The sequence below is a fragment of the Copidosoma floridanum genome, unplaced genomic scaffold, assembly GCF_036245765.1.
Source record: "Copidosoma floridanum isolate Cflo_tuat_1 unplaced genomic scaffold, Cflo_Japanese_pri ptg000005l, whole genome shotgun sequence".
Lineage (NCBI taxonomy): Eukaryota > Metazoa > Arthropoda > Insecta > Hymenoptera > Encyrtidae > Copidosoma > Copidosoma floridanum.
Window position 1 is genome coordinate 3,004,070 of NW_028321882.1, and position 863,818 is coordinate 3,867,887.

The 863,818-nt window shown below is 33.8% G+C and overlaps 5 protein-coding genes across 5 annotated transcripts; 1 reads left to right on the top strand and 4 right to left on the bottom strand.

Annotated features, from left to right (window-relative positions):
- Positions 1–807: 807 nt before the first annotated feature.
- On the top strand, positions 808–519,090 carry Mccc1 (Methylcrotonoyl-CoA carboxylase 1). The gene is made up of 9 exons (XM_023389291.2): positions 808–1,132; positions 1,538–1,598; positions 1,704–2,088; positions 87,000–87,334; positions 423,058–423,354; positions 446,400–446,609; positions 446,703–447,197; positions 518,592–518,777; positions 518,854–519,090. Exons 1-9 carry the CDS (start codon positions 1,095–1,097, stop codon positions 518,971–518,973), a joined length of 2,127 nt encoding a protein of 708 aa, XP_023245059.2. The 5' UTR covers positions 808–1,094; the 3' UTR covers positions 518,974–519,090.
- A 20,181-nt stretch (positions 519,091–539,271) lies between these two features.
- LOC149375646 (uncharacterized) lies at positions 539,272–542,482 on the bottom strand. The gene is made up of 3 exons (XM_089598071.1): positions 541,658–542,482; positions 540,618–541,578; positions 539,272–540,572 (listed from the first exon to the last, which is right to left on the bottom strand). The coding sequence occupies exons 1-3, from the start codon at positions 542,480–542,482 to the stop codon at positions 539,272–539,274; spliced, it is 3,087 nt and encodes a 1,028-aa protein (XP_089454197.1).
- A 312-nt stretch (positions 542,483–542,794) lies between these two features.
- On the bottom strand, positions 542,795–544,207 carry LOC149375647 (uncharacterized). Its single transcript, XM_089598072.1, has 4 exons — positions 544,182–544,207; positions 543,729–544,134; positions 543,248–543,657; positions 542,795–543,128 (listed from the first exon to the last, which is right to left on the bottom strand). The coding sequence occupies exons 1-4, from the start codon at positions 544,205–544,207 to the stop codon at positions 542,795–542,797; spliced, it is 1,176 nt and encodes a 391-aa protein (XP_089454198.1).
- A 54,782-nt stretch (positions 544,208–598,989) lies between these two features.
- On the bottom strand, positions 598,990–599,646 carry LOC149375648 (uncharacterized). The gene has a single exon (XM_089598073.1). It carries the CDS (start codon positions 599,644–599,646, stop codon positions 598,990–598,992), a length of 657 nt encoding a protein of 218 aa, XP_089454199.1.
- Positions 599,647–599,821: 175 nt separating this feature from the next.
- LOC149375649 (uncharacterized) lies at positions 599,822–603,669 on the bottom strand. Its single transcript, XM_089598074.1, has 5 exons — positions 602,445–603,669; positions 601,193–602,322; positions 600,983–601,138; positions 600,188–600,874; positions 599,822–599,905 (listed from the first exon to the last, which is right to left on the bottom strand). The coding sequence occupies exons 1-5, from the start codon at positions 603,667–603,669 to the stop codon at positions 599,822–599,824; spliced, it is 3,282 nt and encodes a 1,093-aa protein (XP_089454200.1).
- Between the last annotated feature and the right edge of the window lie 260,149 nt (positions 603,670–863,818).

An 863,818-nucleotide genomic window follows, 5' to 3' on the forward strand; every position in this document is an offset into this window, starting at 1 on the left:
ACGCTTGGCCAATCAGAACCTGGCTGCATACAAGTGTGCGCGAGTGCCCAGCACAATCTCGGTACACTAGCTGGCGGCTGGTTTAAATTTTGTCCACCCTTTGGCCTTAGCTCTTGGTCTAGTACCTGTACTCTTGTACCAGTGTACCCTAAGTCTCTAATGCTGTCATAAGTGCAAAAGAGACCACTGCTGGTCAGGGCGGCCCTTCGGCAGCTTTCTCTTGCACCTGGCATCATCTCACAGTTCTGGGTCCGTACCATATAACTATTTTTCTGTACATCGGCCTATGTTATAACATAGGCCTGTGAAGCAAAAAAAAGTTATATGGTACGGCCCCTGTGAGTTAAATGTGGATAGCTGAGATAGCTCACAAGCTCACTCTATGGGTGTAATCCGCAATCGCCGCCAGCAGTTACATATGTACGACGTGACAACGTTGCGTGGTTGGGGGCGCTACTGTCGATTTACTGGTGATGTGATCCGCAATCTCACCAGCAGTAAAGCAGACGACGTCCGTCTTATACTTGCTTTTTTTCGTGACATTTTCCGACATTCTGTCGTCTGCTTCGCTTTGTTTACAATCAGAAAATGTCACGAAAAAGAGCAAGTAGACGGACGTCGTCTGCTTTACTGCTGGTGAGATTGCGGATCACATCACCAGTAAATCGACAGTAGCGCCCCCAACCACGCAACGTTGTCACGTCGTACATATGTAACTGCTGGCGGCGATTGCGGATTACACCCTATGTCCTATAAATCCCACAGTCCGAGCGCTCCGAGTTCCCGACTACTTCGACCAATGAAAGCGAATTAAGCATTAATCGTGGACAGTCATGATTGGTTCAAAACATATTTAAAATTTTGAAATCTGCTGCATGATAAAAGCTGTCGTCTGTTATCTTATCTCATCAATTACTGCTCTTTCTGGTTGCACTACCGTTTGTTCACGAAAATTGTTGCCGTTAATGTAGTCAACAGTGTCGTCATACTTCTTTGTACACACGGTGATTAACAATCTTTGGCAATTTCGTGCCTGTAATTTTTTTTTCAGCGTGATTGATTCACTTTAAAATATTAGACGTACGTAATTCAGAATGAATTGGCTGAAAAAATTAGATTTTTTTTTCAGAAAGTAAGTATATTATTTGGCTTTAAAAATTAGGTGATTTGTAAATTAGTAAATTTCAGCAGGTTTTCATCATAACATAATTTCTAGTAAAGTAAGTGATCATAACGTCTATTAAAAGGGTATCATTAGATTCAATATAGTAATAAGTCGTTACATGAAATAGTGTTGGTCATAATATTTGCACCTTTTTCTCAAAAAATTACTCATATTAAATGTTGACTTCCTTGTAAGTTAATCCTAATGTAATTTATTATTATTGTAAATCTGCACCATCTCAATAACAAAATATCAAGTATCTATTGGAAAATAAAGCAACATAAATCACATTTACAGTTATTTTAATCAAATTTATTTTTTGCTATGTGTAAACAAATTTATTTTAACCCCAATTAAATTTTTTTTCTTCAGTGACTCATTATGTTCAAGGAAGTTTTCTGGTGCAACGGTCCATTGTGCAAAAATAGATAAAGTAAGTACCATGCAAAAAATTGTCAGGGGTAACAATAAAAACCTGTGACCTTATTGCCTGTTAACATTAATCTTGTATTATATCTATTTTGCCTTTACACTACAGATATTGATTGCCAACAGAGGAGAGATAGCTTGTCGCATTATAAAAACAACTAAAAAGCTTGGCATTAAAACTGTAGCGATTTACAGCGATGCAGATAAAAACTCTCTGCATGTTGAATGTGCCGATGAAGCTTATTATATTGGCTCAGCGCCTTCAGCTGAAAGTTATTTAAAACAAGACGCAATTATAACTACAGCACAAAAAGCTCAATGTCAAGCTATTCACCCTGGGTATGGTTTCCTATCAGAAAATACAGAGTTTGCGGAATCGTGTCAAAAGCAAAATATAATTTTTATTGGTCCATCTGCTAAGGCTATCAGAGAAATGGGAATCAAAAGTACATCCAAGAATATCATGATTAAGGCTGGAGTACCAGTTATCAGAGGCAAGTGATTTTTGTTTTGTTAAGGGCAGTCTGGAAAAATTTGAAGTTTTTTCCCTAATCGATAGTATAATTTCTTATAACATCATTATTATGAAATATCTATGGCTATTTTCTGAAAAAAAAGGAGTTGAAGCACATTCTTGACATTTTTCAGAATAATTCTAACCTACACTCGGCAAGATTCATTAAAAATTGGATGAGAAAGACGTAAAGTCAGATGTCAAACGAACTTTGTATCATCGGAATTTTTGCCTTTCTTCCTTAAACTACAGTGGATTGTACTAAAATTAATTTTAAATCATTTTATGATGTAAAAATGATGTGCGTCAACCCCTTTTATTCGCGTAAAAATAAGCAGAAAAAATTCAAGTATGTAAGATTTCTGGTACTACAATCTTGTTAAAGCAATGGCACGTAATTTTAGGCTGAGACACTTTAATGGCAGGGCCCGAGTATTTGAGATCCTGGGACCATTCCTAACCTTTCGTAGATTTAAACTTATAGCCCCAAATTAAGTCCAGCGGAGTTATAGCATAGGAAAGAAAATGATTTTTTTTTAGTAACTTTACCGAACCCATTTGCGGTATTATGAAAGATTACCGCATTACCTTATTTATATGTCAAAATTTTTTTCCCTGCCAAAACATACGGTTATTATTATTTCAGATATTGTTCGAAAAGGTCTCGAAAATCGATTTTTTCGGCACTTTGCAAAATTCATTTCTTGGAAACGGTCAAGCAGAAACGGCAGGGAATTTTTTTTACATTTCAAATATTGTAATGAACAGTTCATCAAATTTTGAAGCGGTAAAGTGAGTTCAAAAAAAAAAATTTTTTTTTTTAATTCATTGCTTCGAACCGAACCGTATGTTTCGGCAGGGAAAAAATTTTGATATATAAATAAGGTATAATCTTTCGTAATACCGCAATTGGGTTCGGTAAAGTTTCTAAAAAAAAATAATTTTCTTTCCTATGCTATAACTCCGCCGGACTTAATTTGGTGCTAAGGTAAAAGCACCAGTACGTGAACAATTTTTCCATAAAGTCTTTGTTTTCTCATTTTTATTGAATTTCTGATTTGCATAACAGCAAAACAGTCATTGCGCCAGTAAGTTTATATTTTTTCCTTAAAAAAAAAAAACAAAAAGGTTTTTCTAGGTCATGTGAACAATTAATAAATTAATTTTAAAGTTTTTTTATCAATGACTCAGTAGATGAACAGCGTGTTCAGGTATTGGTACCGATACGTATTTTTGACCGAGTACTTGAACATCCCACGTTAATTAAATGGGAGAGAGGTTATGTTAGCTGCCTTCTACTGATTTCTATTTTTATTATGTATTGCAAATAACCAAATCGGAAAATTTCTTTCTAATTTCACTGGTAACATGTTATGAAAACTATAACGATTGGCTTGACATACTATTATTATTGATTAACAGTGATTTCAATCGTTTTTATGTGTTCGAGTACTGGGCATAGGTAAAACCTAATGGTACCAGTATCTGAACAGTCTTACAAGCCACCTCATACAAGTTGCACGAATAAATAATTTTTTTCTCATTGAGTATAAAGATTTACTGAAATATAAATTTTGTTTTATCTAAAGAACGATCAAAGGATATCAGAAACATTTTTTTTTTATCCACTCAAATTGAAAATAGTTTATTCAAGCTGTTTAATCTACTGGTGCAATTTTAGGAAGTGTTCACGTACTGGTGCTTTTACCTTATAAGTTTAAATCTACGAAAGGTGAGTAGTAAGGGTACTATTTTTTCAGACACTCTCATAGATATATGTCATACGGCTGGCGGCGAGAGCGGGGGCGTGGCCGGGGTCATATTTTGGCAGGCTACGTGATCCTGCGTGGGTAGCCAGTATGCGCGTAAGAGGGCGCACGGTGGCCCTGCGTAATTTGAATATTATTACCGACGCTGCCTGGTCGGTAAATTTTCTTTTTTTTTTTTTCTTTTTTTTTCTTTTTTTTTTTTCTTTTTTTTTTTGGAGGGGGGAAAATTAAGGCGTCCAAGTTCCAACTGTGCCGATTGGTAAGCGTGACAGAATTTGAAAATTGCAAAATTCAAAAATTTGTTCTAATTTTTGACCACTCTTCGTAAGGGTTAGTGTAAGGAGCGGGTGGTGGGTGTGTTTTTAAAAATAAATCAAAAAATATATTTCATACATATATTATATAATAATAAACAGAATGTTTAAATGTTTTACAATATTATTACAATATTACAATGTTACAACATTATTAATCCTATTTAATTTAATATTTATGTCATTTAAAAAAATCTCTAGACAGTACGTTGTTAACTCTAAAAATACCATGTCAAAATTATTTTCTGAAAAGAAATTATTGATCGTAGAGTAAAGATTTTCTTTGACATTTTTTCGTGAATATAAAAAGTGTTCCTTTATCAGCTTTTCCAAATTTGATACAGTGGTTTTATTCGTTTCAGTCATACTTTCTAATAAAACAATTAACTCGTTCACTATAAATTCCTTCCACTTAGTAACTAACGTTGCTACACTTTCGATTTGGCGAAGTCTTTCATCCACACATATGACAGATTGAGCGAGTCCTAAAAATGTACAGTGCTGCATAACAATAGTTGAATCGCACGTTTTTTTTTTCCTATCAGCATCTTCTCCGTCACTGAATTCATTTTTATCAAAAATAACTGATTTCTTTCCGTAAGATGATGTGAATACCAATTTGATATTCCCTATTTGTATGCGATCCATCTGACGGGTGTTTTTATCAGTAAAGTAATCATTTATAAAAGCAAAATGATCTTTAAGTTCGCTCCATACATATGCATTTATAATTACACCTCCTGTAAACTGACATTTTGAAAACTGCAACAAAGGCTTGAAACACTGACGATGTGTATTATAGTGAAGCCCAACGACGATTTTTTTCGTAGCCGTCTTGTTGAGTGGATACGAATGCAGTAATACCTTTGCAGTTGATATGATAGCACTTTCACTGTCTCTTGTATTTTCATCAAAATTTATGAAATCGGATCCTGGCTTGTCACTATCACGCGTTAAAAAATATTTTTGTTTCTGTTTGAATAGATCGATCCATTTTACAGATCGATGTAACGTAGTAAAATTTGAATCACTCGTGTTGTTTTACTTCACTTAAAAATTAAAAGAAATACTCGTTGCGAACAGGGTGAACGTTACCTATGCAACCGTCGTTATCGATACCGTGAAGATGACTGACAGTCTAATAGAAAGGTGATACTTTAATGCTAAAATTTTTCATTTCTGCTGCACTCTCCCTCTCAAATTTTTTGTCGATACATGATTCATAAGGATGTCCTATAGATAGTACACCATTTATGTTTATCACGTGCACTGCTACGGAAAAACCTGCTAAAACATGCTTGAACGCGAGCTCAAACCTATATTTTGTCTTTCTTTTAGTCATCTGAGAAGTATTCGCGAACAAATGTAGGGTTTTTCCTCACTCTTTTTTAAAATATGAAAGAGAGGAAGTGACGACGGTGGAAAATATGCAATTGTCCCTCAGTTGCAACATATTTATTGTCCCTCATCTACAATAATTTTAATCTTTTTCAAATTATGAAGAACTATAAGAAACAGCGGTGAAAGTGCGTGATTGTCCCCCGGTAGTAATATTTGACGTCATACCTGTAGAGTTTCCCAGGCTATGACTTGAGTGATGGACCTATCTGACTATGTATACCTTTTACTTTTATCATAATCTCGCTAAAATTGCGACCAAAGGGGGGAAGGTATAGAAGTAGCCAAGGAAGAGAAGAAAACGTAAAAAAAAATCAGTCGTTATCCGACACTCTTAGCCGAATCACATCTTGCTGATACGTTACAATAACTTTCCGAGTTATAATTCGTTCGAGGTCTTCCTCAATTTACTTAAAAGTTAAATACAGTGTATTTCTTGCATTTATTTAAACTTGTTTAAATTTTTGTAACAGTGTGTTTTTACTGTGGCGTTGTTAAATTAATGTAACAGTGTGTTTTTACTGTGGCGTTGCTTTAGATTTTTTGGTTAGCTACAGAAATTTTTCTTAGTTTTTTTTTGCGTTAATAAAAAAGTAAAAAAAAAAAAAAAAATGGAAGCATCTATGGTCAGTGCTTTATTCGAGGTTGTCCATTCGTGTGTGCGGTACGCGACCATCGTGTCGGAAGATGCGCGTAAGGTGTACACCGACAAGTGGTTTAGTAACGTGCTACCTACATACTCCGTTAACGAATTAATAGGAGTATTACAGGAGCTTTTTACCATTTACCTGGCGGGGGTGCACGCGGTTGCGTTGTACCCTCTGTATCTAATTCGTAGTCCCATAGCCATCCAAGCGGTGGTAGAGTGTCTACCGTCTAACGCTACGAACATCGGGATGTTGAAGGAAATGTATAAGGCGTACGATAAACTTGGTAAGTAATGTATTGTATTGTATTTTTTCAAAGTTTTTATACTTACAAATTTTGCATGATCAGTAAAATTAAACGAAATCCTGTTTTAGTTGCCAACATATGTTTTGAAGATTCCGAAAATCTTTCAAACGTTGGTGGTGCACTTAAGAAAAAGCAGGAGGACCCCTTGGATGATGGTATGCCTGGACCGTCAGGGGCGAGCCTCTCTAACAAGAAGATAAAAATATCTTCAGGTAAATTAAAATCTTTACGTACACGTCTTTTTTCTATCATCCATTTTAACTATCAAAATTATATTTATTTCAAAATATTACGTAGAGAGCGAAACTGACCGCCAGCAGGAGGAGGTATCCGAACCGATGCCCAGTCCGTCGGGGTTAACTATGATGCGTTACACCCCTGCAGGTAACTAATAAATTTAATATTCGAGTTTCTCAAACACAATGCATAACATTTCAATTATAATTGTAACATATTTTTATTTTACAGATAGAGTTGATGGAATTGATAGTGCTTATATCGAACAACAGCAGGAGCAACCCCCTTATCATCAACATGGAAGAGGTGTTGCAAGCGTCGCCGTGCAAACAGAGGATGAACCGGACTCGTCAATAGGTACAAAATATATTACTTTGGAAAGCGATAAAAAAAAATTTGTAAAATCTTTTAAAAAAACTTGTCGCGCGATGAAATTTAAAATTACCAACCCTTCCGATTTAGCGAATACTTAAGATTGGATCAAGAACGCTTTTCGAGAACTTATAACTGTTATTAAAAAAAATTACTCTAGTAATTATCTTGTAGGGATAGATTTGCACTCAGACGCGTTGACTGAGAGATCGGCGGGTATCTATTACAAACTTATTGATCAAATAAATTTTCAAGACATCTGGGGTCTATGCGAAAAAATTGAACAAATCAAACGAATAATCGACATCGCGAAAGCTTTAGTAGTTGAGGTTACATACGTCAAACTCCCTCAAGGGTGGGGTGCACAGGAAGATATTATAAATAGTTTGAGTAAAAAAGGCGTCTTAGTGATAAATAATAGAGATAATTTATGTTTAGCTAGGTCTCTTGTATGTGGTAAGGTTTTGACTGCGAAAAATTGTTCGTCAGATTGGTCCCAACAATGGAAAAGAATTAAAATCGAAAATGAACAAAAGTCGGAATCTATTAAATTAATGCAAGAGTGTGACATTGAAATAAATAACGAACTAGGGTATGGATATGTAGAGTTTTCGAAATTTGAGCGATATTTTGAGCAACATAATATATGTATTCGGATATTTGAATATGAGTATTTTGGTGATGACAGTTCTTATATACGATGGTGCTAATGACAGAGCAGTATATTGCACATCACTTATAAACATCATGTATTATGACGACATAGGGCATTATAATTTAATTAAAAATTTATCAACCGTAAGATCAATGTATTTTTGTGCAACATGCAATAAAAATTACAAGCGTGTGGGTGAGCATGTTTGTAAATCGGTTTGCCCTGCATGCAATGGGTCGCCAAATTGTAATAACACCAACAATACGTTAAAAAAATCTTGCACTGATTGTAGGAGGGAATTTTACGGAGATCAATGTTATAGTAATCATAAGATAAAAGGGTCATTTGCGCGTACAAAAAATCACAAAAGAGCGACTAGAAGCATATGCGATGTAGTTAAAATTTGTAATTCATGTGCCAAGCTCATAAACTTAGCTAAAGGTAAGCATGAATGCGGAAAAAAAATATTGCAAAGAGTGTAAAAGCGTTCATAAGTTTAACACGCTTTTTAGTATGCAACCTAGTACGTTAAAGAATAATTTAAATGCTAAAAAAAATTGTTTCATTTTTTACGACTTTGAAAAGCGACAAGATAAAGAATTACATGATACAGCCAACACGTGTGTACACATACCGATCCTTTGCGTGCTGCAAGTACGATGCAATGCGTGCATAGACGAGATAGAAGAAAATCCCCACGCGATTTGTCCCTTCTGTGGTATTAAACAGATTATTTTCGAGGGTGAAGAGTGTCTAAAAAATTTTGTTGATTTTGCAGTAAGATTCGAAAGTAAAACTTTCGCTTCATTTATCTGTATAGCTCATAACTCTAAGGCTTTTGATGGTCAATTTATATTAAAATATATTGTAGATAATAAAAGAGGTACTCCCGAGATTATTCTTAATGGGCGTAATATTATTCTTATGTCGTTAGGAAAAACTAAGTTTATAGATAGTTTAAATTACTTACCCATGAAATTGGCTGATTTACCCAAAACGTTTAGTCTTGCAGGAAATCTAAAAAAAGGGTATTTTCCACATTTATTCGTTACGAGCGATAACAATTATAAAGGTCCTTATCCAGATTCTCGCTCCTACGCGCCAGATTCTATGAACACCAGCGATCGCGCAAAGTTTTTAGAATGGTACCATAAAGTAACTTCAGACGTAAACGCGCAGTTTGACTTCAAAAAAGAACTTGTTGAGTATTGTGTGCAAGATGTTAAAATATTACGTGAAGCTTGCACGGCTTTTCGAAAATTTTGTATAAAAGTCGGAAAAGTTAGACCCCTTTGTTGAAAGCGTGACAATAGCAAGTGCGTGTTCCGTACTATACAGAAAAAACTTTTTAAAAAAAGATACAATTGGGATTATTCCAGCAACTGGGTATACACACGCAGGGCAGTTTTCTAAAAAATGCATCCACTGGCTTTTGTGGGAAGAAAAAGTAAGGAATGTAGAGATCATTCATGCAGGTAGATCGCGAGAATATCGTTTAATAGAAGGTCTTCTCGTTGATGGTTATTTAAAACCTTAAGTAGAAACAATGAATCCGAAAGGAACCGTGTTTCAGTTTCATGGGTGTTATTTTCATGGTTGTATTCGCTGTTTTCCTAACGATCAATATCAAAAATTGAAGAATAATGAAACTTTCACCGAACGATATGAAAATACTATGAAAACAAGTTTTAAAATAAAAGAATACAGTTACGAAGTGATTGAGATGATGGAGCATGATTTTGACAAATTTATAAAAAATAATAACGAGTATTTAGACTGTATAAAAAATCACCCAATTGCGGAAATCTGCACTATAAACCCTCGAGATGCTTTTTACGGTGGTCGTACAGTGATTATTGTCACACATTATACGATTAAAAATAATGAAAGGATAAAATATTTGGACGTTTGCTCACTATACCCTTACATTTGTAAGACACGCACGTTTCCACTTAAACATCCGAAAATTTATACTGGGAATGACTGTTTAGAATTATCAGGAAAAAACTTTGAAAATTTTCAAGAAAAAGTCGAAGGTTTAGTAAAATGCACAATTTTACCGCCGCGAAATTTATTTCACCCTATACTTCCAACAAAAATGAATAGTCGTTTACTTTTTGGATTGTGTCGCTCGTATATGGTACCATCCTCTCAGGAAGAATGTAAACACGATTCAGTGTCAGATAGGGCTTTATCCGGTACATGGGTATCCGTCGAAATAAAGAAAGCTCTAGAACTAGGGTATAAATTATTAAAAATTAATGTCATTTGGCAATATGAAGTTGCTAAATACGATCAGACTTCTCAAAGTGATGGTTTATTTGCAGAGTATATAGACACTTTTTTAAAAATTAAGCAAGAAGCAAGTGGGTGGCCCAGTAGGGTTAAGACGGAAGAAGATAAATTAGAATATATCAATAATTATGAACATAAAGAAGGTATTAAATTAGACATCTGTAACATTAAAAAAATTCGGGTCTGCGTTCTGATAGTGAGAAGTATGTAGAAAATTGTCTACCGGCGAATTATAGTGTTATGTATGTAACGTGGCGATATAAAGAGAAAGTGGCGCTTTCCTCTCCATGTACAAACGTTGCTGTAGCTGCATATTCTACAGCTCAAGCACGTTTAAAACTTTACTCACACTTGGAAAAACTCGATAGAAGAGTTTTGTATTATTATACAGACTCAGTAATATTTACAAGTAATAAAGAAAATGTCAGTGAATATCAACCACCTACCGGTTCGTTATTAGGACAGTTAACAGATGAACTAGAGGCGTATGGTGAGGGATCGTATATAGAGACCTTTGTTTCAGGAGGTCCTTAATTTTATGCGTACCGTGTGTGTACAGCTGCTGGGGGGTTTCATGATGTGTGCAAAGTCAAGGGTATTAAATTAAATTACGAAAATTCATTAAAAATAAATTTCGATTCTATTGTAACTATGGTTGATCGATGGAATGAAAATCATGTCGAATCAGATAACACAATAAAAATTAAAAATACGATGATTAGAAAGTCCGACATACATGAAGTGGTAACGCGTAGTGAAGAAAAAACATGTGCGATAGTTTTAAAAAAGCGGCGGTTTATTTCGGAAACCTTATCGTATCCTTTTGGTTGTCAGAAAAAATAAAATAAAATGAATTAATTATTTTTGTTATAGATACAGTACGCGCAATCAAAAAAGTCTGTGCTGACGGAAATTGTGATTGTCATCGGTACTGTTGTCGTGTGCCAACGTGCAAGTATTATCCACCCTATAAATCTTCTTTAAAAGGATTAGCATGGCACTCCCTTTTACATACGCTTGTTAAACTCAAAGAAAATGGAGAAGTTAGAGCGTATCACGCTATGTACGAAAATCTATTGAAGCTTGATTTTATTGAGATGACCTTTGAAAATGTAAAAGTGTTGAGGTATTTTAACGAGTCAAGCGTCATATGGAGGTTTCAAAAACCCGTTGAAAATTTGGAACCCAACGATCAGTTAAATACTGTACCGTACAATAGACTATTATATGCGCATATTTTTTTAAATATTAGAACAGCAGAACTCTTACATCTAATCGATACAAATCGAATTATAAGAATTCATTTTCATAAAGTTAGACGTTTGGATGAAGAGCAACGTAATGACGGTGTGATTTATGAATGTTGCAACAGTCATTTGATAAAAAGAACATATCATAACCGATGGATTGACGCAGTTAAACATAGACGTAGACTAAGATTATTGGAAAATGAATTCTAAAAAATTTTTCTATGTATACGAAAATTACTTAATTAAACTAATTTGATACTTTGATTTGTTTGATATAGATCTCATGCGTACTATTCAAACATACTGCTCTTCATCGAAACGTTCATGTTTTGAAAATATTTGTAAATTTCCTGAATGTATTCGTTTTCCAACTTTTCGCCAGACGTTGCAAGGCTTATCGTGGCACTCATTATTCCATACGTTGATAGAATTAAAAAATAAAAAGCAGATATCCGCTTATAGACAATTGTATCAAAAAATGTACATCATGAAAACAGTTTCGGGTATCATTTTTCATGTAAAATTTATAGGCTATTTTCAAGCATCGAGTATTATAAATTATCATGGCTCTACAGAATATAACGACAATATTCAAGAATTTGAGAACATTAAAATTGCTAAAATTTTATTTATAATAAATACAAACAAAATAACAGATATTTATGTAATAGCAATACAAGATGACAATTGTCAAAATGACTGGTGTGCGTCTGTTGGTATGCACTTGTAAAACACAAATACAAAATATATTGTGATAATGATTTTTTTAAAATTTTTAATAAATAAAGTTTTTCCCAACATGAATGTAAAACTTTTTTTATTTTTCCCTAATCATATATTTTCTTATAAAATTTTGATATTCAATATACATTATATATTAACGCTGTGGAAGAAAAATGATGATGGTTATAGTTGCGAAAGGTGAGTCACTTGCTTCTTTCATCTCTTATACTCATAGCATGATCATTTTTATGATAATTTTCAAAGGGGCTTGTTAAGATAAAGGAGAGAGAGCGAGATAGAGAAAAAAAAGATGTCGCTACATTCTGTAAAAAATATATTATAAGAGCATGTTATAATATGTTTTTTACTCAGTATTTCATGATGTCTGCAAGTAGTAAGAAGGAAAAGGGTACTATAGAAGAGAAGACCCCTCTACTTACCAGAAAGAACGAGGAGAATAAAAAGAAATCGTTATTTTCGTCGGTTAAAAAATTCATGACTGATCGATTCTCCAGCAACCAAAAATCTTGTCCAGAGAATAAATATTATAAGAGAGTGTAGTAGTTCACCATCATGGATTTGGTTGTAGATATACAAGGTTTTTATGACTGTGACAGGCGTTTTATACCAAAAGAAGTTGACGTGGTATTGATACAAGCAAATGTCATCGGTCATTGGTTAATTAAACCACCCCGCCCATTCAACGATTTACCTTACGATGTAAAAAAGTATAATAATCACCGCACGCTAGAAGTTCACGGTATGGAGTGGTTTGACGGAGATACCACAATAAATTATTTAAAATATAGTCTTATTACGCTTACTAAAAATTTCAAGAGAATTTACATGTATGGTAACGATGGAGCTGAGTTTATAAGTTCAATACTAGCACGTGAGGTTCACTACTTATCGCAAATTCATACCTCATTCAAAATGTATGAAAATAAAAAAATTGGTTTACCAATTTGTCTAACGCATTCGCAAGAACATTTCGAAGACAAGCAGTCATTTTGTGCATTGTATAGAGCGTGCATGTTAAAAGAATGGATCATCAAGACTGAAGCTCTAAAAAAAGCATCAGCGTTGGATAGTGATGCATATTATAACGCCTACCAGAAGCTTAAACGTCAAAGATCGCTACGACCATCCCCTGGATGTCCTGACGTCGTGGATTGCGTTGGTGATAATGAAAAATGAAACAATTACTTGTTACTGTACGTTTTTGAAAAAAGTTATTGCAAAACAAAATCGTCGAACTAATATTTTGGCTTTTTTTAGAGTGGTAACCCATCCAAAATTTTATTTTAAAAAATCCCATACTTATTAATATTAGGTGTAATAAAATATATAAAAAAAAAAAAAAATAAAAAAATAATATACAAGCCCTGAAGAGATCAAATTGAATTAACGGTTTCATGTCGATGAAACCATTAACCAACTGAGCTATTCAGGACTTGCATCTTCCAAAATCAGAATAAGGTACTACAACTATTTTGTAAGTAATAAAAGTATACGAGTCGTTCATTTGCGTAGTTAGATACTAATGCAGGTAATATTTTTCCAGTGCATGCTCCTTCCATCTACCAAAGGGAGAAGTTGAGAGAAGAAGAGAGTAGCGTCTAATGTGTACGTAGAGACAAATCAGCTGACGCTCACACATCGAACCAACCCATGCGTAAGATGCATATATATATATATATATATATATATATATATATATATATATATATATATATATATATATACTAGTGGGGCTCACGCCCCCCTGCGCGCACTGCGCGCCAACCCCCCAACTTCCGAATATTGTGCATCAATACAAAGCAGTATCAATATAAAGTACAATTAGTAGTTTCGTAGATGCTAGATATGTAAGTCCAATGGAAGCAGCTTGGAGACTTCAAGAATATCCAATTTGTGGTAAAAGTCATACAGTTGTAAATCTAGCTATTTATCTTGAAAATAAACAAAAACTCATATTTAAAGAAAATAATATAAAAAATGTAATAAAAAATTATTAAACACCCCTTACAGCTTGGTTTGAATTAAATAAAGTAGATGATTTTGCAAAATCGCTAAAATATGTTAACATTCCAGAACATTACATTTTTGACAATAAACTTAAAATTTGGAAAAAAAGGAAAGTTACACTGAAAAATATTGCTATAGGTAGATTAAACATAGTATCTCCAAAAGATCATGAACGCTTTTTTTTAAAACTTATTTTAAATAAATTACGTGGGGCTACATCGTTTGAAGACGTTAAAAAACATAATGGAATAACACATAAAATTGTCAGTGATACTGCAATTGCAATGGGTTTAATAGAACATGATTCTGAAATCGACAATATTTTTAAAGAAGCCATAACAATTATGTTTCCATACCAGTTAAGACAATTTTTTGCTTGGTTTTTGATTTCAGAAAACATTCAAGGAGATAAAATATGGAATGAATATAAAAAATATTTTACGGAAGACTTCGATAATGATAATAATAATTGTGCTCTTCTACATATTAATCAAATTTTGGTATCGGAAGGTAAATCATGTGAGTCTTTTAGTTTACCGACACCAACCATTAGCAACTATATAAATAATTGCAATATTGAGGAAATATCTTTCAGTAAAAAAATGTTTGATATAATGTACACAAATTTAAATGAAAATCAGAGAAAAATTTTTAAAACTATTTGTGAACAAGATGAAAAAGTATATTTCATAGATGGTCCTGATGGATCCGAAAAAACCTACTTATTTAAGACACTCATTTATTTCTTCATTTCTAGAGGTAAAAATATTTTGTCAATGGCTTGAACAGGAATTGCATCTGTATTACTACCAAAAGGTATGACCAGTCATAGAAATTTTCGTTTACCTCTAGACTTAGATAATATTAAAAGTGCATTTTTAGAATTTGAAACTGAAAAAAAAATGAAGGGAAGTTGATTTAATAATATGGGACGAGGCTTCTATGATTCCAAAAAAAGCTCTAGAAATCGTTGATAGAACGTTGAGAGACTTGTGTAATACAAAACTTTGCTTTGGTGATGAATTAATAGTATCAGGAGGAGATTTTCGACACATCCTTCTTTCAGTTATAAAAAACCGTAATAAAACTATAATAATAGAAGAAATTATCAAATCATCATTTTTATGGAACTTCTTCAAAATTTTAAGATTACAAAATAACATCCGTTCTAGTAATAACGAATTTTCAAAATTATTGTTAAAAATTGGAGAAGGGGACATAGAAACATTTAACATTCCTAAATCCTGTATAACAGATGATGTCTGTACCAAAATATTTGGTAATTACAGCAACTGTTTTGACAATAACGTGATACTAACTTTACATAATGAATATACTTTTTTTTTTGAACAATAAGATTTTAAGTAAATTACATGGGGAAACTAAAACTTATTACAGCATCGATACTGCAACATATAAAGGTGTTGATAAATCAGATGATAATATTTAAATAAATTTTCCCGTAGAAATGTTAAACAACATTCGTGAAGGCTTGCCACCTCATGAACTTAAATTTAAAATAGGTACAATAGTAATGTTAATTCAAAATTTGAGTATATCAGACGGATTGTGTAACGGTACACGATTGCGAATTACTTAATTAATGAAGTATAACGTAGAAGGCGAAATAGTAACGAGAGAAAAAATTGGTAATTAAGTTTTCACTCCAAGAATTACATAAAATACTGGTGACACTTCATCATTACCTTTTATTTTATGTAGAAATAATTCCTATTAGTTGTAGCATTTGCTATGACTCTAAACAAGTCTCAAAGTCAAAGTTTTGATAGTGTGGGATTGTAGTTAAAAAAACCTTTATTTTCTCATGGTCAACTGTATGTTGCTTTATTGAGATGCAGAAATGAAAATGGAATTTTTGTTTAATCGATAGAGAAAACAGTTTAGAGATTAAGAATATAGTTTGGAATGAAATTTTTGAATATAACAATGTATCTAATATTCATAACATGATTTAATTATTATTTTTTTATGTATAGGTGAAATTTATTAATTTATAATACATATTATGAATGTAAATTGTGTTCATCTATTGTACCAATTTCAGCATTAATTTAAAACAAAATAAAAATGGACGTAAGTCTTCGTGGTTTCATAAGGCTTTATAAGATAACTCATAAAGTGATGCGAAACTTTCATTGTTTATATTAATGATACTCTAAATTTAACTTAAGATTATGTACGTAAAAAGAAGAATCGTGTCATAAAGGACTATATAAGTGATGATAATATAATAATTATGCGCACCAATATATGTGTATATATTATTTGGTTTCAAAATATTGTTAACTCCATATAAATTTGTTATTAAACGTACTTAGTTGTATAAATAATGATGTTTTGCGCAACAACCCCCTATGAATCAATTTATTAATTTTAATTTCTTCTTGACGATGAAATAAATCATGGCAATAAGACAGTTTTGTCCAAAGATAGGTAAAGACGGTATGATCACGGTCAGGTTCCAAAAAAGTGGTGTGGGAAGGCAGTGGGGGCCATGAAAAAATTCATGGGGGTCAGTGGGAGGGCCATAGGGGGTAGGTTGGGGGAAAGTGGGATGTTTCGAGAAAAAATACTATACAATATTTTCATGTGATTTGGTAGAAATGTGGTAATAGACTTTAACACATTGACAGGGCTTGCAAAATGCAACGTTACAAAATGCTAAGAAAAAAGTCAGCCCACCAAAAACTTTATGCTTACAAAGAAACCAAGGGATCCAGTAAATCGAAATACAATTGATTGTTTTTAAGTTTAGCTGAGTATAGTATTGTGCAGTAATCTGTAACTATTTAATTAAATATTAAAACATACATTGTTACTATCCCATGAAGCCATACGTGGTTGAACCCCCTTGCTTGAATAAAGACTTATACGATACTTCTACACTATTCATATATTTTGTGTGGGGGCGGTGGGGGGCCATGAAAAAATGTGTGGGGGGTCAGTGGGGGGGTCGGTGGGGGGTTTTGAGAAAAACTACTATATGTCAAAATAAGCACGAAAATAACGGATTTTTACCTTATTTTGTGGGGGTTGGTGGGGGGGGGGGGCGACGGGGGGAAAATGGGGGATGGTGGGGGGTTTGTGTGGAATGCCCCACTAAGTTAACTATATAATATAGGAATATATATATATATAGACTTTTTTGGAAGATAATCCATAATAGCATCTTACCATACTTCAATATTTTTTGGACTATTTTACAAAAATGCATTATTTTGCATTAAACTGCGGTTTACAAAAAACGTACATCCAATCTTGCAGAAGTTTTTCGTGTTTGTTAGTCAACACGAAATATAGAAGCAATTATATATAGTTTATAGGCTCTCCAGTTTAATCAAACTATAAAAAAGTATAAAATAATAAATTCAGCATTACAGAATCTGCGATACGTATATCGCTGTATGTCTAGGCTTTGAGGCAATATAACTTACTTTTTTTTTAAGTTACAGCTCAAGTTAATGTTGTTTGAAAAAACCACATTACCAAAAAGCCGCGGCAGCCTCACTACGAGTGCCAGGTTCATTTCCTCTAGTGAGCTCAGTAGATTTTACTAATGCAGGTGATGTGATGATTACTTTTATACTCAAGATACTTTTCTTTCAAGGGACCAAAAAAATTTGATAACTATTCTTCCTCTTGTTCATACTCTTCTTACTATTTTTTGTGATGCCCTAACCAAGATGCTACCTTGATTTAAATTTCATACTGTATAGAGCACCTTGATCGATTAAAAAATAACATAAGAGTTTGAAGTTTGAAATTTTGCGTCTTTTCTTGACACTTCTCAGGATAAAAGACTTTTAATCTCAAATTATTTATGTGAAATCTATGCCGTTTTAGTCAAATAACTTGCTATAAGACATAGAAAAAAAAAAAAAATATAATAATGAAGCTAAAAACTGCAGTGCCTTTTATATTTTCAAGGATAGTTGTTAACTCAAAGTAAATGACTGTTGATTTACATATATATATATATATATATATATATATATATATATATGAATACACATATATACGCTGAAGTATTAGCTACAAAATCGTACTGTTGCACCCACCACCACAAAGTAGGTATGCTTTTCGGTAAAGTATTTAACGTACTAGCTTTTCAAAATATAATTAGTATAAAAAATATTGTCATAATGGATACCCGTTGGCAACATCCGTGGACAAGCATGATTTGCGGTCAAACTGGTTGTGGAAAAACAGTTTTTGTTAAAAGATTTCTAAATAATATAGAACAAATGGCAAGCGTTACATTTGACCGTATTTTATTTTAGTATGCAGAGTGGCAGGATGGCTATAAGAGTGAGAATTTTTTGAAAAGCGGACGACAAATTAAATTTCACAAGGAGTTGCCAAAACTTTCTGATTATTCAAACGATCCTCATCTTAAAAAACTTTTAATCATCGACGATCTGATGCGCGAATCGTCGAATCATGTTGTGGTAGATCTTTTTACAAAAGGGAGTCACCATAAAAATATTAGTGTAATGTTTATAACGCAAAATATTTTTCACAAGTCAACTCATTCGCGAGACATAAGTCTGAACGCATCGTATATTGTCGTATTTAAAAATCCTCGCGATCGCGCGCAGATACAACATTTAGCGAGACAGATATATCCTGAAGATCCGAAATTTGTGCAAGAGGCCTATCAAAATGCAACGGCTAAAGGTCATGGTTACCTTATGATTGATTGCAAACAGGACACTTTGGATGAGTTAAGATTTCGTGCGTGTATATTCGCCGACGACGAGTATCAATATGTTTACCTGCCAAAATATGCAACGAGTGCTTTCGCGCATTTGGGTTAAATTAACAGATAAAATAGTTTGTAGTAACGCATAACTCTAAGTTTTCTTTTGACAATGAAGCCATCAACATCGAAAAACGGACGTTTCAAACAACCCCCTCGTCGTGTAGACGAGGCTCGTGAAGCTCCTTTTAAAAGAAAAAACATTGAAATATTATAAGCTCTCGCTCATCTCAATAGGGAACAGAGAGTTGCATTATTAAAAAAAGGAAACAAAAAATTAATCGACTGCTTGTGCGAGTGTGTTTTAAACATTCTCAAAGGTGTTGTTTCTCTGAAAAACAGTCAAAAAAAAAATTTAAAAAAGTTTAAAAGTGTTTTAAGAAAATTGATAAATTAAATATTATCAAGAATATTGTAAAAATAATAAAATGGAAAGAGGAAAAAAAATGATTTTACTGTCTAAAGACCAACTCGAAAGAATAAAAAGAGAAAGCACTACCGTAGGAGGAAACCCCGGTCCTTCTACTCCTACAGCCGCAAATAATTTTTTTACTCATTCTATTTTACAAACCACACAGACAGCTGGAGATAACTTGAGTCGATTAGACGACTCGATGAAAAAAATTTTAGATTCAAATTCGTATAGCAATGAATACGATAAATTGAAGAAATACTTGAGAGTTTTACACAGGTATTTATACTTTATCGATGAAAAGCATGAGCCAATGCAGATTGCTAAAAACGAAGTTAAGAATATCACTACTAATACAGATGATTGTGGAATGAGCGAAGAAACGATTGTCAGTACTGTACCTAAAGTGTACCAGCAAAAATCTATGCTGCTTTTAAAACATTTAAGAGGATAAAAAAACAATATTAAGTGGGATAGTACAGGTACAGTAATTTATAAAGGTAAAAAAATTGATGGGTCAAATATTGTCGATTTAATTAATGATGCTGCAAGGCGAAGGAAAAATGTTAAATCGGTAAGGAGAAACATTTTTGCTAAAGTACTTCGAAGGATAAACACTCCTCTAGAACTCGTGGGAAATACAGACCTCTTGAAAATCGTAGATCGCGACAGTTCAAGCTTGCTGTTGGATGGGGCCAGTAATATAAAGTCTCTCGGAGAAGACGAAGAAACGTTTGAACACGAGACTTTTTCATCACCTTTGGAAAAAAGTGTACACGATTAATCTACACCAAAGTCAAGCGGTGTTAAAAGCTGGTTACGATATTAATAAATAATGAATGTGCTAAAGAAACAATATTTTACCCCTAACCATGAAGCAGCATTTTCTGGGGTCCGCAATTTAATAAGAGTAAATAAAAATAAAATCTCCCCCAAGAAAATCAAAGAGTGGCTGCAAAAACATGATGCTTATACTTTACATAAATCTATTCGGCGAAAGTTTCCACGGTTGTTTCACGATGTTAATGCTAGAGATGAATTGCGGGAACCAGATCTCATTTAACTGACGTCATTAAAAAACTACAACGACGGAGTGTCTTTTATTTTAATTGTAATTGATGTAATAAGCAAATTTGTATGGGTGCAACCTTTAAAAGATAAAAGTTGCCGTAATGTAACAGCAGGTTTTAAAAAAATTCTTGATAATAGTCAATCTCGCTCGCCCTTCATGTTACAAACGGATCGAGGGACTGAAATTTTAGGAAGTGAATTTCAACGCTTTTTTAAAGACAATGCTACAAAATTTCGAGTTGCCAAAAACCCTGATGTTAAAGCGGCCGTAGTAGAGTGCGTTATTCGAACGTTCAAAGAGCGTATGTACAGATATTTTACATACAAAAATACATAATATTACGTAGACGTTTTACAAGATTTAATTAGTGGTTACAATAATATTCCTCACTCTACAACAAAGTTAGCGCCAAGCAGTGTAACAATATATAACGCACATATAGCACGACAAAATTTAGTCAATTCGAGACAACCTCGAACAAAACAATGGGACAGTCAAAGTAGATATAATTATAAAGTAGGTGATAATGTACGTATAAGTCGTGATAAAAATGTGTTTGAAAAAGGTGCAGTAAAAACATGGAGTGAAGAGATACTTGAAATTACTCGAATTTTGAAAAGACAAAATTAACATGTATATGAGCTCAGTGATTTAGATGATAAAAAAATTGAAGGATTCTTTTACTCTCAAGAACATAACCCTGTTCGCAAAGAGCGTGTCTCGAAGCAAGACCATAAAATTGACAAGATCTTGAAAACAAGAGGAAAAGGGAAAAACAAACAACACTTTGTTAGTTAGGCAGGATACCCTGAAAAATTAAACTCGTGGATAAATTCAAGCGATTTAAAAAACAATGCATCATAACGAGTTTACTGTAACTCTACCTAGCAATAGTAGTATGATATATTTTCCGAACAATACTACAACAAATTTTTCCATTCAGTTACCGAAAGAGATCGAGCTTAGTGGTAAATGGGAGGTAGGAATTTCTGAGATTCACTTACCGTACACTATTTTGCATGTACGACGAGAAGAGGCAGTAATAAGCGATCCTGGTGACATAAAAAAGTGTTTTATTCAGCACGGCACCTACGACTCTGGACATAGTTTATGCGAGGAAATAAATAAAAAATGGTTGGAATACGATCATAAAGATAAGAAATGTCAGCAGCTAATTTAGGATCATCGAGGAGGATTTTTATTTATTGGATTTCCAATAATTGGACCAGGACGTACAAGAACATGCGGAAAAACTCCGGCTATATCAACTGTGGTAAAACGCGTTATTGGGTTCGAGGAAGGACTGACCGATATTGAGCGTGACCGTGCCGAAATAAGAGGGGATTACAGGCTATTGTTTCACGGTAAACAACCAGCAAGCTTATCAAGAGCGGTAGTCGTTCAACTTTTTATCTATTCTAATACATGTAAATCAAGTATAGTTGGTAATACATTTACACCCCCGCTAAAAATAGTAAATTTAGCCGCTTAAGAAATTAATTTCGGAAGCACAATTGTAAAAAGATATACTCCACCAGCATACGTACTCCTCCTCAATAAAAGATTTCATACAATTGATATAGATATAAGAGATCAATTTGGTAAACCAATATCTTTGAGTTTGGGACACTGACCGTGGTGTTACATTTTAGGAAAGTTTCCTTTTAAACGAATCGTTACAAAATGGTTATTTAGGAGGGGTATCACACACAGCACGGGGGCGGAAGAGGAGTCAAGCATGTGTTTGCGGGGTCATATAGACAGAGAGGACATGGATTAGGCTCTTTTTTTACTGGACTATTTCGGAGTGCTATGCCCTACATAGTCAGAGGTGCTCGTGCCGTTGGAAAAGAAGCTTTACGAGTGGGAGTGAATATAATTGACGATATAGGGGAAAGCAATATTCCATTTAAACACGCATTCAAGAATCGGATAAATGAATCTGGTAAAAATTTAAAACGTAAAGCTACAGAAAAAATTGTGAAGCTGATGGAAGGATCGGGATATAATGCTTTACGATATAGGAAAAGAGCACAGTCTCGGCGTAGAAGCGGTGGTGTAAACAACTCGTTAAATGCTGCAGAAAAAAAAAAAAAAAGTCGTTCGAGAAAAGTCAAGCAAAAAATAGGTACGCATAAGAAAAATAAAAAAACAAGTAAGAAAAAAACATTGAACAGAGAGGTAAAAAAAAATTTGTTCGCAAAACTTTAGTTCTTTTAAGAAAGGCAGTAAAAAATAAAAAATTAAAACCAGTAGAAATTCTTAGATAATTATGTCATTCCTGCATAGTCAAATAGACCCTTGCTTGAAGAGCGAATTGGATTTATCTTCCGTTCCTCTCACGCAGACGTTATTAGAAGCTAATCGATGGGTGCATTATAAACCTGTTTCATCGTAAAGCGACGAGAGTCCCATTGAGTTCGTTATCAGTTCTCAAAACGAGGATTACATCGACTTTGCCCATACGATGCTCAGAGTGAATGTCAAATTGACACCTTACGATAAGGATGGAGATGCGCTTGTAGCTCCAGTAAACAATTTTTTACACTCGATATTCAACCAAGTTGACGTATATTTTAATCAAAAACTTGTGACTCCCCCAAATAATGCTTACCCTCACAAAGCATACATTGTAACGTTTTTAAATTACGGCCCTGCAGCAAAATCATCGCATTTGTCAACAAATCTTTAGGAAATAGATATCGTTGGTGAAATGGACGAATCACCCGGCTCGAAAAAAAATTCAGCTCTCACTAAATGTCAAGAATATTTAAAAGACGGAAAAACCATAGACTTAATGGGTCATTTACACTGCGACGTATTATATCAGGATAAATTATTATTAAACGGCGTCGAAGTTCATTTACGTCTAATACGCTCAAAAGATGTTTTTTGTCTCATGGATGCTTCAACGAAAAATTATTCTATCAGCATTACCGAGGCTACGCTTCTCGTTCGGCGAGTGAAAGTTAGCCCTACAGTTTTGATCGCGCACGCAAAAACTTTGGCTAACACTACGGCAAAGTATCCAATTACGCGCGTCGAAGTCAAATCTTTTATTACACATAGCGGTATAAGCGGTGACTGTTTGGATAACGTTATCCTTGGACAACTTCCAAAAAGAATCATTTTAGGTTTAGTTAACAACAAAGCTTTTAACGGGGATCGACAGATGAATCCATTCAACTTTTAAAATTATTCCATAAATTTTTTGTCGTTATACGTTGATGGTGTACAAGTCCCTAGTAAACCGCTGCAACCGACTTTTACAGGTAACACACCTATGTGCGTGGAAGCATACCATACTTTATTTTCGGGCACCGGGATCTACTACATGAACGAGGGAAACAGTATCCACAGAAAAGACTATCCCAATGAGTATTGCCTGTTTGCATTCGATCTTACACCTGATCTCTCATCACATTTTTTAGGTCATTTGATTTTAGTAAAAAATGGTTCAGTACGAATAGAGGTGCGTTTCGAGATAGCTCTCACGAAAACTATAAATTGCATTTTGAATGCTGAATTTGATAACATGTTGGAAATAGATTCAAATTGTCAAGTAATTGTAGATTTCAACTCATAAGAATTCATACATCTGTTATTATGGACTCGTTATACTTGCGTAGAGCTCTTTGCAATATACCTGCAGCGACGGTCGGTGTATTCCCCGCTGATCAGTTACCTTTTGTTTGGACGAGACCGTGCGCTCTCATAGTTAATACCGACGAAAGTTCCAAGCCTGGCTCGCATTGGGTAGCTATATATGTTGATATTGAAGGTGATGGAGTGTACTTTGACAGCTATGGTCTTCCACCCACGATCTCTCATCATATTGATAGACTCAAAAGAAACTGCATAACTTACCATTGGAATGTACAACAGCTTTAAAATATTAATTCCACCTCTATGCGGAAATTACTAAATCGATTTTTTATTTTTCATGTAAAACACATATTCTTTAGGCACGTTTTGCTCATTTTTTTCAACAAATACTCTTATAAATGATGAAATAGCTGTAACTTTTTTTAATCGTATAACTAGACGTAGAAATTATAGAAATAATCGTATTGTAAGCAATACATGTACTCAAACTAGTAAATCTAAGTGCAACCATAGAAAAGTACATTATTAAAATTTATATGTAAGCTTAATTCGATAATGTGAGTTTTCATAAAAAATATATGTGTATGATACATTTTAAAATGGTTTTTTTTTAAAAACCCGCCTAACCACCCACTCCCAATAATTGTTTTACGATGTACTTTGATGAAAATGAATAACTTAGAATTATATTATTAATTTTTAAAATTTTTACATAGAACATTATTGAGAAACGTAAGCATCAAGTAGACTTCCTTGACTTTAACCGATGTTCGACTTTAAGCCGATGCATTTTTCCAATCCCTGTAGACTTATGAGTAATGAATATTTGCTCGAAATGTAAAAGTATTCCATAGCTCTTGGATTTCTCTGACCCTACTTACTCTACACTATAGGTCTTATTCTACTTTCAAAACTATCAGCCAGTGGTCGAACAATTGGTCAAAATGTTTTTCGATTTGGTGTTACTTTACTTTACGTTTGGTGCAAAAATCGTGTTCTATTGTCATGAGACAATAGATTATGCTATTTATTCAATACACCATGATTTTAATTGGTTGTTGATTAATATAGCTAAATATTTCGAAGCAAAAATAAAGGAATATTTAGAGTATAAGGACGTACAGGATTATGGTCGCCGCCTGGAAAAGTCAATCGAAGAGATCGGAAGGAAAACAAAGTGGAATAATTTTGTTTCCAAGTGGCTCAAGTTCAAGGAGATAAAGAGGTGTGATGTAAGAGTGAATTTTCCGTATGAAGATCGATTTTGTAATAACTTGAGTTACGGATCGGAAGCAATATGCTCGAAACATAAGACCATAAGAAGATCACTATGTGCAGCATATCACCTCACTACAAAAGCTGTTGAAGCCGACGTACCTGGGGATCATATGGGTATGGTGGCATATTTTGAGCTGTTGCTACGTAAGCAATACGATTATAAATTAAACTTAGAATCGGACGTAGGTCATCAAACATGGGAACTTGAATTGAAGAAACGAAGTCGCCACTTCCGTCTTCAAGACGGATTTATTTAGGAAATAAATTGTGACGACAAGAAATGTGAAGAAAGGTGTCGTGAGATACAGGGACGATCTACCAAACCTCGTAAGCTCGTCATGTATCGTAGAAATCTTCGTTAGGCTTCACTATTATATACATCGTCAGTGTTTCGAGCCTTTGTTGCAGTTTTCATTAAAGTTAACAACGTACTGGTTAGAGATTTTTTAAATGACATAAATATTAAATTAAATAGGATTAATAATGTTGTAACATTGTAATATTGTAATAATATTGTAAAACATTAAAAAATTCTGTTTATTTTTATATAATATATGTATGAAATATATTTTTTAATTTATTTAAAAAACCCCACCCACCACCCGCTCCTTATACTATTCCTTACGAAGAGTGGTCAAGAATTAAAACAAATTTTTGAATTTTGCAATTTTTAAATTCGGTCACGCTTACCAATCGGCACAGTTGGAACTTGGACGCCTTAATTTTCTTTCCTCCAAAAAAAAGAAGGAAAAAAAAAAAGAAAAAAAAAAGAAAAAAAAAAGAAAAAAAAAGAAAAAAAAGAAAAAAAATAGAAAAAAAAGAAAAAAAAAGAAAAGAAAAAAGAAAAAAAAAAGTTACCGACCAGGCAGCGTCGGTAATAATATTAAAATTACGTGGGGCCACCGCGCGCCCTCTTCCGCGCATATTGGCTACCCACGCAGGATCACGTGGCCTGCCAAAATAGGACCCCGGCCACGCCCCCGCTCTCGCCGCCAGCCGTATGACATATATCTATGAGTGTGTCTGGAAAAATAGTACCCTTACTTTTAAGGTGTTAGGAATTGTCCCAGGATCTCCAATACTCGGGCCCTGCCATTTAATTGTCTCGGCCTAAAATTACGTGCCATTGCTTTAACTATATGCACTGTATGGCAGTGCGTAAGTCTGCACCTGGTCTGCTTCCGTACCTTATGAAGGTATATCTACAGTGTATTTTTGATTTCCGACAAACCGTTTTTACTTTGGGTCTTTTATTATTTTTACTAAGGATCAAATAATTTTCTTTTCAGAATGATTTTGCTTTATGAAGAACAAAATTCATAATTCTTCGTACATTTAATTACTATAAAAGGTTGTTTAGTTTTTTTTTATTCGACAAATAATACACCCAGCTGAAAATTTGTCATAAGGTCTTACATAAGTTCTTGCGTAATTTCTTATGTAATTTTTTATGTAATATCTTATGTAAGTTCTCATATAAGTTCGTTTAACAGAACTTGTGTCAGAACTTGTGCACGAACTTGCATTCGCTTTTCAATTAAGAACTTACATAAGTTCTGATGTAATTTTTTATAAAAGTTCGTGTATCAGTCGTTTCAACGTATTTTATTACTACCTATCTAAATTCATAAATGGTGAATTTAAAAATATTTCTGCGTAAAAGCTGTTAGAATTGCTAATATAATTAGTAAATACAAACAAAAACATTTCTTACCTTCACTAAGGGGGTGTGAACCTGGTCCAGGGACTCTCTAGGTAAGTGTCTTACCCACTTGGCCAGAGTGGATTCGATACATGGAAAAGAATTGACGTTCTCATAAGGTACATCTGATACTAACATCGATGTTGTTAAGTCCTCAATTTATTGCTTTTTTTAATCTCTGATACTTGTTAAGAAACGTTTTTCCACTTTTTATTTCAATCAAATACTTTCTTAAAAAACTTCATTTCATGTATAAACTTATATTTTAAGAATTTATATCATTTTTTGAGTAATGTATAAATAAGAGAAAAATTATTTTTGCAGCTGGTTTTTGATACCATTATTAAAGTATTGAAGAGAAAAAGTAAATCCTCAACTTTGTTGTAGCAATTACAATAAATTTATTACACTTTTAAAAATAGATTATTTTTTCCTTAGAATAAAAAGTATACATAAGTATGTTCAAATAAAATCTGTGAACGAAAAGTAGTTGTGAAATCAATTACTAGATTTATTGTCGAGAAACGCATTATCAGACTTAAAACAATTTTATATGTATATTTATAAAATGTTTATTAGCCAATGAGGTAACCAAGGTGTTAAATGTAGTCCACAAAATAAAAAAATTAACATTAGTTTTAGAAGTACGTTATTAGGACGTCAATTCTTTTCCACGTATCGTATCCACTCTGGTCAAGTGGGTAACACACTTGGCTGGAGATTCTCCAGACCAGGTTCAAAACCCCTTGTTAAAGGTATTGGCACTCGCCTGCACGCAAATCTGCCGCAATCAGGAGTGCGTCGAGTCAGAATGAGAACGCACTTGACTGACCGTCAGATTTGCACACTTCTTACGCAAGAGTCTTTCGCACTCGCCTGCACTCACATCTTGCGCAAATCTGCCGCAATCAGGAGTGCGTCAAATCAAGACAAATAACGCACTCGACTGATCGTCAGATTCATGCACTTCTTACGCAAGAGTCTGGCTCACCCGTCGTGCATCAAAATTACTCTTGGAAGCAGACTAGATGTAGACTTACACAATTTCGCTGTTGATGTAAATCTTGTGCAAGAAGTACGTAAGAATTGCAAAGACTGTGCTACCAGGGAGTAATTACTTAAAGATCAGTAGGTTAGAAAGCTGATACATCTCATGTAAACTAATGGAAGAAATCAACAGGAAGTGATGTTATTATTATTATAACCTTTTTTTTAATGCAATTTATTACAAAATGAAAATTTATTGCACATTCTTGATCCTCTAAAGAATATATAAAGCCTGATTTTGGTGAGATTAAATATGTGATTTAGAAACTAAAGAGGAAAAATCGGATCATGTGTCATTCTTTTGACATTTGATTTTACGTCTTTCTCATCCAATTTTCAATAAAGTCTAGGCTTGAGTTATGGTAAAAGTGCAGTTTAGGAAACCCTTTGCGAAGTTAGTTACAGTTTCTGCAGTGTTGCCAACCAGGGGTCTTATTTCGTCACTCGATATACGCAATTTGGTTCGAGATTGATGGTAATACAACCTAGTCAGTGCATGCGTGGAGGACGTTTGTAACATTTTGGTCAAATTTTAATACGTATGTGACGCTGAATCTCGAAAGTGATCACGTATATCAAATATGGTGTAATAAATACATAAGGTGGGCTCTTTAGCCACCGAACCGATCAGCCAATCAGGAAGCTTGGAACAAGTGACCTTCCATATTGGATTTTCCACCAATGAGCGTTGAGAGCGCGTTGTTCAACAACTTACACTTTATTGCTAAAAATAAATACAACTTACCTCGAAAAGTAGTATTAAATTAAAAACCTCGTACGTACGATAACGTAAATTAGATTTCCGAAAAAAAAGATGAACGAAAAAACTGATTTCTGATGTTAAAAATTCTCATAAAAAGAAAAAAAATTGTCAAATTTGTTTGTTGAAATTTTTAGTATACTGTGTTGATTGTAAATCTCACAAATAATCATATGATTATATAGAATTGTATTTGTGTATAAAATAGTGCACCTAACAAACTTTCATTATATTCATTATCGATAAAACTTTTCACCCCATACTCTTGTTTACACCACCAAAAACCCAATGCCCTTTAACTCATTTACCTCGGTTATATTTACGCTTGCCTAACTTAAATTCGTCAATCTCCACAATTTTTCCTATACCACCAATTTGTTCTGTGGCACTAAGAGTTCATGCAATTTCAACACACATTTCACGACAAAAATTACACCAATCAGTGCGCGTATTTTTTGATGTTTTAAGTTCTCTCATAATATGTTGTTGAGAGGACCAATACGACCACATATATGTAAGCTTAATAATTTTAGGAATGCTTAAATGCGAACCTTCAAACCAGGAGTTTTTATGTAACGATTTCAAGGCTTTACATTTTCTGCATCTCCTCATATATTTATCAAACAAATCACTTTTTTCACCCATGTACATCTCGATGCCAGAATGAGAACAAATTGCAGTTTAAGCAAGTAATCCACGATTCTGTCATTCTTTAATTACTTGCAAAGAAGTTTGTTTTAACTCCTGTAAAAAGAAATCACAACTATTATAATAAAACACTAAATCTGACAAACACAACCAACCGACACAAACGCTAGCTAAACGAAATAAAAATGACAAGTTGGAACTTGATAGCCTAGCAGCAAAAAAAATTCTTCTGCATTAAAAATAACTGACTTAATGGCGGGTATTTCAAATTTGATTAGTGCAATATTCAATATTCTTTTAATGAGTGAAAATAGCGCTCTTGTGAGTTTTGATCGATTCGCCGCGTTGTAAAAAAATAAAAAAATCCTACATAGTATAGACAGAATCATTTCCAACCGTATATTATATTCTTTTAAGGGGGTAATGTCACAATGTGTTGTCAATCTGTGTTCTGAAATACATTATGTGTTTCGAAACAGACAAGTAAAAATAAATGTGGCACCGCCGCATGAGGCGAAAACCCTCTGTATATTCATACGTATAAGTATAGATACGTTTGGAGGTTATATTGTACTTCAATATTGAGTACAAATTCAATGTGTTATATTACGTATAATTATCAGCTTATACAAATTTTTTCAAGGCGTTCCTAAATTTTGTCTTGTAGTGACACTACCCCCTTAAGCATTTATCAGCAGAAAAATTTAAAGTTTCGGCGTTCATAATTTTGAATTTCTCGCGTCATACTATGTTAGTAGCACTGCGATACCAGTAGCTAACTTCTCAAAAGGTGTCCTAAACTACACATCCGCTAAATAATGGATGTTTTCCGCAATCGTTACCAGCAAGTAATTTTGGGTTATGCTCTACGTTGTTAATCGGTAAGTTAACTACCTTGAATTTACTCGTGCTTTGTTTCGTAATCTGGCTAGTAAAAACAGCTGACAACAAAAAACAGCAATAAAATCTTCACTCTTTTTCCATAGAGTTTTTTTTGCTTCGAGGCGTGATCGGGCGTTGTTGGTGGCCTTCGCTCTTGTATGTTGTAGGCGCAACGAAGGGTGGAGAGTAAGTTGGACAGAAGAGAACTACTTAAGTACGAAGATAATAGTGCCTTCATTAGATGTATATATGTACAGTGCTTGATAGCGAGGCTGGTAGCTCACCTTGAAGCAAAAAAAAAACGTTCGTAGGATCTTCGGGCCGTCGAATATAGCCAAAGTTTGTCGGCGGACAAAGAAAAACTCAACTCACATTTCTTGATGTCATTTTAAAGGGAAAAATCTTAGTTGTCCTCTTCTTCATCACCTGAAACAAAAAAAACATCAGTAGGGTCTTGGAGCTACGAGAAAAATTGCACGCTGGATAGCGTTGATTAAAATACATACAAGAACGAGAGCCACCGATGAAGCCCAATCATGCCCGAAGCAAAAAAACCCTATAGAAAAAATGTGATGAATTGATTGCTATTTATTGTCGTCTGCTATTTTTACTGCCCAGATTACGGAACAGAGTGCCAGTAAATTCAAGGTAGTTGGGTTACCGACCTAACGATAACGTAGAGCACAACTCAAAATTACTTGCTGGTAACGATTGCGGAAAACATCCAATATCATAAAGTTAAAAAATTACATCAACGTACTCGATAAGGTAGGAAACTTCAATTTTCTCTGGACTACCTCTAAGGTAGTAGTTGATAAAATGAAGAAACGATGAAATTTCTTGAAAATTACGTTTGCTTAGGTATTTTTTATCGACTGTAAAAATTTTAAAAGGCCCAGTGGGGCCAAAGCGAAAATATTACCTTTCAAAGTTTATAGTTTTAGCAAACGTGTTACACAAAAAGTTATTATAAGAGCAATATAAACACTAATTATTCACACAAAAACGATGAATCCTTACATAAAACTAACAGGGCTAGTATTCCGAAAAGGCTGTTTATAAGTAAGTTAGGTGATCCATGGCAACGCTAGATGATCAGTGGTGCTTGTGAAGCTATTTAACTAGAGTGGTTATAAGGGAGTGTAGCTGGAGATGCCAATTTTAGGACCGCATAGGTGATAGAAGCAGTGGAAATGGATACACAGATTCACACGCATTCATATTTTTGCTTAGATTGTTATTTTCTCAGTCCCGAAAATAGTGGAGCCAATCCGTGACTTTGGGACTCTTCGGGCACTTTTCCTCCTACTCACTCTATATTTAACTAACGTCGCTGTGTTCTACTAAGATAAACAAACGGCAGACGGACAGAAGTATCATCGATACTAATGCCACCGACCATCCTGCGTTACCACGGCTTCTATAACATTCGATTTGTTTGCAAGACAGAGGTGGGGTAAACCTGGTTCGCCCGGAATACTAATATAGATATACAACGCATGTGTATTTTTCGTAAAGGAAGGTTGGTAGTGGTCGCCCAATTACAGTTCCTAAACGAATCTTCAAGCGCTAGTAACCTTTTGTGGAATACAGCCCAGATTGTGCTAAATAATAAAATGCGTCAAATACTTGAAAATACATATTCTCGGCAATATGATTTTTTAATAATCTTGTTAAAAAAAATTGAAATTCTCACTCAATTCAGACATTTGAGCAGAGCTGATATATATGTACACTAGTGGAACTCCTTCCCTTGCGCGATCTGGTGGCAAACTTCCTATTTACAATAATTAAAATTGATTAGAAAAATGAAGATGTTCCTCATTTTTTTTGTTAACAATCTTTTACTGAAAAGTATTCTCATCAAAAAATTCACTCAAAAAAATTAGAAAAATAAGACCGTTTACTAAAAATAATTATAATAGGCAAATATGTACTAATATTGATTTCATCTATATATGTATATACACTTAATACATTAAGACAATAAATAGAAGGACGTAAATGCTACATTATATATTTTAGTATTTTTCTACAAACGGCCTTTTTGAAAATTGATTAGCAATGACTTCCTTGGTTGTTATTATTACATGATTGAACGAATTTTTAGATTAAACATATATGTATAGCATGTTGCATACTTATATTCATTAAATGGAAAATTTTGAGACTAATATATAAATAATCACAAAAAAAAGTCATCGCACCTGTCAATTGGCCTCATAGGTAGTGTGGAAAAAATAGATAAAAAAGTTATTTAGTTTTTTATTTTGTTTATTTTTTACATTCTTGAAAGGTAAATATGAATTAGGATATTCCAAGTAATAATATAAATGAAACTATATAATTTCAAAAGACGTCAGGTGAAAACAGAAATAAGGTATAGTTATGGTGAAATGGAGTAGGGTATTCTCAAATATACAAAAGCATCAACCCTACAAAAAATTGTATGTTTCCCCTATTTTATGGTTAGCATCAGAAAACAGTAAAATGAGACGTTTTTAGAAAAAAGGGGAAGGGGTGTAGACATATATATCTCCCAAAATAAGTATATAATCTAGAAAGATTTAAACGTAATGTAATTTAATATGCCCTCAGAACTTTTTACCGTAAGGTAAAGTACCCTCTATTCGGACACATAATTTTAGGTAATCCACTATTTCTAAATTCACAAAGAAATTAGCTGTTTTTGCGAAAAAGGCGGTTGACGTATAGATAATAAAGTAATTTTTCTGTCACTTGAAAAAAAAAAAGTTCTTTGTGACCGTGTGATCATTGTTTAAAATATTTATAAAGATTCAGTCTCAAAACCCCTATATTCGGACAATATGTTCCTAAATAGTCCAAATATAGGTCCCGTTACAACGTAGGGACCATAATCCGGACAGTGGTGAACATTGAGAAAATGAGGTTATGGCAGATCTTTATATACAGTTATATTTTACTTTAATGGCTTTTATTTGTTAAACAAATGCAAAAAACAAATTGTTATTGTATTTTACTACATTGTATACCATTTCTTTGCACTTGTAAGCTAGTGAACTGCTGGATTATGTGTGTCCGAATATGGGGTACAGTTTGAACCGTAGTATCTAATTTCCGGACAGCAGCCAAACACAACAAACCTCGATTTGCAAGAAAAAACATTTGTTTTAATGAATTATCAAATTAATTCGACATTTCTTGTAACTATCTTAAATCAATTCAATACTGTGGATTAAAAATAAATTTTTTCATTCGGAAATTGTAAAAAAATTATGTAAGTATCGCTGCTGTCCGGATATAGGTCCGAACAACACTTTTGTCCGAATATAGGGTACTTTACCTTATAAAATACCTTTGTTCAAATAGTTTTCATTTATAATTAAAGGCTGTAGTGGGATAAAATAGTAAAACAGTACTTACCTGGATCTTACATTGGAGTTTACCATTCAAAAGTACTGTGGTAAGAACTCCTTCAGCTAATTTTTTAGCCCTTTAAGAGCTGATACAGATTTTCTAACCTACAAAACGTGTTTTTTCTAAAATAATCATTTTTGCTTGTTCCACTATAACAAAAAATTGAAAAAAACTTTTAAACGTGCAGATTCTATAACAAAAACACACTGATTTTTTCCGTTAAAATGGAGTTCAGATAATTTTTTTGAATTTTTCAATGCTGTTTTAGGTTATGTGGGTATACTTTGGTTAACTTCTACATAGTACTTTTTTATGTATTATGTCCGTTCTTTCGAATTGCATTATTTCAAAAACCATTTTCGCCCCGGAACATATTCAAAATTAGGAAAAACCGTGTTTTCGAGGCTTTTTTTCGTTATTTTGATACATAATCTCAAAACCAATGGTGAAATAAATGTTGGTTATCAATTGTACTTGTATGTTTTAAAATATTGTTTAGTTTCACTGCCATGACTACTAATGTTGTATCTAATAATGCTCTAAAATTAGAGCAAAAATAAAAAATAAATTTATCTATTGAATGCTACCTTGTTTAACAAATTTTTTTTTTACTTTTGTAGTTGCAAAGGACTGGATATAGCCTTTTTCAAGTGCAAAGAACTTTATATCATGCGTAGATTATTTTAACTATTAATTAATTTTTATGCAAATTCGTTTGTAGATTAGTAACAACGTATTAATGCTTCTCATATAAATTAATTATTATAAAAACACTATTGATATCGATTAACGAACATCGATTAACACTGATTAAATATATTTACAATAATCTCATCTTACCTATATATAAAGCAAAGTTGCTACAACTGTTGTAATCGCTAATCGTGAAAACTACTAAACCGATTTTGTTGAAATTTTGCATACTGATTCTTGATAATTCCGAAATAGTTTTCGCATAGTTTTTTTTCTGAAAAAGTGAATAACAATAGCGATAAACGAGCTCAAAGTTTGCTAAAATAAGCAAGCTTTGCGCTTTAGTTCAGTAGTATCCGCTAGGTGCCGTCGAGGTAAAATTGAAGCCACCCGCAATTAAAGATAGTGAAGGGTGGTTATAAGATGCCCCATCTAGTTGTCGATCATCGTAGTCGTTCATCGGTAGTATACCAAGAATAAAGTTCTTAGTCGTGCAGCTGGGAATTCCGGCTCTCTCTCATTGGTACAGTTTCATGCATGGCGTAGCATACCGCTGTATCCCATTGTGTTAGGTTTGTATTCGATGTAAAATATGCAGATTTTTTTGTTGATATGCCTAGACCTTTCTAATACTATTAATATTAGGTTTTATGTATTTATTTATATATTTTAAATTTATATTGTAATCATCATTCATTAAATCGGATTAATAACATATGATTTGACCTTATTAATCGGTTCCTGAAAAAAATATTGTTAGATCTTTGTTAGTTCACTCTGGAAAGTCAATAATTCAATTATATGTTATCTTGATCGAAGTAGAGTGTCATCGAGACCATAATTATGTTTGTATCAGTCTCTATTTCTAAAGTATTTTTTCATTTGTTTAACATTTAACATTTTTTCGATGGTTAATTTTGTAAGCCATCATCATTTTTATCGCTGTTTAAATGCTTATCAATGAAGTTATTGAGAAAACATGCAATTCTACAATATGCACCAGCTTTTGGTAAAAGTTTATTGTCTCATTGCTGGTAAAGAAGCTTGTACGTCTTACTTAAAATGCCATGAATAAGCCTCTTCAACCCATCTCAATTTCGGTATGTAACGAGGTTCATTCGCTTAAGGGGGCTCCTACGACTACTGCTGAGGTCAAAGACAAACAAAAAATAAAGTTTTGTTTTTCAATAAACAAATGTGTCTGAAAATCATTATGATATTTTTAATAACGTATGAAGTGGGAAAAATGATATTTATGTGTGTAGTTTAACTTTGTACCAAAAATTAATTATTGTTTTGACCAGTCTAGTGCATACGAGGGTACACCGACTGTGTTGGTGTAGTATAGCGATGTAATATATAGGTATATGGTATGTATATGTCGTGAACAAGTACGTCTGCTACCCACGTGATCTCCTGACCTCCTGAACACTATTTATTTATTTCCATCACAAATATCTCGCTAAAATGGTCCTTTATCCACAATTTTTAATACAGCATATTACAGAGGAAGACTTCATCTACAAAACGTTTATATTCAGTCTGCTGGGACTTTTAATTTAGGTTTATTATAAACGAAAACAAATTGTTTTTCACGCTGCCCTATAGGAACACGTGCTAATAGTTACAACTTTAAGCTCGGATTTCTCGAAATTTTGACCCATTCGAAATATAATTTAGACCACCATTAAATTCAGTAGACTTTTATTTACAAGAAATAATATATCTCTGTTTGGGGACTTTCTTGAAGGAGCCCCCTTAAGTTGTACTCAAGTTTGGTCTATTTCCCTTTAAGGCAGGCATGAGAACGTTATAACCAAGATTTTATGAATAAGGTACCACATCCCTAAAACCTCTATCATTCACAATGCACACATCATCTTCTCATGATAGTTCGTATATCATTTGGATCATTAATTTCTTTCTTTATGATGCTTGTATCATTTTCTGTGCCCAAAAATTGACCAGAGAGATCAACAACGGATCCATCTAAGGTGCAAATAGTAAAAGGCTTGACCAGAGAATATTATTTGTGACTTGAATATGATTTTTGTTCGTATGTAATCGTTACTTTTACTTTCTTGATGACGTAGAGATGTTCAGAGATCAAAAAATTAAAACAAGTTCAGTTGTCAAATTAAAAAATTTTTTTTTCATAATGGGAAGTGTGATTACGAAGAAAATCTTCTATTTGAATACTTTTTACACCAAAATATTTCGGTAAAACATATTTTTCGAATCAATTAATTACTGACTTACAAGAATCGAAAACTTTTATTTCGTATTTAGTTCGAAAACAGATAAAATAAAATTATTCGATGATGCAGTTTGTAATTCAAATAAGCAAATAATTAGAGCCTGCATGAGGTCTCTAGAAGCTGATGATTTCATTGAAACTAATAATTTTCTCACTTTTTAGAATTGATCAGTCGAAAGACAAGTAAAAGAAAATACTTTTTTTTCGGTAAGCTCTGATAATTTTATTCTATCTAAAATTGTTTTTGGAGCGTCACATAGTGCGGCGAAGTGGACTTTTTTGTACATAAATAAAATGGTGCCAGCTGCTGTGGACCGATCGACATGATTTTTTTTTGAAATTGTAGGTGAATGCACAGGAAATACCAGAAAAATCGTCCCGACCCGAAAAAAAGGTGTGGAGGGGGTTGAAACTACCCTTAAAAACTGAAAAAAAGCAGAAATGACGGATAGTTGCGTCTAACTTATTTAATTAAGACCAAACAATAATTAAATATAAACATTTTTCATAACGTAGCCAGATTTTAACGAATTACATTGAAATAGGTTATTATAGGTCTCATGGGGGTTGAAATAGTAAACAACTACCACTAAATCGACTACCACACAGTCGATAGCACGACAGGTGACGAGTAAGTCAACCAAACTTACGAATTCTTGCGTACCTGCGCCTGATGAGGCTGACGCATAATGTCAGCGAAACGTTGCGCATTAATAAATCAACGCAAGAAAATTTAAATACACTTTACTTGTATTTATTTATTTTCTCACATTTCGCCCCCAACGGATCACTGATCACTTTGAATTTCCAACTACCACTAAAATTTGAATTCTCGTACTGTAAAGAATAAGTTAATTCTAATTCTGTAATTTGGTCTATAATTTATTTTCTATTTCATGAATTTACCAGTTATGTTGTGAGCAAGTGCGAGAAAAAGTATCGCTAAGCGGTACAAGGGTTGAAAAATTTTGAAACTTACCCCAAAATTGCAATTTTTACTGGTATTTGTGTCAAATAAATAAAATTTTCCCAACTTTGTAAAAAATTATTGTAGACTTTAGTAAGAAGGAATAAACCACTAATTCGGTATAATAAAAAATGATTGGGTGATATTATGGTGTTAAAGGTGAAAAATTTAACAAAACAACCCCTACAAGAGTTAATTTACGTGTTTTTAAGGTCAAGTGAAGTATGCTTCTTAAAGTTTGGAATATATTACTTCTAATAACCGATTAACCTATTTTTATCATCATTAATTGTTTGTAAGATAACTGAAAACAAATTTATTAGTACCGTTGTCGTGCAGTTTATCATAAAATAATTGTTGAGCTATGAACGGGTTGAAATAATACAAAACTACCCCTAACATTAGAATTTTCGTGCTGTCAAAAATAAATCAATAATAATTCTGTGATTCAGTCCATGATTTATGTTATACTTCACGCATTCACCAGTTATGCTGTGACCAACTGCTGGAAAAAGGACTGTTTAGCGTTACAACGGTTGAAAAAGTTTGAAACTTAACCCGAAATTGGAATTTTTAATGTTTTTTTTTCGTCAAATAAATTATATGTTTTCGACTTGGTATAAAGTTATTATAGACCTTACTGAAAAGAAATAAACCACAAATTTGGTATAGTAAAAAATGATCGGGTAATATTATGGTTCAGAGGGTTAAAATTTGACAAAACAACCTCTAAATGGCAATTGAACGTATAATAAAGATGAAGTAAACAATGCTCCTCTAAGCTCTCATTACCTTACTGTCGAAAACGATTTGATGTGCAGTTCTTAACATAAATTCTAAGAAAATGTCTATAAAGCTATAAACGGGTTGACATGATACACAGCTACCCATACAATTAACGTTTTCTTATAATGTATGTTGCATCTCATATACCTGTAAGTTTGTATGTATTTGCTTTTATGATTACTGAAAATCAGTCCATAAGTAATGCAAATATATAATATATTGTCAAATATTTATACTAAGCTATACAGGCTTTTTCATATCACAAAACCACCCCTAAATTAAAACGTTTTCGTATCACTTGAAACGAAAAAATAACATTTTTATAATTTTGTCAAAAAATATTTTCAATTACATCTGACACCCATACTGACATATGACTCATACTGACACCCCGAAGACACATTTTCCGATGGCTACTGTGAGTCCATGGATTTGCAACCTCTCCAAGACAAGAGCGATATGTCTGAGGTGTTCTTCCTGTGTGTTGGAATAGACGATGATGTCGTCCAGGTATACAAGACAGAACTTCCCCAGGTATCCGGTAAGGACTTCCTGACTCATTAGCCTTTGGAAGGTTCCAGGTGCTCCTTTCAGTCTGAATGGCATAACTCGGAATTGGTAGCAGCCACCGGTGTGTGTAGAGAAAGCTGTGTATTGCATAGACTCGGGTGCCATCGCTATTTGCCAGTAGCCGCTTTTGAGATCCAACTTTGAGAACCAGACCGCTCCACCTATATCTTTTACGGCGTGATGTATGTGGGGTACCCGTTGAGAGGTGTCTTCGGTAATCGAATTCAGCCGACTATAATCCACACAGAATCGCATAGTACCATCTTTTTTGGGTGTTAAGACGACAGGGGAGCTATATAATGAGAAGGATGTCTCGATGATGCCACCAGCTAGCATCTCTTGAACTTGCTCCTCGATGAGTTCCCTGCGCTTGTCTGAGCAAGGATATGGTGCTAACCGGAAAGGTTGGTGTGGTCTGACCCGGATCTCATGTTGTATGGTGCGGGTTTGACGTAACCCCCCCGTCAAAGGTCCAAAGACTTCAGCATGTCCCTGCAACAATTTTAAGAGACCAGCCCGCTCTTCCCCAGTGAATCCATGCTGAACCTGATCCAAGTTTAGAGCCGCCTGCTGACTCTCTCGAGACGGGCGTGACACGAATGGAACAGTTATTCGCTGGCCACTTCCGAAGTATAGTACTCCCCTCGTCAAGTCCAAGATAGATTTCTCTGCGCACAGCGTTGATAGGCCTAGGACCATTTGATGTCGTAGGTCTGGTGCTACGAGGAAGCTGAATTTGAATGACCTTTCCTGAATCCGTAGGTCAAGACAAACACTGCCGGAGGTCATGAAGGTTGCGCTACCACAGGCCAAGTCACACTGTTGAGTATAGGGTGTGATCTTCTCTTGTCCTGAAAGTAGTGAAGGATGTACAAAATTGTCGGTAGACGCTTGATCAACCAGGGCAGCTACTTCTCGCTGACCCAGTCCAACCATAATTTTTTGTAGTGGTTGGCGGGGCATGCTGATGACATTTATTGCCGACGTCCCTCCGGAGCGCCAGTTGCCGGTTCTCCTGACACTCCGGTTTCGTTTCCCGGGATAGTTGAAGCTCGAGCAATACGAATGGGACAGTCCTTGTGGAGGTGGTAATCGGGACAGAAGTGGCACTTGGGTGGCCAAGGGTTGGGGTTGGCTCCTTTTGTCACTGGGGCTTGCTTGGCGTCTGTACCAGACTTTTTGCCCCGTGTCTTCGTAAGGTCTTCTTCGTCTTTTTCCAATTGATTTGCCATAGTGAAAAGATCCGCGTAGGTCTTAAATGTGTGGCTTTGGAGAAACTGACGAATAGATGGGCGAATGAGCTCGACGACCGTAGTGATTATTACATCTTCCTCGACTGTAAGGTTGATTCTTTTAAACAGAAGGTACTTCTCCTGCAGAAATGCTGCTACTGGTTCCTTCTCGGTTTGATGTTTGGAATATAGCTCGGATTGTAGTTTTCCCTGGATCGCCGGGCTGTCGGAGCGTGCCCGAAGGAGCTCCCCAAATTGTTTAAAGGTGAAAGACAGATATTTATAAAGCTGCCACCATTTTTCGGCGTCACCTCGAAGCCCCTTTGTTGCTACCAAAGTCTGTTGGGTATCCAGGGTTCGATGAGCCTTAAAATAGAGTTCACGTTGGGAGAGAAAGACCCCCGGGTCTTCATGGTTGCACGCTCCATATGTAGGTAGCTCGGGTAACTGCTCCTGAGTCCTTTGCAGGAGTTTAGCTAGTAGTTCCTTGAAGCCGGTAGTCTCTGTGGCAGGCATTGTATGGTGTGTTTTTTTCTTCTTTGTTTTTTTATTTTCGAGCGCCACTAGGTGTTTCTTCCCACCTAGAAGGAGTTTCGCTTGATGGCGAGTTAGGCGTTTATCAGTCGGCGGTGCTGTTGGACTCGGTGTCTCGTGGGCACACTGCTCGCGGGTTCCCCCCACAGCAGCTGAGAGTTCTTGGGAGATGGCCCCACGTCGAGCGCCAAATTGTTAAAAGTGGCCTTTGGGGGTGGGCGACTTTGAACAAGGGGGGTGTAGTTGGAAGAGATTGGAGTTACTCTCAAGTGTCTCAAGCCTTCCCTTTAGGTTAAACAAACGATGGTAGTACTAGGTCCGATGTTGGCGTAGTGGTTTCGTTTCATTCCTCGGAATCCAATTCATCAGAGCGATGTGGCGTTTGAGTAGTGATGCGTAGAGGCTTCGATGGGTTGATCGCCAGGTTGACCGGTGGGTGATTGTTGTTGTTATTTATTTTTTTTTTTTGAGGGGAAAAAAAAGGGTGTAGACAAGTGTTTTGTATTGGTACAGTGATATTTATTGAATATGTACTTTAAGTAATTGAGTGGCTTAAGAGGTATGCATTACACATATTTGCATAACTCGGATCGATACAATCAGTCGTCGCACAGTCCTTCTTATATACTTTACTTCGCTTTCTTACTTGCGATTTTGGTCGCCACCTGGCGAGCGATAGGTGGTACTATCAAGTACTAGTTGAAAGTCGGTGCTGCGCGCGATAGTTTAAAATTTAAATTTATGTTAAACGATCGAATTTAAAGAAAATAGTTATTTAAATATATAATAATTATTAAAATAATACCCCTGACGGTAACAAGTAGTTTTCGCGGTTAGCGATTACAACGGTTGTAGCATCTTTGCTTTATTTATTAGTAAGATATAAGAGATTTTTAAAGTCGTAAAGTAAAAAAAAATATAACTGATTAAAGAAAAATCATTTGTGATTATCACGAAATCGAGGAGATTGATTATATCATACTAAAATTATTCTTTTAAACTAATAAATGAAATGCACTAAAAACTTTTCATAAAAATTTGCTTGCAGAAAGCTAAGGAACACCTCATGATTGCAATATTTCATACTATCACTTGTCACACTGACGCACAGTAAGGCCAATCGAGAAAAAATATTTTAATCCACCTACAGTTCTCAATCATGAACTGATCTCCGATTTTTATCCCACAGTGCTTTATACACGTACACTCTGCAGCCAAAGACAACTATTAAAAAATAATAATAATTTGAATGAAGAAAAGAATGACAAAACTCTGTTGATTACGACTGGTCGCTTGTGAGTGAAGAGTGTTTCTCGGCCACACCCCCCCCCCCTGGCGGAATTGCACCTGTTAGTATGATGGTAGTTAAGCCATGTATTAGACTCAAAAAACAATTTTTTTTATCGACTGTGTAGTAGAATTATATGCAGTTCGGAGATAACACGTCTTATGCAATTTAATTGTGTTATGTATATGTCTTATGAATTTCAATGTCTTATGTAATGTAATGAAAAATTAAATGTAAATCAGGATATAATCGATTTAATTTACTCTCTTTTCGCAGAAAATATTGTTGTTTACAATAATGTTCTTAAAAATTGTTTACAAAAATGAGTCTACTCACTTCTTGGATATCCAATCACGAAACTCGTGTTTAGTAGATCTAAATAAATGAGTTAGCCTGTGCAATAATTTGGATACGAGAAATGTTATTTGTTGTCACCGTCGCCTGGACTACTAAATGAAAAAATTCCAGATACCAAAAACATAAATAATTAGGGGTATGTTACATCAAATCTATGCATTTAAAATAGTAAAACCGGTGAATATAACATTAAAGTATAGTGTTCAAGTAAACGTTTAAGCCTTTGTGAATTAAAAAATTGTCAAATAATTGTGTAACATGCAATTGAAAATTGTAATAAAAGTGATTTTTGAGGCTTTAGAAATTCTTAGCTCAAAAACTACGCATCGGAAAAAAACATGAATATGTTTTTTATTCAGGATTGGTAAAAAAAAAAAAATTTGTCATTTGCACATTTGAAAAAAATTTTAAATGTGATAACAAAAGTTAATAGTAACTTCTTCTTGTCAGTATTTAGACTTTTCACTCTTAATGTTCTTTATCAGAGGGTCAAAATACATAGAAAAACCTTGGTGGAAGTAAGGAGGCCCATCGGTTACGGAAACCTACTGGGCCCCCGCAATATACTCCTCGTATCCTTTATTTATGTTTCCTTGTTTTTCTTATTACTCCCATTTCAACCAATATAATTCGTAACTTTCAAGTTGGTGTTTCTATTCCGATGTACTGGTATCGATTTTCCCCCCTTATTTTAAATCAATAACATTAACTACAATAATAGCAGCAAACGTTGCACAAAATACGGCCCAGCATAGACAAACAAGTATCGATGCCTCCTAGGAAAACCAGCACAGCTAAAAAACTGTGTTGAAAACCAGCACAGTTCAAAATCTTGTCCGGAAATCCGCACAACTCGCTTTGTTCGGGCGAATACAAGCACACCTCACAAATTTTAGATTAATACTAGCACACTTCAAATTGCTAGAGGGAAAACTAGCACAGCTCGCAAAACTCAGGCGAAAAGCAGCACTACTCGCAACACTTGGGCGAAGAGTAACACAACACACTAGCTCAATTCGTTTTTTTAATTTAGTTGTAAATATTAATTCTAATAAAAAAGTTTTATTCGTGCTAATTTTTTAATTGTTTTATTAATTATAATTTATAATATCTATAAAGTGGTTTTACAGAAAATAAATTTAATTAATCGTATTTGTTCTTTAGTAAAAAAAGATCGGAGTAGTAAATGAAAAAATTAATGCTGTAAATAAATTTATTAAATTGAAATATGCTTTATATACAGTATAAAAATTATTATAGTTTTTAAATACTCAAATATAATGTATCATAAAACTTTTTGATACAGAGCTCTGACGTGTAGGATACAATTTTTTTGATAATTTTGAAATTTTATCATTTTTCAAAATTAAATCTGTTTTTAAAAAAACTGCCTGAACAACAAATCAAAGAAAGACAATGGATTTAGTGTAGGAACTACTGGTACTATTTCCTTTAGCCATGAAATGTAATTAGTATGTTGGAGTATTGGAAAATACATTTTAATTATTTTGTGATGAATGCAGACGATGAATTGAGTAATTAATTGATTCCTGATTATTGACAAAAAATGACGGATATGAATTACATGATCTGAACCATTGCTATAAAAAATTTTTGAAATATCTTCAATATATTTAGTATTTTAGAAATAATTTTTAATTTTATGAAATTTTTTTAAACATTACAAATTTTTTTGCATAATATATTGTACGAAACGTTTCTTTAAATTAAAAAGTATTTTTTTAAATTAATAAGCAATTTCAAAAATTGCACAATGTTATTTGAATTTGAATTTTTAAACTTTTTGTCGTTCAAAAACTAGTGCCATTAATCCGCATGTGGTGGCGAGTGCCCCATTGCGGAAAAAATACCTCTTCAGTTACAGTGAAAGTACTTATACTAACCTATCTATAATAAAGGTTTTTTTATCTTCATGGGCAGCAAAAAATTCATCAGTTTGTTTACAGTAACATCCTCAATCTAATAATAACCTTGTAATAAATGTAAAAATAGTACAATCGTGATTTTTTTATTCAGCATGAGTGTAGTTTTTATTGTAGTTGCATCGTAATTTTTGCATATACCATGGACGAAGGCGATGAAAATCGTAAGTATATTCATATTATCAAACTAACCTATAAGGTATGGTAAAATATAAGTATACATTATTCGGTCTGATATAGAATATTTTTTTAAATTACTTGTTTAATAACTTATTATTACTAGACTTTCGGTGACTGAGTAACAGTGTACATGAAATGTTTATCATAGTTATTGATTGATAGTGTTTATTGACTATTTACACTACAGTACGTTTAGTAAAAGAGCTTCGATGGCTTAGTGGCTAGCGTGCATCTAACCACCTAGTCTTATAGACTCCGAGAGGTTAAGGTTCGAATCCCGTCGAAAAATATCGAGATTTTTTTCTCGGGCTTTTTCGATATGAGGTGTACCCTAGATGTCAAAAAACTACATATTCGATTTTTTAAGACGATAAGAGGGCTTTGAATGACAATATCTGGACCTATACATGGGCTTCTTTTCAAGGAAAGCCAACACCTGGCCAGCTCGACGGTAAAGTCACTATTAGTGTTAATTAAATTATCAGTACGGTAATTTAGATAGTTAATGAAAGTGAATTTTTCCATATTAACCTGATACCGGCCGGGGTGTGCTTGAGACGATCGCTGCGCCCTGCAAATAGTATCTAGTAGGATGGATGGTGGCTGAGTCGTCTAAGGAGAACTTTGCGCTAGGGGCTTCGCATGAAAGATTTGCACGCTCAGAAGTTTGAAAGCAAGGTTTATGGTAAATCCCTCAAAACCCGAAAGGGACTGAGTAAGAAATACGTACAATACTGTACGTTTAGTCAATACTCTCCCATTAGAAACAATGTCAAACGTTTCGTGTTCAGCCATGTAATGGAGTATCATCGCTTAACAAACCAAGTGAATAACGACCGACACGATGGCGCAGCAGTAGAGAGTCGCAGTTAGGTCGATCACCGAAGCTTAAGCAAGCTTTCGATGCGCTTAGTACTTGGATGTGTGACCGTTCCGTAGTAACTGTTATACTGCGTTTCTATTTTTTATTCAACTGCAAACTTTTACTTTACTTGTGCCAGCATTCTCAAATCTTTTGCAAAAAATTTAAAAAATGGGGCTTCTGAAAATGATTAAAGATTCTTGTGAAACTATTTTACCAACAATTCTACAAGTTCTATTACATAAAATTAATATGGTATACTATTATCATGACGTTTTGGTTGAGTTATTAGTTTTTGATAAAATAATATACAATCACTACAGTTCTCTTAACCTAAATGTTTACTCATTGTTTATTAATTTATTCCCGAGTGATTTTTCGTGCAGAAACAAATCTTAAAAAACCATAGCCTATATTCGTATTAGTCAATATAATATTTGATAAGTACTTTCTTCGAAATCAACGGCAAACCATTAAAATAAAAGTTGTATAGTCACATTTGTCGGATGTAAGGATTTAAGTACGTAAGCCAATCAGTGAATTTATACAGACTCTTTACCCACATAATTAACACTTTTAATAAATTGAAATGCTGTCATTTCAATCTTACTAACGAAGAGGTGAGGTCATATAACAGAGAATAATAAAGAAAGAGCGCTTTACGATTGAAAAATATATTCATATAATTTTCTATCTTACACTCACATAAAATTAAAACTTTTAGAAATAAACTCCGAAATGACCTCGGTTTTTCATTAAATTCTCATTTTTAAAATTTGAATGCGTTCCTAAAACAACTTCCTATAATTATAGTTGTCGTTGAAAATTGTTGAAAATATCTGATGATTTTTTGTTACTCATTAAGTGTATTTTTTATGCAATATATTTTTTTATATCATAGTAGTGTCCTTGAATTATGTGGTTTATAATTCTGTAAGGAATGCCATCGTATTTATTAGAGTAGCTGAAACATCGATGTCACAAAAAAAACAGAGTTTTAATTAAAACTTTTTAAATAATAATTTCAGAATTTTTTCGTGGTTTCCTGAACCACACAACTTGACAAGATTCGTTGAAAATGAAAGAAATATAGATCTGCTGAGTGGAACGCTTTTATTTAGTAAATATTATCACTGAAATCATAGATTTACGGGAAACGATTTTTACTAAAATACAGTAAATATTGTAAATCAATATTATTGATTAAAGTATGCTGTAGTAATTGTATGCATTGATGAAAGGTAAACTTATTCAATTTCCTTGGTCAAATTTATACATCTGCTTAGATTAAGTAAATATTACTCAAGTAGTTGTATCTATAATTAACAAGATTCATTTTTTATTAAAGTGGTTGTATACTTAATAATGAGTAATGGTCTAATGGTATGTGCTTACAAGTTTGAAAGAGCCTCCTTTTTACCCAAAAAATGCTCGTGTAAAGTTTTGATCACGTTTACGATGTAGTTTTTAGAATATGACTGATAAAAAATTGCTGTTATCCCGAAGATTAACATTAGCCTTATCGACAAGACAGCATAATCGTAGTTTTTGTCTGTGTGAAAAGTAATAATGAACGTTTAGAATTTGAAGTGAACTTAATTTAAAACTTCGCTGGAAGACGTAATTCTTTTTAGAGGCTTTTGCCGTATTGGCCTGGTGCACTTCGTCGAAGGGGAGAGCTGGTGTCAGTCATTTTGACATGCGTTTTTATGGAATAGAGGGTCTCGATTTGCTAACTGTGGCCACTGAACTAATTTGCTCCTATGAGATGTAACATGGAATCAGGATCCACAATGAGGGTAGCACCAGTCTTGCACCAGGTCAATAGTTAGTTAACAATCATTAAGGAATATTTGTTTGGTTTGGATGTTTTTTGGTAGACAAAGCATGGGCACGAGAGTGTGGTAACCCGCATCATTGCAACCTTAAGTAGACAGATTTACTATATCGGTAAAAGCTATCTCAGTTTTGCCGTTGAACAAAAAAGCTGTATACAATGAAAGCCAGCGTATGGGTCTCGGGACCCGCAGAAGAAGCAAAGCTGCTTCGTAGTTATCAACTATTTTGTGAACGTAGACACGTGTACTCTATGACAACTATAGTAATAAAAAAATTTAGCGTTAAATTTATTAAAAGGGATAATATTAATTATGCTTAATGTTATTGTTTCAGTAAAATAAGTCGAAAACATTGAAATTTTTTTTATATTTATTATTATAATATTTTAAATGAAATAATATTAATATTTAAACTTTTTAAAAATTGCGTAAAAATACAATTTATGTTACACGTACGTCTTTAAATATAATATCACAACATTAAGGAAAATCTGACTAATTTATTAAACATAGATAGAAAGAATTTTCAATACCTACGTGTTGTCCGACATTTATTAATTACGTACTGTAAAAATCTACAGCAATTACCTTTCAGGGACCTTAAAAAAAAATGTTTTTAGCAGTTGTGAAGCAAATACATGACCATTTACGTAAAGATTTTTGCAAAAAAAAATAAAACTTTTTTTGTTACTTTTTTCCTGTGAAAATTATATCTCCAAAACACTTCAAAAAGTTAAAAAAATTTTATACTTTCAAGTACAATCAATAATAGGAATGCAAACAGTAAGTTGTAAATTAAATTTTAGCCTGCGTGCATAAAATTTTTGCAAATAGTAGCAGTGTTATTCGTATTCACTCCACGACGACGTTTATTACATTTTTTGATAAAATTTTTCCTCCATCGACAAAGAGTTCTCAAGACTTTCGTGCTATTTCTTCTACGAATAATAAAAACATGAAAACTGTGACTTTAACTTAAATTGTGTCAAAAATTATTTTTTTAATAGTAAAATTAACTGCTATGTAGCCAATATAAATGTCTTGCATCACTTCCTAATATTAAAACGCCATCGCTTCAGCATTTTTTAAGTTTTAAAACAACTAATCGAAGTTTAACCTTTTCATTTTTAGTTTTGTATCGTGTATTAGAGTAAAAAAAAACATTACCAAGTAGTACAAAGTATTACCAAAGTTTTTCCGAAAATATGGGTATTACTTTACAACGAATCTACATTATTTGTGAATAATGGCTTAAAATTTTTTTTTTTTTTGTATCCATTTAGCGGTTGAGAAAAAAAATCATGTTATATACCTTATTCTGATTGTTATAACGATATTTTATGCTCAAAAATAAAACTAACGCTTTTTTAAGGGTAACAAATTTTTCATGAAAATTTAAATAAGTATAGTTTAACAAGGTATTAAAAAATCATTATTTTTCATCCCACAGATTTTTGACAAGTTCTTTTGTAAAGTTTTTATGAAAGTAATTTTGAGTGTCAATCGAGACAAAATAATTAAATTTATTATTTTCATGTAGTACAATTAAAACTTTTTAATAAAAAAAATTGTTTGATTTATCGTATGAGACTAAAATTTTTTTAGGAAAATAGTAAAATAAAATACATTTTGAAATTAGTAACTTATGAATACTATACATATATTATGTAATAGTATGTTCAATTATCTTACTAATATATAAAGAAAAGTCGCTAAAACTGTTGTAATCGCTAACCGCGAAAACTATAGAACCGATTTTGCTGAAATTTTGCATACCGATTCTTGACACTTTCTAGATGGTTTTAGTATGGTTTTTATCTTGGAAAATTTAATAACAATAGCAATAAATAAGCTTAAAGTTTTGCAAAAACACGCCAGCTTTTCACTTTAGTTCAGTAGGATCCGCTAGGTGGCGTCGACATAAAATTGAAGCTATCTGCAACAGAACTAAATAAGTGTGGTTATAATACGCCAGAGCGTCTCAAAGAAAGATACAGTCGTTCTCCGGCAGTTCATCGAGCTGCATCGAGAATGTACATGATCGACGTGCAGCTGGGCATCCCGGTTACTGACGACGCTCTTCTCCAACGGGCAAGTGATCTAGGTCTACTATCACCCTGAACTTCCACGATTGACGAGTGCCACCAATAAAAAACTTTTTCTAACCGATGACGTCTCCGGGGGAAAACCAGGAGACGTGTCTAGCCAGAGCATATCCTGCTCCAACCCTTCAGAGTTATGTGGCCGTACCACAATCTGGCCTCGTGCCGTCAGAGAAGTTTATACTATAAGTGTAAGCCAGGGAAAACAGCCCTGAGGGGCATGGGCAGCCATAACGGCTTCCTTCTCAGTGGTCGTGTCCCCAACGTCATCCCCACATTTCCCCGACTAACAATGAGCGGTTGGTGATCCGGAGAACAACCCAAAGATGAGATATTTTTTGGTCAGCGGTGTACCTCCCTCATGTACGATCTCCGTCTACAGAGACTCCGAGGGTAAGAGTCAAGCTACCCGCAGCTGGCTCTTCATCATCAAGAATAATAGTAAGGAATTACTGGAAATTGTACCACTGGCCCTTTTCAGGGCCAATGTAAGCATTTACGTTCTCTACTTAACCATCAATCTCATCGGTTCTTTTTAGGGGCTACCAGGGTAAGAATCAAGCTACCCGTAGCCAGCTCTCCATCACCAGGAAGAATAATAAAGAATAGCCTGGAAGCTTCACCACTGGCGCTTTTAAGGGCCATTATAAGTATTTACGTTTCCTACTTAACCATCAACTTCATCGATTCTTTTTAGGATCCAGTTAAGTGTAAACTACCTTGCCAACAAATACATTTTTTCTACCATTTCCGGAAGCGGTTCGTCGACTAAAAGACTGTATATAAAGACTGCCACTATTAAACCAAGTCAGTCATTAACTGGCAGACATCACGAGCAGAATTGTTCGTCGCAAGGCTGGGAACCCTGGTGACCAACAACCCTATTTCACCCTTTCGACTCTAAGCATTCAACCAGGAATCACCGATCCTCTCCAAGGTCCGCGCTGGTCGAATCGAACAGCTATGAAGGGAAAAAAACTTGACCCAACGGGAGTCTCCAACGGGCAAGCATTACGAACCAATCTCTACTAATCTCTCCACCTTAGATCATCAAAACAATCGAGTCTGCAAAAAAAAGGTGCTTTCGACACTAACATCTTCGACGTTATATCAGGAGACATTAGGAAAGAGCACTACAACTAGCCCCAAAGCTTCGGACTTTGTAATTTTTCTCCCAATCAGTCTGGGGCTTCAACATCAGGCCAGAGAAGATCACCCTGAGGTATCCAGGCAGTCACAATTGTTGTTAACTTCAGTCAAGAAAGAGTATACTTAAGAAGTTCACCGGTCTTTTTTAGGGCTATTGGACGTTGAACTACCTTGCCAACAAATGTATGAGAACTTAACAAAGTTGACAGAAAACAGTCTTTAGGGGTCACAAAAGTCGTGAGTATGCTAATAGTCGCAACAGGGCACATTGGAAAGAAAACTTCAAATGGATCTAATAAATACAATTTGAGGCGTCAAGAAACTGACGCAGAAAATTTATCAAGATTGGAACAGCCAAAATCGCCAAACAAAGAATCCATTACGTGAGGAATCAGCTTTTCATTTTACCCTCACAGTAATCTCTTAAATCATTAAAGATCTAAATTAAAATTTTTAAATAAGTAGAAAATAACTTTGTATTTTTGTGGCAGTAAAAAATGTAGAGATTGAGCTCCAGGACTTTGTTGCTCTGGTAATAAAGTTGTGAGATAAGAGAAAAAAATTTTTTTTAATATATATTTTCTGGGAGTTTAAAATCTTAACAGCTTTAAAAAATAGCCCTTTCCGTAAATTATACGGGAGAAACTGCAAATCAATCGCTTCTTATGGCCAACAATTATTTTATGGCATAAGGAACGCATGGTACTTTTCAGCATAATTATAATTTTTTAATTTTTACACCTTATTATTTGACCAAATAAACTGTATGGATTGCGAACAAATATGTTTTTAATAAATAGATTCTTGTTCTGAGAAGTGTCAGGAATAAATGTCAAATTTTTTTACTTAAAAACGTTTCACATTACATGTCAACACACTACGGTGTTCCATTTTGTAAGTCTGGGGCGAAGCCGAGACGGGGGGCTGCTAGTATCTTATATTTGCTTATATTAAATAATAAAAAAACTTTAACATTTTTCTAAAATTGAAAGGAGAAAAATAAAAATTGAGGAAGCTATTTGTTTTAGATTATATCAGTTTTGTCGACTAAAAATAGAAATATATAATTAAATCGTAACACGTCATTTACAAATTTGAGTCACAACACTGGAATCAAGAATATACATGTCATAATACTTTATGATTACGTAGAATACGAATACTGAAACTTAATCATTGTGAAATTATGGGTCTATCTCTTTTTAATTACCCTACACTTAGAGATAATTATTTATTACTGAGAAATACAAATATGTAAAATGTTTGTAATAAGCTCAGGACGAGAGCAACAGGGCTTAGATAAGCAAATAGTAATATTACTACATTAAAGTGTAAGTCATGCAACCTGTTAAGTATATTCCTATGAAAAATTTTGATGGCTTTAAAGTGAAGCTTCTAATAGAATTAATTAAGTCTATGTGGTCTAAGTGTGATTGGTCATTATTTTAAAGAGTGCTATTTTTCAACTTAGTTTCCAAATTTGATTCAAGTTAGTTCCATAAGATTCTATTATTAGTTCTAATTTTCATATTGATGCATCAAATAATCGTAAATTGTAATATGAAATACAGAATATTCTTACGTTAAAGTTGAGATTCATGCATAAAAATTAAAAAACAAAATTTTGTGAAAACTAAATAAAGACAATATTTTAGTTATAAACATTTGAACAGAAAACATTTCGTAAGAAAAAGAAATTAAGATATGATCAAAGTTTGGTCGGTTGGAGCGCGAAGCGTGGAGGAGCGTCGCCCCTAGTTTACTTAAATTGAATATTAGTCAAATTTACCGAAGGCAACTAGTGTAACAAAGCAAATGTACCTTACCAACTTCAGTGAATCTTATTCAATAATATTTTTATTCAAATTTTCTCGAATATGTTTATTGATATTTGCTAAAAGTGTTTCCTTAATAAATCTCCTAAGATTAATAATTTGTACATAATTTCTTAATAATTCTTTAGACATCAATTTCAACGCAAATAATAGTGCTAATTTCAATCTCGCATTTCATGGTATTAGCGGATCAAGAACTTCCTTCAATGACAATGAAACTTGTAGTTATGATTATCAGTCATCTGCAGTTAACTTTTCAGGACTCAGTACAGACACCACAACAAATCAGTAAACTGATACATGAAACTAGAACTCTGAGGGTAAAAATCAGATTAATAATACTTTACGTCACTAGGGCGCAAAATACACGCATGAGCACCCAAAAGGTGAGGTTCTTATACGTTTGTGCCCAAGTCGCGTGAATTGTTCTTCTTATCAAGGGCACAAAGTAAAATTTTGCAACCGTGAGCAAACTTTGCGCCCCGTAAATGACTTCGTGCTTTAAGGGTAAATAGTAGAACTCGTTGGATAAGTGCTATGCCACCGCGGATATTTTGTGGCCCAAAGAACTTGTAAAGCAAGACCCAAGGGGTCGTAGGGTAGCCCTGAATGGCTGGAGTTATGCGGCGAAACCTATTTGTCCTACGAAGGGCGCAGCATCTGCTCAAAAAAGCCCAAAGTAGGAAAAAATATATTGAACTTGTAAATGCAAACTGTTAACAAGTGCACAGTTTCACTGTGGGACCATGGTAAGATATAGTTGTTGTCGTCATATAAGTGCCATAACCGCAGGGTCTATTTCGTTCCCGAGGGAGCTGCGATGCAGAGCCCAAGGGTTCGTAGTGTAGTCTCCGTTGGATGGCGCTTATGTGACGAATCCAATTTTTCCTATCGAGGACGCTGAAAATGTCCAACGGTCTTGAGGTAGGAAAATAAAATATTTAGTTTTTATGATACAATAATAAATATAGAGTCAGCAATATTTTGTCATAGTATGTTATTAATCAAATTTCGTTCATCAGCCTTCAACTTAAATATTATTGACAGTGTCAGTCACACTCCTGCTCATAACAGTATGTTACAAGCTGAAGCTTACGATGCTGGAACTAATATTTACGTTTCCCAATTAACTGAATCTGAGCTTGTCGAAAGACGTACCTATACTACAGAAAATCAATTTACGAATGCACAATACTGGAATCCTGAAGGTAAAAATGTCACTTCAAACATCAATTTATACATTAATGTTTTTTAATTTTATTTTCGAATTGCATAGTATTCGTAAAAAAATTTTTCTGTCAGGCTTTCACTTTCATACTACTTACAGTGTTAATCACCGCCCAGCTTATTATAGTAATAATGGATTAAACAATATAATGGACGGCACTCATACTAATACTTGGGTTTCTCAGTCACCTGTAGCAGAGCTTGCCAAAAGTGTAGTGATACTGAAGCAAATCAATACTACAATATACGAAACTGGAACTCCAATGGTAAAAAACAAATCAAATGAAACATTTCCATAGAAATATATTTAATGTTATGGGCCTAGAATAATTGTCTAATTGTACATTATTTATAACTAACTTTTGTATTAGACTTCAACCTAAAAACTTTCAATAATGCTTATCAATATCCCGTAAATTATAATGATAATGGATCACTAGCTTCATTAACCCATACTGAGACTGATAGTCGAGTATTTCAACCGTCTGGAGAAAAGTTGGTTGAAAACAGTTCAGTGACTCTACTAAATTAACATACCGATACACAAAACTGTGATTTTGAAGGTAAAAATAAGATGTGATAATTATTTTACGCAAATATCACTAGCTTCATTAACCCATACTGAGACTGATAGTCGAGTATTTCAACCGTCTGGAGAAAAGTTGGTTGAAAACAGTTCAGCGACTCTACTAAATCAATATACGGATACACAAAACTGTGATTTTGAAGGTAAAAATAAGATGTGATAGTTATTTTACACAAAAATGATTTTTGGTTATAGGCTTTATTATATTTTAATATCGTATCTTTTTGGTCAAAAAATTTTGTTTTAGACTTCAACCAAAATACTACCAATAGTGCTAATAAAAATGCTGCATATAACGGTGGTAATGGGTCAACTGTATGTAACGATATTGCAACTGAAGATCACGTGTCTACGTTTTCTGATTCAGAGTTTATGAAAAACAATACATTTACTGAAGATTATTAAAGTACAGATGCACTAAACAAGAATTTTAAAAGTAAGGATCGCAAACTTAAGTGGCTTGGTTTAGTAGTGGCTAATTAACAATTAAAAATTAAGTCTTAATTGACAATTGAAATTTATTTGGTTAGACATAAAGTACCATGTTTGTCCAATTTCATCCATGATTTAATTGAATTATAGCTAACTTCTTTAGATTATACAGAACATCGATGATTCAATATTTTATTTTTCGCTTAGATTCGTAATTATTTTAATAATTAATAATCAGCAACGACTGCTCTACAAAAGTTCGTTATATTGTTGTTACATTTTTGTTTTTTTAAGAAAAAATATAGAACCATGCATATTTTAGATTAAAGTAAGAAATAATCAACTGTATATTTCTTCTTTCATGTAAATAATGGTCACGTGACCATTTGCAGCAAATACAATGTTTCATTTCCTGTTTAACATCACACGTATTTTTGAGATAGGATAAGAAACTTCTACAGATTAACAAAACTCTTTTTGTTCACTATTTTTTTATTTTACAGAGCTACTTTTTTTTGGTTTTTGTTCTTTTTATAACTTTTTTTTTTTATCTTTTATTACATACTTAGAAGCAGTTTATATGAATTTTTGATTGTTATATACACTACATTTTTCTACTTTATCAAGAATCAACTAATCTGTTGTAATAATATTTTTTATTCTTATAAACAATAGACCAGTTGTCTCCTAAATGCAAAAAAATTATATTTTATGTAGATTTAGCTAATTGTTTTTATCATAGTCTTTATTGTCAAAGATTTTGACATCGTTAATTATTGTTCTGTATATTACGGTGATGATGGGCCTACAGCTTCTTTAATGAACATGATTTTAGGAACACTTTTTTTTATATTACACTACTCGTTTCTATTTTATTACATGGCCTGTCACATGATGCTGAGTCTTCCAGTGACTCTTGGACCATCCGAGTTACTTTTGATACTTACACATTTCTGAAAAGGAAGGCGAACAGAAAAGATATTGCTAAGGTTGTCTCCAGAAAACGTAAGAGGAATGACAATGATTTAATTGACAAAGTAGCAAAGAAGTCTCGTGCACAGGAAACGACAGGTTTTGGAAGAACTGGTGAAATTGTTTCAAAATCTATGAAGGCTGGTTGCTCAGAACTATGTCGTTTTAAATGTTTAAATAAAATTAGTGATTTCGATAGGCAAAACGCTTTTAACGAGTTTTGGAATTGAGCTGATAAAAGAAAACAATAGCAACGTCTTAACAACTGGGTTGGTCTAAAGAAATCTTCAAGATTAAGTGATAACGAGAAAAATGTTTCGCTAAATACAGGAAAGAAATGGTACGAGTTTAAACTTCCTGCAGTTAATGGCCCCATAGCTGTATGTCACACAATGTTTGTAGGAACTCTCGGTAAATGTAAATATAGTTATGTGACCCTCTTTACCATGTAACATATTTTAAGTAACTTATAAAACTAAGTTTTTATAACCAAATCAACGTAATCGTGACTATTTTCTCATCAACGATGATAATTGCACCTCAAAAAGAACAAGCCTTTTTTAAATCATATTGAACAAAGTTATACTGAGATATGACTCATTAGGTAGATCATACACACCATACATATTGTAAAACTTTGGGATGTTAAATGATCGTTCTTATATTTGAAAGAAAAATTTCTTTCGATAGTGATTAAAATACACGCACGCACATACACACACATAGACTCATAATGGAGCTGAAACTAGCCCAACGTCAATGTAGCTTAATCAGGGACAAATCAGGGCTTAAAATTTTGTATTTTTGCTTATTCTAGCTTGAAAACGATGTAAATCAGTGATTGAATTTTCAACATTCCAAATATTTGTATACGTTTTTGATACAGATGTCGCAAGACTTGGAAAATGCAGAATTTTTTCGTAGATACGTATTCGTACGCGTATCCAGAAAAAAATGTGAAAGAATATATATCTTTTTTCCAGTTCTTGTGCCATATAGGAAATGAATAATGAACGTTTCTATCATTTCTCAACATAATTTTCATGGATTTTCCACGCTGCAAAATACTGCCTGGCCTGTGAAATTTTAAACGTAATAATGAAAAGGGAATAAAATTTTGTGGTATGAGATTAGTTTTAGCTCCATGAGGTACATAAATTCATCGAATTAACGTAATTTCGATTATTTTCATCAGATATAATTTTTAATTAAGCATGCAGAATGGTTGTAGTAAAATTCTAACTCTTATTATTATGAACCCTTTCAAAAATTATTAATCCCTGAATAATATTAGTGGGGTATAAAATCAATGAAATTTCTCAAGTGGCTGAAATACAAGTAGTTATGAACTTTTGAAAAAATTTGTACACATTTTTATATGTCATCATAAATGTACAAAAAAAAATTCTAAACTGTAGAAGCACGCTCTTAAAAGATTCTACAGAATAGTATCCCAAAGTTTTATCGGAATTCACAATTATCATCCGACAAGTTATCTCTAGCAATGAAAGTACAGAATCTCTTTTTTTACCTTAATTTAAAATGAAATCGTTTGAAAAATATTGAAAACAATTATGATTGCAAAACTATTACGATAGCTAAGCATTTTTTTTTTTTTGAATATTTCAATATAGACATATCATACCAATAGATTCGAACTGCGAAAAAAAAGCAAGATGCTGCTTCTGTATCTGGTGTAACCAGCGATGATAAGAGAGGACAGCATCAGAACTGCCCTTTTAAGTATCAGCAAGAATTAGTAGATGAAGTAAAAGGACACATCCAACGGTTTCCTGTAATGCATTCCCATTATTGCAGAGAAAGTAGTAAAAGAAATTACTTGGAGCAAGGCTTGTCACTTGCTAAAATGCATAGAATGTACTTCGAAAAAAGTGATAAAGCTTGTGACAATCCATCACTTGTGAACATTCACAAGTATTACGAAATATTTAATCACGAACTCATTTATGGCTTTTTTCATCCAAAAAAGGACTTGTAAGTTTCTGTCGTAGTATAAAATATTGACGCCCCATATAAAAAACGTGTCTTTTTGGCTTGTAAAAAAAATGCAACTAGTTTATTTACAACACAAACAGAATCTTTTTAAAGTATGAACTACAAACCACGACCTTCTCAATTACAAAATGAAAAGTTTTTTTGTACTTAATATTATAACTACAAAGTTATAAAAATTCAACTAGCAAGCAATTAAGATTAGGTGGCATACTTTTTTACCTTTTTTTAAATTTGAGCTTCGAAAATCAAAATAAATTTTTCCAATTTTTCAACTATTTTTATCATAACTTTGCTTTGAAAAATCAAACAGATGTGTTTAGAAATTATTGTTAGCATAACAAGTTCTGAGCACTAAAATCTTAAAAATGAAGCCACAATTTCATAAATATAATTGAAAGGCTTAAGCTTACTCGGTGCATAACTTCTGTTATTTACAAAATATTTTAAATACCCATGAATCGAATAAAAACTTTTGCCAACGATTTTTTCCGTATTTTTAAAACTCTTATGTACGACCGCCTAAATAACAGTGGATATACTTTCGATGCATTACTCTCCGATTTTTTTGAATTTTTCACACTCTCTTCGTCGTATATGGAGAACTTTTAGAACGGAGAATACAGCTTTGGACATACGCTTCAATCTCTTTTTTAAATGGGAAAAATTTTTGCTGTCGTAATAAGTTATGTGCATTCGAAGATTAAGATAGAAGTAAACATTTCTCAAATTGTATTTGATTTTTTTAATTTTAGATAATTTTTTACTTATAACTTTAACGCTAACAAATTCTTTAATGATTCAAAAAGAAAATCAAAGCTTAAGACAAAAGCTTCATTTTTTTTTTTTTTCGAAGGAACGCCGCATGGCCTTCTCAAGTATACAAACTTAAAAATGAGTGAAAACAGCCGTGAAATTCGACTCGCCATTAAGTGCTTACAAGTACTAAGGAATGCGAAAATAGTAAGTGCCAACAATGGAGTCAGTTGCTTAAGGTATCTTTCTTGGTTTTTAGGAGAGTGTAATTTTTTAAGGTACGAGTTATTCTGGTTTTGACAGTATTTAAGAGAATAAATCAGATATTTATGATGTTTGCAACATCCCAGTGAACAATTTTACTGAGAGGGAATGAGAATGGATAGTTTGGATGTTTGATCAGTGGTATTTTTAAAAAGTTTCACATCTGCACGAGCTCTCGAAGCAAAGTTATGATGAAAATAATGGAGAAATTGGAAAAATTATTTTTGAAATTCAATGTTCAAATTAAAAAGAAAAAAGTATGTCACATCATATCAGTTGCTTGTTTAGATTATTTTTTTAATTTAGTAGATTAAATGGAGTATAAAAAAAGTAATTTTGAACTTGTAATGTAAAAAAATTTTTTTGTAAATTTTGAGTACCAAACAGTAGTTTTTACCATTGATTTCGTTATATATCTTCAATCAATTATTTGCAGAGTAGTAATTTATATTTTAAAATGATATTAACGTTGAATAATAATAATAAGAATAATAGTAATAATAGTAATAATAATAATAATAGTAATAATAATAATAATAGTAATAATAATAATAATAATGATAATAATAACAATGATAATAATAATAGTAAAATTTTAGAGTATTATACATAAAATTTTTATAAATAAGAAAACTTAGACTTTATACCACTTAAGTTATATTTTTTTTTTCAATTATCGTTAAGGTAGTTTCATCCCAATATATAGAAATATTTGAAGAAAGTTAAATCCTTATGTCAAACAGCATCCCATCATTCTGATATTAATATGTGGTATTGTGAACTATTCGAGGTACGCTGTAGGAGTTTTTCAAAAATTTTTCTGATCTATTAATGAATTTTGATTGTTATTGATTTTTTCGTTCTGTGATTGGTTAAAAGTATTACGACGTATCGAGAGCGGGAAAATCAAAATATGAGATTTTGAAAAAATAATTAAAGAATGATTGAATGATTGGGATTTGTAGATTAAATATTAATTTAAAATGTGTTAAAATAATTAATTTTTTTTTTTTAAGTTACAAAAATAAATGATTCCAATGTTGAGGGGGTTGGCGCAAGAAGCGCGCAGGGGTGGAGCCCCTAGTTTTTTTATTAGTTTATCGTGTGAATGAAAAGCGAACGCTATTTTCCATGCCAAATTTTCAATTATCATCCGATTACAATAAAAAAGAGCTAGATTACTTCTGTAACTAAATTCCTAAAAATTCACCATATCTGATTTGCTAAAAAAAACTTGTATTTATTGTTAAAAGCTATTTAACTACTAACGTTTTTTGCAAATTCTATAAACAAATTAATTTTCAACAACAAATACAATTTTTTATACAAATTGAGTACGGTGAATTTTTAGGTATTATGTTAAAAAAAAAATCTAGCTCTTGTTTGTTGTCATCGGACAACAATTAAAAATTTGGCATTGAAAATAGTGTTTGTTTCTTATTCACGCGATAAATTTATAAATTAATCAGGAAAAAGTTTTTTTTTTAATCAACAGTGTTTCTCGTATACTTGACAGTACCACATATTAATATAAAAATTATAAGATGCTATTTAAATTAAGAATGTAACTTTTCTCAAGCATATATATTGGGATAAAACTACCTCAAACATTTATCGTTAATCTTTAAAAAATTGTAAACGTTGTTTCTTACATAATTTTTCACTTAATTAATGATTCTTTTTCTGAACCACAACGAGCGTTTTTTTAGTCAAAAATTTTTAGAAGTTAATATTCTTCGTTGCCTGATTGAAATGATTATGTTGTTTCAGATTTTAAAAATGTAATATTTTTTGTCTCACATACTTTGCATCATGTTCTTTGTCTAGGGGCTTCAAACGATCTTAAAATTTCTGAAAAAAAATATAATCATAATGAATCTTTTTAAAAGTGTGATAAATGTAAATCTTTTAAGAACTTGTCACCAAATTAACAGTTGGAAGGGCAAATAGCTTACGATTCTCATATTCGAAAAAAGGATGAAGTTCGCTCATTAATGGCAGCCAATAAAATTGCTGCCACACAAGATAGTACTATATGTTGCGCTAATTTTGACCTGCAGAAAATTCTGAGCACCCCTAAATCTGACATCTCCATTATGTATTATTTGTCGAAGCTAAGCATATGGAATTTTACCATTTTTGAGCTGGGTAATAATATTGGTCACAGCCACCATTGGAATGAAATGATTGGCAATAGGGGACCAAACGAAATTGCATCGTTTGTTTATAAATTTATAAAATCAAAGGCAGAAAGAGGAACAAAAGAAGTAAAATTTTAGACGGGTGTTCAAGATAAAGACCAAGAGAATGAGCTTAGTCGGAGCTCATTTGATTGCTCCGGGATGGAGGGATCGATGGAAACATTCGCGTAACTTTTGGTACCCCGAAAGTAAACGACTAACAAGTGAATATATTTATTCTCTCATTCTCTCATTCCAATACATTGGTCGTGCCTCAAAACGATAAAATACAAGTTTTGAAAAGTACATGCTACAATTTTACTTTGTGTTTTAATTAAAAATAGTGCAACGACGTAATGGTTTTAAAAATAGTTTTTTGCATAAACGTAGCCACTTGTATTGTCATAAACCAGGATTCTCAGGATAAATAATAGTAATTTTTTATATGTAAAGTACAATGCATACAACTTTTTTATGTAGATTTCTCGAAGTGGGACACACACAACCCGATGGCGATTCTACGCATGCAAGGAGTGAAACACACTGTGAAAAGAAGAAAGCAATTTTTACGGAAAACAAATGGGCTCGCCTTATAGATGAGTGTGAAATTTCAAAAAAGTACACGGTAGAGCAAATGTGACAAGATTCTATTTTAAATTTCGATGAATTGTCGAATAAGTTTAACTGGAAGGTCATGAAGATGACCAAGTTACGCGAAATTAAGATTGTTTCTTATAGTACTTCGATCCAGATTAAATATAAATTTGCTGATGCTTACCAAAGAGTAAGAACTCTCAAAAATGATGTCACCTTACGAAATATAAACGCAACAATTCTATCAAAAGCGTATGGTTCACGATTACCTTTCACTCAAAAAAAAAAAGATGACGTAAATACTATGTTAAAGAAACATCTTGTACCACATGAATTCATCGAAGATTTTCAAGAAGTACTAAATAATTAGGTAACTAAAATGAAAGTTATATTTCAATTAATTAATTAACTCTGTAGTAAAAACCAACAATTTATCATTTTCAGCATACGTCACTTTTTCTAGCCATAAAAACTCACTTTTTTAGTGATGTATACACGATACAACTCAACTTTTGTAAGTCTAACTTAGGGAAAAAAAATCTTTTTTATTAGTTCTTGAGTATATAATAATGGTAGTAGATTGTAAGCCTTGTTGAAATACTTTACAGATTGAAAAAAATCTTATGGTTACCTTTGCAATTTTATTAGGAAACAAAAAGAAAATTATGATACTTGAGAAAGACCAGTGATTATTGATATTATATAATTTTATACTTCCAAAACTACTATAATCTAATATTTATTTATTAATATAAGGATAAATTGCAAATGTTGGTTATTTAGTACATTATAATATATAAGTTAAGAGAGTAAGTACCCAGTTGGAAACGAATCAAATGTAAAATTGTTCAATTAATTGCCGAATAAAATTTGTTTTAATACAATTAACATAAGTTACTGTTTAATTAATTAATCAAACTAAAATTGTATTACTCTTCTATAAAAAAATGAGGTGTGCTACTTTTTTCCTGAGTTTTGCGAGCTGTGCTGATTTTCGCTCTAGCATTCTGAGGTGTGCTAGGTTTAACCCAAAAGTTGCAAGTTGTGTTAGTTTTAATCCAAGAAAATGAATTGTGCTGGTCTTCATGAAATGTCTTGAGCTGGCCTGATCTTCGCACAACACTGACGTGTGCTGGTCTTCCTAGGAGGCGTCGGTATAGAGGACTAGAATGCAAAACGCGAAAGCAACTTGAGCAATAAGAACGCGTGAACTTGGAGAAGTGAAGCGCTTTCAATAAAGTTTTTATACTTAAAAAAAGATTGTATCCGGTCTCTTTCAGCTACAAAATGAAAAAAAATGTGTAGAATAATTTCAATGTTTTAAGATCTGTTATACGAGTATTTTTAAGGTTATACTTCAGACACATGCTTTGTTTTCATTTTTAATTTGATTTTAGAGCATTATTTTACGCAAAATTAGTAGGTATGGCAGTGAGGTTTAATAATATTTAAAAAATAGCAATAAAAATGTTCATAAATATTCGTTTCACTAATGGTTTTAAAATTATGTACCACAAAAAACGAAAAAAAAGTCTTGAAAAAACAGTTTTTCCTAATTTTAAGTATATTCCAGTGTAAAAATAATTTTTAAAATACTGCAATTTGAAAAAACGGAAAAAATTGAGAGAGAAAAGTTACATTTTCTGATTGTAAAAGAGTGTGTCAGTGTGCATAATCTGAAATGTTACTTTTTTCAAAAAGTAATGCATTGAATTATCTGAAATCTTGAGAGAGTCTCTAAAATAATTAGACAAACGCCGGTCCTCTTAGAATTTTTAAAAACATACAGTTTAAATCATGAACTTACTCAACATATGCAGATTCATAGGTTAGGTAGCGCCGTTTACGTCATCACAAACATCTTAACATCAATTTTTTAAAACTCAACAACTGCAAAACTACGAGAAGAGCCGTGTTGACCTTTTTTATTTTAGAGACCCACTTTAAATTTCAGATAATTCAAGCATTACTTTTTGAAAAAAGTTACATTTCAGATTATGCACATTGACATTTTCTTTTACGAGCAGGAAATGTAACTTTTCTCTCTCAATTTGCAACGGATTGCATTGAATTTGGATTGATTCCTCAAAGTGCCAGCTTGAGGGCTCTTCTCTTATTTTGTATTTAAACAGCTATTTAATTAGTTATTAACCATGATTTCTTATAAAAGAGAAGTTGGTAACGTAGAAACTACGGCTGATATACTGAATCTCCTTAAAATGAGCATTCAATATTTTATTTAATTCGCCGATGTACGTAGATGTTTTATGTATTTGTGTTTTATTTCCACTTTATATAATTTCTTATAAACCGATGGATTATACGTATGTATACATGCATACATTCATACATACATAAATACACACACAAACACCCACCCACCCACACGCACACACACACACACACACACACACATATATATATATATATATATATATATATATATATATAAAATCAAATTTCATGAGCAGAGATAAAGAGAGACAGAAAAAAATTGACATCTTAAACATTTTTATTTCTAATATTTTAAGAAGTATTAAAAAAATTATATCAAATATCATAGCGTGTAACAATAAATTTTTCATTATTTTTTATAAAGTATTGACACAGTGGAAGTTTGGGATTATCTGCAATATCTATTGAACATTTGTTATTAGTACTGTTTACACAATGAGCATGACAATACCGATTAAAATACAATATTTGAAATAAGTCAACAACAGCAAATTACTTTTCATGGTAACATAAATCTGTTATTCTACTGAATGTTAGACTATCGTTTATTAAGTTTCTTACCATCACAGAGTTTGGTTTAAACTCTTTTCCTAGTATGTTAATGCTTTTTAGGTAATACACTGGGATATACATACTCAAACCAGGATAAAATGCTGGAATTCAATTCTTGAATCATTTGATTTTAATAGCCCTAAAGATATTTCATTTGTATAGTAATGATCAACTACACGTCTATATGCAACTTGTAGCTGATTCTTTATTTCTACTGATATGGGCCCATTTACATAAGACTGGATTGCATGCGTTGTGTCTTTCAGTTTTTTATTTTTTCTTTTAAAAGTTTCAGATGAAAAGTGTACAGGGGGCCTGTTTAATCTAATCGTACACGCATAGTGTATCCATAAGTGCATTTTGGGTTTTAGTTTCCCAAATAACTTGTGAGAAAGACAATTATGTTATTCTATCAGCCGCTGGACGTCATCTATATCTACTAATCTTATATCAGGTGATGTTCAAGTTCTGACGATTCTTCGTAAATACAAATATGATTTTTAGTGCTCATTTTCAGCTGGAATCACATCGCCAATCATTAAAATGAGATTTCTAGTGAGACAAAGTATTTCTGCTGAGGTTTGCTTTATTTTTATTTTCTTACGTTTTTTCCAGGAGTAAAGTAAATATATCTTGGCTTGTTCGGCTTCTCATGATCTGCGTACGAAAAAGTATCGATATACGTTCATTGACAAAATCAATTGTAAGAATTTTTTTGAGATCAATAATCTAACACACTGGACACTGTGTAATTAGCAATCCCCTAACTTATGTCATAGACCATGTCAACTAAAAAAATGTTTAGTGACATGGTAATCGTTAATAATGTTGAAAACACATTTTTCAATCCCAGTTTTTTTGCATCATTAATGTTAATACTGGTTTCGAAAGACTCTATAGTACGTACAAATTTTGCATCTATGACAAACATTTCATTGCATATAATTTTTGGGGCTGAACAAATACGACAATAAACAGAGGCTGAAAAACTCTGTACGATACCACAAATACTATTGACATCTAGATTATCTCCCAAAATCGAAAATATAACCGCTGAGCAGAGTTATTTATGTTTAAAATCATTCCATTTTCTGATAATTCAGTTAACTCTTCGATGGTTTTTATAAATACGTTAGCATTTCCAAATTGTTTCAAATGTTTAGCATGAACAATAGCACGTAAGATAATATTGTCAGCTTTGGATACATCTTGATGAGTTAAAGTTGGTAGAAAAGCGTATAATCCGCCAAATTTTTGTTCACCTGCATGACTACTCGGAGCACTACTTACCTCAAACTCGTCAAAATACAGCGTTATTGGATACACCTCTTTATTCTCGTATTTTGGGATGTATTTCTTTCTCCATAGTTCGCCGTTTATAAAATTATTAAGAACATTGTTGCCATCACTTATTTCCTGATAATATTTCTTCATATTAATATGAATATTTTCTGTGCTTAAAAGCATTTTCAAGCTATCTTTTAATGAAATATGTACCGCATATACGAGCTTTCTAATTTTAACGCTGATACCATTTTTTACTACTGTAGTATCCTCTTTTCCGATTTCAAAATTGTTTGGTCCAACATATACGTTTCTCACGACACATTCCTTAAACCTTTTGTGTTTTGTTAGATAATCGTTTAACATATTTTTGTTTTTTTCTAACAGAAACTGGACTTTATTGTAAGATTTTTCGTCCATTTTAGGTCCCATATCTCTTTTTACTTGAGCTTGCATGAACGGAATGAACAAATTATTGTTGAATTTATTAAATAGAAGTAGAATATCGTTCATCGTGTCTCTTGATAACAATAGATTGTTGTATAATTCTAATTTGAATTTCAACATTTCTTCATCTAAGATACGTTTAGAGCTATTATACGTATACTTTAAAAATTGGTTTTCCATTTTTTAGAGATAAATTACAGTAACTTACTTACTGTTACTACTGCTACCGTCACTGCTGCTTACTTTGTCAAATCTCATCCTTCTGGCAGTGATATTATATTTACTGTCACTGAGGAAGTTTTAACTGTATAAACAGCTTTTTCTAAAAATAACCAGGCATTTTCAGCTACTGTAGAAAATGGTTTTCAAAATACCTTGACGGCTCTGTATGTCAAATCAACTGCTTTACTTACACTATCTCCTTTGTAAGACCAAATTGTCAATAACAACGTGGATCGGTTGAATTTTATTAAGGCTTTTACCATGAACTACTACATCAGGATAAATGTGTAAACAATGTTGTTCATGTAGTTCCTTTAATTCTGTAGCAGCTTCTATCAAAGAATTTGTATTTTCACCCTCATTCTCTAAAAGAAAAAAATATTTTCGTAGATATGAATATTATTTTAGCTATTCTTTCAATAATCATATGAGTAATTTTTGACAAAAAGATATCGATCTTCAGAATTGCAATAAAGAGCACTACAAATAGTAAAGTAACGAAAGTACAGTTGGCATTAAAGTAAATATATGCAATATTGAAAATAGCATTTTCTTTTTTTTTCTTGTGTTGTAAGATAAATTATTTACGACAGTTACCTGAACATTAAAAATAAAACATTTTTGAACATCTATCTTGCTGGTCTCCAAGAGTGTATGCATTTTGATTTAGATGTTGCACGAGTCACGCGCTTAAACAGATATGGAAGTACAAGTAATTATACAAAATAATTAAAGTAGAAATTTATATCATTATTCATCAAGGAAGTTTGTGATGTGTTTGTTTTGCTTTAGAATTTCTTTCAGTTCTGGAATTTTTTTGTTTTTTGTGAGACGAAATAATTTACCCGCAATTGTTGGCCAATTCTTTGTAAAATTTTTTCCATTAAACGCAACCGAATACTCAGCATCAATCTGTACAGTAAAAATATGCTTACGTATCTTATTTATGCTTATAAATTTAAATAAATCAAAAAATAAAAGACTATAAATTCTTACCAACATATATCCCACAACATTTATCAAATTTGGGAACTTCGAGGATATATCAGAATAAGACAAGCTTTTGTAAATCCCAGATATTTCTTCTAAAGCTGTGGACGTCCATTTAAGAATGTATGATTGATCAATAATTTTTACTTGAGCAATAAATTCTGTTTACTCCTCAAAATCATTGGTTTCTATAAGAAAATTATAACAAGAATTTAGTTAAAACTACTGGCTTGATAAAATTTTGTACGTAGAAGTGACGTTAGACTTATAATATTTAATTTGCATTGCTGTGGTTGGTTCAAATTATTATTGCAGTAAGTAAATTATACAATGGTAGTTTTTGTCGATTAAGTGCCATCGTCTCTGATTTTATTTTGCGGCCTGAGGGACGTCAAGTAACCGTGGTATGATGGCACTTATGTGGCGAATCCTATTTTTCCTACCGAGGGAACACCAACCTCTCAAAAACGCTCGAGGTAGGAAAAAAGCATTTTTGCCCTGAATTTTTCAAGGCTACTAAAAATTTTTTTTGCCTTCTCACTTTAAACTACCACCTTCGTGGCTTGATTTTCGGTTTTCAGTAGTTTTTGGGCAAAAAGTGCATCAAAGCTTAGGGACGCTTGTAACGGTGTTTGTAAGTTAGAGGATTTTGCGCCTATGTTCGAGGAGGGAGGCATAGAGAAGGGGGAGAGGCGCCGCGATAAGCCGCCGAAAGTTGGGTAGCTGGTTGCTTGCGCTCCGATTTTAAGTACAGAAGTTAATTGAGCCTGGGAGAGTCCTACGCCCGCACCAACCGCAGAGAGGCACGACGTCAGAGACCGCAGCCACAGATCCAAAGAAAAAACCGTGTTCTGGTTGATCTCCTAGAGGACCAGGAAAAGCAGCTCGAGGCCCAACCCGTGTAACAACCACAAGGGAAGGACCTCTTCCCTGCATGGTCAAGGAGATCCCTGGCAGAGTCCTACACCCAAGACGTCAACTAAGGCCAGCCTGCTCGGGCTGTGCAAAAGGTACCATTTCCTCTGTCTCACTGCGCTGGCGCCCCCCAAAAAGAAAAACAAAATACGTTAACGCCCTGACCAAGAAACATAAGAAACCGCGCTGTTAGATTATGCGATATTCCGGTTTTCTTTGTATTAAGTAGAATTTTGCGATTTATATTTAATGTGACGCGTCGAAATAATTGACTAACGATGAATGCTGTAAGCCGTATTGTAGCTATAATTCAGAGATTTGTTTATGAATAAGCCAAGAAAGTGTAATATAATCTAATATAATCTGTTCACGTTTATTTTTCATACGTTCTCACCAAAATTCCTGTATCAAGAGTCTCTCAAATTTCTTCATAATCCAATAAAACGTCTTTACCATACCATACTGAATAAATATTGTGTTGTCACATCACCTATTAATCACACGCTCTTTAAGTCTTCCTAATCACTTTCTGCCCTTGCACAGGAAAATGTTTTTGGCCTGGGGTCTGAAAGTACTTTTCTGTTTTCGGATAAACCCAAAGGATATGGTGGTTATATTTTCTACCTTATTGACGAAATATACTATTTCGTAACTCGTTTGAAAAAGCTTATTTACGAATTTCGTTTCGGCACGAGCTAAAGGAAAGTTATGAATATAGCAACAAGGAACTAGTTTAAAATTTTAAAGACTATTGTCTCTGTAAAATTAACGAATTGTAACCACGAGATAATCGCTTTCCTGTATGTTTTAATGTAGGTATGAACCACCTTAATCACTAAGTTTTTCAGACGTACTGCTTAAATAAAATATTTTGTAGGTACTATGAGCAGTACAAAATATTCTAACGCAAATCCGCAAACTTTCTTTTCTTAGAAGTCTGAACAACTAAGCGCCCAATAGCTATTTCTTGCTCTCTCTGTTTGGTGTAAAAGGTAAATAGAGCTCCACCAGCTCATTTTTCTTTTTTTGAGGGAAATTAAAAACTGTCTGGTAGGAAGTTTGGAAATAATTCAGAAGCCGAATTTGCTAATTATTTAAATCTCTTCGGTGTAATGCTAATATATATAAACCAAAACAAAACGTAAAGAATTAATTCAATTATTCGTATAGTTAATGCGGTTCTCATTTTTACTATTATGCATAAAGTTTTACATATTCAATGTGTGATACTTACTTGAATAAATTAGTCCTCTCAAATTCATGGAAAACAATTTAAATACCTACTTTCGACTTGTCAAAGTACGTGCATTTCTTCGATTTTAATAAATTTTCTTAATTGCTTGGTACGCTTTTATATTGGTAGCAGGCCAACAAAAATACACCTTCTGGATCATTACTCAATATCTGACAAACATAATTATCAAGAGAAATTTGACGAACACCTATAAGAAATAAAAATAGAAATAAGTATTGGCTTTACTCTGTTATAATAATATTGTAAAATAAGGGCGATAAGCGTTACTCATTCGTGTAACATGCTGTATCTTTAAAAACGAAAAGCTTGGACTAAGATTTTACTATCAGAAAGGTGACGCTCCGTAGTGTCTTGAATATTAAATTAAAAGTTTGTGAAGATAATGGTTTGTTTATTATTTTTAAAATAGATTAAAATTTATGTTTGAATAATTTTCAAAGAAACCGCTAGACTTCAAATGATTCTTTAATTTATCTGATTATATTTCTGCCCTTATTTAAACAATAAACCAATAGAAAGAAATTAAAATAAAAGCACCGTGAGTATGTGAGTTGACGATGTTACAATCTTCATTATTATGTACGTGTGACAGTGAACCCTGAGGAATGTAAGATTGATTTGTGTTCAGCGACTGAGAAAAGATGGGTTTGAGTAGTGTTAGACTTTCACTTGACATAAATTGACTGTCACTGCTGGTTAAATAAGTAGGTGTCACATTTGAGGGTTGCAAAGCAGAATTATACATGTATTGATACGAGCGCGTGGTGTCTCAGTCGGCTAGGTCGTGGATTGGCACGCCGGAAACCGTGGTTCGATTCCCGGCCAGTGCGACTTTTTCGGGCAAGTACCTCTGTGATTTTTCACACGTGCTTTTTCACCATGCAGTGCTCCTCGTGAAGGGTTTAGGCGACCTTCTTGCAGCAAAAATTCCCTAATTTCCCCCTGCCCTCCTTCTGTAATGGGAGGCCTCCCATCCTTTTCCTTGTCCCTTCCCCAAGTGCTTAGTGTCCATAGTAGTGCCCTTTTCAAAAGGAGCCGGACGTAGAGCACTATAATATAAAAAAACAAAAACAAAAAAAAACAAGTATTGATCATCTATAGCTAGAAATTATGATAAAAAAATCATAAAAATGTTCAATAAAATATTTTTTGAAGTACTCATCTCTGTATATGAGAGTGTCCGTTATGTACCAAGTCAAATTTTTGATCAGCCACTCAGCCACCTTTTGAAAACTCTTAGTTATATGCAAAAATGAGAATCTGGAGCCTGAAAAACAAAGAACTATAGAGTTAACAAGTGCCACCAGACACATCTTGATTTCCTAGATTTCCTAGTCAAATAGCACGGAATTTTCACTTTATAACCTTGTTTGATTTTTCTGACCACTTTCAATATATTTTTAGATTTATAAATCATACTATTAAATTACGTATTGCTTAAGCTTGATAAATTGTTTTTTTTTCAGCTTAAAATTAGCAAGCTAAAAAAGTTAGACTTTTTTTAAACGTTTCTTTCTTGGAAGGCTTCGATGATTAAAATTGAATTTTTTGAATTTGCACACTTCAAGTTGAAAAACGTTGATTTTTCAAGTCCAAGTGTCCAAGTGATTTGTAATTTAATTTTATGATTTAAAAATCTAGACAAAATACTTAGGGGTTAAGAAAATCAAACGAGGTTAAAATGTAACGATACCATGCTATTTGAATAAAAGATCAAGATGTGTCTGAGGGCACGTGTTAACTTTTAAATGTTTTTGTTTTCCAGACTAAAGATTTTCATTTTGGCATATAACTAAGAGTTTAGAAAGAGTGGATGATCAAATAACTGTATATGGTAAATACGGACATTCTAATGGGCATATATCGAAGGCTTTTCTTATATGCACAGCTGATTCAATGAACAGAAAGTTTTCGTATCTATATTCAGGCAATCCGCTTTTTTCTTTATCGGACTACATGAGCCGTATTAGAGTAGGCCGTCGATATGGATGTACGTATTACATACATGACGTACGCACATAAAGATTTGGCACACAAAAAAATGTTATATAAAGTGGAAATAAAACACAGACACATAAAACGTCTATGTACATAGGGGAGTCAAATAGGACATTTAAATGCTCATTTTAATGGACAGGTTTAAAAAAAAAATATATGGTATAAATATTGATATTAACGCATCAGTAAAGACACACCGAGGTGAATGAACACTTCTGCAACAACTATATATTTACAGTATCATTTTTCAGTCAAATATAAATGCGGTTATTATCCAGGCACTGACAAATAAGCCTACGCTACGTGTAAACAATCTAAATTTTTACCTTGTTCGATACAAGTAAGTACTGGGCCTAAGGATAAGTAATGCAAGACAGCATTGAAGGATATGTAAAAATCCTAAAAATTTAAGAAAAATCCCAAATGAGAAAAAATCTGGATAAGATGCTTAATGACTGTTACGGTTAGGAAATGCCAGTACTTAATTGTTAATTTTTACATGCCTGAGGTGCATAGTGGATGCGGACGGTAATGTTTAATTCCCTAACACCAAGACACGCCAAATCGTATACCTATATATTCACCTCGTTTGTGAGGTTAAGAAATGCGTTATACAGATTTCACAATAACCTCGCTAAGCTTCGCCTCAGACGTTAATTTTTCCCCATAAAGTCTGGTTGACCTCACTAACTAGGTACGTGATACAATATTTTACTATAAAATACGATTTTGAATATTTAATTACATTATTGGATCATAAGTTTCGCGATTGCGTACCAAGATGCATTATGTGCATATAAAGTATACCCAGGACAGTCTAATAAAAAAACAAAATACACTTACTTGTGAAGATTTCTTACTGTAGCTTTCATGGTCCAATGAAAAACGTGTAGTAAACAGTGAGAAACTGATAAATTATGTACAACTGCATATACGTATGATGGCTGTACTGAAATCACTGCATTTATAATAACAAAGACAAAAAATCTGCTATTTCAAAGGTAAGAAGAGCACTCTGTATTTTCTTCTAGCTATACCTATACTAAAGACGACGGAAAGTGCAAATATATATATGGTACGCCGTGCGGTATACTGAAGCTGTACTTGTTTAGCTCGCGTGCCATGCTGAATCAGCATGGGCTCAGAGCTAATGCAGTACTGTTGAGTGGAGAGCAGCAGTAGAATACGTGTTATGCATTTGCAGCACAGAGACTCTGGCTTCCTCAGTACGTCGCACCATCTCATTTAGTACGAAGCATCTGTATACTAGTTTTGCATCTCTCGACGCTGCGACTGTATAGTTTTGGTACTATTTTAGGGTGCACAGCTAGTATGCTCGAACAATACGGTGGCTCACGGTCTGTATTTGCACCAGAATTCTCTGGGTGTGATAAAACAGAAAAAACACAAACTGGAATTATTAAACTGTAAAGGTGAGGTATAGATAAAGATAAAAATAACAGGTATCTGAAAAAAATTTTCCCTTTTCGATAAAAAGTAAAGGATTAGCTTCTCTTTACCCTATGATGAAGTAATCTCATAAAAATATCTGAGTTAATGTGGAGAACCACAGGGGTAAGTGACCCATATTGATCCTATGGTGAAGAATCTTTACAATACATTCCTAGTTTTTGTGGGGGCTGTGGAGTGATAAAATCGCCCTGTGTGTACCCTTATACAACACATTAAAGAAAAAAATTTCCAAGTTTTTGTAGAGGACTGTAGAGGGCTGTTAAAAAGAAACTGAAACTTCGGAGCGGTGTGGGGAAATGTTACACATTTGTTGTTTGATAAAAATTGCGAAGAAATTTAAATAATTTTTTCTTATTTTGTCGGTGAGAGGGATGAGAGATGTGGGGCCGTCAGAAAACAGGATAATTATAACGTTTCCTAAAAATATTCTCAGTTTTTGTGGAGGGTCATAGGGGAAAATGAAAAGAGTTTTACCTAATTTTATGAGAAGATGATTTGGGGTTTTAGTGGCTACTAAATTCGTGAGAAGGTTGTGGGGGCATGGGGATATTTTACACATTTTTTGTTGGGTTTAATTGACAGAGAAGTAAAGGAAATTACCCCTTGTTTTTTAGGAGAGGTTGTAAGGGGACCATAAGGGGGTGTGGGGGATGTGTGCTCAGATCCATCAAAATAATATAATGGAAGGCACACATACACACACATCTTACATAGATATACATTCCTATATTAAATAGTCATTCAGGCCGAGCTCTCCACACCCTAACAAAAATTTATGATTACCTCCTCTCTCTGCACCTCACCTCCCCTTAATTTGTTCTTGCACCTTTTTGCCACCCCTCATTCTCTTTCTTCAGTTTTCGTGGCCCCTTCATCCCCTTCCGCTGCTCTTCAATTTGTTCTTACGCCTGCTCTCCCCCCTTCCCTTACTGTCTTTTTAGGATTTTCTTGCCCCCTCCTAAGCCTCTTCTTATATACAGTCAAATTTTTTTTTATTTCCAGCTAAAATTTATCTAATACAATCTCGGTCAAAGATTCCTCGTAATAATAATTCAGTTTGGTAGATTATCTAGTTTTTTCACACTGCTCATGACGCAAACAGTTGGACGTGTTGATCTTTTTTGTTGTTGTCATTATGTAGATGTGTGTATGACATCATATACGTACGTGTAATTACAAAATTTTATATTATGGTAAAATGATAATAATAGTGGAGATCATCGCCAACCAATTTTTTGGTGGAACCATAAAAGTGTGCCTTATATGAAAAATGACATTTATAATCTTACTAATAAGTAAAGCTAAGTCGGTAAAATCGTTGTTATCGCTAACCGCAAAAACTACTCAACCGATCTTGCTAAAAATTTGCGTACTAATTCTTGACACTTCCTAGATGGTTTTAGTATAGTTTTTATTTTGAAATTATTAATAAAAATACTAATAACTAAGCTCAAAGTTTTGTAAAAAATAAGCTAGTTTTTCACTTCAGTACAGTAGGATCCGCTAGGTGGCGTAGAAGTAAAATCAAAGTTACCTGCAATAGAACTAAGAAAGTCTGGTTATTATATGTCAGAGCAAAGTATCGAATACCACATTTAATCATCGGCAGTGCATAAAGCATAGAGCTGGGAGTCGTGTAGCTGCGTTTTCCTGCTACCGGCAACACTGTTCTCTAATGGATAGAAGGGCTACGGCGCATGAACGAGTCCATAGCGATATCCTCCAATCATTTGGCTGGCGCTGCTCTACGTTTTCAGTTGTTTACCACCATTAGGGGCGTACAACATTTTGAGAGGTACTAGGGGAATCTGGAAATCACCATCCGCAACCGAGCAAAACCCGCCTTATGTTAGACTTCAAAAAATGTATACGCCTGTTGGTCGTACTGGTTGCATCCTCAAAGTTAAATTTCATCAGGTTTCTATAAGTGCTGCAACCAGAGTCTGGGGCAGATACTTCCGTTATGACCATCAGGTGCCCTGACTCTCAATTAGTCCTTCCAGATCCAACCGTTCAGAGACAGCTTCAGCGATGGCCGCATTCACGGAGAACCTCTAGGCGGCGTTTCGGCTGTCTCCCGCCTGGAAACGCGTAATAGCTGTGATATGGGCAGGGGCACCAACCCCTGATGGCCAAGCCCCCTAGATCGCTCGTACCCTACTTTGACAATTTGTACTTTCAACATTCGCCAATGGCCTGTTCGACAAGACTTTGTTGCGTCCGCTTCCTTATGGAGGCGATTTTTGAAAGCGTGGAAGCTTGTCCAGATTAGCGTTTCTAAGGCAAGGCTTGTCCTTATTGGCAGCATTATTTTTGCAGCCGGTTTTCAAATTTGGCCCTCAGCCTTCCAGACGTGTTCTACTCCATGTTTGATTCCTTACTCCGAACTTGTAACCAGGTCAGCCTATCTCAGTGGAGAGGGACCTCTCCGACGATCCGATTTTTCAGTTCACGACCTTAACGGGGTAAACCGACTGGCCGTGGTGTACTTCTGGCGACACATACCGTTGCTTGACGTTCTTGCGTATCAAGTCTTTGAACCGAGTCAATCTGGGCTCTACTCGTAACAAGGCCGTGACCCTTTCTTGTCATTAGAGGGATCATCCACTCTCAGCGTTCTGAAAGAGCAATGCCACTGTCGTTGGGGACAATACGAGAGTCAGACAATTGCTCAAAGCAATTTTCACAGTAAAGGGATCCAATTACTAACCATAACTGCGTTTTTGACTCGTCTGTATACATGGCACTAAGAGTCACGCGAAGATTCAGGTTTTGGACCATAGACATCCCGCTGCCCCCAAACACAGCAATCTTTGCGCATATACATTTCTGGAAAGATTAAAGAGACGTCACTTCACAACCAGGTGGTCAAGCCAAGTCCTGGGTCTCTTTTCATGCAACTTTACCCCACTCACGACCTAGTGGGAGTCCTTGAAGCATCAAAGTTGATTACCGTATTCAGAAAAATCCTCTCCCCTGACCAAAAGTCACTCGGGTGTGCCAAATTTATACCCTGACTTAAGTGAAGGCCCCCTGAGATTTCCGAAACTAGGACGCTTGTTTCCATGCCAACTTGTTCGGGAGTAGCCGCTTCACTTCACCTTCAATCAATATTGTCAAAACATTTTGATCAAGGAGAAGTTACTCCCGTACTGGCCGCTTTGCAAGTGTCTTCACTCTTAATACTCGCAGCGTTGTCTATTCAGCACCGCGTTGGAGGTTACGGATGAAGTCCTTAGTAAGGGTACAACAAAGAATTTGCTTCCCTATGGTTTCGCTAAATTCTCTAATGGACAAGCGATTTACGTCGAACTCCATCCTGAACCACCAAGATTTACGAGTGCCACCAATAAAAAGGTGTTCTAAATGCCAACGTCTTCGGCGAAATGCCAGAAGACGTGTCTAGCCAGAGCATAATTTAATCTAGCATTTTGGGGTTTCATGGACATTCTTCCAACCGTCCTGGGGCTACTAGGGCAGATTTTGCTACAACAGTAAGCCAGGGAAAACAACCTTGAAAAGATCGGGCAGCTACAATGGCCTCCTTCTTAATGGTCGTCCCAACGGTATACTCACAGAAAAGGTATTCTCTAGGCCTACTTTCACGATGAACAATGAGTGGTTGGTTATCCGAGGAATGACCCGAAGATGAGATATTCTTTCGTTAGCGGTGAACCTTCATCCAGCACAGTCTCCTTACACAAAGACACCATAGGCAAGTGTCAAGCTACCCGCAACCAGCTCTTCATCATGAAGAATAATAATAAGGAGTAGTTGGAAGTTTTACCACTGGCACTTTTTAGGGCCATTATAAGTATTTACGTTTACTCCTTAACCATCAATCTCATCGATTCTTTTGAGGGCCACCTAAGGTTAAACTACCTTGCCAACAAATACATTTTTATTTCTGGAAACGATTCCTTGACTAAAAGACTATGTTAAGCCGTCCACTATTAAACCAAGTCAGTCATTCACTGGCAGACGTCACGAGCGGAGTTGTTCGTTACAAGGCTGGGAACCCTGGTGACCGACGACCCTAAATTACCCTCTCGACTCTAAGCTTCAATCAGGAATCAGCGATCCTCTCCAAAGTCTGCGCTGGGCAAACCTATAACAGCTATATAGGAAAAATAAACTTGAGCCAACAGGACAGTCTCTAAAGTGCAAGTATTACGGACCAATCTCTCCATTTCAGATCACCAAAACAACTGAGTTTACAAAAAAAAGGTGCTTTAAACAGTAACGTCTTCGGCGTAATACCAGGAAATGTTAGGAAAGAGCTCTACAACTAGCTTAAACGCTTCAGACGATGTAGTTTTCCTCCTGATTAGTCTGGTACTACAATAACAAGGCAGAGAAGATCACCCTGAGGTATAGAGGCAGTCAAGTTTGCTGGAAACTTCAGTCATGGAAACTTTGAGTAACAGAAGAAAAAGTTTGTAAAAGTAGGAATTTACACATTATAGTGTCATTTTTTGGCTCAAAGTATAACTGATGGATAGTATGAAAAAGTCTAAATCATACCTTAGCCAAATACAAGACGGCGGATTTCACATTACCGTGAATAAACCAATATGGTAGCCCATTTTTTGTAAATTCTCAGATTTGCATTCAATTTGGTATAATAGGGTTTTCGGGGTAGTGGATTACGATCCCGAGGTCGGATGTCTAAAATTCAAACTGGTAAATCCAATGTGGCAGACGAAATCTTTGAAAGATAACACATTCGATGACATTATTTTTGATATAATTGTGTTTTGGCAGTCATTAATTACAGTGACACACTCGGAGATCGCACTTTCGACCCTACCGAGAGCTCATCCATTGCATCGACATTACAAATCCCTTGATCACACTGACGTCTTTGACCATGTGCTTGCATCAATGTTTAACATGTGGTTGTTTTCAGGGCACCTCCACGTGGTGGCGGGGGAGATACTTCTAATTCGTAAAAATGAATAGCGGCTTTGGTACTTGTAGAGTAAATATAGACGAAACGAAATACGTTTGAAAAATGTACCAATGCTGGTTAACAACTTTTAACAGCCAGTTTTCGAGAGAACTTTTTTGCGATTTTTGCTGTGGTTCGCGAAAAGTTTAAAACTGATTTTGCTGAAATTTTGTGTGTATGACAAGGACTATAATATTTGCCTTGTGTTTAAGTTTCAGCTCTAAATATTGTATAGGATGCGAGTTATTGAATTTCGAAAAATGGCTCAAAGTGGCAGTTTTTTGCGATTTGCGAAAATACGGCTCATCTAAGTTTAACTCAACGCGGCTCATTTTGTTCGTCTTAAAATTGTTCATCTTTTTTATGAAATGCTTTTTCATGTGCGATTCTGCAGTTTTCTTTTAGACGCAAAAAACATGTTCTGGCCATTTTTGCCATTTTTTTGAAGCTTTTGATGACATATCTACTTGTTAAATTCTGCGTCTATTTGTTATCACGCATTAAAACTACTAGCCTAGTTTTATCGAGGTAGACAGAATTTTTGGGATATCGTTATCATTTTTAGCTAATTCTACCATACTATGTGCCATTGTTGATAGCTTAGAAGCCGAGAGTTAAGCCAAAGTTAACGCTAGTAGGTACATGATCAATAAAACTTATTGCCAGAAACTCCTTTTAATATAGATATGACTAGTGAATTGAAAATATTATATATGTGCCCAGCAGTATTTGGTGAAGTAAAGTGTTTACTATTTTTTATTTTATTTTATTTAAGTTTACGAATGAATAAGGTATTTTTACTTTTGACGTCATCATGCAAAATAGCGAGTTCTGCGGGACAAAGTTTGGATTGACACAATAAGTTTAATCTTGACCATAAAATTTATTAAGATATTCCAGTTACTCGATTTGGTTACAAAAACTTTTCCTTTTCACGAGCTGTAAAATGGGTATCAGATATACGGCATTTTTTCTTTAAAAGTAACTAAAATCGATAAATAAAGTTATCGTGAGCAAAAAGTAATGCCGGAATTTAAAAATGTAGCAACAATCGATATTTAATTATTAATTACAAATTTGTATTGCATGACATAACATCACGTAAATAGCCTAAAACTCAGCTTAAGTGAGAAGTGTAGATTGTTTGACTAGAGTGCGAGTTACTCCGATACCTCTGTATAGGGCGTTTCACGCGAAACGTCCTAGGCCCGCCGTGCGAGCTCTAAAAGTTACTGTTTTCAGCTTATTTTCTCGGCCTTATTCCTATTCTAAAAAAATAATAAAAATAGTATTTTCGATGTATTTTTCAGTCAGCTTTCCGATAGTATGGTTAGTTTTCCGAAAAAATTTAATATTCAATGGAAAAAAATACAAAACATGCTATATCTGGAAAAAGGCATTTTTAATATTTTTTTTGATAGGCTAGATAGAAAGCTGAGGTTTTTTTTCATTGAAAACGTCTTTTTGCACAGTGTGCTCTTATTGAAAAATTCGAATAAAACAATACTAAAGAGTAGACGTTCCGCCGTCTGAACGCGCGCCAAAAGACCGGCGCCACGCCACGCTCCGATATCTGATACTCATTTCACAGCTCGTGAAAAGGAAAAGTTTTTGTAACCAAATCGAGCAACTGGAATATCTTAATAAATTTTATAGTCATGATTAAACTTATTGTGTCAATCCAAACTTTGTCCCCCAGCCCTTGCCATTTGGCATGATGACGTCAGAAGTGAAAATACTTTATCTTACAAGGCTCTAAAGGAGGATTGCTGAAAAATGAGGAATTCCTAGAAGTTTCCAACTTCAAAGTTGTGAGTACTTTTTCTGCATTAACGAGTCACTCAAATTGACCAAAACAAAAAAAATCTGGTTAAGAATCATGTGCTTACAATGTATAGTATTAGTCATATACTAATTATACGAGTAGTAATAGTCCTATATAGCACAGTTTCTGATGGTGATGGTGACTTTAAATGTAACAAAGAAAAAATTGTTCGTACAAGGAATCAATCTATTAAATAGGGTATTAAAAATCTTGACTCTGACACCGCTGCTAATCTTGATAATAAAAGTGTGAGTGAAGAAAAATCAAGAGCTGCTGAAGTTTGACAAGAAAATGTATTTGAACCTTTAAAATCATCAAACAGCTGTAAATCTCTAGTTGCTCCTCAGGTTTTAGTAAGATTTAAAATACATATTTTCTAATCGAGGTACATAGATAAAACTAAAATAAACTATCAATGTGACCTGGTTACCCACGGTTCAGCAGCCCTCCAACTTTACAATTTTTCTGGCTGATCGAATAGCTGCTCAGCATTTGGATACTGGTTTTAGTACTAATCCCAGTTTACATTCGTATTCTCTTAACCTGGAGCAGACAGGCTATGATATGCAACGTAAGACAAGTATATTAAGTGATCAAAGGTTTCGTACTTATTTTTTTCACGCACAGTATTTATAATTGTCAAATGGATTGCACAAAATAAATTAAGAGCTTGTAGAATGAATCTAGCCGTCATTATTGTGGGTGGCTGTGATCATGGGAAATTATATTAACTCTGCTGATAAGATATTGGAGAACAATAGCAGTGGATTAATAAGCAGTCCTAACAACTACAAAGATTCGATGAGAGCTTTTGACTTTAATTTATTTCAGTTTTACTTTAAATAGTATTTAAATGATTAAGGTACGTTACTCTTACAATAGATTTATAATATATAGTAAAGCATTTTATTTTTTTACATTACGACAAATTCTTGCTTCTACATTTTTTTATTATTCCGTTATTTGGCCTCTTCATGCACATTACCATCAGAAATTTTAGTAAACTAATGTTTTATCGTTATTTAAATGAAGGTTAGATGAAAATCAGTACAGTTGCATCCTGATATAGCCAAATAGCACTGCCTTGCTTCAGAAGATTATCTAACTCTAATTATTGAAAAGTGGAATTAGAGATTTGTAACCTTACCATTAAGAACCGTCTAAAATCATTTGAAAGGCTCGCCTTGCTTGCCTTAGGGCAAATTTTATTAATTACCCTAGTAGCACATAGTAAGTTTTAAGAAGCAGTCCTATGCACTTCTTATGCCATTTTCACGTGATTGCGTAAAAAGTGCACAAATTGGCTCCTTAAAACTTACGTTGTGCTACTAGGGTAATTATACTTAAAAATGATTGGGTTTCTAATTGCTGATGCTTGTTCGGCTAAGAAAAAAATTTATCAATGAAAAATTCTAAATATATTTGGATTACAAATTGCTGATTCTTGCTCTCCCAAAAGCACATTTTATTGATAAAAATACTAAAAAATTGTTGATTTTATAGTCACCATTGTTTGTTTGCCAAATAATATATTTATTCATTAAATAAACTAAGAAATAGCTAGGCTACTCATCGCTGGTGCATGCTTTTTGCACTGGCTCGTGTGATTATCAACAAAGGAAGACTCACTGTGAAAAAATTTCTTACAAAATTATAATCATTAAATAATATAAAGAAAAATTGATTTACAACTAATTTAGGGCATTTAAATAAATATACAATCAAAGGTCTGTGCTTATTATCCTATTTATCTTTACTTTTGTCTCTAGATTTTTGATTAACTCTTCTGTTAATCTTGCCGTTGTCTTTATATGATTTCTAGAGTAGTATGTTTTGCTATTTTTTACTGATTTTTAACGTTTTGCAAGCTTAATATATTCTTCATTGATAAGTTAAAAGAACAAACAAATCCAATATAGAATAATAAGGAAAGAGGACAATGCCATTGCTATTGAGAGGTTATTAATCAAAACACTGAATTTCCTTTATTTGATTTACTAGTATTTAGATGTACACAGTCTTTCAATCGATCTGTTGCGTACTCTGGTCATGAATCGTCTGGGTAGGTACACATGTTGTACATGTATGTCCCCACATACATACTGTAGATACTACTTATCATTCATACACATACACCTCCGCAAGGATACTACATCTTCCCCCTATATAATATCATATACTACAAATGTGTATTACTTACTTGAAAGCACATGCTTTTGGTTATGATTTCTTTCCCATATTATTTCTAGTTCGACCTCTCCTAAGTAAGTAACTCCGGTAACCAACTCTTTTAGTACTCGCCCTTTAGTCTGAGGACTTTCCCCCACGACAGTCCGTGACCGTTATAATGCTGCCAATCTTAAAATAAGTTGTACAATTTTCGGCTTGATTCCATATTTGTCTGCCTTAGAGCTAGTACATCATATTTTTTGAATCACATTGTTTTAAATGTGAAAATTGAATACGTAGTTCACGATTGAAAAAATACTTTTCTGATGTTTGATTTGTCACCGAGGGAAGTGTATTTCCGTAATCAATTAAAAATTGTTGTCTAGTCATTTTGAGTGAATACGTTTAATTAAAAGGATCATTTTGTCATTTAGTGGCCCTAGAAAATCTGCGCGTATTCTGTGCCATGGAGTAGTTGGCTAAGCCCACAAAGTTGAGGTTATTAATAGGATTTTTTTGTGTTTGTGTTCATCGTATATAACAAATTATCCTCTAAGGTTGGCAAAACGAACCCGCAAGCCGAAGACTTTATTCTTTAATACCAAAATGACTAAAGTTCTCTTAAAATTAGTTTTTATAATTTTTCTTGCACACACCTTCTGTGGTCCCATGAGACGCAGTTATTTTCTATCGACATTGTTTTTTTGTTTATGCCAAAAGATTTTTAACATGTCATTATCAGGTTGTTTTGCCGTCTTTATATAAAGTAATAAATTTACACAATACTATGTCTCGTATATACTTTTAAGTTCGTTTCCAGTCAAGACTAGCGAAATCATAGCTACTAATATTATTTCCAAACATATCAGGAATATCATTAAAAATTTCTATTGTCTTACAGTTTTCAGTTGTTTCTATTGGTAATCTATTCAACTATTCAGCATTATTTTTACTACATTTTATTTGTCTTGTATCGTATTAAAGTGCAGACAAAAATGCAGCCCATCTTTACAGAGTGCGGCTACTATAGCAGGAATTGATGTTTGAAGATGGAAAATTCTACTAAGTGCCGTATTATCAGTTTTTTAAATAAATTTGTGTAAATAAATAAGTATTCATGAAACATTTTTATGCCAATTATAATTGATATCCCTTTTCGATCTAATTGAGAATAATTACGTTCACTAACCTCTAAGATACGACTAGCGCTCCGTATAGGGTGGTCTAACACACCAATTGTGTATGGGATAATATAGCAGGAATTTTATATAGAGATGCGTTACAACTTAAAACGATTTCCTTATTTGGATTTAAATGCACCAATAATTTTTCAGATGTTAATTAACATGTCTTTTAAAAATATCATCAATTGAAATTTTTTACTTTTTTTAACTATGACAATTTTTGTCCAATAGCTGTGTTAATTGTTTTAAAAAACAATAAATACATTGGCCTATAGCTAGCTAATAAATATTACTTTAGAAGCTTGTGGAGCTAGATAAAGTACGAAAACACTAGTTTAAAGCGTTTTAATTACATCTATTAGAGTGGCTTGAATTGAGCAGTTTGATCATCAATTTCAGCGCTGCAGTCTGAACTAATTGGCTTATTACTTGGTTCGGTTAATTTATTTTTGTTTTCATCTCTGATTTTATCCCAGGAAAAGAATTAACAGTTTTATTTGACGTTTTAGCATTTCCGTGGTTAGCTATACCTACCAGAGAGTGTAACTATTGCCTGGCCAACAAAACCAGTATCTAAAACTTGGACACCAAGACACATTAAAGTTTTACTGATTTGTTTGAGCCAAATTCGCAAACCATGTTGCCTCCTCAAGATAAGATTTTTGATAGACAAAAAGCGTCATAAAATTAAAAAATAGAGCTGTAAGAAAAAAGCAATTGGATTCCAGACAATGGATAGTACGCTTCTTTCATGGTTTTTTATGGTGAGGTTACAAATTTTTAATCCCACACTTCAATAATTGGAAATAACTTTTCTTTTGTAGCAAGGCATAAGTGTGTAGCTATATCAGGATGCCGTTGTACTGATTTCCGTCTAACTTACGTTTGAATGATAATAAAAAATTAATACATTAGAATTCCTGATAGTAACGTGTGTAAAGAGGAAAAATAACACAACGCTGTTAAAATGTAAAAGTAAGAATGTGTCGTGATATAAAGAATAAAATGCTCTACTATAAATAATAAATCTTTTAAAATATTGCTAAGCAACGTACCTTGTTTATTCAAATACTATCCCAAGTGAGACGGATATGGATTAAACTCTAGCGCTCTTACAGGGCCTTTGTGTTTATCAGGACTGCTAGTTGAACCGTTGTTAGCGTCTCCAATATCTTGTCAACACAGTTCATATTTTTTTTCCCATAATCACCCCGGCTACCAAGCGTCAGATGATAATCAGCTGATAATCACATGTAATTCTGGTATCATATCCACCTGGTATTCATCCGATTTGCTCGTGATCGTAACCTGATTTTCAGCTGATTTTCACCTAATATGTAATTCATGATAATCAGCTGATTATCGGTTAGAAATCAGCTGAATACCAAGGGAATATTATGTGAATATCGGGTAAATTCTGTTCAGTAAGCTTCCAGCAAAGCTAAAAATCAGGTGAAAATCAGCTAAAAATAAGGTGATAACAATGAAAAAATCTGGTGAATATCAGTTGAATATCATGCCAAAATTTCAGGTTATTATCAGCTGATCATCATCTGACGTTTAGCAACCGGGGCAGCCACGCACAGTAATGACATCTACATTCATTCTGGAAGCTCTCCAAATTGTTTTATGCAATCTCTTTAGTAATTGTATTTAAATCAAATTTTGCAACTCTATGAATATTTTAGCTGTGCGTGAAAAAAAAAGTACGATACCTTTCATCCATCGGCATACAAGTCTTGAGATGCATACCATAAAATAGATGATTTAGATTAAAAAAATCAAAATCCAAACTGGCATTTGTATTGAAACTAGCATCCTACTGATACTGTAAACTGTAACCTCTTGGTTCTTGATCAGGTTGTTTGTTCTTTTTGTCGATTTCATTGCCTTGTTTACGCAGGAAACGTAATCACGATCTTGTGATCGTTAACCACTGAGATATTCTCGTTTCTCAGTAATCCGATTGCGAAAGCTGGCCCACAAGCTTTGTTATCATGCAACCACAGTTCTATTTTAGTATGACTTAACAAATGTAAAGTACAAGATCACTAGAAAAAAACCCTTCATCTCAAAAGTGTCCCTTCCTCATAAATGTCAGTTGATATGTCATCGGAGATATCATCTGCCATGTCATCTAATATGTCATGTCAATATGTCATCTGTTACTTAACTGAAAATATTAAAGTTGATAACAATCTATTAAATTATGCATAATATGGCTCTCTTGTGTACCGATATGGTGTTATTATCCACCTGAAGCATCGAAGATCATACCTAGTAAAGCTTGAAAGCGTTGAATTTTTTTATTTAACATTAAAAAAAAAAATTCCAGGTGACACGTCAGGTGATATATTAGCTGATATATCAGATGCCATATGCCACCTGATGTGACATCGTAATTATTTCAAAATGTAAAATAAAAATAGTAAAAATCAACTCTTTTGAATATTAATTTTTTAAGTTGAGTTACAGATGACATATTGACACCATATATTAGCTTACTTGGTAAATGGTTTCTCAGATAACATATTAGCGGACGTTTATTAGGCGGGGCACCCAACGGCTAAGGGGCCGAGTGATTATGACTACACGAAACAATATACGAATGAGCCTTCATTTGCATGAGAACCTCTGTTGTAGCAGAAGATGCTACGACACTGTCGGCAGCAACTACCGTATAGAGACTCTGTGATTCACATGGACGGAAAAATCTAATACGTGTGTACATTTTTATGTCTCTTTCTGCTTCTATGTAGATATATCGATGCCTTGGACGAAGACTATGCCCTGCTTCGAAACCTGACGAAGACTATGCCCTTTCTCTCAGTCCGGACGATAATTATGCTTTTTACCCTAGTCTGAACGAAAACTATGCCCTTTTGGGAAATTGGACGAAAACTATGCCCTTTTGGAAAATTGGACGAAAACTATGCCCTTTTCTGGAGTCCAGACGAAAACTTTACCCTTTTTTCTAGTCGGGGTGAAGACTATTCCATTTTTTTTCGAGTCTTGATAAAGATGTTGACCATTTCTGGAGCCCGGATGAAGTGAAATTCATTTAGTTCACCTTAAATTTGTGTTTGTTATTAGATATATAGTCAAATGTATTTATGTTGTGATTGTTGTCTACAGTTGTTGTAATATACACTTTATGAAATCTTAAAAAAGCTCATTCTTTTTTTTTCAAACACTTACTAAAACTCCAAATTGTGAAGCCACTAGACCTGCTAAGAATAATGATTACGTGTTGTTTTTTATGAACGCGTCCGTAGATTCATGTGCATGTGAATCTTAATGTGAAGATAAAACTTATAACACAAATACTTTGACACAAGTATTGCGAAACCTTGAAATGTTTAATCGTTTTCAGGAACTTCGTATTTGTAAGCTTTTTCCAGTGTAATAGTAGCCGCTAGCCGCCAAAAGCATAAAGCAGCAAACCTGGAGGGATTTTTTAATGGGAAGTAGAACACAAGATGGGTCAGTAAACAATATTTAGATGTTTTTTAACTTATTTTTTGTCCGGACGCGGGCATAGTTTTAGTCTGGACTCAAAAAAAATGGCACAGCTTTCGTCCAGACTAAAAAAAAAGGGCATAGTCTTCGTCCGGGTCGTCAAAAGGGAATGGGGCATAGTTTTTGTTCAGGACCAATCAGGGCACGGTCTCCGTCTGAATCGTCGATATCAGCTCTTCTCAGCTGTTTGCATTGAGTGAAAATTTTAATTTTTCGGTTAGGATTATTAAAAAATAATCCTCCAAATTTTACGTCAAAAATCCGATTGACATTGACTGTTCGTTAATCTTAACGGAACATAGCAGCGTTAGTTAAATAATGCCACTGGTACCATCGACCATCGAGCGTTACCGTGGCTCACGTAACTTAACTACTGGCTTCCTTCGTACGGACGAGCAACTTGCATGAGAACCTTTGTCACAGCAGAAGACGCTACTACACTGTTAGCAGCAACTACTGTATACAGACTCTGAAGTTAGCTTCAGGAAAAAGTACGCCCTCCTCACTTCTCTCATTCTTGTATGCAAATGGTGGGCCCTAATTTTCTGCCATGTTGAAATTTTCTGTGCTACTGTTGCGTGTTAGGTCTATTGTTTATGCGTGACTTTAAGTCAACTACTACCTTAAATTTTTTGATAATAAAGTTTATTAATAAACACAAATTATTTCTATAGGATATCATGGCTATGACCAATCTGATTCAACATTAGTAAAAGAAGCTACAAATCTTGGTTTCCCACTGTTGATCAAAGCTGTTAGAGGTGGTGGAGGTAAGGGTATGAGAATTGCTTGGAGAGAGGAAGAATTTTTCCAAGCTTTGGAGTCGGCCAGAACTGAATCTTTAAAAGCATTTGGAGATTCGTCCATTCTTCTAGAGCAGTATATTACTAGACCAAGACACATTGAAGTACAAATATTTGCTGATACCTATGGAAATGTAGTTCACCTATTTGAAAGAGACTGTTCTATTCAGCGAAGACATCAAAAAGTCATTGAAGAAGCTCCTGCGGTTAGCAAACCAAATTATTTTTAATAAGTTACTTTTTTGATAAAAAAATTGGATACAAATACAGAGTAAATTTACTCAAAGACTCTTATTTAACATGAATATTTTTATCATATGAGCTTTAAGACATTTATTTGTAGTGAAGTGATTTGCTTGTCAAACAAAAAAGCTGCTTAACTTATATCCGAAATTTCGAAAACTTAGTAGAATTTTTATTATTTCACCTTAAATAAAATCGTGATTTTTTCATGGAAATCACTTAAGTAAGAAAACTCAAATTTTCACAAATTCTATAGATGTATGTACATAATTCATAAGTGTTCTTTCTTATTCCCATGAGTTGACTGTGGGGTAGGGCTGGCCGTGATGGTGAAAAGTTTGATGCCTGTTGTAAACTTTAGTGCGCATTTTAGTGGAACTTTCAATTTTAGCGCCACAAACTATCAAGGCGTAAAAATGACGTCAATATAGATATCACTATACGTATACATCAAGGTATGCACTGAAGTTTGCGAGAGGCATCAATTTTTTCGCCATAGCGTCCAACGTCGCGTATGAGGGTAATTATGTATTGTCAGATAGTGACAGTGTGCTCATTCAAGAAGATGCGCTAAAATGATGAAGTGTCCAATATTTTTCGCTAAAATTATATGTTTAAAGGTAAATGAATTCCTGCTTGGTTAATTTGTAATGAAAAAATTATTATTATATACACTTTATTTAAGTCTTTGGGCAAGGATTACATTGCTATGCAAGAAATAGTTCATATATTTATTTTTAAGTGTTGGGCGCGCTGGTGCACACACGCTCTTCACAACGCTCTTCTGTATTAAATATATTAAAAGTAATTTTTACTCCAATTTGTATTCTTATAACTTAGTTTTTCATCATATTAACTGGTTTTATATTGTTTGGCACGCCTGTTTATTCGTTATATAGTAGTCGCTGTTAATTGGTTCCTAACCTTATACACACTCGTTTTAGTAATGCCTAACCCATGCATTGAACAATCAATGATGCCCTCCACTACTAGCGCTACAGAGTATTTCTGGACTGTATCTCTTGTAAGCTCTACCGATTGTGGCCTCCCTAGGTGTAAAACTTCAACAGGTAGTGTCAGGTAGATTATATCACTTAATACATAGAGAACGCTGCATAAATTATAGAATCTCAAGTAGTATTATCCAGGTAACAGTAAAAAAGGCTATACTCTTGACCTATTGTATAACATTCATATTCTACCAGTGCAGTCTAGTGATTACCTGGTCAACACTGACAAGTATAATCCACCAGGCTTCTTTGAAACCTTTTACGTTAATCTGTTTGGTCATAAAAATTTCTCTGCTCATTGGAACTTTTTAAAAGCTGACTACAACGCATGAAACGATGACCAAAACTCTACGGACTGGTTTACTGTCTTAAGTAACTCTAGTGTCGATTTTATTGTTAGTGTTTTTTATTCCACAGTATGCACTGCAATCAATAACTCAGTTCCCATGATTAATCGTTCTAATAGTTTATTCTTTTCTAGAAAGTTTACTCAAGAACTTGAAGACCTTGTATTTACAAAAAAAATGTGCTCACTCAGTCAAAAATTTATAGCTATAAATAAACCTCTTTTATATTATAGTGTTTTACGTCCGGCTCCTATAAAGGGCACTACTTAGGGCACTTAGTACTTGGGAGAAGTAAGGAAAGAGGGATGGGAGGTCTCCCATTACTGGGAGGGGGGTAGGGAAAAATTAGGCTATTTTGCTGCGAGGATGTCGCCTATATCCCTCCTCGAGGAGAATTTCGTGGTGAAAATGTACATGTAAAAATTTACAGAGGTACTTGCCCGAAAAAGTCGCACTGGCCGAGAATCGAACCATGGTCTCCCGCATGCCAACCCTCGACCTAGTCGACTGAGCCACTGCGCGCTACATATACACCTATAATTACTAGCCATAATTATAGTTATAGCTATAGATGTAGCTCATTGTAGCTGTTACTTATTGATCTTATTATAGCTATAAATTTTTGATTGTTTATAGAGTTCTAAAAATGACTGGCCATCTATCTGACTTTGTAAAGTTTACGCGCATTAAATCTTTATGTATTAGTACATCTACGCAATCTTATAAGGACTGTATAACTAATGTCGAAAATAGTATTTTGTCCAGTCCCAAAACATATTCATGTCCATAGAATCTCAGTAAATCTTACGGATTGTTTGTAAACATATACGTCTCCATGACTCAACTAGCTCTAACGCAATGGGGACGGCTACACTAAGCTACAGACCTATCACCATACTTCCCACTTAAAAATATTTATCTGATGCTATTGTCACACATAAGCTATGGGATTCGCTACTTTACATAAACGCTAATCAGTATGGCTTTGTCTCACAAATTTACTATTACTAAATTCCTTCTATACGTTGATGTAGCTTATATAATGTCCCTATGGTCCACAAACTCAGCATAGATTGCGTACTGTAGGTAAGAGAAAAAAGGCGTCACATTGACAAAAATGTGCTATCCGTGATCTTCTGACGTCAGCGTGACGGATATGTTGTCACATAAGTCCACATTACCATATATTGTCGTCACTTATAGTAATAGTATTGTGTCAGTGACGCCATTTTTCTCTTAGCTACAGTACGCCATCTGTACTGCGTTTGCTGATCGTAGGGACCTCATATCTACTCTAAGGCATTCTATTTAGTTAATCACAATCTACTCAGCAAGCTTTATAATTTTGGGATTCGTGGCGATATGTTATCCTGGCTTAAGTCTTATCTCACTAACAGGGCACAAATGGTGACATCATCTCCAATGCCTTTCTCATGTTGTCAGATATCTCTCAAGGGTTGCATTAAGGGCCTTAACTCTTTATCTTGTTTGATAAACTGTCTGCTGTATCCAATTGCCATACTCTTTTCTATGCTGATGACGTTAAAATCTACACTCCTATTAACTCTCCTTACAATTGCAATGCACTTTAGAGAAACCGCGACGCTGTAGACTATTGATGATTTGAGAATAGGTGATCGTTCTGTGCCAAGAAATGCAAGATCCGCTGTTACAATAACTGCAGAAATAATAATTTTACAACTATGTTATCTCTCTATCATACATTGGCATAGCTAGGAATTTATCTTAGAGAGGCGGCATTCAAATATATATCTGTCAAAGGATGTATATATATATATATACGAGTGGGGCTCCGCTCCCCTGCGCGCTCCGCGCGCCAACCCCCCCTTTTATTGTGTTATAAGTGTAATTTTTTCGAAACAAGGTTTGTATTAAAATTTTTCAAGGCCTTAAAAAATGATAAAATTAATTGTTAGTATGAAAATAATATGTTGAAGTATATTCGACAGAATTCGAAAGACTACAGCATTTTTTGAAAATACTCGGGAATACATGTTCTACGCTGGGGAATGATTACTGGGCTGCTTCTAAGGAAATATAAAGAACAAGCTGCTAATTTCGAATAAAAGTGGTAAAGTTTACATAGACAGAGAGATGTGCCCTTGAATTTTTGTTGGTGAGCTTTATTATTTCTTCCAGTGGCTCCCTTTTTTAAATGAGCTGTCTATACTGTATGTGTCAATAGATATTTCTAAGCTCTTCTAACTATATATGCCCCCTGCGCGCTCTGCGCACCAACCCCCGTAATTGCAAATTAGATTTACGAAGTATGGAAAAATACCCGAATTATATTAATTGTTACTTAAAATTTATATATGTAATAAATGTATATTGATCATAATTAATTACATGAATTTTTAACCATCACTTTTTATTTTCCCTCACTAATAGCAGCTATTTCTATGGGATTAGTAGAACACGATTTTCAAAACAATATAATTTTTGAAGAAGCATGTAACGTTATGCTGCCTTTTCAACTACGAAAATTTTTCGCATGGTTTATTATGTCTGAAAATTTTTTTGGTAATATTATTTGGAAAAAATACTAAAAATTTTTTATTGAAAATTGTAAAGATGATCAAAATAAAGCTCTTTTACATTGAAACAAAATTTTTAATTCTGAAAATATGTCTTGTAAAGATTTCAGTTTACCAGAACCAACAGAAACGATAAAAAAAAATATTGATACTGACAATGATGAAAGAATATTTTATAACATAAATTCCATGAAATAATTTTACAACTCAATCATGATCAATGTCGAATTTTTCAAGAAATAATAAAATAAAAAATAAAAATTTTTTTCATCGATGGTCCTGGTGGATCTGGAAAAATTTTTCTATACAAAAGATTAATTTATTATTTCATATCAATTGAAAAAAAATTCTTACAATGGCTTGGACAGGTATTGCTTCTATTCTGCTTCCAAAGGGAATGACCACTTACAGAACTTTCAGACTTCCTTTGGAATTAAGCACTATAGAAAGTGCATTCTTCCAGTTTGAGTCAGATAAACAAAAATTACGTAATGTAAAAGTAATTATTTGGGATAAAGCTTCTATGGTACCAAAAAAAGTGTTAGAAATCGCTGATAGGACTCAAAAAGATTTATCTAGTGGTAATAAACCTTTTGGAAATAAAATAATAATTTTAGGTGGAGACTTTCGTCGAATTCTCCCAGTAGTAAAAAACGGAAGCAAAATTACTATTGTTCAAGAAAACATAAAATTTTCCAATTTTTGGCCTTTATTTAATATTTTCTATTTAAAAAATAATATACGTTCAATTAATTAAAAATTGTCTTCATTGCTACTGGATGTAGGAGAAGGCAAAATTAAAACTTTTATAATTCCTCAGACATTAAAATCAAATGATATATGTTCTTAAATTTTTTATAATGATGATGATTATTTTATAAGTAAAACTATATTAACATCTCACAATAAATACACTCACTTTTTGAACAAAAAAATTTAAAATAATATGGTAGGAACATTAGTAACGTACTATAATATTGATAAAGCAAATTACAAAGGAGTAGATAAATTAGACGATAATATTTATACTAATTTCTTTACAGAATATTTAAATAGTAGTAAAGAAAGTCTTTTTTCACATGAATTAGATTTAAAAATCAACGCTATTATTATGTTGATACGAAACTTAAACATATCTGAAGGACTTTGCAATGGTACACGATTATGAATTACAAAATTATTCATATACAACATCGAAGCTGGAATAATCTCAGGTAAAAAAAAAGGAAATAAAGTCTTAAGTATAAGTATAACACTCTATACAAACAATTCTTCTTCACTACCATTTATATTGTACGGAAAACGATTTCCATTTATCTTAACTCTTCCTATGGCTATCAAAATAGTAGGATTACTTGAAAAATGCAAGAAAATGAAAGAATAACTACCTTATTTGGGGGGGAGCGGGGGGGAGCAAAACCTCGCTCTAAATCTTACGATTATATAATATAGGAAGAAAGATATATATATATATATATACACTCTCGTAGAGTCTCATATATCTCTGTTTCGGCGTAGTGAGAGGAGATTTTATAATCCTAAGTTATCCTTTTTTCTGTCATTAAATATATTTTTTTTTAAATTTAATAAATTTAACATTATTGATCCACTACCTCGTAATAAATATATTTAACATAGTAGCACAGCTCATTTTTTATTTTTAAATTTTCACGTGCTCCTTCGGGGGACGTAAATTTTGTTAAATAGCACTCGCACAGAAAAAAACGAAAAATTCGAAAGTAAAAATCCAACAGCGAAAGGAGTAAAAAAAGTTTTTGATAGAGTTTTAATTGACATTCGTGTGTCAAAAGAATTTATTTTTTAAAAAGAAGAAAAGTTTATGAAAAAAGCCAAAATGTCGGATGAAGTAAAAATTTCAGTGTTTGATGGAAAAAAAATATGAGTGTTGGAAAAGGAGAATCACGATCACTCTTAAATTAAAAATGTGCGAAATAGTAGCAACTTGAGCCAGGGCAACGAAAAATAAAAAAGAGTAGATCGAAAACAACTTAAAAGCGATTACTGTAATATATCGTAGAATTTCGAATGATCATTTACAGTTTGTAATGGATAAGGAAACAACGTACGAAATAATGAAGAAAACTGATAAAATGTACATAGAGTCTACTGCACAACAAATGCTATAGTCGGGTAAGGGGTTAAATCTTCCCTTGAAAGAATCAACAACAATTGACAGTACAAAAAGTCATGCAAAAAGACGCCCTCAGCTGAATTTTTAGATCTCTATGTCACCCCTGTTCACCCTTCACCTTAAAACCGTGATTTTTTTATTTCCTTTTTTTTAGAGGCATTATTAACTAAAAGAATTGAAAAAATTCATAGTGGTGTATATTTTTACTGCAAACAAGCATGATTTTTTTAAAAATTTTTCGAGCTAAACTGGGCTAAAAAAAAATCTTGTAACATTTCAATTTGTTTTAAAGTTAAATTTCTAAAAAACGGCTGACTTTCGAAAACATATTTTTGGTGTATTTTTTTCCGTTTTTTCAAATGGCAATGAAAAATTTAAGATAAAATTGGTGGAACATTGTCAAAAACTGAAAAAACTGGTGGAAAATTTTTCGCTTTTTCTAAAACCTCATTACATCTTTAGTAAAAATAAATTCGCTTATCAAATCCTGCGGAAAAAAATACATGGAAAACATGTGTCGTGGTTGTAAAAATATTAAAAAATTTTTTTTGGTATCTCAAATCCAAGAACAAAAATAAATAAACCTCTTTTTTTGTTACTTTGTAATTTATAAGTCATTTAAGACAAAAATTGCAAGCATAAGTGTAGGAGAGCTATTTCTTCACTTGAAGCCTCCCCATGCGATACTGCGATGGCAAATGTCGCTATTCGAGGTGTTAACTCACCAGTGGCGCCGTTCTTGTGAGAAAAGTTGGAACCATCACCTACCATTTTTTTAAAATAAAGAGTAACGCACTACTTGACTATGTCGGATATTACACCGTAAAAACAGTGATTACCTCTTACAAGTCTCTTATTGTCTTCATAATTATCCCCCTTTACCTGCATAATCCACAATATTTATGAAAAAACCATTTTTTCACTTTGAAACAAAGAGTTTGAGCTAGAATTTTATGACAGGTTAAGATTTAAGCTAACTTCATTAGACGGGCGCCATGAGTTACTTAACGGCTCGAAGAGTGTTTTTGACACACCGTGCGCGGGGACCTCGATTATGAGCCATCTTTTGTGGCTCTCAAGACCTCGATTTGCACACGCGACTCACAACTCGTGCTGCGCACTCGTGCGATTGCGTATGTACGTCGAGATCTTTGCGGAGCCATATTAGATGGCTCATAATCTCATTCCCCATGTTGAAAAGTTGTATACATCACACGTGCGTGAATTGCCTTCCTCGCGCACTAGTATCGTAATGTACTATATGACCTGGCCCTGGCCGTCAAGCACAGACTGTCGAGGCATAGATGGAGCGCTCGATCCTCGGAATCGTCCTGGGCGCAAGTCCATTTTCTGGTTAGGCACAGAAGTGCCAGGTGATACCTCAGGAAGTCCATCGAAATTCTAGAGATGTTGATCCGGTTCATCTGGATCCGCTGTTGATGAAACTTTTATGGACAATCTTGGTGGAGCTCCTTTCCAAGAGTTGATGTCCAGGTCCTCAGAATACTCACGAACACGATTATGATTAACTTAACTAAACTTTTGGGATTATTATAATCATACAGAAGCTTACGCACCTCGGAATTTTCTCAGAGAGATCTTCAGAGGTTGAACGAAAGCTCTTAACTAATGAAGACTGACAGACTGCTCCAAAGAAATACCATTCTCTTTATGCTTCCAGATTTCCTGCAGTAACCAACTGGTCTGAGACTCACCTTAGAATTCCGAAGAATAAAACCGTATTATGGTTCGCCGTGGTGGTATCATGTGACTTTTGAAAATGATGTTTGGACCGATTTTCGTGAACTACACATGCGCAGAAGCCAAAAATTGGTCGAAAAAACCTTGTTAAAAGTTACATGATTCTACCCCTGGGGACCCTTCCTCCGTTTCACGTGAGGTGAGGAAGCGGAGTTGTAGGCTTGTTTCTGCGGAATTTGTAAGGGGACCTGTTCAGAGCACTTCCATCGCTTCTTGTGACGTGAGGGTGCGTCATTGCAGGTTCAGTCTAAGGCTGGTAAATAGTGTGTAAGCTTTTTTCAGCTTGCAAGGGGGCATTATTTATCACCTAGAAATTTATAATATACACTTTTTATTCCTATTAAAATCTATTTATTTGTTTTACTGTTTCTTAAAATAATTAATAAAAATACATTAAATTCGCCAAGCTAAAATTTAAAAAGTCAGCGCGAAGCATATACCCCTTCATAGGTGATTGTGAGTCCCAATATTACTTAAAGTTTATTTGAAAATTTAATTATAAGTGATTTTGTTATTTGTTTTACAATTTAACTAACTGGAAATATTCATTATTTTATCTATTGCTGAGTTTACGAGTAGATAAAAAATTGAATTTTACAAAATAAAAATAACTTGTAACGTATAAAAATTTTATCTTTGCCCAGAGAGACATAAATGAATTTACTTAGAATAAGAAAGAATTTCCAAAGAAAAAATCCATAAAGCAATAATCAAAAATAATCGCTGTTTACATTGCAGGAATTTAGAGATTATTTAACACTTAATTTAAATTTAGATAAAAGCTACTTAAATATGTTTTTCTTCATAGAATTGGCAACACGAAAGATTTCGCTCTTTTACACTGGGCAATGAACCCGCCCTCCAACAATCACTAATACTAATTGTGTGTTGGTTCCTAGTCTTAGAGTTTCCCGGCACAGATAGAATTCTTAGCCGGCATTTAACCACTGCCTACTAGTCGGGGTTATACTCAAAGAAAGGATGGTCGTAAGCTTATAAGCTTATGTTAAGCCACTTCCAGATAAAAGCGTTTGTACACGTGCGACTGCGTTTGCGAGCACCCGGCACACATCAAGACATTCAATATTAGTCGATATTGTGGTAACATAGTAGTATAGTACCACAATTCATTAATATATTGCTACAACATCGACTAATATCGAATGTCTCGATGTGTGCCAGACGCACGCAAACATGGTCACATGCTTCCAAACGTTCTTATCTGGAAGCATCCCTATAGCATGGGAAGATGCAATGAAAAACCTAATACACGGAGGTAGATTTTGTACCATAGGAGTACGAGTGGTTGTGTTGTTGAAGTTCGATGCATCACTGAGCTCCTACAGTATGGATGATGCCTGCCGCCTAACCCAAATTTTGAACGCATACAGTACAGCGCAGCATTGAACGGTGGAAGTTCGAGGGAGGGGCCTTTTTGAGTCCAAACGTCTGGGCTTAAACAGCCCCCTCCCTCGAACTTCCACCGTTCAATACTGCGCTGTACTATATGCGTACAAACTCTGGAACGAAGAGAGCCTGATTCATTCGTACTGTAGCAGTGCAGTAGGGTTCTGAACTGTGATTGTACAAAATTTATCTCTGGGTACACTACGACTACGGCTCTGTTCTGTGAAATGCTCCGTCGCTAGCGTTACACAAAGAGGATTTTCTCATTCGGATTTTTTCAGATAAAGCCAGTAACTCTAGCTCTGTGAAGCTGACATCCGTTAAAAAACGTATAAACTTTCCGACAAATCGATTGCGCGTTTAAAAATAAACAAATTGAGCTGTAAGTAGGTGACACGCGAACAAAATTATCTAAACAATGAATAAAAAGCGCTTAGGTGCCGGCGTACGAAAAATACGTCAAACTACGTTAAAAGAAACATTTTTATGACTATATTCATAAAAATCAATAGATTTTTTGACACGCAATTAGCACCCGATAACTTTTTTTGCGTACAATTGAATTTCGGGTACAATTGTAAAAAAAAAAAAAAACAAATCCGTTATTTTATACTCGTGATCAAACCCACCTTACCAAACTTCGAATCAAAACTAACGTGTCTGCATCTGGTAGTACTGAAGTTACCAGTTACATGTTTGTAAATCGATAAGTATCAAAACTTTAAACAAAGACTGCAGAGCAGCACTCTCAAAAGTGACGGCAATCATGCGTAAGAATTCAAATCGGCTGTAAAGACAAATCCACAAAAAATCCAGTAACCCAAATCCCAAGCTATTTAATCCAGTGATCCAGGGGACTGTGAATTGATAATAAAATAATATAATAAAAAAAGCTTCTTAGTGAATAAACAAATAAATCTCAAACTCCATGACCAACTGCCCTTCTTAGTTAATAAATAAATAAACTAATAATCATGTGAACTATCGCCCTTTTTAGTTAATAACTCAATAAATAAATTACCAGGTGACCTAGTTTGCTCTTTTGTTAATAACTACATAAATTAATAACCACGTGACCCAGGGCGTTGGGTAATGTAACTAGTAATTTATTTATTTATCATCCTATAAGCACGCTGGGCTATCTGATTATTAATTTATTTAGACATTGACTGAGAAGTACTGAGCCGAGTACTGTTTGATTAGATTATTTTTTAACTTTGAAGCACGCTGGGTCACTTGGTTTTTAGTTTATTCATTTTTGAATTAGGTTCCCTACTGGGTCACGTGGTTTTTTTGTATACTTATTTATTAACTAATAAGCACGCTGGTCTAGTGGTTGATGATTCAATTGTTCATAATACAAGTTGCACACTGGGTCACAAGGTTATTAATTCATTAATTTATTCACTAAGAAACGCACTAGGTCATGTGGTTGTTAGTTTATTTATTTATTAATCAAGAAGCTCTCTGAGTCATGTGGTTTCAAGTTTGTTCTTTTATTAACCAAGTAGCGAACTTACTAGTTCATGTGGTTATTACTTTACTTATTTATTAATTTAGAAGTGTACTGAGTCACGTGGTTAAAGATTTTTTTATTTATTTACTAAGAGGAGCACTGGGTCACGAAGCTTAAGATTTGTTCATTTGATAACTTAGAAGCGTGTTGGGTTACCTAGCGGCTTTTTGAATTTTTGACCATGAAGCTAAGTAAGGCCGGCCATCCTTGCCTGGCGCATCGGATCGGCTAACCCCTACCTATAGCTCTAACACTGTTTCGCATTCACCCAGGCCCAAAGACCTGTGGGGCAAGGAAAAAACCCCGGAATTACTATGAAGGAAAATTCCACGGAAAAACCCGCCCCGAAATAGCCGGGGTAACGTAGGAAATTTTCCCCATGATAACAGTTTTTGAAAAAATCTGCATTCACCGAGAATCGAACCACGACCCCTAGAACAACATGGTATCAGTAACAAGCACGCTCACCACTGAGCCAACGCCACTCTTGAGAAAAAAGTTATTTTATCGACAAGAAATGAAACTTATGTATCACAGTTTTATGTAAGGTAAATACAGCTTTGGGATATAATCTTTTGTATGATGAAATTATATCTCTTAAACTGAGAGTTCAAGTTCCCAGATGCATTTTTCAACACCTACTTCAATAGAGTCTTCACAAAATTCAAGTGGAAATCTATTTGAATATGTATCTAAAAATTTTTGCAATAATCCAGTGATAGAATTACCTTTGAAAAAATCAATTGATAGTCATGAGTACAGTTGTTTGTGAATTGATACTAAAGGTCTAATTTGAGTACCACTAGAAGCTAGATTACAGTGTTTTAAAATAATGCAAATGTTTATACCTAACGGGAATTGTACTTGCCCCAAGAATTTGTTGCATAAGCGATTTTATGGAGATGATTTACAATTTATACAAGTCTACAACAATCCCAGTTATTTAACTGCCAAAGAAATATCAATTTTTTGACAAAAACATTAGATTTGTCATCTTAAACACTTTGGGATAAAGTGACATCTTTTGAATGTAGCGATAAGCTAATGAAGTCATTTACAGGACTTACTTATGATAATTTAGAGATATTATGTGATACGTTGACTTCTATGAGAAATTTAGGAAAAAGAAACATAATGCAAGGTTTGGTAATTTTTTCATTCAAGCATCTGGTGCATCTAATAAAATTATTTCTAGTATTTCCGAAATCAAACGAGAACAGTTGGTGTCTGATTTTTAGATATCATAAAAATTAGTTCAAATAAAAACAAAGTTGAAAACAAAAATAGCAATTGAAATAAAAACGGCAACGACAAAAATAAAAATTTAAATTTCAGACAGTCAACGTGGGAAAAAATGATGACAGCAAAATTATTTAACTGATGACATATTCTATTCACCAGTAGCAAAAATGCAAACTTAAAAATTTTTTTTTTTTGTTAAAATACCTTAATCATAGAACAAATGTATGTTGAGACAACCTTGTCAAATGATCGAGTCAAATCTAAGGTTTCTATGAAACAGCCACAAAGCTATGATAATGGCTCTGACAAAGTATTCAAATGAGACAAAGAATTGTATGGATAAGAGAAGGCCAAAGAGCTTGGCATAAATTTTTTGATACATACGTAAGAATTAGAATTTGTTAGAAGTGCAAATGATTGTTGCTTTCATATTTTATATAATGAAAATGAATCTTTTTATTTAATTTTGCTTGTTTGTGATTTATTAATTTGCGGTAAAAATAAAATTTAGGTGAAATATATTTAAGACTTGTTGTCAAAAAGGTTTCAGATAAAAGATCTAGGAGAAGTAAAAACATGTTCAGGTTTAAATATTGGTTACGATTATGAAAAAGGTAAAATGATACTTGATTAAGAAGATACATGGAAACATTAGCAAATAAGTATGATATTGAAAAATTCACAGTTGTACGTGGTTCTGACGGAACAAAATTTAAAACTAAAACCAGCGCAATCAGCAAGTGGGGGAATTAAATTTATAAACTAAATTGGAGCCTTGTTGTAAATAAAATCAGAGACAAGACCTGATATCAGTTTTTGTGGTAATTATTTGAGTAGATTCCAAAATAGCTATTGTAAGACACATTCTGAAGATGCGGTAAGAATTTTAAAAATACTTAATTTGGCAAAAGATTATTTATAAAAGGGATAATAAAGATGATATTAATTGTTATGTTAATGCTGATTCAGCTGGTGATGTAGTTAATAGAAGTTCTACGACTGGTTCTATTGTAAGATTATACGGTAATGCAATTTTTTGAAAATCAAAATAATAAAGCAGTGTTACTGAATAATCAAAGAGAGTTCAAGTTAACTGAAAGTGGTTAAGAACATTTTAAGTGATTTTAAAGTTAAGTTTAAAGAACCTATTTAAATTTATGAAGACAATAGTGGTGCTATAAGTATTGCAAAATACGGTAATTTTACGAAGAATTCCAAATATTTCGAGACTTATTTATTTTATCAAAACTTATAAGACTGTTACTTTGTAAATGAGAGTTACATAAAGGGTTTTTTAATGTTGTAAAAGTTCATTCAAATGAAAATGTCACAGATATTCTGAGAAAGTTAATAGGATTAACTAAGTTTAAAAAATTCAGGGGAATGTTAAATGTAACATAAATTTCAGGAAGCATATTAGTATGGTAGGATTAGTTTTTTGGCCCAGAAAATTCTGACTAGCTTGAAAAAAAAAATAAGGTAGTAAATTCAACGTACTATAATAAATTAAAACAGAATTTAACAAGTAGAAATGTCAATAAGAGCTCCAGAAAAATGGAAAAAATGGCCAAAACATGTTTTTTGCGTCTAGAAGAAACCGAAAGATCGTACATAAAAAAAAGCTTCATTAAACAAGTAGTGCAATTTTAAGGCGAACAAAATGAGTTGCATTAGGTTCAGATCAGTTCAGCCATTTTTTCGCAAATCACAAAAAACTGCCATTTTGAGCCATTTTTTCGAAATTTAATAACTTGCATTCTATTCAATATTTAGAGCTAAAATTTTAACACCAAACAGATAAGATGAAGGCAGGTATACTGGGATATATCAAAATCCTGACCCTATACTGGGAGAGACAAAAATTATTGACTTTGTGGTACCTACATTAAAATAAATTGGAAACAAAAAAATACGATTACATTCTGAAGTTTATTAGTTATAAAAATACATGAAAAAATTTAATCACATAAAAACAATAATTTTTTTAAAAAACCATATAGAAATTTCGGTAAGGGCAGCCTGCTATATGTTCAGTTTTCATGCATTAGAAGTTAACGCGAAAAACTGGATTAAAGTATAAAAAAATTGAATTAAAACACGTTGTCAATATTTTTTTTATTATACTATACGTCTTCTATAAATATTTAATTTAGTATTGCTATAATTAATAACTATTTATCATAAAAAAGGTGTCCCAATTATCCACCCATGTTTAAATATAGTACTCAATGCTGGAATAAGAAGACAGGACGCATCCCAGTTTACCACCGACTTGCTCAAGTAGGATGATAAGTGGGACGTATTTAGTTAGCGTGGAATGTTAATAATGATGATAACTGTTTACTGCATATGTCTTTGTCCACATGATATTTTTGATGCATAAAAGTGTGTTTGACGTTGAGTTATAGTAAGGTTGTAGCCGTATAGTACCTGAATGTTAAATAAACAACAGCAAGTAAAAACATAACCTTAGAATTGCTATGACAATATTGACATGTAGAACTAAGTATGGGTGAAAACGTTTTAAATACTTATTGTTAATCTAATTATAGATATTGGTGTTATTAATCGATGGGTAAGTATTATGTCAAATTATTATTTATTGATCTCGTTCATCTAAATTGCGCTGTCTATATTTTTTTTTACTTTTTAGAAACGTCACGTTTATTTTTATAGTGAAAATCGCTGGAGAGCGAAAAACTTTGTCAATTAAAATTACAAAGCAGTAAAAAAAGTATCCACTTTGGCCAGGAGTCGAACTTGGGCCACCTTCTTGCCGGAAAGGCGCGTTAACCAACTTCGACACCAAAGTCTTATCCATTGATTAATAACATAAATATCTATGATATCGGCGTTCGACCTAAGACACGCCTAAACAGAGCAGTGGAGAAGGGTATCTGCCAAGGCTTCGGTGGCGAAGTTGGTTAACGCGCCTTCCCGGCAATAAGCAGGCCCAGGTTCGACTCCTGGCCGAAGTGGATGCCTTTTTTTACTGCTTTGTAATTTTAATTGACAATGTTTTTTGCACTCCAGCGATTTTCACTATATAAATAAGTGCGACATTTCTATAAATTAAAAAAAAAAAATATAGGTAGCACAATTTAGATGGAGGATGTCAATATATTATAATTTAATCTAATTATTTAGAGAAATTGCTTATTAGATGTAATAATTGCAAATTTAGATGCAGCTTCGCGTTAGTCTATTCATAATTCATCTTATTTAAATTTTAAAACATACTGTGTGTTTGAATTTTTTATTTTTTTTAAGATGAATTAAATAGAAGTATCAGAACATATGAAATCAGTTTTCACCATCCCAAAGTTTAACACTAAAGATAAAATAAAGAAAAATTCAGGTGATATTCCAAGGGCTTCCGTAGTAAGTGATTTAATAAAAGCTTTTGATAAAAAAGAAGGAAAGAAAAAAATGAAAGAAAATCAAGCTTTCATAAGTAAACAAGATAGAAAGAAAAAAATTATTAAAAGAAACGAACAGGAAATAAAAAAACTTTTTCAGGAAAATAAAAAGAAAAAACTGCAGGAAATCAGACATATTAAGTTAGAAATACAAAAATTAAGCAAATCCATAAACCCAAAAGAGAGTAAAGACAATAGAATTAAATAAAAAATTAGAAAAACAGCTACTAAACATGGAAATGCAGGCTTTAGTTAAAGAAAGACAAATTAAAGAAAAAAAAGGTTAATTTTTTATAATTATTTCTTCGTTTTCTCGTATGCTTTTAGTTTATTCAAATAAATATGTGTGGATCTTAGTACTTTTTTGGATAGTTTAATCGTATTATATTCTTATCATTCATCTGAATTGTAATTTATCCCACTATTGGTACCTTCATGTCCCAGTATAGGTTCTTGCTAAAATTAATGTGTCCCACTACTGCTCCCTGACGTAATGTTAAAAATGTTTTTTATTTTAATCATGAAAAGTGATTTTCACACCTTTTTTTGGTCTTAATTCTATACGATTCCAGCTTTAGGTTAAAAAAATAGATGTATATATATATATATATATATATTGTGACGTGGGAAACCGACGTCACGGTAGGAAGGTATGTCATAGTAACAGACAAGAGGAGAGGCGGCACTATGCACACCAACACTACCCCACCCCGGCCCTTGTACCGACCTATCCCTTCACTTATCCCTACTATAGGCAGCACTGCCAGCCCTTGACTGTGTGCAGCGGCGGGTGTGTGTGCGCACCGACGCATACACAGGCAGATAGCTACAGTATCAGGGAGCACAAATCGGCGGGGCGACAAGAAAGGCACTCTCCGTCTTGTCTGTTCTCCGCCGGGACGTATTATCCGAGCGCTTCGCAGCATTATATAGTTCTATGGGTGTTTGTGCTAGATACGACTGTGTGCTGTACCGAGCGGCCACCGGAGGTGCACAACAACGGCTACCTGTTGGCAACCCGGACTGCCACAACGACCTTCACACACACGCTGTCAAGGACTACTGGGTTCGAGTGCCAACCTCTGCTCGTCGGATTTCCCGGTGCCCGAGGATAGTGCTACAGAGAGACCCCTGCTGTAGCAAAAGAACGGTAGGCCTATTTTCTATTCATCCCGTTCCTACTGTAGACAAGCATTGTGCCGAGCAGCAGCTGCCGGACCTGCACCTGCAGGGCTAAGGTTGTATAGAGTCAGGCCAAGTCAGATAGTCGGGCAGAGAAAACATTGTATAGAAATAATTGTAAGTTTTGAGTTATTAATAAATGCAAATAAATGCTTCAATGATAATCTCGCCCATGTATGTATACTGATTGCCAGCTATCTCTCCTATCCGCTTAGCCCTATAGTAAGTCATAATAAAGAATAATTTTATATGTGCCGTGTCTTGCTGCTAAGTGCAAGGTGAGTAAGGCACGACACATCACAATATATATATATATATATATATATATATATATATATATATATATATATATATAACTTGTTTGCGTTTGTGTATATACCCCTCAAACGCCTGACCCAGCTGTGGCTACACTTGACTCGAAATCATTCGAACACTCTCCTCTAGCTGTTTCTCTTGTTGTGCATGATTCATACTTCCATATGGTAAATAGTAATAGTACTTATTTTAATGCACTTCGCACATCAAGCAACACTAGCGTCACCGCCATTGCGCTATATGTGTATGTATGCTGCCGCAGCAGAGCCTGCTTACATTCAAATTCATGTAAAGAAAATTTACTTGAGTTCATTTTACGTGTTAAAGTAAATTAACAATTAGGGACTGAAACGTTATCATGTACCTTTTTTCTTGAGTAATAAATTTTATAGGGGAGTGGCAAGTTTTCTAGGAGGGTGGTGCCACCCCCTCCCTTGCCCCCACCTAGCTACGCCAATGACTATCAATTGGAATGTGTGACCAGCATAACCGATCTTGCTATTACGTTCAAACGTTCTCTTTAATTTAATTCTGATGTCCAAAGTACAGTCTCTATATTAAGCTCAAGCCTTTAAAACTTTAGAACTTATAAAAAAGTTAAATAAAACCTTTACTAACATTTTTGGCTTATTCTTTTGCAATTTAATCTCTTTTTTATCAAGTATATTCAAAAAAAGTTGTAAGTTTGCAATACAGATTTCTTACGACTTTTATTCTTGGCTGTCATTACATTTGTTCTTTCTTTATTTCGTTAGAAGTATCTTAAAAATCAATTGAAAAAAGCACCGTTTTATTTTGAATGTGCTCGCTTAAAATCGTCGAAGCATGCATGCAGGAAGTGGGTGTGGCCTCTAGTAGTCGCTCGTCAAGCCACCGGATCTACTGACCAGAGAGAAAAAAACCGTTTGTGTGATCGATGTTTAAGATTCTTTTAATAGGTAAAAATAAATGGTGTTTTAGGTACTTGTAGAACAAATATAAAAGAAAAGTAATACATTCGTTATTATATTGTTTTTTGTGGTCGCTGTAAAAACGAAGTAAGCTTATTGTAAAAGCACATAGATGACGACATTAAAGCCACGTACAAGGAAATATTTAATTTTCATATTTTTGAAGAACCTTGTGTATCGAACATAATACTAAATTTTTGTGAACTTATGTAAACAGTTGGGAAAGGAAAAAAAATCAATTAAGTAGTCCTGCAGTGTTTGATATTGACTGTAGTGGACTGTGTTGCGGTTGGCGTGGCTGAGCTTTAAAAGCTCATTACAGTGATCTGGGTAAGGTTTGTGCATAGATGCTCTTCGTGCACCCGAAAGCACACGAAGAAGCAGCAAAAATATGGAGGAAGACTGTGATGTAATAAAACTGTTGGAACTATTATTTACAGACTATTTTACAGATTGGAAAACGCGGTCTATATGTATATGCAAGGCGTCGAGTCTCGAGCCTCCTTACATATAGCAAGCGAGTACTGTGAGTTGCTTTAGCTGTACGCGCCGAAAGCAGACTGACTCATTAGGCTGCTTCGCAGAGCAGTGCGCGAACAGATATGTATTTGTTAGCATATATGTGTACTGCTACGCAGAGCAGTGGCTCGTGTGAAACTAAAACATTGTAAAATAATAGAAAGAGAAAGAGAACTTAAGAAAAGATGAAAATTGTCTGTAACATGGGTGAAAGTCTTTCTTTACATTTGCAGTGTGACTGCTCGCAGAGAAATAAAGATGTACAAGTCAAGGTGAATTTCTAAGAATAGGTTTAATGTATAAACGCGGACTAAATTCACTTCAATCCTGAACATGCAGAATGGAACAAGTATGTTAAGAAGACTTCTTTTTTTTTGTTAAAAAAAAGAGAGTAAGAATTTACCTGTAAAGAATAAACTCAACATTCTATTACATAATATTCAATCTTTTTCCTTTTATTTTGCCATTCTGATAACGTACATTGTAACACACCCAATGTAGGCCATAGGTTTATTCCCACATGTAGGTCATAGGATAATAGAAATGTATTAGTTTTTATTTACATTTGATTAGCATTCAATATTTTAAAGATCGTATGGTAATCACTTTTATAATCGTAGTTCTGAAAAAAAATTTTTTCTCATCTTACTAATATATAAAGCAAAGTCGCTAAAACCGTCGCTAACCGCGAAAACTACTGAACCGATTTTGCTGAAATTTTGCACACTGATTCATGATACTTCCTGGATGGTTTAAGTATAGTTTTTATCTTAAAAAATTTAATAACAATAGCAATAAATGAGCTCAAAGTTTTGCAAAAATACGCCAGCTTTTTACTTTAGTTAGTAAACTTCCCTCGGTGGCGTCGACATAAAATCGTGGCTACCTGCAACAGAATTAAATAAGTGTCGTTGTAATACGCCGGAGCATCTCGATAATGATGCAGTCGTGCTTCAGCAGTTCAACGAGCTGTATAGAGAATGCTGATGATAGTCTTGCAGCTGGATATCCTGGTTACGGACGACACTCTTTTGTAAGGGGAAAGGGACCTAAGTTTCCATTCACCCTGAATCTCGACGAGTGCGATAAAAAAAAATTCATTCTAACCGATGACGTCTCTGGCATAATACCAGGAGACATATCTAGCCAGAGCACAGTCTGCACCAACTCTTTAGAGTTGATTGGCAGTCCCACCATCCCGCCTGCTGCAGTTAGAGAATTTTTGGCTACAAATGCAAGCCAGGGAAAACAGCTCTGAGGGGCACGGGCAGCTACAGGCTACCTTCTTAGTCGTCGCGTCCCCAACGCGCTTACCCACACGTTCCCGTCTTACCATAAGCGGTTAGTTATCCGGGGAACAACCCGAAGACGAAATATCCTTGAACAGCAGCGTACCTTCCTCCATCACAGTCTCCGTACATAGAGACTCCCAGGGTAAGAATCAAGCTACCCGTAGCCAGCTCTCCATCACCAGGAAGAATAATAAAGAATAGCCTGGAAGCTTCACCACTGGCGCTTTTAAGGGCCATTATAAGTATTTACGTTTCCTACTTAACCATCAACTTCATCGATTCTTTTTAGGATCCAGTTAAGTGTAAACTACCTTGCAAACAAATGCATTTTTACTACCATTTCCGGAAGCGATTCGTTGACTAAAAGACTATATTAACTAAAGACGGGCACTATTAAACCAAGTCAGCCATTCACTAGCAGACGTCACCTGCGGAGTATTTCTCCGCAAGGCTGGAAAACCCGGTGACCGACGACCCTATATTACTCTCTCGACTCTAAGCATTTAACCAGGAATAACTGATCCTCTCCAAGGTTTGCGCTGGGCAAACCTATAACAGCTATGAAAGAAAAAAAACTTAAGCCAACGGGACAGCCTTCACTGGACAAGTATCAGTAACAAATATCCCCATCTAAGATCACCAAAACAACTGAATCTGCAAATAAAAAAGGTACTTAAGACACCAACGTCTTCGACGTTATACCGGGAAACGTTGGGAAAGAGCACTACAACTAGCCCCAAAGCTTCGGACTTTGTAATTTTTCTCCCGATCAGTCTGGGTCTTCAACAGCAGGCCAGAGAAGATCACCCTGAGGTATCCAGGCAGTCACAATTGCTGTTAACTGCAGTCAAGAAAGAGTTAACTTAAGAAGCTCACCGGTCTTTTTTAGGGCCATCGGACGTTGAACTACCTTGCCAACAAATATATATGAACTTTACAAAGTTGACAGAAAACAGCCTTTAGGGGTCACAAAAATTTTAAGCATGCCAAAAGTCGCAAGAGGGTGAATTGGAAGAAAACTTCAAATGTATCTAATAAATACAATTTTACTTAGGCGTCAATAAAGTGACGTAGAAAATTTATCGAGATTAAAACAGCAGCGTTAAAATCGACAAATAAAGAATCCATTACGTAAGAGATCGGCTTTTCATTGTACCCTCACAGCAATCTCTGAAATCTTTGAAGATCCTACTTCAGATTTGTAAGTAAGTAGAAAATGTATTTGTGTTTTTGTGGGAATAAAAAATGAAGCGTTTAAGGTCCAGGACTTGGTTGCTCTGGTAATAAAGTTGTGAGATAAGAGAAATAAAAATTTTTTTAATATGAATTTTTTGGGAGTTTAAAATCTTAACAGCTTTAAAAAATAGCCATTTTCGTGAATTACACGAGAGAAACTGTAAATTAACGGCTCCTTATGGCCAACAATTATTTTATGGCATAAAGAACGCACGGTACTTTTCAGCATAATTATTTTTTTGAATTTTTACACCTTATTATTTGACCAAATAAACTATACGAATTCCGAAAAAATATGTTTTTAATAAGAAGATTTTCGTTCTGAGATGTGTCAGGAATATGTGTAAAACTGAAAACGTTTCACATTACATGTCAACACACTACGGTGTTTTATTTAGTAAGTCTCGGGTGAAGCCGAGACGGGGGGCTGCTAGTAGGTTATAAGCCAGCTGCATGATTGGTGCCGTACCGCTCTTATTTTACCCCCAAAGCAAAGTTAAATCTTGTGGAAGAAAAGGAGTTCAAGGGGCTGTCGACCCCCACAACATACAGTGTTAAAGTGATTTGTGGCACCAGCGTTTCCCTACAACCTTGTGCTCTTAGTAGATAAAACTATGAGGTTATGTGAATAATTTTTGTATGAATTATAAAATAATAAAGGAAGATTTGTAATTGATAGTTTATATGAATAATTGTATTTAAGGTTGATTAAATAAAAAGGACTCTTAATAAACAAGTCGATCTTTACTTTATTTGTTTATTAGAAACGTTTCGGCCGTTTCGGTATCACAGTACCTTCTTCAGACGTGTGTACAATAGGACTAAACGATGTACTACACTTATATTCAAAACATATACACTTATCGTCAAAGTTCCACAACAACGCAAAATTACAAACAAATAAGTACATAAGTCAACAAAAGTTCAATTACATACAATACATATTTAGTAATGGTGAACTATTGAGATTTAACACGTTATTCAATAAAATGTCTGAATTTTTCGAATGATTAATCTCTAATGCAGCTAATAAATCTAATTTTTTATTTCACACCTCTGAAGAAGGTACTGTGATATCGAAACGGCCGTCACGTTTCTAATAAACGATTAAAGTGAAGATCGACTTATTTATTAATTGTCCTTTTTATTTAATCAACCTGACATGGATCTTCATCATGTGACGACCAATACCATTATACGATTGTATTTTAATTTACAAAAAAAATGTATTTTATTTTTACATAGTGAATGACATACATGAAACTAAGTTTTATAAAATAAATAACTGCTTTAACACATTTTATGTTTACTATTTAGTCATTTTCTAGTGAAATACATAAAATGTATTGCCCCAGTTAAAAATTTAGACTTTCGATAACCGGTACTTTCCAAGTAGCACGTCAGAATGTCTTTTCATCACTTGCTTATATATTACTGATTTTTGATGCGAAACTACTGTGTAATATACGTTCAAACTATAAATAATTAATAAAGATCGATAATTAAACTATATAAAAAAGTTGTACTTTAATATTTCTCCATAACCATATTAAGAACTTATGCAGGAGCAGTTGAGTAAATTTCATAATATCCTCCACTGAAGTTGTACAGTCGCTGGTTCTAAAGTAAAAGTCCAAGTTTTTGGGTTCAATGCACTTCTTACAACTTTCAGCAATCAATTACTTTATCTTATCTTACAGTTCATAACTTACTTTTAATGTAAATTTTTTTTTAATGTATATTAATTCATTTGGTTTAATTATAAATTAAATTAATAAATCAGTTATGTAACTAATTCTTGTCGGTGAATTAGAAATTAATACGACCAATAGTATACAAGCGAACTTTGATACATCTAAATCATTGTATTAAGAGGTGCATATGTATAGATGGTGGCACTTTCAATACAAGCACTCTATATCCTCTATACATGCCTTTTTTTCAATATCTAATATACTTAATACTTGTAATACTAAACCACATAGTTTCTTTTTCAAGAAAATGTCTTAAGAAATTAATAAGAATGAGAAAAATATCCTCCCCGATCTTAGGTGAAAGACAGCTCTCAGACAGCGAGGAGCTGTACATTCACTCGCACCGTAAGTTTAAATAAGTTTCTCATTCTTAATTTTTAGAGCTGTCTTTCACCTAAGCTTGGGGAGGATATTTTTCTCATTCTTATTTATTTTTTAAAAAATTTTCTTGAAAAAGAAACTATGTGGTTTAGTATTATGAGTCTTAAGTATATTGGATATTGAGGAAAAGGCATGTATAAAGGATATAGAGTCCGGAACAGAAATGAGTTCACGCGGCATGTACGGCCCACTCACGTTACCGTAAGCCCCATGTACGGTCCAACTAGCGGGCCATGCACGGCCTGTATACCGTGTGTGATCAGGTACGAGTACGGGCAGTTCACGGTCACCGTTTGTTACGGCTCCATGTACTGCCCGTGTACTGCCCATGTACTGCCCGTGGGGCTGTATACTGAGAATAGCTAGTAGCTAAGAATAGGCAGAATAAATTGCATGCATTATTTTTTATCTTCAAATAAGCTATGTTTGAATTATCGCTAACATCACTTGGGTTAAGTTTTTCAACTTTATATATTTTGGTCAGATTGTCTTTAAGTAATGTTTTGTATGATAATGGTAAAGTATTCTCAATTCATTTAAATTTTTGAAATAAATAATTAATATGTCCGTTTGGAGGCTTATAATCTTTCGCATAATTTTTTGAAATTTCTGCGATTGATTGCTTGCATTTTAAATTAATTTTATTGTCACTTTCAACATCAGGTTCACTTTCACTGCTACACGTCTCAAACCTATATTTATGATCATAATCTTCTTCTTCACAAGCACTTTCATCATCACCATCTGCTTCTTGTAGGCGTTCACCATGTTAATTTTTAATAATATGTTTATCTTGTAAATTACTTTTAATAAATGTATATTCATACGTTTATTAATTCGGTTATCCATTTAATACACTATTTAGACTTATTTACAACTTATAATTACAAATAATCTCGAATCATGGTAACATTACTTAAATCAATATTTAATGAACTTTTTATACATACATATATATATGGTAGGAAAAATTTAAAAAGATATAAAAAGAATTAAAATTCACATTTTGTTTGCAATGTATACTGTACGGACCACCTATGGTCAGTGTACGGACAGTACACGGTACCCGTCTCTTACGGCCAGCGTTGGCCGCGATGGTCAAAAGTTTGCTGCCAACCGCAACCTTCAGAGCGCTTCATTGACTCAGCGCCACCATCGGCAAAGATGTGAACTATCGCTGATGTATACATAATATGATGTATATACATGCATGTGGATAGTTGGTGATTGTAAGGTATATGCATGCATGCACTGTCAGGCACCATGCACATTGTCACAAATAACGTGAAGTGTCAAGTTCAGGGCCAAGATGATTAAACTAAACCACTGAGCGCTAACTGGCTCCTTGGTTTAGTTTTTTTCTTCATAATACACCGACTAAAAAATTATTACTTCTCAGTTAATATCTGAGCTGATAAATTTGGTGACAGTAATAACAAGTTTAATTGCCAGGAAGTACATGCCAAACTACTAAGAGCTTTTACTCAGCTCTCAAGAGTAATAGTATATGGGCCTAAGAACTTAATTAGCTAGCTGGTGCCAGACTAAGGTTGTATATTTAATAAGGAAAAAAACAGAACCACTGACATGTAACTGGGTGTCTTAAGAGGTGCTTTTTGCACATACATATGGACTATACAAAACACACCGCTCAGTCAGTGACCAAGCTTGTACTATAAGTCAAGTTGTTGTAGTTTAGTAGCAATGCAGCATAGTCCAGACCGTTAAGAGCTACCTAGCTCTCATAAGTACTAGGGTATGTGGGCCTGAAAACTCATCAACTAGCCATTAAATAAGCTAGTATATTTCAACGCCCCGGGCGTAGACTATGCCCTAATTGGCCCTGGACGAAAACTATGCCCTTTCGACGTCCTGGGCGAAGACTATGCCCTTTTTTATAGTCTGGACGAAACCTATGCCCTTTTCTCAAGCCCGGACGAAAACTATGCCCTTTTTTCTGAGTCTGGGCTAAAAATATATCTTTTTCTCGCGTCCAGACGAAAACTAAATTAAAAAACACCCCAATATTCTTTACTAACCCCTCTACTAGCTACTAGTACGCTGGAAGAAGCTCACGAATACGAAGCTTCTGAAAACGATTAAACATTTTCAGATTTCTCGATACTTGTGTATACATTTATATCGATATAAGTTGTATTTTCACATTGAGATTCACATGCACGTGAATCTACAGATGCCTTAGTAAAAAAACAACATGTAATAATTAGTCTTAGCAGGTCTAACGGCTTAAGTATTTGGAGTTTTGAGAAGTGTTTGAAAAAAAAGGTTTTTTAGCTTTTTTTTTTAAAGATTCCGTAAATTGTATGTAACAATAACTGTTATGAATTTAAACTTGATAATTTATTCGTGTGTTAAGAAATACTTTGTAATCCAAATATGCATGTCTTACAAACATTAATTAATAAAAAAAAGTTAACTTTTTTCTCAATTTTCTTACGAATATCATATAATATTACATCACGAATTGTTCAAGTTGTATTAATTTTTTAACTTTAAGTTACAACAATTATATTAGTCACTTATTATAATTAACAAAAATGTAGAAAAAATAACAAATTTGGAAATAAAACATAAAAGAGCCTTTCATACTCATTAATTGCGAATTACCATGCTTATAAAAACATTCCTAAGATGTATTATCATTTTATAATGGTGTATTATTATTTACAATTATTTATACAAATGTAAACAACAACCACTATATAAGTATATTTGATTATATATCTAATTACAAACACACATGTAAGGCAAGCTTAAATGAATTGTATTTCATCCAGGCTCCAGATGAAGTCAATATCTTTGTCCAGACTCGGAAAAAATGTAATAGTCTTCACACAGACTTGAAAAAAATGGCAACGTTTTCGTCCGGACTCGAGAAAAGGGAATAGTTTTCGTCTGAGCGCGAGAAAAAGGCATAGTCTTCATCCGGGACTCCAAAAGGGCATAGTTTTCGTCCAGATTAGGAAAAACGGCATAGTCTTCGTCCGAACTCCAGAAAAGGGCATAGTCTTCGTCCGGGACTCCAAAAGGGCTTAGTTTTCGTCCTGATTAGGAAAAACGGCATAGTCTTCGTCCGAACTCCGGAAAAAGGCATAGTCTTCGTCCGGGATCCTAAAAGGGCATAGTTTTCGTCTGGAACAGACAAAAGGGCATAGTTTTCGTCTGGACTGCGGAAAAAGGCATAGTCTTCGTCCAAGCTTCGAAACAGTGTTACGGTTAAAGTAAACAAAAAATCCATTAATTATTTTAGTAAGTGATTGAATCTTTCTAGCCGTTAGATTTATAATTATACTTATCAAACAGATTAGCTAAGTAACTATATAGTTTGTGAGTTTTGAAACACATACTACATTACTCATAAGATCCACTAAGCTCTCAGTGGTTTAGTTTGTGCTTTCCGGCCCATAAATTTAAGATTATTTACTCATCAAATATCACAGCTTTATCAAAAGGTAGCTGACCAAATTTGTAGTTTGTAGGCCCATGAACCACTTATACTCTTGAGAGCCAGTTATCTTTCAGTGGTTTGGTTTCTGTTTCCTGGCCAAAAATTAAAGATTACTTACTCATCAAGTATAACAGCTTCGTCAAAAGCTAGCTGGCCAGTTTGTAGGTCCATAAACCACTATACTCTTGAGAGCCAGTTATCTGTCAGTGGTTTAGTTTGTGCTTCCTGGCCCAAAAATTGAAGATTACTTACTCATCAAATTCAACAGCTTCGTCAAAAGCTAGCTGGCCAGTTTGTAGGCCCATGAAACACTATACTCTTGAGACCCAGTTATCTGTCAGTGGTTTAGTTTGTGCTTCCTGGCCCAAAAATTGAAAATTACTAACTCACCAGATAATTCAACTGAGTCAAAGGCTAGTTAGCCAGTTTGTAGTCCCATACACCACTATACTCTTGAAAGTCACTTCAATCTCAATGGCTTGGTTTGTGCTTCCTGGCCCAAAAATTGAAGATTACTTACTCATCAAATTCAACAGCTTCGTCAAAAGCTAGCTGGCCAGTTTGTAGGTCCATGAACCACTTTACTCTTGAGATCCAGTTATCTGTCAGTGCTTTAGTTTGTGCTTCCTGGCCAAAAATTTAAGATTTCTTACTCATCAAGTACAACAGCTTCGTCAAAAGCTAGCTGGCCAGTTTGTAGGCCCATGAACCACTATACTCTTGAGAGCCAGTTATCTGTCAGTGGTTTAGTTTGTGCTTCCTGGCCCAAAAATTAAAGATTACTTACTCACCAAATAAATAAACTACGTCAAAGGCTAGTTAGCCAGTTAGCAGTCCCATACACCACTATACTCTTGAGAGCTAGTTATATCTCAGTAGTTTAGTTTGGATTTCCTGGCCCAAAAATCAAAAATTACTCACCCACTAAATAATTTAACCAAGTCAAAGGCTAGTTAGGCAGTTTGTAGTCCCATACACCACTATACTCTTGAAAGCCACTTAGCTCTCAGTGGTTTGGATGGTCTTTTATGTGACTCGGTGTCTCAAGAAGTGCTTTTTGCACATACATATGGACCACACAAAACACACCAATCAGCCAGTGACCAAGCTTGTACTATAAGTTAAGTTGTTGTAGTTTAGTCGCCACGCAGCATAGCCCAGACCATTGAAAGCTATCTGACTCTCATAAGTCGTAGTGTGTGTGTTGGCATAAGTAGAAGTATATGTGGGTAATATATGAGATTATACTTAACAAATATACCAGCTTAGTCAAAAGCTATTTGGCCAGATTTTAGGCCCATACACCACAATACTCTTGGGAGTCACTTCAATCACAGCGGTTCAGTTTGTACTTCCTGGCCCAAAAATTAAAGATTACTCACTCATGAAATATACCAGCTTAGTCAAAGACTAGTTAGCCAGTTAGCAGTCCCATATACCACTAAACTCTTGAGAGCCAGTTATCTTTCAGTGGTTTTGTTTAGGCTTCTTGGCCGATAAATTTACAATTATACTTATCAAATATGCCAGCTTGGTTAAAAGCTAGTCAGTCAGTTTTAAGTCCCATACACCACTACTCTTGAGAGCTAGTGAGCTCTTAGTGGTTTCTTTCGTGATTCTTGGCCACTAAATATAAAACTATTCACTCATGAAAAATGCCAGCTTAGTCGAAAGCTAGTTGTCCAGTTTTTTGGCACATTCATCACTACATTTTTGTGAGACAGTTAGCTCCCAATGGTTTAGTGTGTGCTTCCTGGCCCATACATTCAAAATTATCTACTCATCAAATATACCAGCTCAGTCAAAAGCTAGTGAGCCAGTATTTAGTCCCATACACCACTACTCTTGAGAGTTAGTGAGCTCTTAGTGGTTTTATTTACGCTTTTAAGCCACTGACCTTGTAATTATACTTACCAAATATACTAGCTTATTCAATAGCTAGTTGATGAGATTTCAGGCCCACATACCCTAGTACTTATGAGAGCTAGGTAGCTCTTAACGGTCTGGACTATGCTGCGTTGCTACTAAACTACAACAACTTGACTTATAGTACAAGCTTGGTCACTGACTGAGTGGTGTGTTTTGTATGGTCCATATGTATGTGCAAAAAGCACCTCTTAAGACACCCAGTTACATGTCAGTGGTTCTGTTTTTTTCCTTATTAAATATACAACCTTAGTCTGGCACCAGCTAGCTAATTAAGTTCTTAGGCCCATATACTATTACTCTTGAGAGCTGAGTAAAAGCTCTTAGTAGTTTGGCATGTACTTCCTGGCAATTAAACTTGTTATTACTGTCACCAAATTTATCAGCTCAGATATTAACTGAGAAGTAATAATTTTTTAGTCGGTGTATTATGAAGAAAAAAACTAAACCAAGGAGCCTGTCAGCGCTCAGTGGCTTAGTTTAATCATCTTGGCCCTGAACTTGACACTTCACGTTATTTGTGACAATGTGCATGGTGCCTGACAGTGCATGCATGCATATACCTTAGAATCATCAATTATCCACATGCACGTATATACATCATATTATGTATACATTAGCGATAGTTCACATCTTTGCCGGTGGTGGCGTTGAGTCAATGAAGCGCTCTGAAGGTTGTGGTTGGCAGCAAACTTGTGACCATCGCGGCCAACGCTGTCTTGATACAATGATGTAGATGTATCAACATTTGCTTGTATACTATTTGTCGTATTCATTTCTAAATTAACAAATAATTTACTTAATAGAAGAATCTTTTTTTTCAAATGTCTTTTCAAAAAACTTTAAAAAAAGTACATTTCAGCAGAGCACTTTTCCAATGTATTAATAAATATTTATTCCTACTTATTTAATTTGTTTCTGTTACAGTAAATAAATAATTGTTATACAACTTCATATTTTGTAAAATTTTTTAAAATAAGAAAAAAATTTTTGTACTGTACATATACAATAATTGATTTTTATTGTGTTTTATTCATTAACAATTTATCCATTCTTGATCAGGACGTTCTTTCCATAGTTACAGGGGAAAAAGTTCAGAGAAGTGAGAGGAACGCTAATGTGTGCAGTAAAGCTAGCAATAGTTTTCCTCTTGCAGATGTACTAACACACATGCTTTTACGCACACTTTATCCTCTCTTTCTAAATTCATTTAAAATCTAACTTGCAGGTCTAATTAAAATTCGATAGGTTTATCTCAAAGTAGTCTTTGGTACCTAAAAATTTAGAAGATTCCTACAAATCATATAAATGCCATTTAACACGATTTTTTTATAAGGTTTTATGTTAAATATCGATTTTGTAAAATGTATTATACATAAAATAATACACAATCAAACGAGTATCCACGAGAGACCTTTTTTTTATTCAATACATAGTAGTTTCACCAACTTGTAAGTTGAACTACAAATTAAAAAAAAAAGGAACAAAAAAAAGAAGATTTAATCGAAAAAAAAAATAAAATAAAGGAAATTTAAAAAACAAAAAAAACCAGGGCGTATAAATGGGTCATGGGACCCGTGATAAGAACAAAGTTCTTGAAACATTAGATGAGTACAAAGACACAATTTCTCAGGTAACAAGAGGCTCGCCAGACCCATAGGAAGAACGAAGCTCTATAAAAATAAGTACTGCATTCATGTGGTTCACTAGAACAAAAACTTAAAAAACGAATTAAAAAAAAATAAAAAATTTAGTTCAGTACTCACGATAGTTGAACTTCAATGATTGGTTAAATTAACCCACTGGCTTGTTTCTTTTTTTTTAATATCCTTTATTTTATTATTTTTTTTTTTTTTCTATTTAATCTTTTTTTTCATTCCTTTTTTTTTAATTGTCTTTAATTTATTTTATTTTTTCAATTTTTTATTTTTCTATTTAATTTTTTTTCATTCCTTTTTTTTGTTTCATTTTTGTTTCCTTATTTCATTGTATTTTTTCATGTCTTTTTTGATTTCATTTCATTTTTTTGTCATATTTCATTTCATTACTTTTTTTCTTTAGCTTTCATTATTTTATTCATTTCGTTTTTTTCATTATTTAAAATTTTTTTCTTGTATTTTTATTTCATTTCCATGTCCATTTTTTTTTTTCATTTCTTTTTTTAATGTCTCATCTGATTTCATTCCCTTTTTTTGATTTCATTTTTTAATCATTTTTCATATTATTTTCCATTTTATTTTTCTTGTCATTTCATATTTATTTATTTATTTTTTTTAATTAAATTTTTTTAATTTGATTTTATACCTTTTCTTATTTTTATTTTTAACTGTTTATAATTGCATTTAGTTTTAATTTTTTTTATTTAATTTCTGTATATAAATTTATTTCTAACCATTTTTTTTCTTACTAATTTTTTTGCAATTGTATAGCAAATTAATACAATTTTTGTTTTACTTTTATATAATTCTTTAATGACATTTTGCCATTATTTGTTTATCAAATTCAAAATAAGTGCGCTTAAAAACCATTAAAATAATATGTTATTTGAAATATACATGTATTATGATCTTACATAGTTCGTTTATTATTGATTTAATAACTTACTGTATTTACATAATTATGTAAATTGTCACACAATTTTGTTGTCGAATTTGAAATAAGTGCCCTTAAAAACCATTGATACGTTCTGCAACTCTAGTGTATATGTTTATTTCAATAATTTATTTATTCATTAAATAGTTTATTTATAACAGTAATTATGAGCATTATTTTAATGCAAAAAAAACATCAGGTTTCAAAAAAATCGGTTGGTATTTTATGCATCTAATGCATTAAATGCATAAAATACTAATATTTAATGCGTAATAACGCGCTTTATTCGATTTAATCTACATAATTATATTTATGATAATTAAATTTTTGGTTATTTATTTATTATAACGAAAAAAATTTTTTTTTTAGAAGAAAGAGGCTTCTAGTAAGCGACTTCCGTTTTATGGAAATCTGTTGTTTTTAAAATTCCAGCCCCTTCCAGCACGTGACACAAAGAACTTCGTTTTAATAAATAGTCAAATAAATAATTAGTTACGAATCATACGATAAGTACCAAAAACCGAAATTCTAAAGTCGGCAGCCCTCGTAGCAGAGTGGGTAAGGTACTTGACTCGTATGCAGGAGGTCGTTCAAATCTTTTCATTGGAAAGAGTTTTTTTTTTTTTTTTTTTTTTTTTTTTTTCATTCTTTAATTGTAGAAGAAAAACGTTCAATGTTAAATAAAAATAAATGTGGGAAAAGAAAATAAAAATAAAAATTTGTTCAAAAATTAATTGCTTGGGAACCAAATTAATTGAGTGTGAAGGGGAACGGTGGGCGGAGGTGTGAAGGAGGATAGTGCAGCACAGTTGGAAGACATAGGGTAAGGGGAAGTGTGTAGGGGACTGATGGTGAGGATGACGGGGTAAGGGGAGAAGTACAATGAATTGGGTGGAATAGACTTCCAGTAAGCCACTTCCGTTACATACAAATCTATCGTTTTTGAAATTCCAGCCCCCCCAGTACGCGACATAATGAACTTCGTTCTAAAAAAAAAGTTTTATGATGTATATGTATAAACAATTAACCTTTTTACCTACATCGCACAATAACTGTAACTTTACAGAGATGGTTACTAAAATCTTTCTACAGCATGTTAATTGTATGTAGTGGAAAACATATTTAATAAATTATTGGTAAACTCAAACATTACTTTTAGTAATTTATTAAGGGTTTTTTCTCCAGAAATGAATACGCTGTTTAAAATAAAAATATTATTTTATGATACAATTATTATAATCTTTTAATTAAAAAATATACTTTCGACTTATACATTCAATTTGTTTAGGATAATTATCAACAAAAACAACACTTGAAATCAATTAGCACAAACCTCCCTAGTTATTTATTTTCTGCCTTTTGATGTAAAATTTGTTGGATGTAGCAGCTATGTACGGTACCTTCTCTTAAAATCATGAGGTAATTGAACCAGCTTCCTATATTCATGTGCTGACTGCTGTAAAACAAATAAATTAATCTTTGATTTTTAAAAATTATTAAATCGAACTGTTACGTTCAAGCAAAAAATGCTTGACGAACGCGGGGATCTTAATATCAATTGTTTGGGAATTACTGAGGATCAATAAACTGTTGAGTGGTAGTAGTTTAAATAGCGTTTATTTAATAGCGTATGTATTTACAATAGCAGTTAGCGGAGCTCAGAGCGCAATTGATGTTGGCTCTTTGCTTGTTGAGACGTATCTGATTTATTACAATAATAGTGGAGAGAATAACTAAAACTAACTATACAAATATTCACTGTAGTCGTTATACAAGTCAGAGTAGAAAAAGAGATAAGATAAGAAAATATAAGTTCTGAAATTAAAGTGTGAATAAATGTAAAGTGAAAGTTATAAAATTGATAAGTGTTACTTTTAGATGATAAAGCAAAGATAAAGCTATTACAATTCCAGGAAATATAACTATTGCATTTAACGTATTGTGCTAAAGAAAATTAAAAAGTTCATGATTGGCGTGAACATTAACTATTATAAGAAATTTTCAAGACTTCAGAGTTAAGCTACTTACAGTGAGAGTTTCACTAGCATTTTAATAATGTTTATGCAATGCAAGCTTTACTGAAGGTTTGAAAATAATTTCATAATTTTTATAAAACTGTTTTCTGTTTCGATAATTAAATTTATTTATTAATTAAAATTTCAACACTTAGTAATTTGTAGTAGACGAGCTCTGATAATTGTACTTTAATTCAGACCCATAAAAAATAGACAATTTCTGAAGTGTAGCTGAGTAGCTCTTATATATGATAGCATGCAAGAAAAGAGCATAGCTTCAACTGAGAAATAGAAAATCTATCTCGATCTATTTATCTTCATTACTGTTCAGATTTTTGTTTCATAATTTTTATAGCTACTTAATTTTAATATATACACTCAAAAATAACGTTATCTTAAATTAACATTTTATAACTGGAATTCAAATTGTTTAGTAAACTAACACATAGCTACTTCATCCAAAAATTTTTACATCAAAAGGTAGAAAATAAGTATTTATGGATGTTAGAGCTAATTAATTGAAAATATTGTTTTTCTTGATAAGTATTCTAAGCAAATTAAATGTATAAGTCGAAAGTTTATTTTTGAATTAAAAGATTATAATAATTGTATCATAAAATAATAATATTCTTGTTTGGAACAGCTTAGTCATTTCTGGAGAAAAAAATCCTTTATTAATTAATAAAAGTAATGTCTGAGTTTACTAATAATTTATTAAATACGTTTTCTACTGTATATAGTTTACATGCTGTAGAAAGATTTTAGTAACGATCTCTGTAAAATTACTGTTATTGTGCGTTGTAGGTAAAAAGGTTAATTATTTATGCATCGTACAACTTTTTTTTTTTTTAACTTCATATTCCAAGTTACAAGATGGTGAAACAACTATGTATTGAATAAAAAAAGGTTTATTCAGGTTCTGTAAGAATCTTTCATCGAAAATGCACCCAATTTATGAAGATTACAAAATCTGCGTTAATATTCGTATATGTATGTAGTACGTATGTTGTCAACGTAATAACCACAAGGTGATAAAAATAAAAAGGTAAGCCAAAAAATATAATATATGTACGTCGACAAATATTCACGTATAGTTAGGTGGAGGTTATACTTTGTCGGTAACAATCATACTTGATATTATTGTACAAGCTCTTTTACTTTCGGTTTTTTTCTTTTGATGGTAAAATGTGAATAATTTCTTAAGAGTTTTCAAATGTATAAATTATGTTCAGATCCTCAAAAGTTTTTTAAGTAGTATATTATTATAGAATGGCCTTGCTAACAAGAAGTAAAGTACCTAGATAGTTTATAGAATCAGTATCAAAAACGCATACATTTTGACGTATTTGAAAAAAGAATGATGGCAACCCATGTATTTTTAAACGAAATATAAGTAAAAAAAATGAAAAAAAACGATAGATTGCATAAATTAAAGAAATAAAAAAAATAAAATCTGCCAAAATGTGAAATGAAACCCAGGATTGCAAAATGAACTGCAAAGGGACCTAAGCCTTAACCATCTTAGGTATCCAAAGGACACAAGGTATAGATGTTAAAGTCACATATGTTTATAGGTATTCTCTGGAGCTTGTCCTACAGTTCACAGCAGTTATGATGAGTAAAAGTAATGAATTGGTGGTTTTCTATACTAACAACCTTAAAAAATAATTAAAGCTAAACATTTTTTCAAAATATTATTGGATTTCAGAATGTTAAAAGTACGGGGGTATTGAAAAAATGTCTTAAAATCGAAAGCCTGTGCATATAACCATAAGTATTTAACTTTCGGAAAATCATGTGGCTAGTCACTTTAAAATTTTTGTATGTTTTACATAATTTTAAAAGAAAAGAATATAATCTCTGTTATAAACATCTGCCAAAACTTTTTATCAACTATTTATAGCCCCTTAATTTCTTAAATGTTGAATCATATGCTCAAAGCAAGTCCGCCATATAGCATATTTTACTTATACTTGTATAAGTAAGTAGCGAGTAATATATGTAAATAGTGAGAAAGACTCGTCGCAGTCGTCACTGCTTGCTTTTGTTACTTGCTTTTGTACACAGTTCTATCTGATATTTCAACTCCTTTCCTCGTAGGCGTACATTGGTATATTCCTTCTTCTCGTCTCCAAAATTTGCGCCTATATGCACATTTCCATTCGAATCCACGATGAGGTGATCGAATCAGTGGATAAAAAGTGGGCACACTTCGTACCATTGCAGTCAGCAATCTCTCTACCAATCTCTGGTTCGAAGTGTGATCTCCAAGAAAAATTTGTGAAAGTATATTTACTTAGAAGATCAGAAATTTTACAACAATGCAAGGATGAAAAAAATTTCTGTTACTTTATTAATTTTACTTATAAATTATGTAGGGATAAAAAAATAATATACATTTTGTAACGATGGAAAAGTGCTAAGATGAAAATGATTTTTGGTCATGTACATTAACGTAAAAATGACGCAAGGATGAAAACGAACATTCGTATATGACCGAAGCTGGAGTATGTATTTTATAAATTAAAAATTTTATGTTCAATATAATGTTCTGTGGTAACTTCACTAATAATCAAGTTGTATTGTTGGTGTTGGTAGTAAAGTACTTGTGCATCACACCTTAACGCAATCTACAAGCATACATGTATACACGTATGAGTGCGTGAGCCAACTGCATCGGCTCTCTCACATAGCTATGCGACGCTGCTTTCTCTACCATTCTCTTTTGATCTTTCGAAGTACACACATCTTTTCGAGTTGTTATAAGGACTGACTTTATCGGCTGTAGGTTGAATAAGTTTAGTAAACGATTTCTATAGTATTATAAGACAATAAGTGTTTCTCTTTTGAAAGAACCCAAGCTGGTAAAAATCATCGAAAGATTATAGGCCCTATAACACATCCATCCATTGCGCAATAAATGTTTTTTTTATCACTTTCTCTGTTTTTCACCAGGAAGTTTTTTTTTTTTTTTGCTTCTCTAAGTGCAAAATGTGGTTCACGTTCAAGATGTCTGAAAGGAAAAATCCAAACAAGTTGAGCCAGGAAAATGACCTCGAACAAGTGTCCGCTGCCGTAGCCCCCAGTGATGAGCCCACGCACACGCCGTTGACTGCTAGAGAGGTCGAAGACTAGGTAGCGATAGACCAATCACAAAATAACGTGCCCATAGAAACCGAGAGTAAAGGAAGTGCCAGCTGAGTGCAACAAATGACAGACCGAGTGGATGCCTCTTAGTTCTTGCTTTTACCATATACGTAAGAAAATTTCTATTTTCTCCCTCGGGCTGTGACTGTTTTTTTTTTCTTTTCGCGTGTTAATTCATTTTTCGATGGCCTTGGACCGACACATGTTGTTGTATTACCGACCTATGTAATTTTACGTGTTGTTGGCTAGTGGAATTCCTCGAAGGTGAGGAGGGCATGAGCGTAAGAGGACGAGAGACGCGTGGATAATAATCTCTTAAATGAACAGACTGCCTTTCAAGACTGCAAGGACACAAGCAATGGAAACCCTATAAAACTAATTTTAGGTGACTAAGAGACAAAGATGAGCAGATTAAATTTTCTGCGTTTTTGTATGATGATTAAATCAACTCTTAGGCAAATAAGTGCCTAAGATATGTAACCGGACAATTTTTTTACATTTTTACGATGATTAAATTGATTCTTGGATTATCACTAAACCATTAACTCGTTTGTTCGTTTTGTATAGTAAATAAAATAGTTTTTGAGTGAGTAAGTGTCTGCAATAAGGAACCAAACAAGTTGTTTAATTTTGTTCAGTAAAGAAATCAATCCATAGGTAAGAGAACGCCTGTGACAATTGGGCCAACTGTTACTTGGATTTAAAAAATAATCAAATCAATAAGCGTTAGTGATGAGTATTCCAACTGTTTTTTACGATCGTGTTATGTTCGACTTAATTTTTAGGCGAGTAAGCAGCCAAGATAAGTAGCCTAACTGTTTCATACTTCTGTATACTAATTAAATTTATTCTTAGGTAAGCAAGCGTATGGTAATATGTAGCCTCAAAGTTTTTTTATTTTAAATAGTAATTAAACTGATACTTGAGGAAAATAGTACCGGCAGCAAAAAATTAAACAGTTTTTTAAATTTCGTATAATAAATCAATGAATCCATAAGCAAGTGAGTTCCAGCAATCATAAGCGCAACTGTTTATTAGATTTAAAAAATAGTTTTACACATTACTAGGCAAGTAAGCGCTGGTGATGAGTAGCTTAACTGTTTTTTATATTTAAAAAAAATTCAATTAGTTCTTATGCAAAGTAGCACCAAATGTTAGTTTGTTCACTCGTTTCTTACTTTCGAACAGTAATTAAATTTTATTTCAGGCTCAGAAGTGCAAGAAATAAATAGCCTAAACATTTCCTACTTTTGTACAATAATAAAGTTGCTTCTTGGTCAAAAAAGTGCCAGTGATAAGTCGCCGACTGTGTTAAATAACGTTTAATGTCATTTAAGTTTGTTTTCAGCTTTAAATCAAAAACTAAAAACTGTGGACTACAGTCTCACGCTCCTTCACAGGCTGCGGGACAGCAGATGGTCCAACAATTTGTTTGTTTAAGAAAAATTAAAAGGAAGGAAGAAGTAGAGTGTTGAATATAATATCTAGATTAACTTACCTTTTTTCTGCTAATTATTAATTCGGATAACCTGCACTTCCTCTTTCCGTCGATTTATAATTATTTATTTCAATATTTATTTACTTGTTATTTATTATTTTATAATAATTTGAATTCCTTTTCCAATTAGTTTTATGTCACTTTATTTTATGTTACTAGTATACATATAAAAGAAAACAGAAAAGAAAAAAATAGACGGAACGTCTGGTTAATCTTATAAAATTAGTTATTACGTCTGCACTTGATGAGCGGCAGCGGGCTACTGACTGAAACGCCGCGCAAAGAAATGCACCTTGCACGAAGTTTTAGTTAAAACTTCTTCGTCTTACTTGCTATGGGGCCGGTACTTGCTAACTTCATGTGTTTAGGCTTCATGGCTCGCTTCGGTTGTCACTTGACACTTCCAAGAGCCACGAAGTACACAGTCAGCTTTGTTAGGCGACGACTCTCGTTGAGTATGACTCTGTAAAGAGTCTTAAAATTTTATCATTGGGAATGAAATATAACAGGATAAAATAGAATAAAAACAAAAATTTATTAATTTACGCAATTCGTCACCTAACAGACTGCTTTTTTCTACTTAAAGTTTAAATTAAATAAATTAGTGATTGAGTAAAACCGAGTGATAAGTGATTAAACATTTATTTTTATTTTGTATGACCCATTAAACTTATAATTGAGTTAGCATTAGTAATTATTAGCCCAACTGTTTTTTAGATCTAAAAAATACTCTAATAAATTCTTAGGCGAGTAAGCGAAGGTAATAAGTATCCTAACTGTTATTAAACTTCGTATGATAAATAAATTATTTTAAGGTAAGCAAGTGCCGCGCAGGCTGCAAGTTGCTTAAGCATTTTTTACAAGTGTATATAATCAGTTTAAAAGATTTATATTTTGTTTTTTACCTGAGAATAAAAAATTTTATTCGAATAGTAATAAGCTAAAAGTAATGCATACTCGAATAACTTATAATTTAAATATCATATAAAACTAAAAAAGTTGGACTATTTATTTCCAACGCTTATCAGACTAAAATAAATTTACTTATCATACAAAGATGCCGCAATAGTTCACCTACTTACCTTTGGCACTTGCTCGCCAGAGAATGGTAATAAAATATTCTGCATCACTAAAAAACAGTATGGCCTCTTATTATTGGCACTTAGTTATCCAAGAATTAATGTTATTGCCATAAAAAAATAAAAATTAGTTTTTTATTTCATTTTTTTTACCGGGTTACCGCGACAGCCTACTGGCCTAGTCACCGGGCCCACCCACTCACCACTTATGTGTGGGGGTGTATTGCTGCACCCATTTCCAACCCTTTTACTAATGTTATACCTAATCCATGGCACAGTGCGAGTATCTCCAGTGAAACACCTTGCCAGTTAAGCTGACACTCTCTGCACCAATGGCGCACCGGTTCCACTCGCCACTGTGTAGCCTTTCCCTGGAGAGGTTTCCACACTTCAGGACATCCACTCCTCGCCAGTTAAGCCGGCGCTCTCTGCTGAAGCATCGGATCCAGACTAATTAGCATCCTCAGAGAAGCCCCATGTTTCAGGGACCACTCCTAACAGCCAGGGTTACATAGAAACTTTTCCCGATGAAAACAGTTTTTGAAAAAATCTGCATTCACCGGGAGTCGAACCCACGACCCCTGGAACAGCGTTGTATCAGTAACAAGCTCGTTTACCACTGAGCCATTGCCGCTTTAAGTAAAAATTAGTTATGCTGCTTACATTTGATGCTTATTTACCTAATAATTTATATAGTTATTATAAAAAGTATAAAGCAATTGGGCTACTTATGTTAGTGCTTACTTGCCAAAATAAACTAAATTACTATACATATTTGGAATATAGTAAAGCTATATTTATGAACAGTACTGACTGGTTTTAGAATGAGTTAAGTTACCATGCAAAAGTTAAAAACAGCTTGGCCGTTTATCTGTGATGCTTACTTGGGGAAAAGTTTGATTATTATTAAATTTTTAAAAATACGAGTGAATTTTGTGTAGCCATGTCTATTTTACCCATAAATTAATTTAAATTTCAAACAAAAGTAAGAAATATTTGGGTTACTCATCTTTGTCGATTACTCATCACTTAAGAATTTTCAAAATTGTTTTTTAACTCCAAGAAAAAGATAGGCTAATCATCGCATCATGCTTACTTGACCATGAATGATTTACTTATCATACAAAGAAATAAGGAATCAATTACTTATCGCTGGTACTTGCTTGCTCAAATATCAATTTAATTATTACTCAGATAAAGGAAACAGTTAGGCTTCTCATTAACGACGTTTGCTTACCGAGAAATTTATTTAAATATCTTACGAATTAAAAAGTAGTTAGTACGCTTACCTTTATCATTTACTTGCCTAAAAAACTAATTAAACCATTATATAAATGTAAAAAACAGTTAAGCTACTTGTTGACGCTACTTACTCGCCTACAAAATTTGTAAATCTAAAAAATAGTTGGGTTAATCATTGCCGGCACTTGCTCGCTTAAAAATAAATTGAGTTATTGTACGAAACTTTTAAAATAGTTATGCTATTTATTTCCAGTGCCAGCTTACCCAAGAATTAATTTATTTATTTTACATAAATTAAAAACAGTTGAGGTTCTCATTGCCAGCGCTTACTCTTTAAAGTATTGATTTAACCATCGCATGAAAAAATAATAAATAGTTCGACTTTCGATACTCATCGATGAGACTTGCTCGTCCAAGAAGTTATATAATTATTTTACAAAACTAAAAAGTAGTTAGGCTAGTTATTGTATTCGTCATTAACTGAGAATCAATGAGTTAGTTGTATAATAAAAGAAAAAATATTTGGGCTACGCATCTTTTGCGCTTGCTCGCCTAAGACTTGATTCAAATTTTAAATAAAACTGAAAAACAGTTGGCTTACTCATTGCCATTACTTACTCACCCATGAATGAATAAAATTATCTTGTAAAAGTGAAAGATGGTTGGGCACCTTAACTTAAGCCCTCATTTACTTAAGACCTAATAAAATGTATAAAAACTAATTCTATTACCATACAAATGTCAAGAATAGTGAGACTACTCATAGTCGGCACTTACTTGCATGTAATAATTATTTTAGTTATTACATCAAACTAAAAAAACAGTGAGTCTTATAATTGCCAGAATTTAATTTCGTAATAATGAATTCTTACAACATAAAATCATACAGTAGTTTGATATTGTACCACTGGCACTTGCCTACAAAAAAATTTATTCAACTTTTATATAGAATTAAAAAACAGCTTATGCATTGCTGGTGCTTGCTTTCTAATAATTATAATAAATAATGTTTAATTATATTTTGCAATGAGTCGATGTTCAAAATATGTTCAGAAAAGACAATCACAGATATATAAAATAATTACTTAGTGAAAATAAAATTGTTATGTTTTCTGTACAATTTTAATAGCACTGTATTTTTTTTTAATGGTGTAATACGTATTTTTAGAATCAAAAAATTAAATCAACATTTTTTTTTTGAGTATACAATTTAAATACATGTATCTTTTATAAGTTCATTGACTGCAAGCACTGAGAATAAGTTTTTTTTCGAATGAATTATTGAATCTATCGTTAAATGAATCTTGTTACTCATTTAGTCAATAATAAATTTGTTTTATCGTACTCGGTAGTTGTTGCAAAACTTAAAAATATAAATTGGTATTACATATTATGCAAAATCACGTAAAATAAATTTAACTCTATTCTAAACAGGACAGGATTGCATGAATACTTGTATCACTCTGTAGCTCAGTAGTAGAGCTACTTTTTTCTATACATTTAATTGTTTTTTTCTTAGTTTAGAGAATACTTAACGGATTATATTAGAACTCTATTACTAGAACGTAACTTGTTGATATTATAAATTCATAATAAATTCATATTCCGTTTAGAGTAAGAAATTAAAATGAATACATTTAATTTACTTAAGTACAAAATAAATTTATTTGGAATAGTTTTTGGCATTTAGGCATAGCACAATGGTAGAACTTTTGATTTGTTAGAATATATCGTAGGGTGAATTCCCCAAGTCTGATTTTTTTTAAATTCACGACATTTATGCTCGAAAAATTTTTTTTAAACATATTTAAAGTATATTAACTAAATACATTTATAGATTTCCAATTATTAAATCACTAAGGCATAAACGTAAACATGTATGCCCAATTATAAAAAAAATATTTTTCTAGCAACCTTACTAATTATCAATGTTTGAAAAGTTCATACAGTTACTTTCTTGGGTAATAATAAGTTAAAGAATGTTAAAAAAAGTTATTTTGAATACTCATCTTGTATTTTTGTCTAACTTTATAAAAATTTAAGGTTTTTGACGATAAGTATTCAAATATATTGATGTAATATTTTCAACACAAAGTATAACAAAAAACTTCGTTTTTTTATAAATATAAATAAAAATCTCCGATTCTTGCTTAACGCTTTGATTCTTAGGTAAGGCTTAAAAGCGTAAAATTGAAATATTAAAAACAGAGAAACATGATTAAAATTAAACTGAAAAATAAAAATTATTTTAAATGAAATAAAATTAAAATTAAATTAAATAAAAAAAATAATAACTCTGCAGTTTTAGAAAAAAAGCCAAATGCAATGAAACGACTTGAGTAATAAATAAATTAGTAACAAGATTTATTTACCCATGAATAAAAAAATAAATTCGAAAAAAAAACTTTTTTATTAGTGTCTATGTATTTAAATTATATACATTAATTAATTTTCTATAGTAATTTAAAGTATTTTTGGCAAGTTGGCATTGACATAATTATTTTGTACTATTTTATAGAATCACTGTATAAACTCGTTTTTAGTTATGTACACCATTTTCTTACAATTCTCTGTCGAGAAAGTTCCAGAGATATGCAGCCTACCTATTGCGGCATTTTGTATGATAAATTAAATAATTTTTGCTAATAAACGCTAGCGATGGAAAGTCCAACCTTTTTCAGTTTCGTAAAATAATTAAATTATATGTCATGCAAGTACGTGTAAAAGATGATATTAATTTTACTGTATATATTATCTACATTCAATGTTGTCTGCTTCTGCTCTCAGCTTAGTGTCTCGTGTACCTACATATATGTACATACATGTTATGTGTTTGTGTTTTTACGATGCCGAAACAAAAATATCACTGGAAAAGTAGATATGTTTCAAAAAGTACGTACTTCATGGAATTGAAGACACCCTTTGAATTTTTAAAAATACCGCCAAGTGAAACTCCATCTCTGAGTTGTAGCTTCTGCTGGCTGTAGATGTAACATTGTCACAAGTTTTCAATTTATGTTATTTTTATTATTCTGTCACAAATATTTCCGTAACATCAATCACAACAATAGTTGAATTTTTGCACAATTGTTTCTCACACTTCATTCTCTCTACACCTCAAGTTTCATTGTCCTGTGTGATTTCCATCACACTTTTTAATCAAAAATTTACAGCTGTCCCATAAGAGCACGTGTTAACCATTGCATTTTCATTGTCACATTTCTCAATAATTAGTATTATAACGTATGTTTAAAAAAACGCGTATATTCTAGACGCTCTTAATATTCATGTACTCAATTTTCATCGACTTCTGTGATTATTCTCAATAAGTAGGCAACGTCCTTAACTGCTTATCTTCGCAATCTGTTAGTGAATAAGTATTTTTTATGACATTTAATTTGTTAAAATCAGAATAAGATTTCCTTTTTTATGAGGAAGACAAAAATGTAAATCCTCTTAACTAATTGTACATATTATTAAAAAACGTTTCAGCTACTCATCACCGGTGCTTACTTACCTGAAAAGTGGTTAACTTTTCATACGAAATTAAAAAGCAGTTAAGATACTATTGAAATTGTTAAAGAAAAAAAAAAAAAAAAAAAAAAAGAAAAAAGAGCAGTCTGGATTATGATTGTCGAAGCTTGCTAACCTTAAAATTAATCTAATCATTGTACAAAAGTGAAATAAATAGTTAGGCTACTTTTCTGTTGCTCTTCTTTGCCTAAGAATTAATTTCAATAAAATGAATTTAATCATCATACAAAATTATGGAACATTTAAACTATTTATCTTCGTCGCTTTGTTGCGTAAAAATTAATTAAATTATGGTACCATGAACAAGTTGGCTACGTATTACAGTGGTTACTCGCTAATAGGGGAACTGTGCCGGCTCTGGGTCCCTTTTTAAGCTTTTCCCTGGAGTGGTGGTGGATGGAGAGGTTCTACCTGAAAAGGAATGATCCTACAGTTGTGATCCAGTTTGGATTCATTTACTGTAGTTTATCTACCATGGATACTTTAAACGGAGAAATGGAGGGAGTTAGAGGCTGAATCCTCTTGAAACCACTATGTAATATAGGATGCATGTGTATATACATATAATTGGACTTCACCCCCCTGCGCGTTCCACACACTAACCCCCATTTCTAGTTGAAAATTGAGTAGTGAAATTAAAATGTTTCTCTTTCTCTTTTTTTTTTTTACAATTGCTTATCGAAAAGTAATCTGATCAAAAATATTCACCAGTTGAATTTCAAAATAAAATATTTAAACATAATAATTTTTATAATTTTAGCAATACTTTTGATACGTTAGTTAATTATTATAAGCTAGTCTCTGCATGCTCTACGCACCATTACTATCAACAAAGGATTGCGTGAAGTAAATTAAAAATATTATATGAATTGTATGAACAGATTTTAACGTAATGTAATCGATGTACTATTGAGACTTTCCACCTCATAAATTATATTTGATTAAAAAGTTTTCATTTATAATCAAACTTTTTGTTATTTAGACAAAAACTCATGAAATAGAAGAAACAAAAATTAAAGTTATTGTACAGTGAAGGTGAGGTGTCGATAAATATAAAAATAATAGTTATCTAAGAAAAATTCTTATTTTTTGATAAAGAGGGGTGGGAGAATAGCCCTTTTTGTCCCTATCATAAAGTAATCTCACAAAAAATTATAAGTGAATTTAGAGGGTGTAGACGGACTATGGGGGGTAAGTACTCCATAACGACCCTATAATAAAGTATCTTTACAAAACGTTCTTAGTTTTTGTGGGAAGGTGTGGTAGGAAGGCTGTGGGATGGGAAAATGACTCCATACCTACCTTTTTTTAACATATTTTCATTAAAACAAGATGATTATAACATTTTTTAAAAATATTTTAAGTTTCTGTAGAGGGTTGTGGAGGCATGAGTTTAAAAATTGTGTAATAAGTAAGACTACATAGTATTTATTTCTGTGGAAACACTTCAAAATTTTGAACCATAAAGCCATTTGAAATTTCTCAGGGATAGAAAACTGACAACATTTTTAACCAAATTCATGGAGATAGTATAAATAGCTGCCTAAACAAAGTAATTCTAAAAACTCATTATAATCTTTCGTATATTTTGAATTAAATAATTTATAATTTTAGTAAAGGGACATATCATTCTTATTATAGCATAGATCATGAAAAATATATTGGTAGTGATCGCACAGATGAAGAAATATAAACATATATTTTTCCAATAGAAACTCTGAATAATATACAAAGAGGAATATTGCTACACGTATTAAATTTAAAAATATGTGCTATGGTTATGTTAATAAGAAACTTAAGTATATTTGATGGCTTGTGCAATGACACTAGACTTCGTATAACTTAATTATTTAATTATAATTTAGAAGTAGAAATAATTACGGGTGAAAAATTCGGTGATAAAGTTTTCATACTAAGAATCACTTTTAATAATGGTAATAATTTATCTTGACCGTTTATTATACATGGAAAATAATTTCCATTAGTTGTAGATTTTTCTATGGCAATCAATAAATCACAAGGTTAAAGTTCCGATGTATTAGGATTTTACTACAAAAGAACTTTGTTTTCTCATGGTCAACGGTACTTATTGGTATGAAGATTTAAAAATCCTGAAAATACATTTGTAAAAAATGATTTGGAAGGTCAAGCAAACAGTGAAAACATTGTATGGCAACAAATTTTTGATCATTAATATATTTATAATTTTTTTGTCAAAACTTATTCCCTATAATTTTTACTTTTTTCTCCAAAAAATTTAGTTTAGAAATATTTAAAACGCTTCTTAAAAATTAGACTTTTGACAAGTAAAAACACAACAACAAAAAAACTTATTTATTATAACACTTTATTTTCATATTCTTGCATTGAAAAAAAAATTGAAATATTCACATTACAAAATTCTTGATGTCTATTGTAACCTTAATCTTTATATTGAAAATCTTGATGTTTAGTACAAAATCGAAGAATGTGACAGCTTTCAACTCGTACTCAAAATTATGTAATGATACAAATCATCATAAATTTTCAAACGCAAATTTTACAATAACAAAAATTTCTTATATTTATTTTCTTTGCCAAATACCATATTGCTGCTATGTAATTTCAATTTTGAATATTCATGAATAAACATTTTAATGTTAATTCTGATACACATTTGTCCATTTTTGTTTCAGAAAAAAGTCTTCATAAAAAATATTTAATCTCTAAATAATTCAATTCCGAGTACATATTGTATTTACTATATAATAAAATGATGTACGAAACTGTATGTATATTTTAAGTTTTTTGAGGTATCAGAAACATTATCAAGAGAAGTAGAACAAACTGAGTGACACTTGTTAGTTATACTTGATTATGTAACTAACAAGTCCATCATTTCTTAAATTCAGTTATTATATTTTTAAATTTTGTAAACATAAAATAATTCTTAAGGGGTTAGCACATAGAGGGCGTAGGTGGGCGAAGCTCAACTAATATATATACACTATTCGTAATAAGAAGTACTATTGACTACGAGCATATCTCAGGTGGCGCGGCCAATGCCGAAGCTCAGTACCAATTTTTCCAGCATGAAAGCATTGGATCTTATGGAAACGGTTTTATTTTAATTAACTACAATTTTATTTTCATGTGATTGTTTATGAAACTGGTACTTCTTACATGACATTGGAATAGTTTATTGGAAAAAAATTATTCAAAAGAAACTAAATCGGCAGAACAAGAAAACAAGAATCACGGGGCTCTTCAGGTAAACAGTATCGACTATACCTATGTTTACGGTACGTCTCATGAGCTGACTAACCTTGCTTGGCTCGTATATGATCAATTTTTACTATGTAACGAAGAGAATATAGTAGTCACTCCAAAACAATTTGAATTCGATGAAGTGGGTGCCAATCTAGTATAAGAAGTACCGATTCCATAAATTAGTACATGAACATTGAATTATAATCAATTAAAATAGTACCGTTCCCATAAGATTCAATGCTTCTATGCAAAATTTGTACTGAGCTCCGGCATTGGCGGCGCTACCTGAGATATGCTCGTAGTCAATGTAGTGTGTGTGTGTGTGTGTGTGTATGCGTGTGTGCGCGTACCACGTGATGTCAGAGATCAGTAGAAGGATTACTAACACCAATGATATGGTGTGAGATGAATTTTTTCCACTGATTAAGGCAAACCGTCGTGGCCAGCCGTCAAACCAGGCACACATTTTTTGAGAGTGCGAGAGTCGTATCGAGGAGCGTGTGCTTACAAGAATAGGGGGATGGATTTGCGTGAGAATTAGCAAGTAGGCGCACATTTTGGAGGCACGTTTCTAATCGGAAATCTAACTGGGATATCCCGCTAGGTAGGTAGGTCCTAGATGGGCTGCCAAGGTAGGACCTACCTATACATTTTAACGGGGCTCTAGTGTGTGGTCACCTAGGGCCAATGTTGCTTTCTTCTACTTAACTTTCCCTGGCGTTTTGAATACGATGTGAACGTAAGTTTATATTTTGGAGCATAACATGATATATATGTGTAAACTTGACCTGTCACTAGTAGAGAGAGTGTTGGTGAAAAATCAATAAAAATCACCGATAAAACAAAACGCTATCTGTCTTTAACTAACAAAAGAGTAAGAAAGTAAAATTATTTCAAAAGGATAATAGTAGACGGGGATGGACAAGGTACTTCTAACTGTTATACTTCTCAAAATGGCAATGCTCAAGGTGAGGATAGAATGTATTCGCGTATGCAGTATTTAATTAATATCAGTGAAGTTGACAATGAGTCACGCGATGAAGATGCAATTTCAGAATTCATATATTTATTATGTGTGCGCTTACTATTTATTAAATGACAAATATTTTAATACATTTTAACTATTTTTATTTTGCAAGAAAAGTTTGTTCGCATTTTATTTATTTTTTATTTAATTTTGTAAACAAAAAAATTCACCATCTGCATATATGTACACTTGTCACACTTGTATATGTTAACTGGGCAGCCAAAGTAGGGCTGACTTTTACCTCCGTCAATGTGTAGTGCTAAAGTACCATTTATGCCTAGCTTGGCCGCAGGCAGAGTAAGTGGGCAGCCTAGGTAGGGCCGACCTAACACCCAGATAAGCTTTCCGATCGGTTGAAACGGGTATATCGAATGTGTGCCTACGAGGAGAGGAGTAGAAATGTTGACTATAGGTATATAGCTGATCATACAGCTAAAGCAAACGATGACATAGTCTTTCTTCTATTCATACTTAAATTACTAGTAAGTACATGCTATTCAACTGACTCTTGCGTTAATGTTATCTTTCAATCACAACAAATATAAATATAAACACGAATAATTGTAAGCGCAGATAATTATACTGTCAAACCATTTATTTATTCAACACTGTTTCGGCCCGTACAGAATAAGTTTTAGACTCTCATTAGATTCAATCTGAATAATCGTAATACAATGTTTATATTGTTTGCAAGCATTTAAGAGATAAATCAGCATTAGTACAACACACGAAAAATAGATCACCCTCACAAACCCTTGTGTTTGCCAATGTCAAATCGTAGACGTTGAGAATAATAAATTCAAGAGACTATTCTCAGAAATGCTTTATATGCATATAAATCATGATAATGTTAATAAAATGCTCGATTTGAATAAATTAAATAATTATTATAAATTATTGATTGACAGTAACTCCAAGTTGCTAATACACTTTTTCGGAAAAAAGATGCAGCCTTCATTCTCACTTTTCGAGAGGTCATTGACTCGTACTTTTGGAAAGTCTTGTGTGTATTAGTTAAAGTGCACACTTATACATTAATACTTGAGCATTCGATACTAAAAAAAAACGATTCAAAACTTTTTATTCGTAGTCTCTGATTGAGTGTGTTAGACGGTGCTAACGTTGCTTGTTGTGGAATTGATTGTGAAAAATAGTGTTTCTAGTGCTACTGTTTTTTGTGAATTTTTTTTTTTTTTTTCCCAATGTTGTGTTGTAATTATTTAGATTTAAGTTTATAAGGCCTTTAAACTATGCATGAGATTAAACTATCTATGTGTTACTCTAATTTAATATTATTACAAAAAAAAAATTTTTGTAATACATAATTAAGGAAGTAGTATCACAAAATTCAAAAATTTTAGAGCGCCTTAAAAAAAATTTTATAAGATAAGAATTACATGTAGAATAATATATTGAAATTTTAGACACTCTACCTTCACAGTTTTCAAGAAATAAATTATCTATTTAACACGTCCTCTCATCGGAAAAAGAGCATTTTACACATTGCAGTTTAAAAAAATTTCAGACTTTGCTGAAATTGAAATATAATATAAAATAGTATGTTTTAAATATTATATTTTAGTAAAAGCACCCGTAGCTTCAGCGTTGTTTAGTTATAACAAACTAAAAGTGTGTATTTAAAGGTCCATGAAGATGTTGCAACGGAGATCTCACCACCAACTCGATGTTGACGTACAATATAATCTCCGAACGTATCCATACTTTTACATATGGATGTACAGAGGATTTTTGCCTTATGCAGCGTTGCCACATTTATTTTCACTTGTCTGTTTCGGAACACATAATGTATTTCAGAACACGCATTGACAATACATTATGACACTACCCCCTTAAACAGTTTTGATAGGTCAACAACTGTACCGTTTACCCTTGTACAAAGACACCTCGAACAAAGAAAAACAAAACTCAGCATTTCCAACGTTATTTTTAATAGAAAAATATTTTAATAAAAAAAAAAAAAAGGAAACACATATTAAAGAATTTTAAAACACTGTATTTGTGAAAAGCGAAACAACATTTTTAAAGTCTTAATGAATCTGGTAAAACTAAAAAAGTTATGACAAAAAAGGGCGCAGAGTGGAAGGTGGGGGGAGCGGGGGGGAGTAAAATTTCGCTCCAAACTATATCCGCCCCCTGCGTGTATATAATATTAAATATATATTTGATATATTCAATAATTCAATGGTGGTCCCTTACAACAAATACTCGTTGATAAAATATAATTGTCGTATAAATGTTGAATGTTGTGCTTCTATATAAAGCATTAAATATATTTTCGACTACATACATAAAAGAAGTGATAGAGCTTTTTGTGAAATTCCAAAAGAAAATCAAAATGAAAGTGAAAAAAATAATAACGAGATAGTCTATGAAATATCACAATTTGTTGATGATCGATATTTAAGCCTGATGGAGGTAGCATGGAGACTTCAAGAATTTCCTCTCTGTGGGAGAAGTCATTCCATATTTCATTTACCTGTTCACGTGAAACATATAAACAAAACATTCTATTCGAAGAAGGCAAAATTAAGGAATCACTTAACAATTGGAAAACCCCTCTAATAGCATAGTTTGAACTGAATAAAATTGATGAAAGTGCAAAATCAATAAAATACGTAAACATTCCTGAATATTATATATTTAATAATGACACAAAACAATGGAATTAACGAATACGTGTAAAAAAACAGCTTAGTGTACTTATAAAGAAACAGCTATTTCTATGAGATTAGTAGAACACGATTTTCGAATCTATATAATTTTTGAAGAATCATGTAACTTTATGCTGTCTTTTCAACAACGAAAATTTTTCGCATGGTTTATTATGTCTAAAAATGTTTTTGGCAATAGTGTTTGGAACAAATACAAAAACTTTTTCATCGAAGATTGTAAAGATGATCAAAATAAAGCTTTTTTACATTCAAACAAAATTTTTAATTCTGAAAATATGTCTTGTTCAGATTTCAGTTTACCAAAACCAATAGAAACGATCAAAAAAAAATATCGATACTGACAATGATGAAACAATATTTTGTAAACATAAACTCCATGAAATGTTTTTACGACTTAATTATGATTGACATCTAATTTTTCAAGAAATAATAAAATTTGAAAAAAAAATTTTTTTATCGATGGTCCTGGTGGATCTGAAAAAACTTTTTTAAATAAAACATTAATTTATTATTTAATATGAATTAAAAAAAATCTTTACAATGGTTTGGACGAGTATTGCTTTTATTCTGCTTCCAAGGGGAATAACCACTCACAGAACTTTCAGACCAGTTTGAGCCAGATAAACAAAAATTTTAAAATTTAAATTTAAGTTATACAGTTTATAGCCATGATAATAAGGAAGGAACGAATAATAAAGATAATAAGGAAAAATCATGAATTGGTGGTTATTGCTGAACTGGCATTCTTAAAGAAAAGTGTAAGCTGAATATTTTTCCAAAATATTACTGGATTTCAAATAAATATTGAAAGTACGGAAAAAATTAAAAAGAATTGTCTGGAAATAAAAAGTCTCTGCATATAATTATGAGCACTTAGTTTCTCGATTTAATTCAATAAGATTCATAGATAATTTTGAAGCAAGAGTCAGGTAAATAAACGTTACAGTTAAAGTATAAATAGAGAGAAAGACTCGTGTCGTCTCTTACTTCGGCTGTATGCTTAGCTGTATAGTGATAGTCGATATTTCTACCCCTCTCCTCGTAGGTGGACATTCGTTACACCTATTTAACATGTCTCTAAAATTTGTGCTTGTATGCTTATTTTCACGTGAATCCTCTCCTCTTCTTGTAGGTGCACGCTCTTTGATAAGAATTTTTCACTCTTGAAAAATGTGCGCTTGGTTCGACGGCTGGCCACGGTGGGTCGCCCTGATCAGTGTCAAAAAGTCATTTTATATCGTAGTATTGGTGTTAGTAATCTCTTTACTTATCTCTGGTGATGGAGCTATAATTTCTATTCACGAGGATGTGTCAATTGCGATAAATGACTTTTCACTTCTTATTAAGGCATTTGTTATACCATTATCGTATTTTTTCGTTCTCGAGAGCGGGCTTTTTTAATGATGCGAGTTGTCAGAGAAATCAAGTATACTATTTTATTGTCAAAATTGGATTGCGTATCCTTTTCAATTGCTCAACGCTTGTTCACTTATTTTTCACGCAGTACCTACCTAATGAATATAGCTATCATTTCTTATCTTTATTCATGCATTGGCCGTGGCTGATAATTAACCACTACTTGTTAAGGCGTATAATGTACCAGTGTAATATTTTTTGTTAGCAGGAGTGGGCTCATGGAGTGATGCAAGTTGCCAGAGAGTACATACACACCATTTTATTACTGAAAGTTTATTTTGACGTTGTTTGGCTTACTCGTCTTTGACGTTGTTCCTCGCCAACGAATACAGTCAATTAATGCGATGAAGTAATTTTAATCGGTGCAATAATAAGGAAGAGTAACTTCTACATAGAATTATGAAGAACTTATTTATTACATAAGTATTGTTTAAGTGGTATACATTAAGTAAAAATTGTCATTTTGTTGTTGTTGCCCTTTCAAAATGGATTTTTTTTTCAAACTGTAGCATTTCTTACGTCACAATGAGCTGATCTAAATTGGTGATTTATAAATTCGATATTATCCATACTAACTTTTTTTTTTAATTGATATTGCTTTTTATTATTAATGTACTTATGAAAATGATTGTTTTATGCCCATATTTAGTAAAGCATATACATTATACTATTTGTAATATACCTATGAAATAGAATGTACGTGGGCTTAAAGACAAAAATTTACGGTGTAGCATTATTTCGTAGAGGTATTACGGCGACCTCTTTAAAAATAATTTCAAGCCCTAAACATCAATCACATTATTTATTACTTTGTTTATTAACAAGACTTATGTAGTGTTAAACTCATTACAAGTATAGATTTATTTAAACAGAATAAAAATAATACATACATATAAGTTGAGACAAAATAAGTGGACTGTATGAGCATTTCAAATAATTGAGAAACAGAGATTAAATTTTAGCATTGGACCTGTAGGTATTATTCAAAAACAAAAATCTTTTCAATCAGATACAAAAGACCTGATTTTCATCGCTTGAGTTAAAAAGTAGAAAAGATTTCGAACTTCATCTTTGTTTGTAAAACACAGAGTTTGTTGCAGGGAGTTGAATTTGAAGTATTTCAGCCTTGTGTTTCAGTGGATAGGGCAGTCTAGTATGACGTATTCTAGTATTTTCAGTGAATGTAGATTGTACATTAAGTATGCTTTTGACGGTACTAATTCATAAGTTGTATCTTTAATATTAATACATATTGCAAACGTACTGCTTAACCTACAGTTGATCAAAAGCTGGATGAAAGACCAGGGTAGAACCATCCTAAGATAGGGCTCAGTTGTAACTTCTTCAAGATTTTAACATCAACCAGATACTTTGTCATTTTAACGCTTTAAGGATTATTAGTTGACTAACCCCTCTACCGATTAGTGGTCTCTTTCTATACAACTGCTAGTCACCGCTTGTTATCATCAGTGTCACTTTTGCAGAGGCTAATTAGTATAAAAAAAAAAGTTCAGGCAGCATGCCATCCATCTGAGTACGTTAACGCGAGCTGTGTAAGCATGATGGAGGAACTCCGCGAGAATTTCGCTAATGCCGACGCCGTGAAGCGTTACGTAATTTTCAGTAAAATTTCGTAAGTAGTACCTCAACACTTGCTAAATACTGATATATGTATTAGAAAGCGAGCAACGCTATACTATGAAGCATGAAATGTTGAATATTATGTATAGTGCAGTTTGCTACAGAAAGGAAACTAAAAGCAGTAAAAATCTAGCTACCTGGTTTTTAAAAATGATAGACCTCACCTTAGATTTATAAAGCATATTCAACAATTAACTGCCAATGAAATCATTAGCTGAAAAAAAGGACTTAGATTTTTTCAATGCTGAAGTATGTCATACATGTGAGAAGTTTATTCAAAATAATGAAAAAGTTCATGATCATTGCCATTTTATTACAGAGTGAGTATTACATTTATTAGTTTTGATTGAACAAATTTTTATCTTTTGACTAAATACTTTTTTTACTTAGTTATCAAGGCCTAGCTCACAGTTGGCGTGGTCTCAAATATCAAGACTCGTGAACAGTAGCAAACGTATTTCATTATTTCAGCAATTATCATGTCTACTTATTTATATAAGAACTTGTAACTTGTTTTTCTAGAAAAGTACAAGTTATACCTTAAACGAAAGAAAAGTACATTGAGAAATACGTCAAAGAGAGAAGTATAAACCTCGCTGCATTGGCTCGTATTTTTGCCGTCGTTTCTCGGTTTTTAGTCAAGTCGATATATACTCCTTCAAGCACACCAATATGCTATAACGGAAGGGTATTTACTGGGTGTCCAATTTTAAAATATCCAAAGAAATAAGTCCGTGAAAAACAAAAAGTGACCTAAATATAAGTTGTTAGGTCCGAAGGGGGACATCGATTGGTGGAGTCAAGTTTAACCTTCAATTGGTCCTACAGGATCGTTTGAGGGTCATATTCTTTTTTCAAATGAATACCCCTATGTTTATCGTGGATTCAGAAACATCTTTTAATTTCACACTGAAATTGATGTTTAGAAAACTTTTATTTAATAATTTTGAACAACAATTCCATGGTCAAACTATTTCAAAGTAAGCAATAATTTATCTCCTCATAAAAGCCACCAATTACAAAATGACCTACATAAGTTGTAAGGTTTGTAGGGGACGTCGATTGGTGGGGTTAAGTTTGACCTTGAATTTGTCCTACAAGGTCATTCGAAGGTCAAATTATTTTTTTTATATATGAATACCCGTAGTTTTTATGGCAGATTTAGAAAAATATTCAGATTTTACATCAAAATTAATATTCAGCAAATTTTTATTTAAACAACAATCCTAAGGTCAAACTATTTGGACTTAGCATTAATTCATCTCCACATGAAACCCACCAATTAAAATACGACCACTTCATAAGTTTCTAAGTTCAAAGAAGGTAATCGAATGGTGGAGTCAAGTTTGACCTTGAGTTCGTCCTTCAAGGTCGTTTTAAGGTTAATTTTTTTTTTATGTGGAAACCCCTTTTTTATCATGAATTATGAGAGAGTTTCCATTTCAAAAATATTTTGAACAAATCTTGTTGAGTTTCAGAAAAATCAACAGATAGTGACCTTGATGTAAAACTTAAGTTTGACTCTTAAGTTCACTTAAATATAACATTATTACCCAATGTAATCTACTATTTATCACAAATCTATAAAAGGCGGAACAGTACACATTGAGATTTTTTGTCGTAAAATTTTTAAAGCAACGCTTTTTATTTCGGTGATGGTTTTTCGCTAACATGGGGACAAACAAAAAAAACTGTTGCTGTGGTGACGTTGGTACGATACAATTTATAGGATATATGACAGCCTAAAAATAGCAGTTTTTCCTCTTGATAGAGTGTTTTTGTAGCGTCAGAGCGAGTAAAAGAGGCCTTTAGTTGAGTTAGGTCAACCAATGAGCGATGTTCTTGTAGACTGCATTGACAGCAAAATAGTAGGCTAGCACGACGATATTTCTTATTATAATTTCATGTATGAGGGAATAACAATGCAACAGTACTAATTGCATTTTTTTGACAGGTGCAATTGAGTTTTTTAGATCAGTGATGATTAAACATCGCATTAGCAATAAAAGAAATGCTAATTACAAGTTGAAGTGTGACGATTAAGTTTACAAATTTCGCAATTAATCCTTTTGGGGATTTTACAATCAGTTTTGAATGTAATGAAATAGTTTATTAATTACAATGTTTAAATTGGTATACATTATCAGTAATGGACAATTAATGAGCAAGTAAACTGTTCATTTATACATACAGTGCAATTTATCCAAACATACAAACAACGTACAATTTTAATACATACATGCATTCTTACAACGAGGCTGGTCATATTATACGTCTGCATTTTATGAAATATTCACCTTAAAGCTAATGTACACATACGCATGTAAGTGACGTATGAGCTCCACTTGTCATATGACCTTGTGTATCTGCACAATACGTCTTGTATGAATTCGACGGATGCATTGAGTTTTTACTACATATAATATGATTCGTCTGTATCAACTTGGCATGTAACAACTGCACCATCGAAAAACTTGACGTATTGAACTTATTGCCTATATTTGGTGCAGGTGTATAACATTCATTTTCTGCATTAATTTATGACGTAATTATTGAAAACTTTATGATTTAAATTTTATTGTTATTATTCTTTTAAATATGTTAAACGATTGCGCAGCAAATGCTAATACATGGAAAGATTCAAAAAGCATTCGTTATTTGCAATTTCTTAAATTTATTTACAATTTGTCATCACATTACAATTACTTGTTTTATCAACAAAAAAAATTTTTTGATAACTTAAAAAATACATTTGAATTCAAAGATGCGTATAAGCTTTTTCCAACAGGGAGTTTTGATAAGACCTATCACTTGTGTTAGTCCTGGACCTGTGTAACTTTTCGTCGGCCCAGGTAAAATAAATCTCAAAATGTATACGTTCTATTATATTTCTTACCGCAAAACCCGAACCTACTAGTGAAAATGTTTAAAAAGTGATACAATTTGTTTAAAATGCCATTGTTTAAGCAAATACAAAAATATGCTAATTTTAATTTCAAACATTTTTTTTCCGACGAAATGGAATATTTTAAAAGAAGACGTCTTTTCCAATTTAATTGTAAAATGTTTATAAAAAAGTCATGAATTTTTTAAATCGCGAAATCGAGCATTTTTATGAATTTCAGTTGTTAATAACTTCTTATAGTAGCGTTTTACAGAAAAATGGAAACAGAACATTTATTTTTAAAATACTCAATTAATCAGAAACTAAATTTTTCTAAGCGTAATTTACGCTTTTTGGTATTTTTTACAATAAGAGTCCTTTTTTTTCAACAAATATGAAAAAATAACACTCATATTTCAAAAATAATTTCTCTTTTGATCATTTGAGCTATTTCTCTTGAAACTTTTCTGTAAAACACTACAATAAAAAGTTATAAAAATCCAAGTTCATAAAAAAAAGCTTGATTTCAGAATTTAAAAAATTCATAACCATTCTTAGAACCATTATACAATAATATTGCAAGAGATTTTATTTTCTCAAAATACTCCAATTTATTAGAATAACAAAGTTTGGAACCAAAATTAGCATATTTTCGTGTGTGTTCAAGTAATGGCGTTTTGAGCAAATTGCATCACTGTAATCTTTTACTAAAAAAGAATTATTCCTTAAAGGGATCATTTTGCCCCGGTCTTTCTTATATATAAAACTATTGCATAAAAATTTAAAAATGCTTCGCTTCTGCCACACGTCGTACGCATGTATTTCTTCATTTACGTGACCTTAAGAGCTTACTTTGAAGTTTCTTACTAAATCATGTAAAATAGTTGATAGAAATGAGATTTTATGTGGAAAGACCTATACCATAAACCAGATACCAAGTTATTAACCGTGACCTTTTTAATTATTTCTACGGTTATGTTAATATTGTCATATGAGAATAGATATTTATTTATTTTGATTCCAAAAAAGGAAAAGAAATAGTTTTCAAATATCCATTTATGTTTTAAGTCACTATGACCATAACTGTAGTTGCGAGAAAAAAAATATATTTTACATTATTTTCTTACATATACGCGCATAGGCCAGAGCTTGTGCAGGAGCCGATCATTGCATCAATCAAATATCAGCTCTATCACTTTTTAGGAAGCAGATCGGCCCTCGCATGTGCCCTGGCACATGCGCATTTATTTCAAGTCGTTTTTTGTGAAACATTTAAGATGTAAGTGTAAAAATTTGTATCCCTTAGGCACTGAGTCTATATTTGTTTAAAAGTGTATAAAAGAAATTTAATTTGTTGATACTTGAAAAATTTAAATAGTGTAGCTCTTAGTAAATTTTGTGTGAAAAAAAATGTTGAGAGTTGTATATTAATTTTTTTTATACCTCCGTAAAGTACGCCTGATTACACAGCTAACGAAATCGTCTATATTTTCCTTATTTTAGGAGAATGTCAATGAAATTGTCGGGCAGCAGCAAGATTATATATTAATTGATTTTCTGAAAGACAACATGCCACTGACACAGTGATGTGTGACATTAAAGTCCGTAGCAAACACGTTTGTGTCTTAAAAATTTTGTTTAAAGAAATAAGCGAGTGGATGAACATGATTATGCAAACAATTCACGCTTGCTTGCCACAATAGCTTTGGTACATTTAAAAGTTTATGTTAGTGTATATGAAATTCAATTAACTGTAGGAATTCTAAGATCAACTGCAAGCATATATTTAATAAACGTACATAACCATCCGTATCATATAAGTATCAATCAAGCATTAACTGAAATATATCATCAACGACAAATTCGTTTTTGTCAATGGGCAACACAATAAATAAATAATGACGAAGATTTTTTTAACTGCGTACTTTTCAGTGATGAGTCTACTTTTGAAAGTTGTGGAATGTTAAATCAGTATAATTGTCACTACTCGTCTCCAGTCAATCCACATTGGATGCAAGAAGTTGACCGTCAGCATCGCTGGAGTGTTACGGTGCGGTGTGGGATAGTCAACGGATATTTTATTGGACCGTATTTTTTTGATGGAAATGTAAACGGACAATCTTACTTTTTGTTGCTTACAAATAAACTTCCGGTCTTAGTACAAAACGTTGATCTTGCTACTAGGGTTAGGATGTGGTTCCAACAAGATGGAGCGTCATCACATTATGCTAGAATTGTTAGAGACTATTTAAATATAAGATTTAATAATTAGTGGATATGAAGAGGTGGACTCATAGAATGGCCAACGAGATCCCCAGATTTGACATTACCAGACTTTTACTTGTGGGGACATCTAAAAAATGTAGTTTATCGTAAAAAACTGGCTTACACAGTTGGCATAATTCAAAGAATCACGGAAGCCTGCTAAAATGTTCTAAGACAGGTTTTGTTAAGCACAATTACAAATTTTCGGAGAAGAATTGAAGTTTGCCAAGACGTGAATGGTGCTTCTTTTGAACATATTCTTCCGTAGGGTACAACTGCCTTCTTATTTTGAACTTGACCCTCTAGTCTTGCCCTAAATAACCGAAAAAACTGTTATTCTTGCTTTCAATGGCTAGAAAAATTTTTTTCTTGCCTGATCTGGTCGCTTCTTGTTGTTTTTTTAAATTTATTTTTAAATACCGTACAGAAATAATGTCATTGTATTAAAAGTACTAAAATATGGTTTTAGTATGCATGGTTGTGTAATTTTTTGTGATGTGCTGTTGCTTCAATATTGTGTTTCTCTTCAATGTTTAGTACCGTTCGAGCGCATTACCAATAGATATTTTCCGATAGACATTAAGCATTACCAAATTTAAAGTCCTACTACGCTGAAAATGGCTGTATAAAATTTTTTTAATGACTTGCGTAAAATTTTTTTCCAGAAAATAAAAGTCATGAAAAATGATTGGTGTATGTCATCTTCTGATTAGTGACTTAAATTAGAGGATAAATTAATACTTAGTTTAAAATAGTTTTACCTTGGAATTGTCGTTCAAGGGCAATAAACCAAATTTTTCTAAATATTAATTTCGACGTAAAATCTGAAAATGATTCTAAATCCGTGATAAAAAATAGGGGTATTCATATATAAAAAAAAATTGACCTTCAAATGACCATGAAGGACAAATTCTAGGTCAAAATTGACTCCACCAATCGATGTTCCCTTCTAAACCTACCATTTTATATTCTGGTTGGTTTTTGATTGGGGGATTTTTGACGGACTTATTCCCTTGAATATTTAAAAATGGGACACCCGGTATATATTCTCCGTATTGAGAAATATTTGTAAACAGCGGCCCTACAACGTTATTTCCGAGAAACTGTTGTATTTTTCTGTTAATAAAGTGAGCTTGATGAGGTTGTTCATAAGACCAACGAAACGTTGCTCAAACAACAAATGTCTGCTTATGCACTGACCGTCACGACATCATGGAAACAACTTAGAGCAGAACAACATGTTCAGTAACCATTATAATTAAGAAATAATTGACTCATGGTTGATACATTCGATCCCTCTCACTATTTTACTACTCCAGCCTATACTTGAGATGTTGTGTTAAAAAAAACGAGAGTAAGTTTTATGAATAAAAACATAAAGTAAAGTATGCTTTAGTTATTAATTATATGTCTGAAGAAGGCAACGTTCCTTGGAATCGAAATTTTTCATCTCAGAATTTTTATGTAGTATAAATTACAATGTCGTATGAAACATATTAAAATTTGGGATAAGATAATACCTATCTTCTCACTAACTCAAAGTTCTGTAAAAAAGCACATTTTCATTTATATACACTGTTGTGATAAATATCTAATGCATTCGTATCCGAAAGCAAGTGGACATCTTTTTCTTGACGATGTGCTACAATATACTACTACGCTGATGCTTATACAAACACAAACCCTTATTAGCAAACTCAAATTATTAGCATCATAGTGAGTAGTAGTAGCTCAGTTGGTTGGCAGAGATATGGGTGTTCAAGTGGAATGTGGCTTGAAATCCCAGTCGGTGCGTCTCTTAAAAAATTTTTCCCTAATCGTTATTGTCGGGTATTCATTTTCAAGCCTTACGGCCATGGTCCTGCACTACAGGGGGAACCCGGGGATGCACTCCGTGGACGCCCTGGATAATTGCGGGACCAGTTGGAGAAAGTTTTACGGGCCATAGAGGTGTAAAGAGGAGGATGTTACCACAAGGTGACCCAGGAGTGGGCTCCATGGGCGTCTTGGGTAGTTGTTGACCTCGTTAGGAAACAAATGCGGGGATTAGGGGTAGAAATACGAGTAACTGGAGTTTAAGTTGGAAAAAGCATTTTAAGGATTGTGGACTGGAGGCTAGAGGTTATAGTTGGGGTTAAATCCAACATTAGAGTAAATCCACACGGTATTTTAATTAGTTTCCCGCGAAATTCAAAAATTCTTATTTTTACCATCCTGCTTGTACTAATTCTCAAATTGAATGTGAATTTCGTTGGGAACGAATCCAGATACCGTGTGGTAGCGTTTACTGCTCGCGAGACTCTATCCCGCGTTGCAAGTACTGAATGCTACATCCATGTATATATGCTGTAACAGTCTGGTGGTAAGAGATTGCTCGTAAAAGTCAACTTAAGTAAGTGTATGGGTAGAAAAAAAGGACATCATAGTAACACAAGTTATCCCGCAATCGCTTTCACGTCCCGTCGCTATATAAAACTGACAAACTACCGTCTCCAACCTCCAAAAGCTGATTTCAGGTTACATTACTATTAGTGTGGGAGCTAAGTGAGTTCTCATGGCTTTTAAAATTAAAATAGTCTCACTGAAACATATTTTGGGCATTTAAATTATTTTAATACTTGAGTGAGGCATAATCCACTAGAGTAAAAACTTTTTTCACAGAAGTGTTAATGAAACGTTCTTCGTACTTTCAATTTGCTTTCAATTTATAAACTCAAAAATTGATAAGTATATGTTAAAAAAGGGACAAGTATACATCGAGAAGGAACTCCACATTATACAGCAAATAAAATTGGACGCAAATTGCTTATTCCGAATCTTTTTACATTATTTACATAGCAATGAGAATATTGGCTAGAAAGAAATTTGACAAACAATTGTAAACTGCGTTCTTACAAACTGGACTAATGAAAAACAACTGCTATCGCCAGTAACGAGGACAGTAAGTACTATTGTCCAGAGAAATACAGAAAAATAATGGGTCGAGATAAAGAGTTCGGCACTTATTATGAAGTTGCGATGTTTTCCAAAGTATACAAAGTCACTGTAGAGACCTATCAAAAAATTGACAAAAATACTATTACATTTACACGTAGATTTGATTTGGAAAGTGAAATAAGTGAGTCTACCTTAAAACTGTTATTCATTAGTCGGAAAAACCTTGGTCATTGGAAAGTTTTTTTGGAAGATCAAAAATTTTAAAGTTACAGTAAAATTAAAATTAAAAAAGATGACGGATATGTTAAAGAGACTGGTGATGTTGACAATAATTCTAAAAGTAATAGTGAAATTAAAATTAATAAAGATGCCAAAAATATTGAAGTGACTGTAAATGTTAACGAAGATTTAGACTTTCAGAGTGATTTACGGAGTAATCATGGATAAGTAAGTTCTCCAACTTTTTTATTTGGAGATAATTCTTATACTAACAGTTATAATCAGAGAAGGGACAATTATAGTATTGAGAGTAAGAAGGCTTTAGAACTGGTTACAGATAGTTTATTAAATAATGAAACTTAAATAAATATTAATAGTACATATAAAAAAATGTAGCAACAGAACTTAATAATGATTTCAACCAAATAGGTATACAAAAATTTGTGACTCATATTAGTGGTAGTAAAGAGCCAAAAGTGATCTCTAAAATTGAAGCAGGAAATGATAACCTTAGTAAAAGCTCTTTTGATTGTCCGTGGAAATGAAGTCCCAGACTGACAAGTTCGATGGAACAGAAATTGGAAACAGACAACAGTAAGTAAATTTTTATTAACGTTTATAAATCTGGCATTGTCTGGCAGTGCACCCGAAAGTATCATAACAATGGTGATGGTACTGTCTCAAAGTTAAGGAAAAAAAAGAAGAGTTAATCTGAAACATCTTAAGATGAGAATTCAAGCCAATAAGCCCAAGTATTTAATCTCTAATGATTCAATAATCTAGCAGACAAGTCAATAATTTATTCTTCGCAAAAATTATTCGAAGGATTAGCAGTTTCTCCACAGTAAGCCACTAGCAGGCTTGCCTGCACTATTATTTGTTAAATGATTAATTTACACCACGAAGAGCCAAACCTTCGAAAGTTAATATACTTAGCTGCTATCAAAAATAACTTATGTCTTTGGGGGTATACTTAAAATTATTTGGTGTGATTGCTTGCCAGTGCTTTTAATATTTATTTGGCTCTCATTATGAACTCATGCGATAGTTATTTAAGTGAATAAAATCAAGTAATCTACTAACCTAGCTAGTATAGTTCTTCATTTTTAATGACAATCAAATCAGTTATAAGAGTAGCTAATAAAATCAATATGCGCTCCCTAATGCTTGTATTATTTAATGCCATGAGTTGTATTATGAAAAAAGCTAAAAAAACCAGATTCTCTACTTTCCTCATGACATTCTGTGATAACTTAATAAAGCCAATTATAAGTAGCAAAATCTAACATGCTATAATAGCTTTTCTGTTTTTCATTTATAAGCTAACTTGTATACTACAAAATGGTTGTAAAATAACGGAGGTATGTACATATTATTTACTTATTCTACAGTAACACATCATAATCAATTTAATTCTCTCAAAACCTTCTGTTACTCTTATAAGTAAATTTTTATGTTATAAAACAATTAAATACTATATAAAAAAGTGAGCAGTCACGCTTATTGATTCCTGGTGATTGACTGCTTATCTTAGGAATTTTTTTTACATAAAGTTATTTATTAATTGAAAAACTGGAATGATCTTCTAGGACTTAAGTAAGAATTAAGCTGTTTCACAGCTAAAAATAATTTATTTTTTTATACTTTTTCTTAGATATAAGAAAAAAAATTATGTGAAGAAATTGTCGTTTTGATATTTATTTTTTTCCGCTCTCTCTCTCGCTTTCTGTGTAGTACACATATCAGATCCACGATATATCTGTAGTATGTATCTACAAGTAGATATGTTAAAAGTCATAAGCTTTGTGTTTGTATAAGCAATGTTTTTGCTTTGCGTTTCAGCGATATTATCTCAATGCTTTGGACATATTCAGGGGGTAAGGGTTGTATACGCAGGGAGGCAAAAAATTTGGTATACTAATGACAAAATAGCATTTTTTATAATTCTAAGATATAATTTAACAATGAGGAAAAAAAGGATCTCACTGTAGCTTGTCTGAAGGGAGGAGTTAAATTTCGAATAAAGGCAGTTGGGACGGGGGAGAGTGGTACAAAATCGTAAAATTGTCCATGGTATTTAGGTACAATCGCGATCCCTTGTGAAAATGTAACAGTCTTACAGCTAGTTGTCGCGTTACACTTTTTTTTAGTGGATTCTCACTGCATGGTCCTGCTAAAACAGTCTCTCTATTAGAATAAATGAATAAATTATGTATTCGTTGTCAACTTGCTCACTTGGTGACAGTCTGTTGGTTGCATGTTATAAGAAGCTTAAATTATTTGGTAATGGACCGATTTAAGGACTGTCACATTATTATTTTGGTTTTTTTAGTGCTTTTACTTGTGTGCTGGTGCACAGATAAAAGTTTCAGCAACGAATCTTAATCTTATAAATTTATTGCAGGTTACGATAAGTTAGGTGACATTTATTGTGAGGACAGCAACACATCAGGTATTGATAGTTATGACTTCAAAAAGAGTGAGAATTCAATAGAAACGAAAGGTAAGTATTCTTTTCATAACAGTGATGTGAATCCTGATAGTAATGGGAAGTATGATAGTTCGAACAAATCTAAAGCGCATAGTCAAAATGAAAATTCAATGAAGCAAAATAAAAAACTTAAAAAAAATAAAATAAAAAATAAACAGTCACAAGAATCCCGAAAGTTCCATCTTTTCTTTTAAAAACCACATTTTGAGATACAAACCCAGACATCATAAAATCGGTGTTAGAGCTTTCAATGCACACTTTTGAAATCACTTACTCATTACGTTTTTATGGTAGTGTTCGGCAAAATATGGAAGAGACACTTTGCTGTCTATGTACATTGTAACGATGCACAGTATAAAATAAAATACAAATTTTTAGTACGACATCTTGATTATACTTTTACAACTGTTGATATTTCGATTGCAGCATTAAAAAAAAAAAAAAAAAAAAAAAAAATACCACGTAACAAATGCGCGAGTTTTGAAAGAAAAAGTGGATCCCAAAGATGTTGTTACGTCTGAACTTTTGTAAGTGAAGGGAGGAGCTCGTAGATTCGTTCTACAAACAAATAAATTTAATTTTTGTTCATCAGAAATCAGCCATCGGCGCAAAGATCTTATTTGCTTTTACTTACAGTACACTTTTCTTTTGAATCATTGATTCGGCGTTGTGGTGTTAAGTTTCACCGAGCGATGTGTATGGAGTGGTGTATGCCGAGCTGACGTTGACCTACTGTTTGAGTTTATGTCTTATGTCATACAGTAGTAGCGTATCTTATTTGTCTTTTTATCTCACGTCCTTGTAAAGGTCTTTGTCATTGATGTCAATCAATCAATTAGAATATTGAATTTTGAAATGTTTCAAATAATTTAGATATTGGAATATTTTCGATTTAAAAAATTAATTTAATTAACAACCAAGTTATGTTTTATCTCATGATTTAATAAATTTGGGAAAGCCGGAAATGGTTTATTTTACAAATAGTATAAATAATAAAGTTTCAGATTCGCATTTACAATATTTATACAATTTATAGTTTTTCTTAACTTAACTTACTTCTATGATCGTTGGTTAGCCACTGCTTGCGTGCACGTAGTCGCAAGATCTTACAAGGTTGACCGCAATGATGATCCTAATTCTACATGAGACTACTCGTGGCGATGACAATAATTAGGCTGCTGCTTTTAACGTCAGAACCCAAGTTGACGGTCCCTTCTTTCTTATTCCTCCTTAATTCACTTTTTAAGCTAGTCTAAAGTGGTCTGGTTTGCTCGAGCTTTTCTCACACAGCTTAGTCACCGAGCTCTTACATCTGCTTAAAAGACGCAACAGAACTCACTCGCCAACCTTTATAGTTACTTTGGAGCACTTACTGAAAGAGAAAAAGCTAATATTGTTATGTGCGAGGAGTTTTTATACTCTTGCGTTTAAGGAGGACGCGTCAAGTTGAGGATCTGAACGACCAATCAGAGCTTAACGTAGTTACCCTCGACTGACACGAGCACAGTCATGGTGCCATAATTTCACAGTAATTGATGGTTAAAACTGCTGATCTCTCGGATTTTACATTAAGTACAAGTTGCTGTCGAAATTGTACATGATATTTCTTTTGTACATCCACAGTAAAGAATGTTGCAATTGTTGATTAATCTTATTATTTGGTGTACTTGTGCGAATTAATTTTGAAAAATAAGCGTTTTATAAGATTGTTGAAGGTTGTACGCTTAGTTCGAGTTTTGCGATGGTAAATTGTTTCAAAAGAAACAAGTTACATGTCACGCGATTGCAGAAGTAGGTATGCTGCTTGATGGTTCGAGATCGCTGAGCTTTTGCTTTTTCTAATTTAAAAATGAAACTCTGTGTTTAGAAGTAATAAATATTAAGTATATGACATGGGATGTCACAATGTAATTTAAAATATAGTCAAAGGTTCGGAAAGTCTATTACAATGCCAAATGATTAGATAAAAAGTACTGATATAGAATGAGCTTGGGATAGACATATGCAATTCTTATCTTGATTGCCAACCCAATTAGTCTGGGAACTGACCGCAAAATCACTTAGCTCATAGAGGTCCGTTTCAAAGTTTGCAATATAACAGGATTCACACTTGTCTAGACAATGGGCTTGGGCAACTCCATGGGTCGCGTGCACGTAATAAACAATATGGTAATATGCAATGCAAAAAAAGGCCCCGCACTTCATTCATCAATGCCCGGTCAATTTTTGAGGTACATTGTAGGTTTATTCATACCTTTCAAGAAAAAACGTATTGCCCAGTGAGGGGCTCGCAGTAAGCAGGGTTTCCCCTTTGCAAAGTACGCAAAAAGGTTGCAAAGTGTTTTTCTTTGATGGTGGACATATATTGCTTATGGGTTATGTCAGCGGCGTGTCACAGAGCACATCGGAAACATGGTTCAATAACAAATGCCCGATCTTGCAAAATATAAATTTATTACAAAGATCTGAGTTGTGCTCTGAGACGTTAAACAAAATAGATAAAACAGAAATCAAAATATGAATAATTCTTATGCCATTTATAATTATATCGGTGACAAAAAAAATGACTCTCAATAATTTTATTCTGCGGTCCGGACAATTGCCTGAAGGGTTTGGACGTAGCTCGCTTAAAATCAATAAACTAATTTTATTTCAATTGTAATTCACGAATTTTGAATTTAATTAAATCCTACTTATCGTTGATCGTAAAAAAAATTGCATTAACTTATGACAACATAATTAAGTCCTAGTATTTCCAGCTTCAATCAGGGACCCGTGACAAATAAAAAACTCTCTTAAAATTTGAACACACTTGTACGTTTTTCGAGAACAAAGAAAAAAACTTAATTAGCACCAGTATCACAGCAATTTCTTATTAGATAACTTATTAGAAAAATAATGGAAAGAATAAGTTCTTAATGACTAAATTGAGGCACTTAGCGACTGCCTGCGACACACGCTTAAAAAAATGCTTATATGAATTAAATCTTGCTGAGCACCTGGGGTGACGTTTAGTTGTCGAAACCCGTATTAAACTTATTTTAATAAGTAAACAACTGAGCAATACACTGATTTGTGAAGCCGTCTTGGAGATGCTAATCCCTTTGGTATATTAAACAAGAGGGGGTCTTACACCCCGTCAAGACTGACTCATTTCAGCATGCTCGTGGATTACACGATATTATGCCTCATTAACGTGAAAATAGTTATTTTGATTTCCTAAAGGCAATTGTGGCACAGACGAACGAGCGATTCCATGATCAAAAAGAAAACAGAGAGATTCTATTAGGCCGAGCCAAAAGCAAAAGTAATATTTACTTCAGAAACACGCAAGAAATAACGAAGCACTCATATACTAGGTAAATCACTCTCAATACCCCCGTGATGTTGAACCAAGGTCTGCCGATTCCAATCGTATAACGGTAGAAGGACTTAGAACGGTAGAAGGATTCTGATCACCTCGTTCACTTCTCTGAGCCCCTTTTCCGTTCCCTGCCTTCGGCGCTCGAGCCCTTCCAATTTTACCTGCGTCGATGCCCATTCATTGACTCAATTGTCAAACGCGCATCGTCGTCTAGCGTCGGGCACGCCCATAACCACGACTCCTTTTTAAAAGCATAAGGCTCAACGAGACAAAGGCACAGACAAAAGGAAGACAAAATGAAATTTATCTCCCAAGATCCCGCACTTAGCTTATCGAAGCCTGGTTAATTTTAGCAGGAAATTGTAAGTTCAGTTATGACTTTTAAGGGAAACATGGGTTGACCAGCAAGAGGCTTGCAATAAGCAGAGTTTCCTGCTTCAGAAATAAAAAAAAATTTAGCGTTTTATCGGCTTTTTCGAGACAATATTGAGCAATTTTATTCTTATTTGTCATCTTTGGGATTCTAAAAATGAAAAATAAGGCGTGCAAAGGAGTGTTGGTTATTTATTTTGAAAATTATATTCAGACAAAAAAGTTCAATTTCTATTATTTATCAAAAAAAATAACACAAACGTTGAAGCAATGAAGAACGCAGAATAGTTTGGACAAACATGTACAAGAGCTTACATTTATTAGTCGCATAACAATTTAAAACAAACTTTCAATGTATCGTTTGTCACAATTACAGTTCGTAAATTTCGATGATGGTTGCAGTTTCGCACTTAATACATTGCAAAAGAAACAGTAGCACAGTAATGCATTGTGAAATTTTTTGTATTCATTTGAATGAGTCCCTATCTTTCATTCGCACTCTCTATGGTGAACCTCATCTTTAAAAACCATGTCATCGGTATTGTCGTCGTCAACGTCGTCATTAGTACCGTCTTGCAGAACATCTGTTACGCATGCAGAAACGGGCAAACCAGGGAACCACAGTGGCTCGATTTTATCAGAGGCCAAAAGCCAACCATGCTCCTCATAATTTAAGTTGACGCAAGACGGTTCTGTTGCATTTCGCTACACATGAGTGTTATATGAGAGAATCTTTTATTTTTCACTTTTCGAGGGGCAATAATCAACCGAATTTTTTTACGACGGCACAACTTAAAAATTTTTTTTTATCTTTTAGAGATCTTAAAGAACAAGTATACGATCACGCGATTCAGATCTTGGTACACTGTTTTATTTGCATTAAAGATGAAAAAAAATAGATTTCCGCTAAGATTTGACGCTAAGATTCTTTTCTATCGGACTAATTGACATGTCAATGTTTGTACAAACAATAAGTAAAGTATTTACTTTACCATTTTTGAGGTTGCTCTTTCCATTGGTGCAATCCAAATTTTTTTAACGTCTAATTTTTTACCATAGCTGTGTAAATTAGAAAAAAAAAAAAAAAAAAAAAAAAAAAAAAAAAAAAATGAATATACAGTCACTGAGAAAGTTTCCATAACTATTGGCAAATCATGCAGTATTTGATCAGAATTAGGAAGTCTGCGTAAATTACTTATTAATTAACTTTTATAAAAAAATGTGTTAAGAAATGCTATTTTTGCGTTTAATTTTAGAAAAAAATTCTATACTTCTATGCTCAATATTATTACAATTTATATGTCATACAAATTTCGGCTGATGAAGTTACATTACTTGTATCCGAAACATTGGATGTTTGTTTTAAATTGTTATGTGATAAATGAATTTAATTTCCTCTACGTTTGTTTGTCTTAACCTTTCTGAATTTTTCTTTGCTTTAATGTTTGTTTTAATTTTCTCAATAAATACGAAATTAAATTTATTTGTCTGAATATTATTTTAAACATGAATTTTCCACTCTCCTATGCATGCTTTATTATATTTTATTTTTAGTGTCCTAAGTATGACAAATAAGAAAAACGTGGCTCAATATTGGCTTGAAAAAAGCCGATAAAACGCTAAATTTTTTCACATTTCTGAAACAAGAAACTCTGCTTATTGCAAGCTTTTTGCTGGTCAACCTATATTTCCCTTGAAAGTCATAACTAAACCTACAATTTCGCGCAAAAATTAACCGGGCCTCAATGAGCTAAGTGCGGGGCCATTTTTTGCATACTTTCCAAAGGGGAAACCTTGCTTACTGCAAACCTCTTGCTGGGCAACTCATTTTTTCCTTAAAAGGTATACCGTCTCACAAAGAATTAAAAAGAAATATCCCCAGCTAAACAATAAAAAAACATTTCTGCTCGAATGTTTTTCCGCTCTATCAACCTGCAAAACTTTAGAAGATTTTGATATAATTTTTAAGCATCCATCGTTAATACTTTTAACAGAAATGGAGGGAAAAGCAAATGAAAGAATAACAGCATTAGGAAACATGATTGCAAAAAACAAAAATGATAAAAATCTTGAGGAAAATTTGGATGAAAAAGAAGAAAACAAAAAAAAAAAATTAAGAAAAGTATGATGAAAATCAATTAAGCAAACAAATCAGATTCCATGTATCAAAAATCTGGATCTTATAAAAAGTAGTGTCCACTACAGAAGAAGAATTGGGAAGTGATGATGTGGAACAGGAATCAAAAGTGGCGGGCAAGAGTTACTATTGTCCTGGTTTTTGAAATGATATTTTAATTGAATGGATAGCTTATATACCATTACGGCCATGGATTAAGATACATTTGCACCAAGTGTCGCACGCATTACAAATGCTTGTATAGAGACTACACATAATACTTATAAAGATACTGTTTTAAACGACACTAAAAATACGTTGATCAACGACGTTATTCGATTGTTGGAGAATTATTGAAAATACGTATCAAGCGGAATTTATTTGAAATTAGATATAAAGAATAACAAGAGACAGTAAACATTTTAATAACCGAATAGTGGAAAAAACAGAAAAAGAATAGAAAGTCGAAAATAGGTCACCATTATGCTACTACAGTGCGAAAATTTTGCGAAGAAAAAAGAGAGAAAAATCAAACTAAATTCGAAGCTTAAATGATCTTATGTAATGGAAAAAAGTTAGTTATACAGTCCAGAGCTTAGAAAACAAAAAAAAATTAAAAAAAATTCACGCAAAAAATATTTTTTTATTCTTTTTTCAAAAAAATTCAACAATATCAAATGAAAGAAAATCGTTAAGAAAGATGAAGATGAAAATGAAGAAAGTATTTTGACTAAAAACGAGTGCATAGAAAAAAGAATAAAAAGTAGAAAAAAAAGAAAATGTTTGATCTCAAAAGGAAATGTGGCAAAACTAAAAAAAGTGAGAAGTACAGAGACGAGTGCGTAATATCTGAGCAAGACAACGATGGTAATGAAAACAGTGGCTAGGAATGACGTCATGCAGTCTATCGAGGACACCTACTTAGACGCCTTGTACTATATTGACAACGTCATTCAAAGGCATTAAGAGTGCTAGAACCCTGGCTCCCGACCAGTAGACGACCTGACTACGACGGCGCAGGCCATGGCTCAGCAAATCCAGCTACCCAAGATTGAACTGCCTTATTTCGATGGAAATCCACTTCAGGGGATCAGCTTCAAGGACCAGTTAAAAACCTTGGTGCATTAAGTAGGAGGTCTGGGTAACGTGAGAAAGTTTTTATATTTAAAATTATGTTTGATCGGTGAAGCTGTAGAGGTTATCGTGAATGTTCCCCCAACTAATGAAGGCTACTTGTTTGCCTTCACCAATTTGAAGAATCTCTACGATAATACTTACATACTGTCCAATGTAGGGCTACGGGAGTTAATTAGTGTAGAGCCGGTGAAATCTTGCTAAGACCCTTCAAACTCCAAGTCTATCATTACCTTCTTTAAACAAGTAATACGGGCCTTGGAAGGGCTCCGCAAGCTAATCAATGAGTGGGATAAATAGTTCGTTTTTCTCTTGTCAGAGAAGTTAGACAAGTTTACTCGCGTTCAATGAGAGATATCTCTGAGCGATAAAAATAGGTGCCTACATTTAGACAGGTCGGTAATTTTCTGAAAAATCGCATGCGTGCTCTCAAGGCTGTTGCCCTCTCAGAAAAGTTAGAATCTTGAAACTCCTCTGGCATTGAAAAACGAATTAAAAGAACAATAAATCCAAGAGTAAATTCGTGTGCTCCCTTTCAACACAAATCAGACAATCTCTGTACATATTTTTCCGATAATCACCTCCTAATCAGGTTTAGTAATTTCAAGAAACAAAACCCCATTCAAAGAAAAGAGCAGATCATACAGGCCAAGCTGTGTTTTTTGTGTTTAAAGGCTGGATATGATTTGAAAACTTAGAATCATCATATTGATGCAATGATTGAAATGGTAAGCATCACATTTTGATGCCCAATGTTTTAAGCAAAACTCCAAAAATAGATCGATCACAGCTTGGCCTAAATCGATAATCATGTGTAGCGGAACATGGTAACGAATTCAATGATTATAATCATAATATTATATTATGTTATGTTATATTATATTATATTATATTATATTGTATTATATTATGATAATTCTCATTATTCTGATGGCTTAGGTGATCTAGTGATGAGGCACAAAATTATTTAGCAACTTGTCCACCTTTATCCAATAATTTTTTGTACCGATGTTGGCTGCTTTGGTGAAACTTGTTTATCAGTCTGGTAAATCGTCTCTATTTAGAGCCCTCTTAAATACAGCTTCAAATTCGTCTTTTATCTCAAAGAACGTGGCCCTGTCTTTGAACTTATCTAGAAGTCTGATTAAAAGCATCTTATTCGGTATAAACTCTTGTCAAGGTGGTCAGATAAAGGAAGAAGTTAACTGGTTCATTTCCCAAATCAACAATAATGAGCCAACACTATCGTTTACTGCCCTGGTCTTGGATAAGTTAATCCATAACACACCAAGTATCAAAGTGCTAAACCTTAACTGGTCCCATATTTCAAAGTTGAAACTGGCTGACCAAACTTTTGCCACTCCAGGCCCAGTTGATGTCATCCTGGGCGCTAATCTCACTGGTTTCTTATTTAAAGACGACACCCGCTCCCCTCTAATACTAGAACCAGTGGCTAAGATTACCATTTTTGGTAAAGTTTTGTCTATTGAAATTGGTCCTCATCAAGTTTTCCAACCTTTTAGTTCCCCTCGGGATATTCAGGCATTTTCATGTTGCGTTGAATGTGCTAAAAAACTTTTTTAGGAGCTTTCTTTTTCCACACATACTTGCATTAATGAGAATCTCATTACCTGCCTGCCTAGTAATCTTTCTGCAAACTATTTAAGTTATAATGTTTCCCATTTTTAAGAATGTATTAATTCCGAGTTCTGGGAGGTTGAAGACCACCATGATAGTCCTATCCTTTCGGAGGAAGAAAGCAGATGCGAACAGCTCTTTGTTAGTTCAGTTCAACGCAGTCGTGAAGATTAATATGTAGTTTCACTATCCTTTAAGCTTGACCCTGAAAGGCACCTGCAATCAAATCTCAAGCTTGGTACTTGACTTGTCCTCAGTTTAGAAAATCGTATGCAAAAGAGTTCGGTACTGTCGTTAAAATATATTGAATTTATTTTTTAATATAAAGAGTTAAACCATACGTCCAGTTCATCCACCCCCCTAAATGATAGTTATCTTTTGTCACATCATGGAGTTTTTGAGACATTGGATCTTCATAGAAAAATTCGCGTTATGTTTAATGGTTCATCCATCTCTCCATCGGGTTATACCTTAAATGATTGTTTACACGCCAGTCCCTAGGTCCAAGCGAATATTTGAGTAGTTTTATCTCGTTGGCGCATGTTTAAGCATTTATTAACTGCTGACATAGTGCAAATGGTTAGGTAGATCCTCATTAATTCCAAGGATCGTAAGTGGCAACGAGTTCTATGGCATGACAGTCCCAACCTGGCTCTTACTAGTTTTGATCTGCATACTGTGACCTATGGTCGTACGTCCGCACCGTTTCTTGCTTTAAAAGTCTTGAAGCAGTTAGACCTGGATGAGCAAGCCTATTGTCCCTTGGGAACTAATGTTGTGCTTAACAATTTCTACGTGGATGATTTTTATGTTGGAGCAGATGATAAATCTTAAATTCTTATTGTTTAACAAGAATTATCATCCATTCTTCTTATTATTCTTAGGGCTGGCAGATTATTACTTGGTAAATGGGCATCTAATGTATTGGACTTGTGTAAGAAGGATGAACTGAAATTTAAATGCCTGCCTCAAGCTGAAGGTGTTTCAGCTTCAAGACTTTAAAGAAATTTTCAATTAGACACCTCAATAAAAATGACTCTGTCTTCCAAATCCTCTAAACCACTGATCAACGCGTAGTATTATCAAAAATAGCTCGCCTTTTCGATCCCCAAGGCTGATTTTCTCCAGTTTTGATTATTGCCCAGATTTTAATCCAAGATACCTATCTTCTAAACCTTGATTGGGTCAGTTTATTGCCTGATACTTTGGCAACAAAATGGATTGAATTTTATCAGGTTTGTCCAGTTAAAATCTATAGAGCTACCAAGATAGCTTGTCACCAATTCTGAACATGCACCGCATACTGGGTTGCATGGCTGTTAGCAAGGAGCGTACCTTTGCAGTTGCAATATATTTACAAATTGCCTCACCAGATAAAGCCTGTTAATCCCGTTTGCTCGTTGCTCAAACACGTGTGGCACTAATTAAGATCTTAAGCATCCCAAAGCTGGAACTCTGTGAAGAAAAATTACTAGCCAAATTACTAGCTCGGGTCAAGTACGAACTACAACTTGAATCAATAAAGACTTGTCGATGGAGTGATTCACGAGTTGTCCTAGTTTAGATTTCTGGACATGCATCTAAATGGATTCCTATCGTCGCAAACCGTATTTCTAAAATTCAATTTAAATTGGCATCAAAATACTGGAATCGCACTGCCTTTGGTAACAATCCAGCTGATATTGCGACCCGAGGTATTACTTCTGTTTAACTGAAAAAATCCAAGCTATGGTGGCATGATTCCGATTAGTTTCAAAATCCTGACCTCGATTCATCTCCCTCACGTGTTGAAATCTCCGATACTGCTCCAGAGGTGGAAGCCAAAATAAGCGCTTTAACGGCTCATCTCAATAATGATTTTGATTTACTTGTAAAATTTTCTCCACTTACCCATTTAGTTAGAGTGACGGCTTACATCCTTTGGTCTTATTTCAACCTTAAAAATCCAAGTTCTCACGTCGATCTGGGTTATTGCCTGTTTTTGAGCTTGGCCAGTCTCTTGATTATCTGGTCAAACACTTGCACCCAAACTTTTTAGGATCAGATATTTAAAGCTTAAAATCTAAGATTAAGTTATCATCTCAATCACGGTTACCATCTTTCAAACCATGCTTAGACGATTCTGGATTGCTTGGATCAACAGGGCGTATAGGAAATGCACCCTTGCCTTCCTATAATGAAAAGCATCCATTCTTGTTGTACAAAGCCTGCCCTTTGTCAACTCTGTTAGTTAAGCACACCATTCAACCCTTCATGGTGGCCCACTTGCAACTAGGATGTTATAATAGCTCGATTCTGGATTATCCATGCATGCCCTCTTGTTCATCGTATAATCGCTCGATGTGTTCGGTGTGCTCGTTATTCCGCAAGCCCAGCTCAATCCCAAATGGGCAACCTTTCTCTCTGTAGGGTCAGGGGTATAAGACCTTTTTTGACTTCTGAAGTTGACTACGCTGGTCCAGTTCGTATTTTGATGTCTCGAGGACATGGACAAAAGTCTCACAAAGCTTATTTCTGTTCATATGTACAGCAACAAAGGCCATCCACCTTGAATTAGTATCTGACTTTACTTCTCCAGCATTTATTGCTGCCTATCAGAGATTTGCCGCTCGTTGAGGTCGTTGCCAAACTTTGTTGAGTGACAATGGGACCAACTTCTATAGTGCGGATAAAGAGCTTCGACAGATGCTCACAGATGCATCAAGCTTCTACCAGCTGTCTGCTGAGGCTCTTTTAAGTAACGTTGTACAGTGATCTTTTATTCTGATGCCAGCCCTCCAGTTTAGTGGACTATGGAAGGTGAGAGTGCGCTCCATAAAACACCATCTGTGTCGAGTCATTTGCGGTATCATACTCACCTTTAAAGAGTTAAGTACGCTACTTTGCAAAATTAAGGCCTGCTTAAACTCACAGCTTTCAACTCACTTTAGCTACTACCCAGAAGACCCGACCTCCATAACACCTGATCATTTATTAATATAGGAACCGATTGTTTCAGGACCAGAGCCTAGTTGTGCCAGCAAAAAGTTTTCCCGCTTAGCTAGTTGAAAACTGCTGTCAAAGTTGAGGTACCAGAAAAAAACATCGAAGTTGGGTCCATAGTCATTATTATTAACAACAACGTCCCACTGTTAAAATAACCACTAGGAAAGGGTGTCCAGATTGTAAAAGGAAAATATAACATCGTTCGCATGGCAAGAGTTACAACCGTGTCGTCCACTCTTGTTCGCCTAGTCTTAAAATCATGTCCATTGCCTGTTACAAAGACTGATAACTGAGTACCAAAGCCGCATTCTTCCGTTTTTTCTCTATTTCTTATCGCGTTTTGCTCTTCGTACCATTCATCTTTTTGTGTTATATTATATTAAGTGCCCCTTGCATCGTGTAAGCTTTTTTTATGGTGAGTGGTATTGAAAGTACCTTTTAATTTTTTTTTTTCTTTTTTTTTCTGCACAACACTTTTTCTTGCAATCTATTGAAGATAAATGTAAACTATGCTCTATTTTATCTTCTCTTAATAATTACATTGACAATTTCCGAAAGTATAATTTTTTGAGTCTTGTTAACTGAAAGATTTCAAAAATTAATTTTTAGCTTCTATCAATGTAGTATAGACTACATTTATCCTTACTTTATATTTATTATGTTTATAAGGCAAAATTTTTTGTTTAGCGGCTAAGTCAAATTCAGCGATGATGCTAAAAAATGTATTTTCTTTGTTTTCTTGTAATTTCTGCAAGCTCTTTTGTGAAAATTATCATTTTGTTAGTTTTTTGTATAACATTTTGTATGAACTACATTGTTAAAATAATCATAACAATAATTTTCGAACTAATTTTTTTTTTCTAATGTATAATTAGACACACTTACAGTGTTACGTGTTTCGTGTCTCCGAGAGTATTTTCTGTGTCTCAACGGCGAGACGTACGTAGCTCGTACGTACTCGGCAGCAGCCGTTTTGGGTAGGTGGAAGTAGGGGACTTTTTTAGTCTAGCAGCTTCGTTGACGCATTGACCAGATTAGTTCTTGCACGCTTCTACTTTCGAGCCACTAAGAAGTGCTCCTGACATGCGCATACACATAGTCATTGTATCAGTTTTTAAATTATTTTCTTATTATTATTAAATAGAGATCAAAGTGAGAATCTTTAGTGTCAACCAACTTTTGCTATTCAACTTAGCTTCTTATCCCGAGAGGAGGCCGCACCGACAATACTGTCTATCAGGCTTTATGGAGGCCAAAATCTTAAACAGCCATTAATGTTAATATTTTAGCCAGTGACCTGACCGTTTTGACCATTATCGATCAATGGCCATCTATATTAAAAAACTGCTTTGATTGTTTTCAAAATTTTTGTACATGTTATAAACTATTTTACCTACGATCTAAATTGAAAATTTTGGGTCGAATATATACTAAAAATAAGCTACAGCTGATCTTTAAAGCAGTGTCAACCGTTTTGGTCATTTTTGATACTTTTTTGCCCATAAAAATGAATGGCAGTGCTTTTTTAGCTCGAAATTACAGAATTGTATGTGTAAGTAAGTTAAAGTTATATTAAATAGTAAGAGGTCTAATGTAAAAGTAGATTGATTGAGTAGCGTTAATGTTAATATTTTTGCTAACGACGAGGCCATTTCTTGACACTTTTTGCCAAATTAAACAATCGAAGGTCTAATAAAAAACATATTTATTGAGTAGCATTTAAGTGGATGTTTTTTTTCATTATTCAGGCTATTTTAATCGTTTTTTATCATATATAACTGTGTGACATCTTCTGTAAGGTTTAAAATTTATTGAAAACGCGAAATACTTTACTACTCATGATCTAATAGAAAAAATAGGTCCAATGATTACTAAAATTTGTAATGGCCATTTTTAGAGCAATTGACTATAATTTAGGCTATTTTTGGCCAATTATTTCATCAGTATAAGAAATGACAATTTATTTTTTGGTTCCAAATTTCGATGTTTTATATGACACTGTAATTTAAAATATGTAAAACCAGTGGACAGTGGGTGCTTGGGTACCTAAGTATAAAGTTATACTTCTATAAAATCATATGGCAAACAATATAATTATGAGTATAAAAATACCTTCTATGAAACAATATTGTGTACAAAGGTGGTGCAATTATCGTTGGAAGGAGTATATCTACGTTAATTGAGAGTGGGTTGAATAAATATTTTAATGTCTTATAACTCAACAATTATAAACAACATATTAGGGCACAACAAAATATTAACTATATATAGGCTGCCCAGTACAAGACTGTATGCTTTCATCAAATCTTTCGGTTATTTAAAAACAACTGTCTACTGCCTACGCTAGTACCATCTCTAACGTCACACCCACATACTTATTTCTAGTCCATATTGAATACTCAAAGTATAATTGTATTTAAAAAATTAAGAAAAACTATCCCGTAGTACCGCTTTCTTAAAAAAAGTAGTAGTAATAGTACATGCCAGCGAATGTCCCTTCAAGGCGTTCATCACACTTGCTCGTAGATTTTTTTTTATAGGTATTATTCCCATTAAAGATTCATTCAAAATAGTATAAAAAATATACTGGAGAAAATTTCTGATCTTTTAACTGTACCATTTCTTCTATGTTTCATTTTAAAAAATCGCAATCAACATGTAACGTTATAGAAAAATCACGCTAAATTGCATTGATGCAATCTATAGAATTAGGGATGGAAAAGTTGTAAAAAAATGAAATACAATAAAAATCAATTACTGTACTTGTACAGTACAAAATTCTTTTTTTAATTTTTGAAAATTTTGAAAAAAAATAAAAAAATATTTTAAACAATTATTCATTTATTGTAAAAGTAACAAATTAATAATAAGTAAATAAATATTTAATTATACATGGTAAAGCTGCTCTTCTACTATATACTAATTTCCAAGCTTTTTAAGAAAACGTTTCATAAAAAAGTAATTTTATTAAATAAGTTATTTATTAATTTATCTAACAACTAAATAAAATTAATTAATACATAGTAAATAAAAATTAACATAAGGGTTATTGTTACGAACTATAACATAAGATGCAGAAATCGAATTTCTACTATCAGATCCGCTTGTGGTCAAGTGGGTAAGGGCCTTAGCTATTCTACAGACTGTCAGGGGTTCAAATGTCTTACGAAAGTGTTTTTTTTTTTTTTCTTCAAACTGTTGGTTAAAAAAAACGAAATAAAATTCATAAAATTAAAAATGTGTGGTGTGGTGTTATGTGATGTAGCGGGAACTGAAAGTACGTCACGGGGGACGAAGTTAAGGGGGAGAATCAAGCAAAATCCACTTCTATCACACTTTTTTCCAAGGCCAAAAACTGACATTGTTGATTTACTCTTGCGCACATGGCGCCTATAGAAGTATAGCTTCAAAAATTTTGAGGTTAAATCAAAAGTTTTATCCAAAGGAACGTTTTTTTCTTCTGGTACATTATGAATCACGGATTTTTTTTTTCAAATTTCACTTGAACTCATTGTTCATATAAATATGCTAATGTTCAGTGAAAGGAATATTAGGCTAAATATGTCAGTGCTGTTACAGATATGCAGAAGCTAATTGACAATATATGAAAAATTATAAAAAAGATGAAATTAAAAGAAATATAGCATATTTTGACGTAAATCACTCAAAAATTTCTTTATGGTAGATTTTAGTAGGCTGAAAATATGGGGATGATTTTTATAATTTCTACAACAAAAATGATTACGGACATATTTTGGAAGTGAATTTCGAGTATCCAGATAAGCTCCACGATTCTCATAAAAATTTTTCATTTTGTTCGGAACATTTTTCATCAACAAGTTCGAAGTTCTTAGTTTTCGAGATAATAAGCATTATATATTATCAAACATTACAGATTGCTGCCTTGGGACCATTATAAGATTAAAATAATTGAAGAATAATGAGCTAAAGGAAATACAGAAAATCATAGCAGCGCAGCAGCCAATAAGAATGTAGCCAAAGTAGAGAGAGATTTTTCCAGTAGTGGGAGAGTGCCTATATCATCACCAGTATCAAGCAGTAGAGTTTAGTCATAGGTGTAGTAAGCAGCTAAAAGTATTGATTTCTTAATTCTACAGCGCTAGCAGCTTAGATTAATAACAAGCTCTCTAAAAAACAGGTGTGGAGCTGGAAAATTTCTATAAAAATCCGCAAATATGTAACAGCATAGCCCAGATATAAAGGTTTGTAACGTGTTAACTTATTCCTATATATTTCTAGTATTTCGAAAACTCATATGATTTTCTTATGTATGTAACGGCTCAATTAGATGTACTTAATTGACTGGCCCTTGGAAGGTTCTTTTCAACAAAGAAGATCAACAAAATGGTCAAGGGGCAAAGTCATGTGGTGACGAAGCTGATAATAGCTAACACCTTATTCGGCATGAAAGCTATCACTTGATTAGACGACTACTTTTAAGTATTTTTATCTAATCAAGTATTGGAATATTTTGTGCGTGATAAACTATTATTTTTAGTTTGTTGAAATTTATCGATAGAAATAAACTGTCAGCTCACTACAATGGTGATAGTATTAAATTTTTCAACCCATAAATGGTTAGCCATACCAATACAAGAATAAGTTATTTTTGTGAAACTAGTTTTACATGCGAAAAATAAATAATACAATTTATGACATGTTTAGAGTTTTATTTATCTTGATAAATTTTATGTAAAATATAACATTTGCATGTATAGTTGAAAAATTTTATTTGCACCCATAGTTAATACATTTAAAATAACAAGTTTTTTCTACAAATTTTCACGTCTTCCCAATTTTAATAATTTGTAAAGTATACATTAATTCAATTCTGTTTTATTTCAAATTCCAGTTGTTTTCTTATTCCTATTTTTCTTGATAAGAATTTTTTCGAAATTTTGTTTTCATTAGCCGTCTACTTTGGTTTCGTAGCTATCTTCTGATGGTTTTAATTATTATAGGCCGTCAGTAACTTAGATACGATTGAATCACTCACATGTAGACGATTGAAGGTTACTGTCCGTAAAGTAAAAGTTACTTTTGTTTTTTTGCATGAGACTTCGAAACTTTGCATTATAACATTCTTTTCCACGATCTGTTCGCAAATTAGTTAGAATTCTTCCCTCCATTAATATCGACTTTATAGCTGCAGTCACATCTTCACCAGTTTTATTCCTAACAAGCACAGCTTATGTATACTTAAAAAATACATCTACAATAGTAAATAATATTTGATAACCTTTATCTTCAGGAGCATAAGATGTAATGATCTTCTTTACAAGATCTTTACAAGATAATGATCTTCACAAGATCATCTTACCATGTTTTGTTTAAGCCCTGAATATCAAAGCAAAATTGTTATTGAAGCTCAGTATATAATTTTAGCTTCACGAAGTTCCTTAACGATTAAATTTATTTCGTTAGTGTGACCAGGATTTCCAGCTGGTTCTTCTGCCACTAATAAACTGGACCGATTGACCAATTCGTTGTGGTCGTTTCAGTGAACGTAGTTTATTTACGTGTTTAGCCAAGCGATTTTAACTAAAGGTACGGATCCTTCCTTCTTCTTTATTTGTGTGAGATTTATAGCAGGGCAATAACGTTATTGAATTTATTACGATTGTTTCATTTTTGTCGAATTTTTTTTTTCAATGCGCACTTGAAGATTCCAAGATTTTTTCGTATTTAGCTAAAGTATCTTGTGTCTCGTTCTTTTAGCAACGTCTCCCCAATCTGCTTTAAAAAATTTTTTTTTTCTGAGTTCAACAATCGATGTTTACATGTCACAGCTTCTTTAGCTTTTCAACTTTCCAAAAAACGTCTTTTTCCTTACATAAATCGTCCATATTGACTACTTGATAGCTAACAAGAGTCATTCTTGTACGTTCCTTACGAGCACATTCTTAACGAGCATGAATAATATTTAATGTTAAGGAATTTAATCATTTCTACATCTGCTACTATCAACATCTCTTTCCTTGTCTTTTTCGACTTATCCGTGTTTTAGAACTCCTTAAAAACTTACTCAAAAATTTTCGAATTCATTAAGTAAACGTTACGTCAGTATCAACATAATCATTGCAGATGTGCTTTGAATTTATACTATCTTGTTAAAATATAACTACAAGGTTAAAATTATCTCCGACTAATGGCTTTGGGACTTGATCATAGAATTGGCCATAAATAAAAGCAGTCAATGCTTTTGTGACGTCTCATGCAGAAAAGAGTTTCACAATATCCTGATGCATGATCGCTAAATGAAAAACACTTATCACCATTTAAGGGCCTAAAAAGTTTTTCTAGAAGCTCACACTTTGAGTGATTCAGTTACTTTGAGTATGGATAAACACTCTCTCATCTCAATCCGTAGGAGTGAGTAATTAAACCAGCAAGCTGTTTGTTTTTCCACAGTTTGATGGACTATAAAAAAGTCATTTCGTATTAGGTGGCAAATAACCGTGGATTTTTATTTTCTTATGTTGCTTAACGATTTCGTCGAAGTTTTATACTTTGTTCTACGAAGCTCATGTTCACTTCATGCTGACTCTGCTAAGAATGCAACATGATACTGTAGTATGCCTATATTTTTTCAAGCTCATTCATCATCGTATTTTCTAATTTTACTCATCAGTTTGTTGAAATCAACGACAGGAATTTTAATATTCTATTCCAGAGTTTGTGTTGACTGCATGCTAAAATATAAAACAATAAATAGTGCTCTACTTATATTTTTGAACTCATTCATCGTTGAATACCCGAAAAGTAGTGATCATTCATTTTTGTAAAGGCTGTAGGGACATAACACACTTATCAGTAATTTGCGTATAGAGCTATCCGCACGAGGATATCAATAACACGGTCCAGGCATTAAACTTGCTAAGAGATTAGCTCGCACTGATCCACGTATGAATCTATTAAATGAAGCTTGCAAACAACACGAAACAGCCTATTCTTAGGATCGAGAAAACATTGCATCAAAAAATAGTGCTGACAAAATTCTCGCTGAAAAAGTGTAGCAAAGATTTAAAGCCAAAGATGCTAGTGTAGGAGGAAAATCTGCTACTTTTACCGTCACCAGTACCATGAAATTGAAATTCAAAAATGATGAGATCATTCCCTCGTACGAATTCTCTTAAAGTGAAAACAAGAAAATACAGCTGAAGAAAACTACTTCAAACAGCTTAATTTGAAGTGCCTTAAAGTGGTTCTAATAGTAGTCTTTAACATAAACGTTTAAGTATAAAGGTTCCTTAATATTCAAGTAACATGTGTCATTGACGAACCGTAATGGAAGAATCGTTTACATTAGGTTTATTAAAAATATGGTCTGGTCTTGAAGCACAATATTTTCTACCTATCGGGTTCTTACCACCGTATAACTACGTTCTTGGCCTAGTAGAACTCTCAATTTAGTTTCAAATATTAATAAGAGTAATCATAAATTTTATGTAGGTAATCAAGTGGTTGTTTTTGCAACCACTGGCTACAAAATTTAAGATATCAAGTCATTTCTGATACACAAATTACAACCTGACTATATAGCTATGAGCATCAAACCAAACACTCTTTGCAGTGTGGTAACGTGTAGTGATTCTAATGACTTCAGACCAAAAGATTTTATGGTCCGCTTTAAAGATTTACTCTACGAATTCTTAAACATACTTATACTTACAACTCAGATTTACTTGCTGCTATATTTGAGGTTAATACTTGAAGAGTTGAGTGTAATATTACTAGTAGAGCCTATATGAACAGAGAAAACGTTTTTTCGTCATCCTCGATAGTAAAGTTTGTTGTTTATGTCCGTTTCTTAGTAAGACTTAAAGCGACAAATGTATGGCCACTGGATTTCTTTACGTCTGTTTAGCAAGGCGCTTTTACGAGGTCCATGCTTTCAAATGCACGCTAAATATCTATCTATATATACATGAGATCTATAACGAATATTTGCATCTATATATGTGGTGGCCAAGTGTTGTATTTTTTTTGACGGCCAGACGTATGTGCGCATTGTCTTTTCACCTCTTCAGTGCCTTCTGCTAATCGCCTTTGTAGTTGCTTCGAGTTGGTTCGCACCTATATTAACTATAGGGTTGCCCAGTTTTTGACCTTCTCTTACTTATCGTTTACCGTATGATCTGTTTCTCGTCTCTTGTGTACGTGTACTTAAAATTACCACTACGTGCTTTTTTTTACAAACTTTATTTCACGTTCAAAGTTACTTGTAGTTAATGGTTAGTAAATTTTCACGGCTATTGGATTGCTGCCTTGAAAGTCTCGTGCCTTATATGAAAAAACACATATTCAAAACATGGACTGAAAAGACAAAATTAAAGTATCATTTGATAAAAGTTCTTTTTTAGTGTACTTTGAAGAACTATAAAAAAAAGGTATTCTTTTAGCATTCACTATATAATTATGCGTAAGTTTTTTGTGGTCGATCGGTCGGTTCAATTCCTCAAAAAAGTATATCCATATTTGTTATGTATGCTTATAAGGACCGCACAGTTCACCGAGCGATTTATTTTGGCCTACGTCAATCAAATTAACCTATTGAACAAACTTTTCTATTCCGGATAACGAAAAATCGTATACGTCACTTGGCCGTGAGGTGGCTAATTGACGGCCGCGTAATGTAACTCCACGCAGCCGTACATCAGCTACTTTATGATCTCGTGACGCAATGTACTTATACCATCCACGAATTTTTCTTTGCTGTATTACCGGGATGCAAGATTATAAAAGTTCCATGGAAAATAATTTATTTACTTATTGCTGTTAAAACTGTAGATCACCTTCAAGTGTACATTGTTAATCAAGGATGTTACTTAATTAATTTTCGTGGAGAAGTTTAAAGTATAAGACTAACTGAGTATAACTGAAATTAGCATAGTGTACTACAATAATAAAGTTGGATAAGGCTATGAAATAAATTGATGCGGGTAAGGACTATTTGTCCACAAAACAACAAAATTAGACGAAGCTATAAGAATAAACTAAAATGGATGCGTCGAATAAGTCGTTGACAAACACCTAAAGCATTGGCACATCAAAACGTACAGTTCTTAAAAAACCTAGGTCTAAAAATAAGAGCTCTTGGTGGTAAATAACTTGTGCTTTCCTTTTCTACCTACGAACGAGAAGGAGTCATAATGGAAGAGACTCTTTGGATTCAGTTAGGTGTTGTACTCAATGAGTCAGTTGTGCTCTACGAAATTCAGGCAATCGACCCCAACTTGTATCAGCATTTAAAAGCTGTGATAAAATTTGCATCTTAATTCAACATTAATATTTGTGTCTCGTACCCTCTCATAATTTTCTAAGCATTTCTGGACGTATAAAAACTAAAGATGATAGTTTTCTTGAGAGAACAAAACTAGTGCATTACGAAATCTGCCATTTGTTGGAAGAAATACGATATGAATTAAATGGTATAGAAACCGACAAGCGTAAGAATTTTATACTGACAACATTAATTAAAAGATACACATCTTTCTTTCCTAGTTAGAGTTTAATTTTTGGAAATGCTGGTTGAATACACATTGGAGAGAAAAAATCTCTTATCAAAGATCATTCTTATTTTAAAGTGTCAATACTTTGAGTGTTATTGTATTTTGCATGTGAGGCAAGGAACGTATCTCCACCACGGTTGGCTTCTTCTTTCAACTTTATGCGTGGAGAGAGGGCTCCCCCACTTTTTAGTTACTAGAGAGGTTGAAATTTCATCTTCGCTTGGTATGAATATTTTTTTTTTTTTTTTTTTGGTTTCTCTAATAGGAAGAGTCAAAAATATTTTTGAATTTTATTTTTTTTCATGACATCAAAATAAAATGTGATTTATAAGGATGTGGTGTAAATTCTAGGTAAGTAACAACAAAGGTAAGTACGTTAATAAATTTATGTAGAATTCAAAGCCTCTACAAGTGCAGTTGTATAAAATGACACAATATTGTATGTAAAATCGCGTACATATTCATTTGTTAAATATTCGCACTTCGTCGTATCTATAGACATGATTTCCCATTATATTTATACGGAGAATTGCAACAATAGGTGACGAAGAATGTGGACTTGAACTGCTTGATGCAACGAAAGAATATATAAGTAAAAAAAACAATTTTTCTGAAATTGTAGATAATATTAGCATAAAAAAAGAATCCTCAAAATCTCTGCCAACTTCTCAACATTTTAAACTTACAGGTATAACCTTTAGTCAAAATCGTGTATACAAAATACTGGCCAGAATGAGAGGTCCCACAGAAATTCCTGCACCGCAAACTAACAACCACGGTCGAGCATAATAGTGCGTCATAAAAACTACTCCTGATATATTTATAGGCAAAGCAGCATCAACATACGGTAAAGGCTGCTGCTTCACGATGGCTGTAAACACTAGAGAAGAGCCAGTGGAAATGAAGATTACTCCGCGAAATTTCGTACTTTTTGATCTAGATGATTCAGATGCCTGCATCATTATGATAAGACAGGCTATAAACTACTTTCCCGAATAGTAAAAGAGTATTTACATATATTTTATATCAAAGGTGATACTGCTCCATGTACGTCATATGTACAACATAATATACCAACAACTGACGATAAACCTGTTTTTACTAAACAATATAGATATCCTCTTGCTATACACAAGAAAGTTAAAGATTAGATTGATAAATTATTACAAAAAGGAACCATTAGCTATCCTTCTAGCCCGTACAATAGTTCACTGTGGATTGTCGCTAAAAAGCCAGGACCTAACAGAGAAAAAAGACATTGTCTCGTGATGGATTACAAAAAATTGAACACTAAAACTATCCCTGAAGCTTACCCATTGCCTTATATTACAGAGATATTAGAGCAAATTGGTGGGTCAAAATTTTCTTCAGTATTTGATCTAGCTGAAAGATTTTATCAATTTGAGGTATCCCCAGAAGATCACCATAAAACAGCTTTCAGTGCTTTCTAGGGACATAACGAGTATACAGGTATGCCATTTGGATAATGCAATGCTTCAGTTACATTCCAAATTCTCATGGATTCTGTATTATTGGGATTACAAGGCACATAACTATTTATATTTTTAGATGATATTATAATATGTGCAAAAACTTTAGAAGATCATAAAATAAAAGTAAGAAAATTATTTGATGGGCTATTAGATGCTGGATCAAAATTACAGCTAGATAAATGCGAATTTTTCACTTCTGAAGTAACATATTTAGGATATAAAATAGATGGTTATGGAGTAAAAACCGATCCTAAGAAACTTGAAGCAGTTGAAAATTTTCCAACCCTAACAAATTGTATGGAAATTCGAAAATTTTCAGGACTCACGGGATGTTATAAACGACTTATTCAAGATTATGCTGAAACTGAATGAAATGAAATGCAACCAAAAGTAAGGAACGTGACAACAACCAACGATAAAAATAAATTAGTATTCTGTTTGGTTATTAAAGAAAGAATAGGAGACGAAATATTGCTTTAAGATCTTTACTCATGCTTAGCACGTTTAGCCAAAGCAATAGAGAATAAAAATATATAAACATTGAGAATATCCAGAAAGGAAGAAATAACCGACAGTTTGCCCAGAGGAATATATAATAGGGGCATGAATAAAACTTATAGAAGAGTACGAAAATTGTATAACTGGGAAGGTATGAGAAAAGATATTGAAAATTTTGTATGAAAATGCAAAATTTGCCAAGAGCAAAAACTAACACCGGTAGAAACAAAATAACGTATGATAATAACTGATACTCCAGCTGAAGTTTTCTCAATAATAGCCATCGATACTGTAGGACCCTTAACAACAACAACATCTGGAAATAAATATATATTAACTATACAATGTCTATATTTAAAATACTTTGTATCAGTAGTTATACCCTACTTCCGAGCTATCACAGTCGCAGACGCTCTGGCAAGACACTTCACAGCGTCGGATGTAGGGCCTAAAATAGAACTTAGCGATAGTGGAAAGAATTTTCAAAATAATATATTAACAAATTTAGCCCAAATTTTTGGTTTTAACCTTAAGACCACTACACATTACCATTCCCAATCTAACTGTTTACTAGAACGTAGTCATACTATTCTTGCAAGATTTTTAAGAAAAAAAGCTACAATTAAACAGGACTGGGACAAAATTTTACCTTTTGCTATACATCAATACAATACATCACTGCATACAGCTACCGAATTTACACCATATGAATTAGTATACGGCAGAAAAGCACGTCCACCAAATCCATATCCAACCGAAAACTAAATGCAGTCTCATAATTATTATCTTTTTGATTTGATCCGGTGTTAAAGAAATATGCATAAAAAAGTCATAATAAGCTCATTAAATATAAAAATAAAAATTAACAAAATCATGATAAACATCCTAGACCTCAGAATTTAGAAACTGGTATGAAATTTCACGCAATAAAAGAACCTCGGAAAGTAAAATTAGATAAATACTACAACAGAATTTTTAAAATCATTAATGTAAATAAAAATAATAATAAAATAACACTTGAAGCAGAGAATGGAAAAATAGTGATCAAACATTTAGATAAAGTACAGCGATGTTACGAACAAGACTCCCCCAACGAGACTCAACCTTATTCGAGTGCGCATAAGGCAAAATAAAGAAGAAAAAAAATTTCTTTCTTTTAACTTTTGCTATTCGCTATATAAAAATTGAATTAACAGCCAAGTTTCACTAATGCAATTAACTAATACTTGTGACTACATAATGATCTTTATTTAAAATGTATATTTGTTCATAAGTGAATAATGGATGACTAATTGGAAATAAAATCAATAATAAGATGAAAACCATAATAATTTCAGTAGTTCAAATATCTATTGATGATCTTAAATTAATTTTTTTCTCAAACCAGAATTTTTTCTACAATAGATAAATGCTAGAAATGTCTTAAATTTATTATCAATGATATCTAAATTTTTAATCCCTTAAAAAAAAAAGATTTTTTATAATCATATAAGACTTCACAAAATTTTTTATTTTCATGATTACACATACTATTCGTTAAAATTGTACTCTTTTATTGTATTATATACATCTTGTTAACATAAAACAAATTATATGCACGTGCGAAACCATCAACGTAGGATTTCACGTTTTCAAGATATATTTCTAACCAGCGACCTTCAACAACTATTAGTTTAACACTAGTGCATTGTAAAGTTGTGACCAAAATCTACAGTAAAATTAACATCTTATAATTCGCAAAAAGCTCTTCAAACATGTAAAACATTAATAAAAATGAATCTCATAGTGTTATAACACAATTTTACGCAGGATTAAAAGCGATATAATAAAGACGTGACTGCAACACTGCAGTACCTCCTCTCACTTAATTACAATAAAGCATTATGGATTCCACAGAAATGTCGCATAAAACATTAACGCCATTAGAATATTTTGTGAAATGCAAAGCATCTGTGCCTACTGCATAACAGTACCGATTAATGCTGCAATCAAGAAGTGAAGTAACAAAAACTCTCTATTTATTTCAATAAACACGCCCAGCAAACAATTCATCACAATTCGTTTCAGATAAAAGATGTATACCAACCTTATCTTATGCTACGGTTACAATGCACCACTATATTATGTAATGCCTTAAGAGAAGAGAAGAAAAAAAAAATGACCAACATTTTTAAACCAACTATTTCATAAATCAAGTGCAAACATTATTCCTACCGAATTTAACAAAAATAAGACCATTAAGCTGCTATTTTTGAATTACAAGCCATTCTACAATCATAACTGTATCACAACATCAACTACAATAAGTTCAAGAGAAAGGACTAACAACGACAAAATCTCATGTAATAATGATTCATTTTATTAATTCTTATAATTCGCATGTAAAACAGTTTTTATGTCTTAGTCTTTTAATTTAATACTTTAGATATGCATATACATTATCATTGTGCTTGTATTTTAAGTACTCAGCATGGGTTCGATTATTCTCGCTCTTATGATTGCGGAGGGCGGCAATCAGCTAAGGGGGAGCGTGTGATATCCCATGTCAAATACTTAATATTTATTACTTCGAGTCATAGCTCAAAAGAGCTGGGTAAAAGACGTTTGGAGGTGATAAGTCACGTTGTAGTATAATATCCCATGTAATGTACTTAATACTTACTACTTTGAAACGCAGAGTTTCACTCTTCAAATTATAAAAAAAGCCTAAGCTCAGATATCTCGAAACATCAAGCGATACATCTGCTTCTGCAATCGCGTGACGTATAACTTACTTCTTTTAAAACAAGATACCGTCGCAAAACTCGAACTTTGCTTACAACCTCCAACAATCGTATGAAGTGCTCATCTTACAACATCAATTCGCAGTGGTTCACCCAAGAATGTAAATAATCAATAATTTTAATATTCTTTACTGCGTATCTCTACAAAAAATATCATACACAATTTCGACAACTACTTGAACCTAACATAAAATCTAGAGATCAGCAGTTTTAACCATCAATTACTTCGTAATTATTACATCACGACTGTACTCGCGTCAATCAAGAATAATTAGGTTAAGGAGGTTTGATCGTTTGGATCCCCAACTTGACACGTCCTCCTTAAACGCAAAAGTATAGAAACTCCTAGCATATAACAATAATCGCCTTTTCTATGTCATCAAGTGCTCCAAAGTAACTGTAAAGGTTAGAAAGTGAGTTCTGTTACGTTTTTTAAGCGGATGTAAGACTTGGTTTAGTGATTAAGCTACGTGATAAAAGCGTGCATTTTAATCAAATATAAGACTCAGTTCGGTAACGAAGATGTACGAGAAAAGCTGGAGCAAAACAGAGCACTGTAGACTCGCCTACAAAGTAGATTAGGCAGAAACAAAAAAGAATGAATTGTTGACTTGGGTTTAGACGTTAGAAGCAGCAGCTTAATTATTGTCATCACCACGAATACTCTCGTGTAGGATTAAGATTATTGTTGCGGTCAACCATGTAAGACCTTGTGACTGCGTGCGCGCAAGCAGTGGCTAACCAACGATCATAGAAGTAAGTTAAGTTGATAGAACTATAAATTTTATAAATATTGTGAATGGGAATCTAAGACTTTATTATTTATACTATTTGTAAAATGAACGATTTCTGGCTTTTCTAAATTTATTAAATCATCAGATAAAACATAATTGGTTGTTGATTAAATTAATTTTTTTAATTCGAATACATCCCAATTACTAAATTATATAAAATGTTTTAAGATTCAGTATTCTAATTGATTGATACATAATTCTTACCTTAATGAATGAATTGAATGCCAAGAAAAAATTAAATCAATAACGTGTGACAAGGACCTTTATGAGGACGTGAAATGAAAAGATAAACAAGAATCGCTATAATCACGACAAACAAGAATCACGACTATAAATATAGATATACCGACTGTATGGGAGTTTCTCGGGGTCGCTCGGGTCAGCTTGGAGCAAGAGCAGGTGTTTGGCTTAAAATCTGGAGCACTTGGAGCTCTCTAAGTCAGAAAGCCGAACAAATCTATTGTCGAAAAATTTTTGAAAACCCAAACCGTTGTTCATGTAAAACAAAATTATCAAACAAAACTGACCACATACGTTTGAAAATATACTTTTTAACTGTTTGACATTCCAACACAATTTTTTACAATTTTTACGAAATCGATTAATGTGCTGCGGTACATAAGGTCAAATGTCATATTTATCAAAATTACGAACCATAAGAATGTGCTTCAACGTATATAGCAACCTAATGCATACTTGATTTTTGGTGATCATCAGTGTTAATGACAAGTGCTGTTGGTTCCGTCCGCACCTGTGGGATTTAATTGGCGGGGAACACACTGGTAGTAGGCGTTGTGATTAGCGACAGGATTTGCAGTATCTGTAGGCTGTCTATTACGTTCGCACAGCCAAGATTTTAGTTTATGAGCTTTATTTAAGGCACACCGATATTTTTGACGATTTAATTTTATTGCGTGATGTATACAATACACTTCTTATGACAAATCTTTTAAAGACAGACAGTCCATCTCGTGTTCCAAATTTATTACTTGACAAAAAGCTATTTTATATAAATCGTACTACTTTTTGTAATTCCTGACGTAAATTTTTCTTGCACTTCTTCCAATATCATTCAAAATTTCAAATATTGATTTTAAAGGTACTTCACCCTTTAAGAAATCAAGTCTATGATGATGTCGAGACAACTAAATATTTTTTCTTTACGCCTCTTTACTCAATTTTTGCAAGCGACAGGGAGGTGTTACTACCCAATGTGCGAAAAAATCATTGTTCAAAGCAACGATAGCAACTTTTTTCGGCACCATTACGTCTTTTTCATCTTAAAATACTGAATGTTGACTACGAGGTTCATTGTCATTTATGGATGGTTGAGCTTACCAACAGAAACAAAACCGAGAGAGTTTAAATTATATAGCTAGTGGTGTTATTTACCTGCTAAAGTCGACCGTAATTTGACGTGATGGATCGATTTCGAGAATGTTCTTGTGCTTGACATACACTACATAAATAACAGTCAAAGTTAGAGCGTCGGCAAATTGAACGTCTAATCTAACGCCACCGTATTTAATCAAGTTCTAATGAAAACATTCGTTTGCCGATAAATCTGGTGTTAAATTGAAAGCAAAAAGATAGTAACCGTTGGCATAAGATTCACGTACGATGTGATTTCCTTCCTTGAAAAAATGAACTGCAGTACCCGAAAACAAAGTATGAGAAGCATCTACGTATGAATTATTCGTTTCAAAGTCTAGCTGTAATGGTTTTGAAGGAATTTGGATACCTTCAATGTTTAAACAAAGAAAATTAACTTTGAAATTACGAAAATAAAACGGATTCATAGTGCGATCACCATTACAAGATTAATTTTTAAAGAAATTGACGATTATTGGCTTAGATAACTGGCCCAAAATAATATTATCTAAAGTTTTGCCATAAATACTGCTATGCATTGTCACAGCTTTCTCTTCGACACATATGAGCGGATATTTTGCTGTACTCTTTGACAGAGCTATGGTATGGGCTGATAAAACAAATGGGCTTATTTTAACGCGTCTCATAAAAAGATTTGTTTCTTCGATGTGAACAGAAACCAAGTTTAAAGTGTCTATGAAACAAAATACATCGTGAGATCTTATTAATCGTATTGTCACCTCAACGCCACACAGTTTTTTTTCGGAAATAAAATATCTCCAAGATAAATTAACCAATCTTGATGGTCTTTTTTTCATCTAACAGCTTATTTAACACAAAATATAGGAAAAGTGGTCCGGATTCCAAACATCCCTCTCAAGAAAGTGAAAACAACCCTCAAAGTTGACAAAATAACAAAAAAAACTATTTAAAATTGACATTTTTCACTATAATTGTCATAGATCGCCAAAAACTCATTAAAGAGACAATAAATGTTATACGGAATACACAAAGTGTAGTGTGAGTATGATGTAGTGTGTTACAACAACCCTTAAAATTAATAAAATAAAATAAAGTTATTCAAAATTGACATTTTATAATTGTTATAAATCTCCAGAAATTTGTTAAAGAGAACAAAAGTTTGGTACTGAGCACACAATGGATAGTGTAAGTATGTTTTAGGGAGTTAAGGCAACCTTTAGAGTTGATAAAATTAAAAATATTTTGTTAAAAATTTGACGGTTTGGAGTGAAATTCAGAGTTTAATCCGTCGAATTCCGCACTTTGAGTCAGAATTTGGACTTAAGATTTTACTAATTCTGAAACCGGCAACCCTGAGATGCACCGATCATACACATGAAATTGTTAAATGAGAAATTCTATTGTTAACCCTTTTTTTGGTGGTATAGAACTTTTGATGTGTACATATCTACACTTTAGGATTAGTAGTTTAATAAGAAGCTATTACTGCTATTTTATTGTTAAAACGCACGTCTTAGCTAAAAAACTTATTTTAATTTATAATAATTTTAATTTTAACTAATATTAATTTAATAAATATAGTCCCATTAATTTTAATGTATACAAATCTTTTTTTGCGTGTGAAGCTCTACTTACTATTCACAAACTTCAGGGTTTATTTTATGTATATTCTTCGAAGACACAATATTAACTATATGTTAAGTATACAGTAGTTAGTTAAATAAGAGTATTATAGATTATACATCAATATTAATGTGGATCGTCCATACAGCTTACGTTTTTTAGAGGTCACACATCAGTTGATAACAACGGCTTCTGTTAATGAGTAAACAATTAGACACGACAATCGTCTCTCGGTTTTGTTTCTGTTGGTAAGCTCAACCATCCATAAATGACAATGAACCTCGTAGTCAACATTCAGTATTTTAAGATGAAAAAGACGTAATGGTGCCGAAAAAAGTTGCTATCGTTGCTTCGAACAATGATTTTTTCGCACATTGGGTAGTAACACCTCCCTGTCGCTTGCAAAAATTGAGTAAAGAGGCGTAAAGAAAAAATATTTAGTTGTCTCGACATCATCATAGACTTGATTTCTTGAAGGGTGAAGTACCTTTAAAATCAATATTTAAAATTTTGAATGATATTGGAAGAAGTGCAAGAAAAATTTACGTCAGGAATTACAAAAAGTAGTACGATTTATATAAAATAGCTTTTTGTCAAGTAATAAATTTGGAACACGAGATGGACTGTCTGTCTTTAAAAGATTTGTCATAAGAAGTGTATTGTATACATCACGCAATAAAATTAAATCGTCAAAAATATCGGTGTGCCTTAAATAAAGCTCATAAACTAAAATCTTGGCTGTGTGAACGTAATAGACAGCCTACAGATACTGCAAATCCTGTCGCTAATCACAACGCCTACTACCAGTGTGTTCCCCGCCAATTAAATCCCACAGGTGCGGACGGAACCAACAGCACTTGTCATTAACACTGATGATCACCAAAAATCAAGTATGCATTAGGTTGCTATATACGTTGATGCACATTCTAATGGTTCATAATTTTGATAAATATGATATTCGACCTTATGTACCGCAGCCCATTAATCGATTTCGTAAAAATTGTAAAAAATTGCGTTGGAATGTCAAACAGTTAAAAAGTATATCTTTAAACGTATGTGGTCAGTTTTGTTTGATAATTTTGTTTTACATGAACAACGGTTTGGGTTTTCAAAAATTTTTCGACAATAGATTTGTTCGGCTTTCTGACTCAGAGAGCTCCAAGCGCTCCAAATTTTAAGCCGAACACCTGCTCTTGCTCCAAGCTGACCCGAGCGACTTCGAGAAACTCCCATTTAGTCGGTATATCTATATTTACAGTCATGGCTATAAATATCTACCTCTTAGCCATAAATATTGATGTACCGATTGTATAGAAGTTGTTCGGGGTCGCTCAGGTTAGCTTGGAGCAAGAGCAGGTGTTCGGCTTAAAATCTGGAGCGCTCAGAGCGCTATATGTTGGAAAGCCAAACATATCTAATTTTTCCGCTAATTCGAACGAGAATGAAGAAATTGCTAGACATTCTATTTAATTAAGGTGTGGCAAAAAAGAAATGCGAAAAAACTTTATCTTCTAAATCCCATATAATTTTTAAAGTTGTGATTTGATTCGTATTATATTCGTCATACATTGAATTAAACATTTGAGTGTGAAAAACAATTTTTTTTATGGTACTGTTTAGTTTTACATTAATTTTTGTTGGTGTGGATGAATTAAAATTTTCACATGCTTTATCTTTTAACTGTAAAATTTCTTTTACACGCACAAGTGCACAATTTTTAATTATCCAACTTCAAACGGCAAACTAAAGAAATGAAGTATTCAATTAGTATTCAAAAATTGGGAGATTGGTGCGTGGAACGTGCAGAGAGGCGGATCCCTACTAGTAAATGAATTTTTTTTCTAGTGTTCTTTACTTATTTGTATCTACATTTCACTATCAAGCTGTTAGGAGAGTAGTTATTAACATATACCAACAGCTCAGACTCGAGGGTGGTCAAAAATAATACTAGCCACAACTCCTACAGGAATCAAGAAACGTGTTATGATTTATGGATCGACAAAGTATTTGTGTCGAATTTTGGTTGTGGTTGGTATATAATATTTACGGCATAGCACTTCTTAAATACTAACAAAACTCTTAACTAGAATGAAATATGACGAAAAATACTTCGGCTCTTAACGAATCATCAGAGTTTCTCAACTTCTCAGGCAGTTACGGCTGGTATCTTTTTACTACTTTTAGGCCTTAGCTCTTAGTTTAATGTAATATTTTTATGTACGCTAATTTAACGAGGTATAATAACTCATGGTTAAAAGAACAAATTAAAGAAACTAAAACTGAGGTTATTAAAAAAAAATTTTAAATTAACTATTTAGAAGGCCTTTTAACTTGAAGTTTTTTAAAAATAAAATTTTGATATTGAAAATACTGGATATGAGTAGTATGTATTTTTATTTGAAAAATCACCAAAGAAAAATGAGGCGTACATAATATTGTGGCGTCATCCTTAAACTTGCACATATATAGCGCTACCGCGCTGCTTGATGTTATACCAAGTTACTATGCACATCATTATGTGTATACGTATAGGGCAAAGCTAGAGCACATCGACTAATTAGGTAACGTACTGAGGGCCTACCATTCACCCTGTCATGTTGTAGCAGTAGGTCCTCCCAAATTTACCTACAGAGGTGCTTACAAACTTGTACATAAACCTTAAGATATTGCTGGTTGGGTACATTGTTTTTTGATATACTGGCCATGACATTGCAACGAATCCAAATAAAAATTATTTGTGTTTGTAAAAATTTTCCAGATGTAAATATAATTCTAGAGTCTTATAAGTGAGAAAGAGAAAGAGGGAGAGGGAGAGAGAGAAAGGTTAATTATTTTATACAATTGTTATCGTATTCACGATGTTGCTAACTTCGATTGTAGTATTGATATGAGTACAAGAATTCACTTGCCAATCTGTTTAGGCAAATAGACAGAGAAAACCCAGAAGTTGTTGAATGTGTTTTTTATTATCATTGTTGCAACGTTTCGACAGGTATATTTGCTGATCTCATCAGGCTACAACAATAATAAAAATCACATTCAACAACTTTTGGATTTTCTTTATTTATTTGCCAAGACAGAGACAAATAAATTCTTGTACTCATGTCAATAAGTTAGTTATTTCAGTATCAAGCCCTGTGATAGGCCCAAATTGTCATTACAGAGGCGTATCTACGCATATTTTCCGTTCACATTATTTGCGCTATTAGATATTAGGGGCTTCATGAGACAGAAAGAAGAACTGAAGTCATGAGCCAGCAAAGGCAACAAGAGAAAATCAGTTTTTGTCGTGGATGAGAAGCGAGATATTTTTGCCTAAGCTTACTGGATCAAAAGAGTGAGTTTTCCTCCATAAGCAGGGAGGCTTTAGTTTGTTGAGCACTTCAAGATTAGAACGGAAATCCACTGGTTGTTTAATTACCAATTAAAAGGTGATTCTATTCCAACCCGATTATGAAGAAAAATAATTTTCTGCTTAAATACTGGTGCTTAGATTTTCTTTTTCTGTTCTCATTAAGAATGATAATTTTCATATGTGATATTTTTCCTTATTTTTGTATGTCTCGTGATAGTGCCTAAAAACGGCGGTTAGCCTTGCTTAAGTTGATGTAATTCTTCCTTCTAGTGTTCCTTGTAATTTTTTTTTGTTCTTTGAAAAAAGTTCTTTTAAGTAGTTTCGGTCGTCACTTGATCAAGACTCAAATCCATTTTGAAATAAATGAAGAACGGGTTTATAAGTCAGTCTTTACAATTTATTAATAAATACGGGTGTTACAATTTTTTCGGTACACTGTACCTTCCTCAGAGACAGAGGTTTATAAACAATTTTCGTATGTGATTTTTCATTACGCAACGCTCCTCGTGAGGATAATAGGCGACCTTCTCGCAGCGAAATTTCCTAACTTCCTGATACTCTCTTTTCTGTGACAAAAGGTCTTCCATTCCTTTCCAAAGTGTCCAGTTCCCAGAGCAATGGACCTTCGTGTACCCAGACGTATGAGACTGTAATACAAAAAAAAAAGTTGATATTGTAAGATTTGCATATTTTAGGATAAGCAGATAACAATAACAACAGTGACATCTACGCCTTATAACAAAACATCTGCAGCGTTGCATATCTTTTAATGCGTTTTGTTTTACAGCTTAGAAAAGAGATAAATCTCATATACTATATGCTACTTGAAATAAAGTTATTCGCAAAGTTCTTAAATATGAATTATTGGGCGCCAACTGCTCTAGGCGAGGTACAGAGAATCATAACACAAGAAATTATTTTTAATGAAACAATGGGCTTAGTCGAGCCCTACAAATTCGTGGAAGTGGTACATCTTTAAAATTAAATTTAAAAAAAGAAACTTACAAACTTACTTCGTACTAAAATGAGGGGCTTAAAATTTTAATTAAAGTAATGAAGCCGGTGATGCTTTTCCTGAATACACCCTGTATCTAAAAGCAGAGCGTGTAGACCCGTCGATTTATTTACGCTTGGATTAAATAACTTGAGAACGTGCGCTTTCGGGTCAGCTTAGATCCATGAATCTTTTCTTTTTGTTGTCGCATTTCTTTTCGTACGCTTCACACCATCAATCTCAACCAAAAATGTATGAGTAAAATACCTCTTTAGTCACGGCAATCGGGAAATCCAGCAAGGCCTCGTTGTCGCTTTTAACTTGAATTGATCTTTTGAGTGGCTCCCACGATTACACACCCAATAGGATTTTGCCACAGATTTTGCTCTAGCTGCTGAGCCTGCTGCAGATCTCGTTACAAAGCTTCTTATGGTATGCAAGGTTACAACTGATGGGTACGCTACGAGAACACAAACCACTTGAAAATTTATCTCCTAATTCTCATACTAAATCTACAAAATAAAGACTAAATTTCTTTTATCGAACGGCTCCTGTACTTGCGCTCTCAGGAGCGGCTTTACTCGCCGATCTCACATGAAAGATTGTCGGTTTAATCAGTGCGGGATGACTTTGTTCGATTAAACGCCCCTCCTGACACTAGCCCCCTCCCCCGCATATTTACAGTTTGCTGTGCTACTATACATGATTCGTTAACATATAGTATACATAAGAAAATCATCTTGACAACATTGAGAGTACATGTATGGGGTTTCCTTATGTGTGTGTGTGTGCACGAGAGCATTGGGGGAATAATTAGTTTGGGGAATGCGCGAATAGTTGGTTGGATAATGGACGCGCATCAGCTACGGTTGCGTGAAGTGGTTGAACAGGAGTAGAGACTGACTTAACAGAGCTCGGAGTAAAGGGCTCGGGAGGGCAGCCTCAAAAAGTCGACTCGAAAGGAATGACTAAAGGCCTTACTAGGATCAAATCTAAGTGAGATTTTCAACATCGTTTAGGTGCTTCTATCCTGTCACTGGGGAGTCGAGTACGGAGATCAACGCATCACCACGTATTGCTGGTGGTCCTGAATCAGCAACCATTAGCAAAGTAGTGCTATTTTTTTGGTGCTAAATTTTTTTCCTGGTGCACAGTGTTTTGGCTTGGAGAAAGTTTTTCAGCACTTTCTGGCGTCTTTCTTTTGGGTTTCTCGTTTTCAAATTAGTGTCAATTTGGTGCGGTAATGGCTGTTTGGTGTATTTTTCAAGAGTTAGTGACAAGCGTTGGTTTTACTTTGTAAAATCATTTAATTAGTGGATACAAATCTCCGGCTGTTTAGTCAACCGATAGGTGATCCACTAACTGCTTTCTTTGTCATGCCCGGAGTTTTCTTTGTTCCGTGTTTTTTTGTCTGATTGGTTTTGATTTCGAATACCACTTTCTCGTATTTTAATCTGCGCGGTGATACTGCCTGTATGTGTACCATTTTTAAGCCGTTATTCTTTTTTATTATTTGATTTGATTTATAAAGAAAAAAACTAGAAAGTTGAGCTAACGTGCATTCTGAATTTGCGTATGATTATTTTATTTTAATCTACAACAGTCTAGAGTTATGTGATTATATTTTATTATTTTCTATTTTGAATCAAAAATTTCGAATGTTCTATTGTAAACAATGTGTGTATAGTTGATTTTCCTGAAGTAGCTTATATACTTGGTAGTTAAGGAAAATAAGTTTTTCCAGTGAAGGTTACTGAGTTAGGATCGCTGATATATAGGAAGGATTTTTTGAAACTTTTTCTGTGTCAAGTATTATGTTAAGAATGTGACATTCTGTTCTCGGGCTTTTTTCTTTCTTTTAATGCAATCTGATTATTGCATACAACTTTATGAAAAATACTATTACGTTACTTTATTAAATCTGGCTTTTGATTCTTGTTCAAAATTGAACTCAGTAAGATAGTGGACTGTATAATTCACATCGCACGCCGGATTTGGGGGAGCGTGAAAAGGATGTAAAAAAAGGACACAATATTAAATGCACAACACACTTTTAAACACTTTAGCCGTTTATTATACAAAAATAATCTCTCTATTTAATTTTACTATAACAAGTCATAATGCTTGCCTACTTGCAAGATAAAAAAAGGAAGAACTTATTTATGAGTCAGACGGAGAAATTACGTGTCAATCGAAAATATGAATCGTTTTTCGTTACAGAAATCTTACATAAAAATGAACAACGTGAAAATTATAAACACGAGTGCAAAGCGACTTACCGAAAAGGGCGTTTGAGGCTGACTGACGATGACCGCAGCTGCAGCAAGCTGCTGGACAAAGGTAAGTATAAACAGAGTCTATTGGTGTATTAATAGACGCGTGCACGCTTATGATTAGCCCTTATGAGTAAGAGAATATCCTAAAGCGCGAGATTTTAAATCTCATAAACTAAATTTTCTATTTACATCAGTATAATGTTACTGATGTTGCACATAGTCCCAAGGTTGATAGACAGAAGTGTAACGAATGTATATCAATAACAAGTCTTAGAAGGACGGAAGGGTGGATCGCATTTCACTTACAAAAATTCTAAATAATGAAAGTTTTTTGTTGTTGATATAATGACATATAGCTGGTAACAATCAGTAATACTGATGTTTTACATAGTCCCAAGGTTGTTGAACAGGATTAAGACCGAATATGCATCAAAAGAAATAATATACAACTTAGTACCGTGTGAATAAAGCAGTGGAACGCTTTCCACGTACAATAGCAAACAATTCAAAAATCAAAAAAAAAACATATCAATCAAATTACTGAGAATTTTATATATATTTTCGCAAGATTTGTGACTTTTAGATACGAAATTTAATAATCATAATAGTAAATGAAAAGAAAATAAATTGATCTAAATAAGACTAATTATTATTGTGTCCTGACTCAAGTTCAGATACGGTACGCAATAATATTAGTTTGTGTATTGGCCTTACAAAACTATATGAAACGGTTCTAATCTTAGCGACTCTGACGAGAGACTTGGCATCCTTATAGACTTCAACAACCATGCCTAAAGGCCATTTACCAGGTGGAGAAGACTTGTTTTTCATGAGCACGAGATCACCAGGCTCAACCGAGCGTTGAGGATTCAACCACTTGCAACGACTTTGTAAAGTGGAAAGGTATTCAAGTGACCACCTTTTCCAGAAGACTTGGAGAGATTGTGTCACAAGCTTCTAGCGTTTAAGTGGCGATACCTTTTCAGAAGAAATATCGGGCTCTGGCACAAGAAATGAAGACCTCATGATCAAAAAATGAGCAGGAGTAAGAGGATCAAGCTCAGAGGAATCATCATTAAGGCGAGCCAAGGGCCAAGAGTTAAGGCATGCCTCTATTCTACACAATAAAGTAGAAAATTCAACTACTGTCAAAATCTGATCACCGACTACACGCTTTAAATGATGTTTAGCGGATCTGACTGCTGATTCCCATAAACCTCCAAAATGTGGAGCAGAAGCAGGAATAAAGTGCCACTGTGTACCTGATTTACCTACTTCATAGGCAAAATTAGGGTCACGACTACGTTCTACCAACATTTTTTTCAACTCAGTATCAGCACCGATGACATTCGGGCCATGATCACTGAATAAATCTGTGTAGTGGCCACGTCTAGAAATAAATCTGTGAAAGGCAGCTATAAAGGCTTCCTTTGTATAATCCTCCACAACTTCAAGATGTACTGCACGAGTTGACATGCAGATGAAAACTGCAATGTAACCCTTAAAAGTTCCTTTACCCTTGTGTTTTGACAAGCGTATTGGAAAGGGGCCAGCATAATCGATCCCTGATTTTTGAAAAGGAGGACTCTGAGTAACACGAAAACAAGGCAAGTCTCCCATTAACTGAGTTTGTGACTTAGACTTATATCTTTTACAAGTGATGCAACGAGTAAGCTCAGCTCTTACAGTCCGTCTACCACTTACAATCCAGTACGTTTGACGGAGTGTATCTCAGTGGAAATTGACCTAATTCACACAATTCAATTAGATGCCGACATTTAATCTTAGCATCTTCTAACGTATGGCTACCAGACAAACAATCATCTACATAGAAGTCTTCACAAAGAACTTGAGCAGCTATAGAATGAGATTCAGTGTAATCCTTGGCAAGTTGCCTTAAAACACGTGCAGCCAAGTAAGGTGAACTTGTCAAACCATATGTATCAGTGTTTAAAATGTAAAATCGAACAGGTACAGATGCATTAGGTCTCTATAAAATGGCCTGAAACTCATGATCTTCAGGAGCTACCACAACTTGTCGGAACATTTTCTCAATATCAGTAGTAAAAATAAATTGGTAAAATCTCCATCTGATAATAATATCAAATAAGCTAAGCAACAAATTCTCTCCAGAGTGTGAAATGGAATTAAGCGAGAGACTAGAATTACAAGAAGCTGATCCATTAAAAACTACTCGCAACTTGTTGTTTTTAAAAACTCCGTGATGAGGTAGATAACAAGCTGCTAATTTGTCAACCGGTAATTCCTTCATATGGCCCAAAAATATATAATCGGACATGAATGCTGAATAAGCATCATGTAGAGACTTATAACTCACAAACCTCTGTTCTAAATGGTGAAAAACTGCCAACGCCGATTGATACAATTGTCTCTGTAGTTTAGGAAGAGTTTTAGGATCAACTTTGAAAGGAAGCCGTACAACATACCTGCTGGTTGAATCTCGAGAGTGTGAATTGATGAAAATCTCATCACAGGCTATCTCGTCTTTACTCAAAACTTTTTTAGGCTTGAGAGGTTCCTCAATAATCAAAAACCGCTGAACTAACTCATTAAGCTGAAATTCCTTAACATTAACCATAACTAGTGATTTTTGTGACAAGTTGGATCCTGAACCAAAGGGCATCTGACCCGATAACAACCAACCAATTTGCGAAGCAGAGGCAATTGGGTAGTCAGGGGCTAATTTGCAAACTTCCTGACCGATAATAATTGCATGGACAGATGCATCTAACAAAGTATCAATTTTATCTAAACTGTAAAATTCTGGATCTGCTAGAATTACATCCTTCCCATAATCTAAATTTGCCAAACGACTACCCAGAGGTGGTTCGTAGGAAGAAATTTTTGGCACGACTAACGCATCAACAAGGTGCTCAAAACCAGACTCAAAATGAGGCCTAAATTTAAAAGCAACTGATATACTAGCGTCCATGGAAATCAGTCCACCCACTACTGACAGAGTCGTACTAACTGATCTCGGTTTCAAATGCAGCATATCACAGAGAGATTTAGTGATAAAACAACTCTGTGAGCACTGATCAATGAGGGCTCGTACCAATATGCGAGATCCATTAGTGGCATACACGAAAACACGAGCAGTAGCTAGAAACACCTTGGGTGAGACGATTTTATTACTACTACATGACTGTACATTCACACTAGACTCTGAAGAAATCTGAGCTTGGTTTTGTACAGTAAAAGAGTTCGTCAAGTTATTTACAGATTTTGTTTGCTTATTTTTACCAGAGACAGATGTAGAGCTGGACTTATCCCTTCTGTGCATAATGGTGTAATGCTTTTGGTTGCAGTGTAAACACTTGTTATTAACAGAGCACTCCTGACTAAGGTGAGGACCAAAACAATTAACACAGAGACGATGGGACTTAAGAAAATTCCATTTATTGCTCCACTCCTGTGATTTAAATGAATCACAAGAGACAAGATGATGTTTTTGATTACAAAATTGGCAAACAATGGAATCTGAAACAACTGTCTGATGCGCAGTAACACCAGATTTAGGCTTACCACTAGAAGATCCCATATTTTTAAAAGGAGTAGTTGCGCGAATATTAACAATCTTATTTACAGGTTTACAAGGAAACGATTCCATTGTAAAGATTTGTGCCGAAGTGAAGTCTCGTAGTTGACCTAAAGTAGGAGGATCACTGCTACTACCTAACATTTTTTGCCAATCCTTGTTTGTTTGAAAATCAAATCCACTAACTACAAAAGCGATAAATATTTAAGCATCTCCTACTGCTCTCTCTAAAAATATCAAGGAATCAACAGAACTTATCATCTCCTTAAATATGCGCTTCATGTCAGAGCAAGAACTGCCTCTCATAGCTTGACAACTGAGAATAGTAGTTGTATACGTATTAATTAGACGACGTTTATTATCATAATACCGGATTATGGTATCCCAGGCCTGTATATTACTCTCCTCAGACAAGGCTATATTTTTAATGAGGTCTGAAGCTTCACCCTTTAGATGCGCCCTAAGATGTTGATATTTAATAATAGCTGGTAATTCTTGCTTCCTATGAACTATAGCCCTATAAACATCGCGAAAATTCTCCCAACTAGCAAAATTACCATTAAAAGATGGCAACTCTATTGAAGGTAAAGAAGAGAATCTTTGAAACGAACTTACATTGGCATTGACAGAAGGTAAGGTGCCTGTTGGATTCGAATGATCATTAAGCGAATTGAAAAAATCGTTAAAATCACCCTGAACTGAATAAAAAGTATCCTCTCACACTTCATAGCACTCATTTTTAAAATAATCAGGAGTTGTGGGTAAAGGTTTTATATTCATAATATCATCATCAGTAGATTTAAAATGTTCAAAAGTATCTCTAAGTTGTTGAAGCCTAGAGTCTGCCTGACCCCTGGTCATTTTTACCTGGCCAAGTTTCCTAAAGTTTGTGAAGGAACCTTTAATTTTGTTAAACAGTTTAACTTGTACCTCATAAAGGTTATCCATTTTAATAAGGTAAATTTCAATTCAATTAATAAACATTCAATAAATAAATACAAACCGCGCACCGTAGCCAAATTTGAGTCAGACAAAAGCTAACTAATTCAACAATAACGCTAAACAACGGTAGTGTTCTTAATTTTTACAAGTGCTTATACAAAGTTAAGTTCGCAAAAATATATTTAATTCAATCGGTAAACAAAAAAAACGAAAAACTATAAGAAACTGATATTACATACCAAAAAATATACAATTTTACAAACCGTGTAAACAGGACTAAGTATTCGTAGTTATGTTGAGTTCGAAAGACCTGCAGGACTTGACAGCAGCGGTGCTAACTCAATAGCCTGTATAACTTGGCAGCAGCACACGCTGAAGATGAAAGGACCCGTGGAGCCAGCAGCAGCAGCGGTGTTGTCTCAATAGCCTGCAGAGGCAGGCAGCAGCACACGCTGACGACGACCAAAGCACGAGCAGTAGCAGCGGTGCTGTCACAATAACCTGCAGAGACAGGCAGCAGCACACGCTGACGACGACCAAAGTACAAGCAGCAGTGAGTCCCCTATATAAACAATGGACTCGCTCGCACCTGACGACAAACGAACAAAGAAAACAGAGAAAGAGATATGGCTATATGTGTGTGTGTGTGTGCGTACGGACTACGCGCTGGCGTGTTGACCGCGTCAGCCTCGTCGCCCGAGAAGAATGCAAAAAGAAGCCAAGATGGCCGATAAAACGACCACGTGTCTTACACAAAAGGAAAATGTCCTACACCTATATTTCACCTCCCCACATCCGGCTCGAAGTACCATGTTCGAAATTAAGCTTAGTAAGATAGGGGACTGTATAATTTATATCGCACGCTGGATTTGAGGAAGCGTGAAGAGGATGTAAAAAAAAGGACACAATAATAAATGCACAACACACTTTTAATCACTTTAGCCGTTTATTATAAAAAAATAATCTCTCTATTTAATTTTACTTTAACAAGTCATAATGATTGCTTACTTGCAAGATAAAAAAAGAAAGAACTAATTTATGAGTTAGACGGAGAAATTACGTGTCAATCGAAAATATGAATCGTTTTTCGTTACAGAAATCTTACATAAAAACGATACACGTGAAAATTATAAACACGAGTGCAAAGCGACTTACCGAAAAGGGCGTTTGAGGCTGACTGACGATAACCGCAGCTGCAGCAAGCTGCTGGACAAAGGTAAGTATAAACAGTGTCTATTGGTGTATTAATAGACGCGTGCACGCTTATGATTGGCCCTTATAGGTAAGAGAATATCCTAAAGTGCGAGATTTCAAATCTCATAAACTAAATTTTCTATTTACATCAGTACAATGTTGCTGATGTTGCACAATTCTTTCTAATTTTATGTAAGATTCTGTTTTATAACTCAATAACAATTTCGAAAAAACCATTGCACGTTCAACAGTTCATTATTTGCTAAAACGTGTAAAAGTTTTTTTTTCCTAAAAGATGCTTCAGTTAGTGGAATAATCGGTTCTAGTGATTAATGTTTTACCATTACATTTCATAACACGATTTATATTTTCCTTTTTTTTTATGTAAAACATCTGTTAGCGTGCTTTGGAGGTTCGACCAACACGATGAAGCGACCCGTGCGATGGCACGGTCCGTACGAGCGCAAAACACGATTTTTTTTGCTTGTCGTTTCAGTCTCAAAACGTTTATAAAAAAATTATCAAAACACATACTCTTACGTATTTTCTTTTCAGTTTTTTAGTGGTGGCATCTGTTTTTCGAAATTCTGCCTCCACAACCTCGAAAAATGCAAAAGTTCAAAAACACGTTATATCTTCATGATCCTTAACTTTTGTCATTTTTTGGACTATCTACATCGAAAGTTCAGACTTTTTAACGTGGATATTGACAATTAAATAAAAGGGTTCTTCGTTTTTACGTAGTATTTAAAGACGAACGAGATGGCGTGGTGTCAGCTGCTGCGGCTGCGCTGGCATCGGGTCCACCGTGTGCTTTCTGCTACCATCTTTCTGACTAGATGGAAATAAACATACCTAACCGTGGCGGTTTGCACATCGCAAGAAACTTTTTGATAGTTGCTTTGTAAGACAATGTTTATTTTATTTAAAACACAAGATTATGCTATCGTAAGTTTAAAGTTTTTATAGGTTTCGGTACTATTTTTTATTCTGAATGTAATTTTGTTTCAACAATTTTTTACGTAGATTATGTGATTGTAACCGAGAATTAAAGTGAGCTTTACACTTACGCATTCATCGATAGTTTATTTTAGCAGTGATTTGGTTTTTTAAAACTCGTTTTTAATAAGTACTCAAGATGGTAAAATGTTGTGATCCATTGAATATAGATAATCACAAAGTTAAGATGAATCTGGTTAAATTTCCGCAATTTTTGACACAAACCTTTCCTTTTATTCGAGATCATGCTTTGATTTGTGTAAAGTACAATGTTGAGGCTTGTAAGTATAAATCTAAAAAAAAATTCAAGATGATAAATATCGTAAAGCAGGCATCACAGTATTGGAGCAAATTAAAGAGAAATTTGCATCATTAAACGATAAGCGAGAAAGAATCACGTTGCTCACTCTTGCCCCGAAATTTTGGAACCGAAGAGATCTTATGAAAGAATTTGGTTGCACGGAAAGAGAAGCTAGACAAGCTTTAGATTTAGATGCTGAACATGGCATACTTACATCACCTGATGAAAAAAGTGAAATGTTTTATCTGCTAACGTTGAGAACTGTATAAAAAATTTTTATAAGAATGACAGTGTACGTCGTTTAATGCCGGGATTGGAAGATTATGTTTTAGTCAAACAGGATGATGGTCCATGAGTGCATGTTCAAAAACGATTACTTCTCGGAGATTTAAATGAATTATTTATTTTATTTGAAGAGGAAAATGAGAACGTCAAAGTGGGTCTCACAAAATTTGTGCAGCTTAGGCCTCCACACTGTATTTTAGCCGGAAGTATTGGTACACATAATGTTTGCGTATGCGTGCATCACGAAAACGTGAAATTGATGCTTGACGCAATAAATTTGGAGCAATTGACTAAACCCACGGACACACCTCTTAAAAATTTCACGAGCTCTATAAACGCCATTATTGCGATAATCCTTCAGAAAATTTTTTTTTTTCGAAATTGTTTAGATTGTCCTAATTTTAGAAAACTAAGAAGATTATTATTAGATTTATCAGAAGCTGAAGGTGTTTTTGAAGTAAGTTATAAATTATGGGCGCAATAACTGATCGGTGCACGATAACATCAAATACAGTGCAAATTTGTGAATATTTACATTTACTTAGCGAAAAATTAATGAAGTTTTCAAAACACATGATTATTTTGCTAAAAAACAATCTTTATTCGTAAAAAATAGAAAAAATTATTTACTTGACGGTAAATTTATAGTAAACTTCGATTTTGCGGAGAATTACCTGTTTGTGGTTCAAAATGCAGCTCAGTCATTCCACTGGAATGATTCCAGCGACGTTATTGTATTATAAGCAAATCAACAAAATTAGGCTTAAAAGATTGGCAGTGATATCTGATAACCTTTTGTATGACACAATTGCCGTATTCGTTTATCAAAAAATCATCGTTGACTATTTAAAAAAAAGAATTTAATCCAAAAAAAATATATTACGTTAGTTATGGTGCATCACAACATTTTAAAAACAAAACTTATTTCCATCTTTTTTTTAATCACGAAAAAGATTTTGGAATTCCAACAGAGTGGTATTTCTACGCTACCGCTCACGGGAAAGGAGCGTGTGATGGGATAAAAGCGAATATAAAACGTGGCGCTAGAAGGACTAGTTTGGAACTCTCTGCAGGCAGTCACAGGTTAACGGCAGAAGATCTTTTTAACTGGGCAAACAATCACTGTAAAGAAACGAAAGTTTTTTTTAGTAGTAAATGTAAATATGAAGAAACTGCCTTAAAACTAAAAGAACACATTTCTAGTGCAAGAACGATTCTAGGAATACTGAACTATCATCGGTTTGTCCCCATTAAGGATAACAAATCAATGCTAAAGAAAACGTCTTTAAGTAATCAATACGAAATCTTCCCAAAATTAAAATGATCTAAAACGAGTATAACTAAAAAGAAGCCAAAAACAAAGTGAAAAATTAGTGTTTTTATTATTGAATACATTTAAAGTATTAATATTAAATATTTCATAGACATTCATTACTATTTATTTATTATTATAAAATTCTTGAATATATAAGTAAATTTTATCAAAAAATTTAATACTTATCCCTTGCAAACCCTTGTTAAATAACAATTTTTTACATCACCAAAACATATACAGCTGAAAAGAACAATCTAATCATAGCAGATAGCGCGCGACTGACCCGCTGCCAGCATAGCCGCAGCGGCTCGCACCATCTTGTTCGTCGCTTAAGTACTACGTAAAAATGAAAAATACCTCTTTTTTTACTGTCAACATCCACGTAAAAATGTTTTATCTTTCGATGTAGATAGTCCAAAAAACGCCAAAAGTTGAAGATCATGAAGATATAACGTGTTTTTGAACTTTAGCATTTTTCGAGATTATGGAGGCAGAATTTTGAAAAATAGATGCCACTACTAGAAAGCTGAGGAAAAAATACGTAAGAATATGTGTTTTGATAATTTTTTTATTAACGTTTTGAGACCGAAACGATGAGTTGAAAACGTCGTGTTTTACGGTCGTACGGGCCGTGTGCAGCAGTGCTCGGGCATAAATGTAAGTAATATGTGTAAATAAAATTTTTAAATTTCACTGACTCCAAGAATCGAACTATATCCTTTAGATTGGTAGTCAGGGACCTTATCGATTGTGCTATGCAGCACGCCAATCCAATCTTTGTTCTTATTAATTATGGATACCAACCGAGAAACTTCTGAATTAGAAAATTGATTTATAATAAGGTGTTTTTAATATTACATATAATTGAGCCCGTCAATTGGAAAAAAATAGTTATACATATTTTGGAGTGGTCTATTAATGTCAAAATTGTGTAAAATTGTGTTGTAAAGTTTGTTTTGCTTATATTAACGGTTTGATATATAAAAAAAATAAAAATACCACCGTGTAAGGCAAAGAATTTCTTATCAATAAGCAATTTTAATTTTATTTCGACAAGCGCAAAATGTTGAAGAAAAAAATGAAGAAAGCATTTTGGCAGTACCTGTAAAAGTAAGTGAGATAGAGAGAACCTTTGATCGTCTGCTCTTGCGCTCACTCTCTCTCTCTCTCTCTCTCTCTCTATGGTACTTCTACAGGTGAGCCTTTTTCATTACTTTTTTGAATATTTTGTGCTTGTAGAAAATTATTAATTAATATTGCAATTAGTATTATCTTTCATCATTTTTAAAAATTTCTTCTCTGTGAACAGGATTATTTTAAAATATTTGACCATAATGCAAAGTTTTTCTTAACTTATCTTCAGTAAAGAGCCAACCCAAGTAAATTCGCACACGAGCGCAACTACGCACAGTAAACAGGTATCCAAAAAAAGACAGAGAGACAGAGAAAGTAATACACACGAACATTTGTTAAACTAATGTATGTACCTTTGTATAAGTAAGTAGTATAGATACTCTTCGCTATATCTTATTGTTCTTCCTCGTTCTCGTTGCTTATATGTTAATAAACAAAAAAAATTTAAACAATCTGCTCTTTTCTAATCTATAATATTCACTGATAAAAACACATATTTATAAATAAACCGTCTTTTTAATGTAAAAATATAAATTGAGGAGTATTTTGAGTCAACAAAATAAATACGCTTCCTACTTTTTGAAAGGCTGGTGTGTGCTCGGTAGAAAAAATAAGATTTGCCAAATAAACGCTATTGCTCCGTGGCTGCCTTATGTTCCTCAGGCTCTGTTTCGCAGGTCCCTTGGATCTCAAAATAGCCCTGAGCCCTGAAGACCATGGCATTTATCAGACGAAAACTACTTTTTTTATCATAGACAATCAAACACTACCGAGTTCAATGACCTATTTTTTAATGTTTCACATCTGTCGTGGGTCCCAAGACCTACACCTGGTTTTTTTTTATTTGACAATTTAAATAAATATTGAGAATTTAATCTAATTTTCTTTCGACTAAGTATTTTACTTATTTGCCCATATCCTTGACTCCTCTGTCTGTCATAATTCTATTCCAATGCGCGGCCCACCTTACCCCACGAGCCACCCTCCAAAAGGTGGACTGTTGCAACATACATTTGTAATCGTTCGATATGCATTTTTTTTATTTTGCTACTCTTATTGGGAATCGATCGAACAATCTCTACAACCCAACAAAAATTTGTTAAATTAACTATGGTGAAAGATTTATTTTGCATTTAGTGTACAATAATGTCCATTGTGTAATAAGTTTATGTATTGAATTATTCATAACACAATTTTTGATATCCACTTGAATAGTTTGAAGTTTGGCATTTTGACGAGTAAAGATATTTACAATGGGCATTTTTATCAAGAAATGGCGTGTATCAAATAACTAATGGACTTAATGAATTATTTTTACTGAATTTATAAACTTATTTTGTTGCGTTCAGTTGATAATTTTTTCTGTAAAATTTTTAAGTAAACAAGAAAGATGTGGCAAGTTTTTATTAATAAAGCGTGAGCTTCTACGTACTTTCGTATTAGCTTTTGTACTTGCAACTTTTAGTTCTGTACGATTACGTTGTACATTTTTTTATAATTTTGTTGCCATTTTCTTGCTAAAGTTCATTTTGTTGTCCATAAAATAAGTACATTTGTTCGGTTGAGCGATGGTTTGTTGCTTGCAACCATGCATATGTCTAAAAGTTTTTTATTGTTTTAGAATTACTAATTGCATTGTCAACTTTGTATGATGTTCGTAATCCATAAAATATAGGGTTAAGGTTTCATAGTTCTTGAATTTTTATAGCTAATCCTTCTATTATGTAAAACATGATGTTATTACTGATGGTTCCTTTTAGTAGAGTGATGGGAGGGTCAGTTAAACTATATGTCTGGTTTAAGTGACGTTTAATATCTTGCTTTGATATGAAATATTACAGACCAATGTTTGCTTATTATTTTCATATGTTATACCTAATCAAAATTAATTCGTGGGTGCGAATTCGGGTATTTTCTTTTTGGTTATGCAGGCAGTTATAATTATAACGATCGTTAGCTCGTTAATAAGATATGACTGATGAACATTTCTGATGTTCAAAATTATAATGAAGATATTATAAGTAAAAAGAGAAACAATTAATTTCACCCCCTTTTTTTCATCTTTTTTTTGTGTGTAACATGTATAGTTGTGTTAAAGTATTGTTGCAGTTTTAAGTTTTTAATATCTTGTTAGTGATTACTAACATACTCAGCATGTTTGCAGTAATCTTTTAATAAAATAAGACGTCTAATGAGAGTTGGTAAACAATAAACAACGTATAATGATGGTACTGTCAAATTTTGTATTTATTGAAAAAACAAAACGACGTTTTGGCCGTTTGGACAATATCCCGGCCCTCATCAGGTACGAAAATCTCTGACTCTTACAAAAAGGATGTAAAATTGTAATAAAATCATCCCTTCCGTAAGAGTCAGAGATTTTTGTACCTGATGAGAGCCAGGACATTGTCTAAACGGCCGAAACGTCGCACAGTGGGGCAAATCGCCAAAAAGCTGGCCAAAAATTAAAAAATTAAGTAATTGATATAAAATTCAGTACTCAGGGGTTTTTGGGGTCGCTGATTACAAATTTCATATCAAACATACAAAAATTCACCCCCTTCACCCCTTAAGAACCACCCCCTTGCATGAAATATCATATTATTTGTAAAGTTACCCAGTCGTACACCATTTTAAAGATTTTTGGGGTCGCTGACTACGAATTTCATATCAAATATACAAAAATCTAGCCCCTTCACCCCTTAAGAACTACCCCCTTGCATGAAATACCATATAATGTATAAGGATACCAAGTCGTATACCATTTTTTAAGTTTTTGGGGTCGCTGATTACGAATTTCATATCAAACACATTAAAATCTACCCCCTTTACCCCTTGAAAACCACCCTCTTGCATAAAATTCCACGTAATTTATAAAGTTATCAAGTTGTATACCATTTTCAAGATTTTTGGGATCACTGATTACGAATTTTATATCAAACATACAAAATCCACCCCCTTCACCCCTTAATGATATTTTTCTAGATGTATACTAAAGAAATCAAAATTGAAAGTAAGAAATCATTTATTGTTCATAAGTTTTTATTTATCTTATCTATTTTTCTTGTAATGAAATTTTAAAAACTCAAAACTGAACATTAGTGAACAATCAAACTCTAATTCTAATTTGGAATCACCAGATTCGTTTTCTTTGTCAACGGGGATTGTAATACAACCAGTATCTGTTAATAATTTCAAAACATCAGTTAAAAATGGTTTTTTTGTCTTTTTACGTATGATTTCTAATAACAAAATGTAAGGATCCGAGTGTAAAAGAAGTCCATAAATGATATCTTCGTCAGTCTTAGTATGCGACATTTCTCTACTATTGTCTCTTCTAATAGTTTTGTAACCTTATGTAAAGTTTCTTGAACTTTTTCTAAAAATCGACCAAGAGGTAATACGCAATTTCGTATGACTTATGCGCCATGAATCAAAATCTAGAACTCAGTACAGGTAAGTAGATAATATGATTTTTTCCCGACACGTAGAAAGGTTAAAATTAAAATTGGTGATAAATTAATTCAGTCCTTTTCGGTAGATTGCAAAGTGTAGAGCTTTTTCAGTTGTTCTGAACTTAAGTCGTGGTTTATAAATTTTATACCCTGTAGTCTGCTAACAAGTTAAAAAAAAAAATAGTTACCTTATGAATCGTTGGTAGCATGTAACACCAAGAGTACAACATTACATATCGCTCTGCGGTTTCCAAGCAGTACTCATTAAAAGTGACTTCATCAATTGTATATCTATAATTTATTGTTATAAGTATACTATGAAATCTCTGTATTAGCTTTTTGTCGATCTTTAACAACAAGTCAATTGAAATTAATATTTTCATAAAATTAGTTACAACTGCAAAAATATTAATTTGTACCAGTTATTTCTGCAGATTTTGAATAATTCTCAAAAAGTGTTCGAACGGTGTTTCCATCGTTAGAATTTTCAAAGCCTTGTTTTGAAAAGCCAACCCTTAATGACAACTGAGTTAAAAATTCATTTTGAATTTTTTTTTTTTATATATTTTTCATTATTTTTTTATACCCATTTTTAACCATAGCCTAAAAATATTCGGGTAAAAATTATATGTACACTTGTTTTCATTTTTAACAGTCTACATAATGCTATTAATTGAAATACTTTTAATTGTTAATTTTTCGATAACAAGCAATTTATAAACAAATCTTTTATTGCTCGAAATCCAGTCTGTAAGATATGTGCAGGCAGCAATCGTATCAGTGCAGCCAAGAGTGTAATATGAGTAAGCTATAACACAATGCTTGATTATTTTTTTTTTTTTTTTAATAACTTTGTTCAAATTATTTATTTGTGAAATCGAAGAGTTGCAAATAAAGTAGGCTATGCTTAAAGTTCTAGTTATTGCAGTAATTATCTAAAATAAAATTTTTTTTTTTTTAAGTTATAAATGAGAACTTTAAAGTTTCTTATAACAAAGGTCGATTTGAAAAGGAAAGTTCTTCACTATTTAATAATCTTTTTACAAAAGTGTAATATAAATAAAAACTTACTAACTTCATTATCAGCCATAGTCAAATGAAGTGAAAATAGTATTTTCATGTTTTTTTCGGAAAATAGTTTCTGCTGAGAAATTTAATTTTTTAAACGCTCATTTTCTTGATGGATTAAATCCTTGGGTTCGTGTTGCCATTGCAATCTTACAGGTCGAAAAAATCTTGTAGTTCATGGCCTTTGGTTATCCCATACTAGCACACTGGTGTCCACATTTTTTAATTGCAATGGAACCATTGATGTAAGAAATAAACTCCCATCACTCGTGGTAAATCTGTGCCAAGATTGTTTATACTGCCAAAGATTGCAATGAAATTTCAGAAGTTTTTTTCGTTATTTTATATCAGCTGGATAAGCAGATTTTCAAGCTTTTACGGTGTTTTTGTAAGTTGGATAGATGTAACAGTTTTTGCTCTTGCATTTTGACATATGGCTTCGTATTGTCGCTTAGAGAAGCAGTTTTCAATTATAAAAGTTAAAGCCTTTTTAGGCGTATACTTAGTAATATTATTATGTGAGTTTTCTTATGAATCTAAATTTTTTTTTGCGCGATTTGGAGAACTTTCCGTTGTTTCCTTCAACAGTTTTGCAGCAGTGTTATTTCCATCAGAACGTAAGGCTATTGATTCTGCAGTCATTAACGCATTTGAACTACGAAGAGATTCTGTTTCTCGTTTTTTACTACGACCAGAACTTTTGCCAAATAACTTTGATTTGAAAATCTTAAGTTTAGTTCATCTTGAAGAGTTTTTCTTGTAAAACAATCGTTAGAAACGTTAAATTTATCTATTAAATTCTCCATAATTTATACTTTCTTTTCGGCAATTGATTTTCCAGTGGTCTTCCGGTTACCATAATGGAGTTCAGACTGTTTTATTTTATTCATCGTTAAATTGTATATATACGCGCGGAAAATTGACAATGGACAAAACAATAGTACTTTACTTATAACAAAATTTTTGTAGTAGATTATTGATAGGTTTCTTTCTTTGCACTATGCAACTGCATCTTACCTTTGCTTGTTCTAATCTAATTGAATAGCGCGAGATTCTTAGTTACATGGTTATACCTAGTAGCGTGGTTTCAGTTTAGGTACGTGGTTGTTTAAAAATAGGCAGTTATTTTATTAAATATTGAAAAGTGTTACTTATATTTAAAAAAAATTATGTTTCTGACTTAATAATCCATTTGAAGTAGAAATGTTTCCTTGATAATTTTCTGTAAAATGCTCCCATCACAAGATATTAACTATGACAGACTTTTTCTTCTTAAAATATGCCAGATTCTTTAAAAAAATGTTCAAAACCAAAATTTCGATTTTTTAAAACTATTCTTATAACTGTTTAAACAATTGAGTTTTAGAAAAATTTTACCATTCTAAACAAATTGTAAATAGTCAATTCGGATTCTGCGTAAAAATATACACTAAAAAAAGTTTTAAGAAAACCTTAATTTATTTAGTGCAGACCGGTTGTACACCAGAAAAGACCTAGCCCTCGGACTATTGCGCTTGCTTAAGAAATGATTTTTCATCTTATTTAAGGATAGGCAAATATGGGCAAGATTTTTCGATGGATTTTTTGTCAAGGTATGTTCAGGTATATGAAATCACTAGAGAGCTGACGAAAGCTCAAAAAAAACCTTTTCGATTTTCTACGTTTTCTTCAAATATTTGCATAAATATACCATTTTTTGAAAATAAAATTAAATACCTAAGGATTTATTTGTTTTCACAAGTTATTAAGAAAAATGACTCTTTATATTATATATAATAATACAAAAAGAAAAAAAAAAAATTTATGGCGAAATCGAATCAAAAAATTGTACAATATGATTAAGAAATAAAAATCTCACAAAAAATCGAAAAAATTCGGAAAAAGCAAAATTTATTTACTTGGAAGCTGCGTACGTTTAAAACCAAATTTTTTTGGGTCATGATTTTTACTGATTTATATGCTCTTGAGTATCAAAAAAAAGTAAATACCATGAAAAATGGTAAATTCGAAACTTGAAAAATAGAATATTAGCTAGTTTTTTGGCGATTTGCCCAACTGTGCGTTGTTTTGTTTTTTAATAAATACAAAATTTGACAGTACCAACATTGGACCGTACTTTAAAGTAATCTTTAAAAGTTGAACAGTATGTGGGTGGCTTTTGTATGAACCTACTGAAGTTTCAAACACCTTTATAAACAATCTATTGGTAGTTTTTTGTACTCCTGGAAGTTTGTGTTATTTCTAGATAATTGTGCTGTGCTATTTTACCAGCCTCAGTGTAAAACTGTAGCGTTGGCCATTCCTTTGAGAGAAATCCATTGTAGATTCTTTTTTTTTTATTTGACCAAATTATTGTTTCATTGACATACAGTAAGTGGCTTAAAAAATTTTGTTTTTGTGTTATGGTAAGAATTTATTTATTTCTTATTCTATATTTTTGAAAGCTTGTAAAACTTGTGTCTCCGCGTTTTTAGTACGACGGCCAAAGATTAAATCCGGGCTTCGTTTATGATAGGGTATGAGTGTGTGTCGTTTTTTGGAGGTCCAGTGGCAGTAAGTGAGTCTATATTTATATATATATATATATATATATATATATATATATATATATATATATATATATATATATATATATATATATATATATATATATACATATACATAGTTTCCGTGAGTTATTTTACTGGTATTCACTGAGGGGCTATCGAAGCAACGAACGCGTGCGCGAGTGAGCCCGTGGGAGGGAGAAAGTGTATAGTTGCGTCGAGTACCACTGGCTGAAATCCCGCCACTAACGGAATCTGTACTGTGCAAAAATTAAAAAAGGCAAAAACAATTTATTTCTATCTCAGGCTATCAAACTTCAGCTGTACAACCCCATCATTCAATGAAGTATCATCTAACCTCCTAGAGGACAGCCATATAATTAATTAGTGTTAAATCAGTAATTAAGTTTATTAATATTTATTGTGACTAACAACTTATATTATAGTCCTTTTTTGTGGTTCTCATAGTTTAAAACTGTAATTAACAGTGTAAACCAAGGTTAGAAATTATTTGAAAATGCCTACCAAACAATACAGTGCAAAAATAATTTTGCAAGTATACCTCTGCACGATGATCCATTGTAAAAATTTTTAACTATCCTAACCCAATATATCAGATTCTAATGACCCAGGATACAGAAAGCTTACATCTTGTTAATTATTTATTCGTAAAATTTTTTGCAAATAACTTATTCACATAACGACTGATTCTATGGTATTTTTAGTTTATATCGCGTAGCAATCATCGCTGACAACTAAAAGTTAAAAGTTTCTGTTAAAAGAATTTTTGTTTTTTTTTGTTTGTTGCAACTAAACAGTTATTCTAGAACCAGTAAAAAAAAGGGAAAAATCATGACACCGATGATGTAAATTAAACTTTTTCTTTCTAGACAACAGTAAAGAAGTGTGGAAAAGTAATAAAAACGAGTCTTATGAAGAAAAGAAAAATAAACAGAGTGAAGAGGATCATTAAAAATTATTAAAAAATATAGTGATAAGGCAAGTGCTTAACTGTTAATGATGAACTTTATAAGAGAGATAAATCATTGAAACTATTGAACATACTTAAAAGTTTGTCAAACATCAACAAGTATTTTCCAGACAGCTTGTGTTGCTACAGACAGTAAACGATCACTTCTGCCCGCTCCGTAAGTAGACAAAAAGTAACCGCTTTCTGGCCGCGCGCTGGCACGTAGAGAAACTTATTTTGATTCACAATCAATTACAACTCTTAAACGTTTTAGTTATTATTTTCATAACAAGCTGGCTATTAAAAACAAATAATACATAAAATAGGATCTTATAACAAACATTTAATAATAGTTATTTAAATCCACTATTGTAATTGTAAATTTTTTGGGAATTCTTCAACACAGGTAACACGTTTCTTAATTTTAGTTAACCTACAAAGAAAAATTTTGAAGTGTGTTAGTACGTACTACCAGATACTAGTGTGCATAGGTTCCACATAGAATGGTATTTATATTATCTGCTATAGCCTGAAGAATGGGATAATTGGAGTTATTTTTTTCCCTACAGCTTACAGCTACGTAATAATAGCTGTGATAGCTGTATATTCGGAAGTTTGCTCAATGGAAACAAAAGCAGTTAAGAAACACTGAAAGTAACGAGTTGTGAGATTAGGATAACAGCAGAATTTGTGTAGTCTTTCAGCTTACAACAGTAATAAAATTCTGTAGTTAATAATGAGTATGTGTTTGTGGGCAAAACCATGGGTACTTTTATTTTTGTCAAAATTTTTTAAAAGACTTTTTTCCAAACAAACTTGAAGTGCTGTTTATTTTGGAAGTGACTCTCAATAGTTAGCTGACATGATTTCACGTAGAAGATTTTCATGTATTAGTTTTGGCAGTTACTTACTCTCTATATCTTGTGATTCATCTGCTTCGTATGCAGTTTAGTGATGAATTCACCTTATGGTTCTAAAAATTACTTGTAAGTATTAAATACATAAGTATGTAAGAGACTTTAAAATTAAATAAGTATAATCAAAGTTTGTTATTTTATTAAACATAAGCCCACACCTGTCTTGGTTTTCGCTACGTACTTTTTTATCTCTCAATATTTTAACAAATGCGTCTCTTTTATGTAGACCTCAGAGATTACGCCTTCATTCCACAAATAATGTATTCCTCCCACAAAACTCAAGAGAAGAAAAAAAGGTAGTCAGAGAATACGCTAACCTTATTGCCAATTATGTGTTAAACCTTCAGCAAATAACATTAATAGTTATGCACCTGGATCTCTAATACACAAGGTAAAAAATTAACAATGAATCCTGTAATTTTATTTGACAAACTGATTTGTGCTTGCATTCTTAATTAAAATAAAACTGCAGGTGTATATATACGTACACGTATATATCTTACGGTTGACTGTGTATGTATTAAATTTTTATTTATTACCATCATAGGCGTGCTAATGGCATTACCGCTATTGGGGTAATATTCTATACTCTCCCAATCTCATACAACCACACATAGTTTGTAGAGTTATTATTTACAAGAACTTTTAGATGGCAACAGCAGAACGCAAGGCCAGTGGTCAGAAATATTGCGACAACATTTGGAACTTGTGGCAAATTAAAAATTTGTTATTAAAAAGGTTGGTCGAGGATCGCTTACAGAGCACACACTGTGATGATAGTAATCTTGTATCAAATGATGGAAAAAAAAGAGTGCTTTCATTTTTCGATGGAATTAGTTGTGGTAATGTACGCACGCGTACACATACACAGTCGCGATCCGAAGGTGAGACAGAGCAGACGTGTATTATATACTATCTTGTGACTTTTGTTCATAAGTTTACTTACATTTTCTGTTCAAACTCTCCGAGGTTTTTCTAATTATTGCAGGTATTCAGGCTCTGGCTGGCTCTAGTTTACTGAGAGCATAAAATTGGTCGCTCTCCTATTGAGCCAAGGAGTCTGTTTTCTGCCTGTGGTCATTTATTGACTCCCACACGGCTTGGACGGATGTTTTGAAATTGATTCTGGCTTATGATATTCCGGTTGTGAAGGCTTTGCCACGTTGAATTTGTTGATGTTCAGCTCACCAGCGGCCATTTGTCAAATGTTCATCTCAAACACCTGCATCTTACAGTGATTTTTTTACTCTTTTACTGACTTGATGAACAGTTTCAAAGGCTAGAGTAACGTATTGTGTTGTTAAATATTGTTAAGTAAATCCGATTATTTACGTTTGGCTCAACATCATTGATTTTCTTCAAACAAATAATAGATTTGTCATCGCTTATCATTCTTTCACATGTAATTTACACATCATCTTTCATGTTGAATCTCAAATCAAATATCCATCTTTATTTTCCTTTGATAACGTAATTCTTAACTTCTAGAATTTTCCACTGTCCAGTCTCTCTCTCAGGTTTGTTTACTTTTCATTTAGTACAAGGCCGACACATTCATACAACATATACATACATCGTGTAATTGTCTACATTCTGTCTTAGTAGAACTTCCCTCCCCAATGTACTTTACCTACAATACACTCATACACATGTAGCATGCAAAGAAAATATTGTCTCTCTTGTAAAGTGTCCAAATTTTCCACAGGCGTAAATAGACGAGTTCGTTGTGTTCGGTTTGTGCTAAGCCATACCATTTTAAGTGTACACACTACAGTTGGTACTTGCGTAATCTTGTGTATACTAAACCTATCTTTATCTGCTGCGCTATTGTGCCATTTAACGGTAATACTCAGTCGTTAGGTATTAGTATAAACACGGATTCTAATAATACTTCTCAGGGAGGTAAAAGATTTCGGGACTCCTCTTCTTCTCCAGAGTTACAGAACCCTACGAAAAATATAAGACTTTCAAACTTTAATTTGAACGCCTCAGACTTGGATATTGGTAAAAATACGGCAATGGATAATTTGAATCCTGTTACTGCTGCAGATATTATGGCCCGCTTGGACGGGCTAGATACTAATTTTACCCAGCGCTTTGACGCGCTTGATACTTCTATTAAAGAAACACAAATAAGTTTAAAATCCGAAATTTCCTCTGTACGCGATGCGGTAGATGTGCGTTCCGCTCACTCAGTTGTACGAGACAAAGGGGAACTTATAATTTCCGGCATTCCAGCATCAGTAGCTCTATCACACTAGCACCTTGTAAAACACGTCTTTACTGCGATTGATTGCGCAGACTTCATACCTTTTGTTCGGAAATGCCGTGAATGGTTCCCTCAAAAAAAAATCCACGCATCAGTCGCAAGCGTCCTCTACTCCTACTTCGCGTGGAGTTGTAGTAAAGATAGGTTCAATTGTTACCCGGGACGAGGTTGTGGAACATTCGTGGAAACTTTCGAAGAAGAAAGCGGTTGACATTTTTGGATCTGACGGTGATAGCCCTATTTATCTTAATCCGCTTCTTCTACCTCAGGTCTATCAGCTATGGAGAAAGGCAATTAAGATACACAAGTGGATCGGATTCGCATTTCTGGTAATTTCAAATAAGACAGTATGCATGCGCAAGATTGTCCATTGTGATTTGATCCCAATCTATAGTGAAGCTGACCTGCAAACTCTCAGTAAAAATAATAATGTGAATACAGAATGACGCCAGCCCAATTTGTCGTTCCCTGGAGACATTGCCTCTTCCACTAATATTAGTAAACAATCTTTAAAAATAGGACATTTGAATGCTAATCGCTTAACAAGTCACTTTTACGAGATTGAACTACAGTGTAATCTAAGCCATTACGATATACTTGCAATATCCGAGACCTTTCTCTCACCACTTATTGACGATTCTATAGTAAACCTTAATAATTATAATATCTTTCGCAATGATAGAACTGGCAAGGAGGGCGGGGGAGTATGCATCTATGTCAATTCCGATTATTCGACAAAAATTCTTGCTACATCAGATTCACTATATGATAATACTCCTGAATATTTAATAACTGAAATTTTGATTGGTACACATAGACGACTCTTTGCAGTTTTCTATAGACGCCCGACCGGTATTTTCCCTCGATTATTTTTTTCCACTCTGTCGACATTTCTCCCTACGTATAATAATATTGTAATTACAGGTGATTTCAATATCGATATGATGTCTGACTCAGGGTATGCGCGCTCTTTTACTAACCTCTTAGCTTCTCATGCACTATATCTTGTACCCTCGGACGCAACACATCATACTTTTCGAACAGATTTTGAGTCGCATACATGGCTCGATTCATTTATTGTAAATGGTCCCGAAGCCATTATTGATTATTCGAAATCATCTTCCCCTTTTATCGCAGGACATGATGATATAGAACTATCATTTAATCTCTTCAAGCAGCCATCTCATACTAAATCTTTTCTGTGTCAGAGAATTAAGAATATTAACCTTACAGATTTATATAGTGAACTCGAACAGACTTTTTCAGATGCACGAATATTGAATGCAGGAGTAGTCGATGTGATAGATAGCTCTGAATCCACTCTTGATAATCTCACTGTTAATTTCTCCAAAGCGCTTCTGTCAGTATTTGACTCTGTTGCGCCTTTAAAATTAATTACAATCAAATCCGCAAAAAAATCTTGGGTATCATCAGACATCTGTCAACTTATGAAGAAGCGTGACAGAGTCTATAAGAGGGCCATTCGTTACAAATCAGCCATTATGCTAAAGGAATTTCGTCATATACGCAGAACAATTTGAAATCAATTAGATTCTGAAAAAAATCGTTATATAGTAGAGAGACTAGATTCTGCACCTGACATTAAAGCTAAATCGGTGGTGATTCGCCGGCTTGGTTTGACTGGTAGCCCGCTACCGTCGCCGCTCTCAAGATTTTCACCAAATGAATTAAATGGATTTTATTCTGATGTTACCAGCCAAGGCCCCCCACTCTGCTGCAGGGATCTCGATACTGCCACGGACATCCCTTTAAACATTAATAAACCAATATTAACTCTCTCGTCCGTCTCGTTAAGTCAGGTCCGACATGCGATTCTGCAATGTAGATCACTGTCTGGTGGTATTGATGGTCTCTCGGCCAGCATGCTAAAAATGTCTATTGATTATATTCTTGTGCCTTTGACTTTTCTTATTAACAAATCAATTAGCATTGCACACTTTCCAAGCTCATGGAAGCGCGCATTAATTACACCATTATCAAAACTCAGATCGCCTGTCTCCCCATCAGATACACGTCCTGTTTCAAAGACACCCGAACCTTCTAAGGTTATGGAGCGTCTAGTCCATCAACAGCTTTACTCACATCTAGAAAATAACTACTTGACGCCCACCAATCTGGTTTTCGTGCAAAGCATAACACCCAAACAGCAATCTTACAAGTGTTAAATGACGTTCGTCTAGCAATTGATAACCGGAAAATAACAATCTTGGTCCTTTTTGATTTCAAAAAAGCATTCGATACAATTCCCCATGCCCGACTACTTGAGAAGCTACGTAAGATAAATTGTGATGATAAGACTCTTCAATGGTTTTATTATTATCTTTCTGAGCGTAGCCATGCCGTTAATGCTGAGAATTCGATTCGGTCTAATTGGTTTAGTTCATCAACAGGTGTCCCACAAGGCATGGTGTTGGGCCCCTTACTTTTTCTTATTTATATTAATGATTTGGGGACTCGCTTGAAACATTGTAAATATGTCGTGTACGCGGATGACCTCCAAATATATCTCTCTTGTAATATCGAGGATACTTTTTACGGGGTGGATAGCATGAATTGAGACTCATCAGCCATCGTCAATTGGGCGTGGGAAAACGGATTAGTGCTTAACTTGCCGAAAACAATACCATTGATCCTTGGAAGTGTGGAGTTTATTAATCGTCTTGATCTCGCTACCGCACCGCCTGTAATCATCGATGGTGTTAGACTGAGATATGTTACTGAAGTGAAGGACCTGGGCCTTTGGCTAACGCCTACCTTACATTGGGGCAAACACGCGATTCATGTTGCCAATAGAGTATATCGTGCACTGTATAGTCTCAAGCACTGCAAACATGCTTTGTCCTTCATAACTAGAAAACAATAAGTGGTAAGCCTGATTTTTCCGTTATTTGATAACATGTCTGTCGCGTATCGTAGTATTGATGCAACATCTAATCTACGACTCCATACATCGTTAAATGCATGTGTACGTTTTGTTTTTGTCAATATTGCGTGGCTGGCTAGAGTCACCCCTTCTAGGATTGCACTGGTTTGGTTATCATTACCTAGGCGTCGTGACTACTTCCTAGGTACTCTATCATTCTCAGTACTCGCTCATAGCCAACAATCTTATCTTGCCGCTAAATATATTGTCACAGTGGAGCACACAGAGTTGAGGAGATCTTCTCGGTTTGCACCCCAGTATCTCTTGTATCCATTGTTACGTACTGAGGCTAACAGACAATTAATTACGGTACAATCTACGGTGTTGTTAAATAGTCTTAATCAGACAACTTTTAATCACTCGAACACTAGGGAATTTAAGGATTTTCTATTTACTACTCTTCTCAATGCTGATAAACATAATTGGTTATTAGAATGCAGATTATTCCCCAGATTATAAAACATTACCCATCATTCAAAATTGCATATCACTTAGTTTTCATACTATGGAAACGGATCATTATATCGCGGTCATGGACAGCATATACAACTCTCTCGATTTTATCACTCGCTAAGTCATTTATCCTACTCAGAGACTATTTTTATTTTAATCCTTACTGATATTATATAAAGAATAGTCGTAAGAACATGTAGTAACTTGCTTCAATTAAAAACTTTATATTGAATACTGTGCGACTACTACAGTGTTATAATGTTAATTAGGTTCTATTTACGAATCTTACAATTTATATTGTGTTATCTCTGTTTGCAAACTTTAGAATACTCTTTTTGTAACAATCATACTTTTGTCATATTTTTGTTATTATTATGTTATTATTGTTGTTATAATATATTATATTGTATTTCAAATTTGAAGCTATACGTAGTCGCACCACCTGGCTGGTGCAGTATCTGTCTCACATCAAATTTTGTATTAGTTTAAATTAAAAGTTTATTTTAAAAAAGGATTTTCAATTTATCTATGCATACAACAAATGTTCTATACATAATAACCGTCCACAAGTTGTAGCTATTGTAAATAGGATCGAAATAAATGGGTAGGAATAATATTTTGTGTTCATCCACCGGAATTTCTCAATAGTTTATCTTATTTAAGGACAGTGTGTTACAAATAACTTTTCTCATTTAGCATCTTTAAATCACTTGAACTTGATCGCTTATCACATTAAATTTTTTTTTTTAACAAACTTATAATTTTTCATCAGATCGCCAATATATCCTCCAAACACACTCCGGTACAGCTGTTATTTAAATGTGCTTATTATTTTCTATTAAAATAGTGTTATTACAAGACTAGTGGCTGTTAAAGTGCTGAAATTCAAAGTGGAATGCTACTGTTCAAGCAAAATTGATGAAAATGCGATTCTGGTCAGTTTATTAATGGGCAGGGCATCATACACTTAGGAAATGTGTATAGCACTCATGCAAGAATGTTAAAAAAAAAGCTCAATACACTTACTGATAGGGGGGTGTTATAGTTTGCGATTAATTTTATATCGTATGTAAGTGTAACAATGTGTATTTGTATGCGAGCATGTATGGGTGATTCTGCTGTAACTTGCTCAGATCGTGTCCGGTACTCATACTTACGTGCCGTAATGAAATCCAAAACTTTAAAAACGTCAAATTGTGTTAAATGGTGTCGACTTTACTTGACATATTATCTTATACCACTATGTTGATCCCTTCATTGAGATGATCGATCGTTTAGAGTAAAATTTTCCATTTCGGCCCATGTCCCCAACCCAATTTCACTCATGAAAGCTTTCATCGGTAAACAATAAGGCTTATATATGCTATTTGGGCGTGGAAGCATTATATACTCCAGCTAGTGGTGATAAGATTTGTACCTTTGTCACTCCAAAAATCGACAAAGACGATTGAGTTTTTACTGAATACATTTTGTCCACATATTTGCACTATAATCGCCGTTTTAAAAAAAATCAGTTTAAACTAGTTATTTTTTGGACTGAAAATGCTAACCAATGATCACTGCTCAAAGTATAGGACTGAAATAAATAAATCCTTACGACAGTAGTACCTGGAGTTGTTACCTCTCTCCAATAGCCAAGCTCTTCTTTTTGCGTATTTCGTGCGTACAAACATTTCATTCCGTTCCGACCCCCATGGAACAACCACTCGGTGTGCGTATGCAGGTACGAAAACTACAGTTTTTTTATTGCATTTGAGGCTAGTAAATAAATTATGGGTGGACAAGTCATTGTAATACGTTTATAAGTCGTACGAGCACTACAAACATTCGAAATTCCATTCCAAACTTTTCCATTCCAACCCTACCTCACCTTAAAGGGCCGTTTTTTTTTCCTTTTAGAGCAATCAATCCCAGCCAAACTTTTTCCATCTTTGTTGGGCTAAGAGACGAGACATATGTCTCGGGGTTTTCGCCAATTGCCCCTTATTTGCTACATAAATGCAAAAACGGTGGTGCTGTTTCCAACGTTGGTAGCCAAGTGGTACACTCCATTAGGTGGCTTTATCTGGGCTTAAGTTAAAGCAAAAACAAAGACCTAATGATTAAAGTAAAAATCTTTAAATTTTATGCCCCGAATGAAAAGTTATAGTGATTTTATGAAAAATACTGAATTTTAGCCAAAATTACATTATTAGCGATATTTACGTTCTAATTGAAACAGCTGTAACTTTTGAATAGAGGCACAAAATCAAAAAAAAATTTTTTTAATCAATAGGTCTTGATCCCAGCTTTCATTAAAGCTTAGTAAAAACACTTGAACTGTTAAAGAAGCTTAGCTACACGTGTTAGAAAGTGATTCAATTTTTAGTCGATGAAAGCTGACTTTTATAACATTTCATTCAACTTTTGACAAGCAAAGTTTATAGTTGCATTGCTTTAAATATTAATTACTAATGTTGTCTACAGTAAAAATACCATGAAAAAAAATTTTTTTAACCAACTTCTTTTTAAAAAGTTTTTAAAGTCGATTTGAGCAAGTTGCGGCAGAATTACCCATATATATGTGTGTGTGTGCGCGCGCGCGCTGTAAGAGTGGGAGTACGAGCTACGAACTGAACATACTTCGCGCTTGTCTTCGATAGTTAGTCCAACTGTAAATCACGAGCAGAGCACACCATATAATATGTCTCTCATTATTTGCGTTTCTAATAAAGTCTTTGTTCTAATGGACTCACAATTATTTATTGCCTTCACCACTGCACAATTATTAACATCAGGTGATGGGCCCAGACCCGTGCTGAAGTGCAATACCGATAGTGTGCTGCGTAGAACAAAAGAAAGGAAGTCGTGAGCTGTATTTGAAATCTCCATGCTGCAGCGATCTCCATGGATGGAAGTAACTTGACTCATGGGTGAAGACAATTACAAATATTGGGCCATCTCGCTACAGGCTTGGTTTCAATCCGATGACCTATGAGGTGCTGTGCAAGCTCCGATTGGTGAAATACTCTCAGTGGATTCAGAAAAATTGGCTAAAGCAAGAGCGCGCATTATACTTACAATTGATCGAAGGTTGTATTCTCATCTACCTAACAACTGTTCAGCGAAGCAAGCATGCAATGCCTTGGATAGTGCGTACAATGACTCCAGACTTATGCATAAGGTTACAATATTGCGCAAAGATGCTACTACGCTTTTAGAGAATTGTGCGTCTCTTGAAGATTGTGTTTGCCAAATACTGGAAACCGCGGATAAATTAGCATGTATTGGCACGAATTTGGATACTGAGTAAGTAGGCGCTTTAATGCTAGCTGGTTTACCACCTCAATACGAACCGTTGTCCTTGTCGCTCGAAGGTTCGGGAAAGCCAGTGGGAACGCCCCTTGAATCGTGCTCCCGATGACTCTTGTAGTCATCGTGATATGACTCACGATAACCATTACTACTTAGTCGAAATCAGTCAAACGTCCGTCACAAATATTAAATTGTTCCGTAACATTCTCTGGCACACACAAATATGTAAATATATTTTCAAGCGAACTTCATTACTCTTCTGCTTGATTGGACCAATGTGCCCGTTGATGTACAGATTTAAACAACATGCACTTGATTGTCGGAATCTGGAAACATTTAGATAATTATTCCCTTTTTCCAATAATTTCTCTCAGTATTTTCGTTGAGTATCAAAACTATATCGTTTACTTTAAAATTTTCACTCTCTTTATACCACTTCTTGTGAGGAATTAAGGTTGGCAAATATTCTCGTAACCAACGTCGCTAAAAAACATCGGCAAATTGTTGAGACAACAATCATTGTTTCCGAGTGCAATTAGAAAAAGCATCACATCTAATTAATTTTAATTAACCAGAAGAAGCTCCTAACAAGAAGTGATTCGGAGTGACTGCTTCTAAATCACGTGAGTCTAATAAAACGTGAGTGAGAAGGCGAGAGTTGATTGAGAGTTTTATTCCAGTTAAAACTATCGAGAGGATCTCTTCTCTTGCAGCATGGTCTTTCAGAGCTACAGTTAAAGCTGTTCTTGTAGATCTAATGAGGCGTTTCCATGCACCTCCCATTTGCGACGCAGCTGATGTATTGAATTTAAAGTCAATATTATTCTTTGCAGCAAATTCTTGTAAACTATTACGATTTATCTCATTTACGACTTTTTAAAATTCATTATTCATTCCATGAAAGTTTGTGCCATTATCACAATATATTACGTCAAGAGTACCTCTTTAACTTACAATGCGTCGAAGAGCCATTGTTGGCGAATCCGTGGTTAAATTATTTGCAACTTTAATATGAACCGCGTGCGTGGTTAAACAAGCAAAAATTACTACTGATCGTTTTTTGCGCCTTTTACAGATTTGAACCCGTACAGGACCAAAATAGTCGATTCCACAATGTGTAAATGGTCGAAAATTATAAGCTAGTCTAGAAATCGGTAAGTTAGACATTTTTGGACTTGATGGTAACACATGCTAGTATTTACATACGAGGCATTCGCTTATTTATTTTCGAAGTTCACAGCGTAGACCAACTATCCAATATTTTTGACATAATTCGTTGATAATACTTTCGTTACTGCCATGATAAAATTTTGTATGATATTCCTTTATAAATAACTGTGTAAAATAGTGTTTTGAGTCAAAAAGATTTAGTGGAGATAGAGAACTTAGTTTGAAAAATTTTGAAATCCGCCCAGCAACACATACAATTTTTTTTCGTTAAAAACTATTCCTAAACAACGTACTTTACTACTTTTCGTGACACAATTAGATTTTTCAAGAGCGTTTCATTCTTCTAAAAACGATTGTAATTGACTAATTTTTATACATCCTTCTTCTGCTCTAAGTCTTTTAATTGTATTGATAGGTTTTCAGATTTTGTACAAAAAAAAAAAAAAAAAAAAAAAAAAAAACATTTGGAGGGCTCAAAACCCTAAAATTTTAGTCTGAAAAAATATCTCTACGACTTATAGAAGTTAAGTTATTATTATTTTAAAATCACGAGTTTTCAGGGTATTCATTCATGCACGTAAAAAGTATTTGCTCGAAAATTATTGTTCCCAGCTCAAACTTTTCGTACTTCCAAGCACTAGAAGTGCTTTTTTTTGTTTTTGTTTTTATTTTAGCCTTTATTTGGCAACAACCTTTTTTCGGCACCTTTTGAAATTTCTTTGAACAGTTTTTCTACTTATTTGTTTCTATTTATTGCAGAGAAAAACTCAACTGAATTGAGATTTCTAAAAAATTAATGATTTTTTGCTCCAACCCATGTTCTATGTAAAATGTATGTTTAGTAGTTATTTTTATTATACCATGAAGGTATAACTTTAAATTAGTATCTCAACATCTAGTTAAAAAATACTATATGCTAAACATATATTTTTCATGCATACGGACTGTTAATAAACACTTACAAAATTTTTTTTCATATTAAGTAATGGGAGTTACACATTGTAATGTTATAGAATTAAATAATTGATATGAAACATGATTTTTATATCTTAACTCTTGCAAGTCCAAAATGGAACTTATATATATTTACAGTTCGAATACTAAGCTATACGGTGTGCAAAGTAGTTAAACTCTTTAAGCTGGATGTTGGGAGCTGAGAGCGTCCAACATCGAGCTTTTGCACTCCCATCGTAGAGCTCATAGCGTTTAGTATTGTTTGAGTACTTAGCGCTCCAAATTGATTATACCTAACTTATAACTTGAAAGTGAAGCGTTGTCAGAATTATTGAACTACTACGTTTCTAATATTGAACAAGATGTTGTCAAACGTTGTAGTACAACACTTCGATCCCATTGAGTGTATTTATCATTGTTGTCATCATTTCTTGAAGAAAAAATTGAATTCCCAGAAGATATTAATCAATTCTTTACCATCAACTCAGATGTTGTCAGATCCTTTTACTAAGCTTGTGATTGGTGATAGACTCAAGAAATTCAACAGGAAAATAAATTTAATTGAAATGTTGTGCTAATAAAGTAATATAAGTGTTCGAATGAGTTTTGTATGGAATGTTTAAAATAGACTAGTTTACAATTTTTTAAAATTTTCTACTGATGATTGTTCGAAGAAATATTTAACTGTCATGTTTATACCTTATATTGTATTTTATTTTGTAAAAATCAATTGAAGAGGCGCGTTGTAATTTGCAATTAATTTTATATTGTATGTTAGTGTAACAATGTGTATCTATATGCGTGCATATGTATGCATACATATGCGTAAAGGTTCATTCTCAGAGCGAATAAATAATTCAAATGAATCATAACTTGATTACGGTTTAAATTGAAGTTTTAATTGAAAAAATATTACATCGTTAATTGTATTATGATTTTTATGTTTCATACAGCATATGGCTTATGTTATTATAACGTTCAAACAAGTGCCAAAGTAGTTGTAAATTTCGAGAATAACTCAAGTAAATGAAAAAAATATCATCAATGTCGCAAGTCCAAAAAATGTCTTTCAGATGGACATTCGCTGTCTAGAAGACATCTATAAAAAATCTTCGAATAAAACGTTTGCTAGGATCATACTGAACATATCCGGGATAACTGTTTCAATTTTCATTTTCATTGATGAGCGTTTGAAAATTCCCAATTCAATACAAAAGACACATTTCTTCGACTACATCAAGAAAAATCTACGTATTATGTTATATGAAAAAGATGGAGAGTAGGAAAGTTTAAAGGAAACTCTAAACCTTTTAGGACCACCAGTTTGATCTGTCAAGGACTGGCAAATAGTAAGAATGCTACGTTTTTTTTAAAGAAGTATCGTAGCAAAAATGTTTGAATTCACATATATATTTAATTTCCAGACAGTAAAATATAAATCAGAAGAGAGAAGGTCAAGGTACAAACGAATGTAGAATCACAGAGCGACATCAGCAAAGGTTGCTGTCAATGCAGTGCTACTTCAACAAAATTGAAGAAAAATTTGAAATCATCAACCACAGTAATAAGTCAAAATGAAGCTTCGAAAAACTTGTGGGAAAACGAATCGACTTCCAAAATTATTAATAACCCCGCAAAGACATTCAAACCGTTGCCGTCACCCACTACAGATACTTAGTTGACTTCCGGTTTTGCTAGATCAAACGGTACCGGATCTCAATTACCTTTAAATACAAGTACGTGGCATTACAAAAGTAGCTTATTTCCATTATTTTTAGTACAGTTATTAATATTTCATGTACAGCTCAGTTCTTAAATGATTTATTTATAAATTGAAAGATGTTTGTATTAAAAGTTCAAATATAATTATTAATTAAAATATTGTAGATTATAGAACCCTTATTGACACATTGCCAGATAATTAAAGAAGTGCACTTTTCATTAGTATGTCTTATTTAATTAGACAAAATGAAATGAAATTCATATAATTTATGTAACAGGACTCGATTTCATTAATATTGAATGTAGCCAAGAAGACCTTGTTGCTGGCCAGATGAGTCAATCATCTCGCAAAACAATTCCTGAAAATCAAACCATGCCAACTGCTTCAAGATTATTCGTCAGAAAAGAGGTAATCTCAAAATCACTTTTAATTATTGATATCTGAGTAATAATTGTAACATGATTTTTGTTACTTTTGTTAGGCAATGTCGCATATGACGCTGTAGACGCAGTGGTCAATGCAGAACGAGCAATACTTCGTGTGCTCATGAACTAAATAAAACCAAAAAAATATTGTTGAGGGATGAAGACTCCTGTAGTAATCACGATGAGAAACTACTTGAATGTTTAAAAAACATGCATGATTTAATAATGAAACTGTAAACCTCGCGGAAATAAATTAATTATATCTAAATAAACAGAAACAATGTTCGAATATGTACACCTTATAAATACATAAGTATACTTTATGCAGTAAAAGCCAATTTGATAATTAACTTACACGGATTCTAAATACATGTACAACTATAAACATAAATTTATCCAAACTTAGCTTTAACACAACAATTTTTATGTGCATACTGTAATCGAAGTATTTAAATAGTTAAAAAACCATTTTGCTGTGCAAAAATTCACCGATTTTCTGTGTTAGTAAAACGGTTTTAATTATTATGCACAGATATACTTTTTAAAAAAAATATAAATTGAAATTTTTATCGACCAAGCAAGAACGTACATAAACATCGTTTGCTCGTTGTGTGTTGTAATTATTTTTTAGATATGTAGGTATGAATAACATTTTAAGTTAACATGTTTGATCTCTTTCTCTCTGGGCTCAAACGAATACATGGTATACGTTGCGAATATTGGCAAAGATTATTAATTATCAAGGCATGGATAATCTCGGAAATGATGAAAGACGGTATGTATTCTCAATAATGTAATAAAAGTATTGATACTTTTAAGTAATTTATTTTTATTTCCTGTATCATAACCTATAAGTCACACTATGAATGTTTAGTGTTATTTGTGGTAAAGACTCATTTTAACTACACCATTTATATCTATTTGTTTGCATTGTAAATTGAACATTGTAATCCTATTAAATTAATGTATAAACCCAGGTATTAGGTGAATCCTTTCTCAATGGAATTTCTCGTTGGGTGTATGGAATCCCATACTAATTGTGAGGGTGAGAATTAATATAAATAATTTATTTGTCAAGTATCTCTGATGGCTTCTTTTACAATTACCGTTGTTATATTTTTAGTTCTAGATAACACTAAAATCAGATGCATGGAAAGTGAATGCTAAACAAAATGCATATAAGAGACGCACGGGTAATCCTCTTGGGGAAAATCCAACAAAAATGGATGAAATTTACATAAAAGTAATCAGCATAATGGGAACTACGCATGGTAATGGCCTCAGTTTAATACCTGAATTGGGTTTTAAATAAATTTTTTTTACTACAATACAGAAATTGTGCAATTCATTTACAATTATTAAGGACTGTCTGAAAACGGAAATAAAATGAAATGGTGCTACTTAACAATCTTTGAATATTATTTCTTTTTTCTGCCAAGTCTTACCAAATATTTAGAAGAACCTTGGCTATTCATTACTTGTTAACTAAAAGGATTTTTTTTGTTCTTTAATCCAAATTATATTTCCAATACCAAATATTATTAACTATATGCACGCTAACCTGCACATATTTTTGACTCCACAACTTTTTTCTTGAGTATACCTTGCATAAAAGCAACCTCTTTTACTCCATTTGTATACGTGTATGCTCCATTTTACTCACACATTCACTTAATTCTAGATATAAATAAACTATAATGGCAAAAATCCCTCCACTCTTTACAAAATATTTTAAAAATTCATTACATATGTTCAAAAATCTGTAATGATAGGTTACAATTAAAGCTGGGGATATTATTTGTTCGAGTTAAAGACGGAAAATGAATAAGCAAAGGCTAACCGCATGTACACTATTTCAGTCCTTTCCATGCGTTCCGGAAGTTTAAAAATTCTAATAATATAAGTTAATTAATAGTATCTGATTAGTTATGTAAGAATGTAAGTTTTTAGTTAAAATTTTAGTCTTTATAAGCTTTGCACAAGTTGTGGGTTATTTTAGTTTTTTGTCGAATACGGTTTTGCAACCATAGTTTTACAGTTAACAACGAATTTTGAAAAAAACATAATGCATGCTCGGATGAACTAAGAAGTACAGGAAGCTATACTTCAATAGTTATTTCTTATTGAATATGAGACCATCTTAAACCGAATACTGTAGCAAAAAGTATCACAAAAAATAAGGCTTAGATACTGTAAATTTAATGTTTTAGACTACTATAAACCATGTATTGAAGAAAATTAACAATGATATATTGTCATGTACATTAAAAACGTCGTTGAGTTTTTTTTTGTAAACACATTACGTAAATACCATTAAACTTCGTGCTACTTGAACTCCAAGCATATACTAGTTCATTAACAATTTTTGGAAATTAGCACTACACCGTAACAATATCTTTGTAATCACATCTTTTTTTACTTTACTTTCTGTAGCTCGACGTATCAACCAATGTTTTAGTTGTTGTAAGTTCTTGTATACGTCTTGGCTTCATATAAAACGTTGACTTACGAGAATGATTTAAACTAATATGTTATTAATGATAGTATGGATAGTCATATTTAGTCACATCAGCAAGAATATCTGCAATCATCGCAGACATGTTTTTTAAGCAAAGCTGCCTTTTTTTAAGATACAACATCACTGACATGCACTCCAGAGACTCCCTGAGAACCATATTTATTATTTTTGAAACAACTATAATTTTAATATGGAGTTTGCATTCCGCTACACTCAGAACACGAGGAGATGAAAGTAGCTGTGGAGAGCCATCTGTCAAAAAAAAGCACTTTGTTCATTGATAAATACAGAAAAATATGTTATTACCATACATATTTGCAAAAAATTGTTCATCCAAATTGTTCGTAGAAATATTACCAAATAGAAAAATTACCAAATGTTCGGTAAGTATCGTATAATTGTACGTAATTGTACTAAATCAACTAGCCAAATAATTTGGACATAAAGTTTTTGAATACGAATATTGTACTACTTCGTTGTATCTAGATAAAGCAGTAAATGGATATTTAAAAATTGTGTCGTAAGTCTTTAGTTCAGAATGAATTATGAAGCTGTGTGCACTGTATTATAAATTAACGTCCATACAATTGTTTTCACACACTATGGCGCGTCATAATTTCTTAATGGTGCATTAGAAATTATAATTTACAAAAATATATAATAGCAACTGTATGGCCGTTATACATTAAAGTGACGGGAGTTTTTTTCTTATTTTTTTTTTACCGGGTTACCAAGACAGCTCTTAGGCCAAGTCACCGAGGCCACCCACTCACCACCTATGTGTAGGGGTGTATTTTGCCGCACCTATTTTTGAACCCTTTTACTGATGTTATACCTAAACCATGGGCACAGTGCAAGTATCTCCTATACCACTAACACTGTTTCGCATTCACCTAGGCCCGAAGACCTGTGGGGCAAGAAAAAAAATCCTGGAATTACTCTGAAGAAAAATTCCGTAGAAAAACCCGCCCGCAAATAGCCGGGGTTACATAATAGGAATTTTTCCTGATGAAAATAGTTTTTGAAAAAATCTGCATTCAGTGGGAACCGAACCCACGATCCCTAGAACAGTGTTGTATCAGTAACAAGAATGCTTACAATGCTTCCCACTGAACCAACGCCGCTCTGTAAAATGATGGGAGTTACCTTGCAGACAATAAAAATTAAAAGAAAAAAATGTATTCAACAAACTTTTTGTATAAGCCTGTGAACATAACTAAATACAAAACAATCTATAAATAACCGTACTGGTTTCCGCTTACATGTATAGGGAAACGTAAAATAGAAACCTGTAAGGATTTCTCTAATCCTTTTTTTTTTTTTTTTTTTTTTTTTTACTGGGAAACGAACAATTTAGTATTATCAAATCTGTTATGGGATGATGTATATGTATATATCAATCATGTGTTTGACTTAGTACCAGAGTGTTCAGCAAATTCAGCATTATTGTAGTTATTGTCGGTCATCCTTAATAATGGCACTGTGGCAAGACTTGCTTTTCCAACGCATTGGACTGTTTTGATCTTAAAGTCTGATTACAATTATATTATTATAAGGATTTTCTAATATCACACGTTCTTATATTATTCTTAGTCGTGGTATCAAACATATAATATTATTCGATAGATGTACATAACATTTAGTTTTGTAAGAATTTTATTTAGCATGTTGTCAATAAAAGTCTAAAACAGTATGATTTGTATGATAATGTATAATGATTTCAATTACTTATTAATTATAACAAAAAAATTTTAAAGAGATCCTTATCCATGCTTGTGTTGCTCTAGCTGGAGGACCTTTGTTATTTAACATCTTTGCAGACTCCACCCATAATGAGAAGTCAACATCATTTTTATGATTCCTCATTTGAGAATTTTTCTCTAAAAAATACTCCATCATCTGTTTTTGATGATCATTTGGAATTGAATGCCTTCTGCAAATAAAGTTGATTACATACATTACATTAATTGTGTCCCACTATAAAATACTGGTTTAAAGTTATCAGAAAAGACAATATGTGATCATACTTATTGTTTGTATTTGACATCGCGATGCTACGCAGCTGCTGAGTCGTTCGAATGAAGAACTTGAAGAGTCAAGAGAGAAAGTACAAAAATTAAGAAGACATCAAGTAAAATCGTTTTACTCTGTACTGCCAAAAATTCGCATGTCAGAATCAAGGATGCGAGTAAAGAATGACGAATAAGAACGACCAATCAGTGCCCTTCGTTCATTTATCGGTTTCATTTCGCTAAATGTAAAATCGCTCCAATACTACATCACAATCACATTTTTTTTTATAGATAATTGGATTCTGCAAGTCGAAAACAGTTTTATTTCTTTTTTTGAATTGTTTTTGACATTCATAGAAAACATTGTGAATTGGCAAGAGTATGGGAAATGTTATAGGAAATGCAGCGCACGTGGCTGTAGATTGGTATAAAACAAACAGGATAAGAAAAGTAGAAATGCTAAAAGAAGTGCGCTGAGAGACGCAAATAGTCCATCTTTTTTTAATCATGCTGACTTTTACAACCACTACAGGTACATACTTACTATCAGCAATGTTTATAACAATTTCTGCTTTGAAGGTAGTACTGCCTATACTTAGCTAACCTTTTTTAAATACCTGGCAGTGTATATCTCTGTACACTACGAAATACTGGAAAAGCACCAATTAATGCTATTCTCTATCGATTTTTATCAAGATCCTGTGGGTGATTTACGTACAATACAACTTTTAACGTATTATCCTGTCAGACTGCGTGCTAATAATTGATCTAAATTTCAAATATGCAAAACTCAATTCACATATTCCCTAGGTTCATCACATTTTAACATATACATTTTTGCTATCTCATCGGTATCTTGTAGTTCAATTTATACAACTTTACAAAAATGTAGATGAGAATAAATTCTTTTATTTTCATCACAAAATGTTAATTACAAAATAATTCAAAATTTATTTCTAATTGGCAGTACTTTTATCACATCTCTATGGTGCAAATATGCTTTTAAGGTTTTTGTATTTTATTAGAATATAAATATATTTTTCTAATTAGTTATAGTACCTTACTTCTTTACATAATTCTCGCTGAAAAAAGACAAGTAAAAGCAGCATGTATGAAACAATGTGGATGTTTGAAATTCTCATGTGATATGTGGTAATCCCTAGGAGGAGTTTACACCACAGGGGCAAATCTCACATATCACGTGGGAACTCTAATAATCCCAGTATGATTGTTTTCAAGCTAGTTTGGCATAATCAAAAACCAGTAGATAAATATAAATATGCTTAAAATTCTGCGTGGTTTTTAGATTACAACTAATTGCATCGTTATTTTAATGTCTGGCATGGACAAGTTCCGGGCTTTTGACTTATTAGAAATAACCCCACATTTCCCAGAGCATCCGGATGGAATCCCACTGTTTTTGCAATTATTCAGTTGTATTCGTTTCCTTGCCGAAGGATGCTACTAAAAAGGATGTGGAAGAGATATGTATCATTTTATGAGCCAAGTTTCCGTAAGCAAATATTTGCACATTGTTTGTGATGCAATAATGAAAAATTTATCGCACTTGATAAATTTTCCTTCTATGCTCGAGGAGTGCCAAATAATTTCACAATGGTTTGTCATCACGACGCACGTGTACTGAACATATAATATCTCTATAGTAATATTTACGGTGATTATGAAAGACAAAAAATTGATAGATTTCAGCTTTATATATATGTATAGTAGCTTTGAACCAACGATTTGATTCCCTGTTAGCCCTCTTATGTTTTTTCACAACGTTACATCCAAATTGAACATGTACAAAAATGAATACATCGTGTCATGATTTTTTCCTTTTTTTCTACCGGTTCTAGATTAACTGTTAAGTTGCAGCAAACAAAAAAATAACAACAACACTTTTAACAGAAATTTTCAACTCTAAGTTGTCGAGAGGTCCCGGGCTTATTGGGTTATTACAAAAATTTTTATTGATGTAGTCTCTTACATTGCTTTTGCAACATTTTTTGAACCTTACCTACATTTTTATTTTACGTCAGTGCACGGTGCTACCTCGGTTTTTAACTTTCTATTTCTAATGATAAATACAATATAAATAATTCAATTTTTATAAATGTCCCATATGCTTGTGAAATATTTTGTTAATATGACCTAGTCTACAAAATAAGTGCATCAATAATGTGTTTACGCTGTCTTCTAGATCCATCAAGACAAGTGCAATAACAATTAAAATTTTTTTGCGTCCTGGTTTATGATTTAGATTCTTAATTCCCAGGGCTTCCCAAACAAGTCAATAAACTTCAAGCATAATCAGACTAATGTTACTTCATTTAAAGACTGTGACTCGATTGCTTAATAAACAAAGGATTGGTGCTGGCCATATTTTGACCTTCTACGTATACCCGGGAACCGTTACCTACGTAGCTAATAAAATCGCTTAAAGATATAAAAAAAACTTATTTTTTGTGATGTTGCTGCAACTTAAATGCATAATTAGGTAAACATATAGTTATAAATACAAGCATTAGGCTAGTGCTAGAAATCACTTAACACCTTCAATTCGCTAAATCGACAGGGTTAGAATATTTTTAAGTTTAATATGCACCAGGCTTCAGCAATTGCGGATCATCTTGCGTTGTAACTTGTGGTAACATATACCATCGTAAACCGACATTAAAAATGATAGAAGTACCGTATCGCATCCTGTTTTAGTACCATTTTCAATAAATCAGAGGTAGTATCCTACAAAATTACAAAATTTTCAAACATTTTTTTTTAATTTTTGGTCTTATGGAAAATTTTTTTGCAATCTTTTTTTTATCAAGTTTTGTGTCTTTTTATACTCACTATGTGTCCTAGGCAGTTTGTTCTTTTCTTAACCTTAATTTCTATGGTTGTAAGACTAAATTGGCTTCTCTTGGTTGCTCTAAGACATTTAAACATATACTTGGTTGTGTCAGCATTGAGGTTATCCACTGTAATGCCAAAGGCAGTAGTTTTTTTAGGACAAGCCACCAATTGTTACGTCATGGCTCTGCGACGTAACTTTCACTCGCAATTATTTAAATGTGACCTACAGCGCATAAACAGCAAGTGTGTTTATATTTAGAAGTGTTGAAATGCAATTAAAATATTAAAAAGTAATTTACCAGTACCTTTACGTATGATGAAAAACTAAATTAAGTTGTTAGTGAAACTTGATTTATTTAATTACAAATATTACAATGAGAAAACAGACAATTAGATGATTGCTTACAAATATGACTCGATTAATGAATACTGGCAACTTGCTTACTAGTCAGCTGCTTCTATAGAAAAAAGGGTGAGCCTGCAGGCCGCGGTTCTATTTAAACTTTAAATTTGATTAATAATCGTAGGTAGGATTGGTGGTGAGTCAGAGAATTAAGGTTAATTAGATTAACATATTCTTAGAAAAAGGTACAGCTTTGTGGCTTGAAATTTACAAATAATTGTATAACAAATAATTCAAAGAAATGTACTTAATTCCTTTTGTAATCTAATTTTTTTTCCGTTTGTGAGGTTTTAATATTCATGCAGTTTCCATCACTTGTACTTACTTGCTATTAAGTACATTATCCTTCCAAAACTTGTACATCAATATATTTTGTTTTTGTTTTGACATTACCATTCAAGTTGTTATGATGGCGAAACACGAAGTTTGGCATTAATTTAGCGGAAAAAAATTTAAATACATAGGTCAACAATGATTCGCTAGGATAAGTACTAGTCATTCTACCAAAAACGTTCTATTTCGTTTCCCAGTCAATTACAATGTCATGTAAGATATATATCTAATATAAGACGTATATCGATCTCAGAACTATTTAAAATCATCAATAGATTTTTTCTGCTAAAGGAAAGTACGGAGTTATTACTTTTTCTACTGCATAGAATTTCCAAAGTCAGTAACATAAACAATATGTTTACGTATTGTAAAGAATCAAAAAAAATTATATTTAAGACTTGAATACTGTTAAAATTGTGAAACAAAAATTTGAAAATCGTAACACTGCTACGGAAATGCTCTTACAAATCCACGTAATTGAATTTTGTTGTTCCAATTCAAACGCTTTGTATTCTACGCATGTCAAGGCTATTGCAGAAATTGTGTCCAATTTTTCCATTCTGATAAGCCAGTGCTACAAATTTTGCAAGTTCGTCAATTCTGTCTCCCGAAACGAAAACTAAAGGTCCGTAGCGCCAGGCAGTCTGGATATAAATAAAGTTTCCTACTGTATCAATAAGCTTATTTTGATTACATAGCTTTATAACATTATTTATTTAACAGTTAGCACTAGTTTTGTTGTAAAAAGAAATAAGAGAAGACGCACATTCTTCATACTTCAAAGAATAAACTAAGCTTAAGCTTGGTTAAACTGATTGAGAATTCAAGTTAAAAAGTGATCAATTAGATGTTAGACTGATAAGGTATGATTTGATTTTTTATATATCTTTTTCGTATTTTAATAAATCGTGCCAAAACCAAGCTGTATTTATTCATTATCAATTATAGAAAGTGTGACAACTCGTTCTTTTCCCAAAAACTATTGAAAGTAAATAGCTAACGCAAATAACATCACCTAACCGTGTTAAGCATGACATATATAGTACTCTGATTGAATTAGTTTTCTACTCTACCGATTAACAGATATTTCACTTAGGTAACAATAGTCAATGGATTTGGAGCATTTACCTACCAGAGAATGAGTATACGCTTATTTTTAAATCAACAAGAAATGAATATAGCTTGATCTTATTAATATGAAGAAATAACGTAAAATTTTTAAGATTTTTTACTGTCTGCCAAGACCTCTCAATCATTTTTGCCAAGATTTAGTTTAATTTATTCTTTGAAGTATCAAAAATGAGCGTCTACTCTTATTTTCTGAATAAATTAGCCAGCTGATTGATAAATAATGTTACAAAGTTGTATAATCGAAGTAACACTATCGATAAGATAGGCAGCTCTATCTACCTATGTACTGCCTTTGAAATACAGCTATTTTGTACACGATATAAGTGTAATGGCGAAATTTAGTTTTATTTTGATGCATTACAATCTCGATTTTTCGACGCATTTATAAGCGCCCATAACGCATGTTTTCATGTGTCCATAGCGTTCAAAAATGTCACATCTTTTGAAAGAGTTAGATTATTGACTTGGTAAGTAATGGATTAGAATAAACTGTTTCTTATTTAATACAAGTATAAGTGTAAAGTTGAGTTGTTACTTGGTGCGTTAAAGTGTGGATTTTCCAACGAATTTAGAAAAGCTCGTGACGCTTTTTTAGCTTAGAGTCCGTAAGGCTATTGAATGTTGGATTATCGTCTAGAATAGTGATATGTACAATTTTGAATGGTAAGTACATTATATAAATGTGTGAATAGTATCAAATGTTCATGGAAAGCCCATTTATCTGAGGTATGGTGAGATCAAAGGAGATTAAAATCGTTTCACTGTTTTGGAATTGCCCTTGAGGACAATACAGTATTTTAAGTTTTAAATAATTTGTTTTTTTTAGTTTTACAGTAAATATATGTATAATAAATATGTGTGTATAGTTAATTATTTAAATATATGTAAGTAATGTCAAATAGTGGTAATAAGGAGCATCGGCACTGTAACAAGTGAGTTAGTGCAAGTTCCCTTGCATTACGAGTACAACTGTACGCAAGCGTAGTCGTACTAGATATGTTTGCCAAGTAACAATAAACATGTTTCTAAGACTAGAATGTTTATTATTTACCTCAATGTATTAAATTAGCGACGAGGATGACTGGTGAGATTTTTTTGTAACTTTAATTTTGCTACGTAGTTCTCACTGAGACTGCGTAAATCATATCGCAGTGTTCACATAAAGCATACATGTGCAATGGGCCATGGCTAGCCGTGTCGTGTGTTTCTGTAATGGTGGTCCTTAACATTGCTTGGTAAACAAGGTTACGGATTGTTAAGAAATGTGCATGCCAGACAAGTAGTCTTAAAATGATTGTAAGGCATTAGTTGATTTAATGCAAAAACATTAACAGCCAGTACCTAGTGAAATCACCGAGTGCTTTATGTTGAAGAAGAGATCAAAAAAGAAAGGAGAAGGGATTAGTAAATTGTTGTCAAATCTGAAGCAATCAGCAGAGTATTGTAATTTTGCAACAGAGCTGAAAAGTCATCTGCGTGTAATAAAGTCACATTAAACCCTTTCATGAAAATAGACAGGCACCCGATACTTTAGGTTTAAAATATTCTAGCATCATGCAGTACAGTCAAAGTTAGATTTGAAGCAAGTGTATCACCAAATTTAACTTAGAGTCGCATCACAGAGCGTTAACAATTATTACCACCCACAAAGGTTTGTTTCGTAATACTCGCTTGGCTATGGTATTGCATTAACGCCTAACTGGTTTCAGAGGGATATGAAAACACTTTTGTCGGATACTCCAGGGATAGGTGTATTTTTTGACAACATTTGTGTAGGAGGGCGTGACCAAGCGGAACATAAAAATAAATAAAAACAGATTATATTCATATGGCAAAAGGTTGGATTGACGTTAGCCAGAAGGAAATGCAAGCTGAGTAGAATTTTTAAGGTTTATATGAAATTAATGAAAAAATAGTTAAAATTTTGTTAACTTTAAGACCAAAGAACGTTAAAAAATAACAAAGTTTTTTGGGCAAAGTAAACTTTTATTCTAAGTTTATAAACAATTATGATATGTTGGTGATAAGCCCCTTATTTGATTTGCTATGAAAAAAATTGAAATGATTTTGGTCAAGAGATTGTAAAAATACTTTTATTAATACAAAAAGTACACTAGCGTGGACGGAAAGTTAACGAATTTGAACCTTGTATTACCTATTGAAGTAATATGCGATGCTCCACCAACAGGTATTGGTGCTGTTTTTCTACATGTAATTCACGACGACTCTGAAAGGAAAATTATGATCAAATCACGTACGTCTATCAAAACTGAAAATAATTACGCACAAATAAATCGAGAAGCTTTATCCATTGTATTCGCAGTCCACGAATTCTACCAATTTCAGTTCGGTTTTCGTTCGATTCTTGAAACGCATCATAAATCTCTTATTTTTATTTTCAGTGATAAACAAGGTACTTCTGAAGTGCCTGCAATTTGTCTAGAAAGGTAGGCAGGTCTCTTATCGAGTTACGATTATAAAATTAGACGTTTGAAGGGGAAAAACCGAACATGCTGATTGTTTATCAAGACTTAGATTGACCGGTTCAAGCGATAAAAACATGGATAACAATCTTAATTTTGCCTCAAAGACAACTAATTTTATTATCTATGATTGATTTACGATCCGTATTTAATGACCGTCCCGTACTTAAAATTGTTCTTAAATATATTGAAATTGGTTCGTCAGACGTAGTCAGTGATGAATTTAAAGTTTTAACAAACGAAGTGACAATTACCATTAAAAAATAATCGTATTTTACGGGGCCGTTAATTATTGTACCAAAATTTTTTCGTGATACCGTTTTATCTAAATAATATGATGGTCATATGGGTATTGTTAAAATGAAAGCGCTGGCACGATCATATGTGTAGTGGCCTGCGATTGACACGTACTTTGAAAACGGAACTATAAGGTGTGAATTATGATAACGACGCGTCGAGACGTGGTAACAATCCGGAAAAGGCTAAACTGCATGTCTGGGAGTCGCCAGAATCCCAAAACGTATGTATTCATTCGGATTTTTTAGGGTTGAGTCAGAGATCTATGTACTTGATCTTTACTAATGCCCATTCTAAGTGGGTAGATGTAAAAGAGATGCAAGACATTATGGCTGAATCTACAATATCAGCATTTAAGAAATATTTTTTATTACGGGGCCTCCCTATTGAAATACTTCATGAATATCAGTCTGGCTTATATTTCGAGTCAACTTTGTGAGATCTTACGAAAAAATAATATTACTTTTTAATTAGTAGTAATAAAATAATACTGTTATAGTAAAAAGTGTCAGGTATGATGGTCATTGGGCGAGAGCTAAAGTTTAAGATAAAGTCTAGTTACGTATTCAGTAAAAACAGAGAATAATTTGATCTGCAAAATATGTACATCATCACAAACCCTTACTTATTGACCTCAAGGCCACGTCATGTGGTATGACACTTTCAGCTAAAATGTTAAACATAAGTATTTTTGCTAAACCAGCCATTGACAATTCAGTTGCATCTCATACGAGTACAGTTAAGCCGTTGTCCAACATAACCATCGATGTAAATTCTGAAGTGCCAACTAAAGATGGCAGAGGAAATGTATCAAAAAAAGTGAAACAACAGGAAAATATTGAACTGTTAAAGCGTTCTCAGCGTAAGCTCAATCTTATTTGTGGTGACACTAGCTAGTCAAAACTCAAATCAAGCTTTGCATCAGAAGCAATAGCTCATCCCCCGAGTGCTGTGATTGCCCGCAAGCGAAAAGAGACGCCAACCTCTTGAGCTCCCTGCTCTCCTTTGCAGTGCCTACCTCTACGCCATTACCCAACTATTGACGACGACGGCATGTGCTTTGTCTACGTCTGAACTATAGTACATATTATTTTTGTTTGTATTGAATAAATTAGAACTTTTTTGTAAGTTCTACCTCGTCTTTCATGACTCACTTCGCACCTCTGATGTCTTCGAGCATCGGAGAAGGGTTCACCTCGTGACATTCCCCGAAGGTTTCTCAATTATACTGTAAAACATGAAACATTAAATGACATGTAGCGTAGGATACAAAGAACGTTGTTTAAAAGTCAATTTTATTTGAAAAAGACATAAAAATTCGTGTTTTTTTAAAGTAACTTCAAGACGAGTAATGGGACTTTTTTTTATTATTTACAAATTTTTAGGTGTTTTAAAACTGTCTCATTTGAGTCCTGGTTCATTGAATGTTATTGATTATTCATTGAAGTGATCACGAAAAAATGGTTCAAATTTTACAAATTTTAATAATTTTTTACTTCGAAAAAAACGTGAATATTGAAAATTTGGAAAAATATGTATTTTGTTACCCTTAACTTGCGAAAAATTTTTGTTAAAGAGAAATTCTTACTTTTTGAAATATTATGTTTGTTTATTGAATAGGCCCATAATGTTTTATTAAAATTTAGTGTATTGACGTCATGAAAAAATTTTTAAACCTAGTTTTTTTTCGCCAAAACCTTAATTTTATGAATATGTCATTGCCGTATCAGTTAGTATTGATTTCATCCATCAAAATGGTGTCAACAATTTTTCAACTTTTTCTGGCTTCGTTCTTTGAAAACAACTTGATAACAAATAAACGTATCGTCACGAAACTTCTATATTGATTGCTGGTAATTTTTTACGAGCCTACAAAAAAAAATACTCTGGGATATTTACAAGCTGAGATAGTTTTAATTTTTTACTGCCCCAAATGGTTTTTTATACACAATTATGGCTGAAATCTCATATACATCTTTTTGATAACTAAAACTTAGCAAACTCATCGCGTTTTACTTAGAAAGAATCGTCTACATAGACAAACTGCAATGTTAAAAAAGTACTAATTACTATGAATATTATAGTTTTTTTTTTTTCTAAAGGAAGATTCATTTTCGATCAAACTAATTTCAAAATGCGATAACACGGAAAAATGGCAAATCTCCAGTACTTGACATTAAATTTTGATCTTTTTTTTTAAATTTGTGGTATCAAAGAAAAATAATGACAACTGATTGGATCGCAATATTGACATACTAAATTAATGTTGTTAACAAATTAAATTTTATTTTTTTAATTTAAAAATTGATGGAACTACGAAAATTATAGTTTTGCAAGACGATTTCTTTCTTAACAATAATTCTAATACCTAACTTATTAATAATCAGTGTTTTTGCACAAAACGTCGTATAAAGGTAAATCAATGCTGTCTCAAAAAAAGTGGTGAAATGTCAACAGTTTTTAGTACGTGAATTTGCGTCTCTAAATCGACTTGTTGTACGTACTCCTTAATGCATATATTTACAGCAACAAAGTTAATTTGTCATACATCAAATCATATACAATACTACACGGCTCTAATACAAGCTTATAAGATTTACGATACACCCAAGAAGCCCGCTGCGGAATTGAGCAAATTTTACATATTAGAGCTTGCCTCCCGTATAGTGAACTGGCTTATTTTACGAGTATTGTACAAATTGCAAAAGTATCTAGGAAACATTGCGTTAGATACTTTAAAGTTTCGTTGATAAGAAAGTTTGACTGAGCTCCAGCCCATTTTCACTATAGTGACGCTGTATGTTATTTTACAAAAAAATTACGTGTTTGTGTAAAAGAAAATGCAGCAGAAATTGTAGTGGGTACCGCAAACACGGCTTTAATTGTTTTTAGCTGTATGGTAATTGTCGCTGTGAAGTTTGTAGAAACAGTTAGTCAATAATAACCACCGCCGATTTCATATGCAATGATGATAATTCTAAAAGTGGCACATATCCAGACATTAACTTGATATCAGAATGTAGTGAGATGTGTTAAACATAAAATAAATAAGTAGAATCAGATACAGCTGATAATAATACTTATAATCTTACACAAATTAAAAAAAACCTGAGATTAAACGAGATTGATTAATATCTGTTCAACTTGACACTATGATGCTAGTAATAAAATGTTAAAACCGGCCAGTGGGGGTGGGTGGCATTGAACAGCGAGGAGGTGTTAGGGTTTGGGAGAGTCGTCCTCGAAAATGTCGGATCGGTTGTAGAGATCAATCAATGGTGAGAACACTAGGTTGGAGGTACTAGGCGAGGTGAAATAGCTGCTTCTGCTGAGATCCGAGGTGTCGCTTAAACTGCTGGGTGACTGACCAGAGACGCGTAGCGTGCGAAATAAGTTAGCTGCCAGTGTAGCAGACGCTTGATTCCCTTGTTTTTTATACGATTGATGTGTAAGTAGAATAGAATATGGAAAGTAAGAGCATGTAAGAGAGTCAACACACTGAGAGTTTAAGTGGTGATAAATTTTAGTTGATTGCATATCTTGATTACACCATATGATATCCTCCGCCTTCCTTTCCTTCTTCAAATTCTGAGCAGAGTGGAAATGTTTGAAATGATATTACCCCACTATTTAGTGTGGGGCAAAACAATGTTCTTTTGGAGAAAAATCGTGGTTTCAGTCAAGTTTACACAAAATTAATGCAACATAGCTGAAAATATTTACAATTAAAATATAAAGTAAATAATCACGTTTGAAAAAAATTAAAAAATACTTTAGCAAAATCTATGATATTTTTCTGGTTTTATGAGTCACTGATTACATATCAAAAGTTATGTTAAACAAAATCCAACCCCTTTAGCTTATATGAACAACTTTAAAGTGTAATTTTACTATATTTAAAAATCATATGCATTATGTATATAAATTTCATTAACATTTTCAAAATATCTTCAACGTACAACTTCTATCATACGTGTAAATAAAAATTTTTTTACAACAATTGGTTTACAAAAGTTGGCAAATTGTTTCAGAAATATTTTAAGCTATGCTGCATAACTTTTGGTGCAATGTTGGTTCAAAGCGTGATTTTTATTGAAAATCTTAGTTCTACTGTGCAATGTAGTTTATTCAGGCCTTAAAACGACTTAAAATTTGCTATAAATGTTCTTCATACTTACACTACGATACAAAACTATTATAAGTTACAAGAAACAAAAACATTCAATTTATTAATAACAATTGTTTATTTATGAGGCTAAGCATTAATTGTTTTCGTTGGTAATAAATGCAATAAATAATTAGTATAGAAATAAATGTTATTAAAGGATTTTTGTTCACTGCCTTTGGTTGTTCACATCACAGTTTTAATTATAGAGAACAGATCTAAGCGTCAATCAGTAAAACTTAGGGCTAGGATAATAAGCAGTTTGAAACACTTTTCTACTACTAAAATTTGTAACAAAAACAAAGTCGAATTATTCGACTTCATTTTTGTTATATTATTCGACAAATTTTTTTTGTTGATTACAAAACATCAGTTATAAATTGTGAATTAGTCAAAGCACCCCTATATTAAACTGCATTATTTTGTACTCACTGCGAAAAAAGAAGCACATTTGGTTATTGAGACAAAAGTGCTTTATTATTATTCTTTAATTTAATATGATTAATTTTCAATTAATAATGATTAATTGCAGTTATTACCAATGAAATTAATCATGTGTTCAGTGTTATTAAAAAAAGGCACTTAGTTATAGATAAACATCACTTACTCTTTAGAACATGAAGACATTAATAAATTACGGTATTTACGTGAGAATTGATCCATATAAAATAGAAATATTTTATAAAAATAAATGAATGTGACACCAATACATAGTTAAAATCCCGCAGTCAATAACGAGAATTATTATTTATAATATACAAAAAAATCCACCCTCACATGATTATTTTATTAATGCATTTGATTATTAACATTTAGTTTCTTACAAATAAAAAGACTAGAGCGTACTAGGTCATATAGTTACAAGCTCTTGTTGATTAAAAAGACCATAATAAATAAAAAAAGAGAAGACAGAAGCGCATTATGCCACGTCCGATGGGAAAATTATTTTATTTTATCCATCCCGTACTCTACCTGCAGTTAAGATTCGGATGACGGCCAAAAACTTGGTTTATTATTTGTTATGTTACCCCGAGTAGTTGGGTAACTAGTTATTTTGTTGCATAGCTAGTAGTTTTAACGAAGGAGGTGGAAGAAGAGAATGGGATGGTTTGGACTCGAGAATCTCTTTGCCATGGAAAATAATAGAGAAATATTAATACATTTTACCTTAAAACGACCTTGTTATTTTCCACTGGTTACTTTCCCTTTTTACTTTATTTTATACTTAAAACAAATTACAACAGGAAGAGAAAAAAAAGTACAATTATTATTGAAAGATTTTAATAGTTGACTTGCCAGTGTTGTGGCTCTAAGCTTATGGAAGTAAGACTATATTATGCTGCACTATGAGCGTACAAATTATACTACTGTTCTTGTGGTGAGCCGGAGGTTTTTTTACACGGAAAAAGTGCGCAAGGCAATCACGTTATCTTATATCTTAAATTAGTCTTACCAGTCAAGATAATTAAAATTTAAATAAATTGAAATTCAGTGCCTATTAGGTAGCGGGTCAGTCGAGATAGTTGAAAATTTCTTGGGAATCGAGAGGTCAAAGTAGATAAGAGCGACGTTGTGACATAAAAGCTAGATAATTATCCGAGGAACAATCTTAGTGTATGATAAAAGGAAAAAAAAAAAAAAGTATAGATGTTACACGTCCCAGCGCAAAAGGTTTGTAAGCCCTGTGAACTATGATCGTCGTCACTAAGTTTGTTTTTCGGTTACAAGGTTTATACATATGATGTATTGATGACAAAATTGATTAGATTATTAGTAGTATTGTGTATTTTTATGTAAAAAATAATACTTCTGGCGTTACAATAGTGATTTGCAAAGTAGGTTTTAATCAACATTAAAGATAAAAAAAGAAGTTGAAGATAGTAACATTCGTTGATGTTGATTATTTTGGTCAGCCTCCTTGTGTTTTATAGTAACTTCTGTACTATATTCCAGATCTCATCAATACGCATAATTGATCCAGAGTGGCTTTTGTTATGCAAGCAACAGTGCATGAGTAAACAAAATCATGGTTTTATAATTGGCTGATCTTACACAATACACACACACACACACACATTCATATTTTTTTTATGAGAACACTGAGTTTACATCAAAGTTTTGTCAAATGCTGAAGTGTTTCTTTAATTTGGTGTAGTCTTTATAAGGCGTCATTCTGATCCAGTCTCTTTCTTCGGGGAAGAATTCTATTGGGTTTCCGATATGCAGGTACAAATATCCCCTTGGAGCTGAATACTTTGGACTTTGGAAGGATTAATCATATCCCGGGTGTGACAGTTCGTGGTTCCTAGGTTCAAACCAAGCTTCTTTTATATTTAAATTTTGATGCTGTCGACATTGTGCATCTGTAACGTGAACAGACAATTATTATTCTTCTGGGATGGATGATAAGGAGTACCGTGTAGAATAAGGGATTTTGGGTATGAGCGTAGGCAACGGTTTCGTGGTTGGTGTAATTAATAAGATTTTCTTTGTCGTGTTTATGTTTGTTAGCAAGTTACATTTGGTAATACTAAAGAAGGTATCAATGCTTGGTATATCAGTATTTACAAGATTTTGAAATTGTTTCGTGACTTTATCGAAGTCTTGATTTAAAGTTGTATAGCTAACCTTAAGGTTAGATTTTGTTCTACGTTTATGTTTACACAGACACCACATTAAAAAGGTTATTGAGAATTACTACTTATGATTGTTATTATGGTCATGAGTCTGTTATAGTAATTTCAAGTAATTTGTAATTATGGTCTATCGTGTGATAATATTTGTAAATAGAGGGTTCCGTTAAAACGGGATAATTAGTGAAACAGGTAATGTCTGATATATGAGCCGAGCAGTATTTATGGAGTTCGAGAAATCCGCTTCATTTTATTTGGAAAACTTTTTGTGTAGTTCCACATTGTAATGTTATATTTTCTAGTTTAGGTGCTGTATATATCCAGGCGTTTAGGTTGTCAAGGTGTATCCAACGAGTAAATTTTAATGTTTCCATTTTTAATTGACATTCAGTTTCAATAGGTTGCATTTGAAGGAGTCTCGATTAACAGGTAGGTTTTGAGTAAATTTCGGTAGGCAAATCATACAAATAAAGGTAATCTTGCATCTTGCATTTATTGAGGTCATCTAAAAAGAAGTACTGATGGTTTATAGCTATGCATTTCTTGATTGGTACTATATATGAAGAAAATGATTCGGTATGAAGTCTTGATAAAGAGTACATTTTGAATAATGTGTAGTTGATCTTTGCGTATAGAGGTATTTCTAACAATACAACAATGTTTTCCATTTGTTTCACTACTGAAATTTTGCAAAACCCGTAAGGTATGTAGTATTCAGGATGTTTTAATGTTATGTTTTTATACAGCTCTTGTATTGACTCGTTTTCTAATAGCCGGTTGCTAAAAATTCCTTCTCATGTGGGGCGTAGGATTTCCTTGGTATCTTGGTACATGTATCAAGCAGCATTTATAATATCTATTAAGCGTGAAATTTGGGGTTTAAGTCATTATTTATAAGGGCTTTTAATGTTTCGAAAATTCCTGTATCCTTAAAGGTCCAGTTATGTTCATTTATGATTTCCCTTTGGAGTTTTATGATTTTCTCGTTTACGATTTCTAATTTATTATGAACTGAAGTAGTCTTAGAACAGGTCATTTTTTTTGTTTAAGGTAAAGTCGTACATTTCTTGTTGTATGGACTGAAAGTATATAAGGATATATATAAGGATTTTTGGGTATTCCTTCAAGAGATTGTTGGTGATATCCTTGATTTCTTGAGTCTTCAGGCTGATAGGTATGGTAGTCTCGACTACATATATTCTTGTCCGATGTTTTAGGTATCTAATTTTATGAAAATATAATCCGGGGTTAGTTTGTAGCGTTTCAAGGTAAGGTAGATTAGCTGTGGTTAAAACTGCTGATCTTATTAGGTCCAATAGTATGAAAAGCGTTACTGCATACTTTGCTCCTGCAATTAAGGGTCAAAAGGTTAAGTGTTTGATATTTTATCTATAAGTCGGCAGCATTATCGCATTCACGATCTTGGGTGAGATCTCGAGAGGAACTTGGTTTGATTAGAGCAGTAGGGTGGTAAATGTGGTTAATAGGATGAAGCACGTTGAGTTTAAGGTTTGACTTGGTTAGCGTTATCTTCTTTTTTTAACAGATATTTCAGTTCATGCAAAATGTTAAGGTTAACAGTAAGTAAGAGAAGTAAATTGAATCCTAGTGAGCTATAGATGATAGTAGTCTGCTAATCTTTTTCAGTTTTTTTCCTTCAGATAAGAATTATATTCTCTTAACACATGGTGTAAGGATGAAGTCATGGGTGCCTCATTGGATGAATCGATTGGGATAAATAGATGTTTCTTGTGTCTAAGCGTGTTAAATTTACCTAAAAATGACATACCGATATCTGTGATGTTAAGTGAGATTGTTGGTATGTATAGAAATTCTTCCGAAGCTCCTACAAGCTCATTTCTTATCATAGTAATGTGACCTTGTCTGACAGAACATTGAGGTTGTAGGTATAAGATTTCGGTTTCAGTGATGGTGATTACATGGTGTTTTCCTGCTTGGCAGAGTATTTGAATAGTTGTTGCATTAGGTACTGAGAACAGCCATGCTCCTGTGGATTTTAGATGTATTCAATGTGGGGTGATCACTGACGTTATTGCATATTGCATATTGCATTTCTTTATGATGTCTCTGTTCGGTTGGTTTAATAAAATGAATTCACAAGCGCCGTAGTTATTGGCCTCCTGAGTTGGCTGTTCGTATGTGCAGAAATGATGGTAAGTATTTGATTTATACTTGAGTAGGTCTTGCTCTGTTAGAAAACTGTAGGATCTTTTGTCATTAGTGAGTTTTATATATATATATATATATATATATATACGACAAAAGATGCTTCACGTGTAGTAAGGTATACGGCTATTAAGGATACAGTCAGAAAAAAAGATCATCAAGGTTACATTTGTGCATAGTACAACCTCTTTTTATTTGTGCACCTCGCTTAAGAAGCTCCCCTCTAGGATACTAGTAGAAATTGTCATTTTCACCTGATTTTGCTTTCTTTCCGTGATACAGCCTTCTTTTCTGGTTGTCATATTCTACATACACAGAGGAAAACATCATGGAGCAAACGCGTAGTGGCTACAAAAAAATACACACGTCATGAGCTAACTCCATACGTCAGAAAAGAGTGGGGGGGGGGAACATTTTCATCGCTACCATGCGTTTGCTCCATGATTTTTTCCTCCGTGTATTCAATATTTAACACACGTTTTTTTCTTACATATATAGATATAAAAAGATACATAGAAAAAAAGCAGCTTTTACTATGCTTTTTCAAAGACTCCAAAGAGATCGAGTGACGATTTTTGTTAGACATGATTTACCTGATAGTGCCTTAGCTGTAGCAGAGGTCCAGTTTAGCTCGTATTATAGCCACGTTAAAATTTCCACCATTCAGCAGTAGGTATACTTACCTTATACACAGAGTACTGTGAAGAGAAGCTAAAGCTATATCTTATATATAGATAGAGTAACTGCAGCGCACTATTGTGCGCACGTGAGAGGGAAGCAAAGAGAGTAAAAGTGACTGACAAACAGATTCCCTGCCTGGGGGGTAGTCAGCGCTGGCTAGTATCTATAGATAAAGTCTATAAATATGTACACGGCAGCGTTAGCTCGTTAGAGCGTTTTACAAGTTAACTTACCATATAAGCCACCCCCAAAGAAGTTTCATGTCAAAACCCTTAGTTAGGCTACACATCTTAAGAACGGCACTGACTCTGCTACTATTGCTATAGGTATGGTTTAGCTAACGATTGTCACTATCTACATGCTGACACGCTGCCTCACAATGGCCACCATGTAAGAATTTTTATCGCATGCAGGCACACTGCTCACAATAGCCACCACGTAGGCTCTTTTTATGTGTCACACAACAATAAAGTCAAGAAAAACTGAATCACTACCAAAGGCTCTTCCATCTAGTGAATAATCCATCTCGAAGTACCTTGCTTGTTTTGAAACACTTTAAGTCGGGTTCAAGAACGGCCTTCGAATAAATAAACAATTTCGCAGAGACTGTACGATTCCAAGGTGCCAGATTCAACACTAAATCGACAGGTGAAAAGGATTTACAGCACAAGATAGGTGGTATTGAGTTGGATCGAAAAAATTTGTTTTCCGACACAACAAAAAACAAAGCAAGAAACACTCTTTGCCTTTATACACATAACTTATAAAGTAAACAATATTATCGACACCTACAGTACAACTCTCTTACATTTTAAATTGAATTTATTAAATAACACTTATACGTTTTAAGCGCAAGTTATAAAGGGTCTTCTCATTCTTCTATTTACTGCACGCAGATTACTTAATGTCTTTCTCGCTCGTTATACGTTAAAATATGCTTAGTTACAATGGTTCTTGTTAAGCTTATCTGACTAGTTGGTAAAGCAGGTGAGAGCTAATGCTCCAGTATTCTCTAGCAGCATTTGCTTGTAAAATCCGTGATGGCTCACTTGGGAGCAAGACTACCGTATCGTCTTGCTATTGCAGAAATAGGCAGCACTTATAAATGTTAGCGCACCAGATTCCACGAATAATGTTTTAATATTAATTACTATGGCATTAACGCATTTACTTATGCATATTTTTAAGTTGTTACTCTCTTTTATCCAGCTTTTTTATTTTCCTAGAAAACATTAAAAGATAGGCTCTTTCATCAAAGTTATAACAGTGCTTAATACTTTTTTTTTGTAATATTTTAATATTTCTTATCATGTATCTTATAACATCCAAAATGATTCTTCAGTTCTTTATCACTGTTCATAAGTCTTATGGTTTGTAGATAAAAACACGAATTCTTAATAAATTTTTAGGTCGTACATTAGTCAAAACAAAGTAATATATATCTGAAAATTGTTTGCACAGGGATTTTTGTTGGTGTCTAGAAGAATAATTCATATTTTTGTTTTTGTTAAGACTTGATGGTTAACTAAAGAATGTAGTATATATTTTATTTGACGCATGTGCTAAGGTTATTCAAGGTCAGTAGAAAAAAAAGTCAGTATTTAAATATTATTTATATTATACGGCATTAATGTTTCTACTAAAACATAACTTTCTTAAGCCTGTTTTCTAATTTTTCTAAAATTTAACTATGAATGAGACATTGCTTAATATTAAAAAAATATACGTCATAATCCCTAATGAATTTTTTATCAACTGCATCATTTTAAATACAACATTAAAAACAAAAATTATAAGGCTACGCTGCTTATCTCGCAAGTTCTACGATTTTGGAACGAAAAACCTTGTTTGTGCACACTGGAGGCAACACCAGGGAAGGCAGCGCCCATTTTTTGGCAGTGCACTTTTGACGTTTTGGTGAAGTATCTTTAAACTAAACTGAACGTTGAAAAAAGTGATATCTTTGGACAAGAGCATCAAAAATTAATAATTTCTTATTTAAGAAGGTACACTCATAAAGGCAGTGGATAAGAAAATATTATTTAAATGTAACTCACAGGTTAATGAGCTAATTAAGAGAGTACGTAAAAATTGTAAGAGCAAAGACCTTTTATCGGCTTTGTTTGAGAAATAAGTAGATCAATTTTTTGAATTTTAACAGAGCTATTGTGAAAAATAACAAGGATTACATTAGTGATATAAAATTTTAATTAAAGTTACTGGTGCAATTAGAATAAATTGTAACCATAAGTGCTATAAAATTTGTTTCAAATAGCTCTTAAAGCAAAATATTTGTTGGTTGGTTTCTTAAAGAAAAATTAATCGGAATTCTTGAGAGCCAACAAAACTCTTATGTCAAAAGATAGTACATAAAAAAGTGTCTCTAACCTAACAGTGTCAAAAAGTTGGATTTCTTACTTGCAAGCTTGCCTTACCAAACGTACATGGTGTGGTACCCCTAAAATCTAAGGTAGCTTTTGGTAGCGTTAGTTTGGCTTATGTTAATAAACTCCTACTAATAAATGTTGTCATCTACTAACAATTGCTGTGATTGCGTACTCAACATGTCTTAGCTGCTATATTGTAAAGTAGTTTTTTTTTTTTAAGCAATGTACAATAATAAATTGTTGCATATCAATATAAAACGAGAACTAAATGTAAAGGATAAATAATAACCTGAGCTTTTAATAATTAAAAAAAAATTAATTACATTAATTTTTTTTTATCATCTGAAATTAGTATTAATTCTATTTCTGTGATTATTTTATGACTCCAAAGTCATAATGTTGCATGCTCTAAGAAACTGATAATTATTTGTTAAACTAGAAGTACATATATTGTTCAAAACAATTTGAAAAACTTTTTGTAACTTGTATTTCGAATTTTGTACTTTTAATATCATGAAATGATACACGATTTCAATACTATTACAACCAAGTTCTATAACATAATATCATTCATGGGTCTGTAAAATATACGGGTTATCGTTAATTTTTTAAAATTACTTATTAAATTTGTGAATAGAATAAGTGCCCTAACGATACCTAATAATCCATAAAAAAACTTAAACAATCCCAAATTCAATCGCTTCTCTACATGCCCCAAAGCACTGGAAGTTCTTAAGGGTATTAAACGATAGAAATCCATAATATGTTTTTTGACATGAGAGCTATTAATTAAAACACTTGAATGATTAAAAATACATATTTTAATGTTTTTAACCTCATAAATACAATCATTGTATGGTTGTATTGTACATGTATGGTATTATATGGTACAAATTCTATGGTTAAAAAAGTTTTTTACAAAAACCTTAAAACAAGTAAAAATTATTGCTAAAACGAGAAAAACACGAGCTAAAAATTACAATTGTTACAAAAAATGGTGAAAGCCAGAGTTATTTCAGCAAAAATATTTCTAAAGAAATAATATAATAGTTTAATTTTTGTTTTCTATGAGTTTATTTTTACTTCTGGATCGTAGTTCTGCTCATCTTTGTCATTAAAAATCTCGTACTTGACTCTTTTTAAAAGGTTAAGAAATCGTGAAGATTTTTTAATTTTAGTTTTTAATCAAGTCAATATTGTATCATAATAAACTTTACAGTGAAATAAAATACAAAACTTCATAACACACGCAGACCACAGCATTTAAGTACAGCCACAGAAATAACAACCGAACAAAGCAGCAACATATTGTGCAATTCAGTAACCTTATGCGAAAACGGTGCACGCTACTCAATGATATTTCATACCCTAGTAACGATGCGCCCAATACATTGACAATAAGGTTTAGCAATCAAATCGAGGAATAAAGCCAGAACCGTTAAATGCCCTCCAGCAACCTTTCACTGGATAGGCTGATTTTGACCATTCAAACTGGCACTTGCTTTTTTCTCCGAGATAATTATAAGGGCAATAATATCAAATTAATTGATTAAGCAAAATAGAATGATTAGCGAGTATAACAATTTTTTGCCTGTGTAAAGAAAGACGGAAAGAGATAAGTAATACCAAAACTTCGTTCCCTCTTTCTGACGCGATGAGAGCTGGACGTGGGAGAGGCAGCCTGCGTGACATAAAATTGGCTCATAAGCACTTAGTTCAATCCTATTTGACCATAAGTCATTAGGAACCTCCAATCTCCTTACGCTTAACCCTCTTTAGCACGTAGAAATTGTGTATAAAAGCGGCCCGTACAGGCACGAAAAGCAGTTCCAATCGGGTTCCTACCTCTAGTGTTTATTTTAGAGAACAAGAGCCCTGCTCCCAGTGCACAAGTTGCACCTTAGTCGAGACAATAAAAAGTAAGTCGACAAATATATATTTTATTTTTCTTTTACCTCGAATCGTTGTGCACGAAGTCTCAGTGTGTGATGCTGATTCTCGCGCGCAGCTGAACAAACCACCACCGGTCCAGGCGATATCGCTAACGTTACGTTAGCTAGCGCGAACAGAATTTTAACGTCTCTTTCAGAGACTCAGAGATCGTGGCCATCGGGACTATGATGAACTCCGTAGCCCCCGTAAGCCGCTGACGTGAAGCTAGAGTAACTGCGCATTATTGGATGATCGCACACGGTTAAGATTGGAGAGACGAAATCCCCAGATCCCCGTGTGCTGACGGATAAGTCCCAGTTAGGGCCGAATGTAAGTCGATGGATTCAGCCTAAATTATAAGTGTCCCCTGTCCCCGCGCCATCAATCCCAGGCTATAAGGCAAAAGCCTTGGCCTAAAAATACGTATCGCGACGTAACACACCTTAACTTTACTATTAATTTAATAAAAGTTCTTAAGAGTTAGCATCAGGAATAAAATATTATTTTGCAATATAGAAAAGCAAATTAACAGTTAATGTAGGCACTAGCACTAATTTTGTACTATTAGATAATAAAAGCCAATAATCCTGCACGATCGTTGTCAAATATGACCGTTGTTGCTCATCTTTTGCCAATATATTATTAAATCCTGAAAATAACTTTATGCCTCTCTCTGCTATATCGTTGACAACTTACAAATTTTAAACTGTTCTTAGTCCTTCAAGAAAATCTTTATTTTTACTCCGGAATGGTGGATCTTTTGATAGAACTGATATATATATTGATTTTTGAACGTTCAATGAATAAGAGAGACTCTGCAGACAACATGTGACAAAGGTTAGGATTCTTTAAGTTATTTAAGTTGTTACTATTGACAATAAGGTGTTTCCTCTAGAAATGAACCTGCAATTATCATTTGCTGAGGCAGCAACCATCCGTCATTTATCACCAATTAACAGAGTGCAATCAAAAAACGATTGAGCAATTATATTAACTGTATTCTCTGGTATTTTTATATCAATCGATTTGTAACAATTTTGATTCTTTTTCAATTGTAAAACTTGTTTCACTTCTTTTGCTGCAAAAATTGTATGGAACCACGCTTAAACGTAAGCTATGACTATAAATATACCAATATTTTGATAATTATTATAATGATCTAATTTGTTTGTAGGAAAATTTAGACGAAATATAAGAATCTCCAAGCAATAAGTTGCTTTCACCATGAATCGAGCATGATGATAAGTGCCAGGTTGTTAAAATTTTATTTTATTCCTAGATCTTCCTCCAAACAAAAATTGAAACGAGTTTAACAAATTCCTCATATTAATGACGAATGTGGTTTTTCTTTTGCTAATACCGAACATAAATTTAAAACGGTATTCTTTACATCTCACAGAGACTACGATACAAAATCGTCAGTTATGCCTAGTTCATATATATTTTGATTTGTAGATTTTCTAAGAGTTTCAAATTCTTTTGAAAATTTTACTTCAGGTCTAGACGTTTTTCCAAACCTTACTTTGAAAGCATACCGTAAAATAAGCCCTTAGATGTGATGTCTGCAAATAACATATAAAATCTCTTGTTCTAGTTTTTGTTCTAATATCGTGCAAGCTTCACTTCATCGTCCAGTATAACTGAATATGCTATCAGAGCATAAGGCCTTCACGTTTTCAAGCAAACTTTGATCAGCTAATACTTCATAAACTGTTTCTGCTGAATTATTTTCAGAACTCAATTCTATCAATGGAATACCTATAATGTGATCTTTTAAGTCTACTGTAATGATATCAGACAATCTGTCTTTCATCTTTTTCTGAAAAATACCAGGGATTAATTCACTATTCCAATAAATAGTACTTGCTGCGTTAAACCACAAAAGAGACTTGGCTTTTAATTGAATCATACTTCTCTTTCCATCTTTTCTGTCAAGAATCATGTATTAAAGTAGCATCTAAAATTAAATTAGGGGTACCAATGTCAAATGCTTCTGCAGTTGCCATCAATGTATGCATGGCATCTCTTTAACTTATTTGCAATTATCAAGCACTGATGCAAGTCTTAAAGACATAACTAATTTAGTATCTCTCTTTTTCACAGATCGTATCGATTGCGATGTTTTTTAATCGGACTATCGATCTATTCTTCTAGCTTACCTATACGAGGTCTGTCTCAAAAGTATCGGGCTTACTTGTACAACTACATACTGGCATTATTTTTCTCCATAAAATTGATGAAATCCTTTCCTGTTTCCACTTCTCAAAACAGTTTTGGAATTTTTGGGGATTGCCTGGAGTTCTTGCGTCGCATTATTCTCAACTTTCATTTTGTCATCAAATTGCTGTTCTTAAAGAGGTTCTTTCAGTATTGAAAACCACCAAAACTCACAGAGGGATGTTTGTACTCTACGAAGGTTGTCACAGTAATGCAATACTGTGTTCAGTCAAAAATTGTTGCACAAGATTCGTGTGCTAGCGCATTATTGTGATGAAGGAGCCAGTCACCGTTTGACCAAAAGTTTGCGAGTTTACTTCTCACTGCTTTACGCCAACGTTAAAGAACTTCTATGTCCAATTCTTTTTCAATTGTTTGACCTATTGGTGCATAATCGTAGTGCACAATACCTTTTCAATAGAAAAAAACAGTCAACATTGACTTAAGATTACTTTGACTATCAACAGAAGTTTGGCCTTCTTTAAAACGATTAAACCACTATTTGATTTGCGTTTTGCTAATACACTAGTTCCCAAAAGCCTTATGCATTATCTAAATGATTTAAGGACTTATTTTTCGAAGCTAAAAGCAAAATTTAATGCCAATTCATTGATCTTGGTTTTCAGTTATTTTTAACAATGATGAAATCCACCAATCTTCAAAAAAACTTTAAAAACAAAAACGAGCTATGTATGAACTATAAGTTCGAAAGATATCAACGAGTAACGGCTAAGTTTGTAAGACCTTACTGTTTACGTTTATGCACCACAGAGGTCGCTCAAATACTACTGCACAGCGTTGTAGAGGAAGGCCCTATAATTTTCGAACAAACCGTAAATATCAGGTCTACCTCTCCTTATAAAATGAAAAGAGCAAAAATTTTGAATGGGATAGTATCCTACATAGTATATAATATTTTAATAAGCATTTAGGGTTTCATCAATTAAGACCTTATAGAATACTGTTTCATACAATTTTTACGTAAAAACAAAATTGAATTCTAGTAATTGAATTTACTGACATTTCCAATCCAATACCATATTGCCAAGGCAACTTGACTTTTTTAGTTAAAACTACCAATTGTCGAAAATTGTCATACGTAGCAATTTAAAAAAGTGCCACCTCGACCAGGACTTAAACCTTAAATCTTGTTTTTACCAGAACAGTGCGTTACCAATTTTACCATTGAGGTCTTGGTGACTCTTTTTCTCAATTGCTACATTTTATACTTTTTTGGCGATTATTTAGTCAAACGCATTGCTTATATGGTAAGTAAAAATATTAGAATTTACTCTTATTTATCGATGGGTAAGTATTTTTGAATGCGAGTAATTAAATTTATCGACATTTCCCATCCAATACAGTATTGCCAAGACAACTCGAGTTTTTCAGTTAAAACTACCATTTGTAAAAAATTGTCATATGTAGCAATTAAAAAAAGTGCCACCTCAACCAGGACTCGAATCTAAAACTCTTTTCTTACCGTAAAAGGTCGTTACCAATTTCGCCATGGAGGTACAACTCCTCTTCTCAATTCCTACATTTCATAATTTTATGGCGATTTTTCAGTCCAACGGCTTCCTCATATGGTTTGTAAAAACATTAGAATTTTTTCAAAATCATCGATGGGTAAGTACTAAGTGTGAGTATTTGAATTTATCGACATTCCCCATCCAATACAGTATTGCTAAGGCGACTAGAGTTTTTCAGTTAAACCTACCGTTTGTAGAAAATTGTCATGCGAAGCAGTTAAAAAACCAAGACTTGAATCTGGAACACCTTTTTTATCAGAAAGGTATTTTACCTATCAATAAATGAGAGTAAATTATAATATTCTTACGTATCATATGAGTAAGGCGTTGGACTGAAAAATCGCCAAAAAAGTATAGCGTTCAGTTTCTTTGCAATATCCGAATCAGGAAGTTAGTGTTTCATAAATGCAACTCAATCTTCTTGAGACATAAGAGAATTTTTTCTCGAAGTTGCATGGGCGGCTAATCGAATTTGAGCACTTGCTTTTTCATGATCAAATACATCAATTTCTTCACTGATATTTTTGGTGTTCTGTTGTTTTAAGTGAGCTTTGATTACAGTACTTGTTTTCGTACATTCTTGGTTACACGCAGTACATTTTACAACGAAATTGTTTTCCTGTACAAGTATAATGCATCGCATATAATCAGTATTTTAATCATTACCAAAAGTGATGTCACAAAAAATATTATCTTGTTCCAACTGTTTATTATCCAAGATTTCAACTGTCCTGTTTACCTTGTCTTTTTTATTTTTTACAATGAGTTCATCATTGTTGCTCAGATTAGTCGCATTGTTTATCCGATTAGCGATTAGCTTGTTATTTAATGAAGCTGCAGTATACTGTTAGTGAGTTTTTCTTTGTGCATGACAATGTATATTATAATTTTTTCTAACAAAATATAAACTGCACATTTCACAAAATGCTATCTTATCAGATGTAAATACCAACCAAGTAGGCTTATGAGTAATAGCTATCTTACTGTAACTGTTCATCATTATTACAAATGACAAATTTCGTACTGTAAGAAATTCAGAGATTATTTACTATAAGTAAACCAGTAATTATATATCAACGTTACAAACGATGAACAGCAAAAACATGGTGAGGTTGACCGTTTTTAAGGTAATAACAAAAAACTGAAAAAGAAAAAAATTAAAGACTATGGGAAAATCTTGAAAATAATATAACGTACAAAAATATATACGCTGCTTTCATTGAAGTAGTAGTATACAAAAAGTTAAGTAATTTATGACATGTGGTGTGTTTCGTCATGACGTACGTGTAATAATTGAACAAAAGTTACGGGAGAAACTTTATTTTATAAGAGATACAGACAATCACTCACAGTTTTTTTTTTAGAAATCTTACAACTTTAGAAAATTTTTTGCACTCTACACGCGAGAATTTCCATCTCCTATAATGTCTACAATCACATTCCACAGTTTGTTGCTAAATAAATTGCGTTAACATTGGTGTACAAATGGGTCTCAAAATTTGATGATGAAAAAAAAAGTAATAAATAACAAGGCGTACTCTCTAATTTTGAAATAATGAAAATCTCACTATGTGTAGAAGTGAGCGACATCTTCACTTTTAAAATGGTAAAAAATAAATAGTTATTAAGTTAAAAAATATATTCACTTTTTAAAAAAGTGATAAGTCATAGAAATTAGTTGTTTATTCAGTGAAAACCACTGGAGTTACTTTTCTTACTGGTTAATAGCTCAGTCGTATGTGTGTCACTAAACAGGAAAGGTTAAATTTGATCGTGAGCGATATCATAAGATTTCTAACATATGTTTTGATGCCATAAAATATACGGTATTAAGTTTGCGTAAGGTGTTGTGTGTAGTGTGATAAAAAAAATTTGTTTTAGGATCAAGGGAGTTACTTATGTTGTGTAATGTGCGTGAAAAAATACAATCTGGAGACTAATTTAAGAAAAGCATGCTCAAGTTGTCATAGTAAGGTTATGTGTAAATATAGTATGTGTTGTTCTGTAGTGGCAGATCAGTGTACTTTTATACCAGTAGCATTGAGTGTTGATGATGTCAGTGTCAGTAACAATGCGAGTACTGCAAGCAACCTATCCTTGGCGCGGATAAAACAAAGTGTCGTTGGTTAACGTGTGAGGTCGGCTGATCACTATTTCCCATCAACAGCTAAAGCTAGAGAGAAAGAGAGGAAGACGATTGGCTTCTGCTTATAGATGTTGTTATCTTTTATTAGTTTTACTTCAACTGTCTTCGTAGTTTCGTGGTATCATTCATTTTACTATTTGAAATAGTGAAACTATACACTACTTTAAAAGGAAATAAATTAACTTTCGAATAAGTAAATATACCAAGTATATCATCTTGTTTTCATCCACTGGTCGACATATTAAATATGGTTTCACTAAATGATAAAGTAAATATTCACTATTTCGAAGTTGTATACTTGTAATTTTTTGAAATAGTAAATATTTACTTCAAAATAGTGGTTATTTAATATTTTAAATTTAAAGAGTAGAATCCCATGTGAGACAAAAAAACAGCTTTAAAATGCCTGTAATGTTATTTAACGTAATTCTCAAAAACGTGGATGGCATTCTAAATTGTACGAATTTCAATTATTGTTCACGAGGGAAGGGGTTTTTATGCTGCTCCCAATCCAGTTTAGTCACGTGGAGATGGAAGTGGTTTACGGCGGAAAATAAATCTAACGCAAATGTGCAATAAAAATTTATACAATATATTTACAGTGCTTAAATTATGAAAATGTGCTCAAGTAAAGGCAAGCGGAGAGAAGCTTTTTCTGCCACCGTGGCGCGCTAACTAACTTACTATACTCGCAGAGCAATATTTATAGAGACAAAAGCCTCAACAATTCAGCCGCCTCGCCTTGCACATGTGTCTTGAGGTGCTGAAGCTTCTCGACGTTGGAAAGTCGAGAATCGTTGACTATGATCGCAGAGAACAGATCCTTAAATTCGAGCCAGTCGTTGAACTGTCCAGAAAATGTGGGCACAGGAATGGACGGCAGGTTGCGAGAGTTAGCTGGCGGAACAAGAGCTGGGTCTAATGCGGGCGATGCAGGAAATTTTCCGAGCTGTTCAGCCAAATTAGCTGCCGAATCAAGGTAAGCTTCTTCGGCGATTTCGTAGCTGTTTTCATGGAAATAGCCAATGTCCTTAGTATTGTCTGGAGCAACGTTAAGAATCCTAAGATGAGTGTCATTGAAGTCATCCCAGTTTTCTCGTAGTTGCTGTATACGGCTCTCGGTGATTGCACGAGTGAACTTATCCTTGCCACGCTTCTTGAGGTTTTCGTAAGCATTGCTGATGCTTTTGTACAACTCCTGTTGACGCTTAAATAAAATTTTGAGTTCCTTGACGTCTGCCATGACGCAGTCGATGTCGCGGTGAAGCAATTAATAATAGGGCTTAGTGTTGGGCAGCTAGCGGCCGCCCGCTTTGGCACATTTAAGCACGGAGAGCATGCACACACTCTGATTTCTTGAATGACTCACAACTGGAGTTTTGCGAGAGCGCGTTCTCCTACACGGCATCAAATGGTCAAGGCAAAATTCAAGGCTTCACTGAACACTAGCACATATCCACTCCTGCACTGACCGTTGGTCCCTGGAACCACGCTCTGCTACAAAAATGTTCACGAGGGAAGGGGTTATTATGCTGCTCCCAATCCAGTTCAGTCGTGTGGAGATGGAAGTGGTTTACGGCGGAAAATAAATGTAACGCAAATGTGAAAAAAAAATTTATACAGTATATTTACAGTGCTTAAATTATGAAAATGTGCTCAAGTGAAGGCAAGCGAAGAGAAGCTTTCTCTGCCGCCGTGGCGCGCTAACTAACTTACTATGCTCGCAGAGCAATATTTGTAGAGACAAAAGTTAAAGTAGAAACTTCTAGTACATTGATAAATAAAGGTACAAGAGTAAAGGTAAAACGGTCTCTGGGGCATTGCAAATGTACGCGATGATAAAACCATATGATCGGAAGATTACTTCAACTTTAATATAAGGATAACGAACGTGACGCAATTTAAATTTAGAAAAGGTTGGTCAGTAAATATTCAGGTACAAAACTCAACAAGTCTTATAGATCCAAAGCAGAGCTTTTGTAATAAAAAAACTTTTTAGCTAACACCAATAGCGTTCAACAGAAACTATTCCTCATTACGTACGTAAATAATACCTCTTGTACACATCTGAGAAAAAAAAGTACAAAACATTATAAATTATCGCGTCAAAAGTATGTCAGATATTACTATGTCCCAGAATATCGTTAAGTATGTGAAAAAAGTTGATCAAAGCTCTTGACGTGATCTTCATATTGCTTTATAAACATGTAAACAGATGATTGCCTTTTGATTGATTCATAGTAACCACCAGCTCCAAAGTTTAATAATCCCATAAAATTTGTAAAATTTTGGCATCTTATAATATTATAAGAGCTTTAAATGTTAAATCCTTTTTATGCTAGGCACTCACCTAGACATGTCGAAAAAAAGTATTCTTGTTTTCAAGCACTTAGTTTTCTGTTAGTAAAAGTAATTTTAAAAGTAACTAAAAAAGTTGTGAAATAAGACAAGAATTATAGTGTTCCATAAATTTGTAAAAAATTATATACCAAAACCTGTATGGCTCGATTTCAGTTCTTATTTTGATTCCGGCATACTCTAAAACAACAATTATTTTGTAAGGTGTATAGTTTAAGAAAATTTTGCTATAATTAGATATCTTATGTACCAAAAATTTTAATTTTTTTTACGTTTAGTCGTACTTGTGACGCGCTGCACTTTAAAGATAAAAACATCGTACATATATATTAAATGATGTAAATATAATGAAATTCAATGAGAGGCCGGTCAGATACAATTAATTAATAGTGTAAACATTGTAATACAATAACTCTTATACGACTTTTACGGTAATTAGAAATTCAATACGACCAATAGGTTAACAAACGAATGTTGATACATCTTAACCAGTGTATCAAGAGGTGCATATGTATGGATGGTGAATACAGTCAGAAATTAAAATTTTTAAGACAATACAGATTTGACGTTATAATATTAAATATACGCTTGAAATTCCCTAGAGAAACATGAGACAATAGTCATATTGTGGTCAGATGGTAACAGTACAGCCACGTAAGTAACATGAAGTAGTGAAATTGTTATTTGGTATTAAAGTAACATGCAGGTAATGCATGTTGTAGGAAATACTATTGAATACAATATGCGAAAATAGGTATGCCTATTATAAGATTCAAGCTTCACGTGCAGTGTAATTAACAATTATAATAATTAATTCATGATAATATCCAGGATTAAAAGTGAGCTTCTTATCAGTATTCACGGTATTTCTATATCAGTAAATATAGTTTAGTGTGAGTATGTAAGAAAGTAAGTTGCTTTGAGGTTAAATATTTTCTATTATCGTGGGTATATCTCTTAAGTTCTTATCTAGATATGGCTCAACACAATTCTCATATTTTATAACATGATTTATTAACGCAGAATAGTAGCTTACAAGATATTAATGTAGGGAGTGCACGATCTCAATAAAGTTTGTAGTGTACTTCTTAAGAGTAAGTCTAGTAATAGAGTGTAACAATACATTGAATTAACTGGGTATAGGAATATTTTTTAGAGACTTGAAAAAAATTAAATTTTTTTTGTGTGAACTTAAAAATAAAGATCGATTTATTTAAAAACACATGCACAATATCACATACTATTTTAAAACAGTAAAACACATTTGTATGTTAATGAAAAGTAGTAGTTACGTGGTAAAATAATAGCGTAACCTTTTCGGATAGATTGAAACGATTAATAATACGATAGTGCTTTTTTATCCGAAGTATGACTTTTCTGTGTAAATAGTGAAACATTTACTGGTCACGATTATTCTCGTTAGTATACACTTAATGCTCATTATGTAATGAAAAGAAAATTCTTACCATTGGCACAAAGTGCAATAAAGTTATATTGCAGACAGACTGCGGTCCGTAAAGGCGCTACCAGTCACAGTCAAGATGTTGACTTAGTGTGTACAAGTATACTTATAGATGCTTGTTATTATTTCATATATGAATGATTTATATATGTATACTTGTACACATTCAGTCACCATATTGACTGACACCGGCAGCACCTCTACTGACCACAGGCTGTCTGCGATACAATCTCATTGTCGCTTTGCACTCTTGTAATTGCTTTGAGTATGATTTGCATAGTACTTTTCTGCCCTAGAGGTGGAAGGGTACCATTTTGTAAAATATTGTACTCTGCACACTGTATATCAAAAACAATATACGCAACTCAGGCAGAAGCGTAAAATAGCCATGTCCTTTAAGTGTTTATGTCTGTACTTTGTGCCCTAGTGACGAAATGTTCCTACTACATTACCATAAAACAAGTTTTGTACAATATTCAATCCTTGAAAGATTACATTTATATCCTTTAAGATCATTTTAAATTAGGGCTGTCGCAAGAATCAAGAAATTCTTGATCTTGTCTTGTCTTGACTTGAACATCAAGACAAGACCAAAAACAAGATGTTTAAATAGCTCTTAGACAATAATAATAAATTCCGCTCAAGAAACTTATACTGCAAAGATAAATTACTTAAAATCTTAAGTATATCTTAATCTTGAATCAGTGTGAGCGGCAATGAAAACAAAAAATCTTATGAGAAAGCAAGAGTATGAACATGCAATCTAAAACAAAGAACTGCACTCGTGGACTTAATTTAACTAGACTTGCTCAATTTCCGGAAAATTCTTGCGTGCATATATAGGTATGTTGTATGTAAGTATACTGTAGAAGCGTTGCTGCGGGCTATTTAAGTATTTTGAGATCAAGTGTCTTGCTACCTCACCGAAAAAAGTATGTGTACGAAAGCGCGCTGATCTGTTTATGTCCGTTTTACTTATTATTTTTCTCGGGACTGCAGCAACAGTCCAAACCGATTCGTCCTCTAGTCTTTTAACCTTGCTCCCAACTTTCTAACATTTCAAGTATTCCAACGCCTGATGATTTATTATAGTTTTCTATAGATTTGTGTACTAAGTGTAACTATTATTATAAACATGTAACGATGTAACCTAGATTTCGTAAGAGTAAATACGTATTATGGTTTTGTATTGAACATAATTCAATATTGAATTTCTCGTAAGTTGTGTTTGCTGATAAGTATCATCATATCAAAAACAAGAATTAGTGATCAGCCGTCAAAAATAACCAAAAACAAAGCTCTTAATACCAAGAAAAATGTGATAGAACTTTAAACGAACATGGGCAGTTTAAAAATAATTTTGATGATAGAAATATGAGTGTCGTACGCGATCTCGTAAATACCAAAACAGCAGGAGGAAAAGAAAATAACAGCCAAGTATTTCGGATGGCTGTCAACAGTGAAGGCGATAAAATTGGCATCTGCATGAAATGCGAGAAAAAACTGTGGAAAATTTAAATTTTAAGGGAAAACAGCAATAATAATGATGATTTAAGTGATGATGAGGAAAACATGAACGTAAAAAAAAATTTCAAAAATATTATTTGAGAATGAAGATTTTTATAAAAAAAATTCGTTGAAATGAAGCCTTGAAGATGCAACTGAAAAGTTTATGCACAGCTTTAAATATAAAATACGGTAAGCTAACCTCGAACGTTAGAACCAGGTGAAATAGCACAAGCGATCCCATCGAAACCACGCTACACCTAAAATTAGCTATAAATATGCTTTGTATAAATGTTGTAGTCATTTAGATGTTTCGCTTAAGCGATTCTCATTAGAATTTTTTACAGAAATTAGTTTTTTATTTAGAATACTTCATGCAGGCAACTGCGATAATTTTCAATGAAAAAAAAACCGTCTATGCGACCTACCATCATTATTTTTAATTTTCTGTAGATAAAATTGAGTTAACTCTTTTTCAAACTGGCAGAAAAAGTTTTTAAAAAATCTGATTTGGATTCTATTAATCGAAACCTTTTAAAAGCTTTTCAATCTGGCTTGGATCTGTTAAATAAGCATTATCGCAAACGCAACTAGGTGTATATTGTTTGTTTAATTTTGCACCCACGTCATAAGTATAACGGTTTCGATAAAACTGCGTGGGGTAAGAAGCTCAAAAAAAAGCTATACACAAATTTAAAGCTATTTACAAAAAAGGTTTTTACAATGTGTATGCATAAAACTTTACTCCAAATTTTACTACAACAAATGAACCGAATTGGACTACTTACAGTTAAGATCAGTGTATTCTGTTAAAACAGACAACAATAGAAATTGGAAAATATAAATCAATAACCACTTTCATAAGCTCAGGGTTCCTGAGGAGAAGCCTATTTTTCAAAGGTGAAGGGAAAACGAGAGTGATTTTTCTATTTTATCGAAGATAGGCAAAGATTTTCTTGCCATCATGCCAAGTTCCGTTCCAGTTGAGCAGCTGTTTTCTGCAGCCTCTGATCTTGTCACACTTAAATGATGTTTCCTAACCTATGTTTCTATTCGAGTCATGCTGTGTATAAGCTCTTGGATAAAAAGCAAGCTAAAAAAAAAATGCAAAGTACTTTTGTAAAAAACTAATAGTAAAACTAAAATTTCTACAGTACAAAGAAATAGTTTGTCATTGTATTAGAAATTGCAACAAATTCTCAAGTGTAATAACACTCAATTTGATCTCACAATAAATCAAGTCATCGAAACATTCAACATTAAGCAAAGATGTTTAAGATGTGGAATATTATAAGCATAAGATGCTACTAGATTCATCAGAATCGATGTTTCAATGTGTATAAGTTGCGTCTATAATATTTATGAAAATAATTATATGTTAGAATTCATGTAAGAACTACATTATTTATTTATTAATTCATCTGATACTCTTCATTTATCTTACTGTAGCATACTTTTTTCATCTATGATTATTTTGATTTGAAAAAAAATGAAACCATAGATATTTTAAGACAAGATCAAGATTTCTTGAACAAGATATTTAAAAAGACAAGACAATATTAAAATCACATGCACAAAAAAAACACGAGAACAAGACAGGACTGAATTTGTGAGTATTTATTAATAACACAAACGAGATGTTAAAAATATCGAGAAGATGTGGGATCCACTAGGAAATCGTATAACGGTATGTTACAGAGCTCAATGTCATAGAAATGACATATTTTAAATATCGTTGTCTGGCTTATTTAACATTTTCTTTGACATATAAGCGTTTTATATATTTTTTTGGGTAATGTTACCTTACAAATATTAATATAACCTTTGTAAGTTTGAATGGATGTATCACAAACGTGATTAGAATTTTAATTTTTTTTTTATGAAGGTGTAATAATAAAAACCAAAATTCTAAGGTTACGGGTTTGTATATCAAACAGTTTATATTCTCTGTGTGTGCACCTTTATGTTTTCATTTCTCTTTTAATGCCCCTGCAAACTTTAAATTTATAGTTTCTCAGCATTCCTTATAAGACATGCTGTTTTTGCGTATTTGTTATTAGTTATACTATAACAACAAAAATATTAAAAGAGAACTTACACACTTTTAACTCATTATCTATAAATAATATATCAATTTTTCTGAGCTATATCTTGATTTTATTAAGATATTCCTGAAACCTTAAGAATGTACGATTATGTTGTAATATTGTACAACACCTTTCTATTAATGTGCCTTATTTATTTTGCTCTCACTTTAAAAGACTACCAATATTATTATTTTTCTGTATATTGCTTTTCCATTCGAGTAAAGGGTAGTTCGTACTATGTCTCATACAAAAACATACACGAAGAAAATTAGTAGAAAGCTAGAAGTTATTGTGTAGTAAAAATGTGTAAGGAAGATTTTTTGAAAAATTTTCATGACGGAAAAATATTAATTTGATTACATTTCTTTTGTTTTCTTAATTACGAATAACAACGATACATCATCAAACAGTGTGCCATTTCGGAGAAAACGTGTCCCGTTAAGAAAGAAAATAGTTCCATCACACAGTATGTATATAAAAAATCAAAATATTACAGATAACAACGTTGACTTACGCTGCAGTGGTTGAAATCTCTGGTGTCGTCTAGAATATCATCTTAAGGATAAAAGGCTTACAAAGCAACTAATGGTTGAACCAATTTTTCTAAAGCGTTGACGAAATTTGTAGCTAACTACTTACTAAGATTACACAATAATATATAGGTTTTAAGTATCATAAAATTGTTGCATTAAACTGTGTGTAAGATATCAATTAACTAAAAAAAACACTAATACTCGCAACGTAACTGTTGTAATGTAGCTTAATTACACTTGTAATTTCATTGTTTTATTATTTTAATAAATCTAAAAACATAAAAGGTAAGACCAAAGAAAACTTAAAGCTAAGCCAAGAATAGTGTTGGTGGTACTTAGTCTTCTTGTCAAAACATTTTGGCCACAACCAAATTTTGGCGATTGAAGGTGCTTTCTCCGCCGTTATAATGTTACCGCACTTTTACGTTTTTACAAATTGGAAAAAAACTTAGAAGAATTCTTTAAAAAAATTTCTATTACTGCTTGGTATTACAAACACCTACCATTGTAGTCCCAAAAATTTTTCCGAGATCTATTATACTCTGTAAATGAAATATAAAAAGTTACCGTTTTATACAGGTTTTATTTTTCTTATTAAAATTTTATGAAATAACTTATACTAGAGCAGCTCACTTTATTTTGTTTAGTACTATTACTGCTAAGAAAAAATCAGCTGATTTTTCAGCTAACAAATAAGCTGATTTCTGATATCACAACGTTAGGTGTTTTTTCGATCGTGCGAAAAAATACAAGTACCACAAACGTGAAAAAATACCCGTTCCAATTAAAAAAAAAATTTTCTGTTATTTAAACTATAAATTTTAGGACATTTTAAATATTATGAGATAAGGTGAAATTCAATGTTTTATGAAAATTTAAAGTGGAAAAAGTTCTAAGTTCTTTAATCGCAAAAAATTACAAGTCCCACCAGCGCGAAAAAATACTAGTCCCAATAAAAAAAAAGATAATTCTCATCATGTAAGCTACATAATTTGGGACATGTTAGGAGACATAAGACAAATGAAGAGAAAAATCTTTTAAAAATAAAAAATTAACAAATTTTTTGGTTTTATTTTTTGCCAAAAAATACCTAATATTGCGAAAAATACAAAACTTAAGGAGAAAAAAATTTGTTTTGCATTATGTGAATTATGCGTTTTAGAATATTTCAAGTAAAATAAGATTAGTAAGACTTTTTGTGTTTTGAAAATTTTGATTGCGAAATTTCCTAGGTTTCGCAATCAAAATTTTTTGCAAAAAAAGAAGTCCAGATACAAAAAAAAAGATGTCTCCACATTACTTTGTTACGTACGATATGCTAGACATATAATACTAACTCCCCCTGGTGACCACGAAGCTACCTTATCAAGAGGGTACCGACGGGAGGGGAACGAGGTAATATAAGGCCCGGCAAGCTTCAAAATCGGCAGAACGAAGGGAAGACTCACACAGACCGGGAGAACAAAGAGAACACTCGGAGAGATCGGGCAATTAATCGGGAACACACACGCGTCTTTGCCTTATAAATAAGTATCTTGAATAAAGGTCCTTAAGGTTCCAAGGTTTTGATCGTTCTCGCGAAGCACCTTCTTACCTTTCGGTTTACCCACGTAACAGTTTTAGTGCTAGGTGTGGTGTTTGGTAAGAGTCAAAATTTTTTTTTGCACGCCAAGAAGCACACATAGTGCAGTGCCGCGAGAAAACAACGACTAAAAATCGAGAAGCCGAGAAGCCGATCAAAAAGGACAGAAGCAGTCATATTCTGCAAGCGACAATGATATCAACCCGCAGGAAAACAGGACTAGGACACCAACTGCCGATAATCACAGGATCAAGGATCAAGGAGAAAAGTGGCGAGCGCTGAAAAGAGATAATTTTCAAAATCTTATTTCTACTAGTGTGCATATCAACAAGAACGTAAGTCCATTTATAATAAAGTTAATTTTATACCTTACTCCCCGGGAAAAAGAGGGAAGGCACTTGTTAGGCGAAGATAAAGTCGTAAAAAATTTTTGTTTCTGGATTTATGCTTATTATCACGTCCGCTCCCCGTGTTTGGCGTTTCTTTTTTTCTCACTCTTAGAACCCGAAGAGAAATCGTGCGAGACAACAGACATAAACAAACAGCAGATTAGGAAAATTTGGGCATATCAAACATAAAACAGAGAAAATTCATAAGTAGGCTTCCACAGATATAAGAAATATCCGAAAATAATAATATAATAATAATAACCGGCACCCATATACACCACTAATTTCATTATTATAATTCTTATTAACAAAACAGACCGCAGATATTCCCAAAATAATATTTCTTTCTAGTTATCACTTAACAAAGAAAGGGCCAAAATTAAAGAGAGCTAGTAAAAGACGAACGCTGCTCTTTTATTTTCTTATCTCGCCTGTCACTACTCTTTCCGCCCGATTATTGTTAAGCTGTGACACAGCTAATTAAACAAAACCCCGTTGCTAGGAGAATAAATACTCCTTATTAGAACCAAAAAGGAGGATACGACACATAGAAATACGTGTATAAAAGAGGAAAAAATAAAAATAAAAAAATAAAATAAAAAAAATAAAAAAATGATTCATCTACGCGACAATATCCATGAATCAGAGAGTGATAGCGAAGGCCCAAGTTATAATATGACGGCAGACTTGTACAGGCCAGAGCCCAATAGTAAACAAAAAAAGAAAATATAACGGAACAAATGTTGAAATTGGAGCTGGAACCCGAGGGGTGCGAGAAACTAGATGCCCTGGACGAAGAAACAAAAACGATAGTCATGAGTCTATTTTAAAAAATAAAAGCAAAACTAAAAAGAGCAGAGGAAGTAAACGTGCCACATGAGCCAAACACTGAGACCAGCCAAAATCCGTCACCGACGATAAGGGATCAAAGGGATATATTGTGTGACACAAACGCAAACACAGGACGTATAAATAAAGAAATGGACCCTCTTTCTGGCGAACGAGTCATCGAGCAAAGCTTAAGAGAAACTGAAGAAATACGTGGAACTCGAAAAAATAAAACAAATATGTTATCAACACAATGGAGCATGCCAGAGAAACAAGAGCAGCCGATTCACGTTACACTCCGTTACGAATATCAAGGCACACGAAACTCCGGGACGAGAGACTTACATGCTCAACAGCCGTTAGATGAATTGAGAGATATGAACAAAGAACCTGGAAAAATAAAGAGATTCGTGTCTATAGCAGCAGAACCACCGTTGACTAATAATTACACATACTGGACCGATTTTAATGAACATAGGGATAGGGACAATATAGCACTAAATATGGGCCTATATACAAAAAATATGCAAGCTACGGGTAATCATAACCATCCACGCAGACATCAGAAATTACAACAGAACATTCTGCCCACGCTCAGCCACATGGCAAATAGCATCCCTTTCTTCGACGGCGACCCAATCAATCTGCCGCTATTCAAAAGAATGGTAAGAATAACTGCTCAAATGATCGGTCCAGAATATAAATTATTTTTCCTTAGAACCATTGCAAGCAGACTAGAAGAAAAAGCAGCTGAGCATTTCGCGCCTAGATTGGCTTTATTCGGCACGGTCCAGGAATTTCTTTGGGAACTTTCAAACAGATATGGGAGTATAAATAATTCGGACACTTTAATGGCTAAATTGAAGATTATTAGACAGCAAAATTGGGAATCGATAGAAGATTACGGTGGAAGGGTACAACGATTATGTAACAGGCTCACGATGCTGCACGATTCGAATCCAAGCTTACTGCCAATTCAAAAGCAGGTCCTAAGGTAAGGCGTGGAGGCATAAGCAGTCAAACAATTTACATATGGGTTGCACCTAACATACAGTTGCAAAATCACAAGCTTAAATGCGAGGACTCTCTGTGAAGCAATCATAGAGGCATTAAAAATAAAGAGTGACCTCAGTCTACGGCACGCATTACCAGTAAGTGCACTGCCTGCATACAATAAGGCAACAACCGAGCAAGGGCTACTAGTAAACCTAAAAGGTGGAGAGGATAACACAACAGAAATCACTAACGGGGCACAAGGGACCGCAGAAAACGTAAAACGCTGTATATATTGCGACGGCCGAACCGGGCATTCAGTCGAGGAATGCCGAAAATTACTAGCAGTAATCAATGACAGAAAAACTTCGCGAGACAACGGAAGAGAGTTAGAAGGAAATTGCAGTTATTGTCAGAGACCATGACACTACGCGAGAGACTGTCGTTTACGTATGCAAGACATAGATAAAAAGGAAAGACGGCAAAACGAGGGAAATAACCAACCCGTGAATAATACCCATACCAACAGAAATGCCTATGATTAAAGGGGTAAAAATGATAACTTTAATAACAATAATTACAATAATTACAACAGGTGCTATAGTAACGGCCCAGCGGAACAATATAACAGGAATAATAATTACAATTATAGAAATAATAATTACAATTATAGAAATAATAATTACAATTATAGGAATAATAACTACAATTATAGAAATAACGATAACGATAATAGAAATAACAACTACTATGACAGGAATTATAACAATAACAGGCATAATAACTACAACCCTACAGGGAGCAATTATTACACCAACCATGGCTACAGTGACCAGTATAATAACAACAACAGGGAATCATTCAACCGTTATGAGAATGACTATAAAAACCAAGAGAGTAGGGACGGCTATAATAGGGACCTAATAAGGCAAGAGCCACCACGGAATAGGGGCCCACAGCATCAAGAAAACAACGCATACGGCCATGACAATAGATGGGACGTACCGGCAGCTTTAAACTCGCAAGATGTTTGGCGTGCTCCCCAAACGTCGGGCATCAACTAGAGAAAGAGATAGAGGAAAGTGTGTCCAGTGAGAAAGAATGTGTGAGAGAGAGGCCACAAAAGACGGCGAAAGAGATAGAAGAGAAGAAGACGTACAACGACAGTCTGAGTACTTACACAGTACAAGAAAAAATAGAAAGTAATACGGCACAGCAGGATACCTTGCCGATAAAACGGAGCGGAAAACACACAAGAAAAGGCAGGAGAGCCCGCGAGAAAAGTAATTGGACAAAGGCACTGGACACACATGTAGATAATGATGGACCCAAGCTTTTAGAGCGCGACGAAGGAATAGAGCAGCTTCCCAAGATAACTATAAAACTCGCGAGAACAGGTCATAGGCCACCATCGGTCCAGTTACAGGGACCACAGTTAAAGAATGGAAAGGCGACTTTTTATACGGATACAGGCGCAGAGTTTTCGATTGTAAAGGTTAATTTTCTAAGCACAGACATACTCATAGACAGTAGGTATCGAGTAGCTATTATCGGCGTGACTCACAGACCACGCAAAACGTTGGGCACAGTACGGGCCCAGTTGCACGAATTAGAGTGCACATTACATGTAGTCCCCCATGACTTCCCAATTGACGCGGAAGGAATCATAGGGTGGGATATTTTGAAGCGATACCGGGGCCAAATAAACGCTGCCAAAAATACGATTAAATTGGATAGCGTAGAGATACCACTAGTAAGGCCGGAGTGTTTTAAAATACCTGCGAGATCGAGGCAAATAATTTATGCGCGAATAAGAAAAAGCAAAAATAATTCAGAAAATGGCTGGATACCCCTTCAAGAAATGGAGGAAGAAATATTGTTCGGGAACTTTGTAGCCAGGAATGTTAATAATAAAATAGTCGCAGAGTGCATTAATACAAGTAACGAAATATCATACGTGCCTGTTCCGGAAGTAGAGCTGGTAAAATATGAGGAAATTTTCCGGAAGCGCGCAGAAGACGTCGAAGGGGACGACGTCGAGAGCTTGGGGAAAGCAATGATAAGATTATTTAATGAAGGAAAAAGAGATGACGAGAAAAAAATTGAAATTTTCACAAAAAACGAAGGGGAGCCAGAAAAACAAAAACGGGTAGACAAAATAATGCAACTCGTAGACACAGCTGGTTGCAACAAGGAAGAAATAGAACATGTGAGAAGACTGATCGAGTCAAACCCTTATGTATTTGGCCTCGACGGTAAGCCTCTCAAGGCAACACACCTGATAAAACACCGAATTATAACGACGTCGGATAAACCCATCGTAGCGAAAAGATTTAGATATCCACCAGCAATAAGGGATCAAATGAAAGTCAAAATTAAAAAAATGCTCGAACAAGGGATAATTGAACCCTCCACCTTCCCGTATATCTTAAATACATGGATAGTGGCAAAACAACTGGGAATAAACAATGAAAAAAGAGTAAGAGTATACACAGACTTTCGACTACTAAACGGAGTCACAGTAGGGTCATGTTACCCGCTACCGTTTTAGAGTGACATTTTAGAGAATCTAGCATCAGCACGTTACATCACGGTAGTGGACCTCAAATAAGAATTATTTCAAGTAAAAATACACGAAGATGATGCACATAAAACCGCATTTTCGGGCCCAGACGGGCACTACTAATACAAAAGGATGCCCATGGGGTGCAAGGACTCACCAAACACATTTCTAAGGGCTATCGCACTAGCACTAGCAGGATTACAAGGCCATAAAATAAAAGTTTATCTCGACGACATAATGGTATTTGCCCCTGACCTTGAGGAACACGGGAAACGATTCACAAAATTGCTAAAATGGCTCGCAGCCACCAACCTCACGATAGAGCCCAAGAAATGTCAATTCTTAAAAAGAGAGGCGAAAGTGCTCGGTCATATTGTAGGCAATGGACAGATAATGACTGACCTAAAGAAACTTGAGGCAGCTAGAAATTACCCTCAGCCAACAAATGCAAAAAAGATAAAACAATTTCTAGGATTCGTAGGCTATTACAGACGATTTATCAAGAATGATGCACGAATTGCCCAACCCCTATCAAATCTCCTAAAAACGGGCACGAAATTCAAATGAGGCGATCAGCAGGAGCAGGCATTTAAAACTCTTGTGGAAACATTGTGCAGCGGACCTGTACTCATCGCCCCAGATTTAGAAAAACCTTTTATCGTTACGACGGATGCATCGGATTACGCGATAAGAGCAATTTTGAGTCAAGGAGAGATTGAAAAAGATAGACCGTGTGAGTACGGGTCTCACTGTCTCAAAGGGAGCGAACTCCACTACCTGACGTACGACAAAGAACTTTTGGCAATTGTATTCGCAAAAGAGCAATTTAGGCCATACCTATACGGACGGAAATTTACGGTAGTTACAGACCACGAGCCGCTTAAACACTTTCATTCATCTAAAAAACCAGACATTCGTTTCAATAGGCTCAAAGCGGAATTAAGAGGGTATGAGTTCGAAGTCATATACCGCCCAGGTATAAACAACAGACCACCTGACGCATTATCACGAAACCCAAAATTACAAGAAGGGGAAGTGAGTCTTAAACGGCCACGCCAAGAGCTATATCAGCTAGTGGACGAACAAGAGAATGAAGAACTGGCCGATAGCAGCAGACCACCGGCGCGCAAGTATAAAATACGGGCAACTCTTAAGAAAAGAATTCAAGGTAATCCGAAGAAAATAAAAATCCGCTGCACCGACTCAGAAAACTCGAACGTCGTAATACAGAAAAAGAAACGATATCAGGGTGAAAACATTGAAAAAAATCCAGATATGAAAACAAAAGGTCAAGAAAACGGCGATGCGGACTCTGAATCAGAGGAGCCTAGCACAAGGTATTCGCCGCTGCTGCAAGCACTACGTTATCAAAACAAGTTGAGATACGCGATAGTACAAAAAAAGGGAAATTTATTTTACAGGGGCCAGCATACGGAAAATTGGGCTACATTATGAAAGAACCGGGCTTTCAAAAAGGTATAACTGCAACAAGCACACCAGCAATCGAGAAAAACAAAATCGGACCAAAAGAACAGAAAACTCGTAAGCGTCAATTAGACACACTTACGAGAAAGCAAACACCATTCTCTATCACAGAACACAACGGAAGTCCGTCAGGAGATATTATAATTGCAAACTGCGGGACACCAATAATAACAAATGATGATTTAGTAAACCATAGTCCAAAACTCGATAATTGGGATCGGCAGCTGATACAAGCAAGCCTAGCAGCCGAAGCGGCAGAGAAAAAGAGAGACAAAAAAGAAGCAAACGATATCTGGAAGTTGACAGAAATAGAGGAAACAGCAGAAAAGACCGAGATCACGGAGAAAGGCGTTTTCAAAAGTGAGGAGGTCGAAGTGATACAGAGAGCCGACTAAGCACGAAGCGAACCAAAGGAAAAAGAGTGCGAAGAGGAGCTAGCACGGGACGAGCGTACGATGAATAGCCCGCTTACCAACGGCACCAACATATATAATAATACTGAACGTATAAACGGCGCAATCCGACACGACGCACACCTTTACGACCTAATAGACGGCCTTGGTGGCAGATTTCGGGCAAAAGTCCCAATTGACGTTAAAAAACAAGCAGTTGATGGTAAACAAGGATTAAGAATAGACCTATAGAAAGATAAAAATGACCAAGTAGAAAAATTAGAAAGTTCAATGGACAGTAAAAACCAAAAAGGAAATGAGAACACGAGAATTAGAAACGATTCGCCACCAACAAATGAGTTAAGGGAAAATTATGCAACGTCGGTCGAAATGAGCGAAGGAGAAGATAGGGAGACTCGTGAATGTGGAGATTCTTGCGCAAAGCCGAATAAGAGGCTCACGTTAGTCGACGAACCCCGGGACGAAAGCTGTCTCTTTCATTGCCTTATACTTTTGTATGGATTAAAAATGTCACAGGACAAACTGAAAAAAACGCTTCTTAGCTCGGAATAGATAAATAAATGTAAAGATCCAGAGGGCACAAATAATATCTTAAAGGAGAGCCACGCGTTTGGGGACGGGGAATGCGCCTTTTTATTTTCTTAAATACATAAAGTAAACATATGCATCCACTTTCAATCATCAAGAGTAAGAACAATCTTTCAACATTTTATAGGGAAAAAAGGGAAAACATTTAAACACATACGCCTCAAGAATGATCATCATCAGGCTTTGATAGAATACGATGAAGGCAGCCATCCGACAACTGATCACGAAGAAAATAGTGAAAAGGGCTCCACTGGCGGAAAAGATTTGAACGATACTAGAGTCAGCACCAGTGAGCAAAGCAATTGCGGAGAAGGAAACAAAACAGGAGATAGTGATGTAAGACGCATGAGCAACGGGGAGAGCTCCAATGATGAGTCAGGAAAAGGAGAGAGACAGACAAGCAGTGAAAATTTGGCATAAAAAAAGGAAGAGAGCGCAACAGAAAAGGTGCACGAGGACAGGGATACACCACCACCCGACCCTCCACCCCCACCTGATTTCGACAGCACATCGACAATAGCCTCGGAAAACGAAGAAGAGAGCAGGGGACTCAATCAAGCTCTAGTCAAGGAAAGCGAAAGCAATTCTAAGGAGAGGAGTGATCTCAGGAACTTAAGCGCGCTAGATAAATATAGGGTATGCAGAACCCGACTACCGCGTGATAAGCCACCATGGGTCTCAGGCGATGGATCAAACCCCTCTCCATTTCAAAAAGTAAAGAAAGTAGAAGATCACCCCTTCAGATACCTAGACAATCTAGCCTTTTGTACAGTGGTGGAAAACGTCCCGGACACAGAGACAATTGACGCGTTCTACGAGCGGGGATACATTGATCCAATAATGATGAATCACGAAGTGAGGGCGGTCGGAAATGCCATGCTTTCTAAAAAAAGGAAAGTATCGGTCATGCGCATGTACGTGAAAAAACACTTCAATGACAGGGCGTTAAGGACAGATATCAAGATATGCTTAAAATCACTCCAGGGATTAGTGAAAAGTAATAGTTTAAAAAACATTGGAATAATATGGGACCTCGCGATTCTAGACATAAACCAATGGATGTATTTGATCGAGCAGCTAGAGGAAATTTTCAAAGAAATAAATATTATAATTACTTTGTACACAAACACGCTTGTTGTGCCACCGGTAGATCAACGATTCAAAGTTATGAAAGAGTACCATGAGTCAACGCTGGGAGGACATAGAGGGATCAACAAAACTTATAATAGGATAGCAAAGGATTTTCACTGGAGAAACATGAGACCTGAAATTGGGCAATTTGTGGCGGGATGCGAATCGTGCCAAACGAAAAAACTGGTAAGAGTAAAAACCAAACAGGTGATGCTTATTACTGACACACCGAGTAGACCATTTGAGAAAATTTCAATAGATTTTTATGGACCAATAAATAAGCCTTCAGACCATGGTAATACGCATATATTGTCAATCCAGGACTGGCTGACAAAATACATAGTTTTAGCGCCGGTACAGCGAGCAACGGCGCAAGAGACGGTAAAAGTTCTCTTAAACTACTTTATGGCATATTTTGGAGCCCCAGAAAAATTATTATCAGACTGGGGGACACACTTTACGAACAGAACAATGGAAGAGTTCGCAAGATTGTTTAAAATCAATAAAATCGGCAGCACAGCATTTCACCCACAGAGTAATGGAGCAATAGAAAGAATGCACCATGTGCTATGCGAGTATCTCAAGGCGTACGTCGACAAAAACGAAAAATAGGATGAATTAATACCTTTATGCATGCTCGCATATAATACATCCGAGCATGAGAGCACGGGGTACACTCCGTACGAGTTACTTTTCGGACAGAGAGCACGTATCCCTTCGAGCTTTAAAATGGTAGAAACAGATCAAACGTATAGCAAATACTTTGAGCAAATCACGGATACCCTCACACAAATGCGAACAATAGCAGCACTGAAACAGGTACAAAGCAAGTATAGATCCAAATATTACTACGACAGGAAACTTACCACCAAATTTTTTATGGAAGGAGAAATGGCGTACATATTAAAAGAGCCATCGAGAGGCAAATATAATTCGCTATACGAGGGCCCGTATGAAATTACATGTATCAATTATATTAACAAAAACGTAAAACTACAAAGAGGTGACGAAATAAGAGTATCGCATGTAGATAAGATCAAAAAAGCATGCATAGTAAAGGCACCGCCAGAAAATGCGAACAGGGTGAACAACACGGAAGTTCGGAATTAAACATTCGACTTCACTTAAATTTTCGCGGCCCCCGGACGTGGCGCGAAAATATTTCAGGGAAAAAGGGATCAAGTAGGCTTACGATAAAGTTTAAGTGGCCTTTAAACGCCCGCGAAAATATAAGTGGGAAATAGGAAAGGTAGGGGTTAGATCAACAAATATACAGGCAATGATACAAGCATCCATTGAGGAATTAATGAACAGATAGTGTAGGGCATCAGTATGCCTAAATACGCAAGCTGAAAAAAAGTAGGGCGTATGGCGCTACCTCATAAAAACAATTCATTAATCACAAAAAAAGCGATGACTAATATAATAAATACGGAAAAAAAAAAAAAAAAAAAAAGGAAACAAATTGTATCAAACTAAAGCGAGTATTTCAATAAAGCAAGAAATGGAATTTTTTTTTTTTTTTACCAATTATGCACTCTATTGCAAATTAAATGCAGAAGACACATATAGATGTGTGAATATAAAAAATTGTACATCATGAACGATGAAGCATGCTAATAAACTAATGTGCGTGTTACGTTAAAATTAAAGTATGAAATATTACGAACCAAAAACGAAAACAAAACTGAATTTTTTTTAAAACTAGAAGAAATGTTGTATAACAGAACGACGTTAAAAAAAAACAGATTGGCAATACAATAAAACTCTGAGGCCGTTAGTTTCAATAAATTTTTTATTTTCTTACTTTTTATTTTATTTTATTTTTATTTTATTTTTTTTTTTCGAAACCATTAAAGCATTCTCCCACCTCCGTCCCCGCCCATGAGACCAACGCGGTAGAGCAATTGGATTTGCGGGTCACGGCGTCGGCACTGCACCGAGAATGCCGCGACAGCTCGCGCAAAAAGGGGGTGCCACAGCCTCCCTCCTTACAACAAAGAGCCCACCGTCAGAGGCTGGACCTATAAAAAAAAAAAAAAAAAAAAAAAAAGTCAATGTATGCCGATAAGAAATCAACAATTAGTAACATACAAGAAGACAACACTCACGCGTATTTAGAGCCGCCCTTCCAGGGAAAATCCCCGTGATCGTCCACCACCACATCAATAACCAACGCGAGGAATGTCCCATGGCACGGACAACCCAGGGCCGTGGCATAAGACGCCCCTGACTCCAAGACGTCACAGCGGGTACGGACTATTCGACTGGGGGTAAGCAAAAGCGAACCCCGGGGGCAGTCCTGGAAAATTGCGACGAACAACTGCCCGGAAGGACAGTTGACGTAGCAGCAGACGACTCCCCCACGATACTTGTACCTCTGCACTGGTAGAGGTACAGCGTTGGTCGGCCACCCGGACTGACGCAAAGGACGAGGGACGCCGAAGAACTCGAAGGGGTCCACGACCAGCCGCATACCCAACTGCAATACAAAAATAAGAGAAAATCGGGAAGCTCACAAGACGCACTCAAAAAAAAAGAGAAAAAAAGAAGAGAGAGAAAATAAACGATGAGTTATATCAAACAGGATACTTACCGCCCCGTGGGTCGAGCAGATAATGGGGGAAAACGCAGTTCACCCCTCAACCACCACAAGCTGGGCCCCACGGAGGGACCCGACGGACGGCACCCGTTGGCAAATATACAACACCACGGACTAAAGGATAAAAACAAAGAAGTTACATACGGTCACGCACAAGGTAATTGGACCAGAAGAAAAAAAAGAGACACTTACATGATTGCACTGGAGGCACATCAACGCCTCCTCCAATGTGGCCCTATCCAGGATGGCACACATACTCCTATCTGTGGCCTTGAACCCGGGCTGACGCAGGCTGTCGCGAGTCAAACTCGCGAAATCCCTAAGCCGGCTCATAAAACCCGTCAAATCGCAGTTAAAAGACGACATTATAGATAAGAAAGAATGAATCAAATAATACAAGCAAAAATTGGAACCAGCGGACGCCGAGGACTTTTCGGGAGAAAGATCCAGAGAGCACTGAGAAAAAGTCCGGAGGACTCAATGCAATAAGGGCGTCTTTCTGTTATAAACAACACACAGAGTCATATAATACGAATGAGCAAACAGGGCACAATAATCGGCTCGCGTCAACTATAGATGCCAATACATGCTTTCTCTCGCTCCGAACACGTGTGCAGCAATGTTGCACAGTTCACTTTCTTTAGGAAAGGACGTCTAGGCTTGTATTTTATGAGTTTACTAAGAATCGCAGCTATTTAATACTAAGAAAAAAGTGTTTAAAACACTTCAATGAACCCAAAAAAAACAACCTTTTTTCCCCTTTTTTTTTTTTTAGCAAAAGTACTGTAAAAAATGTTGGGACAAACAGCCTCATATAACTCGAATCGACGAATACATGTTTACCGTTTTCAACCGTATAACAATGTAGTAATTACTTCGCTATGTATGTATTTTTTCTTAATTGTTTAAGCTGCGCAAAAAACCACGATATGTAAAGGTAGAGCTATACTCCCAACTTGACCCGCAATATACAACTCGTTCACGTTATAAGATTATAGCTTAAGCTTTTGTCATTGCCTGTACAAAACGTTAGGCTTCACAAGGGAAATTAGGAACCACATACGGATGCCACTCATAACTAAACTCTTTTTAGTAATCCAAAAAAAAAAGGAAAGCACATGAACCAAAAAAGAGAAGTACCCACCCTTTTTTTTGTTTTAGGGTGAAAGCCGCACAAGGAAAAAAACAAATAGGAGAAGTAGAATAAATCAAAAAAAATCCAGGAATAATAGTGGAAAACCTGGGTCCAGTCCAGTCAGCCACAGCAACGTGGAACGTAATATGGTACGTAGATTGGAGCCAGCTGATCGAGGAGGCGGGACAATTTTTACGAGCGCAGAGGCAGACCAGCTGAAAATGCACAGTAACATTAAGAAAGAAAGACGAATGTACGGAGCGAATAAATCGGGCCACTAAGGAAGTTCTGCAAACAAGGGAAAAAGTGCAAGAAGCCTACAGAGCAGTAGTGGGCCAAGGAATATATAGTCACACCACGAATGTGCAAATAATTTAAGGAAAATAAACAGGTGCGGAAAAGGAGAAAATACAAGAATTAATAATTCCAAAACCTCTTACTACAATAGACACAAACAAACATTTAACAGAACACATAACGATCTCAACGTTTGGGGATCACGAAGAAGAAATACAGAAAATGAGAAAATTCAAAGAAAAAGCAGGGAAAATAAAGGAAAAAGGACTAACAATAGCCGCAGACTGGATAACAGAAATGGACAAAGTATCAAACATGGTAAATGAATTTGAAAAAATAGCCAAAGAACTCGCAACAAAATTTAGAAAGGCAGCTGATATAGTATATTTAGCGATCCGTGGCGTAATACACCTACCGGAGGAAACATTAATAGCCATATCGGAGGCCAAAATTTTGGCAGGACAGTTAAGATCGTACCTTAAGTTTCCGGGGGAGGAAAGCACTACAACAGAGGAAGAAATCAGGGAAACTGTGGAGGCAGCAACCATAGCATTTAACGGAAAAATTATATATTATATAGAGATACCCTTGGTGACAAAAGAGGATTTTGATCTCCTCAGAATATCTCCGTTACCGTTGGATCAGGAGTGCTTTAATGCAACAGACATCGTGGCATACTTACAGCCAACATACGAATATGTAGCAATCAGCACAAACGCAAAGAGTTTCGCACCAGTGTCGCCAGAAACTGTTCAAAAATGCAAAAAAATAGGACGAAAACGCATTTGCACACTGTTGGATTCGGCATATGAGATATAAAAAGACCACTCATCCGAAATAAAATTAATCCTTGATTGTGCAATAAAATATCCAGAAGAATGCCCGATAATATTGGCCAAATTAAGAGGTACTTATTGGACACGCCTACATGCGAAGAACCAGCATGCTTTCAGCACTACGGGAGAGGAGAAAATACATGTGCAATGCAAGCATACGGAGCACAAAACGTTAAAAGGTACAGACGCAGGAGTGATAAATTTATCAGAAGATTGCACGGCTCAAGCATCAGAAACAAGACTGAGTCGGGGATCAGAAGAGGGCAAGAGCCAAATAATGTAGTTTAATGACTCGAACCTGAATATAGGGAAAATATCACAGGGTATAAAAGGGATAAAAGGGGGCAAGTTACGAGAGCTAATGAGTATAATAATAAAAAGGGATGGGTTACAGGACCTTGGCAATCAAGAGCACGGGGCTAAGGAAAACTGGCACAAAATTAATGGACATAGTCCAACGCGTGCGCGAACTCTTGCAAACACAAAGCGAATTATCCGATTGGAAGGAGTACGCGTGGGTGGCAGCAGAAATAACTTTAGGCTTAGCAGCAGGGTCATTCAGATTCCTAAAATGGGTGGGCCCCTTGATATTAAATCTGGCTAGAATGTTCGCAGGTAGACAACGCAGAGACAACGCAGAAAGGGAAGGGACTGCAGCGACGAGTCCCTCAGCACCTTAGCTGACATCCTTCGAAATGCAGAAGAGGACACCGAGACACCTAGCTAACATCCCGGTAACCATCACAGGAGCATTATCCACGGGTTTTGGGCCCACATAAAACATACGACGTAACAAGTGATCCCTACTACCAAAAAAAGAGAAAATAACAAAATTAAAGGACACGAAATAACAAGTAAAATATAGGGAAAAAGCATTGAAATAATAATGACAACAATAATAATTAAAATTATGTAATAATAATACAGTAGAGTTATATAGACACTAAGGTTATAGTAATATAAAAAAAAAAAAAAAAAAACACAGAAAAAAAACAACAAATACCATTTTAACAATAAAAAAAATAAGGATGAGCACCAGGAGCCGTTCGAATATATCGGAGGGCGCAGTTTAAAGGATGAAACTATTAAACAAGGAAAGAATTTTTTTTAAAGTATGTAGTGTCAAAAAAAATCACTGTAAGTCAAAAAAAAACTGGTAGTTGTAGCGATAAAAATAATAACAACAATAATAATAATAATAGTAATGTTATAAGTATAATAACAACAAATACCATTTTAACAATGAAAAAATGAGAATGAGCGCCGGGAGTCGCTCGGCTATACCGAGGGACGCAGTCGGTAGGACAATAAAATTTTTTTTTTTCCCTCTAATGATAAGGCTGTACGGAATTATTATATTTTTTTTTTCTTCTTTTTTTTTTGATAAATAAGCGCAAGTGAAAGTATAAAAAAAAAAAAAGAAAAAAAACCACATTGTAAAACCACACTAAATGTAAAGTAGTCGTAAACAGAAGCCCGCTTCGCGGCAATTTCATATATAATTGTAATGTAAGGCAAAGCGCACACAAAAACACTATATTGTCATCACCTTTCAGCACACGATGAGAGGAGACTGAATGATTGTGAGAGAAAAAAATATTAATGTAAAGGGAACAGTGGTTCTCTAAAAGAATGGAAGAATGAGTGTAGGATACTAAACTACATTAACAACACAAACAACAGAATACAATACAGCACACACACGCACACTCGCAACAAATCCACAGGCTCACTACCGCCAACATCGGAAAGAAAGCGTCGTTGAGGGCGACGACGCGACGTCGCGGCCTCGGACGTGTTACGTACGATATGCTAGGCATATCATACTAACTCCCCCTGGTGACCACGAAGCTACCTTATCAAGAGGGTACCGAAGGGAGGGGAACGAGATAATATAAGGCCCGGCAAGCTTCAAAATTGGCAGAACGAAGGGAAGACTCGCACAGACCGGGAGAACGAAGAGAGCACTCGGAGAGATCGGGAAATTAATCAGTAACACACACGCGTCTTTGCCTTATAAATAAGTATCTTGAATAAAGGTCTTTAAGGTTCCAAGGTTTTGATCGTTCTCGCGAAGCACCTCCTTACCTTGCGGTTTACCCACGTAACAACTTAAATCATGTGTTTAGAATATTCTAAGTACAAAGAGATAAGTAAGACTTTATATTATTCAAAAATTTAGATCTTGTTAATTCTAGTTTTTTTTTTTTTTGCCAAAAAATTTGAGTTCCAATAAAAAAAAAATTTTGCCTATTATTTTAATTGTGAATTTGAAGATATTTTAAATATAATGAAAATTGAAGTGGAAATTGTATAGTCCTGACGATGCAAAAATATCTAAGACCCGATGAAAAACTATATTTTTTCCAGTATGTAATTTATGCGTTCTAAAAAATAAAAATAAAATTAGGTAAGTATAAAAAAGATTTTTTTATAATATTAAATGCAAAAAATTTTTGGCTTTTTTGTCTCAAAAAACACAAGTCCTAACAAAGCGAAAAATAGAAGACGCGATCAAAAAAAATTTTTTTTTATTATATAAATTATGTAACTTAAGACGTTCGAAGTATAATGAGTTGAGTAAAATGTAATACTTTCTGAAAGTTTAAAGTAGAAAAATTTCAGAAGCTAGAAAACAATTCCAACGTTTTTCCCGTTGTTATTATGGAAAAAATTGTTTTTTTAATGAACTAATTTCTTTTAAGATGTCGTAAAACGCATGAATTGCATAGTGAAAGAAATTTTTTATTTCATCGGGTCTTGTACGTTTTTGCACCAACAGGACTTGTACGATTTTGCAAAAAAAGAACTATAAAAATTTTGCACCTAAAATTTCTGGAAAATTTTAAATTTCACTTAACTCATTAAAACTAATCTTCGAATTCATAATTTGAATAATTAGGTAAAACTTTTTTTTCATAGGGACTCGTATTTTTTTGTGAAAAAAAAGCCTAGACATTTTTAGAGCTTCGATGGCTTAGTGGTAAGCGAGCTAGCCTACTAGTCAAAGATACTTGAGGAATCGTGAGTTCAAATCCCGTCTAAAATTATCGAGATTTTTTTCTCGGTCTCTTGCGATGGAATGAGTATCCAGGATACTAAAACACCATTTACCTGAGTTTTACAATATATAGTGGACGTTTTATATTTATGTCTGGATCTCCAGGGGCTTTTTTTGCGAAGGGAAGCCAACAACTTGCCAGCTCATTGGGTAAAGTCACTGTTGGTTATAAAAAGGTCGTTACAGCGAGTTAGATGATTTATTAAGAAAACGTATCTTTTTATTAAACTTAGGTATAGCTGGGGTAGGCTCGAGACAATCGCTGCACCCTGTATAAGGTACCCAGTAGGATAAATGACCGAGTCGTCTGAGGGGAATTTTGCAAGGGGCCCGCACGAAAGACTTGCATACTTAGAAAAATGACCAGTATTTATAGAAAAAATAACATAGGAGATGAAATAAGGGACACAAGGTACGTGAAAACCCTGGAATTATTATACGTTGGAATCATGAAACTTAGAAAATTGTGAGATCAAAATTTTCGAACGATATAAAGTTTTACTAATGTCATTGTACTAAAAATATTCCAATAGTAATTTTAACACTTAAAATTTCCAAAAAATATTGAATTTTATCTTATCTGATTATACTTACAATGTCCTAGAATTTATAATTCAAATAATGGAAAAAAATGATTTTTTTATCAGGACTTGTTTTTTTCTCGCGCTTGTAAAACTCATTTTTTTCGCCCGGTCGAAGAATCAGCTGACGTTTTGATATGAAAAATTAACTTTTTCATCAGCTTACCAATCAACTGATTTTTTTCACTACTAGTTTTGTTATGTTTTAGAGATCTTATTTTGCATTGATAATTTAGAAAACTTATATTCTCAACCTTTTTTAATATTTGTCACTCAATGTCTGAGGGTATTTTCTTTCCACAAACATACTAAGCTTATTATACTTTTTTTCTTACAGATTTTATTCAAAATAGTATGTCTTAAAGTTTTGATTAGTATGGTATCTTACCTACTATTTTCTCTACACTACAAAGCTAAGTTGAAAGTGCGCTAATAAAGCTAAATACAATGACTTATATTTAATTCAGCGTATAAAGGGATAGGATCGTCGATGTTCAACGTAAAAAAGTAAAAAAATCTTTTCTCTGCTTTCCAAATTTATTATTTTACCTAAGTTAACGTTTTCATTTGGCGCTTGAGCGGAGTTCTAATTCTAATACCCTATTTTATATTTCAAATCCTTATGTGTAGCTTCTACTATCTCTAAGTCATAACCAGTTTGTGTAAGACTTAATGTAATTACAAAAATGCTATCAATTTTACGCATTATTTATCGAAATTATTTATTACCTATATATCATAACAACCTGAGACAAGACAAACCAAAAGTTCAGTAAGTAACAGAGATTCTTACCGATAACAACTTTAAGAAAGATAAATATTGTTTCTTTCCGAGGTAAAAACTGCTGTTTTGTAATGACTTTGTGTTTAATTAACTTTTTAAAAATCAAGAAAAAAATATATGCTAACCGCTGCTTTATTAAAAACACCTGGAATACAATGTTTTTATAGGTAAATAAATAATAAAGGCCTGAGGTTATAAAACGTTATTATAACGTAATTAAACGTATATTATATTCACAATTTTCATATAAAAAAAGCAACTTAGTAAAACATTTAATCATTCACGATGTTATTTTGTTATAGAATCACACAAAATAAATGCAAAAACCAAGTTTTGTGATTAGAAGTATAATACGTTTAAAATTAAAAAATGCATTTCGCAAGATTCAACATTACTAGAACAACGGCATATAATTCATTACTAAGTAAATCAGGACATTACTTAATTAACTGGAAATTAAGGTGTGAGCTCCCTTAATTGTACTTAAAAACATGATGAATATTTACATGTATAATACTATACAACTTTGTACTTTAATGTTAATAAAAATAAGACGATAGATACGAGAGTGCTATGTACTGGTAGTATACCAGTAGGAATTGGTACCTTTATAAACACAAAGATAATAACCAAACATTTGAAAAAAAATAAAAGTTAGATAAGAAAATACGATGGTTGAAGACAGCTTTTGTGATTCAAAACGCAATAAAGCATATGAAATTCACAGGCTTTTCCAAGATTAAAAGCAACACTGGCAGGGAATTCATTGCATAGTGCAGAGACCAACTTGAACAGTCCAAGTGAAAAAAGTTCAGGATCCTTTTTCAAAGGTTAAAAATCTAGGTTTGCATATTAGTACTGATCTGAAACTGGTAAAAGCTTATGAGTACTTTAATTAAAGAAGAACCATCAAAACATGTTGATAACGCTGGTGTGCACGTTATTCCATGGTTTTTGGCATAAGCTAGTGAGCCTTGAAGAGGAAATCATTTTTGCAATGATTGCACATCATTGCCCGAAGCCTTATTTGACAGAATTAAAATTTGCAACCTACCTGTTGATCCTGAAAGTTCAGGTCGACCAATGATGGTTTGTTCAGATCACTTAAATAAGCAACACCAATATAAAATGAAAAGATTGCATGATCATTTCTTTCAAAAAGAAGAAAGTTGTATCTTACAATTATCATAATTAGCAGAAAGTCTTAAGCATAAGACAGCAAATAAACAAGTAATTGGTCTAACGTACTTGTACATCAAAAAATTACTTACAAGTTTCTTAAAATATAGTACCGATGGAAGGTTAGAGAAAGCACAAGTAAAAATTATAACCAAAGATACATTAGTGTAAAGAGGTATTTACTAAGTAGTAAGAATGTAGCTTCAGAACAGTGCAAATTAAAAGTATAACAAATTATATGTTTACCTAAAAATAATCCAAGCTTCGCCAAAATTAAAAACAACACTGGCATCGGATTTATTGCCTGGGGCAGAGACCATCTTAGACAGTCCCAGTCAGAATATCACGCTTTGAAGAAAAAGTCATAATATTGAACTTCGCTATTCCAGCCTTTATATGTTATATTAACTGCAGATGTTTCTTGCTAATTGTCATATCAGCATAAAAAATGCATGCTGACTGAGTACAAAATTCAAAATTCTTCTTAGTAGCTTGAAATTCTAGCTTTCAATGTTAGCTGGAACCTCAGCAGTCCTTTGATCACAGGATCATTATCTCTACATTTTAATGAATCTGTTGATCACGTTTGTTGAACCTTGAAAGTTATGAAAATTGATAGTTACCTAAGGATTACAACAATACAATTAATAATTTGATCTTGCGGCATTTTATGGCTGTTTTATCTGCAGCATAGATGAGTATAATAACCAAGTGGAACCACTTGTTTTTTTTTTCTTCATAAAAAACTTTGTTTTGTTGTATACGCACTTTCAGACAGAGACAGAAAGCTGACTTTAGCAAGGTAAAAAAAGGTTGTATTCAGGAAGGAATGATAACTGATTCTGGAGAAATAGGGACTAAACTAAAAGAGCACAAACAGAACAAAATTCTTAAGCCAGTTCCAGTATTGTCGATTAACAGCTAAGGACCATGAATCTAACAAATTTAGAGTTATTCTAATTAATTTTACACATTTTATATTCAAACAACATGCAACCTCCAACTACTGATTCTTTTTTTTTTTTTTTTGGCATGTAAACTGCTTATAACTTGTTCTAGGATTGGAGACCCAAATTAAGGTCCTTATTGTCTGGTAAGTAAAACGTAACTTTAGACCGAAAAACAAGCAAACTATCTATCTTTCTATTCTTCTCTCTCATTTTCTCTCTCTCTCTCTATGTGTATGTATATATATTTTTTTTTGATGTCATTATCGCCCTTTAAGGGGCTGAGACATGGCTATTTTAACACTATAAAGTGTATTTAGCCATACGTTGGTCAATTAACGATAGGTGTAAAATGATAGAAAAATCGGCAGATTTTGATAAAGCTCAAATTCCCTTTAGGAAAAACCTCATTTATTTATAAAAATTTTTGTCCAGAGTAGGATTTAAGCTCCGGCCATCAAGATCTGTAGGCAGACACGCTACCGACAAAGCTGTTATGTGGCTATATGTATATACATCGGACTTTCGTCATCCACTCTCACTAGTGCTTTTATTTTCTCTCACCAAAGATGAGTTTACACAAGTTCTACTGCTGCTGTTGACCATAGCTAATAATAGTTTTTATGAAAACTGGTATTGGGCAAGCTAAAGTAGGTCACTGAGAGCTGGACAAATTAATCTGCCTTCATCACTGTTACACTACCAGTTAGTGCGTAGACGTATATGCGCATTGTAACGTTTACGCAGCAAAGTGGGTACTAAGAAACATACACACTTTCAGTCTTTTGAAACACCTCTCTGTGGGTCACCTAATATGTATGTATATGAGTATTTAATGCTTACTTTCTCTATCAATTTTTTGAAATTCAGTGCGCAAATTTACCATCAATTTCCTCCTACTAGTGATGTGATTATGGCACCTGGGCTTAGATTGGTGTGAGAGTTACATGTTGTGAGGGACTACGTATACGTAGTAGTGTCTTTCGCTAATCTGAACTCAATCTGATACCTCTTAACACCGTCTATCTGACTTACTAAAATGTAAATACATAAAATAAATGTCATAGTGCCTGTAACATGACGATATAAAATACTTATTTGTATACCGAAACTCACAATGGTTAAAAATTGCGGTGAAATATGCAACTCATTCGAGCCGCCTAATCAAAGCCACCGACGCCGCAGCTTCTCTGATGGTATAAAAGGCCCATGCAAAACCATGTTAATAACTTTTTCCATCAGCAATGACTCCAGTGCTTTGACTAGGAAGCTCTGCTTTTCAAAGCACTGTTGTAATTTCATACATCGCAATAACTAGCGAGTTGATGCATATACATATTTGTCTACTTCTTCTTATGTTGTATTATTCACTTTAAATACTTCTCTGGCTACATGGGCAACGAAGAGGCTATTACAGTCTCCAAGTTTTCTTCCTACACCAGTGAATGGTCCCTTGTGTTCCTCGGGTAAGAAGCAGATCTTCGAGGAAGTACAAATCGAAGCTATCTTCTAGGTAAAAAAGTTAATGTACCTGTGGATCTTCAGGGCAATATCAACTAAAGAGACTCCGGGGTATCTGCGACTTACTGCACCCAACCGGAACGAAAAACCGTCAATACATTCTTGTTAAGTAGTATCGTAAGATCACGGGGCATTATGTACCATGGGTCAGGGGCATTACAAACCTGATTACGTTCCTACATACCCCCTCTAAAATATCTCGTAATACGAGTTGGGGGCTATACCAATCCAACTTAATACATACAGGTCCTCATTGCTTCCCACCCCTCTTCAAGGTGAATCTACAAATACTAACATACATGAATATATTATATAACGTGAAAGAACTAGAAAGAAATATTAATTTAATTAAAATTAAGAATCTTTATATAATCACGACCTTCACAATGTATGCATGACTACCAAAAAGTGCTTTTATTCATTTTAACGGCACCAACTTGTGAGAATCCTTTTTGCATTTGATAACTTGTCAAATTCTCTTAAATTTGGCTTTTTTGTTTATTGTGAGCCAGCAAAAATAGGAATGCACACTTTTTTTTTACACTTTGTTGCTGGTACGTCTGTTTACTGGATGGCCCCGCTCCCTCCTTTTCTGTGCGTGTCACCTCAACTGCTTTGTGCTTCCCTTTCCTACAGGTGCACGTTTTATTCTTATGCTTTCTGGCTGATGTGTCTCTGAACGATGGCAGGCCCTCTCTTCCTCTCTTGCTCTGTGTCACTACTGTTACTCGTTAGAGTGCAAGCTTTTTTTTTACATTTTCTGGCTGATGGGTTTCTGTTTTCAACCGTCTTTATACACAGCAAAAACACAGGAAGTGTTTATCTCATGGTAACCCACGATCAAAGACTTCGTTCTAAAAAGTTATTTACAAGAACTTTGAAGCAAGTAAGAATCTCCGCAGGAATGACAAAATTACACGCTCAAAAGTACAATTGTCACAAAAAAAATCAAAGCCAGAGGTATTTAAGCAAATAATTTAAAAAGTCGTAATCCGAGAGCTTAGTTTCTGTCGTATAAAGGTTTGTCTTCTTTTTTGTGTCGTAGTTCTTGTAAGTCCTGGTCGAGGTTGCACGTTTTCTTACTTGCTGCGTATGAAAATTTTTGATAAACGGTAGTATTAACTGACAAAGTCAAGTTGCCTTGGACGTATTGTATTGGCTGGGAATTGTCGATAAATTTAATTACTCGCATTCAATACTCACCCATTGACAAATAAGAGTAAATTTTCATATTTTTACTTACCATATAAGCAATGCGTTTGACTAAAAAATAGCCGAAAATTTATAAAATGTAGCAATTGAGAAGAGAAGTCACTGAGACCTCAATGGTAAAATTAATAACGCAATTTTTTAGTAAGAATAAGGTTCCAGGTTTAAGTCCTGTTTAAAATGGCACTTTTTTTAATTGTTACATAAGACAATCTTCGATCAACGGTAGTTTAATCTGAGAATGTCAAGTTGCCTTGGCAATATCGTATTGGATGGGAAATGTCAATCAATTTAATTACTAGAATTTAATTTTTTTTTTACGTAAGAATTGTATGAAATAGTATTCTATGAGTTTTTTATTGACGCAACTTATAATGCTTATTAAAATATCATAGACTATGCAGGATACTATCTAATTCAAAATGTTTGCTCTTTTTATTTTATAAGGAGAGGTAGGCCTGATACTTACGGTTTGTTTAAAAATTATAGAGCCTCCCTCTACAACGCTGTGCAGTAGTACTTGAGTGACCTCTGTGTTGCATAAACGTTAACAGTAAGGTTTTACAATTTCAGCGGTTACTCGTTGATATTTTTCGGACTTATGGTTCATGCGCAGCTTAATTTTGTTTTTAAAGTTTTTTATCTGTTTTTGGGCTAATGTTCATATTATCCAGCGTTGTATGGTTGCTATATGATAATTTATCAACCGTTAAATTACTGTGCACAATATGCATTTTAATGTATTATTTATTCATAAAATAGTTTAGAAAATAAATGCATCAGTCAGTTAAACTTTAACGCTCTTCCGGTACAATAAGTGCTTTAGTTTGTAAAAACTTATTAGGATATGTTAATTTTCCCAATATTAATTATTAAAATACATAAATAATTGTAATTTTTGGATCCATTAGTTAACTCAAATATATATAATGTTAGAATATATATATATATATATATATATATATATATAATATGTATAATGTTAGTGTATAAGGAAATCTTAAGAATTGACAACAGAATTTTATTTTACATCAAATACTGCTTTTCTTTAATAAACGTTCATTTAAACTTTTTTTTAATCAGGGTGGCTTTGCCCACGAATTTGAGGTCTCGGTGGACCAAAAGTAAACTTACAAAGCACCACTTTTCGCTGTAGTGACGTCATGAGCCATTGTAAATACTACTCAGAGTAATAATTATTTTATAAAAAAACTGTTGGTTGATATTAATTTAAAAAAGAACTTTAATCAATAATTTTTCATAGAAAATTAAACTGATTGACTATAACAAGAATTACTTTGCAGTAGTACATCTAATGTCACAGTGACTAAGACACTCAAAAGATCACCATTACCAATGGAAATCAACATCAATTCACCCACCGAGATCCCTAGTGATGCATCTCTAAATAAAGATAAGTATTTTTAATAAAGTAAAAAAGTGCACCAGCTCAATATGCGATCATTTAGTACTGATCACTGATAATGAATGCTTGCTATTAACTTCCCTTCTTGGCTGATACTTTTATCTATCAACGCTTCTTATTTAATGTTTCTTCAATTAGAATTTAACTTTGGTAAGTAAAAATATTAGAATTTACTTTCATTTGTCAATGGGTGAGTATTAAATGCGAGTAATTAAATTTATCGATATTTCCCATCCAATACAATACTGGCAAGGCAACTTGACTTTGTCAGTTAAAACTACCGTTTATCAAAAATTGTCATTCGCAGCAAGTAAGAAAAAGTGCCACCTTGACCAGGACTTCAACCTGGAATTTTTTTTTAACATGAAAGTACGTTACCCATTACACCATCAAAGTCTCGGTCACTCCTCTACTCAATATCTATATAAATATATCAATATCATATAGCTTTCTTAAATCCTTTCATTCACTAAATATTCGTAATTTTAATTAAGAACTTGTGAGATTCATGATTTTTTTCCTTTTAAAAAGAATAAAATATAAGATTTCGAATAATAAAGATTACAAGAACTACGATACAGGAATCAAGACGAACACTTATAAGACAGAAACTTAACTCTCAGATTAACACTTTTAGAAAGTTATTTGCTGAAATACCTCTGGCTTTTATTTTTTTGTGACAATTGTACTTTCCAGCTTGTATTTTTGTCATTTCTGCGAAAATTCTTACTTGCTTCCAAGTTCTTGTGAATAACTTTTTAGAACGAAGTTTTTCATCGTGGGTTATAATGGGATAACGCTTCCTGTGTTTTTGCTGTGTATGAAGACGGTTGAGAACAGAAACCCATCAGCCAGAAAATGTAAAAAAAAAGCTTGCACTCTTACGTGTAACAGTGGTGACACAGAGCGAGAGAGAGAGAGAGGGCCTGCCATCGTTCAGAGACACATCAGCCAGAAAGCATAAGAATAAAACGTGCACCTGTAGGAAAGGAAAGCACAAAGCAGTAGAGGTGACACGCACAGAAAAGGAGGGAGCGGGGCCATCCAGTTAACAGACGTACCAGCAACAAAGTGTAAGAAAAAGGCGTGCATTCCTATTTTTGCTGGCTCACAATAAACAAAAAAGCCAAATTTAAGAGAATTTGACAACTTATCAAATGCAAAAAGGATTTTCACAAGTTGGTGCCGTTAAAATGAATGAAAGCACTTTTTGGTAGTCATGCATACATTGTGAAGGTCGTGATTATATAAAGATTCTTAATTTTAATTAAATTAATATTTCTTTCTAGTTCTTTCACGTTATATCATATATTCATGTATGTTAGTATTTATAGATTCACCTTCAAGAGGGGTGGGAAGAAATGAGGACCTGTATGTATTAAGTTGGATTGGTATAGCCCCCAACTCGTATTACGAGATATCTTAGAGGGGGTATGTAGGAACGTAATCAGGTTCATAATGCCCCTGACCCATGGTACATAATGCCCCGTGATCTTACGATACTACTTAACAAGAGTGTATTGACGGTTTTTCGTTCCGGTTGGGTGCAGTAAGTCGCAGATACCCCGGAGTCTCTTTAGTTGATATTGCCCTGAAGATCCACAGGTACATTAACTTCTTTACCTAGAAGATAGCTTCGATTTGTACTTCCTCGAAGATCTGCTTCTTACCCGAGGATCACAAGAGACCGTTCACTGGTGTAGGAAGAAAACTTGGAGACTGTAATAGCCTCCTCGTTGCTCGTGTAGCCAGAGAAGTATTTAAAGTGAATAATACAACATAAGAAGAAGTAGACAAATATGTATATGCATTAACTCGCTATTTTTTGCGATGTATGAAATCACAACAGTGCTTTGAAAAGCAGAGCTTCCTAGTCAAAGCACTGGAGTCGTTGCTGATGGCAAAAGTTATTAACTTGGTTTTGCATGGGCCTTTTATACCATCAGAGAAGCTGCGGCATCAGTGGCTTTGATTAGGCGGCTCGAATGAGTTGCATATTTCACCGCAATTTTTAACTATTGTGAGTTTCGGAGTACAAATAAGTATTTCATATCGTCATGTGCATTTTGATGGAAAATTTGAGTATTATATTAAAAAAATTGATAGAGAGAGTAAGCATTAAATACTAATATACATACATATCAAGTGACCCACAGAGAGGTGTTTCAAAAGACTGAAAGTGTGTATGTTTCTTAGTACCCACTTTGCTGCGTAAACGTTACAATGCACATATACGTCTACGCACTAACTGGTAAGGTAACAGTGATGGGGCCAAAATATTTTTTCCAGCTCTCAGTAACTAACTTTAGCTCGCCCAATACCAGTTTTCATAAAAACCACTATCAGCTTTGTACCAATTATCAGATGGTATTGTCGTTTTCATATTCACTAACATCATTTTTAATATTACAGATGGACAGTATATTCTTTTTTTTTCATAAATCCAAAGGCATTTACTACAGCATTAAATATGAAACCATTAATGGCACTAGTTTCAAAAATAGTTTGAAATTCTTGAGAACACATGTATAATTCGTAATCTGGCGTAAGAAACATAGATTTATTGACTCCAATGTGCTGCTGAAAATCAGTAAGATGATGAATTTCACGTCTTTTGTAACAAGCTATTAAAGTGAAATGATCACTTTTTCTGTAATAGTCATAGTCTTGAACTGTTTTGCAATACTTTAATATTTTGGGCTAGTTCACGATTTGTTACAACATTTGGAATATTAGCTTCAACTATGTTGTCTTGTATGACTGATCTTCGTAAAGTCTTACTCAATTGACTCACAGGGCTACTAAATTTTATTTTTTTTAAGGGAATAATCAACAAATCTTCCAACTGTTAAACGCTTAATCCGTAATTTATTACAATACCTTGTATAAACATTTTCTATTCATTTTTAATTAAAGCAAAATCATCAGTTGAGTCATACTCATCATGTATGGTTTGATTAGTTTTTCGTCTTTTTCTTGAACACAAACTATTTTTTATCTCTTTATCATCCCATTAGTAGGCTTGAAATTGAGAATAACACCCTGATCACGTATATAATAATAAGCCATTAATTTTTCACGTAAATTTATATAAGTCAGACGACTCCTAAGATGCGTTTTTATTTAATTCGTTTATCCTCCAGTCTCTTTCTAAGCCAGCGTTTCAATTAGGAATGGTAAGAGCTCGTAGGGCAAATAACGCTTAATCTACAAAAATGTGAGTGTTGCCATCATGTACGTCTTGTAGAATATACCAAAAATCATCCATATTGATTGCATCATCCAATTTATGTAATACATTTTGATAAAGTATGTATTAGCTTTATAATTTCCATTGCTGATTGATTTATGCTTTTATTTTATCGTTGTTACCTAAGATACATTAGTAACTTAAAAAAAATTTATCTAAATCGGGATGTTCTTGATAAAATTGTTTACTAAGGGCATTTTTTTTATCAAAAAACGTAACACTAAGATTGCGAGAGTTGTCAAAATTGAATTGTTTTTTAATTTAATGACATACATTGATATCAATATTTTGTATACACTCTAACATCTCTGATTCATCACTATCACAGCAATCAATTTCAAGCCAACATTTGATAATTGGTGCATGTTTAATTCAAATAGTGACATTAAAGGTAACATAGCTACTGTATACGTAAAAAAATGAGCATTATTGTGCGTTCATCATTGATATTAACAACCAAACATTACATCATATTGACCCCTTAGTTAGAAAATGCCAATAAAATTGTAGATTAATGAGTTTTTGTATTAATTTTTTTAAATTTCTGCATATTTTATCGAAATTTGTTTCTAATAGTCTAAACCGCATAAAAAATAGAAGTTTAGATACAGCAGAATACTTCATAAGTATCCAATACAAACAGATAACTTTAATGGCGCCTTACATACAATGGATTGTATTGATTTAATAGGGTGCAACAAAGTACCTTCGTATAATTGGAATCCCATGTTGTATAGACGAACTGTCCCTTCATTATTGACGACCAAATCAGACAGTATGGAAAATATGTTTCGTTATGATGTATAGTGCAATACTGTTCTGAAAAATCATGATATTAACGGTTATACGTGAGCTTCGCTTTTTCATTACAGAAAAATTTATAAAACATTAAAAATGGATGACATTCGATGAAAGCTATTTAAAAATACTTATGCCTATTGCATACATCATACTCTTTTCCAACTTCTATCATATTCACCAAAAATATTATTTCACATGATTTCTAAGAAATTCATGATGGTATGTCATAAATTCACTGTTAAACAAGTATCATAAATTATTTTTGATTACGGCTATGTGAGACGTATTAGGCCCTATATGTCTATCAGTTGACATTTACAAAATTGGCATGCAATTGAATGTGACGTATGAGATAATGTAGGATAGTTAGATTCATGTTTGGTAGGTCTTGCGCCACGTAAGTACTAAGGGTACTATTTTTCTAGACACTCTCATAGATATATGTCATACGGCTGGCGGTGAGAGCGGGGGCGTGGCCGGGGTCTTATTTTGGCAGGCCACGTGATCCTGCGTGGGTTGTCAGTATGCGCGGAAGAGGGCGCTCGGTGGCCTCGCGTAATTTAAATATTATTACCGACGCTGCCTGGTCGGTAACTTTTTTTTTTTTTTTTTTTATTTTTTTTAATTTATTTTTATTTTTATTTTTTATTTATTTTTTTTTTTTTTGGAGAGGAAAAATTAAGGCGTCCAAGTTCCAACTGTGCCGATTGGTAAGCGTGACGGGGTTTGATAGTTGCAAAATTCTTGACCACTCTTCGTAAGGGTTAGTATAAGGAGCGGGTGGTGGGTGGGGTTTTTTAAATAAATTAAAAAATATATTTCATACATATATTATATTACAATGATACAACATTATAAATCCTATTTAATTTAATATTTATGTCATTTAAAAAAATCTCTAGACAATACGTTGTTAACTATAATGAAAACTGCAACAAAGGCTCGAAACACTGACGATGGGCCTAACGACGATTTCTACGATATATGACGAGCTTACGAGGTTTGGTAAATCGTCCCTGTATCTCACGACACCCTTCTTCACATTTTTTGTCGTCGCAATTTATTTCTTGAATAAATCCGTCATGAAGACGGAAGTGGCGACTCCGTTTCTTTAACTCGAGTTCCCATGTTTGATGACCTACGTCCGATTCTAAGTTAAATTTATAAGCGTATTGCTTACGTAGCAACAGCTTAAAAAATGCCATCATACCCATATGATCCGCAGGTACGTCGGCTTCTACAGCTTTTGTTGTGAGGTGATATGCTGCACATAGTGATCTTCTTATGGTCTTATGTTTCGAGCATATTGCTTCCGATCCATAACTTAAGTTATTACAAAATCGATAATTACCATATCGATCTTCATACGGAAAATTTACTCTCACATCACACCTCTTCATCTTCTTGAACTGGAGCCACTTGGAAACAAAGTTTTTCCACTCTGTTTTCCTTTCGATCTCTTCATCCGACATTTCCAGGCGGCGACCATGATCTTGTACGTCTTTAAACTCTAAATATTCCTTTAATTTTTCTTCGAAATATTTAGCTATATTAATCAACAACCAATTAAAATCATGGTGTATTAAATATATAGCATAATCTATTGTCTCATGACAATAGAACACGATTTTCGCACCAAACGTAAAGTAAAGTAACACCAAATCGAAAAACATTTTGACCGATTGTTCGACCACTGGCTGACAGTTTTGAAAGTAGACTAAAACCTATAGTGTAGAGTAAGTAGGGTCAGAGAAATCCAAGAGCTATGGAATACTTATACATTTCGAGCAAATATTCATTACTCATAAGTCTACAGGGATTGGAAAAATGCATCGGCTTAAAGTCGAACATCGGTTAAAGTCAAGGAAGTCTACTTGATGCTTACGTTTCTCAATAACATTTTGTGTGAAAATTTTAAAAATTGAAAATATAATTCTAAGTTATTTATTTTCATCAGAGAACGTCGTAAAACAATTATTAGGAGTGGGTGGTTAGGCGGATTTTTAAAATAAAGACTATCTTAAAATGTATCAAATACATGTATTTTTTAAGAAACTCACATTATCGAATTAAACTTACATGTGAATTTTAATAATGTACTTTTCTATGGTTGCACTTAGATTTACTAGTTAGAGTACATGTATTGCTTACAATACGATTATTTCTATATTTTCTACGTCTAGTTAAACGATTAAAAAAAGTTACATCTATTTTATCATTTATAAAAGTATTTGTTGAAAAAAATGAGCAAAACATGCCTAAAGAATAGTTGTTACACATGAAAAATGAAAAATCGATACAGTAATTTTCGCGAACGGTGGAATTAATATTTTGAAGCTGTTGTACATTCCAATGGTAAGTAATGCAGTTTTTTTTGAGTCTATCAATATGATGAGAGATCGAGGGTGGAAGACCATAGCTGTCAAAGTACACTCCATCACCTTCAATATCAACATATATAGCTACCCAATGCGAGCCAGGTTTGGAACTTTTGTCGGTATTAACTATGAGAGCGCACGGTCTCGTCCAAACAAAAGGTAACTGGTCAGCGGGGAATACGCCGACCGTCGCCGCAGGTATATTGCAAAGAGCTCTACGCAGTTGCAACGAGTCCATAATAACAGATGTATGAATTCTTATGAGTTGAAATCTACAACTACTTGACGATTTGAATCTATTTCCAATATGTTGTCAAATTCAGCATACAAAATGCAATTTATAGTTTTCGTGAGAGCTGTCTCGAAACGCACCTCTATTCGTACTGTACCATTTTTTACTAAATTCCAATGACCTGCAAAATGTGATGAGAGATCAGGTGTAAGATCGAATGCAAACAGGCAATACCCATGGGGATAGTTTTTTCTGTGAATACTGTTTCCCTCGTTTATGTAGTAGATCCCGGTGCCCAAAAATAAAGTATGGTATGCTTCTACGTACATAGGTGTGTTACCTGTAAAAGTCGGTTGCAGCGGTTTACTAGGGACTTGTACACCATCAACGTATAACGACAAAAAATTTATAGAATAATTTTGAAAGTTTAATGAATCCATCTTTTGATCCCCGTTGAAGGCTTTGTTGTCAACAAAACCTAAAATGATTCTTTTCGGAAGTTGTCCAAGGATAACGTTATCCAAACAGTCACCGCTTATACCGCTATGTAAGGTAAAAGATTTGACTTCGACGCGCGTAATTGGATACTTTGCCGTAGTGTTAGCCAAAGTTTTTGCGTGTGCGATCAAAACTGTAGGGCTAACTTTCACTCGCCAAACGAGAAGCGTAGCCTCGGTAATGCTGATAGAATAATTTTTCGTTGAAGCATCCATGAGACAAAAAGCATCTTTTGAGCGTATTAGACGCAAACGAACTTCGACGCCGTTTAATAATAATTTATCCTGATTGAATACGTCGCAGTGTAAATGACCCATTAAGTCTATGGTCTTTCCGTCTTTTAAATATTCTTGACGTTTAGTAAGAGCTGAATTTTTTGTCAAACCGGGTAATTCGTTTATTTCACCAGCGACATCTGTTTTCCAAAGATTTGTTGACAAATGCGATGATTTTGCTGCAGGGCCGTAATTTAAAAGCGTTTCAATGTATGCTCTGTAAGGGTAAGCATTATTTGGGGGAGTCACGAGTTTTTGATGAAAATATACGTTAACTTGGTTGAATATCGAGTGTAAAAAATTGTTTACTGGAGCTACAAGCGCATCCCCATCCTTGTCGTAAGGTGTCAATTTGACATTCACTCTGAGCATCGTATGGGCCAAGTCGATGTAATCCTCGTTTTGAGAACTGATAACGAACTTTATTGGACTCTCGTCGCTTAATGACGAAACAGATTTGTAATGCACCCATCGGTTAGCTTCTAATGCCGTCTGCGTGAGAGAAACGGAAAATAAATCCAATTCGCTCTTCAAGCAAGGGTCTGTGTGACTATGCAGGAAAGACATGATTATCCAAAAATATCTACTGGTTTTGATTTTTTATTTTTTACTGCCTTTCTCTTAGTTTTGCAAACAACTCTTTTTTTTACCTTTCTGTCTGATTTTTTTTTTTACTTTTTTTTTTATTTTTCTTACGCGTACCTATTTTTCGCTTGACTTTTCTCGAACGACTTTTTTTCTTTTTTTCTGCAGCGTTTAACGAGTTGCTTACACCACCGCTTCTACGCCGAGACTGTGCTCTTTTCTTATATGGTAAAGCATTATATCCCGATCCTTCCATCAGCTTCACAATTTTTTCTGTAGCTTTACGTTCTAAATTTTTACCGGATTCGTTTATCCGATTCTTGAATGCGTGTTTAAATGGAATATTGCTTTCCCCTATATCGTCAATTATATTCACTCCTGCTCGTAAAGCTTCTTTTCCAACGGCACGAGCACCTCTGACTATGTAGGGCATAGCACTCCGAAATAGTCCAGTAAAAAAAGAGCCTAATCCATGTCCTCTCTGTCTATATGACCCCGCAAACACATGCTTGACTCCTCTTCCGCCACCGTGCTGTGTGTGATACCCCTCGTAAAAAACCATTTTGTAACGATTCGCTTAAAAGAAAACTTTCCTAAAATGTAACACCACGGTCAGTGTCCCAAACTCAAATGATATTGGCTTACCAAATTGATCTCTTATATCTATATCAATTGTATGAAATCTATTATTGAGAAGGGGTATGTAGGCTGGTGGAGTATATCTCTTGACAATTGTGCTTCCGAAATTAATTTCTTGAGCGGCTAAATTTACTATTTCCAGCAGGGGTGCAAATGTATCACCAACTATACTTGATTCACATATATTAGAATAGATAAAAAGTTGATCGGGTACTGCTCTTGATAAGCTTGCTGGTTGTTTACCGTGAAACAATAGCCTGTAATTCCCTCTCATTTTGGCACGGTCACGCTCAATCTCGGTTAGTCCTTCCTCAAACCCAATAGCGCGTTTTACTACAGCTGATACAGCTGGAGTTTTTCCGCATGTTCTTGTACGTCCTGGTCCTATTACTGGAAATCCAATAAATAAAAATCCGCCTCGATGATCATAAATTAGCTGCTGACATTTCTTATCTTTATGATAGTATTCCAACCATTTTCTATTTATTTCCTCGCATAAACTATGTACATAGTCGTTGGTGCCGTGCTAAATAAAACACTTTTTTTCTTCACCAGGATCGCTTATTACTGCCTCTTCTCGTCGTACATGCAAAAAAGTGTACGGTACGTGAATCTCGGAAATTCCTACCTGCCATTTACCACTAAGCTCGATCTCTTTCGGTAACTGAGTGGAAAAATTTGTTGTAGTATTGTTCGGAAAATATATCATACTACTATTGCTAGGTAGAGTTACAGTAAACTCGTTATAATACATTGTTTTCTAAATCGCTTGAATTTATCCACGAGTTAAATTTTTCAGGGTATCCTGCCCAACTAACAAAGTGTTGTTTGTTTTTTCCTTTTCCTCTTGTTTTCAAGATCTTGTCAATTTTATGGTCTTGCTCCGAGACACGCTCTTTGCGAGCAGGGTTAAGTTCTTGAGAGTAAAAAAATCCTTCAATTTTTTCATTATCTGAATCACTGAGCTCATATACATGTAAATTTTGTCTTTTGAAAATTCGAGTAATTTTTAATATCTCTTCACTCCATGTTTTTACTGCACCTTTTTCAATCACATTTTTATCACGGCTTATGCGTACATAATCACCTACTTTATAATTATATTTACTTTGACTGTGCCGTTGTTTTGTTCGAGGTTGTCTCGAATTGACTAAATTTTGTCGTGCTATATGTGCGTTATATATTGTTACACTGCTTGGCGCTAACGTTCGAATGACGCGCTCTACTACGGCCACTTTAACATTAGGGTTTTTGGCAACTCGAAATTTAATAGCATTGTCTTTCAAAAAGCGTTGAAATTCACTGTCTAAAAATTCAGTACCTCGACCCGTTTGTAACATAAAGGGCGAGCGAGATTGACTATTTTCAAGAATTTTTTTAAAACCTGCTGTTACATTACGGCAACTTTTATCTTTTAAAGGTTGCACCCATACAAATTTGCTTAATACATCAATTACAATTAAAATAAAAGACACTCCGTCGTTGTAGTTTTTTAATGACGTCAGTTGAATGAGATCTGCTTCCCACAATTCATCTCTAGCATTAACATCGTAAAACAACCGTGGAAACTTTCGCCGAATAGATTTATGTAAAGTATAAGCATCATATTTTTGCAGCCACTCTTTGATTTTCTTGGGGGAGATTTTGTTTTTATTTACTCTTATTAAATTGCGGACCCCAGAAAATGCTGCTTCATGGTTAGGGGTAAAATATTGTTTCTCTAGCACATTCATTATTTATTAATATCGTAACCAGCTTTTAACACCGCTTGATTTTGGTGTAGATGAATTGTGTACAGTTTTTTCCAAAGGTGATGAAAAAGTCTCGTGTTTAAATGTTTCTTCGTCTTCTCCGAGCGACTTTATATTACTGGTCCCATCCAACAGCAAGCTTGAACTGTCGCGATCTACGATTTTCAAGAAGTCTGTATTTTACACGAGTTCTTGAGGAGTGTTTATCTCCCGAAGAACTTTAGCAAAAATGTTTCTCCCCACCAATTTAACATTTTTCCTTCGCCTTGCAGCATCATTAATTAAATCGATAATATTTGACCTATCAATTTTTTTACCTTTATAAATTACTGTACCCGTACCATCCCACTTAATATTGTTGTTGTATCCTTTTAAATGTTTTAAAAGCAGCATAGATTTTTGTTGATACACTTTAGGTACAGTACTGACAATCTTTTCTTCGCTCATTCCATAATCATCTGTATTAGTAGTGATATTCTTAACTTCGTTTTCAGCAATCTGCATTGGCTCACGCTTTTCATTGATAAAGTATAAATACTTGTGTAAAACTCTCAAGTATTTCTTCAATTTATCGTATTCATTGCTATACGAATTTAAATCTAGAATTTTTTTCATCGAGTCGTCTAATCGACTCAAGTTATCTCTGGCTGTCTGTGTGGTTTGTAAAATAGAATGTGTGAAAAAATTATTTGCGGGTATAGGAGTAAAAGGACCGGGGCTTCCTCCTACGGTAGTGCTTTCTCTTTTTATTCTTTCGAGTTGGTCTTTAGACAGTAAAATCATTTTTTTCCCTCTTTTTATTTTATTATTTTTACAATATTCTTGATAATATTTCACTTAGAATAGGTTGTAATATTAACGGTAAAAAACCGTTACCTTTTTGAACTATAATTTTTCTTTTTTTTTTCCACGAATTCTTACCTTGACTTTTCGCAATCAATTGTCTTAAAACACTTTTAAACTTTAAAAAAATTTTTTTTTGACTATTTTTCAGAGAAACAACACCTTTGAGAATGTTTAAAACACACTTGCACAAGCAGTCGATTAATTTTTTGTCTCCTTTTTTTAATAATGCAACTCTTTGTTCTCTATTGAGATGAGCGAGAGCTCCTAATATTGCAATGTACTTTCTTTCAAAAGGAGCTTCATGAGCCTCGTCTACACGACGAGGGGGTTGTTTGAAACGTCCGTTTTTCGGTGTTGATGGCTTCATTGTCAAAAGAAATCTGAGAGCTATGCGTTACTACAAACTATTTTATCTGTTAATTTAACCAAAATGCGCGAAAGCACTCGTTGCATATTTTGGCAGGTAAACATATTGATACTCGTCGTCGGGGAATATACACGCACGAAATCTTAACTCATCAAAAGTGTCCTGTTTGCAATCAATCATAAGGTAACCATGACCTTTAACCGTTGCATCTTGATAGGCCTCTTGCACAAATTTCGGATCTTCAGGATATATCTGTCTCGCTAAATGTTGTATCTGCGCGCGATCGCGAGGATTTTTAAATACGACAATATACGATGCGTTCAGACTTATGTCTCGCGAATGAGTTGACTTGTAAAAAATATTTTGCGTTATAATCATCACACTAATATTTTTATGGTGACTCCCTTTTGTAAAAAGATCTACCACAACATGATTCGACGATTCGCGCATCAGATCGTCGATGATTAAAAGTTTTTTTAGATGAGGATCGTTTGAATAATCAGAAGGTTTTGGCAACCCCTCGTGATTTTCAATTTGTCGTCCGTTTTTCAAAAAATTCTCACTTTCATAGCCATCCTGCCACTCTGCATAATAAAATAAAATACGGTCAAATGTAACGCTTGCCATTTGTTCTATATTATTTAGGAATCTTTTAACAAAAACTGTTTTTCCACAACCAGTTGGACCGCAAATCATGCTTGTCCACAGATGTTGCCAACGGGTATCCATTATGACAATATTTTTTATACTAATTATATTTTGAAAAGCTAGTACGTTAAATACTTTACCGAAAAGCATACCTACTTTGTGGTGGTGGGTGCAACAGTACGATTTTGTAGCTAATACTTAAGTGTATATATGTATATATATATATATATATATATATATTATAGCTCGTGGCTGAATATATGCTGCTAGATCTGTTCCAGGTTGAACTTGTGGTAGCAAATGCATTTGGTATAACTCATTTGTCCAGTAGTGGAATTTATATTTCTCCAAGAAATCTATTCTGTTTAAGTACTAATGTAATGGTTGTAATTTTAGTCAGTTTATCTGTTCGAGCATAATTGATTGGTACACGGAAAGACCAAGATCATTGAAAATCCCCTACTACAATATTTGATCGTAAGAAATACTACACCAACGTTATATTTGTTGCTTACTAACACAAGAATTTTTAGTTTCACCTTAAGTGGTCTTAAATTTCGTGTCAAGTACATAGGTTTTAAGAAATCAGTACAAGTATTTAGTGACGGTGGTACGGTTTTTTCCCTTACCAACTGTAGCTATGAAAAATAGATGTATCCAGTAGGTGTTTACGACGTACTATAGTGTGCAGAGCAGTTTTTTTTTCTTGTGGTATGCATTTTTAATATACCTGTAGGTACATTAAAAATTATCCATATTCATTGTAATATTATTTTTATCATAACAAATGTATGTACCAGCGTTAAAAAAATAAGTAACAGTTAATTAGGATACTGGTGCAGTGATGAATTGTTAATGTTGTTACTATAAATATCAAAAGTAACCTGAAAGTGGATCATGGATGACTTTGTTAAAAATATTTAAGTGAGTTGGAAATTACAATGTCTCACTAATATTTTTTCATAAGAGTAAAATTATTCAATTACTTATTTATTTACATGAGATAATACCGTACTTCGTGTTCATATAAACTTATACCTAACGCAGTAGAAGGAGATTTTACATAACATACTTGAGCGTGGGTTTTAGACAGATGTGGTACGGGAAAAAACCTTACCAAGCTATTAAAAACTCGTAACTGAATGTAGTAGGGGATTTTCAATTATCTCGGTCATGGGGAATGCGAGATTTGGGTGTACATCTTCTTTTTGTCTTATAATGGCTTGAAGCTGTATTGTCAAGAAAAGTGTTGGATACAGGCTTCCTATTCTGGCAGAGCGTATGATATTTAGTAAATTATTAAACGTGTTTTCATATAAATTTAAAGTTATTTCCAATTCGCTCACAAACATTATGAGTTTTGTTGTATGGTTCTGACATTCCCAATAGGATATAGCAGTTTCATGATTTCAAAGTATCTCATGAGTACTGTTTAGTTTATGATCCAAGTTTTTTAAAATCTCGGTTGTTTTCTGGAAATTATGTTCGACAATGTAGAGGCTTTCCTTTGTTAAGGATACTAATTTCTTTTGATCAACTGTGAGCGTGTTGATGTGTCTAGTGTATACTTCTTTGTCGTCTTCGGTTAATGTTCCAAATAAATATCTACTGGCAATCCCAATGAACCCAAATGGTGTGCTATGTTTCTTTATTGCCAACGGGGGGTGAGTTTCGTCTACAGGATTGGACTCAACTTCCTCTAGAGTGTCCTTAAGTTCCTTGTATAATTCGTCTACCAGAGAAAGGCGTTCATTAATGATCAAATCTAGATGGTGTTCGAAAGTGACACATCTAAAAATCGTGTCGTGGATGGGCTGATTTTAAATCACTAATGGCTTTCAAAAAATCACTTTTATTGCACTGCACTTTTGTCGATAAAAGCGAGTATTCTCTAACTGGCCCGAGTGTAGAAAATGTTATTCAATTTTTCAAAATAGAGCTCAGGGTTGTTAGGGATAGGTTGTACATGATATTCATCTCCAGCAGCCCAAAAGGATGGTATGGTTAGGAGACTAATCACTGTCATTCTCATCATTTTGATTGTCATGATCTGCAACAAAATAATTTCCTTGATAGGCAGGTTTTATTTTATCTAGATGCTTAATAATTCTTTTGTTATCCTTCTCTAGAATAACGTTGTGTTTATCTACAATGATCAATAGCTTCTGAGTACATTTTATCTAATTTATTGGTGTGGGGTTCCTTCAAAGCGTAGTCTGAGTCTCCAGGTTCAAAGGGGTATTGTTTTATCTATTTGTCATAGAATTTTTTGGATCTATATTTAGAATTGATAAGATTTTTAGATGCACTTTGTCTGGTATCTTCAAGACGGGTCATCAATTCACTCATTTATGTTGTATAGGTGTCTCATTTCTCGTTAGATATCGCGGAGGGTATTCGAGCAGGTTTTCTATATGCTAATTCATGTATCATAAAATTTGTTGATTTGTGTATACTTGTATTTGTATGAAAAGGTGGCAAAAGGTAGTATCTTGTCCCAATCTTCGTAATTTTTAATGTATTGTCTAATATATTCTACTAACACTAAATGGCTTCGTTCTAGTGGTCCGTTTGATTGCGGACAATATCCAGAAGCAGTTACTTGTTTAATCTTAAATATTGTTGATAATTGTTGCATAACTTTTCCAATTAGGGCAGGTACCTTGTTAGAAAGAGTTATTTTTAGGGCTCCAAACATAGTAATCACGTTTCGTGCCAATGCGTCAGCTATTGTTTCTGCTTGTAATTTGGTATGGTTGTAGCTATGCAATATTTGGTAAGGTTATCTTGTATGATCAGTATATGTTTGTTTTCGTTGGAGATAATAGGTAGGGGTCCCACAGTATCTATTGACATTTTAGGAAATGGTTCGAAGGGTGCATCGGTAATAATCATAGGTTCTCTATTTTAATTTGGACTAGTTTGAGCTCTTGGCATTTTTGACAATGCCTTATATATTTAGTTACGTCGTCTTTCATGCCAGGCCAGTGGAATTTTTCTCTAATACGGCGATAGGTGTTTGTAATACTTCTGTGACCACCAATGAGACTATCATATTTCTCTTTTATTATATGTGTATGTAGTTCACTGGGTGGTATAGTTATGGAGCCATAACATATAAAAATAGTGCAGTTACCATTTCGTAAGTGTTCTCGTAATAGATGCATATATATGTGCTAAAGGGTATTTTGTCCATGTGATCATGAATTTTGGAAATCCGCAGTGTTTTAATATTATACTTGTCAATGGCTGCCGCTATATTAGGTAAGATAGCCTGTAAGTCTTGAATTGTAACTTCTTTAAAATATTTGTTTATTTATATTCCACTTAGGAGTCTTGTTTTAGTTTCATTGGTTACTAATACATCTCCCTTTTTGGGTTTAGAATTTTTCAAGGATATTTTGTTGATTTTTTTAATGTGTATTAATAGTCTAGAAATTGGGTTAGTAAACTCACAATCGTGATTAAAAATTATTTCAATAAAACTCTTACACCAAAGCTGCCTATCAAACAATAAAAAGAGAGAAAAAATACAGCGATGACAAAGATACGATGGTTCAGTCTGCTGTCAGTCAAAGTCACAGTAATAATGATGTTAATGACGATGATAATAATGATATAAATGTTACCATTCGAAATCAGACAGATAATGATAACAAAAACCCTTCCAATAACTTATACTTACAGATAGTTAACGAAAACCAGAAAAATTTATTAGATTACGTGTATGGGCTTCGAAAAGAAGATGGAAAGTACAAGTTTTGAAACTCACCAATAAATTTAGATTACAATGAAATTAGGATGAATGAAATAAGATTTTCTATAACAGTCAGATTGATAAAGCTACTTGTAAAAAAAAAATCCTAGTAGAACTCGCATTATTGAAGATAATTTGAGTAAACATTATGTACTTTTGTAAACTTCAAAGGCACATCGATATACAACTATAAAGTGTAAAATATTATGGTTGGTATAAGTTAGAGCTTGATTTATGAGCCGAATTAGCACCTTGTCACTGAGCCTTTTCATAATGTCTGGATCGGAGAGGTCTGGTGATATAACATCTGATGCTCTTCGTGAGGCTTCTATTGGGTGTAGATTTTCAGTGTAAGATTCGTCAGTGGCATTATTATCGGTTGGATAAGGAAGTTCTGGTTCTGAATCATTTTCTAATTCGGGTTCCACGGATGTAGAGTGGGCGATTGGCCTCGGAAGTTTGTGTCTATTTTTGAACGCGGCACCGTTTTTGTCCCACCAATATTTGTCAGATGATGTATTTTGGTGTGTTTCCACTTCTATAACTTAAGGGTTTCCCTGTGTGCTTGTAGCATTTGTCATTGGTTCTGGTTCTGTGTCCGAATCTTGGCTATTAAGAATAGGTAGTCCTTGTGTTACAAGGCTGAGAAACCCACTAAATCTTCTCCCTGGGCTTGGCGTATTTTCGGTAAAATCATCTATATTTTCAGTAAAGTCATCAGTATTTTCAGATGAATTAAAAGCCTGTTTTGACATAAGGTGATCCCAAGGGGTTTGTAATGGTGGGTGATCTAAAATTGTCAAGGATTCTTGTTGATTTGGTTTCGTGGAAGCTCTGATGGTCACATTTTGGCTTCTCGTGGGTAAAATATGTTCGACTGTATTTTTCGAGGAGGTATCCGTTGATTGCTCTCTAACCGTCTTCTTATTTTAAAATTTCGTAGGTCTGATAGCTTTAACCGCGGCCTGTTGTTCCTTTTGCTCTGGTTTTGAATTGGGGACCTTTTTAAAGGATGGCCTGAGGGATGGTTGTGGGTTCATTTAAGATTGAGATTTAAGATTATCCTGTAGTAAACGTCGAGCTTTGATCCTTTCACCTATACTTAGGCCAAGTATGTCTGAATCCTGGAGGTTTCGTTGGATTTATTTGGTTTTCGATGTTTTAGTCATTGCTATATGCAAATTCAAGGTTTGTTGTGGTTCTCGCTCAGCTGTAGTTAATGAAGTTAACAAGGCTCCTGTACTGCCTCTGGCAATACAGGATTACGGGAGAGAGCGTCTGCATTCACGTTCAAGCGACCAAGTTTGTGCAGAAACTGATACTGATATTCTCTCAAACGAGTGCGCCATCTAATTTGTTTTTGAATAGGGGGTTTTACTAAATCAATCCACTCTAAGGGTTCATGGTCACTAATAAGGGTAAATTCTCGACCGTATAGGTAAGGTTGGAAATGCAATATAGGGTAAATGACGGCTAATCATTCCTTTTCAGTTGTTGTGTAGTTCTTTTAAGCTAGTTTCATGGTATGTGACATATATGCAACTGGGTGATCTTCTTCAATTTTTTCTTGGCTCAATACCGTGCCTACTGCAAAGTCTGAGGCGGCAGTAGTTAGAATAAAGGGTTTCAAAAAATCGGGATACTGTAAAACCAGAGTATTATATAGAGCGCTCTTAAGGTCTTCGAAACTTTTTTGATGTGTGTAGGTACAGTTAAAAGGTGTTTTTTTCTTTAGTAAGTCTGAAAAGGGTTTTGCTCTCGCTAAGAATCCTTCTATAAATTAACGATAATATCCTGCTAGTCCTAAAAATTTTCTAACATTTGTTTGGTTTTTAGATCTCGGGAAGTTTTGAATGGATACTGTTTTGTTTGGGTCTGGTTGTACACCGTCTTCACTTATGATATGTCTTAAGTATTCTACTTCTTTCATTACGAATTCGCACTTGTCTGTTTGGAGAGAGAGTTTTGTTTTTAGAAGTCGATTAAAGAAGCATTTTACCTTTTTTTGTGTTCTTCAAGATTGCTAGCAAAGATGGTAACATCGTCTAGGTAGACAAGTAATTTGGTATCTGAAAATCTGAGTTATTTTAAATTCATTAAACGTTGGAATATTTGGCTCCACCTAGTTTATCTAGTATATCTGTAATATTGGAGAAAAGGTGAGCGTCATCTACAGTTTTTCCGTTTAATTAACGATGGTTGATTAACATTTTCCAGCGTTTATTACCTTGGAAGTCGGGTTTTTTGGGCACAATCCACAAGCGTGAATTATATGGTGAAGTAGAGTTCTCGATGATGCCTTTTTCGATCAATTTTGAAACTTGCTTTTGTATCTCATCTTTATGTGCGTAGGGTATCCGTATTTTTCCGTGAAGACAGGGGCATCATCAGTTGTTATTGTCTGATGGTGCAAGATGTTTGTTGCAGGTAGATCATCATTGGGTAAATGAAATAAATTTGTACATTTCGAAATGATATTGATCACATGTTTCTTTTCTTCTTCATTTAAGTAATTTAATTGCAAGCTATCTTCTATTTGATCTAGTCTGTTGGATTAGGGGATTTTTTTAATTGTTCTTTTTTCAGTATCGATGAAATCTTCTGATTAATCCATTATCTCGCATGAGTCTATTTCTAGGCGTGGAATTGTGATTCCTGTATCTTCTTCGTATGCGTTTATAGCCATTACATAACACTTTTAGCCTATTATAGAGACGATTGCGTCTCCAATATAGATATGTTCTGGGGATATTATGCGTGGTAAATATTATGTTTTTGATTGTGTCGGAGTGAGGTTTATAGCTGTGGGGGTTTTGATATGGCTAAACGTAAATGTAATGTAAACGTCGAACGTAATGTGGTGAAATGATATTTCTGCAGCCTCATTCCGTAGAAAATCAACGCCGAGTATGCCTAATGCTGGTATAGGAAGGTCGACAGTGATAACTTGGAACTTAATGGATTTATAAAAAAAAAATATGTCGGTTGATCCAGCCGTTATAAAGCTGTTTCTGGTAATTCCTGTTATAGTCATAGCTTCATGAGTGGCTATGATTGATCGAGAGTTCAGAGCCTTTACGTAAATGATATTTATATAGGCCCCAGTGTCTATTAAAAATTTTGTGGAAAATTTAAGTTCTGGAGCCCGTAGTGTTATTATTGGGGCGTCTGTTTTTTTTCTAGTTGTTCTGCCGAAATAAATTTGATTGTGGCATTCTGTGGCTGTTGACGCTAAGGGGGTGGAGTGTTCGTCGTTGCGTCCATTCGGCGAACAGGCATGAATTTTAGATTTATAGACTCTTTTGGAGATTGTCGGGGCTGAAAAGTATTCGGTTGATAAAGTTGTTAGTAACCTAAATGGGGCATTGAATATTGGGGAGAATATTGTTATACGTAAGGTTTATAGGTAAGGTAAGGATTGATTGGAGCTGGTACTTGATTGTAATATTGATAGTTTCCCTAAAGAAAAAGGCCCTTGTGCTCTTTGTTACTGCGAATATCATCTTCTATTCGACGCGCAATCTTTAGAGCGCCGTCTAGCGTTTTTGGCTCTTGTACGCTGACAGCATATAAAAAATCGTCTGTTAATCTTCTTTTAAAGATTCTTAAGCGGTACTTTCTAACATTCTGACCATGTAAGGGGTTTGATGGTTGTTCAATTTCTCTTTATGTGATGCCTTAGCGTATTTTATGTATTTTTTATGCGGCTGTAGTACCCTGTCACGCGTTTGTTCTTGCGCATACGTGATCCTTGTATTTCTGCAATGTACTAGGAGTAATCTTTCTTGGGGACAAAATATTCTTTTAGTGCATCTTGGAGTATATCTATATACGTTATTTTTGTACTACCTACAGCATCGCATGCCGTGTCACGTAGCTTGGCTACTACTTCCTTAAATAAGGCGTTTTTAATACCTTTGGCGCATATGTTAAGTCCATTTTCTACATCTTGTAAAAATAATTTAAGGGGCATGTTTTTGCCATCGTATACTGGGATGTGTAGTAGGGTTTATTGTACTGCCATACATTCTCCCATTGTTATTGATAAAGCATCCGTTATGTTTTGGTGATGCGTAAGATTGGCTATCGTGTTATCTGCTATTATGAAAATTTTATTCCCCTCTCCTTTATTCTAATATTAGGGCTGGTGCTTGTTTATTTGACTTAACATCTAAGCTTTTAATTTTAACTTTTGTTTCCAAAGGGTATCTTCCTAAGGGTATCTATTCTAGTTTTGATTTCCTCAAACGTTGTTAGTTGATTACTTCCTCAAATGTAATAGTCCCAAAGAAGTTTTCCCCCAAGAAGATATTTCGAACGAAATTTAAAGAGTTTCCGTATAGTATGTCTGGCTTTGTTGAGATAAGGTATTCAAAGAGCTAATTGCCTATATAATATCCTTTATATATGTCGTGCCAAAGGTAGTTGTGTTAAGCCAATTCTTTTGCAGCGATCCTCAGATTACATTCTATGTTTATGGGTGGGACCTTAAAGGTAACAGGGGTAATACTGGTTTTGTCGATTCTGTAATATTTTATTATGCGTCTTCAATGGCATATAATCCTTTCAATTTTAAACTGACTTCCGTTCTTATGGAGAAAGTACACTTTTGTCTCTCGTGTTTTAAAATGTAATGCTTCAACTAAATTAAAAGTCGCTGAATAGTGTAAGTTGAAAGAGGCCTTTTAAAAAACTAAGAGACTGGAGTAGTCTTGAGGCATACCCTTCAAAAGAGAAGGAAAGGGAAAAAAACGATTTGGAGTGAGGTGTTATTTAACTTCTTCCTAATCTTAATTTCAATTATCTCAAAGTTTGTTAATTTATAATAGTAATAATGTTGAGTATTTACTCGTTTATGATAATCGCGGAGTGTTTAAGGATTCTTCGGGGGGGGGGGGGGCACGATTTGCATTTTTTATTATGGTAGTATTTTTAGAGATGGGTTAGGACTAAAGGTCCAAGACTGAAAAGAATCGGATAATATTCCATTTGTGTAGCAAAAAGTAATATGAACCATCTAGAAAAGAAAATGTATTATTAGTTTGCTACTATGCAGCAATAATAAGTATATATATATATAAATAAATATATGTAAAAAATAGAGGAAAACCACAACCAACAATTATATTTAATATTCCATGCAGACCCTATCCCATCGCTTCCACCAGTTTGTTTTTGACTGTCATGCCCGATGGAAAAATTGTTTTATTTTATCTATCCCGTACTCGACCTGTAGTTAAGGTTCGGGTGACGGCCAAAAACTTGGTTTAGTATTTATTATGTTACCCCGAATGGTTGGGCAACTAGTTATTTTGTTGCATAGCTAGTAGTTTTAACGAAGAAGGTGGAAGAAGAGAATGGGATGGTTTGGACTCAAGAATCCCTTTGCCATGGAAAATAATAGAGAAATATTAATACATTTTACCTTAAAACGACCTTGTTATTTTCCACTGGTTACTTTCCCTTTTTACTTTATTTTATACTTAAAACAAATTACAACAGGAAGAGAAAAAAAAGTACAATTTTTATTGAAAGATTTTAATAGTTGACTTGCCAGTGTTGTGGCTCTAAGCTTATGGAAGTAAGACTATATTATGCTGCACTATGAGCGTACAAATTATACTACTGTTCTTGTGGTGAGCCGGAGGTTTTTTTACACGGAAAAAGTGCGCAAGGGAATCACGTTATCTTATATCTTAAATAAGTTTTACCAGTCAAGATAATTAAAATTTAAATAAATTGAAATTCAGTGCCTATGAGGTAGCGGGTCAGTCGAGATAGTTGAACATTTCTTGGGAATCGAGAGGTCAAAGTAGATAAGAGCAACGTTGTTACATGAATGCTAGACAATCATCCGAGAAACAATCTCAGTGTATGATAAAAGAAAAAGAAAAGGTATAGATGCTACAATTGATGTTTCATTTAAGGTGCTTGATCATTAATTAACATTTTTATTTATCTAAGATATGAAAATACAAGATCGTATTGGGTCATTTATGTTATAAGCACTTGTTAATTAACTAACATCATAATAAATTCAAATATGAATCGAAGCCTTGAACGTTTTAGATTATTGCGTTAACGGATTATTATTGTTAGCTTATTTATTGACATTTTCGTTAATTTAGGATGAAAAGATAAGAACCAACTGGATTAGATTGTTATAAGCGCTTTTTATTAATATCATAATAAAATAGAATTGCGAGACTTGGGCGTACTTCATCATTCCTATAAAGGTGCTTTTCTATTAATTGATAATTTAATTTATTTAAGAAGATCCTAGAACTGCTTATTTGATTAACGCTATTGCTTATTAAAAACGGAAAGACTTGAGCACACTAAGTTTTTGGGCCGAATATGCTTGTTTATTAGTTGACATTGCAAATCAGTTATATTTTTGGTACATACGCACTTAACGGGTTATTTGGTTAAAGGCCCAGTTTATTAATTGATATAATTACTAAGGAGAAAAAAAAGAACTGTATCTTTTGTTTCTATTTATCGAAGCTTAATAACAATGATTGATCTTCATTTAAAGGTATTTTAAGTGTTAATTAGAATGCAACTAGTATTGCTATTTTTTACGGACACAATACACTCAGGCTTTTTTTCTCTAGAGTTATCAATTCATTAAAACTCAATAAAAATTGATTGATTGTCAATGCAGTTTTTGTAAATATAATTTTATTTTAATGATTATACTAAAACTGTAGTCGTGAAAATAAGGCGTGGATGTGATTCGAAGTTATTACCAGCAAAAACAAAAATCGTTCAGTCTGCTCAGCTACGGCATAACATGAATAAGGAGGTTTAGATGTTATATATAAGTTGTGAAGCAGGCTTTGGTTAACCATACATACATCACATAGAGAGTGAAACTAGAAGTAGGGGAACTGGGTTAGAGACTCTTTTGAGCTGTACTCTAGTAACGCCAGCTTACAGCTTGCGAGTGGCTAGAGTACTAAACTCTGCTATGAGGGGAATGCTGTATCGTCTGACATCACTAGTGTACACATCAATATTTTTATGTGTGCGCTCTTCCTTCTACAGTTGTTGTACAATATCTAGAATTTTTTAGGTAGTACTTGCATCATCACTTATCAAATTTTATTCCTTTTCTTACGTGTATAAAGACGTTATACAATTAATTACAAAAATAAGTTGTTTCTTTTATTTGTTTCCTTTTCCTTGTACCAGTACCATAACTAGTACAGCCTTATTATCATATTATATTATCATTGATTATGTAATTTTGTCAAGGACCTGTTCATTTCTTTTTTTTTACGTTAATTTCGCAGTTTGTAGTTCTCTAAAGAAATTCTTTTTTTTCACTCGAACAATAAATTTCATTTATCTATTTATGTATGTTTAAGTATTTTTGTTGAAAAAGGCACATTTTTTGTTGTCTGTGTACATGATTGTTATTAACGAATAAGTGTTAGGTTGAAGTACTCTATTTAACTAAAATATTTTTATTTACTATGATGATCTCTATTGTTAGTTGCCAAAGCCTGGCTAATCTTCCCGTGGTAGATCATTCCGCATTTGGATGATTATCGGTTGCAGTGCTGTAGAATTTATTGTAACTCTGTTTTCTGCTGAATTGTTTCTTACTACGTGTGAACATTTTTTATAGGCTTATTATTATTGGGGCCCCTTACTTTTACAAAGCCTATTAACAAAAAACGCTGTAGAAAAGAAAGAGATGGTGCGTATAGTGTTTTTGGCACATGTTTTCGCATAACATATTTTTCTGCAGCCAATTTTTCTGTGTATAGAATTCTTATTTTAGTTTTTTTATTACATGTTATTGTAGAGTTATAAGTATCGTTACTCACTTTAGTGGACTATAAAGGATCTGATAGTTTGGTTAGTGGTGAAATCATGTTTAAGTATGTTCTTTTTGTGCCAGGTATTAATTGACGGTGCTCTTATAACTATTTCAAACAATTTTTTTTTTTTTTTTTTTACTTGGGACTGTGTATGTTTTTAAACAGGGAATTGATAGGTAGTACGTTAAAATTTGTTATTAAAAATTTTTTAGTCATCCTTTCTTCGATGATACATATGTATTTGGCACCTTTTTTACTCTTTTGTGTAGCGATACTTAGGTTATTGATCTCCTTTAAAGTCATTATTGAATGAGATGTTTTTTCTGTACTGGCTAGTATGCTTCTTTTTTTTTTTTTACTATTTTTTACCATGGCAACTATTTGCCGCTAATAGAGTTCATCGTTTCTATTGCAGGTTTGGTTAATTATTTCGACATTCTATTGCCTGTGATTGCTATAGGTTGCTTGGAATTTTACCGTATGTGTGTCTGCTTTGGATGTGCTAAATTTGTTTATGCGACAGAAGTAATATTTTTTCAATGTATATTTCTTTTTATAATGTTCAATTGATACCTCTGTCAAATTTAAGTGGATTTAATCCTGAGTTTTGTTGAATTTTGCATGGAATTAAGACCGACTGTCAACCTAAAATCTATCTTAATTTGCCATATATCGATTTTATCAATGTATTGTTTTACACCGTTTATCTCTAAAATACAAATAATTGTTTGATTTTTTAATAAAACAACATATTTTATTAGCCAAGAAGATGGAAAAAAATGGAAAAAATACATAAATAAAAATAAATAAAAAACAATGTTGAATATGAAATTTTTTTTTAAAGATTTTGATAATGCATTAGTTAATAAGAACAATGTTTGGAATATAATAATAAGTACATCATTTAAAAGTAAGACAATGTTAACATTTTCTGTTTAAAAATTTTTAAAATATCCTTTTTTTGCAAGATAAAGACCGTTTTGTTTCCAATTGCTGTAAAGAAATCGGATTAATACAATGATATTTTGAAGTTCTTTTTATTGTTAAAACTTTTTGGAAACGTTCGAACAATTGTTTTTCTTTTAATTTGTATTCATTAACTGTCGAATAACAACACGTTATATTCGGCAATGCTTCTGTTACCCAGTCGACTAACTCTTTTGTTGTTCGGATAGGGTTATTAACCCTTTGCAGGCTAGCTCTAGCTGCAAGTCTTTTTAAAGTACGCCCAAGTCCATCACATGGCCCTTTTCCATGTGAAGTCGGAAAAAAGTGCCACTCAGATAATAATTTAAAATCTTTTTTGTGGTGTGAAAGGTTAATAAAAATTTTTTTATTTTTGTATTGCCCACTGGCACCGTCCGAAAAATATATTATTCTGTTAACCCCCTTTAAAATTAATTTTATAAATTGTACTAATTGTTTTTAAAAATATGGACTGCGACTGTGTCATGTCGTAAACAATCAGACATACTTACTAATGTTTAGCTGCAATTCGTTTTTATCATCTTTGAAATCAATAGAAAATTGATGTATCGTCACTTGATCGTGAATCCAGTGAATACCTTGTACAGAATTTTGAATTATAAAAGAATAATTCACGTGTTGATGTGACGTACTGCGCTAAATTAATCAATTTTTTTCTCACAGTAAAAATAACTCCTCCATTGTTTTTAAAAGCGTTTTCGATGTAAAATTTGACGCAGAATACAGTAAAAATGATAAAAAGTTGATTTATAGGTTGCGCAACTGTTGAAAACCGATTGAAACATTTAAATTGTAAATAACAATTTGAATTTTTGGAGAATTTGTTTTGTATGTACTTTTTTACTATAGTTTGTCTTTTTACTTTCAAAATAAAAAAAATTAATTTTCTAGCTTAAATGGAACTGGAGTTATGAATTTTGGAAAAATAGGCTATTATCGACAAATCATTAAATTCACGAATTTTTGATCTTGTTTATTTTTCAAAATTTCAAAAATTAAAAAAAATTCTCTTACACGTAACTTTTGTTTTTCTATATAGAACTTGTAAAAGAAGTTTTAGTTAAATCTAAATGTATCGGTCAATTTTTGTCCAAATATGTTCAGTTTGTAAAAGAACGTCCCATATGTATGTATGTGTGTAAGATTTTATATAAACCTTGCGGATAACTACGTATGGCTTCAAAGATAATTACATAAGTTAAGAACATAATGCTTACAATATATATAGAAATTATAACATGTGTTAATAGTATAAGAAAATACTACACGCAGGAGAATATTTCAATATAATACTATGTATAATTACAAGAGTTATCAATAAAAAGGTTCAGTTATATCATTCAGTATGTAACAAGTGAAGTATGCACAATTGTACCTCAACGAAATTGAACACATTTTTATATTCTCAGTAAAAATAAATATGATTCAGAGGATGATTGAATGTAATTTTACAGTGATTGTATATTTAGTACCTTAGAAAACGTTATAAAAGTAATAATGTAGAAGAGAGATTTGGTTCACCGAAATAATATTATAGCTTAGGAGACAATCTGTTTTCTCTATCCCAGTCGCTTATTTCTTGAGTCATAAGGAATGTAAAAAGCGAAGTCTTGAAAATATTCACCTGAGATGGGTCAAAAGTGGTTTGGCACAGTTTATTTATGAGAAGCGAGGATTGAACAGCAAAGGAGCATCTCATACATTCAGTTTTAAACGGTGGGATCAAGAGATAATGAGAAGGTTGTCTTTGAGAGCGATGTAATTCCAAGTGATCTGAGGCCAGTGTATAAAGAGACTAAAGGTAATCGGGGGAACCATGCGATAGGGTTGAAAAGGCTTGAAGTCCCAACATATAGTCTCGGCGTTGGGGCGCTGAGAGCCATCCCAGTTTTGAACGATGATGATGACGTGTAACTCTAGATCGCCAGCTTATGTTGCCAATGACGCATCGGACGCAGGCATTTAAAACCCGATGTAGTCGAAGGTTAGAGTTCTCATTTATACTATGATAAACTGCAGACATGTTAATGAATAATGTAAAGATTAGACTTTTGACCAATTGTTTTTTCAATGCGTTTGAGAGTGCATGTTTGCAGTGTTTTAGGCTATAAAGCGATTGAAAGACACGGTTCAAGATAAATTGGGCGTGGTGTTCCCAATTTAACGTTGGGGTTAGCCAAAGTCCTAGATTTTTTACGGCTGATGCTTTTTGTATTTCAACTCCACTGACAATAACAGCCCATATGTGTGTGTACGAGCTTTGAGGTGTATCTTTCATAATGTGCTAAAATGCGATTTTAGAAACACGTATACAGCTCAATGTGTACGACATGGGATGTCACATATTTCCAATTTAAATTAACAATCATGTCAATACAACCGAACTAACTCGTCAAACATTTTTTTTCTACTAAAATACAATGTCTATCCGAACATTTCTAGTTTAAAAATTACATCTAAAATAATCTCGTTTTATTTCGTCTCATTAGCTCGAATGAATTCTCGTTCGATCTATAGTTGCTTAAGACAGCAATAATCTATAAATGGGAGTGTTACATTCTGAGTTATAACAGACGAATCATATTATAAATAAAAACGTAATTCATCCGTAAAATTCATACAAGACGTATTGTGTAGATACACAAGTTTATATGACAAGTGGAACTTATAAGCTAAAATAATGCTGCCAGCCTCCTTGTTAGAATTCGTGTATGTATTGAAATCGTATGTTATATTCATGTATTTATGCAAAAATTGTGTGGTATGCATTAATAAATATATTATTTAGGCATTAATTGTCAATTTCAATGATGTATACCTCTTTTGAGATTGTAATAAAAAAAGTATTTCATTATACTTGAAATTTATCGTAAAATTTCTAAGAGAATTAATAACAAAATTTGTCAACTTATTAGTCACACTTAACTTTGTGTTTGGTGTTTATTTTATTGCTGATACAAGTCTGCATCATCACTGATCTGAAATATCAATCGTACCCGCCAGAAAAATGCAATAAGTACTATTGTATTGTTATTTTCCAATACATCAAATTACAACATGAACCATCATCATGCAAGCCCACTGTTTTGCAGTCAACTTAGTTTTGCAAGAATATCGTTCATTGGTTGACCTGACTTAATCAGAAACCACTTTTACTTGCTCTGACGCTATAAAAAAGTTCCATTGAAAGAAAAAATCACTCTTTGTGACGTGGTAGCTAAAGCTATCACGTCACTACATACCTATATTTTTGGGAAAATCATAGGTGGCTACCGAGTCCTATAATAATGTATATTATTGTATCGTATCTTAACACACTTTTTTATGTGTGTTCTTGGTGCCGCGAACTACGAGCCAAGAGGAGAAAGAAGGACCGAAGGCAATGAGAGAAAATGAATGTGTTTGAGATATGGTTAAGTGAGTTTATGTGTAAGAGGGAAAAGGGAGATGGATAAGCTCGCGACGCTTCGGAAACAAACCGAGGGCCAGGTCGTTGTGTCGAGGACTTAATTTTTAAAACCTCTAGCTATTTACTAGTTTTTAGGAACGTTAGAGGTCTTCAGATTCAAAAGGAAGGGCGCGCGGACCTATGCAGCTCCATGGCATAGCATAGTTAGTATGGTACGAGGCATCAGAGAGATTATTAGAGTCAAAAATTACAGAAAAAGTGACAGTTGATATAGGAGAGGACAGCAAAGAGAGAGAAATATAATAGGAGAGTATCAAGCTAGACGAAAGGACAGCTGCCACGAAGAGAATCACTAAAAGCTAGCTGTGTATCCGAGCCACCACCAAGACTAGGACGATCTCCAGGTAGCGGAGCGTGATCGTGAGGATATTACGAAGGTATACTGTGCATAGTACACTAGAGTCATGTATGGGGATAGAGGTATTCGGGTGATCTAAGCGAACGAGTGTGTTAGTGCATGCGCGGATAAGGTGAATGTTCGAAAAGCGTGAGTGTAAGAGAGATTTTTTACGTTAGTGACGAGCGCGAGGACAGTGACTGTTACGAGGTGTGTGTGACATGGTATGTCTAGGTGTGTACATGTAAGGTAGGTATGGGCCTTTGAAAGCCAAGCCCAGGAGAAGTTTAACAACGAGGATGACTGGGACACATCAACATTGATACATGCATACTGACCTTGAAGGCACCGTGTATTAATGCATACATTTGTATAAGTGAGAAGTAGAGATGAGTAGAATATTGAGAGTGTGTAAGGGAGTGAATAAATAGCGCGGGCGTGCTGTTAAATTTATATGAGTGGTTATGTTTATTCGTAATTATTGCCCCATTGCCCTTTTTTAACTTCCTTTTAGGAGTATTTGGTTTTCCGAGCCAGCCACTTGCAGCAGAGCTCCTATGAGAGAAATCCAGTGTGTAGGGACTAGGTAAGTAACCTACGAGAGAATTTTGTGACAGGATATCAGGAAGACCGTTTATCGGCTGAAAGATCGTCGTTACATCTATTTACGTCTATCACCTGTCCTCTAGAGTTTTAGTCAACTTTTGACTCCCGCGTCCCGTGAGTACATTATACACGTGAGACATAACGCGTTAGCTGAGATAACGTGGATGTATTTCAATGATATGAATAGTCTCGGACTATGTTAAGGAGTAAGATACAATGAAAGAGCCCCGCTGAAAGTGATTCCGCTGAAAGAATTTCCAATAGCAGAGAGAGCAAAAACTACAGCATCACCCTTTTTTAGCCAAAAATCCATTCATGTAGTTTAAGAACCGCTAAAAAGTATTGCACGAAGTACTAGGGAGCTTCAAAGCAGCAGTATCAACTATCAGCGATGGATGTAAATTAGTTATCAATAATTTAATCAATACAATACAACGATTTCAGCTGTTTATTACTTAATTTGATTTATTTTTTGATATGAATAATAATAATGTAAATAATAATTACAAATGTATTATTTTTATAATTAACTAATTCTTGTATTAAATAATTTCTTTCAAAACTTAGAAAATAGTATTGTTAGCATCAGATTTTCGATGAATTGGAAAGCTGTTAAATAATTAATTATGAATTATTAATTTGTTAATTTCACAATAATTAAATAACTGCTTATACAATTTTTTTACTGTTTTCAAATTTTTTTAAAATTTTCATGAATATTATATGAATACATTAATGGATTTGAACTGCCTTTTATTCATTCACAATTTTTTAGTTCGTAACTGAGGTGATTTTTTAACATGGAGATGTTGATCACAGTTAGCGGGGTGAAAGTTAAGAGAGGTGACAGGAGCGGAAATATGCAGCAACGCTGAAAATTATTTTTCTCATACGGATATATTTACATACATGCTTTTGCGAATACTGGATCCCTTTTTTCTTGTTTTATTAAAAAAAAAAAAAAAATTAAATAACAACAACAACTTGTAAGTTTATTTCAATATTCAATAAGTTTATTGGAAAGTAACTTTTTAATTAAAAAAAAATCAGGAGATTTTTACAAATCATGTAAATGCAGTCTTAGGTGATTGAAAGAATGATTGAAAGAAAAATAGAAGATGTTACATCTGAAATACAGATTTTTCAAAGTATATTTATATATATTTTTTTTATAAAAAAGATACCGTTAAACAATCTGCAGTTTTTGTGAGTATTTCTTATACTACTTCGAATACATGTTTGACTAAACTTTCTGAAGCGACGTTCACTGGCATGAAGATAAAGCAGTACTACAGGATAGTTTTTTTTTAGCCTTCTTAATACAAATATATTTTGGATATTAAATATGAACTAGGAATGAATGAGACAGCGTATGTAATAGATTCGAGCGTGATGTTAGAAATGTTATGGCAGTAGGTAACTATTTCGAGTGACTTTAGACTCATTTAGTTTTCTCAATATATTGCGCTTGTAGAAAATAATGAGTTAACTTTGGAATCAGTAGTATTTTTCCATTCTTTTTAAATCTCTTCTTTGTAAAAAAGATTAATTTAAAACATAAAAATTTGACAATTATTCAAAATTTTTCCGGGTTCTTCTAATTGTGTTAACTCAAACTCCATGTTAACCCACTTTTACTTACAATTTGTAAAGAGACAACGAAGCTTACGCATATGCACAACTACATGCATGTATCTGAAAAGAGGCAGATAAAGTAATGCACACGAATGTACTGTTAAAAATATGTATGTATCTATGTGTAGGTAAGTAGTATAGATACTCTTTGCCATGTATTGTTGTTCTTTCTCGTTGTTGTTATTTATGTGTAACCTATAATATTTATTGATAAAAAAACATATTTGAAAACAAACTGTCTTTAAATGTATAAATATTAAATGAAGATTATTTAGGGTGAAAAAATAAATACTTTTTCATTATAGACAATCAAATACCACCGAGTTTAATAATCTATTCTTTAACGTTTTACATCTCTCGGAGGTCCCAAGAGCCACATCTGATTTTTTTATGTTCTTTCAATCTTTCACTTTATGAATAAATCAATCAGTTTACTGTAACAAAACATTCATACAAGTACTTCATGAATTAGGACAGTATTTTATTAATATATCTTTAGAAGAGCAATTAAAAGAAATCGTTAACAGAAAGTTATACACTCACTTCCGAAAAGTTCATGAAGATAAAAAGGACATAATCACAGGACGAGTTTACAGTCAACCATGCGACGACGTAAATTCAGATGAGATTTCGATAACGTGGAACACTAATGAAGTTAGAAGATTTACACCATCTAAAGTTAGATTATCAATACAGTTAAAACAGAGTCTTATTGAGTGGTTTATGAATTTATCATAGGAAGCCAGTCTCAAATTTTTTAAAACTTTGCATATACTACAAAACATCAAAGTACTTACTACATTCTGCATAGTCAGCTCTGGGATGATACCATTAATTGAAAACGTAAAAAAATACAATGGTGTATACAGTTGTTTCTACTACTTATAGGAAACCACGTAATCGTAGGTAGAGGATGAACTCGCATTCTCACTCACTAGGTGTTAGGAAACTTTTTTTACAGAGTGGCTTAATTCTAAGAATAGTTTTTAAGTATAATGTACCCAAAAAATTTTCCTTTTAACAAACGCGAAAAACTTGGGAGGTTAGCATGTAACAATAAATTACGTGAGCTATTAATTTTATTAAGCAGTAACTAATACTAAATTTTTAGTGATTTCACAGTTAAAGTAAAAAAAAAAGGAACAAAACATATTAGTAATAACTTTTTCTTCATATTATTCGTTTTTTCTTTCTGCACTTACGTTGTCTTTTCAAAAAAACTACACTCATACTTATGTACTAAATTTCATCATAAAATACATAATGAAATAAATTGAAAATCACCTACATCTTTAGGATGAAAAATCACAAAATTCTTTTTTATACTTTATAGAACAACTTTTCGCATCAGTTGATAATCCTACATAAGGAAAAGCGAAATCAATTAAACAAGATACAGCTTTTGAATTGCAAATTGAGTAACAAAATCAATTTTCAAACGTCAAATTTTAAATACTATAGTGGGGCTTAACTTACAAAAAACCGTTGGAAATACTTCAATTTCTCCAAAATCTTGATGATGCCATAACAATTATTTTTTAACTAAAGATTACTTTTGCAAATTAATACGATTATATTCATCACAATAACATAAGAACTTTTTTAGCGTTATGGGGCTGATACAATAAGAAAAAATCGACCTTAGAGTTAAAATAAGTATAATGCAAAACATTATCTATGGTGAATAAATTAATATTTGTAGCTTTATTATACACTCTCGGCAAAAGTTTCCTTGTAAATTTTAGGGAAAAATCATAAGTTTTCAGAGTATATCCATTTTTTATATTTATTTAAAACAAGTGAAATAAAGTGAGTACTGTTGACACTAAAAAGAAGTGGAAATTGGCCCCAAGCACAATTACCGCAAAAGCACCCCCCATAACCTATAACCCATCAAGAACTTTGAAAACGATTGTTTATGATTTAAATAGGACAAGCGGCCCCCCATCTTAGCTTCGCCTGAGATTCATTAAATGGAATACTGTAGTTTGTTGAAATGTAATGTGATGTGTTTTCAGTTAAACATTGAACTACTTCTGACACTTCTCGGAACAAAATCTTCTTATTAAAAACATATTTGTTTGGAATCCATGCAGTTTATTTGGTCACGTAAGAAGCTGTAAGAAGTAAAAAAAAATTTAATTACGCTGAAAAGTACGGTGCATTCCTTATGCCATAAAATAATCGTTGGCCCTAAAAAGCCGTTGATTTGCAGTTCCTCCCGTATAATCTATGAACAGGACTGTTTTTTAAGCTGTAAGCATTTAAAATCTACAAAAAAAAACATAATTAAAACAAAATTTTTTCTTCTATCTCACCACTTTATGACCACAGCAAAAAAATCCTAGAGCTTAATCCCTACATTTTTAATCGCCACTAAAATACAAATACATATTCTACCTATTTAAAAATCTGGAAGATTGAAGAGATTACTATAAGGGTTATAGTGAGAAGCCGATCTCTCGCTTAATAAATTCTTTATTAATCGATATTGATGTTGCTTTAATCTCAATAAATGTTCAGTATAATTTTCTGGACAGCTAAAATTGTGTTCATTAGATGTGTTTGGAGTTTTTCTTCCAATTCGACTTCTTGCGACTTATGGTATAATTAAGACTTTTGTGAGCCCTAAAGGTTATTTTTCAACTTTATTTAGTTGTAATATATTTGTTGGCAAAATAGTTTGACGTCCAATTACCCTGAAAACGACCGGTGACCTTTTTAAGTAAACTTGTTCTTGACTGAAATTTCCAGCAAACGTGATTGCCTCTACATCTCAGGGTGATCTTCTCTGGCCTGTTATTGTAGCACCACACTGATCGGAAGAAAAACTTTAACGTTTGAAGCTTTGGAGCTAGTTGCAGAGCTCTTTTCCAACGTCTCCTGATATAACGTTGAAGACGTTGGTGTCTAAATCACCTTCTTTTTTTGCAGACTCAGTTGTTTTGGTGATTTAAGGTGGAGATTTTATTGGTTTGTAATGCTTGCCCGTTGGAGACTGTCCCGTTGGCTCAAGTTTATTTTACCTTCATCCCAGCGCAGACCTTAGAGAGGAGTAGTGATTCCTGGTTAAATACTTAGAGTTGAAAGGGTAATATAGGGTCGTCGGTTACCGGGGTTCACAGCCTTGCGACGAACAACTCTGCTCGTGACGTCTACCAGTGAATGACTTACTTGGTTTAATAGTAGCCAGCTTTACATAGTCTTTCAGTCAACGAATCGTTTCCGGAAATGGTAGTAAAAATGTATTTTTTGGCAAGGTAGTTTAAACTCAGATAGCCCTTGAAAGAACCGATAAGATTGATGTTTAAGTAGAAAACATAAATACTTGTAACAGTGGTGAAACTTCCAGCTATTTCTTATTAGTATTCTTGGTGATGGAGAGCTGGCTGCAGGTAGCTTAACACTTACCCTCGGAGTCACTGTGTGCAGAGACCGTGCTGGAGGGGAATACGCTACTAACCAAATAATATCTCGTCTTCAGGTCGTGTCCCGGATAACCAACTGCTTATCGTTAGTCGGGAAAGTGGGCCTGGAGATTACCAGGGCTCTCTTTCTAATTTGTTTTTCTAATAAAATTGATATTTACTTCGTTATCTGGATTGACAATCGAAAAAATTAAAATATCATTATTAATGTAGAAAACTTACACTATCTCCAGATTAACCTTAATTAATTATTTTTTCTCCACAGTTAATTCTTGCTAACCACCTTCGAAGACCATAAAAATAATACAAGTGACTACTTTTAAGACAAACAATTATGCAATGTATTGCTGATCAAAAATTTGATTATAATAAGCCTCAACTTCAATACTGACTTAAAGTCTTGACATTTAAGGCGCACAAAGTACAAAGTTATGAGGACACAATAATTTTATTTGAGATACTTGATTTTTGTACACATACGTTGTCATCAAAAATGCATTACTTTTAAGTCAGTGACTAAAATTGACTGTAAGCTACGCTAACTCAACACTGAAATAAACATGGATTTTACAAGGAATCTATTCTGAATCAACGATATTATTAACAACTGATTTCAGTTGATAGTTTTGGTAGGGATACATTAGCAACGCTGCGTGCAGTTTGCTGTCAATAGTGTCAACTCAAAAAATACTTGTAGCCAGTATCACACTATTGGCAGAAGTATTTGATCTTAAGAACAAGCTTATCTGAAGCATACGTAGAAAAAGTCAGGCTCGCATCTAAGTTAACGATAAGACCGAGTCGGGTACACTAAGCCTAAAAAAACCTTGTTGTGCGTATTTTTTGATACACAAATATCGTTTTCTTCATTCTAAGGACTTTCTTGCCCATATTTACTGGTAAAGATATAGAATACATTTAAATAGACTAAACTGAATTAAAATACATAAGGCATACCAACAAAAGTAATTATTTTTCTTTAGGGGTACATGACTCAATTATTGTAAAGGCACCAATTACTGCCCACTCGTCAGTAATACAAAATTTAAAAAAACGGGCTCGAAAATTTGTATGCTTAGACATTGTAACAAATTTAGACATTAATAATGTTGAATTTACAACCATACATTACACCATAAAATACACAATTTAAGCAAATCTAACCTACAAAACTTTGTAGTCGTTTGCAGTAGTTAGGTCTGGGCTTGAACATGAAAACCTTATGATAGATACCAAAGCAGTAATTTTGGGTGCAGTAACTGGGGCTGATTTTATAACCGATCCCAGTAATGCCAAAAAATTATATTAACTGAAACATTTACATTAAAAAAACTGTGTGAGGGGTTTTGGGACCCCCGACAAAAGCGAAGCTGCTTTATATGCGTGGCAACGAAATACTATCCAACATTAATGCTTCCCGTAAAGTGAGCGAAAACACTCATGTCCATGGCAAAGGATACACATCTATGTATATTTCAATTATCCAAAAATTTATTGGCAAACATGTAAGAAAGGATTATGTTCTAAAATATAATGAATAATATGGTAAGAAATATACACAATTTATTATAAAAATATTATAAACTATATACGCAGTACATGCAGTTGCCCAAGCGTAAATTGTAAATAGGCGATCAGTAGGGACTACTTAGGCTGCCTATCTAGCTTACTGAGGTCCTACGTTAACAGCGTCAGGGGGCGTTTGGTAGGCCCTCAGTAGGCTGCCTCAATTAACGGAACCTAACCACGTTTCAATTTATAAATAAAGATATTTTCATATACAAACACAGCTTATATTATAATTAAACAAAAGTCATGCTTTATCTTAAACAAATGATACTTGATTTTTTTATAAATTAATTTTTCTATAAATAAGAATATAAAAAATACATTAAAACTGTCACTTACTGTTTATTGCAAATTAACAATATGTGTACATGATTTGTGTGAGTTAACTTTAAAGTTCTTTCAAGTAATAATCAAGTGATTAATACAAATGAATTGCTTACACTGCAGTTCACTTTTTTTTTTATACAAAAACCTATTGACTTGATTAAATGACAGATGAACTTGATTTGATAGCAGAATTACAGTACACAAACTGTTACATATAAAAATTTTATAATCCAGTATGGTTTTTAAACCGTTATTATCGTAATTTTTTCAAGCAATAACAATCGGTTCTAAAACCAGTACTTTAAGAAACTTTGTATAGTTGACAACAAACTAAATGTCAACTTATTTTATCATGCTCGTGTTCATAGAAATACTCACTAATTATTTAAATAGGACTAAATATAAACACTTTTAACTTGTGTACCTACATATAATCTTACGCTACAATTAATACTGCAACTATAGCTGATATAACTAAATACACAATTCATGAGGTAAGATAAAGGTGGGTTGTGTAGACTACCACCTAATGAGTACCTCACGCACGCCCTCTGACGTCCCAACGTGTGCCCTAAGTACGCTGCCTTAGTAGGGCCTTACAAACTAGAGAGGCAACCAGGCAACCAAATTTCATTTCTGCTCAGGTGCATGTATCAGTTTATATACGACGTTGTATACGAAGTCAATGAAAGATTAGAGAGACCTTCAAGACGTCAAAACTTCACCACTTCCGAACTTGTACGACCGACTCAAAATATAGTAGCAGCGCAGCAGCAGCTAAACAGATACATATGTATACACACCTTCCACTGATTCGGAAGTTAAGTGGAGTGGAGGAAGCATGTGTAACTGTCGATTTTTCCCAGTTTAATCCCAGCCCTAGAACGGCGTAAAAAAGCTTCGCTTAAAAAAAATAAGTAACATAACAGAAAAACGTTCTTTGTTCTCATCGCACAAGGTGTTGCAGATAAGTATGAAATAAAACTGTCTTTATTTATACCAAAAAACATAGAAAAATAAACGACGTAGCACAGTCGAAAATTTTAGTGCACAGTAATTTAGTCATTTATCCGTATTTAAAAATTCTAGTATGTGAATCAAAATAAAATAGTAGCGTCGTCCCCGAGGCTTTATCTGCCTTCACAAACTTGCATCAACTTAATGGGTGATAAAAGTAAAGAGTTTCACGAACATCTTTTAAGTATAAATTCTCCATGCGAGATTACTGGAAATCTAAAAAAAAAATATGATAGAATGGAAGAGAACGAATTAAAAAATCTGAATCATTATTGCAGCTTACGCTGTTTAACGATCTTATGCCAGGAATATTGGGAGCGTAGGTTTATCTTTGTACATAGTATAATTACTTTAAAAAATAATAAAATAACAATCGATTGAATTGAAAACCACGAAAAGGTTCTCACAAGATTGGTTAAAAACACTGAAGGATTATACTAGAAAATTTTCATAAAGTACAGCATACACATCCAGTTACACCTTTTTATGTTTGCAAAAAATTATGGTGCACTATAAGCCTGGTTCTTTTTTCCAATGGGAAATTACAGTGGTGTGATGAAGTACTTCTATTGTACACAACTCATTGAAAAAAAAAATTTGTGAAATGTATTCTAGGTTAAAATTTTATAAAAATAGTTCCTGTGTTCTCAATTATTTAGAATGCAGGGATATCACATATAGTTTTATAAGAATAATGAATAATTGCAAATTAAAAAATTGTTTAAAGTATCGTCAATCACTGAGAGTTTTTGGTGAACCAGTCTCAAAAATTGTTGCTGCTGTGAAAAAAACTCAGAACATTTTTACTTTTTTATTTTTATATCAAAAACATTAACTAAAGTTGGAATATGCATATATGTCATTTAATAGAATATGTGAGTTATAATGAAATATTTGGCTTATAACGATATTCATTTTTCTTTATTTTTATATATTGAAATAAAAAGTACTTGATCTTACCACACTTATTATAAATAAACTTTATTAATTCATGTGCACAATGTTTTGAACCCCAAACCGTGTTAACGTACTTATTTTGCAGGTTGTGCTTCTTGCATAACATGCATATTTTTCAAATTAATCCACATCCCTATCCTATCTGTATGAGTTCAGTATTTTGTAAAAACTTCCAACCAATGGCAATTCTACCCGATTTGCATTTAAATACCTTTTGACAAAATTAAAATGCTAAGTAAAGTTAATATGTTGAATGAATATTTTTAATAGAATTTCTAAAGCACTTATCCACTAAAAATAAAAAGTATCCTTGCTAAGCGTTTTAACGTAAAAAACTTTTTTTATAAATTTTTTTTTTATTTTTCTCTGTTCGAAAAGTTTAATATAACTGTTTGTAATTTTCAGAAACCAGATTTTTTTTTAGTGTATAAGAAAACTTAAGATCATAATTTATTTATGGGATTCGGCGCACGGAGCACACAGGGTGACGGAATCCCACTAGTATATGTATTGAGTATTGGGTAGGCTATGTAAACAAAGACAAGAAAAATTTTCTTTTTAAACTTAGATAATCGATAGCACTACGTGAAAAACCTAGGCTGTAATTTTTTCAGATTTTTTGAACAGCACTATGGCCATTAGTGACAGTCAGGAAATCGAATTTTTTTTGGACCACTAACTTGTTAGTTTCGCTATAGAATAAATATACAAACTAAAAATCTTAAATATAGCTACATAACAGAATTTTTCCTGTAGAACAGGATTCATATTAAAATAATATGAAGTATCAAAAATGTTTTGAAATATTTTAGCTATGTTTTACCATTCTCTCGGTGTTTTAAGCTTTTAAATCAGAATTATATCAGGATCAAAAGGATTTTTTGGAAATTGTCAATTAATGATAACACAGGTCTGCAAAAAAAATGGTTTGAGTTGTTATGACAAAGTGAAGGGTCATTTCCGAAGTGATTTTTTGTGTAGAATCAGAATCTGGAATCCGAATCGCTCTATCACGTCAGGATTTTGAGATATCCTAACCTAAAAGTGCCAAAATCGCGATTTTTGGCTATATTTGAGGTTGTGTAGCATCGCAATGTTCTTTCTTTTCAAAAATCGACCAACAACACTGTAAAGTAGAAGTCTTGTTCTTTGTAATGCCGTTGAGTTTACTCAAATAGCTTATTTCTGCATTGAGATATTCTATTTTGAAGTTTTTGAGTTTCATGTTTTTCGTTACTTTTGAAATGTACATGATTCTGCAGTTTTTGATGTTGAAATTGGATATTCATGTTGATTTTCTAGATCCTACATTTGTATTAATTCTTTTTTCATCAATAGGTTCTTTAAAACCAAAAGTTAATATGGATTAAGTATCAGCACCTAAAGCCACCCTAAGTATCTTAGCGGGGGTGAAAAACTCTAAAAACGGTCTAAAAGTATTGTAACACCTGACTTTTTACATATTTCTGTAGTTTTATCTAAATAGGTTTAGTAATGTGAGAAAAAATTTTATACAAACTCATATCAGTAGGAACCACCCAGGAGCACCTAAAAGGGGGGGGTGAAAAGAGAGTGAAAGTCACCAAAATTAATCTAAAAGTATTCTATCTTTTGATTTTTCTCATATTTCTGTGCAGTTGAAAGTAAATAAGTTCATTACCGTAAGAAGACAATGTAAACAGAGTTTTACCACCCCAAACAACCCCCTAAGTATTTTAAGGGGGGTGAAAATTGTTAAAATCAATCTAAAAGTATTCTACCTTTTGACTTTTAGCATATTTTTTGGTGTACTTTAATATAAATCAATTTTTTAGAGTAATGAGACGATGTACACTAAGTTTCAGCATTCAAACTGACCCTTAAGTACTTTGAAGAAGATAAAAGGGGGTGAAAAATGCTAAGAACCGTCAAGAACTATTCTTACTTTAAATCAGCAAATCCTAAACTCACGTATGCCAAACGCACGTATCCCAGTCCCTTAATTAACATGAATCTCCTCGCCTTTCACAAACTGTTATAACCTTACTTTTAGCGCTACCCAGAAACAACGACGTCGACGTAGTAAGGGCTGTTTCTTTTAGGGTGCTTCATTAACGTGAGTCCCCTTGCCTCTCACGATCAGGGTGCTTGATTAACGTGAGTCCCCTTGCCTCTCACGATCGGGGTGCTTGATTAACAAAAGTCCCCTTGCCTCTCACGATCGGGGTGCTTGATTAACGTGAGTCCCCTTGCCTCTCACTATTGGGGTGCTTGATTAACAAAAGTCCCCTTGCTTGTTAGATACTTACAAACCCTAAATTGACGAACCCTGAACTTAGAAATAACAGTCCAAAACTGTCCGGTAAATTTGTGAATTTGTGGGGTTAGGATTTATGTGGGGTTTGTGGATTTGCGGTAAAATTTAGGTAAAAGAAATTATGCGAAAGGACAAACGTTACAATATGAGGAAAATCAAAAAATAGAATACTTTTAGATTGATTTGGGTGACTTTCACCCCCTTTGCACCCCCCCCCCCATTTAAGGCGATCATGGGTGGTTCTTACTGACATAAGTTTGTGTAAAATTTTTTCTTACATTACTAAACCTATTTAGATAAAAATATACAGAAATATGTAAAAAGTCAGGAGTTACAATACTTTTAGACCGTTTTTAGAGTTTTTCACCCCGCCAAGATACTTAAGATGGTTTTGGGCACTGAAACGTAATGCTTATTAATTTTTGGTTTTAAAGAACCTATTGATGAAAAAAGAATTAATACAAATGTAGGATCTAGAAAATTAACATAAGTATCCAATTTCAACATCAAAAACTGCAGAATCATGTACATTTCAAAAGTAACGAAAAACATGAAACTCAAAAACTTCAAAATAGAATATCTCAATGCAGAAATAAGCTATTTGAGTAAACTCAACGGCATTACAAAGAACAAGACTTCTACTTTACAGTGTTGTTGGCCGGTTTTTGAAAAAAAAGAACATTACGATGCTACATAACCTCAAATATAGCCAAAAATCGTGATTTTGGCACTTTTAGGTTAGGATATCTCAAAATCCTGACGTGATAGAGCGATGTGGATTCCGGATTCTGATTCCACACAAAAAATTATTACGGAAATGACTCTTTACTTTCTCATAAAAAAAGTATGTTGACCTTTGTAATTGTTACTGCTACTTTAGAGATTCCTAGTACTTTGTACAGTATTACTCAGTGGTTCCTTAAACTATAAGAATGAGTTTGGGGCTGGAAAAAATGTTGCAGTTTCTGCTCCATCTGGTATCGCTGGAATCACTTTCAGCGGGCTTTCTTATCAGTGAATCGCTTCTTAGCGTAGTCTGTGACTAATAATGTCCTTAAAACATACCCAAGTTGCCTCAATCAACGCTTTATACCTCGATTCTATTCGCTCCGTGTACCAGTGGCAAAAATTAGAACTTCAATACCCTAATCCTATTTGAAATATATGTACTCACTGATACTAGCGCCAAAGTGATGAAATTATGACGTCTCATAAGAAATATGCTTCTGTCATGAACAATTAAATACTTATTGAATCGAATAACGAGATGTACAAAAACATTTTGCATAAATATATTCTCAGGGCATTTATATCTTGATACCAATACGTATAGTTGATTATAAGAAAACAAAGGTCTTTTGTAGTAAAATCCTAATTCATTAAAACTTTGGCCTTGCTATTTATTGATTGTCATGAAAAAAGCTAGAACTACTGGAAATTGTTCTCTGTATATAATTAACGGTAACGATGAATTATTACCACTGTTTACCATGATTCCTGGAATAAAAACCTTATTACTAGATTTTTCACCAGTTATTATTTCTCCTTCTAAATTATATTTAAATAATTTTGTTATACTTTGTCTAGTGCCATTGCATAACCCATCAAATATCATCAAGTTTCTTATCAACAAAACAATAGCATCTACTTTAAAATTTAAAATATGTGGCTGTAATCCTTCATTATTATTATTTTGAGTTTCTTTCAAAAAACTCATATTTATATATTCATCAGTGCAATCACTACCTTAATATTTTGCACAATCTATGCTGTAATAAGAATGTTCTTTTTCTTTAATAAAACTCAAAATATTATTATTTTAAAAATACGAAAGGTCGTTATAAGTTATTAAAATTACTCTGTATAGGCAGCCATTTATACCATTTCTATAAATTTTTTTAGAAACATCATCAGTTTTCTATCCTCGTAAAATTTTAAACGACTTTATTGTTACATTTCCAATGTCCATTAACAATAATAAGAACTTTAAATCTGTACACCAAATGTAACTTTTCAATTTCATAATTTTATAGTGTTTCCATAGAAATAAATATCTTAAAGTTTTACTTATTATAGCTTCACTTTTATGCTTTCACATTCATGCTTTATCAATTTGTCTAAAATCGCCTTCTAAAATGAATAATTTTTCAACAAACGGATTATTGTTATCACATAAATTTTTTACAGTTTCATCCACTGTTTGAAAAGATTTTTTAGAGATCATTGAAGATTTGTCTTAAATAATTACATTCACTTCTCGTAATTTTTTTTCAATAGCTTCGTGTTCTAAAAAAAAACTTTTAGTGTAATTTAAATCTTTTGGTTATCAAAATGTTTTATGACTTATCATTTTTTCAGGTGATAAAATTGAAGCAATTTCTGTCCAAGCTATAAATATAGTCTTCTATTTTTTAAACAAAAAATACAAATTAATATGCAGCATAGAGTATGGGACTAATATTTTATTATTTGGTCAATAAGAAGTTCAATATAAGTTATATTAAAGCAACGTCAAATTTTCTGCTTTTGTTAAACATTTTTGTCCATCGTATGTACTCCATTCTACATCTCCTACTGGAAATAATACACGAAATATTATTGGATCGACATGCTGTATTTGGCATACAGCATCGATAATGCAACGTATAAAGATATTAATGAATCAAATGATAATATTCATATAAATTTTTCCGTAGAAATGTTAAACTAAACTAGTAAAGGCTTGCCATCTCATAAACATAAATTTAAAATAGGTACAATAGTAGCGTTTATTCAAAATTTTTGTATATCAGACGGCTTATGTAACGGTATACGAATGCAAATTACTAAATTGGTGAAGTATAACGAAGAAGGCAAAATAACTACGGGAGAAAAATTTGGTAATATAGTTTTTATTCCAAAAACTACAGTGAATACCAGAAATAGTTCATTATTACCTCTTATTTAACACAGAAAACAATTCCCATGAAATGTAGCATTTGATATAACTATAAACAAGTCTCAAGGTCAAAGTTTGAATAATGTGGGATTAATCTTGAAAAAACCTTTATTTTTTCATCGTCAGACTTACGCGGCTCCATCGAGATGCAAAAATAAAAATGGAATTTTTGTTTCGATCAATAAACAAAGAATTGTAGATATTAAAAATATAGTTTGACAAAAAACTTTTGATTATAAGTTCTAATGTATCTTACAATAACACAATTTAAATATTTTAATATGTTTAGACAAAATTTATCACGTAAAAATAGATCCCATGAATGTATATTGTGTTCATCTATTGTACCAGTTTTAATATTTATTTAAAACAGAATAGGTATAGACCTTAGTCTTCGTGATTAAATAGGGCTTAATAAGATGACTTATAAAATAAGTCATCTTAATGCGACACATCCACGGTTTGTTTTAATGATAAAATGAATGTAATTTAAATTTATGTATGTATTTGTTTTACTACCACATATACTGAATAATATAATACATCCACATAAAAATAAATATTTTACACATAGTGTATTATAAATTCTAACGAAACAAAAACTTCATTTCTTCTTAACGACAAGATAAATTATATCGATAAGACAGTATTGTTTTGAAGAAATTTAACAATGATGCAGATTAAAGATAATAGATAAATTTATGTACAACACTTACACGTCTGTATACACTTCAAGGTCCTAGAAAGACTGTATGATCCCTGTCAGACTTCCCAAAAGTAGTTGGGAGGGGGCAGTAGAGGTCATGAAAAAATACGTGGGGGTCTGTGGGGGGGGGGGCTGCAAGGAGTTTTGGAAAAAACTGCAATGTATCAAAATAAGGGAGAAAATGACGGGCTTTTACTTTATTTTGTGGGGGGGGGGCAGTGGGTGTGAGTTGGAGTCTGCGGGGGGCTGCGGGGGGGACAAGTAAGCAAGTAAATAAGTGAGTAAGTCTTTATTTGGCACTAAGGACTCAGAGGTCCTGTATAGTGCTTAACATGATGAATTACAGCAGATATATTCTTGTACAAGCGTTGAAAGTGTAAAAACAGCTATCACAGGTAATGCTCAAAGAAAATATCATATAAAACAAAGAGATAATAAAATAAAATATATTAATGAATAAAAAATAAAAAGATAAAAAATAATTAAATAAAATTAAAAATATGCAAGTAAAGTATGATAAATAAAATAAAATGGAAACACAACGAAAAATTTTAAGTTAACAGTCAACATAGATAGTCCACTACACAATTGAAAGTAAAAATCACAGCTTTAAAAGGTACACACAATGTACAGTTGTCATCAGCTGGCGGGGCAATTACTGGATCGAGCCACCACGAAAGAGGTGCTCTTGGAGACGAGTCTTGAAATGGAGACCATAGGCCAGCCCCCTAATCGCCACGGGTAAGTCATTCCACATCCTGGAGGCATAATTTATAAACGAGTGCCTGTAACACTCAGTTCTTGTGTGAGAGACAAGCAAGTCCAAAATAGAATGCCTTAAGGATCCAAGCCCACCGGCAGGTCGGTAGGACAGCTGTTTACGAAGATAGCCCAGTGCACCGTGATAGAGCACACCAGCAAGCAGACAGAGGCACAGGTAGTCGCGCTGCTCCTCGTAACTGGGCTTCCCGAGCTGCCTGTAGGCCGGGGTTATATGTTCAAATATTCTGATGCCCGTGACGAAACGCAGTGCCGCATTTTTGCAGCGACGCAGCTTCAACCTCAGCTCGAGCGACAGATCCAGGAACAGGCCAGGACAGTAGTCCAAGTAAGGGAAAACCAAGGCCTTCACAAGTAGAAGTCTCGTAGAGGCAGGCAAGAAGTCACTGCACTTTCTCAGACGAACAAGAGCACCAAAACATCGTCTCACAGTAGCAATCGTCTGCTGAGCACCCGACAGAGTATTGTCTATATACAGTCCCAGTATTTTCATACCATCCTGGAACCGCACGACATCACAGCCAACCCAGAGGACTGGCAATGAGTACGTCAGGAGCCGTTCAATAAAATTATGCACAGCCACCCAAGAGGCCTGGGTCTTATCGGTCCGCACTCTCAGGCAACTCTGATACGCCCACCACAGCAGTGCCTCTAGGTCCGAATTTATTTCAGCAACAATGTGGGTCGCCTCGCTGAATGGGCCACTTCTCCAAATGGTAAAGTCATCAGTATACATGTGATGAGCACAACGCCGCAAAACTGAAGTATGTAATACAGGAAGATATATATATATATATATATATATATATATATATATATATATATCTTTTCAACTAAGGTACAAAATAGTACTTATAAAGGGAGCTTCGATGCCTTAATGGTAAGCATGCTAGTCTCCCATCCAGAGTTACTCGAGGAGTTGTGGTTCAAATCCTGTCGAAAATTATCAAGATATTTATCTTGGGCTTTTTTGATGGGATGAGTACCCAGGATGCCAAAAACCCACTCATCTGATTTTTATAAAAAACACTCGATTATTCTGGTGATGTCTGGACCTCCAGAGACTTCCTTTTAGAACTGTTGGTAGTAAAAAGGTCGGTAAAGCGACTTTAAATGGCTTATGGGAAAATATTTTTCTGTTAAACTAGGTTATAGCTGGGGTGTGATTGAGACAATTGCTGCACTCTATAAATACAGTTGGATGGCTCACCGAATAGTCTGAAAAAAATTTTGCAAGGGGCCTGCACAAAAGACCCACACACCATGCTGTTAGGGTAAAAAAATTGAAAGCAAAAAGGTCTGTGTTATAGTGAAAGCCAAAAACAGTCCTTATACTCAAAATACTGTACAATACTATGCCATAGTATTCTTAAAGGCCTACCCCATGAACTTTATCTAAAAGTTAGAGCAATAGTTGTGTTAATCAAACATTTAAGCATAGCTGACGGCTTTTGTAATAATACAGTAAGTACAGATTTTTTCAAAAACTGATATGACTAGAAAAAGTTCCAATGCAACCCTGGCTCTTTTAGGGCGGGTTTTGGATTTTGAGCCTCACGGCGAGGAGTGGTTCCTGAAACATAGGGCTTCTTTGGAGGTGCTAATTGGTTTGGATCTGATGCTTTGGCAGAGAGCGCCGGCTTAAGTGGCAAGAAGTGGACGTCTCAAATTACGGAGTCTTCTCTAGGGAAAGGCTACACAGTGGCGAATGGACCCGATGCACCATAAGTGCAGAGAGTGTCAGCTTAACTGGCAAGGTGTTTCACTGGAGATACTTACACTGTGCCCACGTTATAATTAGGTATAATATCAATTAAGAGTTTAGAAGTGGGTGCGGCAATACACCCCCACACATAGGTGGTGAGTGTAAGGCTCCGGTGACTTGACCAGTAGGCTGTCGCAGTAACCAGAAAAAAAAAAATTATTGAAGCAGATATAACTACTGAAGGAAAAGTTGGTAATGGAGTTTTTATACCGAAAGTAGCATAATATTCTGGCTATTTATACTTAATACCACTTATTTTTTACAGAAAGCAATTTTCTTCAGTTTTACCATTTGCTATGACAACTAATAGGTCTTAAGGTTACAGTTTCTACAGCATAGTTTTATAATAAAACAAACTTTTATTTTTACGTGGGCACGTATACGGTGCAATGTCAAGATGCAGAAATAAATAAAATCTTTTATACAAACTAAGCGTGAATACGTTTTGGACACAAATAATATAGTTTGGGAAGAAATTTTGGACAACAACTGACTTACATACAATAATGCGGAACTAAAACTAAAATATTTATACTTATTTAGTAAGTTAACATTGTTAGCTATAGTTAATTTTTTTTGAAAACTAAATTTTGAATTTCAATAACGAATGTATAAGGTTAAATATTTAAGAGCATTTACATTTTTTTGATTAAAATTAAAATTTACTGCACAAAAGTTTTAAAATAATATGACATTATCAAATATTACTACATAACACGATGTTTTATATCCTGTGATGATTCAATTTCGTCACGAAAAATTTTTGAGAAATTGTTACATTAATAAGTATTACTGCATGTCATGGTGTCTTATGATTTTTTTATCACTTTGTATGCTGAGAAAAATTTTCTTAAATTATATACGTGTTATAAATCTTGTTCAATCAATATTTTATAAAAAGTTTTTACATGTATGTTTTTAATAATTCTAATGTTTATTTAATGCTTTTCTTATATGTATTGAAAAACTGTGATATTAATTTGTATGTACATTACTTATTTTTACACCATACATTTTTTTTTTTTTCAACTTTCAGAATCACAAATATTCATATTTCAAACAGTGGTATTTTAATACGTGTGATGTGAGAGTCAAACGGGTAAAAACAAAATAAGAGTATGAATAGTATTATATGATGTATAAATATAATAATATTGATCATTTTTTTTTCTTTCATTGGAAATAGGTAAACTCGTCACTTTGTGGATGTGTAGGACTACTAGTGATAACTTCCACAGTCCTTATTATTTCATGGTAATGTTAAGCTAATATATTGATGTGTTATCTTACATGCTATGTCATATTATTTATTTATGCAGTAATTGAACATGAAAATAAACACAATACTAACGAATCAAGCGTCAAAGATTCCGGAACCCCTGATAGAAGCGAAGCTACCCCATACATGTGGTATAAAAATATTATCTGACATTAACTGCACCAATAATGTGAGTAGATACGCATATATATATATATATATATATATATATATATATATATATGTATGCCAAATAAAGACTTACTTACTTACTTACTTACTTGTCCACCCCGCAGCCCCCACAGACTCCAACTCACCCCCACTGCTCCCCAAAATAAAGTAAAAATCCGTCATTTTCTCCCATACTTTCACACATTGCAGTTTTTCCCCAAAACTCTTTAACAGCCCCTCCACTAATTTTTTTCGTTAACTCTCTCTGCTAACCACACTAATTTTGGGGAACCTGACAAGGATCATACTGTCTTTTTCGGATCTTTATGTGTATACAGACATGAACGTATCGTATACGGATTAATCTATTATTTTTAATCTGCTTCATCATTAAATTACTCAAAGACGGAACTGTATTATCGCCATGATTTATCTCATCGTCACGAAGAAATTTTAAGTCATGATTGATTTATAGAGGGTCGTTGCGCAAAGTGACATTATTATTATATAATCAATTATAAAGTTAACTGTTACATTATATAGTTAACTAAATGGAGCATTCCAAGCAACGTTCCACCATATAAAACCATTTATATTGATAGTTGAAAGATTATTTATTCGTTTATGATTTACTCAAAGTTCTTTCATGAAAACATAATGTAATATATTATAAAAATTAAATGTCATATAGATTCTATCTACATATTATAGATATGCAACAATATTCACTTAATGATAATTTTTTTCGATTATTACACACTGGGTCACTCGTACTTTACAGCACTTATGACCCCGCAACTAATTAACTTTTAATCAGTATAATGGTTTAATATAACAACAGCAACAACGGATTACATTACTGTTATTACAGTGTACATATATATATATATAGTTTCGACATTCAGGTAGTCAATGAAACGCAAAAAGTAAGCTGCTCTTAAAAAATATGCCCAAAAAATTATTGTTTTTTTTGCATCAACACCACTACCAGAGCTTGTCGGAGATTTGAAATCACGAGGTGAATAAAAAAAAAAATTTGCACCTGAATTTCCCACCCCCTGTGAGTGCAAATCTCAACTTTTGACCCCAATCCAAAAAATCGTGGATGAGAGAGAACCAAATTAGTATTCTTAACGATATCCCAAGTATAGGTACTTCTCAACGACAAAAATGTGCCACACAAAAGCATTTTCACCCCCTACCCCTCTATCTCATAATTTTTCATAAATATGCACTTGTACACACACGTATAACATTGGGGTACACCCTTGCGTCCGATGCCCATCAGAGTTGGGTGATATCCCTCTCGCCTCGGCGTCCCTCTGCGTCGTACATATAATCGAGACTTATCTGACGAAGGGCGTAAAAACTTCATACATGTATATACTCCTTACTACATTGGGAGCTGTACTGTTCCAGAGTACAAGTGTTCGTGTCAAAGAAAAAAGTATAGCCACTGTCGGGAGCGTTAGCACGGAAACGCTTTACCGTTTGGGACCGCTATGCTTCCAAAATTGGTTAGCATTCATACTGCAGAGTCACTAGTGTCGGTAATACCACTGTACCTACGTTCTCTCAGTGCACTTGTATACGTACACACGGCAGGGACTAACGGTATGCCCGCCCGTCGCAAACAAGTAACGTGCATACAGAGACTGTCCATGGAAAAATTTATATAATTATTATCATATGATTTATCAATACCCTTATAGGGTGCAGTATTGGTGCCGTAATAACCTGTTGGTTGTGTAAGTGATTCATGTCACAATTAAATCTAAGAAGGTTTTTTACTATGCCAATGACGATAGCATATATGTGCATAGTAACACAGCAATGCAGAGTTGTTATACGCACCGTCTGTCAGAATGGTTGTAAAATATAAAAAAAATTTGTCTTCATTTTCATTTTATTCCTACCAAATTAATGAGCTTTAGCCTTCCTTAGCCACTGTCTGCTACCCCTAAGCTCCACGATAAGATTAATTTAATAGTGAAGTATTTAACCGAGTCAAAAGTTGGGGGGTTGGCGCGCGAAGCGAGGTATTGTATGTAGTCATAAATATATTTTATGCTTTGAATAGATGCATAGAATTGGACTTTGATACGCCATTTATATTTCATCAACAAAAATTTATTATACGGTACAACCATTAAATTATCTACTAAAATTTCATCTTCTCTTCAAAGCTTATAAACATGTACATGTTGTTACGAAGTATTATTTTTTCTTTTATATTCAGTGTTACCATTCGTTTGAAATTAAGGTACGTTTGTCAAAGATTGGGGAAAATTTTTTGTACATTTTTTGTCAATTGTACAAGGACTTTGTTCGTATAAGGTCCATAAAGAATGTGAATAATCACTAATTTTGTAAGTTTTATACTACTAAAAGGAATTTCAGCTGAAATAATTGCATTAGTTTGTTCGGGTGTAATAATTTTTTTTTCAGGATGTTAAGCTATTAAAATGTGTGCTTGAGGTAGACAACATTCTTAGAATTTGATGGTATAAACGTATGCTAATACTTTACTGAATATATAGTTTTTAATGATTTTATCCAAAAATGACATAAATTTCAAGTGAAGAAGTCTAAGAGTTATATTTGGAATATCAGTTGGTGTCGTATTTTTAGGATATTTAGATTGAGTTCATTCCAATTCTTTTCATTCAGGATAACATGTTACTGTTTTAAATAAATCTGGTCTACCACATTTTCTCTTTAGAAACAGTGCTTCTTGATAAATTTTTTGCATACATCTTGGACTTCTATGGTATGTAGATGGAAGAATAAAAAAATTACCAATTTTTTCCTTTCTCTCCAAATGCTTAGAAATGTTGGATGCACTATTAATAGTTGCGTCTAATAAACCTTGATAACATTAAATTCTTAATTTTTTTTTATTGTATCTTAAATAATTCAAACGCTTATATTCAATCACGATATAAAGATAAATAAACAATTGTTGTGTCAGCCGTCCTCCATACAATAATGGATTAAAACATATTTCGTTGGGTCTGTAAGACAGCTTGTAGGAATAATATAATACTTAGTTTTTTACTATTATTTACGTAATTTTTAAAATAACCAGTACTCCATCCTAAGTCTCCTGAAGGAAAAAATAATAAAAACACTATGGGAGTGATAAAATAACGTATTGTATTTAAAAATGTTTCCTTAGGACAATTATCGGATAGTTCTTATGGGTATACACAAAGATCGAAGGTTTTTGAAAGTCTAGAGTTTGAAGTTTATAGCAACACATTTTGTGGTCAACGGTTTATTGTATGTGTGTGTTTTCTGGCCAGATTTTCTTAATAAAATTGTTTTTTAGTTTTGTAGTTTTTCTAGATTTGCGATTTGATGTTAATGTTTGTAATTTTTTTCTATTGGATTTTACTTCATATTTTGGTCAAAGATTCGATATGTTCTTTAGAAATCTTACTCTTAATCATAGATTTTAACCTTAGATAATTAGCAAAGTCATGATCCCTATATATACATGTACACACAGTTGACAATTTATTGGTTTTAATTAGGATCAGAATTAAATGTGTTTTGCACAACATGAAAAATTTGTTCTTAAATTTTAATATTTTATATACCTTTTCTTTATTATTCTAATTTCCAACTTATTATAGATGCAAAACTAAACACATTATTGTAGTACCTGATAAGTATTCTAAAACTTTTACCATAAAGTAACAGTTTTTTAAATTTTAAATGATATTTACTCAACATACTAAGACAAATTTTTCTCTTATGAAAACACGTTGACTTTTTTCTTTCTTCTGGACAAACTATTGCTGAATAATACATACACTTATAACTTATGTAACCGTGAAACGCAGGATTTACTAATAAATGATTATTTTTATTTAGAATACCATTCAAAATTTGATTTCAATTTTTATTATTAAAAGTATTATTCATTTATTCATACTTAGATTTTTTTCTTATTTTAGATTCAATTTATATAAAATTTCGTAGTTCTCTTTCAATACCACTATTTTGATAACACAATCACTTAAGCACATCTGTATCTACAGTTCCTGAGAATTTATATTCAATTTAAAATTATTGAAACAGGTACTAAAATACAACACGTTAATAAAATTTTGAACAACAATTGTAATCTGTAGATTTATTATGCCCACAAAACTTTGTGTTTCAATTGGCGTACCATAAGTTTCTGAGTTAAATAATATTTTAGAATAATTGTCAGAATTGTAACATTTTTGAAATATTCATTTCCAAAAAAGAAATTAACATTAGAGTTTTATTTTTTTACGATATTTTGTACTATAATTAATTTTTTTTCAGAATCAAAATACTCTTTATTATAAGAAAAAAAATAACTTTTAAATAATCCATTCCCATCTCTTTCATATAAACTATTATCTAATGAGTTTTTTAATTGTTTAAGTTTAGTACAGTTAACTATTGAAAAATCATAAGATTTTCTTTTTTGATTCATGTTTAACGTATTACTTATCGAATTGTCAACTTTTTTTCAAATGTTAATTTTACTTTTTAAGGATTTCAATTTTCTTATTTTTAGAAATATTTTTTTCTAAGTAATAATCTATTATTATATTATATAAATTATAAAGAGTTTTTTTATTAAATTTGTGTCTTTGAGCTGTAGTATTGTTGAGCAAACGATAAATTTTTTTTTTTTTTTTATCAATACCTTCAGTATCATGATGACAGGTTTTTTTTTTGTTTTTCAAATGATTTTCGAAAGATATCATCAATTAAATTTTTTGTCGGATTTTCAAAATCTTATATATCATAACGACTAAAATTAATAATTCCATAAAAATTTAATTTACGTTAAGATTACTATTTTAATTTTCAATTGTTTAAATATTGTTATTCAAGAAATTAACTATAACGTGAACATCAAATAAGTCTGAGAAGCTTTTGGTTTCAACACTTGTTCCATTTGTCCTCTTCTTTGACATTATGCCAATAAAATTTATTTCAGAATGTTGATTCAAGTGTTTAAAAAAAAAAATAAATAATGCCATGAGCAGATTTTATGATATTTTCTTAAATATGTCAATATAAAAATAGCATGTACATGAAAATTAAAAATATTAATTTTTATACTTGGTAAGAAATACTAAAAAAAAACTAATTCTCACATTTGGGATGTCCTTTTACAAAACGAACAGATTTGGACAAAAATTGACCGTACATTTTTGATTTAACTAAAACTTTTTTTACGGGTTCTATATCGAAAAAAAAAGTGTGAGAGGATTTTTTTTTAGTTTCGATATTTTGAAAAATAAGCAAGATAGAAAATTTGTGCATTTGATGATTTATCGATAATAGCCTATTTTTCAAAAATTCATAACTCCGGTTCTGTTTCAGCTAAAAAATTCATTTTTTTTTTTAATTTAGAAAGTAAAAAGACAAACTTTAAGAAAAAAGTACTTACAAAACGAATTGTCAAGAAATTCAAATTGTTATTAACAATTTAAAAGTTTAAATCGGTTTTTAACAGTTGCGCCACCCATGAATCAACTTTTTACTATTTTTACCGTTTTCTACGTCAAATTTTATATCAAAAACGCTTTTAAAAATGAAGAAGGATTTATTTTTACTGTGAGAAAAAAATTAATTAATTTAGCGCGGTACGTCACGTCAACACGTGGGTCACATTTTACGGCTCATATTCTTGTTTTACACCGTTTATTTCTGAAATACAAATAATTGTTTTATTTTTTAAATCAAACAACACATTTTATCATCCAAGAAAATGGAAAAAAATAGAAAAAATAAATAAATGAATAATGACACAATATTTTGAATCAAATAGTATAAGATTTTAATGTTAAATTTTAATTTGAGCAATGAAAATATTATCTTATACTCCTTAATTATTTGAAATTTCCCACGCGCTTGGTATTTACTGTTGGTAGCTTTGGCAGCACTGACAGGGATTCAATTTTGAGGCGTAGGGACAGTAGAAGGGAGAAGCAGTAGACTATTATTATGTGAATCAGCTGTGCAGTGACCGTTTGTCGCTTACGCATTCAGTGCTCCACGTGCTTACTAATAGCACCTTTCTAACATTTCGAATTTTACTGCTTTTAACAGTTTGAACCATCTTGTTTTTTCTCCATTAGTGAAAGTGGCCTTTTCTTATTTGAGTATAGCAAGAATTTAAAGGCAATTGTAGATAAAAACATACAACGATGCCTAAAACAGTGTTGAAAAAATTATCATCTATAAACGTTCGTACTGATGTACGCCTCAATTTTACAAAGTAAGGTAGAATACTCAACAAAACCTAAAAATTTATCCCCAACAGCACGTTTTAAGTGATGTTTAACCGATTTGACCGCTGCTTCCCATGTTCTGTTCCAGTGAGGAGCACCCGGAGGGTTAAAGTGCCGCGCTAAATCACTAGCTTTGTGAAATTATTATTTGGAAAAGGTACAAATGGATGCTTAGTACCAAAGATTAAGATACTTAACTAAACCGTCCGCCAATTCTCTATCTAGCATGAATGGCCTGAGCTTGATTAGGCGACTATTGTGGGGCAAACTAAACGAAATTGAATCATCTAAATTTTGCAAATAAATCTGCTCGGCCTTGAAGTGTTCCGACTGATGCATGAATACAAGGAGATGCTTAGAGTTATGAATTTTGGTTATCGATAACAGGTTACTTCGATTTTTAATTGATTTTTGATTTAAGAAAGGTAATTCAGAATTTACTACTGCTTCCTTGGCAATCTTAAAACGCGTTTTGAAAAGAAATCTGAGACAGAGCGCAGTTACTCTAAGCAACTTCTCTAACCTGTAATATTCATCGTTAATCTTCTAAACAACATCAGGCAAACTCTAAAGATGAGTTACAACAGTATCATTAGAGTCTTGATCATTAGTAAAGTTATCCTTTGGTCTGAATTCGGGATAAGAAGGATTTGGCTGATATAAAATATTGGGACCCTCCAACTAATTTTCGAAACATAAAAATTGGGAAGGGAGCAGGCCTCTGGAAGCTTCGTCTACGGGATTTAGTTTGCCTCAAACGTGATGCCAGTGAGCATTGGACTCTAACTCATGAACTTGACTACAACGATTGGCTACGAAGGTTGGCCAGCGAAATGGATGTGCGCTTAGCCAATGTAGTACGTCTTGTGAATCCGTCCAAAGATACACTACATCGGCCCTTTTAGACAATGTTTAAATATAGTGATGAGCTAATTTGGACAGCAATTGGGCCGCACAAAGTTTCAAATGGGGTATGCTTATCGTTTTAATAGGAGCCACTTTGGATTTGGCCATTTGGAAAACAACGAACACCTTATCATTTTAAGTGTATATTACAACGGCGTACGCAGCTTTGGAAGCATCAGCATACCCGTGTAACACTATTGATTGCACCTGTTGAGTGAAATAATTCCATCGTGGGATCCTAAATTCATCGAGGAAATGAAATTCATTAAACCATGATAACTAATTACGTAATGTTCTCCTAGGTAACTTTGTGTCCCAGCTTAACTTCATCAGCCACAAGGTTTGCATTAAAATCTTTACAAACACAATAACAGGAGCTAGCATACCAAGAAGATCATGCAATCGAACAATCTGAGGTAGGACTGGCCTTTTGGTCTAGACAGTCTTTAGTTGGTTCGATTTAACCTTAAATCCAAAACAATCCTCAATAGAGTACTAAACAAGTCCTAAAATCTCAGTTAAAGGATCGCCAAGGCAGAGAGATAAAGTATCTGCGAGCAACATAGGGGAAATATCCATTAGTAACTCCGACTTATAAGCAACCCACTTATGCAAGGTAAATCCACTGGCCGTCATTATGTTTAACAATTGACTAACTCATTCCTTTGCTACTAGAAGGCAGTGGGCGCCAGAAATAACATCGTCCGTATATATTTCCCTTTCCAGTATTGGTGCAGATAGGGGGAACTCGTCCTTATGATCAAAAGCTAACTGCTTAATTACTCGAGAGGCTAAGTAAGGGTAAAGCTAAGCTATATGTGGCAGTTCTTAATTGATAGTTTACTAGTGGAGCAGAGGGATGTGAGTACCAGAGAATGCACTGAAACTTCTGATCTCTGTCATCGACCCAAACTTGTCTAAACATTTTCTCTAGATCAGCGGCAAAGGAATATCGATCGTTTCTCCAGAGGGTGATTAAATCAGACAAGTTTGGCATTAGGTTTTGTCCTATATGTAGCACAGAGCTTACTGAACAATTATTCTGAGTCTTAGCTGACCCGTGGAATACCGTTCATAACTTAAAACCGAAATTCGTCATCTTTTTAACCCCATGATGTGGCAGAAACCAACATTCTAAATCGTCCTTGGCCTTGAATGGGGTCATGTGGTGTAGCTCACGGTACTCTTTCAGGAAGGACTTGTAAGCTGAATCTAAGCCAGAATAATTTAAAAGTCTACACTTGAGAGATTTTAATGCTAAAGATGAAATAAATTTAGAGTCAGCTCGAGATCTTGAGAAGGGAGTAGGATCTGTCTTGAACGGTAGCATGCCCCGCAGCCCTGTGTTCGTTGGCTTGATCGCATGTCATACTTTATGGCCTGTTTTTAACGCAAGGAAGACCGCATGCACTGAAAACCAGGTAACCTCTATGTGTTAAGCCCGTGGATTCCCTCTTCGTGTACATATTAAAACACGATAGTGAATTTCAGAAGCTGTAGGACTAGGCTCTCTTACATCAATGCCCTTTATCCTTTTATTCTTAAACATACTAGTAAATATTCAAAGCTCATAGAGGAGACCTTATGGATAGTTTTTTTATATCTTAGTGCTGTGCGTTTGGCTCCCTCCTACAAGCACTACTCTGGGTACTCAACAAATACTAAACTCGCCAAATACCGCTTAACTTTGGTGATTGGTTTTTTGTACGTGGACTAACGTCTTCTGACTCAGCTTCGCCCCCAATCTATAAAATGATATAACAAATATCTCATATCGTTTGTATTTAAATATGATATTTTCATGCATATAATTTTATAACATACAATCGAGTACAACATATTCACGGTTTTGCTCAATCCTAGTAAATAAATGTTTGATGATGTATTAGATTTTTTTAAAAGTTGAGTAAATTAATTCAAATTTTTTATTGCTTAAGTGGCAAAAGTACTTCTTTCTTCTCATGAGGGCATAAAAAATTGTATACATACTATGAATGCTAGTAAAAAAATCTTATGTCGTATGTTTGACACTGTTGAGTTTGCCTTTAGAGATAGTATTCTTACATGAGATCTATGAAATTCTATACTTTCGTCAACTTAGGTACTTAAAAAAGAAGCTATAAAAACTGTAAAAAACTGAAATAAAAAATCCACGGGGCTAGTAAATTAGCACTCTAATGAATGTTGCACCATGAATGGAAGATCAACTGACTTTTACTTATATACTTAAATTAATTAGATTCATTTTTGGAGCAGCTCACCGTATGTATAGGAACATTGGAAATCCAACTACATGCCCTATTTGCTATGTGAATTTCTCCTAGCAACCTCTGATAGTTTAATAGTTCTAAATGGGGTGAGCTCTTAAAAAAATTATACAGCTCTGTTTACAAATTAGGAAAAAAATCGCACAAGTCATTTCCCTAAATACTTAAAATTAAAGCATGAGTTTGATTAACAGTATTCGTGAAAGTTGCAGATAAGTAAATAAAGAGTTTATACAGTTATATTTTATGAGGATATACTTAGTTATTATATTTTTTACATGATAATTTATTTACTTCTTTGTTGCTTATTTAAAAAAAATTTTTTTTCATCGGGTTATCTCGACAGCCTACTGGCCTAATCACCATAGCCACCCACTCACTTCCTATGTGTGGAGGTGTATTAATGCACCTATTTTACCAATCGCCTAAGTGATATAATACCTCTCATACTATGAGCACTGTAGGAATATCTCCAGTGATACACCTTGCTAGTTAAACTGGCACTCTCTGCACCTACAAGTCCTAGAAAAATGTTGTATTAGTACCAAGCACGCTTGCGACTGATCCAATACCGCTTGTGCATTATGATATACATAACCACAAAAATACTTGCTGGACTTTAAACATTGATTGCGCTTGCGCAATAGATGACTAAGAGAATTTAACGTAGGGGTTTACTCGTTTTACAATATTACAAGCACTCGTAACATTATTACTATTGCGAATGTATTCATCTAATACAGTTATACAAATTCCTCATATTTTAATCTACAACTTTTACGCATGTTAAAGGTCAAAATAGTGTAAAATTTCAAGATTTAGGCGAAAAAGGTCAATCGTTCGTATAACTATTAGGCTTCAGTCTTCCAACAGCTAACAATAGTTTTGCCACCCTGAGCGTTTTAATTGATTTTCTCATCCCCACAAAATAAACTCACATAGCGAATATGGTCGATAGATCAAACAGCCTCAAAAGCTGTTTTAAAGTTAGTTTTGTAAGGATCAAGAAAATTTTTTCATCAAAGTAGTTGTCAATTATTTTAGCTTATGACTCACACAAACATGTAGTTAATCTTGTATCAAAATTTGAGAAGAACCGGTTTAGCAGTTTTTTAGATTTTTGCCAACACAGTTATAGTTGTCTACACATGTATTTAACTACACAACTCTTTTATCTTTTAAAATACTTTATCCACTTGTTTGTAGCTAAAAAGCTATTAATTTTCTATAAAATGAAAATATTTTGTCATAGCACACTCAGGGACCTAGATTTTTTTAAATTCGTGTGCGCTTGTTCATCTACTGGTTTAGGTGTAGATTGCACGCGTTAAAGCTAAGATCTTTAAGTTTTAATAAGATGATATTATTTGGCATTGTTTGCTAACCCTAAACTCTCGTTAAAGTACAGTTAATTTAATATATTTCGGCTTAGTGCTTTAAAAACATAGTTTATACTTGTAGAGAAGACTGTGATTGATAAACAGATTGGTATAAAATTGGTTGTACATAATACTTTTGAAAAATTTCAACGGGATCTTGTAGTTAAATAGGTTTTTGAATTTTTGGGAAGACTAGGATCTTAATTGAACGATTACAAAAACTTTTATGCATAATGCAGTTGAGCTCCAAAAAAAAAATTTGATGCTAAAAGATAAAAAAGTTTAAACGCGACCATCTACAAATTTGGTTTATTTGTTTATACTAATGATATCAACATTTCTTAATAATTTCAAGCTTGCAGATGATTTTGTTTTTGAGTTATTAATGTTGAAAAAAACACGCTTTATTATTGCCGCTATATTTGCGAGTGAATAATTGGATAAGAAACATTACTATGCGTCTCAATTCATAGATAATTTAATTCTCTACAAATTTTCTATTAATAGTGTGTACCAATTTATGCATCGGAGAGGAGATATTACAAAAAAGCTGGGAAAAAATACAATTTCTCACTTTACTGCTAATCAAAAAAACGAAGTGAGGTGCTCAATTTTTTCAGAAAGCGTAGGAAATTGTGGTGTGCACAGAAATATACTGATTTCTGCATAGAAACTATGTTGAGGTAAAAAAACCATTTTACCTATTTTTTCCCCCAGACGCCAACACTAAGATAAATAAAACTTAAGCTTTCAGACGGTACATCGTAAAGTATCAGAAACCGTGGAAAATATCGAGATACTCTGTGGAAAAGCAATTACTTTGTTTTATGTCCAACTGCATGTAAGAAAGCCATTTTGTTTATCAAAAAAAAAATGCCTCCTTTTTAAATGATTTAAAATTTTAGTCAAATTATTCATTCACTTATGATTTTCAAACAACATTTGATATTGTTATTTTAACTTATTTAAAAAAGGTCAATTCTAGATGGCAAGTAACGCAGTTATTATATTTTAACTAAAAAATAACTTATCGCATTCTAATTAAAAGTTATGTTGTGTTATTTTATACATATTTTTATACCCCATAAATGCTTATTAATTTTATATACTGTTTAATGAAAAAATAATAAAGTAAACGACAAAGATAGCAGTTTGGTACAGCTGATCTGGATTATTCAAATGGTATCAAAGATTCATTACTACATGGCATGTAAAAAGCTCGCATGATAGTACGTATGTACATAACATAAAAAAGTTGGTTTTGCTGTGGACTCCAAATATTATGTAGCTTATAGTAGAGACATTCGTATAAACATCTCAATGATTTGTAATTATTAATTGCAGCATTAGTCAGGGCTCCAGAGATTTTGAATCTTTGAATCAGAGCTTTTAATCCCAACGTTGCGTATCAGAGCTTAAAATTAGAAAAAAAATAAGAGGAAAAATATCGAAAAGTCTGTACCTAAACCACAATACTTGTTATGGATTTTTTTAATGCAAAATCAATTATTTTTCTGCTTTTATTTAGTTTCCCTTTATTATCTTAAGAACTATTGATTATAAAAGAAAAGTTTCGTACCAAAGTTGTTTGAATAACTAATTATGTTACAATGTCACATAATAATATAAATTAAAAAAAAAAAAAAAAAAGGGAATGAAAAAAAAAGATTAAATATAAAAATAAGAAAGAAATTAAATTAAGGAAATGCAGAAAAATGAAAAAAAATGTGATAAAATGAAATATGAAAAAAAATGTGATAAAATGAAATATGAAAAAAAATAAAACAAGAAATGAAAAAAAAAAATAAAACAAGAAATAAAGAAAAAAATAAAAAAAAATGTAATGAAAAAAAATATGAAAAAAAAACAAGAAATAAAAAAAAAAATAAAACAAGAAATAAAGAAAAAAAAAATAAATAAAAAATAAAAAAAAAAACAACAAACCAGGGGGGATAAATGGGTCATGGGACCCACGGTAAGAACGAAGTTCTCTAAACATGAGATGAGTATAGACACAATTTCTCAGGTAACAAGGGGGACGTCAGACCCACAGGAAGAACGAAGCTCTGTAAACGTTTGTACTGCATTCATGTTGTTTACTAAAAGAAACACTTGAAAAACGAATAAAAAAAAATAAAAAAAAAAATAGTTTACTACTCCCGATGGTTGAACTTCGTGAGTACTGTATTTATGCACGACATTCTCAAGAAGTTCAACCATCGTGAGTAGTGAGCTATTTTTTTTTTATTTTTTTTTTTTATTCGTTTTTCAAGTGTTTGTTTTAGTAAACAACATAAATGCAGTACTAACGTTTACAGAGCTTCGTTCTTCCTGTGGGTCTGGTGACCCCCTTGTTACCTGAGAAATTGTGTCTATACTCATCTCATGTTTAAAGAACTTTGTTCTTACCGTGGGTCCTATGACCCATTTATCCCCCTTGGTTTGTTATTTTCTTTTGCATTTTTTATTTATTTATTTTTCTTTATTTCTTGTTTTATTGTTTTTTATTTCTTGTTTTTTTTTTCATATTTTATTTTATTACATTTCTTTAAATTTTTTTCTTTATTTCTTGTTTTATTTTTTTTTCACTTCTTGTTTTTTTTGTTCATATTTAATTTTATTACATTTTTTTCATTTTTTTGTATTCCCTTTATTTAATTTCTTTCTTATTTTCATATTTAATCTTTTTTTTTTCATTCCCTTTTTTTTTTTTTTTATTTTAAATAATTATGTGACATTGTAACATAATTATTCAGTCGAATTCAAAATCTTAAAAACCATTGATACGTTGTGCAACTCTATCGTATATGTTTATTTTAATAATTTATTTATAAAATAATTTATTTATAACAGTAATTATTAGCATTACTGTAATGCCAAAAAAAACCTCAGGTTTAATAAAAATGGGTCGGTATTTTATGCATCAAATTTTTTTTTTTTAACACAAATACACAATTAATCATGAATTAAATGTAGTATCAGTGAATGCATATAAAAATGGAATGTTATAGTTACGAACCGCACGATAAGTACAAGAAACCGAGTTTTTCTAGTCGGCAGCGCTCGTAGCAGAGTGGGTAAGGTACTGGGCTCATGTGCAGGAGATCGAGGGTTCAAATCTCTTTAGTGGAAAATGTTTTTTTTTTTTTTTTTTTTTTTTTTTTTTTTTTTTTTTGTTAAAAAATTAATTGCTTGGGAGTGTGAGGGGGAATGGTGGGTAAAGGTGTGCAGAAGAGTAACACGGCAGGATTGGGAGATATACATATATAGTAGGGAAGTGTGTAGAGAACAGTAGGTGAGGGGGACGGGGTAAGGGGGGAAACTTGAAAGGCAGAGACTTCGGGTGAAACCACTTTCGTTTTCAAAAAAAAAAAATCTGTCGGTTTTAAAATTCCAGCCCCCCGAGTAACGCGACATAAAGAACTTCGTTCTAAAAATAATTTTGTATGCAGATTACGTATTAAAAAAAATCCAAAACTTAATTTTTATTGTTTAAGCAAAAAAAGCCGAAAAAATGAGAAAATGCATCATGTTGAATTAGTTAAAATCTAACATTAGTGTAGTTAACATTTAACGCCAAGTTCAATTGTAAAATTTCAAAATGGAAACCTATTGCAACATCCATGATTAAAAATTTCAATTCGTCATAAAATTAGCAGACCACGAAGAATCGAGATCTAGTTTATTGGAATCGGTAGGTACTAATAATATGTTAAATTTCTCTTAAATTTAGATTTTTAAATAAGCAAACGAAAATGTTATGAAAAAAAACTTATAACTGAGAACCAGACATTGTGCGCATTTTACGGCAATTGACCACGGGCCGCCAGTGTCACTATATGCATGTACAGAAGCTTGATGTGCGTCTAAATACGATCTGTTGGAGTTTCAGACTTTCAGCCAGATCTTTCATTCCACAACAACTATACATTAATGAAACTATCTACAAAGACGTGCTTTTACCGATTCCCATATAATTTTTTCGAGGAATTTTTAATGGTACTCTCTATTTTGCCGTATCTACGTGCAAAGTGTTTTTTTCTTTAATGCATATTACTTACAGGGAATGCCACGCGTTTTTTTGCTACTAGCAATCTTGAACTTTATGCAAACAATGAATTTCACATAAACATAATGTTAAAATAGAAAAAAATGCCTGATTTACCATGTATCATGATGCATTGTAAGTTTTTTGGTCATTATGAATTTTTTGTTTATTTAAACAAAAAATTCATGAAATCAGTTGTTGCAATTTTTTAACACCTGATCTCCATGAAAAACTATCTTAGAAACAACTTTGCTACCCAAAACTTTTTTCTATAATCAGTAGTTTTCAAGATATTAAAGATTAACTAAAAAAAGCAGAAAAATAATTGATTTGGTATTATTCCTCATTTGAAAAAATTTTTTTTCAAGTGGAAACTTCTTTAGCGGCCAGTGTGCACTTTTCGGAATGGTTGAGAAAAGTTAAACTCGTGTTAGGACCCGTGATCTGATCGGAAATTTGTAAGGTGAAGGAAGAGTAGACCACTCGTGTGGTGTAAGAAAGGAAATTATACCTCCCTCTCTTTCTACTACACAGTAAAAATGTGCAGCCTCCTCGTGCTGTTTCGTTTGAGGAGGTTGGAGTAAAAAACAAATTTCTTACGAGAGTTTGAAAAACAGTGTAATGTGCTTGTTTTTTTATTATGTTAATAGCATTAAGACTTAAGGAACCGGAATGTCACAGTTTATAAAAAATAACAGCAAACTTAGGATCTGACACACAGGCTCTTATGAGAAAGTCATTGCGGCATTTTCATTTTCACCAATAAGTTAGAAAGTAGTCTTTTACAAATCTTTTAAAAAATTAGTGTCTTATTGTCAATAACAATGAAAATAGCATACACAAATTGGAGGAAGCCTGCAATCATGGTTTGAAAAATTATTTTATTAAAAGTTCAAACAAAATTCTATTGGTATATTGATATACAACAGACGAGAAACAAAACTTTGTGCATCAATTTAATTTTAAAGAATTAATTTTTTATTTTCTCGCCTATTAGTAATCTTCTGCTGGACGATATGGAATACCTTGCATGATTCATCAAGAATAATAATAAAAAATACTAGTTTTTAATTTAAACCAACGTTTGAGGCTGACTGTATCACTCTAATCTCATTAAAAGCTCAGTCAACGAGGCTCATAGCTCAGTCAACGAGGCTCCTATCTCCTCGATAATGAAGTTTTTCGTAACGACGCATCTTTATTTTAATATAAATGGTAAAAAATTTGCTGATTATGAAATTCTTTATCTACAGTTTATGTTGGTAAAGCATCATTTTTTAATTAAATAATTTCTGTAAAAGATACATTTTTCTTACTTTCTGCACACTACCTTCTTTCCAGTGCATTTTTTGCTATATATGCCTTTAGGTTTATTTGTTTTTCTTGTAACTACCTACAAAATGGCGCATTCAAAAGACGCTACATTTTTTTGTTTATTAATGAATTGCGTTTAAAGTCGAATATGTTATTTTTGGCACATTAAATATCCCAAACACATAAGTATCTACGGACTTAAAATTTTAGAATATATTGCTATCACTAATACAAGTAAGTATCCTTAATTTTAAAACAATCAGATTCCAACTTTTTGATTAACTAACGACCGAAATTTTTGAAAAAGCTTAGTTGCGTAATACGCCAAAGTTTCTCGTACCATCCAATCATGAACAAACCTAGCTAAAAAATTTGATAAACTCTTACCACATCATATCCCGTTAGAGTTTAAAAGAAAAAAAAAAAAATTTTACCGATTTGATAACGATTTCTTTGTCTATATTGGTTAATAACAGATGTTAGATACCATATAACTTTTCTTATTGTAAATATTGAGGATTCACTGTTGCACATTTCAAAAGATGATTTTTTTTTTACGAATTTTAAGCAAAAAATTTTTACTCTAGGAACTTCTGGAGCCGAAAAAGTTTTTTTATTTTCAAAAAAATTCGTGACAGCGTATTTAACGTTGTTGATTCCTGAAACTAAGTGAAGTTTAAGTTTAATAGTTGTATTTTGATGAAAAATTATTAGTTTCTTATTGTTATTTTAAGTATGAGAAAACAAACGTAAAGTTTACCTTGTGGTAGTAGAGTATGCCGACAGGCATACAACGCTGGAGTGGGGGAGAGCAGCGCTCGGCAATTGACTCCACTACTGAACTGAACTTTCACGCTGTAAATCGGACATGCTCGTAAAACCTCATGTATCTTACCTTTCATACCACCTATAAAAATCTTTTGGAAGAGATTTGGGGTAGCTTGATGAGATGTACAGGAATATGCAATTAATTTTTTTATAACAATTAAAATTCATCAGTTGTGTAAGGATCTATGGTATTATGTTCGTTAATACCTGGCCTAAAGCATTAATACCGTTGTTTTAGAGTACGGATAAAATATTTAAACTAAGAAATCTGTTATACGCAAAAATCCTTAATTTATACTTAAAAATAAAAAATTATTCATGCCATGCTAACCATAACTTATTATCTATAACATTGTGGGACAAAAAGCCATCATAATGTAATAACACTTATGTCCAAAAAGACTAAAAAATCGTGCTCCAAAAATTTGACGGAAGGTCTGTGAGCGCGCCGAATAGTCCGAGACATACATTTATGTATGCCTAACTGCTACAGTATAGAAAATCACCAACTGCCGCTGCCATAGAGGCTCCCCCTTTTCGGCGCTAGCAAGGCGTTCGCGTACAGTGTGCAGATATTTTTAAAAAAAAATACATGTATTTAACTTCATTGTGTGCAAATTGAAGCAATTTTAATCTATAAGAAAATATCAGCTTTTAAACTATGCAAAAGCAAATTCTTCATATTTATAATTTAAAAAGTTAAATCGTTTTTAACGTCTGTCATAAACCAATATGGGCAAAGAAACCATTGTAATATCGGTAAAAATTAGTTGTTTTTTTTCAATGTCAGCGGAATGTTGAATTTGAATAGTTTTTTGAATTTTCAAGGCAGGTTTATTCAAAATTAGACGGTACCAGAATCGTTGGCGCATCATGCAACTAAGCTCTTCCAAAAATTTCTATCGGTTATTACTCAAAAAATTAAAAACCGATTTTTCTGAAATTTGGTACATTTACGTATATTAGTGATAGCAATGTATTTTAAAAATTTCAAGCCCATAGATACTTATGTGTTTAAAATATCAAATGAAAAAAAAAAAAAAACTCTTTTGACTTTAAACGCAATTTATTAATTCAGAAGAAAACGTAACGACTCCTAACTACCACCATTTTGAAGGTAATTATAAGGGGAAAAAAACCTAAAAAAACTCAGTGAAAATAAGATATTCTGTAAAAAGTAAAAAAAAGTCATTTTTTTCCACAAATTATTAAATTAAAAAATGTTGCTTCACCAACTTAAACTGTGGATGACGAAATTCCTAATCCTAGAACTGTTTTACGATTCATCCGAAAATAAATATGCATCGCAACAAAAACATAAGATCATCTTGCTTCCTTAACTGAGATATAAGTGGCTCAGGGTGCTTGTGCAAGTATGCATGTGTATTTTTGCTACAACGACTGTAGTAAAGTCTGCTAGGCGCATCCGCACGAAAAAAAAAAATCAAGCAAATGAATTATAAATACCATTTATAATTTTATTGTATCAGTTGGATTCTGCATAAAATGCACGAATTTGTACAGTAACACTGTGAATTTTAAATGTTTATAGTATAAGATGAGTCGAAGTGAGTATAAATGTAATGCTAGCTTATACAGTATGAGCATTATACGCATTCCTCGTAGAGCCCATGCGCAAAGTATTTGATGTGTAACTGTCTACTCAAACTGTGTACTCATACTGATTTTCGGTTCAAGCCATGCATGTCAGATACAAACTCTTAAGGAATTCTGTATGATTTATCACATTGACATTTTTAATAATCTTGCTAAGTATATGATTCTATTTTTGAAGTGAAAACATTTCGAGGTGTGTTGGGCACTTTTTTGGATAAGTAAATTATTGCATCAATAAACAAAATTAAAGATAATTGAATTGAATTAGAGCACATTTTATTAATGCCGATGATAAAATATTCGAATACCAAAAGAGAGGGGTAGGTAGAGAGAATGAGGGCCTGGCATGTTAATGATTAATTATGTTAACCCTGCATACGAAAAGGACTCTTTTTTAAACGCAACATTCTTATGTTTTCTTTTTTTTTAATTATCATATAGTGCTATAGACTTAGCTCCTTCTAAAAGCACTGCTAACTCCACTAACGTGTCAAAAGTATTGTCTATAAAAAATATTTTCTCACCATTTAAAAATGCCCACGTTAAGCAACAAAAGAATCAAACTACTAATTAGCTGGATTAGCAGGGTGTCAGGTTAGTAAAAAATTCCATTTTTAGCATTAATTTATGGTTTTGTAAGTAGGTAAACAGAGTTCTGGGCCACCCCACATATACATATAGGTACTAGGCCACCTCACCCACATAGTTACTAGGCCACCCTCTGGCCTCGCTCCGACATCACCTATACAGATAATAGTCCCCCCCTTGCCTGTTTTCGTTCCCGCGTGGCTACGAACACAGGCTGTTCGAAATGTAATTTTAGAAATTTTTAGATTTCAAAATTATTTTTATTCCATTATTATTTCCATTTTTATTTTTTTATTTTTATTGATTTTTATTTTTATTTCAAAATAAAAAATTCTTCCCCCCCTCGGATTTGAACCTAGATCTTCAGGGTGATAGACAGGTATGCTACCGACTGTGCTATCGGAAAATTGGAAGCTACCTGTATTAATACATGTATGGTAGTAAGATGGTACCACACTGTCTTATTGACATAAAGTATAGAAGTGTTAAAGATAATTTAAAGATGTCTTTAGGATCATCTGGCATTGCCTTAAAAATTACTTGAAAATAACTAAAAAGGTGATTTGAAACATAGCTGAAAATAGACTTAAAAATAACTTAAATATGTCTCTTATACTGTCAACACCTATAAGAAGTTTTACGTTATTAGATGTTTATATTGTGGCAAGCTTGATAAGAGTCCCAACCAAACGATCTTATTCGTGAGGTACAACCATCAAATCTCACCTCTCCAAAAGAAGCGTAGCCAAATATTTTAGTTCACCTATTGAATGCTAGATGGTGTTCGTAAATTATAAAAATAATAATTAGAATAACTAAAAAGCAATGTTTACATCTATTTCATTGATTCAGGCAAATCTAGGAGAAACTTTTTGTACAGTCTAACGTTATAATGTGCACAATTTGCCTTTTACGCCCCATTATGATGAGGGTAAACAGTGGCCAGTTTGATTTTATCAGTCGGAGAATAGCTCAAATCTGTAATATCATGAACCTTGAATTTAAATCTTTTCAACCATTGTTTTTTCAATGAGACAAATACATGCACTTTTTATGTATTGTGTAGGTGTTCTCGAAGAATTTTTCCTACAGTATAGTACGGGAAATTTCCCAACTCCCACGGTATACCATAGGAACAGCGTTCTAACCATAAATGTTTTCTTTTGTATTTGTCTGTGAGTCGTTACTATGAAAATGGCTCTTTAAAGAGAAACACAATAGGTTCACCATCAGAATAAAGTGATAGTATAGCTTATTCCTCAAGAACTAAGTCGTCGACAGGCTGCTTGAAGTCTTGCATATCAACTATGTAATCCATTAACTGCTTATAACCTTCTCACTATCATATTTTTGGAAACTTTTTCCCCCCATGAATCAGTATTTTTGATTACTTTTTTCTGATTTTTTTTGCTGTTCAGTCCACTTCACGTAATTATCAATGAACTTTTTATACTCTGTGTATTTTCTATTGTACTCTTTCTTTTTTGCACTCTGACCTTGTTCCATGTCGGTTGATAGATGAATAATATAAGCAGAGTTATGCATCAGCTTTTATAGCTTTACTTCTCACTACCATGATATGTAATCTATTAATCACAATTGCTTATAACCTTCACGTTGAGTAAATAATGATGTATTTGTCGAAAACTTTTCTGTTAAATTCTCAAACCAAGATTTCTTTTCATCCTTGGTAAAAAGATTTTGATACTTAACGTCGCTGGTTGATTTGCTAATAGTCGGCTTATGCGACATGTTTTGAAAAATAAAATTTTGAACATAATTCACACTTTTTATCTTTCTCCTTTGATTCTTTTTCCACCCATTTCTCTGCGTGTCTCTTCTCAAATTTTCTCCGTTGTCATTAATTATCTTCTTTTTCTTTGCTCTGCTGAACTTTCTCCATGGAGGTCGAAAGACAAATTATGTTAGTGGAACCATGAGCATAGTTTTTAGAGCTTTATATGAGTTTCTTAACGTCCCCACTCATTGGACTGTATTGAACAATATGATCGTGTGGAATTAAGCAGTAGGCTGATTCGTGGAAAAATTAGCGTGAGATCAAACTTCAAACGCACATTTACTGGAGCATTTTTCAATGACTTGTTATGTCATACAATAGTGCATACTGATTGTTTGTCATATCGAGATTGAGATTATTATAAGGATAATATTGTGAATTTAAATAGAGTCTCACACTTTTTATGTACAGTAATTGAACTTACTAGCACTAGCAGCTCTCTAATTCTCTCGGTTTGTTTGGAAAACCAGTATAATGTAGCGTGGCTTTTCCAGCTGATTGGACGTCTTCACTGTCTGGATGTGCTTTGATGTGGTGGGCAAGAGTGGATATTCATAGAGCTCCCAAGTACGGCAGCTTATAGATATCAATTTGTCTTTTTGCAAATAATTAAGCAGACGAATTTTCTGAGAATCTGACATCACTACATAGGGCATAAGCTATTCAAGCTTTAGTATTACTATTTAAACTCTTCCCAAGTCGGTAGTTCATTAGAATTTGCGGCAGGATTCGCATGTTAAAGAACTGCATTTAAATTATTTCTCGATCTCGTAAGTATAAGTTCGTGTGTTACATTGACCACAATTTTCCGATGATCTTCAGCAAAACCTAAAATCATGCTGAGGATAATCAAGAAATTTAAGTAGCTACCCTCCGTTAGACTTGAAGCTTAAGTTCCCTTCCAACCTGCATTCTGACTCAATACGTTTTGATCTGGACTAAGTGTTAAGCAATTTTTCATAAGGGTTGTTAGACCCACATTTATACACTTATCTATTTCAATAGCGCTCATTTCATACCTAATTTTTTCAAATAGGTGGCAGATGGCATTATTCATTAGCTCAGTATTCGTAGTTGCTGTATTTCCATCAGCCTAATTAATTTTCCGTAAATGTGTAACGAGCTGCGAGATGGTAGCAGACATACATCCTGATGTTGAATTGATGTACGGATTTCATCGCTGTTACCGTAAGTTGCAGATGCGTATGGCTGATCAGCATGAATCTTATAATGTGCTATAGACTTATCAAAGTTGACAGGAGACTAAATGCTTAGACTTTCTTCTATGTTTTACGTAATAAAACAAAAATATGCAAGTAAGTCTCCACCACGGCCTTTTATTTTTAATCCTACACTTTTTAGAAACCAAATGTTTCGACGTGTTAGTTGTCTTTGACGGAATGACAGTTTGACTGTTCGCTGTCGACTGACTGTCAGAGCACATATTGAACTACTTATACAGCTTTTATTGTTGTATACGATCCCCATTATGATGAAGGTTTTACATGTAACCTCATGGTTCTGACTTTTACAAAATTGACTAAATTAGGGTCCTGATCAACAGCGTCCAACAATTGGTAAATAGATAATTTGTGATGGTACTTCGATGATTTCATAGCCTTGTGGTACAGCTAGAAAGAATTCATGTATGGTGTAGACTTTTTCTCTGCTTATACAGGTTCCAGTAGTGATATTATATTCAACTCTCAGTGCGTCAACTTTTAGAATAGCTACAGGTAAATCTGAGCTGTAGATTGTACTACCTTTAAGGACACGTTTAGAGAAACCTGAAAGATGGCCTATAGAATCTTTCGGTTTAAAATCAATTGTATGATTACGAGTGATGACGCTACGAAGTGTATTATTTATTGTTAGGCTTGACATCAACAGTTATATTGTTGAACTGTAATACGTCCACTAAAAATGACTCAATATCTCAAATTTCGTAGCTGTCTGTTAGAAAAACGACGACTTAATCAGCTACGTAAAATTTATTATTACCTTCGTCAATATTTAGAATGAAATTATTTGTTAGGAGTTCTACGAAGCCAAGAACGTAGTTATGTTTCGATGATAACTCGATAGGTGGAAAATATTGTGGTTCCAATACAGAAGAAGTTCCAGACAAACTTAGTGTCAATGTTTCTTCCATGACCTCTCAAAAGCGAATGAATGATTTTACGCTGTGACATTACCTTGTATACTTTTTGAGAGAAGTTTCAAGCACAATTTACCACAATTATGAGAATCATTATCTTGATATTTGACATAGTTATCTTGATATTGGCAATTCTCAAGTATAGCACTAAATCTATGGGTGACTGTTGATCACCAACAATGTCAAAAATAACAACATCATTATCGCGTTTTTAATACGCCACCCAGTGTGTTCCAGGACCATCTTCATCATCAAGATTAACTATGGAAATTAAATACAACGACCAATGGTGGTACTGTCAAATTTTGTGTCTATTGAAAATCAAAACGACGTTTCGGCCGTTTCGACAATGTCCCGGCCGTCAGTAAGTATGAAAATCTATGAGTAATAAAAAATTCTTTACAATAAAAATTTTCGTGAGTACAATAATCGCCAACTAAGTAAAGTGTGTAAAATATCTCTGACTCTTGCGAAAGGGATGTAAAATTATAATGTAGTAAGAGTTTTATGTTTAGTTGCTATTATACCTTTCACATACACAAATAACATAGTATACGCACGTAATGTAATCAAATAAGAATCGCAAGCAGTTTCTTGTGAGATGCATATAAACAGTTAATATTTTCTTAATACTGAAAATGACAGGGGCTCTCAAATCATGTACATCAAGTTAGTCTCCTTTTTTAATTGACTTAACGAGAGACTTATAACAATTTTTTAATTTCTCTGTATCTTGTTGTCTATTAATGTTATTATTGACGTAATGTATATTCAATACTTCGGAAAAAGGAAATTTTTACTTCGGAAATTTTGTTCTGTGTCTAAGATGTTTATTTTATCAAAATTGAAGTTATGTGTTAATTCAATGTTTTGTTGTTATGGTAAAAATGTATCCTTTATTTCTCTATGTCTCTTCTGTATTATGCCGTTCTTAATTTTACAGTTTTCAATGTTTGACCGACACAACATTAGTTGCGATCCGCACATGGTATGTGGTAAATGACATTATTTTTATCAAGTGGCTTGGTTGCATCTTTTTCAAGTGAAAAGATCGAATTGAATTTATTGTTGAAAGTGTTTCCGAGACCAATGTAAAGCTTCTTACAATAATATTTAATAGGACCGTGCAAGTGGTAAATACACGGTTATAATAATATGAGTTTATAATTATTATTATTTCTATTGTGATTGTCAATCATACTCATGTTTTTTAAGGTATTTATTCTTTGTTTAGAAATTTTGTCAATAAACTCTTGAGGAGCTGTTAGTTGTTAGCTAGTAAAAATTAATTGATTAGTTCTAAATTATTGTTATGGAATTAAGTGTCTGCTATTTTAATGAAAAAGTCTACTAATGAGTAAATGATACCTATTTTATGTTGTATTAGATAGTGGAAGAGAAAATTAAAGTATCAGCCTGAATGTATGGGTTTTTGATACCAATTAGTTAGTACTGTGTTATTATGTTGAATGATAATTTTTAAATCTAAGAAACTAATTTTGTTGTTATTACATGTCTTAACAGTAAGTTGTAATTCTGGACAATAGCTACTAAAAATGTTTTTAGTATAGTTGATATATTTAATAGGCACACAAATAACGATATCATTTACCTACAGTACATATAGTGGAACATCAAGACATAACTTCTCTAAGCATGAAATTTCAAGCAAATGCATTACAATAACACACAGCACCAGACTACAGGGACTGCCTACTTGAGAGCCAAAAACTTGTTTATAAAATTTGTTGTTGAAATCGAAAAAAGTCGAATTCAAAATTCAAGATACGCCTGTGCTAAATTCATTGAGAGAAACATTGATTTTACAATTTAAGAATTTCTAAAAATGTCTTATTGCATTTATAATTATGGTTTAATTAGTATTTGTAAATAAACTGACAACATCTAGACTAATAAGAGTGTAACCATGTGAAATAATAATATTTTTAAATTTACTTTTCATTTATCACCGTTTTGACTTGCTAACAACTATCCTCAAAAATATACAGAAAAATTATACAACAAAAGAATGCCATAGAAATAATAATAAATTTAAACTAATCTTATCATTACCGTATATTTCCCACTTGCACGGTCCTATTAAATATTATTTTAAGATTTTTACTTGAAAAAGATGTAACCGAGTCACTTGATAACAATAATATCATTTACCACATACCATGTGCAAATTGCAACTAATTTTATGTAGGTCAAACATTAAAAACTGTATAATTAAGAATGGCAAAACACAAAAGAGACATAGAGAAAAAAACAAATACATCTGTACCATCGTAACAAAGCATTAAATTAACACATAACTTCAATTTTGATAAAATAAAAATTTCAGACACAGAACAAAATTACAAAAAAGGCCTTTTTTCCGAAATGTTAAATATAAATTACGTCAATAATGATATTAATAGACAACAAAATACAGAGAAATAAAAAAATTGTTATAAGTCTCTCGTTAAGTCAATTAAAAAATGAGACTCACTTGATGTACATGATTTGAGGGCCCTTGTCATTTTTAGTACTAGGAAAACATGAACTGCTTTAGTGCATCTCACAAGAAACTGCTTGTGATTCTTGTTTGATTGTATTACGTGCGTATACTATGTCATTTGTGTATGTGAAAGGTATAATAGCAACTAAACTTGAAAGTCTGACTACATTATGATCTTACATCCCTTTCGTAAGAGTCAGAGGTATGTTACACACTTCACTTAATCAGCGTTTATTGTACTTACCAAAATTTTCATTGTAAAGAATTTTTTATTACTCAAAGATTTTCATACCTACTGAGGGCTGGGACATTGTCAAAATGGCTGAAACGTCGTTTTGTTTTATAACAAATAAGAAATTTGACAGTAGCACTGTTGGACGTTGTTTTAAATTATTTACTAACTGTTATTGGACGTCTTATATTATTAACTATAGCAGTTTTACAATAACAAGGTCCACCAACTGGTAAGTCATTTTGCACGAGTACCCCACAAAAATCATGGTATTTTAGCTTGTTCGCATACTTTAATAAATCAATATTCATCGAAGCTCTAGTGGGTAGTCCAACTTTCAACTTTTTTTTAAAACCTTTTCCAGCATATGTCTTCAAGTAGACACCTAATCTAGTTTTGTGTGGTTGAAGTTTTAGACCTATCCCAAGTGCAATTGCCTCCATAGTTTTAATGTGTCTTTGGCTTCCTTGGAGTTGCTGTTAAATAGCCTTACTTGCACTTATACTTTTTAATATTCCAGCTACACCGTTTGCTAGTGCACTGGTTGCACTCAAGCCAGCAAATAAGAGTATTAGTGATGGAGCACCACCAGTTTGAGCAGGGAGAGATAAGATACGTGGTATTCTCACATTTTTCTTACCACCTGTTCTCTTAACTGCACAACGTGCTCTCTTTAAAGCCGAAGCAATACCCTTGTGTGCATCTTTGCTATTTACTTTCCGCAATGGAGCCTTAATGACTGTACTCAAAGCAGTGCACAGTCTTTTCTTACTTTTCACACCCATACCTATTGGGTCTGAAATACCCGGTGATGCCGGAGACCCAAGACTTTTCTTAAGCGCTCCCAGCTAGCCACTCAAGCGCAGAACAACTCTACTCTCTCTCCAAGCAGGTAGGCAAAGGTAGGAAAGACCCTCTCCCCGTCCTTCAACTTAAGCCCCGCCCACTTCCCACAACTTAAATACATTCTTCAATTCCCCTACAAGCTATGTCGTCAAAAATCATAATAAAGTTGGGTAGTGCATCATCTGGAGATACTACTGCTTTATGTTCACTAAATGCGAAAAATTGTATGTCATCCATGGGCTCCAGCAGCTCTTTCAAAAACTTGTACTCTGGCTGATTAAGCGACTCTGAGTGCAAATAGACGTTCTTAAACCTGAGTCCGTTGGGGTCTACAATCAGTACTAGTAGACTGTTTGTCTCACCACGGTTGGAAGGAACACATAATATGGCTAGAATACTATCTGCGAGAAATTCACCGTGTCCATTCAAACGCTTTTCCTGTTTCACAACAGCGTCAAATTTTGGAACTTGCAATTTTATAGGTTGCTTTTTGAATTCAAATGTCTGTACAGTATGATGGCTGGATAACGACTAATCGGATAATTGAATGCACAGTGCTTTTATAACCTATAAATACAGCGCTTTCAGACGTCGGTGCTCAGTCGTGTTTGAACCACCAAAGAGTGATGATTATTTATTGCACAAGAAGACGTGGTCTTTTGAATAAAGTTATAAATACTTTACCTGTAGAAATACACATACCAGGCTACCATGGTATGCATATACTGAAGTATAACGGTCCTGGCACTAAACTTGTCAAACGTCTGGCTAGAGGTGATCAAGAAATAAATCCTCTGGACGCAGCATGCAAGGAACACGATATAGCCTATTCTCAGAATCAAACATCATCGAGGCTAGAAATTCAGCTGACAGAGTCTTAGCAGAAAAAACTTGGCAAAGAGTCAAGGCCAGAGATTCGAGTATTGGGAAAAAAGCAGCTGCTCTAGCTGTTGCAAGTACTATGAAGCTTAAAAGTAAATAAGGTATCAGTGATGTGAGAGACCCAAGACTTTTCTTGGGTGCTTCCAGCTAGCCACGCAAGTGCATAACAACTCTACTCTCTCTCCAAGCAGGTAGGCAAGGGTAGGGGAGACCCTCTTCCCGTCCTTTAACTTGAGCTCCGCCTACTTTCCACTACTAAAATACATTTTTCAATGTCCCTACAACATAGCTGACGATGGTCGAGTAGTCTTTTGCTCGTTCTTATAATTTGTTCAAAGACAATTCGATTCCAAGCCAATATATATTTTTTTTTTTTTTCAAATTGAAAAATCAATTGATACATTTCTGCACCACCTAGCGATAAGTATCTTTGCGCTTTTTTTTCCAAATAAGAAATAACAAAATTTGTATACTCGTTAAAAATAAGCCAGATTAAAATTATTTCGAAGTTTTACAAGAGAAGAAAAAATTTGCGAAAATAAACAACTAGAATAGTATGTAAATCATTCCTGCAATTTTTTCCTTTAGTGGTGTCCCCAGTAGGCTTTTTTCACTGGTTAAATGATGAAATTCATTTTGAGAAGTAAGCATAGTGAACAGAAGTATTGTTATTATAGTATGCCTGTAGAAGGATTTTTTTAATTAATGAGTTTTAATTGACAAAGGAAGAATTATTGATTTAGTCATTCTAGTCAGACTTGCAATGCACTTACTACAGTTATCATTTAAAAGGATATGTCAATGCCCATTTAGCATTTGTAGAGAGGGAGAGTTATTGATTTAGTCATTTTATTCCTTGCAGTTTTAGTGTTATTTTTATCATGTAAGATTTATATTTTTAATGATTAAAAATACAAACATATTTTTAATTTGAAAATTAGAGTCGAATTATTTTATGGAGAATTATTGTATTAGACATTTCAATGAAAACCATCTAAAGTAACAAACAATAAAACAGTAATGAAACATTTAAATTTATAATGAAATATCTCTTTTTTTAATACTTCATACAGTAGAACTATGATATTTGCATTCAAATTTTGATTAAAACAATGTTAATTATTAATTTAAATATCAAGTACACACAGTTAAATAAGTCTTATTTGTACGTTAGAGTTTTTATTATTAATCAAAGCTTTTGTCTTTAACACTTCATTATTAACTGATTAAAAACAAATCTTAGCAGTCTTCTTGATATCACAAATATTATTTTAACTTTGATTTTATAAAAAAATTATTTGAATTATAGTTCTACTTAAAAGATAAAAATTCAAAACAACTGCAATTTTAAATAATTTGCCTTAAACTTTGATTTTCAACTTATGGCAACATCAAATTTATACATTTTAGAGTTAATTAGTTTAAGATGTTCGATGAAAATTTTAAAATTTAAAGCATCATTTTTTGAACTGGAAAACAGCAGCGAATAAAACAAATTGCATTTAGCAAACCTATCTTTCATTTTCTGATGCCTCATTGGCTTAGTATCCGTGACAATTTAAAAAACTCTTTCTGGTTCTGTATTAGAGTGTGGCAATGATAATACAACTTCAATTAAAATTTTTAAATTTGGGAACTCTAAATCTTTTTTTTAGGCGCAAATTAATAACTTTTTTTCAAAAAACGTCTTATTCTAAGCTAGAAATGTTGAAGTCATTAAAATTAAAACAAAAAGGCAACTGCGAAATTTTTTTTAAGAAATTGAAACTATTATCCGGAAATGGAAAAAAGTCTAAAGATCTTGATTTATGCCGGAATTTTCTTTCTAAAATTCGGTATTTTAAACTTTTTTAGGCTCAAGAAAATCAAGTGTTTCAAGCAGTTTATTGTTTTTAAAACAATTTTCTTGAATGTCATCAAAAGCGGTTACGTAAAATTTTAAGCAGTTCTTTCGGAAGTCCACAGTGTCTTACTCTTACAAAGACTTTAAAATGGAATTGCGGGCATTACCCATAGCTGTATTGCTTCAGGACTTGAAATCTTTATTGTTTACTTTATAGTTAATGTTTTTCTGTAATTTTTCTACTGATGTGTCATTGAGAAAGTAAGAGGCCATAAATATTAAATTTTTGAACACGAATGCCAAAATTGGTGAATACCTTGTTTTTTGTTTGAAACGATGCATTAAAATTATTGAAATCAATTAATGTTAAGTGTAAGAAATGTAAGTAAGCAGTAAGAATGTCATTACTTAATAAAAAAAAAATATACTGAGGCGAGTTTTTCTTTTCATTAGTCGTAGGATTCTCAGTGGATTCCAGAAAGAAGAATACTTTTAAAGCTGCCAAGTTATCTAAAACACGATCAATACAGTTAAAAATAAAAAGGCACCTTGTATTAGCTAACTTAAAATTTTTTTGTTGGAACGTCTTAAAAAATTTGAAAATCTTAAAAATTCTCAGATCTCCGGAACTATTACAAAAATATTTCGCAATCAACTGCAGCAAAGTTTGGCACTCTGAAGGCATATTCGCGCAACTTTTTTTGCTACCAAAGCCGATGAGGGACAAATGCAAGAAAGCAAAATAACATGAGGAACTTTTTTTGTAAATAAGTAAAAAAAAATATTTATTGAGCCAGTCATAATGCTAGCATTATCGCATTCCAAACTTGTAATATTGTCGAAAAAATTTCCATTTTCAGTAAAAAAACTTTCGAAAGCTTCAAAAAGTTCTTTAGCACCACACTGTTCTGCAATTAATTGCGTTGACTCATCTAGTAAATTTAAAAAGGGTTGATTTTTTAAAATGGCAAGAACTTGTTGAAACTCGCAAACACTTAAAACATTTTTAAATAAACGGGCACACTTTTCCCTTTTCATGCCCATTTGTCGGTATTTTACAGAACTCCTTTATAAAAGGGATCAAGTGATTCATAAATTGGATAGGCAAGTTATGTTTTGCTACAAAAAGTCCAGTTTCTAATTCAAACTCTTTAACTTGAGTATCAATATCTTCCACTGGCAGAAGAACAGGCAGAATATTTTTTTCTTTCGTGGCTTTTACGTTACTAAAATGTTTTACAGACACACCGTTTCTTACTAAATCTTGCCTGTTGTAGCACGTAATATTAACGTAGCAAAAGAAACAAAGAGCTGGTTTTTCAACGTTTAATGTATCTTGCAAAAACTAATCTCGAAATAATGGGTCCAGCAACCAAACAAAATCAAAAATAAACTCTCCTTGCTTTTTTCGGTAGGCTGATATCATTGCTCATTTTTAACTTCCGTTCGGAAGTGGTATTAGACGACGTAGTAAAAATTGTATGGCTATAATATTGACAAAATAAACTCGAACATTAACGAAACTGATACTAATTCTAAATGGGCATTGACATATCCTTTTAAATGATGACTGTAGTATGCACTGCAAGTCTGACTAGAATGACTAAATCAATAATTCTTTGAATGGAATTGAATGGACATGGTGAATTTCTCCCAGATAGTATTCTAGCCGTATTATGTGTTCCATCCAACTGTGGTGAGACAAAGAGTCTACTAGTACTGATTGTAGACCCCGATGGACTCAGGTTTAAGAACGTCTATTTGCACTCAGAGTCGCTTAATCAGCCAAAGTACACTGTAAAAAAAGTCTTGTGTATATCTACCACATTGTTAGTAAAATTACAATGTCCGAAATTGTCAAAATACCAACCAAAAAGTACTAGACACCAAACATTGCAAGTATACTACGTTGGACGTAGGTCTTTTTATTTCCAACGCCCGGTGTAGTAAATTTACCATGATGAGCTTAGTAAGTTTACTACTTGTATTGTTTAGTTTTAAAAATCTCGTAGTAATATTACTATGTTGACTGTACAGTTAATGTAGGATTTCATATTTACACAACGATTATTTTCAACTTCGATACGGAAAATAAACATGTATAGATTATTTCTTTGTATACACCTTAAACTTTATTAATAGAAATAAAAGTCGTGTCAACACTATTTGTTGTTTTAGTATTAAGTATCTTGCAAAAGTAGAATACTTCATTATGGCAGACATTACAGTTACTGTAGTAAATTTACTATTCTCATTGTAAATATATCAAGTCCAGAGTAGGACTCTTCATTTCCAACGCCCATCATAGTATTCCTACTATTGTTAGTTTTTACAGTGTACAAGTTTTTAAAAGAACTGCTAGAGCCCATGGATGACATACAATTTTTTGCATTTAGTGAACATGAAACAGTAGTATCTCCAGATGCTGCACTACCCAACTTTATCATGATTTTTGATGACATAGCTTGCAAAAAGCAGGATATTGTACGAGCTTTTTACTGTATGGGAAAACATAAAAATGTGGACTGACATTATTTATGTCAGTCATATGAGCAAGTACCAAAACACCGTGTAAGAGAATCTTAGTCTTTCAGCTCTATTTCGTCAAGATAAGCTGAATTTAAAACATGTACATAATGATCATGTGAACTCCGACATTTCATATATCTAGTTTAAAAATTCCTGTAAAAATTGTTGGAATGATGATAAGTATCGTTTCGTTATAATCCATAAGGATAACAAAATGAATTTAGGTCGATACTGCAAAGGTTTTGAGAATTTTTCTACAAATATAGGTTGCACATAGTGTACTACATTTAGTTTACTTTGAGACGTTGAAGTATCAACATGTACAAAGAAGAAATAAATGTTTTTTATCAGCTAATGAGGGCCAGAGAAGCCGTCAAATGGAAATATCAAATATTGAAATTTGGAAAAGACAAGGTTAAAAAAGTACTTAATGAGACCTTTGAAACTATTACTGATCCTGTCCGGGAAATCATCCCTAAAACGAGGAAAAGAATTAACGATTTTATAATTCCTAATTAGCCACTACCCATCAAACAAATGAAAAAAGAAAATACAACAATGATTATATGATGTTTGAGTCTGCTGTTAGTCAAAGTAAGAAAGATGATGATGATGATGATAATGATGTTAAATAAGTGTTACCATTCCACCTCATGGCAATGTGTTTTTACAGATAGTTGATAAAAGTAGAAGGGATTTTTAAGATTTGGTTTATGGAGTGCGAAAAGAAGGTGGATCGTACAAGCTTTATAAATTATTGATAAATTTTAAAAATGATCAAATTAAGATGGGTGAGTTGAGCTTTGTAAGGAATGATGGGTTAATGAAGTTACTAGTCAAAAAATATTCTGAAAGATCTGGCACGACTAAAGCTGATTCGGAAAAATATTACTTGCTTTTAAATTCTTCAAGTGCTTTAGGAGGGGCTACAACAAAAATAGACCTATCAGAATGCATAATAGTAATAAATTTAATAAAATCATAGCTCTAATGTTTGATCTTATTGTTAGATAAAAAGGTGGATTATTTTCATCTCATTACACAATTGCTAAAAAAATGCAGCTAGTAGATAATGTGCACTGGAACGGTTTAAATGAGCTAGTCAATCGCCTTCAATTACCCAAAGCAGAAAGATCTGCAGGAAATCCTAGCCATGACAATGAGATAATATCGATTACTGAAGAGTTGCGTGAAACAGGGTATATATACTTAAGCTGGCAAACAGTCACGTTAGTAGCAAAATGAACATCGACGTGTTCGGATGTAAGAGTGAAGGCAATAGCCGAAATCTTCCTGGTCCTCCAGGTGTGGGCTATAAACTCACTACAGATGCACAACGTGATATTGAACATAAAAAATTATGCAATGTTGCAGCAGCTATGCACCAAAATGATGCGGTGAGTCTCAACACTTTTCAGAATGAAATACAAATTAGTAGAGATGAGCAAGGTTAAAAGCTAAGCAATTGAAGTAAAGTGGTTGCAAACAAAATTGCAAATTTGGAGCGGGAAGTAAATACAATAAAAGAGGTATTGTCTCAGATCTCTAATATCACTCCAGAAAATAATAAAAGCGAATGTATAAAGCCAATGATCCAAAGATTTGAGTCTCATTCGCTTATCAGTCGTCAATTAGGATGGACCGTAAAAAGAAAGGGTTGTGGAAGAGTTTCACAAACCAGCTCATCGTAACTATCCACGTCGAAAATATGATATTAGAGGTTTGGATAAGACATGGCAGGCTGACTTTGTAGAAATAATACCCTATGCTTGTAAAAATAAAGGTCATAGGTACATGTTAACTGTAACAGATATATTTTCAAAGTATGCATGGGCCGCACCTGTAAAGAGACAAGCTGGAAAAGATGGTACAGCAGCAATGAAATTTGTATTACGAGATGGTCGAATACCGAGAAATCTGCATACTAACTGGGGTAAATAATTCTATAATACAAGTTTTTAAAACCTCATGCAACAATGTAACATCAATCTCTATTCAACATATAGTAATCTCAAAGCATCGATGTGTGAATGAATCAATCGCACATTGAAAAACAAAATGTGGACAAAGTTTAGTCTTCGTGGAAGTTAGAAATGGCTTGATATCTTATCAAATTTAATTGCAACGTACAACGTTCACAAGCATTGAACAATTGTTATGCAGCCTGCCATATAACAGCCGATAATCAAGTTCAAGTTTTACAAAAATTCACGATTAGTGTTGAAATAATAAAAAGGGTAAAGTTCAAAGTTAATGATAAAGTGCGTGTAAGTACAGCTAAAAATACCTTTAAAAAAAGCTACACGCTAAATTGGTGAACTGAAATATTCACAGTTTATTAAGTATTGGAAATCAATCCAGTTACTTATAAAAGATTATGAGATTTCCATTTAAAAGATTATGAGGATCAGCCGGTCTCTAGTGGCTTTTACGAAGAAGAGCTTTTAAAATTTAAATATCCAGACATGTATCTATTGAAAAAAAATTATAAAGAACGTGGTAATATGGTTTATGGCAAGTGGTGAGGATTCGATAAATCACATAACAGTTCGATCGAAAAGTCTGATATTTAAGAAAGAAAGAAAGTGCAGGGAGCCCCATCCAGTTCTCCATCCTGTGAGGAAGAACCTTTCAGGCATATTCACCTCTGTGAACTTTCTCTTTCTTTATTTGTTTACAAATTTACAAATTCAAATGTAATATCACTATAATATGCAATAAATAAAGTATATTCTTAAATTTTCTCTCTCAACTCATTGTATAAATCATCATTGGCGTCAATTAATTTTGAAACGCGATCTGAAATAAAGGCTTGAAATTCATTATTGTTGATGGTCATTACTCTGCATTCAAAGCGGGTATTGTTTTTCTTAAGCTAGGTTACCATGTATTTTCATGTCTTCTCCAGGTACAACAACCTTATTGTTGGGAGGTAGTTATTGTTGAAGATATGGTTCAATGCAGCAAAATCTATTTCACTAAAACAAAAACGAAAAAATATTAGTATACAACGTATAAAAGTAAAAAAAATAGTAATTTACCTCAAAGAACTCTTGCTTTCTTGCTTAAACGTGTATACTTCTAGGAAGCAAGTAAGCTCTCTAGCTTGTCAAGTGACAGAATGATCTCTGATAGAGGAAGCAGCTCTATTTGTAGGTCTTCTTCCTCCTCCATTTTTTCTCCTACCACTTCCCCTCCACTTTTTCGTCATCTAGATAAACGAGTTTATCTAGTAGCTGGTGATCATCATCATCGAGAGTGATGTAGCCCTATGGTAGCGTATCTGTACTGTTTGGAAGTAACTGACGTTTATCATCTTGTGGACTGAGAGCTATTTTCTTTGTTGCTCTGTACGGACGATGAGTAGTCTGGAGTGGATATTTTTTTGCTCGCACATGACTGTAGACTTGGTGAAGAGGCACTTCCAGTAGTCATCAAAGCCGATTTCGGTCTTCACGACAGCCGTTTTGACACCCTTTGCCTTCTTAATTAACTTTTTATTTTGTAATCGAATGTAATATATCTTGCTTCGTAGTCCAATGAATTCCGTCATAATGTTACCACAACACTCATCCTTCATCAACCCAATGACTTTCTCATTTACCAGAGGCTGATCAAACTGATTGTTCGGTGTGTAATCTGAAGTGTCAAATCTCTCGATATTATTTCTCATGATTTCGTAGATATTTTGACTGGAAATCTCATACATCAAGCTGTCAGTGTCGGTATACAGCAATTTACACTTATCAAAACGGTGTTTTATGTACAAGTAACGGAAACCATATATGAACGTCTTTGATGTATCTAATACACTCAAAAAAACATGTATTGATTTTCTCATACTGTGCTCTGTACGTGCAAGCTGTATAGCCACACGATTTTCTGCAAAAATGGAGCGACTGTAAAAGTTTGTTCGACTATAAGTGTTTCTACGCTGTAGGGGCCTTCCCATTTATTAACGAGTCTAACATCTACTCGCTTTTGCTCATTCTCTAGAGTTTTACCATACACAGCGTTGATTATAAGTTCAAAGATAAGCTTTTCAAACTCATTCTTACACTGCTTCCTCTTTTCCGTGTTCATATCAACGTATAGTTTGAGCCATGGTTTTTCTCTAAAACGCAAGACTCTATGAACTTTATTGAGCACTAGTCCATGAGCAAGAGCCTGCATCAACGTTCTATGATGTATGACATATCGATCTTTATCATACAAAGTTGACATGCGCTTTTGTTCTAAGAGTGAGGCGGAGCCATATGTTGGGGACAGAGAGTCAATCCTTGTGTTCATCGTGGATAGCTACTGGACATTTCAGATCTACTTTTAGTATGTCGCCATATCCATCATATGGTATATTGAGGAAGTTTGACTCTATATCAACCCATTGGAAGTCTCCTTTTGGTATCGGCTGCGTCATTGCCCATCCATACAAGTTGTTTGCATCAAAGTACATGAGGCATTTGTCTTCGACTTCTGGATTATAATCCTCCATATACTCATTGTTGGCTTTGGCATTGCGGTTACAGCACTGGCTCACACCTCTTCTAATGCTTTTCTCCTCAAACAATAGCATATCTATGTCCGTAAGCAGCTCTGATTCAACTTGGGAAAACTTTAGCATGGCATTCAACGTTAGATCGGGCGTGGTGTAATAATGTGCAGGATCTAACTCGTATGGTGCCAAGCATGTGGAGTGAAAGTTCTCAAATCCGTCTGCCAACAGCAAAATGTCGGTCTTTAAGTACAGATCAGAGTACTCTCCGAGCGTTTAAATTTTAAACGTTCTTCAAACATTCTGCGCATTCTCATAGTCTGCATTAAAAATTCCACTATCGTTTAATTTGCAGTGAAATTTCGCTGTAGTTGGCAGTTTTTTGTCTCTCAGCTTCTCCAGAGAACTCACATAGTCGTAAGGAAATACACCCTTTACCAGCGACAGCTTTGTCTGGTCCTCACTATGTACGCGTTGAAGTTCACTGCTACTGATGTCACACTTATCCAGATATGATGCCAAGTTTTCCAAGGAGGAGAGTATGAATTGAAACGAATTAATAAATCAGAAATTAATGTCACTGCCTTTTATGTACTACATGAATAAAATCTACTTCTCCTTATTCTCAGCTATAAGACTGAGACGTCCTTCAAAATCTTCACTGGTGGCCAACTCTTTGATGATAAAGTGCGAGTCGTAGCTTGTGAGATTGTGGAATATCTCTCGAATAAATCTTAAATTCTGATAATTGACGTTGCAACTTTCGTATGTAGTACCTCTAAATTTTCCGGTCAGATAACAGTGATTTCGCACTTTCTTTTTCTTTTTTCCAAATGAACCACCACAAAAATGACAAGCTTTAGCTTGTCTGAACTCATTCTCTTCTCTTTGAGTTAACATCATGGGTTTGGGATTTTCATATAATTCTTGCAGATATTCTGCGATAACTTTCAGTTCTCGAGTGAACCACTCAACTGGAAACTTCATATCATCTTCTTTTCGGTAACTCTTATAAACTGACTGGCTGTTGTCAAAGCTACATATTATGTGATAGCCTATACTATAGGCCTAATGCTTCTTATATGCGGGTAATTTTTCATAGGCTCAATTAAGCACTCAAAGTCCGCATAGATAACGTAAGGGACTTTTTTGGTAGAATTAAAGTTATTTAACTTGAGAATGTTGTTTTCTTCAGTTGGCAGATTTATCTGGCACTTGTTAACACTAGCACAATCAAGTTCATATGTCTTGAGCTTATCTTTACCGAAGAAAAAGTGTAAGCATCTATCACGAACCCAACACTTTTTTTCTCTCTTAGATATCTGATCTGCCACCAGCCTTGACAAATTTTTTATCCACACCTAATGGTTTTTCAATTCTGGAATATTTTCATCTTTTTTCTCTTCTTGATTATCATCAATGTAAAAATTTTGAACGACAAGTAAATTAACATGACTGTCTTTTTTCAAAGATGTCATGTGACAAGGTGAAACTGTATTCTTGTCACCATATTTCCGCAACATATACACATTTACAGAGACAACATTTTGTTTCTCAAACTTGCCGACTTGCTTCAAAGAAACTGAAAACTCTATCCCACTAAAAATTAATTTATTTTCATATGGTTTAAAATGTCTAGTTCGATATGAATATCTGTAATTATAATTTAGTTATAGATATGGAGAATAAGAGCATGTGTATCTCAATTTATAAAAAAATGATTTTAAAAAGGTGGTGGAAGGCTCCAAACCTCGCCCCCTATTTTGTGCAGTCAAACCATCGTATTTTTTTTTTGTTTTTTGTTTTTTTTTTTTTGTTTGATGGAGCGGGGAGGGAAAAATCTTCATAGACACCCGAGCTAATTTGGTGGTAGTGTTGGATTCACTCGGTGTGCCTACCGACTAAAAACTAACCTCCCCGCATGGGGCAGGTCCGTGAGGACCACTTCCCTAGAAGACGAAAGGGCATAAGAGGAGAAAGAAAAAGGAAAATAACGGAGAATTTCAGAGGCCGACTCGCTCTCGAGACGAGAGGAGGGGGCACTTACGCATCTGAGCGAAGCTCGAATCTTGGCCTGCGCCGAAATAGAGTTAGAGAAGCTTAAATTTTGTGTTATTGTATGAGTGTGGTGTGTTGTATGACAAGGTACTTGGCAGAGTAGCTCCAGTCAATTTCTACTCCGTTGACCTTTATCTTCTGCAGTTTCTTCCTTGGATTTTTCCAGGAGTCGAGCATGGCTATAATCTTTGCCTCGTTTACGACCAGTTTCCAAAGACTATACCAGTTATGGAGAGTGACGATGTGCTCGTTTAGAAAGGTGGTGCACCGAGAGTGTTGTTTTGACGTGCAGCTGACCGTGAGGTCGTCTGCATAGACGTACGTGTTGATGTTTTCGCGCTGGGGCAGGTAGTGGCAAAAAATGTTGAAAAGGGTGGGTGAAAGTTTGGAGCCTTGGGGGACTCCGAAGGTTATTGGACGGAGGTCAGAGAGGGAGTCGCCTACTTTAACGCGAATAAATCTGTCTGAGAGGTAAGATTTGACGGTGCCGATGAGGTAGTGCGGAAAACCTAACTGAATAAGCTTATACAGGAGGCCTTCGTGCCAAACTCCGTCGAAGGCCTGTTGTACATCTAGAAAAGCTATCGCGGTGAAGTTTTTATGGATGAGGCTATCGGAGAGGTCTTCGGTGACTCTCAGAAGCTGGTGAACTGCTGAATGTCTGGCTCTAAAACCGTACTGCACGTCTGGAAGGATGTTATTTTCCGTGGCGTGCTTGTTTAGGCGGGGAGGATGACGCTTTCAGTGATTTTACTGGGCGATGAGAGTAGGCTAATAGGTCTGTGGCTCCCGGGGTTGCTGAGGGGTTCTCCCGGCTTCAGGAGGCAGATGACCGTAGCCACCTTCCATGCAATTGGAAAATAACGAAGGCGCATCACGGCGTTGGTGATGTTGCAAATTGCCGTGATGAATTTTTGAGGGAGGATTTTCAGGACGATATTGGAGATACCGTCACTGCCAGGGGCTTTTCGAGTTTTTAGGGATCGGATGATGCCTCTGATTTCGAAGGGTGTGCAGTGTTCGACATCTGGATTGTCAAGGACCTGTTGCTGCACCGTTTGGGTGATCCTCACGTGTTTCTGCGCTAGTTCTTCAGCGCTAAGGTTGGGGGAGCATTGATTTTGCAGCGAATCTGCAAAGATCTCTGCTTTGTCCGAATCTAACGAGTAGAGTTTGTTCCCTTGTTGAAGGGGGGGGGAGGGAAGGCCGTTTGTTACGGAGTTTTTTAACGACCTTCCAAGCATTTCTTGGGTGGGACTCTGCCTCGGCTATGAATTTGTTGAATTCCTTGTTTCGGAATTCGAAGACTTTGGATTTGACTTCCCTTTCAAGGGAGTTAAGATGAACTTTAAGTTCAGGGGTTCTCCTTTTTTGCCAGAGTTTCTGGAATCTTTTCTTCTCCTTGATGAGACGCAGGAGGTCGCGAGGGAGTTTAAGTGTGTGTTCGGGAGCTGTGGTGGTTGTGGTGGCTTCGTGTGTGCATCTGTTGAGTTCGTCAGTGAATTCGTCTACTGTTATGTCGAGTTCCGTTTGGGACCTGATGGGACGACATTTAAATGGGGAGGATTCGAGGTTATACGCAAGGTGGACCCAGTCTATGCGGCTGGTGGTGACGGGTATGGTGAGAAGGGATCTTGGGATCTCTAGGTGGACTGGGTTATGGTTGCAAGGGAGGTCTTGGGATGTTCGTGGTTCCATAGGGATGGTCAAGTTTTTCGTCAGGAATATGTCTAAGATGTCTGGGTCTTGGTCTGGTGAGCTGGGGTAGTGAATCGGTTCACTTGGAACCTCAATGTTGATGTTGAGGTTGCGCAAGTGTTTGAGGAGGGAACGACCCTTAGAATTTTCATCCCCACGATTTGTGCTTAGCATTTAAGTCACCAGCAACTATCGTAGGGATGTTGGAGTCAAACAGCGGGATTATGCATCGGAGGTTTAAATCATCCGTTGGAGGAGAATAGAGGGAGATGATCCTGGTGGAGGCAGATGAGGTGGTGTGTTTTTTGATGGCGACTGCTTTGCAGTTGGCAGCGTCCGTACTTATGACTCGATGGCGGATGCCCTTGCGTACAAGGATAGCCACTCCACCATGTGATTGGTCGCGTCTGTCTCTTCTGTGGACCGTGTAGTTGTGTATGTAAAGTTACTTTGTGGTGTCTAGGTGTGTCTCGGTTATGCATGCAACGTCTATGTTTCTGGTCTGAAGTACGTGTACAAGTTCAGTCGTTTTGTGTGTAATGCTGTTTGCGTTCCAGTTGAGTAGTGTGAAGTCTCTATCTATCGTGCTACTGTTCTGTTTCCCTCTAGTCCGGACACCCTTTGGTCGAGGCGTGTCAGCAGAGTCATTATGGAGTGGAGGATGGTCTCTGTTGTGGGGGGTGTGTTGAGCAGAGGAGTTTGGAGTTGTGCTCTCGTCTGCTATTGAGAGGATGCCGCGTTTGCTTAAGACATCCCCGGGTGGGCGGTGGACGAGCCATGGGCTGTTGAACGGAGGTTGGGTTTTACAAAAGGGGGAGGAGGCGGAGTGCTTTTTTTGGGGGCATGGGCTCCTTTGTGAGGAATTTTGGGGCAACTCTGGTAGAAGCCGCGGTGCTCACCGTTGCAGTTTGCGCAGTGAGGGGTAGCTTGGGTGGTGTCCTTTTTTGGACAGGTTGTCGTGGCGTTGTTTGCGCTGCAGAAACCTCAGACAAAAGCAGCGTGGCAGTAGGAAGCCGTGTGGTTAAATTTCTGGCAGCGATGGTATTGGGGGATGTCATTGGACTTGCGCTTCTCTTCTACTCGGACGGAAGTGCCCCCGAGTAACCTGAGGTTGTAGATGGCACGGGAGTTTAGGTCCGACGCGTCAAGGTACACGGTGACCAAGGACCAGGTTCGGTCACCCTTTGTCACTCGGTAGACGCGACGGGCGGAGGGTACTTTGTCCTCGATCGTGTCCAAGATTTCTGCTTTCGTGTAGCCAATATTAACTGCATGGATGACGACCACCATTTTACGGTCCTCGTGAAGCTGGTGTGTGGTGAACTCGACGTTTTTCTCGTCAAAGTCGTGGACGATACGACGGAAGCTGTTGACGTTATCGGGGTACATGTGAGTACCCTGGGATGTGGTAATAACGCGGTGGACAGGGATTTTCTCCTCGGTGAGGGCTTTGTTGATTTTGGGCCAGAGTCTTTGGTCCACGATCGTGATGGGAGGCGGGACCTTTTTTTGGGAGATATTAGCAGTCTCCTGCGTTTCCACGTGCGCTGGGTCCTCGAGGTGGCCGTCGAACGCATTTTTCCCTGCTTGGGAGGAGCTTGGTGGGGGTTGGGATTCGCGAGACTCGTCAAACTCCATATCGGAGAGTTCGGAATTAGAGAGTGACACGTTGGTCACTAGTTTTGTACACCTTCTCTTTGCAGCGGGTTTCTTGACGGTCGAATTTGTGGAGACATTTTCCACTGGCCAAGGGCTGGGCATGGGAGGGGGCTGCTTTGTTCCTAAAGTGGAGGGATTTAGCAGGTTTAATGGGTCGCGGTTTGCGGGTGACGGAGAGATGAAATCTGGAACTTTTACCGGGGTGTTTTCCGCTGCTCAGGGGGACTTAACATTAATAGCCGTGATAATATTGTCCTTCTTCTCGTTGGATTGGACAAGTTTAGCAATTTGCCGATTGGATTTTTCCAGCTGGATAGAGTACTCACTCGTAATCTTCTCGAGGTACTCGTTCCGCTTCCGGAGTTTGGCGAGTTCGGCTGCGATTTTGGCCAGTGTATCGCCACGGGAGAGCGGGCTGCGTCACCACTGAGAGTTGTGTCGGTTGACGCGGAGGTCTCGGCTCTTCAGCTCGTGGGATCGCTGGTCCATTGGCCGGCTGACTGTCATGTCAGACACTGCGGGGAACTGTGCACTATTGTCACTTGCACTAGCACTGTCACTTGCACCATTTAGCGTGGACATCTCGGAAGATGATGAGTCTGTTTCTTCCAACAGCGCGTCGAAAGAGTTGGTCACACTGACTTGAAATTGTGGATTATCCACAGTGCTCATTTTTTGGCTGTGCCCTAGTGAAGGGCTAGCCAATGGGGCCACCCCTGAGGGTGGCGTGTACGTGGGTGTAGAATTTAGTGGAAACACAGTCGCGCAGCGCGACTGAGTCGCGTTTACGGAAAGAGAAATAGGTAGCCCTGAAAAGGGCCGTTTAGAGAGAACTCAAGTCTGAGTAAGAGGAATGCGTAATGGGCGCGCGCAGAAAGCGTGCATTCGGTACGAGTGCTCGAGCGAGACCAAAACCATCGTATTTTGACTGCCCCATTAAAATAATTTTTTTGTTTTTTACATACATTTATATTTTATACTTTTTACAAGGGGGTGCATTCAATATTGGAAGACGACGCTTTTAAGAGTTTTCTATATCTTCACTTCCTTCCACTTACCCCTCTTCATCCGACTCTTCTCCTTCTTCGGTTTCATCGAGGATGGAGAATAAATTAGAAAAAGACTTAAGACCATAGCCACATGGGAATAAGCACAGGTGAAGGGGGTAGGGTGACCTATTACCTGTATAGGTGAGGTTGGAGTGAGGCTAGGGGGTGGCCTAGTAACTATATGGGTAAGGTGGCCTAGTACCTATATAGGTGGGGTGGCCCAGTCCTGGCTCTGTTAACCTACTTTTTTGTGTATTAGATAAGTGTACATATTATGTCAAAGTTAATTGAACGTAGAAACAAAAATTGTGATGAAATATTAATTGTCTAGAATTTCGAGAACAAAAGTAAAAAGTATCTTTTTTATGCGAAGAGTAATGTTACTATTGTGCAAAACTATAATCTTAATCTCCTGTCAGCTAGTCTTCTATGAAATGGTTAAAGGTTAAAGTAAACCGTAGTTTTATTTTAAAATCAAAAGTGCCTAAAACGTGCAAGTTAAGGTACCTCTCTTACCTACACATAGATCTGAAAAGTTTGACACAACAGTCACATTACCGAAATCCGAGTAAAGCCAAGTGTAGCCAAGGCAGCCAAGGTCCAGTTGCAATTGAGCACACATACCTACAGGTATATATGAACACCCCCAGAAGTATTATTTTACTTCCGGTGCTTTTAAGGTGCTTGTTTAAAATTAACATTTTTATTTAGTTCGGATTTTATTTTGATGTTAACACGCTAGCGCGTTTGGTTATCCAAGCCTTTGTTTTTGAAAAATACAAAATAATAGTTTATAAACAATTTTAAAAAGAAGCTTGATCATTATATTATTTAAATTGAAACATCACGCTGTGAAGTCTGACTCTCATGTGAGCTTCAATCGAATGGAACTAAGTTCTTTTCTTGACTTTTTTTTAGTTCTTTCTTTTTTAAATTTTTTGGTAAAGGCCATACTTCGAGCATCAAATATTTTGCATTCAAAGAGTGTTTTACTTTAAAAACACGTTATATCTGATATAGTTAAAATTTATTTAAGATGGTGAAATTACGTTAAGTGAAAAGAAAAAGTTTTATTTTTATTTTATACTGTTCACTAATATCTTCATGTTCCTCATTTAATTATTCCAAGTACAAGCCTGCTCACAAGCATACAATTCACTAGAAGATAAATTCAACAGTGCTTGCTACTTTGTTATTGATAAAGTGAAAAATAGATGAACACTCAGAAAGAAATTAATAATGCCTTTAACAAGAGTCTTTGGAGGCAGAAAAAAGATCAGTTTATGAAAAGAAAAATGCACTTGGATCACCTAAAGGAATGAAATAACTAATTAGTTGTACTAGTAGTAAACTGCTTTCATTTTTCTAATCATTCTTAACCTGTTTATATTTGGACATAGTTATATTTTATAGCTTAAAAAACAACTGTTACTGAATGTACGTGATGATAATCTTAGTAATTATTAAATTTAATACTATTCATTTTTCAACATGTTAAAACCGACCGGTGAGGGTGGGTGGCCTTAAACAGCAAGCGGCTGTTGTGGATTGGAAGAGTTGTCCTCGAAGATGTCGGATCGGTTGTAGAAATCGGTCATTGGTGAGAATACTGGGTTGGAGGCACTGGGTAAGGTGAAACAGCTGCTCTTGCTGAGATCTAAGGTGATGTTGGAACCAGTGGGTGACTGACCAGTGATTTGTAGCGTATGAGATTAGTTGGCTGCCAGTGTAGTGAACGCTTGATTCTTCGTTTGTTGTATAATTGTGTATGTAGATTTGATATTGCAGGTGAGGGTGAGTGCGATAAACAGTCAACTCACTGAGAGTTTTTAAGTGGTTATAAATGATGCTGTTTATTAAATATACTGACTGCCCTTGCCACTGCTGTAGCATAAGTCCTGTTGGGCGAGTGAAGACTTAGCGTAGGTTTAAACTCGGGTTATCCGCGTGAATGATTTTGAGTTATTGTGCAGCCCTTTTTATACACTAGAGGCTACTTTATTACTGGCGATGTTTCTTAGAAACCAGTAGTCGCCACTTAGCGAACGGTAGGCAGTATTGTCAGCGCGAAGTTTGAATTTAGAACTGGGCAAGACATTTAAGAAATGAAATTGATGTAAAGTAATAAAATTTAATGACTAATAATAATTATTTTATTATTTAATAATTAATAAAATAATACTCTAAGCGGTAACAAATTATTGAGTGTATTGGTAACATGAATGGTGGCTGAACATCTGTGCTGATCACCGTTCCACAATCGTCTGAAACATAACTTTGCATAACGGCATGAGAAAGAAAAGTTATTCTTCTACAAGTAAAAACAAAGACATCATTGAATTCAGTAGATTAAAATGCATCAATAAAAATATATGTCATTCTAGACTATCCAACGAATACGGCAAGAGCAGCTTCTTATGAAAAGTTGAGTATAGGCATACTCTAATAGCAGTGGATGGATTAATAAATAATCAGTGAACTCAAATGGTTATACTGCTAATTTCTGTTTATTATTGAACGACGTTTCGGCCCGTACAGAAACAAGTTCAGAGGCCCTCACCAGGTTCAAATAAAATAATTGACCGCTCAAACGGGTCGCGTCAGGCAACGCGCTAGATGTTATTATTGCGAATACGATTTCGATACGATTCAGGTATTCGCAACAATAACATCTAGCGCGTTGCCTGACGCGACCCGTTTGAGCGGTCAATTATTTTATTTGAACCTGATGAGGGCTTTGAAACTTATTTCTGTACGGGCCAAAACGTCGTTCAATAATAAACAGAAGTTAGCAGTATAACCATTTGAGTTCACTGATTATTTATTATGAAAAGTATCAGTACAGGTAATCCAAATATTTGTAAAGTAAAAACTAATTCTATGACTGGCTGCAATTGAGGATCATATTTTACTGAAGCTGCTTTTAATACTGGTCTTATAATATATTTTGATAATTATTTTATCAGTATGCAAGAAAGATTCTTTTTATTGAAAGCACAACGCTATACTTAAAAAAATTTTTATGCTTTGTTAAAAGATACATTAACTGCATGATAGGTTTTAAGTAGTATTAATTTTGTAACTTTATTCCAATTTTTCTAGAGTAACAGAATTGTTACAGATAACAAAATGTGGAAATTTATTTATTTGTGTTGTGAAAAAGTCAATGGATAGTATAGTAAAGAATGTGGCCTATTTAACTTTTGGATGAAACTGGTCATTTGGTTGAAGTAAATCTTTGGGATTGCAACTTATACCAATTGAATTTGTCAATACAACCAATCATCAATTTTTCTTTATTTGATATCAAACAACACGGAACGTTAGGGCGTGTTTGATAAAAAAATTTTCAAATAAATTCACTATCAAATAAATCAAACATGCCTTACGAGATATGCTAACAATTCTTTTATATAAGATATTAAGCGACACAAAACGTTGGAGCAAGGTTTTAGTTGAAAGATTTAGAATCTTCATGATAATAGTATTGAAAAATAAATTAACTGGTAAATGTCTCATACAAGATATGCAATAAATTTTTCTGTATTAGATATCAAACAACACAAAATGTTGATGCTAGTGACTGGTCGGATAAATCAGAATCTTTATGATAAAAGTATTGAAAAATGAATTAATTGGTAAATAAATTAGGTATTTTTTACAAGCTATGCAAGATAGTGGTTAAATTATTTAGAATCTTTATGATAGGATTATTAAAAAATGAATCAACTGGTAGGTAAATAAATATCTCTTACAAGCTATGCGATCAACTTTTCTATATAAAAAATATAACGACACTTAACATGGAGCTGAAATTTTGGTTAAAAGATGTAGAATATTGATGATATAAGTATTTAAAAATAAATGAACTGGTAAATTAATTAGGTATCTCTTGCAAAATATGCAATCAATTTTTCTATATCAGATATCAAACGACAGGAAACGTTGGGCAAGACTTTAGTTGAGAGATTATGAATCTTTATGATAAACGTATGAAAAAATGAGTTAAGTGGTAGATAAATTAAATATCTCTTACAAAACATACGATTAACTTTACTTTATTAGATATCTAACAACACTAATTGTTGAGATAAGGTTTTGGTTAAAAGATAAGGAATATTAATGATGTAAGTATTTAAAAATAAATTTAGTGGTGAATAAATAAATTATATTCTACAAGATATGGGATAAATTTTTCTATACTAGACATTAAACAACACTAATCGTTGAGGCGAGGTTTTGGTTAGAAGATTTAGTATCATTTGGGCTTGAGGCTAGAGGGGGAAAAAAGCGTTGTTAGTATATAATATTTTTGCTTGTATTCTATTGATTATCATATTCAAATAAAAAGAGATGGCGTTAGCTCCTTCTGGCCAGGGAGAAAGGTGAGGGGCTTTGCTATGAATCGATATGAGCAATTATTTGAGGATCGAGCTCTCCACGCTCGACCGCCAAAAGTGTCAGATGATTTCTTCGAATTTGCGATTTCATTGGCCTTTCAAATTTACTTCAAACTATGCTGCGAGTAAGGAGTCAGATCCCAGCTTTGTTTTCTGCATGCACTGTTCTTTGTAAAAAAAATACTGCAAATCGTTTGTACACTATAAAGAATTTTATAATTAGAGTTAATTATTAATATTTTAAATTAATTGTTATTATTTATGTTTACAGTTTCTTTCACTTATCAATTGAGTCCGTTGTATTGACTTTTTTAAATAAGGTGTGAGAGCTTCAATATTTCATTTTTCATTAATTTTAAACACGCTTCCACACATCCTTAATCGCAGTAGACTCTATGTTTTATCTAGTTTTCGAGTCATCAAGTCAAAGCAAATACTTTGGTAGCAGAGAGTGGTTCTGAGTCTAGAGAAGCAAGTTACTTTTAAAAGTTGTCATTTGTCGTTGTTCCGCATTTTGTTCGACTTACTAAACCATTGTCTGCTGCAATAGTCAAACAATCGCTTTGGAACTTAAATAGACGGTTCGAGTAGCGTGAAAATTTAATGATGCAGTAAACATTTTGAATTTTAGAACATCGTTCGAAGAAGGACGACGAGTAGAAAATCACAGTTGATTTCACGAATTAGGGGAAGTAAAGCAGCGCTGGTTATTAGTTTTTTCTCTTTGCGTAGATATTCTCTGCTCTAGTTGGCAGGTCCCCACCTCTGCATGAAAATGAGCTTCGGGTGTTTTTCAACCAATTTATCTTGTAGCGGAGAAAGAGGGAGATCATCGAGAGTGGCCTAGGATCGCGGTGCTTATTTCTTCGCCCCACTGTATCCAGCGTTGGCTGTGATCTCTGGTAGCTATATGACGTGGTTGGCAGTGAAGGGGGCCTGTGAGCTTCTTAGGTGACATTGTGTTGCTAGCCAGTTATTCTATCTCACTCGCGTCTCCTTCAGTCTGTTAATATGGAACAAAGGCAAGAACAGTGGTACAGGGCGTAAGTAGCTCTATGTAGTAAGATTCTAAATGCGTTTAACAATTTAAAAAAAAAGGCAAAGAAAAAATGACAGTGAGACAGGCTCATGCGCGTCTATCTAAGCTGGGTGCTAATTTTGCTGGATTTAAATTGAACCATGAAAGTATACAGACGGATGAATCGATTCCAAAAGATCATAAATATTTTACAAAGGACGTTGTCAGTCTTACTGGCGAAGCTTATGTCGTTTTTGTCAGGAAATTTAATGAATTTTTTGAGGCTTGTCAGAGATCGGTTGCATCGGGTACATGGCCCGCTGCTATGGAAAGTTCGATCGGTCAAACTGCATTACCAAGCTTGACGGTTCCATTATTTTTCAGTAAACACAAGGACTGGAAGTCCTTTAAGGTGCTCTTTACCTTACTTATAGTAAATTGAGCTATGTCAAAAGCGTCAAAATTACAACATCTACTCTCCACTGTTCAAGGTTCGGCCACGCAACGCTTCAAGGGTCTTGAAATAACGGACTCTAATTTTGACGTGGCATGGCAAAAGCTTACCCGAAGATATGATAATGCTAAAATTTACTTAGCGATGCACATTAAAATTTTAGTTAATTTATCCACGGTTCAAGCGAGAAATCTATCCAATTTGAATGAATATCTGAAAAACGCAAAGGAATCTGTTAGTACTCTAAAAGATTTGGGTCACACAGTTCAAGTCTTGTGTGTACTACGCTATACTGTCAGAAAGTTTGACAATAATACGCGCGAGGAATGGCAAATTTCACAGGAGTCAAATCCTAGTTCTCCGACTTGTAACCAGCTTGTTGAGTTTTTGAAGCATTGTATATAAGTACTTGAGCAGGCGAGAACGCTGACTGAAAGCTCTGACTCGTGTGGTGTTTCTCGCTATGGAAAATCTAAAAAAGGAAAAGAGAAACGGGTTTCAGCAAATGCAACGCAATATGAAGTATCAAGTTCGAGCGTGCCATGTTTAGTACGCAAGAGTAAGCATCAACTAGGTAGATGCTTTTAGTTTCGTATGATGACGCAGCTTCAGGGCTTTGAGTTCTGTAAAAAGCAGAAACCTTGCTTGAATTTCTTGTAAGGTTCTCATTTTACAGCACAACTATGTGCCCTTCGCCGTAGACTTTTAGGACTGCTTTTAACTGATCCTAAATACAATGATAGAGATCGGATTAAATGTGTATTGGAAGCCGATTTTTACGCTGAGATCATACTGGAAGGGCTGATTCAAGGGTCGAAAAATACGCCGATTGCATACAAGACTACATTTGGACTGATTCTAATGGGCTCGGTATCAAGAGTCAACAGTACAAACAAATCAGTACAAGTTTATCACATGTTTGCGGAGCCCTCAACATTGTAGCAGTTGCCAAAATTTTGGGAGATTGTGGAAGTAACGAATGAGAGACCATGATCACCGAAAGATGAGTACTACGAACAGCTTTTTTTGTCAACAATTCGTCGCACTAGTAAAAGTAGATACACGGTGCATTTGCCATTTTCTGAGCAGTTGGAGCCTTTGGACTCAAGAAAAATTGCCCTATCATACCTATTGAGCTTGGAGCTACGCCGATTTAAGAATGAGGCCCTCATGAGGCCTAGAAGTCGTTTATGTTAGAATACCATCACCTGGGAAATATAGAAACGATGCTTCCTGAGAAGTGTGAATTGCCAAGCTACTATATGCCTTATTACGCTGTGTTTTGGTCGGATGGCAATAAAAAATCAGGGTGGTATTCAACACCTCACAGAATTCTAGTGGTTGGTCGATCAATGATTAACTACTGGCAGGCCCAAATTGCAAGCGGACATCGCTGTTGTTATTACTAGATAGAAATTCTGTTAGTACGCCTTTACTACTGACATTATGCAAATTTTTAGACAGATACTGGTGGCTGATGAGGACGCAGATTGGTAGCACTTCCTTTGACGGACAGTCGGCGCTGAGCAGATTCAGGATTTTCGAGTGGTCACGGTCACATACGATACAGAGTCAGCACTCTATTTGGCTCTCAGAGTCTTGAAGCGGTTGGCTCGAGATGGACGAGTCGAGTTTTTGGGGCCATCATGGGTACTGGAGCACCAGGTGTACATTGATAACATGTTTGGGGTGCTGATGATCTACACACACCGATAGAACGCCGAAGCCAGCTCATTGGACTGTTGCAGTTGATTGGAATATCGCTGGGAAAGTGGGCAGCTTGCAAGTCATAGGATTAGACTCAGTTTCGGAATCTGAGGTCTCACTCAAGATTAAAGGGGCAGTTTCGACGCTGGGTCTGCGATGGCGGACGAACACTGATGTCTTTATATTTTGAGGTTACCACCAGTCAGTGGTGAGTCGCCTGTTGTCGTCTCCAAGCGTTCTGTTCTTTCTGGTATAGTTCGTCGCTTCGATCAATTGGGCTGACTGGTGCCGTTGCTGGTGGTGGCAAAGATAGTGCTGTAGGATGTGTGCATCGTGGAGGGTGACTGGAACTCATCACTACAGGGCGAGTTGCTGGATCGCTGGCTGCAGTTCAGGGGAAGTCGTAGCTAGCTTGGGGCCATCCGAATTTCCCACTGGCTCAGTGACGCCAAGTGCTCATACAGGTGAGCATATACTCCGGCTGCCTACGTCGTGTATCCAAGCGAGTCGGCAATGCTCTTAATGGCAAAAACTAAAATCGCCCCAATTAAAAAGATAACGCTACTAAGACTGAAAGTGTGCGGAGCCGTGCTGCTAGTGAGGCTTGTCTGACATCTGCTTCCTGGTCTTTAGGTGCAGCTGGAGAGGATGTGCTTCTAATCTGATTCAAAGGTGGTCCTTGACTGGCTGAGATCACATCCCTCCCGATGGCAGACGTTTTTTACGAGTTGATTTGGCAAGATCATGGCGATCTTCCCGGAAGTGAAATGGAGGAACATAAAGTCAGGGGAATACCTTTCGGACGCGGAGCAGTGGGTTGACGAGGCAGACGAGGAGTCACTTGTGGGTTTGCGTGCACATGTTGCCGCTGATGAGCAGATTGATTCTGGTGGCGCGGGCCACAGGGTGTTCTAGATTTGTTGCAGAGGATATCAAAATCCCAGAGGATGCTGCAGGTTTTGGTATATTGTACGCGATGGTGAATCAACTCGGGGTGCAGGCATGGGAAACATTCTGCGGAAGCTCTTACGGCGGACAAGTATGCTTGAGCCTGCCTGCCCTTCTGCAGAGCCATCCACCTGCACCACTATCTTACGGAGATAGAGAGTCTACAGCATGCAGAGCAGCTGCAGAGACGCAGTACGCTTTCGTGGTTGGAGCCGTTTATCTGCAAAAGCGGCCTTCTGAGAGTGGAAGGAAGGCTTCAAAACTTGGAACTGCTATACGGCGAGCAACTTTCTGCTGAGTGCTGAGGTGCTGCATCGCCGCCTGGTTAAGGACGCTCACATTTTTACGCTGCATGGGAGAGGGGGGGGGTGCTCATGCACTTTTTCTTAGAACGCGAGTATTAAATTACTTGCAGGCACCGAGTCGCGGCTGGGGTGATGCGACGCTGCGTAAAGTGTGACAGATACTCTTGGGCTGGGTTGCAGCATGGCTCCACTAACGCCCGAGTAACTGTGGCCGGAAAGGCCTTTTTGAAATCGGTTACGCTGATCCAATCCTAGTGCTGTTTTTATGAGCGAGAAGAGATAGGACCACGAAGGGATGTACAGCTAAGGATTAACAACTAGAGCGGTACATATTGGGGTGGTGTATGATTTGACTACTGCAGATTTTTTAGCCACTCTTTTATGTTTTCTGTTAGTCAGGGGTTGTTACTCTGTAATATTTTAAGATAATGCTACAAGGTTCCAAGGAGCTTCCCGCAAGCTTCGAGCCATTTTTGCCGCTTTCTCTACTTAGATAAAGCAGGTAAGATCCTTTCTGGCGCCACGGGGCCTAACATGGAAGTTCATTTAACTGAGAGCACCTCACTTTAGAGAAGCTTAGGAGGTGGGAGTTAAAAGCTTTAAACATCACCTCCATCGATCTTTTGGAAGTGCTCCGTTGAAGTTTAAGGAGATCGAAAGGCTATCGAAGAAAATAGCTCACGTCCACTTTGTCCGTTGACTGGGAGAGACCAACATAAAAGAGACGCCGCGTGATGTGGGATAGCTGGAGGCTGATCAACAACATTTGCGATTATTTTTGGTCTGGTTGATAGAGGGAAGTGTTGCAGGACATGCAGCAGAGAAATCGATGACTAAATCCCAAGCCGAAAATCAGCTTATATGATGTAGCACTGATCAAGGACAAGCTAAGCCATCCTGCAAAGTGGCCGCTTGCGTGGGTAGAAGCCCCGTTCCCTGGCAAGGATGAGCTGGCTCAAGTAATCGCGTTAAAGACTGCTGACTCCTCTGTTAATTATCCTATAATAAAGCTTATAAGGCTCACCACCGATGGTAGGGCTGAGGAAATTTATCAGAACGATCGAACTGAAAACAGTTAAACGGTAATGGTGTTTGTGACTGTGACAATTATAGTGACTGCGACAGTTGTAATAAGGCGTGGACATGAAATGTGGCCGCTGTCTAAAGTAATAGACAATCTTGTTTTCCTTGGACTGAGACTAAATAAAGACACTTTTGTAATATAAGCTTACTTCGTGATGTTATAATTAAATGTTGTGATTGTAATTGTGTACTGAGAATTTCGTAATACAATTTATCAACTAAAAAGCCACTGGTAGATAAGCATCCTAACATTATTTTGAAATTATTATTTAGACCATATTAATAATGATTTGGGCTAACAATAACTCGGAGTAAAATGAATTCGTTGTTATCAACTGTATTACTACCATAGAAGTCGCCAAAGCTATAACGAATCAACGGAGAATGGTGCTGGTGAGGCACAGCAGGGTGGGCGGTAGTGTTTGGGCTGAAGGCTGAAAGGAGCGTTGTATGTATATGATATATAAATCTGTATTCGATTGATAATCGTATTTAGATAAGCACAGACACCATCAGCTTCTTCTAGCCAGTAAGAAGGGGGCAAGAAGCTATGATGCTATACATGGATACGAGCAATTATTTGAGGCTCGAGCTCCCCTCACTCGACCACCGAAGCGGTCAGATGGTTTCTTTGAATTCGCCATTTCGTTGACCTTTCAAATTTTCTTCAAGCCGTATTGGGCACTAGCAGCCCCGAACACCGTAGTGTGTTGACACGTAATGAGAAACATTTCAGTCAGAAATTTTACGTTTATTTCTGGTACTTCTTAGAACAAAAATCTTCTTACTAAAAACATTTTTGTTCTTAATCCATACAGTTTATTTGGCTGTAAAAATCAAAAAAACATATAATTATGCTGAAAAGTACCGTGCGTTCCCTATACCATAAAATAATCGTTGGCCATAAGAAGCGGTTGATTTGCAGTTTCTCCCGTGTAATTTACGAAAAGGGCCATTTTTTTAAGATGTTAGGATTTTAAACTCCCAAAAACTTATTAAAAAAATTTTTTTTTCTTTTATCTCACAACTTTATTAATAGAGCAACAAAGTCCTGGAGCTTAATCTCTACGTTTTTTAGTGCTACAAAAGTACAAAAATATTTTCTCCTTATTTAAAAACCTGAAATTAGATTTTTAAAGATTTAAGAGATTACTGTGAGGGTAAAATGAAAAGCTGATCTCTCACGTAATGGATTGTTTATTTGTCGATTTCGAGGCTGCTGTTCCGATCTCGATAAATGTTCTGCGTCAGTTTCTTGAGGCCTAAAATTGTATTCATTCGATACATTTAAAGTTTTCCTTCCAATTCACCCTTTTGCGACTTTTGTGACTTGGCTATTGTCTGTTACTTTGATATGTTCTAATATATTCGTTGGCAAGGTAGTTCGACGTCCAATTGCCCTAAAAAAAACCGGTGGGCTTCTTAAGTAAACTCTTTTCTGACTAAAATTTACAGCAATTGTGACTTCCTGGATACCTCAGGGTGATCTCCTCTGGCCTGCTGTTGAAGACCCAGACCGATCCGGGGAAAAATTACTAAGTCCGAAGCTTTGGGGCTAGTTGTAGTGCTCTTTCCTAACGTCTCCTGATATAACGTCGAAGACGTTGGTGTCTAAAGCACCTTTTTTTTGCAGACTCAGTTGTTTTGATGATCTAAGGTGGAGAGATTAATACAGATTGGTTCGTTATGCTTGCCCGTTGGAGACTCTCGTTGGCTCAAGTTTTTTTTTCTTCATAGCTTTTAGGTTCGCCCAGCGCAGACTTTGGAGAGAATCGGTGATTCCTGGTTGAATGCTTAGAGTCGAGAGGGTAATATAGGGTCGTTGGTTACCGGGGTTCCCAGCCTTGCGACGAACAACTCTGCTCGTGACGTCTACCAGTTAATGACTGACTTAGTTTAATGGTGGCCGGCTTTACATAGCCTTTGAGTTGACAAATAGTCTCCAGAAATCGTTGTAAAAATGTATTTGTTGGCAAGGTAATTTAAACTTAGGTGGCCCTTAAAAGAACCGATGAGATTAATGGTTAAGTAGGGAACGCAAATTCTTACATTGGCCCTGAAAAGGGCCAGTGGTAAAACTTCCAGTCATTTCTTATTTTTATTCTTGATGATGGAGAGCCAGCTGTAGTTAGCTTGACTCTTACCCTCGGAGTCTCTGTGGATGGAGACCGTACATGAGGGACGTACGCCGCTGATAAAAAAATATTTTGTCTTCGGGTTGTTCCTTGGATCACCAATCGCTCATCGTTAGTCGGGAAAATGTGGGGATGCCGTTGGAGACACGACCACTGAGAAGGAAGTCATTATGGCTGCCCATGCTCCTCAGGGCTGTTTTTCCTGGCTTACATTTGTAGTATAAAATTTTCTGATGGCACCAGGCCAGATTGTAGTACAGCCATATAACTTAGAAGGGTTAGGGCAGGACATGCTCTGGCTAGACACGTGTCCAGGTATTCCACCGGAGACGTCATCAGTTATACTACATTTTTTATGGGTGGCACTCGTCAAACCTGGAGGTTCAGGGTGATAGTAAGCCTTTATTACTTACTCATAGGAGAAGAGCGTCATCGATAACCGGGATACCCAGCTGCACGACGATCATCTACATTCTCGATGCAGCTCGATGAATTGCCAGTAGACGATTGCATGAATTTACGTGACGCTCTGGCCTGTTATCTTACTGAACTAAAGTGAAAAGCTGGCGTATTTTTGCAAAATTTCGAGCTCATTTATTGCTAATGTTATTAAATTTTTTAAGATAAAAACCATACTAAAACCATCTAGGAAGTGTCATAAATCAGAGTGCAAAGTTTCAGCAAAATCGTTTAGTAGTTTTCGCGGTTAGCGATTACAAAGTTTTTAGCGACTTTGCTTTATATATTAGTAGGATAAGGAGCCCGATCCCAGCTTTTCCCACTGCTTACACTGTTCTTTGTAAAAGACACCACTTATTGTTTATACACCACTAAGAGTTTCATAACTGGAGTTCATTGTTAACATTTCTAATTATTTGTTATTAATTATTTTTGGAGGTTATTCCACTCATTAATTAAATCCGTTATGTTGACTCATTCAAATAAGGTATGAAAGTTCAAATGTTTCATTTTTAACTAATTTTTATTATGCTTCCACGTATTCTTTACCACCGTAGACTCCATAATTTCTCTAGATTTTAAGACATTGGGTCAAAGCGAACATTTTAAAACATTAAGAGTTTTGATGATAATAGTATTGAAAAATAAACTAACTGGTCAACAAATTAAGTAAATCTTATAAGCTATGCGATAAATTTTCCTATATTAGAAATCTAACGACACTAAACATAGAGGAGAGGTTTAGGTTAAAAGATTCAGAATCTTCACGATTAAAAGTAAATTAACTTGTGTATAAATTAAATATCTGTAACAATATATGCGATCAATTTTGTTTCTATTAGATATCAAACGACACAATACGTTAGGGTGAGGTTGTGGTTAAAATATTTAGATTTTTTATCATAAAAAAATTAAAAAATAAATTAATTGAATACACTAAATAAATTTTTACTTATAAAAGTTTTTAAAAAATGTTATCTTAACAAAATAAAAATAAAAAAAGATTTATTTAAAATTTATAGTAATATTAAATTTAGCTTACATTTCGAAAATTTAAAGTTTAGCTGAATAAAAATTTTTTGCATAAGGTTAAACATAAAAGAAAACACAGACATTAATAATAATATTGAATTTAAAGCATTTACATTAAAAAATTAAAAGTTAATGAATTAAAATCCTATATTTATTTAATAAAAATCTAGTATGAAAAATATAAAATAATCTATCTGTAATACAAAGAATTTAATAAAGAAATACTAAAAAAAATACGAGGTATTTTAATCTTATTAAAAAATAATTGTTTCATTATATTTATTTAATAAATTTAGTAATAGAGGAAATTATAGCCAACGATTAAATTATCAACGATAAAATATGAGCTAAAAAAATTTAATTTTTTTGTTGAAAAGTAAAATTTAAATTTAAAATATGAAAATATGCATACGTATTTAAAGTAATGAAATTGCATACAAAAAAATTTTTTATGAATATGTTATTATTTAAAAACAATAATATTAATGTATAAAATATGTAAACTATCAAGGAAAATGATTTAATAGTTTTGAACGAATACCTTTCAGTTTATTCTCAAAAATATAAATTAAATCAACTATGATTGTTAAATAAAACCTTTTTAATAAAAATAACTAAAGTTAATAATAGACTAAATTTCTGTTATATAGTATGTAAACTAAAAAAATTTCTTAAAAAAACTAGTGGACCCCCGTCTTAGCTTTGCCCAAGACTCACTAAATAAAACACCGTAATGTGTTGAAACGTTATGTGATACGTTTTCAGTTAAAAATTGATCTACTTCTGACACTTCTCAGAACAAACATCTTTTCATTAAAAACATATTATTTTGGAATTCATACAGTTTATTTAATCTGTGATAAGTGAAAAAAATATAATTATGCTGAAAAGTACCGTGCATTTCTTATGCCATAAAATAATTGTTTGCCCTAAGAGGCCGTTGACTTGCAGTTTCTCCCGTATAATTTATGAACAGGACTATTTTTTTAAGCTATTAAGATTTAAAACCCACAAAAAATTTATGATTAAAAATAATTTTTTTCTTCTATCTCACAACTTTATAACCTTGGCAAAAAAAATCTTAGAGCTTAATCTCTACCTTTTTTATCGCCACAAAAGTACAAATACATATTCTACCCATTAAAAAATCTGAAAGATTCAAGAGATCACTATGAGAGTTATAGTGAAAAGCTGATCCCTCCCTTAAAATATTCTTTATTTATCGATTTTGATGTTGCTCTCGATAAATTTTCAGTGTGATTTTCTTGAAAGCTAAAGTTACATTTATTAGATGTACTTGAAGTTTTCCTTCCAATTCGAATTCTTGCGACTTTTGGCATGATTAAGACTTTTGTGAGCCCTAAAGACTATTTTTTTCAACTCTATAAGGTTGTTATACATGTGTTGGCAAGATAGTTTGACGTCCGATCACCCTGAAAAGGACCAGTGACCTTCTGAAGTAAACTCTTTCGTGACTAAAATTTCCAGCAAACGTGGTTGCCTCTATATCTCAGGGTGATCTTCTCTGGCCTGTTATTGTAGTACCACACTGATCGAGAGAAAAAATATAACGTTTAGAGCTAGTTGTAGAGCTTTTTCCCAACATCTTCTGGTATAACGTCCAAGACGTTGGTGTCGAAAGCACCTTCTTTTTTTGGAGACTCAGTTGTTTGGGTGATCTAATGTGGAGAGATTGGTTTGTAATGCTTGCCCGTTGGATCAAGTTTATTTTTCTTTCATAGCTGTTAGATTTTCCCATCGCAGACCTTGAAGAGGATCAGTGATTTTTGGTTGAATGCTTGGAGTCGAGAGGGTATGGTCGTCTAATATATGGTCGTCGGTCACTGGAGTTCACAGCCTTATGACGAACAACTCCGCTTGTGACGTGTGCCAGTAAATGACTGACTTGGTTCAATAGTAGCCGGCTTTACATAGTCTTTTAGTCGATGAATCATTTTTGGAAATGGTAGTAAGAATGTATTTATTGGCAAGTTGGCTTAAACTTAGGTGGCCCTTGTAAGAAGCAATGAGATTGATGTTCAAGTAGGGGACGTAAATACTTATAATGGCCCTGAAAAGGGTCAGTGGTGAAATTTCCAGTTGTTCCGTATTATTCTTGATGATGGAGAGCCAGCTGTGGGTAGCTTGACTCGTATCCTTGGAGTCTCCGTGTATGGAGACCGTACTGGAGGGAAGTACGCCGCTGACAAAAAATATATCGTCTTAAGGTCGTTTTCCGTATAACTAACCGCTCATCGTTAGTCGGAAAAACCTCTTCTGTAGGTATGCCATTGGGACGACTACTAAGGAGGCTGTTGTGGCTGCCTATACTCTTTCGGGCTATCTTTTCTAGCCTGCATTTGAAGTAGAATAATCTCTGACGACACCTGGCCGGATGGTTAAAGGGCCACAAATCTCTGAAGTGTTGGAGCAGATTGTGCTCAGGCTAGACACGTCTCCTGGTATTTCATTGGAGACATTGACGATCCGACCATCTATTTTTTCGTGGCACTCGGTTATCTTGGCCATCCGGGCCGATTTATTTTATTTGCCCATTAAAGAAAAGTGTCATTGGTAGCTGGAATGCCCAGCTGCACTACTTACAATTCTGTTTTTGGTGTTCTACCGTTGAACGACTACGATAATCGACAACTCGATGGGGCATCTTATAACCGTTCTTCACTGTCTTTGATTGCGATTGGCTTCAATTTTATCTTGACGCCACCTAGCGGGTGATACTGAACTAAAGCGCAAAGCTAGCGTATTATACAAAAACTTTGAGCTTCTTGAATGCTAATATCATTAACTTTTTTAAGAAAAAAACTATGCGAAAACCATATCAGAATCATCAAGAATTAGTATGCAAAATTTCAGGAAAATTGGTTCTGTAGTTTTCGTGGTTAGCGATTTCAACGGTTTTAGCGACGTTGCTTTATATATTTGTAAAATTTGAATGTACTGTATACAAACAGAAGGTAAGCTCTTGTAGTTATTTTTTTCGTTATTAAAAATCATAATCTTTACCCATTGAAAAATTTTTAATTAACTATTAATAATGACAAATATAAAAATGAATGTAATAATCGTATTAAAGATTATTCTTTAGTATTCTTATATTTGTTCACATTAATTTATACATTGATAAAATAAAACATACTAAATTTCGTTCTATTACTTTTTGTATAACAAAAGAATATTTTTTTTAAACTCAGAAACTAGAAAAAAAAGTCTATAGGAAAAGTAAAATAATAATAATAATATCTAAAAATGTAATAAAAAGCCTTAATGGAGGGTTATACTAGTAAAATGACATGTCTAACTGTCAATTAATTAATTTCATTTGAACTGAAACCATAATTAGAGATAAACTATTGTTAATAACCATGTTAAAATTTAATTTCTAATTAACAATGTAGCTTAGTTAAGCTGATTAATTGTAAATTAAATAAATAATTTAATTAAATTATTTACTTGTATAACGTTGTATTATATAGTACATTTTTAAATTTAAGAAAATGATTTGGTTTTTTTTTTATGTGTAAGATAGTAAAATATTTAAATTTCCAATTTATTACACAAATATTAAATTATTTAAATTTCTTCAAGTCTAAGTCACCTCAAATAAATCAATTAAATTTGGAATTGGTAATTATTATAAATAAATTATTAGATCAATAATAAATACGTAAATAGATATACTGTATTAATAAATTAAAGTTCAAATTAAATTATTAGATTGATATACTTATTTAGATCAATACAAAGCTTTTTTAATTTATTCTATATAAAGTCTGAAAGGTTATATAAACAAAACACCTGTTAAGATCATATCACAGCAATTAAAAAATTTTGCAAATAAAAATAGTCAGACAATTGAAATTTCAATAAAAAAAATTTTTCAAATAGTTGATACTCAGTTAAATTGTAAGATAAATTGTACCCGATTTCCGTATATTGAATCCAATTTCCATTAATATTTGGAAATTTGTCTTGTTCTGTGAATATTTTTTTTCAAATAATATTTAATAGTAATATGATGTTACAATTATTACAATAAAAATTAGAAATGGAAATATTTTTTAAACTATTTACGTTGAATTTTAAAAAATTTAATTGAAAATTAATAATACTTAGAACTTAAATATTTAGAAATAATTAATTTATTTTAACGAAAAGTCAATATTAAGCAGTGGCATTAAATCGAAATTTAAAAATACTTGACAAATTTTTTATATTTATTTTAAAATAATGTTATGATTTAAAAAATTATTTTCAGAAGCATACGAAAACTGTTGAAACCTGTTGATATAAGGAAAATTAATTCATAAACTGAATTTTTGAAACTAAAAAAATCTGATACATATTCTTCTAATTGCAATAAAGAAAAAATCAATCCTCAAAGAATTGTAATAAAAAGTCTTAATTTTCTTTGCTTAAAATTCATATTAATTGATGAAAGCTGACATTGAGTATCAGCAATTTCTGAAGATAATAAATGATAGTGTTTAAAGAAGGGACTCTATATAAATTTAACATTGTGATCTTTTTAGAAGGTCTATTTTTTCTAATTTTAATTCTTGAAAATAAAAATGTAAGAAAATAACATAAAAAAATTTTATTAAAGAAGAAAGTTTAAGAAATAACAGATAAAATTATTTCTTATTTTAAACCTCTTAAGGCTTTTAATGTACGAACACCTTGATGAAGTTTTTTCAACTACGTCTCGTCATCATTGGTAAGAAATAGAAATGGATAAAATTACACTTAATAAAAATTAATTAAGGTTTTATAAAATTAAATTAATAATTATAGCTAATGCATTAGGTAAAACTCTTATGATATTAAAATAGATCAAGGTCTAAAAGCACTCAATTTTAAAATAAACAACAATTTTTGTCTTAATAATACCATAATTAATAAAATTTAGCTTAATGAAAAAGAAGTTGAACAAATTCAAGTTAATAGTAAATGTCTAGCAATTATATTTATCTTTAGCTGGCAATCAAGGTCTTGGAGTTCTAAAACGAATAATGTTTCTTAAAGATTCTACAATTACTATATAGGGTATTAAAATATCATTATCGGAATAACTTAAAAAATTGAATTTTTTTAAGTCAGTTTATTAAATATTTCATCTAAGATAAAGGATCAAAATTAAAAATAAATTATTTATTATTTATTCAAGAAATTATGTTTAGTATGATTTGTACTTTTTTTAAAATAAAATTAAGTTAAACAAGTAAAATTGAAAATTATAAATGTAAAGATAATCATACTATTGTTCTGATGATTCCTGCTATTTCATTGTCACTGAAGGAATCTTATTTGGATAAAAAGCTAAATTGTAACTCTACTTGCTGGTGATCTGTCATTCAATGTTCAAAAGCGTTTGCAACAGTATTTATCATTGGAAATAATTAAAAAATATTTAATGACCTTGATAGAATTAACTTCACTGCTGGCATTCTACTGTAATCTGAAGATTGTATCGTATATTTTTATGCTTTATACGTATAACTGTATGTAATGTAGCTTCAGGTTAATTACAGTAAAGCCACACCTAACGCCATGGTATGTTACTTTCAAGGCTGAGGTGTTGCCGTTACTGCTTTCATTTGCTTTGTTTCTACTTCATCGTTCTGCTCTATCATGATAAATCTCCGTAGTAACACAATCTTTTCTAAAAGAAGTGTGTACGACGATGAGCTGTCTGCTTTCAAGATCTGACATCAGTTAGATGCAAGATGAATACGTAAGATGTCTTGTGCAAGTCTTAGAAAAATCTTGGATTAGCTAAAATATCACTATGCAACTTGATAAGTTGTAGCATAAGTAAGTACACAAGACTTGTAGCAGAGCCTTTCCACAAGATATCTTGCACGAGTCTTACGCAAATCTCACAGGAGGAAGCACTATTTAGGTAACGTAATCTTGCAAGTACTTATTCAACTTCATCTTTGTTACTATTAAAAAAGTATTACACAGTTTCCGTTGATAGAATGCATTTCTCCAGAAATACGCGATAGTGTCAGCACTGTCAAACTCTATTTTTCCTATTAAGAGTGCATATCAGATGTTAAAAAAAACTCGAAACAGGAAAAACAGTTTTGAACCAAACACAAGAACTTCGAGATTTTTTAGGAAGTATACAATGTCAAACTTTAACCATGGCATGTATAATAAAAAAAAAACAATAACCACTCAGAAAGTCCAAATTTAAGACTGTAATAATATTTTGTTAAATTTATTGTTAATTATAGGCTGTAAGTTATACTTACTGATTGTTCTGATTGTTACATTTTTTATAATTTTTTTTCTTAATTCTGCGAAGGTAGTCGTTGACCTAAATCCCCCCGATATTGATTCATTCTACAATAACAACAATTCAGTTTTATTATTTGTAATTCAAATATGCTTAAAAAAAATGTTACAATCATTTAATGTAGGTGCAAATGCAAATCACATCAGGAAACTATAAAAAATCTAAAATAATATATTTTGGCCCACTATATGGATATCCATGAATATTCACTCCACTTATGGCCTTTTTATTGTTTCATTTACAGAAGATAAATACATGGAGTGAAAGAAGGAAGAAAAAAGAATCATTAAAATTCACTATATTGATGTACTGAAAACATGATTAAATGTATTAAAATTAAAGTATCTTCTAAACGTAACAAACAATTTTTCCTATTTTCTGATCGAATATTTCTTTAGCCATGAAAAATAAAACACCAGTTTTTGAAAAAACTAACGTCATAACGTCATGATTCCCCCTTTTTCCCCCTTCTTTGCCCCCTTGATTGATACTCGTAAATTTTCAAAAAAAAAAAAAAACATTCATGAAACTGGAAAAAATGAGGAAAACTCATTTACACTATTAACTTTTAAATATAATTTTCAATTCTTATTATTTGTTAAATGTAAAAGTCATTTATAACATACCATTTAAATTATACTATTTATGCTGCTTTGCGTTTTTTCGTCTTTTATACTTATACAAGCCGTCCTCTATGTCACCACTAACACTATGACATTGAATTCCAAACATAAAATGTGATAGTTTTATAGCAAAAATTTTAGTAAAGTAAGTATCAATAAGATTGAAAATAAAGTTTCGTATACAAGCTTGATGTGAGGTGCTTTGAAGTTTATTACTCCAAGTATTAGTGGTAGAAAAGTTATAAATTATAAATCTTAAAAAATTTCATGGTAAGACATTGAGTAGAAAATTTTTATGGGCTATCACGTAGGTTCATGTTATGCTGTACCGTGCTTCTGTAGCAGTCAGTTGTAATTAAGTGATTGTACTTTTGTGCATGGTAACCTTTCAAAAAAAAAAACACTTTTGGATGTGTTATACTATTACTGCTTGCTCGCCCGAGGTATACTTTGCTACTAACTATAATAACAAAAAGTTGGATTGCTAGTCGCCGATGTTGGTTTGCCTAAGTGTATTTTTAATTAAAAATGATACTAAAAAGTTGTCGGGTTGATAATTACTAACACTTGTTTGCCCAAGGAAATGTTTGGTTAATAAATAATAATAAGAAGCAGTTGGGCTTTTACTCGCCAACGTTTGCTCGCCTAAAGAAAGATTAATTAGTTAACAATACTAAAAAACAATACAGTTGTTTGTGCCAATGCTTGCCTATCTCAGTATATATTTAGTTTTTTTTTTACTTTACTAAGAATCAGTTGGGTTTCACATCGCTGATGCTTGTTCGTATGAGAGATAATCTTATAAATAAATAAATTCATTGCTATACATCTTAACTATTTATCACTATCGCTTGCTTACTTAATAAATAGGAAACTGATCAATTTAAATAATTAATAGTTGAGCAACTTATTGCCACTGCCTGTGGACCTAAAAAATAATTTATTTATTTAATTAATCAACAAGTAGCTAGGCTTTTCATGACCACTGCTTGCTCACCTAAGGATTATTTTATTTATTGTTAAAAACTAAGAAACAGCCAGGCTTTTCTAGTCAGTGCTTGTTTCCCCAGGAATAAATGTAATTATTATTTAGGATGTCATCTTAATTTCAGACGAGCTTCGTTATGTCACATCAGTGCTCGCTAAGTGCCCAGCAAGTCCCCGCCAAGTGCCTGCCAAGTGCTTGGCAAGTACCCGTTGAGTGCCCGCTAAGTGCATGGCAAGTCCCCGCCAAGTAACCGGCAAGTATTAAGCAAGGTGCTGCCAAGTACCCGTAAAGTACCTGCAAAGTGCAAGGCAAGTACCCGCCATGTGCCCGCCAAGACTCAGGCAAATACCCATCAAGTGCCCGCCAAGTATCCTAAAAGATCCCGCCAAGCGACTGCCAAGTGCCTGGCAAGTACCCGGGAATTTACCACCGAGTGCCCAGCAAGTGACTGCCAAGTACCTGCAAAGTACCCGCCAAGTGCCCGCTAAGTGTCTGGCACGTACTCACCAAATGCCTGCCAATTGCCTGGCAAGCGCCCGCTAAGTACCCGGCAAGTACCTGGCAGGGTGCCGCCAAGTACCTGCCAAGTTCCAGTTAAAAGACTGGAAATTGCCTGCCAAGTAACCAGCAGGTGCCCGCCAAGTGCCCGCCAAGTGCCCTGCAAGTACCCGCCAAGTTTCCGCCAATGGCATGCTAAGATTCTGCCAAGTGCCCGCCTGGTGTCCATCAAGTGCTTGGAAAATATTCGCTAAGTTTCTTCTAAGTACTTGGCACGTGCCCGCTAAGTGCCCAGCAAGTGCCCGCCAAGTGCCCGGCAAGTAGTCGGCAAGTTTTTGTTGAGTACCTGCTAAGTGCCTAGCAAAAGCCTGCAAAGTGCCTCTCAAGTACCCAGCAAGTGCCTGCCAAGTACCTGCCAAGTTTCCGTCAAGCGCCTGGAAAGTGCTTGCCGAGTGCCCGCTAGGTGCCTAGCAAGTGCCTGCCAAGCGCCAGCCAAAAGCTTGGCAAATACCTGCCAAGTGTTCGCTAAGAACTCGAAAAGTGCCTGCCTAGTGCCTGCCAAGTTTCTGCAGAGTGCCTATTAAGTGCCCTGCAAGTACCTGCTAAGTGCCTGGCAAGTACTTGCCAAGGGCCCGCCAAGTGCCCGCTAAGTGCACGCCAAGTACACACCAAGTGCCCAGTAAGTACCCGCCAAGTATATATTAAGTACTTGCCAATTTCTGAGGCACCCTTGTAGTCAAACTAGAAGACTCTTTGAAATCGCTAAGTACTATGCTCTTAAGCATAATAATTATTTCTGTATATTATTCTTTATTGTTAGTTGTATGAAGTAAAAAGAGGTAACCTAACAAAGATTCATGTAGATTTTACCACAAAACCACAAAATTTTTAGAGATTTTACGTCAGCTTTGTTAAGTATTCATAGTAAGCAATAAGCAGAAAACGCGCTACCTGCTTTACCATAACCAAAAAATCGACACTTAAAAGCCAAGTAGACAGCATCTTATTATTTGTTAGTAGCAACTGCAGACCGACCCTGATGATAGATTCTTTTTTCTTTAATATGTCCATAACATGCCATCTCTACTTTTCGTATGATTATAAATAATGCTAATGTCAAATGCATATTATCTTGTGTTATCTTTCATATTTTACTCGAGTTAATTTGTATCATGAAATGATATCATGACTATTGGCATCATGTTTAAAAAGAGAGCATCAACAAAATGAAAAATATTAACCAAAACGATAAAAAAAACTTTATAATACGAAAAAAAAACATAGGCAGTCGTTGGGACTACAATCATAAGTGGAAACTGAAAATAATAAAATAAAAAATCTGTTGCTAAAATAAAAATATCTTAACGTTAATGCGCTATTGTAGAAGTTAAAACATTTCGCAATGCCAGAGTATTGAGGACGCGTAATAATAATTATACTTAGCAAGTACTTCTTTGGTCAGCTCATGAGTTATAGTGTTATTACTTATTATGTGACAGTACTCAAGTAATCGTGGTTATGGAGTCTTTACACTGTATTACATGAGCACACGCTACATATTTACACTTATATATGTACATGTTAAGGAAACATATTCATTTTTTAAGGAGGTTTGGATGGGCCCCCTTTACGGCAGACCTCCTCTAGCACTCTACAAACTTGAAATTGTATGGTTGTAACTGCTTATATTTTTGAAAAATGCCTGGCAAGGCTTGATTTCTTTTGACAAGCATCTTTCTTTTGTACTAACGTATCTATGAAAATGTTTTTTTTTCATCCCAACACATTTAGAATATACCGTAATTTCAATTAAAAGGCAAACTTGACCTTGCTCTCTCGTAAGAGACCGTGTTAAACTGTCAAAATTTTATAATTTTTTTCTCGAAAATTTCCCCTTCTGAAAAATCTAAAAAAATTCATGTGGACTCTTAATATGCTGAAATATAACATACATTTTTTTGACACGTTTCCCCATTTTCAGCTTCTTCCCCAAACCTCCTTAATACCACATACTTGATACCATTTAAAATATTGACATTTTGCACTGAATACTCCGTCTAGTAATATCCATAGATTATTATTTTGCGCGTACAAATACAAATTTAACATCTTGTTTACAAACCAAGTAAGTTTTATTATGAAAAATTAGAGGTAGTTTTCACATTTATGATAAAATTAAAATGAAAAACAATGAACTAAATTGAAAATTAATTAAAAATAATTCGTCGATCCATCAAAGAATTTTGTTTTCTCTTATTTTTATTTTTTTTTATTTTGCACATTAAAGAAAAAAATGAAGAGAGTAATTCTTTTGTTCATGCTGTTTTTGTTTACAGTTAAGTGGGAACGCAATGATCTACTGTTATGACGAAAATTGGGATGATGAGGCCAAACTTTGTCCCCTGTGCGTCTGAAAGACCGACGAGCTTGCAATGATTGCCATCGTCGACCTGGGACATGGAGGCACTATTAGCTATATATTGATAAGAGATTAGATTAGATTAGATTTAGATTTATTAGGCTAAGAGCCATAGTCCCAGGAAAGTATTGACAAGGTTAGTACATATCAGATAAAGAGATTGATACATTAGAACTGCATAGCAGCAAAAATATGTGTCAGCATAAACAATGGTGCAGAAAACAAGTATAAAGTAAAGTAAAGTAAAATTAAAACGAAAAGAATAATTGAATGAATTTAAAAATAAACAAAAGAAATTAGACACTGGTAATGAGTACAAGCATTAATCCACTATAGACTGAGGGTGGTGTAGCTGGTTGTCTCGTGATCGAATTAAATTCAATAGTCTGTGCTTGAAGCCGAGTCTAGAGAAACTCACACGGAGTCTAGAGAGAGAGAGAGATGTTAAAAAAAAAGAGAGAGCAAGAGAGGAAAGTTATATCTATGCTTATAAGCAATGATGTAAAATACGACGCAATTACCTTCAGCATATGAAACTGCATCACCTGTTGAGAACTTTAAAAAATTAGTTATATTGATGTATTGTTAGTAGTAATTGTGCTGGTATTTTCTTAACTTTTTTTCAGACTTTTTGTCTTTGATGCTTCGCCGAATGAGGTGTTTCGATTTTATCATGGATAGATTGATTGATATTTTTAAATTTATTTCCAATTTTATTGATTGTTTTTCTATTCAATTTTATCATTAATGTAAAAAAAATTTTTGTTTTTTTTAATTAAATTTGTATAGTATATTAATAAGACATTAAATTTATATTTGTTCGTGCAAAATAACAATTTATACATGTCACTAGATAAATTATTCCACGCGAAATTTCAATATTCTCAATATTAATGAAATCCAGTGTGCAGTATTAAATAATTAACACGCTCCACATACATATATGAGAAAATCCACAAAAAGTATTCCGTTTTTGACCCCCGTTCGAATAAAAAAGGGGTATTTTGATCATACTACCATGTACTATAAGAAAAGAATTTTGAACACGAGTTTTTGTGAGGGTGACACTTTTTTAAAATTTTTATTTTACATTTATCGATTAGTTTTCAAAAATTAAAATGATTGATAAAAGTACGTTTAATTGCTTTCCCTATAAATTTTATTCTGAAGAAGATATTAAAAGTCTTCAGAAACTGATTTGAATGGCTTGACATAAACTGTGATTAGAGTTCTGTTAAATGACAATCGGTGGCTTTCTGCAAAGGTTACCAGCAATTGAAGTGAGACCACAATTTTAAGACTAGAACGTTATTTTATAAGCCTCTGAGTTTTCCAGCATAACTTCTTAATAAAAAATCGTAGAGAACCCTATTAAATCTCTAATAAAACGGTTTAATAAAAACCATTATTCGAGCTCTGTAGGATTTGTAATAAGTGGCTTTCTGCAAAAGTTCTTAGTGATTAAAGTGAGGCTATAATTTTAAGTCTAAAATGTCATTTTACACTTTTTTTATTGAACTTAAAAAAAATAAATAGAATAAAAACTTCTAGAACATTAAATTAAAAGATGCAAAATTAGCTGCAATTCAGACAAACAAATAGTCAATGTTTCTTTCAGTATAAAATATTTTTATTGCTCTCTGAAAATGATATCTTTAAGACTTTTTAAGCATTATACATAAAGTAAATGTTTGAAATATTGGTTACATTTTTATAATTTGCATTAGTGTGTAAAATAAATTTTTTTTTACTTATTTTTTTTTGTGGTGGTTTGATTCGCTATAATATCTGTGATGAAAATATAGTTTGGATACCCAGAGTTTTTATCCATGAGAATATTCTTTTTCTTCGAAAAAAACTTACCCTTATTGAGTTATTATCAAAAGCTTTTGTCTGATCAAGATAACAATCATCATAAATTACAATAATACATTCCCCCTTATTAAACTCATTTACTGATTGAAATGGCGCATTATTATAGTATTATATATTGCAGTATTATATATTGTAGTATTATGTAATAAATAATAGGACTCAAATGAATACTTATTCCATGCCTTTCAATTTAAGCTTTGAAAAAGTTCTCTACGTTTTTTAAGGCAAAGTTGTATTAAAAAAGTCAGAAGCCTATAAAATGACATTTTGGGCTTTGAATTATGGCCTCACTTTAGACGTTAGTCACTTTTGCAGAAAGCTACCAATTGTAATTCAACAGGCCTCAAATTGAGAATTATGTTAAACACTTTTATTAAGCTTTAATAAAGTTCTGTACGTTTTATTTTTTGACAAAGTTATGATGGAAAAGTTAGAGTCCTAGAAAATGACATTTTAGGCTTTAAATTATGGTCTTTATTTAATCGCTAGTAACTTTTGCAGATAGCTACCGATTGCAATTCAAAATATCTAAAGTTAAAGTTTATGATAAATCTATTAATATAAGATTTAATAAGGTTTTTTACGATTTTTTTTGACAAAGTTACGTTGGAAATGTTAAAGGCCTTTAAAATGACAGTATTGGTTTAAAATTATGGCCTCATTTCAATTGGTAGTCACTTTCGCAGAAAGCCACCGACTGTAAATCGACAGTACTCAAATTAAAGCTTATGCTAAGACTTTCCAATCAGTTAAACACTTTTAATAACTTATTTGGAACAAAAGTTATAGTTAAATTAATAAGACGTATCTCCATGGATCATTTTTATCTTAAAAAATTAATCAATAAATTAAAAAAAAAAGCTTAAAGTACTGGAATTTTTTCCTTTGATTGATTTTACACTGGTCAATTTTTTTAAAATCAAAGCCATTGTGCATGTTTCATGATTGGCTTTTCATTTATTATTAAAAAACTTTGATTCACCATAAATAAGCTGTAGCTGTAACACTATATTATAATGGTATTTATAGTAATGTAATACCATCACTAAGTTATTTGTTGTAGTGTAATCTAAAGTTTAAGAGCTATTAGAGCTTAAGTGGAGCACAGAGTAGTCACAATATGATGATAATGACGACAACGACGACGACGACGATGGTCGTTCTTTTGCAACTCTAGGAGACGGTGTTCATACTCTCAACCCTGGGCTTCAGGTATCTGGGGGACGCTAGCTGACGTGGAATTCGTAATCGGCTATCCTAAAAATTCCCCGAGAAACTACCGATATCGGTCGTTTTTCTGCAACTCCAAAAGATGGCGTTCATACTCTCTACTTTGGGCTCCAGGTACCTGGGGGACGCTAGCTGACGTGAAATTTGTAATCAGCCACCCCAAAAACCCCCGAGAAACTACCAACATCGGTCGTTTTTCTGCAACTCCAGGAGACGGAGTTCATGCTAACTACCCTGGGCTCTAGGTACCTGGGGGACGCTAGCAGACGTGGTATTCGTTATCGGCTACCCTAAAAACTCCCGAGAAGCTACCGATATCCGTCGTTTTTCTGCAACTCCAGGAGACGACGTTTATACTCTCTACCCTGGGCTCCAGGTACCTAGGAGATGTTAGGTGTCGTGAAATTCGTAATTGGCTACCCTAATAACTCTCTAGAAACCACAGATATTTGTTATTTTCCTGCAATACCAGGAGATGGCGTGTATAACTCTCTACCCTGGGATGCAGGTACCTTATTTTTACTATATAAATCGAGTTGTATAGTTATTACTAGTGGATTTGAGGGGATTTTCTTAAGTTTATTGATTTAAATACCTACACCCTATGCTGTGGCACTGCCATATTACTAAGCATGTGTACAATACGGCGAAGATATGGCATACGTGTTTGATTGCAAATGTGGTTATGCTACGACTGACTCTACTATGTCATTATGATACGATATGTGGGGCATGATAGGCTTTTTCAATTAATCACTTGCTATAGTCTATTCGCATAAATAAGAATGTTAAAGTGTATATTTTCTTAAAATCCGACGAAAAATTTAATAAAAATAACTTCTTTATGATTCAGTCCATATTCTTAAAGATAATTTTTTTTTTTTTAAACTTCAATATTTTTGCATAGTTAGCTGCGATTAAACCAAATACTGAAGATTGTGTATTTTTATTCTCATAATTTAACTCTGTTTAAAACATCAATTGAACTTGTCAGAGTAGATTCACACCAGGGAAAGAATTCACAATTTTGTTTGATGTCTTAGCAATTAATAGTTAGCTTTACCTAGATCGTATAGTGACTGGGCATTAAAACCAGTACCTATAACGTGGCTACAAGATACATTTAAGTTTCACTGATGTGTTTGAGATAATTCGTAAACCATGTCACTACCCTAGGATAAGATTTTTTGTAAAAAATAAGCATCATAAAATTAAAAAATCGAGCTGTAAGAAAAATCTGACAATGGCGTAACTGTCAAAACAACTGTCTACGATTAACAAAGACATTGTGAAGCAAAGCAAAAATTTTGAAGTTTTTTATTCATTAAAATACCTTTTGATTCGAAATACTTTGAAACGCCCAAGCAAGAACTTAATTAATAGTATTAGTAACGTTACATTTTCAGCCCTGAATCGACGTTTTCACGTCAACGCGTAGCCGTCCCAATACAACGCACTAAAACATGTCCGATCACATACGACACCTAAAACGACAAAACTCTGCGATTCAATACTTCCTCGAATGCCTTGGCTTGGCTCAGCTCTGCCCTTCTGATGTAGACTCCTTACCTAGAGGAGGCCCTGCCACGGACTGTCTGTTGGAAGGCGGACAGTTCCTGAGGGAAATGACCAGGATGTGAATACTTTACTCTCATACAAATAAATACACTAACAAGAATTTCACCTTTAGACTACTTTTTATTTCATTTACAATAGATGAACACTTCTATAGAATCGACACTACCTCCGGCGCTAACTCGCAATTTCCAGTACATGCACACTTTTGCTCTCATACCCCGCATTCGAACACCTACCTGCACCTACCCGCACACGCTCAAAGTTCCCGCACTCGACCTAGAGAATAGCTTGCTCTGAGATAACGACAACCTGATTCGATCACGAGAGCACTGGGCCATAAGGCAACGCCTTCGATCACGAGCTACCTTATGCATTTACTCGATGACGAGAACACACGTTACACGTTTTCTTGTTGTCTGCAGGGTATCCTACCGGCAGCCTCACCAGCTGATCTGCCGAATCTCAGACGACGCTGCGAACGCGCACACTTACTGTTGCAGGAAGTCCTACCATCGGCCTCACACGTCAGTTTACCGAGTTTCAGACGACGCTGCCAACTTGCTTCACACACCCATACTCTAAGACGTCGTACCTCAATGGTCAGCTGACCCCTTACCGACTGCCAAGACTCGGACAACGCTTCGCTTCAAATACCCACACACACACTCTCTCGCGCAGTGCTACAGTTTCCCGTCATCTCGGATGCATCAACTCACCCACGATTCAAGCGATCACACCCGCCAAGCTCTCTTCCCCAACCTGAACGTCTTCTTCTCGAACAAACTAATTCTCGCTCTCTCACTCTCTTAGCAACCTCGCTGACCCCCCACCCACGTGAACGTCTTAATCTTCTCCTCAACCACGAAGAAAGCCACAGTACCGGCAACCACACACGCTCATCCACACACCCGCTTTTTTACCCTTATCCTCGACACATCCTACACCCGTATAACTTTACCTCGGTGCCACATACTTTGTTCCTCTCCCTCTCTTCCCCACTCGTGGCTTACTTTACCATGCACTACGTGGAATACCTCCAGACCACCATCTCCAGGGTAGATGTCAGCGTCGTGTCCTCACGATGTCGCCCACTGCCATCCAGCACCTCATAATTGCGTAGTCTCAGGCCTGGCTGTGGATGATGCCTCCCATAGATTGCCATGAGCTGGTGATGGACGTTGGTTGGATGACGTCTCGATCGCGCACATGCTCTACATTCTTTCCTCTCCAAGGCCTGTCGAGGAGTCCTCTCAGTCTCGCTGCTCACGTCCTACTCCTCAAATCTCTTCTATCTCTTTCTTTCCCCCTCTTCTCTCATACGACCTAGCTTGCACACGTCTCGTTTTCCCCTTAACTACACGTATATACACACACTCCCTATATCACTGGCGCATTACAATCTTACCAAAGACACACTAAAAATACAATCAATAATTATAATAATCGCTACAAATCGACAACCCATCTATTTTCCCATCAACCTACAGATTCACACGAAAATGTTCACGTAGATATACCTGCGCACACAGTATTAACGTTAACATCTCTTATCGTCCTTTAATTGCACATTTCTTCTTATTGTTCTCGCTTTTCCCGCTCACACTTATCTTTGCTCATTTCCCCGGCTGTATGTCTCTGCTGTTCTCTCCTCTTTCTTTGCATGAAATATAACGAAAAACAATTACACGTACACAGGGCATTCAAACGAGCCTAAAACGTCAAATTTTGCATAGAGTCGAGTTTTGATGTTTTTTGGCTCAGAATGAAAAATGCCCCCGTCATATAGTTTAAATGCTAGTAAGGCATATCTCGCAATGTACTATAAATAAGAGTCTAGTAAAGTTTGATAAGTGTAACAACCATCTTTATTTTAACAAAAAATGCTAACAACTACATTTAGTACCGACATATATGAAGATTTACTGCTGAAACAAATCAACTGAATCAATCGCAGTGATTGAAAAAGCATGCAGTTGCTGGTTAAATATGGAATCAAAGAAGTGGTACAGAATAAGGGACAATTTATCACACCACTTAAAGTTAATAAATAGTGAACTCCTTAGACGTTGCTATAACGTTGAATTTGATATCTTGGATGAAGAAATGCTAAATTTTGTACGAGAAATCTCACATTCACATCACCAAACACATACTAAGAAAAAAGATACGCTTATAGAGAAGAAAAACAGAGAGAAAATAATTCACCTTTTTATCTACCTACAACCAATATTAATAAACAGCTACAGACTACGTCTTCGGCCACTGCAGAATCGGGGAAAAAGCTTTCTTCTTATCCAAGAGCCAAGAGCTTATCCGAAGTTACCTTCACACAAAATGAGATAAACATTTTAAATAAAGGTTTGAAGACCTGTCATAATATTGAAAATTCTAAAGATTTTATCTAGTTTTCCGTAAATGCAGAAATAGCATCGAAAAATATAGATAAAAACGAACTTTAACCTTTTTAGACACAAATGCGTTGATATGATAAATAAACACAAAAATCAGTTCTCAGTTAACAATGGATTAAAATCCAAAAGTATTATTTCTTTAAGAAAAAATTTAAAAATAACGATTGAGTTCTATGAAAAGTAGACAAAGGGAACACCGTTACGATTTAAACAAGCATGACTACATTGAAAAGGCTGAATGTTTGATACATAATGATAATTTTAAAACTTGAAACTCTGATCCTACAACAAAACTTCAAAAAGATACTAAGTCAGTTTTAAAGAATAGCACGAACATACTTCATGATTATAATGTACATACGTTATCTGTTATAAATCTTGCGGTGCCTGTGCTATATAGCTTACCGAAAATACACAAGGAGGGCATACCAATGAGACCAATAATATCTTACACTAATGCACCAACTTATCTGCTCGCAAAAGCACTTAATAAGATACCCCCGTTCTTACTCAATTTTAAGCCAAAACATAGCGTTAGAAACACAAGTAAACTAAAAAGTAAACTTAGAGATCTAAAAAAAAAAAAAAAATTTCACATAATGCACGATTAATCTCATTTGATGTTATTAATCCATTTCCTTCCATCCCTACAGACCTTTTAAAAAATATTATAAAGAATCTAGTCGAATAGCTCTTTCTTGTATGCTGATTTAAAACAAGAAAATATAAAATTGATATCCATTTGCTTAGAACAACGCTATTTCATGTTCAATAATAAATACTATTCACAACTTAACGGTCTTCCGATAAGCTCTCCTCTCTTCCCCCTTCTCAGTGAGATATTTATATCGCACGTAGAGGACTTTATATTCGATTCAGCCTCCCCCCTCACCAGTAATGTTCTACACTGGTCGAGGTACGTCGACGACGTGTTTTACATTTGGAAGGGTACAGAGAGGACAATGATTAATTTTCTCAACTATATAAATAATTTAGTACCGGGTATAAAGTTTACAGCTGAAATTGAAAACAACAATAATTTAAATTTTCTAGATTTAAAAATTACACGGAAAGACCGTGATTTGTCGTACGAAATTTATAAGAAACCAAATTTCACAGATACGCTGGTACCGCACGATTCAAAACAATCCATCAATATAAAAATGAGAGTATTTTACTCTTTCGTACATAGATTATTCACAGTACCTTTAAAAAAATCTAGTTACGATAAGGAAGTCAACCTATTAAAATGTTTAGCAATTAATAATGGCTACCATAAAAACCTAATGTATAAGTTTATTTTTAAAATAAACAACAGAATTATTTTAAAATATTTTTATCCAGTCATAACACAAGACAAAAAATTTCACATGTTGAATAATGTACCCATTGTCCATTCTACGTAGGAATAAAGAAAAAGCTGGTATTTTACAGAGAAGCGGTGTTTATCAGATTAGTTGTTCCGAATGCAACGCCATAGACAGTGGACAGACAGGACGTACTCTTTCTGAACGTATAAAGAAGCATGAAAAGTCGATTTATAATAATCGCAATGCGACCGGTATTAATGAACATTGTAACTCTAATGCGCATTTTCTAGATGTAAGTAATTTAAAGTTGCAACATAACTTACCAAAAAGTTTAAAATTAAATATTTTTGAGACGATAGAAATAGAAATAGTAAAAAAACAAAATAAATTCATAACAAACAATCAAATTAATTTTACTTTATCTCCGATCATAGAAAATGCAATACATATCGTCTCATAAGGTACATATACACGAACACACATATACTGTAGAATATACGCTTACTGATAATCGTAAAACGACAACTGCACTTATAACACTTGTACTAGATGTAAGCAAACTGATGTATGTAGACCATTTAGTGTATGTCAAGCATCTGATAATGGCGTAACTGCTGAAACAGCTGTCTGCTATTAATAAAGCTGTATGGCTGTTTGAAATTAAACTCATTGGCCTAGTGGACTGTATGATTTAAAGGGCTAGTCAAAGTTAGATAAAGTACACGGAGGTAGAAGAATTGAAATAAAAGGGTGTTGAATAAGCACTGCAACGACACTAATTGTTTAATTAACAAACTTAAACAAAGTGTATGTGTTAATGAAAAAATTCCACGTTAGAATTAACATCACCGTATAGTACATACCCAAATTAATATAAAAAGATACAGTAGTTATGTAAAATATGCACATCTATAATGAATGGCAGCGTGAACAGCTCAAATGGAGCAAACGATGTGGACAGACGTACTGCAGCCAAGAGCAAGTAGTGGTGACAAGCCCAGAAGTCAAAGGTCCTTGAGATTGGCTGCAGCGCAGAGCCAATTAGTGCAGATGTTAATCAGCCTGCGGACATTTTACTGCAGCGCGAAAATATGAAAAAAGTTACTTAAGATCGATGTTATACATGTACAACATGTCTTATGAGTTATGTAAATTGAACTACAATCATCAGCATCTCACATACTGATGTTGTATATTGTTCCTAAGTTGATGGACGGGATTCTAAGCTGTATATCAACAAAAAATCTATGACTATAGAGACTTCTAATAGTATAAAAAGTAAATTCACATATCTTAACTTACTCTAATTATAATAAATCAAATTTGAAATGTTATATCGCTTGTTCAACTTACATACTAACCTTAAGAACCAGACTCAACATTAAGATAAGTTAAAAAAAAGGAAGAGATGATTCTTCTTAGCCCTTATTCTTTGTTTCAAGTTCATCCACTGTTCTCAACAGTATTAATTTAAAAATGGGTCTAGTTAAAGTTGAACTGCCGATATTTATGAGGGCTTCTCGAACTAACGATTTTGAATCTTTATGAATATTTATAACTTTACCCAATGGTCACTTGCCTGGTTAAGATGCGTCGCTTTTGATAATGACTAGATCACCGATTTAAATAGGTCGCTGAGGAGTGGTCCATTTTAATCTGTATTGCAAAGTTATGAGGTATTCAGACAAGAAGAATCAAAAATTAGAAAATCAGCTGCGGTTAAGGTGCTCAAATTGGAAGGGTCATTGTTTAAAGGAAATAATGGCATAGAGTTGAGGCAAGCCTCTATCCTGCAAAGAAGAGTAGAGTACTTAATCGTGGTTAGTGTCTACTCTCTTATTACGTGTTTCAAGTGGTGCTTGGTAGATTTGACCGCCGCCTCCCACGAGCCCCTAAAGTGAGGGGCAGCAGGAGGGTTGAAATGCCATTGAGTGCCCTTGGATAAGAAGCTATCTTTGAAGGAGACAGAATCCTTAAAGGCCTACCACAACCTTTTCAATTCTAAATCAGCTCCCACAAAGTTAGTTCCTTGGTCACTATATAAATTGAAGCAATAACCACGACGCGAAACAAAGCGCTAGAAGGTGGCTATGAAAGCTATGGAAGAATAGTCTTCTACGAGTTCCAAATATACAGCACGTGTCACCATGCATATGAATATTGCAATATACCCTTTCAGAGTATCTAGACCTCGTGGGGTGATGCGTGAAGAGGGGAGTTCGCCCATTAATTGGATCTGGGATCGCGGGTTAAACCTGTGACAAGGAAGACAATGGGTGATTATGGACCTGACTGCTTGTTTCCTTTTCAGTATCCAGTAGCTTTGTCGTAACGTAACAAGAGTTAATTGTATTCCTCCATGCAGGGTCATCCTATGTTGATATTCTACTAATAACATAGTGATATTATCCCTACCAAACGATACAATCGGGTGCTTAATCTCATAACTTGATGATGAATTACTCAAGCGACCCTCTATTCTGATTAACCTATCAGTCAAAATGGGATTGAGAGAACGCAACCGACTGGCTGGAGGCAAGGGTAGGTTGTTTTCTAGAGGAAGCTCAAGATTCTTGTTAAGCACGATCAACTCAGCCTTTAAATATCGTTGTTAATGTGAATAAAAAAAAAAAATAGAGCATTTTGTAATTCTTGAGTATGGAGACTTATAGTTGTAGTTAACAAGATCTTATGTGATTTAACAAATGGCAATCTAGCTTGTACAAGGGGCCTTGAATTACCGTTTACTACACAACTATCGGATTTAGAGGTTTATGCAGTTGTGGCAGCGATAAACAAATCTGATACAATAGGCTATGACCCTGACAATACTCTTCTATTTTGAGCTTCTTCAAGATAGCGTGGTCAGTAACGAGTTTGAACTTTTCCCCTCCGTGTAATTAGCTGTGGTTTAAATACACATTCGGCATATCTGGGTTTTTTGGATCTAGTGGCTCAGCTTCACATGTAGGAAAGACTGCATCGAGTTTATGGAGAAGATCCGGTCCATTTAACCATAGATTATGATTCACTAGCTGCTTAGGCATAACTTACCGAGAAGCAACATCAGGGGGATTTTCATTCCACGTTACGTAATTCCAGATGGCAGCGGGCACTTACTTGTGGATGTTAGAACACCTGTTGGCCACGAAGACAGGCCAACGTGATGGTAATGATTTAATTTAACATAGTGCGTTTTTGAATTTCGATCATAAATGAATGGAAATGTCGTTGATTAAACTAATTTTACAGAAATTTTGAACAAGTTTAGCTAATAACTGAGCAGCACACGACTCTAATCTAGGGATACTTAGAACCTTAATGGGAGTGACTTTGGTCTTGGCAAGCTGGAGTGAGACGTATACAACGTCGTTTCGTATTATTTCTAGGTGAATGCTGGCAGCATAGGCGTTCTTAGACGCGTCTGCATATCCATGCAACTCAATTTTGTCATCGTTTGACCCTTGAACATAGTTGTTCCATTCGGAGATTTTGCTTAGCCAGTGGACCCAAGTTTTCTGGACCGTAGAGGAAAGAATGTCATCCTAAAAAGTTTTTAAAATCCAAAGGGATTGAAACGGTATTTTAACCAATATCACGGTGGGAGATAGCTAACCTAATGGGGTGAAAATTTTGGCTATTTTGGCCAAAAAGGTTCTCCTTGACCATTTTCTTGGAGGAGTGCCAGTTTCAATACAAAATATAAATACATCTAAATGATGATTTCAGGATAGTCCGAGCACGTAAGTATTTTCTAAACTTTCCTTTATTTTCTTACGGCTGTTCTCTTACAAGGTAAGCCTTAAAGAACTGCAGCAGAGTTAGATGACCATTTGTACAACGAAGAACCCCCCGTTTCAGTCAAATCCAACACCTGCTTACACTTGAACCTAGCTTCTTGCTCAGTGTGACCACCTGACAGACAATCAGGTACGTAAAACTCTTCTCGTAAGATTTGAGCAGCCACCAGGTGTATTTGAGAGTGGTCAGTAGCCAACTGGTGAAGAACTCGAGTAGCTTAAAAGGGTGAGCTTACTAGCCCATATTTGATAGTCGTGAGCAAGTAAGTAAGAATAGGAGAAGATGAACTTGGTCTCCACAAAATGCATTGGTACTTTTGGTCATCATTATTAATTAGAATCTACCTGAACATTTTCTCAATGTTGGCAGTGAATACGAATTATAAGAAACGCCATTTAATTATTACATCGATCAAGTGAGCCAATAAATTTTCTCCTATATGGAAAACCGAATTGAGTAAATTATCAGAGGATGAACGCGCGGGATCATTGAAAACTACCCTTAACTTGGGAGGTGTTATAGACTTCCTCGAAATTCCATAATAAGGTAACATATAGCTTCCTCTGGGTTTGTGGCCGATTTCATATGACCCATCTTTATATATTTACTCATAAAGCTGGAATAAGCCTTGCGAAGCCTTGTATCCCATAGAAACCTGCTTTCTAAGTTTTTAAACACTGCGAGTGTTGCCTGATACGATTTGTTTCTGTAGGGTAGAAGTTCCGACGGGTCAACCTTAAAGGGCAATCCCACTATGTATCGACCAGAAGTGGTACGATCGAAAGTAGACATAAAGTGATCCTCATACTTTAACTCCTCCTCAGTCAAACTGGGTTTGACGAAATTAAATTCTTCTATTTCCCAAAACTTCTTAACGATTTCATCCAATCCACTTGATTCGATATTGAGAAGCACCAACGAAGTAGCTATTTTAGAGTCATGCCGAGAATGGATGGGCCCAAAAATTAGCCAACCTAGTTCAGAGGCGGAAGCTATAGATTGATTGAGAGACTCTTTGCGAATGTCACTCTTTGTTATTAAGGCATGGACGGAGGAGTCCAGTAAAATGTCGATTTGATCAGGTTGAGTCGATAGCAATCAAGATCTGCCAAGTTCAAATTTCGTAAATGAGACATCTAATGGTTTACTATGCAATGGAGGTTGAAAAGACGAAATTTTTGAAACGTCTAAGGCTTCAACCTAACAACTAAATTTTGATTGAAAGTATGGCGATATAGTAAAGCAGACTCAAGACTTTGCTACCGTATGAATATGATCTCCTACTCCAGACAATGAGGTATTGACGGAACGTTTTTTGAGTCCCAACGAATTAGATAATAGTATTGATATCAACGAACTCTGTGAACATTGATCAATCAGAGTTTGAACTAAGGCACGAGACCCATCCACTCCTGTTATGTACAGCCTGGCCATAGCGAGAAAAACGCTGGGAGATCTCTTCAAAGCCAGGGACTGTACATGGACGTTCTTCATTTCAGGAGTTTGAAATCTTAAATAGGCCGTGAATTTTGAGTTCTTCTCAGAACTTTTAGTAGAAATGGCGGTATCATCTTACGGTTTAAGCATCTCAACGTGCATTACAGTATTGTGTTTAAGGTGACAGTCACCACAACGTTTTTTTGAATCGCAAACAAAGGTGAAACGTGAGTCAAAACAATTAAAGCATAGACCATGATGGTTGGGAACTTTCTTGTTATCCTGCCAAGACATCTTTTTAAAGTTTTCACACATATGCACCTGATGATCGAGCGTCCAGCACGCGCATGGTCTCCCCTTGGATACAACCGTCTAATGAGAGGCAACTACCTTGTTCGATTTAGACTGATAAGCACTAGACGAGTGAGGAACCAGTTTTTGAATTGTATACAACTCCATAGAAAGAATCTGAGAAGATATAAAATCTCGCAACTGTTGCCGCGTTAGAGGATCTCTGCTGCTACCATAAACCTTATGCCAGTCTCTGTTGGTTTGGAGTCAAAATTTCTGACTATAAATGCTAGAAGAAGATCAGTATTCCCTATTTCTTTATCAAAGGAAAGGAGAGAGTTGACGGGACTTAAAATTTCTCCTTTGAGATTTGCTTGATTTCATTACATGAACCGTTTTTCAACAGTTGACATGCAAGAATGGCTGTGGTATAGGAAGCCACGAGACGAAGATTATTGCCGTTATATTGGATTAGAGCTTTGTAAGCTTGATTATAATTTTTCTCCGTCAATGGAATGTTTTTAATAGGGTTAGCAGCTTCTTCTGTAAGGTGTATCCTTGAATGCTGATATTTAATTATTTGAGGAAAATGAGCCTAAAGGTGCACAAGCGCACGGAAACTATCGTAAAAATCTCCCCAGTCTCCAAAATTCCCTGAGAAGAATGAAAGAAGTCACCTGAAATGAAGTAAAAATGTCCTCTACAGAGTCAAAGATGTCCTCAGCAAAATTCTTGTGCACTACACCTGCTGATTCAAATTTCAAGATTGCCGTATGATTCTCTTTAACGCGAGCTAGGACTTGCACTGTCCTCTGGTCATTTTCTGAGCTCCTAACTTTTTGAAATTCAGGAAAGCGTTTTTTATTTTAGTTTAAAGCATAAGATAAGAGGCATAAAGAGCTTTTATTTTGAGAAGGACTGATTAACTTAAAGAAATAAAGCTAGAGGGTGGAGGGTCAAGACTTTCAAGCAGTTTAACTATCTGCAACTTATTAAATTTTAATACAATATTCTAAAACTTTCTAAATGGAACTTGAATCAAAGTTACAAATGATAACAACTGAATTATAACATTGTGGCATGAAACCACAAAGATTACAATAATCAGAATAATAAATAACAATCAAATATACTTATTACATCTAAAATTACGCAGACACGAGCGTTTTATTTCTTTGCTACTCATGGAATAGAATACGTGTGCAAGAACAGTCTTAATGCGAGTAATTGAATTTATCGACGTTTCCCATTTAGTTTGAGATTGCCAAAGCAACTCGATTTTTTTAGTTAAAATTACAGGTTTGTAGAAAAATTGTCATACGTAGCAATTGAAAAAAAGTGCCACCTCAACCAGGATTTGAACCTGGAACTCTTTTTCTTTCCGAGCCAGCGCGTCACCAATTTCGCCATCGAGGTCTCAGCGACTCCTCTCCTCAATTGCTACGTTTTATAGTTTTTTCGGCGATTTTTCTGTCAATGCTTGCTTATAGGGTATCTGTCTCAATTATAGACCCTGTCCCTATCGTGGACCCATTATCACATCGTTGATGATAAGTTAAACGAGTGTTTCAATAGCACAATGAATTATTTTTATATTCTTATATTTTTTCAAGTTGTTATTTTCTCTCTAATTCACCATAATAATGACAAATAATAGCATTTAAATAATGTTATATCATTAAAATAATATATTAAAAAGTTACACAACGCTTTTGACTATTTTCTTCATCATGCCTTCTTGAAAACCGTAAGATGCTCATATTTTTGAAATGCTGTATAAAACTTAAGGAGTATTATTTGCACTCAAAAAATTGTTTAATATATCAATAAGAGTTTCAGAAAAATAATAAAAACAAATCATACTCCTAAAAAGTATATTTATTTACATTATTAGAGGGTCCACAATACAGCCATGATTATTGGCTCTGTCTCTATTATGGACCCTTTATTTCGCCAGTATTGAGTGCACACATCACCTTCAACTTCATAACTTTGAGCTGTTGTTTTCATTCTAAAAGTACAGAAAGAACAACAAAAAATGCCTCTTGAAAAACGCTTCAAGAAGACTAAACAACCATAACAAAGTCATAAAAAATATAAGATTATTATAATAAAAAAAAGTAATAGTAATTATCACAAAATTAGTTTTAGAAAAATTTGTTCTCAAAAACTTATCTCAAAAAGTGCCTAGTCATATATTTTGTGAAAAGTGTGAGAAGTACTTATAAATAAATCTCAAATGTTTATTTAATTACACACAAAAATTTTTTTACATTATGGACAGGGTTCATAATTAGGGGGTCCACATTATGGGCAGGGTCCGTAATAGGGGGGTCCACGATAGGTTCAAAGTCCATCGAGGGGGTCCGTAATATGGACAAAATTTTTTTTTCTTGTTTCATCATTAAAATAAAAATAACAAAGCTTTTTGATAAAAAAAAATTTGATGTTGTTAAAAAAGAATCAAACGACTTATACGTTACTATACAAGGTGTAGTTCTATTGACCGTTAGACACAAAATAAAGTTGAGCTTGAAATTTTTTTAAAGTGTCCATAATTAGGACAGATACTCTATAGTATATAAGAATATTAGAAATTAATCTAATTTTATCGATGGGTAAGTATTAATATATAAGTGCAGGAACAGTCTTAATTTTAACTGCACGTCAACAAGGCCTGCCTAAACAGCGTTCACTACAGCAACAGTAGGTGCAGGACGGCTCGTACAGCAACAGCAGACTCAAGCACCACAGTGTTCTGCAGATTTACTCATCGAGCAGTAACAGCAGGCGTAGGCTTCTTTTGCTGATGAAAGAAAATATTTTAAAATACTGTTTATTCTTTACATTCATTGTTTTCCTTAAAGGTCACGATGCCAAATGACAAACAGAATATCGTAACAGAAAGAGAGTTATTACCTTTAAAAGCATCAAAGGCCATATGACGAACGAAGAGTCAAAATGGAGAAAAAATAAACATTTACAAAAGGAGGCAACAAAGGCCATATGACGAACGAAGCGTCAAATTAGAAAAAGAAAATAACTACTTACAAAAGGAGGTACTAAAGGCCATATGACAAATGAAGCATCGAAATAGAAAAAATGAATGTTTGAGATTAAACTCATTGGTCTAGTGGACTTTATGATTTTAAGGGCTGGTCAAAGCTAGATAGAGTACAGGGAGGTAAAGGAATTGAAATAAAAGGGTGTTGAATAAGCACTGCAACGACACTCACTGTTTAATTAACAAACTTAAACCAAATGTATTTATTGATAAAAAAATGACACATAAGAATAAATATCACCTCATAGCACATACCAAAATAAATATAAAAAGATACAGTAGTTTATTCATAGTACTCTCTTTGCACTGAAAGTAGATTGTGTAAAAGAATGGCACAGAGAGGTTTTGGAGCCAGCCATGAGAAAATATGTATATCTATAATGGGTAGCAGCATGAACTGCTTAAATGAAGCGAATGATGTGGACTGACGTGCTGCAGCAAAGAGCAAGTAGTGGCGACAAGCATTGAAGTCTAAAGTCCTTGTGATTGGCTGTAGCATAAAGCCAATTAGTGCAGATGTGAAGCAGCCTGCATACATTTTACTGTAGCGCGAAAATATGAAGAAAGTTACTTAAGATCAATGTTGTACAATGGCTATATTAGGATTCCACTTAAATTTTTTCCATCTTACCTACATTTAAATAATAATGAATAATTAATACATTAAAATTTCTGATGGTAATGCGTATAAAAGTGCGGAATCACACAACGCTTTGAAAACGTAAAAGGAAGAATGTATTATGCTGTAAGGAAGAAAATGCTCAACTGCAAATTATAAATCTATTTTAAATATTGCTAAGTAACGTACATTGTTTATTCAGTGCTATATTCCGTATATCCTCAGCTAGTAAGCTTTTGGAAGTAGGAGATATAGGTTTATTTGTATTATGAAGATCCAAAATTCACTATCTGAAGTGAGACTGAAGTGGATTAAAGTCTAACGCTCTCCTACGATCTTTCTGATAATCAGGACTGCTAATTAAACAGTTGCTAGCGTTTTGCAACATCTTATGAACGTAGTAAATCTTTTTTTTTATAATTGTAGTCACCTAGAATACTGACAGCTAGATTTGTTTTACAAGCCCTTTAAATCATTTCGTGCAACCAATTGGTAATTATAATCATGATTCCAAATTTTCTAAAACTATAAATATTTTGGATGCGCGAGAATAAAGAAAGTACAGAACCTATAATCACTTGGCAACCTAGTCTTGAGTTGCATATCACAGCCTGGCAGCTCCAGGTTAAAATAATACAAGTCCAAACTGGCATTAATACTAAAATTAGCATTTAAATGCTGAGCAGCTGTTTGAGCAGCCAAAAAATTTGGGAAGTTGCTCGGCCGCTGAACTGTGGATGGCTTGGCCTTATTTACCATTTTATGTAGTTTACTGTATGTACTATAATTGCAAAACATATACTTTAGAAGATTTCACTAAATTTTTGTAGTCTTACAAAGTCACTTATATTCTTACGACAATGTGTCCAGTAAATTTACAAAAAAATCATACAAGCTGCTAGTAAATTCAGAAAAACAGTTTTATATAAATAGCTTCGGTAAAGTAGATCCTTTACATTCCTTATTCTGGTATAAGAATTGAGGGTCCCCACACTACTTTTCCGCCATATTGAAATTTTCTGTGCCGTTACTGCGTGTAAGATCTATTGTGCCTGCATGACTTTGGATCTACTAGTAACTTATTACCAAAAGTTTTGTGTATTATTCAAGATGGTACTGTCGATACCACACCAATCAACTGAGAACCTTATCCTAGTTACCTGGTTGAAAAAAAAACGTAAAGAATTAATTTGCATATTAGAAAGGTGGGATTTTTTTAATTTCAAAAAATACAGAGAAGTTTACTCTCTGAAATTGATAGTTCTACCTTAGTCAGAGCATATGAGTTGATAAAAGTATATGAAAAAAGTTTTTCTGCTAGAATCATTGTTTCTAACATTAGTTCCTCTCTTTGTATTTTTGATTAAGTTTTGTCTAAATTGTTAATCATTAGTATTTCAAAAGTTAGCTGTAGTTTAAAAAAAAGTTATTAATTAAAGAGCTTAGTAAAAGGTATCGTGGTCTCATACGGATGTATGTTAATTCCATTCAATGTTGCATCTTGGTACACTAATCTGCCACATGATTGAATAACTCAGGATGTTTTAAAATAAATGAGAACTTCTAAGAAGTTTCTTACACATGTCAAAGAAGGAGTGATCGAATAGTTGGAGGTTTCTTCTTGACTTCACATATTTTGTATTTCATTAAAAATTCTACAAACAGCTAATAGGTTGCCCTATGAATAGTTGTTGTAGTCTGATATTAGTGGATACAACCTTAAAATTTTTAGAAGATAAGTTGTTGCCAGAATTATCAGAGTTAGTGTTAATTTATAGGAGATATGTGTAGGACTGCTTCTTAACTGCAAAAGAAACAGATATTGATAATGTACATAAAAAAATTTGATTCGCATAATAGGTTTAGTCAGTTTATGGTTAAGATTGAAGTAAATAATTTTTTACCATTTTTGAACATAAAAATAATTAGAATACAGAATTATATTTGTTTGATTGGCTAGTATAGTAAGAGATCTTCCTCAGACAAAATTTTAAGTTACTTTCCACATGATAATATCCAGTTTAAAAAAGCAATAAAAATAAATTTGGTTGACAAACAATTTAAGTTGTATAGCAAAAGATTTAAAACAAAAAATTTAATGATTGTTAGAGTGATGCTTGAAAATAATGGTTACCCCACTTCTTTCGTTGCCTAGTAATAAAAAAAAAGATAGATATTCAAATAAGATTTATAAATCTGACAGTCTACCTAAAAACAAAGTAACCATTGATAATCCCAAAACTGTTGCTCAATATAATAAAACTATAAGTAATTTGTTACCAATACTTCTGTACAATCTAGGCTTTTCCGTAAGTCTTACTAACTGTAATAAACTAAAAGTCGTAAGACTTGGAAAAAATACAATTAAAACTGATAAAAGATCTGCAGTGTATGTTTTTTTGCAAAGGTTGTGATGCGTGCTATGTTGCATTAACCTCTAGACAGTTAACAGTTAAAAAAATAGAACACAAAAATAATGTTGTTAATGATAATGATGAATCAGTTTCGGCAAAACATTGTAGAAAAGGGAGGCATTAATTTTTTTGAGAAAATGAAGGTTTTAGATACATAAAAATCTGGGTTCAAGAGAAAGTTTTAATAATTATTAGACATTTTTTGCCACCCTCATAGTATGAATGGAAAATCTAACCTAAATAAATTATCTAAATCGTACAAAACTTTCATTGAATTATTATAATATAAAACATTACAGTAAGGGCTTTCTTATGCTTTTTTATTTGTTGGATTTGCTGGCTGAATCAGACCTGCAATGCACCTTCATGTGAAAGTATACATGGATGCAAATTTTTTTAGGACTGTAGAGGTGTTACTGACCAGGGGATGATTAGTTGACTATGTTTTGTAGAATTGTAGAATCGGCTGTATGCATCAATAAATTGGATGACACCGATGACGTGGTGGTGGTCCATATTAGCTTAGCCTATAATGGTGACTCATAGTTAGTCCTATAGTTTGACCTTCTTTATCTTTGATACTTCTATGGCCTTATCATGGCATTGTTGTAGGTTTCTCTGTGTATGTTATGCGTGAGAGAATTATTTTAATTGGTGGTTTTTAAAAGATGTATCGGTTCAGTGTGGCTAGAACATATACTGTGAATTTTGTTTTTATTTGCTTACATAATTGTACTCATGAACAATTTGCTGACACATATTTAATTGTGCTTAAGGATTTTATTTGTAGGTTTAAGTAGAGATGTCGTTTTTGAAATGTGGAGAGCGCTTGAGCCACCTGCTTGATTCGCCTGCTTTGTGTTTGATTCAGATAACGAGATGTAATATTGTCAATGTGATATTTACAATGTACAAATTGATATGTGTGGACAGGGCCTCTTTGAGTCGTGAAACATCAACAATCTTCATTGAATTAAAAATACACTCTCTAAGTATGGCTTTTTCATTGTTCTATTTATTGAATACATGTACGGTATAAGAGAAAGAAAGAAAAATCAAGAAATAGTAATAATAATACAAATAGTTATGACAATCTAATGCTTTTTACGTTTACTGGTGCATTTTTTTCGCATTTAAAATTACTCCTAATATTTTATATCACTCAACAAAAGATTTCTAGCAATGGTCATCATCTTCTCAGGATCATATTTATTATTCTACGTTACCAGAGAGGTATTGTTGTTATTATTTTTATTAATATTCTGATTGTTATTAATAATTGGTAATTTCATAATGTATTCATGCCTTGTATTGTTGTACTCACTATTCTGTTTTAAGAGAAGGGAGAAATACCAAAAAAAAAATTAGAAAATGTGAAAAATTACAAGTATTACATGGTAATTCAATAGGGTACTAACGATTTTCATTGCTCTATTTGCCTTTAATTGTCAAATTACGGAGGCACATAAAAACAGGTCGGAAAAAAAATTTCTGAAGATGTACATAGTCACCTTTGAAGCCTTAAGACCCCCCCCCATGGATTTTCGGCTGAAGCCTAAAATTCATATTCTGAGCAGATTTGCAACGATCTTGACGATATAATTATTCAACAGTGAGGTTGCGACGAAATGCATTAGTGCACAAAGGTAAGTTTTACGCACCACAATAATAGCGTACAAACTAGATGTGGGTGGATATAATAGCGATATGGGTGAAACGTTGCGAGCACAGCAAAGCCAAGGGTAAGGGTGCCTCAGAATGAGATGAGGAGGGACATAGCTTTGTACTGGTGAAGGTTACCTAGCTATACCAAATTTATATCGAATTTTTCTAAATAAATTTTCTGTGAGTACATTTTCAATAATTAATTAGCAGCATAAAGATCTACAATGCCATTGACGGCATTAAGTATTTTAAAACTAGATTTCTTAGTATTTTTAATAAATCTGATTGCAAACCTGATTACTAGGAAAAACATTTTACTATGTCTTCACCGTATTTTTGATGAATAAATGCTTTTAACTAGTTATAACAATTTATATACTGTAGAAGGAACCCAAACCTCATGTCTCCTTATAACCATAAATCTAATTTAGAAATGAACCATGAAATAATATAAAAATAAACAGTTTGCTTCGAAAGACTTTGAAATAACAAATTTCTTACATGTTTTCTTATAGCCTGGAATCACTCAAAAACTACGAGAAGAGCTTGGTGCAACTGCTGTTCGAGCAGCTAAAGCAGTTAACTACGTTGGTGCTGGAACAATTGAGTTCATAATGGATCAGCACACCCATAGTTTTCATTTCATGGAGATGAATACCCGTTTACAAGTGGAACATCCAATTACAGAGATGATCACTGGAGTAGATCTTGTAGAATGGCAGCTGAAAATTGCATCAGGAGAAGAGCTGCCACTAAAACAAAAAGATATTAAACTCAAAGGTCATTCTTTTGAATCTCGCATATATTCTGAGGTGAGCTCAAACTTGTTTCATTATGTAATGATTTTAATACAATACAAAAGTGTTTCAAATTTTTTTTAAACAGTAAATATACATATATTTCACATCTAGAAAAATTTTTACTTATGTAATTCTTCTGATAGATGTCTGACAATACATTTATAAAATACCAAGTGCAATTACATTCTTATTTACGTAAAGTTTCTAAATAAAAATACTTATGGACCCAGAGGATCAAAGCAGGTTGCAGGCAAAAATAATGGCTTGATATAAAATATAACTAAAAATATGTTCTCACTATCAATTTATTTAATTACCTTCGACGAAGTAGGATTTTAATATAATACATCGATTTCCATTTTTGGTTCGATACAATAATCTTTTTTTCTTTTACCACGATACGCTTACAATGTTATCCAATGTACTCGGGAATACCCCATATAGATATCCCGAATGATAATCGTTTGAGTGTTAAGTCATAAGTGAAACAGAGAATCTCAAAACAATAACATGATCATGATTCCCCGAATCATCTTGATCAAAACAGTTGTCATCGTCTCAACGACTTGGGAGCTTGTGCGGTACGAATACATACGACGCACTTATGTGTGCGTATATGAAGCGATAAATTACGTTATAACCGACTATTTTGAATAAGCTTACAAAACAAGGATCAAAATTTGAGTCGGGATGATAGACAACTAAAATTAAATAAATTGATATGACGTACTCCCTTGACTACTTATTTGTTTCTCGCAATTAAAGAATTACCCAAAATCTTAGAAAATAGAGTACGTTTAATCGAATTAATTCTGTGACGAGGCAATAATAAAAAATGTAATTGAAATCATAAATAACTAAAATTAAATAAATCAATGTGCCGTATTCTCTTGGCTACTTATTTGTTTCTCACAATTGAAAAACGAACAAAAATCTTATAGAGTAACTTTATAGTTACGACGATCGAGCTCCATGAAAATTAATTGAGTAACACACTTCCAATGAGCCTACTAAAGTAGCAGCAGAACTTCTAAATCTCTTTGTTGCACAGAATTTTTTAATAGAGACGCACGCTACGTTGCTTAACTCAGTTATAATCAAATAAATTCGGAAACAACAGATCAAGGAGAAGGTTTCTAAGCGTTCACCACAGAATAACATTTTAACCAATTTTAAATAATAATCAAAAAGGTATTTGGCAAACTAATTTCAAGCTAATATTTATATTTACCACCGATGTAAGGAACAGGCTTAAAGCTGGAGCGGGAGAGAAAGGAGCGACAGGAGCCAAGGCGCCAAGCGATTGAACACAGAACAACGCGATGAAAAAAATGAGCGACACCAAGAGAGTAGCCACAAGCGAACGTCCTCAAGTTGCTTGTTGAGAGGAATCAGGGCCACCCTTTGATTGGTAAATCATGCAATCGATGGCTTTACGTCTTAATTTTTAAAAGTCTTGCGACTTACGCTCCCTCAAGCCATGAAGGAATCCACTTACCTTCTTTGCTCTCTTAGCTCTTCCCCCTTTCCATCGAATAATAAAACGGCCCTTTATACCTTTTTCGATCCCTCAGTACATCTCAGCCTCTGCCCCTCCTATCTTTATTCCTCACCTAAGTAATCGCGGTCGCCGATTCCGCTGTGATGCGTATCCAATCGCACTTTAAGATTGAGGTCGATGTCATGACCACGCCTTTTCCCCAGATTCTCTTAAGTCTCGACGGAATTTCCCGCGCGATGGCCTACTCTTAAACACAAAACTTGTTTGAGACCCTTCTACGCTAACTTTTCCACATCTTTGAACGTATTTTTCTCACCCTACTTTTATTCTTTCTTTCTTATCTTCTACTTACTGTTGAATACTAAAATTTTGGTTTTAACGCACTGTAATATCAAATTTTTCTATTTCTAAAAATTTTGAGCACATCCAACATATCCTGCATCGCTTTTATATTTAACGTTAATAGTAGTAAATCACCTTATCTTCTTGTTCTTCTTTCCACTTAATTGAGGTAGTCTATTACCCACCACTTTCTAACTTCGGTTTCCTTGAAAAAAATGAATGTTGTACGTTAAATTTTTTTTTTGGACTTAATTATAAAAAAATTTTTCTACCACATTGGTTTTTGAGATTATAAAGATGCAAGTTTAAAACTCAAACACAAGTGATAATGGGACTTTTCAAGTACAGGCAAAAAGAGCTACTTAAGTAACTAAGAAAATTCTGAGAAATATACTAATAAAAAATTTATAATTCGTACTATTTAATACAATTTTAAAATTGTTGGGTCACCAGTATAAATACAAAGTGGTGAATCATTCAATAATTGTCATGTAACTTGTCTGCTGCATACGAGAATGTCTCAAATACTTGGCAACAGAGCAGCCATATACATATAGCCATATGCGAGTGTGTGTGTATAGCAAATGTATGACGACTATGACAAGCTGATTGACGCTATTGAAATATCTCAGCAGAACGTTATGATAAGCCTTTCCTACATTTAACCGTTATGCGTGTTTTGAATGCACTAATAGATGATGCATTGTAGATAGGCCTGTAGGTAATAGACTACCTTAATGTTTTCTTGACTGCTCTTTTTTTTGTTCACATCATACTGTACATTCTCTATTCCACCATAGTCTATCTCCTAATTTTTTCGTTTTTATTTTTATTTTTATTTTTTTTTTTTACTACAAGTTTTTTTTTCAAACTACCTGCGCTTCCCTCTTTTCCTCTATACTTGTTTGCCCTTTATAAATTTCTATGATCTCAGCTGACCACGAGTGATGTCTTTTTTAAATTATTGTATCGGTTTTGTCGTCAGAATCACTTATCATCACTGCTCTATCACATATTTTCATCTTCAAAGAAAGATGGTCTGACTCACTTCTTTTTTCTATTCTGAAGCTTTCTACTATATCCCTTGCTTCATTATTTACGAATATGTAATCTGTCACCAACTACCCTTGTGCGCCTATGTACGTATAGTCCACCTTCTCATTCCATTCTTCTAAGCTATTTAGAATGGATCATCCTTTATCATTTTTTAACAGTCAGCGCCCACCATTGCTTACAATTATTTCTGGCTATTCCTTTCTTTTCTTTTTTTTATGGTCTATTCCCATCCCACAGTTTGAATTTGCTATGCTAATATAAGAATCCTCTCTAATAACGAATTTTTTCTTGTCTAAGAACCCTAAATTTTCTGGGACTTTCAAGCTCTTTGTTAATCATCCTGAATCATTAACTGATACAATAGTTAGTTTTATTTTACTATTAATGATTTTCATTTTTTATGATACTATTACCCATTTTTTAAATCAATTCACTTCACCCTCCTGGACTTATCTTCTGACTCCAATAGTAAGCCCCCCTTTTGCTTGTTCCTTTTAATTCAACTTAACCATGAGTACCACCTTTCACATCATAACCTTGTCAAGCATACTCTTAACTTTCTCTCAATGTTCTTTCTCTATCAGGTTTTCAACAAACACACGAAATAAAATCTTTTTATGGATTGCCAAAATTCTCTATCTTTTTCACCTAGCCCTGCAATCTTCTTAAAAAATAATATTTTCAATGCTTTCACATACTCTGTATGTTCTTACCTTGTTTGTTTCACTCCATTTCTGGCTTAGCTGAAAAACCATTCATTATTGGAGTCTTCTTAATTGCATTAATCTCCTATCAAATGTACTCATTATCTTTTATCTTACTACTAATAACATCAACTTTATGACTACCCTTCTTTTTTTCGTATCTATCACTCATATAAGGTCTTTTTGTTACATGCTTATCACACGTTTTACCATTTTATTTTTCAATCTCCTCCTTTCATTTTTCACAATTAATCCTTTTGAACTCCGTACTAACAGTTCTTTTTTCTACGTATGTTACGACGTCATTCTGCAACTATACATTTTTCTCCCATCTAAACCAGCTGCACCTGAATTTAGTCTTACCTTGCCCTGCTTTAATGCCTCACTTATTATTTTATTGTGTTTTGACTTATTTTACCAAATGCTCTTTCTTTGTTCTTTAAATGACGGATCATGTTCAATAGATATGCTTGATCCCTTCAATTTGTGTTTATTTTTTATGACCGATATTTCATAATCATAGCAATACAGTTTACCAATCAACCCTGGTCTATTTTGTCTTACGTTTACTCTATTTATTTAAATTTGTAATCTCCTTGCAAGTAAATCCTTTCTTTCTCTCTCTCTCTCTCTGTCTCCTTTTCTCTCTCTTGCACAAGTTCGTTTACGTGTAGTACCTCTTTTACTGACAGTTGACTCCTCTTGTTTCCCATTATCTTCAAGCTCCGGTTCGGTAGCCCTCTACTGCTGGACTTTGTAGGCACTGCTGTTAATGCTGACTCCATTGATTCTTTCTCCTCATACAGCTCTGCTTAATGTCTTTCATTTTCGCACCATTTTTTCAGTCTTTCTAGTGTGTCTGTTACTTGGATCTCTTTTTCCATTATTTCAGTAAATTTTTTGAAGGCTTTTGAATGTTCCTATCAGCTTCCTCAGAGTATTTTTGTTTACCATTTTTATACTCTTTTCTTTCCATTTTACTCTTTCTCATTTCCTTTTTCAATTTTGCCAACCACATCTGTCTCTCACTCTCTTTTCTCCTTTTGAGAATTATGCCTTCGACTTTTTTGCATCAGCCTTTTTTTCTTTTCTCGATTCTCTTACAGGTTACTTTCTTAAGCTTCATCTTATCCAATGTCATTTATTTTGCATCACTTGATAAACCTATTTCATTTACCTATGCTCTATCCTTTTTTATCTTCTAACTTTTTTATTTAACCTATATGCCTTAATTTTTTATTTTACCAGGAGATATTTCGCAAGCCCATATTTTTCCTCCGTCTTCTTTTGCCTTGTCATCACCGTTCGTCTTTTGGCCACGCTCTGTGGTAACTTTGTAACTTCAAATGCATTCTTGGTTTTCCCAACCTTTTTTGCTGCAAACTCACTCTTCTATTACCAGTCTTTGTTGTTTTTCACCTAATGCATGAGTTAATAATTATTTCTCTTTCACTGTTTCTTTTATTTTTATTATTAGTAACAATAAATCACCCCACAGCATGGACAATCTTAACTGTACACTGAGGCGTCTTCACGCGAAGTTACTTTAAGGTCAACAATAAAGCTATAATTTAGGGAAAAATTTACAAACTTTTATGATTTTGCAAAGTAATCAATTTTATTTCATTAAAACTTAGCTATCAGATTGTCCTACTTACATCTTCTTAAGTTGTACTACTTTATACAGGTTTTGCTATTACCATCTTTGAATGTTATTCTTCATTTACTTTAAAATAGACAAAAAACTAATTTTTATTTTATTAACTTCATTGCATTTCTAGAGTTGATTATATTTTTTATTCAATCCTATCAACTCATCAACCAATTATTTACTTTTAGGAAATCGTACTAGAATGCAATTGAAATAAAATATGAATATCATCGAGTTTTTCCATGATTTTCTAAATAATGAACTAAAGAATACTGCTTTCTTACTAAGTTTTAATTTTTGAAAAAAATTACGTTGGTTTTTGATAGAACCACATTAACAAATACAGATAATATGAAATGCATAGTAAGTCTACATCTACGTGTTGCACTTTGGGTGAGCTGCATGACTAATACATAGAACGTATATGCATTAAATTATTTAATGTCTATAAGAATAATATGTCTGTAAATGTGTTTACATTACAGATATTTGACTGAATTAATCTAACAATTTTGTAATAAATACTACTATGTTGCTATATGATCGTCTTACTGAGAGAGGGCAGTGAAGTCACTGTGTACTTGATGTGGGAGAGCTGAGAGTAATTTTATCTAAAGAGGAGGAATGAAGGGGCTAAGAATAATTGTGAGGTGAATTTATAAAGGAGTGTAAAGATTTATTTTATAGTGACAGGGCACGAAAAAAGGGTGGAGGGCATTGATAATTAATCCAATCGAATAGAAATGAAAAAAACTTTCTTTATACTGTAGCGGGGCTTCAACAAACAATATTCAGTATGAGTTATGTGGACATAACTAGAAAAAAAAGTATAAGTCTTATAAAGACAAAACTGTACTTATGTGGATAGTCCACACAACTTTTTTAATGTCATTAGTATGCATCCTAAAAAAACGTGGCGTATTTATTGTTTTCCTTGTATAAACACGCATACACACACACCCACACACTCTCACACTCTCTCACACACATACCCACACACGCATGCACACACAAATGCACACACATATATCTTCCTACATCATATATGGTTCTTTTAGTAGAGCTGTCCACACCCCTAGCCTAGTTCCTCCCTCCCGCAAAGTAAGGATAAATTCTTTTGTTTCTTTCCATATTTGAATAGACTTTATTTTTATATTTATTTATTTTAGAAGTTTTTCATATTGTCTTTCTGGTTCTTTTATGGTTATCCTTAAATTCATTTAGAAGGTTCAACGCCACCTTCATACTTTCTTTTATCAGCATTGCTGTTTTTGTGTACATCATTGTTGCTGCTGCCACCATATTTGTAATTATTTACTCTAGTTCTGTGAATACGATATCCTTCTTTGTCTGCTTTATAGTTAGTTAGATCCTTAGTTCCTGGTATATTTAGGATCCATTTCGGTGTTATTGCTAAAAAAGCTGGCAGAACTAACTTCACTCGCTCCGATTCTAGTGCTTAGCAGCCTGTCTCGTCCATGGCTGTGCATGAATGTAGAGCCCTTCTGTGAGTGTTTTTTTATCGGAGGTCGTCTTCTCGTTTCTATTCTGGACACCTTTGTAGCCTCCCCCAGAATCTGTGATGCCCACAACAGTTACCCAAGCTTCTACCAGGTCGAAACTGGAGGCGAATTCCTTTGGGGAGATTACTGTCTGGTATACTAAGTTTCATTAGCGTTACCCATTGTAGATTTTTATTGGGGAAGCTACCCTTGATTTTCTAACGAGGTATTATCCTCGGTGTTTTTGTCCACGAGAACTATTTCATTTCGTTCCAACCGCCTATGGGTACAGGCTCTGACCACCACAGTGCCTTGGAATCATATATCCGTGAAAAACCTGCCTCCATCCACCACCCGGAGAGCACGCACCTAATAGGCTGACTGCATCAGCCCAATGATCATTATTATTATTAATACTATTACTATTATTATTACTATTGTCATTTTTATTGTTATTTTTACTATTGTTATTTGAAATCATTATTGTTATTATTATTATTTTTTATTATTATTATTATTGTTGTTATTTTTTACTATTATTATTTGAAATCGTTATTGTTATTATTATTATTATTATTATTATCATTATTATTATTACTTACAACGACGAAGTTGCATATAACTTCCCTCCAAAAAATTCAAATTGATTTCTAAAATCAGTTCTGACATCTCATTGATACTATTAATTTGAATTTTAACGTTTTCATTCCATATGTAAAAAAATTGTTTTTAGACTATTATTTATATTTTAAAAGGATTAAGAAGTTTAATAAGTTGGGAATATAAGAAAAAGTTACTTACCTGTCATCATCATAGATCAAAATACTAAAGAAGTTATAAAAAAACCGATTAGAAAAACTTCGAAATAATTTTCCTAATTTGTCACACTAGAAAATATTATCTATACTGAGGTATTTTTTAAACATTTATGAGAGCTGCTGCGTGAAGTGCGCAGAAAAAAAGCATCGCTTGTATTCATATGTATACACACACATAGTTGTGAGGCTTTGCCCCCCTGCGTGCTGCACTCTAACTCTTCAATACTCTTTTTTTTTTAATTGTGCAATTTAAAATAAAAACCTATTTTTAGCAAGAAGTATATAAATGCTTCGTACAACAATATACTACTTAAAGCATTATTGTAATTGTGAAATATTATTTGATATTACATAAATATCTGTGTTGATCCCTGTAGTGAATTTTTCCAGATCATCTATCACATTTTAATAAGTAAATATTGCTTAAATATCTGTGTTGATCCCTGTAGTGAATCTTTCTAGATCATCTATCACATTTTAATAAGTAAATATAGAAATGTTAATTTTATTTATAGTATTAAAAATAGTTTAAGTAATTTTAATTAAAAATTTTTCCTGGTGATAATAACAGCGAGCATTATGACTTATATTATCATTACAATGACAGAATACAGAAATAATAAAAAAATTATGAAAAAATTTATTATAATTTAAAAATTGAAGTAGCAAAATAGTATAAACATTAAAATCCCTTATAAAATAGCAAATATTTGTTGTGTCACAAGTAGTATAAAAAGATTTAAAAGCAGTAGCTCAGGAGAAACATTGTTAACAAACAAAACAGGTACTAATACCATTTCTAGACACAAAAAATAAAAAACTTACGAAAACAGGCTATTCTGGAAAAATGAATGTTGAAGGTGAGCAAAGTGAAAGACAAAAATTTAATTATTGTGAACGTAGAAAAGTATTTTTACCTGCTTCAAGGATGTATGATGATATATTAATGCAATTATTGCTAAACAGTAAAGATTTTACATATTGTATCGTACGTTACAATAGTTTTTCTCTTTTGCATCATTTAGTGCAAATCTTGTGAGTGATAGAACCAATTAACAGTGAGTGCCTGGGCACTCAACTATGAAGTTATACTTCTCTAAAGTTATGTTGTAGATAATATAGTAACAAATGTAAATTAACCTTTTATGAGACAATATTCAGTACAAAGGTAGTGCAATTATCGTTGGGATAAGTATACCAACGTTATTTGGGTGTGGTTTCGATAAATATTCTAATATTTATTAACTGACCAATTATAAATAATACATAATGTCCTGATACAATGTAAACAATATGTTGGCATACCAGTATAAGACTATGCAGTTTTGTCGAATCTTCTGATGATTTAAAAACTACTTCTGACCTTCTTCGTTAATTACATCTGTAACGTCAAGCTTACATTTGTCACATACAATCACACACTTATTACGACTTCACACTTTATATCCAAAACATAATTGTATTTAAAAACTAAGGACAAACCGTCCTGTCGTATCGCTCCTTCCAATAGGAGAGCATTACATGCCAGTGAATGACCCTTCAGGATGTTCATCACACATAGGTTTTTTTTGACTGATATTATTCGAACATCAAAACTATACTCAAAAAGCATGAGAAATATCCATAAGTTGTAGTATACGCTTTTTTATATTTTAAATTTTGAAAAATCACAATTTAATACGTAACCTTATAAAAAAAAATACTTAAAATTGCATTTACAAGATCTGTAGAACTCTCCTAATCTTTGACAGTATGAAAGACTATTTTTATTTTTAAATACATCTATTATATTTTATTTTTTCATAACACAATCAAGAAAAAGTCAAGTATACGTCATAGTGTGTATGTAAGTGCATTCATGTGAGAAAAATAAATTTCAGCGTTGCTGCATGTATTGGCGCTCCTCTCACTTTTCTAATCTTTGAAAGCTTTGAGCTTAAATTTTTTTCTACTAAATATGTGGTAATCGACCTTAAGTTCAAAAATCACGTGAATCACATAGAAAAACTTGTAAAAGAAGAAGATACAATAAAAATCAGTAACTGTATTCATACAGTAGAAAAATTTTGTTTCAGAGTCTTGAAGATTTGGAAAAAATGTGAAAAAATTTGATAAACAAGTATTAATTTGTTTTAGAAATAAGAAATTAATAATAAGTTGATAATTATTTGTTATTACGTAGGAGAGCTGATCTGCTAGAATATACTTATTTCTATGATCCCTCATTAAACTTTTAATAAAAAAAGATAGTTTATTGAATATTTATAATCAAGCGAAATAAGTCAATAAACAGTCAATAAAAATTTACACTAACCATGAATTTAAATTTACACACACCATAAATAGTAACCAAATTTCTTATATTACTACCGCTCATGAAAGAATGGGTAAGGTACTGGGTTTGTGTGCAGAAGATTGGGGGTTCAAATCTCGAGGTAAGTGATTTCTTTCTTTTTCTTTTTTTTATCTTTTTTTTTTTTTTAAAGGAGAATTTCTTGAAGAATAAGACAAAAAGAAAGAAGAAGAAAAAATTAAAATTCACAATGAGTGACCACCCCTATCAATCCCAGCGCCTTCACTTCCCAAAGGCCGTCCCCCTCTACAATCGTGCATCAGCCACTAGTCTAGAGCCGATAGAAGGTCTGAAAGCTCTCATACGCAGTGTAGTCTAGGTGTTGCCTCCACTCCAGGATCCTGAAGCATCTCGACATCGGGAGGATCATCAAGGAAAAGCCAAACCAGCCCAGCGAGGGTAGGAGAGTTATTATCATTAATAAAATTGAAGATCAAAAAATTAAACTACATCTTGCCGTGTGGTAGTACAAAGAAATAAGTGCCGTCTTATGAGCTAATTAGAATTTGCTTCAGTTATCCTGTGACGACTGAGCAGTCAACATCAACAACATGGGTCTGATCTTTAGCAAACCAAAATATGAGAGCCTCAGTAAGGAGGAGGAGGAGGAAGATAAAAATAGCCGAAAACCTCTTATAGAATAGCACGTTGAGGCATCTTAACCAAAAGTAAAGGGAAATTATTCCAAAAATATTCGCTCTTATCCAAATAAAGATGGATATGATATATTGAAATAAAAATTAATAACCATGAAATTATTGTGTATTTTTTTTGAAGCTACCAAAAATGTATGTGTATTAAATTTAAAGTTTTGTTATTATTAAAACCCATTTACATACTATTCTAAGAATCTCAAACTTAAATTTATAAGCTGGCTGAATTCCTTGGCAAGGTACTGCGTCGAGTAAGCAAACGTTGGTTGCAGTTAAACGGGATACGCGATCCACTACATCCACTGATAAGAAGTACACGTTCATGCTTGATCATCTTCCTCTCGCGCTGTACGTTAGGCTTGTCACCTACACCTTTCGGACCCATCCTGATGACGTTGGAGCTCGATTTGCGGTCAGAAAGGAAGGGAGCCGTCAGTACAATCTGACGTCACAGCATCCAGGAGAGGCCCGTTTCCCTGACGTTACCGCCCGATCAGCCTCTCCTTCCACCACCCGATCAGCCTCTCCCCCCACCACCGCCTCTCCATCATCCACAGCTATAGTTAGAGCCTCTCCCCCCACCACCATCTCAGAGGGGGAGCTGGCGGGGTTCCAGAACCGCCATGGTTTACCTACTTCCGATCTGGTATATTCCGAATTTCGTAGTATCAGAATTCAATGTTATCGAGGTCTCTTGATACAGAAAAAATTGGTAAGATCCTACACCCAATTTTCTTTCAGTGTACAGCAGGAACCAAAACAAATTGAGTCAGGAAGCTGGAGCAGCTATCTCAATCGTGCGTAAGGATCCTAACAAGGCTCATGTTTGCAAACACAATCGTATTTACCCCTACATTTTGGGTCAAACACCGGTAATAATCTGGCTTAAAGTAGAAATGTATGGCTGTATACTTGGCACGATAACTTATTGACACTAGCAATTACTGCAATTCATTACTGTAGCATGATAAATTAAAGACTTGTCTATAGTTGCACTGCAATAGAAGTACAAATAATCCAAATAAATAAACGTGACTTTAAAGCCGTATGCTTAAAAGAACTTTTAAAGTACCTATGACTCATGTACATTTGGTTAGTGACACTTTGAATAAGTGAAATGGTCTATAAATTTTTATTTTTGCAAATAATATGCACCATACAGCATAAAAAACACAGTAAAATATTGCAAGCTGTTTGAGCTGTTGCCAACGTGTATAGTGTACACTTCGATTTATACCAGTTGTCTAAGAAAATAAGCAGCTACAGCAGGATCCGAAACAAAGTAAGTCAAGACGCTGGAGCAGCTATCTCGATCCTTGGTTACTATCCTGACAAAGCTCGTGTTTGCAGACTCAATTGTATTTACATCTACGTTTTGGGTAAGAGCACGGTGACAATATGGCTTAAAGTAAAAATGTATGGCTATATACTTGGCACGATAACGTATCGACACTGGCAATCACTGCAATTTATCAATGTGGCATGATGAATCAAAAACTTGTCTCCACTTGCACTGGAATAGAAATACAAATAATCCAAATAATTAAAATCAACTTGAAAGATGTATACTTAAAAGTACTCTGCTAAAGGAGTCTGCTAGTTTCAGTTTTATTTCTTCAAAGTATTTTTAAAGTACCTATGACTCATAAAGATTTGGTTAGTGACACTTTAAATAAGTAAGAGAGTCCATAACTTTTTAACTTTGCAAATAATATGCACCATACAGCATTAAAGTACACAAACACAGTAGAGTTTTGCCAGCTGTCGCCAACACGTATAGCGTACATTTCAATTCATACTACCTATCCAGGAAAATATGCAGCTACAGCAGGAACCGAAACAAATTGAGTCAGGAAGCTGGAGCAGCTGTCTTGATCTCGGGTAAGCATCCTAACAAGGCTCATGTTTGCAAACACAATCGTATGTACACCTACTTTTTTGGTCAGACTCCGGTGACAATCCGGCTTGAAGTAAAAATGCATGGCTAAATACTTGGCACCATAACTTATTGACACTGGCAATTACTGCAATTTATCACTGTGGCTTGATAAATTAAAAACTTGTTGCCATTTGCACTGCAACAGAAGTACAAATAATCCAAATAAAAAAAACTTACTTTAAAGACGTACACTTAAAAAAATTTCTTTAATACCTATTAATCATTTAGATTTGATGAGTGACACTTTAAGTTAGTAAAGCAATCTCTCACTTTTTAACTTTGCAAATAATATTCACCGTACAGCATAAAAGAACACCGTAGAATATTAAATTGCGAGCTGTTTGAGCTGTCGCCAACACCTATAGCGTACATTTTAAATAATACTTCTTCTCCAGGAATATAGGCAGCTACAGCAAAAACCAAATTAAATTGAGTCAGAAAGCTAGAGCAGCTATCTTGATCGCGGGTAAGCACCCTAACCAGGCTCATATTTGGAAACACAATTGTATTTACACCTATGTTTTGGGTCAGACACCGGTGACAATCTGGCTTGAAGTAATAATGTATGGCTATACACATGGCATGATAACTTATGGACACTGGCAATTACTGCAATTCATCACTGTGGCATGATGAATTAAAGACTTGTCTATAGTTGCACTGCAATAGAAGTACAAATAATCCAAATAAATAAACGTGACTTTAAAGACGTATACTTAAAAGAATTTTTAAAGTACCTATAAATCATCTAGATTTGATGAGTGACACTTTGAATAAGGGATCTATCACTTTTTAACCCTGCAAAGAATTTGCACCATACAGCATAAAAGAACACAGTAGAATATTGCAAGCTGTTTGAGTTGTTCCCAACATGTATAGCATACACTTTAATTCATATCGGTTCTTTAAGAAAATATACAGCTACAGCAGGAACCGAAACAAATCGAGTCAAGATGCTGGAGCAGCTATCTAACTTTAAAGCCGTATGCTTAAAAGAACTTTTAAAGTACCTATGACTCATGTACATTTGGTTAGTGACACTTTGAATAAGTGAAATGGTCTATAAATTTTTATTTTTGCAAATAATATGCACCATACAGCATAAAAAAACACAGTAAAATATTGCAAGCTGTTTGAGCTGTTGCCAACGTGTATAGTGTACACTTCGATTTATACCAGTTGTCTAAGAAAATAAGCAGCTACAGCAGGATCCGAAATAAAGTAAGTCAAGACGCTGGAGCAGCTATCTCGATGTCAGGTTACTATCCTAGCAAGGTACGTGTTTGCAGGCACAATCGTTTTTGCATTTACGTTTTGGGTTAGAGCTCGGTGAGCATCTGGCACCCAGGCATCGTGATCAGCTGATGAAGGTGTACATATATTCGTGGGTGTACATGGGGCTCATAATAAATAATGTGAGAAGTGAGAACCACTGTCTCAGCAGACGACACTTCGCCGCAGTCGCGCAGCTGCAACCAAAAAGATGTCCCCCTACCACTCTTTCAAGGCACCAGAGTGGTGGGTGAACCCTTTTTCACCAACTTGAAACCAACACTGATGTCGAGTTACCGCGCTCGACGTGTGATTTCATACATACATACTCACACATCTACACCCGCGAGAGTCTTTTATATTTTTTGTTTTTTCTTATATTATTTTGGAATATACATCTTTCATTTTTAAACAACTTTCGAGTGCTTACTCTTTTCTGCTTGTGCCCTGTTCCCCCTGTGTTGTGCTTTAGTCGTTGTGAGAGGTGGCGACGTCAAAGATCGCCGCGATACTTGGCCCCAGCAGTGTCTTGGAGAGTGAGACCCTCGTTGTATATTACAGGAAGTGTTGCCGCGGGTATCCGGGCAGTACAGGCTTGGTCGAGGTTGCAAATACTACCTTGAGTAATCTTCTGCGGTAGCACCCCATAACATTGGTGCTCAATATAACAACCCATGGTTTGGTATCTCGTGACGTCGTCTACAAGGTAGACGACCTCTACTATTGCTGTATATATAGTTATTTTGTGTAAGAGTGCGAGCAAAGAAAAAGATTATATTTTGAGACGAAATATTATTATCTAAAGCCAACAAGCTTAGCCTGTGAAATCGGAATTTCACAGGCAGCGAAAGCTGATCTACAGCGCAAGTAAATCATACAGCGTATATACACTGGTATACATAAAGATAGTTGGCCATTGACTTCAAGCACAGAGGCAGTATAGCATATATGTGCAAGGTACACTGAACATATTTGTTTAGTGTATTGTACAACACACCTACACACACAAAAAGAGAGAGCTGGAAAATTAGTATCCCTACAGCTTATAGCTTCAATAAAAGCTATATGTTAAATTATAAATTTAACTAAAAGCCTTTAGGCCTAAATACAGGCCTTAATATAGGCGGAAATGTTGTGTCTAGCTAACGTTTCAGCACAAATTTCCCCTACATGTCAGCTCTTTCTCCTAAGCTAATCTCTGCGTTGCGGCACAGTGCACTTACTGCCAGTTTTTTATTGTGTAGCGTGCATTTAGTAACAAAAAGTATTATAGCATTGATACCACAGGATCAAGCAGATACTGTAAATAAATTTATCAGGTCATTAATAAAAAATGACCTGGGCATCAATTTTTTAACAAATCTCGAGCTATTAACGACTGGCAGCAACGCAGTCAGGGTCCATCGCTTCTACCAGTGGCTCGCGGTAAAATACGTCCCCGCAGCCGTAATACGACGGATAGAGGCTCGTCACCTCATGAAATAAAAAGCCTGCAAGAAGTTTGCAAAAGCAAACTAGGGAATTGATGTCGGACACTCACTACAGATAGTGCGGGGTAGTGAGGAGGTTAACCAACTCCTAAGAATCACGGTAATGGCGGAAATGGCAAGCACACAAGCTGGAGCTCCTGACGTTCAAGCAGCCTCTATGGATGCGGACGAGCTGCTTATTAACACGTCTTCGACTATTAGGAACTCAGACCAATATAAAAAAGCTTAATCAGAGAACAAATGGCTGCGCGATAGGATATAAGAAGCCAATGAAAGCATCGCGAACTTGACATGAGTAAGTTCGGACTTGACAGCAAACCAGAGTCAGTCACAAATAAGGAATATAATATTCCCACACCCACAAGAAGGAAAAAGCGACAACGTGCTGGCGAAAAAGCGCAATACCACATTTGGCAAGCAGGTGATTGCGAATCTCGTAGGATCGCAGGCTACACTACTCGAAAACGGACGATGTAGTGTGTAGTGTAGACATAGCGTCGACGTCAGCACACATTTTAACGCTATCGCCATCCGCGACGATGGGACCCGTATGGCCACCTATTCCAGTCAGCTGGATGCAAGTGATATGCCCGGTATGCGTGGCAACAAGTGCATACACGGCATCGGTAAGCTACCCGCAGATGAATGGGTACTCAACGGCGCGTACAACGCAGACACAAGCGTGGCCATACACATATGCGGTGAGCTTGTCAATGCGCTCGACGTACTTCAACCTGCCCCCGTATTTCGCTGCACCAGTTAACCCCACACGTCAAGCCTGATTGGGGGGGAGTCTCCCACCTTCGATGGAAATACAATCGGGGTCAGGCAGGTCGTACGTCGACTCTGGATGCCGTGATTTAGGATAAATTGTCCGGCGATAGAACGTAAAGTTCACGGGAGAAAGTCACAAGAACTTTGACTCCTTCCTCACGTGCATTATTAAGTGCCGCACAGCTTTGGGGCTTCCGGAAGCAGAGCTTTTCCAGACTCTACCGAAGCTTATGACTGGCATTGCAGCAACATGGTTCCGCAACGAATGCGACCAATGGATCAGCTGGGCTCATTTCTTAGCTGCAGGACAGAAGTAGTATGGCTCAGGCGAGAAGTGCAACGTCGTCTAACCTTGGATGCGCAAATGCACACCAAGTACGCTGGTGAGCCTGTACAAAATTTCTTAACACAGATTAAGAATATCTTACGCCGAATTTAACCTCCTTGGCCAGTCAAACGTCAGTTGGACCTATTCCACAGGAATATGCGTCGTGAAGTACAGGATCAAATCTGACGAGATGAGGTACGTAGCATGGCAGAGCTGCTGCGAAGAGCCACCGAGGCTGAGCGCCTCTTGGAGCTCAGGAGTGCATTCCGTGAGCCATCCCCACTGGAACATTTTTACCTGCCAGAACGGGCATACAAGCCCAAGGCTAAGGCTACGGAGGCCAATAAACAGCCAAGGGTTGCGGGTATAAGCGAAGTGACGTAATGGATGAGTACTCGGCAGAAATAGTCAATGAGCTGACCAAGAAGAAGGTCAGAAAACCTGCTATTGATGAGGACATGTTGAAGCTGTGGCTTGATCTTCTTTACGTCGAGAAGCGTCAGGGACGACGATAATCCTCACCTCCTTCGCCCAAGGAAAATAAACACCAAGGTTCAGGATCACGCTCATCGAGGCGAAACCCGAACGAGGGGTCAGGCACGAGAAATCCTGGTAGACTGGAGAGACAGGTCTCCTTCGCAGAAGTCCCAGCCATGCTGCTATTAGTACAACCACCTTGGCCACTACGCACGGGATTGTCCGAATAAGAGGCAGGAAAATGAGAGGAAGCAGACGCAAGCGGGGGTATTACGCTGCCTTCCTCCCCCAAACCCTCACAGGCCGCGGTTGCATTTGAGGACGCGCGCCAGTAGTGGCTACGGCTGAAAGTAGCCGGGTACAAGCTGCGAGCGCTATACGACCGTACTGTCACAGATAGTCAACGGGCAGGAAAAGGTACTAAAGTTTGCGAGCCATTCGATGACATCGGCTGAACGCAACTACAGTGTGACAGAACGCGAGTGCCTCGCGGTCTTATGGGTGACGCGGAAGTTCCACCTGTATTTTGAAGGAACACGTTTTAAAGTCGTGACCGATCATAGCAGTCTCCGGTGGTTGGTAAATATTAACAAACCAACCAGACAGCTGTCAAGATGGATCATGGCTTCGAGGTTGAACACCGAAAAGGGACGCAAAACTGCTTACCTGATGCCCTGTCACGACTGTATGAAGATGACGAGAGTGGCACGGTGGCAGCGCTAGTGTGGGAACTTCTGGCTTGAGATTCTTGGTACCAATAGTTGTTACAAAAGATACGGGACGACCCACGGGGTCAACCACGATGGAAAATCATCGGGGGATACCTATATGCTTATCGCCCCGACTCCACGGTTGACGAATTTCTCGGGGAAATTAAAGCCTGGAAGCTGATGGTGCCTTAAAGCCAGCATGACCAAGTGCTTCAAGAGTGTCATGAGACACCATCTGCCAGCCATAGTGGCCGCAAAAAGACATTTGCGCTTGTCTCCCGGTTGTACTACTGGCCAGAATACTACTGGGATGTTTCCTGTTACGTGCGGAGCTGCTTGGTTTGCCAACAAACCAAGGTAGACCAGAGGTTACCCCTAGGACTTATGGGGCGTAGGGTCATCACCGCTCCATGACAAGTAGTGGCCGCTGATATGATGGGCCCCTTATCGAAGACAACACACGGCTACGAATACATCCTCTTAATTAAGGATCTATTTACGAGGTGGGCCGAAGTTGTGCCGTTATGGCGAGCCAATGGGAAGGCTGTTATGAGCATGCTGAGAGAGCGCGTCATCTGCTGACATGGTACCCCAGAATCGCTATTGACTGATAATGGCACCGAGTTCTGTAACAAAGACGTCGATGGATTTTCGGAGAGTCTGGGTATACGACATATGCTCACGCCGCCGTATCACCCGCAGGCAAGCCCGGTTAAACGCCTGAACCGCACCATTAAGACCATAATTAAAGCTTTCGTTGGAGCCAATCATAGGTGATGGGACGAGGAGCTGCCTGAACATGTGTTTGTTTACAACACGGAGAGGCACGCTTCTACAGGCTTCTCCCTTGTAATGCCTAACAGTGGTAGGGAACCATACGCCCCAGGTACAATGCGCCGTCAGGTCGATTCGACGGCCCAATAACGCCTAGAGGATGAGGCACTAGAGAGCTGGAAGCAATGCATGGACTGTTTGCCGATGCTGGACGTGGAAGCAGCCCAGCGAAGCTATAATGCACAGGCCAATGCCACCCAGCATTACAATGCCAAGCATCACGATGTGTTCTACGCTCCTGGTGACCAGGTATGGCGGGAGAACCACGTCTTGTTTTCAGCAACGCAGGGAATTGTGGCAAAATTGGCCCCAAGGTATGTCGGCCTCTTTACCGTCATGAGGGCTTTAGGTTCCAAGACGTATGAGTTGAAATCTGAAAAAGGCATGCGCTCGGGTCCTATACAGGTGAAGCAGTTGAAACCCCACGTGAGCAGAGCCTCGGCGACGGAAGAAGACCCCCGTCTATCGACTCGGGGTCCGAAGAAGACGTGGTCAGCTCTACTCAACCATTGTTGGAAAGTGGCAAACAGGCGAAGCGCGATCCGCCTAATGCGCGTCTGATAGATGTAAGCGAGGCTGCTGGACCAGCCTGGCCAAAGTGAGGCAGTCCGTGAAAAGTGACTATGGTGTCAAAGCCACCCACCACGGCTAAGACACCTGCGAGCGATGGCAGACCACGCGACGAGATCCGAGCATGCGACCAAGCGATAGGTCAGTCGCTGAACGACATGCGATGTTTGCGGCCCCAAAAATTAGTGAAATATTAATTTTGTAAGCGCCTCCATCTTAATAAATCATTTTTTTTTCTTCTTCCCCCACTTTTTGTTTTTTTTGTTTTCTGGGGGCAGAACTGTTTCAGATCAAGTCAACGCCAGCCATCAGTCGGGGCGGTCTAATAAGGTATCTAAGACACGCTCACGATAAAAGTGAGGTCTGCAATCTTGTTAAGCCTCTCAAACGAGGCCTTAACTCACGGGCGAAGGCGACTCTGCAATTGACCATTGAGCCCAGCGGTGACGACCAGGTGGACACCCCGCTGACAGGCTTTCCCACCCCAGAAGCCCAGGAGGCTCAACAGTCATCGGTTCTCGAGACCCCTATAGATTCAGACACCACCTGGAAAGGCATCTAGGAGCGTCTCAGCAAGGCGTGGGACCAAGTCGTATCGAGTCGCCAGGAGGCGATCGCCGTGTTCTCGGAGGTGGAGGCTTTTGTGCACGAGCACGGCTCCATGGCTGCGACTGCAGAGGCGGAGAAGACTGCCATGATTGGCCGCCGCAGCTTTGCGGCCTATCACCAGGTGTGGGCTGAGATGCGTCAGCGTCTTGACGAAGAAGAGCGTAGGTGCGCCAAGGACGCCCGATGCCTCGAGGAAAAGAGGAAGGTGGAGGCTGAGGCTTGGCAGCTCTGCCAGGAGGCCGAACGCCTCCTAGTCAAGGCCCGCATAGTAGAGGCGCAGGCAACGGGGAACATCACCCAACCCATCTGTTGCTACATGTGTGGGCTGAAGGGTATTAAGCAAGGAATGCCCGAGGCGCTCTGAGCACTACCGCTTCAAGGGAGGGACCCCCTCCAGTCCAGGATCGGCCCATCAACGGTATCACAGTGGCCAAGGGCAGACCACCCCATCAAGTTTTTTTTTGTTGCTTTTCTTTTTCTTCTGTTTTTTTTTTTCAATGCCTTTTCTTTTTTTTTTTTTTTTTGCTCTTTACTTCCCAGTAATGAATTGTGCCCGTTTTTCTTTTTATTGTTACCCGGTGGTATTCTTTTCTTCCATCCAATTCCCCATTTTCTCTGTTTTGGATATTGTCCCCGAAACCTACCTGAATAGCGCTTAGGATGTAGAGTTGGATATCTCGGTATTCAACGTCTAGTCGGGGGGTGTAACGGTGCCCCAACGTTAAGCCGCATAGGTTGGCTAGATCAGGGAAAAGGTAGGGAAAAGAGGAGAAAGGGGTTAAGAGGATTAAGAAGAGAGGAGAAAGGAAAAGAAGGGGAAAATGAGTAGAGGCCGGGAGCGGGCAGATTAGCTTGGGCCTTCAAGCTCGCGAGAATCAAAATTGCTGGTTTTCCGTGAGAAGCGAAATTTTTGTTTTCATCGCGAGAAGTGTTCGTTGCAGTTCTGGGAGGTGGATTTTGGCGACCCTTGACCGGTGAATGGGTACGACGTCTTGGTGCAGTGCCTGGGGTTGTGATACTGCTCCTGGTCTTGCTGACAAGGTCTAGCCAAGGCCAACCCCGACGACCTTGACCTTCAGACGCAGCCAGTAGGGACGCCTACTGGCCTCTGCGTATCCGCTTCATTAGCGCCCATAGTCTCGGCCGGTCCAAGGCATCGTCGAGGAGCGATCCCTGAGACGCCGTGAGTACCTGCCAATAGGAAGTTTATTGTACAGGGCAGCGGTCCTCGAATAGCCTGCGTTGTCTGCCCAGTTCGCGAGTTTGCGCCGCGAGCACGTCGAGTAACCGCGCTCGACGTGCGATATCACACACACACACACACACACACACACACACACACACACACATCTACAACCGTGAGTGTCTTTTATATTTTATATTTCTTTTTATATTATTTTGGGATATGTTTCTTATTTTTAAACGACTCGCGACTGCTTACTCTTTTCTGCGTGTGCCCTGTCCCCCCTGTGTTGTGCTAAAGTTGTCGTGAGAGGCGACGACGTCCAAGGTCAACGCAATACTTGGCCCTAGAGGTGTCTTAGAGAGCGAGATTCGCGTTGTTTATTACAGGGTGTCTTGCCACAGGTACCCGCGCAACACAGTCCTGGTTGAGGTTGCAAATTCTGTTTCGAGCAATCCGTTTCGGTAACACCCCGTAACAAACTTTTGACCTGATTGATTTTTTTAACTTTCTTAGAGCTTGAATTAAAGAAGTTTTAATTAACTTACAACAAAATTTTAGTTTGCTTAGAAGTATTCGCTTGGTAAAAAGTTGTGGCTGATTGAAGTTTGGACTTAAAAAAAACAAGAATCAATTTTAATGATTTCGAATCCATGGAAAACCATCGGTAACGTTTAATATGATAATTATTTCTAACTTAACCAAAGCTTAAATTAAAGTTCTTGGAACAAGTTCTTACGTGAGTTCTGTTTGAGTCTGAAATAATGATCTAATTAAAATTTCAGGCTAATGTGGCTATTAATTTAATCGCATAACAGAAATCGCTTCGGTTGATTTTTTCTAAAATACTCAAACTCATCGTGAATATCAATTTCATCAACGTTCTTAAAACTACTGGGTGTTTATTGATATTATTATTATAAATTGAAATTTTTTAGTACAATTATTTTGATAACTGGCTGGCATAAAAAATACATTCTTGCCAATAAAAGCCAACATTATGAGAATTATTAAAAATTATAAATGCAGAAGCTTTTACACGATTACTTATTACATAGAAAAAAGTGGACAGTATTCAAATAATAATTTTTTATTTACATTGTACAACATTCATGCAGTATGTACACAATATTAAGTATTATGTATATTATTCAATTATTAAAAAGTAATCACACCAAAAGTTACGTCTGGTTTTCGATTGCTTCTAAAATCGTTAAAATTCAGATTTAAGAGAATAATTTTTTTCTTTAAATTATAGTTCATATTCAGAATAAAAATAAGCATCCACGAGTATTAAAACCTTAGATAAAATAAGTATCCATGGTAAGTTTGAGTAATCTTAGAAAAAGTCGATAGAAGCGTGATTTATTTATGTGCTTAAACTAATAGCCAACAATAGCCGAAAATTCTAATTGGGTCATGATTTAAGACTCCAACCAAGCTCAAATTAAAACTGGTTCCAAGTACGTCCATTTAAGCTCTGGTAAAGTAAGAAATGATATTCGTATCAAATGTTACGGATGGTTGTCAATGGATTCGTTAATTATCAAGATCGATACTTTTTTTTTTTTTAATCTAAACTTCTATGAAACACAACTTTCCACCCGACAAATACTTTTGAGCAAACTTTAATTTTGTTAAGAGCTAATTAGAAAATTTTTAATTTGAGCTCCAACCAAGTCAAAAATTTTACTGAGCTCAAAAGTTTAGGTGGTTTCAAGTGATTTATTCAAAAATTAACAAAAACTTCTTTTTTTAATTACAAGCCTAAGCTTTACTTATCTGTATTTTCTATAAAGTCGACATCTTGATCTTAATTTGTGCTCAAACGAAAGTTTATTTCAAGCACTTCAAAAGCCTTCTTACCTGACTTTGATGGCTCTTCTGAAAAAAAGTTATAAATGAAAAAGTTCACTTTTTTAAATTAATCAACTTTTTTCGTTTTCTTGCTTGATTTCCCCGGAAAAGCTGAAAAAAGTTAGTCTCCCATTACTTTTTGTTAGTTTACAAGTTTTTCCGTGTTTTTAGATGTGTGAGAAAAAAAATCGCATTCCGGGTGAGCATTGAATTTTTCCTTTTTTTTAAACTGGGAACGCCTAAGTGTACATTAAACGTGGAACTGCTGATATACGTTCATGAAAAATGATTTATGTAGACATCGCTTGTTCCTAACTTACATATTAATAATGTATACTAGTTACATATGTAACTACAACATATGATAATGTATACTGCATACGTCACATATTTTCTCTATCTTACACAACTAAGTACAATTTATACATTTTCAGAATCCTAATGACAGATTCTTACCAGGTGCTGGAAAACTTGAGTATTTAACACTACCCTTGGAATCTGAAAATGTTCGTGTCGAAACAGGTGTCCGTCAAAATGATGAAGTATCTGTTTATTATGATCCACTGATAGCAAAACTAGTTATTTGGGGAAAAGATCGGAAGGAGGCATTGAATATCATGAAATGTAAACTTTCAGAATGTAACGTTAGTTGTTTTTCTTAGAATACATTCATTTGTACTATGTAAATTTGTTGACTTATTCATGTAAAATATTAAGGTATCGTGATTTATTTACAGATTATAGGAGTAGACACCAACGTGGAGTTTATTAAAGATATTTTTAAACACCCAAGATTCCAAAATGCCGCAGTTCATACAGGTTTCATCGAAGAACACTGTACATCATTGTTTTCTGAGATTCCAGTACCAGTTCAAATCATAGCAAAGGGCTCACTAGGCCTAATACTTTGTGAAAAATTAGATTTAATTCGGTCTTCTACTAGGGCTGATAGTCTATTTCATCCATTCACCATAAAAACTGGGTTTCGGCTAAATCATACTCTTTGTAGACGAATTCATTTCTTTGTGGGTAGTAAAAAGTTTTTCGTTGATGTTAAATATGTAAAAAAAGATAGTTATGCAATGAAAATAAATAATTCTGGACCATGGAGAAAAGTAACTGGCTTATTGAAAAAAAAAGAATTTGTTTTGGAACTTCAATCGGACATTGATGGGGTGATAGAGAAAACTAGACTGATTAAAATAAAGAACGATTTGCACATGTTTACTCACGTAAGTAATTGTTCATATACAACAAACAAATTTTTTTTCTATGACTTTAATTTTTTAATGAAGTGGTGTGGCATAGCTACATGCAAGATTCAGCACTCAAATAAGCCTGATGCCATGCCTTTATAAACGTTTTATTGTGACTGACATATGTTTTAAATAAGATAAAACGTATAAGATAATTTATTTAATGTTCCGACATGTGTGGTTTTTTGAAGTTAGCTGGTATCTTTGAGTTCATATGAATAACATCCAAGCACAAAAAATCGTTGAATGATTTTTTTGACCAGAATAGGTGAATTAAATATTTTTAAGCTTGATAAAGCTAAATTTTTTTTGTTTTATTACACATAACTATTGTCTTCTTACTTTATTACATTGTAACTATACATTTTTCTTACTTTAACCTTAACACGAACAAATCTTTGTTTCAAAAGCTTGTGGCCTTGTGAATTACTATTTTGAAACCCAAGTATAGAGACAACTCTGTCATAATAAAAGGCTGTATCACAGGTGGTTAAATAAAGGCCGCATAGTGGAGAACCTATTTTCTTTTATAGAACTTGTAATAGTTCAAAGATGGTAATCACGGACCGATAGGCTTAAGAGATTATCTAGTAGATGGTTGGCCGAAAGTTGTACTTTGAGAGAAAAAATCAGTATGTTAAGAGAAACCACGGTTTTCCTAATTTTTCGTATATTTTTTTTTATTGTTATTCTAATAAACACGTAAGTAAACAATAAAACAAGATAATTTCATTGTCATGTCAACTAAAAATAAGAACATGACTTCTTTGTATTGCTTATGCTTAAAGTCAATATTGTGGGGAGTCAAAACAGTTTTCTAGATCGCCTTGCGAATCTAAAGCGTTAACATTGAAAAATTAAAGTTGTTCATCAATAATAAAACACTTTTTTTTTTCTTTTAAAGACTCGTTTTTTTTCAAACTCAAATTTAATCGCAACCACTTTTTGGTGCATCAGCTGAGAATCAACTTGTCTATCTTTTTTGTGTATTTTGTGTACCATGAGAAGAAAACTAGATCTGCGTGTAAGTAGACCTTAAGAAAGACCTTTAGCTCTAGCCATTATAGAAAACCATGCTTTGGACTCAGACTCTGAAGGTGATTTCTCCACTAACCTCAACAGATTCAGAGCAAGACCATTTCAAGAATACGCATACCGTCAAGATGAAGAAAATACCATTCATGTCTTTCAACCACCAGAGATACAGTCGTTGGAAGAATTGAAAGTAGAAGGAAAAGATAACTACTAAATGGTGCGTCAACATAGCAAACTTAAAACAGTGATTTCTTAATGATTTTAAATAATTACACCAATCACGAAAATATACTTAGGCTTTCCGAAGTTTTATGAGACCTCTCGTTACGCAGTTACAACACTTTTTGTCATTGGAGAAAGTTTTTATAAAGTACTTCAATTTTTAGAAATAAGATTTGGAACACATGATTAGTTTCAGAAAAAGCAATTAAAGATTTAAAAGATTCATCGAAAATTGATACACGAAAACAAAGTTTGGTTGGTATTTCAACTTGTTACGTACGATATACTTGGCACATCGTAATGACTCATCCAGTGAACAACGCTGCTGTTCAAGCTGGAGGCTGCAACGAAGAGGAACGAGGGTATAACCCAGTGAGCTAAAAATACGGGTAGTATATAGAAATACTTCAGAAAGTAGACACTGGAGTCCACAATAGGAGCATACACGCGAATGTGCCTTCATAAGAGTCTCCTAATAAAGCATAAGTTTCTTAGTGACTTGTGTTTAATTTCACGAAGAACCTCCTTGTCACTTGATTTCACGTTACAGAATTTGGTGCTACGTGGGGGGTGGAAAGCATCGCAATTTCTTTGTTTCGTGTTTGGCGTCTTCGTTGCTTTAGCTTATATGGATTCTGACAATAAGCACGTATAGTGTAGTACCACGGAAATCAAGCTTGTGTACCAGAATAAAACCAAACGGGATAAAGAATGAGCCAGTAGCTATTTGTACGAGCGATTATAAACAACAACAATCTGAAAGTCTACAAGGCAGGAAGCCAGAGCAACTACAATGAGAACTAATAAAACAATCACGATTTAGCAGAGCCAGAGCCGTATTTCTGCCCATCAATACCGAAAAGCGAAGTATAAGTTAGAGAAGGATGATACTTAATTTAATCATTCTGGCTTTGTAGATACTGTTGACCAGGTAAGCAACTGTTTTATAGGAAAAGACATTTTTTTTTTTTTTATTGTAGATGCTGGTTTTTTTTCTGTTTTTCCCTGACCCCAGCTCAATAAATATAAAATCCAGCATAATGAACGTAAAATGATAGGTAGGTTTATTTAGTAAGCCAGTTTAGATACAGAAAACATTTAAAAGTAATAATTTACACCCGTATTAGCTGCAGGATAGATTATTATTGTCATTTTATATTCACATTTTACTGCCAAATAAAAATACAGCGTAAAATTAAAGTAGATTAAGAGAAAGACGAATGCCATTATTTTGCTTTTTTTCTTGTCTGTTATCATTTGTAAAGTTCGATTATTACTAAGCCATTATATAGGTTATCAAATAGGTCCCCACAACTTGAAGAATACGTAAGCTTAACTGGGGGATACATTTCACGACATACCAATACAAAAAAACGATGACGCATTTTTGTGGTGTCATCAATGAGTTGGCAAGCGATAATGTAGACCTAAGTAAGAAATTTTAGGATTTGTAGGGTATTAAAGGTGATTTATAAAAAACTTTGTGAAGATCGCCCAACCACTATTTAAACTATTAAAAAGTAGTACTGAATTCAAATGGAGATATCGCGAAGAGGAAGAATTTAAATTTTTTATCGACGTACTGTGTAGTGAACCAGTACTCACAGCCCCGGATATGCAAAAATCCTTTATCACTACGACGGACGTCTCAGATTACACGATTGGAGCCATCCTTAGTCAAGGAGAGATCGGAAAAGACAGACCATGTGAGTATGCACCACAATGCCTTATGGAAATTGAGCTCCGTTACGTGACATACGACAAAGAGTTATTGGTGGTTGCATTTGCAAAAGAGCGTCTAAGACCATATCTATACGAGTTAAAATTTACGGTTGTCACAGATACGAGCCACTTAATCACTTTCACTCGTCTCAAAAACCAGACATTTGTTTTAACAGGCTTAAAGCGAAACTTGGAGGATATGAATTTGAAAATATACACTGACCGGGCATAAACAACAGACTACCTGACGCATTATCGTAAGACTCAGTTTCGTAAGCAAGAAAGAGGTGAATCTAGAGCTTCCAAGGCAATAACTATACGAACTAGTGGATCAACAAGAAAGAGAAAGAGGAGGCAATAGCGATAGACCACGGGTGAGGGTTTACAAGTTTCAAGCAAAAAGGAAAAAGAAAATACAAGAAAATACAAAGAAAATGAAAATAAAATGCACAGGCTCAGAAACATCCAACGATGAAGTAAAGAGGAAAAAAAGAAGAGTGGAGTATGACGAAAGAAATGATATGAATGAGAAAAAGATACAGATAGAGAAGTGAACTTGGAATCAGAAGAATTAGATGAGAGAAAAATTTTCAGAAAAAATGAAAAGCTACATGTCAGGGATGGCATCGGAGAAACGAACGCACGACTAATCACTCTTACAAGGGATAATCTTATTTTCCAAGGAATGACGGACGGAAAATTAGGTTACATTATGAAGCAACTAAGATTCTGAAAAGTAGTAAAAGTGACGAGTACACTAGCGATAGGAAACACGAACGAAAACAAACAACCGGACACACACAACTTATTAGAGGGGAAAATCAGGTGAGCTGCGGGGGCAAGTCATAATCAATATGAGGAAGCGAAGTGCAGAGAAAAGGCTGGGAATGAGGATTAACGCATAGGAGCCCAATAAAATTATACCTATGAAGAAAGTACCACAAGAAAGGGGGGACTCAATAATACACAACATGATTAAGCAAGACCAGCCTGAGAAACAGGGGTATGAAACAATAAGGGAGCCCAACGTACTATCAAGAACAAATGCACTTACAGACAAGTGCCTATAATACCTTAATGATAATAGACTAATAGAAACCAATGAATGTGTCTAGCCTTATAAAATACTTTCTCAAAGGCTGGGACTACCGTGCTATGCACCGAGAAACCACCTCTTTTACAGCTTTGTATTGCTATTTAATCTTGACCACTTGATTAACGAATTTAGAACAATATTAAAAAATTCAGGGTATCTGAAAAATGTAGGGAGCAAGAGAAGACGGAAAACAAACTTAAAATGGATACAGAATATGGAGATGAGAAGTACGTATCGTACTAATATATAAAGCAAAGTCGCTAAAACCGTTGTAATCGCTAACCACGAAAACTACTGAGCCGATTTTGCTGAAATTTTGCACACTGATTCATGACACTTCCTAAATGGTTTTAGTATAGTTTTTATCTTAAAAAATTTAATAACAATAGCAATAAATAAGCTCAAAGTTTTGCAAAATACGCCAGCTTTTCACTTTAGTTCAGTAGGATCTGCTAGGTGGCGTCGACATAAAATGGAGCCTATCTGCAACAAAATTAAATAAGTATGGTTATAATAAGCTGGAGCGTCTTAAAAAATGATGCAGTCACCCTTCAGCAGTTCATCCAATTGCGTAGAAAATGTAGATGATAGTCATGCAGCTGGAAGGTCCGGTTACGGGTGACACTCTTCTCTCAGGGAAAAGAGACCTAGGTCTCCATTTACCCTGAATCTTAATGATTGACAAGTGCCATTAATAAAAAATTAATCTAACGAATGACGTGTCCAGCGTAACACCAGGAGACGTGCCTAGCCATAGCACAACCTGCTCCAATACGTCAGAGTAATGTGGCCGTTCCATCATCTGGCCTGGTACCGTCGAAAATTTTTTACTTCAAATGTAAGCTAGGGAAGAGAACCCTGAGAAGCATGGTAGCCACAACGGCTTCTTTCTTAGTGGTCGTCTTAATGTCATACCCACAAAGAAGGTATTCTCTAGACTAACTTTCCCGACTAACGATAAGCGATTGGTCATTTAGGGAACGACCCGAAGACGAGATATTCTTTGATCAGCGGCGTACCTCTCTCCGTCACGGTCTCCGTTTACAAAGACTTCGAAGGTAAGAGTCAAGCTACCCGCAGCTGGTTCTGTATTATCAAGAATAATAATATGGAATAGCTCAAAGATTCACCACTAGCCCTTTTTAGGGACATTATAAGTACTTACGTTGCCTCCTTAACCATCAATCTCATCGGTTCTTTTAAGGGCCATTTAAGTTGAAACTACCTTGCCAACAAATACATTTTTACTACCATTTCTGAAAGCGATTTGTTGACTAAAAAAATGTGTTAACTAAAGACGGCCGCTATTTAATTGAGTCAGTCATTCACTGGCAGTCGTCACGAGCAGAGTTGTTATGTCGCAAGGCTGGGAACCCCAGTGACCGACGACCCTACATTATTTTTTTGACTCTAAGCATTTAACCAGGAATCATTGATCGTCTCCAAGGTCTGCGCTGGGCAAACCTATAACAGCTATGAAAGAAAATAAACAAAATATTTTTTTAATAAGAAGATTCTTGTTCTGAGAAGTGTCAGGAATATATGTAAAATTTCTAACTGAAAACGTTTTATATTAGATGTCAACACACTACGGTGTTTTATTTAGTTAGTCTTGGGCGAAGCCGAAACGGGGGGCAGCTGGTATTTATATATATATATGTGTGTGTGTAAGTTTGTTGTATTTAACACTTACAAACTTAGCCGCTGGTGCGACTCATGATTCTCATGAGTCATTATGAAAGCACACAGCTCAACCGTCATCACCACCCTCGCCTCTCGTTGTCCACGTACTCTAGTCAGTTAGCTACAAGCGCTCAATGTGTTCGCACCAAATATAAAACTGTATTGTATAATTGTTGTGTAATGTAAAGTTGTTAATGTAAGCTTGTAACACCTAAAGCGACATAATTGTTGATCCAGGTAATCAACATTGTAACATTGTTTTAATTTTAATATTGTGTATTGTTATTTACAATTATTATTGTTATTAAAATTCCAGTTATATTTCTTTCTGCATCAACTTGTGTCTGATTTTGTGCCATTCAACACCACTCCTAACCGTCCGAAGTTTCACGTTTAAAGCAACTTGAAACTTACAAATTAACAATTATGGAAGGCAAAATCAAGGCAACGTTTCTCCTATCTGCGGAAGCTCAGGATAGTAAAACCACGATTGTAAAAGTAAAGACTATCCAAATCCTGGGACAAGAAGAGAAATTTTTTTTCCCGCCCGAATTTGAGCCCATCTCTCAACATACAGAATTGATAAAATTGTCAACAATCCAGGGAGCTGTAAAGAGTCTGAATGCGAGAGAAAAATTCAGGAAAATTGGCATCACGTTAACAGAAAAATTAAAAGAAGCTTACACGGATGAGGAAGGTAATGTGGTGTTTGGCGGTTACTATTAAGAGGTAGTTGATAATTTCCCCCCACCCACGGACAGCACATTGCCCACTTCTGTTAATGATAATCCGATGAAATTTGTCGCAAGCAACATGATTCTGCAAAAATTTTCGAGTAAGGATCAAAACGCAAAGTCGTGGTTAGATTTATTTATTCTTGAGTGCAAAAGATTGAATATCGCCGAATCCCAGTTTCCAGAGGTTTTAAAAACTTGTTTGGAGGGACCTGCTTTGGATTGGTTTTCGGTTCTATTTAAGTCTGGTGCTTTGATAAAGCCTTGGAATTATTGGGCACAGTCTTTTCTGGATACATTCGGGGAGATTTCCTGGTGTGAGATTGAAAAAGCTTATTCTTTCCATTGGTTGGGTGGACCTTTCTTGGATTTTGCATTAAAAAAGAGAAATCTTTTAATAAACGTTGATACTGATCTTAGTATAAATTCTCAAATTAGTTTTATTGTGCTGGCTTTACCAAAATCCGTTAGAACACATTTAAATAAGAAAAACATAATAACAATTGAAAACTTAATGTCGGTACTGCGCACACTTGAGCAAACAGTCAACACACACACAAATACGAGGAGATCCGAGGTGGATACATATAAACAGAAACAAAAGTACTTACCTTGTCGTATTTGCGAGAAAATTGGATACCCGAACAGATTCCACCCAGAAAATTTATGTAGAAACAAAACAAATTCGATTATAAAATCAGCAGAAACAAAAAACTAAATTCGATCCCGCTTATAAAATTAAGGATATTTGTTAATGATACTGAGGCCAGTGGGCTATATGATACTGGAGCCAATGTGTCACTGATGAACTACAATTTTTATAAGACACTACCATTAACAAGCGGAATAAGCGGGATCACATCGATAAAAACATTAAATGGTTCAATACAAGCTTATGGGACAGTAACGGTAGATTTAAAGATTTTTAATTTAACAAGAAAATTTTCTTTTACAATTGTTAAAAATGATTTATTCGAGGATCGCTTATTGATAGGTTTGGATTGTATCAAGGAGTTTTCTCTGTGTCAGAATGAAAATTTAAAAATTATTCAAAGTTCGAATTCTATCTCTAAAAATATAAATGCCAAAGAATGCCAAAATTTGATGCTTGAAGATAAAAATGATAATAATGATTTAAATAATCTCTTGAAAAAACATAAGGCAATATTTGCTAAGGGTAAATTCGATATTGGTACAGTAAAAAATTTCGAGGCAACGGTCAAGTTAACTGAATGTAAATATATTTAAAAAAAACCATATAAATGCTCAATTCCGGATAAAACAGAAATAGAAACGCAAATAAACAATTTGTTAAAAGTGGGACTCGTGTAAGAGTCGTACAGTCCATATGCCGCGCCAGTCACTTTGACTTATAAAAAAGATGAAGGGAAAAAATCGCGATTGTGTATTGACTATCGTGAATTAAATAAATTAATTATTCCTGAAGGCCAGCCGTTTCCTAGAATTGATGATCTAGTGGTACGTGTAGGAAAGTGTATTTACTTTTCAAAACCAGATATCAATTCGGCCTTCTGGTCTATTCCCTTGCGAGCTAAGGATAAATACAAAACGGCCTTCGTGACTCATCATGGTCATTGGCAATGGAGATGCTTACCTTTTGGGTTGAAGTCAGCTCCGGCTATATTTCAGCGGATTCTTTCTAGTATACTAAGAAATAACGATTTGGATTCCTTTGCTATAAATTATATATATGACATTCTGATTTTTTCTAAAAACTATTCTGATCATCTTAAACATATTCAAAGGACGTTGCAAGTTTTAGAAGAACACGGTTTTAAATTACATGAAAATAAATGCAGTTTTGCACAGAAAGAAGTAACATACTTAGGAAACATAATATCAAACAATAACATAAGGCCAATTAACGATAATGTAATAGCGATAAAAAATTTTCCCACTCCGAAAACCAGAAAACATATCAGACAATTTCTGGGCAAAGTAAATTTTTATTTAAAATATATCCCCAAATCAGCAATTGTACTGGAGCCTTTACACAATCTTCTGAGGAAAAATGTAAATTTTGTGTGGTCAAACAAATGTGAGGAAAATTTTACAAAAATAAAAAATTATCTGTGTACTTCACCGATATTCGCAATATTTGATCCTAATAAACCTATACACATTTATACAGATGCTAGTTTAGAAGGAGTTGGTGCAATTTTGAAACAACCCTAGGGAGATGGATCTATTAAACCAGTATTTTATTTTTCACGAAAGCTCAACTCATCTCAAAAGACAAAAAGGGCAATTTATATCGAATGTTTTGCGATAAAAGAAGCCATTTTATATTGGCAGTATTATTTAATAGGCCTACATTTTAAAGTATTCACTGATCACAAGCCTTTACAAAATTTTAATATAAAAAATTGTAAAGATACAGAACTCTTACATATTTTAAATTAAATATCGCAATTCGAATTTGATATTCAGTACAATCCAGGAAAAGACAATTCGGAGGCTGATTGTCTTTCAAGAAATCCCGTTTTGTCTGATGACAACAATGTTGAGGAATCAAAAATAAAGATAGTAAATTTTTTAACATTGGAAAATATCTTGAATGATCAAAAAGAGTTAGTTCATGATAAATATTGTAAAATAAAAGATAATATTATATACGAAAACCTAAATAGGACAGAAAAAATATATTTAACAGAAAAATTTGGTTTAACGGTTCTTAAGAAACTGCACGATTCACAAGGGCATATTGGTGTCAAACAAATGTTATAAACAATTACACCAGTCATATATTTTAAGAATATGCATAAACATATTAAACTTGTTTGCAGAAGTTGTGAAATATGTATAAAAAATAAAACGAGATTTGGCAATTTTAAAGCTCCGTTGTCGCAATTAGGTCCAGCGTCAAAACCGTTAGAAATACTATCATTAGATACAATTGGAGGTTTCAGTGAAAACAGATCCCCAAAAAAATACTTACACTTGATGGTGGACCAATTAATTCGATACGCATTTATTTTAACATCAAAAACACAAATAGCACGGGATTTCATTCATTTAGTAAAAACGGTTGAAAACAAAGGAAATATTGGGATGATTTTAACAGATCAATATCCGGGGATAAATTCCACAGAATTTAAAAACTACTTAAATCAGAAAAATATTCAATTAATTTTCACAGCAGTAGATTGTGCATTTTCAAACGGACAGAATAAGAGGACTAATCAAACTTTGATAAACAGAATCCGTTGTAGAATATACGAAAATAAACATAAACCATGGTCTGTTATTGCAGAACAATGTATTCGTGAATATAATAATACGATACATAGCTCGACGGGGTTTTCACCCAATTATTTATTAACCGGAGAGGATAACTCAATAATTTCAAGAGAACTAAACACAAATATAAATAATAATTTAGACTTCAACAGATCTCTAGCACAAAAAAATGCCAACAGATCACATATTGTAAACAAACAGTATTATGATAAACATACTAAAAATATAGAATATCAAAAAAATGATTTAGTTTATATTCAGAGTGGTAATAAGATGAATAAGAAGAAGTTAGATCCAGTCCGGATAGGTCCATTTAGAATAACAAAAAAATTATCCGAATCCATTTACGAAATAGATACCGGTGAGAGAAAAAAAAAAGCTTAAATATTTTTTATAAGAGTAAAATGATCCCTTACGATCCTGTTCCTGTCGAATCCTCTCGGGGACGGGGGATGTAAGTTTGTTGTATTTAACACTTACAAACTTAGCCGCTGGTGCGACTCATGATTCTCATGAGTCATTATGAAAGCACACAGCTCAACCGTCATCACCACCCTCGCCTCTCGTTGTCCACGTACTCTAGTCAGTTAGCTACAAGCGCTCAATGTGTTCGCACCAAATATAAAACTGTATTGTATAATTGTTGTGTAATTTAAAGTTGTTAATGTAAGCTTGTAACACCTAAAGCGACATAATTGTTGATTCAGGTAATCAACATTGTAACATTGTTTTAATTTTAATATTGTGTATTGTTATTTACAATTATAATTGTTATTAAAATTCCAGTTATATTTCTTTCTGCATCAACTTGTGTCTGATTTTGTGCCATTCAACACCACTCCTAACCGTCCGAAGTTTCACGTTTAAAGCAACTTGAAACTTACATATATATATTTGGCAAAATTTAAGAAAAACGTGTGCATGCACCTCTGATTAACTGGTGGACATTATATTTATACACAGTATATTGCAACAGAAGATGAGGAAATCGGCCACTTGCATTTAGAAGGTATTAGTGAGAATGCACATTTCATGCCCTTAATACAAACATCTGATATTGAATTGAGAGGTTATTCACGCAACAATAACAGCAGTTGTTGCAAAGAGTGTAAAGAATGAAAGCGTGAGTCCAAGCAACACGAGAGAATAGACCAGAGGAAACGGAGAAGAAATGTGAAGAAGCAACCAGGTGTATAGCAAGAACTAAGTGAGGAAAAGACGAGCTTGGACGGTTACATTAGAAAACGAACTTAGTAAAATGTAAAGTCAACAACAGAGGAAGTGGATGGCTTTGAGTATGACGAGATACAGAACGAAGAACAATCCAATGATTTAAATTAAGTGCTTCGTAAAATGAAAGATTGGGGGATAAAACAGTCACACACTTACCATCAATGGAAAAATATAGGATACATAGAACACGCCTGCCAACTGAAGTACTTCCAGGGACACCAAAGGGAAAGGAGGATCTACCGTTGTGCTAAAAACTTAATAAAATTAATAATCATACCTTTAAAAATATCGAAAACCCAACATTTATGATGGTGTTGGAAATCAAGCTAGTGATTCAGTTAGCACGCAGTTTAGATTATTTTTTGCATAAGTCTCTGCCTAAGAGTCAAAACTGCACTCCTTAACTCTTTCGGTAGCCAATAAACTTGCCTCTTGAGTCATGGCATGTTGTTCTCCTAGCTATCTCCTGCAGTCAGCCCACCTCGTTCACTTGCAGCAGTAGAAAGTTTTGTAAGACTATCTCTCTGTAAACTGTGCTTATTCAAATAAGAAAAACTCTCTCGACAATTATATGATATTATGCAACTTATGCCCATAGGGATACCCGCAAAAGAATACTTACTTGAGAGCAGTCATGGCACCGTAGTGAATCTTCCATGACGGTGCCCTGCGGAATGGTACAATATTTTTCATCATCCACGACGATCGCCATCATACGTGTGTTGTCGTGAGGCAGGCTTATTCAGTCACGTAACTGTTGCACAAAATCAGCCGAATTGATGGAAGAAGAAGTCATGACACATTAAAAGTAGTGTGCAGGAAAAAAGAGGAAAATCATACAAGCAGGTACACTAGAGAAGTGGGAAAAAAGTTAGCACGTTAAAGTCATACTAAGCACTAACGGGAGAAGATCAAAACATTCAACAATCGTCACAGCCAACTCCTTTCGGGAAAATAAAAAAAGGAATAGTTAGCATAAAAATAATAAAACGGGTAAACTCACAGAGATAAGTGTGTAAGGCAATCACTGATTTACAATGCGTCTTCCTGTTATGAATGACTATTATCGTCGAACGAAACAACAGAGTGAATGGGATACAACAGCCTTGTTGCGATAACCATAGGTTGTAGTATATGCACCAAAAAAGTATAATTAAAAAGAACAAAATTAAAAAAAAAAAAAATGAAAACAAAACAAGAAACAAAAAACCTCTAGAAAGACTTTATAAGTATTATCAATAAATATTTACTCTGTAAATATATGGTATTCCTAGCTAGTATTGAAAGTCATTAAATTTAAGACAATCGCTTGAAATTTGAGATTTTTTTCCGATAGTGTACATGTGGAGCCTCTGCCCTCCCCACAAAATCATATACACTCTTTTCTAATGCATTTTAAGTTTATGTTAAACAGACAAAACAAGCGAACTTACAACATGCTGGAGATTTAGTAAACAGAATGCAAGCGCTTTCATATAGTACAGGGAGTATAAGCAACTTACAAGCACTGTAATGTGTTATGGTATAGCTATACTTTCGACTTGAATTGAAAATCTTACCTTTTTGTCTAAGAAAGTCATTGTTTCGACTATTGTTATTGCTTGGTCAAATTATTAGGATAGGGTTATTAGGAACCGCGTACTAGTCATATCTGCATAAGAATAAATAAAGTTTTCCCTTTTTCCAAAGAGACAAACTTGTTTAAGTATACGTAACTATTAAATGAAGATAGTAAGACAGCAACAAAATATCATAGGAGATAGAAAAGGACTCAAACAAATAAAAAGAGAGGATAAAAGAATGACAGGGAGGTAATAATTTGAGATAACTAATGGATAACAGGAATATGAAAAACCTGATAGAACAAAAAAAAGGCGCCTGCTTTATGTTTGAGGACTGGGGCCACGCCAGTGAAAGAAGAGCCGGGACAAGTAGAACCAATCAACAAAAATTCCGACATGCGAGTAGATTACTTAAGGCCACTTCAACCAATTCCGTCAACATGAAAGGTGATATGGTATATAAACTGGGATGAAATAGTTAAAGAGGAGAAGGCATTCGAAGCACATCAGGCAAGCTAGTTAAAAATGCAGAGTGACGGTGAGGAAAGTGAGCAAATACGAAGGAAAAATAAGGAAGGCTACCAACGAGGTCCTAAATTCGGTACAGAAGATGAAAGACGTATACAGAGCAGTAGCTGGTCAAAAAGTACAAAGAAATGGGAAAAAAGTTCAAGAAATTCTGGGTCATAGAACAAATACAAAGAAAGGATTGTCAGAAAATAATTGTAAAAGATGTAATAGAAATCATCAGGAAGTTTTTCTTACTACCTCACCTGAAAATTCGAGTTTCGGCGTCAGTGTATAAGAATGAAAGCCAACGTTCCCTCCATATTGACACGACGTCTATATTGCGTGGAAGGGTAAAAAAAAAAAACTTCCTTCTTCTTTCTTCTTCTCATGGCTTGAGAGAAAGATAGAGAGGAATAGCAAACAGCAGTGCATAAGTATTAAGTCGTTATCTACGCTGCGTTTAATAATTTCTTACGAGCTGTGAGAAAACTCCTATATAAAGCACGCGTACAACTAAGTCTAAATATAGAAACAATGATGAAATGATAGTTGAAAAATCTTATAAAAATCAAACTCGTGACTTTTGCAGTAACTGATGCCCAGGAGACTAATAAATAGTTATATTGGTACATAAATGTTTAAATGCTGTTGATATGCAAAAATGTTTATCAAAGAATAAAATTTATAAGATGTCAAAAAACTAAAGGGATTTTTGGTGAAATTCGGTTATTCCAACCGAATTTTTTTGGGCATGGAAACATCCACTAACTAACAATCCTTGTCTCGCTCGGGTCGTAAATGTTAGCGGACGATACAGGCCCTTACTTTTACCCTAAACACAACCTATCATACTCACCACTGAAGCAAATTGTTATCTAATGGCCAATGAACCACGAATTTTTGGCTGAAGTAGTAAGAAAAACAGTATACATCACACGGGCCATCACTCGATAATCTGCTCCGGCGGTTTTCCCCCCTCGGCTTCGTCTCAGGCGGCAATTTCACCACTGGAAGTGGATTATCAAGTTTCGTCCCTTGTAATGTAATGTACTATCACATCGAAATTATGCAGTGGCAAACATTTTAATTCACAAACATGTACAAGTAGTAACGTAGAGTCTTATTCAAAAAGCAACAAAGCACTATGACAAGACTCATACTACTAAGTTGTAAGTCAACAAAAAAAAATTTTGAACTCCAAAGTATAATTAAAAACAGTTCTTATACATATTCGAAGTTGAAAAAAAAGTTCAAAGAAAATTGACTTTCTTCTTAATGAAACCTTACAATATCGATAACATACCAAGGTCTTGTACAACAAGTTAGCATAAGAACATTAAGATCAAATCTATCTTTGAAGAACCTCAGGACTTCAACTACATCTAACAACAAAGTCGATGTTAGAATAAGAATTAGGACTGTTGAATACCGTATGAAAAATGTGATCGTTGTACACAAAGTTGTGTTTTCTACTCAAGAAAGTGATAAGAAAATTTCCCGAATATGCTTAGAAAAAACCAGAATACACATACACCCCTGTAATTTAACTTCAAAGATGATTATAGGTCAAGACTGTATCAATCTCATGATTTCACGAGAGATAAGAGAGATTCAAAAGGATGTCCTTTTTGTCAGTTATTGTTTATTGTGGGTGGTTCATGGCCATTTTAATTTTAAATTTAAAAAGAAAAACACGAATTCATCAGAAAATGCTTTTGAACAAGTTTTTATTTCAGGAAATCCAAATTAATAATACAAAGATCAAAGCAATTATGATAGTGATGTAGAAAAACAAGTGCGTTTTAATTTGAACTTAGATGCAGTAAATGTAGTTAAAAGATATTTTATTAACTCTAAAAATGATTTGGCTATAAAAATATTAGAACAAACGACTCTTGGAAAATCGGTATTTTATGAAAGTTAAATACTAAATTATTTTCAAACGGTTGACAACCTGCACTTCGTAGATTATCACTTCTTGAGAAAAAATTAAATATAGAACCCGAGTACGTGTAGTTATACTACTAAGATAAAGTATGTTTATTTAAAAGTAAATTTGCAGTTGAAACTACTAAAAAATTTTTAAGAGATAAAATTCGTTTATTTCTTCATTTTGGTGTTTAAGATCCTAATGAACCAGAAAAAGTCAGGTTAGTTTTGGACGCCTAGGCCAAAGTAAACTCGAAGAGTTTCAATAATCTCTTATCGTCTAGACCTAATTTTTTATAAGACTGTTCCAGGGGCCACTATGCGCAATTTGCATTTGCTTTAAAGTCCGATATGCAAGAAATGTTTCTTGAAATAAAAATGAGACCCAAAGATCGTAACTGTCAGCATTTTCTTTGGAGAGGAAAAGACAGGCAAAATCCACCGAAATAATGTACGCTGATCTTTTTTCATCTAAATGTCGTTTTAGTGCCAACACCGCAATAAAAAATTTTTATATGGATGACTTTCTTGATAGCTGCAAAACTCAAAGTGAGGCTGTCGATTAAGTTTGTCAAGTGATTTGTTAAGCTTTTTAACACCTTTTATAATTCACTCTAGAATTTCAATGCAAGATGTGTAGGTAAGCAAAATTAAATGACAGAAAAAATTAAAAATAAGAAATTTATTAGATGGCATGAATGGCTAAATTATTTAAATCAGGTGTCATTCGTAACTTGATGTGAAATGGTGAGAAGCAGAGTTACACATTGAATTGTTGCAAGAGTGTTGCTGCCCTGTTGGCTGCGTCTATTTTGAAGAAGTCAACTAATTTGTTACTTAAAATTTAGGAGGGATCGCGGCACTAAAAAACTACTCAATTGACAAATAATTAATTAAAATCCACCGAAAAAAAACAATCTTGCTGAATTTATCTCAACGAAGGATAGAAATGAACTGGATAAAATAAATTTAAAATGCACTGATTATGAGCCACGAACGAAGATATATTTCGTGGCTCAAGGGAAAAACTCCGAAGAGAAAAACCCAAGAGAAGAAAAATTAACGAAAATACAAACGAGTGAGGTTGAACAACAAATTTTAAGATAAAATTCCTGCAATGAAGAGTGTGTACTTGTGTATTGTGTGTAGAAAACGTATACGTGCGCGTCCGCACGTGTCTCGAAAAACTCACGAATCGACAATCGTCGCACAGTCCGTGAAGCGGATTTCCGCCGTGCTTTACTCGCAGCACGCCGGGCTTCTCGAAGATGATGCAGATGACGATGATGATAAAAAAAAAGGGAAAGCGTGAGAGAAATTAACCCCAAAAGGTGACTCCCAGATACCCGTGTGGGTGATGATGATGAGAAAAGATGTAGAAACGAGTAGGACGAATATAATATCCAACTATGCCAGATACTCGAGATCGCAGTTGACAACCGTAGACCGCTCTGTATAGACAGATAGTTCAGAACTGACCCAGCGCGCTCACCCAAAGTAGTCGCAAGATCCCCCTTCCTTTTTTAATCCTCCCACCCGCTGCAGTCGTCAGGACCCATCAATCCCTTACACCTTATGTAAAAAGCCAGGAAAAGAGAGAGAGAGAATGATATAAGCAATTAAGAGAGGGGGAGGGACCTATGATTCGAGGACACTTAATGAGAGCAAAGGAGATGAAGAAGTAGGTGCAGGATAGAGAAAGAGAGAAATGTTTAGCTAATGAGAGTATAGAGAGAGAGACTTAATGAGAGTTGGCGCGAGAGTGATTAATGGTACCGACTGAAACAAAAGGAGAAAAAGGATGAAGGTAAGAAAGAAATTGGCCGGCGCTTGCGTATGTGAATATGTGATAAATTTTGAGTGAACTCGGTGTGCTGCCACCTTCGGCGTGCTGCGAGGTTGATCCTCCACTGCTCACGAGGCGGTCTACGAATTTTAGTCATTTCGACAAAACACATATTTTGTGCGATGCAATAAAAAAAGCAGATACAACAGATGAGGGAGGGGCTTATAACGCAGATTTTTTCCAGCTTTCATAAACAAGTTTATGTGCTAAAAGTTCAAACTGAAAATAAAATAGTAGAGCATCCAACAGAAAAATTAATTATATTTTCAGAAGTACAAAGTTAAGAGTTTTAGTACGAGGGAGAATACTGAAAAGTTATACTTTGCAATACGTTTGCCTGTTAGTTTCAGGTAAATATATAGATTTCGGGTCTTAAAAACTACTCTGATACGAAAAAAGTACTCTTCTTTCATAGAACTTGTAATAATTCTAAGAGGAGAATTGCCGAATAAGAGAGAAAAGGGATCCTCTTGTAGAAGATTGGCTGAGAGCTTGATTCTGAGTCGAATGATCATCATGTCAAGAAAAACTACAATTTTTCTTAGTTTCAGCCTATTTTTTAATGTTTTTTTTAAAAATAGGTGATTGAGCAGAACACTTTTGTTGCCGTATCGACTTGAAATAAAAACACTTTTTCTTTGTTTTGCTTACATTGAAAATAAATCTTATACTTGTCAAGAAGGTTTTGTCAAGTCGAGAAAAAGTTATTTTCTGTACACTTTATTTGCTCTCTACCTTTTCTCTTGCCTATGTAGTCTTGAAAATGGGGTCTTCGATCACATTCCCTTATACTTACTTTAAAGTTTAATTAGAACAATGCCTTCTAATTTAAATATTTTGACGTTCACACAATAATATTACCATAAGTGTAGGAAGTAAAAACTTCATGTAAAGATAATCAGCCTATTATAAATAATGTTATAATAGAGTAAAGTTAATACGGAGTCAAAGAGAAGTGGATAAACAGTACAACTGTATGTAGGCAATGCGTTAACTTTATTTAAAGATGGCGTATTCACTAGTACTGGCAAGTGTGTGAGCTTCTTACACTCATATCTTACTCTAATAGAATATATACAAGTATTTATTGTTGTATATAAAAATGCCATTACACTCCTGATACGAACGATATGTATGATGCATTTGACGTGATCTTACCACCGAAGTCACTACGTGACAAAGGGTTGGGTTATCCTGAGAGCTTAAAAAGGAAGGAGGCCCTATGGAACGCCACTCTTGTTTGTGCTTCAGATTTGAGCGGTCGTGAGCTTACACTTAGACTCGTTCTTCGGTACAGTTAATAAAGGTTTTAATTAAAATTCTCAGTGTGACTTTTATTTTACATACGGCACAAAGCCATTATAATGCACATAACAATTTTGGTGTCAGGAGTAGAATTGGCATTAAAAAAAAAAAAAAAAAAAAAAAAACTATTTTTTTTACCTCATCGTTAATATCATGCAATTTCGTAAAACATGAAAACTAACGTGATACGAGGTCACAACGTGGTAAGAAGTCACAAGAAAGAGCACCAGCATTTGCAGCAGAATATCAAGGTTTAAGGAACATCATTAGTGTGATCGAATTAGCTGAAATATCGATAATTTTTCATGGAATTCAGACTAGCTCAAAAAAAAAAAATATTGTAGAAAATTCAACAATGTCAATCACTTGTATTTTTCTCTAAAGCTTAAAAAAAATTGCAAATATAGTAAAACAAAATTTTTAGCTCAGTAAAGAATAGAATGTCTTTGAAAAATAAATTATACAAATAGAAGCTGACATTTAAAAATTAATAATTCTCTATTGCATAAAAATTAAGGGTTGAAATTTTTAAGGCAGAGTTACAGCTTTGGTAATCTTCAATAACCACACCAAAGGACCATGCACAAATCTTTATGTTTTGAGGTCCAAGTGGATTTGGCTCAAACTTTTATTTGTTATCGAAAATTTCTTTTTAACAAAAGCTTTCTCATGCGAAAACTTGGATAATGTACAGATTTTAAGAAAATGGTTAATAACGTCTCTATTTCAGACCACATTAAGTTTGACAGATGCCACAGAAGAGTAAACATATATTCTGCCCGACATACAAGATTATGTATGAATGACACGTGTATACACACTACGCATTTGATAATCGAAACCTTCAACATGCATAACCTCATATGATCTCCAGATGATAGTAAAAAAATAGTTCTATTCTAAAATATCGTACGTATCATCGTGTACATATGTGCATCCTCATAGCCCAAAGTAATAGTGCAACCATGCCCCCCATCTACTTGCCTTCATATCGGCAGAAGCCACAAATCAACAAAAAAATTTTATATTACCTTTAATGCTATACAATTTATACATGGCTAATTGCATCTTTACATTTTCCGTATAGGAGTACTAACGAAATTCCAGTACATTACAATGACAAAGGCTGTTTGTTAAGGTCAAGTAAGCGTTAAGAAGAATTCGATCACAACCATTATATCAGCGAGAGCTAGAAAAAATTAAGTTTTAAAGCATTTTTAATTATTGTACGTCATAAGATGCTGTGATCATGATTTATTATGACGTTAGGGTACGTCTTTATGTATGAGCCGTTTATTGCACAATAATATATTGATTTTTGTTTTTGCTTTTACTTATATATACTGATTCATCTGACGTACACAGTTGGGTCAAACATATTAAATACTTATTTTTATGCCATACGTCTAAAGACAGCAAAAACTAATATGCATAATCTCGCTAAGTCTCCCTGCCGTCATTTCTAGGTGGGAGAATACAATTAGTGGACCAGGAAAATTAGATTTGGCATGCATAATACATCGTTAGGTGAAAACTTGATACTTAATGTTTTCGACCGCGCTGATTACGGAAAAAATAATTAAAAAATTGTGAAAGCCTGGCAACTCTGAGATAATAGCTTGTTAAAGTTTAAAATTTTGATAACTCTGGAATAAAAGCACCTAGCGTGAAATGGCTTGCACCATTTGAAATGGCAGTAAAAAAACCATAAAAATCAATTATTTATTTAAGTTTAATGAAAGTAAAGTCTTTAGATACTTAGTTGTAAGATTCGTTAGCAGTATCAGCTGAGCTATCCTCACCACGTTGCCACGCTTCTCCTTACGGTCTGTTACTCCGTGCATATGTAGATACACCCACTCGAGGAAGCGCAAAGTATAGGTGAGAGTGTGGGACCGGAGAGGAGGGAGAGAGGTTTACTCGACGTACTGGTGGCCCGCTGTGTATAATATGTATTCTATACTTATAGTACCTTTTTGTAGCGTCAATTTTAGTAAAAAATAGAGCTCAACAAATAAAAACTACGTTTTTATAACGTAAGTACGATACAAGGCATTGCCGTAACAATATAACCTATAAGTTTGAGCTCTTAACTTACTAGACCTCTCTACTTACACATATACATTGTATGGTTTATTTCGATAAGTATACAGCGGGGCTGGCTGCCAGTGCGTCGAGTAAACTTTTCTCCCTCCTCTTCGGTCCCACGCTCTCACCTATACTTTGCGCTTCTTCGAGTGAGTATACATTCATATGCACAGAGTAATAGAATGTGAGGAGAAGCATGGCCACGTGGTGAGGATAGCTCAGCTTATACTGCTAACGAATCTTACAACTAAGTATCTTAAGACTTTACTTTTATTAAACTTAAATAAATAATTGATTTTCATGGTTTTTCTACTGCCATTTCAAATGGTGCAAGCCATTTCACGCTAGGTGCTTTTATTCCAGAGTTATCAAAATTTTAAACTTTAACAAGCTATTATCTCAGAGTTGCCAGGCTTTCACAATTTTTTAATTATTTTTTCCGTGATCAGCGTGGTCGAAAACATTAAGTATCAAGTTTTCACCTAACGATGTATTATGCATGCCAAATCTAATTTTCCTGGTCCACTAATTGTATACTCCCACCTAGAAATGACGGCAGGGAGACTTAGCGAGATTATGAATATTGATTTCTGCTGTTTTTAGACGTATGGCATACAAATAAGTATTACATATATTTGACCCAACTGTGTACGTCAGATGAATCAGTATATCTACGTAAAAGCAAAAACAAAAATAAATATGTTAATGTGCAATAAACGGCTTATACATAAAGACGTACCCTAACGTTATAATAAATTATGATCACAGCATCTTATGATGTACAATAATTAAAAATGCTTTAAAACGGAATTTATTTGAGCTCTCGCTGATATAATGGTTGTGATCGAATTCTTCTCAACGCTAACTTGACCTTAACAAACAGCCTTTGTCATTGTAATGTACCAGAATTTCGTTAGTACTCCTATACGGAAAATACAAAGTTGCAATTAGCCATGTGTAAATTGTATAGCATGAAAGGTAATATAAAATCTTTTTGTTGATTAGTGGCTTCTGCCGATATGAAGGCAAGTAGATGGGGGGCATGGTTGCACTATTACTTTGGGCTATGAGGATGCACATATGTTTACGATGATACGTACGATATCTTAGAATAGAACTATTTTTGTACTATCATTTGGAGATCACATGGGTTTATGCATATTGGCGGTTAGTATTATCAAATGCGTAGTGTGTATACACGTGTCATTCACACATAATCTTGTATGTCGGGTAGAATATATGTTAACTCTTCTGAGGTCAGTAATTGTCCTGGTCTAAATTCCGAAAACCAACATACCTCGTATGCTTTAATGTTTTCAGATTATTGTGTATCTGCGGTCATCTGAGCCTGGAAAAGCAGTGAAATCGCCAAGCTATTCCAATCAATGATGAAACATTGAATAAAAAAAAACATCTATGAGCTCTGAGTATTATATTTTTCTAAAACAAAATAATAAAACCAAAAAGTCTTTATCTTGAACTTCATCTAAAAATAAATAATAATAGAAAACATGTATTAAGAAAGTATTTCTAAATTATTAATTTTGATAGTTAATTTGAGCGCGGTGTGGCGCGCATTCAGACGGCCGAACGTCTACTCTTTGGAATTATTTTACTCAAATTTTCAGTGAGAGCACACTGTGCAAAAAGACGTTTTCAATGTAAAAAAACCATTTTACCTTTAAAAAAAAAAAATTAAAAATGCCTTTTTCGAGATATAGTATGTTTTATGTTTTTTTTCAGTAAAAGTGAAATTGTTTCGGGAAACTAACCACACCGTCGAAGAGCTGTCTGGAAAATACATCGACAATGCTATTGGCAATATTTTTTAAGATAGGAATAAGGCCGAGAAAATAAGTTTAAAAAAGTTACTTTTAGCGCTCGTGAGTCTGGAAAAGCAGTGAAATCGCCAAGCCACCTTTCTTATTTAAAAAAGTTGCGAGTGTACGTAATCCTGCTTTTGAGAAGTAGGGAAAATCCTCTAGCAAATATATATGTATACTGTGTCTGTTATCATAGCGAACGAGTGTACCTACGACGATATTGTAAAGTCAGTCTGCGTATACCTGCCCACTGGGGCCCTTGTCTCTCTTACTACAATAAAGCTTATACTAGGAACCAGAGTAACTTTCGTATCGGAATTATTCTCCAGCTCTCTTTCTTATCCTGGATCGTCCTGGTAGAGTGGAGCTGCCCGCAAATACATTTCTAACCAGGCTGTACGTCTGGACATGCTTTCCCAGTTTGAACGCAACCCTTGATGCTACCATTTCGTGGTCCAGGTGCAGAACCAGCATTAGTAGTACGCATGTGGCCTCCTTCTTGCATCAATGTATGTAGTACAATATTTATTAAAAATATTACATCTGTGAATTAAATATCGTTCTCTAGGCAAATAGGCCTTGCAAACACCGCCCCTATTTTATCCTCCATTCACAATGGCAATACGAGCAGGCACGCTGCTTCTTTTTTATCCCGTTTTCTCTACAGCCATGCCAACGCACATGCTGCTTGTTTATCATGATGAAAAAGTGACCGTAAATTTTTGGACGCAGCGTAACTATTGAATGGCAAGACGATAATTACGAAAAATGTAACTCTAGATTTTTTTTGAAAATTACTCCTAAATCCTTCAATACTTTTTTTCAAAGGTCGGCAGTAGATACATATTGTCGACAGGTGGACAGAAAATATGGACGAGTAATAATTTTAGTAGAAATTCAAGATTTCTTTGTCTCTTACTTTTAATATTTCTTAAGATAATATTTTTTTTTTTGAAGCAACTGATTATACGAGATATTAAACTTGACTTTCTATCAATTACTGATAACGGCAAGAGTTTTAATACAAACAATATTTAACGATACGGGCAACTTAACAGTAAAGGAACAGCACTCCGTCAGCATCTAGCTGGCTCTTGACCAGCACTTCATAAGCACTAGATCAGCACCTGGCCAGAGCTTCATAAGCATTTAACTAGCACCTCATGTAACGAGGTAAGACTGTGATTTGCCGTTTTACTCGAACGTTGCGCCTTTTCTAACGGGCCGCCGCCTATCGGGTCTTTCGCAGACTAACGGTCACGGGCGATATGGAGAATCGCCTTGTTATTTCTTTTTTTTTTTATGTGATGCCCCCCCCCCCCGACCAATGGACGACGAGGTAGCAGCAGCATGGACAGCACGTCGACAAGGAGCGACTCTCAACGAGTGAGCGCTTGAGCCCTGCCAGCATGCTTTTAGGCCGTTCGACCGATACGACTGCAAGAGAAGATGCGTGGACTTTGCGGCGCTGCGGCGCACCCTATGTATGCGAGATGCGCAGGAGTAGTCAGTCGGGATTTGCCTGTTGAGCCAGCGTTCGCTTGTGGTTGACGGTTTTTTTCGCGCGTTTTTTTTTTCTGTGTGTTCTTGGAGAGTTTGCGGGGAGTTTTCTGGGTGTAGAGGAGGTGGAGAGGGTGAGTCCTCGGAGAAGAGGTAGAGGACGAGAGAGAGAAGGATGGAGTTTGGAGAGACGTGGATAGGAAGCGTGGTGGGTGAAGAGAGGGAGTGTATCGAGGAAGGTGAAGAGAGAGAGAGAGAGAGAGAGAGAGAGATTTGACGACAACAACGAGGCGAGCCGTGGGTCCACCAGCTGGCGGCCTCCAGGGAGTCAAGGAAGCAGAGGACGAGAGCGCGCCGAGAGCAGAATCCACCCGCCGCCTGTTTGAGGCCACCGAACGTCCTCGGCCACGCACCGGACCACGTCGCCCCCCCCCCCAGGACTACCAAAGGTCGACGAGGAAGGTAGCGTGCCTTGGTATTTTCATGCGCGCGGGCTGGCCGGACTCTAGTGTGAAGGAGAGAGTGAGAGTGTGTGTGTAAATGTAGTAGTGAATAAAAGGCACGACCATAGGATGAAAAGAGGGCGCGAGGCAGGTAGAGGACCAATGGAGAGAGTGTGGGTGGGCCGTGACCGTGTAGAAGGGTAGTGCACGTGAGAGAGATAGAGAGAGCCGAGAGAGCGAGAACGAGGACTAGTAGGACGGCGTGTATGTGTGCATGTGTATGTAGAGGTGGGTTAAGGGTAGGAAGACGTGAGAGAGGAAGAGAGAGAGATAGGGTGGGAACGAGGTAGAGGGTAAGGACGAGAGAGAGAGAGAGAGAGACGAGAGAGCCTATGCGTACCGTGACCAGGTAGAAGGATCGTGCACGTGGAGAGAGAGAGAGAGAGAGAGACGAAGCGTGAAGAGGGTAACAGGTGAACGAGGAGAGAGAGAGAGGGAGGACGAGTGTAAAGACGAGAGAGAGAGAGAGAGAGAGGGTGTGTGCAGAGAAGCGGGAGAGAGAGATGAAATGAGAGAGGACAGGAGGTAAAGTGAGAACGAGACATCGGATTGAGTGCGTGCTCGCTGCACCCACGTGCGGCGCGGACGGCTGTAGCGCGGCCCCCTTTGTATGCGTTCCGAGATAAGAGTGTTTTTAATGAATAAAAGAGAAGTTATATTTGACGTTTACGCATTATTCTTCGTCCCTTAGAAAAGGACGAATTTCCTCCCCCATTCTTCCCCCGCCTTTGTTGCTGCGTGAAAGCCCCCCACCCTTTGATTAGAATTCCAGGGACAAGAGGACGAGTGAGCAGAGCAGATAGAGAGAGAAGAGCAAGAAAGTGAAGTAAGAGAACTCGTAGTAACCAGCTGTCCTGCACCTTTGACCCGGACCCCTTTCCCCCTTTGTATTTTACAAGTCCTGGAAGCTGCAATGTTACAAAATGGCATCCCTTGTGGGCACGCGTAGCTAGTGAAATTTTCCTAACTTTAACAATTTTAAGAGACAATCAAACGTAGGACGACTTATATCGAGATATCGAGATTTTGAGTTCCAGATTTTGCGATAATTTGAGATATTGGTGTTGAGTGTTGCGATTGATGGCGTGTAGTGAGTTTGAGTATTCAAATTAGTAGTGTAGTGACTTAGACAGCGGAAGGCCAGCCCGGCGTGGGGACTGCGTGGGTAGGTATACCTGGGATATATATTAAGGATGAATATTATTAATAACTACAATTTTATTTAGCTTACAAAAATAATATATCTTACTAATATATAAAGCAGAAGTGCTAAAACCGTTGTAATCGCTAACCACAAAAACTACTGAACCGATTTTGTTGAAATTTTGCACACTGATTCATGATACTTCCTAGATGGTTCTAGTATAGTTTTTATCTTAAAAAATTTAATAACAATAGCAATAAATGAGCTCAAAGTTTTGCAAAAATATGCCAGCTTTTCACTTTAGTTCAGTAAAATCCGCTAGGTGGCGTCGACATAAAATTGAAGCTACCTGCAACATAATTAAATAAGTGTGGTTATAAAACGCTGGAGCGTCTCCATAGTGTTGTAGTTGAGCTTCGGCAATTCAACGAGCTGTACAGAGAAAGCCGATAATATTCTTGCAGCTGGGTATCCCGGTTACGGACGGCACTCTTCTCTAAGGGGAAAGGGACCTACGTGTCCATACACCCTGAATCTTGACGAATGCGATCGAAAAAAAAAATTAATTCCAACCGATGCCGTCTCTGCCATAATACCAGGAGACATATCTGTAGCCAGAGCACAATCTGCTCCAGCTCATCAGAGTTGTGAGGGAGTTCCACCATCCCACCAGGTGCAGTTAGAGAATTTGTGGCTACAAATGTAAGCAAGGGAAGAAAACAGCTCTGAGCTCTAAGGGGCATGGGCAGCCACAACGGCTACCTTCTTGGTCGTCGCGTCCCTAATGCGCTTACCCACATGTTCCCGTCTAACGATGAGCGGTTGGTTATCCGGGGAACGACCCGAGACCAGATATTCTTTGGTCAGCAGCGTACCTCCCTCCATCACAGTCTCCGTATATCGAGACTCCCAGGGTAAGAATCAAGCAACCGTATAGCCAGCTCTTCATCATCAGGAATAAGAATAGCCTGGAAGTTTCACCACTGGCGCTTTTTAGGGCCATTATAAGTATTTACGTTCCCTACTTAACCATCAATTTCATCGGTTCTTTTTAGGATCCACCTAAGTGTAAACTACCTTGCCAACAAATACATTTTTATTACCATTTCCAGAAGCGATTCGTCGACTAAAAGACTAAATTAACTAAAGACGGGCACTATTAAACCAAGTCAGCCATTCACTAGCAGACGTCACTTGCGGAGTTGTTCTTCGCAAGGCTGGAAAACTCGGTGACCGACGACCCTATATTACCCTCTCAACTCTAAGCATTCAACCAGCAATCACTGATCCTCTTCAAAGTCTGCGTTGGGCAAACCTATAACAGCTATGTAGGAAAAAAAACTTGAGCCAACGGGACAGCCTCCACTGGACAAGTATCACACATCTAAGATCATCAAAACAACTGAATCTAGAAATAAAAAAGGTGCTTTAGACACCAACGTCTTCGACGTTATACCGGGAGACGTTGGGAAAGAGCACTACAAGTAGCCCCAAAGCTTCGGACTTTGTAATTTTTTTCCCGAAGAAAGAGTTAACTTAAGAAGCTCACCGGTCGTTTTTAGGGCCATCGGACGTTGAACTACCTTGCCAACAAATATAGTAGAACTTAACAAAGTTGACAGAAAACAGCTTTTAGTGGTTACAAAAATTTTAAGCATGCCAAAAGTCGCAAGAGGGTGAATCGGAAGAAAAACTTCAAGTGTATCTAATAAATACAATTTTACTTAGGCGTCAAGAAACTGACGCAGAAAATTTATCGAGATTGAAACAGCAGCGTCAAAATTGACGACTAAAGAGTCCATTACATGAAAGATCAGCTTTTCATTGTACCCTCACAGCAATCTCTGAAATCTTTAAAGATCCTACTTCAGATTTTTTAATGAGTAGAAAATGTATTTGTGTTTTTATGGCAATAAAAATGTAGGGTTTAAGGTCCAGGACTTTGTTGCCCTGGTAATAAAGTTGTGAGATATGAGAAAAAAAATTTTTTTTTAATATAAATTTTTTGGGGGTTTAAAATCTTAACAGCTTTAAAAAACAGCCGTTTTCGTGAATTACACGGGAGAAACTATAAATCAACGGCTTCTTATGGCCACCGATTATTTTATGGCATAAAGAACGCACGGTACTTTTCAGCATAATAATTTTTTTGAATTCTTACACCTCATTATTTAACCAAATAAGCTATATGGATTTCGAAAAAATATGTTTTTAATAAGAAGATTTTTGTTCTGAGATGTATCAGGAATATGTGTAAAATTTCTAACTGAAAATGTTTTACATTACATGTCAACACACTACGGTGTTTTATTTAGTAAGTCTCGGGCGAAGCCGAGACGGGGGGCTGCTAGTATATATATGTATAAGTTATATTGACTACTGGTAGTGAAACGACACCTAATCTTTTGACTGGGAGTCGAATAGCATGAAGCTAGTTGAGCCAAAACACGTGAGCTCGGGCCTCGGCCCTGGTAGCTCTGTGATTGACCAAACGTGAGCTGGGTTGGTTCAGTACCCCGAACACCCAAGTCTCCATAAGAACGGATACGTGAGCCGTGCACCGAGCTGATAAGCCGGGGCATTCGAGTCTCTCTACCAGGACTTAATCGGACAGGACCACGATGGCAACCCATGGTGAAGCCATCGAGTTGTTCGTACGAGGATCACGAGAGGGCCGGCTGGTGAAGCGTCGAATCCAGTAACTGTCTGTGCTGGATTTTCAACGGGAGCTCTGGGTGAGGAAGTTGAGCGGTAAGGGAAGCACCAAAACCCTTCAGAACCACCTGCTCCGGCATTGCTTCTTAGAGCTGGACCCAAACAACGACGAGATACCGGTGCTCCCCGATGACCTTATAAGCTCACTGTGGTTAACTAGCGAATTGGACGAGGATGAAGAAACTTCTGGGACCAATGGTCAGGACTTGACCTCTCACGACCGACTAGACACCAGGTCGGAAGATAATGACCCGGGGCAGGGCTCCGAGAGGGGTATCTCAAGACGCCCATTGGTTTCCGGGTTCATGGCGTCGCTCCAGAATGAATTGGATCTGCCTAACGAAGATGGACCCTGGAGGGCAGAGGAATTGGTCGAACACCAGCCCCTCACGGTTCAGACCCAGAGAACGCTACCGGACCTTCGCGGCATTCGAAAGCTCTTGTAAAAACAAAAAGTTTAAGCCACTTAGCCATTTTTTTTTATAACTAAAAAAAATGTCTAGAGCAGTGTTTCAGTTGACATGGAACGTCCCATGTATATGTATATATATATATATATTTTTCTATATTTAATATTGTTGTATTTTTTTTTAAACTCTAAACATTCCGATCTAATTTATTTTCTGTGAAAACCCCGATTTACTTTTTAACTTATAGTTAACTGTTATGATTTCAAGCTATCTGCAACCATCTATGAACTATTATAGTGGTAAAAGTATGGCACAAAATATGGCCTAATGTATGGCTAAAAGTATGGCTTAAAGTATGGCTCAAACTATGGCTACAAAAGTGTGGCTAAAAGTATGACTAAAAGTATGGCTAATACTACTGCTCCAAGTATGGCTTGATGTATGGCTGAATGTATGGCTTAAAGTATAGCTAAAAGTATGTTTTAAAGTATGACTTAAACTATGGCTATAAAAGTATGGCTAAAAAATAGCTGCAGGTATGGCACAATTTCTGGCTAAATGTATGTTCTTAAAGTTTCGCTCAAAGTATGTCTAAATGTATGGCTTAGAGTATCACTCAAAGTATGGCTTAAAGTCTGACTGAATATCCAGCTAAATGTACGGCTAAATACATGGCTAAAGGTATGGCTAAAAGTATAGCTCTAAGTACGTCACGATGTGCAGCTAAAAATATGGCTTCAAGTATTAGCTGTGTGCAAGTCCTCGGAGGGGGTAAAAAAAGCGATTCAAGAGCCCATGGTAAGAAAAATGTGCAAAATTTTAGGACTTTTGAGGACGCATAACATTATTGATTGCGTGTTATTGAGTTTTTCAATATTTCGAATCACCGAAGGTAAATAGTTCTTATCAAGATAAACTCATGGCTCACAGCTTTTTTACTAAAAAGATATTGAATATAATTTTTAATCATACGAATGGTAATTAATAAAAAAAGCTAGTGGAGATGTTACTTACTGTCTCTTATGTCACACCCGCGTAACTTTACGATTGAGATGAGTCTGTTCTGCTTTGATACGACAATTTAAGGTTATGTTACTGGCCTTCGTGGCGTTTTTGTTTAATAAATGATTCAGATGTCAGAGTAACTTTTTGCTTTAACATTGTAGATAATAGATAACTAGGATATTCAGAATTGTTGGAATTATTGTTGCTTTTACGTTTGCTGTCGTGATAAATCTGTAAACTTGTGATATTTGCTATTTATAATGTTTTGAATCCTCTAACGTCCTGAAATTACGCACCGGTTCACCATTAGATGGCTCCTATACACTTGCACTCAGTGAATAGCACAAAGTATGGCTCACATTGGCTCAATGTGTGGCTCATTTAACGGCTAAATGTATGGCTAAAAGTATGGCTAAACGTCTGGCTACATGACTGGCACATTGTCTGGCTTAATGTCTGGACTTTTACAGTTAAGATACAGAACTGAATGATTTTTCCTCCAATTCTTATCCAAACATTAAATTAAAAAAATAATTGTGTTCATTAAATGGTAAAAAATATATCATCGAACACTATGCTGGACATGGACTTTAAAACTTCGTCATTTGTTTTTTTTTATACAGGTTACGAATACAGTGAACCTGTAGGTTACATTTATACAATTATTTTTTGTACGCAAGAAAATTCTGCCCTGCTAATTAACACAAAATTTAAGGCTTTTAAAAATGTGTATTAAAAAAATAAAACAACCGTCTAACCTGCTACGCGAATGATTAGAGTTGGTCACATAAGTATAAACATATGCATATGTGTAACTCCATCAACGTCACTAACTTAGACAATGTTTTGAGTACATATAGATTTTTATTTTTTTTGTATTATTTATTATCGCGCGTAGGCTCAGACATGGCTTTCTTTTACATAAAAATAGTGGTAATCAGCCATCTGTGCACCTAAGTAATGACCATGTATTTATACCTATAATGTATGCCCATATGCATATGAACACGTATAAACACCAGGGCTAACATAGTCACACCTATCATCAAGTAGTTAAAGCGTCAGAGACACAGTTAATCGACCCACGAGAATTAACAGTACAAGCAAAGTGGTGAAACTTGAACAGTAACCCATTCAAGTACTAACCGCACCAAATGCTGCTTGATCTCAGATATTGACGGAACTTTAATCCTACCGTTGTGCTACCACTTCTAAGTACGCATAGATACTCGTACAAAATCAAAATGCAGTAATCAAATAGCTCGTATTAGGTCAATTATGACTCTTTTTCTGCTCTAATAATGAAGTGGGTTATTGGCACTATGTAACGTAAGATTGGTTAACTATTATATAAAAGATATCAGTTAGTGGCACCCTTCTAGATAAATATCTGGCTCAAAGTTTTGCCGAATAATTGTCTGAATATATGGCAAAAATCATAGCTCCAAGTATGGCACGATGGGTGGCTGTACGTATAGCTTAAGGTATGGTTAAATGTATGGCTAAAGGTATGGCTTAAAGTATGGGATAAAGTATAGCCCTAAATATATCTAAACGTACAGCTTGAAACATGGCACAATATATGGCTAAGGATATGGCTAAAAGTACAGATCAAGGAATTCCTCGATATCTAGCTCAATGACTAGTTAAAAGTATGGTTCAAAATCTGGCTAAATGTATGGGTAAAAGTGAGCCTCGAAGTATGGCCTAATGTATGGTTAGAGGTATGGTTAAAAAATTGGCTCAAACAATGGCTGCAAAAGTAAGGCTGAAAGTATGGCTAAAAGTACAGGTCAAAATATGGCACAGCGTCTGGCTGAATATGTGGATCCAAGTATAGCTCAAAGTATGGCGAAAAGTATGGATAAATGTATGGGTAAGGGTAGGGCTTAAACTATGGCTAAATATACAGCTCCAAATATAGCTAACAATATGGCTAAAATATGGCTAAATGTATAGCACAAAGTATAGCTCAAAGTATGGCTCAAAGTATAGCTCAGTGTATGGCTCAATGTACGGATTGATGTGTGTCTAAATTTACGGCTGGATGTATGACTAAAAGTATGGCTAAATGTTGGGCTATATGACTGGCATATTGTCTGGCTAAATGTCTGGACCTATACGGTTAATGTACAGAACTGTATGATCTTTCCTTCAAATTCAATAAACATAGTGCTTTTAGAAAATAGTTGTATTCCTTCAATAGAAGAAAGTTCATCATTGAGCACAATGCTAGACCTCGGGGTTCAAACTTTGTCATTTGTTTTTTAACTTTGTCCATCCGGCTTACTAGAATGCAAATACGTGAGATAAATATAATAGCACCTGTAACATATTTATATGAAATACTTATGTTTATACCAAGACACGCAATAGTTGCGAGTTGTGGCGAAATAGGCAAGTCATTCGAGCCGCCTTTTCAAAGCCGCCGACGCCGCTGCTTATCTGAAGGGTATGAAAGGCCCATGCCAGCCCATGTTAATAAGTTTTGCCATCAGCAACGAGTCTGGTGCTTTGACTAGGAAGCTCTGCTCTTTACAGCGCTTTTGTTATTCCATATATCGCAATAAATACCGGTATCATACTTTTATATTTGATTACGACCTTATATATTACCTATTCACTTTGTACACTACTCTGGCTAAACGGGCGACATAGAGGCTACTACGGTCTCTCAGTTTTCCCCATCCACCAGTGACTTCTCTCTTGTGTTCCTTGGGTAAGGAGTGCAGGAGCAGTATGAACTGGAGCTATCCTCTAGATAAGGAAGCTAGTAAGCCAGCAGATCTCTCGGGCAGTACGAACTGGGGTGATCCTGGGACATCAGCGACTTACCATGCTTAACGGAAGCACAAGAGAGTTAATGAATATATTTTTATTTTTATCATAAGACCTCAGGACGTAGTGTATCAGGAGTAAGGGGCATTGAGAATCTGACTACGTTCCTACACACTCCCACTCAAGTATCTCGTAATACGTGTTGGGGGCAATACGAACTCAACTTCGTATCTACGATTTCCCATTGTTTTCTATTCTTCTTTAAAGTGAATCCTACAATTCTAATGTATATGAATAAATGATGTCACGTAAAAGAACTCCATTATAATAGTGTACCTCAGTATATAATAAATATGTCTATATATAAATGGTCATCATAGTTTGTGAAAACGGATCATCAAGAACTTTCAGTTTTAAAAGCCTGCAAATTTAAAAACTCTAGATTACACAGATGGGTATTAGCATTACAAGATTATAATTTACAATCAGAATGCTTTTCTAGTCATCAGAATTCGGTAGCTGACTATTTGAGCAGGTACATGCATCCATATGATAAATCTTCAACTAAAGTCATTGTTGCTTTATTTCTAGCAGACAAATCTAGTAAAGAATTATCAACATCTTTTAGAAAATTAGATGAATTTCAAAAATAAGACAAATACATTGAAAGTTTAAAAACTCATAATAGATCTGGGACAAAATTTAAGTTGAATCAAGGGCACGATTTCGATTTCTGTGGCACCATGATCTGAGTGTCATTTCTTGTATATTTTGATGCCAGGAATACAGGAAACACTTGTTTGAGACAGATGAAAAATGTCTTACTTTTTTAGAAGAAGTTGGTCTTGTTCCCTCAAGATCATCGATACGTCCATTGTGTTGTGATTTGCCAATGAAGGTCGAGGAGAAACATGGAAAGCTAGGATGGATTTGGCGTTGTTCTATGAAGAACTTGAAGAAAAAAAGGTGCTTAATCTTGTAGAAAAGCAAAAAACCCTGCTGTAGGCACTTTTTTCGATGGGAGGCAGTGTTATCTCTCTATTCAAGAAGTGCTCACCACAATAATTTTTTTTGTAGCTTAAATGCCTGTGACAGCCTTGTATCAGGTAAGTATTGTAGTATCATACAGTGGTTTACTAAAAATATTCATGTATTGTAGTATTGTAGGAATACTGCTTTACAAGAATATAAATTTTGGTAAGTATATATTTTTTGATGTACTTCAGCATTTGCTGGCTTGGCGTCATTACACAAATAAGCCCGAGCTTAGCATAGGCACGGTAGTAGACTACTACAGCTGCTGTCGTGAAATTACTGAGGTGATAGGGTCTCATGACGATTATCAACTTGGTGGTGAGGGAAAAACCGTTCAAAATGACGAGACGTTCCTTACAAAGAGGAAGTATCATCGAGGACGCATTACGGAGCAAATGACCATTATCGTTTTGGGCCTTAATTGCAAGGAGGACAAGACAGGGCTCTTCTTCAGGGTCAACTCCAAGAGCAAGGAAGATCTTTGGCCTTACATAAAAAAAATATGTCAAATCCAGTACTACTTTTATTTGCACAGACAGTGCAAAACAGTACGTTGGTGTTGACAAAATTTTCAAGGACGTGACACACAAGACGACCAACCACAGTATTGGTGAATACGTTGACAAGACAGACGTGACAAATACAGAAAACGATTTGGAAACCCAAAATCGTTTATTAAAAACTGCGATTGTGTGCCGGAAATCGCCAAAACTCCTCCACCAGTATATGGCACTTTTTTTTTATCGTCGGAACTGCTTGGAGAGAAAGTTTGAATACGATTTGGGCTCTCAAATCATGAAGTTCCTCGTCGATATTAAAAAAGTTTATCCCGGCACCGTCGATGGTGAAGAACGTGTGGGTTTAGAATTACAAGCCATCGATTCTCCCACCGTTGAAAGTGAAAGTACCAAAGGCATTGTTGCTAAACGTGCCCGTATGTCTACCATCGATGAAGACATCGACGAGACAGAGGACAACGAGGACGAGAACGAGGATAATGACAATGACGTTACAGACGTATATTTTTAAACCGACGATCAAGCTTACGCGTGCTACACATACACATACACATACATTTATACTATGTGCGTAAGCTTGGATTTTTTAAAATTATTTTTCCTGTATTCCTGGCATCAGAATATACAAGAAACCACACTTAAATCACGATGCCACAGAAATTGGAATCTCCCCGAATCAAGACAATTTGTTGTGTAAAATTCATGATGAAAATGAAAAAATAGTTATACCTCAAAATATTATAAATATGCTCATAAGGAAGACACATATAATATGGTCATATAGGACCAAAAAAAAAAATTAAGATATTAAAATAAAATTTTTACATCTGTGACTTACCACGCTCAACGGAAGCACAAGAGAGTTAATGAATATATTTTTATTTTTATCATAAGACCTCAGGACGTAGTGTATCAGGAGTAAGGGGCATTGAGAATCTGACAACGTTCCTACACACTCCCACTCAAGTATCTCGTAATACGTGTTGGAGACAATACGAACTCAACTTTGTATCTACGAGTTCGCATTGTCTTCTATCCTTATTTAAAGTGAATCCTATAATTCTAATATACATGAATACATGACGTTACGTAAAGAAACTCTTTTATTATAGTGTACATCAGTATATAATAAATATACCTATACATAATCATGACCGTCACAGGCTGCCTTTTAGAGTTACATACTTATGATGCTTTCTGCATCATTTGGCACGCTTACAATAGTAAAATAGTTATAAAAATAAAATTGAATCATGAACAACAAAAATAAATAAGAATAGTTTTATTGATTTTAGGAATTGTCATAAGGCTTAAATAATTTTTATTACATCTTCTTAATTTTAATAATAATGCATCCTTACAAAGTCGCTACAATTCTTAAAAAAAAAAAAAAAAAAGTTTTTATTCTTTCGTAAAAAATAAGTTGTATGTACAAAAGTACTTTTATGTATCGCAAGAAATGGTTATTTGTCTCAGAAAAACCTTATCTCGTGTACGGGAGTCAGCATTTATTGCCACGAGAAAAGGTTCAGGATAACGTAGGATCTACAAGTAGAAGGTTTTGGAGACTGGACAAGGAAGTGGTGGTGGAGTCGAGATCCAAGCTTTAATTTTCTGTAAGCAATAGCGCAAATAAAATAATAAGGACGAAAAATGAAAAAACTATTCATTACCATTCAATGATTTATTCAGTTATAGTTAACGCCAAAATATATTACGGTTATAATAATGCTGTTAACAGTCGTTAAAGATCTGATATATAAATAAATAGGGTCGCCATAACTATTCATATAAAAATAGTTATAACAGCCTTTGTTTATGAACCTCAGTGAGTATTTTTCGGCTAGTTATAGTTAAAAATTATAAAACTACTTAGTTATCGGTTAACTACGATAAGCGCTTTCTCATACTAAAGGCTATCGATTTTTTGTACAAGACAATAATGCAAGTGATCTACGCTACTATTGATTGAACTAGAATAATGTCATTTTGCGCTTAACAATAGTCAGGAATGGTAGACGCACTCACCATAACCGTTTCCGATCATTTTTTTGTACATTGAACAAACTACATTCATTGACTGTACTGCGTCGCCTATCAAACTAACCTTAGCAGAATCGACGACTTGAATAATTATTAACTTAAAAACTGTCCATTTTCGGGACTTGTGCCATCTGGAAACTTTTGTTGAGAAGAGCATAATCTACAACATGTTTCAAATTCAGCCCATTTTACTGGGATATACAATTCCTCTTGATTGGTGCAGGGTCCTTCAGATAGAAAAGAGCTAGTATACGGAAAGCATGTATGTGAGTACATCCACATGAAAAAGATAATTTCTTGCTTTACTGTACATGTTAACGTTCCTCTTTCTCCTTTGAAATTTTCCGTCACTAACTGTGTGAAAAATCTCCTTGAGTCAAAAATTTACTTTAATTATGAATGAAAAAATTGTAAAAGAATAACACACAATAATAATAAGTATTGTATTCACACAGAACAAAAAAATTGTTTTTAATTTGTAAAAATTTTGAAAAATATAAAAAATTCTATAAACAATTTATTGTAAAAGTAACAAATTAATGATGTAAATATAAATATTTAATACTGCGTATAGAAGCTCCGCTGCTAAAATATACTAATTGGTACGTTTTTGCAAAAAACATTTAACTAAAAAAGTTAGTTTATTATATATGTTATATAAGTTAGTTTATTATAGGGTATTAAATAATTAAGTTCATTGTCAAACCCAATGAATGGATGTACAGTAAATGCAAACTTAAACTAGAAATTAGTAAGGAACCACACGATAAGATACAGGAATCAAATTTTAATGTCGAGACCGCTCACAGCAGAGTAGGTAAGGGCTTCTACTAGTGAGCATGAGGTCGGGGGCTTAAATGTCTTTGGAAACTGGTTTTTTTCTTTTTTTTTTTTTTTTTTTTTTTTTTCTTTAGAATTGGTTAAGAGAAGAAGAAATTTAATTCAAAATGAGTGGTGTGGTGGTATAGTGGCGTTATGTGGTGTAAACGGGACCGGAAGTATGTCATAGGGAAGTTAAGGGTGGAGAATCAAGCAAAATACACTTCCATCACACTTTTTCTTAAGGTTACTGTATCTGAAATTGTTGCTTTACCCTTACGCATAACGTAAGTATAGCTATGTAAGTATAGCTTTAATGAGAATAATAACAATAATACATTTTTTTTGTATACATTTTAATAAGAGTTAAGGTAAACCAGCCTACAAACAGGTATATGCATATATCTCTGCAGTGTTGCGAGGAAATTTATATGCTTTTATTGCTGTGTATATTTTGTATACTCTAGTTAAAATAAATAAAGATAAAAATAATAATAAAAATAATGGTAGCTGTACTTCGTAAAGACATTAAAAATCAAAAAATTGCAAGGAATAGGTAATTAATTAATGAACTTCACTGACGATGTTATCGTGCAGATACTGGGATTGGCATTTGGTGTCAATAGCTCGTTATCTAAGCTTTCACGATCTAAACAGTACGAGCCGCAGCTGAATGCCCTGGCACACGAAAACGGGTGGACTCTGGGATTTGAACCAGCAGCTTGTTGTCTATGCTTTTCTTGAATGTACACTAGGAGATACAGCTGAATGGCACAAGGCACGATAATTTGTTGGCACGGAAGTTGACAGTTGTGGTGGTAGCATCTCGTTCTCTGAGCTTTTGCAAATTAAGGAGCGAAAGCCGCAGCTAAACAGCACAGCACACGAAGACCTACAAGTGGTGGGTTTGACAGTTGACAAAGGTAGAGCTATAACCTTTCAATGGTGTTATTCCGGACTAGAATGTGTTGTGAGATTCAAAATATATCGTCATTTGCTTGGAAATTTAGAGGTATCAACAACTATTTTCATTATTACAGTTAGTCCTGTAGTATTAATTAAGAAATAAGACTTATTTTTGTGACAATCTCTTTATATATTTATTATAATTATAAATTAGTCTTTCATTTAAAGATTATTTTATTTCCTTTGAATACATAAATAAACTGTTGCAATGGAGAATTCGGTTCAATCACTCGGAAACTGAAAAATAAGAATGAAAATGTTAACTTAATGAATTAATAGTTAAAATCATGTACACCTAGAGAAGCGTACGCAAAAAGTTACGCGAACTGGTGGGTAAAATAGAGCTATAGTGAAGTTATTAATTGTACGCGTATAAGGTAATCATGCGTAGCAGAAATCCAGAGCCAATTGAAGATTATCTGAGAAGTTAAACAGTCAAATGTATTGAAGCTACATGATAAGAAGAGCAAATAAAAATAGCAACAGCAAAGTTACGTATATGATGAGAACCATGTTATTGTTATAATACACATAACCTTCAATTTGTTTTCTGGCTACTTTATTAGTTCAATTTGCTTGATTAAACTCAAAATTTTTTACCGTTTGTGTAGCGTACAAAATTCCAGACGTATCGACACTTCGGAAAATAAAAACATTGTTACCATGGAGATTAACTAACTATTTCCAAACATATTTGACTAAATTTGTCACCACTTTCTGTGTCCCACCATTTTAGTGAGAAAATTGTAGTGACTGAGTACATTTAACTACAGGGATGATAATCTGTGTGGGGCTGCCAACGTATTGGTCACAGATTGGGCATTTCTTTTTATGTTCATCTCATTTTTCAGCGTGGCAGTAAACATAACCGACCAAATCAAGTATTGTTGACATGATACTTCAATAATAAAAAAACCTGTTACTCACATAAAGAGTATTATACGGCATCTTAAAAATTAGTCAACTTACTAAATTAAAAGTAATTGGCTACAAACTTCTGCTCAAAGTTTTACAATGTTGCAAAAGGTATCAGTCAGCACTGATTTCCTTTGGCACTAGTTTTGTTTTTCTCGTCAGAAGAGATCGTATTTTATTGTTTTAAATATGAGTTACCTTTGACAAAAGAAACTTGAATAAATAAGACCGTAGGTATTATTCATATGTGTCTTATAAATGAATATTCTGAAGTGAAACTTCTTTAGACGCCTTATATGGGGAGTTAACTCGTGAAACGAGCGAGTGAGCGAGCGAGCTAGCAAACGCCAACGTGCACATATGTATCTATATATATTATCTGTACGTGTACCAGCTGTACCGCAGGCAGGGGATCTGTTTGTCTGTCTCCCTTCTTCTCTCTTCCTTCCTCTCACATGTGCTTTATAGTGCACCGCAATTACTCTATCTGTATATATTTATATGATATAGCTTCTCTCTATCTCTATAAAGTAGACAGTCAATAGATCCGAAAAATCACCAGCGCAAGCAAACGGAATAATAGTCGAGTGGTCACCTATCTGACTACCAACCGCGGCAAACTCTGCTTAACTTTTTAGATCGACGGTACTGTAACTCTACTGCTGCGCCACTGAGTTGGTAGTAGGTATTACCTACTGCTGCATGGTGAAAATCGTAACATGGCTGTAATACAGGCTAAACTGGGACTCTATTATAGCTAAGGTACTGTCAGATAAATAATGTCCGACACAAAATATCACTTGATCTCTTTGAAGTCTTCGAAAAACATAGTAACAATCGTTTTTTTCTATTTATCTTTTCGTATGTATGCATGAATGTGAAAAAACGTTTTTAAAATATCAAATATGAATAATAGGACAACTTCACATTTGAAAACAATAAAATGGGAGACGAAATTGGCTAAAAATAACAATTTCTGCGGGTTTTCTAAAGAGGTGCATGTATGATCGACGTGCACAAACAGAGGTAGTTAAGCTATGCACAAACATGACCTCAATTTTTTGATTTTTCGACTGTATCTTGATAAGAACAAGTCAAAAATTTTTTTATTTAGTATGGCTTGTTTGGAAAATATATAACTAACGTTGGCAAAATCTTTGAAAAATTTTTGTTGCAAAATAACCTCTTAAGATTAGAAAAACAGTCGTATCTCGGAAAGGAAGCTAGACAGGTCAAGAATAATTTCACGTAAAGAAAATAGTTATTGAGGTGCAAGAATATGTTACATGGATTTATAGAAATAGTCGTAATAATTCTAAAAATAATAAGTCATATCTCAAAGGCAAAGCTACAACCTTTATATGCTACCAACAAATTGTTTTATTTTCTGTTCTCTAGAATGTATCATAGGAAAAGTTGTCACGTGACCAGAACCTATATTTTTTTACTAATTTTGAGATAAGTAGAAATTAGTTAAGCACGGACGAATTTTAATATTAAATTATAAGTAATTATAGAAAACAAATGGAATGAAAAACTACAATTTTACAATGGAAAATACCTAATTGTCTATTCTTTTCCTTAATCTAAATAAGATTCAGTGGATTATTTTACTTTTATACTAGCCAAAATTTAAAAACATCTTTATATGTTGGATACAAAGATTCCAACAATAATTTGTTGTTCACATATGATGCCATATCAAATGCACGAATATTAGTTTTAAATAAAAGAAATTTTTGTCCCACGTAATGGGACAAAAGTACCTTCTTTCGGCACAGTATGATGAAAACTTTTGTTTCATTCTGCATTACATGACCAACAATTCGTACATGTATAAGATATATCAAAGTAAACATGGAAGTACTAAGAATGCTCTAATCATAATATAAGTAGTAAATTAAGGTATATGTATTCCATGCACGCCCGTGCTCAAATTCGTAATTATATAAAAATTTTCACTATTTTAGTATAGGATTCTGAAAGATCTTTTGAAAGTAGGTGTACTCTAATTTTCCCAGGTTTTATTATACCAAGTTTAATAATGTTTGAGTTGAAAGTTTAACTTCTGCCAGGGTCCTGAGACCCACACCTGGTTTTTTTTTATAAATAAAGTTAATTAGTAAGACATTTAAAATAATATTAAATTTTTTATTTATTTAAATCGCGCAGTATTTTTCATCAAATTTTTAAAAATTGTTTTTAAAACGTACTTGAGAAGTGGTTTATCCAGCAATTTTTGACATAAGTTACTCTTTAAATTTTCTGCTGTAAATGGCCAACTTCGCGTCCCAACCTCACGCTGCTTCAACAAACAGAAAATGAGTGTTTAAACTGTGGGAAGTTATGTTAAAAGTGTTAAACTTTCTTCGAAAAAACTTTTAAGCTGATAAATTGACTCCTTAATGAGATAATTAAAAAAATATAGTCAAAATGTCACTTCTGTACCATATCCCAATCTCAATTTCGCACCTAAAAGCACCTACTTAGAAAAAAAGAAGCTTTTTTGCCATATCTTCGCACACATGTTGTCAAGTATAGATGTAATATGTTTTATTGATGCCATAGTGACAGTAATCTTTAATTTAAAAGCAAGAGTTCTAACCAAGTATCAAATGTCCCACAATTCGAGAGAACAATGTTGGTTATAGCGGAAGTTACTTTGAAAACACACACTGTCGTGTCGTAACACTTTTTAATGCTCACTTTACTAATCTCACATCATAACAAAAAAAACGCACTAGCCAAAGCTGTCAAAAATTCGAATCTCTATAACTGACTTATTGACACATGCTTCAATTTTAAATGTTTATGGGTAAAAAAATTTTGGTCACTGCTGCCCCTCCCCCCTAAATCTGCCACTCTGATTTTCATACAGGTAAGCGAAATTTTTCTTGTTATACTATTTATTGGGGAAAGATGTTTTGTCAGCGGAAAACATAACAAAACATTTTTTCCAGTATTGTTGGGATAAAGCATATGACATATGTCTCAGCGTTTGATCTAACTAGTGTTTTTTCGTGAGAGACATTCGTGAATATCGGTTCCACTTCTAGCACCAGTAGCAAAGACGTACATTTTAGAAGGTCCAAAATAGGCTCAAATGACTGATAAAACGAAGCTTTATTGACAAGAAAAATTTTTTTGAATCGGGTGCCACCAATCAAAAGTCATAAGGATTTTTATTTAAATTTAGAATTTCTGGCAAAAATCTACGAAATCTTATTTTTAGCAATTTTTATCGCTTCTTCCTACACATCTGTAACTTTTAAACAGAGGCACTAAATAAAACAAAAATGTTCTTTTATTGATAGGGTTTGATCCTACCTTTGATTTTATCTAAGCTAGGATACTTCAACTATATAAACAACATAGTTGCACGCATCAGAAGCAGATATACTTTTTTTTTTAATTGACTAAAATTAGCTAGAATACCGGACATCTTTCGTAGATATTGTTCCAGATATTTGTTGTGGATGGTATTTGAGGTACAACTACAATAAAAAATAATTTTTTCAACCAACATTTTTTTTAATGATTCTTCAAGACATTTTAAGCCACTGACGGGATTACCCATATATAGTGGTATAGTGTATATCGTGAGTATGCATACAAAAGTCAAATGTAAAGTACATTTTCTAAGAATTTAATTGTTTCTTAAAAACTTCTTTGTAAAAAAAGTAATTTCTATGATTGTTAGTTGTTTGAAAAAAAAATGATTATGTAGTATGCGTATATACATTCGAAAAAAAAACAAAAAAAAATTTACACACCAAATTCAGCGTAATTTCAAATAGATCTAAAAGATTTTTTTTTAAATCAGAGCGTTTAATATCAGCTACATAAGAATGTTATCTTCATTTTCTATTTTTTTCATCCTTAGAATGATACCTTAAAAGCAGTTGGCGAGTAATGCGGTACTCATAATTTATTTTGTAATTTATTTAAAAATAATAGACAACCATTTAGAAAATGTTTATTCTTATACACTGATAGTCATAAGAAGTGCTTATCTGCAATAGAAGACGTTTGTAATTTGTATTTGGTGAAGAGTTACCATGATGACCGGTAGATGATAACAAATTTTTTACGGCAAGTCCAATCTTATACCAATATACTTATAACAGACAAATATGCTAAAAATAATATAAACGATAGCTGTCCAATCTACAAGCTTAAGTAAAAAAAAGTTCATAAAATGAAATATAAAAATAAAATGAAATAAAATTACAAAAGACATGAATAAATACAATGGAATGAAAAAAAATGAAATAAAAAAAGGGAATGAAAAAAAAAAAAATTAAAAATGAAAAATATAAAAATAAAAAATAAAAAATTCAATATAGAAAATACAAAAAAATGAAAAAAAAATGTGATAAAATGAAATATGAAAAAAAATAAAACAAGAAATAAGAAAAAAATAAATAAAACAAGAAATTAAAAAAAAAAAAAAGGAAAAAATTATAAAGGAAATTAAAACAACAAACTAGGGGGTATTAATGAGTCATGGGACCCACGGTAAAAACGGAGTTATTTAAACATAAGATGAGTATAGACACAATTTCTCAGGTAACAAAGGGGTCACCAGACCCACAGGAAGATAGAAGCTCTGTAAACGTTAGTACTGCATTCATGTTGCTTACTAAAACAAAAACTTGAAAAACGAATAAAATAAAAAAACAATAAGTAGTTGAGTACTCACGATAGTTAAACTTCGTGAGTTCGTTCTTCCTGTGGGTCTGGCGACCCCCTTGTTACCTGAGAAATCGTGTCCATACTCATCTCATATTTAAGGAACTTCGTTCTTACCGTGGGTCCCATGACCCATTAATACCCCCTGGTTTGTTGTTTTAATTTCCTTTATAATTTTTCCTTTTTTTTTTTTTTTTTATTTATTGTTTAATTTTTTTCTTTGTTTCTTGTTTTATTTTTTTTTTTTTAATTTTTTGTTTAATTTTTTTCATATTTTATTTCATTACATTTTTTTTTCATTTTTTTGTATTTCCTTTATTTTATTCCTTTTTTTATTTTCATATTTAATCTTTTTTTCTTGTTCCTTTTTTTATTTAATTTTTTTTCATTCCATTGTATTTATTCATGTCTTTTGTAATTTTATTTCATTTTATTTTCATATTTCATTTCATTAATTTTTGTTGAAATTTTTTTTTTCACTTATTGTTTTACGATTTTATAGCTTATTGATAGAATTTTTGTTTTATTTTTATATTATTACTCAATGACATTGTGCCATTATTTGTTTATCAAATTTAAAATAAGTGCCATTAAAAACCATTAAAATGATATGAAACTCGAAATATATTTGTATAATGATCTTACATAATTCATTTATAATTGATTTAATGAATTACTTTATTTATATAATTATGTGATAATGTAACATAATTTGTTTGTCGAATTTGAAATAAGCACCCTTGAAATAACACATATAAAAAAAAAGATAAAAAAAAAAAATTAAAATAAACATGTAGAATAGAGTTGAAGAACGTATCAATTAAAGAACGTATCAATGGTTTTTATGTGTTATTCAGAAAACAAATTTAGATGTATTATTCAGAAAACAAATACATAATTGAATGTATTATTAGTGAATACATTTAAAAATGAAATGTTATAGTTACGAACCATACCACAAGTACGAGAAACCGAGTTTCTATAGTCGGCAGCGCTCGTAGCAGAGTGGGTAAGGTACTGGACTCATATGCAGGTAACAGGTACATACTAAGGTATATACTCATATTAATTGCTTGGGAGTGTGAGGGGGAATGGTGGGTAAAGGTGTGCAGAAGAGTAACACGGCACGGTTGGCAGATATACATATAAATATAGTGGGGAGAGGGGAAGTGTTTCGAGAACAGTAGGTGAGGGGGACGGGGTAAGGGGGGAATCTTGAGAGGAAGAGACTTTGGGTGAAATCACTTTCGTTTCCAAAAAAAAAAATCTGTCGGTTTTAAAATTCCAGCCCCCCGAGTAACGCGACATAAAGAACTTTGTTCTAAAAAAACTTTAGATGTTGGCACGATCATATCAGATCGCATCTTTATTTATGATCGCCAGCTGTATTTTGATAGCTGCAACGTGCACCACATGATTGACGAAAATAACTTTGAAGAGCTGAAGCCTTTATTGCAAGCAGCGAATTCAGGTATCGTGTGCCTCCAGTGTCTTCTGTCCAATATACTAAGACAAAGATATCACAAATTCGCAGAAAAGTCTGCGGTTGAGTTTTCAACCACTGCTGTACAATATTTATGGGTAATTTAAATAAACATAACGCTAAAACTAAAAGAAATGAAAGATTACTAAAGCAGGTCATTCGAGTATAAAAACGTTTATAATAAAATCTTTTCAATGCAATGGTTGTTGTCCATGAAAAATTACATAAACCAAATAATTAAACAATGTTGGGCTATTTATTAGTTTACGCAAAAAAGGAGACACTAAGAAAAATGATAATATATATCTAAGCAAGTACACACTCGATGATGGACTAAATTGACACACAAAAATCTAACATATATATTTTACTAACTTTTTTATTTACCTACGTTTCCGTGATGTTGGCATAGATACTCATAATGTTTTTGATAAAATAGCTAGTACTTTTGAAAAAATGTATTGCATTGTGCATATAGATAGAGGAAAAATATTTAGCAGAAATTAAAGCAGCAGAAAATACAGGTATTTTTTGCCACATATAATACTCGTGGATCTTTAATTTAGTGACGAATTAAAGAAAAAGAAAAAAAAAAACTAAAAATAATATATGCAATATTTTATATCAGTACTTTTGATTATATTTTTTCAGTTTGTTAGAAAACGGGACTAAAACTCATCATCGCTTTTTGTAATAAAAATTATTTGAAATAACAAAATATTGTCTCTTGCTGCCAAAAACTTCTTATCGATTACTTTAAAAAAAAAAAAAATTTCATCATATTTTATAGTCTGATCGAAATTTTTATTCAAATTATTTCAAACAGTGACATACTGCTATCCATTAAGTAACAACTATTCGGATGGTGCAAGTTAAAAACCTTGCGAAGAGCTAGAAATCTATGGTAACATCTCATGCTACAAAAATAATAAAAGAAATGTAATAAAAGATATAAGTATACGTTTACTGGACACAAAAATACTACAGAGATAATACTTATTACGTAGCGATAAGATAATAAACGCCTGTTGTACAAATATGCGTGTACTGTAGTAATGTGGGTAATGCAACTCGTCTGGAGCCAAGTGTAAAAATAGCTTTTCGATGTAGCAGTTTTCGTCTTTATAAGCATAAATTAGTTAAAAACTTCATGATAAAAGCTCATGTGCTGGTTAGGTTGTCGTTAGGTGCTGATAAATGCTGGTCAAGTGCTGGCTAGGTGCTGATCAAGTGCTGGTTGAGTACTGATAAAGTTCTAATTAGGTGCTAGTAAAATGCTTATGAAGTTCTGGCTAGGTGCTGATCAAGTGCTTATTAAGTGCTGATCAAGTGCCAGCTAGGTGCCGATAAAGTGCTGTTCTTTTACTGTTTATTAGTTCGTATTATTAATCATTGTTTGTATTAAAACTTTTGCCGTTGTCAATAATTGGTGGAAAGTCAAGTTTAATATCTCGTACAATTAGTAGCTTAAAAAAACCAGTCGTAGTGTCGCATTCGACCCTAGGAAGATGTGAAAACATAGATATGGATATGTGCAACTATTTTTTAGTGCGTTCTGAAACATGCAACACGAAAAAATTTAATTTCTTGAAATTTTGAAAAAGTCAATCTTACAAATAGTAGTTGTGTCCTCAGTTAATAAAAAACGTGAAATTGCATATCATATTTTTTATTAATAAACAATATTTGATAACGTAGAAAAAGTACTAAGAAAATCAAACCAACAAATATTTACATGATTGTTCATTGCAAAGTTTGTTGTTCATCACTCTGTATAATAGTAACAATTGGTTTGTGATAGATTTAGTGAGAAATAAATATTGTAGATGCAATTCTGTTAAAAAATCTGGAAAAAATTCCGTGTATAGTCGTACCACCTATGGAAGTAGATTGATGTCGATTATTATTAATGTGTAAACGTAAAAAATCTTGAAGAAAGACTTTTAAAGGCTGTGAATTTTCATTATTGAAATTAACATTCAAATTGCCAGAAACAATCATAGGCAAAGAATTGTAATTTTCTTGCAATGCAGTAGAACCAATATCTGAATGGTAGCAAATTAAATCGCAAAAACCGAATGATCTTATTGATGTTAGTATTTTATGAAATATAAACAGCAACGTGCTTAGAAAGTAAGGTTATATTTATACGCGTTAATTGTAACTGACGGACGCAAACTAATACACACGCATAGATGGACGGCAACTGTCATCTCTCTCAGTCTCTTCCTGTGGCTTGTAGACCACTCACCTCATCTCTGAATTAGACAGACCAATATTCTTGCAGGCGGCAGCGTAAACGAGCAGCATTGGCCACTTACTGGCCAGCAGCCGTACACAACATGGGCGTGTGTGCGCGCGCACATGCATACTTAACTGCTTGTAGACGACTGTGATATAGTGTATCTATATATTTTGGCTGGCAGCAGCGTAAACTCAGTGCTCCACACTAGAGAGAGAGAGAGAGAACAGTATTAGTATATCTACGTAGGGGTGACAGAAAAAGCTTTATGCTTTGAAAATTTTTACTGCCCATGCAGAAGTCCAAACCTCGTATAAAATTTTTTCACATTAAAAATTACTTAAGAAATATTAAAAGTAAGAGATGGAGAAACCTCGAACTTCTACTAAAATTATTAGTCGTTCGTTTTTTCTGCCCACCTGTTGACAATCCGTATGTACTGCCAACCTTTGAGAAAAAGTATTAAAGGATTTAAGAGTGATTTGCAAAAACAATCTAGAGTCATATTTCTTGTAATTATCGTCTTGCCGTTCAAAGTTATACTGCGTCTGAGAATTAACGGTCACTTTTTCATTATGATAAACAAGTGGCGTGCGCGTTGGCATGGCTGCACAGAAAACGGCATGAAAAAGAAACAGCGTTCGTGCTCGTATTGCCATTGCGGATGGAGGATGAAATAGGAGCGGTGTTTGCACTACCTATTTGTCTGTAGAACAACATTTTAATTACAGATTTAATATTTTCAATAAATATTGTATAACATACATTGATGCAAGAAGGAGGCCACAAACGTACCACTAATGCCGGTTCTACACCTGGACCACGAAATGGTAGCATCAAGGGTTGCGTTCAAACTGGGAAAGCATGTACAGACACGCAGCTGGGTTAGCTTTGTATTTGCGGGTAGCTCCACTCTGCCAGGACGATCCAGGATAAGAAAGAGAGCAGGATAATTATTCCGATACAAGAGTTGCTACGAGATGTCAGCGTGTAAACTCATACTGCTGCTGTGATGATAGTTCGATAACGAGGCAAGATGTGAGCTTGCACTACCATGGTTGCAGCTGGATGAGGAGAAATCGGCGTTTGTAGTGCCTCTGCCACACTGAGACGAGAAGGAGGTGGAATGCAAACTCGCTATTATCAGGAGTAGGAGGTTGTGTGCTCAATCACAAATGCGGTGCATACACTTGCGATTTTCTTAAATGTAAAAGGTGGCTTGGTGATTTCACTGCTTTTCCAGGTTCAGATGACGACAGATACACAATAATCTGAAAACAATGAAGCATACGAGGAATGTTGGTTTTTAGGATTATTGTATACTCCCACCTAGAGATGACGGCAGGGAGACTAAACGAGATTATGCGTATTGGTTTCTGCTGTTTTTAGACGTATGGCATAAAAATAAGTATTAAATATATTTGACCTAACTGTGTGCGTCAGATGAATTAGTATATCTAAGTAAAACCAAAAACAAAAATCACTATATTATTGTGCAATAAACGGCTTATACATAAAGACGTATCCTAACGTCATAATAAATGATGATCACAGCATCTTATGATGGACGATAATTAAAAATACTTTAAAACTGAATTTATTTTAGCTCTTACTAATTTAATGGTTGTGATCGAATTCTTTTCAACGCCTACTTGACCTTAACAAACAGCCTTTGTCATTGTAATGTACCGGGATTTCGTTAGTACTCCTATACGGAAAATGTAAAGATGCAATTAGCCATTTACAAATTGTATAGCATCAAAGGTTATATAAAATCTTCTTGTCGATAAGTGGCTTCTGCAAATATTAAGGCAAGTTGATGGGGGCCATGGTTGTACTGTACCTTTGGCTATGAAGGTGCACATATGTACACGATGATACGTACAAGATTTTAGAGTAGAACTATTCTTGTACTACCATCTGAAGATCACATGAGGTCATGCATATTGATGGCTACTATCATCAGATGTGTAGTGTGTATGCAGTTGTCATTCATACACAACCTTTTATGTTAGGCATAATATATGTTTACTTTACTGCGGCGCCTGTCAAATGAACCATTATCAGAACTGGAGCCTTTAGTAATTTTTTTTTTTTTAATTGGTACATTATTTAAATTTTTGCTTGTAAGGGCATTTGTTAAAAAAACCAGTTGATACGGCCACTGGTGACTTTTGGAAGATGTGAACACATACTTAAAGTATGACAGATATTTTATGTATAAGTAATAGCTTACAATTTAATCTTGAAAAAGTGCTGTAGCAATATTAGTGGAACCGGTTTAAAAGAGAATTGTTGGTAATTATATTATTGATAATTTGATGTTTCCAACGAAATAATCTCTCATTGTTGTATTACGATGTATTTGTAATTGCTACTATAGTTGTTATTTTACTCGATGATCTATTACAATTGTTGTCATTCATGCTCAATCCAATATTAATTATGTAAAAAATGTAACAAGTACGTTCACAAATTAAAAGGTTGTACCTATATAAAGTACTTTGTACAGTTATACTTGAACCTGTATGTTGAGTACTGACCTTATCGACTGTAGACTGCTGCACTTCACTATACGCGTACACGTATACCCACACATATGCACACTTTTTTCTCTCTCTTTCTTTTTATTATCTTGCTATCAGCTGCTTCTGCTCTGCACTTATATACACATATATGCCGTGCTCCCCAGTTTCCATTTAGCCAGCAGCCGTGCATAGAGTATGTGTGTGTGTGTGTGTGTGTGTGTGTGTGAATGTGTGTGTGTGTGATCGTGCGTATGTATGCTTTGCTGCTTGTAGACAAATATGATATAGTATATCTATATATTTTAGCTGGCAGCAGCGTAAACTCAGCGCTCCTCAGAAGAGAGAGAGAGAGAGAGAGAGAGAGAGAGAGAGAGAACGGTATCAGTATATCCATACAGGCATGACGAAAAAAGCGTTACCCTTTAAACATTTTTACTGACCAAGCAGTCCAGACCAATTCTTGTATAAAATGTTTTAACATCAAAAAAATTTCCTGTAACATATCAAAATTTAAGCCAAATAGACTGGGATCTCAAAACATAAAGTCTTAAATAACTATACCTTTTTTTTATTAAGCTGTGGCTTACAAGAACTATTCATCTGATCTTCAGTGTGTTCATCTAATTATGCTAAAATTTGGTGTGGTTATTGATTGAAGATTACTAAAGCTACAACTCTGCACAATTTTACCCCTTAATGTTTATGCAATAAAGAGTTATTATTATTTGAATATTAGCCTGAAAAAGGAGGTTTTTACATTCTTTGAAGAAACCACTGGACCAACCAGGAGTAACTGGAGCTTACTTAGCCTTAGTGGGAAATATTTCTTGTTTGATTTTATTACAATCGATTGGTATTATCTAATTCTCTACAACAAATTTTTTTTTACTGCCCTGAATTTTCATTGCCGAAAACTTTATTTGATTTTACTACATTTGAAAATTATTCTAGACACCAGCTAGCGCTACCAAGAGTCCAACATTGACAGGGCGTAACGAACAGCATACGGTAGTCTACTATGCTGGGAAGTATTCTTTAAATTACCATACTAGCAGGATATGTAAGGTAAGTGATTATCTACAAATGGGGAGTCTTAAAATTCATATATTGTAGAAAGGCACTTGTCGAGATTCCTCATTCATACTCTTTTTTTTACATTTTAAAGCTTATGTATATTTTTGGTAGAAAATTTTTCCTAATTCCATAACATTCATGCAAATTTTGGGCCAAAAAGGAACCTTCTTTTTTTTTTTGAAAAAAAAAAAAAAAAACAGATAAACTTATGACATGGAAAATTTATTAGAAAAAAAATTAAAAAGAAGGTTACTGTAAAAATTTTTTGAAAAAACATAATAACACACTGCAAAATGACCGCAAATACAACCAGATTTCATATAAATAATTAATACTATTGTTTACACTTATAACATCCACTATGGACAATATCGACGAAACACCTAATGACATGTTGGACGACTTCGTTCAACCAATCGCTTTTAGTGTCGAAAGCGAGCAAGAGTCAGAAACACTGACAGTATTTTTGAAGAATAGTTCTGAGACTTAGGCAGAGTGGAATAAGATAAGTAGAAAGTTGTGCGTCCTTGTTATGGAGTTTTTCAAATAAACGAAGCCCAGGATAATTCAACGAAAAGTTTCTTCATTAAGACCATGCAGAGTAGAGTCAGGTGTAGAACCTCTCTGTGCGCAAAATTATAGTAAAGGAGATAAACCTTGTTCAAGTTATATAAAAAAATCCATCAGTGACTAAAATGCGTGGTAACTTAATGAGCAAAATTGTGAACGCGAGCAATACGTTTAGTATGGAAGGTATGATATAACATCCATCCCAAAGAATAACACAGAGTCATACTCTGCAGAAAATAGATGGCTTTATTGGAGAAAATACAAAGGAGCTTATTATTTACTCATGGGAGAGATCGTGAATCGAAACCACGTGCGATAGAGAGTGAAAGAGGAGACGGAGAATACGAAATATTGCCATCGGATTTTTCGAGAGTGGGGGTAAATCGTGTTGAACACAGCCCAGAGTTTATGTATACATTCGACTGTAAGGCAAAAATTAAACTAACTCCACCATTTGGAGACCTTGACAAAAATACAAAGTCCTCTTTACAAAATCAATTGAACCCTATGCATTTTAACGCTGCATTTTAAAACCCAGGTTTGTGCCAAGCAAACCAATAATATACTCTCTTTTATGCGCAACAGACAGGTAAGCCAATAACAAAATACTGCAATTAAGCCCAACGATTGCACAATAGCCTAACGATGACGTATGATTCAAGCTCACATATTATGCATTTCTAAAAAATGGCGATGAATGATAGTACAGATAGGGAGGCCGTGAAACAAATAACGTACGATCTCCAAGCGCCAAATAGTTAGAATGAAGCTGGCTTTAGACCTATGACTTTAAAGGAAGCAATTGAGGTGGCGTTGAGTATTAATAATAAGTTATAGATATGCGCAAAGTAATACTAATGATGACAGAGATGCCAGTTATCCATAATAACTAATTTTGTAACAGAAGTAACCCGATGATAAGCTTAGTAGCATGTGAAGCACCAGTTCGAAGAGTAGACACAGACAAACGGAGTGGTTCAGATAAAAATAACATATGGTGTTTGTATTGTCGGTAGCGTAATAGGCATGTTACAAGTGGATGCGAGGAATTGGGGGAAATTTTGAGAAAAGACTCATTAAAAGTTCTGATAAAGTCGAGACGCCAAAGCAAGAGCCTGTTACTAGGATCAATGAAAACGGTAATAAAAATTTCAATACACTGAACGGCCGCAGATTTGACAATAGAATCATAAGAAACAACAATATTGTAGAGGTAGGTATAATGGAAATTATTATAATAAAAGTGATTTTAACTGTGACGTCGTAGCTAAAGCTATCACGTCACTATATACTTGTATTTTGGGCAAGTCACCGATGGCTACCGAGTCCTATAATTAGACGCATATACACATACATATGTTGCTAACACATTACTTCACATATGTTCTCAGTGCCGCGGACTACATACCAAGAGGAGAAAGAAGGATCGATAGCAACGAGAGAAGTTGAATGTGTGTGAGGTATGGTTGAGTGAGTATATGTGTAAGCGGGAAAAGGGAGATGGATGAGCTTGTGACAAGTCGGAAACAAACTGAGGGCCAGTTCATCGCGTTGAGAAGTTAGTTTTTTAAAACTTCAACGACTTACCGGTTTTGAGGAGCGTTGGGGGTTTTGAGATGCAAAGAGAGGGGCGTGCGCACCTATGCAGACCTACTGCATATCATAGTCAGTATCGTACGGAACAGCATCGAGAGTATATATTCAAGTAAGGGAAAGTTATCGCAATATAGAAAAAGTGACAGGTGAGAGGAGAGAAAAATATTAGCCGAGATTCAGAAAGATACTTACGAGTGGTCAGAGATTAAGGAAAGATATAAAAGAGAAGAGGGTAACGGAGTCAGCTAACAGAGATCAGAGTAGCCGCAGATTGCCCAGCCAAAAGTTGAACGTGCAGCTGGATTACCACGGCAATCAGGACGAGCTCCAGGTAGCACCAAGTGGCAGCGAGAATAGTGAGAAGGTAGGTGTACTGTACACTAGGTGGTACACCGTGACAAAGGGTTGGGGACGATTCGAGCAGGCCAGAGTAAATTTGTGTGGGCTTACATAGGATTAGGGCGATTTAATCGAATACGAGGTGTGTTTGAGGTTGCATGTGTGTGCGTCTGATCTAGGTACTGAAAACAGGCAGCCAAGCCAAGGAGGGGTTCGGCAGTGAGGACGACTAAGAGATGTTTGCACGAAGACATTTACCTTGAGAGCAGTGTACTTATATATACCAAGAGAGAGAGAGAGAGAGAGAGAGAGAAAGAGAGAGAGAGAGTAGAACTCTCAGAGCGTGCGTAGGGTAAATAAATAGTGCGGGTGCGCTGTAAAGTTCATAAAAGTGATTGTGTTTATTCGTAATAAGTGCCTCCTTTTTCCCTTTTTAATTTTTTTTAGGAGTGTTAGGGCGTTTCCAAGCCAGACACCTATGGCAAACCTCCTGGAGGAGAGGAATCCAGTGTACAGGGACTAGGTAAGTGACGTACGAGAGAATTTTTGTGACACGATCTGGGTGGCTGTTTATCGGTCAGATAAATCTTCGTCACATAACAGAGAAAATTATACTGTAAATAATAACAAAAAAGTAACTACAGAAAAAGCATTTATAATAATAATTATAATGATAATAATAAAAATAACAAAAAAAAATAATAATAACAATAATAATAATTATAATCTTAATAATAGCAATAATAATTATAGTAATAATAATAAAAATAATGATTATAGTTACACGTGGTTTAATTATAATTATTGTGATAGAAATAAAGAGAAATTTTTATTCAACAGTTATAAAAATAATGCACAAATAAAATAATCATTCTAATAGAAAAGATTACTGATTAGACGGCTCAAAAAAAAAGCATTTAAACGTTCAGGATGATCAACGTGTACTCCAATCATCGAACATGTCACAGCAGTAAATAGAAGGTCAAATACTTTCGAAGAAGAAGAAAGTATAGAAGAGTGTGAAGCGACAAAAACTCATGTTATAACACGTGTGCGTGATATAGATGCCTACAGTTAAGAACAAGAGGATAAGTCACTACAAACAGAGAGACACACTATGTTAAGTGAATTGCTGCACACGGAGGCCCAGAGAAATATCCGTTAATATCAAATGTTCTAGAGACATGCAACCGTCCACAAAATGGAGGAAAAATGCTAAGGGACTAAGAAAAAACGAGGAGCAGCCAATTCGTACCGCAAAAATATGCTTATCTTGCCTCAAACATGCACGGCCCTCAGTAGTTTCATAATGCCCTTACCTAAGTAAGAACGCAAAGTTTTACGCAGACACGGGAGCAGAAATCTCGATAAAAAGAGAGAATTGTCTAGATTCTAGAATACAGTTAAATGGGAAAGAGAGAGTAAAAATAAAAGGTGTTACTTACGGAGCTTGCCAGACATTAGAGTTAACCCTAAATAATTTAATGTGTAATTTACATGTAGTCCCTTAAAACTTTCCAATAGAAGTAAAAGGTATCATAGGATGGGACATTTTTCAGTTGTAGAACAGCTAAGTAAGCACCGTAAATAACAAACTAGAACTAGATGGAATCGAGATCTCATTAACAGAGCCAGAGAGCTTCGAAATCTTTGCGAGAACGAGGCAGGTTATTCACGTGTATGTAAACAAATCGCATAAGAACGTGGAAGTATGCTGGGTGCCCTTAAACAAACTCCATAAAGTTATTATATTTAGTACTTTAATAGCCTTAAATAGCAATAGTTAGGTATTGATTGCAATAGGTGTATAATGAATGTATAAATACATCAAACGAGATAATAAATAAATCAGTACCAATAGTAGATGTATTGAAGTGCGAGACCATTAAAGCGGCTGACTTAATTAACGTTGACGGGTACGACGTAAAATCAATGGGTGGAGCATTAATACGGTTATTTAAAGCTAAAGAAATATTGAAGAATAAAACCAGGAGTAATGATTATAAATACGCGCGTGAACCAAAAATTGGAGACATAGGCTGTAATTGCAGCAATACGGCAAAATAAAAATGGTAAATATGATGAAAAAGTAGAAATGGATAGAAAAGGCGAGTCAACGAGATAATGCGACTTATAAATGTTTCAAGCTGCAACGAGGAGGAAAAGTCACACGTCCGAAAACTTATAGAATATTATCCATTTGTATTCGATCTAGACGGAGAGCCGCTAAAGGCAACAAATATTCTAAAACATCCCATAAATTCAACTATGGATAAACCCGTGACGGGAAAGTGACATAGATATCCACCAGCATTGAGAGAGTAGATGTAAATCGAGATAAAAAATTGCCGGTATAGTTGAGCCTTCGAGATCGCCATATAACTCAAATATGTGGATAGTGCCGAGACATGCAGGGCCAGTTGGAAAAAATTGCTGGCTGATTGTGACTGATTTTATACAACTCAATGAAATCACTGTTGCAAGATGTCACTCTATGCTATTTCGAAGCAATATACTTAAGCACTTAGTGACCGCTCATTTTGTTACAGTACTGGATTTGGAACAAACGGTATTTGCACCAACACTAAAAGAGCATTAATGGCATCTTATAAGATTCTTAAACCGTCTGGCAGAGGCCAGTGGAACAATTGAGCCAAAAAAGCCAATTTTCAAAGAAAGAAGAAAAGTTTCTGGGACATGTTGTTGAAAGTGGACAAATAAAATCTGACCCAAAGCAAATTGAGAAAACGAGGAAGGACCCGATAACTCAAATTGGAGAAGAAATACAACAATTTTTTGAACTTCTCACATATCACAGACAATTTATCCAGAATAATTTCAAAATGTATCAGTTGCTCTCTAAACTCTTAAAAAAAGGAACAGGGTTCAAATGGGAAGAGGAACATTAGCAAGCCTTCCATACACTTATTAACGCATTACGTAATGAGCCGATACTTACTGCACCCAGTTTAAAAAAATCTTTTACTGTTACGACAGACGCACGGAAGTACGCTATAGGGGCAATACTAAGTCAAGGAAAGCTTACGAAAAATAGACCTTGTGAATATGCCTCATGATGCCTTCTTGGAAGCGAATTACGCTTTTCTTTTCATGATAAAGAATTGTAAGCCATAGTGTTGACAAAGGAACAATTTAGGCCATACTTATGTGGACGAAAGTTTACCGTCGTCATGGATCATGAGCCACTGAGGTGCTACTGTACGACAAAAAAGCCCAAAATATGGTTTAACAGGCTAAAAGCACAGTTACGAGGTTATGAATTTGACGTAATATATTGTTAATATATTTAAATAACAGCTTATACTAATATGCTTCGTGTGATTGCTGAAATTAGTATTTTCAACTAAGCTCACTGCTCTCTTATTATCACAAGTAACTTCTATGGGACCTTTTTCTTTGATTCTTAGCTCGTTTATAAGTTTTATCAGCTAGCAAGTTTCTTGCATAGTTTGTTGATAGTGACAGATATTCTGCTTCGGTATTTAAGAGAGCAACAGGGGGCTCCTTTTTGGATTCCAGCTAACTGCCAACTCTGCCAAAAAACATAGACTGTGGCTGAATGAAGATTCCCCATGTTAGATGCTCAACTTCCATCATAGAAGGCTTGGAGTCTAGCATCTGATTTTTTGCAGTATATAAATTTCTACTCTATTATTTCTGCCAGATACCTAAATATAAGTTTAAAAATATTCTAGTACTGCTCTGAAAAGTTTCTGCTTATACCAAAGTATCATAACAGTGTCTAGTAGCGTGGCTGATATATAAGCTGGGTGCATGAGGGTGGAGGGGAGGGCTGGCGCCACTAGTCACTTTTACATTGGGGCTTATAGGATTTTGGGGGAACTTTGCCAATGATGGCTGCTTAAACTATTTTCTTCCATAAGATTTAACATGTGTTTTAGGGAAAAATGATGGCAGCACTGGTCATACACCTGGCCTATAGCGAGCAACCAACAGCATTTTAGTAAGGGGTCTTGTTCAACCTGCCTAGCTCTTTTAAGTTGGCTGTAGTGCACAATGGGTTACAAGATCCATGTACAAACCAAATGGTAATGTTGTGCTGACTGGAGTTTACTGGTCTATGTTAAATTTTTTCAGAACACATTCAATATTAGCTTTTTTGCTCTAATCAAATAAAACAACCCTTCTTTTAATCGATGTTCGTGCTGATTCTTAGGAATTCACTAGCCTTGACAAGATCCTTGGTTGGAAATGTTCTTCTCATGTTCTATTTGACTAATTTTTGGTACTACATATTATGAGGAGAAATTAAAATATCGTCAACGAAAACAGCTATAATAATGATGTTTGAGCCTAATATGTAGCAATACCTATGCACAGGCACCATTTTAAAATTGAACGAGATTATTATCCACAAACATTCTTTCTAGCCACGGAATTAAGGTTCTGCTTTTTTGCTTTAGACAATGTTATGCTTACAGTTGATACACCCTGAGTTAGTAGAGACCATTCATACTATAAGCATAAGCGCAATTCATTGGTCAAGTTCATCCAAGACGTAATACATATGTACACAAGCTCATATGACGAGTGGGTCTTATACGTCACTTACATGCATGTGTGTATTAGCTTCAAGGTGAATATTTTATAATATGCTGACATAAAATGCGAGTAGCCTTGTTGTAAGGATACATGTATGTATTAAAATTCTACATTGTCTGTACGTTTGCATAAATTTTATTGTATGTACGAATGAACAGTTTACTTGCGCATTGATTGTCCATTTCTAATAATGTACACCAATTTAAACATTGTAATTAACTAAATATTTTATTACATAAAAAATTGATTTTAAAATCCCCAAAAGAATTAATTGCAAAATTTATAAACTTATTTGTCGCACTTCAACTTGTATTTGATGTTTCTTTTATTGCTGATGCCAGCTTGCATCATCACTAATCCAAAAATCTCAATCACACCTGTCAGAAAAATGCGATTGGTACTATTGTATTGTTATTACCTAATACATGACATCGTTACATAAAATACCATCGTGCAAGCTTACTGCTTAGCTGTCAATGTAGTTTGCCATAGTATCTCTTATAGTTTGACCTTATCGAACCAAAAGCCTTTTATACTCGTTCTGACGCTATAAAAACTCACTATAAAGAAGAAGAATTGTTTTTTTTTACGCGTGTCACCTGTTCTCTAAGGTTTTAGTTAACTCTTGACTCCTACATCTAGCAAGTACCTTATACGCGTAAAGCATATTGTGTTGACTGAGGCAACTACAGTGCATTTCGAGGATATCAATAGTCTCGGACTACGCTAAGGAGCGAGGTACAACGAAAAAGTTTCGCTGAAAGTGGTTTTGGCGACAGCAGAGAAAGCAAAAACTGCAACATCTTTTCGGCTATGAACTTTTTTTGTGTAGTTTAAGGGACCACTAAGAAATACTGCACGAAGCAATAAAGAACTCTAAAGCAGCAGTAACAAACATAAGTGATAAATGTAAGTTATTTATCAGTAACATAATTAATACGAAACCTTGTGAGAGTGACCAGAATAAGTTATGTTTAATATATTTAATTATTTTTAACTGTCTGAATAAAGGGATACCGTAACTTTAATTATCTATATTATTTAAATACAGACTTTCATGCAACAAAAATGATCAAATGAAGCTTATGAGCTGAATTCTAAGAGACCCACGAATGGCACTAAAATAAAACGGTCAGTACCAAACTTTAAAAAAGTCTGGTCATAACACAGTTATCATTGATGATGTCATCTTGGAAGCTGTATGATTAATGTAAGTATTTTTCTTATTTCAAATTTCCATGCAGAAGAATAACTAATACATTATTACATGTACAAACACTAAAATGATGTACTTGCTCAAGCTGAGGTATAGGTATGGAGAAAAGAGAAATAAAGACAAAAAGAACATCTGTACCTATACTAGAGGCAAAGTATATGTATGCATATTGTATCAAGTTGCGTGGAAGCGTGACGAGGTACGTTTGAGAAAGCAGACGAAGTCTCTGTGACCGCGTTACTATTTACTTCAAATTTGCATACTCGATTAAATATTAAGAAATAAGTATTTTTGCCAGTATGCCCGATGTACTTTGGTTTAAGTCAGTCTCTTTATTAGTACTCCACAGCTTTACCAAAAAACATAAGTCAAAAAGTCGTTAGAACAACAAAAACTGTACATGTATGTCTCGAAATGCTTAAAACTTGATTTTTTCAGGCTCAGTCTCCAAGAAATGGTTTTATCTTTTAGCTAGCTATAACCCAAATTTATCTTGTATTTAATTTGGATAGGCATGCTCTTAAAATTAAGCAAAGCTACCAACAGTGTAATATTGGCTACAGGTACTTCCTAATGTCACAGTAGAAAGCACGGAGCGTTGAGAGTTCTCAGTGGCTAAGATGGTAGAGCACTTGCTTCCCACCTGGAGGGCTCGGGCTTGAGACTCCGCTCCATCACTTCCTCCTGGGTAACTCTATGGTATTTTTTATATAAACTAATCACTAGGGTATCATATGAATAAGCTTCTGGTATATAGAATCTTACTGTGGCATGCAGTTTTGCGGATAATAGTGGAGAACTACAATGTCTTAAAACAGTGGAGGGGCAAGTAGGTGACTCTCTCAAGTAAAATCTAAATTCGTTCCATAAATAATCAATAACACAAATAATAAAATATATCTGGAAAATTGATGTCGTGTATGTGTATGTATGTGTACCCACAGCCATTAAACAAAGCCAGATGAGACGTGGCATCGCTAAAGTACGATACTTACTAGGATGCAAATTTTAAATCATGCATACAAATTTTAATATCTCCAATACATCAATGTCCTATCATCCTAACCCTAAATTACGTGCACTTTAAACTAGAATAACCTAATTAAAGTATCTAAATGAAAATTCGCAATAAATAAATTAATTATCAGCAATAAATTAAATAATTTTTTAGTAACAGTGTTAAATTATTATTCATACCGTTCCTACATATCTCCGTAGTTCGTTAACGTGGATTAACTGTAAAAAGAGCTTGATTCAAACATAACCTTATTTTACTTTCTTTTTAACCGTGTGCCATGAGTCTGAGATTCTGTCAAGAAATTTACTGATTTACGTATTATTCAATAAAACAGCTGCTCACAACTAACCGTTTAACACAGCTGTAATAGTATCAACACAATCTGATTTGATAATCTGATTGATAAGTCTAATCATTTTCCGGAGTGCCCGGAATAACAGGCTGTAAATCTAAGCCTCATTTAACTGAGCGATTTGGGTAGTCAATAATCATACATTAATAATCAGTTTTTTGACTAAAGGTAAAATGAGAAATTATTTAATAAAAACAAATTTTAAAGTAAGTTATGGTGTACATAGCTTTTATGGTTGTCGTACGTATTTCTGCAGTATAAAATTATTCATTGTAAGAATTATTTTGCTATTTAATAACTGTAATTTGTAATGTTCGGATTCCATCGATATATAAAAAAGGTATAAAAATAAAATCTAGTCGAATAAGTGAGAAATTTGAGATTTTTAATGCGTGTAACTACTTATTTATCCATACATTTTTTTGGAAAAAGTCAATTCTTGTAATTAGCTTTAAGAAAAAATTCCTGAGAATTATAAGATTACGTAGTTGAATAAAAGAAAAAAAAAGCATTATAGATAAAAATCCTGAAACAGTTTTTCTTGTTGCAGGATGCTTTTGGTACCAGCAGAAGTGTACTTGGCCGCAGGTGCTCTGCATTGTCAAACTAGAATACCTCTTCATTTGCAGAACATCTCTCAAAATGAACGCTATAGGTTAACCACAAATACACAAAACTATGGATCAGGTATTGTTTAGGTAAAAATACTGTATTGCATGTGCAGCCTTATCTTAAATTAAGAAAACCACAAGGAACCACGCATTTTATAAAATCAATGTAAATGTATGGGTACGCGTTGTATACGTATCTGACGTAGCAAGATTTACGTAAGTGACAACAATGAACTGACGATGTACCTCCACTTATTCAAGGAAACATTTATTTAGAAAAATTTAGAAAAACAAATATGAGACTCCGGAAAAGCCTGATACATACCCAAACACCGGCCGCGCCCTCACAGCAGCTTGCACCTGCAGGTAACGATGTGGGCTAATCATAAAAAGTTATGTGTTATGGTACCGGACATCGTTTATGTGAATCTTGCTACGTCAGATACGTATACAACATGTACCCATACATTTACATTGATTTGAAAAATGCGTGGTTCTTCGTGGTTTTCCTTATTTCAGATAATGTTGCACAGGCAATACAGTATTTAATATCGTCAGTTCTTTGTTGTCGCTTATGTAAATCTTCCTACGTCAGATAAGTATACAACATGTACGCATATATTTATACTGATCTTAAAAAATGCGTGGTTCTTTGTGGTTTTCTTTATTTCAGATAATGCTGCACATGCAATACAGTATTTTTACAGGAACAATATCTGGTCCACAGTTTTGTGTATTTGTGGTTAATCTATAGCGTTTATTTTGAGAGATGTTCTGCAAATGAAGAGGTATTCTAGTTTGACAATTCAGAGCACCTGCGGCCAAGTACACTTCTGCTGGTACCAAAAACATCCTGCAACTCTTGTCATTTTTGTTAATGCCCTAGCTTGTAATCAGATTTTTTTTTTTTAGTTATGCACTGAACTGACTTGGCAAGTTTTTAGATGTGCTAGTATACGGAGTAGTCAACAGTAAGTGTTCAAACAGCCCTCCAGTGAATTAGTACTAAAAGTTACAGTAACACTCAAAATTTTTGTATTTGCCCTAGTGTGTCCTCTTATTATCTTTGTTTTTAGTTGTGTAGTGGATTAACTGGTCAGTTGTTCTCAGTTAAGTAACTTACTTATGTTTCACCAGTGAGTGTGCGAGGAAGTGGAATACAATGGACTGTTCCACTTAGTGGAACCATCATCTGGCAATTAAAAATTATGCGCTTGCTCCAATCCATACATTGATTGGTTTTCCGATTTACAATAAGCCAACTGGTCAGTTAGTCTTGATTTTTAGAGTTTACTGAGCTGTCACCAGTGAGTGTGCTCAAAAGTAAGAAATCATTATTTTGGCTCTTCATACTCAAGGACTAGCAACTATAGTAAAGTGTTCATACTGGTTGTGTCAGTGTTCTTTTTAACTCTCTGGATATAATCATGTTTACCGTTATGTACAGATTACTTTTAGAAATGTCCTGTAAATTTGGAGAAAGTAGATTTGTCGACTAAGAGCACCAGTACCAAGAACATCCTGTGGACTTGGAATTTATGTATGGATTGACTGGCCAGTTGGTTTCAGTTGAGTAATCTTACTTATGTTTCACCAGTGAGTATGCGAGGAAGTGGAAAGTCATAAAATGGACTGCTCCTCTTAGTGGAACCATCATCTGGCACTTAAAAATAATATGCTTGCTCCAATCCATACATTGATTGGTTTTCAGATTTGCAATAAGCCAACTGGTCAGTTAGTCTTAATTTTTGGAGTCTACTGAGCTGTCACCAGTGAGTGTGCTCAAAGGTGAGAAATTATTATTTTGGCTCTCCATACTAAAGGACTGGCAATTTGATTAAAGTGTTCATACCGCTTTGCCAGCGTCCTTCTATGACTTCTTTTTCTTTCTGTAGAGTTTATCCTCAGAGTTACGCTGAAAATTTGGAGAAAGGCGAATTGGATATTTAGATTATTACTACCAAGAGCATTCTTTTACTATCCGTTTTATTTTTGCTATATCCTCATTTATTTCGGCAGTGTTTGCATTACCTTCTGGTTTGACGACTCATTGATTCTCTGCAGTCGACAAAGCTACATTCTGCGTACCAGTCTTCTTTTCCCTTTGGCACCTCCCCACCACGGCATCCTCCATCAAGAGTTGATTACACTACCGACACTGAGAGTCCGCCCCCCCGATGCTAAGCGTTGTGTGATTGGCCGAAATTATTAATGTTAATTTTTTAATACCTCGGAGAGTGCGCATCAAATCAAAATTTTGTAAAGAGTTTTTCTATCAGTCTTGACGAGCTTTATCGAGTAGTTTAGTTTTCCTTACTCATTTTTGAAACACGGTGTATAGTAAGGTATTAATATATTTGCTGTGAGATTTGCATAAAGTACCACTGAAAAGTCAACAGTACTTAGTTTGATTTTGTTAAAGTACGAGTACTAAATAGTATGATACTACAAGTGTCATATAAAATTTACATTGCACTAAAAAAAAAAACCTTACCGTTTTTATATTTTTATTTCAGAATTTGTCAAGACTTCAGATTTATAAGGAAGAAAACAATTTATAGCCTGTGCGTAAGGGCTTTAGGAATTCCTTACACAATATTAAATTAACACACCAAACTTACCTAACTTTTTGTTGTATTAAAAGGTATTTTATGGGGTACGTATATACGTGCTGCACATCCTGGTCATTACATACATGTTTCTATGCATGTATCTAGGGGAATGTGCAAAGCTTCGGTTTGGCTATGGGTGCGCACCAGCTACGGTGGTTTCCAGTGGTTGAGTGGGAGAGGGGACTCACTTTACAGATCTCGGAGCAAAGGGCTCGAGAAGGCAGTCTTAAGGAGTCCTTTCTGAAAAGACGACTAAAAGTCTAACTGGAAAGGGTCTGGGAGTGTTTATCTTGCTTTTCACCGGAGAAACATGGACAGAGCTTATTACATCATTTCCCGCTGCTGCATAGTCGAAAGATAGTAAGTTTTTCCCTTCGAGTGATGGTATCATTTTCTCATTAATTCGTTGGATAAGTTAAGGTAAAGGACGTGAATTTTCCTGGTTGCTTAATTGATTCAACCAAGTGATGATCCCAAATTGGTGACTGGTAGCGAAGGAGGGCTATTTTTTTTGACTCTTAAGTTTTTTTGTGGTGTGTGGTGGCTTAGCTTGGAGGAAGCTCTCCAGCGTTTCCCAGTGTCTCTTTTTTTCTTTCAAGTTTTTTGCTGTTTTGTCCGATAAATTTTTGATCTTAAATACGGCGTTCTCGTGTTGTGGTCCATGCAGTAGTATTACCTATCCGCGTATGAAACATCTAGGCCTTTCTAAATTTTTTAGTTGATTCGAATTTTGATTTATACAGATAAAGGTCAAGAATTGAGTTCGAGTGCATTTTAAATTTGCGTAGAATTATTTTATTTAAACTTAAAGCAGTCTTGAGTTATGTCATTATATTTTACTTTCTCTTATCGCTAATATGAAATTTCAAATATTCTAATATAACTTGCGTTACATTGTTGATATTCATTTAGAGTAGTTAGTAAGCTTAGTCAGTAAGAAGCACAACTTTGCTGAAGGTTACCGAGTTGGGTTGGCGATGTATAGGGAGGATTTCACTAAAGTTTTTGTGTGTCAAATATTATTTTCTTAATACGTTTTTTCTTTTAATCCAAAGCAATTCGTTTGTTTGATATAGTTAGTTAAATCTTATTTTTTATGACTTTTTCTTGACGCAAGGTTATATTTCGCAAATTTTCTATAGTTTAAGAAAATCATTGTTCATCCAACTTTTTCTTTAATAACTAGAACACATAAGATTCTTTTTTTTACAGCCTTCATTATTTTTATTTAAATCATAAAAAACGGGTTTTAGTTAGTGGAATAATCAATCTATCGATTACGGTTTGGCATTGAATTTGATAGTACGATTTATGTTTTTTTTTGTTCTTTGACAAATTGAATGAACCTTAAGAATTTAATTAAATTTTACTTTGACTCTAAAATTTATTTAGTTACCTCTATGCTCAACTCCTCTCTCCACCGTAATTTTGATTCATTACGTGAGACCATTTACCTCATCTTTAAAAAAGCGAATCGTTGCAACATATATGTATACAAATATATAAGCAAACATAGAAGTACTCAGAATGCGCGAATCACATGTATCATAAGTATATGCATTTTATGCACGTGCGGGCTCAAATACGTAATAATAATACAATTTTTACTATTTTAATATTGGATCCTTAATGACTGATTGAAATTAGGTATAATCGAATTTTTTTAGTTTCTATTATACCAAGTTTAATAAAATTTGAGTTGGAAGTTTCATTTCTGCCAGGGGTCCCGAGATCCACACCTGGTTTTGTCTTCGGTATTCCTGAACAACCAAAAATAACTTGTATCTATAAGCTGCTCAGACGTCGTGTAAGAAATGTGGCAAAAACTCTTAACATCGTTGCTTATCGCTAATAAAACTATTATTGATTGAATCCATTTGGCCAAAATGTTCAGCAATATACGAGGACCACAAGTGAAACCCTTACTACTTTTCGTTGTTCTCATAAATGTCTATTTAAAACTCATGTCCGATGAAATATCACACAAGAATTTATCAGATTGTCTGATGGTAAGGTAGCCTTCATTTTCTAATTTATCAAGCTCAAATAGATCTGTAATATTTTTCAATTTCTGCAAATTCTAAAGTCATATTTGATTAAATTTGGCATATAAATTGCATGTGAAATCTTGTTATATTATAACAAAATTTTTGCACCTCTTAATCCATAATTTTTTGTTCTGTTTTGCCTAAATTTCTCACATAAAAATTAATAAGTAACAAGTAAGCACTGTATAACCATTAAGAATTGATTACTAAACAAATTTTTTATCCATAACATAAGCACTTGAAACTAACCAAGTCTAAATTACGTACCAAATGTATATAAGTCATTATAAGATGTAGTAAAGCCTAAGAACTTTGTTTTTATACTATCCTTGGAAAAAATATATTTTTTTGTAAATATACAGCTTTGGGCTTAATTCTAACCAAAAAATAAATAAAAGTTTTTAATTTCTCTTGTCGAGGTGCCCCAAATAGATTACTAAGGGTTTTTTTCTAATGTTCTCCTTGTACTCTGCTTTTCAGGAACCTGATACTTTAACGTTATTATTTGGTCTAAAGAGGCAGCGAAACTGTCGATGATAAATTTTCATCAGAAGTACAGGAATTCAGCAGGAACGCTTCCAACTATGAGCCCTGTTTACCAAAAAACAAGGACAGTGTATTAAGAAAAAAAAAAAAAAATCTTGGCTCAAGAAAGTCCTCCTAAAATTCTTAGTTTTATTAATAATAGAGAAAAAGTGAGAAAAGCAGACTTCTTAACTCAAACATGTCATCATTTTTTCAGTTTTTTTAATATGAATTACGAGTGGATTTATTGCATTACATATTGGTGATAACGTTTACAAAAATTTAACGTCAGTACGTAATTTGCATTAAGGTCCTCGAATTTTCCTAATTGTGCTGATCTCAGATAATTGCTTGCTTAAGGCTCAGCAGTAGTTTCGTACCTCAAATTTCTATCCCAAAAACGAAGCAGGAAAGTTGCTGCCTAATTTTCTAGAGGATACACTCTCCGGAGATTTTTCCGTGGGATCCTAAGAACTGATGGGCTCTTTCACTGTAAGTGATTCAACACAACTGATAAAGACTAGTCCAGTGAACTTCAGTGCCTTAACTCCCTCTTGACTAACAATCTTTATTATCTCCTTCTCAGCTACCAGACCCATCTCATTCGAGGGCCTTAGCTATCCACTCTTGAACAATAAAGTGCAGTTACAATCTATTTTATAGAATCCAGAAGATATCCGGCCAAGGCTGGAGCATCTGAGTGATACCAAGTGGGTCACGAGGTGATTTACGTTGTAGTTATCTATATATCAGTAAATGATTATACAATAAAAAAACAACGGTCAGAGGCTGCTTGGAAAGCCAAATAGAAGGTTGTGCTTTTTGGGCACATAATATATATATTTAGATACAACTTTTACCGGACAATGTATTTATAAACCCACTGCAATGTATGGAAAGTGATAAAAAGTAGTTTCCTTGAGCTTAAAATATACAGTAATAAGGTACAGTTTCAATAAATTTTTTAATATTAAATGAATCAAAAACTTTAAAGAGTAATATACATTTGAATCAACTTTCTAGGCTGATATCATTTTTAACACCACACTTGCCACATTTTTATTCAAAAAAATGATTATAACGTATTCGTATTGAATGATTTAAAAAACTGTATGGTTCTCCCCATGTTTAATTTAAAAAATTATTAACGAAACAAGTAACCTTATTAAAAGTCATGTAAACTTACGTTTGTGTGAATGGTCCCTAAAAATTTTCCACTTTTTTTCTATTGTAGAATGCTATAAGATAAACATTTAAAATTTGTAAGTGGATCCACAAGGTCTTATGCATAACGCACCTGTATAAGTTATTAAGATGAATTTGAAATACGTCCAAATACGTCACAGAGCCCTTGTCACCGGTAATAAGTGGCGAGGGTCTCGTAGGTAGCTCTCTCTCTCCTGCATGTGGCTTTCTGAAGAGTATAAAATCCCGGTATCAGACCCGGAGGCCATAGCAGTAAGAGTAACTATGGAGCTTGGTCTGACTCCCTTTCCGTTTGTCCTATACCCATATCTTGAGATGTGTACGTGCTATGGTAAAAGAATGTATCTATAAATGGCAGCTATCGGTGTGTCGGTATCTCGGGAGCGGGCGTAGTATTGTGTTGGCTGATAGTGTGTGTTGGACCACATAGTATATGGTGCCCCTGCGTGGCGAGACCAGGACAGATACTTGAGCTCGCTGCGAGGCTGGCACCGGAGCATCACGGTGCGGCCTCAGCAGACTCTCACCTGCCGAGTTACCGTGATGTAGCATAGCCGAAGCCTCAGTGCCCTACACGCACACACACATACACACACACGCGCGCGCGCGCGCACACCCACAAGCCAGCCCTCACACGGTCACCCAGATTCCCCGGTGCCCTCGACGCCCGTAGCATTGCCCGGAGCATCACCGAGTATTCCACTGGAGCAATATACTGGTAGGTGAATACATATAGTGTTGATGCCGTGTATCAAGTGCATGAAAGTGGTCGTCCCCAATTACCCTTTCGGGATGCCATATAGAGTCAGCCCGAGTCCCCTACCGCTACTTACCAGGTAAACGACATCACTAGATATCAATTAGTGACAACTCAGGAATCATTGCCTAGTGGTGTGCCGCTCTATAATTGTAATTTCTATTACAGTTATCGATATGAATAAATAAGTAATTAGTAGTCAAGTGAGTCGTGTTGCCGTGTCTTGTCTTAAGCGGTGCCAAGAGCAGCTGAGGCAGAGTGGTGCCTCAGTGCATGATTAAGAAGTGCTTCTGAAGAAAATAACGTGAAAGGCTATCCAAATTGCGATCACTGTACGGCACTACCTGTTGCTGCAATCGGTGATGCACAATACTGGCTGTACCTGGTCCTTTTCCAATCCCCATTAACTAAATGTTGAACGGCATAACGTAAATAAAAAGTATTGAGGGTAAAGTAATAACACCACACACGTTAGTCACAATCCCCGGCTAACGTGTTACGAAGTATAACTTGAAAAAAAAAATTGAACTACCATATTAGCTGCTGAGTTATTTGGCCCACTCTCACCGTTAGGACTCTTCCCCTCCCCTAACGACGATAGAAATGTCTGTGGAAGTTTACCTACATCCCTTTCTCTCTTACTTACTATCTTTCCAAATCTTCTGAATTAATTATCTAAGAACTGTAGAAATAAACGTTAATCACGCTGAGTACCAGTTTATCTCGTCGACCCGGTATCATTGCTGAGTCTCCTACCAACTTCAGCGACCACTCAATTCCAGTAGAGACAACTATCATGGGACTAGCAAGTAAGCTCAGCTCAGAGATCACTGGAGAGTAGAGCCCTTAAAAAGTATATCTATGTACATCTCTTTCAAACATGACACTGTATTGCTACATATGTGACCGGATAAATTAGTCACAGAGGCGCGAGAAGCATATCAAGTGGGATACGCTCTAATATAAATAGGAGGGAGAGAAAACAGGAGAGAAAGAACTATCCAAGGGTAAGGAGTGTGTGGAAGAAGCATGAGAGGGGAGGAGAAGAAAGAAAAGAAGATAGATAAGCCGGAGCAGGATAAAAGAAAAGACGGAGAACGGGGAAGGAAAATTCGAAATAATGAGGGGAAGAAAAATTGGAAGAGAAGAAGAGAGTTCAGTTCGCGATTAGCTGAGAGGCGAGGAGTTGACCAAGGAAGTGTAAGGCAAGGAGTGCGGGTCGATACGATTTAGACCAAAACGCGATTCCGCACCGAGGTTCAAATTGTCAGAGATTTTCTTCGAATTCACCTTCACCGTTTCAGCGAATACGTGTCTTTGAAACGAACAGAGAAAAAATCATTCCAAAGACGGTGAACTCAGAAACAACCTTTAGCTAAAGGATTATTCATGGCAGCTCTACGCAACAACCAAGGATTGAAACGAATCATCCCACACAGAGAAGGTATACCTTAAGCACGACTAATAAAAGAAAAAAAACAAGTTCTCTCTCTATATCCAAAGCATGTAATTATACAGTCAACAGATAATGATGCGTTATGATGATTGATTGCGAACATTTAATGGCAAATGAAATAGCGATATTTCTTTATTACTTTATAAAGTTTTTTTTTATGTAGTTGTATCATTTAAAATTATAATAAAAAACAAGTTGGCTGACCAACTAACCTGAATTGATTGTAGAACACGTTTTTTTTGTTTGAGTTGTGTTTTGATATTTAAATATATACGTACAACTTTTTGTAATTATCATCTAATTAACTTTCATACAGAGATGGTTAGGCATGTTATTAAAAAAATAAGTAGATAGCTTATGTTACTTACACATTTCGTTATATTATTACTTTAACTTTTGATATAAAAATTAATATAACTATAGTTTTATTTTTACCTTGGTTTTTTTTATAATTTCTATTGTTCTTTTCATTTCTATTATTATGAGTCCTTTTAAAAGTGTGTACAAAGTTATAAGTATTAATACAACATTCTTAGAAAACTCATTATATCTACTAGAAATTATTATTTCCTAATTGAGATACTTAATTTTTTCTGGAATGAGGACCAGAAAAAGTTGGCTAGAATCTATAATCAGATATTAAGAACTCATTTGACAATAAAGCCTTGAACTTAAATCTTAGAAATATATTTGACGTGATCAGTTTTCTTTCGTGTTGTCTTTTATTGGTTTTAAGATCCAGAATATAATATAATCCGTAATGCTTCTTATACGTATCTTTTAATACGTTATAACCTATTTTTATATCAAAATATGAAATTTGCATTACTACTATTAAAAGCAGTATAAAAATATCTAGTGACAGGTATTCAGTATTTTTCTGTATAAATGTGTGTAAAAAACACTCAGTAAAATTTTAAATTTTTTAAAACGTACTTCTCACTACTGCATAGGAAAATTTTTTTAATACTTTTAGCTGAACAAATATTTTGTGGAAATAGCATATTCAACTAAATTCCGTGATGTGGTGGCTTCTAAGAGACCTTATAAGCTTATATTAAAATAATAATGTAAACAATAAAGTTTTTTCCTGAATTTGCTTTACAATAATATTTTACTGGCTTTTATTTTCTGTGATGTAATACATGGTAAGCGTTTCAATATATACAAATAGTTTTTGTAGTCGATTGCATTTATACATTAGTTATCTTTTTCACCCATGATTCCATTTTATATTTAACGAATTTCAAGAGGGTGTAGTTAAACAAATGGTACTCTATTGGGCATTGGCTAATATTTTTGATCAACAACACAGCATACTATACTTTAATTGTTGCGTTCTTTTATTTTACATCCTTGTTAAAAGGGTTGTAAAACAATGAATGATCCACTATAACACGTTTTGAATAATTTTACATACTTTACTGTGTTATACTAATCATACCGTTTTATTTTCCACCTACATAAAAGGAGTTGAAAAAAAATTGAAGACCCACTTTTTTGTATTGACTACTTTTTTTAAGTATTGTCTTTGATGTTTATAGTTTTGCATATTTTCTGTACATGTAAATAACACTCTTTCCGAAAAAAATTTTACCATTTTGTCCCACTGGACAGACAGAGTACAGACAGGCGTGGACTGAAGCACACGTATAACGATTTTCTGGCAATACTGTTCTATTTTTTCGCATTACATGTAACGTATTCAAATCTTATGCAAACATCTTTGGTATCAATTCGTTATAAAATTTATCACAAAAATGTATTTTTTAAATTAGAATAACATACAACAACAATCAAAGCATTTTCATTTTTTAACATATTTTTTACTTTTAACCATTTTTAACAAATTAGCAAGTAAGGGTACGTTTTGTAATACCACGTTCTTCAGTCAATAGTTTTTTTTCATAAAAAGTATAAGCTTCCATAACATTTGAAAAACGTACAAACTTTTGTTGAATTTGTAAAATGTCTACACCTGTCAAACAGATGCCATCAGACGATAACATATTCTTTGTTTAAGTATTAAGAAGTTTTACAAATCTTTATCTCATTTTTCAGGACAGAAAATGGAGTTTACTTATGCCACATACAGAATTCTGTGATTACGTATCAAATCAAACGTACATAGAATCTACAGCAACTATTAGTCCAATGTCAGGTATAGTTGATAAAATACTTGTAAAAAAAGGAGATAACGTTACAGCTGGTGATCAACTACTTGTAGTTATAGCTATGAAAATGGAGGTAAAGTAATGTAAAATAATGTCTGAGATAAACTGTAGTGATTACGTATCAAATAAACGAACTTTTTTTGCTATAGTATTCAATAACAGCCACATCTAATGGAGTTGTAGAAGATATTCTTTGCGATGTTGGAGATTATGTCCCAAAAAGTAAACTATTGATTAAATTCCGAAATAACGAGGACACGTATCGTTAACGGAATTCCAACGTGCTACTATAAGGTGATAAATTATGAAAAAAGTGAAAAATTAGAAATATTTTTGGGACACTATTTTTATAAAAATTATTGTAATTATGTAGAATAAAAATTACATACCAGAATTAAAACCTTTTTAACTAAAAAAGAGTTGATTACATAGTTAAATAATTAGTATTATATGATTTCTGAAATTAATCAGAACAACCTCGTTTGTGAGTATGGATGAAAAAAAAAATTGACGTGTAAATTTAATGGTTGGAGTTAAAAAAGTATTAGGTTTTCACTGGTGATTGATTTGCACTGATAATTATCATGATTTTTTTTTGTTAGTGTGTACTTGTCCTAATCTATTTACATAAGTATTTACATTAGTTGGTGATTAAAAAATAGAGATAATAGATGTGTACGAAAATAAGATTTAAGAAATATAGCAGTTTCATTTTTGGACTTTTGTCAGTAAACCTTATCTGAATAATTATTTTTTAATCATCTACTAAAATATAAAGGAGTATGAATAAGATAGTTATAAGTAAAGTCATTTGATCGTTATTGATATGCTCACTCTTATAGAACAAAGCATAAGACCATAAAATTTTGTTGAACACTTTCACTAGCTGTATGCAAAAAAAATTTTTTTTAATTATTATAACACTTCGTTTGATTGTATTTTATTTGATTAGTTATAACAAATTTCTTCTCCCTACATGCGAAGAAAAGAGTAATTTTCAAATTAATATTGTTCTGACCTAGACTAAAGAATACACCTAGTTTATAGTTGTTTTGGTTTGTTGTGTTTTATTAAATTAGTAATTAATATAAATTTGACTTGTGGTAATCAGTGGTAAAATTTTTCAAGCATAAACAAATCAACATTTGGGTCCTTAGATAACTGGTAGAAGTGTAACTTTAAAATATGTGTAAAGAATACTAAAATGTAGAAATCAATATTATGTCGATATATCGTGATGATCTACAATATGTTAAAATTGTTTTTATTCTTTTAAAATTTTTGAAGTTGCACTTTTATAGGCATATTATGCATGAGAGTAAATCACCGATTTAAGACTGGTGATCCTGAGAAAAAGTGTGATGGAAGTGGACTTCTGCATCTTACTCCTACTTCGCCCCTCCTCCCTCACCGGTCTTCCGGTCCCGTCCGCACCACACCACAAATTTTAAATTTAATGAAGTGTCTTCTTTTTTTTTTTTGAACAGTTCTAGAAAAAAAAAAAAAAAAAAAAAAAGGTATGAAACCCTATCCTCCTGTACACTAGCCAAGGCCCTTACCCACTTTACTATGAGCAGTCCCTACCAATGTTTTTTCCCTATCGACGTGACATCTATATTGTGTAGAGGGGTCGAAAAAACTCCCTGCTCCGTATTTCTCTTTGCTTGAGAGAGAAATAAAAAGAGTGAGCAGCGCAAAAGCATAAAGTACTTACTTGCGCCACGTTTATTTATTTTTTTTGAGGTGTCAGAAAACTTCTACATAAAGCACGCGTTCAACTCGCGTATGACTATAAATTTTATGTATAATGCATGTCATCTCTTTCGGTAATATGCAACGTAGTAAGTTTCTTACCTTAATCTAAATATAAAAACAATTATTAAATGATTGTTGAAAAATCTTATAAAAATTAAACATGTGACTTTTGCTGGCACTGTGCCTAGGAGTCTAAGAAATAATTGTATTAGCATGTAAATGTTCGAATGCTGTTAATATGCAGAAATATTTATCAAAGACTAAAATTTATGAAAATTTATTTAGTAAGGTAATCGGCCCAGTAATGTGAACGTGTCCTAATGTAACAAGTACTATTTATAAATGCAATAAAAAAAACATTCAGGAATTTTGGGGAAAGTTAAAGAATAGATTAGTAACATCCATACGTCTAAATAATAAGAACAAAACATTTTTTTGCAAAATAATTGTTTTTCAAGTAAAACACAAGTAATTATCGCGACTGTTCCTTACATCCGATATTCTACCTCATGTTCTTATGTCAACTAATGCTTACGCAGTCATTATATATTTAATAAAATTTTACGTAAACAAATTAAAATAGTATAAAGATGGGGATGGATGGAAACCCTACGATTTAAGGAATACATTTTTTATAGTAAATAATGAAATTCATTAAAAATTTTTATTTTATTAACTGATGGAACAAGAGTACACAAAACTTCTGCTTGTACCAGTACAAGGAACAGCTCAGTATCAGTATTCGTTAGCCACATGCATGTACCCTAGAGCAACGAACACATAATATTAAATTATGAAATTTGTTATTATTTAGGTATGCGTACACTTAGTTTGACTGATTTCTCAAATTGAGATATTTTATTTTCTGCAGGACTTACCTTAATCTAAAAAGAAGTTGTTAAGCTTTTTGGAATGTAAACTGAGATAATTAATAGGTTAAGCATTAAGAAAACAACAAACAAAACTCGAAAATGTTCGAGTCGTATGAAAAATAACCAGAAGAAAAAAAAAAAGTTCTATAATTCATCTTCAAAAGTAGTAGTGTGTGCGTTGCAAGCCTTGGAAAGTGGAGATTCTTTTAGAAAAGTTGCAAAAGAGTATTGCATTCCGGTAGGTACTCTTCATTGACTCAAGAATTGCAATACAGCAATCAAGAATAAGAAAGGACCTGTTACTACTCTGTCTGAAGAAGAGGAGCAGAAATTTGTAAACTGGATCTTAGACAGAGCAGCAACAGGGTGCCCTGCTACAGTTAATGAATTGAAGGATAATGTGCAGAAATATGTGTTAAAAATAAAAAAAAAAGTAAATTCCTTAATGACAGGCCTGGTCATCACTGGTTTCAGGGATTCAAGAGACGTCACCCTAACATAACGTACAGAACTGCTCAATCCTTTGAGCTTCTGAGAGCAGATGTAACTGAAGAAGATCTGAGAAATTGGTTAAGGGAAATAATAACTCACCTGAAAAGTAAGGATTTGGCAAGCCTTGATGCATGTAGAGTTTTCAATTGTGATGAAACCAGCTTGCAGTTGAATCCCAAACCATCTAAAGTTTTAGCTGAGAAAGGTGCGAAAACTATTTACCAGTGTACTGATGGAAATAAAAAGGACAATCATTCAGTTTTATTTATATATAGTGCAGATGGTACTGCAGCCCCTTCATGTATTCTGTAGAAGTATAAAACTACTGTGCCTGAAAGTATTTTGAATACTCTACCATAAGGATGGGGAGCTGGATTATGCGACAATGGTTTCATGACTACGGACACCTTCTACAAATATGTCTGTAATGTCTTTTATCCATGGCTGATTGAAAAAAATATTCAGTTTCCTATAACCTTGTACATGGATAGATATGTATCTCATTCGAATATTCCTCTACTATCTTTTTGTAGGAAAAACCAAATAGAGTTGATTATTCTGTACCCACATTCAATACGTATGACTCAATCTCTCAACATATGTTTTTTTGGTCCTTTCAAAAGAGAAGACTGGAAAGCTACACCAAGGAATTGGAAATTGGAGAATAAAAGACGAGGTATTAAAAAAGAAGACCTTCCTGTAGTAATAATATTGGCATAAGATACTTGAAAAAATGTAAAGGATGTTATTAAAAATAGATTTGAATCAAGTGGCTTATACACACTCAATCCTGATCGAGTTGAGTACGATGTTGTGAGGGAAAAAAAAATCAAAATCCAAGCCGAGTGAAAAAAATTCAGTAGACAAAGAACCTGATCAGTTATCAGATTTTCGGACAATTCAAAAATATATACCTTATAAACTCTTGGAGAAATTTGAAATAAATGGTAGATTAGGTACTTGGACACGTGATATTCAGAACGAAGGCTCGTATCAGCTGTGGTTGAATGTTCAAAAAGTATCAGGGATATAAATTATTGGTAAGAAAGAGATATTGAAAAAAATTAAAATTATTCTTTTAATTCAAATAGATTTTCTTTACAATTTTTAACTACCTACAGAAAACATATTATTAAATTAATTTATCTTCTTTCTTTATACTTCATAATTTAGATAAGAATCCTAAAACACCTATAATAATCAATATACAACCTGTCCAAGTAGCTCACCAAGTAAATTTAAGTCCAATCTCCATTTATTTTATCGATGAATATCAACTCCAAAATTCTTTTCCGTATTCCAATAATTCTTCTAATGGAGAGCTCACTGAAAATCATTATCCTACTACTCTAATTTCATTTATATCAAACTTCAATTGTTCTATTGAAGTGGAAAACGTGAAAGTTGAAGTTTTGGATGAACATCAAATTATGTCTCGAGTTATTCACAAAAATTCAATCAGTGAAACCAATACCTCTGTCAACCAAATTAACAACTCTGCCAATCAAACCAATGACTTTGTCAAAACTAATGAAATCAACGACTCTATCGTAAACAGCAGTAACTCTGTCAACCGAAACAGTAACTCTGCCAATCAAACCAACAACTCTTTAATTGATAGCAGCAACTCTGTTTCAACTGAGACTAATATGATGAAGACTAATATGATTATTGATGATTGCCACATACTGAACGAAGTGTCAAAAGGTCTGAATTTTAAGTTTGAAATTTCATTTAAAAAAAAAAATTTGAAGAATTAAAAATGTGTTTATTAATTTAAGAAATTTTCTAAATCTCAATAATAATGTTAAATCAGGAAAGCTGAATGCCATATCACAAAAAATATTCGACAATAAGTATACTATCAACAAGGACGCAATAACTATAACTATCAATAGTCATCACAGTACTCCATAGTCTTTCACAATAGAAAAAACGTTTCAAAAATAAACAGGTTAGCTTAATATATTTTTTAAAACAATTACTTTGTATTATTACAAAGAATAATTTTTTGTTTTTTACAGGACATTTTAACGAAGCTCCTAAAAGGATTTTGAAACAAGTATTAAAATATCCAGAGGAATATTTATCAGAAAAAAAACAAAAAGCTTTGAATACACGAAAAAGAAAACGGTATGTAAGCACAGCTACTGGAGATGTTTTCTATGAGGAACAGACACGTTAACGAGAAAAAAAATAGCTTCTGCAGAAAATTCTAAAAAAAACAAAAAAATTACTCGATTTAAAAAAGCAATCGGCAGCTAAAGAAAAACAAACTAGTATTCAAATGAAAAAGGAAAAGCAAGATTTGGAAGCACAAAGAAATGCTAAAATAGTAGCTTTATTTGCTAAAAGGAAGGAGCTCGACGGCAAATTGAATTTGATATCGAGCAAAAATAAAATAAGTAGGATTAAAAAAGAGTCATTATTATTGTTTTGTCGATTCCTGACTGTTATTGTATAAACTAAATATGCGTTCGTTGTATTGGGACATCAGTATGGAACAGTGGGCCATAAGAGAATTGATGTTCGTTATATAGGGACATTTTACCGAATTTCATAAATCTGTTAGTATTACCTGATAATAATAACAAATACTTAAGATTAATATCGTTGTATCTTCTTAATATATAAGGGTATCCCGCCAAAAAAATTGTTATTCTTTTGATCTTTACTTCTTTTATATTTCGACTGAATCTGTAACTTGCTGCAAAACACGATTGTTGTACTAGGCCGTTTACCTTATCTAATAAAATTTCAAGGATATTAATAAAATTAAGATATTCTGACCAACTTCTTTTGCTTTTTGGGCCTGTTAGCATCTGCTACTCAACAAAATTTTTCTTCGAAATCCATACAGTTTTGGTCAAGTTATAAGCTGTAAGGAGGTGCAAAAATAAATAAATAATAATGCTTAAAAGTATATTTCGTTCTTTACATTCTAGGCTAGTTGATGAGCCTAAAAAAGGGCCGTTTTTAAACACTTTTTTACGCTACGATATATAAAAAAGGCCACTTTTTAAGGTTGTAAGAATTCAAAACTGGTGAAAAATAAACAATTAAAATTTTTCTTCCATCACAAAACTTTACTACCAGAGCAACAAAGTACTGGAGCCTTATGTATTTATTTATCGAGTCATAATAAATACAAATACATATTATTCCACCAATTTGAATAGCTAGAAGATTTGATTAATTAATGTCAGAGTTATAATGAAAAGCTGATCTATCACTTAATGATTTATTCATTTGTCGATTTTGACTCTGCACACAATGACGTTCTTATCTTAATAAAAGTTGTTGGTCAATTTCTTTACTCTTAAGGTTATATACATTTGAAGCATTTCAATTTTTTCTTTCAATTCACTCCTTTTGTACCTTTTGACATTGTTAAAAACATTTGTGAGCCTTAAAGGTTCGCAACGTTCTGAAGCATCGGAACTATAAGTTGTAGTAATTTTTCCCAAAGTCTCTTGATATTATGCTAGAGACGTTGGCATCCAAAGGACCTTCTTTTTATCGTGGAGTTTAGTCGTTTAAGTAACCTAAGGTAAAGATTTGTTCTTGTAGCTTATCTGTTAAAGTCTGTTCCGTGTGCCCAAGTTTATTTATCCTTTATAGTTTCACTATTAGATTTGCTAAGCGCATATCTTAAAAAAGATTGGTGATACTATTTGAATGCCTAGAATTAAGAGGGTAATACAGGATCATCAATGGTCAGAATACTCATTCTAACGGCGAAAAATGCGCTGATGACGTCTGCTAATGAATGATTGATTTAGTTTAAAAGTGGCCAACTTTTTATAGTCTATTAGTGGGTGGATCATTGTCAGAACTCACTTTTAAATATTTTCCGGAAATAATTATAGAAAAAAATTTGTTGGCAAGATGATTTAACGCTAGATGGTCATAAAAAGGACCAACGAGATGAATGGCAATTTAGTAAGCATAAAGATTCATGATGGCTCTGAAAAAAGCCAGTGATGATAGTTGTAGTCAGAGGCTGATGAATGATATTTCGAGAAAAAGTGACTACTCCAACTCCTTATGGTTTTTCTCCTTGTTTTGTTGTTGTTGTAAGAGGTGCTTCAACAGCATCAGGCTGGTCGGGAAAATGTAAGTACTGGAGCCTAGTTAAACTCTAGCCAGATGTCTCCTGGTATTGTGCCACGTCCTATAGCGCTTACAAAGCCTTTGTTGTCATGGCACTTGATCATCTTTGCAATCCAGCTCAGAAATCAGTGTAGGTTGCCAGACCATTACAAGCTGTCAAAGTGTCGTCAATAGCTGAAATATCCAGCTGCTCGACTAGAAGCTCTGTTCTTTACGTACTGTCAGTGAACGACCGTAGTAATCGATATTCTAATCAAGATTCTTATAATGAAACTCACTGACTTTGATTGCTGATAGCTTTAATTTTATTTTGACACCACTTACTGGATCCTACTAAATTTAAATGCAAAGCTAACCTTTTTTTGTGAAATTTTCAGCTTATTTATTGCTTTGGTATAAATTTTTTTAAGAAAAAAACCACGCTAAAACTATCTAGAAAGTGTCAAAAATTAGTATGCAAAACGTAATTAAAGTCCGTTGCATATTTTTTAAGTAAACTATAACAGTGGTTCTTGTGACTTTATTCTATTTATGAGTGAGATTTGGGATGTATTAAAAAAATAATGGTAATTGAAAAATTTCATGGGTTTGGTTGTCAAGACGGTCGTAAGGATATTAAAAACAATGAATGCCTTGGACAACCTAGCACATCAATAACCGATGAAAACATAGAAAAAGTATAAAAAATAATTGTGAGTGATTGCAGAGTGTCATTTAGTCATTAATGATTTTGTGATATTGATTGGCTCATATGATTAAATTTTTTCAGTGTTTTGGGCACAAAACAAGGGGCAGAAAAAGTTTTTCCTAAATTGTTAAATTTAAAATAAAACTTTCGGTGGATAGAAATAGCTTTAAAGACATGAAATAAATGATTAGACTCTAAATTCACCAGGTATAGCTACCTTCAATTTATACAATAATTTTGTACTTTTTCTTAAAACGAAGAGAGTCTTATAAGGACGTCATTTTACAGATGTCGATGACTTAACGAATGCATCGCTGTTAGAACTAGAGGTTATGCCAAAGATAGAGTTCGAAGAATGTTTTGGAAAAAAAATTTCTGGCATAAGTCTGTAATATTGATCAGTGACTTATTTTAAAAGGAAACATTAGTATGGACAAACAAATATATATTTTATTGCAAAAATCAAAATTTCCGTTATTTTCTGATCACGCCTGATAGTTCGAGCTCTCCAATTCTTCAACCCTCTGTAAATAAGTTTATAAACTGTTTTTTACTGCACGTTCTCTCTCTCTCTCTTCCTCTATTAGTTAATAGTGTTAGGCTAAACCATCTCTCGTAGCACCATCAAAGTGCACATTTTAGGAAACCAATATTTTATTCTTGTTAAATTTTATTTCTTTCTTCATTACCGCATTTTCCTAAAAAAAGTACGTTACACAAGAAACGAACCTACAATCTTCTGCATGCAAATTGAGTATCCTGCCTACTTTTCCATGAGTGATCCCAGTACTGTAGAACCTATTACTTATTGTTAAACTAAACGTTCATTAATTTTTGTTTAACTTGAATGTTTATTACTTCACGATTCATTTAGTTGCATAACTTTTTTTTAAAACCTCAGAAACTTTTATTTCGTAAAACTATTCTACAAATGAATAAATCTTTATCAAACTTTTTATGCACAGAAATTTTTTAAATACATAATTAGTTATTCAATTTTTTCATAGATTTTATTTTTTTAATAAAGGTTTATTTCTAAAAGATTTAATATATAAATTCTTACAATTTCACTACACGTTTTTCTTTCAATATCTTTTCATAGAAAGTGTATTTATATTTATATATTAACTGCCATATAATGCTATAGAGGTATAACTTTATAGTGAGCTATTCAAGCATCACTGTCCACTGATTTAATAAGAGCTTTGTAATGTTTATTCATACGTACATAAAAATGTCTACTTATTTTTTATTATATTCTTTATCCTTCGCATAAGCAGCTTTTTTAACAACATACCAAAGATTTTCTACCTTTTTTAGTTTTTTTAAAAATTATTTTAAATCATTAATTTAAAGTTTTTGTCGTATTAAATACTATTTAAATGTTATGTACCTTTAATTTTTTTGTAACGATTTGTGAGTCTCCCAAAGCATGGAACAGTAAGGGTTGACAGGCAGAAATTTTTATACTCACAATGATAAACATGATAAAGTTTTTATTTAAAAAAAAAAACAGTCACCACGCATCCTATTCCTTCGAATGTGATCACAAATTTAATCTTGAATATAAAATTTTACATCAAGCTCCTAGACGCAGCCTCCTAGACGCACTGTTGATAGTTAAAATATACAGCTTGAAGAAATCTGACTAATTACTAATCTGTCTTAACGAGCATAAAACTAAGGGTAAATATTTGAGAGAAAAATTAGTACTAGCAGATCATACTAGAAAGACAAACCGTTTATTTCAATCTGATAAAGAAAAAAAAAAAAAATTTTTTTTGCATTTTAGATTGTTGTATCTCATAAGGGCTTTGTTATTTTTATAATTGTATGGACCAAAACGTCGTTTATTATTGAAATTAAAAAAAAACTTTAATAACATTACCACCCAAGTCATTTTCATTCATACTAATCATTAACTTATCAGTCAAGCCTCAAAAGAGAATAAAAATTGAAAAGGTATATAATCTCGGCACGTGATTAGGTGATTGGATGTAGAGCTTGTTTAAAGGTGAAATGACGTTCTGAAGGTTAAGTTTCCCTCATGCTCACAAAAACGATGTGCGAAAATAAAAAAGCAGCATGAAAAGTGCCCACAAAAGCTAAAATACTTTTCTGTTATCATCAAGATGATGCCAGAGACTCTACAGAAGGAAAACGATGGGATTCATCGTTGGAGTAGGAAAGAGACGACGTGCATGGTATTGATGAGTAAAGTCGACAATCGTAGGAAATGTGATTTGCAGCTTGACTGATGGATTAGGATGTAGTTTTGTATTATACTATATTGTAGTATGACGTGGCACGTATTTTAAAAGAGGCACCAGAAAATGTCATGTATACGCAGATTCTTATTTCGTGACGTCTAAAAAATACATATCAAAAATCATACAAACATTAATTCTTATTTAAGTTACACAAGAGAAATTCTCCAGGTGTTTGGTATTACTCTTTTGATAAAAAATATTACGTGGTACAAACATAATAATTACTTACGATTACCACACATTCATAAACACATAAAAAAAGCGTGATTAGGAAAACGTCTTTAAGCAAAGAACCTGTTTTATTTAGATGAAAAAAATTCACACTTGTTAATTAAAGAACAATGATAAGGAAATAAATTTAATTCAGTAAAATATATGAATAAGTGCATAATGAATTTTATAAATATTGAATAACATACTTAACAATTGTAGTGATAACTAAGCTTTTTTCTAAGGGAAGAGGGTACTTACGGCAAGTCGTTGCTTAGAGCTTCTTGCATTACTGGCAAGACAGATCCACGTTTCTATGGAAGACATTTTACAAATGATTAAGACGCTAAGATACTGCCAAAACAAAAAAATGTAGCGTTAAAATATCATTATGCCTAAAAAGCCATGCACCTCGCGTCTTTCTGTTCCAATGATGAGTTCTATCGCTCTCTTTCATCGCAGCCTTTGGTATCATGTTAATGATAAGAGATGAGTATTTCAGCCCTTTTAGGCACCTACTTTTTCATGCTGCTATTTCATTTTTGCCCCTCACTTTTGTAACCGTAAGGTAGATTTAACCTTTATAACCTTGCGTTACCTGCAAACAATCTTTACATCCGGCCCCGTGCCGAGATTTTGTAACTGTTTTATTTTTAAACTTTTTCAAGGCTCAAGTAATAGTGGATCATCAGTATAAATGAATTAGTAGTAATGATATCAAATTTTTTTTTTAATTTTTAGTAGTAAACAACATTTTGGCACATTTAGTTATAAAAACAGGTATATTAAGACAGTAACAATTTTAATAAGAAATGCACACTATACATAATTCTTACAATCGTCAGAATACATTAAATATAAGTAGCACGCATGTAGTAGCAAATACAATATTTAAACTTTTTCACACTGGTCTTATATAGATGCTATATACACATGCGTTTGTCAAGTATGTCTGAGAGTAATATAAAAAAGCATAGTAACTCGTGATTATAAGGCATAACATCTTAATGATTTTGTTAGTAAAATTGTTGTAAGAAACTTTTTAGATATTAGATTTTCTTAGTTGGCGTGTATGTAAAAGCTCTGATTAGTCCTTTGCATAAAAAATTTTTTGTAACTATCATATTTACTTCATTAGATTAATATAAATAATTTGTTTTTAATATGATTTGATAGTACTCATTTTTCTCTCAAATATTTAAACTTACTTGAATGCTCGTTAATTATAGTTCTAAAATTTCTAGATGATTGAACAGTGTAATTATTATGACAATATACCTTCCCACTATATGACTTGGGTATTATTTATAATTTATAATTGTTTCTAAATGTATTTATTAATAAAGGTGATTAGGTTACTATTACATAATACTTTTTTTTTAATTTCTAGATTTTCAGTATGATATTTAAGATTTTATAATTTGAGACTAGAGTCTACCAAAGTGTAAACTATAGATTTTTTTTGGGATAAAGAATGGTATACGTAAAAATTTATGTATTTCCTTGAGTTAGACGGTTTTTTATACCATTTAGTTAAACATATACCACTTAAAATAAATAATTCTTCAACATAAAATGCTATTATAGCAAAATAATAACTCTCGCATTCTTTAACATAACCTAAAATCTTGAAATTTTAATTTTCTAGTTTTCAAAACCTAATGTCTCGAGAATGAAAAAAAGTAACCCGACATGTCTTGTTGGAGCATAAAGCTGAGATGATTGCAAATAAAAAAAAATTACAGAGAACATCGGAACGTAAAATCAAAATTGTTATAAGATTTTGTTCGCATTTTAGTTCCAATTATTGCCTTTGTGTTTTCGCTTTCAAAAATGTTCTATTTATCGATCAGAAAACTTGTGACAGCACTTTTTGAGTTTTTCCAAGCAAAGTCTTCGTTACTATGTAGTACTGTCAAGATTTCTTCAATTTTAATTTTGAAAACAGCCATTATAATGGGAGCACGTAGTAGCACTTACTTTTGGTACAAATTCATGCTGATTTTGAAATTTGGCATTCAATAAGAAACTACTAGCGTGGTGTCAATTTGGTGTATGGTTACTAGTAAAAAATATTCTTTCTGTATGGATTTTATTTATGCATATTCATATGTCATTAACTAAAGAAAGAAATAATTTATACGACTTTAATTAAGTGCATAAAACAATTAAACAGAGACAAAATTTTTTTTATCAACAACCATGAACCTAAACTGGCACCACGATGGTAGAATCTCATTAAGGTAGTTGTAAGGTAAAAAGATGTTTCTTACAATTTTCTTTAACGTCTCAGCATAGCTACAGATTAATATTATTTATTATGAGAAAAAATTTGAAAAGGCCTAGCAGTACAGTTTTGGAGATATTAAAGATTCGATGTTTAACTTTTAACACAGGAGAGATAGGAAAACGTGAATTTGAAGTGAAATATTAAAGAAAATTGTTAATAACTATCTAATGCCTCTGGTTATTATTCTAAAAAAACTGTATATCTTTGTTAAATAGTGTTTGAAGGTAAGTGTCAAATAGCAATATCAACTATAAGAAATAAGATTCTAAAATAATTGTTGAGTTACTTGATTTACACTTATATTGAACAAAATGTTCGGGTTGGCATGCTGCGATACAGTTTTAATGATTTTATTTAAGGATAGAGGAAAAAAAAAATCCAAAGAAGGTTGGACAACCCGAAAAAATACCAAGAGCTCGCCAAAATAGTGGGAGGAAGTCTAGTTCCATTTAAAATGATTCTTGCACTGAAGGAAACAGCAGAGCTGTGGAAGTAGGAGATAGTATGCACATTGACAATGACGGCTTTTATAAAATAATGGCTGGTCATCCAAAGAAATCCCCAAGAGTCCATGAGAATAGTGGAAGAAAATGAGTCAAAATTGAAGATGCTTCTCGTTATACGAGGCGCAGCAGAGCACTCGAATTACTTGAAAATAAATTGTTGATGAAATTATCGAATAAATACGTTCATTAGGGTATTCGTTATTTACAAACTTTTTATCTTGCAACGCCCAAACAAAATAAATTTTAAGTTTATAAATAAAAAAAGATATTGACCTTAATATGCCCTACATATTCATATTAAACCTTGCTTTAATGACGGTACATTTTTTATTAAAATAGCATAAAATTAGCAATTTCAACTTTGTTGATTTGCTTAGAATACTTTGAATGAGTTTTCCAAACTTTAAAATTATTAAACTTTGTTGCATATTGCTTGAACTAGATACATTTTTTTTTAACTCAAAACAATAAATTAGAAAAAATTTAATTTTTTGCTCGGTTTACTACAGAGGCTGTAAAGAACAAAATAAATTTAATTTAAAATACTTCTTATCAGCTCAAACAATGATTAGAAAGGTAATTTGCTTTTTCAATGTTTTAATTAAGGCTAAAATGTGTCTTCAAAGGGTATATTATAAACGTTTAAATAAAAAGACTTACCATCTTACAAAAATTTTGGTTAACCTCTTCTCTTTCTGAGAATATTAGGTTTTAGAGACTAACTAATTAAAATTTTAGGCTTTTAGGTTATGTTAAAGAATACGAAGGTTAACATTTTGCCATAAAAAAATTTAAGATTCAAAAACTGATCATTTAAATAATTAATTAGCATGTTTTTTATTTAATTTTATAGTAAAAAATTTTTTTTTGAGGTTATTCCATCAATTTTTAGGTGAGAATTTCATTAATAAATTTTTTTTCGCCCTAATCCTTTTTATAGATAAAAGGGAGAAAATTTTTTTTTTTAATTTTTACTTCCTTTGTTGCATTACGTCATCGCTACTGTGACCCCAACACTATCTATGCCTCCAGAGCCTTCAAAAAATATTCTTTGTTACGTCAAAGACGGCGTAGGAGTTGTATTAAGGCCCAAGATCTCGCTCTACAGCCTGGGGACATGACAGAAAGGGTTGAAGATGGAGCCCTGGGGTAGGAACAGGGTAGATAATTAAAGAAAGGTTAGCTAGCTACTTGGCCATCGGCATTACCACCCACGGCATATAACTGGCCTATTATTTGGGAATGTCAACTTAGTTCTCTTCAAACGGGTCTATTGTCGTCTGGTTTCCGGTATTTTACTAGTGACGTACGACGTGAAGTTTAAAAAGTTGGGTTAGTTAACGAAGAGATAGCTGCTTGGCTATCAAAACTTACACCAACCGGCACACAACGTAGCGGTTCTCGATTTTTGAAATAAATTCTTGTTGCCTGGCCATAGCCATTTACAACAACAGGCACACAACTTAGCGTTTTTTGGATTTAAATAAAAGCTAGTTGCTTGGCCATCGACATTTTCACCAAGTGACACAAAACTCATTACTTGATAAAGGCTAGTTGCCTGGACATTGGCATTTACACCATCTGGCACACAACGTAGTGTTACTTGATAAAGGCTAGTTGCCTGGCCATTAGTATTTACACCAACCATCATACAACAAAGCGTTGGTTAAATTTGAATAAGAGATAGTTGCCTAGCCATCGGAATTAACACCAACTGGCACACAACTTAGCGTTTCTTGATAAAGGCTATTTGCCTGCCTATTGGCATTTACACTAACCAGCACACAACTTAGCATTTCTTGATAAAGGCTATTTGCCTGCCTATTGGCATTTACACTAACCAGCACACAACTAAGTGTTACTTGATAAAGGCTAGTTGCCTGGCCATCAGTATTTACACCAACCATCATACAACATAGTGTTGGTTAAATTTAAATAAGAGCTAGTTGCCTGGTCATTGGCATTTACACTAACCAGCACACAACTTAGTGTTACTTGATTAAGGCTAGTTGCCTGGCCATCAGTATTTACACCAACCATCATACAACATAGCGTTGGTTAAATTTAAACAAGAGCTAGTTGCCTGGCCATCAGCATTAACACCAACTGGCACACAGCTTAGCGTTTCTTGATAAGGGCTAGTTGCCTGCCTATTGGCATTTACACTGATCAGCACACAACTTAGTGTTACTTAATAAAGGCTCGTTGCCTGGCCATCGCTATTAACACCAACCATTATACAACTTAGTGTTGGTTGAATATATATAATACATAGTAGCTTGGCTGTCAGCATTTACACTAACCAGCGCACAACTTAACGTTGTTTTCCTTAAAATATTTTTATTAATTTAAATTTTTCTCTTATTATCTGCTTGGCCATTAATATCTACACGGAGAGGGAATTTACGGGTTTATCGCATGGAGGGTATCTGGCTGTTAGCGCATGCAGCCTCCCCATGCGTCTAAAACGCGAAGCTGATGCGCTGGATGCCAGCCAGTGCTTGTGTTAAGGCCCGTAGAGTGTTACATGCTATCAACACATGTGAGTACACGGCTGCGAACCAAGAAAAGCCGTAGCCGAAACTCATCGACTATGTCCGAGCTGAAAACGCAAGGAGCATGATGGGTTTAACGCATGGTGGCTCTTGCGTTTTGGGTATCAGCTGATGGTTGGCGCAAGAGTCTGCTATATACGTATATGTATACACGTTATGCATATATGATTCTCATAGCCTTTCGATTCTTTCCAATGTACTAAGTGCAGCAATTTTGAGATGTGCATTGTGTACGAGTGACAAACGGTGTAACAGCTTATGCATCTCATCGCAAATCATTTAATTTGGTACGTAAGTATATAAAGATGATGCATTCGCACAAAATTTTCAATGTTGTGGTATTTCTAACCAAAACATCAGAAATAAGTTTACACACATATGTGTATATATGTAAATATACATATATGTACGTTAGAATAGGCAGTAATAATTTATTTGTCAAATATTTATCAAAAAATATCTTATTGCAACAATACTTATCTTGTATCAGAAACGCAAACGTAAATTTTAAGTACGTCAACAGCTCTTTAGAAATAATCTGTTGGTGTATCGGTTTGACACTTACAATTATGTTATGTTTGATTGATATAGGACCCTGTGCACATGATTTCTAATTTACTGAATTGTCTCCGTTCATAAGCACTCAAGATATTTAATTCACTACAAAGTCTTAAAGTCTTGCATGTTAGACTTTGGTTATGGATAATTTTCAACAACAAGCAGGAGACTTTTCAGAATCACTTGTACAACCTTCGTTATCTTCCAATGGTTTGCTTCTTATTGTATTATCATCATTACCTTGCATGTTTTACATAAAGTATAAACAATGTTAAATGTATTCATATTTACATGTATATATACATACATAGCATATATATATAGGCGCTCGCGCCTCGTGCCAACGCCGCCAACTATCAGCTGATACCCAAAACGCAAGAGCCACCATGCGTTAAACCCATCATGCTCCTTGCGTTTTCAGCTCGGACATAGTCGATGAGTTTCGGCTACGGCTTTTCTTGGTTCGCAGCCGTGTACTCGCATGTGTTGATAGCATGTAACACTCTACGGGCCTTAACACAAGCACTGGCTGGCATCCAGCGCATCAGCTTCGCGTTTTAGACGCATGGGGAGGCTGCATGCGCTAACAGCCAGATACCCTCCATGCGATAAACCCGTAAATTCCCTCTCCGTGTAGATTGAACGGCACGCGATAGTGAGTTTTACGTGAAAAAAGCTAGGGAGGATGCGCAAGAATTAACTTTAAAAGTGTTATTACTTACTCAGATAATTGAAAAAAGAAAGATACAAAGTGGCTTTCAAAGTAAGATACGTGTAACAGAATATAATTTAAATCGATATAATGGACTGGATTCTCCAGATCACGAATAGACTTTGACCGGCTTCTCTAGATCATGTGTCTATAGTCTGGCTGTTGCTCTAAGTATACACCTAAGCTGACCTGACCATTAAATGAATTGTTTAGGACTGAGCTTTTCGTGAAGGAGGCCATGAGCTGATATAGCCGATAATCTTGCCTCCTTATCATTGCTTCTATGGCCAGAGACGACAAGGCGCACATAGGTTCTTCGAATTAGTCTGCATTACGTCGTGGCAGAAAGAGGGAAAGATTGTCGGTATGCTTTCCGTCTTTTTTTACATACGTGGTTTTGGTTTCAAGGTAATGTTTACTTGCTAAAGAATATGGTATGGTAACAATGCTGGTCCCAGTATTCACTTATTAAAAATAGGTTGTATTACAGCTTACGTTATTTTTCAGTTTGATGGCTCTGGGTATTGTAAGTGTTAAGGAAAGAAAGTGGTAGAAGTGTAGCATTCTGTGAATTAAAATTCTGGCTTAAGCGTCGGATTATTAACAAATGGTTAAGATACAGAAGAAGAAAAGGATAAAAAATAATTATTAAATTTTATCAGGCGATGTAAATAAGTCTGTTAACGCATAAAGAGGGAAGAATATGTAGACTAGTTCTTGGACCTTTATCTCACTAAGTCTCTTCTTATACGTGTGTCATGTAGCATTAGCTCTGGTACTTGGTATACGTGTGAGTATATGATGTTTTAGATTGATACGAAAACGTAGCTTTGTGAGGAGGAGAAGAAAAGCAGGAGAAGGGAAAAAAAAGAAACGTCGAGCTTAGCCTTGATGTAACATTTGCGTGTAATAGTCAAGTTACAGTTATATTGACTAAATTTCAAATTTGTTTACAAATCGTTTCCTTCAAATAGTAGAAATAAGTCTAATTCTAATCCTATTTAAAAAATCTAAATTTACTAATTACAATAATTTGATTACGTAATTATTTCCAGTTGTCTTTTATCGACTTAAAATTTCTCTTTTTATAAGTATTAGTAAATAAACTAAGAACATCCAAGCTCATAAGTGTACAATTGACTTAGCATAAGAATCTTTTTTTTCTTATTAGTAAAATCTATTTGTTACAAATAAGTTAGTTTTAAGAATTGTGTTTTTCACAAGTCTTAGTAAAAATTTTGGTGACTTACCCTGAGACTATAATGCGTAAGGAATGTCGTTCTTTGTGTATTTTTACTAAGCTAATCAGTTTGCCAGATGTCTTTTGCCATTCTCCATAAGTTTTAAAAAAAATGCATGATTAAAAAATGATTGAAAAAATTATAAGCCCAATACTTCAACGTTTATTAGATAAAAAATCTTCAGTCTCTTGTTTATGTAAAAACAGAAGCATGTAACACCTCTTTTAGTTTACTGTACCTTTCTTAGACGTAGATAATTACAAACGAAACTCATTTAGCCTTACAAGTCATCCATATAATACAAACACACAAGGGTACATAAACGCTGAGTACATAAACGCTACGTCAAAAACAAGATTTACAATACGCATAATTAGTACAACATGCATTTCCAAACTACCCCTGTCCTCTTGCACACTGGGCAAACCCGTTACTCACTTTGCTATGAGCGGGCGCAACATAGGAAAACTGATCACTTTAATTTGTCTTACAGTTCGTAACTTATTTTCAATTTGAATTTTCATTTACTGCGGATTCATTCATTTGGTTTTATTTTACATTAAATAAACGAGTTATTTATTAAGCCATATTTTTTTGGTACATGGTTTTTTTTAAAGTTTGACACATTTATTTATTTATTTATCATTAATTTGTTACTTTCAAAATGAATTTTTAAGACCTTTCATACTTGAAAAAAAAAAAAAAACATTTCCATACTGTATTAATATAATAAATAATTTTTATTGTATTTTTTTTTCCACAATTTTTTCTTTGTCATTGAGAACAAAATTCAGAGAGGTGGGAGGGGCTTATCCAATAGTAATCTTTTATACAGACAAAAGAATGAGAGACTTGCATGAATATTATAAATCCAATTCAAAGTAATTTTTCCATAAGGTTATATGTTGAATTAAAAATTCTATAAATTCCACATGTAAAAAAAAGGTACAGTTGAACAGTCTGCTATTTTATAAGGGTTTTTCTTATTTTCTTAGGGAGTTTTTTTAAACCATCGAAAGATTCGATGAAAGAGCACAGTCTTGAATTGGCCAGCTGCCATATTGCTTATATTGTATTGTGCCATAAAATATTGTTTATAATTTTTCTGTTATTGGATATTAAAATATTTATTGAAACCACCCACAACTAACGTAGGTATACTGATTTCAACGAGAATTGCACCACTTTTGTACATAATATCGTTCCATACGAGGTATACTTATATTTATGATTATATTATTTGCCATATAATTTAACGTAAAATTTGATTGTGTTTCTAAATACGTTATAAAAAATACTTATGGGTTTTTATAAGCAAAAAAATATTTAACTGCTTAATAAACCTAAATGTTAAAGTTAATAAATAAAAGAAGTTTTAATTCTATTTTTAGACAATAGTAATTTATTAAGAATCAATTAAATGGTTGTAGTAATAACTCATTGTAACTAATGCAAGGTTGCAAGGTTGGTGTTCAAACAAAGTCAATTACTTATCTATTGTTTACCACCTAATATTCAACTTCTTTTTGAATTTTTTTATAATTTCGTTTGTATCAAGAGTTTGGATTTAAATTATATTATCGTTGCTAAAATAAGCATAGCATGATTAATTCATAAACAATAATAAATAAAGTTAATGTAACTGCTTTATTTAGTCGCAGGAAATTACAAAAGCTTTTTAACACTTTAAATAAAGGATAAGGCACAAAGGATAGTCGCTTCGGTGTGTAGTCGTCGTCCCCTTCTTCTCTCCTTCTCTCACGTAGCGTGCGACTCTTCTCGCTGAGCCCTCGTACACGAGTGAGTGCCACCGGCCGAGCGCGGTGACGCACAAGGTAGGAAGCCGGGAGAGAGCACAGCGACCGACGTTGCATGGCAGGGCGCGGGTCCCCGCTCGGTTGGTAAGAAAACCCGAACATCCCGCCCGCCTCGATTCAAAAGCGAAATCCTAGTCACCGCCTGCCGAAGCGGGGGGAGTCCCTCAATCGTCCGTCACAGGGAGGCTAGAGTCCGCAGGTGCCACAGGGAGACGCGCAAGCTTTACAATGGTCCGCACGTATTCGCCGGTGGCCGTCTTGACGGCAGCAGCACGGACTAGTCCATCGGATCCAGGGTGTATGCGGGTGATACGGCCCAGAGGCCAGCGTCCGCTGGACTGTAGCAGCGTAGGGTCAAGAAGAACTACCAGGTCCCCCACCGCGAAGTTCCGACGGACAGCGCTCCATTTCGGCCTCTGTTGGAGTATATTTAGACACTAACGGCTCCAGCGCGTCCAGAATTGGGCGCGAACGGCCTTGACGAGCTCTTAGTGCGTGAGCGGGTCTAAATTCTCTGCAGCGGGGGTAGCTTCGATGATAGAATCGATGGAAGCCCCGATGAGGAAATGTCCAGGCGTGAGCACTTCGAGGTCAGAGGGATCGCCAGACAAGGGCGTCAACGGGCGGCTATTCAACACGGCCTCAATTCCAACAAGAACCGTAGAGAACTCTTCATACGTTAGATGACGAGAGCCGAGCACATGGCGTAGATGGCTCTTAGTCGACTTGACCGCGGCCTCCCAGAGTCCTTCAAAATGTGGCGCACTGGGAGGAATGAACTGCCAGGAAATCCCCTGGGAGGCAAGAGTCCCGGCGACTAGGTCCCAGTTAAATTCTGCGCCCTGCAACGCCTCGTGGAGCTCCAAATCAGCTCGACGGAAGCAGGTGGCGTTGTCGCTCCAAAGCTCGGATGGTCGGCCTCGATGACCGATGAAACGGGTGAGAGCACCCAAGAAGGTGGCCGCGGAAAGGTCACCGACAAGCTTCAGATACACGGCTTTGGTGGTCATGCACACGAAGACAGCGATGTAGCCCTTTGTGGTCCGGATCCCCCGTTCCTTCGATGTAAGCACGGAGAAGGGCCCGGCGTAATCAACTCCGGTGCGACCAAAAGCGCGAGACGGCATGACGCGAGACGCGGGCAGCGGAGCCATCAACTGGCTTGAAGAGCACGCCTGTAACCGGGCACAGATGACGCACCCTCTAATGTGAGCCTTGATTCTGCGTGGCCCGCTGAAAATCCAGGCACGCCTGGAGATGTATGCGCTGGTAACGCGATATCCACCGTGGAGGGCGCGTGCGTGGGCCCAAGAGACCACGAGTCGAGCGAGCGGCGATGTTCCGCTGAGAAGGGGAGGGTGCTTCTCTTCGTAAGACAGCGATGAGTGATCGAGCCGCCCGCCAACACGCAGAACACCGTCGACATCGAGGAAGGCGGCAAAAGAGGTCAAAGAGCTCCGTTTCGGGAGACGTTCACGCTTCCGCAGGAGTGCCAACTCATCCCCAAACGTCATCGATTGACTCAACCGAACGCAGGCCAGAAAAGCGTCCTGAATCTCAGACGGCGTCAACGGCGAAAGCACAGAATGGGTGGGCATGCGCTGCAAGTGGTGTCGCACCCATCGACGAACGCGGACGAGGAGGCCCAGTACAGCGCGCAAGCTCGAGAAAAGCTGCAGCAGGTCCGATTCAGGCGCGCGGAAGGCGCAGCAGAGTGAGAGCGTGGGCGTGGGCGGAGGCAGTGTCTCCTGGGGCCAAGACTTGTCGTCCTGAGCCAGCCACGTGGGGCCTCTCCACCACAGGGGATGCTGTCAGAGGCCACTTATGTCGGCACTTCTGGTGGCTAAGTCGGCCGGATTCGATTGCGACGGCACGTATCGCCAGGCACTGGGTGGCAGGACCTCCTGGATCTGAGCGAAGTAGTTGTCGACGAGCACGTTGTTGGCCGGCTGATCGGAGCTTATCCAGTGGAGCACAATTTGAGAGTCGCACCAAGCATGGCAGTGCTCGATCGCGACTCCCAACTCGCTGGCTGCTGAGCGAAGAAGCTTGGCGGCGATGAGGGCCGCTCGCAATTCTAGACATGGGATGGTCATGCGAGCAGCGGGCTCGGTCATCGGCTTGAGCGCGCGGATGGGCGCAAGCTTAGTACGAGCGAGAAATATGTGGCAGAGAGCGGGCCCATCTGAAGACCGCAGCCGCGAATATACAACAGCGGCCATAGCACGGCGACTGGCGTCAGAAAACACGTGCAGCTGGACATTTGACGACGGAGACATACCAATCCAACGAGGCAGAGAAAACCCGGAAATGGCCTGCAGCTCGGCGGTGAAAGCGGTCCAGCGGCGAGTCATGGAGGACGGTACGTTCTCGTCCCAGTCCAAGCGCGCGCGCCACAGGTCTTGCAGTGAAAGCTTGGCGTTCAGCACGATCGGGGCAAGCCAGCCGCACGGATCGAACAAGCCTGCGAGCGCGGTGAGCATGGATCTCTTTGTGGTTTGAGATTTGACAACGGGCGGCGTCAAATGGAAGAAATCCGAGGGCGGATCCCAGCCTACGCCCAGTTCGCTGACGAGGCTTTCAACACTGAGCTGATCCCAAGTCGGACGGAGGCGGACGTCTTCGGGAAGGTCTTCAAGAAGCTCGGGCGTGCTGGCAACCCACTTTCGCAGAGGGAAACCGCCCGCTTGAAGAAGTCCGATCAGCTGGTCGCGCAGACGCTTGGCCGAGCCGATGTCATCAGCGCCGGAGAGGATGTCGTCAACGTAGTGATAGGTACGGGGAGCACGAGGCACCTTAGGTAACGGTGAGCAGTTAGTAGTGCGTAGGTGGCTGCTTTGGGTCGGAGCTCCACAGAATGCGCTTCAGGTCGACATCGCGTTCGTCAACCAGGATCTGGTGGAACATCATGCGAACGTCAGTACAGAACGCAATCCGGTGACGACGCCAACGCAGGAGCACACTGGGGAGAGCCGTCTGGAGCCGAGGACCAGCATGGAGCACGTCGTTTAGGCTATAGCCACTGGAAGTCGGGCTCGACGAGTTGAAAACAACGCGCAGTTTGCGACCTTGGTCACCGTGCTGCCAAATGCCGTGATGTTGGATATAGTGCACTGGACGGTGCGATGCAGCGAGTTGGTCATCAGTAAGAGGGTTCACATGACCGAGGGCAATGTACTCTGCCATGAACCGGGCGTACTCAGAAGCCATCTCAGAAGTCCGCTGCAGCCGACGATGCAACGAGCGCAAGCCCGCGATGGCGCCCTTCAGACTGTCTTTAAGGAGGCGCACAGCATCATGTTTCAGCGGAAGTCGCACAATGTAACGCCCGTCGTCAGCGCGATGATAATCGGCGAAGATTCGCTCGCATTCCACATCCTCAGGCGCTCGGCGGCTGACATGTGGCACCTCCTCGATCTCCCAGAATCGCTGGAGCTGCGCAGCCAGCTCTTGATCCCAGGGTGACTGAGTGTTCGTGTGCAGAGTTGTGCCTGCGATGAGGGCGTTCGAACCCAGGCCAGGGGCACGGCCGACGAGAGTCCAGCCAAGAGCCGTGCGCTGTCCGACGAGCTCGTCACGCTGAACGTAACCTGGTTCGATGAGGCGGTGGTAAACGTCAACTCCGAGCAGAATGTCTTCACGGTGAGGTGTGCCAAACGCTGGATCGGCCAGAGGCTCAAGATCGAGCCACTGTCTCATCACAGCTGGGTGCAAGGGGGCAGACGGAGAGGTGAGCCCGAGCCGCGGCAAGCAGAGCACTGTCAGGTGGATTGGCGGTGCATGCTCTCCAGTTTCAAGGCATAGATGCGCTTGAGTTGTCGAAGAAATGGTCAACCCTCCCCTAACCTCATGAATGCTCGCCTCGTTGACTCCTAGCGCTGCGCCGAGCTGCTGGGCCAACCGGATGGAGATGAGTGTAACCTCTGAGCACGCATCAAGGAGAGCTCGACCAGCGACTCATCGGCCGGTGGGACCAGTTATCTGGACAAGAGCGTTTGAAAGTACGGCTAGTCAGGACGATGGAGGCCCCTGATGCTGTGAGTCGGTGGCGGACGGGCCCGCGGGGTCGACTTTTGGCTTCTTGGGCGAAGAGGGACGCTGATCCGATTCAGGCTTGCGCCGATAGTTGCTCTTGTGCAGCAGACTGTGGTGGGGCTCCCTGCACTGCTGGCAGACGGACCGTGAAGGGCAGAACTTTACTGCGTGACCTAATCTCAGGCAGTTAAAACACAACTGCCCTTGATAGACCATGCGTCGCCGGGCCTGCGCGTCAAGGCCTTGAAATTGCGCGCAGTGACCCAAGTAGTGCGACTCTCTGCACGACGGGCATGGCGGCAGCGAGCCACTGGTGGCAAGGGGCTCTTAAGTTTCGTCCAGGAAATGGGGGGGCCCAGAGAGCGCATGCTGGCCGTGTTGGCTGAACGAGCAGGGCGAGAGGCCTCGACGGAGCTGAACGTGCGGCACTGTCGGCGAAGGAAAGTCGTCAAGGCAGCAAAAGTGGCAACTTTCGCCGTGGTGTCCGTGCCAGCGCTCTCCAGTTGCTCGATCTCGTCCTCCCACGCGCGTCGGGTCGTCGGATCCATGCCAGTCATCGCGCAGGAGACAATCCAGTCGTCCCACTGAGACACAGGGCGACCCAGAGCTTCCAGCTTATCTCGATGTTTTCCCAGGATGTCGAGGAGACCCTGAAGCCCTCGAGCTGACTCTTCCTTCAGAGACTTGATGTTACGGAGCGCCGTGATATGATCATGGATAAGAAGACGGTGGTACTCGAAACGCGCTTCGAGTAAGGCCCAAGCCGTTGGGTAATTGGCACCGATGGTCTGAACGGTGTCGAGAGCGGCTTTGGCGTCTCCGTCCACCAAGGATTTCAACTAAAACAGCCTCTCCACGTCGTTGAGCTGTTTATCGTCGTGGACGAGCACGCGGAAGAGGTCCCGGAAACTTTCCCAATCCTCTCGCTTCCCCGAGAGTGAGGGATGCTGATCTTGGGCAAACGGGCTCCGTGTCTCGAGTTATGACGGTCCAGGTTGGCGCCGCTTGGGCCAGGGAGAGGCGTGAGGGTGTTTCTTGCGTTGTAGAGGCGTGATCGAGAGGCGATATAGTCCGACTCTGCCGTCGAGTACATCTGGTCAAGAAACTCCAGCTTCTCGGGCGGCGGTGACTCCAGAAGACTCACGTGATTGGCCTGGAAAGCGTTCCAGTAACCGTCCAGCAGCTCGAGCCTTACTTCCACGAGACCTAGGCTCCAGTTCGGGGGGTCGATCTTCTCGACGTCCCGTGCGAACCGGCTGATGACGCCAGCGAGGGCGCTCTGGGAGCCGAGCAGGCTCGTCCAGTCGTCGTTTGACCTGAAAAAACGATCACTAGCTTGACGTTTGCACGGAGCATGTCTTGCCTCCAGGCCACGAGCGGCGGGGCCATGTCATCGCCAGACGCGACACAGCTGTCGACGCGCGGCGCATCGACGGCAGACAAAACAGATAGAAGGAGAGTGAAAGAGAAAGAGTGTGAGAGAGAACACGAAAGGGCGAGGATGCCAGAAGGGACGTGCGTAGACCACGCGCACGCAAGCTACACAAGCTTCGAAGCCTGTCTCTCGGCGTCGACCCCCGACGCCAGCGAAGCGCAACAGCTCCGCCACGCGAGGCGGACGCGCGCGACACGAGTCCAACATGGTGGCCGCGGCCGATGAGAACACCGCGAGCGCTTGATCGCGGCTAACAATGGCGGCCCCGAAAGCCTCGCTTTCCGACGTTCGAATGGCGTCGAACAAAGCGTCGCATCAACAGCCGTACGGCCTTATCTCTGCCGTGGCCGAGCACAGCTGCTGGACCGTGGGCTCTGTGGCAACAGCGGCAGCCACCGTGTGCAAGCTGTTGATAACACGAGTGCCAGCAAGGCAAGCGTTAATGGCGGCACGACTTCGTCGCTGCCAACGCCTGTGTCGAATCGTGGGAACTATGTCGACCACGACGACCTCCATTACATAACATTTCTTTAAACTGTACTTACATTACGCTGTGTAAGTCGAATCGCAGACTGTGACCACCCTAGCTGCGGCGTTGGCTGCTCTTCTCGAAATCCGGCTCGAAGGACCAAATGTTCGTTTTGACTGCTTTATTTAGTCGCAGGGGATTACAAAAGCTTTTCAACACTTTAAACAAAGGATAAGGCACAAAGGAAGGTCGCTTTGGTGTGTAGTCGTCGTCCCCTTCTTCTCTCCTTCTCTCACGTGGCGTGCGACTCTTCTCGCTGAGCCCTCGTACACGAGTGAGTGCCACCGGCCGAGCGCGGTGACGCACGAGGTAGGAAGCCGGGAGAGAGCGCAGCGACCGACGTTGCATGGCAGGGCGCGGGTCCCCGCTCGGTTGGTAAGAAAACCCGAACAACTAGTAACTTTAAAGATAATACCTCAAAGATGTTATTACACGTTATTATTGAATTTCGTTATAAGTCCTAAAATAAGTAAAGATACACAGAGAAAAACCTTTCTTATCCTTTCGTCATAACAAAAAAAGTCTTTCTTTTTGCACTGAAAAAAACAGTTTGTATGACAGTGAAATTAAACAATTAATACTCGTATACATTCTTTGTTACACGTATTTTAATTTGTGCTTACAAATAAGTAAAGACTGATGGCATCACATTCAAACTTGGTATATAATAACAGCAATAACTAAAATATAATAATGTTTTGTCTTGCAGTTCAACAATTCACAGCATATTTTAACGTATGCTCTGTCGTAAAAGATTAACCAAGAAAATTTTGCGGAGGTTGTGAGACAGCATTTTTAGTTGAATCATATTTTTTTTCAAAGTCACGAGCTTGTAACATGAGCATAAAGTTTTATTTTTTATAGGCCATACTATCTAAGTATGCTTATTTATAAATACGTTTTTATTTGAAACAGTAATATAATTAGTATCATATTAAGATCAAAGAATAATCTACCAAAAAATCTCTTTCAGCGATTTCCACTGCAAATTCACATCAGTTTTAACATAATGAAAATTATCAGTTTTAACAAGGTATTATAGTAACTTCGATCCTTAGTTCCCCTGTCATGTAAAATAAATTGTTTGATGTATTTGAGAAATTTTTTTATTTTATCAATTACTTACATTATTTATTGACGTAACATCATCTTATACAGTAGAAGAAATTGATTAATATAAAAATTTCTTTGTACTAACTTCTACATTTAATCGTTTTAAATTTCCGACTCAAATAATAGTTTGTAAGGCATTGAAAAAATTTTTGAAACAAAAATTATCAATCTAGGATCGAAGGTTGCGAGATTGCGTTTTTAGTTAGGTCACAATTAACGCTAAGGTAGAAATTTAAGTGTTAAAACAAATGACATTAACAATTTGTAATTCACCAAGCCACATTTAATTTTTTTTTTATAATTACAACTAGATTTAACAAAATTTTAATGAATTATTGTTAGTTAGAGAAGCATCATGTTGCTCAATAAAAGTAATTCGGTCTCAGAAGTTGCACTAAAAAGGAGTAAAAAATTTTTTTCCGTTTAAGCAGTATTTAATGTAATCTTAGCTTATTTGTCTTAAAAAAAATACAACAAAATTAATATCACTAGTTATACTCAATTTTTTTTAAGGCATAGTACAGTGCGGGTTAATAGTAAAATAATTATTCAGAAATTTGTCTTACTAACAAAAAAAGATTTTTTTTTTACAGTAACAAAAATAGTTAATAATGCGCTTAAGAGTAAAAATTGATACATAAATCTTTTCATAATTATACGTAGTTTGAATTATGCTGGCTCACAAGTAAATGAATAAGTTATCACTTTTTATATTTAAAAAAAGTATAACAATAACTTACGAATAAAAATGCTTTGAGTACCAGTTAAAACCAGATTGCTCCTTTGAATCGACACCGTGTTTTGAACAAGAACTTTCTCAAATTATCCAAGGTTACAGAACAGTGTCCTTGAAGTAATAAACTAAGTCATGGTTGCAAGATGGTAATAAAAAGAATACAACAAATGTAGTATTCTTTTGCCTTTCACCAGATAGTTTTAAAAAGTTTTTCGTCATTACGACGTACCAGTTGTATTAAAATAAGTTATTTTGATTAATGTCAGTTGACTAGTCAAGAATACTCTACTAGGACTTTGTTCCAGCGACTTAAGCTGCAATTTTAAATCACTTAGTAATGAATTCAGCAAAATTCATAGTTTTAACAAGTCTTATTATAGTTGTTATTGTTAATATTATTATTATTACTATTATTATTGTTATTGTTATTATCACTATAATTATTGTTATTATTACTATTATTACTGTTATAATTATAATTGTTATTATCATCACTATAATGATTGCAACTATTCTTATTATTACTGTTATTATTATTATTATTGTTATTATTATTATGATTATTATTACTGTTATTATTATTATGATTATTATTATTATTATTATTATTATTATTATTATTATTATTATTATTATTAATCATATTCCTATAACTATTATTATGAGTATTTTTTTTAATCGAAAATGTGATTGTTCGCCATCCTAAATGCTGATCTTATCAAAAAAGTCCAAGAAAAAAACTTTATAACTTTTGACGGGATTCGAGTCCATGACTGCTCGAGGCTAAGAGGGTAGCACGATAATCACTAAGCTATCGAAGCTCATAATATTTATGTAAATTCATTCTCATTCTTCATACAATGTGATCGAGAAAACCTTCTTATAATAGAAACACACTATCCACGAAGTATTTTTAAGCAGTTGGCCAACAGAAGAATATGGAACACAAAAAATTAGTACTTTTTTAAATCCTTATATTTAATAACGTATGGATCTTAATTTTTTTAGCTATTATCGTTACACTAATAACATGTTACTATTAATTATAAACTAGTAAAAAATAATGACCATAACACGCTGTTTTGACAGTTGAAAATTTGTAAAAATTATTTTAAGTTACAAAACATTTATAACCATAACCAGCATAAACATTTACTAGCACAAAATTGAACATAAGTAAATTGACAACTCAAGTACTACTATCTGGATGGCAACACCAAAACAGTGGGATAAATGTTTTTTGCTTTTTTCTTACATTTTATAATTCCATATAAAATACTTGAACCTCCCTGTTTTGGTGTTGCCATCCAGATGGTACGACTTTATTCGTCAACTTACTTATGTTTAATTTTATGCTAGTAAAAAAATAGATATGAGAAAAATTAATTTTCGAACGTTATTGTTTTTTATGTGATCTTCCTAGTGAAAAAATCAAATAGAAACAGACGAAAAAAAATTTGATCAGTTCTTATCAGACATTTTCAATTGGGAATCTTACTAATATATAAAGCAAAGTCTCTAAAACCGTTGTAATCGCTAACCGCAAAAACTACTGAACCGATTTTGCTGAAATTTTGCACACTGATTCATGATACTTCCTAGATGGTTTTAGTATAGTTTTTATCTTAAAAAATTTAACAACAGTTTGCAAAAAATGAGCTCAAAGTTTTGTAAAAATACGCCAGTTTTTCACTTTAGTTCAGTAAAATCCGCTAGGTGGCTTCGACATAAAATCGAGGCTACCTGCAACAGGATTAAATAAGAGTGGTTATGATACGCCGGAGCGTATAGAAATCTGATGCAGTCTTACTTCGACAGTTCAACGAGCTGCATGGAGAATGCTGATGATAGGCTTGCAGCTGGATATCCCGGTTACGGACGACACTCTTTTGTGAGGGGGAAAGGACCTAGGTGTCCATTCACCCTTAATCTCGACAAGTGCAATCAAAAAAAATTCATTCCAACCGATGACGTCTCTGGCATAATATTAGGAGACATATCTAGCCAGAGCACAATCTGCACCAACTCTTCAGAGTTGTGTGGCACTGTGGCAGTCCCATCATCTCGCCTGGTGCTGTTAAAGAATTTTTGGCTACAAATGTAAGCCAGGAAAAACAGCTCTGAGGGACACGGGCAGCCACTACGGCTATTTTCTTGGCCGTCGCGTCCCTAACGCGCTTACCCACATGTTCCCGTCTAACGATGAGCAGTTGGTTATCCGGGGAACGACCCGAAGACGAGATATTCTTCGGTCAGCGGCGTACTTCCCTCCATCACAGTCTCCGTACATAGAGACTCCCAGGGTAAGAATCAAGCTACTCGTAGCCAGCTCTTTATCATCAGGAATAATAATAAAGAATAGCCTGAAAGTTTTACCACTGGTGCTTTTTACGGCCATTATGAATTTATATGTTCCGTACTTAACCATCAATTTCATCGGTTTTTTAGGGGTCACCTAAGTGTAAACTACCTTGCCAACAAATACGTTTTTTTTACTACCATTTCCGGAAGCGTTTCGTTGACTAAAAGACTATATCAACTAAAGACGGGCACTAGTAAACCAAGTCAGCCATTCACTAGCAGACGTTACCTACAGAGTTTTTCTTCGCAAGGCTGGAAAACTCGGTGACCGACGACCCTATATTACCCTCTCGACTCTAAGCATTCAACCAGGAATCACTGATCCTCTCCAAGGTCTGCGCTGGGCAAACCTATAACAGCTATGAAGGAAAAAAAACTTGAGCCAACGGGACAGCCTCCACTAGACAAGTATCACTAACCAATCTCCTCATCTAAGATCACCAAAACAACTGAATCTGCAAATAAAAAAGGTGCTTTAGACACCAACGTCTTCGACGTTATACTGGGAGACGTTGGGAAAGAGCACTACAACTAGCCCCAAAGCTTCGAACTTTGTAATTTTTCTCCCGATCAGTCTGGGTTTTCAACAGCAGACCAGAGAAGATCACCCTGAGGTATCCAGGCAGTCACAATTGCTGTTAACTGCAGTCACGAAAGAGTTAACTTAAGAAGCTCACCGGTATTTTTTAGGGCCATCGGATGTCAAACTACCTTGCCAACAAATATATTAGAACTTAACAAAGTTGACAGAAAACAGCCTTTAGGGGTCACAAAAATTTTAAGCATTCCAAAAGTCGCAACAGAGTGAATTGGAACAAAAACTTTAAATGTATCTAATAAGTACAATTTTACTTAGGCGTCAAGAAACTGACGCAGACAATTTATTGAGATTGAAACAGCAGCGTCAAAATCGACAAATAAAGAATTCATTACGTGAGAGATCAGCTTTTCATTGTATTCTTACAGCAATATCTGAAATATTTAAAGATCCTACTTTAGATTTTTAAATAAGTAGAAAATGTATTTTTATTTTTGTGCCAATAAAAATGTAGGGTTTAAGGTCCAGGACTTTGTTGCTCTGGTAATAAAGTTGTGAGATATGAGAAAAAATTTTTTTTTTAATATAAATTTTTTGGGGGTATAAAATCTTAACAGCTTTAAAAAATAGCCCTTTTCGTAAATTACACGGAAAAAACTGTAAGTCAACGGCTTCTTATGGCCAGTGATTATTTTATGGCACAAAGAACGCACGGTACTCTTCAGCATAATTATTTTTTTGAATTTTTATACCTTATTATTTGACCAAATAAACTATATGGATTTCGAAAAAATATTTCTTTAATAAGAAGATTTTTGTTCTGAGATGTGTCAGAAATATGTGTAAAATTTATAACTGAAAACGTTTTACATTACATGTCAACACATTACGGTGTTTTCTTTAGTAAGTCGGGCAAAGCCGAGACGGGGGGCTGCTAGTGCACTGATAATTTTTTTTAAGCTTTTGTTGGACCCTCTTCTTTATCATTTTTAAAATAATACTATTATTTTAATGCATTTTTAAAAATTTTTTCGGTTAGAAAATCAAAAAAAGTGTACAAAAATATAGCTTTCATTAGTTTTATCTACATTTAAAGATCATGAATTCAAATTTAATACAAAAAAATTGTTTTAAGCAGTCACGCTCTAATTTATTTTAAAATTCTGGTACAACGCTAAAAAAACTAATATTCTTTGAATTTTTGTATTAAAAAACTTATAAACATTTTTTTTTAACAGTAAGTATAACACCAACTTACGGGTAAAATGTTATTTAAAAATATTTTAATCTCTCTGCAGCAACGAAAAGTTTAGATTATTCTTAATTCCTTATTCGTAAGAGAAGTAAAAAAATATAAGAGTTATTTCAAATAACGAGAACTTGTCGATATTTTAAGGTTAAATTTTGTAGGTTTAGATTTATCGTAAGTAAAGGAGAATCGTAAGGTATCATAAAAAAAAAAAAAAAAAACTTATTATTGGCCAGAACTGACTTTTTTCTTTTAAAATCACACTATTAATCAAGTAACGAATTTTTCTCAACGTTGGAAAAAAAAATTGAATATTTTTAAGGTATATTCAGTCTTACACATTTTTCCAAATCGTAGTAAAAAATTACATAGTATGGAGAGTGGACAGCTGTAGAAGATGACAGCGGCTACAAGAAAGAGATGATCAACAGAAGTCAGCCGGGTAGCTGAGCCATCGTCAATACCGGAACGAGATTCAGGTAGCATAGCGTGAAAAGGTACGAGTGCTGTGATTAGTGCACTGTCGTATACAGGGTGAAGAGTTTAGGATGATCTGAGCGAACGAGTCTTTATGTGTGTGTAAGTGTAGGAATAGAGAGAAAGGAGAAGAACGCATGTGTACGTGTGTGTAAGTGTAGGATAATCTGCATGGGTACTCGTCGAGGTGTTTGACCGTGAGAACAATCCGGAAAACTATATATACACAAAAAAAATCTTCCTTTGAAACTATTGTGCCAATACCTATATGTGTAAAAGAGAGAGAGAGAGAGAGAGAGAGACTTTTGAGGAAGCAATTGAAGGATCGAATAAATTGCGCGGATGCGCTGCTAAAAGTATAAGCAATGATTTGTGTTTATTCGTAATTAGTGCCCCCTTTTTCCCTTTTTAATTTCTTCTTATAAGTGTTTGGCGTTCTCGAACCAGACACCTGTGGCAGACCTCCTGGGGCAGAGGAATCTAGTGTGTAGGGACGAGGTAAGTAATGTACGAGAGAATTCTTTTGACAAAATCTGGGTGGCTGTTTATCGGCTAAAAAATTTTCGTCACACTGAATATTCCTATTGTGAGGCTATCTTTATTAATTTATACATCATTAAAATTCAGCCAATATATAATGAAAAAAAAAAAAATTTATTCATTTTCTAATACAGATAAGTGTATCTTAATGCAACTGTTATCTCAACTGCAATGCTAAGTATTTTCATTCAATGGTAAGTCAGATTATTAAAATATCTGATTTGCTAGATAATAGTGCTTGTGAAAGAAAAAAATTATTCTTGAAAAAATTAATTGTTTACATTTTTTTTGGTAAAAAATATACTGAATTTCATTTGTAATTGCACAAAAAAAAATAGTATTATTTTAGAAACGGTTTCAGATACCATGACTTTTTTTATTTCATACGGTAGTAGCGTATCTAATTCGTCTTTTTATCTCACGTCCTTGTAAAAGTCTTTGTCATACGTTGTCTACTTAAATATTCCTTGAAATTCAATGTATTAATTATAGGTTAAAGTTATATGTCAATCAACTATGACATGTTTCGGATGATTTAGTAATTGGAGTATTTTTGAACTAGAAAAGTACATTTAATCAACAACCAAGTTTTGTTTTATCTGATGATTTAATAAATTTGAAAATGCCGGAAATAGTTGATTTTATAAGTAATATAAATCATGAAGTTTCAGATTTGCATTTACAATGTTTACACAGTTTTTAGTTTCCTTAACCTTACTTACTTCTATAATCGTTGGTTAGCCGCTGCTTGCGCGCCCGCAGTCGCAAGATCTTACAAAGTTGACCGCAACTATGATCCTAATCTTACACGAGAGTACTCGTGGCGATGACAATAATTAAGCTGCTGCTTCTAACGTTGGAACCCAAGTCAACAGTCCATTTTTTTTGTTTCTCCTTGATTCACTTTTTAGGCGAATCTACAGTGGTCTGATTTGTTCTAGCTTTTCTCGTACAGCTTAGCTACCGAACTAAGTCTTACATTTGCTTGAAATGCCCACTTCTATCACGTAGCTTAATTACTAAACTAAGTCTTACATCCACTTAAAAAATGCAACAGAACTTACTCTTCAACTTCTACAGTTACTTTGGACTACTTGATAAAAAAAAGCCAATATCGTTATGTGCGAGAAGTTTTTATACTCTTGCGTTTAAGGTTGCTTCCTTACAAAATCTACGGAATAAAATATGTTTTGTTCAATGGATTATGATCTACTGAATTCAACAGTGTCCTTTTTTATACCCTAAGTGGAGAAAAATCTCGAGATAATTCAGCTCAAAGTGGAACTACTTAACATGAGCTCAAATGGCAGAGCATCAAAATATTAGCTTGACAGGCATTTTCCAACTTACAATAAAAAACCTGAACAGACAAATTATGATGTACTTGTAGAAAAATCTGTGTTCTTTTTAATACTGTCATGTAAAATGCTGGTAATGAGGCATTTTTGAAAGATATTTGCCAAGAAAGACGTAAAATTAGCTTCAAGATTATAAATGACAGATGGTAGCAGAATACCAACATTGATGTACGTTTTTACGTGTACATACACAAGTAAAACTTTCCTACTTGACTAGAGCAGTAGAGAAGGGATCTACCTTAAGGAAAACGCGTTAAGTTGGTGGTTCAAACGACAAAGCAGAGCTTAGCCTAATCACTTTCGACTGACACGAGCACAGTCGTGGTGCAATAATGACGGGGTAATTGATGGTCAAAACTGCTGATCTATCCGATTTCACACTAAGTACAAGGTAATGTCGAAATTGTGTGTGACATTTTTTTGAACATACGCAGAAAAAAATATTGAAATTGCTGATTATTTACAATCTTGGATGTACCACTGTGAATTTATGTTGTAAGATGAGTCCTTTATAAGATTGTTGGAGATTGCACGCGTAGTTCGAGTTAAGCAACGGTAGCTTGTTTCAAAAGAAGTAAGTTATATGTCATGCGATTGCAGAAGCAGGTATACCGCTCGATGTTTCGAAATCACTGAGCTTTGGCTTTTTATAATTTAAAACGAAACTCTGAGTTTTGAAGTAATAAATATTAAGTATATGACATGAGAGTCACACTTTCACTGTTTGTTGTTACTACTATTTTAGAGTGTCCTAATGATTTTTAAAGTAATTTAAAGTGTTTCCTTAAACAACACGATTGAGTTCATAGCTAGTAAGATGTTGCGATTTCTGCCTTCTCTGCTATTGCCAGAACCACTTTAGCAGGCCTCCTTCGTTATACCTCGCTCTTTAGCGTAGTCCGATACTTTTGACGTTCTCAATATGCACCCAAGTTGCCTCAGCCAATACGTTGTGCCTTATATGTACAAGGTACTTGTGAAACGTGGGAGTCAAAATTAGACTAAAATTTTAAAGAACAGGTGACAGACATAAAAAAAGCGATTTTTCCTCTTGATAGTGGGTTTTTATAGCATTAGAACGAGTGAAAGAGCCCTTTTGTTGAATTAGGTCAACCAATGAGCGATGTTCTTGAAGACAGAGTTTACAGCAAAACAGTAGTCTTGCACGATGATGTTACATGTTATGATTCCATATATTAGAAAATAACAGTACATTAGAACCAATTGCATTTTTTCGACAAGTGTGATTGAGTTTTTTGGATCAGTGATAATGATAGCTCGCATCAGCAATAAAACAACAATAAATACGAGTTCAAGTGTGACAAATAAGTTTACGAATTTCGCAATTATTTTTTTGGGGGTTCCACAATCAGTTTTGAGTGTGATGTAACAACGTGTTAACTACGGTTTTTCAATTGGTATACATTATTAGAAATGAATGATCAACGCGCAAATAAACTATTTATTGGCACATAAGTAATAAATGCACAAAAAAACTATTCATCCATATATACAATATGATTTACGCACTCATACATGCAGCGTACAATTTTAATACATACATGCATCTTAACAACGTGTCTGGCCGTATTATGTATTTTTTTGTTCAATTTCATTAATTTTTTTTTGGTGTGCAGCAAGTTTGGCCTTTTCTTTTTCGATTCTAGTTTGTTGTTTTATAAAATTTCTTTGTTGCTTGATTAATTTGTTGTTTTCTCTTTTTATTTATAACATTTTTCTTTTCTTCGATCTCATTTTTTTCTGCTGCTGTTTCCAATTTAACCACTTTATCTTTTTTTTTCTTCACTGATTTTTTGCCACAGAGAACCTGGTATAACTGATGGAGTTTTAGTTATACTCTGCTTTTTGTTTACTGACTGAAAAATATCTTCAGAAAGCCGAGACAAATACTGAGCAAGAGGCTTTAGTGATTGATGACTTTGTTAGGTTAGATGAATGTACCTTAGCGAATCACTGCCAGTAATTCTACAGTAGCGACAAATATTGTACCAAATACTGGCATCAAAATTTATAAAAGGAAAACCTTTCAAAATTAATTTTCATTGCATTTATCGGAAAATTAAGATTTTTTTAAATTTAATAAATAGTTTCTTCTGTGATTTTGCCATATTTATTAATAAAAATATCATTGATGAAATAATTCAAATTTATGTTGCGTACTGATACGCGATTGAGTAATATTTGTGCAGTTATCTACGACACTAAAAAAATTTTTTGTATATTGATTATTATAAAATAATTTTGTAGGTTTTTATTTTTATTGACTGCCAGTAATTGGAGCAGTGCCAGTAATACCCACAGTAACCCTATGTCAGCATATTATGAAAGATTTACCTTAAAGCTAATACATATACACCTAAATAAGTGACATATGAGCTACACTTCATAAATGGGCTTGCTGTATATACAGAATACATCTTGTATGAATTTTACGGATAAATTGCGTTTTTACTTATAGTATGATTCATCCGTATCAATTTTTTCGCACCGTAGGTTTAGATAAGTTTACATTCTTAATTTTTTAGCTGTTTTACCTCAAGCTCTATATTAAGAGGCATTGTTCGAACTTTGACGCTCATTTCAAGTGGAAATACCCTCACTACTACTAGAGCCAGTGTTACTTACTGCAATCAATATTCGCATGTTTTGTTTTTGATTGTTTCTATTTTTAAGAAGCCTTTTGCAACTTTGTACGGCACTATCGTTTTCTTTTGTACTCCACTGCTTTTAGTGTCGATGTGTTGTGTTTTGCATAACCTCAACAACGTTTCTGTAAATTGTGAAACTACTCAATAAATAAATAATCAAAAAATTATTAGTACTTTGAGCTGGATCGAGCGTCCTAATTCTCTTACTGTTGGAGTGCGACGTCGGTCGTCATCATGTAAGTAAAAGTGTATGCATTCTTTTATCTTCTTTTTTCGAGACCGTGTTACCTGATGTATTAAGAGAGCCATCGCCAGGTAGTGGCTCTAGCAGCCACACACCTGCGTTTCACACTATAGACAGTTGTAGAGGATAAGGATGCCACGGTCGCCGTGAGCCTGCATCGCATGCCATTCTTGCGTCACAGCACGCGTTAAAGACCACAAGGCGGTCGTCGTAAGCCCGCGTCACGTACCTTTCTTGCGTCACAGCACGCTGTAAAGACAATAAGGCTGCCGTGGTCGATATTCGCCCACATCACATGCCATCCTTGGTCAGAACACACTGTGAATCTTTATTACTACCAAATACTATTATAAATACTGATACAAAAGTTGCTCTTATTGGATTAACTTTTCAAAATATCATAACATCAGGAACAGTAACGTTACACATATTTGATAAAAATTACGTTTATCTCGTCTTATTACAAGAAACACCCTTCAATGAGACAGGAATATTAAAAAATTTATTTCTAGCTGAAGAATGGGCCAGGCTTTGTTATGAAATAAGAGCCTGGGTATTAAAAAGGAGACCTATAAGTCCCATTATATTTATACGAAGAATTGCAACAATAGGTGACGAAGAATGTGGACTTGAACTGCTTGATGCAACGAAAGAATATACAAGTAAAAAAAACAATTTTTCTGAAATTGTAGATAATATTAGCATAAAAAAAGAATTCTCAAAATCTCTGCCAACTTCTCAACATTTTAAACTTACAGGAATAACCTTTAGTCAAAATCGTGTATACAAAAGACTGGCCAGAATGAGAGGTCCCACAGAAATTCCTGCACCGCAAACTAACAACCACGGTCGAGCATAATAGTGCTTCATACAAACTACTCCTGATATATTTATAGGCAAAGCAGCATCAACATACGGTAAAGGCTGCTGCTTCACGATGGCTGTAAACACTAGAGAAGAGCCAGTGGAAATGAAGATTACTCCGCGAAATTTCGTACTTTTTGATCTAGATGATTCAGAAAATTTTCTTGACTCAGATTTTAGTGATAATGTTCCTAACGGAACAACAGACGAAAGAATTAAATATATTATGGAAAAACTTTGCCTGCATCATCATGATAAGACAGGCTATAAACAACTTTCCTGAATAGTAAAAGAGTATTCACAAATATTTTATATCAAAGGTGATACTGCTCCATGTACGTCATATGTACAACATAATATACCAACAACTGACGATAAACCTCTGTTTTTACTAAACAATATAGACATCCTCTTGCTATACACAAGAAAGTTAAAGATTAGATTGATAAATTATTACAAAAAGGAACCATTAGCTATCCTTCTAGCCCGTACAATAGTTCACTGTGGATTGTCGCTAAAAAGCCAGGACCTAACGGAGAAAAAAGACATTGTCTCGTGATGGATTACAAAAAATTGAACACTAAAACTATCCCTGAAGCTTACCCATTGCCTTATATTACAGAGATATTAGAGCAAATTGGTGGGTCAAAATTTTCTTCAGTATTTGATCTAGCTGAAAGATTTTATCAATTTGAGGTATCCCCAGAAGATCACCATAAAACAGCTTTCAGTGCTTTCTAGGGACATAACGAGTATACAGGTATGCCATTTGGATAATGCAATGCTTCAGTTACATTCCAAATTCTCATGGATTCTGTATTATTGGGATTACAAGGCACATAACTATTTATATTTTTAGATGATATCATAATATGTGCAAAAACTTTAGAAGGTCATAAAATAAAAGTAAGAAAATTATTTAATGGGCTATTAGATGCTGGATCAAAATTACAGCTAGGTAAATGCGAATTTTTCACTTCTGAAGTAACATATTTAGGATATAAAATAGATGGTTATGGAGTAAAAACCGATCCTAAGAAACTTGAAGCAGTTGAAAATTTTCCAACCCCAACAAATTGTATGGAAATTCGAAAATTTTCAGGACTCACAAGATGTTATAAACGACTTATTCAAGATTATGCTGAAACTGCAGAACTTTTTAAACTATTATTACGGAAAAGGCAAAAATTTGATTGGACTGAGACTCAGGAAGAGAGCTTTGAAAGATTAAAATCAGCCCTGTGTAAGGCGCAGGTACTTGCATGTGTCGATCTTGACAAACCATTTATTCTAACTACCGACGCATCAAACTTAGCTTTCGGTGCTGCTTTAAGTTAAGGAGAACCAGGAGAACACCATCCTGCAGCTCACACGTCTCGCACTCTTAATAAATGCGAAAGTTAGTCTTATAAAAGAGTCATAATAAGCTCATTAAATGTAAAAATAAAAATTAACAAAATCATGATAAACAAGCTAGACCTCAGAATTTAGAAACTGGTATGAAATTTTACGCAATAAAATAACCTCAGAAAGGAAAATTAGATAAATACTACAACAAAATTTTTAAAATCATTATTGTAAATAAAAATAATAATAAAATAACACTTGAAGAAGAGAATGAAAAAATTATGATCAAACATTTAGATAAAGTAAAGCGATGTTACGAACAAGACTCCCCCAACGAGACTCAACCTTATTCGAGTACGCATAAGGCAAAATAAAGAAGAAAAAAAATTTCTTTCTTTTAACTTTTGCTATTCGCTATATAAAAATTGAATTAACAGCCAAGTTTCACCAATGCAATTAACTAATACTTGTGACTACATAATGATCTTTATTTAAAATGTATATTTGTTCATAAGTAAATAATGGATGACTAATTGGAAATAAAATCAATAATAAGATGAAAACCATAATAATTTCAGTAGTTCAAATATCTATTGATGATCTTAAATTAATTTTTTTCTCAAACCAGAATTTTTTCTACAATAGATAAATGCTAGAAATGTCTTAAATTTATTATCAATGATATCTAAATTTTTAATCCCTTAAAAAAAAAAGATTTTTTATAATCATATAAAACTTCACAAAATTTTTTTTTTTTCATGATAACACATACTACTTGTTAAAATTGTACTTTTTTATTGTATTATGTACATCTTGTTAACATAAAACAAATTATATGCACGTGCGGAACCATCAACGTAGGATTTCACGTTTTCAAGATATATTTCTAACCAGCGACCTTCAACAACTTTTAGTTTAACACTAGTGCATTGTAAAGTTGTGACCAAAATCTACAGTAAAATTAATATCTTATAATTCGCAAAAAGCTCTTCAAACATGTAAAACATTAATAAAAATAAATTTCATAGTGTTATAACACAATTTTACGCAGGATTAAAAGCGATATAATAAAAACGTGACTGCAACACTGCAGTACCTCCTCTCACTTGATTACAATAAAGCATTACGGATTCCACAGAAATGTCGCATAAAACATTAACGCCATTAGAATATTTTGTGAAATGCAAAGCGTTTATGCCTACTTCATAACAGTACCGATTAAAGCTGCAATCAAGAAGTAAAGTGACAAAAACTCTCTATTCATTTCAATCAACACGCCCAGCAAACAATTCATCACAATTCGTTCTAGATAAAAGATATATACCAACCTTATTTTATGCTGCGGTTACAATGCACCGTTATATTATGTGATGCCTTAAGAGAAGAGAAGAAAAAAACTGACCAACATTTTTAAACCACCTAATTCATAAATTAAGTGCAAACATTATTCCTACCGAATTTAACAAAAATGTGACCATTAAGCTGCTATATTCGAATTACAACCCATTCTACAATCATAACTGTATCACAACATCAACTACAATGAGTTTAACAGGAAAGACTAACAACGACAAAATCTCGTGAAATAATGATTCATTTTATTAATTCTGATAATTCGCATGTAAAACAGTTTTTATGTCTTAGTCTTTTAATTTAATACTTTAGATATGCATATACATTATCATTGTGCCTGTATTTTGAGTACTCAACATGGGTTCGATTATTCTCGGTCTTATGATTGCCGAGGGCGGCAATCAGCTAAGGGGGAGCGTGTGATATCCCATGTCAAATATTTAATATTTATTACTTCGAGTCGTAGCTTAAAAGAGCTGGGTAAAAGACGTTTGGAAGTGATAAGTCACGTTGTAGTATAATATCCTATGTAATGTACTTAATATTTACTACTCCGAAACGCAGAGTTTTGCTCTTTAAATTATAAAAAAAGCCTAAGCTCAGATATCTCGAAACATCGAGTGATACATCTGCTTCTGCAATCGCGTGACGTATAACTTACTTCTTTTAAAACAAGCTACCGTCGCAAAACTCGAACTCTGCGTACAACCTCCAACAATGTTATGAAGTGCTCATCTTACAACATCAATTCGCAGTGGTTCACCCAAGAATGTAAATAATCAATAATTTTAATATTCTTCACTGCGTATCTCTACAAAAAATATCATACACAATTTCGTTATCTACTTGTACCTAATATAAAATCTAGAGATTAGCAGTTTTAACCATCAATTACTGCGTAATTATTACATCACGACTGTACTCGCGTCAATCAAGGACAATTAGGTGAAGGAGGTTTGATCGTTTAGATCCCCAACTTGACACGTCCTCCTCAAACGCAAAAGTATAAAAACTCTAAGCACATAACAATATTCGCCTTTTCTCTGTCATCAAGTGCTCCAAAGTGACTGTAAAGGTTAGAAAGTGAGTTCTGTTACGTTTTTTAAGCGGATGTAAGACTTGGTTTAGTGATTAAGCTACGTGATAAAAGCGTGCATTTTAAGCAAATATAAGACTCAGTTCGGTAACTAAGATGTACGAGAAAAGCTGGAGCAAAACAGACCACTGTAGACTTGCCTACAAAGAAGATTAGGCAGAAACAAAAAAGAATGAATTGTTGACTTGGGTTTAGACGTTAGAAGCAGCAGCTTAATTATTGTCATCACCACGAATACTCTCGTGTAGGATCAAGATCATTGTTACGGTCAACCATGTAAGATCTTGTGACTGCGTGCGCGCAAGCAGTGGCTAACCAACGGTCATAGAAGTAAGTTAAGTTAACAAAACTATAAATTGTAGAAACATTGTACATGGGAATCTAAGACTTTATTATTTATACTATTTGTAAAATGAACGATTTTTGGCTTTTCTAAATTTATTAAATCATCAGATAAAACATAATTGGTTGTTGATTAAATTAATTTTTCGCCCTCGGGTGGTTTTGGGAGGCTGGTACTTCTTCGGACAAAAAAGCAGTTTTCCGATACTCGTTCAAAAAGTCTCCTTTATGAACCTCGATACGGACCTCGCCTTTGGCTCGGGTCACAAACCTCTCGGTTCGCAAACAAAGACTTTTTAAACTCGTAGGAAAACTACTATTTTTCAATTCGAATACATCCCCATTACTAAATTAAATAAAATATTTCAAGATCCAGTATTCTAATTGATTGATACATAATTCGTACCTTAATGAATAAATTGAATGCCGAGAAAACAATAAATCAATAACGCATGACAATGACCTTTATGAGGACGTGAAATGAAAAGAAAAACAAGAATCGCTATAATCACGACAAACAAGAATCACGACTGTAAATATAGATATACCGACTGTATGAGAGTTTCTCGGGGTCGCTCGGGTCAGCTTGGAGCAAGAGCAGGTGTTCGGCTCAAAATCTGGAGCACTTGGAGCTCTCTGAGTCAAAAAGCCGAACAAATCTATAGTAGAAAAATTTTTGAAAACCCAAACCGTTGTTCATGTAAAACAAAATTATCAAACAAAACTGACCACATACGTTTGAAGATATACTTTTTAACTGTTTGACATTCCAACGCAATTTTTTACAATTTTTACGAAATCGATTAATGTGCTGCGGTACATAAGGTTGAATATTATATTTATCAAAATTATGAACCATTAGAATGTGCATCAACGTATATAGCAACCTAATGCATACCTGATTTTCTGTGATCATCAGTGTTAATGACGAGTGCTGTTGGTTCCGTCCGCACCTGTGGGATTTGATCGGCGGGGAACACACTGGTAGTAGGCGTTGTGATTTGCGACAGGATTTGCAGTATCTGTAGGCTGTCCATTACGTTCGCAGAGCCAAGATTTCAGTTTATGAGCATTATTCAAGGCACACCGATATTTTTGACGATTTAATTTTAATGCGTGATGTATACAATACACTTCTTATGACAAATCTTTTAAAGACAGTTAGTCTATCTCGTGTTCCAAATTTATTACTCGACAAAAAGCTATTTTATATAAATCGTACTACTTTTTGTATTTCCTGATGTGAATTTTTCTTGCACTTCTTCCAATATCATTCAAAATTTTAAATATTGATTTTAAAGGTACTTCACCCTCAAAGAAATCAAGTCTATGATGATGTCGAGACAACCAAATATTTTTTCTTTACGCCTCTTTACTCAATTTTTGCAAGCGGCAGGAAGGTGTTTCTACCCAATGTGCGAAAAAATCATTGTTCAAAGCAACTATATCAACTTTTTTCGGCACCATTACGTCTTTTTCATCTTAAAATACTAAATGTTGACCACGAGGTTCATTGTGGTTTATGGATGGTTGAGCTTACCATTACATATAAATTAGTATACGGCAGAAAAGCACGTCCACCAAATTCATATCCAACTAATAATTGAATGCAGTCTTATAATAGTTATCTTATTATTTGATACGTTGTTTAAGAGACATGCATAAAAAGGTTATGATGAGCTCATCAAATGTAAACAAAAAAGTAAACAAGATTATGACAAACATACTAGACCTCAGAATTTGGAAGTTGGTACGAAAGTTTACGGTATAAGAGAACGTTGGCGAGTAAAATTAGATAAATATTACGATGGAGTTTTTGAATCACCAATACAAATAAATATAATATTAACTTAACACGTAAAGCAGAGAACAAAAAAATTTTTATTAAACATTTAGATAAAGTAAAGCACTGTTATGAATAAGACTTCCCCAACGAGACTTACCCCAATTCGAGTATGCATAAGACATAAAGTTAAAAAAAATTAAAAATTATAAAAAGTTTCTTTCATTATACTCTTGTAATTCACTATATGAATATTTTCATATAATTTTATTGAATCAACAGCCAAGTCTTGCCAATACAATTTACTAAGAATTGTGACTACAGTGTGATGTACTTTTAAAACGTATATTTGTCAATAAGTCTATAATATACGACTAATTAAGAATTAAATCAATAATAAGATCAAACAATAACAATTCTGTAAAGAAATAATTTCAGTAGTTAAAATATACATAAATAAATGTCAATTAATAAGTTCCTAAAACTGAAATTCTCTCTATGATAGTTAAATGTACGAAATTTCCAAAATTCATTACTAATGATATGTAAATTTTTAATCCCTATTGAAAAAAAAGGTATTTTTACAATCAAATAAAATTTTACAAAATTTTCTAAGTTTACGTATTCTACTTGTTGAAATGGTACTCTTTTATTGTATTATATACAACTTGTAAACATGAAACAAATTATATGTACGTGCGAAACCATTAACGGAAGATTTTACGTTTTGAAGATGTATTTCCAGCCCTTGACTTTCAATACCGCTTAGTTTAACACTGGTGCAATATAAAATCTTGAAGAAAACTTACAGTAAACATAATGTCTAATAGTTCGCTAGAAGCTTTTCAAACGTGTAAGAAATCAATGACAATAAACCTCATAGCCTGATAACACAATTTTAGGCAGGATTAACAACGATATAATAAAAGTGTGACAGCAATACTGCAGTACTTCCTCTCACTTCATTCCAATAAAGCATTTTGGATCCCGCAGAATTGTTGGATAAGACATAAACGCCAGTAGGATACTTTGGGAAATGTAAAGCATCAACGCCTACTTTATAACACTACCAATTGAAACTTCAATCAAAAAGTAAAGTAATCGATAACTCTCTAATGACTAATCAATACGCCCAGCGAGCAATTCGCCGCAATTTGTTACAGATAACAGATATACGTCAATCTTATCATATACTCCAGTTAAAGTGTAGGAACACCGCTTAACCATGTTATGCCTTGAGCAAAGAGGAGAAAAAAAAACAGGTGAGGGTCTCGGGACCTCCAACAAATGTAGAACATTAAAGAATATGTTATTGAACTCGGTAGTATTTAATTGTCTATGATGAAAATAGTGGTTTTCATCAGATAAGTGCCATTGTCTCCAGGGCTATTTTACGGCCCGAGGGGCCTGCTGTGAAATAGGGCCCGAGAAACGTTAAACAGCTGCGGAGCAATGGCGCTTGTGTGGCGAATTATATTTTTCCTACGAAGTGCACAACAATTTCTTAGAAACGTGTGAGGTAGGAAAAGTAATTATTTTTTTGACTGTAAATAATCATTTTATATTTTTATAGTAAAAAGACAGTTTATTTAGGAATACGTATTTTTATCAGTAAATATTATAGACTACGAAACAGCAAATTATGTTAAATTTTTTTTTTTCATTAACATATAAACAACCAGAACGAGAAAGAACAATAATACATGGTGAAGAGTATATATACTACCTACCTACACATAGATTCCTACAAGAGTTTAACAAACGTTCGTGTGTATTACTTTCTCTGTCTCTCTGTCTTTTTTTAGATACCTGTTTACTACACGTAGTTGCGCTCGTGCGTGAATTTCGTTGGCTCCTTACTAAAGACGGATTAAGATGGAGTTTAATAAAAACAACTAAAAGACCGCGGAAAAACTTTAAATTATAGTCAAATATCGATATTTTAAAATAATCCTGTTCACAAAGAAGAAATTTTGTAAAAATGAAAAAATGATACTCATTTTAATACTAATTCGTCATTTTCTACAAAAAGAAAGAGAGAGAGAGAGAGAGAGAGAGAGAGAGAGAGAGAGAGAAAGAAAGTGAGAGAGTTTGACAGCAGACAATTAATGGCTCTCTCTATCTTATTTACTGTTACAGGGGTGCTGCCAAAATACCTTTTCAATCTTTTTTCTCAACATTCTGTGCCTGTCAAAACAAAATAAAATATGCTTATTGATAGAAAACTTTTCGCCCTAAAAGCTGGTATTTTTATTATTCCTGTGTATAAAACTGTCAGAAAATATAAGCAAAATGAACTTTAAAACATAATTTTACACAATGTTAATAGTAATAGGCTTGGCGTGCTGCGTAGCACAATCAATAAGGTCCCTGACTACCAATCCAAAGGATGTGGGTTCAATTCTCGAAGTCAGTAAAATTTGAAAATTTTACTTACACGTATATATAATACATAATGTATATGTGGACGTATGTGCTATACGTACAATACATTTATATATATATAAATATATATAAGTATGTATGTATACAATAATTAAATATCATATATATATATATATATATATATATATATATATATATATATATATATATATATATATGATATTTTATTATTGTATACTCTTCTGAGTTTTAACGTAGTCGTAATTTCTTTAATTATTGTACAGCACGTAAAAGTCATTTAAACAAGTATACGTTTTTTGCACAAATCTATTTTTTATTCTATAATAAAATACCTGTAGGTATAATAGTGTATTTCATTATACTTATATCTCACTTAATCACATTGAATTTATATGTATATATACATATATATTTTTTTTTAACTCTAGAGACTCTTTAAGTTTGGTTAGGTACACAGTTATTTAGGATACCTTAAGAGGACCAACTGTACGCTACCTTATTTTGCCTCAGTAGGTCCTCCATAGGCTATTTAGGTATCCTATAGAGGGCCTCTCGATCGCCTCAACAAGATTTCTGTTCAGGTAGCGTTAAATAAAAAAAGCTTAATTTTGGAGTTGAAGGTTTCTTTTTTGTATGCAAAAAACAATCCCAAAAAGGATGATTCTCATGTACAAGAGTTCAATACTACTACAGGCAATTTAAGTAAACTGTTTATAAACAATTTCTGTATGTTACATTGAAGTTCATCTACCAAACTCCAACTAGGGTTATCCTTTGAAAAAGTGAGATTAATAATAAATGCTGTCCCGTCTCTTTATTTGAACGCGACAAACAAAAATGCTTTAACAGTTTGCTTTTCCCCAAGTAAAGGTAGTGTTGGTGGTAAAACAGTCGTAAAACTTGTACAACTATCCTCTTACGAATATGCAACAAAAAAACTTTGTAGGTAACAATTTTTATTCAATTTACAAATAACCTTTTTTTTTCTCAGTCCCTTACATCAAGATGAGGTTTTAAAAATAGCGCTGCTTCTTCTTGTTGGCTGAAGTCTTGGCTACCTGGCACTATCTGAGCCAAGCTTGCTAGGTTACCATCCTCATATGCTTAGTATACTTTACAAACGAGAGAGGGGCGGCAGTAAGCGTGTGAAGAAAGAGACAGAGAGCCGAGCCGAGCCGAGCCAAGCCGAGTTAAACTGCAAATCGTGCCATCGCACGGGTCGCTTCATTATGTCGGTCAAACCCCCAAGCGCACCAACAAATGGTTCAAATAAAAATATATTTATTAAGTATGGCAGTAAAAAATGACACAGTTCAATTAAAAAACTGAAGAAGGAGGTTTATTCACGAATTTAATCGAAGAGTTTTTAAAGCAAAAAAATATAGGCCTCTCGTTTTTCCTCCGAGTATCATACAAAATAAGGCAAGGATACATTTATTGATGAGATATGAGAAGCTGAAGGATTGAACCTTGATAGTAGTGAAATAAATTTTAATGCTGCATTAAAATCTGCTGCTAAATTGTGTCTGAATTTGTGAATACTAGCTATGTCAACTAGCGTAGTTAAAGCTACTTTTGTTATGGCACAAGCTTGGTTAAAATTGTTTGACTACTTATACATATTAGGGCCGCGTGTACTACATTATAACATGGATTCTGTTTTTTACGTGAGTCCAGAAGGAGACGTCGATTTACCTCTTGGTACAACACTTGGTTGTCTTATGTCAGTACATACATAACATCGTTTATATCTGGTGGGTCAAAGTTTCACGCATACAAATATAAAAAACTAAATGGCAATGAAGAGTACGTTTGCAAAGTAAACGGTATACGATTAAATTATACCAATAGTTAAAAGATAAATTTTTTCACAGTTTACGAATTAATTACATTGGACGTATCAGAAGCCACCTTGTTAAATAAGGTTATATGGTGAACAGCTTTTCATGATATGATAATGCAACCTGAAACAAAAACATGCAAACCAGTTTATGGGAAAAGGAGATTTGTGACTGTGTACGCAAGTTACCCTTACGGTTCCAAAGACATGACTGAGAAGCAAGTCTACGGATGCTTTTTTTATTGTGATTACTTAATCATTTAACGGAAAAAGGCATTTTGTATGGTATTATGATGAAGTGGAGGAAGGCAAAATGCTTAGCCCCTCAAAGTATTATTGTGGCCTTGAACTCAATCATTTCTATTTTAAGAGTAAACACTTTAACAACTAACCGATAAGAAGTGTCGAACACTCAGTAAATCAAACTTTATAGCAACCTGCTTAAAAAGTAATGATTGTTGAATTCTACAGTTTAAAAAATCATGTGAAAAACCAGTAGACAGTTAATGCTTGGTTACCCACCCTCATGCATAACGCGCCTATAGGAGTACAACTTAAAAAATAAAAAATATGTTTTCCAAAACTTTTTCACGACCCCCAAAAAATTGATACAAACTTATAAAAAATATATAATAGATAAGTAACAGTCTATTTTAGCCAACACATTATTTTTTTTAAATAGGGAACTTTAAGCGAGTTTTAGTTCTATTTTATTACCTTGGTCACTTTTTTGGTTACTGATCAATGTTCGTACATGTTTCGATGGAGGCACAACTTTACAATTATTTATTTATTTTTCCGTGACGCTGTGGATTCAGTTTTACTTTCAACAAAAGAAACTTTCACTATTTAACATAGATCTTGGACTCTTATTTAGCCATTTTAATTTATCGCCGTCGTTGGCGAACAGTAATTTTAATACTCGGGTGCTTCCAATACACTTTTGTGAGATATTTGCCATAAAAAGTGCCACTGCAAACTGATCATGCCTCACCAGTGTACATTTTTCCCTGTCCTTCAAGGCCTGGCTCACCAGATCGACAAAGTTTGATGGTGTTATGTAAGCACCACTTATGATGATTATAGTACGTTTATTGGTCCACTTAAAGTTACCAGTAGAGAGCAATTATTGTATAACTACAGCAGCTTTTTGACGAAACTTCTTCGGTTCGGTTTCAATAACTTCGGCATTCTGTTTTTCTTTCTCTTCGCACTTTTTTTTGTTCTCGTTAATGTCATCGTCAGAAGGATCGTTATCTTGTGATTCTTTGGTGTTCGTCGTGATTTCGTTAACATGTTTTTTCCGCTGTCCAATTCCTTAAGGTGTAAATACCGTTGTAAAATTTATTGATATTTCTTTAATTTTTCTTGCTTGTCAGTGTATGGTTAAGTCAAGATGTCGTTTATTTTGGCGATGATGTGACTTAGTATTATACCCAGTGTTTGCACAGATTTTAGACCATCGTAGAGAAATGTGCTTCACGATCAGTCCACGCTTCCTTGATTTATTTTGCGTGGTCCATATTTGTCACAGCATGCATTGACATCACCGTTTCAAGAAGCGGACCCAACAAAGCAAGTAAAAAACTTCTTCCTTTTTGTACAATGACTTCTTTCTTTAATGATGAATAAATTTTCGCGTTCTCTAATTTTATGAAGACGTTGGCATATCCATGCAAGCGTTTCTTGTGAAACGTAATTAGCGGAACATGTTCTTTTTATTTTCACTGTTTTACTTTCACCTAAAAGTACTTAGATGCGTAGATAAAGCATACGATTGAAAATTGTCTGAATTGCATCGTGTTACGACTAAAATACATGGAAAAATTTTTGGGACATAATTGAGCTGGCTTGATTGTTTTTAAAGAAATAGTCAAAATTAACTGTATTTTTCTTTCAAATTTCTCATGTAACTTGTTTGAGGGGTATCGAATTACTAAAATATTTAAAATAGTTTGTTTGTCATTTTATAATCGACTGAGCAGTGCTTGTTAAGTAATCTAAAATACATTTTCAACAAAGTTATAGACTAAAAAAGAGCTAAAGTCGCATTCAGAATTTGAATTTGGAAAAATTATCATTAATTTGTATATTTTTTTATAAAATTTTTTTCTAATTTGAAAACCCATACTTTTCATGAAGATCTTCAATCAAGCAAAATGTTTATATTTAACATTAAAGATAAAGTCACAAAACAATTATTTGTTTAAGAATTCATTTAGCTGCCCTGATCTTTACAGTATGGCTTTGTTACCTCCAAAACTCTATAAGTGAAGATTGGACCTCGTGGATTCGTTCTACAAAAAAAAAAAATTCAATTTTTGTTCGTCAGGGACCAGCCATCGGCCCAAAGGCCTTATTTACTTTCACTAACAGTATACTTTTCTTTTAAATCGTTGACTTGTGATGTTAGGTTTCACTGAGCGATATATATGAGTGGTATACGCCGAGCTGACGTTAACCCACTGTTTCAGTTTATGACTTATGTCATACGGTAGTAGCGTATGTTATTCGTCTTTTTAATTTCCGTTCTGGTAAAGATCTTTGTCATACGTAATCTATTTAATTTTTCCTCGATATTCAATTTATTCATCAAAGTAAGAATTATGTGTCAATAAATTAGAGTATTATATCTTGAAATGTGTCATATAATTTAGTAATTGTAAGGTTTTTGAATTAAAAAAATTAATTTAACCAACAGCCAAGCTATGTCTTATCTGATGATTTAATAAATTTTGAAAAGCCCGAAATAGTTAATTTTACAAATTGTAAAGATAACAAAATTTTAAATTCGCATTTACAATGTTTATACAATTTACAGTTTCCCTAATTTAAGTTACTTGTATGATCGTTGGTTAGCCACTGCTTGCGTGCATGCAGTTGAAAGATCTTACAAGGTCAATCTCAACGATATTCCTAATCTTACATGAGAGTACTCGTGTCGATAACAATAATTAAGCTTCTGATTTTAACGTCGGAACCCAAGTTGACATTCCTTTTTTTGTTCCTCCTTGATTTACTTTTAGGCAAGTTTACAGTGGCCTGGTTTGCTCGAGCTTTTCTCACACAGCTTAGTCACTGAACCAAGTCTTACATTTGTTTAAAATACCGAACAGAACTCACTCTCCAACCTTTATAGGTATTTCGGAGCACTTGATGGAAGAGAATTGGCGAATATTGTTATGTGTGAAGAGTTTTTATACTCTTGCGTTTAAGGAGGACGCCACAAGTTGGGGATCCGAACGACTAATCAGAGTTTTACTGTAGTCCTCTCAATTCACGTGAGCATAGTCGTGGTGTATTAATTACGCAGTAGTTGATGGTTAAAACTGCTGATCTCTCTGATTTTATGTTAGGCATAAGTTGTCGTCAAAATTGTGTATGATATTTCTTGAGGATATACGCAGTAAAAATTATTGAAATTATTGATTATTTACATTCTTGGGTGTACTACTGCAAATTGATGACTTAAGATGAGCGCTTTAGAAGATTGTTGGAGGTTGCACGCGTAGTTCGAGTTTTGCGACAGTAGCTTGTTTCAAAAGAAGTAAGTTATATGTCATGCAATTGTCTCTTGATGTTTCAAGATCACTGAGATTTGTCTTCTTACAATTAAAAAATGAAACTCCGTATTTCGAAGTGATAGATATTATGTATATGACATGACATGTCATAGCTTGATCAAGTTTTTGAAATAGATTTTGTTAAGAACTCAAAAAAACGTAATACGACGGTAAAAAAAGTCTTTTATCTCGAATTTTGACCTTAATTTCTTATAAAACTTAACTTTACAACATGAAAAAATTTATGTAACGCTGACTTTTAATATTTTATCATATACAACTTTTTTTTTAAAGACTATATTTTTGCATGAATTAAAAAAAAGTTGCAACAACGCTTTGTTAACGATAACTATCAACATTTGAGTGTTTATGACAATATCCATGTTTCACATATTTTTAATCATAGCTTATAATCTTTTTTTAATCTTAAGTCATGGTACACTTTTCGCTTTAAAAATTCACAAGATTCCTTAAGAGAGATTCTTCAACAATATTATTTTTCACAGTAACTGTAAAGATTATATTTCTGTAGCTATCTCGTAAGCCAAAACGATGGGGAACGAGAAGTTATTAACGACTGCTGCCACTTCAAACTTGTTGAAAGCTGAGAACTTATATTTTGTAGAAAGGGTGCGTCTTATATTCGAGGTATGTTTTATATATACTAATAAAGAGTGATTACCGTATGGCTTATATTTAAGTACGTATATCTTGTAATATACTAAATACGGTAGGGGTTATTATGACACAGTAGCCTGTCACAACAAACCACCACTACCTGGTGAGAGTTTTCAAACGGAGCCACTGTGTTGCTGTATTTTTACGATAGAAAGGGGTACCCCTCCTATTATACCGGAATGGGAGAGACTTTCTGGAGAGGCTACTACACATGTGCTCTTCTGACACTTATAAATACACTGTTATGGTTGCCAAAATTCTCTTGGTGTATGTGTATTTAGTTTAATGAGTTATAAATTAGCGAAGATACCAGAAAGGTGTTCAACTTTTTCTTTTTCATTTTATTTTTTAATTTTTATTATTATACAAAAAGGAGTAAGTTAACGATAAAATAACAACAAATAAAATATTTTTTTTCTGTAATTTATAGCATTAACAAGGGAATTTACATAAAAAGACACAGTATCGGACACAATATCAGACATTAGATCTTTGATTAAAGTCTCTCGTTTTACAATGTCATGTGCTATAATTTTTTTGTACACACTCTGCACATCGCTATTCTTTAATTCACTCACAATTTTTTTACAACGTTTTGTGTGTAGTAATCAAATTGTGCTTCATGCACACTACCACCTTTATCTAAAATGAAGTCTATAAATTTCTGTGCTACGATAGGTATATCATCTGATATTTTCTGAAAGTGCACAAATTACAACAAATGTTATGTACAATAAATTTTTGTGAATGATCGAACGATACTTTTTTTAATCTTAACTTTGAAGATACTTCTTTGCAGCTGTCTCGTTTTCACTTTTAGGTTTTTTCCTAGTATCAGAAAAGCTGTAATTTGGGCAAAAAACCTTCCATATGAAAAAAATGCGCAATTTTTAGACAAATAAAATAAGTCCTGGTAAACCACAATTAGCCCTTCCGTTTTATTGAAAATAGCCAAAAAGTGCCAATTCCACCATGTTTTTTGATATTCCATAACTGGTGTTCTAATTAATATTTTGACTTCAAATTCTGACACAACATGGGTTTTTTAATTCCTAACAAACTTAAACAATTTTAAGACGATTAAATGCAAACTTTTTGCAAACCGTCAAATAAACTTAAAAAAAGGTCCTTCCGAAAAATGGCTCTAAAAAAGTTGTTTGACCATACAAAACCAATTTTCAAAATGTTTTCTCTTAGTAAAATATTAATTTAATACTGGTTAAATTTTAACAGTAGCGATAACAAAACTAGTAGTAACAAGTTACTAGTAGCGGTCCCTGGATTGGCACGGTGCTGCGAGAAAAAGAGTATGGCTTAAATTGGTGGCGCGCTCAATCCAGCACCACAGCAAACTGCCGCTGGTACTTTGCGAAAAACCCTATTTTCTAATACATTCTTAGGATACTTACGAATAAGTTAGGGATACGAAAATTTAACCATTGTTGGATTAACATCTTGTTGAGAGAAAACACTTAGAAAAAGGAGCCATTATTACAAGGCAAATTTACAACACAAGCAGTCAATAGGTTTTAGTTATGTTGATGAAACGAATGTTAATAACTTCTCTTATGAGACCCGTAAATTCGGATGCCCGACACCTGACATACGTACACTACCGACGTTATGTCGGTTGCTGACTGACATGACGGAATGAATTAATAGCCACAACCCCATCATATGTTTACTTGTTCTCAGAAGTACCTTATTGTTTCCCTATTGTGTAAGTAAACTTAGTGATGCATTATAAGTTTTTACAGCTTGCTACCGAAATATATATCAGTGCGTATGTGTATGTACAAAACATGCAAAACATGCAATAGTCCTAGGCCACATGTTAAATGTGGTGGAGATAAAATAAGGAAGCGGGAGTTGCTGGTCAGCAGGCGATTGATTGACCGTGCATTGGTATTGATCTGGGGGTGTGGCCGCTTAGCGAGAAACGCTATATGGTCTTTGTTACTGACTGGGGGTAAACGTGACACGCCCTGCCTTAGTTCTTACTCACCAGGAGAGTTAACGCGTGGTATAGCTGGCTTATGTATTACAGATATATGTTTTACACAATTTAAATACATTTATGGTTACATTCATATGAGGCATTATATTTACATATTAGTACTAAAGTGTAGGTTAATAGCTAACAATTATTTTACTTTTTAATGATGCAGTGAGTAGCGTTCTCATGAAACATTAATGTGTGGTGTTTTGGATGATGATTATTATTTTATTTTATTATAACCTATTTTTTCTAACTTACTTATGGCAACATCGCTAAAAAAAACCATTTGAGCAATAGATTTTGTTAGCCTCCAGAAATGCGCCTTATTTCTGCTATCGACACTTTAGTACCGTTTTTTAACAATATTCTTACAGTAAATTATGATAGTGTTAGGTTAATAGATAAGAACTTGCTAACTTTACGATGCTGAAGACCGTTGTTTCAGTTTCTAAGGATTACATTGTGTTTGATATTAAATGCGGATGCTGATGCACTTCTTAGGTGACAGATCAGTTAGGTTTGAGCACGCAAACATTTATTAATTAGAAAATGATTACATTGTAATAAACTTTAATTACAAATAAAATAATAAAATAACAAAGAGTCTTCATATGTATAAACAATATTTACACTGAGTTATTTAACGAAATAATAATGTAATGCATAATATTTCTACTTACTGAACCAATAAGATTGAATGAACTTAAAGTAAATAAAAGGTTTGTTGTCACTGAGTCTCACTATTAAGTTTATAAGCACTGAGTATGTGCACATGAGCAGATATGCTATTGAAAGTGTCTGTGTGCACTTGATCACCTATGTGTGTGTGACTGTACAAAGTGTATCTGTGTAAGAGAGTTTGAACTAGGCACTGTTATGAAAAGAGTTTTTACGATAGTTAAACTGCAAGTACAATATAACACTTGATTACAACAGTGTTGCAACAAAGCACAAATGAAATACAACTATTTTCAGTGAGCCTTATCTACTGTATGAGTTCTTCTATGATTGCTAGGTTGTATTAACCTTAAAACACGTGAGTTTTAAAAGTAGCTCTTGTATGAAACTTACTGCACGATGATGATAACTTAAACAGTATAATATTTTTACTGCACTTATGAAGACAACTAAGAATTCACTCTACTGAGTTTAACTACAGCAAACAGTGCATGATAATCCACTATTTTGAATAAAAACTAAAGCGAGTTTTAATGGTAACTATTTGAGAGCTAACTACCACAAGGTTTGAGCATTAACTGCTGAGTGCTAAATATGAACCGCAAAAGCAGACCAATCACATAAACCAGCATGTCAGGAAAAGGTGCCTAATGGAAAAATGTTGAAGGCCAGTCACGGTTGTGAACCATGAACCATGCAGTGCTGCCATCACATTTACTGTAGATAAGTGCACGTAATTCAAATGAACACTGCAGTTTCAAGATTCTAAACACGTTGGAAGCTCGCATTGCTTGGTGTTCAATGGTCATTACGGAAATAAATTCAGCATTCTTTAGCAATATGAGTATCACCATATCTTTGACGAAGCTATGCGATTATTGGTTGCAAGTACTGCCCGATGCACGTACGTACCTCACGCCATAGTAGTAGAGAGGTGCTTTAAATGAGATTTTTCTTGCTTCCAGCTATTGTGCAATGGTTGGTTTCATGCTTATATGTGAAAAGTTGGTTGCATATAGGTTGGTATGCGATAAGTGATAGGTCACTTCATCTAGTTGAGAAAGTCGTCTCAACTTTTCGTATCCTTTTAGCAATGGTTTTGGCTAATTTTCTCAACAACGTGCAAATAGTAGAATTTAAAATTAGCGCACATGTTTTTAGGATGGAAGAAAGATTTTAGTGATAGGCAATTGGGTTATATACGTTATTATACACACATTATCATTTTTGTACAAATTATTTGTAATACATGTATGCTTATTTATCTTCAGAGAGCTACAATGGCGTTCCGTCATACATTTGTGCAAATATGTTTTTTTTTTTTAGTTGGCGAGGTTGTCTTTACCTCCAAGATTTGTTGTCTCGAGAAAGCTTGCATACGTCATCCTATGATTGTTCGTAGCTGCTTTTTGTTGGCAAGCAAGATCGTAAGCGTAGTTTCTTCGATGTCTGGATAGTGGGAGCACTTCGCAATGTGTGAATTGGTAGTCCGTCTCTACCGCATTGTTTTGTCTAAAGCAAAGTTTTGGCTAGCTTCCAGGATAGTTTTGCGGAGGGGCTCGTTCTCCCACAAGTATTCTTTTACTATGAAATGTATTTTATTTTAATAACTTTGCAGAGGCAGTTTTTGTTGTTGGCGATGAAGACGGGCAAAACCGTAGTTGAATGCCCACAGAAGCTCTTTGCCATAGAGTTTTTCTCTTCTTGGTGTTTTGGTGTCTACTTGTCCAGGTGTTTTTGCCTTACGAATTTTCTTGTGCTTGTTGGAATTAGCGTTCGTCCTTCGTTCGGTCATGCTTGCGATGATCCAATATGCTAACAGCGCCAGGCTACTGAATACCATAACTACTTGAGCTGAGCTGACTTCTTTGTGGTAGATCAGTGCCATTTTTGCAGCTTACTTTTCTTGCAGGTAGTTAAGATGAGAATATTTGTTTGAGAGGCTCGAGATTAATGCAAAAAATGTGCTGTATATGAGTTTACTCATTGTTTCTAATCCCTGTCCTTGAATAAAGTACAAAAGAACCGGGCGTGGCAATCTATGCTTTTTTTATTTCGATTGGAGCTGAGAAAAAAATCGGTCTACAGTTTGGAAAATTCAGAACCAATTGCTAGGTCATCGTAGAAAAAAAATATTGAGGGTGTATGCTTTAGACTACTCTCATTTTCTTGGCATGTTTTCAGTCATTTTGGCCACTGAGGTGAGCGTTATACCAAAATAAGTTAATGTTATCATTATAAAGTCACTATATTATTATCCTTGTGAACATTTGAATAGTGTACGGTCTTTTTGTACCGTCTTCTATGACTGTCACTCGTTTCCCATCACTATGTATGGATCCTATGATATGAGCTACTCTTATAGGCGGATGTTCGGGACGTCGTAAATTTGCTCTGTCCTTTTGGCTGCGGGGCTCACATTATTCTCTGGAGTGCATGTCGGGCCTTTCAAGTCACAGTGAAAATCGGGGTCGCTACTGGTAGGTGTATGGCTAATGCTGGTTTGGTATAGTTTTATTATAAATTTCTCAAAAGCTTCTTTAATGTATGCTACATAACAAATGATGAGAATTTATAAGGATAGCGTTATGCTTATTAGGAGTACTGCTGCAGCTACAATAATATTCGTTTGGATTTTTAAATTAATTGTGAGATACATTTATTGTTATGGCCAATACGTACGAGTATAGTTTAAAATTTTTGCAGGTTCGCAAATTGTAAGAGTAGAAAGCGGGATGACTATATTGCTGTTTACGTATCTAATGGTTCTCAAGTCGAAGCATTTTTAAACGTTAGTTATGGTGCATCTTAAATCTGCTTTCATGATGCCATATCCAACGGATGGTAAGTGATATTTACTTTCTCCGCAGAGGACTATGATGTAAGGTCTACTTTCTGTTAAAAAAGGTTGCATCTGTCCAAAAGTGATTCCTGGGTTGAAATTTAATTGATGAAATTCGGGTATTACCTCGGCACTCGTCATTTTCACTATTATAAATATAATGTAACTGAAGAACATTTCTGATATCTAAAAACGAAATAAAGATATTCTATATGAAAGAAGGGACTTCATTTTTCCTCTTTTGTGTTACACAGTTATATCTAAGTATTGCTGCAGTTCTAAGTTTTTAAGATCACGTAAGTGATTGTTGACTCGTTCAGAGTGTTAACGGCACTTTTTTAGGGTTGCATAGTATGTGGGTAGGCACATGTATCGATCTATTGGGGTTTAAAGCCTTTTTATGAAACAAGATATTGCTAGTATTTTGCGCCCCTCGATTTTTTAAGATGCGGTGGCTGTAACAGAGTCTATACATATACTTTTTTTGTGAGTTTCTTCACTGGTATTTGCTGGTTACTTGGTAGGTTTTTTAAAGTGGCGTTACCTCCGTTACCTGAGTTTCCGCTGTCAGTCAGCAATCAGGCCAAATGCAGTAGCAGACACGTAAGTGAGTTCCAAATAGTTTATAAAATGTGAATGGACCATCCGTAAATGCCGTGTTAAGCGTATCCGTGAATAATTATCTCAAAAATAAGTTTAATGATTCTAACAATTATTATTATAGTGATAAAAGCGGGACTTGCTAAGCCAAAAAAATCAATTCTTGCCACATTTTGTTCCAAGTGTTTTTAGCAAGTGTTTGTAAAGGGTTTTCTTCAAAGATGTGTAAGAGTGAATAGTTTTGTGCAAGTTTTATTTTTCCTGTTATACTTGGTGCTACTTAATTTAGTACTACTGATTGTTCGAAAGGAAACATAATAAAGATTTTTAATTTTTCTATGTCGTTATACGAGTAAATACCGCTTTTTGCTAAATTGAGGGGACTGAAGTATTTCCAAGTTTGTTTGGTGTGCGTCATTAGTAACTGTGAAGCATCTTGAGTTATAACTTGTGATAATATTTTATACCATCGTGATCCAAAATTGAACATTACGGGGAGTGCGGTATCTCATTCTGTTAAGTACCGTATTCTTCAAGTACGTGACCCCAGAAAGTACGGTTTTTCATTCCAGAAAACTATCAGTTCATGATAACATGAATTAGTCTCTCTTATGCGTACTTCTACTTGTATGCACTTAATGACATGCGTTAGCTTCCTGGCCAAAAAACTAACATAACCTGGGCTGGCCATAAGTTAATAAACGAAATTGTTCGGTACGATAGTAGCGATATTGAGTGCGTTTTCGTAGTCGTTCAATTAAATAAGCGACACGTGTACTCTAGTTGAGTTTGTGACTAGTTTGGGAATGTCGCATTCTTCTATATTGACTAGAGAGAATATTGTATTCCGCAAAGATCGTCATATCAAATGATTGCTTTGGCTTGTTAGACGATTTTGGCGAAGATGTCTAACCAAAAAATTATTATCATCTGTAAAACAAAAAAATTTTTAATTTATTTTTGTGATTAATATTATTGATTCATGCTTTAGCGTGATTTTTTGCAGCACATGTAACAAAAATAACAACGATTATATACACAAGCGTTCAGCAAGCAAAAAGGGTACACTTATCTGCAGGTAGTGCATGCGTGTGGAAGTATCTGTGAGTAATTTTTTTTTTCTTCTTTTATTGAGAGATTATGAGAAGTGCATGAGTGGCGTAAGTTAAAGTTAAATTGATTATTTTAATGGCCCTGTAGGAGCCATATTTTGTCTTTTATTAAGGTTAATTTAAAATTTAACTTTTTATCATAAATATTTTTGCTCTGTTCTTACACAATTTATTTTGAGCGATTTTATGCAGGGTAAACAGCTCAGTGACTAGATATGTCATGTTTTGTGCGTACGTGGGAAATAAATCGTTTGCTTCGAGGGGCTCGCTACTAGGTAGCTGTGCTATTTTTTCAAAAACTAGTTCGAAAGGTATGTATTGGGTGCTTTCGTGTTTGTTAGTACGGAAATTAAATGTCACCAATCCTACACATTCGTCCCACTATTGTTCTCTTGTAACATGTGTTCTCTATGTTTTGTTTAATTGATTTAGTTGAGCAGATTGTTAATTTTTCCAAGCGGGTTAATTCATTTGTTGTATGTCTTGTGTTCTATTATCTAATAGTTGACCGAGGTTGCCGGTGAAGTAAACGTGATTGTCTTTTCTCATATAAATCTTTTCTCTAGAAAAAATTATTTTATTTTTTGATGTGATTTGAGTGGGCTGGCTATTCCTTGTATTATTTTTTTGTACCTTTCTAGACCGAATAATTTTCATAAGGCTAAAGGATAAAAAAAATTTTCTTTGCCATCATAAGGGTCATGCTGTTGACTTTTATTAGTCTTATAACGGGTTGTACGCAAGCTTCATTGGTATACTTCTGCAAAAACTGCCTTGTCTTGTTCAGTGCTCTCGAAAATAAATTAGCTGGGTGCCTGGTCTTTATTTTTATTGTTGCTTGGTTTTTGTCTTTTGGGAGCTAAGCCTGGCAGAGCTTCCTTGTAGTGGGAGCGGACGTTTTTACCTACGCTTCAGCAAGTTGTTATGCCGTGTTCTCGGTTTTCTCCTGATATTACATTTGGCAGCTGCTTCCACTCTTCGTCTGTGCAGGTGAGTGAAAGTATGTGAACGCCTGTTGGCGTCTGCGTTAACGTTCTGGAAGCCTGGTTCATGTAATGTATCGTTTCGAAAATCAGCAAGTTTAAGTCAACAACAGGTAACTTCTTAGCATGGATCTTTCATCGAATTAAGCCATGTAAGGGGCTGACGGTCGGTCACTAATTTAAATTTTTTTCTGTAAAGGTATACTCTTAATCACTCCATGCAATATACTTAAGCTAGAGCTTCCTTAAAAAAGGTACAGTAGTTGCTTTCACTTTTAGTTGAGGTGCGGGATATGGAAGCGATGGGCCTATCCTTTCTAATTCCTTCTTATAAGAGCACCCCTCCTATAGTTTAGCCTGATGCATGTGTTGCAAGTATAAACGTTCTTTCGAAGTCAGGGTTGAATAATATTGGGGGTGAAAATACTTTATCTCTCAGGATTTCAAATACCGATTGAGCTTTTGTATTCCACGAGAATTCCTGATCCTTATTTAATAGTTTATTTAAGAGTTTTGCTATTTTTGCAAAGCTTTCTAAAAATCTACGGTTAAAGCCAACTCATCCTAGAAATTGCCAAACGTTTTTTAAAATTTTTGGTCGTAGAAATTTTTCAACAGCATCTATCTTTCAGTCCTTCCCTGCTAACTATGTGGCCAAGGTAATTTAATTCTTGTTTTAAAAATTTGTATTCCTCTAGCTGTAAAAGTAAATTTGCTTCTCTTACTCGCTCTTAAAATTGAATAATGATGTCACAGTGTATCGAATTTGCAAGCGTGAATGTATACATTGTTGGAAATAGAAATGGCTCCTGTAATGTTTGAAACTAAGGTAGCAAATTAGTGTTAAAATATTGGTGTACCTGTTTTTAATCCAAAAGGGCATCTTTTAAAATGAAAAATCCCTAGATTGTACATAAAGGCATTTTATGTATGTCTTATTTTCTTATTCTGATTTGGTCATAACCAGCTTTTAAATCAAAAACTGTCGAGTATTTAGATGCACCAATTTCGTCTGGAAAATCTACTATGTTGGTTACGGGATAACCGTAGCCATATATTAGATCATTGAGTTTTCTAAAGTCTATTATAACTTTGTATCTTTTCTGTCTCTCTGGTTCCAGCTTTTATTGCAACGCAGAAAACAGGCACCACGTTAGCGCTCATGGAAGGCTCGATAACGTCATTGTTAAGCATTTCTCCAAATTGTCTGTTTATTTCTTTTTGTAAGATGGAAGGTTGCTGGAAAAGCTTAATTTTAATGGAGGTAATGTATATTGTTGGGATTCTTAGCTCTATGAGGTCCGTAGCTAGTAAACTGTAACCTTCAAGGTAAAATCGGTTAGCATAGTCTAGTATTATGTTTTTTATGGTTGTTTGTTTCTTATGCTCAATGTGTTCAAGATATAATAAATTAAGAGTCCTTTATTTATGCGGTATTATGTTCAAGTGTACTAATGTGTTTAAAAGTCTTTTATTTTTAATGTTTATGGCACATTTTCCTTTTATTTGTAATTTTAGATTTTGTATGCAATTGTTGGCGCGTTCTTTCTTTTGTATAAATTTTTGAGAATTTTGTTCTCTTAAATATGTTTCTATCTGTTTTTTTAATATTTAAAACCCTTCTTGGTACTCAGTGTTCAAATTTATTTGAGATAGGTTTAAATATTGCGTGAAGTTGGCGTTGTTATTTTCGTATATAAGTAATATTTTCAAACTTTAAGGCTTTGAAGGAGCTCGTTTTCTGTTTCGCTTTTATTTATGTTAAAATGTTGCGCAAGCAGATTGACATTATGATATTTAACTTTAGTTTTTCTGCAACAATCAGCGGTTTTGCAGTATTTTCTTTTAGGGTTTCAGTTTCTTTAATTTTTGAATATGATTACTTGATTATTGTTCAGTGTAAAGTTTTAGATTTTTTTGTCATGGTTTTTTGTGCTCTGATTTTTTGGATTTTGGATGTTAGAGTTTGTTACAGAAATTTTCGTATCTTGATTCCAGATTCCAGCGTTTGTAGAATAATTTTTTGTTTCTTGATTTCAGATTCCAGCGTTTGTAATATTAGTTTTAAGTTTATGATTAGGGATTTTGGTTTTCGGAATATCATTTTTCATTTCATGATGTCAGATTTCAAAGATTTCTGATAATTCGGGATTTTTTGTTTTTTGATTACTTCTATGTTCGAATTGTGTAGTTTCCGGAGGTTCCGAGTAACAGTGCTCTGTTTCTTTAACGCTTAAAAAGTTGTATGAAATACTTGTGTATGTGACAGAGTTTAGCGTTATTTGTTTCGGTTTCGATAGTTATTACGTAATTTTGTATTTGTAAATAATTTTTATAACAATTAATTTGTAATTAATAAGAAAAAAATGTTTCGTTCCATATTAGGCCGTATGTGTCTATCGAAAAATAATCCATTATAATATGAAATTTTAAGAAACATTCATAAAAGCTTAGAATGATGTACCCTTGGGTTTTAATTTTTCCATTCATTATGCCTTTCAGTTGCAGAATGGTATCTTAAAAATTTTCGATGTTAGGTAGGATAACAGATTATATAATAAGCAAAGCCTTTGCACTGGTGTCGAGAATAATTGACAAAGATCGATTGATTTCACTGAACTTGATAGTTACAGAAGGTGTTTGTGTTTTGATATTTAGTAAGATAGTTTTGTCATCTATTGTCTGTTTTGGGAAGATATTAGTGTTACATTACTTGCTTCTCCTAAGCTTTTTCTCTAAAAGAATCCTGAGTCAAAGCCTGAAGCTTGCTTAGTTTTATCGTTGTAGGCCTTTTTTTCATATTCACTTTTCCAGTGACCTAATTTTTTGCAATAGTTGCATGTTTTTTGATTGTTTTGATTATCATTAATTGAGTTTAAAGTTCGTTGCTAGGTGTATTAGTTCGGTGCATAATTGTTGGGTTGATATATAGGGGCAAGATTATTATGTGATAGTTGACTTCATGACATACCCTTCCTTGGAGACTGTGTTTATAATGGTGTAAGGGAAGGGCTTGAGCGATGTTTGGTTGAAAATCGTGTAGCGTTGTAAATGGGCGTGGCTTGGTGTGTGTCGGCTTTACTTGTATTATAGGGATACTAGCAATTGCTCACTGTGTGCTCTCCTGTTTCATAAAATTGGCATTTTTATGGAATTTGAATAAAGTTTATTCGTGCATCTTGACAATGTAAATTAGTTATGATTTTATACGTGCTTTTATTACCCAGTGTAGGCCTCTGGTAAAATATTTACTTTTGTCCTGTTATAGGTGTGTATAGAATTCCTGATGTGTTCGTCCATCGTGGAGTATTGCTTTAATTAATTCTTGGCCACTGCCCTTAGCTCTATTAGAAAAGGAGATAACACTTTTATTTTAAGTTATACTTCTAGAGGTACGTTCTTTTCTACATAGATTTTGCTTAATTCTTCCCCTTGGCCCCACCCCTCCTGACGGTGTTCCGTTCCCCCTACATAACACAACATCCTCTTACCACACAACAGCAACCATTTTCAATTTTTTCTTTAACTAATTTCCAAAAAAAAAAAAAAGAAAAAAAAACAGTTCCCACAGAAAACTTGAACCCCCGACCTCTTGCACACTGGCCAAAGCCCGTACCCACTCTGCTATGAGCAGGCACGACAATAGAGAATCAACTACTTCATGATATCTTACAGTTTGTAACTTATTTTTTATGTAAATTTCTATTTACTGTGTATTATTAATTTATTTAGTTTAACTGTACATTAAATAAACTGATAGTTCATTTAATGAACTATATTTTCTTAGTACATGTTTTTTTCAAAAATATTGAGATTAGTATATAGTAGCAGAGCAGCTTTCATACTTATATAAATTGATATTTATTTACTTATTGTTAATTTTTTTTTTAATAAATAAATTATTGTTTATACAATTTTTCACATTTTTTCGAAATTTTTTTGATTAAAAAAAAAATTTTCCGTACTGTATACATACAATAATTGATTTTTCAGCTCAAAATTAAGAGAGGTTGGAGAAGTGCAAATATATGGAGCAACGCTGGAGATTATTTTTCTTATATGTGGATAAACTTAAATATATGCTTTTATGCATACTTGACCCCTTATTTTTTGTGTTTAAAAAAAAACAAATTATAGATCTATTGAAGAATAAAACAGTTTTATGTATCAGTAATCTCTAATACAAACAAAAATTGGAAGGCTTATACAGATCTCAAAATAGTAATTTATAGTGATTTTTCCATAATGTTACATGTTAAACGGCAAATTCTTAAAATTTATCATGTGAAAGAGGGTACAGTTAAATGATCTGAAATTTTTTTTAAAAACTTTTCATAGTATTTAAAGTATACTTTTGATACTTGAATAATATCTGTCAAAAAAACCTATGTGTGATGAACGTCTTGAAGGGACGTGGTGTGTACAACTATGCTATTAAAGAAAGTAGTAACACAGGATGGTTTGTCTTAAACTTTGAGGTACAATTATATTTTGGATATTAAATATGGACGAGGAATAAGTTTGTGGGCGTATGTAACAAATGTGAGTGTAACTTTGTAGATGTAGTCAGCATTAGCAGTAGGAAGTTGTTTTGAAACTATCAGAAGACTCGAGGAAAGTGCAGTCTTGTACTGGCCAGACTCTATATTGTTTGTATCGTACCACCGTATTTTTTTTATAATTATTTATTTATTTAACATTAAAACATTTATTTAAACCACACCCAACTTACGTAGGTATACTCATTCCAACAATAATTGTACCACCTTTGTACATAGTATTGTTTCATGGAAGGTACATTTATATTTATAGTTATGTTATCTGCCATGTAACTTTATTGGAACATAACTTTTTACTTGGGTACTCAAACACCCTCTGTCTACTGATTTTTTTGTTTGAACGCCGTTAGTTCGCCCATTATTGGATACCATGTATTTGCGGATTCAAAAATGTTCGTGAAAAATGTTGCTATTTCTTCGATGGTGTTATCAATTTCATTTTTGGTGAAGAGTAATGCTGTTCTAAAGAGTTTCATTTTAATTAACTTTTCTCAATCAGATTCATTTATTTTTGGTATTATGTAGCATGCTTCTCTTCACCCATTTATAAAGGTTGAGAGTGCGATGTTTGATCCGTTGTACATAGGTATTATTTCGATTGTGTCTTTTATAGAGAAATTGCAAATGGCTGACAAAGTTAAATTATTTATGTTATTGTTACATTATTATTTTGGAGAAATCAAGATTTTATGATTTTTTCTATTGTTGGTAAACTACAAGCTCTTATGTGTGGATTAAGTAGGTAGTTGAGATCTAATTTTTAAAAATCTTCGTTTGTTGTTTTTTTGCTGTAAAAGTAGGTTTATTTCTGCTGATGTAGGTCAATAGAATTTTGAGTGAATCAGCGTTGCGGTTGTCCATTGTAAGTATATAAAATGTAGAATTTTTTTCCAAGACAAGCTCCCAATCGTTACGACGTGGTTCTTCGACGTAACTTTAGCGCACGAGTATTTGAAAGTAGCGTGTGGCGTGCGGTCGGCAAATGTATTTGTATCAAGCAGTATTGTAACACGATGAAAATATTAAAAGTACTTTATCTAGTACCTTTACGAATAATGGACGATTAGAGGTTTACAGCTCTCCTGCGATCGTCAATGAAGAAGATTGCGTATTGAGTCGGTAATATATTATAAGAAATGAAAAGCTCAATTGAATAATTAGCAAAACTTATTTTTTAAGCAACTAGGTGACGTTTAATGATGTAACTCGTTTTTGTAATTACTGGCTACTTGTCTACTGGTCAGCCACTTTACGAGGAAAGAGGACAAGCTCACAGGGCGCGGTTCTTTTTAAATTCTAAGTTGGATCAATAATCGAGGGTGGGACCCATGGGGAGTCAAAGAGTGGACGTAAATTTGATTAACATGTTATTTAAAAAAATGTCCAGCTGCAGGCCTAGGTCAGATGTTGAATTTAGCCAGGATGGAGTTAGGGAGTGGGGATTCTTAGTTAGCAGGCGACTGATTGATCGTGCGTTGGTATTGATCTGGGAGTGGCTGCTAGGCGAGAGACGACATAAAATATTTGTTGCTGACTGTGGGTATACGTCACTGGACGTAACATATATTTCTGGGACAAATATCGAACAATTTACTGTGAAACATTTAAGTATGTATTGTTTGCTGAAAGAAAGTAAGTAATAATAAGGATAGATTTAAAAAAATTGTACTGATAATAGGAGATACATGGAGAAAAGTCTGTATAGCAGACGTTTAGTGAGGTAAATGCTTCTATCATAATCACAAAGTAAATTATATTTGTTTCTTTAATTTTTTTATAAATTGTGAGCTCTTATGGTATAAATTTTGATTTTTACTAGCACACTATAAATTTAACATTATTACTCCAATTTTTTGAATATGGTTTTAATTTTTAAGTAACTTTGTTTACAAAAAGATTATAAGACCAAAATGTACTTACTTATGAAACATTGTACCTATTGTTCTATAATTATGTTCCTCTTAATGAAACTTCTTTAAAAACATAAATATAGCATAACATTTTAAGATACTCAAAGTTTTTTTACTTGTACATTAGTATTGTATTAACAAAAATAACTTTAACGTTTATTTTTCCAATAGAATTGTTTAAACTACTAGTTGAAGTTTGGTCCCACAACATGCCTAGTTCACTAGATAGGTTATGTTTGACTTCGTCTCTATTTATGGATTCATCAATAAAAATGGTTGTTTATCGTATATATAATGAAATTTTCTTTGTGAATTCATAAAAATAAATAAAATGTACTACTACCACAATTTTTTTGTTAAATATGATTCAAAACAACTACATGTACTTTTATGCTCTATGGATAGGGGCACGTAGAGATATTCATACCTTATGGACAGTTAGGAGTAAGAAGCAACCACCGTATGTACATATGTAGTAGTTTAGCTGAGTCAAGCTCTGTCTGCCCTTTCATCCAGTCGAGAAAACGATTTATGGTGACACATACTATCATACAGGTACTACGGATACATTAACGAGTGATTGTCCATACATGCACGCGTTTGACTACATATCAGGACATTGAATTTCAGCATTTACCTAACTCTGCTACGCATTTCTTTCTGTGGAGATATTGGCCAGGTGCAAGTGATGGGAGGAAATAGATGAGTCGACGCCAGCATGCGTATTGGCAAAAACAGGAAACTTGGGGTACAAAATAACTGTAATTTTTGCTTTATTAAGGAAAGAATAACAGTAATTCATAAAATTTATAGATGTTTTCATCACGTATGCATAAATAGTATTAATATTATGAAATTGCAGTTACACAAATGTAAGAAAATGAACTATGTGGTGCCAAGAACGGTTGTAAAATGTTTGAATGTAACAACATACTTATTAATGAAGCCTCGTTAGTTTTCGATCCAGAGCACACTCTCAGAAGTAGACGGCAAAAAGAAAGATAAATACGCGAAATATCAAGTCAAATTACATAATATTCGATGATTACCCTACTGTAAATAACGGTAATTTTCATGTGCATTACAACTGAGACAACTTTCAAAATAATCTGAATAAAACGTACATGCAGGTTAACTTTGTGGGGAGCTGAAGTTAACCGAGGGCTGCCTTATTACGACAGCACTTGTCAAATTGCTAACTCTACGAGGTGTGATCAAAAAGTAAGGTAACTTTTTGAATTGTGCGCGCTCTTTACACTCTAAGTTAAAGATTTTTTTTTTATTATGTTGGTACACTAGTCACGATCATATGTTCATAGTTTTGACTATATAGCATGTGTTGTTTTTATGTGAAAGACTTAAAGGTTAGACTCGTGTTTGCGTACTTGGCGATTTCTTTTTGTTGAACATAATGGAGCAAAGAGTTTGTATTAATTTTTGTGTAAGAAATGGTATTAAGTGCTCAAAAACTCTTAAAATTTTGACAGTGGCCTACGTTAAGTCAACTATAAGCAAAAAAAAAAAATGTTTATAAGTGGTATAAGTTATTCCAAGAGGACCGAGAAAATTTTAATGACGAACCTCGCTCTTGGCGAAAATGTTCAGAAAGTGAAAGAAATGGTGCCAAAAGATCGTCGAATCATGATTAGAGAAATAGCTGATGATCTTGACATATCGTTTGGTTCATGCCAATCAACTTTGATGGATGTTTTGGATATGGGACGTGCATCCGCGAACACCATGGTAATGCACCTGCGCACAACTCGTTATTAGTTAGTAGTTTTTTGGCCAAAAACAGTACTTCCATCATGCCTCAGCCACCATATTCACCAGAGTTGGCCCCCAGCAACTTTTTCCTCTTCCCAAAATTGAAAAAGCCCATGAAAGGACAAAGATTTGCCACGATTGAGGAGATTAAGGCTACATCGCTGGAGGAGCTCGAAGCAATACCCAAAATAGCATTTCAGAAGTGTTTTGACGACTGGAAAAAGCGTTGGCACAAGTGAATTGTATCTGAGGGGGATTCTTTTGAAGGGGATAACATAGTTTTAGATGAATAAATAATTATTTTTTAATAAAACTGAAAAGTCACCTTACTTTTTGATCACACCTCGTATTTGAAATTCTGTAACATCGCACACATGATTGCTTTTAACCAACTGTTTACCTTTTTTAAGGCTTTAGAGTTAAAACAAATCGAGTGTGTAATGTTTTTAAAGCCTGTTTTTATGGTAACATCCATTATCAGATAAATAAATATACTTATTTTTTGCTAATTAATTAATTATTACTGAAAGTGTGCATCGGTGTATACTGTTGACGTATAATGTAGGTACCCGCGGTTGCGTGATTTTGACACCAAGAGTGGCTCTGCATTATATTCACCTGGCCAATACACTTATTACTAGTTAAAATAAGCAACAACTGTAGTAATTGTTGCTGCATGCATATGCAAACATGTATGATTGCGTTGGATAGATTATAAATGTAAGTGTATCATATATATATTGCCTAGAGGCTAGCTTGGCGAGCTACTCGCGAGCTAGCCAGCAGTAGCATTGTACTGTATATGTACGGGTAGAATTCGCAGCCACTGGAGGTTGGTGAGAGAGAACACGTGGCCATGTCGTAAAATACCGTCACTTCCTAAGCCAAGATCTCGAAAGTTCCATAAAAAGTTTCGCTTCAGAAAAACAAGTGTCCAATCAAGAAGTGCATTTGTGTAAGTTTTTCTTAACTTTTACTTTCAAATACTTTACTTTACTGGATGAGTTCTGATTAACGTAATACAAAAATATCATGCAACGCTCGCCATTTGTTGGCTAACTCTCATGTTGTATCGGTTAGATCACGTAAAATTTATAACTAGGGTTTCATATAATATGTAAGCGTACGTGAGGTAGATAGTTATAAAATAGTTACATGCTGTAAAATTTACAAGACAGGTTCGATAAATTTGAATTGAAGCAAAAGAAATATTTAAAATAAAAATAAGGAAACAATATAATGTTTTCATTTAATAAAACGGCATGTCACGCGGCAAACAAGATTTTTTGTATTGCTATCAGGACGAAGCTTATGTTCTTAGAGGTCATGGTGGCGCAACAGTAGAGTTGCGGTTCCGTCGATCTCTGAGGTTAAGCAGCATTGGGTGCAGTTAGTACTTAGATGGGTGACCATTCAAGTCTCGTTGATTTACCTGCGCTGTGATTCTCGTGGATCGATAAACTGTTTCTCTGACGCTTCGTCTACGTGATCATATAGGTGTGACTGTGGTTGCCCTCGTGTTTATACGTGTTTATACTTGTTTACAAAAAAGACAGTTGTAGCATTGGAATTAGTTTGGTGGAAAAGCAAAGAACTATCAAGCCAAAAAACTGTTTGAAAAAGGCCAGCATTTATAGTGATGAGGCAGACTTTGAAACCAATAGAGTACTGCCGTACTCATTATCGCAGGAACTAAGCAGTAGAATGGTACTGAACTTGTTCCAGAGAGCAGTATTGTTTTGAAAAAAACTTTAGGTGACTCTGTAAAATTTTATACATTATTCATCGGCCTAAATTTTTCAATGTAGATACATAGCAGTAAAATTATGGGGTTTAATCCTTCTGTTTAATAGTTGTATTTGTTGAAACAAGTAAATATTTGCCTAATACTGCAAATGATAAGTTTTCAGCTGTTAATAAAGTAACTTACGCCAATCCAAAATCAGTGTGTACTTTGGAAGATGCTCAATCTATTCCAAATATTGAGGTGTATCTAGGCCATTTATCAACTATGCTTATGCCTACTAATAATTTTACTCGCTTTACCATAAGACGAGGTTTCACCCACTTTGTTACGTAATGCATACACTGTATCAAAGGCCTATCACAAGCCTGCTTGCATATTAAAAGATTTTTAATTTGTCTTAAAAATGGTAGTATATAAGAAAATTGTAAGCTTTTCAGGTTACAACAACTTTGCTGTTACACTTGTACCAAAAGTAAAGGCTTTCCTCACTGAACTCGGTAATGCCTAATCATGAACCGTAAGGTTCATACCAACTTATGTACCTGTACTTTGAGAAACGTTGTTTGAAACTACGCTGTAACCTACTTTTGGTACTAAAAAATGTAGAAAACAAGAAATTGTTGCGCAATCATATACATCAGAAACGAAAATAGTGGAATTAACTTCAAAGTTACATGACGTTAATAGAAATGAGAACTTTGTAAGGGTCCGTGCAAACGATAGTTACTTTAAAACATACTCTAAAAGGCAACGTACGATAACCGTATAGGCTCTTGGCAAAATAGAAGTAAGTACTTGTAATTATAGCTATATATATGGTAATGCATAAGCATAAGTTATTGTATACAAAATTAATATTGATTGCATTCTCAGACATTTAAAACTAAACTAAAACAGTGGCGGTTGATGATATTATTACGAATAGCATCCTCGTAGACACTTTTGTAAATAAATTGAAGGACTCAAAGAGAATCAAGGAATAACCGTTAAAATCTAAAGACGTTCATTATAGTTACTGAAAGAAAAACAAGAGTGGGGTGCAAAGGGACTAAACATGCAGCAGTACTGGCAACTATTGTGCATGAATGAGGATAGGTAAATATATGTACCTCAGACTATTTTTCTATTTTATTGCAAAAATAACCTGTTAATCCTTTTGTAAATTATATTTAATATGAGATTTACAGTATTGCATCATGCGAAAAAATTGTAAGAATTCTATAGACTATTTCCTTATACATTCTATCTTTATGTGACTCCTACATTAGGTAAGGTAATGTGGAAGATAAAACTTTATTAGTGCCATATAAATTGCAACTTGAGACCGTAAATTTTTAAGTTAAATGGCTCATAGTGCGTGGTTTTTAACGTTTTTTAACTGTTAACAATACTAAAATTTATTTTTCGACACGCTGCGTGCTGTGTGCGGGAACCTCGATTATGAGCCATCTGTTACGGCTCTAAGGACCTTGATTTACACATGCGACTCACAACTCATGCTGCGCACTCGTGCGAGTGCATGTGTACGTCAAAATTTTTAGAGCCACATTAGATGGTTCATAATCTCGTTACCCGCGCACGATGAGTCGAAAAGTTGTATACACCACACGTGCAAGAGGTTAGGTGATTGACACACGCGTGTCTTCGCACACTGCGTGTGTCAATCATCTTCCTCGCGCACTAGTATTGTAATGTACTATACATTCTACTGCGTAATTTATAAACCTTTATTTGTGCTCTGCGTACAGTAACGGATAGATGTTTTTAGTTTCGTTTGTTATTGTTCAAAATACGTTAAATCAGCAGGCCTTGAAAAAAAATGTTTTGATTAACACAATAATAACCGTTTTTTTATTTATCTGAGGCCTTTATATGCGCGTAGCTTATTTATTTTACAGCTATGTAAGTGTGTTCATAATTTTTCTTTATTCTTATCAAAAACTATAATGTGTTGAACAAACTAAAGTGTTCGTTCACTTCTAGTTATTGTTATTAGGATTCTATTAAAGGAAAGTATAAACATAAAAGTATTGCGTAAGATTTGTTTATAAAAAGGTGGGACTTACTTAAAATTTTTATGGTTATTCAAACCCTATGTTAAACAATGTTTTTCTAACAAGTTACAATTTCGAATAAATTATTTGTTTCATCGATTACATTGAATGAGCATTTTAATTGTATTTATATTATTTTTGTATTCGTACGTTATTGTTTTCCTAAGTTTTCACATCATCTTTGTCTCTTGCTGTTAGGCCTAGATGACGAGTTACTGCTATCACCACCGCTGGCCTCAGCTCAAGCACATTCTTGTATTCGCACCGCCCCCCCCAGCCACATGCTATGACACACTTAGTTTTAAGGTTGAATTGTAGATTACGATGAAATACAGTTTTTACTAGGTTTTGTATTTTTTTAGAACAATCTTAATACATGGAGAATCGAAGAAGATATTGGGAAATACATATATTTAAAATAATCTTAAGTCTTTATTTAAAGTGTTAGTAAAGTTAAAAAATATAATAGAGTAAGAAGTTGTTAAAGATTATCTGAATATAAAAAAAAAAAATTGTAAAAGTTTAAAACGCAAACAGATTTGTTGAAATTTAGAAATGTTAAATCAAATTTTTAAGCTAATAATTATTTTTACTTTTTGCTTTTTTTTTCATTTAAAAATAATTAATCTTACGATGTATATTCAGTTTAAAAGTCGGAGAGTCAAATAATATAATATACAAACTGGTTCTATGAGTTAACTCATAACAATAAGCCTCCCAATACTCAGATTTTTTAAGTAAAAAGAGTTCTTCAAGAATACGAAGGTGTCTGTATTTAAGGAATTTTTTTAAATTTTTATGTTGTTAAAGAATAAATCCAAAGAAATTCTAACACAAATCAATGGAGTATCCTCTTGCTACTCTTTAAGTAGTCTAGTGTAATACTATAGTATGGAAGTGATAGTAAACTTTTTAGTGAAAAGAATGTTTATAGAGTTCTTGTTTTAAGAAAATGTTTATAAACTATAATAAAAGAAATCTCATTTGACACTAAACTTTATGTTTCATGGTAAAAAAAATATCCACTGCATTTGTGTAAAAAATTTTTTTTTACGTCAATGCACTTGAAAAACTTACTTTAATAGCTAAAAATTATTAACAGGAACTGATATGAGTTTTCAGAAAAGTTCTTGGGTTAGTTTTCGTATTAAAACTTACATGAAAACTTTAAATTAATTATCGACTAAAAACTGCCCTAAAAACTTATTAAAAAAATTGACATAGTTCTTTATGCCTGTTTTTGTTATAAAAACAATATGAATATCTCTAATATAATGTTAATAACTCGGAAATTATTAATACACTATATCTCAAGATAGGATTATTAAGCGATGAAATTACCTTAAGAGGTGTACCTATACATATTATAACTTCAATATGGGGCGTTACAGTATTTTAAATAATTTTAAATAACTTGTGTTTTGGATCGCACTTGTGCATATTTAAATTATTGACTAATATACCCCAGCTGGTATCCACAATTCTTCAAAAATTCCTTATGAGTTCACTGACGAACTTGTTTTTGTATTCGCAAAGTTTTTCCAAAGTTTTTTTTAAGTATTCTTATAGTATCCCACTAATGTCCCCTTTTTAAAGTTCTCTGAGAGTTTGCCAAGAACTTTTTTTTCTACAGTTTTAATTTTTAAGATATAATTTATAATAGTTCAAAAAGTGTTAGTTTTGATCCCACGGTCCTTGAAAATGGAATTTAAATAATGAAAAAAATGGGTTGCATCACACGTGACGCACCGCAGAAGTGAGAACTTCGAAAACAGGTAAGTAGTTATGTTTGGTCTATCTATCGGTCCATCCACGATTTTACGTTTTTAAAATAATTTTCAAGGTTATTGTTTGGCAAAAAAAATTAGAAATATGTCCTATTTATTTGTAATAATTCCGCAAATATGCTATAATTTTTCCAAAATCTTTCCACCTTGGTTTTACAGAGAAACATTAAAAACAGTAAAATTCGAGTTAACGTCCTTACATAACTCAACACTAATCTTTCTGTGTGACGTGATGCTTCTTTGTAGAAATCCTGTAAAACTAGTCATTTTTGCTTTATCTTGCTTCCTTTAAAAGATATGGGATATTTTGCAATGTTTGGAGGTTATGTACATGCATGACCATGGAAAATTATTTCTGCATTATTGTTACCCTGTACTAAAGTAATATATTTTTTTCAGAATTTTCCCTCATCATTTTACAAAAGTACATCGACAAAATCAAAAATTAAGGTTATGTTTTTTCATAACTCAACGCCTCTCTTTTAGTGCGTCACGATATCTCTTCTCTCTTCAGAGGAAACCCGTAAAACTAGTCATTTTTGCTGTATTATGCTTTCTTTTAGAGATATAGCGTATTTTGATATATTTTGAGGTTATAACATACTCTAAAAATCTGCTTAATTAATACTGGCTATCTGCATCAATCTGCCATACATGCAAAAATTATTTGTTCATGAACTTTATTAAAATAATAATGTGAACTAGTGTATATAGTATCAATATTAACAACTATATTCTCTACACGTGCGCGTAGGCAAACATGTACACAGTTACACACTTGCACAGTAAAAGTAGAAAGTACACACACACACTTATTATACATGCATACTTTCATGGTTACATGGTTGCATTCATGCATCCATAGTTTTTTTTCTGTAAAAAGGTTACACACACATGCATTCGTGCATGTACAGTGGAGGATCCAGGGGGGGAGGTGATGGGGGTGATCGCCCACCCCCAAGAGCCTGAAATCTATATCAATAAGAACTGGGGCTGAGAAACAAACTTTATAATAACAACCGTGCTAATGATTCAGCGATGGTAATGGAGTAATCGTATGTCCCTGAAACGCAGCTTTTTTACTATGTTCTTTTATGTCTTACTAAATATTTTTCTTTCGTTAAAGTATATTACGCCCTGAGATGTGATAGTAGCACATGATTCCTGTCCACGTGTAAATAGCCACCTAAAATAAAGCCAAGAGTGACAAGTACTAGGTCGTGGATGTATTCCTTTTTTGCTAATTGGCGTAGACAATTTTTTTTACCCGCCGCAAAGCTTACGACTCTTTGAAAATGTAAATGATTACATTAATTGTATGAAAAGTTAACTTTAGAACGTATACAAGTTTATTCTGCTGCAATCGTTGATTCATACATTGCAGGTTGTATGTGTATGTGCAGGTTATATATGCAGCTGCAGTAATATTATTATACATAAATTTAATACACTACTTTGTTTTTGAAGTTACAAATCATTGTCACGTCCTGCCTCAAGAGTTTTTAAAAGTTATAAATGCATTTCTAATTACTTGAATTGTAACAACTTTTGATTCGCTTTCTGAAGATCGTGTTATAACTTATTAGTTTTCACACAATTGTGTGTATAAACATAGCAAGATTTGTTTTATTTAGAGATAATGATACCAGCAAATATTGTAAAGTGTCACAGAAAAACAATACAGTTTTTATATATCTTTAATTTATATTGTGTTTTTATTCTTCGTAAGTAAAATGTCCTCTGTTCATATTTAGATGAAGAGACAGAAGCAGTCCTTATTAAAAATCTTAAAAAAGGGTAAAAAAAATTGCTTCTTGTTTATTAGATAAACAGTTTTGTGCTGAACTAAAACAAAGTAACTTTCTTTAAAAAGAATGTTTTGGTTGTGTACTTTAGTAAAATAATAAATAAAATCAGTCCCACAACCATGTGAGATTTTTTCAAGCTAAAGTCTGTGTTGAAAAATATATTACAACAAATTTAAAATTAAAGATGCTAAGGCTTACAGTGTGTCGAAAGTGAGAAAATTCGTGAAACTTGTATATGACAAAAACTATTGAATTCTTAAGACGTTAATGCCTTATTCATCATGCATAATTTAAAAAAAACCTTATAGTTTATTAAAAAATTTGCACGAGTGTAAGTTATTTTAATTCTTTAACGTTAATGATGCTATAAGATGCTGTGGAATTGCATACATTTGTACAACGAGAGTTGAAGACTATAGTACGCATTTTAGAACAGAAATCAAGGATTTTAAAAATGACTATCTTTTTTCTCATCGCAGTTCCTTATCATAAAGTAGTTCAAAAATCTATTTCGTTTAGGCCACATAACATAGCTACAGATGGATTTTCTATTTCTGATGCGAATGGAAAATTCAATAGGCAAGTGATTGGTAGACAGAAAAGTCACAGCACCAACAACAGTTGAGTCACTTTTTATTCAATACAATTAAGATTATCCCATGGGATATTCATTCCATCGTGCAGGAACGACTCTGATGTCCGACTCAGGTGCAAGTTCAATTAGATAAAAGAATCTTGAAAGTTGAAAGTCAGACGCTGCATGGCAAGGTTATGAGGAAAATTTAGCACTGGTCAACTAAAAGCACTTTGATGCTAATTGTAATTTATATCAACCCTTTTTACTATAAAATAAATAAAACAAGAAATTAAAAAAAAAAAAAAAATAATAAAAAAATAAAAAAAAAAACAACAACAAACCAGGGGGGATAAATGGGTCATGGGACCCACGGTAAGAACGAAGTTCTTTGAACATGACGAGTATAAAAACACAATTTCTCAGGTAACAAGGGGGTCGCCAGACCCATTGAAAGAACGAAGCTCTATAAACGTTAATACTGCATTCATGTAGTTCACTAAACAAAAACTTTAAAAACGAATAAAAAAAAAAAATAGAAAAAATAGTTCAGTACTCACGATGGTTGAACTTGGTGAGAACGTCGTGCATAAATACAGCTTCGTTCTTTCAATGGGTCTGGCGACCCCCTTGTTATCTGAGAAATTGTGTTTTTATACTCGTCATGTTCAAAGAACTTCGTTCTTACCGTGGGTCCCATGACCCATTTATCCACCGTGGTTTGTTGTTGTTTTTTTTTTTTTTTTTTTTATTATTTTTTTTTTGTTTTTAATTTCTTGTTTTATTTATTTTTTTTTTTATTTCTTGTTTAATTTTTTTTTATATTTTATTTTATTACATTTTTTTTCATTTTTTTGTATTCCCTTTATTCAATTTCTTTCTTATTTTCGTATTTAATCTTTTTTTTTTCATTCCCTTTTTTTTCATATATCATTCTTTTTTTTTCGTATTTAATTTCATTACTTTTTTTTCATTCTTTTGTATTTCCTTTATTTCTTTTTTTTATATTTTTCTATTTATATTCATTCTTTTGTTTTTTCTTTTTTTTCATTTCTTTTTTCATATTTCATGTCATTATTTTTTAATATATTATTTTATTTGTGCAAATTTCATTGAATTTCATTATTTTTTTTTTTCATATTTCATTTTTTCATATTTCGTTTCTTTTTTTTTCATATTTAATTTCATTACCTTTTTTCATTTATAACAGTAATTATTAGCATTACTGTAATGCAAAAAAAACCTCAGGTTTAATGAAAATACAAATATTTAATGCGTAATAACGTGCCTTATTATATTTAATCTACATAACCATATTTATGCTAATTAAATTTTTTTTTTTTTTTTTTTTTTTTTTCTTTTTTTTTTTTTAGATGTATTATTTAGAAAACAAATACACAATTTATAAAACAAATTCATAATTGAATGTATTATCAGTGAATACATTTAAAAATGGAATGTTATAGTTACGAATTACACGATAAGTACAAGAAACCGACTTCTATAGTCGGCAGCGCTCGTAGCAGAGCGGGTAAGGTACAGGACTCACATGCAGAAGGTCGAGGGTTCAAATCTCTTTATTGAAAAATGTTTTTTTTTTTTTTTTTTTTTTTTTAGAATTGTAAAAGAAAAAAAAATTCAAAGTGAAAGAAAAATTACTGTGGGGACATAAAATTAAAATTTGTTAAAAAATTAATTGCTTGGGAGTGTGAGGTGGAATGGTGGGTAAAGGTATGCAGAAGAGTAACACGGCACGGTTGACAAATGTACATATATAGTTAGGAGAGGGGAAGTGTGTAGAGAACACTTGGTGAGGGGGGACGGGGTGAGGGGAAAAACTTGAGAGGAAGAGATTTCTGATTCAAAAAAAAAAAAATCTTTCGGTTTTAAAATTCCAGCCCCCCGAGTAACGCGACATAAAGAACTTCGTTCTAAAATATCATTGCAAAACAATTCTTTTTAAAAGGGAGTAACGTAGTTGCCTTAGCGAAAATGTTTGTGTTGTGGATTGACTTGTGTGTCAATTAAGTGGACTGTATAATTTAAATTGTAGCCGGACTTGTAGGGAAAGGAGAGAGGGAGATGGAAGTTGCAGGTGCGCAGCACATGGAAGAAACTTCTCGTAATAACAAAACACCACACTTTTAACTATTACAGAACTATATTATAATAAAGAAAAGAGGAACACATTAATAACGAATTCAACAAAGAAATGAAAAGTTAATGCGGAGTCCTATCGCACGGGTACTTTACAAAGTCAAATTAACTTTAAGGCGGTTTCACTATAAGCGGTTTAACTATTAGCGTTTTAACTATAAGCGGTTTAACTATAAGCGTTGCGACTACTTGAGTGGACAGACGTGGACTAGCGGCTCGGCGCTACACAAAGGGCCGGAATAGTCGCACGCACACACGCATACATACTCGCGCACGCTCACACGCATACTCGCGGTCTCTCTCACTTGTACAGTAGTCAGCAGACAACTGTACAACGCTGGGTTGGCAAGACCCTTCGAGAATTTTCTCGAATCCTTAACATACTCCCCGACCTTGCTGAACCGAAGGGGAAGCAACGAATTAAGAAACAGTCTAGGGTATCGAAGAAAATTAGATAAAGAAAAGGAAAAGAAAATACTGCACACTATGGTTAGAATTTTTAACCAATTTCAAAATAGCTCAAAACTTAAAATAAAGGAAACTAACAATTTTTCTTAAGCACTAAGCGCAGTTTTACAAAAAGAAAAAAAAACCATTAAAATAAGACCTACAAAATATGATAAGAGAGCGCTTTCTCTTTTACAAATCATTCGCAACTCGCACGCAAAAGGATGAGTTTAGTCACGGGTGGCTCAAAGGACGCAAAAGCAGTGCGAAGTTTAACGACGCAAACCAAACCATCCCTACCAAAAAACACCTCTGTAACTCGAGCTAGCGGCCAGTGACCCGGGGGAGTATTTTCCTTTTTAATGAGCACAAGATCCCCTATCTTTAATGATCTTTGAGGCTGGCACCATTTAACTCGAGTTAATAACTGCTGCAGATACTTGGACGACCAGTGACGCTAATACTGTTGAACCATTTGAGTCAATAGTTTTCACCGATGAAGACTAGAGATCTTGACGTCAGTTAAGTCGGGCTTAATAGCGAGAAATGAGGGTCGCATGATAAGAAAGTGAGCTCGAGTGAGGGGTAAAAGGTCCTCGGGGGAGTCAGACTAGGGGGTGATCGGCCTAGAGTTGAGGCACGCTTCGACTTGGCAGAGCAGCGTGGAATACTCTACGACAGTAAGGATTTGATTTCCGATAATTTCGTCTCAAATGATGCTTGACCGACTTGACAGTGGACTCCCATAATCCACAAAAATGGGGAGCAGCTGGGGGGTTGAAATGCCATCTAGTGCTACGACGAGCTAGATTATTTAAAAACGGTTCGGATCGAATTACCATTTCAACCTTATCGATCAATTCCTTGGATGCGCCTACAAAATTAGTGCCTCGATCACTAAAAATGTCAGTACATTGACCTCTCCGAGCAGTGAATCTGCTTAAAGCCGCGAGGAAACTCTCTGTATCGTAACTTTCGACGAGTTTGAGGTGGACGGCGCGAGTGCAACAACACACGAATAAAACGATGTAACCCTTGAGAGTTCCTCTACCTCTTGCCTTAGACAAACGAACAGGAAACAGTCCAGCGTAATCAACGCCACATCGAGAAAACGGGGGAGCAGGGGCGACTCGGGCTTCCGGCAAATCAGCCATCTGTTGCTTGAGGGTGGGTGCAGAATAACGACGGCACGTAAAGCAGCGTAAAACGATCGAACGAACAGATTGTCGTCCACGAAGAACCCAAAACTTCTGCCTCAACGTGGCGAGGCTGCGCACCTCCATGCAATGTGAGAAGATGATAATCACGAATGATAAGATTCGTAAGATGATCACCTGGTTGCAAAATGATGGGAAACTTGCAATGCTCAGAAAGGAGCGATTGATTCAACCTACCCCCTACTCAAAGTAAGGAATTAAACAACACCGGTTTGAGGGGAAGAAGAGAACTATTTTGAGGTTAAATGACCTCAGACTCGCCTTCTCGGTTTGTAGAGTCTTGAGCGGCCTCTAAGATCTCGTACTCCTGTTTAAAGTACAACATCTGATGGCACCGAAAAAGGATGAACTCAGCATTATTTAACTCGTTGGAGCTTAAAACAAGACTTTAAGCCTCAAGTAGACTACGAATTCACAAACGAGAAAGACGGGGTCCAATTATTAGTAACGGTTCCTGAGAAATTAACGTAGTATTTAACGGTGTTGAATTTTTTAGTGACCGTTAATTGAGCATGTAATGATAAGCTTTAAAGCAAAATCTTATACAATACGCGATAATGCGTAAGAGTTTATGTAAATTATTGAACTTCAAATATAAGGGCCAAACTCGGGGAGTTTCTCCACAAGTCGTAGCTTGGCAGGACTCTTGATCTCGCGGTCTTGTCGTTAGTTCAGGATATGTTAACTCTTTCTCGTGAAGATGATGCGGGCCGTTAAACCAAGTCTCACTAGCTGATAATTGAGACGGAAACACTCCTCGAGAAGCGATATCAGCGGGATTCATTCTTCCAGGGACGTGATACCAACACGCTAATGGAAGAAGCGTATGAATAGCGCTGCAGCGATTGGCGATGAACGTAGGCCATTTGGAAGGCTGAGAGTGCAACCAATGAATCACGTCCTTGGAGTCTGACCAAAGATTTACAGAATCAATCTTGATTGGAGAAGTATCGAGGTGGTGTTTCGCAAGCTTCGCAAGTAAGTGCGCAGCATTGAGCTCCAATTTTGGTATACGGAGCGTTTTTAACGGAGCCACCTTGGATTTAGATGCAAGCAGCGAAACGAAGTCTTGACCCTCCTTAACAATTCGTAAGTACAACATGGTGGCATAGGCAGCCTTAGAAGCATTCGAATAACCGTGTAATTCTAGACTAACGAACTCAGGAGAAAAATAATTCCAACGAGGAATAGTGATAGCTTTTAACTCTTGAATCTCTCTAAGCCAATGAGTCCAACGTTTAAGAATCTCGTAGGGGGTTTCAGCGTCCCAGTCTAACTGCACTAACCAAAGTTTCTGCATAATAATTTTAGCAAAAATGATTGTAGGGGATAACCAACCAAGAGGATCGAACAACTTAGCCCTAGTTAAAAGAATAGAACGTTTGGTCCAAATTTGTTTTACTTCGGGAGCATTGATTTTGTAATGGGAAACATCCTCTTTCGGATGCCAAGAAAATCCCAAAACGGACACAGAAGCTTCAAGATGGCCAAATTGATGAGGATTAGTGCTAAGCAAATGTGGAGACAAGCCAAGTAATGTATTAGGATCGTTAGACGCCTATTTCCGAAACGGGAAATTTCCTGTATCCGAGGCTCCAATCAATTCATTTACCTTTTTTACGGTGGTGAGTACATCATGTGCTCCTGAAAGTACATCATCCATATAGATCTCTTCGTTTAATACGACAGAAGCCAAAGGAAACTGAGAAGCACAATCGCTTGCTAACTGCTTAATCGTTCGACAAGCCAAATAAGGAGAACAAGCAAGGCCATACGTAATAGTCGTGAGTTGAAAATTTTTCAAGCAAGCTTGTAAATCAGATCTCCAGACAATGTGTTGGTAACGACAATCAATCTCACGAACAAGCACTTGCCTGAACATTTTCTCGATATTGGTAACAAAGGCATATCTATAATGACGCCATTTTAAGATTAAATCAACCAGATTAGGAAGTAGGTTGGGACCGATATGAAGGAGGTTGTTAAGGAAAATTCCCTCGCTAGTCCGAGAGGAGCCATTGAAGACCGTCCTAAGTTGGGTAGTCGAGCTAGAAGCCTTGAGGACTCCGTGATGAGGGAGGTACCAACAGGGTAAAGAATGACTAACAGCTACCATATGACCCAACCCTTCATATTCATCCATAAACTTGATGTAAGCGTCTCTTAAAGGAGGATTTTTAACAAATCGATTTTCTAACGAATTTTGAACTGAGACAGCTTGATGATGAGAATCGATTTGAGATTGCTGACGAATAGTTGGGTCCTCTTTGAAGGGTAGACCGACAACATAACGTCCATCTTCTAATCTACTAACTGTACTACGATAAAACTGCTCGCAACTCTCCTCTTCAGCCGAGAGGGTAGACTTGGGGCGAGGAACTTCCTCCGTTTCCCAAAATTTCTGCACTAACCGATTGAGTTCAATATCCGAAGTACAATGTTGAGAATTAACTACCAGGTTAGGGGAGTGTTTCGTGACAGAACCCGAAACGAGCCATCCCAGAGCCGTTGCAATGGCGATGGGCTCATTAACTTGGCCCTTACGAACACCGCCTTTGACGATGAGAGCATAAATATCGGCTCCCAAAAGCAAGTCAATCTTATCTAACCTAGTAAATTCTGGATCAGCTAGATCTAAACCAATCAAGTGTTGAAAACCACAATCAACCTTAATCAAAGGTGGTTGGTAAGATGAAACCTTATATAGGACCATAGCATTTACCTTAAACTCAGCTGATGCATCTAATCGAAAACACCAGTAGGACCAATAACGTAAACTCTAGCAGTAGCTAACAAAACTCCAAAACTTTTGAAACGAGAATAATGGGTCTGGTGAGTGGACTTTCCACTCTAGACAGACTCACAATATTTTACATCAGAACAACTATTCGAGGAATCTGATGAACTAGTTTTAGCTTTGAAAAGGTCACTGTGCAACAGTGAGTGATGCCTTTTACTACAGATAGAACAGGAGCGCTCGGACTTGCAATCCTTAACTAAGTGGTGTCCGAAACAATTTAGACATAAACGAGACTTAAAAACTAGATCCTTCTTCTCATCCCAGGGCTTGGATTTAAAGGAAGGGCACTGATAAAGTGGATGATTTTTTTGACAATAAGGACAAGACGATGAAGATTCAGCCTCAGTCAGATAAGACGAACCCTTAATACTATCTCTTTTAGGTGCTAAGACCTTAGCTTTAACGTCGAGTGCTTCTAATGTAATGATTTTGGACTTAATAAAATCTCGGACTTGATGAAGGGTGGGGGCAACAGTTAAATTACCCAAGAATCGCTGCCAATTACGTTTTGTGTTATTATCGAACCTATCGACTATCCAAGCAATGTATAAATCGACAGAACCTAATTCTCTATTCAATGTAGCTAATGAATCGATTGGACTAATTATCTCCTTTTGAATACGCTTCAATTCAGAACAAGAGTCAAGCTTCATTTGTTTGCAAGAAAGAATAAGCGAAGTGTATGATTGGACGAGACGTCGCTGACTATCAAACGTGTTAACGAGAGTGTCCCAAGCATGCTGATACTGCTCTTCGGTAACAGGGATACCTTGAATTAAGCTAAGCGCTTCACCTGACAGATGCGCCTTCAGGATATGAAACTTGAGAATCGATGCGACATCTCTTCTATGAACGAGAGCCCTGAATAAGTCACGAAAGTGCTCCCATTCAGAGTTATTCCCAGAAAATTGTGGCAATATAATTTTTGGGAGCGAAGAGTTCTCCCCAGCAGAAGCTGTGGGAGCTGGAGGGGCTGGAGGAATTGGAAGACTTGGATCAGGTGAAAACAATCTAGTATATTCTAAAAAATCTCCCTTAACGTTAAAGTAAGCATCAATAGTAGCATTAAACAAATCCGAAGTAAAATAAACGTGCTTTTCGTCCAACCCATCCAACTTGAGAATATTCGAATGATCTACTTTGAAGTTAGAAAGATGAAATTCAACTGACTCTAAATACGAACAAGCTTTCCCTTTTGTCATATTAGCTTTACCAAGCTTCCTGAAAGTATCGAAAGCGTTGACGATTATCTTGTGGTGCTTAAGTTGTTCGCTGTAAAGAGCCTCCATATTTCTAACTTAAATTTGGGAATTCAATTAAGCTATAAAAGTAACTAATTTTTTTTTTTTTATAGCGAGATAATCAAACACAACTAATAATCTATAGCATATGACTTAAATCTAATACGACAACTATCGCTGGGTTAATGTGTAACTAATACAATAATCAACGCTATGAAGTAAACGCACGCACTAAGTAAACTAAGTTAAATTATACAAATCTATAAGGGAGGACGCGAGCTCAGTGAACGCATAAACAACTCAAATCGCAAAAACAAACAAAATATCTACACAATAAACTAATAACAAGTATTTAAGAAATCGACTAGTTTATATTTATTTTGGTACAAGTTGATTCGCACAAACTCTCTATTCGTGACCTTGACTCGAATAATAATAATCGCAAGCTCCGCGAATAAGTAGATGATACAAACAGATTTCAATACCTGAGTTTCTATTCGTAACCTTGAACGGAAGGACTAGGATGTCTTACAGTAACAGCAGACACAGCGGGTGGCCAACAGCAGCAGGTGCGACGACAGCAGAAGATACCAAATTGATCTGCAACAGCAGCAGCAGACGCAGCGGGTGGCCTGCAGCAGCAGGCGCGACCACAGCAGAGAGCTTGGTTTATATATAATAATGGCGTACAAGGCCGCAGGCTATAAAGTGAGCCACGCACTGAGTCCACGTCTGTCTAACCCACGCGAATCCTTTACAAACTAAGTAGCTAAAGATTGCAACGCGCAATACTATAAACAATAAACTACGACCCAACATTGACTAGGTAATGTATTATAGGAGCAAGAGAGATGCAACCAGCGCTCGGCTCTACAGGGGCAAAAGCGGTTTGTAAACAAGTTGACTAAGCGCGACATACTATAGTGAACGCGAGAGACGCTAAGCGCACGAGCCACACTACGCGCACGAACTACTAGTGTAAGAGTGAGAGAGACGAGACGATGAGTTGCCGCGTTTTAAAGGCAGGCCGGCGAACATGCCTCGTGGCCAAGTCAAAATGGCCGCCTAGCGATCACGATGCGAGAAAGATGTCAAGAAGGCCCGTTTTCTAATACTATCAGCTCTTAATTTTTTGTTTTAATAGAAGCGCTATGTTCTTCTGAACAAATTGACATTTTTGAAATTAAATTTAGATGTGAAAAATAAATTTTATAAGCAAATATTGACACCATCAATATGTCCATAACTATGGAATAGCTAAAAAGTTGTATCCATATTTATGAGACACAAGTCCCAATTATGAAATTTACATGTTAATTAAATGGGCTCGTGCGTTTCATAAGTAGGAACGTCACATATTGCAGGTTATGTTTGAAACTGTCCGTATTATGAAAACCGTATTCGTAATAATGTATTTTTTAATATAATAATGTTTGAAATTGTTTACTATTTTTGTTAATTTGACACGGTAGTATTATAGAGATTCTTCAGTATATTTTATTTTTATTATTAGGATTTTCATGATTATTAAATCTTGAGTTTTCATAATAGAAACATGTTTCACGAATAGGTACTTTTACCTTAATAAAAACATAAAATTAAGTTAACTACTTATGATTGTATATTATTCAGTTACAAAAAATAAAAAAAAGTACGATACTTGTACCATGTCTGGAAGCTACATCGGATACGTCCAAATAAATAATTTGCATTATAGTTCAATCATACTACTATTTTCACATTCAATGACAAAAAATATCCATCAGTCTAATACGTTGAGGAATCTATCAAGTCAAGTTTTAACGTAATTAATTGCGTATTAAAAGAAAATAGTTACAAATTGCCGTTGTAAAAGGAAGAATTTCCTACTAGTAATTTTTATAACTACAAGACACAAATTTTTGGTATAATATGCAACGAACAGTACCTACTGAATTTTGACTTAATCAATTTTTGGAGTACCTGATTGATGAGCCTTATCGTTACTTTATGTCAAAGCAGCTAAGAATAGAATAATAACACAAGTGATCTGTATCAGGTTAGTTGGTAAGATAAAAAGACTGTAATATATTTAATACGTTTTAGTAGTGAGGAAATAGTTTTATCTGCATGGTTACCTTACGAGATTACTAACAAAGTTTAATCAAGGGTCTGAAGGCTTTAGAACATTATTAAGAGGCTTCTTAATATACAATCCACACCAAAAGTAAGTCTTAAATTATTATTGCCATACTGTACTTCACTGCTACCTCTCCCTTCTACGAATAACAAACTTTCGAGGAGTATCACTGTGTGCACACACATAACGTGATCTGTATATGTACACATACACTCAGTTGCGTGAACAAAGCGTGTGAATAGGGCTACCTTGTAATTTGGGTGTGCGTATGGTTATACTTAGATATACGATAAGCAGTCATCTGGCATCTGCAAAACTCCTAATTTTGCGTACTTACGTTCAGCAGCATAACCTATAAAGCATTTATGGACATTATGAACTATTTCTTAATATGAACTAAAAGTTTATTATTTAATTAACATGAATGGTAAACTATTTCTCTTCATTTTTTCATTGCTTACTAAATCAATGTATGATCGTTGCTCATAATATCGATTTTGATAGATCTCCATTATTAAGTACAATCTTAAATGACAATTTGAAAGCTAACTTTAAGATAATCAACAAATTTTCAGATTTGTTGAAATTTTTTAAGAATCAAAATCAATCTTATTTTAGTCAGCCAATTGCTAATGATAAGAAAGCTACTAATAGTTAAGTTCACTCAGATGCACTGAAAGAATGTGTGTCAAGACCGATTATCACACAATTGTTCCTTGCTAACTTAACATTTGAAAATTTACAGAAAATACATATCAAAAGTGGTGAGAGAGATATTACTGATTTGTTAACAAAGAAGAATTTGATAAATTTTGTAACAAAAAAAAAGGTTTCAAGAAAAATTGTTACACTTTTAAAAAATTAAAAATAAATTTTATATTCACATAAATATTTGGTAATTTATTTTTGTTTTTATTTATTTTCATACTCCATCTATTTACTTATTAACTTACTATTTTGTTCATGAAAATTGCTCAAAAACTTATGTAATACCGTATGGCCTCAAATTAATTTAAATATACATGCGTATCCCGGGTTTCTGTGCCTGATAGCTTATCAATCCAATGTGGGCACATTTCACACTTAGTGTTTTTCTCATCCTCACGCCATGAAAACATACATCAAAATAGTAACTTTGGATTAAAACAACTCTGAAACAAAACAGTAAACTCTTTAAAAATTTGAATGTGTTCCAAGATGGCATCCACAAATCATAAAGAATTCTTTATGAATTCACCAAGGAACTAGTTTTTGTATTCGCAAAGTGTTCCTAAAGTGTTCTTAGAGTATTCCTATAATATTCAACTTATGTCCCCTCTTTTGAATTCTTTACAAGTTTGCCAAGAGTTCTTTTTTTTTTAAATCCTTATCCATAAAGAGTTCTTAAAGTATTCATTTTGATCCCACGGTACTTAAAAATTAAACTTAAATAAAAAATTATTTCGTTCACAAATCGGTTTTCTTCTGTACACACTTACTCACTCCGGCTTCGGATATACATTAATATCCGAAAAAAAGTCTGCAGACAAGTGGAATCATACCCAGGTAGCTAGAGCCCGCGTGTGACACAAACACGCTTCACCACTCGGCTATCGAGGATTCGGAAATTCCCTAACATTAAACGCCTACATTAACTATTTACAAAAACTATGATTCTTTGTTATTTTAATTTTCTCTTATGATTAAAAAATTGTGTGAAAAATCTCTCTGCTCTTCTCGCTTATGGACAACGCTATCTTATAACTCTTAATTACACGCACACTTATCTCTACATATTATAGCAATGTCGTACGATCTGGATTGTGTATTATTGTAAGTACATGATCTTATAATGCAAATTATAAAATAAAGTCTTCGGACGTGTAACAAAAATTATTTTTAACACAAATAAATACCAAATTGAGATTGCAAAATAAATCGTATAATCATAGCGAGCTTCCATATTAACGACAAGCTTCAGAGCTTCACTATAAACATGATTAACTTTTGACCTTAAGACTCCAAGTGCTTTCGTAGCACAGGTGGCTCGCACGCGTGTCTATCGTTTCGTTTTTGTATTCTCGGGTTCGAATCTCAGTATGGAAGATGACTTTTTTGTTTGTTTCAGTGGTCTTACTGGTTATTCTGTATTTTTTACTCGACAAACTCTTTTATTATAATTACTTATGCAGAGATTTAAATTTAAATTAAATATTAAATACCTTAAATAATTTCATTTTCATTGTCCAATAAGCTCCAGATTGTATTTTTGTATCTTGTACATATTTCTTCATTTAACATTTATTCGATTCAAATAAATAAGTTTTTTGCTATTTCGAGAAAAAAATCATAAATAGGATGTCGTATAAAAATTTTTTTCATAACTTAATGATAATTCTTCAGATTTATTTTGAATTTTAGCGATAGCTTATTTCGTGCGTTTTAGTTGTTGAAAAATAAAGCAGTGTTAAAAAACAACAAAAAATTCATGCACAAACGAAAAAAGACTCAAAATGATATCTAATTTAAGTTTAATTTATTTTTTGTAGCAACAGGCGAAAATCAATTAGGTAGTGCACCATAATAAGCTTTTACTACCTTATTAAATATTTAATTTTTACTTACGTGTCTACCTAATTAATAGTAATAGAAGACTTTAAGTAAAAAAAGTTAATTAATAATTAATAAGGCCTACAAAGTGATTTAAAAAAAATGAGATCACATGGACGAAGAGTCGAGTCCAAGAATGCAAGAACGAAACGACGAACTTGCACGCGAGCCATCTGCGTTAAGGGGAAGCTGTGTAAGCTACAGTCAAAAGTCACTTATATTTATAACAAAGTTCCAAAGCTTGTCCTAAACATCGCTGGGGCTCGCTGGAAATATAATAATTATTTTGCAATCTCAACTTGGTATGGGTTCATATTGATAATAATTTCGATTACACGTGCAAAAACTTTACATAATAATTTTTATCATCACAAGAAAACTCTGTAAAATTGCATCACCGTAAATGCAACCTTTATCCAGTACACACCTTAAATTTTTTTCCACCCTAACAAAAATTAAATAAAATTATATGAAATTACGTGCTTTACGATCACCGATGAGTAGAAAGATTTATTAATTCTACTCATCATAAGCTGTAGGCCAAGCTCCGGAGGTTGTCGATGAACATATGTGACTTCCAAACTATCATGACACAATGTCTTGATAGCTCAGACAGTAAAGGCTTATACCTGTGGGGAGATTATTTTGCAATGCTGGGTTCGATCCTCATTGTCACCATCATTTTTCTTTTTTTTTTTTTTCATGTGATAAATTATTCTGTTTCAATCTTTTAGTATAACTTTTATTTAAATTTAAGTACGTTGTCAACTCTTTGTGTCAAATACATCAAAATAAATAATTTTTCGATGCTGTGTTACGTGAGATTGAGAAGCTGGTAAGAAGGTGCGTCACAAAAAGAACTTAACTCGTCGGTCAATTATTTATTAGCTTCTTGAAGGCAAAGGCGTGTGTGTGTGTCTTGCGCAGTGTTCCCTACTTATCTACTGTTCAAATCACTACACCATATTTAAAAATTCTAAAACTAAAGCTACTTGCTGTAAAGCTACTCAAGCGTCTCTAAGGCAAGTAGCCGGGCGATAAGTAGGGAACACTGCGCGAGACATACACACACACGCCTTCGCCTTCAAGAAGCTAATAAATAATTGACCAACGAGTTAAGTTCTTTTTGTGACGCACCTCCTTACCAGCTTCTCAATCTCACGTAACACAGCATCGAAAAATTATTTATTTTGATGTATTCGACACAAAGAGTTGACAACGTACTTAAATTTAAATAAAAGTTATACTAAAAGATTGAAACAGAATAATTCATCACATGAAAAAAAAAAAAAAAAAAGAAAAATGATGGTGACAATGAGGATCGAACCCAGCATTGCAAAATAATCTCCCCATAGGTATAAGCCTTTACCGTCTGAGCTATCAAGACATTGTGTCATGATAGTTTAGAAGTCACATATGTTCATCGACAACCTCTGGAGCTTGGCCTACAGCTCATGATGAGTAAAATTAATAAATCTTTCTACTCATCTGTGATCGTGAAGCACGTAATTTCATATAATTTTATTTAATTTTTGTTAGGGTGGAAAAAAATTTAAAGTGTGTACTGGATAAAGGTTGCATTTACGGTGATGCAATTTTACAGAGTTTTCTTGTGATGATAAAAATTATTATGTAAAGTTTTTGCACGTGTAATCGAAATTATTATCAATATGAAGCCATACCAAGTTGAGATTGCAAAATAAATATTATATTTCCAGCGAGCCCCAGCGATGTTTAGAACAAGCTTTGGAACTTTGTCATAAATATAAGTGACTTTTGACTGTAGCTTACACAGCTTCCCCTTAACGCAGATGGCTCGCGTGCAAGTTCGTCGTTTCGTTCTTGCATTCTTGGACTCGACTCTTCGTCCATGTGATCTCATTTTTTTTAAATCACTTTGTAGGCCTTATTAATTATTAATTAACTTTTTTTACTTAAAGTCTTCTATTACTATTAATTAGGTAGACACGTAAGTAAAAATTAAATATTTAATAAGGTAGTAAAAGCTTATTATGGTGCACTACCTAATTGATTTTCGCCTGTTGCTACAAAAAATAAATTAAACTTAAATTAGATATCATTTTGAGTCTTTTTTCGTTTGTGCATGAATTTTTTGTTGTTTTTTAACACTGCTTTATTTTTCAACAACTAAAACGCACGAAATAAGCTATCGCTAAAATTCAAAATAAATCTGAAGAATTATCATTAAGTTATGAAAAAAATTTTTATACGACATCCTATTTATGATTTTTTTCTCGAAATAGCAAAAAACTTATTTATTTGAATCGAATAAATGTTAAATGAAGAAATATGTACAAGATACAAAAATACAATCTGGAGCTTATTGGACAATGAAAATGAAATTATTTAAGGTATTTAATATTTAATTTAAATTTAAATCTCTGCATAAGTAATTATAATAAAAGAGTTTGTCGAGTAAAAAATACAGAATAACCAGTAAGACCACTGAAACAAACAAAAAAGTCATCTTCCATACTGAGATTCGAACCCGAGAATACAAAAACGAAACGATAGACACGCGTGCGAGCCACCTGTGCTACGAAAGCACTTGGAGTCTTAAGGTCAAAAGTTAATCATGTTTATAGTGAAGCTCTGAAGCTTGTCGTTAATATGGAAGCTCGCTATGATTATACGATTCATTTTGCAATCTCAATTTGGTATTTATTTGTGTTAAAAATAATTTTTATTACACGTCCGAAGACTTTATTTTATAATTTGCATTATAAGATCATGTACTTACAATAATACACAATCCAGATCGTACGACATTGCTATAATATGTAGAGATAAGTGTGCGTGTAATTAAGAGTTATAAGATAGCGTTGTCCATAAGCGAGAAGAGCAGAGAGATTTTTCACACAATTTTTTAATCATAAGAGAAAATTAAAATAACAAAGAATCATAGTTTTTGTAAATAGTTAATGTAGGCGTTTAATGTTAGGGAATTTCCGAATCCTCGATAGCCGAGTGGTGAAGCGTGTTTGTGTCACACGCGGGCTCTAGCTACCTGGGTATGATTCCACTTGTCTGCAGACTTTTTTTCGGATATTAATGTATATCCGAAGCCGGAGTGAGTAAGTGTGTACAGAAGAAAACCGATTTGTGAACGAAATAATTTTTTATTTAAGTTTAATTTTTAAGTACCGTGGGATCAAAATGAATACTTTAAGAACTCTTTATGGATAAGGATTTAAAAAAAAAAGAACTCTTGGCAAACTTGTAAAGAATTCAAAAGAGGGGACATAAGTTGAATATTATAGGAATACTCTAAGAACACTTTAGGAACACTTTGCGAATACAAAAACTAGTTCCTTGGTGAATTCATAAAGAATTCTTTATGATTTGTGGATGCCGTCTGGGGTTGCTATCAAATATAAAATGATTAACCTTTATTTTATTGAAAACTTTCTTAAGAACAGATTCAAAGTTATTGTTTAAAGTGGCGTCTTCATAAGAGCCTGTATGTACCTTCATATGAGATGAGCGTAGTGATTCAATATTGTTACGATGACGATGGTGTGCCCAAACTTTTCGAAATTTTAGAATGATATTGTTGAATTAAAAATAATAAACATGTATGTTTTTTGAAAATTTTTATGAGAAAGATACACTGTCTTAAGAATTTCTTTTAATGTTGATAAAACCTTACAGGATAACAACACAGCTTTTACGTCGTCCAATTTATTGAATTTTTCCAGTAAATGGCATATTTGGTATTTTACCATATCAGTGGTCAAGTAAAACTTTACCAAAACAAATACTATGAGTCCTTTGTTTATAAACCATACAAAAGAATTACTTAAACTTAACAATCATCAATAGTACTCAGTTTGATGATGGAGTCTTTAAATTTGTGCTGTCGACAATCAGACGTTTTAGCTGGCTGGATGTGACACAGCTAAGTTTTTACTAATATCAGCTATGCCAACATCTTGCCTTCTACACGCCTGCACACAACTATGTAGCAAATATATTTGTAAAATTAAATAAATTGCTGGAAACAACATATTTCAAAACGTACAACGATTTATTTTGATAACCAAACATATCTTTTTATGTTTCATATAAGCTTCTTAGCATGTTCATCGTAGTTAAGAGAACATTGCAGTAGTAGATAAAAAAATCTTCTTTACATGTATGTGAAAGACGCAACAGTAACTAAGAACACACACACGATACTTCTTGGTCAACTGTCCATCAACGATCTATTAAACATTCATAGAGTATACGCATCTTTATATTTGCATGGACCAAAAAACTTGCATAGAAAAACTGTATCAAATAAACATAGAAGAAAATAGTTATATTAGTTGCAAGCAAAAATTCAAAGACTAAAGCATCTGTGCTGTCCATTACATCTTTCTCTTAGTTTCTTGTTTCCCTAATAGCACAAAACTTTTCAAAACGTTTTTTCAACATTTTAAAAACATTTTTCCGACATCACAACGTTATAACAACGGTTTAAAAACATCATGTGCTATTCGGGTTCTTTTCAAAACAAAAATAACATGTTTTAATCATATACGTTTGAAATTGTCTGTATGAAAGTAGGCTCAAATATTTGAGGCACCTAATAAGTTAATAGTTAGATGTCACGTTTATCCTTTAAACTGATAAATTGTAAGAAAACTGTATTATACTAAGGTAAATGAGTAAACACGCTAGCTTAGGACACATATTCATTCTTACTAATAATGGCAAGAATATTAATGAACAAAGTGATGGCAAGACGATTACGCTAGGCTTTGCGTACAATCATACTTGCAGTGGCACTCGCTGGCTACTTTTTCTGCCACTGTTGTACACCCGAGACTCTGGGTAATAACACTAAGTACACACGTGTAAACCATGTACATTTGGAGCGTTCCTTGTCAATCCCCCCACCCCCCCTGTCTAAACTCAATTCTTGAAATTAATGATTTAAGGCTTAAAATTTATGATTTGATATCTACTTTTGATGCCATGTAGCGACTCGGTCGCTTATTTTTCTTCTAATTATTCAACCTCACCCCACAAGCTAGCCATACCACCTAATAATCTGAACCCTAACCAATTGAGACCCTAAAAACTATTCCTTTTAGACTACAAATAGGCTGACTTAACTGACCCCGGGTAGAGCTAGTTTACTCTCTCATTTTTCTTTAAATTATTAAATATAACCTCGCAAGCGAGCCAAATCACTCACTCCCAAATTATCCTATCTCTAACTTCTAAAAACATCCCCTCCCAAAGTGCTAGCAGGCTAACCTACCTGACCCTACGTACAGCAAATTAAATCGCCCATTTCTCGTTAAAAACTGAAATCTTACATCCCAAGCAAGCGAAATCACTTATCCCCTAATCAACCCACCTCTCACCTAAAAACTACCCGTACCTAACTACAAGCAGGCTAACCCACCTGACCCGAGGTAAAGCTAGTTTATTCACTCACTTTTTTTGAATAATTAAATCTCACCTTGCTAGCGATCCAAATCCCCTCACTAAGCACTTATATCCTTATCAATATTTTAATAACCCTTAATAAATTTTTCTAGCAAACCACAAGCAGTCTAACCTATCTGGCTCTAGTATATGTGGTTAAGTTGTTAATTTTTCTTGACCAACAAATCCCATGCCAAAAGAGCTAAATTATCTATTTGTGAAAATAACCAAGAACTAACAGTATGACCATAATAAGGGTGAACTTTAATCTGTTTTTAACGAAACACAATTTAAAAATATTTGGTCGCAGCAGTTTAACACAATATTTGAAATGTTTAATTTTTTATTGAATTAGTAATCTTGTTGAATAGCTTTTTTTGAACTTTCAATAACAAAAAATAAGTTAAAAATAAAAAAAGAAATGAAAAAAAAAGATTAAATAGAAAAATAAAAAACAAAAGAAAATAAAAAAGAAAAATAAAAAAAAATTTTAAACAATGATACAAATTGAAAGAAACAAACCAGGGGGTCTATAAATATATATATATATATATATATATATATATATATACATAAATGAGTCATGGGACCCATGGTAAGAACGAAGTTCTTTAAACAGGAGATGAGTATGAAGACACAAAATTTTTCAGGTAACAAGGGGGTCGCCCGACCCATAGGAAGAACGAAGCTTTATAAAAATAAGTACTGCATTCATGTAGTTCACCTAAACAAAAACTTGAAAAACGAATAATAAGAAAATAAGAAAATTTAGTTTAGTTCAACTTAAAAGGCGTGTAGCCAGTTCCGCGAGAGAGTGGTATATGGGAGGATTCGTAAGGGGAAAGCACGTGGCGCAGGGAGCGAGTGTGCGTGTAGCATAAGGCAATGGATAGTGCATTTTTAACCACGATAGAGATGAGTTCTGATACAAGAGTTTTTTCTTGTAATATTAAGTGAAATAAGGTATATTATAAAATATTATTTTGTGGCAACCTTTTCTTTGGTGTCCATCCCTCTCCTGTCACTTACACCCTCTCTTTTATCACCACTTTTTATTCTCACTATGCCTCGTAGCCGTAAAGTATTAGGAGACTAGGTCCCTCTTTCCCTCCCTGCAGCTATTTAGTTCACCTGGGCACTACTAGATGGCGTAGTAAAAGAAAAATTCACTTAAAAGTAAGCTGTTTACACCCATTTCATTGTCTCAGACATATCTAGGAGAAACTATTCCCTTGGTATACCATGGAAACAGTGTTCCAATCATAAGTTTTTTCTTCTGTACTTCTACGAGAGTTGTAGCCATAAAAACAGCTCTTTGAAGAAAAATGCTAGTTAAGCTTACAATCAGAATGTAATAGTGACATAGGTTATTCCTTGAGAATAACATTATCAGTAGACTGTTTGAAACCTCAAATATGTAAGCTATTGATCAAAATTGCTTAAAGTCTTCAGATGACTTTATCTTACAATCATTTTTTTGATTCTTGATGTTTCCTTCTGTATTCACTTTTTTTTTAAGTTACTTTTACCTGATTCTTTTTTATTCTGTTTAGTCAACTTACATACCTATCAATAAACTTATAACACTCTTCATATTTTCTATCATATTTTTTTCCTTTGTGCTCTGACCTTGTCCTATGACAGTTGATAGATGAATAATGTTAGCAGATTTATACATCAGCTTTTAAAGCTTAATTTCCACCATCATGTCATGATAGTAACAGCAACTGTCGTAAGGCTTTCTCAATATATCAGCAACAATTGAGTTATTGATATAAGCAATTGAATACTATAGATTATCGTTTTGCTTATCAATGAATAAAGTGTGTGTATAATAAAAAAAGGACATAGTATTAATTTTAAGTTCAGATAATGTATCAAGTAGTAAACACGTCTTTCTTGCTTGTAGACTGCTGTACTTATGGTCAAAAATTACTTGTTAATTATAATCCATGTGCTTATTACTTGTGTGACCTATGTAATTATTAACAACTTTTTTTTATAAATTTCACGTTAAAATGGCAGTGATTTGTTAGTTCAAAAATTTTCTGTTAAGTTCTTTCAGCAAAATTTTTTTTATCATCATCATCTTCCAATATGTATACATACATGTATTCCTACAATATATATAGTTATTTGTCTAAGTAATTTCACACAAATCTATACAATTTCCTAAGCCCTTCACAACAGCCCATATTCATATTCGTCCTCATCGCCCCCCTCCCCACTGGCTTCCATAAAATAGGTGAAATTCCGTCTTTTTCTTTTTTAATAAGACTTATATCAGTTTATATTCAGACTTCCCACTATCCCTACTGCTTTTCTACAATGACTCTTAAGCTCCCAGTGCTCCCCACATATTCCATCCCCCAACAGAATTTGTCTTGACCCCTACTGACGCTCGCACTATTTTTGTACAATCTTACTGATACCCTCTGAACCTTTGTGGACACCATCACCTATTATACATGTGCATACATACATTTTAATTTTAATTTAAAATTATTTTATTGTCAAACCATAATGAGATATAAGTTTAAATAATAAACTAATGCAAACATGTATGTACATGAGTAGACTATGTTTGCTGGGAACATTTATATTTACATCAAGGTAAATGTATGTGGTCATCGTTTTTGTTACTCTGACTTATATTATTCAACTGTGGTTGCAATGGTGAAAAGTTTAATGCCAATTGCAAGTTTCAGTGCACATCTCAGTGGATATTTATACAGATAACTATAGTGACGTTTGTTTGCTCTTTGATTATTGGTGGCTCTAAAATTAAAAGCTACACCAAGATGTGCATTGACTTTTACAGTATCATACCTTATACAATAGTGGCCATCACTAATACTTGAACATTAACTTTTAAAGACATGTTTTCATATATTTCTCTACACTAGCTATGAAGTAAATAAATGGTTTTTCTTGATGAGAAGTATAAAGTTTTGAGTGCACTGAGCCTATTTCTGATAATAGTAAAGATAAACTGTATAAAATTTTTTATTTTTCATTAATTTTTGTACATCACAATACTAATACATATGAATTTAAATGACACTCAGAAGGATAGTACCAAACGTGAGGTGCAAAATTCAAATAAAGTGCAATAACACAAGCACCTATCACCCGATGAACCAGAGTGATTACTGGCCACTCTATAAAATGAATAATTACTAATAAATAACGCAATTGCCTATCATCCAATGACCCGGAGCGCTTACTGGCCACTCTATACAATAAGTAGTTATTAATAAATAATACAAGCGCCTATCGATCACCCAATGACCAAGGGCGCTTACTAGCCACTCTATTAAATAAATAACTATCAATAAGTAATACAAGTGCCTATCACCCAACGACCCAGGGCACTTATTGTCCACTCTATGAAATAAATAATTATTTATCAATAAATAACACAAGCACCTATCACCTAATGATCTGGGACACTTTCTGGCCACTCCATCAAAATAATTAATTATTAATAAATAACACAAGAACCTATTACCAAATGACGCAGGGCGAAAAATGGCCCCTTTATTAAATAAACAATTATTGATAAATAAAACAAGCACCATCATCCAATGACCCGGGGTGATTACCAGACACTCTGTTAAATAAATAATTATTAATAAACAACACAAGCACCTATCATCCAATGACCCAGGGCCCTTACTGGCTACTAATATATAATAAATTATCCATCAATTACAAGAGTGCCAATTAAAAAGATCTTTGTCGTACTAGACAACCAATCAAAATTTGTGAATTGCTCACATATGTTATCAATTAACTTTTTATTACTTAATAGTGTGGCCAATAAGTGTTATAGATCATCAGAAAATAGGTGTTTTACTAATTTATTGATAATTTTTTATTTACTAGATATGCAATAAGCACCCCAGGTTTTCAGGTGATAGGCACTTGTGTTATTAATAATTATTTATTCAGCAGAGTGGCCAGTACGCACCCCAGGACATTGAGTAATAGGTGCTTATGTTATTAATAATTATTTATTTGATAAAATGGCCAGTAAGCGCCCCAGGTTATTGGGTGATAGGCGCTTGTGTTATTTATTAATAATTATACATTGGAAAGAGTGGCTATTCAGCACCCTGTGTCATTGGGTGATAGATTCTTGTGTTATTCATTATTAATTATTTATTTTAATAGAGTGGCTAGAAAGCGCCCCGGGTCATTAGGTAATAGGTGCTTGTTCTATTTACTAATAATTATTTATTTGATAGAGTCGACAGTAAGTGCCCTGGGTCATTGGGTGATTAGCATTTGTGTTATTTATTAATAGTTATTTATTTAATAGAGTGGCCAGTAAGCGCCCCAGGTCTTTGGGTGATAGGTGCTTGTGTTATTCATTAATGATTATTTATTTGATAGAGTGGCCAGTAAGCGCCCCAGGTCTTTGGGTGGTAGGTGCTTGTGTTATTTATCAATAATTATTTGTTTAATAGAGTGGCCAGTAAGCGCCCCAGGTTATTGGGTGATAGGCACTTGTGTTATTCATTAATAATTATTTATATGATCGAGTGGCCAGTAAGTGCCCCGGGTCTTTGGGTGATAGGCACTTGTGTTATTTATTAGTAATTATTTATTTGATAGAGTGGCCAGTAAGCCCCACAGGTCAATGGGTAATAGAGGTGCTTGTGTTATTGGACCTTACTTGAACTTCGCGCCTCACGCTCAGTACTTTTTTTTGATCTAGTGATTTTCCACGTCAGAGAGGCAGAGAGGTTGGGTCCTAGAGAATTCTCGAGTCTGGCCCGAACTATATCCCATCACTAATTTACACACGCGACTTACAACTTATCCTGCGCACTCGTGCGAGTGCTTGTGTACGTCGAGACATTTGCAGAACTACATCAGATGGCTCATAATCTCGTTTTTGCCCATAATGTGTCAAAAAGTTGTATACATCACACTTGCGAGACGTTAGGTGAGTGACACGGGAACTTCAATCGCCTTCCTCACGCACTAGTATTGTAATATACTATTGAAAATCACATCAAATTTAATTTTTACACTAAACACTGCTTGTAAAAGGTTAAATATTGTTTTCCTAAAAGATAATGGACTTTTTTGTTTATAATTAATATAAAATAATGTAAGAAGTGTGATGTTATAAGATTTTAGAATGTATGATAGAATCATTTATTAAATATTTAAAGATATTTAGTATAAAGATGTATAAAGATAGCAATTGCATTTATGGTGAAATACAAAAATTGACGATGTATTTAAAGAAGCTACTACTATCATTTTGCCTTATTAATTAAGACAACTCTTCACATGGTTCTTATTTTCAGAAAATATTTTTGGTGAAAAAAGTTGGAATAAAGTTAAAACCCATTATACAGAATAGTTCAATTTTCGTAAAAAAATTCTGCTCTTTCGCACATAAGTTGAATTTTCGTAATTAAAGATAAGTTTTGTGAATCATATAATTCACCTACACCTATAAATATTTATTGGGTACAAAAAAATACTTTAAAAAAAATGTAAGAAAAAATTGCTCGAATTTCTCAAAAAAAAGGGGGAAGGGTGAGCAGGCTTATGAAAAAATTGAGTGGTGCTGAAGGAAGACTGAGGGGGGGGCTAAGCAAATTGTTGCAAAAGAATAAGGGGGAGGGGGCAAGCATTCATTATGATTCTTTAAATATTAAGATTTCAAATAAGGTACAAGGTGGAATGAAAACACATATTACAGAATTAATAAAACGGACATGTAAGGAAGTTGACCAATCCGATGATAATATTCATATTAATTTTTTGATAAAATTACTAAATACTTAGTATTGGTAGGGGTCTACTTCATGAGCTAAATTTAAAAACTAGAGTTGTTGAAAAATTTAAGTGCATTGGATGGTTAACGTAATGACACATAGTTTGAAATAACGAATTTCTTAAAATTCAATATTGAGTCAAAAATAAAATTCATTGAAAAAATTGTACAAATAGTTTTCATACCGTAATTACTTTTAATACTAAGAGTGCACATTTATTACCATTTATTTTATATAGAAAGCAATTTTTTTTAGTTGTCGCTTTTTCAATCACTACAGGTAAATATTAAGATCAAATTTTTGATAAGGTTAGCTTATGTTTGAAAAGATCACTGCTTTTACATGGTCAATTGTATGTTGTTGTATCAAGATGCATAACTGAATATGGTATTTTTGTGCGAAATAAGTATGAAAATGACGCTAAGGTAGGAAATATTGTGTAAAACGAAATTTTTCATTCGACTTTGGCATTGTTTGTTTGGATTCTCTGTAGCTCTGTCTTTCCGTAGTTCGTAGACCTAATACGGGAAAATAAAGGGACACATAACGTGTAGTAAATATTTTTTAAAAAGTGTTTTGTTTTCTAAAAAATTTTTTTCAATATTTTATAATATTCTATTGGCAAAATTCTATCAAATTGCCACTTTTTTCTATGTTGCAATATTTTTTTTATAGAGTACTTTTGATTGACATATTATATTATAAATATCTTTTTTTGTGTAAGGAACATTTTAATAGTAAAAAAAAAGAATGAGTGCTAATAATTTCCACTGTTTTTATTGTTGGGTTGAGCTAAATAAAAAACTCTGTTTATGAGCCACTGATGAAGATATAATTTCTGGCTCAAAGGAGGAAATTTTGCGAGAAAACCCCCTAAGAGGAAAAAAACGACCGATACAAAATTGAATAGAAAGAAAAATAAATACCTGGTTTAGATTGGTGTGCAGATGTGGGGATGTAAATATGTAAGAGTGTAAGTGTAAGTGCGCGTCCTCCTTCTCGTCTTCGTATCACGGTTCCGCGAGTGTGGATGTTCACCGTGGGTGCTCACAGCATGTGGTTAGTGCTGATGCGGGACGTGGCTGTTATTTAGATTTAGATGGACAAAGGACGAATTAATGCAGAACACGTTGATGCGTCGCAGTGCAACGAAAAAACTTCTCAAAAACTTAAGCGAGCAAAAATTATCCGAGACAAGCTACGTGTACGATTTCTCAGAAAACAACTGGAGACCGCTTTGTACATAAGTAAGTATCAGACTGGACGAAGCCTACCGAATTCTTCCAGTGGTGCTACTTTTTCTCTCTCCCTCAGCCCCCCCTTTCTAATGGTACATGTCAATTATTGGAGGTATTATTTATCTCGAGTGTCAATCGGGCATCGAGACGCGAACAATGCCGAATATGGGCGAGACAGGCTAAGAAGTAAGTTTTGAAGTGGAAGAGAGAATGATAATCTAGAGCAAAATAAGAAACGCACGTAATGCGTGTGTGTGTGATGTGAGTGAATTTAAGCACGGTTTTATGTGTTGTTGAGGACAAATGTGCTGTGAGCTTCGATCCTTCTCCGCTCACGTGGCGGTACTCAATTTAGTCGCGTTCGACTAAACAGGGTGGTAAGAGGGCTAAGGGTAAATGAAAATTTGATTAGGTTACTATCACATTTAAATAAAAACAATTTTATTGGGTTTGTTTCAAATTAAAATAAAAAAACAATTTCATCTCATTTTGAGGGGGGCTGCGAGAGGGCTGAGATATAATCGAGTGGCAGGGAAGAGACAAATTGTAAGGGGGGTTGAGGAGTTAAATTATGATAACGAGAGGCTAAATCGATTGTTTTTTTGTGTTAATTTTGCATCAAAATAAAAACAACATTTCCTTGTTTTTAGGGGACACTGAGGGGGTGGGGGGGGAGACATATCAGGCGAAGGGGCTATGAAGGGGGTAGACAGCCCCGCCTAAATGACTATATAATATATTGAGATGTATACTAGTACGGCTTTATCTTCCTGTGCGCTTTACGCTCTAACTACCCTTGAACAAATTTGTATTTGAACTGAAGTTTTTTTTATCTTTTACAAATTTGAATGGCTGTAACATTGATAATACTGTTTATTCAAATAACATTAAGGTAATTTAGATTGTACTTTCAATTTAAAAGTAGTAACATTTTTTAGAAAAACAATATTAACTACTTCTAAACAGTATTAATAACAGATACTTACACTATTAATAAAGAAGAGTTATGTATTGAGAAATTTCTATAGAACAGCAAATAAATTTAGAATTCCTATTAATAATTGAATGATTGAATGATGTACTTAATTATTTTAAAAAAATGATGTAAGTCATGCGGGTGTTTGACAAGCTGATTTCTGAAAATAGATACTGCTCATTATTTTGTACCTTTTCCTCTCTCTCTCTCTCTCTCGCTCTCTCTTTATATATATATATATATATATATATATATATATGAATATATGTAATACCATATTTAACATGGAAAGTAAATAATTAACTAATTTTTTTTATGCTCATCATTTTTTTATACATAATTATGCTTCAAATATCAATGATTTAATGTATTTTTTTGTGCTTAAAGATTACTGATGAATACATTAATAGTGTACTAACAAAAATTTCTTTTTTCATTTTATTTGACTCTGAATTTTAAAATACAATTATTGTAAAACAATTAAAAAAAAAAAATACATTTTATGAAAATTTGAATGCCGTCTTACATCCTACCTTAGTAAGATAGTGTTGATGTTGCAATAATACTTAACTATTATTGATAACAATTTATTTCCAATTTCATTAATTTTTTTCGTCTCTTATACTCAGAAATAAAAAGGTTGGAGAAAATAAAACATTCCACATATCTTTTCTTCTTGTTCTACCAATTTCTTTTTAAATTTGAACAGTAGTTCCCATTTAACCTAGGAAGATACTTGAATCTCCGTCAACTTCCATGTTTAATCTACAACACTTAAAACGCTCATTACCTTTTTAATGTTATGCAGCATCAAAAAGTCATAACCACGTTGATTTGCAGTAATATTTATAAACAGAGCGAATTTCTTTTTCATCTGAACCAAGTTTTGTGTATTAGTAGCATCACCTTATAAAACAAGCCCTTGCAATCGAATGTGAACGTGTACAACAACATATGAATACTTCTGAGACATAGGACTTATTAATTTGTTGTGAAATTATAGTTACAAGAAGTTAAGAAAAAAAATTTTTTTTAATAAGTTCTTTTTATGTATTCATTGTGATGGATGTTATATACACATTTAACTGTATAATACAGGAAGATACAAATATTTGTAACCTAGACGTGCTGTTATTAAGCTACGTCCAGTCGTTTATGATCCATTAATTAAAAACGTTTTTTTTAAGACATGAGAGATACTTTTATATTTGCACATTGAACTTTGTTTCAATTTCTAAATGAAATAGAAGTTTTAAATCTCACTTCTTTGCGATGTCGAAATTTGGCGTTAATATAACAAAGTAAGTTAATATTAAATAAGGGTAGCAGTATTTTATTCAATTATCACATCTATTTTCAGAACATACAGTATATGTTTACATTGTATACATTGGATCTATCTGTAAGTTCCTATAGCTAAAAATACTAGGTAAGTATATTCAACAATTGTTGAATACTTAAAAACTGACTGGTTTCAACATATTTTATCTTTTCTTGAAGTATGAAATCAAGCTTTAGTACTCACCAAACAGTAAGAAATTATTTTTTCGCTAGACGTCCAATGATTGATACAGGTAAAACATCATGGTCTTAAATGTGACCTTGTTCTTAAAAATGAAAAAAAGCAAGATAATGCATAAACTCGAAATATTTAAATAAACTTCGTAAATCTATTGTCATATCTGTTAAAGCTCCAGGATAAAGTTTTGAAGTTTTCTCAAACGCAATAGTTGCCTATTGCCACTTTTTTGATTTACAACTCGGTCTTCTCCCACCTCTCACTTAGCTGTCGGATATAATTTATTGCTTTACAACTTTTACTTTACAACTATTGTACTTCTAATTACATATTTTCTAAAAAGTAAAAAAATAATTCATAAGATACAGTGTAAGCTACAAGATGATTGGGTAATAATATAAAATTATGAATCTAAAAAAAATTTCGTGGGGAATCATTTGTGGTATGTAGGGAGTCCAGTGGATGAATGTAAGGGGAGGGTTCTGGGGTATTGGGAGCTCTAAAAAAGTAAGCTTAGCCGAAATATGGAAGGTAACAACGGAATTGCATCTTAATTAGTAGGGGATTAAAGGGGGGTCTATGGGGGTTGTGGGATGTTTGTGTGGAATTTCTTACACGAACAACTCTATAGTATAGGTTTATATATATATATATATATATATATATATATATATATATGACTCTTATATATATATACATATGTTTATATATATTGTAACGTGGTAAATGAGAGGTACATCCAAACACGTCACAGAGCCCTTGTCACCGGTAATAAGTGGCGAGAGTCTCGTAGGTAGCTCTTTCTCTCCTGCATGTGGCTTGCTAAAGAGTACGAAATCCCAGTATCAGGCCTGGAGGCCATAGCAGTAAGAGTAACTGTAGAGCTCGGTTTGACTCTCTTTCCATTCGTCCTATACCTGTACCTTGAGGATATGAGTGTGCAATATTAAGAGAATGTATCTGTGAACGGCATCTATCGGTGCATAAGTGTCCTGGGAGCGGATGTAGTGCTGTGTTGGCTGGTAGTGTGTGTTGGGCCGCATAGTATACGGTGCACCTGCGCGGCGAGACAAGGACAGACACTTGAGCTCGCTGCGAGGCTGGCACCAAATGATCACGGCGCGGCCTTAGCAGACTCTCACCTGCCAAGTTACTGCAACGTCGTGAAGCCGTGACCCCAGTGACACACACACAAACACACACACACACACACGAGCCAGCCCTCATAAAGTCACCCAGGTTCTCTGGTGACCTTGACGCTCGTAGCATCGTCTGGAGCATTACCAAGCACTCCACCAGAAAAATATCCTGGCATGTGAATATTTATAGGGTTGGTGCTGTATATCGTGTGCATGAAAATAGTCGTCCCTAATTATTCTTCCCTAATGCCATATAGAGTCAGTTCGAGTCCCCTATTGCTAGTTACTAGGTGAACAACATCCCGAGATATAAATCAGTGGCAACAGCAAGCCACAACTCAAGAATCGTCCCCTTTGTGGAGTGCCGCGCCATAAGTGTAATTTTAATGACCATTATCGACATAAATAAATAAGCAGTTAATAGTCAAGTGTATAGTGTTGTCATGTCTTGTCTTTAGCGGCACCGAGCGCAGCTGTGGCAGAGTGATGCCTCAGTGCACGATTAATAAGTACTTCTAAATAAAAAAGGCTATCCAATTGCGATTGCTGTACGGCACTACTTGTTGCTGCGATCGGTGTCTTACAATACTGAATGTACCCGGTCCTTTCCCAATTCCCGTTAACTAAAAGTTGCATGGCATAGCATAAATAAAAGTATTAAAGGTAAAGTGATAATCACCATTCACGTCAGTTGAAATCTCCGGCTAACGTGTTACAGTATATATAATAATCTATGTAGATTGAAATAGATTCTAATTTAAAACGCAAAATCCTTATAAAAGTATAAGCATACACATGCACGTGCGCACTCAATTTATATGGATCTTTTTTTAGGGTAAGAGTCATCTGTGCAAACTATATTTAATGAATCAGCTGTGTCAGACGTGTTTTACCTTACGCGTTTCTTGTAAATATTGACTTTTTTTTATGTTAAAGTAAATTTTATTGCCTATATCCATGTGTATAGTAAAGGAGTATAGTAAAGCAGGTGATATATTATTTTTTCAGTAAAATCAGCTGAAAAAATTTAAGTCTGAGAACCAAAATTAAGTCTTTGATGCTTCTTGAAAAGGATTATTACCACTACCATGACTCTTATATGTAAACGTAAAGTTCCTCCCAAATTTTTAATTAATTGTGCAGGTGTATTTCCTTTGTAGAGTTGTATTAAAAAGTCTTAGTAACAAAACAGTTTTGTAAAGTTTTTAGTAGCGTTAGACAACACAATTTATGAATAATGCTCATCATTGAAAAGCATTGCTTGTTGACAATATTCTCATTGTAAAAAAATCGTTTCATGTTTTTGTACCTGTAGAACTCAATCAATTTTACATAATTATTAAAAATTTTTTTTTTTGTTTTGCTACTTTAATTTAACTTGCATTGATAAAAATGTAGAGTGAATTAAATATGATATATTTTTTTCCATATTTAATGATTTGTTTTTTTTAAACTAAACATTATAACAGTAGTAATTATTAACTTAATTACAAAGAATAAAATCAGTAACTTAAAACTATAGAACTACGTATCCAAATATATTGCTACGTTCCTAATTCAACACTTTTTACTATCTTCAATTCTAGTTGAGAAAAATTTTTTCCAATTTCGTGTTTTACTTTAAAAAATTTAAGAAAAAAAACGTTTTGTACTGTAGTAACATCTGTTTTACAAATATATATAATAAGGCTGACTACTATATGAATGAGGAAGAAATTTAAGTTCATAAATTTATTGCACTTTTATCTATAAATTGTTTTTTCTTTATAATCAAAAGAGCATGAAATATTTAAGGAACATTTATGAACGTAAGTAAGTTGTAAAATTAATTTATCTAATTAATTATTATTGCCAACGAAACTCACCTACCAGTACCACACATGAACTAATTTTAAAAGCTAGGTGGGGAGATCCTCATAAAAAACTAAATAGTGTTAATAACACTACGGTATCATTGTTGTCTTCCCACATGGAAATTTTTATGTTTGACCAAACTTTCTCTAAAGCTTATGTTTGATCAAACGTTGGCTACACATGGGCAATGCGAAAATCCCAAACTCAGATTTTTGCTCAAATATTTTACTTAAGGTTAGCTAATGATTATCCAAACTTATAAAATATTAATTTGCGCGATGGCACTACGTAAGTTGGACTGCAAATACGATTTACGGAAGAAGTCATGCAGGAGATGGTCTCGAACTTCAGCCACTGAGATTTCGCATGCAATCCAAGCACGATTAATACTACTTGGCTATAACGGTATTGTACGTGGGGAGATAGGAATGGTGTATATATTGTGCCAATACTTTAGTTTTTTTTAAGTCATGTTATAAAAGTGACTTCAGACTTTTTCTTAGAAAATTTTCATGTCAATGTATAAGGTTATAAATAATTGTATGTAAAACAATATTTTTTTAGTAAATTGTCAAGCATATAATCTCCAATAAACGTTTTAGTCATGTTCAGTTTGCCAATTTTAGGTGTGGTTTTATTCTTTTACATACAATTAATTGTAACTGAATATTTTGACATGAAATTTTTTTTAGAAAAAGTATAAAGTCAATTTTATAACATAACTTTAAAAAAATTGTAGAATGGATACGATATGTACACGCTTCGTATCTCCCCAAGTACGATCTCGTTATAGTTAAGTGGTTAAGCATGCTTGGATCGTACGCGGAATCTAAGTGGCCGAGGTTTGAGACTACCTCCTGTACGATTTTTTCCGTAAGTCGTATTTGCAGTCCAACTTACATAGTGCCGTAGCCAACTAATTTTTTTCAAGTTTGGTTGAAAATTAGTTCACTTTAAATCAAATATTCCAGCGAAAATCCAAGTTTGGGATTCTCTCATTGTTTATGTTTAGCCAACGTTTGGTCAGACATCAACTTTGGTGAAAGTTTGGCCAAACGTGAAAATTTTTACGTGGGTTACCATTTTCACCATCTAGGGTATTAATTTATCAATTATCATTCATTAAAATAAAAACTATTCATTAATTTCAATTGTTTTACATCAAATTAATTCTTTAATATCACTTGCGGTTCATATTTAAAACTTTGTGCCTGATTGTACAGCCTACCACTGGTAGTGACTACAAGTTTCTGAAGAACACCACAAGTGTTAAAGCAACTTTTAGTGTATAAGAAAGATTGCACAATGACTCAAAATCATACAACCATATGAACCAATCCTTAGCAATTGAGGAGGCTCCACTCGTTTGGTGAAGCCCGTGCAGAGCAGTGGCTAGGGCTAATTTTCAATTCAATAAACATAACTGTACATTGATCCTAAAGTCTCATTGTATTATCTCTTTTCTTTATCCACTCTCACCCAATCTCCATTTACGCTCTCTAGCTCTACATGGAAAAAAAATTTGGTCTAGAATGTAATAAACTTTTTAGTAGTCTGAGAGATTACCAGCAGAAAGCTTTCTTACTGCCAATTCGTATGGATAATAATTTCAATACAGTAGCGTATTGACTTGACAATTTCCAAGATAACCTTGGGTTACCAACTCAGAAGAGCCAGTGCTCTATGAACTCAGAAGGCGCTTGGATCCAATGAGGAATACATACACATTAAATTTGGAGTAATGAAATAATTTTACTGTCATACTTAGTACTGTGCAATGTATTTATATATATACGTACAAATAAATATTGCACTGGTTAATACGTTTACGTAATACATAAGATACGTAAGAAATACCATTATAACAGTAACACATTGTTTATTAACATTTATAAATTGTGGGATTAACTGAACTTTCGAGAAAAAGTTCGTTGGCGTGGCGTTCGCTTCATTTGCTGTGCTCTCACTGCCGTCTGCTGTGACGAGTCTTATCGCGCATCAAGCTATTCGGCACATTGTTTTAGCGGGAGTCCTCTCTCATACATCCGTGCCGTCACTCTTACTTCTTGTGATGAGTCGATTACGTGCCTTGAGATATTTGATACTTATACAACCATGCAAGAGTATACAAGTGATATTGTATGCGTTATTTTTTACGTTAACTGTATTATTGATGATAAAGTTTTGTTGACAGCTCACATTCTTCTCGTTTTCTCTCTAAAGTAAGTGATAATTATTAAATATTATAAATTGCATCTCAATGTTTAACAGTGTTTTCGTACATCTACAATGTGTATTATAGTAATGTGTATTTGAGAAGAAATAACCATAGGATAATAATAGTAAAGTGCTGTTGCAATGTCATAGCACGACACCACGCCAAACAACATCATCCCACCACACTACATTACACCACACGATACATTTTAAATTTTACTAATTTTTTCTTTTCACCAATTTCTAAAAAAAAAAAAAGTTCCCAAAGAGTATTAAACCCCCTTTTCTCTTGCACATTGGGTGAGCCCCTTATTTACTCTGCTATGAGTGGGCCCAACAATGAAAAACCAATCATTTCATTTTATCTTGCAGTTTGTAACTGATTTTCAATAATAATTTTCATTTATGATGGATTCCTTTATTTGGTTTTATTTAACATTAAATTAACAAGTTATTAAATCTTACTAATATAAAAAGCAAAGTCACTAAAACCAACGTAATCGCTAACCACGAAAACTACTGAACCGATTTTGCTGAAATTTTGCATACCGATTCTTGACACTTTCTAGGTGGTTTTAGTATAGTTTTTATCTCAAAAATTTAATAACAAAAGCAATATGTAAGCTCAAAGTTTCGCAAAAATACGCCAGCTTTTCACGTTAGTTAAGTAGGATCCGCTAGGTGGCGTCGACATAAAATCGGAGCTACCTGCAATGGAATTAAATTAAAGTGGTTATAATAGCCCAGAGCATCTCGGAAATTTCTGCCGTCATTTACTGGCAAGTCCCCGAGCTGCATCAAGAATGTAAGTGATAGTCGTGCAGCTGGGTATCCTGGTTACCAATGACATGCGACATTTTTCTCCAATGGGCAAGTGACCGAGGTCTACTTTCACCCTGAACCTCCAGGATTGATGAGTGCCAACAATAAAAAATGTATTCTAATCGATAACGTCTCTGTCGGAATACCAGGAAACGTATTTAGCCAGAGCACAACCTGCTCCAACACTTCAGAGTTATGTGGCCGTACTACAATCTGGCCTGGTGCCGTCAGACAATTACATTTTTACTACCATTTCTGAAAACGTTATTCATCAACTAAAACAAAATGTAAAGCTGGCCACTATTAAACAAAGTTAGTTATTCACTAGCAGATGTCACAAGCGGAGTTGTTCGTCGCAAGGCTGGGAACCCTGGCCACCGACGACCCTGTATTACCCCCTCGACTCTAAGGATGTAACCAGAAATTACCAATCCTCTTCAAGGTCTGTGCTGGGCGAACCTAATAGTTATAAAGGAAAAAGCAAACTTAAGCCAACGGGAGTCTCCAACGGACAAGCATCACGAACCAATCTCTCCACTTTAGATCATCAAAATAACTGAGTCAACAAAATAAAGGTGATTTAGACACCAACGTCTTCGACGTTATACCAGGAGACGTTGGGAAAGAGCACTACAACTAGCTCCAAAGCTTCGGACTTTGTAATTTTTCTCCCGATCAGTCTGGGCTTTAACAGTAGGCTAGAAAAGATCACCCTGAAGTTTCCAGGCAGTCACAATTCTGTAAACTTTAGTCAAGAAAGAGTTTACTTAAGAAGCTCAGGAGTCCTTTTTAGGGTAATCGGTTGTCGAACTACCTTGCCAACAAATATATTAGAACTCAACAAAGTTGACAGAAAACAGCCTTTACGGGTCACAAAAGTCTTAAGCATGCCAAAAGTAGCAAGATGGTAAATTGGAAGGAAAACTTTAAATGTATCCAATAAATACAATTTTGAGCGTCAAGAAACTGACGCAAAAAATTTATCGAGATTAGAACAGGAGCGTCAAAATTGACAAATAAAGAATCCATCACTTAAGAGTTTTTCATTGTACCCTCACAGTAATTTCTAAAATCTTTAAAGATCTTAATTCAGATTGTTAAGTTAGTAAAAAATTTATTTGTAATTTTGAGGCAATAAAAAATGTAGAGATTAAGCTCCAGGACTCAGTTGCTTTTGTAAAAAGTTGTGAGATAAGAGAAAAAAATTTTTTTTTTAATTTATATTTTTTGGAAGTTTAAAATATTAACAGCTCTAAAAAATAGCCCTTTTTCGTAAATCATGCGAGAAAAACTGAAAATCAATGGCTCCTTATAGCCAATGATTGTTTTATGGCATAAGGAGCTCACCGTACATTTCAGCATAATTGTATTTTTTTTAATTTTTACAGCTTATTACTTGACCAAATAAACTGTATTGATTGCGAACAAATATGTTTTTTAATAAGAAGATTTTTGTTCTGAGAAGTGTCTGGAATGGATGTAAAATTCATGACTAAAAACGTTTCACATTACATGTCAACACACTACGGTGATCCATTTAGTAAGTCTCGGGTGAAACCGAGACGGGGGGCCGCTAGTAAAATATATTTTTAGGTTCATGTTATATTTAAAAATTTGGAACATTCATTTATTAGTTGTTAATAAATGAATTCATTAATTTGTTACTTTTAAAATAAATAAATTGTTGTTTATACAGTTTTCTTAGAACTTTTATACAAGAGAGAAAAACATTTTCGTATTTTATAAATACAATAATTGATTTTTACTGCGTTTTCTTCTTTCACAATTTTTCCTTTGTAATTGAGAACAAAATTGAAAAAGGTGGGATGAGCGCTAATATACGCTGTAACGCTGGAAATTATTTTTCTTATAAGGATGAACTTACATACACGCTTTTACGTATACTTGGCCACCTTTTTTGTGTTAATGGAAAAAAAATTGATCCATTTGAAAATAAAGCAGGTGTACCTTGTAGTAATCTTTCATTCAGGCAAAAGAATGAGAGCTCTATGTAGATCTTATAAATCTGATTCAAAGTGATTTCTCCATAAGGTTATACGATAAATTAAATATTCTTAAAACTAAACATGTGAAAAAGAATAGAGTTAAACAATCTGCTATTTTCTAACAGTATTTCTTATTTTCTTACGGAGTTATTTTGAAACTATCAGGAGATTCGACGAAAGAGCACAGTCTATACTGGCCAGCCACCATATTGTTTATATTGTATTGTGCCATATAATATTGTTTATAATTGTTCTCTTATAAGATATTAAAATATTTATTGAAACCACACCCAACTAACGTAGGTGTACTCATTCGAACGATAATTACACCATACTTGTACATAATATCGTTTTATATGACGTATCCTTATAATTATATTATTTGGCATATAATTTTATAAAAGTATAACTTTTTACTTGGGTACATGAGTACCCACTGTCCACTAGTTTTCTCTATTTTCCTAATCAAGAAGTTTTTTGTAGTCTCTCATCAAAAAAATTAAGGGAATTGGCTCTCTCAATAACAGAATTGTTTGAGATCAAGAAAAAAAAATGATATCGTACTCTGTACACTCATGTACCTGATGCAAGTAATGCCAAAGAAATAAAATCAATGCACATTGTCTGCTTCAAGCAAAATACAGCAGATGTCAAGAATATATTCGCTGTGCTAAAAACGTAAAATTGACACACAGTACACGATGTGAGAATAAATAAACAGGTTTGTTTAGAAAAAAATTCCCTAAAACTTGAAACATTAACTTATATTACGCATGCTTATGAAACACATACTTCTTATAATTTTAGAAAAATTAGTACCACCACCTGAATTAGATCCATCTTTTTAGTGCAAAGATACTCTTGATGATAGCAAAGAGAATATTATAAAATTATGGAATATTTCTTAATTACACAGAAATTTAATCACACACAAGAGTAAAACTGGCGTTCGGTACATCGATTGGTTTAAAATTTTGAAGTCCAATTTAGCTCCAACACTCGTCAGATAACACTCTTTATATGCATGTGTCTCACGTATTGCATACTATAATAATTTCCAACTTTTTTTATACGTAATAACGATTACAGATATCTCTTTATTTTAAAAAACACCCAGGAGTTGCTATCAAAAATAAAATAATCATATTGTCCGATGATGTTAACAGTAATATAAATCTCATTTCTACTAAAATAATTATATTAGTTCAATCAAATGTTGAAGAATAATAAAAAAAAATGGGTGGAAATTCGCCATGCAAATACCAGAAATAAGTATAGTATCCAATTATGCCGATCATATTGATGTTCTGCAAAAGAACACAACCATGATTTCTAATGGTAAGTTGCAGTCATCACTTACATAATTCAAGAATCCTCAAATATAATCGTTTTATTTTTACTTCTTAATTGTATGCATTTATGGTCTAGATCACAGAAACGCTTTGGCTTTATTATTATTACCACATTTAATTAAGTACACTGTTTAATCAAGGTACGGACAAATCACAAATCTCGAAATTTCCTGATCTTTTGTGCACCATTTAAAGGTAAAATAATGTAAAATTTGAAGTATAATTTGGTTGTGCTGGTCACTTAGTTGTATGATTCCAAAAAAATTAATTCGTAATGCTTATCACAATAATTTTTTTTTTATGATTGTAGTAAATTGTACTTGTTGATTCAAAATCACATGCAACAGTGTAATTCTTTAAAAACCACACTGTTCTATATAGTTACTAGCGGCCCCCCATCTCGGCTTCACTCGAGACTTACCAAATGAAACACCGTAGTGTGTTGACATGTCATGTGAAACGTTTTCAGTTAGAAATTTCACACATCATATTCCTGACACATATCAGAACAAAAATCTCCTTATGAAAAATAAATTTTTCCGGATTTCATATAGTGTATTTGGTCAAATAATAAGCTGTAAAAATTAAAAAAAATAAAATTATGCTAAAAAGTACCGTGCGTTCTTTATGCCATAAAATAATCGTTGGCCATAAGGGGCCATTAATTTGCAGTTTCTCTTGTATCATTCACGAAAAGGTCTATTTTTTGAAGCTGTTAAGATTTTAAACTCCGAATAAAAATATATTAAAAAAATTTTTTTTTTTTCTTATCTCACAACTTTACTACCAGAGCACCAAAGTCCTGGAGCTTAAACTCTACATTTTTATTGCCACAAAAACACAAATAAATTTTCTACTTATTAAAAAATCTTAATTAAGATCTTTAAGGATTTGAGAGCTAACTGTAAAGGTACAATGAAAAGCTGATCATTTAAGTAATGAATTCTTTATTTGTCGATTTTGACGCTCCTGTTCCAATCTCGATAAATTTTCTTGTTAAATTTCCTGTTCAACTTTGTTAAGTTCTAATATATTTGTTGGCAAGGTAATTCGATGTCCAATGGTTCTAAAAAAGACTGGTGAGCTTCTTAAGTAAACGCTTTCTTGACTGAAGTTTACAGCAATTTTCACTGCCTGGATACCTCAGGGTGATTCTTTGGCCTGCTGTTAAAGCCCTAGACTGATTGGAAGAAAAATTACAAAGTTCGAAGCTTTGAAGCTAGTTGTAAAGATCTTTCCCAACGTTTCCTGGTATAACGTCGAAGATGTTCGTGTCTAAAGCACCTTTTTTACTTGCAGATTCAGTTGTTTTGGTATTCTGAGATGGAGAGATTGGTTAGTGATACTTGCCCGGTGGAGACTGTCCCGTTGGCTCAAGTTTTTTTCCCTTCATAGCTGTTATAGGTTTGCCCAGCGCAGACCTTGAAGAGGATCGGTGCTTCTTGGTTGAAAGCTTACAGTCGAAAAGGTTATATAGGGTCGTTGGTCACCGGGTTCCCCAGCCTTGCGAAGAACAACTCCGCTCGTGACGACTGCCAGTGAATGGCTAACTTGGTTTAATAGTGGTCGTTTTTAGATAATATAGTCTTTTAGTCAACGAATCGCTACTGAAAATGGTAATAAAAATGTATTTGTTGGCGAATTAGTTTACACTTAGGTGGCCTCTAAAAAGAACCAATGAGATTGATAGTTAAGTACGGAACGTAATTACTTATAATGGCCCTAAAAAAAGCCAGTGGTGAAACTTCCACCTATTCCTTATTATCATTCTTGATGATAAAGAGCCGGCTATGGGTAGCTTGACTCTTACCCTGAAAGTCTTTATGTACGGAGACTGTGATGGAGGGAGGTACTACGCTGACTAAAGAATATTTCGTCTTTGGGTCATTCCCCGGATAACCATCCGCTCATCGTTAGATATGAACATGTGGGTATGCACGTTGGGGACACGACCACGAAGAAGGTAACCGTTGTGGCTGCCCGTGCCCCTCAGAGCTGTCTTTCCTGGCTAACCTTTGTAGCTGAAAATTCTCTGACTGCACCAGGCAGCATGGTGGGACTGCCACACAACTCTGAAGAGTTGGAGCAGGTTATGCTCTGGCTAGATATATGTCTCCTGCATGGTATCACGCCAGAGACATCATCAGTTAGAATAATTTGTTATTGGTGGCACTCGTCGAAATTTAGGGTGAATGTTGACCTAGGTCTCTTCCTCCTTAGAGAAGAGTGTCGTCCGTAACCGAGATATCCAGCTGCACGACTATCATCTACATTCTCTATGCACCTCGATGAACTGCCGACGAACGACTGAATTATTTTTGAGACGCTCTGGCGTATTATAACCACACTTATTTAATTCTGTTGCAGGTAGCGTCGATTTTATGTCAACGCCACCTAGTGGATCCTACTGAATTAAAGTGAAAAGCTGGCGTATTTTTGCAAAACTTTGAGTTTATTTATTGCTATTGTTACAAATTTCCAAAGATAAAAACAATACTAAAACCATCTAGGAAGTGTCATGAATCAGTGTGCAAAATTTCAGCAAAATCGGTTCAGTAGTTTTCGTGGTTAGCGATTACAACGGTTCTAGCGACTTTGTTTTACATATTAGTAAGATATGTGGGCCATTGGCTATCGTTACTTGTTGTCATGTGATTTTTGGTAGAGCTTTTACCTTTAAAAAAGTATCTGATGCTCTAAATCTTCTTTATTAATCATTTTGTGTGCTAAAGTTAGATTATCCAGTGTGCTGTGTACATATTTGGTCATTTATTCAGAAATACATTCATAACATGGAAAATGTGCTGAAAATAATTGGTCAAACCCCTATTTTTAAGTTCTATACGAAACTAAAAAAGTTTAAAGTAAACTTCTACCCGAATAATTAAAAAGTTTACCGTAAAATTTTTATGTTTTGTAAACCATTCGAGATTTTTTTTCCCAAATTTCTTAACATTCAAATTATACTATTTAGTGACATTACAGCTAGACTCTTAATTTTCTCAATACTTTATTCATATCTTTTAATTGGTATTATATTGTATTATTTTACATATTATAAGTTGTACTAGCTATTGTTCTATTATATTTTAAACAAAATGGATTTACATCTGAAAATTGTTAAACTAACATGTTACGTTTACAAAAATTAAAAATTTTCCGAGATTAGATGTTACGTTTATTTCTAACAATTTTCGAGATTATAGTAAAAATGAATATATATCCGTTATTGTTCCAAAAAATAAATGAAAGTTTGTCTGGAGCTGTAACTAGAGAAGTTTCTGCTGAAATTGAAAAAATTTTTAAAGAATCCTCTGATCATTTCGAGGAACATTCCACAGAAGATTAAAGTTTCTGAAAATGTAAAAAATTAAAATTGTACATAGAGCCAGGATTTATATTAATTGACAATTTGCCAGTTCCACAGGTAGTCGGGAATAAAGTCATGATTGAAGAGAAGTCTGTTCATATTTTAAATATACCGTGAAGATATTCATCCAAACGTTTACTCGAAATAGATGGATTAATGGAAGCCACTCTGTCAAATTTAAACTTTTTAAAATCTCAAAAAGATTTTTTATTTTTATTTTACGGAGGGTAAACAATAAGAAAACATTTTAAAAATTTTGATAATACAAATCCTAATGATGTTATGATTGATTGAGTTATGTAGGGTATTATTAAAAGAATACAGATCGTTATTAAGAACAGTACAAAGTTACGAGGAAGATGTTCAAAACAGTACGAAATCTAGCTTTCAAGAAAATGGTATCAAAGAATTATGCAAATTTAATAAGCTATCAGGTTTTTATGTCATACGAAATATTACAGCAGATAACAATGCACGATTTAATAGAGGTTATGTGTAAATATGTTGCTTCCGAGATTTTATTGAAATTTAACGTTGAGGATGAATTGTTTACAGTTGAATACGTAAATGACCAATTAAAAACGCTATATTTTGATTTTTAAGTATCTAATGTACCTCAACGGCTATGCATAGAATATTTTTTTAAAAATCGAAAGTTTAAAATGAGTGCCTCAGAAACGCTTTTTTTTTACACTTATTTAAAGATCATCATTGGGGATGTAGTACCACGAGTAAATGTGCATTATTAAATATATCTCAAATTACGTGAGATCGTGCAAGTCATAACCATCTCCCGTTGTGACTGACAGCTTGATTTAACAACTTGAAATTTTAATTACTGACCACCATAAGCTGTTTTTAAAATACTTTGAATATTTAAAGCCAACGTTTCACTTCTTAGTACATTATCCTAGATTAATGAGAAAAAACGGCCCAGTAATTAAGACGTTGTAAATGAGGTTTAAATTTTTCCCAGAATAGCCAAACACTTGCGCACGACTTCCTTTCCCCCACTTTGCACATTTTAGCGCAAATCATAAAGTGCAGCTCTCCGAACGAGATAAAAGAGGGCTCGCGGCCTACGCAAGTCAGAGAAGATCCAGTTCTCATCAGATCAACATTCTGCCAGGCAGCCACCCAGGCAAGGCTCCCCCTTCACCGCTGCCGACAGGGTTTTTTACGAATAAACGTCTTAAGTTAAATCTAAAACCACGTCTTTTCCTTTCGCTCACCTGGCCATTTCTAGGTGACAGATCGTGGCAAGGGTAACGGGTTGGAAAGATAACGGCCCGATATTTGGGAGACTTTTTCCGAGGACTGCACACAGCTCTCACTTAGCCGAACGCTCTATCTCACTTGGCATTCAGCCCTACGCCACTGAACGGATAGACACACTGGCCAAGCTAAGCTCCTAGGACGTTGCTACCCAGACAATCAGAGCTCCGTGGATTTCAACCTGGCAAGGCACAGTACATCGAAGCCGCTCTGTTCATCATACATATCAGGGCTACGGCCAGCGCGCTGCCCTTGGCGACGTAACGAGCGGCAGCATCTCAAACGGAACCGCAGGAGACACGGAGAGCGGTCGAAGTGACCGGTCGCCGAGAGGTTTATTGCGATGCCTGACGCAGCTTCACCACCTTGCCCAGTCATCTGAAGCGTCATATTCCGGGCCGCTCCGAGCATCAGTATTGGTAAGCTTCTGCCAGACACCCCTCGGTTTCCATCACCCGAACAGGCAACGGTTGTCATAGTCATCTAGACAACAACAGAACCATTCGTGCCTCTGGTGCCAGACTCTGCTCTCAGTCCGGAGATTTGCCTCTTAGACGGCTTCGAGGACGACATTAAGGGCTACTCGCTGGCACGGCTGAAGGCTGACCTTCCGGCCTGCATACGCTAGCCGACTCGGCCCAGGTTACTCGTTCCACCTGTTCAAGCACCACTTGCCGAAATACCGCCGCGTCTCCCAAAGCCCTCAAGGTTGATCCGCATTGAGCGACGAAATCCAAGCTGGCTAAAAAAAGCCAGGCGAAAATTACAGCTGCGCCCTCCGAAGAAAATAAAGTTCCTTGAGGAGTTTACCGTGCCACGAAGCCGCAGCACGAGCCGCACACGCAGCTTAAAAGTGCTTTACCGTTGACGCAACTACATTACCCACTTGACCCTTTTCAGGGCTACCATGGTCAAAGCGTTGGAACAACTTTTCTGGCTACCTAGCCGGAAGAGACTTGATTTCAGATCTTTTTCCCCCCACCCAGCTTCACGGTATCGAAGTCTTATCATCGAAAAATAAAAGATAGCTTGTCAACTTTATAAAACAGAATTACTGTACTTAAAACATAAGGTATCAGATATCAACTGAGTATGATGCATTTGTTATTTTTAGTTTACAAAAGCTTAAGCATACATTATGGATCCCAAGCCCAAGACGATTCAGTTTATAAGTTTTTTCTGTACAATAAAACCGAATTCTTACTGAATAATAATAGTATCAACGACATACTATATAAAATAGGATCTACTATAGTCGTCGACATAAATAAAAAATTCACGGCGTATGGAGAAATAAGAAATATATGTATCGTGGATAATATGATTTTTTTTAACGGTATTCCATTAACTGTTATTAGTATTGATGAAAATTTTTTGCTTGTAGCATGTCAGTTGGAAGTAAACCCAAAATTGTTAGTTATAATGCCCTTGTATCTAAAATGTTAGCATTTTTATTTGTTAAGCAATCTGTGAAATACGCATTAATAAGACATTTCTTGTAAATGATTTGTGTACATAAATTTATATTGAGTTTATATGTATACATTGAATGGAAATAAGTTTAATAAAAACTCTTTAATGATTTTATCAACTCTTTCAATCTTTCTGTAAATTTTTTTCACTCCTTAAAATTTGATGTCCGATTACTTGCATACAAGAAGAATTTCAATCGTGATCAAGTAAGCAATGAATCGGTGTTATAGAAAAATTCCTCGTGAAATTCTTACTACCTGCATACGGAATGTAATAAGTAATTGAATATTGCCTCATTATAAATGACAATTTACTGATAAATGTGGACGAAAATTTTTCATGAGAAACAGATAAAACTTACATCTATAAATTTGTATAACATTATTAGTGAATTCCATAATAAAATAAGACAATTTTCTTATTATGAGATTATAATATTTATCTGTTTTTCTGAAATGATACGATTATTCAATTTATTTTATTTTTATTGCAACTGTATACGTTAACAACACTTCTATAATACTATATATCCTTATTTTTATCACATCTTCACTACAACCCTGTTTGTACACATTTATACTATACCTCTCAAGTATCTCAACGCAGGAGATCGACTCGTAACAAGAAATTAGAGTGACGGCATGGATGTGTGAGACAGGTTTTCTGCTAAAACAACGTACTGAGCAGCTCAATGTGTGATAAAACTCGTCACAGCAAACGGCAGTGAGAGCACAGCAAACAAAGTGAACGCCACGCAAACGAGCGGGAGTACAGGCACGCTCTATTTCGCAGTTCACCCGTCACAAGAAACCATTGGGATTTGTTCTCTGCGTGTTCTACGTCACAACTGTTTCAACAGTTTTCGGAGATAGTGATTATTAATCAAATAATTAAATTAATCATTTTTTAATTTAATTAATTTCGTTGTAAGATAATTAATTTTCAGCGTTATGTTGTACTGATAGTTGAGTAATTTTCAAACTATACAATGAATCTGCTAATTTATTTATTTTGCTGTGATATAGGTTCTGAAGTGTTACTTTAAGTCATACTATTGTTGATATTCAAAGCATTTTTGCAGATGATCAAAAATGCTGATTTGATTCATATTTTAAAGGTAGGGGGATGTCTTTTCTAAAAAATTGTTCCCAACGATAATTTTTCCCAAAACATGATTTTTCTAAAATAATAATTGCCTTAAACATAGAGAGCGTTGTTGGCTCAGTGATAAGCGTGCTTGTTACTAATATGACGCTGTTCTAGAGGTTGTGGGTTCAAATTCCGCTGAATGCAAATTTTTTCAAAAATTGTTTTCATCGGAAAAAATTCCTATGTATCTCCGGCTGATTTGGAGCGGATTTTTCCGTGAAATTTTCCTTCAGAGTAATTCCAAGGTTTTTTCCTTCCCCACATGTCTTTGGGCCTAGGTGAATGCAAAACAGTGTTAGGGCTATAGGTAGGCGTTAGCGGATCCGATGAGCCAGGCAGAGATCGCTGGCCTTACTGGCGAGGAGTGGTCCCTGAAACATGGGGCTTCTCCGGGGATGCTAATTAGCCTGGATTCGATGCTTCAGCAGAGAGCGCTGGCTAAACTAGCGAGGAATGGACGTCCTAAAATATGGAGTACCCTCCGGGGAAAGGCTACCCAGTGGCGAGTGGATCCGATGCACCGTTAATACAGAGAGTTTCAGCTTAACTGGCAAGGTATTTCACTGGAGATACTCGCACTGTGCCCATAGATTAGGTATAATATCCGTAAAAAGGGTTGAAAATCGGTGCGGCAATACACCCCCATACATTGGTGGTGAGTGGGGGGCCCTGGCGACTAGCCCTAAGAGCAGTGGCGGTGACCTGAAAAAAAAAAAGTAAAAAAAAAACGAATAAAAAAAAATAAAAAAATGAAAAATAAAAAATAAAAAAAAAATTCCCCAAGACATTCTTTTTAAAAATTTTAAACCTTTTTTTTTCGCGATTATTAGCTTTCAATATTTATTTATTGATGTATTTAAAATAATTGTTTTTCCTTTCTTTATATTCTGAAACAACTTGTTGCGGGGTGCTCGCGATGCGGATAGATGAGGCAGAAGCTGCGTCGTGGACCGGGCCTGTGTTGCCCGGATACTCACGGTGACACTCCCGGTAATATGTTTACGCAAGTCTCGTTCACCAAGACACTGCAGGGGCCAAATATCGTGGGGACCTTGGATCTCGTCGCCTCTCACAACGACTTTAGCACAGCACAAGGGAAAGTGGGACACACTTAAGAATAAATACTTGCAAGTATTTTATTGAAAAGGGGATGTAATGATGTATTCAAAGGAAATTAAAAAGAAATACAGAAGTACTTGTAGGTGTATGGGTATGTGTAAAATGTATGTGATCGCATGTCCAGCGCGAATACTCAACGAGCTCGTAGCGCAAACCCGCGACATGGGTAGACAACGCGGGCAAATCGAGGGCCGCTGCCCTTTACAATATACAATTACTGGGGTATAGTACTCACGGCGGTGCAGATGCTGACCCCTGAGATTGTACGGGGGCTGTTGTGTAGACGTTGTGGCCAGTAAGCATCCCTACTGGCGGTGTCTGGAGATCGAAGTCGTCGCCGTGCGCCTTACGATGATCTTCTTGCTGGGGGAGCCCTCCGCCTCTTGTGGAGCTCGTGGTCGCCTACTTTCCCAGCAGCCTCCAGCACACACTCTGATCACCGTGGACGTCGCACCCAAAGGCACTAAAAGTCACTCAACTCTACAAAAACGCCTCGAATCAGGCAAAACCACTTCGCCACCGAAAACAACAACAAACTTTAAGAAAACACTTCACGCGCGCTCAAAAGCCCAAGCTAATCTGACCTCTTTGTTTTTACTTTTTTCCCTCTTTCCCTATCCATCCTAGCCTACCGATGATGGTTCGACGGTATCTTACTGTCACAAAACTTAGTTTGGTTTAATTTGTTTGATAAGCAGAAAAAGATTAATGCAGAACAGAATTACAGGAATTTTTAAAAGTAATGGTAATTCCGTTATATTTTGTCATAACTTGAGTTAGTACAGCAGTTGTAGATGAATTTTCATTGTAGTTTAAAATCCTTTTTTTTGCTAACTGTAAAATTTTTCCAAAACTCTCCATTATTTTTTGTCAAATGGCAACAGTAAAATTTTCCCTAAAAGAGTACATATAGCTATAGGCTGCCTGGTCACGTGGCCTGAGAAAAGGGTGGATCAGATGTCTGCTAAGAGAACAAGATAGACGTAATATCTGCATATTACAGAAATCAACGTATAGATGAAAGTAAGTTATACTACCATCTTTCCGGGACAACTTGAAAATATGGGAATTGGTAAGGTAAGGGCGAGTATATCGTCCACGTGAGTGCAACGGAAGAAGATTGCATTGTTGTTAAGGGCCCTGTTCAATCTCACAATAATTATGCATTAAACAGGGACGAGGTGGAAGCTAATAAGGTGGTAATAGTATCAACACGTACAGGACGCAGATGTTAAAACGCTTTATAACGATGATAACGATTAACAAGTTTAACTTAACGTGCACATACTTTGCGCCTTAAATTTTACCCTGGCAATTTGAGTGGCAGGGTACTTTCAAGCCTTACTACCAACTTCACCCCACACGTTGGAACCGATTGTCAACTACTTCATAAAAACATACATTGGTTGTGCTAGATGACGCTGATGTAGAGAACAAGAAAAAAAGATTCTAGCAAGATACTGCCCATCACTTAAGAACTGATGTTACTCTGTTTTTGACAATACAGCTAGAACCAATAACTTATCTATGGGCTGGCACAACACATTTTAAACGATCGTTATCAAACATCATTCCAGTTTGTATGTATTTTTAGATGAACAAAGGAAATAACAAGTGGACACTGAAATAATGTTGTAGCATTTATGAATTAAACAGCGAATACGAAAAGGTGTTATTTCAAAAAGACTCTAGATGTAAGAACATGTACGCTTAGCCGTGTTACTGTATCATGACTTTGTTCGTTATAATAATGTACATGCTTATTGGCAAAATTTTAGTGACCTTGTAAAACTTTAAGTTTTAATGAGATTTATTATGCGCTCAGCTGAGCATTTCAATAAAATTATTTTATTGGAAAAACTAGTCTTAGAATTTATTTATTTCAGAAAAATAAGTTTTAGAAGTATTCAATAATTAGAAAAGTATGTTTTTGGAAAAAAAGGAATTGAAAAAAAAAAAATTGTGGGAAAAATGTCCTATAATCGTCTTAAAAAATGTTACTTTGTAAATATTTTAACAATAGAACCTTAAATTTAATAAACTGATCTGTTCAGATCTCTAAAATTCATTTAATAATATTTTCATTTTGAAGACTCAAATTGACGTTGGATAAACAGATGTGACTATTTTCATCCGATTTATTATACAGCTCTTATTTGGAGCATAACATAGACGATGTAAAACTTTTTGATTCTAATTTACTAAGTAACAGTATTATTTACATATGCAAACTTTTTGCGTAGAAAAAAATTTAAGCTCTATTGTACAAACTTGAAAAAATGAATAACTATTAGAAATTTTAAACTATTTTAGTTGTTTGTTCGACATATAATTATTAGGTAGGAACTAAAAATACACACGCAAAATTTTTAACACAGACATGGATTAGAAAACTTTCTATAATTGATCTTGAAAAAGAACAATGTCCCGTACGGGTTTGATATCCTTCAACAGTAGATCGTGCTCTTTTTAATATGCATTTAGCATAGGACAATAAATTATGTTAAGACTTCTTAATTTATGTTATATAGCACGTTTTTATTGATTGAAAATAAGTATGGGAAATATACCTTGCCATTTAAGATTATGTGAAAAAATTGTTCTTGCTTTCTAGATAAAAAAATTGCTCAATAAGAAATGTACAAAAAGGTATGCCAGTTTCATAATAATCTTATTAATTCTTATTTAATCTCACCTCATTGGTACTTACATCGTTGTAAGTACGAGCCTTCTCAAACAATCTCACAAAACAAATAACTTAACAGTTTCATGGTTGGCTAGCTACTAGTAGAAAATTATGCTGCTATTTAGTAAAGGTAGAGATAAAAGGGCTCTACATACTCCGTGATTTTTGACTGTTCACAGTCACCCAATTTAGAAATTAGCTTATTTGTAATCTATCTACTATACAATGTATTCTTTCCTTGCTTGAAAAATCATTTGTAACGTATCTAATTATGAGGACATCACAGAAAGAGATTCTTCTATGCGTGCATACAGGTATGCTAACCAAAACCGTATCCACGACCAGAAAAGTTTAAATCTCTCTTACCAGCAATTTTCTGATATGTAATTAACTGATATGAAAATTATCTCTTGAACTTTGCAGGTTGCAAATAAAGTTATAATGTGTGTGCGTACGTACGCATTCGTGCGTGCATGTAAGTGTGTATGCAAATAGATTAACTAAATAAATAGAAACCACCACTTACCCCGAACTGGGACATTTTAAAAAAACACTTTTTCGTAAAACAATGATGTTACTAATAAAAATTTTTGGATGCTCGTAGGTACAGGCTTATAATAGAGCAGTACCAGCATTTAAACTGGAAGCAGCTCCTTTCAGACCTTACTTTAAAAAACAAAGTGATAAATCTGTTTTTAAAAAAGTAGTATTGCAACTAGGAGGTAGCAGCTGTTAAGACACGTTCATAAATTACTGCTAATTATGCAGCGGTAAGGTTGTGAAAGGATCGCGTCTGGACTCCAGTTGTTCTACTTAGCATTGCCTATTTAATTAAATAAAATTTGAGCAGGAATAAGATGGTAATGGTAACGGCTATCAATACTTTATGCCATGGAGAGTGCACTAAATTTATTACTTAATGCATGCTAAGCAAAATATCACACAGCTAGTTTTTTACGTACTGTAAAATAAAAGTTTCTGATTGACTTAAAAGAATAGTGTTCATAAGGTCTTGTAACGTATTATACATGCATTATTCAAGGTCCTAAAAATTTATTGTTCAAAACCATAAGGAAAATGTTATAATATTCATTAATATGAATAACTATTTTTAAAAACAAAAATATTAGTGAAAACAACAGTAAGAATAAAGACTGTAGTACAAATTGAAATGTATATGTATATTTACAGAAATATTAATTATCATAATTAAAATAATTGTAACGAAAGTGCTACTGGTAATAATAATCATAAAAATAAAATAAAATAAGGGCAATAATCATTTATTAAAAGATCTTGTAAAAATTGTCTTTTTCTCTGTTATCTTTAAAAATAATTATTTTCGGAACGCAGACGTCTTTGAGGGTCGGGTGTGCCCTTGGTAGAAAAAATAGGATTCGCTACGTAAGTACCATTGCTCCACAGCTACCTCCCGTCCCTCGGGCCTCAAAATAGCCCTGAAGACGACGGCACTTATCCCACGAAAACTACTATCTCTTGTTATGGGCCCAAAGTGCCACTGTCGCTATGCGCCCTCGGGTCACACTTTGCGCCCTAGTAATCCCTTTGGGCCTACGGGCAGAAAAGTTTTTTGCGCCTTCTGGGGCCAAAGTCCTTTTCTGCCCTAGGGTCGAAAGTGATTTACTGGGCGAAAAATTGCACTTTGCGCCCTTGGTAAGAAAAACATTATACGTGGCTCGGGCACCAATCTACAACAAGCTCGCCCTTCGGGCGCTTCTATTTGTACTTTGTGCCCTGGTGATGTAGTGTACCATTAAGCTACTTATGTCTTAATTATATATTTATTTAATGTTACTATTTACCTAAAATAAAAAACGATGTCACAATATGCTTTATTTTTTTAAGTAGCATTATAACCTTAGAAGTTGAATGACTGGAGATAAGGCTCATAATAAATCCAAATTACTTAAATTCGTTTAATCATTTAAGTTTTATGCTAAATAAGAGCTTATTCAGTCTACTAATACCAAGTATAATCATCTTTTTTAACTAGCAATAGATAATGAGAGACTCTTACAAGTTTAATGACAGGACTGAAAAGGTAACAAAAAATATTTTATTTTTTTAACCAGAAACTAAGAAATAGATTTTCGCAAAGTTTCGTAGCAATTTGTTGGTAGCATTTGTATTGTTTGAATGTTAGATGACCTTACACAGCTTATATCATATATTTAATAAAAGTGATAAAGAGCCTCAGATATGGTACTTATAATGGTTGCAGCGTGTGGTAGAAGTCTTAATACTTGACTAGCTTCAGGATGTACTTGGTATGGTACTTAGACGTGATTAGCATCTACAAATAAAATATTATGCAACTTTGACTGCAGGAAAACGATTTTCCAGAAAATATGATAAGAATTAATCAATTTTTAGTTATGAATGTAATAAACCAAATTTAATTGAAGGTGGTACTATCAATAGGTGCCCATCAAATAATTTGTTAATAATCTCCAAGACGTATACTACTTGATGACAATCTTGAAGCCATTTACTATTTTAATTTTTAATATGTTTCCACGAAAATAATCACTCTCAAACAACGTCTTTTCCCATTTCTCAAATGCTAAGTGATGTAACTTTAATTTTTTTCATCTTTTTCAAGTATCTTCTATGCTGCATGAGTTCATGGCTACAATAAGACGCTTAGTACGTTTTATGCTGTCAATTTTTGGATGCTGTTTTTTTAAGCATCTTTTAAAAAGTAATTCATAATTTTTTATAGCTATGTAAGTTCATGTAGGTCATTGAACTGTACAAGAATAGTGAACAAATTCACATAATCAACGGACTTGTACGGTTAAAAAATTCAGTTGTCAAAATCTGACTACAGAATTACTTTCTTATACAGAATTTTTACTTTTTATTTAAATTGAATATTTTTCTTTTAATCCAACCAAAAAAATTCAAAGCTAATTTTTTCTCTAGTGATAACTCTGTAAGAGGCTAAGGAATAAATATACAAGCGATTTGAAAGAAATCGTTTAATACACTTAATCGAATAAAAATTGAGAACTGAAGATGAAGTATACAAGTGTTTTAAAGCAGCCTAAAATCATAAATCAAAAAAAAAGCTAAGCGTCACTTAAGTTAATATGAAAAAAAAAAATTAAATAATTAAATTCAATTTACAGGAGAAATAATTTTATCAATGAACAAGTACTGATTCTTTGTACTGCCCTGTACTAAGATCCTTGAACCTTTAAAAATAATGTGATTTTTTTATCAATCAAATGGTTCTTGTTAAACGTTTTTATAATCATATTTCCAATAAAATTAATTTTTCATATCATAACGAGTTCATTACTATAAATAGCAAACTTTAATGTACTCTTCGGAGAGCTCTGTAATACAAAAGTCTTTATTATTTTTAATCTAAAGCAATTTCAGAATATTAATTTTTCACCTAACCATGAACTCTGATATAAAGATTATTTGGAAGTTGCATTAATCACTTTAATAAAATTTGCTGTTTTTAAAAAAAAATCGCATAATCAGAATAAATTAAATATTTGCTTATATCTAGTTAACAATTTTTACATTAGAATTAAAACATCGTATAGACGCCTATTGTGATACTATGTTACAAATAAAACCCTTTTTGGTTATAAGAGTATGTAGAATAAGGTTATTGAAAACTGACCTTAATTATATTTAAAAATAACAAACAAAGTATCTGTAAAAAATTTTCACTATGTACTCATGAAGCTGCATCGTGCCTGTACGATGATAATATCAAACTAATAGGCTTTGTCAAATATCATTAGTTATGATTCTAATGTTTTAAATTTTTTTTTTATTTTAAAAATGTATCGTTGATGTTAATGTTATTATTATTATACACTATCACTACAAAAAAAAGCATAAAATCTCATAACTTCAGAAAAATAATTGCACTTCATGAAATTTTTATTTTCAGTACTTCGAAGGAAGAACATTAAGGAGGTTCAGTGGTTTTTAAGGAGATTTATTCATTTGCTAAAAAAAACAAAAGTTGTACTTTAACATGCTGTAAGTACATATAAATTTTTTCAATATTTCTTATAAGCCAAGTTTCAAAGAAAAAAATTCCCGAAATTGCATTGCTTTTATGGGTGAGAGCGATTATTCAGCCTTTGTTTCACAAATTTTGAGGATAGAGATTTATTTATGATAAGAAAAAAGTTTAAATAGATAGCTTAACTCCTAAGGAAGACTCTCGTATCAAAAAATGTGCACCTTATCAGGTATTTGGAAGAAATATTTTAGCAAACGTAAACAAAGTCGTGAGCATCTAAAGCTTAAACTTGGCCCAGCCTTTCTTAAGTCTTCAAACTATAATGTTGTGCAAAAGAAAGTTTGTTTTCCAAAAATTCATAACACACTTTTTTTCACAAAAGTTGAGTCTCCGCTTACTTTTTTAAAACTATTTTTTATCATGCAAGCAAAATGTTTTTAAGTTTTTTTTACTCAAACTATCAGTAACAAGCTGCTTTACAGTATGTACTATAATTTGTTCATAACATCTAATGGTTTAACTTTTGAACACAAACGAGTTGAACACAGTTAAATTAACCGTGATGCAGTGGGCAGGCATTTTTATTCACGATTAGTACAACTCACTGTAACAAGGTGTCTTATAGAAGCCCCCACACATCCACTCACCCCCTGGGAAAAAGACCGAACCTCCTTGAGGAACAAACAATGCTCTCAAGCGTTAAGAGAAAACCTTAAAAGTTTAATTGGCGTTTGTTTTATTATTAGAGATTGTCTTAATATGCAGCATGTAATAGTGGACAAAACGATTCCGTATAAAAATTTTATGTATTATTTTTTTTAATAACATTATTTTGTCACATTAGGTATCAACAATACAATACAGTTGTACTGAACTAAAGATGCTTAATGAGGTGTGGTACCTCGATACTACCTCTTAATTTTTCTTACGTCTTGCTAGAATTTTGTTTTTTTTTTAATAATACATTAAAGGAACAATACTAAATAAAAGGGAAGTAAAGAATTATAAAAATATAATGCACGCTATTTTAAGCATGTATTTAATTTATGTTATAAAAAAGTACATGGATTTAGAGGCAACGTATAGTTGGCTGCAATGAGCCACTTGGCTCAATAAAAAAAAAAAATGTAATAACAAATGCCTAGAAAAAACTAGGGATTGATGCAATTATAAAAACTTGATATTAATGATTAATTTTTATGCTTATCAGTACAATCTCAGTCAACCAATTTTGGTAATCTTAAAACATTGTTGTTGATGTGTACTCTGCTATAAAAGGTCAATTTAAGTCGATTCAAAAAATTTCAATCGGTTCCAATGGTAAATCTTAATACCAAAAAATTCCATTAGAACTGATTAGTTATGTGAACGCCAATTCAAGTCGATTGGAATGTGTTAATTCAAGTCAATTCAACCTGATTAGAGTGAATGCTAAAAAAAATATTAAAAAAAAATTTTTTTTTCCTCCGAATGATTATACCACTATTTTGGACACATATAAATAGTTTGTGATCCTGAATTTTTTATTATGGATTAACTATACAAGTTTAAATGTTACAGTGCCAAGGATGTCAACCTTAATACTTTGGGTCGGGAGGCTAACACTGAGTCGACTGAGCTAACAGAGACTTTGAGGAATAATGTAATTTTATCGTATATATACTGAAGTTATCCTTCAACTAATATTTATAGAATTGAAGTTGATTTTTATCAATCGGAACTATATTTATTTCAATTTTTATTTGTATATTGGAAAATGAAATTTTTTTTTTAATATGTACCACTATGTGGTTCGTAAGTAAATCGACTTTAATAGTGAAAAGAGGCATTAAAATCAATCGACTGAAATCGGCATTTTGAATCTGGCCAAGTCAATTGACTTGAATCGGCATTTTGGATCTAGCCAAGTCAATCAGCTTCAATAAACACAAGTGGCATTGAAGTCAATTGATTTGAATTAGCATTTTGGACGAAAGCAATTCAATTGGCCTTAATATCAGATTTTTCATTCTATTTTAGTTGACTTTATATGTGACTATTAATAATCTTGAGTTAGTAATATTTGTTTTTGTGTATATTTTTTACGTTTTTCTTTATTTTCTGACGAACTAGATGAAAGCTTACTAGTATACTATATTTAAATTAACGAACGTTATTTAACTAATTTGAATTACAAACACAATAAAAAATTTAATAATAAAATGCACAGACTTACTAAAAATTTCATTTAAAAAAATTGGATAACAGACTTCAATTAGTAAAAATTGCTACTAAAGCCGATTAAAATAAATAGTTCATTGAAAACTTTTTATTCGTGTCAATGAAATAAGAGTAAGAAAATTGTTCCAAAGTGCTGATTCAAGTCAGTTGACTTCAGTATCACATTTGCCTATTGAAACCGATTAATTTGCTCAGATCCAAAATGCCGATTTAAGTCGGATTACTTTAATGGCACTTTTGACTATTAAAGTTAATTAAAAATTAAAATATCTAAAAGTCCCATTAGAGTCAATTTATTTCAATCGATCAAACAATGTAAGCCAATTGGACCTATTCATGTCGATTCAAGCCGAATAATTTTGAATCGACTTGATTCGAATTAAGACTGTCTTTTACAGCAGGGTACAAACAGTTTACAGTTAGGTGGGGAAGAGAGGACAACGAGACAGTACTGATTAACAAACATGATTGGTTGTGCAAGTATACATATTTTAGATCATGGCTGATGTACGAAACTTACACAACACGTGGTGACAAGTTAATAAGCTTTATGTACATACCTGAATGCGATGGCTCTACAACTTATTTAATTAGTAAATAAACGTAAATTCCCAGTTACCAAAATGCAGAAACGTGGCTCAAGTGTACGTAAGAATAATGTATTATCAGGGAGTAAGCCCTACAGACGTGCATGTAAGTAGACTGATAGACTTGAAACTCTCTTAAGACGTAGTAATCTGCACACTTGCGCTGCTCTGTACTGTACTTAAATTATAGAGTAATTTTGAGGCTCGAGAGTGGTCGAAAATTTGAAACCTCATAATTCGTAGAAATCCGAAATATTTTTAACATATTTAAAAATATTCAGAAAAAACAGATTTTTTCGTATAAAAATAACTACAGAACATCAAAGTTCGTTCGGAACAGTTAACAACTAGTGTTAGCATTCAAAAAAGTTACTCTAAAACAGTAAATGTCAATTACTAATTTGAAGATTTAAAAATATCAATTAAAACTTTGTTTCATTAAAAAATCAGCTGGACTCCCTCGATCATGGACTGATATTAAGATGGTAACACATTAAGTCAACAAAAAAAAAAAATCACAATATTCTACAGTTATTTGTAAATGACCATGTTTTTATTTATTTTTTTTTTTTTATTTCATACATTTCTTCGTATAAATAACATATAATGTTGCCAAGCCAAATGCTGTATAAAAAACCATATCAAATGCTAAATAGTTTTCATCAAATTATTACCCAAAAAATACTGACTATCTTTCTCCGGGTAAAAAGTTGAGTAGAAAAGCAATACCTCCAAAACCGTACAGTAGCTTTTGAGCATTGGTAACAAGTAAAGTGTAAGCTTATAATTGCTTAGCTCTAACTGCAACTTAGAAATTCATAACGATTTCTTGCGTATATACTGTCATGTGATATCAAGTTAAGAAATATTAGCAAGGGCTTATCAAGTGCAGCGCAGAGTAGTAACTAATGATAATGATAATGATAACGACAATAACGATGATAACCATGACGACAATAACGACGACAACGACGACGGAGACAACGACGATGACGACAATTACAATGATGATAACGGTAACAGTATGACAATTACAATAGTAATAATAATGAAAATAATAATAATAATGATGATGATGATAATAATGATAATGATAATGATGATAATAATCATGAGACAAAGATAATGATAATTATAACAATAACGATAACGATGACAATAACAATAACAAAAATGATAATGACAGTGTTGCTAAGAAATGTAACGACGATGAGGATAATATTGACGATGACGACGACAAGGGCGACAACCAAAACAACGATATTGATGACAGTAAAAACAAAAACGATAACGCCAATAACGACAACAATGACGACAACAAATGTACCAACAACCAAAACAATACACATGACGATAACTATAAATATAATAATGATGATAAGAAAGCGGATAATAATAATGTTGCTGATTACAATAATATTGATGTTATAATAATCGCAATAATAATAATGATAATGATAATGATGATAATTATAATAATGATGATAACAATGATAATGATGATGATGATGAGGATAACGATAATGGTGATGATAATAAGAATGATAACAATAATGATGGTAACATTAACAATAGTGAAAATAATAATAATAATAATAATAATAATAATAATAATGATAACTCTAATGACAATAGTGACAATCACGATAGTAAAAATAATGATCACGATAATAACGTAAAAAATGATGATAATGACAATGATGGTAACTATGACGATAATGATGATGATGATGATGATGATGATGATGATGATGTTGATAGTGACGAGAATAAAAACAATATTAGTAATGATAATAATGATAACAATGATAACGATAATATATATATATATAGACAATATAATTACTAATGATTATAATGATGGTGATACTTATAAAAATAAAAATATTGATGATAAAAATACCGATAATGATAACGATATTAATAAAAAAACGACGATGCCGACGCAGCGCTAATAACGACAACGACAGCGATAAAAACATAAACGTCGACAACGACAACGACACTGATGACGACAACGTTGAACGACAACAATAACGATGACGATAACAATATCAATTACGATAATTATGTCAATAATCAGAATAATAAGGATGATGTTAATGAGGATAATGATATTAAAGATAATGATGATTATAATGATGATAATGATGATAATGATGATAATGATGATGATAGTGTTAAAGATGATAAGGATGATGATAATAATATTGTTGATAATAATAATGATGATAATGATGAAAACATTAATAATGTCAATAAGAATGTTCACGATATAAACAATAATAAGAATAAAAATGATAATGACAATGACAATATTTATAATAAAAATAATGGTAATACTCATAACGATAGTAATATTTATAGAAATAACGACGATGATTGTGGTGGCCCTAATGATGACAACGACGATAGCAAAAACAACAACAACGACACTGATAACGATGCTGGTGACGACAGCGACGACGACGACGATGATAATGACGATAAAAATATCGCTAACAATAATAATTATAACAATCATAATGATAATAACTATAATGATATTAATAATAATGACATTGGTAACGAAAATTATGACGATAACGAAGAAAATGATGATGTTATTATAATGATTATAATAATCATGATAATGATGATGATATTACAAATAAGCACGATATTGATAATGAAGATAACAACAATGATGGCACAAACAATAATTATCATGAAAATAATAGTATTTCTGGTGATGAGAATAATACTGATAATAATAACAACAATGACAACGACGACCATAACGATGACAACGACAAAAAGAAATCACAACAAGGACAGTGACAACGACGGCAATGATGATAATAATGATAATGACGATATAAATTGGAGTAAAAATAATATTAATTATGATAATGATAATAATAATGATGATTATTATGACAAAAATAAAAATAATAATAATAACGATAATGATGATAATGATTATGATAATGATAATGATAATAATATTGATAATAATAATGATAATAATGATGACTATGATAATGATGATAATAATGATAATAATGACGATAACAACGACGACGCCAACGACAATAGCGACGGCACAACAACAGCAACGACAACAACGACAACGTTACTGACGACGACGATGGCACGATGATCTCAAAGATGATGATAACGATGATAATGATAAAAATAATGATGATAATGACGATAACAACGATGATGCCAACGACAATAGCGATGGCGTAACAACAGCAACGAATACAACGACAACGTTGCTGACGACAACGATGGCACGATGATGACAACAACGAGGACAACGACGACGATAGTTACGATGTCAATACTATTAACAATGATAATTAAAATAATCATGATGATGATTTACGATAATGATAGTAATGTTAACCACAATAATAATAATGATAATAAAGATCATACTTATAATAATTATGACAATAAGGATGATAACGACGATGATAAAGACCATCATGATAATTACGATAATCAATACGTTAAAAATAAAGATTGTCATATAGATAATACTGATGATGATCATAACAACGACGACAATGACTATGACGTTAATGATGGCGTTAAAGATGACGATGTCTATGTTAATGGTGGTAATAATGATACAGATAATGATAACGATGTTAATATTTATATTTATAACAACAACAATGACGATGGCAAAAAAGACTTAATCGGTAAGGACAAAAATGACAGCAATGATGACGATTACGACGACGACAATGACGATAATAACGATAACAATGACTATGACTATTACAATAATAATAATAATAATAATAATGATAATAATCCTGATGATAATGGTAGCAATAATAATATATATAATGAGAGGAAGAATAATGCTGACGACGATTATAAAAATATTGATGATAACGACGATAATAATAAATATAATGATAATGATAATGATGATGATAATATCGTAATAATGATAATGATCATTATGTTCATGATATGGACGACGATGAAAATAATAGTGACAATGTTTATGACAATAATAATCGTGACGATAAGTATGATGATGACAAAGGAGAGGACAACAATTATAACGATTTTGTTGACGATAAAAACAATCATAATATAACAATGATAATAATGAAGGCTATGACGATGACGTAAAAAAGGGCGACAATGATGTGGATAACAATGACAATATCGAAATTGACACAAACAATATTAATTTTCATAATAACAATGATGTTGATAGTCACTATGATAACAATAATGATGAAGATTATAATAAAAGTGGATGCTGCAAGGATGACTATGATGACAGTGATCATAATGTTTATAAAGATAAAAATAATAATGATAGTGATGATGATGACGATAATAATCAAAAAGATGACGATAATGACGTCGATGATAATAATAATTATAATAATAATTATGGCAATAATATTGATGCTGATAATTACGATAATTGTCATGATGACAAAAACAATGATTATAATAATAATGATAGAAACAATAATAACAATAATAAAAATAATAATGATGACAATGATAATATTGATAACGATGTTAATGATAATGATTACGGAGATTTGGGTAGTAATGACTCTAATAATAACGATAATACCGACTATCACGATGAGGACGACAATAAAAATGATGATGACGATTACGATGATAATGTCAAATATGATGACGGAAACTTCAACGTTTTTGATAATTCATATGACGATAACGATAACAATGACGATAACGAAGGCAATGCCGATGGTGTTAACGATGTCGACGACGATATAATAATGACGTTTATGATGATGATTATGCTGCTGAAAGTAAAGATGATTTAAATGACAGTGTCAATGATTATAATGATGATATTGATGAAAGTAATAATGATTATAATAAAAATGATGATGGCGAGGATGATGATAATGTTAATAATAATAATAGTCATGATAATGATCATGATGAAACTAATGATGACATTATTGATAACAATGATAAAGATTATAATACCGTTAACAATGATAATAATAGTAATAAAATTTATAATAACGATAATACTGATGATAATAATATTAGTAAAGACGATAATAATGACAAAAAGACTAATAACTATACTAATTGTGCTTATAACAGTTGAAATGCTAACGATTATAATGATAATAATGATGATAATGATGCCTATAAGAATGTTGATAATAATACTAATAATATTAATAATAAACATAAAAATATTGATAGTGATAATGTCAATGATAATGATAATGATAGTAAAAATGTTGATAAAGATGGTGATAAAGATGATGACAATGATGACAATGATCATGAAAACAATAATTATAATTATGATAATACTGATGATAATAATAATGAGGTTATAATGATGTTAATCATGGGAATGGTGATAATAATGACATTAAAAACATTAACAATCATAATGTCGAAGACAAAATGTTGACAACGATAATAACGATAACTATGAAGATTATTATAATGATGATAACGAGAATGATTAAAATTATCATGACGATGAAGATAATGACGATGATTACAATTATGATTATGATAATGACAATAATGATGACAAAGAAGACGATGTTAATGATAATAACGATAACGAAAGCAATGGCGATGTCAATTATAACGTAGAAAAATACAATAACTATGATGACTACAATGACGATGCTAGCGATATGGACGACGACGATGATACTGACAATATTAATGCCGTCGATGATAACGATAGAGAGGACGATAACGATGATGTTGCTAATGTTCATAATAATAATAATTATAATAATAATAAAAAAATAATGATACTGATAGTAATTATGTAAAAATAAATAACGTTAATTATACTTACGTTAATAATTATAATAACAATAATGTTGACATTTATCATAATAATAACAACAATGATAATAATAATAGTAATAATGACGAGAATTATGGTAATAATGATCATGATATTAACATTAATGATAATAATGATAATTATCATAAGGATGATGACGATATGAATGACATTGACAATGATAGTCACAATCACGATGCCGATGATAATGACAATAACGCTTACGATAATGATGGTAAAGACAATCATCATGATTATGATGAAAACGATTATGATAATTTTAATGATAATAATGATGATAATTGTAATAACGATAATAATGACTATAACGATGATAATGACAACGGTAAAAAAATTAATAATATAAGTTATTATAATAATAATAATAAAAATAATAATAATAATAACAATAATAATAATAATAATAAAGATAATAGTCATGGTGATGATCATGATAGTGTTGGTAATAATGATGTTGAGAACGATATTAACGATAGTGTTAGTAATGATAATGATAATATTGATGATGACAATAAAAATGACTATTAAAATAATAAAGATAAGTGTGATTACTATGATGATGATAATAAAAATGATGATGATAAAGATAATGACAATGACAGGGTTAATAATAATGATAACGATAATAGTAATGATAATTATAGTAATAATATTAAGCAAAATAGTAATGATAATACAACTTATTATAACGATGATAATGATAATAATAATAATGATAATGATACTTATGACGATAATATTGACAATTGTTATAATTACGCTGAATATAATAATGATTGTGGTAATGATAATAATAATGAAAATGATAATTATGGCAAATAATAATAAAGTTATGATGATAAAAAAGATTATTATCATGACGATGATAATTATAATGACAATGATTATAAAATAATAACGTTGGTGGTAATAATTACAGAAATAATGGTTATGACGATAGTAACAATGACGATGACGTAAAAAATGTTAATAATGACCATCACGATAACAATTACCACGAGAATGACCATGATAGTAATGATATTGTCATTAATATTATCATTTATTATTATAATTATAATGATCATTCGAGTTATTATCATCATTGTCATTATAACATCAATATTATTAATAAACATAATTGTCAGCAACATTTTCTTTATCTTTATCATAACAACCATGATGGTTATTATTTTATCGTTATTATCCATATCATCGTCATCTTCATCGTCATCGTCATCCTTATTGTCACTATCATTGTTATTGATATTGTTATCGAAATCATAATCTACATCATTATTTAAATTACTACTATCATTATTATCATTATCATCGTTATCAACATTTTTATCATTATTCTGATCGTTACTGTCATTGTCATTATCAGTGTCTTTAAGATCTTTGTCTACATCATCAATATAATTTTGAGCATTGTAGTCATCGCCATCGTTATTATCATTGTTATCGTTTTTGTCATTGGCATTGATATCGTTATCTTTATTATCGTCTTTCTTAAAGCCTTTATCGTTCCCATTGTTATCATCAAAATCGTTATCAACGTTGTCGTCATTATCATCAGCATTAGCGTCTTCATTATTATTATCACTGTTATTTTCATAAACATTATCATCGTCATATTCATCGTCATTGTCGTCATCATAGGAGTAATGAATATCATTGTCATCGTCATCGTCATCGTCACGGCTGTCGTCATCGTTGTGGTCATTAACAACATTGCTTCTGTCATCGTCATCATTGACATGATTACTATCGCTATCATGATTATTTTCATTATAATCGACATCGTCATTATTATTATAATTCTCAGAATCGTAGTCTCTATTATTATTAACATCATTGTCAGTTTCATAATCGTAATCAAAATAATAATCATTGTTATCGTTAGTGACACTCTATTAATTGTCAATATTATCATCATCATTTTCATTTTATTTATCATGATCATCATCATAATTATCATTAGTGTCATTGTCATCGTCAGTATCATCGTCATCGTTGTTATCTTTATCATTGTCATTTTCTTCATCATTATTTTGATTACCATTTCCATTGACATATTAATTATTATCATCATTGTCATTATCAATATTATTGTTATCATTGTTACTATTATCATTATAATAATAATAATTATTATTATTATGGTTATCATTATCTATTTTACTAACTTTATAGTTATTTTTATCATTGTAGTCATAATCATCACAATTATTATTACAATCATCGTTGTCACTATTATTGTCACTGTCATTGTCATCATCATTATTATCATCATTATCGTTATCATCATAATAATGATCATCATTATCATTTCCATCTACATCGTCATCTTTATAGTCGTTATTATTATAACTGTTATTACCATCAGCATAATCGTTATTATTGTTACTACAACATTATTATTAACACTATTTTTATTATTATCATGATTATTATAATTATCATTTTCATCAACATGGTCATCGTTATCCTTATAGTCATCCTCTTCGTTGTTATAATTATCATCATCATTATAATTATTATTATAATCACCATTATCAATATCAACATTATCTGTGCGTCACTAGAACAATCGTCGATATTATCGTTATTATTGATATTATCATAATTATTATTATCATAATCATGATTTTTGTCATCATCATCATTATCTTCAGCGATATTGTCATTATCAGCCACATTGTGATCGTCATCGTCATCGTCATTGTCACAATCGTTATCTTGTTTTTCATTGTTATAAAATAATAATTATGAAAATTATTATTATTATCATCATTATCATCATCCTTGTCATCATTACTCTTATTATCATTTTTATCGTTATCTTTATCATAATTATTAAAATTAATGATATTGTTATTATTAACATTAGAATAACTATCATTAATAATCTTTACATTAAAACTTTTAAAATCCTCGTCATTTTCATTATCATTAATAACATCAACAATATCACCGTCATCGTTCTTCTTATTGTCATTATCGACGTCATCAATATTGTCTGTATCATTATTATTTACATCATAACCATATTTATTATCGTCATCAACGATGTCACTATTATCGTCGTCGTCTTTGTCATAGTTATTGTCCTTGTCTACCTCATTCCTTATATCGTCATCGTTTTCGTTATCGTTATTATCATCATCGTGGTTTTTTTTTGTCAATATTATCATCATCATTATTTACATTATTAAAATCATCAGCACCATCATCATCCTTGTATTCATTGTAGTCATTATTGTTATTGTCATTATTTAAATCTTTGTATTTATCATCGTTGTCGTCGTCAACATTATTGTTATTGTTATTGACATTGACGATGAAGATTATAATGACAATAATCATTATGATAGTAACGATAATGATAATAATTACAAGGAAAATGGTTATGATAATAATAACGATGACGATAACAATAGGAATGTTGATAATGACCGTAACGATAACAACTACTACGACGATTACGATGATAGTAATGATATTCTTAACTATCATAATCATTATTATTATTTATATCATTATTATTATTATAATTATAATCATTACTATCATCACTATTATCATTATCATTATTATTATTATTAGCATCATAATCATCATCCTCTTTATCATCTTTATGATTATCATTATCGTCGTTATTTTATCCGCATTGTCATCATCATCATCATTGTTATGGTCATTTTCATCGTAATCCACAATATCATCATTATTAATATCGTTATCGCCATTTTTGACGTCATTGTCATTGTTATTGTCATCGTTATGATCATTATTAACGTTGTCATTAACAGTCGTCCCTATCGTTATTATAATTATTATATGGTTGTCAGTATAATTATCATAATCATCATCTATATCATCATCATTATTCTCAGCGTTATTATAAAAATTGTTTATATTATCGTCAGCATTAACATTTTTATAATTATCATTACTAAAATTATAATAATCGTTATTATCATTATTATTATCGTCAGCGTAAACGATATTTTTATCGGCATCGTGATCGTCATTGTTATAGTCATTGTTATTTTTATCGTTATCTTTCTCATTATCCACATTATTACTATTATTATTGCTATTATTATTATTTTTTTTTTATTATGATCATTATTATTATTATTTTTGTTATTATTATCATTATTGTCATTATGATCATCATCCTCGTCATTGTTACTCTTATTATCATTCTTACCATTATCATTATCATTGTTAGCATTTTAACTTGTGACGTTACAAATTGGATGTACATCCAAAGACGTCACGGAAAAATTGTCACTGACAATAAATGGTAGGAGTCTTATAGGTAGCTCTTTTTTTCCTGCATGTGGCTTGCTGTAGCGTACAAAATTCCAGTATCAGGCCCGTATGCCGTAACATTAAGAGTAACTATAGAGCTCGGTCTGACTCTCCCTTCGTTCACCCTATACCCGTACCTTGGAGACGTGTGTGTGCATTACTTAAGGAAAGAGTCTGTGAATGGCAGCTATCGACGTGTTGGTGTTCCAGGAGCAGGAACGTAGTAGGGGTGGCCAATGTGTGGTGCGCTGTTGGCTAATAGTGTGTGCTGAGCCGCATAGCATACGGTGCGCCTGCGTGGCGAGACAAGGACAGACACTTAAGCTTGTTGCGAGGCTAGCACCAGAGCATAACGGCACGGCATTATCAGACTCTTGCCCACCAAATTGCCATAAAGTTGCTAAGCTGAGACCTCAGTGCCACACACACACACACATGAGCCAGCCCTGACACGGTCACCCAGGTTCCCTGGTGCCCTTGACGCTCGTAGCATCGCCAGGAGTATCACCAAGTCTTTTACTGGAGCAGTAGCCTGGTAGGTGAATGTATACAGTGTTGGTGTTGTGTATTGTGCGCGTAAAAGTAGTCGTCCCTTATTACCCTTCCCTTATGCCACATAGAGTTAGCTCGAATTCTCAATCGCTAGTTACTAAGTGAACGACACCTTGATTCACTCATCAGTGGCAACAGCAAGCCACAACACAGGAATCGTCACCGTTGTGGTGTGCCGTGCCATAAGTGTAACCTCAATGATCGTTATTATTCAACATCAATAAATAACAAATAAGCAGTTAACTGTCAAGTGAGTCTTGTTGTGTCGTCTCGGCTTGGGCAGCACCGAGTGCAGCTGTGACAGAGTCGTGCCTTAGTATTTGGGTAGTGAGTGCTTCCAACTAAAGAAAAAAGCTACTCAATTACGATTACTACACGGCGCTACCTATTGCTGCACACGGTGCTGCAGAATACTGGTGATACCCAGTTCTTCTCCAATCACCTTTAACAAGAAAGTTGCAGGGCACAGAGTACGTGAAAATATTAAAGGTAAAGTTTTAAATACACACACACGATAGTAGCAATCCCCAGCTAACGTGTTACAAACTATTATCAACATAATCAGTTTCATTATTATTTCTTTTTTTATCAGTACCGTCTTTATCAATATTATTGTCGTCAATATCATCATTATTTTCATTTTTATTATTATTATTACTATCTTCATCGGTAATATTATCTCAATTTTCATTATTAATAATGTTATTGTTAGTTTTATTATTATCGTTATCATTATAGTTATTATTAACGTTATCATAATTCTCATCATCACCACTATTATTTTTGATGTATTTATTACTATTATTATCAATATTATTAAAACCGCCATTGTCATTATTAGCATCATCAACACTGTCGTCATTATCATCATCATTTTAGTCAGCAACATCGTCATCGTTAACATCATCATCATCATCGTCATTGTCATCGTCAACATCATCGGCATCGTCATCGTCATCGTCATCGCAATCACTATCATCATTATTATTATTAAGAACGTTCAAGTCTTTATCATTATCTTTGTCATTATCATCGTCATTGCCATCGTCATTATCATTGGCGTCGTCAATTTAATCATTAATATTATCGTCATTATTATAGTGGCATCATGACCAAAGTCATCATATTTATTATTACTATTATTGGCATCAATATCATAATTTTTTGCGTATTATCTTCATGATTATTTTTGTTATCATTTATTTTATAATTTTTGTCATTATTATTGTCATTATCATCTTCATTACTGTCGTTATCATCGTAATCAATATTAATGCTATAATTATTATCATAGTTATCATTATCATCGTCATTGTTATCATAATAATTATTGTTATTGTTTTTAATAACATCTCTATATTTATCGTCATTATTATCGTCATTGTCATCGTCTTCGTCATCGTCATCATCATGATTATTGTTTATTTCGTCATCATCATCGTTATCCTGATCAAAATCAGTATCACCATTATCATCGTCATTAATAGAATCATTATTTTTATCGTTATTATTATTAACGTCATCTGTATCTTTATTATTGTCATCGACATAATTATTTTAACTATCATAGTTATTATCATTATTATCGTGCTCTTCATTTTTATAATTATTTTTACCATTTATATTATTATTGTTCAAATTGTCACTATTGTCATCGCTACCATTTTATATCGTGATTATCATTATCATAATTATCACCAACATTACCATCATTATTTTTGTCATTACCATTATCATAATTGACAGCATTATTATCATAGCCATTATCATAGTTATTGGCATGCTTATTATTGTCGTTATTATTGTCATATTAATCATTATCGTCATTATTATCACTATCATCATCATTGTTAACATCATCATCATAATTATTGTTATCGTCTTTGTGGTTGTGATTTTTATTGTCATTGTCATATTTATCAATATTTTTATTAAAATTACCAACGAAATCATTGTTATTATCAAAATTAGCGTGATTAGCGTCAACATTATTATTATTATTATAATCGTCATAATTATTTTTGTCATCTTTACCATTATCATCTCTCTCACTATCATAATCTTTGACATTGTCATTCTTATCGTTATAATCATCGTCATTATTATGAATAACATCGATATCGTCATTGTTTCCATTTTTATTGTCGTCTTTATCATCGTTATCATCATAGTTTTCATTATAATCATTGTCAGCATCGTCTTGCTCATTGTTATGATTATTTTTATCATTATCATCAACTTTATCGGTTTAATCGTTATTAATATCGATATTATTAGTATAAGTGTTATTATCATAATTATAATAACTATCATTATTATGATTATCATCGTTATCATAATATTTAGTTTTTTGATCATTACTGTCATCATAGTCAATATTTTTATCATATCCATTTACACCATCGTTATTATTATTATTTACATAATTGTCATCAAATATATTTTTATCTTCATCATAACTACTATGATAGTAATTATTTTTATCGTTATTAACCATATCATTGTCATATTCATCGTCATCGTTATTCTTATTTTCATTATCATTTTTGTAAATATTGTCATTAAAATCATCATCTACATTATCAGCAATACTATAAGCGTTTTGGTCATTGCCATCATTATCGTCATCATCATCGTTATTGTTATTGTCATCGTTATCGTTATCTTTATAATTGTTGTTATGATAGTCGTTATCATTATCATTGTTATAATTATAGTTGTTGTCATCGTTATTGATATTGAGGTCGATATTGACGTCAATGTCGATATTGTTATCATAATATTGTCATTAGGATCCAAATCATTGTCATCAATATTGTTGTAATCATTCCCTTTATTATTGCTATTAACATGATTATCATTATTACCGTTGTCGTCATCATTATAGTTATCACTGTTAATATTGTCACTATTACAGTCATTAAAATTATAATTATTGTTATAATTATCTTTGTAATCGACGTCATTATTACTATCATTATCAATATTATTGTTATTGTTATCACCACAGTCATCGTCGTCGTCATCAACATCATCATCATTGTTATCGTTAACGTCATCATTATCATCATCTTTATAAGCATTAGCACTAGCATTGTTAATATTATCGTTTTCGACATCATTATTATTATCATCGTCATTATCGACATCTCATTTGTGATCATTATGAAATTAATTCTTGTCAACATCATCTTTATCATCATTAAAATCATAATTATCACTATTATTAAAATTATCATGGTAATGATTGTTGTTATCGTCATCGTCATTATTTTTATCTTCGTTATTATTATTGTCATTATTATCGTCATCTTTATCTTTAAAATTGTCGTAGCCATTATCTTAATTATCGATATAATCATTATTATTTTTATTACTATCATTTTTATCATCGTTATGTAATTCGTTTTCATAAGAAAATTGACAAGAAATAAGAATCATAATAATAATGATGTTAACGATAATAACAAATGATTTCATTATAATTATTGTTATTTTTACTATCGTAATCATCATTGTCATAATTATCTTTATCGTTATCGTCTTTATTATTCTCATTATCATTATCGTCATTATCGACATTTTTATTAATATCCTTATTATCATTATCATAGTTATCGTCAATATTATCGTTATTATTATTCTTATCATTATTGTCATCATTATCATCATTGTATTTATCACCGCCCTTATTGCTGTCTTTGTTATTGTCATCGTCATTATAGTCATAATAATTTTTATTAGTATTATTATCATTATCATTATCATCATTATAATTGTCATTATCATCGTCATCGACATCGTCATCATTTTTATGATTGTTATCATTGATGTTATTATTATCATCTTTATCTTTATTGTCATAGTCATCATCATTATTGATATTATTATTATTATTATTATTATTATTATTATCGTCATCGACATTGTTATCGTTATTGTTTACATTATCACCATTATCCTTATCGTCATTGTTATTATCATGAGCAACGTTATTATTACCGTTATTATTATTATCATCAACATCCTTATAGTTATATTCATTGCTATCATCATCTTCACCATCATTGTCGTTATAATTTGTGTAGTCATTATCATTATCGTCATTATTACTATCTTTGTATTTTTCATCATCTTTGCCATAAACATTATGGTTATTGTAATTAATATTGTCATCGTTTCTATTGTTAATATTATCGTCACCATTGTAATTAACATTATTACCATCAGTATCATTATTATTATTGTCATTATCATTGTCGTTTTCATCGTCTTTATTAAAGATATTATCAATGTCATTTTAAACATCGTTTTTATGATTATTTTTATCATCATTATCATTATCATTATCACTATGGTCACTATTATCATTATAAATATTATCATTATTATAATTATCTTTATTATAATCGTTGTTATTATAAATATTTTCATCATAACTGTTATAATTATTATCATTATTGTCATTAATTGCCTCACTGTTATAGTTGTCATTGTCATTATTATCATAATTATTTTTATCATTTATATTATCATCATGATTATTATCATCTCTGTCATTATTTTTCTCATTATGATTATCACCATTATCCTAATCATAACTATTAAAATGATTTTTATTGTCATAATCAACAATAATATAATCATCATTATAGTTTTTTACATTTTTGTTTTTTCTTTTTTACATTATTGTTATTATTAATATGAACATCGTCAATATTATTGTTATTTTTCCCCTTATTGTCATCATCAACGTTATAAAAAATTGTCAGGACATTGTTATCTATATGATAACCATCATTATTGTCGTCGTCAACGATGTCACCGTTATTCTCATCGTCGTCGTCATAGTTCTCGTTTTGTTTTCTTCATTCCTAACATTGTCATCGTTTTCGTTGTCGTTATTATAATTACCATCATTATCAACATTATTTACATCATCATCATTATCATTATTATCTTTATCATTATCATCTTTATCATTACCATTTTCATCATCATCATCATCATCATCATCACCATCATCATCATCATCATCATTATCATCATCATCATCATTATTATTATCATCATCGTCATCATTATTATCCTCATCATCATCATCATCATCATCATCGTCATTACCATCATCATCATCATAATAATTGTCATTATTATTGTTATTAATATCATTATCGTTTTAATTAATGTCGTCGCTGTTGTCATTGTCATCAACGTCGTTGTCGTTGTAGTCATCGTTATTTTCATCGTCGTCGTAGTCGTCATCAGCGTCGTCATTGTTGTCGTTGTAATCGTCACATATATTTCACCATTATCAGTATTACCATCGTCATTATCACTATTAATATCATTATTAATAATAATAATAGCGATGATAATAGTAATGAGGACAAGGATGATAATAATAAAAATAATGATAAAAATAATGATCATGATAATGATGATAATGATAATGAAGTGAATGATGATGACAACCACAGTGACGATGACGATATTAATGACGATGATAATGATGAATGTAATGTTTATGAGCATAATAATTATAATGATGATTAAAATAATGATAAACATAATGATAACAATGATAATTATGATGATGATGGCGAGGATGACAGTGATTATGATGATAAAGATAACGGTATTGATGACGTTGACCACGATGATCGTAGTAATGGTAATAATTATGCTTACGATAGTAATAATGATAATGATGATAATAGTGATAAAGATGATGAGAATGATAATAATTATAATAATGATGATAATAATGATGATAATGATAGAAATGATGGCAAAATTCGTGATAAGGATGATGATGATGATAATAATGATGATAATTATTATTATGAAGATAATGATCACAAAAATGATAGAAATCACAACAACAATAAAGGAAATTATGACAATGATGATTATAATGATTATAATAATGATAGAAAATGAAAACAACAATAAAAAAAGTAATGACGATAATGATGATGATAATCATGTTAACGATATCAATGATGATTTCGATGATAATTATAACGATGAGAATAATGAAGGTGATGATAAAAATAGTAATGATAGTTATAATGATAATGTTCATAATGATAATGGAGGTGATGAAAATTATAATAATTGCTATGATGATAAAAGTTGTTACAATAGTGAGAAAAATAATAACGACGATGACGCTGATGATGACAATGATGATAATAATAATAACGATGATGGTTATTATGACGAGAAATCTGATATTAGACGATGATGACGATGACGATGACAATGGCAATGTTGATAATGACTATGACGAATACGATAATGATGACGATGACAATAACGTCGATGATTACAATGTTAATGACTTTAATGATGACAATGTTGTAGATGACGATAATAACGGCAATAATAATAACGATGACGCTGATGATGGTAATAATAATTTTGATAATAAGGATGATGGTGATAATGGTAATGACATTGATAATTACAAAAACTGTTATAATCATAATTATGATAATAATAATACTGATAATTGTAATTATGACAGCGATGATGATAATAATAATAATGATTATAATGATGATTATAATGATTATAGTAACGAAGATCAGGATAACAAAAATGACGATCATAAAGATAATTATACTAAGGGTAAAAATAATAATGAAAAAAGTGATGATTATAGTCATGATGATATTAGTAACGATAATTATAATAATAATAATAATATCAATGATAAGTATAATGATGAAAATGATTATAATAATGGTCTCGATACTTATCATAATGATGATGATGACAATGATGATAACGATGCTAATAATAAAGATGATAACAGTAAACAATGATAGTAATATTTAAGATAGTTATCATGACGCTGATGATAAAGATTATTATGACGACGATGCTGATGATAGCGGTAATGATAAATATTACAATAATGATGATAATATTGTTAATAGTGATGAGGTAGGTTGATAATGATGATGTCGATAATGACGATGAAAATGATGATGATAGTTATGTTGATAAGAGTAATGACAATAATGATAATAATGATAATGATTATAATTATGACAATTATATTGATGATGATAATGATGACGTTGATGTTGATAATCATAACAATCACGGTGACGATGTCAATGACAATAGTTATGATAATAATGATGATGATGCTTATATGACAAAAATGATAATAATGATAGTAATGATGGTAAGAATAATGTTAATAATTTTAGTAGTAATAATCATGATAGCAATGGTAATTTCGATGATTATAATGACAATGATGATGATAATGATAAAAATGACGATGATGATGATGACGATGTTGATGACAATAATGATAATGTTATTAATTGTGATAAAGATCATAATAACAATGACGATAATATTAAGGATTGTAATGATGACGCTGATGATAATGATGATTATGATTATTATGATAATGATGATAATGATGATGATGATGATGATAATGATGATGGTGATGATGATGATGATAATGATGATGATGATGATAATAATAAAGATAGTCATGATAACAATAATGACGATAATGATAAAAATTATAATGACGATGGTTATAATGATGATAATGACGATGCTTATGATAATGATAATAACGATGAAGACGATAAGGTTGGCAATGGTGATAATCAAGACTTGGTTATGACGAAAAAAATGGTTGATGACGATGAGAACAATCCTAATGTTGAGGACAATAACAAAGTTAAAGATAATATCGGTAATGTTAATAATAACGATAATGCTGGTGATAATGATGATGATGATGATGCTGATGATGATGATGATGATGATGATGATGATGATGATGATGATGATGATGATGATGATGTTGGTGATGATGATGATGATTATGATGATGATGATGATGATGACGGTGTTGTTAATGATGACTATGACGATAACAATGATGATAATGAAGAAGACGATGATGGTGACGATGACGACGATGGCGACGATGATAACGATGACGATGATGATCACGTTGACGCTGACGATGACAATCACGTCGACGCTGATGATGGTGATGACGATGACGATTGAGATAATGGTGATGATGGTGTTGATTACTATGGTAACAATATCGATAATGATGCTATAATTGTGAGGGTTATAAAGTTTTGGTCTTATTACGACTCGCAATTGAAGCACCAGACACGATTTGAGCCAGTAATTGCAGAATTTTAGATATCTGTCTTTCTCTTTTCCTTTTGGAAGGTTGTTCTTTTTTTTTTTCTTTTGATTAGACAAGGGTCTACGTGTCACATGTTGTGTTTATCGTGTGTTACAACGTCAGTGGTTGAGGGAAAGTTTTGTACTCTAAAATAAGCTTTGTTTTTATGCTATCGGGTGGTAAACCACGGATACGATCTTTCTCTCTTTTTCGCTTTATGAAATTGAGAGAAATTACTTGATTTGTGTTTTATATACACATATTAGAGAGGTGAGAGGACCAGGTCCAAGCGTTTTTTTTTTTTTCTCTTTAATTAGTCTTTTTTTTTTGTGCTATTTTACAAGTGTTGGAAATAATGTTTTAAGGTAATTTAAAATTTACATTAAAAAATAAAATAAAACAGTTCTCAGTTTTCTTAGCGGTTAGCGATGCATTCTTTTTGCTTTTACAGATACTTTACTCTGAACACATTTTAAGAAAAGATGGATAAATAGTGAGGATAATCATGGGGATGATTATGAATGAATGGTTTGTCAAAAGAGAACTAGGAGGAAATAAAATGATTTAGAAACCGTTAGTCGCTGAGAGTTAGCTTAAACCATTGACTGATATTATTATTTAGGAATTAAGATAATTTTACGAATATTGGTAAGTTACTAAGAAATAGGAAAACGGGCGTTAAAACGGTACTGAAATAATAAGTAACATAACAAATTGATATAGATCAGCTGATTGTAGCAAAATTGCTCCAAGTAATGGAATTGCCCTATATCTTTCGATGCTGTAACCTTTGTGGATCAGTTCGATCATAAATATCAGCCAGTATTTTAAAGTGATAGCAGTTATAGTTATTGATTAAAAAAGTGTACCAAAACAGGAAATAAACTGCAAGGAATTTTTGGACTTATTAAAACTCCCAGAAGGCAAGTACTGAATAAACCACAACTTTATTTTGGGGTTATTTAAAATTTCATGTTATTATAAATATTACTTTATAAATCAATGGAAATTTAACTATAATTTTTAATTATTTAAGTTTAAAAAAAAACTTCTGCAATTTTATCTCAGTCAAATATTCCATTTGGTTTTATCCTGAGAATTTTTTTTTTTGTTTTATCTTTCTTTTTTGATTCTTTTTTTATTTAGTCGTAGAAGAGTTACGAGATAATTCTTAAATATTCTTAACATGTAGGATATCTGGAAATCTTTTAAAGAATAACAAAAGACTTGATAATTAATTAGAAGTTTTTGAGAGAATGCGATAGTTTATAAGATACAATTGTATAAATGCTAAATTTTGTTTTATAAAAGTATTTAAAAATAAACATCTATTAATAATACTTAAATAATTTTTTATAAAATATCACAGTTGACCAATTATGTGTATGTATACCCCTGTTCGAAAGTTTGCTTCGAATTACTGACTCGCACTTTATTGCCCACTTTAAATATTAGTTTTGCTTTAACGTTTGATTTTAATGTATATTTTTGTAGAATTTGGTGTTTATTGCTAGATGATTTGTCATTCGATTTAAGTCCTCTTGTTTAATATTTTCGATTATTACAAGCAGCAGTTAACTCAAGCAAAACATTCTTTTATTTATAGTTGCCTTATAAACAGAACTTCTCCCACATAGTGTGTTTTAGCGTACGATTAAATGTTCCACATATAGATACTTTGATGCTTTGAGATTACTGTGAGTAGAGTACAAATTAATTTTGTTTTTTTGCAAAATACTTTGAAAAATTAAGTTCTAAAATTCTTTTCCACTATGTGTAAATTTTTTGGTACTCGTCCTTGACCTACTATAGATTTAATAGTTGCTAATACACTTTCACCTGTTTCATTATTTACTTGTACAGCCCATGTATACTTGAAAAATGTATCAACGACACTAAACTTACATCTGTAGCCTTCATTTTCACAAGCCTAGAGCTTCATCCCAACTAAATAAGCTTGCCAACATTCATTTAACCCATAGAAATCAAATTTGCTGCGAGGATATTTTTATGTCGCATTTTATGCACTTCCTTATCAAAATATTTCAGATGTTGAGATATTTTGTACATCAATAAATGGAATAACTTGTTATTTATCAGCTTTATAGGATTCGATTTTGGAAGTAAACATCTATAGACGCACGTGAGCGGGGTGAGAAGCTGTGAGTGATGCGTGGTGACCGTAACAAAAAAGCATTACGAAAAATATACACATATACATTGCATACATAGTATGATGCACAGGAGAAAAATGCCAATGAGAGAGTAAATGTAATCAAATAACACGGCCGATAGCATGTTAAACTCTGCTCTGCTGGGCTCGGCTCTCTGTCTCTTTTTTCACGTGCTTACAGTTGCCCCTCTGTCGTTTGTAAAGTATTTTACCCGTGTTATTATAGCGATGTAGAAAAGTATATAATAATTTAATATCATACACGTATTATATTATATAGCTTATACATATGCGTACGCATATACATATATATATGTATATATATGTATAGTATAAGTATTACACATTATCTATGTGTAAATAAGAATAAATAAGGTTTTACTGACTCCGACAATCGACCTACATCTTTAGTATTGGTAGTCTGGGAACCTTATTAATTGTGCTATGCAGCACGAAAATCCAATCTTTGTTCTTATTATTTATTGACATTAACCGAGAAACTTCTGTACTAGAAAATCCATCTATAGTTGTGCGTTTTTTACATTATATATAATTAAGCCCACTGATTTCAAAAGAAATAGTTCTGATTATTTTTGAGTGGTCTATTAAATTCAAAACTGTGTAAAATTGTTTTTCAGAGTTTGTTTTGCTTATGCCTTTTAACGGTTTGATGTACAGAAAAAATAAAAATGCCAGCGTGTAGGGTAAAAGTTTTTGTATCAATAAGCACTTTTTCATTATTTAAAAAAAAATTTCTTTTCTGTAAACAGGATTATTTTTAAATATCAATATTTAATTAAAATGCAAAGTTTTTTTGGGTTTTTACAATTGTGTTTATTTAAACTCCCTCTTAACCCATCTTTAGTAAAGAGCCAACCCAACTTAATTCGTCCACGTACGCAACTACAAACAGTAAACAGGTATCCGAATCTAAAAAGAGACAGAGAGACAAAAAAGTAATACACACGAACGTTTGTTAAACTAATGTATGTACCTTTGTGTAGATAGGTATTATAGATACTCTTCATTATTTGTTTATTGTTGTTTCCCGTTCTCGTTGTTTATATGTTAGGAAACAAAAAAAAAATTAACGTAATTTGATTTTTTCTCATCTATGATATTTACTGATCAGAATACGTATTTTTAAGCGAACTGTCTCTTTAATATAAAAATATGAAATAAAGATTATTGAAAGTCAAAAAAATTAATACTTTTTCTACAACATGCGTTTTTAAGAGGCTGGTGTGCACTCCGTAGAAAAAATAGGATTCTCCACATAAGCGCCAGTGCTCCGTAGCTGTCTTACGTTTCTCGGGCCGCAAAACAGCCCTGGAGACGATGGCACTTATCTGACGAAGACTACTATTTTTATCATAGAAAATCAAATACTACGGAGTTCGATAACATATTCTTTAATGTTTTACATCTGTTGAGGGTCCCGCAACCCACACCTGGTTTTTTTTGTAAAAAGTATATTTTTGCCCACAAATCATTAATAATTTTTTTCACTTTATTAAGCGTTTTATCCAAAAAAGCAATATTTACTACATCATAAGGTGGCTTAGGTTCTGCAACATTGCACAATCTTTTGTTATTTAAATTATACTGCCCTCCTTAAGTAAAATTGTATGTAATGCTGGGAGATCCTTAAATACTAGCACTACTAGTCTTAACTATATTATGTCCAAATACATCAACACACATACTGACACTGAAATAAAAATTAGCTATCTACTTAAAATATATAATGCCACCTTTTCACAACTCCTCATTAATGAAATAATTTTTTTTGGTGCTGCAGAAGTTACCAGGGAGTCTTTTACCAATTAACAATTAAAGGTAATTAACTAGCTTATAAGAATCGTTTCAAAACCCATAGTCTGTCTTCATATTTAAACCTGAAATTTTTTATTGTGGTAATGCACCACCTTGTTTTTGGCAGTAATCGCAGCAAACGTTGGTTCAATTACTTTATTGAACTTCGTACTATTCTGACTATACCATGGATTTGATCTCGTAGGTTTAACTTATTTTTAAGTAAAATTTGAAGATTCCAATCGGTATTTTTAGATAAATCACATTTATGGTCATCATGCTCAACTTCCATGGCGTAACCTTCTAAAGTACTATCTGCGGAAACATCTGTGTCAGCCAGAAGTCATCAGTGATATAACTCATAGGTGTTTAAGACGTTTTAGTTTGGAAATTAAACTCGACTAGCTTTGTAATACCATTATAGGTAATATGAGCATCACTGTCATAAATAATGAATGACTGTAACAGTGGAAGCTTATGAGCATGTTGTTTTCCTTTTTGCAGTTGTTTATCTAACTTTTGATTAACTCAGGATAAAGGATCCTAATACGTGATATTTCTTTCGTTTCTTTTAATGATTCATGGAAGACGATCAACAACTGACTTATATCTCATTGATAGCTATGTCAAAATTAAATTTTTCATTTTGAACAATCTTTGCTAATGTCTTACAGCTTCTCTCGACTTTTAAATATGTTAAAGAACTTCTTTCTCTTAATGAAATGCAGATATGTTAACAGTTTCCTGAATATTGAAAGACTGAAAAAAGTTTAAGATGTGTGTGTTATATTCATAGCGAAACAGTTAAATTCTTCCCTACGTACATACATACTACACCCTTCTTGACATTTATATCTTCTTCCGACACAATAAATCTGTTTTCCGTCTGTTTAGAAATTTTTGTTTATGTTTCCTCGTTCTGTAATAGTCATATCTGCATGCATACGATCATAATGAGTGTGTTTAAAATTTACATTATCCTGTTACAATATTTATAACAGATTACTATTATCTTGAACTAAATATTTAAGACCTTGAGCGTGAGATGAGCACAGATAGATTCAATTAATGTTTCTGTGTCTCTTCACAAAAATGAATACTTTAGTATTGTTTGCCTTTCACACGTTATATCGTCAAAAATCATTATAGAATTAGAGCTTTATCAAACAGTATTACGACTTCCTACTCACAAAAAAAAGATAACTGAACATCTTTTATAGGTTCGAACAAATTCTTCAAAAACTTGCGTTTTGACTGATTTAGTAATTTTGAGTAAATGTATACATTTTCAAATTTTAATTCATTAGGATAAGTTATCAAGCTAAGTAAGCTGTTTGTCCTTCCGCAGTTTAAAAGTCTACAAAAAACTTCTCTAAAACTGTTGGGGAGTAGATCTCTAAGATGTTTCACTTTTTTATCTTGTTTAACAAGTGGGTCAAAATTTTTAATTGGGAGTTTTTTTTTTCGCAATAAAACTTATGTTTAGTGCACAATGATAAATATACATCTAATTGTTCAAGTTATATATAAAGTGTTTTTATAATTTCCACATGATTTGCAAATGAGCATTTGAGTAGTGATAATCATTGACAAAAAAAAAGTCGTAAAGTAATAAATAGACTACCCAATAGTTTACGTGCAGAACAACACATACCAAGCTATCAATTCTGTGGATCAGGAACCAAGTTGTCTAAAGTCTTTTTTTGTGGTGATCCCAGTATTAATCATCTGGATGAAGCTTATAAGCAACATGATAAAAAGTATTTTTAGAACTCTAAGAATATTGCGGCTAGAAACGTAGCAGACACTATTCTTGCAGAAAGTGTTTGGCAAAGTTTTAAGATGAAAGATAAAGTTTATGTTAAAAGAGTGACACTTTTGCTGTAACTGCTGTAATCAAAGCAAAATTAAAACTTGAGTAAAGCTTACCCAAAAGTAAGATGAAGCAAAAAATTGCTAAGTAAAAAGTTTTAAAGCTAATTACTTCAAAAAACTTAGTTTAAAGTGTTAAAAAGTCTATAGTTCAAGGTTAACATGCTCGCAAAATAAGACTTAGCTTTGAAGGTAGCTCAGAAAGCTGTAAAAAAAGTTGAAGATTAAAAAAAAGTTATTACACGTCGTACGCTACCTATACCTTCGGTGATTAATGGATTTTTATACCATGTTTTCTCTGTACTAACAGGTCCTAGCACTGTGAGTGCTAACGCTAATGGGACAAGCATTAAATAGAAGATGTTTTGCTCAGTAAAGGTCTTTTCTTGAAACCCTATGAAAAAAATAAGGCCTCTGTTTAAAACTAGAACATGGGTAAAAAAAAGCCAAAAAGTTTAAAGTAAATTTATTGAAACAAGTGCTCAATCATAAAGATATTGTAAAGTACGCACAAATTTTGAAAGCCTTGAACTTTTGAAAAGGGTTCATAGGCAGTAACATGCCAACGATTGATTTGCTAAAGAATGAACTAGGTGCTGTTGATTTTGATGATAAAAATGGTACTGGTATTTACTGAGTTGTCTACAGAAAACGGGGGGTAATATCAACTATTTTGATAGTTTTGGTGATCTTAAACTCCTGTTGGTTTAAGTTTTATACCTTAGACCTGATTATGTTAGGTACAATAATAAAAAATGTAGAGAGTTTAACACATATGAGGAAATCCAATCCAAATTTGCCTTGACGCGTCCCAAAAAAATTAAAATTTTTTTTTGTTCTATGTACCTTTAATAATAAGGGAAGAATCGTGTACACGAACTTTAGACTTTGTGACACGATTTTTCCTGGCACAAGAGATTATTATATTTATTTTTTGGAAAATTCTGGGTGAGCAACGACTTGTACTGCCTTATTAAACCAGCGTCTCGTTTGGATTCTGAACAACATCAAGTGTTTTTTTGTAAGAAATCCGTCTTGACAATCAGACTAGACTTTATTCCACAACAGAACCCAATTATTAAGAAAGTGATGCTAATAATGCAGTTTTCAACTAAAAAATATGCAAATAACTTCCATTGTATTCGAGTTACAAAAAAAATTAGTATGAAATTTTATGTTAATAGTTTATCATTTTACATTAAATATCAAACAGATCATTAGAAATATCATAATAAATAACTATGGATTATCAATAATTCATTAATCAGACATCACAGACATTTCCTTGTAGTTCAATAGTTAAGGCACGAAAAAATGGTGAAAAAAAAAATTTCTGCTACCTGGACGGAAATTATTGTAATCGCTTACAAATATAGTCTAATTATTAAAAAAATGTTTTTGTCCAACAAAACCGTCGACTTTAATTGTTTTTTAACAAATTGTGAAAAGAAATCGAATTTTCTTAACATTTTGGCTCATAACTTCTTTTCTGTTGGTCTGATTAAAAAAAGTATTAGAGCAAAATTATTTGTGATAAAATATTCTATCGATTAATGTTTTATTGATTATTTCAAAGTTTGTTTTCTGTAACGTTAAGTTGCAAAAAAGCGTGAAATTTGCTGTTTTGAAAATTCATCAGCATGAATTTATAGTCTTTTAATTTATTAATAAGAATGATTGAAAATTTGGTATTAAGTACCTTTTATAAGCATACATAACCGTGCACAAGCTTTTTGTTAATTAAAAAAAATGACGTCACAATGAAATCGTTAATTTAAAAATTTATTAGCTTGCTTAAAGCGTAAAAAAAAGTAAGACCCATAATTTCTACGGCATTTTATCAAGAATGTAAAGAACGTCAATGCTATTGAAAATTTTTTTTTTTAATTTCAACCCTTTTTTTAACAATAATTTTTGCAATAAAACAAATGCTAACAATTTCGTTAGTTTAAGGTATGGTAAAAAGCAATTAATTTCTCACAAAATGAATAGTTTTCTATGTATTTCAAAGAAAAATTAATTTTGACACAATGCTCTTAGCAAATTTTATAAGTAAATCAGTGTTTTTTACGACTGTTCAATAATTTTTGATTATATCAATTATAAAAATTTTTTGTAAAAAAAATTATTTGTAAATTAATATCGTATTTAATATGTTATGAAATCGATATTTTTTTATTTTAATTTTTGCAGGCATGACCGTTAGTGCATTAATGCATGTCATTCATTACTTACCTACCACTCACAGACGTTGAAGTGTAAGTTCTTATTGATTATTGAAATATATGTTCATCCCTGTGTATATAATAAATTTGTAAATAATAACAGCATACTACTTGTAAAACAAACGAAGATATTTTCTTGTCTTAAGATTCAATAAATGCACTAATTTGCTTATAACATTAGTTTAATAACAATGAAAGCCGATGCTTTTGTTAAACAAAAATATTTTTTTCAATAATTAGACTTTATTTGTAAGCGATTACAATAATTTCCGTCCAGGTGGCAGAAATTTTCTTATTCACCATTTTTTCGTGCCTTGATTACCGAACTACAAGGAAATGACTGTGATGTCTGATTGATGAATTATTGATAATCTATAGTTATTTATTATGATATTTTTAGTGTTCTGTATAGTATTTAATGTAAAATGATAAACTATCAACATCAAATTTCATAGTAATTTTTTTTGTAACTCGAATACAGTGGAAGTTATTTGCATATTTTTTAGTTGAAAACTGTATTATTAGCATCACTTTCTCAATAATTGGGTTCTGTTGTGGAATAAAGTCTAGTCTGATTGTCAAGACGGATTTCTTACAAAAAAAAAAAAAATGATGTTGTACAGAATCCAAACGAGACGCTGGTTTAATAAGGCAGTACAAGTCGTTGCTCACCCAAAATTTTCCAAAAAAAGAATATAATAATCTCTTGTGCCAGAAAAAATCGTGTCGCAATGTCTAAAGTTTATGTACACGATTCTTCCCTTGTTATTAAGGTTACATAGAACAAGAAAAAATTCATTTTAAAAGTGTGCCTTGAAAAAAAAATTTAAATTTTTTTGGGACGCGTCAAGGCAAATTGGCATTGGATTTTCTCGTATATTTTTCAAATATATAGAAGACATGTACACGTGGTGCAATCTATCAAACAACGCTTGATCAACATATTTTGAGGTGTTTTTTATTGTCTACAATTGGTTTCATGTCGACCGCTTTACTTTACACTATCGGCTGTTGAACATTCGCACGCATGCTCAAAATGCTTGTCGGTGTTGTCAAAATAGAACAGCATTGTGCGATTAAATCTTGTTTTAATCTTGGTAAGACGACCACAGAAATGTTCAAAATGTCGAAAATCGCGTACGGGGATGACTGCTTGAGCAGAAGTAAGGTGTTCAAGGGGTATTCGAGGTTTGAAGGTGGACGTGCATCCTTAGCAGACGACTTTTGTAGTAGCCGACCCTCAACAAGTCGTGCCAATGAAAACATTGCACGTATGCGTGCTGTGCTGGAGAAAATAGAAGAATAAGTATGAATGACATTTTATACAAGCAAGGTGTCTTCGTTGGAAGTGTGTACTCAATATTGACCAAAGATTTAGGCATGCGAAGGGTGTGCGCCAAATTTATTCCATATTTATGAACGTTCGAACAAAAAGGGTAACGCGTTCAGCCTCCAGAGGCGTTAATTGACGTGGCTTATATAAATGGTAATTTCCTTTCAAGTATTATTATCGGCCAAGTTATATCAATAAAACTTGAAGAAAAATAATCCAATTAAATATGGTTACTATTCATAACGCGGAGAAAATTCTTAGAAGATATAGATTAGACAGACAGCATTGGGAAAAGCAATCAGTCGTCATCGAAAAAGCAAAGCATTAACACATCGATACGCACAGCTCGTCAAAATCTAGTTTTTATGGTTATCTTGAGCTACAAATTATTTGCATATTTTTCTGCTCCTTTAAAGATCAAAGAAATTCTAAACATTTAGTCAACTGTCACTTTTGACAAATCAATTGCACAAAAAAAAATTATCCTCGTATCATGTCATATCAAGTTTAATACACTGTGACAGTGAGAGATGTCAAGCCATCACTGGTAGGCTAGGGCAGGTAGAAAAGCAAGGAAAAGGGAAAAAAAAGTTACATGGACTAGGTAGGAAAGGGGTAAGGAAAATGAGGGGAAAGTAATTTAAAGCCAAGAGAGTGGCAGATTAGCTTGGGCTTGCGAGCATACGTAAAGCTATTCTTGTTTGCTTTGTGATACGGTAGCCGGGGATTACGACGAGCGTGTCTATGTGGTTTTTACCTTAATCTTTTTTTAGTTATTTATAGCAACTCTCAGTATAATATTATGTTTAGATTCTACTAGGGAAAGGGACCGGGATTCAGCTGGTAGTGTATAGTGCTGACTGCAGCAGCATGTAGCGCAATATAGCAAGTATCGTGGACTAGCTTTTTATGACCTATGCAACGGCACTAGTCTGCTGCCACTACAATCAGCACGGCGCACTTCCAATTAAAAATAACACTTTGCGTCTAATTGTGAACTAAGTGTTTATTAAAATCCACCTAATTACTGAAATATAAGATTCTAGTGGCACACCACGAGGACGCTCCCTCTGATGTGGCTTACTAATCTATGTGTTGCTATACGTTACTAACTTTCGTAGGGGTGCTTCGGGTTGACTCTATTTAAACATTTAGGGATGAGTAGTTATGGGAGGACCACTTTTACTCACTGTATGCACAACGCTAAGATAACCTGGCATCACCTACCAGTTCAATATTTCGGCCGGACTAATCGTCTTGTTCCCGGCGTTGCTGCGTGCGTCACGGGCAGTGGAGATCTTGAGCGACCTGGTTTACGTCGTCGAGGTTGTGTGTTGGCACTAGCTTGCAGTGTTGCGGCTACTTAGTGGCTCGGCAGGCGAGAGTCTAACGATGCCACGTCGTGCAGCACCAGTACCAGCCTCGCAGCGAGCCAAAGTGTCTATCCTTGTCTCGCCGCGCAGGCGCAACGTACTCTCTACGGTCTGCCACACACACCACCCAACACGGCCTCACCGGTCGACCACCGCTACCAAGCTATCTCCCAATACACTGACAGCTATCGCTCACGGACCTACAGCCTACTTTCATGATATTTCTCATGTACACATTACTAAGGTGCCTTTGTAGAACCACGGGAGGGAGAGTCAAGCCGAGCTCTTAGATTGTTTGTATTATTACGGCCTCCGGGCCTTGTATCGAAATTCCGCGTGTTATACTTAGTAAGCCACATACACGAGGGAAAGAGAGAGCTATCTTTGAGACTCTTGCCATTTATTCGCGATGATAAGGGCTCTGTGACGTGCTTATGTGGCGTCTCACATCTTTCGGGCTTCAGGCTCTACTTGCCAGGTAGCCAAGCCCCTAATAGTTTGCTCCCGTCAAGCGGCGAAATTCCCTCACGATTACTATATAAGCGCGATCGAGATAGTGTAAGCCCACACTTCTTCTGTGTCTAAGGCAGGGAGCACGTCATTAGCCTTACTGATGAGTCCTGGCGTGCTCTCGGGACGAAACACCTTTTTCTCTTTTATAGACGACCTCTTCGATCTCTATACTTATACACACCTTCGCTTCGCAACGTCACAGTTTTTATGCGAGGAGCATCATTTGGAGTTTTCTGCTTTTCCTTGTTGATTGTTGTGGCGTTTTCTTCTGGTGCAAGGACCAGGGAAATTAAAGTGCCATACTGGTAACTGCTGGGATAGCAGGTGATGCCAGACACGAGGTCTGTAAGCCCAACACCGACGATCTTGGCTTTCGAATACTGCCAGTAGGGGCGCCTACTGGCGTTAGCGTACTCGTTACACGACGCCAGCGTGACCTTGACTGCGAAAGACATCGTCGACAGTTGACATCCATGATACTGTGAGAACAGATCTCTTCTTGACCGTTTATTTGTAAAGTGCAGTGGCCCTAGTTTAGCCCACGCAGTCTGCTGGTATAGAGATTTTGCGCTGCGAGCTCGTCCAGCATTTGCGCTCAGCAGTTTTCCTATGTTAAAGAAATGCTACTTGCGATTGTTTATTTTTAAGTGTGTCCCACATTCCCCTGTGTCGTGTTAAAGTTATCGTGAGAAGTGACGACACCTGTAGCCACGATACTTGGCCTCAGTGGTTTCTTGATGGACGAGATCCGCGTACTTATATTACAGGAAGTGTCGCTAAGGGTATCCGGGCAACACAGACCCGGTCGAGGTTGAGAATTCCGCATCGTTATTCTGCATCGGTTGCACCCCGTAACAACACGTTTCGGCTGTCAAAAAATCGGGCTTTTAACGAATCTTGAAGGTCAAAAATCAATAAATGCTAGCTTTACAGATCATTATGGTATGAGTGGTATTAAATTATTTCTCAACTTACAGTATTATCTCTACGGCAATCTGAATCGCGATATCGACAACAATAGATTTGCATTACTCTACAGTATTTATATCAACTAAAAAAATCTTAAATAAGCTTAATAAATAGAACCCACACTTAGTACAAAAATTTTTAGAACACACATGTCCTTCATCGTTATTAACTGCTTTAAACTAGATGAAGATACAAAAAGCACGATAGTCGATTTGCGTTTGGAATTTCAGTTAAAAGATAAGTTATTGCGAACAGCAGCCACCTCTTATCTAATTTTTTATGATCTTATACATAAATATAGATCAGTCATAGACTTGGGCCTAAATATCATGGATAAGATTTAACAGAGTATCTGATATCAGAGCTTCAAATTTTGACTGGCGCATGTCCATTTTATAAGAGCTCATTTAGATCTAAACATGTTGTTTATAATAATAGAGAATAAAAAAATTTTATTTTTACATTGAGTAAGAAAATGCCACTGTATTTAACTAGCAGAAGCTATAAATACTTGTTGCATTTATTTATTTCAGTTCTTCAAAATCTGGAAAAAAAATTAGAGCAATGATAAAGATTAAGAGAGGCTTTTTATAATAGCCTCTTTCTAATCAAAATTTTTTTTCAAAACAAGTTGTGGTGTTATCTGTAAAAGGAAATATTCTTGGATACTGGATGATTAAACCACCTTGTACTTGTAATGATAAACGCTACGACGTAAAAAAATGTAATAATTATAAAACATGGAAAGGTCATGAGATCGAGTGGTAAGGTGGTGACGTAATTATGTATTTGTTAAAGTATGGTTGTTCAACTCTTTCTAAGAATCTCTAAAGAATCTCTGTGTATGGTTATGTTAAAAAAAAACTTATTTGTGCTACATTAGCATGTCAAGTTTATAGCGTATCACAAATATGTCCCTGCTAAAAAAACTAGAAAACAGAAGCGCTTTTTCTATATGTCTTACACATGCACAAAGAAATTTTTAAAACAAGCTATTAATTTGTGCACTGCATGAAGTATACTTACCCAAAGAAAGGTTTATCAAGACTTATCCTTAAAATCCTCGATGCATGATAGTAATGCATGTTAAAGAGTATTTCCTAAGGTCAGACTAGCACATTCCAAATTAAGAACTGATTAGAATATGATCAGTAGTTTAGATAATGATAAGATAGAATTGCTAAAAATGACTCGTTTTTTTTTGTAGATGAAATATAACCAATAAATATTATAGCTTATACATTATAATTCTATTAAATTAACCTCATCAAAACTTATTTTACATATCAATTGCCCAATTATAAATTTATGAGTAAATACAAAGTAAGTTATTAAAAGTTCAAATCTTGTATAGTTCAAGAAAAATCTTTTCCCGTTTTTGCTAATAAAATAACTAGTTTTGCTATAAGAAACTTGCATCTTAGAGTAAAATGAAACACTAAAGATCACGTCAAGAATGTATTTATTTAGCTAAAGCTTTAATGCTTGGTTTGTATTATAACTCGTGTGAAAACGTGCAAGCATACGTATGCTACTGCAAGAGATAGATCAATACAAAGAGAAACTCTTTCTTGCTTGGAAATTAATAATATACATTTTTATTTATATTCCTTTATTTTATTGACTTTGATGAATAAAAAACACTCTAAATTTGCTAATTTAAAGTTTAAAGAGCCGGTGTGGGGATAAGTGCCCGAGGGGCAAGATCCGGTTGTCCGGGTCAATTTGGCAGTCCCACTTCTGCTGTTAGCGTGTCTCTTCGAGGAAGGGAGGTTGAAAGAAAAGTTCTGTTTAATATAACAGAAAGAACTTTTTATTAAGGCGTACAGTGTGGTGTCTACTAAGACACCGGAGATCAATCTAGGCAGAGAGCCAAAACGCAACTGACTTGCGGCGCAGCGCAAGACGCCAGAACGGGACAAGAAAGAGAGAGGGGATAGCCCCCACACTGGCACAAAGGATATAGTGTGCTTTGTCAATTACCCGCAGAAAGCTAGATAAGATATGCGCAAGAAGTGTCGGCAAATATGTATAATCGATTTTGCGCAAAGAGATGGGACAGATTACTGCAGCGAATTATTGGCAAGTTGGCTATAAAAGGCGCTGAGACGCAAGGAAGCATATTCCTCCTTCAGCGAGTCTGGAACGTGGACACCCACTGCCTGTCCAGACCTGGAACTCTCCGGTGCACCGGGTATAACCACGACATGCACACACCGAGAGTAAGAAGATAGGGTACGTTGGTCAAGATCATGAGCATCAGCGTGAGTATACCAGTGGGGTATTACTAATACTAACTGGTCTCTAATTGGACTTTTGGTGCATGACCACTTAAATCATGGTGACGACGTATTACCAAGTAGCTGAGGCATTAGAGATAGTGACGACGCTCTTTAGGTAAAGTACCTGGGTCGATTACTTGAGCTGTGCTTAAGACATCTAAGGGCCCCAAGGATTACCTAGCCCTACGTAACTTCTTCAGGATAGGCATAGAGTCCTGTACTAATAATCCATGAATGTTCTAATAATCTAATAATCTGCCATAGTCTAATCAAGTGTGTGTAGGAAAGAGTCAGGGCAAGAAAATTTTGAAACTAAAATTATATAAAAAAAAAAAATTATTAAGAATCAGTACAGGAGAATTCAACTTGAAACTTAAATTATAGTTCATGTCAGAGGCCAAATTATAAAGCATTTGCAAAATCTTTTTTTTTTTTTTTTTTAATTAAATTAATGTGCTGGTTAGAATTTAACAAAGAATCCAAATAAATATAAGAAATAAATATAGCGATTGAAAAGGCAAGTTCCTTTTTAAAATAAAATGAAATAAATTGAAGAAATTAAAAAGATTTGTGTACTTATTTATTCTAACTTACTACTCTACAGATGATTGCGAGTGCTAAGACATTCTTTTAGTCTGTTTGAAAATGTATAAGTCACTTAATAAGATATTTTAGTCAGATGTGGTCAACTTTGAAAATTAAAAACTAAATTCATTAAAAGTTTATTTTGTCTCATTTTATCTAGATTCAGTTTTCAATACTGTACAAAATTAATTTATATAAGAAATTGAGTTTTCAGGTAAAAGAACTTTATCTTTTTCCCAAGAGACGTATATAAACTTCTTAAGAATAACGGAGAATTGCCGAAATAATCAATAGAAGCTAGTCTAATTCACTTTTCACAGAAAAAAAATCAACAAAGTGATAATTAATATTCACTCTAGATATTACGGGGATTGATAAATTATTTGACAAGATCATTTAAATTTTGAGAACATCTACTTTGACATAATTGTATTTATAAAATTGGCAATTCTAGCGATTTTGCTTTTCTGTATTGGGTAAGAAACCCACCCTCCAACATGTAATTACTGATATCAATTGTGTGTTGGTTCCTAATCTTAGAGTTTTCTAGGCACAGACAAAATTCTTAGCCATTTTTCAACCACCGCCAACTAGTCAGGGTTATATTTGAAGAAATGGAGGTCGTAACAAACACGTGTACGCTCAAGCGAGAGTTCGTGCAAGTATGCATTTATTTGCGTGAGACCTCATTAGTGTACTTGTTTATGTATGTATGCATGTAAGCCATATACTTATTGGCTTGGGCCAGAGTTCAAGCATATTCACATAAAAGCGCATGTACTTGGGTGTAACAGAGGAAAAGGAGCTGACGTTACAAACTGCAGCAACATCAGAGATCTGACGGGGCATTTGACGTCTAAAAAGACTGAGATTTAAAATGATGCGTGTATGTTAATGTTTTGATAGTTACTTTAGAAGTATTTCCAGTTTCTTTATAGAAAAAGAAGATGGCTAATCAATTCTATTATGAAAAAAATTCAACTATCACTCTCACACTCTTATAGGTTTAAGGTGGCTCATCATCCTTGCACTATCCATTTGCGTGACATTAGGCTATCACACCAAACGAAATTGCGTAGCAGGCTCAATATGTACACCTGTAGATAAAAATCCGTTAGTTTATGTGACTAGGATAGTCTTAGGTTTTGGACTTTGAACACGTCATATAATTATTTTTACTCGACAACCGTGAACTTTTGGAATTTCATTAAAAAAATGATTACTGAAATAACTTGCTACTAGTTTTCTGTAGCATGTGGCTGAACTTTTAAGTCTAAAAATATTAAAAGTATTGGTGAAAAAATTAAAACGCCTCATAAGACCAATGCTGAAGTTTCGAATTTTAAAAGTATTTTTTTTCGATTTTGGTTAGCGACATGCTTTGAAATTTGAACTGTTCATCCATTGAATAATACTTTATCATTGATTAAAATTTGGTACAATAGCTTGACTTCCAAAAAGGTGATAAGCCACCTTAAGTGGTTTTGTATTGTGGATTGTGGAGGGCTGCATAGGAGTAGCATGAAAGAGACTCTTCTAACACTCTAATGAATTCGAACAGTTTTGTGTGTGGACTCCGCACTCCATGTGACTATGGCCTTTAACGTTTAACGTTGTTTGCTCCATATCCTGCTATTTGATGTAGAGTCTTTGTACATGATTACTCGTAAAGGATGTACTTTAGTCCTGATTTCGTAATTCTTTATTGTGATGATTATGAATAATTCGTAGATTTATACAACAGATATTGCAGTAAAAAACTAGCGAACAATTTGTAGCGTTTCATTTATATTTATTTCATGACGACGACGATGATTACAACAAATATACTTACATACATGTAAACTGGTGAGGCTCTAGCCACATATGCACTACATGCGTCAACCACCCTGCTCTAACTTAAACGTAAAGTTTTTTCATATAATATGTGAAATAACAACGTGCGTAACATTAAAATTTTTAATTTTTTAAACTGATAATTTTAGATTAATGTCTTAAAAAAAATATCTAACTGAAGTAAATTTATTATTCTATCTTACCAATCCCACCAGGCTACACTACACCTTAAAAGAACTTATAAAAAGTAAGATAATTATTTTATTTTGATCGTTATACACTTAATTCCTCAAAATAAAATAAAAGAGCTTTTCTTGACAATCAAACCATCGATTTTCTGCGCACAAGCTAAGTATCCTATCTACTCAGCTGTGACTAAAGTCGTTTTTTTTATTACTTGATTCTTTCCCGTATAAGTGTTATAAATTAATCATGTATGAAAAATTAATGGTAATACTAAATTCAGTTTCTTACTATTTTGATTCTGACACTATTAACTTTCAATCAATACAGTACCATGATAGCATGAGTATATTAAATGTTTTTGTAATAAATCAACTTACAAAGTAAATGTAAAGGTATTCTATTAACACTTACATTTTTTTTTTTTTATTCAAGTAATTATAAATGTTCTATAGTGGTTTGAAATACACTTTTTTAACGAAAAAGTTCTATTGTAGGATAAGAATGCATCATGGCATGTAGTATTACTAGTAAATAGAATAGTTTTTAATTGAATTTCAAAAGTCATATCTGTATGAATATATGAAATTTTCAGTGGATGGACATTAATTTGTTTAATTTCTTCAAAAACAATATTTTTAACTAATGAATTATCTCTTTGAACTTGAATACATACTTTACGCTTATATTTGCCACTTAATAAGGCTTAATATAATTAGCCGTAAGAGAATACTGATTTTCTTAAGTATAAATTAACATTATTATTTGTATTGCTGTGATTTATTAAGTCATAGCAAATGCTGCAACGATTAAAAATTGCTAACGATACAAAAGAAGAGGAAATAAAAAGGTATTTTCAGTTTTCAACCTTATTCTCAAGATACAAACTTTATATCCAATTTTTTTACAGTTAATATTATTTTTTCTACGGTTTATTTTTGTAATTCAGTATTTTCTAATCAAATACCATGAAATAACCAGTTTAACATTCTTAAATTTCTAATTAGCATTAATATTGTTCTTGTTTTTAAACTCAGTTTATTAAGTGGTCAATCTTCAGTACTAATTTGTTATTTAGAATTTTTGAATATGTGTATGAATAATGATTTCATAGATAGTTTTTTAAGTAACAATACTTTTATTACAATTTTTGAGAAGTTCATTTTCGACTTCTTAAAATACTTGCTTAAGTCTAACGAAAGTCTAACAAACGAAATAAAATAATATTTTAACGTTTCATACATAACAAGTTAATCTCGAGTCTTTAGAATCACCAATAAAAAATTTTCTTTCACAAATTGTACGAAATCTTTGTTTTAATGATAGTAACAACTTATATACAATGAATGAAACATTCTTAACTAAAAAATTTTTACATTCATAAAGTTTTTTGTTTCTTTAACTCTTTCCAGTAAAAAAAGATTTAAATGTTTACATGATTTATCTTCTCATTATTAAATTAAGTTTATTTTAAAAAAATGCAATTATGTTTATTATCAACAAAATCTTTTGTAGTATTTTTTGGATGTATTTTGTACGTCATCACCTCAAACAGTTTCCAGATTGAAAAACCAAGCATAAAACTGTTTTTATTCATGAGGAAACCTAACAAAGATTGCTTCATTGAAAGTATTATTAATTTGAGAATCACGATTGATTAAGCCCATTGAAGTTGCAGTACCTTTAAACGTCTAGTATTTAATTGCTTTATAATTTCTAATGTCTTTAAAGGATGTTTCACAATTTTTAATATTTATAATAAGTTAAAAAAACCGTTCTTCCTCGTTTGGAAATATTGTATTAAAGCTACCGTTTGGTAATCTTCATTACAATTTCTTTTTCCTCTCTAAATTACTTATTTGTTTTTGAAAATTCAACATTCAAAAATCTTTACATACTTTGTTGATTTTGCAAAATAAGCATGCTTGTTCAATAAACTTTTAGCTGTTAGTTGTGTTTGATAGTTTTATATTATTTTCAAAACTAATTTTATGGAATATGAAATTTCGTTTGTTTCTAAGGTGGGCAACTAAATTTACGACTATATGACTTCTAGCACAAATTTAAGATTCCTGTAGCCCTTAAACTGCTTTCATTAGACCTACGTGTTGATTTGTATTTCGCGGCTGCTATCGTCTCAACCCCTCAGCCACTTGTACGGAGACCCGGCATACTGCCGCGGCTGCTCATCAGCGGAAAAAAGGGAGAGAAGAAGAAAAACGCCTAGTCAGACTAGCATAGCCACCATCATATCTTTTTAAATTGACAGCACTGCCCTCGTGTATAACTTTTACGTTGTTAACTCTGCTGAACTTAGCAGCCACGCATCAGCGTTTTGTATCGATCATTCATTTCGACAATAAATAAACGTAAATCAAACACTACTTATCTATCATCAATATAACTGATAATTTTATTAAATATGTCTTTTCCTCTGTCTTTTAATATTTTAATTTTAATGTATGCTCCGTCATTACCACTATGAATGTAGTCATAAATATATTTCATGCTCTGGACTGATGCACAACATTCTTCAATACTGTAACATTTATATTTTATTAATAAAAATTTATTATGAGGTACAATCGTTCAATTATCTACTAAAATTAAGTTTTTTTGTCCAAGTTTTGTAAATGTAAGTAGTTGTTACAACACTTCGGCTCGTCAAAACAAACCCCCACCACTCAGATAGGGGTCTGCTTTGACGAAGCCAAAGTGTTGCATGTAAGTATTTGTGAGGTGGGAGTATGAAAAACTGTCGAGCGGAGGGGAGAACATGCGAAATCTAAACGTGACGGAAAGAGAGGAAGAGAGAGAGAAAAGTTAAGAGAGAGAGAGAGAGACATACGAAATCTTGGAGACGCGGGGAGTGATGATGTGTAATATAATAAGTATTCTATTACATACGAGGTATATTGCTTTGACGCACGCAAATTGATCTCGCAATTTGTCTCTTTGTATTAATTTAGTGAAAATGAACAAAGTCACACTGGGTATTTTAAACTTTATAAAAACTTTTGAAAATCGTATAACTACCGTTTATTAACAAACATTGTCAGTTACAAGAATACTTTTACACAGTTTTTATTTTATCACACATATTACAAATTAAGTATTATACGTTATAACACATAATCATAATCAATGTACATTAAAAATTTACATAATACTTCACGGTTTCTATTGTAATTTTTACACGTGACACTGTATGGGTTGTCCACAAAATTATTATTCACTTCCTTTATTGATGCTGCTGATACTACAGCTCTAATCTATTACCGGTAATGTTCTCGTAATATTCCAACCCCTCAGCATATATACTCATCCACTGGTTTTCTTCAAAATACACAAATATTAAATGAGGTTCATTCCGGGGTACTTCCACAGCATAGTTGTACGTGTACCACGTTAGATTTTCGTATATTATTTCTCGCAGCCACATTGCTTGCAAATCGGGGAACGAAACGACGTACCCCATACATATATATATGGTAATAGCGGTATTGATTTTCAAACACGATCACTTCCATCAACACATTAATCACTGATGGTCTGTAAACGGGTATTGCAGTGATCGCCGTAAATGCTGTAAGTGGAAAAACTCCCGCACAGATGGTGGTATGTACGCTTCTTGAATTGCTGCCTGATCTTGATCACCACTCACAGTTGCACTTTTAGAGAGGTCTGTCGACTCAGTTGGAAGCATTTTAGTAACTGACTTTTTTTCTCTAAGTTCGTAAATCCGTAAATCATTTTTTACACAATGTTGCAGTCTTCCTACCTTACACCCCTCCTTCCCATTACAGACATGTGCAAAAACGCTAGGTATGAAAATAATCGTACATACATATAAGATCAGAGGTTGATTGCGTGAGTTATGAGATCGTTTTTTAGCGAGCCACACGTCAACATAGCACATTGACACTCTATTAACAAAAGTCAGCACATTCCTAAAAGTAAGACGTCGAATACCCACTGTGTAGTATAAGGTAACACTTGTTTTATAACGGTTCTTCTTAAATTCTTGAGAAATCAAGGTGATGAATACTCTATACAAAATAATCAGCGCATTCCTAAAAAAAATAAAGAGGCGACTGATTATTATGTAATATAGAATTACTTTTGTTTTATAATTTTTAAAACGAAGTGTTTGGTTAATTATATACAAGAGTCAGCTTTTTCCTTGAAGTAAAGCAACGACTCACGGGGGAATAAGTCAACCAATCACAATTTCTTGCAAAAATATTATATTAACAGCAGAAGGAAGATGTTCAGCCCTCGGTATCGCTTCAACATTAACAATGGAACCTATTACGAAAGCTCATTTGATAAGCGTGCTTAGATGTTTACTACGCGTTGCACTCGTTCGTGAACCACACATTCGTACTATGTGTGGTAGTGCCTGGAGAAGCAATTTTCAATGATTATCGATCAATATATAACTCAAAAAATTGTATTTTTTTATCTTACATTGTCAAATAAGAACCATGAGTGACATGTTTAAACGTAGTCTTTTTAATAATACAGTCGTTCACGAAACTGTTGTAAAAGCTGTTCAAAAATTTGTCGATCGTAATCATCCATTGGCAAAAAATATCATGCACCGTTACCGTAAGTATACCTTGAAATTATTGCTTTTGTTTACTTTCAGTCATTAAAAATAAAGTTATACCTTGTGATAAGGCAAATGCATGATAATACACTTGGGGACGAATTACTTTTCGATGTTGATACAATCACGGACTGTACACCGATCACTATGAGTGGTAAGCAGACTGTATTACTATATTAATTGATCAGGTATAATTTTTACATTTTTACTTACACACGAAAATCCACAACCATCGACTAGTGGCTTAAATCGACCGATATACGAAGATATTAGTGGTGATGATGAAATACATTGAGATACGGAAGAAGCAAGCGAAAAAGAAGATTGTAGTAGTAGTAGTAGCAGTAGTAGCAGTAGTAGCAGCGACAGTAGCGAGGATGGTGGTAAATATTATTAGATGCATCTTTTTCTCTAGTTATTTTTAAGTTTTTAAAGTGTTTTTTAATAAGTCTACGTTTTATCATTGAAAACACAACAGTTAGACGATATCGTCGATTTAATTATGAAGGACGAGAAATTCAAGGTAGATTGGCGAGACCACCTCCAAATTTTAATATATACTCACGGCTTGACGATTGTATAAATGATTTACATAATTATTTAGTCATAAAAAGTGATCCTGAAGACCTTATAGGTGTTACTATAAATTCTCAAATGTTTTATCACGGGCCGTTGTGGATATCTTTTAGGCCTACTCAAAATTTTATTGTTGAAAATTCATGGGATATTTTGTTTAATTCCGTCCAGAGTTTGAGTGACTTTAAAATCGATGACAGTTTGTCAATTAATTGTGCCATTATAAGTGGCATGAGTGAAAGAGGACTTGTAGCCTTGACTGAGAACACCATACGTAAAAAATCAATATTAATCATCAATAACATTCATTATTTTTGTTTACCACGAGCTCTAGCAGCAGCTTAGGCTTACGTCATCTGGGGACAAATACGCACAGGTAGGCTACATAATTATTGGAACCTTACAAGACGCGATTACGGGCCCACTCAAAAGAGAGCTGCCGAAGAGCTTTTGCGATTGACAGAAATTTAAGTGCCTAATACAGGGTTTGGCCTCCCAAAAGTTCACGAGTTTCAAAATTTTTTTTCTAATCACAAGACAGCAATTGTCGTTTAGTCGTTTCGAAATTTTGGGCGTGGTCATCGTCCCCTGTACGATGGAACTCGTTTAGTTTTAGAGACTCAAGGACAAATCAGTCATACGTTACGATTAATGTACTATGAAAACGCTGAGCACTACGAGCCTATACTGAGTATGATCGGTGCAAGCGGTAGTAGCGGATACTGTATACCGTGCAATAAGAGTTATTCACGTATTGAGGATCACAGATTCTCCGATAAATGCTACAAGTGTATGCAACCTCCTCTTTGCAATGTGACGGGTCCATCAAAAAAGTGTGATTTTTGCCACAGATTATTTTTTAACTTTACGTGTTTTGAAAATCATTTTAAAAAAAATTCGTATAATAAATCTTTTACCGTTTGCGAAAAAATAAAAATTTGCCGGTTATGTTGCAAAACTGTGCAAATATCAAACAAAAAACATCAACATCAATTTAGTATTTTTTTTGTTACAATTGTGAAGAGTATTTACTCAAAAACATCAATGTTACATTCAACCGTTCAAATTGAACAGCAAACAACCTAATTTTTCAATATTATTCTGCGATTTTGAAACGCAACGGACGACACCCATCGTGGGTGATGAGGAAAAAAAAATCTACGAAGTAAATCTTTATATTGTTCAACAAGTTTGTAATGCTTGTAGCAACGTACAAGATAATTTGATAAGCTGCGATCATTGTGGCATTCGAGAATATATTTTTCAAACTAATCCAATCAAACGGTTGGTAGATCTTGCTTTGGATCATCAAAAATATTTTATAAAGATCATTTGCATAGCTAACAATGCACAAGGATACGATGGTAAATTTATTTTTAAGTATATAGTGGAAAAACACCACAAACGCGTAGTTCTATCCGTTATCATAAGTGGATTATAAATAATAATAATGGAATTTGTGAAAATAAAATTTATTGATAGTCCTAATTACTTTCATATGCTTTTGAGGGGCTTACCGTAGTTGTACGGTCTGTTGGAAATTGAAAAAAGTATTTTTCCTCATTTTTTTTAACAAGCCCGAAAATCAATCGTACATAGGTCATCTACCGCCGCTCGATGTATATTCACCTGATAGCCTGTATACGAAAGATCGAGATTAGTTTTTTGAATGGTACAATAAGCAAGTAGAAAATAATTATATATTTGAGAGCGCGCGGTGCATCAGTCGGCTAGGTCGTGGATTGGCACGTGGGAGACCGTGGTTTAATTCCCGGTAAGTGCGACTTTTTTGGGCAATTACCTCTGTGATTTTTCACATGTGCTTTTTCACCACGCAATGCTCCTCGAGGAGGATTTAGGCGACCTTCTCGCAGCATAATTGCCTAATTTCCCCCTACCCCCCTCTCAGTAATGGGAGGCCTCCCATCCCTCTTCCCTTCCTTCTCCTAAGTGCTAAGTGCCCATAGTAGTGCCTTTATTGAAAGAGCCGGACGTAGAGCACTCTAATATATATATAAAAAAAAAAAAATTGTATATTTGACTTTAAAGTGAAATTATAAAATACTGTAGGCAAGACGTGAAAATTTGAAGATTAGCTTGATTAGCTTTTCGAAAAACCTTTGAAAAATTTAAGGTAGACCCTTTTGGGGAAAGCACAACCATCGCTTCGACCAGCATGCGTGTGTATCGAAAAAAATTTCTGAAAAAAAATCATACTGGTATAATAACACAAAAAAGGTTAAAGAATGGCTAAAAATTAATCTGAAATAGCTTTAAAATGGCTTTAATGGATAGAAAAATACGTTCTCCAGCGATTCATCGAACACGTTAGAACCTGCCAAGAGAAACGCTTACCAGAAGGTATCCTTGTCGATGGATACTGTACTCCTCTAGATGGTGTGCATGATCATCGTGGAATGATATTATAATTTTAAGGTGGCTTTTGGTACGGCTGCCCATGGTGTTACCGAATAAACCGAGATACTATTTTGACGACTGAAGATACAATGGACGATAGGTATGAGAAAACTTGCACGATGAACAAAAAGATAAGAATGTCAAATTATGAGTTAATAGAAAAATGGGAATGCGACTTTCACCGAGAAATACGTGAAAACGAAGAACTTTCAAATTTCATTCGAGAAAATAAAAATTATTGGAGTAGAAAACCATTGAATCCACGTGATGCATTTTTCGGTGGTTGAACAGGAAATACTGTAAAAATGTACGATTATCAGGATGGAGAAATAATTAAATACGTTGACGTATGCTCTTTGTATCCATATATTTGCAAGTAAGGTATATTCCCCGTTGGTCATACAACGTTATACTCTAACGAAGGGGAGTGTAAAAAAATAATATGTGACAATAATGTTATTTTCCAAGTGAACGGATTAATTATGTGTGATGCGCTACCACCTGAAGATTTGTATCATCTTGTATTACCGGTGAAAATGCACGATCAGCTTATTTTTTCTTTGTGCGTACGTGTTGTTAGAATATGTTTTAAGAACACTGTATCCACGGCGATGAAAGAGACCGCATTTTAAGAGGTACGTGGGTATCCGAAAAAGTCAAGGGGGCTGTTTGCGTAGGTTATATCGTTAAAAATGTTTATGAAATGTATTAAAATCAGGTAACACAGTACAATCAAGAAACAGAAAAAGGAGGACTATTTGCACATAATATTAACGAGTTTTTAAACAAACAACACTAGCTTCGGGTTATCCACCTATCTACATATCTAATGAGCGAAAGGAGTTCTATATCGACGAGATCCCTAGAACTTAAGAAATGAATCTTGACAAAAATGAGATAAACCATCATGCTGGCTTAAGATCCGTTGAAAAATTATTACTCAATTTCTTGTAGGGTAAATTTAATCAACGTGAAAATTTGACAAAGACTGAGGTGGTGACGGTCCCAGAAAGATTAATGGAATTACTTACGAGTGCAGACATCGATGTAAATGGTGTTTTATCCGCCAACGATGATACATTGTACGTTAACTGAAATTATAAGACTAAAGCCTTGATGTCATTACCATCAAGTATCGTTGTGGTTGCCGCTTTTGTGACAGCACAAGCATGCTTAGAGCTTTCCGAGTATCTGCATTTTCTAGGATAACGTGCTCTCTATTACGACACGGATTTCATTTTTTATGTTTCCCAAGAAGGACTGGACGATTTACCCATTGGCACGACACTAGGCAGTCTCACTGACGAATTGGCTGATAAAGAAGTTGGCACACACATTTCTTCGTTTTTATCCGGTGGACCGCAGTTTTACGCATATAAGATTAAAAAACCCAATGGTAGTGAAGATTATGTTTGCCAATTGAAAGGTATCAAATTTAATTACAGCAATAGTCAAAAGATAAATTTTGATACGATTCGTGAGCTTGTCATGACTAATATTACGGAAATAACATTGTCAAATTTTCTCATTCGTCGTACAATTTTTCACGATGTAGTGACTCAATCGGATATAAATACATGTCAACCAGTTTATAGTAAAAGATATTTTGACAGCATGACCACGAATTGTCCGTATGGTTACCAACGTGTTGTTGAAAATTGCTTACAGAAAAATCATATGAAAAAAAAAAGTAAAAAATACGTTTCCCAAAATAGTTTTCTGAATCAAAAAAAAAAAATGGATACAGAGTCATAAACGATAATTAATCCAATTGCAAAAATTGGTCCTTTTCAGGACCAACACATTACTCATTTATGCAAGGTTAAAATGTAATTGATTACCTGATACTCGTATCAGTGTTGCGTCGGACGTTTAATGAAATATGATACATATTTTAAAAAAGATGACATCAGCACATTCTTCACCACGAAACTTAAACCATAAATACAAAAATCATCCTTACGTACCGAAAAATGTATTTGATCTCTTCATACTCGCGTCAGTGCATTCTTAAAATCGTTGCGATGAATGTTTGATAAAACTGGATACATACTTAAAAAACTGTGACATCAGCACATTCTTTACCACGAATCTTTAACTTTGAAAGAAAAATCATCTTAATGTCAGCTACTCGTGTGACTTCAACCTCAAAACTGCCACGAAAGGAGGAAACTTTATAATAAGGTAATCTTGATCATGCCCAATAGGTGCTCCAACCGCCGTGACGTTACAAGCCGATTGGTCGCCATCCATGATCGATGGTGGGGTGCGGCAGCGGCGGTGGCAGCGAAGAGAGCTCGATTGGTAGTTGACCCGACGAAAGTAGCTCATTGGTTGTGCTAACCACCTTTGCGCTAGCCTTCGGAAAGCGCTTGCGGTTTTGCGAATGGCCCGTGGAGGCACCCACCGCGGTCAATCAGCTTTTCGACAGAGTTTAGTTGGGCAGTATGGATACGAGATGGTAACACCCGTAGACTTGTACACTGAGTGTACCCACAGGTTGCGGTAAAACCGTATTTGTCAGATGGTTTTTACGACACATTAACCGTATGAGTGATACTCGAATCGAGCGGGTAATTTTTTGTTATGGTGAGTGGCAGCCTGGTTACCACGATCTTGGGAGTAATATTGAGTTTCAAGAAGAATTAACTACAAAACAGTGATTGGGTGGATGATCATAGTTAAAATTGATTATTATTGATGGTTTGATGCGCGAATCATCCGGTAGTAGCAGTATCGTCGACTTATTTACTAAAGGTAGTCATCATGATAATTTGAGCGTAGTTTTTATCATGCAAAATATATTTCATCAAAGTAAGGGTCACCGTGGTATATCACTGAACTTGCAATACATTGTCATCTTTCGAAATTTACGAGATCTTGCGCAAATACAACATCTTTCGAGACAAGTGTGTCCGGAAAATCTTCGGTTCTTGCAAGAAGCATATTTAGACCCTTCTTCCCGACCATTTGGTTACCTTTTCTTGGATTTCAAGAAAAACACACCAGACAATTGTCGATTTCGAACTTGTATTTTTCCGGATGACGAGTATCGGTACGTAAATGTGGCTAAGAAACAGATGAAAGGAAGCGATACGGCGAACCATGTTCCAATCGTATCGTTGTAATGGCACCAGAGTCACGTTCCCCGTTTGGTCAAAAACACGTTGCCATTTTGAGAGCTCTTTATCATCTTGATACTGAACAACAGAGAGCTCTGCTGCACAAAGCAGATAGGACGCTCATTAAGCACATTTGCGAGTGTGCATTGAACATTCTCAAAGGAAGTGTTTCACTAACTGCGGCGCACAAAAAACGCTTGCATAGACATGCTAGCGTTCTCAGAAAACTCGTGAACGCAGAAATTCATCCGTCGTCAAAGAAAAACTCATCGTACAACAAGGAGGAAGTTTCTTACCTGCTTTGTTGAGTCCACTTCTCGGAACAGTGTTGTCAATGCTGAAACAAACATGGAACACGTAAAAAAAAAGATTTTTCTGCCTCAAAAAAGCGTGGATCAATTGTAAAGCGCATTCCTTAATGATGATCTGAAGTCTGTGCAAACGCCCGGCACAACAATGAGTCGGCTCGACGCAGAAATGAATGACATCTTGAACTTACCGTATACCGATGAGCGAGAAAAATGAAAGAAATACCAACAAAATTTACAACGATATTTGCACCTTAGAGATTTAGACAGAGGAAGAAAACGACATGCTGGCACAATCACGGAGAACACCAAGGTATCGCAAGATAACGATCCCTTTGACGACAACGTCCACGAAGACGAAGAAAAGCGTAAAGAGGAGGAAAAGCAGGATACCGAGGTTATCGAAAGCGTATCAAAAAAGTTTCGTCAAAAAGCTGCACTTATCATACGATGATTGTGCGCTGCTGGTAACTTTGAGTGGAGCAATGAACATACTGTCATCATAGGTGGCGTTTGCATACTACAGTCGAACATTGTCGATCCGGTGAACGATGCCTTGAGAAACAGGAAAAAATGCACACTGGTGGGCTCGAGGTAAAGGACGCTTTTAAGAATTTTTTGTCAGCTGAAAGGGATATCGTAAAAAATTTAGTCTGTGGGTGAGAGGTAATTATTTAAAAGATATAAAATAAAGAACGAATTTCACGTTGTTTTGTCTAGCAACAGTAGCATGCAGTATCATCCTAATAATACTACTGCACACTACGTGACAAGATTACCTCAACAAATTAGTTTGCAAGGTCAATAGAGTCTTGGTAGAGATTCAATTACCTTTGACGTTTCAACATGCGATAAAAGATAACGAAAGAAAAATTACCCTAAAATGCACACTACGACTACACAATAATGTACAACAGAACGTCCTGTGATTCATGTAGATAATTACATACGACCCGGTCTATACACAAATATCGAAGAAATGATACAAGAAATCAATAGTTTCGATACCACACGAGATCACGTGGTTTTCAGTTTGGAAAGAGGCGGTTACGTAGTGGCTAAGTTAGTCTGTTCCGAAACAGTGCGCAGTGAATATATGTATCACTATTTACTATTGTCCGAAAAATTACGTAAAATCTTGGGCTTTAAAAGTGCAACGAGTCTTTTCTTGGAAAATAATGAAATTCCATCCATTCATCCAGCAAATCTTGCCAATGCTTTACCGTCAATTCTCATGATTTACAGCAACATCTGTGAACCATACACTGCAGGAGACGTTTAATCACGTTTGTTGCGGGTGGTTTCCTTTAATCTTCAAGGTTACGCGTACGGTTGTGTCAAAAATAGAATTTTCTTACCACCTATGTATATACCATTATTGTTTAACTCTTTTTACAATATCGAAATCGATATAAGGGACCCGATTGGTAACCCCATACCATTTGACTTTGGGAAGCTGATGGTAACGCTTCACTTTGAACGAATCGATTAAAAATTATGGATCGCTACGAGGATTACTTTATTGCACAAAGTGGTGGTGGTGGTGGAAGTCTGACCACAATTTATGGAATCAGTGGAGGAGGTGTTGGGCGCATTTACGTTGGGACTCCCTATAAACAAAGACATGGAGGTATCGGATCGCTTCTTGCTGGAGTATTTCGACGAGTTTTACTACTTATTAAACGAGGTGCCAAAGCTGTTGGCAAAGAAACTGTTCGTGCAGGTATGAAAATTATGTCTAACGTCACTGCTAAAAATATACCTTTCAAAGAGACATTCCACACTCGTTTGATGGAGTTTGGTAATGCGCTGAAGAGAAAAGCCGAGTAAAAATGAGACAAGCTTATGAAAGGTTTGGGATATAAACTTGGACGACTCGACGAACCATTTCAGTTGCAATTGCTTTGTAGAACTGTGCAGTCAAGGTGTGGTTGGCGTGAGAGTAAACAGAAAAAACTAAGAAAACGCGTAAGCAAGATAAAAAGAAAAAAAAGAGAACAATAATAAGAAAAAAGAAGAAGGGACAGAGAACTGCAAGAGATATTTATGAAAGTTAAATTTTTAAAAATGGCTTTTTTACACAGTCACGTATGCAAATGCTTAAAGTCTGTGCTTTTTTCGTTTGATACTCCACTGACTCAAACAACTATCGAGCGATTGCACTGGATTTAATACAAGCCGATATCATCGCTCACGGATGATTCACCGATCGAGTTTGTCGTACCAGGTAATGGTGACGAAAACATTGATCTCGCACACACGATGCTCAGTCTCCGTATCAAGTTGGCCGTCAATGAAGGTAAAGATTTGAATACTGACGTATCATCTAAAATCTCAAAGACAGGACCAATCAATAATTTTATGCATTTGTTGTTCAATCAAATCAATGTGTTTTTCCCTCAGAAATCTATATTGCCTCCTAACAACGCGTACGCTTACAGAGCGTATTTGGAAACTTTATTGAATGATGGTCCTGCGGCAAAATCATATCATTTAACGAGTGCATTATGGTGCGATGATACGGTGACAAAGATGGACGATGTGTTGAATGCCAACGCGGGCCTTGTCAAGCCGATATACACTACTACCAGCAAAGAAATCAATTGATCTGATTAGTCATCTTCATTGCGATGTATACAATCAGAAAACATTTCTCATCAATGGCGTCGAGGTGAGAATGCAATTAGTAAGATCTTGAAATGCATTTTGTCTCATAGACACCTTAAACACTTGGTTTCCATTTGTATCGAAGAAGCAAATTTTTTAGTGAGACGCGTTAAAATAAGCCCATCTGTTTTATTAGCCCATACCAAAGCTCTGTCAAAGAATACAGCCAAATTTCCGCTCACGCGTGTTGCAATAACAGCTGTGACGGTGCATAGTGGTATTTATGGCGAAACTTTAGATAATATTATTTTAAGCCAGTGACCTAAGTGGATCATTGTGGGTTTCGTTAAAAATCAAGCTTACAACGGCGATCGTAGTATGAATCCGTTTAATTTTCATCATTTATGATGTGGCGAATCAAAGGTGTGTATAAGCACGTCACAGAGCCCTTATCATCTCGAATAAACGGCGAGAGTCTCAAAGATAGCTCTCTCTTTCCCTCGTGTATGTGGCTTACTCAGTATAACACGCGGAATTTCGATACAAGGCCCGGAGGCCGTAATAATACAAACAATCTAAGAGCTCGGCTTGACTCTCCCTCTCGTAGTCCTACAAAGGCACCTTAGTAATGTGTATATGAGAAATATCATGAAAGTAGGCTGTACGTCCGTGAGCGATAGCTGTGAGTGTATTGGGAGATAGCTTGGTAGTGGTGGTCGACCGGTGAGGCCGTGTCGGGTGGTATGTGTGGCAGACCGTAGAGAGTACGTTGCGCCTGCGCGGCGAGACAAGGATAGACACTTTGGCTCGCTGCGAGGCTGGTACTGGTGCTGCACGACGTGGCAACGTTAGACTCTCGCCTGCCGAGCTACTAAGTAGCCGCAACACTGCAAGCTAGTGCCAATACACAACCTCGACGGCGTTAACCAGGTCGCCCAAGCTCTCCACTGCCCGTGACGCACGCAGCATCGCCGGGAACAAGACGATTAGTCCGGCCAAAATATTGAACTGGTAGGTGACGCCAAGTTATCTTAGTGCTGTGCATGCAGTGAGTGAAAGTGGTCCTCCCATAACTACCCATCCCTAAATGTTTGATTAAAGTCAACCCGAAGCACCCCTACGGAAGTTATTAACGTATAGCAACACATAGATTAGTAAGCCACATTATAGGGAGCGTCCTCGTGGTGTGCCACTAGAATCTTATATTTCAGTAGTAAGGTGGATTTTTATAAACACTTAATTCACAACTAGACGCAAAGTGTTATTTTTAATTGGAAGTGCGCCGTGCTGATTGTAGTGGCAGCAGACTAGTGCCGTTACATAGGTCATAAAAAGCTAGTCCACGATACTTGCTATATTGCACTACATGCTGCTGCAGTCAGCACTGTACACTGCCAGCTGAATCCCGATCCCTTTCCCTAGTAGAATCTAAATATAATATTATACCTAGTGTTGCTATAAATAACTAAAAAAATTAAGGTAAAAAACCCACACACATACGCTAGTCGTAATCCCCGGCTAGCGTATCACACATTTTAATATAAACTTTCTTTGTTTGTACATTGACGGTGTTCAAGTTTCTTCCAAACCACTACAGCCAGACTTTAAAACAAACAATTTATATGTAGATGCTTATCATACCTTGTTTTTGGGCACGGGCGTTTACTTTGTCAATGAAGGAAACCACATTGATCGCGAGTCTTATCTCAACGGTTACTGTCTCTTTGCTTCCGATTTAACACCGGATTTATCGGCCAACGAATGTTCTCACTGGAACCTAATTAAACACGGCAGTGTGAGATTGGATGTTCGATTTTCCGACGCTCTAACTTCGACTGTTAATTGAATAGTGTGTGCCGAGTACGAGAATATTCTCGAAATCGATGAGTCACATCAAATCATAGTTGGCTCTAGCGGTTAGATTTTGCCACTAACTACACATATTATACTTACACGCAATACTTGGACACGTCAATCGTTTCTCGGGTTAGTTGCTGCTGGTACGCTTAATCATCCACAAATTGCAATGGAACTCGTAGTTGACATTTAGTACTTCAAGGTGAAAAAAGACGTAACGGTGCCGAAAGAAGTTGTTATCGTTGCTTTGAACAATGACTTTTCCGCACATTGGGTAGTTACACCTCCTTGTCGTTTGCAAAAATGGAGTAAGGAGGCGCAACGACAAAATGTTTGGTTGTCCCGACATCATCATGGAGTTGATTTCTTTGAGGGTGAAGTACTTTAGAAGCAATTTTTAAAATTTTGAATGATATTGGAATAAGTCCGAGAAAAATTTACGTCAGAGGTTGCGAAAAATGGTACGATTTACATAAAAGCTCTTTGTCAAGTAATAAATTTAAATGTTGTGTAACAAGTGTATTGTATACATTACGAATCAAAACTAAATCATTCAAAATATCGGTGTGTCTTAAGTAACGCTCATAAACTGAATTCTTGGCTCTGCAAACGTAAAGGGCAGCCTACAGATACTGCAGATCCTGTCGCAAATCACAACGCATACCACCGGTGTTTCAGCCGATCAGATCCCACGGGTGTGCATGAAACCGACAGCACTCGACAGACGATAGCAACTTGCAGGACATCAAAATTTATGGCATTAACTGATCCCTAAAGTTTACTGTAAGTTATAACGACAAAGCTATTCAGCTTGAAGGACGAAAACAAGGTATGGGTGGTAGTGTCGCGAAGCAATATCGTCGTAGTTTAGTTCTTAAAAAGGTGACCTTTGATCATTTAAGCGAATTTATTTTAAAATTCATTGATTGTAATTTACGTGTATTGAGTGATTTGTCGGATTTGATACCTACTGTTGTGCAGAAATTTGTAGATTATATTTCAGTAAAAGGTATTGATATGTATGAAGCGCAAATCGATTATTATAAACTGGATATTGTAAAGAAAATTGTAAAAGATATGGATGATTCGGTTTTAGAGAGTGTGCATGAAAAAGTTCTGTCTACAGATACGACGAAATGTGAATATTTAAATAAAGAATCTGTATGCGATTTTACATACAATATTGCGTCATTTCATACAATTGCACTTTTAGAGGTTTTGAATTCTAAAATAAATTAATAAACGTGTGTACCTTTGTTGTTACTTACCTAAAATTCACACCACATTCTTATGAATCACAGTTTATTTTGATGTCATGAAAAAAATTAAAAAAGATTTTGGACCCTTTACATTGGAGATACCTATTAATATTATAAAAAGAATACCTCTCTAGTAACTCAAAAGTGGGGGATCCCATTCTTCTGGTTGGGTCATGTCCCCTACCCCGCATACCTCATCTTTGTTCATTATGAAAAGCTCCTACGTAGGTGGTGGGGGTTTGTTGTGACGGGCCAAAGTGTTGCAACAACTACTAATGTATTTATTACAGATATTATCAATTTATTTATATTGCAGGTAACCGTTTGTTTAAAATGTAGTTTGAAATGAAGTTTGTTTGTAATAGTTTCCTGAAAATATTATGTACACTTTTGATATGGATAAACCGTACGAGGACTGTAGTATCTATGAAGGACATGAAGCACGTGTTTAATGAATAATTTTGTAAGTTCCTCATAACCTAAGGAAATTTCAGCAAAAGTAAGTGTATTAATTTGTTCATGCATAGTATTTTTTTAACAGGATGGAGAGTTATTCAAATATATGCACAAGGTAGACTACGTGCCTTAAAGTAAATTATATAACTGTGAGCTAATACTTGACCAAAAATATAGTTTTTAATATTATCTGAAACTGAAAGTGGTTTAAAATAATTTAAATAGTTTGACAGTTAAATTTGAGATGTCATATAGTCTTGTGTTTTTTTGAATATGCAGATAAAACTTACATTATTTTTTTTTACTTTACGATAATATGTTTCTTTAATAAAAAGTTCCGGTTTGCCAAATTTTTTTATTATAGCTATTGCATCTGGATAGTGTTCCGGCATACATATGGATTTCCACTATATTTAGATATTAGTATAAAAAGATTTCCAATTATGTTTCTATCGCTTAAAATTTTGGAAATACAAGATGCTCCATTAGTGATTGCATGTAATAACCCTTAACAAAATTCATTTTTGAAACTTTTCCAACTGTATAACAAATAATTAAAACGGATGTATCTAGTTACGAAGTAAGAATGTATAAAAAATCATTGAGTTGATTATTCTTCATATTACAATAGATTATAAGTCTCGTAATGTGATTTGTAAGACAGTTTGTATCTAAGTCATCAGAACATTGTCAGTTTTTATTCAAGGTTGAGTAATTTTTAACCTACCGAGTACCCTAGTTAGAATCATTTAGAGAAAAAAAAAAGAGACTTACCATCTGATAAATGAAATAAGATACTTAACGTTGAAAAATTTCATACTTGTTATCTGGCAAATTTCTGAGAGTATAAGCATAGATAAAAATTTTTTGGAAGTCCCGAGCTGGAAACAAAAATAGCAATACATACTGATAATAATTAATGACAGTGCATACTGCTGTTAATGTTTTGTTCAATGGATATTTTAATGAAAATTCGGTGTAAATTTTTGTTCTTTTTGCGTAGTGGATATTTCTTTACTATGTTTGTCAAAGATCAGATATGATCTTTAATACGACTATAGTTTTTCTTAAAATTAATAGTCAATCGATAGCAATATCGGCATAAAAATAAATTCTTACTCGTAGGACTCTGTTTCTCTTTGCGCTCTACATGCCAACCCCTCTTTCTATTATTCCAACTTAATAAGAAATATAAAAAAGCTTCTTATTTTTTTTTTTTTTTTTACCTTTTTTCAGTAAAAAGTAACCTCATCCAGAACTTTTCTAAAATAATAAGAGAAATGCAATCCTTTAATGAAAATAATAATAACAACAGGATAATATGTCCTAATATTAATTTTATTTACACGTGTATGTATATACTTAATATGTGGGTATATTTAATAAAAGAATGTAAAAGCTATTTGTTTCAGTATTTTTCTTACAACAGGTTTTTTGAAGATTATTCTTGAAATGCCACTGTTGTTATTATTACACCGATATAAATTTCAAATTATTGAACATATGTGTATGTCATGTTGCTTTCTTACATGTATTAAATGGGAAAATTTATATGCCTATGTATAAATAATCACAACACAAATAGTCAGTGCACCTGTCCATTTGCCTTATGGGTGATGTAAAAAAATAGGTAAGGAAGTTGTCTAGTTTTTTAAAAATTTTATTTAAGTTAATATGAATTATAACGTTCCAGGTGATAATATATATCAATTCATACAATTTCGGACGACGTCAGGGACCAACAAAACTAAAAGATATAGTTACAGTGAAATTAAGTATTTTAAATGTTTTGAAATATACAAAAGAATCAACTCAACGGAAAATTGTATTTTTTTTGTACTTTATGGTGGGCATTAAAAAATATAAGTATTTAACGTTTTTAAAAAAAAGTGAGGGGAGGGGATGTAGACATACCCACTAAAGTATGTAATTAAAAAGAATTAAACGTTACGTAATTAAATGGAGCATCTAGATTTTTCACTCCATGTACTACCATTGCTTACAAAGTTTTTATTTATAATTAAATTTACTTTTATTGAGACAGAAGCTGATAAAACAAAAGAAACACAAATAAAAGTTATTGAACAGTAGAGGATTAGCTTATGTTGACCCTGTCATGAAATAATGCCACAAAAAATTCTAAGCCAACAAGAGTACGTCTTGGGGGGAGGAGAGCTGTGGAATAAAAAAACTCATATTTACCCTATTATAAAGTATCTTTACAATACATTCCAAATTTTTATGAAGGTATGGGGGGGGGGACGGTGAGAAAATGATGCTATGTGTCCTTTTCTATGATGAATTTTGACAAAACAATTCCAACTTTTTGAAGAGGGCTGAGAGCGCCTGTCAAAGAGATACCTAAAAATCTGAAGCAGTGTGTAGGAAACAGATGTGGTGGGCTTTACACATTTGTTTCTCTGTAAAAATCATGGAGAAATGTAGATTATTTTCCGTTTTTGTGTGGTGGAGGGCATAAGGGGATGATCGGAGAAATAAGTGGCTTAAAAAAACAGGATGACTATGACGTTTTTTAAAAATCTCCCTGATTTTGACTTAGCTTACTTTTTGTTTGAGTTCCAACCATTGACAAATTTGCTCCTTTTGATGAAACTATGATAAGAATGAGTAAAATGTAACAAAATAAACCTACTGCCTTAATCTTTCTACAGAGGTGTCTATTTACATATACATACATATAAATTACGCCCACACATGTATACATATCATGGTCATTGAAGATCAGTACAGTCTCTAGCTAGTCCAAAACTAGCTTAGGGGGCAATATGTGGAATTTAAATGTTTAAAAAAATGTGTGAGAAGCCATGAGGGTACGTGGCAGGTCTGTGGAGAACAGTATGGGGGTTGGACAACAATGGTGATGTGTCTAATAAAGGGAGAAAATGTCGGAATTTTACCTCATTATATGGGAGAGTGGTGGGGTCCGAGTAGGAATCTATGGGGAATCGTGTGGTATTCTCGACACATTCAGGAATTGTATGGTATTCTCCACAAAAAATATTAGTACTTAAGATGCTCGTCTTTTACTACTAACAACATAGATGGCAAAATTAAAAAAAAATCAAAAAGTTTAGTATGCATTTCTAGATTTAGCTCAGGCCTTCAATACGGTTAGTCACAAAATTTTATATGTATTCCACACGTAGTCACTCTATCTATTATTTATCTACTGAATAAATTACTAAATGGCACCATTGTTTCTTATGCTCATGATATAATTAGCTTTTACTAAATACGTAAAACGGCTTTGTTTTTACTTTGGGTTCTCACTTAGACAGTGCTCTTGTTACGTCCAAATTTATAAATTGTGGGTAGAGCTTATAGGTTCACTCTACCAACAAATGAACTCAATTTTTGGTCATCAAACACTAGCCATTAATCAAAGGCCTTATTTTCTTTTACTCACAGAATACTTTTCTTTTAAATTACTTATTGTTAAATCTTTTATAACTTTTACGTTTAGGTAATGATAATTTATTGGTTAGGAACTTCTCTGTTAGATTTTTTCACCAAGATTCTTTATTTCTGTCACCATTATTCTTGGTTGAGAGTTTTTAATATTTTACATCAGTAGTAAATTTTCTTGAATGGCTTATGAGACATGTTGATCTTTTTCAGTAAGTTGATTTTTATACTTTAGAGAATCTTACAACATTGATGATCTTTTAATTTGTGCCTAAATTCGTTTTTCTTTCCATTCTTTAGCGAGTCTCTTCTCAAATTTTTTTTACTCTGCTTGTCTTCGCTTATTCTCTTCTTCTTCTCTGGTCAAACTTCTCTGACCGTTCTCTATGGTGGTTAACAGATAAGTGAAGCTTGTAGTATTATGCATTGGGTTTTATAGCCTTACATAAGGTTTTTAACATATCCACTCATTAGACTGTACTGTACAATACAATCGTATAAAATTAAGCAATAGGCTGATGTATTATCAGGAAAACTGTCGTGAGATTCAAATTTTTATCGCACATCTACGGGAGCACTCTTTAACAACTTGTTTTTTTTAGAGCAGTCAAGGATTATTGAAAGTACAGCATGTTGAAATTGATATTTGCAAAGGTGCACAATCTTTACCATGATTTTACTTCTGAAAGTTTGTATACATGTCATGTAACAATGCAAAGTGATTGTTTGTTATATTGATATTAAGATCTCTACAAGGATAATATTGTAAGTTAAAATACATTTTTAAATTTCTTATACAGCAATGATCAAACTGGCATTTACATCTCTCTGATTTTTACGATTTGTAGGAAAGGCAAATATAACGTAGCGTGGCTTTTCCAACTTATTGGACGTCTTGACAGTCCAAATATGTTTCAATGTAGAGGGTAAAAGTAGATATTCATAAATTTCACAAGTTTAATAGCTTATTGATACAAATGTATCTCTTTGCAAATAATTGAATAGACGAATTTTCTGACATTACAATGTAGGGCAAGAGCCATTCTAGTTTTAACCTTAATATCTTGAAGTCTTTCCAAGTTGCCACTTCATCAGGTTCTACAGCAAGACTTGCAGCTTATAAAACTGCATTCAAATCATTTTTAGATCTTGTGAGTATAACCTTATGCTTATGCATTAACAACTATTTTATGATAGTCTTCCGCAAAATCAAAAACCATATCGAGAGGAATCAAGAGATCAAAGTAGCTATTATTATTTATTAGATAAGTTTGATTTAAAATACATAGACAATTAGCATTTTTAGTTAATACGTCTTGGTTGGGATTGAGCGTCAGCCAGTTTTTAGTGAGAGTTGTTGAACCTACATTTTTATACTTACCTCTATAGCATTAATATCGTACCTCATTTCTTAGAATAAATATAGGATAACATTGTGTACTAATTTAGTATTTGCAACCGTTGCATTGCCATCTTCTTTGACTAATCTTTCATAAATATGTTAGGAACTGCGAGGTGGTAGCAGGCATAGGTCTTGATGTTGAATTAATATACGAATTTTATCCCTATTATTTTATGTTAATGATGCATATGGTTGATGAGCATGAATTTCAAAGTGTGAGATGGACTCATTAAACGTTACGGGAAACTAAATGCTTTAAATGTCATCCATCTTTAAGGTAATAAATTTGAGCGTTTGTTAACACTTTTCATTTTCATGCTAAGACTTTTAAGAAACTGTGTGTTTTGATTTTTTAACTTTTGACGCTTTCGCTGTCCTTTCTGACGTCTCGATAAGTGGAAAGCTAAACTACCATCTTCATAAACTACGCGTAGTTGTATGTGATCTATGACTCTTTCAATGACAGGAAAGTAGATTATTTGTGATGGAACTTCTATAAATTTGTATTCTGATAGTACTGAAGAAAAAAATTCATGACTGACATAAACTTTTTCTGTTTATACAAACTTTACTAGTTATACTGAACTCAACTCGTCCTGCATTAATCTTAAGAATGGATACAAGTTAGCCTGAGCCATGAGTCAAGTTATCTTCCAGTACTTGTTCAGTAAAACCCAGTAATCACCTTATAGACTCTTTTGATCTGAAATCAATAGAATGACTACACCCAATAACACTACGAAGCGTATTATTATTTGACTTGATACTGATACTTATACCTTCTGGTTATAACACATCGACTAAAAATAACTTTATATCTTGAATTTTATAACTGCTTGTTAAAATAACTACCACTTAAAGACCTACGTAAAGTTTATTGTCATATACATTAATATTAGGAATTAAATTAAACGTTAGGAGTTTTACTAAGCCGAAGACATACTTATGTTTTGGTGATAATTTAATCGGTGAAAAATATTGTGCCTCTAAGGTAGAAAAAGTACCAGACAAACTATTTGTTGATGTTTTCTTCATGACTGTCAATGTAAAACTGAGCTTTTTTAGTATTTTAAGTCCTTGTATATATTTTGACAAAAACTTTAAGCACAAATGACCAACCTCGTAAAAGTTCTATTTTTGACATTGTTTGTTATTATACTGAACTGTATTAACACCCCAATACAACATCAAATCAATAGGTGGTTGCAAATCTCTAAAACTGTCATCATAAACCATATTTTGGCAATATTTTTGATGCACTACCCAAAAAATTTCAGATCAACTCTTATCATCAAGACTTACTACAGCAGTTTCACAATACTATGGTCTATAACTTGGCAATTCATTTCGCATTAATACTCCACGAAAAGAGAAATTTTTTTTAATCTAAGAAAATTTCATTAAATCTACATTTATTAAAGATCTTTGAGGTAGTTTAACTTTTTGAGACATTTTTTTTTTGAGACCTTTACCAAATGGTTTATATATATTCCTTATCCAGTCTTATGAGGCTTAAAATGGAGACCTTTTTCTAATTCAATAGCTTTCATAGTTTTGATATGTCTTTGATTTTCTCTTAATTGTTTTTTTGCAGACTTAGCCACGTTCACACTATTATAATTTCTGCAATATCACTTGTCAAAGCAACAGTTGCACTCAAGCCGAAAAATAAGTTAATCAGAGGTAAAGTCTTACCAATTCGAGCAGGTAGGCTTAAAATACGAGAAATTTTAGTACTTTTTTTACCACCACACTTTTTAACTATATTGCGAGCACCTTTTAAAGTACTACTAATCACTTTACGAGCATTTTTGCTCTCAGTATTCGTTTAATGCAAGGCAGCCTTAATAACTGCATTTGTATAAGTCTTAGTTTCTTATTTATACGGTTCTCCTTTTTTGAAACTTTTTTCTTTTTCTGCTCCAAACCCATACCTCATTTACTTTTAAGTTTCATTGCACCTGTTACCAGAACAGCAGCTGTTTTTTCACCAATACTCAAATCTGAAACTCTTACTAAGCTTTATCATGCTTTTACCAAGCTCTCTCAGCTAAAATTTTATTTGCTTTTTTACTGGTCTTAAAACCGTATCGACTTCTCAAATAAGCTATATCAGTTTATCCTAATGGACTAAAGTCCTGAAAAATAAGCGCATATTCAAAGCCACTAAATCAACCAAACTATAAATATTTAAAAGAGCTATTAGAACCTAAAGATGGTGTGCAGTACTTACCACTCAGTGAGCATGAAGCAGTAGTCTCACCAGATGATGCTTTACTAAATCCTATTATTATTGTCAATTATATAGTTTGTGAAAAATAGAATAACGTAAGGAGCTTTATGAATGAAGATGCTGATGTAATAAATAAAACTATTCAATATATAACTAAAAATGTTTAAATCAATCAAAACTCATTTAGGAACTCATATTTGCAAATTATTGATCATGGTCAAAAAAAGTTATTGCATTTGATGTATAGAATATAAAAAGAAAATAAAACATACAAACTCAGGAATTAACCAATAAATTTGGATCATAATAATATTATGAAAGATAAATTTAAATTTTCAATGACTGGCAGATTAAAGCTACTAATTAATAAATATCTACATACAAGTACTCTAGTTTCTATTAAAACAGGAGGATCATTTTTACCACAATACAAAATTGCTCGAAAAGTGCAGAATGTAGATAACGTGCACTAGGACAATCCTAACAAATTTGTGGATCGCTTACAATTGCTCACAGCTGAAAGATTGGCAGAAAATCCAAGTAATGACAATGAAATAGTATTAACTATTGAAGAGATGCGAGACGCAGGGTATATATTTTAACGTATGCAGTCATTTGTTTCAGTATCATAATGAGTGTTGACGTATTGACATTTAGCATATGGAACAAGTTGTTGAGGAGCTCCACAAGGCCGCTAGACGTTATTATCCCCATGAAAAATTTGTCATGCGTGACTAAGGCAAGACTTCGCAAGCAGACTTAGTTGAGGTGCATCCTTATCCTAGTAAGAACAAAGGTTATAGGTACACACTTACTGTACTCGATTTTTTTTAAAGTATGCATGGGCTGTACCAATAAAAAAAAGACTGGTGGAATAACATTAACAGGAATGCCAGTAAACTTGCAAACTGACCATGGCAAGGAATTCTACATTTTAAAGTTTCAAAATCTAATGCAAAAATACAAAGTTAACTTACACTTAACTTACAGCAACCTCGATGCATCTACATGCGAACACTTCAATCATACTTTAAAAGACCTGAGGTGCAGACATTTTAGCTTACAAGGCAATAACAAGTTATTTCATATTTCAAAAACGTAATTTTAATTATATGATAATAGAAAACATCGAATAATGGATATGAAATCAAAAGACGTACCTGCTGAAAAGGCAATTTAAGTCCTGACAAAATTGAAAAAAAATTATGAAAAAAAGTTAGTGATAGAGTACGCGTAAAAAAGATAAGACAGGCATTTAAAAAAGTTTGTACTCCTAATTGGCTAACAGAATTATTTAAAGTCACTCATATAGTAGGAACAAGAAAATGCTTTAAATTTGGAAGAAATTGTCATGTTAGTAACTTATTCTCAGTCATAAGAAAATACAACATGTTTTCCGTTGATTATTAAATGTAATCTAAACTTATTACCAGCATCTAATAGTTCGTTATAGAAGTCATCATTATCATACAGAGCTACACATGTGTTATACATTAAAAATGTTTGTAAATCATTAGCCAGTTGAGCTACCTCCTTTGATCCAAATCTAGTGTTGACCTTCTTCAATTTCATCACCATATATTTTTTATGCGGAATCATTTGAGAAATTATTTCTTTGGCAGTAAACATTTATCAGCAATTTTGTCAAGTTCTGCCAGATCCATCTATAAAATTTTTTATAAATAATTATTACTTTAGCTTCTTAATTCTTTTTCTTGAAAAAAATTAAAAAAAAAAAAAAAAAAATTGTGCTAACCTGTAAAAATTTGAGGCTTTTTACTGATTGTAACGTTGTAAGAAACGGCTACTTATTATGATAGAGGCTCCTATTGTCTTTTTAGTCCAGTCCTATTTAAACCTCTGTCTTGGAGTATAATAAGCTCTGCTGGCTATGACACTTCCTTATATGGAGCTAGTCCCTCCACTGTGGCTTGTCCCTCCACTGTGCTTTGCCTCTCCTCTGCAGTTTTCCCCACTATTTTTTGTGGCTCTAGATGGATGGTCTTCTCTCTTCCTGTTTCTTCATTCTGAGTTCATATTTTGACCCATACTTCTTCGTTTTCGATTAGATTCGCTGTCTTTCCCCTTCTAGCTTTCTACATTGGCTTACTAATCCCCTTTACACTATGCTGTAATAATCCTATGTTAGCGTGTCGGTAGAACCAGATTGAAAAAAGCATTTGTCATCATGCGTACTGAGCATAATTTAAAAAAAAATTTTTTTCGGTAAAGAGCTGATGATGTTGTGATTAAATAGTTTTTTGGTCTCGACTCATACTAGTATTTTTGCATAAGCACTTGATGTAATCATCAAAGTGTATCATGGCCTTAACAACTCAGCTCTTGACACCGTTGGCTTTGTTCAATGGCTTTTGGTCTTAAATCTTTACACTATGCATTTTACTCCTTAATCATACGAGTTTCGATATATCTTTTCCATTGCACTCGTCTTTCATAAGGCCAAAGATTTTTTTCATTACTACGAGGCATGTCAAAATTATTATTGATAGGATAATCCCATAAGTCGAATTCTATGATATTTTCGCGCATCGAATTGTGAATATTATTATTTATTATTTCATATGGAAAACTGTTGGTGTTTCTATAAAATAATGTTTTGATCTGGTAGTTGACTTTTCATAAGGTCATAATCGATATACGAGTGAAATCGATATACGAGTTTTTTCGATAGGTCCAATACACTTAATCCAAAACATACTGGCTTTTTGATGTAGATATCGTTCCGTTATAATTGTACAGCCACCAACTACTCATCAAATATATCACAGCTGTGAGAGTTTGGTCGAGTGATGTAACTTTTGGTACCGTAACGCCCTTTCCATTTATTAATAAGTTTAACATTCATACGTTTACGCTCATTCTTCATCATTTTTTTATATACAGCATTATTAAATAACTTACACAACATCTTCTTAAAGCAATTTTTTGCATTTTTAATTTTTTCGCTCTTAAAGTCCATATATTTATTAAACTATGGACTTAGATTGAACTGTCAGACTTTATGAACTTTTTATTTGAAGACCATGGCTAACGGCTTGTTTAATTGCACGATACTGATCACACACCGCCGTTTATCGTATAGTGTAGTCATAAATTTTTTTTCTTGGACGCTGGAGGTGCGATTTGCTTAGCACGAAAAGGTAAATCCTTATAAGTGTCGTGACGACTCTTAATGCTTCGTACATAGTTCAAGAAATTTAACGATTTTTCTTTAGACAGCTTCATTAAAACAAAAATTGTCGATTTTTCCCAACGTCCTTTCTCTTTAACTGCTGATCAAAAACTGAAAAGTGTTCGCCACCTTAGAAACGACGTAACTTTTTTTATAAAAAGAAATGCCTGAGCAACCAAACGAAACAAAAGAACACAACGTATAAATGTTTTAACGGCCAGACACACATGCTCATCATTTTTGGTCGAACACTGCGTATTCTTCTTTATTGTTCATTAATGACAAGAGGAAAAAAACGACCCCAACAGCAGTTACTACTTCCATGATTCGTACCTGCGATTGCTTAATACTCTAAATCTTGCTGTCAGTTAAAGCACGCATACGCATTAAAAAAAAAAAAAGTAAAAATACAAATAAAGGAATTAGCAACTAAATTACAAAACTCAAAATCAGCAATAACTTTTATTCCCCTTTTCTTAAACAAACTAATACTCACTCATGCCCTTCCAAATTCAATTAGTTTTTGAGTTGGATGAAAAAACAATTCCTCAACAATGAGGGGTTTTAACCTCAACCACGCGGATTTCGTCATCGTTGCCAGAAAAGGTTTTGGTAACAATACCTTTTCTCCAATGATTTCTTGGTAATTGATTATTGATGGTCAATACTAGATCCCCAATATTTAAGATAACATTCGTATGGAAGCATTTCTTGTAAGGCAATAAAGTTGGCAGATATTCTCGTAACCAGTTACACCAAAAGGCATCCACAACGTATTGGGCTATTCTTTTTTTTTTTTTACTGAATTTTAGGGCACTTTGATTGTAAATCAGAATGGGAAAACCAAACAGTTCCATAAAAAGAACCGTTTAAGAAATGGTTAGGGGAGAGGGCTTCTTTGTCGTTAGAATTTGAAAAGACATGAGTCAATGATCGAGAATTAACAAAATATTTTACTTCAGCTAAAAGGGTTAGAAACGTTTTCTGGTTAGAAGCTTTTTCTTTTAAAATTACGGCTAGTGCTTCTTTAACGCATCTCTTCATGCGTTTCCAAGGCCCTCCCATGGATGGGTTAAAATTCCAGAAAAAATCTCTTTTGATGCAAACTGATTGCTTATTTTTATTTAATGATGCTATAACATCTTCCAATTTTTATGAGTGCTTATAAAATTTGTTCCATAGTCGCTAAAATCTGTTTGAGGAAGACCGTTCCTACCCGTCAATCTTCGTATATATATGGCCAAAATGGCCAAGTCAGTATTAAAAAAGAACTCCCCAACATTTTTTACGCCTGGGACCAATTTTCAGATGAATTGGCCCGAAATAATCAAGGCCACAAAATGAAGAAGGGCAAAGTAAATGACCAAGGCAAAAATAAGGAAGATTAAAATTTTGCCCTTAAAATTTTGCAAATGCCGCATTTACCTTTAATACTTTTAAAAATCTTTTGAGCTTTATTAAGTCAAAGTTTTTGTCTTAGCTCATTCACAACCGTTTCAGTTCCCTTATGATAAAATTGTTTGTAATAATATTTCATTAAGAAACAAATTACCACGTAATTTTCATCCAAAATTAAAGGCATAAGTTTTTTACGTTCCCGAGGAGTAAGTTGAACACTGTTTTAACGTAATTCATTACCTAATAATTCAAAAAAGTTTTTTTTTCCCCATTCGTGTTTGTATTTATTTATATATATTCTATCGTCATAACAAATATTATCATTGAATAATTCTTGATTGTACCACAAGTCAAAGAGCTTATGGCTAAGATACTTTGGTCATGAATAAAAAATGGCTTGGCTGCTGATGTACCCTACAGGTAAGTGTATCGTTGGGTCTCTTAGTTAAGAGTAGAAAGGTGATACAAAATAACTCCTACTGCTAATGCTATGCTGCTATCACTTTCATTATTTTGCTGATATTGTTTCTGCTGTACGCAAGCAGTCCACGTATAAAAAATAAAAAAAAAAAAAAAAAAAACAACAACAAACCAGGGGGATAAATGGGTCATGGGACCCACGGTAAGAACGAAGTTCTTTGAACATGACGAGTATAAAAACACAATTTCTCAGGTAACAAGGGGGTCGCCAGACCCATTGAAAGAACGAAGCTCTATAAACGTTAATACTGCATTCATGTAGTTCACTAAACAAAAACTTGAAAAACGAATAAAAAAAAATAATAAAAAAATAGTTCAGTACTCACGATGGTTGAACTTCGTGAGTACTGTATTTATGCACGACGTTCTCACGAAGTTCAACCATCGTGAGTACTGAACTATTTTTTTATTTTTTTTTTTTATTCGTTTTTCAAGTTTTTGTTTAGTGAACTACATGAATGCAGTATTAACGTTTATAGAGCTTCGTTCTTTCAATGGGTCTGGCGACCCCCTTGTTACCTGAGAAATTGTGTTTTTATACTCGTCATGTTCAAAGAACTTCGTTCTTACCGTGGGTCCCATGACCCATTTATCCCCCCTGGTTTGTTGTTGTTTTTTTTTTTATTTTTTTTATTTTTTTTTTTCTTTATTTCTTGTTTTATTTTTTTTTTTTTTTCATTTCTTGCTTTTTTTTTTCATATTTCATTTTATTACATTTTTTTTATTTTTTTGTATTTCCTTTATTTAATTTCTTTCTTATTTTCATATTTAATCTTTTTTTTTTCATTCCCTTTTTTTTCATATATCATTCTTTTTTTTTCATATTTAATTTCATTACTTTTTTTTTATTTTTTTGTATTTCCTTTATTTCTTTTTTTTATATTTTTCTATTCATATTCATTCTTTTGTATTTCCTTTATTTTATTTCTTTTTTAATATTTTATTTCATTATTTTTTAATATATTATTTTATTTGTTCAAATTTCATTTAATTTCATTATTAATTTTTTTCATATTTCATTTTTTCATATTTCGTTTTTTTTTTTTCATATTTAATTTCATTACTTTTTTTCATTTATAACAGTAATTATTAGCATTACTGTAATGCCAAAAAAACCTCAGGTTTAATGAAAATACAAATATTTAATGCGTAATAACGCGCCTTATTATATTTGATCTACATAACTATATTTATGCTAATTAAATTTTTTTTTTTTTTTTTTTTTTTTTTTTTTTTTTTTTTTTTTTTAGATATATTATTTAAAAAACAAATACACAATTTATAAAACAAATTCATAATTGAATGTATTATCAGTGAATACATTTAAAAATGGAATGTTATAGTTACGAATCACACGATAAGTACAAGAAACCGACATTCTATAATGGGCAGCGCTCGTAGCAGAGTGGGTAAGGTACAGGACTTACATGCAGAAGGTCGAGGGTTCAAATTTCTTTATTGGAAAATGTTTTTTTTTTTTTTTTTTTTTTTTTTTTTTTTTTTTTTTTTTAGAATTGTAAAAGAAAAAAAAGTTCAAAGTCAAAGAAAAATTAGTGTGGGGAAATAAAATTAAAATTTGTTAAAAAATTAATTGCTTGGGAGTGTGAGGGGGAATGGTGGGTAAAGGTGTGGTGCAGAAGAGTAACACGGCACGGTTGACAAATGTACATATATAGTGAGGAGAGGGGAAGTGTGTAGAGAACACTTGGTAAGGGGGGACGGGGTGAGGGGAAAAACTTGAGAGGAAGAGATTTCTGATTAAAAAAAAAAAAAATCTGTCGGTTTTAAAATTCCAGCCCCCCGAGTAACGCGACATAAAGAACTTCGTTCTAAAAAAATTCATACATAGGCTGGTACTCACATTCAAACCAATTTATGGCCTCTCGATCCACAAACAAGATAACTCCTACTAGTATTGATGTTGTTTTGCTGCATATATTTTTGCTGTGCATAGACAATTCAGCCGTAAAAAGCTTATGCACAGACCAAATTTAAACTCAGAACGTCTCGATCTAAAGTTACTGTGCTGCATCTTTTACTCTAATCCTACCTATTTTTCTTATATCTTTTACATTTTTAAATTAAAAATTTTCATAAAACATAAACATACATTTTATACATATATATATATATATATATATATATATATATATATATATATATATATATACATATTTATTATAGTGCACTACGTCCTTCTCTGCACACTCAGCTCTTTGGGGACTGGGCATGGATGTAGATGGGATGGGTGTAAGGGGAACCCGTTCCGCATTCGCCAGGATAACCAGTCCTGTGGGTGGGGAAGCACTCGGGGAAAATCCATCCTGGGACGACAAGTGTATTGCCTAAGTTTCGACCAAATGTCTATATTGTCTATAGCATTACGCCTAAGCTTCTGCTTACCTCTCGCTCACGTTGTCGTAATAATAAAGAGACAGTTAATCGATCCAAAAAATCACCAGCTCAAGCGAACGGAATAATAGTCGAGCGATCTTCCATTTGACTACTCACCACGGTTAATTCTACTTAACCTGTCAGATCGACAAGATTGAAGCTTTACTGCTGCGCCATCGTATTGGTAGTCATTTATATATATATATAAATATATATGTATATAAGCATAAAGATGTACACATATATTACCTAGAAAATGTAACACTAATTTGTCATACCTTACAGATATGAGCTTATGGTTAAGGAGGTTTTAGAAAACAGTTCAAAATCTAGAAACGTTCTAAAAAAGATGTATGCTACATTTGAGCATATCAGGACTGCAGATGAATTTTTTCAGGTGCTTTACCAAGGGAAGTCTTCGAGAAAATAATTATTAAATATTAACAGTTCAACATGGTCTTTTATAAGAGAACAAGGTTTAGTCAATAATCAATAAAAATTAGGGCACATTATAAATATGGTGGATTAAAAAAAAGAACAAGCTGTGCCCAACCCCAGCGCTTTGTGTAGAGTTACGGTTGTCGAACAACGTTTACCAACATAAGCAGGAGGGGGGCGTGTGCTAGATTTGGATTGTGCTGGTATCGACCTAGTTTATCTGCTACAAACTATGTATTTTAAAGTTATGTGTTTTAAGTACATGACATGAGATTTTGCACCCCCCCCCCCTCTCTTAGGTGATTGCCATCCTTGGCAATCGTAAGAGCAAAACCGTATAAATCGTAAGTATATGAGCACACTCTGCTTTCTTTTGCACAGGTATACATACTTTTGAATACCTGGAATACGAGTGTGTGTATGTGTATCCTTGTATTTCTGTCAAGACATGGGTACTTCTTCACATTTTTACATATACGTGCTTATCGTAGCACACTTTGTGCATACTTGTATGAACGTGGGTACGTTGCGTAATACCTGTGGATAAGTCTTGCATGTACGTACATATCCATCCGTAGCTTAGAATATGCATGCACAATTGCTTATCCATGAGAATATTCTTGCATACGTGTAAGTCTATGCAAAGCCCTGCATTCACGTACATACGCATGGTTGAATGTGGATCCTTCCACTTGAATACGCATGAGTCTGCCCCAGTACTCTTGACTGCGGCAGAAAACCTAAATTATGACTGTCGAGTGACCGCCACGGAAAATGACACCTGGCGTCAGCTCTATATAGTGTCTCATGGCGCAAAAAATTAAAAATATGTTCACCGTGAACGGTAGGTAAACATGTAATTAGCCTGAAATCACATGAATTGATTAGGTGAAGCCACACTTATATATTCCTACTAAAAATTATTATTAATAAATGTATTACCAGTTTTGGAATAATTTTTTAACTAAAGCTAAAAAAATTACTGGCGAAAAAATTGTGAGAACAGTCACACGCACATGCTTTTTAATGGAGCAGTATACTGTTATCGAATTTTCGAATCTTGGTTATTACATTTAGGAACCGTGTCAATACAATATCATTTAAAAAAATTAATTTGTCAAGGATTATTTACTAGGTATCTTTTGAATTTTAAGAGTAATACAAAATCATTGATTTTGATGTTTGGAAGTTGGCAGCATTTTGAGAAAATATACTACAGCAAAGAAGCAGAAAAATAAACCAGGTATAGCGAATGATGTTCCCAATCTTCTTCACCTAAAAGTTTCAAGTTGCCAAAAAACTCTTGAGTAAAATTTCCCTTAAAAAAATCAGTTATTATAAAGAGTATTTTTTAATAATTACTCATCAATGAGATGTAAAAAATTAAATTCAATATACATTAACACCAGCCAAGCTGATCAAGTATATAATCATTAAATTCAGATGAGTAGTAAAAATTTATTGAATAATTCTTAACAATAATCCTTTGTTTTGTTACACTAACTTTTAATTGAATTTCAAGTAATGAATCCTTTGCGTTTAAAAATTGTTAACCTTTAATGCCTTTATTCACAAATTAATATTTTTACAGTTTATAAGGGAATTTTCAAATGTGTTCTTGGTTTATTTTGTGTTCCAATAATTAATCTTTCAGCAATTTTCTACATTCTGGATGATAATCCTTCAGTCACAGCTGCAAGAAGAAAGGTGTGATGGATAGGGTTGTTAAAAAGTCTCGAGTCTGTTTGACCAAATCGTTGTGGATGGCCTTGATGTCTTTTTGATGTTTTTTTACGTCGTAGCTCTCGCAGCTGGTCCCTGCTAAGAAGCTACACAAATAAATTGCGATTGAAGTTGTTTAAAGTTAACAACAGGATCTGTGTTATTGTTTGAACATTTATTCTGCAAGTGTAAGTCGTTCAGAACCAAAATTTACGGTTGGATAATTGTTTGTTTGGTGTATAATATTGAAGTTCCCATCTGTTGAATGTGGATTATGCAAGTGTTTATTCTTATTAAAGTTGAGTGCTAACAGGTTTAATCTTTTTTTCAGCACCTATCGATTAAATTTTTGTCATAACATTCTTTTTATTCATCAAACTGTTATGAAATGTTGTCAGTGTTACCTCACTACAACAGTACAACTTATATATACTGTATCAAAAAATTTGAGAACAAGTCACCAATTGCAAGATAATCCTCTTGTACTTGTTTATTGACATATAGTTAATCGTCATACTGCTTGTTTTAAGTCCATCTGCTATAGATGTTAGGCTTGCGTGAAGTATAAGTCAAGTTTTCGTTGTCTTTCATAATGTTTTCAAACTTTGTATAGCAATTTGTCTTCTCTTAAATAATGATTTTATAAAAGTATGATGTAACAGGATTAATTTCTCATGTTTTTCAGCATTTCTATAAACTTTGATCAATTTTGATCAGTACAGCAGAAATATTGTGTATCATTACACAATCTAGATGTATCATATATCTTAATTTGGTTTCACATCCATGATCAGAAATTTTAGAAACCGTTTTAAAATAGTTCTTGTTAATGAAGAACTTAAGGTTCAATGTGCAGAATACCATAGAATTTTGGACGATGATGCTTCTAAGGATCTTGAAAATCATAGGTAATTTTTACATTTTTTATACATCGACTTTGTTACAATAAATCAACTAGCCTTTAGTATTGCATATTATTACAGCCACAGTCGATTATGTGAAAAACAAAGCTACATCAATTTATCTGGCTGTGATTCAAACGAACAAGGTGCTGCGAATGTGTAAGCAGGTAATATCAGACCAACTTGTGACATCAATGTAACATTGGAATCACAGTACTCAGTCAAGGAAGAACATGAAGAGAGTAATTTATCTCCTGTAAGTGTTAATAATAATACCTGCTTTATATTGACACTGTTAACCTATGGTTCTAATAATTTTCTGCACTTATACAAAAGAATTTTCTATCAGTTGCTTACAGCAGAAATGGGACTGCATACTATAATCAAGAATTTTCAAAGTGACATCTGCTTCAATTTCTTTTTTTTCAATAAAAGCTTATGCTATTCACTGTTTTTTTGTAATTTTGCTCGCTTTCTATATAAAATAATTATTGAAACTGCTGTATTATCTCTAAAATGAATGAAGGTAACAAAACTTTGTCAACGATTTTTTGATAAATTTGATAAAAAAGTTGTAATTTTATTTTAATAATATGAAGTGTGTCATAGTGTGTACACACGTTGTATACAGAAAGTAAAAAAAAGAACAATAATTTCTTACATTTCATAAGGTATAGGACAATGTATTTCATGAGTACGCATTCTGATTAATTATCAGTACATTTTTTAACATAAACACTGCAGTGCTCTCGATTGCAGTGAATTATGAAGCAGGAACAATCCAAAACTTTTTGATAAAGAATACAAGCACTTATCACCAGGTGACCTGGGGAGCTAACTGTACACTTTATAAACTAAAAAAACATTATCTCATAATACAAGTGCCTATCTCTACGTGACCCAGGCACTGCTTAAAAAAATCAGCTGATTTTGATACCAAAAATTACAAGTTTTGTGCGTTTAAAAAAAGTTTAAGTCTCATTAATGCTAAAATACAAGACCCGAAGGAAAAAAATTACATTTGCGAACATGAAAAGCCTGCATTTTGAGATATTTACAATAGAATGTGACAGGTGGAAATTTTTTAAACTTCCTGAAATTTTCACCCATCTCATTTTACTGTGAATATCCCAAAGCGCATTGTTTGGATGATGGTCAAAGAAAAAATGTTTTCGTCAGGACTTGTATTTTGTCACACTGACGGGACTTATACTTTTTTAGTGCATGGAACTTTTAACTTTGGCTATCAAAAATTTTTTAAAACTCACAATTATCACCTATCTCATTCTACTGAGAACCGAAAAAACTTTCAGTGCATGTTTTGAGGGCAAGAAGTGAGACTTCTCTGAGGGTAGAAGTACGAGGGCAGGAAGTAGATTAACAAGGTAGAAAGTAGTTTTGATTATTTTAATTTAAAGACTGTTCTCTCAAAAAATACTGTAATAAAAATAAACTTAACGTTTCAAGAAAATGTTCTTCAATAAGACAATTTTTAAATTTTTTCTTACCAAAGACACAAAGTGCAACTGCCACTTTGCGCCCTCGGGCTACACTTCTTGTAATCACTTTGGGCCCACGGGTAGACAAGTTTTTAGCTTCCTCTGGGCCCAAAGTACTTGTCTGCTTTAGAGCCAAAGTGATTTAACAGGCACTAAGTGCGCCCATGGGCGCAAAATTGCACTTTGTGTGACTCAGGCACAAACGTACAACACAAACATTCGGGTGCCTATGTTTGTACTTTGCGCCCTAGTGAAGAATTGGACCAAAAATTTTAATTCAAAACTATTTTGGGATTTTCCGTGAGTACAAGAATGCTAGTACACTCGCAGTATCCACTTAATACCTGTGTTCTAATTAATGATGATGTACCTCTACGACGATCTGATGTCTAAAACCTCAATTTTCGGCTCTTGTGTAAACATTAAATTGTTGGTATTATAAGCAATTTATAGGCGAACAAATTTCTTCAAAAAAAGAAGCTAGATTTATCTTCGGTGAAACTCATTAGTATGGTAATGACTGTACCATGCACAAAAGCTTGTAGTGTAAGACAGAACTTGCGCATTTACTTGGTTTATAAAATGATGTAAAACAAGCACAAGTAGTACTGTGCTGCAAGACTCTCTAGGCCTTGCTGAAGAAGTTTTTCATTAAAATGAAATAAAAAATCGATAAACCGCAGCTTTTAACAGGCTGCGCGCACAGTAATAATTAGATGAATAGCAGAAAAAGTTATTTGAACTATGCAGAATGTCTTGCATGAACTGTTTTTGTTAATTTTGATTATTTTATCAGATGTATTGAACAGGCATGGATTTTTAGCTGATTTAGATTACGATACGTATACGAGAATACAATTTTTGTAATATTTTTATTTGATTACTTCGTACTCCGTCACTTTTGGATTTGGAGAGCTTTCACCATACTTGTACACTGAATATTAATTTTTTACATATAAACTTATCTTAAAAAGGAGAATAATTTCGAGTGAAACCTTTCATTCGTTTTGTGAGTGGTTCAAGCTGAGATCATGAGATTATAATTCAAATGACATTCCTGGGTTATAAAAATAAATAGATTGTGAATCATTACTACAGTTATCTTTTTTGTTTTTACAAAATGTAATTAATATTACAGATTCATTAAGTTATTCTTGGTTTGGACAAAAGTAAAATGTAAAATATGAAGGATGGTAATGGCGCTATAATGTATAGTTTAAGTATGTTATACAGCAGTATTTTAGTAACATAAAAATACACTTAATGCAAAGTGGACAAAATTTAATGATCAAATAGTCAATACTATTTGTAAATTTAAAAACTACTATTTGAAGTATTTATCATTACAAAAAATTATCGAGTATGCAAAGTGCACCTGATCTGTCTAGTTTGGCTATAATTTAGATAAGCTAATAAGCACAGTACGTGCAAAGTTTCAAGACCTCTGATTAGTTTTGGACTGAAAAATCTATAAACAATTTATTGAAGCTTTAACATGGCCTCTTATGAGAAATCATATAAATTTATTTTCCAGTATGAAATTCTGATTAAATTAACGGATGAATTTTGATAACATTGCATCCATGAGTACTATAAAATCTGTTTAATATTAACCTGATTAAGATGTCTGCTATCACAATGCTGGCATGTTTTCTCTCTTTTTTCATGACTACATAGGTTTTTTATTTTTTTTCAATGGCACTTTTAACTGTCCCGTTATAAATTGCCGCACTTTAATCAACAAATCATTATCGCTGAACCGCCTCGCCTCTTATGGCTACGCTGTGTCTCCTGCATTTTCTCTCTTTTTTTTCAGCTGCCCTCTCTTTATTCGCACCTTCCTCCGCCTCTATCTCTTGCTTGTTTATTCACGACTTTCTCAGCTCCTCATTTACCTTTTTATTTCTGCCTCTATCTTTTTGATTTATTTTCTCATTTTATGATTTAATATTGCGATTCAGTTTTTCTAATATACTTTACCTTTTTCTGATTCAAAGTCGTAATTTTTAAGTGTCGTGTTTCCTCTGTTCCTCGTGTTCATAGTTGCCTCGTTCCGTCTTTCGGTGTCTAACCTCAAACTATGTCTTTATAATTTCTTTATTCGTTCAATTTTCTTACTTCTTTACTAATTTTCTATCTTTCCTGACATATGCTCTTTTACTAACTTTACTTTTCTTGCCTTAAACTATTTCTTGGCTTCACTTATTACTTATTTTCATATCTGTATTACCTTACACGTGTGCTTATCACTGTTCACGAGGGACTCGACTTTTGTTTTACTTCTGTAGGTTACTTTTACTAGTATTAGAGTATTTTAGAACTCTTTTAGAGCTTGCTTTTGACTACAGCTATTACATACTTGGGTAAGAATATTGTTAATACGAATGCTTCCAACTTTAGGCTCATGAAGATATTATGCATCCGCACTAAAAATATTATACTACGATCATTCACTTTCAGAGAAATAATGACTATAATCACTTATTACTGGAATTTGTTATGTTTAGTAATCTTTAGTTTATTGGTCTTGTTAATCTTCAGTCAATCACACTATCTTCGATTTCTCGTAAAATGCACTTCTGTTTTTTTAGACATTAAAAACTACTTAATGATTCCAAATTATTGTTACACAACAAAAAGTAGGCTACACTGCAGTTATTTAATATTTACAATAACATAAAAAAAATATAAAAGTCCTAACTGTAGTTATTGCAATTCAAAAATCGTTTTTATATTTTATTTTAAAAGATGCAGATTATTTTAAAATAGGTATAAATTTACAAATTATTACTTTTGACCCAACCTCTTTTAATGATTATCGCAACAATAAAAAATAATTATCTAACTTCTTCAAAACATTTTATCTATTTTAAAATTTTTTCAGGATAATGCGGGAAACAAACCTATTAACGAGAAAATCAATAAGCAATTACAGATGCAAATAGATACAAAACTAACAAAATGCTTTATTGCTTGCAATATACCGTACAAAGTTGTTGACGATCAATATTTTCGTAATTTTGTAAAGGTAATTTTGATTACAAACCACCATGTCGGAAAATCCTAAGACTGCCTCTTATTCAAAAACTTCATGAAAACATTGTACAAGAACGTGAGCAACTGTTACAAAATACTCCTAGTATTATTTCCATTGATGAATGGCGCAACAAGGTTATTAATAGAAAATTTAATGTGTGTGTTCTAAGAAATATTAATGTTAATCAGACATTCTTAATGTCTAAGGATGCGTCACTTAAAAGAGATGATGGTGAAACTTTGTTATCTACTATAATTGAGGGTATAAATATGGCAAAAAATAAGTATAATACTGATGTTTACGCCATTGTTTCAGACAATGCTTCTGATGTAGTTCGTGCAGGTCGACTGGCCCAAAATTATAGTGGTCAGGCATTATGGCAATCAATTTGTCACAGTCACAGTGTTAACCTTTTAGCAAAATCACTGGTTGAAGACTCGTTCATGAAAAAAGTACGCAAGGTGATTAGTGCATTTCGTGAACTAAAATTAGATTCCCTTTTGGTCGGACAGGGAGGAACTAAGCTCCGAAGTTTCCCGAATACTAGATTTTGCCATGCAAGAGATTCTTGTCAAAGTATCATTGATAATTTGAGTATTCTTTGTTGAATATCAATGGTAGAAGATGTTAGCATTTGTGATACTGTAATAGAATTATTGCATGATGATGTGTTAATACCACAGTTGATGGAGACTGTAAAAGTTATGGAACCGATTTGTCAGCTAATCAACAAATAGCAGGACCTGGGATGCTCTGTTGCTGAGGCAATACACTTATGGCTTTCTCTGTGTACTAAATCAATTTATAATTGTGAAGTTTTAAAAAATAGGATTGCAAAGGCTGTGTGGCCTGCTGGTTTTGCGGCATATCTATTACATCCGATTTACAAAGGTCTTTTACAGGAATCCTAGGTACTCATCCCATTAAAAAAGCATGAGACAAAAATCTTGGTTCTCGATAAAATTTTAACCCATGATACCTCGAAGTTTTTAGTCTAGGCGGTTATCACGCTAACTACTGAGCCATCGAAGCTCTCTACTTCCAATACATCTAAAGCCCCACACTTTTATACTAACTGAATCATCTCACAAAGTTTCAAACCATGTTGTCAGGCCATTTTCTCAAAACGAATCACTCAAAAATTTTATATTTAACGTGGTCTCTCAGTCAAAAATGTATAGCTATATTGATACCGATAAGAAATAGCTATATTATAGCTTCAATTATCAATAAAACAGCTGTTAACATAGCTATCAATTAGAACTGTAAATTTTGCTTGAATTTATTTATACAAAAATTGGTTTGAAATCAGATTTTTAAAAGATTAATCAAAAAACTCATGCTATTATCTGTATGATAACATAAAAACTGGGGACCTAAAGTGTTCTTGAATAAGTAGAAAAAAACAAAAAAACTTAAACAATATTTTAAGTTTTTTAAAAATTGTTCAAAAATACTTCAGGCCCCCAGTTATCGTGTTATCATACTGATGATAGCAAGAGTATGGTGATTCACCTTCAAAAAATCTGATTTTAAACCAATTTTGATGTAAATAAATGTAAGGAAAATTTACAGCTGTAATTCATAGCTATATTTATAACTGTTTTATAGGTAATTATAGCTATAATATAGCTATAACTTATAGGTGTAATTATAGCTATCAATTTTTGACTTAGGCTCTTCCAGGAGGCCATTCAATCTTGACAAAATTTGATACAATATCTGTCAAATTATACTATAGCTTTTGTTATAAAACTAAGTACTGAAAAAAGAAACCATGAGCTTTTCAACGATATCAAGAAAATGAAGGTTCACCAGGCAATATTAAGCAATATTTAATCGATTAGGTGACACCACCAACACCACAAAGAGTGCTTACTCCCTTGTTTCTTTGTAAAAATATTATTTATACCCTCTAAACAAAAGTAACATGATCCACAGTACTCACTGGCCTTGTTTGTTGATTACAAAATTATTATTTTTAACCTAAAAACTAACACATTTCCCAGAGCGCTTACTGGCCTTATTTGTTTCTGAAGAAATCATTCACAACATAATACCTAAAACCACACGACTTAGTACATTTGCTGGCCTAGTTTATTTAAAAATAAAACTGTAACCTTAAAAAAACCACATAAGCTCCCCAGAACTATTACTGTCCTTGTTTCTTTATTAACTAATCATCATTCATAGTTGAAAACCTAAAATCACATGACCTAGAGATATTTGTAATAAACATAAAAGAATTTGTTGATAAATAATCAAGCAGTGGTTAAAACATCAAAGTCAATAAGAGCTCTGTGACGTGTGGTTTTAATGTTCAGGTTATGAATCATAATTTGTTGATAAAAATACTAATTCAGTAAGTGCTAAATGTCATGTGGTTTTAGTTTTTACGTTAATAATTATCTTTATATAAAATTATTTCAGCCAATTTAAGCGACGTGGATCGTCTAATTTCAGTTTTTACTAATAATCTTAAATTAAAATTAACCAGGCCAGTAAGTCTTTGCGTTACAAGTTGCGTACAAGATTTTATCTTAATCAGTTTTATTTAAATGTTTTTAAGGATTCCACAAACAAAAAATTTTTTCACTACTTAATTTACAGTTTGAGGTTTATGCTTTTATAAAACATGATTTAGCTGTATATACATTTAAAAAAAATTTATATTTTGTTTACAATACAACTCTATGAAATAATAATACGGATACGAGATTTATGAGAAGGATTGTGGAGGATCCAGGCAAGGGGCCGTGGGGTGCAAGCCTCGCTGTTGGGTGTGGGAGGGGTGAAAGCCCTTCTTCCAGACAGCAAGCAGATACAAAATTGAGATCTTTTATCCTGAACTGCTATTGTTATAAAGAAACAATAAATTTTGTGTTTTTTTTATCATGGTTTCCTTGTTTAATTTTTTTTTTCCATCATAACTTTGTGCTTCTTACATTTTTTACTTCAAATAATCAAGAGCCATAAAATTTTTAGATATTCATTTGAAGGCTTGTCATAAAAACCAATTTTATGTAGTTTAATCTATACATGTAACAACCTACAAATTCTATTCCAATTCTACAGCATACGTCTATGCCATACTCCCTTACAGTTTACGGAAATAATACATTACGATACAAGTACGGTAAAGTGAGAGTCTCACGAGGATGAAGCTTATTACCCAAGCGAAGCGAGGGTATTAATCATCCAAGTTTAAATTATTTTTCCGCACAAGTTGCGTATGACATTTTTCAACACAAAGTGCGCAAAGCTCGTTCGTGAATCGCACCATTGCTGCACTATATGCAGAAAAATGTATGTTGCACACCTCTGCTACTCACTGTACGAAAAATGGATTTTCAGCACCAAAAAACTGTGTGGAATACGAGTACATTACGCAATGAGTTCAGGAAAGTGATATTACTTTCCCGCAAAAGTTGCGTAAGATATATTTTTCATTTATCATGTTGCTCACTTATAATGAAAAATCTATTTCCACACAGAAAAAGTGCGAAAAACTCCCATATTCCTAATCAGATACAAGTGTTCCACAGTGGGACACTTACAAAGGTCTAATAACACAGGACCATAAACTCCAAAAAAATTTTAATTCTTACTCCAAGCAACCCTTACTGACCCACCATACCCACCCCTAAGCAGGCTAAACTATTCAACCCTGGGTAAAGCTAGATAGTTTACTTCTATTCCTGAAAAAAATAGAGTTTTGAGCCATGAGCAGGCTAATTCTTCTTATTTTAACTGCATCTAGCCTCTTGCTACCTAATCATTACTCCAAGCAACCCTTACTGACCCACCATACCCACCACCACAGAAATAGATACTCGCCACCTTCACGTTGGTTATTTCTGAATTAAACTAAGAGCGAGTTTACTGAATTTTAATAAAATTTGCTAAAAATAACTAAACTATGAACAATGAAATAGTACTATTAGATTGACTTCATTATATTAATGCCTACAAACTTACATGAGTTAACCGTTTTTAGCTTTGCTTAACAATAAAACGAAAAAGAAGAATATCCAGCTTTTCCCAGGGTTGTGTGGTTTAGCCTGCTTAGGGGTAGTATGGTAGGTCAGTAACGGTTGCTTAGAGTGATAATTAGGTAGTTAGAGGCTGGATGCAGTTAGAATGATGAGAATTAGCCAGCTCATGGCTCAAAACTCCATTTTTTTCAGGAACAGAAGTACAATATCCATCTTTTCCCCGGGTTGGGTGGTTTAGCCTGCTTAGGGGTGGGTATGGTGGGTCAGTAAGGGTTGCTTAGAGTAATGATTAGGTGGAAAAAGGCTAGATGCAGTTAAAATAAGGATAATCAGCCTGCTCATGGCTCAAAACTCCATTTTTTTCAGGAACAGAAGTAAACTATTCAGTTTTACCCAGGGTTGAATAGTTTAGCCTGCTTAGGGGTGGGTATGGTGGGTCAGTAAGGGTTGCTTGGAGTAAGAATTATGTGGTTCTTGTTTTTATTTACTTACGGTTTATACTTCAATGATTTTGTACACATTTATTTTGTTTCAAATTAGAGTAACGTTCTGGTGAGCTGGAAAAATCGATTTTTTACATATTTTCCCGATTTCTGAAAAATCCTGACGTGATGGAGCAAAATGCTTGACGGGTTTAAATTTAGTGGCCAAAAATAAATAAGGAATGCGTCACAGTATGGGCGTTAAAATTTTTTTGGGGTTTGTGGTCCTGTATTATTAGACCTTTGTAAGTGTCCCACTGTGGAACACTTGTATCTGATTAGGAATATGGGTGTTTTTCGCACTTTTTCTGTGTGGAAATAGATTTTTCAACATAAGTGCGCAAAGTGATAACTGATAAAAAATATCTTACGCAACTTTTGCGGGAAAGTAATATCACTTTCCTGAACTCATTGCGTAATGTACTCATATTCCACACAGTACTTTGGTGCTGAAAATCCATTTTCAGTACAGTGAAAAGCAGAGGTGTGCGACATAAATTTTTCTGCATGTAGTGCAGCAACGGTGCGTGGTATTCAACACAAGTGCGGAAAATGCTTAATTAGCGCACGATTCATGAACGAGTATCCCTGTCACGATAAAACAAGACTTTTGTTTTTTCAGTCAAGCAATTTTTTTCTGTTAATCTTGAAGCCAAATGTTCAGAGTTTTCTTTGGAAAGTCCTAAATCTCGACATAGGTCACTTAATTCATCTTGATTAAATTTTTCACTGGCTGGATTCTCTTTGTCTGTTTGTTCAAATTCAATATTATGAGACTCTGCAGTTGTTGTATTATCCATTTGTAATTCTTGCTGATTTTCAGAAAAATTAGATGATTCTGATTCAACCCGTAAATTAAGATTTTCTGAACTGTTAACTTCAGGAAAGAAGTTTGAACTCCGGTTATTTCCAGTTATTTGCATTAGAAAAGTAACAGACAGTACTATTGGATACACAATATTGCCAATATTTTTCAAATTGTAACCGAAAATATTACAGGAACAGAAGTAAGAATCTGTCAAATGATTACTTGGATTTCTTTAACACAGGGACTAAAAAAGGTTAAACATTTATATTCTCTTTTGCAACCTTAGAAATTCGATTATGACAACTACTGCATATAACATGAGGGGTCAAGTCGTTCGCCAATGCTTCGTTTGAAATTCCAAAGCATTATTCATAATTTTTTTTTTTACATCTGCAGTGCATGTGTTCCTATTTTGATGTAATGTGTAACACCCACACACAACGCAAAAGCAATCTCTATTTTTACAGAGAGACATGATAATCAAAGTATTTTACAAGTAAAATGAATAAAAAGAGTAAAATTTTTACACACAATACTAATGTATTTGTAGGTACTATTTGATAACACTAAAAAAAAAAAGAAACACTTAGTTTATTTTGAATTAACGATTCAGAAAACTTATGAATGAAAGAAATAGTTTCATGACATTATAACGTTAACAAAAAAGTATTTACAAATAATGGAAGTACAATATAAGCTCACAAACTCAAATCCTTCTAATCCTAAAATGTTAACCCTAAAAGCTAAAATGTATCAATCACTCTAAGTCATGAATATTTACATTCATTAAAACTAGATATAAAAACGCAATTTTTAAATTTACTTATATACAATCGGAAGAAAGTGCATTAAGCTTTTGGTCACATATTTAGGCTTACTTAAGCAGCTTAAAACATCACAGGTTTCTGATAAAAAATGAACCAAGCCCCCAAATATACTGAAGTCATATTTACCACGTTTCTGCACCCTTGACCTACCAATCCTCAAGATACTTATGAAATGTGTTCGATAAGAATCAGCTCCTTATAATAAGAAATTATATTTTTAAAACAGAAAAACAACTAACTAACTTTGCCTAGGAGAAGCTGGATTAACTGCTTAAAGTTTAAAAGCAAACGGTTTTAGCTTTCAACACAACAAATTTGAGTGAAAAAAATGACTTTCTCTAGGATTTAATATAAGTTTGAGGTTAATACAGATACTTTTAAATGATAACTAAAGTTAAAATTAGAATAAAGTCGTCGAAAGACAGATATAGTACACAAGAATAGCCTGCTTGTAGCTTAAGATTCGTATTGTTCAAAAATGGAAACAAATAAAATTGGTAAGAAAAGAAGTTAAAAACAAGCTTTGACCAGGGTTCTGTAAGTTTGCATGTTTAGTGTAGCAGAGATTGGGTCAACAAGAGTTGTTAGGAGTAAGGATCAGGTGTTTAGAGCGTCGATATAGTTGGAAAAAAAGGGTAGGCATGCTCAGGGTTTAAACATAATTTCATTAGGAAATACTATATCATACACGAGTGGGGTAAAAAGGAACGTTAGTTCAGACCTCACAAAAATGCAGTTCATAGCAATCACGAGATATGGGCTGACTTCCTTTTACCTCTAGTGCAATATACTAATTTTCGTCATCAGTAGCATTAAAATGACAGCAGTCCTGTTCCACTCCAGGAGTAAAGTTGGCCCTTTGACGTGACCATGAGGAATAAGAAAATAAAAAATTCAGCTTTTCCCAGGTTTGGGTGGTTTAGCCTGCTTAAGGATGGGTATAGTGTGTCAGTAAGGGTTGCTTGGAGTAATGATTAGGTGGTAAGAGGCTAGATGCAGTAAGAATAAGGAGAATTAGCCTGCTCATTGCTCAAAACTCTATTTTTTTCAAGAACAGAAGTAAGCTATCCAGCTTTACCCAGGGTTGAATGGTTTAGCCTGCTTAGAGTTGGGCAGAGTGGATCAGTAAGGGTTGCTTGGAGTAAGAATTATGTAGATTTTGTTTCGATTTACTTATGGTTTGTACTTCGATGATTTAGTACATGTTTATTTTGTTTCAAATTAGAGTAACGTTCTGGTGAGCTGGAAAAATCGATTTTTCACATATTTTCTCGATTTCCAAAAAAGGCCTTAATTCCAGTGGCCCAAAATACATAAGAAATACGTAACATCGTGTGCGTCAATTTTTTTTGGGGGTTTCTGGTCCTGTATAATTATTTCACTTCAGCAAGAAAATGTAAGTTTTAAAAAAATTTTTGTTGTATTTTTAAGTTATTACATTCAAGTTTTTATTGAAACAAGGTTACTAAAATAAGTCTTGAAAATGTAAATGAATAGTATATTACGCCACTAGGGCAGAAAGTGCTTCTTCCCGCCCACAAGCGCACTTTCCGCCCGCTGAGTACTTTCCGCCCAAGGGCCGAAAGTACTCGAAGGGTGGAAAGGGCGCTCAAGGGTGGGAAGGCCTCCGCCCGAGTCACGTATGCTATTTTTCTCCTTAAGGGTGCAAAGTGAGAACGTATTTTGTCTGGTTAATAATCACTTTAATAGAAATTTAACTACAGGATTAAAAATAAAAAATATTTATTCAACGTGTATCTAATGTACACAAAGCTTATTTTTATACATAAATGATGAGAATTTTCACAATTTTATGCATTTATAAATTATTTTGAACATATATAAAATTAATAATCTGTAATGAACAATTTATACACTTATAATATTTTTACACAGTTAATTTCTTGTTTAAAAATATAATAAATATCAACACTTTAAAATTATTATAATTTAATAACATAAAACGAGATAATCTCTTTTATTTATAATTTAAAATGGTTTTAAAACTATGAAAACTATTTTCATAGTAAATTTCTTGTATAAAATATAATAAATGTCAACATTTTTAAATTATTGTCATTTAAAACTTTAAAAGAGATACTCTATTCAATTTATAATTTAAAATGATTTTAAAGCCTAAAAGGAGAAATGTACATTAATGGTTTTGCCATTCGATGAATTTGATTCGAGGTTTGCAGTATTTATACATCTTACTAATATATAAAGCAGAAGCGCTAAAACCGTTGTAATCACTAACCGCGAAAACTACTGAACCGTTTTTGTTGAAATTTTGCACACTGATTCATGATACTCCCTACATGGTTTTAGTATAGTTTTTATCTTAAAAAATTTAATAACAATAGCAATAGATGAGCTCAAAGTTTTGCAAAAATATGCCAGCTTTTCACTTTAGTTCAGTAAAATCCGCTAGGTGGCGTCGACATAAAATCGAAGCTACCTGCAACATAATTAAATAAGTGTGGTCATAAAACGCTGGAGCGTCTCCATAGTTTTGTAGTCGAGTTTCGGTAATTCAACGAGCTGTACAGAGAATGCTGATAATAGTCTTGCAGCTGGGTATCCCGGTTACGGACGACACTCTTCTCTAAGGGGGAAGGGACCTACGTGTCCATTCACCCTGAATCACGACGAGTGCGATCAAAAAAAAAAATTAATTCCAACCGATGCCGTCTCTGCCACAATCTCAGGAGACATATCTAGCCAGAGCACAATCTGCTCCAACTCATCAGTTGTGAGGGAGTTCCACCATCCCACCTGGTGCAGTTAGAGAATTTGTGGCTACAAATGTAAGCAAGGGAAGAAAACAGCTCTGAGCTCTGAGGGGCATGGGCAGCCACATGATTGATTATAGATGGGTTGGTTGAACAAGTATTGTGAGCTAAGTGGATGTAGAGTGTGCTGGGTGAGTGATGCTAGTTAGGTGGAATAATCATTTTAGTTACTTAGATGGCAGTAACTTGACTGTCAGATGCAAACAGGACATCCAATGTGTCATCGTAAACCGAAATAGGATTTATAATGTGTTGAAAGTCCAGTCTATTACAAATGTTGAAAATATGGGAAGTGGCTTAAAGTCAGTGTGGTGAAGCGTAGTCTGTAAAAGGCAGATAAAGTGGGTGATTAGTCCCAGAGTATCTGGCTAGATTAAGGTCACCACATCTTAAAAATATGTAGGAGGGATATAAGTTCATAAATGACTTATCATGGTCATGAAGTTTAGTGTAGACTACTAGAGCAAAGATCGTAGCAATGTAGACCAATATTAAAACAAAGCCCAACGCAGCACCACGGATACGTACAAAAACGCAATCAATGTTTATTTCTAACATAATTTAGTTAGATAATATATCTTTGTCTATTGTCACGAAGACACTGCCACTACATATATGAATTCCTTTAACTGTATGCCTATCCTATCTGTAGATGTTTTCGTTGGGTAAAGGCAGCTTGGACTTAAAAGTATGCGATTCCAGCCATATTTCAGTGAATATTATAATGTCTGTAGTTATAGTAAGTGAAGGGAAAGGTTCTTTGATTAAAGAGGGTTGATTGTATGAGGATTCATAATTTTTATAGTATAGGAATATATTTTAACTTCTACCACTGTTAAGAATTTCTATCCAAATGAAAGGACTGTAATCATTAATAGCAGATATTTGAAGTGCCTTAAATGTATTTTATTATTAAATTAACAGCTAAATTAGTTAAATGATATCTGTAAACTTTATCCATCAGTGGCGAAAGATGAACTTGTGCCTGGATCTTTTCAGATGCGACATTTATATCCTGGATTACTCAGAGCGTTGAGAAGTCAAACACATCACATATTTTCTGCTGATCAGGAAGACTAGACGAAGCCAATAATGCAAATGATTTGTTTAAACAATTAAGTATATATGAAAATGCAATTAGAACACTCATATTCGGCTTCAGATTTCAACATAATTTTTTTATCCATTGGGTTGCAACATTTTTATAAATGGTGGAATCTGCTAAGCATGTTTTGTAATTGTGCAGTATCTTATGAAAATTGGCGCAATGTCAGAAGCGAGTAGAGGAGACAATTGCCTAATAGGGTCCTCATTATTTTATCCCACATTGTTTATTTTGTGTGAGGCTCAGTACAGCTATGTTGCGTCTGAAACATTAGCTTTTTTTATGCCTACCTTTCTTATTATTGTTTCGTGATCCCCCTATTTCGCTCTTTCTAAGTCCAAACTTATCATTGAGGTATTGCTGTTATTACTAGATGATTTCATTGTGTAGTTATTGACTTTTATTCTGTCCTCCTACTTAGAGGTACTAGCATTGTACATTGATTATAGCCTTTAGCTCGTGACTTCTAACAAGTTTGCGATTTCCTTGAAAACAACTTATAATAATTTTTTTTTTCTCACTTCGATAGTACAGTCCAGCTCTTTTGGCTTAGTAATTGGTACGTTTGTTTTCGTCTTTTTAAAGCTCTGATTTGTTGTAAAAATTTTTTTTTTCGTGTTACTGAACCCACATTCTTGTCATCTGAGCTTCCTTTCTTGGAGTCTTTAACTTTGCTTTCTCCGTAGTTGGTTTTATTGCTATTTATTTAAGTTTTGAATATACTCACAGGTGGGCTCATCTCGTTGCACAAACCTTGTTTCTTTTGTATGTCTACAAGTTGATACTAATCGTGACGAGGCAGTTCAGGGTCAGTTTGCCCTTCTTCAGCTATGGAATTGCACAAAAGGGCGTCCAAAGCATTGTTTTCTACGCTTTTTCGGTACTTTATTTTGAAGTTATAACCACTAAGGTCAGCCTTAAGTCTATTTAACCTTAGCTCAGATTTCTTACTTGTATAAAAATGCTTTAGCGTTTCATGGTCCGTTACTACGATGAATGGTCTTCTGTATAGGTGTGGGTGGTATTGCTCCTTTGCGAATACAATTGCCATCAGTTCCTTATTATAGGTAGAATATTTCAGTTTGCTACCACTAAAGCAGCACAAAGCATACTTACAAGGTCTTTACTAATTCCACTATGGCTGAAAATGGCACCAAAAGTCATAGTAAATGGTTTGTTTGAATCTGGTGCTACTTAAACTAGTTTATTACACATGATGTCCTTTAGCACCTAAAAATTTTTTTGTTATTTATTGCACTAAATAAATTCATATCCCTTTTTAAACATAGAGTTCAGAGGTCTTGCTATTTTAGAAAAGTTTAATAAAAACCACCAGTATTAATTTACAAAGCCAACAAACCGCTAAATAATTTTACATATGTGTTTATGTTAATTAAAAAATGATTATGTGCCCCAGTCTTTTCACTTCTCTTTTTAAAAACTAAAATTTTTCAGGCTTAATAGTAAGGCAAGTGTCCCTAAACTTTTTAAGTAACTTCTGGCAACAAATTCTTTGTTGTAAGTGTGCTGCAGGTATTATTATATCGTGGTGGTATGGTTCTGATTCACGACCTTGTAATCCAGCTATCGAGGTTAATTACCTTTGAAAATATATCTGTTGCTTTCACGTATTCCATTGGCATTATTTTATATCAACAGTGCCCATCTAGCCCTGAGAAAGCCATTTTGTGTGCATCCCTTTTGTCTATTTCTTAATCTGGACATAACCTTATCTTACGTCAATTACGGCAATTTCATAATGTATCTTGCATCTGCCAGTCAATTAATTATTGAGCGATGAAACAGAATTGTGTAGCAGATACCTATTATAATCTTCTTTAACTATATAAAATTTTTTACTACCCGCCATTTCTTATCTCCATCAGATTCAAAGTGTTACAGTTCTATCCACATGTTTAAGTGATACGGTGATGTGGACCTTTCAATAATGTTACTTTTTGGCACTTTTCTGATTTCAACTCTTATTTGATTGAATGATTTCAACTTAACTAATTGCCTCTTAACTAGTATGGACGTATCTATCGTTATTTCTATGTGATGTTTCAGTATGTTTATGTTTTCTAATGGCTCATTTTTTTGGCTGAATACGTCCAGAAATTCGTGAATAAATTCCCGTATGTATTCAACCTCTATGCTGTCTCACCCTGACACATCTGCCAATTTCACAATTTTTTCTACTCTCTCTTTTTTATCCGCTGTACTGCAGGCCTTAATACCCACACTTTGTATGTTAATTGTGATACAGGAGCATAATTCAGTGATTCTTCCCAAGATTTAAATATTTCCTCAATAGACGCGTTGGTACCCTCGTTGAGACTTGGCTTACAAAGCACAGTTGCAAAAAAAACCGTTGTCTAAATACTGCAAGAGCATGAATCCTATTCTATTAGACTCGTTGTTCTTTCAAAAAATAGTGACATAAATAACATATTTGATGCCAGTTGGTAACATTAGTGTTTCAAATTTTACAATCAGGAATTTTCTCGTACTAAAAAACACACTAATGCTTATTGTATTATCGTGTTATATAACAATATGCCAGCTGATTTGGCCATCTCTAGTTATAGAAAAGTCTTTGGATACTACATGTAATAAATACAGTGGTCCACTAGGCATGAAATTCATACCCCTCAGGGTATAGATAATTGTCTATGTGTAGTGAGTATCACGTTTCTGTTTATATTTCTGCCAACTTCAAAAGTATTTTCCGTGATCCCAAAGACATACACATTTGTGACCACAAGAAACAAAGCCCTTCTGTTTTTAAGATTATGGCTGTCCAGGCATACGACGAGGAGGGAGGTCTGAGTTGCATTTAAGTCAAGTTTATGTTAACCACTCTAGATTTTTCCAAGTTTCCAGCGTGATTCTTTTCTGTACGCAAAATTACAACTGAGCACCTAAGCTATAGTTTACCTTATAATTTTAATTCTACTAAATCCATTGTTTATTGTTATTCTTATTTAAATGCGTTCATTGTCCATTGTAAGTTATTTAATTTTTTTTTTTATGTTTCTCAGATGACAGTAATAATCTTTTTAATTTCAAATCTTGAGCTAGTTCTTAACATTGTTAGAACATGTGTCGTTTTTTACTAAAGTAGTAACACGTTTGTTTGGAATTCTTCTTAGTACAAATCTATTCATACTATCAAGAGTCATTGTTTTCCTCATTTTGGCAGAGATAAGTAGGGAGATTGCCAGTGCCTATGTTAAAGAGTGTGCCGATGTTTCGGCGCTGACTTGAGCGCCAATCCATCGTGGCCAGCAGAGGAACCATGTACATGATTTCTATTGGCTGGCGGCCTATAGGCTCGGCTCCCGGGGAGAGGTAAGGGGAGATCAGTGAGGGAGACACATGAGAATCCAAATGTGTGCATCGGTGATGGAGATGGAGATGGAGGAGAAGCTAAACCTATATGTAGATACATACAACGGGCTACATATCTATAGCTGTAGTTGTACACTGCTAATACGGAAAAGAGCTGCGTGTATTACTTTTCTCGCTTTTCCTCCCTGAAAGAAAGATAAGCTTTTTAAATGCAGTTGATCATTCGTTCAACTATAATAAACAAAAACATAATTGTCGGGGTATGAGCATTTTTTTTTTAATTCATTTTTCAAAATATAACAAGCTCAACGCAATTAACGTATTATTTTGCTTTATTAATAAACGAGCGCCTTTATCTCAATAATTCAGTGCACTCAATTGTTCTTTACTTTTACGATAAGTGAAATTATTGAATAATAAATGAAGGCATTCACCACAACGACACAGTACGCTCAAATATTTTTTGTACTCAGTAATGTTATTGACTAATATACTGAACGCATTTATCCAAACGCCCCATTGCGCTGATATCTTTGTTATTTAATTAATTTATTCTTTTTCACCATTAGTACATAATAGCTTAACGGCAGTAATGCGATAAAGCTTAAATTAAATCTTAAGCTTCGAAACTTTACGATAAAGATATGAAACTTTTAGTCTGTTCTAACCATGTGCTTTGATAGCTCAGGTGGCTAGAGCTGCGTGAGCGTAGAATTTTGCTTTGCGGCAGCGGGTTCTAATCTCATTCGGAGCAAATTTTTTTTTATTATTACAATATTACTAAAAAAGTTTAACACTTCTTTTTTATAATTACTTACGTATTTTCTTCTACCAGTGACCAAAAACATTTTTTTAAATTTCTTTTTATGAAAAAGTAATAATAAAAATATAAAGTCATTACAGCTTTGTTTGTGGTTATACCTGTAATGATTTATTATGAAAAAAGTGCACGCTCTCTCTGTAGTTTTGAATAATAATAATAGTAATAAAAAAAATTAGAATCACAATTTCTACTAAATGTTATGTACAACACAAAAACAGTCTACATTCTTTGGCACTACAACAAAAAATTCTTTCTACTTTATTTAGCACTAGTAATAGAATTTAACATATGTAACTTGACAAAATCATTTAACATTATAACCATATCTACTAAAAATGTCACCCAAAGGTTACCTTGAGCATTTAATAACAAAAAATCAAATTATCAATGTTTTTAATCTTAAAACCAACATTAAACCTTAAATATTTTGTTCCAAATTTTTTGAAAAATAAGATGCCAGAATGATGAAACATTTCAATATTTCTATAACACTTAATTACCTTAAGACTACAAAATAAATATTTACATATATACACAACATGTTATCGATGTTTTACGATTTGCCATTTTTCATTTTTAGTGACAAACTCATTATCTAAATCATGCTATTTACTGTGATTATGATCACTTGTCTTCCGATAAATTTTGACTAATAACAGCTTTTCTAACGCAAACAATCTGTGGTTGTAACATTTATTGGTTTTATCAAACCATTTAGGAAATTTTTCATCCATGTGTTTTCGACAATGTCTTTCAAATTTAAAAGCAATTTTCTTTGATACCTAACACTCGAGTGGTGATCGTTAAAAGCATGCAATGGCAACTTATTATTTTAACAAAGTAATCACTTGCTCTAGTTTAATAAGCGATGCTGGGAAAATTCAAATCTGAATGGGGATATTCCCTTTTCTCTAAATATATTTCGCTGTCACTTAATTGCTCTGGCAAAGGCTTACACATAATTTTTTCACAATTAGAACACTTATTTTTTATTAGCAACGCTTTACATACATAGCCACTGAGAAATGTAATCGAATTTTGTTCGAACAAATGTTTTTCTTCGAAATCTGGCACTGTACTAGAATCGATGGGTACAAATGATTGCATTATTTCAGCAACATTTAAAAGTTCATTAATTTTGTCAACTTTAGCAGAGTTATTTTCAGGTAACATAACACTTTCTTTGACATGTGGATTAAAATTTAGATCAAAATTTGATTGTTCACTGTTTTCAGTTGTACCCAACGATGTTGTTTCATTAGTATTTACAGGTTTTGCACTCAGTGGAACCGATGAGTGAGTTTTATTTCAAATAACATTACCTCGCTTACTGGTATCAATATCATCAGTTGATAAGACGTGTCTAAAACTTAAACGATACATTCTGCAGGTAGGATTAAAATTAAAACCGCATCTTCCTCGAAATTTGGAATGAGAATGTTCAACGCTATCTTGTTTGCAAAGACCTGTCACGAGCGCAAAGTTAGGGAAATCTGAATTTAAATCTTGATAAAGTAAATTTAAGGCTCTTACTATTTGTAGTAAACCAGTAAAACAAGGTGGTCTCGAGCGTCTAATACAAGTTTTACCCGTAGAGCTTTTAGTTACAACCACAGTATACCATTTTTCAGACCAATCAATAAATGAATTTAAGCGCTCCAGGATCTCTGGATTGTCATTGGATAAAGGGCGTTTCTATTTGTCAACTGTGCGCAAAAAATAACTGTTGCAAGCGTCTATTACAGCATCTAACGTCTCGATAAATTGTACAGATTTTGCCGCAGTATTAGATGCTAACCTATGAGGATCCTGAGAAGCAGTATGAACAGCAGCAGCCATGCAAAGACTCAACAGTTGCATAGCTGATTTAACATTCATAACTTCAAAATTGTTTGATGTAAAATGGCTTTGATTTAATTATCCCAATACGTATGATGTACAGTTATTTGAGTCAAGCTTTCACGTCTCGTTTATATCTCTGAAGTTCATGACAATTTCATCATTTACATATTTATACCTATGAGATCCCAATTGAACAAGCAATCTTTTAATAAGGTGAGGCCATTTAAAAATTACATAAATTTTACGATCATCAAGATGAAAAAAAGGTTCTTTAATGGATGAATTTAGCAATTTCCAAGCAAGTTTTTGATTATTAAAACCCTGATCGCAAACAATGGCCTTAACATTTGCTCCTATTTTAAATAAAGCCCTTAACGTTTCTGACAAAATATTGTATAATTCTTCGCACGATGCACCATGTTCACTAAATCCATAAGACAATAAATGGCGCCAAGGATTTTTTGCAATTACACTATCCAAACAGAATAATAACGCGTGATTTGCTAATTTTGATCCCCTTCGATTCTCACCCATATCAACAAACCCTTCAATTAAATCTTGAGCTTTAGAATACTCTTCATCGGATTTCATAGTCATTTCATCGAATTTCAAAGCGCACATGCGTTCTTCAGGAGGTAGCGACGTAAGCATTTAATCAAGCATTTGCAATACTACATTGTTTAATCCCGGTAAAACATCGTATTCAGCGACCCACCTTCTAACCGTTGATTCTCCGGCCACCCGCATTTTAAGGTCCCGCAACCGACTGTAACACGCTGCTGAATGATAATAAATAATTTTACAAAGGTTTCTTTCTTGTTCGTTATACTCAATTTTGTCTTGTTTTAATTGCATTTTAATTAAAGTAGTTGCAGCTTTAGAAAGACCTTTGCCTTCTAAGATGTCGTCGATGGTACGAATTTCTGTGTTCATTAAATGTGAATTTTGATGGAGTGTTCCTTACGTTTAACTTGTTGTTTCAAATTTTTAATTGATCTTTGGTACTTAGCTTTGTCGTCTTCTAAATCTGCAACTTTTTTTCGGAGTCTAAGAATCATCTGCTGAGCTTTGAGTAAAGTAGATTTTGATTTGATCTTTAAAGAAGTTGTATCAGTTATATTTGAAGAAGAATTAGCTGTATCTGACACTTTACAATCGGTCGTTGGAACATTACAAACGTTAGAAACATTGTTGATGCGACTATCAAATTTTTCAGTCTTATTCTCTTCACTGTCCCTCTCATAATTTAAGTATTTTTCATTACTCTCAACATCTATAAAATCAAAAAATAATCTTTTACCGGATGGATACGTTACATGACTTGGTCTCTTTCTGAGAATTGGAATTTCCTCTACTACGTCATTCACGCCGAAATTTTGTTTACTATTTACAGCAAAACTTTGTTCGATTTGGAAATCAACTGATACTTCGATGGGATGAGTCTGTACGCTTTGACATTCGTTTAGCGATTCTGATGCCCCATCAGCATTATCTGACGAGACATCAGCATTACTAAATGATGCTGAAGACGCATTGTCAACTAAAGCCGTTGTTTCTGTAAGTACCATATTTTTTACTTTAGATCGCTGCTGTGTGTGTGCTACGTGATATTTTTGCATATAACTGTCATAAACAACTTTTGCTTTAGGAGCCTGCCAATGAATAGGAGTACTGTTCCGTTTTAAACCCTCTATTTTGCAGGTATTATCTTTCACTAAATCAGCATCATTAAAATGTCCGTCACAAATTCCCGCAGATCGCTTGGAAGACGGTGCCCAGAATTTCGTTGCAGTGTTACCTGTTAGAAAAAATATTTCTGGCTGGTACAATCAGTTTCGATAAATGATCGTCAAAAATATAAAAGTATTATCTGAATATTTCAAGTATTTTTTATTATAAACGGAAAAATTCTTCACTTGAAATTATTGTGGATTATATATCTACCCCATCCATGCCGTTCTTAAGCACAAGTCTGCTTTTAACAACTTATGATGTACTATTAGGATTGTTACACTCAACTAACATTCAAATTTTTCTGGGAAAGATATTAATTAGTTTTAAGAAATTCGTTTTTGAAGTTATACTTCTATAGGCGTGTTATGCGTGAGAGTAAATCAACGATTTCAGATTGACGACCTTGAGAATATGTGTAACGGAAGTGGATTTTGCATGTTACTCCCCCTTTACTCCCCCCCCTTTGACGTACTTCCGGTTCCATTCGCACCATACAACACCTCAGCAAATAGTTTCATTATTAATTATTATTAATTTATGACGTTTGCAATACATATATAATTGTTTATACGATTTTTACATATTCTTTCAACATTTGTAAGAATTAAAAAAAAATGTTTGTATATTGTAAATGCAATAATTGATTTTTATTGCGTTTTATTTTTTCACAATTTTTACTTTGAGATTAAGGTAATTTTGTGACTTAAGGATGTACATCACATAGTTAGCGGGAGAAAAGTTCTGGAAGATGAGAGGAGCGCAAATATATGCAGCAACACTGGCGGTTATTTTTCTCATATGGATGGACTAACATAAACTAACACACACGCTTTAACGCATACTTGACCCTTTCTTTCTTGCGTTATTAAAAAAATAACAACTTGTAGATCTATTTCAAAATAAATTGGTTTATCTAAAAGTAATCATACCAAAAAAATTTGAAGATTTCTACAGATCATAATTATAAATGCAATTCTGAATTATTTTTTAATAAGGTTACATGTTATATTGAGATATAAAAAAAAAAACATAAAAAAAAGGACACAGTTAAACAAGCTGCAAATTCCAATTCTGCGGTAGAAGAATAAAGCCGTGGCGAGAGTACATAAAAACTTATAACGTACAGAAATACACACGAAAACACACATATGTATTTACCTTATCACTAAACTACTTCATATTAATTTATATAAGCACACATTTACATCTATAACTAAGAAATACCTGAATTCGTAATCCAAACAGATTGTCGCTTCTTGTCTGCAGGGAATCGATGCAATGTATGTGCATTGTGAGGGCCGTTGTGGCAGTGACAATTTTGGCACCTTGCATAAACGCTGTTTTTTTCCATTTTTCTGTTGTACTCGCTTTAACTATAACAATAAGTATATACAACGGCAGAAAAATGCTTCATAGTCGTAAAACACAGCAAAAAATAGCAGGTATACTAAACGCATACATTGTGGAAAAAAAAAATTAATGTCAGAAAAGAAACGTAATTAATACTCTCCCTGCTAAAATAAATTTCCTATGACGATCTATAAATATCATGAAGTGATCGTTGCCAAAAACTGCACAACACTGAATACTAATCACTAAAAATCGGTGTCACGGTAATATATGATTAATGCAAAAAAAGTCTCTAAGCAAGACTGATTCGCGCGATCGACAGCACCGTCAATCAGTATGATAAAAACAAAACAGACGCGGTTGAGAACAAAACAACAGCGCTGCGGGTAGTAACGCACTAATATATATATATATATATATATATCAATGTGGATGGGTGTACTGTTTGATCATGCGCCCAACACGGCGCGCTGCGCGCACCGAGCAGATATAAAATGTCATATGCTTTTTTGAGATTGGCAAGAAATAACTGATAATGCTAATTTATTTTCTAGAAACTTAAATTAAATACAGAATTAAAAAAGTGTTAAATAGTGCAATATAATTTTAAATATTACTAATTTTAATAACTTGACAATTACATTTTTTCTTTTTATAATTGAATGAATGATCAACTGCACTTAAAAATCTTGTACTCAATGCGTCAAATGATTTTTTTAGCCGTGAATGGAAAAAGATTTTCGTGGATTGTATACCAATATTAAAAAAATTAAAAAAATGTTTTTGGTCACTGGTCAAACAAAATACGTAAGTAATCATGAAAAAGAAGTATTAAACCTTTTTAGTAATGTTGTAATAATGAAAAAAAAAAAATTTGCTATGAGTGAAATTAGAACCCGCTGCCGCAAAACAAAATTCAACGCTCACGCAGCTCTAGCCACCTGAGCTATCGAAGCACATGGTCAGAACAGACTAAAAGTTACATATGTTTATCGTAAAGTTTCGAAGCTTAAGATTTAATTTAAGCTTTATCGCATTACTGCCGTTAAGCTATTATGTATTAATGGTGAAAAACAATCAATTAATTAAATAATAAAGATATCAGCGCAATGGGGTATTTGAATGAATGCATTCAGTATATAAGTAAATAATATTACTGAGCACAAAAAATATTTGAGCGTACTGTGTCGTTCTGGTAAATGCCTTCATTTATTATTCAATAATTTCACTTATCGTAAAAGTGAAGAACAATTGAGCGCACTTGATTATTGGGATAAATGCGTTTGTTTATTAATAAAGCATAATAATATGTTTATTGCGTTGAGCTTGTCATTTTTTGAAAAATGAAAAAAAAAAAATTGCTAATAACCTGACATTTATGTTTTTGTTTATTATAGTTGAACGAATGATCAACTGCATTTCAAAAGCTTATCTTTTTTTCAGGGAGGAAAAGCGAGAAAAGTTATACGTGCAGCTCTTTTCCGTATGAGCAGTGTCCAACTACAGCTATAGATATATAGCCCGTTGTATGCATCTACATATAGGTTTAGCTTCTCCTTCATCTCCATCTCCATCACCAATGCACACATTTGGATTCTCATGTGTCTCTCTCACTGATCTTTTCTTACCTCTCCCCGCAAGCCGAGCGTACAAGCTGCCAGCCAATAGAAAACGTGTGCACGGTTCCTCTGCTGGCCACGATGGATTAGCGCTCAAGTCAGCGCCGAAACATTGGCACACTCTTTAACATAGGCACTGGCAATCTCCGTACTTATCTCTGATTTTGGTTGTCAGTGAAATTGCTTATCCTTCCTGTGGCGTACTTAATTTCAATCATATTCTACGAGAAAGGTACTTGCTTATGATGAAGTTCTGTTATTTTAATTTATACGTTATTTTGGTCTGTAGGTAGTTGTTTCATGGAAATCACGGTATCCCAGATCACTTTTTTCAGTGGAGATATCGTTTGCATCTTTGCTTCGCATGAACGAGCAGGCGCAATTGCTTTTTTTAAATCTGTGGGCCTAGAGTACCTTATCTACATATCTAATAGCTCCTTTAGTCCAATCTTAAAAGCCTGTACTGCTTTTTGTCTTGGCATTTATATCAGATAATGCTTCACCTCCTTTGGCATATTCACATTGGTCCCATAAGCTGACGTCAGCTTTTTCGAAAATTTTTGCGCTTGCTTACCCTATTTTTTAGAATTTTCTTCTCAATCCTGAGTGACTACATGGAACTGTGCTTTGAAGCTCTCCACATTAGTGGTGCTGTTGTGATATGATGCCGTACTTACTAGGAACGCGTCAACCATACTACAGAATGTCATGGGAGATCAGAATACTCCCATGGCATTACCTGTCAGCGGGGTTTTCAGACTAAATAAAATTCATCTTTGTGTTGGGCAAGCCATGTGGTGACGTGTAAGACTCTTCTGTAAAACCTTGAAAGCTATCTGTCTTTTCGTTTAATGTCAGAATCATTTTAATCAGCTGTATTAAAGACATTTAAGTGTCCTAGGAATGTTCAGCAAGCTGTCCAGCTTGTTGACTTGCTCAATCTCGTTGTTGTGACGTTAGATAAAGTTCAAAAGGGTTGGAGATCAACATTTCATTTTTCGATACCTTGTTAAGCATTTTTTATACGTCTTAATAAGTCGGTGATGTTCTGTTGTTGGTGCCATCTTAATATGTGATTGTATGGACGGTATTAAAAATTTGAGCTCATTGAGGAGGTCTTTACACATTAGCCTCCTAATTTATTTATACTTTTGTTCATCGAAGGGCACGCTGCTTTGTATTGTTGCTCACAGTTATGTGCTATTTGCATTAGATAGTATTGTCAAGGACTCAACCTCCTGATTGTCATGTGTGTGTGGCTTGCTATAGACATATTTGTGTAATGCTCCTATTTGGTTCTTTTGTGTTGGATATTTTCCATAATTTTTATGACCCGCAGAGCTTTGAGTATGTACTGGACTTCGTTTTTTAGCTTTTTTAGATAATAGTGTAAATTTTTTTGTTATACTATTCATGACTTTCACATTTGATGAGCTATTGCGTAAAAAATTACGTTCTTCAAAATTCTCTCCAAGTTTCTGATTGTTGAAACTTTTGTGATGACGATTGGAACCTAGTATCCTTTTAAAGTCTCTGAGCTTACTGTCAATACTGACACACGAACTTTGACTTTCGGGTTGCAAGGCTTGCAACGGTGAATATAGTGATTATCGTTCATAACATTATAATGCTCGTTATAAGGATGATGCAAAATCCAAAATTGCTTCCAAGAGTATACGTTTTGATCCACTCGAAGGCGGACGGTTGACGTAAAAAGTCACAAAACTTATCTAAATGATGGTTTTTACTGCCACTAACCTTTCTAACATAAGTGTACAAGACTTATATTCTTTAAAATCTTGTTAGGACTTTTTTTCGCCGCTTAGTAAGATTAGTTAAGAAGACCATATCATATCATATGTGCTCTGTATAATGATCTTACGTGTAGTTGCACTATTGGCCATTTGTCAACTGCCTTGTTTAGCGTTATCCTTTTTTTTTATATCACTTTCTACTATCAATGTACTGGAAATCCTTGGAAAGTAGTGACCCCCGTGAAATTCTATTGAAGTAGGGGTTCTGCGTTTACTAATGCTGATACAGTACTGTTGGAGTCGTCTAGGAGTGTCAAGGAGCAGTCCTTAGTAACGTGTTGCCAATGACGACCTAATTGCACCCCTTGGCGTACGTGTGAGGGCATTGACGCTTTGGACTAAAGCTAGCTGTCATCCGTAACCCTAGGAAGCCTGAGTGTATAATAGCTTAGCTGATTAAGCTTTCAAGCACCAATGTGATGAGTGACGACCCTATTATACAGAACATATTGCCCTATTCATTTAGAATAATAATTAAACATCTTGCTAGATGTTTCAACAAAAAATACACTGGCTGTTGCATATTATTCATTTCTATAAGTATTTAGTTGTTTTATGCACTGGGGCTTCATCTTATTTTAGTCATGCTATAAGTAAAGAACAGACATAAGAAATAATTGAGTTGGAACTTCCAGGTTATACCACAAAACGTGAGAAATTTTAAAGTTATACGTTTATGAGCACATTATATGCTTAAGTAAATCAAGAATTTTTGAATTTTAATTTCAAGAAAATACATAATGGAAGTAGATTTCATTTATTTTACTTCCCCCTTACCACGCCCCATCACGCCACACCACCTTGCATCAGTCCTATCGACACTGCACTTCTCCACTTCACTACGGCACCGCAAACTTTTTAAATTTTATTAAATCTCATTCCTTATTTTTTAACTAACTCTCTTGGAAAAAAAAAAAAAAACATTTTCCTTGAGATTTGAGCCAGTGATTTTCTGCACACAAGCCATGTACCTTACTCACTTTGCTATGAATGGTTCCGATATGAGAAATTCGATTTTTTCTTGTCATGATGTGGTTTGTTATTTAAATTTAATTTAAATGTTTATTTGCCGTTCATTTATTAATTCTGTTTGTTAAAAATTACATTAACTAATGTATTATTATTGTAATATTACTTTTGATAAAGTAATTTTTTGTTATGTAATATAAATTTTTTTTTAATCTCAGAAAATACGATACCATATTTTAGCAAGAGCTATTCTGTACATCAACAATTATTTATTTGCTTAATTATCACTCGCTCATTTTGTAATAAAGACATAGTTGTTTGAACAGTTTTCAAGTTTTTTTTTTAATTTTTCAAAATTTTTTATTAATTTTACTTTTTTTTTTTTTTTACCAATGGTTCGTTGGTACTAAGTTCTATAAATACATTATTTAATTCTTATTAAATCTTATTTTTTTTCTATTGTTTCTTTCGTGACAAAGTTGAGTTTTTGACTTAAGATCGATCGTCGCGATTAAAGAGGAGTAAAGGTATAGAGAAATGAAAGAAACGCAAACATGTAGCAACGTTGGAAAACTATTTTTCTGATATGGATGTACTTACATACACTCTTTAAGGTATACTTGATCCTTCTTTCATGGTGGATCTATCTACAAATTCAATAGAGTTATCCAAAGGTAATCAATCATATAACAAAAATTGGGAGATCCCTACAGATCTTTTTCTTATAAAGGCAGTTTAATGTGATTCTTCAATAAGGTGATATGTTAATTTAGATTTTTTCAAATTAATAAACAAAACGTTTAGTAAAACGATCTGCAATCTTTTAATATTTCGTATCCTTTTCGAATACACGTTTAATGTTTAAATAGAATTTGTCAAAAAAATCTTTGTTGACGAATGTCCTGAAGTAACATTCACTGACATGTTTTACTACTCTGTTAAAGATAGAGTGGTAATACAGGCTGTTTTTCATAACCTCTTAGATACAAATATACTATGGGTATTTAACGTAGACTAGGAATGAATATGGAGCGTATGTGACTGATGTGAGCGGGATGTTACCTTAAAAATGTAATCAGCACGTCTTGTAATGACTTTGATGTAAACTTTTCTTATCTATGTAATATATTACTTGTAATTGTTCGTTTCTTAAATTTTTAAAATATTTATTAAAACCACGCCTGATTACGTATATGAGCTTATTACAATTAAAATTGCACCACCTTCGTCCACAATATCGTTTGATAAAAGGTAGATTTGTATTCATGCATTGTCTGCCATAGAACTTTATAGAAGTATAACTTTATACTGGGGTACCCAAGCAACCACTGTCCACTAGTTATCGTGTAGTAAGTTAGTGATCATATGGACTAATTCACCATTTTTTTTCTGCCAGTGTTACTCCTCAAAATAAATGAAAAAGCTTCAGACCTTCATTTGAGTGAGAGCTTAGAAAATTTAATTCTTATCGTTTGGGAGACTGGTGCTCAGAAAATACGACATCTGCATGGGGACCAAGAGAAGCTCTAAACTCTCTAAAATGATTTTCTGGTTGTCAGTTAGGCCAGTAATCTTCAATTTCTTCTCCAAACAGAGGTGTTTCCTTACAAAATGCTATAAAAAATAGTGATGACAGCATCATCCCAACCAATAATACCAGGATTTCTGTTATTAATATAAGTTTAGCTTAAGACGCTCTTTTGAGACGTACATAAAACTATTTGATTAACATCATTTTCTTTAAAAACAATTTGTATGAACTGATTTTCCAGTACAACTATGTACGAGGCGTATGCGTTAGAACACACAAGGCTCGGATAGGGTGATTAGGAAAACACAATAAAACACAATGAAATAAAACAGCATAAAAATAACAACTTTTAATGTCACTCACAGGCCAAGAAAACACAGTTTATATACACAAAAATTGTAAAGGTCAAATTTATACCGGAGAAAATAAATACTGTCTATATTCTTAAAGCAACGAATTATTAAAATATATAAAGGTGAAGAATGTAGAAAGAAAATAGTCAAGTTGAATAACACGATATGTCAACACGCACTGGCCTTGAGCTCGCAAGAGATTTTGAAAGTTACTCGAAATAAATGTAAAACTGAAAGCACTGATAGAGTAAAACTGATCGAAATATTAAATAACTATAAACCACTGTCTGTAAAAAATGCACAATTACTGTCTGTAAGAATACACAAGAGTTTCACTGAGTCTTGCTGTTGATAATCACTGGTAGTTTGATGAGATTAACTATTTGAGCTGGTCTGAAAATTATGCAATGAGCAACTTAAACAAAGCACTAAGTGCACTGCACTGCACAACTGAGTTTTGTCTACTGTATAGCGAGAGTTAATCAGAAGATTTACACTAGCATTTAAGGTGATGTATGCACCTTTGAATGCTAGAGTTTGGCAACGTAACTTGAGAGAGTCTTTCTTCGAAGAGAGCTGAGTATAATCTGGCGCTTACAGAATACAAAGCTTGCCGCGTGAATACGCACACACACACCTGCAGCGCGCCAAGTCGACCAAGCGCACACGCACAGAGCGTTGAGCCGACAGAGACTACAAGTGTACACAGTGTACACAAAAGCTGGGCCTACTGTCGGTCGCTCTCATTTCCAACATTCCGCCCGCCGTCAGTCAACGGCTGACAACAGCCGTAGACCGGCAGTGGCACCAACTTGTGAATTGGTCTCTTAAGAGTGCCAACTGAGGTCTTGAGAGTCACTACTCTAACCAGGCTATCCTTGCCTGGGTGAACGTCGACGACTCTGGCCAGCGGCCACTTTCCTAGTGGTAAAGTCTCACTAGTTATAAGCACCAATGAGCCTGTCTTGATGTCATGAGCTGGAGTATGCCACTTGGAGATTGAGTTGAATCTAAGCAAGTACTGTGTAGACCACTGCTTCTAAAACCTTTGTTTTTTAGCTTGGATTAGCTGCCAGCGAGTGAGCCTTGCTGGAGGTAAATCCAACAAGCACTGTTCTGGTGGTGAGTTTAGCGCCAATCCTACTAAGAAGTATCCTGGAGTGAGCGTGTCTAAATCCTCTGGATCATTGGTAAGTGGTTCTAGTGGTCTAGAGTTAAGTATTGCTTCGATTTGAGTGAGCAACGTCGTGATCTCTTCAAGCGTGTAAAGAGTCTCTCCCATAGTCAGATGGAGATGGTGTTTCATCGACTTCACTACTGCCTCCCATTTTCCTCCCATGTGAGGAGCAGCTGGAGAGTTGAAGTGCCATGACGTTTCATCTTGGGTGAGCATGGCTGATAGATGAGAATTTTGACTGATTGCTTCTGAGTATAACTGTTGAAGAACCCTGTCTGAACCAACGAAGTTCGTCCCACAATTAGAATACAACTTAAATGGACGTCCTCGACGTGAGACAAATCGCCAATACGCTGAAAAGAATCCTTCGGTAGAGTAATCTGTTACTGCTTTGAGATGCACAGCAGAGGTCGAAAAACACACGAACACACATATCCAACCCTTGTATGTCTTCGACCCTCTGCCGCGCCAAGATTTGAGATGTATCGGACCTGCGTAGTCGATACCTGTGTGAGCAAACGGTCTGGAGGAAGTCACCCTGGCCTCGGGTAACTGTCCCATGAGTTGTTGTGCTCTTTGTGCCCGGTACCTAACACATTTGACACAGTAGAGGATTCTGGATCGGATAGGGGCCCTTCCACCGATTATCCAAAACTCTTGACGAGTTTTGCTAAGAGTGAGCTGAGTTCCTCCGTGTAGAGTTTGTCGATGAGCCTGATCGATAACCAAACTGGTGAATTGAGCTTGACGAGGAAGTAGGGCAGGATGTTTTGCATCAGGTCTGAGCTTGGCATTCATGAGTCTGCCTCCCACACGCAGTATGCCAGCATCATCAGAATATGCCATCAACCGGTGGAAAACATGGCCCTTTGGGAGAGAACCTGATTTGAGCATCTTGATTTCCTCCTTGAAACATTCCTGTTGGGTTAATCTGATAAGTAAGAGCTTAGCTTGAGTGATGAGTTCTGCAGTGACAGCTACGTATGATTCCTGGTGTGTGAGTAAGGCTTTGAACTTGGCACAAGCAAGTAAGAGGGTGGCTGAGATACGATAGAGTTTGTGCAATGTGGAGCTGGACTAAGTGAGCCTGAGAAGGAACTCTGAGTCTGAGACTGATTACACCAATGCTGACACCCGACGCGCCTCTGTCTCATCCTCCACCTCGACGTCACTCGGCTGCAAAGGCCAACCATCCTGGGGTTGTATCATCCACTCTGGTCCATGCCACCAGAGCCTATGCTCAATCAATTGTGAAGTGAGAATCCCTATAGAGGCACAGTCAGCAGGATTCCCCTTTCCAGGGACATGTCTCCAATGTGCTGCAGGGACCAGATCCTGAATTGCTGCAACTCGATTCCTGACGAAATTCTTCCACTTATTTGGATGAGAAGAAATCCTATAGAGTGTGACTGACGAATCTGTCCATAAGTGAATGTTGCTGATATTGAGTGTGAGTTAGTCGGTGACATACTTAGTGAGTTTAGCCAGGATGAGAGCTGCTGTCAACTCCAACCTTGTCATTGACATCCTCTTCAGTGGTGATACTTTCGTCTTGGAGCAGACGAATGAGCTTGACGTGGCTGAGTCTGACTTTATCACCAGGTAAATTACAGCACCCATAGCATCCTGAGACGCATCAGCAAAGCCATGGAGTTCCACTGCAGAAGAAGGATGGGCTCCAAGCCATCTAGGAACCGTCACTCCGGAGAGTTTGGCTAGATCATCTCGTATTTGTAGCCACCTCTGAGCGAGAGCATCTGGTATGGGTGTATCCCATGTAATTTTGAGTAGCCACAATTCCTGAATGATGAGTTTGGCTGCAACAATCACTGGAGCAACTATTCCAAGAGGATCGAAGATTTGAGAAGTCGACCAAGCGCACACGCACAGAGCGTTGAGCTGACAGAGACTACAAGTGTACACAGTGTACACAAAAGCCGGGCCTACTGTCGGTCGCTCTCATTTCCAACAAACTACCTCTAAAAGACACATGAAATAGTTGCTATCGTTGGATGACTGCTGTATTTATCGTCGTCATCAACTAATTTATAGCAGAAGTGACATATTGTTAAGAATACTTTGTATGACTATTCACATATTGAATTCTATTATACACGGAAACATTAAATATAATCAAAGAGTTTTAGATGGTTTGCAGATGAAATTTAAGTCATGCAATAAGCAAATACCCTTTTGATTAAAATAGAATCTACAAAGGCACACAGAGCTATCGTACATTTTTACATCCTGCATTTTTTTTATTTTATAAAAAATTATTCGTTTGTGTGCTTCAAAATAACGTATTTGCGTTTTTTAGCAGTTGTTTATAATAAGTACTTCGTAAATTTGAAAAAAAATTGCTGTATATACTAAAAAGTTTGGACGCAGAAACCTTAACATCCCATTATTTAACCAATCATTCCCGTTATTCAACCACCTCCATCGCGAATTTCCCAACTTATACCAGTCAACCACTGAGTTCAACATTTTTTGCAAAAGCATGTTTCAGCTACATATAGAGATGCAACGTTACCACGTGACAAAACATTTTGACAGCATATAGGCCTTCGAAGGAACAAACTAAAAATATTAACAGTGTCCTGTGAATAATCTTAAAAAAATATTTGACCAACCATTTTATTTGATATTTGTATGAGTGTGTTTTTTCATTCTATCGTGCGTTAGGAATGCATCATTTAAGAGTACCGTACTGAATGAAAATTCCATCTTTAATAAAACCTCGAAAACGTTAGTTTTATTCCAACACTCTTCGGACCCTTACGATCTTAATGCGTGATAGCAGGATAAGAAAATTCAACTTTTGGTCGTACTAAACGAAATCATTTAAACTTATTACAAGAGGATACGTAATGTACCAACGTTTATGACCTATATTTTAACTTTTAGATGGTCAATCTTTGAGCATACGTATGGGTGTGGAATCAACTTTAAACCGTTTTATTTTGTAACCATGCAAATTATCAAAAGATGATGTTTTTATGGTACTACGACGAAATAAAGGTCTTTTTGATATTTATAAAAATAAAACATCCTTTAGAGGATTACTAGTTACCTATATTTTCACTTCGCGTTAACTTTTATCATCTGTTATGAGGAAAATACTTTGATTTTAAACTAATAATGTTTTTTCACTATGTTTCTGGTTATGGGTAGTTTTAATTGCATAAATCATGATTATAGGAGCTCGTTATAGAAAGGGTACCATCTAATATTTTGCATAAGCTGTATACTTTCCAAGTTACGAATCTAGCACTGTCCTAAATTCAGTCTTCACTAGCCCTCTATAACGTCTATTTCTGTTTCTTGCTTGTCACATTGACTCTCTTTTTGTTTAAAGTACTTCTTCATCACAATTTTTTAGTAATGCCCAGGAAGCACTGATAAGCTTTGACATCTCCTTTGTACCAGTGGAACTGCCTTTTGATGAAATCCACCCAGAAGAGGTGGAAATATACCTGAAAAAGTTAAATATCTATCTAGTCTAGCTAAAAAAAGTAATAGGTTTGTATGGATATCTATCTTGATTTTCTGCTAAAAATTCATCTTAATTATTTACAAGGATGAGACTCCTTTGATGGTACAATCAAAAAAGTAGGCTAAGATTTTAACCTTTCGTGCGTTAGTTTTTTTAAATTGCTATGTTAATCTCTGTTAAAAACAAGTATATTTAATTTTCTTTGTTGGCAAAACTTTGATTAGAACAAATGTGTTCTTTTGTTTTCTATGTAAAAATTTTTCAAAAATACTGCTGGTTGCAGTAGTTAAGAACAAACCCATATGAATTAAAAAGTGTAAAGAAGTCTAGATTTATCTTGAGCTATTGCTATTAACAGTATTTTTACCAGGAAAACAATATACTCACTTACAAAAATTATTTAATGGACTCCACAAATAAAAAAGCTGAATGCACAAACTAGTGCTTGGATACCTAAGTTTCATTAGTTCATTCTTAGTAAGTAAGTTAGTAACATATATAAGTAAAAATACTTATTTGACTACTGTTGCCCAGTTGCATCTGCAGATAGTGAAGGGTCAGTTAGTTATAGTAGACGACGAAAGTTCCTAACGATGCAACCAATAAAATTGTCAAGTGCATCTAAGCAGAGGAAACAAGAATAGTGAAGGACAGACACGCTTAATTAATTCATAAAATCACAGTACCAGGAGCTCCTAAAGATTTAGGCACTGTGTGTAAGGCTGCAGGATTCTAGGTTGTCGAGTTTTGGCAACATAAGCATCGATGATGATTTTAAATAAGTAAAATCTTATAGATAAGAAACAGGATTTTTGCGTAAAAAAGGTATGTTAGAGAAAATCTTATAAAGTGTTGCGTGGGACTAAAAGTTGATGGCATACAGCTAATAAAATGATATGGTGCAAGGTTTGGAGGAGGGGGGGGGGTTTATAAAAAGAGTGATGAGCTTGATACTGATAGTCAATACATTGGGTATTACGAACTTGGTTAGAAATAATGGTAATTCAGTGAACAATAACCACAGAGGTTATGAGACTAATGGTGGGTTGAATCTACAAACAAACAATACATTCTAATGAAATAAGTACTTGCGATGCACATGAGCATTCATTTACCTTATTAAATTTTGTTTGTAAAATTATCTTCTTGTTTTTTATTCATTCTCGTGGCTAATGTTAATCTATCTTTAGATAAAGTGTCATCTATGCTGTAGTTATCTCAAATTATAAATGTATATATATTAGGGTGTCCCTTATTAGCCAATATTTTTTTACTGTGTGGCCCCTAGATCTTTTTGTGCTGAAAAATAAAGATCACACTTTAAAACATCCAGAAATTATAAACCATGCCGAAACAACTGAACATACTTTTAATTCACGTACACATTTGATAGTTGATCCAATGCACTTTTCCAACTCTTATAACGAAATAAAAACAGCGTTCCTAGAATAAAATTTCTTGTAGAATTTGAAACTGTACTTATTTTGCAACAAAGTTGACGTTTAGTAGCGTAAAAAGCCCTTTTACATCATGTAACTGCTGTTTTTTGGCAATTTTCAGAATAGAAGTGCCTTTTTAGCTCCAATACGCTTTAAAAACGATTTTCAGTAACGTATATTGCGTTAAATAATACATAATCAAAAAATCTAGATGGAGATTTTATATTTTAAACATATAAAATAAATGTGATTCGTTGATTTCTGTATTATTTTCAATTATTTACGGTCCTTACTTTTTTATGTAACTTCTTTAAACAAACAAATATATTATGAATCAAAGAAAACGAGTGACATCAAATGAAAAAATGCGAATACCAAACAACGAAATTTTTATTTTAAACTCTGTAGAACATTTAATGTTTTCTTACATACAATTTTTTCCCTGATTCTTCAATTTTTTTACTATTATTTATTTACTTGAATCTTTAAAATCTCTTTGAACCTGACTTACGTTTTGTACTGAAAAGAATTTTTTGATTCTCATTTTTAGTCCTGTTTATGTTTTTGTTTGAGCAAGTTGTACAGCTCTGTCAGTTTCATCATTTACCACATGTCGATTTTTTACGATCACTAAGCCATTTATGTAATCATTATTAGTAGACCAAATCTTGCAATCAGTGCATTAAAAGTTTATGTTAATATTAAATGAGTCAAAAAATAAGAATGATTGAGAATTTGTGGAATTAAAAAAAATATCAAAAAATGCTCAGCACAAGTGAGAGATCTCACCTCATAACTCCTATGAGATCTTAAATAAGATTTCAGATGTGATCTCAGACTTTATGAGACTCGTTAACAGAGAATTACTTATCTGTTATAAAGATTTGTGGAGCCCAGCGTTGTTTCATATTATTTGTTAGCCAGAGGGCAATTGATTATTTAGTAAAAGAAAATAGAGTGCACGAAGAGAAATTTTTTATAAATATCATTATAAATGCCCATAAAAATTAGCGTGCGGAACGGTAAATGTGGGACTAGATCATCACTCGGGACTTTTTACTTAACCTTAACAGAACCGGAACAGATCATGCACTAGATACCGGGACAACAGATGTACTGTATAGATAGTACTGCTGCTGTACTACGGTGGTCCGCCTAGCGTTTAAAGTGGCTCGCTAGCTGTCCCACTGCCTGGGTCGGTAGACGTACATTGCATTAGGAATTACGACTCCATCCGACCGTGCGAGGACAGAGGGCGTTCCACTAATCTCTCACTGTAGGGATCCAAGTAATTTAAGTAAATCTTAGTTTGTAAATGTCAGTAAAACGTAAAACTTTTGTATTATTTACTTGTTTATTGAATAGTAATTCAATTTAGGTTTAAATTAAAACAGTTCTCTTTCAGAATTTTATTAAATTATTAATTGAGATTAGTTATGGTTGATAATTGAATTTAATTGTTCATTAAAATTATCAATTAAATCTCATCGAAAAAGTATTTTATTTAATGTAAATAAGATACTGTAAACCTCGCTTAAAACTGAATATTTCAATATTACCGAACTGTGCAAACGATGAATTTCTTTTTAAATTTTATGACAAATGTAAATACGTGAAAAAATTAGGGTTGGTTGTGTTGTATTTTACATGATGATTAAGTGTTGAAGTTAGTTGAAATGGTAATAAATTTATAATTTTAATTTATTAGTAATGAAAACTGATTTTGATAACATAAATTTTGATGATGATTTGAAAATTTTGTAATTATCAATTGAATTGAGTTTTCTATTGAATTAACATTTAGTTTTAAATACAATTATTATTGTAATTATTTTGCATGAAAAGTTTAGAAGTTAAGTGTACCAAAATTAAAAACAATTTCATTCTTGACTCTGAAATCATTACGAAAAAAAAAAAAAAAAAAAAAAAGGGGAAAATAAACTTATTTATGGATGTCCACTTAATGAGAGAGATATAGAAGAGTTCCTCCGAGAGAGAGGGTTTGTCAACTCTTTCCCATGTCTCTCCCTCTCAATGTAAAACTGTGGTATTTATATTTGTATTATGGCTTATTCTTGATTAAAAATATGAATTAGTATTAATATATTAAAGGATACTATTCCTCACATTGTATTCTATCATTAATTGTTTTTTCAGAGATATGTAAAGAAACCTTTTTTGACATTTGTAGAAATATTCATTTTTACGATGTGTAACCTATACCTCCCATGTAAAAATTGCCAAACTCAACAGTGACTTTCCTTATTTTACGCATGGATAGCGATATAAAGAAAAAATATAACTGTATAGAGGGCATTTTCATGTTCAACATAGTTCAATTTAAGGAAAATCTAAAGAAAGTTAAGTTAGCCAGTGAACGTCCTTAAGAGACACTGAAGTTTGAAACATTCCGGGAACGAAATTTGGAAATTGGTATAACCACTTTTAATGTATCCAAATATTTTAGAAAATACCGAAGAATACTGTTAATAACTGCAAATAACACAAATAAGTCGTAAAAAGGTTAATTCATAACAATTCTATCCCCCCTTAAATTCTCATATGCACATAAACTAGCTTTTATCAAAAAAAATCCTAATGTGATGTAAGGGCCACGCTGAAAATAGTAAACTTTGATAATTATTACATAAACAATGTTTTAAAATCAAAATATCTAAGAAAAAACGAAGAGGCAGGTGAGCTTCCACCAATTTTCCATTACACGCGTATATCGGAAATGACCAAATTGCAACTTCTGGCTTTTTGCCGCTTTGTTTTTTCTTCGATACATTAATTAGAATACATTGTTTGTATAATACTAGATAATGTGTATCATTTTCTGCAAGGCCTTCGTTCTGGATTTCGAGTTCTAAAAGCCAGAAGTCGCAATTTGGTTGCTTCCGATGTACGCGTGTACTGGAAAATCGGTGGAAACTCACCTGCCTCCTCATTTTTTCTTACATATCTTGATTTTGATACATTGTTTATGTAATAATACACGACGTCTATTATTTTCAGTGCAGCATTCACATCACATTAGGATTTGTTTTTACTAACTTTTATAAAAGCTAGTGCATGTGAGTGTGAAAATTTTAAGGGGGTAATTATTATTAATCAACCTTTTTGCCACTTGTTTGTGTTATTTGCAGTTATTAACACTGTTCTTAGGTGTTTTCTGGGATATTTGGATGCATATATAGTGGTTCTATCGATTTTCAAATTTTCTTCCGGGAAAAGTCCGAACTTCAGTGTCATTTTAAAAGGATTAGAAACAATGCCTCATCATAGGAAGACAGTCTCATACCGGCATCTGTTTATTCACAAATCATCAAGTAATTCAGTATTTCTTTGCATCAGTGTTTTATCTAAATTGTTTTCTCGGCATAAATTTTTAATTGTAAATGTAATGTTATGTAAACAAAGCGTATAAAAAATTTGTGTAAACTACTTGTTTTATTACGTTATTATCATAAAGTCTTTGCACCCTACAAAAGAAAAGTACTTAAGGTTCAGGAGACTATATAAAAGTAATTAGCAGGTGCAAACTGTGTTTCTGGACACAAGTACGACTTTGCCCTCTCGGAAAAAAAAACGTCGTTCACACCTCAGATCCAAAAGTAGTAAGTTTAGTTAAGAAAAACAGCATTAAGTTTAGTGGCTATAGTGCAAACAATTTTATTCTCACCTTGGACAAAAACATTATAACAAACGTGCAGTTGGGCTAGCATGTTGCTTTTTTGCCTTTAATATATAAATAACTATTTCAATTTTCTTTTTTCTTTCTTTTTTTTATGATTTGTGAACCAAATAAGTTATAATTTTTTGGGTCTGGTTATTTAGTTCTAAAAGTAATTTCGCTAGAGTAATATAATATGTACCCCAAGGTACACTCTGGCCCTTATAGGATTGATGCTCATCATTACAAAAAAGGACTGGTGGGGACTATAGAGAAGACCACTAAGCAGATTAGTACAGACCAATTCGTATAGTGGACTGTAAGGTCCATGAGGACTAAAGAGTACCAAAAAGTACTCGAGAGAACTGAAGAGTACTAAATGGGAGACGTCTTTTATAAATAAAACTAATATAGTATGGTAAAAGACTGTTAAATCTTTAAAATCATATGAAATTTTTACCAATATATATTTAAATTATTACATAACTTGAAACATTTCACTTTATTTTTTAAAAAGGTACTATAATTAAAATCTAATCATCAAAAACACGAGGAAGTGATGTATAGTTTGACGTACACTCGAGGCACTTTATATTTTTCGGAACGATGAAAAATCACCTGTTAAGTGACAGTACGTCTTTGTTATATTATAGGTTACAGGACATCATTGACCGTATGTAGACTAATCGTTCCGACAGATATAAAGTGCCTCGAGTGTACATACAATGAATATATGTACGTCCATATACTCCCACTACTGATTGGTATGGTATGGTATGTTAGCTCAGATGGTCAAAGTTGCAGTTTAGAATTTGTCTAAACTGAGTTCAAGACACGTTAAAAATTGTTTTCCTACCTTGAGCATTTTTGAGAGGCTGGTGTGCTCTCAGAAGGAAAACCATCCCTCCGGTGTAACTTTACGGACCCTCGGGCCTACTTCGCAGGACCCTTGGGCCGTAAAATAGCTCCAGAGACGATGACGCTTATTCAAGAAAACTACCATTTTTTTCGTTGCAGTAATTTGTTGTTTAAACAAACTTAGCACACCTCTATGAGTTTTTTTAGCATTTGTAATTTTTTAAGTAAATTCTTAGATACGTCTGTAATGCTAAATATATAATTGTTTACCTGAGCCTTAAGTGTGAATCTATTTTCTTATAATATACAGACGTTTGCTTATTTATAATTGCATGCTTGTTGTTTTTAATGAAATAAGTATGATGAACAAAATTAAAATAAGTTATCTATTTTACTTCATGGTCAAAGACATGTTTCTTATGTGTAATATGGCACGTAAGATTTGAACTAGAAGTAGTGCATTTCTCTTATGATTTTTTCAAAGGAGCAAGGTACTTATTAGTGATGAATGTACAGTTGTAATAGCTATTTAAAATTTCACGTTTAAAAATTGATGACAAAAAAAAATTACTGTGTTAAGAATCTTCAAACGGCTTGTAATAAAATGCATTAATTGCTGTAATTACTCGCTATTTTATTAATTTTCTTACCATAGGCACAAAGTACTCTCTAAATCTAAAGAAGTAAAAATTTCACTTGTTTTCAAAGTGAAATCAGTTCTGACTTTAGAATAAGTAAAATTTACTTATGTTCAACTTAAATGTACTGCAATAAACAGTAAAAAAATCACTTATCAATAAGTAAACGTGCACCCACTTGTGAAATAAGTGGTAACTGTAACCGCCAATTTGTCATCCGACTGACGCCATATGACAATTCGTATTTTGTCCCCCGCAGTTTCAAATTTACAAGAGGAATTACTGACTGGTTATTTCTTGAATGAACGTTAAAGTAAGTAGTTTTTTCTTTTTTGTCACTTAAATACAAAATTTTTTATTTAAAAGCTTGACTTTGAAAAATACGAGTGATGACTGATACTTACTAGGTTTTTTAACCTAAAATTTATCTTACAATTTTCTCAGCTTTTTTTTTTTTTTTACAGAATATTAAAAATGGGTCTTAAGCATCATTTTAAAAGCTTGAACACTGCAGAGTTAAAGAAGCTACTTGGTGGAAAGAGTCAGGACACAAGGACTTCTTAGACATCTTAGAAGGTATGATGAAAAATATTGCATACAAATAAGTGAAAGATCCTCCTCCTCTTCTTTTATCAAAAATATTTGCAACCTCATATAAGTACAGCGTCCTTCAAAACTACGCTAATTAAAATAAGTTTAAAGTTGTTGGTCAAGCCTGTAGAAATGCATCATTTGCTAAATTAAAAATTTGACATGGGATACCATTGCTGATCATAAATATGCAATTTGTTAAGTCCCTTCCCTTTATATAGAAGATTTAGATTTAATAAGGGTAATTTATATGCATGTTAAGATTGTGCTTGTGTGTGAAGTCTGGACCTCTGAATTTTGTGCCACTACTAAGTGGATATTTTATATCTTTCTACGTACTAATAACTCTGTGTTTGCCTGGACAAACGTTTTCACCTCTGCTTCATTGAGTTTCTCGCTTACCATCAAAGGAGATGGTAGCTGCAGGTGGCAAAAATGCGCCCATTTTATCCTTAAAGTTTCTGCAGTAATCCATGACTTTGTTGCTGTACTCTCTAAAAAAAGGCTATTTTAGTTTGGGATGTTCGGTCGAGTAATTCGAGCTTGTCTAGTCTTATTTTTTTTTTTAGTATATGTACACTTTAGTAAAGTAATGGGCACGCAGCACGTAGAGCTAAGCTTGGTGTTTTTGTCCAAAATTGCTAACGTACCAAAAATCTGGTTTTTTCTGCTTATTCTCTTGAAAATACTGCACTACCCATTTACGCAACGGTTACTGTCATCGAATATACATAGATACGTGTCATCTTCCTTAATTTCCGAATACAAAGTATTCCATTTAACAGCTCCTAGCATGTACCAAACATGTAGCATCTGTATATACATCACAGCTAAGCTGTCAACAATAGTAGCAGAACAAATCATGCCTGGTGTACTTTTGTGTGTATCGTATAAGGGTGCGGTCACAGAGTACGGAATCCGAAGCGCGTAATAAGGACTTTTTAGATACCTTTTTAGACTTTTCTGTTCCATATTGTGAAAAGTCCATCGTTCACATGGGGCATGAAAACTGTTATATAACTGGTTACTTATGATAAGATATTTCACGTTTAAATTCTTTGTAAGCATCTGAGTATAGTCAAAAGATCCGTTCAAAAATTATTAGTGAAAAAAATATGATTTGGTATTTTAATAAAGTGCATACGGTAGTTTTTTAAAGAAAAAATGAGCTATTTTTTCGGTACGCTTGGTTCTGACTAATAAGTATTTTTTCCCTAATTCTTAAATTACAATGATTTTATATTATTTCTTACTAGTACTTGGAATAGTTTTGATACAAAAAAAGTTTGTTTTCTGTACGCAAATCGTTGATTCTATGATTGTATCTCTCAACATTTTATCGTTATTTTAAACTTGTCATAATTGTAAATAAATTTTTTAAATTACACAAATACTGTTTTTAAGATCTTGTGTTATCTCAAAAAAATTGTTTTACATATTCACACAAAATTTTTTTTCTGTTACTACTCCAGCTATTTGTTTTTCAGATTTAAAATAACTGATAAAACAATATGGCACTGAACTGTTTTATGTGTTCAACTTTAATCCTAGGTGGATTAAATCAATTGTCACGTTACTTTATTACAACTCATGGAATAACTGTGACACGAGAATTAGGCAACGGAGATTTTGTTTGTGGCCAAGACGGTTGTCAGAGAAATTATAAATATTTTAATAATTTGCGAAGGCACATTTCTAATAACCACCTTCAAAATATTGATCAGCCAGCTGATCATGCCCATGATGGGTACCAATTACAAAACAATCAGATTGATGACAATGTTATCAAAAGGCTTCATGATGAACCTGGAATGAGGGATGATAATGAACATGAGCAAGCTGATGATGGTTTGTTTGGACTGGAAAATAATCATGACATTTATGATCATAAGTTTGATTTACAAAAAAAAAATCATAGCTTTAATTACAAAATTCCACAGTAAGGGTTTTTATGACTGGTACTGTTAGTAAGCATGTTCTTGACGAACATAAAGATTTCCTCTGTAATTTTAATTATTCTTTGAAAGAAAAAACTTAGTTAAGGTTGAAACTAGATGAGATTAATAATCAAGCATTAATTAATAGTTTTAATATTATTTTTTAATTTGCCAGTCCTTTTTAAAATTTAAAAACTTATGATCAGCAAATTTAAGCAATGATCAATCATCGCGGATACATAGAACCTATAGAAATACCCCTTGGTCATCGCATGGATATGAGATTTAAAAAAAAAATTGCTCGTACGTTCAACAGCAAGTAATCAAATCACACCAATATGTTCCTATAACAGACGTCTTAAGTCTTGTGTTATCTAGTCCCAACGTTAGACAAGCAATTTATAATGAAAAAGCGATTAAAGATGGAATATAAAAATCTTTTATGGACGCTGAAAATTTTATTAGCAACCCCTTTTTTCAAAAATACAAACATGCAATCAGACTCAGGTTGTACTACGACGAACTTGAAATTGTGAACTTCTTAGGCTCTAAGACTGGTGTTCATAAGCTTAGAGTATTTTATTTCTAAATAGCTAATTTGCCATCTCACATGAATTCTCAACTGGATAGTATTCATATTCTAGCCCTTTTTTGTCACATTGATGAAAAAAATTATCAGTTTTCAAAAATTCTGAATCCATTTTCAAAAGACTTAGCTTTGCTTGAAAGTGATGAGGGAATTCCACTTCATTTTGGTGACGAACATTTTGTTTTAAGAGCTACTATTGAAAGTTTTTGTGGCAATGGTCTTGCTGTTCATCATGTTTACAATTTACTAAGTCCTTCAGCAGATAAGTTTTGCAGAATGTGCTTGATTTCGAGAAACAATTTACTCGCGGATTCTAATGAAAAATATTTAGAAAGAACAAAAGCGAATTACGAAGCTAGCATTGAGCGTCTTTATCAGCCAAATTTTTAATCTGCTACAATGACAGTAGTTGAAATGAAAGGGCCATGTTGTTTAAATGATTCAAAATATTTTAACATGTCAAATAATAAAGTTTTTGATATAATGCACCATTTTCTCTGTGGGATATGTCCAATGATTATTAAAATTGTTGTGCATAATGATATAGTAATTAAAAAACGTTTTACTTGTGAATACCTGAATCGCGTTATATCAACATTCAATTTCGGTCTCCACGAGCAGGTTACTAAGCCTTCTGCAAATTTTATAGATGCAATGCTAAAAAAAATGACCACACTTTGAGTCAGAAGGCTATGCAAACATGGTGTCTAATAAGAGCACTTCCCTTAATGCTTGCTGCCAAAATCAACTGTGAAGATTAGTACATGCAACTTATTTTTTCTTTATTAAAAGTAATGGAAATCATATTTGCTCCGAAGATACCAAAGTCATTATTGCCATATTTAGCATGAACTTGTTTTACAATTCCTGCTACTTTTTCACCAAACATATCCCCTTATCAATTTAATCAATAAAATGCATCATTTACGACATAATGTATAATGTATAATTGCATTCGGACCACCAGCACACTTCTCGAATATGCGTTTTGAGGCTAAGCATAATGAACTGAAGACACGTGTACAAAATGTAAATAATTTTAAAAACCCGCCAAAAACACTTATCAGAGTATCTCAGAGAGTGCAAAGCCTAAAATGGAGTAGACATAATGTCTCTACTAATCATGATTTATTGATAACAGCAGCAAAATGCAAAAATGTTCAGAATACTTTGAGTAGAGTAAACCTCCATAACCTTCGTTTAACGGATGACGATCAGATCAGTTATTGTACAGCTGTAAAAAAGAACGGTGTGGAATTTTGTCAAAATTTATTTGTTATCACTGAAACTGCCATATCACTAGACGATGATTTAATAGTATTTGGGCGAATAGAAGAAATTAGTGTACTGGAAGATAAGCGAATTTTTTTTCTTATTTCTACATGCAAAACTCTTTATTTCGATACTGACGTTCATTCTTATTGCATTAAATTAAGTACTATTGACGATAAAAAATTCATCACACCATCCTCTCTACCTAACTACAAACCTGTTTTTTATTGGACCAAACCAACATCAGAGGCTCTGTATATAAACCTTCAACACATAATATTATGATATTACAGACAGGGTAAGCATACAAAATTTCCACACTACAATTCATGAATGTAATAGAATTTGCTCAAAAAATCTTATTAACATTAGTTCTTACATTTGAAATCTTTCAGAAAAAACATTTAATTGAAAAATACATTGAATCTATGTACATGTTTCTATGAGGTCACCTAAAAAGCATATAGTTTGATTAATTCTTTTTTTACTTCACCCCTAATTTTTCTAAAATTAAACTTATTATTTCTAATATCTTGAGTTAAATATCCATACAAATTATTGCATTGATGCTATATGCAAGCCGTGAATTTTTAAATAGATTTAATTATCCGTTTAATTACCCATATTAAAAACTACATGCACGTTTATTTTAAAATTATACTGCAGACGTTATTTTCTATAAAATTATATTTGAAATTACATTTGTTACAGATAAAGGCATCAATAAAAAATCTTTTCTAGATCTGACTTAACAAAATCTTACTCTTATGAAAATTAAAATGGGTCCTGCTAAAGAGTTGATGAGGATGATTAACCATGAGAGGAATAAGGTGATCAAATTTGATTTATAAGTACTAAATTGTATTTATCGTTTTAGTAAAACTGCCTTTTAACTTAAAATTATTGATAGTAAAAGTAATTACTACTGAATTCATAAGACTTAGCTCTTTTTATGAAATGAAACCTTCATGCACATATTTTATTTTTAGGTACCTGTTGGTATACATACAAATAATAGTAATTACTACTTAATAATAGTAAATAGTAGTGCTGTAAATGAGAACTGTGGCATAATTGAAACTAATTTACAATTGAGTGAAAAAAGAATTTATTCTGATACCGAATGAAAAGAGATGGGTGCATAAGATGATGAAAATACTTGCGGTACCAAAATTTCTTCTGGAGTCTCTGAAAAACGTGAATCCAACAATGTGATTGAGAAACCATGCGAAACACTATCCACTGCTGTCGATTCAATTTTGTCAGAGCATTCTTCAAAATAAACTTGCCCAGATACAAGGCCTAGGGTCAACGTTTACAAGTTTTCGGTAATGATTTTTTCCTACGTTTGGAAACTACATATAACTCAAATTTATCTCAGTGTGTTGTTAACAATAATACCCAAGCGTCTATGCACTGACAAAAATTATTTTAGAACGAAGTTCTTTATGTCGCGTTACACGGGGGGCTGGAATTTTTAAACCGACAGATTTTTTTTTTTTTGAAACAAAAGTCGTTTACCCAGAGTCTCTTCCTCTCAAGTTTCCCCCCTTATCCCGTCCCCCTCACCAACTGTTTTCCATACACTTCCCCTTTCCCCACTATGTATGTATATCTGCCAACCGTGCCGTGTTACTCTTCTGCACACCTTTACCCACCATTCCCCCTCACACTCCCAAGCAATTAATTTTTAAACAAATTTTAATTTTATTTTCCAACAATAATTTTTATTTCTCTTTGAATTTTTTTTTTACAATTCTAAAAAAAAAAAAAAAAAAACACTTTCCAATAAAGAGATTTGAACCCTCGACCTCGGGCATATGAGTCCAGTACCTTACCCGCTCTGCTAACGAGCGCTGCCGTCTATGGGAACTCGGTTTCTTGTAGTTATGGTGTGGTTTGTAACTATAACATTCCATTTTTTAATGTATTTACTGATAATACATTCAATTATGTATTTGTTTTATAAATTGTGTATTTGTTCTCTAAATAATACATCTAAAAAAAAAAACAAAAAAAAAAAACAAAAAAAAAGAAACAAAAAAATTTTAATTAGTATAATTATAAATAATGGTTTATAAAATAATATGGTTATTTAGATTAAACGTAATAAAGCGCGTTATTACGCATTAAATATTTGTATTTTATGCATTTGATGCATAAAATACCGACCGATTTTTATCAAGCCTGAGGTTTTTTTTGGCATTACAGAAATGCTACTAATTACTGTTATAAATAAATTATTTAATAAATAAATAAATTATTAAAATAAAGGAAATACAAAAGAATGAAAAAAAAAGTAATGAAATTAAATATGCAACAGAAGGAATGTTATATAAAAAAAAAGGGAATGAAAAAAAAAAGATTAAATATGAAAATAAGAAAGAAATTAAATAAAGGAAATACAAAAAAATGAAAAAAATGTAATTAAATGAAATATGAAAAAAATAAAACAAGAAATGAAAAAAAAAAAATAAAACAAGAAATGAAGAAAAAAATGAAAAAAAAATGTAATAAAATAAAATATGAAAAAAAAATTAACTAGAAATATAAAAAAATAAAACAAGAAATAAAGAAAAAAGTATAATAAAAAAAAAAAAAACCAAACAAATCAGGGGCGTTTACAGGGGCGTTTACAGAGCTCCGTTCTTCCTGTTGGTCTGGCGACCCCCTTGTTACCTAAGAAATTGTGTCCATACTCATCTCATGTTTAAAGAACTTCGTTCTTACTGTGGGTCCCATGACCCATTTATCCCCCCTGGTTTGTTTGGTTTTTTTCCTTTATTTCATTTTATTTTTTCTTTATTTCTTGTTTCATTTTTTCATATTTCTAGTTAATTTTTTTTTCATATTTTATTTTATTACATTTTTTTTCATTTTTTTCTTTATTTCTTGTTTTATTTTTTTTTTGTTTCTTGTTTTATTTTTCTTCATATTTCATTTAATTACATTTCTTTTCATTTTTTCGTATTTCCTTTATTTAATTTCTTTCTTATTTTCATATTTAATCTTTTTTTTTTTTTTTTCACTTGTATCAATTACAATAATTCTATTTCATTTCCCAAAATAAAATAAAGTACAAAATAATTAATAAAGAAGCATAAAATTTTTAATGTGTTTTCGGTTGAAGATGTTATTACTTGTATTAATTTCAATATATTTATAGTGCTATTCCACAGTTGAAGAGACACTCAATACGTCTCTTCAAGGTAACAAGCTCATTACATCAGCAATAGACTCGTTTACAGACGAAGACAAACGATATTTAGTTCGTATACTTGTGGCCGAATGTCTATTATTAAAAAATTAACACTCTGTATTAGGATTTTTAAGTCAAGAGATCGAAATCAATTACATTTTTAAACAAAATATTTATACGGATTCTAATTGTAGGATCACTATTTTGATTCTACAAGCAAATTAGGTCTTTTACAGTATAGGCTTCAAACTGTACAAAAATATTTACCTAAAGATAAAAGGCGATACAAAAAATAAAAAACCATTCCAAAGAAGCCGCTTACTTCGCTAAAAATGTTGCCTAAAGAAGCTGTAGCAGAACATTTGAGTATACGTATAACGTAAACTTGAGCTGTTTTTTGAGCATAATAAAATTCATTATGTTGATGGGAATAAACTTAGATCGAATAGATGAATCGGAAATATCCTAATAAAATGAACAGAGCATCAATTTATAATGTTATGCAAAAAACGTACGTAAATCGTAGAGAATGGTTATTACTACAGAATCTAAAAATTCCGGAGATTTTAAACAAATATGTACGATTAAAAAATTTCTGAGAAGATTTTGTAATTATTATCATTCATTTATATTCATTACCGCGACGTATGTATAAAAATATTACTACAATATTTTAAAAATATCATCATTAATACGCCAATACTATCATGCTTATGATGATGAATATCAATTTTATCAAGTGCGTTATTAATTTCAGTATATTTTTTGCTTGCAGATTGATGAAGAACTTAATTGAATGTTTCCACAGTCTGGAGACAATTTTATAATTAAATTTTTAACTTTTTACGCTCCTCGTATACTTAAATACATTAAGTTTACAAACCTCTTTCAATACTGAAATATGAAGAAAATATTGGTGAGTAAATAGTTTTCACCCAGCTAATGAAAGTAAAATTGAAGTCTTCTAATACAGCTTATTGATTTGTTTTTAGAGGAATGTAAATTATTTTATGTGTTGATGGATTTGCTTCCTGTTTCTTATGGTATTACGAATCGAGAAAAAGGCAAATCGGTAAAAACACAACAGAAAATGTATGCAAACCAAAATCAGGGAAATGATTTATTTGAAGTTGTAAAAGTAAGTAATTATATTTAATACGCTTTTTTTGTGATAATTTTTCGTTTTAGGAAAGTACAAATATAGATATTTTTGTCAAGGAAAAAATAAAAGAGAATTCAGCGACTCAAGCTCGAATTCAACCTTATACTTTATGCGTTAAAGGACTAAGTGGCATATTATTGTATTATTGCCGATGATAAAGAGATTCAGAGGCATGATAAAAGTGATGTTATTTTAAGCTTCGATCTTTTGTTTAAAATTTATTACGTCTTTAATGTTGAGAGCCCGGATGAATTAAAAAACTTTTATTCCTTCCTGGACACTTACATTTATAAATGTACTAAAAAATCACTAAGTAGCTCAGTAACTTTCTTGTGTACTAATTTAGCTGGTAGGTCACTTTAAATTTATTTTATAAAATATTTTAGTGTGTAAGTTTAAGTACTAATACCAATAAACATAAAAAATCATAATAAATTATTTTATCATTTCAGATGACCTTTTGTTTAATTTTAACTAAAATTATTTTTTATAGTAATTTTAACATTATCCAGTTTCACTTATTATAAAAGTACAAACCCACTCTTCTAAAAAAGAGAATAATTAACATTTTTAATAAGTGAACCAAACACTTTTCTGATCATGGTATATTCACTTACTTATAGAGTGCATATTTCATTTACTTTAAAGTAGATAAATTTACTATTTTAATATGTCAGTATTTACTTTTCTTACGTGAACCACTTATAACTCGAGGGGTAAGTTAATATACACTTATAATAAGTAAATATACACTTATTTAGATTTAGAGAGTACAACTGGCGCTTTGCGCCCTTGGGCCACACTTTAGGCCCTTTCCATCACTTTAGGCTTCTCCTCCTACTCCTCCTCATCATCATCATTATTAAAAAGACGACATCTCACTTGATATAAAAATGATAGTAGAAGGGGGGTAAAGTGAATAGGAGCCTTCTCAGGAGGCGAAAATATTGGTGGTGTTAGTGACGATCCCCTTAGAAAAGGGGTGTTAAAAAATTTCTTCTCCCAAAGAAAAGTCTCCCAGTCCTCCTCAACGGGGGGGAGAAGTTGACTTCCCTCAAAAATGATTTTCACAGAATCATCAGAGAAATTTACTTTACTATCCATTACTCTTAAATCGATAAATTTTTCATTAAAATAAAACAAATACAATTTTAATTAAGAAAAGGTGTAACATAATTACAATGAAGTTTGAGTAGAGGTGGAGCAAGTGGTAGCCTCCACGAAAGGTGGTGGTGGTTGAGACAGCTCCGTTAGTAACTTCTCCCAATCCTCCTTAACGAGGGAGGAGAAGTTGACTACTCACGAACAATATTTCTACATTATCAAAGAAACTTTCTTTACCCTTTATTACTCTAAAATCGATAAATTTTTTATTAAAAATAAATAAATTCAATTTCAGAATAAAAGAGTAAGGTATACATACATGATTCTCAACAGCAATCGTAACGAGTTAAAACTTACGAGAACGACTTGCTCTTGACAAAGCAAAGTGAGGAATGATGCTCCTAGCCGATTCCATGGGCCTTTTATACATATCTAGAGATGGTGGGAGACAACCAGAGAGAGTGGGAGACTACCAGAGGATGGGGGTTGTCTATTGGTGGGGAGTGGTGTAAGTAGGTAGTGGAGTCGACAGCAAGTTGGCTGAGTGGTTGGACCTACCAGTCCAAGCCTTGAGTCCTGTGCGTTGTGCGCGAGATAATGACTGAATCCTCCATCTTTCTTACTATATGTAGGTGGTAGGGATAATGATTGGTTGGGGGGTCAAAAAAGTGGGGAAGGAGTGAATATAAGGAGCTTTCTGAAGCTGGCAAGCTCAGTTGACACCGAGCTAGTCAAGAGATCAGACGTACATCATCATAGACTATATCGTTGACATTCAGGGCTTTAAAAGGTCCACAAATATATTTATTCCAAAAAAGCTGGTTATTTTATCACTTAAGGCTGATACTCAGCCAGAAATTTTTCACTTCAGCCCCCTATGTAAATGGTTAAAGCTTTTGCATGAAGAACGCACTGTTGATGCTTGGCTTAAAAAATACTTTAACGGGATACCTTGGGACTCAGGAAGTATATCTTTCTCTAGAGTGACCTTCATTGTTCAGTATTTCTTGAAAGATGCCAATATCATTTACGTCAAGGGATTGGAAAAAAGTGGTGGCGAAAAGAAACACGGTCAGAGAAGTAAGTACTTCAAGCAATAATACAAAATATTTCATGTAATATTAACTTTACTATGCTTCAGACACATCTGTAATGCTAAAGAGTTGGATTGTTCCACTATCAGTAAAATAATTAAGAAGTATAAAGCATGCTTTGCTCATCAAATATGCACAAAACTCGTTTGTGTTGTCAAAAATGCCTCTGCTCTAAGGGAATGGCTACTCACTTCAAGAGGTACAGTAGATAATGTAAATTACTCTGATGATGATGATTTGTAAAATAAATATGGTAAAACTTATAATAAAATTTAAAAAAAGAAAAAAAAAAAAGATCAAAGGAGGAGAAAATATATGATTTTTTTCCACTGGTAGGGGCGGGGTTAGGGTGAAAATATTGAAGATATATTTTCCCTGACTGTGGAACGAGAATTTAATTTTTACGTTAGAATCATTAAGATATAAAATGACTTTTTCTCTAATAAAGATATAACCCTAAAATATTAAGAAAGAATTCACATAATCATTTAAAAAGAAGTCTTTCAGTATTACTTAATAATCTTATGTGATACTTTAGAATTGAAGCAAACTTAATATAAAATAAAACATACTATCAAATCTCAAAGATAGTTAGTACAAAATACCTGTATAGACATAAACTGTACATCAAGTATCTGATCAACGCCGGTCAAACGGATAAAATACTTGCCTCTTGAACAGACGAATAAAAATACACGAATAAGCATGAAAAACTATAGGATGTACATTTTTTGTATATAGTTTACTATCAAACTTATAAATTATTTAATAATCAAGTGTCTCAAACTCATATTAATAGATATACTAACACCGTATGGATCCACGTTTTAAGTAGTTCTAACTAAAATATTTGTTCCATATATCACTTACATGTATAACGCTTCAATCACTTTAATATAATTAAAATGAATATAATCAACTTACATATAACTTTGCTTTAATAGAAAGAAGGGTATGAAAAATTAATTCATAAGGTTATAATTTAAAAAATTTATTCGTCTAACTTTGAAGATTAATAAAAAAGATAAAAAAACATTGCTTGAAAATATTATTTCACAAGTTTTTACTTAAGTTTTCGTAAGTATTATTCTTTGGGAATCGGGAAGTTTCCCGTACAATACTATAGGAACAATTCTTTGAGAACATCTACAAAATGCAAGAAAAGTGCATGTATTCTCCTCATTGAGAGAACAATGGTTGGAAAGATTAAAAATTCAAGGTTCATGATATTACAGATTTGGGCTATTCTCTGATTGATAAAATAAAACTAGCCACTGTCTGCCTTCATCATAATGGGACGTACAAGGCAAACTGTGCACATCATAACGTTAGACTGTACAAAAAGTTTCTCCTACATTTGCCTGACACCATGGAATGGATGTAACCATTGCTTTTTAATCAATCTATTTATAAGGAGATTTTTCAATGGACGAACTAAAATATTTGGCTACGCTTCTTTTGGAGAGGTAAGATTCGATGGCTGTACCTCACAGATAAGAGCGTTTGGTTGGGGCTCTTATCAAGCGTGCTTCTAAATCATATTATGGGTGTAAACAGTATAAAAGGGAAGTTTAAGTTGCTCGTAAGTCACTTTTTAGTTGTCTTAAAATTAATTTTTCTTAGTTATCTTTAAGCTATTTTTAAGACGATGCTAGATAATCCTTAGGCCATCTTTGAGTTATGCTTAAGACATCTACACTTTATGTCGATAAGACGGTGTGGTACCAAACATATCTGTATAACTATAGTGAGTATCCAACCATCCGATGGCTCAGACGGTAGCGTACCTGACTATCACCCTAGGGGGCAAGATTCAAATCCGAGTGAGGGGAAAATTTTTATTTCGAAATAAAAATAAAAATAAATTTACAATTTAAAAAAAATTTTTAAAATTACATTTTAAAACGCGCGCTCATTTAAATACAGTTAGTACAGCAGAGCGCTATCAGGCTGCAATCTGGTAGCCCGACTACTCACATACTATAGATCGATAGATCTCAAGCTAGGCCAACGTGTGGTGGCCTAGTACCAGTATGGGTGGGGTGGCCTAGTTCCTGCTCCGTTATGTCGGAGCTGGGCCATCTCGGAGCTAGGCCACCATGGGTGTCGTGGCTTAGTACCTGTATGGTTGGGGTGGCCCAGTCCCCGCCTAGTTTACCTACTTTTAAGACTTCGCGGAACAACATAAGCTTTTGCATGTACTATTTTTTCTTACTGTCAAATTTCGGAACTTATTTGTATTTTTTACTGCCACTGTAGCTAAATTTTAGTGTTCTACTTAAATAATTATAGAAAAGTTTAAAACTAACTAAAAATTTATAGAAAACATTGACAAACAATATATAAAAACGTTAAATTAACTTTCACCCCCAGCAATGTATCAAAAAAACTTTAGGTCAGAATATAAAATAAGCAAAATAAAACTGAATTTTTGTCATTATCTGATTTACTTAGAGTATAGCAGTCCGATACTTTAAATTACATTGGCGTATAACTTTCTTCTGTTGCGGTAACAGTTTTGGAGAAAAATTATAAACAAATACAAAAAATTTAGACTTTAAAGCTCTTTTGTACCATTTTGCGCTAAAGGGAAAAAGTTACATCTTACTTCGCAGAACAAAAGTTGTTTTTTTGTATGACATTGGTTTTTACTGTTAAAACTAGAAAAGACTATACATTTCATATTGCTGTTGAAAATGAATTGTTAAGGTCTTGATTTAACCTTGAAATAATACCTTGAACTAACAAAAATATTAATACTACTATTTTAAAGTAATATTTAAACACTACAATTTCCTTTTTTTACCCTGTACTTCTACGGCTCCAGTTACTTATAAAATTGGTAGCTGTCACAGCGACTGACTTGTGTAAGGCCGTAATTGTATAACGTGTTATAATATAGGTATTCCTCTATTACACAAGTTGTAAGAAGGTTAAGACAAAACTTGAAATATAAGTTTATTATAATGGTTTCATTCTAACGGGTAGAATGTTAATTTATTATGCATTTAAAACTTATTATTCTCAAAGTTGATGGATACATTAATTTTTTTTAATAGAAATTTGCTTTTTCTCTACCAAGGATTAATATTTATTCCTAACTTGTATAAAAAATTTTTATTATGAGATCCAATAGCTAAAACATTAAATGAAAAAGCAAATTCAGTTAATTGTTATTAAATAATTGCTGTGATATTATTTCTTTTAAGTACAGAAGAACGAGACTCAAAATTGCAATTTCGTACAAGTTGCGTTTCGTTCGTTAACAAAACTTGTAAAAGCGTCTTGACAAAAGATAATAAAGTTGTTATCTTCTCATAATTTATTTTACCATACTTCACTGAAAAAAAATACTTTCGTCTCGCTCCGCAGAATCAAATTTCAATTAACAGTTAACATTCATTTTTTCTGTTGAGACTAGGAGTACCCATGTATTTCTCATCGCAGTTGAAATCGAATTTTTTAAGCTGTGGTTGAATCTTTGCAGGAAAAGCCTTGATCAACAAAAGTTCCAACAACAATTATTTACAAGGAATATTTAATCTCAATAAATTATTTATCGCCTACGACGTACTTCCTGTTAATGTCATACTTTTGCGAATGAGATATTTATTATCCGTGACAAACTGTTAGTATTATTAATGTGAATAAAGTGATTTTTTTCAGTAAATAATCAATTGTTCTTTACTTATATCAAGAAATAATAATACGAAGTATTACAGCTAGAACATAAGATAAAAAATTTTATTTAGTATCATAATGCTGAATAGTCGCTGCAACCCCGTTTAGCTAGAGTGCTGCAAAACGATACTTAGAATAACATGTAACAGCTTACACATCAAAAAATTGTAAAAGAAGCTCATGGGAATAAAGTAATTCTCTCATTTTTATTGCAACACCGCCCAAAAAAGATACTTTTGTCTTGCTTCGCAGAACCAAAATTCTTCAACATATGATAGCATTTTTTCTGTTAAGACTACAGAAACCTATGCAGTTTTTGTCACTGTCATAATTAAATTTCTAATGGTGTAATTGTATCATATGAGAAATATCTTGGATTTACAAAAATAAATCAAGAAACATTGGCATATTACTTTAAAGTATTATTAATTATTTTTTCTTGTGCCATACTTCCATAACTACAGTAAATAAAGTTAATTGTTTAGATAACAATAACCACCTGGTGTTTGGGTAGGGTTTTTACCGTGTGACAATATAAGTTTTTCTTTCACAGACAAGTTATCAGAAAGTTAGGACGAAACTTAAAATGTAAATATTTAGTCAAGGTTCTACTCACTCAAGTAAATTGTTTATTGCCCGTTTAAAACTGCTATTATTATAAAAGTAGACAATTAAATTTTACTTTTCCTAGTAAAAATTCATTCTTTACTTTTTTAGAACTGTCAATTATTAGGTCTTATAGCTTTAACATTCAATAAAAAAAAAAAAAATGAAGAGAAATATTACTAAATAGTCACTATAATTCTATTTCAGTACACTGCAGCTCAACGGTACTTAAAATGATATATAGTAATATATAGAAAAGTGTTTTAATAAATGTTTACAGAATTATAGTGTTCCTTCAATTTTTCTTTACCATACTATGACGATAAAAGATACTTTCGTCTCGCTTTGCAGAACTCTTTTAACGTATCATACTGAATTTTGCTGTTGAGACTAAGAAGTAGTATATTATATTACGAGGCCGTAAAGTGGTTAAAGTTCAGCCGCGTGAAGTGTGTCGCCAAATGTGAACCAGAGGGTGACATCACATGGCTGTCCATCACCACCTTACAGCCAAGTGACGTATACGATTTTTCGTCATTCCGTATTGGAAAATTTGTTCAATAGGTTGATACAGGTTGGCGTAGAGAAAAATAAATTGCTGGATGAACCGGATAAGTGAGGAAATGAAGCACAAAAAAAAGTGAAATCCTGAAAGTTTGAGCAGTAATACTGATTTGAATGCGGTTTGCGGCATCTGATTCGTTATTTTATCAGAAAATTTTGTGACTGGTTGTGATTAAAGAGAAGTTGAAAATTGCACTTTTGTATTAATAAAATGCATTAAGTAATTTCATCCCAAAGAGACGATATCGAACTAATTTATAACTTAATTAAATATTGATTATAATTAGCTCAATTTCGCTACTCGCGGGTTTTCTAAACATAAATATCACGTCAGCTATGCTCTACAAGGTACCTATTACCTAGAGTGGGCCATATCAACGTCGTTTCCAGAAGTTTTGCGTTAATTTACTTTTCAGTAAAGCAAAACTTGCTATTCGGGGGTTTTCGAGGTCACTGGACATGAACATCACATCAGTTATGCTTCACATGGTACCTAGAGCACAGGATGGATTATATCTACGTCCTTTCCTGGAGTTTTACGACAAATAGTCTTTTAATTGCTCAAGATTTCTTAGTCAGGGGTTTTCCAGGTTGCTGAAAATGCTTAAGTAACGATAATTAATAATGTATCAATATTATTTGCAAACAATTCTTGTTTTATTTTTGTAAATCCAAAATATTTCTGCAATGATTTGATTAGAGCATTACAAATTTAATTACGACAGTGACAGTAAGAAATACATAGGTTTCTTTAGTCTCAATAGAAAAAAAGTATATTGTACGTTAAGATGATTTAGGTTCTGTGAAGAGAGATGGAAGTATCTTTTTTAGGCGTAGTATTGCAATAAAAATCAAGAAATTACTTTATTCCTTTGGACTTCTATTGAATCATTGTAATATTTAATATGATATCAAATTTTTTGTATCGTACTGCTGCACTCTAGTAAATTAGTATTACAGCCACCATAGAGTATTATGATACTAAGTTTAATCTTACACCTATTGTTCAAGCTATAATCCTTCATGTCATTATTTCTTGATATAAGTGAAGAACAATTATTAATTACACGGAAATTACTTTGTTCCCATCAATAGTACTCACAGTTTGTAAGGGATGATAAATATCTAATTCGCGAGAATCTCAGCTTAATTATGTGCTTACATTCCAAGTTTTGTAATAAAGTAGGTAAACCATGGCGGTTCTGGCACACCCCCCAGTTCCTACCCTGAGGTGATGGTGGAGGAGAGGCTCTAGCTATAGTTGGACTGTGGGTGGAGGAGAGGCGATGGTGGGGGGAAAGTCTGATCGGGAGGAGGGAGGAGGGGCACGGGTGGTATGGAAGAGGTAGTAGGGACGGTGGGTGGTGAGGACTAATCGAGCAGTAACGTCAGGGAAAGGGGCCACTTCCGGATGCTGTGACCAGAAATTAGAAGGGAAATTGCCAGCACCTATGATAGAGAGTGTGTCGCTTTTTTTCCACTGATTTTAGCGCCCCATCGCGGCAGACCAGTCGAACTATACGCACGTTTACAGCAGCAGAAGGGAAGATCAAATGTGCGTACGATAGGTACCTACTAAAAGGGAAAGGAATATGTGCGTACACATGTGTATAACTATATACGTTTTGGCTGCCTCCTGCCTGAGCTCTCGAGTCGAGTCCCTCGGCTTTCGGCTATCACTGCAGCTCTCGCATGCACGTATATACCTATATATGTTTCCGATGCGCTGTATTCCCTCAAAATAGATTTTGTTATAAACGTTGGATAGTTAAGTATGTTATTATGTCCGGTAATATATTACTCGTTAAATAGGTAAGTATTAAAAATATTTGTACAGCTAAATATCGCTTAATACTGAGTTTTTTCTCGTTCAAAGTGACAAATCGAGTAATGATTACGTGAGTCCCGATATTTAATGTAAGTTCTCGGAACTTCTCAATAAAATTATTATTTTTACAACTCGCATAATGTATGTTACTATAGGTATACTAAAAAAAAAAAATTGTACATGATATATAAATATGACATACCGTAACATTGGAAATTATTAACTCTTTAATAAATATTTGCTTGTTAAAATTTTTTCAATTAAATAAGAGCTCTTTGCTTTTATCTTGACGTTTATTTAGCAATAAAAGACTTTTCTAGAATTAAAATATCGTTCTTCGATAGACGTAACATTTTCAATAAGAATAAGTATTTATTAAAATGTTTAGAAAAGTATTAGTTCTGCTTTAAAGTAGTTACATTTTAACTCAATTACCAATAGAGAAAAAGACTTCAACTCAAACCTTGGAACTTCATTATAAACCTATGTCACTTTATGCACTAGTGAGACCAATGTGCTAGTCATTTTTTTTTTACATTTGGTTTTTTTTCCCCTTTTATTTCGATATTACTTAGTGTAAATTTTTTTTAATAATTCTATTTTATTTTCATGTTTATGTTGCGTAACGAGTACTCTTAGTTTATTCATTCGTGGGGGGATTTTTTTAAATTTAAAGTATTTTTTGTAACAATATAATGCTAATAACGAGGCACATGTTTATTAACATTTCATGCTTGTTCAGATGGCTATGCAACTATTATTGGTATATTTAAAAATTATTCAAATAACTCAAGTTATTTCATGCTGGAGTGACAAAGTGCTATTATTAACACTTTAAAAGAGGATCACACCTTTTACAACCTAATTAACAATCATATAAAATGTAGCTAAATATTTATAAGACTATTAAGAATCAGAGAAATTAAACTAAACTTCTTTAATCAACAAATTGATAAAGTGGGATGTCGCAGCACAAGCTCTCGTCAAGAGCAGTGTTTCTTTGCGTTCCTTTTTCGAAAAACAATACGTAAATAAGACTAACACATAAACCAAAGATTACCTGCGACTCCTGTTATTTTTAACAGAATTTTATTGTAAACATTTTCATGGCCATTTTTGCTCATGCAGCTTGCATATTGAATGCATGAATTTATTATGTATTCGTTTAATAATATATAATTGGTCAATAATATTTTCCCCTTACGTACATATATTCATAAAAAGAAACAGAATCGTTTGCAACTGCGTAACGACAATTTTATTACCGAACCCCTTAAACATTTATGAATTAGCATAAGAACTTTAACTTTAAAAAAAATACCTTTTATTCTTCGTTACTCCAACGTCAGCCAAGTTTTACTTTCACTGGAGCCTTGAAGCTTTGTTATTAACATATGTTACATTTAATCACTACGTGGTCAGAGTTTCGGTAGCCTAGTTGGCTACTCCACTGAGCAAATTTTTTGCCTCGACAATCTTGGGGTTCAATTCCCACTCAAGGCATAACTTTTTTTTCTTTTAAAATTTTTTTTATCTTACAAGTATGTAATTTTTTGGACTATAGTATTCATTTACGTTTCATATATACGATCCGTAATAAATACTTACTTGTTTATCACATCTTTCATCAACTTACAATTATGCAAATGTTAAGTATAAGATTTATTTTAGTAAAAAGAGGTATAAAATAAACTATGTTAAGTACCAAATTACAGTGAAAGTTATGCATCAAAACATTATTGACCATATTAATTTTTTACTGTGTTTAACTGTCACTGGGAACTAAAAGATTACACTTTTTTGTTAATTATATGTAAGTTTATCCGCTGATAAAGATTATTGTAAGCATAGTGGTTGAAAGCAATATTTTGGCAAAAGACTAGTTTAATAAATTTTTTTTTTTTTTCAAACAGATTTCCACACCACCCAGGAGGTACTGTTATTAAGCGTTGTTTGAAGAAGCGATACTTATTATATTATTTTTATATAGAAGATTACACAAAAGATAGCTAATACATAAGAACGTTCGTTAACATAATTTTATTTGTAAACATTCTTATTTAATGGAACTTTTTACTTCTCGAAACAACTTGCTTGGTGCGTTGTTTTTTTTTTTTTTTTCTTACTCCAAACCTATGTACAAATAACAAATATAAATTTATTTATTAACCACGCGCCAGAATACTACTTATGGAAGTAAGTAGTTCTTTTTCTTTCTAAATAAATGTTTAAAGTAAAAATCATGGAACACCTCGCCGGTAGCCATACTGTAACCACGCTAGTACTTAACACAATTACAAATTCTGCATACATATTTACAGCTGTAGGATGATTCCTGAGTTTGAAATATTTCAGGAATAAAATTAGAAAATCAGAAAAACTACTTATAAAGCAGCAAAATCTTTTATTTTAAACCTTAAAACAGCGTTGGTTGGTTGCGTATGATATAAAATACGTCACAAAACATGATAAAATTTCAACCACAATCTGCAATTTTAATACGAACGTTTTTAAAAAATTACGTTAACTCAAGTAGGCACTAATTCTATTTAATTAAAAATACCCCACAGTGTATTGCAGACATTGTTAATTATCATTAAACCAATTAATGAAACAATTACAGTTCTAAGAACCAATGGAACCGGTGATTTTTTACAAATTTTTTATTATACGCGGTGATCGAAAATAATAGAGTTTTAACTTTGGGTGTTTATCATTATAAATATCAAGAACGATGGTCCCACTAAAAATAATAGATACTATTAGCCAAAATAATAGATACTCATCATGTTTTGTGACTTATATTATATCATTGGCATGCAACCAACCAACGCTGTTTTAAGGTATTCATAAGAGGTATGGCTGCTTTAAAAGTAGTTTTTCCAATTTTCTAATTTTGTTCCTGGAACGTTCGAACTTCAGAGTCATAAATAATTAATCATGTTGAATGAACATGCGATTATAATACTATTTTGCAATATTTACAATTGTCTTTTGCCGACTTACCCAACATTTACTCGCCAGTGTTATAGAATATAATAAATACATAAATAAATTAGATGATAGTCGATGCAACTCAAGTGTTTATAAAATGCGATCACGATGATTTTACCCAAATTTATGATATGAATTATAATAAAATACTTTTTTGGCATTAGCGCTAGTACCTAATATTTTACAAATGTTTATATAACAATAACTAATTGATAAGTCTCTATACATTTATTTACAATCATGGGATTTATGAACGACATTACTTAATTGGAAATGATCAGTTTTTTATTTTGCCCTCAGCGGTTGATTTGTATTAAGTTGAGATAGCTTTTCGTTGTTAACTTTTAAATCCATCTCGCTAGTTTTTGCATGATTATTTTTGAAATTACCAGAATAGTATGCAGTAATCTTTAAGTCATTGAGATTCTGTTTTTTTTTTTTTTTTCTATAAAAAGCCAGTACGTACATTACTTCATGTATACTTACAATAATTATAGCCTTAAAATTTACAAAAAGCTGTATTGATTCAATAGACAGACGGGTGGAAATTTTTTTTTTAAATCTACAATTTAGTGTGGTAGTGTTCAATTAGGTCTCAGAACTATCTATCCAACGTTTAGTACTCAAGTATTAAATACAAAAGGTTATAAAAGTCAGAAATAATATTTAAAAATAACAGATGAAAGCCACGCTGAGGTCCAACGTACTTTGGATAAATCATCTGTACAATCTTGTGTATTTAATACTTGAAAATGAAACGTTGGGTAGATGTTTCTGAGACGTACTTGAACACTAATTGTAGATTTAAAAAAAAATTTTACACACCTCTGTCTATTAAATCAATAGTTTTTTGTAAATTATGAGGCAATAATTATTGCTTACATGAACTAATGTACGCACCAGCTTTTTATAAAACAAAAAAACAGAATCTAAATGATTTGAAGATAACTGCATACTTTTCTGGAGATTTCCAAAATAATAATGCAAATACCAGAGATGGATTGAAAAGTTAACAGTACCAAGCTATAATTCAAATTCAGCAAAGTAGAACGCAGTGAAGCCATTTTAATATTTATTTTGTTAGCTATACAAACATGTTTTCTTCAAAGGAAAATTAGTGTTACACGTCAAACACAATTAAAAAATTAGTACTTAACTACTTATCAGTCTTGAAAAGTTCTCATGATATTTAAAAAATTGTATTTGTATATATATATATGTATACATATATATACATGTGTGCAAGCGCGCTTGCGCGCGCGCGCGTGTGTGTGTGTGTGTGTGTGTGTGTGTGTAGAAAGCTACAGATACTTATGGTATTTTTTACCCATTTTGAACAATTTTTAATTTCCTATTTTTAGTAGCAGAAGTATTGTTTTGTTCATTTCGTCTACCATGATTATGATCGCTCATTTTTCTATAAATTTTAACTAATAACAATTTCTGTAAAGCAAAAACTTTGTGTTCGTAACATTTATGTTTTTTATCAAACCATTCAGGAAATACTTCATTTGTATATTTTTCAACAATTTCAGTCAAAGATAGTAACAGTTTTCTTTGATGCCAAACACTTGCATGATGATCGTTAAAAGCATGTAATTGACAACTAATAATTTGGACAAAGTAATCGCTGGGTCTAGTTAGATAAGTAATTGTTGGTAAATTTGGATCTGAATGGGGATACTCTCTTTTTTCTAAATATATTTCAGTATTACATATGTTTTCTGTCAGTGGTTTCGACATCATTCTTTCGCAATCACAACACTTATTTTTCATCAACGATGCTTTGCACACGTAACCACTCAGAAAAGCAATTAAATTTTGTTCAAACAGTTGTTTGGCTTCAAAATCAGGCATTTCTGTACAATCGATTGGTACAAATGATTGCATCATTTCAGCCATGTTTAAAAGCTCATTAATTTCTTTAATTTTAGAATCATTATATTCAGGCAAAACTAAACTTTCTTCGTTTTCTTGAATAACTACTTCATCAGTCTTTGAATTTTGAGAAATTTCATTTGAACCAATAGAAACTGTTACATCTTTAACTAGAGAATTCTCACTCGAGCTTATTAGGGAGTGTGCTTCATTGATCGTGACGTTACCTCGTTTGCTGGCTCCAATAGCATCTGTTGAAAAAACGTGTCTAAAACTTAAACGGTACATTCGACAAGTAGGATTATTATTAAAACCACACCTCCCTCGGAACTGCGAGTGAGTATGCTCAACGCTGTCTTGATTGCAAAGACCTTTTGCCAACTCAAAATCTAAGAATTCTTCGTTTAAATCTTTATACAATAAAACTTAAGCTCTTACCGTTTGAGTCAATTCTTTGAAACAAGGTGGTCTCGAATTTTTAATAAATCGCTTACCCTTACAACTTCTAGTTATTACTACCGTGTACCATTTCTCAGACCATTCAATAAATTTATTCAACAGCTCAATAATCTCTGGATTTTGTTTTGATAGAGGGCGTTTTTGTTTATCTACAGTTCTTAAAGAATAACTATTACAAGCGTTAATGACAGCATCTAATTTCTCAACAAATTTAACAGTATCTGCCGCAGTATCAGATACCAATCCATGAGGGTCTTGCGAAGCTGTATGAACCGCAGCTGCCACTGGACGGCTTAAAAGTTGTATCGCTATTTTAACATTCATTACTTCGAAATTATTGGGTGTGAAGTGACTTTAACTTAAATAACCTAATACATTTGAAGTGCTACTGTTCGAGTCAAGTTCCCAAGTCTTCACTATGTCAGAAAAATTTATTATAACGTTGTTATCGACGTAAATGTATCTGTGGGATCTTAATTGGACAAGCAATCGTTTTATAAGATGAGGCCAATCAAAGACTACGTAAATTTTGCGATTTTCCAGAAAAAAAATAAGGTTCCTTAATAGTTACGTTAAAAAATTTTCACATAAGTGTCTGATTGTGTGGACCTTGATCACAAACGATTACTTTTACATTTGCTCCAATTTTAAATAACGTACTTAGGGTTTCTCTGATGATTTCAAAAAGCTCTTCAGGCGTTACACCGTGCTCATTAAAACCAAAAGAAAGCAACTGGCGCCAAGGATTTTTAGCATTTATACTATCTAAACACAGTAACAAAGCATGACGAGCTAATTTGTCTCCCCTGCGGTTTTCACCCATATCTGAAAAACCTTCAATAAGATCTTGCGCTTTCTAATATTCTTCACTTGATTTAATCGACATTTCATCAAACTTCAAAGCACACACGCGTTTTTCTGGTGGTGATGACATCAATTTTTTTTCATTCGAGTTCAAACCCGGTAAAACATTGTACTCAGCAACCCACCCTCTGACCGTTGATTCCCCTGCTAATCTTACTTTTAAATCTCGCAACCGACTATAGCAAGACGCAGAATGAAAATATATTATTTTACATAAATTTTTTTTATCTTCGTTATATTCGCTGTTTTCCCGTTTGAATTGCATCCTTATCAAAGTAGCAGCAGTTTTAGAAAGACCTTTGCCTACTATAATATCATCAATAGAGCAAACCTCCATTTTAATCAGGTTTTTAATAGTCAAATTTTTCCGTTGAACTTGATATTTTAACGTTTTTATTTTTCTATGATTTTTGGCTTTATCTATTTCTAAATCTACTACTCTTTTTCTAAGATTAATAATCATTTGTCGGGCTTTACATGAAACTGACTTTGATTTTAAACTTGAAGAAGTTTTACTATTATTTAGTCCTTTTTTGGTGTCTGGAATATGACTAGCGCTTATGCCATTACTGAAATTTACGATTTCACTTTGTTGTTCAACTCTTTCAAAGCTTAAGTAATGTTCATCAACTTCAACTTCTCCAAAATTAAAAAAAATCTGTTTTCCAGAAGGATACATGACATCACTCGCTTGTTTCGTTACACTCGAGATCTCTTCAGATAACACATTGTCACTATGTTCCACATCATTCTGTCCACAAACCATACCATCAAAGCTAAAATCAACAGTCACATCAATGTTCTTCAATGTGACAGCAGCATCGTTGATGGATGCTGCAGGCACATTAACTGCTGTGAAGGTTGATTCTTGAGGTTGGTTTTCAGTTTGTTCACATGATGGTTTCTCCTGTGACTGTCGCTCCCGTTCGATTCGATGTTGTGTCATGTAATTTTTATACACGATTTTCGCTTCAAGTGCCTGCCAGTGAATGGGGGTTGAATTTTGTAGCAAGCGTATTATTTGGCCTTGATCATTTTTCACAAAATCAGCATCGTTTAAATGTCCATTACATATTCCAGCTGACCGCTTGGATGATGCTGCCCAATGCTTAATTTTGTCACCTATTTTTAATTCACAGTAATTGTAGCCTGTATATTTCTTCTGTGTGGGACTATTAAAAAAAAAAATAAATAAATATAAAAAATAATCACATTCTACTAATTTAAGGTGCTTTTGCAACAAAAACTTGACGTTCCTGTGGCTAAAAAGAGTTTATGAAGTGGTAACTTTAGAAGTTAACTGGATATTGTATAAGCTAATGATATAAGATAAATTACTGTTGGGTCAATCGCATTAAAATCTACTAAGAAAAAAGACTAAAACTGGCCAAAAAGTTGAAGTATTAAAAAACAGAACGTCTATTGCTCGGAGTTGAAAGAAAATCAAGTATATTGTAGTCTTTGGTATACTAAACAATATGCAGCAAATCCGATTGCAAAATTTGCAATTGACAATCCATTGCAAAATTGTTAATTTGAAATTTTAATTGCTTATAATATTTGTATTGTAAAAAATATCGTGATGAAACATAATGAAATCGATAGGTTTAGATCATACCTTTAATATTTTCAAATTTTAGATTTTTAAGATAAGAAACAAAAAAGTTATTAAATTAACTCATTGTTATGGCACTTATTTCCGTCAATTTTGATATTAGAGTTTTGCAACAAACTGCACATTTCTGCTTTTATTTTTTAAATAAATTTAAACAAAATTATTTCTGTGGGACCAATAGGAGCCGAGTTACGGTATTATCAATTTTTCGCCGTAACGGCCACGTTACTTATTATTTTGACTTCAGTCCATGCCCACGCCCTTCTTGAATGTTAACTTGATAAGAGAAATTTTTTTCCTGATTGATTTCATCAACCCCTTTGCCGTAAACAAAAGATCAATTGCCGCCGCCGCTTGCTACAAGCCGAGCGCACCAATGACGCCCGAGCCGACCCGAAGCGCCCTCTCCACTATGTAAATGCCACGCCACTGTGCGAGATTCTTAGTTGCAAAATTAATTAATCGTAAACAAAACCACTGATTATATAATCAATGTCAAATTTGTAAGCTATTTTTTTTATTATTGTAATCAGGGATGGGCAGTATTTGACAGAGTTGAAATACTCTGAAATACTTTATTTCAGCTGTAATTCAAGTTACCCAAAAATTTAATTACTTTATTTCAATAAAATATCTTAACTAAATACTCTATTTATAATTATATTTAAAATAGTAATTCAAACAAAATACTTGAATAAACATTTTATTTCAAATAAAATATTTTAATCATTTAAAATTGTTCGAAAGAATATATTATTTTTATTTATAATATAGTATTTACACTATTTTATTTTAAATAAAAACATTAGATACGTTTGTATTTTAAATAAATTTGTATTTAACTACAATAAATATTAAATATAATATTTGAATAGAAAGTAGTTCAAATACTTTATTTTAAATAAATTGTACGAAATACATTGTCTTACAAAATGTATTTAAATATCGTATTTCAATTACAAATGTGTAAAATCTAAGCGTTGCGGGATCGCTCCAGTATGGGTTGTTCCCGAGTGATTTCCCCACTTACAACACATTCTCCTGACAAATGCTTAGTGGATCCCTACATAATTTCAATAATGTATGTATGTACAAGCGCTGAGGCTGATAAAGATTTTTTAATTGAATGATGTCTCACCAGGTATCAGAATTTTTTTTTACATAACACAAATGCTCCAGTACTTGAAGTAGCTCTATCCAATTTTCGAGTTTTTTCAAGTTTTTTATATTTGCAACATTTTATTTGAAATGTATTTGAAATAAAATATTTAGATTTTTTAAATTTTGTTTAATGTATTTGAAACATTTTAATTAAAACAGCATCAGTATTTGTTAAAACAATTTTAAATGCTGTAATTAAAATTTCAAGTAGTTGTTACTTTATTTTGAAAAAAATTATATTTAATTACTAAAACAGTTATTTTTTCCAAATAATATAGTCTCTTTTTTTTTTCAAATAATAAATACGACTTTGCCCAAGTCTGATTGTAATGCTATACCTAAGTCACCTTAAATATTTATGACTACAACGATTTATTGACATCCAATCCTTTGAACACCATTAATACTAATAATATTATGATGTGAGTATAATCAATCTGCAAAAAGGATTAAAAATATTATTTTTAGCGCTTACGTCTCCTATATATTAATGATCAATACAAGTAATGGGCTTAAACTGACGCAGCAGTACAGGAAAGTAAGAAAATAATAATAAAAGCTCCCAGAAGCTTGATTTTTGGTAAATAATTTTGAAAAAATGCATTTTTTGTCGTCTCAGAGAAGACGCACGAAAAAATAAATAGCGTCATCGTGAAGCTGAGAAAAAATTATTTAATAGTACATTTTTCCAGACAATCCCCAGTGGTTTTGTTCATGATTAATTCAGTATAATGACCCATATACATACAACCTGGCAAGGACCTGGTCGTAGCTTAGTAGACGAGGAAATGTAAGTTGCTGACTCTCAAAATTTCTACCGTTGGGGGTATTTTTGTTAGACGTAATCAACATCGCTGATTATGGCAAAAATATTAAAAATTTTAAAAACTGAGTCTGTTGTCGTCACTTAGCGTTTGAAAATTGTTACGCTAATATTTTAAAAATAATGAAACTTTTAAAGCAGAAAATATCCTATCGATAAGGTCTTTTATTTTCCTTCGGCCTCGCTAAAAATAACGAAATAAAAATTAAAAAGAAGTATTTGCATAATATGCTATGAGAGTGAGAGGGATAGAGTTAGCGGTCAAATTAGACCATATATTTATGTAGTGGAGAGAGAGGTAAGAGGAGAGGCAGCAGCCAAGCTTTAGTTTTTAAGCTTACGGGCAATGCTCATCATTTTTATGTAAATCCCGAAAAAAATTTATTAAGTTGTCACGCCTTATAAAGAATAATAATACACAATACATTTTCAAATTCACACAATACTAAAATATAGTATTCAAATGACAATACACAATTATTGATCATAATTTTACGGCGGAAAACAAAAAAAAAACCTTTCAAGATTTTAAGCAAAGTAACTAACTAGATACTTAGATACCTGAGTTAGTAGTCCATTCAGTTTGTCTTAATTCATCTGCAGGAAATCGCCGCAAAAAGTGTCCATTGTGTGGTCCATTATGACAGTTTATGTATTGACACCGTTAATATACGTTGTCATTCGCCATCGTTGCGTTGTTTACATGCCAACGAGTGAACAGAAACGCAAAAAAGCAAGCTGTTATATGAACTAACAACACTAAAAAGTATTCACTGCACGCAACACTAGTTCAAAACTATTGAAAGCAGTAAAAGATTTACTGTGTACAAACACGATGCATCAATAGCAGACGTGTATCAACGAATGTCACGTGCTTGATGCGTACTAAAAGCGCTGCCTCCCGTAGAGACAATCAAAACAACAACGCCTCAACGCGCCTGTGACGAAAACAAAATCTGTATCGTTAGGCGGGAACGGCTGTACTAATTCTTACGGAGTATACATTTTAATACATTTGTCTTGAATGCAATGTATCGTTAGCTGGTTACAAAAATCGCTCAGTAAAAATGATTTTCATCTATTAAATACCATACTTAAATAAATCTTATACTTAACATTTGCATATTTGTAAGTTGATGAAAGATGTGATAAACAAGTAAGTATTTATTACGGATCGTATATATAAAACGTGAATAAATACTACAGTCCAAAAAATTACATACTTGTATGATAAAAAAATTTCGAAAGAAAAAAAAAGTTATGCCTTGAGTGGGAATTGAACCCCAAGATTGTCGAGGCAAAAAATTCGCTCAGCGGCGTAGCCAACTAGGCTACCGAAACTTTGACCACGTAGTGATTAAATGTAACATATGTTGATAACAAAGCTTCAAGGCTCAAGTAAAAGTAAAACTTGGCTGACGCTGGAGTAACGAAGAATAAAAGGCATTTTCTTTAAAGTTAAAGTTTTTATGCTAATTCATAAATGTTTAAGGGGTGGGTAATAAAATTGTCGTTGCGCAGTTGCAAACGATTCTGTTTCTTTTTATAAATATATGTACGTAAGGGGAAAATATTATTGACCAATTATATATTATTGAACGAATACATAATAAATTCATGTATTTGATATGCAAGCTGCATGAGCAAAAATGGCCATTAAAATGTTTACAAAAAATTCTGTTAAAAATAACAGGAGTTGCAGGTAATCTTTAGTTGATGTGTTAGTCTTATCAACGCATTGTTTCTCGAAAAAAGAACGCATAGAAACACTGCTTTTGACGAGAGCTTGTGCTGCGACATCCCACTTCATCAATTTGTTGATTAAAAAAGTTTAGTTTAATTTCTTTGATTCTTAATAGTCTTATAATTATTTATCTACATTTTATACGATTGTTAATTAGGTTATAAAAGGTGTGATCCTCTTTTAAAGTGTTAATAATAGCACTTTGTCAATCCAGCGTGAAATAATTTAAGTTATTTGAATAATTTTTAAATATACCAATAATAGTTGCATAGCCATCTGAACAAGCATGAAATGTCAATAAACATGTGCCTCGTTATTAGCATTATATTGTTACAAAAAATACTTTAAATTTAAAAAAATCCCCCCACGAATAAATAAACTAAAAGTACTCGTTACGCAACGTAAACATGGAAATAAAATAGAATTATTAAAAAAAATTTACACTAAGTAATATCGAAATAAAAGTGAAAAAAAAACCAAATGTGAAAAAAAAAAATGTATCCTGCCGGAGATTTGAACCCGGGAGTGATTAAAGTAGATAGGTATTGCAGAGTACTTAGCTGCCTCGACTACTAGCACATTGGTCTCACGGGTGCATAAAGTGACATAGGTTTATAATGAAGTTCCAAGGTTTGAGTTGAAGTTTTTTTCTCTATTGATAATTGAGTTAAAATTAACTACTTTAAAGCAGAAGTAATTCTTTTCTGAACATTCTAATAAATACTTATTCTTATTGAAAATGTTACATCTATCGAAGAACGACATTTTAATTCTAGAAAAGTCTTTTATTGCTAAATAAACGTCAAGAGAAAAATAAGCAAATACATATTAAAGAATTAATAATTTCCAACGTTACGGTACGTCGTATTTATATATCATGTACAATTTTTTTTTTAGTGTTTCTATAGTAACATCCATTATGCGAGTTGTGAAAATAATAATTTTATTGAGAAGATCCGAGAACTCACATCAAATATCAGGACTCACGTAATCATTTCTTGATTTGTCACTTTGAACGAGAAAAAACTCAGTATTAAGCGATATTTAGCTGTACAAATATTTTTAATACTTACCTATTTAACGAGTCATATATTACCGGACATAATAACATACTTAACTGTCCAACGTTCATAACAAAATCTATTTTGAGGGAATACAGCGCATCGGAAACATATATAGGTATATACGTGCAAGCGAGAGCTGCAGCGATAGCCGAAAGCCGAGGGACTCGACTCGAGAGCTCAGGCAGGAGGCAGCCAAAACGTATATAGTTATACACATGTGTACGCACATATTCCTTCCCCTTCTACTAGGTACCTATCGTACGCACATTTGATCTTCCCCTCCGCTGCTGTAAACGTGCCTATGGTTCGACTGGTCTGCCGCGACGGGGCGCTTAAATCAGTGAAAAAAAAGCGACACACTCTCTACCATAGGCACTGGCAATCTCCTTTGTAATCTCTGCTGTGATATCAGATAGTACTGATGGCTCCCTTTTTCTTTGACCGCGAATCAAGCTCGAACGTCATCAGTAATGGTCCAAGAGGTGTAGGTGACAAGCCCAACGTACAGCGCGATAGGAAGATGATCAAGCAGGAACGTGTATTTCTTATCAGCGGATGTTTTTTTTTATTTTCTTCTTCCACTCATTGTTTTAGGAGTCTTAGCGTAATCGTTGTTTTTTTTGTTCTTTTCAAGAGTGGGCGTATCGAGTTGTTGGAGAAAAAATTTTATTGGGAACAGCGGATCGCGTATCCCGTTCAACTGCGACCAACATTGGCTTCCTGACGCAGTACTTTGCAAAGTAATGGAGCTATTATTTCTCATCCACATGGATGTGCTAGCCATGGCCGATGACTTTTCGCTTCTTATGTAGGCGTATAATGTACCAGTGTAATATTTTTTTCTTAGCAAGAGCGGGCGCAACAAGTTATGCTAGGATAGATGTATGTGTTAGCCGTGGCCAATAACTTTTTGCTTCTTATTTAGGCGTATAATGTACCAGCGTCATATTTTTTTTGCGAGAGCTGGCGTATCGAGTGATGCGAGGTGCAAGAGAGAACATGTATACCATTTCGTAACCGAAAGCGTATCCCAACATTGCTTGGCTTACTCTTCTTCACCGCAGTACCTTGCCAACGAATAGAGTAAGTAAATACGATAAAATGATTTTAATCGGCGCAGTAATGAGGAGGCGTGAATGAAAAAAATCGACATAGATTCATGAAGAGCGAATTTATTGCATAAGTGTTGTGTTTCAGGTGTACATTGAGTAAAAAATATCGTTTTTTCGTTGCTGCTCTTTTAAAATCCTTTTTTTTTAAATCTGTAGCACTCTTCATAGCACAATGAGCTGAATTAAATTAGTGATTTATGCATTTGATATCATCCATACTAATTTTTTTTAAAGCTGGACATTGCCTAATATCATAAATGTACCTATAAAAATAATTATATTATGCAAATATTAAGTAAAGCGTATAAATCATACTATGAGTAATGTACCTATTAAATAGCACACGGCACAACCATTCGATATTTTCAAGATCTTTTACGTAAATAACATTACCTTTTTAAATAAAGGCTCGAAAGGTTGTAGCTAGATCCTCGTAGGAAACTTCTCCCGAGCTCCAATGAAGACCGTGGTAATTAAACTCCAGCCATCAATTTTTACATTTGTTCTTAGGTAAGAGCTGTGCCCAAGAATATGGGGGCTTAACGACAAAAACTGACGGTGTAGCATATTCTTGTAGAGATATAATAGCAACCTCTTTAAAAATAAATTCGTTGTGCATGGTTTTAAAGCCTTGAACATCAACCACGTACTTCGTCATCTTAACGTTGTGACGATTATTAGTTAACTAACCCCTCTATCGATGTGTCATCTCTTTATATACAACGCTAGTCACCACTAGTCATCACTCGTATCGCTTTTACAGAGGCAAATCAGTTCAAAAGAAAAGTTCAAGCAGCGTGTCATTCATTTGAGTACGTTAACGCGAGCTGTAAGTATAATGTCGCAACTCCACGAGAATTTTGCTAACGCCAACGTCATGGAGTGTTACGTGATTTTCTGTGAAATAGCGCGAATAGAATATCAACGCTTGCTGCATAGTGATAATATGACTGAGATACGAGATTTTATTGATAACAGTGAAATAGTGCTTAAAAGTATTTCCGACTATAAGCTGTATATAAAATTGTCATCGCCAGTGGAAAATAAGTTGTTGAATATTGAGTGTCTTTTATCGACGTTTTTAGCAGCACTTTATAAAATTCTAAAAGTGCAAGGATCAGGGCTCGATGGAAAATTAGACAATCAAGATGATTATAATTTTGTGACATGGAAAGATCTTAATAATACTTTTAAAAATCGCATAAAAACGGCTGTTATAGCAAATAGTTGGCATTTAGATATAATGAAATTTCTTAAGCCTGTGGAAAAAATATTCATTTTAAAAGTGCCAGAAATTCTCGACGAGCAAAATGCTTTAAAAATTAATACAGTATTAGCAGCAGAGTTTTTGACCGTAAAAAATGATACAGAGACTGTTGAAGTTAAACATTTTAATACTAAATCTGATTCCATTTTTGATACGACAGACCTACGTGAATGGTTTAAAACTAATGTCCAGGAGCCTATTTGTAGCGCGATTCTGGATGGACTTTACGCTCAATTTTAAATTTAGTAGTAAATGTAAATAAGTACAATGCAATGAGTGGTAGTTCCTATATAGAACTATCTACTACTATCAAGAAAAAAAAAGCTTGCGTGAATGTACAGAGCGCAGATCAGCAATGCTTTAAATGGGCCATTTTGTTAGCTTTACATCCAGTGAATAAAAATGCACAACGAGTGTCAAATTATACTCAATACGAAAACAGTTATAGTTTCAAGGGGATCACCTTTCCAGTGCAGCCTAAGCAAGTTACAAAATTTGAAAAACAGAATGATGTGTCTATTAACGTGTATTTTTTGGAGAAAAGTAAAAATAGTTATAAAACTTTACCCCTTTACTTGACAGCAGAAAAAAAGGATAAACATATTAATTTGCTGCTTATAAAAAATAATTATATTGATACGTATAATGAGAAAAAATAAAAAAAACAAAAAAATATTGACGAAGAACGTGATAATTTCGTTAATGCTGAGGCAACGGACGAAGATAAAGTAGAAGAAGATAGAGAAGAATACTTAGAATAAATCCAAGATGGTGATAATAGTGCTGATAATGATTTAAAATACCACTACGTATATATCTAGGTTGGTTAGAAGTTCTTTAACAAAGCATCAACATAAAATATATATTTGCAACCGCTGTCTTCATTACTTTACAACTGATGAAATGTTAAAAACACATACGGTGGATTGCGTTAAAATGAATAAGTGTAAAATAAGCTTGCCGTGGTATGATGATAAAATTTTAAAATTTGAAAATCACATAAATAAAAATCGTGTACCATTTATAGCATACGCAGACTTTGAGTATTTATTAAAACCTGTGCATAATAGTGAGCGAGCAATACAACACCATGAAGCATTAAGTGTTGGATATTATGTAAAGTGCAGTTTTGATAACGCGGAATCACGATTTATTTTTTACAGAAAAAAAACTGAGAGCAGTGAGAATCCAGCTACCTGATTTGTGAAAGAAATGCAAGATTTTGCCTTAGATTTACATAGAATGTACAACAATCCAGTGCCAGTGAGATCATTAACTATAGAAGAGGACTTTGATTTTTTATTGAAAACAAATCAGCATTGGCTTATATATGTCATATACGTGAGAAGTCTATTAAAAATGATGAAAAAGTTTACGATCATTGCCATTTTACTGGAGAATAAGTATTATATTTATGAGTTTGTAATTGAGAAAATTTTTCCCTTTATACTAAAATTTGCTTTTTTTACTCAGATATCGAGGCTCAGCTCACATCGTATGTAACCTCAAGTATCAGGACTCGCGAGCAGTACCAATAGTTTTCCATAATCTCAGCAATTATGATGCCCACTTATTTATACAAGAACTTGTAACTTGCTTTCCCAGAAGAGTGCAAGTTATCCCTCAAACTAAAGAAAAATATTTTCTTTTACGAAGTACGTTAAAGGGACACGCATAAACTTACGCTTCATTGACTCGTATAGATTTTTGCCATCATCGCTTGATAAGTTGGGATCTTACTTAAAGCAGGATGATACTCTAGAAAAGGTTTTTAGTCAAGATGACAAATACTCTTTCGAGCAAATCAATATGCTGAAGAGGAAGGGTGTATTTTCATACGATTACGTAGCATTATTCGAAAACATTGAAGAAATCGGGCTCCCATCTAAAGATGATTTTTATAGTAAATTATGGAATGCACATATAAGTAGTAAAGATTATATACATGCTGAAACAGTATGGAAAACTTTTGATATTATAACTCTTGGACAGTATTCAGATCTTTACCTCAAAACTGGTGTACTTCTGTTAAAAGAAGTATTTGAAAACTTTAGAAATAATTGCCTCAAGGTTTACAAATTAGATTCTGCTCACTATTCCACTACTCTAGGCTTCACTTGGGATGCCATGTTGAAAAAAAAGAGAGTAAGTATTATGCATAAGAATATAATGTCAATTGTGCTTTAGTTATTAATTGAGAATTTTTTTCAGATTTCACTAGAACTCATTACTGATATAAATATGTTTATGTTCATTGAAAAAATCATACGAGGTGGAATAAGCCAGTGCTGTAGCAGATATGCAGAAGCTAGTGATCACTATATGGAAAATTATAAAAATGATGAAACTGAAAGAGCATATTTTGACGTTAATGATTTGTATGGTTGGGCAATGACTAAAAAACTTTCTTATGGTGGATTTCAGTGGGTCGAAAATGGTGAGCAACAGCCTCATGATTTTTATAATATTGAAAGCGAAAGTGCTTACGGATATATTTTAGAAGTGGATTTGGAGTATCCAGAGAAGCTTTTCGATTTTCATAAAGATTTGTCATTTTGTTTCGAACACATTTCAGCACCAGATTTGAAGCAGCCTTTATTAATGACAACATTAAGTAACAATCATAAATATGTACTTCATTATGAAGCCCTCAAGCAAGCCACAAATCATGGATTACGACTGACAAAAACGTATCGAGCATTAAAATTCTGGCAAAGTGCATGGCTTAAAGAATACATTGATCTCAATAGCATTGAAAGGAAAAAGGCCAAGAATGAGTTTGAAAAAATGCTTTTCAAACTATTTAATAATGATATTTTTTGAAAAACGATGAAAAATGATAGAAAGCGTATCGATGTCAAACTTCTCAACCATTGGGATGGACGCTATGGTGCGGCATCGTACATTGCGCAAAGCCAAATTTTCACAGCTGTGATATTTTTGATGAGAATTTTGTAGTTATACAGCTACAACGTGCAGAAGTGATGATGAAAAAGCCAATATACATTGAGCTTAGCGTCTTAGATTAATCTCAGATACTTGTGTATCGTTTTCACTACGATTATATGCTTTCCAAACTCAAAAATGATTGTAAACTCTTATACACTGATACAGACAGTCTGATATATGAGGTAACAAACCATGGTGTTAACAAAATGATCAAATCGGATAATAATGAATTTGACACATCAGATTATCCAGAAAATAATAAATTTATGATGCCATTAAAAAACAAAAAAATTGTTGGGCTCATGAAAGATGAGTGCAATGGAAATATTATATTGAAATTTGTTGGGGTCAGAAGTAAGATTTATAGTATTCTTTTTGAAAATGAAAATGTGATTAACAAAGCAAAGGGTGTTAAGAGTAACGTCGTAAAAGCAACTATCGATTTCAATGACTATACTGAGTGCCTACGTGACCAAATTATAAACATTAATTAAGAGCAAATTAATATAAGATTGAGATGATAAACGATATATTTTATCAAACACTACACATACGCTGCCTTCGGGCCATTGTAGGATTAAAATAATAGAAGAACAAAGAGCTGGAATAATATTAGATTACGACACTAATATCACAGCTAAATACGAGCTGGTCGCCACAATTCTCATTAATATGCATGAAACTACAGTTGCAAAAGTACGCTATAGGCGATAAATAATTATTTATGTTTAAATATTATTTGTGTACTATTATTGTTAGAACTTTTCTTAATCAGAGATTCTTATTCAAAGATAGCTTAGCATTAATTTTATCGTCTTTATTAGTATTACTAACGTTACGTAAGCAAATACATGCACAGCTAGTCTCAAATATTCTCTCGCCCTACGCAAATAAAAGGGGATTAAAACGACCATTTAATGATTTCTTAGTTACTTTAATATTTTGTTCAGTGTTCTAGCTACATGACCTATTCATTAACATCAATGACACTAACTGTTTTTACAGATGTGAATATTCTTTCCACGAGAACTTTACCTTGATTATAAGCTTACTTACTGTGATTTGACTTACCCTTCTGGTAAGCTGTTTATTAACCAAAACTACTATTTTAACACAAAAAAAGTTAAATACGAGCTGGTCGTCATAATCCCTACAGAAATTTTTCTATACTGTAGCTGCAGCAGTATACCGTTGGCGAAATTAAACTGATACTGGTTTATATTGATTGTTTATTTTTACTGCACTAAAGAAAGTTTTATTCGTTCAAATAAATTTCATTTGAATCAACTAAATTATTTATAAGAATACTTTAAAGAACATGATTTATTTAAGTCAAATAAATATATTTATTTAGATTAAACAAAACTGTATTTTGGGTCAAACAAATGTTTATTAAAAGTTTATACACTTGTGTTTAAAACTAGAAAATATTTATTGTTACGTAGAAAATATTTGTTAAAATCTAAAGAATATTTATTTCTTTCTAAATTATGTATAACGTTAGCGAGCAGATACTTATTAATTCTACGAAAAGAGTTAAAAAATCTTAACAAATATTTATTAAGTTTGAATAAATATTTTGTAAATTAACAAGTCCATTTATTTGAATTAAACAAAACTTCGTTTTAGTCAAACAAATACATATTTCAATCCAAATCGCTTGTGTTTACAAGTATGAGATATGTTTTACCGTTTTATATATATTTTCTGAAGTTTAAAAACATTCATTTGTTTCGAAAGCAAACAAAATATGAATAGATTAATATTAATTTATTCTTAAAAAATATTAATTTAATCTTAAGGAATATATATATACACATGTTATGTTCGAATATTTTTTCACACATTTTCTATTAGCCGCATATATATTAGAATATGGACTATATTACATGACATATTATTGGAAGGGTAATATTTTATTTAATTAGTGCAAAATACGCATCTTATAAGCTACCTTATATTCTATTTAAGTATATATACGTACGTAAGTATATTTTTATATTGATAGATTATATATATGAACGTGAGTATACTGTATATAACAATATGATGTTATACAATATATTTTAGGAACATTCAATATAATATTTATATAACATTTTCATTATAAGCAGATTGACAATTCAAAGAAAAACTCAGTGCACTCACCGGGGATCGAACCCGTGTATCCTGCATGATACGCTCATACGTAGACCGCTGACCTAAAACCTGTTATGCACAGCTAAAAAAAAAGTGATACAATAGCTATGGAAGTACGGGCAAGAGAACGAATAAAAGGTTATAATCATGAACAGACATACTTGTAACCTCTATCTATCGTTCGTTAACCTACGAAAATCTGGTCACGTCATCAACTTTGATACAAGAATGCGTGAAAGCAGACGAGTTTGAGTTCAAGTTAGCAAGTAATTAGTTAATACTCGCAAAACTATTGCCTTTCTGATTATTACGCATAATAACATACTGTCAGTAATTATTATTATTTTATTTATAAAATGTTTGCTGAACTTACAAAGACAGTTTTTATCAGGATTCCCTTGTTTCGGATTAAAAAAAAATTTTTTGATGTGCGTAAATATTATTTTAAAACCATTTAATTAAGATAAAATAAGTCGAAGTACATAGAAATAATTTATTCATTAAGAACAAATCATGTATTTATCGGGATTCAAACAAAACGTTTATTTGTATGTACAAAGTGTTTTAATAGAATAAACACAATGAGTTTAATTAATATCATTTATTTGGAAAAATAAATATATTTTCATAAATATTGTTTTTCTCGCCAATACCTAATATAACTTTAATTCAAATAAGTTTTATTTCTCATCCAAAAACCTCTCTCACGTAAAAAAAATAAAAAATTTTTTTAAATTCATTCTTATTTGTGATAAAGTCATCGCGAACTAATCATATCATCCATTGAATTAAAATAAATCGTTGACTTGTCTTTAATGTATCGCACTTAAATAAACAAATTTACATTAATAAATTCTTTTTACTGGGCCAAATGAAAATTTATTGATTTTAAAAAAAATAATCATTTTCCCGCGAATTTAAGGTCCCTGAACTACCAAACACTTATTGGATTTAAATAAATATTAATCATAAACATGTTTTTATTTATTTATTTTATTTATTAAAAACATATTTTTTCGGAATTGTTAGCAGTATGGATGTGTGGGTATGTGATCGGGCAATAAAATGTACAACACTGTCGTTTTTATTATAAAACACGGACACGTTTATTCTCACTATCTTCAGTGTATGCTATCTTTAGTCTTTACAATCAAGGATACAAACGTAAGCTGAACTGAAATAAAGCAAGATCAAATCAAAAGGAAAATACGAAAAGCAAGGAGTGCGTATCGACAGACTGACTGACTGCGCGAGAGTGAGTAAACTATAGGTATTAGATGCTGAAGGGCAGCGTCACGGCGTCTCGTCTTCTGGCTATTGCGCATGCGTTAGAATTCAGTTACGAGCGCCAAATATACATCTAACACTCCCTCCCGTTCGTATCTGAATTCAACAAAACAATATAAAATGAAAAAAAGGAAGGACATATTAGAATATTAACACTGAGAAATCGTATTCAAATGAATAAGCAATCAGCTGAAGATGTGGAACACGTCGGCTTCTTGATCACTCATTGGGGTTGATTGCGAAAAGCTAAAACATACACAGAAAAATACATTAATCAGCATGTCTACTATCATTATCTATCTATTATCAATTTATTAATTTTACTATCTCAAGTTCAAGTTTAATTATCATGCAATTTACACTGATTAACATTCAAAATTTCTTTCATTAGTCTTTCATACAGTTCAAACGGCAGGGGTTTTGTAAAAATGTCTGCTAGTTGTTCCTTGAATGGAATCCATTTAACGATTATTTTTCCTCGAGATACACATTCCTTAACATAGTGAGCATTGATCTCGGTCATGTGTCTGAGTCTTTTGCCACCATCTATATTAGCACTTGCTCCGGCGGCTTTGTTATCACACCAAAGGTCCGCAGGCAACAGAATGTATGACAGCATTAAGCTGATTGAGTGTTCCAATCCTATCAGCTCCTGCCTTGCATCACACATCGCCACGTATTCTGCCGCGCAGGTTGAGATTGCAACGTAACTCTGTTTTCTCGTCTTCCAAGCAACTGTATGGCAATACAATCTTATGAGTATCCACCTGTCGTAATTGAGCCTTTACAGTCTGCCAAACTTGCATCTGAAAAGACTTCCAGCTTATTTTTCCGGCTTCTGTAGGTTAATCCCAGAGTTCTGGTGTGTTGTAGATATCGAAGGACTCGTTTGACCATTTTCTAGTCAACAGTTGGGCAGATTTGGTGTCTGCTTAATACATTCACAGAGTGCGAGATGTCTGGTCTGACTGTGTTAGCCAGATACAGCAGGCTTCCAACTGCTTCTCTGTGAGGTACATTTTCTTCAGTTTGAGTTTTGTTTAGTTCTCCAGTCTCTTCCGATTCTTCTCTGTCTTATTTTTTTTTTTTTTTGCCGATTCAGGGCTTGATTTGTCAACATTGATGTTCTTTGTGGTTTTGAGTCGGTAAATCCAAACCTTTCCAGAACTTTGTCGAAGTATGGTGTTTGCGTAAGTGAAATTGAATTATGTTTTCTATCTTTTTTTTACTGTGATAACTAGGAAAATGCCAACCTCGCCAGGATCTGATATCTCAAAGTCAGACTGCAGACCAATCTTAATTTCTTTTGATTTACTTACCAATTTCTTGCTATCATGATATTATCTTCTTATGAAATCAAGATTAAAAGGCTAACTTTTTCTTTCCATGCGTAAAGACAAGTCATACTGGTGTGCGTTTGTGATACTAGTTTCAGTGCAGCACCATACGAAAACACTTGTTCCATTTCTTCAAGCTGATCTTGAGTCTATAAAGGGTTTTCTAGATTACATACTTTATTTTTCTTAAGTTAATCTTCGTCAAGCATACCTTCAGGAAATTCTATATTTATATTTTTCTTGATTGAAACATTCATGAATGCTGTCTTGACATCCAGCAGACAAGTTTCTAAGTTAAATTTATTAAAAGTTGATATTACCGATCTCACAAGAGCCAACCCAGATACAGAAGCATAAGTCTCTTGCAAGTCGTACTTATTCCTATCTTTAAACCCACAAATCACACCAACCTCACTTTAAACGTCGTGGTTCCCATCTTCGTTTATCTTCTTCTTTAGGACTCGTCTGGAATCTATGATGTTTGGCTTGCTTTCTTCAACATTCATAGTTGGCCTGTCTACAATTTTCCATACTTGATTTTATGCATCGATTCCAATTTTTCGTAGATTGCTTTGAAGTTTTCTTGAACAAGCTCTTTATTCTTCCTCGATCGTCCTCATTTTATCTTGACTCCTTGTTCTCCCTCCGTTTCTAATAATAATCCAAGTATCTTCTATCTTTACTATTCTATCTTTGCTAAACTTGAAGAACCATTCATCTTATTTAATGTCTGTCTCATGATTATTTCAGTTTGCTATTTTATCATTTCTCCAGACATTTCTTAATACAAGTCTTTTATGAAATCTTACACCCAGAACCTCATAAAATTTGCATCCTTCGGTCTTAGAAAAATGTAGCCGTTAGTAGTATAGCCAACCAGTACTACTCGTAGACCTTGTGGGCTGTATTTGGTTCCAGTGTTCCTCTGTATCTTAATAAAGGTCACACGACCAAATCTTATTTGATTTATTTCTATCATTAAATTGGGGGTAAAATTTCCTAAGGGAGCTGTTATTTTGTTGGACAGGTGTGGTGTGTAGTTATATGTATATACTGCAGCACCTAAGGTTAGATCCAACATGTTCTCCCTAAACCTTGAGTCATATGTGTAGGTTCACACTTTGTCCTGCAATGTGTGATTGATTCGTTCTGAAACGCCATTGTATTGAAGATTGTCTGGACAGACCAGTTGAGACTCAGCTCCCAATCTCTGGAGAATTTCCATTGTTCGACCTCCTGCAAACTCTGTGCCTTGGTCAGTTCTGTAATAGCACATCTTTGCATTAAAGTCCAGTAGATTTCGTGTGCTGGTCGCAAATTTGTCCATACAATTTCTTGCTTTACTTTCCACTTTCACAGGGTATGCCATCGTCAATATTAAGTAGTCGTCTGTGTATACTATCATGAAATTGTATCTTTTAGAATGAGTTGTTTCGATGCCCTCTCTCTTCTAGTGTTCAAAGGCAATCTTTAGATTTTAGCAATATGACACACCTTGCAAAATGCAATGAAGTGATCGTGCACAGACTTATTCAAATCTTTATTGTCCTAAAACTTTCTTGGCAATCCTTAAGATATTCCAACGATAAATGCCCGAATCTTGCATTTCAGAGCATGGCTCTGCTATTTCTTTTAAGTATTTTATACCTTTATATAAAGGGACTTTAAGCCTCTGAAATCTCACCAATCATTAGTTCTTTACTATCATTAATTTTTCTATCTTCAATGGTTTTCTCAAACTCATTTTGTTGAGCGGTATCTAAACAATCTTTTTCAGATCCATTATTTGGGATTATAGGTCAGCTCTTACTATAATTGGTACTGACATCCTGAACCTTCTCAGCCATTGCCGCAGAGACACATTCTATTGTTAAGCAATCTATAATTTCTTTACGCTTCTTGTTGTTGCTTGTACTCTGACCATCTTGCACTAGTTCCACTATCCAATGAAGACTCTGTAGGCATCGAAAATTAACGTCTCGTTAGAGCGTGGGTCAAATATATCTATCTTAAGGTTATCTAAATAGATACATATGCATCTATTAACAAGCTGACGAAGCGACGTCAAGTTTCCAGCGAGCATATTGGCACGTATCACTCTATCTAGGACCATTTTGTCTTTGTTATTACGACCCGAAACCCACCTTTTTCCCTTCGCTCTCAAGTTCACGGAGGAATTTTTATTCACGCATTTAAACAATTTTCTTTCATACATTTTTGGTTTTCTCCGTGTGCGTAGAGAGCAAAGTTTTGGGTCCAACAACAAACATACTACTCGATGCATTAAATCCAAGCAATTCTATATTACTTTAACCTTCTTTACACTTCACTTAAATATTTATAGGACAAGCCATTCTCACTTTTAAACAGTCTATTAGAATCTGCAATTTTTACATCTGGTACTTTATTGACAATCTTATGGTAAAAGTTATCTCTTTTCTCATCTTCAAGAAAACTCTGAATTTTACTAACAAGTTTGAAATCTTTTAAAATCCATTCAAAATTTATCTTAATCTATCGAGGAACTCGCAAAATTTAATATCACTTTGCTTTGCGGGATCAAATCTAACAGTGTAAATTTTGTTGTATATTTGATACGCTTTCATCTGTATATCACTTCTTTTCGTATCATTAATTTGTGCACTATTACCGTAGGATAATTAAAAAAAATACTCTGTTTTAATAATCTAAGGATAATCTATTTAGTATTAAATTTAAAGTCTGCTTTTTATCGTAAGTCAACTTTTGAATCCCATAAATATCTTTCTTGTGGGCTCCTGGCTCCTTTAGTCAATTCTATCTTAAGATCATTATTTCTGCTTGCCATTTTCTTGAGCAAATTATCTATCTGTTTCTCTAAATTATCTTTTCTATCGTTCAGATCTTTAACATGCTATCTATAATTTATGTATTAATCAAATCTTTTTTTTTTTTAATTTTTTTTTTTTTTTTTATTATTTTCTATCACTTATTCAGGCTTATCAATTAAAATCAAATCTATCTTTCTTTTTTTTTTTTTTTTTTTTTTTTTTTTTTTTTTTTCCCCTCAGATAATCAATGTGATATCTTGTGAGAATAATCTTGTATTAATTAAATATATCTTTCTATTTTGCTAAGCTTTAGTTTGCTTTCCTGTTAAAATAATCTTGTATCAATCAAGTCTATCTTTCTATTTTCAAATCTTTGCTATATTTAGTTGAGGTATCATCAAAACTATCTTTTCATTTTTATATCATTAATTTGCTATTTTGATAAGGTATGGATCAAACTTATTTTTCTATCTCTCAAATCTTCATTCTTATCTTAACATGAGGTATAAATAAAATTTATTTTTCTATCTCTGAAATCTTCATTCTTGTCTTTAGATGAGGTATCAATCAAATTTATTTCTCTATCTCTCAAATCTTTATTCTTGTCTTTAGATGAGGTATCAATCGAATTTATTTTTCTATCTCTCAAATCTTTATTCTTATCTTTAGATGACGTATCAATCAAATTTATTTTTCTATCTCTCAAATCTTTATTCTTATCTTTACATGAGGTATTAATCAAATTTATTTTCCTATCTCTCAAATCTTTATTCTTATCTTTAGATGACGTATCAATCAAATTTATTTTTCCATCTCTCAAATCTTTAACTTGCTATCTTGTTAAAGGTTCCCTTTGTTTATGTCTATCTTAAATTTTGTTTGCACGTGACTTATTGTATTAAAATCTTTTATCTTTAATCTATCTAAAGAACCTTTAACTGGAATGTGCTGCTTGTGTTAAGGAATAGTGTAAATTATACCTCCACGTTTTTCCATTAAGTTAAAGTGATCTCCTGTATCGTAATCGTCACTTATATCTCCTATAATAACTCAGATCAAGTTATATATATTACTTCCTAGTGACCATTTTAACCCCATTTGTGTCACCGGGAAACATGAGCAAGCACGCACACACGAGCTCAATGCATGCGCACTACTCATAGGACGAGATATATCAGATGACTTAAACATGCAAACGTAACATGTCTATAGTCATACACAATAGCAGCATAATTCCAATGCGATCGAGCACAATCGTATGCCTGTAATTACGATGTGCTGACGCGTATTACACCAAAGTTAGAAATTTTAAATTTCTGCATTTTGGTTTGAGTCGGCATTTACCTCTAGTCTGAGCGTGAAAATCCACAGAGAGGATCGAGGCCGCACTGTACGGGGACTTGGAAAAGTAAACAAGTCGATCTAAGATGGCTGCTCTGTGCGCGCCATCAGCTACCAAGCCTACTGAAAGGAATACATACGCTCGGTCTGACCGAACGCAAGTCATGGCCGAAACGAAATTCCCTCTCCCCGCTTTGAGGCGTCCCCCTCAGTGGTAGCTATAGCTGTAGCAGCTAAATGAAGATCCTCGTACCCCAGTGCAAGCCTGTCTCACGCGAGGAAAAATACGTGCCGACTCTTGACCCTTGAGAATTACAGAATACTAGCTTTATAAAACGCTTCACAAATCCCATCCACTGTCATACCCATCATATCTATAACATATATTATTACCACTCTCATGCAATTTCGGTTTCGAACCATCGAAAAATAAAACACATTATGTCAACATAATGACCGACAAAGACATCATAAGCATCATTATCAGCTACTTACTTTCTTTCTTCCGTAAATCCCTCACAATCCCTCTCGCCCCGCTAGCTGTCACCTCCCAGATCTGCTCGGTCTCACCAGTGGCTGATGTCAATCTCTACGCCGCCTCGTCGATGGCCTGTAAGAAAAGGGATGCAAGAAAACGCGGAGGGCAAAAAAAATGCGAGCAAACGTGAGATGGGCTCGATCACAGAGAAAAAAATGGTGGCTAGTGGAGGTCTTGAATACACAACCACACCACACTTTTAAGGCCCATAACCTGTTAGCAGTATGGATGTGTGGGTATGTGATCGGGCAATAAAATGTACAACACTGTCGTTTTTATTATAAAACACGGACACGTTTATTCTCACTATCTTCAGTGTATGCTATCTTTAGTCTTTACAATCAAGAATACAATCGTAAGCTGAACTGAAATAAAGCAAGATCAAATCAAAAGGAAAATATGAAAAGCAGGGGGTGCGTATCGACAGACTGACTGACTGCGCGAGAGTGAGTATACTATAGGTATTAGACGCTGAAGTGCAGCGTCACGGCGTCTCGTCTTCTTGCTATTGCGCATGCGTTAGAATTCAGTTACGAGCGCCAAATATACATCTAACAGGAATCCATATAGTTTACTTGGTCGAATAATTAGGCGTAAAAATTCAAAAAAATAATTATGCTGAAAAGTACCGTGCGTTCTATATGCCATAAAATAATCGGTGGCCATAAGAAGCCGTTGATTTACAGTTTCTCCGGTGTAATTCACGAAAAGGGCTATTTTTTAAAGCTGTTAAGATTTTAAACCCCCAAAAAATTTATAATAAAAAAAAATTTTTGTCTCATATCTCACAACTTTATTACCAGAGTAACAAAGTCCTGGACCTTAAACCCTACATTTTTATTGCCACAAAAACATAAATACATTTTCTACTCATTAAAAAATCTGAAGTAGGATCTTTAAAGATTTTAGAGATTGCTGTGAGGGTACAATGAAAAGCTGATCTCTCACGTAATAGACTCTTTAGTTGTCGATTTAGACGATGCAGTTTTAATCTCGATAAATTTTCTGCGTCAGTTTCTTGACGCCTAAGTAAAATTGTATTTATTAAATACACTTGAAGTTTTTCTTCCAATTCACCCTCTTGCGACTTTTGGCGTGCTTGAAATTTTTGTGACCCCTAAAAGCTGTTTTCTGTCAACTTTGTTAAGTTCTAATATATTTGTTGGCAAGGTAGTTCAACGTCCGATAGCCCTAAAAAAGACCAGTGAGCTTTTTAAGTTAACTCTTTCTTGACTGCAGTTAACAGCAAATGTGACTGCCTGGATACCTCAGGGTGATTTTCTCTGGCCTGCTGTTTAAAACCCAGACTGATCGGGAGAAAAATAACAAAGTCTGAAGCTTTGGGGCTAGTTGTAGTGCTCTTTTCCAACGTCTCCCGGTATAACGTCGAAGACTTTGGTGTCTAAAGCAGCTTTTTTATTTGCAGATTCAGTTGTTTTGGTGATTTTAGATGGTGAGATTGGTTAGTGATACTTGTCCAGTGGAGGCTGTTCCGTTGGCTCAAGTTTTTTTCCTTTTTAGCTGTTATAGGTTTGCCCAGCGCAAACCTTGGAGAGGATCAGTGATTCCTGGTTGAATGCTTAGAGTCGAGAGGGTAATATAGGGTCGTCGGTCACCGGGTTTTCCAGCCTTGCGAAGAGCAACTCCGCAGGTGACGTCTGCTAGTAAACGGCTGACTTGGTTTAATAGTGCCTGTCTTTAGTCAATATAGTCTTTTAGTCGAGGAATCGCTTCCGGAAATGGTAGTAAAAATGTATTTGTTGGCAAAGTAGTTTACACTTAGGTGGCTCCTAAAAAGAACCGATGAAATTGATGTTTAAGTAGGGAACGTAAATACTAATAATGGCCCTAAAAAGCGCCAGTGGTGAATCTTTCAGGCTGTTCTTTATTATTATTCCTGATAATGAAGAGCTGGCTACGAGTAGCGTGATTCTTGCCCTGGGAGTCTCGATGCACAGAGACTGTGGTGGGTTGAGGTACGCCGCTGATCAAAGAATATCTCGTCTTCGGGTCGTTCCCCAGATAACCAACCGCTCATCGTTAGACGGGAACATGTGGGTAAGCGCGTTGGGGACGCGACGACTAAGAAGGTAGCCTTTGTGGCTGCCCGTGCCCCTCAGAGCTGTTTTCCCTGGCTTACATTTGTAGCCAAAAATTCTCTGACTGCACGAGTTGGGATGGTGGGGCTGCCACACAACTCTAAAGAGTTGGTGCAGATTGTGCTCTGGCTAGATATGTCTCCTGGTAGTATGCCAGAGACGTCATCGGTTGGAATGACTTTTTTTTCGATCGCACTCGTCGAGATTCAGGGTGAATGGAAACCTAGGTCCCTTTCCCCTTACAGAAGAGTGTCGTCCGTAACCGGGATATCCAGCTGCAAGACTATCATCAGCATTCTTTATGCAGCTCGTTGAACTGCCGAAGCACGACTGCATCACTATCGAGACGCTCCGGCGTATTATAACCACACTTATTTAATTATGTTGCAGGTAGCCTAGATTTAATGTCGACGCCACCTAGCGGATTTTACTGAACTAAAGTGAAAAGCTGGCATATTTTTGCAGAACTTTGAGCTCATTTATTGCTATTGTTATTTAATTTCTTAAGATGAAAACTATACTAAAACCATTTAGGAATTATCATGAATCAGTGTGCAAAATTTCAGCAAAATCGGTTCAGTAGTTTTCGCGGTTTGCGATTACAACGGTTTAAGCAACTTTGCTTTATATATTAGTAAGATATGTGCAAGGCTTTAATTTCTTCAGCTATTGATAAAACTTCTTATCAATTTTTTAATGTGACGATAACATGTCATTTTGTGTATCGTTCTGCTGTACTCTAGTTGAAAGAGATTACAGCGACCTTTTAGTGATATTGAACAAAGTTTGATTTTTATATAATGTTTTAGCTATGAAACTTTGTATTATTTATTACTAGTTGTAGTAAAGAATAATGATCTACTTAGAGTAATTTGTCACTTATTAACTTTAATAATAATGACAGTTTTTACGCATCATAACTATTTAATCCGCAAAAATATAACCTTAATTATAGAAATACATTTCAAATTTTTTTCTCACTTTCTGACAATCTGTCATTAAAAAAACTTCAACTTTAACATAATAAGAAAATTACAGCTATATTCAAGGTGGTTGCCATAATCACTACAAATATTTCTGAGAACTGTCGCTGTAGAAGTATGCCGTAGGCGAAAAACAACTGATAGTGTTTACAACTTTTTTCTACACAATTAATATTAAAATTTTGTTGATCTAATATATTTCCTTAAAAATTCGACCACAGCATTAGGAATTATATTATGACAGTGATGAGAAGTACAAAAGTTTTCTTAGTCTTTACGGCACAAATCGGATTGTAAACGTTGAAAGAGCTGTGTGCAGCGAGACGAAAGCATCTTTTATCATCGTAGTGTTGTTAAAGAAATTGAAGAAACGCTATGATTCTGTGAGCTTTTATTAAAACGTGGTATGTATTGATTCGACAAAAAAAAAATATTACACATATAATAAATGGTGTGATACATTATCACAACAACACAAAAAAAAGTTGTGGAGTGCATAAAGCAGAATAAAACTTTTCATTAGCCTTTTTATAACAGTTACAGAAATACTTGATTTACTATGTCTCACACTAAAATCACATAGTACTTCATGCTTCAAAAATCGTAATTGTTCTTAAGGTTATAAGTGTTATCAAAAGTTGCACTGCACTGCAAGAATAAACTATTTTCGGTAGTTTTAAGTAATTAAGAAGTGATGTAAGAAATGCATAAATATACGAATATTTAATTGACTTAGTATAACTCTTTAGACAAAACTCAAGAGATTTAGTGGGCACAAAAATTCTTAAACGTTAATATTACTGACAAACACAAGCAAAGTCATAGACATTACAAAGCTTCTAACTTTTACTATACACATTCATCGCTTTATAATTATTAAATAAGCTTAAAACAATTTCTAAGAGCATTTGAAAAAAGTTCTTAGAAAGTTTAAGATGAACCAAGCCTTAAAAAAAACAAATTCACGAGTAACATTTATAAAGTGTCAATTTTGCTTTCGCCTATGGCAATCTATTAAAAGTAAAGTTATCAAAAAACTTACTAGAGATCACAGCAACAAGCTTGTACTTGGCTGCGATTTTTTTATTCGTGTTAAAATGTAAATTTTTGAATGGACAAGTTATCAGAATGATAGACGAAAGAGCTGGATATGTAAGTATATAGTCAAAGTAATAATCTCACTAGTAAAATGTTCATTAGTAAAAAAATTTCATTTTTATCAAAGTAGACAAATAAATAAATTTATCTCAATAGATATTCATTTTTACTTATATTGACAATAAGTATTATTATGTCTTATAGCTTAAACATTAGATAAAAAGGAAAATCAGTAAAATGTTACCAAATGATCGCTGTAATCCCATTTAATAAGCGCACTGCAAAAGAACATTAAAAATAAGATTTGTGTATAACTTGCTGTTGTTGCGGTAACAATACTCAAAAACGTTTGGATAAAAGCTCAAAGAATTCTAGTCTTTTATACTGCGTCGAAAAAAGATACTTCTGTCACAGTTTTCACACAAACTAAAATTTTTCAATGTATAATACCCATCTTTATTGGTGAAACAAGGGAAGCCTGTGTATTTCTTATCGATGTCATAACTTAATTCTTAATGCTGCTGGTAAGCTTAAAAAAAAGATCTCTGATTACCAAAAATTTAAGAATAAATGTTTATAAAAATTATTAGCACGCTTTCAATTAACTTTCTTTAAGTTTATTTAAAAATTTAACAGTTATTAAAAGCATTAATAAGGATTAAAAGATCCAGCTTGCATGGGGCTATGATTTTTCTATCGTGTTGTTTTCAGTTTTTCTCTGATACAGGTTATCATAAACTCAAGACAAAGCTCGTAATGTAAGTAAATAATTGAGGTTATATTTTCGTGGATAAATTATTTATCAACCGTGAAAAACTGTTGTTTAATTTAACGGTTATTTATTCTTCACTTATATTAAGAACTGATATTAGTAAGTCTTTAAGCTGGAACATTAGACAAACTAAGTTTAGTTAAAAAGTACTAGATAGTCGCTGTAATCCTATTCAAAAAGCATACAGCAGATAAAAAATTCATAATTAAATTTTTGTATAATTTGCTTCTGTTGTCGTAACAATACTTATACAGCAGTTTGAATAAGAGCTTAAAATTTTGTAGATTTTCAAAAATTTGTATACCATTTGCGCTAAAAGAAGAAACTTTTGTTCTAATTTGCATAACCAAATAAAGTTTGAAGTATAATAATCATTTTTACTCACGAAATCAGCAAAAACTTTACAAAAAAACTACCTCAGCTTAATAGAAATTCAACAATAAAACTTTGACGAATGATATTTTAACACTTTTAATAATTTTACCTACTACGTTCTCTTGAGGCGACAGTTATTCGAATTATTGCTAAGGCTGACGGCTACTGGCTTGATTTAACAATTGTTATTAATCCTCTTATAATATTATTTTGTTTCAAAAGACCGATAGTTAAAAAACTAGGACAAAACCCAAACTGTAAGTATATAAAGGAAGTAATATTCTCACAGGTTAAATATTCATCAGTCGTAAAAAACTGTCGTTATTATAATGTAAAATGAGTAAAATAAATTTTCTTCCTGAGTAATTTTTGTCAGTTATAATAAAAATTTTTAATATTGGAGCCTATAGCAAAAACACTCAATAGAAAAGTAAATGTAAACATATTTCTAAATGCTCACTGTAATCTTATTTAATAAGCGTACACTGAAAAAAAAAAGTCCTCAATTCAAATAAATGCGTTTATTTGAATTTGATTTATTTGGATACACTAAATCGTTTGCTGATTCAATTAAATATTCACTTAAATCAGTTAAATTATGTATTAAGTCACAGATATATTAAAATTAAAGAAAAATTTAATCAAAAACAAAAAATATTTATTAATATACAAGACATACACGGTTTAGTTGCAACAAATAAATCATTTATAAGAATACGTTCAAAAAACTATTTTTTCCTTTCGAGTAAGAGACGTTCTAAAATAAAAGTGATATTTATTCAAATCCAACAAATGCTTAGTATTTCAAGGATCACACATCTGCGGGAAAATGAATAAATATTCATCAAAATATTTATCATAAATTAATAAATACTTATTTCATCAAGTAAACGATACTTATTCAGATAATTTTGATCACTTGAGTAAAACGTATTAAATTCAAGTAAAAGACTTATTTCAATTCAAAGGATGATATAATTTCTTCGAAACATGTAAATCGTTTATAATAATACGTTCCAAAAACGATTTTTTGTTTCAAGTAAGAAACGTTCCAGAAAACGAGCAATATTTATATAAATCGACCAAATGTTTGGTATTTCAGGGACCTTATATTTGCGGAAAAATAAACATTTATCTAAAAATGATAAATATTTATTTCATCAAGTAAACGATACTAATAAAGATAATTTTGCTAACTTGGGTGGGACATATTAAAAACAAGTAAACGATTTATTCTAATTCAAGGGATTATATAATTTATTCCAAACTAGTAAATCATTTATGAGAATACGTTCGAATAAACAATTTTTTTGTTTCAAGTAAGAAACGCTCTAGAAAGAGAGAATTTTTTATTTGATCTAGTTAATATCGGTATTTCAGGGACCTCACATATGTGGATAAAAAAATATTTATCAAAAATTAATAATTACTTATTTCATCAAGTAAACGATATTCATAGAGATAATTTCGATAATTTGGGTGAGATATTTCAAAAACAAGTAAACAATTTATTTTAATTTAAGGGATTATATGATTTATTTGAAACATGTAAATCGTTTATAAGACTACGTTCTCAAAAAAGATTTTTTTGTTTTAAGTAAAAAACGCTCTAGAACAAGAGTAATAATTATTTGAATATAACAAATGTTTGGTATTTTAAGAACCTTTCATTTGCGGGAAAATAAATATCCATCAAAAATTAGTAAATATTTATCAAAAATTAATAAGAATTTGTTACATTAAGTAAATAATACTTATTTAGATAATTTTGTTAACTGAGTTAATCATATTGAAGCCAAGTAAGCGATTTATTTTAATTTAAAGGATAATATAATTCGTTCGCAACAACTTTATCACAAATAAAAACTAATTTAAAAGATTGTTTCATTTGTTTTACATAAGATAGGTTTTTAGATGAGAAATAAGACTTATTTGAATCAAGGGAATATTAGGTATTAGCGAGAAAAAAAGTATTTATAAAAATATATTTATTTTTGTAAATAAATAATATTAATCAAACTTATTTTATTAATTCCATTAAAACACCATGTACATACAAATAAACGTTTTATTTGAATCCCAAAAAATCATAATTTGTTCTTAAAAAATAAATTATTTATATTTACTTAAAAAAACGACTCATTTTATTTAAATTGAATGGTGTTAAAAAGGAAATAATATTTACGCGCATTGAAAAATTTTTTTTTTAATTCTAAACAACGAAATCCTGATAGAAACTGTATTTGTTAGTTCAACAAACATCTTATAAAAAAAATAATGATAATTACTAAACAGGGTGTTATGATGCGTACTACTCAGAAAGGCAATAATTTTGCGAGTGTTAACTAATTATATAAAGTAAGTTTCATTGGAAATGGCTAAAACAGTATTTATTTACGGAGATAAAAATCAATTTATTTTCACTTTTGATTTGTAATTATATAACAAGAAATGTACATCGCTCGATCACATTGGACGTGTATGTCGTTACACTCATACAGAATCAATTTTTTTGTTTTATTATACACCAATTTCTTTTATTTTTTTATCAAGAACGCATCGTAATGTTTATTATACGTATAACTTAAGTTTCTGCATAAAAAATGTACTTAACCCGACTTGCTAAAAAAAGTATATTCAATTATTTTTAAAGTAACTAATTCATGCTCACCACTATTTATAACACTACTGGTACTATACACTGTACCGCTTACGGACACCCACGGAATACATTCGAAAGTTGTGTTTGTATACTCGATACAACTAAAACTTTGGTTAGAATTTTGTGAAACATAACCAATTTTTATGTCAATTATCCAACTAGGTAAAATAATAACTGGTATAAGTAGTGTGAGTTTAAATAAAATATAATAATTTTTTTACATTATTTCAACACACGTAAGATTTGTCATAATAAATGAAAATTTTTATTAATTTTTAACATTTCAACTTTTTTTTTTAGGAACAACATTCTTTTATTCGACATAATACAACACAAGATGAAATATTGATCATCCAAGAATTTTTTCATTTATTACAGTCTTATCAAATACTTTAAATTAAAACATAACAACTCAATGATATCTATGTACCAATAAAAACTTCATTCTTATGTTAATACTATATTAAAGTTCCATACTTATTTTATGTGACACAATTTTTTCATACCGATGAAAGCTCCGATGATAATAATATAACAATGCAAAGAACATAATATTTACCTTTTTATTAGTAAATAGATATCAATACAGTGTTATTTTTGGATGTAAAGTATTTGATAAGACTGTAATAAATGAAAAAATTATTGGTTGATAAATAAATCAATGAAAATCTTGTTTTGTAATTTGAATGTTCCTAAAATATGTTGTATAACATCATATTGTTATATGCAGTATACTCACATACATATGTATAATCTATCAATATAAATATATACTTACGTACGTATATATACTTAAATAGAATATAAGGTAGCCTATAAAATGCATATTTTGCACTAATTAAATAAAATATTACCCTTCCAATAATATGTCATGTAATATAGTTCATATTCTAATATATATGCGGCTAATAAAAAATGTGTGAAAAAATATTCGAACATAATATGTGTATGTAGGTACATATATAGGGATATTCTTAAGTACTTGAGGAGCGGCAACCAGCGTGTAGATCAGCTTCCCCTGAGTCAAAATCTGTTTACAGAATAATTTTTTAACAATTATTTATTAAGTAAATGGATTTATGAAAGTGCTGAATTTCAGCGTATTTAAACCGCCAATTTCAATGGCGCGGGCTGCCATGAAGAGCACTGTCATCGATCGCAACAACATAGCAACAAACCTCTAAGTCGGTTAACAAAGTCTGAATAGATCCTCTAGCGGGCAGGAGATGGCGCTCAAATGTGATTAAAATAGTAAAAACGTGTAGCTATAAAATTATTAGAAGGAAATAAATGGCTGAGTATCAGAAGCGTAAAAACAAATAAATAAGCGTACAAAAAGGTTATTTAGTTAACCCGAAATATTATTATGAGATCATTCTACATGCGATAAAATTGACAATGACGATGAAGATGATGATGATAGTGATAAAAATAATAAACATGATAATTAATATAATATAAGAAAAAAGATAAATTGTAAACAACATTAATAATAATAATAAATACTCATAAAAAATACAAATGTTTAACTTAAGCAGCTATCAGGTGGAACTTGGGCCGCACTTGGGTAGTACTTGAGCAGTGGCGCTTGATCGGTACTTTGATGGCACTTTGGCGGCACTTAGGCAGAATTTAAGCAGCGGCACTTAGGCGGTACTTTGTCGGCACTTTGGCAGAATTTGAGCAGCGGCACTTGGGCGGCACTTGGGCGGCACTTGAGCGGTACTTTGTCGGCACTATGGCAGAATTTGAGCAGCAGCACTTGGGCGGCACTTGGGTGGTACTTTGTCGGCACTTGGGCAGAATTTGAGCAGCGGCACTTGGGCGGTACTTTGTCAGCACATAGGCATAATTTGAGCAGCGGCACTTGGGCGGTACTTGGGCGGCACTTGAGCGGTACTTTGTCGGCACTTTGGCAGAATTTGAGCAGCGGCACTTGGGCGGTACTTTGTCGGCACTTGGGCATAATTTGAGCAGCGGCACTTGGGCGGTACTTGGGCGGTACTTTGTCGGCACTTGGGCAGAATTTGAGCAGCGGCACTTGGGCGGTACTTGGGCGGCACTTGAGCGGTACTTTGTCGGCACTTGGGCAGAATTCAAGCAGCGGCACTTGGATAGTACTTGGGCGGACTTGAGCGGTACTTTGTCGGCACTTGGGCAGAATTCGAGCAGCGGCGATCGAGCGGTACTTGGGCAGCACTTGGGCGGTGCTTTGGCGGCACTTGAGCAGAAGTACTGCCCAAGTGCCGCTGCTCAAATTCTGCCCGAGTGCCGACAAAGTACCGCCCAAGTGCCGCTGCTCAAATTCTGCCCAAGTACCGCCCAAGTGCCGCCTAAATACCGCCACGTGCCACAACTCAAATTCTGCCAAAGTACCACCCAAGTGCCGCCCAAGTACCGCCCAAGTTCCGCCTAAGTGCCGCTGCTCAAATTTTGCCCAAGTACCGCCCAAGTGCTACCTAAATACCACCACGTGCCGCAACTCAAATTCTGCCCAAGTGCCGACAAAGTACCGCCAAAGTACCACCCAAGTGCCGCCCAAGTACCGCCCAAGTTCCGCTGCTCAAATTATGCCCAAGTGCCGACAAAGTACCGCCCAAGTGCCGCCCAAGTGCCGCTGCTCAAATTCTGCCAAAGTGCCGACAAAGTACCGCCCAAGTGCCGCTGCTTAAATTCTGCCTAAGTGCCGCCAAAGTGCCGTCAAAGTACCGATCAAGCGCCACTGCTCAAGTACTACCCAAGTGCGGCCCAAGTTCCACCTGATAGCTGCTTAAGTTAAACATTTGTATTTATTATAAGTATTTATTATTATTATTAATGTTGTTTACAATTTATCTTTTTTATTATATTATATTAATTATCATGTTTATTATCTTTATCATTATCATCATTATCTTCATCGTCATTGTCAATTTCATCGTATGTAGAATGATCTCACAATAATATTTTGGGATAACTAAATAACCTTTTTTTACGCTTATTTATTTTTTTTTACGTTTCTGATACTCAGCCCTTTATCTCCTTCTAATAATTTTATAGCTACACGTTTTTACTATTTTAATCACATTTGAGCGCCATCTCCTGCCCGCTAGGGGATCTATTCAGACTTTGTTAACTGACTTAGAGGTTTGTTGCTATGTTGTTGCGATCGATGACAGTGCTCTTCATAGCAGCCCGCGCCATTAAAATTGGTGGTTTAAATACGCTGAAATTTAGCACTTTCATAAATCCATTTACTTAATGAATAATTGTTAAAAAATTATTCTGTAAACGGATTTTGACTCAGGGAAAGCTGATCTACACGCTGGTTCCCGCTCCTCAAGTGCTTAAGAATATCCCTGATATATAAATAAATATGTATGTATCATAAAAATATCTTCTCATTCCAGATAAATCCTTTTTATTAGCATACTAATAAATTTTCCTTAAATTATGTGCTGCAGGTGTAAGATCAAAAAAGTATTTAATTAACTGAAAGAAATTTTAATTAGATAGTAATAAATATTTAGTATGTGTTGTACCCATGATTGATTGGATCTAAATATTCATTAATTTAAAAGAAATAAGGTTTTATTCTATATTAGTGAATTGTGTATTTACTTTTAATAAATATTCTTTACAATTTTATGTATAATTTTTTTAAATTAACAAACATTTATTCAAATTTAATAAACATTTATTTAAAATTATCAAATATTTATTGACTGAATTGTCATATGGTTTTTAAATCAAGTAAATATTTTTTCAACTGTAAGAATTATTTATGACGGAGTAATAAATGTTGAGTAGTTTTAACAGTACCTGATTTCTTAAAATGAATATTTCTTTATCACAAATACAGTTATATTTGAATTAAATAAATATAGTTCTTAGCGTAAAAATATATTTATCTAACATTAATAAATATTTCTTAAAATTAAATAAATAGTTTTTCAGGAGAAATAAATATTAATGTATTTTTATTTCATTGGCTCTCGAAACAAATAAATGTTTCTAAACTTCAGGAAATACATATTAAACGGTAAAACATATCTCATACTTTTAAACATAAGCGCTTTTGATTGAAATATGTATTTATTTGACTTAAACAAAATTTTTTTTAATCCAAATAAATGTACTTGTTAATTTACAAAATATTTATCCAAACTTAATGAATATTTGCTAAGGTTTTTTAACTCTTTCCTTATAATCGATAAGTGTTTGTTCACTAACGTTATATATATAACGTAGAAATGAATAAATATTTTTCAGATTTTAACCAATTTAATATTTACTACGTGATAATAAATATTTACTAGTTTTAAATACAAGTTTGTAAACTTTCAATAATCATTTATTTGATCTAAATACAGTTTTGTTTTATCCAAATTAATATATATATTTAACTCAAATAAATCATTTTTTTGAACGTATATTTATAAATAATTTGTTTGATTTAAATAAAATTGAAGTGTACAAACCAAACTTTTTTGTCGTATACGGCAAAAGGATATCAAAAACAAGCTTTGTGTTCAACTAGCTCTTGTTGCAGTGACGATAAATATAAAATTTATATTACGCAATACGCTGAAATGACGGTTTCTTTAATTTTTGGATTTATAATTAACGTTTGCTTGAAAACAATAACCATTTTATCTTTATTAATACGTTTGTGATAAGATTTGTCGATAGCATTTGTAAATAGTTATAGGAGAAGACAATTTTTTGTAAACTATTGCAGTACTCTGACTAAATGTGTTTACAGTGGTCACTTCATCATCATTAATGGTTTTCTATAGTAGTAGTTTTATGTTTTTTCTATCATTTTTTAAAAAGTAGCTGTGGAAGTATTAACACACAAGATTAAATCAAAGTAAGCCTCTTAATCACTTGAAATGTCCTTTGTCCTTTTAATCTTTTATCTTAATTTTTATTAATTTTCTAAGAAAGTTTTTTTACTTTCGTAGGTGTATATGTATATTTATTAAAATAAGACCTTTAAACGTGTTGTATATTATTAGGTAATGCTTCTGATAAAATCGTAACGTTTTAGGCAAGTAAAATTTAAATGTGTACACTAAACACTTGAGCCTGAAGTAATTATTTTGGTTTGACTAAAAGCATTAGCCAAAAATAATTAGAAAATACCTGCAAACAAGGTTGTTGTTTGAATTGATTAAGAAAAAGGCTATTATTACATATATAAAAAATTTTTTTTACTGTATAAATCCTCATTGTGGTCGTGATATTAAGTGTTCTGTTGTTTACGATAAAGTATAGAAAGATTTTGTCATTAGAAAAAGTAAAGTACAACCACCTAAGCTTTTACCAGAAGTTTTTTTATCAATAGGCTTACTTGTTTTTTTTGCTAAAAATCAATAAGAAAACACTCAGCATTTTAATTTTTTTATTTTAAGAATCTGTTATGACACTGTCCAATCGATTTACTTATAAAAAAAACCCTACAAAGTGCCCTACAGTGGTATGTATCGTAGCATGATCTTACAACTTCATTTCACCAGTGTTTTAACGTCTTACGGACTCTATATTAAAAATAAAAGGTATGGTCAAGCAAAGCCGTTAGAGTAATTTTTGTTATTTAATGCCAATAAACATATTTTAGAGGATCCTTGTTTACCAAAACGATTACTTGGTGATCATAGCAAAAATTATGTTTCAAGTACATCTTTGTATCGATAGAATTGTACAGTAAATGACACTGCTGACATCCAATGTACTAAGATACATCGGGCTTAAGTGGAATGAGTTGTGATTCTCAATTATTTAATGCATACATTACGTTGGTTGATGTCTTCCTCAATCACTGATCATGAGAAATTCCAGTGATTGGACACCTATTAACTAAATGATATAACATTAATTGACCTGTGTTTATTAGTGTTATTTTAATAATGTTTAGAAATGCTAATAGCGTAGATAAAAAATTAATTTGGAAATATTTTAAAGTTTTCTTTACACTAAGGGTCTTTAGCTCTAAGTAAAAGTAAGTTCATCGTCACAGTAAATGTGATAGTGTGAGTTAAATATAACAAAGATAGCTCTAAATTTTGTTTACTTATTTGATTAAAAAACAGTTATAAAGACAAAATCTGAAATAGAATCAATAAAAATTTAAAGTTATGGTTTTAAGATGAATAAAAATATTGGCATAGATAAATATAAAATTGAGAGAAAAAATAATATATAAATTGTTTGTTTAGAATGTTGCTCAATACATCAGTACAACATAAATACACTTTAAAATTGAGCTAAGACTCACAACTAAAAAGCTTAAATGTAAAGTTAACTACCATTTTATCAGGAAATTACATATCTACAACAATATGACCTGAAGTTACTACACTTTCATCTTGAATATGAGGTAGGTTCAAATATTTTTTTATATCTTCATTATTTTATTTTTACTCTGACACTATGTAGGGATACTTAGATCAAATAATAACTTCACATAACACGTTTTCCTCTTCTTTATATTAAAACATTTGAACATGGATTTTTTGAATGGACAAACTACGGATGAAGATAAGTTTTTCGCGTTAGAAAAAAAAATGTACTGTTTTTAACTGTAAAATTATTTCATAACAATGTTGTCTTAGTATTCTAGCTACATTTACAAGACAAAAGACAAGCACCTCAATTTTACTGCCAGAAAAAAATTTCTCATTGTTACTTACTTGTACATGTATTAAAAGTTACACAATTGTATTGTAAAACTTTCAGATACCACAATCTGCGTACGTTGTTATAAAAATAGAAACAATAACTTATGATGTAAGATTTTTTTTGCAACAAAAACTATGAATTCCTTGGTGTATATACACTAAAATTTGAGGCACACATTTAACTAAAAAGATGAAGTTATCAAACATATACCTTATATTTATTATATAGTTAAGGACCACAAATTACAATTAACAAATACATATGTATATATATTTTCAAGTCATGGCTCCTGATAGAAAAAGCAAATTCAGATAATACATCATCGGCAGCCTAGAAAAAGAGTTGAAGATTATAGAGAAACTATAAATTTGTTCGGGATTAAGCTTGGAGCTGCTCGGAGCACTCCTTTTTTCTATCATCAATGTTATAACTTCAATACATTGGCTATAGAAAAAAGGAGCGCTCCAAGCTGCTCCAAGCTTAATTCCAACAAATCTTATTGGTACAACTTTGGGAAATTTAGGTACAACAAATTTTTTTCAGGTCTGCATCAAATAAGGCTATAATTCGCAAGAGCAAATTGTTATGCTTACAAGCGATAATTAACTTTATATTAAATTATGTGTTTATACTTATAACACTATTTTAACCCTGATTACGATTTATTTTTGCTAGCATAACCTGTAAAAAAATTATTTCTAGTAAGTTTTGTGTTATTTCTAGCAAATTTTATCTAAAAAGAATTGGGAGGTAATTTTTTTTTTTTTAATGCCCTCATCTCGTTAAGCCTAACGCCGTTGAGGGGAAGTCATGGTCATGGGCGGGCCCTATGCTAGACGAAAATGCGCGTTTGACGATTCAGTCAATGAATGCGCACCGACGCTAGGGCAATCGGAAGGGCTCAAGCGCCGAAGGCAAAGAACGGAAAGGGGGCTTGGAAAAGTGAGAAGACAGGCATAATAAGTCGTTTCACGAGCGTGGCCCAGCATGTCGGGAACCCTTCCATAACAGTCGGAAGGGGCTCCAGATTATATGTTGGACAGGAAAGCAGAAAAGAACGTGAGTACTTTCCCCATAGTCTTTGGTGATGACCTTCGTGGACGAGGGTAAAGAGCGATCGAGGTCGTAAGCCTTTCTATCGATATAAGATTTGAACTGGCAGACCTTGGCTCAAAATCACGGGAATATTGGCAGTGATTTACCAACTTTATGAGTGCTCCATTATTTCTTGCGTGTCTCCGAACTAAAGATTCTTGTTGTTTTTTCGCTTGGCCTAATAGAGTCTTTCTGTTTTTTTTTTTTTTTTTTTTTGATTGGAGAATCAATTACTCGTCCGTGTTTTGTTTTCATTCAAGACATCGGAATAGATGTTTTTCCGTGGGAACGTGATATAATATCAGTCAATACCAAAGTACGCTAATGCAAGTCAGTCCTGACGGAATGTAAGACCTCCTTTTGTTAAATATACCAAAAAGATTGGCATCTCCAAGGCGGCATTACAAACCAGTGCATAATTGACTTTGTTTATTTAGTAAATAAGTTCAGTACGGGTTTCAAGAACTTAACGTCACCCCAGATTCTAAGCAAGGTTCACTTCATATAATTATTGTTTGATGCGTGTATTGCAGGGAGTCGCTGAGTGTGTCACTTTAGTCAATAAGAAAACATTATTTATATGATTTTCATTAAAAACGATCCAATAATGAGTTGCCGTGATTCTGATGCGTATTCAGTTTTCATTTTGTACTAAAAAAAATACGAGTATGCTGGAGTTTGTAAGAAATTATTTTTTTTTGTCACGGGCTTCTCAATTGAAGCGGGAGTTATTTTGACTTAATCATTTTGTGGTACGTTAATGCAAGTTTTCTTACGTTCAATGATAAGTAGTATTTAATTCAATTCAAAATTTGTAAATTAGTGTTAGAATAAAATTAGTATTTTGAGTTAAGCAAGCAACGTTGCCCCAATTAAACAATTGTTCGGATGGCAGGATGAAATTATTGAAAGTCATTTTTTTGTAGTTAATATAAGGATAAGCAGCACGAAAATTGTTTATCTTTTTGATTTGTATCCTCTCAATTTTCTCTAACGCCTGAAGGCATAACTCAGATCTTTATAATAAATCTTGATTTTTGGAACACCGACATTTGTTATTGAACCCCCTTTCCGAGATCCTTTGTCCTACCCCACCAACATGGCCCACAAGAAATAGGTACTCACACCATTCAAGAAAAACACCTTCCAGAGTATTATTTGGGTTTTCTTGCTATCCGTTACAGAACAAAATATATTAAACTATTATGATTCTATTTTTTCATATTATAAGTGTAAGAGGTAAAAATGATGCTAAATTTTGTCGGAAGTGTTGTTTTTCTATTCTAAAAAATTTGAAATGATAAAAAGGGAAAATTTAAAGCTTATTTTTAGTGTAATCTACATTGAAAATTTTCCGTAATTATGAGAAAACTAACGCATTCAAACACTTACGGTAGTAATTTATTAAAATAAATAATGTATGTAGGATGGAAGAAAACCACTTGAACAAGGTGCAAGCCGTTTAAAATGCTCTAAAACTATTCTTGCAACGTAATGCTCATAAACATTCAAAAAACAAATTTTAATAATAAAAATGTGCTTTATAATCGAAATTGTAAAACGCATATCAGTAAGTAGGAAAAAGTGATTTTTCTATAGCTTTTTTTGAAACTTAGTTTTCTATACAATGGGTTCAACGAATACTGAAAGCTCATTTGTTGCTTGATTATTAAATCCATATTTAACATACGAATATAAAATCATGTATTTTCAATGAGAATACCTGAGGCCCTTTGCTATAGTGTTGCCATGCAAGTAGTAATATAATATTTTGAATTTACTTATCATACACTTATTCAAGCTCAAAAAATAATTATTTATATATTTAACAACCAAATGTCAATAATTTTATTTTTTAATTTCTTAGGTCACGTTGGGCAACTCAGATTTGCATTTTAACATTACAAACAAATATGTATTGTTAATATTCAGCTGTAAAAATCAATTTATAAAATTTAAAGGAACTTGGAAGATTTTTGATAAGTTTTCTCATATGCTTGTTATGGCTTCAACTATAGTACGTGTTTTTATTATTAAAATTCGTTTTTTTTATGTTCATCGGCATTAAGTTTAAAAAATAGTTTTAGAAAGTTTTAAGTGGCTTGCACGTTGTTTGAGTGGTTTTCTTTCATCCCTCATACGTTGTTCATATTAATAAATTACTATCGTAAGTGTTTGAATGCGTTAGTTTCTTATAATTTTAAAAAAATTTTTAATGTAAATTACACTATAAGTAAGTTTAAAATTTTTTTTTTTCATAATTCAAAATTTTTTAGCATAGAAAACAATATTTCCGACAAAATTAAGCATGGTTTTTGCTTTTTACACTTATAATAGAATATAATATGTATAATATATTTTTTTTAGTGACGGACAGTGAAAAAACCGTAAATATTTAAGGATCAAACAAACTTACTTGTAAGTAACGTTCGATTTAATTATATAAGCTCCTCGTTTAAGAGATTAAATATGTAGTACCGCAGCTCGCCCTCAGATGACGCCAGTTTTCAGAGCAGTTTTTATGAATAAACTGAAATTCGTTGCTAAGTGTCCTCCCTGCCAATACGGCTTTAGCTTCATTTTGTTTAGAGTTAAAGGACTGGGTTTCAAAGATAACACGGGTGGGAAACTAATCTCTTGAACGAGGAGCTCGTATAATTAGGATCGAACTTCACTTACAGGTAAGTTCGTTTGATCCTTAATTATATATCTCTCTTTATTCCTTGAGATTCAATATGTAGATGTTCAGAGCTTATTTCTCAGACTATCGTTTATTAAAGTTAAAATGGTTTGTACACAGCTCTAATTGTATCTTTGAAATTATGAGGAAAAGAGAACACAACGTTATGTTTAAAAACAGCGTAAAAAAATATTATAAAAAGTTAGGAAAAAACTACCTCAGTAAAGTTTTCTCAATTATTCTCCACCTGCCTGTTGTAGGATTTGGCAAAAATGGTTGACCTCACAGACCATCTGGCACTAGCCTCAATAGAACTTATGCTTAAACCTTTCCTAAAAGCTGTGCTGTGTGAAAGTGACTGCATGTCTCTTACTGTGACCGCAATATTCAGTGCTTATGCCACACTTCGACAACGTTCTCTTGAGATGTCTACTGAGAGTACTTGGCTTAGCTCTACTGTGAGGTTTATTACACGTAATCACTAAAAAATCGTCCACTTTAAGGTCTATGATTAAATCTAAGTATCTTTTAAGAATTCTTTCTATATATAAATCTGGTCTGTCCCTGAAAAAGGGCAGTAAGGCAAATGGCTGAGGTGCATCTGGTCTTGATGTCTTGATTAAGTTGCTTATTCTAATGTCACAACCTTCAGTATTAAATGAGATATTGGCAAGCCTGATTAGGGATAATCATAGTACTCTAAAGCTAGAACCATAACCAACTTCTAAGTGAGTTTAATTTAATCTAGCGACTCTAGAAGCTACCACCTCTCCAGTTTGTCCAGAACTGTGTCTACATTCCAGATCCTCTCATATCTAAGTGCTGAAGGTCTCTGCCTGAACTCTCCCCTCAGAAATCTGTTGATTGTTCCAGAGTTGGAGAAATTTTCTTTAGTGACTGCAGCCTTAGCTGAGTTTAATGTACCGTAGGCAGCCCCTTTGTCAAAGAGCTCCGATATAAAAAGTACTAACTGAATTTATGTGGGTCCAAAAGGATCTAAGCTCTTCAAAGAGCAGAAGGACCACCACTACTTAAGTGGAGAGTTGTACTGCTTGTGAGTAGCTTCCGATAAGAAATCAATGATGATATCTACAGGTCGATCCTCTATGCCTCTTCTCTTGTAAGCTTCGCTGATACACGTGCCGCTATTAACAAAAGGTGGTCTGTCATTGGATGACAAAAGAAGATTGGTAGATGGTTTAAAGTACACTGGCTAACCAACTATTACAAAACTAAAGCGGGGATACCAGAACTGAGTGTGCCAGTTCAGAGCGATAAAAATTTCGCTCGATTTTTCATTTTTAATCTTTCGAAAGATTCTTGGGATAAAAGAAAAAGGTGGCAACGCGTAGCAAAAGAATCTCCTCCAGCTAATCGTAAATGCGTTAACAACAAACGCATCTTGATCTCTTTGCCAGGCACAGTATACCTCGCACTTTCTGCTATACCGTAAAGCAAAAAGATCTATTCAGGTATTGCCAAAGGAAACTGTAACGTCATCGAAGGCAAATTCTGCAAGCTCCCATTCCTTGTCTATATTCTTATCTCTAGAACCTTCATCTGCAGTATTATCATTGGATGCCACATATTCGGAAAAAATCCAAGTATTCCTAGCCCTCCATACTAGTATCAAATATACCTCGTTGGTTGATTGAGGTGAGGAAATTTGGCACCACCCATCTTGTTTATGTATGTGAGGGCTGTTGTACTGTCAATCCTCGAAAGGTTCTGACAATCAGTGGTCTTACCTGCCAGAGACTTCTTAGCAAAAAAGGTGGCCAGCAGTTCTAAAGCGTTTATGTGAAGAACCTTTTTTTCCAGTAACAAGAGACCTCTTGCTGTTTACCTGTCACGTACCGCCCCCCACCTAGACAGGAAAGTATTAGAAAAAATTTTCTTATGAAATTTAAAGGATCAGATAATATTCTAAGATGTAAGGATATTGTTTTCTTGAACGCAGATCTTCCTTTACTGCAGGTGGGAATGTTACTCTGGAATCAAAGTTTAAAGATCCTTCTAGTAATCCTAAAAACTTAAACCTTTCAAGGTTTTTATAAAATAACCAGCAATACTTTAATTATTATTATTATTTATCAAAGAGCCAGAAGATAATAATAAATTAAAAGTAGATGTTTTGAATTTTGTAAAAAATAATCTAAATGGTAGAGATGTAGATACAATAGATATTTAAATAATAAACATGTTAAAAAAGTGCATCAACTTTTTTGAAAATAATTATAGTTTAATTATTACTAGAGCTGACAAGGGAGGTGCCTTTGTTCTACTACATAAGAATGATTATATCACAAAAGTTGAAGATAGTCTAATCAATAAAAATGTTTATGAAACTGTACGATCTAATTATTTAAAAAGTCTTGAGTCTTGCTTATAGGTTGGATAATAATTAACATAATAGATTAAATTCATTTGATTTGCTTGGAAAGGGAAGAAAGGTTTTTTCTACTACTAACGATAAGTGCAATCTAGCCTAATGTTATAAATTAGTTAAAATACATAAAGAAATTAATCCGATTAGACTAATTGTATCTGCGATTAATTTACTTACTTATTTTATTTCAAAATGGGTATCAAATTTTTTAAAGACAAATTTACCACAATCAAAATTTAATAGATAAAATAGTTTTGAATTCACAAAACAAATTTCTCAGTTTCAAGTTCCAAACGATTTTTGCCTAGTTAGCTTTGATGTAGTAGCCCTTTTTAACAATATACATTTTGAATCAGTTAATCAAGCAATAGAAAAACGTTGGCATATTTTCACTCTTAAAACTAATTTATCATTGACTGTATTCTTGAAAATCATAGAATTTATACTAAATAATAATTTTTTTGTCTTTAACAATAATTATTACAGACAGATTTTTGGTTCTGCCATGGGATCGCCTTGCAGTCCTATATTGGCAGAACTAGTCATGCACGATTTAATTAATGAATTACTTTTTGCAAGCCCCATTCCAATTGCATATTTTAAGATTTACGTTGATAATATTGAAGATTGTGTTCCAAAAAACAATACCAAGGATATTTTACAACTTCTAAACTCATTTGATGGTCACATTAATTTTACAGTAGCAGAACCCAAGAATAATTCTATTAATTTTCTAGATACAACTTTACATTGGGATAACTCAGGTAACATTAAAATGAATTGGTTTAAAAAAGATACGCACGCAAACTCATATTTGAATTATTTTTCACATTTACCTGTATCTCAAAAAATAGGTGTTGTCTTTTCCTTGGTTGACCGTGCCATTAAATTATCTGATGAATCTTTTCACAAACAAAATTTAAAAAAAGTTTTTATTATTTTACAGGCTAACAACTATCCAATAGAATTTATTACTAAATACATAAAAGATCGTTTAAAAAAAAATTAAATTTCAATCTACGGGCGAGACCATGTGTAATAATCTTAATTTGTAACCTGAAGATTTTGTAGTGTTACCTTTCATAAAAGTCTGTAATAAATTTTTTAGAAAAGGTTTTAATAAGTTCATTATAAAAGTAATTTTAAGATCTGTTTGTAAATTTAATTTTTTAAATAATTTAGGAAAAGATAGCGTTGACACCACCAACAAAGTGTGTTCCATTTATGGTTTCAAGTGTAAAAATTTTGTTAAACATTATGTGGGACAAACTAGTAGAACTGTTGATACTCGGACGAAAGAACATGAACGCGATTGTATAAACGAGAAAGATTCGTATGTAGTGTATACACATATGAGAGATTATGGCCACACTTTCGACTTCGATTCAGTACAAGTACTTGACCAAGAAAATTGTTATTACAGACCTTTAATATCAGAAATGGTATATATCACTAAGTTAAATACTGTAAATAAGATTACTGACACAAATAATTAAAGTACAGTACTTAAATATTATACTAAACATTTTTTAAAACAATTAAAAATGCTAATAGAGTTTTATCGTGAGTTTGAATTTGCGCCGTTTTATACATGTATACAATACAATCTTTTCATATTTATGCGTGTCGTTACTTAGGCTGCGTATACATGGAGTCCCGAACTTCCAGGACCAGCCATAGGGGAGACCAGGGCATGCAGGGCACTCTAACTTTCTTGAGCTGTATTTATTAAAGGAATGAGGATTAGAATATCTAAAAAATTGTGTTGTAAAAGTATGATACTTGTGAACCTAGCCAACAAGTTAAAAAATTTTTGTGTAACATTTAAAATTCAAAATAAAAAAAATTGCTCGTTCTTAAAAAGCTCTACTTTGCCCCATGGGTGGGGTATGGTGTAGTACGGGCTGGGGCATTCGTAGCGTGAGGGATACGTAATAGTTAAAAAGTGTGTGCTACAAAAAAAAAAGTTACGTAATTTATTTTTTTATTTTCGAATCTTTCTTTAAGTTGTAAGTGAACTTATTACACTAAATTATGAACACATTAAATTTCTGTAATCACATTCTTTGGCTTTTAAATATGTTATTCACCGCATTAAATCAAAGTAAATTATTAAATAAATTTTGCTCCTCTGAAAAGTCAGTATCAAAAAGGATTGGGCAGTCTGGAATCGATATATTATTCCGATTGCAAATAGTAGAATCTGCACTCTGATGTTTATTTGATTGTACCATTTTGTTAAGATTTAAAGCTTTCAGAGGATTTCTTGGCGTGTTTTTTGTAGTCTTAACAGGTTTTTTTAAAATATTAATAATTTTAATCACAATTTGTTTTTTCTTAGTATCACAAGATTCTTTTTTCATACTTTTTAATTTTTGAGCCATCAAATCATTAGAATACTCCTTGGATGTAGTGACAGCTGCTTTACCTTTTTTAGATACTTTTTTTATTGGCATCTTTTTCGGATTTTCAGCAAGAGCAGCATGTGAAAGTGGATTTAAGATATTTACCACATTAGGCAGTACATTTGAATGTGGTAAATTAATAACTTGTGGTGGCGAATTCACTGTCTGTATATTCTCCATTGGATTCTGTTCCAATGGAGCACCATTTTGAGCGTTGGAAATATTTGTCAGTGACGAACTCTGTAAGACAAGAAAAATACAATTGCAGTAATATTCTTCAAAAATATAGTCTAATATTTATTTCTTACCAAAAAGTTGATCAAAGGAGCTGCACGAATTATATATTCCACTGGAACTGAAATATTTGAATTCTGTGTACGAGTGTTTTCAGTAGAGATTGGGGAATCTTGACTATGTAGAGAGTGATTTTCAGCTATCAATGGTGCTATTGAACTACTCGACGAAAGTGACTTTTGAGCAATTGACTCAATAATTTTATAGGCATGGGACACTACAGATGGTGATTCTAAATAATATTAATAATAATAATAATAATAATAATAATAATAATAATAATAATAATATTTCAGTTGAATTTTATCTTTACTTAATTGATTTTAAAACTACAAAAATATACCTGAACTGTTAAAGGTATTACTAGGATCATCTCCCTTCACATTCACATAATCGGTTTCCTTGAACACCGAGGGATTAAAAGGATAAGTCCCAGTCTTCTTAAACGAATTAATCGCGGTTTCCATCTTGTCAGCTTTGATGAAAGCTTTTCCAAATACAGAAAAAACTTTCTTCAAGGTCATCATTTGTCCTTCTCGTTGAATTACTTGCACTTCTTCGGTATAAAAATTGCTTAGCGGCTTCATGAAGCCCACATCGAGGGGTTGCATTTTGTGCGTACAGTGTGGTGGCAGACACAGTATAATCACACCATTTTCATTGGCTAAGTCAATAATCTGCAGATTTTTAATGTGAGAGCAGTGTCCATCGAGTAGCAACAAAACTGGATTGCCTTTCGAAGCATTGGAGAACTCGATAAATTTGACAAACCATCTGGTAAAAATCTCACTCTGGATGTAACCAGTTTTGTGGAATTCTGCCCAGGCACCAGGTGGTCTTCCTTCCAACAACTCTGGATTTACTCTCACTCGTGGAAAAATGAGCATTGGTGGCATAAATTTACCCGAAGCAGACATGCACAGCTCGGCTGTCACCGTTTCACCCCTCTCAGCTACGGTAAGACCTCCAACCTGTCTTCTTTCCTTCTGCGCTACTACTCGAGGACTACACTTTGGTACCACTAAGATACCTGACTCATCTACGTTGTAGATGTTTTGAGGTTGAAATTGGAACTCCTTGTAGAGATTCTCCAACAGTGTAAAGAACTCCTTAACATTTGTTTCGTTAAACCCATTTGCTCTAGCGATGGATGTGTGTTCACTTTTTCTAATTGACAGATTGTGCCTGCTCATAAAAGTCCTCATCCAATCCTCGCCAGCCAAACCTTATCAAAGAAAAAAAAGTGTTAATCCAGTTGTAAAATACCTCATGTTAATAAGATGAAAAAAAAATGATTTTTTACACCGTACCTTTGGTTTTGTTGAAACTGTGGGATACTTTTAATTTCATCGCTAAGTCAAACGCCAAGTTTCTCACCTCAATTGCTTTTAACCCCATCATTTTTTTTCCATTGACTTAATATAATTACATAAAGCTTGTTCTTGCTCATCCGTGAAAGTCCTCTTGAAACCTGCAGCTGTGACATTCATCAAATAATAAGTTAAGTTTGTACTTATGTATACATTTAAATATTCAAATATGTTGTAAATAAACCGCTAAATTTGTAAGAACGAAAGTAAATTACCAATTTGCACTTCAACTTCATCCAGATCTAAATCTTTCAGCTTTATTTTTTTTTGTAGAGTACTTCTGGGGATGTTGTACTGCTTTGCAGAACTTGCTATTGTTTTTCCTTTGACCAGCACATTATTTACAGCCAGCAGCAGCTGACCTTCATCCCACATACACTTAAAACCCTTACATTTGTAATTACGCACCATTATAGACTAGTTAAACACTTGACTATTAAAACTTTTCGTTTAAACAACCTATTGTTTACATTGTTCTATAAAAAACTTAACCTAAAAATCAGCTGTCTCACGCTCGCGCCAGCGCTCGCACTGATGCGGCCGGGCTACGCTCTGCCCCCGCCAGATGCTACGCTGTGCCCCATATAACACATGTTTTTGTTATAATTTTGTTATTACTTATTTTCTAAAAAAATTGAAAAAAGTAAATTGTAGCTAACGAATCCAGCTTTCAATTAAGCCCAATTGTAAAAATGTTTCTTTAATAAACTTTATTTAAACAGCTGTTGAAAATGATCATCCGGTTATTGTAAATACTACAAATATGAAACTTTCTTTAAATTAAATAAATACTTATTATAATGCCTAAAAATTTTTAAGGGAATTCAAGGGACATCAGTATAGGTGTTCATAAAAAAAAACTCTAAAAATTATCATTAGTTTTCTTTTTATTTGAATGCCACGCAGACCCAGACTGGCACGATTACCCTGGTCTCCCCTAAGCTCGTGTGAGTGCGAGTGAGAAGCAAAAACATGTACTCTCGTTGTCGCACTCACACGGGCTTAAAGCTGGTCCTGGAAGTTCGGGACTCCATGTATACGCAGCCTTACATGTACCTAGTAGGTATATGTAAGGTGGTGTCAACGCTATCTTTTCCTAAATTATTTAAAAAATTAAATTTACAAACAGATCTGAAAATTACTTTTATAATAAACTTATTAAAACCTTTTCTAAAAATCTTATCACAGTCTTTTATGTATAGTAACACTACAAAATCTTTAGGTAAGAAATTTACATTATTACATGTTTATGGTCTCGCCCACAGATTGGAATTTAATTTTTTTCAAATGAACTTTTGTGTATTTAGTAATAAATTCTATCGGATAGTTGTAAGCCCGTAAAATGAAAGAAACTTTTTTAAAATTTTGTTTGTGAAAAGATACATCAGATAATTTAATGGCACAGTCAACCAAGGAAAAGACAACACCTATTTTTTGAGATACAGGTGAATGAGAAAAATAATTCAAATATAAGTTTGCATGTGTATCTTTTTGAAACCAATTCGTTTTAATGTTACCTGAACTATCCCAATGTAAAGTTGTATCTAGAAAATTAATAGAATCACTCTTGGGTTCTGCTATTGTAAAATTAATGTGACCATCCAATGAGTTTAGAAGTTGTAAAATATTCTTGGTGTTCGACAACGTAAATTTTAAAATATGCAATTGGAATAAGGCTTGTAAAAAATAATTTATTAATTAAATCGTGCATGACTAGTTCTGCCTATATAAGATTTTTTTTTTTTTTTTTTTTTTTTGTGGAGGGAGGGGAAATGCATTGAGGCACATCGCAGGGACAGCGGTAGTGTGGGACTCAGTGAATTTTTTTTTTAAGACCACCCATACCCACTATAACCCCCCCTCATGCCGCGTGGCTTTTGATCCACCCCGGAACCGCGTTAGCATTACTTTAGGGTGGAGCCACAAGGAAGACCATCGCGTCTCACAGCATTAACGAGCTAACTTGCCACCATTTGCTAGAGGTGCTGATGCTCTTGAGTCCTGAAAAGGACTTGGGGTCCCTGAGGACCAGCACCTTGTCTAGCGCTTTATAGTAGGCCGCCTACTCAGCCAGCACCACTATAAGCTCAATGCTTTGCCTTGCTGATAGATAAAAAGTACCCAGCACAGCGTGGGTCCACATTAGCCTGTCTTTCAACTCAAGGCCTTTTTGCCATATTTTAATTCTGCTTAGGCCTTATTCCTGGCCTCTTTCAGGGCTCTTCTGAAGAAAGGGCAGCTCCCACTGCCTGCTTTGTGCTTGTTGTCCGTTGTTGGGCAAAGGAAGCACCGTGCTGGGCCTGGACACTCTTTCTTCCGGTGGTTTGAGCTTTCACACCGGAAGCAAAGCTTGGATCTGTTTTCGTTCTTACAGTAGCCCGAGATGTGTCCATATCCCAGGCATTTGTAACATCTTGTTACTTTAATTCTTCTTCGAATTCGTCAGCTTACAAAGCCAACTCGTAACCTGCCTTTCTTTTCTACTTGTCTGGCAAATGCTTCGTCCACCTTTAATAAAGCCAGCCTCTGTCCTCTGGAATTTGGCTTTAAGAGAGCAACTTCTGGCTCCTGGCTCTGATGTCCAAAAGTCCTAGCAAAAACCTCTTTGTCCTCATCTTCCTCTACAATGGCATACAGGTCTTGGACCTCTAATGTCACTTTTCTATCGCTCATTTTGACAGTACCCTGTCCGGCTACTGACTTTTCAATTTGCTGTAAGAATGCAGTAGCATTCTCAACACCTTTGGCTTTAATAAGTATGTCTCCTTTTTTTATAGTGACAACACTTTGGACTGCCACTTTAGCCTTATCGGGGTCAAAGTTCGCCTTCATAGTCTTCAGCACCGTTGCAAAGGTCTGTCCTTCAGCCATCTTCACTACTACTGTTGTTGTGGCATCCACTTTTTCCTTCTGGCTTGTTTTGTCATTCAGTGGAATTTCTTCTTATTTGCCACTGCCTGTTTTCTTTTTTCTTAAAGACATAGCCTGCTGGCATTTCTCAGGGCTGTCCGTTGGGCTCCTGTTTCTCTTACTTCGTTCTATTTCCTTTAAGGCAGTGTTCAGGGTTCGTTTCTGTGCATGCCATCGGAAATTATCTCGCCTTTTTTCCCTCCACTGCAGGGATTTAAATGACGACTTCCAAGCGTTGGTATACAAATCTTCTTCAATAAGACAGCCTTTTTTTAGCACCTCTGCCTCTTGGAGATGCTTAAGCGCCGCTTTGAGCCCATTTTTAACAGCGTTTTCTGTGTTGCCGTACTTATCATTAATCAGTTGTAGCGTCTCTGCAATGTCATTCGTTGCTGATTGGACTTTATCAGCAACTTGCTGTCACTTTACTTTAAGCCTAGTGACACTTTTTTTTAAAAAGGCAAGCTCTTCCTGGGTCTGGTGGCTAAATACCGACACGTTGCTTACGTCGGTGTCGTTAGTGCCTATACTCTACAGGCTTCCTCTTCGTCCTTTGTCTGTAAGAAAAGGCCATGGAACATTTAGCAGTCCCTGTTGGCCATAAGACACGTCTTTGTTGCCCCCCCCCCCCAGAATCCGTGGGGCCTGCGTCAGTCACCCGGGCTTTCACTGTATCGGAACTGCCGGCGGATTCCCTCAGAGAGGTTACCGCCTGGGGTACTTGTTTTGCATCGACGTTTTTCATTGTGGCATCTTTTTAGTGTCGTACTGACCCGCGAAGGCCAGCACTACCCTTTTTTCTAGAAATAAGTATTCGAAAAGGATTAAAACCAGGGCAGCAGCCCTCTCTGTCACCAGAGAAGACCGCTACTTGCTCGGGCCGGCCGGTAGTCGCCACTCTCCCTCAGTCCCACCCACGGAGACTGCCCTGGCGTTGAGTAACAAGTGTAAAAATGGTGTTCGTGTGTAATGTATGTATTTGTTGGTACACAACAATCATCCCAGCGAGACGAGTGGCAGGTGTACAGACCCACGACCGCACAGACAACCAAACAAAACGGGCTGGCGTAAGGCACTAAGGTGCCGCCATATAGACTCCTCAGTGGTAGCAAGCCTAGATTAGTCGGCCCACCACGTCTTTTTTGTTTATAAGGCGTACAGCCATTTCAGATGTGGTTAGCCAGACTTACCCGGGCCTCATCATCCAGCTTCACCCGTCGCCAGGCCTCCAACACAAGCCCGGAAAAGGACCCACCACACGCAACCCAGGACAATCCGAAAGTGTTCCTGTGTTAGTTTAGGGAAAATGTGTGATGCATGTATCTGAGAAGAATGTTTTAACCGCCGCTTACTTCGATACACGACGGGTGCTAGTTTTTGTTGGCCCGCATCAAGCAATGGAGTGCCACCTATGAAAGCAGCAAAAAGCGAAGAACAAGGAGCACAAGCAGAGCCGGCCCATGCATCTACACAGATGGAGGCATGGGGCACTAGTCTTCCGTCTACATCGTCACAGATACACACGCCCCCCGATCCACGCCCCCAACCATCACCACAGAGAGCCACCCCAGCTGCCTATCGTCACCTCATATTTTAAAAGGATGCCCCTATCCGACACCCGGGGAAGCGCCCGGTATGGAGAAACTAGCAAAAACCCTACCCGGGGCCAATATAGGACTGCAAGGCGATCCCATGGCAGAACCAAAAATCTGTCTGTAATATTTATTGTTAAAGACATAAAAATTATTATTTAGTATAAATTCAATGATCTCCAATAATACAGTCAATAATAAATTAGTTTTAAGAGTGAAAATATGCCAACGTCTTTCTATTGCTTGTTTAACTGATTAAAAATGTATATTGTTCAAAAGGGCTACTACATCAAAGCTAACTAGGCAAAAATCGTTTGGAACTTGAAACTGAGAAATTTGTTTTGTGAATTCAAAACTATTTTATCTATTAAATTTTAATTGTGGTAAATTTGTCTTTAAAAAATTTGATACTCATTTTTAAATAAAGTAAGTTGGTGAATTAATTGCAGATATAATTAGTCTAATCAGATTATTTTCTTTATGTATTTTAACTAATCCATAACATCGGGCTAAATTGCATTTATCCTTAGTAGTAGAAAAAACCTTTCTTCCCTTTCCAAGCAAATCACATGAATTTTATCTATTATGTAAATTATTATCCAACCTACAAGCAAGACTCAAGACTTTTTAAAGGGTTAGATCGTACAGTTTCATAAACATTTTTATTGATTAGACTATCTTCAACTTTTGTGATATAATCATTCTTATGTAGTAGAACAAAGGCACCTCCCTTGTCAGCTCTAGTAATAATTAAACTATCATTATTTTTAAAAAAGTTGGTGAACTTTTTTAACATGTTCATTATATAAATATCTATTGGATCTACATCTCTACCATTTAGCTTATTTTTTACAAAATTCAAAATACCTACTTTTAATTTATTATTATCTTCTGGCTCCTTGATAAGTTGTTTATTTAGACTTTTAAAAAACTACAAAATATTTTGTTATCATTGAAACTATTGTAATAAAGAAAAAAATTAAATGTACGGCCAAGGATTAAAATTAAATTAACTTCTGGTGGGATCTCTAAATTTGTGAGATTATGGATCCAACTAGATTTGATACCAATAATCTCATTGTTTTCTTTTCGAGCATTGTATGAAAAAAGGTTTAAACTATTAATTTCATCTCTAGATGTACGATCTTATCCTTTGAAAAGTCTTGCTTGTGGGTTGGATAATTCACATAATAGATTGAATTCATGTGATTTGCTTGGGAAGGAAAGACAGGTTTTTCCTACTACTAAGGATAAGTGCAATCTAGCCCGATGTTATGGATTAGTTAAAATACATAAAGAAATAAATCCAATTAGACTAATTGTATCTGCGATTAATTTACTTACTTATTTTATTTTAAAATGGGTATCAATTTTTTTAAAGACAAATTTACCACGATCGAAATTTAATATAAAAAATAGTTTTGAATTTACAAAACAAATTTCTCAGTTTCAAGTTCCAAACGATTTTTGCCTAGTTAGCTTTGACGTTGTAGCCTTTATTAACAATATACATTTCGAATCAGTAAATCAAGCAATAGAAAAACGTTGGCATATTTTAACTTTTAAAACGAATTTATTATTGACTTTATTTTTGGAAATCATTGAATTTATACTAAATAATATTTTTTTTGTCTTTAACAATAATTATAACAGACAGATTTTTGGTTCTGCCATGGGATCGCCTTGCAGTTCTATATTGGCAGAACTAGTCATGCACGATTTAATTAATGATTTACTTTTGACAAGCCCCATTCCAATTGCATATTTTAAAATTAACGTCGATGATATTAAAGCTTGTGTTTCAAAAAACAATACCAAGAATATTTTACAACTTCTAAACTCATTTGATGGTAACATTAATTTTACAATAGCAGAACCAAAGAATAATTCTATTAAGTTTCTAGATACAACGTTACATTGGGATAACTCAGGTAACATTAGAACGAATTGCTTTCAAAAAGATACAGATGCAAACTCATATTTGAATTATTTTTTACATTCACCTGTATCTCAAAAAATAGGTTTCGTCTTTTCCTTGGTTGACCGTGCCATTAAATTATCTGATGTATCTTTTCACAAACAAAATTTAAAAAAAGTTTCTATTATTTCACGGGCTCACAACTATCCGATAGAATTTATTACTAAATACACAAAAGCTCATTTGAAAAAAAATTAAATTCCAATCTACGGGCGAGACCATAGATATGTGATAATATGAATATCTTACCTACAGATTTTGTAGTGTTACCATACATAAAAGACTGTGATAAAATTTTTAAAAAACGTTTTAATAAGTTCAGTATGAAAGTAATTTTTAGATCTGTTTCTAAATTTAATTTTTTAAATAATTTAGGAAAAGATAGCGTTGACACTATCGACAAAGTGTGTTCCATTCAAGGTTTCAAGTGTAAAAATTGTGTTAAACATTATGTGGGACAAACTAGTAGAATTGTTGATACTCGGACGAAAGAACATAAACGCGATTGTATAAACGAGGAAGATTTGTCTGTAGTGTATACACATATGAGAGATTATGGCCACACTTTCGACTTCGATTCAGTATAAGTACTCGACCAAAAAAATTGTTATTACAGACCTTTAATATCAGAAGTAATATACATTAATAAATATACTAAGTTAAATACTGTAAATGAGATTACTGACACAAATAATTTAAGAACAGTACTTAAATATTATATCAAACTGTTGGCATGTACGACTTTTTAATAGTCAGTATTTATAGTGTTTAAGACAGCGCCACAGGCAGGGTGATACTTGCGGGCCCTATAGTCAGTACAGTGTAAGCTACCGTACCTTCTTCATTCCTCGTAAGCTCTCTTTATTGTCTTTGTTCGTTTTGTCAGTAGTAAGTCTGCAAAGTCTGTAAACTGTAACAAGTCAGTTGTGTTTTACGTTGGTCGGCAGTCTAAGTAAATAAACTTTTTGTCTTACTTGAAAATATTCGTTTTTATTTCGCGCACCCCCTTTACCCACACCTCTTTAGGTTATGGGCCCAGCACGCTTCCACTGCGCGTGATCTCTTTTTTATTTTTTTGTGTGGGTGAGTGTGACAAAAGGGAGAATGGCGGAAAGGGCTGAGACAGCAAAGGATGGACAAGATAGTCCAATCGAGGAAGCGGCCGAGAGCGTGACCCCTGGTGACCAGGCCGAGTCCGTTGTCGACCAGGCCTTGTAAACGCCGGTCGAGGATAGGGGAGCCACTTTGGACGCTGGAACTGAGATTAGTGACGAGCAAACTATTGATGCTCTGTCGAGAATAGGTCGGGGAAATTCATCCCAAGTCAAGTCAGAGGGGCGACAACAAGCTGCCATCTTGTTGGTGGATAAAAGGGGAATAATGGCATGTGTTGAGCAAAGGGATATTCCCGCCAAAGATTACCTGATCGGTGACGAATACAAATACATCGTTGAATTTCTTTGTAAAAAGGGAGGCAAAGTGACGTTGCCAGAAAATCTATCCAGGGAAGACGGGGAAAGCGAGGAACCTGCTCGTGATAAACCTGGGTTATTTGAAAAGTCGGTCAATGTGTTTAAAATGTCAGATGAGAAAAAGTCCTAAATGTCAGAAATCCGGAACTTTGATGAGATAAATGTAGACAGTGAAAATCTTTGGCAGAAATTAGGCGGAAATGAGTCTGTACACGAAGCAGCTCCCTCTTCCCCGTCGCGCACACCGGAAAATACCCAACTTAAAGTAAAGAAAGTGCAAACCATTGAAAACAAATTTAAATGGATAAACGACAGCAAAACGAAGTTGCATATGGCAGATAAACAGAAAAATGAGAATTTTTCAGAAAATATCATGCTGGCCAGGTTCGACTTGATGATGGCCGCGATTAGTCAGATGATCGGAGGGCAGGCGAAAGCAAACAAGGAGGCAAGAAAGAAAGAGGAAGAACGGGCAAGGAAGGCAAAGGAAGAATGGCAGGAGGCTGAGAGAACAAGGGAGGAGATATTTATGGTCATGCGCAATTTTGACCAGAGGTTGTCCTGGTTGGGCGAGTGGGTGAACAGGGTCGAGTCATCTGAAGCCCAATCGTCGACCGGGGCACCCCTGCAGTCATCAACTCCTCGCAACGACAGAACACGGGTGAGTCTGCAAGACAAATTGAAAATGTTCTTAAATGACACAAAAAATGAAAATTTGTCGTAAGGCAGCGCGGAACTTCTCGCGACAACCATCAGTCAAATACATAAATTCGGCCATGATACTCAACACATATACAATTATTATCTGTCTAAAGATATGAAGTTCGAAGCTTTCCTCAATGAATTTAAGTCTGAACTCCGGTCTAAAGGATTACTATATGTCATTGATTCTTCGATTCAAAATACGGAATTTATTAACGAAGACATGATCAAAGAAGATAAATTAAAAGCCAGAGATATTTTATTAAGTAGAGTGACGGAAAAATATCATTTAAGATTTTTTCGTCTGCAAGATCCGGTTGTAATATTGAAAAGTCTAAAAGAACTTAAGAAGGGGGAGACACCTCTTACAACGGCCACGATTCGTAAAAAATTGCATGAAATTAAATTTTACAAAGGGAAAGAATCAGTTGCCAAATTCATAGAAAAATTTTAGGAACTGGTCAGAAATTATGAGACTATAAGTACGTCTGGTCCCTTTTCTGAAGAAGAAAAGCGAGATGTCTTTTATACTGCCGTAATCGGAGCGGTACCTAGCGTGCAGGTGACAGACTTCACGTTAAAAATGCAAAGCAGAGATGGAAAGGGAATGACATATGAAAACCTCATGTCGTACATGTTAAAGGTCGAGTCAGAAGGCCTAGCAGAAGCCACTGGAGGTCGCCCCACGAGAGCAGCTTTGACTGCCTCTTGGCCCCAGGACCGCCTCCGCTGCTTCAACTGTGATGACTGGGACCATATGGCTGACAAGTGTCCGAAGGCAGGTACAAGACTCAGGAAGTGCTACACGTGTGGCACGTTCGTGCATGACATTCCAGCTAACAAGAGATGCAGCCCGAGATGTGGTGAGCAAAATAAGTCTGATTCATGGGATTTCAAAAGGCAGGGTCATGGAAGTCGAGGGAATCGAGGTGGCCGCGGCGGTGGCCGTGGCAGTGGCCGAGGCCGCTCCAATTCCCAAAACTTTGAGCAGAAAAGGAACTCTAGTAACGTCAGGGACGAAAAAGATCCTAAAAGGCAGAAAGTTTCTGACTAGGGCCGGGAGACAAAAGGAAAACAAGATGCTTTAGGGTCAAATAAAGGTAAGTCTTTGACGTTGATCAAGCCCCCCAATGCTCTGTTTTAAAACTCTGTAGGTTGGGTAAATAATTCAGAATCGGAAGGAGAAAATAAGATCAAATTTGTCGCTGATTCGAGAGCGATTGATCACTTTGCAAAGTCAAAAAAATTCTTTACAAATATTGACAGCAACAAAATTGGTAAAAAAAAATGTGCAAACTCAGACTCATCCGCAGACTTGAAAACGGAGGGAGTGAGAAATTTGCTGCTTAAAAATTGCAATAACGACGTTGACTTGAAGGGAGTGGTGTGTGCTTGCGACTTAATCGAGAATTAATTGTCACTGTGGAAATTTGCTGATATGGGCTTGTCGATCTATTTAGATGACAAGGAGATTAGTATTTTCGATCCTAATACTGAAAATGTATGGATATCGGGAATATATGAAAAACACTATTGGATGGTTAAATTTGTTAAGTTGGACAACAAAACAATGAAAGTCTTGACAGCTGAGTCAAAAGCACACACTATTCCTGAAAATTCAACTGCAGATATAAAATTAAATAATAAGTCGGAAAATTCAGAGAGCTCGGTCGGTAAGTAAAAGAATAACAGTTTTAAAGATGTATTTTTAATAAATGACAGAAAATTTCATGAATTCGTAATAGTCCTGACCAAAGAAATAAAAGACATTCAAAGTCCGTTTAGCGAAAATTATAACAAATTTAAAGATAACAACGGGGCCATGCTGTGGCATGTTAGACTGGGCCATGCTTCGTTGGGGTATCTAAGGGAACTGCAGAAAAACTATCTGGAAGTAAAAAGTCTGAAAAAAGCCGTATTTAATGATGTGATTAAGACTTGTGATGTGTATTTAAGAACAAAATCCCAAAAACTGCCTTTCCCTTTGGTACGCGACCGAGCATCCCAACCCCTGCAAATAATTCATTCAGATACAATGGGAATTATTAGTCTGCCCTCTTAACCAAAAAGATACAGATTTATCTCAGTATTTATTGATGATTATTCCAAGTTTGCAATCGCTTACTCGATGAAAAACAAAAGTGATACAGATGAATGTTTAGATAATTTTGTAAAAGGCTGTAGAAATCTTCTCGGGTTTAAAGCTAAAGTGTGTTATCTAAGGTCTGATCAGGGTACCGAGTACACGGGAGGCTCCGTGCGAAAAATATTAAATGACCTTGGAGCTGAACTCCAACTGAGTTGTCCGGATACCCCTGAACATAATGGTACGTCAGAAAGGCTGAACAAAACAATTCAAATGAAAGTCCGAGCTCTGATATGTGATTTGGGACTCCGAGAGAACATGTGAGATTTGGCACTAAACGCAGCTGTATTTGCGTACAATCTTACTCCACATCGCTTAAATAACATGGAAATCCCTTTAATGAAGCTGGCTCCAAGTGAAAGGACAGACCTAAGTCAGATGAAAAGATTCGGCTGCATCGCGTATTTGAGAGTTCAGAAAAACACTGAAACTAAATTCCATGCAAAAGGGAAACGAGCAGTTATGGTAGGATACACGCCGACAGGGTATTGTCTGCTTTGTCTGGACGAAGAAAAGTTTTATGAAAGTCGGGACGTCAGATTTAACAAACGTTTTGTGTATGGAGACGTTTTTGGTAAAAATTCCATTAAAAACTGGGGAAATGTGACTGTAGATATTAAATTAGACGAGTGGTTTTTAAAATTCGAAAAGGAAAGAGAAGAGACAGTGTCATCGGAGGAAGTGCCTCCAGTGGTACAATGAAAAAGAGGAATGCCGAAAAGACTGATAGAAACAATGGAGGCCAACTTGGTCCAAGAAAGTCGTGTAAAGGACGTCAGCTTTGCGGGCTTAGCTCCCAGGGAAAAAGTAACAAAAGACCTAATTTTTGAGAACGGTGATACTGAAACGTCAGAAAATAATGCCATTTATGCGGAAGATCTAGTTTACCACTCTTTGCTGGCAGAAATAAATAAAGATCCAGCTTCATATAAAGAAGCAATGAAGGCTGTGGATAAAGAAGGCTGGAATCAAGCCATCCAAGAAGAACTAGACTCAATGGCAAAGAATCAAGTCTGGAAGTTGGTAAACAGACCTGCAGGACTGGTAAATAGTAAACGTCCGAATATCATCGATTCCCGATGGGTTCTTAAGAAAAAGATTGATGCTCAAGGATGTGAGAAACACAAAGCACGGCTGGTAATACGGGGTTTTAAAGATAAAAATGAGTATAATTTTACGGAGACTTACGCCCCAGTGTCAAGACTGACTTTAATAAGAACTACTTTGGCTGTAATCAATAAATTAAATTTAGATACATGTCAGCTTGACGTTAAAATGGCATTTTTAAATGGTACTCTTGACGACGAGATATACATGGAGTTACCAGAAGGTTTGGTCTGTTCCGATCTGGAAAAACAGAGCAACGTATGCAAGCTTCAGAGAGCCCTCTACGCCCTCAAAGTCAGTCCGAAAAAATGGCATGAATGATTCTCGGAGGCAGCAACGAAAATAGGTCTAAGATCTCACATCTTGGAACCTTGCCTGTTTACTTGGCATGAGGCAGATAAAATTCTGATATTGGTTCTCTATGTTGATTATATGCTTATAGCAAGAAACGATATTGGAAAATTGAAGTCTGTGAAGGAAAGACTGCAAAGTGAGTTTGAAATGACTGACCTAGGAGAAGTTAAATCGTTTTGAGGCATTGAAGTCAGAAGAGACAGAGAAAACCAAGTTCTAACTTTAACTCAGACCAATTACATAAATAAGATACTTCAAAAGTTTGGGTTTGATAATTCTAAGCCAGTGAAAACTCCTATGTTCACAGGTCACGTGTTAAATCAACAAAGGAAACAAAGAGAGCAATCAGAAAGGCAGATTGACTTGAACGAGTCCAGATCGACTGAAAGCGTTCCCTACCAGGAGGTTGTTGGGAGCTTATTATATGCTGCCAATACTGTAAATCCGGATATAAGCTATGCAGTTAATATGCTGAGCAGGCATCAAATAAGTCCGACTAACGTAGACTGGAATATGGTTAAAAGAGTGTTTCGGTGTCTGGCAGGGATCAAATCTTATGGTCTAAGATATTGTGGAAGGCAGCAAGCGCTGGAAGCATTCTCCAACGCCAGTTTTGGCGACTGTAAAGGGTCTCTAACCACAAGTGGTTACGTGATTAAAATCTTTGGAGACTCAGTGGCATGGAGAACTCACAAACAAACGTATGTGTCTCTGTCAACACGTCAGGCAGAGTATATGTCACTGAGTGAATCATGTAGAGAACTGATGGCAGTTGAAAATTCGATTAAAATCATACTGAATAATACTTTGTGTCCGGCAGATCTATGGTGTGACAATAAGGCAGCTGAGCAAAATGCTAAAATTATAGGCATTGGTAAATTAAGACATATGACAGAAATTCATGAGCATTATGTTAAAGAATGTGTACATTATGGTAGCGTAAACGTCAGATGGCTGAATACTAAAGAACAGATGGCCGATGTATTCACAAAACCTCTACCGATCGAGCTTCATGAAAAATTTGCTAGCAGAATCACGAACAGCTTCTGCGACTCTGACTGGTAACTAATAAGTTGTCTCTGTTTCAGATAGGCGATAAAGGAGTCATGGACCGACTCATGGACTACTTGGGTGTATTCCCAGAACCGTGGAGCCGAGTTAAGAACACACATTTATTTATCTATTTAAAAAAAAAAAAAAAAAAAAAAAAACATTTGTTCTTTGTATCTATTTTAAATTATAATTTTTGTTCAATATACTTAGCTATCTTAATTTGGGAGGAATTGTTTGCATGTACAACTTTTTAATAGGCAGTATATATAGTGTGTAAGACAGCGCCACAGGCAAGGTGATACTTGCGGGCCCTATAGTCAGTACAGTGTAAGCTACCGTGCCTTCTACATCTCTCATAAGCTCTCTTTATTGTCTTTGTTCGATTTGTCAGTAGTAAGTCTGTAAAGTCTGTAAACTGTATCAATTCAGTTGTGTTTTACATCAGTTGGCAGTCTAATTAAAAAAACTTTTTGTCTTACTTGAAAATACTCGTTTTTATTGCACGCACCTCCTTTAGTCACACCTCTTCACAAACATTGTTTAAAATAATTAAAAATTCAAATAGAGTTTTATCGTGTGTTTAAATTCGCGCCGTTTTATACATGTATACAATCTTTCCATGTTCATGTGTGTTGTTACTTACATGTACCTAGTCCTACATTAGATTATATTCAGACAGCTTAAGAGCCAGTCGGTTATATTAGAGCAGATATAGATATTATTTAATATTAAGTGGACGTTGCTCTACATAATTTGTAAGTTCATTTATTCTATTTAATTGCTTACACTTGTAGTTTATGGTAGCTGTTGTGATATTTATTTTCATTATAATTATTTTAAATTATAGACTTGAAAAGGACCGCCTTAAGTACAGTCGAAACGTTGTCAACTGAATAAAAGACTGAACAGTAAGCCCTTGGAGTTTATTAATTCTCCGTATCATTTTCACTGTTCTTGGAGCCCTCTTATTGATATGATGATTTATCTTGTTTTGCTCTTACCTGCGTGGTCAGCTAAGCTGTTGCCTGAGATACTGTGACTTTCTCCGGCATCTTTGAACCAACGAGAAAGTCATCCAGCTGAGTTTTTTCCAGCAAAGATTTTATAATGTGTTCAAAACCTGGGGATATAATTAAAGGCTCGTTTGGATATAAAAGTTTGAAAGAAGACTTCCGTCAGAATGTTAACTGCATTTGACAGATCTTTTAGGACAACGTTTTTGTCAAAAGATTCCTCCTTATCTTTAAAGATACTCATCAAATGGGTTGCCACAACAGACAGCACCGACACAGCAAGATTTTGATTATCATCAAAAAAATGCCTGGGAATTAATTTTAACGAGAGTAGTTGTTGCAACACTTTGGTCCGTCACAACAAACCCCCACCACCTATGTAGGAACTTTCCATGATGAGCAGAAATAAGGAATGCGGGGTGGGGTACATGACCCCACCACGGGTAGGTCCCCCTCCCAACTTTAACTGTTGAGAGAGGGCTTTCCTACATTTGAGTCACTAGAGAGGTTAAAATTTCTCCTTCTCGTTTAGTATGGGTATTATTTTTATAATGATAGGTTTCTCTGATATAAAGGGTCAAAAATATTTCTTAGTTTCTTTTATGACATCAAAATATAATGTGATTTATAAGGTTGTGGTGTGAATTTTAGGTAAAAAACAACAAAGGTACATACGCTTATAAATGCATTTTAGAATTCAAAATCTCTACAAGTGCAATTGTATGAAATGACACAATATTGTATAAAAAATCACATACACATTCTCTTGTTAAATATTCGAATTTTATCGTATCTATAGACACGACTTTTTCGTACACACTCTTTAAATCTGAATCATTCAAATCTCTTATAATTTTCTTTACAATATCAGATCTACCAGATTAACAGAGCCCTTTCTGAGGATCAGCTTTACAAAACTCTTCTTGTCCTCTGCCTCAATGCCTCTGGTGATCCAAGATAAAAGTCGTTGAGACAATTCGGATGACAGTGAGAGTTCAACACCCTTGTCCACTGAAGGATTTTTCCCTAAAAATGTTTTCGTTTCTTCAGTCTTGTGAACCTCCACCGTTTTATTTTTTGTTTGACTATTGTCAAACCTTTTCTTCTTTGTTTTTTCTACCTCCACGGATAATTTATCTATAAAGGAGAGTAAGAATAAGCTCTAGAACACAAAAATAAAAAGGTATGGTGAAGACACAAGAAAAATGGATCCTATGATTGGATCAGATCTCTTCGCGCCACGTGCATTTGTCACTCAGCAATTTTAAGTATTCCAACTCGAGTTTGGACTTTACTGGTTTCCATGTTGAGCCGCTTAGGCTATAATCTAATTCAGCGCAAGGGCTACCAGATGATCCCAATTACCTGATGAAGACCTGTTTGTCCTGCTCGACTTATCGTCCAAGCTTCTTTTTGGAGCCATGCTGTCGCTTTCCTCGTTTAGGTCCTCGAGATCCTTCTGCAGTGCCTGAATCTCCAGCTCGATCCTCTTCCTCTTCTTTGCTGCAGCGTTAGCCATTGATATAAAGGTAAAAACCTACGTCAATGGCGCCAAAACTGCGAATAAAGCTATAGCCCAGCAAGGAGGACACTTAGCACAAAATTTCTGTTTTTTCATAAAAACTGCTCTGAAAACTGGCACCAACTGGTGGTGAGCTGCAGTACTACACATTTAATCTCAAATAACAAGGAGAAAAGTATAGTGTTCTTAATACTAGAAATTTGATAGAAATAACACAAAACGGACTAGAATTTTTTTTTTTGAGGTTACATTAGCAAAAATGAATTATAATCAGGGTCATAGGACTGTGATAAGTATAAACACTTAATTTTATACAAAGTTATCGATAATATGTCAGCATAAAAATTTACTTTTATGAATCATAGCTTTATTGGATGCAGACCTAAAAAAAATTTGTTGTCCCTAAATATTCTGGCGAGGTTGATGCTAAGAGATTATGCCACAGTTTTCTTATAATCTACAATTCTTTTTCTACACTGCCAATAACGTATTATCTGTACATGTTCTTTTTATCGAGAGCTATGACTTTTTGAAAAAAAGACCAAAAACAAGACACACTGAGCGTCGTGTTGGAAATTTTGTGCTCTTATTCCTCATATTTTTAGTTTTTTGATTGACTGTAATCCATCTTATTTTTTTGAGCATACCTCAAGGCTTTTGAACTCAAAATAACTTTTATTTCAACTTTTTATTACGTTTAACCGTTGTGTTAACTTGAGTCATATTTTTATGCTTGATTGATGTCTTTTTAATAAATTTTCTAATCCAAAGTGTACTATGACGTACAATGATTGAGTGCTAGTATTTTAGATAAAATCAAGTAAAGTTCATTTTAATTATTTAAAAACTTATCACTGTTCAATCATAAATTTCGTTAATAAACAATAAATAAAGAATTTATTAAATTTAAAAAAACTTGTACTCTACAGGTGTAAAGAGTGAATAATAACAAGTTTTTATTTATTTATGTATAAAATTCGAAAGGTTCTATTTTTACGTTTTCTAAGAAAATTACATAGTTGATGTCTTCCACAATACAATTAAATAATATTTATTTAATTGGTGACGCTGTGACACAAATCACTGGTAATGGACAGGTAACCAACAAACAAATGCTGAAAGTTCTTTTCTTAAATGCCAGACACATAAATTTAACTGTTAAGGATACCATAGCATTAGCGGTCAAAAAAGCTTTGATATTCTGAGAAAGAGCCAATATACTCATGCAAAAGTTTGACAGATTTTGTGAAAAGTTAGCCAATTTACATGAAGAGAACAGAAAGATACAAAAAATATGGGAGTATCTAGTCATCAGAGTCACAAAAAAATTTTACTGCTAAGTTGAGCTTATTATGAGACGTGGCACATCGTGATGTTTTCTGCGAATGTCGAATACCGGCTGAAAAGAAAAAAGTTATCGAGTTGCAGCTGAATGATAAGCTTCGTTTTCTCATGTATATCGAATTGCGGCTGGACCTTTTCTTATCTACTGCCAAATTGCGGCTGAGTGACGTTCCCATAACTAAATGATATACATCGACATTTTTCCGTCACACTTTACCTAGGCTTCGGACTGGGAGTCCTAAAATTGGCATGTTTAAAATATTATTTTTGTGCAATGAACAAATAAGTGTGTCAGGGTCATCTTGGTCTTTTCAGCATACATACAATCACACAAGTAAAAATTTTTTTGATACAGTTCTTATAAAACTAAATTGAGTGCTTACTCCTTGTCGATATCGTAACATTACAAGTCTTAAGAAATTTTCTTTTTTTACGTCGTCTTTGATTTTACCCTACTACTTCGCATTTTTACATACACTTCTAATTGAACATTCTGGAGTAACGATACAAACGTAAATAAGTTCGGGTCTGCTGAAAGAAGCTTTTGATTAGACGGTCGAGTCGAAATATCGTTCAATGCTTTGCGTTTCACACTATTGTTGATTATCTCTTCGATTTTCTACAGTCTCTTGGACAGGATTATGATTGTGTTTTTCTTCGTGTTCGATGAGGTCGTAATATTAGTTAAGCTTTAAAAAACTTTTGCAATTTTTTTGAGTACAAACCCAATGCAGTACTTCGTTGCACAAAACTGTTTTGAATCTATAAGTGTAATCATTAATATGTACAAGATTTCGTCCTTTTGCACTTGTACGGAACTCTATTTTTCAAAAAACAATAGTTAAATGAAAAGCGAGAATGAATAGATGACTGGTAAATATTTTCGTCTTATTGCTGGCTCAGTAAACGCAAAACTGATTGGCAATACTATTTTTAAGGTAGTTTATACATACATCACTATTCAAAATTGACATCGATGTAATATAATAAATAAAATAAATAAATACATAAATAATAACAATAACCGCAATTCGATAGTATATCTTATCAGAAAAGGCCAGCCGCGATTTGACATACATCAGAAAACGAAGCTTATCGCTCAGCCGCAACTCGACACTGATCAAACGCTTACTTTCACTCGAGCCACAACTCGACATCAGCCATATTTTCAATATGACTAAGTTGAAATTTTTTTTAACGAATAATGAAAAATTACTGTTTGTTATTATAATCGACAACTTCAGCAGCAGAAAACCATTTCTACTCCATAAAAGTTTGGCATACTTATTACATAAAATGAAATGAGAATAAAAAAATTTAGTAGTCAATGAGATATAAATAAAAATAAAATTGATAGGAAATCCTCCATTCTTACTTGAAGTGGTTTGTTACTGTACGATTACTTTCAGTTAAAAGTTTTGACTGCTACTCACACCTAAAAAATTTTATAACTGTACATGATTAAAAAAAAAAAAAAAAGTACTAAAATAAAAAATTTAACAATTTTTTATATGAATTGTCACTTAAAAAATATACATAGTATGCCCTAGAGGCTATTTTTTGTCAACTTTGCTAAATTGTTATAAATTTGTTGGCAAGGTCATTCGACGTTTGATGGCCCTAAAAAACCGGTAAGTTTAGCTCTTTCTTGACTAAAGTTTTCAACAAACGTGATTGCCTAGATCATACCTCAGGGTGATTTTCTCTGGCCTGCTATTGTAACATCAGACTAATTGGAAGGAAAACTACAACGTCTTAAGAGTTAGAGCTAGTCATATAGCTCTTTCCTAATGTCTCCTGGTATTACGCCAGCCACATTGGTGTCTAAAGCACATTCTTTTTTTGTCACACGTTTATTTTATCACATTTGTGTATTGAATAGTCAACTGACGACGCATGACCATTTTGCTTTAGTAAAATATGTGATGTATTCAATGCCTTAATCAGACACTATTGCTTTGACAGCGCGAGATCATCGATAGTTTCTGCTATAGTTCATTTTTCCTTGTGTTTCCATAAATAAGTAAAAAATATCAGCATCAATTGACTTCTAAATGAAATGATCGACTTTTATAGGAGCGTAAATGCTGCATACTGTGCAGAGGTAGAGGTTGAAAAAGTATAAAGAGTTGAATTTTTCAATAAAATGATTGACTGTCACTGAATCATGGCCGCTGCATACAGCACAGATTTAGAGGTCGAAAAAATATAACTAGTGTGAAAACACATGCAGACGCGCATGCAGTCAAACGTACATTCAGCAGAGCTGCTATTACTAGAATCATTGATATGAGTACAACGAAAAGTAAGAGTTATATGAATTTTCTATTGAACTTTCAGCAGAGGTGTAAGAAAAAAAGTATACATACTATGGCCAAAAAGTGGGGCTACTATTGACCATGCATCACTGATAATATGGAACGATTAGTAATAGCCTTAGTTTCTGGCCTAGGTACGTAATATACTATTTTAGAATTTTAGATGTAACAAATACAGAAATTTCTCTAGGTAGAGTACCTTCGCGTTCGGAAAAAAAACATTTTAAATTGGAAGGTAGTGCTAGAATGACTGTTTTTTAAAGAGATGGCTGATGGACGTGGTAAAGTATTTTTTGATATATTATAAATATACTTTCATACATCGAAATATTGCAAAATTTTGTTACTGAGAAAAAAGTTATTAATTAAGATTTAAATGTATAAGTCCTTTTTTAATAAAAAATGAGATAAATACTTTAAATGAACAGACAAATTCAGTTTTAAATAATAAAATTATAAAGTTATTTTATTACAGTATTATCATAAATAATGCTTTATAAAAACCAACAATAAAAAATATGAATAAAAATAATGTAAATAATAATATGTTTACGAAAAATCTATAAATAAAAACAAATAAGTCAGTTGTTTAAATTTTTTTTAATTAGAGGCTATGGTATCAAGTTTTAAACAAAATTATTTTAAGAACCATCTGCAAGTGAATTAGGCTCACAGCAAAGCTCTAGTTCACAATGAAGCTTATACGGTCGTTATTACCAACCATAAAAATTCCGAGACAACACAAATATTATGACAAAAGATATAGTGGCAGTTGTAGATTCTTGTAAGATATCGTACATGAATTCTGTATTATTAATTGGCATTATCACTCATGCTTTAGATCACGATATGAAAAATCTTTAAAAAAAAAAGTTTATTCAATCGATCCCATTTTATAGTTTGTCAAAAAAGCTAAGAACTCTAAAAATAAATTTGATCTCAATTTGAAAGTAACTGGTATTCATTGGGATAGAAAATCGTACAAGATGCTTGGACTTCTAAAAAAGTTGATCGATTAAGTACCTATTCTCGTTAGTGAAGGTAAATTAGAAAAAAAATTTTAATATACCAGCACTTTCTAATAAAACAGGTGTTACGCCAGCTATTGCTTTTTTTAAGGCTTGATATCATTTGGGTCTAAAACACAAAGTGAAAGCCTTATGTTGCGATACAATAAATTTGAATTTAGAAAATATAAATGGTAGTTCATATTTTTGAACTCACTTTGACATTGGTCTTCAAATTAAAATTTTTTGGAACTGAAGGACAAGATAATCCATTATTTGAGAGATTTTGTGTTGAGTGACCTAATTTAAATCCAGCAAAATATAATGTTGAAGAACTTACAGATCTGCGTTCATTGTTATTTTTGCGAAAAAAGGAAGTCATAAATTTTGCAAAAGTATACTTAAAAAAACAGGGAGCTCGTAATGACTATAAGGAGCTACTTGAATAATGTTTAGTTTTTTAAGGAGCATCTCTGAAATATTTTAAGATTTATAAACCTGAAGCTTATCATCATGCCAGATAAATATCTAAGGCTATCTAGTCAATAAAAATTTATTTCTTTCGTGGAACTTTCCTCATCAGTGCTGTTGAACTTTAAAAACTCTTCAATCTTGGTTTATTTATTGTTTTTGTGCAAGCAGTAACCTGGTTTTCAGTTCTTAATGCTGTGAACGCTCCAAATAATAGCTTAAAATTTATTAAAAAACTCTATGATTATCCTAACTATGCTTTGTTATCCAATACTACCTTAGAGAAAATCAAAAAGCATTTATGATTCTTGTCCCCCAAAGCAAATGCAATGTCATTCTTTGATAAGAATTTATCTCTCACAGTCATGTGTCAGATGGTTTTATCGTTAAAAAAAAAGTTATTACGATGATGTACGTTAAAAAATTTCATTATTAACAATAATACCAGATGTAAGTAGAACTAATAATGACAGATTAAATATTAACAAAAACTTTTCATGCACCGATTGCAAGATTTTGTCTACTTACAGTGATTTATTAAATGGCTTAGAGATCGTGAAAAATCTTCGTGTAGTAAATGATGCAGCTGAAAGAGCTGTACAACTTGCTCAAAAATATATAAACAGGACTAAAGATAAAAATCAAAAAAATTTTTTTTAGTTTGAAACATAATTTAATTTCGAGGAGACTTTAAACAGTTAAGTAAATAAATAATAGTGAAAAAATTGAAAAAATCAATGAAAATAGTATTCAAATTAAAAAAAATGATACGTAAGAGAGCTTTAATATTCTACAGAATTTTAAATAAAAATTTCATTGTTTCGTATTGACATTTTTTTATTTGATTGAACTCATTGTCTTTGATTTATGAAATATTTTTTTTTTTATGAAGTCGTTACATAAAATAGTAAGGACCGAATTCAATTAGAAATAGTACAACAATCCATGAATCACATTAATTTTATATTGTTAAAATATAAAATGTTCATTTATATATCTTAATTCTGTATTATTGAACGCAATATACGTTACTAAAAATTATTTTTAACGCTTATTGCAGCTGAAAACACATTTCTACTGTAAAAATTAACAAAAAAAAGCAGTTACTTGATGTAAAAGTGTTTTTTACACTACTAGACGTAAATTTTGTTGCAAAATAAGAACAATTTCAATTTCTATGCCAAATTTTATCATGAGAATGCTGTTTTTATTTGGTTATAAAAGTCTATGCGAGCTTAGAGAAAACTTTAATGCAAAAAATCATCAAAAAACAGCCTTCAATTGACGTAAAAGGAACTTTTGCGTTGATAGATGTGAGATTTGGCTAAATTCTACATCGAATGTTACATACAAATGTCATATGTGGGTACCCAAATATTACGTTATACTACTATATTATATATTTAAATTATATGGCAGAAAATGTAATTATGAACCTTAATATACCATGTATGAAATGATATTGTATATGAAGGTGGTGCAGTTATCGTCGGAATGAATATACGTATGTTAATGAAGTGTAATTTAAATAAATCTTCCAACACTTAATGAATGAGCGATTATAAGTTGTATATGACGGCACAATACAATATAAAAAAATGTATAGGCTGGCCAGTTTTTCTGATGACTTTAAAACAACTTTCTACCACCTACGGTATCTACTACTATTACGGAGAGAGAATTAACACGTTGAACGCATGGAGGTTAGCTGGCTTTCAGCGCATGCGGCTTTCCTTGCATTGAAAGCACGAAGTTGTAGCACTGAAAGCCTCGAGTATACCTGAGCGGTAAACGCAACAGATTCCGAGCGTCAAACCTGTCACGCTCCTTGCGTTCACCGCTCAGGTATACTCCATGCTTTCAGTGCTATAACTTCGTGCTTTTAACGCAAGGGAAGCTGCATGCGCTGAAAGCCAGCTAACCACCATGCGTTCAACGTCTAAATTCCCTCTCCGTGATACGTACTATCTAAATGGTTGAAAACTAATCTGATGTATCACTGTATTAAAAAGGGTCAAATTATGTGCCAGTAAATAGCCTTTTAGAACGTTCATCACACAGAGGTTTATAAAAAAATATTTTTCAAACTTTAAGTGTATATTTAAAGTAGCATAAAAAGTACCCACAAAAAATTGTACGTCGTTGGATTGTACTGCTCTTCATTTGTTTAATTATAACAAATAACAGTTTTACATGTAACCATATGAAAAACCACATAAAGTTGCATTTATATGATCTGTAGAAATCTCCTAATTACGTTTTGTTCGAAAAACTACTGTTTGATGAATCTATTTAGTTTTTGACTTGATCTACAAGTTTTTTTTAATAACACAAGAAAGAAACGGTTGAGTATGCGTGAAAGCATATGTGTAATACATACGAGTAAGGAAAATAGTTCCCATCGTTGCCTCATATATTTGTACTTCTCTAACCTCTCTGAACCTTTTCCCCACTAACTGTAACGAACGTCTTTAAGTCAAAAATGATTTAAATGACGAATGAAAGAATTGTGGAAGAATAAAACATAATCATAATTAATTAATCTTATTATAGAATAACAAAAAACATATTGAAATTTTTTTTAAATTTTGTAAAAAAAATTGAAATCATTTATTTATTTTTAAAGTAACAAGTTAATGATGAATGAATGAATTTCATGAGTAAATTGCAAAGCTGCTTTTCTAAAATATACTTACATTAAAAAGTTTTAAAAAACTAGAAAATTATGGTATATTACGTATGAGTTTGCAAAGGCTTCGATTTACGAACTGAGAGGCTTACGGCACAAGCCGAAGGTGAGAACCGTAACGAGGCCCATAAAAAAGCCTTTTCGAATGAATTCTGTATACTACCTTTCTGCCTAAGAACCCAAAATCAAGCGGTGAAGGTGCTATTATGAAGTTAGAAGGCGGAAAAAAATTACTGTATTAAATGAATAATTCATTAATAAATCAAGCCGAACAAATTAATAAATAGAAAATGAATATTTATATTAAAAAATAAGTTACAAACTATACTGTAACGAGAAGTAATTGATTTTCTAGTGAAGGGACCACTCATATAAGAGTGGATAAGGGCCTTCGTCTGTGTGCAGGAGATTGAGCGGATTTGAGTCTTGAGGAAAATGATTTTGTATGATTTTTTTCTTTTTTTATCGGAGAATTGTTTAAAAAATTAAAAATAGAATTGAATAAAATAAAAAATGTATGCTATGCTGTAGGGCGTCATGTTGTGAGGACTGACATGCACTGAGAAAAGTGTTGTTAAAAAAGTATTATAAGTATACTAAAAATTACTATGTTTTTCAGAAAAGCTTTAACATACTCACGTGATGACGCAAATTGTTACGTTTAAAATAGTTTTTATTATGTTTTAAACAATTTTTATTATGTAGTAGCTCTACAAAAATTATTCCACAGTATAATAAAAATTACTATGTCTAACATAGTGAGAATTGTGATGGTATAATTTTTGCTATAAAACATAGTAAATTTTATTTTAATCGTTTTAAAATGTCCCACATTCAGAAGTAGAATCTGTTATGTGACATAATAAAATTTCTCATTCCACTGAATTGCTAGTCAGTATAGTAAAAATTACTATGTTCGAAAGTAATGTTGTATGATGTCTATAGGTATACAAACCAATTGAGTGGTTCAAATTTGAGGTTATACGAATGTAAATATTAAGAAAATCAAATTTTTTGATTAACAAAGTTAAAAAATTGATACGTGCAGACAATCAATATTGAATCGACTAATTATCCGTTGTCATCACTGTGGTCCACAGGAAACCCTTTGGTTTTTAACTTTATTGTGTGTATGATAAACAGTACACGTTCCCACATGTACTTTATCCATACGCGCGTGGACATAATGTCCCGTGGTCTAGTGGTTGCGGAGCTTGATTCGGAAGCCGAAGGATGAAGGTTCAAATCCCAGTCGCTGCAGATCTTCTTTAAATTAATAAAATTGTATATTATTGTATCAATATCAATTTGTAATCTGTGAAAAAATATCTATGTGCATATAAATTATACATATTAATTTTCTAATAGTTACATGTACAGTCCCTGTGTATATATATAATAAATATATATATATATATATATATATATATATATATATATTCTTATTTCTGAACAAAGCAAAAATTACTATGTTGAATAGCAAATTCTAATATGATCTGGTTTTATTATGTAGCATAGCAATTTTTATAATATGGCGAGTATGTCTCAGCTTTCCTGTGAAATATAGTAATTTTTACTATCGTTGTAAAACTTTTTCTAACACCATTTTTCTTAGTGTGGATGGTATGGTACGCGTCAGAGACGAGGGGGGAGTACTATGCAAAATTCACTCCTGTAACACATATTCTTTAAGCCAGAACTGTAGAAACATTAATTTACTCACGCTTATAATGTGCCTAAAGATGTATAACTTCAAAAATAATTTTAGCTTCTACAGGTCGTACAGCAAACTTTATTCTTTAATTTTTATAAAAATAGCATCTTTATGATAAACAAAGTCCTGAATCAATAGTATCAAAAGTGTTTGTCAAACGTAATTCTGAAACTAGGCGCTTTTTACGTCTTTTGCGGTGCCCACGTTGCTTTAAACGATTTACTGTAAATGAGTGATAAAAAGTGCAAGTCTTGAATGAACTACATCAAAATCAAAGTTTAATCTCTCTCTACATCTTATACTTAAGGACGTTCGGTAGTGATTGAATTTTCCAACGAATTTTTCTGAAATTTTGACCAGACGTTTTTATTGTTGTTACAATAAACCAGTCAAAATTTAAAGAGGTTCCTCTGTTTCGTTTTCGAGATATTGAATTTCAAAGTTAAGTCATTTTAACACTGTCGCTTATGGGAGAACTGACTAAATCACAGTTTTAAGCAAATTGGGCCAGTGAATTTGGCCAATTTTTTTATATGTTACAGATAATGTTATTATTTGATGTATACCAAGTTTTGCGACGATCGTCTGATTCGTTTATAAATAAAAAATCAAATAAAAGCTCAACCAAAACGCAACGGCAACGTCGCAAGTGGCGGGAAATTTAAAATGTTCCAGGATGTTGATCAGTAAATATCTCAATATTATTGTAGATATTTATGCATTCACGCATAAAATACAAGCTTACGTGTGTGCGTGAGTGTATGTACAGAACGCCCACCCCTTCCCATAAAAAACAATAAATGTTAATAACACGCTATTTATTTATTTTTTTTTAATTTCAAATTTATTATTTCTTCTTAAGATACAATTTTTTTGCACATTACAAAATCACATGCTCATAGTTTGAATCACTCATCTTAGAAATCATCCTACTTATCTGACATCCCATGCTGTATGAGACTTGTCAAGTCATTTAAAAATTCAAGTATTTTATTTACACTGGTAGCTCTTTTGATTAAAGGGCTTTGCCCATTTATTAGAAACGATCTTAAACCATCATTACCTTCCATAAATTTATCAACAATAATATTAAAATCTACTTTATTTTGACTTAGATTTTTAATCACTGTTTTGGGAATGATAGACGACATGGGGGAACAAGTCTTTCTAATTACTCATTTATTCATTTTCACTACACTTTTATAATAAATCAGTAACAAATACTTACAGCTTTATCACAAAAACATTGATACACGAACGCTGTCGTAACCGACGCAGCACGCAGCAGACGAGCAGACAGTGTAGAGTGTGCAGAGACACCTGATGCATGTACATGAACACTCACACATTTAAGACCCGTACGACGTTGCCAAATCTTCATTCATCGCTGGTTTCCCCTCACCACGCAAATGTTTCCCCCCGCTAACACTACCGAACGTCCTTAATTATACGGCATTGACATTGTGAACATAACGATCCAAATATATTTACTCATACACTTATATGTACACAAATAATCTAGTCTAGAAATACTAGATACAGCCAGTATTAGCAGTAACCACTTGAAACAAGCTGTAAGAAATAGTGTGCTTCTATTTAAATGTGTATGTGCATGTGCCTATTCTATTTAATGATCATCGATTTCAGAATAAAATGTAAGCTTTTGTCATATGGGTTTTGGTACGCAGGGTGTATATAGATAGGTCGATCACGTGCCCTTTTTTGGATTATAATAAAATCATATGTGTTAATTTGAACAACTGAAGTAGCAGATTACAAATATGATACGTTTACAATATCACTACTATTGTACAAAGTATTGAAAAATTTCAATATGACAACTTGACTGTCAAAAATCTTAAAAACCGTTGTATTTTTAAAAGTCAGCAAAATACGCAAAAATAACAATTTTTACAGGTTCAAGGAAGAGAAAGTTTTAAGGGCATACTTATAAAGAGATGTTGCGCAACGTTAAATTAAAATCTGAAATTTTCTAGTGTTTGAGCATCATCTTGATAAATTGAGATAAAATTAAAAAAAAATGTAACTTATATCAAAGAAATACAGATGTGATAAGAATTATCATTCAATATTTTTGTTACACCAGTATAAAGAGTAAATCACATTAGGTGTTACGAAAAACTGAGAGTTTATGGCCTGGAGCTAATAAAACGATATTGTACAAGGTTTGGGGGGAAATAAAATGAGCGTGGAGCTTGATACTAACAGTCAATACATTGGTAAAGTTGACTTCTTCTAAAATACTGAAAATCTTCTAAAGCACAACCAGAGAGTTTATTGTACTAATAGTACGGAGAATCCACAAACAAACATTAAAAACCAATCAAATTAAAAATTTGCGATATGCATGATCATTCACCTTCTTAAATTTAGTTTGTATAATTGTCTTTACATTTCTTATCTTGTATCCCAGCTAATGTTGACACGTATTAAAACGGAGTATCATCTATGTTGTAACCATTGTAGTGTCTTGAATAATGTATATATTATACATATACTTAGAAAGAATTATGAAGGATTTAAATGGATACCTATTAAAGAACATTGAATCACTTCCTTATACAGATAATGTGTCAAGATTCAAACAATAACCACTGGTGGAAGTAAAACTACGTTCATGTTCGTAAGCAATCTTAGTATCATAAAACTCAATGCTACGATCGTAAGTTTAACTAGTAGCACACAACTTAGATTCACCATCGCTAACTATTTGCTTCTAAATACTTACTTTGACATCCTTGAAATGCTGCATAAATTTGAAACGATAGGAAGTTCTCCTTGCAAATCGAGTAATAAAATTTAATTGTGGCCACATTTTTGAATGCTATTGTAGTTTAAGTTATCTCCATAAGCACTTAGTTAATAATGTGGCTATTACATTAAAGTTTCTTGCTTATCTCGTAAAACGTAAGCGTTTTCTCTATAGAGATATTAAAATAGAGGATACAAGGTATAGTACTGCTTGTAAATTAGCACGTCAATAGGTTCAAGAGAGACAGATTTAAAAGTTACCCTCCATCTCTTTCTAACCGAGCGCAGTGGATGGCTCCCATCACCTGCGTTTTCTAACCATATTTATGTGTATGATTAGAGGACGAAGTTGGGGTTAACGTATGTATTTATTTGAAAACAATATTTACGCTAGGTTGACTATTGAAATGTTAAAAGATCTGCCAGGAAACATATTAAATGACCGACATTTTCTGGATCAAGAATTAATGTTGGACCATAGATCAAAGCTCATTTTACTAGTGATTGGTAGATACTTCGATATGTGATTAAAACATGAGGAAAAACTCTTCAGTGGTGCCACTGAAAAAATACGGATGAAAAATAATAAGACTACAATTTTTAAATTAAAGAACTACAAAAATTCTTCTTGGTCTACTCCGCGTTTATCTATTCATAGGCATGAAATTTTTTGCTTGATTAGATTAGATAAATATGTTTAAATAAGTTTGTAAAATAAAATTTATTCTTTGTACGTCATGGTTTTCCAAGTTATCTTAGAACGCAATAATGTAAATAAACAGATAATTTCAAAACATTTACTCATTCATGAATATCTTTTTTTGTTAATATATTACTTGTCGTTGTTGTTTAGATATCGAGTACGTAAATATGAGAATACTTTGACATAATTAGACTGCTTATATATGATTAATAAAACTACATTTTATTTTAAGAAGAAAGAATTGAAACAAATTTATTTTAAGACTATTAAATTTATACTCAAATTGCAAGACTCTAAGGCAAAAGCTTATAAGGTGTCTTTTTTGGTTTAAATATAAAGTTCAAATATGTCGTATGTTTATCAAACATTTTAGAGTTATAATACTGTAGTTGACACCGTCATGTTATATTTTTATCATATTTAATAGCAATGTTAAAAGATAACTTATGTAATAATTCGTATTTATTTACAACTACTTTGTATTAGATAAGAGTTAACCGGCGATTCTTGCATGAAGGTGCTCATCTACTCCACCCTCTCCATGCTCTGCAGTGTTTGAAACGCTGGTAACGAGAGCTGATTACTATATGGTTGTATAGAGAGAGATGGAGAGTAACTTTCAAATCTATCTTTCTCGTACCCACTGGTAAACCTCACAGTCAACCTCATGTTCTCTCTTTTAATACCTCTATGGTTTTCTTGTTATTTTTAGGGTTATGTCGTCATAAAATATCCATAAATCATTGTTTGCAAGCTTACTTTAATGTTTATAACATGTAATAATAAGAAATTTCTTTTTTATGAAAAATTTAACGAAACCCCAACGAAATTTTAAGATTATATTTACATATTCACTCATTTGTTTCTAATTGGTTACCTCAATATTGTCTTTGTCCTTGTCAAACCTATCAAACCTATATTTTTTCTCACGTTTTTAGCATTGACTGAGTTTCACGGTTCTTTATTTTTTGTAGAAATATATCCACGCCAAAATCCTGTACCGTATCTATGAGATCTTACGTATTCAAAATCGTCATCGATGCAGATGATGCAAAAAACTTGGGAACCTACAATTTTATAGCTTTATCCTATATTTTTCTTGCTTGTTTTGCTTAAATGTACATGACAATTTCATTGGTTGTATCCTCAGAAATTTATGTTGCAACTAGTACTCTGCTGTCTGCAGATGAAACTGGGCAACATGAGTAAATTTATCAATTATTTTTGCTAAGGTGCTCACTTAGTTATAAAAAATAAGAGTTTATGAAAATCAAGTACATAAGCATTAGTTTGTGAATTTTACACTGTAAGCATTGCAATTCACATACAGTAAGAATTTATCTTTATTTGTATAGCATAATAAAAAATTGTTTGTAAGTAAGAAAAATTGTCTTTTATATGAAAAATCTTAAAATATACTGGTTATTACAATAGTAAAAGAAACATATTTTTTAATTACTTTGTCATAAATATAAACTTATTAGCAACCGTTATAACCAACAACATTTTCAAAGATTTTTGAGTGAAGACGTGCCATCGAGTAGTTCACTAAAGAATGAATCAGCTATTGTTAGTCAAGATGAAAAAGATGGTGCCAGCACTTACTAGTTAACCCAATAAAACCGAGAATTGATGTTACTATAAACTGTAAATTATTTCTTAGCTGACGGAAGTATCTCCACGGCAATCTCTATCACAATATCGACAACAACCAATTAGCATTACTTTACAGAACGTACACAGACTTTCAAAATTCATGCTATGGTAAAAGAACAGAAGCCATTATTTGTAAAACCAGTGGACAGTATAGGTATATAAGTTTGGTGTTATGCTTTTATGAAATTATATGACAGACAATATAATTATAATTATAAATATACCTACTATGAAAGGATATTTCTTGCAAAGGCAGTGCAATTATCGTTGGAATGATAATACTAACGTTAATTGGGTGTGATATCGATAAAAATGTTAATATTTGACAAATAAACGAATATAAATTATAAATTACGGCACAATACAATACAAGCAACATGTTGGCCGGCTAGTACAACTTAGCTTATAATGTTTAATACTTAAAATACATCTGTGTTTCAGAGGTTAAGAAAAACAATCCTATAAGTAGTACTAATTTTGTCAATACAGTAGTATTACATGCAAGTGAATGTCTCTTCAGGACGTTCATTACATACAAGTTTTGTTAAAAAGGTATTTTTAAAACATCAAACGTATATTTGAAATAGCCTAAGAAATATTAACAAAAAATGCAGATGGTTTTACTGTAATCTTGTAATTTTTTTCATTTTAAAAAACCATAATTTAACATGTAACCTTAAAAAAAATCACGTAAAGTTCTTTTTATACAATCTGTAGATATCTCTTGATTTTTTTTTGA

What these genes read in the sequence shown, in the direction of transcription:
- Mccc1 (XM_023389291.2), top strand. Translation starts at nt 1,095, where the DNA reads ATGAATTGGCTGAAAAAATTAGATTTTTTTTTCAGAAA. An exon ending in TGGAGTACCAGTTATCAGAG is followed by an intron (nt 2,089 to 86,999) that starts GCAAGTGATTTT and finishes TTATTTCTATAG; the next exon opens with GATATCATGGCTATGACCAA. An exon ending in TTATAGCTATGAAAATGGAG is followed by an intron (nt 518,778 to 518,853) that starts GTAAAGTAATGT and finishes TTTTTGCTATAG; the next exon opens with TATTCAATAACAGCCACATC.
- LOC149375646 (XM_089598071.1), bottom strand. Translation starts at nt 542,482, where the DNA reads ATGAGACAGTGGCTCGATCTTGAGCCTCTGGCCGATCCAGCGTTTGGC. An exon ending in TCCTGGTTGACGAACGCGAT is followed by an intron (nt 541,579 to 541,657) that starts GTCGACCTGAAG and finishes CCGTTACCTAAG; the next exon opens with GTGCCTCGTGCTCCCCGTAC. An exon ending in GGCCGACTTAGCCACCAGAA is followed by an intron (nt 540,573 to 540,617) that starts GTGCCGACATAA and finishes TGTGGTGGAGAG; the next exon opens with GCCCCACGTGGCTGGCTCAG.
- LOC149375647 (XM_089598072.1), bottom strand. Translation starts at nt 544,207, where the DNA reads ATGGCCCCGCCGCTCGTGGCCTGGAG. An exon ending in CCGCCGCTCGTGGCCTGGAG is followed by an intron (nt 544,135 to 544,181) that starts GCAAGACATGCT and finishes TCGTTTTTTCAG; the next exon opens with GTCAAACGACGACTGGACGA. An exon ending in GAAGCGAGAGGATTGGGAAA is followed by an intron (nt 543,658 to 543,728) that starts GTTTCCGGGACC and finishes AGGCTGTTTTAG; the next exon opens with TTGAAATCCTTGGTGGACGG.
- LOC149375648 (XM_089598073.1), bottom strand. Translation starts at nt 599,646, where the DNA reads ATGGAGGTGCGCAGCCTCGCCACGTTGAGGCAGAAGTTTTGGGTTCTT.
- LOC149375649 (XM_089598074.1), bottom strand. Translation starts at nt 603,669, where the DNA reads ATGGAGGCTCTTTACAGCGAACAACTTAAGCACCACAAGATAATCGTC. An exon ending in TACTCACCACCGTAAAAAAG is followed by an intron (nt 601,139 to 601,192) that starts GTAAATGAATTG and finishes TTTCGGAAATAG; the next exon opens with GCGTCTAACGATCCTAATAC. An exon ending in CTTGTGGAGAAACTCCCCGA is followed by an intron (nt 599,906 to 600,187) that starts GTTTGGCCCTTA and finishes CGGTGCCATCAG; the next exon opens with ATGTTGTACTTTAAACAGGA.